Source organism: Oryctolagus cuniculus, chromosome 9, assembly GCF_051225735.1.
Source record: "Oryctolagus cuniculus isolate XC-2025 breed Fujian yellow rabbit chromosome 9, ASM5122573v1, whole genome shotgun sequence".
NCBI classification, from domain to species: Eukaryota; Metazoa; Chordata; class Mammalia; order Lagomorpha; family Leporidae; genus Oryctolagus; species Oryctolagus cuniculus.
In genome coordinates, this window is record NC_142875.1 from 103,522,358 (window position 1) to 104,675,790 (window position 1,153,433).

Sequence of the window (1,153,433 nt, forward strand, 5' to 3'; positions counted from 1 at the left end):
CGGGGGCTGCAGAGCCAGGGATGCTTCAGAGGCTGACTTAGGGAGGTGGGGTCGGCGAGCAAAGTGCCGGACGGAGGGAACTGTGTGTGCAGAGGCAGGAAACCCACTGCTGGCTGCTGACTGCTGGGGAAACCGCGCGTGGTGAGACGGGGAGAGGACCGGACGCAGAAGCAGAGCCTCCCCTGAGCTTCGTGCCACGGGCCGGCTGGGACCCCACAGTGTGGGAGGCTTGTGGGGATGGTGGGTAGAGCAACAGACAATGCCCCATGGTGCCTCTGTCCACAGGAGCCCGCTACTTGGGAGGACAGGTGTTAGGTCAAAAAGGGGCTTCATCTCTTTGGCTCCTGCCTCGTGGTGGGAAGAATTCAGCCAATATTTACTAGTAGAAAGTTCTCTTTAGGGTAATAATGAGTCATGAATGAGCTAACCTGCAGGGGGCTTGGTGCCTGCCCATTATGACAGTTATGCCGGGGCATCACACAGAAGCCAGGAGGTTCGTGGGCTGAGACCTTGGGATTAGTTAGGGTGCCGGCCCTGGCCTTTTGGTTTGCTCTGGACAGGTCCCCTCCTCTCCCTGGCCTCGCTCTCCTCACCTCTACATAAGCATTTGGGATGAGATGTGAAGAGTCCCCTCCGTCCTGACACGCTAGAGGGCCGAAGTGTGTGTTCCAGGAAAGGGAGACATGGAAACAAATATGGTTTGCTTTAGCTGGAAGAGGAAAATCTGGGTAAGCCCCTGAGTCAGAGATCACAGGGAGGCAGCCAGGCCTTCCAGGCTTTGTGGAGCTGGAGTGGAAAACTTCTCCACCACGCCCTAAGGTCGCCTGGTTTCTGGAAACTCCTCTCCCCCCCACCTCTGCTGGAGCCCGGGGTCCACATTGGCTCCTGTGCTCCCCCTGGTGGTAAGATTTGAACACACGGGAGCAGGGCACGTTCAGGATCAGCCACGCCCACTTCTCTGGCTCTGCTGGTACCCTCCCTCTGCCCTTAACTCCCAGGCCACCACACCAGTGGCCATGTTGTTCATCTCCTTCACTTCTAGAAGCTTCTCTGCTGCTCCTCTTGCTGGCCTCACATGCCACCTCCTCAGGAAGCTTCCTTTGAACGTGCCAGTGGTTTGCTCCACGTGGCCGTGGGTGACCGCCATCATCATCTCCCTGTGCGTACTCATGCTTGCGTTTGATTGATTTCTGAGTTCTCCGGAGCTCCCAGCCCCTGCTGTAACACTGGCGGAATTGCTCTGTGGGAGCAGGCTCCCACTCAGCACTCAGCCCACCTGTGCCTCCTACCATCTCCCCAGGATCCGCTCCCTCTGGGAACTCAAGTTGTGCTATCTGAGAACTTGCTGGGCGTTGCTGCTTGAATGGCCCCCAATACGCCCATGTCCCAGTCCCTGAAACCCGTGACGGGCTCGTCCCTTCACACCTCACATGGGATTCTGCAGGCGCAGTTAAGGAAAGGCTCTTAGGATCCTGGGATGGGGTCTCTCCCCGTGGGAGGAGGGTTCTTGAGAGGGGCAGCGGGGTCAGAGCCAGAGAGGGCGGTGTGATGACAGAAGCAGAGGTTGGAGTGATGCGTGGCCACGTGTGGAGGAAGACAGGCTGCAGAAGTGAAGCAAGCACAGCCCCGTGACTGACCCCTGGAACTGTAAAACAATAAACGTGTGTTATTTTAAGCCTCTAAGTTTGTGGTCATCTGTGACAGAAGCAATGGAAAATGAGTATAGTTATCTCTAAAAACACCAAGATCAGCATTCATAGAGTCTGAGGACTTCTCTCCTTTGCCCTCGTGGGTCAGCAGCAAAACCTCACCCCTCTCCCCAGGCTCTGTTTCTTCTTCCCCTAAGCTCACACCTGCCTCATTCCTGTTCCCTAGTAGCCGTCACATGGTTCCCGGGAGCTCCCATGGATGCTGTCCAATGATTTGCAATTGCTTCTAAATTTAATTGTTAAGTAGCCCATGCCGTACACAGTTGCAAAGTAAAGACAGAGAGGGAAATGGGAGCCTTGTGGACACCGGTCATCTGTAGAGGAGAGCCAGGGGTCACATCTGCCAGGTGCAACAAGTGGGCCTTTCTCGAATCCCGATCCAGGCAGACCAGCTCTCGAAACACAGCGTAGCAGGCAAGCAGAGAAATTTAAATGTGGACTAAGTGTTAAGCGACATTAAGGAAATAGTGTTCATTGCATTACATGCCTTGCAGTTGCTTTTTTGAGAAAAGCCCTGTGTCTTAGGGATCGATGCTGAAGCTTTTATGGGTAGACTACTATGAAGATAGGGACCTGCTTTAAGATGCTGAGTCCTTTTCTCCCAAAGTGGAGATAAATGAACCAGAACGCCAAGGACATTAGGATTCGTCTTACGATTCCTTCTACTTTCGTGTGTGACTACTTCCAAAAACTCCACGAAAACTCCAACCAACCTCGTTTTCTATCAATCTGCCTGTCCCCCAATGATCGATATTCACTTTCTAGAAAGATTTGGAATTTATTTTTTTTGAGAGGCAGGGAAAGAGACAGAAAGAGAGAACTTCCATTTACTGGTTCACTCCTTGGATGCCTGCCACACTGGGAACTCAACTTAGCTCTGCTGTGTGGGTGGCAGTGTTGCAGGAATTCTGTGGATGGGATCCAGGCTGGCCTCTGAGAATCAAAGGATAGTGAGAGCAGGGGCGGAGCTTCAGACGGTGGTGGGAGGGGCTGGGCTGGGGCTCAAAGGGGTTGGCCTGTACAGGCAGATGGGGCAGAAGTGCCCTGGTCTCCTGGGTGCACATTAACAGGAAGCTGGAATCAGGAGTGAAACTGAAGCCAGGTACTCTGATATGGGATGTGGATGTCTTAACTGCTGCGCCAAACATCTACTCCCAATATTAGTTTTTATATATCCTTCTCCTTTTTTTTATAAAGATTATTTGAGAGGCAGTTACAGTGAGAGGGAGCGACCCAGAGAGATATTTTCCATTGGTCGGTTCACCCCCCAAATGACTGCAACATCCAGGGCTGTGGCAGCCCGAAGCCAGGAGCCGGGAGCCTCATCTGGGTCTCCCACGTGGGTGCAGGGGCCCAAACACTTGGACCATCTTTTGATGCCTTCCCAGGTGCAGCAATAGGGAGTTAGTTCAGAAACACAAGAGATGACTCAATCGCAGGTGCTGCAATGTGAGATATGTGGATGACCTGCTGCACAAGGCCTCTCTCCCCATCTCAGACTGCTCTTTTGTTTGTTTTTCTAATTTATTTATTTGAAAGACAGAATTACAGACAGAGAGAGAGCGCGCATTCATCGATTCACTCCCCAAATGTTCAAAACAGCCAGGGATGGGCCAGGCTGAAACCAGGAGCCTGGAACTCTATCTGGGTCTCCCACATGGGTGCAGGGGCCCAAGCATTTTGGCCATCTTCTGTTGCTGTCCCAGGACATTAGCAGAGAGCTGGGTTGGAAGCAGAGCAGCTGGGACTCAAACTGGCCCTCGTATGGGATGCCAGCGCCTTAGGTGGCGACAGCCCACTGTGCCATATTGCTGGCCAGCATGTCAGATTTCTGATCACAGAAATGCAATACAATAAATGCATGTATTAAGTTTGTGGTAATTTGTTACAGCAACAATAGGAATCTACTGCATTGGAGCTGGGTGATTGTTCCGTATCAGTACAGACTGCCAAGGCAATAGGGGCGTGTGAGAATCCTGCATCAGCCACACCCCCCGGCTTTCTTCCCTGCTTCTTAGGGAGGTTTGGAGGCTGCCCCAGAGGGGCGGGACACGGAGCAGGCCCCGCCTTCATGGGTGGGCTTCTGCTTGGGGACTGCCTCCACCCCCCCCCACCCCCCCACCCCCGGCCTGGCTGCTGCGCCCAATACATTCCCTGCCCACCATGCAAACCTTGAAGATATTGCTGGGGCCCTGGCTGGGACATAGCTCCCACCTTCCCAGGGCCTTCACATGGTGCCTCTCTCCCCGTGAGCTTATTCAGATCTGCAAGTTGTCTTCCTGAATCCTGAGAGCTGTGACATTCACACACGCTCCATCCGTGTGATCTCCCCCGGCCACCCCTGGGCCTCCTGACCCTCCTGTTTCTGCCACCCCCTTCCCCACCTCCTGGACCTACCCAGACGCTCCCTGTAGCAGAGAGGAACTGCCCCAGAAAACCAGGCTGCCTGGGACAGGGAAGATGGTGGGGAGATGTCATTTGCACATTGGCAATTTGTGCTCACACATACACTCACGTGCACGCACACACATGTGAATCCCATGTCCTGGGGGAGGACAGCTTTCCACAGCATGGGCTGGCCGTGGTCATCAGCAGCTTTCTGAGGCTAACTGGTGAACCCAGAGATTATTGCACTTTTCCTCTTGATTTAAACTTACGGATGAACATGCAAACAAGGAACTCCTCTGGGGACAAGGATCTGAACCCAACCTTTGTGGGGAGCAACTGGGAGCAACTCGGACTAGACTAAGTTACTGGAATTAAGACTTATTCTATGCATCTGCTCTCCCACAATATGGCGCTGGGAGAGGAGGAAACAGCTTCTACACAGCTGCCTCCAGTTCAACCAATAAACAGCAGGACCTGCTCCTGATTGGAGGAGAGCAGCGTACTCGGCGTGTGGGTAGCAGAGTTGGGATTGGTGGAAGAGGACTATAAAGGAGGAGAGAGACAACATGCACCAGGAACATCTATCTGAAGGAACATCTGTGCAGCCCCTGAGAGCCGGCCGGCGGTGTGCCGCTCCCCCCCGGAAGTGGGGAAAGTGGCAGGGGGAACTGCCCTTCCATGGAGGTGGAAGGGTCGGTAGCCAACCCGGGAAGAACCAGCAGCAAACCCAGGGAGGGCCGAGCAGACAAAAGAACAGCGCAGGGTCCTGTGTCGTTCCTCCATGAAGAGGGGGAGCGACAACCTTGGTGCAGAAAGCCAGGTTTCTGTTACCATTGTTATTTTGAGAGACAGAGGGAAAAGAGTGCTCCCGACCACTGATTTACTCCCCAAATGCCTGCAACAGCCAAGGATGGACTGGGCCAAAGCTGGGAGCCAGGACTCAGTCCAGGTCTCCCACGTGGGTGCAGGGCCTCAGCTGCTTGAGCCATCACTGCTGCCTCCCAGAGTCTGCGATAGCAGGAAGCTGGAATCAGAAGTGGAGCTGGGACTTGAACTTGGGCACGCCAACAGGGGATACAGGTGTCCCAGCCAGCTTCTGCACCAAATGCCTACCCTTCATCCCTTTCCTTCCTTCCTTCCTTCCTTCCTTCCTTCCTTCCTTCCTTCCTTCCTTCCTTCCTTCCTTCCTTCCTTCCTTTCTTTCTTTCTTTCTTTCTTTCTTTCTTTCTTTCTTTCTTTCTTTCTTTCTTTCTTTCTTTTTTAAATCCAAACTGCTTAGGACCTGTAGCATCATTGCCTCCGCTAGGTAGTGGACCTGCCCTGCTCCCCTGGCCCCTTCCCAAACACAGTGGGGGCACTCTCTGCTTCCTCCTGTGGCCTGGACACTTGCTGGCCTGACCCCTCTCCTGTAGGATCCACATGGCCGGCTCTCTCCCTCCCTAGGCCTCTGCTCCAACGATCCATTCTCAGAGATGGCTTCCCCACCTAACACCCAATACCACAACCCAGCCTGCACCCATGCATTCCCGGTCCCCTATCCCTGCTTTGGCCCCCTCCATCACCCTCCTCACCACCAACGCAGCCTTGGCTGTCTCCTTCCACTTGAATGTAAGCTTCACCAGGGTCACCAGTGCCTGGAACCGGGCCTGTGCCACAGTGGATGTTCACTTACTTCTGACCCTTGAGTGAACAGTGAGTGCTCAGTGTGTGTGGATGACTGAGGGATTTGCAGCTGAGCTCCTGGGTCAGTGGGACAGCAGAGCCCACTCGGTGTCCTACTGGCCAGGCAGGGCACACTGGGGGCTCCAGGAAGAGCTGAGGGTGTGGGGAGTGGGTGAGGATCCCCAGGAGGCTGTCTGGACCTGGCCAGAGGTGAGGGGTCCCTGGGTCCTCTGCCAGCATTCCTGCCTTTCCCTTCCTGCACAGTGAGTCAGCCGGGCTGGGGGAAATACGCCAGGGAAGCGGCCCCTGCCAGGAGGCCAGGGGGGCGGTTAAGGGTCAACAAAACAAGAGCTTGCCCGGCCGCCCCCCCCTGGAACCCGGAGCCAGCGTGGGGAGTGGGACTCAGGCATGCCAGCGCGGGACAAAGGCTTCTTAACGGCTAGGCCAGATGTCGCCGCTGTTGATGGACGTGGGGATTCAGGAAATGCCCTCTGCAAGCCAAAGATCACCAGGCAAGAACCAGAAGCCAAGGGGGGTGTGAGTGTGTGGCAGCTCTGCCCCCAGCCCTCTGCGGGGACCCAGCCGGCCCGCACCTCGCACCTTGCACCTGGATCCTTACCACGTTGGCTCGGCTGTCAGTGCAGAAGGCCAGGGACCCCTGACACTCTGGAGCTCTCCACCTGTGTTTCCTTCACTCACTTGTGTGTTCATTTTTATTTCCGAGGTGGAGAGCCAGGCTGAGAGCACTCCCGTCTGCTGCTTTACTCCCCAAACGCCCACAGCACCTGGGGCTGGTGCCTGGAGACAGGAGCTCAATCCAGGTCTCCACGAGGGTGTTGGGTCAGGCTGACTTGGACTTGGGTCGGGAGAGGAAGATGTGGAGCTGATGTCAGGGCACACCTTCCTCTTCTCTCCACTCCTGTCTCGTTGTTCCTCTATAATGGGAGAGAAGAAAGGGGAACCAGAAGCCAAGAAACAAAAGCACTCTCTTCCTCTTTTGCTCACTGATTCAGGACGTCCTTAGGAGCAGACCATGTGGCTGACGCTGTGGTTAAGTCGAGCATGGAAGGATGGGTTATCCTGTCCTCCTGGAGCTCACAGCCTGGATGGGGACACACACAGGTAAATGCCCCAGGACGAGGCATGGCTGTTTGATGGGGCTCCACAGGCAGCTGTGGGAGCAGAGGACATAACTTGCCCATGGGGACCCATGAGGGCTGCCTGGTGGAGGTGCCATCGGAAAAGGCCTTGAAGGATGATGCGAGTTTCCCAGGTAAAGAAAGGAGAATGCCTGGGGGTGGGGATGAGGACAACACCATGTGAGCTCAGAGAATAAGGGCTGCAAGGTGGGCAGCTGCGAAAGGGTCATGGAGGTTGAGGGCCCCTGTGGCTTGAACCTGGGTGTGGTGGTGGTGGGGCGGCTGCTGAGATCCAGGGACATAGAGAGAGAGTGCAGCCGGCTAGGGAATGCCTGGTCTAGAAGACCCACCTCCCATATTGCAGCACCCGGGTTCCTACCTGTCTCAGGCTCCTGACTCCAGCTTCCTGTTAATGCAGACCCTGGGAGGCAGCAGTGATGGCTCAACCAGCTGAGTCCCTGCTGCCCACGCAGGAGACCTGGATTGAGTTCCTGGCTCCCGGCTTCACCCCAGCCCAGTCCTGGCTGTTTGGGGCACCAGGGAGTGGACCAGCAGATGGGAGCTTTGTCTCTTTGAAAAAAAGAAAACATGAAAATGAATTTCGAATTTTGGTTCTTAAGTGCACTTAGGATGATAGAATTATGGCGTATGTGCACACTGTCCCTGATTTGCAATGGTTTTACTTAAAAGTCATGACATTGGGGTGGTGAGAAAGCCACAGTATTCAGTGGAAATTGTACCTCAAATTTTTATTTTTAAAAAAAGATTTATTTATTTGAAAGGCAGAGTGACAGAGAGAGGGAAAGAAACAGGTAAGAGAGATCTTCTATCCATTGGTTCACTTTTCAAATGACTGCAACTGCTGGGGCTGGGCCAGGCTGAAGCCAGGAACCCAAAACTCCATCCGGACTCCCCTGTGGGTGGCAGAGACCCAAGTGTCAGGACCATTATCTGCTGCCTTACCAGCACATTAGCAGGGACCTGGGTTGGAAGCGGAGCAGCTGGGACTTGAACCGGCAGTCTGGTATTGAATGCTGGCATTGCAAGTGGCGGCTTAACCCACTGCACTACTACAGCACTGGTCTCTAGATTCAGACTTTTGGTGTTGTGGGGCTGGCCATGGGAGGTCTGACCTCTACCCTGGTGGGCAGTGACAGTGAGTGCGGCGCCCAGTGGCCCTGCCATCCTGTGTGTGTGTGGTGGGAGGGGACCAGCAGGTGGCCATGGGCTGTGTTGCTGAGCCACGTTTGGTGGGCGAAGCATGTTCAACACATTTTGGCATAGCATGTTTTTAGGTAACGATCAGGATGCGACTCCCCTGGAAGTGCAGAGCTCTGGTCCTCAGTTGCTTTACCCCCGACGGCCACACCAACGTCACCTTCAGTGATGCGATCACTGACAATAGCAGAAGCGTCCTCCATTTCTTTTGGTTCTTAGGACAGACCCTCCTTGGGATGTACTGTCAAATCTTCTTCTTTCCAACTTTTATTTAATAAATATAAATTTCCAAAGTACAGCTTTTGGATTATAGCGGCTTTTCCCTCCATAACTTCCCTCCCACCCGCAACCATCCCATCTCCCTCTCCCTCTCCCATTCTTTATCAAGATTCATTTTCAATTATCTTTATATACAGAAGGTCAACTTAGTATATGTACAGTCAAATCTTATGCTTTAAAAATCACTTGGATTAGTTCTCCATACGCTTAGGTTATAAGTTGGATGCTCAGTTAAGTTCACTTGTTTTATTTTATTTTCAATTTTTCAGTGCTTAAAAAATTTCTTTAAAGTTTATTTTCATCTACTTAAAAGGAAGAGTGGCAACATGAGAGAGAAGAGAGAGAGAGAGAGAGAGAGAAAGAGAGATCTCCCCTCCACTAGTTCACTGTCCTGGCTGTTCCCAACAGCCAGGGCTGGGCCAGGCTGAAGTCAGGAGCCTGGGATGCCATCGGATGGCCCCCAGGGGTGGCAGGAGAGCAAGCGCTAGAGCCACCTCTCGGCTGCATTTGCAGGAAACCGGGTTGGAAGCAGAGGTGCTGAGATTACTCTGATAAAGAATCCTGGTGTTCCAAACGGCAGCTTAACCCACTGTGTCACAACCCCCACCCCTCAATGTTTTATATTTTGATAAGACATTTATTGATTCCAAAGTCAAATCTATAAGACTAAAATATTATATCTATTTATTAATATATCAGCTTCTATCTCAGTCCCCTCTACCTTAGGTTCTCCATCTCCTCATACGTAACCATTAAACTTATATTATGATTTATTATTTGTCTTACTAACTACCAAAAATCTGTGTCGTGGTGTGGGTGTTGTGAAGTGGGTTAAGCTGCTTCTTGGGACCCCTGCACCCTGTATTGGAGCGCCTGGGATTGAGTTCTGCCTCTGCTTCTTCTTTTTTTTTAAAAAATATATTTATTTATTTGTTTGAAAGGCAGAGTTCCAGAGACAGAGACAGAGGAAAGAAAATAGAGCCACAGAGAGTCAAGACTCGAGGCACAGGCTGGGGCACCCCAGGCATCCCGGCCCCAGCGCCATGCTGAATCCAACCTGGACAGGATGCTGAAGTCTGGTCCAGGGCCTGCTTGGTCACCAACCTGCCGGGTGGCTGTGGGCAGATCCCTGCAGCCCTCTAGGCCCCAGGCCTCGGTTTCCCCATCATCTGCATAGGGTCTTCATCCTCACCCACGATCCTGTCTGTAGGTTCTGTAGCCAGCAACCGGAAGACTGCAAAGTGCTTCCATGGGTGCCTTCTGCAGTACCTGGCTGGACTCAGAGCCTCGAGGCTGCCCGTGGGTCCAGGTCGGGAGGCGCTGGGAAAAAAGCCTGCTTGGCACATCCGGGCCTGCCAGGAGCCTCCACTCACGTGGTTTACTCCGGTGCCGCCTTGCGGGAGACGTTGCAGGCAGAGGGAAGTGGAGTGCAAGGCCAGCCAGCGAAGGAGAGCCCGAGGCAGCGCTCACACCCACGCTGGTGCCTGCTGTCTGATTCAGGCAGGGAGTTGCCAGGGTCTTGTGGGCAGAGGGGTTTGGGCTGTGTCCCAGGGCTCCTACGGGGAGGCTGGAGGGGGCGCTGGAGGTCTGGGTTACTCAGCGCTTTATTAGGGGGTGGGGTGGTCCCGCCTTTCTGGTTTCAGCAGGACTGGGACCCTGAGTGGCTCTTCCGGTCATTGTGCTCCCCGGTGTGTCCCGGTCATGACTACAGAGACCAGGAAGCCTTTGTAGTGGTCACAGCAACACCGGTGCTTCCCGGCATTCCAAGGAGGCTCCCGAGTGTGGGCGCTTCCTCCTCCTCCTCCTGGTCTCCACCCTCCGTGCTGGGTGCCACCTTCATGGCATGATCATGGGGGCCTGGGAGGGCTGTGACCCCAGAACTGTCCCTGAGGAGAGCAGCCCTCCTTCCAGATGTCCCCTCTCTTGACCGCGCAGGTCCCATAAAGTATTTTCTAGCTTGGGAGCCACCCCAAGAGCTTCCCATACTCATTTTCCCAACAGTTCCAGGACAGCGATGGGCTTGTTATTCCCCCTCCTTGGTAATGTTTTTTTTTTTTGACAGGCAGAGTGGACAGTGAGAGAGAGAGACAGAGAGAAAGGTCTTCCTTTGCTGTTGGTTCACCCTCCAATGGCCACTGTAGCCGGCGCACTGGGCTGATCCAATGGCAGGAGCCAGGTACTTATCCTGGGCTCCCATGGGGTGCAGGGCCCAAGCACTTGGGCCATCCTCCACTGCACTCCCTGGCCACAGCAGAGAGCTGGCCTGGAAGAGGGGCAACTGGGACAGAATCTGGCGCCCCGACCGGGACTAGAACCTGGTGTGCCGGCGCCGCTAGGTGGAGGATTAGCCTAGTGAGCCGCGGCGCCGGCCTCTCCTTGGTAATGTAAAGGAGACCGAGCTGCTTGGAGGGGCCCAGGCCCTCACCCTGGGACACAGCTGCGCCAAGTGGCAGAGCAGGCCTCACACCTGATGGATCAGAGCCTGGAGTCCATGTTCCTAACCACTCTCCTGCACTCCCCTCTTAGGTGAGCCTGGTGTTTTGTGCTTTAGGGTAGGTAAGGAGGAAACAGCTTTTTCACTCAAGAGTTTCTTTCAGTTTCTTTAAAATAAGATTTATTTATTTGAAAAGGAGAGAGAGAATGAGATCTTCCATCCACTGGTTCACTCCCCAGATGGCCACAACAGCCAAGGCTGATCCAGGCTGAAGCCAGGAGCCTGGAGCTCCATCTGTGTCTCACATGTGGATGGCAGGGGCCTAGATACTGGGGTCCTCTTCTGCCACTTTCCAGGGGCATCAGCAGGGAGCTGAATTGAAGTGGAGCAGCCAGGACTCGAACCAGTGTTCATATGGGATGCCGGCCTTGCAGGTGGCAACTTACCTTGCAGTAGTACCACAATGCTGGCCCCTCATTCGATTTTTTTTAAAGTATTAACCTTTTTATTGCAGAACAATTAAACAAAAATATTTAAGAGGCCAGCACTACGGCATAGTAAAAGCTGCTGTCTGCAGTACCAGCATCCCATATGGGTGATGTTTGGCATCCCAGCTGCTCCTCCTCCAATCCAGCTCTGCTATGGCCTGGGAAAGCAGTAGAAGATGGCCCAAGTCCTTGGGCCCCTGCACCTGCGTGGGAGACCCAGAAGTAGTTCCTGGCTCCTGGCTTTGGATTGGCCCAGCTCTGGCTGTTGCAGCCATTTGGAGAGAGAACCAACGAATGGAAGACCTCTCTCTCTCTCTCTGCCTCTGCCTCTCTGTAACTCTGCCTTTCAAATAAATAAATAAATCTTTAAAAAAATTTAAACTTATTTAAGAGGAAGAGAGAGAGAAAGAAAGAAAGAGAGAGAGAGTTTCCATCTGCTGATTCACTCCCCAAATGCTGTCAATGGCCAGGACTGGGTGGGTCAGGCCAGAGCTGCGTGTCAGGAGCTCAATGCAGGTCTCCCATGTGGGTGACAGAAGCTCAACTCCTTGAGCCATCATCTGTGCCTCCCAGGGTCTGTGTTAGTAGGAAGCTGGACTCCAGAGCAGCCGTGAGTACTGGAATAGGGGATTCCGGCTTGGTAACTGCTAGGGCAGATGCCCACGCCTAGAGTAGCATTAGATGAGTAGAATTACAGTGCCGAGACAGTGCAGAGAATTCCTGGATACTTCACATCCAGCCTCCTGCTACTGACAACTCATATTAGAATGACACTTTTGTCACTACTAGTGAACCCGTGTGGATCTGTTATTACCAACAAAAGTCCTTCTTTCTTTCCTCCTTTTCATTCACCTAATATTTTTTTTTCTGCCCAGGACCTCATGCAGGTCTCTATTTGACATTTGTTCATCAGGTCTCCTTATGCTCCTCTTGGCTGCGATGATTTCCCAGACTTGACTTATTTTTTTATCCTAACAAATTTGAGGAGTCCTCGTTCAGAATTCTTTAGGGGACTGCGCTGTGGTGTAGCAGGTAAAGCTGCTGCCTGCAGTGCTGGCATCCCATATGAGTGCCGGTTCAAGTCCTGGCTGCTCCACTTCCAATCCAGCTCTCTGCCCAAGTCCTTGGGCCCCTGCACCCACTTGGGAGATCCAGAAGAAGCTCCTGGCTCCTTGCTTGGGATCAGCCCAGCCCCGGCCATTGCGGCCATCTGGGGAGTGAACCAGCAGATGGAAGACCTCTCTCTCCCTCTGCCTTTCAAATAAAATAAATAAACATTAAAAAAAAAAAAGAATTCTGTAGAGTGTCCTTTACATGGGACGTGTTTCACGTTTTCCTCGTGGTTGGACTGGAGTAACCTGTCTTCTGGGAAGCCCGGTTCCCATCCCCTGCAGAGGAGGGGACGTACCAGCAACAGCACCTGGCTGTTGATGCTGACCTTGATCACCCCGCTGGGGTCACGTTTGTTGGGTTTCTCGCCATGAAGCTGCTTTCCTCACTCGCTCTCCTTACTGTATTCAAGCATTTTCTGAGCATGAGAAAGAGGCTGGCAGCTCTCCTAGAAGCAGGGGGTGAGGAGGGGAGCAGGGCAGATATAGTGAAGGCAGGTGTCCTAGAACAGAAGAAGAGCTGGTGGCCTTTGAAGCCCTTGGTGCAAGAGGAGGGGGCAGGTCCTGGGTTCTGGCAAGAGCAGCCAGCTCGGCGGGGCTCAGTGGTGGGGAGCCAGGCCACAGCAGCTCCAGCTCTGAGGCCAGGTGTCACATCCAAGGACTTCACCCTCCAATCCAGCGACACTGACAGAGATGCAGACACGCTGGCCGACATCCCCGGACCCCTTTGCCAGTGGTTCAGAACAAATGAGCATATGTGATAAATCCTGGAGTTAGCACCGTTCGATTGCACTACACGCTGGGGTTAAAAGTGTTATTCTTGCACCATGAGTTCTGCAACCGTGCTTGGTTCTTCATTTTATAAAACATATGTCCTGGGAAGTGGCCCGGGCCCCTCCCTGTGGACTCTGTGGGACTCCGCCTCTCTCAAGCACTGGGAAGCTAGGAGCGAATCAGACAGTGGGGGCTGAGAGCACTTGGAAGCTGGGTCAGGGTCCAACCAGGTTCTGTGGCCAAGTCCCAGGCTGACACTTGTCTACCTGCTCCAGAGCTTGAACTAAACGTGCGTGAGCACTGCACAGTTGGCCCGAGGGGAGCAGCCCTGGCTGGGGCCAGGCTTTGGTCGTCACGTTGGAAGGAACCTGGGGAAATGAAGGGAAGCCTTCCGGTGTCGTCTGTGACTTCAGTGTCACTGTGCCCAACACACAGTTGGGGGGTGGGGGTGGGTCTGAATATGTGGCAGTCTAGGAGCTGCCTGCTGACATGAAAATACCCCCAGGCCATGAGAAAACTCCAGCTGTGTGTGACGAATATAGGCTAGGAGGCTGTCGGCCAGCTTCTGGAAGGAGCCCAAGACTGAAGCCTGCAGGGGGACCCCAACAGGGCAGTGGAGGGGAGGGCACCCCGCGACTCTGCGGAAAGTGTCCTGGTGACATCCTATTTACGGTGACCTCAGATGAGTCACCGCTTGTGATTCAGTCTTCCCACTGCCCTGTGACGTGGCGACATCAGTCAGTCAGGTCGGGACCCACTCCCACTGTGCTGTGGCCAGTCACGTGGCTGCCCCCAGGATGCGCAGGTGTGGCGTGGTTTATACCTGACTTCCTTCGTACCACCGCCCTGTTGTCATCTCCACCTTGCAGATGGAGACACTGAGCCTTGTGGGGCTTAAAGGACACCCAGTGTCCTGTCCTAGGGGTGAGGGGACGTGGGGCTGGTGTTCTGGCCACCACCCTGGCCCTTGCTTGGTGGCCCCAGGCTCCCACTGCCAGATCATCTGAGCTAGAGCTTGGCACTTTTTTTTTTTTTTTACAAAAGGTAAATATTTTAGGATTTAAGGGTCAGGTATGGTCTCCTTTCCTTCTTGGTTCCCTCCTTCTTTTTCTTCAGTCCATTAAAAAATAGGAAAGCCAGGGCAGGCATCTGGTGCAGTAGTTAAGACTGGGATGCCTGCATCTCACAGCACAGTGCCTGGGTTCTAGCTCCTCTCCTGACTCCAGCTTCCTGCTGCTGGCTCAAGTGATTGGGTCCCTGTCACCCGCCCTTGTGGGAGGCCCAGATGGAATTCCCCGCTCCTGGCTTTGATCTGGCCCAGCCCTGGCTATTGATGGCATTTAGGGAGTCAACCAGCAGATGGATGGGAGCTTTCTCTCTCTCTCTTTTAAAGATTTATTTATTTGAAAATTAGAGTTACACAGAGAAAAGGAGAGGCAGAGAAAGAGAGAGATAGATCTTCCATCTGCTGGTTCACTCCCTAGTTGGCTGCAATGGCCAGAGCTGTGCTGATCCAAAGCCAGGAGCCAGGAGCTTCTTCTGGGTCTCCCATGTGGGTGCAGGGGCCCAAGGACTTGGGCCATCTTCCACTGCTTTCCCAGGCCATAGCAGAGAGCTGGATAGGAAGTGGAGCATATGCCCATATGGGATGCCAGTATTGCAGGCAGCAGCTTTACCCACTACGCCACAGCATCGGCCCCTCTCCCTTTCTCTCTCTTTCTCCCACCCCCAGTTATCATCTCTCTGCCTCCCCCTGGCAAAAAAGAAAAAAAAAAACCTTGTACTTAAAAAACAACAAAAAAAATATGTCAAAACCAGTCTCTGTTAGTGAACTGCACATAAGCATGCTGCTGGCTGGGTGTGGCCTGCAGGCCATGGCTCACTGACCCCCAAGAACAGCTGAACAAACAAATGTGGTAGCTGAGGGATGGCCTACCATCTCAGATTCCAGGAGGGACTGATGCCCGCCCAGAGGGTCCAGGGTCTGCAGGGTGGCAGGGAGGCAGGGAGGCAGGGAGGCAGGGAGAGCTGTGTGGTCCAGGTGGAAACGTGGACACTGTGGCCTGGCTCAGTGCTGCTCCCTTGGGCAATCACGGTCCCTCATGTGGGCCCCTCTTTTCAGCAGCCTCCCCCAGCCAGGCCTGTCAGGGTCCCAGCCTCTGCACCCCTCACCGTCCTGGTCTCACTTCCCGTTCCCCTGGGCCTGCTGCTCTCAGTCGGGTGAGGCCTGGCAGACCCAGTAGAGCGCATGACTGGGCACATCAGCTCCCTGTGCCCAGCCCTTGGTCAGCGGCCTAGGTCATGGGCGTGGGGGGTGGGGGTGCGGAGGCGGATGCATGGGGTGAGAAGTCGGTGGGGGGAGGAATTCCAAGGTTGGGCAGGAAACTGGGCAACCTTGTTTGTTGTTCCTAAGGCGCCTCGGAGTTGAGGAGTTTTGGGAAAGGAAGCTCTGTGTAAATACCGGGGGTTCTGGTGTATGTGTGGGGGGAGGAGCCTGTCTGCTTGCACGTCACCTGCAGCCGGTGCCTGTGCACCTGTGGGGAGCTCTGCCTCCTTGGTAACGTAAAGAATAGTTCAGTTGGGCCGGCGCCGCGGCTCACTAGGCTAATCCTCCACCTTGCGGCGCCGGCACACCGGGTTCTAGTCCTGGTCAGGGCGCTGGATTCTGTCCCGGTTGCCCCTCTTCCAGGCCAGCTCTCTGCTGTGGCCAGGGAGTGCAGTGGAGGATGGCTCAAGTGCTTGGGCCCTGCACCCCATGGGAGACCAGGAGAAGCACCTGGCTCCTGCCATCGGATCAGCGCGGTGCACTGGCGGCAGCGCGCAGGCCGCGGCGGCCATTGGAGGGTGAACCAACAGCAAAGGAAGACCTTTCTCTCTGTCTCTCTCTCTCACTGTCCACTCTGCCTGTCAAAAAAAAAAAATTAAAATAAAAAAAAAAGAATAGTTCAGTTAAGACTGGGCGTTCGGCTCCGCTGTTCAGCTGCTGCCTGGTGGTGGTCTGGTTTGAGTTCTGTATCTGTTCCTGATGCCAGATTCCTGGGAGGCCATAGGTGATGGCTCCAGTAGATGTACTTCTGCCGCCCATGTGGGAGACCTCAGTTAAGTTCCTGGCATTGGCCTGGCTCAGTCCTAGCTGTTGTGGGCCCGTGGAGAGTGAACCAGCGGATGGGAGCTCTGTCTGACTGTCTGTACTTCTGTCTCTGCCTCACCCCCTGCCCGAAAGAAAAGTTAAACTTGGGCTAAACTTGGGTTTTAGTCTCAACACCACCCCTGACCAGCCACGTGGCACAAGCCCAGGTCTTTAACTCCTGGGACACCCACTGTCCTCATTTGTAAAGTGGACACAGCTGTGGCTATCGGAGGTTGTAAAGCGTAGAGAGTCGCATTTTTATCCAAAGCTTCCTACCGGCAGGCGCTGTTCCAAGGCCTTTCTGTATCCAGTCAATCCTGGTACTCATGGATTCTGTACTTGTAAATCCACTTACTTGATAAAACTGACTTGCAGCGCCAAGATCAATACTCCCAGGGCTTTCGCGGTCATTTGTGAACATGGGCGGAGCAGATAAAAACGTGAGTGGCAGGACGTGCACGTTCCCCACGGAGGCTGAGCTCTGGCTGCCGGTTCCAGCACACAGCAGGTAAACAGGTCTATTCGGTACCACACTGTTTACACTTCCATGCTTTCTGGTGGAGGTTTTAACCTCAAAAATGGCCCTCAGATGTGAGGAGGGGAGAGGGCTATTGGCCATGAGTGCAATGGTAACAAATTAACACCATGTGTTAAACAAGATGTCTTTCAAGAGAGCACCCATAAAGTCACGTGTTGGCTGATGTCCAAGCTGCCACCTGAGGCTCACAGGGACCCAACCTTGCATCGTCCCAGGAGGCTGGTGTGGTGTTGCTAATTCAGTGCTCGCAGGAACGCTACAGAACATAATCCCGGTGAAAAATGAGAACCGACGGGAGAACTCATCGTTACGGCAGCCGTGCTAGGCAGCTGCTCTGCTCTCAGATCCTCTGCCTTTTACTGGTGAAGGCTCTGAGGTGCAGAGGGGTTGCATTTTATTTTGAATTTTAGCTGGGGATAGAAGTTCCCAGAACAAACCTATTTCCCAGGATCTTTTGCAGCCTGGGTTGCCACATGGCCCAAATTCAGGCCAATGGCACACAAGTAGAAGTGGTGGGTGCACTGTCTGGGAACATTCCTAAGGAGCAGGGGACTCCCTCTCCCATCCCCCCATCCTCACAACCCCCTCCTCCCGCTCCCATCCCCCAGTCTCACAACCCTGTCCTCCTTCCTCTGCCTTCTGGCTGTCCAGGGTCCAGATGCACCACCTGGGAGTGCCAGAGGGAAATAGGTGGCACCGTGCATGGGCAGCCAGGACTATGGATGCACAGAAAACAAACCCTGTGTTCTGTCTCATGTGCCTTATGCTTCCTTGGGGACGCGTGTCAGTCTGCAGCCAACCATATAAAAGGTAACCGATAGTGAGCTAGATGTGGTCCGCTGCTTCTCCACCAGCTACTGATGCATTGCTTTTTAATTTTTTTTATCTTTACAAGATTAATTTTATTTATTTGAAAGAGTTACAGAGAGAGGTCGAGAGAGAGGGAGAGAGGTCTTCCATCTGCTGGTTCACTCCCCAGATGGCCGCAATGGCTGGAGCTGTGCCGATCCAAAGCCAGGAGCCAGGAGCTTCTTCCAGGTCTTCCACAGGAGCCCAAGGACTTGGGCCATCTTCTACTGCTTTCCCAGGTCATAGCAGAGAGCTGGATCAGAAGAGGAGCAGCTGGGACTAGAACCGGTGCCCATATGGGATGCCAGCACTGCAGGCCAGGGCTTTAACTTGCTGCGCCACAGCACCGGCCCATAATGCATTGCTTTTTTCCCAGAAGCTGCAGCTGGGGAGTGGGGAGGGGGAGGGATAAGGGAACCCTTGCTTTGGAAGGGCAGGGCAAAGTGGCAGACCTCTGTGGGTCAGTGCCAAGGACCGCAGAGGGAGGCAGGGCTTAAGTGTTCTTTCTTCTACCTGTCCACTCCCCTGACCTCTCTCTCTCTTGATCCTCTCCTGTCTCCCTGATCATAGACTGGGCCCAAAGCCCACTCTGTGTCCCTGGCAATCAGTGAGGAAGAACAAGAGCCAGTGCCAGCCTCCACGGTTTGCTACAGTTGAGACTCAGGCCGCCCTGGTCCCCAGCCTCAGAGCCATCCTCGACCCTTCTCTCTCTCTCATGTTCCAGAAAGAATTCATCAGGGGTAGAAGTTGGACCTAGCAGTTAAGACTCCCATACCCGCATTGGAGTAACAGGGTTTGATTCTTTAGTACTTTATTTTGAAAGATTATTTATTTGAGAGGCAGAGTTACAAATAGAGAGAGGGAGAGACAGAGAGAAAGATCTTCCATCTGCTGGTTCACTCCCCAAATGGTTGCAACAACTGGAGCTGGGCCAATCCTAAGCCAAGAACCAGGAGCTTTTCTGGCTCATGTTTGTGCAGGCGCCCAAGCACTTGGGCCACCTTCTACTGCTTTCCCTGGCCATAGCAGAGAGCTGGATCAGAAGTAGAACAGCCAGGACTGGCACCGGCTCCCATATGGGATGCCAGGGCCGCAAGCAGAAGCTTGACCTACTATTCTATAGCCCTGGCCCAGATTCTTGGCTTCAGTGCTTGGCTCCAGCTTCATGCTAATACAGACCCTGGGAGGCAGTGGTGGTGCTCGAGTAGCTGGATTCCCAGTACCCACGAGGGAGACCTGGAGTGAGTGCCTGGCTCCTGGGCATCTGGGGGAGTGAACCAATGGAGGAGAGGGTCTCTGTCTCAAATAAATGTTACAAAAATAATTGGTCAGCACATTTCATTGGCTCCATTTCAGCGTTTGACCAGAGTCCCCACGTACAGTCCTTTATCCTGGTCTATGCCACCATTGTTTCTTCCTTAAACTTTTGCCTTAGCCCCTGACTGCTCGCACTGGCCCACAGGCCCTGTGTGATGCCTTGATGCCTCTCCCTCCCCACTTATTGGCTTCTCTAGAGGGACCTTTGGTCTTCCCCCAGAGAGTTCCACAGCTTGTTGTCCCTAACAGGTATCTTATCAAGTCTCACCCAAGTCCTTGTTCATTGACTTTCTGCAGGCCAACCGTGAGCTCTTTGAGAAGGGCTGTGCGGCTGTCTTAGTCTCTGCCTATGACAATGGCACCGGGTGCACAGCAGGGCTCTGTGTCTGTGCGCAGAACAGTGAGTGGACGCGGAGGGCCGTGCTGGGACTGAGCACAGAGGCACAGCTGCCTCTGAGGCTCAGAAAGGGGAAGGCTGTGCCTGAGCCTGCAGGATGCAAGGGAGGGGCTGGCCTGGGTCTCTCACCTGGGCTGTGGGCTGACTCCAGTTTTGGTGACGAGGGAGCGGGCAGGTGGGAGCCGGAGGGGTGGACGGCTCAGTTCATCATGGGCATAGGCCCAGGGGGCTCCAAGGAGTAAGGTAGGGGTTCCAGACAGCCACAGGATCAGAGAGAAGGCTCTGGTGGCAGGGGAGAGGACGGCGGGGGTGGGCGTGGGTTCCAGCTCAGCCTCTTCTAGACTCCGGGGCTGCTGCAGCAGCCACGCCGGAGTCGGGCTGCGCCCCAGTCCACTTCCAGGTCGTGGCTGTTTGTTTACTCAGCCTGTGGTTGGGGCAGTCTTGGGCGTTTCTGAACTGAACTCCAGAGGAGTTAAATAAATACTGGCTGTGAGATCCGGGAACCATAGCTGTGCAGGAAACGCTGGGGTGGGAGGCAGGGAGGGGAGCAGCTCTGGCCCTCCCCGGGAGCGAACACCCATCTCTTCCCTTCACTCCCAGCTCAGGTGGGGAGGGAGGGGGCTACTCCCCAGCCCTCCACAAGAGTAACAGCAGAAGCGCTTATTGGTTCTTTGTAGCTCACTTAGTTACAAACCCTTGTGAGGCCACCAGTGAGCCGGGTCTCCAGGGCCTCTGAGCGAGGCAGACTTCGTGCCTGCTGTTCACAGCCTCCCTTCCTCTTCCCATCCTTCAAGACCCTGTCCTGGACCAGGCTGTGTGCCCAGGGGCAGTGGTGAGCTGGAAAGTGTTTTAACACATTTGGGGTTTGGGGTTGTGGGTTGTGGCGCAGCAGGTTAAGACACCGCCTGCAATGCTGGACTCCCATGTGAGCAATGGTTTGAGTCCCAGCGGCTCCATTTCCAGTCCTGTTCTCTGCTAGTGTGCCTGGAAAAGCAGAAGATGGCCCAAGTCCTTGGGGTCCTGCCTCTTACATGGGAGACCCTCATGGAGTTCCAGGATCGTGGCTTTGGCCTGGTCCAGTGCTAGCCATTGTGGCCACTAGGGGAGTGAGCCAGTGAATGGAAGATCTCTCTCTTTCTGTCTCTCCTTCTCCCTCTGTAACTCTGCCTATGAAACAAATAAATAAATCTTATTTTTTTAAAGCCTTGTTGACTGATGTCTGTGGTGTAAATACTCTCATCCCTGCAGATTTTGCATTACTGATGTGCTCTCACCAAATGCAAAATTTGCAAGCCCCTTATATGTCATTTCCAGCGTGTGGACCTGGTACTTTGTGTGTTTACCCTCAAGAATAGCAATGATGGGGCCAGCATTATGACATAGCAGGTAAGACCCCAGCCCGAGAAGCTGGCATCCCGTATAGGCACTGGTTCGAGATCCGGATGCTCCATTTTGGATCCAGCTCCCTGCTAATGTGTCTGGGAAAACAGTGGAGAATGACTCAAGTGTTTGGGCCCCTGCATGCATGTGGGAGACCTGGAAGAAGCTCATGGCTCCTGGATTTGGTCTGGCCCAGCTCCTCCACTTGGGGAGTGAACCAACAGATGGATGATCTCTCTCTCTCTCTCTCTCTCTCTCTGTGTGTCTTCTTTTCCCTCTGTAACTCTGACTTTCAAATAAATAAATAAATCTTTAAAAATGAGTATAGGTAATAATAAAATGTAAAAATAACTGGGATCTAGTGAGCTGTGAGTATTTATACCTGATTCAAATATGAGTATAGGGGCCTGCGCTGTGGCGTAGCAGGTAAAGCTGCCTCCTGCAGTGCCAGCATCCCATAAAGGTGCCAGTTCAAGTCCCAGTAGCTCCACTTCCAAACCAGCTCTCTGCTATGGCCTGGGAAAGCAGTAAGAAGATGGCCCAAGTCCTTGGGCCCCTGCACCCACATGGGAGACCTGGAAGAAGCTCCTGGCTTGGATCGGCACAGCTCTGGCCGTTGCGGCCAATAGGGGAGTGAACCAGCGGATTGGAAGACCTCTCTCTCTCTGCCTCTCCTTCTCACTCTGTGTAACTTTGACTTTCAAATAAATAAATCAATCTTTTTAAAAAATAATATGAGTATATACACTTCAGCAACAAGTGTCTGAACATACTTCCAAAAGCTCGTGGATTTGGAATTAAAAGATGTTTATTTTATTGCAAACGTTTTTGAAACCCATGCAGATAAGGGATCTTCGAACAGTTCATGGGGTTGTGTGTGTTTGGTATAATGGTCAAGATGCTGCTCAGGATGCCTGCATCCCAATGGGAGTGTCTGGGTTTGAGTCTTGGTCCCACTTCCAGTTCCAGCCTTCTGCTATTGTATACCCTGGGAGGCAGCAAATACCTGGGCTCTTGCTACCCAGGTTGGAGTTCCTGGCACCTGGCTTTGGCCTGACCTAGCTCTAGCTGTTGTGGGCATTTGTGGAGTGAACCAGCCAATGGAAAATCTCTATCTCTGCCTCTCTGTTCTTCAAATAAAAATGATCTTTGAACCTGCAGAAGTTCATGGAAAATGTGTGTTATTAAAAAAAAACTATTCATGGAGTTAAAATTTTTTTGCATCAAAATAAGCTTATCATTTAAAAATTTATTTATTTATTAGAGAGAGAGAGAGAATAGCTCCTGGCTGCCACTTCATTTTCCAAATGCCAACAATGGCTCGGATTGAGCAAGGGGCTGGGGGCTGAAACCTAGAGCCAGGAATGCAATCCGGGTGTCTCACACTGGTGACAGGAACCCAGTTACTTGAGCCATCACTGCTGGCTCCCAGGGTCTGCATTAGCAGACTGGCAGACGGCTGGGAGCACCTCCTCCAGGCACGCTGATGTGTGCAGACACCTCAAGCAACCCTTGACTGTGAGGTCAAACACTCGCTTCTAAACTTATGTTTTAATTCTATTTTTCATTGATTTAAAAAAAAAAAGATTTATTTATTTATTTGAAAGAGTTACAGAAAGAAAGAGGGAGAGATAGAGATCTTTCAACCATTGGTTCATTCCCCAAATGGCAGAAATGGCTAGGGCTGGGCCAGGCTGAAGCCAGGACCCAGGAGCCAGAAGCTTCTTCTGGGTCTCCCATGTTGGGGGCAGGGACCCAAGCACTTGGACCATCTTCCACTGCTTTGTCAGCACACAGGAGGGAGCTGGATCAGAAGTGGAGCAGTCAGGACTCGAATCGGTGCCCATATTAACCCACCAGGTCACAGCGCCGGCCACAGTGAACTTTTTGAAATAAACCTGCATTTAACAACAGACTCACAAAAACAAACAAACAAACAAAACCAGACTCACAAGCATCGCTGGAAAGGTAACAATCAGTTCTTGTAAGCCAGGGTGAGCTGGCTCCAGCACATCTCTTCCTGCCAGTGATTCAAAATGCAGACTCTTGGGGGACTGGCGTGTGGCGCAGCGGGTTAAACCATCACTTGCAATGCTGGCATCCTACATCGGAGTGCCAGTTCAAGTCCGAATCTAACTCCCTGCTAATATGCCTGGGAAAGCAGTGGACAATGGCCCAAGTTGCTTGCCAGGGACACCTGCCTGCTCAGACCTACAGAATCAGGATCTGAATTTTAACACGTTTAATGATGCCCACAAATCATCCGTATCCATCAGATATGTCAGAGTTCCAGAAACATGGCCATAGAGGTAACCCCTGTTTATGATTTTGCTCATATCTTTAGATTTTTAAAATAAATATCTTTTCCGCAGGACAGAAGTATGCTGCTGTTTTAGTTTTTAACAAAAATCTGGCTCTGTTATCTCCAGGAGCCCTGAACCCCAAGATGACAGTAGTTCTCCGTGGTTCCTGCTGCAGGCTGCAGGCTGACCTGGGAGGTGCTGGCTGGCCGCAGTTCTCTGTGCAGATGGGAATTTGGATGTGATCAGCACTGGGGTGCATTCCAGAGCAGGCTGCAGCCCAGTGCTCGCCTGGCTGGCTGCTGCGAGAGCTACACATCACTCCTCACATCTTCTCTCTAGGCTCCCAGCACAATGCCAGTTGGCCTGTGGCTGCTGAGAGGTGCTGGGCTGGCCGCTGCTTTGCTCCGCTTCCCAGGGGACAGGATGACCTTCCACCCTTTGGCCTGAGTCACTCTCACGTCTTGCTGGCCCGGGGTTACCAGTTGAAAATAGTAGCCCCAATCAAATTTGGCTGATTCAGGAATGAAGTCTGTTTCTGTAGCTAAGGACTTTCCTGTTCCTAACGCTGTGCTGTTTGAGGGACACTATAAAAAATTTTGTGTATGAGAGCCAGCATTGTGGCATAGCAAGTTAACCCGCTGCTTGTGGCAATGGCATTCCATATGTGTGCTGGTTCCAGTCCCGGCTGCTCCACTTCAATCCAGCTCCCTGCTAATGCACCTGAGAAAGCAGTGGAAGATGGCCAAGTGCCTGGGCCCCTGCACCTATATGAGAGACCTGGAAGAAGCTCCTGGCTCCTGCCTTTGGGCTGTCCCAGCCCTGGATGGTGCAGCCACTTGGGCAGTGAACCAGAAGATGGATGAGTTCTCTCTCTCTCTCCCTCTTTCTCTCTGTAAATCTGCCTTTTAAATAAACAAAATACATCTTTAAAAAATTTATGTATGAAATAATAAATGCAATAAATCTGCTAACCAAATGAACATCTGCGGACACACGACCCCATCATCAATGTGGCTCCATCTGCATCAGTGCCTCTTGCTGCTCCATATCCTGCCTCCCCCAAAGAGAGAGCCATTGTCCCGAATGCCATGTTTATTATTTCCTTGCTTCATCATTTTCTAGTCATCATAATGCTCTCTTCCCCCAAAGTCTGCTTTATATTATGTGAGTTCAGCTACCCCAGATTTACCTCAAACATTTACCTTCTACAACCTTGTGGTCTATCTCTCAGAAGCATCATGGAAGTATGTGGCACTCAGCTTCCAAGACAGTCCCCCAATGAGTCTTGTCTCCCCTCACTCACACCCTTGTGTAGCTGACCCTGAGATAACGGAATGTTGTGGAAATAACAGTTGGACTCCCAAGGTCAGAACATAAAGGACTTTGTGGGTTTTGTTTGATTCTCTCCCATCCAAGTACTAACCAGGCCCTAGCCTGCTCAGCTTCCACGGTCAGATGAGATCCGGCGTGTTCAGGGTGGTATGGCCATAGACTTGTTTGGCTCTCTCTTGGAGCACTTGCTCTGGGAGAAGCCAGCCACCAACCCATGAGGACACTCGAGAAGTCCGGGATAGAGGTCCATATGGCAAGGGACAGCGTCAGCTTACCAGCACTGTGGGCGAGCCATCTTGGAAGTGGAGCCCCCAGCTGCAGGCCAGCCTTCAACGACTGAAGGACCTTGAACTTGAACCATGGAGGGAAGCTACCCAAATGCAGAGGAATAGTTTTCGGCATCTACAAAGCAATACAGTGTCTCATTTTTCTTGAAACCCACAGCTCCCAAGAGAGCTGTATCTTATTTTCTCCTCTTTTGACAATGGAAAGGCTGCAAGGAACTGTTTCTGTCCTCACGGTAAGTGCAAGGAACAATGGCAGTGGGGTGAGATCCGTGGCTGGGTACACAGTGGGGCAGAGAAGAGACCAGTGGGTTGAGGAGACCCCCTACACCTATCCGGAGAGGAGCCCCTCATCCCCAGATGCTCACTCAATCATAGGAATGTGGCCCAAGGACGAAGCATGTGTCCTCTAAGTGAAGCCAGAAATCCACGTTTTTCATGGAAAGATCGCAAGGTTTTCACATTGGCTCAACAATAAGGAATAAGGAATAAGCACACATGCTATGCTCTGAAGAGGTGATTATGTTCTGAGGCCCCTGCTGTCCTGAGTGGGTTAATGCTCGTCCTGAGAGCGAGGCCTGGTTGTCCGGAGGGTGGGCCTGTTAGAACAGTGGGTCCAGGGGCAAGTGTTGGGGACGGCAGTTAAGACGCTGCTTGGGACATCCGCATCCCGTGTTGGAGGGCCTGGGTTTGAGTCCTGGCTCTGCTTCCAATGCCAAGTTCCTGCTAATGAGCACCCTGGGAGGCAACAGGTGATGGTTCAAATATTTGGGTCCCTGCCACCTGCAATGGGGACCTGGGTACAGTTCTGACCTCCTGGCTTTGGCCTGGCCTGGTTCTGGCTGTTGTGGGTCTTTGGGAGTGAAGATCTCTGTTTCTCTGTCTTTGTCCCTCTGAATTTTGAATCAATAAAAACATATAAATAAGTAACTACTCTTGTCTTCTGATGTGGGATGACACAGCACGCAGACCCTTGCCAGAGGCCGGCGTCTTGATATTGAACTTCCCGGCCTCCATGACCATGAGAAACAAGTTCCTTCTCTTTGTGCATTCCCCAGTCTCTAGTGTTCTGCTATGGCAACACCAAATGGACAAGGATAACCCACACATCTGACTGCTTTGGGGAAGACAGGGCCAGAGAAGTTTCGTCACTTTCTCAAGTCTGGGGAGGCAACAGGTGCAGGCTCTGACCTCCAGCACTGACTCTGAGGCTTCTATTTCTGAAATTCTGTGAGGAAACATGAGGGTACTTCTGGGACCAGTGTTGTGGCGAAGCCGATTGAGCTGCCACCTGCGATGCCAGTATCCCATGTGAGTGCTGGTTTGAGTCCTGGCTGCTCCACTTCTGATCCAGCTCCCTGCTAATGTGCCTGGGAAAGCAGTGGAAGATGGCCCAAGTGCTTGTTTGATTCATAATGCACCTTTTCCATGAATTTTTAAAGACCGGTCATGTTCACAGATTTCAGAATTCTTTGCACCAAAACAAACTTGCCTTTTAATTCCGTTTTCCCACTAATGTTTTAAAGTACGTTGACACAGCTGTTAATTCAAACTCAGGTGTGATTACACCTCACTGGCTCCCTGCAGAAAGGCAGGGTTTCAAACATCTGGAGCTTTCTTCTGTGAGCCTGGATTCCAGCCTTGGTCAACGACTTGACCGTGCCAGTTTGCTCAAGGCCTTCAGCCGAGGACACAGTTTTCCATGCAATTTATGGGAGGTAATTGAGTTTCACAGAGAAAGGCCAATCATTTAGGGTGACAGAGGATTTGTCATGGAAAACTTGGGGAAGAAGGAAGGCATAAGTGCTTCTTCCTATAGCTGGTAGCAAGGGAGGGCCCCTGGAGACAGATGGCAATCTTTCTGTTTCAGGAAGACACAAAGATAAGCGGAAGGTTCCCAGGGGCATTAATGCGTGGGTGAAGCCTGAAGCCGCCTATGAGGAAGTGGCCTGGCTCACAGAGGCATTTTCTGTCTCAGCGCAGATGCCTGGAGCTGTGCACCGACTGAATCAAAAGCAAGCGTTGGGGCTGGGGTCTGACCTGCCTCCCATTTAGGAGTGCCTGGATTCTCTTTCTGGCTCCAACTCCAGACTCCAGCTTCCTCCAACGCAGACCCTGGGAGGCGGCAGTGATGGCTCGAGTATCTGGGTCCCTGCCAGCCACTGGGAGACCTGGAAGGGGTTCCAGCTCCCCGCTTTGGCAACTCCGCCAACCACTGAGGATGTTTAAGGGTGGATCAGCTGATGGGCGCTTTCTCTCTCTCTTGCTTTGTCTGCCTCTCAGTTGATACAGAGGAAAAAAAATGGCAGAAATTTCTTGATCCTATCCGTATCATCCCAAAGACTTACCCCACCAATTAAGTCTGAGCTAAGAGGATCCCGGCCTGTGTTTCACGGAAAATCAAGAAGGGTTCAGAAATTCTGGGACCCTCCCGTTGTGTCAGCATGCCGATTGGTGCCTTCCTAAAGTCCCCTGCAGCGGTGAGACCGGATGTTCCACCCTGGGACTACTGAGCCTCAAGGAAGACTGAGCACGCCTGGCCGGGAGCGAGGCAGGGTGGAATGGGGCAAAGAGCACCGGGCCAGGGGTCTGAGCAGGGGCGTGCTCGCTCCCTGGCTGTGCGGCCTCCAGCGAGTCACTGTACTGAGCATTGCCTTCTTCTGGGAAATAGGAACAATCGGCCTACTCTCGCTAACTCACGGTGGTGGTATAAGCCGCCGATGAGGTCATGTCTGTGAGAGCGCCTTGAAACTTGAAAAGCACGCAGGAGGGATGGACACTTCACCCAGTGCCTTCCTTCCTCTCCAGCCCTACCGCCTGCCATGCTTCCCACGGTGTCTGTGTTTTCGAGCAGAGTGCCTTTAGTTTCCCCGGTAGGGGTTCCCGCCTGCCACTGGGCCTTCGCACATGCCATTCTGGTGGCCCGAAGGGCTCTCCCCAGGCTTTCCTTGGTTTTACTGTTACTCATTCCATAGAACTCAGTTCAGCTGCACCTCTTTACAGTGGTTTTCTCTGACCGCGAGCTGGCCTTCACTCCCAGCCTGTTTAGATGGGAATCCGCTATGACATGTGTGTTTCCACAGTACCACGCATCTCACCCTCATCACTATTCACGATTACAGTCTGTTTGCATTTATGTCTGCCCCGTCCACAGACTGCAAGCTCCCTGAAAGCAGAAGGCGTGCTCACCTCGGCGCCTCCAGATCCCAGGCCAGAGGCTAAATAATCATTAATGATTGCAGAGGAGGGCCAGGAACTGTGGCAGCAGGAATTCTGGATTTAGGTGCCTGGACTAGGATTCATAGAAAGGACTGAGGAAGCCTAGTAAGAAAAGTCTCTTCTCGGAATGAGCCCAGGGTTTGCACCTTTGCTTCCTCTCCCTCTAAGCCAGGCTGTGCCACCCTGTGTGATGTCATCATATATATATATATTGTGTCCGCCGAATTATAGCAACCACTTAGAAGGGAACTTCAAAACTTCATGGAAAAATAGAATTTAGATATGTTTATTTGGGGTCGGCGTTGTGGCATAGCACGTTAAACCGCTGTCTGTGACGCAGACATCCCATCTCAAAGTTCCAGTTTGGGTCCCCACTGTTGCACTTCTGATCCAGCTCCTTGCTGGGAAAGCCCAAGAGCTTGGGCCCCTGCCACCCATGAGGGAGACGTGGATGGGGTTCCTGGCTCTTGGCTTTGGGCTCATCAGCTCTGGATGTCATGGCCACTTGGGGAGTGAACCAGTGGATGCAAGATCTCTCTTAGGCCGGCGCCGTGGCTCAATAGGCTAATCCTCCACCTTGCGGCGCCGGCACACCGGGTTCTAGTCCCGGTCGGGGCACCGGATTCTGTCCCGGTTGCCCCTCTTCCAGGCCAGCTCTCTGCTATGGCCAGGGAGTGCAGTGGAGGATGGCCCAGGTGCTTGGGCCCTGCACCCCATGGGAGACCAGGAAAAGCACCTGGCTCCTGGCTCCTGCCATCGGATCAGCGCGGTGCGCCGGCTGCAGTGGCGGCCATTGGAGGGTGAACCAACGGCAAAGGAAGACCTTTCTCTCTCTGTCTCTCTCTCTCACTGTCCACTCTGCCTGTCAAAAAAAAAAAAAATCTCTCTCACTCTGTCACTGTACCTTTCTTTCATTTTTTTTAAAGATTTTATTTATTTATTTGAGAGGCAGAGAGAGAGAGAGAGGTCTTCCAACTGCTGATTTATTCTCCAAATGGCTGCAATGGCAGGAGCTGGGCCAGTTCAAAGCCAGGAGCCAGGTGCTTCTTCCTGGTCTTCCCATGCAGGTGCAGGGGCCCAAGGACTTGGGCCGTCTTCTACTGCTTTCCCAGGCCATAGCAGAGACCTGGATTGGAAGATGAGCAACTGGGACTTGAACTGGTGCCTGTATAGGATGCCAGCACAGCAGGCAAAGGTTTAGCCTACTATGCCACAGCACAGGCCCCCATCACTGTGCCTTTTAAATAAGTAAGTTAATAAAATAAAGTTTATTTTGGTGTAAAAACAAAGATTTTTCATAGCACACATTGTCCATGAAGTGTTGGTAGCCCCTAGATTGGCAGCAGGTGGGGTGCCTCTGTCCACCAGGAGGGGCCCCCAGCTCTGGCTGCTGACACTGGGGGAGTGCCTCCGGACAGGGGCCCAAATGCAGGCGTGGGTGCAGCTCTGTCTGGAACACAGCTCGGGAGACTTGAATTATTAATTAAACTTCTAGGAAGCCCAGCAGTTTTTTCAGGAACCTTTATCTAATGAAGGGAAAGCAAATTCCAAGCACCATTACCATCTTTTTTTCCTTTTGTTTTCCATTTGGAACAGATCGTGTTGATGTATAATGGTCGCAGGGAAAGCCGACAGCTCACAAAAGCTCAGTGCCCTGCGTGCTTTCGGACTCAACACCCCTCTGCTCGCCAGCACCAGGCTGAGAAGTGGTTCGGCCAGCACCCCCTGCCCTGCCCCGTGGGGAGCTCCAGTCCCGGATGCTGACCGTGCCCTTGGTTCTGCCAATTTGTGCGTCCCAGACAAATGCAAACAACGGCGAGCCCTTCCCTGTGTCTGGCTTCTTTGGCTCAATGCTGTTTGTGAGATTCGTCCGCATTGCTGTGTGGGGTTGTAACTCATTCCCACGGCTAGGTGATGATCTATTGTGTGAGCAGACAGTGTTCCCCCTTATCCCCGGGGGTTATGTTCTGAGAGCCCCTGCAGGTGCCTGAATGGTGGATAACTCCAAATTCTACATACACTGTTGTTTTTCCTGTACATACATAACACCTATGACAAACTTGAAGAAATTAACAGCAATGATGTGAGAAACCAGAGCACTTATAACAAGGTACTACAATGAAAGTTATTCAAACCCTACGAATTGGTTCTTTCTGGAATTTTCCACCTACTTTTTTTTTTTTTTTTTTTTTTTTGACAGGCAGAGTGGACAGTGAGAGAGAGACAGAGAGAAAAGTCTTCCTTTTGCTGTTGGTTCACCCTCCAATGGCCGCTGCGGCTGGTGCACTGCGGCCGGCACACCGCGCTGATCCGATGGCAGGAGCCAGGTGCTTCTCCTGGTCTCCCATGCGGGTGCAGGGCCCAAGGACTTGGGCCATCCTCCACTGCACTCCCGGGCCATAGCAGAGAGCTGGCCTGGAAGAGGGGCAACTGGTACAGAATCTGGCGCCCCAACCGGGACTAGAACCGGGTATGCCAGCGCTGCGGCTCAATAGGCTAATCCTCCACCTTGCAGCCTACTATTTTCAGATCGTGGTTTATCACAGGTCTCAGAACAAGGCCACAGGTTGGGGGTGGAGCGAGACTGTACCACAGTTGTTCATCCATTCTAATGCTGATGGCAGTATTTTCCAGGTCTTTCTTTTAGAAATGGAAGCACTGCTATGGCTTTGTTGTTGTTGTTGTTGTTTATCTTAAACATTAGGTATTTTAAAAGTTAATGTTGGGGCTGATGCTGTGGCATAGTAGGCTAAGCCTCCTCCTGAGGTGCCTTCATCCACATGGGCACCAGTTCTAGTCCCGGCTGCTCCTCTTCCAAACCAGCTCTCTGCCATGGCCTGGGAAAGCAGTAGAAGATGGCCCAAGTGCCTGAGTCCCTGCACCCGCATGGGAGATCCGGAGGAAGCTCCTAACTCCTGGCTTTGGATCGGCCATTTGGGGAGTGAACCAGCGGATGGAAGACCTCTCTCTCTCTCTAACTCTACCTCTCAAATAAATAAATAAAATCTTTAAAAAATGTTAATGTCACCTATTAAACTTTGCTCTTTTAGCATTTCTTTCTTTCTTTCTTTCTCTCTTTTTTTTTTTTTTTTTTTTGACAGGCAGAGTGGACAGTGAGAGAGAGAGAGACAGAGAGAAAGGTCTTCCTTTGTCGTTGGTTCACCCTCCAATGGCCGCCGCGGCCGGTGCGCTGAGCTGGCGCACCGCGCTGATCCAATGGCAGGAGCCAGGTACTTATCCTGGTCTCCCATGGGGTGCAGGGCCCAAGCACTTGGGCCATCCTCCACTGCCTTCCCGGGCCACAGCAGAGAGCTGGCCTGGAAGAGCAACCGGGACAGAATCTGGCGCCCCGACAGGGACTAGAACCTGGTGTACCGGCGCTGCAAGGTGGAGGATTAGCCTAGTGAGCCGCGGCACCGGCCTAGCATTTCTTAATTCATTGTTTTCCCTAGGGACACAGAATGGGCTTGGCTGCATGGGCCTGGCCTTCTCCCGTAGAATCCAGTCAGCCTCTCTGCTTCTCTCAGCTCCAAGTTTACCCTGCGTAGCTGGACTGTGGACACCTGTCTGTGTTCATGCTCCCCCACCACTTTCTAGATCAAGCAGTAAACATTTCAAAGACATTAAGTAATTAAGTACTACTAATAGTCTTTTTTGTGTGTGTGGGTTTTTTTTTTGGTGAAAAATATTGGAAAATGCAAAGAAACTCAAATAAGAAACTGACCGTCTTCTGCCATGTAGAGCTAACAGGGCGCACACGTTAGCATGGTTCTCCCTTGTGTTTGCTTCCCTATAATCTTCACGCAGCCAACACTGCAGTGTTTATGCACTGTCACATCTCCTGTATCCAAAGGATTTCCCTATGCCATTAAGGGCTGTTGTTCTTCCGTGTTTTCCACGGCTAAGGCTGCCTGATTGCCTATCCCAGAAGCTATTTCGCCGTCTCCGACAAGGGGACATTGAGAAGCCTGGAAACAATGTGCAGTGGCTATCTTGTGTGTAGATCTTGGTCTTCATTGTAAATCACTTCCTTAAGACAGATTCCCAGCAGAGGAATTCGCTGGGTCACGGGTGTGAGCGCCGTACAGGAGGCTGGCACACGAGCCCTTGCCAAGTTGCTTTATCGGAAGGTGCTGCTTTTGCCTTCCCTCCAGCTTACAGAGCTGAGATCCTAGAGAACACATTTTTTTTTTCACCCCTTTGCACCCTTTGCGTGTTGTTTAACACGCAGTGTCTTCGTATCGTCTGCTTTTGAAGTATTTTTAAATTTCTCTCACCCTTCATTTTTTTGGCCTGTGAATTATTTGTAAGTGTGCTTAAAAATTCCGAAAGGTATGGAGGCTTTTGCTATCTTCTAAATTGGCTCTTCAGTGTAATTGCATTGTGGTGACAGGGTATGAGGATACGCCGTCTTGTCTTTGAAACGTGTTGGGAATGATTTTCTGTTGAGAACCGCTTTTTCTACCCCCACGCAGCATAATTCCCTGGAGACTCACCCATGCTGTGTGGACCAAGTGTGTTCCTTTTTAATTGCTGAGTGGTATTTCAGGGTACAGCTGTATGTCAATTTGCCCACATATTCACCCGATGTCCCCTGCCCCTGGGGTGGGCGGACTGCTTCCAGTTTCTGGCTATTGCAAATCAGCTGTTGTGAACGGTCACATAGGGGATTTGGCGTGAGCCTCCTTCCGGTTCTCTGGGGTCAATGTTTGCCTAAGAGTGCAGTTATGGAGTTTCACAATTGTTTTTGAAGATTTCTGTCCTTACTGATTTTATCGGCTTACCCTACGGGTAATTAAGAAAGATATTTTTTTTACGCATTTTGAAGCCATTTTGTAAGATGAATGGGAAATTAGGTGTTGCATCTTTCTGTGTGTGATACTAGGACTCTGGAGTCTGGAACCCTCCTGAGCTAGTGGGAGCAGGCGCTCCCCAGACCGAATGGCTTGCGTCCTCTCTAACTCGGCGGAAGCACAGGCTGAGAAACCCTGATGCAAACATCCAACGTTAGAAATGCTTCAACATCTGCAGCTTCTCGAGTGCCAACAAGACACTTGACAAGTTTTGGGTACTGGATTTCTGCGTTAGGGACAACCGACAAGCCCAGTCTGAAAAACTCTGGAATGGAAAACACCTCTGGTCCCAAGCACTTCAGGAAGTCAGCCTGAAGTTGTGCTGTTCTGACACTGCCCTGTGGGGTCGGCCGTCACCACGAGCACGACTGGGATGGGAGGAAGTGAGCAAACTGCTTGTGACCAAGACGTCTGGGTCTCCAGGAGGGAGGAGGCGGAGGCGACAGCTTCCTCTCGGCTCAGTGGCCGGCTGCACGTGCTGGGAGCTGGCAGTGTGGCGTGAGAAATGCTGGTGTGTTTATTTATTTGTTTGTAGTGGATTGCCAGGGAAATTCTTTTCTCTGTGGAGTTTGCACCAGGGCAGATAAGCTGCCCTTCGAGGAATGCTTTCTTTCCTTGAGGCTTTTTAGTTACACCTTGGAGAATTTACTCTTCAGGTGGGCAAAGGTCAACTCAGCCACACCCCTGCCTCTGTTTGCCTCTCTTCCCTGTTTGCCTCATACCCTGGCCCCCAGGGACCCCTCTACCTTGAGCCTTGGAGCACCATCTTCTGAACACTTAGGGAACACAGCTGCAGGGGCCACCCTTCCCGAGAGCAGGGCTGTGTGCACCGGGCCCACCTGTGTATGAGTTGCCTGGCACCGCTGAAACAAGGTACCATCAACTTGTCAGTTTAAACAACACACAATCTCCAGGGTTGATGTCAGTGTGTCCACAGCGCTGAGTTCCGCCAGCAGGTTCCCTGCCTTTGGTAGGTTAGAGGCTGCCCGCAGTCCCCGGCCCTGGCCACATGTTGCTTGGCTCCGCTTTGTGGTTGCGCCTCCTCCCGACACTCTGATCCTCCCGCAGCCTTAGGATTGGGGGTCCCACCAGGATAATCTACGAGGGTCTTCCTGTTGCAATGCCTTCACCGTGGTCAAACCTGGGGAGTTCTCTGTGCTATGTAAGGGGACAGTCCCAGGTTTTGGTAGTAGAAGTGGACGTCTTGGGGCCAAGATTCCAGCTCCCATAATGCCCTGCTCTGGCTGTCTGCACCTGCTCTTGTTTCAAGCCCCAGGGCTTCCCTGGGCCCTCCTGGTGCGTCTTCAGGAACAGCCTATCAGCCGACTGCTCTCCCCTTCTGCACTGACCTTGGGGCCATCACAGCCACTGGTGTCTCACTCTGTGCCTACAGGATGAACTCTAACCCTTTAGCCAGCTGTCACCACCGCTCTTGTCCCACCCCATGGGGCTTCCTGCTTCAGTTATATTTAATTTGTGAGCCTGGAGCTTTCCTGCTTCTATGCCTTTACTGCCCTGCATTGCATCTGAAGTGTCTGTGTTCTCACCTGTCAGCATCCTCCCCAGGAAAGGGGCAGTAAAAATGGATAAACCATGACAATTTTTCCATTAAACCCCTTAAAATGTGAGTGGCGGCTGGGCTAGAAATTCCACACGGAAGGACTTCACACTGTGGCAGTAGTCTTGAGGACTGTGCATTTGCATAGCTTCAAAGATCGTTACTGTTGCACTGTTAATGATAAGAAATGGAAGCAATCTAAATAAACATCCAATAACGTGGAACTGGTTACGTAAATCGTGGAATAAGTGAACTACTATATAAGTGAACAGAAGTAACACAACACAAAAATACCAAGGAATTGAAAGATATTTATGATACAGTCCAAAGCAAAACAACAGATTACAGGACACTCTATATGGGAAGATTTTATTTTTAAATCATATTACATATTCTGGTTTCTCTTCAATCATATGAATCTTTTGCCTTTTAAAATTATATTACAGTATACACATACATTAAAAAGAGAACAGGAATGTGCTAAACTATTGATGGCAGTTGTTTGTGTAGTGGGATTAAGGGTGATTTTCATTTTCTTTCTTTTTTTTTCTTTATTTGACAGGTAGAGTTATAAACAGTGAGAGAGAGAGACAGAGAGAAAGGTCTTCCTTCCGTTGGTTCACTCCCCAAATGGCTGCTACAGCCGGTGCTGCGCAGATCCGAAGCCAGGAGCCAGGTGCTTCTTCCTGGTTTCCCATGCGGGAGGCGGGGGCCCAAGCACTTGGGCCATCCTCCACTGCCCTCCCAGGCCACAGCAGAGAGCTGGACTGGAAGAGGAGCAACTAGGACTAGAACCCGGTGCCCATATGGGATGCCAGCGCCACAGGCAGAGGATTAACCAAGTGAGCCATGGCGCCGGTCTCGATTTTCATTTTCTTATTTTTATTTGTCTTTGTGTGTGTGTGTGTGTGAGAAAGAGAGAGAGAGAGAGAGAGAGGGAGAGAGAGAGAGAGAGAGAGAAGCGCTCCCATCTGCTGGTTCACTCTCTAGTTGTCCCCAGTGGCTAGGGCTGACCCAGGCTGAAGTCGGAAGCTGGGAACTCAATCCAGGTCTCTCACGCGGTGGCAGAGAGCCAGTTACTTGAGCCGTCACCCGCTGCCCCCCGAGTGTGCATTAGCAGGAAGCTGGAGTCAGGAGCTGGCGCCAGGAATCAAATCCAGGCACACAGATGTGGGACATGGGATCTTACCTTTAGGCCACACGCCTGTCCTCATCCTTCAGAAGAAATGACGGTCACATGCTAATATTATAGGAGGCCACCCATTTGGTAGACCTGGATTGAGATCCCGGCTTCGGGCTTTGGCCCAGCCCGGCCCCCAAGACTGGGGGCATTTGAGGAATGACTCAGCAGATGGGAACTTTTTCTGTCTGTCTCTCAAATAAAATCAAACATAGATCAGATGCTCTCATGTAGCTTAGAACTGATGGCTCATGGCTCTGACTCTGATTTCAAATCACATAGTTTTATGCCTGAAAAACGATACAATTCCAGGGAAAACTGATGACCTCTATGGAAATATCCTCAGGAAAGGGCTCTGGATGATTTTCGTATTTACTAATTGGTCGATTGCATAATATAGACACTGCATGTTAAAATCCCTGGGCTTAAACTGTCATATGTCAAATTGGATGACTTGGCTTCTGACCTCAGTGGTACTTGTGACAGTGGCGTGTTTCCGGGCGTGACAAGTGGTGGAGGAGGTTGGAGGGCTGGTGACTCTGCATCCAGCATCCTGCACCTGCGGCCGTCTGAGCCGCTCACTGCCCCCGGTGCCGACTCCCTGCCACGGCCAGTTTTGGCTGCTCTCTCCTTGTCAGCTCAGGAGTCCCTGCGGGGCAGGATCCCAGCTGCATTGGTCTCCCTTTCCCCATATTCAGAGGCCTTAACCTTCCAGTCTACTGTGTTTTACTCTGATAAAATAAATCTGAGTGTCACTTAGAAGCAGACAAGGCTATGGGGCCGGCGCTGTGGTGCAGCAGGTAAAACCGCTGCCTGCAGTGCTGGCATCCCATAGAGGTGCTGGTTGGAGACCCTGCTGCTCCATTTCTGATCCAACTCCCTAGTAATGGCCTGGGAAAGCAGTGGAGGATGCCCCAAATCCTTGGACCCCTGTGCCTACATGGGAGACCCAGATGAAGCTCCTGGCTCCTGGTTTTGACCTAGCCCAGCCCTGGCCATTGTTGGCCATTTGGGGAATGAACCAGCAGATGGAAGATCTCTCTGCCTCTGTCTCTCCCTCTTGGTAATTCCGCCTTTAAATAAATAAATCTTAAAAACAAAACAAAACAAAACACCAGCCAGGGCTAGATCACAACAGTAAGGGTTGAGGAATGCAGGGTGGTCACAGCCCTGGCTGGTGTCCCAACAGGGTCATCCGTGACTGTGTCTGGGAAATTCTCCCTGACCACAGTGACGAGTGCTCTCTTTATCTCTGAGCTGGAGAGCAGTCAATAACTTCGTTGTGTGTTGAGCAACCCTTCCTCTGTAGTTTCAGCCCTGTTGCTGTAGCTACATTTTAATATTGCATACAGGGACCAGCATTGCGGTGCATTGGCAATGCTGGCATTGCCTATGAAAGCCGGTTTGGGTCTTGCCTGCTCCACTTCTGATCCAGCTCCCTGCTAATGCACCTAGGAAGGAAGTGGAAGATCGCTCAAGTGCTTGCTCCTGGCTCCTGGCCCAGCGCTGTCATGAACTAGCAGACTGAAGACCTTTCTCTTTTTCTTTCTGTCTTTCCCTCTCTCTGCTTCTCTTTCAAACAAATAAAATAATCCTAAAATTATATGCTGTATTAATCACCTCTATTGTTTTATTAGCAGAGTGTTCAAAAAGTATTTACAGGGGTGGGTGTTTGGCACAGCAGCTAAGCACCGCCTGGAACACCTACATCCTGTATTGAAGTGCCTGGTTTGAGTCCTGGTTCCTCTGCTTGTGATCCAGCTTCCTGCTAACAACACCCTGGGAGGCAGATGACGGCTCAAGCCCTTGGCTCTCCTGGCTTCAGCCTGGTCTAGCCCTGGCTGTCGCCAGCATTTGGGGAGTGAGCCAGCAGATGGAAGATCTCTCTCCGTCTCTCTGCCTTTCGAATAACATGAAAATAAATAAATAAAAATTACAAGTTTAAATAAAATTTATGGAGCACTTGTTTCATGTCATGCCAAGTGCTTGGGGAGACACAGGGTTGAGCAAGGCCTGGTCCTTGGTCCAAGAGAGCTCAGACTAGAGGTGAAAAGATGAGAACTTGGGGCCAGTGTTGTGGCGCAGCTGGTTAAGCTGCTGCCTGCAGCCCTAGCATTCTGTATCAGAGCAGCAGCTCCATTCCTGGCTGCTCCACCTCCCAGCCAGCTTCCTGCTGATGTGCCCGGAGGCAGTGGATGACGGTCTCAGTGCCTGGGCCCCTGCTACTCATGTTGGAGACTAGGATGGAGATCTGGGCCCCTGGCTTTGGCCTGGTACAATGCTGGCAGTTTTGGCCATGTGGGGAGGATCTCTTGCTCTCTGTCTCTCCCTTTCTCTCTGTCACTCTGCCTTTCAATTAATTAATTAATTAATTAATTTAAAAAAGGTGAGAGCTCCTCCAGAGACATCAGAGGTGGTTTGAAGGCAGGAAAAGAAGAAAAGGAGAAAAGGCTCACGGGAGTGCTTTATAGGTGCAGTGGACAAAGCGCAGGCACATGGAAGGGGTTTGGATACCGGGTGCGTTTTCATAGCAGTGTGATCCTATGCAAGGTGGATCCGAGCCTCCACAACCTCATCTCTAGAATGGGAGTAACACTGTGCAAAGTTCACGGAAAATAGGCATTGCGGAAAAGCTACGAATGTTTTCAAACCAAAATAAACCTATCTTCTAATTTCATTTTTCCACGTATTTTTTTTTTTAAGATTTTTTAAACTATTTATTTGAAAGGCAAAGTTACAGAGAGGCAGAGGCAGAGGTGGCGGGGGCAGGGGGAAGAGAGAGAGAGAGAGAGAGGAGAGAGAGAGAGAGAGAGAGAGAGAGAGAGAGAGAGAATGCCTGCATGACTGAGTGATCTCTCCTTATAAAGCCACCGCTATCCAATCACAGGGGCCCCACCCAGCAGTCTCACCCACTTCCATCACTTCCCAAGGCCCCACCGCAGACGCCCTAATAGGGTCTAGTCTCTACTCTCCAAGCACCACCAGTCCACCGCTTTGGGACTTAGGCATCTGCGTGTAAGTTGGGGAGGCAACTCCTACTCGTACTTTAGCACCCAGAAACGTGAGTGGGATTTTGCTTGGAAAAGGGGCCTTCGCAGATGTCATTAATGCCTTGAAGGTGAGATCGTCCCCGATGACGTAGATTCAAGCACTTGTGAAGGAGAAGGCAGGGATGGGAGTGAGGGAGCCACAAGCCAGGGGATTCCTACAACCAGCAGAAGTGGAAGAGGGAAAGAGGGGCTCCCTGAAAGCCTCTGAGGGTGCACGGCCCTGCTGGCCTTGGCGCACTTCTTCCCTTCAAAATCCTGAGAGAACCAGTCTGTGTGCAGGCATTCAGTTTGTGGCTGTCATGGTAGCCCCCAAGAAATGCATACAGGAGGATCCAGCAAAATGATTGCATATATTTCTAAATAATATAAATTATTTATTTTTTGAAAGGGGGAGAGAGAGTTTCTATCCACGGGTTTGCACCCCAAATGTCTGTAGAGGCTGGAGGTGGGCCAAGCCGAGAGCCAGGAACTCCATCCAGGTCTCCCATGTGAGTAGCAGGAACCCAATTACTTGAGCCGTCACCGCTGCCACCCAGGGCCAGCATTAACAGGAAGCTGGAGTCGGGAGCCGGAGCCAGGCTTCAAACCTAGGCACTTTGAAGAGCAGCACAGTTGTCTTAACTGCTGGCCAAATGTCTGGCCCAGATAATGTATATAAAGCCCCGGTATATTGCCTGGTGTGTGTCAGGTGATCAGCAAATGGCAAATCCTTTCTGCATGGGACAGGAATGTGCAAGAATGGACAGGGCGGGCCAAGTGGGGAGGAGAGGCGGGACGTTTCGGGTGGTGGAATCCATGTGTTGCTTCCAGGAGGAGCGTGGGGAGCGATGCTTGTGGGGCCCTGAGCAGACCTTCGGGGTGCAGTGGGGCTTGAGTGCAGGGCAGGCGTCCGGGAGGGAATCAGGTGTGAGTCCCGGGAGGTAGGGGCCCCTAGCCAGGGAGAGAGGCGGGATGCAGGGCTCCGGCCTTGTCTTGCTGCCTTCTTTGGCGGCTGCTCCCGCCTGGCCCCCTCCAGCTGGTGCTCAAGAAAGAGCTGAGCAGCGGCCTGGAGGTCGGAGGCGGTGAGGCCAGGTGCTGAGAGGGCCTGGGACTGGCTGGAGTGCTGGGTGTGGAGGAACCAGGCGGCCGTGCGGAGAAGGCAGTGCGCAGGGCGTGGCGAAGACTGAGGCTCTTGACCTTCTGCACTGAGCACCCTGGGAAGAACGCTGGGTTTAATTTGATGTAAAAAAAAAAAAAAAGTAAAGTGATTGACATATCTTGCAATTGTGCATTTGTGGACTAATAGGTTTGCAGATAAATGCTGGAAACGTTTGTAATATTTTTGTCAGGCTACCCATGAACTGGGCACCTCTGGGAGGAGAACTGAGGCTGGTAGGCTGACCAGTGCTCATTTTGTTACCTGAAGTTCTTTGGGGACTTAATCCTGATTTTTGTTTATCTGCTTATTTTTGCTCATGGTAGACTATTTTCTACAGTGCTTTAAAATTTGTGACTTTGGGGACGTCGTGATGGCACAGCAGGTTGAGCAGCGTCCTGTATCAGAGTCCCGGCTGCACTGCTTTTGATCTAGCTTCCTGCTAGTATGTCTGGGAAAGTAGAGGAAGACGGCCCAGTGCTTGGGCCCCTAACATCCGTGTGGGAGACTCGGATGGAGCTCCTGGCTTTTGGCTTTGGCCTGGCCCAGTCCTGGACACGGCAGCCATTTGGGGGATGAATCGAAGATGGAAGATCTCTCTCTCTCTCTCTCTTTCTCTCTCTCTCACTTCCTCCCTGTGTCACTCTATCTTTCAAATCAATAAGATAAATCTTTTTAAAAATTGCATTAAAATTTTGAATTCGTCCTCAGGGGAGCTTTACTTGTGAGTTCTTTTGTGAGCTAAGGGAAGGTGTATCCTTTTGGATAGCTTGGTGGTTGTTCCCACCAGGAATTCCAGGTACTGAGACTGACACCTATGTCAGTTTCCTAACTTGGGGGTTCCTGGTCCACCTAGGAGTGAAGATCTGCACCTCCCACTGTGGGGAGCAACTCGGACTAGACTAAGTTACTGGAATTAAGACTTATTCTATGCATCTGCTCTCCCACAATATGGCGCTGAAAGAGACCAAACAACTTCTACGCAGCTGCCTCTCGCCAACTTGATGATAAGCTGCAGGAGCTGATCCTGCTCCTGATTGGAGGAGAGCAGCATACTCGGCGTGTGGGTAGCAGAGTTGGGGTTGGTGGAAGAGGACTATAAAGGAGGAGAGAGACAACATGCACCAGGGAACATCTATCTGAAGGAACACCTGAGCAGCCCCCGAGAGAGCTGGCCGGCGGTGTGCCGCTCCTCCGCGGAAGTGGGGAAAGTGGCAGGGGGTACCGGCCCTCCACGGAGGTGGAAGGGTCGGCAGCCAACCCGGGAAGGACCAGCAGCAAACCCGGGAAGGGTTGAGCAGACAAAAGAACAGCGCAGGGTCCTGTGTCGTTCCTCCGCGAATGGGGGAGCGACATCCCACCTGTGTGAGTGCAGCCCGGAGCTACACAGTCGACACCAGAGCTTGAGCTTCCCATTCCTACACACACGGAGAGAGACTGCGGCCTCATAGTCTATGTTGTGCGTGGATTTTTTTCTCTTGGTCCGTATTTTGGAAGCTAGTTCCCCCTAAGGTTTCAGCTTTGTACAGGGACCCCAGTGTCAATTCCCCGTGTCCAGCCCTGGCCTGGAGGGGCCGCAGCCTGGCTGACCCTCCCGGGTCTGCACTGTCTATGCTCTCTTGGGTCCCTCTTCGTGTTGGCCCTTGAGGTGCTCCTCTCCCTCCAGCTTGGCTGTGCTTTTCAAGACCGTTTCTTACGTTTAACACAGCACCTCAAGCTGTCTTGTAATGGGAGGATTTTCAGGTCATCTGGTTAGCTGGACATGGAAAATCCAAGGTGCCTTTTCTACTATCCCATGCGTGTTCTGTCTTTTCTACCACTTCTTTCTTCTTCTTCTTCTTTTTTAAACATTTATTTATTTTACTTGAAAGTCAGAATTACACAGAGAGAGGAGATGCAGAAAGAGAGAGAGAGAGAGAGAGAGGTCTTCTATCTGATGGTTCACTCCCCAATTGGCTGCAACGGCCGGAGCTGCACCCATCCGAAGCCAGGAACCAGAAGCTTCCTCCGGATCTCCCATGCAGGTGCAGGGGCCCAAGGACTTTGGCCATTTTCCACTGCTTTCCCAGGCCATAGCAGAGAGCCGGACAGGAAGTGGAGCAGCCGGATCTCAAACTGGTGCCCATATGGGATGCCGGCGCTTCAGGCCAGGGCTTTAACCCACTGTGCCACAGCCCCGGCCCCTCTTCTTTCTTTCAAGATTTATTTATTTATTTGAAAGGCAGAGTAACAGAGAGAGGGAGAGAGAGAGAGAGAGAGAGAGAGAGAGAGAGAGAGAGAGATCTTCCATCTACTGGTTCACTGCTCAAATGGTGCACTGGTTGGGGCTGGGTCAGCTGAAGCTAGGAGCCTGGAACTCCACCTGCCACGTGGGTGGCAGGGCCCCAAGCCCTTGGGTCATGTTCTGCTGCCTTCCTAGGCATGTCAGCAGGGAGCTGGATTGGAAGAGGAGCAGCCAGGGCTGGGAGGCCAGCGTCCACTGCGCTACAGCACGGGCCCCTCTTCTATCATTTTTCTTCCTTGGGAATGTTTATCTTCCTTTCCTGGGGTGCTTAGGGGAATGGTGTGGGGGAGGGGAAGGTATGGGTTGGGGTCATATATTTCTCCAAGTCCTAAGGCAGGTGTACCGAGTGAGAAGCAGAGGTGGGCTTTCCCACCTGAATGTTTGGCCTGCCTATCTTACGCGGTGCCTGGAATCCCACTGTGACTTGGTCGTTTCCTCTCCCCTGCCCAGTGCTGACCCCTGCGCACTTTATCAGCTGTCTCTTTTAGCAGGAATTAGGTTGGCAGGTATGGAACTCAGGTTTTTGGGAATCGGAGGTTGGGAAGAAGAATTGGAATGTGTGTGTATGCATGTGTGATTAGGATTAGGAGAGGAATCAGGGCATCAGAAGGATGGGGCAGGAGCCGTTGTCAGGACAACTGGAATCAAACCCTCACCCCTCCTACCCCTCATTTATAGGGGCCTGGTCCTGTGAAGGGGACCTCCATCTTTAACCTGTCCACCGAACCCTGGCGGGGACACAGACAGCCTGCTGCCATCAGGGCCAGCCCTGGCTACGTCATCCCTCCGCCGACAGGAAGTGCTGTCCAACACGGCAGCCAGATTGGCTCAGGTCGAGGTGTTTTTCCAAACTTCCCTGGAATCCAGGCCTGGAGGCCAGATCCAGAAACTGTTGATCTGGCCTGGCTTTCTCCCAGCAGGGCTCCGCCTGTCCTGAGACAACCTGCATCCCTGCTCATCCCCTCCTGCAGAAGGGGCGGGGGGATGTGGGGGTCTGGGGAGAGCTAGCAAGCTCAGTAGGGGCAGCTTCCAGGAGGGCCCCCTCCAAGCTGTCCAAAGCCTTATCAGCTTGGCGCCTTTATACCATTTCCTGCCATTGTCTGCCTTTGTAATTAAGAGGAGGCCAATCCCGTGTTGGGGTAGCTCCCAACTGCCGGGTGGGGGAGGGGGCAGTAGGGGGACGTCACCACTGGGGCTTTATCTCCCCTGCAGTGGGGACTCGCCAGCCCCTGGGGCCACTTAGCAGAGAGAGCTGCGGCAGATCCACCCAGCTTCAGCCGGAGCTGGGAGCATGGCCTAGGGGTGGTGGCTGCAGAGTTTTCCAGGGGACCGTGGAGACACCTGCAGACCTGCTTTGCAGGAGAAGGTATGGTCTTTCAGGAGCGGAGCTGGCTCAGTGGCGGGAGGCAGATGCCTTCCTAACAGGACTGATTCCTACTGCTGTGATGCTGGCCTCCTGCTCTTGCCTCCGGGGGCCCTATGGCTGCTCCTCTTCTCGCGTGGGAGTGGATGGGATGGGCCCTCACTCCAGATTCTTGCTGAGAGCTGCCTCATGTACCTGTGTTGGGAGAGAATTAAGGTGGGGGGCCTGGCTCTGATACCAAGTCTTGGCCACGTCCAGTCTCCACGTGTCCCTTCTGCAGTTGCGTCTTTGTTTGGGTTTACCTCCCCGTTGGGTTGGATGGGCCACTAGGTGGGAAAATGGTCACCCGTCCTCTTCCTCCCCGTGGATCTCAGCTGACAGGTTCTACATGTGCCCTTTCCCAGAGGAGAGGGGCTGCAGCAGGGGCCTCAGAGCGACGCGAGGTGTCACTGTCAGCCAGGATCCACTGTCCCTCCCGGGGCTGCAAGGCTTCTGTCCATTTATCCAGGAGTGTCTCCTGGGTGCTGGGGATGAAGGTGAAGGTGAGCGCCACCTCCCGCTCTGGGGACGCTCCCGGTACAGGGCAGGTGGTGGACAAGCAAGCGGCCAAATCGGGGGCTCCTGAGCCTTCTCTAAGCCTGGGTGCCGTGGCAGCAAGAGAGGCGTAAGACAGGTCTCAGCCCCAGTTTGCAGCCAAGCACGGGAAGATTCAGTTGCATCCCAGCTCCCCGTGGCTGCAGGGGTGCAGGGAGGTGAGAGCGGCCAGCATGCTGGGGGGCGTTGATGAGGGAAGCAGAGCTGCCCTCCTCTGTGTTGGCCCTGGGCTGTCATCTGGGGAAGGTATTCCTGGGTCAGCTCAGCTCTTGGGCCTGGCACTGGGCAAGTTTGTGTGTGTGTGTGTGTGTGTGACTAGCAGTGTGCTCAAAGGAGAAATGGAGATCAGCTCAGTCTCTTCTGCTTTAAAGCCATGTGTTTTTCCCCACATCACACGTGGACGTAGCAGCCCAGCCAACCGGCTCATCCTTCTTGCTCCCTGCAGATGATCTGTATCAGACTCGCAAGACTCGCAAGGGTGCTGCTGGCCTGGGCCCTCACCTTGCCAGGTAGGTGCCACAGTGCTTCCACTCCTCACTCCCGCCCCAGGACCATTGGAGCAAGCCCCGTGTGTCCGGAGCTCACCTGAGGGCCCAGTCCTGGACCAGGCTCCTAGCAGGCCAGCAGCACTGGGCGCCCGCTATGAAGGCTCTGCTGGCCCTGACTGGTGTTCTCCCGCTAGGGGCAAGGGATGGGGAAGAAAGGACCCAAGACCTGGCCAGATGACTTGTTTAGAAGGGAGGTGGGGCTCGATCCATCCACCACGCGACCCCAGCCAGGGGTCCTTGTAACCCAATTCTATTCAGACGTATTCTACCTGGAGGCAGCGGCAGATTCCCAGACTGCTCCCCTGCTCCCCACTTGCAGGCCCCAGAGGGTTTTACCTGTGCTTCTGACTGACGGGCCATAAACCTGGGTGCCCCCACAGTCCTCCTGTTGGGCTCCAGTAATTTTCTTTTTTTAAGGTTTATTTATTTATTTGAAAGTCAGAGTTACACACAGAGAGAAGGAGAGGCAGAGAGAGAGAGAGAGAGAGAGCGAGAGAGGTCCTCCATCCACTTGTTCACTTCCCAATTGGCTGCAAAGGCCAGAGCTGTACCCATCGAAGCCAGGAGCCAGGAGCCTCTTCTGGGTCTCCCACCCAGGTAGAGGGTCCCAAACACTTGGGCCATCTTCCACTGCTTTCCCAGGCCACAGCAGAGAGCTGGATTGGAAGTGGAGTAGCCAGGACTCAAATCAGCACCTATATGGGATGCCAGCACTGCAGGTGGCGGCTTTACCCGCTATGCCACAGCGCCGGCCCCGCTGCAGTAATTTTATAGAATGACTCACAGGACACAAGCCAAGACATTTTCCAGTTTATTCTCAAGGATGTCAGGAAGGGGAGTGGAGCAGCCAGAGCCCCTCCAGGCACACAGCTTCCAGGAACCTCTCCCAGCCCTGTCCCTCTGGGGTTTTATGGCGCCTTCATCGCAGGCATGGGTGATGAATTCACTGGCCATTCATGATCAACTTTTTTTTTAAAGGGGTAGGGGGAGAGATCTTCCATCTGCTGCTTCACTCCCCAATTGCCTGTAACTGCCAGGGTTGGGCTAAGATGAAGCCAGAAGCCAGGAGCTTCCTCCAGGTCTCCCACGTGGGTACAGGGGTCCAAGGACTTGGGCCATCCTCCATTGCTTTCCCAGGCCATAGCAGAGAGCTGGGTCAGAAGAGGAGCAGCCGGGACTAGAACCGGCACCCATATGGGATGCTGGTGCTGCAGCTTCACCCACTGCACCACAGCGCTGGCCCCTCGGGATCCACTTAACCTTTTGCACCTTTCTTCTCCTGAAGAGCCCCTCTGCTCCTGCCTTGGTCTTTTCTGAGACTGGCCCCATCCTGAAGCTGCCAGTCATCAGTCAACTCACCAGCACACAAAAGACGCCATGGGGTGGGCATTTCGCCCTGGGCTTAGGCTGCAGGTTAGGATGGCTGCATTTCATCTCAGAGCATCTGAGTTCGATGCCTGGCTCCACCCCTGATGGCAGCTTCCTGCTAATAGACACCCCGGGAGGCAGCGGTGATGGCTCAAGTGTTTGGGTCCCTGTAGTCCATATGGGACCTGGATTGAGTTCCTGGCTCCTGGCCGGAGCTGGCTGCTGTGAGCATTTGGGGAGTGGTCTAGATGATGGGAGCTGTCTCACTTTGTCTGTCTGTCTGTCTGTCTGTCTCTGTTCTTCAAATAAACAAAAGTTCATGGGGAATGGAACTGAAAGATAAGTTTATATATATAAAAAGAGATACTATCACTCTGAAGAGTGCAAGGACTTTAGGAGTTCTGTGCCTTGAAGCAGAGGCCAAGAGAAAATGTGAATTCTGCACGACCACAGTCGTACCCTCTGCATCTCCCTCCGACAGTGGGGTCTGTGCTAGGAGGCCTGGAACACTTAGATTTCCACCTTCCAACACACACACACACACGCACACACACGCACGCACTCGGGAGGAGTTAATACTTCCTAGATTCTATGTCAGGCACACAGCCTGACCTGTATGAAATCTAATCTGCAAAGAGAAATATAGAGTACAGATAGTGTGTACAGGATGATCAAAAATTTGTAAAACATTTATAACTGTCAGCATGCTGTGAAATGGAATGGAAAGATAAACACTGAAGTGTTACCTCTTGCAATTGCTGAATGTTAGGTTATAGATGTTACAAATGTGCTTAATTATTTGTTTATTTGAAAGATGAGAGAAAGAGAGAGGGAGAAATCTTCCATCTTCACTTTCCAAATGCCTGCAGCGGCCAGCTCTAGGCCAGGCCAAAGCCGAGAGCCTAGCGCTCCTTCCGGGTCTCCCACGTGTGTGGCAGGGGACTCAGGTACTGGAACCACCACCCCTCCCAGGCACATTAGCAGGAAGTCAGAATCGGGAGCAGACCTGGGACCAGCGCTCCGATACTGGCGTCTTCACTGCTGCACCAAATGCCTGCTCCAGATTTTCAATTTTTTCTGTTTTTTTTTTTTAAAGATTTATTTATTTATTTGAGAGGTACAGTAAGAGAGAGAGAGAGTTATCGTCCATTTGCTGGTTCATTCCCCAAATAGCTGCAAAGGCCAGGGTTGGGCCAGGCCAAAGCCAGGGGCCAGGAGTTTCTTCTGGGTCTCATGTGGGCGCAGGCAGGGGCCCAAACATTTGGGCCATCCTCCGCTGCTTCCCCAGGCCATAAGCAGAGAGCTGGATCGGAAGTGGAGCCTCCAGGACTTAACCCGCACCCAAATGGGATGTCAGAACCACAGGCAGAGGCTTAGCCTACTATGCCACAGCATCAGCCCCACATTTTGTGTATTTTATGTATTCACCAAATTTTCTCTAATGAACATTAATATGTTTTAAATCAGTAAGTACAAAAGATACTTCAAAAAGCTCCTGGAGGGGCCGGCGCTGTGATGTAGCAGGTAAAGTCACCACCTGCAGTGCTGGCTTCCCATATGGGCGCCAGTTTGAGTCCTAGCTGCTCCACTTCCGATCCAGCTCTCTGCTATGGCCTGGGAAAACAGTAGAAGATGGCCCAAGTCCTTGGGTCCCTGCACCCATGTGGGAGACCTGGAAGAAGTTCCTTGCTCCCGGCTTTGGACAGAACCAGCTCTGGTCGTTGCGGCTATTTGGGGAGTGAAGCAGTGGGTAGAAGACCTCTCTCTCTGCCTCTGCCTCTCTGTAACTCTGCCTTTTAAATAAACAAATACATTTAAAGAAAAAAAGCTCATGGAAAAGTAGAACTAAAAGATAAACTTATTTTGGTGAAAAAAAAATTGAAACCATGCGTAAATAATGTCCATAGCACATATTTTCCCATGAACTTTTGGAAGACTTCTTATATGCGTGATTTTCAAGAATTTTTTGCACCGAAATAAACTTATCTTTTAAGTCCATTTTCCATGCACTTTTTGAAGCACCCTTATAAATGTTAAAACTGATAAATTTCTTGAGAAGCCTCCTCTGTCATTGCTGTGAGATCTGGTATTAGATCTACTGAAAGAAACAGCTTCAGTATCATTTGGGGGAAAAGACCTCCCCACAGCCCAATTTCTAGCAGATGCAACCTTGTTTCTATGAGGTCAGAGAGGTGGTGGCTGGTGGTTCTGCTCACCTAGTGGCCTCTCCCCGCAGGGACCCTCTGCACAGAGAGGACTGGGTACCAGCCGACGATGGCCCGATGCAGCTTCTTCGGACGTGACTTTGTCAACACTTTCGATGACAGCATGTATAGCTTTGCGGGAGACTGCAGCTACCTGCTGGCGGGGGACTGCCGGGAACGCTCCTTCTCCATCCTTGGTGAGTCCCGGGCACCGAAGGGGAGGAATTCAGCGCCGTGGTCCACTGGGGAGGGGGTCCCATTCTCACAGCACGGCCTGAGCTCGAAGCCCACGACTGAGAACACGGAGGGGCGTGGCCTACCCATGCCACGTGGCCCCTTGCCTTCTCACCGTGCTTCTCCATTGGTGGAATCCACTGCTCTGGGTGCGTGCATGCTCTGGGAATCGGAAGCATCGAGAAAAAGCGTGAACTAGAAGGTGCTTTGGAACATAGAAAGCTCCTTGCAACAGGGGGAAAAAAAAAAAAAACTCCGCCGTCTTCTCAGTGGTCTGCAGAATTCACACTATCTAGTTTACGTTGTGCACCTGCCGGCTTCCCGGAGAAGTACTGGTACCACCCCCGCACGTCCCTGCATGCCCACCACAGCTCTGCCGTGTAGCTGTAGTCACCCTTATTTTACAAACAAAGAACCAAGGCCTACAGAGGCTGCATCACGCTCCCAAGGCCCGGCAGATAACACGAGGAGAAGCTGGGTTTTCATCCTGGGCCTCTCAGATGGGACCACTTGGTTCCCATGAGAGAGGGCGTCTCCTGAGTCTGCAGAGGGGCAGCTGGCAGGTGTGGTGAGTGCCACACTCTCGGCATGACTCAGCAAGACTCAGCAGAGTGTGAGGAGTAAGGAAGGGGACGCGCCGAAACCTGGCAAAGGGCCCTTGGCCTGGGAGGTCCGATGACCATGCACAGACCCGTTTTGGTAAAGAACACTTGTCCACGACGTTTGTCTAAGGCGGTGTGGGGTGGGGAGGGGACTGACTCCAGTTTCAACAAAGGAAAGCGGGGATTTAGAGCAAAGGGCCAGGTGTGAGGGTGTCAGGGATGGAAATTTACTAAAAGGAAGCAGGGTAAGAGGAGCTTGGCTCAACCCAGCCGCTGGGATTCTTGCTGGAGGGGTCAGATGTGGAGGGCAGGGGCAGGGACAGGGGAATTGACAAGACGTCTGGGGTGCATGGGGGTTGCTAAGCTGCCTCAGTAGGGTTCTTGCTGAAACTGGACTAAGCAGGCTGGGTCCTTCCGGGCTTTTGGGGTTGCTCCTGAGTCAGCAAGGGTGAGGCAGCATTGTCTGTGTGCCCTGCCCCGGGCTAGGCTGTGTGGGAGCTCGGTGAGCTGACAGCAGCTGTGGCTGTGTGTGGGGAGCAACCAGGACTAGACTGAGTTACTGGAATTAAGACTTATTCTATGCATCTGCTCTCCCACAATATGGCGCTGGGAGAGGAGAAAACAGCTTCTACGCAGCTGCCTCCAGTTCAACCAATAAACTGTAGGACCTACTCCTGATTGGAGGAGAGCAGCGTACTCGGCGTGTGGGCAGCCGAGTTAGGATTGGCGGAGGAGGACTATAAAGGAGGAGAGAGACGGCATTCACCAGGAACCTCTAAGGGGAACACCTGTGCAGCCCCCGAGAGAGCCGGCCGGCGGAGTGCCGCTCCCCTGCGGAAGTGGGGAATGTGGCCAGGGGGAACTGCCCTTCCACGGAGGTGGAAGGGACAGTAGCCAACCCGGGAAGAACCAGCAGCAAACCCGGGGAGGGCCGAGCAGACAGAAGAACAACGCAGGGTCCTGTGTCGTTCCTCCACGAAGAGGGGGAGCGACAGCTGTGGGCGTCCCCTGCTCCTGAGCTGCTCCTCTTGGGCCATCCCTGCCTGCTCACGTCCTGGGAAACCTCTCTCACACACAGTGTGGCTTCAGTGGGCTGCCATTTTCCCCACGCCTCCAGGGCAAGGCTGCGTCTCTCTTGTTTCTTAATTCCTGGTGCAGAGCTCGCTGGGATCTTGGTTGGCACAGTGTAGGGTGGGGATCCAGGGGAAAGACGTTCTGCTGTAGTGATGCAGGTGCTTACTCCAGTGGGCAGTGTGTACCGAGGCTTCGTGCGTGGGTGGAGAAGGGGCGGGAGGGAGCTCTGAGCCCCAGGGGCAGCACGAGCCAGGGAGAGAGGCTGCAGGGAGCCTGTGCCCATTTCCTAAAGCCGATGGGAACATCGGTGTGGCAGGTGCGGAGGTGCCCCAGCTCCATGCACACCAGCACTGCCCGGAGAGCCGGTTAGAGGCCGACAGCTGGGCTCCAGCCCCGGCGTTCTGACTCAGATCTGCGACGGTGCCCAGAAGTTCCATCTCTATTGATTTCTCTTCAGCTGCTGCTGCTAGACTGGTGACCAAGCTTTGAGAACTCAGCATGGGGCTGGAGCGTACAGGGTACGAGGGTGAGGCAGCCGTGTCGGCACCTGGAGGCTAAGGGAGAGTGTGTCTCCATGCACCGGGCTGCAGGAGCTGGGGTGAGGTCCTGGGCAACAGGGAAGGATCAGGAGGGAACCAGTGCTTTGCCAAGATGGTCCTGAGAGGGGGAGAAGGGGAGGCAGGGGTGGCCTTGGCCACAGTGCGGGGGTAGGAGGTGAAAAGGGCCAGAGACATCCCTAGGGTATGGGATGTCAAGGAAGCTGCACTCAGTGCTGGACTGTGGGGGCCTCACCTTGCTACAGAGGCAGCGGCTGGGGAGAAAGGGCCCCTACCCCACTCCTGGGAAGCTGAAGGCTCAGAACCTCCAACTCGGGTGACTCTTATTATTTACTTAAAAGTAAACATAGTTGGACATATTTGTGGGGGAACAGTGTGATGATTCTATACATGTATATGATGAGTACTCATCAAATCAAATTATCTAACATTTCCATCTCATTAAGAGATTTTAAGAAATGCATGAGAGAGAGAGAGAGAGAGAGAGAGAGAGAGAAAGGGTGCCCATCTGCTGGGTTACTCCCAACCTGCTTACAACAGCGGGGACGGAACTAGGGCCAAGGCCAGGACCTAGGAACGCACGCCAGGTCTTCCACATGGAACCAGGCTATGCACAGGTCACACCCCCTCTAATGTCGATTGATTCTGTGTCTTCCAAAAAGCCTGCTGCTAACCTCAGAGGCAGTGTGTGGCTCCCTTTCCTGCTGTTTTTGGGGGTGGTGGGGTGTGGAGTGGGGGTTGCTGGGAGAAGAGGGATGACCAGGAGGCCATAGGTACAGGGTTGGGAGGGGAGCCTAGAACTTGGATCCTGTAGTTCCGGTCTACAAAGCAACCAGTTGCTTCTGGCCCATTGTTCTCCGAAAAAGACATCCTGTTTCCGCAATCCCCATTCCTCTCCAAGTGCCTGAGGATCGTGCTCACGTCCTGGGCAAAGTGTTTATGTCCGGCCACTAGGGCCCACCTGGTGCTGAGGGAGTCCCTTGTCTTGGTTCCTGCTCCTGGTCAGGCAGGCCCTAGGGTCAAGGCCAAGAGCAAGCATTTCACACAGGAGCAAGAGAGAAAGAGAGATGGAGAGAGAGAGAGAGTCATACATGAACAAGTCCCCTTGCCAGGCCGTGCCTTGGTATTGGTCTGCAGCTCTTCCCACCTTCTTAGCCACCCATAGACCCAATGAGGTTCAGTCCTCACTGAGGGCTTTTTGGTCTGTGGCTGCATGAGTGAGTGAGTGGGTGGGTGGGAGCTGGTTACCACGGCGTAAACCACCCCTCTGGTTGTGGGCACAGTGGGTTAGGAGACATGGGAATCACATACCAGAGCAGTTCAAGTCCTGGCTGCTGTACTTCTCATCCAGTTTCCTGCTAAGGAGTCTGGGAAAGCATCAGAAGATGGCCCAAGGGCTTGGGCCCCTGGAGACCCAGATGGAGTTCCTGGCTCCTGGTTTCAGTCTGGCCCAGTCCTGGCTGTTGCAGCCATTTAGGGAGTGAATCAATGGTTAGAAAATCAGTCTCTCTCTTTGTCTCCCCCACCCCCTCTGTTGCTTTGCCTTTCAAACAAACAAATCTTAAAAAGCAAGCAAGCCTGTAGGAGCTATAGATCCGGGGCTGCAGGGAGGTGGCAGTCCGTCCCCAGCTGTCCGGCTGCCCCTAAGGTGTTGCCTACCATTCTCTGGACACTGACTCCCTGATCTACTTGTTCTCAGCCACCCCTCTTGAATCTCATGAGACAGAGAACCTGCAAGAAGGGGAGGCCCCCAGGTTTGCCTTTCCCCTTTCCCAGATGGAGGCGCCTTTGGTTGAGTGACCCTGTAGTAGGGCCAGAGCTGTGCTGTCTACCTGTGAGACTGGCAGCACTGGCAGGGAGGACCATAGTGATGAGCCCACAGGTCCAGTGGTCATAAAGGGCATGGAGACCCAGGCTGTGGGCCCATCTGCATGCACCTGCTGCAGGCAGGGCCTCTGCTGCTCCCTCAGGTCTAAAGCCAGGGGTGTTGAAGGGATTGGGTTGCATTGCATGACCCACTCCACACTGGAGTGTGCTCAGCCCGAGAAGACACCAAAGAAAGGATTTGGTCTGGGGCTCATTGCCAAAGGCTTGCAGGGCTCCTGAGAGGCATTGAGAACTGGGGGTCACTGCCAGGCTATCCCATGTGTTTGTTTAGCATTTTATTAAGGAAAATTTCAAAGATATAGAAAAAGTAGAAAGACATGCCATTCATCTGCCCATCAGATTCTGCCACGGGTGTTTCCCGCTCTCAGCCAGCTCTCCAATTCTGTTTGCATTTCTTCAACTGCTTTCTTTGGGTCAGCTCCCCAGCAAACGAGGAGGCAATGGTGTCTGTGGATCGAAGCCCAGAACATCGGGGAGAATCTGTTGGTGTGAGCTGCTGCCAGGGCCTCCGAGAGAGCTGAGGGAGGGCAGGGCAGGAGGTCCGCAGGGGTCTGAGATGGAGCCCACACGGCCCCACCTCTGCTAGGAGAAGACAGAGTCCTCATTTCCAAGGTCAACCTTTCCGGCTGGGCCCCAGGGTGCCACAACCCCACACTGGACCTCTCAGCTTGCACAGCTGTCCTCCACCCCCCGTGTCCCATCCATCTCTAGGTCTCTAAGGCTGGAGACACTGCGCTGACCTCTGGCTCCTTCATCTCCTATGGCCAATCACTTACGCAGCATTTCTTGGCAAGTGGTAGTGGCTGCCTAAGCTTGGGCAGTGTCTGTTTTCTTTCTTTCATGCCCACTGCCATCACCCTTGTCTCTGGGCTCACTCCTCAACTGCACCATTATCAGAGACTGTATTTTTAAAAAAAACCATCTATTTTATTTTACTTCTTTGAGAGGCAGGGAGACAGAGAGGCTGATAGAGAGAGTGCTCCCCTCATCTGGTTCACTCCCAAATGTCTGCAATAGCTGGGGCTGGGCAGAGACTGAAGCTGGGACCCAGGAACGAAATCCAGGTCTCTTACATGGGTGGCAGGAATTCCATTTCTTGAGCTATCACTGCTCAATTACTTGAGAACCTCCCAGGATCTGCATTGGCAGGAAGCTAGAGCTGGCCATTGAACCCAGGTACTCTCCTATGGAACCCAGGCATCAGAAAGGCTAGGCCAAGTGCCCATTCCTTATCAGAGACCAGTTGATCATGTCTTGGGCCATTCAAACATCTCTAATGGCAATATAGATAGTTTCTTGGGGCCTTGGTAAGTTCTGATGTGTGAGGCCCTTTACCTAGGCTGTCTCTGAACTTCTCTCCAAGATTCAAATTTGGCAGACTGAGGTGGGATTTGGGAATCTCCATTTTCAACAAATAGCTGGGTGGAGGGTAGTCCTGACATAATATTTTAAGGGCCACCTTCTTGCTCCTTTACAATGCATTCCACTGCTGCCCGGTGCTTGTCTGATCATCATATCTGCATTATAAACTCCCAGACAGATGCAGGGGTCACTCTGTTATGTTCTTTTCTCTTGTAAAATATGAGAGCCCACTGATGGCTGTTGCATCCAGAAGGCACCCAAGAAGTAATTTTAGATGAATGGAAAGACAAGCAAGTAAGTTGACAGTTTTAGGGGAGATTTGTGTTACCGGTTTGTTGAGTCTTTGGGGGAATTCTCTGTTGATGTACGATTATAGAGATATGAGCAACAATACTTCCTTTTATATGATTTTGGGTTCTCATCACCACCACTGACTCTTCTCTGTTTCAGGGAACTTTCAAAATGGCAACAGAGTGAGCCTCTCTGTGTATCTCGGGGAATTTTTTGACATCCATTTGTTCGTCAATGGTACGGCCATGCAGGGGGCCCAAAGGTAAGTCAGACGTTTGGAAAGGACCCTGGGGGTCTCCTCACCTGCCTGCCTCATTTTTCAGCTGAAGAAACTGGGGACCAGAGAGAGGACATCAATGTGGCCAGAGGAAGTGAGGCGCAGGGCTGGCAGGGAGCAAGGTGTGCCCACTGCCGGGCTAGGTCCCCAGACACGTGGCGCCATAACACAGGGCTGGGGTCAGAGGGTGCGGAGGAAAAGCCCACTTCCCAGCTTATCCTCTGCCCTCCAGGGTCTCCATGCCCTATGCCTCCCAAGGGCTGTATCTGGAAACGGAGGCTGGGTACCACAAGCTGTCCAGCGAGGCCTACGGCTTTGTGGCCAGGATCGATGGCGGCGGCAGCTTTGAAGTCCTGCTGTCTCACAGACACTCCAACAGGACCTGCGGGCTGTGCGGCAACTTCAACATCTTTGCTGAAGATGACTTTAGGACCCAAGAGGGTGAGACTTTCTGGGAGACGGTTTCCCTGGAGTACACGTGGGCCATACGCTTCCTTGCTCACGTTCACCGAGTCCTCTGCTGGCATTCAAGCCTTGCCGTGACTTCGCTGCAGTTTCTGTGGCCAGCCTTTTCTCTCAGTGTTCCACCTTGACGCCTAGACTCCTGTCCAGCCAGACCTTGGAGCTCCTCAGCCCCGACTTTGTTCAACTTTGAATTTCCCCTAGCAACTTACACGGGGTGAGGGTTGGCAAGTGCTGCGTGGTCTGAGCAGAACTTCCTGCGCGTGGCACAGTGCAGGCTTTGGCTCTGGCAGGGAGCCACAGCAGGTGGTGGAGTGTGCACAGGAATGTCACACGGGAGCCGGGAGGCAGAGACACAGGTTCGGCTCCACTCAGGCTTTTATTTGTCTTTTTTTTCTTTTTTTTAAAGATTTATTTATTTGTTTGAAAGACAGAGTTAGAGAGGCAGAGGTAGAGGCAGAGAGAGGTCTTCTACTCACTGATTCACTTCCCACATGGCCACAATAGCTGGAACTGCACTGATCCGAAGCCAGGAGCTTCTTCCGGGTCTCCCATGCAGGTGCAGGGACCCAAGGACGTAGGCCATCTTCTACTGCTTTCCCAGTAGAAGCTGGATCGGAAGTGGAACAGCCAAAATGGGATGCCGGCACTGCAGGCGGTGGCTTTACCCGCTACGCCACAGTGCAGCCCCTCTTCTTTTTTTCAGCCTCCTGTGACCACTCTGCTTCCTAGGGCTCTATGTCCAGGCTTCCTGCACCCTGCCAGGCACGGCCTCTGCAGCGGCGTCCCTGCTGTCTATGGAAGAGCCGCCCACGCGGCTGTGTGACAGGCAGTGCTGTCCAAGCACCAGGTGCTCTTCAGTTTTGTCTGCTGAGCGCCAAGTGTCTGTGCAAGTTGATGCTTGCAGTAACCAGCGCGAATGTTGGTTAGGGAGCCTCCATCCCGTGGGAGAGCCCTGGGAGGGGCTCCCTGGGTCCCCATGATCAGTTAACAAGGGGTGCCCTCAGACTCTAGCCGATAACCATCTTCCCACCTGCTCAAGCCCTCGAAGCGTGGTTTCACAGAACTGCTCAACTGGGTCTGATCTAATGGTGAGGAAGCCTTTGCACACAAGCACCCCTCGAGCTCACAGTCTGGGGCCCTAACCAAAGCTGGCTGACTTTGTCTGTCCTAATGGACCTCTTAGGAGTGTTGTCCTCTCTGGGGTTCATGCTATTGTAGTTCACTGCCTGCAACAGTTGCTGACAGGTGCTGTAGCCTCTGTCTAGTTTTCTTGATTCATCAGCCCTGTCTTGGTAGGTGAGTACCCCGCCTTAATCACCCCCTCCCCCATTTTAGAAACTGACTCGGGAAAAGCCTGACCATTGAAGCCACCTGCAGTTTTGGATAGCTGTCCCTAAGTGTTTATGGCTTTAATCCAGTCTCTTTTCCCGTGGATATTTGGTTTAGATTCTGGGACCCAAGTGGAAGGGCAAAGTTCTAGTCCAAGGTAACAGTCACAACCTGTTATTTCAGTTGGCACCGTGGCCTTTCCTTCCTTGGTCACTTCCCCAGGCTGCTCTAAATTAGCCTGATGGAGCAACACCTGCCAAACACCCCACATTGGGGACCTAGCAATTGAAATCAAGTGCAGCTGCAGTAGCTGGCCTTGTGGCTTTCTGGTCTGTTCTTCACAGAAAACCCAGCCAGTGTAAAGGGTCAGTGTTTCACTCATGGCCTCAGGTTCCTGCCCTTGGTACAGAGTTTAAGACTGACTGTGTAATGGGAGTACTGCCTTTGCCAAATCAACTGAATGACAGATTAACTGGAAAATGTTATCATCGCAGTTCCTCCTAGCTCAAATAGTTCTGCTTTTCCCAAGCATGCAAAGCTCAATTGCATCTGCTGAACTGGGGGAGGAGAGGGCGGTTCTGTGGTGGCTAACAGTATTCTTTCAGAAGAAAAAAAGAAACCAAAGGAAACTGTTATCAGGCATGTCTGCCTGGAAAATGGTAGTGATTAGGATCTGATCTGGAGTTTTTGACTCTTTTTTTTTTTTTTTTGACAGGCAGAGTGGACAGTGAGAGAGAGAGAGAGACAGAGAGAAAGGTCTTCCTTAGCCGTTGGTTCACCCTCCAATGGCCGCCACGGCTGGCGTGCTGCGGCCAGCTGGCGTGCTGCGGCCGGCTGGCGTGCTGCGGCCGGCGCACCGCACTGATCTGATGGCAGGAGCCAGGTACTTCTCCTGGTCTCCCATAGGGTGCAGGGCCCAAGCACTTGGGCCATCCTCCACTGCACTCCCTGGTCACAGCAGAGAGCTGGCCTGGAAGAGGGGCAACCGGGAAAGAATCCGGCACCCCGACCAGGACTAGAACCCGGTGTGCCGGCGCCGCAAGGCGGAGGATTAGCCTAGTGAGCCGCGGCACCGGCCTGGCGTTTTCGACTCTTGTCAAAGCTCCCCATCTTCGTATTTGGTTGGCCTCTCCATCTAGCGTGTTGGTGGAATTCTTACTGTATTTTGTAACTTGAGTAGGGTTCTGTGCATTTAACTGCCTCCCTAGCTTTGTTCGTCCCTCGTGTTCTCACCATGGGGGTTTCGACAAAGCAGAGTGCAAATGTGCTGCTTAGTTTGCTTGTAGGTGAGGAGCTTGAAATAAACTCTATCGGTGCATCGGATGTGGGTCCTGATTTACCTACAGTGATGAAGCTGACGTTTGGTGCCTCCTCTTTATCATGTTTTCTCTTTCTCCTCCCCTTTCTCTTTTAAAGATTTATTTATTTATTTATTTATTTATTTGAAAGGCAGAGTTAGAGAGAGAGAGAGAGAGAGAGATCTTCCATCTGCTGGTTCACTCCCCAAATGGCCGCAACGGCTGGAGCTGGACTGATCCAAAGCCAGGAGCCAGGAGCCAGGAGCCAGGAGCCAGGTCTCCCACACAGGTGCAGGGGCCCAGACACTTGGGCCATCTTCTACTGCTTTCCCAGGCCATAGCAGAGAGCTGGATCAGAAGAGGAGCAGCTGGGACACAAAATGAACCGGTCCCCATATGGGAAGCCGGCACAGCAGGTGGCAGCCTTACCAGCTATGCCACAGCACTGGCACCATCTTTTCTCTTTGTAGCATGTGTGTTTAATGTCATTTAAAAGAAACAAAAGTTAAAAGGAAAAAAAGAACTACTTTCCCAGGGGCACACCCCTGGTGACCTAAGGATGTCCCACTAGGCCCCACCCCCTAAACCCTCTGGATTAAGTGTCCACCCTTTCCGTGCCATTAATTTAGGACTCTGGGGCTTAAAGTCCTGCAAAGGTTTGGGGGCTGAATCACATTCTGATGGAAGCAAGCGCTCTGTGAGGATTGCATTATCTGAAGTTTGTGGTTCTCTAACCCTGCTGACGCCTTCTGACGGTGGCTGGGTCCCCGTGCGTCCCTGTGCGTCCTCATTTTCCAAATGTGAGCTCATCCTCAGCCTGGGGCTGCTGAATCTTACCAGAAACACACACTGGAGTCTGCCGCCCACGGGAGGGTTTTCTCCTCCCCACAGCTTCTCGGGGGAGACTTTCCCTCCTCGCCTATTGGGGCGCAGGCCGAGCAGACCGGATGCCTTGGCTGCCTTGTTTCTTGGAGCGTGTCTCTTTCCTTGTCCACTTTCTCCCGGGAGGGTGTAGCTGTTCAAGCTCCCAGCTCTACAGTGGGGTCTCAGGTCCACCGCCCCACATTAGGAGCGCCCCAATGGCATCCTTCCACCCCGGAGGCCTTTGGTTGGCAACATGGCCACCCTCACTGGGTTACTCTAACAAAGCACCCTCAGCCTGGCCTCTCATCCTGTGTCTCGGAATTCCTTCTTTTTTTTTTTTTTTTTTGACAGGTAGAGTGGACAGTGAGAGAGAGAGAGAGACAGAGAGAAAGGTCTTCCTTTGCCGTTGGTTCACCCGCCAATGGCCGCCGCGGCTGGTGCGCTGCGGCCGGCGCACCGCGCTGATCTGATGGCAGGAGCCAGGTGCTTTTCCTGATCTCCCATGGGGTGCAGGGCCCAAGCCCTTGAGCCATCCTCCACTGCACTCCCTGGCCACAGCAGAGAGCTGGCCTGGAAGAGGGGCAACCGGGACAGAATCCGGCGCCCCGACCGGGACTAGAACCCAGTGTGCCGGCGCTGCAAGGTGGAGGATTAGCCTAGTGAGCCACGGCGCCGGCAGAATTCCTTCTTTTTTTGTGTGTGAGTTTGCCTATGGATTCAACAGGATCTTTGGTCTTTGTAGTAATTTGTAGATATTTGTTCCTTGTGGTCTCACAGCTTTCAGATTTCTCTAATGTATCCTAATAGTTAGAAGTAGAAGTGCCAGTCTGAAAACAATGCTCTTGCTTATTCCAGGTTTTAGCATTTAAAGGAATGAATGCGGGACCCATGCTGTTAAGGGAGCAGGAGGTCTCCGTGGACCAGAACTCGGGACTCTGGTGATATTTTGAAGTCACACTCAGAGAGGATCAGGGCTTTGGGTCTCCATGGTTGGATTAGACTCAACAGTATTTGTCCCCAAACAGTTAACTTTGCTTCCTGACTTCTGGGAATCTGCCCAGTTCAGCTCCAACTCTGGCTTTCAGAGCGTTGTCTCCATGCAAGAATACTGTAATTCCACCTCCAGGACGGACTCAGGCCTTGCTTCAGACTTAGCTCCTAAAGTTTCACTTCGCAGAGGGCTGGGGCTAAAACAGAAGGGGCTGACGGAAGTCACCGTCTAACTTCTCGTTCAGTGGGTGATGCGGTGAGCCTGGGTCCCACAGGTGACGGAAGGAGCTTTTCCACACGGAGCCTCTTCTGCAATATGGCTGGCTAGACAGGGTCCCAGCTGTGTGGTGTGGAGTGACCCAGCGCACAGAGAGCACCTGCCCCTCGCTGGCACACAGCAGACACCCCACAAGTTCAAGTCTCCTTCCTTCCGGCTTCTCCCACATGTTAGTTTCCTGTGGCTTCCAACAATGTACCACAAACCTGGTGGGGCTTGAAACAGCATAAATTGATTTTCTCATGGTTCTGGAGAGCAAATGTCGGAAATCAAGGTGTTGGCAGGGCTGTGGTCCTTCAGGAAGCTGGGGGGGTGGTGCGGAGGGGACAATTGCTTCCAGCTGCTGCAGGCTGTATTTTGAGATTTATGTATTTGAAAGGCAGAGTGACGGGGTGGAGGGAGGAGAGGGGAGGGGTCTTCATCTGCAGGTTTCCTCCCCAAAAGAAAGCAGTAGTCAGGGCTGCTTCAGGTGGAGCCAAGAGCCTGGTATGCATTCAGGTCTCCCGTGTAGGAGGCAGGCACCCAGGCACCTGGGCCATCATCTGCTGCCTTCCCAGGCACATTAAGAGGGAGCTGGATCTGGTGCTGTATTATGGGATGTCGGGGTCACAAGGGGCAGCTTAATCCACTGCACCACATTGCTGGCCCCGTGACTGCGTCATTTCCACCTCTGCCTTTGTCACCACACTGCTGCCTTCTCTGCACGTACCGTCTCTGGGCTCCTCCAACCTGTGCTTATCCTTCCAGGGAATCCAAGACAAGTCCCTCCTCAAGAACCTCAACTTAAGCAGGTTTTTTTTTTTCCATGTAAGATAATATTTACAGGGTGGGCCTTTGTTGAAGTGGTTAAGGCTTGGCTTGGGATGCCTTCATCCCATATTGGAGTGCCTGGGTTCAAATCCTAGCTCTGCAACTGATTCCACTTTCTTGCTAATTGCACCCTGGGAAGCAGCAGTCAATGATCCCTACCAACCATGTAGGAGACCTGGATGGAATTCAGCTTCAGGCTGGTCCAGTCCTGGCTGTTGTGGGCATTTGGGGAGTGAACGGAAGATATTTCTTTCTTTCTCTATCTCTCTATCTCCCTCTCTCCCTGTCTCTTTGGTTTTTATAAATTTTATATAAACATAAATAAACAAAAACTATTTTTACAGGTGGGTGTTCTGGTGCTGGTTAAGCTGCCACCTGTGGTAATGGTATCTCATTTTGAAGTGCTAGTTTGAGTCCCGGCTACTCCACTTCACATCCAGCTCCCTGCAAAGGAGCCTGGGAAAGCAGCTCAAGTGCTTGGGGCCCTGCCACCCACGTGGGAGACCTGGATGGAGTTCCAGGCTCTGGGCTTCATCCTGGACCATTCTCAGCTGTTGAGGTCATTTGGGGAGTGAATTGGCACATGGAAGATCCATCTCTCTCTCTCTCTCTGCAACTCTGCCATTCAAATAAATAAATCTTTAAAAAGCTGTTTTTAAAAAGATAACATTTACAAGTTACAAGGATTAGGAAATGAATATATCTGGTAACAGGCATTTTTTGTCTACCCATCAAACCCCAAATGCCAACTGACTAGACTTCTAAGCTCTCACTTTAATTTTTTTCCCCTGTGGATAGTTTATGGCCTATTCCCAAGTGTGATATTTGATCTTGAAACGTCCTTCATCTTTCCAGGTCTGTCTGGGCAAAGGAGCACTCGGCCCAACTCTACAGAGGTAGTGGTCCCACGCTACCTTTGTGATAAAGACACAGCAATGTCATCTGGCAATTACTTTGCACCAGACCATGAGGGCCCCTAGAGCTGAAACACAGATGTTGGGAGTCCCTGGAGGACGCAGGGGCTCTTCCTTGCGTGGCACACCCCTCCTTTCATCCTGCAGAAATGCTTTAAATGTCTGCAACCCACCAGATACAGATGCAGAGACGAGGGTTGCAGCCCCCGCATCCGTAATTCAGGTGCACACAGCTGAATTGGAGATATGCGCAAAGGATATCAGCTCCGTGGGAAATGAGAGTTTTGGTTGTGTGGGGTGCCCAGGGTGTGCAGGGGGCCCAGAGACGGGGCACACCCAAACAGGCTAGGGTGGGGCAGTCCAGAAAGTCTCCCTGGAAGAAATGGTTCTTAAGCTGCCTCTCAAACTTTAAGTGGGAATAGCTAAGGCAGTAAGGGAAAGTTCGGTACGGGGGGAGAAAGGCGTGGAAAGGCACAGGGACATATGTCACCTCTCTCTTTCATATCATCTCCTTCATTGCGCCCATCCGTCCATCTGTCCATCCATCCACCCGCCTGTCCATCCATCACTCACCCTGAGCCCTGCCCACTGTGGGTTGACGATGAGCACTGGAGTCTACTCACAGACCCAGTGCTTTCACCGAGAAGCCCTGGGGCGGGCAAAATTGAAGGAGCCTTTTCCTGACTTTTTGCTCCACAGGGACCTTGACCTCAGACCCCTACGACTTTGCCAACTCCTGGGCCCTGAGCAGTGGGGAACGGCGCTGCCCACGGGTGTCCCCTCCCAACGTCCCGTGCAACAGCTCTTCCGGGGAACTGCAGACGGTGAGTGGAGCCGGGCCAGGTGTGGGCAGTTGGTGTGGGGCCTGGGACTCAAGCCGTGGAAGGATTTGTCCCGTGCCCTGCGCCTTGGGGAGGAAGCACTCTGCCTCCGGGGTCCCCTGGTGGTTCTGCATGGGGTTCCTGCAGGTCCCTTTTCCTCCTGCGAACCAACTTCAGCTTGAGTGTGTCCGCTCTCGTTCTGTTCTGGGCCCGGAAGTCTAAAAGCAAGGCTGGGCCAATGGGTAGTGAGGGTCTCTCTCTCTCTCTCTGCCGGTGCTGCTGTAACAGCGTATGTGAGGATTTATGCAGAACAGAAGCATTTCTTACAGTTCTGGAGGCCAGGTGGGTGGGTAGGGGTCCAACATGGAGGCCCTGATTGGGCAGAAAAGAGCCTAGCGAGCCCACTTCAGCCTCCTCTCCAAGAGCACGAATTCCTTCCTGAGGGAGGAGCCCTCACAACGGAATGCCTTCCCAGCAGGCTCTTCCCCTCTGCCCCCCCCCCCCACACTTTAGGAAATTTATTTTCCTTTTGTTTGAAAGGCAGAGAGACAGAGAGAGGACTCACATCCAGTAGTTTGCTCCCCAAATGCCTGTTACACACAGGAACTCAATGTGAGTCTCCCATGTGGGCCGCAGGGAGCCAAGGGCTTGAGCCATCATCCTCACAAGCTGCACATTAGCAGGAAGCTGAATTGAAAGCAAGGGAGGGGCTGGCGCTGTGCATAGTGGTCTAAGCTTCTGCCTGCAGTGCCTGCATCCCATATGGGCGTCGGTTCGAGTCCCTCCCGGCTGCTCCTCTTCCGATCCAGCTCTCTGCTATGGCTTGGGAAAGCAGTGGAGGATGGCACAAGTTCTTGGGCCCCTGCACCCATGGGGGAAACCTGGAAGAAGCTCCAGGCTCCTGGCTTTGGATCGGCGGAGCTCCAGCAGCCATTTGGGGAGTGAACCAGCTGATGATGGAAGGCTTTTCTCTCTGTCTCTCCCTCTGTGATTCTGTCTCTCAAATAAAAAAATAAATAAAAAGATCTTAAAAAAAAAAAAAAAAGCAAGGGAGGAGAAGCTATGCCTTGTGTCTCCCAGCTCCTGGAGGCAGCCAGCACTCATGGTTCCCATCCCAGCCCCTGTGGGGTCATGGCCTCCTTGTCTCACATGTAGGTTGCTGCCTTGCTCTCTGATCCTGGCAAAGCTGGGGAGACCTCTTCCCCCCTTCCCACACGCCCTCTTACAGCTCTTTTCCCCCTTTGGGGTTGCCCTTCTTGGTGCCTGTCGCCAGGATCTCCCAGGTGGAGAGAAGGCTGGGTGGGGCAAGGGGTGGGCAGGACCCCGTTCTGCCTCCACATTTGCAAGTAAAGCTGGCCTTTGTGCCTCTGTGTGTGGGTGTTGGGAGTGATGCCACTGCAGATGGGGGAGGTCCTCGCTCCACGGATGAGTCAGGGCTGGGCTGACCTAGCTGAGGGAGGAGGGAGCAGCAAGGCACGTGGCCCCTACAAGACTGTGTTCCGACACTCAGCGTGGGGACCGAGGTTCCCTGGCATGGCGTTTGTGTAGGGGATGGCGACATGTGTTAGGTGTGGGGGGTTTCCTGGGGCGCTCTCAAGGGCAGCGTTTGTAGGGGAATGTTCTAGACATTGATTGGAGGAATTTCTATAGAATCCTGGAAACTGGGTCCACTTGCCTGCTGCCCAGGGAGCCCATTAGTGCCACTGGGTGGGGGAAGAAAGTAGTTTGTTAGCAAAGGGGTCGGGCCGCTATTGGTCAATCCCTGGACTCCTGGGTATTGGGTGAATTTCAGAAAGTGAAGTGGAGGTTGAGCAGTGTGCAATCAGTTCGTGTGTGGACTTTCTTTGAATGGTCAGTGAGAGGGCCAGCGTGGTTACTTTGAAATGGCAGGTCTATGGCTCTGTGGCTCTGTGGTAGACTGGGCACTACTCTGATCAGGTCTGTGAGTCTTGGCAAAGTTTTCAGAACAAACCTTGGCACTGAGATGCTAACTTTAGGGGCGACCTGAGTATGATTCAGGGGCTGGGCTCTGTGTCACTCCCTTCATTCACTAACTGACTCTTCACTGCCCTGGATGTCGGCTGAACCCCTGTGGGGTGAGGGAGGGAGCCCCGCTCCTGGGACGCGACTCCACCCTCGGCAGACATCCAAGTGGCTGGTGGATGAGTCCTTGGGCTCTGGATGCAAACCCTCGCTGCATTCTCTGCACAGTGGCTCTGCTCACTGGGCCCCCTCACTGCCCCCTGCACGAGGAGGGCGCCCCCTGCCTGTCCCCCAGATCACTGCTGCCACAGGCCTGGAGGGTTCACAGGAGCCCTCCCAGTCCTCAGTGAGGGACGCAACGCAGACTGGGAATCTGGAGGAAACCAAGCCACAGGAGGTTCAGGAGGTGCCAAAGCCACCGACTGGTGGGTTGCAGACCCGGGGTTCCCACCCTGCTGGATGCATGCCCGCCCTTTGCTGTTTTGGTTGCATTGCCTGTGGGCTACTCACATCCTTCTACTGGGAGCTCTTGTGCTTCTGTTCTGGAATGGGCTCCCTAAGATTCTTGGGTTCTTTTCAGTTCTAGAATGTACGTGTGCTTCTGTGGTTGGCCCAGCCACGCAGTATCTAACAGGTCTCAAGAAATATCTGACAGACAAGTTAGGCAGTCTTACCTATCTAGGGACTGTGATGACCTTGGCAATAATAGTCCAGACTCTCACTTGTGGAAACCTGATTTATCCACATTTGCACTTATAGAGGGAAACCAAGCTCCCTCGTATTCCACAAACAACACACACACACATGCACACACACACTCTCACACACACTCATATACACACTCTCACACACACTCATATACACACACATTCTCACACACTCACACACAGCCACACACTCACACATACTCTCACACTCACACTCACATGCACACAGTCATACTCACACACACAGTCACACATACTCTCACACTCACAGTCACACACACTCTCACACTCACACACTCACACACTCACAGTCACACTCTCACACTCACACATACTCACACACATGTACTCACACACAGTCACACACTCTCACACTCACACACTCACACACACTCATAGCATGAGAAAGCTTCATTATTAGCTAGTTATTCCTTCAGTAAGGCTTCTTCATTTTCATGGAACACTGTGACCTTCTGAACCAAGGAGTACAGCAGGCTCGGGAAAATATTCTGGGTTGATGCTAAATCCAGCTGCTGAAGTGGTAAACACAGATAACTTTCAGCTTATAAACAAGCGCATTCCCAGAGGCTTGTTTGGGGTGGGGTGGGGGTGTTTCCAGTGTTTCAGTGGGGCTGGTCCTCCAGCCTGCAAGGTCTGTACCACCTGGAAAGTGGCCCCGTGGTCACAATGCCAAGTCACACTGAGTTCTCCAGGCCTCAGGAAGGGCCTGCGTTGCGGTGCAGCGGTTTAAGCTACCGCTTGCAAGGCTGGCATCACCTGTTCAAATCCCCAGCTGCTTCGCTTCTGATCCAGCTCCCTGCTAACGGCCCAAGTCCCTGGGCCCCTGCCACCCATGTGGGAGACCCTGATGATGGAGCTCCTGCCTCCTGGCTTCAGCCTGGCCCAGCCCCTGCTGTTGCAGCCATTTGGGGAGTGAACCAGCCCATGGAAGGTCTTTCTCCTTCTCTACCTGTAGCGCTGCCTCTCAAATAAATAAAATAAATCTTAAAAAAAGAGAAGATGCTGTAGTGCAGAAGGGGACCATGTCCTCTCCCTTCCAGCACAAGTCTGAGGTGTCTGAAGCTGGCCTCTGATGCCCGTGCGTCTCCCTCACCCCCTTAATGTTGTGCCAAGGGTGTGGGTAACTCTGGCCAAGGCACAAGTCTCAGTTTCCATGTAAGTAAAGCAGGCCCAGGAATTGTACCTGCCAGGGCCATGGAGAGTATAAGAGAGAACTGAGGTATGAGGACACTCCAAAAAGTGTATGGAAAATGGAATTAAAAGATAAGTCTTTTCTGGTGCCTCAAAGTTTGGAATCCATGCGCAGTTGTTCATCTCATGCCTTTTCCATGAACTTTTTGAAGACCTCTTGTATGCATATGTGGATCTCAAAATTTTGGGCACCTAAATAATTATCCCCTAATTCCATTTTCCATAAACTTTTCAAAGTTCCCTGATTTGTATACTGTATATCCCCATGAAAAGTTTATGGAAAAGATGCCATGATGAAGGGCAGGCAAGGACACCTTGGGCTAAGGGAGGCAGACCAGAGGCTGGGTCCTGCCTTCACATTACAGGGTTTTGGTCTGAACCTCAGGCACTCTGATACAGGATGCGAGTATCCCCAGCGTCCTCTCAACCACTGCACCGAGTGCCTGCCCTTGGGAGCTTATTGCATTTTGCCAACCCGGGCCAGCATAGTCTAAGTGCTTGGCAAATGTTCTCCCGACCTCAGAGTACAAAACAGTCATCTTGCTTATCAGTAAGAAGTGGGAGGTGAAGACAGGATTCTCAAAAGGAGAACCTGACACTGCGGTGGGGTGGAGGAGGGAGACTGGGTGCTTTGTCTCCTGGAGACAAAGGGGAGGGAGGAGTCCCAGCCCGGCCTTGTCTGCCTCCTGGGGCACCTTTACCAGGCTCTGCTCTATGCTTGCTACTCGCTTTGTCTCCTGGGTGCACTACAGTCCTTACTAAGCAGTGTCCAGGGAGCAGCTGCAGCAATTGGGTCGTCCCAAGTTCTTAGAGCTGAGGCTGCAAACATACCCGATCTCCCAGAGCTCCCAGGTTGTTGATCTGAGAAGAGAAGCCTGCTTTGGCCTTAGCCAATCAGGTTACATTTACCTATGACTGGAGCTCCCTCATTGGCTGAGAAGCACAATGACTCATCTCCTGGGAGGTGATTAATGCTGTCTTTTGAATTGTTCACTGCCTGCTAGTCCCTGGGGCCCTGGGGTGCCGAAGAAGTCAGATCTGCTTACTGGGGTGACTTTTGCAAATGTTTGCCACTGCAGCTCCAGGGCCTTTTGCAGGGCCTGAGTGCTCTGTGGGGGAAGCTGCAGTGCCCTAAGAGCTTCCTTGATGGCAGCTAGACTGTATTCCCCCACTTCTCTGGCACTTTCTTTTTTTTCCCCCAAGGCAGACATAGTAGCAAGCAGTCAGCTCATCCTGGGAGCCAGGTCATATTACTTAGCGTCTAGGGGGTGAATGGTTCCTTGTTATGCCAACCCAACCCGATGATGCCTCTCTTCTGGGACCGATAATGGCTTGTTTGATTGCATGCAAATGTGCAGACTTTTCAGCTTTTCAAATTAAGGGTGGCACTGCTGGAGTCTTGGAGCCTTAAGTTATAAGTGTTCAAATAATTGATGCTAATGTGAAGGTAGCTCTACAACACAGTGCACTTTCTGGAATTATGTATGGGGAGTGTCAGCAGGGGCTGAATCTCTTCAAAGGATCTGGGCCTCATCTCCCAACCCTGTCTGCACAGGAAGCCAGGGGCTGCGGCTTGTCCATCTAGTTCTCTTGCTCCCCACCTGCTGGGGAAAGCGTCAGGTGACCAGTGTAGCTGCGCTGGGCATGGGCCTGGCTTCCGCCAGTTGCTGCAGCCAACCTCACCGCCCTGCCCTCAGATCCCCTCCCCTGGGATGCGAAGACTCTCTGCTGCTTCTGCTACCGCCCCAGGCCCCCAGAGTTCTCTCCATGCACATTCACGGAGCTGCTCCTCCAGACGACTTGTCTCGATTGATTGAGGAAATGAGGGCACCAGTTCAGCTGCCAGGGGAGAGTTATTTGCGAGCAGCCGGTGTCTGTAGCAGAGGAAAAATACCGTCACGAATCTGAAGGGTCAGGCTCCCACCGAACAGCAGAGCTGCTGGGATTCGTGGAGAGCTCCAGTTCCGCCCCCTGCCCTTCCCTGCCCTCAGGTCTCTACCCTGAGAGCTTATGCTGCCACTTTGGCTTTAAGGTCGAGTCCTTGGAATTTCATTCTGCCCCCGGGGCAAGCCACAGTCCTGTTCCTCGGTGTCCCTGGGCGCTGGGAGAAGCCAGGTGCTCTCCGTCTGGTTTCTCCAGCCCTGATGCAGGAGCTACCTTTCCCTTGTGCTCTCCTGGGTCATCTAACTGCCCCAACTTGCTGTTTTCCACAAGGGTCTGTATTAGGTGCTTACTAGGTGATCACGATCCTTGCTTTCTTTGGCTTGTCCTGTCTTCCCTTTTCCTTACCTCCCCCTCTGTCCTGAAGCAGTGCGCGCTGCCTGTCACCTGGACTTCTCCTGGCCCCCCAGAGATCACCTGCCTCACAGGAGCTCACATTTGTAACACTCATGTTGACTTTGAGTAACCATCATGTGTCTCTTCCGTGGCCCCAAGGGGCACATAAAAATACCCGTTGGTTGGTTCAGGGACAAAGCCTTTCACTCTTCATGTCCTCATTAACTGATGTTTATTTGGGAAGAATGTGCCCAGTTCTTTCTGCTGTTTCTTTGCAGAGGCCCCTGGCAGGAAGGGAGGGAGGGAGGCTCTGCGTGGTGGCCTGGGCTGAGGAGCTGAGCACACTAACTAGGAGGCTCGCTGTCCAGGTCCGCTCCCGGCATCCTGCTCCTCCTGCCTCTCTGGGTACTTTTGGCCTGAAATAGACTCTCTCTCTCTCTCTTTTTTTTTAAAGATTTATTTATTTATTTATTTGAAAAGCAGAGTTACAGAGAAACAGAGAGAGGTCTTCCATATGCTGGTTCACACAATGGCCAAAGCTCGGCTGATCCGAAGCCTGGAACCAGGAGCTTCTTCCGGGTCTCCCACACAGTTACAGGAGCCCAAGGACTCAGGCCATCTTCTACTGCTTTCCCAGGCCATAGCAGAGAATTGGACAGGAAGTGGAGCAGCCGGGTCTCGAACCGGCAACCATATGGGATGCTGGCACTGCAGGTGGTGGCTTTACTCGATAGACCACAGTGATCATTTTAAGTCTATCAAATACAGTGATGATAGATAGATCAACAGGAAAAAGAACATGTGAGTCTGATTTTGTGCTGAGGCAGGAGTGTGAGGGTCAAAGAGAAACACGGTGGTGGTCCTCTGATAGAGCTTAGCGGGATGTGGCCCGGTGCCTGCATTCAAGACCGGACTCTGCTGTCATTCTAGTTTCCTGCTAATGTGCACCCTGGGAGGCAGCAGGGGATGGCTCAAGTTAGAGATGCTCAAATAATTGATGTGCTTGGGTTCCCATCGCTCTCTGGGCAGACTTGGTTTGAGTTCTAGGTTCCTGGCTTCGGCAGGGCCCAGCCCTGGCTGTTGTAGGCATTTGGGAAGTGAGCCAGTGGATAGGAACTCTGTTCTCTCTCTCTCTCTCTCTCTCTCTCTCTCTCTCTCTCTCTCTCTGTGTGTCTCTCTTTTTAAAGATTTATTTTTACTTATTTATTTAAAAGAGTTACACAGAGATAGGAGAGGCGGAGAGAGAGAAAGAGAGGTCTCCCATCTGCTGGTTTACTCCCTAATTGGCTGTAACAGCTGGAGCTGTGCCAATCTGAAGCCAGGAGCCAGGAGCTTCTTCCTGGTGTTCCACATGGGTGCAGGGGCCCAAGGACTTGGGCCATCTTCCACTGCTTCCCCAGGCCATAGAGAGAGCTGGATGGGAAGTGGAGCAGCCAGAACTCATATGGGATGCCCATGTGGGATGCTGGCACCGTAGGCGGTGGCTTTACCTTCCTCTGTGTCTCTTAAATAATAATTTTAACAGAAGGAACAGGGTTTGGGCTTCTAGGGGGAAGTTAGGGTGGTGAGCAGGGACCATTGTGTGATGCAGATAAAGTCTCAGGTGGATTACCAGTGCTGAGCTCCGTCTGGGCCAGGTGTCAGCCACCGCCACCTCCCCACTTCTCCCCCAGTCTCTCCTTCCTGTGGAAAGCTCCTTCCCTGGCAAAAAGGGAGTGGGAGGGACTAGCAGACAGAAAACCTTTGTCTGCCTCTGCTGTTTACTTTGCTAATGTAGATCAACGTCAATTTCTTTTTACAAAAGGGCAGCTTCTCAGAGCCTTCCCTGTGTCTGCAGAGGTCTGCAGTCTCTGAGTTAGCCAACTCCAAATGCATCAGAGAAACGTGTTTGCGGTGGGCCAGAGGGGGCCTGAGTCTGGTGGTTTGCACCAGGCCATGCGTCTAGGGGCCTTGGCTGTGGCTGGAGCGATGCTGGAAAGGTGCCACAAAGATCAGGGGACCAGACACGGGAGGAACTGGACAGCCACGACAGAGAGCCACAAAACGTGGCTGTGGATCAGTAAACCACCCATTGCCAGCAGCCAGTGCCAGAGCAGCTCAGGGGTTGTTTCCCATCCCTGGAGCTTGGGCAGACTCCAAACTGGGAACCAGGAAAGGGTGCCCAGCCCTTGTCCTTGCAGCCTCCCAGGAGGCCAGAGCAGAGGGTGAGGAGGGACAGCCATGTCTCCTGGGACAAATCTGCCCCAACCGTCTCAGCGAGGAATGTCCATGTCGGCACAAATAGCCCATCGCGTGGAAGTCTCTCAGCCAGTTTCATGGGGTCCTTGTGAGTCAGAATCCTGGAATGTGGGTGGGAAACGCCACCATCCAGAAGTTATAAATAGAATGGGCCACCCTTCCCCACCCATCCCTGCAGGCTGACCAATGGGAAAGCAACTTGCTCGTGCAGGGGTAAATTCTTGAACCCACTACTCTGGGTGCGTTCTGGCTCCAGGCGCCTCCACTACTCCTCCAGGGGCAGTTGGCCGACACCCACCCCTGAGCTGGAAAGAGCCGGCCTGGGCTGAACAATCTTGCACTTTTGCGTTCCAGGCTCCTTCCTTTGTTCACTGCAGGAGTAAGGAATGCCCCCCCTCCCTTTTCCTTTGTCAGCTGTTTGGGAACAAACACAATCACTGGGCTTCAGCTCCCTCTCCTCCCCCTGCCTGCCCCGGGGGACTGGGGCTTGTTTTCTCTTCCCCTCCCTTGAACCCGGCCTCCTGTCTCCAGGGAAGAGGCCTGGTCTGCTCTAATGAACTGCAAATGTGATTAAGATGGGTACTGTCAGGCCTGCACACCCACCAGGCGGGCTGCAGTCAGGGATGGATGGATCTGGGCTGTTGGCCCCAGCCAGCTCATGGAGATGAAAGAAGACAGAAGTAGCTGATACGCAGTACTGGAGCCAGGGAGATGCTGGAAGTGTGCAAGTTAACTGACCCTCATTTTGTGTCCCTGCCAGAATGGTTTAGCAGAGAGCTGTGGGGAAGCCATGATTGACAGCAGACAAATGATACTAGTTATAAGAGCTTGATTGCCTTCCTAGTTTTTTTTTTTGGGGGGGGGGGAGGCGGCAATCTCATTTAATTGTATTTTACAGCAACTGGGTTAGCAGCAGGTGCAGTACAGTGGCTGTAGCTCGGGGTTTGGAGCAGGTGGCTGCTGTTACTAGCATGTGGTGGTTAGGAGTGGCCAGGATATCTAAGTGCTCAGTAGAGAAGTTTATTTCTCTCGCATTGAGAAGCTCAGTAGAGGATCCTGTGGTGTTGGATCTAGGTCCTTCTGCCTCGGTTCTCTGCCGAGTTCAGCATGGGGCTTCCATCCCATGGTCTGTGATGCCAGCACAGGACCAAGAACAGGGCAGCCTCCCCTTTGGGGACATTCTTGGCAGCCTCACAGGCCCTGCTGCTTATGTCCTATGGGACCGAGTCATCACAGGGCTACTCCTAGCTGCAAGGGAGTCTGTGAATGGGAATCTTTATGCCCCGTGGCTTCGTGTGCCAGTGAACAGTGGAAATCCAAGGTCCTAAGGAGAAGGAAGAATGGATAGCGGACAGCTCTCAGTCTCTGCTACCCAATCCCTGCTCTACAGGTGAGGAAAGGGAGGGGCGAGAGGCAGCGCCTCGTTCCTCAAGCCGCACACTCTGGGAGCTTTGGCCTTCTGACTGGCAGCCGAGCTGTGCCCCTTGTGCTGCGCTGTCTTCTGACCGGGTGTTGGGAGCGGGGCGGAACACCGGGTCACGTGTGGTGTGGTGGCAGGTGACTGGCTTGTGAAGGCGGCCAGGGCCACCCCTCACTAGTATGGCAGGTCTCAGGGACGCTTTACATTCTTAAAAGTGATTAAAGGCTCCAAAGAAACAGATGCTGTTTATGTGCGTTCTATGTCTCAGAACTTACTGCATTAGATTTTAAAACAGAGGCATTTAAAACCTATCTCTTAATCCAGTAAAAATAATAAACCCATTATGTTGAATGTAAAGAACATCTTTTTAAATAAAATAACTATGAATTTCAATCAAAAAACCCAGAAGGAAGGCATTGTGTCCCAGTTCTGTAAGTCTCCTGGCTGTCTGGCTTGAGAGAAGTGAGCGGGACGCGCCGAGCTGCCCTGCATTCAGCAGTGTGATGTTAGCCATCAGAAGCCTCGAGAATTCCACTGTATTCTGGGGAAAGAAGGCGGGGGTGGGGGTGGGGGCAAATAAAGACTATTATGAGGACAATCTCGACCTTCTGGACTTCGGAAAGGGTCCCGGGGTCCCCAGGGAACTGCTGGACCACCTTGTGAAAAACTTGCTATCCCTTTTGAATTTTTCTCTATTAAAAGGGCAGAGAGACAGAGAGCGAGCTCTCATCTGCTGGTTCCCTCCTCAAACTCCTGTGAAGGCTGGGCTGGGCCAGGAGCTGGGAACTCAGTCTGGGGCTCCTGTATGGGTCGCAGGAACCCCACTACTGCAGTCACCACCTGCTGCCTCCCCAGGCGCACTTCAGAAGCTAGAGATGGAGCAGAGGGGGGACATAGGCTCTCCGATATGGGATGCGGCTGTCGCCAGGGGCACCTTAACCGCTGTGGCAAATGCCTGCCTCCTGGACCACATTTTGAGAACTGCCGGCCCAGTGAACTCTTTATTCCCTCCATGCTTCAGTTTCCAAACTGGGAGAGGGGCTGTTGGTGGCTTTCCTCCGAGGAGGTTTGAGTTCTCAGGGGATGTCCTCTGGCCCATGAAGGGCCAGTCTGTGGCAGGGGTGCTGGGCTGGTGTTGGAAGAGGCCTAGGAGAGATGTCCACTGCAGAAGCGGTGAGACTCCATGGAGGAGTGGGTGGCCTCCTGTGAGTGGGCGGGCAGGGAAGAGCCAGATAGGCCTGGCCAGGTGCCCAACGTGTCTCTTGCTGGTCTGCCCACCCAGCCCACTGGTGACCGTGACCTCACCAGCCCCCATAGGAAAGGAGGGCACACAAGCCCTTCCTAAACCATGCGCAGCTTGGGATGTGAGCAAGGACCCGCTCAGCTAACATAGTGGAAGGAGCCGCGGTGAATGAGAGAGAGGCGCAGGCTCACCCGTTCCGTGTGGCTGTCATAGACCACCAGGCACTGGTGATGTCCAAAGACAGGAGGTTGATTGACAGGTGATTCTTGTTGCTGGCAAGGGCAACATGACCCCATGTCTGCATCACAGCATGGCACAGAGTCGTGGACCGGGCAGGTGTGCTAAGGTGACCGAGTGGAGAATCTAGGCATGCTTTTTTTTTAAAGATTTATTTTTATTTATTTGAAAGTCAGAGTTACACAGAGAGCGAAGGAGAGGCAGAGAGAGAGAGAGAGAGGTCTTCCATCCAATGGTTCACTTCCCAATTGGCTGCAACGGCCGGAGCTTCTTCTGGGTCTCCCACGTGGGTGCAGGGACCCAAGGACTTGGGCCATCTTCTGCTGCTTTCCCAGGCCACAGCAGAGAGCTGGATAGGAAGTGGAGAAGTTCTGGGGAAACCAGCCCCTACCCGAGGAAGAGAGAACTCATTTGTACAAAGAAAGCATAAGCCTCTCTTAAAGGCCCTACCCCTGTCATTACTGTGACACTGGGGAGTTTGGGTGGAGACAAACCTTGCTCTCCCCATAGCCGGTGACTCTGAGTCCTTCACCATGGCAGTAACTCTCAGAGGGGTTTTGGGGTCCGGGCACAAGGAGAAAATCCAAACTTACCGGGGGAGAGCTTGGTTAGGTTTGGAAAGTGACCGGGGCTGTCATTCCCTGTCTGCACAGCCACGCCTTTCCTGGGGCTGTGACGTCTCTGCGCATCCTCCTGCCTCAGTGACTTGTGTCACTGGCTTTTCCTGGTGGGTCCTCCCTCCTCCCCCACAGCCTCCCTCCTGTGTCGCATCCTGTGCAGGGCCTGGCTCAGACTCGGGCCTCCTTTTAGGAAGCCTTTCATGGTATGTTGGCTGCAGGCTGTCTCCAGCTGCGGTGCGGAAGTTACCCTACATTGGGACTAAGACTTCAGACCCTCGGATAAACATACCCCATGGAAACACCCGGCTCGGGGACACTGAGAGCCCCGTAAGCGATGGAGAGTGCTGTACCTTCCTCCTGGTGGTGGGTACTCCCGTTGGGTTTGATCCAGCACTTCCTGGCTGCCCGCTCTGCACACCCTGGGAGCACAGCTCCCATCTTTGAACAGCTTGCAAGGGAACGGAGCACAGTGTAGCCTGGAGAACTTCAGTACGAGAGTAGAGGCACACCCAGGGGGCTATGGGTGTTCCTGACCCAGCAGGAGCAGGGCAGCCAGGAAAGCCTTCCTGGAAAAGGTGGTTCCTGGACTGAGGTGTGGGGTGGGGCCACAGGCAAGGTCAAAGCTAGAAAGGTACAGGGCATGAGAAAAGGGGATATCCACTCCCCTCCCCCCACCAGCTTCTGTTTGCTCTCTGGTGTATTCCTTGGGCAGCAAATGAAAGGAAATGTGAAGGGAGCCATCAGCAATGTTCAAGCTGCAGAACGGGGAGGGATAGGATGGGGTCAGGTCAAGGCCTTGGCCTTGGTGCCTTCCCAATGGGCTAGAACTTTGCCTTTTACACCAGAGTGGGATGCAGTCAGATTCGCACCAGCGCACACACTGCTGGAGGACACGCAGCCTGTGCCTGCTGGGCGAAGGTGTCCTCCATGAATCACAGCACCAGACATTGACTCCATCTTGCACTTATTTCTGTGTCCTGCTTGTGAACCTGGCCTGGCCTGGCAGGGCTGCCCGTGGAGAGCCAGGAAGCCAGGAGCAGCACAGAGAGCCGTGGTGCAGCTGCAGGGTGGGGACAGATGTGGCTCCAGGGGCCGGGCAGACTCCCGGACGTCCTGCCAGCGCTCGGATTGTGGCTGCATGTGTTGACTGATGTCTAGTGAGGGCTGGCCAGAGAAAGGCTGGAGGACCTTTTGCTTCTGTGCAGAGAGAAACCATAGCCAGGTTTCAGTGTGGATGATGGAGGCCACAAGAATTGTCCTAAGAAGGGAGCGGCTGTTTCTGTAAAAATCCACTTCCCTGTCCTGCAGGAAACGCTGTTGTTGTCGTTGTTGTTAGGTTATAGTAGTTCTCCTCTCCTCTCCTCCTCCTCCTCCTCTACCTCCTCCACCTCCTCCACTTCCTCCTCTTCCTTCTTCTCCCCCTAGATTTATGTATTTATTTGAAATGCAGAGTGACTGAGAGAGAGAGAGAGAGAGAGAGAGATCTTCCATCTGCTGGTTCACTCTCCGAATGGTCCAAAGGGCTGGGGCTGGGCCAGGCCGGGGGCTGGAGCCTGGAGCCTGGAGCCTGGAGCCAGGAACTCCATCCGGGTCTCCCACATGGTAGCAGGAAGTCAGACGCTGGGGTCATCACCTGCTGATTCTCAGGTGTATTAGCAGGAGCTGGATCAGAGCAGAGTTGCCAGAACTCAAACAGGCAGACTGACCTGGGATGTGGGTGTTGCAAGCAGCAGCTTAATCCGCCTCAGGAACACTGTGCTACCTAGGGTGTCCGTCATTTAATCCTCCAGAGAGCTCCCTGGCAGTGTGCTGGAGTGCTGGGCCCATTTTCCCTGGCAGCTGGGAAAAGGCTGACTTGGGCCAGCTCAAGACAGCTATGCTGAGTGCTGCCTCCCTGGGGCTCTGGGAGTGAGGCTGCCCGGACTCCAGGGGCTTTTTTTTTCCTTGGCTGACATGTGTGCCCCACCCCATGGTCCCTACACCTGCACATATAGGTCCTGTGTGCAGAGAGGGCTCCATGCTATTGTCCTACAGCTTCCGTGACAGTGGCAGTCACTAGCAAAACATCAGGGTCAAGCAGCCTCTTGCAATACTAGAATCCCTTATGGATGCAGGTTCCATCCTAGTTGCTCCACTTCTTATCCAGCTCTCTGCTAATGCACCTGGGAAAGCAGTGGAGGATGGCTCGAGTGCTTGGGCCCCTGTACCCATGTGGGAGACCTGGATAGAGTTCCTGGCTCCTGGCTTTGATCTGGCCCAGACCAGCTGGTACAGTCATTTGGGGAGTGAACTCTAGTGGATGATAGATCTCTTTCCCATCCCACCCTATCACTTTAGCTTTCAAATAAAATAAATCTTTAAAAAAAAAGAGAGAGAGAGAGAGAGAAAAGATCTCCTCCCGGTCACTAGAAAGAAACCCAGTTTGTTCTGGAGGAGTGTGAACCTCCCACACAAGGGGCCACTCTGGTCTCCATGGAGCACCCTGGAGACCAGGGAAGTGATACTGTTGCCATGGCAACCATTCATCCCAGTACAGCTCTGAGCCAAGGAGATAGAGGTCAGGGATAAAAGTATCCTCTGGCCCACTGGGGACCCGTTCGCCATTCTGGAAGACCAGCCTGATAGCAGGAGGATGGTGGAAGGGACCTCTCTGGTGGCCAGGAGACAGAGGACAATGATGAGGATGCTGATACGGGGCCGCCATTTGTTAGAACAAACCTTTCACGTGCAGGATTCCGTCCAAGCCTCCCTCCAGGTCTACTAGATGGGGCCCATAGTTCTTGGTTTACAGAGGAGGAGGGGCTGAGGCACCAGTGCCAGCTCGCACAGGGCACAGGTGGAAGAGGCTGCATCGGACTCTGGGGCTGCAGAGGCCAGAATGAGGTCAGGGCAGGCCTGCTTCCCTGATGACCTCACCCAGGTCATTGTTTCCAGAAACACTCAGGGTGCCCCACGGGAGGTCACCTCTTGCGACTCAGCCCCTCTGCTGGAGGACACCCACCTCCAACAAGGTGACCCGATCTGCCTGAGTCCCCTCTTCCAGCCCGGGGCAGGGCTGGGGTGAGTTGAGCCACCCAGGGTGCAAGCCGATGGGAGGGAACTCACAGAGGTGGGGCCAGGGAGGGGCTGCTGCTGTCCCAAGTGGGCTCCCAAGACTGGCGGTTGCTGACGACCGCCCTCCCTCCGGGCGGCGAGTTTGCTTGCTGGCTGTGTTCCTGCTGTTCTGCAGCAGCCTGGGCTGGTGGTTACTGCTCTTCTAAGGTGCAGCAGGGACCAGTCACTCCCAGCTCTGTCTGGGCCACCTGGGACCTCCTGTCAGGGCACCCCAGGGTCTGCTGCGGTTCCGGTGCAGCCAGGACGCTCGGCTCTGCTCGCCTGCTTCTGATGCTGGACTCTCTGAGGGGCCGGTCACTGTGGGCACAGCCCGGCGTGGATGGTGTGTTGAGGATGGTGACCAAGGCTGGGCCAGCTTTCTCTTCCCCGGGCCCTCCGAGATGCCGTGAAAGAGGAGGCCCTGGCTCCTGACTCCATTACACAGGCCTGCCGTGGCAAACCTCTGTGCAGTTTGGGCAGATTGGATTTCCCTCGTCTTGGAACTGGTCTTTCTTTTTTGCTGTCTCCTCTATGGACACTGACTGCTCTCATTTACTCTCTCTCTCTTTTTAAGGATTTGTTTATTTATTTGAAAGTCAGAGTTACATCAAGAGAGGAGAGGTAGAGAGAGAGAGAGAGAGAGAGAAAGAGAGAGGTCTTCCATCTGATGGTTCACTCCCCAGTTGGCCACAATGACTGGAGCTGTGCCGATCTGAAGCCAGGACTTGGGCCATCTTCCACTGCTTTCCCAGGCTACAGCAGAGAGCTGGATCAGAAGTGGAGCAGCCAGGTCTCGAACCGGCGCCCATATGGGATGCTGGCATTAACACGCTGCATCACGGTGCCAGCCCCCCATTTACTCTTTAAGCTCAGCCCTTCCATTTAGAAACTCTTGAGTTTTCTTTCTTTTTTTCATTGAAAGCTAGGAGTCCTGTCACTGACCGCTGGCTTTCCAGTTGGAGAGCCTGTGCATGATGAAAGAAAGTATGCATGGGGGGTGGGTGTTTGCACCCCTTAAGTCACACATCCCATGACAGGTGCCTGGCTGAGTCCTGGCTGCTCGGCTTCCAGGCCAGCTTCCCGCTAATGCACACCCGGAAGGGGCAGCAGAAGATGGCCCAAGTATTTGGGTCCCTGCCACGCAGGTGGGAGGCTGTAATGGAGCTCCTGGCTTCTGGCTTTGGCCTGACCCAGCCCTGGCTGTTGTGGGCATGTAGAGAGTGAAGCAGCAGACGGAAGGTCTCACCTGCCTGCCTTTCTAATTAATTAGATATGAAAAAGAAATCACATGAGAAGGATATGAAGGGGATCACGTCTGTGGATCATACTATATTGTGAACTCTACGGCATTCTCGATTCCAAGCATGTTGTTCTGTGCATCACCAAGAAAGGAAGAGCTGCAAATCCAAGTACGACATCAGGGCAGGCATTTGGTGCAGCAGTTCAGACAGCACTTGGGATGCCGTGTCCCATCTCAGCGCCTGGGTTCCAGTCCCAGCACTGCTTCTAGTCCCTGCTTCCTGCTTGGAGGCAGCGAAGGGGTGGCCCAAGTACTTGGATCCCCACTACCCACGTGGGAGATCCAGATTGAATTCCTAGCTCTCGGGTTTGGCTTGGCCCAGCCCTGGCTATTGTGGGCATCTGAGGAGTGAACCAGTGGATGGAAGCTAGCTGTCTGTCTGCCTGTCAGCCTTTCAGATAAAAGAAATAAATAAAAATAAAAAGTATGATTGCCATTGTAAGATGCACCCCAACTTCAGAGATGTTAAACTGAAAAAAAAAATGCATTCGGAATCACTGAAGCTCAGGATGCTGGGATGTTTATGAGTAAAACACGTAGCAGTGTTTATAGTAAGGAATTCGCAAAGTTAATAAATGACAGTTCCAAACCTGCCTTGAATTACTTAGTTCTGCATATCAACAAAGGGATAAAACTCCAACACAGTCCTTGCCTGGTGTCTGGGACATTTCATGAGATCCTGGCGTGTTCCTGCTGACGTGAACTGGGCCTGTCTGGTTCCAGCCAGCACCCGGGGGACCTTTAGGAAAATGTGTCCCTGAGCCCTACCCCCACCCTGCTGACTTCAGATCTCAGGGGGTGAGGCCCAGGGATCTCCACTTTATTATGTCCCTTGCTCCACTCCTTCACTTACAGTGGAGAAGGTCAAGGTCAAGGAGGGGAAGTGGCCAGGTCAGTGCAAACAGCCACTGAACAGCATCACTGGGCCCCAGAGCCCCTGGGCCCAGTTCCAGGTTCACTGTTTTCTCTCTCTCCTCTTCCCTTTCATAGGACACTGCTGGCCACAAGCCTCTGCACTTCCAGGACTCCGTCTCGGATGTCACCTTAGCCTTGGTCTGCTCCACAGAGCCTGAGCCCCCATCTTTCCTTTCATTGAGACGGGGGTGAACACACCCTGATAAGCACTTCTTTGGTGCCAGGCATAGCTATGTCTCCTCCGTGCCACCCTCAGAGAGGCCAAAGAGCACGTGTGGCAGCAGCTAGGGCCACCCCATGTTTGCCTCTCTCCCTGCAGGCCCTGTGGGAGCAATGCCAGCTACTGAAGAGCACCTCCGTGTTCACCCGCTGCCACCCACTGGTGGATCCTGAGCCCTTCATGGCCCTGTGTGAGAGGACCTCGTGCACCTGCATCCAGGGGCCAGCGTGCGCGTGTCCTGCCCTCCTAGAGTACGCCCGCGCCTGTGCCCAGCAGGGCCTGGTGCTGTATGGATGGACTGACCACAGCACGTGCCGTGAGTCTGCCGCCTCTGCCCTGCCTAGGCCCTGGGCTGGGGGATGCTCTGGGGCTCTGTCATGATCATGTGTCTTTCCTGTACCACCATCAGCCAGTGCCTGCAAAGCTGTGTGTCCCTGGACCCATATCCTGAGTGACTCCCACCCTCTGCCACCGGGTTCTGTGGATGCTGCCCTGTAGAGGGAGTCCCCAAGGCTAGGTGTCCTGTCCCCCCCTCTGTCCCCAAACCACACCCCCCCCTCAGTATTCCATGACCCCTAGGAAATCCAGCCCCTGAGCTCCCCAGATAGTCTCTGCTGCTGGCCAAAGTCTCTGCAGCTCCTATCTCCAATTACGTGTTCCCCGTCTGCCTGTCTGAACTGAAGGGGGCCAGGGAGCTGGCCAAACCGACCTCATGGTGGTGCTCCAGAGACTGGAAGGCTTTCCTCCAAGTCCTTCCCCTGACTCAGTGCACCTCCCTCCTCCTCTGGGCACAGTGCCCGCCACTCCCTCCTCATCTCCTGATCTCATCAGGTCCTTAGTTGCTGTCACCACCTCTCAATCCCCTCGACAAAGTAGGGGCTCCTCTGGTTACCTCGAAAGAGCCTGCTGCCTCCCCAGACCATCTGCGGATCAAAAGCCGTGCTGATGGACAGCCACGCTGCAATGATTGCACAGATCCTGCCTGCTGATGGCGACAGCAAAGCTGGCCAAATATTTACAGTGCACACCTGCGTCTCCCTGTGTGGCAGACCAAGTCGTGGTGACAGTGTGTCCTCCGCTTTGCTGTGTGTTGGGGGAGGTGTGTGAAAAGGTGCCAGTGAACAGCTGGCATCTCCTCTGCTAGGTGGAGTTAGGCAGGTGCCTGATGTATTTGGGGCAGTGGTCTGGTGAGAGGCAGGCCTTGGCCGTGGGGGAGAGAACAGAGGGATGCTGGGGTGATAAAGCTCTGGAGGCAGCCCGCAGCTGGACATCAAGGGTTCTTCAAAAAGTCTGCAAAAACGGACTTAAGGCCAGTGCCGCGGCTCAATAGGCTAATCCTCCACCTCCGGCGCCAGTACACCGGGTTCTAGTCCCGGTCGGGGTGCCGGATTCTGTCCTGGTTGCTCCTCTTCCAGGCCAGCTCTCTGCTGTGGCCCAGGAGTGCAGTGGAGGGTGGCCCAAGTGCTTGGGCCCTGCACCTGCACGGGAGACCAGGAGAAGCACCTGGCTCCTGGCTTTGGATCAGCGCAGTGTGCCAGCCTCAACATGCCAGCCACGGCGGCCATTGGAGGGTGAACCAACAGCAAAAGGAAGACCTTTCTCTCTGTCTCTCTCTCTCTCTCACTGTCCACTCTGCCTGTCAAAAACAAAAACAAAAACAAAAACGGACTTAAAAGATGAATTTATTTTGCTGCAAGAGGTTTCACACTCCATGCATGGTTTTCCTAGTGTGCCTTTTCCACAAACTTTGTGAGGAGCCTTCTTATACGTTGATTTCAACATTGCTTTGACATCTGTATAAACTTATTTTTAATTCGACTTCAACTTTTCTAAGTCCCTCGTGCCTACAGAATGGGGTCACCCCACAGGCAGAGTGAGCATGAATGGAGTGTGCTGGGTGAGGCGCTCAGTTGGGGGCCCCAGGGGAGGGATGTGTGACGGAAGCCCTCGGGGAGACAGGTGGACCCTTGGGGTGGGGCTGGCCCCCCGGAGCCCTGAGGACAGAGGAAGCCCTGGGTCCCGGAGGGCTTGTGAGATGCTGCTTCGGTGGGTACTGCCTGGGAGACGCCTTTGATCTTGCCTTTCAGGCCCGGCCTGCCCCGCTGGCATGGAGTATAAGGAGTGTGTGTCCCCTTGCACCAGAACCTGCCAGAGCCTGCACATCGCGGAAGTGTGTCCTGAGCAATGCGTGGACGGCTGCAGCTGCCCTGGTGAGAAGCTTCCCACTGTGGTCACGAATCCGAGACCTTGCCAGCACCCTCGGCTTTGGGAAGCGAGATGAAGGTCGCTTGTGTTTGCCGAAATCAGAGGCCTTTTATTTAGTTTTATAGAGTCTTTGTACTGGGCGATCAGGATCGAGCTGGTCTTTATTGTTAATTTATGTTTTCCTGTTGCACTGTATTCACTGAGGCCCTTGGGTCTCGGGTCTAGGGAAACAGGTCCCCACAGTGACAGCGGAGGGAGCTCCCAGCCCGCTCTGGGCTGCTGTTTTGTGTTCTCAGCTGGGTGCTGGGGAACTGGTCTGGGTCCAGGGTCTTACAAATCCCAGTGTTTGCCATGGGAGCTGAGCTGAGAAGGTCTGGCCATCGGGAGTCCTTCTGAGCCGTGAACTCTGGTGGAAAACACCGTGTAATGATGGAGCGTGAGTCCTGTGTGTTTCGACTCCTGGCTCCTCCTACTGGAAGGCTTTGAACAAAACAGTTGACTCCATTTTTTGTCTGGAGATAGGCAGTAAATAATCTGCCCCACAACACTGCACATGTGGGCAAGATCAGTGTCGTCCATCAAGAAGATGTCATCCTGGAGAAGCCCCAAGCTCCCGCTGGCCCATGGGATTCTGTAGTTGTGAGACGAGTGATGATGATGACGATGCTGAAGTCTTTGCCCGGATGTCCTTGATTGCAGAGGGACAGCTTCTGGATGGTGACCGCTGCGTGGAGCGTGCCGAGTGCCCCTGTGTGCATTCTGGAGAACGATACCCTCCTGGTGCCTCCCTCTCTCGAGACTGCAACACCTGGTAATTGGGGCTGCACCATGTGGTCTGGGACAACTTCTCAGAGGTTTTTATTTATTTATTTATTTATTTGAAAGACAGAGTTACAGAGAGAGAGGGAGAGACAGAGACTGCCAACTGCTGGCTCACTCCCAAAATGGCCACAACAACTGGAGTTGGGCCAATCAGAAGCCAGGAGCCAGAAGCTTCTTCAGGGTCTCCCATGCGGGTGCAGGGGCCCAAGGATTTGGGTCATCTTCTACTGCTTTCCTAGGCTATAGCAGAGAGCTGGATCAGAAGTGGAGCAGCCAGGACTTGAACTGGCACCCCTATGGGATGCCTGCACTGCAGGCAGCAGCTTTACCCGCTACCCCACAGCGCCTGGCCCCTTATCAGTTTCACACCCAGGAAGCCATTTGTCCAGGAGAAGGGGTAGGGGGGAAGACTTGGGCCCCATTCCCTTGTAAGCTCCAGTCTGGGTGCAGGCCTGCCTGCTGCATGCACTAGCTTATTAGCTCTTACTACCTTGTCTGCCGCTACTCTGTCTCACGTCTGAACTTCTGTTCTCATGGGAAGACGAGAACCTCTTTTCCAGCCATCTCTACTAACAGACTGAGCCCCTGGCTTTGGCCTGGCCCAGCCCTGGCTGTTGTGGGCATTTGGGGAGTGAACCAGTAGATGGAAGACCTCTCTCCATCTATCTCCTCTGTCTCTTTACCTTTCAAATGAAAATTAAAAAACAACAACAACAACAACAACAAAGGTCCCTGTCTCCCTGAAGAGGGACTCTAACACAATCATCAAGTGGCTCTGTGGCTGGCACTCTCTCCCTCCTTGCGTCCTTTGCCTACGCACTGGTAGGAGGCAGCTGTACCCAGCAGACCCTGTGCAGCTCTGCCCTGCAGGGCTCCTGCACTCGGCTAGGCACAGCCTGGGCTCCTGGGTCTGTGTTGCTCAAGTCAGCCCCTTAAGCAGCTCCTCGGAATATCACCTTGAGCTAGCTTTGCCTGTCCCCTGCATACTGGGGACACTAACTCGGGGTTCCGTCTGCACGTCCCTCCCCTCTGTTCGTTCCCCTCGTGGCAGCCTGGCTCTCCCTGAGCCTTGCGGAGTGTGTGTGGGGGCTGCCCAGGAGCACGTAGCCGCTCTCTTGCTTTTCCCACCAGCCTCTGTGTGGCCGGAGGGATTTGACTTCTTGGGACCTGAGTAGATTTCCTGGGACATCAGTTACCTAGGTCATCTTGTTCTATTTTCTCTGTAAGGGTTTTGTCTCCTTGGCATTCCTTTGTGGCCAAAGCCCTTTACTCTCCTAAAGACTCCTCTGGCATCAGCTTCCAGATCCCTCCCTTGGGGGGATGGGGAGCTGTGAATCCATTACAATGGTGGTGAGCTCGAAGCCGTGCCTGGCCCCTGGCGTCGCACAACTCCCAGTGACCTGTGTCTCTTTCCCCAACAGCATCTGCCGCAACAGTCAGTGGGTCTGCAGCAACGAAGAATGCCCAGGTAGGGGACCGCGCGTGTATTCCCTCCCTTCTCTGCATGGACAGGCTGGTCCTCTGCACAGGTGGGATTCAGCCACCCGGCCCCGGCGCTGCTCTCAGATTCCAGCTATGCTAATCCATGCTTGGGCCAGAGGAGGGGAACCCTTGCAACAGCAGAAATGGATTGAGCACCAGGGCTAAAGTGGTGTTGTCTTCTCACTACCAGCGGGTGAGCTGGAGGACCTGTAGAGTCCTGACTGACTAATCACAGAACATGCGCACTCTTTTGGAAAATGAAGAGGAGATGGAGAGGCTGGAAGAGAGAGTTTTCACAGCATTTTCTGCAATGCTTGATATGAAGACCCAGGCCTAGCCCAAGAGCTAAGAGAACCAGGCCACAAAGTGAATCCTCCCACCCCCTAGTCCTGCCCTGGGAAATCTGTTTCAGAAAAATTGTTTTACAACCTCTGGCCATTGTGTGTGGCCCCAGCTGTATTCCACTTACTGCAAACGTAGCCTGTTCAGAGCGCCCTTCCGCCTTACTCCTCCAAGACCCCGGATCTGATCTTTCCATCTGGGGTTACTGGCATGACGTTGTCTACGTGCTGAGCACATTCCGTGGGTGACCTCATTACTAAACCCACGGAGCAGGTGCATTTGATTCTCATCTTTGAAAGAGGGAGAGACCCAGAGAGGCTGAATAATCGCCCAGAGCCACACAGCTGCTAAGAGGCAGAGCTGGCACTCACACCTCCACCCAGCCCTTGCTCTTCCTTGTCCTCGTTGGCCCATGCTACACTTTGGTGGGCTAGAAGTGGGCTGAGCTTGGGTCAAATGTGAGATCTGTGGATTAAAGGCATTAGGGCCACTTAGGGTCTTATTCAGAGCACTCTGGGAAAGTTCTGGAATGAAGAAAAAGCTGGGAAAGTTCTGGAATGTGGTGGCAAGTGGGTTCTAGGGCCAGGGTAGTTATTCTAGCACAGGGAAAGCCGAACAGCCAGGTGAGCTTTGAGTAATCCTTGGAAAAAGCAGGAAGGATCGAAGACTGCTCTTGAGAGTGGTGTCTGGGAGAGGGCATGTTGTGGCTGAGACTGCCATCTCCCACATCCAGGCCTGGGTTCAAGACCTGCCTTGGCTTCTGACCCCAGTTTCCTGCTAATGCAGACCCTGCAAGGCAGGCCATGGCTCAAGTAGCTGGGTCCATGCCACCCATGTGGGAGACCTGCATTCCTGGCTTTGCCCAGCTGCATTTGGGGAGTGAAACTGTGGACTACAATCTTTCTCTCTCTCTCTCTCTCTCTCTCTCTCTCTCTCTCTCTCTCTCTCTCCCCCTCTCAGATAAATAAATAACCATTTTAAAAGGGAAAGTGATATTGGTGCTCCATTTTAACATCATCACACTCATAAAAGACCTAAGGAGCCCTCTGAAACACATACGAAGTCAATCTGTGGAGAAACGTTCAGAATCTAAATAGCTGGCATTCAGTGTGTGAGGTCTGTGGGCACAGTGTATGGAACTCATCTGATTGTGCTTTTTCAACTGACTGCCAGATAAGGAAGTGTTAACAACCACTTCCTGAAGGGAGGGCCTTCTGTCCATTCATCCACACCCATCCATACACCTACCCATCCATCCATGCACCTACCCATCCATCCACTCATCCATCCATGCACCCACCTATCCTTCTATTCATCCACCTATCCGTCTTTCCGTGTTTTCACCCATCCATCCAACCACTCTTTGAACACTCATGGTGTACAGATGATGGATGCTTGGCCTGGGGAAGACAATACAATCCCTGGTCCTCAATTCAAAATCTAGGCAATAGCTTGCTGAGGATGCATGACATCCTCTTGATGCCTCGATGTGGCCTGCTGGGTGATTTGATATTTCACCAGCCAAGCCACTGAGGTCTTTCTTCACTCTCCAAGCCCCTGCTCTGATCCTCTTGAGTCCTGGAGCTTAGCTGGTCCTTGCCCACCAGTCTATCAGTGCTCCAGCACACAGTGCAGGCAGGTGATGCCTGCAGGTGCAGCTGCGGATGGGAAGAGGAGACCGAGGGAGGTACTGAGAGGGGCTATGCTTAGTTTTGCTATTGGAACATACTGGGACATGTTGGGGGCTCCTCTGCTTTTCTGTAGCCTCTGGAGTTGACATTGGGGAACTAGGACACTGATACCTGGAGTTTGGTTTCTGGAAAAAGATGAGAGTGTATTTGTTGCCTACTGCTATGCAATAAATTGTCCACAAATTTAGCAGCTTAAACACATTATCTCACAATTTCTATATATTGGGAACCTGCTGATGACTTAGCTGAATGCCTCTGGCCCGAGAACTGAACTGGAGTTGGAAGCAACAAGCATCTACTGACTGGGCTGTGGCCTTATCTGAAGGCTTGATGGGGATGAAAGGGATCACTTTCAGGTTCACCCATGTGCTGGTGGGCAGGTGACTTTGTCCATCTTACGCTGTTAGAACGGAACCCTGCAGTCTGGGTCATCTCTGTGAGCAGAGATTTCTTTGGCTCATGCACCTGGGAGGCTGGGACATCTAAGAACATGGTGCCAGCATCTGGCGAGGGCTCTTTCGCCGTGTCACCCCACGGTGGTGGAGGGGAGAGGTACAGGGGCCAAGCCCCATCTTGAGGTAACAAAGTCCCTCCTGCAGTAACAGAATTAGCCCATTCAAGAAGGCTGTGTTCTACTCACTCCTCTTCAGTTTCCACCCCTCGACTCGGTTGCACAGGGTTTTAAGCTTCATGCAGTGGGACCGCCCCAGGTTATGATAAGAAAGTGGTGTCACGAGAGTAAAACAGAGAGGCAGCCAAGACGGAAGCCTCGGGCTTTTTGAAACCTAACCCCCAAGGTGACGCCCCATCACTTCTGCCGAAACGTGGTCGCTCGGAACAAGGCAACGTGTGCAGTCCACGTGCGTGGGGAGGGGCGGTCACCCAAGGACATGAACGCAGGGGCTGGCCACCACTGGGGGCTGCCTTGGAGGCTCCCTGGGACAGAGAGGGTCGAGTAAGGGTGGCGGGTGAGAAGGTGCCCGGGCGAGCAGCAGGCTGGGCTGGGGAAAAGCAGGTGCGCCCTCTGACATGGCCCAGGCTTTCACCGCTCCCTGCACACTTGCTACTTACAGCAGCCTTGGGCAAACTGTGGTTTCCCAGAGCCTACAGACTTCCCTTTCTGTCACTCTGGGTTTCTCTTCCCTTCTTCTGCAAGAGGCATTGCCAGGGAAGCCTTGCAGGTTTCGTTCAGTTGCACTGAGTGTTTGGCCAGAAAGCTGGTAGAAGGAACTGTCCATAGGAGCAGTTCCTCCCAGGACTAACACTCTGGCTAGACAAACCGGCTCCCAGCGGAAGGGTGTGCAAGGTACCTTTCTAGAACTCAGTAGGGGCACACAGAGGGCTGGTCATGTGTGTCCAAAAGCCCACGTAAAGGTGGCCCGGTATGGGGCCAGGGGACACAGCAGCTGGGCTCACTCAGGCAGCCTGGCTAGGATTCTGGTTACCAGCAGGGTGACTGTTGGTCAGTTACTTAATGTCTCCCATCCTCAGTTTCTGCATCTCTAAAATGGGGATCCTCACCTTAGCTTCACCCCACAGCTGTTGTGAGGCAATGATGCCACACAGCTGCTATCATTTTCACAGGGCGTGGGAAGAGAGAAGGACTGGGACCCAGGCGCAGGCCCAGGGGAGACCAGCCTGGCCTTTGCAGGGGTGGTCCCTGCTGCCCCCATGGGGGAGCCGGATGGGGCTCCTGGCTCTCACCTTTGCTCTGGTTTAGCCCTGGCTGTTGTGGGCCTCTGGGGAGTGAACCAACAGAATGGAGCTTTCTGTCTCTCTCTTTTACTGTCTTCCCCCCTTGTCTCTCTGCCGTTCAAATAGATAAATACAAATTAAAAAATTTTTTGATTGATGGGGCTGGTGTTCTAGCACAGTGAGCTAAGCTGTAACCTGCAGGGCCGGCATCCCATATTGGAGTGTCAGTTTGAGTCCTGGCTGCTCCACTTCCAGTCCAGCCTCCTGCTAATGCTCCTGGGAAAGCAGCAGCAGATGGCCCAAGTGCTTGGGCCCCTGTGCCCACCTGAGAGACCTGGGTGGAGTTTCAGGCTCCTTGTTTTGGCCTGGCCCAGTCCCAGCTGGTGCAGCCATTTGAGGACTAAAACAGGGGATGGAAGATATCTCTCTCTCTCTGTAACTCTCTCCTTCAAATAAAGAAATAAACCTTAAAAAATAACAAAGCAAAACAAAACTGACCTTATCACATAGAACGCTCTCCACACTGATGGGTGTTTACTGGAAAAATTTTTTAAAGAATTTTTGATTGACATGCGAGTCCTGGGCAGGTTTGTGGGGTGCAGGGCAGCATGTCAACACAGGCACATGGCCTCAGTGGACCGGCTTTCACTTCCTGTGATTCTGCCTGCTTTCTTTCATTCTCCTGGAGTCTAGTGCCTGCGTCTGTCTGGGCCCACTGTGTGTCGGGAGTTCCCTTCTGCTGGCTGGCCCACTGCCTATGGTCATTGTCATGGCAGAGCACGGGGAGGCAAGGCTGTGCAGCGGCTGCTCCGCCGATGTCGCCTCCTGGGACCGCCTGCCCCCAGTAGGTCTCCCCTGCGTTCCTCTGGGCTTCCTGCACTTGCTGCTCCGTGCCTCCACTGTGCCAAGGAGATGAGCCAAATATAATACTGAGACGAGTGAGCCCCGAGACACGGGGGAGCAGTCAGTGGGGGCGAGAGCAGGAGATCAGAGAGGGGGATGAGCTGCTTTGCTGCTGAGTATTCGCACTTTGTCTCGCTGCCCCCTCTTGCCCAGGCATTGGTAAGGAGCACCCAAGTCCAGTTTCTTGCTCAGATAGGCGTGAGAAAACAGAGACGGGCGGGGGGGGGGGGGGGGAGAAGTCCCACCCGTTTGACTGCAATGGGGTCGGGACCTTTGACACAGTGACCGCAGTGGAACAATGGCGATTTCTGAAAAATAGTGGCTGAGAAGGACTGGGTGTGGAATTCCAGCATATGCGCGCCCCTGTCTGTGGCTCCTGCTCCAGGTTCTGTGAGTGAGTGCTGACAGCCGTCTGGGGCCTCTCTGCTTTCTCCCTCCTGGCCTGTTTCATCCCGCACAGGGTCAGCTGCCCTGGGTACCAGTGAGAGGGACCCTCACCCCACGCCCTGAGGCAGGACCATACCTGGCTGGAGGTGGCAGGTGGTGGGGGTGGGGGTGCTAGAGGCTCCTCCCCTGCAGACGGACAGCTGGAGTCTCCCTGTGGCCTTTGAGGCCCTGGAGATGGGCCCAGGACAGGGTGGCTGTCGGATCCTCTCAGGGGAACCGGGCTGGGAGGCTGGGGGTGGCCTGATGGGGCAGGGGCAGGCGGCAAAGGCGAGCACAGACACCAAAAGCGAGGCTGGGAAGGGACCCAGACCTCCATGCCCGCGTCCACTTGCTCACTGAGGGCACCGGAAGTTGGGGTGGCCCCAAGCTGGGGCTGCTGATAGACAGTCACGGGGGACGTGGGCAGAGGCTGCCCCTGCCTGGACCCCCTGCAGAACGTGTGGGGGCCTGAGAGAGGACGGAGTGGCGGGTGACTGGGGGTGCTTCCGGGGAGTCCTAAATCCCACCCACAAGTGCATCCGAGGTCAGCGCGGCAGTGACATCATGGAAAGATGGTCTCCTGCCCTGCTCTCCCCCTGACTGAGGTCTCAGCCTCAGGTCGCAGGAGGCCTCCTAGCTGCCCCTCAGCTGTGGGCCGGGATGCAGAGCCCCAAGACTGTCCAGCCTCCCCCCCACCTCTGGGCTGTCACTGTGCCCGCTGGTCCCTGGGGACCTCCTGGGGTGGGGAAGTGTCCCCAAGCCCCTCCATGAGCCAGTTCCTAGAAGTTTGCCAGGTTTGACAGCCTTGATTTGGGCTGGGCACTGCAGGCCCTCAGGGGAGAAGCCATGGCCGCTACGAGGACTGTAGGGCAGGAGTGGAGGCAGCAGGTGTCAGGAGCGGGAGCCCTGGGTGTGGCTTTGTCACCTTGCATAGCATCTGTAAAGAGAGGCGTTGCACTGAGTGACCCAGCTCCCACACCTTAGGGTGTCAGGGTCCCTGGCTTTCAGACTGGGGTGGGGGAAGAATGTTTTGGTTTTTGGGAGAGACTTGTGTGTGCCTCCCCAGGACACACCCCTCACCTCCTGCCCCCTGCCCCCTCCCTCTGTGTCCCTCCAGGGGAGTGTTTCGTCACGGGCCAATCCCACTTCAAGAGCTTCGACAACAGATACTTCACCTTCAGCGGGGTCTGCCAGTACCTGCTGGCCAGGGACTGCTGGGACGACTCCTTCTCCATCGTCATAGAGACGGTGCAGGTGAGTGGGCACAGGGCAACGGCCTTCTGCGCAGTCAGCCCCTCATCCTCTCAGACACCAGCCCAGCCCACCCCCGGGCCCCTGGCCCCAGATGGAGGAAGAAGGCCCCCGGCCTGTCCGCTCCTACTCAGGGCCACACCCAACAGCAGGTGCAGGCCAGTGCCCCCTGGGCTAAGCCTCTGCTGTCTGAGCCAGGGGTGGTGGGGGTGTGGGCTTGGAGGGCCCCCCTTCTCTGGGCTGAGAGGTTCCTTGATCCCTTTCTCTAGATAATGGAGTAAAGGTGGAGTGGGTGGAGTCACAGGACCCTTCCCCTCATGCTCTCTGGTTCAAGAAAATAAGCCAGAGGCTGAGGGCTCAGGGCCAGGCCTAGGTGGAGGGGAAGGGCGAGGGCTGGGCTTGGGGCCTTCTCCTTGCCCAACCCCAGGGAGCTCCACTCAGGCAGAACGTGTGCTGTGAGAACGCGGGCACCCAGTGTGGGAAGGCCAGGTTACGCGGTCTCCTGCCAGTGCTGGGCTGGCGGGGGGCAGAGCAAGGTCATACGGCTTCTCCCCTCCCTGGCAGTGCGCCGAGGACCCCAGTGCTGTCTGCACCCGCTCTGTCACCGCGCGCCTGCCGGGGCTGCCCAGCCGCCTCGTGAAGCTGAAACATGGAGGCAGCGTTGCCATGGATGGCCAGGACATCCAGGTCCCCTTCCTGCAAGGTGGGCCCCATCTCCCACCACCGCCAGCGGGCCCAGGGCTGCCATGCTGGCCCTGCAGTGCCACTGCTTCCTGGAGGAGGAGGCTTGCGCCAGGCCTGGGAGAGGGCCTAAGGGAGAACCAAGAGGATTTTCATGTGACGTGACGAGACTAGCAGGGCCTGCACAGGCTGCTTCTGCTATGGGGTGGGAAGAGAGCAGAGCTGCCCCTGAGAGCTCAGTGAGGCCGCTTGGGGCAGCCCAGGTGGCTCTCTGCACTGTGGAAACAGCTTACTGTCCAGCCTCTTCACTGGAGTTGCACGGTGCCTGTGCTAGCAAACCAGCCTTCCACAGATCAGCTCCCAGTCCCCAGCCTCCTTGTCCTGGTCTGTGCCACCTCTCTCTCAGCATCCTGTGCAGTGAGGAACTTGGGCTAAGGGGCTGCCAGTGTGGAATGCTGTGTGTGTGTGTTTGTGTGTGTGTGTCTCCCCATGACTGACAGCTCTTCCCAGGGCAGGGCGTGTGCTCCTCTGCCCCCTGCTGTCCCACTGCTGTCTCCAGTCTTGTCGCTCAGCCTGGAGGCTACCTAGCCAGGTCACGGTGTGCAGCCGTGAGGCCCAGGAAGGCAGCAGGAGCATTTGCCGCCCTCTTGTGGCAGACGGTGGAATGACCGTTACAGCGGGCAATTGGAGGTTGATTTCTGAGAGAACCTATTTGCGCTCGCTCACCCCATCACCCTTCCTCCTGGGACCCCCTTAAGCCTCAGGGACACCCCATGTGGTCCTAACCACTGCTTTCATTGCTGCAGCCCCCTCCCTCGCGGCACCCCTGCCTGCACCCTCCACGCTCAGCCCGTAACACTGGTTGCAGGTGACTTCCGGGTCGAGCACACGGTGATGGGCTCCGTGCGCCTCAGCTCTGGCGAGGACCTGCAGATGGAGTGGGACGGCCGCGGCAGGCTGCTGCTGAAGGTAGGGCCCCTCGCGCGCGTGAACCACTGCCCAGCCCTCACAAAGTGGCTCTAGTACTCGGGGCAGAATTCCCTTCTGCGCAGGCCCCCACCCCCGCAGCCATGAGAGAGCTCTGTTGTTGGCGAGAGGCCGGTGGGTGTTTGTGTTCTGGATGCCCTTTGCTGACCCCGAGGATTCTCATTTCAGGGACTCGGGGGGCTCCGGGGCCTGCAGACTATGGGGTAAGGGGGACTCTTGTGGGGCAGGGTAGGTGGCATGTTTGCCTTGCAGTCTTCCTGCTGGGACAAGGCTTGGTAGCAGGTGCACACAGTGGGTTGTAGAGGAAGAGCCAGATGGAAACTCACAGCCAAGAGCTGTGTCCTGCACCCCTGTCCCTTACTTGTGGACGGTCACACAGGCAGGACCTGCCACACTCCTCACCCAGGCACGGGGCCTCTGCATCTGTGGGCTGTGTCCCCTTGTCCTCTGTGGTCCTGGCGTCACTGAACAATGACCCGCACCTTGCACTGGGCCTCGAGCCACGTTGTTTCTGTTGACATGTCCCCGCGTGTGGCCAGTACAGACATTATCGCTGCCATTAAACTTATGTAGTTATTGATTCACATCTTGTGGGAGAGGCAGAGAGACAGAGAGAGATCGAGATCTTCCATCCACTGGTCCTCTCCCTTCTCCCCACCAAGTGCCTACAACAGTCAGGGGTGAGCCAGGAGGAAGCCAGGAGCCAGGGACTCAGTCCGGCTCTCTCACATGGGTGGCAGGGGCCAAGTACTTGAGCTGCCTTCCAGGGTGTGCATTCACAGGGGGCTGGGTCAGAAGCAGAGCCAGGATGACGTCCAGGCGCCACAATCTGGGACGTGGGTATCCTAGCAGCAGTTTAACTGCTGTACTACTGCCCAGCGCCCACGTGAGGTCGTGGCAGAGCCAGGACCACATCTCTGGCCAGAGTCTTTCCCACCAGCCCAGTGGTCTCACCTTTTGGTCTTAGGAGGTCGTTGCATCCTTAAAGACCCCTGAGGCCTCGAGACCCAGGAGGGTTGTATCTATGAATGTTTACCAGATCAGACATTCAATCAGACTTTAGAAATAGCAGGCCGGCGCGGCGGCTCACTAGGCTAATCCTCCGCCTTGCAGCGCCGGCACACCGGGTTCTAGTCCTGGTCGGGGTGCCGATTCTTTCCCAGATGCCCCTCTTCCAGGCCAGCTCTCTGCTGTGGCCCGGGAGTGCAGTGGAGGATGGCCCAAGTACTTGGGCCCTGCACCCCATGGGAGACCAGGATAAGTACCTGGCTCCTGGCTTCGGATCAGCGCGGTGCGCCAGCCACAGTGCGCCAGCCGCGGCAGCCATTGGAGGGTGAACCAACGGCAAAGGAAGACCTTTCTCTCTGTCTCTCACTGTCCACTCTGCCTGTCAAAAAAATAAAAATAAAAAAAAATAAAGCTATTTACTAACCTTTTTAAAAGTGACGTGATAAACACAGCACACATCAACCTAAACGCCACTTCTCTTTTTGGGAAAATAACTTAGTTTTCCAAAACAAGAATCAGTAGCGAGGAGAATGTCATTGTTGTGCATTTCTGAACACGTCTTTAATGGCCGGTGTGCTAGGAGGCAGCTGGATTCCCGCACGCACTTCTGCAGTCAGTCTTTTACTGTGTGATGTGCCACGTGGTCTCCGGAAACTTCCATCGAACGCTTGTAAGAGAGCAAGAAAGGGAAAGGTGACTTTGGCCTTGCAGACTTCTTGAAGGGGCTCCTGGCCCTTGTGAATGGCTGTCTGGGAGCATCCCTCCTGCATTCCTGCATCCTCGGGGGTCCTTGACGTCGCCCTGGGTGGGCACTGGGCACTCCTGATGATGACTGGTCTCTGCTGTTCTCCTGTGGTCATGGCTTCTCTCTTGTCTTAGATCCCCTGAGAGAGTTAGTTAGCAAACTAACTCCTTTGTTCTTTTATAAAAAAATAACCCTCCGGCCACAGACCCCAGAGCAGGCAGTTCTGTGAGCTCTCCGTGCGCTTCTGGGGCCAGAGCAGCCGGCCCGGGTCTCGGGGTGCCTGGGTTCCAGGAGGGGCCTGGGGCTCAGCTCTCCCCGTCTTCATCTCATCTTGGCTCCTGCACGGCGGCCAGCAGTTGCTCCCAGTGTTGGAGAGAGGGCGCCCTTGACCCACGTGCTGTCGCCTCCCCCCTCTCTCTGTCCCTTGTTCCTTGGCAGCCAGAATGGATGGAGGGCATCTTAGGAGAGGGCTCCGGTCAGTTTAGCAACAAGAAGAGGCCTTCTTTGGTCAGATGACCCATTGGGTTGTGTCACTGTCCTGTGGGTTTTGGTGCCCAGCCCTGGCCGCTGCTGCGTGAAGGAGCCAGCTGGAGCTGGTCAGCCGGGGTGGAGGAGCCCCCAGAGGAGGTGCTGCCCTTACCACCCGGGTGCGGCACAGCTGCTGTCCCCCGGGGCCGGTGGTGCAGGCAGCCGGTCCCCGGACGTGTGTGCTGCCTCCCTGCCTGGCACGGCCCCAGGCAGGGTGGTGTGGAAGAGACCCTGTGGCGGCCCTCTCCTGGTCAGGACTGTCCCCTGAAGAGGCTTGGTTCAGCAGCAAGTGTTTTCTCTAAGTGTCCTGAGCTTGGGCTCTGCAGGAGTCCACAGCCACAGCCTGGCGTCCCCGGACACTCCCGGTCTTTAACATTCATGGATTTGAGAGGGGGAGAGAGAGAGCCCCAGTATCTGTGCTGGGCTGGAGCTGGAGCCAGGAGCCAGGAGCCAGGAGCCAGGAACTCAACCCAGGTCTCCCCTGTGAGTGGCAGGAACCCAATTACTTGAGCCGTCACTGCTGCCGCCCAGGGTTTACATTAGCAGGAAGCTGGAGTTGGGAGCCAGAGTCGGGTATGGAACCCAGGCACTCTGATACGGGACATGGGTGTCTTAGTTACCAGGCCAAATACCTGCCCTATACTAATCCCGCCAAGCTGGCCTCCTAGACAAGCTACAGGACAACAGGCACAGTCTTTGAGAGTCGGGGGTGATGGTGCCAGCTGGCCTGGTGGGGTAAGCAAGGGGACTTTGGGGAGCATGAGGGCACCCCGTGCTGAGAGGCGAGGCAGGGCATGAGGCTCAGCACCCACTTCCTTGCTTCGCTCAGGCTGGCCTTGGCTGCTGGCGTTGCATTGCAGCCTGCGTCAGGAGGGCCTACGTAGTCCCAAAGCGATGCATTCATTTGTTGCACAGTTCATTCATTCAATAACGTGCTCATCGGGTTCCTCCTGGCCCTGCTGGGAGTGTCCCCCCAGCTGTCACAGGTTGAGGTCCTAACCTCCAAGGTGATGGGAGGAGTAGGAGGAGGGGGCATTTGGAAGCTGACTGGGTCCTTATAAAAGAGACCCCGGAGAGCCAGCCAGCCTCTTCCAACTGTGAGGACACAGGGGGACGGCACCAGGTGTGAGGAAGCGGGGCCCTCGGCACACACCGGGCTGGCCGAACCTTGAACTTGGACTTGGTGGATTCCAGAATCATAGACGTCAGTGCCAGCTGTCCGTCAGCTGCCCAGTCCCCAGGTTTTCATCAGAGCAGCCCTGGCAGACCAAAGCAGGCATCCCTGTAGCTACAGCGGGTACCGTGGTGAAACGAAACAGACGCCAACCCTGGCTTCATTCAGATTAAATTCTAATGCAGGGCGGCAGACGAGAAACAAGGAGCACACGTAAATCACATTATGCATCAGAGGCTGATAAATCCTGGGCAGACAAACAAAGCAGAGAGGAGGGCAGGAAGCAGCGGAGCGGGGATCTAAGCGTTGACCAGGCAGGTTGGGGAGGGACTTGGTGCCAAACGTGACGACATTTGATGTTTGCAAAGCAAACAGGGACGCACTGCTCTGTCTCCTTTCTTATTACCGACATTTACTTCGGTTCGCTTTATACGGTTCTGGAACCTTCTGCGGGATTGTTCCTTCTGCTTCTTGTTAAGTCAGAGCTGGGTGCTGGAAGGGACTCAGGGAGCCCTGGCCTAGCCCTTGCCGGCTATGAGGCACAGGGCGGCCACCTGGCCTCCTTAGTGACAGGGCTCTTGGGTCCCAGCCCAGTCTGGGTCCCCTCAGCAGGAGGTGGCAGACCCCCCCCAGCTGTCCCGGTGCAGGGGAGACGTTCCTGAACATGCCCTTGGGCTGTCAAGAGGACAGATGATGACCCAACCAATGCCCATGGTCTGGAGTTTGAGCCCTGGTGGTCCTGGGCAGGCTGCCCCGAGTCCTTGCGACCCCCCACTTCTGCCTGTGATGGCCGCTGCAGCCTCCTTTGCTTTGTCAGTGTTGCCCTGCAGTTGGGTGGAACACAGGAGGTGAGGGCAGTGCTGCCCCTGGCCATCAGCGTGCCCTCTGTGTGTGGCCCCTGCCACCCCTGCCACTGGTCCTTAGCAGGTGTTGTGCCCGCCTTTGATTCTAACGGGCGTCAGGGCCATGGGCTTAGCTGTTCTCCTCTGTCGCTGCAGTGCCCTGGGTGGTGCCAAAGCTCCCGAATCATCCCCGGTGACCTTGGGCAGGTCACCTTCCCTCTGGGCCTCCGTCACTCCATCTTTACTTTCAAGGACTTACTTTATTTATTTGAAAGGTAGAGTTACAGAGAGAGGGAGAGATCTTCCATCCACTGTTTCACTCCCCAGTGCAATGGTCACGGTTGATCCAGGCTGAAGCCTGGGTGCCAGGAGCTCCATTTGGGTCCCCCACGCGGGTGGCAGGGCCCCAAGGACTTGGGCCATCTGCTGCCTTCTCCAGGTGCCTTAGCAGGGAGTTGGATTAAGACTTGAACCCAGGACCTGTAAGGGAGGCCAGCTGGGTAGGCTGTGGCTTCCCCAGGCTGGGCTGTATCCCTTTCCTAAGCGAAACTAGAGCTTGCTGCTTTGGCCCGGCCTCTGCCCGCAGCTGTCCACAGTCTACGCCGGGAGGACATGTGGCCTGTGCGGGAATTTCAACGGGAACCGGGGCGACGACTTCCTGTCCCCCGCGGGGCTGGTGGAGGCCCTGGTCGAGGACTTCGGCAACGCCTGGAAGCTGCGTGGGGACTGCCCGGACCTGCGGCAGCCGCTCGGCGACCCCTGCAGCCTCAACCCGCGCCAGGGTACGTGAGCTGGGCAGGGAGTGAGCATGGCTCTGAGGCTGGCGTGCCCACCCCGGGCGGGCCCCGGGAGGATGCTACAGGGGGCTCCGCGTGCCAGGATCTGCCTCTGGGTCACGTCCTCCTGGAAGTCCCTCCGCGGGCCAGGTCCCCGGAACCTGGGTCCCACCGTGGTGCGCACCCCGGGTCCTAAGCACCGGGCGCCCGGGAACTGGGTCTGCCCGATATTCCACGGTGGCACCAGCGCCCTCTGTGGGTGTGTCCCAGGGATGCAGTTTTATTCCTATTTTAGCCTGGCCTAATCAGGAGCATGAATTCACCAGGAGCCCAGAGCCAGGAGTTTGCTTCTGCAGGGGGGAGCAGGGAGGCTGTCTGGGTGGCGCCTGTCACTGCCCCTGAGCCACTCTGTTCCATCCCGCGTGCCCTCCTCTCTCGCCCTCCCTCCCCCCGCAGCCAGGTTCGCGGAGGAGGCGTGTGCCCTCCTGACGTCCTCCAAGTTCGAGGCCTGCCACCGGGCCATCAGCCCGCTGCCCTTCCTGCAGAACTGTCGCTACGACGTGTGTTCCTGCCCCGACGGCCGGGAGTGCCTGTGCAGCGCCGTGGCCAGCTACGCCGCCGCCTGCGCTGGGAGAGGCGTGCACATCGCCTGGCGCGAGCCCAGCTTCTGCGGTGGGTCCTCTTAACACACCTGCTCTGCCGCCTTTCCTTCTGACACGGGCGGGGGGTGGGCCGTTTGTGGCAAGGTCAGTTCCTTCGCAGGCTCCGTTCCCATCCGCTTCGCTGCAGGGCGCGCAGGGGGGAGGCTAGCTCTCCCCTCGGAAGGGCTGGGTCCCTCTGACCTGTTCCTGGAGGGAGGCCGGGTTGCAGCCCTTACCTGGGGTCCTGGAATCCCCGAGTCTGTGCAAGCAGCGCTTGCTTGCAGCTGCTGCCACCTAGTGTTCGGTAGGTGCGTGGTCGGGCTGTGCCGGGATTGGGTACCAGTATCCCTCGTGGAGACTGATGAAGGCGGTGAAAAACACGGACAAATCCTTCGTTTAGAACTTCCAGCAAACTGGCAGTGGGTTTCCGGCCGGCGGTTCTAGCACCGACTCACGTTACCTGTCATTGAATAATGTTGTCTTTAGATTTGCACCCTGCACGTAGATGGATCCACTTAGGTGGATCTCCCTGCCACCAGAGCTGGCGTCGGCTGTCACACCTGGCTCCCTTGAGCGTCTAGATTGGCCTCTTCTGTTGCTGCTCTTGTTGTTCGGGGGACATTTGCTGAGTGACCAGTGTGGTCAGGCAACAGGATGATGTAGAATCCCAAGTGGGAACTGCCTCCCTATGAGGTGGTGCCCGCCACACTGAGTCAAAGCTTGATCACGTTTCAGGGCAGGGACAACTGGGGAAGGCTTCCTGGAAGAGGTGTACTTGACCTTGATTTCAGCAGAGAAGGGTTGTTTCTCAAGGTGGAAGAGAAGTGGTGAGGCAGGTATTCTGTAAGGATAAAGCACCGTGGACACTCCCATCTTTAAGGTGAAGTAGATGTTCGGACACCCACAGCAGGTGATCTTAATGGAAGTAGGAAAATCGGAGCTGTGAGAAACAGTGAGAGGAATTAACATTGTATATTTGTAGGGAAGTTTAGCTGTGGGGGCTTTCAAGGCGTCAGTATTTGGGGTCTGATGGGCCGTCTTGTCTGGAGTCCAGGAGTCAGAGAGAGGAGCAGCGACAGAAGTGAGGGCGGCAGGAGACAGGTGTGTGGATGCTACAGCTGTGCCCAGGCAGCCCCAGAGTCCCCAGCTGTCAGTCACAGGCTAGCGGCGCGGTGCGGCCAGGGCCTGGCGCTGTCCTGTGGCCTTGAGCCCTCCCTGAACCCCGCCCCTTCAGTCTGCTCCTGCCTGGCCTGGGGTTGGACTCTGGGGAGGTGGGAGGTGGGTGAGGAGCAGCGGGGTGCTGCTTGTGAAGAGATGTGCTTCCGAATCAGCCGGTGTTGGAGGTCTGTGTTGTCCATGTGTGTGAGGGCTGTCCGGGGCCAGCACGTGTTCCCCAAGGTGAAGGGCCTTCTGGAATGTTCCTGCCTCAGTGCTGAGAGAACTTCCCGCCTCCTCGGGGCTTCAGGGCGCGGCGGAAGTGCTTTCCCTGGGCCGTTCGAGGACAGGAGGGAGGGGCTGGTCTCCGTGGTCCATCAGCCTGGCCTCCTGGCTTCGGGTTGTTCCTCTGAGCCGGGCAGGGCGGAGCAGACTCCTGGATTCTCGCCTTTTCCTTTCTCTCTCAACTGAGGCAAGGGCAGGGGCGGCAGTGTCCCTGATGTGGAGCTCCCTTTCGCTCCCTGGGAAATGAACACAACTCCGTAAGCCACGGGGCCCATCCACGGGAAGTGGCCATGCCAGCTGGGCACACTTGTGGCCTAGGGCTCACCTGGCAGCCACTTTGTGGGAGGCTGTGAGGAGAGTCCGGAGAAGCACCTACACCATTAGTGAGTGATTTGGGAGGGGGAGAGACGGACCCTGTCTCCTGGGTCAGTCCCCAGATGCCTGCAACAGCTGGGGCTGGGCCAGGCTGATGCTGGGGCCTGGGACCTCGGACCTTGAGCTATTAAGGAGAGACTTGGGAAAAAAAAAAGGCTCCAAGCCAGGCGAGAGACCATCTGTGAGCTGAGAAATCAAGCTCTTAGCTTGCTCTGCCCTTCAGCGGATCTTCCATCCGTCCGCTGGTTCACCCCCAAAATGGCCGCAACAGCCAGGCTGGGCCAATCTGAAGCCAGGAGCCAGAAGCTTCTTGCAGGTCTCCCACATGAATGCAGGGATCCAAGCACTTGGGCCATCTTCTACTGCTTTCTCAGGTGCATTAGCAGGCAGCTGGATTGGAAATGGAGCTGCTGGGACAAGAACCAGTGCCCATAAGGGCTGCGGACGGCATTGAAGGCAGAGGCTTAACCCCTGCACCACAGCACCGACCCAGATCCATCTTTGTAGCCCTATACCCTCCCCACTTTGACTGTTCAGCCATGGCTGACCTCGCCACCGGAGAGCCCCGCCCTGCCCTGCGACCTCCAGCACCAGGTGCCCGGTGCCCAGTGGCATATAGTTCATAAGATGTAAAAAAATGCATATTACAAAAGACTATGAATGGTTTAAGTGTTTTTCTTTTGCCCCCAAATAAACTTGCATTTTCAATTCTGGTTTGCAGGACCTTTTCAAAGTACCCACGTGCATTTGTGTGCCTCACCCTATGTGTTTGTCCCTAGCAGGAAAGGGCAGCTGCACCCATACACATGTAATTGGGGGGGGGGGGTCACGGCTGCAAGGGGTGGAGCCGCAGTCCTTGTCGTCCAAGGTTGGCACTGAAGCCAGCATCTCCCGTCTCTTCCAGCGCTGAGCTGCCCACCGGGCCAGGTGTACCTGCAGTGCGGCACGCCCTGCAACCTGACCTGCCGCTCCCTCTCCTACCCGGATGAGGAGTGTGCTGAGGGCTGCCTTGAAGGCTGCTTCTGCCCCCCGGGGCTGTACCAGGACGAGAGAGGCCAGTGCGTGCCCAAGGCCCAGTGCCCCTGTTCCTACGATGGCGAGATCTTCCAGCCCCAAGATGTCTTCTCAGACCATCACACCATGTGGTAGGTGCGAGCTGCAGCGCCGAGGACCCCTGCACAGCTGGAAAGGAACGCTGTCACCCAGAGCTCCCATTTCCTGGATGGGGAAACTGAGGCGAGAGAAAGGCAGTGACTTGTCCGGAGTTGCACAGCAGGTCAGAAGCAGAGCGGGGCCTCCACGCAGGCCGTCTGACTTCCTCGCTGTGTAGGGAACCAGACTTCCAGGCTGGTGGTGAGAATTCTTGAGCTTTATTGACAGCTGTCAGGGGTTGGGCCCCATTTCCTTACTTTGGCCTCAGTTTGCCTGTTCTAGAACAGGAAATGGGTGATTCCCCTGTTCCTCCTCCAGGGTGGTTGGGCCGAAGCATTTGCTCCAGGAGACAACAGATTGCAGTGGCACTGCCAGGAGGGGGCGTCACTGTCCACGTCTGTTGTGTGTTGCTACAGCAACGTGCCCGCGCTGGGGGTGCTTTGTAAGGAAGAGAGGCTTGCTTTGGTCCAGAGTCCTGGAGACTGCAAAGTCCGGGATCAGGCAGGGGCCTCCTGCTCTGTGACGGCTCGGTGGATGGCGCCACGTGGGGGAGCGTGTGCGAGTGGTACACGTGGAAGAGGCCGGATGTGGGCGGCCTGGCTTTATCACAGCCTGCGCTCAGAGGAGCTAATCTGTGGGACTTGTTCCTTCTAAGTCTGGTGCCTGTGACCCAGCTGCCTCCCAGTATACCACTCTGAGCCAGGCTGAAGCTGGGAGCCAGGAGCCAGGTCTCCTGTGTGGGTGCAGGGGCCCATGCACTTGGGCCATCTTCTGCTGCTTTCCCAGGTGCATTAGCAGGGAGCTGGATCGGAAGTGGAGCAGCTGACACTCAGACAGGTGCTCCAATTTGGGATGCCAGCATTGTAATCAACAACTACCCCCTGCACCACAACACCGGCCCTAGAGTTTGGTCTTTATCCTATGGCCTACTGTTGAAAGATTTCAAGAGGGGTGGGACATAACCAGAATCAGGGTGTTCAAGGATACTTGGGCTACCGAGAGAGGCAAAAACAGGTGCAGGGGCATGGCTTAGGAGACTTCCTGTGCGGTCTAGGAAGGAGGGGATGGCGCCCCTCCTCTCTGCAGTGGTGACAGGGAAGTGGGTTTGAATCCCAGGGTCACACAGCAGGCAGCCTCCTAGGGCCCGGTGTGATGGGTCAGATATGGAGGATGAGGCAGAAGGCCGTGTCAGGGATAACCCCTGAACTTCTGGTGCTGACACTGGGTGGATGGCCGCTGGCTCCAGGCAGTGGCTTTTTGGTTTGGTGGTGGCATCTTGGGTTCAGTGCTGGCCTCACTGCCTTGGAGACACCCAGAGGAAGCTCGTGTGGAAGCATCTGGGCATATGGCTCTGGGTTCCAATGAAAGCTCCAAGCTGCCGGTGTGAGCTTGCAGTTGCGAAGCTGGGGGTGTGGGTGACAGCAACTCGTGAGAAGAAGAGGAAGCACGGGAGGACGCCCGGGGGCCACTGACCTTCAAGGTCAAGGCTGGAGCCAGGGGAGCTACAGCTGGGGCTGAGAAGAACAGCCAGGGGCGGGGTGGGGGGCAGCCAGGAGAGATTTTTCTCCCCCATTCTCTGGGTGAGTGGAGCAGTTAGGAGTGATGAGTCATGTGGAAGGGATCCGCTCAGAAAAGAACTGAAAACTATCCCTTGGGGTCTAGCGACATGGGGTCAGTGGTGAACTCCCCAAGCCGTGCTCGGGGAATTGTGGGACCAGGCGCCCATTGGAGGGCAGGAGTGAGTAGAGGTGCAGAGATGGAGACCATGAGTGGACATTCGTGTAGGACTGGGCCGTGACTGTGCTGCCCCCTCCCAATCCTCCCTGCAGCTACTGTGAGGACGGCTTCATGCACTGCACCTCAAGCGGAGCCCCGGGGAGCCTGCTGCCCGACACGGCCCTGCCTCACCGCAGTGAGTACTGCACGTCCTCCCCCGCCCCCGCTGGGCGCACCTGCTCTAGCTTGCACCTGCCTTGGCCCAGGGTCGCCATGATTTCCAGGTTTGTGGGAGTGACTTGGAGGCCCAGACATGTCTTTGCTGCTGTCAACCCACATAACTGAGGCAAGACGTGTTTTCCGGAAGGGGAGGGTCTGAGCTGCCTGTGGATGGGCTCTCGAGCCCCTATGCCGTACCTGGGCTGACCTCGGTTCCACCATGCAGGAGCTGTTGTCTTGATGACAGTGGCGGTCACACTCTTAGATGGCCCCTTGTTTCCTAGGTGGACAAGGCCATCTCCTTAGAACGCTCAGGTGCATTTGCAGGTGGGGGCTTGGGCCATTTGCTTTCAGTTGGAAGGTCCTCAGAGTGGCTGCACTGTTCAGGCTCAAGGCCACATTGGCTTCTGTGTAGTATGTCAGTGTGAAAGGAAACAGGCAGGGGACCCTGGAGGGTCAGGAAATGAAGTCAACCCTCCATGAGGACAGGGGCTGGCAGGGCTGGCATTGGAGCACAGACCTGTGGAAGCTCTGTGGTCGCCTGACTTTCCCTTGTTCCGTGAGTTGTGACTTTTTTTTTTAAAGATTTATTTATTTTATTTGAAAGTCAGAGATACACAGAGAGAGGAGAGGGATAGAGAGAGAGAAAGGTAGAGAGAGAGGTCTTCCATCTGATGGTTCTTTCCCCAATTGGCCGCAACAGCCGGAGCTGCGCTGATCCGATGCCAGGAGCCAGGAGCTTCCTCTGGGTCTCCCATATGGGTGCAGGGGCCCAAGCACTTGGCCCATCTTCTACTGCTTTCCCAGGCCACAGCAGAGAGCTGGATTGGAAGAGGAGCAGCCGGGACCAGAACCGGTGCCCATATGGGATGCCGGCACCTCAGGCCAGGGCGTTAACCTGCTGCGCCACAGGGCCGTCCCCAAGTTGTGACTTTTTAATGTGTGTTTCTGTCGGGTCTCACTAAGGCTCACTAAGGCTCCAGGTTGTGGAAAGCTCAGGTCTGGAAATCTCTGCAGTGCATTGGGATTCTTGTCTTGGCTCCTGCATGGTCAAGGGCATAAAAAACATGGGCCATTGGCTGCAGGCTGCGGGCGGGTGGGCCACCACCAGTGCAGGCCGAGGGTCGAAAGGTCAGGTGAGCACTTGGAGCTGCTGGCCCAGGGCTCAGGCCCCTACCCCCACTCTCCTGAAGTCAGGTGGCGTCTAGTCTGGGTTGTAGGGGGGAGAGTGCGAGCCATTTTGAGACCATGGATGGGGCTGAAGCTGAAGCCTTGCCCTCCGTCCCCAATCATCTCTCTTTCGTTTTTCCACCCTCAAGGCAAACGGAGCCTGTCCTGCCGGCCCCCCATGGTCAAGTTTGTGTGTCCCCCTGACAACCCGCGCGCCGAGGGCCTGGAGTGTGCCAAGACGTGCCAGAACTATGACTTGGAGTGCGTGAGCGCCGGCTGCGTCTCCGGCTGCCTCTGCCCCCCGGGCATGGTGAGCCACCTGAACACCTGCCCTGGCGCGCTCCTGTGGGCAGTGGGGGGGGGGGGTGAGGGGGCTCTGGAGCCAGAGAAGGGGAAGACACAGGAGCTGAACGAGGACGCCCGAGCCAGGGAAGGTGCTGGTTGATCCTGGTGGGACCTGGCAGAACATTAGAACCTAGCTCGCAGCGGGGCCGTGGGAAGCAAAGGACGTATTTCCAGAGAGTAGGCATTCCCACTAGGATGTTTCCAAGGGCTGTGTTTCACGGCAGGAAGCTAGAGGCACACACATGTGTCTGCATATGATTTGCATATATGCATATAACTTTCCCATTCGAGAGAAGACATGAACACATGCACCGTTCCACTAGCAAGTCAGGGGCCCAGCAGGTCCCTTTCCTGCCCCGAGCTGTGCTGTCCTGGTCTGTGAAGTGAGCCGCAAGGTCTTGGCCAGCTCGGATGGCGCCATGATTGTGGGCGGGCACCATGGTCCTGCCCTTCCCGGAGGCGGTGCCCGCGTGGTCCACGCTGGTTTGCAGCTAGACCCTGGGGGGTCTCTAAGGACATGGAGAGGGACAAGAATGAGCAAAGAGCAGGGAAACTCCTTCTCGCTCTTTTTAGCCTGATTTTGAGTGTCTTGGAGCTCTGGGGGCACAGGTCATTGCTCCTCCACAGATTTCAGAGAGAACTCCTCCCCCCCCATCAGAGAAGCCTCAGGCAGGACTGGGGACAGCTCTCTGGGCTGTACCAGCCTTGGGACTCTTAGAAATGAACTTGGCTGGTCACGAAGGGAACCATGCAGATGGTGTTAAATGGGAAGAGCCACAATAATTGCACTGGGCTCCCAAATCCCAGGCGGAGAAGGAGACCTCAAATACCGGATGGGGATGCACCGTGAGGCTTAGGGGAGGAGTCACGGCTTCTGCATTCCTAGGACCTAGAAGGGGGCAGAGACCGCACGGGCAGGAGCTGAGTGGCAGGGCTGGGCTTCGTGCCTCTGGAGCTCTGCGCTCTTGCACAATTGTTTGTGTGCATAGCTTGGCGCCTCCTCTGTGCACGGACGCACGATTCCCACTCTGCTAGTCTGCACTGGCTGCACTCGGCACCTCCTCTGTCCACAGACACGATTCCTGCTCTGCTATGGTGGCACTGGCTGCGGGCCGTGGGGCATGTCTCTGAAAGCGGCTATCAGACCCAGAGCAGTGTAGCCAGGGGTCTTTGGGTTTTGTAAATAGCAGAGCCTCTGCTGGATCAGCCCGGCTCCCTGTCTGTAGGAAACAGCCACAAAGCCCCCACCCCTATCCCCTGCCCTTTTAAAAAACTTCCGGTCTGTTGTGGACCAAAGCTTTTGTAAACACAGCAGAAAGGTATTGTCAGAAAGATGAAGCAAGAAGTAGTGACATGGAGTGGGAGCGTCCGGTTTTTATTCATGCAGTGCACACAGCATTCCTTTGTCACGTTGCCACAAGGGTTCTAGAAGCTTCCTCTCAGTATCTGTGTGCACAGTGTCACGGGCTGGCCCTGGCCGGGAACCACACCCTGGGCAGTGGTGTTCGTGGCTGAAGGTAGCCTTTCCAGCAGCACCTGTTTGAACATGCTGGGGGGTCGGGCAGGGGCTCGACTCCTGCCGATCTGTTCCAGGCTGGGGTTTTGGGTGCCCACAGGCCGTGGACTGGCCGCTCCTGCCCAGGAACAGGAGTGGGGGTTGCTCTGTGACATGGTCAGCCCCCTGATGAAAGGTCGGTGGGGAGGCCATGGGGAGGGCTCTGTGTGAGACTGCTGAGCCCGGATCCCGTCTCCTGACGTGTACTTAACACAGTGGAAAGGCACTTAAAGTCGTTGTATCTTGTTCTCTCACCTGCAAAGCTGGATTAGAAGGTTGCTGGGAATTGTTGAATTCTTTACTTAGGATAGAGTTGGTCTTCTGTGCATCAAGTTAGTAAAAAATGGGTCTTCATGGAGAATGGGACTGGGAATGGGAGAGGGAGGAGGAGGAGGGGTGGGAGGGCAGTTATGGTGGGAAGAATCACTATGTTCCTCAAGTTGTACTTATGAAATGCGTGAAGTTTGTATTTCTTAAATAAAAGGTTTCTTGGGGGGGGGAGGGTTGTTGGGAAGCTGGGAGGGGACAGAGGTGTACACATGGGAGGGGCTTAGTAAGGGTTCGCTTGATGGCCACTACTGGAATACAGGAAAGGTACTTCAGAACATTGGAAATCCATGTATAGCTTAGTCATAATACACATTTCCATGAGCTTTCTGAAGTCCTCTCATATGCATAGGTTTCAAATTTTTTTGCATTCAAACAAATATATTTATTTAAGCAAATTCATCATTTAGTTCTGTTTTCTATGACTTTTTATTTTTTAAAAGATGTTATTTACATATTTGAAAGGCAGAGTTGCAGAAAGAGAAGAGACAGAGAGATCTTCCATTGGCTGGTTAACTCCACAAGTGGCTGCAGAAGCTGGGACTGGGCCAGGCCAAATCCAGGATCCCAGAACTCCACCCAGGTTTCCCATGTGGGTGGTAAGGGACCCAAATCCTTGGGCCATCACTTCCTGCCTCCCAGGAGCATTAGCAGGGAGCCGGATTAGAAACTGGGACGGGAACTGTCACTCTGACAAGGGCCGTAGATGTCCCTAGCAGTGGCTCAACCTACTGTGCCACAACGTGCACCCCTCAGCCTATCTTATAATGCCATTGCCCACGCACTGTGAAATACCCTCCTCAGCTCCTGGAGGAAAGCCACAGGTCACGCGTGGGGAGATGCACAGGGAAGTAGCACACGCAGGGGTCACCTTGCAGACCTCGGGCCACTGCGTCCATCAGAGAAAACGCTGTGCTAGACCCCTGCCCCAGCCTTGCTCCGGCAGTTCAATAGTGTCTGAGCTGCGTTTAAGCCAGCCTATTACCTGGGCCCACCACTAGGTGGCAGGAAAGCACAGCGCATGGTCCTGCTCACCCGCCTCCAGTCTGAGCTGTACCTGATTAGAGGCGGCTGTGCTCTGCGCTGGGGCTAGAACCCCAGAAGACTGCTGTGAACACTCCTGTCATGTGGGACGAGGCTCAGGAAGGCAGGAACCAGAACCGGTTCAAGGAGGCAGAGTTGCAGCTGTAGCGCAGGGTGTGTGTGTCCCCTTGTCCCACATCAGTCTCCTTGCTTTCCCTCGGGGAGGCCCCCCCCCGCCCCGCCCCCGGCCGGTACTCCGGTCCTTGGGCACCTGGGGAAGGTGCAGCTCTGCTGTGTGCGGCCGCCCCGCCCTGTGAATCCTGGTGGTTACGTTTTCCAAGGTGGCAGCCAGCTCTGCGGCTGTCAGGAAGCCCTGTTGACAGTTAAGTGTTTGGCTCCCTGGTCCTCGGACATCCAGTCTCCTCACTGGCCCAAAAGGGAGGCCAAGAAGACTTCGCTCTCTGCCTTTTACCATGTAGAGCGTGGGCTCAGGGTCGCATCCAGAGTGGGCCTCATGCAAGAGCATTAAAGATCCCAGGAGAAGAAATTTCCAAAGTCCCAAGGAAGTCCTGTCTCAGAACTCCTTCCTCTACATCCCATAACTTGTCACCCGATCATAATAAAATACAATAAGCAGGACGGGCATTTGGCACAGCAGTCAAGATACTGCTCATGGTGCCTGCTCTCCATACCAGAGTCCTGGGTTCAAGTCCTGGCTCTGCTCCTGATTCCGGCTTCCTGCCAATGCAGACCATAGTAGGCAGCGGCAGCGGTGCTCCCTGTCACTCCTGTGGGAGACCCAGGTGGAGTTCCCAACTCCTGGCTTTGGGCTGGTCCAGCCCTGGCTGTTGTGGGCGTTTGGGGAGTGAGTAGCAGATGAGAACTCTCTGTGCCTGTCTGCCTGCCTTTTAAATAGATGAAATAAAGAAAATACAATAAGCCTACATTCATTTTGCTCAACATGTAAGAGCTTCATAAAAACCTTGCAAGCTCATTAAATCCTCCCATGCAAAGTCCCGTGCGGCCGGGCGTGAGTTGGCAGCCGCACCACTTCTGTCCCAGCAAGCGTGGAGTTGAAATGATCTGCGTTGGGCTGGAGGCGCTGGTGGGGCGGGAGGACCAGCATGGACAGAGGGGAGCGAGACGCGTTTTGGAGAATGGACTGGTGCGGTGTTCTCTCAGGGGGAATGGGGTCCTCCCCAAGGAGGGGCTCAGTGCTATCGTCACTTCCTAGTTTCTCCTGGAGCTGACCAAGACCTAGTGCCGTGTTCTCACTCAAGGTGTCACGGATTGTTGGACAGTGAGTGAGGGTTTCCGCCATGATTTCTTCTGAAGTGTTCAAAGGATGCAAATGCCCACAAGTGGGGCTGGGTCAGGCTGAGGCCAGAAGCCGGGAGCTTCATCCAGGTCTCCCACATGGGTGGCAGGGGCCCAGTACTTGGGCCATCACTTGCTGAATGCTACATATTAGCAAGGAGCTGGATTGGAAGCAGAGGTGGGGCTCCCCCCCAGGCACCCCAAGTGGCAGCTTCACCTGCTGAGCCAGTGCCTGGCACCGTCTTCCATGAGGTGTAAGTGACTTGCCACGAAATCCCGCCAGGGACCCCCGTCCTCCGCACCTACCCGTCTGACCCATGCTAAACCTCATCCTGTTCTCCCCTGGGTGGCACCTTTATCTCCGCGACCTTTTGTCTCCATGAGTTTCTTTCTTTTTTTTTTTTTTTTTTTTTTTTTTTTTTTGACAGGCAGAGTGGACAGTGAGAGAGACAGAGAGAAAGGTCTTCCTTTGCCGTTGGTTCACCCTCCAATGGCTGCCGCGGCTGGCGCGCTGCAGCAGGTGCACTGCGCTCATCCGAAGGCAGGAGCCAGGTGCTTCTCCTGGTCTCCCATCGGGTGCAGGGCCCAAGCACCTGGGCCATCCTCCACTGCACTCCCTGGCCACAGCAGAGAGCTGGCCTGGAAGAGGGGCAACCAGGACAGAATCTGGTGCCCCGACCGGGACTAGAACCCGGTGTGCTGGCATCGCAGGGCGGAGGATTAGCCTAGTGAGCTGCGGCGCCGGCTTCCACGAGGTTCTTTAACACTTCGGGATTCTCCAGGTGGTTCTGATAGGGCTGTTGTGGTCCGATTTTCCTTTCTGGGTCGGGATCCCCCACCCACCCCCACTGTGGCCTGGAACCCTTAAGGGGATTAGTCGCTTCCTTACTAGCTCTAGCTTGGGGACCTCAGCCCACGTCGCTGCTGCCTTCCTAGCGGTCTGCCAGGCGCTGTTTTCCATGGGCCTCTGACAGTCATCTCCTTGCCTCACCTCACTGGGGCAGAGAGGGCCCACGTTTGTCAGGAAGAGCACAGGAGAGGGAGGATGCTTGGCTGGGGTGGTGGCAGCGGCGTCCATGGCTGAGAGGGAATCTGAGGTTATGGCCCCTGGGGGCGGCCCGGGCTTTGGTGGACCCCCGCTTGGGAGAAGGCGGGATCCCTGGGCTGCACTGGACTTTCTGTCAGTGATTGAACATCCTGCAGAGGGCGGATGCCTCCTGCATGTGGACCAAGAGGCCTGGAAACCCTCGACCCAGCTGCCTGCCTGGAGGGGAGGGGCCGGCCCATGTCCCGCTGTGGAGAGGTGAGGGCAGCGGGGCTGTCTCCTGGGTCGGGGGGTAGGGGAGCTCAGGTAGTTTCCCTGCATCCAGGCTTTTGTGTGTATGAGTCGGCATCAGATAGCCTGCCTGTCCCACAGCCAGACTTTGTGATCTGGCCCCACTGCCAGTGGGGGCAGCATTGGCCAGCTTGGCAGGGGCCGGGCGTGCACCTGTCATTCTGACAGTGTCCACTAGGTGGCAACCTCAGACGGCAGTGAGAAGTAAGGAAGCTTGGTGTGTGTGTGTGTGTGTGTGTGTGTGTGTGTGTGTGTGTGAAAGAACCTGACTGTGGCAGGGCCTTGGTAGGAGGGGTGTTTTATAGCCCCTCTTTGTTCCTTTCTAGTTGCCGTCTCCCCTCCTGGCTGCCAAGCTCGTTGTCTTCCAAGAATGGTGGGCTCAGGAGGTCAGGGCTGCTCAGGCTGGTGGCCCCACCCAGTCCCCTTGCTGGGCAGTCTCTTCTGTCCATCAGCTGGGCTGTGAGGGGCTCGGGAGCACCTCCTGCTGTCAGGGAAACTGGTGTTAACACACATGTGTGCATATGTGCACACGCACAGTGAACACATGTATACAATACAGATTCATGTACAGACACACGTGGAGACATACAATGAACACACGTACACACATACACATAAGCTCACAGGCACACAGAGATGCACACACATCCACACACAAAGACACCCCACCCAAGGCACACAGAGATGCACACACATATGTGCACACCCACATACATGTACACACAAGCATATCCACATACAATTTTAGCCTTTGGACCTTGACGTGGAAGCCCCATGTCTAGCCCAGATGGCCCCTGTTCTGGGGTCTTGTTGGGTTCCAAGCCCTGGGGACTCAGGCTTGCCTGGAGTGGAGCAGATCACATGGGAGTCTCCTCCCGGCCTTCCCCATCCTCCTCACCCTCGCCCAGGTAATGCTGGAGCCAGGGTGCCACGGTCCCTTCACCTGGGGGTGACCTTGGCCTCTTGTAGACCGCCCAGGGCCTGGCCAGGTGACAGCAGGTGTCTGGGACTGCCTCCTGGTGTCGGGACAGAAGCAGCTCTACTGTCGGGGTCCTAGTGGGTTTGGCTCTTCCTGAACCTGCTGGGGACTGGGGCTCCCAGTGTTCCCCCTCTGCTCTGGCCTCAGCAGACCTGAGGAGTACACCAAGCTCACACGAGTAGCTCCCTGGGGGGCCGAGGGCAGGGAAGCAGAGCACACCCGGGAGAGGGTGTTGGGGAGGAGAGGGCAGCATGGCTTAAACCCCTGCTCCTGTGCAGGGGTTGGCTCTCACCTCCAGGGCACTCCACACCCATTTTATTAGATGCAGTGTCCCTTCTCTGTAATAAACAAACTGTATGCTCAGTGAAGAACATTTGGAATATTTTAAAAACCAAAAAAAAAAAAAATCCAGTGATAAAATCTCCCACTCACTCCCTTATCCCAGCCTCTCCTCTGAAAGCAACTTCTGTCTTTCCTTGGAGTGTGGTTATCTAGGTGCATGGTTGGGACCATGTACATGGATCCTTTTCCTCCCTGTTTTAAAGGTGACCAGCATAAGTCGTTCTCACATTCGAGTAGCTTGTTCTGATGGCTTCATAGGATTTCAGTGCCTGGGGATCCCTGCATGGGTTCAGTCATTTTCCTGTTGTGCAACACTTGATTGCTTCTGTTCTTTGGCCTTAAGGTATTTTTTTCATGACTCCCTGTCGGTAACTCTGTTTTCTTTGGGGACAGCTTTCACGTGCCGTGGCTGGGTCTACAGAAGTGTACATTTCAGGGGCTCCGGCCAGGGTTACCTCAGTGTCCACTGTCCCAGCAGGACACGAGACGGCACTGGGCAGCCCGTGTCTTCAGTTGATGGTAACCGCCTGTGTTTGCTGAGCCCCAGCCTGGGCCAGGGTTCCCGGGGCTATGCCTGGAGCTGTCCTGGCAGGCTCAAGCCCTCAATGACACTGCCCCAGAGGGCCTTAGGATCAGTCCCGTGGCCACTGAGGTGTCGGGCTTCTCTCCCCTTAGGTCCGGCATGAGAACAAGTGTGTGGCCCTGGAGAGATGTCCCTGCTTCCACCAGGGCAGAGAGTACGCCCCTGGAGAGACAGTGAAGATGGACTGCAACACATGGTGAGGCTTGGGGAGGCGCTTGGCTGGGGCTGTGCCCTGGGGCAGACCCCTGCGGCCCCGGCCCCTGCGTGGGCCTGGGTGCTCTCCTCCTTGTCTCAGAGCCTGTGTTTCTCCATCTGTGGGATGGGCAGGATCTCATCGCGCACCGACCCTCTCCCAGCCCTGCAGCACATAAAGGCCCCTGCCCAGTGCCAATCACTGCCCATGTGACCAGGCCGTCCAGGGTGTGGGGCCAGGAGGGGCCTCTGCTGGCCCTGGGGTGCCCTAAGCAGATGTGAGTGTGCACAGCAGCTGGCTCCTTCTCCTTTTTCGTTTTCTGTGCTGCGTATAACCCCGGGCCCTGCCCACTCACCCCACACAGCTTTACAAAGCGGCCACAGGGGCCGGCATTGTGGCATAGTGGGTGAAGCCACCACCTGTGATGGCAGCATCCCTTATGGGCGCTGGTTTGAGTCCTGGCTGCTCCACTTCTGATCCAACTCCCTGCTCATGCACCTGCGGAACCACCTTGAACAGCCCCTTCCCTCCTTTGCCTCAGTCTCCCCCATGAGCCAGGCAGTGACAAGTCTTCCCTCTCTCCTGCTGGGCCCTGTGTTGGGCTTCCAGGGGCTCCAGAGCCTCTGCTTCTTGAGGCTTCCTGGAGGTGGCCCTGGGAGTCCTCGAAGTTGCTTCACTGCCTCCTTGCTCCCCGGTATGCAAAGCAGTCCTCAGACCCCGGCGCCCACCCCATGGTCACCCCTGCCGTCTCTCTTCCTAGCGTCTGTCGGGACCGGAAGTGGAACTGCACAGCCCATGTGTGTGACGCCACGTGCTCCACCATTGGCATGGCTCACTACCTCACCTTTGACGGGCTCAAGTACTTGTTCCCTGGGGAGTGCCAGTACGTCCTTGCACAGGTGAGGCTGAGGGAGGGGCGGGGAGCTGCTGGCTGCAGTCTGGGGGGGGGCACGGTGGTGGGCTCTGCCGTCCTGTCTGCGGGAAGAACCCCGGCTCTGGGTTTTGCTGGACTGAGTTTCTGAGCTGCTGCACTGACGACACCCCCTGGGAAGGAAGCATCTGGAGAGGTGGGGGCTGTCTGTTTTCCTTCTGCTCGCCAGGGGCCTTGTGAGAGCTGCACAGAGCTGGCTCCTACGGCTGCTGCAGGTGCTGGGGGCGTGGCTACTGTCAGTCCAAGGTTGCACCGCGACGGACTTGGGAAACCGCACCTGTTCCTTTCGTAGACGTGACCTCCGTCAGGAGGCATGGTTTGGGGAGCGGGTCTGGGCTGGATTTCAGCCCCCACTGCCCTCCCTGCTGGCACCATGTGTAGTGACCAGTGTGCAGGGCCCTGGCCAGTGACCCTGGACAGTGTGTACTTGAAGGCATCCCTAGCCCAGAGCTCCTCCCGCATTCTCCACCATCTTCTCTGGGAGAAGCGGGTCACAGGAAGGTCACTCCGCCCAGGAATTCCCAGCTGGCGAGGGGGACATGGGCCCCTGCTCAGGTTCATGGATTCCTGCACATTTCTCTCACTGGTTGACATGAGTGTTTTCACCTGTATTACACAGGTGTGGGCTCAGGAGGAGGAGTGGGGGGGGGCTGGCATGGCCTGAAGGCAGGACCACAGACCCCTAGGTGCAGAGCATGGCAGGAGCAGGTGGGGCCAGCAGCAGCCCAGCTAGCCGGGGCCCCTCACCCAGCCTAGTCGGGCCAGATGCAGAGGCAGGGTGGTAGGGAAACCATGGGCCTGGGGTGTGGGCCCCTCCAAGGCTGTCCCCATGTTACATCTGGAAGCCTGGCCTTTGGCTGCCCGGCTGCCCCTCAGGCTCATGGCAGAGACAGGATGATGCCAGCTTCCCAGCTCAGCTCCCAGGCCAGCTTCAAACCCAAGTGTTGAGCACCAGCAAGGAGCTAAGTGTCCTGAGAAGCAGCAGGGAATGGCTCTTCCCCTGTCCAGGGGACTGGCCCTGCTGTCCCCTGCCATCCCCTGCTGTCCCCTCCACATGCTTTGTCCCACACCCCACCCCCCCCGCCCCAATGCCTTGCTTCTACCCTCTATTGGCAGGCGGTATCAGACTTACCTCTCCTTTGGAAAAACCTCAGCTGGTGGCAAGGACCAGTAGGGCACTTGTTCCCTCTTTTAACCTTCAAATCCTGTTAACTTAACACAAACCCACTTAACCTGGCAATCCCATTCAGCTGACTGATCTTCCTCTTAGAGAGTGGAAGACCGTGTTGGTGTGCATCCATGTGCGTGTGTATGGGTGTATGTGTACAAGTGGTCTCCAAACAGCTCATGGAAAACGTTATGAAAACATTATGCATGGATTCTAATTTTTTTGCACCAAAATAAGCATCTTATGCCATCTTCTCAAGAACTTTTGGAAGTACTCATGCATGTGTATATCTGTTATGTGTGGGCACATGCATGTGTATGTGTACACGCACATGTGTGTGCATACATGTGAGCATGGGAATGCATGTAGTGTATGCATGCGTGTATCTGTATGTGTGTATGTGCACGTGGATGCATACATGTACAGATGTGTGCACTCTGTGTGTGAATGCACAAATATGTGTATGTGTGTACATGTATTTTTCCCAAGAAACCTTTTATTTAAAATATACAAACTTCATGCATTTCATAAATACAGTTTTAGGAACGCGATGACTCTTCCCATCATACCCGCCCTCCTACCTACTCTCCCACCCTTCTTCCTCCTCCCTCTCCTATTTCCATTCTTATATTTTACTAAAATCTATCTTCAATTAACTTTACATGCAGAAGATTAACTCTATACTAAGTAAAGAGTTTAACAAATAGTATAAAAAATGTTCCTCAACAGTTTCTTGATTTCTCTTTTGATTGCTTCTACGACCCACTGTTCATCCAGGAGCATGTTGTTCGATCTCCATGTATTTGCATATGTTATAGCGATTCTTGAGTTGTTGATTTCCAATTTCATTCCACTGTGGTTAGAGAAGATGCATGGTATGATTTCGATTTTTAAAAACTTTCTGAGACTTGCTTTATGGTCTAGCCTGTGGTCTAGACCTAGAGAAAGTTCCATGCACTGGTGAGAAGAATATGTATTCTGCAACTGTAGGATGAAAAGTTCTGTAGATCTCTGTTAGGTCCATTTGGTCTATAGTATCAATTAACTGTTGTTTTCTTGCCGATTTTCTGTCTGGTTGCTTTGTCCATTGCTGAAAGCGGGGTACTGAAGTCCCCCATTACTACTACATGGGAGTCCATGTCTCCCTTTGGATCCATTGACATTTCTTTTAAATAGCCAGGTGCGCTTTAATTAGGTGTGTGTACATTTATAATAGTGACATCTTCCTGTTGAATTGATCCCTTAATCATTACGTAGTGCCCTTCTTTGTCTCTTTTAACAGCTTTTCTGTTAAAGTCTATTTTGTCTGATATTAGGATGGCTACATCAGCTCTTTTTTGTTTCTGTTAGCATGGAATATCTTTTTTCATCCTTTTACTTTTTTTTTTTTGTTTGACAGGCAGAGTGGACACAGAGAGAGAGAGACAGAGAGAAAGATCTTCCTTTTTGCCGTTGGTTCTCCCTCCAATGGCTGCCGCGGCCGGCACACCATGCTGATCCGAAGGCAGGAGCCAGGTGCTTCTTCTGGTCTCCCATGGGGTGCAGGGCCCAAGGACTTGGGCCATCCTCCACTGCACTCCTGGGCCATAGCAGAGAGCTGGCCTGGAAGAGGGGCAACGGGGACAGATTCTGGCGCCCCGACCAGGACTAGAACCCGGTGTGCCGGTGCCGCAAGGCGGAGGATTAACCTATTGAGCCATGGTGCCAGCTCATCCTTTTACTTTTAGTCTGTGTGTATCTTTGATGGTGAGATGTGTTTTTTGGAGGCAGCAAATAGATGGATTTATTTTTTAATACATTCTGCCAGTCTGTGTCTTTTAATTGGAGAGTTGAGGCCATTTACATTCAAGGTGGCTGTTGCTGAGTAAGGACTTGGCCTTGCCATTTTTTCCATAAATATTTCTATTATTTACCTTGGATTTCCTTCTTACTTTTACTGGAAAATTTTCTGCCTTCATCTTTCATAGTGATGACCATGTTTCTGTGTTTCTGTGTGTAGTACATCCTTGAGCATCTTTTGTAACACTGGATGAATGGTGACAAATTCTTTCAATTTCTGTTTGTTATGGAAGGTCCTTATTTCATCTTATTCATAAGTGAGAGCTTTGCAGGGTACAGTATTCTGGGTTGACAGTTTTTTCCTCTTGAGATTTGGAATATATCTCGCCATTCTCTCCTAGTCTATAGGGTTTCTGATGAGAAGTCAGCTGTGAGTCTAATTGGAGATCCTCTGAAAGTAATCTGGCATTACTCTTGAGCACATTTTAGAATCTTTATGTTTGACTGTGGAGGGTTTGATTACAATGTGTCGTGGTGAAGATCTTTTCTGGTCATGTCTATTAGGAGTTCTATGTGCTTCCTGTACTTGGATGTCCCTTTCTTTCTCTAAATTAGGGAAGTTTTCTGTAATTATTTCACTAAATGTCCTTCTAATAATTTTTCTCTTTCCACACCTTCAGGAACTCCTAAGACCCTCATGTTACATCGTTTGATGGTATCCCATAAATCTCCAACACTGTTTTATAGTTTTCTAATTTCTTCTTCTTCTTCTTTTTTTTTTTTTTGTCTGACTGTGAAATTTCCAGAGATTTGTCTTCTAACTCGGATATTCTTTATTCTGCCTCATTGAGTTTGTTGTTAAGGCTTTCCACTGCATTTTTATTTGATCTATTGAATTCTTCATTTCCAATATTTCATTTTGATTTCTCTTCAAAAATCTCGGTTTCATTGGAGAAATGTTCGTTCATGTCATGTATGGATTTCCTTAATTCATGGATTTGCTTCTGATTACTTCTAAGTAATCCTACGATCAATTCCCTTTCTGACATTTCTTCAGTCTCTCCATTTTCAATTCCAGCATTGAAGTGTTGCTGTGTTCCTATGGAGATGTCATGTTGTCTTCCTTATTCTTGTTTCTTGAATTGCTGTGATTATTTTTAGGCATTTGTGGGGATACTTTGTTTTTGTTTTTAAGCCCTGTGATGGTGTTTATCTTTTGACTGTGCCTCTGTGGATTAGTGGAGTGTCTGCTCTCTCAGTGAATATTCTGAGGTGTGTGCTGGGTGTGGACAGGCAGCTCCGTTCAGTGCTCCAGGGTGAGGGAAGTGTCCAAGATGACACCGACATTGGCTGTGATCTATCTCCTTTTTTTTTTTTAATATCAGAGGGGACATTTAGTGTGCTCTGTTAGCCTAGTCTCATGCTCACCTCCTCTCCTCCAAGGAGGCCAATGCCTGGGCGCTAGCCCTAGTGGGTACAATATTTGCACTGTGACAAGAACCATACAAAGGATCCGCGCAGTCCTCAGTGTGAGCATGGATTCTGCAGCACTGACCCTCACCAGGGAATCAAGGAGCCCGAGCATGTGGAGCCACCCATAGTGACTGCCCAAAGACCCAGGCAACCCTTCACCCTCACACGCAGCCACAGTGTTTTCACAGTCCCAGCACACTAGGCTCCCACAGTCAGGGCACCCAGACCCTGTCAATTCTCCCAGCCAGACTCGGGTGTCTCCTCTAGGCCTGTTGCTGGGCACACAGACATGGGCTGGTGCAGCTGTTAGTATGTCCAAGATGGCACCCTCTCCCTCTTGGCTAGTTTCAGGACGCAGGTGCAGAGTGGTCAGGGAGAGAGAAATGTGTGCCATTTTCCCTCTAGTTTGGCAGTTATTCTGTCCCCCACAGGGCTCCAAGCTGGACTTAGGCCAGGGTCTTCCCATAGCTTTAACGCCAGTGGCTTGGGCTGCTGCAGTCTGGTCTCACTTCACTCTCCAAGACCGGTGCTGAGGCTCTGGGCTGCTGGGGTCTTGAGTTGTGCACCTTCACTTCCTCCATGTAGGTCCGCAGTGTCCCTCTAATCTGCAGGGAGTTTCCTCTGCCGTTTTCTCCATAATTCTTACCTGAGATTGCACTCTGTCCATGTTTTTTTTTTAACTATCTTCCCCTAGATTAGAGCAGTGAGCTCCCTCCCTATCCCACCATCTTGGTCTACCCTTGATTAATTCTTCTGTATGTCCATGTATATGTATTGTGCATGCATGTGGGTGCATTAAATGTGTGTGTATATGTATCTGTTGTATGTGTATGTGCACAAATGTGCATGTAGCTACTGTATGTGCATGTGTATGTGTGTGCCTGTGTGTATATGTGCGTGTATCTGTTGTACGTGTGTGTATGTATCTATTATATGTGTGTGTGTGTCAGAGTGGTGATTTACTCAGCGTTACCCTTTAAGTGGCAGAACCAAGGTTCATGTCTCATTTCTCCAAGCTGAGTGTTTTCTCCTTCTCCATCACACCACAGGAGTAGCTACTACAGGGGAGGTATTTTTGTTTAATTTTTCATATCGTGGACCAATAAGAGGGCAGTGTTCCTTTATCCTTTATAAACAACTGGGCACAGTAGCCCAGGACCTGGGTTACAGTGCAGAGGGAACCAACCAGAATTTAGAGCCACCAGATGCCTTGTGGTCAAACTGTTCTAATTATCTGGGTGGTCCCACGAGCTAACGGGCTTTGGGCAGGAGGTTTTCTCTGATGTGCCTGTCAAAGCACAGCACCTGACGCTTCCCCTGCTTCTCCACCTTGTGCTCCTTACGACCCCCACTGACCACAGGCACCTGGTCCGTCTGTAGTGCTTGGGGAGGACACACCTGTCTAGGGAGCTCACCTGGGCACGTCTCTCCTCTTTGTCTCTTCTTTCTTTCTCTCCTCCTGCACCCGCAGACACAGACATGGTCACATCCTGTAATCCAAGGCTTCAGACTCCAATCTTCTGGCCCTGGGGGAGGAAGCAGGGATAATATTTCTCTCCTGGTACCCCTCTCTCCCTAGGATTACTGTGGCGGCAACACTGGCACCTTTCGGATCCTGGTGCGGAATGAGGGGTGTGGCTACCCCTCGGTGACGTGCAGGAAGCGGGTCACCATCCTGGTGGAAGGAGGGGAGATTGAGCTGTTTGACGGGGAGGTAAGTGCCAGCCTCGTCCCCTCCAGCCTCGCAGCCCCCTCCCCCCACTTGCTGAGAGCGTTTATGAAGTATGTGTTTTGCATGCATGTGAAAGGCATCATGTGCAGCCATTGTGGAGCGTGAGGCTGAGGCATAGCACTGGCCTTGACACAGTCTATGAGAAAAACAACTGGTAGACAAATATAGATAACACAGTTCTATTTTAGTCAAAGTGTAGATACTGAGCATGATGATGTCTGTGTAAGCACAGGACCCCTGCAGGTGACTGGAGCTTGGAGCTGGGAGGGCCATCCATTTTGCATACATTGTCCCCCCGTTACCAATGGTAAATCTGATCTAGGACCCCCAGTGTGTGCCTGGAACTGTGGATAATGCTGATTCTTGAATATTCTGTATTTTTTCTTATACATATCCATATATACCTAGAATAAAGTTTAGTTTATCAGTTATGCACAGTAAGAGATTAACACCCATAACTAATAAGAGGATAGAGCATTTGTAGTGATAAACTCTAATAAAAGTTATTTACACTTATCAATTGATCATTTCTGGAATTTTCCATCTAATATTTTCAGGCTGTGGTTGACCACAGGTAACTGAAACAGTAGGAAGCAAAGCCACGGATCAGGGCTGCTGGGAGGGGCTGCTCCTGTGCACGTGTGTGCATGGGTTTGAAAATTTTTTGCATTCAAATAAGCTTATCACTCAATTCCATTTTCCTGTGAGCTTTTTGGAGGGTCCTTACATATTATTTCCAAGTGACGGGGGAATTTTACTTGTATGCTTGTCAGTTCTTGTTAGATAAATACTTTTGAAGGAGCTCAAAGGAGAAGTAGACAAATCGGTCTCTGTGTACTGAGAGGGTAAGAAGTGGTTTTCAGAAGGGGACGCCAGCATCTCCTTGGCGAGTCCATTTAAAATGCCCATGCTGGGGCTCTGTGCTGAGAGGCTCACTTAGTGCCTGGGGAGGCCCTGCATTTAGAGGGACAGCTCTGGCCTGGGCGTTCAGCCCGATGGTAAGGTGCTTCTGTCCCACAGTGGAGTCCCCAGGCTCTATTCTTGGCTCTGGCTCCTGACTCCAGCTTCCTGCTCATGCAGACCCTGGGAGGCAACAGCTCCAGACCCTGCTCAAGAAGCTGTTGGCTTCCTGCTGCTGCTCATGTGGGAAACTCAGAGTGTGTCCCCAGGGGTGAGGGTGGATACTCACTAGCTGTTGAAGGTATTTGGGAACAAACCAGTGGATAGCATGTATTCTCTCTGTCTCAAATAAATAAATAAATTGTACAGTGGCAAGCCACTTGTAGGTCACAGTTTTGGTTCAGCCAGCCTGGCTACACATGGTGCTGGGGAGAGACGTCTGGGGGCACACCTGGTCTGGGATCGTCATGTTCTCAGCCTGCATTCCTGCCTTCTGGCAGCTGCCCACCGCTGGTGCAGGGGCTGGGAGGTGAATTCTTCACCACTAAGGCAGAACTCTGCTGAGCAAAGGCGCCCCTTGACTGGGGTCCGCAGCAGCCCCACTTCACAGGGCAGCTCTGTGTAGCCCAGGACGGTGGTGACGTTGAAGAGGAGGTAATCTGATGTGTGCGGATAAATTCCCGCATGTGACCAGCTCTGCCTGTGGTTATGTTACCCGGGCGAGGACCCCTGTGAAGGGGCGGCCGTTCTTAGCAGCAGCCTTGCTCTCCTGAATTAGGAAGTCAGCCAAGGGCACAGAAACAGGCTCTGAGGGTTCAGCACTTGATTTGGCCAAGTCCTGGGCTCAGGTCGCCCTTCCAGAAACTGCGATCTGTGTTGCTGCTGCTTTTTTTTTTTTTTTTTTTTGACAGGCAGAGTGGACAGTGAGAGAGAGAGAGAGAGACAGAGAGAAAGGTCTTCCTTTGCCATTGGTTCACCCTCCAATGGCCGCCGCGGCTGGCGCGCTGCAGCCGGCGCACTGCGCTGATCCGAAGGCAGGAGCCAGGTGCTTCTCCTGGCCATCCTCCACTGCACTCCCTGGCCACAGCAGAGAGCTGGCCTGGAAGAGGGGCAACTGGGACAGAATCCAGCGCCCTGACCGGGACTAGAACCCGGTGTGCTGGTGCCGCTAGGCAGAGGATTAGCCTGTTGAGCCGTGGCGCTGGCGCTGTGGCTTCTTGCTCCCAACCCCACTGTCTCGGTTCCCCTTCAGCTCTGACCACTGACGACAGCGACTCAGGAATGGGAGGTGGTGGGACGAGGATGGTGAGAGTGTAGAGGTCATTTCTATAAAGGTATAGGTTTCATTTTGAAAAAAAAAAAAAAAGCAATCATTTATCGTGTTTCTTAGAGAGAGAGAGAAAGCAGAGAGAGCTCCCTCCCATCCTCTGGTTCACTCCCTGAATGTCCATAATAGCTGGGGCCGGGCTGGGAGCTGGGATCCCAGGCCAGGTCTCCCGTGTGCGTGGCAGGGACCTCTCTGAACCATCACCGGCTGCCTCCTGATGTCTGCCCTGGTAGGAAGCTGGAATCTGGAGTGGAGCCGGCATTCCACCCCAGGTGCTCTGAAATGGGACGGGGGCTCCCTAACTGGCGTCTTCACACTGAGTCAAATGCCTGCCCCCAAGGGCTAGGTCTGTAAATCACCTGACCAAGGGATGTGTAAGATCATTGCCACATGAAACACCTCCCAAGGAGACTGCCGGACTTCATGGCCAAGGTCAAACTGCCACTTCCTGTGAGTTGGGGGCTGACCTGCTGGCTGGTTTTGTTTTCGATCTCATCCTTCTGACCTCACTGCCGTCTCTGTTGTCATCTCTGGGTCACGGGTGCTTGGCAAGGTAGGCGACGAGATGGATGCAGAAATGCCCAGGCTTGGTGCTGGCCCACAGGGCAAGCTCTCAGCGAGTGGGCAGGTGAGGTGTGCACCTGTACTGGTAGGCAGTGGGCACAGGTGGGCAGCTGTGTGGCAGAGGGAGGGTCTGGCTGCTCCCGCCTGCCCTCACCTTCCCTGTTCTCTCGCCTCCTCTGTTTCAGGTGAATGTGAAGAGGCCGCTGAAGGAGGACACGCACTTTGAGGTGGTGGAATCCGGCCGCTACGTGTTCCTGCTGCTGGGCGGAGCCCTGTCCGTAGTGTGGGACCGCCGCCTGGGCGTCTCCGTGGTCCTGAAGCAGACCTACCAGGTCAGCGGGCTGTCACTTGTCACTCCTCGGGCAGGCACCTCTTGGGTCGGGACCATCCTGTGCCCCGGCCTCCCTCCCCGCACAGGTGTGTCTGTGGACTCACAGAGGCAGGCTGCCCGCGGGAAGGGTTAGGGTCCCTTGGCAGGCCTTGCTGGGCGTGCCGTTTATGCCCACAAAGGGAGGGAGTTAGGTATGAGGCGATGTGCACTTCCCTTTAGGTTTTCTCCCTAAGGAGAGACCCTGCACGGTGTTCTCCTGACACTGCAGAGGATTCTGGGGGGTTGTCTTGCCCCTGAGCTGTACACTGGCATGATTTGAGAGCTGCTTGTTAACCTGCCTCTGAGAAATGTCACGATCTCGGGCCAGGGCCCAACAGTTTGCTGGGACTTTAACGATTTCTCTGGGTGGTGTGCACAAGACAAGTGGCTCTGTGGGCTATGGGGCTGATTCAGATTCCCAGGCGTTGCCCACGACGCCATCCATCTTCCATTGCTGCGTCACCCTCCCTTCTGTGGCAGGTGTTAACAGCTCAAGCATTCATTTATTCCACAAATACTGACTTCCGGGGATAGTTCCAGTGTGGTCCCAGGTGCTGAGGATACCACAGAGGAAGAATCAGACACCTGGTTCTATTTTTAACCCTTGCGTTCTGTGCTGCTGTAACAAATTACCTTGAAGTTAGCGGCTTCAAACCGTCACATACATTCCTCACTGATGGTTCTGCAGGTTAGACATCTAAAATCACCCGGCAGGGCTGCCTTCCTCCTGGGGACGCCGGGGGCAGATCTGTTCCTTGCCTTGTCCACTTCCTGGAGGCTGCCTGCTCTCCTTGGCTTGCGGCCTCACCGTCCCTTTCAAAGCCAGCAGTGTAGCATCTTTCCATCTATCCCGGCCTGTGTCTGTCTCATCACCTTTGCCACTCAGGCTTCTCCTGCCTGCTCATCAGACCCTGTGATTACATGGGGCCCGGCTGGTTATCCCAGGATCATCTCCCTACAGCTCGCAACCTTAACCCAGTCCCAGCGGCAAAGTCCCTGTGGCCATGGGTGTTTATCTGTTATCTGTCGCGGTAACAAAATACCGCGTGGCTGGGAACTTTATAAAGAAAAGAGGTTTTCCTAGCTGGCTGTGTCATGGTATGAGGGATAAACAGAAAGAGAAATGGCCGTGTGAAGACATGATCACATGGCCAGATGGCCAGACGGGAGGTCAAAGGCATTCAGGGGCCAGGCATGCCCTTTCCACAACAACCCCCTCTTGTGGGAAATCTGTGAGAGCTTCAAAGGGCAGCGCCCCAGTGACCTCATCACCTCCCACCTCTTAAAGGTTCCGCCACCTCTCAACGTTGCCACACCAGAATCACGCTTCTAGCACACAGAGCGTTGGGGGAGGAACTCAAACCATGGTTCTGGGGGTCAGGACACGGCTGCCTTTGAGGACACTGTCTGGCCTCCTGTAACCTTGGGGAAAATCATAGTCCGGTGGGGATGTGGTTTAAGATAGATTGATGTGATGAGACCTGTCTGAAGTGGTGACATCTGAGCAGAGTCCCCAGGGAAGGGAAGGAGTGAGCCCTGCAAGTAGCCAGGGAGAGATGGGCCAGCACACACAGAGGCCCTGATACGGCAGGTGTTCGGACAAGGAGGCCAGGATGGCTGCAGAGGTGGGATGGGGGTGAGTGGTAGTTCATGAGGGCAGGGAGCAGGCAGTGGCCACACCAGGGGAGCTATTAAATCCTGTAAAGATGCTTCATTTTTCTATCCAACTGTGAGAATATTCTTCTTAAATGTTTCTCTGTAATGTATACTCATTGCACCAAAGCCAATTTTTTCCCTGCTTATTGAAGCAAAATAGAATTCAGCATTTCTCTTTGTCCCAGGACAGGGCTCTAGGTATCCTGTAAAAACTGTAGCACCTTTTCTTTCCCAGGCCGAGCGCCTCCAGTTCTTCCCATCGTTTTTTACCTGGTGGCTTTCACTCATTTAGCCATCAGCACATTTAGCACCTGTTCCCTATGGAGTTGAATAAGGTCCAGCTTCCCCAGGGACATTTGTGAACAGTTCTGAGCAGCCTGCCCCGAACAGGTTGTAGTTCTCCAGGTAAGGGACTCTCCTGTCCACAGCCGTGGGGGACTGTAATGTCCCCTCCCTGGACCCCTGCACTCCCACTGATGGACAACTGAGCCAGCTCAGACCCTTGCTGGGGAGCTCATGGCTATCACACGGGCTTCCAAGGCCAAGGCTGCCCAGTTCCCATCTCTGTCCTTAGCCTCTCTTTGTTTCCTTGACTTTAAGATACCGTCATGGAGGAAACTGAGGACAAGGCCCTGGGGAGGGAAGCACCTGCCGCTCACCCTCGTCCTCCTCTGCCCTGCCTCCTTCTCCACCCCACTCCTCCTCCTGCTCCTAGGTCCACCCCACATCCTCTGCTGCGCGGATCCGCCTCCTTCCCCCGAAGTGGAGAGCGTGCCCCTGGGGTTGGCAGGGCTCACTCTCTCCCCTTGTGTGTCTCCAGGATCAAGTGTGTGGCCTGTGTGGGAATTTCGATGGCGTCCAGAACAATGACTTCACCAGCAGCAACCTCCAAGTGGAGGATGATCCCGTGGCCTTCGGGAACTCCTGGAAAGTGAACTCGCAGTGTGCGGACACCACAAAAGTACGTTGGGGGTCTCTGCGTGGTCAGAGACCTGGTCCTGGGAATGGCTCCCACCCGCAGCTTGCGGCGGCGGGCGCTGCAGGGGGTGGGCGGCCTGGGGGTGGGGGAGCCTCCCGAGTGCTTCGGGGTCGAGTTGCCCCAGCCCGACTGCCCGGCGGCTGCCCTATCTGTGTGCTCTTGCGCCGTTCCCCAGGTTCTGCTGGACTTGTCGCCTGTCACCTGCCGCGACAATGTCGTGAAGCAGACGCTGGTGGATTCCTCCTGCAGGATTCTTACTAGTCACATCTTCCACGACTGCAACAAGCTGGTGAGGGCCTGGAGGGCGGCGGGAGGCGGGATGGTGCTGAGGGCCGGCCCAGGGGCTCGGATGCGCCTGTGCGAGCAGAACGCTGACGTGGGCTTCCGCGGGGCAGCGCTGCCGTCCTTTCTAGGCTGCGGGGCCGGACACCAAGGGGAGGCCACAGCTCTGGGGAGAGCCCCGCCCGGCAAGGCGGTTCCCTTGTACACAGGAAGTGACTGCTGGCGGCATCCGCCCATGCTTCTCTTTCGGCCTCAATCTTCGGGTTTGCTCCCCTTTGCATTCTCCCTCTCCCCCACCAGAGCCAGGGCTTCCTTTGCCTGGTATTGCTCGAGTCTCCACACCTGAGAACCTTTCCCCACAACCCCTTTACTTTATTACTATTACTATTCTAAATTTAAAAAGATTTATTTGAAAGAGAGAGAGGGAGAGATATCTTACATCTGCTGGTTCACTCCCCACATAGCCAAAATGCACAGCGCTGGGCCAGGCCAAAGCCAGTAGCCTGGAACTCCATCCAGGTCTCCCACGTGGGTGGCAGGGACCCAAGTACTTGGGCCGTCTTCTGCTGCTTTCCCAGGTGCATCAGCAGGGAGCTGGATTGGAAATGAAGCAGCCGGGACTCAAACCAGTGCCCATATGAGATGACAGCATCGCAGGCTGTGGCTTTACCTGCTGCGCCACAGTGCCAGCCCCCTTTATCATTATCTGTTAAAGACTTATTGATTTGAAATGCAGAGCGATTTGTATATCACTGAAAGAGAGAGAGAGAGAGAGGGAGAGGGAGAGAGAGATATTGAGATTTCATCCACTGGTTGCAACAGCAGATCTGAGTTAGGCATTAAGCCAGGAGCATGGAACTCCATCTGAATCTCCCAAGTGGGTTACAGGGGTCCAAGTACTTGGGACGTCTTCTGCTGCTTCTGCAGGAGCATTAGTAGGGAGGTGGAATAGCTGGGATTCAAACTGACACTTCGATGTAGGATGCCAGCATTCCAAGTGTCAGCTTAACCCGTGCCATGACCCTCACCCCTTCTAAACCCCTTTAGTGTCCAGTTTTTTTTTTTTTAAGATTTATTTATTTATTTATTTGAAAGAGTTAGAGAGGCGGGGGGTGGGGGGTGGGGGGAGGGAGAGAGGTCTTCTACCTGCTGGTTCACTCCCCAAATGGCTGCAACAGCCAGAGCTGGGCCAATCTAAAGCCAGGAGCCAGGAGCAGGGGCCCAAGCATTTGTGCCATCTTCCACTGCTTCCCCAGGCCATGGCAGAGAGCTGGATCAGAGGTAGAACAGCCGGGACTAGAACCGGCACCCATATGAGATGCCAGGGCCGCAGGTGGCAGCTTCACCTGCTATGCCACGGTATAGCCCAGTTCTTGTTTCACAGAAACTCTTTCTTAATCTTAGTTCCAGGGACTCTGAGCCCTCATTTGAAGGCTCCATTTTGTGTCTTTATCTCAGACGAGAAGGAGGAATTCCCCATAGTTAAATGCAGTTCTCTGTCTTCTTCTGTATGCATGTGTGTGTCCCTGAGTGCATGGGTACGTGTGCCCGGGTATGTATATTACACACATGCGCACAGCTGTGTCCATGCACGTTGTGTGTGTGTGTTGGGGGGGCTGGTTAAACTCAGGCATCCAGTTTCTCTCTCCCTCCACCCAGTGGTTTTCAGTTCCTGGGGGCTTCAAAGGATACTGAGGTTTCTCGTATTTGCTGCAAACCACGGGCATCTGAGGTGGGAGAGTGAAGACAGGAGTCACGGACGGGAGTCAAGGCTCTCTTGGAAACGGCACCCACTGGCTGTGTCTGCATTCATTTCTATCACGATGACCCTGACTCGGGCCTGTGTGTCGCAGCTCGTTTCAGGGGCGGGAAGCGGGGGGATGTGGTTGGTGTGATGGAACAGGAATGGTGGGTGGGCTCCCCTGCCGTCTGTGTGGATTTGTTGTCCAGGGTGCTGCCCCGTAGCTCCTCAGCAGGCTCACTAGCTAGGTGGACGGATGGATAGAGGGCTCGTTCTTTTGAAAAATCCATTGGCATGTCATATTGTAAAGACCAGCAACACTGCCATCTTCAGTATTTCTTGCTGGAATTAGAAGCTAGGATTCTTGCCACCCAGTCCCTCTTAGGGGCCATTGGCTTACTTTCCTCCTTCCACCCAGGAGTCCCCTTATCCTCAACGTTCCCTCCAGAACGTTCTACCCAGACCCAGAGCTCTAGGCCCAGGCCACCCGAGGTTTCTTTTGCAGGTGGACCCTGAGCCGTACCTGGACGTCTGCATTTACGACACCTGCTCCTGTGAGTCTATTGGTGACTGTGTCTGCTTCTGTGACACCATTGCTGCCTACGCCCAGGTGTGTGCCCAGCACGGGAATGTGGTGAACTGGAGGACCGCCACGTTGTGCCGTGAGTCCTGACCCCTCTTGGCGACGGACATTCTCCCCTCCCTGCGTGCATCTGGAAGATTTGTGGGTTGCAGGAGGGCGCCTTTGTGGGGGAGACGAGAGAGCTCTAGTACGGGAATGGATGACCAAGGACCAAAGCAAGTTGACACACAGACTTGCATGGGGAGTTCACATGATAGGCAAGGAGGGATGTGGATTTGAGACTTCAGAGCAAGGAGACTTTTCTTCAGGAGAAATTCTGGAAAGGAGACGGAGACAGCATACGGATGAGGAAGAGGAGGTCAGTGTAGTAGACACTGTTTTGTTTTCCGGTTTGAGGGATCAACTCGTACGTATAGGTAGAATCTTCCTTCCTTGGGTATAAGCAACTTAATAGTTTTATTTGTTTCTCATTTTTAAAATGTTTATTTATTTATTTGAAAGGCAGAGTTAGAGAGACAGACAGAGAGGGAGAAAGAGAGAGAGATCTTCCACTGGTTCACTCCCCAAATGGCTATAATGGTGGGGGCTGGACCAGGTTGAAGCCAAGAGCCTGGAACTCCATCCTGGTCTACCACGTGTGTGGCAGCGGCCCAAGGACTTGGGCCATCTTCCAGTGCTTTCCCAGGCTCATTAGTAGGAGGTAGATTGGGAATGGAGCAGCTGTGATTTCAAACAGTGCCCATATGGGATGCTGGTGTTGCAGGCAGCAGCTTAACCTGCTGTGTCACAGGCTGGCCCTGTGCCTTAGTATTTTTATATAAAAAAGTGAATCAGAACCACTAAGTTCCTGCTTTAGATTTAAGTCTCTGATGTGAGTGACTCCTATGGCCCTTTATTCTCCACTCCCACCCTGCCCCCCATCACCACTGTGAGTCTCCCCAGGGACTCTCTGGCACCTTTGCTGTGGTCTCAGCTTCCCGGGTTGCACAGAACTGCCTGGTGCTGTCACTCATGGCCTTGTCTTCTGTCCACACAGCCCAGAGCTGCGAGGAGAGGAATGTCCGGGAGAGTGGGTATGAGTGCGAGTGGCGCTACAACAGCTGTGCACCTGCCTGCCCTGTCACGTGCCAGCACCCGGAGCCTCTGGCCTGTCCTGTGCAGTGTGTGGAGGGCTGCCATGCGTACTGCCCTCCAGGTGAGCGCTGTCCCTGGATGGGGCGGGCTGGGGGGATGGGCAGGTTGTTAGGAACTGTGCTTCCGGGTCCTTCTTCATCTCAGCTAACTCCCCACGGTGCTCTGGCCCCGGCCCTGCAGCCCTACAGCACGGTCTGTTTCCATGAGCCAGGCTGGCTGATTTCTGTCTAGCTAGCTCCCAGGAAACACTTCTTGCCTGTGTATGGCTTTATGATTGGGAGCAGAACTTTCCACAGTGATGGGAATGTTCTGTTGACTACAGTGGCAGCCAGCGTGTATCTGAGTGAATTTATGTATTGGATTTCACTTCATTTAAATTTAAGTATCACATTGGAGAGTGCAGCTCTGAGGTCAATGCATGCATTCTTCGGGAAATCGAGATTCTTAGAGAAACGGTTTTCCCTGGTCCCAAGGCTTGGGGGGAGGTGAGATGGGGTGAAGGAACCCCCTGTCACTTTCAGAGAGGTAAATCGAGGCACAGAGCGGGAAGGCTGCTCCCTGGGGGGTGGGCTGCCCACTGGACAGGCGGTGCCGTTCGGGACAGGTGAGCCCTGGGCTCCTGACGAGGGCTTTGTCGTGCAGGGAAGATCCTGGATGAACTGCTGCAGACCTGCATCGACCCCCAGGACTGCCCCGTGTGTGAGGTGGCTGGCCGGCGCCTGGCCTCGGGAAAGAAAGTCACCTTGAACCCTGGTGACCCTGCGCACTGCCAGACTTGGTAAAACAAGATCCTGGGGGGCTTGGAGTGATGAACCTTTTAAAAAATTGCGTATTCAGTTTTTATTCATTTTAAAGGCAGAGTGGGGGTAGGAGACGAGAGAGAGAGAGAGAGAGAGAGAGAGGGATTGGGAGACCTTCCAATCACTCGTTCTCTCTCCAGATGCCCACAGTAACCAGAGTTGAGCCAGGCTGAAGCTGGGAGCCTGGGACTCCATCTAGGTCTTTTATGTGGGTGGCAGGGGCCCAAGTACTTGAGCCACCACCTGCTGCCTCCCAGGGTCTTTGTTAGCAGGAAGCTGGAATCCCAAGCCAGAGGTGGAACTTGAACCCAGGCACTCCTCTCTAGGATCTGGGTGTCCCAAGTGGTGTCTTAGGCACTGTGTCAGTGCCTGCCCTTGGCATGGTAACTCTAATAGTGTTCTTTTAGGGCTGCCTGGAGACAGGTTTTGGGGAAAGCTTTCTAGTTATGTGATTTGAGAGGCTGGATTTATTTATTTTGTTTGTTAATGAAGTAATGAATGAGCTTAGTTCATTGTTTGATTTGTTTCTAGGGTTTGATTCTCTTTCTTTAAGACCTGTGTTCCCCAAACATATTTCTTAAGAGGTTGTTAAGAGAACTTTACCTTTCCTCACAAAAGGTGGGGTCCCTGGAAGTCAGCTATCTTTTTGTGGGGCTGGGGATTCAGGGAGGAAAGTGAGGTGGAGCCCTGACCCCTCCGTCTAGCGCAGGCATCTTGGTGGCCACAGTTGAGTCCAGCAGGCTTGGCTTTCACAGCGGGGAGGGAGGACACGCGTTGCTGTGCCCCTGGGCCCTCGCTGGAATTGCTTCTGGGAAGCCGGCCTGTGGGGAGGGGAGAGGAGGTCCTGAGAGTGAGCACCGAGCTTTGTGAAGTCCTGTGCACAAGTGGGGAACATTTATTACAACGTTGATCTATTCAACACCACTCCCTGACACCGATGAAGCCTTCTGGGAGCTTGAACTTGAGAACTGAACTTGGCTGGGGAGGGGGCTGTGGTCACAGCGGCCAGAGCCAGATCCTGCCGCCACCATCTGTACAAACAAGAGTGAACACTGCCCGGGGTGAGTTTCCTAGCAAACACAGGAAACTAGAAAGTATGTCACTCACGCACTGTTACCCAGGAATGGAAGCAATAAATCGTGTGGATCATGAGGAAGTTGGAATTAACTTCCCAGTACGACCCTGCCTGCCCACCCTCCCTATGCAGAAACAGAGACTGTGAGCAATGAGTGGTGGTGGGGGGAGGGGCTGTGAGGCTTCCAGAGCCCTTCCTACCTCCTCCTGCAGGCATGCCGGGAGGGGCAGCCATCAGGCCCTTGCTGAGCCCTTGAACAGGGCATGGGTAGTGGTTTCACAGCAGCTGGGATATCCCCCGGCCAGCCAGCCACAGAGGACAGCTCCCAGGGTTCAGGGCGTGGCTGCCTTCTCGGCATTACTGGGAGTGCTGAGGTCAAGTTGCCTTGGAGGCCAGGGCACCAACAGGAGAAGGCCCTGGTCTGTGTAGGTGTCCACCGTGTGGCGACTGGGTCTCAGCTACGGTCTGCCATTCCCTGCCAGGTCCCAGGACATTGGTGAAAAGCTGGAGTGACCCTAAGAGCCTGCACATTTTCCTGGTGCTGTGGGAATTTGCGTATGGGGCAGTGGCACTACTACAGGCTTAGGGCTGGTGAGGACCTGAGACACGATAGATGCTCACTGAGCTCCTGCGTCTGTCAGAGGAATGAATGCAGGAGCCGACGTCTTTTGCTCCATCAAACACCGTGGAGATCCTCGTCTGTTTCTCCCAAGGGCTTTGTTCTGCTAGAGAAAGCTGACATCTTTGAACCTTTATTCTTTCTGCAATGTTTCTGCTCCAGTTTTTCTTCTCTCTTTTTAGGGCCCAGCACATTCAACATCATTCAAACAAGCTTTAGTGTTTATCTTCAATAGAACACTTACAAGTCCTGGTCAGTGAGGCCGGCGCCGCGGCTCACTAGGCTAATCCTCCGCCTAGCGGCGCCGGCACACCGGGTTCTAGTCCCGGTCGGGGTGCCGGATTCTGTCCCGGTTGTCCCTCTTCCAGGCCAGCTCTCTGCTGTGGCCAGGGAGTGCAGTGGAGGATGGCCCAGGTGCTTGGGCCCTGCACCCCATGGGAGACCAGGAAAAGCACCTGGCTCCTGGCTCCTGCCATCGGATCAGCGCGGTGCGCCGGCCGCAGCGCGCTGGCTGCGGCGGCCATTGGAGGGTGAACCAACGGCAAAGGAAGACCTTTCTCTCTGTCTCTCTCTCTCACTGTCCACTCTGCCTGTCAAAAAAAAAAAAAAAAAAAAAAAAAAAACTTAAAAAAAACAAACAAAAAAAAAAACAAGTCCTGGTCAGTGACAACATTTTAGGACAGTGTTTGTCCTAGGAGGTACTTGTAAGGAGGTTTATATAATAATTATCTATTTGTGTTGCTAGAGACATAGGCCTAGGACAACACACCCTGAGATGGGCTAATGCCTTGGCTTCTGGACTCAAGGGAAGCCTGTGTGTGTGTGTGTGTGTGTGTGCACATGCATGTTTGTATACAAGTGTGTATGCTTGTGTGTGTATGGGCATGCGTGTGTGTGTGTTTGTGTGCTATTGTATGGACATGTGTGTGCATGTCTATGGACATGTGTGTGTTTATGTGTGTGTGTGTGTCTGTGTGTGAGACCACCTGGGAACAGATGTCATAAAATGACATCTTATTTGGGTGGGGCGTGTTTCACTGGAGTTCCAATTCAAGTGCACCAGGCAGGCAGTTCTATGGGAACAGGTGCAGAAGTCCCACCATGGAGGGCTGAGAAGTGCTCTTAGATTGTTCCAGAACCATTTTGCTTTCTTCCCTGCTCTGTTGCAGTCACTGTGAGGGGGTCAACCTCACCTGCAAAGCCTGCCAGGAACCGGGAGGCATGGTGGTACCCCCTACAGATGCCCCAGCCAGGCCCACCATCCCATATGTGGAGGACACCCCCGAGCCGCCCCTGCACGACTTCTACTGCAGCAAGCTGCTGGACCTCGTCTTCCTGCTGGACGGCTCGGCCCAGCTGTCGGAGGCGGAGTTCGGGGTGCTGAAGGCCTTTGTGGTGAGCGTGATGGAGCGGCTGCACATCTCGCAGAAGCGCATCCGCGTGGCCGTGGTGGAGTACCACGACGGCTCCCACTCCTACATCAGCCTCAAGGATCGCAAGCGGCCCTCCGAGCTGCGCCGCATCGCCAGCCAGGTGAAATATGCGGGCGGCCCGGTGGCCTCGACCAGCGAGGTCTTGAAGTACACGCTCTTCCATATCTTCAGCAATGTGGACCGGCCCGAAGCCTCCCGCATTGCCCTGCTCCTGTCTGCCAGCCAGGAGACCCCGCGCATGGTCCGCAACTTGGTCCGCTACGCCCAGGGCCTGAAGAAGGAGAAAGTCATTGTGATTCCAGTGGGCATCGGGCCACATGTCAGCCTCAGGCAGATCCACCTCATTGAGAAGCAGGCCCCCGAGAACAAGGCCTTCGTGCTGAGTGGTGTGGATGAGCTGGAGCAGCGGAGGGATGAGATTATCAACTACCTCTGCGACCTGGCCCCTGAGGCCCCTGTTCCTACTCAGCGCCCGCCCACAGCCCGTGTCACCGTGAGCCCAGGGCAGTTGGGGGTCTCGCCCCAGGGCCCCAAGCGGCGCTCCATGGTTCTGGATGTGGTGTTTGTCCTGGAAGGGTCAGACGAAGTCGGGGAGGCCAACTTCAACAAGAGCAAGGCGTTCGTGGAGGAGGTGATCCGGCGCATGGACGTGGGCCCCGGCAGCATCCACGTCACGGTGCTGCAGTACTCGTACGTGGTGACCGTGGAGTACACCTTCAGCGAGCCACAGTCCAAGGACGACATCCTGCGACACGTGCGAGAGATCCGCTACCAGGGTGGCAACAGGACCAACACGGGGCTGGCCCTGCAGTACCTCTCTGAGCACAGCTTCACCACCAGCCAGGGCGACCGGGAGCAGGCCCCGAACCTGGTCTACATGGTCACAGGAAATCCTGCCTCTGACGAGATCAAGCGACTGCCTGGCGACATCCAGCTGGTGCCCATTGGAGTGGGCCCCCATGCCGATGTGCAGGAGCTGGAGAGGATCGGCTGGCCCAACGCCCCCATCCTCATCCAGGACTTCGAGAAGCTCCCCCGAGAGGCTCCTGACCTGGTGCTGCAGAGGTGCTGCTCCGGAGCGGGGCTGCAGCTCCCCACCCTCTCCCCTGCCCCTGGTAGGCTGGTGCCCGTGTACGTGTGGGAGGGCTGAGGGGCCGTGGTGCTGTACGTGAGGCTGTGATACTGCTCTCGGGGCCTCCTCCCTGCTCCCTGTGCTCGGTCAAACCCGGGCCTCGAGGAGCTGGCTGATGCTTCCTCCGCTCCAGGCAGGGCAGGATCTTTCCTTATTTGTAAGTGTTTACTAACTCAAAGGGAATACAGCCTGCTGTCTACATATGAACAACAAGAAAATTTGACAATGCCAGTGCCAACACGTGGCCTCACCCCCACCCAGTTCCATTTTTTGCCTCGAAAGAAAGTAACCTTTGTGAAATCCGGTGATTATCATTTCTTTTGGAAGCTACTGGGTGGGTGAAATTTTTCTTTCTTGAATTTTGTCTATGTATTTATGTATTTTCATTTAATGAGAGGAGGGAGAGAGAGAGAGAGAGAAAGAAAAAGAAAGAAATATCTTCCATCATTGATTTCTCTGATTCACTCTCCAAACACCCGCAACAGTCAAGGCTGGACCAAGTTGAAGTCAGGAGCCTGGAACTCTATCTGGGTCTCCCATGCGGGTAGCAGGGCCCCAAGCATTTGGGCCACCTTCTTTCTTCTTCTTTTTTTAAGAATTATTTTAGGGGCTGACGTTGTAGTACAGCAGGTTAAAGCCCTAGCCTGAAGCTTGGGCATCCCATATGGGCTCTGGTTCTAGCCCTGGCTGCTCCTTTTCCAATCCAGCTCTCTGCTATGGCCTGGGAAAGCAGTAGAAGATGGCCCAAGTCCTTGGGCCTCTGCATCCACATGGGAGATCTGGAACAAGCTCTTGGCTCCTGGCTTCAGATCAGTACAGCTCCGGCCACTGCGGCCATCTGGGAAGTGAACCAGTAGATGGAAGATCTCTCTGTTTCTACCTCTCTCTGTAACGCTGTCTTTCAAATAAATACAAATAAAATAAACCTTTTAAAAAAGAATTATTTTATTTATTTGAAAGAGTTGCAGAGAGAAGTAGAGCCAGAGAGAGAGAGGTCTTCCATCTGATGGTTCACTCCCCAGATGGCTGCAACAGCCAGAGCTGGGGCCATCTGAAGCCAGGAGCCAGGAGTTTCTTCCTGGTCTCCCATGTGGGTGCAGGGCCCAAGCACTTGCTATAGCAGAGAGCTGAATTGAAAGTGGAGCAGCTGGGACTCGAAACAGCACACATTTGGGATGCTGGAGCTGCAGGCTGGGGCTTTAACCTGCTGTGCCACAGCGCCAGCCCCTTGGGCCACCTACTTCCTTCCCAGACACTAGCAGGGACCTGGATCGGTGGTAGGGATGGGGGTGTCATAAGCAGTGGCTTAATCTGCTGAGCCACCACATCAGCCCCTTTTGCCTTTTCAACCCCTTGCTGGCATTTAATCAATTTTTTTTAAAGATTTATTTATTTGAGAGGCAGAGTTACAGACAGAGAGGGAGAGACAGAGTGAAACGTCTTCCATCCTCTGGTTCACTCCCCAAATGGCCACAACAGCTGGAGCTAGGCCGATCCTAAGCCAGGAGCCAGGAGCTTCCTCTGGGTCTGCCACATGGGTGCAGGGGCCCAAGGACTTAGGCCATCTTCTTCTACTGCCTTCCTAGGCCATAGCAGAGAGCTGGATCGGAAGAGGAGCAGCCGGGACACGAACCGGTGCCCATATGGGATGCCAGCATGGCAGGTTGTGGCTTAGCCTACTATGCCACAGCGCAGGCCTGTGCCAGACACCCATCCCTGGATATCTGAGAGTACCCCGAAAAATTTCATAGAAAAAGGAGTTAGAGGAGAAGTTTGTTTTGACAAAAAATTAGGAAATCCATGCCTATGAGGGGTTCTTACAAAGTTCATAGGAAATGCATACTGTAGAAAAACTATGCCCAGATTTCAAGTTGTTTTGCATCAAAATAAACTTATCTTTTTTTAAAAACATGCACTTCTTTACACAGTTATTTATTTTGAAAGGCAAACACCCCCCAACACAGAAACACACACAAAGGGCCAGGTAGCCCTGGCAACAGCTGGGGCTGGGCCAGGCTGAAGCCAAGAACTGGGAACCCAACCTGGGTCTCCCACGTAGTTGGCAGGAATCCAAGTTCTTGAACCCTCACCACTGCCTCCCAGGGTGTGCAGCCGCAGGAAGCTGGAATTGAGGGTGGAACTGGGTTTTGAACCTAGGTACTTAGATGTGGGATGTGGGCATCCCAAGAAGTGGCTTAACCAGGCCAGAGCCTGTCCCCTACTTAGCTTTTAATTCCGTTGCCTGTCGCCTTTGTGGTGACACGAGCTGGGGGTGCGGGCAGCCTCTGCCTGGCAGCTGTGTGCTCACCGTCCCATGCCTCTTGCAGACTGCGGCCAGCCCCTGGATGTGGCCCTTCTGCTGGACGGCTCCTCCGGCTCGCCGGCTTCTTACTTTGATGAGATGAAGAGTTTTGCCAAGGCTTTCATCTCCAAGGCCAATCTGGGTGAGTGACAACCCAGAGGCAGCTCTAGAAGAAGTGGCTGTTTTGGGGTGCACATTGGATGCGACACGACATTCCCCTTTCCACTCCCTAGGGCCTCATCTCACTCAGGTGTCCGTGCTGCAGTACGGAAGCATCACCACCGTCGACGTGCCGTGGACCGCGGCCCAGGAGAAAGCCAACTTACTGAGCCTTGTGGACCCTATGCAGCGCGAGGGTGGCCCCAGCCAAATCGGTAATGTTGGTGCGGGGGTTGGGGGGGCTGGGGGCGGAGCCTGGTTCCTGTCCTAATGCTTGGCTTAACTGGCTGTCGCTTTGCTCGGTGGCTTTAGTTCCCTCTCCCTGGGGAGCAAGGAGCTGGGTGGTCTGCCAGGTCTCTTGTGTGTTCCTCTGGGCTTCAGGATTATTCAGCTTTAGAGGATGTGCCCTGAGACAGGATGCCCAGCTGGCTGCAGCCACGCCCTTGCTTGCGGTGGGTGCTGACGGGGTGTGGTCTTTTCTCCATCCTCAGGGGACGCGCTGGGCTTTGCGGTGCGGTACCTCACTTCGCAAGTGCACGGAGTGAGACCTGCAGCCTCCAAGGTGGTGGTCATCCTGGTCACCGATGTCTCCAAGGACTCAGTAGATGCAGCCGCCACCGCCGCCAGATCCAACCGTAAGTGGCCGGTGTCCAACCCCGAGATTCCTGCATGCCAGAAGGGAGGAGGTGCGGGGGTCCTGGTGAAGCAGGTGCAGGGCCCCCGTGTAGCTTGCTGTCCTGCCCCAGGAAGCTGTCCAGTCCCTGTGTTACTTAGAACCAGTCGTGAGTGTGTTCATTTTTCCCTCATCTGTGAGCTTTAGATGGCAGCCTTTGCATTTCTCCTTGCGCACCCCTGCACCTTTCCTTTTTAAAGTGTTGTCTTTGGTCTCTCACCAAAATGCCATGTCTGCAGCCAGACTGGTTAAAAAATTATTTATTTATTTGAAAGGGAGAGAGAGAGGGAGAGAGATGGAGGGAGAGACAGAGGGAATGGGAGAGGTAGAGGTGAAGGAGAGAGAGAGAGAGAGAATCTTTTACCTACTGGTTCATTCCCCAAATGGCCACAATAGCTGGGACAGGCAGAAGTCAGGAGCCTGTAACTCCCTCTGGATCTCCCACGTGGGTGGCAGGGATCCGTCTTCTGCTGCTTTCCCAGGGGCATTAGCAGGGAGCTGGATTGGAAGTGGAACAGGCAAGACTTGAACTGGCACTCATATGGGATGCGGGTGTCCCAGGCTGCACAACTAAATGACTTTCTCACTGGAACCCCAGCCTCCACCTGTCCTTTGCAGTTTGTCCTCAACACAGAAGCCGTGGTGGACCCTTTACAAATGGAGGGCTGCTTGTGTCACTGCTCTGTTGTCCTGGCTGGCTCTCTGCTCCCTTTCAAGAACATGTTAGGTCCTCCCAGAGACCCGGAAGCTGCTTGTGGTCCATGCCCCACACCTGTCTGTTGTCGGCCCTGCTGCAGCCTGGCTGGGCCTTGCAGCTCTGCTTCTGTCCCTCTGATTCCTTCTGCCTCCTTCCGGCCTCACCTCAGGTCCCTGCTCCAATGCCACCTCCAACCATCACAGTACATCAGAAAGTTTGTGCAAAATGGAGTGAAAAGATAAGTTTAGGGGCTGGCGGTGCAGCTGGTCAAGCTGCTGCTTGCGATGCTGGCATCCCATCTTGGAGCTCAAGTTTGAGTCCACGCTGCTCCCCTTCCAGTCTCACTTTCTGCTGGTGCACCTGGGAAGGCACTGGAAAATGGCTCAGGTGCTTGGGCCTCTGCCTCTCAAGTGGGAGACCAGGTTGGAGTTCTGGGCTCCTGGCTTCAGCCTGGACCAGCCCCAGACTTTGCAGCCATTTGGGGGAGTGAGCCAGCACATAGAAGATCTCTCTCTCTCTGTCTCTCTCCCTGTTATTATGCTTTTTAAATAAATACATAAATAAATAAAATCTTTTTTAAAAAGAGAAAAGATAAGTCTATTTCGGTGCAAAAACATTTTGAAATCCCCACAGTTTTTCCATAGTGCTAATTTTCCATGAACTTTTTGAAGATCCCTCATGTGCATTGATTTCAGGTTTTTGTTTTTTGTTTTTGCTGCAAAATAAAGTCATCTTTTCACAAACTTTCTGAAGGCCCTTGTGTATGAGGCAGTAGCCCCCATCCCTACTCTGGGTATTCTCATTCTCCTTAACTGATTTTGATTTTTTCCCCTGCCCTTGACACACCTTGGTCAATGGATTGGTTGATTGTGTGTTTAGTGTCTGTCTCTCCCCAGTGTTAAGCCCTGTGGGGCTGGAGCCAGAGACCGTGGTGGATTCTCATTGCTTACGGGAGCACCTGACACACAGTAGGGTCTCATGAGTGTTTGCTGACTGAATATTGTTCTCAGGGGGTCAGTGAGGGTGGCCAGGGTGGAGAACATGAGGGTCTACACAGATGCTGGATGCAGGGTTAGGCCGGTCCACTGTGAGCCCTCCTGACCCCAGGCCCTCTCTTGTTCCTTGCTAATACAGGAGTGGCAGTGTTCCCCATCGTGATCGGGGATCGGTATGACGAGGCCCAGCTGAGGACCTTGGCAGGCCCGGAGGGCAGCTCCAATGTGGTGAAGCTCCAGCGCATTGAAGATCTCCCCACCATGGTCACCCTGGGCAGTTCCTTCTTCCACAAACTTTGCTCTGGTGAGTCTGTAACAGCCCCACAGAACCCACATAAAGACAAAAATATCATACTAGAGACTGGAAAGGGCTCAGGCACAAGATTTGGCCTTGACCGAAGGTTATCAGACAGGTCGGGACCTTTACGTTTCTGCTCATAGAACTGCAACCCCCTGGGGGCCAGCAGGTGTTTCCCTGTGCGTGCCTTCCTTCCACTCCAGGTGCCCACCTGAGCTTTGGCAGGGAAACGGACTGATTTGTGCAGCGGGATCTTGCACAAAAGAACCAGAATCCATAAGATCATTCTTCTTCCCCAGAGCCCTGTGCTCTCAACATGGGTGGAAAGGGCTTGGGAAAGATGGAAACAGGCTCTAGTATCCAAGGACCCTGGTCTAAGTTGATGTTGGATAAGAAACTATTTTTAAAAACCAGTATTTTTTTGTGTGTGTCTGATGTCATATAGTTTCCTAATGTAACTCATTGTAAGTCAAAAGCCTACTGTTGAGTTCTTGTCCTCCCCTGCTAACTGGTAAGCTCTCTTGGAAGGAATTTCCAATAGCTCTCTCTCAAGTTTTCAGGGTCTTGTCCCATCTCCTGCACCCTGCTCAACTCTGGCATCCACACATGGAGGGGGTGATGACTGCGCGACTGTTGGATAGGCTTAGTGAGCTGTGATTACTGCCATATATGATCATGGTGGTTATCGTCATGTGCTAATAGCCACAGGTCATATGTTAGTGGAAACACAGGATGAGCCCTCTCTCAACCTCGTGTCCTCATGCCCCCACCATGAAACCTGCCAAGATGCTTTTCCAAGTTTGAGTTAACATCAAAGACAAGACCAGGTGGCCCAGCCTCTGCAAATGGCTTTCCATTTCTGGGTGAGAGGTGGAACTAAGGTCATATTTGTGTCTGTTTCAGTATTCCCTAGAGTTTGTGTGGATGAGGATGGGAATGAGAAGAGGGTAAGTTGGTTCCTTTCTGCTGACTTTGAAAGAAAGCTTGGAAATGCTTGTTTGGGGCCCTTGTTCCCACTAGTTCACGTTGCCTCCCCGGGTCTGAGTCCAGGTCTCTGGCTTGCCACTGTCCTGTTGTGGGGAGTGCACCTGTGCATACTGTGTGCTGTTTCCTGACTCAGGACCCCAGAGGTGGTCGGCTGCTGGGTGGATGGGCTCGGTGTTGGAGTGCCTCCTCCTAGTCTCTGCTCAAATCTGACGGTTTCTTCTGCAGCCCGGCGATGTGTGGACCTTGCCAGATCAGTGCCACACAGTGACTTGCCTGCCAGACGGCCAGACCTTGCTGAAGAGTCATCGGGTCAACTGTGACCGGGGCCCCAAGCCTTCGTGCCCCAACAGCCAGTTCCCTGTTCGGGTGGAGGAGACCTGTGGCTGCCGCTGGACTTGTCCCTGTAAGTCCTTTGCTCACCAGATTAGACAGTGTCATGAGGGCAGTGTGTTTAGCTTGGCTGTGCGGAGAGCAGAGCAGAAGCCACCAGCTCAGATGTGTCTGTTCATGGTGCTGCCTTCACCCATGTTCCCTCCCTCCCACATTCGCTAGTTGTGTTTTCGTCCAGTCTCGAGGACCGTTGCTTTTTTGCTCTGTTTCTGGAAGACCTCTCCCCAGATTATGCAAAGCTAGAGGGAAGAATTGATTTTCTGAGGTCAGTGTTCAACTTGGCAGTGCACACTTTGGAATCCTTGTACTTGGGGCATAGCAGTGGAAGCAGAGCAGTCAAACAGATAACCCAGAAAAACTCTAATCACACCTATGGTTGCATCGGTTGGGTGCACATCAACAGCACATCAACCTGGTGGCCTGCTTTAAGAGGAGGGCAAAGGCCGGCGCCGCGGCTCAATAGGCTAATCCTCTGCCTGCAGCGCCAGCACACCGGGTTCTAGTCCCAGTCGAGGCGCCGGATTCTGTCCTGGTTGCCCCTCTTCCAGGCCAGCTCTCTGCTGTGGCCCAGGAAGGCAGTGGAGGATGGCCCAAGTGCTTGGGCCCTGCATCTGCATTGGAGACCAGGAGAAGCACCTGGCTCCTGGCTTCGGATCAGCGCAGTGCGGCCATTGGAGGGTGAACCAACAGCAAAGGAAGACCTTTCTGTCTGTCTGTCTCTCTCTCTCTCACTGTCCACTCTGCCTGTCACAAAAAAAAAAAAAAAAAAAAAAAAAAGAGGAGGGCAGAGCCAGGTCTGTCTCATGCATTCCTTCTAGGGGCATGGGTTAATCCTCTGTCTCGTGTTTGGGAGAAGTGACCGTTTACGATGATCCTACACAGAAGTAGGATCACGATCATTGAATGGAACGGGCATAATTTCTGTCATCAATACTATTGCATAGCTCACTTTGTTTTTAGAACGTGTTTAGCAGGATAAGGTTCCCACCCCCACCTTAGATGGAGACTCTGTCTAACCTCATGATATTTTTTTTTTTTTATTCACCAAGAATTCCATGCTGCTTTAAGTCATAAAACCAAGTCTCCCTTGGTAATGAGATGCTCACTCTTGTGTTGTAATCACAACTTTGTACTTGACCAGCGTTGCAGCACCTCCCTAGCCCCAGTTTGGGCTGCCTGCCTCTGGGAAAGGGGGTGTGGGGAGCTTCTCTTCCAGCGTGGAGCATGGAGAGAAGAGAGGTGAATAAAGCTGACTTATTTTGCTCCAGAATAAACTTACCTTTTAACTTCATTTTCTGTGGACTGTTTGAAGTTCCCATGTGTAATCATAGTATAATGATCAGCATCTAATTCTGCCATTTATCCTACTAATATCCTATCCCTCGTGGTCTAAGATTCAATGCAGAATCCCACATTCTAGTTGGTTGTCATGTCTCCTTGATCCCCTTAATTCGGGAACAGATTTTGATTGTTGGGTCACATGATTGTTCCACTTTTTAATTTTTTGAGGACCCTCCTGACTGTTTTCCATAGTTCCTGCCCCATTTGACATCCCCTGCCCCTTAACAATGCACAGGGGTGCCAATGACACCTTCTCACTGACACATTGTGTAGTGTTTTGGTTGGTTGGTTTATGAGAATGGTCATCTCAACACGTGTGAGGTGACTTTCATTGTGGTCTTGATTTGCCTTTCCCTGGTCATCAGTGATGCTGGGTATTTGTCCATACACCTGCTGACTTTTCCTTTGGAGAAATGTTTCCTCAAGTCCTTTGACTGTTTTAAAATTGCTTTTTGATATTACTGAATTGAAAGAGTCCCATAGATAGTCTGGATATTAATCCCTTATAAATGTACGGTTTGAAAATATTTTCTCCCTTGCTGTAAGTTGTCTTTTCTTTCAGTTCATTATTTCCTTTGCAGCACAGAGCTTTATTGTTTAATGTAGTTTCATTTGTCTGTTTTGCTTTTGCTGCCCATGATTTTGGTGTCATATTCAAGAAATCATGGGTTGGTGTTGTGGCTTAGCAGGTAAAGCTGCTGCCTGCAATGCGGGCATCCCATATGGGTGCTGGTTTGTGTTCCATCTGCTCCACTTCCCATCCAGCTCCCTGCTAATGGTCTGGGAAAAGCAGCAGAAGATAGTCCAAGTACTTGGGCCCCTGCCACCCATGTAGGAGACTTGATTGAAGCTCCTGGCTCCTGGCTTTAGCCTTGCTCAGCCCTAGCCACTTCAGGAGTGAACCAGCTGATGGAAGATCTCTCTCCCCCTCTATGTAATTTTAACTTTGAAATAAATAAATAGATCTTTTAAAAAATCACCAAGACCAAGTTACAAAGTCCCCGTGCCCCCTTCGCGCTGTATGTCCCATCTCTTTTAGTAATTTCATGGTTTCAGATCTTATGTTTAAGTATTCAGTTCATTTTGGGTATGCTATAAGATGTGGGTCCAATTTTATTCTTTTTTATGTGGATAGGTAGTTGTGATTGTATAGAAGTACAACTGGTTTAGTACATTGATTTTGTATCCTACAACTTTGTTATTTTATTTATTAATTCTAGCAGTTTTTTTTTTTTGTGGACTCTGTAGGGTTTTCTATATATGAAATTATGTCATCTGTGAACAAAGATGTTTTGCTTCTTTTTTCCCCCTTTGATTGCCTTTTATTTCTTTGTGTACCCTAATTGCACTGGCTAGGACTTCCAGGACTGGGCTGAATAGGAATGGTGAGGGTGCGGGCATCCTGACCTTGCTCCTGGTTTTACTTAGAGGAAATTCTTCCAGTTTTTCACAATTGAGAACAAAGCCGTGGGCTTTTCATAAAAGGTCTTTATACACTGAGATGATTTCCTTCTATTCTTGGATTGGTGAATGTTTTAGTGATGAAATTCTGACAAATGCCCTTTCTGCATCTGCGGAGATGATCATGTGATTTTTCCTTTGTTATGCTGATAAGGAGTATCCCACGTTTAAAACAATTTATTTTTATTTATTTGAAGGGCAGAGCTACAGAGAAGAGAGAGGGAAAGAGAGAGAGAGAGCGCTTTCATCTGCTGGTTCCCTTCCCAAATCGCTGTAATTTGAGGCCAGGCCAAAGCCAGCAGCCTGGAGCCAAGAACTCCATCTGGGTCTCCCCCATAGGTGATAGGGACCCAGGCACATGGGCCATCTTCTGCTGGTTTCCCAGGCACATGAGCAGGGAGCTGGATTGGAAGTGGAGCAGCCAGGGCTTGAACCAGTGCCCATATGGGATGCCAGTGTCATAGACAGTAGCTTAACTCACTGTGCCACAATCTCAGCCCTCTTTTAACCATTATTTCATATTACTTTATCTTCTTTTTTGTGGTGTGTCACAGTGATTAATGTTCATATGTTGAACGTGTGGGCATGGCATATGAGCATTTAATTGTCCTGTTGAATTCATTTTTCTAGCATTCTGTTGAGGAGTTTTGCATTAATATTAATCAGGAGTGTAGGTTTATGGTTTCTTCTTTGGCAGTGTCTTTGGCTCGGGTATTAGGGTGAGTCTGACCCATGACATAGGTTTGGATGTGTTCCTCTTTCAACTTTTTGGAAGAGTTTGACAGTGATTGACATTAATTCTTCAGATGTTTAATAGAATTCTTCAGGGATGCTATCTGGGCCTTTGGGGAGGTTTTGATGAGTTATTTAATGTCCTTACTAGCTATAGATCTGTTCATATTTTCTGTGTATTCATTGTTTAGTCTTGAGGTGGCATGTTTCTAGGTATTTACTCCTTTCTTCAGGTTATCCAGTTCATCGTTGTGTGGTCATTCACGGTAGTGTCTTAGAATCCTTTTTATTTCTGTGAACCAGTTTTGACGTGTGTTCTTTCATTTCTGATTTTATTTGCTTTTTTCTTTTTTAGTCCTTCTAATAGTTTGTCGGTTTTGGTGATCTTCATTTATTTATTTATTTATTTATTTTTAAAAGATTTACTTACTTATTTGAAAGTCAGAGTTACACACAGAGAGAAGGAGAGGCAGAGAGAGAGAGAGAGATCTTCCATCTGCTGGTTCACTCCCCAAATGGCCACAATGCTGGAGCTGAGCTGATCTGAAGCCAGGGGGCCAGGAGCTTCTTCTGGGTCTGCTATGCAGGTGCAGGGGCCCAAGCACTTGGCCATCTTCCACTGCTTTCCCAGGCCATAGCAAAGAGCTGGATTGGAAGTGGAGCAGCCAGGACTTGAACCAGCACCCATATGGGATGGCAGCACTGCAGGCGGTGGCTTTACCCGCTATACCACAGCACCGGCCCCTGTTGATCTTTTTAAAAAAATAACTTGGTTTCACCATTTTTTTTTCTATTTTCTATTTTGTTTATGTCTCTTCAAATCTGTTATTTCCCTTCTCCTGCTATCTTTAGACTGAGTTGTTTTTTCTAGTTCCTTGAGGTACTAGGTGGTTAAATATCTTGCTTCTCTCTCTTTTTTTTAAAGATTTTATTTATTTATTTGACAGGCAAAGTTACAGACAGTGAGAGAGAGACAGAGAGAAAGGTCTTCCTTCCGTTGGTTCACTCCCCAAGTGGGCCGCAACGGCCGGAGCTGTGCCAATCCGAAGCCAGGAGCTAGCAGTTTCCTCCCAGTCTCCCATGTGGGTGCAGGGGCCCAAGGACTTGGGCCATCCTCCACTGCTTTCCCAGGCCACAGTGGGGAGCTGGACTGGAAGAGGGGCAGCCAGGACTGGTGCCCATTTGGGATGTTGGCATCACAGGCGGCATCTTTACCCAGTACATCACAATGCACCTGGTTTTGTTTTGTGGCGGATACTCTTTTTTAAAAAAAATTTTAAAAAGATTTTAAGCATTTTATTCATTGAGAGAAATGCACCGGAAACTGAGGGCTTTAATTAGGGGAGAAAGAAGTCTAGAAGCTAAGTTGGGTCCACAGCAGGCAGAGAGCAGGCCAGAAGCCACGTGGAACAAGCCTGCGGTCGGCAAAGCAGAGGCAGGGCGGAGGCCAAAAGGCTGAGCCAGAGGGCACAGGGTAACGAGGGGAAGGCTCACCATGTTCCAGGCCTTTTATTCACTTCCAAAGGGGCGTGGTTACGTAGACTGATTGGCAGGTAGATGTACAGGTGAGGTCAGGTAGGGATGTGAGGCACACAGGGGCTGTAGCGTGAAGGCATGGTCTTCCACCTCACAAATCTAATCAATTTGATCCTATCTGCCTGCCTGTACCATTTCCCCCTCAGAGACTCCAGACCTTGATCTTAAGGGATGCTGAAGGGTATACAATCATCTTATCTTCTGTAGCTGCTTCCTGCTTATCAGGGGTGTAGTGCAGGCCCTGCCTGGCCTGGGTGTGGGAGTCTCTGGTCTATCTCATTTAATAGATTTGCTTTATGAGCTGGAGGATTTTCAGTCCCCATCAATGGCTATGTGCTCTGTATGGTCAGTTATTCTTAGAAGTCACTGAGTCTGAAACATATAAATTTGTCAATCAGCATAAGCAAAACCTGAACAAGACCAGCCCCTTAAGTTGGAAAGAACATATCTCACTGTCTCCCAGAGAGCGGGTAGTGGTAGGCTACCCTTATGCAGATTATAAAAAACATTTAGCTTGAGCATGGAGAATTATAATAGAAGAACCCATTAGGAGTTTTATTGTCAATAATGGTTCCCAGAGAGAACCAAAAAGGCAGGTACAGCATGTCTGTCTTAGGGTGCAGCAGTCTTGATGTGACAAAAGCAAAAGCTTTAATTATCTTTTTGCTTTTGAAGAGGTACTTAAGTTTGGCGCACAGGAATAATCAGGCGTGTCTTTTGAGTTCACCTGTGAAGACTCAAGAGGTAGAAGTTTAACCCTAATTTTACTGATGTAGTCGTGCTCAGTAGCACCTGGGACGGTCTCGTCCATTTAAGCTGCCACTGATCTGAGGAGGACCTTTCTATGACTGGCTCGCTCAGGAATTCCTGATGTTGGAACTTCTGTTAAAGGCTCTTTAATCCTTTGGAACACCTTTTGTAGCTCTGTCCAGCGCAGTGTGTCTGTGTCAGGGCCTTTTAAAATTTCATACAAAAGCTTGGAATCCAAATCCTGGAATCCATATTCCATAGAATTCTGCCATTCCCAGCAATGTACTTATCTGCTTTTTAGTCTGTGGTGATCCTATAAATACTGTAGCTTCCTCTCTCTCGACTGAAAGAGCATGCTTTCCTGGGGTTAGACTATATCCCAGGTAATCTACCTCTTGTTTAGAAACCTGAGCTTTTTTTTGGAAACTCTGTAGAGGATACCTTTCTTTAAATCTTGCTAACTTTATCTACTTCTTTCAAAGTAATTGATATGCATAAGCTATTTTAAAAAGATTTATTTATTTACATATTTGAAAAGCAGAGTGGCAGAGAGGGAGGGAAGGAGGGAGGGAGGGAGGAAGAGAGAGGGAGAGAGGGAGAGAGGGAGAGAGGGAGAGAGGGAGAGAGGGAGAGAGAGGGAAAAAGGGAGAGAGAGGGAGAGAGAGGGGGAGAGAGGGGGAGAGAGAGAGAGAGAGAGAGAGAGATCTTATGTCTGTAGTTCTACTCCCCAAAAGGCCGCAAGAGCCAGTGCTGGGCCAGGCTGCAGCCAGGATCCAGGAACTCCATCCTGGTCTCTCACATGGGTGGCAGGAACCCAAGCACTTGGACCATATGGTGCTTTCTCAGGCCCATTAGCAGGAAGCTGGATCAGAAGCAGAGCAGCTGGGACTTGTACTGACACTCTGATATCGGATGCTGAGTTCACAAGCGGCAGCTTAACCCACAAAACCAGCCGAAACACCAGCCCCTGCACAAGCTCTCAATTTGTTCACTATGATTACTGTTCTTAATTCTCTACCTCATTGATTTCTGTTATCTGTATTATTTTATTTTTGATTCCTTGAATTGTCTTTTAGTTTACTATTTCTGTGCTTTTCTGTTTTGTTGAAACTGGGAATTTCATTCGTTTTCCTTCATGGACGTATTTAGTGCTATGAATTTCCCTCTCATCATTCTAAAGGCATCCTGATAAGCCTGATATGTAGCATTTTTATGATCCTTATTTTTTTTAGGAATGTTGTAAATGTCTGTATTACCCTTTTATTCCAAATTTATGTGATATATTTTTAAATTTCCAAGTTAAAGATCCTTTTTAAAAATTAAGGAAAAACTTCTAATTTTATTGCACTGTGGTCAGATTGTTGTTTGTAATAGCTGTGCTTTATGGAACTTAGTCTTATTTTCATAACTTTTTTTTTTAAAGATTTATTTATTTTAGTTGAAAGTCAGAGTTACACAGAGAGAGGAGAGGCAGAGAGAGAGAGAAAGAGAGAGAGAGAGAGAGAGAGGTCTTCCATCTGCTCGTTCACTCCCCAATTGGCCGCAATGGCCGAAGCTACGCTGATCCAAAGTGGGAAGCCAGGAGCTTCTTCCAGGTCTCCCACGTGGGTGCAGGGGCCCAAGGACCTGGGCCATCCTCCACTGCTTTCCCAGGCCACAGCAGAGAGCTGGATCGGAAGTGGAGCAGCTGGATCTTGAACTGGCTTATGGGTACCAAATTCTGTATGTTCTTGTGTATTTGAAACTTTTTTTTTTCTGTTGCTTTGTTGCTAGGGCATCTTGGCTGGACATAAAATTCCTTTTTTTAAAAAATATCTATTTTATTTAAAAGGCAGAGATAGACAAGAGAGCTCCCGTGCCCTGGTTCACTCCCCAAAGGCCTGCAAATGCTGGCAGAAGCTGGGAGCGGGGAATGGAATCCAGGTTTCCTGCGTGGGTGGCAGGGACCCAAATGTTTGAACCATCACCACTGCCTCCCAGGGTGTGCATTCGTAGGAAGCTGGGACTGGAATCCAGGCACCTGATATGCTATGCAGGCATATCACCACCATGCCAGACGCCTGCTCCTGGGGGGGAAGTTCTGGGTGGCAACCTTCTTTTACTGAGTTTCTGGGAAATGTGGCTCTGTTGTTTCATTGAGAATTCTGATACCGATCCAGTTCTCCCTAACCCCCCTCAGTTATTGGATCTTTTCTCCAGGAGGCCAGGGGAAGTTTTTCTTGATCTCTGAAGGCTAATGGTTATACTGTTGTGTGTCTGACTGTTGACAGTTCTGGGTGGATCTTTTCAGACACGTGGCACATGTTTTTAGTACATTGAGTTAGTTCTTTCATTTCCAGCATCTTTTCATGGGTTATAGTCTTTAAATGTTAGTTTGATTCTATTGTTTTGTTTCTCTTTCTCAAGGACTTTATTTGTTGTTGTTCCTGTTTTACATTTTTATTACTTTCTCTTTAACCCATTGAGTTCATTTTCATTTTCTTGGTTGTTTTGATTTTCTTCAATGCTGTTTATTAAGTTTTTATTTTGTTCTCTTGTGTCCCTTGGGTTCTTACAATTTAGGCTTCATTTCTAAGTTTTATTCTTTTTCATTCTTTTCCCCGCCTGAGTTCAATCAATTTTATTTTTATTTTTTCTGGTGTTGCCCAATTTTCTTAATTTTTGAAATTCTGGTTCAAGGTGGCTTTCATTTTTGCAAACATTTGAGTCTACTTAATTTAGTTTGAGAGTTGAATTAAGTTTTCTTCTGTGTCGTGGTAGTTATGTTTCATTTTCTGATTTTCAAAAGTAAATTCCATAGACTTGCTTAGTTTTTTTTTTTTTTTTTTTTTTTTTTTCCTGTTCATTTTGTGGCTCTGGGGTTCTGCAAGATTTCTGGTTTAATGATCCTCGCGTCTACCAATGCAGAAAAGTTGCCACTCTAGTAGCTTATGTGTATGTGTGTATGCCTGCATCTGCTCATCTTTTAGTTCTTTTTTTTCCTCCTGGGCCCTAAGTTTCCCCATTTGCATCTTTTTTATGTCACCACTAAATTGCCAAACACTCCCCATTCTTGAAGAGCCCTGCTCCTGAGGTGGTCACGTGGCGGTGTGTGTATCTGAAGCCTCTGCTGCACTCCGCTCCGTCGGGATTCTTGGGCGATATTTTGCACTCAGGATGGGCTGGGCTCTCCAGTGGTGGTGACAGCTCTCAAGACATTTCAGAACTTGTGGTTTGTGCTCTTCTTCTCTCTTCTTTACAGTTTGCCTTGGGCTGTGCTTGCTCTTGACAAAACCTAGTGGAACTTGCTGTGTTTTTCTCCTTTTTTTTTATTTGTGGTTATTTTAAACTTGGATATCCTCTGTTATAATCCCATTATGCAGAGGAGATGGGAGAGGATCAGAGAAGCAATTAATCCAGGGTCTCAGTGCAAGCCAGGGAGGCAGGGCAGAGTTCAGTGCTGTGTTCTGTGGCCCGAAAATGTCCTCATTCCACTGCCAAAGTGGGTCTCACGGTGGGCCTAGCCATTCTCAGAAACCTGCTCGATGTTTCTTTGTCTTATGCTTTATTGCGTTCTTATGCCGGTTGGCACTGACTTGACCGTCTCAACTGGACTGTGGGGGATCACTGGCTCTGTGGGTTCCAGCAGGCCACAGGCAGGTAGTCTTGCCATATGGAATTGACTGATGCTCAAAGGCATAGGGATTTGGGATGGAGGAACTTCTGGGGAGGCTGCTCAACTCTTGACTGGTGCTGCATCCAAACCCATCATTCGTCACTGGTGAACTGACCGGTGACACGTTCCCGGACAGGTGGCAGTGCCCCCAGCTGCTATAGGGACATCGTTGGGGCCTCACTGCTCCACTGGATCTGCCTTTCAGTTCTTTATTCACCGTGGCTGTGGTCCTGGTCTATCTGGAAAGCTTACCTCCAGCTTCCCCCTGGGTTCAAGTTTGCCTTTCAAATCATTTATGGCCATGGTGCCTTGCAGATGGAGATTTTTTACCAAATCCTCTTCCACAGAGGCAAAATGGCTAGTGTTCTCAAATGGTGCTTTAATAGGAACCTTGAGAATCCACTGATTATGTGAAGGAATGAGGGTCAAAGAAGGGAGCACAGAGACCCAAACATTTTCTTTGGCTCTGGCCTTGCTTCTCTGGTGTGATCTCTTACGGGATTAGGTCAGCAGGACCACTTGTAGCATTACTCACGCAGCAGCAGAGCCCACCGTGGATTGTTAGGTGAGTTTTCTCTGCAGTGAGCTCATAGCTTGCCTGGTGCCCTGTGATATCAACGAGTCCTGACGCCCCCGGGGGAACTGACTTTGTTTCCTGGGCCAAGGTGTCCCTGCAGAGTGGCTCATTCGCATTGCACATTTCCATCTTTTGGAAGTCTGATTCTGCAACTTGCCATGTGTTGATGTGATATTTGTCCTTCTAAACCCTCTCCAGGAAAATACTTAACAGCATGAGTGACATGCCCTGTTACATCTCAGTCCAAGCTTTCTGATGTGTGAAACAGCAGAACTTGAGCCACCTGACCTCAGAGGGCCAGATCAGGCCCATGTCTATCCATGTGTACTCTGGCCACACTTGCCTCTTGGAGGTAGCAAGTATGGGAGGTCAGTGGCTGTCCCACACGTCCTCTTCTCTTCCTGCCCAGGTATGTGCATGGGCAGCTCCACCCGTCACATCGTGACCTTCAGCGGGCAGAATTTCAAGCTGACCGGCAGCTGCTCCTACGTCCTGTTCCAAAACCAGGAACAGGACCTGGAGGTGATTCTCCGGAACGGTGCCTGCAGCCCTGGGATGACACAGACCTGCATGAAATCCATTGAGGTGAAGCACGGTGGCCTTGCGATCGAGCTCCACAGTGACATGGAGGTGAGCGGCGCGTCCCGTGGGCCCCGTGGCAGAGCAGTGACAGAGCTTCGGGAAGCCGTGCGGACCCGGTGCATAGGGCTGCTCAGCTGGTGCTCCTGGTGGGGACCAGCCTTCTGCGTGAGGAGCACAGCGCCACCTCCCGACGAGGGGCTTGTTGCCAGACCCTTTGTCTTGGCACAATTTCATGTTGTTCTGGGCGCGTATTGGAAGAGGAAATCAATTTTAGATAGCATTAAATTGTGAATTTAGTGCCAGTTTCTGGCGCTGGGAGAGAATTGGGATTGGCACAAAGACTGTTTACCCAGTAGGTGTTAACAGCCCAGTGCCCAAGGCCTGTGAGCTTTCCAGGGGGAAATATTTAGGGCCTACTGCAGGGCCTTGGAAGATATTTAAGGGCCTGAACCAAGTGTATGAATCCAAAATTTGAAAAGAAAACTGCAAAACCGATGTAAATAAATGTTCGATTAAATATTTACAAAAGGTTACATTATGCCAACTTCTTTACTTGTTCACTTGGAAATCATAAATATTTCATTGCATGAAAACAACTTGTCGGCTAGATTTTCTCACTTTGCAAGAGTTTCTGAACATGAACAATAATTGCTGAAAAATCATAGCTACTCATATATTAAATGAGTCACTCATAGCCAAAAAATGCAATATCGAAATGATAAATATAAACCCTTCCAAAATTTTTTGCAACAAAAAATGTATTCATCACCGGATGTGAGTGCATTTTAATATCTTTGATATGATGCGTGATGGGAATTCCAAAGGAAATGCTTCTAGGGGCACGCACCCAGGACACAGAGAAAAGACTTTGAGAGGTCCTATCAGATGCTCCTCGAGACAGGGGCCTGAGGAGCTGGAAGAAGGCCACTTTCCCAGCCTGTCTTGAAGGAATCAAGTGGACTCCAGGGCACCCCGGAACCCCTGGCTCCGGTTCTAACGCATGGTCATCTGAACGGTTTATAATGGTCTATGCTCCTTCCAAGCCTTTTCAAGCTCCTCTGTTTTATCAGAGCTGTTGACAAACGTCAGAGTTTGTGGCTACACCTGCAGTTGAGTGTGACAAATGTGCAGGAACTCTCAGGAACTTCAGGAAGAAGCTAGCCAGCGAGTGCAAGTGTTTGGCTTAGCGGTTAAATGCGCACGTTCCGCACTGGAGCATCTGGCTCCAATTGCTAGCACTGATCCTGACTTCAGCTTCTCACCAGCACAGACCCTGGGAGGCAGAGGTGATGGTTTAAGTAGTAGGGTCCCTGCCACCCACCTGGGAGACCTGGATTGAGTTCCAGCCCCTGGTTTTGGCCCCAGGCCAGTGTTGGCTGTTGTGGTCATTTGGGAAGTAAATCAGCAGATAGAAGCTCTTTCTCCCGGTATCCGTCTCCACTTACTAAACAACGACGATGCTGATCATGATGTTCGTAATAATAATTACCAAGGAAGCTAAGAATGAGGTTCTAGGATTCTTCGTTACCAAGACTGGTGGTCAGCTTTTTCTTCCTTGGGCAGGTGACGGTGAACGGAAGACTGGTCCCCATGCCGTATGTGCGGGAAAACGTGGAGGTCAGCGTCTACGGCACCATCATGCATGAAGTGAGATTCCCCCGTCTCGGCCACATCTTTGCATTCACTCCACAAAACAATGAGTTCCAGCTGCAGCTCAGCCCCAAGTCCTCTGCCTCGAAGACGTATGGTCTCTGCGGTACAGACATGCTCTTCCCCCAACTCACTTACACTTGCAAACTGTCCTCTCTTGGGGGTTTATACTTCTGGGTCCAGTGGCAAGGAGCCAATAGGGAGGTTCCGGCCCTCGTGGGGGTGGCAAGAGAATGACAGTCTCTAGCATCCGTGTGTTGGCTTCCGTGGCTGCTCACGTCGTCTTTCCTTGCTTTGCCAGGGATCTGTGATGAGAATGGGGCCAATGACTTCGTGCTGAGGGATGGCACAGCCACCAGGGACCTGCAGAGGCTTATCCAGGACTGGACTGTGCAGCAGCCAGGGCACACGTGCCAGCCCGTTCCTGAGGAGCAGTGTCCGGTCTCTGACAGCTCCCGCTGCCAGGTCCTCCTCTCGGCGCTGTTTGCTGAGTGCCACAAAGTCCTTGATCCGGCCACGTTCTACGCCATCTGCCAGCAGGACAGTTGCAACCGGGAGCGAGTGTGTGAGGTGATTGCCTCGTACGCCCACCTCTGTCGGACCAACGGGGTCTGTGTTGACTGGAGGACAGCTGACTTTTGCGGTGAGTCTCCGGAAGTGCCCCTCAGAACCCTGGAGCCCCACTGTGGGCGCCCCCAGCCTCTGCCGGCCTTAGATTCTTTACCTGCCAAAGTTCCTCTATTTCCTACTACCGAGGATTCTAGTTGGGATCAAATGAGATGGTAGATGCAGAATTTTTGGTGTAGAATTTCTATGTAAATTAAAGTGTAATTTTTTTTTCTGTTAGTTTTTCTGTAGTTCAGACAAATGTGATTGAATGTGGTAGACATGTACAGAAGTTAGCACAGTACGGTATAACCTGTCACATGGAATTTGGAATTCCATCCAGCTCTGGGAAAGATTCATAGAGTAGTTCATGGCAGACCAGGATTTTGAGGTGTGAGTGGAATTTTGCCATTTGGTTACCAAGAAGTGTATTTATTCATTCAAGAGGCATGCACACATGTGCACACACATACGCACATGCACACACACGCACACAGAGTCACTCACACATGCACACACAGTTTCCAACTGCTGGCTCACTCTCCAACGTGCTTGTAATGACTGGGGCAGGTTACAAGAGCAGGTCTTCCACATGGGTGGCTTGGACCCTGCTAGTTGAGCCATCCCTGCTGCCTCCCTGTGTGTTAGCAGGAGACATACAACTGAGAGTAGAAGCAGGACTTGAACGCAGACACTCTGATAGGGATGCAGGTGTCCAAAGCCAGGGTCTTAACCTCTGTACCAAACATGTGCTCCCTTAGGGAGCTTCTTATTCACAAATGCCCCAGGTTTGCTAGTGTATGTAGCTCCGTTCCCAGGTCAGCTTCCCTACTTGGAGTTGGCACTTACTTATCATTTAAAATGTAAGGGAGAGAGGAGGCCATTTAGCCTAGTGGTTAAGGCACCCATTAGGACATCCATGTCTCATATTGGAGTACCCAGAAATTGACTCCAGCTTCTTCCTAATACACACCCTGGGAGACAGTGGCACCTCTGTAGTTGGGAGACCTGGAGTGAGTCTCTAGGTTTGGCCCTGGCCCAGCCCTGGCCATTGCAGACATGTGAGCAATGAACCAGAAGATGGGAACTCTTGTCTGTCTCTCAAGTAAGTAAAAAAATAAAGGACATGTAGGGATGTGAAAATGAGTCAAATTTTGATCCTGCCTTTCCAAGGTGCTGGAGTGAAAAGAACCCCAAAGCCGAGCATCCTTGGTCACTAACTATAAGCCTTGACTCTTTCTTGTGGAAAATCATCAGCAGGTGCAGGCAGGCATCTCGCCTGGGGCTGGAGGATGGGGCAGCCTGGGCCTGGCTCAGCTATGCCCTTCTCTTGAATGGCTTGCTGCTCACTTGGTCTTTCTCCGTTTCCACATTTTAGAATAAGATTGGATTAGGTAGTCCCTAAATTCCTTTGAGCTCTGATTTTTCTGTTCTTTTCTTTTTTTAAGATTTTATTTATTTATTTATTTGAGAGGTAAAGTTACAGAGGGAGAAACGGAGAGAGGGGTCTTCTATCTGCTGGTTCATTCCCCAGATGGCTGCAACAGCTGGAGCTGCGCCAATCTGAAGCCAGGAGTCAGGAGCTTCTTCCGGGTCTCACATGAGTGCAGGGGGCCAAGGACTTGGGCTATTTTCTGCTGCTTTCCTAGGCCATAGCAGAGACCTAGATAGGAAGTGAAGCAGCTGGAACTAGAACTGTCGCCCATATGGGATTCCAGCACTGCAGGTGGACGCTTAACTCAGTATGCCACCGTACTGGCCCCAATTTAAATTTTTTTAAAAATTTATTTGAAAGGCAAAGTTACAGAGAGAGGAAGAGGAATATAGGAAGAGGAATATAGGAAGAGGAATATATATATATATATATATATATATATATATATAGAGAGAGAGAGAGAGAGAGAGAGAGAGAGAGAGACAGAGAGAGAGAGATATATATTAATCTGCTGGTTCACTCCCCAAATGACTGCAACTGCTACAGATGGGCCAGACTGAAGCCAGGAGCCTAGAACTCCATCTGGGTCTCCCATGTGTGTGGCAGGGTCCAAGCACTTAGGCCATGATCCGCTGCCTTCCCAGGAGTGTTGTCAGGGAGCTGCATTAGAAGCAAAGCAGCCGGGACTTGAACCAGTGCACGTATGGGATGCTGGAGCTGCAGGTAGTGACTAATCCCACTGTACCACAATGGCAACTCCTGGCTTTCTTCTTTTAAGAAAGATGTTTATTGGGGCCAGTGTAGTGCTCACTTGGTTCATCCTCCGCCTGTGGCACCGGCATCCCATATGGGCACCGGGTTCTAGTCCTGGTTGCTCCTCTTCTGGTCCAGCTCTCTGCTTCGTCCTGGGAAGGCAGTGGAGGATGTCCCAGGTGTTTGGGCCCCTGTACTTGCATGGGAGACAAGGAAGAGTCACCTGACTCCTGGCTTTGGATCGGCATAGCTCCGGCTGTAGCAGCCATGTGGGGGGTGAACCAACGGAGGGAAGACCTTTCTCTCTGTCTCTCTCTCTTACTGTCTAACTCTATCTGTCAAAAAAAAAAAAAAGTTATGAGTGCCTCTGAAAACTGGCCCACCGTGACCCATCTAAAATATTTAAAAAAATAAAAGAAGAAAGATGTTTATTTTCATATACTTGGAAGGTGGAGGGAGGGGAGAGAGAGAGAGAAATGCCTGTACTAGCCAGGGTTGTGCCAGGCCAGAGCCAGGAGCCTGGAACTGCATCTGGGTCTCCCAGAGAGAGGACAGGGGCCTAAGCACTTGATCTGTCATCCACTGCTTCCAAGGATGCATTGGCAGGAAAGTGAATGGGAAGCAGCATGGCTGGGACTTGGAGCAGCACTCCAGTGTGGGATGTGGCCCAGCCTAGCTCTGCGTCTCTGGATTGTGTGGATGATACAGTCTCCTCTCATTCTGCCTGCTGATCAAGGGGTGAATGTCAGCTTTTAAATTCCCGAGGCGCCTTCTCTGTTTACTAATTGCTTCATGGACCTTCTGGCTTTTCATTGCGCATGCAGAGAAAAGCCCTGGGTGCCCCAAATCCTTGGTGGTCTTCTCCCCGACCTGTCCTGGCACCATGAGGACAGGAGAGCCATGGGGCAGGCTCAGGACACAAGTGAGTGCCTCCTAGCTTCTCTCCCAGGGCAGCCCTGTGTAGTGTGGATTCCTTATTTCATCATCGGGGGATCTGAAAGCATCAGGCACACCCGTATTCATGAGAAGAGACTGCAGAACTTGCTAAGGATGCGTAGATTTCCATAATTCCTTGGGATTCGATTTGGAGAGGGAGGTGGCTCCAGCTGGTCTGGCCTGCAAGTTGGATTTTGCCTCTGTGTTCTGCCCTTACTTGGGTGTGGTCTTTTTCTCCATGGTTAAGGAGCTCGAGCTACCCCATGCACATTCCGCCATCCCCCGCTGCCGCAGGTCTGTGGGGTGACCCCGCGCCTGGAACCAGCAGCACTGTCCGTGCCTCCCGCGGGCTGGGGAGGGCCTTGTGGCATGACCGCATTCTCTGTCCGCAGCTATGTCCTGCCCAGGCTCGCTGGTGTACAAGCACTGTGAGCACGGCTGCCCCAGGCACTGTGATGGCAACGTGAGCTCCTGCGGGGAACACCCCGTGGAAGGCTGCTTCTGCCCCCCGCACCAGCTCGTGCTGGAAGGCACCTGCGTCCCGGAGGAGGCCTGCACTCAGTGCGTTGGGGAGGACGGAGTCCGGCACCAGGTAGGAGCCCTGCTCTCTCATCGCCATGGGGTCAGCAGGGAGACATGTTCACCAGTCGTAGACCCCCCGCGACCCTGGCAGCAGGGTCAACTCTTAAAGGGACCCTTTCAGAACAGGGAGTCAACAATGAGTGATGGCATTGGGTTCACACAGATCTCAGCTCAAACACTAGGTCTTTTTTTTTTCAAACAATTTATTTATTTATTTGAAAGTCAGAATTACAAAGAGAAGGAGAGGGAGAGAGAGGTCTTCCGTTTGCTGGTTCACTCCCCAAATGGTCACAACGGTTGCACTGAGCCAGACTGAAGCTGGCAGCCAGGAGCCAGAAAACCAGCTGGTTCTCCCTCATGGGTGCAGGGGCACAAGCACTTGGCCCATCTTCTGCTGCTTTCCCAGGCACATTAGCAGGGAGCTGGATGGGAAGTGGAGCAGCCAGGACATCCAAAGGGATGCTGGCGTTATAGGCGGCAGCTTTACCCACTACGCCACAGTACCAGCCCGTCTAGGTTTATCTTGCATTAGCTGTGGGATCAAGCACCAAAGTGTGGTCACACATTGTTGCTATTATTTTTGTTATTGTGCTCATGTGAGTAGAATGATATAGGAACAGAGGAGGGAAAGGGAGAAGAACGTGAATTTTATATGTTCAAGTCTTCCATGGATGAAGTATGGTGTGACCTTGACGGTGCTAAGCGCTAGGTGTGTGTTATGCTCCTCAAAGATGTATTTGGCAAGGTGTTAACAGCTAGTTGTGGTCGAGTGTGTTTAAAGAAAATTAGCCAAACGTAAGTAAACTGGTTTCTTTGTTGCAAGTGTCTTTAGGGTTTTAATGTTCTCATGTGCATTGCAAATATTTAAGAGGGTTTTTCTCCTTGAGCCTCTTTGACCATGGAGCTTGCATGTGTGCCCATGGAGTGCCTGTAACACCCTTTTGGAGTAGGATTCCATGGAATATACCAGGACATCCTACATCACTCATCAGCACTCACACAGTGCCTGCGGGGGAGCCAAGACCTCGCGAGCTGGTGACTTTGCTCGGGGACAGTTTGTGAGTGAAGGCATGGGAGTTGCACTCAGAATTTTAAAGTCTTCCTGACTCCAAAGATGGTGCTCTTTTCCACCCCACAAAATTACTCTTGATATATCTTTTAATTTTTTTTGTAGGGAGCTCATTTGCTTGGGAGTCATTGAGTTATAAAGTCCTTGCACTCTCATTTATTTATGAGAGAGAGAGAGAGCAGCTCGCATGTGCTAGTTCACTCCCTACATTTCAGCCACAGCCAGCAGCCAGGGTCTCTCGTGTGGATGGCAGGAACTCACTCACTGTTGCTGCCCATGGTGCATGTTAAGCTGGAATTGGGAGGTGAGATTCAGTTGCATGCACTCCAGTGTGGGATGTGGGTGTCCTAATCATATCTTAACCACTAGGCCAAACACCAGCCCTGCTGCCATCTTTTGGATATAGGAACAATTTTTTTTAAAGATTTATTTATTTATTTGAGAGGCAAAGTTAGACAGAGAGAGAGAAGGAGTGACACAGAGAGTGATCTTCCATCCGCTGGTTCACTCCCCAAATGGGCACAGTGACCAGGGCTAAGACAGATCAAAGCCAGGAGCCAGGAGCTTCCTCCAGGTCTCCCATGTGGGTGCAGGGGCTCAAGGGCTTGGGCCATCCTCTGCTGCTTTCCCAGGAGCACTAGCAGGGAGCTGGATTGGAAGTGGAGCAGCCAGGACTCAAACCGGTGCCCCTATGAAATGCCAGCACCGCACGCCATGGCTTTCACCCACTGAGCCATAGCGCCAGCCCCAAGAAGTCTTAAGATATGTTTAAAAAAATCAGCAGAAAATTAATTAACTGAAGACTTTGGAAAACTCACAGCCACTTTTGGTCATTTCAGAAAATACAGTTTCAATGTATGAAAAGAAATATCCAGCCATTTGTGTCTTCAGCTTTTACTTTTAAAACAGAGAAAGAATAAAAATCAAATGTGAGGAATATTTGCATTCACCGAATTTTTGAGCTGAAGTATAAAGCCTGGGAAACCTTTTTTTAGGGAACTAACCAGGGTGTAAATCTGCTGTTGTAACCTCAGAAGGGCAAAAATATTTACCAGTCTCCATAGCTTTGCTTGTTTTACCAAGTGTGTGCTAATGATGTGAGCTTGATGGCTGAGGCTGCTGCTGCTGTTGAGGCTGGAGGGGTGCGGGGCAGCTGGGCACTGCTTCAGCAGCAGGACTGCGTCCATCCCCCAAAGCCTGGGGCAGCCTCCTCCCCAGGCCTGGCTCCCTGCAGACATTGCATTTGCATCTCCCGTCCCATTCACTCCTGGTGCACCCTAGCTTGTGCACCTTCTCTGACTTTGGGCTCTGAAGACTCCTGTCTCCCCCCCCCCCCCCCCAATTCTCTGTAGGCCATTCTTTTGTCACCTTTATTTAGTCTTACACTTGTCCAGGTGGTAGTTAAGCCTGCTCCTTAGCACCTGGTGGCCCAGACAGGAGGGCCTGCGCCTGCCCTGGGCCTGTGCGGGCACGCCCTCTGCTGGCTGCTGGCTGCACAGCCTGGGCCAGCCTGCGGAGAGCCGGTGGGCCGCTCAGTCTGCACTTCCTCAGGGGCGTCCGCGGGGCAGGGTTGGGAGGGAGCTACTGGAAACGTGAACATCCCTGCAGAAGGAGGTTGAGCATCTGCTTGTGTCCTCTCTGGTGGCGCGCCCACTCTCAGGTGAGTTGAAAAGTTATGTATTCCTGAGTTGAAGCGTCAGCCATCCACATGCGAAAGATGAACAACTAAGGAAACCCAAGCATACAAAGTGGGAGCCTCTTCTTGCTCGCTCCTCTCCTGCACCATTCCACCCCTGCCCCCCCCCCCACCCCGCCCTGCCCTGGATCCTCCCAGCCAAGGGAAGCACCTGAGTGGCAGAGGCTGCAGCCTCTCTCCCGTCTCCTCTCCCAGCCCTTTCCTTCTCCATCCTGCTCACCCTGGTGCTGTCTGTTTAACACTCTTCTCTGGGCAGGCCTTCCGTCCCAGGGCTGCACCAGCTGCCTATGGAGTTCAGTAGCGACTCCTGATGGGGCGGCCTGCCTGCCTCGCCCCCATGCCAGGACACCCCCGCTCCACACTCACCACTCACATGGACATGACTTCCCCTGAGCCCCGGCTTGCTCAGTCCCCGCCCGGAATCCCTTCTGCTGTCCTCTCTGCCCAGGTCTCCTCGCTCGAAATGTCGCCTTTACCAGCCCCAGGCCCAGGGAGCTCTACTGCACACCTGGGGTTCTTTCATTTATTTTTTCATTAATGAGAGATTAATGAGAGAGAGAGAGAGAGAAAGAGAAATAGAGTTCCCATCTGCTAGTTCATGCCTCCAGCACCCCCAGTGACTGGGGCTGGACAAGGCCAAAGCTGAGAGCTGGGAACGCAGTCAAGTTTCCCAGGTGGGGGTGGTGAGCCATCACTGGCTGCCTCCCAGGATGCACATCAGAGGCAGCTGGAGTCAGGTGCCAGAGCTGGCAGTAGAACCCAGGCCCTCTGATATGGGATGTGTGCATCTCTACCACTAGGCCAAGCACCCACCTCTCCTTGTTCATTTTTAAAAATTATTTATTTATTTGAAAGGCAGAGTTTCAGAGAGGCAAAGAAAGAGAGAGAGAAAGAGAGAGTGTTTTTCCATCTGCTGGTTCACTCCCCAGATGGCCGCAATGGCTGGAGCTGAGACAATCTGAATCCAGGAGCCAGGAGCCTATTCCAGGTCTCCCATGCAGGTGCAGGGGCCCAAGGACTTGGGCCATCTTCTACTGCTTTCCCAGGCCATAGCAGAGAGCTGGATCAGAAGTGAGGCAGCCATGACTCGAACTGACACCCACATGGGATGCCAGCACCACATTGCCACAGTGCCGGCCCCCATTGTTCATTTTTGAAAGCAGTGCTATTGAGGTACACTTTATATACAATAAACAGCACACTATATAATGTGGTGAATTTTGACATGCATGTACACCTGTAAGTACATCATTGTAGTCAAATGACAAAAACGAATTCCCACCACCTCAAGTTTCCTTATGCTCCTTTTTAACAAGAAGTTCATGGGAAATGTGAATTATGAAAAAGATGCGTGGATTTCAAAACCTTTTTGCTCCAAAATACACTTAATCTTTTAATCCTGTTCTTCCATGAATTTTCAGAATTATGTTTTTACATTCCCTGCCCATGGACAAACACTGGTTTGCTTTCTGTCATTATAGATTCATTGCATTTAATGGAATTTCTTTTTCTTTTCAAGATTTATTTATTTACTTGAAAGTTAGAGCACCAGAAGGATAATGGGAGAGAAAGGGGGGGTCTTTCATATGTTCATTCTCCATATGGCCACAACATCCAGAGCTGAGCCAGGCCAAAGCAAGGAGCCAGGAGCTTCATCCGGGTGAGTGGCAGGGGCCCAAATATTTGGGCCATTTTCTGCTGCTTTCTCCAGACCAACTGCAAGGAGCTAGATCAGAAGTGGGGCAGCCAGGACATGAATTGGCTCCCATTTGGGATGCCAGCATCCCAGGCAGTGGCTTTAACCACTATGCCACAACACTGGCTCCTTCTGGAATTTTCCATAAATGGATTCATGCTGGCTTCCTTCCTTCGGTGTGAGACTGAGCCACGTTGTTGTGTGCTTTGAGAGTTTGTGCCGTTTTATTGCTCAGCAGTATTCCATTGTGTATATCTGTCTCTTCATCCCATGTAGCTTTCCAGGAATGAGCCCTGCTGGCTCATTGTGAGCGTCAGCTGTTCCAGGGTTGGGACTGTTTGGTCAGACATGCCCGTGGCAGGCACTGTGACGGCGGAGGAGAGGTTAAGCCCGAGATGCCTGGGGCCAGAGTGCTGGGTCCTAGTCCTGGGCATGCCACCTGGTCACTCACTCACCTTCTCTGTGCCTCAGTTTCATCATCTGCAAATAGGGATGATGATGGTGCCTGCTTGATATAGGGTAACCATAAGGGAGATAAAGTGCTAAATGAAATCCCCTAGAAAAATACCCGGTGGGGTCGGTGCCGTAGCACAGTAGGTTAATCCTCCACCTGCGGTGCCAGCATCTCATATGGGCGCCGGTTCTAGTCCCAGCTGCTCCTCTTCCAATCCAGCTCTCTGCTATGGCCTGGGAAAGCAGTAGAAGATGGTCCAAGTCCTTGGGCCCCTGTACCCATATGGTAGACCAGGAAGAAGCACCTGGCTCCTGGCTTCGGATCGGCACAGCTCCAACCGTTGTGGCCATTTGAGGAGTGAAGCAGTGGAAGGAAGACCTCTCTCTCTATCTCTCCCTTTCACTGTCTGTAACTCTATCTCTCAAATAAATAAATAAAATCTTTTTAAAAAATAAAAAAGAAAAAAAAAAGAAAAATACCCGGTAGTTCCACCAGGGAGGCAGCAGGCACTAGCACTTAAAAACAAGGCATCTTGCCTCTTTTCTTGCCCTGATGGTGAAGCCCGAGCAAGTACTTCATAGCTCCTCATTTAAAAGGTGGGGCTCATAAGAGGAATTGTCCTCACTGCTGGGCTGCGTGAGGATCACATGACGCCGAGCCCTGCGGGAGAAGCTGTGGAGACGTTAGGGGTTGGTATTGACCAAGCGAGAGGGGTCGGGGCCAGCCCAGCGGGCTTCACCTTGAAGGAGGGAGGGGCACTGGGGGAGGGTGTTTTTCTCGGAGCTCCCAGTCTTTCCATCTTCTCAGCTGGCCGTGGAAACAGCTCGAACAAGGAAGACCTCCCTAGGCTGGGAACCTCCTAGAGGCCTTTGAGCTACTGGCTAGGAGTGAGTTTATCCAGAGCCAGTGCGACTTGAATTTAAGTTTCAATGCAAGTTGATGGCCAAGTTTGGAGGGAGACCGAGTGCTTGGCCCTAGTCCCCATCGTGCGTACCAGGCCCTGAGCTAATTCCTGCCCCACTCCTGTGCACTAGGCTGCGTACCTGCAATTTACAGGAGGGGAAATTGAGGCACAGAGGAAGGCCATCATGGAGTTTGGGTGTTCCTTCTGTTGTTGGGCTGTGGGCTACTTGGAGAAAGTCTCTCTGTTCCCTGGATGGAGCCTCATCTGAGGAGCAGAGAGCTGTACTCAGGCCTCTGAAGTCGCTGCTGGCATCCACGACGGGAAGGCCCGGGGAGCTCTGCTGTCCTGTCCTCAGCTCTCACTGTCTCTTGGTCTTGTGTTGAGTCCAGAAGTAAACGGCCATGTTTCCCCCCAAGCCACAGTCCCACTTCCCCTTGGGCCTGGGAAATGGCCAGTGGGTGTCTCAACACTGGCGCCCACAGGTGGTTTCCTTGCTGCGCTTGCTTTGAGCGCCACTGTCAGAGAAGAGTGACGGGCAGGTTCTCGAGTTCCCAAAAGCTGTGGTTTGCCACCCTCCACCCAAGTTTACAGGCAGTGTGGCACAGGCCTCGCACAGGGCCTGGGGCTTCTCCAGCTCCTTCCCTCTTGGAAGCCTCCGTCCATCTGCCTTGGTTCCTCTGCACGGCTCTGGCAGCGGTAGTGGCTGGCACCCGGCTGAAGCTGACTCAGTGGTCGGGGGAACTGACTTCACCCTTGCTTTCCTTTCAGTTCCTGGAGACCTGGGTCCTAGACCGCCAGCCCTGCCAGATCTGCACGTGCCTCAGCGGGAGAAAGGTCAACTGCACGTCGCAGCCCTGCCCCACAGCCACAGGTGAGCTGAGCCGCCCTCCCTGGCGCCACCGCATCCCAAACTTCCTGCTGTGCACCTGCGGTTGGTGCAGCTGGCATTCCCCTCTTCCGTGCCTGGAGTGGATGCTCTCCGGGGGACGCTGTGCCCACCCTGGTCCTTGGGCTCTGAGTCTTCTGGAGGCTGAATTTGAGGGTGTTGCTGAGACGCCCCGGGGAGCCTCCCTGGGCCTGTGCTGGTTTCCCGTGAAGGAGAACACTGCGGGTCCTGCGTAGGCTGTGCAGCGATTTGCTTCCCCATGACGCTGTGGCCTTTCTCTCCTGCAGCTCCCACATGTGGCCCGTGTGAAGTGGCCCGGCTCCAGCAGAACGCACACCAGTGCTGTCCGGAGTACGCGTGTGGTACGTGGCCCATCCTGCCTCCTGCTCTCGGGTCCAAGTCCCAGCTGCAGGCAGACGATGTAGATTCTGACAGGTGGAGGTGTTGTCAGGCACAGGGTGGGCCAAAGGCGGGGGCAAGAGCTGGCTGAGTCTCTCCCTTCCCTGCCAAAAAAAAAGAATCACTTTTAGAAAATAGGATTTGCTTCTTGAAAATTTCTGCAGCGGAGTATCAGTGCAGTGTTTGAGGACATCAGTGAAAAGCAGGGTGATCGCTGGGGGCTGTGGAGAAGCTTCATGCCAGAGGGGCTCGTTTTGGTTTGCAGATTGATGCTGAGGATAAACGGATGTTGAGGAGAGTAGTGTAGAAGGCTGTGGTTTCAGGATCTCTCTGTCGGAGGTTTCAGGGTAGGCTTGCACACTGCACAGTGGACAGCGGGCCGAATGCGGGTCTGATGCAGCACCCACGAAGCTGATGGATGGTGGTTGCCGCGGCTGGAAGCTTCCCAGGCTGTCGTCCCTGTGCTGCTGCGTGTTTGCTGATCGTAGGGTGAAGACACAAAACACAGGCTCCGAAAATTTGCAGGGGTGCACGTCTTCAAGGGAAGGCACGTAGCTCAAGGAAGAGTCCAGGCATCTGCCAAAGGATGAACTCATCTGGGGAATGTGTTTATGCTGATGAAACTGGTCTGAAGTCCTATGAGGGCTGGGGGAGATCCGACTCGACAGCGGTTTTCAGTGGAGAGAACTGGGGGATCAATTTGTTGAAAGCCCTCTTTCTGTTGACATTATTCAACTCCTGCCAAGGCCTGGGCACCTGGCCTTCAGTCTTTCATGGACTTCTCAGATGAACCCTGAAAGCAGAGTTCCTACCCTAAACAGGAGGGAACTGAAGACTTGACTGGGCCCTGCACTTTCTAGCAGATGAAAATAATAATCAGTTCAAGCTTAGCATGTGGCTTGGGTCTGACTGTCGATCTACCGTCTGTCTATCTATGTATCATCTATCATTTTTCTATCTCTCTATCGTATATCATCATATCCATCATCTAATTCTGTCTCTATCATCCGTGTCCATCTCTATTAGTCTCTAATGCCTGTCTGTATCATCCCATCTCCATCTCTGTCATCTCTCTAGCATCACCCTCCACCTCAAACATCAGATGTCTGCATGACGAGGCACGTGGGTCCCACTCACAGGGGATAGGACGAGGCGCTTGCTGCCCTCTGCATGGATGTCTCTCCTCTGTGGCTTTCAGTGTGTGACCCTGTGAACTGCAACCTGCCTCCGGTGCCTCCCTGCCAAGATGGGCTGCAGCTGACACTGACTAATCCGGGCGAATGCAGACCCAATTTCACCTGTGGTAAGGCCTCTGTGGCTGGGGTCCCGGGAGGTAGTGCCACTCTCTTTTGGCCTGGGGACCTATTCCGAGAGACCATGTCATTTCCTGTCTTCTAGTTAGCTAAATCTGGGTAAGAGGTCTGTTTGGAAATGAGGGTTAAAGTCGCATCTGAAGTGAATCCTGTGAGAATCCCTGCAGCTGCTGGAGGCGTACCAGGTGTTGGCACAACTGCGGCATCTCCTTCTTGGGTTCTGTTAAGCAACGGTTGGGGCTGGCAGGAGAGGGCTCCGGATCTAGCCTTCATTTACTCCCAGTCTCTCACATACTGTCCTCCCCCGACGTTCCTTGGTTGTATCTTCATTATGGGATGATTCCCAGATCCACAGGCTTTTTTTTTTTTTCCTTCTGTAGGTTTATATAGTTAATTACAAAATATCATAATTTAAGCATAGCGTTGGACTAAGTGGAGACAGGGCAGGAAATGGAATTCTGTGCTCCGCCACTGAGCATGCCCACTTCGGGGCACGTGGAGCTCTTGTCCTGTGGATTTGGGATCTAACATAAGACTTCAAGGATGGGAGGAGAAGAGCTTGAACTTGGAGGACATTGGCAATAAGGCTGGGATTTGACATGTAGAAAATGACGCTGGGGATTTGACAGGATTGCTGGCAGTCATACATTCCACCTTGTTGGAAGGCCTAACACTGTAGAGGGTTGTTCAGGTTCAGAGGCGGGACTAAAGTCGCAAAAGTGCTGGTGTGTAAGCGTGCTAGGTGGCTCACGGGATGCCCAGGCCTCTGCAAGTCTGCATCTGACGGCTCTGTGAATCAAAGCGGGGTGGATCCCAGCCCTGCAGATGTACCTGGACGGGGGACACAGCAGAGACCAAGCTGCCTTCACTTCTCCTTCACCTTCCCGCTCCAATTTTTCTGCAAACTGCTTTTCAGTATGTCTGACTATGCCCTAGCCCTGAGCTGGGCTCGCATGGCATCTGGCTTAATAATCTGGGGCTACAGTTTCCTGGGGTCCTGTGTCAGAGCTGAAAGTATAGGGACCCTGGGCTCAGTGCAATGTTCACCTCCCTGTGCTGCCCCTTAGCCTGCAGGAAGGAGGAGTGTGCAAGGAAGGCCCCGCCCACCTGCCCCCCACACCGAGCGCCAACACTGCGCAAGACCCTGTGTTGTGATGAGTACGAGTGTGTTTGCAACTGCGCCAACTCCACGGTGAGCTGTCCGCTCGGGTACCTGGCCTCGACCACCACCAATGACTGTGGCTGCACCACGACCACCTGCCTCCCTGATAAGGTAGGGGCTGCTCAGCTCTGGCTGGGACGCTGGCCAAGCACTGCTGCTCATGGATGATCTGCGTCTACCCAGCCATCCCTTCCTGACCAAACTCAGTGCTGCAGGACTTGGTGGGTGGGCAGTCAGCGTCCCAGTTCAGCCTAACTGGACATGAAATGAACTCGGACTCAGTTATGGTACACCTACTGTGTTTTCAGCAAGGTGAGGTGCTGAGGTTACAAACACTATATAAGGCATGGTCCCTACCTTTCAAGAGCTTATTTTTAGGTAGACAAAGAAAATAATATGATTGAAAAGATTAGAGATCAGTCAATAGTTTACTCATTTGTTAATTGTCATCCATCCATCCATCCATCCATCCATCCAGTATTTACTGAGCAACCACTGTGTTACAACAGTACTGGTGCAGTGTTAGGTGCTGTGAGAGAAAAGTAAGTTTTAGCCCCTGCTTATGGTCTTGTTATTATATAGGACAATAGCCTATAAATGGAATACAGTAAAGTATCAACAAATGGTATAGCTACTAAATGCAAGTAGCTTCTTATAGGGGAGAGAGCCGCCACGATGACACCATCATGAAAGCTTTCATTGGTGGGAGTGGGGGTGGGAGTGGGAAGTAGGAAGCATGGGCCGGGGAGACGTGGACAAGCCGGAAGAGTGGCAGCAAGACCCCAGCGAGTGTGGTCACAGTTGCTGGAGTGGGGGTGAGGAGCTGTGGGCTCTGTTCCCTGGAGCCTCACAGGCTTGAAGGTCACTGCTTTGCCTGAATCACTCCTGCCCTCTGCTCCCCTCTGGGTGCTCTTGCTCTCCGAGGTTTCTAATCTCACAGCTGCCGGGGGACAGGGGCAAGTCTGGTGTCTCTGTTCACTCCTCCTCTTCCTGCTCTTCCCACCCTGCCCTTCTCTTCTCTTAATGCTTTGGATGTCTTTTTAATCTATCGCAACCTCACTTCCACTTTTTATGCCTTTGATTTGTGGGAGAAGCTGAATCATTTGTCCATTAGAATGTTTTACATTTTGAATTCGGTTGACAGCTTCCTAATGGCATTGCTTAATGTGTTCATCTGTTTCCTATAGTTCCAGTAAGCTAGAATTAGATCCAGGAGATTAATTACATTCACGTTCAGTTGTTTCGGGGAGGGAAGAAGACATGAGAAGTGATGCTGTGTGCTCTGTGAGGCATATGACATCCTGTTGTCCCACTTTTTAAAATTTATTTGCATTTTGTTTGGAAGCAAGAGAGAAAGAGAGAGAGAAAGAGAGAGAGAGAAACAGCAAGCTAGATCTTCCATCTGCTGGTTCCCTCCCCATGTGTCTGCAACAGCCAGGACTGGCCCAGGTCAAATCCAGGAGGCCAGAACTCAATCCAGGTCTCCTACATAGGTGGCAGGGACCCAAATACTCAAGCCATCCTCTGCTGCTCCCCAGAGTGCACATTAGCAGGAAGCTGGATCAGAAGTGGAGTAGTCAAAACTCAAACCCAGGCACTCCAGTTTGGGATTTGGGTATCCCACACTGCACCTGAAACACTGAGCCAAAAGCCCACCCCCAGTTGTCCCACTTTTAAGCATAGGACTAGTCACGAACTTTAGATGTTGTCAACCTATTTCTGCATTATACAGTTTATGGCATCAACATTGTAACTGACAATTAAATAAATTTTTATTTATTTATTTGAGAGGCAGAGAGCCAGATAAAGAGATGGTTTGCTTCCCAAATGCCCCAAACAGCGTGTGGCTGGGGCTGAAGCCAAGATCCAGGAACACAATGCCAGTCTCCCATGTGGTGTCAGGAGCCCGACTGTTTGAGACGTCACTGCTGCCTTCCAGGGACAGCCTGAGCAGGAAGCTGGGGTCAGAAGCTGGACTGGGCATAAAACATAGGGACTCCAGTGTGGAGCCCAGGTGTCTTCACTGCTTGGCCACTTACTCCTAACTAAGAGTTTGAGAATGTTCTGGTGTTGGGGCTGGTGCTGCAACACGGCGGGTTAAGCCACTTCTGCATCCCATTGGAGCGCCGGTTGGAGTCCTGTCTGTCTACTTCCAATCAAGCTGCCTGCTTATGTGTCTGGGAAAGCAATGGGAAATAGTCCAGATCCTTGGGTCCCTGAACCCACATGGGAGACCCGGATGGAATTCCTGGCTCCTGGCTTCAGCCTGGCCCAGCCCTGCCATTTTGGCCATTTGGGGAGTGAACTAGCAGGTGGAATATTCTCTGTCACTCTCTTTCTCTCTGTCTCTTTCTCCCTGCTTTTCCCCCTCTCTCTGTAAGTCTACCTTTCAAATAAATAAATTAATCTTAAACATTTTTCTCGTGTTTGTTGCCTCAGTTCAGTTTGTCATTGTTAGCTGAAGAATTGTTATTAGCTAGTCAATTATTAGCTGAAAAATTCTTCCACAAGAAAGAACTTTCCCTGAGTGCTTTTGGTTATTGTGAAATAGAATCACTTCAGGGAAAACAGGATAAATATTTGATATTTTTCTTGATCAATTTTCAGCATAATGGGTTGACGCCCTCTCAATGATCAAGGGCGACCAGAGTTGTTGTTTGTTGTATCATTATAAATAAATAGATGTGTTTGTATTTGATGTATTTTTGATGAATTATAATTAATTATGATTGATTAATAATAATGAACACTTAATAATACATAATTATTATTTTTAAGCTTCTTGAGTTGTCTTGTCTGGGTAGATGAGAGCCCTTCAAGGACTTGGGCTGCCTGGCAGGGCCTCTTGGGCTTTCCATGGTTTTCCAGCTTTGGAAACAAGGTGTGCCAGGCTTCTCCTGAGCGTTTCCTGCCCATGTTGGATCAGCCATTGCGCCAGTGTCTTGGCACCTTTCAGTGAAAATGGTCCTCAGACACCACGCTGTGGGCACCAGGGGTGTTGGCTGCTCCCGACTCGTCATTGCTTCTACATGATTTTGGTGAACAGGGCTTGGAAACATATTTTAAAAAGAGGATAAAAGCTCATTAGTTCATAGTAGTTTTTTTAAATTTTTTATTTTTTTAGATTTTATTTTATTTGGAAGGCAGAGTGACAGAGAGAGAGAGGGAGAGACAGAGAAAGAGATCTTGTGTCTGCTGGTTCACTCCCCAGATGGCCACAATAGCCCTGGCTAGGCCAGGTCGAAGCCAGGAGCAAGGAACACCTCTGTGGGACAACAGGATGTCATATGCCTCACAGAGCACACAGCATCACTTCTCATGTCTTCTTCCCTCCCCGAAACAACTGAACGTGAATGTAATTAATCTCCTGGATCTAATTCTAGCTTACTGGAACTATAGGAAACAGATGAACACATTAAGCAATGCCATTAGGAAGCTGTCAACCGAATTCAAAATGTAAAACATTCTAATGGACAAAAGGGGCCCAGAAACTTAGGTCATCTTCTGCTGTTTTCCCAGGCACCCTGGCTGGAAGCTGGATTGGAAACAGAGCAGCCGGGGCTCAAACCAACATTCTGATATGGGTGCTGGTGTTGTAGGAGGTGGTTTAACCTGCTGTGCCACAATCCCAGCCCACATAGTGATTTTCTGATTCAGATTTAAATTCTAGGGTTTTACTTAACTTTTTGACTTTCATGTTTGTATCATTCCTTTTCTTTTGAAAATTTTGGCTTCCTAATAGTAACTTAGTTACTTATTTGCTTCATCTTCCAATATACCTAAAGTACCTTCAAAAGTAACACTGTTAATATTACTGCTGATAATTTATGATTCTTGAAAGTGGTTTACGATTTCTTTGAAGTCCTTCTTCTTTTTTAAAAAAATATTTATTTATTTATTTGAAAGTCAGAGTTACAGAGAGGCAGAGGCAGAGAGAGAGAATGAGAGAGAGGTCTTCTATCTACTGGTTCACTCTACAAATGGCCACAATGGCTGGAGCTGCGCTGATCTAAAGCCAGGAACCAGGAGATTCTTCCAGGTCTGGATAGGAAGTGGAGCAGCCAGGACTTGAACTGGTGCCCATGTGGGATGCAGGCACTGCAGGTGGCAGCTTTACCCACTATGCCACAGCGCCGGCCTCTGAAATTCTTCTTAAAATATAACTCATGAGGGATAGATAGTTGAAACACTAATTGTTCAAGTCATTTGAAATAATTATTTTCCTTGTGTGATGGTGCTACTGACTTGATATCCACTTAATCAAATCTTTCAATTTGTTTTTCATTTTTAGAGTTTGTTTTCCAGTTCCTTTTGCTTTACTCTTTTATGATGTAAAACACTTAAATGATTTAAAAGACCAAATAGTAAAAGACATTTTCTCAGGATTCTTACTACTATCCCTGTTACTTTTTTTTTTTTAAGATATATTTATTTGAAAGGCAGAGTTACAGATGGGCTGGGGGGAGAGATATTTTCCATTTGCTGGTTCATTCTCCAAATGGCCACAAGGACTCAGCCTGGGCCAGGCTGAAACCAGGATCCTGGAGCTCCATCTTGGTCTCTGACATGGGTGCCAGGGGCCCTCTTCTGCTGCCTTCCCAGGTGCAATAGCAGGGGCCTGGATTGGAAGTGGAGCAGCCGGGACCTGAACCAGTGCTCACGTGGGATTCTGGTGTTGCAGGTGGCGGCTGAATCCTCTGTGGCCCAAAAGCAGCCCCTGTCCCTGTCACTGCTACTGTATTACTCCTTTCCCCTGTAATTTATGATTTGAAGGATTTTTTTTTGGTTTTGAAAGTATAATTAAATTTTACATATTTTAATTAACTAATTTGTATTTACTACTGAAAGGGTAGCATATTATTAATCCTGCTTGAAATTTTACTTTTTTATTTAACAAGATAGCAAGGAGATTATTTGCTGTCAGTGTATGCATCTACCTTCTTTGCTTTTTTTAAAGAGATTTGTTTATTTGAAAGACACAGTGACAGAGAGAGCGGGAAAGACAGAGAAAGAAAGATCTTCCCTCTGCTGGTTCTCTCCCCAAATGGCTACAACAGCCCAGGCTGGGTCAGGTCAAAGCCAGGAGCCCAGAACCCCGTCCTGGTCTCCAGTTTAAGGGAGCTGGACTGGAAGCAGAGCAACTGGAACTTGAACCTGTGCTCTGATATGGAATACTGGCATCATGGACAACCACTTCACCTGTTGTGCCCTAATGTTGGTCCCATGCCTTTTTCCTTCTCGCAGCTGCATGGCCCCCACTGCACAGGTGCAGGTGCCCTGGTGGGTGGACATTTGAGTTACATCAGTCTTTGGCTGTTACTGTTGTTGCAGTAACAACAACCGTTTGTGTTTTTGCCAGTGTGTCGTTGGGCTGGAGTCTTAGAAGGATGCCTTGGGGGCAGAGGGTGAACACACGTGTATGAGGGCACTTCACACAGTCCGCATAAAGATGGACTGATTTTGAAACCAAAACTGAAATCCATGCACTTTTTTCCCCCATAGTAACATTTTTGTGAACTATTTAAAGACTCTTTGGACTTTTACTAGCTATTGTTAAGTTCTTCTCTTAGGGGTGGTGATGTTTTCTAGAAGGCTTCTTAAGAGAAGAACAAGGGGTCTCCTTCCATAAGTATACAGAACTGGAAGATTAGGCAGATACCTGATCATTGCACCGCTATTGTGTGAGTGAGGGTGGACATGTTTTCTGTTAGCTTTGGAGGGCATTCTTGGGATAAACTTCAAAGCTGTCACTGAGTCCCTGGATCAAACAGCGTCCTTGGCACCTCATTCCTACAAATCATTGTCTGGGTATTGCATGTGGCATGTATCCCAGGCTTCACACATCCCGGTTCCAACCAATCTTGGTAACCTCATTCTTCACATTTCTCTCTATAGTCTATAGTTCTTCCAGACAAGATTCCCAATCTCTCAAACATATCCCATGCTCTGTGCCCTAGGATCTTTGCTTGTTGTGTTCCTTGCCATTTGTGGACCTCATGGGGCCAGACATTCCTAACCCCTGACCCAGTCTGCTCCTAAGGGGGCAGAGGACTAGAAGTGGATGGGGCCAAGTTCAAGGCCATGACTGGGTCTGAGGATTTGGGTACAACCTCTCAGTGACATAGGAAGGAGCCGAATGCAGATAAGGGAGTGATGAGACTGGTCTGAGGTAGCCAGTGTATTGTGTCTGAGCCTGTGGCCCACCACGGCTTGCAAAGGGTTGTCCCAGTATACCCTTCCCACAGCTGCTGAGCTGCCAAGGAAAGAGGATAAAACCTACTTCCTGTAGTTAGAGACCACCCTGGCCTGATTTGTGGCTACATTCTAGGCACTTGCAGCAGCTCCCACATAGCAGATGTTTACTAACCATGTGTTTAAATGAGCCGTGCGAGATGTCACTCACAGAAGCCTTGTGTCTACAGGTGTGTGTGCACCGAGGCACCATCTACCCCGTGGGCCAGTTCTGGGAGGAGGGCTGTGACATGTGTACCTGCACCGACATGGAGGATACGGTGATGGGCCTGCGTGTGGCCCAGTGCGCTCGGAAGCCCTGTGAAGACAGCTGTCAGACGGTGAGTGGGGTGCAGGGCCCGGGAATTCAGGAGTCTCCGGGAAGGAAGCAGGGGAGGGGATATCAGGAAGAGCCTCTAGTAGCCTCTGGTTCAAGGCCAGAAGGGAGAAGGAAAGGCGGGGTAGGGTTGGGCGAAAACAAAGAAGCACGAGAGGTTTGTTGCGTCACCATTCTGTGATTCAGTGCTTGGCTAATGGCCGTGTCTGTGGAAGCATCTTCAGTTCAGGGGATGGTAGAGTTGGGCTGAGCAGAGACATGGGGGAGAAATTACCTAGAAAAAGGGCTTGATGTTTTCCCTCTCTCTTCCACCTTCAGACATCACCCTAACCTTTCCTTTAGAAAGGACTTTGGTTCTTAGTTTTCTGGGATTGTCCTAATTTACTTCAGTAAATTACAGGTGGGCTCTGACCCCATCCGTCACCAGTGTTCCTGCTAGACTGGTGGCTGGTGATGCTCAGATCGCGTTTCTAACGCCAGCACATGATCAGCGTCCCCACAGCAGTGTATGGTGGCCTTCCCTTGAGGCTCCAGCAGGTCCTGGGGCATCCTTTTCTTGCACATTGATCAGACTGTAGGAAAAGGGAGGAAGAGTCTGCAAGGAGGATTGTCGGTGACATTCAGCCTATGGGTTCAGCTGTTACAATTCCTACATTATCATCAGAGATAACATCGTTAAGGAGAATCGCCAGGGCAGGCAGCTGCATCCCTCTCATGGTTGCTGTTGTAAGTGTTGGCAGCAGTGAGGATAAGGCCTTGGATGTTGTCTTGGAGCTGCGCAGTTTGTTGATGGAGAGAGGCCTGAGAGCGAATGCGGGAGTGAGAAAACCGTTCCGTGTGTCTGCTGTGCCACCTGCGTTGCTGGGGCTGCGGATGAGCGGAGCTGCTGGGTGCCTTTGGGGGAGGGTGATGCTGTGGCGTCAGGGTGTACCTTTGGGAACACGAGGATCTGGGAAGTCTGTGGTCTCCAACCTCCTCCCGGAAGCACTGGAAATACACTCATCAAACAGTGCTGTTGAGATCACATGTTAATAGAGCTGGCACTGGATAGCCATTTATTTTGTGTTTTTTTAGCAGGGAATTTTGATAGAAAAGCATAGAACCCACTCAAGCTGGCTAAAAGAAAAGAGGGGGTTGATGGAAAAGACATAGAGAAAGCTTCCAGAAATGAGGGGGCAGAATACGTGGGACCACAGGGATCATACCTTTTTCTGGTCTTGGTCTTAGCTTCTGTCTGTTCTTCCTCCCTGAAGAAGTTTTACCTTCTCACGGATTTCATTTGTGCATAGAGTCTGGCGTCCACCCCTCCATGGCTCTTCAGTCCCAAGATTCATCCCTGTCCAGTCCAACTCCCTCACTCTGTGTTTCATGGGTGAACGGCTGGGCTCAGCCTCTGTCCAGTCCCTGCTGTAGTCCAGTCGGGTGTTGGGGAGGGTGCAGCTCACATGCTGTGAACTTGGCTGCTAGAGGCAGTGGTGCTGGAGGAAGTCCCAGAAGGAGGTGGGCACGGGGCAGGGAATGAGTGGAAGTGGGAACCGTGTCTGCAGCTCCTGACCCCGGGTTGCTCCCGGGGACTGAGTGCCCTGCCTTGGAGGCTAATGTTTTCACCTTCTGGGGAGGAGGAGGACACTTCGAGATTTCAGGGTGAGAGGACGTGGGAGACTGGGCTTCGATCTTGCTGTGTGTTGGGTTGAGGTGGGAATTTCAGTAAATTACACGTGGTCTCAGACCCCATTCTTCAAGGTGGGTAGTATCAGCTCTGGTCTGACTTCAGCGACATTTAGGTTCACTTGCACAACTTTGCTGGTTGTCCAGGTCAAAGTATAGCGGTACTGCCATCACCCTGGACCCCTTTGGAATTTCCTTCACCACTGCCTCTAGACAGCCAGGTTCATACCACCCGAGCTGAGCCCATCAGCTCTCCGCTGGAGAAGTCAGCCCATGGAGACAAAGACTAAGTGTGCCAGACCGCACGGTGACACACTTTCCCCATCACCCCCCATAGTTCTCGATGCTTCATGTGAGAACATTGGGGCCAAGAAAGCAAGGGGCATTGCTGACTACCCTGAGAACTTTATAGGTGAGCCTGCACGCCTGTGGCCTTGCTTCTGTGTGGACAGCAAGAGGAACTCAAGCAGCTTTGTTGAACACTCTGTGGAGGTTTTTCTTGCAAGGGTTGTAATCACCTGACTGCTTACCCTTTGATTCTGGCCTCCAACTACATCATGGCGCTGGGAACTGTGGTCTGAAGGTAATCCACTGTGTGGTCACACACCACTCAACAATCCGGCTGTACCCTGAGGGAGGTGTCATTAGCTGAATCTGTTGTGCGGACATCAGAGTGCACTTAGGCATAGATGGGTCACTCCATGTGGCCCTTAGATGCAACTGAGATATATTCAACATGAGATATATGAGGCTGCTGGGGCAACCCAGCATACTATGTTAAACTACACACACACACACACACACACACACACATATTTATTTATTTATTTAAAGATTTATTTATTTATTTGAAACAGTTACAGAGAAGCAGAGGCAGAGAGAATGAGAGAAGTCTTCCACCGACTGGTTCACTCCCCAGATGGCCACAATGACTGGAACTGGGCTGATCCAAAGCCAGGAGCCAGGAGCTTCTTCCGAGTCTCCCATGCCGGTGCAGGGACCCAAGGACTTGGGCCATCTTTCTCTGCTTTCCCAGGCCATACCAGAGAGCTGGATGAGAAGTGGAGCAGATGGGACTCGAACCTGTGCCCATTTGGGATGCCGGTGCTGCAGGCAGTGGTTTTCCCCAGTAGCCACAGCGCCGGCCCCATTAAACTATGTTTTTACAAGTAGGAGCTCCCTCTAGTGATAAATGGTATAGCAAGTCTACAATCTAGCCACACAGTCATTTCTTATCATTACCAAGCGTTAAGTCCTGTGCACAGTTGTGTGTGTGTCCTGGCCTGCGGCTGGCAGCAGAGCAGGTTTGCTTACACCAGCATCTACAGAAGCGTGAGCAGTGTGTCATAGGACAGCACGACAGAGATGACATCAGTAGGCAGAAGGAAACTTTCGGCTCCATCCTGATGTCCTGGGACTTCCGCCATGGATGGCATCCGTCATTGGCAGAGCGGTTATGTGGCATGTGATCATTTTATTCATTCTCATGGGACTCCTTGGAAGGAAGAATGGGAGATGCTCTTCCCTCTTACCAGACAGGAACCAAAGGAACAGCACAAAGGGAATGACAGCAACAGCAGTGACACAGGGAAGGGGCTTGGCCACAGCCCACAGCTGATCTGGAGCTAGCAGGAACTGGAGCGTTCTGTGAGGAAAGGGCCCCTGGTGGCTCCAGTGTTGCAAGCACCTGTCTGGTCCAGGGAGGGAGGCGGTCTTAGTGTTTCTCTCAGGTTGCCTCTGCAGGGGACGAGGGACCAGAGCTCCATGTCTCCCACCTCTGTTTCACCTGTGACAATTCTGCCTAAAGGATTCTGTTGCTAAGTAAATTAGGAATGTATTTTTCAGTGGATGTCTACAGGTTGGGTGGATAGCATACCTGCTTAGTTCCATTCTTAATTTGGAAACCAATGCAAACAGGATGGAGTAAAGAGTATCAAGAAGGGTGTTTTAATGTGTATTTTAATATAATACATCAAAAAGCAATACAAGCTATAGAGTTTGGAGGAGTAAGGGAAAAGAAGGAAAGATGAGAATATGGGATGAACTCAGGTTGTTTGGCAAGAAAATAGGGTTGTTTAGGGCTGAGGAGGGGAATCTTAGAAATATGGTGGTAGAACAGCAAGTTGGTGGCATGGCTAGGGTGTCTGGACATGAGGACTTAGTGTGGTCTTAGGGTTCAGGTTATCTGGTCTGGGAGTCATTTGCGGTAGTCAGTGTGCTTGCCCAGGGTGAGATGCAACTGCAAACAAAGCATACCCCGGTCCAGATCACTCAGCATTCAGGGAGGCAGGCAGGGGTGGCACCGAATCTCTGCAGGTGTTAATTACCCTCCTTGGTTTCTTTCATGGCGCTTTGTACGTCCTGCCTCCTAGAGGAGGTGTGCAGACTGGGTCATCCTAATTTGTTGGCTCCTCCATAGGACCTTGTGTATCACAGAGGCACTGCAAATGACTGGAACTAGCACTGACTAGTGTGCAGTGCGCCCTGCTGTGATGCGGGTCGGGATGTCAGTAGGTCCCAAGGAGACTGTGTGAAGTTGAGCCAAGTCCCCAGAGGGGCCAGGCTCCCCCGGAGAGAGGCACAAACATTGTGTGTATCTTCTGATGTGGCCCTGCTGGTCGTGTGCTTGGGGAGTAGAACAGGCTTGGCATCCAACCTACCCTCAGCAGCCCCCATTTCTTCTCTCTTGAAGGCCCTAGCTCCAAGACGATGCATAGCTCCGGGAGTCCTGGGTCCTGGGACAACCATGTTGTCACCTTGCCTATTCTTTGTAGATGGTTTCTGATGTTTCAGAGGAGGATTGCAATTCAAGTGTCTAATGCTTTGTTCAAATTGAAGGACGTTCAAGAGGCGAGATGGACTGACAGACTCTCAGGCCAGGGTACTGGTCCTCCCTAGCAGGCTTTCTGGGAGAGGTTGGTCTCTGTTGCTCACTCATCTCGTTTTTCCTGTGTAAAGAATACTTTATCCCATAAACTACCAGGCAAATGTCAGGTAACCACCAGGAGAAGCTCAGCTCTGCATGTCGGCGAGAGGTACTGGGATCAGAGTACTCCTCCTGTGTGGGTAGTTAGCCCTGTTAGAGTAGAGACTGGATCCCAGGCAGCCTGGATGTCCTCCCCCAGGCAATGAGACCCCAGATTTGGCTGCAATAAAGGTCAGGTTCATTAGCTACGGCTAAGTGAATCTGGGCTGTCTTCAACACTCCTATGCACTGGATTGTAGCCTCACGGTGGAACTTTCCAGAGGCCAAGGTAGGTCTCTTAAGCTGGTGGAGGAGCACGCTCAGCGATTCAGTGGTGGACGTTTCCTGACCATACTGACCATGCTTGGCGTCATCCCGAGACTGGTTGACAGCAGGGGAGGACGCGTCCAGCAACAGTGTCCCTGCAGAGCCCCAGGGCTCAGCACTCGGGAGTGGCTGAGAATATCTGTGTCTTACAGGTCTGGCCGGCCCTTACTCTCTCTTCTTTGCATTTTTCCAGGGCTTCACCTATGTGCTCCACGAAGGAGAGTGCTGTGGCCGGTGCCTGCCATCTGCCTGTGAGGTGAAGGCCGGCTGGCGGCGGGGAGACTCGCCGTGGGGAGACTCCCTGTCTTCCTGGAAGAGCGTAGGTCGGGGCTGCAGGGAGGGTAGGAAGGAGGACGGTGACTGGCCAGCCTGGGGGTCCATTTTGCGGTCCAGTGTTGCCCTTATTTCACCTCATTCCTGCCCTATGCTTCCCCGACAGGGAGTTAAACCCAGCTTTCGGTGCTGTGTAGGCACTGGCTGGGATGACCTTGACCCTTAGGAAACAGCTAAGACTGTCCCCAGCTTCCCACTGTGTGGATTCTGAGAGGAGTCTGGTGCTTCCCTGGGAGCTGGAGCTCTGGATGTGTCGTGCTGCCTGCCCCCATCGCTCCATTCTTGTCCTCTCCTGCCCACCCCCAGCCCAGCCAGATTCCTTCTCCTACAGCAGAGCAGCTGAGTAGTCTCCACTCTGATGCTCAGGTGCCCGCTCTCGCTCTGGATACTGCTTTTTTTAGTTTGAAAGGTAGAGTTAAACAGAGAGAGAGAGCTATCTTCCATCCACTGGTTCACTCCCCAAATGGCTGCAATGGCTGGAGCTAGGCTGATCTGAAGCCAGCAGTCAGCAGCTTCTCCAGGTCTCCCTTGTGGGTGCAGAAGCCCAAGCACTTGGGCCATCTTCTGCTGCTTTCTCAGGTGCATTAGCAGGGAGCTGGATTGGAAGTGGAGCAGCGGGGACTCGAACTGGTGCCCATATGGGATGCTTGTGCTGCATCTGGCCGTGATTTTACCTGCTGTCTCACAGTGCTGGCCCCTGAATACTTCTTAAGTCATTTACTTAAACATGTCACGTTCCCTCCTTGGGAATTTTCATCCGAGTGCTAGGATACGAACAATTCCTTTCTTGTGATGGGAAGGGTGGGGTGGATAGTGCTGAGCCCTGGCAGCCTCGGGGGCAGGTGCTGGACGAATGTGAGGTGTCCGTGTGGACCTTCCCTCTGCCTCTTCCTAATAAGACCAAAGGCATTCTGCTGAGAGAGGAAGGCGATGGGGTAACGGTCCTGCCCTTGGACCCACCCTGTCTTCTCAAGCCCTTCTCCTCCTCAGTGACAACACAATGACTCAGTTTCTCTGGATGGGTTTCCATTCTCCTCTTGGAATCTGGATACCTGTGCATTTCCCTTCCTTGTGTCCCCCCTTCCCACTCTCTTAGTTTTCCTGATCCCCATCCCTCCTGGACCAGGGCAGGTTTTGTCCCTCCTTCCTGGAGCCGAGTCCGGCTCTCACGAGAACCTGCTGTGTCCCGGTGGAGGCTGAATGCTCATCTCTGGAGGGCTCAGTGTGTATGAAGCACCAGGCGACCTGAGCTTCTCTTTCTCTCTTACCTGCAAGACTTGGTGGCCCCAGTGGCTTTGTTGCTGGGAACATGCCGGGGACCCCCAGGCTGGGGAATGGGAAGGAATCTGCTGATGGATTCTGAGGGCAAGACTCAGCAGGTGGCCTACAGGGGGCTGATTTGGTCGTGGGGAGGCAGGTGTGGGTGGCAAGTGCCTGGCCTCTTCTGCCCCTCACCTGGAGTGAGAGGAAAGTGAGCAGGAGCTGAGCGAGTAGGGCAGGGTCCAGACGGCACTGGCTGCCCCTGTGTACACACCTGGTACACGTTTTCCAGGCCGAGACTCCTGGTGACTTTTCTTTGTAAAAAAATCAATTGCTCATTTATGTCAGAGAGAGAGTGAGTGAGAGAGAGAAAGAGTGAGAGAGAGAGAGAGAGAGAGACCAATCTTCTATCTGCTGGTTCACTTGTCAAATGCGTACAACATCTGGGGCCAGGCCAGACTTAAACTAGGAACTAAGAACCCCATGTGGGTCTCTCATGGGGGTGGCGGGAACCCATTACTTCAACCACCACCGCCGCCTCCCATGTCCACATCAGCAGGAAGGTTGCGTGGGAGGTGGATCAGGGACTAAAACCCAGGGGACACCGGCTTCCCAAGCAGCATCTTAGCCCTTGAACCAAGTGCTTGACTTCTCTGCTTCCCTGTGAGTTTTCTGAGCCCTTTCATGCCGGTTGCTCAGCCCCGGATGGCGCTGTAGGGGGCTGAGGGTAGTGTTCCCGGCCTCCCGCTACAGCCTCACCTCCCCATCCAGAGGGGAACTAGCACTGGCCTGGAAAATGGGCCGAGTGTCCTCTCTGCTGGTCCTCACTGCTGCTTCTCGGATTGAGTGCCCCGGGGGGGTCTGTGAGCTCAGCTCCAAGTCAAGGCTGAGTTGGCAGGGAGCAACCCCCGCTGCTTACTCAAGGGGCTGTGGAACAGGACTCGGAGCGAGGATCTTGGTCAGGGTGACTTTGACCCAGGCCTACTGTGTGGAGGTCCCTGGCATGAGCCCCATTCATTGCTCTGTGGCTCTGTGTGTGTGTGTGTGTGTGTGTGTGTGCTGGAGGGGGCGGGGCTTAGACATGAAACTGAGGCTTCCCTCAGGACCCAAACCAGCTTGTTGGGAGAACAACACACCACTGTTGGGACCTTGGGCCCCAGTCTGCCCAGGCTTCTTGGTCTGACACTGGCTCTCTGCAGGTTGGGTCTCGCTGGGCCTCCCCTGAAGACCCCTGCCTCATCAACGAGTGTGTCCGAGTGAAGGAGGAGGTATTCGTGCAACAGCAGAACGTCTCCTGCCCCCAGCTGAACATCCCCACTTGCCCCGTGGGCTTCCAGCTGAGCTGTAAGACAGCCGAGTGCTGTCCCAGCTGTCGCTGTGGTAAGGCATGGTGGCCACGCCCTGGGCTGCCCGGGGCCCGCCTTCAAACCTCTCTTTCCACTTCTGAGTTCTTTGGCCCTTCTTTTTAGCTATCCAGGGACACGGGCAGGATCAAAATCTTCCCATCTGTGCTGCATGCTTTTGAGAAAGCAAATGAGATGAGACAAAGAGGACTTTGCTGGAGGTCACCGCCAGCCTGGCCCTGGGCTCGGTGGCGGCTCTCACCAAGATCTCATCTCAGAAGACCCTGGAAGCGGCTGGTGTTCCCATTTGCTCACAAAATGCTAGGGAGTGGTGGAGCTGGGGTGCGACCCCAGGCCATGCTGCCTCTCCTGGGGTCGGGCCCTCCAACTGGCTTCCCCCAACTCTCCCAACAGACAGACAGATGGCCACCCCAAATCAGCTTTCTCTGCCACCCTCTCTCTTGGCACTGAAAGTTCCAGGAGTAGAATTTTTTTTAAAGATTGTATTTACTGGGGCGCCGGATTCTGTCCCGGTTGCCCCTCTTCCAGGACAGCTCTCTGCTGTGGCCAGGGAGTGCAGTGGAGGATGGCCCAAGTGCTTGGGCCCTGCACCCCATGGGAGACCAAGATAAGTACCTGGCTCCTGCCATCGGATCAGAGCGGTGCACCGGCCACAGCGCACCGGCCACAGCGGCCATTGGAGGGTGAACCAACGGCAAAGGAAGACATTTCTCTCTGTCTCTCTCTCTCACTGTCCACTCTGCCTGTAAAAAAAAAAAAAAAAAAAAAAAAAAGATTGTATTTATTTATTTGAGAGGCAGAGTTACGGAGAGTAAGGGAGAGACAGAGAGAAAAGTCTTTTGTCCACTGGTTCACTTCCCAGATGACTGCAACGGCCAGAGCTGGGCCTCTCCAAGGAGAGGAGACTGCAACGGCCAGAGCTGGGCCTCTCCAGAGGAGCCAGGAGCTTCCTCTGGGTCTCCCATGTAGTTGTGGGGCCCAAGCGCTTGGGCCATCCTCCACTGGTTTCCCAGGCTGCAAACAGAGAGCTGAATTGGAAGTGGAGCAGTTGGGGCACGAACCACGGCCCATATGGGATGCTGGCCCTGCAGCCAGAGGCTTAGCCTACTGCGCCACAGCACTGACTCTAGAATTTCATTCTTTTGTAAACCCAAATATCATTGCAGTCTTCCCTTCAATGTGACTCCATGTGAACAAGCGTTGACCCCTTGAGTGTGCTAGGCTGTTCTCTCCCCTAGGGCCGCGGGTGAGGGATTAGGCACCTTGCCCTTCCTTTTCTGGTCTGGGCCAGGGTAGCCCCTGTGGGTGAGCCTGGCAGTAGGACCCACACTGCCTTGGGATGGTGTGGGCAAGAAGGAGAACCAGAAGATCCGGGAGGGGTGCAGGGGAGGAGAAGGCCCTAAGGGGTGGCCCGAGTGCCAGGGTGTGTCCTGCACACTCACACCCTGCCCTTCTCTCCCCAGAGCCCGTGCAGGCCTGCGTGCTCAACGGCACCATCATCGAGGTGAGCTGCCGCCTCCCCCAGAGCAAGTGGCAGGGGCTGGAAAGGGGAGCTGTGGGAGGGGCGGGGCAGCTCTCTCATTCCGCAGTGAGAACTGTAGACCTGCACTCCCGGCCTCGCCCAGGGCTTCCCAGGCATCTCCCGCCAGGGCCGGGATCCATCGTTTCCCCCACCCCCTGGGGCCTGGGCCCTACCCCCCCCCCCCCAGCTCTGGCTGGGGGCATTTCCCCCATGTCCAGAGGAGCCCTCTGAAGGCACCGTGTCCATTTCACTGTGACCTCTCACCCTTGCAGATTCTGTACTTGGTGGGGAGGGCTGGGAGGGAGGGGGAATGATGGCTCTGGGAGCTGTGGGTGGGAGTTCAGGGAGCGCTTATGGGGGTGAGGTGAGGTGAGGTGGGGGGCTTCGGAGGCGGCCGGGTTGGGCTGACTCAGGTGGTTCTGATTCCAGCCCGGGAAGAGTGTGATGATTGATGTGTGCACCACCTGCCGCTGCACCGTGCAGCTGGGGCCTGTGAATGGGTTCAAGCTGGAGTGCAGGAAGACCACCTGTGAGGCCTGCCCCCTGGTAAGAGTCGGCGGGGACCACGCCAGGGGCTGCAGCCCTGGCAGTGCAGCCCTTGCAGTGGGACCCCACGGAGGTCCGTGTGTAGATCCTTCATCAAATTCTGATTATGGATAATAAAGAAAAGTGACCCAAGTAGCATCTGTCAGAAAGGAACCTGAAATGTAAAACATTTTCTTCCTGCATTTTGTATTGTTACTGTTATGTTTTTAATTTTAGAAGAGGAGAGAGAGTGAGCGAGCTCCTTTGCTGGTTCGTTCTCCAGCTGCCTGCCGTGGTTGGGAAAGGGCCGGGTCAAAGCCTGGGGAACCCAGTCCAGGCCTCCTTTGTGGTTGGCAGAGACTCAGCTACTTGGTCATCACCTGCTGCCTCCCAGAGCGTGTATTAGCAGGAAGCTGACGCTGGGAGTGGAGCTGAGACTCAAACCCAGTCCTCCGATGCACTCTGGGAGTCTTAGCTGATATCTTAGCCACTGGGCTGAATGCCTGCTCCCTGCATTTTTTCAAATTAACACAATATTTGTGGGGCTTCTGATAGTATAGTTATACTTTTATTACCTTTTTTAAAGATAATACTTTAAGAAATGTGATTACTATTGTTTGGAAACATTAAAAAATAGTCAGCAAATATTTATCAGCCACTGTGTACAAGGTTCTGCACGATCATCCTTTGAATGGATGTGCCTCAGTGTATATAACCAGGCTTTAATGACTGGACGCTTAGGTGGCTGAAAATGTTTCATCCCTTTCTTGCCAAGTTGCGACGACTGGGTTTGATCTGAATCCTATTTTAAAGTGGATTCTGAGTGGTGGCATAATCATTTCTAGTTTGGTAAATGGAAGCTGGCATTGCATAATTTAAAAATGTATTTATTTATTTAATATTTGAAAGACGGAAAGACAGAGATCTTTTATCTGCTAGTTCACTCCCCAAATGCCCACAACAGTCAGGGCTGGACCAGGCTAAGACCAGGAGCAAGACACTCCATCCGGGTCTCCCACATGGGTGCTAGGGAGCCAAGCACTTGAGCCATCACCACTGCCTCCCTGAGTACATGTTGGTAGGAAGCTGGAATCAGAAGCAGAGCCGGGCCTCAAAGCAGGCACTCTGATACGGGATGCAGACATCCCAAGAAGCGTTTTAACTCCTGAGCCACACACATGCCCCATTGAATTGAGCCCCTTGTAGGCAGGGCTGGAGACCTACCTTCCTTCCTTCCTTCCTTCCTTCCTTCCTTCCTTCCTTCCTTCCTTCCTTCCTTTCTTTTGACAGGCAGAGTGGACAGTGAGAGAGAGAGACAGAGAGAAAGGTCTTCCTTTGCCGTTGGTTCACCCTCCAATGGCCGCCACGGCTGGTGCACTGCGGCTGGTGCACCGCTCTGATCCGATGGCAGGAGCCAGGTACTTATCCTGGTCTCCCATGGGGTGCAGGGCCCAAGCACTTGGGCCATCCTCCACTGCACTCCCTGGCCACAGCAGAGAGCTGTCCTGGAAGAGGGGCAACCGGGACAGAATCCGGCGCCCCAACTGGGACTAGAACCCGGTGTGCCAGTGCCACAAGGCAGAGGATTAGCCTAGTGAGCCGCGGCGCCGGCCTGAGACCTTCCTTTCTTCATCAAACTCCTCTCTGTATTTGGGGCTCCTTCAATTTTAGAAAATGCATTGGTCAGATGAGTTTCTAGTGAGCCCAGTCTAAAGGAGAGATTCACTCACATGGCCTGGGTGTGAGCCGCTTCCTGCGCTTGCTGAGATGCCAGGCTGTGCTGCAGGAGAGGCCTGGGCAGAGGCGGAGTCCAAGTGGCCATTGGGTGCAGGGACATCTGGAAGGGGTGGGAGCTAGGGGGTCAGGCAAGTGCTTCCTGCCCTCTTGAGATCAAGGGACAATTGTCTACCTCAGTGTTCTCCATGGAACTTAGCACAGCATCATATTCAAAGTGGGGGCTTGATAGGGTGTGCGTGGAGTGGATGGGTTTTAGGAGACAGCTATTTCTGATGGAGTGATTCAGCGAGAACATTTCTGCTTTGGTTAGAAAGATGCTAATCACCTATATATATTTTTTTTTTTCTATTAAAAATTCCAGTTGATGTTTTGGATTTGGGACCCTGTGTGTGTGTGTGTGTGTGTGTAAAACAACTCCCTAGAATTTACCTGAGTCTTGATATTGAGTGAAATAATGCCATTCACAATGAGGTAGCATCCCCTCTACCCTGAATGGGACACACAGGAGGCCCACACCAACCCTGTCCCCAGGCAGAGGGCTGTGGCTTGCTTTCTCGGGGACCCACTAACTCCTGACAGCGCCCTCTGGTGTTCAGAATGCCACACAGTCCCTTCCTCCATCACTGGAGAAATGCCATCTATTTAAAACTCCATGGTGGCCGGCTCACTAGGCTAATCCTCCGCCTTGTGGCGCCGGCACACACCGGGTTCTAGTTCTGGTCGGGGCGCCGGATTCTGTCCCGGTTGCTCCTCTTCCAGGCCAACTCTCTGCTGTGGCCTGGGAGTGCAGTGGAGGATGGCCCAAGTGCTCAGGCCTTGCACCCCATGGGAGACCAGGATAAGTACCTGGCTCCTGCCTTCGGATCAGCGCGGTGCGCCGGCCGCAGCACGCCGGCTGCGGCGGCCATTGGAGGGTGAACCAATGGCAAAGGAAGACCTTTCTCTCTGTCTCTCTCACTGTCCACTCTGTCTGTCAAAAAAACCCAAAAAAACAAACAAACAAAAAAAACCAAAAAACCTCCATGGCTCCGCCTTTCCCGGTGATTTCCTGGTGCCTCCCACCTTTTCCCTCCTTACAGCACCTCCTATGCATCTTCAGGCTTTGCTGAAACCTGCCTCAGGCCACTCCATACTGTCTTAGTATCCTGCACTGGTCTTGGTCAGCTCCTCTGCCATGCGGGGGTGGGGTTGGGGGGAGCTGTGGTGTGTAGAGACCAGGGATGTCTGCTTGGACTGCCTCCGTCAGAGGACTGTGTTAGTATCTCCTGAGACCGGGGGGTGGGGGGCTCCATCACCTCCTACAGGGAGTGCAGAAGGTAATGGTGTTGATGAATGGAAAACAGGAGGCAGGGAGTCCCTGCCAAGGCACCCCGGGGAGGAGAGCCATGAGCTGACTTTGAGCAGTGGGTGGGGTGCGGAATAGAGGAGGGAAGAGTGGTGGTCCACTGTTAACCGGAAGCAAGAGCTAGGGAGGGAGAGGGGGCAGGGAGATAAGCCAGGAGGCCACAGCAGCAGAGGGGATGGATGCAAGGGGGCTGTGCAGGGGGAGGAAGCAGGGCTAATTGGCTGCTAATGAGGACTAATTGTCCTACCCAGTGAAGGCTGGCTGGCTGGGAATTGGGCTCAGCAGGAGGAAGAGAGGCTGCTCCTGAGAGGAGGAGGAGGTTTCCTGCCAGGATGGAGGGTTCTGCTGAGAGCCCAGGCAACACTAGCCCTGCCTGTGCACAGCGGCATATGGCGTGCACCTGCCATCGGCAGCCGCCGGAAGTCTAGCCGAGCTCGAACAAGTCCGTGGCTTGCACGCAGTGGCAGCAGCTGCCATCTGGCCAGCAGGGCAGGGCCTGTTTCCTTCCTGGTTTCTGCCCCCTCAGCCCCCACGTACCCCTTCCCTGTCCCGAGCCCCTGCCATACCCTGGCAACCGTTGCCTGTCCCTGTTCTCCACCTGCCTTTCCCTCTCCTTCCCGTTCATTCTTCCGCCATAACTTGACTTGCGTTCCTATTGTCAGCTGGCCTTTGCCCTCTGCCCCAGGGGGTGTCCACTTGGCCGTCATGGCTCCTCCCATCTTGGCCCTGCTCTCTGGCCTCCTTTGTAAAAATTTCACCCATTTCCTGCTCGTCATGTCCCTGGAAGTGAGCACATTTCCTTCTGGTACCACTAAAAAAATGCCCCAGTCCAAGCACCTGTGAAATCCAGCCTGACTTAGCCCCATTTGATTTCCTCCTTCTGATGTGAGTCCACTCAGAATCGCACCTTGTGGTCATTGCTCTTTCTTCCTCTCCCTTCACCGTGCTCACACACCTCCCAGGAGCTGTGCAGCTTCCAGCTCACTACTGAAACACTACTAAGTGGCTCCCAGACTGCAGCAGTGTCTTCCTCTTCCTGCCTGCCTTTTTCTCTTTCTGTTTCTTTCTGATTTATTATTTATTTGAAAGGCAGAGTTGCTGAGACAGGAGGCAAGACAGAGAGATCTCCCATTTCTTGATTTACTTCCCAAATGGCCACACAGCCAGGGTTGGTCCAGGCTGAAGCCAAGAGCTTCTTTCAGGTCTCCTACATTGGTGCAGGAGCCCAAGGACTTGGGCCATCCTCCACTGCTTTCCCAGGCCACAGCAGAGAGCTGGATCGGAAGTGGAGCAGCCAGGACTCGAACAGGTGCCCAGAGGGGATGCGGGCACCAGAGGCGGCGGCTTTACCTGCTACGCCACAGCACCAGCCCCTCCTACTTTTATTTTCAACCTATTTATGTACTTATTTTTTAAAGGTTTATTTATTTATTTGAAAGAGTTACAGAGAAGGAGAACGAGAGAGAGAGAGAGAGAGAGAGAGAGAGAGAGATCTTCCAACTGCTGGTTCACTTCCCAATGGCTGCAAAGGCTGGGTCTTGCATGTAGGTGCAGAGGTCAAGCACTTGGGGCCATCCTCTGCTGCTTTCCCAGGCCATTAACAGGGAGCTGGATCAGAGGTGGAGCAGCCAGGACCTGCATATGGGTTGCTGACACTACAGGCAGAGGCTTAACCTTCTACACCACAGCACTGGTCCCAACCTGTCTATTTAAATTTGAAAGCACAGCTCTGAAAAGGTTTTGACTTTTTAGCCAGTCTGATAAGCTTCATTTTTAGTTGCTCTTTTTTCCCATGTAAATTAAATGCAGTCATTGAGATGATTGTGTTTAAGATGTTCCATTTTGTTATTCTGTCTACTGTCTTCTTTGCTATTTGTTCCATCATTATTTTCTGTTGTCTTCTTTTGGTTCAGTTTAGAAAAAGATTTCCTTGTTTTTTTATTTGAAATAGTTACATAGACACACACATACACACACAGACACAGACACACACAGACACACACACACACAGATTCCTTTCATCCACTCATTTATTCCCCAAATGGCCACAACAGCTAGGGATGGGCTAGGCTGAAGACAGGAGCCCAGAGTTCCATTTGGATCTCCCACAGGGGTGGTAGGGTCCCAAGTACTTGGGCAATCTTCTGCCTACCCAGGTGCATTAGCAGGGGTGCTGGATCAGAAGTTTGGCAGCCTGGACTTGAACTTGTGCTTTGATAAGGGATGCTAGCCCCATAAGCAGCTACTTAACCTGCTGGGCCACAATGCTGGCTCTTCAATTTAGTTTTTGATTTTTAATATTCTATCTTTTCTATTGGTCTTCTTTTCTCCCTTCCTTCCTTCCTTCTTCCCTCCATCCCTTCCTTCCTTTCTTAAAGATTTATTTATTACTAGAAATGCAGAGTTACAGAGAGGAGAGACAGAGAGAGATCTTCTGTTTCCTGGTTGACTCCTCAAAGGGCCCACAACAGCCAGGGCTGGCCCAGGTCAATGTTGGGAGCCTGGAACTCCATCCTGGTCTGCCACAGGGGTGCAGGGGCCCAAGCATTTGGGCCATCTTTCACTGCTTTCCCGGGTGCATTAGCAGGGAGCTGGATCAGAAGTGGAGCAACCAGGACATAAACCAGTGCCCACATGGATGTTGGTGTCACAGGGAGAGGTTTTACCTGCTAAGCCACAATGCCTGCCCCTCTGTTGGCCTTTTCAGCTGTACTTCTTCCTCTTACTATTTTAGTGGTTACTCTAGAGGTTGCAATATGCATCCCTGGCTTTTCACAGTCTCCCTTGATTTAATGATAGACCACTGCATGTTTAATATGGTTTTTCTCCTATATTTTGTGCTACTGTTATCATAGAGTTTACTGTTATGTAAGAGATAACTTCCACATGGTACTGTTATTATTTTTCCTGTAAACAATCAGTTGCCTTTTACAGAACTTAAGAGAACTAAAATTATATTTTATATTTAGCTCCATATTTATAATTTCTTTCTGCATATCTGAATTTACATGTCATATCATTTCTCTTCAGCCTAAAGAAAATTTCCATTTAGCATTTTTTTTTTAGTGTGGGCCAAATGACAATACATTTCTCAGACTTCACTTATACGAAGTTGTCTTTGTTTTGCTTTTATTTACTGAATGTGGAATTCTAGGTTGACAGTTTTTGCAGTCATCCCTTTAAATATGTTGTGTGTTGCTGCTGGCTTGGGTGACTTCTGGTGCCAAGTCAGCTGCCATTGTTGTGACTGCTCTCCTGCGTGCGTTCCCTTCCCTCCTAGCGACTGCTCAGCTTTCCTTTATCTTTGGTTTTTAGAAGTTTGAGTGCATGTTCATGAATAGTTTTCTTTATGCATCTCCCACTTTGGATTCCTAGAAATTCCTGGGGCTCGGGGTTGACTTTTATTCAGTTCTTATATATCCCATTCTTTCCCTCCTGTCTTTCTGGAACTCTGATCACATGCATTGTAATCCTCTTGATTTTCTTCCAGTGGCCACTGGGCTCTGTTTATTTTTATTTTTTTTCCACTGTGTGCTTCAGTTTGGACAATTTCCATGGATCCCTCTTTTTTTTTTTTTTTTTTTTTTTTGACAGGCAGAGTGGACAATGAAAGAGAGACAGAGAAAAAGATCTTCCTTTTCCGTTGGTTCACCCCACAATGGCTGCTGCGGCCGATGCACCACGCTGATCTGAAGCCAGGAGCCAGGTGCTTCTCCTGGTCTCCCATGCGGGTGCAGGGCCCAAGGACTTGGGCCATCCTCCACTGCCTTCCTGAGCCACAGCAGAAAGCTGGCCTGGAAGAGGGGCAACTGGGACAGAATCTGGCGCCCCGACCGGGACTAGAACCCAGGGTGCTTGTGCCGCAGGGGGAGGATTAGCCTATTGAGCCACGGTGCTGGCCCCATGGATCCCTCTTAAAATTCACATGCTTTTCTTTTCTTGTGTCCTAACTGCAGTTAATCCAATCTAGTGCCTTTTTGATTTTAGGTATTGTGTCTTTTGATTTTAGGGTTTCCACTTGATTTTCTTCTTTCTTAAACTTGCCAGTTTGGTCCTGAACTTCTCATTCTCTTTTCTCATTATACCCATCATTTCCTCTAGACTCTTCAACATATTTATCATAGTTATTTTAAGGTTCCTGACTGCAAATTATAATATCTGGGTCATCTGTGTGCCTGTCTCTAGTGAATGATTTTTCTTTTGGTGGGGATCAAATTTTTCCATTTTTTTGCAAGATTTTTTTTTTCACTATGTAATAGACAATGGAGGAAGAACCAGAACTATACTAGAACCAGAACTTCATCCAAGGTTTTTAAGCAGGGCAGTGATGTGGCTAGATTTACATCCTAAGAAAGTCACTCTAGCAGGTGGATGATGGCCTATAGCAGGGCGGCAAGATTGGAGGAAGCATGGAGGAAGGAAGACAAGATAAGGCTATTAGTGGAGTCCAGTGGTGGGTGATGGTTGCTGAGAGCAGATGATGATAGAGGATCCACATGGCAAGCAGGGGATGAGTTTGAGATAGATTTGCTAAGATTTAGTGATGAGCAGGGGGATGAGAAAATGGGAGGAGTCAAAGATGATTCTAGATTTTCAACTTGAGTAACTGAGTGACGACACCATTTACCAAGAGAGGGAAGATTGGAGAAGGATATGATACTTGGGGGAAAACACAAATTTCATTTTAAATGGATGTCTTGAGATGACCAGACAAGTCATTTTAGGATAAATAATTGGAATACTAAGTCTATAGCTCAGGGGGAAGGGTCTAGGTTAATAGTTCTGGATGGTACAACTTGAGTGAGATGGTTATATACGAGGGAAGGAATGCCCTCTAGGGTATTGAGTACTGACAGAAGCTAGTTAGTTAGAGGTTGACTTTCTGAACTGTAGGTGAAATTGCTGGATAGGAGCGAGAGAGGCCAAGCGTATAGCCTATCCATGATTGGGGTGTTCTGAGGAGGGTAATTGTGCATATCTGCTTTCCTGGCTACAGGGTTACAAGGAAGAGAAGAACCAAGGCGAATGCTGTGGGAGATGTTTGCCTATGGGCTGCACCATTCAGCTTCGAGGAGGACAGATCATGACACTGAAGGTGGGAGCAACTGAACTCAGGAATTCCCTCACCACCTGGATTCCCGTTTTGGAATCTTTTTTTCATGAAAGAGGGATGAGTTTTGTTTCCACATTGACTTCTTTTTCCATGTCTTTCTGATTTTATAAAGAAAAGATAGATGATTAATAGAAGACATGAATTTTGTCTTTGATTTAGGTATTGTGCTGCTTTTCCTGACAAGAATATAGTGAGCGCATGGCCTCATGATTGGGGTTGGTTGACACTGAAGGGCAACTGGGGTAAAATAAAGTATGACCCGTGAAGGCCAGAGTTAGCTGGGGAGGCTGGGAGGCGGAGCCCTTGCTCACCTCAATTGCGTTCATAGTTTAGCTGCTTTACCCTTGTCATGCCTTGATCCTTTGGGCACTTACCTGATCCGAGGAATCTAAGGATTTTTTCCATTTATGTAACCTCATGTGTAGTTAATGTTATAAAACTGGGATTCCATTCTGTTTTCTGAGTGTGGGCTTTACCTACCTGACTTGGGCAAGTTCTATAGTTTCCAAACTGTTTCAGCAACTCCTAGGAGTTCGAGACCATGGTTTGGCACGGCTTTGCTACCCACACATGCCTCCTCTTTCCTTTCAGCGTGATGAGACACTGCAGGACGGCTGTGACAGTCACTTCTGCAAGGTCAATGAAAGAGGAGAGTACATCTGGGAGAAGAGGGTCACGGGCTGCCCACCCTTTGATGAGCACAAGTGTCTGGCGGAAGGAGTGAGTAGTCGTGGCTCAGTTGCTGCTTTTCTCTCGACTGTCTCAAACTTTGGCTTCAACTGAGTCTTTCTGAACAGCGTGCAGCTCAGCTCGGTCCTGATTTCCCAGTACCCAAGAATCAAGGGTATTGCAAAGTCAAAGTCTTTCCAGGGGACAGCGTTCTCTGCAGTAAAGCACGCTTAAAAAATGATCCGTCCCTTGAAGAAGGTTATATCTGTGGTTCTTGAATAGGAAAGGTGAGAGATCAAACTGACTTCCAGTCTCCCGGGGAATGGTGATTCTGATGACTCAGTAGGAAGAGAATTCAGATTAATCAAACTTGTTTGAGTCTGGTCAGGGAGGGTCGCCAACCTGCTCACATTTGTGATGGAAAGCACAGTTTGCATCTGGGGACTTAAGCTCAGGGTTGCGGATTCAGAGCTAGGAATTGGTTTGGAGTGAACTGAAAGAGGTCTACCATGTACTGTTCATGTGCCTAATCTGGAACTTTGCTGTTTTCTTAGGGGACAGTCAAGAAAATTCCAGGCACCTGCTGTGACACATGTGAGTACATCGCTAATAGCTTTTCCTTTGAAACCCACTCAACCAAACGCAGTGACTGATTTTTGGAGAAAGCTTTATTCCAGAAAGATATTTCTTGGTCACTCCCCAGTCATTCTGTCCAACCCTGCAGGGAACAGACTCCTCTCCCTGGCTGTCATTAGACTGCTCTTGCCCCAAGCCCCTTCCAGACACCGGTGAAGGAAGAGCTTCCTTCCTTTCCCCCGAAATGCTCACTGTCTCCAGCCTCTTAGGTGTGTTTCTCCTCGTCAAGTCTTTGGTCACTCGGTCTTGTCATCAGAGGGCATCTTCTGTCTCCACCCAGGCAGGGCTCTTTGGAGGTAGGCGCTCTTGATCCAGAGAAGATGCGTAGTACTCTTGTGTTCCCTCAGTGTGACACATGATCTCAGAGATTCTGGGGGGCCCTCAGCTGGCTCACGTAGCCCCTCGCGTGCTGTGGGAGCTGCAGAGAACAGAGTCCCCTGTCAAGGACTCCTAAGACTGGCCTGAGTCTGCGACCTCCCTTCCTTCCTTCTTGGCTTCTCTTGACCTAGCAGTTAAGTCATACTGAGTGTTTCTAATCCTGGCCACAGCTTTGGAGAAGGGGCTCGACGCATCTGTACACCAGTGGTCTTCCAACCCATTCTTGTGTTCATGGGCACAAGGAGATTTTAGAATCTTGATGCTATGAGATTTTTCTAAATATAGAATTACTTGCCTGAACTAGTAGTTTATTAGCCCAGTTTAGTTGTGTTTGGGTTCCTGACCCCATGCTTACTTTTGAAGAGGGAAGACATGAATACTTCCAGTGTTCAATCATTTGTTCTTTCCTTGATGGCTGATTCTGACAGCCTTTGTAGCCAAAGCACAGGCTGCAGAAATGCATTCTGAAAGCATTTCTTTCTGTAAGTCCCATCGGAGTGGTTTGAGAAAGGTAAGTCGGAAACCATCAGAGGAGAGGAATGATCTCCAGGTGCCCTGCACCTGGGATTCAGTTAAGACACTGTTATCCACCAGCAACAAGGGGCCACTGTCAGTCAGTGTGTTCAGAAGGCCTCAAGACCTCTCAAGAGAAAAACAAGCCAGACTCAGGGACTGAAATCCTCAGTGAAAGAAGAGAGCACATTGGCCTAAATATGTTTTCCTTATTCATTGTCTTAATGCAGTTGGCAGATGTTCCCTTTAAAATGAAATTATCTTGAAGTTAGGCTAATGTGGCATCCACATTGGCTTCGATTTGGAGCCGTCCATGAATGGGAGACTGGCAATGTTTGGGCAGTTGGCATTAAATCAGTTTTGGCATTAAATCAGTTTTTTTTTTTAAAGATTTATTTATTTGAAGTCAGAGTTAGAAAGAGAGAGAGAAAGAGGGAGAGGGAAGGAGTGATCTTTTATCTGCTGATTCACTTCCCTGCAACAGCCAGGGCTGAGCCAGGCTGAAGTCAGGAGCCAGCAGTTTCATCTGGGTCTCCCACATGGGTGGCTGGGAATCAAAGACTTGGGCCATCTTCCACTGCTTATCCCAGGCCATTAGTAGGGAGCTGGATCAGAAGTGGAGCAGCTGGGATATGAACCGGTGCCCATATCATATGCTGGGATCACAGGAGGTAGCTTTACCCACTGTACCATTACATTGACCCCCAACATTAAACCTGTTTTCTTTTTTTTTTTAAATCTGGGTGTATTTTTTTTAAGATTTATTTTTTATTTATTTGAAGGAGTTACAGAGAAAGGTAGAGACAGACAGAGAGAAAAAGGTCTTCCACCTGTTGGTTCACTCCCCAAATGGCTGCAATGGCTGGAGCTGAGCTGATCTAAAACCAGGAGCCAGGAGCTTCTTCCGGGTCTCCCATGTGGGTGCCAGGGCCCAAGTACTGGGGCCATCCTCTGCTGCTTTCCCAGGTACATCAGTAGGTAGCTGGATTGCAAGTGGAGCAACCGGTTCTCGAAAGGGCGCCCATATGGTATGCTGACACCACAGGCTGGGGCTTTAACCTGCTGCACCACAGTGCTGGCCCCATGCTTTAAATCTTAAAATTCTCAGTGGGCCAGTTCAGTTTCACATCTGAGTGCCTCTCACCCCTATATGTAAGGAAACCCACACCAGCAACCTGGAGAGACCACAAAGGGAGGACCCCCATAAGGCTCCTAGGGATTTTTCGGCCCCCACAGAGGCAGTGAGGGCCTCATGTGTGGCCAGGGCATCTAACTGTCCTGTTACTCAAGGGTAGGAATGGATAGATGTTAATTCTGTTTGTTGGCTTGCTGCAACCCTTCTTGTTTTTAGGGACTACAATTACATAAAAACAATGCACATTCATTTACATCAGCAAAGCACAGTGGGTCTAGGCTCCTTCTGCAATTAACATTGTACCATTAAATGAGTTAAGCCCAGCAATAACTACATAACTACATCTGAGTAGGAAGGGCCAAGATAAGTGACTACCCTCCCTGCCGCTGGCTCTGCTGACCTACTCACTGTGAGATGGGCCTGCTTCCTGCCCATTGAGGGGAGAGGTGCTGAAGAGCGCTCTGTAGGATCCCAGTCAGCCCCTGAGTTCTGCATCTCCCCTGTCCTGTAGGCGAGGAGCGTGACTGCAAGGACATCGTCGCCAGTCTGCAGTACATCAAAATGGGAGACTGTCAGTCCCGAGAGCAAGTGGACATTCATTACTGCCAGGTCAGTGTCTCTGACTTCAGTGAGGCCTGAGTGGGAAGGCCTGAGTCTCCTGGTTTGGACCCATCAGGGAGGAAAGGGGGAAAGGGACTGGGCGCATTTTAAAAGTCAGTGTTTCATTAAATGTGAACTTTTGACGCCAGAAGGAAAAAAACAACTACTAAGGAAAGACTCCACAAGCCCTTTAAGGAGAATGGAGTTATTTATAAAAGGTTTCCTGGAGATCCATCAAATGTGCGTGGACATTGCGGCCAGGGGGATCTGGGGGGATGCCACCACTGAGCAGGGCAAATGTCTGACACCCCTCCCCGCCGAGATCTACCTTTATAAGTTGCCTGGCTCTCCAGGGTGTCTCAGAGCAGGGCCAGGCCTGCCTTGCTTGGAGGGGTGGGCAAGGATATGGGCTGCACCAGCGCCCCTCCCACCCCCAGCTGCTCCAGCATGGCAGTCACCCACCTCTCTCTGTCCTCGCAGGGCAAGTGTGCCAGCAAAGCCGTGTACTCCATCGACACTGAGGAAGTGCAGGACCAGTGCTCCTGCTGCTCGCCGACGCGGACAGAGCCCATGCGGGTGCCCCTGTACTGCACCAATGGTTCCCTCGTGTACCACGAGGTCCTCAACGCCATGCAGTGCAGGTGCTCTCCCCGGAAGTGCAGCAAGTGAGGCCTGCTGCAGCTGCAGGGGATGCCTGCTGTCTCCCGCCTGTGCCCTACCAGCCGGAGCGTTGCTAACCTCAGCACATCCTGCTCTGGTGCCCTCCTGGGCCCTCAATAAAGGCCAAGCTCTTATCTTGCAAACAGCTGGTGATGCACTGTGTCTTGAGGCTCAGATGGCAGCTGGGTGGGGGGAGAAGGCACAGGCCCCAGCTGACATCACTGCGGCCCTAGGGTCTAAGGGAGGCACCACCAACTTCTGGGAATAAGTGGTATTTGGGCTCCATGGGGCTGAGAGGCCTAGCGTAGGGCCGGCCTCTTCAGATCTTTGGTGTAAAAGGCATCTGTTGGGTTCTCAACCCTCTGAATCACAGCAGAGGGGTGGGCCCTGGAGCCAGGTGCTGCCAGGGTAGGTACAGCTGTTGTCAGTGGCTGCCCTTGTGGATAAGGTATTTGACCAGGTGGGACAGAGTTCCTGTGTACCCTTAGTGGTGCCTGTTGGAGGGGCAGATGCGGAGGCACCTGGAAATGGGTGCAGGTGCAGGAGTGTAGACCCACCATCAGCCCAGCCTGGGCAGGGGGGTGGGCTCCAGACTCAGAGGCAGACCTGGGCTCCACACAAAGCCCCTGCTCTACTGTGTGGCCTCAAACAAGCCCCCGAGTGGTTCTCACTGGAAGCAGTGGGCGATGGATCTGGAAAAGATTTAGACCCCTCTGCAGATGATGGCAGCAGCTCAGAGAGCTCGACTGACTCCCAAGGCCCCACAGCTGCCCCGTGGCAGGGGCAGGTTCAGAACCCAGGGGCCGTGACACCTAGACAAGAACCCCTAGGTCACTCCGCCAGAGCCACACCCTTAGAGTCATGGGCATCAGTTAGCTGCTGCATTTCTCTGTCTCCACCACTGCTGGGACTGCCAGAGATCAAGCCCAAGAGAAGTGACAGTGTAGGGAAATGGCATGGGTGGGATTGAGTAGGTTGGGTGGAGTGTTGAGAGGGGTGGAAGGAAGGAAGCCCGGACAGACGCCTTATGTAACTGCTCAATAATTCACAGGTTGTCATCTCTCCATCCATCTCCCCACCCCCAACTTTGCATAGCCTCTAAGGTCTTTCTGTAGGAAACCAGATCCAGGGGTAGGGAATTAACTGTCACTCTCAGTGATCGCCTAACACTCTGCCTGGGGACAAGGCGTCATTGGAGGTGTCAGCCACAAAACTCAGCAGGGAGGGGACCGCGGCAGCCTCTAGTGTCAGTCTCTCAGCTGCCTGGCAGACCTCTCCTACTAATAGGACATTTTGCCATCATGGGAAAGATGGATCAGGAAAATGCGTATTTCCCTTCATTATAACATTAATTACAACATTGCAGTGGTAGGCAGTTGGGTAGGAAGGGTGTAGAGAGAGGACCTGGGGAGGTGTGTGTGTGAGAAGTGTCACAGCTGGCCTCCTCTATTTCATAGATGTTCTGGAGCCGGGGTCTCAGGACCCTGTGTGACGCCCATCTTCAGACCAGATGAGACAGAGTCCCCCAAAGCGGGTGTTTTAGGGAGCATCTCAGGGAGGGAGTGAACCGGAAAGAGAGGAGAAATGGAATGAATGAATGAGTAAAGGAGCAACGTTTGGGATTGAAGAGACATGGAGAATGGCTCCGGAAACGCACAGGGAGAGGGGCATCCTTATGGGGAGAGCTGTTAGCTTGGAGCAGGCTGGGATGCCTCTCGTCACGTGGCCCAGCGTCAGACACTGCATTCTCATCTGTAAAACAGGCACACTCAGGAGTCACTCAGCAGGTCATTGCTGAAGAGAACTACTGCATGGAAAGTGTGAGGAAGAGGAAGTCCTGGGTAGACACTGGAGTCGCCAGAAGGAAGTCCCAGGTTGGGACACTGTAATTTTTTGAAAAAAAAAAAAAAAAAAAAGATTTGTTTATTTTTAAAGTCAGAGCTACATGGGGCTGGAGGAGAGAAGAGAGAGGGAATGAGAGAGGTGACCACAGCAGCCAGCGCTGGGCCAGGCCAAAGTCAGGAGCCAGGAGCTTCTTCTGGGTCTCCCATGTGGGTGGCAGGGGCCCAGGTACTTGGATCATCATCCACTGCTTTCCCAGGCCATTAGCAGGGAAAGTGGAAGTGCAGCAGACGGGACATGAGCAGGTGCCCATATAGGATGCTGGCATCACAGGCAGCGGCTTTACCTGCTAGGCCACAGAGCTGGCCTCTCTACACTGTAATTCTTGATTTTCCTCCTGTTCTGCCCCTGACTCATCCTGTGTTGTGCACTTGCTTTATTGCCTTGGGGTCCTCATCTGAGATGGGGAGCAGTCCCCACTACCATTACCTTATCAGCACAGCAGAGAAAATTCTGCGGACTTAAAGGTCAGTGATCACAAATAGCACACTTGAACTTGATCCTCACATAGGACTTTTCCATCTTGCCTAGGTGGTATTAGTCAACTTGTTGGCCCTTTGGACATCTTCTCTCTCCTCCGTGGCTGGGGATCTAGACTGTTCCAGAGATGGCATGCTCTGCCCTCTGGGGACCACTCTCCTGGCACCCACCTTCCCAGTCACCCTTAGCCATCCTTAGCTCCTATAAACCTGCCTGCCGCCCCTCCCCCTGCCACTGGCAGCCCCTCTTCCCGTCCAGCTGGTGAGGGCAGGTTTGTGAGGGGGACCCAGTGTCCAGGGAATCCCCCTCCCCCACCCCGACGGCGGGGGCCGTGCCCTGGACGTGATGACCCCCTGGGACGGCGGGAAGGGGACTTGGCCGGCGGGATTGGAGACTAATCAGCCAGACGGTGCACGAGATAATCCGGCTGAGTTTTTCACACTGCAGCCCTGTTATGAGGCGCCTGCCCGGGTCGAGGTGAGCAGGAGGCAGTCGCCATCTCGCCCCCAGCTGCCCTCAGCCGAGCGTGCCCCTGACTAAACCCCGCCGCGGGGCCGCGCTGCTTCCTCCACGCCGGCCCCGCGCGCCGGTGCGCCCAGGGCGCAGCGGGAACAGCGGGGCGCGGGCCGGCGGCGCAGGGAGGCATGGGGGAGGAGGCGGCGGCGGCGGCGGCAGGCGAGGGGCGGGCACGTCCAGACGGAGCTGAGCCGCGATGGAATTAGCCCCGCGGCGGCATAAGCCTGTCCAGAAGCGCGCGCGGCCGCGGGGCGCTCGGCTTCCGCGTCCCGTGTGCTCGCCTCATGGCTACCTCCGGGCTGCGCGGTGAGTTTTCCCTACCCGCGGGCCTGGCCCTGGGCATCGGGCAACTTGCAGGCGGGAGGGGTAGAGGAGGCTGCCATCCTCACGCCTGTTCCGCGGGCTTGGTGACCCCCAGGGAAGCTGCGCCGGGTGCTGCCAGGAGCTGACCTCTTGCCCCCCCGGGGTAGGGAAGCTGTGAGACACTTCTGGGACGCTTATTTGGTCAAGGGGGCGGACGAGGGGCAGAGGACTGGTGCGGCGCCTTTTCGGTGATTGGTTCCCAGCTCTGGTCTTTGCTCTCTGTACCTCTCCTCTCAAGTCCTTGGGGTTTACAGCAGCTGAGGGTCAGTAAACAACCCCCTGGGTTCAATTCAGTGCCATTCTGCTGACCGCAGAGCCAATGGCCCTGGCATCCCTGGGGTGGCCTCACAGTTTCCGGAATTCTCTTCTGGTCTCTACCCAAATCCACCTTCAGGACGGGCTCTGATGCCGGGCATTCACACTGGATGCAGGCGTGCACGGGGGTGTTTCCTAGAAGAAAAGCAAACTGAGGTGGAGTTTGGGGAGGGGGTTGGTATTTTCCTACACCTCACAGAGTATATGGAGTGGACGTTTTGGGCGGAGTTGACCATGCCCCCTTGGAGTTTGTTAGGTGGCGTGTTTCTGGTAGTTCTTGAGAGAGAGGGACCACGAAGGGAGGTGCCGGCTCCTTGGTGTGGCCAAGGTGTCAGTTATGGTCCTTTGGTGAGCAGATGGCAACTCCCAGGGACCACGTGGCCCCTGGTCAGGCCGGGGGCAGTTGCTGTGTGCTCCTCCTCTTCATCCTCTTCCTGTGGGCAAGGCATGTGGGCCTCACTGAGGCTGGCCTGCCTTTCTGGAAGCCCACCCAGAGAAGCCTGTCCCTTCCCTGTGCCTGCTTTTCCTAGGGTCCATGGAGAAGAGGAATTTAACTGCTGGAGCTGGAGGTCTTGCCCCTAGGGCAAAATAGGAACAATCTGTGTTTGTGGTCAAGTGGTTAGGGAAGGCCTTTTTGGGGGAGAGGAATTGGAACAGAGATAGCATTAAAGGAAAGAAGCAACCATGAAGATATCTAGAGATTGATCTAGCAAAGAAGGTGCAGGTGGAGGTACTTGGGCTGGTCGAGGGAGAGTGAGGACTCCTAGCAGCCCCAGCTCACGCAGGAGCTGTTGCCCAGGCCGTGTGTTCTTCGTGTGCAAAGGGAGAGGGGAGATTGACACCAACAGTTCCGGCGTACCCCACACTGCTGGTTGCTTTGCGTCATAGCAAGTTTGGGAGTCGGCAGTAAGCACATTTCACAGGAGAGCAACCTGAGATGTGTGCCTGTCATCTTGTGCTAACCACGGAATAATCATCGAAGGACGACGCCAGAATTCTAACTCAGACCTCACCCTGGAGCTCACATTCACTCCACCAGTTCCCCCTGAAGTCCTCAGAAGAAGGAAGTGTCGCCGGCTGTACTTGAGGGTGGGGGGTGTAGGTGGAACGGGGGCCGTAAGGGAGAAGGTAATTTTGCAAAGCTGTGGGGTCAATGCGGTGGTCTCGTTCTAGGTAAGGCTGGGCCCTGACACTGAGGGTTGCACCCAGGAATCATCCTGGTCAGCTTATTTTTGGGGAATCAGGCCCAAGAAGGCTTGGGCACACATCATTCCATCAGAAAACCTGGACTAAGAATAGCTACTGTAATGGAGCAAAAGCTCTGATTCATGAGCTTCTCGACAGCCTGGTCAGAAGAGAAATAATAAGTTACATGGTTCTCATTATGTGATCAAAGCAGACTAGTTCATCCACATTAAACTTTAAGAATGTCTTGGTGATATTTATATAAGACTTCGCCCAACATAATGAGCTGCAATTTCACTATTAGGGATTTTTTTTAAAGAGTGTTATTTATCCATGGGCATTTTTATCATATTGTTTCTGATTGACCAAAAAAGATGTTTTCTGGTCCATTCAATCTCATTGCATTAAAAAGATGCTGCTTGCCAGCCATTAGATTCATATAGTCAATGAATGGGGTAAACCTCTAATTGGGAAAGTAGTGGCTTACGGCATAGAGAACCCAGTGGTTAATAGGCCATGTAGATCAGGGCTCTCAATTTCTTGTTCCTTTTCCACATAAGAAAGGGGTGTGTGACATTTCCATCAGGAACAGTTTTTACTCACGTTTCCAATGTCTTTCTTTTCCCTTCAGCCTAAAAAACTTTTTTATTTTTTGAAAAAGATTTATTTGAAAAACAGAATGACGAGGAGAGGCCCCCCCCCCCCCCCCAATATACTTTTCATCCTCTGGTTCTCCAAATGCCTGCACTAGTCAGGGCTGGGACAGGACAGAGCCAGAAGCCTGGAACTCCATCCACGTCCCCATGTGCGTGGTAAGGGCCCAGGCATTTGGGCCATCAGCTGCTGCTTCTCAGGCACATTAACAGGAAGTTGGCTTGGAAGTTGAGGAGCCGGGACTTGATTGCAGGCACCTGGATGTGGGATGCAGGTGGCCCAAGTAGAGGCCTGACTTGCTGTACCACAGCCCCACCCCTAATCTTTTAGTATTTCTTGAGGTGCAATTCTGCTGGTGACAAATTCTCTCACCCTGTGTTTTTATGAAAAATGTCTATTTCACCCTTGTTTTTTCATTGGATATAGAGTAAGGAGTTGACAGGTTGTTTTTCTTTTAGCACTGTAGGTGTCACTTTAATAATCTCTATTGTTTTGATGAGAAGCTATCCTCAGTTCATATTTTGATTTTATTCATTATTCATGCATAATCTTTTTGATCTAGTGACTTTCTTTTATTTTCATTTTTGGTTTTTAATACTTTGCTATTGAAATAGTATATCTAGTTGTGATTTTCTTTTCTTCTCTTTTTACTTGCATTTGCTAAACTTCTTGAATCTGGAAATTATGATTTTACCAAATTTTTGGGACTATTTCAGCCATTATTTCTCCCACTGTTTTCATTCTTTTATTTTAAAGAAAGCTTTTATTTAATGAATGCAGATTCCATAGGTACAGCTTTAGGATTTTGGTGGTTCTTCCCCCTCTACCTGCCCTCCCACCCCCACTCCTGTCCCACCTGCTACTCACTCTCCCATCCCATTCTTCATTTAGATTCATTTTTAGTTAACTCTATATACAGAAGACCAACTCTGTATTAAGTAAAATTTGCACAATTTGCCATTCTTATTTCATTGTCCTGGAATTCCAGTCACATTTACACATATGTCAGACTAAAATTGTCCCAGTAGTTCCTGATGCTTTGCTAACTATTCTGCACCTTCGGTCCTCTGTTCTCTAGAGTAGATACTTTCTATGGATCCATTTTTAACTTCACACTCTTTGAAAATCAATCACCTTTTTTCCATCTTCTGTTCTGCCAGTTCCTGGTAAGTACCAATCTACTCTCCATCTCTATGGATTGGTCTGTTCTGCCCATTTAACATATGTGACATTTTATGTCTAGACTCCTTGGGTTAGCATAATGCCTTGAAGATGGAGTCATATTGTAATGTGTTTCAGTCCTTCATTGATTGGAAATATGTATTTGTCCATTTATTATTTGATGAACATTTGGGCTTGCACTCTTGGCTACTAGGACTGATGCTGCTGCAGACTTGGAAGGACGCTTTGTGTGTACACATTTTTATTTCTTTTGACAATGTTCCAAGAAGAAGAATTGCCGGGTCATATAGCAACTCCATGTATAACTTTTGCAGGCTGTCGCACTATTTTTGAAAATAGTTATATCATTTTACATTCCCACCGGAAATTTATGAGGGTTCCGATTTCTCCACAAACTCACCAACACTTGTTATTACTCATCTCTTGGATCATAGCCATCTTCATGGGTGTGAAGTAGTGTGTTATTGTGGGTTTGCATGACCAAGGAGCAGGAGAAGCCTGTCATTGGAGAAGAAGGAAAAGCGACCATGCCTGGCAACCCTTGCTTGTGTTCTGGCTTCCTGGTTGTAGAAGCCATGTGCAAGGACTCTCCGCTTGCACAGCTGCAATTTGGTTCCCCAGCTTTGAAAACGGAGCTTTGATCACAATTCTGGTTTAAGAGTCACAGGGGATAGGAATGGCTTTTACATCATCCAAGTCAATTCAAATGCTAAATGTCACTAAATGCATTCAACCTGGGGCCAAGTCATTTGGTTCAGTATACAGAGGACCTGGAGGCACCAATGGGGAGGTGAGCATCTTTCTCTGTGCTGACAGCGAAGCTATAGCTATGTGACAATCCAGGAGGACCCCTAAGAGGCACCTACATCTGTTGTGCAAGGAGAGTTCACCATTCATTCATTCATCCAATCAATCAAAAATGTGCACTTACCTCATACCTTGCATTGTCCTGGGTGCTAAAATTTGAATATCTCAGAGCCTACTGGAAGACAATTGTGTAAGTCTTTGACTTTAATGCAGTATAATGAGTATGAATATGCCACGTGAAACATTACTTTTGATAGGCCCCTTTGACAGAGACTACCAGCTGTTTACTAAAATCCATGTTCTCCTCCTCTTCCTGACCACACAGCCAGATCGAATTTCCTGGCCTCTTCTGCATTCGTTATGGCCATGAGATTGAATGCTAGCCAGTGGAATGTGAGCAGAGTGATATGAGCTATTTCTGGGCCTGGCCCATAGCAATCATCCATGCCTGCTCCTCCATGCTCCTTTTCCCTTCCAGATAACCAAAATGGAAACTCTCAGGGTCACCTTGGAAATCACAGTTGAAGTTGGCAGAACCTCCATTACTCAGGGGTCCTGAAAAGTTATGTGCAAAGACACCCCCCCCCCCCGCCACCCAATTTCCTCACCCACTTAGGTCTATTGTGTACCAAGTACTTTGCTGTTATGTCTTAATCATTACTTATTTTTAGTCTATTTGTTGTATCATCTAGCTGAGCGTTACCCTAACTTATATATGTATCCGTCCCTAGCAAAGTCGGTCATAAGAAATGAACTCTGCTTCCCAGTGCAGTAACGAAGTCCGCTGAGATCCCATTCATGTTAAATGCCCATGCTTCATAGCCTTGCTCAGTGGCTCCTTCCCCAGCTTTCTCCCACCCTAACAGACTTAAAACCCCCCACCAATTTTTGCACCTCATATGGGGAGAGATGCACTTGTCGTTGACAGTTATGTAGCATGTGTTCAACAGACAGGGGGATGAAAAGGTGAGATGGTAAGAAGATGAGCACAGAGAGGTTTCTTGGCAAGATCCTCCCTTCTATGCTTTGTGGCTTAGAATTCTGGAGCTTTGATTATGTTATTTTCAAGCAGACATGGCATTTACAAAAAGATTTATTGATTTATTTGGAAGGCAGAGTTAGAGAGAGAGAGAGATTGATTTTCCATCTGGTGGTTCACTCCTCAAATGCCCACAACTGCTGGGGCTGGTCTAGGTTGAAGCCTGGAGCCTGCGATTGACCTGAGTCTCCTATGTGGAGGGCGGGAACCCATTTACTTGGTTCACCGCTGCTGCCTCTCATGCTGCCCATCAGAAGATGGCACTGGGAGAGCAGCCAGGACTTGAACCTGAGCATTGACGTGAGCTGTGGCATCCCGAGCAGCATCCTACCCACTGTGTCTAAGCCTGCCCTGAGGGTCACTTTCTTTTCCTTTTTTTGTTCAGAATTGAGACTTTATTGGTGTTGAGAATCAGTACACAGACATTTCAGTTTGTACGTAGTCCTTAACACACATACTGAAAATCTCAAAAGCCATGAATTGTCATTTTTTTTTTTTTTTAAAAAGTTATCCCAGTGACTTTCCACCTTCAAATTTGGAGGCAACTCTTCCTTAAGAGGCCATCAAGTGCCTGTATCTCAAAGGTTGCTGTTATATAAATCCCGCCCATTCACAATTTAATATCATAAACACGACATACTCAAATTTCCAGTCTTTTGCAGCACATTAACAAAAGCAGTAGGAAAACTGGACAACCACAGCCAAAGATGTTAGAGAGGGCACGTGGTTCTGACAGAGCGAGGAGTGGTTTTCTGTAGGAGACAGTTCTACTAAACAACATGGGAGAAGTAAGTGAAAACATACAAGACAGATTTATTTTTTTTCTTTTTTTAATTTGTATTTTATTTAATGAACATAAATTTCCAAAGTACAGCTTATGGATTACAATAGCCCCCCCCCCATAACTTCCCTCCCACCCACAACACTCCCCTCTCCCACTCCCTCTCCCCTTCCATTCACATCAAGATTAATTTTCAATTATCTTGATATACAGAAGATCAATTTAGCATATATTAAGTAAAGATTTCAACAGTTTGCACCCACACAGAAACACAAAGTGTAAAATACTATTTGAGTACTAGTTATAGCATTAATTAAACACCTAAGAGTAATTGTGTATTAATTACAGAGTTCAACCAATAGTTTTAAGTAGAACATAAAAAATACTAAAAGGGTAAAGTATTAAGTTCTTTTTTTTTTCTTTGTTTGTTTGTTATACAGTTTTTTTATTTAATAAATGTGAATTTACAAAGTGCAACTTTTGTATTGTTGTGGCTTCCACCCCCAACCTCCCTCCCTCCCGTGGCCCTCCCCTCTCCCACTCCCTCTCCCATCCTGCCCTTCATCGAGTTTCATTTTCAGTTACCTTCATATACTGAAGATCAACTTAGTATATACTAAGAAAGGATTTCAACAGGCTGCACTCACACAATCACACAAGGTATAGGGTATTGTTCGACTAGTAGTGTTGTTTTTAAGTTTCATAGTAGAACACCTTGAGGACAGAGATCCTACGTGGGGAGCATGTACCCAGTGACTCCCGTTGTTGATTTTACAATTGGCACTCTTATTTATGACGTCAGCAATCACCCGAGGCTCTTGCCATGAGCTGTCTAGGCTATGGAAGCCCCTTGAGTTCACCGACTCTGAACTTGTTTAGTCAAGGCCGTATCACAGTGGACCAAGACAGATTTAAATGCACAATTGAGATTCCAAATTGACACTTAGTGCACTTTTAATTAATACAAGAGTCTCCTATCATTTCTGGCCCTTGCTAATAACCTAAATCTGAAAGTATTTACTGACAAAATACCTTTTGATTAAAAATTTGACTGGCGAGAGCTTCTGCTTCCGTTAATGATGGAATAATTTGTACCGGGGTGGACATCTTGCCATGAATTATACAACAGGATAGAATACGAGTCAATCATTTCTAGACATTGAACAGCCATAAGCACGGGAGTGTAATCCTGAGAGAACAGAGCCTCACGGATTTAGTTCCATGAAGGCAGGTCACTTCCTGGGGGTCAGGGACCTGGGGTTCAGATAGAGGAAGGCGGTGACACCACACTGAAGAGGCACAAGGGAGCAGCCAAAGTGACGGGAAATTATGGGGCAGAGCACAGGAGAAGATGAATCTGTGCAAAAAGAGGATCCTGGTGGTCTCATTGGGAATCCTTCGTGAGTTCTTGGCTGAGAGTGAGACTTCCTGTTCAGAGGGTGACAGGTGGGAGGTTGCTACAACCCTGAGATCAGAGATGCTGGAGATCAAACAGTGCAGGGAGATGCATAAGGTCCCTGTCGGCCAGAGTGGGGAGACCTCGGGAATGCGCCCCCACGCTCCACGCTTGCAACTGAAAATCCAGGGCCCTCACCTTAAGAATAAGAAGCATGCACTAGAGAGAAAAGATCACTCTAGACGGTAGCTAAAAATGCCAGGCCCTAAAAAGATCATCAGGGAAGACAGAATTCAGAGGTGGAACCCTAGCAAATTACCCAGTCTTGAAAAATACCCCATGTTTTTCGTAAAATACATTAGCAAAACAAAACAAAGCCCAAATGAGCTCAAAGTGGACTACTTGCTAGACATCTAAAAAAATTTAACCCTATACATAGAAAAATAATGTTGTTTCATTCACCACGTGCAGAATAGCACAAAACTTACTAAACATGCACGAAATAGAAATAAGTGACCTATGGAAGCAGTCAGCAAAATGAAAAAGCAGGGGCTGGTGTTATGGCACAGCAGGTTAAGCTGTGGCTTGTGAGGTCAGCATTCCATGTGAGTGTCGGCTCAAGTCCTAGCTGCTCTGCATCCAATGCAACTCCCTGCTAATGTGCCTGGGAAAGCAGAGGAAAATGACCCAAGTGCTTGTGTCCCTCCGGCTCATGTGGGAGACTTGGGCCTGGCCAGGACCTGGTTATCGTGGCCGTTTGGGGAGTAAACCAGTGGATGGAAGATCTCTTTGTCTCTCCCTCCCCCTCTGTAACTGCCTTTAAATAAATAAATAAATCTTAAAAAATGAAAAAGCAGCTAATGGAGCAGGAGAAAATGTGAGTCATAATTCAGATAAAATGTTAATATTAAAAATATATAAGGACCTCACACAACTCATTAGCAAAAAACAAAACAAAACAAAACAACCTAATTAAAAATGAGCAAATGATATGAACAGAAATCTCTCCAAAGCAGATGTAAAAGTGGCCCCGGTAATTATGGATGTGTGAAAACGTGCTCAGCATCACTAACCATCATGAATCATCAGCAGCATGCAAATCAAAGTCAGAGTGAGATACGAGCTCACACCTGTTGGAGTGGTTACCATCCAGCTGAGTGTTGGGGAAGGCGTGGAGTAAAGGGGAGGCTTGCACACTGTTGTTGAGAATGTAGATTGGTGCAGCCATTGTGGACATTATGGAGGTTGTGAAAGGAATGAAAAATAGAACCACTACATGACTCAGCAGTTCTTCTGGGTATAGTCTCAAGGAAATGAAATCAGTATTTTCTAGATATCTGTACTCCCATGTTCAATGTGGCATTATTCACAATAGCTGAGATATGGAAATAAATTGTCTATTGGCAGATGAATGGATAAAGAAGTTGTGATATACAGAGGAATATCATTCAGCCTCAAAGAAGGAGATCTTGCCGTTTGCAACATCATGGATGAGCCTAGAGGACGTTATGCTAAGTGAATAAGCCAGAAACAGAAAGAAAAATACTTCCAGATCTCACTTACTTGTGAAATCTAGAAACATGGTAACAGAGACAAAAAAGGTGGTTACCAGGGGTGAGGGTGGCGTGGCCTGGGGAGACACAGATAAACTGGTAAAAAATGCAGATATCTGGGATGAGTATGTCCAGAAATCTAATGCTTGCTGTGGGGACCATAACATTTTATATAATATTATATTAATAATGTGTTCTATATTGGAAATTTGCTAACAGAGTAGTTTGGAGGGCCTTTTACTAAACAAAAAAAGGGAAGGGTAATTATATGAGATTATGGCTGTGTTAATTTATTTGACATAATAACCACTTCACTATGTCTAACAATACATCATTCTTATAAAGAATTATTTATTTATTTGAAAGAGTGACATAAAGAGAGAGGGGGAGACAGGGACACACGCACACACACACACACACACACATACAAACACAGATCTTCCATCTGAGTGTGCACTTTCTAAATGCCCACAAGGGCCAGAACTGGTCTAGGATGAAGTCAGGAGCCTGGAATTCCACGGAGGTCTCCTATGTAGGTGGCAGGTGGCAGGAGGACCTTGTAGTTGGGCCACCTTCTTTGTTTTCCCAGGTGCATTAGCATGGAGCTGGAAAGGAAGTGGAGTAGCTGGGAGTTGAACTAGCACTCAGATATGGGTTGCTGGTGTTGCAAATAGTGGGTTAACCTATGGTACCACATCACCGGTCTCCAAAATATCATGTTGTACACCTTAAAAATATACATTAGGAATAGGCAATAAAGGAAAAAACACCAGAATAAAATTGATCTTGAAATAGTTCAGATATTGGATTTAATAAAGACCTTAACACAGCTCACATAAATTTTCTAATCATTAAGAACATAAGAATTAATAAGAAACTTCAGAGAAATAGAAGCTACAAACATAAGTAAAAGCAAATGCAACTGAACTCACTCTTCCCAGTTTCAAAAATGTTACAAATCTGGCACAGTCCTGGCATAAAGACAGATAAATAGATCAATAAGTAGAATTGGGATTTCAGAAATAAATCAATGAATTTCAATAACATCCCAATAAATATGAAATGGTACTGGGACAACTGGATAGCTTCATGCACAAGAATGAAGTCAGACCCTGTCCTCACCCCATCTGTAATAACTAACTCAGGTTGAATCAGAGATGTAAATACAATAGCCAAAACTGTAGAACCTATAAGAGTAAATATTCATGATCTTGGCTTTAAATTTTTAAAAAAGATTTAGTTATTTTGAAAGGTAATATGATAGAGAGAGAGGGCGAGGTCGTCTGTCTGCTGATTTGCTCCCCAGATGACTGCAACAGCCTGGGCTGGAGGTGGAGCAGCCAGGATTTGAGCTGTTGCTCCCGTATGGGATGCTGGCTTCACAAGTGGCAGCTTAACACTCTGTGCCACACACTGACCTGATAATGATGTCTTAATATTGTGCCAAAACCACAAGCATCACCTCAGCCTGTCACTATAACGAAGTGCCACAACTGAGAACTTATAAAGAGAAAGTTATTTCCTATTGTTCTGCAGTCTGGGAAGTCAGGACCACTGTGCGAGTATTTTGTGTCTAGTGAGCGCTGCTCTGTGCTTCCCAGATAGTACCTTGTTGCTCTGTCCATACAAGGAGAGCCCAAAAGGAACTTATCAAGGACCTTTTTCTGAAAGGGATGTGAATTTAACCACGAGGGCAGTACCTGCTGGAGCCAATCACTTCTTAATATCTTTGCATTGGGGGTTAAGTTTCTTTTCTTTTCTTCTTTTTTTTTTTTTTGACAGGCAGAGTTAGACAGTGAGAGAGAGAGACAGAGAAATAGGTCTTCCTTCCGTTGGTTTACCCCCCAAAATGGCCACCACGGCCGGTGCGTTGCACCGATCCGAAGCCAGGAGCCAGGTGCTTCTCCTGGTCTCCCATGTGGGTGCAGGGCCCAAGCACTTGGGCCATCCTCCACTGCCCTCCCAGGCCACAACCGAGAGCTGGACTGGAAGAGGAGCAACTGGGGCAGGACCGGCGCCCCAACTGGGACTAGAACCCAGAGTACCTGCGCCATAGGCGGAGGATTAGCCTAGTGAGCCGCGGTGCTGGCGGGGGTTAAGTTTCAACATGAGTTTTGGAGGGGACTCAAGCACAAACTACAGCATAATCAAAGGAAAAAAAGCCAATTACATTGGACTTCATCAAAATAAAAATACTTCAAGAAAGTAAACAGACAAACCACAGAGTGGGAGAAGATATTTGTAAGTCATACATTGGAAAAGGGACTTTTATCCTGAATACATAAAGAACTCTTACATTTCAACAATAAAAAGACAGTAACCTAATTTTAAAATGAGAAAATGATCTGAATAGATCTCTGAATGGAGGATTATGGACAGCCAAGAAGCGCCTAGGACGACGTTCAGCGTCATGAGCCAAGAGCATCAGGTGCAAACCCGTGGAAACCAGGGCCCTGTCAGTTCTGGGCTAAATATTCATCCTCACTCTGCTAAGTGGTGCTTTATTTATGTACTCCCTGTTTGCCTTGTTTAAGTTTGGAGGGGGCTTCTGCTTCCTTTTCATATTTCAAGACTTTGTGACTAGAGCTGGGCTCACCGTTTGGATTTTGTTAGTGAGGCCAATGGTTTCAACCCTGATTACACAAGAGAATCATAGATCAAGTCCATGTCTCAGGACGTGGAACCCGGATCTGATGTTTCAGCCCTGTCAAGGGGAATGTCAGTGTGTGTCCATGGATGGAAACCTCCCTGCACACCCATTTGTTCTTTACCAGTGGCAGAATCCTGTTAAGTGTGGCTTCCCGGGGCAGCTCTGTCCCTCCATAGAATAGCTCTGTATGCTTCTTTATATGATTCCTCTTCTCCAGAATTCCTTCTCCTGTTTGAGTCCTTTAGTTATAACATCACGGATGCTCAGATGGGGACACCTTTTGGTTACAAGTCTGAGCGATCTGTATTGGGCCAGACCACCACAGCCTGGCAAGAAGTGGAATTCTGAGAAACTAAAAGCGATGTGTCTCACTTTTCCCCCTCATGAGTTATTCTGTGATTTCCAGTCTCCCTTAAAGTCTGACCCAGTAATTAGAGGAGTCTTTAGGGGTGCACCAGTGTGCTCATGAGCAATTCTCCCAGCCTCTACGTGATATTGTCATCTTGGTTGAGGTTTGCTGTTGGGCCTTTCTTTCCCCAAGCTGTGAGAAGGCACCTGCACTGCCCCCATGCTTAGAGTTGACACAGAGGTGAACAATAGCATAGCCAGGCCCTAGTCCTGGACTTGAGTAATGCATAATCTAACTAACTGAGCTTGCCGTCTGTATGACACCAATTCATTCATGTTGGTGGATGAAGCTATGACATAGAAAATTTTCTGAGCCATTTCCTACAGATTATATTTGGAATATTTAATTCATTATCCTTTGTATCTGTTGTAGCCTTCTACAATCCCCAGCATCTCACACAGATCCAAAGGCCTCAGTAGCCTGAGGGTGGCAGCGATGACTAGGAGAGCCATCTGTGGTGGGTGTTGTGGTGCAGTGGATTAAGCTGCCACTTGGGATGATTGCATCCCATACTGGAGTGCTGGTTTGTGTCCTGGCTCCTCCACTTCCAATCCAGATTCCTGCTAATGTGCCTGGGAGGCAGCAGGTGATGGCCCAAGTAGTTGAATTCCTGCCACACATATGGGAGACCCAGATGGAGTTCCTGGCTTCTGGCTTTGGCTTGGCCCAGCCTTAGCTGTTGCAGGCATTTGGGAGAATCAACCAGCAGATGGAAGATCTTGCTCTCTCTCCCTGTCTTTCTCTCTATTTCTCTCCCTCTGCCATTCAAATAAATAAGTAAAATAGAAAAAAAAGCAAAGCCATCTCAGACTTTAACTTCAGACCCAGTCCACTTGTGGCAAGAGAAGCCTGTTGCATGCCCTGTCTCATCTTTGGAGAGCTGTTTTGTGAGGGCACAGAAAGGACCCCGGTTTACAGTGCACACCTTTTTACTTGGCCTGCAAGGCCCTTAACAACCTTCCTTATCAACCTCCCCAGTATTGTCTCCTGTTAGTCACTCCTCTGTGTGTGTTATAAGCACACATGGGGGCAGCGCTGTGGTGTAGTGGGTAAAGCCAACACCCTGTAGTGCCAGCATCCCTTATGGGCACCAGTTTGAATCCCAGCTGCTCCACTTCCAATCCAGCTCTCTGCCATGGCCTGGGAAAGCAGTGGAAGATGGACCAAGTCCTTGGGCCCCTGCACCTGCATGGGAGACCCAGATGAAGCCTCTGGGCTTCTGATCAGTGCAATTCCAGCTGTTGTGGCTGTCTAGGGAATGAACCAGCAGATAGAGGACTTTCTCTCTCTCTCCCTCTCTCTCTCTGCCTCTGCTTCTCTGTAACTCTGCCTTTCAAATAAATAAATAAATAAATAAAACAAAAAAAGCGCGCGCACACACACACACACACTGCAGAGAAGTGAACTGCCAGTGTCTTCCAGGAGGTGACCTGCTTTTTCTCATCTTTGGTCTTTGGATTTATTCTCCTATTTACCTCTAAACATCTCTCCACAACTCTATCACCATCCCAGTTGCCACTCTGTTAACATTCAGGGTTCACAATTTGGAATGACACTAAAGAATTTTAAAAGGGGGAAACATGATTAAAATCATATAAGGAAGATCATCCTGGCTATAGTGAGGATAAATGGGAGTGTCAGGGAAAGGATGGATGGATGGATGGATGAGGATGATGGATGGATGGATGGATGGATGATGGATGGATGGATGAATGGATGATGGGTGGGTGGATGGATGGATGAATGGATGATGGATGGATGGATGGAGGGATGATGGATGGGTGGATGGATGGATGGAGGGATGATGGATGGGTGGATGGATGGATGATGGATGGATGGATGGATGAGGATGGTGGATGGATGAGGATGATGGATGGGTGGATGATGGATGGGTGGATGAATCCTTACGGCTTTGATGCTATAATTGACCTTCAAAAATTCATAAAACTTTTATTTCACTGGTCACACTGCTACTCCAAATCCTTCACTGTCTCAAGGCTTACAGACAACTTGGCATTCAAAGGCATCTGTCTGATTTTTTTATAATCCCTCCATCAGAAAAGAGCATTCCTCTAGCCAAATCTGCCCCTAAACTGGTACTCACTTTGTACCTTTGCTCACTCAGTTACTACTGCTAGCAATATTCCCTACACTTGGCAGGTGCCGCGGCTCACTAGGCTAATCCTCCACTGGTGCTGGTACTCTGGGTTCTAGTCCCAGTTGGGGCGCCGGTTCTGTCCAGATTGCTCCTCTTCCAGTCCAGCTCTCTGCTGTGGCCTGGGAGGGCAGTGGAGGATGGCCCAAGTGCTTGGGCCCTGCTCCCACATGGGAGACCAGGAGGAAGCACCTGGTTCCTGGCTTTGGATCGGTGCAGTGCGCTTGCCGTAGCAGCCATTTGGGGGGTGAACCAATGGAAGTAACGGGCACTGGTCCAAGCACTTTACTGCATCAACTCATGTAACCTTCATGACAAGGCTGTGAGGTCACCATTTTACTGATGAGAAAACTGAGGCATAGAGAAGTCCAATAAGTTGTCCAAGGTCACCAGCATCAGGGTCCACACCTTAAACCAGCAAGCTATACATCTAAGACAGCTTGGTGAGCTCGTCTCTGATTGGCCATTCTCAACTTCCCTCACCTCTCTAAAAAGGCTGCCAATACTCAGACCCAAAATTATAAAAGTCAACACCCAGGATAGAAAAGAACAGTCAGTCAATGTCAGGCAGTGCTTCACTCAATGATAAACTCTACCAGCTGGGACTTAGACAAGCTGCCCACATGAAAGCTACTCTTTGGCAGCCCTTTCTCTTCCATGGTTTGGGGGGTGACTGATGAGATTAAATGCCCCTCCTTGCACGTCATAAGAAAGGAGGAAGTCTACAACGTAATTGTTCAAAACTGTTTTGCTGTCAATTAAAACCTGTTTTGCGACCAGTTTGCTCTGTTTGTCTTTCACTGACATGAAATTTTGATGAAGCAATGGTGAGCAAAATGTAAGCCTTGCCCAGTGACTGCACACACACACACACACACACACACGCACATACCACATCTCTTTAATTAAGTTGACTGACTTCTCTCCTGGGTGTATTTGGTGGGTTCCCTCAATGTCTGTCATCTTCCTCCAGCACTCATAGACACATCCCACCTCTAAGCCACATCTTCTTCCTTCTGAAACCAACATTCATCATCTCTTTTGTGTTAGGAGAGGACGAGTGCACACAGGTAGATTGGGATCAGATCCCGAGAGGCCCTGTGGGCCACAATCGACAATTTGGTCTTTGTCCCACGAGGAGTGGAAAGCCACTGAATGGGAGTGACATTGTCAGCTTGTTTCACAACAGTAACGTGAGCTGCAGCGTGAGCAGAGCATGGGAACAAAGCAAGAGTCAAGGCAGGGAGGCCGGTTAGCACCTCTCTGGGTACCAGGGAAGGCTGCAGCTGTGGTTGTGTTACCATCAGGAGAGGGGTGTGTGTCTATCAGGAGAGAGAGCTGTCGCTGAGCCAAGGCTGTGAGATAAGGAGAGTTGAGCAGGCAGATTTGCGAGTGGTCCTTTTTGTGTGGATGGAGCTGGAGGCCAAGGAAGGGACTAGTCAGCAGGACTCAGGGGGCAGGGGTCAAAGGGCAGGGTAATCAGCAGGACCTTTATTATTTTTTAAAAGATTTATTTATTTATTTGAAAGTCAGAGTTATTCAGAGAGAGAAGGAAAGGAAGAAAGAGAGAGAAAGAGAGGTCGGTCTTCCATCCACTGGTTCATTCTCCAGATGGCCGCAATGGCCAGAATTGTGTCAATATGAAGTCAGGAGCCAGGAGCTTCCTCTGGGTCTCCCACGTGGGTGCAGGGGCCCAAGGACTTGGGCCATCTTCTACTGCTTTCACAGGCCATAGCAGAGAGCTGGATTGGAAGTGGAGCAGCTGGGACTTGAACCAGTGCCTATATGGGATGCTGGCCCTTCAGGCAGCGGCTTTACCTACTATGCCACAGCGCTGGCCCCCAGCAGGACCTTTAGATTCAAATTGCAGCCTGGATCCCCCAAATTTGGCTGAAGTCAAGTTCAGCATGGACGTTGATCCTAACTGAAGTGAAATCTGCCCATCTGAGAATATAGGTATTCCTTGAGTTATGATGGGGTTACCTCTCATGAAGTCACCCTAGGTTGAAAATATTGTAGGTTGGCCGGCACCACGGCTCACTAGGCTAATCCTCTGCCTTGCGGCGCCGGCATACCGGATTCTGTCCTGGTTGCACCTCTTCCAGGCCAGCTCTCTGCTGTGGCCCGGGAGTGCAGTGGAGGATGGCCCAGATCCTTGGGCCCTGCACCCCATGGGAGACCAGGAGAAGCACCTGGCTCCTGCCATCGGATCAGCGCGGTGCGCCGGCTGTAGTGCCCCGGCCGCGGCGGCCATTGGAGGGTGAACTAATGGCAAAAGGAAGACCTTTCTCTCTGTCTATCTCTCTCTCACTGTCCACTCTGCCTGTCAAAAAATAAAAAATAAAAATAATAAATAAAAAAAGAAAATATTGTAGGTCAAAAATGCATTTATGACCTCTCACATACCCAACATCCCTTGCCTACCTCACACGTGCCTAGAGCACTTACGTTGGCCCACATTTGGGCAGAATCATCAATGCAAAGCCTATCTTTACAAAGCATTTCATAGCTTATGCAATTGATTGAATTCTGTACTAAAGAAGAAAATGGAATGGTGGTATGATACACTTAGGCACCACTGGAAAGTCAAAAAAGTGTAAATCGTACTGTTGTGATTCATGGATGTTTGCACTTGAGTGGGGGCCCAGAGGGAGGCCCCTCCACTGGGAGGGCTCAGGTTTCTCTGAGGCTGCCCAGAGCGCCTGATGTCCACAGGACTGTCACTGCCTGGGCTCTTGCCTTCAGGCTCTGATCTTTTCTCTCAGAATCTCTGGTTCTGTTCCAGCTTCATGTGCCTTTGTAGAGTAACCCTACGAGGTGCAGCCCTACTAGATGCAACCTTACTAGCTGTAGCCCTACTGGCTGTAGCTCTACTAGCTGCTGGGTAGAGGTTGGTTCTAACTAGAAGTTAGCTAAGACTGGATCTAGAAGGATAACAAAGGTTTGATGGTCACAGGTGAGGAAGGACCTCACTTCTCTTGTGGTAAGGGTGGAAGAGACAGTCAGTGCTTGTCCAGTCTGGTCTGGTCAGAGGAAGTGGATGGAAGGAAGGCAGATGGATGGGAGAGGAAGGGGTTTCTGGAGACTTGGGGCAGAGCAGTTACATGAGGCAGGGAGTCATGGTGGGATGAAGTGGAGGAATGGGGCAGGCATGGAAGCCCTGAAGTGGGATTTGATAACTTCAGAGCTTGTATTTTCTGTAGCTCAAGGAATATTTTAGTCTTTTCTCTTACCATATTATTATACCCACCCAATGGGAAAAAAATTACAATGATCTCTCTCCCTCCAATCAAATTAAGTTCAGAGAAAATGTATTGTTTTTTCCAAAATTGTGCCATGTCATGGCTAGGAGCCAAGGGTCCTCCTGGGCTTGCCTGGGGCTCCAGGTACAGATGGCTAATTGCAGAAGAGCTGTGGGATGGGGAGAGCACAATGTGGTCCTGCTGACCCTGGTGCTGTTGCAGTGGCTGTAGCACCTGCCCCTGCAACACCCTGCCGCCCCACCAAGCAGTCCCAATCATGGCTGGAGATTCAGTGATATTTTATTCTTGTCCAGAGCCCATCAATTGTGGCCTTGGACCACTCTAGACAGGCTGCAGGTGTCTGCAAACAGCAGGCTAAGACCAGAACATCGCCCTCCTCCCCTTCATTTTCTTCCACTTTTGAAAAGTGCAGTTCTCTCCCCCACCTCTCAAGTGCCCCTGTGGCTTCACTGTACTTCAGGGTCTCCATAAATGCAGCCAATCAGAATATTCAGAGGGTGCCGGCTTTGTGAGGCTGCAATCTGTGATGCTGGTGTCCCATATGGCCACCGGTTCAAGTCCTGGTTGCTCCACTTCCCATCCAGCTCCCTGCTGATGCACCTGGGAGAGCAGCAGAGGATGACTCAGGTCCTTGGGCCCTTGTACCCACATAGGTGGCCTAGAAAAGGTTCCTGGCTGCTAGCTTCAGGTCAGCACAGCTCTGGCCATTGTGGCCATTTGGGGAGTGAATCTGTGAATGGAGGATCTCATTCTCTCTCTCTCTGTAACTCTGCCTTTCAAATAAATAATCTTTAAAAAATAAAGTAATTAATTAAATCTGGTATATTGCGCATTCAAAAAATTTACAGAGATATTCTAGTTTCAAAGAAATGGAAATGAGCATGGGTGGGAACAGGCTCAGAGAACATCATCCTCTCAGTAACTGTGGGGTATGGATATCAAAACCCACAGACGCACAAGTCCCTTTAACACAGTGGTGTGTGGTTTTATGTAACCCATACACATCCTCTTATATACTTTAAGTCACCTCTAGATTACATGTAACCCCTAATACAGCATAAACACTGCATACATTCTACATAAATAGTTCTTTGAAACTGTGTTGTTTAAGGAATGACAAGAAAAAAAAAAACACCTCTGTTCACTGCTAGTATAGCTGTAGTTTTTCCTCCAATATGTTTGTCTGCTATTGACAGAATCTGTGGTTGGAGAGGCTGTATGGAGAGCGGACTACCTGCGCCATCTTTTAGTTCCTGGAAATGGTGTTATCCTCTGGGAGGGGGGAGCTGTGTTGAGTGGGGGAGTGGATTACGTGATGTCTAATCGGAAGAGATCCCTGTGAAGGTGGAAGGGGATGTGGGGAGATGGGGCCACCAAGCTGGGGGGCCCCTTGTCCATGTTCAGTGGGAGGGCCTGCCCATTGCCTTGTCAGCCCCTGGCCAGCCTGTTCCCACACCCCCATGCCTCAGGAGGCTTATGAAGGCTGCAGAGAGCCTAAGTCGCATATGGGGGAGCAGGCAAAGGCTTGGGCTCAGAGGACTCCTCTGACAGGACAGCCGGTGAGTGGCTCATCTCTATTTGGTGCTCCCCCCCGCCTTCCTCTGACAACTTTTCAGGTGTCCCTATGGCCCTGTGTCTCCCCCTAACTCTGCACCACCCCAGCCTGGGGAATTTCATCCTGTCCAGTAAAATGCGGGAGTCACCAGCAGTAGACGATGATGATGGGACCCAGCTTTGCTAGTGGTTGCAGAGGATTCTTGTCTCACACCTTGAAACAATAGTGTGTTACTTCTGCTTTCGTAGGTCCCTAATGACCAAAATAACAGTAGCCCCAAACTAAGGGGAGGAGGCCATCAGGCTGCTTCTGGATTTGTGGTTTGTGGACTGAGTGTAGACTGGAGGATTCTTCTTCATTTTTAAAAGATTTATTTATTTACTTGAGAGACAGAATTACAAACAGAGAGAGGGAGAGATACTGGTTCACTCCCCAAATTACTGCAAGGCCAGAGCTAGGCTATTCCGAGTCCAGGAGCCAGGAGCCAGGAGCCAGGAGCTAGGAGCTTCTTCCAGGTCTCCCACATGGGTGCAGGGGCCCAAGCGCTTGTGCCATCTTCTACTGCTTTCCAAGGCCATCAGCAGGGAACTGGATTGGAAGTGGAGCCGCTGGGACACAAACTGGTGCCCATATAGGATGCTGGCATCGCAGGCAGAGGCTTAACCTACTATGCTACAGTGCCGGGCTGCCCTGAATGGAGGATTCTTAAAAGGAATCCTATTGTGGAGAAGATACTAAGTTTGATTTTGAGCATGTTGACTGGGAGGGGCTCTGAGCCATCCAAGTGTAGGTGCCAAGTGGGCAGGGCAAGGTGTGGGTCTGGTGCCTAGGGGAGAATAAGGGTTAAAGGTAAAATGCGGGAGTCACCAGCAGTAGATGATAATGACAGTCTTGGGGGCGAAGGAGAGTGGGGAATCAGAGAGTGGAGAAAGGCCCCAGATCCAAGCCTTGGGAAGACCCATGTAATTGGTCTAGAGGTGGTTAAGCCAGGCCCCCGCCCTCACAGCACCACGGCTATGGCCACCCCGCGGTCTGCAGTTCTGGCAGCCTCTGCCAAGAGCCAAGTGGACATTTGCAGGTGAGCAGCACGACCCACAGGCTGTGTATGATGGCCTTTGCTTCTCATTGACCTCGATTCACCTCCTCTAAGCTTCTTAGCGAGTTTTCTGGGAATGAGCTCACCCGCCCCACCCTTCCTGATGGCTAGGTTCATGTACACTCTCCCCCACCTTCATCTCACGTCTTAATCCGGCTCTCTTGTGTCTCTCTGCCTCCGTGTCCTTATGGTCTGCTATGTTTTCCTGTGGTTGGGGTGTCTGCCTGGTGTCCTGTGCCCTAATTAGCTCCGGGAGGGGGCGGGGTGACTTGAAAACAGAGCTCCCCAGCAGCCCTGATGCACCTGTCAGAGCGGGAGCAACAGTGACAACTAGGGTGGCTGGTGGGGGCCCTGGATGCTGGCCTCAAACCCCAGGTGGCACCTTGAGGGGCTGGTGACTCCTGGATAGCAGTTTGACCCATGCCCTGGGCTGCCCTTGACCCTGAGGTCTCCCGAGTCACTGTTGTGAATCTGAATACAGCTGCCAGAGAAGCGTGGTCCTTGCCCATCATGCTCACCTGCTCCAGTTCCCGACACAGGTGGTCGTGGGCTTTTCAGACACACATCCAGAGGCTGTGGGGCCCTTCTCTGGGGGCAGATTCCTGCTGTTGTAAGTGTTCTGGGCCAGCAAAGAGGCAGCCAGGCAGAAAGCACCAGGAAGAGGGATGAGGGCAGGTTGGACTGAGCAGGGGGCTACCCCATCACAGCTGCAGCCTGGGCAGTGCCTTCCCGACCTCCCTTGCCTTCCAGAAGCTGCCCACCCACCCTTCCAGACCCGGCTCTGGGCTTGGCTCCCCCTGCTTTGATTTCTTACCCTTTTCGGTCTTCCACAGTAGAGACGAGAGCCTGCATTAATAGTTCCGGAAGCGGCACCCTGCTAGGAAATTGTGTTTCTCGAGCGCAGGGTCCAAATGGTCTCGGTCCCCTGGACTTTTCAGCAGAGAGCTGAGCACAGAGGGGCTGCCCCCCAGCTTAGTAACTGACCTGAAACTCTGACTCAGGACGCCTGACGGCCCTTTGATTGCTTCACTCATTCACTCATTCCCTCAGCAGGTGCTTCTGGCTGAGCTGGATGCTTGGTGTCCTATTCCCGCTCGGAGCCTAATATTGAGAAAACATGAACGGTGATTAGCATCACCACCGTTTGCTGCACTGTTGTGTGTGCTTTGCAGGCATTCGTTGTTTGCATACTCCTCAAGTTTGTGGTCCTGCTCATCCAGGGGTCTGAGCCGGCAACTGGCAGAACTGCGTTTTCAGCCCAGAGGTTCTGGTTCTGTCGCTTTGTTGTAAAGCATTTCTCAGAGGAGGAAGTGGTGGAGTCTGGGCAGCTGTGAGACCTTGGCAAGTCATGGCCATGGCCTCCTCCATGCAATCTCTCTTCCATTGCCTACGAGGCTCCTTGCTCTCCAGGGAGCGACTCTGTCCCTGCCTCCAGGGGGCGATGCTGCCTGCTGGGGGCTGTAGAAAGGGATGCTCTGGGGAAGGCTGGGAAGGGGCTGCAGGTGCGCAAGGACCCCTCAAGCGCATTGGGTCAATGCCCTGTTCAGAGGATGCCCTGCTGTCAGTGAGCCCACTACTGCTCCCTGTTGCTCTTTGCTTTGGGGGTTGGGAGCTGGCCAGGGTGCTGGTTGCTCTTGGTGCCCCACAAGAGGCCCTGAAGCCTAAGCCTTTGGCATGAGTTCAAGTCTTTCCAGGTTGAGCTCCGCCCACCCTGGCTGGCCTGACACGGCCTGTCCTCTATCTGGGGATTGTGACGACTATGACAGCTCTGAAGCCTAAGAACTCCTGCAGGCGGCCTCCAGGCTGTGTGTGTGTGTGTGTGTGTGTGGGTGGGTGGGTCGGTCCCTCTTCCTTCTACATGCTCCCCTCCCTTCTGGCCAATAGGAACTTGTCTTACTAAGACTGAGGGCTGACCAGTGAGGTAGCGCCCTGGGGTATCTTCTTGGGGGTCCCTCCTCAGTGGTCCTGCATCTCAGCATTTTGTCTCCCTTCACAGACATTCCTCTGCTCCCTGGCTCCCCACGCCGGCTGAGCCCTCGGACAGTGGCCAGAGGGAGTCATGCACCGCAATACCTCAAGGTGCCAGGTGCCTGGGCCCCAGGCCCACAGGGCAGCTCCCGCCAAGGTCCTGGCCAGACCTTGGGTGCAGAGAGCTCCTGCGGCGGCTCTGTGAGTATGGGCTGCGGCCTGGGCTGGCCATGCTGGAGGGGGTGGGGGGATCAGGTGGGGGGTATGTGTGTGTCTGTGCCAGAAGTCTTGTGTTTTTTTTTTTTTTTTTTTTTTTTTTTTGTTGTTTGTTTGGTTTTTGTTGGGGCCTTTTCCCCTCACCAAGTCTGGCACAGTTTCCAGGGGACATGGCTTTTGTGGTCAGGAGGATCAGGAGAGGCTGGGTGTTCCCACCTGTTGGTCCCACTTGTGGCACTCCTAGGCCTGAGAAACCTGTCTCTGCTGTGGTGGCTGCGAGCCTCTCCCTTGTGCCTGATGCTTCACCTGGTTGCCCTGGTGACCTCTCAGGTGGCTGCAGCGGCAGCTGGGTACCAAACCAGTAATAAACAAGGAAACGCCCAGAGGGAGGGAGGCAGGTCCTTCCCCCAGCTCCGCCTTGCTCTCTCTCCTCTTCTTTCCACCTCCCCAGCCTGGAGTAGGAGAGAGCAAGAGTGGTTTCCTCCAGCTGCTGCCTTAGGCAGGCTCCTCGTCAGTGGCTGGAGAGGAGGAGGATGTGGGGGCTGTGAGGCGCACAGTGTTGAGTGAGTTCCTGTGGGTGGGAGGGCAGTGGATAGACCAGCAAACTAGGTATTGGCCTTTGTTCCAATGGATCCAGAGAACCTGCCGGTGAGTAGTCTCTGTGTGGAAATAAGTAGAGTGTTTACAGGCAGGTGTGTGTATCTGCAAGGTGGTGAGGAGGCGAGCTGTGTCCCAGTGCATGGGCAGGGTTGTGTGTGTTTATCAGCATGCACTTGGGTAGATGCATGTGTGCACGGGCACCTGCCTGTGTGTGCAGGAGCTGAGTGGATGTGTGTGTTTGCAGGTGCTTGTCTGTGTGCATGGACAGGAGGGGGGGTGTGGTTCTGTGTGTGGAGTCAGGTGGTGTGGATATGCAGGGCTTTGCTGTTGCCTGTGTGTTCTGTGCATGTGAATCTATGAGGTGCATGGATGCCAGGGCATGTGTACAGGAATGGGTGTCCAGACCTTAGGCAAGCGGGTGCAGGGCTGGGTGCTATAGATGAACTCAGGTCACTCTGTCCTTTCACTGGAGCAGTCAGGGCTTCTGGACTTACTTCCAGTCCATTGTGGGCCCAAAGCAGATCCACCTCTTCTGTCTCTTACCCTAAGCTCATGGGACCTCGTCACCCTTGTCTTCTTTTCTCTGGCCAGGTCATCAACAACTACCTGGATGCCAACGAGCCTGCGTCTTCGGAGGCCCGTCTGAGCCGCATGCACTTCCATGACAACCGGAGGAAGGTTGACTATGTGCTCGCCTACCACTACCGGAAACGCGGGGCGCACCCAGGCCAAGGGTCCCCTGGCCACTCGCTGGCCATCGTCTCCAATGGGGAGACAGGCAAGGAGCCCCATGCAGGGGGCCCCGGTGACATTGAGCTGGGGCCACTTGATGCCTTGGAGGAGGAGAGGAAGGAGCAGCGGGAGGAGTTTGAGCACAACCTCATGGAGGCTGGACTGGAGCTCGAGAAGGACTTGGAGGTGAGTTTGGGCAGGTGGCAAAGGTCTTGGGTTGTGATGAGCTCCTGGTGATGAGTGCCACTCTGCAGCAGCCTTAGCTTTATCCTGGCAGCTTCTGTTTTTTTTTTTTTTTTTTAATTCTACGGGAGGAACCAGATTCTCTTGCCCAAGGACTTGAGGAAGCGTCATTAGAAGTGTCAGTTCATCCATCTACCCATCCACCCCTCCACCCATCCATCCATCCACCCACCTATCCAACCATCCATCCATCCTCTTCCATTTCTCCATCACTGAATCCACCCACCCATCAATTCATGCATCCTTCATCCATTCGCCCACCCACTCACGTATCTGTTTATTCATAGTCTTACCCGTCTAGTTCTTCACACCACAGTGACCCTATAAAAATGGCCAACCCTATCATCCCCTGCAAACCCATATCCTGCCTCTTCTACCCTCCTGCACCCTACTGCAGGCCACCGGCCTTACCTAAGTGGTGGATTGGTCACTCTGAGTCTTTGAACTTTGAACTTATCGTCTCTGCTTTGGGTGCTCCTCCCAGACTGGTGCATTCTCACTCTCTCATGTCAGGTCTCTGTCAGACATCTTCCCTGATCATCCTATCCCTGTCTCTTTCTATCCCTTTACCCTGCTTTGCCTTCATTATGCTTAGCACAGCTACCTAAAGTAATGGGGTGGATTTGTTTCCTTTTTTTTTTTTTGCCAGACAGAGTTAGACAGTGAGAGAGAGACAGAGAGAGAGTTATAAACAGTGAGAGAGAGAGACAGAGAGAAAGGTCTTCCTTCCATTGGTTCACTCCCCAAATGGCTGCTATAGCTGGTGCTGTGCCGATCCGAAGCCAGGAGCTGGGTACTTCCTCCTGGTCTCCCATGTGGGTGCAGGGACCCAAGCACTTGGGCCATCCTCCTCTGCCCTCCTGGGCCACAGCAGAGAGCTGGACTGGAACAGGAGCAACTGGGACTAGTACCCGGCACCCCAACCGGGACTAGAACTGGGGGTGCTGGCGCCACAGGTAGAGGATTAGCCAAGTGAGCCATGGCGCCAGCTGGATTTGTTTTCTTATCTGTGTCTCTGCTGGCTTTGTGAAGCCAGAGATCTTGTTGGTTTTCTGTTCCATCTCCAGCACCTAGGACAGAGTCAGGCTCATAGTAGGCGTTTAATAAGTGTTAGTCAAGTAAATAAATGACTTCTCTGAGTCTTAGATCCCTCATCTGCAAAATAATAGATGACTTGCTGGATCAAAGTTTTGCATGCCCCACCATTAGCAACAGCAGTGAAAACATATAAGACAATATCTAGTCCCCAGTAGGTGCTCAATAAATGCTCCTTGTGATTACTTTAAAAGGCATCATACTGAGGGCTGGGGTGCCATTCTCAATAGAAGATTCAAGTTAATTCTATCCTCAACCTGGAAGGGACCCTCCAAGGTCACTCTTCTCTTCCTCTGTCCCCAGACAGGATGGCATGTGCCCTGGCTTCTGCCCTTGTGGTGCCTACCTGTATTGCTTTTCCAGAGCCTGGAGACAGAGTATGTCCTTCTCAGGTTAGACCTTCCTCCAGTGTAGGAAGGGTGTGCTGTGTTAGGGCTTCTTTGGGCTCTGAGTTGTGCTTTTCCTTTTTTGAAACCCCAGAGCTCACTTGGTACCTCCAAATGGGGTGTGGTGAGATCTCCCCAAGACAGTGGTATACGTTGAAACCATGCAGGGGGCTCACAGCCCGTGTCACTGTGGGAGCTGCAGCCACACACCTGTTGTTGGGTCTTAGGGAGAGGAGGTGAGGACTTTGCTCAGGGTCTCAGCTGGGATACAGGACAAGTCATGTTCAAGAGGCCAATTCCGTATGTTCAGTCTTGGCTTCCACGAAGCCTCGTGAATCTGGGAATGGTTAACTGATCCTTTGATCCTTTTTTTTTTTTTAATTTGAGAGGCAGAAATACCCCTCCCACATACGCTCTTTACACACACACGCACACACACGGACACACGCCAAGTACTCTCATCTGCTGATTCACTTCTCAAATGCTGACAACAGCTAGGAATGGGCCAGCCTGAAGCTGTGAGCCAGGAATTCCATCCAGGTCTCCCATGTGGGTGGCTGGGATCCAATCACTTGAGCCATCAGCATTGCCTCCCAGGGTCTGCATTAACAGGAAACTGGAATCAGAAGTCAGAGCTGGCTATCAAACTTAGGCACTCTGATCTGGAACTTGGATATCTTAACCAGTAGGCTAAACACTTGGTTCTGCCTGATTCCTCTTGAGTCAGTTTCCTTGTCTGTACAAAGAAAATAATCACACATTCTTCCCTGGGTTGTTACGAAGATGAAATGAGACAACTAAATAAGGTAGCTTGAACAGTGACAATGAGTAAGTGTTCCTGCTATCATCATTATTATTATTATTTAGAGTTGCTAGATTTAGATTAAAATTCAGGATGTTGATGTTCAGATCAGCAGTGAATAATCTTTGTAGGATAAATATGTCCCATGTGACACTGTGGAGCTGCATGTACACTAAAAGCTTGTTTGCTATGAATGTGAAATTCGAATATAACTGCCCTGGCACATTGACTGTAGCCTGGTCCCACTGCCCACCTTCCCGCCCTCCTGCACATTTCATCTTGGTGCCATTGGAGGCTCCCAGCTTTGGCTGGCAGTTGGGAAGGCAGGGGTAGCTCTTGGAACTGACCAGCTTTAGATGGGGATGTGGACCATGTCCTAGATGGTTGCCCCTGTCATATGGCCACAAAAAGCCACTTTCCCAGTCCCCACACCTGGCGTCAAGGCTCACTTTAGGGGCTGGCGCCGTGGTTCACTTGGTTGGTTCTAGTCCCGGTTGCCCCTCTTCCAGTCCAGCTCTCTGCTGTGGCCCGGGAAGGCAGTGGAGGATGGCCCAAGTGGTTGGGCCCTGCACCCGCATGGGGAGACCAGGAAGAAGCACCTGGCTCCTGGCTTTAGATCAGTGCAGTGCTGACCGTAGTGGCCATCTGGAGAGTGAACGAACAGAAAGAAGACCTTTCTTTGTCTCTCTCACTGTCTGTAACTCTGCCTGTCAAATAAACAAAAAAATTAATTAATAAAAAAAAGACTCACTTTATTTGCTCCCACCTTTCCAGGTTTCTTAGCCTCCCCAGGTCCTTGGGTCACCAGAACCCCCACTACTCACATAGCCAGCCTCGCCTGCTGCCTGGAAGCTTTCTCTTGCTTTTTTCTAGAATGTACTTATAAGTCTTATTTTTAAAAATTTATTTGTTGGAAAGATAGGGTGACATAGAGGGATGGAAAGACAGAGAGATCTTCCATCTACTGGTTCACTTCCCAAATGCTCACAGCAGCCAGGGTTGGGTCAGGATCAAAGCCAGAAGCCAGGAACTCCATTCTTGTCTCCCACATAGGTGGCAGGGGTTCAAGTACTTGGGCCATCATTCACTGCTGCCCAAGGTGCACTAACTGGGAGCTGGACTGGAAGCACAGAACAGCTGGGCCTTAACCTGCTGTGCCATACCACCAGTCCCTCCTATCCACCCCCGCCCCCAGCCCAAAATGTTATGCAAACAGTCTAGTTCATTGTACTTCTCAGTGCTGGCAGATCTTGACCCTTTTTAAAAATGTTTAGTTTGCATTGCTTTTTAAAAATTTTTAATAACTTTTTAAAAATTTTATTTTTTTAATTTGTTTTTTTAAGGAATACAAATTTCATAAGTACAACCTTAGGAATATAGTCATTCTTCCCACTATACCTGCTCTCCCATCCACACTCTCACCTCTCCTCCCTCTCCCCTTGCCAGTCCCATTCTCCATTAGGATTCATTTTCAATTAACTTTGTACACAGAAGACCAACTCTATAGTAAGTAAAGATTTCAACAGTTTGCACACACACACACACACACACACAAACTGTTTGAGAACTGGTTTTACAGTTAACTCTCATAATACAACTCATTGAGGACAGAGGTCCTACATGAGGAATTAGTGCACAGTGACTCCTGTTGTTAATTTAACAATTAATACTCTTATGTACAATGTCGGTGACCACCTAAAGCTCTTGATGTGAGCTGCCTAGGCTATGGAAACGTTTTGAGTCCACAATCTCTGTTAGTATTTAGACAAGGCCATAAGCAAAGTGGAAGTTCTCTCCTCCTTTCAGAGAAAAGTATATCCTTCTTTGAGGGCCACTTCTTTCTGCTGGGGTCTCACTCATGTAGAACATTTTTTGGCACAGTGTCTTGGCTTTCCATGCCTGAAATACTATCACGGGTTTTTCAGCCAGACCAGGAAGCCTTAAGGGCTGATTCTGAGTTCAGAGTGTTACTTAAAGCGATTGTCATTCTGAGTCTGCTGTGTAGACTGCTTCCTATGTTGGAACATTCTCTCCTTTTTAATTCTATCTATTATTATTACTGGACACTTGATTCTATTTATATGATCAGTTTAACACTTAATCCTATCTATATGTTCACTTTAACACTTAATATGATCACTTTAATAATTAAGAAGGCATTTTTACCACCAAACTAAATGAGATTTGGAGTCCCATTACAAGTTTTTAAACTGTACCCTTGGGTACAGGAATGTATGCAGAACTATACAGCTTTGGTTACAAACTTCTCCTCTCTCTTATTTCCACTTATTTTTTGCTGAGATTCATCCTCAATTGACTTTATACGCGTATTATTAACTCAATGTTAAGTAAAGAATTCAACAAATTGTATGAAGAAGAAAAAGAAAAAAACAAAACAAAAAGGCTGTTCCATGACAGTTGAGACAAGGGCTGTTCAAATCATTGCTTCTCAAAGTGTCAATTTCACGTCTACAGATTTCCTTTTAGGTGCTCTATTAGTTCTCACAGATCAGGGAGAACAGGTATTTGTCTCTTTGGGACTGGCTTATTTCACTAAGTATGATGTTTTCCTTATTCATCCATTTTGTTGCAAATGACCAGATTTCATTTCCTTTAATCACTGTGTAGGATTCCATAGTGTGGATATCCCATAATTTCTTTATCCACTCTTCAGTTGATGGGCATTTAGCTTGATTCCATGTCTTACCTCTTGTGACTTGAGCTGCAATAAACATGGAGGTGTAGATAACTCTTTTATTTACTGATTTCATTTCCCTTGGGTCAATTCCCAGGAGTGGGATGGCTGGGTCATATGGTAGGTCTATATTCAAATTTCTGAGGTATCTCCATACTGTCTCCCATAGTAACTTTACAAGTTTACATTCCAACCAACAGTGGATTAGGGTACCTTTTTCTCCACATCCTCGCCAGCATTTGTTGTTTGTTGATTTCTTTTTTTAAAAAAAAAGATTTATTTATTTATTTGATAGAGTTACACAGAGAAAGGAGAGGCAGAGAGAGAGAGAGAGAGAGAGAGAGAGAGAGATTTTCCATACAATGGTTCACTCCCCAGTTGGCCGCAATGGCTGGAGCTGCATTGATTTGAAGCCAGGAGCCAGGAGCTTCTTCAGGGTCTCCCATGTGGGTGCAGGGGCCCAGGGACCTGGGCCATCTTCTATTGCTTTCGAGGCCATAGCAGAGAGCTAGGTCGGAAGTGGAGCAGCTGGATCTCCAACCGTTACTCATATCAGATGCTGGTGCTTTAGTCCAGGGCATTAATCTGCCATGCTACAGTGCAGGCCCCTGTTTGTTGATTTCTGTGTGAGAGCCATTCTAACAGAGGTGAGGTGAAACTGCATTGTGATTTTGATTTGCATTTCCCTGACAGCTAGTGATCCTGAGCATTTTTTCATGTGTCTGTTGGCCATTTGAATTTCCTCTTTTGAAAAATGTCTGTTTAAGTCCTTTGTCCATCTCTTAATTTGGTTGTTTGTCTTGTTGTTGTGGAGTTTCTTGATCTCTTTATATATTCTGGTTATTAATCCTTTATCAGTTGCATACTTTGGAAATAATTTCTCCCATTCTGTCGGTTGCCTCTTCACTTTCCTGAGTGTTTCTTTTGCAGTACAGAAACTTCTCAATTTGATATAATCCCATTTGTTAATTTTGGCTTTGACAGCCTGTGTCTCTGGGGTCTTTTCCAAGAATTCTTTGCCTGTACCAATGTCGTGCAGGGTTTCCACAATGCTCTCTAATAATTTGATGGTGTCGGTTTGTAGATTTAGATCTTTAATCCATGGCGAGTGGATTTTTGTAGTGCATTACCCTGGACCTGTACAAAGACCCTCTTTTCATTTCTTTAAACATCTCCTGTCCTCTTCACTGCCTGCGCCCTCTACAGGCAATCACTCCAGTGCATCACAGTTCTGGGAAACGTGTAGTGATGTCTCTACTGTGTGTGTCTTATTTTTAACTTTAAAATAGGCTTTATTGTCTAGAATAGTTTTAGATTTACAGACATACAGCAAGATAGGACAAAGAGTTCCCATAAAACCTGTGTGCAGTTTTCCATATTATAAACATCTCATATAAATAGGGTACATTTGTTAGCAATTAACAAACCACTATGGATGTATCCTCATGCTGTTTATTTAAATTGCCTTCATTTTTACCTGTTCTTCTTTATCTACTCCAAGATCCCATTTGGTTGATCTGTCTCCTGTCTGCTTGGTAGTAACAGTTTCTCAAGACTGTGTGCATTTTTAATTCATAGAAAAGGCATTCTATTTATAGTCCAGTTTTTTTCCTTACTTTTTTCCTCCAAGCACTGTATTTTTCAGACCATTCACGCGCTGCACGTGCATCTCATCTGTTATTTCTAAGGGAGGAGCAGATTGCAGGTTGTAGCTTCTCTTCTGTCTTCCCAGATAATAATGGGCAATGAGGTTGTCACTGACTGTGTGCCACTCAACAAGGTTGAGGATGAGTTGTCCCCTCCCACGGTGGTGATGGCCACTGGCTGCAGATTTGTCATCTGGAACTGTGAGGTTCTAAACAACTCTTCTCCAGGTCAGTGTGCTCAGCCTTGGTCTTGAGCAGCAACCTGTAACAGGTGCCTCACAGGAAAGGGTACCTTGCTTGCCTGCACCCTGCACCTGGTTGCAATTTGAAGAGCAGGTACAGCAGCTGCACTGCTCAGTTGTACCCTCCCCCTTTCCTAGGCTGAGATGTCCTGTAGGCTCTGATTTCACTTAAAGACAAATGGAGGCCGGTGCCATGGCTCACTAGGCTAATCCTCTGCCTTACGGCGCTGGCACACCGGGTTCTAGTCCGGTCGGGGCGCCGAATTCTGTCCCGGTTGCCCCTCTTCCAGGCCAGCTCTCTGCTGTGGCCAGGGAGTGCAATGGAGGATGGCCCAAGTGCTTGGGCCCTGCACCCCATGGGAGACCAGGAGAAGCACCTGGCTCCTGCCATCAGGTCAGCACGGTGCACCGGCCACAGCGCGGTGGCCATTGAAGGGTGAACCAATGGCAAAGGAAGACCTTTCTCTCTGTCTCTGTCTCTCACTGTCCACTCTGCCTGTCCAAAAGAAAAAAAAAAAGACAAATGGAGAGGAAATTGGTTTCTACCAGAGACTCATTAAAAAAAATTCACTTAGCCTTATGGATCAAAAGAACTTGGTATCCACTAAAATCTACCTGATAGAATGTTCTAGAATTCATTCCCAACTCTAGTTGATCTTGGCGAATGCTTTTGGCAGGATGATGATGGGTGCAGATATTCTATTTGATGTTTCCCCTTTGTTGGGTGCATGTTGCCATAGGTTAACACTGTCTGTAGTGCTATTTTAGTGACAATTCAGGGGCAGGCATTTGGCCTAGTGGTTAAGATGTCTGCATCCCATGGTGGATTGCCTGGGCTCAATGCCTGGCTGTGCTTCCTGCTGGTGTAGACCCTAGCAGGCGAGAGTGATGGCTGAACTGACTGTGTTCCTGACATCCACATGAACAACCTGGATTGAGTTCCCTGCTCCTAGCTTATAGGATGGGCGTGCTCTCTCTCTCTCATTCTTTTTAAAAAAGATTTATTTATTTATTTGAAAGTCAGAGTTACAGAGAGAGTGAAGGAGAGAGAGAGAGAGAGAGAGAGAGAGAGAGAGAGATTGAGATTGATCTACCACCGCTGGTTCATTTCCCAGATGCTGCAGCATCCAGCACTGGGTGAGGCCAAAGCCTGAAACTAGGAGCTTCACCTGAGTCTCCCTCATGGGTGGCAGGAACCCATACACTTGGGCCATCTTCTGCTGCTTTCTCAGGCCATTAGTGTGGCATGGAGCTGGATCAGAAGTGGAGCAGCAGGGACACAAATCGGTGCTTATATGGGATGGCGTCATAGGCGGCCACTTTTTCTGCTATGTCACAATGCTGGCCCATCTCTCTGATTGTCAAATAAATAGTAATAATAAAAAAAAAATTTGGCAACTCCTTATTTTATGAAAGACTATACCATGGTTCACCTGTAAGGTTTTCTTATGTTTGGCCGTTTGATGAGAATTTCATTTGAAGACATCCCTGGGGATGTTTATGGGGCACAGAGATCCTGTGCTCTGGCTACCAATGCGTTTACATGAGGACCCCTGTTTGGAGATGGGAACCCTTCCAAGTGGGAGCCTGACTTCGCAGGTCAGAGGCTCGCCCGGTCTTGAGCTTCCAGAGTTCGTTTCCTGTAGTGCAAAGGGGCTGTGGAGCAGAAGAGCTGAATGAGATCTTCTGGGACAGCTCTGGGCCATCCACCCCGCGCACCTCCTCCCACTCTCCCCCAAATCTCCTGCCTTGAACCAGAGAACCAACAGGACGGCAGCAGAGGCTCAGACACCTGGGGTGTTTCCAGGAGCATCTGGGTGGCAGGGGGAGCCAGGTGCAGGGCAATGCATGGGCGACTAGGACAGCATATATGGGTAGGACCCTGAGGTTTAGACCTTCCCTCACCTTGTAGGCCCTGAAATTCCAGCAGGGCTGGCTCCCAAACATCACCTCTGTGGGCACTGAGATCTTTGAAACTGGGAATGGAGGAGAGGGCGTTGACAGAGGGGCCAGGTGCCCCCTTGCTTGAGGCCAGCTTTCCTGGGATCAGGGTGACAGAAGACCGAGAGCAGACACTGGCCCTTCCCGGCATGCTTTGGTATCTCTAGCAGTTCCACAGGCTGTTTTTTTTTTTTTTCCTTTTAAAGATTTATTTATTTATTTGAAAGGCAGTTACAGAGAGTGAGGGAGAGACACAGAGAGGGATCTTCCATCTGCTGGTTCACTCCCCAAATGGCCACAATGGCTAGGGCTGGGATGGCCAAAGCCTGGAGCCAGAAGCTTCCTCCAGGCTTCCCACTTGGGTTCAGGGGCCCAAGAACTTGAACAATCTTCCTCTGCTTTCCCATGCACATTAGTGGGAAGCGGAGCAGCTGGACCACACACTGGTGCCCATTTGAGATGCCAAGTGTTGCAGGTGGTGGCTTAACCTGCTATATCACAATTCCAGCCCCTCCATGGGCTGTTGTTTTAAAGATTCATTTTATTACTTGAAAAGCAGAGTGACAGAGAGACAGAGAGAGGAAGAGATCTTCCATTCCATCGTTCATTTCCAAGACAGCCACAATGGCTGACTGGGGTTGTTTGAGGCCGAATCCAGGAGCCTGGAACTCAAACCGAGTCTCCCACGTGAGTGGCAGAGGTCCACGTACGTAGGCCATCATCTGCTGCCTTCCGGGATGTGCATTAGCAGGGAGCTGGATTGTAAGTGAGCAGCTGGGACTGGAACTGGCACTCTGATATGGAATGCTGGCATTGCAGGTGGCATTTTAACCTGCTGTGCCACAATGCCACCTCCCATGGGCTGCTTTTGACAGAGCCAAGCATGGAACAGGTGCAGTAATCCAGCTGGGGTGCCCCAGAGTCCACAGTTTCATTCAAAGGCAGAGCCCTCCTCTTTGACTTGGTGTCAGTTGGCAATCTAGGAATGACCCAAATCCTCCTGCTACAGAGAGGAGCCCTTGCCCCCTGCCCCCTCCCACCCTTGCACAAGACATAGCACATCACTGACACCTGACACCTCACCCTACAGGCCTGGCAGAGCCTGGACACTGGCATCTCAACCTGAATTATTCCACTGAGTCCAAGGAATGGGTTAGGGGACGTCTTGGGTGTGTGGTATCATGGCCTCCTGCTAAGGCCCATTTAGGGGACAGGGTGGAAGGTCAGGAAAAAAAAACCAGAGGCCACTGTGTCTTAACCTCGTCACTATCCCTTTTTCCAGGAAGACTTTTTTTTTTTTTTAATCTGATTAAACAGCTGATAGGATCACCTGTCCTCTGGAGTCTTTGGAAGGATGTGGGGTGGACTTTGGGAAATTCCTTTGTCTTTAGAGTCTGATTGAATTGGTGATTATTTTTAGACATTTGGTTTAAAAAGATTACTTATGAGTGAAAAGATGAGAGAGATCACTCACTCCCATTTGCTGGTTCACTGCTAAATGCCTGCAACAACCAGGGCTAGGAGTGAGCTGGAACCAGGAGCTGGGAATTCACTGTGGGGTCTCCCACGTGGGTGGCAGGGATCCAAGCACTCAAAGCCATCATGTGCTGCCTCCGAGGGTCTGTACCAGCAGGAAGCTGGAATCAGGAGCCAGAGCTGGGACTTGACCCAGGCACTCTGAAATGGGACACAGCATCTTAACCAACATCTTAACTGACAGGCCAGTTGCCAGCCCCTGGATCTGTGGTTTGAAGGAAGCAGACTACTCTTACCGAGTAGTAGGGACAGTGACGGTGTGGGTGGTCTTGCTTTTACTGAGGCTCAGGGATCGAGTCTTCATGAGTACCTGCAAGTTGGGGGTCGTCCTGTCTTCCTAAGGAGATGAGGCTCAGGGAGGCTAAGTGACTTGACCATGGCCAATTGGTGCTGAGTGACTCAGTTGGGATTTGGACCCGCTCTGGGATTCAGATCTGCGGGGATCCTTGCCATCCCAGGGAGAACTGCCAAGCATTTATAGGCCTCTCCTTTCTCTCTTCCCCAGGATACCCAAGTTCTCTGTAGGGGCCAGGAGTTCGTTATCCCGAGGGGGACTGAGCTGGGAATTCTTTGTCCTCTCTTTGTGTGTTGTCTCGGCACAGGGAGTCCGTGGGCTCCAGGCTTTCGCTCTCCCTGGAGGCTGCTCTGGCCTCTTTGAAACCCCAGGCCAGCCCCGGTGACCATTCCTCTGTATGTGGTAGAATCTGCAGCCACGGGATGAAGCACTTGGCCTTGCCACTGTCTTCCCATGCAGGGCTCTTGTTGAGCCAGTTTCTCCCCTTAGAACTCAAATCATGCTTCGGGATTTGCTTTGCTGGGAAAACTGGGTCTTGTCATCATTAGGACAACCTGGCTGTTTGGTTTTCTAGGATGACAAGATCCGTGCAGTCTTCCTGTCCATTGCTCCTCCAGGCTGTTGGGTGCTGGAGTGAGAGGAGGCGTGTCTTTCTGCAGGGTAAGGGTCGCCAGACCCCTGTTGATGCCATTTGAAATTAGTCTATTTACTCCTCAGGAGTGGGACAGTGATCTTGCATCTCATGGCGAAAGCAGGGAAAATGCTTGTGTGGATTTTATTTATTTATTATATATTTATTTATTTATAAAGGTCTATTTATTTATTTGAAAGGCAAAGTTACAGAGAGATAGAGGGAGAGACAGAGAAAGAGAGAGATCTTCCATCTGCTGGTTCACTCCCTAAGTGGTAGCAATGGCTGGAGCTGCGCCGATCTGAAGCCAGGAGCCAGGAGCTTCTTCCAGGTTTCCAGGGACCCGAGAACTTGAGTCATTTTCCTCTGCTTTCCCAGGCCACAGCAGAGAGCTGGATGGGAAGTGGAGCAGTCAGGACTTGAATCAGCGCTCATATGAGATGCCGGCACTGCAGGCTGCAGCTTTACCTGCTATACCACAGTGCTGTCTGCTAGTGTGGATTTTAATGGTGCCCCAAGCCACCCCATCCCCTGGTGATGGCTACAGTGCTCCTGTGCTCTCAGGAGTGTGGCAGCAGTCATGCTGCTATTGACTTGTATGAAGGACCTGGGAAAAGGTGATGATTTGCCCTGGGGACTGATGGGTTCCTGTCCTACTTGTCCCACCCTGAAGCAGGAGGCTGGAGATGAAGGCTGCTCACCTGCCTCTCTTCTCTGCTCCGAGATTTCCAGGGGACACAGCAAAGACAAACCCGCAGCCTGGCCCCAGGGACTGCACAGCTGAGCGGAGTGGAGTGGAGCCACAGCAGGATTGGCTTGGATGGGGTCTCAGGGGGGGCAGTCTCCAGGAGTCCGGGGAGAGGTGGGGGAGGGAAAGCAAGGAGGGAAGAGGCAGGCCCTTATCCCAGGTAGATAATCTGTTTCCTTTTCAAAGATATCACAAAGAGCTAGCACCCAATATTCTTCTTCTTCTTTTTTAAAGATTTATTTATTTATTTGAAAGTTGGAGTTACACAGAGAGAGAGGGAGAGGGAGAGGGAGATGAGGGAGAGGGAGAGGGAGATGAGAGAGAGGGAGAGGGAGAGGGAGATGAGGGAGAGGGAGAGGGAGAGAGAGGGAGAGGAAGAGAAAGAGAGGGAGGGAGAGAAAGAGAAAGAGAGGGAGGGAGAGGAAGAGAAAGAGAGGGAGGGAGAGGGAGAGAGAGGAAGGGGGAGAGGGAGAGGAAGAGAAAGAGAGGGAGGGAGGGAGAGGGAGAGAGAGAGAGAGGGAGTGAGAGAGTTAGAGGAAGAGTTAGAGAGAGAGGGAGAGGGAGGAAGGGAGAGAGAGGTCTTCCATCCGCTGGTTCACTCCCCAACTTGCCGCAATGGTCGGAGCTACGCTGATGCAAATCCAGGAGCCAGGAGCTTCTTCTGGGTCTCCCACATGGGTTTAGGGGCCTAATGACTTGGGCCATCTTCTACTGCTTTCCCAGGCCATAACAGAGAGCTGGATCGGAAGTGGAGCAGATGGGACTCCAACTGGTGCCTATATGGGATGTCGGCATGGCAGGCAGTGGCTTTACCTGCTACGCCACAGTGCCGGCCCCTAAATTCAATCTTACATACATTTTGGTTAAACTTTTGGAAGCTGTTACTCCTTTTCTGCCAGTGTGTACTCATAGGGGCCAAAAAGAGTGTCTGAGACGTGAAAGAAAATTCATGAAAAGATGTGGACTTGGCCAATTATGCTTAGGTTTGGGACATCACATGGGCTGTCATTTTCTGTGCTGTATCCCAGGGTTCTCACACTAGGTTACTCCTGCTTTGGATGTTGGCATCAGTGTTTTAAGGGCCTTTGTAAAGGGTTGTGCAAATCACACCATCCCCATGGGTGTTCTCTCAGCTCCCACAGTCTCAAGGCCCCTTGCTGCTCTGCTACATGGTGACCTTACAGCACCCACGGTGCCTCCCACTCAGAAGGCTGAGTTTTGCTCTGGAGGTGAGCCTGTGTGCGGTGATGACTCGTCTCCCATGGAGATAAATGTTCCTGTTTGCATCCAGCCTCCAACAAAAGCGATGGCGTACCCCGTGTATTCCCAGCCTTCCCCACGCGGTGCACCGTGGTACCAGGGCAAACAACCTGGCAGTTACAGTGGAAATAAAAGAGGAACAGCTCGCAGGGTTGTTAGCTGTGCCACTGTCTACTGACCAGGACAGATGCACTGTGGAGGGCCCATCTTCCCTCACCCCTTTTAACTTGTCCAGGAGTACAGCTAAAGTCCCATTCGTGAGCAAGATCTGTGGGACTGCCACGTGTGGGCTGATGGCTCCTAGCAAACCCTGGGTCTATTCTGATGGATTCTAGAAGCTTCTACCCATCCTCTGAGTATTGCTGGTTTGGGAGATTCATCTGCATTGTGCCACTCCTCTCCCGTCATGGCCAGCACTGTGCACTCTGTCTAGGAGGCTGCAGGGGCCTGGACTTGCGACCACTGATGCTCTTATAGCTGCCTGGTTGGGTTTCTACTTAGGGATCAATTATTCTCAGGTGTTGAGGGCTGGGACACGTCAGCTGTGGATCTTCTGACCAGAGTCCTGTCTCTGCTTCTTCTCTGAGCTCCTCCAGCCCAGGGAACCTATACATAGCTCGTCCATAGCTATTTTTGCAGGCCACAGAGAGGGCTTTAGTATTTGGGTTAGTGCCTTTTCAGGAAGAGGAAGTCAAAGGTGTGGAACTGGAATGGTGTGCGGATCTGAAGTGTTTTCTCTTTGTCAGGTTCAGACACGGGAGCTCCCATCAGGGTTCAGAATGGAAACCCCAGGACCTGTACACTGTGTGTGGGTTTCCTCCTGGCTCCTGGCACATTATGCTGTCTGTGGTTGTGGTGTTGTGTGTGTTCCTGTGTGCTGTCCTCACACTGTGCTCTAATGGTTATGCTGTTGTGTGTGTTCCTGTGTGCTGTCCTCACACTGCCATCTAATGGTTGTGGTGTTGTGTGTGTGTTCCTGTGTGCTGTCCTCATACTGCTATCTAATGGTTGTGGTATTGTATATGTTCCTGTGTGCTGTCCTCACGCTGTCATCTGATGATTGTGGTGTTGTGTGTGTGTTCCTGTGTGCTGCCCTCACACTGCCATCTAATGGTTGTGGTGTTGTGTGTGTGTTCCTGTGTGCTGTCCTCACATTGCCATCTAATGATTGTGGTGTTGTGTGTGTGTTCCTGTGTGCTGTTCTCACGCTGTCATCTGATGATTGTGGTATTGTGTGTGTGTTCCTGTGTGCTGCCCTCACACTGCCATCTAATGGTTGTGCTGTTGTGTGTTCTTGTGTGCTGTCCTGTGTACTATGTAATTGGGAAGAATGGTTCAGACCAACCCAGGTCATGGCGTGTGAGCAGGATCTGGGAACCCTGACTGCTTGCTGAGCACTGAAGGTTGATGGTGTTTTGTGCCCCTCAGCACCTGTACTTACCCTGCAGCATTATGTGGAGGTAAGGACTTCTGAGTGCAAACAGCAGTAGCCGGGTTCACTGCGTATGTCTCAGTCGTGGTGAGTATTTTCTTATCTGAGATCTGGATCCAGTATCCTGCAGTCATGAACACTTCATGAATGGTGAAGTGTCCTGGGAGAGACTCTAGGAAACTCTCCCACCTGAATGCCTTTGTGTTTTCATTTTTCCTTTTCTTTTTATACTTGAAAGGCAAGGAGAGAGAGCGAGAGAGAGAGAGGAGGAAAAGAGAGAGAGAGTGTGCTCCCATCTGCTGGTTCACTCCCAGTTGCTTCCAATTGCTTTTGCCTGGGCTGAGGCTGGGAGTTAGGAACTGTGGATTGCAGAGACCCAGTCACTAAAGCCATAATCTGCTAACTCCTAGGGTCTATGCAGCTAGAAGTTGGCATTAGGAATGAGAATCAGGATTTGAATCTAGGCACTCTGATCTGGGACGTGGGCGTCTTACCTGGTGTCTTAACATGTAGACCAAACACCCTGTGAGCTGAATTTAATTTCTTCTTGTTTGATTATGAATGAAACTAATGTATGAATCAGACATCCTAAAGGAAGGAGGTACAGGGAGGGAGTTTACTGTCTAGGTGGGAAAAAAAGAGAAACACCCACAAGCAGGGAGTAAACACTTCAAGGCACATATGCTGATTTCTTCTGGGTTCCTGAGCAAAGGGTCTCATGAATTCGCAATTTGAATACAATGATTTTGACTTTGAATACCACTGCGAACTACTTTCACTATTTTAGGCCATTTAACCATCTATGCCGTTATTTGCTGAATGCTTGTGCTAAATTGGTTCAATGTTGAAACTTGAATTTATTTAAAAATTATATATTTGAGAGAGAGAGAGAGGAGAGAGAGACTGATGAACAAGAAGTCTTCCATCTGTGGGTTCACTTCCCGGGTGCCTGGACCAGGCCAAAGCTAGCAGCTGGGAACTCAGTCTGGGTCTCCTTCATGGCTGAAAGGGACTCACCAAGTTGAGCCATCACTTGCAGCCTCCCTGGTGCCCATTAGCAGGAAGCTGGAATCAGGAGCAGAGCCAGGACTTGAACCCAGGCACTGAGATATGGGATGCTGGCATCTTAAGCAGCGTTTGAATTGCTGTGCCAAATATATTTTAAGAGAAATGATTGTATCATTGTCAGAAAACAGAAAACCAGTATTGCTGGCCAAAAAAAAAAAAATAGATACTTGTAGAAATAAATGATGGAACTCAAAGGACCTCATTAATCTCTAGCTGAATACTGTGGGCTGTGGAAGATCTGAGGCTGTGGGTGGCTCATCTGTTATGAAGGAAGCTTAGGTGGTGTCAGAGAGGTGAAAGACATATTGGTATCAAAGTGAAACTTTCTTTTTTTTTTTATTTTTATTTTTTGACAGGCAGAGTGGACAGTGAGAGAGAGACAGAGAGAAAGGTCTTCCTTTGCCATTGGTTCACCCTCCAAATGCCGCGGTGGCCTGGAACCGTGGGGTGCAGGGCCCAAGGACTTGGGCCATCCTCCACTGCACTCCCGGGCCACAGCAGAGAGCTGGCCTGGAAGAGGGGCAACTGGGACAGAATCTGGCGCCCTGACCGGGACTAGAACCCAGTGTGCTGGCGCCGCAAGGTGGAGGATTAGCCTAGTGAGCTGCGGCGCCAGCCCAAAGTGAAACTTTCTTTTTGCAAGATAATTGAAAGGGCACTAACTTCCTTATGATTTACAGGATGTCATTGGGTGTTACCTTGTCCCTGTCCTTATCCTAATATTTGGACAACCTTACCCAAACACTCAGGACACCCTCTAGAATGACACTTGTCCCCTGAAGGTCTTGAGACAGGGATTGTCTCAGTCATTTTTGGGGAATGTCTGATACCTAACAGACACTCAACAATGTCTGTTGAATTGATTCCAAACCCAGCTCCTAGAAAGACAGCCCATTGCAGAGCTGTCAGGGAGGGAGCCATCCCCACGCATTGGTGCGGGCCGGGGAGGCTTTCCCAAAGGAGAGGGGTCTTCCAGTCTTCCCCGAGCCCTGGCCTCACTCCCAGCAGCCTGGCTCCTGCTTGGTGGCTCCTCCCCTTTTCTCTGCCTGAGCCCTCTCCCATTCCTGCTTCTCCTTCAGCAGCAGCTCTGCCTTTGGTTTTCCTGTCTCCTTCCTCAATCCGGGAATAAAATACCATAGCTATGTGCAGCCTCCTCAGAGCCACCCATCCTGGGGAGAGAGCTGAGGGGGGCAAAGCTAAGAGTAGGGCTGGGAGGAAAAAGGGAAGGTAGGAGGGAGGAGGTGAGAGTGGCCAGAGGTCATGTGGGGTGCAGTGTCCAGGCTGCCATGGACTGGCCATGCTGTGGTCCAGTGCTGGGGGATTTAGTGGCCTGCTGGGGACAAGGCTGAGCCCTGGGGATTGTTAGCAGGTGTTTTGTTTTCCATCTCCATCCTTCCTTCCTCTTTAGTTTTCTCCCATTCTTCCTTCTTTCCGTACCATTGGGCACATTCCATAGGCCATGATGCTGACTGTTGTCATGGTCTTGGTGACATCTGTGTTTGTGGCAGTTTAGTGACCATGGTGTAATTATCCAGTAATCCTGAAGAAGAACACAGACACCATTTCCTAGGCCTGTGTGTCAGGAACTGTCCACATGACCCGTGGTTTGTCCCAAAGGCCTCTCTGGCAGTGGGACCCTCCTTCTACCAGTCTTGGTGGGGATATGTCATCTCTCCCTCCTGACACTGGGGCCTGTTTACTGCATTTTTCCGCTGACCCTGTCTTCTCTCCTATCAGCCTAGATAGGTGGTCGTGGGTTGAGGAACAACTGGATCCCTATAGATACCGTTTAATTACCCCTGGGTTGTGTTTGTGGCAAGAATCAATCTGCACAGGACTCCCCCTGACTCCACCAGACAGTTGGGTGGATCTAGAGCCAGCAGGTAGGGCTGTGTTCCCTGGGCAGGGGAGGCTGGGGGGTGACACAGCAAGAACGGGAGAGAGCACTGGCTGCCATGGGGTGTTGGGGCTGGCTGGTGCCCGGAGCCACTGTGGGGCTCTGGCAGGGGAACGGAGGTCAGAGGAGCTGCTGTGGAGCAGGGCACAGCTCATGCCTGCCTGTAGGTGTCAGAAGACAGTGGCGCCAGGAAGCCTTTGAGCTGGGTTTGCTCAGCTTTTCTAAGACTCCCCTCCTGAGGAACTTTGTAACTATAAAGCTGTATAGTTCTGCTTATATTCCTATGGACTTACTTTTTTTTAAAGATTTATTTTGCTTGAAAGTCAGAGTTACATAGAGAGAGGAGAGGCAGGGAGAGAGAGAGAGGTAGGTCTTCCATCTGTTGGTTCATTCCCCAGATGGCCGCAATGGTCGGGGCTGTGCCAGTCTGAAGCCAGGAGCCAGGAACTTCTTCCAGGTCTCCCATGCGGGTGCAGGGGCCCAAGGACTTGGGGCCATCCTGTACTGCTTTCCCAGGTCATAGCAGAGAGCTGGATCAGAGTGGAATAGCTGGGTCCTGAACTGGTACCCATATGGGATGCTGGCACTGCAGGCGGAGGCTTTACCTGCTACACCACAGCACCAGCCCCCACGGACTTAATTCTAAGGGTACAGTTTAAAAACTTGTCATGGGACCCCAAATCCCATTAAGCTGGGTGGTAAAAATGCCATAGTAAGTGTTAAAGTGATCATATTAAGTGTTAAAGTGAACATGCAGATAGGATTGAGTGTTAAAGTGATCATATAAAAAGGATCAAGTGTCTGGTATTATTAATAATAGAATTAAAAAGGGGAGAATGTTCCAACATGGAAGCAGTCCACATAGCAAACTCATAGGATGACAATAGCTTTAAGTAACACTCTGACCTCAGAATCAGCTCTTAAGGCTTCCTGGTCTGGCTAAAAAGCCCATGAGAGTGTTTCAGGCATGGAAAGCAAAGACACTGTGGCAAAAATGTTCTACATGAAGGATCTCTGTGAGTGAGACCCCAGCTGAAAGAAGTGGCCATCAAAAAAGGATGTACTTTTCTCTGAAGGGAGGAGAGAACTTCCACTTTGCTTATGGAATTGTCTAAATACTAAAAGGCTTCCATAGCTTAGGCAGCTCATGTTAAGAGCCTCAGGTGGTCGCTGACATCGTACATAAGAGTGTTAATTATTAAATTGACAACAGGAGTCACTGTGCACTAATTCCCCATGCAGGACCTCTGTCCTCAATGAGTTGTGTTATGAGAGTTAACTATAAAACTAGTTCTCAAACAGTTTGTGTGTGTGTGTGTGTGTGCGCAAACTGTTGAAATCTTTACTTACTATACAGTTGGTCTTCTGTGTATAAAGCTAATTGAAAATGAATCCTAATCGAGAATGGGACTGGCACAGGGAGAGGGAGGAGGAGGAGGGCTGGGAGTATGTGTGGGAGGGTGGGTATGATGGGAAGAATAACTATATTCCTAAAGTTGTACTTATGAAATTAGTATTCCTTAAAAGTAAATAAATGAATAACAAAGGCTCCCTCCCTCGAGCCCACTCTTGGGTTCTCATTCAGACCCCTCAACATTGCCCTGCTTAGCTGCAGCTGCATTTTTCAAAGGGCTCAAAGCGTCAGGCTAATGGTGGTGGGCTGGGCCCCGCCAGGTGGAGCAGAGCTCTGGAAATCACACAGCTTTGGCTCTTTCGCTGTTCAAGGACTCTGTCCCCAGATGGGACTCCCCCTTCCTTTACCCCAGCTGTCATAAGCTGCACACACTGGAGCTTCCTGCTGTGTCAGCCAGGCTGCATGTAGGCTGGGGCTGCAGCCCTCACTGCAGGGGCCGACACTGACCTCTGAAGGAGGCGGATGACTGAATGATTGGCACATTCAGGGAGATCAGGTGGTTAACCAAGGCAAGAGAAGGCAGGAAATCGCCCAAGGTCATGCAAAGTGACCCCTGTAAAGAAGCATGTTTCCTTCATGGGGGGCTAATTATGGGGAGTGAGTGTTTGGCTTGCTCCCTGCTTCTTGCATTCTGGATCATTCCTTCTTGCCACCAGGATGCTCAGGAAATGGAAGCTAATTGAGTCGTTGATCTGAGCCCCAGTCAAGCTGACTCGCACAGACAGACCACTGGCCTTTGGTTGGCAGTTGGGGGCTCTTCCTCTCGCGGTTTGGGTCATTGCCAGTTGTTGGCACAGACCTTGCTGTGTCGGTGTGCATGTCCTCGCAGCCTCTCTTTGTTACTACAGTGGCTGGAACCTGAGTGGCAGGGCTGGGAAGGTTTTGTGCGGGGAGAGAGCTCTGGTGTCAAATCCAATGTGAATGCCAGATTGGATCTGAATCCCAGCTCAGCCGCGAGTGATGAGTCACCTGGAGCAAGTCATCGCTAGCTCCCAAGCTTCAGGTTTTGTATCTTTAGTCATCACCTGGCCACCAAGGTATTTTGAAGGAGATCTGCATGTATCAAGTGGGAATGTAATATTTGCCAAGGGGACAAATGATGAACCAAGGTGACATGGGTCCAAGTGCCCCATGCAATGGCTGGGGTATTTCAAGTGCTCACGCTGAGTTCTTCCAGTTCCCTCATCTCAGATCCAAGGATGCCTCAAACACTTTTGTCTTTTTCTGGCCTCTGTGTTGACCTCTCAGAGGTGATCTCCATCCTAATTCTTTCGCATTCCTCTCCTGGCCTGGCTTCATGGACCAGGGTGAGATCTGGCCAGATACCGTGGAGACAGCCCCGTCCAGAAAGACAGCTGCCTTTCCCCTTTCTTCTTCCTACACTGTCTGGGGGAGTGCAGCCAAGAGCTCCAAACCCACTTCAGACACCTCGCCAGGAGGCTGGAGGGTCCCCAGCAAGACTGACCGAGAGATCATTGCAGCCCTGGGCCCAGGAATAAGTCTTCCATCTTTGTGCTATGTTGGAGTTAAAAGTCTAACTCGCTACACGAAACACCTGGTTTTAAAATTCACCTTGAAATTTCAGTGTGTTAATATAGCTTGTTAGAGCGAGTCCGTTTTTTTTAAAGTGAATAATTAGCCATCTGCTTCTCAGAACCTAGACTCAAACCCGTCAGGTTTATTGGAAGGGTGTACACCTGTAACTTTCTCACCTTTCTCACTGCGCCTTAGTTGAAGGGGCTGCCTCTTCTCTAAACAGCCCCAGCACAAGCGAGCCCATAAACCTACTCTAGGAAGAGGGGAATATAAACTGCTGTCCATGCTTCCTCTCAAAACTCAGGGGGGAAGTTCTACTTACGGTCTAACCTGAATCCCTCCAGGGCAACCCCATGTTGGCAAAGGGGCAGGGCAGCTGGCATGCACTTGATTGGCCCCGCTGGGTGTAACGTACGTGGGGATTTGTCTTGGGAGCCTCATTTTCAGGCTCCCATGTCCTGGGCAGCAGAGCAATGAGAGGACTGGAAAATATCTTCCTTGTGGGCCTGAGGAAGAGGGCGTCTGGCCACGTGCAGCCTGGAGCTCTTTTCCCAGCTTTGTCTCTGACTCTAGGTCACATGACTTCTCAGCATTTGGATTTCAGTGTTTTCGGCTGGTTTGGGTTCCTCCATCTCCTGTCTCCTGAGCTCGCGTGCTCGGTACAATCATACGCTCCTCTGTGTCCGAGGTCTGAAGGTCAAGTCTTCCATGCCCCTGCCTCTGGAACAGGCTGCCCATGTCCCAGTCCTTCGGCTGCCTTTCCAGAGACTTCTCCTTCTCCTCGGACAGGATCTCCCACAGCTTTCCAGAGTCCGACCCACGCCTCTCCTGCTGCCATTCAGCCCCTTGGTCCACTTTGTCCCGGCCTCCCGGGAGGCAGGGAACAGCTGCTGGGCCCCGCCCCTGTTCTTCCCTGTCCTCGTTGGGGTATCACCTCCCGGCATCCAGCTTGTGAATCCCCCAGCAATTTCTTTGTCACTAGATCACATTGCAAGCTCCTGTCCAAATGCTGTCTGGCTGCTTCCTGTTCCAGGCATCTCCCTCCCACCTGAGTATTTGTGTTTCTGATTATTTATCCCCAGATGCAATGGCCACATTTTTCCAGGTTGAATCTGCTCATTGTTACTTCCTGCCTGGGTTTGCTAACATCTCCAGGTCCCTTTCGCAGCCACTGCTGCAGTCTTGCTTGGCTCGGAAACATGGATTTCCAGCCTTCCCAAGCAACCCATGTTGGGAATGGGATGGGGAGAGCCAGTTACCCTGCCGAGAGGGGCCCCACCCCACCTGAAGTCCAGGCCCTCCCCAGGAGAACGTCTGAATTGATGAACACAGAAAGCCATCAAAGAGCTGCCAGCGGGGGAATGACCTAGACTGAGACCTGTCCCAGCTGTTCGACTTTCTCTGAGTCTCTTGAGCCGAGAACAAGGAGACGCCTTCCTGCCCTCTTGGCCTTGGCTCTTTCCAAACAGCCATCCCCAGTTCTAATTAAATACTCAGCAGATGAAGTGACCAAGCGCCAGATGAGGGGGTTGGGGCTGTACCGTGTGCTTGGCCACTTCCTGTCCTGGCCCCATCCATTGGGAATGAGGCTGTGCTGAGAATGGCAGGGGCCACAAGTTCAATGCAGAGGTAGAGCAAATGCTCCTCCATGTTTTTTTTTTTTTAAAGGAGAATTTCTTTTCTTTTTTTTTTTTTCATTTTTTGAAAATTGTAAGCCCTTGATGACTCAGAAAGTTGGAGTTGGAAGGGGCCTTTGAGAGTCTTTAATCCACATCTTGTTTTACAGATGGAGGCCCGTGGAAGTTCACTAACTCCACTCAAGTTCCCAAGAGCAGTTTAATTTGTTCTCTGCCCCCTGGATGGGTGCTAAGATTAGGTATGGGAAGTTCAATCACTCTTGCCTAGCTGGGCTCAGAAATGGACGCCTGACCCAGACAATCCTGTCTTCAAGGGACAGGATGTGTCTCTTGACCTTGAACCAGAGCTCAGAGGCGAAGCTGGCACAGTGGTGCCTCTCCAGCTCCCCAGAGCCCTTGGCTCACCCTGATTAGATTGACATCTTAGGCTGTGACACAGGGTAGAGTTGGTTGTTGCTCCTGAGAGAAAGGGTGGCAGACTGGGGTGGCAGGAGGGCCTGTCTGAGAAACTAAACTCACGCATCCTGCCCCCTGCCTGAGTCTCTTCCTTCCTGCCCACCACAGCCTCTGAGTATGGAACGTGTTGCTAGTTAGGAGGGTTCTGCAGAAAATGCTGATGAATTTGGAGAGATTTTAAGATTCATCTGGGGAAACAAACAGCTGCAGCTTGAACCACAAACACACACACTTGTGCTGCTGTGTCCCTGCCTCCAACCCCCATCCCCACCTCCCCGATCTGGGACAAGTACACACCCAACCCAGGCAGACACACAGAAACCCATGCGAGTGAGCGGAACGACCGGTGTGCAAAGGGAAAGGGATTAGCTGTGCTGCAGACTGGCAAACTCCACGCCAAGAGACGGCATGGCTCAAAGAACACTCTGGAATCACAGGGGCCATGCATCTCTGGTTTGCAGAGCTCCTTGCAAAAACAGAGCTGCTTCTCGTCTGAGAACTTTCCACCTCCCCAGGGAAGGGAGAGGAGAAAGAGAACACACATTTTGTTGGCCACCCAAGGACATGCCAGACTTAAATTTTGTTCACTGTTGGGAAGTTGCAAACGTCGTTCAGTGATGATTTCCATTTTATAGAAATGGGGTGTGTTTTGGAGCTGTGCACTTTCGGTGACACGGCTGCCTTCTTCGGCCTCGCTGCTATAATCTTACCTGACTGAAGATCTCTGACCCGTGGTCTCTGAGGGGCCATGTGACTTTGGGGGGACAGCTGCTAAGCCAATAACTGTATCTGTTTCCTCTCTGAAGATGGAAATCGTGCAGTTTGCCTATTTGGCTGAGTTGTTGGAATTCTTAATAAGATGAAGTCTCTAGTCCTCTGAGGTGGGATTAGAAGTAACTATTAAAGAGATATTCGCCAGCCCTCCAGCCTGGAAGCATGGTCCGGAGGTGATCATTTTGATCAATGAGTTCACTGTGCTTTTAACTGTACGGTCATGGTGTTGGGCGGAGCTAGGAAGTCCCAGCTCAGGCAGGAAGCAGGGGGAGTCTCTTTCTTGGGCCACTGCTGGGTTTTTCTTACATGCTCAACTATCTTTCCAGTTTTGGAGACCCTCCCCTCTTTCAACCCCGCTACCCTTTCTCCTTCATAGCTGGGCTTTCAAAGAAACTGTTGAAGTATAACATACACTTCCATGTGCTCCCTAGTGTTGCTATGGCTACGAAAGGGGCACTCAGCATGAATGGTCCAGCTTGGTGAGTGATCACTAAGTGGACACACACGTCCCACTGCCCCCTAGATGAGAAAACAGAACATTTCCCACCTTGCGGAAATCCCCTCTGGGTGGGCCTCTTCCGGGTCATGACTTCCTACCCAAAGGTCACGACCATCCTGATGTCCTGTGTCCTAGGCAAGTTTTGCCTGTTTTGGAAGTGTATGTGCATGGCATTATACAAAATGTGCGTTATGTGTGGCTGTTCTTGGTCAGCAGTAAGTGTGCAACAATTCCCTATGTTATAGTGTATGATAGTGGCCTATTCATTACTAGATAGTATTTCAGAGTTGGCAGCACATCTACTGACTCTTCTATTGCTGATGGATGTTAACATTGTGGCCTGATTTAGGTTTTTCTGAATAGTGTTGCTTTGACTCTTGTTGTACCTGTCTTTTAATGAATGCACTTCTAAAGTCTACATGCCTAGGGATGGAATTTCTGAGTCATATGGTAAGTGTATGTTTAGCTCTATTTTATTAAAAGTAATTAATAAATCTTTAAGAGAGAATGAAAGAGAGACAGAGAGAGAGAGAGATTTTCCATCTGCTGGTTTATTCCCCAGATGCCCACAGCAGCCAGTGCTGGGCCAAACTGAAACTGGGAGTTAGGGACTCAATCTGGGACAGTGGCAGGGACCCAAGTGCTTGCATCATAGTCTGATGTCTCCCAGGCATATTAGCGGGAAGTTGGATTGGAAGTGGAGGCAGGAATTTATCCCAGGCACTCTGACAGGGCATGTAGGTGTGTCCCACACAGTGGCTTAACCCGCCTTGTCATTAACACCTGTCCCTGAGTCAGGTGTGTGACATGGGTGTGAGTCAAGGTTAAGTAGACACTCCTAAACCGTCTCCAATGTGTTTGTACCAATGTATATTTTCCATTAGTAGTGTATGAAAGTTGTAGTTTCCCCATGTCCCGCCAACACTTAGTATTGTCGGTCATCTTAGTTTTAACTGTTAAGATATGCATATAGTAGTATCTCAGTGTGGCTTTAATTTGCATTCTCTGATGATGAGTGACATGAAAGCTTTTCCTTGCTTCTTCAGCTACTTGGATATACTGTTTTGTGAAGTGCTTGTTTGACTTGTCTGCCTCTTTTTTTATTCCTATTGATTTGAAGGGGTTCTTCACATAATATGTTCTTGATATATCTTGCTAAGTGTAATGAAATTCTATATTCCTTGTAGTTTTTCCTTTCTCTGTAATGGTGGTGAACAGAATTTCTTAATGAGTCTGGTTCACTGATCTCTTTCTTTATGATGAATGCCTTTGTTCCTGTGGAAGGAGCTACCACCTATCCCTGGATATGTTCTCCAATGCTATCGTCCAGAACTTTTATTGGCTGGTCTTTCACATTTAGCTCCGTAATCCAAACAGAAGTGATTGCTGTGTGTGTGTGGCATGGGTGTGAGTCAAGATTGAGTCTTTTCCTATTTGGATATCCAGCTGACCAGCATCACTTACTTAAAGGATTCGTCTTCTGCAGAGTTACGTATGTTGTCTCAAGTGTCCATATGCTACTGTCTCAAAAAGTTCCTGGAAAATTCAATTATAAGTTGTCTATTTTGGTTTAAAAATTTTTGAAATAATACAGGTCATCTTCAAAAAGTCAATGGAAAATGCACATTTTGAAAAAGCTATACATGGGTTTAGATTTCTTTTTTTGCACCAAAATAAGCTTACTTTTACATTCCATTTCTCTATAAACTTTGAAATAGCCTTAAATGTGTGGGTTTTCTGGTCTCTATTTTATTCCGTGGATCTGTCTGATCATCCTTGTGCCAATTGTTTGTCATTTAAGTACTGCCTTTTACAATAGCTATTAATGTCTCATAGACTGCCCCCCAAATCACTTCTACTTGATTCTTCCATTTCTTTACCAATCTGCCTTTTCTTCTTCCCACTGGACTCCAAATGCTCTTGTGCCGATGCTTGGGGTCTTCAGTAGGTGCTAAGCTGAGCAGAGTTTCTTAGTTTTCAGCTTCCTTAACCTTCCAGCAGCATTCGGCACAGCTGACCACTCTGTCTGTTGGAAACCCTACTTTCTCTGATGCTTCACTTTCCCGATTTCTCTCCTCCTCCTCTGCTGTTGTTTCCAAGTCTTCTTGGCCCTGTTATTCTGCTCTGATTTTTACGTGTTGTGTTTCATCAAAGCTCTTTCCTAGCTCTCTTCCTTTCTCACTTTACAGTCACTGCAAGTGATTTATGTTATTTTCAATATTTCTGTTGCCATCTTGATGGTGGGAGGGCTCCAAAATGTATTTCCAGTTGAAAATTCCCTCAGAGCGCTCTCAACCGTAGGTTATCTTAATTAGATTTTTCTTCAGTGGATCTCTTCCTGATTATATTTATAAAATTATCTTTATATATGTACTATCTGTGTGTGTGTGTGTGTGTGTGTGTGTGTTTGCCTTTCCCAACTCTTCTTCATGTATCAAGATCACAAACAGTTGGGGCTTCTCACAAGGAACTTAATTTCTTTCATGGGGGTAATTATTTTTCTCCTTTACAAGGAAATTGCGAAGTTTACCTGAATTTCTCTAAGCTTTTTTCTGTCTTTAGAGAGAGGCACCATCCCTACAAAAGTGTTAGTTGCTCGTTTGGGCATCCAATAAGTGCCCATCATCTTTAGTGTTCCTGGGCTCCTCCTCATTCTGACCGTCTACACCAGCGGGGTTTAAAAGGAAGGAGAAGCAGAGGCATGGAAATACCATGTGAACTCACCCCACAATAAGTCGTCATCAGACCTAGATAATTTGCCTCTCATTTTCTCTCAAAAAGAACCTTGGTCCTCAGAAACCCAGAGGTGCAGGTGTCCCATTGCCAGAATTGATGACTTGTCCAGGAGAGGGAGCACGGTGCTCCTCACTCTTCTGTGGGAGCGAGGAGCAGGTCTACTTCCTTGCTTGTTGCTTAGGCCCTGTGATTCCCTTGGTCCTTCTCTTCTCTGTTCTTGGTGTTTTAAGTTTCCTTTTGGTACATTTTTTCTTCTCTCTGAAGAATTTTCCATAGTAATTCTTTTAGAGCAAGTCTGTTGGCAGTGAATTACCTTCGTTTTCCTCATCTGAGAAGTTTTCATTTTACCTTTATTCCTGAATGATATTCCCACAGGAAATAGATTTCTAGGTTGATGATTCTTTTGTTTTACATTTTCAAAACGTTGTCCCGTTTCTTGATAAGAAATCTGTAGCCCTTTCAAATCACAGTTTCCCTATAAGTAATGCATTATGTATTTCATATGACTTGCAGGAATTTTTTTTTTGTCTTTAGTTATCAATAGCTGTATTAGGATATATCTGTCTGGGTGTGGAATTCCTTGGGTTCATCCTGTTTGGAGTTTGCTGAATTTCTTGGATCTGTAGGTCCTTCACCAAATGTGAGAAGTTTTTAGTTTTTCTATTTTCAAATTTATATATTTTTTCATTCTTCTGTCCTTCTGGTGAGAGTAAGTTTAGAAGTTTGTGATATGGCTCTTAAAGGCCTCTGAGTTCTGTTCCTTGTTTTCAATATTTTTTCTTGGTTGTTCATATTGAATAATTTCTGTGATTTCTTTAAAACAGTGATTTTTTTTCTCTGTCACCTCCATTCTACTGTTGAGTCCATCCATAATATTTTTACTTCAGTTACTGTATTTTTCAAATCCAGAATTTCCATTTGGTTTGTTTTCATGTCTTCTAATTTTTTGCTTAAATTTTCTATTTATTTTGGGAGGTTTTATCTTTCCTTGAGTTATTTTTACAATAGTGACTTGAACGTATTTGCCAGAATATTCCAATATATTTGTTATCTTGGCATGGGCATCTGCTGACTGTCTTTTCCCATAAAGAGACTTTGCTGGTTCTTTATATATTTAGTAATTTTGAATTGTATCCAGGATATTTTTAATTTTTTTGTTATTGGGTTTTGGATCTTGTTTAAATCTTATCTATCTGTTAGCAGACAATTGATCTGGTTGAATTCAAGCTGCAAGCCTGAGTAAGATCCTATGAGTTGCACTTTCAATCTTTGATTTTCAAATCCTCGTACGATTTGGATTGTTCCTGAAGATGCTATGATAGAGTTAGTCTGGTACCTGGGCAGTGTGTATCACATAGTTTAGCCCTCAGAATACATAATATATAATATGCTGTTTAGGGACAGATCCATTCCTGTGCAGCTTAGGGGCAAGGCAAGGAATTCATGAATAGCTTACAAGGTCGCTTTGATCTCTTTTTGCTCCAAGATTTTCCCAGTCCATTGACGTTCCCTGGAACTCTCTGTTCATCCTGCAGCCAGAAGCCTGGAATCTGCTTCCTTTAGCCTGCCATGTTATTCCCACAACTGTACCTGTGGTGGGAAGGCACAGAGACAGAAAGAGCAGCAGTGCATAGAGGAATGTCCCCCACCCTCAGAACCTGTAGGTTATGGTGCAAAAGAACAGGGAAAAAAGAGAAAATGGGGCTTTCTTCTATTCTCACTTTGAAGAGAGGATCCTTTCTTGCTTCTCAAGCCAAAACTTCAGGCTTCTCCTTGGGCTTCTCTCTGTCCATGCTGCCGACTGCTTTGGGATTTTGAACTGCTTTGAGTAGGAGCTGGGGGATACCAGAGGAAAATAATACTGAAGGCATTGCTAGTTTGGTTAGTTTGAGTCCCATTCTTATTTCCCAATATACCCCCTATATTTGCTTTTCTGAATTCTGTTAGGTTCTTTATGGGGTTTGTAGCTACATTCAGATGCAAAGACGCCAGGGAGCCTGCTTAAACCATCTTACCTGGAACTAGAATTCCTTGGGGCTTCTGAAAACAGTGCTTTCTGGACTCTACCCTGAGAATTTCTGATTCAGTTGGTCTCAGGCTCTGCCTGAGAATTTGTGCCTCTAATAACTTTCCAGATAAAGCTGATGCTGCTTGTCCCAGAACCACATTTTGAGAACCACTGATCTACTCTGACTTTAGAGAGGGTAAAGCCCTTCCTCTAAGGTAGGCTATAAATCAAATCCCTTCATCTCAATAGCAGTAAGTGTCAGTCGTCTGTTACTTAAGAGGTGGAGGGAGAAAGGATAGCAGAAATTCTTGGGTTGAGTAGATGAGGTGATTAAGAGATTGAGATACTCTGGAGTGTGCTTTAGATTGCTTGGCCAGACAGGAACTATGGTTGATGATTTACTATTACAGAACTCAAAGCTGAAAGATATTGTTGTGATGAGGAATTTCCATTGTTAAGATACCTGCTTTAAGTATAACTTCTAAAAGCAGAACATCATGGAAAATCTAGTAACTTCTGGATTGTTTCATTTGCAGACATGAAGAGGAACTACATTTTATTTATTTAAACATTTATTTATTTATTTGAGAGAGAGAAAGAGAGAACTCTTACCTCCTGATTTGCTTCCCAAATGCCCCCAGTGACTCTCACTGGGGCCAGGCCCTCTGATGTGGGAAGCGAGTGTCTTAACCGCTAGACTAAATGTCCATCCCAAGAATACATTTTAATCTTAATGCTGAATAACGAGCAGAATCCTGTTGACAAGAGAGGAACCCCACATCATCCAGGCTAAAATGAAAGCACAGAACATGGAGCATGGTCAGATATTTGTACTAGATTTTTTTCTGTATAGATCGAAAAAAAGTTGAGGTGAGTATTATCTGACTGTGTATCACAGGAGTTGGAATTTGAGAAAAGAAGGAAAGAGTGGAATATGATGAGGTCTGAATGCAGATGAAAGGGCAAACAGGGCGATGTGAGTTTAGGATACCTAAGTGCTGTGTGAACTGTGGCTTGTGAAGCATGGGAAAGGAAAACCATGTTTTCTGTGTCTTTGCAGAGGCAAGGAGGCAGCAGGTGACCTCACCTGTGAAGGGGTAGCAGAGGTTCCACTGTGCTGGTGGGGAAGGGCCGTGGGCCCAGGTTTGTGTAGGAGGTCACATGGGGTGGTTACAGACGGTAACTGTGACCAGCTGTGGGACAGTGTCCCCCTGCTGCCTCCTCGGGGATGCTGCTGTCTCCTGCAGAGCCTTTATTATGGACCTTGCGCAACTGCACTGTAGTTACACTGCTGGAGAACGTGGATGGTGTCTTAAGTATTCCAAGTATATTTAATTTCATTTAATTTTAATTTTTTGAAGATTTATATATTTTCTTTTGAAAGTCAGAGTTGGGGGCCAGCGCTGCAGCTAACTAGGCTAATCCTCCACCTGCGGCGCTGGCACACCGGGTTCTAGTCCTGGTCAGGGTGCCAGATTCTGTCCTGGTTGCCCCTCTTCCAGGCCAGCTCTCTGCTGTGGCCCGGGAGTGCAGTGGAGGATGGCCCAGGTCCTTGGGCCCTGCACCCCATGGGAGACCAGGAGAAGCACCTGGCTCCTGGCTTCGGATCTGCCATGGCAGCCATTGGAGGGTGAACCAATGGCAAAAGGAAGACCTTTCTCTCTGTCTCTCTCTCTCACTGTCCACTCTGCCTGTCAAAAAAAAAAAAAAAAGAAAGAAAGTCAGAGTTGGGACTGGCGCTGTGGCGTAGTAGGCTAAGCCTCAGCCTGCGGTGCTGGCCTCCCATATCGGCACCGGTTTGTGCCCCAGCTGCTCCTCTTCTGATCCAGCTCTCTGCTTATGGCTTGGGAAACCAGTAGAAGACCCCTGCACCCTTGTGGTAGACCTGGAAGAAGCTCCTGACTCCTGGCCCAACTCTGGCTGTTATAGACATTTAGGGGGTGACCCAGCAGATGGAAAACCTTTCTATCTCTCTCTTTGTCTGTAACTCTACCTCTCAAATAAATAAATAAATCTTATAAAAAGAAGAAAGAGTTGCAGAGAGAGAGGGAGAGTCAGAGAGAGAGAGAGATAGATATCTTCTACCCACTGATTCATATCCCAGATGGCTGCTGTAGCTTCCTCTGGGTCTCCCATGTGGGTGCAGGGGCCCAAACACTTGGGCCATCTTCCACTGTTTTCCCAGGCCATTAGCAGAGAGTTGGATAGGAAGTGGAGCAGCTGGGAAATGAACATGCACCCATATAGGATGCCAGCATCCCAGGCATTGGCTTACCTGCTATGCCACAAGGCCAGCCCCCTAGTCTTTTTTTTTTTTTAAGTTTATTTTATTTATTTGACAGGAGAAGTGACAGAGAAAGAGGGAGAGAGGAAAGAGAGAGAGAGAGAGAGAGAGATAGATCAATCTTCCATTTGCTGGTTCATTCCCCCAATGGCTGCAAAGGCTGGGGCTGGGCCAGGCAGAAGCCAGGAGCCTGGAACTCCATCCCAGTTTCCTAAGTGGGTGACAGGGTTCCTTGCTACTTTCCCAGGCTCGTTAGTAAGGAGCTGGATCAGCCAAGAGGCTGTCAGAACTTGAACCAGTCCTCGGATGTGGGATGCAAGCAGTGCCTTAACCCTCTGTGCCCCAATGCCGGCCCCTGGGTTCCTAGTCTTTAACACAGGGTTTGGGTTGAATTCTTTCTCTGAATTAGGAGATTTATAAAGACAGAGCATTCTCTTGATCATTCTGACAGGTGTGCATGTACTCCGGCTGTGGGTGCCAGGTCGTCGTCTAATGGGTCTCCAAGGGCCTCTGAGAGGGTCTTGTTCCGTTCCGACACTGTTCCCATGTGGCATTTTGAAGGCACGCTCTGCTTTGGCTTGTGGATTGGCGCTGGGGCTCCCAGCATCTCAGAGTGGCTGCTAGAGTAGAGGAATGAGCTCTGGGGCCCCAGGGGGCCTTGCCACTTTCCCCAGACCCTTGGGAGAGATTTTCCACACTGCTGTGGACTCAATGCTTGTGGGAATGATCACTTCTGGGCAGAACTGTTTTTCCCAAGATGCAGATCTGGGCAGACAAGAAAAGAAGGCTGGAATTTTAAGTCCCAGGACTCACAACCTGCAGAGGACCCGATGAGTCCTATTTTCCATCTGTGTACCTGTGCTTGCTGTCCGTAGACACTGGGGCTCTCATGGTCTTTTCTTTTCTCAACCCTTAGCCCTGTAGCCTTGCCTTGTCTGTACGACTACCCTGAGTTCTCCAGGCCACCCAGAAGTAAAGAGCCTCCAATGGGAAATGATAAAGGCAGCACAAGGTTAATACCACCTTCAGAAAGGGTTTACTTATCAGTCAGGCACAGACCTTTACGATTTCGTTTTTCCTCTACCTGAGAACTCTGTTTTGTCGTCCAGCGGCCAGGCCATCACAGCTCTCAGTGGCAGAGGGGCCTGTGTAGAGAGGAGGAGGCCTGGCCCTTGCTCCCAGGGTCACAGTCTGGAGCTGGAGAGGACCCTTAGAGTGCATTCCCCTGGAGCTGTGTCGACCCCGCCCCCCCTGCCCCAGGCTTGAGGCACTCCTTGCACTGACCTGTGATTTAGTGAATGTCCTCTTGGGATGAGATTGCTTATTGATGCGACCCTTCCCCAGAGGCATGGAAGCTCTTTGAGGGCAGAGAGCAGGTGGAAATGATCTCTGAACCTTGGGTTCGAGTGGGTAAGCACTCGTGCTTTGTGGGCAGGCAGATCTGGATTCTAATTCCCATGTTACCATGGAAACATTTATCTCCCAGAGGATTTTGTGTTTCGTTAAAAAAACGATGTAAGAGGAAGCTTCCCAAAGTTCATGGAAAAATGGAATTAAAGGATGGGTTTAGGGGCGGGCGTTTGGCTCCGTGTTTGAGGCACTGTTAAGATGCCTGTGTGCCATAATCAGAGTACCTGGGTTCGATGCCCATCTCTTGCTCCTGACTCCCACCCACTGATGCACACCCCAGATGGCAGCTGCAGCTTCCTCCGGGTTTCCCATGTGGGTGCAGAGGCCCAAACATTTGGGCCATCTTCCACTGCTTTCCACTGTCTTCCCAGTGCAGACCCTGGGAGACAGAAGCGATGGCTCAAAGAATTGAGTTCCTGCCAGTCACGTGGGGATCTGGATTGACCTGGACTCCTGGTTTGACCCAGACCTGTCCCGGCTGATGTGGACACTTGGAGTGGATGGGTTTTCTCTGTCTCTCAAACAAGTAAAAATCAGAGATAATTTTATCTTGGTATAGACCATTTCAAAATCCATGCATAGTTTCTTGTGCAATACAAGATTTTTCCCATGAGCTTTCTGAAGACTTCTCCTATCCAGAGATTTCAAAACTTTTCTTTTTGCACCAAAACAAACTTCACTTTGAATTCCATTTTCTGTGAACTTTTTTGAAGCACCCACCCTACAGCTCGGATGTGAGTGTTGTGGAAGATAATACTTGTAAAAGGCCTGGGGCTGCACTTAGATTGCAGGAGCTCAAAACCCATCAGCTCCTCAGCTTCCGTCCTGGTCTCCATCCCTTTATCTCTCCCTCTCCTTCATGTCCAGAGCCTCACACACTACTCCTTTTTTTTTTTTTACATAAATGTATTGTTTTAATATTTTATGTCACATACATTCCCATTTCTTCATCAAAAACTTTTTTTTAACTTTTATTTAATGAATATAGATTTCCAAAGTACAGCTTATGGATTACATTGGCTTCCCCCCCCTCCAATGACTTCCCTCCCACCCGCAACCCTCCCCTTTCCTGCTCTCTCTCCCCTTCCATTCTTATCAAGATTCATTTTCAATTTTCTTTATATACAGAAGATCAGTTTAGTATACATTAAGTAAAGATTTCAACAGTTTGCACCCACATAGAAACACAAAGTGAAATATACTGTTTGAGTACTCGTTAAAGCATTAAATCACAATGTACAGCACATTAAGAACAGAGATCCTACATGAGGAGTAAGTGCACAGTGACTCCTGTTGTTGGCTTTACAAATTGACACTCCTGTTTATGGCATCAGTAATCTCCCTAGGCTCTTGTCATGAGTTTCCAAGGCTATGGAAGCCTTTTGAGTTCACCGACTCATCTTATTTAGACAAGGTCATAGTCAAAGTGGAAGTTCTCTCCTCCCTTCAGAGAAAGGTACCTGCTTCTTTGAAGACCTGTTCTTTCCACTGGGATCTCACTCACAGAGATCTTTCATTTAGGTTTGTGGTTGGTTGGTTGTTGTTGTGTGTGGTTTTTTTTTTTTTTTTTTTTTTTTTTTTGCCAGCATATCTTGGCTTTCCATGCCTGAAATACTCTCATGGGCTTTTCAGCCAGATCCGAATGCCTTTAGGGCTGATTCTGAGGCCAGAGTGCTGTTTAGGACATCCACCAGTCTATGAGTCTGCGTGTATCTCGCTTCCCATGTTGGATCGCTCTCCCCTTTTTTTATTCTATCGGTTAGTATTAGCAGGCACTAGACTTGTTTATGTGATCCCTTTGACTCTTAGTCATTTCATTATGATCAATTGTGAACAGAAATTGATCACTTGGACTAGTGAGATGGCATTGGTACATGCCACCTTGATGGGATTGAATTGGAATCCCCTGGTATGTTTCTAACTCTACCGTTTGGGGCAAGTCAGCTTGAGCATGTCCCAAATTGTACATCTCTTCCCTCTCTTATTCCCACTCTTATATTTAACAGGGATCACATTTCAGTTAAATTTCAACACTTAAGAATAACTGCTCACACACTACTCCTAAATGATAATGTCCCCTCCTCCCCAAATGATTAAGGAAACGATGGAAGAGAGAAAAAATATTATGACCCAATGACGCGGTGGGTCAAGCCTCTCAGGGGGAGTGGGTCCTCCTTCACTGGGACACTGTTGGCAGGGTCTGCTGGGGAGCAGGTGAGTGGGCAGCCCTGATTCTCAGGGTAGGTTTTGGGGCTCATTTGTGAGCGGCCTCTAATCATGCATTTTTCCTGAGGGTGCTACTGTGTCAGGTAGGGTTACTTACTTAAATAATTTAGTCCTGGAAGATTTCACATTCACTTCCACAGATTTCAATGAATCTCTCATTACATTTCATTGGCATTTGAGGTAGTGAGTGTAGCTCTTTCCATCTGTGGGTTTTATTAAGATCTCAGACCTCCCTGCTTTTTAGAAAAAGATACAAGACTAAGTTTTGATTCTTACAGTATAGTAAATGTCACATTTACTATAAACATTTCTCTTTTTTTGTGGTCAAATACACATAACATAAATTTATCACTTTAGCCATTTCAAAGTGGACAGCCCTGTGGAGTTACACATGTCCACACTCTTGTGCTGTTTATGCAGAAGGTTCCCCTGAACTATGCACCTGACACACACCAATTTCCACCCCCCATCCCCCCCAGGCCAGCCCTGGCCACCACCATGCTGCTTTCTGTCTCTGTGAATTAGACTGCTCTGGGATCCACAGAGAAGAACCACACACTACTTGTCCATTGTGTCCTTTGATTTCACTTTGGGTTTGTCTCTGCTGTCACAAATGGCAAGATCCCTTGTTTTGAGACTGGATAATACTTTGTTGTAGGTGTACACAGTTGGTTTATTCCTTTCTCCATCCATGGACACTGGCCTTGCTTCGTCCTTTTGGCTGTTGTGAGCATGGGAGTACAAATATCTGTTCATAGCTATACTTTCTCTCTCTCTCTCTCTCTCTCTCTCTCTCTCTCTCTAAATTATTGGGCAGGGAGAGAGAGAGAGAGAGAGAGAGAGAGAGAGAACACGAGTTCTCATCCAGTGTTTTACTCCCTGAACGCCAATAATGGCCTGTTAGGGAATAAGGAGCTGGGAGTCCAGCCCAGGTCTCCCACATGCCTAGCAGGGACCCACTTACCTGAATCGTTATCACTGCCAGGGCTGGGTCCTGCATCAGCAGGAAGCTGGAGTCAGGCACCGGAGCTGGGGATAACTGCTGATGTCTTAGCCCCTAGGCTAAATGCCCGCCCCTTTGTCTGCTTTTAAACTTCTGTGGGAGGTTAGGACAGCCTAGATTTGTAGGTTGGGAAGGGCCTGAGAGAGGTTTTCTGTCCAGGGCTTCTCCTCCTAGAAGCAGGTGCTGAGTTGCAGGTCAGGACCCTATTTGGAGTCCCCTTGGCCCACCCCAGACACGTCCTGGGCATCCATGGAAAGAGGACCTGCAGACAGTTCTCGTTCCAGCTGCTCACGGAGAGAAGAGTGGTGGAGAGTTCCAGAGGAACAGAGGAGGGAACGTTTGCTTTGGCTTTGGATGGAGTTAGCCCCGATGGACTGATATCCCATTTCTTATGTGCTGATTTGTGGCCAGAGTCTGAACCTAGGTGGAGGCGGGAATACAGAGTGGTTCCCCCTTTCTCACAATGAAAATGTTCCAAGGTCCCCAGTGGGCGGCTGAAACCACAGATAACACTGAACCCCATATAGCTGCAGTATTTTTTCCTGTACATAAATACCAGTGGTTAAGGGCTTAGACTATGGGTGTGGACTGCCTGGCTTCAAATAGCGGCTCTGTCACTTATTGATACTCTGAGGAATTCACCAGATCTTTCCTTGGTGCACTTTTTGTTTCAACCTACAAAGGAAAAAGAATAGTGTCTATTTGCTGAGTTCATTCAGAATTAAAAGTGATCATGCATTAAAGGCCCTTAGGATAGCACCCACCGAATAGCAAATTGCTAATTAAAGATCACTATTATCATCTGATTTTATTCTTCCAGTGGCTTCCCTTAATGCAGTGTTGGTCATGAATCAGTAAGCATGAGCTCAGACAGCCGGGGTTGTGTCTTTGCTACATTTTCCATTCAGTTCCCCTCTTCCTGCTAAACCTTGCGATCAGTTCTCCGACCCCCATAGCCTGGTGAAAACTCTGACACCTTGTAAAGCCTTACTCCTTCCTAATAACTTTCGCTATGAGTCAGGGGCCACCCTGAGTGTTTACACTTCCGGACCCCAGGGGTGGGGAAGGGCTGGTGGCTGCCAGGCAGCCAGGGCTAACCGGAGAGGTCAGTCCCACCAAAAGAAATCTCGTTCGGCTTCCACGGAATAGGAATATTAACCTGACACGGGGCCAGCACAGGCTGGACCAGAGGGAGATGAAACAGCGGGGCAAGAGTGCTGGGCTCGCTGGTAGTGTTAGGTGATGGGTGGCTGCTGAAAATCAGAACCAGGTTTTTGACCATGCTCTGATGGTGGTGGATGGGAAGGTGGTGTTTGCACCTCAGGGCTCCCTCTGCCCTGGGGGCTGTGTCTGCCCCTCCTCACCGTGACTGGGTCTGCTGACTTGTTGGCACTTTTGTTTGGTCCGTTTTTCTGTCCAGGTGGTCTAGAACAATCTGCAGGCCCACCTTGTTGTGCTGCATCATGGGTTGCCCCCTACATGGGCAGAGGTCTGCCCTTGATGTTCGCCTTGGCTCATACAGGAGGCTGGCCAGGTGGACAGGGTGCAGCCACCCTTGGGCCCCGAGCTCAGGCTGGTCATTTCATCCTCTTCTCTCATGAATTTTGCAAAGTCCTGTGGCCACAGCTAGAATCACTGTGCCCGTTGGCTGTTAGCACGAATTGCCTTGCGCCCCGACTGGTGAGAGGCCCAGATTTAAAAGGCCTTTCCCCTGGTTTGTGCTGTTGTCATTCAGTGCTCAGAGTTTGGAGGTAGATATCCTGGGCGTCCAGTCCAGTCTCCCTTGTTTACTGCCTGTGTGATCTTAAACTTTCTTCTTTAGCTGTAAAATGGAGACTTTGATATATACCTAACAGAACGGTGTTAGCGTTGAGTTAGATGATGCTTGAAAAGGGCTTGGAGAAGTACCTGCTGCACGGTGCTCAATCAACGGATATGAACTGTTCTAATGATCATAAATACACAGTGCTGTTGCAAGTGCATTAAATAGAACTAGAGAGTGTTAGAGCTAGAAACGCCCCATGAGGTCGGCCAGCTCATCTAAATTCCTCATTTCGTAGATAGACCGGGGCCCAGAAAGGCAATGTGTCTTGCCAAGCCCCAGTTCCAGGCAATGAAAGAGCAGGCACTTGGGGTTCCCAGACTAGGGCTCCACATGCTGCTTTGCCAGGGGCCCCACCCCTCCGAGCTTGGAGAGGGTTGCTCAGAACATTCCAAGGCCCAGGCAGCCGAACAGGCATCACACACACACGGGCACACATCCACTCACGTGTTTTTGCCCTTTTTTTTTTTTTTAAAGAGATTTATTTAATTTATTTGGAAAGCAGATGAACCAATGGAGAGAGAGAGAGAGAGAGAGAGAGAATCTTCCATTCAGTGGTTCACTTTCTAGGTGGCCACTACAGTCAGGTCTGAGCCTGTCCAAAGCCAGAACACATTCAGGTCTCCCACGTGGGTGGCAGAGGTCCAAGTACCTGGGCCATCCTCTGCTTGCTTTCCCAGGTACATCATCAGGGAACTGGAGCAGAAGTGGAGCAGCCGGGACTCAAACCGGCTCTTGGGTATGGGATGCCAGTGTTGCAGGTAGAGGCTTAATCTGCTGTGCCACAGTGTCGACCCCTAGACCCCTATTTGTGCTATTGCTAATTAACAGCATCCGTGACTGAGCAAGAGAAAACGGCTCAGGATGCCTATGAAACAGCCAAGTGACCTTTCTGTGAGTGCTCGCTCAGGGTGGTTGTGAATTTATGAGCAGGCTTTGGGGCAGGAGCCCTGTCTGTCTAGGCTCAGCAATGGGGTAGATGAACCTGCCTTCCGGGGGGCGTGTGTCTCCTACCCTGGATGAACCTCAGCTCTGCATTTAATTGACACCGGTTTTCAGGATCTTAGGTGGGGCCTGCAGAAAGCCAAGAGAGAAACAGTGGAGCACTAATGAGACTTGAGGATGACACAAGCAGTGTGTCCCTGTGGGCTTCCAACAAAGCATGTGGGGATGGTTAGCTGTCCCTGGGGGTGGGGTGCTCTCCTGGGACCCTAGCAGGAGAGTCACAGGGAGGCAGCTCTGTCCTCACAGCCACCTTCTTGGCTGTTCTGTGTCCCCATCCAGGTCTTAATGTCATCCTCTTCTTTAGAATTTCCCCTTTTGTCCTGCGTCTCTCCCCTGGGGAGCTCTGAAAACCATGGCGCAGTCTAGACAATGCCTCTGCCCTCAGTTTGATCAAGGTCTCTGCCTTTTCTCTTGAGGCCTTAGTCTGCTGCCGTGGACTTCAGGAAAACAAAGACCGCTCTGTTTGGGGATGTGGGCGACTCGGCTGTGTCCTTTTCTCCATTCCTTTGCCCCTCCTTAATTGCTCTCCCAGACCACCCAGCGAATGCCTCTCCCATCTTTGATGTTGGTTTCCTGCGAACCTTGGAAAAGAAGACCCATCACATGACTCTAGTCCTTTAGCCACTAGTCCCTCTGATGTCCGACCAAGTTGTGAATGTCCTCTGTCCAGCCAGCAGGCCAGGACCTGAAGCTGGCACTGTCCCTATTCCATGCCTGTGAGGGGACACGCAGAACCCAGCCTTTCTAGTTGAAGGTATCATTAAAGTCCTCACGTTCAAAATTTCCCTTCCCCAAGTAGTAGGGAAGACAGAGCAGAGTAGACTTCTAAGTTAAGACCAGTGAGATCTCATCCCAGGAAATCACTCCAAGCTGGAGTTTCCATCTGTAACATGGAGACTATAAGCTTAACGTTCAATATAACATCCTACTGGTGTACCTGGGGCCCTACGGGAGCCTGTGTAAAGGAGAGGCAGCATTTCTCAGATGAGAGAAGTAGTAGACTGCATTGGCTGATCTCAATGCAAGCCTGCAATCGTTTTGCTTGTTCCTTTCCTTTGCATCCTTCAAGATCCTTGAAGACTAAGACTCCATGTTTGTTTTCGGTGCCATTCAGCCTTGGCTTTTCTCTGTCAATAGTGATTAGATTCTTAATTCCATTTCTCTGACTTTCCTAGCCACTTACTCACCCTGCCCCTCACATTAAACCATAGCCCCAAAGAGTTAATTTGATTCTCTGGCACTAGCCAGGAATTTTCTGTTTGCCAATAAGGTCAGTCCAGGATGAGCATTATTGAAATTGCTAACTTATTTCTATAGCTTTAGTCTCCAGCCTGGAATGGGACAATAAGACCAAAAGTGTTCCAGACACATTGTTTGTTTAACAAAGGAACATTCTTCCAGCTGAACTGTATGGCTGTTGGATTTTCTGGTTTGATTGCTAACCCTCATAAGGGGTTTGGGTTTCTTCCGTTAGAGCTAGAGAGAGCAGGGGGCCTATGGGTCCATGAAGCCCTTAATTATTATATCATTACTTCCCTGCCCTTGATCTCTTCCCTAGTCAAGAAGTTTGCCTTCTGTAAACATTTTGCCTGCATCCAGAGAATTGGTTTAAGCTGTAAATCTCACAAAAATGAGTGTGCAGTGTAGCTCAGGGAGAAATGATCAGATTGCCCCTTCTGAATGTCAACCCCTTTGGCGTTGAGAGTGCTGTTGATTTTATTATTGATCATTGAATTTGATTTGATGCATTTTACAGAGACTTGGCCCTGAGGCTGTGTTGTTGGCTTCAGGGGCAGCAGCTATGCCGAGGACGAGTTTTTCCGTTCCCCACGCCAGACAGCAAGGAGCGGTAGGGTAAAGACTCACGTGCTCCTCCCTTCCTTCTGGAAAGTCTGATTTGGATGCATGCATATGGGGGCTTCTTTAGATTCAGTGGTGTGTGTTAAAAATTGTTTTTGAGATCCTGCCAGAGGCAGGGGGATAGATGGAATGACCTTTGGAAGATCCTTCCTGGTAGAACAGTTATAAAGCTTTTCTTGCTTTTCTGTGGACTGTGCATTTCTTTTTCCTATAGGTTGTGTAGAATACTACATAACTTGATCTGGAAGAGCTGCTTTGAGGTTTTCTTTGTCTCTCTGGCTCTGGATGTAGTCATCCCAAGTCCAAATCCTGATGCAGGAAGAGGGCTCCGCTGGGGACAGTCAATACCAAAGTCCATGTGTCCGTCCACCCATCCATCCTTTATCAAACACCTACTAAATTCTGAGAACTGTACTAATCTGCTCCCTATTACTTTCATTTCTTTTGATATTTCTATTCCTATTCTTTGGGAGTCCATTTCAGCCTTTGACTTACATGCGCTTTCCATGGCTTTGAAACAGCTGCCTACTTTCTGGCCGCACGTCCAGGATCTGTACGGAGATTGTTCCTTGGGTTTCTCCTGTTGCTATGGGCATCCTCCTTGCTTGCTTTCGTGTGTTCTTTCCCCTCATCTACCTTTGAAAATCAGTTCTCAGAGTTCCGTCTTCATCTTCGCCTTTCTTCTCTCCTTTGCACTCCTTACACACTCCTCCTGAGCAACTTCACCTGTGTCTTTTGTTCTCTCCCAATATTTGATGGTCCTCAAATGATCTTGTTTAACTGACGCTTATCCCAGGTTCTCCAGGCTCTCACATCTACCTCCTGAACATAAATGCCTGGATGTCTAGAAGCATCTTACACTCAGCGTGTTCATAAATGAACTCAGCATCTCCACTGTCAAACCTTCACCTGCTTTATTCCCTGTCTCGGTGGTTACCCTGCACTAGAATCTGGAAATCTTCTAGATTTCCCCCTCCTCTTGCCTGCATTTGGACACCAAGTCATACCAGTCTCATTTTTTCACGTCTGTTTTCACTTCACCTTCAAGCCATTTCACAGTCATCTTTTAAAATGCAAATCTTATTTAAAATCTTTGAATGACATGTAAGCCTCTAAGAGCAAGTCCAAGCTCTTCGAGCTTGTTGCACCGAGTTTTCACGATCAGTCTCTTGTTCCCGTCTTTGTGTTATGTGCAGATTCTCTCCACTCCGCCACATGGCTGCAGACACACACGCCCCAGGCTCCAGTCATCTCACCGCCCTTTTGCAGGCTGCTTCTTGCATCCAGGCCTTTGCCTATGCATTTTCTTCCATCTGCAATGCTCTTTCTTCTCCTACCGTGCCAGTCATGGCTCTACGTTATCTCCCTTTGTGCTGTCCCCCTGGCTGCTTAAGATTTCCTCCTCCCCCGTTGGAGTGCACCCTGCGGATGTTGTACTGCTTTGTTCTCACGTCTGTTTCCTTACTGGACAGTGCGCTCCTTGAGGGTGGGCATGGGCGCTTTGTCTCTAGGTGCCTTAGTGCTTCACACAGGTCTTGCCTAGAGAGAGCTCAGTATCTGTTTATGGCTATGCAACCCCCGACCCCCATCCCGCCAAGGCGATTTTCCCTCTTCTGTATCTGAGCTACAGTAACTTGTCCGTTTAGACTTTTTCTTCTATCTCATTATGTCAGAAAATGGGAGCAATCCCCAAGTTGGCTTTATTTCATATATTTGGGTTGAGTCAGCCAACTCTATTTACCTGCCCACAGTTGAAGAAAAAGTTATTAATGTGGCCTCCGCCTCCTGTGACTCCTGGGCCATGACCCTCTGTTTCTCTTCCTTCTGCTCCCATCTCTCTACCTGGGGAGCAGGAGACACAGACATTTTCAGGATCAAGCCAGGTCTCCAGAGCAGAGGGAAGGAGCAAGGACAGTGGGTTCTTGCAGAGCTGCCAGCATGGACGCACCAACTGTCCCATGCTCAGTGTTTCCAATGCGCAATTCCATTCTCCTTCTTTCCTGAGCAATCTGCTGAGGATAAAATTTTGGAAGGTATGCTTGGAAAACTGAACCCTCCGTGAAGCTACTGGACGGTGTGTTTCTTCACAGGGGTGCCAAATCTCGTGCTGGCGCCCTGGCTTCTCCAAGTAACAAAGCAATCTGCTTGTATGGCCTCATGGGATGCTTTGTAAATCCGGGTTGGAAAGTCATGTTCCTGGTCATCTGTTGCTTCCTTTAGGCGTTGATGGTATCTGGCTTTGTTGGTGCTGGGGATTGCTTTGTATGCTGCTTGGATATAGCTTAAGAGAAAGTTAATAATGCTGACACTGGGCACGTTCTTGTTATGCTTAGTAAGTCCCTGAGCTCCTCAAGTGTTTTTGGCCCAGTGGCTGTGATCCAGGCAGGTTACTAGTGCAGGTGATGGTGGGGAACAGAATTGGCTCTTGTCCAAGGGCACGGCGTGGTACTGTGGAAAGGCATGGAAGTCAGACAGATCTGAGTGCAAATCTGGTGCCATCACTGCTTACCCTGCGATCCTGACCAATCACTCAACCTCTCTGAGCTTCAGCTGTTTTCCTCCTTCCCTCCCTCCTTTCCTTCCTTCCTTCTCCAAGAATTATTTGTTTCAGCAGGGAAAATATTAGTGACATTTTTAGATTTTTCTTTTTACATTAGAACATAGAATATTTTAGTTAATTGAACTCTGTATGCCAGCATTATTAACTTACCACTCTTTTGAAACAAAAATCTTCATAGTGATTCTGACACCTAGCCAGGCAGGGTGTGGTTTAGGGACCAGTGACATCAGGGACACTGAGATACTTATTAGAACATGGAGCCTCAGACTTCACCCCAGACCGTTTGAGTGGGGACCTACATTTTAAAGCTATTTTTAAGATTATTTATTTATTTGAAAGTCAGAGTTACACAGAGAAAGGAGAGGCAGAGAGAGAGAGAGAGAGAGAGGTCTTCCATCCAGTGGTTCATTCCCCAATTGGCCGCAACAGTCAGAGCTGTGCCAACCTGAAGCCAGGAGCCAGGAGCTTCTTCTGGGTCTCCCATGTGGGTGTAGGGGCCCAAGGACTTGGGCCATCTTCTACTGCTTTTCCAGCCCATAGCAGAAAGCTGAATTGGAAGTGGAGCAGCTGGGTCTCGAACCGGCGCCCATATGGGATGCCTGCATTTCATTCAGGCCAGGGTGTTAACCTGCTGCGCCACAGTGCCGGCCCCATATTTTTAAGATTTTTAATGACACAAAATAGTTGTAGATACTTATGAAGTACAGTATCGTGTTTTGATACATATATACATTGTATAATGACCAAATTTGAATAAATGGAATCCTCATCACCTCATTTATTATTTGTAAATAGAACTTTCAAAATTCTCTCTTCTGGGTATTTTGAAATTTTCAGTATGTCATAGTTTACCTATGATCACTTTACTGTGCAATATAGCCTAGAACTTGGTGCCTGTGGCTATGTACCCCTGACCCAACTCCTCCCCCATCTCCCCTCTCCCTCCCTTTCCCAGATGAACAAATTAAGATTAAAAAAGTTGATCTTCATTTCTTCATCTACACAGTGAGGATCACTCTACTTTCCTTATAGTGTTACTGTAAGAACTAGAGAGAAAATTCATCAATCCAGTTGGTACCATGCCTTTCATCTAATCATAATGGCTGTCCCACTATTACAATAGTGATTGTAATAAAATACCAAACCCAAACTCTTTGGAATGCTTTAGCTTATAATGATAACTAAAATATCCAGGGTTCCATTTCTGGATACAGACACTTTTCACACAGCTTAATTTGTATTAACATTTTGAACAGTAATCTTCAAACGGTGACACTCTTATTATCTTGTAGGAAGGGAGACGGAGGCATATGAAAGTTGAACAACATGCCTAAGGTTTAATATTTCTAAGTTACTAAATGCACTAGTCTCTTTGGGGCTCCATTAAAAAGATACCTCACGTTTGTTGGCTTAGAACAACCGAAATGTTTGTTTTCTTACAGTTCGTGAGGCCAGAAGTCCAAAATCAAGGTGTTAGCAGGGCTGGTAGCTTCCAGAGGCTGAGGGACACTTTTTCCATGGCTCTCCCCTGGCTTCTGATGGTGGCTGGCAGTATGTGGTGGTCTTTGCCTTGGAGCTGCGACCCTCTCACCTCTGCCATTGTCTCATGTTCCCTTCTTTTCTGAATGTGTCTCTGCATGTCCTTTATTTATAGGGATGCCAGACCATGGGTTTAGGGCCCCTCTAATCCAGTATGACCTCATCTTAACTAACTACGTCTGTAATGAGTCTTCCATCTAAGGCCACATCCTGACACGCTGAGTGCCTGTGGATTTGGTGTGGGGGTGGACAGTATTCAGCCCACTACAGTAGCCACTCGCTTTTGAGTTTAAAATGGGAATTGATGAAGAAAGATTTGTCTTTTTGTCTTATCCCAAAAAGGCACATGAAATTAAAATTATCTTCTAGGGACCTAATTATATTTTAGAACATAATTCTGACTGGCATTTCAGACAGAAGAGGGGACTTGAGGGGACACTTCCTTCCACCTCGGCTGGCCCCGGGCCTGCTCCTTGGTGCCAGACAGCAGTCTGATCCCTGTTTGCAGAGCCTGTTTGACATCACCATTGTTCATGCACCTCCCTGCCTGGCCTCCTTTCTAACCAGACACCTCAAGTTCCTTCATTCATTTTTCATCACACGTGGCCTTGGGCTCTCTGACTGTCTGCTCTCTCTGCTTTGAATGGGCTCTGATTTGTCTTCCCTCTTGCAATGCACCAGGGGTCGTAAAGGAGGGTCTCTGTTGCCCTGTGGCGTTAGCTTTTTCTAGTGGCCACATTGTGTTGCCCACCGTGATGATGTGGAGCGAGAGTTTGCTGTTCTGTGGAGCAGCATGGGAATCACGCCAGAGCATGGGAAGAGTCAGGTGCCCATCGCGTGTGGATGTTCGGATGGTCTGTGTTACCTGCACAACATACTGGAAGTCTTAGTGGTGGTTCTCAGGCATCTGCTACAGGTTCAGATGAAAGGCACTGGACCCTCCCACAGATGTCTGCCTCCCAGGGCTCATCCCAGTCCCCTGAGGGCTATCAGTCGGGAATAGCTGGTGTGGGAGGGGAGGAAGGAATGGGTCCAGGAGGTGGAGTGTCTGGTCCAAACGTTTGATCAGGAGATGGGCCCTTTGATGTAGCAGACAGAGTTCCCTCCAAGTGCGGTGCTGAGGCCAGGACGTCCAGTTTGCCTGTCCCTGCATTCTCTGGCAGGTAGGGTCCAAACTGGCGTGGCTGGGTTTTAGTGCCGGGCCGCCCTTTTCTCGGGGCTGGGCTGCCTCTTGATACCTTATTGTTTGTCCTAGTGATGCTCTCCTTAAATAATGAGACGTGAAATATGTACTGTCAGATCAGAGCATTAATGAGGCAAGCAATTACTGGGTGCCTGTTATACGTAGGCACGGCACTGGGTCGGCAGGTTGTCTTCTTCAAGCCGCATCCAGCCTATCCCTTCTATTTTTGTCAATAAAATTGTTTGGAAATTCAGCTGCACTCAGTTACTTCTGCATTCTTCATGACTGTTTTTGTGATTCAATGCCAGGGTTGAGTACTATTAAAGAAACCCTGTGTTCTGCAAAGCTCAAGACATTTACAGAAAACGTTTGCTGACCCTGTCCCAGATAACGGCTCAGTGGGTGAGACTTCCAGATGAAAACTAGACATGGACTTTTTGGGTCTCTGCATGTGTGCTTAGCACACAGAATTCAAAGATGAAGCCAGAGCGGCTGGCTGGGGATGGAGATGTGTGTGTTTCTGGTTGGGAAGAAGATCAGAAAGCATGACAAGAGGGCGCGAGGCAGGAGGGACATGGAGGAAGCAGTGGTGCACTTTCACAGGTGCTCAGAAGAGGGAGAGAGAGCAGAGGCCCAAGGCCAAGGCTAAAGCAAACAGTAGTTGGCTGTGATAACAGAGGGTACTGGGTAAATTTGAGACCATGTTGTGGTGACAAAGATAATTCAATCTATAAAGCACCAAAGAATCACACAAATCTGGACTTGGAGAGGTCCTCAGAGATCAAGTCACTCCACCCGTTCACTGCCCAGGTGAAGAGGAGTGAAGGGAGTGCGGGACTTACCAGGTGCACCCCACTAGGCAACAAGCAGATATGCTGTAAGTCCCGTCCTGACCCGACCACAGGCTCTCTGCCCTTGGACACTGACCCTGTGACCTGGCTCCTGATGGGAAAGACCCAGGAAGCTAAAGACCCCCTTTCACATTTTCTGCTGCCTTCCCACTTCTAGACTTTTCTCCTAGCTTCTTGTATGGTTCACCAGTCTGTGAGCACCTTGAGGGTGGGGTCTGTGCCTGGGTCATCTCTGCGGGCTGCTGCTATTCCTACTGGAGACCCCCTGGTTGTGTGTCACATCAGTGAGCCTCAAGGTCTCTACTGCAACTTCCAAAGCCTGCAGGCGGGGGACGTGGACTCCTGTGGGTGGGCCTGTCTTGGTTGAGGTGGGGGTGTGGTGATGTCACTGCTCCATAGCTCCTCTAGCCCAAACTGTCACCAGTGTCGAGAGGCCCCTCTCGAGGGCTGTGAGACTGCCTCTGAGCCCAGGGCTGGCTTTGCAGCTCTCATGCACTTTGTCACATATGTAAGGGCCACCTGCAGAGCCTTTCCTCCAAAACGCCTCGCTGGCTCAGAACAAGGAGCAGCTCCAAGGGCTGACTGTCTCCTGGGCAGCCCCATTAGCTCGGGGAGGATTCAGTCGGGATGCCATGCATCTTCGGTGATGGACAGAAACACCTCGTTCATCCTGATGTGCTGACGGAAAGGCTAGAAGAGCAGCCAGGCAGGACTCTCTGGTCCAGCCCACACCTAGTTGCCAGGACACTCCTCCCAGCCTCCCTCAAGCTTTGAGAGGACGGCCCTTGGCTTCCCTTAGCTTTCAGGGTGGGCCACGGCCCAAACTCCTCCAGCGAGGCCACTGCAGTGGGTGTGGACGGATTGTGGAATGCAGGGGCAGCTGGGGCAAGGTGCGTTGGGCGGTATTTGCCCACAGAGCCCCAGATTCCTTTGACATCTGTCCAGCTGCTCCAAGTTGTCCTGAGTCAATGGCTTTGCCAACCTGGTGAGAGAGCCAGGGAATACTGTGAGGTCAAAGTTCAAGAGTCCAGAGACCTACAGAGAGAGAGAGAGAGAAAGCAGCCTGCCTTAGGCCCTTTCAGGCAAAAATGAGTCATTTCTGACCCTGGCAAAGTTGACAGACTCCTCAGTCCTCACTCCCTTTGTTTTACCTCCTTTGGTCTTTTTATTTATTTATTTATTTTTTGACAGAGTTAGAGAGAGAGAGAGAGAGAGAGGGAGAGGGAGAGGGAGAGAGAGAGAGAGAGAGAGAGAGAGAGAAACAGAGAGACAGAGAGAAAAGTTTTCCTTTTCCATTGGTTTACTCCCTAAATGGCCGCTATGGCCGGCTCGCTGTGCCAATCTGAAGCCAGGAGCCAGGTGCTTCTCCTGGTCTCCCATACAGGTGCAGGACTCACAAGGACTTGGGCCATCCTCCACTGCCTTCCCTGGCCACAGCAGAGAGCTGGACTGGAAGAGGAGCAACCGGGACAGAATCCGGCGCCCCGACCAGGACCAGAACCCGGGTGCCGGCGCCGCAGGTGAAGGATTAGCCAAGTGAGCCATGGCGCCGGCCACTCCTTTGGTCTTTTTAAAAAAGATTTATTTATTTATTTGAAAGTCAGAGTTACACAGAGAGAGAAGGAGAGGCAGAGAGAGAGAGAGAGAAAGAGAGAGGCCTTCCATCCTCTGGTTCACTCCCCAGTTGATTGCAACTGCCTGAGCTGTGCCGATCTGAAGCCAGGAGCCAGGAGCTTCTTTTGGGTCTCCCACACGGGTGCAGGGGCCCAAGCACTTGGGCCATCTTCTACTGCTTTCCCAGGTCATAGCAGAGAGCTGGGTTGGAAGTGGAGTAGCAGGGACTCGAACTGGTGCCCATTTGGGATGCTGGCACTGCAGGCGGCGGCTTTACTGGCTATGCCACAGTGCCGGCCTTCCTTTGGCCTTAATCAGTCTTTTACAGTAGCCTCACAGATAAGGATGGAGTGCTGGCCCACTGTGACTACCAAAAGTTGAAAAACACCTAAGACTCCTAATATGAACGTGCCCTATCACTGAAGTAAATCAACATGTATGAAGGGACTTCAAAAAGTTCATGGAACAATGAAAGTAAAATATAAGTTTATTTTGGTGCCAAAATTTTGAAATTCATGCATAACATTATAAAAATATTTTTATGTATTGATTTTCACTTTATTTGAAAAGCAGAGATAGAGACAGACAGAACGATATCCCATCCACTGGTTCACTCCCCAAAATCCTGTAACAGCAGGCCTGGGTCCAGCTGAAGCCAGGAATCTGGAACTCAGTCTGGGTCTCCCACGTGGGTGGCAGGGACCCAAGTGTCTGTGCCATCACCTGTTGTCTCCCAGGGTGTGCATTGGCAGGAAGCTGTATTAGAAGTGAATCAAAGCAGGTGCTCCTGTATGAGATGCAGGTATCCGGAGAAGCAGTTTAACTGCTGTGCCAGACACCTGCACCCACGCCTGGCTTCTTCATAAGGAGCATTGTCCAGGAACTTTTTGAATACCCCTAATATTTGCAGATACATTAAAAAGTTCATGGAAGATAGAGTTAAAAAGAGTTTATTTTGAAGCAAAAGTTTTGGAATGTGTGTGCACGAGGAGTCTCCAGAAAAGGCTGTGACTTTCCCCTGGTGCAGGCCAGGGCTCGGGGTGGTTCAGTAATTGCCAAGGCCACACAGATAGGAAACTGCAGGACTTTCAGGTCCCAGAGCCTGTTTCCGTTCACTGCACTGTGCCTCCTCTTGGCACTGTGAGTGCATCTCCATCCTGGGAAGCGGAATGCTCAGAAAGCTGTCCAAAGTCCTCTCGGAGCTGGAGTTCTTTGTCGGAAGAAATGGTGGTGTAGGGCGTGCGAGTTTTAAAATATTAAGATGTGACTCTTCATACTGGTAAATCCATCTTTCTGAAGCGGTTTTAGCATATTCACGAAGTGGAGAAATCATCATTTATAGGATATTATTTGAACCTCTTCAGAAAGGTGCCTGGACTTTATACAGTTCACCCAAGCCTCCTCATGGGTCCTGCTGTCTGCTACTGGCTACTGGTTTGGGAAAAAGCAGTAGAAGTTCCTGTCACAGTACAGTTGGGTGGGATGGAATTGTTATCTGACCCCAAAGCCTTAAGCAATTTTCTTCATCTTAAAAAAAAAAGCAGGCATTCAGTGGTTCCCAACTGAGTGAGTCTAGGTTAGGCTGTGAGCTCCTAGAAGCTGGCTCTGTGCCTTCCTTACCAGGAAAGAATGCGAGTTGAATGACAGGTGAGCCCGGAAGACAGAAGCCAGGACAGAGCCCTTCGGAGTGACACAAGAGGCAGGTGGGGACCCCCATGGAGCGCTCTGGGGAGCAGCTGGGCACCATGCGAGGGAGCAACAGGATCATTGGAACCATGCTCTCCTCTCCTCTCATTTATCTGCAGCTGGGAAAAGCTGGCTGGCATCTTGGGACTCATTTTTGGACCACTGCTGTGTTTCCATAGTTGCAAGGTGAATAACAAGAGTTTAGAGGGTTCCAGCTTGCTTCAGTCTCAGAAACGTTTGTGCCACTTTCTTGAGTGTGTGCAATGGGGCAGTCTGTGCGGGATTCTCTGCAGGGCAAGATGGACTTGCCGACTAGGGCCATGGTGGAGGTCCTCTGGGCCGGAGATCTGTGTTCTTCCAGCACCCACTGGTCAGGTTCTGAAGTCCAGTCCCTTCTTGGTTCCATTTGTTCCAGAGAACAATTCAGAGAGCTGACTCTATTGCAGGGCCTGTGCTAGGTGCCTAATTGCTTGGGATTTGATGATGAACAAGACAAGGACCCCATCTCCAAGAAGCCATTACTTGATTTGATCCTTTAAAAATATTGATATCCGTAGGAGAAGTTCCACTTCTGTGAATTGACATTTACAATCTACGTTGGTGATGTTTTCAGATTATATTCTTGGGTGTAGGTTTTGCGTTGGGGCAGCAGAAAGGATACACCATGCTCTTCTCATCTCTCTCTGGATGTTCTCCTGTGGGTCAGCATCCAGGGGAAAGGTTGGGGCCATGGCTGATCCTATGATGCCTTTGTGTCATGTAGAAAAAGGGTCTCCCCTCCTCAAGACACTTTTTGAAAAAGCATTCATTTTTGGGAAATTGTCTCCCTGTGCTGATTTTTTTTTTAATTTTTTGATAGGCAGAGTGGACAGTGAGAGAGAGAGACAGAGAGAAAGGTCTTCCTTTGCCGTTGGTTCACCCTCCAATGGCCGCCGCGGCCAGCACGCTGCGGCCGGCGCACCGCGCTGATCCGATGGCAGGAGCCAGGAGCCAGGTGCTTTTCCTGGTCTCCCATGGGGTGCAGGGCCCAAGCACCTGGGCCATCCTCCACTGCACTCCCTGGCCACAGCAGAGAGCTGGCCTGGAAGAGGGGCAACCGGGACAGAATCCGGCGCCCCGACCGGGACTAGAACCCGGTGTGCCGGCGCCGCTAGGCGGAGGATTAGTCTATTGAGCCACGGCGCCGGCACTGATTTTTTTTAGACCAGAGCATTGTGCTGTCATCAGGCAGTAAACTGTACTAGTACGTATGCTACTAGATGTCAGGCATCTTCTCTGTGGTCCGTGCCCCACTAATGCAGCTCCTTGTTTTGCATGTCCCGCACAGTTGTGTGTGGCTTCCGCAGTTAGAAACAAGCACCAGAGTTCAGCAAACACTGATATTTGGCAGCTGCCTTTCTCATTTGGCAGGAAGGTGCCTAACTTTGCATAGGATCTTTGATCTTTTCAAGTTTTAGAATATGAGACTAGAGAAAGGACCCTTGGGAGAAGAAGAAAGGAAGACAAACAGTTCTGTCTAGATTGGGATGATCCCTGGGACTCTGTGCCCTGGCTCAGCCCCGGGGAGCTCTGGCCATCAAACTCGGTTTGCCGTAGAGTGACTGGGAGGCATCTCTTCAGGCGGAGGTGTTGTCCTTCAGAAATCAGGGGTCTTCTTGGGAGGGGACATTCTGGGTCTGACCCTGTTGCCCTCCAGGCGAGCTGAAAGCAGAGCCCAGGGAGGTTCAGCTGTGCCCTTCCCAAGTCACCGCAGTGACAAGTGGCACAGCTGGCCCCCGGACCTTGTCTCTCTGGATCATCAGCACGACTCTTGTCTGGCTACTGCCCACTGCCCTGGGCGGAAGAGGCTGCAAGCACCGCTGGGAAAGTGTGGGTTTGGATGTGCAGGACAGACAGGGCTTGGTTTCTCCAGACACGGAAGCACATTGGAATCTCCCGCTGGCTGGGAGTAGAGTAACCCTGCGATGTGCAGAAGGCAGGCTGCAGACCCTTCATCCCCAGGCTTCTCCAAGGGAGGAGCGGCCAACCCAATTTGGCTTTTGCTTTCCCCTTCCCTGGTGCCAAAGGAGGCTAAACTTCAAAGCGAGCTTTTGCTCTTTGCTTTCTTCGTCTCTTAAAATGCACACGTTTCGTGAGAACCGTGGTGTTCCTGGATTTACGAGGGGACTCCCGTCTGTTCTTCATAGGCGCTTGACTTGACAATGGCCCAAGGCAGCAGTCAGGTTTCTCTCCAGGGCCAGTGAGCCTTATCCAAGCTCCATGCAAATGCGCTCTGTCTCGTTCTCCTGGTTATTTTTGACTATGATTGTTGAGTATGAAGCCTGTGCCTCAGGGAGAGTACTTGAGACTGGGAGCAGCCAGGTCTCCATCTTGGCTAAGTCAGCTGAGCCGTTGTCACGTGAGGGATGCAGCTGTGACATCTGCCTCGTGGTTTCTCTGACGTGTCACTTTTGTCACTTGTCCTCTTTTCTCCTGGACTCACGTCTGTTTTGCATTCTGATCTGAACAAGGGCTAAACAGACAATTTGTATCTTTAAAAAATATTTATTTTATTTATTTGAAAGAGTTATGGAGAGAGATGGAAAGAAGGAGGGAGAGAAAGAAGGAGAGAGGGAGAAAGAGAGAGGGAGGTAGAGAGGTGGAGAAAGATGAGAGGAAGAGAGGGAGAAAGGAGGGAGGGAGGGAGGGTGGGAGGGTGAGAGAGAGAGAGAGAGAGAGAGAGAGAGAGAGATTCCATTTGCAGGTTCATTCACCAAATGGCTGTTACAGCTGGGGCTGGGCCAGGCAGAAGCCAGGAGCCAGGACCTTCAGCCAGGTCTCTCATGTGGGTGTGGGGGCCCAAGCACTTGAGACATCTTCTGCTGCTTTCTCAAGTGCATTAGTGGGGAGTTGGACAGAGAGTGGAGCAGCTGGGACTCTAACCAGTGCCCATTTGGGATGCTGGTGTTGCAGGTGGTGGCTTTACCTGTTACACCACAACACCGGCCCCAACAGCTTGTATTTGATTCAGGGATATCACACACCAGGCATTGCAGTAGAATCAAAAGCCTGTGGATAATAACATGGAGGCACTGGGTATAATTTTAACTCATGAGGGGTTGGGGAGAGAAAGTCTTGTCTTTGTGTTATTTGTTATGGGCTCAACCCTCATTTGTATGGAAACTACCATGGATTTAGCTGTGTTGGACACGAGGAGGGACACAGTGAGCTGCTGTGTGGGGTCTTTGTCCTACTGGAGCTGAGGTTCGGTTGGAAATGAGACAGTTGCACATGGAAAGATGGTCAAACATTGAACTGAAAATCATAGACAAGTGACGAGTGAGGGAGCTGGTAGGACTTGCTGTAGGAGACCAGGAGGTGTGATTTGAACTAGAACTTGAACAGACTGAGCCCTGGACCCTGTCCATGACCTGCTGGAGGGGCCCTGGCATACAGCTGCACCATGGCTGGCACCTTCTCCACTTGCTCTCACCTCTAGGCATCTTGGCCCCTACCTTCGGCCCACCCCCTGCTCCCATTCTCCCATTTGACACCTGTCATCCATCCCACTCCCAGCCCTCATCTCCTGAGCCTTTTCCCAGCTTCTGCTTCCCCTCCAGTGTCCATGTTTCTGATTATTCCCTCCAGTTGGAGGAACTTGCATTCTTCTGCCTTGAATCTCATTTTGTTATTTCCTGTCCCATATTTTCCAAACTCCCCAGGTCCCTTCTCATTTATTTCCTCGTCCTCTCTGGTGCTGTTTGCAGCACCGCCCAGTTTGTTATCATCTGCAGATTTAATTAGCACAGTTGATGACCCTTTCTCTTCCAGACCGGAGGCTGCGGGGAGGGACGGCGGCTCTCAGGCAGGGCCAGCTCCTCAGCGGTGCGTGCGCAGGGTCACGGCTGCGGAAAAGCCTGTTTTTGGCTGTGTAGAGGGAACATGTTCCAAACCGGGCTCTTGCCTCATAGGGGTGGGGGTAGGGGAAATGCCCCAGGAGCGAGGCTTTTCTGGGAAAAAAGGGAGGATGCTGCAAACTGGATTGCACACAACCCCTCCATTCAAATGCCTCTGGCCAGAAATCTCCGTGTGCAAGTGCTAATTATTAGCACTGAGCACATGCCGCATGCCAGGCGTCGCGCTGTGATTATTGCCTTTTTGTGTTATTGTTGATCCTCAGAAGCACCCAGTGAGGTCGCTGTTCTTCTAGATCCTTGTTTGTCTCTCTTACCTGAAAGGAAACGGAGACCTGGAGAGCCTATCTTACCTATCTGTGGTCACACAGGCAGTAATGGGCAGAGCTGGGGATTTTCAACCAGTGTCTCGGAGCTCTTCCTCTAATGCACTCTGCTTCTTGGAGACCCCATGTGCTGTGTGCCCTGGCCTCCAAACCAGCATCGAGGTGAGGCAGTGTTGTGGTTTAGCTGGTAAAGCCGCCAGCATTTCATGCCAGAGCTGCTCTGTTCCTGATCCAGCTAATGTGCCTGGGAAAGCAGTGGATAATGGCCCAAGTACTTGGGCTCCTGCCATCCATATGGGATACCACAATGGAGTTCCTCACTCCTGGCTTAAGCCTGGCTCAGCCCCAGCTGTTGTGACCATGTGGGGAGTAAACCAGTAGATGGAAGATCTCTGTTTCTACCTCTCTGTTACTCTGTCTTTGAAATATTAAATAAATGTTTAAAAAGTCCATTCCAGGCTGATGAATTATTTTCACAGCACTCTTGGCAGATGGACTATTCTGAATATTTTTGGATGCACATAAAGTAATCAACTTCACAATTTTTTTTGCATCACAGTGATTTTTTTTTACCTGAGTGTCCCCAATCAGTTCATCAATATCAAATTCAAGATCTAGATTTTAGCTTATTCAGTAGCCTTTATTCATAAGACACTTTCCTTGGACTCTAACACAAGGCTGAGTCTGTGGGATGGGGAGCAGGGGACTGGTGCTGTGGTTGCTGACACCAGATTTAGGTCAAGTCTGATGGGTTTGCAGGGCAGCACTGTGACTCCCGGTACACTGAAGCATGTTTGGTGTCCTAGTTTGTGTTAGTGGGTCTCCCAGCTGCTCCGGCAGCATTCCTCCAAGGGGATGGTGCAACTGTTGGAGTTTTATACGGGTGCCATAAGAGGCTGAGCAGGGGAAGCCGTGGTCCTCTGGAGCACATCTAAGAAATATTTTATTTGGGAGAAGGGTGCTCTAGCTGAAGAAAGCATGTGTCCTGCTCTGCGGAAGGTCTTACAGCATGTGCAACAGGTGCATGTTCAATGTCCAGCCTTGTTCCCTGGGTGAGATCTTTGTCTTCAGAAATCTCCCTTGTCTGCCCAGGAGAAGGTCCCAGCCTGAGTCTGTAGGACAAGAGGAGGCTTGTCCTTGATTCTGCTTGACCACAGCCTAACCCAGCCCCTGAGCGGCTGGACAGTCACTGCCCATAAATTACATCTATTGCATTTGTTGGTCCCACTGGAGAATAGGAAGTTCCTAAAGTGAGATTCCTTGAGAAAGGAGGAAGAAAGTGCTACCACAAAGATTCCTTGACTGTGTGGACTCCCATGCTTTGTGCTGCTGAAGATATAATGAATCTGGGCAAAAGTGCAAGATCCCAGAAGATGCATCAAGCTCATTATTATGAGGTTCACGGTCAACATCAATGTAGCGGGCAGTACAGCTACACTGGATATGGCTGTATCTCAGTCCTCTGGCTCCCCAGGTCCCACTCAGCTGCAGGCAGGCTGGTCTCCACCGGCTGCACCCATTCCCCATCTCTTCTTTAAAGGTTTATTTATTTGAAAAGCAGAGTTACAGACAGGCAGAGAGAGAGATAGAGAGAGAGAGTCAGTCTTCCATCCACTGGTTCACTCCCCAAATGGCTGCAATGGCTGGAGCTGGGCTGATGGGAAGCTGAGAGCCAGGAGCCAGGATTTTATTCTGGGTCTCACATGCAGGTGTAGAGGCCCAAGGACCTGGGCCATCTTCCACTGCTTTCCCAGGCCATAGCAGAGAGCTGAATCAGAAGTGGAGCAGCCAAGACTTGAACCGTGCCCATATGGGATGCTGGCACCACAGGTGGTGGCTTTACCCACTAAGCCACAGCGTCGGCCCCTATGTTCCTTCTCTTCTAGACTGCCCACAGCCCCTTTTGCATATGCTAATCATAAACAGCTCAAGTTCCCTCTCCTCTATAACTTCTTTGTCTCCTCTAGCTCACGGTCAGCTCTTTTAATAGTTTCTTACATCAGTGAGAACTCTTGGTTGCATTGATAGAAAACTCAACTCAAACAAGGTTCAACAACAAAGGGAATTTGTAAGCTCATGGAAGCAGAAAGCCCGTAAGCAGTTCTGGTGAGGCTTGACCCAGCAGCTCAAGTTGTGCCCCCAAGGACCCCCTGTGTCTCCATGTGTCTGCTCAACCTTCTGCAGGGTCCATTTTATCCTGTATTTGCTCTCCAACCCCTTGGCTCACCTAGGCCTTCCCATTATGCAATGAATTGATTGCCACTGTTCTTCCCTGAGTCTGACAAGGAGAATGCGCATTTCCCCGGAAACCCTGGCCAACACTTCCTCACGTCTCATTGGTCTTGATTGCGTTACAAGCATGTTCCGGAGCCAATGGCTGTGACCTGGGAGATGGATATGCTGATGTTTCAAGCTCGCGGGGCCTGGCCTTGGAATTGGTGCTGGGCTCATTTCTACTAAAAGCACAAAGCTAAGATTCAGCAGAGGTGTTTGTCTTGAAGCAAACCCCGGCAGCTGTTGTTGAGTGAAAGGGGAGACCACAAGGAAATGACCGCTCACTAGTAGCCTTGATCCTGCGGACATTAATCATTCCGAGTCGTGATGTTCTTCATCTTGTGCGTTGATACCGTTTCTCTGATTTCACAGAGACTGAAATCCATGAGGCAGCCTGAAGGCTGACATTTCTTTTGTGTGCTCTTCACTCCTAGCACATTGCTAAGCACGTAGCTGTTGCCCAGTGCATACTTGCTGAATTGAAATATGTTGGGACGATTGAATCACGGGAGATGTTCCCAGTCATAGTGGAGATATTCCTTAGGGGAGAGGTGAGTCACTGTTGGGAGAAGTCAGGGGCACTCCTGAGTGGGGAGGTAATGACTGACAGCATGAAGGGTTTCTGGAAGGGTCTTGAGGAGGGAAAAATAAAAATAGCAACATCAAAGAATCACGCTGGGTTTTGAGTTGGGAAGGGCATTGAACATAGAGGTTCTTTTACAGGTAATATAATGGGCTTATAAAGGCCTGGCCATGCCTCTCTTGGAGTGGGATGTCTTTCATGTGGGCCAAAGAAATGGATGTCAGGAAGGAGTCCAGGGTGTTCCTGACAGAAGGTTTGGCGGCTGTTGACCTTAGTTGTGTTCAGCGCTGAGTCACAGGATGGCCCTGGGATTTATCGTCCCATCTGGGGCATTTTCAGGAGAATGCTAAACTAGACGGGGTGATGAGACAAGAGAAATGAACTTGGAGTATGCTGGGTCACTCAGAACCTGTCGATCATCTGTGGTCTGAGTGTGTGTTGGCGCCAGCGAGGGGACCTGCTTTCTCTGCTCCCCATTGGCCTTCCATTGTGGGGGCCGTGAAATAGAGGCAGTTAGCTCGCTGGGGGAGGGGGGGCGGGTGTGGGAAGCACCATGGTGTTGAGCGTGAGGATTCTGCAGCATCTGGTTCCCTTGCCAGTGGCCCACCGTCCCAAAGCATTTTCCTGTGATGAACAGGGGAAGGCAGCGTTTTCCTCTGGCCTTTCCCCCAGTTCACCTCTGACCTCTTGTCCTCCTCTCCTTTTGAGGCCCATCCTGTGTGCCTGAAGCCCAGGGAGCAGCCCTCTGGCCTTGAGTTCTAGGAGAGGCCCTGCACTTCTGCCAGCAGCCTTAGGGCCTAGGGATTTGCATTCTGCTTTGTGGTGGAAATTGTATCTCTGGCTACTGGCTTCTGTTCAGCCTGTTGCTTTTGGTGTAACAAACTCCCCAGTGAAGCAGCTCTCTTTCTTTCATCAGCACCAAGAGAGGTGTTGCCCGGTTACCTGGAAGGGGCTTTTGCTTGGTGGACACAGTGATGCTCTTCCAAGAAGGAGGGTGGGATTCCCATAGAGGCCAAGGACTGTGGCCCAGGGCACTTCTAGTACCAGGGCAGAGCGTTGGCAACAGCTGCCCCAAGTTTGATCTTCAAAGTCCTTTTATATATACTGTATAGTTTACAAAATCCTTTCATGTATATAACATCATTTGATTCTGAGATACCATGGAATCTTTATTCACTTTAGCATGTTTGTTAATGAAAACCAATAATACATAGCATATTGCTAGGTAAACATTTATTTAACACAAATATACATTTTAATAATGACATCTTTGAAGATAGAAGTTGTGGGACATGTGGTATTGTTTGACATTTTTGCATATCTTTCCCTTTGTCTTTTATTGAAGTATAATTGGTATATAATAAATTGCCCATATTTAAAGTAACCTGTTGAGTATTTTAGAAAATGTTTATTTATTTTATTTGAAAGGCAGAGTTATGGGGCCATCACTGTGGCACAGTGGGTTAAAGCCCCAGCCTTCAGGGCCAGTCCCATATGTGCACCGGTTCGAGCCCTGGCTGCTTCACTTCTGATCCAGCTCCTTGCTAATGTGCCTGGGAAAGCAGTGGAGGACAGCCCTTGTTCTTGGATCCCTGCCCCCACATGGGAGACTTGAAAGAAGCTCCTGGCTCCCGGCTTTGGATTGGCTCAGCTCTGGCCATTGTGGCCATCTGGGCAGTGAACCAGTGGATAGAAGACCTCTCTCTCTGTCTCTACCTTTCTCTGTCACTCTGTCATTCAAATAAATAAATAAATCTTGAAAACAAAAGAAAGGCAGGGTGACTGAGAGAGAGAGAGAGAGAGGTGTTCCACTTGCTGGTTCACTCCCCAGATGGCCTCAACATCTGAGTCTGGGCCAGGCTGAAGCCAGGAGCCAGGAGCCAGGAACTCCATCTGGGTCTCCGTGGGAGGGCAAGGGCGCAAGGGCTTGGGCCATCTTCTGCTACCTTGCCAGGTACATTAGCAGGGAGTTGAAGTGCAGCAGTTAGGACCGGAACTAGCATCCGATATGGGATGTGAAAGCAGCAGCTTAACCTGCAGCAGCACAACATGGCTGTATCTGTTGAGTTCTGACATACGTAAACACTTATAAAATCATCCCGGTAGTCAGGACAGTGAATGTACCTACCACTTTGAAATGTTTCCATTTGTCCTTTTACACAGTCTGTCCTTCTCTCTTCCAAGCAGTATTATTGTTAATCATTATAACTATTTTAACATTTCCTCTTAGTCTTAGAGAACTTTGGTGACTTGTCAAAAATGTTGCATCCGGTGAGTGACAGAGCTGGGGCATCAGACCAGGCACACAGGCCCTAGTACCCATTGACCAGGTGGCACCAGGATGCTGAATGTTATTCCCCATTTCTACTGGGCTTGCTACTTCTGAAGCAGAATGAAGCCCAGAGAACACTTTGTTGCACCCGATTTTTGACTGCCTAGATGGTGGTCCCTGCAGGCAGTGAGCGTGCTGCCCTTGGTGGGTCTCTGTAGCTCAGGCGTTAGGGAGGGAGTAGCCTCTTTCTGCCTTTGGTGGAGGGTCTGAGTCCTCCGTTTTCCCAAGTCTTCCCTCACTACCATCTTCACTGGGGTTTTGAGCAGTGGTTCCTGCCTGGGGTACAGTGACAGTGCCTCAAGAGCGGAGAGTGTGGTGATGGGTCCAGAAGTCATCTTTTCTGGGTCCCGTCACACAAATGACAAAGGTGACTGAGTTTTCATTTCCAGGGGACCCTGGCTGGGTCATCCCCTGTGTTTGGTTGGGAAGTAGGAGCAGGGGACCCTGGCTGGGTCATCCCCTGTGTTTGGCTGGGAAGTAGGAGCAGCCTTTGTCACAAGACGTGCCGTGCTGCTGGTCTTTGTGGGTCTCTGGCGTGGGGCTCTGTAGGAACCTGGCTCTGCCCTTCGCCTCTGCTGATCATTGGCCCCTGTCACCTTGGCCTGCAGAGGACAGGATTGGAGAGGAGATTCCCTTGCTCTCTGATTCCTGGAGAGCAAGTTTCCACCTTTCCTCCCCTAGTCAGCAAGTTCTTCCCTGTGCTTATCTCCAAGCCACGTGTCTCTGGCAGACCCAGGCAGAGTCTGCTCCCCGATGGGATGGAGGAGTCTGAGAACTGAGGGATGGGAAGGCTTAACGTGACACAGGTAGACTACGGGTCTCTTCCACGAGAGCAGTGGTGAGGCCTCCCTCAGATGAATCCCTGCTCTCTTTCCAAAAGGCCTTGGTCCCAAGGCCACCCTTCTGGGATCTGTAATGGTGGCTGCTCTGGCCCCAATGTTGGCACCGCCCAACAGAGCTCCTTCAGACATGTGGGCACCAACGGCGATGATCGGAGGGCAGGAGGCTCCTTGGGAGTTCTGTCACCCTCTCGGTGGGACCACTTGCCTTTGGTCCTTGCTGATCGCACATGAGCTTGGTGAGGTCTTTGAGGATTCTGAGGCAATGTGGCTCCCCTCCGCCTCCCTTCATCGCCTACGCGCTCATCCCCCGCCCTTCCTCTGGCAGCCCTGTCCCCGGGCCACGATGTGCTGCAGCTGATGTTCTCAGCTCACAGCAGGGCCCCGGACCAGAGTACAGGCAGGCCTCTGGGGTCAGCACTGAGGTGGCTTGGCAGGACTGTGGGGAAGGAGGCTGTGGAGTATCAGTTTCCAGTGTTTGGCTGGGGCTGCCTCCTATTCACTCTCAGCTCTCTAGAGAGAGGACGTGGTCTTGTGAAGCCACATGCAGCCTTTGGATAACAACAAGAAGACATAAACAATCAGGATCATCTCACCAGGAGTCTGGAGCCGAGGCTGGAGTGCTGGAAGGTGGTGGCTGGAGGCGCAAGTCCCCTGCCCTGCTCCCCGGCCCCATTCCTCCACCTCCATCTGTGAATCTCTTGTGAGAGGAGGGGCTGCAGGACCATCTGTGGATGCATTGGGAGCCCTCCAGGCTGTGTGGAAGGACACTGGTGCCAGGAGACTTGGGTTCCATTCCTGACTGTGCTACTTGTTAACTGTAGGTCTTTGCCCAGGCAGTTTAGCCTCCTGGGTGCCAGTTTTCTTTGATTCCTGGAAAGATCCATTAGGTGTCCTGGGATGAGTTTTGGGCCAAATAAATCCACTCTTCTAAAATTTCTGTGTGCCCATAAGCTGGTTCTGTCTTGAGCTGTCAGCAAGGGGATATTGGATGGCACCATGGCAGTCCTATGCTGGGCAAATAAAGATTGCAGAGATTTCTACATTTGAGGTTTCTTTTATTTTTTCAGAGTATCCCTGGTTCTTTTCCTTAGTGGTACCCTACTTCTATAAGCCTAGAAGGCAGAGCAGTTCCAGATGTATAGAATTACAGTTTGGTTCAGGTAGTTTCAGGAGCACCAGAATGAACTTGAACCAATGTGTTAGACCTCTAGGAAAGGTAGCAGTGATCTGCAAATGCAAGAAGGGCCTGGGCTCCCAACAGGAATGGAGAAACCCAGGTGGAGACTTGAATACCTTTAGTTGTAGGCATGAGAGAAAGCACTTATGGGTCATTAAATTATCCTCTCAAAACTGAATTAGATTTAAATTCTGTTGGTCAAAGATCATCAATTACTTTCTGGGCCACGAGAGCCTTTTTTTTTTTTTTTGTGACAGGCAGAGTGGACAGTGAGAGAGATAGAGACAGAGAGAAAGGTCTTCCTTTTTTTTCCGTTGGTTCACCCCCCAGTGGGCGCTGCGGCCGGCACACTGCGCTGATCCGAAGCCAGGAGCCAGGTGCTTCTCCTGATCTCCCATGTAGGTGCAGGCCCCCAGAACCTGGGCCATCCTCCACTGCACTCCCGGGCCACAGCAGAGAGCTGGCCTGGAAGAGGGGCAACCGGGACAGAACCCAGTGCCCTGACCGGGACTAGAACCCGGTGTGCCAGTGCCGCAGGCAGAGGATTAGCCTATTGAGCCGCAGCACCGGCCATGAAAGCCAATTTTTAGAGATTGGTTGTAGGAACCAAACAGAGCCAAGTAAGAATACAGTGAAGTTGTAGTAACTGTGCACTGGGCATTTAGCCTATGCTAGCACTGTGGTGGTGGTCAAAGAGCAGTTGACAAGACAGATGTGTGTTAGTCTTCATGCGACTGCAGGTGTAGCCTGGAAGACAGACAAGCCTTCAACACCTCATGACACAATGATTGCTGTGGGTCAGTGCTTTGAAGAAGAAGGCAAGGAGCCATGCAGGCAAAAGCAGGGGACCAAGCGTAATCCAGGATCTAGGGAAGCTCTCCCCATCGAGCTAATGCCTAGCCTGAGATCCAAATAGGAGTTGGCTGGGACTGAGAGGGTAGAGTACATTACAACAGAGGAGACAGAGGGCGAGGAGGCTCCCAGGAGAGAAGCTGGCTGGAACATTTGACAACTATGAGAAGGGCTGAGTGGGTGGAGCCTGAGGAGGAGGGGGTGGTCTGTCAGGTGCCACTGACAGGGCACAGGTTCTCAGACTTCCTGCTGAGTCAGCTTTAAGGAGGAAGGGATGGAGGCAGAGAGCGAGACCCTGGCTGATGGGGCAGGACACAGGTTCAAGTTGGGGGACCTGACTTGGCCTCTTCTGAATTTAGTTCTCCATTGGGAAACCAGCAGGCAGCACAAGTTGAGAGGCTGGTGAACCTGGAAGTCAGGTTATGATTGAGAAGCATGCATTGCCTTTGACCTGAGTACTTGCACCCTCTTCTTGGGCATCACTCCCCGATACCCAGACTGGAGAAGTAAAATCTGTGGGGCTTTATGAGATGGAGTCACAGTGAAAGGAGTTGCATAACGTTGTGGGACATTGCAGTGGAGCCAGAGAGATTTCCTGCTCTGCTGTATGCTTCTTGCCCCTGGGATAGTTGCGTTCCCCAGATGGGAGATTTGGGCTTTCCTACAGAAATACAGCACCAAATTATATATTATGGGTCATTTTACACAAATTTTAGTTTCCTGATGAGATTTGGGAGCACCTCTTGTCACACCGATTACTGATTTCTAAAATCTCTTTTAGGAGTGGGTTATATTCTCTGATGGCTAATCTCTCACACTGTGCGTTCAATTCTGTGTCAACTTCAGAAAGCACTGTTTCTGACCTTGTCCTCAAATTCTAGAGATACATTATATTTTGAACCCATGAATTCCTTTGGGGTACATGAGACTTTTTTGAAAATCCTTAAGCTAATTTTAGAAGTGCTGGGCAGAATGGGGCCGGCACTGTGGCATAGTAGGCTAAGCTTCTGCCTGTGTTGCCAGCAGCCCATGCAGGTGCTGGTTTGAGTCCCGGCTGCTCCTCTTCCAATACAGTTCTCTGCTATGGCCTGGGAAAGCAGCAGAAGATGGCCCAAGTGCTTGGGCTCCTGCACCCATGTGGGAGATCCAGAAAAAGCTCCTGGCTCCTGGCTTTAGATAGGCACAGCTCTGGCTATTGTGGCCATCTGGGGAGTGAACCAGTGGATGGAAGACCTCTCTCTCTGTCTCTCCTTCTCTCTCGCTGTAACTCTGCCTCTTAAAAAAAAGTGCAAGGCAATAAACAAACAAGGACTAGGTATTCTGACAGGAGCTTGTGTCCCCCAGTGCGGGGCTATGGTGTGTACAGCCCTGTGCTAGGTGCTTGCACGTCAGAGACTGTCCCTGCAGTCAGGAAGTGGTCATTTTAGCTGGGTGGAGCCAATCATCTTAGTCAAGGTGGACGTTTACCATCCCTTCACCTTCTAGGCACGTGGCAAGGACTTCACCTATTTTTCTGGTAGGCCTGCAATGCGTCTCGTTTGTCTTACTCAGGTAAAGAAACCAAAGCTCATTTGTTTAGGTGACTTGCCCAAAATCTCAGAGCTGCAAGATCGGGATTCAGATCTTAATCTGATTTGGAGCCCCAAGCTCATTCTTTCCTCTCTCCCTTTCTTCCTTCCTTTGTCTCTCTTCCTTCCTTTCTTCCTTCTTTCTTTTCTCTCAGAGGCAGAGAGAGAGAGAGAGAGAGAGTGAGCAAGCGCACACGAGTGTGAGAAAGTTCCTATGTGCTGACTCACTCTGGAGGTGCAACAATAACCAGCACTGGGCTGGGGCCAGAACCAAAAGCTGGGAACACAATCAAGTTTCCCATGTGTGTGGCAGGAGCCCAATGACTTGAGCTACCACTACTGCCTCCTAGGGTCTGCATTGGCAGGAACCTGGGGGCAGGAGCTGGAGCCAGGAATGAAACTCAGGCACTGCAGTGAGGGTCATGGGAGTCTTAACCACCAGGCTAAACATCTGCTCTCCAAGTTCTTTCTAAATTCTCTCCTATGCCTGAAAGAATTCAAATCCCAAAACAGGGCAGAAGGGACTTTGGTTGGACCTAGAGGAAAGCTTTTTTTTTTTCTTAGCTCAGTACAAAAGGTCTTCAAAAGGCTCATGGAAAATGTGTTTTATGAAAAAAAAAAAAACTATCTGTTGGGGCTGGCACTGTGGTGTAGTGGGCTAAACCTCTGCCTGCAGTGCCAGCATCCCATATGGGCTCTGGTTCTAGTCCTGGCTGCTCCTCTTCCGATCCAGCTCTCTGCTGTGGCCTGGGAAAGCAGTAGAAGATGACCCAAATCCTTGGGCCCCTGCACTCATATGGGAGACCAGGAAGAAGCTCCTGGCTTCTGGTTTCAGATAGGTCCAGCTCTGGCCATTGTGGCCATTTGAGGAGAGAACCAACTGATGGAAAACCTTTTCGTCTGTCTCTCCATCTCTCTCTCTGTAACTCTACCTCTCAAGTAAATAAATAATCTTAAAAAAAGAAAAAAACTATACATGGATTTCATTTTTTGTACTAAAATAAGCTTCTCTTTTAATTTTATTTTCCATGAACACTTTGAAGTACCCCCATACATATGAGCCTCCAAGTTCAGATTCCCGGGTTAGTGAAGAGAGAGTCTGCATTTGGTGATGGTTCTGCTCAGGGGTTTCCAAGCCATTGTTTTTCCCTTGGGAGGCATAGCCAGTCACACCAGCTAATATTTCACATCAGCTCGCGTGCTCTCCTTTTTATGAGAAGGTAACAATATTGCCCAGCATGGAAGGAACATGATGACGAGTTGTTAGCACCACAAATCTGCATTCCAGCTTTTATTGCCCCTTAAAACAAGCTCCATTTGAGAAGAATGGAGAACTATTCTTTGCTGGCAAAAATTAATGTCTCCACATTGGGAAACAATTTTGCATTAGTAGTATATGGTTAACTGCAATTGATAGAACCTCTAAAATCATAACAGCTAAACAAGGCAGAATTTTATCTTCCACGTAAAATTCCAGGAGGGGACCCAGGCCTCCATGGCGCTCATGGAGGCAGACCCAGCTTCTCTCTTGGCACTTTTCTCTTCCTAGCCTGAGCTTTGACCTCAAGATCTGTGATGCCTGCTTGTTCTAAGCAACCGAGTAGGGGGAGGGAAGGTGATGAAGGGGGAAAAGGCACCTGCTTGCTCTCTTTCATCCCCCTGGGGTCAAAACACTTTATTTATTGAGAGGTTTGGGAGTGGGGAGGCTTGAAGATGCGCAGACTGACAGTGAAATCCAGAGTCCTCAGCCAGGATCTTTAGATGCCACAGTCCCCAAAGCACTGGCTCTTTGATGAAATTTACCTTGTGCAGCATTGGCCAGAACTGACTGTTTCAGTTCTGCAAGGAAGGTGTGTCTTTTTTTTTTTTTTACAGGCAGAGTGGACAGTGAGAGAGAGGTAGAAAGAGAGAAAGGTCTTTCTTTGCTGTTGGTGCACCCTCCAATGGCCGCCGCGGCCAGCGCGCTGTGGCCGGCGCACCGCGCTGATCCGAAGGCAGGAGCCAGGTGCTTCTCCTGGTCTCCCATGGGGTGCAGGGCCCAAGCACTTGGGCCATCCTCCACTGTACTCCCTGGCCACAGCAGAGAGCTGGCCTGGAAGAGGGGCAACCGGGACAGAATCCGGCGCCCCGACCGGGACTAGAACCCGGGTGTGCCGGCGCCGCAAGGTGGAGGATTAGCCTATTGAGCCGCGGCGCCGGCAGGAAGGTGTGTCTTGTATCTTACAAGTGGAGAGAATGAGGAGCAGGTGTTTCATTGCGCAGGTGACATGCTCATGTCCCAGGCTGAAGTTCCTGGGTTTGAGTCGCAGCTCTGGCTCATCACTCCATCTTCCCACTGAGGCAAACCCTGGGAGGGAGCTGGTGATGGCCTGAGTCCTGGGTCCCTGCCACCCACATGGGAGACCCAGGTTGAGTTGCCTTGGCCCTGTCCCAGTCATTGCAGGCACTTGGGGAATGAGTCAGATGGGAGCTCTCTGAGTTTCTCTGTCTGTCTCTCAGATAAAATAAGTAAGTCAATAAATAAATAAAAAGTTTTTAAAAGATGGAAGCAAATGAGACTGGCTGTCAGGGGACAGCTAGAAGTCTGCCACCAGGGCTGTGGAATCTGACCCTTGCCCTCCTCGCCGTCCCTCCAACTTTGAACATCTGCACCCGCTTAGTGGACATTTGGTACACACCTGGTTCTAGACAAAGTTAAAAAGGCTTCCTCGTCATTCAAAAATAAAGACAAAGCACATTAGAACGAGTGTAGTCATGATTTCACTGTAGGGAGAGGGATGGTACTATTTGTCACCCTTCACCAAAAACACCGTTTCTGGGCTGTGCCCGAGGACTGGAGATGCAGGTCAGTGTCACAGGTGGTTTCTTTCCTACCCCTCATTTGCACTAAATTGGAAAATCCTAACCTGCAGTGAAAAGTAGCAGTAAGTGATTGATGACTCTGTTCAGTCGTCCTGGGTATCCCAGCCAACGGTGGGCAAGGAAACTGGGGAGATATCTCGCTGGAGGCCACTTTCCAGATCTTGTCGGAACTGAGTCGTGCTTGCACACTGGAAGGTTGAGTGTTTGCTTTTAGAACAGCCATGTGGATCCATCATTTACTCTCTGATCTGGGTTTGGTCTAAAAACATGTCCTTGTGTTCCATGACAGCCCTTGGATGTGGTTTTCACTCTGCCCAGTGACCTGTCCTGTTTGTCCCCAGTGAGAGGACAAAATCATCAAGTAGAACAAAGTCTGCCTAGATTTAAAAAGTATTTTTTATGGACTATCCATGTGACTTTGAGAAAATCATTTAAATTGGTACTGCCCTGGATCTCTTAATTATAAAATAGAAATAATGATGGTACCCCCCTGGCCCACTTACAGCAGGGTCGTGGATACTGTATGAGCTAAGGTAGCTATATGATGCTGTATGAGCTAGGAAAGGTGACCACGTCCCTCAGCAGTGGCACATCACACACACAGTAAATATACCTCGTGGTGGTGGTGGTTGTTCTCAGGTGCTCGCAACTCCAGGCTGTGCAAGCCTTTTCATGTCACAATTTAACCTTCTTCTGGGACTTTGGGTTCATTTTCGTTCTTCTACGTTATAAATCATGAGCTTGCATCCACTAAGTAGGGTTAGGGTCTGGATATCTGAATTAGGGAATGTATTGTAGAGCCACCATTTAAAAAGTCATAGAAACAGTCTTCCCCGGCAACGTGGGCACCGTAAAATATCTTGATCATCATTTCCGAAACCCACGTGAGCACGTCGGTCCCTGCCCTTCTGTGGAAGAAGTCGTCTTCTACCTGTGAGCTGCTTCTTTGTCTGGCATTGTGCAATGGCAGACAGCGGTTGTGGGATGACCGTGTTCAGGATTCTCCTCAACACTGAACTAAGGCCACAGGGCACATTGTTCAACATCAGTGTGTCGTTGCCAATGAATCAGCGGGGGACAGATTTTCAAAGGGGAGAACTGCTTTTACGTGGACAGCAACACCATTACTGTGCAAGGAGCTGACAGCTTCTCAGTACCGACCCCCACGCATCCTGCTCCTCAAAACACACATCAAATCCATAAGTACCTCCTCGCTCCTGTAGCCTGAGTGCCCGGGGCTGTGACAGTGGGGTGGGCGGAGGCGGAAGAGCACTTCTGCCTGCACAGTCCCCTTGCTGGTGGGGCCTGACTCCCACTCCACCCTCAGTGGCTTTATCCTGGTATCAGTGTCACGGTGGCCAGCTCAGCAGTGTCTTCCCCCTTGGGCTGTGGATTCTTTATGACTTCTAACCATCATTTGAAGAAGGATTTTGCTATCAGCTTCTTCCACTTTATCTCCAAAAACAATATTTTGCGTTGAATTTTGCAAGTACTGTTAGACTCTTCTCACCAGTATTGGGACTTTTGCCATTTTTCTGCTTGATTTTGGTTTTCTTTCTTTAGTGACGAAATTAATTAAATTCATATCAGAGAGGTTTTTTTTTTTTTTTTCTGTGTGAGCTTATTCTGAAAATCATTTAAGATTTTCTGGGCAGATGAGGATGGCTCCCTGTCATAATGTGACAGATACTTGTAACAAATATGACAAGGGCCACATGGGTTATGGAATCATTAACATCATCTAATTTTCTTTCTTTTTTTTTTTTATCTTTTATTTAATGAATATAAATTTCCAAAGTACAACTCATGGGTTACAATGGCTTCCCCCCCCATACCGTCCCTCCCACCCACAACCCTCCCCTTTCCCACTCCCTCTCCCCTTCCATTCACATCAAGATTCATTTTCGATTATCTTAATATACAGAAGATCAGCTTAGTGTACCTTAAGTAAGGATTTCAACAGTTTGCTCCCACACAGAAACATAAAGTGAAAAATAATAGATGATTTTTGTTAAATGATGATGAAATCAGATCAGACCTATTGTCATGTTTAATCCCAGTGAGAGTCAAGTTGGGAATTGATAATTTCTTTCTTTCTTTTTTTTTTTTTTTTTTTTTTACAGAAGATCAGTTTAGTGTACATTAAGTAAAGATTTCAATCGTTTGCACCCCCATAGAAGCACAAAGTGAAATATACTGTTTGAGTACTCATTATAGCATTAAGCCTCAGTGTACAGCACATTAAGGACAGAGATCCTACATGAGGAGTAAGTGCACAGTGACTCCTGTTGTTGACTTTACAAATTGACACTCCTGTCTATGGCATCAGTAATCTCGCTATGCACCAGTCATGAGTTTCCAAGGCTATGGAAGCCCCTTGAGTTCTCCGACTCTTATCTTGTTTAGACACGGTCATAGTCAAAGTGGAGGTTCTCTCCTCCCTTCAGAGAAAGGCACCTCCCTCTTTGAAGACCTGTTCTTTCCACTGGGATCTCACTCACAGAGATCTTTTTGCCAGAGTGTCTTGGCTTTCCATGCCTGAAATACTCTCATGGGCTTTTCAGCCAGATCCGAGTGCCTTTAGGGCTGATTCTGAGGCCAGAGTGCTATTTAGGACATCCGCCATTCTATGAGTCTGCTGAGTATCTCACTTCCCATGTTGGATCACTCTCCCCTTTATTTATTCTATCGGTTAGTGTTAGCAGATACTAGACTTGTTTATGTGCTCCCTTTGACTCTTAGTCCTTTCATTATGATCAATTGTGAACTGAAATTGATCACTTGGAATAGTGAGATGGCATTGGCACATGCCACCTTGATGGGATTGAATTGGAATCCCCTGGTATGTTTCCAACTCTACCAATTGGGGCAAGTCAGCCCGAGCATGTCCCAAATTATACATCTCTTCCCTCTCTTATTCCCACTCTTATATTTAACAGGGATCACATTTCAGTTAATTTTCAAAACCGACAGAATGGGAAAAAATATTTGCAAACTATGCAACAGATAAAGGGTTAATAACCAGAATCTACAAAGAGATCAAGAAACTCCACAAAAACAAAACCAACAACCCACTTAAGAGATGGGCCAAGGACTTCAATAGACATTTTTCAAAAGAGGAAATCCAAATGGCCAACAGGCACATGAAAAAATGTTCAAGGTCACTAGCAATCAGGGAAATGCAAATCAAAAGCACAATGAGGTTTCACCTCACCCCGGTTAGAATGGCTCACATACAGAAATCTACCAACAACAGATGCTGGCGAGGATGTGGGGAAAAAGGGACACTAACCCACTGTTGGTGGGAATGCAAACTGGTCAAGCCACTATGGAAATCAGTCTGGAGATTCCTCAGAAACCTGAATATAACCCTACCGTTCGACCCAGCCATCCCACTCCTTGGAATTTACCCAAAGGAATTTAAATTGATAAACAAAAAAGCGGTCTGCACCCTAATGTTTATTGCAGCACAATTCACAATAGCCAAGACCTGGAACCAACCTAAATGCCCATCAATGGTAGACTGGATAAAGAAATTATGGGATATGTACTCTTTAGAATACTATACCGCAGTAAGAAACAACGAAATCCAGTCATTTGCAACAAAATGGAGGAATCTGGAACACATCATGCTGAGTGAAGTAAGCCAGTCCCAAAGGGACAAATACCATATGTTCTCCCTGATCGGTGACAACTGACTGAACACCAAAAAGGAAACCTCCTGAAGTGAAATGGACACTATGAGAAATGGTGACTTGATCAGCATAGCCCTGACTGCTAATGGACAACTTAATACATTATCCCTCATAGTATTTTTTTTTTGTCTGTTCTACTTAATATGACTGGTTTAATTCTGTAATTATCACACAGTTATTCTTAAGTGTTGAAAATCATCTAATTTTCAAACGTACACTACTGCCTTTCATTTTCTCCCTGTTCATTTTTGGGTGAAATCAGCACACAACCCAATCACTTGTCTTGAGACATAGCCCTGTGTTCTGTATTCACACTGGAGCCCTGTGCGCGATTTATGTTCATGGCATTACTTTGAGTTGCACTATGTTAATTATCTACATCACTATGTTTAAACTCAAATGTATTTGGGACTATAGTACAGCATAACAAAAGGACAAAAATGTAAAACTGAGCAATAAACAGTGAAAATATGTGAAGGGAAACCAACTGCAATCTGCTCACCGACCACCAGCAGTGGTAAATTGACCAATGGTTGTCAAAAGTGTAATGGGGCCGGCGCCAGGGCTCACTAGGCTAATCCTCCGCCTGCGGCGCCGGCACCCCGAGTTCTAGTCCCAGCTGGGGCGCTGAATTCTGTCCCGGTTGCTCCTCTTCCAGTCCAGCTCTCTGCTGTGGCCTGGGAGGGCATTGGAGGATGGCCCAAGTCCTTTGGCCCTGCACTCGCATGGGAGACCAGGAGGAAGCACCTGGCTCCTGGCTTCGGATTGGTGCAGCGCACCAACTGTAGCGGCCATTTGGGGGGTGAAACAACAGAAGGAAGACCTTTCTCTCTCTCTCTCTCTCTCTCTCTCTCTCTCTCACTGACTGACTCTGCCTGTAAAAAAAAAAAAAACCCAAAAAAAACAGTGTAATGGGGGTTGGGCATTTGGTGCAGTGGTTGGCACACTCCTTGGGACACCTGCATCCCATATCACACTGCTTGGGTCCCAGCTCTGCCTCTGATTCCAGCAGACTATGGGAGGCCGTGGATGATGATCCAAATACTTGGGACCCTGCCAGTAACATGGGCGATGCAGATGCATTTCCAGGCTTCTGGCTTCAGCCTGGTCCAGCTCCGGTTGTTGCAGGCATTTGGGGAGTGAATCAATGGATGAAGATAGTCTATTTCTGTTTCTCTCTCTCTCTCTCTCTCTCACTCTCGCTCTAGCTCAAGCTCTAGCTCTGTCTCTATCTTTATTTCTGTCTCTGTCATCTCTATCTCCTTGCCTTTCAAGTAAAATGAAAATAAATACATAAAAGTTGAAAACAATGTAATGGAGTTTCTGTGAACATCACAATTACTCACATTTCAGATCTGTGAACAAAATTGTTTGAACTCTTCTTTCCCTCTGAAGCCACTGTACTTCTGGCCACTACTCTATGTTTTTTGATGAGAACATTTCTGGAATACAAGCCAAGCAAAGAATTGGATATGGGTGGGAGGGAACTTGGTCCCTGGTGAAATTTGAAGAGAATAAAGTAGAAATGGAGGGAGCAATGGTGCAGTTGGGAGAGCTGGGGAACCAAGAATGTAAGCCATGTCCTTACGAGTGTTTCCATTTCTTCTTTGTACCTTGCAGAGTAAAAGCCAGGGATCTGTCTTTGTCCGGATACACGCCCCGTGGCAGGTGCTGGCCAGAGAGGCAGAATTCTTGAAGATCAAAGTTCCCACCAAAAAAGTATGCATACATTTCTCCTGGGGTCTGGGCCTCTGGACGGGCGAATGTTGCGAATAGTTTGGGAATAAGATTAGGCGGGAGGTGGGTTTTGTCGATTGCAATCATATTTGCCTCCCCAGGGATACTTAGTATGTGGCCATGATGTGGGCGGGGCAAGGAGGAGATTTGGGGAATGGGGAGCGGCATCTTTCTCTCTCAGAATAGCACCCCAGTTGTGCTCAAGGGGAAGCCAGACCTTGCCCTGGTCCAGGTTTTTCATCTCTCTGTTACATCCTATTTCTCCTGCTTCTTGGGGACTGTAACACTGCCCGACAGAAGGTAGATAGCAATGAGAGCAGACAGCAGACAGGCCCCACTGATGGCTCCACATCGTGCCGAGAAAATAGCACCAAACTTGCCATGGAGATACCCAATCTGCTCGTGATTCTGCCCCTGAAGATTGAGTGGTGGCAGGTTCTACCCATCTGTTCTGTAAGATGGATGGTTCTCATTCAGCTGAAGAATCTGGGCAGTGTTTGTGACATGTTCAAGCTATGTTCAGGCCCATGTCTGGGCTTCTGATTCAATTGGTTGGTGCGGGGTTAGGCTCTGGCTTTGGTTTTGTGAGAAACCATAAATTCCAGGAGGTTATGATGCACACTGGGAGTGATAGCCACACAGCTGGGGATGTTGGAGACAGTTTTCAGTTAAATACTCCCTCTAGAGTTTATTTTATTAAAAAAAGGTCTTATTTATTTTTCATTTTATTTTAAAGGCAGAAAGATGGGGAAGGTAGGCAGGGAGGGAAAGGAAGAGAGAGAGAGACAGAGAGAGAGAGAGAGATCTTCCATCCACTGGAGACAGAGAGAGAGAGAGAGAGAGAGAGAGAGATAGATAGATCTTCCATCCACTGGTTTACTCCCCAAATGGCTACAGTGGCCGCAGCTGGGCCAGGCCAAAGCCAGGAGGCAAGAACTTCCTCCAGGTCTCCCATATGGGTGCAGGGGCCCAAGCACTGGACTGTCCTCTGCTGCTTTCCTAGACCATAGCAGGGGGCTGGGTTAGAAATGGAGCAGCCAGGGCTTGGACAAGTGCCCATATGAGATGCCAGCACTGCAGGTGGTGGCTTAACTGGCTGTGTCACAACGCTGGCCCCATGGTTCACTTTTCAAATGCTTGCAACAGCCAGGACAAAGCTAGGAGCCTGGAACTCCATTTGAGTTTCCCATGCGGGTGGCAGGAATCCAGTGATTTAATTCTTCATCTACTGCCTCCCGGGGTGTTTGTTAACAGGAAGTTGGATCAAAAGTGGGGGATTCAGGGGCCTGCGCCTGCAGTGCCGGCATCCCATATGGGTGCCGGTTCTAGTCCCAGCTGCTCCGCTTCTGATCCAGCTCTGTGCTATGACCTGGGAAAACAGTAGAAGATGGGTCCCTGCACTCACGTGGGAAACCTGGAAGAAACTCCTGGCTCCTGGGTTTGGATTGGCTCAGCTCTGGCCGTTGGGGCCATTTGGGGAGTGAACCAGTGGATGAAAAACCTCGCTCTCTCTTTGCCTCTGTCTCTCTGTAACTCTGCCTTTCAAATAATAAATAAATAAATCTTAAAAAAAGAAGAGGTCAAGGATTCAGTTCTCAAACCCAGGCGCTCCAGTTATATGATGCAAGCATCCCAAGTGGTAGTTTAACTGCACTCCAAATTCCTGCTCCATATACAATTAGAAAATATCAGGGCTGGCGCTGTGGTGCAGCGGGTTAATGCCCTGGCCTGAAGCGCCAGCATCCCACATGGGCGCCAGTTCGAGTCCTGGCCGCTCCACTTTTGACCCAGCTCTCTGCTGTGGTCTGGGAAAGCAGTAGGAGATGACCCAAGTCCTTGGACCCCTGTACCCTCATGGAAGAACCAGAAGAAGCTCCTGGCTCCTGGCTTCGGATCGGCACAGCTCCAGCCGTTGCGGCTAAATAGGGAGTGAACCAGCGGATGGATGGAAGACCTCTCTCTCTCTCTCTCTCTCTCTCTGCCTCTCCTCTCTCTGTGTAACTCTGATTTTCACATAAATAAATATATCTTTAAAAAACAATCAGAAAATATCCCCAGGTAATTTCTAAGGGCTGTATCTCCTTGTGTAAGAAAATCCAACAAATAGCTCCAAAGAGAGAGGAAATGTGTGTTCACAGATTCACAGATTCTTTTTTTTTTTTTTTTTAACATTTCAGGGGAAAGGAGTCGGCTATTGATTTCGATCCTCTGAAATGTCTGCTAGGGAGGTTATGGGGCAGATGATACTGTCGTTTAGCCATGGGTCATTGTGGGCGTGTTCTCTCCCTCTCGCTCTCTCCCTCTTTCTCTCTCATACACACACAAACATACACACACACTCCTAGTGTTGTTCCACAACTGGGACCTAGCTTTTCAGGGGTCATCTTCATCATTCTAACCATCGTCACCATAATTCCCACCATCCTCACCATTAATGGAATCTCTTCTGCTGCCTACATGGCCACTATTTCACCCGCCTTCTACTCGCCATCCCTGCTGTAGTCAGCAGCTCCATCTGGACCTGCATCACTGGCTGTGCTACTTCCATCTTCACGACCCACAGATCTACTGTCTGCATCAGTCATCGCTCCTCACACAGCAGCCTGTGACTGCTGCCATTGCGGAATCCCCGACTCAGACCAATACACTCCAGGTTCTGTTCCTGTAGATTTGTCATGGTGGGCAACACCTCCAAGGCAGTTGGACAAACACATGTGAAACAATGAGCAACGCAGACATGAATGTTAGGTGTAGATATTTGCCATTAAAAGGTGCATGTTTGTGAGTCACCTGCCAGCAATGTGCTGGTTTCCCAAGCACCAGCCTGTGAGGGTTCCCCTCAATTGCACTGCTGTGTGTTTTGTGTCCTCTTAGTCCTGAGACCACCATCCTCAAATACAGGTGCCATATTGTTCTGGACCCCGGCTCCTGCTTGACTGACGCTGTTCCAGTTTCCTGGTGACTCAACCAGGTCTCAGCCTTCGAGGGAGGCTTCCACTTCCTTCTGGCAGGTGCTAACTTGGCCGACCCTTTCATGATTCTGCTGCCTTCCTTATATCCCTGATGTATGCTTCTCCTTTCACTTTGGACTCTCTGAATCACTCATGTTCTCCTAACCTTGTTCTATCTGTGTCTTCTTCCTTATGTTCTAATCTCTGCTGGCTGATCCTTGGAGAGAAGAGGAGCGAAAGCCCACACAGTTTGTTCTCCAGGGTGATCCGTAGCATCAAACCCAGAAGCAGGCGTGTCTGTGCCCTTCTGCCCCGGCCATGCAGGCCTGTTCTGCCTGTCCGCTCCCCTTTCCTCCTGCTTTCACGCTCATGCTGCCCTTTCCCTTTGTTCTCTCCCATCCGCCCTCCTCTCCTGCTGCCTCCTCTGCCTCCCTGTGTCCTTTGCACACCCAGCGGCCTCCTCACGCCTCTCGTTTCTCTAATCCCTGCTTCTCCCTGTTCCCAGACTCAGCCCTCTGAGTAGTGCCTGCCTCTGATTCCTCTTGTCTCTGCATTGTCCTTTCTCAGGCTTCGAGGGCATTCTTCTACCTTGATGCTATTTCTGCCCTCTGAGTTTCAGTGGCTTATGTGTTAGCCGTGTAGCACTCACCATCTGTAGGTTAGGCAGAGCTGCCCTGGAATGTCTAGATCTGATCATGGTGGAGACACATACAAAGTGGCCATCTCTGGGTTTCCCTCCCACCTTTTCATTCTGATGGCGAAGGTAAATGCTTGGAATAGATTTCTAGCCTTTATTCTGTACTTATTATCGTGTGATGCGGGAGTGTCATCTCATCTTGGCAGAGTCTCCGCTTCTTCTTCTAGCAGATGGGCAATAATAATACATGCACTTTTTCTTAGAAAATGATTATGGGCTGGCGCCGTGGCTCAATAGGCTAATCCTCTGCTTGTGGCACCGGCACCCCAGGTTCTAGTCCCTGTTGGGGCGCTGGATTCTGTCCTGGTTGCTCCTCTTCCAGTCCGGCTCTCTACTGTAGCCCGGGAGTGCGGTGGAGTATGGCCCAGGTTCTGGGGCCCTGAACCTGCATGGGAGACCAGGAGAAGCACCTGGCTCCTGGCTTCGGATCAGCACGGTGCCTCTGCGGCCATTGGGGGGTGAACCAATGGAAAAAGGAAGACCTTTCTCTCTGTCTGTCTCTCTCTCTCACTGTCTAACTCTGCCTGTCAAAAAAAAATGATTATGAGCATCTTTTGTTAAAAATATTTATTTATTTATTTGGAAGAGTTGGAGAGAAAGACCCCCCCCATACACACACACACACACACACACACACACACACACAGAGAGAGAGAGATATCTTCCATCTGCTAGTTTGCTCCCCAAATGGCCACAACAGTTAGTGGTGGGCCAGGCTGAAGCCAGGAGCCAGGAGCCAGGAGCTTCTTCTGGGTCTCTCAAGTGGGTACAGGGGCCCAGGCACTTGGGCCATCCTCTGCTGTCTTCCCAGGCACACCAGCAGAGAGCTGGATCAGAATTGGAGCAGCTGGGACTTGAACCAGCACCCATATGGGATGCTGGCATTGTAGGCAGTGGCTTAACCCGCTGTGCCGCAGTGCCACAGTGCTGGCCCCAGCATACAGTTTGTCTAGCGTGCTGTGGAGTTGCAGGAGTCAGTTCCTGGGCCCGTTTTCTCAGATGCTTTAAAGTGCGTTCTCAATTCCCAGTCCCTCAGCTAACTTCCTTCCGGACTCCACAGGCAGCCAGCGCTGACAGACCTCCCAAGCTCAGAAAGCCTTATTGAGGGCCCTGGCCTGCAGAAGCCAGCCCGGCCCTCAGGGGGCTGATAGTCCAAGGGTGCGGCAGGAAGAGCACCAGGTCCTGACATCAAAGTAGTGGTTCAGCCCTGTGTCAAAAAACTGTGAGCGCAGCAGACTCTGCACATCACTGTGGTGCGCTGGGGACCCTGGGGAGAGGCAAAGCCATGTGGTCGCTGCAGTCTTAACAGCAGAACTTGTCCCAGGTCTGGATCTCGGACTGGACACAGGTGGACTCTTCTGGCATCTTTCTGCAGGTCCAGCCACATGGCCCTGGACTGTCTTTGTATTTGTCGGATGCAGTGGCTTATATTTGACCTCATAGGAGTAGTATAAGCAGGCGAGGGGCTATAACTCTGTATGCTGGGTCAGGTGCATGTGTTTGTAAAAATTAATCTGAGACTCTGATCCCAGGGTGGGGAGGGGGGGAGGTTCGTGGAGCCCCCGAGATAAGAGAGGAGCATGGTGGGAACACCAAGGCAGGCCAGTCTAGGGAGACTAGTGTTGGCCCCAGGGCCACTTCTCGCCTTTACTCGTGGGTCTGGGTGGTGGCTAAGGTGAGACTAAGCCATGTTGCGGATAACAGCATCCTGGCGGGGGGGAACGTGGTGGGGGGGGAGGAGGCATGGTGGGGGTCAGTTATACATCCTCCAGGCCGCTGGAGGCTTGGATCATAACCCAGCAGGGTCCAGAGAGACCGGGAATATGGGGAGGAAATCACGAAGTTGAGATCTCAAACCCGGACAAATCTGTCGTAATGCGTCTGGGGACTCGGAGTCCTGAGCACAGATATTAACTGGGAGGGGGGCTCTTAGAAGCAAGCATTTGTTTTCCAAAAACAACAACAGAAGAGCCAGTGCTTCGTGAGTGACACTCCACATCCATGCACAGGAGGGTTGGGTCGGCCTGGCCCTTGGCCCCGAGCAGCAGGGGAAGGTTTGAGATGGGCGTGGACCGGGGGCAGGTGCTTTCTCGCCCCTGCTCATTGCTGAGGCGGCCCTTCTAGATGGCGGTCGGTGTTTAAGCTTATTTTCTCATGCACTTTGTGTTGTTTAGGAAGGAGCAGCCCCTTTCTGACTCCTGACTTTCCCGTTCCTCCAGCCTCTTGCAGAGCCCAGGCTGGGGTGGCTTAGGGGGTTGGGATCAGTGCTTCTTTAAGCAAGACCTCCTTGTTGGTGAGCTAATGCTTATCCAACCTGTGTCCACTAAATGTGGACAAAGTGACAGGCCTGGCCTGGATGGATGCAAAGTGCTTTTTGTCCAGGCTGTTAGAGCTGTGGTAGCTCTTGTTAATACAGTGGACTGTTACTGCAGGAGTCTCAATTACTGTCCCTAGGAGCCTGAAAGGACCCCAGCTTATGAGTCCTTTGTATGCAAGGAGATGCCATTAACTTCCAGTAAGTCATAGCTGTTTAGGAAAGCAGGCTCCCAGCCCCATGTAGCGGCCCCCTTCCCAGGAGTACTAAATGCTGTTGTAAGGAGTGGTGCTGATGTGTGTGGGGTGCCTGGTGTGGAGGCACCCACGACACACAGCTGCTGTTGCTGCTGTTGTTTGGTGCTGTTCTTGTTCACGGTGATGTGTGGAGGGCAGCACACTTGCCGCCAGCTTGGGGCTGTTCCTTTCTCCTCTCCCCCTTTCTCTGGCTTCACAGCCAGCATCTGCAGCCTTGGGGGAGACAGGCCCAGTTCCTAACTCTGCTGAGGCAGCCAGAAGCCCAGACGTGGAATCTGTGGAGAGGCAGGAGCAGATGGCCTTCAGACTGTGGGCTGGGAGATGTCTGTTTCCTAGAGCGTGAGTCCTTGGGGCCTCTGTAAGCATGACGGCTGCATGTGCGAGGTCTGTGGTGCAGCCCCTGGGAAGCCAGGCCCGGCCGTGGGAGGGCGAGCGTGAAGGCACTCACGTCAAGGGGCAGACAGCAGGTGCGACAGGTGGTGGCCTCGAGTTTTACTCTTGGCTCTGCCCTCGTGGGCTGTTTCATTCACATCTCTCTCTGTGTTCTGGAATGGGCCTTGGGATGGATTGCTACCACAAGAGGAATTCAAAGGGATCAATTTCAAACCGGACAAATAAAAAGGAATCCTGTAATGGGGGGGGGGGGGGAGAGGAAATTTAGGGGAAATCAGGATAGTAGAAATTGGAAATAAAAGTGATTGAGGTTGAGACAAAATTTCATTCTGAGTTTCCTAGCCAAGGGAGAAAGGATTATGGCTCCCATCATCTGTATAAATAACTATTTTGTCGAACGACACAAACTTCTGTTTCCAAATTTTTCCTGTTGCTAAAGGATTTGAACAATATTAGAAGGGACTGTGTCTTTAGTAATGAGTTCATAGAGTGTTGGAATGTTCTCTGTATGGCCATTTCTTTCAAAAAGTATTGAATTAATTAATTTTAAAGACAGAGTGACAGAGAGAAAGAAAGAGAGATTTTCCATCTGCTGGTTCATTCCTCGAATGGCCACAAGGACACCAGGAACCTGTAACTCCATCCTGGTCCCCACGTGGGTGACAGGGAACCAAGCACTTGGGCCATCTTCCTCTGCTATCCCAGGCACATTAGCAGCAGCTAGACTAGAAGTGGAGCACACAGGACTGAAACTGGCACTCGGTATAGGATGGCAGTCTTGCAAGAGGTGGCGTAACCCACTGTAGCACAACACCGGCCCCCTTATGTCCAGTTCTTCAGCTGATTCCGGATAAAAACTGAGGCTGTAATGTTAAACTTTAATTCAGAGAGAGTTGTATTACAAGTGATGCATGCAAATTTCTGCCGAGCTAACTTGATTCAAAGATAAAAGAGCAAAAATGCCATTGATACTTAAAATCTCTCCCATGGAACCCATGTTTGGAAATATTTGTCCTTATTATATTGCATCTATTAAAGAATGACTCACCACCTTTTCGTTAATGGAAAAAAACCCCTGCCATTATGGATTTTCTGATCAGTGTGAGAAAATCTGTTTCCACAGTGAGCTGGTGTAATTCTAGTTGGAAAGCGCGTTTTGGTCAGCTTGAGCGGCTCCTGAGCTGGAAAATGTTAATTTTATTAAGCTTTGGAAATTATTGGACACTGTCCCTCTAGAGATTTTTTTTTTATGTAAAGGTTTACTTATTTTATTTGAAAGTAAGAATTACAGAGAGAGAGAGAGAGAGAGAGAGAGAGAGAGAGAGAGATAGCAAGTTTCAATCTGCTGGTTCACACCCCAGATGGCTACAGTGGCCAAGGCAGGGCCAGACTGAAGCCAAGAGCCAGGAACTCGATCCGAGTGTCCCATGTGGGTGGCAGGGGCTCAAGTCCTTGGGACATTTTCTGTTGCTTTCCCAGGCACATTAGCAGCGAGATGAATCGGAAGTGGAGCAGTTGGGACACGAACAAGCGTCTGTATAGGATGCTGGCTTTGCAGGCTGTGGCTTAACTGACTGTACCACAATGTGGGGCCCAATACATTTTTTTAAAAAAGATTTATTTATTTATTTGAAAGAGAGAGAGAGAGAGGGGTCTTCCATCCACTGGTTCACTCCCCAATTGGCTGCAGTGGTCGGAACTGCGCCGATCTGAAGTCAGGAGCCAGGAGCTTCTTCTGGGTCTCCCACGGGGTGCAGGGGCCCAAGGACTCGGACTATCTTCTACTGCTTTCCCAGGCCATAGCAGAGCGCTGGATTGGAAGTGGAGCATCCGGGACTCGAACCGGCGTCCATTGGGGATGCTGGCACTGCAGGTGGTGGCTTTACCTGCTAAGCCATAGTGCCAGACCCCAGTCAATTTTTTTTAAAGATGTGCTTGAGTCTTTACCTGGGAGCCTGTGAATGTGACTTCTTTTTAGAAGATTTTTATTTATTTATTTTTCGCTTTATTTCATAGACATGACACACACACACACACACACACACACACACACCAGAGAGAGAGAGAGAGAGAGAGAGAGAGAGAGAGAGAGAGAGATCTTCCATCCACTAGCTCACTCCCCAAATGCCCATGACAGCTGTGGTGACACCACCCTGAAGCCAGGAGCCAGGAACACAATGTGACAATCTGAATCTCCCATGTGAGTGACAGAGACCTAAGCACTGAAATCCTCACCTGCTGCCTCCCAGGGTGTGGTTAGCAGGAAGCTGACCTGGAAGCAGAAGAGCCCAGACTTGAACCAGGTGCTCTGATACAGGATGTGTGCATCGCAAGTGATGTGGACCCTGTGCCAAACTCCTGCCCAGCTGGACTTGATCTTGTTGGAAAACAGCTATAATTCAGTGAAGCTCTTGAGGTGATGTCATGGTGTAGCTGGGATGGGCTCTAAATCCGATGACAGCTATTCTTACAGAGAAGAGACAGAAAGAGATTGGAGACACGGGACCCACAGGCAAAGGCTCGGTGAGGAAGGGCTGGGGCCTGGAGTGAAGTCCCAGGCTGAGGGTTGGTTGGGGCTGCCAGAAGCTGTTAGAGCCCTCGGAGGGGGTGCAGGCCCACTGATACCTCAATTTCAGACTGGCGGCCTTGGCAGCTGTGAGAGAAAAAATGGCTGTTCCAGGCCAGCCAGTTTGTGGGAACTTGTCCTGGCAACCCTACAGCAGACAAATTCAAGACCTGAGTCTCTGGTGGGCTTGTTGGCTTGTTTTGCTTCCCAACGATCTGCTTTGTATCTTCTAAAAAGGCATGGAGCAAATAAATAATTAATAGATTTTAAATATAATTAATGCAGGGCTTAGCAGATAAGGCCACTGCTTTCGATGCCGGCATCCCATATGGGTGCCGGTTCAGGTCCCGGCTGCTCCACTTCCGATCCAGCTCTCTGCTATGGCCTGGGAAAACAGTAGAAGGTGGCCCAAGTCCTTGGGCCCCTGCACCTTGTGGGAGACCCAGAAGAAGCTCCTGGCTCCCAGCTTTGGCCTGGCCCAGCACTGGCTGTTGCAGCCATTGGGGGAGTGAACCAGCTGATGGAAGATCTTTCTCTCTGTTTCTCCCTCTCACTATCTGTAACTCTACCTCTCAAATAAATAATAAATAAAATCTTAAAAAAAAGAAATTGAGACTTGGAGAGGCTAACATGTTGATCAAGGTCACTAGAAGGTCATTTGAAGGGACTAGATCCATGGACTCAGAACCACCTCTAACTTCAAGGCCATGTTCCTACTCGCTTACTTTACTGAAAAAATCTCTGAGTTGGTTTGAGGCAGTGGGTAGCATGGTCTGGAATGGTGTATCACAAACTGTATTCTACAGAATGATAATCTTTGGTTTTACTGAAGATAAGTTTTTATGGATTAAAAAATTCAATAGTAATTACTACCATTGACTTGACCTGTTAAAAATTCTGAGAAAATTGTTCCGCTTTGTTTAATTCTTTTCCTGCTGCGCACCTATTACTATTTCAGGGAGATAATATTCTGGGGGAATTCTGGGGAATTCCACCCTAGACTCAGTAACTAGAGACTGGGAGAGACAACCCGTTTATATTTCCCAACAATGTGATTATCATTTTTATTTATTTGAAAGGTAGACAGAGAGAGACAAACAGAGATCTTCCACCTTTTGGTACACTCCTCAAATGTCTGCAGCTGTCAGGAGCTGGGCTAGGTCAAAGCCACAGAGCCCAGAGCTCAGCGTGGTTTCCTGTGTGGGGACCTTGAGCCACCACCTGCTGCTTCCCAGTGTGGGGAGCAACCCGGACTGGACTGAGTTACTGGAATTAAGACTTATTCTATGCATCTGCTCTCCCACAATATGGCACTGGGAGAGGAGAAAACAGCTTCTACGCAGCTGCCTCTTGCCAACTTGAGTGCTGACCTCCAGGAGCTGATCCTGCTCCTGATTGGAGGAGAGCAGCATACTCGGCGTGTGGGTAGCAGAGTTGGGATTGGTGGAAGAGGACTATAAAGGAGGAGAGAGACAACATGCACCAGGAACATCTAGGGGGAACATCTGAGGGAACACCTGAGCAGCCCCCGAGAGAGCCGGCCGGCGGTGTGCCGCTCCCCCGCAGAAGTGGGGAATGTGGCAGGGGGAACCGCCCTTCCACGGAGGTGGAAGGGACGGTAGCCCACCCGGGAAGAACCAGCAGCAAACCCGGGGAGGGCCGAGCAGACAAAAGAACAGCGCAGGGTCCTGTGTCGTTCCTCCACGAAGACGGGGAGCGACATAATGGTGCCGTGACTCGGATAGGAAACTTAAGAGGGAAGAAACAGGAAGAAGTGGGAAAATATCAGAGAGAGAGACTAGCAAACAGCCTAGGGAAAAGCCGGACGAAAAAGGTGCCGGAAGAAGCTATTGAAAGCCTAGGCATAGACTCAGATACGGACTACGGGGGGAAGCTGGGAGAAATCTCTAAGGTCGAAAGCGAAAGTGAAAGCTAGAACAGACTCGGATACGGACTGTGGGGAGAGGCCAGGAGAAATGAGGGAGGAATATTGTTGGAAGAAAACTTAGGGAAATATACTGGGTAGAGAAAAATGTTAGGGAAATTGAAGCCGCGGGGGGCAGGCCGAGGTGGAGACGTAAGCCAGTTTGGAATTCTTTAAGTCAGCCCGGGGGGCAAAAGGCGAAAATCTGGAACCAGAGGCAGAGACGTGGGCCGCCAGGTTGGAATCCGTCAGATTAGCCCGGGGAGCAAAGGACGGGAAGCCAGACCGAAAGGCGCAGACGCGTGAGCTAGGTTGAATTTGCCAGGTTAGCCCGGGGAACTTAGATTGAATACTAGTGGCGGAAACGTGAGCTGGGGCTGTGTGACTCGCGGAAGCCGCCGTGTGCAGAGAGAGCACGGGGCATGAATAGATAGGGAACGCGGGGCTGGCGCGAGGCCGTGGTGCGGACGCGAAGGGCGTGGAGACCGCGGAGCGCGCGAAGCCAAGCCGCGCAAAGCCGGGAAGCCGCGCAGATGGGAGAAGTGCGGGCTGAGGCGGCTCAGAGCCGGGAAGCCGCCGAGAAGCAGCCTCGGGGCGGGCGCTGGGAAGCTGCAGGGATAAGAGAAACAGAAGTTTAGAAGTAAAATGAAATAGGAATGCTGGCAGATGGAAGTAAAATAGGAGAAATAGGAATGCCCGGAGATAGAGAAATAGAGAAAGGCCTCCCCACAACACAGCAATGAGAGAGCTTGGATTCGGTCTGCCTGATTAGGACGATAAGCACCTGCGGGCGGCTAGCAGCTTATGCGCCGCAGGTCACCGAAGACAGGCACGAATTAACACCAATAAGTCTCCCCACAATACGGGAATGAGAAGGCTTGGGTTCGGTTTGCCTGATAGGACTTGTAAGTACCTGCAGGCAGTTCTAGCAGAGTAGAGCATGCGCTGCAGGGCACCGAACACAGGCACGCATCAGCGCCCAAAAACCTCCTCACAACATGGCGAAGAGAGGACCCGGATTCGGTTTGCCTGATTGATAGGACTTGTAAGCACCTGTGGGCAACTCTAGCAAGCAGAGCAGAGTGTGTGCCGCGGGACACCGAAGACAGGCGCGTATCAACGCCAAAAAATAAAAAGAAAGGGGGATCTGTGGGGAGCAACCCGGACTGGACTGAGTTACTGGAATTAAGACTTATTCTATGCATCTGCTCTCCCACAATATGGCGCTGGGAGAGGAGAAAACAGCTTCTACGCAGCTGCCTCTTGCCAACTTGAGTGCTGACCTCCAGGAGCTGATCCTGCTCCTGATTGGAGGAGAGCAGCATACTCGGCGTGTGGGTAGCAGAGTTGGGATTGGTGGAAGAGGACTATAAAGGAGGAGAGAGACAACATGCACGAGGAACATCTATCTGAAGGAACACCTGTGCAGCCCCCGAGAGAGCCGGCCGGCGGTGTGCCGCTCCCCCGCAGAAGTGGGGAATGTGGCAGGGGGAACCGCCCTTCCACGGAGGTGGAAGGGACGGAGGTGGAAGGGACGGGAAGAACCAGCAGCAAACCCGGGGAGGGCCGAGCAGACAAAAGAACAGCGCAGGGTCCTGTGTCGTTCCTCCACGAAGACGGGGAGTGACACCCAGGATGCGCATTAGCAGGAAGTTGGAATTGAACCAAAAGCAGAGCTTGGATTTGAACCCAGGCACTACAATTTGGAATGTGGGTTTCCAAAGTAGTGTGTGAACCACTGCCCCAAATACCTGCCCCTAAATTTTCTTTTTTTAAATTGTTGTGGGCTAGCTTAGTGAGCTACTTGACATTCCCTGGATTGCAGCTTCTTACCTACAAAGTAAGGAGGATGGACTCTAAATTCTCCCCGTGTAAACCAAGTGACAACTTGTAAATTTGTTTTTCTTCCTTCTCCTTCCTTGAGTTGTTGGTGTTAGCAGAGGGTTCTGGGGACAGATACCCTTTGAGATCATTCATGCTTTGATGGTATACAGATATCTCTGAGCAAAAATGTTATACATCGGCCACCTCTTGGAACTGTGCTTTTAGTGAGATGGTACACCTCGCCCATGGCTGCCTACCTGTATCTGGGTTTGCCTGCATCCCCAAGCCTCCTAACCATCACTGGCTGACCTCTCAGCTCTGCTACCTCCACTGGACCATTCTCCTCTAAACCATGCCTCTCTTGGAGCCTACCTTGAACGCCCCAATTTATTTATTCATCTATTTAAAAATCTATTTATTTATTTGAAAAGCAGAGTGATGGGGGTGCAGGGGAGATTCATCTTGCATCTGCTATTCACTCCCTAAATGGCTGCAATATCAGGGCTGGCTGAAGCCAGGAGCCAGGAACTCCATCCTGATCTCCCATGTGAGTGGCAGGGTCCTGAGTACTTGGGCTATCTTCTGCTGCCTTCCCAGGTACATCAGCAGGTAGCTGGATTGGAAGTGGGGGATGAGGGACTCAAACTGCTCCTATATGGGATGAGAGTGTTGCAGGCAGCAGCTTAGCTCATTGTGCCACAATGCTGGCCCCAAGCTCCGTAATTTAAACTCTCCTGATTTAGACTGTTGTGAAAAGAATACATTTCACTCTGTCTTCCATAGGCTAGAATTTTTCCAAGAGCTTTCAATATTTGTCTCTGATATTCCAATGATGTTCTCATTCCCTGAATAAATATGAAGGTACTTCCAAAAGCTCATGGAAAATGGAATTAAAAGTTTATTTTGGTACAGAAAACACTTTAAACTCTATATGTACATGAGGCCTTCATGGAAAAAGCCAATTGTGAAAAATTATGTGTAGATTCCAATTGTTTTTGCACCAAAATAAACATATCTCTTAATTCCATTTTCCCATGAGCTTTTAGAGTACCCTTGTACTACTCCTCCTTTGCACCCCAACCTAAATCTCACTTCTCCCATAGTCCCTCCCTGATTCCCTCGGCCTGGACTGACCTCACCCTTTTTGGATTTCTAGTCAACCCACAGCCAAACTTTATCTAGCCCATCAATTTTTCTTCAACTACTTTGGGTGCCTTTAGTTTTGTGACTCCAAATATACCACAAGACCTCCTGGGAGCAGGAACTACATTTTATATTTCTTCTGTATTCCTGGAAAACTCTAATATGGTGTTCCATAAATAACAGTTGCTCAGTAAGTACTATATTTATTGGCCTATTGATGCCAAATAATCCTCGCCTCTTCAGCTCCAGGATCCCTTTTTGGGTCATGGTTCTCAGCAGAGCTTCCCCAGCACGATAGGTATTTTGGTTCACGTTTGTACAGGGTCACTTCAAAAAGTTCGTAAGACAAATTGAACTGAAAAAACAGACTTACTTTGGCACAGAACTTGTGGAATCCATGCATGGTGTTTTCATCATACACTTTTTTCATGAACTTTTTGAAGACTCTTACGCATAGGCCATATAACACTCAGAAGCAGGACTCAGCCCCTGCTCCCGCCTCACCCCGGGGCCACCTGCTTCCTCCTAAACCATTTCACTAGTTTAGCAAATCTATGAGCTTTATTGAAGATGGAGAACTCGGAGATGCGTGGTCATGGGGAGAGGAGTCACTGCCCACTCCAGTCTTCAGGATGTCTTCCTGCTCAGATGCTTTTTATTCCTGTTGTCAATTACTTTTAAATGAATGAGAGCTGTAGTTGTTTACATAGAGTTGGCTGGCTGGAGGTGGGGCCTTCCTCTTGTTGTCTCTGTCTGTTCTCAAACATTTGTTTTTAATAGAGGTGAGCTGAGAGGGTGGTGTTTGTATTTCGTATCTTTATGGGCTTTTGGGTGCATGCTCTTTGGTTGCTATTTAAATAGGCTGGAAAGAGTGCAGGATGCCTTGACTTTTTCTTTTTGTTTTCTGAAATGCTTCTCATCTTCACACATCAGAAAAAAAAATCAGGAGCACCCAAGTGCTGTGGGAGGGACTTGAGCTGATCCTGGGCCACATTCTAAGTATACACATGGGCCTGGTAAGACTGGACCTGGCCCAGCATTCAGGAACAGTGAAGGTAAAATACGAATATCTTATACAAAATGAATCTAAACTTTGTAGTGGTGTTGTCTTTAGACTAAACAGTGAAAAAAAGTCAAATGGAAGGGGTGTTTCTCTTTTTCTTTCTTTCTTTCTTTTTTTTTTTTTTTTTGAAGGCTTCAAGTCAGGTCCATCTGAATTGGGGCAGCACCTGCCAATGGGAGCTGGCAGGGACTCAGATGTTAGACTCTGTGCTTGTGGGGTGGAAAGAGGAAGGTGGTGGATAGGGTGACCCCCAGGTTTATCATCTAAACTGGGGCGGTTTTGAGAATGAAAGAGATGTTAATAATAATTATGCCAGGACAACAGTAATAGCCAGGACTGTCCAGAGTAAATGGGACTTGTGTCCCTCCCCCAGTAGGAGATGTGAGTGCATGGGGCTCAGCATGGCTGCGGCTGCCCCTGTGATGTGTGGGAAGGGGCTAGCAGAGGGGGTGAGGTAGAGAAGCAGGCAGAGGCAGTCAGCTGCTGGCACTTGGTGATGTGCTGATTCAGCGGCTGAGACCTGACTATGATATTTTCAGGAATTTGGAGGACACAATTTTGGAGAACACAATAGGTTGGCACACTATTGGTTGATTGGAGTTGGCTATGATGAGAGTACTTGTACCATGGTAATTGGCCAACACTGCAAACTAACCTCCTCTGTCTCGACCTGCACCCCACTTCCAGTTGATGAACATTTACAATCGCTCCACTGATAAGAGCCCTGAGAATGGGAACTGAGTGTGCTGGCAGTGTGGGGACCTCCATCTGTCCCATGGCTGGGACCAGGTTGAGCCTGAGATTGTTGTGTGGTTCCTGCCCTGGGCACAAAAGGCTACTGATCAGGGAAGGGCCAACAACAACAGCGTCTATGTCAGGGACCCTGCAAGGATTCTGTATCTGGCACCTCCAAGGCAGACATTAATTTCCTGCCATTCCTTTGCTTGCTTGCTCTGCTCTGGCCACACTGACTGTCTTGCTTTTCCTCCAGATGCCAAGCCTGTCTCCCTGGCAGGGCCTTTTTGCTGTCCCCTATGCTTCCAGTTACTCTCACTACAGTAGAGTCTCTTTTCAATGTCCCCTCTTCACACAGGCCTCTTGTGACCACCCTGTGTGTTAAGTATTTCTCCCAGCCAACCTGCACTTTATCCCCTTATCTTGGCTTTTCTTTCCAACACTTAGTGCTATCTGATGCTGAGTCATTCTTTGCTGTCTGCATCCCCACTGCTTGGGAAGCTGCATGAGGACTGGGGTTTTTCTGTGCTGTGTCAGCAGCACTCAGGAAGTGCCTGGGGTCGAGTAGGCATCACGTGCATGTTGGTAGTGAATGAAAGAACAAGATGCACACACCAGACCTCATCCCTTGGTGGTGACTTGCTGGAGAGTGATGCTGAAGTGGTTCTGGGGCTCCATCCAAGGGCAACAGGAAGTAATGCTGGGATCACTCAGGGATGTCTGCAAAGATAGGGCATGGTTCAGCACGGTAGTGCATGCACCATTTGCAGCCATCCCTAATCTAGGTCCCCTACTTAGTTATCAAAAAAAAAAAAAAAACATTTAGGAAGAGTCTAGATATACCTGGAATGAGGCTGTATGTGTACAAGAAGTCCTAGCCCTTGGGAAGATTACATTTTCCACCCACCTCTCCACCCATTCTTCCATTAATCATCCATTTATCCAACATCCATTCATTGTCCATCCATTCATCCAACATCCATCATCCATCATCAAATATCCATCTATCCATCCAACATCCATCCACCCAAAATCTATCCGTCATCCATCCATCCATCCAACATCCATCCATCCAACATCCATCCATTCATCCAACATCCATCCATCCATCCATCCATCCAACATCTATCCATCCATCCATCCAGCATCCATCCATCTAACATCTATCTGTCATCCATCATCCAACATCCATCCATCCACCCATCCATCCATCCACCCATCCATTCATCCATCCATCCATCCCACATCTATCCATTCATTGTCCATCCATCCATCCATCATCCATCCACACACACCCATCCAGTCATTGAAGATTTGTTAAGTACCACTACACACCAGACACTCTGATGTCCTGTGATTTAGTGGTGACTACAGTTGTTCCTTGGTTTCATGTGGCTGTGGTGTGGTGAGGATTCAGACAATAATAAGGCTAGTTATGACATGAATTTGGAGGCACACATGGAAGAAAAAATGTGGAGTTCATTGAGAAAGCCAACAAGAGGAACCCCATGTAGGTAGGGGGGCTGGGTGAAGAAAGGCATGTTTGGGCTGAGACCTGGGAGCCAGGTAAGAGTTTTCCAAGTGGAAAGGGAAGGTAGAACCTTCCTAGAAGATGGAAGAACATGTATCAGGCCCCAAGTTAGCTCTGGTTTGTGAAGAACCGTGGTGGCACTGCACAGAGACTCCGGTGGCTCTGGGTGCTGAGGAAGGCAGGAGGTGTGGCTCCTAAGGGGCCTTTTCAGCCATGTGATTTTAAAAGTTTGGATTTTACTCCAAGTTATAAAACATTTATTCATGTTTTGTGGATATGCTGACAATAGAATTGAAAACCACAAAGGAAGACAGAATTGGACAATAGAGAGTGTGCATTTTATAAATATGTCACTGTCCCCATTCAGCACTGGGCTGACTGCAAGCTTGCTGGGAGGCAGAGGTAGTGATGAGAGGCTGGGTAGTGCTTTTCTTGGTGTGCACACGGAGCATCTCCCCTTGGGCCCTCAGTTGCAGGTGATCTCAGCAACTCCTGGTGTGGTTTCTAGAATGCGGGGTGAGCAGCTCCACACCCGCCTGCTTGTGTACATGTGCTTATGGGTGATGAGCAGGGAGAGATGTTGGTGGAGTGGAACTCAGGCACGTGTGCCCCTTGCAGGCACCTGCTGAGGATGAGGGCGGTGAACATGCTAGGCTGTTTCTCATCCTCCTCGCACCCTTAGCTCCAGCGCCTTCCACCCTCGTCCAGCTGGGCCTTGTGATATTTAGTTTCTGCATGTGCTTCAGCCTTTTGGAATTAAAGGTGAGTGATAAGTGGGATGGTTGAGCCTTGCCTCCTAAGATGAGTGAGATGAAGTGAGTGAGTAATGGTGATTGAATCTCAATGATCCAGTGCCTGGAGGAGGAGAAACAAATAAAGCACAAATCTACGAAAGCACAAGATAATTAGAATTAATTTCTACTGACACATGTGCTCCCCTCTGGGACACACTTCCCGTCTTTATGCCATTCTGGAATTTTCCTGGCTGACCCTTGTGGCCAGTTGTGAGAAGAGGTCCTCTTAGACCACTACAGATGAAATAGTAAGATAATATTGTTCATATCTTATATTGCTCACCTCCTCAGGATCTTCATTGGATTTCCTAACATGTGTGTCAAACTTCCTATGCCTCGGTTTCTTCATCTGTGAGATGGGGAGATTGGCTTGTGTGCTCTCCAAGGTAGACACTAATACTGCCTTGGTTTCCTGTGTCCCAGGAAAGCACAGGATTTAATGCAGAAAGGAAACACATCAGTCCGCAGACCACACTGCTGTGCCCCACTGGAGGGGAGAGGCTGAAGGAGACAAGGAGGAAAAAAGAAGGAAGACAAAAAGGAATCTCAGTAAACCCTTTAGACTGTGACAGTGAGGCCAAAGTAAGGTTTTATGAGAACCACATTGGAGCCCAGGGATGAAAAATAAAAGCAACATACTTTAAAAATTATTTATGATTTTAAGCGCATGAGAGGCGTATCGTGTACCCAGGGAGTGCATAATGGGGAGCAGCTGGTGCACATGTGTCTCGCTGTTTCTGAAGATGTTCATCGTTCTCTGATGGCCAAGAATAACAGCAGTGACGGTGCCACTGCTGGTTGTGTTAATACCAATAGAGCCGGTTGAGTGCCTCCCTTGGATTGCGCTGAACACGAGAAGACAGTATAGATTGCTGGGTTGTTGGGAGCTGGAAGGGATGCTGCAGTCTACTTCCTTCTCTGTGCTGACCATCGAGCCCCGCCAGGGGTCAAAGGAGGTTAGATGCAGGGGAGTCCTCAGCTCTGGTTTCCAGGTCTAACCCTAACCACGGATTCTGTCATTCCTTGCTCCCCTGAGTCTCAGTCTTCCCATCTTTAAGAAAGAGACGTTGGTGCAGTACCTGGCAGGCGTACCTTGCAGCATGTTTGTGGACTCCCAGTGAAATGATGCCTGTGGGAGTTCCGCATACACTGCAAGGCATTCTGTGCATGCAGCGTACTTAGACCCCTCCAGTACTTGGCACAGCCAACCAGCAAGCTCAGAACTTGACCTCCAGGAGGTGCCTAGAAATGCCTGTGCCGGGAATGAATGCTGCTTTTTCATTGAACGTGTGAAGCCGTGCAGTGTTGGACTTGGGCAGCCCTTTAAAAGCCATTTAGTTCTGTTACCTCTTTTATGCTTTGTTAAGGGGGCCTGGAGCAGCGCTCGGTCTAAGCTTAATCATCTGCTGTGGCTCCGCCAGCCTGAGTACTCTACCCAGTGCCCCATGAATTGTGGGGTTTTCCCGTCTGGCTGGTGGGACTAGATGCCATTGCCCATTCTTTCCAGGACGGGGTAGTTTCCTCACACCCGTGCTGCTGCCTCTGCAGCCCTCTGCAGTTCTCTGCGCCTGTCTGTCCCGGAGGGGCACTCTCCTATGAGCTCTAGATTCCCCAGCCTCCTTAACCTTATTGTTCCATCTTCTCAACTCAGGAGTGTGCTGGGCTCCCCCTGTTTTCCTTTCTTCTCTCAAGGCAGAGAGCTCACCTTGTGTCTTTTTCATATCTGGGGGATCACTGCCCTTTGTTGCCTGGTGTCCAGTATCTTGAAAAGCATTATCTCCCACATCTAGGCTGGGTGTTCTGGTTGCTTCAGGGTGGAGGGTAAATATGGTCGCTGTTTACTCCATCATGATAGGAAGAGACAGTTTCCTGGTTCTTTCTTCATGTGGGGAGAGTGATTAGCCACACAACTGGTTAATGTCCGTGAGGACTAGAACCCAGGACGCTGACTGTAAGCATTCTTGTTCTCTTACTGCAAGCCAGGCACACAGGGTAAGCTCCCTGCTTTCCAGAAGTCCACAGTGTATTGGGGGATAGACAAGAGACTCAAGAATTAGAGGTGGGTAAGTAAACCATGATACATTGTATGCTGCAGGTATTCATTCACAGCATATGGGGGAAGCAGGCCAGGAAGTGAGTGGGTGAGGGAGGTTTCCAAGGACAGTGATAGCTGAGCCTCTTGGAGAAAGAGAGAGAGAGTTCTGCAGGTGGAAAGGAGGGGGCACATTGCAGGGACAGGTACAACCCAAACAGAGGCACAGAGAAAGGAAGCAGGTCCTTTGCCCTCCAAGCCTCATGTCCATGGTATTGTACCACGGGGACCTACATGTGTTTTGCCATGAATGTGTGTCTGGCTCCATCTCCTACAGAGTGTCTGAAGTCCAGGAAATCTCCCAACCCTTGGCTCCTGCACTGTTTTGGCCTGCAGGTCTTTGTGTGGGTCTTCGTCGGGGCTGTGGATTAGATGCTACCAAATTTCTGGAGGGACTGTGGCCTTTCATACCCTTGACTTTTTTCCTGAAGGTGACAGTGACATTGCTTTCAGTACCTGGAGCTTCCACTGTCAAAAAACAGTGAAAATTTATCCCGAGTGCTTTCCCGGTCCCACTGAAGTCATAGGCTAGGGGCCCACTCCTTCAGCTCATTTCTCTGAGTGAGTCCTGCCACATCCATTGCCAAGATGAGGCTTGGGAACTGCTTGGAGGCCCTCAGGTAGCCTTCCACCAATGTAAGGTCCAGAGACGATTGTTGGGTTGTAAATCGGCACCAAGTGCCAGCGTCCCTCACCCCTGCTGGGCCTGGGCCCTGGAGGGAGAAGGGCAGGGAAGACTTTCAGCCAGCCAGAGGCTTTACAATGTGACACATCCTTCCCCAGGCTGGTTTACTTCCACCAAGCCCAGTTATTGTATAGCTGTTGGGCTCCCAGCCTGGGCTCCTCCAACATGGAGGCTGCGGTGGCCAGTGCTGTCTCTCCAGAGGTCATTCCTTTATTCAAAGATGGGGACCATTTGGAACAGTATTCCTTCCTTGTGGAGGCTGTGGTTTCATGGAGGCAGGAGGACACGCATCCAATAGAAGTAAAATCACCACTGTGATAAGTGCTATGAAAGAGAGGCATTTGGGGCTGTGAAAAGCTGTGAAGCTGAGACTTGACCTTGTCTGGAAGCCAGGAAAGGCTTTCCCCAGAAGTTATGATTGAGTGAGACCTTACGTGTGAACAGACCTGGTGAAGGGAGGGAGGTGACGAGCATGGAGGGCTCAGCATGCTGGGGGAGCTGAAAAGACGGCCAGCGGCACGAGACTGTGGGGCAAGGTGAAGTGGAGACTTCTGCAGGGCCCCATGGGCTGTGCTGAAAATGTTGGTCTTCATTTTAGGATTCGTGGCACCTGTCGAAGGCTTAAAAATCTTTTTAAATATTTATTTTCATTTTATTTGAAAGGCAGAGAGATAATCAGAGAGACAGGCTTCTATCCACTGGTCCACCCCTGCAAACTCTTGCAGCATTCAGAGCTGGGCCAGGCCAAAGTCAGGAACCAGAAACTCCAAGTGGGTCTCTCTCATGGGTGGAAGGGTACCGAGTACTTAAACCACCATCTGCTGCCTCCCAGGGTGCACATCGGTAGGAAGCTGGATTGGAAGTGGAGTAGCCTGGAATTGAGCCAGGGACTCGGTTAGAAAATGGGTATCCCAAGCAACAGTTAAGCCACTGTGCCGAACAGCCACCCCACCATTGAAAGGCAGCAAGATCAGAGTTTTTTTTTTGACTGCAGAAACATTCCTTTGACTCCAATGTGGAGGTGGACAGGGGTATTGGGTGCTCAATTAAATTTAAATTACAGATAGTGATTTTCTTTTTTAGTATAAGCGCCATCCCTAATACTGCATGGAATTATTCTTTTAAAAATGTTTTATGAGTATAACTTTAATTTAGTCTAAGTGTCTGAAAAATATTACATAGAACACTCAAACTAAAATAATATTCTAGTTTATTTAAAATTCAGCTTTAATTGCACATCCCAAATTTCTTAAAAAAAATTTTTATTTATTTGAAAGGTAAAGTTAGATAAAGAGAGAGAGAGAGAGAGGGAGAGAGAAAGAGAGAGAGAGAGGGAGGTCTTCCATCTGCTGGTGCACTCCCCAGATGACTGCAATGGTTGGAGCTGAGCCCATCTGAAGCCAGGAGTTAGGAGTCTCCTCCAGGTCTCCCTCTTGGGTGCAGGGGCCCAGGCACTTGGGCCATCCTCCATTGCTTCCCATCCCACAGCAGAGAGCTGGATTGGAAGAGGAGCAGCTGGGACCTGAACCGGCACCCATGTGGGGTTCCCACCCTTCACTCACTTGCCATTGCTTCGTACAGCAGGGCCACCACATGCTGGTCGCAGTTTGTCCTTCTGTCACCACTGTCACTATTCAAATTCCAGTGGGACCCAGTGCTCCAAAGAAACCAGCCCATTTCGCAGTTTGTCCTTCTGTCACCACTGTCACTATTCAAATTCCAGTGGGACCCAGTGCTCCAAAGAAACCAGCCCATTTAATTTTCCTTAAACTCAGCTGGAAATTTTTTTAAAAAGATTTTACTTACTTATTTGAAAAGCAGAGTTACAGAGAGGTAGAGGGAGAGACAGAGAGAAATTTCTTCCATCCGCTGGTTCACTCCCCAAATGGCTGCAATGGTTGGAGCTGGGCTGATCCAAAGCCGGGAGCCAGGAGCTTCTTCCAGGTCTCCCACATGTGTGCAGGGACCCAAGGACTTGGGCCATCTTCTACTGCTTTCCCAAGCCACTCAGCTTGAACTCTTCTACTTGAAATATCTTTGCCTCTATCTGTTTGAGCTTTTATCATTAAACGCATTTATAAGGTAATGTTCTCTCCACTATGATCAAAATGCAGAAAAACATTCATGGAAAGTAAAGTGAGTGAAGTGAATTCCCACCACTTGGGAAATGGCTAAATAAAGTGGGGTTCACATCTACTGGGTAGCACCAGCCACTGAGGTGGCTCCACGGGAACTGACCTGGAAAGTACCTGTTCTGTGTTGCTAAATGAAAATGATCAAATGCAGAACATATGGTTTTGATGTGTTGGCTGAAAGTGTGTTGATTTCATTATTGATATTAAATAAAATGTATAGAAAATGCTGAGAAGAAATGAGCTGTGGTTATGTTTTAGTTGTTGGATTGGAGAGTTCTTTCTTTTCTCCTTCTACTTTTCATTATTTTATTAAAAAGCAAAATGATGACAAAAAAGAATTACCCTTCTGCGAAATCTCACTCAAAGGCATGTCCCTCTATGAAACCTTTGGCTGATTCCTCCACGGGATGTACTTTCCCCTTTCTTTGAAACTTCAAAGCGCTTCGTGTATTTTTGGTGGCATTTATCTCTGTCTGTCTTGCTAAGTATTTCATCCACATCTTTCTGCCCCTCTTCTGTAATGTGAGGCTATCATGATGGAGAAGAAAACAGGCTTCCAAGTTGGAATATCCCTATGATGGCTTGTGTTACGATGATCTATTACAGCATGACAAATTAGCCCAAACTTAGAATCTAACACCATAGTCATTTTTTCTTCTGTCTCATGACTTTTTGGTTAGGAACTTGTGCAGAACTGAAGTATGACACCATGTGGTGTCGGCTGGGGTCACTTGGTGGTATTGAGCTTGGAGTTGGACAGGAGGGTACAAGAGGGCTTCACCCACAGGCCTGCCACTTGGCAGGGAGCTAGGAGGCTGGGCTTAGTTAAGTACTTTTCCTTCTCTGAGTACTCTTGGGACTTTTTGCAACACTGCTAGGAGTCCAAGGGATTAAGACAAGATAAGACATCTTTTTAAAGGATGGAATTGATATGGGGTCCCTTTTGTTGTAGGGTACCTACTGGTCAGGTGGCCACAGAATCCACCCAGGTTCAAGGGGGATTGGAACAGAGATACTACCTTTAGAAAGGAGAATTTGTACAAAAGTTATGGCCATCACCCTGTTTTCACGGTTTTGCTGTGAGAATTACAACTTCTGGGTGTCAATTATTATATTTAAATTAGAAAGACCAAAAGCTATATGGCATGCAAAAGAGTGTTATGTATTATACAAGATTGTGTGTGCTAAAAATATTAGTGATGATTTTGGTGCAATAGCTCTGCCTCACTGAATAATACTTTAAAAGCAAACTCACTTAAACACAGATATGTCCTAAGAAAACAGCCAAACAAGTGATGCTGGATGATTATGTAGGTGTCATTACAGAGCACAGCCATTGGATTAGGTTGAAGTGAGTTCAAGCCAAGCTGTGTGGCCTTGGATGACCCACTCTTCCCTATGAAGCCTTATTACCTCATCATACTATGGGAATAAGATTACCTGCTTAGCTGTGTTGCTGTGAGCATTGGAGCTAATTTGAGTGGAGCACCCAGCATGGTGGATTATAACAGTAGATTTTGCAGTTTCTCTTATAACAATAAAACCATGTCATGGAGAAAGTATGGACTCCACACCTGTTGCTCTGTGCTGCTCACCTCTGTTAACACAAATGATTCAGAGAGGTTCCTTTGGAAGGCAATGAAGCAATGGGGGACATGGAAGGATCCTCCTTCTTGTTCCTCCCAGTCTCCAGCTCTCTAAGCGTGTTCCTCTTCCAGGAAGCTGTGCCCCATGCCCCTTTGGTCGTGAAGTCATTCTCCTCAGACCTGTGGCTTTGCTTTTCATAGATGTATGAGATCAAGGCAGGAGGCAGCATTGCAAAGACCTTCAACGCGATTCTGCAGAAGCTGAGTTCACCCCTGCAGCCCAGAGTTCCAGAGCACAGCAACAATCGGATGAAAAACCTCTCCTACCCATTCTCCAGGGAGAAAATGTACCTGTGAGTATGCAAGCTGCTGGGCAAGGCACGTGAGAAGAAATGGGAAAGAAAAACCGAACACCACTGCACGCCTCAGTTCTGGGGCTCGCAAAACAGGTGCCTGATGTGTAGGAGAGGGGAGAGGAAGCAGGCTCTGGTGGTGAAATAGCCACTGTGCTTGGGAATCCTCTTCTGCACATGAGAAGGGACAAAGAGCCGCCCTGGGTGTGTGTCCAGTGGAGACCCTGCCAGGTGCCATCTTGCAAGCTGGACGGAGAACTAGGGAGCAGCTCTTACACTTGAACTCTGTGTCAAAGCAGTCAGATGCCTGTAGGGAAACTGTCCTATCCAGTTCTTAATGTCACAGGGTTTCAACACAGTGTGAGCAGCCATAGAGAAGGTAGGTGAAGCTTCTGCGTGTCCATACCCCCAGCTGCCTACTCACGCACTCAATGACTCTGAGAAGAGCCTCTTCCCCACACCCAACCTGGGGAGAGTGAAGAAAAGCTGCTCACGGGGATAGGAGGGAGCCATGGCTGGGAAGTGGGAATTGCTGCAGCAATTCTGAGAAAATGAGTAACTGTCCAGCGTGCTAATAGAGTCGGGTGCGAGAGGGTGAGGAAGGGGCGCGGGAGGCAGAGGAGACAGAAGGGTCCTTCCTCTTGAGGAGGTGGCAGTCACAGAGCATTGTTCTTGCTGCCATGTGAGGGGATAATTCTACACACCTGTGCGTGTGTTCCTTTTGCGTGCACTCACTCACTGAACCCTCACACTTGCCCTGTGGTGTGGCCGGCCGGATGGGACCACCCTTCCATGATGGAGAGGAGACTGAGCTCCGGGCTCTGGCCAAGGGCACACCGCAGCGAATGGCTGAGATGGGACTGGCATGGGGACCCCTTGTGCTGCTGCACTTTTGGCAGACCGGCCTCTTCTGAGCCTCCCCGTCCGTGGGCCTTCCTTCATGCTGGTGCTGGCCTTGAATGGCTACCTCCACACATCCCCATTCCTTTCATTAGCCCTGTCCTTTAAGTCCAGCTGAAAACATCTGGTTTCTGAAGAATGGTGTGTTCTTCCCAACAAGCTGCACCCCATGAGCTGTCCTTGAAGCTGTCTCTGTTGTCATGCTCTGCTCTGCATCTGTTACTTGGAGACACTCCGCACCCAGGGACTGATGGCTCCTGGGGAGTTGGGAGAGGGCTTCATTCATCCCTTGGCCTCTAGCACAGGGCACTAAGCGCAAGAACCACTCCACAGCAGCTTTTCTCTGAGTGCAAGTTCAATATTTGCAGCTCACGCCACACTCAGATCTAACTGATGAGATGATGATGACAACCTAAAATGAAATTTTAGAAAACAAAAGGAATTATAATTCCAACGTGCTAAAACTAGAGTCACTAAAAAAGCTTTGTCAATGTCTTTGGCCAAGTATATATGTATTTTCCATACTATATACTTTGAGTTTGCAAAATTAGCATCATATAATATTTCTTTATCATGGTACAATCCTTTTTTTATTTACAAAGTTTTCATCATTCCCCCCCCCCCTTTTTTTTTGGACAGGCAGAATTAGACAGTGAGAGAGAGAGACAGAGACAGAGAGAAAGGTCTTCCTTCCATTGTTTCACCCCTAAAATGGCTGCTACGGCCTGCGCGCTGCGCCGATCCCAAGCCAGGAGCCAGGTGCTTCCTCCTGGTTTCCCATGTGCGTGCAGGGCCCAAGCACTTGGGCCATCCTCCACTGCCTTCCCGGGCCACAGCAGAGAGCTGGACTGGAAGAGGAGCAACCGGGACAGATTCTGGCACCCCGACCGGGACTAGAACCCGGGGTGCCAGCGCCACAGGCGGAGGATTAGCCTAGTGAGCTGTGGCGCCGGCCCATCATTACCCCTTTCAATGACTGAATGATATTCTGCCATATCAGTTTTGGAGTTGTTTCTTATCTCCATAATCTCTATTGTAGATAACTTTTCAATGAACATTCCTCTATGGAATTCCCTTCTCTTGACTATATTCCCTGTGATAAATTCTATGATGAATTTTCAGAATTGCTGGATTGGAAGGTATGAATACTGCAGGTGTGTGTGAGTGGCTGTACCTCACACAGCTTGCCATGCGCCTCTCCCCAGCTTTGCCCTGCACCCGGGGGGTGGGGTTGGAGCATGCAGTTGTCTCAGGGCAAGGGTGATAGAATGAGTTTACCGTGTGCTCTCTTGCTGTCTCCAGGTACAACATCCAGGAAAAGGACACATTCTTTGATAACGCCACCCGCAGCCGCATTGTAAGTATATGGGTTTGCTGGGTTAGGACAAGGCTGGGGCAAAGCTGGGCACTCAGCTGGCAGGGCATCCTCTTATTCTCCCTGATACCTCTCATCATTATTTGTTTGGTGTTGCCTAGAAACCAAGAGAGTATCCAGGAGCTTCCCCCTCCCAGCAGCAGAAGAAACAGCAAAGATCTGGCTTCACTCATGGTTTGAGAGGATCATCTTCTCTTTCTGGGTTCTCCACCAAAGCCGTCCTTGGAATCACAAAACAGGAAATGTCAGGGCCAGTGGGCACTTTCAACCTGTGCTTTTGCAGTTGATGAAACTGGGGCTCTGAGCAGCAGTGCACTGAAAAAAGGCTTCATGGAAATTGGTAGTGTTAGAGGAGGCATACAGCCCTGCTTCTGATTGCTGGGCCACTGTGTTTCTTTATATATTTTCCTTTCTTTCAACCCTTGTGCCATCTGGTTGTGTGGATTTATAGCCCAGGAAATGCTGAAGTTAGCTTTTTGTCCAAGAGTAAAGCTACCTGCCCATTCAATAGAAAACCAGCAGTCATGACTGCAGTCTTATTTTCTTGCCTTTCACATCAAGTTTCTGCATTTTGTGGCATGATTGGTTTTAATAGAAACCTGCCAATGGCGTGTGTCCCTGTGGGCCTGGCCTGACCTGTAGGGCATCTGCACTCCCCAGTCAGGCCATTTTCCAACTTTCTAGATGAATGACCTGGAGGTCATTCAGCCCACATGCCGAGTGGAGGAAGATGACCCCAAGGAATGCCTTTCCTCATGCCCCCGTGTGGAACATGGAAAGAACTTAAGTTCACGCAGGAGAAGGAGTAAGGGTTCCTTGCCCAGAAGGACCTCCCAACTAACAGGGTGATGAGAAAGGGGAGAAATCTAAGAAGGGGCCGGAGACTAGAGGAAGTTACAGGACATTGCGGTCACATTGAACACTTGCTCGTAACTCTTGCTTGCAGGACAAGCGAGAAAATCTCACATGCCCCTTAGCTTAGTGTTGTAGAAAAGCTTAAAACAGGCGTCTGCTTTTCTTTTTCTTTCCGTGGAAAAAGGCATAAATTTGCCATTTTCTTGGTCGATGCTATTACAAGCCAATTAAGTCTCCCCGTGGCTTGAGTTCCATGACTGTGGGGGAGTTATGGGGTGTTGTGGAGATTACCCGATAATTGCAAAGTGCCTGTTAAATAATACAACGCCGTGGACATGCTGTTCCTGATTATTATTGCCGTTGAATTACAGCACTATATTATACGCGGAATTAAACACGCTTGGGCCTTCTGCTGCTGGAAGCTATTTATTTCCCACCCGCTCGGGGTCTGTGACTGGAATATGGGATGTGCATGATGATGGAGTAACACGTCTGCTTGCCTTCATCTCCCCTTCTGGAAGTCTCTTGCATCCCTTCCTGCCTGTCCCTCAATTCAGGCCACACTATGAGAAGGGGGAGCAGGAGCCTCGAGCTTTGTCCTGAGCTCTGCTCTGCGCTGGGCTTTTGTTCGAGGGCCTTGCCCACCTACATCTGTGTCCGCATCTGAGCAGCCCACCTGTGGGTCCCATGGTTGCCTTCTCCTTTATGGCCTGGCCCGGGCTTGGGCCTCGTTAGGCAGTTGCTGCCTGGCCAGGTTTACACTGACCCACCTGTGTCCCTGAATCTTCTGCAGGGAGCACCACTTGCTCCCCCATGGGAAAGTGGGGTCCCTCCCACAAGCCCCATAGGCTTGGGTTGCTGTAGAATGCGCTTGTCCATTGGGCATGGATCCTAGCTCCGGCCCAGAACTGCTCTCTCACCTGGAGTTGCAGAGGAAGCACAGGACATACTCTGGTTAGGGAGCGAGATGGGGACATGGGAGAAAAAGCCCATCAGAGAAATAACAACACCCATAGGAGACAGAGAGCTGTCGCCAGCTCCCCCAGCACCTGCAGGTGCTCTGTCCTGCTGGTTCCCATGCTAAGGGCCTGGCTCTCACCTGTGCTTGCTCAGTGGCCAACCAGCAGTCCTGTCCCCATGTGCTCACGGCTGGTGGAGGCCAGGGGGTGGGCAGCATCCTCAGCACCTCGCAGGGAGAACCCTGCCTTCCCTGGGGCCACCAGACAAGCCGTTCCCTTCTGAGACTCAGGAGCTTTCTCCCCAGCACTCCAGGGGGCTCTGCCATCTGGACTTGCCTCTGTTTTCCTTACCTCCTACACCTGTCAGTTCAGTGTGTGTGTGTGCGTGTGCACATGTGTGCGTGTGTGTTGGCGCCCGTGTGTGTAGTTTGAGTGGGTTTGGCTCATGGTGCCTGAGCTCAGGCATGCTGCGCCTCCCCTTCCCTGCGTGTGGGTGTCCAGGCCCCTGGGTGGTGACACATGCAGCCCAGGCACTCACAGCTCTGCTGTCGTCTCCTCTTAGGTGCATGAGATTCTGAAGCGCACAGCCTGTTCTCGAGCCAACAACACCATGGGTAAGGCCCCCTCCTGACTCCTGGGCTGAGTGCTGATGGGGCCCCAGGGGGCTGGAGCTGCCTTTTCAACAGCTCCATTGGTGGGCAGCAGAGAACACAACAGACAACTCCTGCGCCGCGGGGCAGTGCTGTGGTTTGGGCCTCCAGGAGCAGGGGTTCCCGGCTTCTTGGTGGGGCTGGGGTTCCTCCCAGCTGCTGGAGCCTCTGTGCCAGGCCCCTGCTGTCCTCTGCTCCCTGTGCCACCTGCACCTTTCACTGTGCCTTGATTACTCCACTGGCCCCCTCTTTTCAGTTTCCAGTACTTTTGAATGTTAAGATGAAAAGCATCTTGGAGGTCCTTTTCTCACTTTTTTTAAAACTTATTTAGTAAATTTAAATTTCCGAAGTACAGTTTATGGATTACAGTGGCTTCCCCCCCCCCCGCCATAACTTCCTTCCCACTCACACCCCTCCCATCTCCCGCTCCCTCTCCCATTCCATTCACATCAAGATTCATTTTCAATTATCTTCATATACAGAAGATCGATTTAGTATATATTAAGTAAAGATTTCATCAGTTTGCACCCACACAGAACATAAAGTGTAAAATACTATTTCAGTATTAGTTATAGCATTAATTCACATTGGACAACACATTAAGGACAGAGATCCCACATGAGGAGTAAGTACACAGTGACTCCTGTTGTTAACCTAAGAATTTGACATTCTTGTTTATTTTGTTCATTTATTCTCATTTTACTTGAAAGAGAGACAGAGAGAGATGGGGGTGGGGTGCGGAGAGGTTTCTTCCATTTGCTGGTTCATTCCCCAAATGACTTCAACACTCAGGGCTGGGTCAGGCTGAAGCCCCGAGACTGGGACTCGATCCAGATCTCTCATGTGGGTGGCAGGAACCCGAATACTTGGGCCTTTCCCCACTGTCTTCCAGGATGTGCATGAGCAGGAAGCTGTATTGGAAGCAGAGTAGCCAATATTCAACAGGCAATCTGATGTGGGACATGGGCATCCCATCAGCGACTTAACTGCTATAGCAAACACCCAAACCCAGTCTTCTCACTGTGTGTACGAAGGAACTCAGCCCCCAGAGAGAGTGAATGACTTGTCTAAGGCAGCACAACAAGCGATGACAGAGACTGACTGTGCCTCTTCTCAGTCCCACGTTCTTGTCCCCATATCTGCTGGATCTGTTTGCCTTGTGGTTTGTATCTAAAGTGTATTGGAAGAAATATCTTTGAAGCAGGAATCTCGGCATTTGGGAGCTTGTCTAGATCCTGAAGGATTGTGTAGAAGACTTATAAGAGTACTTCAGAAAGTTAGTACAAAAGTGGAATTAAGAGATAAGTGTATGTTGGTACAAAAAAAATCTTGAAATCCCTGCATAGCTTTTTCATAACACATATTTTCATGAGCATTTCAAAGATCCCTCATATGAATGGATTTCCAAAAATATTTTTATACCAAAATAAACTTCATTACACTTTCCATGAACTTTTTGAAGTGTCCTTGTATATGATGGCAATGGTAAAAATGTGAGCTTTGAGCATAACCCCATGAATCTGCTCTTTGGGGAAGCATATCAGAACTCACACACACATACACACATACACACTCACATAGGCACTCACTCTCATACACACTCATAGACACACACTCACATATTCTCACACTCATACACACACGTACTCTTACATACTCAGATACTTATTATTTTTTAAAGATTTGCTTATTTATTTGAAAGTCAGAGTTACACAGAGAGAAGAGAGGCAGAAAGAGAGAGAGAGAGAGAGAGAGAGAGAGAGAGAATCTTCCATCCGATGGTTCACTCGCCAGTTGGCTGCAACAGCCGGAGCTGCGCCGATCTGAAGCCAGGAGCTTCTTCTGGGTCTTTGGGCATCTTCTACTGCTTTCCTGGGCCACAGCAGGGAGCTGGATTGGAAGTGGAGCAGCAGGGACTCGAACCGGCGCCTATATGGGATGCTGGCGCTACAGGCCAGGGCGTTAACCTGCTGCACCACAGTGCTGGCCCTTACACTTACTCTTTCACACACATATTCACACACCCACACACAGTCACACACATACTCACATACTCATTCACAGTACACCCCCACACTCTCATACTCACACACACCCACACTCATCTTCACACACTCACGTGCACACTCATACACTCACTGACACACACTGTCACACACACTCACTCACACTCACATGCCTCCTCGCCACGAGGGCGTCATTCCCCAGGCACTGCCCTCACAACAGTGTTTGAACCCTCTAGAACAGCTGCCTTCAGAGCACCCTCTGCGGGGGCAGATCTTTGGCTTTGGGGGCAACTGTGAGATGAAAAGAGCCAGTGTCCTCTGAGTGCAGTCTGCTGGGCAGTTGAGCTGAGGAATAGTAGCAGGGACGGAAGCGATTGTCGAGAATGTCTGTGGGGCTCCATTGCTGCTTTAGAACCAGGAGAGCAGTGCTGAAGAAGGAGCAAGAACAGGTTTTTGCATGGTGTTCAGAGTTTTAGAAAAATGCTTAATTTCTCAAGGGAGCAATTATGTATACTTTTGCTTTGATGTATGCATCTTGCTACACAATTCCAAATGACACTCCAATTAAAACAGAAAGGAAGCTTCCGTGTGCTGCCGTTCGTCTGGAACACAGTGGTGCTGAGGCAAGGGTGGGTGAGTGAGGAAGTTAGCACAGCTCAAGTCCACGCAGCAGACCGGGGTCCTCACGCTGAGCACTCATTTTGTCCCCAGGACAAGCAGATGAGTTATGAGGTCTTAGCGTGTACTTTGTGTTTTCTCAGAATTTCTCTCAAATTTCTTTGTTTTTCTTTTTTTATTTGACAGGTAGAGTCAGAGACAGTGAGAGAGAGAGAGACAGAGAGAAAGATCTCCCTTCCGTTGGTTCAACCCCCAAATGGCTGCTATGGCCGGCGTGCTGCACCGATCCGAAGCCAGGAGCCAGGTGCTTCCTCCTGGTCTCCCATGGGGTGCAGGGCCCAAGCACTTGGGCCATCCTCCACTGCCCTCCAGGGCCACAGCAGAGAGCTGGACTGGAAGAGCAACCGGAACTAGAACCCAGCGCCCAAATGGGATGCCAGCGCCACAGGCGGAGGATTAACCAAGTGAGCCACGGCTCCAGCCCCTCTCTCAAATTTCTTAAATTTATCCTTGCTTCTTGATTGTCCCATTTTTCTGTTCCATCAATCTGACTTTTAATCTCTCACAGTCTCTCCAGTTGGCTTAAATTGGTGCCTCGGATATTACTGGTGACTTTCTCCCCCCCTATATTTCATGGTCTTTATGTAATGTGGGGGATATTAATATGTCATCTTGGAAGTTTTTGTAAACTAGAGTCCTTAAAAGAAAATGAGAGGGCTGGCGCCGCAGCTCACTAGGCTAATCCTCCTCCTTGCGGTGCCAGCACACCGGGTTCTAGTCCCGGTTGGGGCGCCGGATTCTGTCCTGGTTGCCCCTCTTCCAGGCCAGCTCTCTGCTGTGGCCAGGGAGTGCAGTGGAGGATGGCCCAAGTGCTTGGGCCCTGCACCCCATGGGAGACCAGGATAAGTACCTGGCTCCTGCCTTTGGATCAGCACGGTGCGCCGGCCGCAGCGCGCCGGCCGCGGCGGCCATTGGAGGGTGAACCAACAGCAAAGGAAGACCTTTCTCTTTGTCTCTTTCTCTCACTGTCCACTCTGCCTGTCAAAAAAAAAAAAAAGTGAGAGACCATTGGGAGGACATTCTACAGATTGTTGGAAGGTCACTAGAAGTCCTCTGTTGTAACAATGAAAGTTTTGTGACATTTTTCCTTTGCAGAAAATGTGTGTGTGTGTATGTGTGTGTGTGAGAGAGAGAGAGAGACAGAGAGACAGAGAGACAGAGAGAGAGAGAGAGAAGAGATATCTCAAAGTCAAACATCATTAACATTTTGTCATTCTTGTTCAATAGTGTTAAAAAATTTGTCTGTTCTTCTTGGCATTCAAAAAACACTTACCACACACCTGCTATGTATCAAATGATATTATAGAAACTGAAAGATGCCAGGATGAATTTGAGCCAACTTCCACTCTCAGGGTACTCTTAGTTAGTAGCCGTGCAGACCAACGTGTAAACAGGTAATTATGAGATAATGTGGCAGGTGCTGTAAGGGAGACACACATGGTGTGCAACAGGAGCATGGTGGGAGGAGCAGTGAGCTTCCATGGACACACCTAATATTAGTTTCATAGCTCCCAGAAGAATAGAGATCATCACCTCCAATTGCAAAATGGGCACAAAGAGGACAGGGAGTTGTGTCTAGAGTTTGGATACCTTTGCTTCGGTTCCATTTCCACTATTTGGGAGATGCTGTGAGCTAAGAATGATGCTAGATGAGGAGCCTCCAGGTCTGTTAATTTCACAGCAGTGGCTGATGACCCACGTTCTGTAATAAGCAACCCATGACCTAATCGCTCTGCATGTCAGCAAAGATGCAACCCAAGGCTAGTTTTCCAGGGGTTTGACTGCCGTCTGTGAAAATCACAGCTCTTTGGCTAAATTCAGCTCTTTGGCTAACTTACAAATCTTACTTAGAAAATCAGAAGGAGTGGGGAATGTGGTAATACCACGTGGTCTCAAGGTAATCTGGGCCTTTGAGCCATGGGGTGAATTTAGATTTTATTGCTCTTCTTCCTGGTTTTATAAGTGGAGGAGAGAAGTGCAAATGGCTACGCTTGGCTTTGATTCCTTCAGGGAATTTTTGCCTCATAAAACAAAGAGAACCAGGGAGAGCAGGCTTGTATTTGGAATTGTAAGATTTTCAATTGATCCCTCACTCTCCAAGTTACCTTTTCTATGGTCATTACTTCTGTGGCCAAATTACAAAGCTTTATTCGTTTCTCCCTTGTACCCAATTAAGAAATTAGAACATAGAAAATATAACAAAGATAATAATAATTCATACATAATATGGGTTGGTTGGTGTTATCACTTTTTTCTTTGTAGACAATACTTCTTTTTTTAAAGATTTACTTATTTATTTGAAAGATGGTGAGAGAAAGAGACAGAGAGAGGGAGAGAGAGACTGTCTTCCATCTACTGATGCACTAGTTCACTCCCCAAATGTCCACAATAGCTGGGGTTGAGGTTAGGCTAAAGCCAGGGGTCAGGAACTCCATTTGGGTCTCCCAGGTGGATGGCAAGGACCCCAAGCACTTGAACCATCTTCTGCTGCCTTCCCATGTGCATCAATAGGGAGCTGGGTCTGAAGTGGAGAATTTGGGACTTGAACCCGTACTTTGATATGAGATGCTGGCATTCCAGTTGTGGCTTACCAGTTGCACCACAGTGCTGGCCCCAGACAATACATTTTTATTAAAAGCCCATTTTTGCGAAGCACTAACCTCCACACAAGTTGTAAGTGGTATACATTTGTGTTCCTGCCTTATTCCATGTAAAGTGGCTTACAAGAAAAGCAGTAAAAACATAATATGCTAGTAAATTAAAAATAAGAACCGGTAAAGACACAAATTAACATAGAATGCCAAAATTAGGCAGGAAAGAAGTAGAGGACAAATACTAAAACTGTGGGTTCCTCTGGTTTCCACAGCTGGGTGGGAAGGGGCACGTGATCAGTCATGTAGTTCTCACCAGCTGCAGGCACATCTTTTTGTATAGAAAGCTTCCCAAAGCCTATCATGCAAGTTCTTCCTTTTAGGATTTATTTGGTTACTTGAGTGGTAGAGTTACAGACAGAGAGAGGAAGAAACGGAGAGAGAGAGAAAGGTCTTCCATCCACTGGTTCACTCCCCAAATGGCTGCAATGGCTGGAGCTGAGCCAATCTGGAGGTTTCCCACATGGGTGCAGGGGCCCAAGCACTTGGACCATCCTCCACTGTTTCCCAGGCCATCAGTAGGAAGCTGGATCGGAAGAGGAGCAGCTGGGACTTGAACCGGTGCCCATATAGGAAGCTGAAGCCACAGGTGGATGGCCAACACACTATGCCATGGGGCTGGCTCAATCTCTTGTTTTCTTATGTAGACTACATCTACATATATTCTCTGTATAAATGCATATGTAAATTTTCTAGTTGATTCCTAATCATCACTAAGAATATAAGGCTTTAAAAATGTCTAATTTTATTTATTTGAGAGGTGGAGAGACAGAGAGTTCCCATCTGCTGATTGACTTCCTGAAATACCTGCAGTGGCTGTGAACTGGGAACTTAATCCAGGTCTCCCACGTGGGTAGCAGCAACTTGAGCCATCGCCTCTGCCATCAGGGTCTGTGTTAGCAGGGAGCTGGAGTCAGGAGATTAAAGGCATGCGCTCTGAAAGCGGGCACGGATGTCTTAATTAGCATCTTGAGCAGTAGGCCAGATGCTGCACTGCTCTGATTTCTTGACTCTGCTAACCTTCCTCCCTGAATTCTGCTATTTTAGTTTTGTTTTGCAATTTGGGAGACAGAAAAATGATCTCATTGGAATTTTAGGTAAAGTGAGAGCAAAGGAGACTCTGGGGCTTCTAGCGTGAATCAGTTACCTAACATTCGGGAATGGGGGCCGTGAGATCTACAATTGCTGTGTGTAGACACATTTTCTTCCTTCTGAGAACTGAGATGACCAGATAAGAGATCTCGCTAGAAATATCAATGTAACAACACATCAAGGACTTGCGCATGTATAGTTGTGTGCTTTTCAAAGCCCTTTCATGCTCATGATCTCGTCCGATCCTTTAAAGTACCAAGCAAAGAAGCTTCACAGATGTGAACTAATTTCACAGCACACAGAGAGAAACTGGCATGCTGCAGGGACTGAGAGCCAGCCCTGGAACCCCAACGTCTTGATCTGTCTTCAGTGCTCTTGAAGTCAATCAATGAATAAAATGGCTGATGTCATTGGGAAAGGTTTCCCAGAGAAGGTGGAAGCTGAAGTCTTCCCAAGGTAACATCCACTTGTTCATTCAGCAAATGTTTATCGAGCACCTATTATGTGTCATTCATAGCCCAGATTTGGGAAATAGACTAGTGAATCAAATAGCCAGAGATCACTTCTTTTATAGGACAGTATAGTGATGGGAGACATAAAAATGAGCCAGTGAATGTGTAAACTGGGTAGCATGTCACATAGGGGTAAGTGTCAGAGTGGAAGAACAGAGCAAGGGCAGGTGGCAGAGGTGAAGTGGGAGTGCGGGTGGTGTAGGTGCGGATAATCTTCCTGAGGAGGTGACGCCCTAGGAGAAGAGGGGGCAGCCGCGTGGCTGTCTGGGAAGAGAGATCCAGGCAAGGAGAGCCAATAATACAGGAGACGAAAGGGTGGCATTCCCAGACAACCAGGCAGGGTTCCAACAGGAACAAATGGCACACTCAAATTAGGATATTCCAGGAGGCAGAAAGAGAACGACCATTTACAAGGGGGTAGATGGGGAGTTGGGAGTGCCAGGGATGGTAGAGTAACACGGAGTAGGCAGTTACAGTGCTCTTACCATCCCCAGACCCACAAGGACAGACTGGGCAGAGCAGGGGTGCTGAGCTGGTGACTGTTCAGGCAGAAGGTCGGATCTAAATCTCTCCTTCTGCCTCTGACTTGCAGAACGAAGTAGGAAGCCAGCAACAGAGAGGGCTGGGTGCAGAGTGTATCTAGAAGGAGAAAATGGAAGCTGGGCACATGCCTGGCAAGGCTAGAGAAGTAGGGACCCCGGCCAGCTCTGGGACGAATAAGCTGTGCTGTTCTAGCTCTGGGCATGCTCTCCATACTCCCACCCATCAAACAGGTGGGTACCTCTAGACTCTGTGATTCAGAGGAGCCACATGGTCTTTTTTATAAAAAAAAAAATCTAAAAAAATTTGTTTGAAAGAGTTTATGGAGAGAGAAAGGGAGACAGAGAGATCTTCCATCCACTGGTTCATTCCCCAAATGGCCGCAACGACAGGGCCAGACTGAAGCCAGGGGCCAGGCAGAAGCCAGGAGCCAGGAACCAGAGGCTTTGTCTGGGTGTCCCATGTGGGTTCAGGAGCCCAAGGATTTGGGTCATCTTCTGCTGCTTTCCCAGGCATATTAACAAGGAGCTGGATCAGAAGTGGAACAAGGCCGGCGCCGTGGCTCAATAGGCTAATTCTCTGCTTTGTGGCGCCGGCACACACCAGGTTCTAGTCCCGGTCAGGGCTCCGGATTCTGTCCCGGTTGCCCCTCTTCCAGGCCAGCTCTCTGCTGTGGCCCGGGAGTGCAGTGGAGGATGGCCCAAGTGCTTGGGCCCTGCCAGGATAAGCACCTGGCTCCTGGCTCCTGGCTTCGGATCAGCGTGGTGCGCTGGCCGCGGTGGCCATTGGAGGGTGAACCAATGGCAAAAGGAAGACCATTCTCTCTGTCTCGCTCACTGTCCACTCTGCCTGTCAAAAAAAAAAAAAAAAAAAAAAGAAGTGGAGCAGCCAGGACGTGCACGAACCAGCGTCCATATGGGATGCCAGCACTGCCGGCCATGGCTTTAACCGGCTATGGCACAGCACCAGTCCTGACCTGGTCTTTATGTAGGAGCTCTTGTTCCCCAAGAGAAGTCTCACTTTCCTGTGAGTTTCCAGAGATCAGGTTCTGGAGCTCTGGCCAGGACTTGAGGTTGCAGGATGGCTGTGAACTCCAGAGAGGATGGGAGTAGACAGTCACAGAGAAAGGGAAAAAGAGAGGACTCAGAGCAGCGGGTGGGGATGGTTGGAAGAAAAGTCTGTATTCCTGTATCCTTTGTAGCACGACCACGGCGATGCTGCGCAGGTGTGGCTGAACACAGGTGACATCAGAATCCCCTGGTGCACTTGTCACACCCTGGCTGCACAGAGCCCATTCTGACCCATGTGCTGAGTCAGAAAACACAGGGACTGTATCCCAAGACCTGTTCTTAGAGTGATTTACTTATTTATTTTTAAATGTGTTTGGAAAGGATTGTGTGTGTGTGTGAGAGAGAGAGCGAGCGAGCGAGCACCAACTACTTGGGCCATCACCTGCCACTTCCCTGGGTGCTCAGTGAGCCAAGACTAGAATACAGCACATCATGTTCCAGGAGGTGTCTTAACTGCTGTGCCAAATGTCCACCCCCAGGGTCTGCGCTTTTACAACTTGCCTAGGTTCTTAGGAACCCTGAAATCAGCTAAACAGAGAGGTAAGGTAGAGATAGGGTGGGCTGTTAAAGGCTTCTTGACGTACTCATATTTGGCAACGTGAAGAATATTGCAAAGTGCTTTGCCTCCTGGGGGTTTGACTATTGATTTTCCTCAGTACCCAAAGGTAACCAAATCTATGAGGGAAGGGCCGAACTTTTTTTTGTTATTTTTCTAATTTGTTATTAGGGATACTCAGCATTCAGAGCCTTATGACCCAGCCAGCAGCAGCTGGGTCCCTTGTCCTCCCTCCTTGTCTTCCTCCCCTCCCCTCCCCTCCCCTCCCCTCCCCTCCTCTCCTCTCCTGTTTTGGCAGGGGTTAGAATTACTATCTAAATACAAAGCAAAGAGAGTTGGCCTGGAAAATGTCCAGGTGTACTGGCATTGGGTGATGCTCTCACTTCTGACTCTGTAGGTCTCCATGACCTCCAGGAGGGACCACTCAACCGCTCCCTTGTATTTGCCCCTGGAAGTGAAGGGCTCTGCACTGGGGCGCACATAATGTTCAGAGCCTAAAACTGCCTGTGAGTTTGGCTTCTGCACGAAGATAGAGGCGTGTGAGTGATCACAATCGTGGTCCAGCCCTGTGCTGCCTCCTTAATCAATGTCACGTTGCCTGAGGTCAGGTTGCCTGAGGTCAGGCTGGGACTTTGCTCCATCATGAAACGGCTGTCAAGTGCACGTCACATGCAAGGAACTTCAGCCCCCTTGACCATGGCAGAGGGGGACACACACCTTTCTTGCCCCTTCATCTGGAAGGTATTATTGCATTTCCATGGACAGAAAATTACAGATTAATGGAGCTGCCTTTTCATGGACATTTTCGTGTCAGGGTATTTGCATTGGGCATGGCCCCTCCCACGCCAGAGACGATGTCTTAATTATATTGACCGAAGCCAGGCCATGTTGTATGTTGTAAACATCTGGTTTATCATTCATCCAGCTGAGCTGGTTTATATTTTGTTAGAAGAAAAGCCTTGGGATTAAAGGCATTTAAGTAATTAAGCACACGTCAAGACAATTTGGTGATGGGTAAATATAGTCTCTCTTAAACGCACCGTCTGGGGGCTCTGGTTTAGATTTGAGTCCGGCTGGAGCGCAGGGATGAAAGCGGAACGCCAAGCACGCTGGGCCCTGTTCTTCGGGGGAATCAAAACCAAATGGGAGCCCGGGACTCCGGCACCATTGCTCCAAGTGCCCGTCCCAGTGGACGGAGATTGCCTTTGGGTCTGGCCTGGAGGGCGTGGAGCTGTCATCCCTGTCACCCAGCAGCCCTTGCAGAGGAAGGAGACCGGGAGGCAGGCCGTAAACTCCTAGGCTTTGCTTGTTCCGTTGTGTCCAGGAAACGGGAGAGGTCTCTGAAACGAAATGCCAGGCCTCGGGTTTTGTGAGGCGAGTGCATATTTTCAGGTATCATTGCCTCAGACCGAGCCTGCCCTGGTCCTGCTTCTTGGCTGTGAACTCTCTCTGGGTGTTGCTGGGCTCAGGCTGCACCAGCTGTGTCCGGGCTGGGCAAGCAGGAGGCACAGCCCTTCCTTTGGGACTTGGGGGCTAAGCAACAGGTCTGAATTACTTGGGCAGGGGCAGCAGGGATGCACATGGAAATTTGGGGGATGCTGAAAGGCCTCGGGGGGCTGTGCTGTGTTTGAACCGCGTCCCAGCTTCTCTCTGGGGAGACGGGAGGGAAAATGTTCTCAGCACCTTCTCCTCCTTGGGCCCCATCCTGGGAGGCCAGGGACAAAAGGTTGGGTATCCCACTTTCTCCCCAGGTCTAGAGCAGAGAGGAGAGAATATGTATGTGATCCTGAAGAAGAAAGCGTTCCCATTATGGCCAGATGGATGGCACACGATGGAACCAATTAGCCCATTTTTGCTGAAAAGAAAGGAAAAAAAATCAGAATTTCAATTTTCAAAGCAGAGACTCTTTTTTTTTAAAAAAAAAAACCACGTTTGATTATTTTCTTTTCCTTTCAAACTGATTTCCATGCTTGTTTGGGGGTAGGATCTTGGTTTCTGAACTCTGTGGGTGAAGCTCCAGGCCAAGGCGATGCCTGTTCTTGGGTGAGGTTGTGATGAGCTGTCCCTTTGCAGTTCCCCTCCCCCTTCCCCTTGCCAGCCCTCAGGAACTCTGCTTGCTCTTCCCCCAGCAGCCACTGAGTGGGACTGCTCACATGATACCTTCCAGGGACCAGGTAGGAGGTACACAGCCACGGGTGACAGAGAAACATTCCATTGCATCACTCACGGGCTCTGGTTTCCTGTCAGGACAACTCAGGTTTCCAACCTGAATCTTTGCTCCAAGGCAAGGGACCATTTTGCGGGGCTTCCTGCCTTAGGCAGCAGAGTAATCAGCCAGAGTTTCAAGTTTCTTCACCAGCAGAAGATGCCAGACAAAGGAGGGAGGAACTCTGTGGGTGCCCCTGCTACACAGGGAGAGGTGCTGAGTTAACTGTGCTCACAGCGCTGGGCACTCCTTCCTGTGTGCCCACCCGGGGAACCGAGCGTCCTGAGAGACTCGGGCCAGAGCGGGGAGTCCTCCGACCCAGGAGCCTGGAAGACCTTTGGGAGATGCCAAACAATGTCTTAGAAGTGAAGTGAGCACCGTGGCGGGCTGGGCTGTGCGATGCACAGAGAAAGCTCTATTTGAGGTAGGGATAGGAGCAGAGCATTGGAAGCCCTGGGGTTTGAGGTCTCTGGAAGAATCTGGCAGCCGGACCCAGGAGTTCAGGTCGTCAGTCTACTGCTTCCAGATGCTTGGCTACTGTGCTGAGCAAAGCTGAGAATGAGCAGGAGAGCTAAGTAGGTGGAACACCTGTTTAACTTTCTCCACACCGTCCTGGGACCGTCTTGGGGCTACGCAGCTGCTGCGGTAGTCGTGGGGTGTGAGTGATTCCTGGGGTGCTATCTAGCTGGGGTCCCACCTGCCTGGGATGCTTCACCCTCTATCCATGTTGACAGCACTTTCTGTAGCTTTGAACTGCCCCCGCCCAGCCCAGCCCCCTCCTGACTTGAGACCCCTCCCTTTGATTCTTGGAGGGTGGCTTCATGTTGCTGTGGATGTGGCTCTTGAACTGATTAATGGTGCTCAGAGTGAAATTGTAGTCTTGTGAGTAAAACAAATCTGCAGCCCGCCAAGCCTCTCCAGGGCCCCTCCCCCTTCCGCACTCCCTTTCCTCGCCTTCCAATCCTCTCACCCCCCACCCCCCCAAAGCCACTTCTCATGTTTTATGTTCATGCCAAGGAGGGAACTTAAAGTTGGCAAAGGCCGCTGGCTCTTGGGTGATGCAGCCGCACCAAAGCCGTCAGCATTCAGCTCACTGGAAGGGTGACCACGTCTACCGGTCCACCGAGTGGCCCCTGCAGCCTGCTCCCACGTGGGGTCCAGGGTGTGGTCTCTGTGGAGCATCCTGTATCCTGCCACAGTCGCCAATCAGGACTGTAGCTATGGCCAATCAGGACAAGGTTTGAAGAAGAGGAGGCTGATAGGGGCATCTTCCAGAACCCCTGAGCACTTGGGAGGGAACGGTGTGTGTGTGTGTGTGTGTGTGTGTGTGTGTGTGGAAAGCCACGGATTTTAATGAGTAAAAGTTGTCTAGATTTGTCACCCAATCTTGTTGTTTACCCAGAGCTGCACAATGCATTTGGACGTCATATGTCTTCCCCTCTGAAATCCAGTGATCTCCTCATCGCACTGCTGTCTCTAGCTTTTCTGGAAAGAATGGTTCAGGGCGGAATGTGTGTGTGGGACAAGGGAAATCACTGTGTACCAGAAACTTCCCTGTCCCCCACCTTCTCGCTGATCACCTGTGTGTCCGGGTGGAGCAAGGTGTTTGGTTCCCTGAGTTGGTGAGGTAACATGCCTGTCATCTGGACGGCATGGACCTGGGCCAGACAGTCCCTCCTCGGACAGAACGCAGAGGCCGCTGCGTAGTCTCTGAATCAAACCAAGGCTGAAACAGGCACATCCAGTAGCTTTGTGCTGAGCAGGAGGTTCTGTGTTGTGAGTTCACTGGAGCCAGAGGCACAGGGCCTTTTGTGCATTTCACACTCATTTAGGAGGATGTGCTGTGTGCGAGGGGTGTCAGGTGCTGTTGGGACTACAACCTCAACCCCTTGTTTTACAGTTTTCACACTTGTTGGTCTCAGGGCACCTTCACACTTTTATCAGGAGCTCCCAAAGACCTTTTGTGTCAGTGGGTTTCCTCCGTCAGTATTTATTGTGTTCTAGGTTAAAACGGAGTGTTTAAAGCACAAGAATGCATAGACACACACTCCACGAGCCGTCGGGGCATGATGTCATCACAATGGTACAAAACCCCACTGTCCACTTATGAGAGAATAAGGGCAGGAGAGCAAGTCATGTCTTGCTTCTCATATAAAAACAGTTTGGACCTCAAGGAACCCACAGAGAGGGTCGTGGGGACTCCCAGGGCTCTGCAGGCCACAGTTTGAGAACTCAGGTCCTGCTGAGCCTACTACCCGGGGCAGGTTACAGACAGGAAGTCATACCACCTGGTGTAGGAATAGGGAGTGTGAGAAAGGGGATCCCACCAAGTGTGCTGGGATATTGTGGTCACCATTAGAGTTACCCACACACCCCCTCCTGAGCCGTCCCTGAACACAGAGACTCTCAAATGCTGACTATGCTCGTGGTGATGGCCTGGGCGTGCTTGAGGCTTGATGGGCAGTGGTGGGCTGACTTTTTGGGGACAGGAGGAATATGACGTTTGAGAGAGCATATTTGATATTAAAACATACTTTTGCATGGAAAAGTACTATTCTTAGACTAAGAATTAAAACTTAAAGATTTCTAGACTGGGAAGGACATAAGAGTAAATGAGAGTGGAGTGATTCTCGGCTGGGAGGTAGGTGAAGATTTAATATTTATCAAAAAAAGAAGGGTGAGGAGGGAGTAGGGTGCCGCTGTTAAGCTGTAGCTGGGTTACCCATGTCCCATGTCACAGTGCCTAGGCTGGGATGCCAGCTCTGCTCCCAGAGTCCAGCTTCCTGCTAATGTGCACCTGGGAGGCAGGTGATAGCTCAAGAACTTGGGCCACTGCCAGCTGTGTGGGAGACCAGGCTGGAGTTCCTGGGCCCTGGTTGCAGCCTGGCCCAGCTCTGGTTGTTGCAGACATTTGGGGAGAGAACCAGCAGATGGTAGATCTCTTGTTTCTCCGTCTCTCTGCCTTTCAAATAGAATGAAGAATCTTAAACAACAGCAACAAAACTCCACAGGAGGGCTGAGAAACCCTTGCTCTCTGGTTACTTTTTCCATCTTCCTTTCTTCCTGTAGGTATTAACTCTCTGATCGCGAACAATATCTATGAGGCTGCCTACCCTCTTCATGACGTAAGTATCATCTCTTAGCACAGTGTTTGTAGTCTTCAAGAAGTTGAAAGCTCCAGGCAATACAGTGAGTGAAGACACCCAAGACAAGGCAGGGTGATGCTGGCACTGCTGGGTGACCCTAGTGATCCTGGCACTGCAACGTCTTGGCTGCTTCTGCCCTGCTCATCGCTGACAATGATTTCCAGTTTGCTCTTCGCCGATCACCTCAGACTGTCTCTCCAATGAGTTTCCCAGATGGCGAAAATGATCTGTTTATTTTTTTTTTATTTCAATGCTACCCACACACCCTGCCTTTGGTTTTGCTGCAAGTGTGAAAATTTGGCTATGGCATATAGTAGATTAAAGGGAGTAGATGCTGGGGAAGGTGTGGATGGTGGTGGAAGGAAACCCAAAGGCCAGGGTAATACCTAGCCTGGGCTCTGGCAGAAAATAATGCCTTACATGTGAGAGATCTGTGCAGGTGTGACATTCTTCATCTTTAATATGAGGGTATATATGAAGGGGGGCTCTTGAAAAATGTCATGGAAAATGCGTATTATGCAAAAAGGCAGGGATTTCAACATTATGTTTTGCAAAAAAGAAATTTACCTTTTAATTTCATTTTCCATGAAATTTTGGAAATGCCCTTATATTAATGTAAGGTTTTTTTTTTTTTAAATTTTAACTTTTGAAGCAACTATCTCAAAATTCCATATGTAGTTGTTTGGGTAAACAAAGAAAAAAATAACCACCATGAGAGCTTTTCCTGGCCAAGAGTAGTGCTGTGAGCATCCAATGGAGAATGCAGTGATGTTTTTCTAGAAAATTCTGTCCCTTGAACTAAATGATGCCCTGGCCTCACCATTGCTCTTATGGGTCACATATTTAGCTTCTGTCATGCAGTGGTGCCCCATGAGGCCAGCTGCCCCACCAAGATGTCTCAGATGGCAATCCTCCCCTTCCTGGCATCTATGCGAGTGGTGTCTGGGTTCTGCTGGTTTTGGACAAGGGTGCGTGTGTCTCGTGTCATAGGTGATAGTCATGTGACGTGCTGACCCATTCACTGGCTCAGGCTCTGCAATTGCACTACCTCCCCCCCAAGAAGCCTTTTATTTAATGAGTACAAATTTCACAAGTACAACTTTAGGAATACAGTGATTCTTCCCCCCATACTCGCCCTCCCACCCACACTCCCACCACTCTTCCTGTTCCCTCTCCCCTTGCCAATCCCATTCTCCATTAAGATTCATTTTCAATTAATTTTGTACACAGAAGAACAACTCTATACTAAATAAAGATTTCAACAATTTACACACACACACACACACACACAGAGTTTGAGAACTAGTTTTACAATTAACTCTCACAATTCATTGAGGACAGAGGTCCTGCATGGGGAGTTAGTGCACAGTGATGACTGTTGTTAATTTAACAATTAACACTCTTGGCTGGCGCTGCAGCTCAATAGGCTAATCCTCCGCCTGCGGTGCTGGCACACCGGATTCTAGTCCCAGTTGGGGCGCCGGATTCTGTCCCGGTTGCCCCTCTTCCAGTTCAGCTCTCTGCTATGGCCCAGGAGTGCAGTGGAGGATGGCCCAAGTGCTTGGGCCCTGCACCGGCATGGGAGACCAGGAGAAGCACCTGGCTTCTGACTTTGGATCAGTGCGATGTGCCGGCTGCAGCAGCCATTGGAGGGGGAACCAACAGCAAAGGAAGACCTTTCTCTCTGTCTCTCTCTCTCTCTCACTGTCCACTCTGCCTGTCAAAAAAAAAATAATAAAAAATAAAAAAATAAAAAAGAGAAAAAACAATTAACACTCTTATGTATGATGTCAGTGATCACCCAAGGCTCTTGACATGAGCTGCAAAGGCTATTGGAAGCCTTTTGAATCCACATTCTCTGTCAGTATTTAGACAAGGTGATAAGCAAAGTGGAAGTTCTCTCCATTCAGAGAAAAGTACATCCTTCTTTGATGGCCACTTCTTTCCACTGGGGTCTCTCTCACAGAGATCTTTTATGTAGGACATTTTTTGCCACAGTATCTTGCCTTTCCATGCTTGAAGTGCTCTCATGGGCTTTTTAGCCAGACCAGATGCCTTAAGGGCTGATTCCAAGGTCAGAGTGCTGTTTAGAGCTATTGTCATTCTGTAAGTCTGCTGTGTGGACTGCTTCCCATGTTGGAACATTCTCTCCTTTTTAATTCTATCTATTATTATTACCAGACACTTGATATTATTTATATGATCCCTTTAACACTTAATCCTATCTATATGATCACTTTAACACTTATTATAGTCACTTTAACACTTAATATGCCATTTTTACCACCCAGCCTAATGTGATTTGGGGTCCCCTCGCAAGTTTTAGAACTGTACCCTTAGAAGTAGGTCCATAGGAGTGTATGAAGAACTATACAGTTTCACAGTTACAAACTTCTGCCTCCCTCTCTTATTCCCACTCTTATTTTTTACTGAGATCTGTTTTCATTTGACTTTATACACATATGATTAACTCTATGTTATGTAAAGAGTTCAACAAATAGTATGAAGAAGAGACAAAAAAACTGTTCCATGATAGTCAAGACAAGGGCTGTTCAAATCATTGCTTCTCAAAGTGTCAATTTCACTTCTACAGATTTTCTTTTAGGTACTCTATTAGTTCTCATAGATTAGGGAGAACATATGGCATTTGTCCCTTCGGGACAAATACTTATTTCATACATACTTATTTCATAAGTATGTATGTATTTCATAAGTATGTATTTCATAAGTATGTATGAATGTATAAGTATGTATGTATAAGTCATAAGACAAATACTTATTTCATACATACTTATTTCACTAAGTATGATGTTTTCCAGGTTCATCCATTTTGTTGCAAATGATGGGATTTCATTTTTTTCTTTTACCTCTGTATAGTATTTCATAGAGTACATATCCCATGATTTATTTTTTTAAAAGATTTATTTATTTATTTGAAAGCCAGAGTTAAAGAGAGGCAGAGGCAAAGAGAGAGAGAGAGAGAGAGAGAGAGAGAGAGAGAGAGGTCCTCTATCTGCTGGTTCACTCCCCAGATGGCTGCAATGGCTGAAGCTGTGCCTACCCAAAGCCAGGAGCCAAGAGCTTCTTCCTGGTCTCCAATGTGGGTGCAAGGGACCAAGGAGTTGGGCCATCTTCCACTGCTTTCTCAGGCCATAGCAGAGAGCTGGATCAGAAGTTAAACATCCAGGACTCAAACCGGTGTCCATATGGGATGCTGGAACTGCAGGTGGTGGCTTTACCACTGTGCCACAGTGCCAGCCCCCCCCCCCCCCGTAATTTCTTATCCAGTCTTCAGTTGATGGGCATTTATGTTGATTCCATGTCTTAGCTATTGTAAACTGAGCTGCAATAAATATGGGGATGCAGAGAACTCTTTTATTTACTGATTTCTTTTCCCTTGGGTAAATTCCCAGGAGTGGAATGGCTGGGTCGTATGGTAGGTCTATATTCAAATTTCTGAGGTCTTTCCAAACTGCCTTCCATAGTGGTTTTACCAGTTTACATTTCCACCAACAGTGGATTAGGGTACCTTTTCCCCTATATCCTCAACAGCATTTGTTGTTTGTTGATCTGTGTATGAAAGCCGTTCTAACTGGGGTGAGGTGAAACCTCATTGTGGTTTTGATTTGCATTTTCCCTGATGGCTAGTGATCCTGAGCATTTTTTCATATGTCTGTTGGCCATTTGGATTTCCTCTTTTGAAAAATGTCTGTTTAAATCCTTTGCCCATTTCTTAACTGGGTTGTTTGTTTTGTTGTTGTGGAGTTTCTTGATCTCTTTATATATTCTGGTTATTAATCCTTTATCAGTTGCATAGTTTGCAAAAAATTTCTCCTATTCTGTTGGTTGCCTCTTCACTTTCCTGAGTGTTTCTTTTGCAGTACAGAAGCTTCTTAATTTGATGTAATTTCATTTGTTAATTTGGGCTTCAATTGCCTGTGCCTCTGGGGTCTTTTCCAAGAACTCTTTGCTTGTGCCAATATCTTGCAGGGTTTCCCCAATGTTCTCTAATAATTTGATGGCATCCGGTTCTAGATTTAGGTCTTTAATCCATTTTAATGGATTTTTGTGTAAGGTGTAAGGTCGGGGTCCTGCTTCATACTTCTGCATGTGGAAATCCAGTTTTCCCTGCACCATTTGTTGAAGAGACTGTCCATGCTCCAGGGATTGGTTTTAGCTCCTTGGTCAAATTAAGTTGGTTGTAGGTGCATGGATTGATTTCTGGCATTTCTATTGTGTTCTATTGGTCTATCCATCTGTTTTTGTACCAACTAGGCTGTTTTGATCTGGCATTGTGATGCCTCCCCTTTGTTTTTGTTGTATAAAATTGCTTTAGTTATTCGAGGTCTCTTGTGTTTCTATATGAATTTCAGCATCATTTTTTCTAGATCTGAGAAGAATGTCTTTGATATTTTTATATCTGAGAAGAATGTCTTTAGTATTTTGGCATCACATTGAATCTGTAAATTGCTTTTAGAATAATGGACATTTTGATGATATTGATTCTTTTAATCCATGAACATGGAAGATTTTTCCATTTTTTTGGTATCTTCTATTTCTTCCTTTAATGTTTTGTAATTCTCATAGTAGAGATATTTGATATCCTTGATTAATTTTATTCCAAGGTATTTGATTTTTTTTGTAGCTATTGTGAATTGGATTGATCTTAGAAGTTCTTTCTCAGCCGTGGCATTGTCAGTGTATTCAAAGGTTGTTGAGGGCTGGTGCTGTGGTGCAGCAGGTTATTTCCCTGGCCTGAAGCACTGGCATCCCATATGCACGCCAGTTTTAGTCCTGCTGCTCTTCTTCCAACCCAGCTCTCTGCTGTGGCTTGGGAAAGCAGTGAAGGATGGTCCAGGTCCTTGGGCCCCTGCATCCATGTGGGAGACCTGGAGGTAGCCTCTGGTTCCTGGTTTTGGATCAGCATCGCTCCGGCCGTTGCGGCCATCTGGGGAGTGAACCAGCGGATGGAAGACCTCTCTCTGTCTCTACCTCTCTCTGTAACTCTTTCAAATAAATAAAATAAATCTTTAAAAAAATAAAAGCTGTTTATTTTTGTGGATTGATTTTATATCCTGCTACTTTACCATACTCTTCTATGAGTCCCAATAGTCTCTTGGTGGGGTCTTTTGGATCCCCTATATAGAATCATGTCATCTGCAAATAGGGAGAGTTTGACTTCTTCTTTCCCAATTTGTATCCCTTTGATTACTTTTTCTGCCTAATGGCTCTGGCTAAATTTTAGCAACAGTGAGAGTGGGCATCCTTGTCTGGTTCTGGATCTCAGTGGAATGCTACCAAACTTTTCCCCATTCAATAGGATGCTGGCCATGGGTTTGTCATAAATTGCCTTGATTGTGTTGAGGAATGTTCATTCTATACCCAGTTGCTTAGAGTTTCCATCATGAAAGGGAGTTGTATTTTATCAAATGTTTTCTCTGCATCTATTGAGATAATTGTATGGTTTTTTTTTGTTCTTTCTTTCTTTTTTTTTTTTTTTGACAGGCTGAGTGGACAGTGAGAGAGAGAGACAGAGAGAAAGTCTTCCTTTTTCCATTGGTTCACTCCCCAATGGCCGCTACAGCCGGCGCGCTGCGGCTGGCACACCGTGCTGATCCGAAGCCAGGAGCCAGGTGCTTCCTCCTGGTCTCCCATGCAGGTGCAGGGGCCAAGCATTTGGGCCATCCTCCACTGCACTCCTGGGCCATAGCAGAGAGCTGAACTGGAAGAGGGGCAACCGGGACAGAATCCAGTGCCCCAACTGGGACTAGAACCCAGGGTGCCGGCACGGCAGGTGGAGGATTAGCCTAGTGAGCTGCAGCGCCGGCCTCTTTAGTTTGTTAATGTGATGTATCACACTGATTGATTTGTGAATGTTGAACCATCCCTGCATACCAGGGATAAATCCCACTTGGTCTTGGTGAATGATCTTTCTGATGTGTTTTAGGATTTGATTGGCTAGAATTTTGTTGAGGAGTTTTGCGTCTATGTTCACCAGGGAAATTAGTCTGTAGTTCTTTTTCTCTGTTGCATCTTTTCTGGGTTTAGGAATTAAGGTGATGCTGGATTCATAGAAAGAATTTGGGAGCATTCTCTCCCTTTCAATTATTTTGAATGACTTGAGAAGAATTGGAGTTAGTTCTTCTTTAAATGTCTGGTAGAATTCAGCAGTGAAGCCATCCGGTCCCGGGCTTTACTTTGTTGGGAGCTGCAATTGCATTTGCAGGCATGCAAGGGGGAGTCTCTTCATGTGAGGCATTGTCCCAGTGAGCATCATAAGTGTGGATGAGTAAGAAATGGAACATTGGCCCCTTACCATGCCATGCCTTTGACTTTCCTTAAATGGAAATGAAAAAGAGATGACACTAGAAAATAAAAAAGAGAATCTGTTCTCTCTTGATGTCTGGTTTTGATCATCCCGTTGACTTAATCCAGTGTCCCTTTTTTTTCCCTCCAGGGTGAATATGATAGTCCGGGGGATGACATGAATGACAGAAAGGTAAGCCTGCCTTGTGGTGCAATGAGTGCTTTGCACACACAAAGCCATTGATGGGTGCAGTACTGGACAGAAATGCCCTGGATGTTTTTATTTATCTACTGATCTATTTTTTAGAGCAATTTTCCTATAGCCACCCGCAGTGGTGGTGTTTGGAAATGGGAAGACCATGTCTGGTCATCCCAATGACTGTATGCATATTTATATGGACCCTTCTGTGGTTTAGTTCCTGGGGACCAGAGATGTTGACCATCCTAAAACATATCAAGGTCCCACCCAAACCCCCTGTCTCATCTTCTGATGGAAAGAGAGCAACCATTGAGCATCACAGCTAGTCCAACTTCCGTAATTATGGCTGCAAAAACTGAGACCAGAGAAGTTGAGCACTCTGCCCAAGATCCCACTACCACAGTGAGGAGATGGGGCTTGGAACACCTCTGACTCGCGGATCTGGAGTCTGTGCTAAAACCGTCTATCTGACCATCCGTATCTCATGGGTTTTTCCCTGGTCGTCTTTAAGCTATTCTGCTTAGCCTCCAGGTAGATAAGTAGAGTTTTGCCACTCCCAAATTAGAGATGAGAAATTTGAGGGAAAAGGTGGCATTTGCTCTGAGAAACTGGGGAATCTGAGGTTACAGTTAGGGGAGGGCCAAGCATCACACTGGCAACAGGATCCCTCTGCTGCCCGTCACAGCTCCTGACAGCACAGCACTGTCCCCGTCCCTCACCCAGAGCTTCTCATTGTCTAGTGATATAGTCCACCATCCTGCAGGTGTCCCTCTCCTGGCCACTAGTGGGGACACATGCCATCCTCCCGCTCAGGGTCTCCCAGCCTGCAGCACCTCTCGTGAGCAGAGGAGGGTGGGAGAGGGTGGGAGGGACGAGGAGCTGAAGCTCAAGACGTCTCCCTGCCCCCAACTCTGTTGTCTGGAAAATCATTCATCCCCAAGTTGCCTTTTGAGCAGCCTTCTTTTTATCCTGCCTGTTAGTCCCTGTTATGAAGTGTTAAGTATTAAAAACATAAAAGGTCTTTTCCAGAAATACTGCTGTGATTGCTTACACATGTCCTCTCTCTGCCTGCCCAGGGAATCTGCTGTAGTATTTCGATGTCTTAACCTCATCTGTTTTCTATCTGATGCTAATAGTCTCGGTGTTTAATTTCCTGAAAAGTCCTGATCAGATTTAAAGGAAAAGGAGGAAGCACTTCTCCCCACATCTCACCTCTCTCACCCAACCATTTTCTGTCCTCCCACTTTCTAATTTCATGTTCCTCCCCTTTAAATGGAGATCACTGCCTGCCGTCTGCCTAAGAAACCTCCTGCTGGGTGGTGGTGACCCTAGACAGAGACCAGGAACGCACAGTAACTCATGGGACCTTGTCAATGAGCCCCCTGTTCCGGCAATGATGGAGAGAAGTCAACTGTAGACTACTCCACATATCCATGCATTTGCCTTTGGAAGGATATTCTGTGGTTATTTTCCTTCCATAAAGTGTTTTGCTTCTGTTGATATAATGACGTAGGGAGGGGTGGAAGCTGGGAGGCCGGGAGCAACCTGCCTGATGGAGTGGCCTCCTTGGTGGGTAATTCCCAAAGCCAATGGCCTGGATGTGCCATGAAGTGCAAAAAGTGTGGTTGAAAGACAAGAGGTCCCATTCTTGCAGCCATTGCATGGGTTTGCTGGCCAGTCCTGGGGGCCTCACTGCCCTGTGCCCGGGTCACGGTTAGGAAAGTGATTGCAACTGGGAAGCTGACACCCAGTGGGGAGGGCAGGCTGGTCCCAGTGTCTGTGAACGATCATGAAGTCAGGCCCGGGGCCGTGGTGTCCACATCCCAGCCGGTGCTCTCCAGCCGTGCAGACACAGCATCTTCTGTATGGCAGGGGGGTCCTCAGTCACGTGTGGGTGGTGCTTAGGCTGCCTTCTAGAGGGGAAAGTGCAAAACGCCTCCGAGTCCGTGCAGCCTATCTGTGTTGATTACGCAGTAGGAGTCAGGTGGGTGGGGAGAGTCACGTGCTCTTTCCAGATGCTGTGGGACGGATTCTGATTGCAGAATCAGAGGGGGACCCTTTAGGGCTGGTTTGCGATGAAGTCTCAAGTGGCCTACCCTCCAGTACTGGGGTGGTCTCCCTCAATCTTCTTGCAATTTGGCGCTGTTCCTGTGATCTCCAAGGTGTAAGCTCATCTCAGGCAGACGCCAGGCAAGCCCAGAGGCCCTGGAGAATAGCAGTCTCTGTGCCCACCGGCTTGCTTCCTGCCTCGCCAGGTCTTGATGACCCAGGCTGGGGGAGGAGCTACCAGTGTCTCCCTCTCCCCTATCCCGTGAGGTCATTAAGAAGCGGCTTCCTCCTGCAGGGGAGCAGAGCTTTCCTACCTCCCTTGGAGCCAGGGCAGCAGGAGGAGGGAGCAGGATTTTCCCTGGCTTCTAGCAGCTGCCCTGGCTGTCTTGTTTCTGGGCAAATCTGAGCAAAGATACTGTTGCTGTCTTCTAGGGGCCGCTGGGACCCTGTGGCTCCCCTACCTACTTGCAGGGGAGAGCCCAAGGCACTGGAATGGGATTTTCTTTAGCATTTTCGAAGCCCTCGGTCCAGCCTCCAATGGGTGGGAAGAGTTCTTCATGCATTTTGAAAGCTTGCCTTTCTGACAACAGAGGGGGCTTCTCTTGGTCTCACTTGAGGGTTAATTTGGTGATGTGGCACCTCTTTCCCACTACCATAGGAAGGAGTTGGAGTTCCTTGTTGAATGTTCCAGCAGGTCTCTGGATCTGGGCATAGAATCCAAGCCTCTTCCCCCAGGAGTGCCTCTGAAGTGGCTTCAGCTGGCATCTGTGTGCCTCCCCAGGTCTTGCTGCTTCCAGGGGGAGCTTGTGGCCTCAGGCCCACAGTCCCCAACACCTTGCTGTTTTCTGGTGATGCAGAGGGTCATGACGAGGTTGTTCTTTTTTTAAAAAAAATATTTATTTACTTATTTGAAAGGCAGAGCTACAGAGAGGCAGAGGCAGAGAGCGAGAGAGCGAGAGGAAGGGAAAAAGAAAGATCTTCCATTCTCTGGTTCACTCCCCAGATGGCGGCAATGGCCGGAGCTGTGCCAATCCGAAGCCAGGAGCCAGGAGCTTCTTCCGGGTCTCCCACGTGGGTGCAGGGGCCCAAGGACTTGGGCCATCTTCTACTGCTTTCCCAGGCCATAGCAGAGAGCTGGTTGGGAAGTGGAGCAGCTGGGATTCAAACTGGTGCACATATGGGATGCGGGCGCTGCAGGCAGCGTCTTTACCTGCTACACCACTGCACCGACCCTGGCAAGGAGTTTTAGCACCTGAATTCCTTTGTGGTTTCATGAAATGTTTAAATTGATGCCCTGCTACCGGATATGATTCCCAGGGAGCAGCACCTGCTGCCTGTATGTTCTGATCCATCAGGAGGGGTGGCCCTGTGGGATGTCAGCTGCCCTGAAGGCTTGGGGTCAGTCATGCCTGAAATCACGCTGAGGGCCTCTGCAGTAGGGCACTGTGCACTAAGGAGAAGCTTCGGCCTCTGGTTTATTTGTAGCCTTGGCCAACTGGTGAAGAGAGGACGTGGTGTAACTCTAGGGGAGAAAATGGATTTGCTAAGAGCTGCATCAGAAAGTTCTAGACTCTGCAAGTTGAAAGGGACTGTCACATGTTACTGTTTGGTCTAGTCCTCCTGGGGCAGAGACTCCCAGGCATGCCTCCCTTCACCCTGACTGCCAGTCTGTCCTGGGGCCCTGGAGCCTGGAGCTGAACATTTTCCACCTGTTTTTTATTTTTTTTATTTGACAGGTAGAGTTATATAGACAGTGAGAGAGAGACAGAGAGAAAGATCTTCCTTCCGTTGGTTCACTCCCCAAATGGCCACTATGGCTGGCGCTGCGCTGATCCAAAGCCAGGAGCCAGGTGTTTCCTCCTGGTCTCCCATGTGGGTGCAGGTGCCCAAACACTTGGACCATCCTCCACTGCCTTCTTGGGCCACAGCAGAGAGCTGGCCTGGAAGAGGAACAACCGGGACTAGAACCCGGCGCCCATATAGGATGCCAGCACCGCAGGCATTTGGAGATTAACCAAAGTGAGCCATGGCGCTGGCCCCGATCCACCTGTTTTTAACAATGTGTGATCGAGCATCCATGGAGATCAGGAAGTCTGTGGAGCTCCTTGGGTCTCTGCTACCCCTGCACGTGACGGAAGGGCAGGTGAGCTGGCCTGGGCAGATCCCTGTGGGTGTGCAGGCATGGTTGCTGCATCACCTTGCAGATTTGGTTCTCTTAGCTCCAGTTCTGTTTTCGGGGTTCCCTCCTTTGTATCCATCTAGCCCTTCTGTATCAAATGGATTTTTTTAAACAACAAAAACTCTTTTTGGTTATTTTTGAGAAAGAGAGAGAGAAAGAGAAAGAGAGAGAGAGAGACCCCATCTACTTGTTCACTTTCCAAATGCTCACAATAGCCCCTATCTAAGGACAAAGCCAGCAGCCAGGAACTCAATCCAGGTCTCCCATGTGGGTTGAATGAACTCTTCTGTCACTGCTGCCTCTCAGTGAGCACATTAGCAGGAAGCTGGAGTCCGCAGTAGGATCTGAGTATTGGACCCAGGTACTCTGATGTGGGAGATGAGCTTCTTCATTGCTAGACTAAAAGCTTGCTCCTCAAATAGCTTTCGTGGCTTATTTCTCATCTACATTTACAAGCTGTGGATGCAGCTCTGTGCTGGGAAGATGCCACCCTGAGACAAGGACTTTCTGGAAGGTTCTGGGATCCAGCAAGGAGTAAGGCTTCGAGGCTGGCCCTCAGTTTGGACTGGAGTTGACTGTGCTAGGCTGGCTTCCTGGAGCATTTTTAGTTTTCCCACTCAGTGGCCAACAGATGCTCTGAGATTCAAGTTCTAGTAGGACACAGGACTCGGGCAGGAATTTGCTCTAGAGGTCAGAGCCTATGAGGCAGGCGGTGACGTCCCACAGCCCTCAAGGGGGTCCCTGCCTGTATCTCCTGACGCAGGCTGGCCTCCCTTTGGGCCACACATGGTGTCACTATGACAATGAGGTGCTGCTAGAGCCCACAGTTTGCACTTGGGAGAGGGACTCAAAACCCAGAGCAGCAGAAGCATTGCAGATGAGGGGAGGAGGAGATGTGCTAATAGTGAGAAGATCAAGTTAGAAGCCACCACCCTGGAATGAGCGGCACTGATGCTCGTGAATTCAGATCTTCCTCTGCCCATTCTGCACCTGTCTTGGTTTCCTCCTTGGCAAATAGCAATGGCAGGGACAGTCTGTGCCATCAGGGTGTGTGGCGTTTCTGGGTCTGGTTTGCTGGGAGATATCATGGCAATAAAAGTCTGCTGCCACTAAGTAGGAATGCTAGGTATCATTTCATTTTTTATATCATGTCTTTAAATAGTCTTAGGTGCAGGTGTAGGGTTGATGTTCAGCGCAGTAGCTCAGATACCGAACTGCAGTAAGTTGGCCTTGAATGATTTCCTTGTGAATCCTGTGTCATGTGCAAGGAGCATAATATTCCCAGTCTGTCCAGTCCAGATGTATAATTGGATTAAGTGCTGTTATCTATTCAGCATGGCTTTCTAGGTGAGATCTGGTGATGGACTGGTACTGCATCGCTCTATTTGCTGGTGGCTGCTAGGTGAAACCTGCTGGCCATGCGTTGGAAGTCAGAGTACCGGGTGCCATGGTTTTCCTCTGGCGTTGTGCCTGTGCTGGTTTTGCCACAGTTGCCGCGAGCTCTCACTGCCTGATGTACTCGGTGCGCGGTTTCCTCCCTTGTCCTCTTGTGTGGGTTCCACCCCTGGAACCCCTCTTGTCAGTGTCGCTGGTGACCTTCAAGTCACTTCCCCATTCTCTTCTGACCTCATGACACTGGTGATGACCTTTGCCATTTCTTCCTTTAGAGCTCCCTCCTCGCTTGGCTTCTGGGACATCCGGTACTTCTGACTCTCCTTCTCTGCACCACTGTTTGCTCCTCCCATCTCCTTGCTGGTCCCTTATCCTCCCTGTTACTCCTAAATGATGCAGTGCCTGGGGCCCAGGCCTTAGGCCTCTTCTCCGCCTGGTCTCTCTTCCTTGGAAGTCCCATCCTTCGTGTACTGACAACTCCCAGATTTCGATCTCCAGGCTGGACTCTCCTCTGAACTTCAGATTTGTTTGTCCAACTGCTTGCTGCACATCCCTGTGTGATGTCTCAAGGGCATTGCACATTAATGCATCCCGAGGTGAACTCTTGGCTCTGCCCTTCCTAAGTTGTTGTTCTCACAGTCTTCTCCAGTTTAGGCAATGGCATCAGCATTCACCAAGTTACTCTGTTGCTAGGGCTGCATTGCCATTTTCTCTCACCCCACATCAAATCCACAAGTGAGTCTTGCTGGCGCTACCTCTAATATATAATCAGAGTCAACTGCTTCTTACCTCATCTCTCCCTACCCCCATGGCTGAAGCCAGCATCTCTCACTTGGACCATTATAGTCACCTCCTTACCCTGTCCTCCACAATCTCACACTGTCACTGTTGACCTCCTAGTGGCTCCCAAGACTTTAGCACAGCCTACAAACCCCTGACTGATCGGGCCATGCTGGTACTTCCTGGAGTTATCCCCCATTGCTGGTACTTCCTGGTGTTATCCCCATTATTCTCTGCAAGCTCCTTCTGCCCCAGCCCTGCTGTGGCCCTTGTACCTTGTAGGACACACCATACGCAGCTGCCTCACAGCCTTTGCACAGACACAGGGTTCTTCTGCCTGGGATGTCCCCCATTTCCTTGAGGTCTCAACTCAAGTGTCACCTCCTCAGAGACGCCTTCCCTGGCTTTCCCACCCACAGCAGTTCTACCCCTCTCCTTATTTTTCTTCATGGCATTTATTAATTCTCTGTCTCTGGGCTTATACTTGTATTCCCACAGCAGGTGTAAGCTCTAGTATAACAGCGGTGACTTTGTTGGTTAACTGTCATATCCAAGGTCTGGACAGTGCCTGGTGTATAAATGTTCAATCAATGCTTGGTAAGTGAGTGGCCAGTGGATGACAGGGCTCATTTTTGGGACTGGACAAGACAAAAGAATAAAGAGGGAGGAGTTAGGCTTACTAGGTGGAGGACTGCCCCAGAGTATGATAAAGGTCACCTCTGTAATTCGGGGAAGGAAAGGCCAGTTTCTTTAGTCTCCTGACCTTGGATGTGTCCTTTGGGATATCACATGAGAATTTTCTGGGCTTTGGAGATAAGATTTTAACTTGCCAGGATGCACAAGAGAAAAGAGGAATGTTTGCTCACCTCCACTGCTAATCTGGTTCCTCCTTCTCTTGCTTAGCTGCTGTACCAGGAATGGGCACGCTATGGAGTGTTTTATAAGTTTCAACCCATTGACCTCATCAGGTAAGTTGCGGGGGTGGATTGTGTAGTGGGGACGCCTTTGATGCAAGTCATCAATGATTCAGTCTTCTTGGCCCCTGTAGTTGCTTGTCCAAGTACAGAGACCTGCTTTTCTAGTGTGTCTTATGGTCGCCTGCTCTGTGTGTGATGGGCGGGGAAGCTGCGGAGGGGTAGGACAGGAACTGGGGCTGTGAGGGGCAGAAGAGAACACAGACGTAGACTGCCAGGCCCCCAGCACTGGGGTCTCTCCTTCCCTGCCTGCCCTTTGAGGCGGGTGGAGACCACCTCTCAGATTCTTCTCCTCAAACTTGTCCTAGGGAAGCACTTAGAGGAAGCAGATTCTTGAGTGATATCCAGGTGGCCATGGTAGTTTTTAAAAATGTTTATTTATTTGAGAGAAAGAGAGAGAACTCCCTTATTTGCTAATTCACTCTCCAAATGCCTGCGGTGGCCCTGAGCCGGGAGCCCAAAGCTGGGAGCCTGGGAACAGAGCCAAGGTCTCCCATGTGGGTGGCATGGATCCAACCTGAGCCATCACCTGTTGCCTCCTGGTGTGCGCACAGGAGGAGCACAGCTAAGATCTGAAGATAGGCATGTCAACATGGACACAGGTGTCCCAAGCAGTGGCCCAACCATTAGGCCAAGCCCCTGTCCTGGACACAGTGTTGGTCAAGGGGAAGGGGAGGAGGAGGAGGCAGGCTGTCCTGAATGGCCTGACAGGGAACCCAGGCCCTTAATGACCTTTCCAAATAAAAGGGGAGGAGAGCCTGGGTCCTGGAATCCCTCCCCTCACTGCTGCCTAGCACCAAAAGTTGTCTGAAAGAGCTTGCCAGAATGCAGGAGGCCTGCCTCGCCTAAAATGGGCAGAGGGCTCTAGAAGCCCAGTTTGCTCTCAGAGCCCAATCTCTGTCCTGGGTGGAGGGATGGATGGCACACCAGGCCATGAGAAGTCTGAGCCCGGGTTCCCATCTGGGCGCGGCCACCGTGTGCTCCTCTTTCTTTGCATGAGTCAGTTCCTTCTTTGGTCTTCAGGGCCCTGGTTGTCCTCAGTTGGGAGGCTGAACTGAGGTGTGTGAGGCATCTGTGAGCCAGTTCGGCAGAGCATCCTCAGGTGGAAAAGGCAAGGGCTCTGGAGTGTGCAAAGGAGGCCCTGGGGCTGCCTCCGTGGCCTCCCTGCCACTCAGTCCCCTGTGGCTCTTTTCCTGAGCTCCTCAGTCACCCTGCAAATGTCCAGAGCCTTCCTGGCTGATTGCCCTGGGCTCAGGCTATGCGAGGGGCAGCAGCCAGAAGCATTGTGTCCAGAGGGAGGATTCTAGCTTCTTCTTGGGAAAAAGAGAACAGCATGGGGGCCAGCATTTGGGCAGGTTCCCTTCCCACCTGGAGAGGCAGTGGCCCTCCCTGGGAACTGGGACAAGCAGGTGTTTGGTCCAGCTGAAGGCCATTAACAGAAGTGCTTGGGTTGGGAGCTGTAATGGGCAAGTGTGACCAAGGCCCCCCTCCAGTGACTCCCATTCCTTGGCTGGCTTTGGTGCATGGCTCAACCTGGGCAGCCTGGGGCACGTCAGGGTGGCTCCCTCTGTTCTTGGTGGACTCTGATTGCTTTCTCAGGATCACATATGGCCACCCACTCTGTCGCTTGTGTTCTCCAACTACCAACTTCGTTTATTAAAGAAGTAGGATGGAAAAATAAAACTTCTCCCTACCTGAGAGCCCCGACTTCTCCCTGCAGACCTCAGGTGACTCGCTGCCAGCTAAGTGGGGAACGGCAGCAACCCAAGCAGCCCCACCTTCAGGGGCCTCCGGGGCTGGGAGAGCTGGAGTCTGTGTTGACGTGGCACCTGGTGCAGGAGGCTGGCTGTGGCTCCTCGCAGAGCAAGGACAGGGGCGTGGCTGGAGGGAGGGGCAGGCTGAGCTCCAGACGCTGGCGGGAGGGGAAAGGCAGTAGTGTGGGTGGTATGTGTGTGTGTGTGTGTGTGTGTGTGTGTGTAGGGAGTAGGGTCTGCCCAGTGGCATCAGAGCTTTCGGACCTCAAGGGAGTGCTGGGAAGAGAAGTGAAGGCAGCGGGGGAGGGGCGGGAGAGGGAGCAGGAGTGGGGGCATAGGGATAAAGGTGGGCAAGCAGGACTGAAAAACCGCAGAGGAAGGAGCCTGGAGAGTGGGGCGCGGCTTCTTGCCCTCAGCAAGCTGCACCCTAAACCCATCATCGCCCACCGCTTCACCGCCATCTTGCCTCCTGTGATGCGGTCCAAGCCGTCTCCTTCCTCCACACCGTCCTCATGCAGCCTGGGAGTCCGGCGACCCCTGGCTGCCCCCTCCCTCCCTTCCCACTCCCTCCTCTGACTGCAAGTCGTGTGGGTGCTTCAGCTGCTTCCTCTCCACCTTTCTTGCCTCCACCTGTCTGGTCCCCTGGGCCCTGCAGCACAATAGCTTTGCTCCGTGACTACTTACTAGCGTGCACGGCACCCTCCTGTGCTTCGGCCAGAAGCTGTGCTCTCGTGATCTGTGTTGAAGGACATGGAAGAAGGCGGCGCTGTCTTCCACAAGTCAGCTCCAGTTACTCGTGGAAAGGCCTGCCTAGTTCCTTGGGCATTCAGCACCTCATTGTTATTTTACTTTCTTTATTTATGGACTTGAGAGGCAGGGGTTGGGGGAGAGAGAACGAGAGTGAGCGAGCACTCCTGTCTGGTGGGTATTTCCCAAATGCCTGTAATAGCCAGGGCTGGGCTGGGCCAAAGCCAGGAGCTGGGGGCTCCAGGTTTCGCACGTGTACGATAGGAACCCAGGCGCTGCTGCCTGCCGGGGTCTGCAGTGCAGGAAGCTGGAGTTAGGAGCAGAGTCAGAACGTGAACCCAGGCAGCTCAGATGTGGGATGCCTGTATATTATGCACCAAGTCGCCTGCCCCCTCAGCTCCTCCTTTTCAGCACTGAGCGTCCGTCCCTCCTCTGGAGCCCCAGGGTCTCTCCTCTATATTGATCCATTGGAAAATTCTAAAACACTTGTGTGAACATTGAGAGCTCTGGGGCCTGGACGATCAGTTTCAAGTTCAAAGCCCCTTAAAGCCTAATCTGGGTCTGCGGGGTTTGAGACTCCCAGATGTTGACAATGGGCAGAGGGGAGGTAAGGTGCCCTTCCCTGCGCCCCTTGCCCCTCAGCCCTGGCCTCCACCAGGTGCACCAATGTCCGTGCCCAGCAGGTTGCACTGTGGGACTGTTGATGGGCCTCTCCACCTTGGAGCCTACCTTAGTTCTGGGAACACTGGGGCCTGCGGGCCTGAGCTGACTCTCTCTCTCTCTTTCTCTCATTGTGTGTGTGTGTGTGTGTGTGTGTGTGAGAGAGAGAGAGAGAGAGAGAGAGGGAGAGAGAGAGAGAGAGTTGAAAAGCTCCCCAGGGAAGCATCCAGCAGGAGCCCAGGAGAACAGGTGCAACCTGGCCCAGAAGATTCATCTGGGAACTTGCAGCCAGTGGCACTGTGCCCTGGCAGAAGCCAGGTTTGTGGTGAAGAGTGTGGGGAAACGATGCCTGAGCTGGACCCGGATGACTCTTTCTTTCTTCTGATTCCATAGGGAGACATGGGAGGGTCCTCATGGCCAGAGGAGGGGATTCAGCCGAACCGGCCTGGTTCAATGCCTGACGGACCCCAGAAAGAAGCAATTTTTATTTTCTGGGTGTAACCTGAGGAGCTGAGGCCTTTACAATTTGTAGAGATCCAATCCAATACCAGTTAGAGTCTTGTTAGCCCCTGTTTGTTCACTGATATTCCCATCTGCCCAAGGCTGATTTCCTTAGCTTGGAGCTTTTGATACAGATGAAACAAATAGGCTTTAAACATCTGAGTTTGACTTAGTGCCACACTAGTTTGCTGAAACTCATGGACACATTTTTACTTACTTTTTTTTAAAGATTTATTTATTTGTTTGAAAGTCGGAGTTACAGAGAGAGAGAAGGAGAGGCAGAGGCAGAGAGAGAGAGGTCTTCCATCCGCTGGTTCACTCCCCAGATGGCCACAATGGCCGGAGCTGTACCAATCTGAAGCCAGGAGCCAGGAACTTCTTCTGGGTCTCCCACATGGGTGCAGGGGCCAAAGGACTTAGGCCATCTTCTACCTCTTTTCCAGGCCACAGCAGAGAGCTGGATGGGAAATGGAGCAGCTTGGACTCAGACCGGCGCCCATGTGGGATGCTGGCACTGCAGGTGGTGGCTTTACCTGCTACGCCACAGCGCTGGCCCCTACTTATTTATTTTTAAGCATCTGCCACTGCTTGCCCATGACAGGATGAGAGGTTCTAGAAGTCTGTAGGCTCAGGGGCATCCTAACCTGTTCACGCTGCAGCATTCATCCAGGGTGTCAAGCAAGGCGTACCTTCACCAGCCCCAGCCCAGAGTGCGGTTCAGAGAGGTCAGAGAATCAGCCCTAAGGCAGGAAGCCTGGCCGTGTGGCAGGTGACACTGTGAGATGTGGGACAGCGGGGGGCACTTCCTGCAGGTGGTACCTGCCACCCTCTTGCTGTCCATCTCCGGGCTTTCTCCAGCACCACCCATGGAGAGCCTGCCAGAGCCCTGGCACCTCCAGAGCTGGCTCTCCCACCTCCTCCAGCAAGGCAGGCGGTGCGATTTCATCCACTTCTCCTGGTCTGCAGCCCCACGGGATCCCTCTCATCTGAATCCCTCCGGAGGGCAACAGAGGAGGCCATGTCCTTTCTCAGTGGGCTTCTCAGCAGGCCGGGTTCGGGCAGACCTGGCCGCAGCTGGTGTCGGGGAGGGGATGGAGAGAGAAAAAAATGTTGATCAAGCCATGATTAATTATTTCCTGAGCCCTGCTGCCTTCCCTCTAGATCCTTCCCTGGGATTCCGAAAGGCGATACTGCTCAGTGTGATAAACATATAGTGATGCTTACAATGAGCAAGGCTCTTTGCTTGGCCACATGGAGAGGCGCACCAATGATTAAGGAGGAGCTGATGCCCGTTAGGACATAGCAGTTCTGCAGGAGGACAGATGTATGCCAGGCAGGATGATGTGGGGGCTGTAAGGACAATACTAGCATGCAAACATAGCCTGAGACACAAGTGAAGTCATTGTTACTAGAGAATAAAGGAAGACTTCCTGGAAGAGGTGGCGCTTGGATGAGGATTGTTGGTTTCTTGGAGACCGGAGGTTGAAGAATGTGTCCCCATTGTCAGCCTGGACCACCCTATTTATGGGTTTGTTATTTAGTCAGATACTGATGATCAAGCCAGAAATTACACTGACCCAAAGCCAGATCTTGCATTGCTATTGAGTGGGAGTGGTCAGCCCAGAACTTGACTTGCAGACCTCATTTGTGTGTGTGTGTGTGTGTGTTTGACAGGCAGAGTGGACAGTGAGAGAGAGAGACAGAGAGAGAGAGAGAGAAAGGTCTTCCTTTTGCCATTGATTCACCCTCCAATGGCTGCCACGGCCGGCACACTGCACTGATCCGATGGCAGGAGCCAGGTACTTCTCCTGGTCTCCCATGGGGTGCAGGGCCCAAGGACTTGGGCCATACTCCACTGCACTCCCTGGCCACAGCAGAGAACTGGCCTGGAAGAGGGGCAACCGGGACAGAATCTGGTGCCCCGACCGGGACTAGAACCCGGTGTGGCGGTGCTGCAAGGCGGAGTAAGATTAGCCTAGTGAGCCATGACGCCGGCCGCAGATCTCATTTGTAGGGGTTCTGTGCCAGCCTGGCCCGTGTCCCTGGTTTTGTTCTGAGAGCTAGCCTGGGATCCAGGGTTAGAAGGAGGCGAGGCTGTATCCACTAGGGGAGGCGAAAGAGGGACAATACGTGTGGTGGCATCCAGCTGGGGATATTGTTCATCCTGGAAAGAAGGAATATCTCGTGGCCCTGAGGATGTTTCTGCCACTTCTGAGGGTGTGAGAGCAGAGCAGACGGAGGAAGGCAGGCAGCACTGGGTCAAGGCAAGGCTGCAGCAAAGATGCTGGTGTTCTGTGTTATGGTGTGCTGTCTTACAAGTCAGGCTTCTAGTTAAATCCCCGTGTGAAGGCTCTGTCCTTCCCTTTCTCTCACATCTTCCAGCGCCGCTCTCCTCCAGTTTGTACCTTTCCAGACGAGAGGCAATGGCTCTTGTGCTTGACCAGTGGGAGTGGAAGCTGGAGTGGGTGACGCTGTCAGTTCTTCTTCAAGGCTAAGGCCAAAGACCCTGTGCACTCTCTGTGGGTGTTCTCCCAGCCCCACAACAGCCTTCCATAGAAGGTGGCTCCTGTTTCAGATCAATTCAATATTCTGAAAAGAAACAACACGTGTGAAGGATAGAGACAGAGACAGACAGACAGACACACATAAACTCACACACACACACACACACACACACACACACACACAGCTCCCATCTTTTGGTTCACTCCTCAGATGTCTGCAATGACTGCAGCTGGGCCAGGACCTGAGCTAGGAGCCAGGAACGCAATCCAGGTCTCCCACATAGGTGGCAGGAACCTAATTATTTGAGCCATCACCACTACCTTCCAGGGTCTACACTAGCAGGAAAGTGGAGTCAGGAGCCAGAGCTGGGTATTGAACTCAGGCACCATACTGTGAGACAAAGGTATCTCAATCACTAGACTAAATGCTTTCTCCTAGAGTGATTTTTGTCTCACTTCCAGTAGTGTCAGCCACATGGGACAGATGGTGATGATGTGGATAGTTGGGGAAGAAGGAGCTGTCTCTCTTATGTCATGTCCTGTTTCCTAAAGAGAAGAAGCTGATATGGTCTGGACAGATGTGACAAGCTATCTATTTTTGTGCTGTCTTGGTCCTTGGTGTGCAGTAAACCTTCAGTTACCCAGAACCTTTGGGAACAAACTGTGGCATCCCAGAGGTGGAGAAGCTTAGGGGTGAGAAGGTTCCATGCCTGGCCCTGGAGTGAATACATGGGGAATTCTTCTTGCACCATATCCATCTAGCAGATGCCAGCCTGGGCTTGCTTTTTCCTGCAGCAGGCACTGCCTCACCTCAGGGGCTACTCTCTGCTACTCGTGGAGCCAGAATGAGAGTTCTGGCTGCAGTTCTGCTTTCTGGAACTGTGTAGGTCAGTGTCTCAAACATTTAAAATTAGCTGTTGTGTCCATAATGGTTCGACGATGCCTAAGCCTTTTTTCCTGTACCCAGAGCACCCGTGGGGCGTCTAGCCTGTCCTTATGTGATATGGGCTGTTCAAACAGCCTCACCCTTGTGACTCCTCCTTGGGACTTGTTGGCTTGGGAAGCCCCATGCAGGAGCCTTGTTTGTGCTGCACCTGGTGTGGTGAAGCCAGCGTGGATTTTACTCCATCAGACACTGTGCTGGGGAAGGGTTTCAGCATGGCCTACTCAAGGAGCTCAAGATCAAAGCACAATCTCCAAGCTTGTAGATGACTCTTGGGCTTTTCTGGAATATGAGGGGACCAACTAATGGATGAATTCACAAGTAAGTGTGTGGCTATAGGAAAGCAGCATAGGGAGAGAACTGACCCTCGCCTCCCCCAAACTACCTTGTACACTGATGGGTACAGAGGTATCAGTCATACCTAAGGCATCAATCACTGGGAGTGACTGCAACTCCTTCTAGAATCATCCATGTGATATGTTGCTATAGACCCTTGAAATTGTTGGAAAGCATTTTAGAAACCAAACTAGGATTCTGTGACTCAATGACTTACTAAGACTTGGCAAAGCCTCACAAGTGTCCAAATTAGGGCATCGTACCTAACGAACACTCAAGAGATATTTTGTGAAAGGAAAAATCATGTGATAAAAGATTTGGAGAGGCTCCACCTGGAAAGAGATTACACAAGTCAGGCTCCCTGCATTAGGGAGAAAAGGGAGAAGAAGCTAGGGCAACACTTGTTACACTGAGACATGAGCAGAGTGACCTGCTGTGTAGTCCTGAAACCCTGCAGCTTCTGCGAGGGGCACTTCCTGGAGTCCAGGAGCAGTGGGTTCCAAATGAAAAGGACTCCGTTTGAGCTCCAGTCTTGTTTCCAGGGGACGTGGTATTTGATAAGCCTTTCTGTTTCAAGCTTCAGTTTCCTTGGCTATAAATAGGAACCACTGCACCTGTCCTACCTGCCCACAGTATTACTGTGAGGATTAAGATGAAGTGTTGTTCAAACATCCTGAGGATGGCTATGGGTCTGGTTCAATAAAAGTATTATTATTATTTTTTTTTTGACAGGCAGAGTGGACAGTGAGAGAGAGACAGAGAGAAAGGTCTTCTTTTGCCATTGGTTCACCCTCCAATGGCCGCCACGGCTGGCGCACTGCGGCCGGTGCACCGCGCCTATCTGAAGGCAGGAGCCAGGTACTTATCCTGGTCTCCCATGGGGTGCAGGGCCCAAACACTTGGGCCATCCTCCACTGCACTCCCTGGCCACAGCAGAGAGCTGGCCTGGAAGAGGGGCAACCGGGACAGAATCCGGTGCCCCGACAGGGACTAGAACCTGGTGTACCGGCGCTGCAAGGCGGAGGATTAGCCTACTGAGCTGCGGCGCCGGCCCAATAAAAGTATTATTTATCTGCTCTCTAGGGGGGAATTACAATATTCACCAAAGCAGCAGAATTTTCTGTTGTTTTAAATACACTTTATATGTGTGACCTCTGCCTCTCAAAAGCCCTGTACAGTGGGTATTATTATTTTTAGATTTTATTTGTTTATTTAATTGGAGAGAAAAAGAATAAAGAGGGGGCTCCAATCCACTAGTTTACTCCCCAAATGCCCACAACCTCCAGGGCTGGGCCAAGCTGAAGCCAGGAACCAGAAACTCAACCCAGGTGTCCCACAGGGGTGGCAAAGACCCAAGCACTTGAGCCATCACCTGCTGCCTCCCAGAATGCACGTTGGCAGAAAGCTGGCGTCAGGAGGAGAGCTGGGACTTGAACCCAGGTACTCTGCTGTGAGCTGCAGGTGTCCCCTTTTAACCATTAGAACACACACTCTCCCAGCAAAGTGTGGATTATTCCTGCATTTTACAGATGAGGACATTGAGCTCATGGAGGTAAAGGCTTCGCAGGGCCCCAGTGAGCTCACCTGGGATTCAGCCTCAGGAGACTGTCTTTTCCATTGCATCTGTGGCTGACGGTCTTAGAGCTCTTTGCGGCTGATGTCAGGCAGCGCTAACCCCCTCAATGACCCATCTCCCAGAGAAAATTGTGGGGCAGTTTGCTGAGAAGCTTGGCACACACACCATGGGCAAACCTGTGCTTTAGGCTGTGGTCATCTTTATGGCCATCCCTCTTTGCACACAGCGGGGCTAATGGGTCACTCTCCAAGCCTCTGTTAAGTGACCCTAGAAGGCCATGCTTTTGATTTCTCATTTCCAGCTCCTTCCACATTGCCAGGTTGTCAGCTGTCACTTCTCACTATTGCCAGCTGAGCGGTGTCTCTTCCTGCCTCTGATTTGCTGCTTTGTGTCAGAGGCGGCTTCAGCTGCCAGTCAGCACCATGCACTGCACAAGATGCTTCTGTCCCTCCTGGAGGCTGGCTCCTGGTGGGCGTGGGCATTTGGGATGGGTCTGAATGATGGCTTTTGTGTCCCAGTGAGAATGAAACGATGCTTCTGCAGCTCCCGGGGCCTCAGGGGTGGGACCAGAGTGCTTGGGACCCTATAGGGTGCCTTGGCTGTGAAGAGTGGGGTTGGCTCTCCTTGCTTGTTTTTTTTTTTTTTTTTTGGACAGGCCGAGTGGACAGTGAGAGAGAGAGAGAAAGAAAGGTCTTCCTTTGCTGTTGGTTCACCCTCCAATGGCCGCTGCGGCCGGCGTGCTGCGGCCGGCGCACCGCGCTGATCCGATGGCAGGAGCCAGATACTTATCCTGGTCTCCCATGGGGTGCAGGGCCCAAGCACTTGGGCCATCCTCCACTGTACTCCCTGGCCACAGCAGAGAGCTGGCCTGGAAGAGGGGCAACTGGGACAGAATCCGGCGCCCCAACTGGGACTAGAACCCGGTGTGCCGGCGCCATAAGGTGGAGGATTAGCCTAGTGAGCCATGGCGTCGGCCTCTCCTTGCTTGTTTTAGGAGGTCCTAAGAAACCCAGCTGGTCTGAGACATTTCTTAAAATCAATCCCAATCTCTTTTTTTTTTTAATTTAATGAATGCATTTTTACATAGATACAACTTTAGGAATACAGTGGTTCTTTCCCTCATGCCCCCCACCCCGCTTCCTTCCCACCTCCCATTCCCTCTCCCATCTCCTTCTTCATTATGGATCATTTTTAGTGTGGCTTTATATATAGAGGACCATCTCTATGCTAATCATACCCAATCTCTACATAATGTTAGAGCTAGCCCCTGCATCGGGGTCTCCTGGATGCAGGACTCTCTCCTGGGTATGGAGCCAGCGCTTCAAAAAAGATGGAAAATGGGGAGCTTGAAATGTAGTACTGGGACACATGATACTTACAGAAGGCAACTTCCAATGTAGGCCACGGAACTCTCAAGGGAAAACCAACAGACGGCTAATGTACAGAACGCTGCACAGCAAGGTGGGACGAGGTGGTGAAGGGTTTGGAAGGGCTTAGGCATTTGGTGTAGTTGGTTAGGGAAAAGCAAGACAGGACAGATGAGTTGTAAGGAGGAAGCAGAGAGTGGAAGGAGGGAGGGAATGGGGCTTGGAGACCTACAAGGGACCACGGAAGCTTTCCTGTGCAGGAGATGCCAAGAGGCTCAGGCGTGGGCTGAGCTGGAAGAGGGGCTGTGCAGGAAGCACTGGGACTGAGACAAGTGGTTGCCATGTTGGAGACAGTATAGGGGGAAGGTAGGGGTTAGACAAAGGGGTCCTGACTGGCAACAACAGGGATGCTCACAGGTGATCCCTGGGATACAGGGAGGTGGCAAAGACAGAGGGTTCAGGAAGGGTTTGGGGACTCATTGTGCTTTTGGCCATATAGGTGAGAGCAGGGAGGCCATGGAAGACCAGATCTTCCTTCACTCTTTCTCTTGGAGAAACCTTGGGTAAGTCACTCAGCTGCAGGGGACCCACGAAGTTCACCTTGCTTAAGAGTTGCATCTCCTCCATCAAACCTGTAGACTGTACGAAGGCAGGTGCAATTCCTTGGTGGGAGCCCAGGGCCTCAGTGGATCCCAGGGACCGATCGTGCCCTCGAAGGAGTGAGGGGACTGGCACTGGGATGAGTTCCCATGGACACGGCCCAACTGTTTGATCCCGTGAGCCACTGTTTCACCACATGTCCCTGGAACCCCTGCACTCCCACTTCTGCTAATGATATTCCCCGGAGTGGTGTTCTCCACCCACACCACATGGGTTTGTAACCAACATAAACAGAAAACGTCTTAACACATTAAATAGCATCGGTGGAACACACGTTACAACAGCCACCACAAGATAGCTCAATTTAATTAGCTCGGCACGCCCAGGCTTTCTGCACAGGCACATGCCTCTGTTTTAGAATCGGAAAACCACAGCATTTTGTGGGTCTGGAAGTCACAGACATACGAATGAAAAAACAATTAACAAAACTTCAAGATCCCTGCCTGGGAGACTGCTGTTTCTGGAACCTTCTTGGGATTATGTCAAGGTATCCAAGGATGTTGACAGTTGGGTCACTGCCAGGGTCGTTTGTCTGCCCCTGGCAAATTGGTTGGCTCAGACATGAAGAGGCAGGGGACGCGAGAAACCTTCTTTGAAGGCTCAATCCTCAGAGTCTTGGCTCCACCTTAGGGGTCTCTCCTGGAATCCATATTCAACTGAATACAGATATGGAGATGGGGGTTGGAGAATTGGGATTTTTTAAAAAACAGAGTGACAGAGAGCAGGAGAGAAAGAGATCTTCCATCCTTTGGTTCACTCCCCAGATGACCGCAGTGGCTGGGGCTGGGAGGCTGAAGCGAGGATCCAGGAGCTCCATCTGGGTCTCCTACGTGGGTGGCAGGGGGCCATGCACGTGATCCATCCTCTGCTGCCGTCCCAGGCACATTAGCAGGAAGCCGGTGCTCCGATGTGGGATGCCAGTGTGGCAGGGGGTGGCTCAGCTGGCCGCAGCACAGTGCCGGCCCCAGAAGTGGATTTTGAATTTTCCATTTGAGCATGTTGGTTTGGAGCAGGGTAAGGGCCTCACTTTCAGCTGCTATCAATTCTACAAAATGACAGCAATTCCTCCAGTTGGTTTTCTGGCCAATCCTCAACCCTGGGCCAAGAGGTCAAGCTGCTCTGCAGAGACACAAGTCCACCTCAGACAGAGGGTGTCTCTGTGCTCTGCTCAGGGCCATGGGTCTCTGGAGAGCCCCTCCTGATGCACAGGGTAGAAGTTCCTTGCTGTGGTTTGCACATTCATCAGTGAGATGTTCTGCTTTCTAAGCTCTGTTTCCTCCTTGTGTCCAGTCCTGTGTGTCTCCCACTGGGATACACCTGCTCCTCTCTGCGGGTTTGACTTCCACGGAGGAAGGAGGTTCAGCCTCTGATGGTGTAGCAGGCCGCCTGCTGCGTCAGGAACATCTCTCTGGGGACCGTGTGAGAGAAACAGAAGCTGGAGCCTCCAGACTCCTACCTCTCACTGCTCAGCTAAGGGAGAGACTCACTGGGGAAAGAGATCCAGGAGAACATACAGTTCAGCTCAATTTCATTCAGATATTCATCGGGCACCATTTGCATGTCAGGTACTGTTTTAGGTGCTGGAGATAAAGTAGTGACCTTGGGTGATTCGGTACTTGATCATCTGACCTGGGACACTGGCAGGTGACAGTCAGTTACTGTCAAATTCATGTTGCATAACAAACCATCCCAAATCAGCAGCCTACAGCAGCAGCCATTTGTTGTTGTTGTTCATGCTGAGTGGGGAAGCCCTGCTCAGGCTGAGAGCTGGTTGGGTTTGGCCCCAGGCTTCAGATTGAGTTTTCAGAATGAGGGTTTGGCCTAGTGGTTAATAGGAGGCTTGGGACACCTGCATCCCATATCAAAGTGTCTGGGTTTGAGTCCCAGTTCCAGTTCAAGCCCCTGATTCTGTTTCCTGCTCATGTGCACCCTGGGAGCCTGCAGGTGATGGCACAACCGATTGGGTCCCTGCCACTCACGGGGGAGATCTGGATTGAATTCCTGGCTCCTGGCTTTGGCCTGGCCCAGTTCTGGCTGTCATGGACATTTGGGGAGTGAATCAGTGGATGGGAGATCTCTATCTCTTTTTCTCTCAAATAAAGTTTTGTTTTTAACAAAGGAAACACAGTAAACATGAGAACCAGTGGATATTAGAGAGAGAGAGAGAGAGAGAGAGAGAGAGAACCATGATTAGTCCTCCACAGATAGCTTAGGTCAGGAGCAAGCTGGGCATGGTCCCATCATGGACATCACAAGAGTACACAGAGAGGGATGGAGCTGTGAGATGCCTCTTAGAGCACTTGCTGCCATCATATCACAAGTGTGCCATTGGCCAAAGCGAGTCTTGTGGCCAAGCACAGATTCCTGGAGCTGGGAAGTCTGTTTATGAAGCAGAGTGCAGTTAATGTTTGCTGAACCCCAATCCCACCTCTCACACGGAGACAACAGGTACAAACCAGCACTGTCCCCAAGGCAGCTGAGAACAGTGCCCATCCTGGTCTGAACTCACAGAGCTTGTGATCTAGCAGGGAACATAGCAAATACACACATAGAAGTGTGTGTGACACAGGTCATTGTAGGGGAGGCCCGGGGTCCACAGGAACCCACACACAGGGCCGTCCCATCTGACTAGAGAAGGCCTCCCCGAGAGGAGACATTGAAACTAAGATTCAGTAGAGGCATCAAAGCACAGATGAGCCAAACTCCTGATAGTAGCTAGCGCTTACAGGACGCTTCCTGGGCCACAGGCATTGTTCTAAGCCCAGGACATCTGCTAGCCCACAAAAGCCCTTCAAAGAGGAAATCAGAGAACAGAGAGGTTATTAGGTGTCCCGAGGCTTTTAAGGAGCAGAGGTAGGGTTTGAACTCCTAAGTCTGGCTTCACTGCTTTGTGTCCTGCCCCACTGGTAGAGGGAGCCTGAGTGCTGGAGCGTTCGCCATGCAGGGGGGACAGTAGGGACAGCCAGGCTGGGGAAGGAAGCAGGGGCCAGGGCACAGAGGACCTTGTGGGTTGGTTAAAGTTTTGGGGCTCTACACCTTGGAGAGAGTATGGTCTGAATGGGTTTAGTTTGTGGGGGTTTTCTTGTGTGTGTGATGTTGATGTGATGAGACTGGCTTTTATGGGATCTGGGGTTTTTCTCTTTGGGGCACTGGAGAGGAACTGGGATTGTGCTTTTTGTGGTAACAGGATGGGGAGGCGAGGAGGCAGGGCTGGGGAGAGGAATGGCTTCTCCTGCTGGATGTGTTCTGCCCTTCCAAGACCACTCAAGGGCAGCCTGGGCTCTTGAGTCCAGGGCCTCCTTTCTCTTCCTGGCCTCACCCTTCCACATCCCAGCTGGCCCACAGCCTTATGAAGTTGTGATTCAGTGGGCGTGAACCATCTCTCTCTCTCTCTCTCTCTCTCTCTCTCTCTCTCTCTCTGTTACTGGGACTGTTAATAACCAGTGCTGCCATACCAGTTAGCCTGCTCTCATTCAAGTCGGCTTCAACAAACCCTTGGTGTGCCTGACATACCTGAAAGATCATGGGAACCCTAGGAACTTGGCATGATCTTTGTGCCCATTTTCAAGATGAGGACAAGTTGTGCAGAGACAAGTCACCAGCCCCAGCCTCAGGTAGTGTGACCCCAGAGCCCATGATCCTACCTGCTTTACTGCGCATTTGGGGAGGAAGATGGTGCTGGTGAGACGTGGACAGCTCCCTGAAAGAGCCCCTCAGGCAGCTGGTGCAGGGTCATGGAGATGTGGTCAGAGATTCGGAGAGGAGGGAAGGGGGCTCCAGGAGCTTCTAGAACAAACAGACCTGGTTCCTTAGGATCTGTTGCCATTGACCATGGGTGCTAAGGCAATTCATATCTGGGAGCCATCAAATTCATCCTCACTGTGGAAGAGGGGAATGAGATCCTCCAACAGTACTAAGGAGGCAAAGGGGATGGAATTAATGTGTCAGAGGCCACTGTCGAATGAGCAATCTTTCATCTGTGCTGCTATCACTGGCTGCAGTTTAACCCAGATAGCTGGAGTTTGGGGAGTAGATGAGGTTGCAGGCAAGTTGATTGACATATACCTTCCTCACCTGTAAAACACGGGTAGATGGGGGATCAACTCGGAGAACATCCCTGCAAGGCTGGCTCTCTGTGGTTCTGCAGAATCTTAGTCCTGAAACCAGTCTGGGGGCAAGGCCAAAGTCTTGAAGGCAGGCCAATTTGGAATGCGGATTGGAACCCAGGAGTCTGGGCCCCCGTTCTAGACTTTGTGCACTCACTCCTGCCCAGGGGCACCTCTCATCACCATGTCCCTGGATTTCTTGCTTCTCCCAGAGCCTCTCCAGCTTCTTGAACACTTCATCTCTGTTTTCTTTTGCCTGTCTGGCTTTGATCACATCTGGAGCATTTCATAGAGCTGATGAGTGTGTGTTTTCCTGTTGGGACACATGGTGTATATCAGAGGCACTTAAGAAGCTCTGGACGGGTGGAAAAGTCTGCCTGGCATCTCAGGGGGCTGCTGGCCTGAAGGGTGGCCGGCAGCTGTATGGCACAGGGCCCACTGACTCCCCAGGGAGGCCCACAGGCCCCACTTGGGGACTGATGCTCCCAATGGCTTTGGGTCGTCCAGATGGCTGGTAGTGCACAGGACTGTGTGTGTGTGTGTGTGTGTGTGTGTGTCTAAGAGGACCAGGAGGGTCTGGTTGCTATGAGATGCTGCCTTTTGGCATTTGCTCATCCTGGGAACTGGGGCTCTCATTTGCCTATCAATGACACAAACCAATATCATATCCCCTATTGGTGGAGGACCTGTGATGAATGTGTCATTGATGCTCTGTGAAAGGTGACAGTCTCCAGTGTTGGCCAGTGGAACCAGAGAGCAGTAGGATGGATGAGTTGCAGAGTGGGCTTCCTGTAGGGAATGGGCTGGTGACATGCCCAACCCTCTGTCCCTGGGTCCCTCGTTCTCCACCTCCCTACCCTGGCATTGGCTGTTCATCCTCCCTTGGGATGGGCAGGATGGAGTCTGGGAGATTCGGTGTAGATACAGATACCATTGGCAGGAAGAATGGGAGTGAGAGAAGCAGACAGACGCAGAGTGACTCTGCAGGCCGCACTTGCCCTAGTGGTTCTTTTAGTGCCCTGTCTTGTGGGTGGGAAGGTGGTGGAGGTGGAGCCAGATTCCTGTTTCAGAGCTCCTCAGGCTCTCCCCGCCCCACCCCTGGTGGTCTCTTCAGCTCTTCTCACACCCACAGGCCCTGAAGTATTTATCCTTAGGCTTTAAGAGCTGAGTGTGTGTCTTTCTAAGCCTCTCCCTGGTCCCACCGAACTTTCTCTTCCTCTTTCCTCCAGTAACAGCCTTTATCCCCTTTCCTTCCATCCTGTATCCTCACCAATCCCTCTCAGCCACACTGTTGTCCTCCATTCTGAGTGGGGTCTTCCAGCCTTGGGGGTGAGTTAGCCCTGTCTATGCCTACAGGGGGTGATCTTGGAAAGTGGTAGGAGATATTTATAGGACCAGGGTAGGCATCAGGCTGGGGAATGCCATGCAGAGTTCAGCCTGGAGAGCTGTTTATGTTCTTGAAACTCCGACAGAGAACAGCCCTGTCTATCCATGGCTCAAATTAAATTGCAGATGCCCCTGAACTTGGGGTTAGGAATATAAACAACTGGTGAGTTGTAGACTTCAAGCGATGAGCAAACTCAGCAGGGGAGAGGCCTGGTGAAGGGCTGGCTGGCCATAGATTTTTCCAATTGATGTTTTTCCAGGAAGCCTCCCTGACTTCTTGGATTCCAAGGATGGGAACGCCTCAGTTGGGCAGCACGTCTAGGAGGGTGGCTCCTCCTTGTTCGTGAGGTGTGAGAGGAGACAGTGGGCAAGATTTCCCAGTCCTTCTTCCATTTTATTTATTCTGCTTTGGGAGAGGATTTAGAAAGAAGATGAGAGGTGCGTGAATGGCCCAGGCAGTCCCTTCAGGGAAGTCTCTGACATTTAGACTCCTGCTTTGAGGTGGAGTCCAAGAGGTTGAGTGTGAGCTTGGGATGCTGTGACCAGGGCTTAAGCTTGCCTGGCCTGGCCCCCTAATAGGGTAAGTAGGTGGTCGCCCATGTGGTGTGACTCACTAATTCCCCTGTCCTTCACTCATGACTCAACAAGCACCTATACTGTGGCAGGAATCATTTCAGAGAGTGCTAATGAAAGACCCTAGCCCTAAAAGAGCTTACAGTCAGGTTGGAGAAAGAGATAAGCCAACCAGCAGCCCCAGGTGCATGATGAGTGCTGGGACAGGGTGTGCACAGCAGGCTTAGTGGCTTCTGGAAGACAATGGCTGAGCTGAGTTTTGAGTAATGAATTAAGTTGGGTGTAGAATAGGGGTTGGGTATTTCAGGCACGAAGAATGGTGAGAATTAAGGCCTGGATGGGTGGAAAAGCAACACCAGACAAGGATTGCCAGGGGCTGAGTGTGGCAGGAGTGAAGAGTGTGGGTGAGTGTCGAGTGGGATGTGAGGTGGGAAAGGTTAGCAGGAGTCAGACCATGAAGCCGGCTCAAGTGCTGTGGAAGGGTTATAAATAGGAAACTGGTATCTGAGGGATAGGAAAAGTTCTCCCTTACCACATTTCTATAATGGGTGTCACAGCCAGTACAAAGCAAGGCTTTGTGGAAGAGGGATGAAGGCCAGGCTTCTGTGAGGGAGAAGGAGTCCAGGTGGGAGAAGAATGATGGTTTCTTGAGAGGGGAAACCTCAGATGAGAAACCTGAGGTGCAGGGAAGAAAACTCGATAGCCCAAGGTCATGCTGCTAACTGGTGTCAGAGCTGAGTCTCCTGCATGGAAGCCAAACAAGAACAATGACCCCCTAGCATTGCTGGAACATTACCTGTTACCTATGTAAATGAGCAGCAGGTGTATTCATGAGAATGTTTACACAAAATCCACACGCAGGCTACAAATTCACCACCACTCTGGCATTTTGCCCTGATCCTTTCTAAGAGCTTGGTTTGCTTGTTTGACTTGCATCCCCTTCCGCTCCCTGTTTCCCCTGGGGTAGCCATGGTGAGGAACAAGGGCAGGGCTGACTGGCAGTATCAGTTGGGGGCAGGGGGCAGTGGACTATGTCACCGGATCTGGTCTCAAGCTCTGGCATACTTACCAGATTTTCAATGGAGACACATCTGGGTAAAGCAGTTAGTTTGAAAGATAACAGAACCAAGATTCAAAATGTTCTTGACAACACCAAACCCTGAGCCAAAATCAACAAGGTGAAATTTAGTAGTAGCAAATGTGAAGTCAGTTCATGCTGTGCAGGTCAGGGAGAGCTGCTTGGCAGGCATTTGTGTGAGCTGTTGGAGTGGGGCTGATGAGTTGAGCACAGCTAAACGTGAGCTCTCAGTTGGTTGCCAAAACATGCACTTGCCTTGGACTGAAGTCAGGAACTCCTGGGATGCAGATTGTAGGTAACGATGGTGCCACCATCTTTGAGCTGCTGTCTGCCATGCAAGATGGTGCTCGCTTCTGGTGGTTGATTGACATAACAGGAGATTACACAGGTGTTGCAAGTTGGTGAACACAGGGAAGATTTCAGCCAGTAGACATTTTTTAAAAAAAAGTTAGTGGTGCACATTTTCAGGTGGAGCCCAGGCTCTCCAGTTCCCTGCAGCTCTCACACTCCCTCTTGTGTTATATCAAATCCTGCCACTCACAGTCCCATGATTCCCTTTCAACTTGTGACTCTTGGGTTAAAGCAATGATTCTGTAGTCTGGCAGAGTACCGTAATTGCCTGGGTAACCTTTGAAATACAGATTCCCTACTTCTGTGGCTATGATGGAGTACCTGGTCATAGCTAGCTTTTTCTGTCACAAGCACCTAGAAAGTTGGTTAAAAGATATAGAATGGGTCTTTTCAGATATTAGGCAACAGGTAAGCAATACCTGAAAGAACAAGATGGACCATTCTACGGTAGCTCTGAACAAGTACAAAACAGAATAGCAAAATGGTAGATTTGCACCCAGCCATATTTCATTGACTATAAATGGCCTAATTATCAAGACTAAGAAGTAGAAATTGTCAGGTGTAATAATAATATAATAGCCAATTATATACTGCCTACTAGAAACATACCTCAAAGATTTATTTATTTGAAAGTCAGAGTTATTTGAAAGTCAGAGAGAAGGAGGGAGAGAGAGAGATGGAGAGAGAGAGAGAGAGAGAGAGATATCTTATCTTCCATCTATTGGTTCACTTCCCAGATGGCCACAATAGCTAGGGCTGGGCCAGGCTGAAGCCAGGAGCCAGGAGCTTCATCTGGGTCTCCCACACTGGTAGTAGGGGCCCAAACACTTGAACCATCTTCTGCCGCTTTTCCTAAGCCATTAGTATGGAGCTGGATAGAAGTGGAACAGCTGAGACACAAACTGGTGCCCATATGGGATTCTGGCAACACAGGTGGCAGCTTTACCAGCAACACCACAATGTCGGCCCCAGAAACTTACTTTAAATAAAAAGGCACAGACACAGTAAGAGAGAAATGATGAAAAAAAGATGTACCATGTAGGCATTAATTAAAAAGAAATGGAAGTGACTACATTAATAGCAGATGAAGTTGGCTTTGGGACAAGAATGTTATTAGAGATATGGATAACATTTATATTGATGAAAGGATCAATTTGTTAGAAGACAGCAATCCTAAATGTGTGTACCTAGTAACAGAATTTCAAGACAGATGGAACAAAACTTGTCATAACAGAAAGGAGAAATAAACAAATTTTATTTGGTGAGTTCAACTGTCTCCATAATTTATAGAACAAGTAGATGATCAGTAAAGATATGGTAAACTTGAAGTATGAATGAATTATTCTAATTGATATTTACAGAAAATTCCATGCAAACTGCAGCAAATATGTTATTTTCATGTGCACATTGGCCATTTACTAATATAGATTCTTTCCTAGTCCATGAAACAAGTTCCAAAGAATTGAGTTCCACTTGTACCACAGTGGAATTAATTTAGAGAGTACTAACTTGCACTCACATCATCTTATATGATGCAGCTACATTAATGCAGGATCACACTTCATTCATCTGTGGAAGACTGAACTAAATCAATTCAGCCATGCACTATTCTTTTTTTGACAATGGTGGCCCCTGAAGAATTTGTAAAAGAAGTACATTTATTAACTAAACACTTATTAGCAAATATGAATATAGTCACACATCACTTAATGATGGGGATATGAGAAATGTGCTGTTAGGTGATTCATCCTTGAGTGATCATCATAGAGTTTATAGTTGTTACACAGTTTAGAAGGCTGCAGTGTTGCTCTGTGATATCATTTTTTTTTTTTGGACAGGCAGAGTGGACAGTGAGAGAGAAAGAGAGACAGAGAGAAAGGTCTTCCTTTTACTGTTGGTTCACCCTCCAATGGCCGCTGTGGCCAGCACGCTGTGGCCAGCACACTGCACTGATCCAAAGCCAGGAGCCAGGTGCTTCTCCTGGTCTCCCATGCGGGTGCAGGGCCCAAGCGCTTGGGCCATCCTCCACTGCACACCCGGGCCACAGCAGAGAGCTGGATTGGAAGAGGGGCAACTGGGACAGAATCCGGTGTCCTGACCAGGACTAGAACCTGGGGTGCCGGCACCGCAGGCGGAGGATTAGCCTATTGAGCAATGTTGCTGGCCATGATATCATCTTACAGAGGTAACATGCAGTCTGGAGACTGAACTGCGGCATGGAGCACCACTCTAGTTCATACAACATGTTCAAGGTGTTCTACTGTTCTATATTCTCTGACCATCTCCTTGCCTGAAATATTTACTCCAGACAAACACCTCAATTCTAGAGACAGAGCCATGTCACTCTTTTTTTTTTTTTTAAGATTTATTTATTTATTTGGAAGGCAGAGTTACAGAGAGGCAGAGGCAGAGACACGGAGAGAAAGAGAGGTCTTCCTGTTTGCTGGTTCACTCCCCAAATGGTCTCAGTGGCCGGAGCTGGGCTGATCCGAAGCCAGGAGCCAGGAGCTTCTTCTGAGTCTCCCACGTGGGTGCAGGGGCCCAGGGACTTGGGACATCTTCTACTGCTTTCCCAGGCCATAGCAGAGAGCTGGATTGGAAGTGGAGCAGCCGGGACTCGAACTGGCACCCATAGGGATGCCAGTGCTTCAGACCAGGGCGTTAACCCTCTGCGCCACAGCACTGCACCTCCCACCCCCATGTCATTCTTATAACCAGTGTCAGGGGAAGAAAATCCAGAGACTCATTAGATGCAGGATCAGTTAGGAATGTAGCCTAAGGCAGACTCCCTAAGAGTAAAAGAAGGATGTAGGTCTGTATAGATATTTATATGTGTTGGTAGGAAGCATGTTGGAAATACATCTAGCCAATGTGTGTGATTTGAATATCTCTAATATGACCAAATGAAGACCCCTTTCTAACATTCATTATGCTTGTCAACAGGCCATTATTTTTACTAATGGAAATCAATTTGTGATGCCCTGCATGTTAGTTAGGCACGTTTTGGTTATTGATAATGGTAAGATATGTGTGTAGCAGCCACCTCCTGGCTTTCTGGTTCAACAGCCAGCTGAACACCTGGCCCTAGGCCTTCTTAACTGCCACCTGAGACGTAGATTCAGTCAAATAGAACAGTATTCTCACACTTGATGTGATGAGGCGTTTGCCAGAACATTCAACACATCGTAACATTTTCCTAGATGGTCTTCCCTTCTTTTAAAGATGGCCAGGGAAGGTTGCCCATTGGCCTCCCTCTGCAGCCTGTTTCATATCTCACAGAGTCATCAAGATTTCCTTTACTTGTCTTCCAAAACTGTTTCCAGGAACATAGTGATTCTTGTTTTCAGAGCCTCCATCAAAGTGCTCTACTGCCTGCCCTTTCTTGGCACTTTGATTTAAGACCTACAGTTCCTGAGGGCAGAGAGTGGGTTTGGCCAAGTTTCACAGTTGGTGTGTTTACAAGCAAAGCATCATTCTGTAGACACGTACACAGCTAGAAACTTTCTTTCTGTGGTTATTGCACTAATTGTTTTATGTCCAGATAATTATTTCCAACTATCATTTTGTTCACTTGCAGTTTCCACTGAAACCGAAGGGAGAACTGAACATGTTAAGGGCTAGGATGTGCTCATGAAAGTGTCTCCACTCTCCTCTGTGAAGGTGCTGGAGCCCAAGAGATCAGACAGTCCTGCTTAGGGCTGGGGCAAGGACTTCCTGCCTCCTGTGAAAGGAGGAGAGATGGCTTTTATTTTTTACTTTTGGTTTTGAAGCAATTTCAGTCTTAGAGAAATATTTTAAAATCATGCAAAGAAGTCCATGTTGTAAGCACTCAGATTCATTAATTGTTTATATTTACCACATTTGTACTTCTAGATACATTTGAATAGGCATGAATATTATATATCTAGATCAATAGGAACATATGCATAGATGTATTTAAATCCTCATGAGATGGACCTATTATTATTGAAACATTTAAGAATACATGGGGGCCAGCACTGTGGTGTAGTGGGTAAAGCCGCTGCCTGCAGTGCTGGCATCCCAAATGGGTGCTGGCTTGAGATCAGGCTGCTCTTCTGATCCAGCTCTCTGCTGTGGCCTGGGAAAGTAGTGGAAGATGGCCCAGGTCCTTGTGCCCCTACACCCCTTGGGAAGACCTGGAGGTAGCTCCTGGCTCCTGGCTTCAGATTGGTGTAGCTCTGGCTATTGTAGCTAACTGGGGAGTGAACCATCTGATGGAAGAACTCTCTCTCCTCTCTCTCTCTCTCTCTCTGCCTCTCCTTCTTTCTCCGTGTAATTCTGACTTCCAAATAAATAAATAATTTTTTTAAAAAAGAATATATGGCAGATTTCATGTTGCTTTACTTTTAAATACTTCTATGTAAATTTTCTAAAAACAAAGTGGTTTGTTTTTTTTTTTTTTTTTTTTTTTTTTACTTTTAGTGTGATTTTCAAGCTCAGGAACTTTAATATAATGTCATTGTTTATTCCACTACATATATTGAAATTCCAATGGCTCCAATAATATTCTGTATTACAATTTAGTGGACCCAAGGTCCCAGTGTCGGATCACGTGTTCTATTTGGTTAGTGCATCTCTGTAGTCTCCTTTCTTCCAGGACCCTTTCTTTGTCTTGAATGAGGTTGACACTTCTGAAGATGAGAAGATGGCCTTAGAGGAGGTCTCTTGGATTTGTCTGTTGTCTCCACAGGACTGGATTCAGATGATGTGTTTTTAGCAGGAGACCCACTCTAAGGTTGTGTTCTTTCTGATGTGTCGCAGCAGGAGGCCAGGTTGTGGATGGGTCCCTTTTTGGTGAGGTTGGTACTGATCACTGATTAGTTGATGTTGTCCAGGTTTCTCCACCATGAGCTTTCTGGTTTTATTAAGTAATTCAGGAGAAGAGTGAGCCTATGTGAATGAGTATCCTGTTCCTTATCAGACTTTCACCCACTACTGTTAGCCTGCAACAATAGTTTTCAAGTTACTGTGTCTGCTGGGTTAGCATTTTGAAGAAAGGGATAGGTGGAATTCCTCACTACAGGCCTTATTAAAGGCTCTTTGTCATTGTTCCTCACATCCTGAAGAAAGTAGGCTTTTGGGATTATTTACATTGAAAATAGAGAGGAAATGGGGCTGGTGTTGTGGGCACGGCTGGTTAAGCTGCTGCCTGCGATGCCAGCATCCCATATGGTTTCTGTGCTGGATGGTGTAAATAAATAAATAAGTCTTTAAAAAATGAAAATGGGAGAGATGAACTTATCTTTAAATGTCAATGTTTGTGTGTGTTGGGGAGGGGCAGAGGTAATAAAAAATGTGGAAATAGGAAAAAGAAGCTTGACTAGAGAGAAGGGAATTAGCAAAATGCCCTTACTGAGTGAGCTCTTGATTTGATAGTGCACAGGGAGTTTCCTTCGTTAACCAGGTTATCAACCCATGAGGCTTCCCATTTTAGATAGAGTCCATGATCTAGAAGACCTCTCCAGAGGTCATCTCCTTTACCCTCTGCCTCTGGGCAGGAACCACCAGAAATGTCAGATGGGTTGAGTTTCCTTCTGCTTTTCAAATACTTTCTGAGGAGAGGCAGCACCACCATTCTTTTTCAGATAATGCAGAACTGGGAACTGAGGGACCAAAAACAGACACATAAGGTCTCTGCCCTTCAGAAATTTATACTCTTCTGAGAGAGAGAGAGAGTGCCTCAAATGGCCAATCTCCATCTCCATCAACATTCTCTCAGTCTTTAAATCTAAACGGCCTCCCAGGGGTTTTGAACTGCTCTGGGCTCTGAATGTTTGCCCTCGCACTTGACCCATCTTATCTGGCCCTTAACATTCAGCGCTCTAAAGCGTATTGTTCATTACACTTTCACGTAGAACTGGGCAGTCCTGTGAGTCTGCCAGTGGTCAGGTACACATTTATGTGTAGCATACTAAAAAATAAAAGGTTGCCACTCCCGTTCTGCCATGTCATCCTTATAATCCCATCCTGATTTCAGAAATGCAACTACAGAAAGTCAGAAAAGGTGCACAGTTAAGTGGATGTAATATGGCTTGAGCCTATCAGTGGCCAAGCCTACCATTTGTGCTTGCTCATTTCTTCCGCAGTAGTTAAATGTAAAATGATGTGCCAGTTTCTGTGGAGAGGCACAGAGACTACTCCTTATGACTTCACTGAAATTAAATAGAATAAAGAAGACCGTTGCCCAACTGGAGGCCCTTGAGTGTGAATGTCATCCCCACTATTTCTCAGCTCCATGAAACCATTTAGCTTTCTGTTTCTTAGTTCTCATCTATAAAATGGGATTAATATACCCATCTGTGGTGCTGTTGTAAACACTGGAAATCATCTTTGAAAACAACCTAACTTTGTGACTGACACATAATCCTATTCTTACTAGAGTGGCCACTCCATAAACATTCATAAGTAGCTGGGGATATAGGTGCACAATTGATGTGTTTTGTTGTAAGAGTGCATTATAACTGGGCATTCCTTTTGATGCCTAAATCGCATTCGCTCCAGTCTAATGGAAAGTGTTTTGTTCCATTTCCAATGGAGATGAGGAACAGCTGGACACCATTCCTTTGATAAAGTCTCAGGACAGAGGTGGAGTCACCCTTACACAAGTCTTGAAACAGGGGAACGATGAGTCACTTCAGCCATCTGAGTGCTTGACATTTGGGGACCATTTCTTTCTCTCCCCCTCTAGCAGACCAAATGTCTGCTCTCACCTAATTGCTGTCTCACTGTCCTGGCTGTGAACCTTAATGACAGAGCTGGGTGCCACTGCCTTTTGGATATGTTGACCAGTGACAGTTGCTTTCCCACTATGTTCCAGACATACTTAAAACCGTAGTACACATTTTGGTCTCTAGTAGTTTTTTTTTTTTTTTCCTTTTCGTTTTGAAATCCGTATGTGTTTTTTTTTTTTTTTCAGCATAAGGAGAAGACGGGGGTGGGGAGATAGAATCAAATCCATATGTTAGCAATGCATTTGCACTGAAATAATAAGAATGCGTTGTTGGGGAAGAACCTTTGGCCGTCTAAGGAGCCACTTTTATCATCCCCACGTTGGCCTCTGCACGTCCTCAAACCCGTTTGTGGCTCTCTGGACTTTGAGAGGAGCCAGTTCACATGGGGACACTGCCGTCTTCTCTGTTTCTTGCTGCCTTTGTCCACAAAGGCCTTGTCTCATTTTCTGTATCCTGGACATGAAATGAAAGACAAATGGTTGGATCTTCACTTCTCTTCAGAGTGTCAGTGAGGACACAGCCAATAGTCGCCACCCTGTGACCTTACCACCTGATCTAAAGACCTTCCTTTTTAACATCTGCATTGTTAAGGAATGTTGTTTAATGCCAGTGCCTCAAGCCACAACTAATAGGCTCCATGAACTCCTTAAGTTTAAAAAACTGACTTTTTACCTCTTGATTGTCAGTTTCCACATTTGATTATTTTTAAGTTGAGTTTCTTTTGCCTCAATTCTTTTAAAAATATTTTAAAATAAATATCTACTCTTGCTGCATTTGCACATAAGCTGGCATGTGTTCTGGGTTCTGAAAGAACATTGGAAGGTTTCAGTAAAGAGTTCTTGGCCGTTCTCTATGATCTGGAAGCTGAGTTCCTTGGAGAAGGCCAAATTCAGGAACTCTTCTACCACTTGGGAGTGGACTCCAGATCATGGCATTGTTCTTCCCTTCAATAGCTTTGCGAGGTCCTGAAAATACATAGCTTTTGGGGCTGGTACTGTGGCATAGCGGATAACGGTGCTGCCTGTGGTGCCAGCATCCCATATGGGTACCGGTTCTAGTCCCAGCTGCTCCACTTCTGATCCAGCTCTCTGCTATGGCCTGGGAAAGCAGCAGAAGATGGCCCAAGTCCTTGGGCCCCTACACCTATGTGGGAGACCCAGAATAAGCTCCTGGCTCCTGGCTTTGGATCAGCCCAGTTCCAGCCATTGTGGCCATTTGGGGAGTGAACCAGTGGATGGAAGACCTCTCTCTCTTGCTCTGCCTCTCTGTAAATCTGCCTTTCAAATGAATAAATAAATCTTAAAACAAAAAATACATAGCTATTCATTAATAAATTACAGAGGCAGAGAGATAGAAAGAGAGCTCACATCCTCTGGTTCACTTCTCAAATTCCTGCAAAGGCCCCCAACTGGGGCTGAAGCTGGAAGCCAGAAACTCAACCCAAGCTTCCCACTCCTAAAGAAGAGATTTATGATGCTCATGATAATACATCTTAATATTTGGAAAAACAATTTGGAAGTGCTTAATCTTTATTTTTTTCCGTGATTTTTAACATGACTCATGGACATATTTGACCTTCTGAGTTGAGATGAGACAATGGAGATGGTTCTGGTTTTGTTGGATTACTCTTTTAGTGTGCGTGCACACACAGTTATTCCTATTCCTTTATCCGTTAGTGATATTCTAGTGGTAGAGAAGGGAGGCGAAATTAGCAGTGGAAAGTAAAAAACCCTGGAATTGGGGAAACAGTAGGGCAGTAGAAGAGAACAGGAGCTCTCGAAATTGAGACTTGAGTTGGAAATCCACATAAGTAGCTGGATGTGTGACCTTGGACATGGGACTTAGCTTCTTTGAAAATTGTTTTCTTAATCTGTGAATTGCAGGTGTAACTCCTAACTCACAGGTGGGATTAGTCTCTCTGCATATGTGAAAAGCTGTATAGGTGCTCAGTCATCTTTCCTCACTTGCTTGTTGGAGGGGAGTGGAGCAGGTTCCAGAAAAGGAGGTCGTCAGGAAGAGGGGCAATGTCTAGGTACAAAACCAACAGGGTTATTTTTAAGATGAAAAATGCACCTTGAATTTGGAAGAAAACCAGCCAGGGCTCAGTTGAAACTTCATGTGGATGAGCTTGGGGCAGGGGGAGTGGACCCACAGTGGGACCTGGGCTGTAGAAGCGAAGGACAGGCACAGTCTCTGTCTTGGTGAAGAGCAACCCTGACCCTTGTGAGGCCTGGGTCCACCCTCAGATATCTTAGCTATGACAGGGGTCAGGTGTTTTCTGAAAACATCAGTGGCATCATTGCTCACAAGTGTTCAGTAAAAGCCGTGCTTTGTTCCAATGCATTTCTTCATTGACTTTTCCTTGTCAAATATAACTCTTGGCTCGGTGAGATTGCTGCACATCCTAGTGCAGATCTCTCTCTTCCCCTTGAGAACAAGGAGTTTTTGGTCATAAAGGGGAAATGTTTATTTTTTCCTGCCATGCTCACATCTTATAAAACAGTGAAGTCAAAACAGTTCTTCAACTTCTTCCCATTCTACTGCATCTCTAGTCTTTTCTTTTTGAAAGTGCGTGGAGTTAAGGAGGCCACATTCATTCATGTTGGAATCCTATGCTTTACAATTTCTAAAGTACTTTTCATAGGTGGTCTCAGCGGATATTTGCAACGATTCGGTGAAATAAGGTCGTTTTCACTTCCTGGTGACACCAGCTTTCTGGAAGACCTGAACAGTTGTGCAGGTTGTTCATTGAACAAGGAGCCTGGCCAAGGGGGTCCGTGAGGTCTGGAATGCACCCTGTGCTCACTGACCCAATTGTGGGTCTTGGTGCTTCTTTCTCATTCACGCTCCAGGGAGTCGTGTCCCTGCCTGGGACACAATCATTCTGGGCTTTGGTTTCTCCATTTACTGAATAGGATTAATTTTTGAATCCTTAGGCTAGCAAGTTGGTGAATTTTTAAGTTTTTCTTCAACCGGACCAGGAATTAGCACTGATGGTGATGATGACGATGATGCTGGCTGTCTTTTCTGAGTGTTTGCTCTGTGCCAAGTACTGTGTTAAGCACTTAGTGTATGTTAAGTCACATGAATCTTCTAACAGCCTAAGATCTGCTTTCTAAATGTGGGTTTGCCTGATTCTTGGCAGTGATTTGGGACAAGTCTTGTAACTTGGCCCTAGTTCCCTACTTTGCAAAATGAGAGAACCAGTAACTTCTGACATCCCTCAGCCTCTTTGTACCCTTTCTGACTTTTGAACTCTTTGCTATTTAGGGCCCTAGCAGGAAAGATGTGACAAGAATGAACGGGTAGTTGAGGACCACAGGAATTTAACAATGGTTTGGGAAGCACCCCAGAGATGAGCAAAGGCAGCATTGATTTGTTAGCATCTCTAGGGCCAAAGGGACGAGAGGCTGGAGTGACTGCAGAACCACAGAGCTGTGGCTGAAGTGCCGGGTAGGAGAAGGCAGCTGGCAGGAGCTGTGGCATCACTGCCAGCCTAAGGCTTTGCCACCTAGGGAGCTGGGGGGACTCAGTGCCCCAATGTTCTTGTTCTCCACTCTGATGCTGCTCACGCGTCCAGAGGGCTGGGGGCCTAGTAGATGGATGCAGTCACCACCTCATGGGGCCCAGGGCAGGTGGTACGGGTTAAAGGAGGACTGCAGCAGCGCATGAGCCGCCTTCCCCACAACACATGCATATACCCTGAACTTCCTTTGGCACTGTTTGTACGTGGTACATGATGAAGAAGTGATTTCAGGTGAAAATGTTTTATACACAGGAAAGTACTTCCAAAAGTTTGCAGAAACATGGAATTAAAAGATAAATTTATTTTTGTGCAAAAAAGTTTTGAAATCATGCATAGCTTTTTCGTTACGTGTATGCTCCATGAACTTTTTGAAGACCCTCATTTGCATGGCTTTCCAACATCTTTGTACCATAATAAACCTATCTTTGATTCCATTTTTCCCACAAACTTTTGAAGTACTCTCGTGGATATTATTGGCTACTGTGCTATAAAATTCACTTCCATCCTAGCTTTGATAGTATTCACTACACAGAAAGACAAGTTTCTTCTTTTCCTTTTTAACAAGGGTGGCACATGCTGTTTGTGCTATCACATTCAATTATGTAAGAAAAAAACAAGATGTTCCAACAAATGAATTTTTAAATAGCAGAGTAGATCATCTTTGGTTTGAGTAATGATGTATATAAAAAGTTAGGTTAAAATTTATTGTCATAGTACAGCCTCAAAATAGACAAGTTGCCTTTTTTTTTTTTTTTACATCCTGACGTTCAGTGTCTTTGCCCTTTGAGTTAAACTTGTAACTGGCTTATTATTAATATTTAGCTTCCATTCCAAGATGATGAGCTAAGAGGAAGATTTAGGTTACAACTGCAAAGACTTCTCTATGGATTATACTTGGTAGGTAGAGGCACTCTTTAACCCCTAAGTAATGGAAAGCCACCAGCATGTAATTGATGTAATAGTTCCCCTCTCTTGTAACATTGCTTTTGGTAATAGGAATATCTTTATAATCATATCATAGTTTTGATTGGTTATATACAATTTAGGGATTTGCATGAAAATCATAAGTCAGGGTTATTGGTTTCTTTCTTTCTATTTCATTTTTTGTATGTTTTGAAAAATGTATTCAACAGGAAGAAAGAGAGAGAGCAAGAGTGAGCAAGCTCCATCTACTGGTTCACTCTCGACATGCCTGCAGGGGCTTAGAACCTGAATGGGCCAAAGCCAGGGCCTAGGAATTCAATCCAGGTCTCCCATGTGAGTGGCAGGAACTCAGTTACATGGGTCATCACTGTTGCTCCCAGGGACTGTATTTGCAGGAAGCTGGGATCAGGAGTTGAAGCTGGGAACTGAATCCAGGGACATGGGCACCTCAATCTCTTGGCCAAAGATCTGCTCCTTTCTGACCATTTGTTTATTTTAAAATATTTATTTATTGAAAAACAGAGTTATGTGTGCATGCACACATGCACACACACACACACACACAGGGAGAGAGAGAGAGATCTTCTGTCTACTGGTTCACTCTGCAAATGGCTGCAACAGCCAGACCATGCCAGGCTGAAGTCAAGAACCAGGAATTCCATCTGGGGTCTCCCGTGGGGGTGGAAGGGGTCCAGGCATTTGGATCATCTTCCGCAGCTTTTCCAGGCACATTAGCAGGGAGGTGGATGGAAGTGGAACAGCCGGGATCCATCTGGGGCTTATATGGGATGCTGGTGCAGTAGGTAGAGGCTTAATCCATTGTGCCACAACGCTGGCCTCTCTCTCTCTGACTATTTTTATGCTGAGTATTAACATTGTGTATTTCCCTTATGGTGCCATCTTGATTTAAAGATCTGTTTTGAGTAAAATAATAAACAATATTTGAGAATGAGAATGAAATTGATGTGAAATGACCAAAGTGTCGGATGATGAATGACTGCGGGACCAGGCATGACATATGTGTCTAATCACCATGTGACGTGTGCTTGGAAGCTCTCACGCTGTTCATTAACACAGAGAAATGTTGAACCAGTCATTGTGTTTATTGCCTTTTCACAAGTAGGAACTGGAACAGATACTTTCCGTCACCACCTCTTCTGATGGAAATTCTCTTCTGGAGCTCCCAGTTTTATAAATGATTGAATGGCGAATTCCATTTGAGGCCATCCTTTAGGGTTCCTTACAGTTTTGTAAAACAGAAAATAAATAATACTCTGTGAGCTGGGAGGCTCAGGTCTACATTTTCATCCCCAGAGGTACCTGCAGGAGACTTGTTGTGGGTCAAGTACACGTTGAAATTAGGCAGCCTTGACTTGGAATTTGGGAGCTTCCTTTGTGAGCCGTGCAGCCTTTCACATACTGAATTTCTCCAAGCTATACCCACTTCACGCACAAAACAGAGATGGGTCAGGTGACCATCTTCTGAGGTTTTTGTGAGGATTTAGTTGCCCCTTAAGATTAAACCCCTGTTTCTTAAGCCATTGCTACGTGCCAGGCACATATTGGGCACTAAATGTACAACAGTGACCAGCACACAAAACAGCTCTGCTCTTGTAGGAATTACACTATGGCAGAGGAAATGGGCAGGACATAAAGCAATCTACAGAAGACGGTGTTAAGTAATGACAGGCATCTTGAGGAAAAGTGAAGCAGGCTGAGAGGTGATTGCCCGCATGGTGGGGGAATCACAGAGGGCTTTTCTGAGGAGGCGATGTTGGGGCTGACAGAGGAAGCGAGGGAGTGAGCATGAGCTCTGTGGAAGGGATCTTGGTCAGGAAGAGGGAGCCACACCATAGGAGCGGCATGGAGAGTGTCACAGACTTAGGGTTCTCTGATTCCATGTGGAATTGCCCTCTCTCTGGGACTTCTGAGCAGGTCCTATTCCATGTTCCCGTGTCTGTGTTGTCTCCTGCAGCCAGAGCTTAAGCTGAGAGTCTGATGGTCCCGGTCTGCCGTCCTGAGCCTTTTCTTTACCCTACTCTCTGAACTGGCCCCTTATTAGCAAAAGGTTCTACGTTCTTTTGAGGAGGTTTTCTCTTGGCCACCCTGGGAGAACCAAGAACTCAGAGCCACTCTTCTCCTGGAACATTGTTGATGTGATGAGCCAGCTATTGGCTCTGCTGGCTCTTGGCCAGCAGGGAAGGAGGCAGCTTGGTTCCTACTGGGGGGTTTGGCAGAAGGGTGATAATCCAACTACTGTTTTTGGGAGAGCCACCCACAACTCAGGAATGGGTTCAGGCCCTTGATTGCCCTGTTGATGGTTAGAAGACAAGAGCCAGGAGTAGGGATAAAGGAACGGGAAAGAAAGGGAAGGACGAAAAACCCTTGAACTCCAGAGGCTGTGGCTGTGAGCCCCTTTGCTCTCATGCATACTGTGTTCACGGGACAGAAAGCCCAGGTGCTCCCCACCCTGGGGTTGTGGACCTTGAGGGAAGAGACTGATCAGCGCCATTGTTTAACGGATATAAAATACCTCTGTACTCAGATGTTTGAATCCTTCTTGATATAGACTCGCCTCTTGGGTTTCTCTTGCTCCAACCCCTTCTGCATCCCCTTACCCAGAAACCCTCAAGGAAAGAGAAGGAAGGCAACATAGTCCCTAGGGGTGGGGTGGGAGGAGTAAGACCTGGGGGAGCTCTGGTTTCCCATTAGCTAGGAAGGGAGAATGGGATTTCCAGTAAAGGAAGGGGAGGGTGGGAGCTGATGCTTGTCCTGGCCCCGGAGGTCACAGGAGAAGGAGGAGGCAGTGCCCTCAGCCCTTGAGTTGCAGAGCCAGGCACAGGCTCCAAACTCTGCACACTGACATTCCCAGGTCACAGCCTGAGAGTCTGAGGCTCCCCCACAAGGATGAAATTTCCGTCTCTCCGGCACCCAGATATTACCTACTAAAGTCTCCTTGAGCTGAAGGAGCTCATGTGAACTTGGAATAGACTATTTATCCCAGAGATGGCTTCTAAAAACCTGAAAGGACTTAAACTGTTTTGCACAGCTAAATGCACCTCAGTCCTCACTCTAACCTTTAACCTGCTTTGGAAGGCTTGGAAAGCATCAAAGGAGATACAAGTGCTGTGTATAAAGCCTCTACTCTCAGGGCTTGGCACATGGTACAGGCTGGATATGTGTTATATTTTCTCTCAATGGGACTTTTTCCAATGAGACTCTTTATCAACCAAGTCCACTTATTTTGGGGGTACTTTAAAAAGTTTATGGGCAGTGGAGTTAAAAGATAAGCTTAGTTTGGAGCCAAAAAAATGAAATCCAGTCACAAAAGGGATCTTCAAAAGTTCATGGGACATACGTAGATAGAAAAAATATGCATGGATTTCAAAGTGTTTCTTGCACCCAAAATAAACCAACATTCAATTCCATTTTCTACAGACTTTTGAAGGAAAGTCATTATCTTGAAGAGTTGAGGGTAGAAGAAAAGGACATTTGTGGTTTTGAATTCAAAACTCTCGTTGGCTTCCCCAAGGAGAGATTTTTGCTGGCCTGCCTGGCTTCCACTGCTGCGCCTCTCAGGCTGTCTTCCAGAGAACCTTTGATTGTGCACTTTAGTTAAATGCTCAGAACTTTCTGGTATCCCTGCACCTGCCCACAGTACTGCTACAGGCAATCCAATCTGTTTGCCTTTGATCCTTCTCCAAGGGACTGGGGAAGCCTCACAGCTTTTCGTGAGTCCAGGAAGGAAGATACTGCCCCTCCCATCCTGTCAGGTTGATGTGGGCTTGGCAGGACTGGAGAGCAGGAAGTGCCCCCTCTGGCTGTCGGGCACTATGCCCTGTTGGCATTTCCTTGATGATTAAGGAAGCTGAGCCCTTTTTATATGTATTGGTCACTTGGATATCCTCTGTGAAAGAAGATTTCAAGCACTTTGCCCATTTTCCCAGTAGGTTGTCTATTTCTTTTTGATAGGTCAACTACTTTATATGTTCTGGATTCAAATCCTTTGTTGAACATAGGTATGATATTTTTTTCTTGTTATGTGGTTTGTTTATTCACTCACAGTGGTGATGGTAATGGATTGGGTATAATGTCATCAACATCAGTTGACATTCATTGCTTGTTTACTGTGCCCTTATCTGATTTGCTTGATTAGTTTTTCACAAGAATATGGTTTGAAATGGGAAAAATGAATTGCATAGAAATTAAGACTTACCAGGTGTTACTGAACACATCTACCTAAATAAAATTAGGATTAAACTTCTACCTCTTAAGTCTTCACAGGTGAACTCAAAAGACACACCTGACTGTTCCTATAAGCCAGAGACCTTAAGTATCTTTTCAAAGCAAAAAGGATAAGTAAAGATTTTGCATTCCTCACATCAAGACTGCTGCACCTTAAGACAGACATGCTGTACCTGCCTTTCCTCTTGACTCTCTCTGGGAACTGTTATTGATAATAAAACTCCTAATGGGTTCTTATATTACAGTTCTCTATGCTCAAGCTAAATGAGCTTATAATCTACATAAGGGTAGCCAATCACCACCCACTATCTGGGAGTCTGTAAGATATGGGCTTTTCATCTTAAGGGGCAAACCACTTGCCACTGGTTTTATTCCAGTTTTGCTCATGTTGATTGACAAACTTATATGTTTCAGAACTCAACTGGGAATAACTGACCATGCAGGGGACACAGACATTGGCAGTGACTGAGACTGCTCCAGCTCACAAAACAAATTCATTAGATGAGGTAGACTGAGTCTTCCAGACCCAGGCAGGCAGGCCTGCACTACGCCCCTCGTAAGCAGGAAGCAGCTACAGAAGATATGAGGATTCTCTGCCCTTCAACATCCCTTCTTAAGAGAATGAAGTCTCTGAGGGGGGAATGTTGTAGGCAGGCATATAGTCTAAAATTGATTAGGTTTGTGAGCTGGAAGGCCACGCCTTCACCACCCCCTCTGTGTGGCCTCATGCCCCTACTTGGCCACACCTGTGTGCACACCTGCCAATCAGGCTAATTAACCACTGCTCTTTGGAAGTGGATTAAAGGCCTGGGACATGGTGGGCTCAGCCTTTTTTTTTTTTTTTTTTTTTTTGCTCTTTTCCCTCTGCACTGGACCTGCTTGCAGCCCCCCTGCCTTCGGGGCACGTGGCCTTCAGGCCGTCCACTCCGTTCTTCCTGGCCTGTATGTTCCTCCATGTGGCTGGCTCCTGGTGCTCAGGATGAATCCAGATTTCTCTCTCTTCCTTAGATAGGGCCCTCACTCTCCTATGCATTTCTCTCACTGAATAAAGAGCTTAAAAACTTAAAAAAAAAAAAGAAATTAAGAGACTTTCCCAAGGTAGGAAGCAGCACAGGCAAGATCAAGAATCACACCCAGCTTGCCAGAGGAGAGCCAGTGTTCTGCTATTCCACCAAAAGTGCTGGCTGGGATCTCACAGACAAGCTCTAGTTCTATTCTTTTTTTGCTCAATTTATTTTCAATTTAATTTGTTGCCAACATTTAAAAAATTTGGAGAAATATAAATTTCTGCATTTTCTTGGGAAATTGTAGAATCTGGTGATACTGCTCTGTTTCCCCACTTGCTGCCTTGGGCTGTAGGAGCTGGCAAGTTGCTCCCTCGAGGTACCTGGGCTCTTGCTTCCCACTAGAGATGCTGTGCCTGGCCTGCCTCAGTCATTTGGCTTCTTGCCTGGCTCCTGTAGGCACCTGTGTTTTCAACCCCACTGTACTGTCTCTTAAGCAGGATAATTGCATCTTTTCCTCTTTGCTTCCTCTGCAATGCATTCTGACCTCTCTGCCTCCCTTTGGCGGATATCTAGGCTCTGTGTTTTGGATTCTGGTCCACTTCCCTGACCAACAGCTTTATGATGGGTAGACATAAAATTTAGTTGCTATGTTGGTAGTTATGAGAACCTCGCACAATACCCTACCTCTTCCTTTAAGAGGTAAAGGCGTCATATCTTGGTAAAGCTCCTGCTGGATTGCAAAGTGATTTCCTGGAAGAAAGGACCAGGCTCTCCAGCAAGGCTTCGTTCAGCAGATAGGCTTCTTCAGGAGCCTAGGACACAATGTGAGAAAAGATTTGTGATTTCTGTGTACAGACAGTGTGGTTGCAGACACCTTTATTTCTGAGTGACCGTCTCGGGTGGCGTGTGTTGAGATGAGAGACTGGGTACAGCTTCAGAGCTGGAAGAAAACAGAACAGGGTAGGGTGGGGCTGGTGTTGGTGACAGGATGGGTTCTTATGTGTGGTCCTTCTGCAAATTAGCAAATTTGCCATGGGCATGTCCTTTGCCCAACCATTTCTTTTCCTTTTCTAAGCCCTCCTAGAAGTTTGGGTATTGTGTTTACAAGCTGGAATCTCATTATACTTACTGGATTTTGAATCTATTTTTTGCTTTTGTTTTTTTTTAAAAGATCTAGAAAATTTATTTGAAAGGCAGAGAGAGAGAGAGAGAGAGAGAGATCTTCTGTCTGCTATTCACTCACCAAATGGTCACAACAGGTAGGACTGGGCCAGGATGAAGCCAAGCCTAGAACTCCATCCAGGTGTCTGGTATGGGTGGCAGGGGCCCAAGTATTTGGGTCATCATCTTCTACTTTCCCAGGTATGTTAGCAGGGAGCTTGATTGAAAGTGGAGCAGCTGGGACTGGAACCAGCACTCTGAGATGTCAGTTGCTTAATCTGCTACGGCACAATGCTGGTCCCTGGATTTGAGTCTTAACCTCTGCTCCTGCTAGCTGTGCAGCCTCGGGTTCATTCACCTTGTGTACATCAACGTCCTCATCTACAATATGATGATACTGATGTTCTACCTCATGGAAGTTTGAAGGCAGAGAAACTAAATCATATTTGTAATCCTCTTAGAGCAGAGCTTGGCAGTTAGACCTCAACAAGTATCAAGTATTCCTGGTGCTGTTATATTGACAAGAGTGCTAGACCTGAAAGTTTAGGATGAAAAGAGATTAAAATCTGCGCTCTGTTAGGTAGTAGCCTTGTGGCTTTACCAGGGAGCTTCAGGTTTCGCCCCTGGGAAACATACTGTGAGAATTACAAGTGAGGTTAAGCAGGACAACCAAGATGAAAATGTGAGGGCTGTGTGTTTCTTACACCTCCCTCCCTCCCTCCCTCCCCTTCTTTCCTCCCTCCCTCCCTCCCTCCCTCCCTCCCTCCCTTCCCTTCTTTCCTTCCTCCCTCCCTCCCTCCCTCCCTTCCTTCCTTCCTTCTTCCCTCCCTTTTTCCCTCCCTCACTCCCTTCTTTCCTTCCTCCCTTCCTTCCTCCCTCCCTCCCTTCCTCCCTCTCTCTCCCCCTTCCTCCTCCCTCCCCCCGACCCCGTCTGCTTCTAGATATGGGTAATGCAAAGCAGTGAAGGAGGTAAGGTGAGCACCCAAGGAAAGATGTTAAGAATTAATGAATAAACTAGGACTGTCAGACTGTTCTTCCTTTCATTTCCAATATTGGGAATCTGTGTCTTTTTTGTTTTCCTGATCAGTTTTATCAATTTTTTCAAACAAACGACTTTTAGTGTGGCTGATTTTCTCTATTGCTTTTCTACTTTCAATAGAAAATGAAAATGATCAAATGAAATTTGATCTACTCTTTATTATTTCCTTCCTTCTGCTTGCTTTATGTTAAATTTGCTCTTCTTTTTCTAGTTAAAGTACAAGCTTGGATTACTAATTCAAAACGTTTGGGGTTTTTTAGCTACAAGTATTCAATGCTATATATATGTTTCCCTGTAAGCATTGCTTTAATGGCATCCCACAAATTTTGATAGGCTGTGTTTATATTGTCACTCAGTTGACAGTATTTTTGCAGTTTCCTTTGTGATTTTTTTTCTTTGACCCATGGATTGTTTTGAAAGTACTATTTAATTTCCAAATATCTGGGGAATTTTCCCAGATATCTTTCTGCTGTTTATTTCTATTTCAATTTAGTTGTGGTCAGGGAAAAATATTTATTATTTCAATTGTTTCAAATTTGTGAAATGACTCAGGCTACAGTCTTGTGATTAAAAATTTTTTTCTTCCATTATTTGGGGGAATATTCTATAAATGTCAGTTAAAGTGAGTTAGTTTGTAGTGTTTTTGATATCTTTACTGTTTTTATGTCTATTCCTTCAGTTACTGAAAAAGGTATACAGATAGCCCCTGACTTAGAATGGTTCAACTTAAGATTTCTCACCTATATGGTGTGAACGTGATACACATGCAATACAAAATGTACTTTGAATTTTGAGTTTTGACGTCTTCTCTGACTAGAGATAGCTAGCACTGTACTCTTTCATGGTGCTGGACAGTGAGGTGAACCACAGCTCTAATCAGCTATGCAGGGTGAACTACTGATACTCCACACTGTCTTGTGATGTTTGGTAGATAAGGGGTGTCAAATGCGCTTTTATCTTACAATGTTTTCAACCTATGATGAGTTTAGTCGGCTGTAACCTTGTTATGAGTTGAGGAGCATCTATAATTTGTACTTGAGAATTTGCCTGTTTGTCCTTTCAGCTCTGTTTCTGCTGTGTGCATTTGATGATGCACATGCACCTTTAGGATGATTAGGTCTTCTTGATGAATTGACCACTTTAATTTTGTAAAATGTTCCCATTTATCACCAGTAGTGCTCTTTTTAATTTTAAAAAAAGATTGATTTATTTATTGAAAGGTAGAGTTAGAGAGAGAGAGAGAGAGAGTGAGAGAGAGTAAGAGAGAGAGAGAGAGGGAAATCTTCCATCTACTGGTTCAGTCCCCAAATGGCCACAATAGCCAGAGCTGGGCCAGGATAAAGCCTGGAGCCTGGAACTCCAGTCAGGTCTCCCATTTGGGTGGCAGAGGCCCAAGCACTTGGGCCATCTTCTGCTGACTTCACAGGTGCATTAGTAAGGAGCTGGATTGGAAGTGGAGCAACCAGGAGTCAAACTGGCGAAATATGGGATGCCAGTGTTGCAGGTAGTGGCTTAGCCCATTGTTATTTTCTCTGAAGTGCTTTTTGTCACAGCATACTTTTCATTAGTATTTCCATGTCATATCTTTTTTAACCCTTTACTTATTTTTTAATATGTTGTTATATTTATAGTGAGAGTCTTGTAAAAGCATATGGTAGGATTTCACTTTGACAATCTGCTTTTAAATGGGGCATTTATATCATTTACATTTAATATAACCAGTAATGTATTTGTTTTTTTAAACTTTTATTTAATAAATATAAATTTCCAAGGTACAGCTTTTGGATTACAGTGGCTTCCCCCCACCCCATAACTTCTCTCCCACCCGCAACCCTCCCATCTCCCACTTCCTCTCCCATCCCATTCACATCAAGATTCATTTTCAATCATCTTTACATACAGAAGTTTAATTTAGTATATATTAAGTAAAGATTTCAACAGTTTGCACCTGCACAGACACGCAAAGTGTAAAGTACTGTTTGAGTACTAGTAATAGCATTAATTCATATTGTACAACACATTAAGGACAGAGATTCTACATGGGGAGTAAGTGCACAGTGACTCCTATTGTTGACTTAACAATTGACACTCTTGTCTATAGTATCAATAATCACCCTAGGCTCCTGTCATGAGTTGCCAAGGCTATGGAAGCCTTTTGAGTTCGCCAATTTCGATCTTATTTAGACAAGGTGATAGTCAAAGTGGAAGTTCTCTCCCTTCAGAGAAAGGTACCTCCCTCTTTGATGGCCCGTTCTTTCCACTGGGCTCTTACTCATGGAGATCTTTCATTTAGGTTTTGTTTTTTTTTTTTTTTTTTTTTTTTTTTTTTTTTTTTTTTTTTTTTGCCAGAGTGTCTTGGCCTTCCATGCCTAAAATACTCTCATGGGCTCTTCAGCCAGATCTGAATGCCTTAAAGGCTGATTCTGAGGCCAGAGTGCTGTTTAGGACATCTGCCATTCTATGAGTCTGCTATGTATCCTGCTTCCCATGTTAGATCGTTCTCTCCTTTTTAATGCTATCAGTTAGTATTAGCAGACAGTAGTCTTGTTTATGTGATCCCTTTGACTCTTAATCCTATCATTATGATCAATTATGAACTGAAAATGATCACTTTGACTAGTGAGATGGCATTGGTACATGCCACCTTGATAGGATTGAATTGGAATCCCTTATGTTTCTAACTCTATCATTTGTGACAAGTATGATTGAGCATGTTGCAAACTGTACATCTAAAAAAGAAGAGAAAAGACCAAAATCAAAATCAAAGATGAAAAAGGGAATGTAACAACAGACACCACAAAAATAAAAAGAATCATCAGAAACTACTGCAACGAGTTGTATGCCAGCAAACAGAGAAATCTATCAGAAATGGATGGATTCCTGGACACATGCAACCTACCGAAATTGAACCATGAAGACATGGAAAACCTAAACAAACCCATAACTGAGACAGAAATTGAATCAGTAGTAAAGTCTCTCCCAACAAAGAAAAGCCCAGGACTGGATGGATTCACTGCTGAATTCTACCAGACATTTAAAGAAGAACCAATTCCATTTCTTCTCAAACTATTCAGAACAATCGAAAAAGAGGGAATCCTCCCAAATTCTTTCTATGAAGCCAGCATTACCTTAATCCCTAAGCTGGAGAAAGATGCAACATCGAAAGAAAATTACAGGCCGGCGCCATGGCTCACTAGGCTAATCCTCTGCCTTGTGGCGCCAGCACACTGGGTTCTAGTCCCGATCGGGGCGCCAGATTCTGTCCTGGTTGCCCCTCTTCCAGGCCAGCTCTCTGCTGTGGCCAGGGAGTGCAGTGGAGGATGGCCCAAGTGCTTGGGCCCTGCACCCCATGGGAGACCAGGAGAAGCACCTGGCTCCTGCCATCGGATCAGCGCGGTGCACCAGCCACAGCGTGCCGGCCGCGGCGGCCATTGGAGGGTGAACCAACGGCAAAAGGGAGACCTTTATCTCTGTCTCTCTCTCTCACTGTCCACTCTGCCTGTCAAAAAATGAAAAAAAAAAAGAAAGAAAATTACAGACCAATATCCCTGATGAACAAAGATGCAAAAATCCTGAATAAAATCCTGGCTACTAGAATACAACAACACATCAGAAAGATCATCCACCCAGACCAAGTGGATTTATCCCTGATATGCAGGGATGGTTCAGTGTTAGCAAATCAATCAGTGTGATACACCACATTAACAAACTGAGGAAGAAAAACCAAATGATTATCTCAATAGATGCAGAGAAAGCATTTGATAAAATACAACATCCTTTCCTGATGAAAACTCTAAGCAAATTGGGTATGGAAGGAACATTCCTCAATACAATCAAAACAATTTATGAAAAACCCACGGCCAGCATCCTATTGAATGGGGAAAAGTTGGAAGCATTTCCACTGAGATCTGGTACCAGACAGGGATGCCCACTCTTACCACTGCTGTTCAATATAGTTCTGGAAGTTTCAGCCAGAGCCATTAGGCAAGAAAAAGAAATTCAAGGGATACAAATTAGGAAGGAAGAAGTTAAACTATCCCTCTCTGCAGATGATATGATTCTCTATTTAGGGGATCCAAAGAACTCTACAAAGAGACTATTGGAACTCATAGAAGAGTTTGGCAAAGTAGGAGGCTATAAAATCAATGCACAAAAATCAACAACCTTTGTATATACAGGCAATGCCATGGCTGAGAAAGAACTGCTAAGATCAATCCCATTCACAATAGACACAAAAACAATCAAATACCTTGGAATAAACTTAAGGATGTTAAAGATCTCTAGGATGAGAATTACAAAATCTTAAAGAAAGAAATATAAGAGGATACCAAAAAATGGAAAAATCTTCCATGCTCATGGATTGGAAGAATCAATATCAAAATGTCCATTCTCCCAAAAGCAATTTATAGATTCAATGCGATATCAATCAAAATACCAAAGACATGCTTCTCAGATCTGGAAAAAATGATGCTGAAATTCATATGGAGGCACAGGAGACCTCGAATAGCTAAAGCAATCTTGTACTACAAAAACAAATAAGAGGCATCACAATACCAGATTTCAGACATACTACAGGGCAGTTGTAATCAAAACAGCATTGTACTGGCACAGAAACAGATGGATAGACCAATGGAACAAAATAGAAACACCAGAAATCAATGCAAACATCTATAGCCAAGATGATCAAGGATCTAAAACCAATTCCTGGAGCAAGGACAGTCTCTTCAACAAATGGTGCTGCGAAAACTGGATTTCCACGTACAGAAGCATGAAGCAAAACCCCTACCTTACACCTTACACAAAAATCCATTCAACATGGATTAAAGATCTAAATCTATGACCTGACACCGTGAAATTATTAGAGAACATTGGAGAAACCCTGCAAGCTATAGGCACAGGCAAAGACTTCTTGGGAAAGACCCTGGAGGCACAGGCAGTCAAAGTCAAAATCAACTATTGGGATTGCATCAAATTGAGAAGTTTCTGTACTGCAAAAGAAACAGTCAGGAAAGTGAAGAGGCAACCGACAGAATGGGAAAAATATTTGCAAACTATGCAACAGATAAAGGATTAATAACCAGAATCTACAAAGAGATCAAGAAACTCCACAACAACAAAACAAATAACCCACTTAAGAGATGGGCCAAGGACCTCAATAGACATTTTTCAAAAGAGGAAATCCAAATGGCCAACAGACACATGAAAAAATGTTCAGAATCACTAGCAATCAGGGAAATGCAAATCAAAATCACAATGCAGCTTCACCTCACCGCAGTTAGAATGGCTCACATAGAGAAATCTACCAACGACAGATGCTTGCGAGGATGTGGGGTAAAAGGGACACCAATCCTCTGTTGGTGGGAATGCAAACTGGTAAAGCCACTATGGAAGTCAGTCTGGAGATTCCTCAGAAACCATACAACCCAGCCATCCCACTCCTTGGAATTTACCCAAAGGAAATTTAATTGGCAAATAAAAAAGCTGTCTACACCTTAATGTTTTTGCAACTCAATTAAAAATAGCTAAGACTTGGAATCAACCTAAATGCCCATGAACAGAAGACTGGATAAAGAAATTATGGGATATGTACTCTATAGAATACTATACAGCAGTAAAAAAAAAAAAATGAAATCTGGTCATTTGCAACAAAATGGAGGGATCTGAAAAACATCATGCTGAGTGAAATAAACAGGTCCCAAAGAGACAAATATCATATGTTTTCCCTGATCGGTGACAACTAACTGAGCACCAAAAAGGAAACCTATTGAAGTGAAATGGACACTATGAGAAACAGTGATTTGATCAGCCCTTGTCCTGTCGATGAACAACTTAATATTTTATCCCTTTTAGTATTTTTTTGTTCTACTTACAACTATTGGTTGAACTCTTTAACGCACAATTATTCTTAGATGTTTAAATTTAACTGAAAAGGAGATGTACAGTAATGTATTTGTACTTTAAATTCACCATAGGTTTTTTTGCATCTGTTTTTGTTCCTGTTTTCTTCTTTTCCTATATTCTTTTGAATTGAATATATTTTGCAATCCCATTGTATGATAAAATTAAATTAGTGATTGCTCTAAAGTTTAAAAAATATGTTTCTTGTATCATATTTATGATAAAATAATATCACTTTACAAATAGGTTGAGAACCATACAACAGTGTATTTTAGCTTCCTCTCATCTAGTGTTGTTGTATATTTTACTGCATATGTGTTATAAATCCTACAGCATATTGCTATTATAACAGCTTTAAAGCAATGTTTCTCAACATTTTTTTCATTATTGCTTCCTTCAGGTACCATTTTTAGACTCCCCACCCCATCCCTGCTGCCCCACCAATTGTCCCTTTTTCCCCATGAAATTTTAATACCATAATATGTGACACACACACAAACACACACATACACACACAGACACACACACACAGATACTGGCCCTTTGTAGTCAAAAAATTCATGGTAGTAATTTTTTTTCTTTCACCTTCAAAGAACCAATTTCAATCTCCTTGGAGAAAGTATTTCCCTACTGGGAAAGCATGTTTTAGGTAGTGAATTATATAAGGTTGAAAATAAGAAAAAGGTCTTTATAGTTTTTCATCCTTTTGACCATTTCTGGCATTCTCTGTGTCTAGTATAGATTCGTATTTCTACTGTGACCACACATCTTTTGCCCAAAGAACTTTAACATTCCTATAGTACAGATTTACTGGAAATAAATTTTCTTAGCTTCTGCTTGCTGAAATAGTCTTTTTTGCATTTATGTTTCTTTATTTTAGATAAATAACTATCTGAGAGATGGAGAAGCAGATAGAGAACTGCCATTCGCTGGTTCGTTTTCCAAAAGCCCACAGTGCTGGGACTAGGCCAGTGCCAGACCCAGGAGCTCAGTCTCAATTCAGTGTCCTGTGGGGATGGCAGGGACCCTACTACTTGAGCCATCACCTCATCTCCTTCCCCTCAGGTCTGTGTTAGCAGGAAACTGGACTCAGGATCCAGAGCTGGAATTCAACTCAAACACGCTGATGTGGCATGTGGGGGTCTTAACTGGCATCTTTACCACTAGGCCAAATGTCTACTGCCTGCCTCCATTTATTTTTTTAATTTAAGGTACACAAGTTCATGAATTTCATATATACAAATCTAGGAACTAAGTGATGCTTCCCACTCCACCCTCCTTCCTGCTCATGTTCTAACCCTTCTTCTTCCTCCCTCTCCTATTCCCATTCTTAATTTTTGCAAAGATTATTTTTGGTTTACTTTATTTTTTTATTTATTTATTTTTTTTTTTGGACAGGCAGAGTGGACAGTGAGAGAGAGAGACAGAGAGAGAAAGGTCTTCCTTTGCCGCTGGTTCACCCTCCAATGGCCGCCGCTGCAGCCGGCGCACCGCGCTGATCCTGGCAGGAGCCAGGAGCCAGGTGCTTTTCCTGGTCTCCCATGGGGTGCAGGGCCCAAGCACCTGGGCCATCCTCCACTGCACTCCCTGGCCATAGCAGAGAGCTGGCCTGGAAGAGGGGCAACCGGGACAGAATCCGGCGCCCCAACCGGGACTAGAACCCGGTGTGCCGGCGCCGCAAGGTGGAGGATTAGCCTATTGAGCCACGGCGCCGGCTTATTTTTGGTTTACTTTATACTCATAAGGTTAACCCTACACTAAGCAAACAGCTCAACAAATAGTATGAAGAAAAATGCACTGTTCCTCAACAGTCAAGACAAAGGCTGTAAACAATCATGGAATCACAAAATGTCCATTTCACTCCAATAGATTACATTGTAAGTACTCAATTAGTTACCCTACATTAGGGAAAACATTCAGTATCTGTCTTCTTGAGACTTATTTCACTATGTGTAACAATTCCCAGTTACATTAATTTTATTGCCAAAGACAGGATTTCTTTTTTTTTAATAGATGAGAAGTGTTCCATAGTGTATATATAACATAATTTATTTATTCAGTCAACAGTTGATGGACTTCTGGGTTGATTCCATATCTTAGCTATTGTGAATTGAGTTGCTATAAACATGGAGGTATAGATAACTCTTTCATATGCTGGTTTCTTTTTGAAAAACATTTTACGTATAGTATTTGGAGCTGACACACGTTTCTTTCTGCATTTTATCTTTGTCACTTTATTCCCTTCTGACTTACTTAATTTCTGCCAAGAAATTGGTTATAACTTCTCTATAACCCTTTGTTCCTGTGCATCTAATCTCTCCTCTCACCCAGTTTAAAGATTTTTCTCTATTGTTGGTTTATAGAAATTTGATTATGATATGTTTAGGTATGCAGGTCTTTAATTTTTGTTTTTGTAACTATTCTGCTTGGGGTTCTCCAAACTCTTTTGATCTGTATCTTGTTGTTCTCCGAGATTTTTGGAAATTCTTGGCCATAATACATTCAAATATTTCTTTGCTCTTTCTCTTATCCTTTGGGGACTCCAATTATATGATTACTTGTGTGATAGACCTGTTGATATTGCCTTATAGCTCTTGATTGCTAGGTGTTTTCTTCACTATATATATATATATATATTTTTTTTTTGACAGGCAGAATTAGACAGTGTGAGAGAGAGAAAGAGAGAAAGGTCTTCCTTCCGTTGATTCACCCCCCAAACGGCCTCCATGGCCGGTGCACTGCGCCAATCCAAAGCCAGGAGCCAGGAACCCCCCTCCCCGGTCTCCCATGTGGGTGCAGGGCCCAAGGACCTGGGCCATCCTCTACTGCCCTCTCAGGGCACAGCAGAGAGCTGGACTGGAAGAGGAGCAACCGGGACAGAATCCGGCGCCCCAACTGGGACTAGAACCCGGGGTACTGGTGGCAGAGGTGGAGGATTAGCCCAGCAAGCCATGGCGCTGGCCTCTTCACTATATTTTTGGCTTTGGTCTTTAACGTATTAATCATAGTTATTTGAAAATCCTTATCTGGTCATTCTGATATTCAAATCCACTTTTTTTTTTTCTTTACAGTCCTATTCCTTGACAGTATGATTTAATTTTGATGTATCCCATGATTTTTTGAATGCTAGTCATTGTTCTGAAAGGACAGTGGGAAGTGTGTTAGACAATCTTTACATCTGGAAATAGGTATACTTCTTCTGCTGGGCCATCAGTGAAGGGAGTTGAGTCAGTCTAGTTAGAGGTTTAGCTGGTTGTGTGTTTTTTGCTAGTCATCTTTAGTATCCCACACACTTAGTCTTTCAGGGCTGGGCTGCTGTTACTTTACATGTTAGTGGGCCCTTACACTCTGAAAATTTGTCCTCATTGTATCTTTGCCACTCTCAGCTGTTAGCAGTCTTTTCAAGCCTGTGCCACTGATGGGCTTCTTCCCACACCTCCACTCCTTCTCCGGTAGCAGACTGTTGATTCTCGTTCCCCAGTGCTGTTATCAAGATGGGGGTCGTGGGGGTGCTAGTTCTCTGATCTTTGCTTGGTCTTAGGCAGGTTCTGTGCACCTGAGCCTCAGGCATGAGGTTTTCTTGGCATTCATGTCCTCTTTCTATCCTGCAGTCAAGCTATGCTTTGTATTTGTGGGGGGATTTTGGATAGGAGAGAGCTTCCTGCACTTTGTCTGTGATAGATTTATGATTTTGCAGGTTTCTGACTCCTCCACCAAAGACCACTGGCCCTATGTGCAGAATCTTCTGGCTTCAGAAGCCGGATTTTTGCGTAGGTCCTAGAGTCAGGTTCCTTCCTTCCATTGTTTAAAGCTTAGACTTTTTTTTTTTTTTTTTTTTGACAGGCAGAGTGGACAGTGAGAGGGAGAGAGACAGAAAGGTCTTTCTTTTGCCGTTGGTTCACCCTCCAATGGCTGCCGCGGCCAGTGCGCTGTGGCCGGCGCACCGTGCTGATCCAAAGGCAGGAGCCAGGTGCTTCTCCTGGTCTCCCATGGGGTGCAGGGCCCAAGCACTTGGGCCATCCTCCACTGCACTCCTGGGCCACAGCAGAGAGCTAGCTTGGAAGCAGGGCAACTGGGACAGAATCTGGCGCCCCAACTGGGACTAGAACCCGGTGTGCTGGTGCCGCTAGGTGGAGGATTAGCCTATTGAGCTGCGGCGCCGGCCTAAGGCTTCGACTTAAGTGAGAAATGATCCTGGGGAGGTGGAGGGTTTCCATGCCCATGTGACTCTTTCTGTCTCCTACTTCGCCTGTTGTCTTTGTTAGGAGTACCAGGTGGTGTCTGTGAGAAAGATCTTGTGCATGTGTGGAAACTGCTCAAGTGTCTGTAGCTCCCAATTATTCTACTGTCATGCCAGCTTATAGTCAGTAATTCAGGAATTTAATAATTCTAGCTATTTCTTCTTTTATGGCGACTTCCTCTTCTTTCCATTCTCTGTCAAATGTAAAGCAGTTCACATGTCCCACCATTCCTTACATGAATTGTAATTTTTTTAAAGATTTATTTATTTGACTGGCAGAGTTATGGAGAGAGAAGTCTTCCATCTGCTGGTTCACTCCCCAGTTGCTCACAACGGCCAGAGCTGGGCTGATCTGAAGCCAGGAGCCTCTTCTGGGTCTCCCAGATGGGTGCAGGGGCCCAAGGAATTGGGCCGTCTTCTAATTGGTTTCCCAGGCCATAGCAGAGAGCTAAATGGAGCAGCTGGGACTCAAACAGATTGCTCATGTGGGATGTTGGCACTGCAGGCAGTGGCTTTGCCCACTATGCCACGGCACCAGCCAGTTGTCATTTAAAAAAAAAAAAACTGAACTCACCTAGTTATCTTGCAACTTAAGCTCCAGATTTGTCTTGTTATTAGCCTGGAGCCTACATTCTCTTGCAGTTGTCTATATTTTAAGGAGAAGCAGAACTTCTGGTAGTGAGCGAATAAATTCTGTTCAGTGTTCTACTTGCTCATCAGTCTTTCCATCAGAGTGTGGGCAGAGCTCCCTTTTCCATTCTGTATTTTATATTACAGGCTCTTGAGAAAATGAAGTATATTACTTCTCTGTGGGTTGTGGTTTTCTCATCAGGGAGCCATAAATCAATATTTATCTAAAGGAAAATTGCATTTTAGAGGCTTACCATGATAATTTACTAACTTCATAAACTGGGAATAAAAAGATATGGGTTGGCAAATTTTGTTTTTAAAAGAAATTTCTTTGTATTATAAAAGTAATTCATTAACAAAATGCAAAAAAGATGGAAATAAAGGAAAATTAATCTTGGCAAGAGGGCAGAATGAAAGGTCCCCGGATCTTTTCGTCCCATAGAAACACTGATTTTTTTTTTTTAACCATCTACAGACAAAATCTGCTTTAATGATAGATCAGCCCAGATCTGGATCAGCCCAGAATTCAGAAAGGCTGCACTGAGAAGGTAGGATTAGGTCATCCTCTAGTGGACCCTCCTTACTGAGCCTCTGTTAGAAGACTTATCATCCACCTATGGACCCAGTGCCAACTCTTCCTGTTTCCCACAGATCTGGAAGTAGCTTTGCTCGTGTGCCTACCCTTTAGGAGCCCTGATTGCCCAGCCCTTGCTGGGCATTTCCATTGCCACAGACCCTAGGATCTGGTCACAAATCCACCCACACTCCCCCAGACCTAGAAGCAGCACTTCTTGCCCATGGAAACTAAAGGCAATCTCACTCGCACATGAACCCAACAACAACCCCACCCATTTTAGGGCTAGCAGCTCAGCCCACTCATGGATGCTGGCAGCAGGCCCACCTGTCTGTGGACTCTTGCAGTAGGCCTGCCTGTGGACTGTGGTGGCATAATAGGTCTGCCCACAGACATACCGGCTGGCTCACCTGAAGACTTAGGAAGGTGACCTACCCATGTATTATGATGAGTGAGACAGATGAAAATTTTTACCAGATGAAACTGGTCAGTAAGAACTGGAATGCAACTAGTCAGTAGGAACTGGAATAGGTGGTTGGTTCTCAAATGTAGACATCAGCTTGAGGCTACAGAGATCACAAAGAATCAGGCAGACGTGTCTCCATCCACAGAACCTAATAGTCTTCCAATAACTGACCCTTCATAAATTGAGATCTATAATCTGTTTGACATATAATTAAAAGTAATCTTATTAAAGAACTCAATTAGCTGCAAAAGAACACAGATTGACAACTAAAAACCCAAATAAAAATTAGGAACATAATATATGAACAAAATGAGACATTCAATAATAAAATAGAAACCATAGAAAAGAACCAAACTGAAATTCTAGAACTGAAGACTACAATGATGTAACTGAAAAATTCAGTAGAAAGTTTAAGTAGCAGACCCAATCCAGGAGAAAAATCAATTAACTTCAAGACAAGTCTTTTGAAATTATATACTTGGAAGGACAAGCAAAACACAGTGAGAGAAAGAAGAGGGAAAAGAGTGAAAAAAATCTGAGGGACTGTGGGACATCATCAAATGAACTAAAATATGCATTACAAAATTTCTAGGAGGACAGAGGGAGAGTGAGCCAGAGAGATAGGAAGAGGAAGAAAGGTTATTTAAAGAAATTTAAAATAAATTTAAGTTGCAGGGTAAAAACCAACATACAAAAATCAGTTGCATTTCTGTGTATTAATAATCACTTATATGAAAAGAAAGTTAAGAAAGTATTATCATTATTAATGTCAAAAAGAATAAAATACTTACAAATAAACTTAATCAATAAGGTGAAAGACACACTAAAAGCAGTGAAACATTGATGAAGGAAATTAAAGAAGACACAAATAAATAGAAGAACATTTTGTGTTCATGGATCAGAGGAATTATTGTTAAAATGTACATATCCCTTAATAACTGTTGTAAGAAAAACTGGATATCCACGTGTGAAATGATACTGGATTCTTATCTTACACTTTACAAAAGATGAAGTCAAAATGGATAAAGACTTAAATAAAGCTGAAACAGCAGAACTCTTAGAAGAAAATGTAGGAAAAGGCTTGTATACATTGGTCTGGGCATTGATTTCGTGGATGACATCTAAAGTGCAGGCATCAAAAGACAAAATGGACAGTTATGTCAAACTCTAAAAGTTTTTTAAAGCAAAGGAAACAGACTGAAGAGGTAATTTAAAGAATGGAAGAAAATATCTTTCAGACCTTATAACTGGTAAGAAGTTCCTGCAACTCCATACCAAAAATTAACAGCAGCAAAACCCACAAAAAACAACCTGCTGAAAAAATGGGGGAAAAAAGACCTGGTTAGATATTTTACCAAAGAAGACATACAAGTGGCCAACATAGATGAAACGTTGTTTAATACTGATAAATATCAGAGAAATACAAGCCAAAACCACCGTAGCAATTCACACTTGTTAGGATGCCTAGTATCAAAAACACAAGATAACAAGTCTTGGTGAAGGTGTGAAGGAAAAGGAACTCACTGTTGGTGAGATTCTGTATTGGTGCAGAAGACTGTATGAGGCTCTTCAACAATTAAGAAGTAGAACCATAATTTGATCCAGCAATTTCATTTCAGTATATATGAATATATATGCATATGTGTGTATACACAGACACACACACACATATACACACACAAAGCGATTGAACTCAGGATCCTAAAGAGATATTTCATTTTTTAAAAAAGATTTTATTTATTTATTTGAAGGGTAGAGTTACAGACAGTGAGAAGGAGAAACAGAGGGAAAGGTCTTCCGTCTGTTGGTTCACTCCCCAATGGCCGTAACGGTCGGAGCTGTGCCAATCTGAAGCCAGGAGCCAGGTACCTCTTCCCGATCTCCCATGTGGGTGCAGGGGCCATCTTCTACTGCTTCCCCAAGCCATAGCAGAGAGCTGGATGGGAAGAGGAGCAGCCGGAACTAGAACTGGCGCCCATATGGGATGCTGGCTCTGCAGGCGGAGAATTAACCTACTGCGCCACAGCGCTGGCCCTGAGATATTTCATTTCTATACTCAGAGCAGCATTATTCACAATTCCAAAAAGTGGAGACAACTCAAGCATCCATTAACAGATGCATGAATGAACACAATATAGTATATATATTCAATAGGATGTTATTAAGTATTTAAAGAGGAAGGAAACATTGTCATTTGTGACAGCAAGGTGGGCCTCCAGGGCACTATGCTAAGGAAAACAAGCCAGAGGTGGAGAAATGGGGCAGGAATCTCACCTCTGTGCAATGCTTAAAGTTGTCAAATTCATAGAAAGAGAGACTATGATGGTGGTAACCAGGGCTGCAGGGAGAGGGAAGTGGAGGAATGTTAGTCAAAGGGTGCAAAGTTTCAGCTATGCACAATGAATAAACCCTGGGGATCTGTTGCACAAAATACAGCCTGTAGATTCTTATAGTTTTATTAAGAGGATAGATCTTCTTTAAGCATTATGACCACAAAAAAGAAAAATAAGGGAGTAGGGGCATAAGGAAACTGGGAAGTGACAGATAAGCATATGTCCTGCTTGTGGTGATGGACTCACAGGTGTATGATTATCTCCGAACTCATCAAGTGTGTATGTTAAATATTTAGAACTTTTTGTATATCAATCATGTCTCAATAAAGTGGTCTAATAATTGCAAAATCAAAAATAACCCATAAGCTCATCATTTGAGTAAACCGTTTTGTTGAATTGCTTCTAGCCAGTTTTCTTTTTTATGTTATTTATTTATTTTTCATCATCTTGGAAAGCAGAGTAACAGGGGAGGGGAGAGAAGGAAAGGGAAAGAAGGAGAGGGAGAGGAAGAAGGCAATTCCATTCACTGCTTTACTCCCCAAATGCCAGCAACAGTTGGGGCTGGTCCAGGCCAAAGCCAGGAGTCTGGAACTCCATCTGGGTCTCCCACATGGTTGGCAGGGGACCAAGCAAGTGGGCTGTCATCCATTGCCTACCAGAATGAATTAGCAGGAAGCTGGATTGGAAGTGGAATAGCCAGCAGTTGAACCAGCACTCTGATACGGGATACAGGCATCCTTAGCAGCAGCCTAATCGACTGTGCCACTCCTTTTAGCCATTTTTTCGAAGACTGTATATCTGTGTGCAAAAGTATACATGCCCTGAAATAGAATTTGTGTGTTTTTATCAAAGTATTTTTGGAAAGGTGTTTTTTTTTTTTTTCTGTGGGTTGATGACTGTGGCACCCATGAAATGATGTGTGTTATTCTTATTTGGTAATGATGTCAAAATACATGGCTTAGTTTCAGTTTGCTGTTAGGGTGGGATTCCTTTTCGTGGCTGTGTATTTTGTATGAACAACCAAGACAGGTGTGGATATGTGAGTCCAGTGGAATGCACTTCATTTCAGAAAAGACCAATGCTGATTCCTTCTGCTGAAATTCCTCCTTCCCCATGTAACCTGCATGCTTTTGTGTCCATCCCAGGAAGGAGTGAGTGCTCAGCTGTCTCAAGGCACAGGACAAACAGAAATAAGGAAGGCATATGAAGCTGTTAATATGTGCTTCATTTTGGTTTCTTTCTTTCTTTTTTTTCTTCCAGAAAATATTTTGGAGAAAAAATTGGACTGTATTTTGCCTGGCTGGGATTATATACATCATTCCTCATCCCATCTTCCGTAATTGGGGTGATTGTGTTTCTTTATGGATGTGCAACAATCGAAGAAGATATTCCCAGGTAAGTTAATGGTAAAGAAAAACGCTCAGTTCCCATATGTTTGGAGTTTCATCCCAGTTGTGAGTACATTTCCCACGCCTCCTTCCAAAGTTTTCTCTTCCTCTATCTTTCTTCCTCCCTCACCACAAATGTAACTTCCCTTCAGGGATGAATCTGGGAGCTCTTGGTTCTGGGAATGACTTCAGAGCCTGCTGGGTGCGGTCCACTTCCTTCCCTAGACAAGCTCTTCCCTAGGGCCAGAGCTGATGTCAGCAGGTGAATAATAACGGATTAGACAAAGAATCGGCCATCCCTCAGCTTCATTTTCCACGAACTTTAAAAAGTACTCTTGTACAATAAAAGATAATGTAAAACATGCAAAGTCGTAGCACTTCAGAATTAACCTCTCTTAAATTTGTACTGTATGATCCTTCAAAATATTTTCTTTGCACATATAAAAGCAGGCACATTTTGTTTTTGCCAAATAAATCGTCCATTCTTTAGACTATTTTGTCATCTACCCTCAAAGAATAACAATAGATTATAATCTTCTCATGTCAATAGGAATATTTCTGCACCATGATGATTTGTAGCTGTATAAAATTTACTTTGTGGATATACATAAGTGACTTTAAAAAAATACCATAATGTTGGACATTTAAGATTTTCTTTGATTTTTAAAATAAGCAGTACTTCAGTGAACACCACATAGTTTAATTTTCAAACATTTCCTTATTTCTTTAGGACAAATTCCCAGATATAGCTATTGATGCCAAAGTTATGCATATTTTTGTATCTTCGGATAAAAATTTGCACTCCAGGGTATTGTACCAATTTGATATTACAAATAGAACACAAGCGTACATTTTTCTAAAAGCTAAATATTGTTTTGTAAAATGAGATTTGAAAAAACATAGATGAATTCTTTTGATATATACCATCGTAAAATATTGTCATGTGAAGGACAAGTTTATTTTGGTGCAAAGGCATTGTGAAATCCACATGTGATTTTTTTTTATGGTGTACATTTTCTGTGAACTTTCTGAATGCCCTTCATATTTCCTCTTTTTTGTGATGAGCTTTTTTTCTCTTGTAATTAAATCTTCATTTTTAAGAAAACAACTATGCATTGCATTAGTAAATGCTAATATTGTTAAAAAAAGGAATACTGGAGAAATACCTTTTTTTCTCAATATCTTGACTTTTGTTCCTCTGGTTTCCCATAAGACTTAAGGCAGGGAGTATATGGTGGCAGTGAGTGGATGTCACCTGTCTAATGGTCAAGCACTGCTGGAATAAAATGCTGTAAGGAGGCAGGCAACTGTAAAATTGGGAATAAGAACCTTTGGGAAGCCCCAGGCTCCATGGTGGGGCTCTTAGAGAGAAAAGAGATAGAACAATAGTTCCCTTGTGTGGGAAGATCGAGCCTACAAAAAATAAACACTACAATAGCAGCCTTTAGGGCTGATGGTATTCCACGTTAGCCGTGTGATTGGACAGTTCACTAACTCAGCCTTGGTTGCCTCATCTGTGAAATGGTGACAGCAACCCCCACTTCATGATGTGTGAGTATTAAAGGCAAACACGTAGGAGATGATCAGTAGTTAATCAAAATATCTGGAAATAGAGTACAAGGGCCAATAAGATGCTTTGTTAATACTTAGAATTTCAAGCTCTTGCTGTCATTAGGACTGCCCTTGAAAATGAAAGCATCATTAGCATATTTTCTAATAAATCTTTTTTAAAATATGTATTCATCTTAATTTTCAATTGAGAGACAGAGATGAAGAGAGAGATGCCCAAATGCGCACATGCTCGCAACAGCTGGGATATGGCCAGGGGTCAGCCTGAAGCCAGGAGCTGGAACTCAATCTGGGCCTCCCACCTGAGTGGCAGGGACCCAAGTACTTGAGTCATCATTTGCTGCCACTCTGTGTACCTTAGCAGAAAGCTGGAGTTGAAAGTGGAGCTGAGCCTTGAACCCAAGCACTTCATTATGGGATGTGAACATCCCAGGAGACCTCTTTACTGCTTTTCCAAATTCCTGCCTCCATTAGCATATTGTAATACTCCATTGGTTGCAAGTGATAGAAATGCAACTTGACCTGGATTAAGCACAAAGAGAAATGTATTTTAAGGATTCTGGAGTGATTCACATTACCCAATGGCAGGTGGATGGGTCTAAGGAATACTGGACTAGGGACTCTTGTTTGGGATTTATGTGTTTCACGATAGATTTTTCTCCACTTCTAAGTAAACATTGCCACTGGAAGGTCAGGATTGTTACTTCTTAGAGCGATATGCTAAATTAATTTTAGGTGAAAAGGTTGTGTTGGTTCTGTTTGATTTGGGTCGGTTCCCTGGACTGTTCCATCATGGCTGTGGGGCAGGATCCCTCTGTACCAAAGTGAATTTCTCTCAGTAGCCAGGTGGATGAGGACACTGGGCTGACTTTGGCATCCACTGTTGCTGGAGGTGGCAATGGGAGATGCATAAAGAGCCACATGCTGTGCTTTTGAGGAAAGTGTGTCCAACCAGTGGGCAGAAGCCAGGTAGTCCTTGCCACTGTGGGTCTATGGAAATGGTTTTATAAATCAAATAAACTAGAAATAGCATTGTTAATATTTAGAATAAAGCTAAAAACATTGTGTAAGTGCCAAGGGTTTTAGATATTCTTGTGTGAGAAACTCCGTAGTTATCTGTCCGGTGCTCTTGATTGGAAGTTTTGGGGTCTTTGTCACAGGAGAGTGGTCATTAGGGTCCTTTCTTCTCTAGCCCATCTGTTATGAAGGAAGAACTAATATTTATCATATTTATCTTGTAGCTCCCTTGTGCCAGGAGTGGTACTATGTGGCTTTTATGTATTCGTTACTTTGATACTGTAAGAGGGCACTATTATAAACTCTCTAAGATAGCTATAATTATTTACATGAGATGGAGAAACTGTTGCTAAGTCGGGTCGCTCCAGTTGTCCAAGTTCAACAGCTACTAACTGTCAAGGCTGGGAGTTGAGCTCTGCTGCCTCCTGTTCAGAAGGCCTTGCTTTTTTCCAGTAAGCAGTGAAGTCTTTCAGAAAATGCAAATCCTCCTTGACAGCTCTTTCAGAAAACACAGCACTATGTTTTCCTTGCCCAGTGTGATCACAAAAGATCTCAGGTTGATCAAAGCTAGAAACCCCAGTGGTATGCATAGGGAACCAGAGCCAGTTCCCTGTGTGGGGCACCAGTGTGTGGATTTCCATCAGGACTCAGAGCTTGTGCCCTGGGTCCCCACGGGGGAATACATGTGGCAGCAGCCGCTGCAGCTGGGAATGACCATGGTCTGCACATGTGGCGGTTACATGTCTACACACAAGCATGCACTCCACACGTTCATATTCACGCATGTGCAAGACTGAAACATAAAACGTGGCAGTCATGTGTGATACTGCTCGCCAGTGGGCACAGCGTCTAAGGTTAATGGCTCATTGTTGGGTTGTGGAATAAATTTGATGGTTATTTTTAAATGAACTAGAATAAGCTACGATAGCCTAGAATGAAATAAAATCTGAGTATTCATTACAAGAAGGAAGGATAAATGTTTCATGTGATTTATTTCAGTTCTAAGAGGGGGTTTCAAAAGTTTGTGAAAAAAATAGAATTAAAACATAAGTTTATTTGGTGCAAAAAAAAATGGAATCCACATAAAGTTCTTTCATACTGTACCATTTTTCCGTGAGCTTTTTGAAGATTCTGTGTGAGTGTTATTGTGGAAGGGAGGGTGTGTGTGTATTTGCATGTTGGGATCTGATGCAAAATAAAGAAGAATTAAATATAGGTTGTAGTTAAAAAAGTTTGAAATTGACTTTTATAAAGTTAAAATGTTGACCATTAGCTTTTTAGACTCATGATAGGCTGTGACAAGTCAGGAAGATGTAAATGGAAAAGAATTAAACGCTTCATGTAGTTTTATTTTTTAAAGCTGCTTTCTAAACCCAATTGCATATCCATCACAAGTTCAAGTTTTATGGGCCTGATGGAAACTCACAAAATACCATGCCTTGTCAACAAAGGAATAGTCTCTGAAACCCAATGTTGAATCTAAACAAGTTCTTGTTCTTTAAGGGTCTATGTCTACCAGTGCATCCTGGGATTATAGTAGAGGTTGCTAATTGTGGCATCAAGCCTGGGAGTTACTATGTATCACTTTTTTTTTTTTTTTTTTTTTTGACAGGCAGAGTGGATAGTGAGAGAGAGAGACAGAGAGAAAGGTCTTCCTTTGCCGTTGGTTCACCCTCCAGTGGCCGCCGCGGCCGGCGCACCGCGCTGATTCAATGGCAGGAGCCAGGAGCCAGGTGCTTTTCCTGGTCTCCCATGGGGTGCAGGGCCCAAGCACTTGGGCCATCCTCCACTGCACTCCCTGGCCACAGCAGAGAGCTGGCTGGAAGAGGGGCAACCGGGACAGAATCCAGCGCCCCAACCGGGACTAGAACCCGGTGTGCCGGCGCCGCTAGGCGGAGGATTAGCCTAGTGAGCCGCGGCGCCGGCCACTATGTATCACTTTTAAAAAGCACTTTATTTTGAAAAAAAAAATCATAAACTCACAGGAAGTTGGAAAGATTGTACAGTTGGGTCCAGTGTGCCCTTTACCCAGTTTCCCCAGTTGTTTTGCCTTCTGTAGTAACTGTAGTACAGCATCAAAATCAGAAAATGGACATGAATTATATGAAACTTTAAGTGGTGTATTTTATCCCCAGCAATGTTGGTATGTGAAGTGTATGGCAGCCTAAGTAATAGCCCCATGCATACATATTGCATAGATAGAACTTTCCTCTACTTACCAATTGATTGGCTTTAACCTGTTAAGTACTTGCAGGGGTAGGAAAGACCAGGGTGTTTTTTAAATAGCTGATTCATTTAGAATATATTGGAAAATGGTTGGCTTTCCAGCTGAGACCTTAACAGCAGATGTTTTATGTGCATTTCCTGAGTGTCGCTTCTTCGTACCCTCCTGTGTTCTAGCGCAGCCCTGCCCCACTGCACTCGCTTTAGGTTCAGCTCATTGTCAGCCCATGTGTCAGCCTTCTGATGCTTTCCAGAGAGAATGATAGGTGGGAGACATACAGCAACGACTGGAAACCACAGTTACTTCTCACTAGAAGTCTGTGATAATGCAGCAAGCGAGTGGCCTACACACAGTTTCACGATGGACTCCACTCCTCTTTCAGCTCTTCTCCCGGCAGCCTCGCTTAGGGAATACAGAGTCATTTTAATGTCATTCAGAGGCAGGGTTTCTCTAGAATTCTGTTAAAATTGTTTGCATTAAAAAAAAAAATCTACCCCTCCCCACACATCTAAAGCATTCTGGCTTCCAGTGCACGTGACTCGGGGAAAATCCGTGCTACCCTGGCTGCTATTTGGTACAAAGGATTGGTAGGTGCCTGCACTCTAATTTAAAAATCAATAATCTGCATGGGCTTATGTTCCAACTCTGCTTTGTACCAAGTTGTGTGCTAGGACTGCTTTCGTTTGAAAGAAGTTGACTAGATTTCAGTCGGATGAAGTGGACTGGAATTACCTCTCTCAAGGGGACTGCAATTATCTCTCTCCCCTGTCTGTGCTTAAAACAAAAACAAAAACCCCAAAAACTCTGAACAAAGTGAAGTCCTTAACATACACCTGGTCCTGGGTCACATCACAGTGTTTCCATTGGTGACTGATCATATATACAAGAGTGGTCCCCTCGCGTTGTAATGGGGCTGGACAGTTCCTGTCATCCAGTGACCCCACATTGCTCCTCTGTGTGTGGTGATGCTGGTGTCAGCAAACCTGCTTCGCTGCTGGTTGTATGAACGTGTAGCAGGTGCAGTAAGTTCAGTACATAATACTCAATGATGGTAGTCAACGATTACGTGGCGGGTTTGTGATTGTAGACATTTTATTGAGCGTGTACGCCTTTTATGTACATACAGAGTAGCTTGGAATAGCACTCTATGCTGTGTTACACGTGCAGCAGCCTCGTGCTTCTTGTGTTTTCCTGAGGGGCCGCATGGAGCGGCCGCCTTCCCCCGGGGAGGTGTGTGGAACGGCGCTCATGTTTGTAAGATGCAGGTCCTCAGAGGTGGCCCTGCCGCTCAGCCAAGTGGGACTGACTAGATAGGCAGCCCTGCGGAGCTCTGATGTTCTCCATCCAAGCCCAATAGCAATGCTCTTTAGCAGAGTTTATGCAGTCCATCTCTCTGTGTAAGTCTGCTTTCTAAGAGTGGACTCTCTTCTCTGGAAATGGCAATGCCTTCTAAACTTGTCCAAGCCAGAACACTTCAAATAAACCCTGCTCTCTGGTTGCCAATCAGACCAGGCACAGGTGCAAAACCAGCACAGCTGAACTCATTATTAGGCTCTCACTGTGTACTATTCTTGATGTGAATGAGTCATCTTGATTGACACTTGCCAATGGAGAGCTGGGATTTATGCTCCTGGACCTAGAGTTTCCATTCCCTCACACAGAAGGACTTTCCCTGCAGTGGACTTAATGGCTCATTAAAAACAGAAGCCTAGAAGCTGCGCCTCTACGGAAAGTGACAGCGCTCCGTAAATCACCCACCCTTTAACTTCTTAATGAAGGGGGAAATCGCCCGGGGCTTTCCGATGACTTTCGGGGTTTCCTCGAAGCCCTGGCATCAGCACAAGGGGCACGCGGGCTCCCTCGCCCCTGGCGGGGGCCTCCCACTTGTCAGCCAGGCGCTGTGGCACCCTCTGCTGCCCTGCTCTGTAGCTAACAGCTGTGGCTTTCAGCACAGGAACCCCTGCCTGCCAGGACTGCGCTCCAGCTGCTCTGTGCCATCAGCCAATGTCTCCCTCCATGAAATCCTGACTCCTGCACCCTTTCCCCTTACCTTCCACCCGCCCCGCCATTTCCCTGTGGGGACATTGTGCACCAGAATAATGTATTCACTATTTTCCCTACCAGTATACGGTGTGGAGGGATAATGGGAAAGCTCTGGCTGTTCATTGGTTCTCATTTGCAAGTGTACAACGTGGGTCCGAAGTTACTGGAAGCAGCTAGGCACAGAATGAGTGAAGGGAATTTCATATATAGTTGTCAGTCTATTACACGGAAATAGAGGGGACAAAGTAGGCTATTGGGTTATTTGGCTGATTTTCTCTCTCCAAGTGGCAGGGAATCTAGACTTTGGAAGAATTTGCATTGCTCTTTTGTTCCCCCAACCCCCTTTCATGGCCTTGATAATTCTTAGTATCTTGAGTTAGTTACCCTCATCCCACAGAGTCAGACGGCTATTCCTATGCCAAAGGGGCAACCTGTTCCTTTTGTCCTCACATGGCTTGGTGTTGGTCCAGCCACATGTTTGTGTGTGTTTCTGCTTCTGGCTGGTGTGAAATGTTTGGGAGATGACCAGCAGGGGTTGAGAATGCAGCTTGTACTTGAAGAACAGGGCAAAGTCAAACTTTTAGGCTTGCGATTTATTCACAGTCGTTGAGCACTGAGACTACCAACCTCATAGGACTTAACACATCTTGAAGGGATGTTAAGAGGCATCATTCAATGCATTGATCATCAACTTTCTGGGACATTTCTAATGAAAGGGAGTTCCAAATTTAGGGAGGTGGCTCATCCATTTGGGTGGTGGTGGTGGGCTAAATATAAGAGTTACATTCTCAAGGTGAAGAATCCTATCCCAACTTCTCTGACCCAGAGTTGATAAAGTTCACCGTGATTTGGAGATAGGAGATGTTTGGGGGTGATTTACCTGAATTGGGCCCTGGTTGAGCTCCCATTGACCTAGCAGCCTCTGTCTACCGCAGCAAAGAGATGTGCGACCAGCAGAATGCCTTCACCATGTGTCCCCTGTGTGACAAGTCCTGTGACTACTGGAACCTCAGCTCAGCCTGTGGGACTGCACGGGCCAGCCACCTGTTTGACAACCCTGCCACTGTCTTCTTCTCCATCTTCATGGCCCTGTGGGGTAAGTGATCATCGTGATGCTTGCTTTTATGGCGGTCCCTTTACCTTCACGTGGGTTCAGTGACCAGGCTCATATCCTTAGTCTACTCACTTTAGAATTTTGTCTTCATATCCTAGGAGGTATTTTAAGGACAGTACCTTTCTAGTTACTGGTTTGTATGAAATAGAAATATTAATATCTTTCCTGGACTTACCTGCTTTCTCTTAGGTACAGCAGTGTTGCCTACATACTAGTCTAATGCATGCTTTATTCAGCATTTGAACAGTGCATGCTTTGAAAGCACCTAGTACATCCACAAGGCACCTGCAGGCACATTTGCTTAATCATGGAAAACTGCAGGTACTGTGCAGTGTGATACTCAGAGTGGTGGAGTGACTGCTGGGATCACACAATTAGTGAGGATATAGATGTGCTGAAATCTGGTCTCGTTACTCAAGGCTCATTGTCATTTTCAGGATGCTGTGAATATAGGATAATAGAGGTTTTATTCCATGCCAGAGTGGGGTTTTCCATATTCCCACCAAAGAGATTTGTGAAGGAAATAACAAGTAGTTCCTTTATTTTACTCCTCCTCTCTTGCCTCCGGAGTGTCAGGGCAATGGACTTGCTCTGAGCCATGGCTCTCTGACCACACACACACACACACACACACACACTGTTCTCACAAAAGAACAACCTAGAACAGCGACCCCATAGTAAATGAACATTTCTGAAAAGATACACCCATGTATATTAACAAAGAGGGCAAGTCAACATTTTTCAGCCCATTTGAGTGGCCACCTGCTTTTTACTGGCCACTGGAGGTGGACCATGCAGCAAGTGAGTTACCTTGGCATGATTAGCTTTCCCATCGGATAACTGACAAGCAGGACCACAATACTGCTGCAGAACCTGTGCTATTTGTCACTGCCATGGGGCCTGGAGGATGCACCAGGATGGGGCATGAGTCACACACCCCTGAGGCTGTGAGGAAGGAGAGGAGAGGGAATATTCTCAGTAGTCGTGGGACACAGCCTTCCCCCTTTCCACGTGAGGACCTTTATTTGGGTGACAGAGAACTTGACTGCAAGATTCTCGTACTGCCAGGGCACCAAGGACAGTTTCTGTTGGCTGCTCTACTCTCTCTTCCCAGGAGTACATGGGCAGGGATCAGCTGGTCTAAAGTTGGATTGGGAAGTAGGAGAAAATGGAACTTGCGAGCATACAGCCTAGGAACTTGTGAAAGGAGCAGTAGAAGACTCTGACGTTGGAGCTTGCTGCCTGGGAAGTCATGGGCACCTTTGTGTCTCCTCCTCAAACAGGGTCATCTCGCAATGACCCCAGGATTGCCTTGAGCTGATTTGGAAGCCATAACATGTGTTACAAAGAACTTAATTCCGATGCATTTCACTTGTAGATATTGCTACCATTGAGGGACTGAAGCTTAGGTACTGTAGATCTATGAACCCTCAAGAACTTTCCCAGGACAAAATCTCATTCTAGGGAAACTTGCACTTCACTTACACTTTCTGGTTTCAAGTCCTAACAACTGCCTCTTGTCTTTCCTCAATAACTGTAAAGAGCAGATGCTCTCCACCCCTTGAGAGATCCTCCATAATTTACTACCCCTGGCCCCGGAAAAGCACAAAGGGGTAGGATTGTGTCAGACCTTCCTGAGAGAGGGCAGGGCTGGTTTTGTTTTTTTTTTAACAGCCTCGCTGTGTTTTTATGTCATTGTGTATTTGGTTACAGCAGCCCAGAGCCCCTAGGCATGACTGCCTACAAATTACAATTAAAAATAATAGTAATGCTTCTCATTACTCTGATTATTGTGATTAGTGGTGCTGTGCTGGGCCTGCCAAGAACAGGCTGGGAAGAAGTTTGTGTAGAGAGAGACTCCGGCTCTTGGTGGCAGTAGACACGAAGGTCATGGACGACCTGAGTCTGTTGGGGTCTTCTGGATCCCCTCACATTGAGACCCTGATAGAAAAGGAAATAAAGACATAGAGTTTCTGAACTCTTTACCGAGGAGGGACTAGGGACAGCAGCTCAGTCTCTTATGCTCCCTGTCTGCTGCACATGCCACAGGAGGTGGATGGGAGCCTAGCTCTGTGTCGCCAAAGTCAGTGCTCTTGACCAACAGGTTATGTCACCTTGAGGACATTGCTTAATCTCTGGGCATCGTTGTCCTCCTCTGTACACTGGGTAAAATAGAACCCACCCTGGAGTGTTCTTGTAACGGACGAATGAAGTGTGCACACCCTGTGTAGTGTCTGGTGGTGTAGTGTAGGCACCAGGACCTGTGACCTGCTCTGATGCGTGTTGTCTGTGATGTCCGCTCTGACTCTCAGGACTCCTCGACTGTCACTCCTTTGCTCCCCACTTCGGTTCCCACCATCTGACTTCCTTACTTCACGGAGATCCTGATTGGTCAGTGCTCTGAGCCCTCTGATGCATACCTCCCTTCTCAGACACAGTGAAGAGCAATAGGAAGAAGAGGGACTTCCCCTATTCTCAGAGCATCCTCAGACCAGTGCTAGTGTCAGGAGGTCAGGATGCACTGAATTTTAAAAAGCCTCAAATTCATGGGCCAAAGCCATCCATTCGGCGCAAGCACTTGCAAGTAAAGCCAACGTACCTGTGACTGCATATCGTCTCAGTGTGTGATGCTTGTTATGCTCTGTTCTGTGCTGTGCCCAAGGTAAGCATAGGCAGCTGAGAGCTCAGGAACCCTCTGCGGTTCTGTTATTATCACAGAGACCTGACATGGTAGTCAGCAGCCAAGCGTGGCACGCAGTGAAGCACGCCTGGCCCTCTGCAAGGGTGGTGTAGAGTTGCAGGGGTGACCTCTGGGAGTGTCCCTTCCTTTCCCTTTCCAGGGCACCGTGTTTATAAGGGCAGCAGCAGTGTGGAGGAGGAGGAGAGGACAACATGAGACCTGACCTCATGGAAGATGAGGACTGATCTGGTCAGGATATGATGTGGGAGGAAATGGGGGTAGGGTAGGAAATGGGAGCAGTTTGCTCCATTGTGGATGGAGAGGACAGTGAGGAGACAGCCTCAACAGCAATGCAGGTGCCATGTGCACTGACAATCGGTGGAAATGGTATTGATGGCTGGATTGGACCAGGCATCCACAAAATCCCAGTGTCCAGAGATAGGAACTTGGACCACAGGGATCTAGTGAAATTGTAGGTAGGGGAGTGGTAGCATCATTACTCTGCCTACCTCTGCTTCAATGCCTCAATCCTTTTGTTCTTCAACAGTCAGCCCAGATGCCTCTTCTGGAAGTGAGCTCTCCTGTTCTGCATCCTCCCATTATCTGTTCATTCTTAAATTGCTTTATGCTTTGCATTGTAGTTATTTACACTCTTTCCTTGTAGACCGTAGACAACTTGAGAGCAACATCCACATCATATTCACAGAATCCTCCCTACAATATCTAGCACAGTGTTTTGTATATTGCCAAGTAGCTAGCATTTTTTCAGGATTAGAAATTTGCCCTAGGGGCAGCAGATTAGATGCCACTTGGGATGCCCACATCCCATAACAGAGTGCTCAGGTTTGCATTCTGGCTCTGCTTCCAGCCAATGCATGCCTGGGAGGTAGCAGGTGGTGGCTCAAGCTCGGGCACTGGGTTCTCGCCACCCACATGGAAGACTTGGATTGAGTTCTGAGCTCCTGGCTTCAGCCTGGTGCAGTCTCACCTCTTGTAGGCATTTGGAGAATGATGGAAATTTCTCTTTCTCTGTTTCTCTACCTTTCAAATAAATAAAAAACTGAAAAAGAAATTCACTTGAGCTTGTTCAAAGAACAAGAGATTTATTATAAGAAAGCAAGAGGCAAGCTCATGGGTGTAGGAGATGAAATAAAGTCAGGCCCCTAGGACACTGGAGCTGGAGAAGCTCCCAGAAACCACAGCCTTCCCTGCTGTTTCCAGTGTGGCGTGGATCCTCCCATTGCTCCTTCTCTTTTGTTCCTTCGTTCTGATTTTTCAAGAGAGAGAATATGATTGGTCTGTGAGCAGACCCTGGATGAGGTGTTCAACAAGTCTTGGCTATAGGATGCTGATGTAAGGGGTGCCAGGTTCTTCCTAGAACACACTGGGCTTTTCCTTCAAGGAGCTGTGGGTGGAGCAGACATACTCATAAGTAGGTATGGTAGGCATTGTACAAATACTTGCTAAATACATGGGAGAATGAATGGATGCTGTTTATAGAAATTACTCTCTCAGCTGCATGCAGGATGGGTTGAAAGGCTTAGTCTAGAGTCAGGTAGATCTGTAAGAGCTGTTAGGTAATCTCTAAATGAGCTGATTAGGGCCTAGAAAATGTGGTGTGCTGGGGACAGAAAGAGAGATATGGGAGACAGAAGATTGCTAATGAAGGTGCAAGAGGAAGGAATGTGTGCATAGGCAAGAGAAAGCTAATCAAAAATGTCAACAGGGTGGGTATTGTGGTGCAGAGGGTAAGCTGCGGCTTACAACACCCATATCCTATATTGGAGTGCGGTTTGAGCACTGCCTACTCTGTTTTGATCCAGCTTCTGGCTAATGCATCCTGGGAGGCAACAGATGATGGTTCAAGGACTTGGGCCTCTGATAACTACATGGCAGGCCTGGGTGGAGTTTTAGGTTCCTGGCTTTGATCTTGCCCAGCTCTGGCTGTTTCAGGCATTTAGGGGATTGAACTAGCAGATGTAAATTCATTCATTCATTCTCTCTCTCTCTCTCTCTCTCTCTCTCTTTCTCTCCCTCTCCCTTTCAAATAGAAGAAAATTAATTAAATTTTTTAATCCTTATTTTATTTATTTGAAAAGCAGAGGTACAGAGGGAGAGAGACACAGCCAGAGAGAGTCTTTCATCCACTTGTTCACTCCCCAAACCACCACAATAGCTGGGGCTTGGGATGGGCCATGCCGAAGCCAGGAGCCAGAAGTTTCCTCCAGGTCTCCATGTGCCGTTTCCTCCAGGTCTCTATGTGGGTGCAGGGGCTCAAGCACTTGGCCCATCCTCCACTGCTTTCCCAGGCTATAGCAGAGCTGGATTGGAAGTGTGGAGCAACTGGGACTGGAACCAGTACCCATATGGATGCTGGCACCATAGGGAGTGCTTTACCCACTATGCCACAGCACCAGACCCAGAATTTTAATTTTCTTCATCTATTTCTTTCATCTTTCAAGATCAGTGTTCACCTTCTTCTCATTACCTAGAAGTGGGGAAAGGTTGTGTGTGTGTGTGTGTGTGTTTGTGTGTGTGTGTGTTCCCCTTTAGCGTATCTACTGGCTCTTAAGGATGTGGGGTATTTTGAGCAATTCCAGGTAGGGGTGGTAAGAAGGGGCTAAATGTTTTAATGAGAACTCCTAAATTTGAAATCTATAAAGTATCCCCCATCTCTAATAGTGAACCCAAATGGTATCCAGACCTACTCTTCAAAAGTCGTTGAATTTGTGTTCTTTCTTTTTAAGCTACCATGTTTCTGGAAAACTGGAAGAGACTCCAGATGCGACTGGGCTACTTCTGGGACCTGACTGGAATAGAAGAGGAAGAAGTGAGTTCCTTGACGCACTTTTCTGGGACCTTGTTTGCTGGGACACTTAGACTGTCTTGAGTGAGCCAGCGATGCTTCCCATCATGTCAGGCTGGGGCTCCCACTGTCTGCTTTTGTAGACAGGGTCCATGGACTCATCCATGGTTGGTATACAGTGTGGCCAGGAGTTCAAATGTCTCCTCTTCCCTTGAGCAGAAAGACACTGTGTTGGGTATCCAGATGTCCTAGTGTCCTACTCTGGGGAAAAGATGGCAGGAGCAAGGTGTAGGTAACCTTGAGAGCAAGAAGGTGTATAATAGGAATCACTCTCATGTGGCCTGGGGTAGGTCAGAATGCTTCTGTGAGTCTGCCAAGGGGCAAGAGAGCAGGTATGAATGTCAGAGACACTGGTTTCTTTTGATGCCCATGAAAGGCAAAAGAACCACTAAATCACATACCAGCACCCTGTGTGTGAAACTGGAGGACAAGTCAAGGGCAAAAAGTAGGTTCTTCCGGGTCTAGTTTGCTGAGCAAATGATACTTAAATGATGTGAACAAATCACTCTTCCCTCAAGACTTGTTTGAAAGCCGGCAGCCCCATCCTGCTGCTGGTGAGTGGATGATGGGCACTGTGTCTGTCACGGTTGCTCATGGTTGCCTAGTCACTGCAACTCGGCCTTCTCCAGACAGTCTGCCCTAGATCCCCTCTCTTCCATTTCCAAGTTCAACTGGCCCCCTCCATACCAACCATTACAACTTTCAAGGGCTGCTGATATCACACGCTACCATGGACTCAATCAACAACCATATGAATGTTGGATAGGAACTGCCAGTATTGTAGATATTATGAATGAGGTGCTGGGGTTGTGTCCATAAAGACCAAGAAGCACTTTCAGTTGCTTGAGTACTCGCCTGCATACTGGCCACAGGGTCGGGCTGGCTGCATGCAGAGCGGGCCTTCTCCTGTAGCTGAATGAGCTTTGCCTTGGACTTGGGACCTCAGGCTTTGTGATCTTGATATTGCAGAAGCAATCAAGTGAAATTCCCAACTGAGTCTTGCTCTCCAGCCTGTGTGTCTCCGTGACTGTGGTGTGTCGTCATCTCTTCCTTAATGCTCTCATTAGCCAACTTGTCTTTGAGGAGAAGAGCTGAGAAGTGGCAGGAGCCACAGAGCAGCTGCATGGAATGGAACGTACCAATCCAAGTTGTTCTGCCTACATGTGCTAGAGGGAGAGGTATAATAATGTGGCTTCCCGCTGCTATCATGGGTTTTCACTCCATTGCAACCATTGCATTACCATGTACTGCGTAATGTATCCACTCTCCTCCAATCCTTTGTGTTACCCATATCCCTTGAGACTAAAACCACCATGGATTCTGTGGCAAATGAGAGAACATTACATGAATTCTGCTGTCAAGCAGGATTCAAATTAGTTAGGAAGATAAGCATTGGAGAATAACTGAGCAGTTGCATTTCTTGGAGGAAAATACCTCAACTGGTGTAGAAAGGGCAGTAAAAGTTTGATTGTGAGTGAGTTAGGTGGGGCATCTTTTTACTGTTGGACCCATCTGATCCTGCAAAGAATATGTTGATGTATGAGTGTACTTCAAAAAGTTCATGTAAATTGAATTAAAGGAAAAGTTTATTTTGGTCTCCCAATTTTGGAAATCCATTCATACAAGGGATCTTCAAAAAGTTCATGAAAAATGCATGGATTTCCAATTTGTTTTGTCCCCAAATAAACTTATCTTTTGATTTTTTTCTATGAGCTGTGTGTGTGTGTGTGTGTGTGTGTGTTATGAGAGAGAGAGAGAGAGAGAGAGAGAAATTGCGAGCTGTGATAGAAGGCTGTAATTGAGCATGGGGAGTAGTCAGGAAGCAGTTTCTATTCTCCTAATGCCAAGGCTAGGGCTAGGGTATCTCTAAAGAAGAGAAGAAATGTCCTGGCACCCAAGCCTGCATGAGACAAGCTCAGTGAGTCTGCTAGGAAGAGTTGCGGAAGCCAGCACATCTCTCTGTCAGAGGACTTGTAAACACAGCGCCACACAGAAAAGCATCAGGCATGACTCAGTGCCCTGGAGATCTCTGCAAGGAATGGGATTATAATCCATTTTTCCTTTCTGTAGCCTGATTTCCTGTTTTTCTGTTTAACCCATTGAGCCATGGTAACTTCGTGGGAGGTACATGCTTGGCGGAACTCACGTGCAGGCTGAGAGGGGCCTGGCCAAGTTTCAGTTTATCCACGGATAAGGAGTTGTTCCTGATGGAATCTCTGTGTGAAGCTCCGGCAAGGCTGGTTGGCGCCATAGCACGGTTGGTACACCCCACAGGTGTGCAGCCCGGGGCCAGGTATAGGTGAGAGGAAGAGAGGCCAGCCTTGTCTTTTCCTTTAATGTATTTCCATTCTGAACTAGGATATTAAGCACCTTAAAAAATTCTGTTCAATTTTGAGCACAAGCATTAAGCACCTACTGTGCACCAAAATTTGATATGGAATATAGAACTACCTCTATATTCTCTGATCTCCACAGCTAATACATTCAGCAGGGTACTGTCTGGTCTATAAATATTTAACATAGAATCAAGGGGACATGCGAGGATTCTTTCTCACTAATGTAGGAAGAAGGAGTGCTTTTACTAAACCAAGACTGAAGATTGGCTGAATTTTATTTTTTTAAAGATTTATTTTATTTATTTGAAAGACAGAGTTGCAGAGAGGTAGAGACAGAGAGAGATGTCTTCCATCTGTTGGTTCACTCCCCAGTTGGCTGCAATGGCTGGAGCTGCGCTGATCTGAAGCCAGGAGCCAGGAGCTTCTCTGGGTCTCCCATGAAGGTGCAGGGGCCCAAGCACTTGGGCCATCTTCTGCTGCTTTCCCAGGTCATAGCAGAGAGCTGGTTGGGAAGAAGAGCAGCCAAGACTAGAACCAGTGTCCATATGGAATGCTGGCGCTTCAGGCCAGGGCTTTAACCCGCTGCACTACAACGCCGTCCCCTGTTTGGCTGAATTTTAATGGTCAGCAAGAGGAAGAAGGGATACCCACAAGGAGTGTGGTGAGCAGGAGTCTGTGTGGGCAAGTGTAGAACAGAACCAACAGGATGCCTCTGAGCATGTGGTTGGCTTCAGGAAACAGGGCTAGGGGTGCAGCTGGGGACAAGGGAACAAAGACCAGTGGCCAGGTCAGGGAGGACACTTACTGCTTGTCTGAGTTTCCTGTGGTTCATGGGAAGGAAGGCATAGAGGGCAAGAGAGGCCAGGCATGTGTGCCATGGACAAGAGCCCTAGGACTTATAGGAAGTCCTGTAGGCTGGAGCAAGTTTATGTTACACTCACATGAGGCACAAAAGGGAGGGAGATATTATTCAGGCATCATGGAGAGAGGTGCTGGGGTCTTAGAAGGCCTTGGTTAAAGGTGTTTTCCATTTTAACCAGATATCCCTCAGAATCAGGGCTGTAGGGTACCCCCAAGAGGTTTGTGGAAAAATGGAATTAAAGGGTAAGTTTATTTTGGTGCCAACAAAGTTGAAACCGTGTATACATGGGGTCTCTAAAGAGTTATTGGAAAACGTGTATTTTGAAAAAACTATGCGAGGATTTCAAGAAGTTTTGCACAAACTTCTTGCAGTCCCCTTGTACTCCCAGGGCTGGTCGAATTCAGCCTCAAGCCCTCATTCTTCTCTGGAGTGTTCACTAGGAAACCGCTTCTCGGAGGAAGGAGGGTGCTCACTCACACATAGACCACAGTTCCTTCCTGTACTATTCCTCCCATGCATACACCGTTCTCACCTGGAGGGGCCGCAACATGAGGACCACCCTGGGAGGGGTTGGGCAAGCGGAATGGCTCAAATGCAGCTCACAATCCAAAGAGAAGCGAGGGTTGAGGGGAAACCCAGCTGGCAACTGCTTTCTGACGAGGGCAGGGAAGGAAGAGAGCAAGCAAATGCCAGAGCCAACCCACTGGGCCAGTGCAGCCCTGACCCATGGGGTGTCCCTGTGGATAGCACCAAGGGTCTTGTTGTGGGGCACCTTTGGTTACGGTGTGCCCTTGTTGCAAGTGGGCTTCCCAGGTCCCTGGGTCTTTGGCTGTAAAGTGGTGCCACCTTCCGCTCAGCCGACCTCCCCTGCCAGACTCCCTTCTCTCCCTCTGCTGAGGCATTCCTGGAGTTCTGGGCACAGAGCGTCTGCTCATCCATCTTTCCACCAACACCTGTCACAGCAAGCTTCAGATATCCTCAACAACTTCCCATCACCGAGGAAGCAAGATCCCCTGCTTGCCTTTCTGACCTTGACTCATGCCATTCTCCTTCCTTGCTCAGCCTTTCTAACCACATCACCCTTCATTCTGTTCCAAGTCACGCCACTCTGCTTCGGCCAGTCCCACTGGGTAGACTGCTTTTGTCCCCCACGCCACCCTGTCCCGTCTCCACAATGGTCTGAACAGTCTTTTCTTGTCTTGGTGAAAAGGTTACTGCCTTCTGTGTTTCTTATCTTCATCTGCTAGTTTCTTATTTGTGTGTTAGTGTACTTCCTTTTACCTTCCTGCACTGGAAGGTAAGCTCTCTGAGAAGAGGGATCTTGGCCACAGTGCCAACACCAGAGCCCCTGTGCCTACAAAAGGTCCCAGGGCATAGTAGGTGTTTGATGACTCTTTGTTGAATGTACATCTGGATCCCACCTTTGGATCACCCAAGGATGGTCCTGCATTTGTCCTGGACGCTTCCTCTAGGCCTGCTCCTGGGGAGACCGACCCATAGAAATAGTTCCTAGAGTCTTGGTGGGAGGTGTTATGTATTTAAGATGATCTGGCCTCAGATCATTCAATCAGGGAGATTGGGTCTGGGGAATCAACCTGCCCTTGTCAAAGCCCTCTCTAGGTCCAGATTTTGCTGTGACCAGGATCTCAGTTGTCCGGCTGTTGAAGGAATCTATAACCTCATCCAATCTGCACATAGGAAGAGCTTTGTCCGACCTGCCTCTGCCAGAATGCAGGGCAACCTGACTGCTTTGAGTCCCAGACTCCTGAGTCCTGATGCCAGACTCGGTCAAAACGTATGAGACGTGTCTGAACTGGGACCCAGGGTGGGTGAGATGGGACACAGCCACAGCTGGAGCGACATGAGGAAGCCCTCTGTGTGACACCACGGCTCGCCTTGGGAAGCCCAAGATGAGTAGGAAACACCCTGTCGATCAGCCAGGAGAGTCTTTCTCAGCCCCTCTGCAGGGTATGCAGCCGCGGTGGCTCATCAAGTTCTAGAACCCATATTGTGGTATTCACCAAAGGACACCGCTTTGGTTTTTAGCTGAAATCTTCCATTGGAATGTCATAGAAGAAAAGCAACCAGATTCACGTGCTCTGGAGGAAAGCTTCAAGACTCTATTTCTCAAAGTATTCCTGCAGGATGTGGATTCTAGCAGGCAAAAACTGTCCTGTGGGAAAGGGAGGACTTTAGAAAATGAAGCAGGTGTCTTCACAGTAGTACTTTTCAGATTTTTTTAAAATTCTCCTTGTGACTCTCACAACAAAGGCGACACATTTTGTGCTATTTTCCCGTCTTTTAGACCTTGGAGTCCTTTTGTAGCTCCAACTTTCTTGGCATACACCCTGGGAAATGTACACTTCTCTATGCTGGAGAATAGATCAAAGGAAGAGAAGCAATCAAGTAACTTCACAAGCATTTAGAGGTGTCTGTGTATTCTGCATGGTGGCAGTTACTGCGAGGAACATGAAATAATATAGAGCAGGTAGCCAATCCTCATGTGAGGACAAGAAGACTCTCACGTGCAAAGAAATAATAAAAGCTAGGAAATGATGAAAGAAATATATGTAATCAAGACTTAGAATGTTGGTATAAGCCATAAAAGTCTAGAAATTCAGAGAGGGAGGAGATCCTGCCCGGTAGCTATGTTGCAACTGTCAGAGGAGGCCTCCTGGAAGGGGCGGGGCTGACATAGCCTCAGAGATTGGGTGATGAGGACAGGACTTGACACTTCAATGGCATCACCTGCGGCTTTATTGGGTCTGCTTGTGAGTCGCCTACATGGTCTCTCCTCTCTGGCATGTCTTGTGAAAACCAGATACAGGGCAGAAACTAAGCCTGTTGGCTTCTGGAATCTCTGACATGAGGGCAGTGGTAAGGACAGGTGTGTTCTCCGAGCAATGGAGCTCACTTGAAGCCAGTGGCGCCTGAACCCCTGCCTAGGCGTTGTGGATAAACAATGCAGGAACACCAAGTCCTCGCACCTGTAGGTATTTGTCTGGGAGCTGGAAGCTGCAGGGAAGACCTGCCAATGAGCCAGGTGTACACTGTTAAATTCCCTTTGAAGTGAGTCATGCATCCTCCTGCCCCAGCATCTGCGTTAATTTGATTTGACCATGGTCCTCTTGATGAGTTAGGTGCTCGTTCCCATGCCTGGTGACTCACAATTCAGGTTTGTACGGCTGAATGGCCCAGGGAGGTCTCTTGAGCATCAGTGTACTTGCCAATGAGTTACTCACCTAGGCCATACAGGAAACAGGTCTGAGCAAGTGAGTTTTAAGATTCCCCATGGCCACCTTCGACTTTGATGTTTATTGGTCGCCATTGTAACTTACAGAATAATGGAGCAAGGAAGCAGTTTTGCTGTTGCCCTCACTCCCAGCTGGGGGACACATCTGTTTTTCCAGCTGGGATTTGGCTGATTATAAGCTAAAGTGTGAGGTAGAAGGCTAGGTGGGGGGTTGACCAGATGTCTCCTTCTGCCTTTGGTCAAACTGCTCTGCAAAGCACATGACTTCTTCCTATCAGCTGCCTTGTTAACTTTTCCTCTCTCCTTTCTCAACACCGGTGCCACCCCCAGGAACGTGCTCAGGTTTGGTTTCTGTGTCGTCACAAGTGTTGTGCGTTCCCTTTCTTCTCCCTCACATTGCGTTCTTGGTCTAGACTCCCCGTAACTGTGAGTGGTGTGGCAGTTCCTGTCTGATGGCGTCCAGTCCTAAACCCCCGCCTCTCATGTACTTGTGGTGTCTGGTCAGAACCCACAGGCCAAGGGCACGCTTCTTCCTCTCCACTAACTGCTCTCTGGCTCTTTGGTTTAGGAACATTCCCGGCCGGAGTATGAGAGCAAAGTTCGAGAGAAAATGCTGAAGGAGAGTGACAAGTCGGTGGTCCAGAAATTAGATGCAAATACCGCTGGGAGTGAAGATGAGGTAAGACTCGGCACCTGTTGCACATGGTCCACTTTATTTATTGTTAAGACATGTGGTCCTTGTATTTGGAATGCCTTCGTGAAAGGAAACCGGGCTGTTGAGGAGGGGTAGTGTGGGATAGGATGAGGTGAGAGCCTGACACCGCTCATTGTCTGGAAGTCGGAGCTCACAGGTCACAGTCTCACTCGTCTGGGTGAAAAGGATTTTCAGGCCTGGTTCCTCTGGTGGCCACCACTTCGATTGGGAATAATGGAAAGAACCATCACTGGATCAGTTACCACCACAGCAGCTAACCCTGAATCCATGAGGTCGGTCCTATTTGTCAATGAAAACTCATGAAAAAAAAGTCACGTCTACAGATGAAGGCATTTGCCAGGGGTCTTACAGCAGTAAATGGGGGGTGGATCTGGGCTTCCAACCCAGGTCTGTCTATTACGGAGTCTCGCACCTGACCACTATACCATCCTGCCTTCCAAATGCACTGGCAAAATCAAATGGAAGACATGGCTTACAGGGCCAGCAGAGGCAAACTCATGCCTGTATTTGCTTGACTTGTTCACACGGTAGTCCTTACATTTCATCTTATCTGAGCGGGCCTCCGAAGGCGGCACTGTGGTGCTGAACCTGTCCTTTGAGTCAAATTTTTAGAGTTTTAAGGTGGAATTCACTCATTAAACAGCTTCAGAATCTGTGCTGTGATATGTAAATATTCATAGTGCTTGTGTGTGTGTGTATGTGTGTGTGTGTATGTACGCAGAGGGGCTGGAGTGGGGGATCCTCTTGGCAGTACCTGTCTCTGAGTGCCTGAGTGCCATCCTTTGAAATCAGAAGATGTGTGTGTGTGTGTGTGTGTGTGTGTGTTTATATCTTTCCAAATCTGATACTTGAAAAAATTCAACAAGATTGAAAATCTGTTGTTTTTACATGTGTCTTTTCTCCATCTTGGACTTGAATTCAACTTTCATTTCATTTTATGTTCTTTAAGTTGGAACCATTCACGTTAACATGCAAATGTATGCAAGCACCAAAACAGAAGAATCCGATGATTTGGAGCCCGGAATACTGGCATTTAAAAAAATATGAGACTTAAACAGAAGACAGAGAGAAGTCCTCTGAGTTGTTATTTTTTTTTTTTCCTAGATGAATAACAAGTTCAAGACTACCAGCTATTTAGGGAAATAATGAATTTGTTCTTAGGAAAGAAGAGCTATTGCTGACCCCTCATTGGAGAGCAAACATTCTGTGTTCTGTCAGCTTCAGCAACTCCGTGTTTCTTTCTCCACCCCCTGCCCCGAGCAATATACAGTGGATAATTTTATGAAAATCACATGTAACTTTTATTGACCACTGACTCATCTAATTTTAATCCCGTAGACGGGAATGCCAAGGAGCTGGAGTTGTGTACACTGAGGCTGTGGTTCTAATATAAACATTGCTGGGATATGTATGCAGGATAGGTCCAATAACTTTCAGGAACCATGAATAATTAAGAAACATCTGAATGCATTATGAATGATACATATGTTTATGGTTTAGCATTCAACCTCTATTTTCATTACTCTGTGGAGAATGCAAAGCTCAAAGCATCTAATGCCTTCGGGCACTGGGGGGGAAATGACCTTCCCAGATGAGTAGTGGAAAGTAAAATGGCCTAGAATTGGATCGTCAGGATCCCTCTCAGGGTCCCTGTGTTCCATTAATACTGGAAATGCTCCTGTTCTTGCTACAGATCTGGCCATAGGTGGGAAGGAAGCATGAGCACATGTTGCTGTCTGATGGGAGGGATGCTGCTGTTGGCAGCAGGGAGGGTTGTGGTTAATGCCCACACCCTGCTCTGGCTCTGGGGGCACCTCTGTGTGTGGGATAGCTAGGAAGGGCACCTTTTCCTGGGGGATGGACAGGGACTAAGAATCAAGTGTAGCAGTGGCCCTTCCTGGGCTCCTGTCACCCAGAGGATCCCTTGGTTCTGCCTTCCCTGTAGCCCTGAGGCTGCGTGTCACCTCCTCCCCTGCTTTCCTTCCTGTTGCAAGATAAAGTGCTCAGGAGCTTGCCTAAACCACATAGCTAGTTAGGCAGCTGGTACGCAAACAAAGTTGTACCTTAATACACAAGGCTCATTGCTTTTTGCACTTTAAGGCTATCAGGTACATTCATTTTTTTTAAAACATTTTCATTGAGATTTCTTTCTCATACCTTAAAAGTCACCCACTTAAAGTATACAATTCAGTGTGGTTTAGTGTATTCACACATCTGTGCAATTGTGCCCACCATGTACGTTTAAAACATGTTTTAGGGTTTATTTTAAAACATTTTTATCACTCCAAAAAGGAAATCCTATACCCATCAGTTGCCAAGCTCTGTGCAACAATTGATCCAATTTCCATCTCTACAGATTTTCCTATTCTGGATTTTCATGTGCATAGAATTGTGTACCATGCATACTTGAACTTCTTGCTTAGCAAAAAATTTTCAAGCTCACCCATGTTGTAGCATGTCTCAAAACTTAATTTTTTCTTGTTGCCAAATAATATTTAAGTTCTAGATTTGCCTCAAGATTTAGCCATTTATTAGTTGGTGGACATTGGGGTGGTCTATTGACTATTATGCATAAGGCTATGATGAACATTTTTGTGGAAGTTTTTGTTCGCATTTTTTCATTTCTTTGGGGTATATATCTTGGAGGAGAATTGCTGGATCCTGTGGAAACTTTATGTTCAACATTTTGAAGAACTGTAGCACTATTTTCCAAAGTGATGCATTGTTTTACACCCCAACCAACAAGATATGAGGGTTCCAGTAGCTCCCTACCCTTGCCAACCCTTAAAATTTGTGTCTTTAATTTTACACATTCTAGTGGTGTGAAGCAGTATTTTATGATGTGTTTAATTTGCATTTCTTGCTGAGTGTCATTTCATGTGCTCATTGGCCATTTGTGTCATCTTTAGGAAAATGTCTGTTTTGGCTGGCACTGCAGCTCACTAGGCTAATCCTCCACCTGTGGTGCTGGCACCCCGAGTTCTAGTCCCGGTTGGGGCTCCAGATTCTGTCCCGGTTGCTCCTCTTCCAGTCCAGCTCTCTGCTTTGTGGCCCAGGAAGGCAGTGGAGGATGGCTCAAGTGCTTGGGCTCTGCACCCGCATGGGAGACCAGGAGGAAGCACCTGGCTCCTGGCTTCAGATCCGCGCAGCGCGCTGGCCGTAGCAGCCATTTGGGGGGTGAACCATCAGAAGGAAGACTTTTCTCTCTGTCTCTCTTTCTCTCTCTCACTGTCTAACTCTGCCTGTCAAAAAAAATGTCTGTTTAAATCCTTAACCCTTTAAAATTATGTTAGTTAGCTTTTTATTTTCATATTGTAGGATCTTATTTATTTTTATTTATTTATATTCATTTATTTGAAAGGTAAAGAGACAGAGACAGACAGATCTTCCATCTGCTGCTTCACCCCCGCCCCCAAAATGCCTGCAACACTGGGCTAGCCTGAAACCAGAACTCATTCTGGGTCTCCCATGTGGTCAGGGATCAAGTACTGGAGCTAACACCTGCTGCCTGCTGGCATTAGCAGGAAGATGGAATTGGACCCAGGACTCACAAGTGGGTACTCTGATGTGTCAAGCAGTATCCTACCTGCTGTGGCAAATGCCTGCACCTGTATGACTTTTTAAATATATTCTGGGGGCTGGTGCTGTGGTGCAGTGGGTTAAAGCCCTGGCCTGCAGCACCGCATATGTGCACCAGTTCAAGTCCTAGCTGCTCCACTTCCAATCCAGCTCCCTGCTAATGCACCTGAGAAAGCAGCAGAAAATAGCCCAAGTCCTTGGGCCCCTGGACTCATGTGGGAGACCTGGAAGAAGCTGCTGGCTCCTGGCTTTGGATCAATCCAGCCACGACTGTTGTGGGCATTTGGGGAGTGAAACAGCGGGTAGAAGACCTTTCTCTCTCTGTCTCTGCTTCTCTCTGTAACTCTGTCAAATAAATAAAAATAAATCTTTAAAATAAATATATTCTGGCACCAGTTCCTTATCAGGTAATATAATCCATAGATATTTTCTCTAGTTCTGCAAGCTGTCTCTTCACTGTGTTGAAAGGTGAAAGCACTAAAGTGTTCCGTTTTGAAGTAGTTTAATTGGGTTGTTTTTCCTGTTGTCACTTGTGCTTTAGGATCACATCTAAGAAATTATTGCTGATAGACTCCTAGTTTTAGTTCCTACAGTTATGTTTTATGATCCATTTCAGTGAGGTTCTGTGCATGATGTAAGGAAGGAGCTCAAGTTCAGCACCATTTGTTGAAAAGACTATTTTTCTTCATTGAATAATCTTGACATCCTCATCAAAAATAAACCGACCACAAATGTCAGAGTTTATTTTGGGACACTCAGTTCTAGTCCATTGATCCATATATCTTTCCTTTTGCCAATACCACATTCTCTCAATTATTGTGCTTCTGTGGTAAGTTTTGAGATTGGGAAGTGTGAGTTCTATGAATTTATACTTTTTTTTCCAAAACTGTTAACAATTCTGGATGCCTTGTAATTTCCACTTGGATTTCATCACTAGCTTGTCAATTTCTGCAAAACAAAACAACAAAAAAGCAAGCCAAAGTTCTTATAAGGGTTGATTTGAGTCTGTAGATTAATTTTGGAAGTAGCCCTGGCTTAATGATAGCATGGCACAGTTGGTTCTTTGTATCCATGGATTCCACATACATGGATTCAACCAGCCATGGATTGAGAACATTCAGGAAAAAAACAAATTGCATCTGTCACGAACAAGTATGGACTTTTTTCCTTGTAATTATTTGTAAGCAGCACAGTATAACAACTATGTAGAATTTGCATTTTATTTAAGTAATCGAAAGATGATTTAAGTATAAGGGCATATACATAGGTTATATGCAAATATTAGTCCATTTTACATATAGGACTTGAACATCCAGAGATTCTGTTATCTGTGGAGGTCTTGGAACCAAGGCCCTGTGGAGAAAAGACACAGTTGTATATATTTCCAGTTCCTTAAATTTGTTTTTCCAGTAATGTTTTCCAGTTTTCAGTGCATAAGTCTTGCACATCTTTTCTAAATTTATCGGATTATTTTATTATTTTTATGCTGTTGCCAATGTAGTTTTCTTGGTCTTATTTTTGGATTGTTCAGTTGCTGGTATATAGACATGCAATTGACTTTTGTATACTGATCTTGTATCCCACCACTTTTCTGAATTTATTTATTCTAATAGCTTTTAAAGGATTTTAGGCATTATCTGCTTATAAGGTCATATCATTTGTCTATAAACAAATTTTTACTGCTTCCTTTTGAATCTGGATGTATATCCCCCCCCACCCTTTCTCTCTCTCTCTCTGACTGGAATCTCCTGTACAATGTTGAATAAAAACAGTGAGGATGGACATCCTTGTTTTGTTTTTGATCTTAGGAAAATATTTTTAATCTTTTACTATTACGCATGATGTTACCTGTGGCCTGTTGCTGTTTTTTTTTTTTTTTAATCTCTCTGTAAGGTTTCCCTAAGAACAATTCACATCTTATTCATATGATGCAGATCTGAAATGAGGTGGTGACTACGTAATCACAATAACTGGCAAGGTGGTGAGTCCCGAAGGTGGGCAGACAGGGGCGGAGCCTCACCCATGGGGTCGGGGTCGTTGGCGCTTTCTCCAGGTGGCTGAGCCCGTTCCGGGTCCCTTCTGCCTCAGCTCTCACAAGGGATGCTTGTATTGTATGACTTCTGTAATTTGAGTTGGTGACTTTGTTCATTGATGTGCAGAGATGATATTGGTCATCAACCTGTCACTTTGGAAATTGGACTATCCCTTACTTTTCTTATATGGTGATATTCTGAAACTTTTTGTATAAGCTTTTATTGATTTTTGAGGGTGGGGGGCATAGGGAGAACATTCATAATGATAAAAGTAACATTTATAGTGTTCAATATGTACAGTATTATTTCACTGAAGTCGTAACAGCTGTTATGATCTCCCAACTCACTGATCATAGAGAGACCTTAATGCTGTATGGAGCTGAACTGGAGTAAGCGCCAGGCAGTTTGCCCCCAGAGCTGTGCTGTTAACCTCTAGATTCTGTATCTCCCGAGTATTTTCTTTCCATGGATCTTCCCCAGTCGAAAGGCAGGACGGACTGTGGTATTTGTTGGAAATATGGGTACGAGACAAACTTGCTACCCTGCTCTGGTGGTTTTCTGCAAATGCTGGTGGGGTGATGCCTGTTGCTCCAGTTCCACTGAGGGCGCCAGCGGGGAGAATTAGCTCAGTTTACATCCAGAAGTTCAGTAGTCAGTAGGGAGAACGCAGGAACATAAACACTGATATATGCTGTGTTCCAAGGAACTTTTAATGAAAGAATAGGCTGTTTCTTTTTGTTTTTCCTGGATCAATTTGAGTCTTTTCTGGAATCGTCAATCCTGGAAAGATTCAGAGGTTTATCACATTCCCTTCCAGGGCTGGGTTTTTTCTCTGCTCATGTGACAGCAGAGCTGTATGTGGAATGCAGATGGAAAGGTGCGGGGAATGAGACTGAGGGGTAGTGCTTTTTTTTAAGATTGTATTTTAATTATTTGAAAGACAGAGTTACAGAAAGAAGTAGAGACAGAGAGAGAGGTCTTCCCTCCACTGGTTCACTCCCCAGATGGCTGCAATGGCCAGAACTGTGCCGATCCAAAAGCAGGAACCAGGAGCTTCTTCTGGGTCTCCCTTGTGGGTGCAGGGGCCCAAGGACTTGGGCCATCTTCTACTGCTTTCCCAGGCAATAGCAGAGAGCTGGATCGGAAGAGGAGCAGTTGGGTCTTGTGAACCAGCACCCATATGGGATGCCAGCACTTCAGGCCAGGGGTTTATCCTGCTGTGCCACAGTGCCAGCCCCCTGGTTTTTGCCTCTCATTCCTCTGACCTCTTCACGCAACCCTTTCTAATTCTAGCCCATGCCTCCATTTCTTTCAGTAAATGTTGCATTTATTAGAGAAAGCAGAGCGACATAGTTCATTAGAGGGAAAATAACATGAAGAACCAGTTATTAATGCAGAAGAAGGGACGGCAAAGCCAAGTGGCGATACTGAGGCAAGTGAGAGGTTAGCCGCAGCAGGAGTGGCTGCCCCTCTTGGGCCTGGTAGGACAGGGATATTTCCAGAGCTAGGGGCCAGGACTACCCAAAGGCAGCTGGAGCTGTTGGAGGAGGTGTGGCCACTTCTGGTGATGCCAAGGGAAGCTGCTGGGGAGCTGGGGGAGGAATACCCTAAAGTTTTCCCTCCTAATGTCAAGGCTTCCATCAGTACCTCCCACTGGCCGACTCTAACTGAAAGTCAGCTTATTAGTTATCCTAGGAGGTAATTTTCAGGGGTTGATACAAGAAGTGGAAGCAAAGAAGGCAGCCAGTCCATCAGAGAGTAACTGGCAGAGGACTGGCCCAAGAGTCCTGTCATTAAGTCAGTTTAATCACAGTAGAACCTACAGGCTGTGGGCGATTCGCCACTGAGCCCTTGCTTTGGAGAGTTGAGAGGCTGTGGCTGCATGAGCAATCAGGTGTCCAGACCGTTCCTGAGCTGTGGGCAAGTGTTTGGGTGAGTGAGGGTATGTGAGGGAGTGTGGGAATGGTGTTCGCAGGTATGAGAGTGTGACAGATCCTGGGAGTGACACAGGTGGGCTCAGATCAAGGAGGAGGGAACCATATCTTTGTGCTGAGCTGCAAGGAGCATGAAGCAAACTGAGAGGAACAGCCCAGGTGGGGCTTCCAAGAGCCTTCTCCAATGATACAGAGCGCTGAGAGGGCTGGAAAGCCAAATCCCTTGCAGCTCTCCCCAGTAGTGACCTTGTGGAGCTTGTCACCCAAATATTGACCCAGTGTGGATGCCGGCACCGGCCTTTCCCTCTGCCTGATGCTGCCTGCAGTCTCCATTTAGTGACTGTTTTATGGGCACACTGAGGCTGGAAGGGGACCTGTGCCAAGAGGCGGCTGTGGATAGTTGGGTGTTAATTTACTGTTCAGTGCATCACCCTAGGGAGAAAATTTCAAAAGCAAACTCATCTGACGTTAAGGCATTGAAACATTTACGACAGACGCCTCTGGCAGGCACGACAAACAAACACGTGGGATAAATTATGCAGGAGTGCACAGCCTTTGGCAGGGCCGGGACAGGAGCGGTAGGCAGCTGGGAGGCTGTCAGGGTGTGCGGGGGAGAGGGGAGGCCTAGGAGCAGGACAGGACGTCCTGTGCGAGGCTGTCACCCAGGGCCAAGGAGCGTGCATCCAGGGTTTCCACGCAGGCCCTTTCCACGTTCATGAGAAACGCTCTATGGAGCAGATTCAGGTCCCCCACCCCCTGTGCCGCATCCTCTTTGGAAGCCACTAAGTGACTTAACCATTGGAGGATCAAGCAGGTGAAGAATCTGAGGGATTCAGCAGGTTTCTCACTGGCAAACGGAAAACAGTGGGAAACCCAAAAGGATTTGACCGGGCTGTTGCATGGCAAGTGGAGGCAGGGTGGGGCCCGGTTCCACTTCTGAAATCTTCGTGTCGGCCCCAGGTGCCTGGGGTCTCTCATCGTGCTAATCACGAGCATTCGTGGCTGAGGGCGGTGAAGCTCGGGCTTGCTGGGGACAATTCTGGGCTTTTGCTGTCTCCCACACTCCTGCCTTGAGTGAGGGATGCTGGTGGGAAGAGGCCCGAGCCTGTGTGATAAAGAGGGGCAGGTGGAGGGTGGCTTGGAGGTCCCGTGGGCCATGGTGCTGATTCCCGCTCCCCTTGAGAGTGTCCCTGTGTCCGGTGTGGCAGCAAGGACACGAATCAGGCCTCGTTGTACACTGCGGCATCCTGGCAGAACAAGTGTCTTGTGAAGCTGGACTGATGCTGAAGGCTGACAGTTTTATATACTATTATTTTAAAATTTATTTTACTTTTTATTTTGTTGTTTCTGGCTCTGTCTCCTCTCTCTCTCTCTCTCTCTCTCTCTCTCTCTCTCTCTCTCTCTCTCTCGCTATCTCTGTGTCCCTCAAGGAGTGACCTGCATCTCTCACATGTGGTTCCATTCCCCTGGGTCACTTCAATCAAGGGGAGTGGGTGGGCAGAGGAGCAGAGAAACGGGTGTAGCAAGGGAATAGGGGGAGAATGGGGGTGCTCAGTCCTGGTTGAATACAGGATGTCTTAGCAGGAGCAAAGCATTTGAGTGTAGACTTGGATTCTGCACCCTGTTCCCTCATTGGTGGCATCCAACCCCATGGCTCCCCTTGGAACCCCCTACAAAAACAGTCCTTGGCTCCTGGGCTCTGAGCAACAACTCCAAGCACCCAAGAGACTTCACTACAACGCCCCATCCTGATGTGAGCAGCTGGACCTGGGGAAGGTGGAGGGAGAGTTTAGTGATGGGGGGGGGGCTCCGGGTGATTCTGACTGACTGCCCTCTGCTGAGCGTTGCTGTTGTGGGACAGGAGAGAGGGAGGAAGGGTCCGAGCTTAGCCCGTGCATACCCACCGTGCCCTGGCCGGCAGCATCCGCCAATAGCTCCTTCAGCAGAGTATGGGGCTGACTCTCTGAACAGCTGTATCACTATCTCACGTGGCAATCTGGGTGAAGTTTTTAGGTTTATAATTGCATTAAGATTGGCTTTGTTTGTGTATAATTACATAAATGATGCATGAAGATGTTCTTGAGAAAATTCTGGCAGCAGACATAAAGGAAACTCTAGACCTCACGGCCCCGTGCTGTCTCCCTAGAAGTCATCAATTCCCAGTTTGGTTTAGATCCTTGCAGACTCCTCTTACACAGTTTTACTCATGTGTGAATTTGTATGTGCTTTGGTTCTTTATACATACATCTGCACACATACATATGATAAAATTATGGCCAATGGTTTCATCAGACCGTAGTTCCCAAACTAGGTCCCGAGACACCCTGGGGTGTCACGGTGAGTTCACGGAAGCAATGTGGAACTAAGGAAGCCCAATGATTCTTGGCATGTCCAACACCACATGAGCCAACCTTAGCAGGGTCAATGTTAAATCGCCCTGTAGGTCTTTCAATGTCATTATGTCTTAGGAAGCAGAGTTTTCTGTAGTTTTAGTGCAGGAACGGCATAAAATCACTGTGGAGCAGGAGCACAAGTGGCAACTGATTCTGAGGCTGGAGAACTTGGACAGTGTGCAACAGGTGCACACATCCTATTAATAAGTAATTGGGCTTAAGAATGTCATAAACTATCATTTATTTAAATGTGTGCTCATTTTATGCTAGGACATAAATATTTAAATTATTTGGACTTAGCTCCTAAAAAACTTGAATTGTTAAGTATTTTTCTTTAGCCTGGGGTATTGCATAAAAATTAAGGTTACCATGAACAGAGAAAGTTTGGGAACGGCTACTTAGAGAATTTCCTGAATTCTGCAAAGATTTAAGAGCAAGTCATAGAGCCTAGTGCAGAAAAGCTTAACAAGATAAATAGGGAGTTTAAAAGTGGCAAACTGCGGGCTGGGAAAGTGCTGGCTGCCTCTGCACTTGCTCTCTGGGTCTCTCTCTCTCATTGCCGTCTCTCCACTTATGTGCATATACATGTATGTGTGTGTGTTTGTGGCACTGCAGGATTCTCATCAAGGATATAGCTTGTGATCTTCTGTATATTAAGATAATCGAAAATGAATCTTGATGTGAATGGAAGGGGAGAGGGAGTGGGAAAGGGGAGGGTTGTGGGTGGGAGGGACGGTATGGGGGGGAAGCCATTGTAACACATGAGTCGTACTTTGGAAATTTATATTCATTAAATAAAAGATAAAAAAAAAAAAGGAAGTAAACAAAAAAAAAAAAAAAAAAGGATATAGCTTGACTTCTAATCTCTAAGGTGGCTCCGGCTTTGTGGAGAATGAGGCCAGAGAGGCGTAGAATATGTCCATAAACATCTCCACACTCAGAGCCTATGAATTATGCGTCCTAAGTGGAACTCCTCGGGTGGCCCATACCATCACATGGGGGGCTCTGGCCCTCTTCAACTGACAGCCCCTTCTCAGCATCAGGAGTCCTGGCTAAAATAAGACCTCTGCCTCTGCTCACTGTATACATTTCTCCCAGCCTGTGTCTAAATTAAGAAGCTACAAATAAGGAGAGCTCTCAGGCCTGAGTTATGGAGGAGAAGTGAGAGAGAGAGACAGGGCAGCTCCTGAAATGAGAATGCGGAGTGGGCGGGGAGGCAGCCACTCTGGCCTCGGAGCCCCTTCTGAGGTGGTATTTCAGCCCGGACCCTCGTGGCTCCTCAGAAAACACGAGGCCCAAATATGTTCAGTGATTGGGAATGCTGGAACAGGCCAGCAGCTGATAGAGGCCAGCGCATACCACTGGGATGTGTGATGTTAGCCACTATTGACTTGCAGTGTGGACTTTTCTTTTTTCAGTTTAAATGATTTTTCCATATACGGCCTGAAGCATGTAAATTAAATTTGTCTTTTGCTGTCTGGGCCAAGATCATTATTTCACTTCCCTAGAATTCACTGGAAACACACACGAACCCTTCAGGTTCCTCTGCTCTCCCTCTCTTAATGTGCCAGAAACTCAAAAAGTGCTGGTTTTAAACATTCCTCTAGAGTAACAAAAGGTGTGTTGGCTCCCTCGGATGCTTTTGAGGCAGTGATCAAAAGGAGTTTTCAAAGAGAACGCATGGGATCTCTCTTTGGTTGGTGGGAAGCAGAGGGCTTGAGACAGCATCCATCTGACAACCATTGCAACCACAGCAGGAACCTCCTAACCTCCTACCACCAAGGCCTGTTCAGCCACGCCCCAGCTGGTGAGAAAGAGGGCACTGCCCGAGCACCTGCAGCCTGTCCCCACGTGGACTCTGTGTTCCTGCTGTCTTAATTTAACTTTCATGACGAATAAAAAGCAAGGAAGAAAAGACAAAAGGAGCCTTACTTTCGTTTCCATTCCCCTAGATGCAGACTCTGAGGCAATGCTTCAAGTGCAGTTTACTTGGGAGGTAGAAACCCCAGTGGTGGAAAGGAAGGAGAGACAGAAAGGCATTGCTGTGGTCACCTGGAACTTAGCTTCATCAGGAACTCCTGAGAGCTGACATAGAGCATGCACTTCAGATTTTTACTGACTCAGAGTTGGGGTGAGATCTTAGTCTGCTTCTGCTGTGAGGACAGAATACCTTAAATCGGGCAGTTCATGGACAATGGACACGTATTTCTCACACTTCTGGAGGCTGGAAGCCCAAGACCAGGGCATTGGCAGATTCAGTGTCTATGAGGGCCGGCTGTCTGCTTCCAAGATTCTGCCTGGTTGCTGTGCCTTCAACATGCTGCATGGCAGAAGGGCACAAGGCTCCTGGAGCCCTCCCTTCACCCTCTTGTAAGTTCAAGTTCCCATGTGCATTTTGGTGGGACACATGCACAAGATGGCAGTGAGGAGACTGGTGGGAGTATCACAGCTTCACAGCTCCCATCGGTCCCTATAGGAGTGGTTTTCAGTGTGCGTGTGTGGCTGTATATGTTAATTCTCTTGTGATTCTCATCTGCTTTCAACATGCACATGGGCAGGGGAGGCTTAGGCCACCAAAAAGATTCTTTGGGCAAAGTGCAAAGGTTGGCATTTTGAAGTTGGACTCCAATTATAATGGCAAGGCTTGAGAGGATTTGGAGGCAGGCACCAAGAGTATCAAGGTCTCCTAAGCCCTAAAGTGCATGAATCAAGATCTGGTCAGAAAATCAGAAAGCTGGGAGCTCTGTGGAGAGCGTTGGATGCAGGGAATCAAGTAGGAATGTGCCAGCGGAGCTGTTGATCTAAATAACTGTGAAGCAACCCAGAGCCAAGCAGCGGCCAGAAGCTGGGAAACCAGGGCAGGCATTGATGTTGCAGAGCCCGTGGCCATAGTGGGGCCTGGAGCTATGAGGATGTAGGCCCATCGGCCCAAGGACAGTTCAACAGGTAGTGGAGGTACGGGCAGTTGAGTCTGCACAAAACAAATAGGACAGAAACACCTACATTCTGTCCATCCACCTGCCAACCTTGTCCTGTATCTCCCATTGGCTGAATCTAGCTAGAAGACAGTTGACAATAGCCAGAACTGGCCTAGGCCGATGTCAGGAGCTGGGAAAGCAATCTAGGTCTTCCTCATGGGCAACAGGGATGCAACTTCTTGAGCCATCATTGCTGCCTCCCAGAGTGTGCATTAACAGGAAGTTGGAGTCAGCAGCCAGGCTCAGAAATCCAACCCAGGCATTCCAATGTGGAACACCTTAAATGGAATCTTAACTTGCTAAGTGCAGCACCAGCCCCTAGTTGTAATTCTTAAAATATTTTTAAAAATAATGTTTATTGATTTTCATCTACTTGAAAATCAGAATGATGGGAAGAATGGTGGGAAGTGATATTTTCCATCTGCTGATTCATTCTCCAAATGGCCTCAATAGTCAGGTCTGGGCCAGCCAGGAACCAAGAACTCCATTTGAGTCTCCCTTGGAGGTGGCAGGGCCCAAACATTTGAGCTATCATCTGTTGCCTCCTGGGATGCATTAGCAGGAGTCTGGATGGGAAATGGAGCAGCCAGGACTGGAGCTGGCACTCTGATTTGGGATGTGGGCATTGCAAGGGGTGGTTTACCTTGCTGCACCACAACACCCATCTCTCTAGCTGTGTTTATTTGCCTTACATGAACATGTGCCTTCACCTCTAATTCCTTTACCCCCTCTTCATCCCTGCCTCCTTCCCTCCCTCACGTCTTGTCTTTTTTTTTATATTCATTTATCTGAAAGGCAGAATTACAGAGAAGGGAGAGAGGAGAGAGAAAGAGAGAGAGGGTGAGAGGGAAGGAGGGAGAGAGAGAGAGAGAGAAGAAGGAGGAGGAAGAGGAGGAGGAGGAGGGAGAGGGAGAGAGGGAGAGAGGGAGAGAGAATATCTTCCTTCTGCTGGTTTACTCCCCAAATGACCATAATGGCCAGGGCGGGCCAGGCTAAAACCAGAAGCTGGAACACCTTCCAGGTCTCCCATGTGCAGGGGCCTAAGCTTTTGGATCATCACCCACTGCTTTCCCAGGAGCATTAGCAGGGAGCCAGATTGGAAGCAGAGCAGCCAGGACTCAAACGAGTACTCTGGTATGGGATGCTGGCATTGCAGGCGGCAGATTAACCTGCTGCACCACAGCCCCAGCCCCTCCTTTGCTCTTTCTACTGCTTGGTTAAGTTGAGTTAGTCATCTCCAAAGCAGCCTCTGGTATTTCTATGGAATTTGATGGAATACGTTTTGGGAAGGCATAGATGATAGAACGGGAACATATTCCACACCCTTGTTTACCCTTATTCTGCTGTTTCCCAGGGGCTGTTCCTGGGCTCATGTCCTGTTCAGCAGCAGCAGGGCCTCATATTCCTTGTCTGGGTTATGTGACGTCATTGAGGAAGCACATTTGAAATGTGCCCTTTGGCTGTTTCCTCCTTGCTCTAAATTGCCAAGACTAGTGTTCTGCTCTATTTCAGGGAGGTAGGTTCCCTTACATTTTGAAGAATAAGTTTCAAGACTTGGAACACACTTAGTTCTTTCTCCGTTTCAAGTTATTGCCATGTAGACCTGTTGATTTTATTTCTTCTATAAACCTGGAGGCCAAGGTTACTGAAAGTAGATGTCTGAGTTCCTGCTGACTTTGAGCTGTCCTCCCACACCTCTGGATGGCCCTTGTATTCAGTGGCTTCCTCAGAGGCGTGTGAGGCTCCCTGTTGGTTCAGAGGGAACAACCCAGGTGACACTGTTGTGACTGCTTGTCACTTGTCAAAAAACACAGAGAGAAACTGGGTCGGTCTCTAGTTCTTGAGGTTACCTCTTTAGAGTAGACTTCACCTAGTACTTGACTTAATCCACAGTATGACCAAGAACATATGACCTGTGTTTCCATTTTTTTTAAATACCTAGAGTTAGAGCAATAGTGTAGTTCATTTTAAATTAACACACAATTTTTCTTAGGTGTTTAAATTTAACTGAAAAGTGATCCCTGTTAAATATAAGAGCGGGAATAAGAGAGGGAGGAGAAGTACAGTTTGGCACATGCTCAATTGGACTTGCCCCAAACGGTAGAGTTAGAAACGTGCCTGATGATTTCAATTCAATCCCATCAAGGTGGAATGTACCAATGCCATCTCGCTAGTCAAAGTGATCATTTTCAGTTCATAATTGATCATAATGATAGGATTAAGAGTCAAAGGGATCACATAAACAAGACTACTGTATGTTAATACTAACTGATAGAATTAAAAAGGAGAGAACGATCTAACATGGGAAGCAGGATACACAGCAGACTCATAGAATGGCAGATGTCCTAAATAGCACTCTGGCCTCAGAATCAGCCTTTAAGGCATTCAGATCTGGCTGAAGAGCCCATGAGAGTATTTTAGGCATGGAAAGCAAAGACACTGTGGTAAAAAAAAAAAATCTAAATGAAAGGTCTCCGTGAGTGAGATCCCAGCGGAAAGAATGGGCAAAGAGGGAGGTACCTTTCTCTGAAGGGAGGAGAGAACTTCCACTTTGACTATGACCTTGTCTAAATAAGATCAGAGTTGGTGAACTCAAAAGGCTTCCATAGCCTTGGGGCAACTCATTACAAGAGCCTAGGGTGATTACTGACACCATAAACAAGAGTGTCAGTTGTTAAATCAACAGCGGGAGTCACTGTGCACCTACTCCCCATGTAGGATCTCTGTCCTTAATGTGTTGTACTATGTGAATTAATGCTATAACTAGTACTCAAACAGCACTTTACACTTTGTGTTTCTGTGTGGGGTGCGAACTGTTTAAATCTTTACTTACTATATATTAAATTGATCTTCTGTATATAAAGATAATTGAAAATGAATCGATGTGAATGGAATGGGAGAGGGAGCGGGAGATGGGAGGGTTGTGGATGGGAAGGAAGTTATGAGGGGGAAAAAGCCACTGTAATGCAAAAGCTGTACTCTGGAAATTTGTATTTATTAAATAAAAGTTTAAAAAAATAGTGTAGTTCACATTCCTGGGCTACTACCTGCCATGGGGCACTGTTATTCCAAGCAGGCCAGATCTCAATAGAACTCAGGGTAAAATGTATCCTGAAAAGAGGGTAAGTGGAAATGCTGACTCCAGATATAAGAAGGAATAAGTCCCTTCATGGGCATGGTAGGCAGAGGACACTAAGTTGCTTACATGTCTTATTCAGTCTCCGAGTTTCAGGATGATGGAGTGAGGGAGGCAACCTGTGACTTAACTAAGCTTCTGCACTCGCAAATCTCTGTGAAGGAAGGTGTCCAGGACCACGTCCCCTTGGAGCCTTCCCTCTTTCTGATAGCTTGGCTTTCAGCTGAAATCCCTGGGGTATGATTAGAAGAGGACAACTGAGATGCAAGTGTGTAACTGCCACATGAACTTGGGCATTCCATTTTCCCTGAAAAATGAGCACTGGCTTATCTTCCAACAAGTAGGAAACAGGGGAAGGAAAAGCAGTATCGCAGGCCTTGAGCCGTGCCTGAGGTCTCTGCACAGTTCCCACATATTCCGCACGCCTGTCATTTTCCACCGTCAGGAGCTGGCTGCATCGCAGCTTGAAGTAAGTGCTAGCCTTTCAAAGGGGCAGTTTACTCCATGAGTCATTTCTTTATCCACAGATTGTCCAAAGCCAATTCCTCATCTGGGGAGCTGATGCTGTTGCTTTGCTTAAAAACTGCTTTCCATGCTTTCCCGGCACTCTGATACCACATCCATGGTTTTCTGCATGATTTTATTTCTGCTTGGTCTGGGGCCCATGCCTGTATTGATTTCCATGGCACCTTTGAACCATTTATGGGACTGTCGTGGGAGGTATACACAACCTTGGAAGGGTCAGTACCCACCCACAGCCAAGCAGTCCTGCTCATCAGTGGCCTGGATTTTGTCCACCACTGAGCCTGTTGGACCCAGCTTTGTGATTCCCCAGGAAGGCCAGACGTTGTGGTGTTAAGCTGGCTGGAGACATTTGACATCCAATTCATTTTTATTGTAGTGATGCTCAGTCTACCAGCCAACTGACATAAATTTTACCCAGAATTTGGGCATCTGCATTGAGTTTAGAGAATTTGTGGCAGGAAGTTTGCCCTGGAAATGTACTCAGCTGAATACTTGCACTGCTTAGCACGGAGCAGCTCCCTTCCGAGAGCTACGGTGAGCTTGTCTCCAAACATGAATGAATGAATCCTCCCAGCGCCACTGTGTGCTCTTTGCCAGATGGATTATTTTAAGGGAAGTGACCAGCCCAGGGACCTTGAGTGAGTCATAAAAGAGTGTGCTCATAGCCAGAGACCGGACAGCAGGAAGAATGGAGCCAGAGGTTGCTTTGGACTATTCCACCTCTAGTGCTTTGATATCCAGGGTGGCAGGGTCAGTGGTTAGCGCTGCAACTCTAGGCATCTGGTCACCTTCTGGTTTTCAACACATCTTCTTTCAATGCATTAATTGCTGGCTCCTTAAAACCATGGTTTAATCAAATTAAGTAACTTGTTTTAGGGGCATATAAAAGTAATGTGCAAATTGTAGACAATTTGAAAAGAGAAAGAAAGCATGGAGAAGGAAAGCAAATTGTGTATTATTTCATCTCCCACAAAAACATTATGAGTCCTTTTTTAATGTGCATTATCACATTTTAAGAATAATACTACATTCTTGGTTTTGCATTTACTTGGCCTTAGAACATAGGAAGTTCCTGGTCTTGTTAAATTGTGCTCATGAGTTTGATTTTCACAGTTGAATAATATTTCATCATATGGATTCATTATAGGCATTATAGTTTTCTTAGCACTTACCCTATGGTTGAACATGTGATGGGCACACTTAGGCTCTTCAGTTTTCCTGGATTTGGGGGCTATTTCAGGAGGGTTATGTCAGTAGGACAGATTACTTGAGTCCCGAGGTCTTTATTCAGCTACTAGGTTCCTCACTGCACATGCTTTTGTGTTTGGTGCAGTCATTGGTTTGTGGAGGCAGTTGTATTTAATGGCTTCTTTGTTGCTGGTCTGTCATCTACTCTGAGTGAGGGTGATTCATGTCCTCAAACTCTCCAACTGATTCTAGTGCCCCTCCTAGCACTCAGGAGGCCTTAGCTGTTCTTGCAAGTGTGATGGGCTAAGCAGATGTTCTGGGCACAGTGGATCATTATCTTAGGTGCTGGGTTCCAGTTTTGGCCAAAGGCCCATTTATCTTAACCTTGGGGAAGGGTAGGTCACTTGTACCAGATCCTGGAACTGTCCACATCTCCCGAGCCCATCACTAATGTGCAAAAATGATTCTGAGGCAATGGATGGGTCATGCGTGCTTCTCCAATGAAGATATTTCATCAGTTGGACTAAGGCCAGGTTTTGGCAGGGAGATCAGTGGGACAAATCATGAGCTGTGGTTTTAGCTCCAAGAGGAAATGTATCCTGGTTGGTAAATGATCAACCCCAAAAGCATGAACGCCCTTCAAACACTTTAACTTCTGGAAACAATTTAGAGGACTAGAGGGTCATTCTGACTTCTGAGAACAGGACCACTGTCCTTGTTGTGTTGCTGATGTGTTTTTTTTTTCCCCCAGATTCATAACATGTATACCCAAATGACACTGATATAGGGGAAGTATTATTAGTCCATAGAGGAGTCCTTAATAAAGGCTTTAATATTATGTTCTTTATTTTGGTACTGTTTTTCATTTGATAGTGAATTTTCCAGTGATGGATACTTTATCTCCCCATAGTGCCGAGGGTGTGCCTTTAAACCCTTTTGATGAGTCATAAAAGTGTAAGATTCACCCCAAATCTGATCTAATAGTTCTCTTTGAATTTGGAACGCAGTTATGTTTTCCTCCATCTTTGCTTTTCCAGTAATAAATGAGTATAGTTTAGGATGGCGGCTTTTAATGATTTCATGCTGGAATTCTAAACTGGGAACCCTGGAAATTCTGAAAATGTAAATTCTTAATCAGAGCTAAAATAAGAGACTTCATTAAAAAGGAAGCAGCAGCAGAAGGAGGAGAAGAATAAAGAGAAAGAAGAGTAGGAGGAAGAGGAGCAGAAGGAATGACAGTTACTACTGCTACCCATGGATAACAGTGAGCATCATCTTAAAATGCAACTCTCTGTGTTTTTTAGTTCTTATCCCACAAATGGAGCCTTCCAGGCTATATTGAGCTCTCTGGAGACCCAGGCAGGAAACAAAGCTGGCAGTAGCACCACGCCTGTCAGACCTGGTGCTTGGCTGACATTTCTTGGGCTTGGTGTGTAATCTGCTATGGCTTTTAACTCCAGTTGGAGACCCTGGAGCCAGCCTCTCTGCCTTCTCCATCCTTGTTGCATTCAAGTTGGGAGGACAGGCAGGAGAGTGAATCTTTGAGGTTCCTTTTTGACCTCCTGTTAAACTCAGAGACATAGACAGATATGCAGAGATTGGGGCCAGTGTGAATTTGGCTAAAATGATTGTGTGTCCTTAGATACTTTGCCTATGCTACTCTGGAGCAGTCTGGTAGAGTGGCGGGTAATCTGCTTGTGGGAAAGTGAAAAGAATGGACCAGAACTTTGACCAATTGGCAGAATTAAAAGCATATAGGCAGGCAGAGGAGAAGTAGGGTGGTTACTCAGCGCCACAGGCCCTGGGCCAGATCCTGATGTTGGATCTTGTTTCTTCCAGTGTTAATATCTCCCGTTCTGTCTCCTTATCTGGCAGAACTGGAGAGCTGGCAGATAAAAGTAGGGTCTGAGGTGGTCCCTAGGAAAATGAAATGTGTGTCTCTGGGCCAGGGGGGTCCTGAGGGAGGGGTGGGGATGGGAATGCCTCTTAGCCCTTGCTCTGTTATCTTGGATGGTGGATGGTGGAAGAAAGAATCAAGAGTCGGCCTGAGAGTTCCTTACTTTGGCTCCAGCAGAGGAGCTGGGGGATTTGAAATCTGGAAGGTGATTGGGCTGCCAGTCTGAGTCACACTGCTGAGGACGTGGAAGCAACAGTTCCCCAAATGAGTCTAGAGCTAGAGTTCCACAGTTCTACCGCACGCCATCTGCTGGTTTTCTTCCCATCTGTAAATTTTCCTCCTTGTGCCATTTGCTTCAGTGTTGTCACATGCTGATGACAGTGTTGGTACGTAGGGGAGAGGGCACTTAGCTGCCTTCCAGAGGCTCTCTGCAGAGGAATCAGGTCTTCACTGTCTGCTTTCTGGAAGGAAATGTTTAAAGTACATGGACCCAGAGGGACCTTAAAACATGGACGTTAATCTCACATCTATACCGCTGGGTTCAAACACCTGGGAAAAAGACTGAAATCAGAAGAAATGCATGTGCTTCCCTCTTGATAAGTGAAACTACTTTGTGTCGGGGCGTGCTGCGTTGTCCCTGCCTCATACCCTCCACACTTTGCAAGTCTCACGTGTCTCAGGGCCCAGCTGTCTAACACCTCTCGTGTTCGCCCCTGCTTTTCCACCTCCGAGCTCAGGCCTTCATCTCCCCTTTGCGCGGCTGTCCTGGTCCCTCTTTTATTGGTCTCTGCCCTCTTACAAGCCCCCTTCCGGCCCATTCTCCACGGGGTGTCAGAGAGTCTCATCCAGAACGCAAATCTGATTAGGACGCTCCCTCGCTTAAAATCCACTAATACTTTCCAGAGTTTGGGGGATTATTTTCAAATTTCTTGGCTTTCCCCACAAGGCCCTGCATGACCCACATCTCCAGCTTCGCCCCCCACTCTCCCACGTGAACCCTTCCCACCAAACATTTCCAAACCGCTGGCAGCGCTCTGGGTGTTTGCTGCTGTGTCAGGCCTTGGTGGCTTTGTTCATGCGAGGGTTTTTGTTGGAATACACTTCTCCCCTCCCTGTCCAGCCTACTCCTTGAAGCTCTAGAGAACTGAGGGCCAGTGGCCTCTCTTCTGTGTGGCATCTCTCAGCCTGTGGGCTGACCTAGCCATTGGCTTTTGTATTCATTTTCCAGGGCTGCTGCCACAAAGTACCACCAATCTGGTGGCTTCAAGCAACAGAAAGAGATTTTCCCATGGTTCCCGAGGACAGTGGCCCTGAATACAGGTGTCAGCAGGACCGCACTCCCTCAGAAGGCTTTCCCCGGCCTCCTCTGGGTCTAGCTCTTCTCCCCGGGGTCTCTTACGGGGACACTGGTCCTTGGTCCAGGGTCCACTTTAAACCTGTGATGATCTCACCTTGAGAGCCTCACCGTGGATCCATCTGTAAAGATTCTTTTTGCTGATTACGGACACATTCCTAGGCTCTGGAGGTTGGGACTCAGGCACATCATTTTGGGGACCATGATTCTATCTACAGCAGCCCTTTATAATTTGTTTATACCTTTTAGTAGGATATTTTTCACATTTAAAAAAAAGATTTATTTATTTATTTGAAAGGCAGATTGAAGAGAAGGAAAAAGAGAAAGATCAATTTTCTATCTGCTGGTTCACTCTGCAAATGGCCACAACAGCTGAGGCTGGGCCAAGCTGAAACCAGGAGCCAGGAACTCCATCTGGGTCTCCCACCTGGATGGCAAGGGCCCAAGCACTCGGGACATCTTCCATTGCTTTCCCAGGCATGTTAGCAGGGAGCTGGATCAGAAGCAGAGTAGTTAGGATATGAATCAGTGCTTAGTAGTATGCTGGCGACATAGGCAGAGACTTAACCTGTTGTGCCACAATGCTGGCCCCTCCACAGACATTTTTAAGTATGAATTTATATTCCTGTCTCTCCTTCAAAATGAACCTTTGAAAAGCTGGTCCTCTGTTTTACCCTGTATCCGTGGCTCTGGCACAGACCCTAACCACATCTCAGCAGAAGGTGTTCATTAAGTGTAAGAAATAACTGGGGCTGACAGTGGGTCCATAGTCCTAGCTCAGTATGCTTGGAGCAGGATTGGGACAGTGTGACCTTTGGAAAGCTTACTCAGTCAAGGAACCTGCTTCTGCAGCTTTGTTTGGTTCAGAAATAGCTGTTTGTAGGTTGATTTCAAGGAATATTCAAAGGAAGACCTTGGAATACTACAAATCACATGAAAGAGCCCAAACTAGTTCGTCTACATTCCAGTGCACATTATTGAATGGACAGTGATTACGTGTGCATTTCTGAAAAATTACTAAATGGCTGAAAGGGAGAGTTTGACATTTTTGAGCATGTGCGGGCATAGCCTAGATTCCCCATATTTTAAACTACAGCGTGGCTTTTGAAGGGGAATTGGTCAGTATATGAAAGGACCTTACATTTGGGAGACCTGCAACTTTGATTCTCTGGGCCACAGTTGGTTTTTCTTCTTCTTTTTTCTTTTAAACAGAACTGATAAGAACCTGACTCCTGACTTTCTGATTTTCTCTATCTGCGTGTGGTTAGCATTTCCTTAGGAGTCAGAACTCCCATCTACCAGTCAGTCTACAGATGATTAATGTGGCCTTACTATTTGCCTTATACTTGGTCGTTCTACTTGGCCTGGATCTCGTTTGGAGAACTCCTAGTATGTTGGAGGATGAAGCTTACATTGTTCAGAGGGTTTTCATCTTTGGTTACAAAAGGCACATGTGAAAAGAATTTGGCAAGAGACTTCTGCTCCTGTTTAACTGCTGCTCTTTGAGGCCTTCCCATCCCAACACACATTAACAAGCTTGTTTATATGAGACAACCTATAAAATCAAACTGTTCATTCGCAAAAGGGAGGATGCAAACCAATTCTTAATGCTGGGTAAACTATTTACAAAAGACTTAAGTGTTCTTGGTCATCTCTGCCCTGTGTCACTGCCAGCGAGGAGACCCAGTGCCTCTTTCTGTCTGGAGAGCTGACTGCACCATGAGTGTTTCTGGAGAGCTCCTACAAGAGCCAGGGCCTGTGTGCTTCCCCACAGCAATCACCCATTGCCACTTGGCATGCCCTACTGGAAGCAGCATCTCTACACCCCTAGGCTTTTGTGGAGGTCTCCCCACCCTCCCAGACAATGCATAATCATGCTAATCTCATGCTCAACTTCTTGTCCCTTCTTAACACCTTTCCTAACGTACCAGCCTCCTGGCCATTATTTCTCCCCTCCTATGGAATATTAATCCCAATTTCCCAATTTAGCTGCCTCAACACAAAGGGCAACTCAAGGCCCTGCAGACTAACTCTGTTCTTGCTGTTTATTTTGTAACTTTCCAGTTCTGGCTGCTGTCCCCGACTCCCAAATCTTCCCTTCCCTGTTCATGTTCTTCTGCAGTTTCTTCCCTGTCCCCATGACCTTCTGGCCAAGATGCTTCCTGTTCTTGGAACAGAACAGTGGGCCTGGGCATGTGTTCTGCCCACCAGCCAGAGACACTGGAGCTGCATTCATTCTCCTTTACTCCACTGAACTATGGGTATCTTCAAAGGGAACACTCTAGAGGAGAGTTAAGGAAGGAGGGACATGATGATGCTAATAAACTCAATCTCCCTAAAAGTGTTGCTTGAAGAAAATAGAAATAGATTCTCAAAGGGACTGTCCAAATTATGAATGAGTACAGGCTATGAATGTGAATTAAAAAGTTGGGGCAAGCCTACTGGATGAGGATGTTGGGGGGCAGCATCCCATCCCATCAGGGCAGACCTGGAAGGCCTCTGGTTGGTGGCCAGACCCTGGACAGAATGGAACCTCAGCTGGTTCGGTACTTGATTCCTTTCTGATGGTAGCAAGGATGGTAGCAACTTAAGAAAGAGTTGAGGGCTGGCGCTGCGGCTCACTTGGCTAATCCTCCACCTGTGGTGCCGGCACCCCAGGTTCTAGTCCTGGTTGGGGCGCTGGATTCTGTCCCGGTTGCTCCTCTTCCAGTCCAGCTCTCTGCTGTGGCCCCGGAAGGCAGTGGAGGATGGCCCAAGTGCTTGGGCCCTGCACCCCATGGGAGACCAGGAGGAAGCACCTGGCTCCTGGCTTTGGATCAGTGCAGCACGCCGGCTGTAGCACACCAGCCGTAGCGGCCATTTGAGGCATGAACCAACAGAAAAGGAAGACCTTTCTCTCTCTGTGTGTGTCTAACTCTGCCTATCAAAAAAAAAAAAGAATTGAAATGAAAATACTTTGGGAAAGAATAAACTGAGGAGAAGGAGGAAAGTTGAAGGGGGTGGGGCACTCTGCTTACCCTTGAAGGCATGATCTGGAATTTTAACCTCAGTGCATATCTCATGAACCAAAACTTAGGCAATGGCCATTCCTAACAGAAAAAGAAGCTGAAGAGTATAGTTTTTATTGTGGACAGCATGGACCCAACTAAAATCCAAAGCTCTAACACCAGGAGAGAGGAAAATGGGTTTTGGGAAACAATTAGCAACATTTTGGGTAGCTGGCTGTACGTTTAGTTGATTTAATTGATTGTGTACTAAGTGTAGTGCTTAAGTGGAGGTTTTTGGAAAAGCAAAACTGGAATTTGCAAGTAATCCCAAGTGATATTTACTTTTTGAGCACCTGTTGCATTAGGGGTCGTGGACGCAAAAGAGAGTAAGACAGATTTGTTCTCTGCCTTCACGAAGCTTACAGTTAATGGGGAAGACACATGTTATACAGTAAATAATTTTTATGTAGTTTTATTCAATGACATAAATAATGTCATGGGAGAAACTAGTGTAGTCTGCCATGTTGAGGAAGGCTTTACTGGTGAGTTGACATTGAACTAAGAAGTGAAGACTGAGTAGAGGTTAGAGAGGCAGAGATGAGAGGAGCCGAGACTCCTAAGTGTATTGTGTGTGTTATCAAATGCGGGGCCCTGTTTCCAGCACTTTTATTCATTACATCACAGAACTTATAAGGTATGCCTCTCTATTATCCCTACCTTACATCTAACAGAATTGAATGTGTAATATATCTAGGTCAAACGATGCTAGCTGGGCTTGACGCTCAGGCAGTCTGGCTCTGGGGCACATTCCATGAATCACCGTTCTGTGTCCCTATGACCAGAGAGTCATTTTGCAGGTCATGGAGGTGAAAAATGTCTTCATGGTAAACTCTGGAGTTGGAAGAGTGACTTCAGATGAGACTGAAGGAGTTTTAAATTCAGGATCTTTCATTTTAAAGTGCTCAGTGGAGAGTGTTGGAGACTAACATAATACCACGTTCAGAAACACCATGAGGCCGTCCATCAGTAGATGATTAACAGCGTCCTATAGAACAAGCATGTAGCAGTAGAATTACCAAGATCCTTAGGGGGTAGACTTCACTGGGTTTGATTGGGGAGAGAGCCATGTGTAGATGTTTATATGAACAGATAGAAACAGATGACAATTTCATTTGCTAAATTGGGAAGATTAGAAAAGCAGCTTGTGGGAAAGATTATAAGTTCAACGTTGGGTGTGTCCAGTTGAAGTGTTTATAAAATACCTACCTGGAGATGTCCTCCAGGCACCGGGTCTAGAAGTAAGAAGTCTGGGCTAGGGCTAGAGATTTTGCATTAGATAGAATTAGGAAAAATTAGGTGGACAAACTTGAGATGTTTCATCTGTCAACAACTATCTTACTTTGGAATGTGTAATTTAGACTAATATGAGCACTAGAGAGTTTACCAGAATCAAATAGAGTAGTGCAAATGCCATATATGGCGTCTGTTCAGAGTAAGGGAGACCAGTGGGAAGGCTGAAAGTGTTGGAAACGTTTCAAAGATAAGCCCTCAAGATATGTGGAATTTGAATAATCAGATTGATGCTCAAGAAAGTTGGCTGAGGAAGTGAGCATTCAACCTAATGGTTATGACACTTGCTTCCCACCTTGGACTGCATGGGTTTGAGTCCTGGCTCTGGATCTTGACTTCACTGTCTCATCAGTGCACACCCTGGGAGGCAGTAGTGATGGCGTAAGTAATTGGGATCCTACCACCCATATGGGAGACCTGGATTGGGTTCCTGGCTCTTGGCTCTGGCTCTGGTCTATCCATGGCCTTTGCAGGCATTTAGTGAACTAGTAGGTATGAGCCCCCCACTCTGTGTGTGTGTGTGTGTGTGTGTGTGTGTCTTTCCATTTTTCTGTCTCTCAAAATTTTTGAAAAACGTGATTTTTTTTTTGTGGACAAATTGTGGGGCAAATAAAGAAGGTAGGAACAAATTAGATATTAGATATGCAAAGGGCTTGAGAATCAGGTGAGAAGACTTGCTTCTGATACTCCTATGTAGGTCACCTTGACTTCTCTGAACTTACCTGTATATGAGAAACCATTGATAGGATCCTGTCTAACTCACAGAGTGGTGGTGACTGTAAAAAAATACAAGCAAAAACAAACAAGATAGAAACCTAATGAATGATGCAAATTTTGAAGCTATGTAAATTTGAAAAGTTGTATTGTTTGATACAGTTCAAGATCCAGAGTGGGTATATCATATTCCCTAAGGTCACCTGGCTGGTAAGTGCAGAAGTCACAGTAGAATCCTGGTCTCCCTATCTTCAGTGAGAAGCAGCATCCCTGTGGGTTGCCAGCTCCATGTTCCTGGGGAAGTTGTTTAACCTCTTTGACTCTCAATTTCCTTCCATACCGCTTAAATCATACCATTAATTCCAGTATCCAAGATTTTGTTTGGAATAGCAAATCTTTGATGATTGGAAACAAAGCAGCATGTAATGTGCCAGGCACTGTTCTAGACCCTGGCATGAAATGAGCAGGGCAAAGTGCATATTCTCATGGAGCTTCTGTCTTTGTGGTTGGAGGACAAATGGTGACAGAGGCAAACAAATAACTATGTTATCTATCAGAGGGCTTTCTATGCTATGAAGATGGATGAAGCAGGATAGGGGAACAGAGAAACATGGAGGGAAGGATACTCACTTCTTAGAGAGTGAACAGATCTGATGGATAAGGTCATCTTTGAGCAGACACCATGAGGAAGTAAGGAAATAGTGAGGCCATGTAGGGCAAGAGCACGCAGGCTGAGAAAACAGTCAATGAAGATGTCTGGGAGCAGGTATTTCCTTGATGTGTTTGAGGCCAGTGTGATGGGGACAGAAAAGCCAAGGGAGAGGGCATGGGAGTAAGGCTGGAGTGGTGGCTGGACATAGGATCATAGAGGTCCTCACCAGCCTCTGTCAGACCTCAGGATTTTATTCTGGGGGCAAGCGTTAGGGCCCAGTGGCTCAAGCCACCGCCTGCCATGCCAGCATCTCATATGGGTGCTGGTTTGAGTCCTGGCTGCTCCACTTCCATCTATCTGTCTGCTAATGTGCTTGGGAAAGCAGTGGAAGATGGCCCAACTGTTTAGACCCCTGCCCCCATGTGCAAGACCTGGATGGAGCTCTGGGCTCCTGGCTTCAGCGTGGCCCAGCCTGGCCTGGACTTAGTCATTGTGGCCATTTGGGGAGTGAACAAGCAAATGGAAGATCTCTCTCTCTCTCTCTCTGTCTCTCCTTTTCTCTCTGTAACTCTGCATCCAAATAACTAAGTAAATCTTAAATTTTTTTTTTAAATTCTGAGTGAGATAGGCAGCAATTTCATGGTAAACAGGACTTAAGTGAGTATGTCTGTCCAATGCATGGGTTTCTTGTGAGGACCAAATGAGATAATGTGTATGAAATTATTTTACGAACCAGGAAGTTCAGAGTCGGAATGGAATTCACTGTCCTGAGCTCCAGTCCACGTAACTTTCCAAGGCATCCTGGGAGAAAGCAGTGTCAGTCTAAGAACTGGTTGAACCCTTAAGTAAGGTCAAAGACAATCCCCCTTCCCATCCAAGTGCTTTGTGACCCTCAACCACCTGGCACATTTGGCCTTTGGAAGGAGTTACAGGAACTTGTGATCCTAAATGGGTAGAATGAAGCAAGCTGGAACGTCTGAGCCTGGGCAGTAAAGATTATTATAAATTCAACACAGACATTCTCTGCTCAAAGCTGGACTTAGAGAAGCCAAAACATTAGGCATTATGGGGAAAAACCAACAGTGAAGGTAAGCTTGGTAGATCTCCATCAGTATCTGGGTTGGGAGACCTAGAGTGGCCACGAACAATAGAGTCAGAGTTATAGGAACTCACTGTTGTTTATCCAGCATTACACATGAATTAAGGAGATGGAACAGTGAGGGTGGGACTCTCAGAAGTAGCCTTATAATGCATACCCCTCTGGAGTTCCAGTCCCAAAGTAGATCCGGCTAAGGCTTGCCTGGTCCTCCCTGTGTGTGTAGACTCATGTGATTCCAGGGGCTGGAGCAGGGAAGCCAAACTGGTACTTGTTGGGAAGCCCAGGGCAGGAGGTCTGGCACCCTGTGTCTTTGCTGTGTGTTTAAGATGGGCTGTGGTCATTCTCTTCCTCCCTTTGCTCTCTGCTCTCTTGTTTCTCTTTCCACTTTTCCCCTCCCCATTCTCCCCTCTTGCTATGAGTAGAAGATATTAACTAATGTTTCATTTGGTTTCTATTAAATTTCCTTCTTTGATTAAAAGTTTTTATTTATGTATTTTATTTGAGGAGAGAGAGAGAGAAAGAGGGAGAGAAAGAGAAGTTTTGACTTCTGGTTCATTCTCCAAATGCTGGCAACAGCCAGAGCTAAGCCAGGGTAAATCCAGGAGCCTTAATTCATCTTAGGTCTCCCACATGGGTGGTAGGTGACCAAGCACTTGAGCCATCATCCTCTGCCTCCCAGGATGCACATCAACAGGAACCTAGAACAAAAGTGGGAGAACCAAGACTCCAATCAGGGCACTCCAATATGGAGTATGCGCATTCCAAACAGTGTCTTAACTGCTGTGGCAAACGTACACCTCTCTATTAAATTTATAATTGTGCATAAGATAACTACCCACATATTACACACCCAGAGGGCCCTCTCCACAGAAAAACATATCAGGAACTTTCTGTTCCCAGTGAAATATATCCTGTGTGACTGCTGAGTGATCTTCATAAATTGCTGGCTCTTAAGAAAATAAAGTCTCATTTTTGTTTCCCAATAAAACATTGGATTTCAACTGCAGAAAAACCATAATGATCATAATGACATACAATCTGTTAGTGAAATTATGTTTCTTATTTAAGGTATGCTTTTTCCAGAAGTAACAGACAATTGATATTCCAATTTTAATTACTCTAAGTAGATAAGTTCTAAAAAATAGCCACTTTTATTGTCTATGTATTTTTCAAGTCATTCGTGTTATAGTCTAAAGGTATTTTTTTGTTGTTGTTGTTGTTGTTTGTTTTTGTTTTGTTTGGCCTGTGGTTCCTTCTTGCTGAACCTTGGCAGACTCAGGAATGAGAAGATTTTCTCTAAAAGGACCTAAAATGTGGGACACAATTGGAAGTGTGCATAGGATAATCATGCTGTGTCCCTATATATCTACAAACACACACACACACGTGCACACACACACACGCACATACACACACTCACTCATACACAACCCATGAACTTTTGCTAGGCATGCTCATGTTGGGAGTTTTCAAGTACAGAATCAGATCCAAGTGGTGGAAATTTCAGGAAAGACAGATTCCTTGGAAAGAACTTTTAAACTGTCAGCTCTTCCTACCACCAGAATTGGCTATGTCACAAAGTTTAGTAAATGCTGTTTTTTTTTTTTTTGTCTTTCAAGACTTTGTAAATACCAAAAGCTTCCAATAACAGGATTGTTATAAAAAAAGCCTTCTTTTATGCCCTCCCATTTTTGAAAACCATACTTTTATAAAAAGTGAAGAACCAGTTGCTCTTTGGGCACATGGTGAAGGTGTGACCTGCTGAGCTGTGAATGACTGTTAATGCTGTTGAAAAGCCACATGGCCGTGGGCAGACACAGAGTGTAATAGATGATTATGGCAATCTTGACAGTGCAGGAGCACTGAGGGTCTGAGGCAGTTACAGAATTCAGCAGGAAGCTAATACTTTCAAATAGTTACTGGAATTTTGTTAAGTGTATTCTGTGCTGGAGAGTCTTTCTTCTCCACCCTCTCGTCCAATCTTTTTGCTCTTTTGATCAAAGACTGAAAAATTCCAAAAACAGCACTCACTCTTTTCAGGTCAGATCCTGGGCTTTCTGAACAAATCATTTTCTATTATCGTGAGCTGCCTCTTTGGGAGATAATCGTACAGGGTCAGTCGATATTGCCAGAAACATTAACGGAGGAATTTTTGTGTTGGATGGGTAGAGGAAATGTTATGTACTTTAAAGTTGTGAAATATTTTGTGCACACAGAAAAGCCTTAGGAGTAAGCTAATGAATATCCATGTAACCATGACACAGCTTGACTATAAAGAACATTTTGTTGTAATTGCATCAGATCGTGTTTTTCAAATGTCACTTATAAATATAATTGAAGCATATGTGTAACCTTTACTTTCTCACCCCGATCCTTCCCTTCCTAAAGGTTACCTCTATTTTGAACCTTGTGTTTGCCATTTCTATGGTATTTTTGCATTTTACTACTCTACATGCACATAAATTCTATATTACATTTTTGTGTGTTTGTAAACATCACCTAAATGGTATCATACTGTACATATTATTTTGTAGCATGTTTTTTTTTTCACTCAGCATTGCTTTCTAATTATATCTATTTTGATATATGTAACTCTACTGCATTCATTTCAACTGGAATACCATATTGTGTAGATCAGTGTATACCATCTATGTGTTTCTCTACCTGTCATCTGTCTACCTGCTCTATCCATTTTCCTGTTTTAAGGGTATTGAGGGTGAGTCCTTGCTTTGTACTATTAGAAATGCAGCTATATGTCCTCTGACACATATGTTTGGGAGTACTTACCTGAGAATTTCTCTGGGAATGGAATGTAACTCGTAGAGTATTCTCAGCTTTACAGAATATAATCAAGTTGTTGGCTAAAACGATTGTCCAGATTTGTGCTCCCACCAGCACTGTATGGAAATTCCAAATAGTCTACCTCTCTACCACCTCTTTCTGATAGCAGACTTTAATTTTTAACTCTGCCTTTCAAATAAATAAATAAATGTTTTTAAAAATAAAACAAAATAAAGGGCTGTTTGTGACTCATGGAACTTGGAACTACCTGGAATTTATTTTAGGTATAGAGGTTGTAGGAGTAAATATATCAGTTTTCTATACAGTAGTTTCATTTTGCATTTTCTGGGTTACTAGTAAAAATGAACATCTTTTCTATGTTTGTTGGGCATGCAACATTTTGTTTTTCTAATTCACTCATTTTTCTGTTGGGCTGTTTGTCTATTTATTCATAAGAATTCTTTATGTATTATGGATGCTATCCATTGTTAGTATTTTAGAATGTTAATTAATTTTCATTTTATTTGAAAAACAGAGAAAGAGAGAAAGGGAGAGAAGGAGAGAGAGAAGGAGAGGGAGAGGGAGAGGAAGGGAGGGAGAGAGAGAGAGAGAGAGATAAAAAGAGAGAGAGAGAGAGTAAAGTGGAGATAAGGATGGAATCAGAAACAGAGATGTCTCTGTCCATCTATTGGTATCCCCGAATACTCTCAATAGCCAGGAATGGGCCAAAGCCAGGAGACCAGAATTCAGTCCACCCAGGTCTTCCACGTGGGTGGCAGGGATCCAGGTAATTAAGCCATCACCTGCTGCCTCCTAGTGTGCACATTAGCAGGAAGCTGGAATTAGAATCACATCTGGGCCTCGAGCCCAGACACTCTGACATAGGATGTCATGTCCTAAGAGGCTGCTTAAGGGCTACGCTGGACATTCCCCTGCCATTTTGATTCTTCATGCTTTGCAAATGTTCTCTCCCAGTCTGTGGCTTGTTTTAACTGTGCTATCTATGACAAGCATTAGTATTGTTTTTATTTTTTTATGGAAATTACTTGCACAATTGGGCTTGATACATATTCTGCAGCAACTGTGGTAGTGTTTATTGGTTTGTTAGATTGTTTGCTAATTGTAGTTTTCAAACCTTTCTGTGTACCTGCTGAAGTTTTGCATGATCAATGTGCTGAAATCTCCCCTGTAAAAAAACACTCATGAAAACTGATCATACTCCAAGTTAGAGAGCAGGTAGGAATAAGTCCCACAGAGTTTGCATTATAAAAGTCACATTGTCTAACCACAATGCAATTTAAATATATTTAGAAATATTCTTAAAGGTTGCCAGAGTTACCTCTATATGTTTAAAGTTGACAATATTTTGTGGCAGGCATTGGGAACAGGAGTTAGGGTGCTGCCTGGAACCCCTGTATCCTATATTGCAGTGCCTGGTTTGAGTCCTGGCTGTGCTTCCAATCCAGCTCCCTGCTAACATACAAAGATGACGGCTTAAGTACTTGGGTCCTGCCACCCCTGTGGGAGATTTGGAATGAGTTCTTGGCTGCTGGGTGCAGCCTGGCCCTGCCCTGGCTGTTCTGGGTATTTGAGGTGTGACCAGCCAATATCAATTCTCTACCTCTCTCTGTTTTTGATATAAAATTAACATACATACATACATACATAATTTAAAGGAAAAAGAAAGTATTTCTTCTAAAAAAACTTACAGGTCAGAAAAGAAATGGTAAAATAACTGGAACTTAATGATGGCTGTCAAATACTGAATTTGACAACGTCTCTTAAAGTTTTGATAATTTTTGATTGCTGTTAATTTTGCATTCATTGAACTGGGGGGTTGGCACTTTCATGTAGAATTGGTTCTTTCCTAATTATACCATCAATTCAGATGGCTTAAAGAAAATAGTGTTTGGCCGGCGCCGTGGCTCACTAGGCTAATCCTCCGCCTGCAGCGCCGGCACCCTGGGTTCTAGTCCAGTTGCTCCTCTTCCAGTCCAGCTCTCTGTTGTGGCCTGGGAAAGCAGTGGAGGATGGCCCAAGTGCTTGGGCCCTGCACCCTCATGGGAGACCAGGAGGAAGCACCTGACTCCTGGCTTTGGATTGGTGCAGTGCACTGGCTATAGTGGCCATTTGGGGGGTGAACCAATGGAAGGAAGACCTTTCTCTCTCTCTCTCACTGTCTAACTCTGCCTGTCAAAAAAAAAAAAAATAGTGTTAATATGTTTTAACATGCATTAGTAGGTTTTCTGTATTTGGATGACATCTTCATATCTACTGTGCCATAAATACCCAAAATGGAAGTACCTCTTACCTTTTCCGTGTCGATGAGCATGGTTTTTTGTAAATAATGAAATTTCATTTTTTTCCTTTCCAGTGCTTACATTTTCTTTCTTTCCCTTGTCCTATGGTGTGGTCTGTGACTTTAGTGCTGTGCTGAATAGAACTTTAGAAGGTAGAGAAACTTGCTTCACTCCTGATTTTGAATGGGATGCTTTTAATATTTTACTGATACACAGGATATTTGCTATGGATTTTTGTGGCTATCATTAATCAGATTAGAGAAAGTTCTCATCTGTGCTTATTTTATTAAAGCAAGTTAAATGATCAAATGCTATGTCTGCATCAGTTCATATCATCACACAGGTTTTCTCATTTGACCTGTGAATGCATTAAGCTTCATTCATAAATCTTTTAAACTGGACTGTACATGTATTCCAGGAAAAAAATCAACTTGGGTGTTTTTAGGCTGTAGGATTTTTAGCATCCGAAGAAGGCGAGCAGGCAGCTAAGTAGAAAAGAGTATTTTAGGAGGGGCAGTATTGAGAGGGAGTAATGAGAATGGGGTTCAGCCTGCCCAGACAGAGGCGAGGGGGTTTGAAGCCAGGCTTCATTCTGTTGGAGCAGCAGGCAGTCTCTTAGGCTGCTTGTTGAGGGCAGTGCAGAGTGCCACATGGACCCTGATGAGGAGGGCGGGAGGCATGCAGAAAGGTTCCTTGGTGAGGTTTACAATGTGTTGTCTTAGCAGTTTGGAGTATTCCAGGTGAGGGGCTCTTCCAAATAATAAGCATTATTAGATCTAGCCTTTAGATTATCTATTTGTACCCTTTCATGGGCCTGGGGGGTTCAAGCCCCTGAGGCCCAACAGATTACAGCAGTCATAATATACTAATTTTATTATGTTGCTCTATTTGCTTCACTTGTATTTTATGTAGGATTTTTGCATCCATGTTTATTACTGATAGAGATCTAAAGTCTTCTATGTTTGGACTGTGTGCCTGGTTTCATGCCAAGGTTGTGCCAGCTGCATGGTATCCGTGTGGAAAGTATCTTCTTTTTCTGTTTTCTGGAATTGCTTTATGGAAGGACAGGATTATGTGTTTCTTGAGAGGCTGATAAATGTCTGAGCCAACTGTTGGAGTTTGTGGTTAGATTTTTAATCTCAGAATTTTCAAGCCTGGCTTTGTACTGTTCAGGTTTCATTTTCATCTTGATTCCATATTTTTAACTTGTATTTTCCTAGGAAGTTGTCCATTGTGTGTGTATTTTCAATTTATTGGTATGAAATTCTTCATAGAATTCTCTTTTGAAGTGAATAATCTTTGCTGCATCTGTAATTATATTGCCTTCACGATTCCAAATACTGTTTACATTATTTTCCTTTTGAAAAATCTGATCAGTATGTCAGATACTCATTTTATTGGTCTTTTCAAAATGCCAGATTTTGGTTTTATTTATATTTTCTATTGTTTTGTCTTCTATTTTGTCCAATCTGATTTTTTTGTTTATAACTAACTTCCTTCCTCCTTTCTTGGGGCTTACTTTTTTTGGAGGGGAGGGGATTGGATAATTAACTCATTAGTTTCCAGCTCTATTTCTTTTCTAATAAAAATGTGAAAACGTCTTATCATTTACTTTGTCCACTTACTCATTGTTTTCGTTAATTTGACAAGCATTTATATGCAGGCACAGGTTCTATGGGCTCATCAGTGAGAAAAACCATCAAAAGCCCTTCCCTCTTGTTCAAAAATTTTTATTATGAATTTTTTATTCCATGAGCTGGAGTTAAGAAGCACGTTTTACATTTTCACTGAGACGGGAGTGGGGAGGTTTGTTTTATGGCTATTTTTAATTTACCTAGTGTTTTGTTTAGAGAATGTGGCATGTATGATAGTGATTTTGGGGGGAGTACTTTTGAAATTTGCGTTGTGAGCTGAGATGTGGGTACATTTTTATAAAATTTCCACGTGTCCTTGAGAGAATGCTGACCCATGATCTGAAGAGTCTTTTCAACTCTGCAAACCCCTGTTTCTGTGTAAAAATCAAATAACCCTGCCTGATCTGGCATGTTGTTCAAAGTCGCAGTTGGAAGTCTAATTCGTGTTGAGACTGATTCCATAGTGAGTCAGAGGTGGTGTGTGAAGCGCCCTGTCCTCTAACACGAGACCTTAAATGAGGACCCTGCCCTTTTCCCTGTTAGGAACAGCAGCACAGAGAATCACAGGAGATCACAAGTTCCCTAGTTGGGGACTGTGCCAGTGGCCACCCCACTGCCTGGGCAGCTCCTCACCACACACATACAGAGCACTGACGTTTGTCCCAGGCAGCGTTCTGAGAGTTTTACAAACGCCAGCTCACTTACTCTTCATTCTGGGCTTTGGCGTGGTTAATGGGAACAGCACCCAGAGAGATTCGGTATTTGGAAAACAATCAGCAGTGCAGTCAAGATGGAATTCAAGCCATCTCCGACCCCAGGGACATGCTCTCAACTGCCCTGCGAGGTGCAGCCCCCGTGAGCCCCTTCCTCTGCATGCCCTCACTCCACGAGTTGAATCCAAATCTCCCCAGGGCCAAGTTCTGGTATCTGCATTCTTCACACAGTTCCAAGTCTATTCTGACATAAATTTGTGCACTTCAAAAACTTAGTGGGGGCTGGCGCCGCGGCTCACTAGGCTAAACCTCGGCCTTGAGGCGCCGGCACACCGGGTTCTAGTCCCAGTTGGGGCACCGGGTTCTAGACCGGGTTGGGGCGCCGGATTCTGTCCTGGTTGCCCCTCTTCCAGGCCAGCTCTCTGCTGTGGCCCGGGAGTGCAGTGGAGGATGGCCCAAGTGCTTGGGCCCTGCACCCCATGGGAGACCAGGATAAGTATCTGGCTCCTGCCATCAGATCAGCGCAATACACTGGCCACGGCGGCCATTGGCGGGTGAACTAATGGCAAAAGGAAGACCTTTCTCTCTGTCTCTCTCTCACACTGTCCACTCTGCCTGTCAAAAAAAAAAAAAAAAAAAAAAAAAAAAAAAAAAAAACTTAGTGGGATGTGGAATGGAAAGATAAATTTATTTTGGTGCAAAAGAAGAAATCATTAAATCCAACAGTTTTTCTTAATCTGTATATCCATGAACCTTTAAATTTTTTATTTGAGAGGAAGAGAGGCAAGAGGCAGACAGAGAGTGAGCTGCCATCTGCTGGTTCATTCCCCCAGTTCTTACAACAGCTGGGGTACTTCAAAAGTTGATGGAAAAAATGGAATTAAAAGGTAAGTTTTAGGGGCTGGTGCTGTGGCATAGCAGGTTTAGTTGTTGCCTGCAATTCTGGCATCCCATATGGGTGCCAGTTTGAGCCCTGACTGCTCCACTTCCAATCCAGCTCCCTGCTAATGTGCCTGGGAAAGCAGTGGAGGATGCCTAAGTGCCTGGGCCCCCACCACTCACATGGGAACCAGATGGACTTCCTGGCTCCCAGTTTTGGCCTGGCTCAACCCAAGTTACGATCATTTGAGAAGTGAATCAGCAGTTGGAAGATATCTCTCTCTCTCTCTCTCTCTCTCTCTCTCTCTCTCTCCCTTTTCTCTGTAACTCTGACTTTCAAATAAAATAAATAAACCTTTTTTAAAAGGATGCTTTATTTTGATGCAAAAGCATTTTTAAATCTACGCATAGTTTTTTCATAATATACATTTTCCTAGCTTTTTGAATACCCCTCCTAAGCATGGATTTCAAAATATTTTTACAGCAAAATAAGCTTTAAAAATTCCATTTACATGGGCATTTTAAAGAACTTTTGGTGGAATGTGTTCACTAATAATACATAGTATGAAGCAAAGCAAAGCAGAGGAAGAGAGAAGATGAAGGGGCAGGAAGGATGGTCAGGAATGGTCTCTCTGCTACAATGGCAGGTGCACAGGAACTGGATGCAAGTCAAGCAGTGGAGGAAAAGGATTTCAGAGGGAGGAAGCAGTCAGTGCAAAGGCCCTGAGGAAGAGCAAACCTATGTAAGGAATAGCAGGGAGGCCAGTGTGGCTGGGCTGCAGTTAAGAGAGGGAGTGGCTGGAGAAGCCGGCAGGAAGGGAGTGTGGGGCTAGGCTGTGGGGGTTTGGACTGCTGAGGACCGTGAAGGGCTTCAGGAGCCCCTGCAGGCTCCGCACAGAGGTGACATGACGAACGTGTTTGAATGTGCCCCCTCTTCATGGGGGCAAGGGCAGAGCAGAAGCCAGTAGGAGGTTATTGCAGCCGGCCAAGGGGAGATAACAGTGGTCACACAGATGGTGAGAAATGTTCAAATTTTGGCTCCATTTCACGGACAAATCCCCTCTTATGTGTTGGTGGAGTCAGTGTGAAGTATGAAAGAGAAAAATTGAAGGTGGCTTCAAGGTTTGGTTCTGAAGCACTGAAGAATGTTGATAGGGAGTGAGGAAATCAAGTGATGAGTGTGAACAAGTTACATCTGTGACACCTGTCACAGATCTATTTATAGAGAGATAAGGAGACGGGTATTCAGGGGAGTGTCCCAGCAAGGGAGCCAGGGCCACTTGCAAGATTTTTGCCAAATGGGTCCATGTGGACGGAGAAGAGAGATGGCCTGAAACAAAGCCTGAGTCTGTCTGAAGTCTGGAGACTGAGAGACAAAGATGTTGCAATGTGATTGGTGCTGAGGAATGCCAGTTTTCCATCTCCCGCCTTCTCAGCCTCTTTTCCTTTGCCTGGATGAGTAATCCTCCCAATGTGGTCTGCCTCACAACCTTCTGGTTTGGGAATGGGGCCCAGGACACAACCTCTTGCCATCACCCTGAGACCACGAAGGCTGTTGACATCTTGTTGTAAAGGCAGAGTAGTTCTTGATGTGAGGCTGCCCAGTAAAACTGCATGACAGGAACACAGCACTCCACACTTAGGCTCTGTGGAATGCTTCCAGGTCTTGAACTTAACCTCTAGAAATATCTTTAAAAAAAGAGATTTATTTATTTATTTAAATGTCAGAGTTACACAGAGAGAGAAGAGGCAGAGAGACAGAGAGAGTGCAACGGCCAGAGCTGTGCCAATCCAAAGCCAGGAGCCAGGAGCCTCTTCCGGGTCTCCAACGTGGGTGCAGGGGCCCAAGGACTTGGGCCATCTTCTACTGCTATTCCAGGCCATAGCAGAAAGCTGGATCGGAAGTGGAGCCGCCAGGACTAGAACCAGCGCCTATATTGGATGCCGGCACTTCAGGCCAGGGTGTTAACCCGCTGCGTCATAGCACCAGCCCCTAGAAATATCTTAACCTGAATTTGACCTAAGTTCAGGCCAGGACATGGGATTTTTGAGTTCATGGAGGAAGGGCTTAATGTAAGAATCTGTGGCAACACAAGTCAGGAGGAGTATATGTAGATTCTTTAATTCAACATTCATGACCAACCTGACATCAAACAACTCACAAGCCAATGGCTTACAGACTTACGTGTTTTACCTTGTATTACAGATTTCCAGTTAAAACATATATTTTCTATGAATATCTTATAGAAAGAAAATAAGAAGGATGAAAACCTGGGAGACCTTCTTGATTCTTTGTGTTCTCTCATGCCCCATAGTCAATCCACCATTAAGTACCTCTAGCTCTACTGTCAAAATATATCCCTAACCTAAATACTTTGTGCTTTGTCTGCTAATGAAAACCTAGTTGAAGCCCTTGTTACTTCTCTCTTTCAAAAAAATATTCAAGAGAGAATGCAAGAGAGAGAGTACTCCTATTGCTAATTTACTCCCCAAGTCCCCACTTTGACCAGAGCTGGGCCAGGCCAGATTCAGGAGTGGGGAACTCAGTTCAGGTCTCCCACATGGGTCAACTTATTTAATTCATCATTGCTGCGTCTCGGGTTCTGCATTACCTGGCAGCTAGAGTCAGGAACCAGAGCTGACGCTGGACCCAGGTTCTCTGAGATGGGACAGGTATTTTAACCAATGTCTTGGCTGCTAGACCAAATGCTCACTCCCTGTCCTGCCCATCACTTCTTGCCTGGGTTATTTCAAGAACCATGTGCCTGCAGACACATTCTCTTACAGTCTAGTCTCTCCATATTAGCCAGGGTGAGCTTTCTGGCCAGTCACATCATGTCACTTACTCACATAAATACCACCAGAGACTTGCCCTGTAATATCATATATGGCCCCACACTTAGCTGGAAGATGCTTCCGCACACTCTATCCCTATGCACACTCTCTCCTCCTACACACTCTCTCCCTCTGCACACTCTCTCCTCTGCACTCTCTCTCCCCTGCACACTCCCTCTGCACACTCTCTCCCCTGCACACTCCCTCTGCACACTCTCTCCCTCTGCACTCTCTCCCCCTGCACTCTCTCTCCCCATCACTCTCTCTCCCCTGCACACTCTCTCCTCTGCACTCTCTCTCCCCTGCACACTCCCTCTGCACACTCTCTCCCCTGCACACTCCCTCTGCACACTCTCTCCCTCTGCACTCTCTCCCCCTGCACTCTCTCTCCCCATCACTCTCTCTCCCCTGCACACTCTCTCCCCTGCACACTCTCTACCCTGCACACTCCCTCTGCACACTCTCTCCCTCTGCACTCTCTCCCCCTGCACTCTCTCTCCCCTGCACACTCTCTCCCCTGTACCCTCTCTCCCTCTGCACTCTCTCTCCCCTGCACTCTCTCTCCCCATCACTCTCTCTCCCCTGCACTCTCTCTCCCCTGCACTCTCTCTCCCTCTGCACTCTCTCTCCCCTGCACTCTCTCTCCCCATCACTCTCTCTCCCCTGCACTCTCTCTCCCCTGCACTCTCTCTCCCCTGCACTCTCTCCCCCTTCACAGTCTCTCCCTCTGTACTCTCTCTCCTCTGCACACTCTCCCCCTTCACAGTCTCTCCCTCTGTACTCTCTCTCCCCTGCACTCTCTCCCCCTTCACAGTCTCTCCCTCTGCACTCTCTCTCCCCTGCAAACTCTTTCTCTGCACACTCTCTCCCCGTACCCTCTCTCCCTCTGCACTCTCTCTTCCCTGCACACTCTCTCCCTCCACATTCTCCCACCCTCCACTCTTCACCTTATTCACCCCTCTACAGCAACATTCACTCTTTTTTCCATCCCTCAGATAACCAGTTCAAACCCATCCTAGGAGCTTTGACTTGCAGTCCTTCTAGAAGGTTCTTTCTCTGTGTTCCTTTTGGCTTACTGCTTCTTCTTTTGTTATCAGCTCATTGCACCCTCAAAAATTCTTTCCCAACCCTTGCTTTAAGAATTCTCCTGCCTCAGACCTCAAATGGTCTGATTTGCCTTTTCTTTGACAACTGTCTGTCCCCTCTAGCATGCAACCTTCCATTAGAGGAAGGCTCTGTCTGACTTGGCCATTGTCAAATGCTCCCTTTCTGGTGGAGCACTTGGTGTTCAGTCAATGCCTGCTGACTGACAATCTGAGCTTAAAAAGGATTTGAGGTCTACTTTCTGACTGTCATTAAGTTTGTTTCTTTGCAGAAGATGGGGACATTTGTTCTAACTGTAGAAAAGGAAGCGGTCCTCCTGTTCTCACCAGTTGGTCAAGACCTAGAGTGAGGGACTCTTCTTTCCACGATTCTGGGGAGCACCTGCCTCAGCTCCCAGCCCGTGTGTTCTCCTCAGCCAATGCTCAGGGGCAGGTGATACCTGGGATGCTGGAGGTCTTCCAGGGATATGGGAAACCTTTGGCCACCACTCTTTGTAACTCTCACCCCAGGAGACTTGGCCAATGCCTCCACTTGTGCTAAAAGGATCCAGGCACAGAGAAGATGAGAATCCCATGCTTCTGGGGGATGCAGACTCTCAGTGATCCACAGAGGAGGCCAGCAGCATTGGCCACCTAGTGTTCCTCCTGGAGATCCAAAGGCAATAGCACCTGTGGATTCCCTAATTTCAGAGCCCTCCGTCATGTTTGGCTGTGCTTCATTAAGATCATGTTGCTTCAGGGAAATTCTGAGCAAGAAGGTTTTGTGGCAACTCCAAAGCCATGGGTTTTGATGCTGACCTTGGACCTAGATTCAGAGTATTCTCTGAGAGCCCTGTGTGCCCCTCAGTGTGTCAGTGTCTCCATTAATTCCGTAAGTTCTATTGAGAATGCCTGCATAAAGGAAAGACTTAATCAAGTCTGTCCAGTCCATTGATTCTCAGAGCAAAAGGGTCCATTTTGAGTAGCTATAGAATTGACTTTGCCCCACTCTATCTCGCTTTGTGTGGTTTACAGAGAGCTAGATTTGGAAAGTGGCCTGAGATTAACCCGCATCACAGCTAAATTCATGTTGGGACAGGCACTATAGGAGTTTATCTTATGTCAACACTTTGCCCAAGAAGTATCTTAACTGCCTTGCTTTGGAAAAAAGTAATTTCCCATTAGAAGACTCACATGAGTAAAGAAGAATACACACTAGTCTTAAGTTCAACAATTCTGTGTCAGCTGCTTGTATGTGCTAACAGAGAGCTGGGGATTCAACAAGGTCACAACCTGAGCTGGGCCACAAGGAAAACACAAGACCATGGCAGGGTGGGAATCACTCCTTAAACCGGCCCACTCTTGGAGGTACCCCTGCAGGGGTCAAAATTCACCTGCTCCGGTACTAACTGAACTCTAAGAGGAGCGGACCCTAGACTTAAGAGCCTACTTCCATGACAGCTGTTACCTTTCTTTAGGTGAGAGTCCATTCCCATGACTGGCTCTTACCTTTCCTTCCAGACTCACATAGGAGTTGTGAGATTGGCTGCCCTCATTTTTGGGACCTGTTCCTCCTTATCCTCTGTTCTGTTCTCTCCATGTTATGGTTTGGATATCAGTCTGAATGTTGAATGTCCCCTAAGGGTGCATGTGTTATAGTCTGGTACTCCACAAGTCTTGTGTTAATAACACTAAGAAGGTGGGAAGTGGTTGACATAGACTGGGTCATGAGAGTGGAGCCAGCACAGTTGATTCCTTGGTGGCCTTATGAGACCACAGAGACCCGGAGAAATGTGTGCTCCCTGGTGACATGTGACGCTCTGTGCCACCTCGAGACTCTGCCAGCAGGAACACCGTCACCAGATGCCCAGCCAGTGGGTCCCCCCAATGTTGGACTGTGAACCTCCAGAACCGCGAGCTAAAATAAACCTTTGCTCTTTATACGATTCGCTTGTCTCAGACGCGTAAGTGCGGTAAGGAACATCGCTGATACGCCCTCCCGCATCAGGTAAACGATTCTGCTATCTTAATGAAGCCCTGTCTCAGATGTGTACCACCTCAGGTTCCCCTTGCCTCCAACATCTCCCTCTTTCTCAAGACCATTGTGCTTGAAATCCCAACCTGGGTTTTTTCACAACCCATTGCCCTGTTGGTGATCTTGCAACTTGTTTTCCACTTGAGATCTTCTGGAACTGGCCTTTCTGGGGGTCATCAGTCACCCTCCTCATCAATACACCCATGGCATCCGTCTTCTCTTTCTTCATCTCCATTTCACACCTGGGAAGATCAGGTCAGCTGTTTGAGGCCTTGGCCGGGGAAGAACTTCCACTTGCTCTATACAGAACAGAAAAGGGGCCCAGGAGACTGGTGTGTAGATCTTCCTGGAATGTGCTGGGTGGGAGACACAGAGAATTCTGTGAAAACAGAGGGCCAAGGCACAAAGTGGAGGGACAGGCACACCAGGCTTGATGAAGTGGCTGCCATGGAGGCCCTAGTACACTTTGAACGATAGGGGAATCTGGACGGGACTTGACATTGTCCCTTAGGTTTGGACAAAGCAGTATACCTCATTGAGATTTTCACCTTTTGTGTCTCAGTCCCTTATATTCAGGTTCCCAGGATTTGAGTTGAAACAGATAGTGGTCACTCAGTAGTTTAAGCCTCCATCAAAAGTATGGGAGTCAAGTCTCTCTTTAGAGACAGCTGGGACTTTAAGGATTCAATGAAAGAAAATCCTTTGTGATGGATATGGCCATGAATTTGGATTACTTAAGAGGGTCCTCTGATAACAGGAAGGGTGTGGGGGGGTCCTCCTGGTGGGGGTCCATCCTCACCTCAGGCTTTCAGCTGGTCTTTGCCTCTTGGACTCTCCTTTGGGCCGGCTTCCTTCCTTTACTGACTTCCCAAAGCGTTGCATGTTCCAAAGCCATCTCCACTCCCCAGCCCCACTGCTCAGGCCCCAGTTCGAGGTAGAGTTTTGGCACCTTCCCCACCACAGTTATTGCTCCTGGATTTCATTTTATTCTTCATTTCTGTTCCCCCACAGGGTCTTAATCATTGGAGTAAGGACCTGGGAGAGGAAGAGAGCTGGGAGTGATGATAAAAACTATTTCTTAGTGGTTTTGTTGGATTTTATCAGACATTCTTAATGATACTACAACAGTTCTTGTAATACATGCCTTCCTTTAATGCTTCTAGCTGTCAACACAATGGCAAGGCAAAGGCAGGAGAGGGAACCAGCTTAAGGCACTGAGCCAGAGCTCCTCTCTTCCTTTTCAGCAGTCCTATGTTTGCTGTGTCGCCTTGGGAAAGTTTCTCTGCATCTCTGTGCCTCGTTCCCCCACATGTTCATCAGAGGTAATCATGTTGGTCCCCTCCCTGCCTCAGAGGGAATGAGAGGATGGATGAGATCATGTCTGTAAGAGTGCTGAATTCCTTGGAGGAAGGTACTGTGGAAATTCACAGATGTTGGGTATTTGTGCAGCACTCCAAGTTCTTGGAAAACAGGGCCTCGTGCAAAGGACACCTAGCCTGCTGCTAGCATCTGGTGCAAAGCCACAGCATCCATAATGTGCAAGAGGGACTGGGAGTCTCCAAGCTTCCATGCAGGTCCCCACCTGCCCATCCCAGACTGATGGATGCCAACTCGAGCCATAGTTTCCCAAGCAAGGAAATTGCACATGCCTCATTGGAAGTATATCCCAGGCTTCAAAACTCCTCCCTTTAGGGATGTTTTCCCAGTGTGGGACTGTATGAACACTCACTTCCTTTCGTTCTATATTCAATGGGGTGAAAGAAGCGAAGGTCACGCATTTATGTTTATTTAGCCAGTATTCATAGTCAGCCTCAGGATGAGGTGGTGAGTAGGGTAGATCTTTACACAGCTGAAGGCCTAGTGGAAAAGGTGAATAATTAAAGGATGCATAACAGGAAATGTACATAATTTTAATAGGTAGAGACCATACCTTGTCCAATCATTTGGTAGTTTAGCTTAATGCAGTTGGTTTAAACACTGTTTCTCAACTATTCCTGGTCTAAGCTGTGCCACATGTTTGACTCAGTTAAAATGCCTTCTAGAATTTTCTGGGTGGCCTCCCTCTTCACTTTCTCTTTCACACAATGGGGTGTGCATCACTGTTTCCCTCCATCTAGGCTGGGGTGCATGCACTCACACCCGTTGGTTCCCCAAACCTTCTCTGCTAGGCTTTGGATCCCATTTGGTGGGTACAAAGAAGGCTGAGGTAGGAAAGTGGGCTCATGTCATTTCCGCTGTCTGCACAAGGAGGGAGTTAAAGGATGCTTGTGGGATTGGGATTATAAACCCTGAAGAAAACAGTGTTGTCACCACTGATGGCTGCCCCACCTGTTGAAAGTTGAGCAGCTGGAGAGCACCCTTGAGAGGGCTGCTTGCTGCCAAGCTTTGAGCCCACGTGTGAACTTCCAGAATGGCCCAAGGAAGAGTTGGGTGCCCCTCATAGGAAGGTACCCAGTGTTCCCTTAGATACCCTTTGGGTGGCCCTCGTGGGAAGGTACCCAGTGTTCCCTTAGATGCCCTTTGGCCTTCGGTGGGGTTCACTGCTCCTCCTTAGTTCTTCTGTGTCACCTAAGTGTACTCCTGCTTTATTACTGCTAATAAACGGCTGGTCTTCGTGGCACTGTTTAATGATATGAGTCTACTTCCCATCCTTCAAGGAGCAGCCCTGTCTAATTCGTCTTTGGGTCTATTAATCGAATGCAGCATACGTGCTTAATAAATTCTTGAGAAAAGAAGAATATAGGGATTTTATATGCTGATGTCTGCATAAGGGGAGCATTGGGAATTCCTGCACTTGTTAGCATCAGAAGGAGAGAAAGGTCTCACAGAGATGTTCCTTATGCAGATTGTATGGGTATGGTCTTATAGGGATCGATCGATTTTGATGGCCTGTGAAAGCAGTGTGATTTTCATTTCTTCAGCTTGGTGGAGAAGGTGCAAGGGTAGGGGGCTCTGCCACTCTGGAGAGACCCTGCTCCTGTGGGAGTTCACCTGTCTGCTTGCTAATGAGAGGTTGCCCCAGCTTGTCTGGAGGGCCGGCCTGTGTCTGCTGCCAGGTTGTCCCTTTTTAGAGAGGAGGAAGGCAGTCTCAGTAGAATTAGCTCTTCCACCACTTGAGGGGAGAGTTGCTCCTGCCAAAGGATCAGGGACAAGGCCAACTCCTCCATGAACAGAGAACTGCTTCCAAAAGTCAGCCAGGAAGAGAAGGTTGCCACTGCCACACTACCTTCTTGTTACTCATTGATTTCTCCTGTTGCTATCATCCACTCAGTACTGGAGACCGTCTCTGGTTCATTGTCGGATTGCCTGTGTCTAGCCCACCATGGAAACTCAATGAATACTTGCTGAGTTGCTGTTCCATTCCTTCCAAGGAACCAGCGGTCTTGCTGTTGGCAGCAGTCCAGGCTGCTGAGTGAGGGCAGAGCAGCTGCCAGACCTTGGTGCCACATTGTGAACTGAGGAGCCCCAAGGCCTGGAGAGAGCGGCTCCTGGCATGGAGGGCCCTGGGGCAAGTGCTGGTCCTGCCTGGACTTTGAATGTGACCAGCGTGGTTGGGGGAGGAGGTTGTTTGCACTCTGCCCTCTGCACTCCCTCCTGTCCCCGCACTCATCTGCCATGGTGCATTACAGATCTTGGGACATGGCCACGTGTAGGCAGAGGGAGGATCCAGGTGGAGCAGGCTCAGAAGGGATGAACGGAAAAGAGGAGGCAAGACAGCTGGGAGGCCAAGCCCTGGAAAGGCTAGACTAGCTGGGTAGGCTGATGTGCTCTCTGCCCCTACCTGCCCAGCCTTGTCATGGCCTTCTCTGTGACATTCTCTCTGACCACCCTGAGCCCCCTATCCTCCCTCCTCTCAAGTTCTCTATCTGTATCGTCTGTTCAGCTCCTTGGTGTACAACTGCAGTGACTGTTTTCTGACCTGGAAATTAGGACATGGGATCCAACAATGAGACTGAATGTTCCAACTCAGATTGTCCAGAAAATGCCAGTGTATGTGGCCAGGACAGAGAGATGACTCCACGGCCTCCCTCTAAGGTCTTATTTGCATAATTAAATCTGTTGTGATTGGATTGTTTTTAACGTCTTACTTGTCTAAGCCTTGTCTCAACTGGATTGAAGCTCCCTGAGGGAAGAGGGTATACATGCATTTCCTTATTGTTTGGATTCTCTGTGCCACTTCATCCATACATTTGATGAGGGGTTGGGAGGGCTTATGACTCTTTCCTGTGTTACTTGATTTTCTTCCAAATAATTTCATTCAGGATTTTCTTAAGCTCTGTTTTTCATCTTCAACTATGGGATTGAGTAGAGAGAAGAGCAGGTGTTGGGGATCGGGCCTACAGCTCAGGATGGGATGTCTCTCAACCCAGAACTACACGGGGATGGAGACTGGGCTCAAGGGCCTAACAGAGACGAGACGGCCCTCGGGGTGATTGGTGACATCATCGTAACCCCCAGTGCCTACAGGAGCCTGGTGGTACCCATTCCTCTGTGTTTTCTCTCAATTGTGGGAAACAATAACTCAAGGTCTTGTTACTTCTTCATCTGCTTCCATGGAAGACCAGACTTCAGCATTTCATTCTAATGAGTAACTTTCTTGGGTGCTAAAGTTGCTGCCAACGGCACAGTTAGTTCCTTGACAGTGGGGAGCTCTAGTGTATCCTTTTTATTTTATTTTAATTTAATTTAATTTAATTTTATTTTTTTGGACAGGCAGAGTGGACAGTGAGAGAGAGAGACAGAGAGAAAGGTCTTCCTTTGCCATTGGTTCACCACGCTGATCCAAAGCCAGGAGCCAGGTGCTTCTCTTGGTCTCCCATGCGGGTGCAGGGCCCAAGCACTCGGGCCATCCTCCACTGCACTCCAGGTCACAGCAGAGAGCTGGCCCCTGGAAGAGGGGCAACCGGGACAGAATCCGGCGCCCCTACCGGGACTAGAACCCGGTGTGCCAGCGCCGCAGGCGGAGGATTAGGCTATTGAGGCGCGGCGCCGGCCTAGTGTATCATTTCATATCCCACTTTAGTTGGCATAGAAGTCAACATATAGTGGGGCTGGTACTGTAGTACAGCAGGTTAAAGCCTTAGCCTGAAGTGCCAGCATCCCATATGGGCACCAGTTCTAGTCCCGGCTGCTCCACTTCCGATCCAGCTCTCTGCTGTGGCCTGGGAAAACAGTAGAAGATGGCCCAAGTCCTTGGGCCTCTGTACCCATGTGGGAGACCTGGAAGAAGCTCCAGGCTCCTGGCTTTGGATCGGCAAGGTCTGGCCATTGTGGCCATCTGGGGAGTGAACCAACGGAAGGAAGACCTTTCTCTCCTCTTGCTGTCTCTACCTCTCTCTGTAACTCTTTCGAATAAATAAAATAAATCTTAAAAAAAAAAAGAAGTCAACATATAGCATCAGCTCCGGAAACCCTTAATGCGAAGGGAAAGAGATGTCAGAATCTTCTCTGTCACCTGCATCTAAGTGTGCTACAAGCCCAGGGCTCTTACAGTGCTGGATGAATGTGGTGTTTGCTGGCATGCAGGATACTCGACATGGAGACAGAAAGTCTCCAGTATGTTGGAACTGAATCGCATGAACTGTGGGAACATCAAGTGTGGGCCCATGGCTTCATTCCAGACCCACCAGTAACCAAGCCTTCAGCTCCCATTGTCATCACTGACCTATCCCATCCCCCCACCACGTGTGTGTGGGGGGCGGGGGAGAAACAGAGAGACGTTAGAGAATACAGCCCATAACTAATTGAGAACCCATGATTTAATCTAGTAGAAACACTCATTTTTCTCTTAAAAATCTCAAAATGCCAGAATTCTCAGCTCACTTTTTGTTTTTGATAACATAGAGGTTAAGAAAATTGAAGAATCCAAACTTTTAGGATATATAAAATCTAGTATGAGAGGCAGAGGTCTTAAGAGAAAGAATTCTAGGGGCCAGCGCTGAGACATAGTGGGTAAAGCCACCGCCTGCAGTACTGGCATCCCAAAAGGGTGCCGGTTCCAGTCCTGGCTGCTCCACTTCTGATCCAGCTCTCTGCTATGGCCTGGGAAAGCAGTAGAAGATGGCCCAAGTCCCTGGGCCCCTGAACCTGTGTGGGAGTCATAGAGGAAGTTTCTGGCTCCTGGCTTCAGATCCGCCCAGCTCCAGCCATTGCAGCCATTTGGTGAGTGAAGAAGCAGATGGAAGACCTCTCTCTGTCTCTCTGTCTCTCTGTCTCTCTGTAACTCTGTCTTCCAAACAGATAAATAAATCTTCTAAAAATTTTTAAAAAGAGAAAGAAGTCTAGATCCATCAGTCTGAATACTTCTCTATGCATCTTTCCCTTCCATCTTCTTTGGCTAAAAAGAAACTTGATTAAAGAAAAGTAATTGGTACATTTTTTAAAAAGCAAGCAACAAGGAAAGAAACAGATCTCCTTTTCTTTTCTCTGTTTCTGTCTCTGCTTCCAGCCCAGTCCATTCCTTCCCCCAGATCCATGAAGGAATCTCCCACGACTGACTTTCCTGCTTTCTTGAGGCTTAGTAGCATGGAAAGTATCGGATTGTGGCTCAAACAGGGAAATGAAAGAAAGGTCGACCATAAGAAAGAGATGGAAGAGCTTAATAAACAGCCTGTTGACACAAAAAATAGCCACAGAGGCCTGTAAGTAGCAGTGGGCTCTAGGGAGTAGAGGAGGAGGATTCGAATCTGAAAAAGGAAGGAAAAGGTTACAAGTAGAGAATCAGTTTCTTCCAGGGTGGAAATGACCTAGAGAGCACAGGGCAGTCATTCATGGATTTTTTAATGGGATTTTCACTTTTAGCATTATTCCCAGGAATGTGGCTGGGAAAACAGAGTGAAGACATCTTAGTCAGAGTCTCCTGTGTCTGGCCCTAATTCCCAGCACTGTCCTGATGGAGATTTTTCTCCAGGGATACCTGCCTTTGCCACATCTTGTGGGAAACCAACCTCACCTTGGGCACTGAGCCTCACTCAGATGCTTCTGTCCAGTGGCCTCGATGTCACTAAAACGAAAGTTGTGAAATCCGTACTTTCACAGTGAAGGTGAGAGACGAAAGGGCCCAACCTTGCATCTCACCAGTGCCCCCTCTCTCAGCAGAAGAGAAAACTGTGGCCAGCAGGAAGTGATCCCCTGCAGCTGGATGACAATCTGATTCTGTCCCAGGTCTTTTGACTGAGGTGCTGCCTGTTGTTCTGCTGTATCAGAACCCTCCTTCCTGCTTAGCAACTACCTGTCCATCTGGAGCACAGGTAGTGCCCTGTGCAAAGCCCTTGGCTGGGAGCATCGGCAGGGAAGAGAGAGGATACAGCTTTCACTAGGGCCTGGGCGGGTAACTCACTTCCCCTCCACTCTGGCCTTGTCTCTCCTTGGTCCTGCGGTAGAAGCTTTTCTGCTGTTCCCTGTAGAGCTCATCTGTCATTAAGAGGCTGGTATAAACCTTCAACCTTGTCTCCTCCCCTTACCCTAAGACTGCCTGGGAGTCACTTACCATTAATCCACCCATGAGTGGAACTCCAACAGGTAGTTGTGACCAAGTGTGCCCAGCTGGTTCTTACTGTTCCCTGGGGCCCTTTTCCTTCATCGTCAGATGGCCACACGTTTACGGAGTCCCAGAGTTGGAAGGGACAACATCAAGGGTTCTGGTAATCTGTTTGCTGTTCAGGGACTGATGCCCTTTGAGCCTCTGCTGGGATGCTTCTAGGGATGGTGAACTCACTGCTTTATAATGCAGCTTGTTCACCCCTTGGGTCGGCAATCCCATGATTTCCACCAACAGGTCCGAATGGTGTTCTCCGAGCCCAGACCGAGGAGGGAGAGCTGTCTTCAAAGGCAGTTCACGTATTTGAAGGCAGCTGTTCTGCCTCACTTGAGTGCTTTGAGTTCCTGCCAAAGCATTGCCATGTGTTGTAGCCATTCCTTGACGATGTTCGCAGGGCCTTTCCTATTCTGGTTACCCTCTCCTGGTTGTCAGTATCCCTCTTAACAAGAGTCCCAGATTAAAACCCCCCAAGTGAGTGCAGGTGGTCTCTTGATTTGCTCTAAGGATTGGACATCTGTCAAAATGATCTAAGTGTGAGAGGCCTTGTTACACTCTGGCTTATGCTGAGCTCAGAGTCAGCGGAGTCTGTGAGTCTTGTCCATTGAGCTGTTGTTGGCATGGGCTGGACTCACCCGCATGCTTTCCTGAGCCCAAGTGCCGGTCATCACAGCTGTCCACATCAAACCCACTTGGTTAATTTCAGCCGATCTTGATAGGCAAATGACATCTTCATGGATGTGCCTAGGGCCAACCTGTATTTTGTCTTCTTTCGATGTACTGAAATCTTCAAATTTTAAGTGTGCTTTCTCTGTATTTGCATGGTTGATAAAAATAAAATACAGGCAGGCAAAGGCAGAGAAGAGGGGCCACTCTCAAGGATATCCCCTTGTAATTTCACTGATGGAGGCTCCCGAGGTGCATTTGCTCAGACATTTGTAAGTCCACTTATTTCTGCACAGCACAAAGGATCCCCACATGCAAGATGATGTTCATCGCGTTGTAAGCAGTGTAAATCCCTTGTAAGGTTTAAGCTTCAGTCCCCAATGTTTGCCTTTATATCTCTTTTTTACACAGAAACTGTGATCCCAGATCTGTCAGTCTTTCCTTTGGCATAGGCAGGACAGAGATAGCCCCACCACCCAGTCGGTGCCCTGAGGATTTCGGCTCAGGCATGGACAGGCTTGGAGCCAGCTTCCAGGCACCCGTCCAGAGCTCTGGTTGGACAGCCTTTCAGAATTCCTAACATAAGTGGTCCTGTCACATCTGGTGAAGGGTGGGGATCCAGCGATCCAGCCATGCGGCCAGTGTTCCAGACTGAGTCTTTCTAAATTAGCATCAGGACATCTTCAAGGCCACCCCAGGAAACTACATGTCAAAACCTGCCAGCTTCAATTATCCAAGAGCCACTACCTCTGAATCAGGACTGACAAGTAGAGCTCCTCAGAAAGGATCCTGGCCTCCATCAGAGATCCAGGGGTTTGATGGCTTAAAGAAGGGAAGTAGTGGGTTCATACTTTCACTCTCTCTGGGGTAGGCTTTCTCCCCTACCTCTCTGATCTTCCCTCCTGCTTATCTTGTCCCAACACTGCAGACTGAGTTTTAGAGCCTTGCATTCATTGTGAAGTGACACTCCACTTTTTTTTAAAGATTATTACTTTATTTGAGAGACAGAGTTACAGAGAGAGGAAGAGACAGAGAGAGGTCTTCCATCCACTAATTCACTCCCCAAATGGCAGCAATGGCTTGAGCTGGACTGACTCGAAACCAGGAGCCAGGAGCTTCTTCTAGGTCTCTCACATAGGTGCTGGGGCCCAAGCACGTGGGTTATCCTCCACTGCTTTCCCAGGTGCATTAGCAGTGAGCTGGTGCCCATATGGGATGCCAGAACTCCACTTTCTTTTTTTAAATTTTTATTTATTTATTTTTTTGACAGGCAGAGTGGACAGTGAGAGAGAGAGACAGAAAGGTCTTCCTTTTGCCGTTGGTTCACCCTCCAATGGCTGCTGCGGCCGGCGTGCTATGGCCAGCGCATCGTGCTGATCCGAAGGCAGGAGCCAGGTGCTTCTCCTGGTCTTCCATGGGGTGCAGGGCCCAAGCACTTGGGCCATCCTCCACTGCACTCCCGGGCCACAGCAGAGAGCTGGCCTGGAAGAGGGGCAACCGGGACAGAATCCGGCGCCCCGACTGGGACTAGAACCCAGTGTGCTGGCACCGCAGAAGGAAGATTAGCCTAGTGAGCCGCGGCACCAGCCAGAACTCCGCTTTCTATACCACTCATCCCTCCACAAATTGCCAAGAGGGTAAGACTATGGCAGAGGTGGGAATGGTGTCAGGAGATGGCTGCCATGCAAGGAAGAAGACCCCACTTTCTATTGAAGAAGAGCTGGGAAAAGACCTTTTCTTTCCCAGGGAGAAGCAACATTTGAGGCACAGCTCCTCACTGGATGTGGGCTGGTAGCTGAGCTTTCCTGTGTACCCAGTGCAGGAGCAAGACCTCCAGCAGGATCCCGTGGCTGGCACGTTGGTATGTGGGGGATGAATGTGGCGAGGACTCGCATGGACTCTGCTCTTCAGAGGGAGGCGCAGCGTGGAGCACACCCCTAGCTCACTCAGGGGCTCTGGCCAAAGTGAAACTTCGATGGCTCGCCTTTCTGCAGGCACCTTTTGCAGGAGAGGAAGAGAAGCAATGGGTGCTGTGAACTTTTCTCCTTCCCTAGAGGACGTGAGCTCCCCATGGACCGTCACATCGCTTTACCATCTTGAGTCTGCGGTCTTTAGGGCTAGAACTTAGGAGCTTGACCCTGGTGCCCTCCAGGACACACTGGTTGGCATTCTGCATTTGTCTCCTGTAGGTCTGGCCTCCTTCTCCTTTGCAGTGGGTGCCCAGGAACTCCCCAGCACCGTCCTGCTGGTCCCCAACATTCTCACGGAGCCTCTGCCTTTTTCTGCTTCACCCCCCGTCCCCAACCCTAAGGGCTCCATCTCTTCTTTTGTGCCTGTAGCTCCTATGCCGCTGCCTTTTCCATTTGATATCATCTTTGTGGTATGTTTTTAAAGGGACAAACCTTTTATTTTTAGAATTTCTATTTTCAAAATCTTAGGACGAGGGGCATTTAAAAATAACATGCCGTATATTTTTCCTTGGGTAAAACACCCCTTGTTCACTGCAGAAATAATTGAAACCCACAGATAAGCTTTTCAGAAAAAAAAAATAGCAGAGAACAATCATTGCTAGCTTGATCACTTTGCATATTGGTATAGTTCCTTCTAATCTTTGTGTGCATTTGTGTGTGGGTGGGTATACATAAAATGGGATGTACGGTACATTTTGTGACCTGAGTTTTTCATTCAGTAATTACTGTGAGCAGTGAGCCATGCTTAGCTTTGCTTTTTGGCATGATGCTTCTAAAACTAGAGTGGTATCCTCGTGTGTTTATCCCTTGTCAGTGTAATGTGATTGCCCAGCATGTTTGCTTGTTAGTTAAGCCATGGCTGAATGTTCTTTTCATTTCTGCCTGTAGGTCCATATGAGTGCTTCTTTCCATAGCTTAATGTGTGTTTCTTATTGTGGCATCCAGATGCTCCGAGAATCTCTTCCCCTTCTTGCTAACAATCCTGCTTCTCTCTTGTCCCCTGTTGGTCCTGTGATGGGGAACAGAAGCATGTCTCCTCCCGGGTGCAGAGCAGAAACCCAGATGAGGAAGGGAAACAGGAGGATGCTCAGAGCTATGTCCTTCCTGGAAGGTGTGACATGGCTGCTGGTGCAGGAGCCTTCTGTCTGGGAGAAGCCTGGAGAACAATGAGTCTGATAACTGAAGGAGAAGAGGACTAGGGTAGCCTATAGACAGACCTCCCAACCTCGGAAGCGTCTCGTGGTCAGTGGAGGTGTCCTTCCCTCCACAGCCCTGAGACTGTGGCAAGCACATGAGTTTCTCTGACAGTCAAGGCAGATGAGAATGCAGAGGGCATCAAGGTCTCTGTCTTACAGATGGGAAGACTGAGCCCCAGAATGGGGAAGTTCTGTGTTTTTTTTTTCTTTCTAATTTATTTAGTTGAAAGGGGGGGTGGAGAGAATATTGCATCATCTACTGGTTTACTCTCCGAATGGCCACAATGGCTGGGACTGACCCATGCTGAAGCCAGAAGCCTGGGGCTTCCTCTGGGTCTTCCACATGGGTGGCAGGGACCCAGGTACTTGGGCCATTTCTGCTGCTTTCCCAGGCTCATTAGCAGGGTGCTGGATCAGAAGTGGAACAGTTGACTCAAACCGGCACTCTGATATGGGGTGCCAGCATTGCATGCAGCAGCTTAAGCAGAAAGTCGTAAGAGCCAGAAGTTCTGTTCTTATCCTAAGTAATGGAAGAGCCAGGCCCTGGGACCACAGCTGACTCTCAGGACAGAGGAGTCACCACAGCCCAGCTTTAGAGCAGATCTAAGAACTGGTGTCAGGAAGGTAAAGCACTGGGTAAGGAGGCCAGCAAATGTGGCTCCTCCTTGAACAACATGAAGACTGAAGTTCAAAACACAACCTCTTCCCCATCTGAAAGCCTAGGAATTTGCAATACAGGAGCCTGGAGGAGGTGGCCGGTGTCTCTTCCCCAAAAGAAACCAGTCAACCAAAAAGTGATCCTCAATTTCCTGAATTAATCTGAGATTGAGATGAGGGAGTCCAGTGAAAAATCAATAGTCTCTGCCTTCAGAGAGTTGAAGACCTAATAAACAGCTGCATTGTGTGATTGCAGCTTTGCATGTTTTGGGAGTGCAATGGAAAAGATGGATATGGTGAGCTGTGGCTGGCAGAAAATCTTTGGAAGAAATGGGTTTTATAAGGATAGATAGAGGCCCTTGTATCTAAGAAGAATTCATAAATGCATGCCTATGAGGGAGTATTCAATATTTTCATAGAAATGTATGTTATGAAAAAACTATACATACATTCCAAATTGTTTACACCACAATAAGCTTATCTTTTAATTCCATTTTCCATAAATGTTTGGAAGTACTCTTGTATGTATCTATATATAGCTACTGGCAGACAGATATATTTATCTGTACATTTAGATATAGGTAGAAAAGCAGTAGGAAGAATGTAGTATCTGAGCATGGAGTTGCACTGACCGAGACTCCAATTCCAGCTCCTTAATTACTTCCATCCATTCATCTAATGTTTACTGAGGGCTGGGAACTGTTCTCGGCTTGGGGCACACACTAGACCCAACGTGAAACCCCTGCCCTCTGAAGCTTGCTTTCTGGTCAGTCTGCGAGTGACTGGGCAGCTCAAGCTTCTGTCTCTTAGCTCTCGGCTGGAGTCCTGTCTGCTGCCTTCCGAATGGTCTCCTAAGATACAGCAGTAGTGATGAACCGAGTCATATTTACCTAGCACTAACCATCTCCCATCTGCTAAGCATTTTGCAAGGGTGCTTTCGTTTGTTCTTCATGATTTTCCTTGGAGGTGGGTGTTTACCGAGGAGGACACTGGGGCTTAGAGAATTGAAATGATGACTCAGTCAGGTGATGGAGCCAGAACCCAAACGTTGGACTCAAGGTGGCTGCTGTGGTTTGAGTGGGATTTGGCTCCTGTACTAATGCAGATGTTTAAGTCCCAAAGTTTTATGTTAATGCTCAATGGACTAGCGTTAGTGATTGAGGGACTAGGGTGGGGGCTTAATCCAATTATGGTGTCTGTAGATGGGGCCTTTGGGAAGGGATTGCATTGGATTGGGTTTCTAAGGTGGAACCCGATGATGGAGTTGCGATGGCTTTTTATAAGGAGAGACCACCTAGAGTAGATGAAGAGCACTCCCCGTGTCTCTGTTTCCTGGCTGTGGTCCTCTGCCATCCCCCAGCCTCACCAAATGCCTGCACCAGTGGGGCCGCCCAGTCTTGGACTGTGTACCTCCAAACTGTAAGTGAAAGTGAATGTCCTTCCTAAGTATCATCTCTCAGTATTGTAGTTAAAGGAAAGGACTGCTGACTAACACAGCGCCCTACCTGGAGTCTGATGGGCGAAGCTGGGAGCAGGCAGCTGGGGAGGCCTCACATCTCAGCAGAGCTCTGCACATTGAGCAGGAGGGCCTCGTCTGGGAAGACGTGTCCACCACCGAGAAGCAGAAGGCTGTGACCCGGGAGGGGGCCTTGGGCCAGCCCCTCTTGGTATTTGAGACAGCATTGCTTGCCAGGAGTTGTTAAGTGCCGTCAATTCCTGGTGGCTGGGCAATTTCCCAGGGTTCTATGTGGGGAGGGTTGACATGTGTATGTTGTGGCAGTGACTGTGTTGGCTCCCTAAGGAAAGATTAGGGTGAGAGCCCAGTTAGCTGTTTGGGGACTCAAACTGAGACACCCAGCCCCTTGCAGTTTAATTTGGAAAGTTACCATCCCACAACAAGTCTGCCTGGCTCTTCATTCCTTTGCCCATTCACTTCTGCAAAACCACAAAGGATCCGCAGCAGTGAGTGGACCGTGATGAGAAGATACGTCTGAAACAACACATGGCTTGAGAAGTTCTCCCTCCCTTTTGCCTTAAATATTTCTCCCTCTGTGGGATCACCTGCTTTTGCCTGTGACTGAGGCAGGCCTGAAAGAAATCAGCGTGATGCTCCCAGACTGGGGGAAGCTCTGGTCGCTAAGAACATCTTAGAGGTGCCAAGGGGGAGGATAGGGTCCCCGGAGAACCAGAAGAGGGCCAGGCAAGGCAGCTGTGGGAGAGGAGTTCTCATTCCTTCCCCAAACCTTGCTCCCTTGCTTGACTCCATGTGAATCCTGCTCTTCCAGCTCAGTTATATCAATGGGCCAGCCTGAACATCACCAGCAGGCAACCATTAGCACCCATGCGATCCTCAAAATGAATCCTGAATACAAAGAAGACTATTATTCCTGCCTGGCAGGAGAGTAGGAAGTGACCACTGGCTTCGGCAAAGTCTGTGCGCTACCAAAGCAAACCATGGCCGGGCTGCCTCTGAATTGGACCAGTCGCGGTCTCTTCAATCCAGGTGCATTAAATTGGAACTTAGTGATGATTCATATTCAGCTGGTGTTTATTTTATGAAGTGGCCTCTATGAGCCAAGCGCTGGGCAAAGGCTTATGTTATTTAGTCGTGTACAGAGCAGTCATTTAAAGGCTTCAAGTTTACCTTTTTGCATGATCCCTGAGGAAGCGGTTTACTGAGCAAATCAATAGTGTGTGGGGGATTCCTGGGGTGGGGGGCAGAAATTTTAAACCACTTAAGAATAGAAAATGGTGCCCTGAAGCCTGCCAGGATTTCATCAGTTTCCTCTAACAGAGCAGACAGTGAATGGAGGGAGTGAGGCCAGGCAGTGGGAAGAACTCAGGACAAAAAGTCTATTTCTCGACTGAATGAGCCATGGCCCCATTGCGCAGGGCATCCCAGGTACCCTTTATCTTCCTGTTTGCGTGAATCTGGAACACCATCCAGGTCTCTCACATGGGTGCAGGAGCGCAAGTACTTGGCCGTCTTCCACTGCTTTCCCAGGCGCATTTGCAGGGAGCTAGCTGGATTGGAAGACTAACAGCTGGGACTTGAACTGGTGCTCTGATCGAGGATGCTAGCATCGCAAGCAGCAGCTTAACCTGCTGCACTACAACACCTGTCTCTATTTCTCTTTAGAGGTGCTCCCAAACTATCTTTAAATTGTTTGTTTCTAGACTCTGTTCCTGAAATGAATGAAGTTCCCCAGTGCCAGGTCACTAGGTGAGATTCTCCATGTATTGGCTCCCTTCTGCTTTCTCCTTTATCTCTGAAAACATGTGTGAGCACACACACACACACACACACACGCGCCTACATGAGCTTACTCCCTTAAACCAGGGGCTGACCATCAGGAATCTTCCTCACAAGGCCAGACTTAACCAGAAAGGAGAAAAACCTGAGGAGGCATTGAGGAACTCAGTTCTTCAGCTTTCAAGGACTGTGCTTTTTGACTGGAGTGTGCAGTAGGAGCACAGACTGCAAAGTTCAAGGCCATTGTTATCTTGGTCACAGTCCACATCCATGCGAGGCACCCAGGCTGACAGTGCACTATTACAAAGCTTAGGTTTGACTTTTTTTTTTCTAGTGCCTTAATGTTGATACATTTATACAGGTCCTTGGATTGGAGGGTAGAGGGCATGGTTTTGGGTATGGCCTTTGCTTGGTTAATGTCTCTCTTTTTTTTTTTTTTTTGAGATTTAAAAGTATTTATTAGAATCAAGGACCTCCAGCCAGAGGGGCTTACAAGAGAGGGAAACCCGAGGGGACTGGTGGCAGTTGGCTTTTTTTTTTTTTTGCATCTTTTTTTTTTAACTTTTATTTAATGAATATAAATTTCCAAAATACGGCTTATGGATTACAATGGCTTCCCCCCCATAACGTCCCTCCCACCCGCAACCCTCCTCTTTCCCATTCCCTCTCCCCTTCCATTCACATGAGGATTCATTTTCGATTCTCTTCATATACAGAAGATCAATTTAGCATACATTAAGTAAAGATTTCAACAGTTTGCTCCCACACAGGAACATAAAGTGAAAAATAATAGATGATTTTTTAAATGATGATGAAATCAGATCAGACCTATAGTACAATCTCAAAGGAAGGAAAACTTGACAATTAGATTGGCATTCAGTTACCAGGCAAGGACAAAAACCATCAAAAGACCTCATTTACAATTCTCCATCCTCTCTGGCCTGCTAAGGGTGGGATAGGTAACTTGTTTTCTTTCTTTCTTTCTTTCTTTTTTTTTTTTTGACAGGCAGAGTGGACAGTGAGAGAGAGAGACAGAGAAAGGTCTTCCTTTGCCGTTGGTTCACTCTCCAATGGCCGCCGTGGCTGGCGCGCTGTGGCCGGCGCACTGCGCTGATCCGAAGGCAGGAGCCAGGTACTTATCCTGGTCTCCCATGGGGTGCAGGGCCCAAGCACTTGGGCCATCCTCCACTGCACTCCCTGGCCACAGCAGAGAGCTGGCCTGGAAGAGGGGCAACTGGGACAGAATGCGGCGCCCCGACCGGGACTAGAACCCGGTGTACCGGCGCTGCTAGGCAGAGGATTAGCCTATTGAGCCGCGGCGCCAGCCAGTAACTTGTTTTCACAATAAGCTGTGAGCTCAGGAAGCTTGCTATTCTCCTGGTAAATTCTCCTGGTAAATTGTTATTCTCCTGGTAAATTTTGAGATTCTGAAGGAAGGAGGGTGCCTTGTTTATTCTTGCTAAAGATAACATTTTGGGGAAAGAAGCAAATATTTTATACCCCAAATTCCATTTGTATCCCCTGACTATCTATTAACCCATCTAACTCCTCACATTCCCTCTTCCCAAAAATGGAAACCCCAACATCTGTTAGGGGGAACTGAGCAATGATCGCTCTGGCTGCTTCAAGTAGCAGGAGGTGGCCTCTCCAGGGGGATGCACTGCCAGCTTGTAGAAACTGCTTCCATCAGAGGTTTCATGTGCATGACCACCTAGAATTTTACTTTTTTAAGTCTGGAGAAATCTAACAAGCAGTTTAAACTCACAGGATCTAAAACAGAGCATAGAGTCATCAAAAGAGGCACTAAGAAAAGTGTCTAAACCATGAACACTTTTTTTTTCATGGAGAGGCAAATACAAACTGACAGAAAGGGCTTGAAAATAATCAGGTGGGCTTAAGGCCTTGTCAGTTATGAGGCTCAGACCTCTCTTTCTCTTTACATGTGGTACATGATAAGGGAGGCACCTTGTTGACTTCTATTACCTAGCTGGCCTGGGAGGAGAGCTGGCTTGAGGAGAAGGTAGGTGGCGTTTCTAAAAGGAAAACATGTGTTAGTTAATATACAGTTCTGCCTGCAATGTTGCTGACCCTACTTGGCCATCCCCTTGACGGCAGTGGTTACTTTGGAAGCTGGGCTGAGTGAAGGGCTTCTCAGCTCAGAGCGAACAAGGCCTGTGGCTCTGACCTTCAACTCCAGGGCAAGGTCTGTTTCCAGTGACCCAACTCTTGGCTGGCAGAGCTGCCAGGGCTCTTCATAAGCTGACTTCTGTGAACGCCCTATAAATGCAGTGGGGAATCTGGCCCAGTGGAGACTGCAGAGATCACTTGAAGAGTTAATTGACTTAGAGACCAAGATAGAACTGAAGGTGGAAATTTGGATGGAATGTTTCAGGGCTGCCCCTTCCAGCCCGCAGCCAGGCTGAGACAGTTGGGGTGTGCCATGCTCAGTGATGTGTGTGGATGTGGCATGTCCCACAGGCACCAGTGGGAGTTTCTGAGGTTGTGGAGGTGTCTGGGCGATGTGTTCCGAGCTCCCTGGTGTGTTCTGGTTTGGCCAAGCGATGCATGGCTGCAAGAGCTCAAGAGAAAGTGAACATGTGGGATGAAAAAGAGCAATCCCTTTCTCACTGGGTGGGGAGAGGTTTCCAGGGCACGGGCTTGGTAAAATATGGTCACAATAAAGAAAATGGTTGCCTATCTCTCCAGGCTTTGAAGTATTGTTGGTGTCACTTGGTCTGTTATTTTTCCTTTCAGAGGGTTATTTTGGGAAAGCTGCACATATCCCAGGGTTGAGCTTACGAACAAATGCAAGCTATAACCAACCTCGGGGCTACAGATGGGCACACCCTTATGGTGGCCTCAGGGAGGTGTGGCTGTCTCTTGCTCATTCCACCTGCGCCCTCTGTATACACACACACACACACACACACACATATACACACGCACACTTCCTCTGCAGAAGAGGGGGGCAAACTCTCCCCCCTTCTCTCTCTCTCTCTCTCTCTCTCTCTCATAGGGCAGTTCATTCTGAGGACAACACTGTTCGGATGATCTTTTTGTCTTTGGAGAGTTTTGCTAACAAATATAAAAATTCTTATTGTGCCCTGGCTGGAGGAAGTTGCTGAGGGGCAGCACTAGGTTGGAGATGGTTTTGCCACCCCAGCAATGCCTGTCCACGCCCTTGGGGACTCAGCAGGTGCTCGCAGATGAAGCCAATGACCTTGCGGAGCCCCACAGTCCTTGAATTTGTGGAAGGGTGTGTAGAACAGGATCCCTGCACAAGAAAGAAAGGCAAAAGGCTATTTTCTCTTGCTGCTTTGCTTTCCTTGCAATGTTCCACTTCCTGAGAACACAAACCTAGAGCCTCAGAAGAGCCCCTTTCTGAGGACAAGTGTGGTTCTGAATGTGACAGTCATCTCCCCAGGGCTGGAGCACTAGGGACTGAGGGAAATGGCATGGGGCGAGCAACCGAGTCCTGGCCGTGACTCTACCCTAACATCCTGTGCAACCAGCATGTTTCCATAGCTCTGAGCCTCAGTTTCCCAGTGGTCAAGTGTGACTGAAGACCCACCCCACACAGCTGCTAAGAGAATTCTTTTAGATAATGCATTTGATTACAGGACATTTCAAGCATGCCCCAAAACAGGGAAAAGAGTAGGGTGAACCTTCATGTTCCCTGAGTCAGCTTCAGTCATTAGCAAATCATGGCCACTCTTGTGTCATCTATACTGTGACACATGACCCCCTCCTCACCGAGGGCCCAGAATATGGAAGGTGCTTAGGAAGTTTCGATGGGTTCTGAGCTTATCATAGCACAAGTTTTGTAATCAGGACCTCCTGCTGCCTGTGTGTGGGGTGGCAGAGCACCCAGCATTACTGGGTCTTATGGATGAAAAGGCCAATCTCAGGTCAACTGCTTTGTCTGAAGTTAGGCAGCCACCATGCTCCAGGAGGCTATGGCTAGCACCACGTCTCTCAATTCCCATTTGTATGCTCTTGGCGCTCACCTCTGTGTTGGTTTTTCCTTTTGGATATCTCCTTAAAGAGGAGTAGGAGACGTGTAAAATTTTATGTGGACTCAGAGTTTAAAGAGAACCTGTTTATGGGGCTATAATAATCATGTAGTCATGGATACAATGGCTTATGTCTGTGAAGGATCAGCATCTCCAGTTCAATCCATCAATACGTAGTGCGTCCCTTTATGCCCCGATCGCCAGACAGATGAATCAGACACTATGGCTGCCCTCAGGGAGCTCACGGTCTCCCAGGCAGTGCGAGAGGTTGGCAGCCATATGCAGGGAAAGTGACAAGTGCGTGGTGATGGAATCAATCGAGGCAGATTGTTTAATTCCTAGCAGCCGCACCCACTAAAGATGATGAATTTATCAACATTTCCAAAAACTGCCACCTTGGCACTTGGCGATTTGTGGTTGCATTTACAGCAATTCCAAGCCCTGACTACTAGGTTTCAGGATACCTGTGTCATCTATTCATGAACTAAGAGTCTTCATTGAAGCAGTTCAACAGGTGATTAGATGAAGGATGGTCTCACCTGGTGGAGGAGGTACCCTCTGCGAATCCCTGTTAACCACTGTGAAGAGCCAGCCGATGGTGGAGTCAGAGGGCCTGGCGTGCACAAGACACCAGTGGCAAGTTTGGGAGTGCTGGTGATTCTCTGGATGGATTCCTAGAACTCATGACAGCTGCTGGACTCATGGCTGTGATTTATTACAGGGAAGGGCCATGGGTTGAAATCCATAAAGCACAGCAGGCATGTAGGATGCGGATCCAGAGGGTGCCAACCCCGGAACTTGCAGGTGGCCGTGCCTCATGGGGCCGGGGCATTGCTGTGTTCTCAGTGTCCGAGGGCGACGTGTGCTCAGAGCAGGAACCTCACCGGAGTCTTCTGTGTGCAGAGTGTCTTCTGGGCTCTGATCACATACCACTCGAATGGTTGGTCTTTAGTCTCATCCCTCCTGGGGATAGAAAGGCTACAGCCTGTCTCAAAGCTCCCGTGGGAAGTCACGTGAGAAGACTGTATGGTAGCCACAGTTGCCGGGTGGAGAAAGACACTCCCACTGTGCTTGACAGTCTGGGCCTGCAGCTCACTTCCCAATAGCTGAGGAAAAGGCCAGGCCTCTTTGTGATTACGGTTAATTCTTTGCTCCACCACCAAAGAGTCTTTATTGGATGTCTTGCCGGTTTTTGGAGATCATAGGGGAAGAAAGCCAGTAAGTACAGAGATGAGCATAGCTCTGAAAACCATTTTGCTTTTTGTGGAGTAAGATTTGATAATGAGGAGTTTAAAATATGTTTTTCCCTTCTGCGTCATGAAAGTTACACAGCCAGTTTGTTGCACAACTGGGATTGGAACTTGGTTTCCAGAGAGTTTTCTCAACACAGACCAGGGGAAGGGGAGCCCTGACTCAGGCAACCCTGGGTACCTGTTGCAGGGTTGGGCCCTCTGGAGACAGCAGAATTTGAGGCTTTCTTTCCTCTCCTGACTTCTCTGTTTCCCTTCCATGGGTATTGGTTGAATGCATGGTGACTAGAAATGGAGGGAGAGAAAGGAGTTGCCTTGTTTCTGTTTTTTCAAAACTGTCTATTTATTTATATGAAATGCAGGGGGGGGGGAGAGAGAGAGAGATTATGAGAGAGCTTCCATCTATTGGTTCACATCCCACATATTCGTAATAGGCAGGGCTGGCCCAAACCGAAGCCAGGAGCCTGGAACTCCATCTGGGTCTCCCAGACTCAAGTCCGTAAGCCCTCACTTGCAGCCTCCCAGGTAGGGCATGAGCAGGAAGCTGGAGTCAGAGTGAAGCCAGGATTTGAAACTAGGCATTCTGAATAGGATGCATGTGTTCCAAGTGGCCTCTTAACCACTGTGCCTCATGGCTGACTCCTCATTTCTATTAGGTTCGTGCTGTGCTGGGAGTTTTCTTTCAGACTCCTACTCTCTCCAGTGAAGTGAACTTCCCTTCTCCTCTCCAGCCTCAATCTTCGCTCTTCTGTTTCTGTATCAGAAGACAATCAGATTGTAACTCATCATTCATAAATTCTGGCCTGGCTTATGTGGGATTCCAGAGGGCCCTGGCTCCCCTTCCCCAGGAACCTAGTGATGAATGCATGGTGATGAGACCACGGAGTGGGCAAGCTCAAATGCACATGATCTGCACATGTTCATTAAGGAAAGTGATGCCCTGTGCATGCCCTGGGGACCAACCCCAAATGTTAATCATTTGTGCTAATTTGAGCTCATTGGAACAAACCCTTCAGCCTCCTGTGACACAGGAAGATGGCCCTGTATGTACTCCGCGGTGCACAGCAGCAGGCTTGGTTGGAGCAGCTGAGCCTGCAGATTCCCTGAGTGTCACTCCCCAGCAATGCAGTGAGTCAGGGCTGGAGTGCGTGGAGATGATGTATGTCGAATCTCTGAGTGGCAGGAGGAGGGTGTGGGTCAGGCTGCAAAGCGGAGGGGCTTCCCCCAGGCAAACACACAACTTTGGTTTCTGGCTCCAGATGGTGAGTGGCAAGGTCCAGTTTCCCTTTCTTGGCACTTATCTCTGGGTTAGTTCTCCCAGCCTATCTCTTTTCTTAGGAAGAGAACTGTGAGAGGGAGGGAGAGAGAAACTAGGGAAAGAAGTTCAGAGGGATGTTGACCCTGATGCACATGCTGGGGTTTGAGAGGTGGAATCTGGAAACCGAGGCAGTCAACCTGACAGCCCAGTAACAGAGTAGCAGGTAGATGGCTTGAAACCAGAATAACCATTGAGATGCGTCCTTGACCTGGGCCAATTACAATTGAAAACTCAGAGCCAGGAGACAGAATGAGAAAGTCCCAGTATATGGGCCAGTGGAGGGCAGTAACCATCTCTCAAGGTTTAACTTGCAGAAATCCATCATTTCTTAGAGGTATTCCAAATCCTGAAGGAAGTAACCAAGACCCTTTCCTGAGGGATGAAAGTGCTGGGTTCTGGCCCTGGGTCAGGTGAGGGAGCAAAGCAAATTTTCTGAAACTATCATGGAATGGGATTATTTCCTACCAAAGAAATTTTATGATCAAATACGTTTGTAAATGCTAGACCAAACTGAGAATGCTACAGAACTTCTCAGAACCTTTTAAAGTTTTATTAATTTCAGAGTTGGGGGAGGGGAGAGAGAGGGAAAGAGAGAGAGAGGTCTTTCATTTGCTGGTTCAGTCCCCAAATAGCCACAAGTGATTGGGGTTGGTCCCAACCAAAGCCCGGAGCCAAGAACTCCATCCAGGTCTCTCACATGGGTGGCAGAACCCAAGTACTTGGGCCATCTGCAGTTGCCTCCCCAAGGTGCATTAGCGGGGAGCTGGATCAGAGGAGCAACACTGGGACTGGAAGTGGTACTCCACTCTGGGATACTCACTATGCCACAATGCTGGCCACTTCTCAGAGCCTTTGATGTGAATTTATGCAGTACTTTTCCTAAAGGAGAGAGATTATGTGTATGGAAAATCTCTTAGTGCCTGAAAAACCCAGTTTTCTGCAGAAAACAGTGTGGGGAATGCAGAAGAGATGGAAAGAACACAGGGTTGCAATTCTTTGCATCTGGATTAAAATCCCACTCGGCTACTAGAGCATGAGTGTGACCCTGGTCAGATCATGAAACTTCTTGGGTCTTAATCTCTTGTGTATAAAGTGTAGCTAATAATTCCCATCCAAAGGGAGCACATAAACAAGTCTACTACCTGCTAATACTAACCGATAGAATAAATAAAGGGGATAGTGATCCAACATGGGAAGCGAGATACTCAGCAGACTCATATAATGGTGGATGTCCTAAACAGCACTCTGGCCTCAGAATCAGCCCTAAAGGCATTCCGATCTGGCTGGAAAGCCCATGAGGGTATTTCAGGCATGGAAAGCCAAGACACTCTGGCAAAAAAAAAAAAAAAACAAAAAAAAAAAACAAAAAAAAAACCAACCTAAATGAAAGATCTCTGTGAGTGAGATCCCAGTGGAAAGAACAGGTCTTCAAAGAGGGAGGTACCTTTCCCTGAAGGGAGGAGAGAACCTCCACTTTGACTATGACCTTGTCTAAACAAGATAAGAGTTGGAGAACTCAAGGGGCTTCCATAGCCTTGGAAACTCATGACTGGTGCATAGGGAGATTACTGATGCCATAAACAGGAGTGTCAATTTGTAAAGTCAACAACAGGAGTCACTGTACACTTACTCCTCATGTAGGATCTCTGTCCTTAATGTGCTGTACATTGAGACTTAATGCTATAACGAGTACTCAAACAGTATATTTCACTTTGTGTTTCTATGGGGGTGCAAACTGTTGAAAGCTTTACATAATGTATACTAAACTGATCTTCTGTAAAAAAAAAAAAAAAAAGAAATTATCAATTCCCAACTTGACTCTCACTGGGATTAAACATGACAATAGGTCTGATCTGATTTCATCATCATTTAAAAAATCATCTATTATTTTTCACTTTATGTTTCTGTGTGGGAGCAAACTGTTGAAATGTTTACTTAATGTATGCTAAACTGATCTTCTGTATATAAAGAGCATCGAAAATGAATCCTCATGTGAATGGAAGGGGAGAGGGAATGGGAAAGAGGAGGGTTGCGGGTGGGAGGGACGTTATGGGGGGGAAGCCATTGTAATCCATAAGCCGTATTTTGGAAATTTATATTCATTAAATAAAAGTTAAAAAAAAAACCTTTAATGGAAAAAAAAATTCCCATCTCATGAAGTTGCTGTGAGGAATAAATTACATCAGGTCTGTAAAGAATCCTGAAAAGTACCTGTAATCTAGAAAGTACAAGATAAATGATGATGAGCAGGTAGATGGTTGGAACAACCAACCTTGGACCAATGTCTTAGCTAGGCAAGGTCATTGTTCTAGGGCCACACCTAGACCTCCAGGCATGAGCTTGTGTGTGTTTGCACACATGCATGTGTACACATGCATACAGGCACATGCAAACACACATGCATGAATGTTCCTGAGTCTTTCCCAATGGCACAAACATCAGGAGTTCTTCCATCATGTACCCATCATATCCTGCCCATGGCTATACCACAACAACTACTCCTTTGCACTGTGACTGTTTAATAACTCATGACACTGAGAGTCCTGAAACACGGCTGATGCATTATCAAATCATTGTCAAAACTACTCCTCAGTTCCTCTTCTCAGTTGCCTGGGCCAGCAGGGCTACTGCACTAGTGGTATCTGAGAGGCCTGACCTAGCCAATCTATTAATGGATCTTAACCTCTCTTGGAGGTCAGAACTATCTCCTCTGAACTCAGCAGTAACTAGAGAGCTGGAGGGGCTGATGTGTCAAGGCTGGTGTATGGAGTGGTATTGCAGGACAGGGCTTTGGACTCCGGGGCTTGGGCTACAGGCCCTTCCCTTCCTCATCCCACAGGATGTGTGCTTGCACTTGTGTGTGCTCAGCTGGTGCACTGCAGGAGAGCAGGGCGGGGGCAGGGGTGGGAGCCAGTTGATGAGCTGGGCCAGCAAGGCCACTGACATGATGGATTCTGTGTTGACCCTCTGTGCGTGAGGGGCTTGCCTCCCTGGTCCTTTCTACTCTGGGAGAGCCTCTTGGAGAATCTGTCCCCAGAGGGAAAAGCTACAGGAATAGGAGCAAAACCAGCAGGGCAAGGGTGAGCCTGAAAGAACGGAACTCCCCAAAGTGGGCTGAACCTCAGTATTGCCTGGGGAGCATTTTCAAATAGATGCTTTCACCCCCAAGGTTCCATGGTAGTGGGTCTGGGGAAGGGACAGGAGTTTTTAAAAGCCTCCTAAGTGATTCCAATGGTCAGCGAATGTGGGATCCAGTGGCACTGCCTCAAGTGTTGTGTTCCAACCTTAGCCTCCCACTGTGGCAGCCTCACTTCTTTGTGGCTGAAGTCTCCTCTGGATGCTGAGGCCCCAGAGCCATTCCTTTCATTTTCTCTGGCTCAAGACCTGATATCAGGGCTCCCAGTCAGCCTCCATAAGGTATGGGCATCCTATAGAATGTCTCTGTAGTACAGAGCGGTAAGGACAGGAACACATCGCCATTGATTTCCTGACATATTTACCTGCCAGCAAAACGAATTATGGGCACCAGGAAGACTGAGCTTGAAGCAAATAGAATAATGGGGTCTGGCATTGTGTTGTGGCAGGTTAAGCCAATGCCTGCAATGCCAGCATCCCATATCTGAATTCTGGTTTGAGTTCCAGTTGCTCCATTTTCAATCCAGCTCCCTGCTAATGTGCCTGGGAGAGCAGTGGAGAATGGCTGAAGTAGTTGGGCCCCTGCCACCCATGTAGAGACCTGGATGGAGTTTCAGGATCCTGGCTTTGGCCTGGCACAGCTGGGGTCATGGTGGCCATTTAGTGAGTGAACCAATGGATGGATGAGATCACTCTCTTTCTTTCTCTCTCTCTCTTTTGCTGCCCCCCCCATTTCTCTGCCTTTCAAATAAATAAATGAATCTCTAAAGGAGAATGGAAAACAGAATGAGGGGAGATTTCATGAAAAACTTCCAAGTCTGTAAACAAATGAACTACAGATGACTTTATTTTTGTATGACTAGAATAAGGAAAGGGACCCATGTCAAACTGGAGGCTTGCAGGTTTAAATAAGAAAGATTGTAGGACCTAAAGGAGTAAGAAACACTAGGAGGAAGAGCTGCAAGTGGCTGCAGGGCCCTTGTGGTCCAGGCCTTCATCATGAGTACAGGGTGGCTTATAGCCCACTCTCCTCCAGGCACTAGGGTAGCTCAGGTCCAGGCAGGTGTCACTCACAGACAAAAACTCTTCATCGCACAGCATGCGAGAAAAGCTATCTGTATCCACACACACCTGTGGAACCACAGCTGACTATTTCTCTTAACGTGTTGGAAGGATCTGGTGAATCTTTGCATTCTGCCCTTTGTGAGAGATTGACACTGGCATGTAGCGCAACGTAGAAGCACAACATCGCTTTGCGGCCTCTTCCCACATGGAACTGGATTTGACTCATCCAGGGACCAAAGACTCAATCCCATCCCTTACGAGCCCTGAGCACTGCTGAAATGGATGGGTGAGGTGACTGTTTCCAAACTGCTATGCACCAAGTCTTGCATGCAAATGAATCTCCCGGGCCAGGATGATCTAAATCCCCCGGCTTCCACTCAACAAGAGCCAGGACTCCCTGCCTTCATGGAGCTTGAGTTTCCTAAAGGAGACAGATAGGAAACAAATCATTGAACAGGCAAATCATTGAGCAAAATGGCTCAATCTTTATGGAAAGCAGTGTGGTGATTCCTCAGAAAACCAAGCATAGATCTACCATATGAGCCAGCTATCCCACTCTTGGTAATACAGACTAAGGAAATGATGGCAGCAGCTGAGAGAGCTACCTGCACTCCCATGTTTATAGCAGCTGAGTTCACAAAAGCAAAGATATGGCTGTCAACCCAGATGTCCACCAACTGATGATTGGGTAAAGAAAGTATGGTGTATACACATGATGGAATACTACTCAGCTGTAAAAAGAATGAAATCCTGACATTTGCAACAAAATGGACGGAACTGGAGGTCATTATGCTAAGTGAAATAAGCCAGACCCAGAGAGACAGGCGTCACATTTTTTTATTTGTGGAGGTTAATGTATGGAATATAAAAGTTGTGTGGGTGTCATGTCATTGGGCATTTAGTTATAAAGTGATGATACACTCTTTGTTCCCTACTTTATGATCATTGTCATGAATCCCTCACTCCATGAAATTAATACCTCTGTTTTCAAGAAAAATAGTAAACATATGTATGTATATAATATCTACATTTGAAGTGAATGTGGCAAAATGTCAAAAAGTTGTAAAACAGTGATAATTTGAAAAAGAGTGATGAGTGTTGCGATAGAAAATAGCAAGGCCACGGAATGGACTAGGGGACTGATGAAGCCCTCCTGGGAGGGGCATGCTGGGACTGAGAAGACTGGGGTGAGAGGCGGGCCCAGCAGGGTAGCGAGGCAGGAGAGGGGACATACCCAGGTCTCTCAGTGGGGAAACTTGTAAGTCTGAAGAGCAGAAGGAGGCCAGTGTGGCAGAAACGCAGAGAGCAAAGGAGTGCGTGGAAGGAGATGAAGTCCGAGAGGAGCCAGAGCCCAGATCTTGTTAAACCTTGCAGTCCACATTGCTGAGTTTAGATTCCAAGTTCACGGTCATTTGGCTTATGATGTTTGTGTGATGTTCTAGATAAGGATTAAGGGTTCATACTTATGGTGCTAGTGGGGAGTGCCAATGGCTTCAGCCCAGCCATCTCCTTTTACAGGCAGGGAGACCTGGAAGGGATAAGGCCTTGCCTGCTGCAGACTCCCACACTAGCAGCAGCCCACCCAAGACTCATTTTACCACCAGCACAACAGTGAGGCATTTCCCTCTAAGAGATTGCATGGAGAAGGGCCATCTCCAACTGGCATCCAGGCAAGGCACACGATGGAATAGCTGGGACGGGGGGAGTGGAGGAGGAGGAGCCATGCCCAGCACTGGAGCCCAGAGAGGACAAGCCAGCCAGCTGAGAAACCACGAGGGTGAACAGCAAGCTCCCTGGGGAACCAGAGGGAGCAGAGTAAGTGGGCTGGGCCTCAGAGGAGAGAGGGAGCTGGAGTGTTTCTCTGAGTCTGCTGGGAAAACCAGGCAGTGGGAGGAATAATGTTTTCCGTTTTAGCCACAAATTACACTGGGCTGTGGGCATGCCTGTGGACGTCGGTGCCATGCCACGTGACTGCTCCAGGCCCCTTGGCCAAGTTTTCCTCCTAAACTGAAGCCCTGTCCCTGAAACGTTCCCTGCCTCTCGAAGGCCCTGGGAGTCAGTCAGAGGTGAGGCCACCAGCTGAGGGGAAAGACCTGGCAGCACAGCCCCAGAGTGGTCGCGTGTGCTTGGGTGGAGCGAGCCCCAACCTGGGCTGATGCTGTGGGCAGCTCACACTCAGCATAGAGAGTGCAGCGCTGGCCTCACTCTCCTGTCAGGCTCTGAAGGCTCTCTGGACAAGGAGGTATTTTAGGAAAGAGAGGTGGTTGTGGGGGGGGGATCCCTGATGCTAGAATAGGTTTTGTTTGTGGGGGCTCTGGCCAAGGGGAGAGTGGGACCAGCTGGTGGACAAGGTCACGCAGGACAGTTGTATGGCTTTGGAGAAAGAAGAGCAGCCCCTGGGTCTGTGCTGTAGAAACACTGGACTTGGGCTTCCTTGTAACTTTGACAAAGTAACTACATTAATGTGTCCCAGGTCTCCCATATGGATGGCAGGGACCCAAGGACTTGAGCCATCTGCTGCCTTCCAAGGTGTACATGAGCATGGACTGAGAAGTGGAGCTGGGATTTGAACCCAGGATGCATATGTCCCAAGCAGCATGGTAACCATTGCACCAAACACCTGTCCTAGGCACTTTTGTTCCTGGGAGGACACTGGAGCCAACTACTGCCATTTGACCCCCTTTGCAGACACAGTTGAACCTGGGACAAGCCTTCCACCTGATGCCCCCTTTATGTCAGTCTCCCAGACCTACCCTCTCTGGGGCCTCTTGTCCTGCACAGCTCTCATCTGTCATGCAATTTAACCAGTCTGGTTTACCCAAGTCATTGTGGGAAGCAGGTCATTCCCTGAGGTCATTTCCTTCAGAAACCATATCCAGACACTGCCCACCCTTCTCATACCCCTGTTCCTCCTGGAATTGTCTCTGACTAGAAGGTTCTGGCTTCAGTCAACTCCACGTCAGCAGAGGAACCCCCACCTGCTGCTGGTTGAATCCTCTGTCCCAGAAAATCAAGATAGACAAATGAAGAGCAGCTGTCCATCGGATTCCCACTTAGCATTGGCAACCATGAATTCTGATAGTGTCTATGGCGTGCTCTGCCTCTTACAGAAAGCGGGACCTAGGTGAGGCTAGTTAAACATCCCCAAGATTCTTTTCAAAGTGGAGACCCATTAACCTGCTGTGGCAACATTAATTGAGAAAATATTCATCGATCCTACCTGACCCTATACTTAGATACCAGAAATATGGAGATGAATAAAACATGGCCTCTGCTCTCCCCGGATGCAGTCCATGCAGGGGAAAGACTAAAACGTCAGTGGCCTCAGTGGAAGGGAATGAGCCTAGCGATGCATGAACTAAGGCATCAGGAAAAGCCATGGAGGTGCAGGCAGGGCGGGAGAATGTTGAAGGTGGCGGCTCCCCAGGACGTGGGGTTGATTGAAGCTGGGCCGAGGGAGGAAGTAGCTCAGGTTGATGTCTCTGTTTCAGGCTTTGCCTGCTCAAAGGGTCGTGGTTCAGTTCACTGAGTTAGGATATACAAAGGAGGTTTAAGGGAGAAGCTCATTCATTATTCTGGATGTGTGGGCCTAGAACATTCCCCTGCAGATGAACGAATGAGTTTGGAGCACAGAAGAGAGGTCTGGGCTGGTGACATGAATTGGAGAGCCCTTGACAGGTGCGTAGTCCATAGAGCTGTGATTTTAGCAGGGGGGTGCCAGTACTAAACTCGGCTACAACCCTGCGTTCCTGCTAGCTTGCTAGGAAAGCAAATCACAGCGGCTCTCTCCCCTTCCCCCCCCCCCCATCATCTTCCTCATCGTCTACAGTCCTGGGTTTGATCTCATCATTCCTCAGAGACTTCTTCATACAGATCACGCATTACCTTAATGGTAAATTCTTGGGGTTTTATTTTATTTTTATTGGTATATAATTGTTATGCATGTTAAGGGTACAATATGATATTTTGAAACACATATACATAGTGTAATGATCAAATCAGAGTAATAAGCATATCTGTAACCTTATACATTTATCGGTTTTTGTGGTGCAGACATTCAAAATCTTCTTTTCCAGGTTTTGTGAAATACACACTACATTGTTGTCAGCTGCAGTCAGCCTATTGTGTAATAGAGCACCGGGATTCATTCCTCCTCTCTAACTGTAACTGTGCCTGTTTAGCAACCCCTTCCCACCCCTTCTTCCTCCACCCTCCCACCCCCAGCCTTTGGTAACCACAATTTTACTCTCAATTTCTATGAGATCAGCTTTTTTAGATTCCACATATGAGGGGAATCATGTGGTGGTTGGCTTTCTGTGCCTGCTTTATTTCACTTAACCTAATGTCCGCCTAATATCCATGGTGGTGCAAATGACAGGATTCTATCCTTTTTAGTGGCTGAATAATATTCCCTTGTGTGTATACACATTTTCTTTATGCATTCACCCGTTGGTGGACGCTTACTGGCAAACTAATGGGTGTTTGCTGCTCTGAACTGACTTGATCTCTCTGCAAAGAAGCCCTGTGCCACCTCCTTGGAGCTTCTCTCCTGGACTTTGGTAGCGCTCCTCTCTCCTGGTTTCCCTGGTCCGTGCAGTTTTTAGATGCAGAGCTCTGCAGAGTAGCCTCACCTGGGAGGCTGTGGAGTTCAGGGCACCAGACTCAGACACTTACGATTCCAGAATTGCAGCTTCTTAACTTGTGAGCAAGTTCCTCAACTTCCTGGACCCTCCAGTTCCCCCAGCTGTAGCACGGGGACCATAGCTGCCACTTGAAGGGCGTGCGGCAAGCATTAAATAGGATACTCCAAGGCACTTAGCTGGTTGTCAGGTACTTCATGAGCAACTCAACAGTGGTAGTTCTCACTGCTTGGTGTGTCCTTACTCTGAATGACAATACCCAGCCAAAAGCATGACCCAGACGACACGTGAGGGATCTGGCCTGAACAGAACAGGGAAACAAACAGAAAGGAGCTAATTGTTGGGAAAAAACAAGGAGTGATTAAGCAAGTGGAAGTAAGCGTGTAGGAGTGGTATAGCAATAGGAAGTGAGGAGTTCTTGGTATCAGTGTTACTTGGATTCCCACCCCAAAACAACCACACATACCTTATCTTTAGGCTGTATTCCCCCATGAACCTTTTTGAGTACCCTACCATGTGTTATCTCAACACTTTTGCATGTGGCTATTTCTCTGGAATACCCTCTCTCTTGTCATCCTGGAAAATTCTTACCATTCCCTAATCAGAAACAAACATCTCCCCATCTTTGAAGTCTCCCCTTTTCCCATTGGCCAGTAGTCACTCCCTCCTCAGTGTGACCCTGCCCCTTGCATGTGTCAGAGTGAATTACAATGTTTCTTCATCCTCTGCTTCTTCTACTACTGGTGCTGTTCCATCAGGGCAAAGAGTGTGAGCTCTTCTGTTTAATGCTTGGCACCTGTTTGATGCTCAGTGAATGCTGTCTCTAGGGGAACACAGAACTTGTCATGTTCCAAGGATGGTCCCATATGGGCCTCACACATTCAGTGATCAGCAGGGAGTGCTTACCAGTTGTCACGTTAGAGAAGAAGCTATGGGGCCACAGGTAAATCAAATAATGTGCCCCAGGTTGCTCAGCTAAGGAAGAGGCGGAAGCAGGGATTGAAGTCCAGGTCTTGTGTTGACAAATCCCTGGGGTTTTGCCCTGTCTTTCACACTACCCCGGAAGGTCTTTGAGAACGAGGCTTACTGTTTGAAAATTCTAACGGGAAGCTGTCTGGCCCTGTTCTTGACCCTCTTATTTTGACTGACTGTGCTGAGACAGGTGGTGAAGATGAACCCACCAGTGGCAATGACGGCACTTGGCTTCCTGCCCTTCCTAGGTTTCCTCGGACAAAAGGGCCACAGCCTGCTTCCTTTGAAGCCCCAACCCAGTCCCAGACCAGACGTGATGTTTGCTGATGGCTTGGCATGGAGCATCATCCTGTCTTTCTGTTTTTGTTTTCTGAAGGTTTGGTGTAAGCTGTGCTGGCCTATCATGGGTGTGATCGGGTTTCTCTTCTCTGAAGTCCTCCCTTATGTAGATTAAAAATATAAAAATTCCAGGGCCAGCGATGTGGTTCAGTGGGTTAAGCAACCCCTTGCAACACTGGCATCCCATATCAGGGCACTGGTTCAAGTTCCAGCTACTCCTCTTCAATCCAGCTCCCTGCTAATGTGCCTGAGAAAGCAGCAGAAAATGGCCCTCAGTACTTGGGTCTCTGCTACCCAGCTGGGAGACCAGGATGGAACTCCTGCCTCTTGGTTTTGATCTGCCCAAACCCTGGCTGTTGGAGACATCTAGGAAGTGAACCAGCAGGTGGATGACCTCTTTCTATCTCTTGTCACTCTGTCTTTCAAATAAATAAACAAATAGTAGGAAAAAAAATCCATATTCAAACTTAGGAATTTGGATAATAGGTACCAGGACAGAGATAGAGTGAGGGAATAAGTCCCTAGTGTTACACAGCATAGTTGGGTAACTATAGTTCACAATGACCAAGTATGTATTTTAGCAGCAATTAGAAGGAGTTCCTGGTCTCCAGTCATGAAGCAATGTCATAGAAGGGGAATTGTTGATTACTCTTATTTGATCAGTACACACGGTATACATGTATTGCAGTGCTGTAAAAAAAAACATAAATATGTACAATTAGGTTAATTAAAAAAATTCAAAGCAGGAAAAAAAAAACCCTTGGGAGAATCAGTAGATACTGCCTCCTCTACAGTTGGAGTATGACTGTACTCTCCTCCCCCGAATGTGAGAACTCAGTGACTTTCTCTTAAATAGTGATGGCTAGAAAGGAGCAAAGGATACCTTACAACAGAGAAGTCTGACCAACAAACCCTACCTTCACCTGGAGACCAAGGCTAAGTTGTTTTTCTTTTTTCCTATTTAATTCTGTCCACTATATTTTTTTCATTTTCATTAATGTAAAGAGAACAGATTTCATAGGTACAGTTCTGAGAAAATAACCACACTTCCCTCCCTCTCCACTCCCGTCCCCATCTCCCTCCTTCCCCACTTCTTTTCTTTTCATTAATGTTTGCAAAGAGATCATTTTAATCCATTCTATAATCACAGGCTTAACTTATCACCAATCATAATATTCAACAAGTTAAAAGTAAGAAGACCACAGTTCCACAGAGGTATAAACAATGGCTAAAAACAATAATATCACAAGATGCCCATTTCATTTCTATACTTTTTTAATATTCTCTATTAACTGCCACATATGAGAGAAAACATATGATATTTGTGCTTTTCAGACTGGCTTATTTCACTAAGCATAGTGATTTTCAGTTGCATCCATTTTGTTGCAAATGACAAGATTCCATTCTTGCTTATGGCTGAGTAGTACGCCATAGTATATATTTACCATGTTTTCTTTATTCAGTCATCAGCTGATGGGCATCTGGATTGATTCCAAATCTTAGCTATTGTGAATTGAGGTGCAATAAACATGGGGATACAGATAACCCTTTCATATGTTGATTTCATTTCTTTTGGGTAAATTCCCAGCAGTGTGATGGCTTTATACCCACTGCGCCACAACACCAGCCTCCACATTCTAATATTGAAGTGTTGTGTTCCTTTTAGGGAGTCATGCTGTCTTCCTTGTTCATGTTTCTTATATTTCTGCATTCATTTTTAGGCATTTGTAGAAACACTTGCTGGTTTTCTCCTCTGATGGCTTTTGTCTTTGAGATATGCTTCTGTGGCTTAGTGGAGTGCCTGCTGCTTCAGTGGCTATCCAGAGCTGTGTGCTGGGTGGGGCTAGGCTCTGGTCTGTGCTTGAGGCTGGGGCAGGAGTCCAGGGTGACACCCACATTGGGCATGGTAGACCTCTATTGTCAGCAGGGGGTAGGGTCTGATCATGTCTGCTGCATGACCACAGCCTCACCTCCTTTCTGCCAAGGTGTCCCATACCCAGGGTTATCCCACAGTGGCTACAGAGCCCATGCACACTGGCTCATGAACCACAGAAAGGATCTGTGTGGTCTTCAGGGTGAGCGTGAAACCCTCCCTCCACAGTGATACACCCCAGGCGCTCGGGGAACTCTGAGCTCCTGAAACCAGACAGAGTGGTTGCCCAGAGGCCCAGCTACACCCCAAACCTTATCACACAGTCACAGAATTCCCACAGTCATAGTGCACAAGGCTGCCACAGTCATAGGGAGCAGGGGATCCACTCTTAGCCCCATTCATGGAGAGCACTGGGGTGCTCCCAGAGCCAGCTGCCTGTGGGTGCTCCATCTTGGCAGTTAGAGTTTGGGTGCCTGTGATAGAGTGTGGGGAGGGGAGTGACTCACAATCCTAAGTGGACACCCCAGCTCCTGTGAACCCTCCCAGGGAAGACTCCAAAGTCAGTGGGGACCCCAGCTGTGTCCCCACTTGCTGCTGTGTGTTTGTACGGTCCACTCCGCTCCATGGCCTCTCTCCTTCTGTAGAATTTCCACTGCAAACTTCTCTTCAGTTCTCCCCTGGGAATGCAGTTACTCTGCTTTTCTTCTGTTAATCTTCCTGTGAGCGAACTCCACACGTCATTTCCCTATTAGGCTGTCCTGGATTCTTCTGCAGAATACTCTTTTTCAGTAACGTGGCTTCCATCCCACAAACTCTGACTTGCTCCCTCAGCAAGTTCACACCTGCATTTGCCCAAGTGAAATGAAACCCATGTTTACCCCAAAGCCAGGGCACACATACAATGGCTTTGTTCATAATCGCCAAAACTGGAAATAATCTCCAAACCTTGAACCAGTGGGGAGATAAATGAACTGTGGTATAGCAATAAAATGGAGTACTGCTTTGCAATAAAAAGGAACAAACTGCTGAGATACATAGCAGTGTAGATGAATTTCATGCCCTTTACTAAGTCAAAAAATTCCCATTCACTCTGTGAATCCATGTATGTAACATTTTGGAAAAGGCACAACTAGAGGGACAGAAAAAGAGATCTTGCAGCTTTCTGGGGATTGAGAGGGAAGACAGATCACTGAAGGGGAATGACAGGTTGTTGGGAAGTGACCCCATTGTTCTGTATCTTGATAGTCATTGTGGCTACCTGACTCTGTATGTTTATTAAAGCTCACAGGGCTGCCCACTCATGAAGGTGAATTTTACCATACATAAATTATACCTTAATTAAAAAATTAAAATCTGGAGGGATGATCACCATTTTTCAGAATGATTCCCTAAGGGATTTGTTTTATTTGCAACTATTGTCTTTCCCATGATTTCCTTAGCCTAAGGGCTGTTGTATGGATTCCATGTGAATGTCATCGTGCTATCTGTTGTTTGAAGATTCGGAAGTGGGAACCAAAGGCCAGGGACATAGACACAGAGGGCAGACAGAGAAGCAAGCACAGGCGACAGGTAGGCTCCTTCTCAACAATGGTGACATTAGCTAAGTGCATCATAATCGCCTGAGTTGATCAGCGTGTAATTTTTATGACAGCTTAGAATTTACAATGCTCTCTCAGGTGCATTCACTCAGGGGATCCACACAGCACCTCTCTGCTACTTCAGAGCCACTAGTGTTGTCATCTCCATTTTAAAAGGAGAAAGATGTGCTAGTAGTTCTTACCTCCTCTGTGTGTCTGCACTTCCTTGGCCCTCTCCAGAGGTTGGCTGATTTAAATAGCATGGTCATGTGGTGTGATAGCTATAATAATTATGGATTTTACAGATATGCAATACAATTTTCTAATAGATAAGGAAACTGAGGTTCTGGGGATTTTCCACGCTCACTTCCCTAATGAGTATTAGAGCCAAGAGTTCAGAACTCACATGTTCTGGTTTCCAACCCACTTCTCCCTCTACAATCTTGTAATTGGTTCTGTGACTTTTATGCAGAGTGTATTGCAGTTAATGGGATTTTGCCATGAATCTCCACATATTTAATGTATTAGTGTATAAAGAGCTTTAACTGGGCTTCTATTATGACAGCCAGATTATTATAAATAAAGACTGCATTACTCACCGTCATCTTTCCTGGTAACTCCAGGGAAGTTGGAAGATAGTGTATAAATTTTGTGTTTCTTTTGGCTTCTTGTGTTTGCATAGTATCTGAACGTCTGAGAACTGTGTGTGTTGTTGGAAGCTATGACTTCCAGAGCAGAGAGCTCATCAACATAAACATGAGAAGGAGTGAGTTTTCAACAAACATGAAAATGTCTACATCAAAAGGAGTATGTTTCTTTAAGCTAGTTTCTTTGCAGGAACATCCAATTCAGTCGCTTTTTAGTTATGACTCATTTGTATGCAGATAGTAATGCCAGCTTCCTGATTGGTTTTAGCTCCAAAATCCGTTTCCGTGTTTCCTTGGTGGTCTCTGAGCAGGGCTGAGCCTTCTCCTTCACCGTCCTGAGTGTCTGCCACGGAGCTTGTCTATTCTAAGTGCTCAGGCAATGTTTGTAGAGTGGACCTGAACCAGCACTCAGGGATCAAAACCTTAACCAGGGTTAAGGAGTCTGCAGGAACAGACCTGCCATGCACCCTGGTAGTGTTTTCAGAATCCCTGTAGAGAGCTGTGACCCTCTGACTCAAATTTAGTTGTCCTTAACAACATCTTAAAGGGAATAAAAGATGGCTTTTATAAATAGTAGTGGGTGAATGAAACAAAGAATTAATACCAATGAAGAATGAATGGAATTCTATTCTATTTTATTTATTTATTTATTTATTTATTTATTTATTTATTTTAAGGGCAGAGTTACAGAGAGGCAGAGGGAGGTAGGGAGGGAGGGAGAGAGGGAGAGAGGGGGAGAAGGAGGGAGAGAGAGAAGGAGAGAGAGAGAGAAGAGAGAAATAGATATCTTTCATCCAATGGTTCACTTTCCAAATGACTACAACAGTCAGGCCGAAGCCAAGAGCCAGGAGATTCTTCCTGGTCTCCCATGTGGGTGCAGGGGTCCAAGCACTTGGGTCATCCTCTCCTGCTTTCCCAGGAACATTAGCAGGGAGCTGGATTGGAAGTGGACCAGCCGGGACTAGAACCGGTGGCCATATGGGCTGCAGGCAGTGGTTTTACCCACTATGCCATAGCATGAGCCCCTCTATTTCCTCTTGATATATGACCTAATTTAGAAGAATATGAATGAATCTTGTTACAATCTCATTATAAATAGACTGAGGGCCAGGAATTCAGTGTAGTTGTTAAGATATTCCATATTGGAGTGCCTGGGTTCAACTCTTGGCTCTGTTCCTGATTCCAGCTTTGTGCTTAATGCACACCTTGGCATGTATCAGGTGATGGCTCAAGTAGTCTGGTCCCTGCTACCCACGTTGGAGTCCTTGATTGAATTCCTGGCCTTTGACTTTGGCCTGGCCCAGCCCTGGCTGTTGCAGACATTATGAGCTGGTGGATTGGATATCTCTCTGCATTTCTTTTTTTGTTTGTTTTTAAGATTGATTTATTTATTTGAAAGTCAGAGTTACACAGAGAGAGAAGGAGAGGCAGAGACAGAGAGAGAGGTTTTCCATCTGTTGGTTCACGCTCCAAATAGCTGCAATGGCCGGAGCTGTGCCCATCCAAAGCCAGGAGCCAGGAGCTGCTTCTAAATCTCCCACACAGGTGCAGGGGCCCAAGGACTTGGGCCATTTTCTACTGCTATCCCAGGCCATAGCAGAGAGCTGGATCGGAAGTGGAGCAGCTGGGTCTCGAACTGCACCCATATGGGATGCCGGCACTGCAGGTGGCAGCTTTACCGGCCTCTCCGCATTTCAAATAAATAAATAAGCATTTAGAAATAAATTTCTACGCTCCCATCTACTCAGGAAGGTCACCACCTGTGGGTCCCTTGTTGTCATTGTGAGATGGAAAGTCTGATGGATAGGAGTGTAGAGGCAAGATTCTCTCACTGGATTATGAAAACCTGAACACACTTGGGTTGCTTGTTTCATCGCCTATAAACCAAAGTGCTGATTACTGACCGGTTCCAGCCTCTGCACTCAGCGCCACCACTTACGAAGCAGCTCAGCCTCATGCTCAGATCCAGCATGCATGAAAATTGCTCTTTCTTCAGGTCTCCATAGGCTCTCTCCGGAGACGACCCTCACTTCCACACTGAAGCGTGATCCTTAACCCTTTTGGTGTGGGGGTGGCATCTCAGTTTCATAAGCCTGTGAGCCCCCTGAGGATGGTGATCAGACCGACTTTTGTCTCCTGTGTGTGCCTGGCACCAAGATGTACACATAATGGACACACAAAGGGCTACTAAAAAAGTCTTTCAGGCCAAGAAAGTCCTTAGCTTACAGTACAAGCTTTCAAAGGCTAGATGGCACTGTTGCTAGAGCCAAATCAGGTGTTCTCTGAAATATCTGAGAAGGGAAGAGGAAGCAGAGCAGGGGGCCCCACAGCATTCCCGAGCTCGGTTTGATTCAGACACATTGCAGAAACGCGAGTGGGCTCACACCTGACCGGCACAGGGTACTTTGCCATGTTCTTGGCCCCTTAGCACACTTGGCTTCACAACGACCTCGGGTAGTGGGCAGGAGAGCTGTATCAATCCTGGTTTTTCAGATTGTGCTCAGAAAAACCCAAGTGTCTGAACTAAAATTACACGGTAGTCCATCAGCTGTGCTTTTGACTGTGCACACCTTTTGGCATCGCCTTACCTACCCAATGAGGGGCCTTAGAGTGTGCTGAAGGGGGGCTGTGGATAGTGGTGTGGCTGTCCCAGGAGTGTGGCCTGGGTGGACTGGGCCCAGGGTGAGAGGAGAAAGGTAGGATTCTCAGCCAAACTGATTGAGTGGGTCAGTTTGACCTGTGCCTTGAGTTGTCTGGATTTTTGGCAAAGGGGACCACCACCATTTTGGAAGAAACAAATGCTACCACATTCAGGCTCTTTGAAGCACCAAAGTTGTGGTTAATTTGTACAGTTCTTAGGATCCAAGGTGAGAAGTTGCTGTTTCTTTAAAGGATGATGTATTTATAGAATGCTGCCCTGCTTTGGGTGGTGTCTGTCATTTCTCCATTGCTTTGCCGTGTTCACATGTTTTTCCTTAAAACAGAACAAGAAAATAAAAACAGAACAAAACAAAACTGTCCTGTGTAGGAGGCAGGGCATGTGCCACTATTGTACCCATTTTACAGATGAGAAAATAGAGTGCCAGAAATGTTAAGAGATATGTCTAAGTGTACATAGCTGATAGTGACCGAACTAAAACTTCAGCCTACTGTCAGGCTGGAGTCAAATCTTGTCCTCTTTTCCTTGTAGTTTTTCCCAAGTTACATCAGCCTATCTAAAAATTAAAAAATTTCAGAGCTGTTGTTGATATGGAGGGAAGGCTTCAGTGATTCTACAAAGCAACAAATGATTAATGATATGTAAATTTATGCAAAATTGAGAACACATTAATGTCTGCTCTTTAGGTTTTCTGATCGTCTCTACTCTTGTTTCTCCCCAGGATGATGAAGATAAACTGACCTGGAAAGATCGTTTCCCAGGTTACTTGATGAACTTTGCTTCCATCTTGTTCATGGTAATTGACCTGCAGGATCCTGATTGTGACTGTGTGTGCACCTGCTATGTGAGTGCTATGGGAATAAGGAGGGACCAGGAAAGGTGCAGCCGCAGCCCTGCAGGGAGGAGCAGGTCATCTCTGAGAGTGAGGCGTTGATCACACGTGTTTCACATTGGAACCTCTAGGGAGTGGCTTGAACACTGGGGCCTGGGGATATTCATCCATGGAGGATGGTAGCAGCATTGTGACGGCCTGTTTGGGCTGTGGGGTGGCTGTCTCTGGTGGCTTGTGGAGTAGAACAGCATCCTGAAGCCATGGGAGACAGGTGGTAGGGGCTCTGAAAGTCTGATTCTCCAGCTCCTCAATGGTCCTGTGTGTATTTCCTTGTGTTCTACCCAGGAGTTTGGTAGAGGTTTTTTGCAAGAGTCGGAATTTTCAGCTGTGTCAGGGAAAGCTGAGCGAGGAGTCTGCGATTCGTATTTGAGCCAGATTGATGAAATAGGAGCAGGTCATCCTTGGGAGCCAGGATGAGCAACTCAACAATGACTGAAGCTAGAAGCCCCCTGGTAATGTTAACAGAAAATCAGAAGACTGGGTTAGGCTCACTAACACATCCATAGCTCTTTATATGGAGAGATTCCTTGTGGTATTTAGTATTCAAGGCTGGGGGTTCTGTTTCACAAAAGTTAATGTGGATTTAAGAGCTGAGAGCATTTCTTTCTTAAACATTTAAAAACTTATTTTCATTATATTTAAAAGGCAGAGAGACAGAGAAAGACAGATAGACAGGAGATTCTTACATTCGCTGGTTCATTCCCCAAATGCCCACAACAGCCAGAGTTGGACCAGGCCAAAGCCAGGAGCAAGGAACTCAGTTCACATCTCCCATATGAATGGCAGGGACCCAAGCACTTGAGACATCACCTGCTGCTACCCAAGGTGCACATTAAAAGGAAGAGCCATTGGCAGTGGAGTAGCTGGAACTCAAACCAGACACTTGGATATGGGATGCAGGCATCCCAGGTGATGACTTAACTGCTCAGTGTATTTCTAAGCAGGACTGTATACTACTTGTAGGGTGGAAGAGGAATTCCTTGTCCTGAGAATTGGGCCTATTACCCAGAAGAACCTCTGCCCCTACTGTAGGATACAGCTGCCCTTGTTTTCCATCATGACCTTGGAGGACAGCAGTCATGTTCTCTGCTGAAAGACTTAGCATGGAAAGACGTGAAGACAACCATCTACGTCAGCTCCTCACATTGCACCTGAAATACAGAGTTAGTGAGTGCCTCCCCAAAAGCTTAGCAGTCTCAATTTGTTTTCTTCTGGTTGCTCCACGAGCACAAAGCACGTCGAACTTTTTCGAGAAGATGGTGGGCTGCCATGTGTGAGGCTGGAATGATGTGAAGTTTAATTTAGCACTTCAAAGCCTCCCACAGGGTGCATATTGTTGTCCAGGAGCTTATTCATTCATTCAGGAAATATTTAATGAGTGCAGCTATGTGCTTGACACTATTCTTAGGCACTGGGGTTACAGCAGAAAGCAAAACAAAATAATCCCTCCCTTACCAAGTCTGTCTTTTATATCCAGAAGCGGTGAGTTTTAGAATATTTGTAATGTTTAATTTTGCTGAAATGAACCCAAAAATCAGATAAATATATTTTTCAGTCTTCTTAAAGCCTTTGAAGGGCTGTTGGGACAGTCAGTGACATTCTGCTAAAATCCAAAGGAAAATAGGAAACAAGTGGTTGGGCACAAATACTGCTTTTACCCAGAGGGTATCTTCCCATCTAGGCAAACTTGAGCTTTGGTTTGGGATTTTATGGGAACAAGAAGGACAGTAATCAGGGATAATGGCTGGCTCCAAGTGGGGACTCTAACCAGAAGTCAGAACTCCAAAGTGCTACACTGTCAGACCAGATGGAATGGAGCTAACCCCCTCCACCCACCCACCGGCTTCCCACTTAGGGCACTGCAGACAAAACCGTATGTTTCCAAATAGAAGAAAGGAAAACAGACATAGAATCCTGTCCCTGAGAAGTGGCCGTGGGCAGCCGCCACTGTGGGTTTCCAGCCCGGATCATCTCATGAGAGAGGACCCGGGGAATTCAGGCTATGAACTTGGCCCAGGGCCAGTGGTGTTGCCAGGTGCCTGGCAGAGCAGGTATGCTTACAAGTCAGATCATGTGCTGTGGCTGTGGGATCGATAATTAGATCAGCGGAACAAGACAGAAAACGAAGGATCTCTTGCACGCACGAGGCCCTGAGGATAGGTAGGGAGAACGAAGTTCTTAATAAATGCTGATGGCCTGTTGGATGTCCTCATGGAAGGAAATAAAACTAGCTCTTTACACCATTCAAGAACACTGATTCTAGCTGTTTTTGAAATATGAGAAGTGAAGCAATAAAGTTTTTAAATATATAGGAAAAAATGTTTCCGTGACCTTGGGGGAGAGAATTTCTTTCAACTCAAGATTCCATCAGTGCCAAGAGAGAAGAATTTCTTAAACAAGATACAACAAGCATAAGTATAATAAAACATTAAGAAATTTGAGGCCAGCGTTTGGCACAGAGGGTTAAGCTGCTGCTTGCAATACCTGCATACCACATTGAGTGCTGGTTCAAGGCCCGGCTATTCCACTTCTGGTCCAGCTCCCTGCTAACGTGCCTGGGAAAGTAGTGGAGGATGGTTCAAGTGCTTGAGTCCCTGCATCCACCTGGGAGACTGAGAAAGATCTCCTGGCTTCTGGCCTTGGCCTCGCCTGTCCCCAGCCTTTGCGGCTATTTGGGGAGTGAAGCAACGGAGGGATCTCTTAACCCCCCACCCCCCGTCACTCTGCCATTCAAATAAATATCTAAAATCTTTAAAAAATAAGGCATTGAGAAGTTTAAGGTTTTTTTTTATTTATTTGACAGATAGAGTTAGACAGTGAGAGATAGAGACAGAGAGAAAGGTCTTCCTTCCATTGGTTCACTCCCCAAATGGCTGCTATGGCCGGTGCTACACTGATCTGAAGCCAGGAACCAGGTGCTTCCTCCCGATCTCCCATGCAGGTGCAGGAACCCAAACACTTGGGCCACCCTCCACTGCCTTCCCGGGCCACAGCAGAGAGCTGGACTGGAAGATGAGCAACCGGGACTAGAACCCCACATGGGATGCCAGCGCTGCAGGCGGAGGATTAACCAAGTGAGCCACGGCGCCGGCCCCAGAAGTTTCAGTATATTAAAGTGAATAATTTAAGATCATAAAAAGACTGTGAGAAGGCATCGTCAGAGTGGGAGACTGTTTATAACAAATTTAACTCATAAAGAACTAGTCTCAAAATACATAAAGAATTATAAACCAATGGAAAAGGACAACAATTCAGTAAAAACTAAAAAATAAAAAGACAGGAACAGGTATTTCACAAAAGAGGAACTCCAAATGCCCAACCAAACCACGAAAGTAATCACATTAGTAATCATGGACATTCTAATTTAAACTACACTGAAATACCATCCAGACCCAACACATAGCCTTTTATTTAAACACTGGCAGTACAAAGTGTAAGAAAAGGTGCAGCACACTGGCTGGTGGTGGTGTAAACTGGGAAGAAAGCAACAACTTTGCAGGCAGTTGGGTGTTATCTAGTCAAACTGAACATTCAACTGGAGGCCCAGAACCACCACTCCTGGGTATATTGGAAGTGGAGCTGCCGGGACTTGAACCAGCACCCATATGGTATGCCAGTGTTGCAGGCGGCAGCTTTCCCTGCTAAGCCACAGCACCACCCCTCGCCCCTACTTTATTTTTCAAATGAAGGAACAATACTGGCATGATGGGTATATACCCATCACTCCTGAGTATATGCCCCAGGAAAGTGATGTGTAGCAATGCAGGTCTAGGAATGTTTTAGGAGGTGGACATTGGGCATGGCGGCTAAGGTGATTCCTGAGAGACCCACATCGCCTATCGGAGTGCCTGGGTTTGGTCCTAGTTCCTTCGTTTTCCATCCAGTTTCCTACTAATGTGCGCTGGGAGGCATCGGATGATGAATCAAGTACTTGGGTCCCTGTTCTCCACATGGGAGACTTGGACTGAGTTCCCAGCTCCTAGCTTCAACCTGGCCCAGCCCAGTTCTTGCAGGAATTTGGGGAGTGAACTGATGAAGGATGGGCGGTCTCTCTCCCTCTCCCTCTCCCTCTCCCTCTCCCTCTCCCTCTCCCTCTCCCTCTCCCTCTCCCTCTCCCTCTCCCTCTCCCTCTCTCTCTCCCTCTCTCTCTCCCTCTCTCTCTGTCTCCCTCCCTCTCTCCTTCTTTATATATCTACCTTTCAAGTTAAGTAACAAATTTATTTTTAGAAGAATGTCTATAGAAATGCTGTTTATAAAAACCCCAACCTGGAAGCATTCCAAATGCCTTTCTGTGCCAGAATTGATTGAGCTATGCTCCATGGTCATGAAAATGAGTAAGTAGCTGTAAATATTAGCAACTTGGTGAAAAAAGTCAAAAGCATATGTAGCTTGATTCTCTTCATACACAGTTCAGAAAGAGACATATTAAACGGTATATATTTTATTTATTTTTGAATAATATTTATTTTTGAATAGTATTTATTTTTGAATAATTTATTTATTTTTGAACAGAAAGACAGGAAAGAGAGAGGGAGTGGGGAACACACTCCCATCTCTGATTCACCTTCCCAAATGGCCATGGCTCTCCTGGAGCCAAACCTGGAAGCTGAGAACCCTATCCAGGTCTCCTACATGGGTAGAAGGCACTCACCCACTTGGGCCATCACTCTGCCTCCCAGGGTACTCCTTAGCAGGAAGCTGGGGTGAGGAGCTGGAGTCAAAAAACCCAGGCAGTCTGTCCGAAGTGGAACATGGGCATTGTAATCGGAGTCTTAACTGTCCCTAAACTATATTGTTTAAGGATGCATACTACATGCTTACTACTATAAAGATAAGCTAGGAAATGATTGCACATGAGCAGAGTGGTTGGATCAAAGAGGTGGGAGACTGTGTACATGGTGGGGAGGGGGACAATCAGAGGAGCGGCCATGTTGGTCTGGGTTATGCCAGTGTTTGCTTTATTGATTAAATTGTGTGTGCATGTGTGTGCATAAAATAAATTTTTCTGTGTGTTTGCAAATAAAATTAAAAGTACACAAAATATATACATTAAATAGGTTGTTCTTGGAAGTCCTCATTAAGATGATATTTTCTTTTAAATTTGTCTTCTTTATTTGAGAAGCAGAGAGAAACACACACACACACACACACACACACACAGAGAGAGAGAGAGAGAGAGAGAGAGAGAGAAGGAACTCCCATTTGCTGGTTCACTCTCAAAATGCCTGCAGTGGCTGGGATTAGGTTGGTTAAAGCCTGGACTCAGGAACTCAATCCAGGCCTCCCACGTAAGTGGCAGGAACATAAAAAGGTGAGTCCCAGGGCCTGCCTTGGCAGGAAGCCCGCTGAAATCATGAGTGGAGTTGGGACTCAAACCCGGGCACTCTGACATGGATGCAGGCATCTTCACAGCTATGTCAGTTGCCTGCCCCTGTGAAGTTGGCATTTTTCCAAGGATCTAGAGGAGGTAAAGGGATGTGGATATTCTGGGGGCCATCTGCTGGTGGGGGAAGCAGGTGGGGGCAGGTCCTGCGGTGGGTGGTGTCTGGTGAGTAGAGGGGCAGCAAGCAGCAGCCTCACCTGGCCGGGGCTGAGATCCTGGGGTGAGGGAAGATGGAACACATGGTGGTCAGAGGTCATGGAAGCCTATAAAACAGAGAGAAGTCAAAAATGATCCCCCACCCCCAAAGGCTGGATTAGCCCTTGCTGGGATACTGAGGGGATCTGGAGCAGCCCTTGAAGTGGATGCAAATCTGGAGTTGAGCAGAGAGATCTGAACTGGAGACCTGGCAGCTGAGGACGGTGTTTGAAGGCCTGGGATTGCCTGGGGTGGGGGGTGGAGGGGGCTCCGAATCCCAGGATGCTGCAGTGTTACTGTCGGGACACGAGGAGCAGGAGCCAGAGATGATTGAAAGGGAGTGGCCAGGGGAGGCCTGGGAGTCCCAGAAGGCCCAGAAGTATGTGCAGGGGGAGCCCGTCAGTGGTGTCAGATGCTGCTAGATGTCAGGGAAGAGGGCTGAAAGTGGAAGTGGCCCCCTGTGTGAGAGAAGACGTCGTGTCGTTGTCATCATCAACAAGAGCCCACAGATCACTGGGTCTCCACTGCAGACGTGTGGGAAGCGGCGTCAGAGACCTCCTAATCCAGACTTGAGTGCAGGAATTTTTCGTATTCAGATATGATATATAGGGGCTGGCATTGTGATGCATTGGGTTAAGCCTGCATCCCATGTTAGAATGCCAGTTCAAGTCCCTGGCTGCTCCACTTCCAATCCAGCTCCCTGCTGATGCGCCTGGGAATGCAGCAGAAGATGGCCCAAGTGCTTGGGTCCCTGCCACCATGAGGAAGACCAGGTTGGGGTTCTTGGCTTCTGGATTTGGCCTGGCCCAGCCCTGGCTGCTGTGGCCATTTGGGGAATGAACCAGAAGAATGAAAGATTGATCTCTTTCTCTCTCTTATCCTCCCTCCCACTTCTGCCTTCCAAATAAATAAATTAATAAATAAATACTGTTTTAAAAAAGAGATAATGTGTAGGGGTGCATGCTTAGCCTAGTGGTTAAGATGCCTGCATCCCACATGGGAGAACCTGGGTTCAACCCCTGACCCCAGCTCTGACTCTTGCTAATGTAGACTCTGGAAGGCAGCAGTGATTGATCTCCATGTGGGAGACCTGGGTTGAGTTCCCAGATTTGCCCAAGCCCAGCCTTGCCCTTGGCTATTATTCTCTCTCCCTCTCCCCCCACCCCCCTCATCTTCCTTCCTCCCTTACTTTCTCTCAAATAGATACAAATTTAAAAGAAATAATGTATGATTTTCCCTCTTTTTCTTAATCTCCCCTTTGCAAACTCTATCCAACTCTAAATCTTGATTAAAAAAAAAAAGCAAGATTCTATATCAGATGATCTTTCTTTGTCTGGGCTCCCCAGATGCAACCAGTAGGTGCTGAGATCTGGGCTGTGGGTAGAGTGGTGTGCGTGGGCTGAGCTCCTTTCTAGCCAGGTGTCCCAGGCTGGTCCTTGGTTAACCTCATTGGCCTGGGGTAATGATCAAGAGCATTTTTTAACCCTCAGAAGCATTCTAGACAGCAGAACAAGCCACCTGGTCTCCTTCCTCTTAGATTTTTATGATTTCTTATTTGACACTATCTTTTTGTCTTTTTTTTAAAAAACTGTTTTTTACAAAGCCCAGTCTTCTACAGAAAAAGGTTTTGGTGTCACCCTAGACTCACGGGGCTGGGAAACCTGTCTTCTGCCCAGGCCCATTTGGATATTTAAAAAAAATTTTTTTTTAATATTTTAAAAAGTGTAATGAGAAATCCTAGTTTTTCATATTAACTTTACTATTCAAACAACAGAAGGTTAAATGGGAACTTGGGGAGGCCGGCGGCATGGCTCACTAGGCTAATCCTCTGCCTGCAGCGCTGGCACCCCGGGTTCTAGTCCCTGTTGGGGCACCGGATTCTGTCCCTGTTGTTCCTCTTCCAGTCAGCTCTCTGCTGTGGCCCGGGAGTGCAGTGGAGGATGGCCCAGGTCCTTGGGCCCTGCACCTGCATCGGAGACCAGGAGGAGACACCTGGCTCCTGGCTTCGGATCAGCACAGCGCACTGGCCGCAACGCGCTGGCCATAGTGGCCACTTTGGGGGTGAACCAACGGATAAAGGAAGACCTTTCTCTCTGTCTCTCTCTCTCACTGTCTAACTCTGCCTGTCAACAAAAATGGCAACTTAGGGGAGCAGAAATAGATAAAACCAAAGCCTCTTCTGCCACATATATTTTTCTACTCTTTGTGTAGCTGTGCTCACAGACAGCTTCTCTGACTTTTCCTCTGTGCATAATTCAGTTGTATATAAAACCAAACCGGCTCAACAGCTGAGGGAGACTAGAACTGACGGGTCCATGTCCTGGACATTGCTACAGTGATTCAGCACCAGCCTGTGAGTCTAAGGGCCTGCAAACAAGGCTTCCAGAAACAGCTTCTTATGTTCCTTAGGCTTTGCAATGTGTGCAAGAGTACACAGATACTGAGGAGGTTCCAACTTCGGTCTCCACCTGGTACCAATGTCATCATCCATGACCCAGTCTTCCAGGACTCCATCTTGATGCCCTAGTAGCTCTGTCATTAAGTGTTGGGGTCTTTCAACTTAATTTTCTCCTGGGTTAAGTTCACCACCGGGTAATCTGGCGAAAGTCGTTCCCGGTTGTAGCAGAGACCCACAGGGTAGCCGGTGCCCTGTGCACTGCCTTCTCCAGTGTTCCTCATCCCACTTGCATCAGATTCTTCCCTTGTGTGCGCTGAGCTCTGGCTGCAACGTAGAGAGGTTCCTTTGTACCAAGAGTCTAACTGGTAAGAGAATAAAGCCTGATGCTGCACTCCAGGATGAGCGGCTTGGTCTGCTGCACGTACTTGCTGTGGAACTGGTTGACCCCTTGAGGCCAGCCAGTCTGCAAGCCACTGGGCAGTGCCACAGACATGCTGGCGAGCTCTGGTACTGGTGGTAAGCAAAAACGAGCAAGGGCAGATTTGTGACTCACTCAGTAGCCACCGCACGCCATTATTGTTTGGACATTTGTGACATCATTCATGGGCCATACAACATTATCAGCTTAAATTAGCTTGCTAGACATTTATTGAATTTCTAGTCCTGCCTGCAGATGCCTTGGCAGGAACAGAACAAATGATTTCATGGCCTTAATCAATCTGCGGGCTGGACATTCCCTACCCATGCTGTTGCAAAGGGAGGAGCCTGAGAGAAAGAGTTCTGGGTGATTAGGAAAGAATAATTTTTGTCATGAAATTAGGGTGGGCCCAAGCCCCCTTTGTTATAAAACCTGGTATTGCTCCTCTCATTCCCTCCTCTACCTGCTGTGGCTAAGCCTGGGCAGAAGATGCCAGGCCTCAGAGAGTAGAAGGGTTTGGGGGATGCCAGTCTGCCAGAGCAGGTAAGGATGCTTTTCATGGGTAATGAGAGCAAAGAAATACCCCAGAGCTAGTTCACCTTCACCATCATGTTGGAAGCTGGCATGGGATAATGGGTTTTCTCTTTCTTACCCAAGTACATGTGTTGAGCTGAAGTTTCTTTCCTTTATGATTTTTTAAAATTTATTTACTTGCTTATTTTGGGGGGGGGGAGAAAGAGAGAGAGAGAGAGAGAGAGAGAGAGAGAGAGAGAGAGAGAGAACTCTTACCAGCTGATTCACTCCCTGAATGCCCATCATAGAAGCCAAAACAGGGAGCCAGGAACTCGACCCAGCTTTCCCAGGTGAGTGGCAGGGACCCAGTTATTTGAGCCACCACCTGCTGCCTCCCAGGGTGTGCATTAGCAGGAAGCTGGAGTGAAGAGTGGAACCAGGACTTGAGCCCAGGCACTCCAATATGGGATGCAGGCATCCCAAACTGTCTAAATGGTTGTGCCCAATGCCCAATGCCCATGCCTGATTTCTTTCCTTTTTGAATTGACCCCTCCCCTTTATTTATTTATTTTTTATAAAGGAGGAGATGTTCAGAGACAATGTCCTTCCTCTAACATTAGGGAGCTGAGCTTCCATCCCACACCCAACACCACCACTTACCTAGACTTGTGGATGGGGAAGCCACTGTCAGAAGCCCTCCTGGTTGCTTGGACATGCAGCAACCTCTTCACTGATCCCCCTGCCTTCCCACTGCCCCATTCAGACCATAAGGACACTTTTTTTTTTTTTTCAAAGAAACCTAAGTCAACTCTTGTCATTCCTCTGCTCAGAACTTTCTCATGGCTTCCATATGAGAAGCCAACATCACTACATGGCTGACTCTTCCCTGTCACCACCCACCCTCCTCCCTCCATGCCCTTGTTTTACCTTATTCGGCTCTGCAGTGTTTTTTTTCATGCCACAGGTTCTGTATCTAGTGTTTTTCCTATTTGCTGGTTTATTGTCTATCTTTCCCCACTGGGAGACCGACACCACAAGGGCAGTGATTTCTGTTTCTTTCACTGTTGCCTCCTTGCTGCCTCTAATTGTGACTAGCACATGAAGGGTGTTTAACATATGATTTATGAATGAATGATTTAAGGGATGAATGGGCCCATTAATTGAATAGGTGCAGAAGCAGCTTATTAAGTCAAGATGAAGTTGGTAGTGTGTACTTTTTTAGTTGAGCTACTACTGTTGTGTGCTGTGCCCTGGACTGGATACTGTCTCCCTGGACACCTCACCCAATGTTGCTTCTGCTTTGTGCATTTCTACTTGCACCTCCTCCCTTTTCTGAAACATTCCTCCTTCTCCTTCTTCTTTCTTCCAAGCTTTTCCCATAGGAATGGACACAAGCTTTCTCCTTGGAGTTTTCTCTGGTGATCCCCCTGCTGTTTGCTCAGAGCATATGGAAGCTCATGAACAGAGCCCTGTGTCTCTGTCCAGCTGGGACTTGTGTGTGTGTGTGTGCGTGCACACACACAAGGGGTTTCTCAACTTCGCTTCAGAATTCAGATCTGGGAGGATGGGGAACAGGCCAGCATGCCTTCCTGTTTCTCGGTGTCAAATAGAACTCCTTGTGGCCCGGCTTCCATTGCAAATTGTTTGTCTCAGAAGTAAAGTTACAGGATTAAAATACCAAAAGCCACTGGGACCATGATAAAGTAATCCCGTGTAGGGCAGCCGTGTCCTCCAGAGCCAAGGATCAGCAGCCCTTCATTACACCGGCTGTACCCATGAGGCACCACCACTAAATGGCATAAGCCATCAAATATGGCTCAAGGCCCAGTCTCCTTTTGGCCTCATCTCCTTGTGGGAGATGGATCACAAACATGGAGTAACCCAGTGCAGAAAGTGGTCAGAAAATATTTGTTCAGTTAATAAACAAAACCACTAATGAGGCCTCAAGTGTTGGAAATAGCCCTGGGTTTAGTGCTAGCAGGCCTGAGTTGTACTCCCAGGATGGGGCTGTAGATTTTAGAATCGTAAAGCAGTGTTTGAATTCAGGATTGTCATTAATTCCCATGTACAAAAGGCATATCTTGCATGATTGCCAGAATGATTACTGCTAGGGCAGATACACACTGAATAACACAAAGCCCGTTTTATAACATAACATTGATTATATTGTGGAATGTATTGAAAACTTGTATCCAAAAAACACAACACAACACAGTGCACAGCCGAACACCAGGTGTCTCCCTTTGTGAGCTCAAAATTCAAAGTACGGTGTCTACTGATTGCACACTGTTTTTGTAATGTCGTAAAGTGGAAAATCCCGAAGTCAAATCACTGGAATATAAGGATCTGTATATAAGGTCCAAGGCTGTATGTGGATGACCCCTAACGCCTAAGGTTCTTTAATTGCTCCCAGGATTCAGGAGACCTGGGTGGTAGTACATGGCTGTGGCCTTGAGCAACCGACTTCGCTTTTCCACACTTGTTTCACCACCTTCAAGATGGTCATGGGGCTGGGAATGCTCTTGAGCCTCTGTAGCTTGAAAACTGTGAGTGGTGAGGTGGGGTGGGCACCACAGGGGGACAGGTTCAGAACCTGAGCTGTGCACGGGGATAGAAAGTCAAGGCCAGAGAAGGTAAGATGGCCATGAGCCATCAGAGGACTGGGGAGGGTTGTGTTGGAGGGATGAAGGTGGGGCCAGGAGGGAGGGAGGGAGGGAGGGAGGGAGTCTGCTCTGAGTGACTGGAGCAGTGCTCTGACCCTGCGGGAGGAATCTGGTTAAAATGCACACTCCAAGTCTGGAGCTGTGATTGAGATTTTTGCCTTTGAATCGTGCTCCCCATGGGTGCGGTGCGTCCAGGGAGCACACTTTGAGTAGCAAGGAAGGGTGTTCTTTTACAGGGTAGCAGCCCAGAGCCTCCTACGGCACCATGGAGCACATCTCCTCCCCAGTCTTTCCTCCACGCCCCTCACCCAAGATCCTAAAGCAGAGGATGTTTTTAATCATTGTTTTCTTCTCAACCCCAGGCCAAACACACACTCTCTCTCACCCTCCCTCCCCCGGTCTCTCTCTCTCCTCCTCCATGCCCCATCACTAGTCCTTACTGCAAAAGTGATTCTGGGGAGAAAGACTCTCACAGCGTGTTTTCCAGGCCCCTACTATCTGGTGGTGACAATCCCAGGGGAGTGGAAAGTGACAAAGTCTCCGTTGTTGCAGAGGGGTGATGTCACATCCAGGTTTTCCCACTTCTATGGGAGTCATCCCTGCTTAGTCCAGGAGGCTGATGGTTTAGCTACACCGGCCTCAGCAGAGGGGCCTCCCGCCATGTGTGTTTTTCCCATCTAATCTCTCCTGCACACACATACACACACACACACACACACACACCCTGCACCCCAGGACCCCCCTGCCTTCCTAACCCAGGGCTGCTTTTTCACACTGCGGCTCCCAGGGCAAATGCGAACATTTATAAAGCATGCTGTGGGAAGCAGCTGAGTCTGCCCCAGCAGTCCAGCACCCTGCAGTGGTCCAAGGACATCCACATCTTGACCCACCTGTGACCCATTCTCAGCCTGCTAGCCTGTCACTCACACAGCCAGAGCCCTGTTCTCTCCCCAACTCCTGTCCTGCCCTCCTCTCCTCTCTGGAATGTGTGGTCCAGCCCAGGGGCGACACCCACCTGTCCTTTCCTCTCCCCAAGTTTTTCCACTTAGCCTTTCATGGCTATCACCTCTGTCCCTTGTCCCTTCTGCCCTGGAGGAAACGTGGCCTATGGAAAGCTTTAAGAAAGAGCTCCCTGGACTGAAGCAAAGTAGAATTTTCTCTGGGCAGGGCAATCCTATGTAGCAGGTCTCTTCCCTCTGTCCGCTCTGAGAGGACCCCTTGGGGCACTTGCTGCATAAGGAAACCTTGTGCTTCCTGGAGATGGTCCTTCCTTGATTGCTAGAGGGAACACAGTAGGTGTAGGCAAAGGGCAGGGCTGTTGGCTCCATCTAGGTCTAGGAGACCCCTGGTTATCCCCAGATTCCAGCAAGAAGAAATGGGAGACCCTTAAAGACAAGGAAAACAGCATCAAGAGCTGTCTGAGCAAAGGAAAAGTCTGAGTCCTTTATTTCAAGTTGCCTGGGAGCGAAGTCTCAGGGTGGTAACTGGTTAACCCTGAGAGTCTGAAAAAGATCGCTCCTCATTTACCTCTCCTGCTTCTCCTTTGAACAGCCTTACCTTCCCCACCCATCAGGCCGAAACTCATGCTTTCTCAGCTCACATACCTGCAGTGGCTCCCTGCTTCCTCTCATGGGTGGAGGGACCAGTTTCAAACCCAAACTCTCCCCTGAGCAGCCAGATCAGCTTGCTCCCCTTGCTTGGAGGCCCCTTCAGCAACTACATTTTTTTTTGACAGGCAGAGTTAGACAGAGAGAGAGACAGACAGACAGACAGAAAGGTCTTCCTCCTGTTGGTTCACCCCCCAAATGGCCACTACGGGTTGCGTCGATCCGAAGCCAGGAGCCAGGTGCTTCCTCCTGGTCTCCCATGTGGGCGCAGGGCCCAAGGAGCTGGGCCATCCTCCACTGCCTTCCCAGGCCACAGCAGAGAGCTGGACTGGAAGAGGAGCAACTGGGACAGAATCCGGTGCCTGGGGACTGGGACTAGAACCCAGGGTGCCAGTGCCGTAGGCAGAGGATTAGCCTAGTGAGCCATGGCTCTGGCCTAGCACCTGCACTCTTCACTTGGCCCTTCAGACACCATTAGTATTATTCGGTGTGGTGTTATTCAGAAATAAGGAGTTCATCTTACTTCCCTGCAAAGCTTCCTAATGAAAGAAATCACATCCCGTAAGATGTGTATTCATGAGAGTCTGGTATTTTCACCCTTATTTGTGAATATGTTGGAAACCTTTGGAAATCTGATGAAGACACCAGCTCCTGGAACATATTCCTGCACTAGGAATTCTGCGTCAGAGTTTGGAGGGTTTGCACTTCCCTTGGTGTGCACTAAAGGATTCCAGATTATATCTACTAGCAGCAGGAGCAAACAGTACTGTTGTTGAACAAAGTGCTCAATAATTGTGTGCCGACGTATGCCTCTCCTTGTTTTCCCTGAACAGATCGCCCTGACATTCTCCATTGTTTTTGGGGTGATTGTGTATCGGATCACAACCGCAGCTGCCCTGTCTCTCAACAAGGCCACCCGCTCCAACGTGCGAGTGACGGTGACGGCGACAGCGGTCATCATCAACCTCGTGGTCATCCTCATCCTTGACGAGATCTACGGCGCCGTGGCCAAGTGGCTCACCAAAATCGGTACAGCGTCCCCATAGCTTGTGTTTGTCTGGGCCTCTTCAAACATAGTCAGTTCAGCATGTGCAAGGTATTTGGTGGCAGTGACTCAAAATCTAAGTGACTGGGTCAGCATTCTGGGTAGCATGCGGTGGAAGAATGAGGAGGTATGTTTGTGTGCTTGTGTGTCCTGCCCAAAGGATTTCTCTTCCTGTACAGTCCTTGACCAATCAATCGTCCTTTGGTCCCGGTTGATCGCCTCACATGACTGGAAATTCACTATCCCCTAAGATCAATTCACGGAACCTATTCTTTGTAGCCTAACCGAGAAGCAAAGCACATTCGGCTCTTCCTGTGAAAACATGGAGAGCTTTAGCTCTCCCCATTTTCCCAGCAGCATGTACAAAGTCAACAAAAGCCCTTGATACTTATCTATCCCAGAAAATCCACACATTCGCCAGGACTGAGCAGACCTCAAAGAGGCATATCAGACTTCCCAAGCTTCAAGCCAGTGAGAAAAATGCAGTGGCCGCCACATGCAGCCGTGTCATTCGAGCCACTGCCTGCTGTTGCCTGAGCTGCACTTGGTGGGGTCTGTGCCTATCCGATGGGGGCGGGGTGAGAGTGAGCCCTGTCCTCACTGCATTTATTCTGGGTGGCTGGGCCGCACCCTTTCCCCATTTGAATTTGGGGGAATTTCCTTCTTGGACTCTGGGGACCCGGAATCCCAGCCTTGTCCTGACCTTGTAGGGAAGTTGACTTATTGAGACATTGTCTTTCATTCACTGACTAGATAGGAGACAGACACTCGAGAAGATAGCTGCCTGATTAAGAGACTGCCCATGAGGAGCGGAGAATTCCAGACAGTTTCTTTGTTGGCTCCTTTCCCCAGGTTGGCATTCCTCTTACATCACATAGGCTGTGCCTATTTGGCTTCTGGCAAAAGTTTCCTCTGTAGGGGGGCTGTTCTGCTTTCTTCAGGTGTGGCTGCACTTGCACTATCTGTGTTCTGAGTTTTTGGAGAAAAAGAAGAGAGATTTTCAGTTCAATGTGCTTAGAGATGCACTGCACAGGATCCTATGGTACACTTAGGAGGTGCGTCCAAGTCTCCTGCAGGCTCAGGGGAGGCTCAGAGGCCAAGGCCAAGGCTGGAAGAGCTCAGAAACAAGTGGTGGTGACCCAGACAGGTGGGCAGGGAGGAGGGGGATGGGCAGAAGGAGAAGAAGATTACTGGCAGACTGATCAAAAGGAGAAATATGGCCTGGAAGGGACAGACCAGATCTCTTGGGGGTCAGGAAAGGCACACAGAGAAGTGAGCTACTTGGGTCAAAGGAGAGAGTTTTGGTAGATCCAAATGCCAAAGGGGAACTCAGCATATGAGAGAAAGAAAAAAATGATTCTTGTCCAGGAGACAGGGGAGCCCAGAGCAGTGGCTTCTCTAGGATCCATGGCATGGCCAAGGCACAGTGGGATTGGGGGCTGGGCCCAGGGAGTTGACTGACACCTGTTTTTTGTTTGTTTTTGGTGGAAGAGCTTGAATGCCAGGCTGGGAACTCTGTGCTTATTCTCAGAGACAATAAGAAAAATTTGTGTCTCCTTCTAGATGGAAAAAAAAAAAAAAGACACGCTACTCTCCCTTCTGTCATTGAAGGGCAGAAATGAGACAGGGGAGACAAACCAGAGCATTGCAACCTATCATATGCATGTGGAGAAACTGTGGGGTGGAAAGAGATGTCTTATCTCCTCACCTCCATCCTGGCCCTACCCCACTGAGGATTATTTGAGGAATATGACATGGCTTGGAGCTATGTGCTTGCAGTTACTCAGACAGGGGTGCAGGTGCAGGGGACTAGGGAGAGGGAGGAAGATCTAATATAAAGGAGGTGTGGACAGGAAGTGGGGAAGAAAGGAACAGGAAGTTGATGAGGAAGTAGCAGTTCCTTCCTGCTGTCCATTTGTGTGTCACTCACAGTTCCAGGGAGCGGTCATGATGAAAGAGAGAGTGATCAATAATCGAGAACTCATTAATAAGTCGTCAGCAAGCATTTCTTGTGGGCAAGGCTGGGCATGTGATCAACAGCAGTGATCAGAAACCAATCTCTACCTTGTGAAGCTACTCTAACAGCACACTCCCTCATATAGAAAGTTCAAGCTCTTCTGGCTAGTTAAACAAATTCCCAGTACTCCTCAAGAAAGTTTGTGCACCAGAAGAGGGGTGAAATTCTAATAAGTGCATGTTGTTCTTTGTGGTGGCAGTCATTCATAAAGTATTTACATAAAAATATGCTGTTAGCCCATTTCATGTTCATAGAAAATCTCTGTGGCCAGCCGGGATGTATTATGGCCTCATTTTACTGAGGCATGCCAATACCCTTGTACTGTTTTGATGTGTCTTGCAGCTTCTATTGGAGTGGTGTGTTGGGTCTCTGCACTCAGGAATCCAGGCAGGCATCTCCCTGGGCTCCTGCTCTTATCTGTCTCAGACTGTATATTTCCAGAGAGCTCAAAGAGACGCTGTTGTATAGTGGGAGAACCATTGCACTGGAGAGTCAAATGGAACAAACCTTCAGGTTCTAGACCTGGCTCCTCCTCCCTCCCACCCACCCCCAACTGTGTGGTGCTGGGCAGCAGAGAGCTTTTCTGGACCAGGTGATGATTGATCCTTTCTTCATCATTTTCCTCCTACCATCCAGTGATCCTCACACTGCTTCAGAGACGGGTGACTAAGCCTCTGTCTTCAGCCTCTCTCCATGACCCTGTCTCTTGGAAAGCCTAACCTGACCAGCCTTTCCCAGGCAGTGGGTTTGAGGGTATCACCCCCAGGCAGCTGCCTCGGGAAGCTTCCCCTTGCTTTTAGGTCAGATGCAGACTAGCAGTTGAGGCTCTCAGTCACCTTCTTCCTACTGGTCTCCTCCACTCCAGCTGACCCACTTAGCTAATGGTCACCCCTGGCCACCCTGTGGGTTCTCATGCTGCTGGAGCTGCGATAGCAACCCTCAGTGATCCTCCTACTCACCCCTGACTCTCTCTCTCTCTCTCTCTCTCTCTCTCTCTCTCTCTCTCTCACACACACACACACACACACACACACTTTGCTCCCCTTGCACAGATCCTACAGATCCTTCATTATGTGCTCACCATCATCTGTTTGCTGAGTTCTGCTTTATGCCAGGCACAATGCTGAGAGCCCAGCAGTCAGTAAAAGACAAGGTCCCCGCTCTTACTGTCCCTACCTTGCAGTAAGAGGAAGATGGTAAACAGGAACTCTTGGTGGAGTGTAAGAAAGATGTGATACAGAGAGGGGTTTGGAGCCAGGCACATTGGATCAGGTGCTTGGGAAAGACTTACTGAGGTGGTCACATTCTAGCTGAGTCCTGAATGACTGGAAGGCGCCAACCGAAAAAGCAAAGGCTACCAGGTGAAAATGAACTTGGCGTTATGAACTTGGAGCATATCAGCTCCACTGCTCATTGGATGTTGATCATATACTGTGTTATCTTCTTGCTTGTCTTTGTCTATGTGTTCCCAGGGTTGGCATAGTCTCAACTCTGCTAGGGCAATAAGTTCATCTTCACATTCATCTGCTAGAGTAATAAATCCATGTCACGGCTGCATGACATCAAACTGCTTCATGTTCTTGATCACACTACACGCTCAGGGGAACCAGGTAGGGTCTGGACAGCACACAGGTGTTCAGGAACCAGGCTGAAGAAGACCACTATGGACTCCATGTGAGAGAACCAGACCTTGCAGGTAGATGGAAGCTATCGAATCCTTCAGCCTGTGTCATCCATTCCTTCTGTCCACAGCTCACTGCTTAGAGCCAGCCTAAAGACAAAGAGGCTGGAACGTGCATGGGAATGTGCAAAATTCCATGAGCAGAGAAGGTCTGGGCCGCTTGCTCCAACCATGCTGCAAGATCCTGGAGAGTGGTGACTGTCCTTCATTTCATTTAATTCACTAATTTATATTGGAGGGGAAGAGAGACATTTAGTCAGAAAAATCTCCCATCCACTGGTTGACTCCCCAAATGCCTGCAATGACTGGAACTGGCCCAGGGCCAAATACAGAGCTGGAACTTGGTCCAGGCTTCCCATGTGGGTTGCAGGAACCCAATGACTTGAGCCATCACTGCTGCTTCTCAAAGTCTGCATTAGCAGGAAGCTGGAGTTGGGAACTAGAGCTGGGCATTGAACCAGGCACTCTGGGGGATGTAGGCTTCCTAACTGGAGTTATAACCACATTCCTGTTTCATTGTTTTTAGCACCTACACAGTGCCTGGCTCATGATAGATCTTAGCATATATTTGTTGGTGCCATTATTGGTGATATGCATCTCTCTCTTCATTGATGCATTCAATAATATATTTTCCCAAGGAATTCCCATGGGCAAGGAAGGCATCCTATAAGCCACAGTAGAGACTATAGTGAGCATTTGTGTATTTATTATTTCAACTGTGCCAGCCTCCAAAAGGATTCAAGGAAATCCCGAGATCATTGGAGCAAAGGTAAAGGGGCTACACCAAGGACATCAGAGGACACGAAGCTTCCTTAATGACACATGGTACCAGAGGTGATCCCACAAAGCAGGAGGTGGCGACATTATCATAAGTACACGGTCCCCCAGGCCTCCACGGGGACATGAATTGTGGCTGGTGCCACCTTATGGAATGTGAAGTCTGCCAGGCTTGGGGGCTTCCTTTGTCCTTCTCGCACGGGGTTTAATACCCATCTGGCCTCCTGCCTCACATCTCCTGAGAGCTGAGGAGGCTGTGGCTATGTGCTCTGCATGCCAGGTGCACACAGCTGGTATAAACAACCCCTGCAAGATCTCCCAGTGCTTCCTGCAAGGCTGGGTGGTGCAAGAGCAGTTTCCTCAGAGCCTCCTCCAGTAGGTCTCCTCATTAGGCCTATGGAGCTCCGTTTGTGTCCAAAATATTTATGACAAATGACACAATTTGTTAAATGCCTTGAGAGTGATCAACTTGGCAGTGGTGAAAAATAAACAGTCATTGTCTCCTTGGCTGCATAATAATGCGATGGCTCTGGTGCAAGGCACGCTATCACGTGGCGGGACTGTGCCGAGGCCCAGAATGGCGGGAGGGGGGTTTCTAGGGAAACAGAAGAAGCTTTGGCGCCTTGTCTGAGAGGGAGCCTGGCCAGCCAAGTCACAGGAGACACAGCGTGCAGCTGGGTTCAGTAAGCATCGCTCATTGGGGCTTTGGCGCATGGAAGGTGAAGCTCCCAGTGACTGGAGGACGAGGTGTGCCTTAGGCCCAAGGATCTGTTCAGCCCTGGAGGAGTTACCAGCAATGGTCATGGAGAATGCATTTGGGTCCTCGAGAGCAAGCACAGCAGAGCCCCAGACACACGGGCAAACAGACAGGGCTCAGACAGGGTGAGAGCCTAGGGCTCGAGGCAGGGGAACAGGGGAAACCAAGATGAGCAGCTTGTTGCCTGCTGCTCTCTGGGCTGGGACCCAGGAGTACACTGGGCCACTGAGGGGCTTCTGAGCCCCTGAAGACCATAGGTTCTTGATTGCAGCTGACACGGGTGTGAGTCAGGCATGGCTGGGAAGCGGGCCCTGTCCCTTTGGTAGGTTTGGGAAATTCTTGTAGTTTTGGAAGAGGCAGGGCTGGCAGCAGGCTACAGCGTTCAACAATTACAGTGCCATCAGTTCACCTCTCTAGACATCTTCCCCAGCTCCTCCTCTTCCCCTTCCTGTCAACCGTCTGTGCCAGGTGCTGGGTGTTAGGTGGAGCTGCACGATTCATCCCTCCCTCTCCAGCCGCAGGGCTGGGCTTAGTGCAGCAGCTTGTTGAGCCAGATCGCAGTCTCTCCTGTGCGTGTAAGTGGTTCAGTCACTACTGATGGGAGGGTCAACTGAGCGTCCACTCCTGTGTGTCAGCCGCACCAGATGCTCCTATCGTGGGAGCAGGGGCACGGGCAGAAGGAGGGCTGGGGGAAAGGACCTGAGTTTTATTGAGTGCCTACCTCGGCCCAGGCTCTAGTAGACATTATACACACTTTGGCCCACATCGTGTCCCCAGGAAGGTTAGGAATGGGTGCTTTCTTTGATTTTACTTATAAGAAGGCCATAGAGGTTTAGAAACTTGACCAAGGCAAGTAGTTAATAGCATTGTGCATGTATCCATACACACACACACACACACACACACACATGCATACACGCAGCCTACTCTGTACCAAACACTGTTCCAGTATAAGATAGTGTATTAAATCCTCAAACCAGCCTCAGTGGAGTAGGTAACCTTAAGATTCCCATTTCATAGATGGGAAGACAGAGGCATAGAGAGGTTAAGCATCAGGCCCAAGGGAATAGAGCTGGTAAGTGGTGAGCCTGGCCTCAGCGTCTTGCTAAGATTGTTCTGCTCTCCTGCCTTGTCACGCATCGCTGTGCTCCTGCCTCAAGAAATTTCAGATCTGTTGGGAAGGCAACAGGAACCACAGCAGTGTCTCCAGAAGACATAAAATGCAGGGATCCCCACCAGGGAGTGACGGGGTCGGGGGCATCTCTGGGGTCAGGGACAGCCAAGTGGATCCGATGCTCCCTGCAGAGCAGGCAGTGTCTGAGTCCAGTCACCTGTCTCAGATCTGCATGGGTGATCAGAGGCTCACAGACTTGAGGGCCTTGCATGCTTTACTGAGTTTATTTCAGATAAAGCTTATTTGCATTTTTCAATGAAAAATTATTTTAGAGGGAGAGAGGAGAGAGAGACAGAGATTACATCAGCTGTTTCACTCCCTAAATGCCCACTGCGGTAATGTCACGTGGGTGACATGGATCCGACTACTTGGGCCATCACTGCTGTCTCCCAGGGTCTGTGTTAGCAGGAAGCTGGGGCCAGATCCACACTCAGACCCTCTAATGTACGACACAGGCTTCCTAAGCAGTGTCTTAGCTGCTAAGCCAAAATGCCTGCCCAAGAAGGAAACTTCAAAAACATGGGAATGCCATCAGGAAGTCTTATATCTAAAATGTTCCTCCTCTTCTCAGCAAAGGAGATGAAGGCAAGGAAGAAGGAAGAAAGGTAGAGGGGAGGGCTCATCTGTGCCAAAGCCACGCATGGCTGCCTGGGTGACAACAGTTCTGTGAAAGGAGTTTTGGGTACACATGGATGGATCTCATTTCCCATCAGCTGTGGACAATGTGTGTTTTTAGGGTGTGGGGTGAAAGTGTGGACTTTATTGGACTCATTGCCCTGGCCCAGGGAGTGAGCTGGCTACAGTGGGATTTGCTCAGGGCCAGACTCAGGAGCAAGGGCTCACGTGGGCCCAGGTGCAGGCCACAGAGGGGCCGTACGCCTTCCTGTGGGGAGCACTTAGTGCTGGGGATTTGAAACCCAGCTGGAGCCTTAGGTCTGTGGGGTGCACGCCCTTTTTGCTTTGCCACCAGCTCCTGGCTCGCTGGGTGGCCCTGGGCAACTGGGAGGAAGATCCTCCGGCTGCCCCATCTGTGCAGGCCGTGGAAGACGTGGGTAGAGCAGAGTTCCCGTTGTCTGAGGCCCCCGCAGAGATGCTGGGGTAATTGATTGTCCATGTTGTCTGGGAAGGAGAGGGGGATGCCGGGAGGCAGTTACTATTAATGAAAAGGGCATGGTCGTGGTTACAGCAGCTCCAAGTGTGTGGGGCAGTTCACCCCAGTGACAGGAGACTGTTGGAAGTCACACCGATCCGTACGATGGTTTCACTGGGGACAGTTCCTCCCCAAGCCTGAACTTTCGCCATGCACCCATCGCTTCCATTTCCTACTGAGTCCCGGAGACCATCCTCTCTGGATAGAAGAAATCCCATAAAAGTCCTCTCCCTCTCTGACTTTCCTTTGAACCCAGACACTTAGATTCTGCAGAAGAGAAGAGAAAGGGCTACTGGTGGTCATTTCCTGTTTGCCGCCTCTTCTTCCCAGATCCCTTCTCCACCTGGCTTGGGCACTGGGGCCATTTCTCCGCTGCTTCTCCCTGCAGCAGGCACAGCTCACACACCATCAGTCCTCCTGCTCGGTCCTTGGGCCCCAGGCACACTGTTTCCACTCCTTGTCCCGGTGCTTGTCTAAGTAGTGCTCTCATTAGGGTCCCTTCTGTGGCCCAGCTGAGTGAATTGTGCTTCCTGTTGGGATCCTGCAAGGTGGCGGGGTCAGGCTGGCACCTGTACTTCAACAGGGAGACACCCGGGGTGTGAGCAGCCCTTCGCTCCCTCTGGGCTCACTACTGCCAGCGCTGCCCTTGCACACTGAGGCATCCCATCTGGCAGACGAGGCTGGACCACTGCTGAGATAGCCCCTCTGTACTGCAGGTCCTGGCAAGGGAGAGTCTTTCCTTCGGGGAGGGCTCCGCTCAGGGCTGCTGCTGTCAGCACCCATGCATCCCTCCACTCAAATCTCCAGGTCACCAATCAATATGGAAAAATAGAACCCAGAGCTCTCTTTGCTCCCGAGATACCCATGCTCAGAACATTCAGCTTGTTTATAAAGTTTCAAAACACAGCGTGGGGCCAGCGTTTGGCCTGGTGATTAAGGCATCACATCCCACAGGAGATCTGAGAAGCCCTGCTCTGGCTCCTGACTCCACCTTCATGCTAACGCAGGCCCTGGGAGGCAGCAGTGACAGCTCAAACAATTGGGTCCCTGACATCCACATAGGAGATGGAGATTGTGTTCTAAGCTTCTGGTTTTGGGGTCCTGGCCCAGTTCTGGCCATTCCAGGCATTTGGGGAGTAAACCAGTGAATGGCAGCTCTCTGTTTCTGCCTGTCTATTTCTGTCTCTGCCTCTCAGATTAATAAACATTTTAAAATCCCCACAACACAGATCATGATGTGTTCAGAAATGAAGTGGTCTTCCTTGTCCCCAGTGGATATCACCACCCCAAGTGACGCCAAAGGGCACACCCCAAACCTCCTAAGAGGGTGTGTTGGGTGTTGGGGATTTTACTGTAACTATGAGACTTTTCCATTGAATCTCAAGTTGGAAGTCTTCCTACAAAACAAATGTTTGAGCCCTTATGCTCCCCAGGTGCTTTCTTAGCTTTATGGCTTTTGATCTTTACAACAAATGTTTCAACAAGGTTCTATTTTAGTAAGTAGGATGGGGAGGCTTGGAGAGATAAATTCCCATATCTGGAGATTCTTGGACTGAAAGGTCTTCTGACTCCCACCCCTGGGTCCCCCTCTGCTTTTCCATAGTGTTGCAGAACATGGAAGACCAGAAATTGGTCTCAGGAAAATCACCCAGCTCAACCTTGACATTGAGGCCTTGACTTCCCTTTGGGTTGCCTTCCCCCGGGATGGCCTGAGGATGGACTGGGGATGGAGTGACTCCATTTCTGCCTACTGTAGCCTGATTTCCACAACAGTGTGTGCGTCTGTGAGATGGCTCACGGGTGTGTTACCAACAGAGCACTCACCTGCAGTCTCCTGGCCTTACCTTTGCCATGGGGAGAAACTCGTCATGGGGAATCCATGACATGTGTCTGTGCCGCACGGGCGCACAGTGGGTGCTGAATTCGGGACACGTATCCATGATCGGTCCATGAGAGGACCCTCTCTCCCAGGCTCACTCCAGTTCTCACTCCTGCTCTCCCTGTCTTTCTCCATCCCCCTCCTTTTAAGGTCCTTTTTTTCCCCTTAAAATGAGATGCACCTGGGGTATTTTCACCTTGGAGCCAGCACTGTGGATCTCATGCCCCTTTGGGTGCAAGAGTTATCTTCCTGACTCCAAGGGAGAGGTCCCTGCACTCAGAAGCTCTCTGGGACGCTAAGGCCGGCCAGGAACCCCATCTGGAATCCCTGGGTCAGGTGCTCTCAGCTCCCCTAGGCGATGCCTGGCTGCCAGGTTATGCAACTGACTGGCTGCTCCCCGGGGGGGATTCCCCCTCCCCTCCTTCATGGCACAGACAAGGCGGAGCTTCCCACTGGAGGCTCACATAGTCCCCACACCCACACCCCCACGCCCCCGCATGCATGGAAGACCAGATGGTTGGGCCATCAGAAAACACTGTGTTTGGAAGAGCTCAGCGTGCCCTGGGGTGCAGGCAGGGAGAGGAACAGGCGCTTTGCTCTGGGACTGAATGCCCAGAGGTACAGAGGGCCAGGCCTTTTGTGCTCCCGCCCAGGGCAGCACCAGGGCCAGCAGCCCTTGCAAGGTACATTTGGGCATTGTCTTGTAGCCCTTGCTACACATCCACCGGCTGGGCTGCAGGGGCCGCTGCTGGTGGGGTGGGGTGGGGAGCTGCTTTTCCAGGATTCAGACTGCAGCTGGCATCCCCCAGCAGGCCGTGCTGTTCCCATGTGACAGGGACAGAGCTCTGGGGACTCCGAGTCCTATGCTGGCCCCCCTGGGACTAACTTGGGCTTTCGTCCTAATTATTTTCTAAGACAGTTTGCAATGGAGTCATTTGCACTGGAATTTTTTCATGACACAATGCAACAGAGGTTCCACATTCAAAAGAAAGGCAGGGAGAGGTAGGAAATGGAATGCGGTCTGGTGCCCTCTGCTCCCGTGGCTTGAAAGCAGGAGAAACCTCGGGTGGCCTCCAGTCAGCCTGGGGATGTTCTCTGGGGCCAGGGGGCTGGCATTCCAGGGGCACGTGAATGATGGCGCTGCCCTGCCTGCCTGCCTTCCTACTCACACTTTCTCCATTGGACTTTCCTTTCTCCTTCATGTCCTCATGGTCACGGGACTTGAAAAGCATTTATGGGACAGACATTAAGCAGTAAAGAAACCTCTTGGGACTTCTGTCTCCCACGACAGAGTGCCTGGGCTTGAGCCCCAGCTCAGCTCCCAGTTCTAGCTGTCTGGAGGGGACAGGTGGTGGCTCCAGTACTTGGGTCCCTACCATCCATGTGGTACAACTCGATTGAGTTCTGGTCTCCTGGCTTTGGCCTGGCGTGGTCCTGGCTGTTGTAGGTATTTGGGGGAGTGAATCAGAGAATGGGACATCTCTGTCTTTCTGCCTCCATCTCTCTTTCAAATAAAGAGAAATACATACATACATAAATATGTCCTTGGAGTTGTGTGAAGTGCAGGGCTGGACATGAGGCGCAGGCTATGAGCACTCTGCCAAGTGGCCTGAAGTGCAGGTGCCCCTTCCTAAGCTGTAGACGTCATCCCACCCCAGGTGCCCCTTCCTAAGCTGTAGACGTCATCCCACCCATCGTGGGCCCTGGAGATACCTGCTCTGCCAGGTGTTGCCTGTTGCAAGGGCTCCAACATTCAGCCCAGGGCCCAGGCTTTGGTGGTGTTCCCCTCCCCTGCTCCCATTCTTTCTTGCTTCCGTTTCTTTCCTGTCCCTGGAGGCCCCCTTCTGTGGAAGCCTCAGCAGTCACACACCAGGGCCACAAAACATCTCCGAGGTGGGGGCCCCCGGCTGATTTAGTGGCCCATCAAGTGGATTTGGATTGTTTATTGGAAGTGTCCATTATTTATGGTGGCTCGTGGCCCTAAAAGCCCAGGCACAGGCTGCCTTTCGAAATAAAACTAATAAATAATAGCCCACTCATGATTTATTTACAGTAAGGAGGAAGGGAGCCACTCACTTCCAGTTGGAGCAAGCCGCTCTGGAAGGTCCAGATCCTCTTTGTGTAGAACTTGGAGGAAATTCTTTCCAGGCCTGGGAGGTCTGAGGACAAACAGATCCAAGGGGAATAGAAGAGGAGATCAAGGACCCGGCTGCCCCCTGCCTTGTCCTAATCCCGCCCTGCTCCTTCCTGGGGTGGGTTTTCCACATTTCACACTCTCACCCTTGCCTTCTAATTTTTTAGGTGACATTGGTTTTAATTGTTTAAGCTCCAACATATTTAATAGAGAAAGACTCAGTACATGATTATTGAATTGGACACCTGCAGCATAGTGGGCAGAGGTTCAAATTCCTATTTAAAAAAAAAACAGATAAAAGAAAAAAAAAGAGATTTCCCTTTCTCATTTCCCCTCCCTGCTTTCCTCCTCTCCCTTCCCCTACTCCCTCCCTCTCCTTTGAAGCCTCTTCTTCCCCTACTCCTCCTTCTCCTCCCTCTGTGTATCCCTCTTTCTCCACAGTCAGTCTCATGGCTAACCCAGATACGACAGAGCCATCTGGGCAGTTTCTGCTCAGGCCCCTGTGCCCATCTTGACATGGCACTTGGGCCTTCAACACATGCCCTAGGAGCCAAACCAGGCGACTTTCAAGCAATCTTTTCTGAGGATCTGCAGAGAGGCAAATGAGCAGGCCCCCGTGACAACCCAGCAGGAGTGTCTGCCTCACCTCCTACATTTCTTCTGCCTCCTCCCCCTCTCCGCTCTACCCCACCCATCACAGTTTCAGGATCCTGCATCTAACCCCTCCACCCCTGCCTGACACAGGAGTGTCTCCTTGGCTGTGCTGCTCTCGGATCTCGGCACCTGCTGTCCTGCTCAGCACAGAGCTCCCCCTCTTTGTAAGGTGCCTGGGGACTTCACATTTTCACTCTTCCAGGTAGTTATTTTCCTGCCACTCCCTCATTCATCCGCTCCTTCATTTGTCAATGTGAGACATGTGCATAGCAGCGTATATCCGGCTGCAGCTGTGTCGGCCCAGATGTGTCTCTCTCGTGGACTTTGCTCACTGTATGTGGCGGGGATGGGGTGCAAGTGGGTGGGGGCGTGGTAGGGCAAAGAGGCACATGAGGAGTCAATCATGAGATCTTGAACCTGAAAATGACCTTAGAAATCAATGATAGACCTTTTCCACCTTTCAGAATTGTTTCCTTTTGCTAGGGGAGTAAGAGCCAGGCTAAAGATAGGCAGGTGGATCTTCAGCTGGGTGAGGCCCTGACCTGCATTAGTCAATTCGACAGGCAGGCACTGGCTTCTTGATCATAGCAGGATCTGTAGCAGGAAGGGGAAAGGCTTTCCAAGGGAGGGGAATGTTCAGCTTGTGCGAACATTCTCATAGGAGACCCACAAAATGATCTAGTCTGGCCTTGCAGAGCCAATCACAGGGAGGACTTGAAATTCAGTCAATCTGCAGCAGGCTAATTTGTAAGTAGAAATTCTGTATGGCCTGTGAATATTATAAATATCCAAATGGCCCTTGGCAGAATTAAGACTCCTTATCCCTGCAGGAGGTTAAGGATCTAGCTGGTGTTTGCTAACATTTATGAGCTAGAGAAGAAATAACTGGCACACACAGTATTAATGGAAGTGATGAGGCCCCATCATGATCATCTGACAAAGCCAGGTGCAGTTACCCAGGTCTGGCAGCTCTTGGGCTGGCTCCATTCAGGCTCCTTAGGAAGGAGAAAACCCCAAGTCGTCTACTGACCAAGGGCTAGTACCTTAGACTTCCCCAGCTGCACCTCATATCAAATTAAAATGCTGTCTCCACCTGCCCTAGTAGGCAATGCTATTGCTGTAGTAGTGCCTTAGGGTTTGCTTTTTATTTATTTATTTTTATTAAAGATTGTATTTTTATTCAACAGGCAGAGTTACAGACAGAGAGAGGGAGAGACAGACAGAAAGATCTTCCATCTGCTAGATTCACTCCCCAAAGGGCTACAACAGTTGGAGCTGGGTCAATCCAAAGCCAAGATCCCCCGTCTTCCCATGCAGGTGCAGGGGCCCAAGGACTTGGGACATCTTCCACTGTTTTCCCAGGCCATAGCAGAGAGCTGGATCAGAAGAGGAGTAGCCAGGACTAGAATCGGCGCCCATATGGGATGCCAGCGCCATAGGCAGAGGCTTAACCTACTGTGCCTTGATGTCAGCCCCAACCATAGGGTTTCTAAGCTTTTCCAGACATCCCCTCCCAGGACTGTAGATCCCAGAGAACTCACCTCTGCCTCTGCAGGAGCCTGGATCTGAGTTCTGGCGCCAGCTTCCTGCTAATGCAGACCATGGGAGGTAGCAGTGATGGCTCAAATGATGGGGTCTCTGATACCCACATAGGAAACCTGGGTTGCATTCCTCACTCCTGGCTTTGGCTCTAGCCCGTCTGGGGCCATTGTGGGCATTTAGGGAAGGAAGCAGCTGATGGGATCTCTGTCTCTGTTTTTTTCTGCCTCTCGAATAAATATTTTAGAAGTTTGAATATACCTACATGCATATCTATCAGATCTATTTTTAAATAGTTAATGGGAGTGAGTGTGCAGCACAGCAATTGAGACATCCTAGGATCTCTTGCTTCCCATAACAGAGTGCCTGGGTTCGAGACCCACCTATGCCACTTTTTATCCAGAGCCCTGCTAATTCCCCCCCTGGGACTTAGCAGATGGTGGCTCAAGTACTTCAGTCCCTACCACCTGTGTGGGAGACCTGGGCTTGTGTTCCTAGCTCTCAGCTTCAGCCTGGACCAGCCCTGGCTGTTGCAGGTATTTGGGTAATGAACCAGTGGATGGAAGATGTCTCTCTTGATCATGTTCTCTCTTTCAAGTAAAATGGAAAGAATATTTTAAAAAAGTTTTAATTGAACAAATACAACCCTTCTAAACAATGCCTTATTCAGTTTAGTATGTTCAACAAAGTGGCACTACACACCGTGCCGCACAGTAGTTCACGGTACTCAGTCCCATTGTTTTCTCTGGCAGCTGAATCTCCACACTGTATTTTGGTGATCTTCAAGTTGTATCTCCAGATGCCAAGGGCATAGCAGAGGCTCCCCAAGGCTCAGAGGAGGCCTAGAGGCTTCATTCTTCTCCCAAAGGAGGTTCTTTACACATGCAATTGTGCTGTACAGTGAAGGTGGCTGGGGGCATGCCAGGAAGAGCAGCCATCACTGCCCATGGCTCAAGCTGGGTCCTAGCACTGACAGTCCGATAAGGGCTTGGTGCTCTCCTAGTAACCATTCAACCAAGAGAGGGAGGATGAGAGCCTGCAGATCCCAGTTAAATATGAGAGACTTGACAGTGTGCAGAAGGCTTTCCAGGGAGACCTTACTCAATGACACTCCCTGCAGGAAGGCTGGAGTCCCATCCGTGTTGGTGTGGTGACTGGCACACAAACAGTGCTCAGTGAACGTAACTGAATGAGATGCACTTTCCTCGTGTGCATTGTGTTAGATGGGGGCAGAAGTTGCAGAGGGGTAACAGAGAATGTGGGGTGCAGTCTTTAAAGGGTCTGCCAAAGCCAGGAGTGAGGAACACGATCCAGGTTTCTTATGTGGGTATCAGGGACTGCATTTCTGCATTAGCAGGAAGCTGGCATTTGGAGCTGGAGCCAGAACTCGAATCTAGGTTCCTGCAGAGGCGGAGGTGAGTTCTCTGGGACCTACAGTCATAGAGAGTTTAAATCAGCTGTCACTGGCTGTGGGACTTTTGAGCAAGACCCCAACCCCTCTGGGCCTCAGTTCTTCATCTGTGAAAGTGAAATGTAGTGCCTACATCATGTAGGTAGGTGAGGAGTAAGTGAGGTGACCAGTGCAAAAGTCCACGTACAGCGCCATCTGCAGAGCAGCTGTAACGGACACTCCGAGGCAGCACCCACGTCCCCTGGCCACCCTCCAGGTCATGTTCAGATGATTCCCGTTCCCCAAGTGGTTTCCTGTAGCTCTGTGTCTGCAGGCATTGTCTGGCTGCGGAAAACGTTCATTCTGTGTGTGGGACAGGTGGGAAGTGCCTGGAGGTTGACCCTGACAGTAGCTTTGCACCAGTGAAGGGTTCCTGCTCGCTCAGTCCCTTCCTGTGGTGGTGCTGAGTGTGCCTCATGTCCCACCCCCTCACCTAGCCTCAGACTACTTACTTACTGTTCCTTGGGTTGGGGAGTGTCCAAATAAGTGGGCCTAGGTCATCAGTGATAGCTATTATCTATTGTTTATTTTCAAAGGGCATGCATGTAGGTAATTAATACAGAAAGATAGAAAGTATACCTACATGCATATGAGAGAGAAAGGTTGCTACCAGCCGGAGGCACCTGGGAAAGCTTCAGGAAGGAGCACGTATGTTGGCTCTGGGTGTTAGAGGAAGCAATGGATTAAACATGGGGGGATGGGTGAGAGAAGATCACTCCAGGGGAGAGAACAGGGTTTTGTGTCTGTTTCTTCAATCAGGTGGGCAGGCAAATCAAGTGGAACTGGACACAGAATTCCCTGCTGGTGCGGCCCTGGCCCTGTGCTGTGTGCCAGGCCACAGGGCTTTCCCTCTGATGCCGCAGAGTGTGGCCCCATGCTGTGACCCGAATGTTTGCGTTCCCTCCAAAATCTATATGTTGAAATCCTAACCCCCAAGGTGATGGCACCTTTGAGAGGTGGTTAGGTTGTAAAGGCAGAGCCCTTGTAAATGGGATGAGAGAGAGATGTCACACCCCATCTGCCATGTGTACCCTCCATGAACCAGAAAGCTGGCCTTTGCCAGACACCAAGTCTACCTTCACCTTGGATTTCTCAGCTCCACCATTGAGAGAAATAACTTTCCCTTTGTCAGCTGCCTACTTTATGATTCTTTGCTACGGCCATGCAAGCAGGCTAAGAATACCCCTGTAGCCTCTTATCTTTGCCAAGCCATTTGCCCTGGTCTGTGGAGTCCACGTAAGGGTCCTGCCTGGTTGTCCACTGGACTTGCGCTGGTGGCTGGAGTCTCTGTGAACACCCGGGAGGTTTTCTGCTCAGTGTTTTTTCCAGGGGTGTCGGCTGACTCCTTAATTAGGTTACAGTGCAGTGACACTATGACTTGGGCGTTTCAGACGGTCGGCTTAGGCTTTGTTTCACTTACCTTATCTGATGAACCTCCATCATCCCAGTGAGCAAACTTGAGGTGTCTCTGCCTATGCAGAGGTTGGAGTGTGTGTGTGTGTGTGTGTGTGTGTGTGAATGTTTTCCTGCTCCAAACGGAGGAGGAGGGCAAGAGGAGCAATGTCACAGCAGCTTCTCAACTCTAGTGGTTAATGAGCCTTGTAAATCAGGAACCTTATGGAAGTGGAAGTTACTCAGGGGAAAGTTGAACTCCTCTTGACAAAGCAAGGGTGATGGTAGGAAGCTCTGTGTGCCCAGGCCCCTCTTTGAAGAGTATAGGTGGTGGGGGTGGACAGTGCTGTGGTGTAGTGGGTAAAATTGCCACCTCCAATGCCGGCTTCCCATATGGGTGTTAGTTTGAGACTTGGCTGCTCCACTTCCTATCCAGCTACCTGCTAATACTCCTTGGAGAGCAATGGAGGATGGCCCAAGTGCTTGGGCCTCTGCATCCATGTGGGAGACCTGGAAAAAGCTCCTGGCTCTTGGTTTCGGCCTGGCCCAGCGCTGGTTGTTGTGGCTATTTAGGGAGTAAACCAGTGGATGGAAGACCTCTCTCTCTCTCTCTCTGTGTGTGTGTGTGTGTATGTATGTATGTAACACAGACTTTCCCATAAATAAATAAGTCTTAAAAAAGAAAAAGGAAGAGTGCAGGGGCTAAGAGGAAGGAGATGGGAGGAGGAGATGATCCTGTGGATCTTTTGCCTTCTGTGGCCTCTTGCCACCTGGAACACCATGGCCTCCCAGATGAACCCCACTTCTGGTGTGCCAGAGAGATGGCGCCCTTGGTTTCTGCTCTGAAGGCTTGTGTCAAGGTCAAAAGCCTGGAGAGGTGGGGAATCTCCCCTCAGTCCCATCAGCACCACTCTTGTCTTGCAGAGGTTCCAAAAACAGAACAGACGTTCGAAGAGCGCTTGATCCTCAAGGCTTTCCTGCTGAAGTTTGTTAACGCCTACTCCCCCATCTTCTACGTGGCCTTTTTCAAGGGGAGGTGAGTAAATGGTGTCATGGGTGGAAAGATGGTTTTGCCACTCAGGCTGGGTCTCACACTGTCAGGACAAGAAGGCTCAGCTGTCTCTAGCAACTCACATCCTCAGCCCTGATCTCCCCCTGCACATCCACCCATCTTCAGCCTGATCTCCCCCTGCACATCCACCCATCCTCAGCCCTGACCTCCCCTGCATGTCCACCCATCCTCACCCTGACCTCCCCTGCATGTCCACCCATCCTCAGCCCTGATCTCCCCCTGCATGTCCACACATCCTCACCCTGACCTCCCCTGCATGTCCACCCATCCTCAGCCCTGACCTCCCCTGCACATCCACCCATCCTCAGCCCTGATCTCCCCCTGCACATCCACCCGTCCTCACCCTGACCTCCCCTGCATGTCCACCCATCCACAGCCCTGACTGCCCCCTGCACATCTACCTCGCTGCTCTAGAAGCAGCAGTGAGTTAGCAGCTTCAGACTCTGATAACCGAGGTAACGCTGCAGGGATGTCTTTGCTCCTGGGCCCTGAAGGGAGTGTCTTGGAAGAATTTGTGTTTCCTGGGCTTGAGGATGTAGCAGTGGGGAATCTCCCACCTTAGCCAGTGGCTCTTAGGTCCTTCACTGCTGACACCAGCCACAAGCTCTGGGGTTCCCAGGAAACTCACAATTCTGATCTACTGGCTATAAATTCCAGGGTTCCTGCCATTCCTTCAGGCTCAGTCATTCACTAAGAAGGTTCAGGAATGTGCTATACTTAGTGTGTGTGTGTGTGTGTGTGGTTTTTTCTTTTTTTAATAGAAAAAAGAAACAAATCCAGATCAGTCAGTGGGAGGCACACACTGGGTGAGGTCTGCAATGGCTTAATCATGAAGCATGCGTGCCCTCAGGATTTGTCACCTTCCTGGAACATCAACATTCATTACCAGGCACCTGAGCCTCCGTGTCCAGCTTTTACTGGGATGCCTTTACTAAGGCATAGCTGATGGCATCGTGTGCCCTATGATTGAACTGAGCTCTCATCCCCTTGCTCTCCTCTGAGGTCAAATGTGGCTCAAAGCCCTAACCAAAGTGGTTGGTCTTTCTGGCATGGCCTGCCCCCCATATCAGCAATCTCATTAGCATAATCCTAGGTTGAATCCCAGGGCCCATCACAAATAACACAGACACACTCACCACTCCGGGAACATCAAGGAGTTAGAGGCTGCTCCTGGGAACCAGGGACCAGGACCAGTAAAATTCCTTGTTATATTATCTGTCTGGATGTAAAACCACTTCTGATAAATATTTTTTTGTGGTCAGGCCAGTTGGCTGCCTGGGAGGAGATTTCCCCGAAGAAATCAGCCAATTGCATCAGGAAGCTTCCCTAGAAATACAAGCAAGCACCAGTGGCAGGAACTGTCATTACCCACAGTATATGATTTCTGTAGATATGTTTCAGAGCCAGGAAACCATGGCCTTCTCAGAGCCTCTGCCCCTGGAGCTAGCAGAGAGAATGCCCACATTAAGGGGTATATACTTCAATGGTGTTTTCCATGTAAATTTCAAATATATATAAAATTGCACACTTGGGATGTCTCAGGCTAAAAGGGGTCTTGGCTCCTAGATAAGTTTGTGGTGCATTGGAATAGATGGTCTTGGTAGCAGTAGATGCAGTAAGTGCTGAAATAAGAGGAGTTGGGGGAACAGCTGTGTACAGAAACAAGAAGATGTCATAGGAGAGATTCCAGCCCGTCCTTAAACGGACGAGTAGGCTTTCAACATGTAGGCAAGGCAAATGGCATTTCAAGTCACGAGGACTCTTGATGGCCTGCCAGGCTCTGTGAGGGGCTTGTACTTTTCTGCTTCCCCCACCTGCGTCTTCTGATCCTCCAATAAAATGGAAGAGGAATGATGAAGGCTCCATGCATCCCTGTGGTTATTTTCAGGGAGCGGTCAAGAGATTTTCTTCTCTGATCCCAGGAAGCTTTGCTTGCACATTTGGTCAGTCTCCCTCTTCATTCCCAGAAATATGAAGCCCTCATTAAAAAGTTGCAATCAGAACTCAATTCTTGGCTGTAGGCAAAGGAAGAAGGTGCACAGATTATAGCCTTAGATCTAATGAAACTTCATTGTGTTAGGTTCAGAAGTAATCACAACGCACACACACATATACACACATGCACACACACATGCATGCACACGCACACCGCTTCCCAACAACACCCTGCCTCAGCCCCTGCCCTGCTCAGCCGTGTCTCCTGGAATTTAGCCTAATTAAGAGGAGAAGTCAAGTATTAGTGGTGATTGCTCACCGATCACAAGGTAGGAACTTCTGTCCCTGAGTCACTTAGCACCTCCCTGGCCAGTGCTTCCAAGAGGACGTTGAGCAGAGACTGTTCCACCCAGCAGCCCTGCCCCACTCTATCTTTCCCTAATCCCACCCCCACTTTTTGATTTCAGGTTTGTGGGCAGGCCTGGGAGCTACGTCTATGTGTTTGATGGCTACCGTATGGAAGAGGCAAGTATAGTCGATGGTGCGTCATGCCTGGCTTGTGGCTTGTAGGTGCATCCTCACCCCCACCCTGCCCCATCCTTACCCCCATTACAGCTTGGCGTGCCCCACACCCTTGCTTCTCTGAGTCCTACTGCCCTGACCTCTCTCCGTCTCCCCCTTGCTGCAGTGTGCTCCGGGAGGCTGCCTCATGGAACTGTGCATCCAGCTCAGCATCATCATGTTGGGGAAGCAGCTGATCCAGAACAACATCTTTGAGATTGGAGTCCCGTATGTAAAGCCCTCTTGTCACTGCTCTCCTTGCTGCCTGGGCCTCGTCCACAAGTGCCAGACCTCACTGAGATAGCCACAGCTTCTCCCCGTCTCCTAGCCCTTGGGTGTTCACTCCTGTGTGCAGTTTCCAATAACTTTCCCCAAGGGATAAGAATTCTCCCAAGGCCTTGTTTGCCAGTCTGGTTTACTGTTGGTTGACTACACATAGCTAGGACATAGCAGAGATCTCATGCCCAGAAACCTTAGACCCCAAAGAGCATCATATTTTTAATGCAATTTGTCCCCCCCAGTGAGTAAGTGCGAGATTTCCGGTATGGTGGGTAGATGAATACGAAAGTTAGAAACATAGTGGAATCTGTTAGGAAAATCTCTGAGCAGAAAGTGTGGAATGCAGGGTCTCAGGGAGGGAAGAGGGAAGAAGACTCTTTTTAGGAGGTTTTGCATTGAGATAATCATGAAAAAAAACAGGGGGCCGGCGCTGTTGTGCAGCGGGGTAACGCCCTGGCCTGAAGCGCTGGCATCCCATATGGGCACTGGTTCTAGTCCCGGCTGCTCCTCTTCCCATCCAGCTCTCGGCTATGGCCTGGGAAAGCAGTGGAAGATGGCCCAAGTCCTTGGGCCCCCACATAGGAGACCGGGAAGAAGCTCCTGGCTCCTGGCTTCGGATCCGCATAGCTCCAGCCATTGCGGCCTTCTGGGGAGTGAACCAATGGATGGAAGACCTCTCTCTGTCTCTATCTCTCTTTGTAACTCTGTCTTTCAAATAAATAAAATCAATCTTTTAAAAAAAGAAAATAAACACAGAACCGCAGGTGCTGGAGCTAAAAGAGAAGATGGGATAAGTCCAAATCTATAAGTTCAAATCTGCCTATGTCAGAGAAATTGTAACCCCCTGCCTTCCCTCTATGTTGCCTGTTTTATAAAAAAAAGATTTTATATCTTTATTTGAAAGGCAGAGCAGCAGAGAGAGAGAGAGAGGGAGAGATCTTCCACCGGCTGACTCACTCCCTAGTGGCTGTAACAGTCAAGGCAGGCCAACCTGAAGCCCGGAACTACATCCAGGTCTCCCACGTGGGTGGCAGGGGCCCAAGCACTTGGACCAGCCTCTGCTTGCTTTCCCAGGGGCATTAGCAGAGAGCTGGATCAGAAGCATACTTGAACCAGCTCTCCAACATGGGATGCTGGTGTCGCAGGCTGCGGCTTAACCTGCCGCACCACAGCCGGTGCCTGACTTGTGATTTTAAACAGGAATGTGTTTCAAAGAGGTTTTCGGCCAGCCAAGTACCAGAGAACGAGGAAACCCCAGAAATGGTGAGGGATACCTCTCGCAGGTGAGGCCAGTTCTCTTTAGGAGGACAGCTTGATAACTTTCCCCAGGCCTGTGGCTCTGCAAACTACGTCCAAGATGGAGCATTGTGGGGTACCGCATCAGACGGTCCCCAGAGGCTGAGTCAGAGGGTCTGGCACACTCTGCCCCCTCCCTGTAGACATGGTTGCACACATTATATTAATGGTTCTGAGAAGTCCTCTGACATACACTCATCTAATCCTGCTCTCTCCACCTGCACTTGTTCACGTTATTGCCCAGAATTCTTAATGCAGCCGTTGCAATTCACTCTGGCTAGTTCAGACAGCAGAGGAATTTGTTTAAGAATGAAGTGGCTCCAGCAATATACTTTAAAGGTCAGAGAATCAGGCCCTGAGCTATGTGACCAGGAACGACCCTGTCTACACTGCAGGAGCCATGTGACTAGGAATAGCACTGTCCACACTGCAGGAGCCATGTGACCAGGAATGACACTGTCTATACCACAGGAGCCATGTAACCATGAATGACACTGTCCACACTGCAGGAGCCATGTGACTAGGAATAGCACTGTCCACACTGTAGAAGCCATGTGACCAAGAATGATGCTGTCGACAGTGTAGGAGCCATGGGGCTAGGAATGACGCTGTCCACACTATAGGAGCCGGGTGACCAGGAATAGCACTGTCCACACTGCAGGAGCCATGTGACCAGGAATGACCCTGTCTACACTGCAGGAGCCATGTGACCAGGAACAGCACTGTCTACACCGCAGGAGGGCTGTCTGGGAATGCTGCCTCCTCCACTTCATGCCTCGCCTGGCTTGGCTATGAAATGACAAATGTCTATGAGATATCCCTTGTTTTTCCAGAGCTTAGGATTTTAGTTTGGGAAACAAAATAGACTTCATGAACAGGATGCTTGTTGATGGTGCAAACCCCATCAGAATTGAGAGTGAGTAAAGGCGGGGAGTTTCCCAGCGGCCCAAGAAGGAGGCCGCGGCAGAGAGGCTTCTCCAGCATGTGTCCAGGTCTGGAAGGCAGGCTGCCATGCCTGCCCGGCGCTCTCACCGGAGCCCTGCTAGGCTCCTCTCCTGTGGATGTGGGTATCTTTTCTGAGTGGAGGACAGGTCGCCTCTGTTCTTATCAGCCTGGGGGGCACGGATGGAGGAGGTGGAGCTGAGAGAGACAGCTGTTCTCTGACCAAGGTCTTGGGGCACAGCAGGGGCCTGGAAAAGGCAAGAGCCAGGATCTTTTTAAATCTGCTTAAGGCTTGGCAAGTCCTGGATGGAGTCCCTAGAAGATCTTGAGGCACTTCGAGAAGTTTGTGGGAAATGGAAATAGCAAATATATTTATTTTGGTGCAAGGAATATTTTTAATTCAGGCATGATTTTTTCATAATGCACACTTTTAAGCATATAAATATTTGGGAATCTTTTCTTTTCTAGCCTATATAAATTCATGATTAATTCCTTTTAATTCTATCTTCAAAATATCTCCAAATCCATGAACTTCATCTCCACTGCTACACTCTGAACCACTGTCAGTATTTCTTTTTTTTAAGATTTATTTATTTGAAAAGCAGAGTTACAGAGAGGCAGAAGCAGAGAGAGAGAGAGAGAGAAAGAGAGAGAGAAAGAGAGATGTCTTCCGTCCACTGGTTCACTCCCCAGATGGCTGCAACAGCCAGAGCTGGGCCGATCCAAAGCCAGGAGCCAGTAGCTTCTTCCAGATCTCCCACGTGGGTACAGGGGCCCAAGCACTTGGGCCGTCTTCCACTGCCTTTCCAGGCCAGAGCAGAGAGCTGGATCGGAAGTGGAACAGCCAGGACTTGAACCAGTGCTCACATGGGATGCCAGCACTGCAGGCAATGGTTTTACCCAATAAGCCACAGCAGCGGCCCCCACTATCAGTATTTCTTGGTTTCTCCTCTTCTTATGCTGCAATTTCTTTTTCACACATTAGCGAAAGTGACTTTCCTAACAGAATTTATATATTATTTAATTTCTCTATTTTTAAAAATTATTTATTCGAAAAGCAAAGAAAGGGAGAAAGAGAGAACGAGAAAGCAAGCTCATCTGCTGATTGACTCTCCGAATGCCTGCATTGCATGACTGTGGCTGGGAGCCAGGAGCTCCAATCAGGTCTCTCACTCCGGTGGCAGGGACTCAGCTACTTGAACCACCAGCTACTGTTCCCAGGGTGTGCATTAGCAGGTTGCTGGAATCAGAAGGAGAGCCAGGGCTCAAACTCAGGCATTTTGTTATGGGATGCAGGTGTCCCAAACGGCATGTCGACTACTACACCAAATACTAATACATTCTTTATTAGCTTTTTAAATGTCACTTGTATGGTCCCACCCCTTTTTATGTGAAATTATACACAGCCACCTGCTCCCGTGGGGGCTGCCACTATTAGAAAGGCCCCAGAGAAATCGACCTTTTGGTCTTCCCCAGAAACACATTTGTGGAGCTAAAATTAGAATGGAGACATTCTACGGAGACATATTAGTGGAAGGAAAACCCTTTTCCAGTGAGCGCCCTACTTGCAGGGATGAGAATTCTCAACCTTGGCCTCATAGCTCAGTGTCATCCTGGTCCTCGGAATGGGTACCCCTGTCACACGCTGACATGGAACACTCAGGATTTTCTGCCCATGGGCTGGAGAAACCTCAGGTGACTGCAGATATGTGCTTTTCTTAGAGGAGGGTTGGTGGAGACACAGGTGTCTGGGGGCCTCCCAGCATAAAGCAGCCTGCAGTCGTAAGTGAAATGACCCTCAGCCTCCAGGAACTCAACCTTCTAACACATTGCCCTACTCTCTGCTTTCTGAGAGTCGCTCAGTGTGCATCGACCAAGGCTGGTGAGGCAGGTGCTGCTTGTACCCAGGGACTTTCAGAGTGACATTGGTTCTGCACAGACATCCAGAGAGCATGTGGATGTTCCCAGCATCCCATCTGGCTGCTTCAAAGCTGTGAGACCAACCCCTTCATGTCTGCTACAGAGGAAAGTCTTCATTCCCCTGCACACATCTGGGGAAGACATCTGAAATTCCATGCAGCTTGTGGGTGAGAGATGCCCATTCGTGAAAACCTCTGGACTTCTGCTCCACCATTTAGCCCATTGTCTTCAGGCAGCAAGAACCCAAGGCCTATGTTTGTTCATTCTGTTGGCATGTCCTCCACCCATCAACCCCATCAGCTCCAGGGCAGACGAAAGTAACACATGGCTGCTTTCCTTGGAAGTTCGGTTGTCTTGCTTGGGTTTGATGTGTGCTTAAGACCTGCGTGTTTGAAAATGTGCCACACTTGAATCCATGGCAATTGCATGGCAACTCACAAAGCTGTGGGCAAGCCGGTTCTGTCGGCCTCACTGTCATCTCCTGAAGGCGGGCATTTTCTCACCCCCAAGGTGCCTTTCAGATCAAGCCCCAGAAAACTCTGCTCCGGAGAATGAAGCTGGCCTCTGCTGATTGCAAAGATGAGTCACGTCGGCCTCAGAGATGCTTCCTCCCTCCTGTCCGTTCCTGGCCTGAAGATGGGTGCATGCAACATCCCTATGAAGTTCAATTCAGGGATGGAGAGCAAGCAGCCTCCCACATCCTGAGGTCGTCCATCTCTGCAGTTCTTCCCATTTCTACAGGCTATGTTTTGAAATCACTTTATGATTACTGGATCTGTCTCTTTGGAACCCTCTGTCAAGAAATTAGACCCTTGCATGCCAGAGTTCAAGCATTGAGCAATATACTTCTACAGGAGACAATTGAGAAACATGGAACAAGCAAGGAAAAAAGAGGAAAATTTTTGGAGTCAAAAGAGAAATCAAAGTTGGTTCTGACAGTGACGAGGGAGTCATGTAAATGATAAAAATTAGATCTGTGATCTGTAACATATCTCAGTAGGGGAGAGATTTGGTTGGGCAAAGGCTTAGTGGCCCTGCAGATTGAGGTTTAAACTTTAAAAATATTTCCCTCCAAAGTGGTTAAGTGGGAAAAAAAATCTTGGATAAATGCCCAGCTTTCTAGAAAATAGAAAATATGGACATCTGAGAAAGGAAGAATTATTCTTGGGGTTCCAGGCTACTGTGTGACATGAACTTTGAAGTGCATAGGTGTTGTTTCCTAAGGGTTTTAAATCCAGAGAGTGAGAACAAAGACATCAGTTCATGGCTTTTGGCTTGCCATATGGCTATAATGTAATTCTATAGCCTATATCAAATATTTTGCCAAAAGAAAGACATATTTATCCTAGAGGCAAGAACTGGTTATATATACATATGTGTGTGTGTGCGTATACATATATATATTTCTTCTAAACCAGCACACTTTTACTATGTACTTATTTGAGAGTCATGGAGACACAGAGATAGAGAAAGACAGATAAACAGAGAGACCTCCCATCCACTGGTTCATTCTCCAAATACCTGCAGGGGCCAGGACTGGGCTGAGCCAAAACCGGGATCCAGCAACTCAATCCAGGTCTCCCACATCAGTGGTAGGAACCCAATTACTTGAGCAGTCACTGCTGCCTCCCAGGGTGTGCATTAGTAGGGATCCACATTCAGAAACCAGAATTCCAGGCTTTGAAGTCAAGCACTCTGATGTGGGTTGCAGGTGTCCCAGTTAGCATCTACATCTCTGGACCAAAAGCTTTCCCCTAAACATATATTTTACTTAAATCCCTGACTTTTCTGATGATGGATGCTAACCCTCTTAGTTACCAGGAATAACAAATAACAGTGAAAAGAAACACAAGACCCATAACAGTCCATGATCTTATTTCCAACCCAAGGCTCGTGGCCGAAGACCTGCATTCTCTTTGTTAACAAGATGATGTGCAAGCACTGGGATGCTATTAAATGCATACCAATAGCAGACTGGCATTTTTCTTCTGCACTGTAATTAGAGGAACCAAGTAAGAGTGGAGATTGAAATATTTCTTTCCCCCAGTGCTCTCATGTGATGTAAGGTCAAGTGTAGAGAAACTTTTTGATGGTATCTTGTAAATTCCTCTTCTACACCTGACAGGTGCCCAGGCAGGGCCAGTATGGAAGACCTACTCTGTCCAGGCAAATTCCTCCAAGGAGCAGTAGCCCCCCTACTCTCTGCTAGGCCTACTGCAGAAAAATGAAATAACTTCAAAGGCAGGCAGTAAAGCATTAGGCACTTTAAAGTCAGCTCTGTGACTAATGCTACCTTAATGGATACAACTTGGTTGCGTGATCCGGCCTGGACTGTCCCCAGTCACGCAACCCAGGCTCCTGGGGTCCCACACCGTTCTGCCAGCTGCTTTCCCAGAGGAACCACATGGTTTTAAACATGACATGCCCCAGAATAATGCTCATAGGCAGCTCTCGGAATTGATTTCCTACCCAGCAGGCAGAATGGCAGAATCAGATTTTGTATTCTTCATCCTCGGAGTCCGTGGATGGCTATTTCCACTCTTCTCTCCCTCCCTGAAACCCTCTTTTCCCATCTTTGTGCAAAGTAGATTTTTTTGCATCCAAACTGCATAGTGTCCCTAAAACATGCTGCACCATGTCCCAACTCCTCGCTAAAATTAGACCTCAGATTTAGCTCCAATATATGTTGAAGCAAACTTTGAAACGGGCCTTAACATTCAGAGTGATGGATTGTGTGTGCGTGCGTGCGTGCGTGCGTGTGTGTGTGTGTGAAATGGTAAAAACCGGCTTCTTTCCTGGGCATACTTTGAGATGGACAGAGCAGACAGAAATCAGTTCTTCCCTTGGCAAAATGACTCTTCATCCTTCCTTTTACTAAATGTACCAGATCCCATCCCAAAATAGCTGTGATACACCCCGGGGTACAGCCAGTAAGATGTCATAAACTTTCTGCTTTCTTTTTGTGAATGTGATAAATATTAAATTTCAAGACATAAAACAGTCTCTCTGTAGAGCCGTCACAGGCGGTCTGTGCTCTCCTCAAATACAGTGGAATCTGGCCATGAATCAGAAGTTTAAGGAACAAATTTGAACCTTGTCAGGTGTCAGGAAAAAGGAATAAATTGCTTAGAGGTTGACGTGTTGTTCGTCTTTGGCTCATGTAGATCTGGGGCCTGCTTTATTTAGGGAAGCTCAAGACCCATGGAGCCGAGTGGGTTGGGAACTGCCAGGGGCCAGGTTCCCCTGAAGGGATGACCAAGGTGTGACGGACAATCACCACAGTTTTGATGTGAGCCCAACGGTCACAAGCAGAGGAGAAGCTCAGAACCTTCCAGAGAGAATTGCTGAGATGCATCATTAAAAAGGGACAAAAAATGAGCAGATGAAAAAGACAAGAGAGTAACATCAAAGGAGTTATTTTAACAAGCAAGTGCATCATGTGGTCAGAATCATAATGCGAAGTTTTCCAAGCCGCCCATCTGTATGTTATACAGCCTGCAGGATGCCTGCTAAATCCTGCTCTGGAGGGACTTCCTTTATTAATTTTTTTAATGGTCACTGAGATATCCAGGATGGAAACTTCTGGAATGATGAGCTCATAAGAACTCTTTGTGGATGTTCTTTTCTTCTCATCTCTTTGGACCTACCCACACTGCTGACTGCAAAGTCCTTCCTTGCGTGTACTTTGAAGGCTCCTCCTGCTACTCCTTTCCCAACCCTCAACTGCTGATATTACTCAGGGATTGTTCTTTCTCTCTCTCTTTTTAAGAGTATTTATTTATTGATTTGAAAAGCAGAGTGACAGAGAGGGAGAGACAGAGAGACAGAAGGGAGAGAGCTTCCATCTGATGGTTCGCTCCCAATATGGCCACAATGGCTGGGGTTGGTCCAGAGCTAAGCCAGGAGCCCTGGGCTCCATCTGGATCTTCTGCTGCTTTCCTAGGCATATTAGCAGGGAACTGAATTGGAAGCAGAGCAGCCAGGATTCAACTTGTCACTCCGATATAGGATGTCAGCATTGCAAGTGGGGGTTTAACCCACAGTACCAGCCACCCTCAGGGCTCCTCTCTCTTGGCCCTTTGCTTTATCCATAGCCAACATCTATTGCCAGGGCTTCAGCTCCTGTCTCCATAATGACGCTTGAGTCTCTGTGTATCTTCAGCTCTAGGCACATACTTACAATTGCCTCCTTTGTTGTCTCATTGTATTTCTCCACCTCAAAACTTGTCCTCTTCTCTGCCCCATCAAAACTGCCTCCTTGGTAGTGTTCTATACCTTAGCAAACTGCACCATGACCTGGGAACAACCTTGATTCCTTTTTTCTCCTTCCTCTTGCATGTGTAACCCACTACCATCCTCTTAATTCTGCCTCCTAAGCATGCCTTAACTCTGTCTTCTCCTCAGGTCTAGTGCATCATCCTAGACCGTGTCACCTGCTTCTCTGCATGATGTAGGCTGTATTATGCCATGAGCTACCTTTTGAGTCTTACCCTTCAGTATTTTATTTCTTGTCCTCCACGATCTGCACAGTTTGGCACCCTTCAGTCCTTCCTACAACCCCTTCTCACGCTCTCCTTTGGCTGTTGTAGACATAATTTCCTCTGTTAGATTAACACCTTCCCCGTCACACTACTCTCCACCTTTCGCACTCTTCTACCATCTTTCATTATTTAGTCTTGGTTTACATGTTTTCCTTAAGGAGAGCTCCCCTACAGTCACATTGGAGGTTAGAGCTTCAAGGTAGGAATTTGAGGGGGAGGGGCACACTCAAGTCCATAGTAATGAAAGACAATGTGTATCTTGGTTTTAATGATGTTGTTGTCATTGAGAACCAAACAATGTTTTGGGGGAGAGCATCTTCCTGCTATTTTCTGGACACTTCTCTCTTCCCCATGAAGCAGATGGATAGAATAAATGTTCAGTGAAGGACTGGCTACATCTCAACATTAGGCAAGATGAGCCAACTCTCTTCTTGCTTATCAAACAGCAGGAAACAGAAGAAATTTCGTTGGGTTTGAAGAAAGCTTTCCATTGCTGCGGGAAGTCTTCCATTATGTTGATAAAGGATTTCTTTAGATTGTCTTTTGGAGAAAGTGGTCTTTTACAAGTGTCTATCTGTCCTTGGATCGAAGATGGCCTCAGTGTCAAAACGTAATTATTTATGCCATTTTGTCTGCAGAACTAATTCAGTTTTCCAGAAGCTTTTGATAACTGGTCTTTTTCTTGTCCAGGAAACTAAAGAAACTATTTCGGAAACTGAAAGATGAGACAGAACCTGGAGAAACAGACTCTGCCCATTCAAAACATCCCGAGCAGTGGGACCTGGACTACAGTCTGGAGCCATACACTGGACTGACTCCAGAATACATGGAAATGAGTAAGAGATTCTGACCCTGCCTTCCACTTGGGGCAGGTTCAGACAAGGCGTCTGTGGGCCTGGGGTGGGAGCTGGAGAAAATGACTGGGGCAGTGTCTGCTCCATCCTGAGCTTCATGGCTGCTCAGTATCCCCATCAGTGCCACATGGAGGTTGAAATGTGTGTGGCATCAAGTGCCATGGAAAGAGAACCAGCAGCTGCTTGATGGTGGTGTAGCGATGCTCTCTTTTCCTTGGGCCACTCATTCTCATCTGTGAAATAAGAGCTTTTGTCCCTCATATTGCTTCCCATGGCTTCTATCACCAATAAAGCCAAAAGAGGGATAGCAGAATCTGAAATTTAAGAGTACAATTTCCCTGAAAGAAGAGTAAACCAGTCTTACAACACTTGGGTCCAGGATACCAACAACTTTGACAAGGGAAACATAGCAAAGTATCCTATGGTCAGGGCTGGGTAAGATGCCCATTCATCGAAAATGGTGAAGATATTTTGTGTGAGATGTGCGAAGTAGATTCCTAGTTGCAAGGCTCTGCTTGTTCTGGATAAAAGTGGAAGGCAGGAGTGCATGTCAGTAAAAACTGAGAACATACTCATTTCAGATGTGGCTTAGAAGTCAGGAGTTCTCCATTAGGAAAAGTGTTCTGGCTTAGGCCAGCTGCCTGCAAACTCTTGGACTACTGGAGAATAATCCTGACCTTCTGTTGGTATGGATGTTGAAGAAAACCCTTTCCAAGACTTGGAATGAATGAATTGAAAGCATAAGATACCAAAGATCAAGAGCTCAGCTAAGGCATCTAAGCATTTGCTCAATCTATAGTTTTTGCAGAAACATCAATCAGATCCAACAACAGAATCACTCAATATTTAATTCAGTTCTTAATATGAATGTATTTAAATAATGGCTTCTGTCCCCTTTGGTTAATAACTTTTATTAGGGGGCCACCAATGCCTCTCTGTGTATCAGAGACTTCACTCATTATTTCTAATGTTTATTTGTCTTATTCTGTTATAAGAATGTGTGTATGTATTGTAGGAGTGGAGTCTTGGTGACCATGAACAGTGTGTTCTTGCCGTGGGGTATCTAAATTCTAGGCAAAGCCTGAGCCTTATAATCCAAGTCAGTTCATCAGAGAAGAAACAATCACCATGTCTGCCTCGGGAAAAATGGGCAAAGAAAATATCAAGATCCCTTATGCCTTTTGCATTTAGCTAAGTGCTACCTCTAATCCCTCTCCAATGCTGAACTGGTTACTTACGCAATGATGATTGCCCATATTTCAGACACCATTCTGTATCTGTCATCCTGTCACTCAGAAAGGAAGAACGTGCTGCCAGACGTTGAGGTTCCTTTGGGAGAGGGACTTCCAGAAGGCATCTTTGAGCTCTGTCTCTATCTTCATCATTTTCCAACTCATACTGACTATCTGTGTGGGGTTTCAGGCCTGTCTGTGTGTCCAGCTAGCTGACTATTTCACAGCTTCTTTACTGAGTGGTTAAGAGCAAGGGTCCCTGAGCAATACTCCCTGGTTCAAGTCTGAGCTCTGTGACTGACTAGCTAACCTTGGGTAAATGGCTAACTTCTATTTATCTCGATTTGATTTTTTTATTGTATAGAATGATAATACCTGCTATAATTGCTGTGTTTCATGGATTAATATCTGTAGAGGTGCTTGGAAGAACATCCAGCACATACAAAAACTGTTAAGGGTCAAGTGTTGTTGCTTTTAGTGGCTTTGAGGTCCTAGGAAGAGGGAGAGTAGGGAAATGTCCTCTACTGGTCAGCTGCTGTGACATTTAATATGCATCCACCATGTGTTCAGATGTGGATATTTATGAAGAAATAAGAGAGAAAAATATTAATATTATTTATGACTGGAAGTCTCAGTAACTTCCAGAAGAAATTCATGTCATGATTATAAAGAGTGAAATGCACACCTTTGATGTGGGTGCCGTGTCTTAGACCCTTTTTGTTATATATGTGATTCTAAAAATAAGCTTATGATCATGCTTACACATTTGTTTCCTTTTTCACTTAGCATTATCTGAATAAATATTTTCAATCCATGACATAATATCCAAAATGAACAGCTGCACAATAACCCCTATAATGAATGTGCCTTAACGTATTTACCTAACTTCCAATGAAAAGCACAGGGCATATTTTGTAATTCTCCCCCTATTTCAATGCTCCAGTTCATAGGCACTGTCTTTGTATAGAATCTTTCCCGTGTCTCTTATGGTTTCATCAAGGTAGAGTCTCTCAGGTGCAGTTTAGTTGGCCTAAGATATGATCATTGTATAATCTTTGATGTTATTTTACCAAATTGGTTCTTGAAAAGATTAAGCCAATTTGTCTAGTCACAGGCCATGTATGAAAATGCCCTTCCCGTGAATGCAAATTATTCAGTATCCTCAAGTCCTGTGATGTGAAGGGATCATCAGTGAATAGCAAGCCCCCTAAGCACACCCATTCCTTCTTGACCTGCCAATTCCAGATTCATTCCTAGCTTACACAGTGCTTCCTCTGTGGGATCTTCCCAGGCCAAGTCCTCCTTGCTTCTTAGAGGAATCACTGTTTGCTTTTCTGTCCTGACACTGGGTTTGGTGCATGTGTTGATGCCATCTAGCTGAGTTATGATTGTATTGCTCACCTATCTGTTCTTCAGCAGGTGGAGTCTGTTAGAGTCTAAAGAACAGTGAGGGGGGCCCATGGCTAATTCATCTCCATATCCTTGAGGGTCCAGCACATTGCAGAGCACATAACCAGCATGCAGTGTTCTGAATGGGTGAATGAGCCTGCTTGCTAATAAATGAGGGAAGGTTTCTTAACAGAAGTGAGTTTATGATCCCAACAAAGCTGGGCATGGTTGATGGTGAACCAAGGATACTTGAAGAGGTTTTCAGCTCCCGTAGGTAGGAGGTTGACAGAGCGATTTCCAAGGTTGTCGCTACCCCTCTTCGTGGAGGAGCAACACAGGACCCTGCGCTGTTCTTTCGTCTGCTCGGCCCTCCCCGGGTTTGCTGCTGGTTCTTCCCGGGTTGGCTACTATCCCTTCCACCTCCGTGGAAGGGCAGTTCCCCCTGGCCGCATTCCCCACTTCCGCAGGGGAGCGGCACACCGCCGGCCGGCTCTCTGGGGGGCTGCACGGGTTCCCTTAGATGTTCCCCATAGATGTTCCTGGTGCATGCCGTCTCTCTCCTCCTTTATAGTCCTTCTCCGCCAATCCCAACTCGGCTGCCCACACGCCGAGTACGCTGCTCTCCTCCAATCAGGAGCAAGTCCTACAGTCTATCAGTTGAACTGGAGGCAGCTGTGCGGAAGCTGTTTACTTCTCTCCCAACGCCACATTGTGGGAGAGCAGATGCATAGAATAAGTCTTAATTCGAGTAACTTAGTCTAGTCCGGATTGCTCCCCACAGATCCCCCTTTCTTTTTATTTTTTGGCGTTGATACGCGCCTGTCTTCGGTGTCCCACGGCACACACTCTGCTCTACTTGCTAGCGTTGCCACAGGCTCTTACAAGTCCTATCAATCAGGAAAACCGAATCCGGGTCCTCTCTTCGCCATTGTGAGGAGGTTTTTAGGCGCTGATGCGTGCCTGTGTTCGGTGCCCTGCAGCGCATGCTCTACTCTGCTAGAACTGCCTGCAGGTGTTTACAAAACCTATCAGGCAAACCGAATCCAAGCCTTCTCATTGCCGTATTGTGGGGGAGACTTATTAGTGTTGGTTTGTGCCTATCTTCGGTGACCTGCAGCTCATACTCTGGTCGAGCTTTGCTGGCGCTTACCGCCTTAAATCAGGCAGACCGAATCCAAGCCTTCTCATTGGCATGTTGAGGGGAGGCCTTATTTTTCTCTATTTCTCTATCTCCGGGCATTTCTATTTCTCCCATTTTACTTCTGTCTGCCAACATTCCTATTTCTCTTTTACTTCTAAACTTCTGTTTCTCTTATCCCCGCAGCTTTCCGGCACCCCGCCCCGCCGGCAGGTTCCCGGCTCTGCGCCGCTTCAGCCCGCGCGCCTCTCTCATCTGCGCAGCTTCCCGGCTTTGCGTGGCTCGGCTTTGCGCGCTCCGCGGTCTCCACGCTTAACCCTTTCGCGTCTGAACCACGGCCTACGCCAGCGTTCCCTATCTATTCACGCCCCGTGCTCTCTCTGCACGCGGCGGCTTCCGCGAGTAACACAGCGTAGCTTGCGTCTCCGCCACTAGGATTCAATCTAAGTTCCCCGGGCTAGCCTGGCGAATTCAACCCAGCGTACGTCTCCGCCCCACGATTTGGCTTCCCGTCCTTTGCTCCCCGGGCTAATCAGACGGATCCCAATCTGGCTTACGTCTCAGCTTCTGGTTTCAACTTTTCGCCCCCTATTCCCGGGCTAACTTGAGAACCCCAAAGTGGCTTTCGTCTCCGCCTTGGCCTGCCCCCCGCGGCTTCAATTTCCCTAACATTTTTCTCTACCCGGTATGTTTCCCCAAGCTTTCCTCCAACGATATTCCTCCCTCATTTCTCCTGGCCTCTCCCCACAGTCCGCGTCCGAGTCTGTTTGTTCTAGCTTTCACTTTCGCTTTCGACCTTAGAGATTTCTCCCAGCTTCCCCCCGTAGTCCGTATCCGAGTCTATGCCTAGGCTTTCAATAGCTTCTTCCGGCTCCTTTTTCGTCCGGTTTTTCCCTAGGCTGTTTCGAGTCTATGCCTAGGCTTTCAATAGCTTCTTCCGGCTCCTTTTTCGTCCGGCTTTTCCCTAGGCTGTTTGCTAGTTTCTCTCTCCGGTATTTTCCCATTTCTTCCCGTTTCTTCCCTCCTAAGTTTGCTATCCGTCCTAGGTTTCCTAATCCGAGCTAGGTTTCCTATCCGAGTCAGGTTTCCTATCCGAGCTAGGTTTCCTATCCGAGTCACGGCACCATTATGTCGCTCCCCCTCTTCGTGGAGGAGCAACACAGGACCCTGCGCTGTTCTTTCGTCTGCTCGGCCCTCCCCGGGTTTGCTGCTGGTTCTTCCCGGGTTGGCTACTATCCCTTCCACCTCCGTGGAAGGGCAGTTCCCCCTGGCCGCATTCCCCACTTCCGCAGGGGAGCGGCACACCGCCGGCCGGCTCTCTGGGGGGCTGCACGGGTTCCCTTAGATGTTCCCCATAGATGTTCCTGGTGCATGCCGTCTCTCTCCTCCTTTATAGTCCTTCTCCGCCAATCCCAACTCGGCTGCCCACACGCCGAGTACGCTGCTCTCCTCCAATCAGGAGCAAGTCCTACAGTCTATCAGTTGAACTGGAGGCAGCTGTGCGGAAGCTGTTTACTTCTCTCCCAACGCCACATTGTGGGAGAGCAGATGCATAGAATAAGTCTTAATTCGAGTAACTTAGTCTAGTCCGGATTGCTCCCCACACAAGGTCCCTTCTGGTTCTGAGGATCTAAATATCAATGAGAGCGAGCCGGCGCTGTGGCTCAATAGGCTAATCCTCCACCTTGCGGCGCCGGCACACCGGGTTCTAGTCCCGGTTGGGGCGCCGGATTCTGTCCCGGTTGCCCCTCTTCCAGGCCAGCTCTCTGCTATGGCCAGGGAGTGCAGTGGAGGATGGCCCAGGTGCTTGGGCCCTGCACCCCATGGGAGACCAGGAAAAGCACCTGGCTCCTGGCTCCTGCCACGATCAGCGCGGTGCGCCGGCTGCAGCGGCGGCCATTGGAGGGTGAACCAACGGCAAAGGAAGACCTTTCTCTCTGTCTCTCTCTCTCACTGTCCACTCTGCCTGTCAAAAAAAAAAAAAAAAAATATCAATGAGAGCAAGGAAGAGCATTTCGAGGAAAAGGACTAGCAAGTCTCAGCCCGGAGGAACTGTTGATAGAGAAAAGCAAATAGTAGTTTTGGGTAGGGAGGGTTTGGATACACACCTGGGAACAGGAAGATTCTGAAGACCCGACAAATTTGCATTTCACATCAGGTCGTTGGGAGCACTTACCAAATGTTGGTCAATCTGGTGATGATGCACTCATTGCTTCTCTCGGGAAAATGGGCATTGAGGGCAGGAGGAGGATATGGAGGCTAAGGAAGGAATGAGGGACACAGGAGAGGCCATCAGTTATTCCTTCCTTCATTCAGCACACGTTTATTCAGCCTCTAGAGGGAGGAATAAGTTTGGAGACCAGAATTCCATGCAACGATTCAGGTTGATAGTGGTAAGGATTCTGTCACCACTTCAATTGTTGTGAATGCAGTCTTGTCTGGAAGGGTGCTGGGGTCGCACATGCGTTTCCCCGACTGGAAAACTCACTTACAGAATTCATTAGGAGGATGGCCCAAGTCCTTGGGCCCTGCACCCGCATGGGAGACCAGGAAGAAGCACCTGGCTCCTGGCTTTGGATCGGCGCAGCGCGCCGGCTGTAGTGGCCATTTGGGGGGTGAACCAACGAAAGGAAGACCTTTCTCTCTGTCTCTCTCTCTTTCACTGTCTAACTCTGCCTGTCAAATAAATAAAAAATAAATAAAAAAAAAGAATGGCCCAGCTGAGGGAAATGCACAGGGCAGGTGCACCTCAGAGGCCAGAGCATCAGTGCCCTTGCAGAGGCATCCAAGTTGCTCATGAAGCTGCAAGCTTGAACTTCTCCGGGTTCAGGAAGAATATGTGTGAGTTGTAATAGGTAGGCCCTGTCTTTTTTTATTCAAAAATGATTTATTTATTTATTTGAAGGCAGAGTTACAGAGAAAGGGAGAGACAGATCTGTTCACTCCTCAAATGGTTGCCATGGCTGAAGCTGGGCCAGACAGAAGACAGGAGCCCAGAAATCCATCTTCTCTCACATGGGTGGCAGGGCTTCCGAATGCACATTAGCAGGGAGCTGGGTCCGAAGTAGAGCAGCCAGGACTGGAAACCGGCGTTCACATGGGATGGTAGCATTGCAGGTGGCAGCGTAACCCTCTGTACCACAATGCCGGCTCCTGGATCCTGTCTTCCCCCGCATGACTTTTTCCCAACTTTGCATCAAGTGTGGCTGGGGAGAGCCTCCTCAGTACGATCTTGAGATTTTAGCTCCACGGATCCTTGCTTCACCGACTTTGCCTCTACTAAGAGCCTTGACCTCCTGTTTCAATCCGCGCCATTTCTCCTTCAATTACTGCAAATGTGTCCTTACTTGTCTCCCAGCTTCCTTGTTCACGTCTGCTTTTCCCTTGGCTTTTTAGCATGCCTTTTCTGGAATGCAAACCAGAGCATATTCCTTTTGCTGTGTAAAACCCTTTAATGCTACTGACTTTTACGATAAAGTTCACATCCCTTAGTGCAGCACACAAGGGCACCCACAAGCTGGCTCCGGTTCTGCTGCCCATTCAAAGGTCCATATATGCCCTAGGGTATTTCAAACAGCCCATAGTAAAGGAGATTAAAAGACAAGTGTGTTTGGTGCGAAACCCTTTTAAAATCTGTGCATAACTTTGTCATAAAATGCATTTCCTAGGGACTTAATGGAGATCCCATATATGCATGGATTTTAGCATTTTTTTGCACCAAGATACGTTTATCTTTTGATGTCATTTTCCATGAACATTTTGAAGTACGCTGGTGTGTCTGGCTATCTCCTGTGCCATGATGAAGTTGACAGGAGCTGTCTTGTCTGCCTGCTGAGCTGTTCAGACTCTTGGAGGTGTTGTATGCTTCCCCATTCTCAATTCCTCTCCTCTTCTCTTCTCTACCTGTATCCCCTCTGAAAACTGAGGGCTTCGGGAGCAGGGACTGCGTCTTATTCTTCTTTACTCACAGCACTCGGCAGAGCTCCTGGAACATAATAAGCGCTCAATAAAGTATCTCTTGAATGAGTAGCTCTTTAGCTTCCCCTCCTTAGTGGCAGAGAAATAATGGCTTCATTTCTTTCTATCCCATGCTACTTGGACCTCCCTCTTCACCGTGGACATATTTATCTATTTCTTTATAGGCAGCAATTTTCATCTCGCCATCCCCAAATGAAGCATGTTTACTCCCAGGATTTCTCTCCAAGAGAAGCCGCCGCTGGTTTTAATTTACTCCTTCCCTTCAGGGATCAAATAATCAGTGGAAGTGGACATGGTGGAATGTTCTCTCCCAGCCTTGCCTTTAACCTCAATTCCAGTTGCACACCCTTGCCTGGCTGTGCCCCATCCCAGCCATCCCAATGGTGGTGCCAGGCCCTGGAGACACAGAGAAAACAGAGGCTGCCCATGCCTTGTGGGGTTTCAGGGCCTGGTGGTAGGGAGGACTAGGCAAATTGTTACACGAAGGGACTGTGCTTGCCACAGGAAAGTCCAACTCATCGCACTTTTTTCCATGAGATTAGGACTTTGCCGCTCCCATCTGATGAAGCGGAGATATGTTGGAGATAACTGCCCTTCTCCTCTTCCTCTTGGCCTGTCATTGCCTGCTCATAAAACCTATGGGGGCGTTCAGAAACCACCCATGGGGATGGAGCCAACTGTGGACTGGACATGGAGGCTCATCTCCCAGTTACCAGCTCAGACCTGTTTCAGCTTCAGACAAGGCAGGGAAGGGCCCGGAAGAGATGCCATCTATTCAGGGGAAGCGTTTCCAAGTTGATCTGCTTGGAGATGTAGTTGCTTTGGCTGTTTTCTGAATTCTGTAGCGCATGAGTGGCCTTGCCCTCTTGCAGGCCCTGCATTGCTCGTTTGCTCTTCTCTCCCGTGCACTTCCCACCCCATGCACTTGCAGCCTCCACCGTCTTTTGGCTCCATCTGTTCGTCTTCTCAGCCTCCTGTGCCTGGTGCTTTTTTCACTACGTCCTCAACACGGCTCCTCGCAACCATCCCCGTCTCTCTTTGCCCTGTGTATTCCCTCATCCCATTGTTCAGAAGCATCCCCATTCTCCTTACTGAGGGCCTCAAAGGACATATTTTCAATGTATTCGACCCTACATCCTTTGACACACTCTGTGGTCCAGCCAGCAGGGACCTGTTTCCCGCCCACACTGCGTCTCTCGCGTGGTTCGTGCCTGACCTTGTCTGTTCCTCTTGCTTTGGAATTCTCTCTGCCTTCCCATCCACATTTCCAAGCAGCTCTGTGTCAGCTGCTTCAGAACGTATTCCTTCCCCACCACTGCCCCAATGCCTTCCTCCATTCTAAACACAGGCTAAAGCCGTGTGCCCTGCAGCCTATTAGGCAGCCAGCCTCTAAACAGGAGGTGCTTGCTGAAAGTTAATTTCCCCACGTTAGGTTCCTCAAATGGCAGCACCCAGCCCCTCCCTCCCCTCAAGGGTGAACCCCCAAAACGTATTGGGTAAACTGGTAAAGGATGATTGAATACATAAAGTTCTTAGTTTATCTGTCTTTAGCTTTCTCTTATCTAGGCTGAAAGAATTTCACTTTCTTGTTAGGCTGTGGCCACTTCTCACTCACTCATAGCTGATAATTCAGGGAGTGGATTATCAGGAGTGGTGCTTGTCCCCCTCTTTGTTCTCTGCCTCTCCTTCTCCTGCTCCTCCTTCCAGGTCCCCTGGTCTTAGTCCTTATTCCCCTCCTCCCTCCAGACCAGCCGTGCGCTCCCTTCCAGGGAGTGAGCCAGGGAAATAGGAGAAGGCGTAACGTGAGCCCTTCCATGCTGCTTGGAGATGGCAGCCCAGGGAAGCAGCCTGGTGCGAGAGAAGACGAAGTCCACAGCACATGTCAGAACCTGGCTGGAGGCGGGCGTTAAGATGCTCTCTTTCCACCTAGGAGTATTTTGATTTCATATCTGCTGCCATCTCCTGACGCCAGCTTCCTGCTAATGCAGACCCCGGGAGACAGCGCTGATGGCTTGAGTCCTTGCTACCCCTCCATGGAAGGCCTGGATTAAGTTCCTGGCCCTTGGCTTCAGCATATCCCACTTCCAGTTGTAGTGGGCATTTGGGGAGTGAAGCAGCAGGATGAGATCTCTATCTATTTTCTCTCTTTCTATTGCAAATAAATGACCAAAGAAAATTAAACAAAAACCAAACCTCAGTGGTAGAGATAGTTTCTGACACCCCCATGAATAACAGACCTGTGAGGATCTGAGTTCTGAGTTCTGTGCACCCTCCTTTTTTACTTAAAACCCCCTCTACACCCACAGCCTCTTTTATCTTTAGGTGATACCTACAGGACAGAATGAGGGAAATCTCCTCGCCATGTTCTGGGGAGTCAGGTGGGATGTGACAGGAAGTCCAGTTCTGCCTTTCTCTAGCAGTGGGGCTGTGGGCACATCGTACCATCTCCTAGAGCCTCAGTTTCTCCCTTGACATCATTGGGAATCTCCCCACACGATGAGAATTCCCCTGCCATGATGTAACCCACGCTCTGGGGCGAGAGCCAGCTGTGCAGCGTGTCAGGGTGATGCCTGTTCCTGCTTTGGCAATGCAGGGTAGAACAGAGTCCCTGTCATCCTCACTTTGTCGGATTCTGGATGCAAGAGTGAGGGAGTTTGAGCCTGCACAGACAGCAGGGCTTGGGGCACACACTCATTTCTCCTTGAGGGTCTGAACAGGAACAGAGTTTCAGACCTCTGCACTGGGTGTGCCCAGGGTGCCTTGCAGAGCCAGCTTCTAGATCCTACACACCAGCTGCACAGTGTTCCTCGAAGCCCAGAGACTCAGTGGCTGACCTGTGCCACTGAAGATCACTCCAGTGACTCACTAGTGGACGCAGGCTGGAGTCCCTTTCTAGACCGTTCCATGAGAGAATTTCCTTAGACCCTCTAGGAACTTGGGCTTCCACAGAGGGGTGGAGTGGCATGAGGTTTCCTCCTGCCTCCCCGACTGGCCAGACCTCTCCAGTTCCAGAAGGGCCCTTGTCTTAGCCTTTGCACAAAAAGGAGAGCAGTGAAACCAAAGCTGCCCGCCCCCTCTGGGGTGCCTGCTGTGGTAATCCCGGGCCCTGCTCTCAGCTGTCAGCCTCCTTCCTGAGGTACCCTGGACCACCCATGCAGGCAGGAAGCACACCGAGCCCCCTCGGAGCCCGTTCCTGGTAATGGAAGCGCAGGTCCTCCGTCGGAGAGATGTATGATATTTACCTTGTTCTAAATTAACCTGGAACCAGGGCCCGGCGGGCCTGCGGGAGGGGCTGTGAGGGAGGAGGGAGGCTGGAAGTCAGTCAGTCGGGGGCGGGGTGCTGGGCAGAGGCAGCCACCTCTGGGCAGGAGTGGTGGTGGGGACGGGTTGGCCCCAGACAAAGGGAAACCTGAGAGTGAGGGATTAGGCGGAGGAACCTACGCGCAGGGAGCAGGGAGCTTTCGAGGGAATCTCCAATATCAAACCCTTTTCCTGAAGAGCTTACTGAGGAGGGCTTCGGGGTAGTCTCCCCACCCCCATCTCTTAGGGGCAGAAGGAATGTGGGCCCAGGGGCAGGCCACGGCATTAATCATCACTGCCCCTGACCCCAAAACGGGGCTTCAGAGCCCCGTTGTGGGGTTTTCCTCCGGGGCCTAAGGAGAGGAAATTCTTCAGTTGCTTTAAGAGCTGCAAGCTAAGTTTATAGTACTTTGACTTTTCCTACAGAGTAGAATTTGCAGCAAAGTGTAGACCCGCAGTGAATCCTATAAGAGAGATTTTTGGGGCATGTGTCCCAAAGACTCTCTTGGCAAAGCTGTATTGCCATTTACCCTGATACATAAATGATGCAACTGGCAGCTTTTCTGTACCTAAAAATTCCCTGGCCTGGTTGCGCAACATGCAGTCAGTTGTGCTGGAAACCTCTTGAGGACCAGACTCACTCAGCACAGAACCATGAGGGCTGACATAAGCAGGCACTCAATGCTTGCTGGGGAACAAAGAGTGAGAGAGATGACCCCACAGTGAGAAACCTGGAGGCACAGTGCCTCTTAGGCTATGCAGACACCACTGTTGGCCAACGTTGTCCAGGTGCTGGTGCCATATTGATTTAGTGGGAACTGACTCTCCTCTCCCCCCAGGTGGGAAGAGCCCTGCTTGTAGGTACTAAACACTGTCCTAAGAGTAGGCTTCCCAGAGCAACATTTGTGGATGAACTTGTAAAGTTGTTCAGGCCAGCTACCCCATGTGTCAGTCAGCTACTGCCATGACCCTGCTTTGTAACAAATATCCCCCAATGTCTCCGTGACTCAAACTGAGACACAGAATAAAGAAAATGGAAAGGGCTGGCTTCGGATATTGTTGAAGATCATACCCTGGAAATGATTTTTCTTTCTGTCTCTCTCTTTCTCTCTCTCACTGTCTATATCTCTACCTGTCAAATAAATGAAAAATAAATTTAAAAAAATAGAAAAGAAGGACTAGAAAGGACTAAAGCTTCAGATGGAGGGGTGGCACGGCTACACCCAAGATTCCTTGCAACTCTGATATTCCTTGGCCATGGACGGTAGGGATGACACTACCTCACTTCCAAATTTCTGACAGAGGCTGGCTGTGGTTATGAGATGTCTGCAAGACCATCAGCCCTGAACTCTGCTGTGCAGAACTCCTAGTGCCTGTGTCAAACGCCAGTGGCTTAAAGAACCAGGAAATCCCTTTTCCTGAACCACCTTGTTTATAGGAACTGAATCATCCCACTGGATCATCAGGCACCTGCTGTTGTCTCCACAAGGCACAGACACACAGTGCAGGCAGCACCCAGGGTCTTGCTCCAGTGTTCCTGGGGACAGTGAATCCCAGGTAATTCCTTTCCCTTTGTTTCTGAGGCATGCATTGCTTGGAATTACCTGGATGAGAGCACTGCAAACAGTTTGTGGAAAAGTAAAAGATAATTTAGGGGCAGATGATTGGTGCAGCAGTCAAGATGCCTGTTGTAGGGGCTGGTGCTGTGGCGTAGCTGGTAAAGCCACTGCCTGCAACACTGATGTTCTTTATGGATACCGGTTTGAGTCTCAGCTGCTCCACTTCCATTCCAGCTCCCTGCGAATGCTCCTGGGAAAGAATCAAAAGATGACCCAATTGCTTGGGCCCCTGTACCCACCTGGGAGATAGGAAGAAGCTCCTGGCTTCTAACCAGCCCTAATGGCCATTGTGCCATTAGGGGAATGAACCAGTGGGTTCATTCATTCTCTCTCTCTCTCTCTCTCTCTCTTTAACTCTGCCTTTCAAATAAATAAATCTTAAAAAATATGACGCCAGTTGGGACAACCACAACCCATATCAGAATACCTAGATTCAAGTTGCAGGTTTTGCTTCCGATTCCACTTCCTTCTAATGAGTGCATGGAGAGGCAACAAGTGATGGCTTTGCACTTGGTCCCTGCCATCCATGTGAGAAGCCCAGATGGGGTTCTGGGCTTCTAGCTTTGACCTGGACCAATCCCAGCTCTTTTTCTTAAATCATAAATTTCCACTTTATTTTTCCAGAGGGTAATTTTTCTTCAGTCCTTAAAGACTTTGCTCCATATTTGGGCTTTGGTGAACGCCGTGGGGCAGCACCAGCAGATTTAAATCAGGGTGGTGGTGTCTAGTACTTGTGGACCTCACAAGGTTGATTTCTGACCGCTTGGCTATGAATGGTGCCACTCACACAATAACGCAGCTTTGCATACAGCTTGGGAAGCACTTGGGCATCAAAAGCACTTGCTTTGGATATTCCTGATGGCTGTGGCCTCCACTATGTTTTGAATGACAAACTTTTTTTTATTTGAAAGAGAGAGACAAACAGATCTTTTATCTGCTGGTTCAGTCCCCAAATGACCACAACAGCCTGGGCTGGGCCAGTCCAAAGCAAGAAACCAGGAGCTTCATCCTGGTCTCCCATGTGAGTGCAGGGGCCCAAGCATTTGGGTCGTCTTCTGCTGCTTTCCCAGGCCATAGCAGAGAGCTGGATTGGAACTGGAATGGATGGGAATTGAACCAGCGCCCATAAGGGATGCCGTTGTTGCAGACAGTGGCTTAACCCACTACGCCACAGCACCAGCCCTTCAAATGATGAACTTATCAATGGCCTTGTCCTTGGGAATGCATTGAGTGCAGCTAGTGTGATGAGCTGCAAGTGGCCGCCACCCTTTTTAGCGTGGCTGTTGTTATTTTCTTTGCCCTTTTGGAACAGAGGACCCAAAAGAGCAATCCTAGCTCTTCAGAGCATTTGAGAAGTGAACCAGTAGGCAGAAGATCTGTCTATCTGCTGGTCTCTCTTTCTCTCCTCTCTGCCTTTCAAATTAATAAAAATGAACATATAAGGGATATGTTTATTTTATTGCAAAATAATCAAAATCCACACATAGTTTATTTTCATAATATGAGTTTTACATTCGTTTTCAGAAGTACCCTTGTGTGGGGAGCAACTGGGAGCAACTCGGACTAGACTAAGTTACTGGAATTAAGACTTATTCTATGCATCTGCTCTCCCACAATATGGCACTGGGAGAGGAGGAAACAGCTTCTACACAGCTGCCTCCAGTTCAACCAATAAACTGTAGGACCTGCTCCTGATTGGAGGAGAGCAGCGTACTCGGCGTGTGGGTAGCAGAGTTGGGATTGGTGGAAGAGGACTATAAAGGAGGAGAGAGACAACATGCACGAGGAACATCTAAGAGGAACATCTACCTGAAGGAACACCTGTGCAGCCCCCAAGAGAGCCGGCCGGCGGTGTGCCGCTCCCCCGCAGAAGTGGGGAATGTGGCAGGGGGAACCGCCCTTCCACGGAGGTGGAAGGGTCGGTAGCCAACCCGGGAAGAACCAGCAGCAAACCCGGGAAGGGCCGAGCAGACAAAAGAACAGCACAGGGTCCTGTGTCGTTCCTCCACGAAGAGGGGGAGCAACACCCTTGTACTTGGGGGATCCCTCCCATGCATAGTTAAGTGAAAAGTCAAGATGCATAGTTAAGTGAAATGTCTGGATACTGCAGCTCTCAGAGTACAACAGATGTCTCCTGATAGACAAAAGAAGCCTAGTGCTTGAGAAAGAAGTCATGAATGCATGGGTGGAAGGCAGTCTTTTCTTTTAAAACCTACAGAGAACCACACTACTTTTCCATTTCTCTTCTTGCTCTACCAGCTAGGAAGAACAGCTTGGGTTGGACTTTGTTGTTCAATCACAGCTACATATATATCCCCAGAGTTTATAGATTTATGTTTTTTGCTTGTAAGTTTGTACTCTTTCTATGTGTTTCTTTTTTTATACAATTCCATAAACTTAATCGTCCTATCATTTTTTTTTTTTGTCTTTTTCACAACCATTTGGGAAGGGGTAGTGGGAAAGGCATAAAGCAAACAGAAGTCCTTAGTGATGACGTGTTGCTTGGGAATGTCTTTCCCGTCCTGGCTAGTTTATTCTGCCTCACGCACTGCTTTAGCACAGCCCCAGTGGGTTCATGGGAGGAAGAATGGCCAACTGGCCTTCTCAATCCCACCTTGCAGGTGGGTAAAGTGAACAAGAGTGAGGAAGGCCATCCCCTTGTTCATGCAATGGACAACCACTAGAAATTCACCATGCTGTTCTTAAGACAGAAGGCCATAGATTTCACCAACTCCAGTCTTGCAAGTTTTGATGTGAGACTGGGAAACGAGTGGAGACTAAGTTTCCTTTAGGCAGCACAAAAATGAAGAAGAATCAGAGACAAATGTGCCTTTCTCGTCTGTCCCAGTGTTGCACTGGTTTACATGCAGTAAACTCTCACTTCTTAAGCTGTTACCTCAGGCCTAGTCTTTCCTGTTATGACTTCTGGGGATTTCTGAATCCTGCCCGAACCATTGTCTAAGCCCCAGGTGACTCTATGCAGCCAGAGAGGGAATTCCACGTATTGTCTTCACTTCCTAAGTAGTTTATGAATTTGGACCAGTGGATTCTCAGGAAAGATCTTAATTACCAGCCGTTTAACAAAGCTTGTCCTTACTCGTCAAGCCCAAGACTTCTGAATTCTGTAAAGCCTGCAGGGCTCTGCTGGTGAGAGTGAGTTACTCCTGCCTCAGGCTCTGCAGCGTTCTGTTAATGCTACCGTCAAGGCTTGTTTACACGTCTATCTTCCGCACTGCACACTCAGAGCCCTGGGAAGGATGACACAGCCCACTACTTGTCTAAGTCTGTTGCTATAGCGGAATACCTGGGACTGGGTCATTTATAAACAGCAGGGGTTTAGTTGGCTCACAGTTGTGGGGACTGGGTGGTTCAAGAGCATGGCGCCAGCTTCCGCTGAGGGTCTTCACGTTGCACATGCCACGGTGGAAGGACAGGAGGGTGCGAGAGCAAGATGGTAACCATGATAACAAGCCCGCTCTTGTGATAATTAAGCCAGGGCTATAAAAGCCACATTAGTCTATTAGATCTCATAGGTGCTTTGGGGATTAAGTTTCCAAAACTGCATTTAAACTGCAGTCCAACTCTTCTTTGTTTCTAGTCCTGAGCATGGGTCCAGGATACAGAATGTAGCCAATGAGTACTTGTTGTATGAATGAGTATCCAGTGAATGATGCACTTGGAGAACTCCCACATTTCTTTCATGCCTTCTGCTCTTTCCCCAAGCAACAGGGACCCATGCTGGGGAGCCACCTAGATCCCTTTCATTCTCATTGTCTCTTCTATTTGCATGGCCAACCAACACCTGCAGTTCTTTTCCACATCAGACACTCTCAGCCCAGAGCACAGTTGGTTTCCCTGGCCCTTAGGAGAAAGGGATCAGTGGGCACCGCCTTGAAATATTAGCTGCTGAAATAAACAGTGATGACCTTCCCCTGCTGTGCTCTTACACGGGTGTTTATATTAACGGGCTGTTTCTAGCTGAGTCTTTTTAGTAACCACCTCCGGAAAAGATAGACTCACACCAACGTGTCTCTCAGCTATTGCCTTGCAATTACTCACTGGGGGCTCAAAAGGGGATGGGGGTGGGGTGGGGTGAGGATTCTTCAGCTCTCAGTTTTCAATCCCTTTAAGCAGACTGTGTTGCTTATATTAAATTATAGAAAGTTAGATTAAGAAAAAAAAATAAAAGCTGGCTGGGCACTGTGGCACAGCCTACTAAGTCACCCGGCTTGGGATGCCCACATCTGAGATCAGAGCACCAGTTTGATTTCTGGCTACTCTGCTTCTGATCCAGCTCCCTGCTAATGTACCTGGGAAGCAGCAGATGATGGCTCACGTACTTAGGTTCCTGCCACGCATGTGGGAGACAGAGTTCCTGGCCCCTGGCTTCAGCCTGATCCAGTTCTGGATGTGGTGGCCATTTGGGGAGTAAACCGGTTGATGGAAAATCTCTCTCACTCTCTTTCTTTCAAATAAGGAAATACTAAATAAAGTTTGGATCATTTTCATTAAAATTGGACTCTTCTCACCATTTTTGTTTCAACCTTCTTCAAAGGATTTTGTGCAAATTCTGGCAATGAGAATTGCAGTGTGGAGGTACTCACTTGATTTCTCCAAATCTTCTTACCATCATTAAGCAGAATGCTTTCAGTTCACACACTTCCTCTTTTTCACAGCTGCTGAAAATAAGTTCATATTTATGAAACGAACAACCTTTGAACATCTGCTATGTAGTAGGCATCACAAACTATGGTGAAGACCTAAAAGAGGATCAGTTATGGGTCCTGGTGTCAGGAGGCTTATAATCCAGGTAGCAAGTCAAATAAATAGGGTGACAAGCATGAGGCATTATGGGACTGAGGTGGAGAGATGCTCATGACACCCAGTTCAGCCTGTGTGAGCTGATGGGGAACTAGGGTGGAGGATAATCTTCACAGAGCAGGTAAAGTTTGAGTTGAACCTGAAAGGTGAGTGGTAGAAAACATGGTAAGTTTAGGGAAGTACAGCTGGTTTTGGAATAGTTGGGAAGCAGGCAGAGTTGATCTCCAGCATACAAATGAAAACATCAGACATGAGCACACAACTTGGGCAGGGAGGAAGAGCCTGGAAAAATAAGCCAGGTCAAGAGCTGGGGCTGTGTGTGTGCACAATGGAAGGGTAGACTTTTTCACTGAAAAATTTAAATAAATGAGTGTGAAATCAGAGTTGCATTCCATCAAGATATCTTTCCATCAGTCGTGGCCTTTTCAGTCTGTTCTACCTACTGGGCTGTTTCTCATTTTTAAGCACATTGTCTTGGAATGTCCTTGCTGGATGCCATCTTGTTTAGTTTAACCTCCTCCTCCTTGTTATTTTAACCTAAGCCCAGGTAATCACTGTGATTTTAATTGTCTCCAGCCATCAGGCAGCAAAGGGCTGGTGGGTATTTTGGAAGATTCCCAGCCGCTGGAGTGGGGGAAGGGAAAACCAGTGGAGAGTGGTACCTACGAGTGTTTCCAGTCTTTGTGCTTCCAAATCAGCATTTCTGGTTGGAGCCCTTCAGAGTGGGCTTTGTAAAAATTTAGTCGAAAATCAACTTATGGATTCCTCCCTAATTGGTTTGCCAAGTTTAATGTGTTACTGGTCAAGGCAAGCTGGCTTCTATTATGCACTACAGTGAGCATTTCCAGTGCTGCTCTGATCCCAATGGGGGCTTGCTGTTTTTAGAAATAAATCTTGGTTTCGGTGAAGGTTGGAATTATTGTGTCCTCTGAAATGACCCCAGAAGTCCCTCCCCACCCCACCCCAACAGATTCAGCATTTTTGATCTTTGACTGCAAAGAGCAAGTCTTAGATTGGGCAAATGCATGCTGGAGGAATACGGTTTTATGTTCTCTCTCTCTCTCTCTCTCTGTCTCTTCCTGAAACAAAACCAAACTTACCATTTGTCACTGCCTCTTTGGATTGAGTCTTGGAAGGGTTCAGGGTGTGCAGTCTGAGCAGACAACACCTGCCCTGGCATATCCACACAGGGAGGCTTTTCTGGACTCACATCAGAGGATGGGTCAGGAGGATCCAGTTACTCCAGGCCCAGTGTCATCAGGGTTGAAAGAACCCACTCTCTTGAGGTTGTCCAATGCTGATCATACAGACTTAAATGGCAAGGCGAAGGAGACAAGATGTTTTGTTATGGGATCAACGTTATTAGGGGGAACTGTTAGCATCAAACCAGTACTGGGAGATGTGTTGGCAGAAAGGCTACCACAGAGAACTTGTCTCTGGAGAACTTGTGAAAGTGAAAAAGCAAGCCTTTAGGGCAACCCTAGAAGAGAGAATTCCTGTCTACCTCAAGAGTTCATATGAAAGAGAAAAGAGCAAATGGAAAATTCCATTTTTCTTGTAATCCTGGAAGGACATTGGGTTCCAAGTGCCACTTACATGAATGAGACAAGGGCATGCTGTATACATTTGCAATCACTCAGAAATAAACCACCCTTTTCCTCCCCATCAGTCCTCTTGCCAAACCCTTGCAGAAGTTTTGGAACGTTTACATGGTTCTGGGGGAAGTCATTTGGGATAAGAACATTTGTCCTGTGAAACTAAGTTTATCAGAATAAAGAAGGCCCAACTTCAAATTCCATAAGTAAAGATACATCCAGATATATATATGCAGACATGCATTTTACAGGTTTGAGAACATTAGAGTAGCATCTGTTTTGCTTTCCTTGCTCATTCCACTCCCCTGCATCCCCTATGCCCTTAATCTCTACCCTGACTCCAAAGTGCATTTCTCAGCAAAGCTTCATTTCAAAGATGCCGGAGACTCTGCATGGTGAACTGGCTCTCAGGGCTTCTTTTGGAAGATTTCTCCATGTCTCCTTACCAGTCCACTTTGGCCAGCCCTCTAGCCAAGCCGACGTCCCAAAGGCCTATGTCTTGTGGCACAAGTATCCTCCACTGATTGGTACCTCCCAAGGCTGACAAGTGCCCATTGTGCATCATGGACAATGGTGGTGGGCAGGGCTGTGTTAGCAAGAACTGTGACCCACGGCTGTGTATGGAACAGACTGCCAAAGGAAGTATTCTCTTTCTTGAGACTGATTTCTATCACCTTAGGATTATCCTCTGTAAAATACCTTTTTTAATTTTCAATTTGGGTTCTTTTTTTTATTCTAGAATTCTAGAATCTTGAAGCTTGTTTGAGAGAATGAGTATCACAGCATCACAGCCAATCGAATGTGGCAGAAATGTAAATCAGCCCCTTCAATTTCTCAATGTGGATGCTAATGTCCATTGATATGGAAGGGCTTGGACCACGGAAAACACTCAGCTATGGAAGTGGGGTCCCCTGATACTCAGCACTTACACCTTCTATGTGTGTCTGTTTAGCCTGTCAGTGTACATTGCAGTCATCTGTATGTGTCAATAGCTATTTCAATGAGAATAAAATTACACATGAGTAACACTGAATAATTATCAAGTATTAGATGATGCTCAAAGCATATTTTTCTAAAGTTTGATTCACTTAATTGGACAGCGAGAGAGAGAGAGAGAGAGAGAGAGAGAGAGAGAGAATGAATCTTCCATTCATTGGTTCACTTCTCAAATGCCTGCAACAGCCAGAGATGGGCCAGGCTGAAGCCAGGAGCCAGGAACTCAATCTGGGTCTCCCACATGGGTAAGTTTCCCACTTAATCCAGGTCTCCCATGTGGGTGACAAGAACCCAGTTACTTGAGCTGTAATGACTGCTGCCTCCCAGGATCCACTTCAGGAGGAAGCTGGAGTCAGGAGGTGGAGCTGGGCATCAAACCCAGGCACTTCAACATGGGATGTGTGTGTGTCTCAACTGCTAGGCTAACACACCCCAGCCTTCTCAACTGTTCACTCTCCTGAGACACCCCCTGCTGCCTCCTGGAGGTAACCTTATCAGGAAGCTGAATCAGAAGCAGAGCGGGAACTTGAACCCAAGCTCTCTGGTATGGGATGCAGGTGTCCCACGTGGTAGATCACTGCATGATGATGTCCAATCTCTCAGCGTGTTTGCGTATGTAACGTCATTTACCCTTATGAAAGCCCTGTTCAGTGGGTATCAGTATTATCCTCAGTTCACATCTGAAGTGTATGAGGCACAGATAAGTTTAAGAACTGGACTTAGCCTGTAGGGAAGTCTTATTGGTCATATTTTTGTTGGGACTCGGGACTGTATATCCAGCTGCAAATATGTACTGAACTCTAGAGTGGGCAGGGCCCTTGGCTTTCTGGTGGGAAGAAAGATTAGGTGAGTGGAGCAATGGCAGCAGCACACGGGTGGTGGGGTTCAGAGGAAGGACTTTGTGGAGGTGGCATTTGAGTGGTCTTGGGAATGCACAGACATTTGCCAACTGGAGAACAGATGTTTTTGCACAAATGAATGGAAGTGCCTGTGGCAGGGAAAAATCAGGAGAGTGAGAAGTTGGGAGGGCTGGGGTGTGTTAGCCTAGCTGTAGGGACACATGCATCCCATGTTGGAGTGCCTGGGTTTGACGCCCAGCTCTTGCTGCTCAGGGAGATGCTAGGAGGCAGCAGTGAGGGCTCATGTAATAGGGTTCCTGCCAATTATGGGAGACCCGGATTAAGTTGCTGGCTCCCAATATCAGCCGCCTGGCTGTTGCAGGTGTTTGGCAAATTAATCAGTGAATGGGAGCTCTCCCTATTTCTCTGCCTCTGAAATTAATTAATTAATATTAAAAAAAGAAATTCAGAGTCCTAGAAGGCAGAGATGGGAGCCAAAGAGCTAGGCTGGGAACAAGGTGCACAGTGCCTGAATAAGGAATGTAGATTATCCTCAGTGCCTAGGAGCATTTGTGGGTAGGTAGGTGACAGAATCAGGTTTCAAGGAGTGTGTGCTGCGTGGGCAATCAAAGCTAGGTGAGACAGGTGGCAAGGAAACCTGTGAGGGGGTTGTGTGGTGGCTGGGGAAGCGCCCCCCTCCAGTCATCCGGGCAGCACAGGCTGCCTGCATGCCCTTGCTCTCTGTGTTCATGGCTCGAGCTGCTTGCTCCCTTCAGTGTCTTCTGGCAGCTGTGGGCTGTTTTTCCAGGACTGTGCTCAGGTGCCCCTTAGTCCCCACCCCAAGCAGGCATGAGCTCTCTGCTCTGTCCTGGGTGCGTTCTGCCTTCTCTTTTGCACACATACAGCCTTGCTGCAAACTTTGTGTACACTTCTCCAAACCCAGCTCCTTGAAGGCAGGACCAGACCTCTGCCTCCTTAAATTCTTGGCACAGTGCCTGGCAGTTAGTGAGCTCTCCTTAAGTGTGTGATGAAGGCATATGCTTTCTAAACAAAGAAAATGCCTATACATATAGGAAGAAGAGTCCACATTTGGGAGGTGGTTTTCTAAAGTTATGTCAGGGGTTGGCCAACGATGGCCCAGGGGCCAAATCCAGCCCTCTTTATTTACTGCTTTTGTAAATAAAGTTTTATTGGGATGCAGCCAAGCCCGTGTGTTTATGTGTTGTCTACAGCTGCTTTCACTCTACAATGGCAGAGGTGAGTTGTTGTGACAAGACCATATGGCCTGAAAATCCAAAAACATTTACTGTTTGGCCATTTCCGACAAAAGTTTGCCAACCTCTGAGTTAGATGAATAGGGTTAATGCCTAGAGGTAAATGTTAATGGAGAGGAAAGAGGGAAGATGTTTCTTCATTTTTCCTTACCGTGACTAAATTCTGCCTGTACCTGGTAGGCCTGCCGGTACCAGGGAAGAAATACCCACATACGTGTGTGTGTGTGTGTGTGGTGCCAAAGGGAGACTAAGGGACCTGGGAAAGAAAGGACTCGGGGCTGGAGCTGCAAAGCCGACGTTACCTGGCTCCTGCTTCTCCCCACTGCAACCGCTCTTGCTGTGTTCTCTCCTAGTCATCCAGTTTGGTTTTGTCACCCTTTTTGTGGCCTCCTTTCCTCTGGCACCTGTGTTTGCCCTTCTCAACAATGTCATCGAAGTGCGGCTTGATGCTAAGAAGTTTGTGACGGAGCTGAGACGGCCAGATGCTGTGAGAACCAAAGATATCGGTATGTGCCCCACCAGCATGCTGTGGAAAGCCTACATCTCCCCAGCCCTCCCTCCCTCCTGCACTCTGCCTCCTCCCACCACCCTCACAGATGTCGGGCATCCAGAGGGCTGGGGCGAGTCCATGCCTCTTTGCCCCTTTGAGCTGCTCATCTTTATATCCTTGGGTACAGGGATGCCACATTACCTATCCCTACTTGTCCCTTGAGCTTCCACATGGTGGGGAATACCTGTGCCCATTCTTGGGGGTCTGGCAAACTCCCCCTGGTAACTTGCCTGCAGAATATCACCCCAAGCTGCAGTGTTGTCACCACTGGGCCAAGAGTGGGGGCAAGTCAGACGTCCTCCTTTCTGTCTTACAGGAATTTGGTTTGACATTCTTTCTGGAATCGGCAAGTTCTCGGTTATCATCAATGTAAGTGCTTATGTTCGTGACACCCTAGCTCTGCAGGGAGGGCTTCCCGAGGGGCTGAGGTCTTCGAAGCAGAAAACCTGCTTTTGTTCTCTCCCACTCTTTTCCATTCAGAACTTTGCTCAACACAGTCCTCTGGTTAGTGGCACCCACATGCATTGTAACCGATCAGATTGTCACGAGAACTGTGCAATTTTATTTTTAATTTCACCAAGAGAAAGAGAGATAATTACCCATTGGATTGCATACTTTGGCCTTAAGAAAATCAGATCTGCCCTTAGAGCCAAGAATAATGAGGAAAGAATTCTACATATCTATCCATCTCTTTCCTTTGTGTTTCTACTCCCGACTTAAACAATACCTGGAACATTGCCAGGCTGTGATTCCTAATTATGGTTCCTCAGAGTTGTCAATGCAAAGTCTTAATTATCCCCATGGACTTGGGCACTGTGCAGGTTAAGATAGGACATGGAAGCAGAGGGGTCCCACCTGTTGCAACCTCCTTAACTGCCTTGCCAGACATGTCCACGTTGCAGAGGAAATCCTGTTGGGCCCCAGACAACAGCACTCTTTCTTTTGCATTCTGGGTGGATGGCAGCCAGGCAGACCCTCCTGTTCCACCTCCCAAGAAATTATCAGTCAGCTCCGTGCACACCAAGAAAGCTGTGGTCCAGCTTCCCTGGGGAGAGAGACATGGATTCTGGCCCTGGCTGTAATTCCCTACTAAGAGCACCTAGTGACTGAGAGGTGTGAGGAGAGGCAGAGAATCCCAGCCTGCTCTGGGATTTTGAACATTTGATGCAGAAAGTGCTGATCTTGACCCCTAGGCATAGGGTGCAATTTGGGAAGCAGATCTGTGGTTGTGTCTGCTAGAAAAGAGGCCCTGGGGATGAATTGCTCCCCTCCAAAGAACAGGATGACGCAAAGTTTTACTTGCCCAGCTGCTCCTAGATATGTTTACTTATCTGTAAAATTGGAGGTAATCATAGTACTCACCAGTTTTATTCTGGAAATAAAATGGGCTGACGAACAGAAAATAAGTGCTCAGCAAGTTGTAGCTATGATTATTCCAAGGGTGTTTTTCATTCTCAGATATGGCTAAGGCCATCCACACTCACATATACATTTAGAAAACAATATCTAAACTGCATTTTTTAAAGGGCTTTAATTGTTGGTGCAGAATACAGTGTAAACACCTGCCAACAAGATTTAAGATTTTCCTCGCAGAAAGTACCTCCATGTTGGAACATGTGATCATTCATTTGCTGTCTGGTTTGCTCCGTAGACATTTATAGAGCACTTAGACACACCAGATGCTGTGCTGGGCATGTGTGGCTTCATCTAGCAGGGCCCTCACTTTTCCCAAGTAGAATGGCTGAAAAAAACAACTTCAATTACACAGAATACTAAAAAGTGTTGCGAGAGAATGGTCAAATTGAGGTTACTGTGGAATCACATTTTTTGGTCTTCCCTGGCTTTCTTTCATCACTCAAGGGCAGACGCTCAATGTCTTTGCCCATGGCTCTCATCACTAGAGGTGATTTGCTCAGAAAAATCTAACACTGTGTTTGGCGTGGCCAACATCAATGCCAATTCTAATGTCTTGGAGGTGGCTTAATTTGCCAGCACCGAATGATCCCAACGGGCTTAGCATCCTTGGCTGCTGTGGGCATAATCCACTCTCCTGACAGCCACTCTCTGGTGGATTTACTTCTCTATAGCAAAGACAGAAAAGCCAGGTGAGCTAGTCACATGAGGTCAGGGACAGGTCCCTGTGCATGCTGCGTGTACTTCTGTGTGAGTCAGAGTACCAGCTCTTGATGGACAGCCCAAGAGTGGACAGTCCCTCAGTCAGATAGTGCCATCTGGACAGCACCCTCCTGACTGCTTCTCTGTGTTTGTGGTTCCATCCCGCAGGCTTTTGTCATTGCTGTCACATCCGACTTTATCCCCCGCCTGGTGTACCAGTACTCTTATAGTCACAATGGGACTCTGCATGGCTTTGTCAACCACACCCTCTCCTTCTTCAATGTCAGCCAGCTGAAGGAAGGGACACAACCGGAAAACTCACAGTTTGACCAGGAAGTGCAGTTCTGCAGGTAAAGTGGCCTTTGGGAAGGGGGTAACAGAGGCTGAGAAGCCCTGGATGTCAAGAGTTTTCAGGATAGCTTCGGATGATGTCATTCTCCTTGCCCTCTGTTTCCTGCTCCGCTCCCACCAATCAATCAATTTCAATAAATCAACAAAAATGTATTGGATGCCTTTTGCTAGATACTACAGTGGAGGAGACAAATAACTGTATAGCACAATCCTCTCCATCAAATAGTCTGGGACGTGGTTGGGAAGAAAAGAAGCTGACCGATGGGACAAAGCAGGTCAGGGAGCATGGAGATGTTGAAGATGTCCAAGGAGATGACTGGGGACTATAATGGAAAGGGTAGGCTTCCTGGAGGGGCTGCTAGGTGTTGTGTCACATTCTAGATGGGGAGTCAACATGGAGTACAGATGAATTGGGGAATTTAGATAAATACTTAGGGGCTATGTAATGTGGTTATCAAGGAAAATGGTTGGGAGATGGTAATGAGGAATAATGTAAGAAATACAATTGACTCTTAGACCTATCAGTGTGATCAATTGTGAACTGAAATTGATCACTTGGACTAGTGAGATGGCATTCGTACATGCCACCTTGATGGGATTGTATTGGAATCCCCTGGCACGTTTCTAAAGCCACCATTTGGGGCAAGTCTGATTGAGCATGTCCCAAATTCTACATCTCTTCCCTCTCTTATTCCCACTCTTATATTTAACAGGGATCACTAGAGATCACACAAACAAGACTAGTGTCTGCTAATACTAACTGATAGAATCAAAAAGGGAGAGAACGATCCAACGTGGGAAGCGGGATATACAGCAGACTCATAGAATGGCAGATGTCCTAAATAGCACTCTGGCCTCAGAATCAGCCCTTAAGGCATTCGGATATGGCTGAAGAGCCCATTAGAGGATTTTAGGCATGGAAAGCCAAGACACTCTGGCAAAAAACAAAAAAACAAAAAACAAAAAACAAAAAAAAAACAAAAAAAAAACAAAAACAAACCCTAAATGAAAGATCTCTGCGAGTGAGATCCCAGTGGAAAGAATGGGGCCATCAAAGAAGGAGGTACCTTTCTCTGAAGGGAGGAGAGAACTTCCACTTTGACTATGACCCTGTCGGAATAAGATCAAAGTCAGAGAACTCAAAAGGCTTCGGTAGCCTTGGCAACTCATGACTAGAGCCTAGGGAGATTACTGACGCCATAAACAAGAGTGTCAAATTGTTAAGTCAACAACAGGAGTCACTGTGTACTTACTTCTCATGTGGAATCTGTCCTTAATGTGTTGTCCAGTGTAAAGTAATGCTATAACTAGTACTGAAACAGTATTTTACACTTTGTGTTTCTGTGTGGGTGCAAACTGATGAAATCTTTACTTAATATATACTGAATCGATCTTCTGTATATAAAGATAATTGAAAATGAATCTTGATGTGAATGGAATGGGAGAGGGAGCAGGAGATGGGAGGGGTGCGAGTGGGAGGGAAATTATGTGGGGGAAGCCATTGTAATCCATAAACTGTACTTTGGAAATTTATATTTACTAAATAAAAAAAATAATAAAAACAAGAAATACAATTGAGGGGATCTCAAGTAGTTCATGGAAAGTGGAATTAAATTTTTATTTTGGTGCAAAAATTTGACATCCATGCATAGAGAGTTCTTCAAAAAGTTCGTAGAGAATGTGTGTTGTAAAAAAAAGTCTATGTGTGGGGTGGGCATTGTGGTGCAGCAGGTGAAGCCACCAGTTGGATGCCCACCTGCTCATACTGGGCTGCTGGTTTGAGTCCCAGATATTCTACTTACAATCCAGCTCTCTTCTAAGGCTTCAGGGAAGGCAGCAAGTGATAGCCCAAGTACTTAGATCCCTGCTACCCATGCTGGAGATGTGGATGGAATTCTGGCTTCAGCCTGGCCCCACCTTGGCTATAGCAGCCACTTTGAAAGTGAACCAATGGAAGGAAGACCCTTCTCTCCCTCTCTCTCTGTCATTTTATCTTTTGAATATAAATAAGTAAGTAAATATTAGAAAAATCTGTATGTGGACTTCAAAAATTTATTTTGTACCAAAATAAATTTATCCTTTAATTCCATTTTCTACAAAATTTTTGAAGCACCCTTGTATATTTACAAACTCCTAGGAGAGTATAAGGCAAAACATTGTTGAATGTAGATAGAATGAAGTACATAATGGGAAATTCTGAAATCTTATGGGAATTCTTTTTAAAAATTTATTTTTATTGATTTGATAGGCAGGTGGGTAGGGGGAGACAGAAAGAGGTCTTCCATCTGCTGGTTCACTTCCCGGATGGCCACAATGGCTGGGTCTGGGCCAGGCCGAAGCAAGGAGCCAGAAACTTCATATGGGTCTCCCACATAGGTGGCAGGGGCCCAAGTAGTTAACCATCTCTGCTGCTTTCTCAGGTGTATTATCAGGGCACTAGATCAGAAGCAGAGCAGCTGGGACTCGGACTGGCACTCTGATATGGGATGCCAGCGATGCAGGTGGTGGCTTAATCTGCTGTTCCCCAGTGATAGGAATTTTAATGTCATCCAGTAGGAAGATATGGGCCTTCTTAGTATCAGGAAATGAGAGGATAAAGGGCAGGTCTAGGAAAATTGACCTGATGTCAGAGAGGAAGACGGCTCGAACTGGGAGAACTCAGGATGGTTGCAAGCATTACTCATACACAGACCATATTAAGCACAGATCATGTGGCAGAAGAAATCAGGAGAAAGGGAAAAGATGGACTATAGCATGTAATATGTTGCAAGGCTGGTGACAGCAGACATAGGAGAGAGGCTGAGTTTAGGATTGCTCCAAAATTTGGGCATATGTCAGAGGGCTAGGAAATTGTGCTCCCAATGAGAGTGACAGGAAAGATCTAAGAGAATCTAACTCTGTGGTGCACATCATAAATTTTATTTCAGTCTTGTTGCATTTGAAATGATGGTAGAAAACCCAAGGGGGGCAATTTTAACCTAACTCTTACACACACTGAGCTAGAATTTCAGACGGGTGATCGAAAGCCATCCCCACAGGGATCGCTGAAGCCAAGAAACACAACACTCGTTCCTATTTGTCCAGGAAGGACAAATAGAGAGAAGTGGAGCAGATGGGAAATCGCACATTTTAACCCTTTTGTATCCTGGTTAAATGCTTGTCCCTGCAAAGAAATTGACCAGAGATTTCCTCTCATATATATATATTTTAAAGATTTATTTATTTATTTATTTGAAAGGCAGAGTTACAGAGAGGCGTTGGGGGTAAGGTCTTCCATCCACTGGCTCACTCCCCAAATGGCTGCAACAGCCAGAGCTGGGCCAATCTGAAGCTAGGAGCCAGGAGCTTCCTCCAGGTCCCCTTTGCAGGTTCAGGGGCCCAAGCCCTTGGGCCATCTTCTACTGCTTTCCCAGGCCATAGCAGAGAGCTGGATCAGAAGTGGAGCAGCTGGGACTAGAACCAGCACCCATATGGGAAGCAAACACCACAGGCGGCAGTTTTACCCGTTATGCTGTAGTGCTGGCCCCTCCTCTCATAATATTTCAAATAATTACAGCAGTAACAAAAACCTAGGAAAAGATGTAGGGTAAACATAAATATTTTCAGACCATCCTCCATAGTGTCTGGTGTCAGAACTGTCAGTGCCTCCATTGAAGAAGCTGTGTCTTCAGTTGTGTTTGCAGCCTGCTGACCCTGGGCACATCTACCATGGTACCTGGTCAGTTCCCAAGGTCGCCATCTAAGGTGACTGCTGAAGTTCAGATTCAGAGTCTGAGTGCATGAATGGGTTGGTCTGCCCCATCCAGATGGCTGAGTGTAACAACCAGAGTAATTTATGGTTTCAATAACAGTAAAAAGAATCTTTTGGACCCAGGAGCAATTACTTGAGGGTTCAACTCCAGCCAATCAAGAAGAGAAGAAAAACCAGTGTCCAGACCTCAGAATGGATGAATGCATTTACTCATATCAGTCTTGATTTGGGTTTTCTTCAGCTCTGGGGCTAAGACGCTGACCTGTGGACTGAAGTTGCACTGCCGTCAGACTTGCTACTAGACTGTGCACTGCCCAAGGCCACTCCTCTATCTGGCTGGTGTGCTGGACTGTCTGTCCTTGGTGCTGGATTTTGGCCTGCAGATCCAAACATACAGTCTCACAGAACAGAGGGTCTGCACCAGCTCCAGGTCTTTTCCTGTATCATCTAGGTCTGCTAGATTCAGTCAACATATTTGCATTACACAAATAGGCATCAAAAAGTGAGAAGTAGAAAATGTATTGCTATAACTTAAAAGGGAACAGAGAACCCTTTTTGCAACTCCTCATTCCACATAGAAGGAAACTAAGGCTTCGAAAGCTGAGGAGCTCTCTAGCATGGCAGAGATTTTCAGAGACATATCTTGAACAAAAACTCACATCTACCCAAGGGCCTCCAAGTGCAGTGGGCGCAACACTAGAGTGACTGGTGAGGCCAACACTGTTCCCTTAGCGATCTGGAAGCACATGTCTGTCATAGACACAGAGGGGTCGCTAATCTCATTCCTGACTGTAAGATCTCCCAGTAACCCCTGTGTATATACTTTTCAGATATTTTGAGGGCTACCTGGCTTAAACAAAAAGGGACTTTTTTTATTTGATAGGTAGAGTTATTGACAGTGAGAGAGAGACAGAGATAAAGGTCTTCCTTCCATTGGTTCACTCCCCAAATGGCTGCCACGGCCGGCGCTACAGCGATCCGAAGCCAGGAGCCAGGCACTTCCTCCTGGTCTCCCATGCAGGTGCAGGAGCCCAAGCACTTGGGCCATCCCCCACTGCCCTCCTGGGTCACAGCAGAGAGCTGGACTGGAAGAGGAACAACTGGGACTAGAACCCGGTGCTCATATTGGATGCCAGTGCCGCAGGCGGAGGATTAACCAAGTGAGCCACAGTGCCGGCCCAAAAAGGGACTTTAATGCCCTCTGCCCCATTGAAAGTTGCAGGTGGGGTTAATCACATTTTAGGCAAGACTTCCTCCAATCAACTCTGCCCAAATCTTTCTCCTTCTTCCAACTGTACTTCAGTCAATGTTGGCTGCATTTCCAGGCTGCATATGACTTCCAGCAACTCTAGGGAGAAATGAAGGTGAACAAGCACTACTCAGCCAAAACAGCAAGTGCCCAAGATACCAGGGATCCGTAGAGTCTGTGGGTCAGATTGGGCTTTCTTGTATTTGCCTCCAGAGTCGCTAGAGTTTGCAGCAAGCTGGAACACTCTGGTAGTCCTCTTTCCATTGTTTCCATGCAAGATGGGATCATGGTGTTTCTGTGGCCCATTTCAAAAACTATTCTGCCCACTGAGTGACAGAATTATCCATGGGTATAGGAAGTGTCCTTGAATTTTATGATTCTGCCAAGAGAATTATGTGCAGAAAATAAGTGACACCAAGGTCAAACCAAAGTGACTTGTGAAGCATCCATCGTGTTTCCTTCCTCTCCACACCAGTGAGGATTACAGGTTCATTATGCAAATATTTTTGAGACCTTACTCTAGTTTGGCATTGGTTATGGAATAGAGAATGAGACACAGTGCCTCCCTGAAGATGTGCAGATGAGTAGGTAAGCAAGGAATTAAAATACAGCTTTTATAATTTGTAGTAAGTAATTTCAGGAAGCTATGAGAACACTGAGGAGGGAGAGCACTGCCTAACCTGAGCTAAGTATTCAGGTGGAAATTTCAAGGGAGATGACACCTAAAGAATGAAGAGTACAGGCCAGCGCTGTGGTGTCGCCTGTACAACAGCTTCCTGTGATGCTGGCATCCTATATGGGTGCTGATTCCATTCCCAGCTGCTCCACTTCCTATCCAGCTCCCTGCTAATGGCCTGGGAAAAGCAGCAGAAGATGGTCCAAGTGCTTGGGCACCTGCCACCTATATGGGAGACCTGGAAGAAGCTCCTGGCTCCTGGCTTCAACCTGGCCCCAGAGCTGGGTGTTGTGACCAACTGGGGAGTAACAGCTGATGGAAGATTCTCTCTCTCTCTCTCTCTCTCTCTCTCTCTCTCCCCTCTCCCCTCTCCCCTCTCCCCTCTCCCCTCTCCCCTCTCCCTCTTTCTCCATAACTCTCCTTTCAAATAAACAAATATCTTTTAAAAAGTGAAGGGTGCAAGAATGAAGCTAGAGATCCTCTTGTTGAAAGCTCTCATGCATATAACCAAACAGCCTGGCTTGGGGACAAGGTAGGGCAGTGTGGTGGTGGCCAGTGGAGCAGGAAAGGGCTGGCAGGTGGTGAGAGGGTCCCAGGGAGGACCCTGCAATGCAGGGAGCAGGGCTAGATTGAGATGGTGAGTTGCACAAGGGAAGACGCGAGGGAAAAAGGTCAGCTGCGTCAAGGAGTGCAAGTTGGTCAGATTGAGGCATGTGGGGTCTCCGTTAGGTCAGGGGGTCCCATCAAGGGCTTTAGGAGAACGATGATCAGATCACACTTGTCATGGTGTCATCTCTCGGACTCCACAGCACGAAGACTGGGGAGTTACACCCGGGGCTACATTAACGAGGAGGCGATGCCCTGCTCTCGAGCACTGGTGTCTAAAGAGTGAGGTCAGCAAAGGGTCCAGAAAAATGTGTTTCATGGGTTGCCTTTTCTAGATGGATAAGAGTTATTGATGGAAGTCTCTGGCTTAGGTGGGTCCTCCCCACTGTGTGCTGGGGAACTTGTCCAGGTCACCCAAGTCTCTGAGATTTAGGACTTAGGGGGCATGCGTGTGTGTGTGTGTGTGTGTGTGTGAGTGAGAAAGAGAGAGAGAGAGAGAGAGAGAGAGAGAGAGAGAGAGAGAGAGAGAGAGAAGGGACTGTGCTGGAGCAGCACTGTGAGAAACGGCAGCTCTACACACAGTCCCCAAGCCAGTGTTTGTCACCGCTTCCATGGTGGGAAATGCAGTTTCCCCTGATTTTCTGGCAAATACTGTTGGGAACTCGATGACCCTTCTTATTCTTAGCTTTCAGTGACCTCTGGAGATAAATGTGGTCAAATAAAATTGAGGCCTCGGGCTCTGACCCAGCCTTGCCTGGGATAGAGGTATCTTAAAAATAGCAGTGGAAGTTAGGACAAGTCTCTGCTGCCCAATTGAGATTTTGAGACGCGTTCCCAGCATTTTTGCAGTGATGCTGGCCTCGGCCTCGTACTGCCTCGGCAGGGCTGCTGCGCACTTGGCCCTGTGACATCGGCCTGCTGGCAAGGTTAGTGACCATTGGATAGGGTCAAGGGGCCACCGTGTCCTGGAGGGTGGATGGTGGCTTTACTCTTGGCTCTGCAGGAAGGGAGCAGAAAGGTCAGCAGGCAGGGCCTGGCTGGGGGTCAAGGTCAAGCTAGTGGGTCTGTTGGGAGGTGTTGAGCGCCCGGGAACAGCATCCTTAGATGGCTCTGGCCAGGTTTTTATGCAGGGCCTAATTGCTTCCATGGTCTGTGGCCCCCTGACAAGTTTGCAAAGAGGTGAGTCCCCTTTCTGCCCACGGTCCCCTCGCATCTGCTCCAGCTGAAACCAGAGGTAGAGTCAACTTTTCCGGGTGTTGCCTTTCCTGATCTTTATCAACTGCTGGATCGACATGGTTCTCATTAGCTTCTAATTGCCTGCACGGTTTCCTTTTGTTAAAGGGCACTCTCAGGGGGCAGTCTTGAGTAGCTCAGATGGTATACAAATATTGTGTATAATTGTGTTCGGCATTAATATGACATTCGTTTCCTCTGGGGCTGTTTAAGAATGTTTACATGCCACTGTTTGGGATTGAGAAAGGCATTTACTGATGAATTTTGTATAACTAAAACCTCATTAAGACATAAGAAAGCCGTGTCTGGCAGTGGGTGACCAGCACACGCAGTGATTTTGTGCTGTGATGAAGTGTGGCCGATGTCCCTTGCTGGCCACCATGCAGGTGGGAATGGAGTGGGCAAGGGAGGCACCTGAACCCAGAGCCTCTCTTCCATCTCTGCCTCTTGGGTTTTGCATCTGGAAAAATGGGGGTTTTGGAATAAAGAATGTCCAAAGGTTCTTTCATTTTTTTAAGTTGGTATTTAATGACACGTGTAATATATTGATCTGCTAAACCTTATGGGTCACCACATTCTAGTGCTGCCCTGCCTCTGCCCTACCCCTTGTCCAGTCCTAAGCTGCAGTGAACAGGGCAGTGCCAATGTGACTCCTTCCCAGAGACTTTCTCTGCATTGACATCACATGAATGTGTGGAAATTCACATTATTGCTTCATGGCTTTGTTGTATAATAGTTCAAGTAAATGGAACCTTAATTTTAGGTAACACACACATTTAATTCAATCACCTTTGATATTTCATGAAATTAGAAGCATCTAAATAAATACTCATAATTTTAAAGCTAGCAAAAAATGTTAATATTGGTACCAGTTTCACTTATCATGAAAATCTGTCCCTTTTATCACTTTAACTGCCCCTCCCCCACACCAAAGCTTAGTATAAAAATGTGTTGGGGTCCATTGGATATTATCGTTAATTGCATTCTTCTTTTAAAATTATGAAAGCAATTCTGTAGGCATACGTGTAGCTAAGAAGAGAAGAAAATGTTTCCTTCTCAGTGCCCACTTACTTTCTCCTGGAGAAATGACTGTGGCTGTTTTCTGTGGAAGCTTCCGGAAGTCACATCCACATGTATTGTCTTACTTAATTCACATTGTGTCTTCCTTTGACATTGAGTGCACACAGCATGCACCGTGCATGTCTTCTTGGGAGAGACAGCCCAAGCACGGACCTTCTGTGCACTCAGCCCTGTGGCACGCACTCTGCCAGGTCCACTGGGAGGATTGGGAGGCTTAGGTTCAGGGATGTGAGCAATTTAGAGTCTTTGCTGGTAAGTGATGTCACCACTCCACATGCAGACTTGCTTTATACATAGCCTGGCTGTCTCACTACTGAAAGTCTGGCTTTATTAGAAGCCTCACAGGAGACTCTGCAGTAAAACAGGGAGGACTGGAAGGGTGGGAAGGTAGGGTCTACCCGCAAGATTAAACCCTTGCTTCCCCTTGGGCATCACGGCCAGCAGCTGCAGGAAGATGACCGGATGTTGGGGTTCACCCAGCAATGTCACTTTAAAAGACCAAAGCTCCCCAACCCAGGGGAATAGGTGTGGTGTTGGAGGTCATTTGAGTTGACAGGAATGGACCGGCAGTTCTACTTCCCCATTGGCAGGGCCTCCTCCTCCTCCTCCTAGCCTGAGGATTACCTGTTTCATGCCACTGACCTGGTCACCCGAGAGAAGCCCCCTTGTAGTCTGAGTGGCCGACTCCTTTGAATCCGCCTCAGCATTGTGGGAAACTCAGAGCATTTGGTGCTGGCGTGCACAGAAATCCTCTAGAAAGCCCGGAGAAAGGGAGCGATCGCCTACGTGCTGTGTCCTCTTCTAAGAGGTCAGGGTATTGCATTGTCTGCCCGCAGTAGCAAGAGAAAGAACTGCTTCTATTTGCTGAGTTCTGGTGGGCCGGGAAGCATGCTGAGCTGCTCACAGGGACGCTTCGTCTTCGGAACAGCTCCGCGAGTTGCAGCGTTGTTTTGCAGAAGAGCACACAGGACGTGAGGCCAGCGGATCCCTTGCAAGTGTACAGAGCGCGAAGGCAGGCGGTGGCGTTCAGGCTGGGCCGACTCCAGGATGCAAACTTGTGTGGCTCCGAGACAAAACAAACAACGCAGACCATTTATCACAGTGGCGGAAGCAATTAAGTCCATTAGCCACTCTGGTGAACATTTCCCTTCTGCAAGTTAATTATCTCTTTGTTTAATTAGTGCCTTCTGGTTGGTTAGTGAAAACATTTGATAAGCCTGACTCAGGGAGACTTTTTTTTCCCAAAAATTATGAAATCTGAATTTAGACTGGGATGTAAACAACCAGTCATTTACCTGTGGCAGAGTTTTCCTGGAATCAGCATTTGGCAAACTCTGAATCACGCTTCATTAGTGGATCATGAAGTCACTTCAGTGGGTTGTGATCAGCATTCTAAAGGCTAGGATGGGAGAGGAAAAAGAGAATAGAATGGAATGGAAAAATGTCAGTGCATGACACACAGCTGGGCTAAGTACATTGGGTGTGATTTTCATCTATGGGACATACGCTTGTGTGTCTGTGTGCACCAATGTGAAATGCAGAGAGTCCTCAGACAGCGTTATCTTTCGTTTCCATTTTCCTACTGACTTGCTGAAGTACCTTCCTCTGTTTCTGTCTGTATACAGGCCACAGTTTTTATAAAGTTAGCTTTGGAAAGAGAAATGTGAACAGATGCATAATTCATTAAACTGCTCGTTGTTCCCGGCCATGGCACGGCTTGCCTCCTAGCTCCCGACACATCTGCCTGGAGGTATTTGCAAGGAGACCTCTCTGGACAGATCTTCATGTTCATCTTTCGCCAGATACTCGATTAGATGGATGCGCCTGTTGGAGTCAAAACATGTTCCGGACACTCGGGGAGAGCAGAGTGACATTTCCAAAAGCTGTGGGTGTTAGGAGCAGAGGTGGAACCACAATTAGATTATTTATGGATTCTTTTCAGACTGGAAACAAGAAGGGCGAGCAATGGCTGTCATACCAAGGTCAGCAAGCAGCTGTTCCCTTATAGATGGAGCTCAAAAACAAGAGAAATGGACTGTCCTGGCAGCAGGAGGGACTGGGCTGATCCTAGGGAAGCATTTCCCCATGGCCAGGAGTGTGTGTGTGTGTGTGTGTGTGTGTAGCACCCCTTCTCTGGTGGTCTCGAGAGGAATAGGCTAATTTCTTCTTGCCATGGGGTCCCTTCCAGGGGCAGCAGGAGGGTAGGTGGGCTTGTCTTTCCCCACCCCCACACGGTCATTATATATTTGGCCACATTCTTCCCTTCTCCCATTAGCTGGGATTGTCTGGAGCCAGCCGAGTTTCTGTCGTCAGCCATGGATGGAGATGACGAATCCCGTGGTGTTCTGTTGGGTTGCAGTCAGCTTTGCTTCTCATCCAGCGTTGACCCCAGCTTGCGACAGCTGTGATCAGCTGTTGGAGGAGGGGTTGGGGGTGGGGGGATCCGGGTGGGAAGGGGCAGCTCCTGGCCTCTTGCCAAACCCTAGTTGAAAGCCCAGCGTGCACCTCTCAGTGCATCTCTCTCTCTCTGGCTCTGTCTTTTTCCATCTTTGTGCGTTCCCTTTTCCTCTCGTTCTTTGTGTTTTCCTGCTTCTCTCATGGCTTCTTGGATCTGTGATTTTACGCAGATCTTTGAAAGCAGCTGGTTCCCTCGGGGCAGAGGACGGGACCAAAGGGCTTCTGTTTATGAATCCCTCATCCCAATCGCAGCTGTTGGTGAGGTGCTCTGTGGCCACCGAGAGAAGTGTGAATCCAGTCGGACTTGCGTTCTTACCTTGATGCCAACATTTGCTGGCCGAGTACTTGAACTTCTGTGAACTTCAGGTTCCTCCTGCACTGTGTCAGGGTCACAACACCTGCCTAGGGGTGTTGCGAAGGGTGAAAGAGAAAGCATTCATGAAAGCCCTGGGCTCAGGGATTAGCACACACCCTGAACGTTCATTGTGTGATCATTGCTTGTCCTGGTCCTCTCTGGACAGAGTGAGCACCCAGCTGCACACTCACTGGTTGGTGGCCCTGACAGCTCTTCCTCCAGCCCTGGGCTTGTTTTGATATTACTGAGCCTTGAAGTTCTGCTGCAGTCCATGGAGAAAACAGTTCCACGAAGGGTTATCATTCTAGAACCAGCCCCTTGTCATTTTTCCAGACTCAGAAAAATGTGAGTCGGTGACAACGAGCCAGTGTCAGCATGAAACATGCCAGGAAGGGGCTGAAAAGGGGTGAGGGAAAACCTCAGGTCTCTTGCTTTGTCTGAGACAGAGGCGTGAGCTTAGGTTGAGCACTAACCTTTTGTTTGTTAAGCCACATGTGCAGGCCGTGAAGGTGGTTGGTCAATCAGAATCCCAACCAACTGGGACTCTTGTTGACCCTCCCACTTCATGTCTGAGCGGCCTTTGGCATGATCTGACTCCGTGTTCCTTTTGGTTCAAGATGGCGGCTGTAGTCAAGAACCAAGGCCATTCCTTCTGGCAGTCATGGCCTTAAAGCAGCTGACCGTAGAGAAGCCTGGGCTTGCCTGCTGGCGCCTGCATCTTCAGTGAACTCACAGGCGGCAGAGCCCACATCAGGCCTCTCCAGGTCTCCCTGCCACCTCCAGCACCCACAGGCTTGTGGAGAGCCCAGATGGACCCATAGGCCTGGGTTATTCTCATGATCCTTGACCTCACTGGGGAGCTGAATCCTGAAACCAGGGACAGCTGTTGGGGATGTCAGAGGAAGAGCAGGAAAAAGACACATGTAGGCTGGCACTGGCTTTTTTGGACTTGAGTCCTTTTATTCCATGGGCATTTTTTGGTTGGGCTGTGGATTTCCTCCTTCTGTCCCCTATTTCTCATGTCTGAGGCCAAGGGTGTGGCTGCTGCTCCAAGCCTTGAGGTTTCACACAGAGCAGCACCAGCTTTTCCCGTGTCTCCTCCCCATCTTAACGCTGCGTTTCTCTTGGGACAGGTTTAAGGATTACCGAGAGCCGCCGTGGGCCCCGAACCCATATGAGTTTTCCAAACAGTACTGGTCTGTTCTGTCTGCCCGTCTGGCTTTTGTCATCATCTTCCAGGTGAGTTCACTTAGGATTAGCTGATTAGAATTCAGTCCAGGGCCGGCCCTGCAGCTCAACTAGGCTAATCCTCTGCCTGCGGCGCCAGCACCCCAGGTTCTAGTCCCGGTTGGGGTGCCGGAGTCTGTCCCGGTTGCTCCTCTTCCAGTCCAGCTCTCTGCTGTGACCCAGGAAGGCAGTGGAGGATGGCCCAAGGGCTTGGGCCCTGCACCCGCATGGGAGACCAGGAGGAAGCACCTGGCTCCTAGCTTTGGATCGGCGCAGCATGCCAGCTGCAACACACCAGCCATAGCGGCCACTTGGGGGTGAACCAACAGATAAAGGAAGACCTTTTTCTCTGTCTCTCTCTCCCTTTCACTGTCTAACTCTGCCTGTCAAAAAAATAAAAATAAAAAAATAAAAAATAAAAGAATTCGATCCAGGTTCCAAGACCTCCCTCAGATGCCAAGATCTGTGAGCCCCCTAAGTCTCCTATATAAAATGCTATAGACTTTGCATATAACCTACGCAGCCCTCCATCATACTTTAATCTCTGGATGACTTCATAATACTTAGTACAATGTAAATGTCGTGTAATTGGTTTTTCTACTGTATTGATTGTAGAATAATGACCAGAATAGAAAAGTCTGTACATGTTCAGTACAGTGACTTTTCAAATGTTTTCCATGCAAGGTTGGTGGAATCCATGGATAAGGAGAGCCGATTCTCCCCTGTGACACAGGAGCCTTTGCATGTAGCAGGCAGGGGTACCCCCGAGGGGGCTTCTTTTCAAGGGGGGACTTTACAGAAGGAGAATGAACGCCACAGCGTAAGATTACAAGACAGATGTGGAGTGAGTTGCAGGGTGGGGATAGAATCCCCCCTTTAAGCCCAAGACAAAGAAAGGGAAGTGGGGAGAGCAAGTGAAACCGGAGTCGCAGGCCTCATTCGCACAAACAGCCCATCTCATCTCGGAAGCCCTAGAAAGGGCTCAAGTTCTGAGCCTTTCTTCTCGCCCCCGGCTCCCTCCTTTGTTAGTGTTGTTTTAGCCCTTGAGACATCTGGTGGGAAGGGCCCAGAGCCACCTCGGCATCCCTGGGTGAATAGCAAACTCGAGCCTGGCGATTCCTATCTCAGACAATCCCCACAGCTCCAGTTGCATCGCTGAGATTCTCAGAGCTCCAGGGCCCCCAGTTCCCACTTGGGGTCCTGCCGGTCTTCAAGCAGGGTCTGTGTACAAGGCCGGATCCTTTTCTCTTGGTCTCCCTCCAGCTTTTGTATTCTCTACTAGCAGATCTCTGGAGGCCTCTAAAGTATCCGCTCCCTGGGACCTCAGCCCAGGAAGTGGAGAAGCCCTCCGGCTAGTCTTTCACCCAGAGACAGCCATTCTTCCCCTGTGGAGATGGGCCGATAGGTTTGAAAAATCACTTAGCTGTCCCCTGGCTGCCCTACCTGCAGGAGCCATGTCCCATGTCCCGTGTCACCTGCACTGTGGGAGCTGCCTGAGAGGAAGAGGGTTAAGGTCTAATGAAGCAACTCACAGGCACCCAAGTCTCCCGGGAGCCTCTGGAAGAAGCAGTTGAGTTCTCAAAGTCTTCCCCGATCCTTGGGAGCATCTGGGACCTAGGGGCCCAGTCACTACCCTCAGGATCTCAGCGGGAAGAGGACAGATTGGCAGCCAGGGAATATCACCTTTGGGTAAAGGAAGCCTGGTGAAAGGGATGAGAGTCAGACTCTAAAGATTGCTGGCATTTATGGGGCCATGCCAGGTACTGAGAACATGCTCCCAGGAGAAGGAAGCTGTAGCCCATCTGTGTTGTGTACAAGAGAAGAGACAAGACTGAGGAGCCAGGAGAAGGAAGCCCATTAGCTGTGTGCACGAGAGTTTGGGACCGACGAGGGAGAGTGCTCCCAAGCTTTTGCAGAGTGGCCATGAGGTCAAAGAGAGCCCAGCAAGGGGAATGGGAGTGGTGGGTGGGGTTGACAGAGACCAGAAGTCAGTATAATGACCACAGGTGACCAAAAGGGAAGAGAGGAGCCCCTGGCATTGCAAGAGCCACAGGGAGGCCACTGGGCCTCATGGCTACTTCCTGGGAGGCTGTGGTGCAGTCCCTGCCTGGAGGCTTCAGTGTCAAGAAGCAAGAGTGAGACCTGTGAGGACATCCCGAGGACGGAGTTGGGAAGGGGCGCTCCAAGTCCCACGGAAGGGTGGAAGCACAACCTTGCAGTGCCAGGTGCTGGCTTAGGTGTTCCATGCGTGTTAACTCTTTTACTCCCTACGACAGCCCCAGGGGAAGTTCCTGCTACTACTCTACTTTACAAACCACAGTGCTGAGGCTCAAGGGCGCACATTGGTTGAGTTCCCCTGGCTGGCACATGGCAGAACCAGAACTAGCATGGAGGTATCCTGCCCCAAGACACCACGCCATGGTGTGCAGTGGAGATGGTCACTGTGACCGGGCAAGGGTAGACAATAGCATGCCCCTGTCCGCCTGAGCCTCTGAGCACCGTACCACATGCTCTGCCTCCCTGCTCACCTCCACCCTCCCTTGCATTTTGGCAGAACCTTGTGATGTTCCTGAGTGTCCTTGTGGACTGGATGATCCCAGACATCCCCACGGACATCAGTGACCAGATCAAGAAGGAGAAGAGCTTGCTGGTGGACTTCTTCCTGAAAGAGGAGCACGGGAAGCTCAAGGTCACTGATGAACCAGCCCAGCGGAGCCCAGGTGGCAGGGACCGCAGCAGGGGGAGCCGTGCAGCCAGCTCCGCACCCTCGGGCCGAAGCCAGCTGAGCAGCAGAGCCTCATCTGGTTCTCAGCACACCAACGTGTGAGCAGGCCGGCCCTTGCACAGGAGGGCACCACAGTGGCGAGAGGCATGAGTGTGCCGCATCTTTGCACACCCGTGCAGATGTGCTGTCTGTCTGCCTGGATATGACTGGAGGGCATCTTGGAAATGGAGTGAATGTGAAAGAGGGAGGGAGAGAAATGGGGCGAGAGCGCAAGAAGGAGGAGAATGGATGCCGCTTCTCAGAAATTTCAAGCTTCTGTTTCTTGTAGGGCATCTTTGGAGCCGTGTCCTTTTTGGGGTTGGCACCACTGGAGCCTCTCCACCCAGGAGTTTCCAGGCGCTAGGAACATTCTGATGTTCCCTGGGTGGCCTCTCCTGTTTCACCATCATTGCAGACTGCTAGGGAGGTGCAGTCAGGGCCCCCTCCTACTCCCCATCGTAAGTGATGACCCCCTTGCCCATTGCCACCTGAGAAAATCTGATTTGCTGGCATTTGGGGCCATCAGAGCCTCAGTGGACACAAATCAAGTGACAGGGATGACTGCTGCAGCCCCTGGACCCAATAGTGAGGAGTAAAGTTGCATCTTGGGCTTGTCCCTGGTTCATGTCCCAAGGACGCTTGGAGCTAAATGTGATTAACCATCATCTTATGCAGGTCAGATTTAAATAATAAAACGAATGGAACATTGTTTATAAAAATGCATCTCGTGTCTTTGTGGACTTGTCGCTTTCTCCCCCATTTCCTCCTTCCTGCCTTCTTTCCCTTTCTTTCCTTCTTCTTCCCCCTTCCTCTTGCCTTCCTTTCCTCCGATGAATCTTTATTGAGCCCCTAAAATGTGCCAGGGATTGTTCTTAGGCTAGAGATATCATCGAGGGAAAAAATACACAATTCCTGTCTTACGGAACTTACACTGTTGGGGAGAGACAGCTGAGAGGCCAACATGTGTAGAATATTTGGACAGTGATATGCACTGAGCAGAAATATAAGGTGGCCCAAAGTCCAAACCCAGTGTGAGGCTACAGGCTGTGCAGGGTTGACCCTTTTCCTCCCAAGTGAATGACAGGACCAGGCTGGGGAAAAGTTACATCTTGCAAGGCTTCCCAGAGCTCTATGGTAAGGAGATTTTCATGCATAGTTGGGAGCAAGCGTCAAACACCATCCGTCACTCCCGTTCACACACTCAGCCCCATTTGCTGCCTAGGAAGGAGCTCTGCTCCAGTTCCTTGCAGGTCAGTCTGATTGGAGTCCAGCTTACTTCCTGAATGGGAGCTATGAGGAGGGACATAATTCCAGCTGGCTTGTCATCTGTGACAGCCCCAGCAGCAAGAGGGGCTTAGACTAAGGAAGAAGAACTTCCCAAAGAGCATGTTAAGTGAAGATCTGGTGGGTGCAGTCTTAATTTAAAAACAAAACAAACAAGAGAGGGTGTTTGGCACAGCAGTTAAGACACTGCGTGGGCACCCACATCTGTGTTTGAATGTCTGGGTTTAGTCCTCGCTCCACTTCCAATTCCAGATTCCTGCTGTCGCACACTCTGGGAGGCAGCAGGTAATGGCTCGAGTTTTTGGATCCCTGCCATCCACATAGGAGACCTGGATTGAATGCTGTTGCGGGAATCTGGGGGAATGAACCAGCTGATAGGCAATCTCGGTTTGTCTGTCTCTCCCTCATAAATAAAATTTAAAAAGTGAAATCAATGAGTTCCTTAAGGAAATATAAAATGTTTTATTCCTTTGTAACATGCAAAAAAATATTGTGAAAAAAAAATCCAAAACATTGACAAAAGAAAGAAACCACTTATTATCCTATTCCTCCTCTCCAGAATGATAGCAGTTAATATTTGGATTTATTTTAAGTTTGTATTCCTATGGTAGATGTGTAGTCACATTGATTTGAAATACAGTTCTGTTCATTGCAGGACACTTAGAAAATACGAAACAGTAAAATGTAAATTAAGAAGTTTAAATCGCCCAAATGTTTACCTCCAAGAGATAATTTGGGATCAGCCTTATTTCCATGTTTAGTTGCAGTCACTCCGCACGCACTAACTCTGAGATTTGAACAACCAAAGTGCAGGGCAGAGGTCATTATGAAGAAGGGCTCCGTCAGCTACTGTATCTGCCGCTAAGTGACTCGTTGATCGCTTGTTAGGAGGAATTAAAGTTACAGGAATCAGCCTAACGTCTGATTTAAATGAATAACCTTGATGAGGGTTTTCTTTATGTGCTTTTTGTAAAAGAGAAGAGTATGGAATGAAAGGTGAGACTTTCCCTTCAATCCCCTCCCCTCAGAGTCTCTGCTCTGTCACAGCCCTTCCAGGTCAGCAGTGTAGAATCTCACTTGTGAAAACTGAATTATACTGACTCTCAGGGTGCATGGCAGCAGGAGACTGGACTCAAACCCACACGCCTGGATACGGAATCCAAGCATCACAAGCAGTGTCCTTACCACCACGTTACACGCCGGCCCCACGAGACACGAAAAGATGCCCCCCAAATTCCTTGTGATCGTTCCATGTCTAATTTTGCTTTCCTGTAGAAGAAATTGAAGTCTTTTTGTTCATCTTCCCAGCACAGTATGCTAAACTTCTTTGGAGAAATAGAAAGGAAAGATACCACTTGTTCTTCTGAGTGGGCTAAATGGTAGCGGAAAAGTCCACTTCGCTGTGGAAAGCACTTCTAAGAGCAATGAAAAGGCTGAAATGGGAAAACCAATGCACCCATCTTTGCCCCTTTGGCTCCTGTGAAACATATGAAAGGTACCTCAAGAAGATTGTGGAGATAAAAGGGAATATTATGAAAAATATACTTTGTTGCAAAAAATGTTCCAGATCCATGCATAGCTTTTATAATATGCATTTCCACAAACTCCTTAAAGACCCCCTTATATGCATGGATTTCAAAATGTTTGCATCAAAATAAGCTTTTTTTTAATTCCATTTTTCCATGGACATTATCAAGTACTCATATAACCAAGCCAAGCTTGGAGTTAAAAATGGATTAGTGGGGCCAGCGTTGTGGCATAGAAAGTTAAGCCTCTGCTTGTGATGCCAACAGCCCATAGGAGGTTTGGTTCAAGTCTCGGCTGTTCCACTTCCCATCCAGCTTCCTCTAATGTGCCTGGGAAAGCAGCAGCAGATGACTCAAGCCCCTGGGCCCCTGCTACCCACATGAGAGACCTGGATGGAGACCTGACTCCTGGTTTCAGACTGACTGGTATCACCATTTGGAGAGTGAACCAGAGGATGGACGATTCTCTCTCTCTCTCTCTCTCTCTCTCTCTCTCTCCCTCCCTCTCCCTCTCCCTCTCCCTCTCCCTCTCCCTCTCCCTCTCCCTCTCCCTCTCTCTCTCCCTCTCCCCCTCTCTCTCCCTCTCCCCACCTTCCCTCCCTTCCCTTTCTCTGTAACTCTGCCTTTCAAGTAAATGAGTGAATCTTTCAAAGAATGTACTAAGGAACCTCTTCAGTCTCTTTAGACTATCATACTTATCCCTTTCCTGGCCACAGAATGCCTTTGGATTTACAAAAAGCAATGAAGAAGAATCAGGTGGAACTAAAGAGGCCACCAAAGTCCCTTCAGGATATAGGCACACATTTTCCCACCTGCTGGTGGTCGCAGTTGAGTCCCTGTGTGAATTGCCTTCAGTGGAAGATGGCTGCCTGGACCAAGGCCACTCATCCGCCCTAGAGCAGCCACACTGGGGGACACATCACTGCAGGAATATAAGGCCCACCTCCAGAGTTCCCCAGTGGGATAGGCCATGAGCTCCACTGTAATCTATTACAGCTCACTTCTCCCCTGCATGTTTCTCTCTGCCCCTAAGTGTTGGGTTGGAGCAAACCTCCCAGTGAACCTATAGGCAAGGTATGCAGGTCTTTGTCCCATTGCCTGATGTCTACAGAAATGACCTAAGACACCACAGGGTATTCGAGGAGTATATTCTCTGAGCACAAGCATTCCTGACACTGCTTTTATGTTGGAATGAAGACTTGGCTGGATCTACCATTCTCAGGTCGTCATCCTTCTTTACCAAACACTGTGGCTATGGCGATTAATCCATGCTCTTCCAGGGTTTCAGAAGAAAAGCCTCTGGAATCAGCTTGATTGATATTCCTTTGTGTGTGTGTGTGTTTTTTTTTTCCTCCTGATTTGGTGCTGGTAGGATTTGAACATTTATTCTTGTAATTCAGAAACTACACTGAGATTTATCTCCATGTGAGTTGTGGTTATTTAATGGGCCTGAAATGTGAAGATCACATTCAGCCCACGTATTTATGTCTTTTTCATCTCTGAGCGTGTTCTTGCAGTACAGGAAGGGGCTCCAGCCCAGGCATTCCAGCTGCTGCGGTGACTTCAGGAAAGCACTGAAGGCCTTGCTCGCCTCTCCACCTTTTAATCTTCATGACCGCCAGTTTTTTCCCTGCATTGCATGTCCTTGTCCCATTCCGCTGAGCTCCAGGAGCCTGCTCTTCCCATGTGCTCTTTTCTTGCACCCCAGCATCTCCAGTGCATTATTGAAGACTCATTTAAGGCCTTATCCAAAACTCTTATGGACAGCCTGGAAGAGAGGGAGGGACTTCCAGCCACCCATGTCCCTGTTGTCCTGTGCGCCCTGTGCCACTATCACCCCTTCCTTTCCCTGCAATATGTATTTTCCAAGACATCTCCCTTGGCCACCAAGTCATGGTTGGGTTGGGTAAGCTCTAACGTCTGTCCCTGTTCTGACTCAAGCAATTCTAGCTTCCCAAAGCATGGCAGAAGTGAAGGCTGTGGACCACTGCCGGTGGCTCGTTCCTATCTTCCCCGTTACCATGATATTCATCTTGTTCAAGCCAGGCCCTGGGCATCTGTGTTTCAGATAGCGCCACCCAAATTAACTGCTGTTAAGTGTTGAGGGTGATTTCTACTCTCGCCCCCATCCATGGTAGTATCCAATCTGCCCAGCTACAGCAGGGGGCGCCAGAGAGCAAAACCATGCCCCACCCCCACCCCCATCTCCCAACAAACCCCCAACATCCTTCTTGAGTTTCAGCCATGCGTTCTGGAAAACACAGCAGCCCTCTCCTCCGAAGGCAGCCTGCTTGCCCATCTGGCTGGCTTCCCGTCCCCTTCCTCTTGTCCCCTTCTCCTGCATGCACAGCGGTGGATGACTTACCTGCTGCATTTCCAGGCGAGCAGACATGGTGGAGCCCACGCGTTCCTCTGAACGCCCCAGCTTCATCTCCGGAAAGAAGGAAGGGCAAGGCAAAAGCCAGAAGGAAATTCAGAGACGGGAAACTCCTTGCTTCATCACACCACTTTCACTTCTTGTTGGCCTAGCAGAGAGAGACACTGGAGACGAGGCGTCCAGGCTAGGATGTCTTCCCCAGTTAGGGCAGTGAGAGCAGTGAAGCCGCAGGCCCTCCAGGAGAGAGGCGTTCCTTTGACACGGATCCCACATCCTAGCCTGCTCCTCACTTCCTCCCAGCATGTCGGACTACAGTTAGCCTGTATTGCACTCTGCAGAGAATAGGCGTCAACTTCCATCAAGAACCGCATCAGCTTGACCTGAGCCAGGTTGCTGGTAGAGAAACACACGAGGCCCCTGCACTTAGGAATTTCCCCATTGCTGCTCTCTCAGCTTCAGACTTGGTGTCTTCACTGAAGCTCCAGACTTCACTGTGCCCACCTGCCTCTTGTGGTTCTTGTCTCCTCGTCTCAATTTACTGCCCCTTTTTCTTTCATGAAGGCAATGGAATTCTCTCTCTTCTCAGAGGCCCCACTCTCCCTCCACAAACCCCTTTGGTGTGCCCCTGCACATGCATGGGTAGCACCTTCCCATTCACAGGACGTCAAAAGTAGGGAATGTTGTTTACTTATTTATTTATTTACTTTGGAGGTGAGAGAGAGGAAGAAAGATGTCATCTACCGGTTCAATTCCTAAATGTCTGAAACCATGGCTGCACTGGGGCTGGGAACTGACTTCCAGTCTCCCACGTGAGTGGCAAGAATCCAATTACTTGAGCCATCATTGCTGCCTCCCAGGGTGTGCATTAGCAGGAAGCTGTAGTCAGGAACCAGAGTGGGTATCAAGCCCAGTTATTCTAAAACAGGACATGGGTGTCTTAACTCTCACACCCACACTCACACAATTTATTATTTTTTAAGATTACACGTGTGTAGTGGGATTTCAATTTTTCCTCTTTTTTCTTTTTAAATTTTTTATTCATTTATTTATTCAAAAGGCAGAGTTACAGAGAGAGAGAGAGAGATCTTCCATCCACTTGGTCACTCCACATACAGCCATTAACAGCCAGGACTGGGCAGGACTAAAACCAGAGGCCAGGAACTTCTTTCAGGTCTCTCACATGTGTGGCAGGGACCTAAGCACTTGGGCCACCTTCAGCTGCTTTCCCAGACACACTAGCAGGGAGCTGGATGGGAAGTGGAGCAGCCAGGACACAAACCTGCTAAGCTCAACACCGGTCCCATCCACACAATTTTTCATAAAGCTAGATCAGAAAGTCGTCCATATGTCCCTCTTGTGGCCTCCTGCCTTACATTCTTCATCCTTACTCCAGCCAGAGGGGAGGCTTTAGGAGATCCCCTGAAGAGACACAGGGGGAGTACTTGGTCCTGCTTGGTGAACACCCTCTGGGGTGCTATTTGAGACATTTGTGCCTTTTCTGAACAGGTTTCTGTTCACAGCTCACACTTGGGCTCCAAGGTCATCACCCCCTTGTGCCAGGAAAGGCTGGATCTTGGAGGACTCTTGGTTTCCCACATGCTGGACCGAATCCAGCCTGTTCCTGGGAACTCCCAGTTTTGTATTAAACCAAGCTGGACTCTTGTTTCCATGCTGGGTCATCCCCTTTGCAGTGGATTCACTTTGATACTGACTGATTTCAGAATTGGAATTGGGGCTCAGGGTGTTGACGAGGCTCAATCTACTTCCCTCCCAGCAAATGATCCCCAGACAGAGATAAATTGAAGGTGTGTGTCACGGGAGTGGGGGGATGGGCTGCTCTCTGCCACCACTCAGGGCCAGTATTACCCCAATTTCCAGAAAAGGAAAACTCTGAGTCCAGTTCTACCAAGAACTTGCAGCCTTTGGGGACAGGGAATCCAAACAGTCGAACTGAAGTTCAGAGGGGCTCTGCTCAGGGACTCAGAGCGAGTAGGTGGCAGAAGGAGACATCAGACTGCAGGTGGTCTCAGCACAGCATCAGTGCTCTGAAAGGTGCACTACTTGGGGAAGAGGGAGGTGCCTATCTCTGCCCGGGGAAGGCCCTTGTGAGAACAATCTCTCATACTTTGAAGAAGCCTGCTTCCATGGAAGACACACTCAAGTTTAGGGCCAGAATTAGATTCTGTCTCTGAGCTGCTTTCCCCGTATGCATGATGGAAATATCTTCCCTGAATATATCTGGGTTGTCCTCGGTAAGCCATAAAGCCTTACTTCCATAGCAAGGGGTGGTATTTTAATTAATAGACATATATCTAAGAAGATGAACATTATCATCCATGAATAAAGGAAGTGTATATGTAGCATAAGATCCTTTGGGAGAGGCTCCTGTGGTCAACAGTAAACCATTAGGAGAAGTCAATTCCACAGGGTGGTGGATATGCCAGGAAATGGAGAGTTTGCGTGCTGGGATCATCTCTGCAGAGGGCAGGGCGCTGCCTGGTTAGTATCCTTGACATCACTATGTTTGCCAACCTGGAGTTCGAGACTGGATTCCGGATGAGTAAACTATTGAGGAAGAACTCAGATGCTATGTCAATCTCCCCAGGATTCACCAAATCGTTATTATCCCTCCCCCCACTTTGGCTACTATGGCTTGGCCTTGAAAACAAATGTCTTGCTTTGACATTGAATAAGTATATAGTGGTTTTTTGAAAAACATTGCACTGATTCCATTTAAAACATATCAAGTGATGCCCAAGAATAAGTTTCAGTTGCTAGACTATGGTTTTCAGAAAGTGCACTAATCTAAACTAATTTTTCATGGTTTTTGTGGTTTCCTTGAGAGGCTCTTTACAAATATCAACCAGAGAAAAGAGAGATTATTGTGGGAGAGGATAGACTTCTGGACTTCAATCCTTCATCATCAACACTGAAATCCCCTTGGAAGAAAACTGGCTCATTGACTGATCTTTGGATGATTTCTTTATAGCCTCATGACCGTGGAGAACCCAACAAGGAGACTCTAGATGTAGGACAGCTTGCTAGGGAAGCCACATGGATGTCATTATATTCCAGGATCACTTAGTTGGAAAATGACAAAGGACCTTTAGAGAGTTGGCAACGGAGACCTGTCTTGGCTTTCTCACAGCATCTCCCGTCTATCAGTGAGAGCCGGCAGTCTCAGATCTATTCCCAGTGAGGAAGAGACAAAGAATCTGATGCACATTGAAATACACCGTCTTAGATGAGGATTTTCTCTGCCTCTTACCGGGGCGGGGAGTTGGAAATGAGGAGGGTAGGATGGGATGTGGCTTTGAAAACAAGGGGTCAGGTAAAAGAATATCTTACTGGTAAACAGATTTCTAGAAAGAGAATATATAGTTTATATCTAACCCACTTTCAAAAGAGATTTGAAGCTGCTATTACAATAAACAAGACAGCTAGACCATGGAGAGAGAGAGAGAGAAGGAGGGAGAGAGGTATCAGCCTATGTGCTCCTTGTGGCAGGGACTTGACAGCAGGTTTACCAATTTATTGAATTCACTAAAACCGCAGAGGCTGCCTTACTTTTCTGAATATCTGAGGACTATGCATGCAATCGCGGTGGTCTGAGCAGGAGATGTGTCGGATGCTTGCTGTGGCTCTCTGTGGCTGAACCTGCCACTCTGCCCGTGCTTCCGTGTGACGCCCAGCCGTGCTTGATCTCCCTCCTCACCTGCACCGTCCCCACTTGGCTGGTGTCCTTCCCTCAACCTCATTCCTAGGGCGCCCTCAGCAAGCTCACGTCAGCTCTAGCCCTTGACCCTGAGTATGCCCTTCCCTAGCACTCTGTAGACCCTGGGAGGAGACTCCTGACCCACTGCAGTGATGCCCATTTAGCTCAGTCTTAGAATTCCACCAGCTCCATCTGTCAACCCCTTCTCGCTCAGCTCCTTCATCTCAAGAGGGGAACCACAGTTATGTGCCATGTAGGGCATTTTGGTCAATGACACACCCCATATACAACTGGGATCCCATAACCCCTGCCAGCCAGTATGTTTGCTATCCCTTCCCTCTCTTTAGGTGCACACACTCTTACTCTAGTGCTATAGTGGCTCATGATATTTGGGATTGTAAGTTGCTAAAAGCATTCGTAGCTTAGGAGCAATAGGTTATACCGTATAGCCTAGGTATGTTGTAGGCTAGACCATTAGGTTTGTGTAAGTACATTCTGTGGCATTTGCACAATGTGTAAATCAGCTACTGCTGCCTTTCTCAGGACTGCTTCCCATTGTTAAGTGGTTCATGCTTGTACATATGTAAAAACTGTGTGTGCATGTGTGTGTGTGGCAGGGTGGGGTGGGGGTTGAAAGGGGCATGGAGAGAGACAGGGAGATGGATATGTACGTTTGTAATAACCATTCACTGAGACCTGTTCAGTACCAGGCAGATCACATTCATTATTTCCAATCCTGAGTTAAACTCGTGAGTTAAATACTAACCCCATGTTGTGGGTGCGGGAAGCCATCTCTAACCAACCCAAGGACAGGTAGCTAACATGTTCAAGAGGCAGAAGGGAGATCTCAATCTGTCTCGAAGGTATAGCATCCCCTCAATGCCAGCCTGCCCTGAGCGTTCTTTCTGCTCTATTGTCCATTGTTGAATGATACAAACCCTCTACTGCCGCCACACATGTGCAGATATATAACTCTGCCTCTGCAGCTCACTGTGCTCCTGCCTGGTTTGCTGCTGGGTTCTAGCTCATAGCTTCACATTGACTCTGGGTCCCCACCAACGGCTTCTCACTTCTTGACTGCTTCAAGCCGAATGTCACAGAATCAGTCCCAGCCCTGCCTCCCATCCCCAGTCTTCACCCTCCTCTCACTATCCTGTGCTTGGGTGCTGCAGGCTTCAGGCAGAGCACTCACCTGGGGAGATGGCAGCCGCAGGTCACTCATCGCATGCTATCATTAAGGAGTGCGGACATCCACTCACTGTCCTTAGGAGCCAAGGCCAGGTACAGTGCATAGAACACAGTCACACAGTAGGTAAGGGCTCGAAATTGCTGTAAGGATGATGGGCAGGGATGGGGGGAGGGAGGTCAGAAAAACGTGGGGCTGGGGTATTTGGGAGGTGGGTTTGTCATGAAGTTTTCATTAGAAAGCAACAGTGACTGGCCCCAGCCCTCCTCTTACTGTGTCTCAATTCCCCGATCCTCAATGGTACATCATAGAGAATCAGCTGCATTTCACAGACACACCATACCAGGGACTGAAATATTGAAATAATTGTGTACTAGATTGTAATTGGCATTACTCCCCAAGGTCCCCAAATGTACCTGTCCATGCCAGTTCCTCCTCTGAGGTCCTGTGGTCCTCTCTTGACCCTGGAAGTGAATAAAGGAGGCTTGCTTATTTTGCTGGAGACCTCAGGGCCTTGTAATTGGCAGGTGTCCAGGCTGCACCAAGTGCAAATACTAAAATATCCCTACACACAATGTTATTGACTCCTGGATGCCTAATCCTGGAAGCTCCATCAATTCCCACTTGCCCTCCACCACACCGTCCCCACTCCACCCCGAAAATCACCTTCGGTAGCCTAGATTCACTGCAGAGTGCCTCCTCCCCCTTGCCTCCAGGCTCCAAAGTAGGCAGCCAACACAAACAAATTCATGAAGAGTTTGCCTGAGTCCTTTCCAAAGGAAACAAGCAGGGTATCTGCACACCTTCACCTTGCTTCCAGAACGTGAGAGCCAAGAGGGGGAAACCTTGGGCATCGGTCAAGTTGGCTGCTTTGTGGGAAGCTTATCAAAAAATTCCTGGGCCTTCCAGATTTCCTGACAAGACTGCAGCAAAGACAAAGGTTTGTGTGTGTCTCCAGTCCCTCATGTCCCCCTCACCACCCCCCCTAGTCCCCAAATCCTAGTCTGTTCCGAAAGGAAGAGGTAATTATCATTTCTGATACGGCCCGTGGAAATGTATTAATCACAGCTGACTCTTTGTCACACCCTCAAAACCCCAGGGGTCCTCTGGCTTTTATTACGTTCTAGTGAATTCACTCTGAGCCAATTGGGATCTTTTCCAAGGGTGACAAAGTGGCTCAGATGCGTCCGCACTCAAGGCGACTCGTGTTTTCTCCATACCACGTAACGGATTTAAATAGAAGCCCACTTGAATGAACACCTGCCATCCTCTCCCTGCAATCCATCTTCTGCAGAAGCAGGAGGACGGAGCTTACAGTATTTCCCCAGCCTGCACTTAATGCATTTCCATCCCCCTTCTCCCTCCTGCCAAGAAAGGATCCCAAGATGCTAACATGTGCCAAACTCAGGCCTGGTTGGTGGATACATGACTCAGAGCCACGCTGATAATTCCAGGGGCTTGTGGAGTCCTCTGGATACCTTATCATTCCCCTGCCTCCAGGCCAGCAGCTGTATCCAGCTCATCCAACATTAGTATCTCAGACACTAATGAGAAAATGATTACAGGGCTCCTGATAGATTAGTCTGAGATGAAGGGAAACCATGCTGTGGGTAAGAGAGAATAGCAAGGGGCAGGTGTTTAGCCTGGTAGTGAAGACACTGGTGTCCCTTTTTGGAGTCCCTGGGTTCAATCCCAGGATCTGGCCCCTGACTAACTTCCCATTCATGCAGACCTTGGGAGGCAGTGGTAATGGCTCAAGTAGTTGGTTTCATGACACCCAGGTAGGAGAACTGGATTGTGTTCCTGGCTCCTGACTTCAGCCTGGCCTGGTCTAGACTACTGCAGATATTTGGGGAGTAAACCAGCCCATGGACGCTCTTCCTCCTCTCTTTATATATATGTCTCTCAAATAATTTTTTTTTGACAGGCAGAGTGGACAGTGAGAGAGAGAGACAGAGAGAAAGGTCTTCCTTTGCCGTTGGTTCACCCTCCAATGGCCGCCGCGGCCAGCGCGCTGCGGCCGGCGCACCGCGCTGATCCGATGGCAGGAGCCAGGAGCCAGGTGCTTCTCCTGGTCTCCCATGGGGTGCAGGGCCCAAGCACTTGGGCCATCCTCCACTGCACTCCTTGGCCACAGCAGAGGGCTGGCCTGGAAGAGGGGCAACCGGGACAGAATCCGGCGCTCCGACCGGGACTAGAACCCGGTGTGCCGGCGCCGCTAGGCGGAGGATGAGCCTAGTGAGCCGCGGCGCCGGCCTCAAATAATTTTTTAAGTAATTAATTAGAATGATACCTGTAGCTAGAAAGATAACACAGACTGGTCTTCCAAGGCCATCTTGCCCAGGCCAGAAATGTCCAGCCTTGAGGTCAAGATCGTTATGACCTTGGAATAACATTGAGGATATTTGAGAAGAGGTAAACAACTAGTTGTTTAAAACTTTATGGACGGCGCTGTGGCGCAGTGGGTTAATGCCCTGGCCTGAGGCGCCAGCATTCCATATGGGCACCGGTTAGAGATCCGGCTGCTCCACTTCCGATCCAGCTCTCTGCTATAGCCTGGGAGGGCAGTAGAAGATGGCCCAAGTCCTTGGGCCCCTGCACCTGCACGGGAGACCTGGAGGAAGCTCCTGGCTCCTGGCTCCTGACTTCGGATTGGCACAGCTCTGGCTGTTGTGGCCAATTGGGGAGTGAACCATCGGATGGAAGACCTCTCTCCCTCTCTCTCTTTCTCTATCTCTCTCTCTCTGCCTCTCCTATCTCTCTGTGTAACTCTGACTTTCAAATACATAAATAAATCATAAAAAAGAAAACCTTTAACTGAGAGCTTCTCCAGTGCAGAATTATTTTTAGGAAATGTACTTCTGTGGTCACTATGAGATATGCCTGGTGGGGCAGGATAGCTTGGGCAGCAGTCAGGAAGTTGGGTCACACGGGGTCAACATCACACCTTGAATACACCAGTCTTCCTCGCCAAAGCCTCTGTGCTTGAGGACGTTGTGCCTGAGCTTCTCACATCACACTTATCCTGGTTTCCAGGTCTCTGTTCAAATATCACCTTCTCAGTGAGACCTTCCCTGGGCACTTTCCATGGGCATACCTTGGGACTTGGAGGCCCTCAAACTGGCCATGTGGCCTGTCCCTGGGTCTCTCTGAAAGTCACACCCCTGGAGTTGGTCCTGGGGCATATAAGCAGAACAGGCAGAACATTCTGTAGCTCTGAATATGTGCAAGCTGGTCAGGAATGGGATACTTCTCGCTGTGTGGGGAAGGGTAAGATGGGAAAACAGCTGCAACAAACTTGAGTTTCCTTTTTAAGGACCAAGAGGAGAACTAGCTACTTATGATGGAAGGCTTATTTGGGCTCAACATTTTGGGGGGTTCACAGGCCAAGACCAGGGAGCCCCATTGGCTCAGTCAACTGGTGCAGTTGAAGGAAAGCAATGATGGAGCTCGCGCAGGGCAAGCAGCACCAGTCAGCTGGGCAGCAGAGGGAGGGGCTCAGTTCACCTTGACCTTGGTAACCAACTCTCTCACGAGAACAACCTTCACAGGGCATGCCCCCGTGCCCTGAGGACCTCCCACTTGGCCCACCCTCTAAACACCAAAATCGAGTTACGTTTTCACCTTCTTAGCACCACTAGCTTAGGACTTTGGGGGTTAAACACCTACAAGGGTTCAGGAGCTGTATCCTATCCAAAGCCCAACAGCCTTTAAATAAGTGGGGAAGAGTTTGGACTTGAGCTGTAAGGTGAGAAGAAGCTCTGATGGTAGTTGAAGCTGCTAACCTGGGAAGGAGTCACATCACACCAGGCCTTGAGTGCCACACTAAGGGTAACAGATTCGATCCAGGCTTGGCCCAGGGAGCCTCAGGCTGCCGATAGCTCCCTGTGCATGAGCTCACTGTGTGAAAGTCTTTTATCTGTGCATGGATGATTTAGCTGAATCCTGGTAGCAATGCCATGAGGTATGTTTTATAGGTTGTAGTTTACAAATGAGCACTGGAGGCTGTGTAGGGTCAAGCGTGTATTTTTTAAAAAATATTTATTCATTCATTTATTTAAAAGGCAGAGTTACAGAGAGGCAGAGAGAGAGAGAGAGAGAGAGAGAGAGAGAAAGAGAGAGAGAGGTCTTTTATCCACTGGTTCACTCTCCAGATGGCTGCAATGGCTGGAGCTGGGCCAGGAACCAAGAGCTTCTTCCGGGTCTCCCATGTGGCTGTAGAGGCCCAAAGACTTGGGCCATCTTCTACTGCTTTCCCAGGCCATAGCAGAGAGCTGGATCAGAAGTGGAGCAGCCGGGACTGGAATTGGCACCCATATGGGATGCCAGCACTGCAGACGGCAGCTTTACCCGCTTCACCACGGTGCCGGCCCTTGAAGCCTGTATTTCTTCTATCTGCATCAGCTTCCAAAGCTCCTGCCATCATGTATCATGCAGCTGCCTCTGTTCACCTGTGCCATGGAAGGGCCCCACAGCCCCACTCCCTAGATCCATCAGTCCTCTCCCCACCTCTCTCCTTTCCCACCAGACCCCATTCTTTTCCTCAAAAGCCTCTTTCCTTTCCCACGTTCCTTACAACGGTCCTTCCATCAGCAGCCCGAGGCCTGGAGCCTAGAAGCCAGGGTTAGAAATTTTCTCTCTCAGGGCTGGTGTTGTGGCATAGTCGGTAAGACCAATGCCTGTGACATTGGCATCCCATATGGATACCAGTTCATGTCCGGGCTGCTCCACTCTCAATCCAGCTTCTTGCCAGCAGTCTGGGAAAACAGCAGATGTGGCTCCAGTGCTTGGGCCTCTGCTACTCGCTAGGGAAAGCTGAATGAGGGAAACCTGTTGTGGCCACCTGGGAAGTGAACCAGTGGATAGAAGTTCTCTCTCTCTCTTTCTCTCCCTCTCTCTGTAACTTTTTCAAAATAACTAAATAATTTTATTTTTAAAAAGTTCTCTTTTGCTCCTAGTCTAGCCATATCCCATTGACTCTCAGGAAGGGTCTTGGGGCTCCAGGGATCCATGAGAAGGAGAGATGGGAAGGCCCAACTCTCTGCACTAAGTCCAGGGTGACTGGGGATGTGGGCTCTTCTGCATCAACACTGGTTCCCCAAGGAAACAGAACCACTAGGATGTGTTAGCTCCACATGAAGAGCTTGGTTATGAGGGACAGGCTCCCACGATTGTGGAGGCTGGGAAGTGAAGCCGTCCGACTGCACACCAGGGATTCTGCTTCCAAAACTGAAGTCCTGGTAAGAGCCTTGGTGGGAGTTCCAGGCCAGGCTCAAAATCCCAAGACCCAGGAGCACTGAGGCCCAAGGGCTGGAGCAGCTGGGTGTCGCAGCTCAGGCAGTGCGTGTTCGGGAGCTTTAGACTCCACGGGGAGCTTGCTGCCCTCCCTTCTTTCTGCCTGAGAACAGACTGGCCTCTCCAGCAGGAGGGAACTAGAACTGCCGCCCTCCCAGGGCTGTGGAAGGCGCTCTTGGCTCCGTGTACTGCCTGCTCTGTTCCCCTAGGCCAGCGTCTCCCTTCTCCTACAACCCCCCAGTGCCTCCTCTCATCCCCACTCTCTCTCAGCTGAGCATGTAGGCGCCATCTCGTTTCCATGTCCTCAGCCTCTCTGCTCTGAGCTTGCGCAGTCTGCCTTCCTGTGCTCTTCGGGGCCCTATCTGGGCTACTACCCCCACCCCCAGCCAGATCTGTGTCCCCCACTTTGCACCCCTCTTCTCCTCCATCACCAGTTTCCCCTCTCTTGGATCATATTTGTAAGCATACAAACAAGCAGTAGTATCTCCCATATTAAAGTTAAACTTGAAAAAAAAATCCTCTTCCTCCAGTTATTACCCCATTCAACTGCTCCCCGTCAAAACAAAACCACCTAAAGAGTTTTAAATCTTATTGTCTACACTGAGAATCCTCTGCTTTCCCTTGAGCCCTAAGTGCTTCTCCTAAACAGCTCTTGTCCAGGTCACCACATGGCTGTGTGTGTGTGGCTCCGATCTGGTGGGCGCCTCTCAGGCGTGATGACCTGCAGTGCTTGGGCCAATGGCTGCTCTCTCCACTTTCTCATACACTGTCTTCATCTGCATGCCAGGCATCCTGCTTCTTTTTGCATTTTTTAGATGTAATCTCTATCTGTTTCATTTATTTTCTTCCTTTGAAAGGAAGAGAAAAAGAGGGGAGGGGGGTCTCCGATCTGCTGATTCACTTCCCAAGTGTCCACAACAGCTGGGGTTAGGACAGGCTGAAGCCAGGGGTCAAGAACTCAATTCAGTTATCCCACGTGGGTGTCGGGGCCCAAGCTCTTGGGCTGTTACCTGCTGTCTCCCAGGATGTGCATTAGCAGGGAGCTGCAATCAGGAGCCGTCAGGATTCAATTTGGACATCCCACGCGGTATCTTAACTCTAGGCCAAATGCCCAGCAACCGTCTTTGAGTCTTCTCCTTCTTCGCTGATGGCTTCATCTCTTTTGCTAGTTTTTCCTGCGTCAGCCTCAAGGCTTCTTCTTTGGATCATTTCTCTCCCTACTTTCACTCCATTATTTCTCATTCAGTCTCAGGGGTTTAAACACAAACTTCAGACTTGTGTATCCAGCTACCTATTGGACAGTCTATGAACACCTAATTATATCTCAGATTTAGTAGGTCCCAATCCAAATTCCTCTCGTGACACTTAATAGCAACTCAGCTTTCCAATTGCTTAGGTCAAACCCTTTAATTGTCTCAATCTTCTAGTGCCTCACTCAGTCCAAAGGGGCCAGTCTTTCATCCACATGCCAGCGAGACAGAGATGGAAAGGCCACCCACACTTTCTCCTGTGTCTGGTGATGGAAATACCAGTTCTCCAGCTGCTCAGATCAAAAACGCTGGCATCGTCCTCACCTCCTCTCTTTCTTTCATGTCCCATACATATTTGCACCATCAGTAAATACTGCAAAAAAAAAAAACCCAGAATCTGAGCACAGCTCCTTTATTGCTCAGCCACCACCTCCCCTGCACGATGCTGCCTTTTGGTCTGCCCACTCTGGTCCTGGCTTCTTGCATTCCATTCTCAGCACCCCCCTCCTCCCAAACACAGTGACCATTTGAACACAGAAGCCACCCGGGCTGCTCCTCTACTGAGGGGCTTCCCTGCTGGGTCAAAGTAAGGAGCAGCATCCTTCCCACTCCGTCTGGATGCCAGCACCCTCTCCGACTGCACCTGCTATGTGGGGTAGTAGTCAGAATGTTAAGCAGCACAAGATGGCATGGCACCCCAGTGACCAATGTGAAACCCGAGCCAATTCGAGGGCTGGGGCAGGGTCCGGGAGGTGGCCAGCTCTGCCTGCTGTTCCTTCCGTAGCTGCTGGGTGTGAGCAGTCATGAGTTGGGGGAAGGGCTGGTGTGGCTGGGGTGTGGTAGCTTGGCCCTAACAGCTCTTATGGAAGTTTTCTAATAGTTTAATGAACACTGCACTGGATAAGCACACGGTGGCTGTAAATCAGCCTGGCTCCTACCATTTTCCTCCTTTTTCCTCTGTTCCTGCCCCGCTGGCCTCATATTGTCACATGCCGAGGGTCTCTGCCTTTGCTCTGGTTTTTCTCTGAGTGGAGGGCTCTTCTCCCTCTCACACCTTCCTGAGAGATGCCCATCATGGCCACCAGAGAATCCCCAACACTTGTGTCTCCCTGATCAGAATTGTCCTCCAGCATCCTATAAAACAAACTGACATAACATGTATTACTTGCTTATTTTTAAGCGTTCATTTTTTGTTTTGAAAGATAGAGCTAAGAAAGAGAGGAGAGAGATCTTCGATCCTGTGGTTCACTCCCTAAATGGCTGCAACAACCAGGTTCGGGCTAACAGGAAGCCAAGAGCTAGGAATCTCTCACATGGGTGGCTGGGGCCCAAGCACTTGGGTCATCTCATGCTATCTTCCCAGGCGCATTAACAGGAAGCTAGATAGGAAGTAGAGTAGCCACTGGCACTCCAATATGGGTTGCCGGGATTGCAAGTGGCGGCTTACCCTACTGTACCACAACACCAGTGCCCACTCGTTTTTGTTCCCTGTGTTCCTCTAAATGTGCATTTCAAGAGGCCAGGGTCTTTTTGTTTCTACCTTTTGCATCTCTGGCACCTGCAGTTGTTATGTGCTCAGTCACATTGAAGGAATAAAGAGATGAGTGTTCTGTCATTACAATAAAGTGAATAATTAGTACCAATCACCTCTCTTCCACCTGAGATCTCAGAATGAAGAAATTTTGGAAGATCAGAGCTACCCCAAGGTGGAATGCACTGTTTAAGAGAGATGTGCTCTTGGGGCTGGCGCTGTGGCATAGTGGGTAAAGCTGCCGCCTGCAGTCCCAGTATCCCAGAAGGGAACTGGTTCAAGTCCCTGCTGCTCCTCTTCTGATCCAGCTCTCTGCTATGGCCTGGGAAAGCAGTAGAAGATGGCCCAAGTGCTTGGGCTCCTGCACCCACATGGGAGACCCAGAAGAAGCTCCTGGCTTTGGATTGACTCAGCCAATTGAGGCCATCTGGGGAGTGAACCAGCAGATGGAAGACCTCTCTCTCTCTCTCTCTCTCTCTCTCTTTCTCTCTTTAACTTTGCCTCTCAAATAAATAAATACTAATAAAAAATTAAAAAAAAGAGAGAGAGATGCTCTCAATTTGGAGAATTTTGTGCCTTGTGGCAGGAAACCTGGGCTCTACCATCCCAGGATTCACCTTATACAGCTACTTAGTCTCCCATGGCCTGCGTGTCCCCATCTGCAAGGCTGGATGGTGTCACACATCACAAAGTAGTGGTGACAGCATATGCAAAGTGTTTGTCAATGCTCAGCCCCTATCAGGGGTGTGGTAAATATCGGTTTCCTCCCCCAACACCTTCTCTCATCTCTGTAGGGGTGTGGTGCTCTTCAGATCGACGTATGACTTCAAGGACTCAAGAGTAGGTGGGCTACATAGATTCAGGCTGAGTGTGGCAATGGAGGTGGGGGCAGGGATTGGCGCCATTGCTCCTGCTGGATGGCTCCCAGGCCTGCTGAGTTGGAGGGCACAGAGCAGGCCCCATCTGTGCCACCAAGCCTTCTGTGATGCTCTGGGAGAAGTGACAAGTGTTAACCCAGATCATGCATATTCAGAGCCCGGTCTGGTTCCCTGGCACAGGGTCCAGAGCGACAAAGCAGGTAACAGCGTTGCCTCCTTGAGTCAAGCTCGAAGTAGCTGGGTCTTTTAGGTCTGAGCTCATAGGGCGGGAACCCCAAGAAGATGCTACCTCTCTTTCCTTGAATTCTTGTGGATCCTCGTAAGCCCACAGCTCATATCCAAAAGCGCCTTGGGTTAGAATTCAGGGGGCCCAAGAACTTGGAGGGAGAACAATACATTTGTATATTCACTCCTCTCTAACTGACATGTAGCATGTCCTTATCCAGGCAACAAATCACATTATGATCAGTGGCACTTGTTACCAACAGAACTCAGGGAGAGTTTCTTATCACATTCTGCTGGTTGTAGAGCCCTCAAAATATCACTCATGCCCATCATGATGGTAGTTTTCAGAATGCCTGTAATATTTTGTTGAATGCATTACTCAAGAAATGTACATCAGCATCTCTTGTCATATTTTGATCACCGCGTCTCAATGTCATTCGTTTCGCTGTTCCTCTTCTGTGTGTGATTATAGTCTGTGTGTTTTGGTAACACCCCGAGAAGGGTTTCTCTGGGTTTCAGCAGACTGCCAGAGTGATCCACGGCTCAAAACCTCCCTCAAAGAGACAGCTGCACTGTGCCACGCGAGTGCGTGCTGCACACACACCTACATGTGTTTGAGCTCCAGACCCAGAGACAAGTTACCCATCTAATTTCAGGAACGCTCTCTTCCAAAACAACTTGAATCCTTGCTGCTGGCCACAAAACCAGGTGGCCTGTGAGGACAGCTCTGCTACCTGTTAGCCACGGGGTGCCCAAGCCTCCTGAGCTGTGTCCTCTTGTGTGTGACAACACACAACGGGCTCCCTCCCAGCCCTGTCATCATCCATCCAGCAGGACCCCACTGGCACTGGTTGTCTCCCTGAGTTTTGTCATCTTGCCCCATCTGTTATTCACAGAAGGGTTGGGCTTCTTTTTAGCTCCCAAAACTTTACTCTACTTAGAAAAATAAAATCCAGCATCTGCAGCTGAAAGTGAGTGAATTGTCAGGTCCCTGGATAGAGAGACAAGTGCTTCAGCAGATCCCAGGGCACTTCGCTGATTGGTGTCTGTGTGGCGGTGACTGTCTTCACCCTCTCTTTTTTTTCTAGCTGTATTGGAAGGACTTGTCCCACCGGGTCTTCATTTCAATCAGATAGGCAGGGTCAGTGGATGTAAGAGATGAAGATGGCAGAGCAAAATGTTCAGGATTGACCAAGAGTATCTTGAACTTGGAACTGCTTAAGGTCCCGTATCTCCCTTCCCTGCTTCCATGTGAATGGCTTGGCCATGGAGGCAGAGGCAGACTGGGCAAAAGGAATATAGGTGGGGGAAGAGGCCACCAGGCATGGCCTGGGGTGCAGTGATGACTGAGGTGGAGAACCACATGGGAGAGCGCACTGGTGACAAAACCTTCAGCAGCAAATGAGAGAAGGCCAATGCAAGCTAGCTCAAGGAAAAATGATTGTTTTACTAAGGATTTTACTTCAGTCATAAGCACCTGCCTCCCAAATCTCCAGGTCTTGCATGTTCCAAGGTTGACTTCTCCATGTTACGTGGCCTTCCCAGGACAATGAGGCTGCAGCTCTGCTCTCACTCAGTCTCCATTTCTAGCCAGGCTGAGGGAAGAGCTCTTCTTGTGAGAGAGTGAAAAAGTGCTTGTGATACCGTGCATCAGTTCTTCACGCTTTGCTCAGTGGCGCCACCTATCGTTCAGCTTACATTGGTCAGATTCTCATAATGGCTTCCGTGATCCCAGTGGAACCATGGCCAAGTATAGTAAAGTGGTTGTGACAGGAATTAGCCAGCAGGCCAGATGGAGTGTCTTTATATGAAAAGTCTGGCGAGCCCAGGATAGGCATTCTCTTAGCACTCTCCCATCCTATGACTCTCCAATTTTTCTTTAACAAATTGTCAACTTATTTGAGAGAGAGAAGAAGAGAGAGAGAGAGAGAAAGGGGGAGAGGGAGAAAGAGAGGGAGAGGGAGAGGGAGAGGGAGAGGGAGGGGGAGAGGGAAGGGGAGGGGGAGGGGAAGAGGGAGAGAGAAAGAGAGTTAGAGACAGAGAGAGAGAGAATCTCCCATGTGCTGGTTTTTCCCTAAATGCTCACAGTTGCTGGGGTTGTGTTGGCTCAGGCCGAAGCTGGAAACTCAATCCAGGTTCCCCACACGGGTGTAGGACCCCCATTAACTGAAATGTCACTGCTGATCCCCAGGGTCTGCCTTAACAGAAAGCTGTGGTCAGAAGCCAGAGCCAGGAATTGAACCTAGGGACTGTGACACGAGAGGGAGTCATCTTAACTGGTGTCTCTGATTTCCAAGTATTCTTTCCCATCTTTGACTCAGCTGGACAGCTTTGGCTGCCAGTTAAAGAAAGTCCTGATTCAAGAGTCCTAAACAATAAGGGCTTTCATCTTCTGCCATGAGAAGTCCCGGGCGGAGTCAGCTCCAAGTGTCAGGACTCCGCCTCCTAGGCGCTCCTTTCCTCTTCAGGCTGATTGGCTGCAGGGAGTCATCCGGGCATCTCGAGGGACCCCAGGGCACCCTGTAGAAGAGGGCAAGCTCTTTCTTGCATCTATTGTTAAAAATAAGAAGCCACGGTGCTCTCCCGGAAGGCTGATAGCTAACAATGGCAGGGTTCTTTGATGAAGGGCAAGGGAGAAATGGCCCTGGAGAGGTAATAAGCAACCCAGGCTCCCAATTTCTGCTTAGAAACGGCTGTCCCTAAAACAGCCTCCTCTCCTCCCTGCCCTGACTCCTGCTGCTGGTAGCAGAGTTGGAAGGGGTCAGTTTCTCTCTCTCTGTCTCTCTCTCTCTCTCTCTTTAAAGATTTATTTATTTATTTAAAAATTAGAGTTACATAGAGAAAGAGAGGCAGAGAGAGAGAGAGAGGGAGAGAGAGGTCTTCCATCTGCTGAGTCACTTCCCAATTGGCCGCAATGGCTGGAGCTGCACTGATCCAAAGCAAGGAACCAGGAGCTTCTTCTGGGTCTCCCACGTGGGTGCAGGGGCCCAAGGACTTGGGCCATCCTCCACTGCTTTCCCAGGCTATAGCAGAGAGCTGGATCACAAGTGGAGCAGCTGGGACTTGAACCGACACCCATATAGGATGCCAGCACTGCAGGTGGTGGCTTTACTGGCTACGCCACAGCGCCGGCCCCAAGGGAGGTCATTTCTCTATCACAACTCTAATGCTACTGGCAATCTCTCTCCAGCAAGGAAATGGAAAACTTTCCTGCAAATGACTGCACATAGAAAATGAGACTAATCCAAGGTAGTGCAAATCCCATCCCTTTCTGGGTTATTCTGTAAAGAGGGCAAATCAGAGAATATTTTCAGGCTCACGCTAAGGGTGAAAGCACCATAGCTCAGTGGTCTGAGAGACAAAGGACCTGCCCATTGAGCTTTTCAGTGTAGCTGTCAAAGAGCAAAAGGACTGAACATTCTGAATCTATCCCTGGAACTTCTTCATAAACTTGGTTCATGAGATTAGCTTGGCAGCTGCACACCCGGAAACCTATCCTAGAAATAGGCTCATTTATTTGATGTAATCTCAAACAGCCACCTGCTGAGTCTGCCTTTATTAATCTTCAGCCTTGGAAAAAAGTACATTGAAGTTGTTACCAGAGAATGGCAGGGTTCTTGTCTTCGCGCAAGAAACAATTCAGGTGTGAAACAGAGTAGTGGAAAGTAAAAAGTAGCAAAGTTTATTAGGGAAGGGACATCCGTAAGAACAGATGGGCACCTCTCCAGACAGGACCTGAGAGAGAGTGCGCAGTCGCTTGTGATGGGGGGGGGAGAGCGAGGTTACATGGTTGAGTGGTGAGATTACACCTGGGCAGGCCAGGCAGGCGGCTCAGCAGAGAGGCAGAGGGCTGAGCGCAGAGTCTGGTTGAGGCCAGGGGTTTTTAAGGAGATGGGTCTTGCTTCCCCACCTCTGCTCCTCTTGGAACAAAGGGCTTTTTGGATGTAAATAGAAAAATTTCTATCTGAGTTTCCTCCTGAAGTTATCAGACAGGAGGAGAGTTAGCTGTCTCAATCCTGGGTTTAGAGGAAGGGTGAGCAGGACCCCCTAGAGAATCAGGATCCAGAGCAGGGTGTTTGAAATGCAGATACTGGGCTGCAACTGGGAGATTGTGGAAGATTTGTCAGGCAGAAAGGGCGGGGACCTCCACCTGGCAGGTTATCAGGTAGGAGGGGGCAGGGCAGGATGCAGATACTGGGCTGCCCCTGAAACATTATCGGGATGACTTTGAGATGCAGATGCATATGCTGGACATAGACGCCTTCTCTTTAGGCCTGTCACACACACATAAGCTCATATCTGACTTCCTTCCTAACAAAGTCACACCGGGGGCCAGTGTTGTGGCACAGTAGGTTAAGCCACCATTTGTGTCACCAGCATCCCATATTGGAGTACCTGCTTGAGTTCTGGCTGTTCCACTTCTGGTCCAGCTCCCTGCTAATGCACCTGGGAAAGCAGTGGAAGATGGTCTAAGTGCTTGGGCCCCTGCACCCATGTCCATGTGGGAGACCCAGATGAAGTTCAAGGATCCTGACTTCAACCTGGTCCAACCTCAGCTATTGCAGCCATTTAGGGAGTGAACCAGTGTGGGGAGCAACTTGGACTAAGCTAAGTTACTGGAATTAAGACTTATTCTATGCATCTGCTCTCCCACAATATGGCGCTGGGAGAGGAGTAAAAACAGCTTCTACACAGGTGCCTCCGGTTCAACCAATAAACTGTAGGACCTGCTCCTGATTGGAGGAGAGCAGCGTACTCGGCGTGTGGGTAGCAGAGTTGGGATTGGTGGAAGAGGACTATAAAGGAGGAGAGAGACAACATGCACCAGGAACATCTATCTGAAGGAACACCTGTGCAGCCCCCGAGAGAGCCGGCTGGCGGTGTGCCGCTCCCCCGAGGAAGTGGGGAAAGTGGCAGGGGGAACCACCCCTCCACGGAGGTGGAAGGGACGGTAGCCAACCCGGGAAGAACCAGCAGCAAACCCGGGGAGGGCCGAGCAGACAAAAGAACAGCGCAGGGTCCTGTGTCGTTCCTCCACGAAGACGGGGAGCGACATAATGGTGCTGTGACTCGGATAAGAAACCTAGGCAGGGTTTAGTGTCATTCCCCCAAGAAGAGGGGGAGCGACAAACCAGCAGAAGTATGATCTCTGTCTCTCTCTCTTGCTCTCGCTCTCCATCTATCCCCTCCCTGTCAGTCTGCCTTTCAAATATATAAAATAAATATATTTTTAAAGTCACACCTAAAAATGTTTTAGATATTAGAATCATCATGCATAAGATATTAGAAAGTGTTTGCTATGCTTAAAGAAATAAAAATGAGTCTTGAAAAGAATATCAAGACCGAGATTACAGATTTTAAAAATTCATCAAATAGAGCTTCTGGAAACTGAAAAACATGCAATTAAAATTATAACTCAGTAGATGGGTTAAATAGCAAGCTAGACAGCTGAAGAGAGAACTAGTGACTCCAAAGACAGATTTGAAGCAATTTTCCAAATTGAAGCACAGAGAGACAAAGTTCTTTAGATAATACAGTTCAAACACACGGGATGAGACTTTTTTTTTTTTTTTTTTTTTTTTGGACAGGCAGAGTTAGACAGTGAGAGAGAGAGAGACAAAGGTCTTCCTTCCATTGGTTTACTCCCCAAATGGCTGCTACGGTCGGTGCGCTGCGCCGATCCAAAGCCAGGAGCCAGGTGCTTCCTCCTGGTCTCCCATGAGGGTGCAGGGCCCAAGCACTTGGGCCATCCTCCACTGCACTCCCGGGCCACAGCAGAGAGCTAGACTGGAAAAGGAGCAACCAGGACAGAACCGGCGCCCCAACTGGGACTAGAACCTGGAATGCCGGCGCTGCAGGCAGAAGATTAGCCTAATCAGCCACGGCACCCCAGGATGAGACGTTTTAATGTTTGTGTTATTTCAAAAATGTGAATATCTTTGAGAAACTGCATACCCAATACTTCCAGCCCAACCCTTACTCAGTCAAAACATTTCCAGTCAATGAAGAACTCTTGCTCATCTGTATTATAAGAGAGACAGATACAAATATTCATAGCAGCAAGGTTTGAAACAGCCAAAGAAAAACAAAAACTAGACAGCAATAGTAAGATACATACATTGTGACACATATTTTATATGTATATGTTATATGTAAATCATATTGTGATAGTGAAATTCTATCCAGAAATGAAACATAATGAACTTGGGGCCGGCGCTGTGGCATAGTGGGTAAAGCCACAGTCTGCAGTGCCAGCATCCCATATGAGCAATGGTTCAAATCCCGGCTGCTCCACTTGTGATCCAGCTCTCTGCTATGGCCTGGGAAAGCAGCAGAAGATGGCCCAAGTCCTTGGGCCCCTGCACCCACTTGGGAAACCCAGAAGAAGCTCCTGGCTCCTGGTTTTGGATCAGCACAGCTCCGGCTGTTGCGGGCAATTGGGGAGTGACTCAGCAGATGGAAGACCTCTCTCTCTCTCTCACTCTGCCTGTCCTTCTCTCTGTGTAACTCCGACTTTCAAATAAATAAATAAATAGAAACATAATGAACTACTATATTACTATATGCACAAACATCGATGAGTCATTAGAATAATGTTACACACACAAAAAATCACAGTAAGATACATACAACATTTTTTCATTTGTACAAAACCGAGAAACATGAAAACTTGGATGATCTATTGTTTAGGGATACACAAATAAGTGAAAACATAAAGAAGAGTGACTAAATGATGGAGGAAAAGTTCAGGCGGCCTTTGGGGTTGGAAGGAGCGTGATGGGATACGGAAGAAGCACACGGAGTCTAATGTTCTGGTGACTGAGCTGAGTAGTAGCTGCATGAGTGTATTTTACTGATTTTTACGTCCTTTTCACACTGTTAGAAACATCCTTGTAGATGCCCAACACAAATGAAAGTATAAAAAATACAAGCAAATGTGTACCTAAAACATAGCACAGTTCTCAATTTTATCAAATAGATTTTTTTAAAAAGTATGTATGTATGTATTTAAAATGCAGAATGACAGAGAGGGGGAAAGAGAGGAGGGGAAGAGAGAGAGAGAGAGAGAGAGAGAGAGAGAGAGAATCCATTTGCTGGTTCACTGCACGAATAGCCACCAACCACCACGTCTGGGTCTGGATCAGACTGGCAGGTCCCAGGACTGGAACCGTCTTCTTCTGCCTTCCCAGCAGAAGCTTAATTGGAAGCAGAGTCCCTGGGACTTGAACCAGTAACTCTGATATAGGATGCTGGCATTGAAAACAGGTGGCTTAACCTGTTGCTCCACCACACCAGCACTCAGTCACACAAGATAGATTTTAAGGTAAATGTTATCAAAGGGAACAAAGAGAGATATTATTTATTAACAAAATGAACAATAGACAGCCATAATACAGTGGTCACTAACATATACGTACCTAATAATAAAGGCTTGAAATATATAAATTTAAAAAACCTAGACATAACTATTGAAATATGTAGAGAAACTATTTATTGGTGATTTTAACATATTCCTCTATGAAACTAATCCATTAAACCAACAAAAAAAGAAAGGAAAGATACGGAAGATTTGAATTACGCAGCTGGTAAGCCTGAACTAATACACATATATTTCGTACCTAATAAATACAGAATACATATTCTTTAAAGAACAAATGGAACATTCACAAAAGTCAACATTGAACTTGGGTGACAAAGGAAGCCTCAATAAATTCCAAAGATCCTGCATCACCACACGTAATACGCTCTTTGACCACAATGCCATAAAATTAGGAGTTGATAACAAAAGGATAGATTTTAAAAATCCCACATGCCTGGAAAGTAGAAAGCATACTAATGAATAATCCCTTCGTTAAGGAAATCACTGGGAAAAGTATGACATACTTGGAATTGAACAAAACAAAAGCACCATATGTCAAAATTTGTAAGACATAACTAAATCACTTCTTGAGAGAATTTTATAGCTTTAAGCACATTTATCATAATGTGAGAAAGAACAAAAACAAATGAGCTAAGCTTCCAACTTGAGAGGTTAGAAAAAGAGCAGTTGTGTAAACTCAAAGAAAAGAAAAAAGAAACGAGAATAAAAATGAGAGGAAATTAACAAAATAAGGAACCAAAAAAGTAGAAAAACTAACTAAATTGAAAGTTGGTTTTATCAAAAGGTTTGATAAAAATAAGTTTGATAAAAGATAAGTCTCTGGCAAAACATTCAAATTTCAAGAAGTGGAGAGAAGATACTAATTTTAAATACACAAACTGAATGAAAAAATAACAAAAAAAGACTATAGGTTATTTTTTAAAAAAGATTATTTATTTGAGAGGTAGAGTTCAGAGAGAGGGAGAGTGGAGGCAGAGGTCTTCAATTCATTGGTTCATTCCCCAAATGGCTGCAACAGCTGGTGCTGGGTCAATCCAAAACCAGGAACCAGGAGCTTCTTCCAGGTCTGCCATGTGGGTACAGGGGCCCAAGGACTTGGCCATCTCCCACTGCTTTTCCAGGCCACAAGCAGAGAACTGGATCTGAAGAGGAGCAGCTTGGACACGAACCGGTGTTCGTAAGGGATGCTGGTTCCACAGATCGGTGCTTAGCCAACTACTCCACAACACTGGCCTCTATAACTTATCATTAAAAACTTAGATATGATTAATAAAATTCTGATAAAGCTGGTACAAGAGAAACTGAATTACTCGATTGTTATTCTTTTTTTTTTTTTTTTTTTTGACAGGCAGAGTGGACAGTGAGAGAGAGAGACAGGGAGAAAGGTCTTCCTTTGCCGTTGGTTCATCCTCCAATGGCCGCCGCAGCCAGCATGCTGCGGCCGGCACACTGCGCTGATCTGATGGCAGGAGCCAGGAACCAGGTGCTTTTCCTGGTGTCCCACGGGGTGCAGGGCCCAAGGACTTGGGCCATCCTCCACTGCACTCCCGGGCCACAGCAGAGAGCTGGCCTGGAAGAGGGGCAACCGGGACAGAATCTGGTGCCCCGACCGGGACTAGAACCCGGTGTGCCGGCGCCGCTAGGTGGAGGATTAGCCTAGTGAGCCGTGGCGCCGGCCTAGTCAATTATTATTCTTAGAGGCTGAAATATTAAAGGCATCCCTAAATTCACACATCTTCCAACAAAGTCCAAAACTCAACAAGTTTTATAGGAGAACACTATGAAATTTCAAAAAAATATATAAGTAATCTATCTTATGTAACTTATTCCAGGAGAGAGAGAGAAAGAGAGAGAGAGAGATGTGCAGCTTTTCAGGGGCTACTTAATCTTGATTCCAAAGTCAGCAAACAATAATTCAAACAATAATGTATATGACTATCAAAAGTATTTGTTAGGCCGGCGCCATGGCTCACTAGGCTAATCTTCCGCCTTGCAGTGCTGGCATACCGGGTTCTAGTCCTGGTCGGGGCGTTGGATTCTGTCCCAGTTGCCCCTCTTCCAGGCCAGCTCTCTGCTATGGCCCGGGAGTGCAGTGGAGGATGGCCCAAGTCCTTGGGCCCTGCACCCCATGGGAGACCAGGAGGAAGCACCTGGCTCCTGCCATCGGATCAGCGCTGTGCGCTGGCCACAGCGCGCCGGCCGTGGCGGCCATTGGAGGGTGAACCAATGGCAAAGGAAGACCTTTCTCTCTGTCTCTCTCTCTCACTGTCCACTCTGCCTGTCAAAAAATAATAATAAAAAAAGTATTTGTTAGTGGAAACTGCTTTTAAAAAATACAGTGTGATGAAAGTAAACAGTTCCAGGAAAGAGTAAGCATACAAACTTTTTTTCAAAGTAATCCATTAAAATAATGGACCAAAAGAGAGAGCAAAAATACTATTTTCTTGATATATGCAGAAAACACATGTTGATATATGCAGAAAATCTGCACATCTTTTTATAATATTAGTAAGAACAGTAATAATTCTTTTTTTTATTTTTTTGACAGGCAGAGTGGACAGTGAGAGAGAGAGACAGAGAGAAAGGTCTTCCTTTGCCGTTGGTTCACCATCCAATGGCCGCCGCGGCCGGCACGCTGCGGCCGGCGCTGATCTGATGGCAGGAGCCAGGAGCCAGGTGCTTTTCCTGGACTCCCATGGGGTGCAGGGCCCAAGCACCTGGGCCATCCTCCACTGCACTCCCTGGCCACAGTAGAGAGCTGGCCTGGAAGAGGGGCAACCGGGACAGAAAACTGGCAATAGGAATCTCCTAACACGATTAAGGATAGATGCCCAAATCCCATGACAAATACTTGTATTTATTCTCAAGAAAGAAACTTTAGTAACTTGTGTTTAAACTGAAGCCCAGTACAAGGAGCTGTCACCATCACCACTTCTGTGTAACATAGTCGAGGTTGAGTATTTCTTAGCAAAAATTCTTGGGAACCAAATTGTTTAGAACTTTGGCTTTTGGAATATTTTCACGTGCAGAATGACACATTGTGAGGCTAGGCCACAAGTCAAGGCACAAAATTCATTTTTGTTCCAATATGCACCATAGCCACACAGCCTGGAGGAAAGTTTATACAATATTTTTAGTAACTGAGTGTGTGAAACAAGGTTTCTGTGCATTGCATCATCAGACTTGTGACATCACGTTGGTACTCAGAAAGTTCTGGAATTTAGATTTTAAAATTTCAGATTAGGGCTACTCAGCTGTACTGGGATTGGTGGCCGATGCAGTAACACACACACACACACACACACAAAAGGTATGAGAATTAATGATAGAAGGAAAAGAGACAAAAACTGTGTTGTTAGAAAATGGTAGAATCCTCCACATGCAGGAACCAATATAATGATCAACCAAACTACTGGAAGTGACAGAAGAGCTCTCTAACACAGATGTAAGCTCCATCTATAATAATCAGATCATTACAAACATTTCTGGAAAATTCCAATTAGAAATATACAAAAATCAATGCGACATGGTTGAAACAGCAATAGAAATTAGATGTGTAAGATCTGCATGCAGCTATGATTAAAAGTTAAAGTAAGGGGCTGACGCTGTGGTGCAGCAGGTTAATGCCCTGGCCTGAAGTGCTGGCATTCCATATGACCGCCGGTTCCAGTTGCAGTTGCTCTACTTTCGATCTAGCTCTCTGCTGTGGCCTAGGAAAGCAGTAGAAGATGGCCTAGGTCCTTGGGCCCCTGCACCCACGTGAGAGACCTGGAAGAAGCTCCTGGCTCTGGGCTTCAGATCAGTACAGCTCCAGCCATTGCGGTCAATTGGGGAGTGAACCAGCGGATGGAAGACCTCTCTCTCTCTCTCTCTGCCTCTGCTTCTCTGTAATTCTGCCTTTCAAATAAATAAAAAAAAATAATAAAATAAAATAAAAATAATAATAAAAATAAAATAAAAATAATAATAATAAAATAATAATAAATAAAAAAAATCCTAAAGTAAATAAGAAGTAAAACAAATGAATAAAAGCATCATTAAGATGTCAGTTCTTCCCTAAGCAGTCTATAAACTCACTGCAATTCCAGTTTGAATCTCATAAGGACATTTTGAAGAGCAGAATGAATGTATTCAAAATGTGCATCAGAGAATTTAGATCTGCAAATAGCTAATTTAATTTTGTAAAAAAAAAATTAGGACAGATTACCTTACTTAAAAAGATCATTAAGTAAGTAAATGCTACAAGCCTGTGTAGTATAACATGAGCAATATGGCAAATGAAGAGCCCAATGCAATAGGATTGTGTTAAAGAACCAGTTACAGTCATAGTATGCATTTCCTTCCTAAATATTTATGCGTAAATTACAACAAAATCATGAGGAAAATAATTAAACTAGAAAAATAAAACTGTATACCTATCTTACAAAAATAAATATTAACTTCTGATAATGATAAATACATGAAAAGTAAAATCATAATACTAATAACAGAAATAGATAACATATTTATGACTTTGGGATGAAAAAAGCATTTATTAAATAACAGTCCAAAAATAAAAACTTTAAAGAAATTTAAAAAGATGAATTTGACTTTTTCAGAATTTTTGTTAAACAAAACCACACTGCAGAGTTAAAGCACAGGGGCCAGGGTCATGGCGCAGTGAGCTAAGCTGCTGCCTGTGATGCTGTGTTGGAGCTCCAGCTCAATCCCAGTTGCTCTGCTTCCAATCTAGCTCCCTGCTGATGGGCTGGGAAGGCGACAGAATATGGCCCAAGTACTTGGGCCCTGCCACCCACGTGGGAGCCTGGGAGCTCCAACTGTTGTGGCCATTTGGGGAGTGAACCAGGGGATGAAAGATTCTCTCTCGGGCCCGGCGCCGTGGCTCTCTTGGTTAATCCTCTGCCTGTGGCGCTGGCATCCATATGGGTGCCAGGTTCTAGTCCCAGTTGGTCCTCTTCCAGTCCAGCTCTCTGCTGCGGCCCGGGAAGGCAGTGGAGGATGGCCCAAGTGTTTGGGCCCTGCAGCCGTGTCAGAGACCAGAAAGAAGCACCTGGCTCCTGGCTTTGGATCAGCTCAACGCTGGTCATAGCAGCCATTTGGGGAGTGAACCAATGGAAGACCTTTGTCTCTGTCTCTCTCTCTCACTGTCTATATCTCTACCTGTCAAATAAAAAAAAAAAGAAACATTCTCTCTCTCTCTCCCCCTCCTCTTTCTCTCTCTCTCTGCCTTTCAAATAAACAAATCTTTAAACTTAAGTCACAAGTAATTGACAGATGATATTAACAACAAAAATTAACAAGTGATTAGTATCTAGAATGTTCAACAAACACTTACCATTCAGCAACAAAACATGAGACCCCAGTTGAATAATGAGACATAGATATGACTAAGCCATCCACAATAGGAAGAATCCAAATGGCTAAATGTATGAAGAGATGATAAACTTTACTAAAAGTGCTAGTACCAGTAGAAATAGCAGCAAGTACTGCTGCTACAAGTAGCAATTACTGAACACTAAACTAGACACCACATTTCGGGTTCATTCATTTAATGTTTACAACTATAATATCCCCATTAAATAGATGAAAAGACTTAGGTGTGCAAATAGGGTTTATCTAATTCTAGTTTATGTGGTCAGGTAGTTGGTAAGTGATGGAATGAAGCTTTGAAACCACACTAATTAATGACCACAGAAGGCAATATTTTCCATCTCAGATAGATTGTCACAGATACTGCCAAGGATGAGGGCAATAGAAACCTTTACGTTCTGCTGTAGATGTTCTGGAGTAGAACTTCTGACTCCTGTCCTGGTCACTGGGGATGAGTGAGAAGTTGGATGCAGATTAGGTGCCTGTCCCCAGGGCATGGTCAGTAAGAAGGGGCCGAGTGGCCCATGGACCACCAGGCGGTGATGGTCAAAACAAGACTTAGAGAGACACATGACATTATGCACAAGTGTTAAAAGCATGACACTAAGTCAGAAGTAAAAAAGGAGAGGAAGAAATAGCAAGTGCATAGCAAGGTGTCATTTAAGTCGATTAAAGACACATAGATGCGCAGGCACACACACACACACACACACACACTTTCCACAGATACACACACACTCCCAACTTATTCAGCATGTATTTGAGAAAGTACATTCCCATTGAGAAATTCGTACCAAACACACTAGGGTTTGTTGACAGGACTGCAGTATCATGGATAAAGAATAAAAAGATTAATGAAATCAGACCACTCAGAGCTTTCACCTGGGCACCACTGACCACGATCCAAGGGGTATGATTTAGCTGTAACTTCTAACCTGGCCATTCCACTCCTCTGCCACCTCCCACCCGAGCAGCAGCCCTGGTCTCCAGATACTGCCTGTTGGTGAGGGCCAGTCCTTGGTAGGGGTGGGGTGGGGTGGTGGTGGTGGTTCTCCTGGCTTCTCCTACGGCCATGGCTTCCTCTGCTATACAACTCCTAGAGCCTTAGTCATGGCCCAGGCCTCATTCACTGACTCCACACACCATGGCTGGTGCTGATGCAAACCTGTGTCCCTCCAGGGGACCTTGGTTCCTCTTGGCAAGGCCCTACTCTATCGTGTCCCTCCCACATGGAATAAGTCTGGCTGGGGCTTCCCGCTAGTGTGACTGTCCCTATTTCTGCTGTTGTGGTCCCAAGCTCAGAGGACCACAGTGTCGGGACTGAAGACCCCCCTCTCCCTCTGCCACCCAGCGACCCTGAGGCACCCGCCCTTCCTGTTCCTTGCCCTGGGAAGGATGATGACACTTTTCTGTCACCACACACTGCTCCTGTGCCTGGCTTAGACCTGCTTATGGGGCCAGACTCCAGGAGTGTCAAGTGCATGTGACTTGGGCTTGGCCTGCCCCTGTGCGCTGGCTGTGTGGGCTCTGAGCATGTCCATGTTGGGTCTGGGCTATGTCACTTGACGCTTTCAAATGTGCTGCTTTCTAATAAGGTCATTTCTTGAGTATGCGTTCAGTGTCCCCTACTAGACTGACAGCTCTCAAGGGACAAGACTGTCCTAATGCCAATTCCTTGGAAAAGGGTGTGTGTGTGTGTGTGTGTGTGTGTGTGATCCTTGAGTCATGTTTGTCCTGCTGTTTTTCAGGTGTGAGATGGATGGGTCCTGAGCCAGGTGCATCTTGTTGTCACAGCCTGACACTCTCCCTCCTGCCAGACTTGACCAGACTGTCCCAGGAACTGAGCAGGAAAGCTGTCGAAGTTTGGATTTGAGTCTGGATGCGGGCAGCTTACAGAAGCCCTTTGCTTTCAATGCACTGTTGCCTTGAACTTGCAAGTCTAGGAGTCCAAGTGCCTTACAAAGCCACACAGCCCAGTAGGTGGCTGGGGCAGGATTTGTTCCTCAGACACAGTGAGGCTGAATGCTAGGCCTTCGTCTTGGAAGGGGACAGTATACTGCCTGTCCCCTGGCCCCTGCCTCTAACCTGTCCAGCTCAGCCTAAGCAAGACTTCCTCCAGGGCCAGCCTGAACAATTCTTTCCCCAAAACATCTTTTCACCTAAAGGGTCCCAGGAGCTGCCCCGCCTACCCTGGCCCCTCTGGGGCCACAGGAAGATGGCCAGTGAGATGCTACAAATGCTCTGTGCCACACAGTAGCAATGTCAAGTGTGAACTCCCCAAGCTGTGTTTAGACAGCATTAAAGGCCAGGTTCACAGCAGGAAGTGGGGGTTAGAGCCCTGCTTGCATCCTGGTCTTGCCATCTCTCGTGCTGCACACATGGCCCGGAATGAACACAGGTTTCCCAGTGGCTTCTCCTGCACCAGTGTGGCCCACTTCCTCCAAATTGCACGACTCCGGTGTCATCCCTCCACAGGGCTGCTAGGGAGAGCTGCAGTGAGACCCGGGACCCTCCTTCTAAACAGACCAGCGGGGAACCACAGGAAAAACACAGCTCCAGGGCCCTGTCCAGACCTTGTGGGCCACAGTATGACCACGTCATGGCTGCTCTAACAAATGCCTGCCTCCTTGCTGGCTGAAAATCACAGACCTTGCTTCCCCTGCAGTAGTAGAGGCTGGAAGTCTGAATCCGTTTCATGGGGTTCAGATCTCACTGCCTCCCTCTTGCAGGAATGGGCTGGCTGCATTAGCGTTTTCCGGGATGTTCCAGGACAATCGCCCCATCTCCAGACCCTTCATTTGTTCACAGCTGCCAAGACGTGCCCCTCACTCACCTATAAAGTGACCCTGGGCAGACGCCAGGTGGCAGGGTGTGGGTGTCTTTTGAAATGGGCTGTTTTCAACCTTCTACAAGCGCCGGCTCCCCAGGTTGGTGGGGGAGTTTATTTGCTATCTATGGGCCTCAGTTTCCCCATGTGTGCAGTGCGAGGGTGGGCTGGATTGCATGACCTTTGAACCTGTCCAGTGCCATCACTTTTATTTACTTCCCCTCGTGACCCAATCAATTGCTGTGGCCTTGCTCTGGTCCTGCCTCTCCTCTTTTTTTTTTTTTTTTTTTTTTTTTTTTTTTTTTTTTTTTTTGACAGGCGGAGTGGACAGAGAGAGACAGAGAGAAAGGTCTTCCTTTTTCCGTTGGTTCAACCCCCACATTGGTTGGACACCTTTCCGTTGGTTCACCGGCACAATGCACTGTTCCGAAGCCAGGAGCCAGGTGCTTCTCCTGGTCTCCCATGCAGGTGCAGGGCCCAAGGATTTGGGCCATCCTCCACTGCCCTCCCGGGCCATAGCAGAGAGCTGGACTGGAAGAGGAGCAACTGGGACTAGAACCCGGGGTACCAGCGCCACAGGCGGAGGTTAGCCTACTGAGCCGCGGCGCCGGCCTCCGCCTCTCCTCACACCTGGAGGTGGTGCCCTGGGGTGATGGTGTGGGGCACAACCTCCTCCCCATCCCAGGCCATTTCCTGGGTGTGCCAGTGGTCTGAGATGTTGAGGCTGGCCGTCAGAAGGTGGGCTGAGCATGCCAGCCAGCGTTCTCACATGGTGCCCACCCGACCTTCCAGCTGGGTGGGCCCCAGCATCTGCCCCAGACTCAGGAGCTTCTTTGAGGAGGGGCCACCTGGCCCTGGTCAGGGACGGGTAATAAGGGTAGGGGCTGGGGAGGGCAAGGCCCTCTTCTCTGAGCCCTGCCCCTGGCACAAGTTCTGTTTGATGTCCTCCAACCAGGGCCCTGGGGCGCTCTTCAGAGAGGACTGAGCCCCTGTGCTGTGGCCCCTCCCCCACCCCAGCTGCAGGGCTCCCTGTAGTAAACACATGAGCTCATGTCTGGCTGTCCCGCATCCTGGACACTGTCCAAGGAGCCTAGGAAGGTGGGTGCCCCAGGCCTGCAGGCAGTGCTGTCAGCCTTGTGTCGTCTTGGGTTGCAACACCCACTTCTGTACTGGCCTGCAACCTGTGCTCTGCGCCCCTTGTGCTCAGTGGGGGGCAGCCCCCAGGCACCTCCATTGCAGGTGCTGTTTGTGGTTCCCTGTGCCTTTTCTCCCCTGTCACCTTGGCTACCAGGAATCCCAGCACCATACATTGATCCAATTACAGCTGTTTCTGGAGTCCTTGTTCCTCAGCACAGCAACCCCCAGGGGTTGCTATCATCCCGTCCATTTGTTAGGTAAAGAGATAGGGACTCAGAGATCACAGATCAGCCCCTGGTCACTCAGCTCACCGGTGGCAGCCTGGGATTTGAACCTCAATGGGACTGCAGCACAGACCTCTCACTCACCTGCACCCCTGAGCCATCCCATGCATCATTGTTGCCCCAACCCGAAACGCCTCCCCTCTGCCTCTCTCCCAGGCATGTCCTTCCTCACCTTTGCAACTCGGATCAGCTCTCAGCAGCCTCATTAGCCCAGCACAGTGACCACACTCTTCCAGCAGGCTGCTTCTCCCTCAGTTCACACCAGACAGCTCTGGTCCCTACTGTGAAACTCCCCTGCGGACACTGGGTTAACACTGCCTGGTGTTGAGCGGAGCCTTGGACAGACCTTGAGTCTTGGTTTCCTCCTCTTTAAAATGGTGAGGCTGGACACATCTGGTGTCCTGCTCGCCCGATAACTGCCCAGCCCCCTGGGGGCTCTCCCAGGTCCACCTTCCACTCCTGGGGATGGTGAGTGCATCCCCCTGTAGAGAGAACAGATTGCCTCCGAGCCCAAACCCCAGTTTTCTGCAGAAGCGGCACCGCCGGAGGTCTGGAAGGCTGGGGAGAACCATGCGCCCCTGTGTAGTCCTCACCTCCCATCACCAACTCCAGCCTTGGAGGCACAGACTCTGGACTGGTTTCCTGCCCAGCCTCGTTCCCCAGGCTTTTCCTAGCAAAGAGCATAGCCTTGGGGTTAAGCGCCGACTCTGCCTCGCTAGCCGGTGTGTCAGCCTGAGTATCTGCCCCCACACGATGGAACCATGTGGCTGCAGAGTGGTGGTGTGAAGAGCACAGCCCAGGGGTTGGCACAAGGTAGGACTGGTTAAGGGGAGCTGCTCTTGCCAGCCCACCCCCATCTTCCTGCTCCAGAGACTGGGAGCAGCCCAGGAGGGCTTGATCTCACTGTGCAATCTCTGCCTGGGACAATGGCCCTGAGCACTGCCCACTTCCTAGAAGTCCTGTCCCCAACCCTGTCTCCAGTGTGGAGCTCAACTCCTGATGGCTCTGTAGGGCCAGCATCCATAGCCTTGGTCCCTTCCTGACTTGCCCAGTGGAGCCAGGCTCCCAACACCCAGATCCACCCCTTGGGCTTCTGCGTCCCTCTGCTAGGCTGTGACTTGGTCCCATCTTCTCTTTGTCACCCTGTACCCCCTAACTCTTTCAGTCCCATCTTGGCCAATGGGCCACTATTCACGTGGCGCCCCAGCTCATGGGAGCCTTGCTTGCCTATGGAACAGCCACTTTAAAGAGGAGCTGAGAGCCCCAAGCAGGCACCATTCAAATTGTTTTAAGTGGGATTCTTAGAAGATCAACAAGCTGCACCCAGTATTCTCATTGTTGATTTCTTTACGATGTATTTAGACTAATTAAAGTTGGATTTTCCTGGGTGTACCTGCAGCATGACAAGAGTCAAAGCCATGTAATAATCTCACATGGAGTTAGCAATAAAAACCAGTCAGAGAAAGGGCTAACAAAATAAAATGCTTTAAAGTCCATTCTGTGGCCAGCGCTGTGGTGCAGTGGGTTAAAGCCCCAGCCTGCAGTGCTGGCATCCACTATGGGAGCCGGTTCAAATCCCAGCTGCCCCTCTTCCAATCCAGCTCCTGCTATGGTCTGGGAAAGCAGTATAAGATGACCCAAGTCCTTGGTCCCACACACCCACGTGGGAGACCCAGAGGAAGCTTCTGGTTCCTGGCTTTGGATCAGCTCAGCTCTGGCTGTTGTGACCATATGGGTGAAGAACTCCCTCCCTCTCTCTCTCTCTCTCTCTCTCTGGCTCTACCTTTCTCTGTAACTCTGTCTTTCAAATAAATAAAAAATAATTAAAAATAATTAATTAAAAAAATCCATTCTTGGAGTGGTCATATTGCAGGGTGGTGAAGACACCCCCATCCCATAGGAGCGCCTGGGCTTCACTCCTGGCTCCAGCTCCTGATTTCAGCTTCCTGCCAATGCAGACCCTGGAAAGCAGTGGTAGTGGCTCAGCTACTTGGATCCTCGCCACCCATGTGGGAGAGCTGGATGGAGTTCCTGGCTCCCAGCTTCAGCCCAGCCCAGCCCTAGCCACGGCAGGCACTTAGGGAGTGAACCCACTGTGGGGGCACTCTCTCTCCCTCTCCTTAATTAATTATAACAATAATAATAAAGGTCCAGTCTTTGCACCCACCACAGCTGTGCTATTCCTGTGCCAGAGAAACCTTGTCTCCCTCCCCATCCATCTATCAAACTCTGTCCAAGCTCCTGCTTCTGGACTCTACCCACAGAGTGAGAAAGTGGAGTGCTGGGGCTGTAGGACCCAAGAGACTATCGCGACTGAGCTTCCTAAGCATGACAGTGCCTCAGAACCACACAGGTGCTTCGCAAGCAAACACATTCCTGAGTTACGCTCCAAGCCCACTGATCCCACATCCCCAGCATCTAAGCTTAGGAAACTGAATTTTTAAAAAAGATTTATTTATTTACTTGAGAGGCAGAGTCACAGAGAGAGAGAGGGAGAGATGACCAAGAGAGAGGTCTTTCATCCATGGTTCACTCCCCAAATGGCCACAACAGGCAGAGCTGTGCTGATCCAAAGCCAGGAGCCAGGAGCCTACTCTGGGTCTCTCACGTGGGGCCCAAACACCTGGGCTATCCTCCACTGCCATCTCAGGCCACAAACAGAGAGCTGGATGGGAACAGGAGTGGCCGGGACAGGAATCAGAGCCCAGATTTTTCTTATTCAAAGTTTTATTTACTCATTTACTTGAAAGGTCGGGAGCCCGGGAGAGTCAGGGCTGCGCTAGGCTGAAATCAGGAGCCAAGAGTTCCACTGGGATCTCCCACATGGGTGGCAGAGTCCCAGGTACTTGGGCCATTATCTGCTACCTCACAGGCACATTAGCAGGAAACTGGATTGGAAGCGGATGTAGGACTCTATCTCAGGCATTCCAATATGGGAGGCAGATATTCTAAGAGTCAGCTGTTCCCTCTTCCCCACAATGCCTGCCCTAGGAAACGGAGTTTTAAATAGTTTTGGGTCATTCTCCTGAACACCTCGACTATGGACCCCTCCCTTCACCCAAGCCCTTCATTGTTCAGAAGAGCAACGGAAATCAAGGGGTGAGGTGGACACCCTCTCCACTTGCTGCTGCCCTGGTCCCGCACAGTTGCCCACAGAGGGTCTGCCTTCCACTCTCCAGATTATGACTGGGCACAGGTGTGCCCATGGTCACCAGCACTGGGGCTCTGTGGACCCATTGCAGCCTGGGTCCCATCTGTCATCTGTTTACTGTGGGTGGCCATGCGGTTCCCTCCTTCCTCTGATTCTGCCCAGGGGGCCTGGTGCTAGGCTCTGCCAATGGACCCCCACTACGGGTGGGATCTTGCCAACTGATTTTGCCTCCCAGAGAACAGGCCCTGGAAAATAATTCCATGTGCTTTCCAGTTTTTAAAACCATCTAGTTGTGTCTGAGTCATTCTGAATTCCTGAAATCTGCCATGGAGCCCATGGTTCCTCTTGGGACAGGTCACTCGGGCTGGAAAAAAAAAATCTGGGATTGTTGAGATGTGATGCCTCTGCATTTTCTCCAAGGCAGGAAGCCCTGGACAGTAAATCAAAGTGTGTGTTTTGAATCTGGAGAAGCTGAGAGACAAAGGAAGACACGGACGTAAAGTATCTCAGCGAAGCAGGGACAGAGTTGGGATTAGGCTCTGCACGGTTAATATTCTAGTAAACGGGGACAACCCACATGGTTTTCTACAGTGCAGAAATCTTTTCTGCATCTGAGTCCATAGTAAAGAAGACAATATGTTCCCGTGGCTTTTATGTGGTTTTCTGTTTGGAGGATGAAAGGAGCATCAGCCCTCCCACCCCAAGTACAAAATTAACACGGCTCAGAGTTTACAAAATACTTTCACATGCATTATCGCTCTTAGCTCTCAGAAGCCTGCAAGATCGGCACCCACCTACCACCTTCAGACTCTTCCTGCCGACAAGTAAACTGAGGCTGGCCAGCTCGGGGTCCTTCCACCCCAGCACGGCCTCTCTGAAGGCGGAGAACCCTTCTGGGCTCAGTCCTGCTCAGGTGGGCCCATGGAGCCTCAGGGCCCTGTCCTGCTCAAGTCCCTCTTCTCCCTCTGCTACCCACAGTGGTCATTTCCTTCAGTTTCAGCTATCGCCTGGGCTGTAGTTTTGGAGATGCCCAGATATCTCGGGCACTGTACGTGGACTGACCTGTTTCTCCACACGACAACCTCCCATGGTTGCTGTCCTCCACTTCTGAGTGAACACATTCATTCTGAGAGCGTCCTGGAGAGCTTCTCTTTGCTCCTCCTGATCTCCACTGGTCTCTGACTGCTCAGTGTTGTGGGGTTGACCCCTGCCAATGGGCTCCCTCGCCCACTGACACCAGTTGCATCCAGCCCACACAGGAGAGATGAGGGAGTTCAGGATGCTCCTCCCCGCCTAGCTCACAGCTCCTGCCAGTCAGCTCCCTCCCCACTCTCCTCTCTGTCTGCAAGCTCCTGTAAGCACCGCCTCCATTTCCTGTCCAAGTGAGGTGAGGGCAGCATTGTCCGCACCACCCTGCAGCCAGAGGTGACAAGAAAGTGAGGACCCCTGCACACACCACCTTTGCAATGCTTATTGTTTCTCCCCAGTACTTGAGTGGAAAAAATATTGACAACATTATTTCATAATTTTAATTGTAAATATTTTATTTTATTCCAAATTGGAGGTAGTGTATTTTTTCCTTAATGGAAACAAATTCATCAACTATACTTTGAAAATGTACTTGTTTGTCTAACTCCTTTCAAATGAGAGTTATGAGTTACAGAAAATGAAAAGAAATAACTTTAGAAATACATTTGATGAAGGGCTGGCTCTGTGGCATAGTGGGTAAGGCTGCTGCCTGGAGTGCCGGCATCCCTTATGGGCACCAGTTCAAGTCCTGGCTGCTCCTCTTCCTATCCAGCTCTCTGCTATGGCCTGGGAAAGCAGTAGAACATGGTCCAACTAACTTCGGCCCCTACACTTTCGTGGGGGAGTCCCGGAAGAGTCTCTTGGCTCTAGGCTGTGGCACAGTTTTGGCTGTTGCAGCCAATTGCGGAGTGAACCAGTAGATGGAAAAGCTCTCTCTCTCTCTCTCTGTGCCTCTCCTCTCTCTGTATAACTCTGACTTTCATATAAATAAATAAATCTAAAAAAAAAAAGAAATATATTTGATGAATGAAAAACTTCAGGAAGAGTCAAATATACTTCCTTAATTTGGGAATAAGCAAAAGAAAAAGTAAGGAAATTGGAATATATCAATTATGGCTAACATTATCTATTATGAAACTGATACATATCCACTAGAAATTAAGATTTGTAGGGGCCGATGCTGTGGCGTAGTGGGCTAAACCTCCGCTTTCGATACTGGCATCCCATATAGGCACCAGTTCGTGTCCCAGCTGCACCTCTTCCAATGCAGCTCTCTGCTATGGCCTGGGAATGCAGTGGAAGATGGCCCAAGTCTTTGGGCCCTGCATCCTTGTGGGAGACCTGGAAGAAGCTCTTGGCTCCTGGCTTCGGATCGGCCCAGTTCCAGCTGCTGCAGTCATTTGGGGAGTGAACCAGCGGATAGAAAACTTTTCTTTCTGTCTCTCCCTCTTTCTGTGTGTAACTCTGCCTCTCAAATAAAAATAAAACAAAATAAATTTATAAATGTTTTAACTTCACATTTAAGGCCGGCACCGTGGCTCACTAGGTTAATCTTCCACCTTGTGGCGCTGGCACACCAGGTTCTAGTCCCGGTCGGGGTGCCGGATTCTGTCCCGGTTGCCCCTCTTCCAGGCCAGCTTTCTGCTATGGCCCGCGAGTGCAGTGGAGGATGGCCCGAGTACTTGGGCCCTGCACCCCATGGGAGACCAGGAGAAGTACCTGGCTCCTGGCTTCGGATCAGCTCGATGCGCCGGCCATGGCGTGCCGGCCGCAGCGGCCATTGGAGGGTGAACCAACGGCAAAAAGGAAGACCTTTCTCTCTGTCTCTCTCTCTCACTGTCCACTCTGCCTGTCAAAAAAAAAAAAAAAAAAAAAAAAAAAAAAAAAAAAAAAAAACAACCACAAAACTTCACATTTAAAATAGAGTTATGAGAATCTTCAGATTTTGAAGGTTTAACTATAGGAAAATTAGAAAGTATAAAATGTTTCCTCTAATTTACAAAAAGGCACTCGCTGATTTAGCTACTAAATATTTCAACAATTTAAATCCTATTGAGATTTCATTTGAAATACTTCTAATAAAGTGCAATGTTAAAATTTGTAATAGTAAATCAGCCCTGGGTTTGGGTCTTCTGAAACAGATTGATGAATTTCGCTGAGTGCAATCTTCTTCAGATTTGGAAGTGGCCTTAAAAATTTTTTTTTTGACAGTCAGAGTGGACAGTGAGAGAGAGACAGAGAGAAAGGTCTTCCTTTGCCATTGGTTCACCCTCCAATGGCCGCTGTGGCCGGCGCACCGCGCTGATCTGAAGCCAGGAGCCAGGTGCTTCTCCTGGTCTCCCATGCGGGTGCAGTGCCATCCTCCACTGCACTTCCGGCCACAGCAGAGAGCTGGACTGGAAGAGGAGCAACCGAGACAGAACCGGCGCCCCGACCGGGACTAGAACCCGGTGTACCGGGTGCCGCAGGCGGAGGATTAGCCTATTGAGCTGCGGCGCCGGCCAAGAATTCTTTTTTCAACAATACCAGTTTTAGTGATGCCCCATGAAAGAAGTTTTGGTGAGCTGAATTTAACAAACAATTATTCAAGATAGTCATCTGTCAACAGAAATTGTCAAAATTACAATTCTTCCAACTGAAAATGACTTACACAAATAAGTAGATTCTAAAAATGGTATTGATGAGTTTGCTTCGGTTTTAAGCCAGGAAAGGAAAAAATTATATTACATTGCAGCTTGGTATAAATAAAACATATAAATTTAAAATAATGCTATGAATTACTTTTCAATGTTTTTTTTTAAATCTCCTTTCACATTTTTGGTGAAAAAGTAAGAATTAAATATTTACCAGCAGGGGTAGGCATTTAGCTGAGTGTTTAGGGTGCCCATGTCCCTCACTGGAGTAGCTGGGTTCAATTCCTGACCCTAACTCCTGACTCCAGGTTCCTGCTAATGCAGACCCTGGGAGGTGTCAGTGATGGCTCAGGTGTCTGGGTTCCTTCCATCCACACAGTGGATAAAGATTGAGTTCCTGGATTCTGGCTTCAACTTTGGCTCAGCCCAGGTTATTACAAACATCTGGAGAATGAACTAGGTGTGACTGGGGCGGGGGGGGGGGAGTGGGGGGAGGAATAAGAGATGGCCTATCAACTGGTCTACTCACCAGAGGCCTATAAAACCTGGGGCTGGCCCAGGCCAAAGACAGGAGCTGGGAACTCAATCCAGGTCTTTCATGTGGGTGGCAGGGACCTAGGTACTCAGGCCATCACCTGCTGCCTCCCTGAGTGCACGCTGGCAGGAAGCTGGAATCCCAATGGGAGCTGAGGCTAGAAGAACCCAGACTCTCACATGTGAGATGCAGGCATTCCAAGTGGCAGCTTCATCGTTGTGTCAAGTGACCACCCAAAATACTTAGCCTTTAATTTAAAATTTTCATGAACTTTTTTCACATATACGCTTGTGTATATAGGGAAGCACCGTTTTTTCCCTTTGGCTTCAGGCTCCACTATGGTTGGCATGGCACTGCTGGATCCTGACTTTATTTCAGATTTTGGTATAATGTGCATCACAGATTTTTATATAAATTTCAACTTGGAAAAATATGGTCTTAAAGCATGATTAATTTGATTGCTGAGTTTTTTTGGTATTCCCTTGAATTTGCACCCAAGGCAGTGCCTCATTTTCCCATCCTATTCCAGGTCCTGGATAATGGTCCCCTGCTGTTCCAAGTGCCCAGGTTTTGCACTGTCCGTGTGCCCACACCTTGGTCAATAGTTCTCCCTTATCTGGAGGTTTCTTTTTCATGGTTTCAGTTACCTGTGGTCAACTATGGTTGGACAACATTAAATGGGAAATTTCAGAAGTACATAATTCATAAGCTTTAAATAACTTTGGTTGTGGCGTATTGGCATTTATTTTCTATTTTGCTATTAGTTATTGTTAATCTCTTACTGTGACTAATTTATGAATTAAACTTTATCATGGGTGTATAGATATAGAAAAAAACCCTAGTGTACTCATACAAGAGGTCTTAAAAATACATGGAAAATGCATATTATGATAAAACTATGCATGAACTTATTTTTTTACAGTTTTTTTAAAACAACCTTCAGTTTTAAATTAAATTTTAAAAACTATTTATTTCAATAAAAGATGGAAAGACAGAGGAAGGAAGAAAGAGAGAGAGATCTCTCATTGGCTGGTTCACTCCCCTAATGGCTGCAACATTCAGGATCAAGCCAGGAGCTGGGAACTGATTCTAGAGCTCCCATTTGGGTGGCAGGGACCCAAGTAACTGAGCCATCTCCTGCTGCCTCCCAGGGTGTGCACTAGCAGGAAGCTGGTTCTAACACAGAGCCGGGACTCAAATCCAGGAGCTTGTGCATAGGACATGAGCATTTTGAGCAGCATCTTAACTGCCACACCACATGCCTTCCCTAAACTTGTGTCTTAATCCACGTATCCATGAACTACCTGTGGTTTCAGGCATCCCTGTGGGCTTGGACTGGCTCCCTCATGGATTAGTGGGGAACACTTGTCAAATTATCTAATTTACCTGCTTCTCTGCTACTTGCTGGAGTCCCGACTATTACTTGTCCGGGGTTGGACGGCCCCTGCGGAGCTCGGCCAGGGTTTACATGCAATTCGGTCTGACTCCAGGGGTGCTTATCTGCTCCGCTGTGCTGGGGGACCCTCCTGTGACAACCAGGAATGCAAGAAACGAGACCCTCTGGGAAGCAGCCTGGCTTTGCAGGTACCTGTGTGTCTTCCTCTCCGGAAGAGGAGGCTGGGGATGGGGCAGGATTCTATAAGCTGCCCCCTGGCTGGGCACGCTGTGGCTGCTTCCTTTGCAAGCTGAAGGGTGACAGGGCCCTGGCTCTACCTGGGAGTCCCCAGATCTCGGGAGGAAGGCTTCTGAATAGGCTTTGATGCTGGGTGGCTCCCCACCCCTTTTCCAAGTCATCCTCTAATTGAAAATGATTCCATGCTGCTGTCGGCCTGGAGGCCTTGGGTGTCTGCACCCTGGTGGGTACCAAGTGCAAAAATTCTGTTCTGATGACCTCAAGCCCATAAGCCCAGGAAGACATTGGCAACTGTGTACTTGTGCCTGACAAGTAGGTGCTGGGGCCTGCAGGCCTCGGGGCTCCCCGCAGACGGAAGTGTCAAGGGCCCCATGCACACAGCCTGTTCTCAGACTGCAGCGCGCCCCACACTGCCTCATGGGGACTGGCAGGCCAAGCAGAGGAGGGGCCCGCAGTGGAGGGGGCTTCCCTCCCAGGTTATGGGAGTTGAGAACATCAAATGCAGGGACTGGGCTTTGGAAATGACACCCAGAGGGGCTGTCTCTGTGGCAGTTCCCAGGTGGAATTTACCTCCTGGAGACCCCACTTCTCTGGACCTCCTAGGGTGGGTGGGGAGAAGAGAGGGTTTTACTCACTTTAAAGATGCAAAAACAAGCATTCTGAGAAGATAAATGACTTATCCGAAGTCCAACCATTTTCTATTGATTAGAGAAGCGAGGGATTTTAATTTACACTTTTAGAATTCTGAGAGCAATGGTGTATGAGTGATGCTACAGATTTTCCCATTCACTTAATGGTTATTTTGCAAAATAAGATATTTGCAGATATTAAGAGAATGAGTGTGGGCCGGCGCCACGGTTCACTAGGCTAATCCTCCGCCTTGCGGTGCCGGCACACCGGGTTCTAGTCCCGGTCGGGGTGCCGGATTCTGTCCCGGTTGCCCCTCTTCCAGGCCAGCTCTCTGCTGTGGCCAGGGAGTGCAGTGGAGGATGGCCCAGGTCCTTGGGCCCTGCACCCCATGGGAGACCAGGAGAAGCACCTGGCTCCTGCCATCAGATCAGCGTTGTGCGCCGGCCGCAATGCGCCAGCCGCGGCGGCCATTGGAGGGTGAACCAATGGCAAAGGAAGATTTTTCTCTCTGTCTCTCTCTCTCACTGTCCATTCTGCCTGTCAAAAAAAAAAAAAAAAAAAAGAGAGAGAGAGAATGAATGTGGACACCTGTGCACTCGCTTCATAAGTGTTTATGACGCAGGTGGTCAGAGCAAGGGTTGGTTCTAAGCAGGTGGTGCCTGGTAGCACAGGAGGCTTCTTGTACCCAGGCAGTTCATGCCAGAAACAAATAAGTAAACAAATACACGGTATAACATAAAGTAGTGGTGAAGGCTGTGAAGAAAAGAAAATGATCCATGTAAAGGGACTGAGAGTGAAAAGCAGTGTGGAAGGAGCAGGGGCAGTGGTGATGGAGGCTATTGCATCTTTGGTGGTCAGGAGGAAGCTCTCTCTCAAGAGGTGGAATGTGAGCAGAGCTTGGAAAAGGACCCCTAAGAAGATCTGAGCTGAGAGGGTCCCAGGCAGAGGGAATCCCATGTGCAAAGGGCCTGAGGTAGGAAAGTCTGGTGAATTTTACAGAAAAACAACACTGCTGGTGTGACCAGAGCAGGGTTGGGCAGGTCATTTAAAGGCTGGTGGGCCCCACTGAGAAGCCTGGATTTCAGGTTAAGTGCGTTGGGAAGCCCTCGGGACACTTTTGAGTTGAGGATGAACATGGTCTGACTTGTGTCTGGATGGGATCTCTGCCTGCTGGTTGAAACAGCACATGCAGGGGAGAAAGATGGAAGTGGGAGGCCAGTGTTGAGATTTTTGTACAAGAGCAGGTGAGAGGTGCTCACGGCTGACCCCAGGAAGGTGACAGTGTGTTGAGGTGGGGACAGTTGTTCTGATGCTGTAGGTGTTGTGAGGGAAAGTTATGGGGTTTAAAATGGAGGAGATCACGGGATAACACTAGCAAGTGAAAGTATTATTTTTAGAGATGGGTAAAATTGTGGAAGGTGGAGTTGGGGACAGGGCTGGAAATCAGAAGTTTGGCACTGAATATTTGTAGGACAAGTGTACTTCAAACAGTTGGAGGAAAATAAATTTTTTGAAAAGACTTATTTATTTTACTTGAAAGTCAGAGTTACACAGAGAGAAGGAGAGGCAGAGAGAGAGAGAAAGAGAGAGAGATTTGATGGTTCATTCTCCAATTGGCTGCAATGGCTGGAGCTGCGCCGATCTGAAGCCAGGAGCCAGGAGCTTCATCCTGGTCTCCCACATGGGTTACAGGGGCCCAGACACTTGGATCATCTTCTGCTGCTTTTCCTGAGATATTAACAGGGAGCTGGACCAGAAGCAGAGAAGCCAGGACGTGAATTGGCACCCACTATGCCACAATGCCTACCCTGAGGATTTTGTATTTTTAAGAAATACGTTAGACAATATAGAGGCATAGAGGACAGCCTATGTGTAAAGATGCTCAAGAGAACAAAATAGAGGAGGGCTAGGATGACATGGGGTGGATTTGAGGCACTTCATCAATGAATTCCTGCTGCTTCATAACAAACCACCCTAAAACAACAGTTTATTGCAACGCACAAGTTTATGGGTAGCTGCTCCATTCTGCTAGCCTGAGCCAGACTTCTTTGATCTTGGCTGGGTTCAGCTGAGCGGCTCTTCTGGTCTTCTGGTCTCCAGGGCAGGGGAGGGGCTCACTCAGATTACTGTCGACTAACACAGAATGCCCTTGGCTGGGCTGGCTGGCGCTGCTCCACCTGGGCTATGGCACTCACAGTGCTCCACTCAGAAGCCAGGGATTGCAAAAAGCCTCTTGAAACCTGGGCTCCACAGTTACACATGGATAACTGTGTATTTTGTCATAGCCAAAGCAACCCCAAAGCCAGTCCAAACTTAAGGAGCGGGTGAGTGAGCGCCGCCTCTTGATGGGAAAAGCATGAACTCCCAAGGGAAAGGACTTGGATACAGGGTGAGGTGGAGAACTGGGGCCAGTTTTGCAGTGAATTGACTCTGGAGAACCACACAAGCCTTGCAGTGGTATATTCCAAGGCAGCAAGCAGGCAGGGAGAGGCCTGAGCACCAGAGGGAGCCCCCCTGCTTCCTGGAGGTCTCAGGTATGGTTGGCCACAAAGCTTCCCTTTGGAGGAAATCCTCCTATTGTGGGCGTCACAGGCTTCTTTTTTTTTAAGATTTTATTTATTTATTAGAGAAGTAGAGTTACAGACAATGAGAGAGAGACACAGAGAGAGAGAGGTCTTCTTCTTTCTGCTGGTTCACTCCCCAGTTGGCCACAAGAGCCGAAGCTGCGCTGAATCGAAGTCAGGAGCCGGGAGCTTCTTCCTGGTCTCCCATGTGGGTGCAGGGGCCCAAGCACTTGAACCATCATCTACTGCTTTCCCAGGCCATCAGCAGGGACCTGGATTGGAAGAGGAGCAGCCAGGACCTGAACTGGTGCCTAAATGGGGTGCAGGCGCCACAGGCGGAGGATTAACCTACTGCACCACAGTGCCAGCCCCAATCACAGGCTTCTTAGAGCTGGCATGGACCTAGACCTCTGCCAGAACCATCTTCCCCCTTTCCAAAAAACTGAAGCCCAGAGAAGGGAGGTGGCTCACCCAAGGTCGCAGGCTGCTTTTGGCTCCAGGAGAGACTCCGGAGATGTTTCCAGGAAAAGGAAGTATTTCCTTTTCTGACTTTGAAAATGTCAAATGACAGCACTTTCCAAAGTGAGAGGGCAAGTCAAACCCATTGGGTTGTAGGGAAACATTTCAGAAATGAGAAGGGGATTTGCGGGGTGGATAGGGTAGGGATGTGATTTATCAAGAAAATGAGAGCTGAAGTCAGCGTCTCCACACGGCCGGCAGCAGCTGCCGTGAGACCTGGCTAAGAGCAGCTTACGTTGAAGTCGAACACGGGGACATCGTGTTTTCCGTGTTGACTTAGCTCCCTCCCCTCGACCCCTGGTCTGTTACACCATGCTCCATTCACTCTACCTCTCCATTCAGGAAAATGCACAAGCCAGGTCATTACGACCGTTTATTCATTCAACTTAAGAAAGCACCCGCTGAATGCCCACTATGTGCTGGGGGCCCATGGAGGCGCAGCAGGAAGAATGCACAGACTCTGCTCTTGAAGCATTTGCAGAGGTTATCAATCAAGGGCACTGAAACACCAGGCAGAGAGAGCGGGTGGGAGAGCGCAAGAACAGGACTTGGGACAGAGTGCTGGCAGGGGCTGGAGGAGATGGGGGCTCGGCTACTGGGTGGTCAGGAAGGCTTCCTAGGAGAGGTGGCCTCCCAAGGTGCTATTTGAAGGACAGGAAGGAGGCGGCCACGTGGACACCCAGGAAAGAGCACTCCAGGCCCATGGAGCACCTAATACCGGGGCCTCACTAGCAAACCCAGGGAGGGAAGGAGCTGCCTGCAGCCCAGCCTAACCTGTCACCTCTAACACACAGCAGGTTTTGCTCTCACACAAAGAGTTTTTTTAAAAAACACTTTTTTCCCCCTATTGGAAAACAGACTGTGTCAGAATTGGCTCAGAAACCATTTGCTCTGCTGACAGGGGAATAGAAACACAGGCCCTTGTGTCTCGATCGCCTGTCGTGGAGCCAGCGCCCTGGTGTGTGGGGCAAGAAAGACTTGAACCCTGGAACCGCATCCAATTTCCACCCAACCCCAGTAACAAGATCTCATCTACTTGACAAGCGGGCCGTCTCCCCACTTCCCTCCGGCTTCCCCTCGCCCCCCGCCCGCCCCGTCCCTGCCCCCTGGAATTCACGGGCACAACAGCTGCACCGAGAGCTCAGTTTTCAATGAAACAATAAAATACTCCTGCGTGTCCCTACGAGGATGGCATTTATGACCCGGGTGGGCCGGCTTCCTCGCTCAGACGCCCCCTCCCCGATTCCCAGGCTCACCAGCCCAGACGCCCACATGCCCCTGAGCCTGTCCTTAAGCCTCTGGGAACCGCAGCATGGGTGCCTCTGAAGGTCCTTGGACACCACACAGTCTTGGAGAAAAGAGGCACGCACATCCATGCCCACCAGGAGGGTGCGGTGCCCATTTGCCCTGTGCACCAGCCATCCATCCAGGCACTCTCTCTGGCACCTCCCCCTCCCCAGGACCCTCAGCTCCTCCCCTGTGTGCACAGCTGCCTCAGGTGAGCTGTCTGCTCTCCTGACCAAGGACAGGAGAGCCCTTGACTGTCTCAGCGAGGAGAGCGAGCGCGTGTGCCCCAGATTCCCAGGAGCCCTGCACCCCACCCCTACCCTGCCTCTGTGCCCAGCCCCTCCCAGAATGAGTACACGATGCCCTTGGCTCCACAAATTTCCCTTTAGCACCGCAGGCAACTCTTGGACAGCGAGCACAGGTAGCCCTGGGCTCCCTTCAGGGCCACATTGGACTGTCTCTGCCTCGTGGGGGCGCGGAGGAGGAGCGTAGGTTGCAAGTTTCCACGGCGCCGTGGACCAGCTGACACTTCCACCTCAGCCTCCAGGAAACGTATGTGGCGAATCCGCACGTGTTATCTAATTTTTGGTCAAATTGCTTTATAAGAACAAGGGGAACGCTCATCCACATGATATAAATGGAACCAAGATAGGAAGCCTTAGGCACACCCAAGGAAGTCCAGAGAAATCCCAAGCAGCTGCTCGCCAGAGTGAGCTGACTGATGGTGCTCAAATGTAGTAAGCCCAGGGCCATCCTTCCAGAAGGTTCTTTCCCTGGATTCCCATGTGGCTCCAGTCTCGGCCAACCAGTGAAGCTTCCTCTGGCCCTCCTGCTGCAGTCTTGTGCCCCTGCCCTCCCCCATTGCTCTATCTCCATCCATCCATCAGACCTGTGCTTTTATTCTGGGAACTTCTCACTGGCCCTCGCTTTCCATTGTATGTTCCGTGAAAGAGGGACCCCAAATCCTCGGAACTGTGCTGCACGGGATGTGCTCAGTAAGTATCTCTTAAGTGATTATTGAGTCGTAGCAGAAATAATGTGCAAACAGGGTCAAATTGGTCAAATTAAGGGCTCTAGATTGCAAACCTTGTAGAGGAATGGTGGGCAAGATCCTGACGCTCTGCAAACCTGTGACTATGCTTTTGAACGTTTGATTCTGGAGCACTGTACATGGTGGTAGGGGGCAGCTTCTGACAGGCTGAGCCCAGAGTTAGAGGAGATTACAGAGACTGGGCAGGGTTCAAGGCAGCAGAGTGAAATCTGCAAGCCTTCTTGTTAGCACTGGCATACCGTGGGCCAGGTTTTGCCTCGGGGATGGCTTGGGAACTGACGCCAGGGCCCATCTGGAATAAATACTCGGTGTTTTGAGATGGGTAGGGGTGTTTTGAGATGGGTAGGGGTGCGGCCTTGTGCTCTTGCAGACAGGAAGCAGCTGGAGCATGGGTCTCCCTGGTAGGAGTGCCTCTGAGATGGGATACAGGAAACAGGATGCGTGGCTGTTCTCCTGCCCAGAGGAGCAGAGATCAGATCCCAGTGAGGCCTTGTGGGAAGAGAACGGGAGGAGCTCCCGTAACAAAGACAGCCTTTCCCCCATTTCCCATGAGTCTCCAGACCAAGCCCTTGGTCAACACGCTGACCACCCTGTACTGAGCACTTAGGAAGTGCTGGGCTGTGTGCTAAGTGCCTCATCTGCAACAGCTCAGTTCCCCAGCTACCCTGTGTTGTTGGTGTTGTCAGGCCCCTTTCCTGCGTTTTAAAGATGACAAGAGGAACAGAATCGAAGGGCTACTTTGCCCCAGGTTGCACGGCCAATGTAGGATGGAGTTAGTGTTGGAGCGCCACTGTGGCTGCCGGGTTCAAACTCAGCCACTGGACCATCTTGTCCGTGAGAGCCATGCTGGGGGACACAAGAGACCCCCCTCCCCCCATCTCTAAACAACACTCTCACCCCAAGAGAATGCAGAGGCTCTGTGTGGCAGGCATGGATCCCAAAAACCCAACCCTTTAAAAGGAAACTGCTGAAAAAGCAAAAAAAAAAAAAAAAAAAACAAAAACAAAAAAACAAAAACCCTTACATGCCAAATAAGAGAAGATCTGTATTTGGTAGATCAGGGGAGGACAGTACCTCGTGCCTCCAGAGCCAACTTCCTTTGGGCTTCAGGAAATTGTTTATCTAGACACAGACAGGAAATATGCATAATTTCAAACTATCCCCGCACACAACTATGGCTGGGACGAGTGGGCATGGCTGGGGGGCAGCAGAGCACGCAGCTGGGAGTATCTCTTGGCTCATTGTTTGCAGGCCAAGCTTGCAACCCTGGCCAGAGCTGCTGTACTTCAAGGTTAGGGAAGCTTCAACCACAGCCTCTAAACCTCCCAAGGGGTAGGAGGTGCCCTAGCAATGTTTCTACATGGTTAAGTGCTTTCCAACCTCTTTTGAAATAATATTAACATTATTCTGAAGTCTTGGGGGCTGGCGTTGTAGTGGTTAAACCACTGCCTGCATCACTGGCGCCGAGCACCGGTTCAAGTCCCAGCAGCTCTGCTTCTGATGCAGCTCCCTGCTCTTGTGCCAGCGAAGGCAGCAGACGATGGCCTGGCTGCTTGGGCCCCTGCCACCCGTGTGGGAGATCCAGATGGAGTTTCAGTTTCCTGCCTTCAGCCTGGCCCAGGCCTGGCCATTGAGGCCATCTGGGGAGTGAGAGAGCTCATTCTCTCCCTGCCTCTCCCTCTCTCACTCTGTAACTCTGCCTTTCAAAAATTACAGAAATAAATATTTTAAAAACATATTTTGAAATCTAAAGAAATTGTAACCAAAAAAGTATTAATTTATTAAGAGGAAGAAATACATGTCCAGGAATAATGATACATTTCCAATGGAAGTAATGAATAAGCCCTCAGGTTATTACATAATCCAATTAAAGGGAAGGAAGAATTATACCTATGTTCACATTGGAAAAAAGATTTTCTTTCTTTCGCTGACTCAACATAAAACCCCACATTGACAAAGATATTGCGGCAGTGGGAACATGGTTGTCAGATTGGTTAATGAGTGTTGGCAATTCAAAGAGCATTTCAGATTAACACCACGTTCAAAGAAAAATGGAAATGTTCTGACATCTTTCAGCTGATATATGAAAGACTCTTGAAAGAAGTTTACATAAATTTGTAGCAATTCTGAAAATGTATATGATATTACCCTTGTTAAGATGTGACCTTCAAAACATTTCAATATTGGAAAAGCAAAATTTGATCAATTATGTTACAAGAGAAGATACATTATCTATTCTCTGCATAGAAAATAATATTATAAAACTCTTGTCAAATATGAAGGATATGCAATCAAAAATATGGGGGCTGGCATTGTGGTGCAGTGGATTAAGCTGTCATCTGTGAAGCCAGCATCCTATATCAGAGCAGAAGTTTGGGTCCTGGCTGCTCTACTTCCAACACAGCTCCCTGCTAATGGTCTGTGAAGGTAGCAGCAGATGGCCCAGGTGCTTATGCACCTGCACCTGTGTGGGAGACCCAGATGGAGTTCCAGGCTCCTGGCTTCAGCCTGGTTCAGGCCCAACCTTTGCATGTGAACCAACAGATACAAGATCTCTCTCTCTCTCTCTCCCTGCTTTTCAAATAAATAAATCACTTAAAAAATGAAAAGACATGAGAAACAAAGTTTGAGGATATTTCAAAAAGCTGATGGAAAATGAAATTAAAAATAAGTTTATTTCATCCAAAAATATTTGAAATTGATGTGATTTTTTTCCATAATGTGCATTTTCCGTGAACTTTTTGGAAATCCTTCCTATTACAAGAGGTATGCTAGGTGGTAAATGAAACTAAAAATATTATGTTATTTCTCTATATTTTCTGATTTTTGGGTATGGTATCTGTTAGCTTTTAATAACAATAATTTATTATAATTTATTGTTCTCCTGTATTTGTATGGGCTAGTTACAGATTGGGTGGTTTCACAGATATTGCATGTCTCACTCTTCTGAAGTCTAGAAGTCTGAAATCAAGGGGTTGGCAGGGCTGGTTTCTTGCAAGGATGGTGAAAGAAAGATCTGTTGGAGGCTGCGCCCTCTGCTCGTCCCTGGCCATCTTCTCCCTGCATCTTCACTTCATCTGCCCTCTCTCCTAATCCCTTTCTTGAAAGGACACAAACGGGGGCTGGTGCTGTGGTGTAGCAGGCAAAGCCACCGTCTGCAGTGCCGGCATCCCATATGGGCACCTGTTCAAGTCCTGGCTGCTCCACTTCCGATCCAGCTCTATGCTATGGCCTGGGAAAGCAGTAGAAGATGGCCCAAGTCCTTGGGACAGTGCGCCCGTGTGGGAGATCTGGACAAAGCTCCTGGCTCCTGGCTTCGGATTGGCACAACTCCAGCTGTTGCAGCCAATTGGGGAGTGAATGGATGGAAGACCTCTCTCTCTCTTACTGTCCTTCTCTCCCTATTTAACCCTGACTTTTAAATAAATAAATAAAATCTTAAAAAATGGGGGGGGGGGCACAGACCACACTGGATTAGGGCTGGCTGTAATGACCACATTGGGACTTAACAATATCTTTCCAGGCCCCGCCTCCAAATACAGGCACACTCTGAGGGTTTAGGGACTCAGCATATGAATGTGGGGAGGGGATGCAATTCAGCCCACAAGAGAACCCAATCTTGTAGCTTTTTTAAAAAGAGAAACCCACATATTTTAAGTGTTAAGCACCAGAAAATCTTCTTTTTAAAAGGTTTATTTATTTGAAAGGCAGAGTTATATAGAGAGAGGGAGAAACAGAGGGAGAGTCAGAGAGTTCCATCCCTGGATCACTCTCCAAATGGCTACAATGACCAGGGCTCGGTCAGGTCAAAGTCAGAAGTCAGAAACTCCATCCAGATCTTCACGCGCGTGGCAGGAGCCCAAGAACTCAGCTTGGGTGTGAGAACTCAGGAGACAACCAGGGGTGCCCGGCTCAGTGTTAGTAAGAGGAAGGAGACGGTGAAGGAGAGGGAGGGTGAGAGGGAGAGAGAGAACCAGAAGAGAGGCTGGGGCTACTCTGTCAATGGCCCCAAAATTCCAGCCTTGGACCTTGGATGGCAGGCAGGATGGTGTGGAGCCTGCCGAAAGTGGCATTTGATGAACAATTCCTGTCTGGGAACATTCTCCACTCCCTTAGAAGACCAAGTCAGGGGGCCAGCACTGGGCGCAGTGGTTAAGATGCTGCTTGGGACTCCTGCATCCCAAACTGGAGGGCCTGGGTTCAAGTCATGACTCCACTCCCAGCTGCAGCTGCCCACAGATGTGCACCCTGGGAGGCAGCAGGAGATGGTGCAAGAAGTTGGTCCCTGCCACTCACGTGGGAGACCCAGAATGAGTTCTTGCCTCCTGGCTTCAGCCTGGCCCAGGCCTGGTGGTTGTAGGTATTTGGGAGAGTGAACCAGAGGATGGGAGATGTCTGTCTGTCCCTTTCTTCCTCTGTGTCTCTCTGCCTTTCAAACAAAACAAGTCAGAAGAGAAGAGAGCCTGCTAAAATGTGGACCTCCTGCAGGACAGGATGAGCCCGTCTCGTCTCATTGGTCAGCAGCATTGGCAATGCAATGCAATGCAATGCAATGCAATGCAAGGGAATGCAAAGTGCCATGAGACCTGTGACTTCCTGTATTCCTTGCAGCCTTGCTGCGCTGCCTGTGGAGTGAGGATGGAACAGGCCAGTGGCCTGGACCTGGGCCTGGAATCCAAGACTCACTCTGAGGATGCTGACTTCACTGCAGCTGACAGCCAGGCCGACATGAAGCAGGGTCAGGTCTGAAGTTCAAGGTAAAACTTGGGAGGAAGTGACATGGACAGGTCTATCATCCTGGAACTGGGACCCGGCAGACAGGGCAGGCACCGGGGCTGGTCCTCCCATCAAGGCAAGGGGACTGGTGAATAGTAAGGGTGCTGTTGAGTGATGGGCGATGAGCCATGAAATGGCCCCACCACTTTCTGAGTCTTGCACCCCGTGTCTCCTAACCTGGCTTTCAACCAGCCAGGATGCCTGTTCCCTCCAAAGGAATTTTTTTTAAGATTTATTTATTTTACTTGAAAGTCACAGTTATTCTGAGAGAGGAGAGGCAGAGAGAGAGAGAAAGAGAGAGAAGTCTTCCATTGACTGGTTCACTCCCCAATTGACTGCAACGGCCAAAGCTGTGCCGATCCGAAGCCAGGAGCCAGGAGCCTCCTCCGGGTCTCCCACATGGGTGCAGGGGCCCAAGGACTTGGGCCATCTTTTACTGCTTTCCCAGGCCATAGCAGAGAGCTGGATTGGAAGTGGAGCAGCCGGGTCTTGAACCGGCGCCCATATGGGATGCCGGCACTGCAGGCGGCAGATTTACCCACCACGCCACAGTGCCTGCCTCCCTCCAAAGGATTTTAAGCCTGTTATTCTCCAGTGGTGAAGACATGGAGAATCCTGGATCATCCCTGGAGCTGCCACACCTGCTCATCTCTTTCCAGGCACACCTGGATCTGCACGGCCACAACCAAGAGGAGGGTACAGAACACCAGCGTGGGAAGAGGCAGCCAGAACCCTGCTTGACAGACAGGACCCTTGGGTCCCATAGTGCTCCGTCTCCTGCTCACTGCATGGCGCAGGCACCCTTTTCTGCGGGATTAGCGCAAGCTCTCTAGCATGGAACGATGATGGCACAGTGAGCCTTGTGTACTGGTCCAGGCCACCCTCGCTCTGTAAGTTCCAACAACACAAATGCACACGTCAGCTCCCTCATGCACCTTGCAGTATCTGGCGTATCCTCCCTTGCCTCCCTGCAAACATCCTCTCCTCCAGGAAGCCTTCCCATGCCCCACTTAGGTGCCCTAAGAGCAAGCTGTCATGGTAGCTGTTGAGACATTTGTCACATTGCGTCACAGCTCTTTGTGCCTCTCTCCAGGAGATTGTTGTAATCTCCTTCTTGGGGAGGGATGGGAGGAGGGAAGGCGGCTCCACCACAGAGCCAGTGCTGAGGGGACATTTGATTTGTCTGAGGTCCTGCAGTAGGACCATTGTTCTGGGATCTATATGATGAGCACACCGGGCTCTGCTTGTGGGTTCTGTGTCTCTCCTGGCTCTGGCTCTTCTATGTTGGCTGCTGGCGTCTGTGGGCATCAAGCCATTGCCAAGGATCCAGTCACAAGGAAGGGCTGGCACTAGTGGGTTTTTGGTGACTCTTGCACCATAAAAATGAACTACAAGGACAAAGCCAGGGACAGCCTGGGTCTTGCTATGGCCACGATGGCTGGAGCATGAGGTGGACACAGGCAGATGTTGTCCTCTGCCTGCTCATCTGCTTCCCACCCAGTTGGCTGTGCTTTAGGGGCAGAGAGGACATTTGTGAGGGTTAAGAAAGCTTTCAGGTTGGGGCCGGCGCCGTGGTACACTAGGTTAATCCTCTGACTGTGGCGCTGGCATCCCATATGGGCGCAGAATCTAGTCCCGCAGCTCCTCTTCCAGTCTAGCTCTCTGCTGTGGCCTGGGCTAGCAGTGGAGGATGGCCCAAGTACTTGGATCCCTGCACCCGCATGGCAAACCAGAAAGAAGCACCTGGCTCCTAGCTTCGGATTAGCGCAGCACTGGCCGTAGCGGCCATTTGGGGAGTGAACCAATGGAAGGAAGACCTTTCTGTCGCTGTCTCTCTCTCTCTCTCTCTCTCACTGTCTGTAACTCTACATGTCAAATAAATAAAAAAAAAAATCTTAAAAAAACAACAACCAGAAAGCTTTCAGGTTTAGTTCTGCACTTAAAGATCAAGTGCACCAGAAGATCTGACTTGGGGCAAGGAAAAGGACAGGGCCCTGAACTTGAAGGTGGTGACAAACAGCAAGATCACAGGTGTGTGTCTGTTCTGTGGGGTCTGCAGGCCCTGGCTCTCCTCTTCTGGGCACCTGGAGACACAGATCCTGTCCCTCAGGGGAGACAGCCAATGTTACTGAGAACTTCCTCAATGCCTCATGTTGTGCCAAGTGCTTTACATGTTTGTCGTCCAGCTTAATAACATCCCTGTGGGGGAGCCAAGTTGCCTGAACATTAGACTGGATGGTGTTGGGCCAGTTGGGCCAGTTGTTACAATCCTGAATGACCGCCGTACCAGGTAATTGCTGTCCCCAGCCCAGCCCAATAGTGATCTCCCTCTAGCTTAGGTGCCCTGGCTCCTTCCCTTGGGATCCTTAGGAATTCCCTACTGGCTATTGCTTGAAGAAGAGACCAGAGGAGGTGCCCAGACTTTGCAGCTGTCTACCCGCGTCCATGCCACTCTTGTGGTTATATTGTCATCACCACCTGGAGGTGGGGGCTGTCACCATCCTCATTTGATTGGAACTTGAAGCTAAAGGAGATCAGGGAACTGGCCCTAGAATGCATGACTGAGTGGTGAAATGAGGGCTCCAGCTTAAGTTTGCTTGGATTCGGTCACTGCACCACCGTGCAAACCAGAGAGGCAACCTCTGAAGGGTCTGATCGTTACGGATTAGAGATTCCATCTGCAGAACTCCCGGTCTCTGAGAAGTGTTGGGCACACAGAGGAGCTTGTTGGCCGAGTAGAAGGGGGGTGAGGGCCACTCGGCCCTCTCAGATGCTCTTCTGCTGGCCCACTGGAGGAGTCTGAAGCCCCCGTGCTCTCACTCCTGTAGACTGCCCCTTACGGCAGTGTGCAGTGATGGAGGCTGTTGTGGCCTGGATGACAGGAGACCAGGTTCTCGTCTCAGCCCTGTGTAACCATGGCTGGGCTGCCTAACCTCTCTGAAGTCTCGCTTAGTAGGCTGAGATTGGAGGTAATTCTAACAGCCTTTCTGGAACTTCTCAGAACTCACCTGGATCAACTCCCTCCTTTCCAAACTCAAGGCCTCCTCCCTACACTTACTCAGAAGATAGCCTGTGCCAGCTCTTAGGACAACTTGTGATTGAATTAAAAATACTGTGATACCCTATTTTCAGGGCAAACTGAGGATGTTGGAGTAGAAATAACTCAATCACACTCTCCGGAGTAGTTTTCTTGTGCGTGCCTTGCATGAAAAGAAAGCTAGCCCTGGGTTGGACCGCACCTACCCTGGCTGGGGAGCTACCCAAAGGACCCAGGGGCACAGGAATTCAGAGGGAGTGGCCCTGTCCACCTCCTGGCCTCCTTGCAGCTTCAGGGGGAGAGCCCAGGGCCTGCCCTGGCAGCAGGAGAGGGAGTGAGTCTTGCTTTTCTGGAATGGAACAGGTTTGACAGGGTAAAAAGCCCCTGCAGGGAACAGAAGCACCACTATGTATAACGCACACCTCTGTTATGGGGAGCACAGGTACATGGTCTCTGGTAAGAAGCTCCCCATAGCTGACTAAGGCAGAAGTTCGGGCGCTTGGGCACTGTGTCCTGTTTGCACTTCTCTGGCCAAAGTGTAGCTTTTGACTTTTGGTTAAAGAGCCTGTGCTTTATTTAGGGCCGTGAGCTGCTGAGCGTGTATACCAATGTGTTTGATTCCCTTAGGCATACTGACATTTCGTGACTCGAATTTCACAGTGGCAAGCATTTCAACCACAAAAATATACAAGGTTATTCTGAAAAGTTCATGGAAAATGGAATTAAAAAGATACGTTTAATTACGGCTAAAAGTTCTTGACATGTATGCCTTTTTCCCCCATGATACATATTTCCATGAACTTTTTGAATTTCCCCTCATTCAGTATATGTGATACTATCATCACCCTACTAACTCTGTGTCTTTTTGTTGTTAATCTTTCTTACTTATTCACTGAAAGACAGACACCAACCCTTCCCCCCTGCCACACACACACAGACACAGAGACAGAGATGTTCCCTCCACTGTTTTGCGCCCCAAATGCCTACAACATCTGGAACGGGGCCAGGCCAAAGTCAGGAGCATGGGATTCAATCTTGGTCTCTCACATGGGGGCAGGGATCCGAGGATAAGGTCGGCTCCTGCTGCCCGCCAGGGTGCACCTTAGCAGGCAGCTGGAAATGGGACTACGCCTGGGACTCAAACCCAGGCACTTGGATGGGAATGTGGGTGTCTCCAGGGGCATCAGAACCTTTGTGCCAAATTCCCACCGGTATTGCACCTCTCCTTGAACAACCAGAAAGTACTCTCTAACACATTTGCATGTATCTTTCATTTTCTTGTCATACCCTCTAGACAGTAGGCTCCGTGAAGGCATCAGCCTCATCCTCTCCTGTGAGCTCTACTCACCAACACCTGGAAAAGAGCTGGTGCATGGGCGGTCTCCATACCAATTTGTTGAATGGGTGCATGGCTGCGTGTTGAATGAGTGCTAAATCAAAACATGATGTTTCTGGCTAAGAATTATGTTCAGAGCCCTGGTTCATGACTTTGCATTTTCTTCCTTTAACCTTACCTAAAAATTTTCTTACCATTCCAGTCCACTTCCCAGCACTTTGCCAATGGAACAATGGAGTCCTATGTGTCTGGACTGTGAAGGACATTCTGATCCTGTACTGTTGAACCTCTTGTCTTCTCTAACACATTGGATATTCTAAAGAACTGAAGAGCAACACAACCCTTCTCACTGATGCATTCTCCCGGGGTCTGACCCAAATCCTTACTCCTGTTGAAATTCCAGTTTATGAAGGACATTCATTCACCTGCTCACACAACAAATGTTGACAGAGTGCCTACTCATGGCCTCACACTTGCCTCAGCCTTTGGGATAAAGTTCTTATTGAAACCAGCATAACTTGATGACTCATAGGGATTATAACTTAACGAGGCAACGGAGTAAACAAGTAATTACACAAAAAGCCATGCAACCATAATTCCAGCTGTGCCACGTGATGTGAAATGAAACGTTAGGTCCTATGAAAATACACAATGTCGGGGAAGGGTTGACCCTCAGTGACTCGGAAGGAGGAGTTGGGAATGGTCCTGCAAAGGAAGAGAATTTATAAACTGAGGCTTGTAGGATGCACACGTGTGAATTGGATGAGAAGAGCCCAGGACAGAGGAAGGAAATTCAAGGTAGAGGGAACTAGGCCTGAAAGCTCTGCAGCACATATGTGTTTGCTCGCTTCCAGGATTTCCCCAAGACTGAGGAGGCCTTTATGCTCTTAGTTGACCAAGAGGCTTTCAAGGCAACTCCAAGCCTAGAAAACAGAACCACAATAATTCCAGTAATTCTTTCTCCTTGATAATCTCTCAGCTTTTATGTCCATGGCACATAACCCTCCTGAACCCTATAGAGAGTCGAGATTCTCACACCCTGGTTTGTTGATGAGCATCAGACTCTGGTTTCTACTGTCCTGGACAGGAACCAACTGTAGATGGCGAGGCCCGTCTATGCTGGATAACCTCTATAACTAAGAGCTCTTCTTGCACACCGTCACACATAATTCTCTCTTGTTAATCCATTATTGTCTATCGGATAGCCTTACCTTATCATGGGCACCGTTATCCAGGTTCCTGCCTTCAAATCCACTCATCCCTCTGTCTTCTTGAATTGGGTTTAGGATCATTAGCTTTGAGAAATGGTGTGATCATCTTCCTAATATCTTCCTCTCTCACCCCCCACATCCAATTTGTTACCAAATCATGTTGATTGCATCGCAGAATTACTTCTGTGATCCAACGGACTTCCTACTCCCCTGCCTTGTCTCGGTCTATGCCTTCGCTGTTATTTACTGCTGACTTCCCAGCTATAACTCCATCAGTCTGTCTGCAGCCCATTCGTCAATTATATTGCCACCAAAATTATCTTGTTAAAAAATGCTGAAAAATCCATGTAGACTCCTATTCCCTAGTGGAGCAGTGATTCTCAGGGTGAGCAGCAGCGTGCAACACCACCTGGGAATTTGCTAGAAATGTAAATTTTCCTGCTCCACCCCAGGCCTAATGAATTCTGATTCACTCAGGTGACCCAGCCCAGAAATCAGTTGTAACAAGTCCTCCAGGTGATGTTGATGCAAGCTCAAGCTAAGAGCGCCGAAACAAGCAATCCCAAACTGTGCAGACCATTCCAAGCTGGCCTTGACTTTGCTGGTCCTGACGTCTCTCTCCAGCTTCCTACAGTCCTAAAATTCTCATTGCCCCAACTCGTCTACTTTTCTCTGCATATTAGTTGCTCCCCATTCTGCACATGCACAGGCTGTTTCCGTCTGGAATAGCCTCGCCCTCTATCTCCTCCCATCAAGGTTCTACTCATGCTTTAGGAGACAGCTCAGAAGTCACCACCTCAATGAAGACCTTTCCCGACAGTCCCCAGGCAGCACTTCGGTGTCTGCTTTCTGGGATCCTGAGCCCTTTTGTTGACAAGCTGGTTATGGTTCCAGTTGCAGATTTGGCCGTAACATGGGGAAGGCTTGCTTTTAGACCATTGCAGCTGTTTTCACAGCAAGCAAGCTACTTGGCTAGGAGGTGCCCACAAAGAGACTGCAGGAATTGTCAAGCTGCTAACCCTTAGGGTCCCACCCTTTCCACTCGTTGCTCTTCCAGGAGAGATGCACCTCTTGGGCTGAGTGCATAGACTTGGCAGAGGGCCTAGCACCTAGTATGCATTTGGCAAAGATTTTTAAGTATTGAATGCCTTTATAAGGAAGGATGGATTATTGGATCTCAAAGATCTTGATTCAATCTGAAATTCCTGTCTTCTATCTTTTTTTTAAGTGGATATTACTGAAGGGCTGATCTTCTTTCCCCAGGTGGAAGTGACAACCAGGGATGAGTTCAGGAGTGAGGTCTGTGTGGTCAGTTTTATGGCTGCCTGGAGATTCGTCTGGCTTTACCAAGACTCATCCCCAAGGCTTCAAACTCAGGTGCAAAACTGATGATGTCAGGTCCCCCGTTGGGCATGACTCTGCCTCACTGAACTCTGGCACAGCTCACATGATGGGAACAGCCTCAAACTGCCCTAGCCATGAAGCTGTTGGGTGGGAGATGTCGTGTTTGGAGTGGAGAGCCCACTCCTCTACCCCAGTCTATAGACAACTGCTACTGCAGCGAGACACTGTTCCTACTGTCTATTACTTCCCTCCCGTCCAGCGATTGTTGGAATCCCTGCCGTATGAAGCGTATAATCTGTTTGTGCCAAGTGCACACTAGCCTCCCCACTCTCCTTACTCCCTCGAAATTCAGCAATCCGGGCCCCTGAAATACTGAGCAGGCTCTTCACCACTGTCTTACTCACATGGTCAAGGGCAAGCACTTCCAAGCCTACATGCGTAGACCTCTTGGGCTCCTGTCTTGCACTTCTCCTTACTAGCTGAAGTTATTTCTTTCAGTCTCTGTCCTCAAAAGGGTTAAAATGACGAGGGTGGTTATGAGAGTCCACCTGAGACATGTATGCAGAGCCTAACGTGGAAGAAGCAGCCAGTAAAACACAACAATCATTGTTATTTGTTCCTTGGTCCAAGCTTAACTTCCACCCCCAACCCCCTGCATCAGCTTCTACTTATTTCCCACCAAATCAGAAGGCCCAGAACTCCTTCTGTTTTGGCTGGTGCAGTCAGCCTGATGCGGTTTCTGTCTGTAAATCCTACACCACGGACAGCCTGTTTTCTGGCTTCAAGAATGTTCATTTTCCATATGCTCCCCAGCTGGCTACCAGTTCAGTCTCCTAAAGGTTAAACTTGTGTTCAGGAGCATTCTTTTTCAATCATTACCTTTTCTTACAAAAATGCAATCCATCAATGGTTAGGATATCAAAGCAGCTACAAACGCACACACACACGCACACACACACATCCATGTATGCACACCCAGCCATTCACACATCCCCTAGCTCCTCAGGCTATGTTTTACAATTGCCCAATAGCCTTTTATGTTTTGTGTGATGGAGACATCTGTGGTTGCCCTGGCAATGTCATTATTGAATTCTACAATTCAATACAACCAAACTCATCAGTGGTAGCCACTTCCTCTAAGTAAAGGCTTTGAGTCTTTGGACCATCCCCTTTCTTGACCTCCTTGCTTGTCCCATCCCTGGGACCCATAACAGGGATATTTCTATGTGTCTTGTTGGCCTTCCTTCTGCTCACAGTGATTCAACGCAGGCTGAGCCCTGCAGAAGAGTGCTTCCAACCTGCTCTGTGCTCCTGCTCTTCTTAGCTGGGCCAACCTCCATCTAGAACCAAAGGCCCAGGGTCAACATTGAGGCCTTTGCACTTCACCTTGTGACATCTGCGTGCTTTATGAGAATCCCACTGGCAACTGTAACTTGAGAAGGGGATTTGTAAGGAATGTGGGTCTCCTTGGGTTTGGGAGGTGGAGACTTTGAGGCAGACTAGGCTGGAGGAAGTTCCAGATGAATTGGTCCTCATTGACTGGGTTTGTGGAAGGGAACACCTGCAGGGCCCTTAGGCCAGGGGCCTTGGGAGGATGGGATGGGTGTTGTGGAGTTTGAGAGCACCTTGCTGAAGCAGAGCCCACCATGTGGGCAGGGCTGGCGCTCTCTGAGGCAAAGCCAGGCCTAACTGAGGACCTAACATTGGCTTTGCAGATTCAGGGCCACCCGAGCTTGCAGCCTGGGGGATGTGTCTTCCTGGTGAAGCCAGACGAATCTCCAGGTAGCCATAAACTGACTACATGGATCTCATTCCTAAACACATGTTCAAAGGTGATAAAATAAATGCAGATGGCTTCTCTGAGCCCTCAGTGGAGGGCTTTTACATTGACTAAGTGAACTATTAAGCACACATAGACACACATGCACTCACACCCATGGGAGAGCAAGCAGAAGTAGAAAAATTCTCAAAAATGCCAAATTCTGCAATATCAACACTAGCCTGCAGATAGCATTGTTGAATGAAAGAGATAGGGAGATGGAGAAGGAGAGAGAGAGAGAGAGAGAGAGAGAGAGAGAGAGAGAGAGAAAGGGAGAGGGAGGGAGGGAGAAAATTGTCCCATAAATCTGCAACAAAGAAAGAAAATATACAACACACTTCAGAAAAGCACACAGACAGAACTACTAGCAAAATACTAAGTTTTTTTGTAGAGAATGGTTAGCAATGCATTCCTTGATGTGCTGAGAAGGATTAAAGACCTGCCAGTCAGATGGGGCCAATGGTTTGGTTAGAGACCTACAGAATGGAAAGGGGAAAATGCTACCCTAAGGTCCGCCTCTCCTGGGGTAGGTGGTGGATACACTTTAATTAGGATTAATCACTAGAGTGCTGGGAGACTCCCACCACAATTTCAGAATGTGGGTTTCTGTAAAGCCCTTAAAAGCTAGTTGTCATCATCATCATCATCATCATCATCCTCATGAATGCTTTGAAATGCTTCCGGAAATGGATGGTTTCATTACACTGCCAAACAACTTTATGACATACACACTATCCCCTTTTACAGGCGAGTGGACAAAGGTTCAGAGAGACTAAGCCACTTGCTCAAGTTCACCTCCCTATGTGGGGGAAACTTAAGACTCATGAGGGAGTAGAAAGAGGCTCCTGCCCAGGGCCAGCAGAACTTGACATTGCAGCACTTCCTAAGCACTGAGGCCCATGCCGTCTGCACACTGCCCCTCTGGGCTACAGAATCTCCTGATGGCCATGCTAGGACAGGGGAGCTCTCTGAGGTCACACAGCTGTTGGTAACAAAGCTGGCCCATGATGCCTTTTCTCCTGTCCTGCTGAGTTCTTCACCCTGCAGCACACCTCCCCATTTACCGAAGCCCCCAGAAGAAACCAGGCACTAAGATAAAGGGGGACGGAGGAGTGTGTGGAGTTGTCCAGGAGCCAGACACTAGCCCTGCAGGGCCCTCCTATCTCAGAGATGGTTTTAATTTTCAATCTATCAACACCACAAGTGTGTAAATTGGATGGAAACAGGCCTCCTGTCAACCATGATGAAGGCTCTGCCCTGGGTCCAGAGGCTTCACATGTTGACTTTGGCAGCAGCCGAATGCCCTCTATGCCAAGACAGTTAGGGAGAGGAAGCTGGATAATGCCTCATTGCCCTGCCACCCAGTGTGGAGGAGGCTGAGTCACTATGCAGTCTGCAGCTCAGATTCTGCTCTCCAGAGTATTCATCTCATCCCAGGCCACTTTCTCCTTGGAGCTGCATGCGCCCCAGGATGCAGCCCCAGACTTGCTCTTGATGTGTGGGCAAATTCCTTGTGTTCTAGGTAGGGTCCAAGACTCAGCCCTGCTAGCTAGGACCTGTGCCTTCCACTGCTGGTCTGTATCACCCAGGTCCTTCTCCCAGATCAGCCAGACCTTCTACTGATTCACAATAGAAGTTCCAGAAGGAGCTCTTAAGAACTCCTCCACAAAGGTCCTGAGGAGGGAAGAAAGACCCCGTGATGGACAGGTTAGGTAACTTTTGTTAAATTCTTAAATATATTGTCTCCAATTTCCCAGAATCCCCTGTTTAACTAGGGCTACAGTATTTCTTTGTTAGGCTCCTGTACCCAGAATTGACTTGTCTTGTTCCTGCAATGCTGGTTCAACAGTCTGGACCTGAACCCTACAGGTGCTTCCTGGTTGCAGTGTCCTTTAGTTGGCTGCTTGGGGGAGGCCTACACTCTTGCTGGAAGCCCAGGAAAAGGTTCAGCTGTCACCTTCCAATGATGAGCTCTTGAGAACTGGATTTGGGTCAACCCCAAGACCACCATTGTCCTATCAACTTGTTCTTGAGGGGTAAGCTCAGTAAAATGAGAGCCACAAAAGATCCATGTGTAGAACTGTGGTTCCATTTCTCTAGCACTGTAACATTTACTCTGAAATGCAATGCTGCTATTTAGAAGGGAGAGGGAAGAGAGACAGGTGATGAAGGATGGAGACTGCTGTATCATCATTCCAACATGGACTTCAACCTGATTCTATGACTAATCTGCTAAATGACCTCAGGTGAGTTACACCTCCTGTTTCTTCATCTATAACCTTGGAGACAATGGCTCGCTCCAAAGATTTGTGACAATGAGTTGTCACCATGTTTGCACGTGCATGGCCCATAGCAAAGCACATCATCAATTCCTCATCCTTGCTCTTCTATTTTGGGTTCCAGAATCAAGTGTAGTACAATGCCACTGCGTCTGCAGAGGCTGTTCCAAAGGTTCACGTCATACTCTTCGTGGGCACATGTTAGAGAGCTCAGACCACGTGTCGCTCAGGGTAGGAATAGCAGACATGAGCCTTCATTACAGGCAGGGCAGTGCAGGCCTGGTGCTGGACGGGGGTCAGGGCAGAAACGAGTGACTTCTGAATTAGATTGGTGGGCACTTTTCACCTCCAGCAAGATGGGAGTGAGAACGCTTATGCTCCAGCCCCTCAAGAGGACAAACTGCTTCCCATCTGGAAAAAGACATCAGCAAACTCCCTGGGGGATGCTGATAAAGCCCTCTTCTGTTGTGCCTGGACAAGACAAGTGAAGCCATCACCACAGCCACCCTTGGGCTGTCACGGATCCCCAGTGGGACTCAGTGGGCACCAAGACAGTCCCTTCCATTTGGGATTTTTACATCGCAAGTTGATGAACTAACTCACAACGACACAGAGGAACACGAACACGGAAGAGAGAAGTGAAGGGGTGAGGAAGGCTCATTTGCCAATGGCCACCCGACACCAGGAAGTTACCAATCGTTACTCAACTGACTCCTTGGGACTGCTGGAATGGAGGCGGGACTCCCCATCTGCCTCTGTCCCTGTCAAGTACAGGCTGGAGAGCCTTCAAGGCCACAGGGGAGGAGCTGGAACATGAGCCCTGATCTGACCCAAAGGCCAGGCACGCTCCAACTCTGCATGAGTCTCTGGGAGAGACCACCAGATGAGCGAGTGAGGTCACGGGCCAAGAGGGTCTGTTCCGAGTCAAGTTATCTTCTGTGTATAGATTATTCATGAGCCAGAAGCAAACAGAAGCAAACAGTTACGAACAGCTTAAAAAATTTTCCTATGTGCCTTAAAGGATGAAAAGCACTTACAGAAAGCAAAACAAATACCAGAGCCAAAAAAAAAAAAAAAAAAAAAAATCCAACCCTTACACAACCCCAGGCACCCAAACAACAAATGTATTGAAAAGCAACTTCCAATTCTAAAATTCCCAGGTTCATTCGTACTGCTCCTGGACCCTAACACTGGAGCAAACCACAATCCTAACTGGCAAAGTGAACAGTGGAGAGAGGCAAGTGAGTACCTGGTAGTCCATCCTGCTGGGCAGAATCCAATATTAAGCTCCAGGCTACAGGGGTCTGATTTCCAATGAAGGCCATAACAGTCCTTTTAATTCATCAATCAACCATGAAATGTACCGGAAGGAGGCTATCCCTGTGTTGATACACAACTCTGACATCATCTGATTTTAACAAGTTTACTAAGACGACAGTCATGGCCTTGACAATGGTGAATGCGTACACAGTTTTACAGAGCAGCTCTCGAGAGCTGGATCACAAAACAAGGTTTAACAGATGGGAGAGGCCTGAAGGAAGGCAAGCACACGGATTTTATTGAGAAAAAAGCTTATATACTGTAGGGTTGCCGAAGTTTAATAAATAAAGGTCAACTTATAATATATAAAAACAATATAAACATTTATATGCTACATGCATATCATATAATTTAAAGTAATAATTTATATATGGGGAGAGAGGCCAATTCACGTTCTTCCGATTTTTCTCGACAAGGCACACACACAGGAGGTGTCTATCCGTATCCACCGCCAGCCCACCAGTTTGTTGTTTTCCGAAGTCAGTGCCCGCACGTAGGTTTGGGACGTTTTGCACTGGGAATTCCAGTGTTTGTCATCGATGCCCCTGCAACCGTTTTTGACTGGCCTGGCCTCTTTGCATCTCGTTTCATAAAAATATTGTTTGACGGGAGAGTTACCGGTTTTGATCTCCCCCAGCACCGTGACCTGGTGTCCCCGGATGTCGATGGCCGACGACTTGTCGGTCACCCACAGGCTCTCACTGTCACACACCGAGTACTCCCCACGGTGGCTCTTGTGCTCTGCATACCGCTTCCTCCGGGAGCTTCTGTTGGCCACCACGGGGTTGCCCACATAATCCTCCATGAGATACAAGGGAGGGGGCTCCAAGGGGGTGCTGTCACTCAGCAGGACGCGGGGCGAGCTGTAGCGTCTCTGTTGTCGCAGCAACTCCGTGTCCATTGGGATCATGGGCTGGAATTCTGACCTGGCGGGCTCTCCCTGCTCCGGCTCCCGGGGGGCCTCTGCTTTGGGCAGGGTGTTCTGGTAGCCCTCCTTAACGTCCACCACCTGCTTGGACAGCTTGTTTTTCAAAATGTCTGCCTGGATCAGCTTAATAATCAGGGAATTGAGCGAGTCTTCCGGCAAACTCCTTTGATCCATGTTGTTTCCTTGGATGCCACGGAGATAAGCGAGAAATATCACATAAAACAAGATGGACATCACCTTGTTCACCTGTAAGATCTGAAAAGGAAACACAGGTGTTAATCACAGGTCGAGGCAGCCGACCAATGCCATCCTGGCAACAGCCGCTTGATGCTGCGTGTCCCCAGGAGGGCAGGAGAGAGATGGCACCACCAGCGCTCCTCTGCAGATGTTCTGAGGATCCTGCGTCTTCCCTCCACCCTTGGGAGAGGCCAGGGAACGCACTCTGGGTCCTCTCACTCTGGGTCCTCTCACTCTGCTGTCCTTTGCATGGTATTGGCATTCAAGGTCCTCTTTATACCGTGAGGGCACGAAGCAACGCCACTTCCTAAAACACCCTCTGAGCCCAGAAAGACACGCATGGTCCACTCTACCTTGGCCAACTACGAAAACATTGAAATCACCTTCTTTGATCGGCACCAGTGACCTTGGAATTGTCCTGGGAAGCACAGTTCTAATGCTCCCCAGCTAGGGCCCCTGGGGTCTTTCAATGAAGCACACTGAGGCTGGGGATGTGGTCAGACGCCCCTCAGCAAAGGATCATCAAAAAGCTCATGGTAGGCTGGCGCCGCGGCTCACTAGGCTAATCCTCCGCCTGCGGCGCCAGCACACGGGGTTCTAGTCCTGGTCAGGGCGCCGGATTCTGTCCCGGTTGCCCCTCTTCCAGCCAGCTCTCTGCTGTGGCCCGGGAGTGCAGTGGAGGATGGCCCAAGTGCTTGGGCCCTGCACCCGCATGGGAGACCAGGAGAAGCACCTGGCTCCTGGCTTCGGATCAGCGCGATGCGCCGGTCGCAGCGCGCCGGTCGCAGCACGCCGGCCGCAGTGGCCATTGGAGGGTGAACCAACGGTAAAGGAAAACATTTCTCTCTCTCTCTCTCACTGTCCACTCTGCCTGTCAAAACAAAACAAAACAAAAAACAAAAAAACTCATGGTAAACACATTTCATATACAAACTACACATGGATTTCAAGAGTCTGTTTTGGGGTACCACAATAAAATGATGTTTTAATTCTACTTTCCCACAAGTTTTAGGAAGTACCCACATATTATGGTAACAGAGATGGGCTCACGCCTGGCTGGGCCACACCTGGTATGACCTTTGTCAATGAACAGGTGGGACCCCAGACACAGGGTGAGAAAGCACTGAGCCTCAGAGTGCCCTGCAAGCTCTCAGATGGCCACTCATTACCAGGACGCCCAAGGGGATCTGACCGAGGCCTGCAACCTGCAGAAGCACTACCTGCAGAAGACGGAGGTCCTGCAGAAACCCACTCTACTGAACCGGTGGACGTGGCTTGGATACCGAGAGGCACCGTAGATTTGTTTCTCCTGCTCCGGACTTCCTGTTTCCATTACAACCTGTTACCTTCCCAGGGATATTTCTAGCTCTGCTGCTCCTGGCTGGAGTGGCACTCCTCTCCCGCCGTCGCCATGGTAGAATGGCAACACAGGGCGCCTGCGAGTCCTGGTGGAATTGCTGTGCGGATCGTGAGATGCTCTCACTGTTCGTCTCCCCCTCAGTGGGGCAGAGCCAGGCTTTCCTGGGGGCTTGGCCCTGGAGGGAGACTCTCCAGGAGGAGCTGGGATCCTAACCTGCACCCCGATGCCCAGTCCCACCCTTGGGAGGCTTTCCTTCTTTAATTACCATCGCTACCACCTCATTGGCCTCCGGGGACACATCATTTCCTCTTTAAAGACTAAATGTGGAAGATACAATCCCTTCCCTTGGTTCACCTTTGGTACTTTCAGAATTTACCAAATCCAGGGGCAAAATGGGGAGGAAATAAACCAAGGTGACTTAAGAAATACAGGAGCAGACCTGCTTACCAACACCCATGTCTGAGCCTGCTAACGCCAGCCTGCAGACACAGCCTCTCCCCATTTGGGCTGAAGAGCTGCTTGCTCGCTTGTCCCCAAGGCTGACAGCATTGCAGGCGCTTTGGTCCAACTTCCTCTTCCTGGCTCCTGGCCTGCCTCTGTGATAAGGAGACCATCTCCCTTCCATGGGAACTACTTTTCTGGACAACCGACTTCTTCAAGGTCAAAGTTAAGAGAAGCCAGGATTCTAGCATGACTGCCCACCCCTAGAGATTGCTCTACGAATTGTAGCATCCTAGGGAAATGGTCTCCGCTGAATTACTCAATTCCTCAATGTCTGTGTGTAAGTGACAATTATTGCAGTCTTGCAGGCCCAGCAAAATGAAAGTACAACACACATGCAACCAGAATTACCCCACACCTGCCCTCTTCCCCACCCCAAAATACAACTACAATAAAATCATTTGGGATTGAAGTTTGTCCAAAATCTCCCCAAAGGCCAGCCACTGTCAGCGCAGGGTACCCTGGGTTTCTGTTCATAGGCGAACCAATCAAGCATGGCTGGAGAAGGAGGTACCAGGCAGAGTGGGAGTTGATACACAGGCTATTAGGAGGGGATTACATGGGTGAGCTGGAAGGGAGAACGCAGAGTGGCACCCATAGACTGGTGATGAAAGAGGAAGAGTTTTGAATGGCAGTGGCCTAAATATGAATCCCAAGGCTATTAGATGTAGAAAAACCATAAAAAGAGAGCATCAGCCCCAACTCCTTCATTTTACATACGAGGAAAACCCAAACTCCAGTCCAAAGAGGAGGAGAGGCACATGAGGGGAGGGAAAATGTTCTTTGCACCCTGGCCCTGACCTCTCTCTTTTGTTGAATTATGGTTGGGCTCCAACCCCAGCCACTCCGCTGCCCCTTGCATGTGCTTTATGACCCGTGTGCACCTGCTCACCCCTGCACCTTGCCTATCTCTGTTGCTCCTGTTGGGATTTCAGCTCTTCGTCAGTGCCTGGGTCACACGCTGACTTTTCTATGAAGCTTCCCAAGATCTTAGCAGCAGCACCCAATACCTCCTCTGTGTTCCCTCAGCCCAGTCTCCACATGGCTACGATAACAGGTATCACATCCCCTGTGGAATGATACGGTTTGCATAAGTCTTCCTCATTCCTGTGTCTGTACCCTTTTTTACCATCAGTCCAAAAACTTGTAATGACAGTGCTATGGTTTGAACGTGACGGGGCTCATACAGACATCTAAACCCTAAGGTCATAAACTGATGATACTGAGAAGGAGAAAAGATAAGGCAGTTACGGTGTGTAGCATTCATAGGGGCTGCGCCCTTGGAAGGCCTGCGTCTGGGCCCACCCTCTCTCCCTGCTTCCTGGATAATGATTTGCTCCTTCATCAGGGCCATCTGCTGCCCTCATCAGTGACCAAACCATGGGGTCTGTCCCACCTTGGACTTGAATCTCCAAAACTGTGAGCTAAATGAACCTTTTCACTTTATGATGGTAGGCAGCTCTGGTATTGGTTACAGCAATGAAACGCTGACTAATAGGTACTTTGGAATAAGCACTGGGAGTACATCATCTGCTGCAGGCTGGTGCTTCTAAACTACACAAGGCTGCATTAAAACCCAACAGGCTGGGACCTGCATCATGGCATAGCAGGGGAAGCCACCATGCGTAATGCCAGCATCCCATGTGGGCAGTGGTTCGAGTCTCGGCTGCTCCACTTCCAAACCAGATCTCTGCTTGTGGCCTGGGGGAGCAGTAGAGGATGGCACAAGTCCTTGGGCCCCTGTACCCACATGGGAGATCCGGAAGAAGCTCCTGGCTCCTGGCGTCAGATAAGCCCAACTCCGGCCATTGCGGCCATTCGGAGAGTGAACCTGTGGAAGGAAGACCTCTCTCTCTCTCTCTCTCTCTCTCTCTCTCTCTCTCTTTCGCTCTCGCTCTCTCTCTCTCTCTCTCTCTCTCTCAGCCTCTGCCTCTCTGTAACTCTGTCTTTCAAATAAATAAATAAATTTCAAAAAAGAAAATAAAAAAAAACAAGAAAGCAGTGTGAGCTTAACCCAGGCGAGACAGGTCAGTGCATTTCTCTGTTGAGGACGTCTATGTCTCCCTTCTAGTGGTCAGCGCCACGTGCACAGGCCCCCACGGAGCAGCTGTCACATAGTGCTTTTATCATCCCTGTGCCTCCCGTCTGATGACAGGGACCACACCGCCTCTCCACCTCCACCCCCCATGTCGGCGCCTTGCATGAGGCTGAACATCCCGCAGAGTTTCCGTGTCTGCTTCTCGCCCAAGCATCTCCTAGGATGGCCACCTTCCCCAGGCCCCGCTTAGTGGCCTGAGATCCTGCATGGGCTTGTGCCAAGCCTGGTTTTGGGAGCCAATTAACTCTGCCTTCTTTTCCCAAAGAAAACACAGGCCCTTGGCTCTGAAGCAGGCCTGGTCCCCTAGGCTTTTCTTGGTTATAATTAGAAAAAGACCTGTTAAAGACCTCAGTAAAACCCCCTTCCTAGGCTCTCCCCAGTGCCCACTTCCCTTGCACAGTTTTCCAAGATCCTGACCAACGTGAATATGCTATTTTCCTCACTTGGAAATGCTTTTCCTGCAGATGGTGTTTTCTCAGTCCCTGGAGCAACATTCCTACAAGGTTTCACCATTCCTCAAAATACTCAAAAGAGAGCAATTTCTGATTCCTCCTTTTTGGCTCTGTTTGCAGCGTGCGCATGCACACACACACACACACACACACACACACAGAGGGTTTTTGGGTATTCAAGCAGCAGCTGCCATGGGACAGGAAGTGAGAGTGGAGTGTGGTGGAGGAGCTGCACCCACAGTTACCTGCGTTGGTCCTGCCACACCCCAAGGGCTGCGGTTGCATCTTCAGGACTCCAGCCTCACTAGGCAAGAGTGGCTTCTCCTGACCACACACCTAAAGACTCCATCACTTATTGCACGCGTATGGAATAGATTTGTAGCCTGGCCACAGTGAGGTCATCAAGAATAAAAATACTATGTGAGGTGCTGTGGCGTAGTGGGTTAAACCTCCGACTGCGGTGCCGGCATTCCATATGGGCGCTGGTTCATGTTCCTGTACGGGCGCCGGTTTGTGTCCCAGCTGCTCCTCTTACAATCCAGCTCTCTGCTATGGTCTGAGAAAGCAGCAGAAGATGGCCCAAGTCCTTGGGCCCCTGCACCCACATGGGAGACCCGGAATAAGCTTCTGGCTTCAAATTGGTCCAGCTCCAGATGTTGCGGCCATCTGGGGAGTGAACCAGCAGATGGAGGACCTTTCCCTCTGTCTCTCCCTCTCTGTCTGTAACTCTGTCTCTCAAACAAATAAATAAATAACTACATGAGGATGGGCACTCGGCCAAAAGGTTAAAACACTGGTTAGGACACTTGCATCCTGTATTGGCGTGCCTGGGTTCAATTCTCAGCTCCCCTCCTGATCAGTGTCTTGCTAATGTAGACTCTGGGAAGCAGGAGTGATGGCTCAGGTAGTTGGATTCCTGCCACCCATGTGAGAGACCTAGATTGAGTTCTGGCTCCTGGGCTTTGGCCCTAGCCAAGAACCACTGCAAACCTTTGGGGAATAAGTGAGCAGATGGGAGCTCTTTGTCTCGCTCTGTCTCTCTGTCCATCTGCCTTTTTTTTTTTTAAGATATATTTATTTATTTGAAAGGCAGAGAGAACAGACAGACAGACACACACACACACAGAGGAAGAGAGAGAAAGAGAGAGAGAGATCTTCCGTCTGCTGCTTCACTCCCCAATTGGCTGCAATGGCCGGAGCTGGGCCAATCTGAAGCCAGGAGCCAGGAGCTTCTTCTGGGTCTCCCACATGGGCGCAGGGGCTCAAGTACTCAGGCCATCCTCTGCTGCTTTCCGAAGCAGGGAGCTGGATTGGAAGTAGAGCAGCCAGTACATTTGGGATGCTGGCATCACAGGCGGTAGCTTTATCTGCTATGCCACCATGCTGGCCCTGCCCCTCTGCCTTTCAAATAAATACATTAAAAAAGAAAAATAAATGAAAACAGTGTTTTAAAGAAACATGTAATATGCTGAGTATTGACATCCATTCAATTTTTCAAAAGGAATTATTTTATTTGAAAAGCAGAATGATAAAGAGGTGGGGGGACAAAGAAAGAAAGAGATCTTCCTTGCAATGGTTTGTGCCCCAAATGGCCACAATGACCGAGGCTGGTCTTGGCTGAAGCCAGGAGCTCAGAACGCCATCTGGGTCTCCCATATGGGTGGCAGGGGACCACGTACTTGGGCCATCACCCACTACTGTCCCAGGTGTTAGTAGGGAACTAGACTGGGAGTGGAGCAGCTGGGACTCAAACTGGCGCTCCAGTGCAGGATTCCGGTATCACGAGCTTAACCTGCTGGGACACAACGCTGGCCCACACATCCACTATTTAATTCTGGAAACCCCACTGAAGTGGGTCCTATCACTCTTGCTGCTGCTGCTGGAGAAACTGAGGCATAAGGAAGTTAAAGACCTGGCTAACAAGTAGCAGAGCAAGGATCTGAGCAGAGCCTGGCTCTAGAGCGCGTGAGCTTAACGACTGCACTATGCTGCCTCTCTGTCTGCCGCTGCTCCCAAACTTTCAACAGGCTGATTTCCAGAGGCAGCTCAGGTTCCAAGCCTTGAGCCAGGACAGCTGCCATCCAGCAGGATGAGGGCCTCCACTCCAGGCCGGGTCCCAGGAACTCCCCGCCACTGTTCCTGTTTCCTTCTCCCCACATGCCTGATAAAACATTTCTCAGAAAAGTCAATAGAATTCAGTTGTCTCCAGCCCCTCCTGGGCCTGGGGCTCTATACCCTCTCTGGGTAACCTGTCCCAGCACAGCAGAGACCAGAGTGCTGGGCATGCTACCCCACGCCTTGGGGTTGGGACCAGCCCTCAATTCCTAGGGGAACTTATAAAGAAGGGAGAAAGGTCTTGTTCTAGCTCTGCTCAGTGGGGAGTCACAAAATCAAAAGTGAACACAGTTCTACACTTGCCAACTTTTAACTATGCAAATTCAAGGGATCTCATTCTCTCTCCTGCAGCCACACCCTCTGAAGGCAAACCCGCTGGCTGGCTGGGGGTAAAGAGGACACTGTCCAGCTGTTGCCAGAAGGGCCTAATTCTTCAGAGAATTTCTACAGCGATGTCATGGTCCCTCTGACTAATCCTAGGTTCTCAGAAGCCTGCATCCTGCCAGATAACCCTAATATCTTGTTCGGGGAGTGGAAAGCAAGAGAGAGGTGGCAGAATGACCAAAAGAAAAGGAATGTGGTGGAAATATTAAACGAAACTATAAAAGACTGGCTCAGCCTGCTCCCCGGATCTTAATTGCAAAATTAATTCAAATTGGCTTTGTCCTGATCTCAGGCCCCGAGGCCTCCAAGTCAAGTCAATGGGGTCCATGTGAAGATGTTCTGACCCTTGACAAAGCTGGCAGCTCAGCGGAGCCTTCGCTGGGGATTGGTCTGGTTTGGGTTAATCTCTTTATTAATGAACCCGAAGCCGGAGGGAGGAAAAAGCAGCAGATTAATTAAAATGCACACATGATGCTCCAAGGGATGGCGCAGCAAGCGCCTGTGAGGACGAACCAAGCTGGCTGCAGCACCCCGGGCCACTGGCAACCTGGAAATAGCACGATTAGCCCCCAACTGGAAACCCGTAGGTGAAGTTACTAGGGGCAAGAGGAATCCGAAACCAACAGGAGAGGGCTGCGGGGCTAGAGGGAGGGAGCCTCTTGGAACATTGACAAGGAGCAGAAACGAACTCACCAGAGGAAGGCTCCGCAGGTTTGCACAGCGCCTCCTCCAGGGAGCTCTCTGCATTCCACCTCCTATTCACTCATTCACTCTCGGCACAGTGCTGCAGTGGGGGCAACTAGGACACTCCCTGTCCCAGGAGGCACAAAAAAGACCCAAGTTGAGCTTTTGAGAGGACAAAGAGCAGAGCTAGGGGGGAGGGGAGCAGAACAGCAACTGTCATTGCAAGACACTGTGGAGCGCACGGTGAATTCACAGACAACCTGGAGTGGTCGTCCACCCTGACAAAGATGAATTCCCAGGCTGCGGTGAGTGAGCCGCCGTGAGAGCGGGCAGGTGCACCTCTAACAGGCGGGAGCAGAGGCGGGGAGCTGAGCTCCTATCTTCGTTAAAAACCTCAAATTCTCTAGTGGCTCCTTTTGTAAAAAGGTAATACTTTAAACTCATGGTTCTGAAAAGGACTGAGCGTCAACTGGCGGCTCAAGATGTGAAATAGGACAAGATACTCAATTCTCAGGGCCAGCTGGTCTCCCTGTGGAAACACAACCCACAGTCAACAGAGAAGGCACAGAGGCAGATGCAATCGAGAACCCTGCAAAGGTCACGCTCCTGTCTCACCCCGGCGAGTCCTGAACTTGGTCCCTCCTGGAGCCAGAACATGAGGAATGGGGGATCTCTGGATACATACGGGCCCTTGGTCCCGAAAGAAAGCCAAGTGCGTGGTGATGGAGGTGGGAAGCTGTGAGCTGGCTTTGCACAGCTGTGGGGAGAGGGATTTCACATGGTTCAAATTCAAAGCCTACCCTCCTCCTCTGGCCCCCAGGCAGTGAAAGATAGAAGGTAGAGCCCATGTCAAAACAATGTGCACCAGCAGCTCCAAGGAGGAAGGCAGCACAGCTCCTCCCCAGCCCCGTGAACCCGCTGGCTTTGCCTCATGTTGGCACAGAGATCTGGAAGGAGCTTGGGATGCCGACATAAGCCCCAGGAAACCAGATTTACTTGATCCTATGCATGCCACAGACTTCTACTTTATGGTCAGAGGGTTGGCTGGGGAAGATCTGCAGAGAAAATCTGACTCACTCCCGCTACTGGCCAGAATGGCATGCCTAGTAAATTTAGTTTTATTTGTTTGGGGGCATTCACATTCACCAGGAACTGTGCATACAGGTATGCGTGCATTGGTACGAGCATGGGTGTGTACACACACACACACACACACTGTAGCCTCTGAGACAAGGGTGGGTTATTGTCGGGCTGTTTTCAACGTTTTGCATTGTTTCATGTTCAGAGACACCCTGAGTGTGAGGTTGCTACAGTTACACACCCAGTGGAGCAGGGAGCCAGCATCAGAGAACAACTGGAGCTTCAGAATCCTTGCCCCAAGGCAACCTTTTTGTTTCAAGTGCACGCCTCACGGTTGGGTTGGGTTTTCGTGTCAGGCTTACACGTCAGTTGTAAAATGCTCTCCAATGATCGGTGACACCCTTACAGGGTAAGTGGTGCTGAGTGGTTGATTTTTAATTACTATCATAAATAACTATGAGGATGAGGATGATGATAAAGTGTCTATCTTGTTCCCCCAGCCACAGCTACATCTCAGAAGCGACAGCATAAAGAAATGGGCTGTGTCTGCAGAGTGGAAGCTGAGGGAGACCCGAAAGCATAGCTTTCATGCCATTCACACTCCACCCGCCTCTTCCAAACCCACACCACAGCTGGCTTGGCAAGGCCCAAGTCTTTTCCTGTCCATCAACCACAGCAGCAGCACCAAGGCCGGGATCAACCCTAACCATACTGGTTTGGCCCCAAGAGGACTTGGCTGCCGAAAGAGTAGTCAGGCGGCGGGTTCCCTCCTCTGGGTGTGGCGATCCGGCGCCTGGCCCCTGCGCCTCCCCTCCGCCACCCAGCCCACCTCCTCTCTTGAGGATGAGGCTTCGGCAGATGCTCCACAACACGCCCTCTCCAGGACATCACCCTGCCTGGAGACCCCGAGCGCTACACCTGCCCCCTACCAGGGCTGCTCCCGCCTTTGGCTGCCACAGCCACGGCCATACACTTGAACCCGCGCACAGGCTGGGATCTGGGGTCTCAGCCACTCACAGAGCAACCCTGGGAAGTGCAGCAGGCAGGAAGAAAACCAGTCTCCCATCAAAACCAGAGTGGGCAGTGGGCACTCAGTAAACATTAGGACTCCAGTCCCAGACTGTCTGGGGAGTCTTTCAGGGCAGCTGGGCCAGGCTACAAGACCAACCCATAGCCTGTCCTCTGAAAGTAATTTTGGCACAAACACTCTGAACCCAAAGCTGTCTCTAATCACAGACGCAAGTCATAATAATCGCTCGTAATAGCAGCAAACATCTTCCTGAGCCCCACCAGATGCCAGACTTTTCCGAACACTCCACATGGATTATCTCAATTAATCCTCACTGATACGACTATTATCCCCACTTTGCAGCTGAGGAAACTGAGGCTCAGCGGGATTAAGTCATTTTGCCCAAGATCACACATCCATCGAGAGGCACAGCCAAGATTTAAACCCCTGCCTGGGCACTGGTACACTTCTAGCCAATGTTGCATCACGCCTCCCAGTTCATTCCGGAGCCCCCGGCACCTGCCGCCGGCTTGCGGTGAATTAGGCAGTGAGCACCATGCTGGCTTTCATGCTTCTTGCCTTTCTAGAGAAACGATTCTCGGGACAGGCCCTCTGAAACGTGTGGAGGGCATCTTGCAGGCGTGGGCTTGGCATTGCCATTCAGAGCGGCCACAGCCTTACCCGTCCAGCACGGAGCCAGGGGCTCACTCATTCACGCTTCAGCTTCTCAAAACACAAACCTTTCCTGGCCTCGTTCCTCCCCCACCTTGTGGAAAAGACGGAGGACCCAGGAATTCTTCTCAAAATTGGATTTCTGAAGGTGAGACGGATTTCTGACTCTGGTTTCCATTGAGCACACAGTATTTGTGTGTGATGAAGATAAACAAAATAATGTAGACTCTTGACACATTTCCTGTTTTGATTTGTTAATAAAAACCAACTCTGCCACTAACTAGCTTTGCGGCTTCCCCCGGGGTCTCAGTTCCCGGCAGTATTTATCGCACAGGGTGCTCTGTGGACGAGAGGCAGAACAGTCCTGCCTTCAGTTGTGTGTGTCGCCCACACCTGCAGCTCCCATCCACCAGCTGGGTTGACCTTGTCACCCCTGGGTAAGAATCGCATAACTCAGTGCTGCTGGTGGGCAGAGTGTCTGCTTTTCGTTTTTGGATCATTGGCCCTTTTAAAAATATGATCAAAGCTGAAAAACCTTTAAACACACATACACACACACAAATGTACTCAGGTGCATACATAAGCACACACATACAAAGTATAGACAAACACACATATACACACATGCACACATACATACATGCACATACATACATGTGCACACACATGCACAGACACAGATACGCACAGAAAGGAAAATTCTGCCAACAGTTTAAGGTGAGTCACAGACTTGCTAAGGTCTGACCCGGGGGCCACAGATCCTGCCCTGAGGATCCTTGGGCTACAAGTTCCTTTTCGGTTGGAACGCTTGGTGCTTCTATTACCCCACGGCAATCCCGAGTCATTTCTTTATCAGCCTCATTTTCTGGTGTGCCCTGTCTCTCTGTGTCCCTGGGAAGCTGGTGCTAAGAACTGGTGCTCCAAACGGCTGGGATTCTCGTGTCGTGAGAAGGCAATGGGAAATGTGACTTGCCCAAAATGAAGCATGAAATTAACAGAAGAGCCAGGATGAGAACACACATCTCCAAAGGACCAGCCCTAAGCTGTAGACACAGGACACACGGAAGGACACCTGCTCGCACCTGCCAGCATGCTTAGGGGACCCTGGCCACAGGGCAGGTTTCATACTCTATTGTGAGAGGGTGGGGTGGGCACCCAAGTCACCTGACCCAGCCAGGGAAGGAGTCCATGGAGGCAGAAAGTGTCCCTTCTCTCTTTCACAAGTGTTTGTGTGGCATCGGCTACTGACACCGACATTCACCCAAGGCATCGGCCACCGTGCGTCTCCCTACCCTCTCTTTGCTGCCACCACTCTGCATAACTTGCCTCCCCCCGCCGATGGTCTCCCTGTCCCCCAGCCTCCTTGAGACCTGGATTCTTTGCCCTGTTTGGGAACATCACTTGTTTCTGTGGGGCTGCTGCCCATGCCAGCCAACTGCCACTACCAAGCAGGGGCACCACATGCTGAGGCCGGCCGCTGCCTCTCAACACCCATGGTAGACAGGGAAGGGCGGCATACAGCCACAGAGCAGGGCTTCGGGAGGTGCCCCTGCAGGCTTGAGATTAGAGGTCTGGGCATAAGCAGAGGCTCCTGGATGCAGCAGACAGCAAGGTGGGCAAAATACACTGGGGCCTGATCTTGGGCAGAGCACGGCTGCCGATGGTTGGGCATCCTCCCACAGAGAGGTGGTGTCTGTGTCCCCTTGCTGTATACATAGCTGCCTGGGCTTGTGGCTGTTCCAACTGTTATGCAAGGGTGGAAACAATGCCACTGCTCTCAATGACCAGTCTGAAAAGGCCATGCCCTTTGGCCTTGCTCTTGGAGCCCCAAGCTACCGTGTGAGTCATCCAAGGGTCCAGAGGCCACCAGGCTCCCCAGGAAAGAGCCCACAGGTCCAGCCTTCCAGCCATTGGTGCCGAGACACTCATCCAGCAAATGGAAGTGACATGGAGGGTGCAGAGCCAGTGACGCCTGTTGAAGCCACCTGGCCCAGGGATGTCACCCAGCCCCATCCTCCCGAAACTCCTGACCCACAAGAATCAAGTTACAATAACATGGCAGTTGCTTTAAGCAACTAGACTTCAGGGTGTCTGTCACTGGCAGTAGAACAGCAATACCCACAGCTGCCGACCCTAAAGGGATTTGGAGGGGCCACCTTTAGTGTCCACAGAGACACTGCCTGCAATTTAACCAGCAGGGGCTGAGCACGTTTCCGCAGGTTGGATACGAACAGGTCTCTGGGAGCAGTGCTGGGGTGCTTCTGACTCTAGAGGCTGACTTCCGTCCCTTGGCACAGTCGGTCACCTGCAGGTGTGGCCTAGCTGAGGGTCGGCGAAACCCAGTGGCTGAATGCAAAATGGAAAAGCAGAGGTGTGGAGCCATATGCTTCTCACAGAGACTTCAGGATGAGTGTGTGTGTGTGTGTGTGTGTGTGTGTGTGAGAGAGAGAGAGAGAGAGAGAGAGAGAGAGAGAGAGACTCTCACCCACACACAGTCAGTGAGAGAAGAGAGACGCAAGGAGAGGGAAGGGGGCTTTCGTGAACAGGGGGCTTCAGTGGAGTGAAAAGGCCCCGGACAGGTGACTTTCTACCTGGCTGGGGAGAGGCAGGAAGGGTTGGGGAGTGTGCCCTCTGCAGAGCCTCCGCAACTGTAGCCCCAGAGGGTGTTTGCATTCAGATGCATGTTCAGAACTGCTCCACCCTGCCACCATGCCCCAGAACTAGGCAAATCCCTGCACTAAATCACACTTAATTCCTCCTGCCAGGGAAATGAGTGAGCTGGTGCCCGACCCGGCAGGTAGCCTCAGGCCAGGTGCAGTGGGAAAGCACGAAACGGGAGCACCCACTTGCAAACAGGGATTCCTGGCAGCATGCGGAGGCCCAGGAAATGGGCTGCAGTGGCGCAGGCCATCTGCACCTGTCCCAGGAGGGGCTGGGACGATGCCCAGAGGCACTGTCCTCAGAGCTAGAAGACTCTAGAACACACACTGCTGCAACACGGGTCAGGGGAGTGTGTGTGTGTGTGTGTGTGTGTGTGTGTGAATGTGTGGCATGCATGTCTGCGTGTGGCGTGCACATCCTATATGGTTTAGATAATCACTCGGGTGTCCCCCCAAGGTCTGTGTGTTAAGGGTTTGATCCCCAGAGTCTTGTGTTAATGGATTAAGGATGGAGCTTAATCCAATTATGGTGTCTGAGGTGGGGCCTGGGGAACTGATTACATTGGATTAGGCTGTTAGGGTGGAGTCCCCAAGCAAATGATGACTGCTTTCGAAGAAGGGTGGACAGCTACCTGGTCCCTGCCTCTGGCTGGCCAAGGGCTCCTTTGTTCACACACCCACCCACCCTTGTCAGACACCGTCCTGTTGAGTCCACCTGATCTTGGACTGCGATCCTCCAAAAGCGTGAGTGAAAGTCAGCATATTTTTTTTAAGTGGCGTCCCTCAGGTACTTGTTACAGTGATAAAAGCTGACTAGTCCAGTGTGTCCTCTGTATGTGTGTGTGTGCGCACACGTGTGTCTCTGCATCTGTGTGGTGTGCATGTCTCTGTGTATGGTGTGTGTGTGGTGTGTGTTGGGGGGGTTGGGAGTGGGTACTGAGAAGGGGGGAAAATCCAAGGGCTGAGGCCTCCTCCTCCACCCAACCCCCTTGCCTTGGAGCCATTGTGAGTCTTAGGGTGAGTGTTTGGTCCACCTCCCAGGGTGGCATCAGTTGGTTCTTCTGTACAGGGAGGGCCTCCAAGTGGATCACCCCAAGGTCACTGCAGCTGCACAGCCTGTCCTCTGGGGTCCCAGGCTCAGGCACTGTGGGAGAGCCTCAGGGCACCTGTGCTTTCCTAGGTTCCCAGATCTGGAAACATGTGAAGACAGGCAGGGTGAAGCTGGCAGGACAGAAAGAGGGACTCTGGGTCAAGTTTGCATTTCTCATGGTTTCTCCAAGCCTTCTCCAATTCCTTTTGTTTAGAAACCTCCTTGAATTTCCGAAGGCGTTCCCCTCCCCCACCCCTCCCCTGAAAACCCTAGGAGCTCCTCCAGCCTGTAACCCTTCCGGATAACACGTTCCATATGTCGGTCACTCTTGGCATGAAGCGTTTGCACTCACTTTTCGGGTCACCTCCTGCACGGGCTCCTCTTGTGCCTCTCCCCAGAACAGCCTCCCCACCCCTTCGGGTCCCCATTGGGCCCTCTGTGCAAACAGCAGGCCTGGGAGGAGACTGGAGGGTGCTTCTCCCTCCCTCCCAGGCCAGCTCCCACCCGGAGTTCCTGCAGGGTGCCACACAGCGGGCCGCCTTAGCTCCTGCCCACCCCCCGCCGACAGCTGCAGGGAGACCCTGCAGTAAGCACTGGGGCTAATTGAGCAGTGCTCTCACTGAGCTCCACCTTACTTGCTGAGAGCAGCTTGTACAGCAAGGCAACACAGCCTTCTATTGTCCTCCCTTCCCACCCCAGCGCCCCCGCCCCCCAGGGCTACCCATTGTACTAAATAAAAGCCGAAAACACGTTTCCAACAGAAGTTCCAGCGCTCCCTGTGTGCACACAGACAAATACTGCAGCCCTGCTTGCTTGACCCTCGGCTGGGGCTTACCACCCTCAGCAGCCCCTCCTTGCTTTCTGATGCACCTTTAGAAATGATTTACTTATTTTTATTTATGTGAAAGGCAGAGTGACCGAAACAGACAGAAAAAGATCTCCCATGTGCTGGTTCACTTCTGCGAATGCCTGCAACAGCTGGAGCTGGGCCAGGCTGCAGCCAGGAACCAGAAACTCAGTCTGGGTCTCCCACACGGGTGGCAGGGACTCAACTACTTGAGCATCACCGCTGCCTCTGAGAGTGCACATAAGCAGGCGGCCAGAAGGGAGAGAGGAGCTGGGATTGCACCAGACACTCCGATACGGGTGTCCAAGCAGCATCCTAATCACTGCACCAGACACCTGCCCTCCTCTGCTGGTTTCTGTGTTTGACAATTGAAAGCCATGCAGAGCAAGCCTTGCACTAGTTGTTGTGGGGTTTCCATCAGGCAGCAGAAGGTGGGCTTCAACAGCTGCAGACGGGTTGAGCTGCACGGGCAGAAGGTTGATTTGAATTGATCACGGGTGCCTGAGACTTGCATGTGATTCCTCTTCCTTGAAATCAGAACTGTATTTAAAGGTTTCAGACTCCCAGCAATGCTTCAGGATCAAGCAGAATCCACCTTGAAATAAACAACAAGGCAGCCCCTCAATCTAACAAATGGAGGCAGGACTGGGTGGGGCAATGGGCAGCCCCTGATGGAGGCCACCAATGGTTTCCCCAAAGATCTACAGGTCTTGGTCAAAGACAAAGGTCTGGGTCACTTATGGCAGAGCCATCGTGGCTCCTGAAAGTAGGGAAGGATGACAGATGAGCTCCCGCCAACCACTGTGCCTTACATGTACACATCACTGTCTCTGGTTTGGGGCCAGGGGAGGTGGAGTCAGGAAGCCATAAAGAGGACATGGCTAAGGTGACACAGAGGAACCCAGGGCAGAGAGGAGGTGAGTGACGCACTGAGAGTTGTTGCAGCCGGAGGCAAAGCTGTAAGCAGAGCCTCTGCTACCCAGGTCCTGGTCCTGTATTCTTCCCAAAAGACAGCCCTCTCTGTGATCAAATCCTGCGGTGGCCAGCACAGAAGCAGAGAGCTCCATCCTTCATCCCACCGGGACACACTGGCAAGTCCCTTTGTCCACAAGATGCAGACTGTCTGTGATGCACTCAGCACGAAGTGTGGCAGTTCTAAAACAGGGCAACCTCTGGCCATGGGAATGTCCTCCTGTCCAGGGAGGTGGACGGGTCCTGTCATTGCCTCCTTTCTGCACCCATGTCCATTTGATTCTACCCAAAGAAAACCTCTTCCACTTCTCCTACTGTCCTCCCTCCCAGCCCCCAACCTTGGCACAAGGCATTCTGCAGATTTATTGCATTCTAGAGATCAAGCAACAAGTTAAGCAAAAGTGTGTGTTAAAAGCAATCCTTTTCAACAATGCTGCCATTAAGAAAATAGCAACAGTCATAAAAAAAAAAAAAAAACAATGTTTGATGAGGGGTTTGGATGATGCCTGGCAGCTAATGAGACAACTGGATGAGCATAATTGGGGAATCTGACTACAGGAGCTCCAATTTTGCTGCTGGGCTTGGCAAGGAACCCATTGGTTTCTGTAATGTGGTGCTAATGAGCGGATTAACATGGAGGTTAAGATGGAACTCAGAATGTGCAGGCATGTGCCCTGACGCTGTAGTAGGTACTCACAGGAGCGGGCCAACAAGGACTTGGTGAATCAAAGTGGGAAAAGGCCAGGGCCTTCCTAATGGGCAGTCATTGCTGGCCGAAGACTGGTTCTTCCACTACCGGACCAGGGCATAAAATGCCAGCACCAAGTACTTCAGGGAGGTTATTCTGGTTTACTATGAAGAATGTTGTAGTGAGTTTTTGGGCATGGTGTCTAAATGGCCACATTAACTAAAGTTTTCAAAAGACTTTATTTATTTGAAGGGGACAGAGAAATAGAGAGGTAGAGGTAGATAGAAATATACAGAGAGAGTCTTTTATCCCCTGGTTCACTTCCCAAATGGCTGCAATGGCTGGGGCTGAGCCAAGCTGAAGCCAGGAGCCAGAAACTCCATCCAGGTCTCCCATGTGGGTGGCTGAGGCCCAGACACTTGAACCATCCTCTGATGCTTTCCTGGGCACATCAGCAGGAAGCTGGATCAGAAGCAGAGAAGCCTGGACTTGAACCAGTGCCCAAATGGGAGGCCCAATAGTGATAACTGCAAAAGAAAAAAGAAAAATGCTCCATCTCTGGGATGGAGTGGGCACCAACGCCACAGGCCTGTGAGAGCAGCTGGTGCCCTCCAACCCCACGTGCAGTGGGTCATGAGGCTGGTGCGGAGGGGATCTCTGCGAACTGCAGTCACAGAACGGGCTCTGGAAATTCTCTTTATGTTGGCGTTGATTCAGAATGGGAAATCTGGAACCTGCAAAATGACACACTTTAATTCTCCTTGGTGATGTTAATAATGTAATGGACTAGTGCCACACTAAGAATTTATGAAGCAGGGGCTAATCCAAGGGAAAGAAGGAATAATTGTAGCCATGCAAGCAGAAGGCAGTGCATACCCTACTTGTGCTTCTGAAAAATTTGAATGCAACTAACTTTTTTTGAGAATTGAATTCCAGTTTAAAAATATGAAGAGAGCGGCCGGCACTGTGGTATAGCAGGTAAAGCCGCTGCTTCCAGTACCAGCATCCCATATGGGCCCCAGTTCGAGTCCCGGCTGCTCCACTTCCCATCCAGCACTCTGTTATGGCCTGAAAAAGCAGTACAATATGGCCCAAGTCCTTGGGCTCCTGCACCCACATGGGCGACCCAGAGGAAGCTCCTGGCTCCTGGCTTCGGATTGGCACAGCTCTGGCTGTTGCAGCCAATTGGGGAGTGAACCAGCGGATGGAAGACCTCTCTCTTTCTCTCTCTGTGTAACTCTGACTTTCAAATAAATAAATAAATAAAATCTTAAAAAAAAACGAGGAGGTATTGCAATTAAAAAAATCTTATTGTATAATTCCTATGGAAAGCAGTAAACAAACATTCATCTGTGTGACTCTATGATCTGTCTATAAATCTATCATCCTATCTATCTAGCATAACTATGAATCTATAATAGCTATCATCTATTTTGCTTTAAGCTAAAACAAGGACTAGCTTCAAGCAAAGTGTCCTTGAAATGTAAAGCAATTGTGCTGTAAGTCCACTGCAATTCCATAATGAACACACGGGCTTCGAGGTTCACTCGCCACTGATGGCGTAAGACTTACTCTTGGACTGGCCCCTCCACTGTCTGCGTGCCCTGTTAACGAGCGTTATTCCCTGTGGCTCAGCCTCAGTGGGCTGGAAACCAGGAAGAAGAAGAGAGGCAGGAGGACCTCCGTGCTGGAAGCACCTGTTGTTTCTGTCCTGAGTCCTAATCACGCCGCCCTAAATCCCTGCAGCGTCCCCTTACTCTGAACTTTGTTTTCCCTCGAAGCAAGCTCGTTCCTTAATTCCATTCTCCACAAACATTTTGAAGCACCTGTGTGTGACGCCTCCACTTTATCAACATCCCAATAAGGAAAGGAACTGGGAAAGCCAGCAGAAGTTGTGCACTCTGCTCCTGGTGACAGCTCAAGGGCAGTCCCAAGATCAACCATGACAATAGCTATGGTCACCAAGGACTCACTGATGGCCAGGAAACTGCTAAGCATTCTGCAATCATGGTCTCCTTTAACTCTACAGTAACCCTAGAAGGGAGAGCCCATGGTCCAGCCCTTTTACGTGACACCTGTTTGCTCCCTACCACCCTCAGTGAGGTCTGGGGCAGCATCCCATGGCTAACCACGTTAACATGTCTGCTGTGAAATCATAAACAGTCACCGAAATGAAACAAAGGTTGTGTCAACTCAGGTCAGATTTTGCAGCCAAAAGGACTCTGAGTTTCTGTGTTTGGGGATTATAAATCAAAGCTTGGGGCTGCGTGTTATTCTATTCATAAATAAGAAAGCCAAGCCCAAGAGGAAAAGGCTGCTTGAGATCTGCCCGTGGCCATGTGGTAGCTATGATTCTAACAGAGCTGGGACTGAATCCCAGGCATGTCTGACACCAGCACTGTGCTCTCAAATGCCAGACCACTCCGTGAAGGTCCCCATCTTGGAGATTAAGAGAGCGAGGACTCTCCAAAGATGGTTTTCTGAGGAGGCCAGACCACAGGGCGACTGCACACATCCTTTTCTAAGTCCTCTTTCATTATCAAACATCAATGTAAGTGCATTTAAGAAACACTTTTAACATGAAAATATATTAAAAAATCTATTGACATCCACAAGTATCACCATGGAATATTTGGGTCCAGGCTGTTTTAAGCATATGCAAAGTTTTCCTATGAATTACATAGTTGAGATATCATTCAACATATGTTCTTCTGTAACTTTCTTATCTCTTATCTCTGTAACTTTCTTGTAACTTAACATTATAATCTAGGCAGTCTCCCATCATATTAAAATTCTACATATACGTAGTTTTGATGGCTACATAGTATTCCATCAGGTCAAGGTGCCACAACTTTCTGGATGACACCATCTTCTTGGACATTGATTACTTCCAGACTCCACTCTTCTTCCTACCTACCAGAGTTATTCTCACAACCCCTTTCACTCCAGTGGCTTCAGGGAAAGAGAGAGAGAGAGAGAGAGAGAGAGAGAGAGAGAGAGAGAGACAGCTCCCAAGCACTGTTTGGTTCACTCCCCAAATGCCCACAACGGCCAGGGCTAAGCCTGGCTGAAGCTGTGGGCCAGGAACTGAACCCACATCTCCAATGTGGGTGGCAGAGCCCTCTGGAGTCCTCACCAGTGCCTCCTAGGGTGTGCCCTGGCAGGAAACAAGCCAGGAGCTGGAGCCTGGAAATGAACCCAGGTGATCCATGGGGATACACAGGCAGCTTAATGGTTAGGCCAAACTCCTGCGGCTCCATGAAGTTCTTGAGGCACCCTCATATGTATTGCTTATGCCAAGCTAATTTATAATTTACGTCTTCAGGGTCAGCTCAGTCTCCTCTGTAGATCCACAATTTGTCGTTACGTCTTGGGTTCCTCACGGGAGCTCCCTCTACTAAAGCCTCTTAAAACAGAATCCAGAAAGTCTCACCTCCTGTTACCCAGAACACAAGAGTCTCTTAGCAGGAACTCCCTCACCTTTCTAACCTCTATGTCTACTCAAATGTGTGCAATTATGGTGACCAGATACGAGGTTCTCCAAGTCAGTGCTGCTTTCCACAGTGAAAGGGGGAGCTAAGAATAATATAAGGGGCAGCAGCACACAGGAGCCCTGGGGCCAACCAGAGTGTGTGGTTGCCCTGGGTAGAACCTTAACTTCCTCTGAGTGGCAGTCATCCTGTCACCCCATCTCCAACAGAGGCTGGGCCCCACGCACTCCCATTTCCTCAGAAGCTTCCTCCTCTTCTTCAGGGTCTCCAGCCCTGCTGTGTCTCCCCCCTGCTCCTCTGCAGGAATATCACATGCCAGTGCCATCAGTCTGCCGACAACCGTCTGATCCCAGCCACAGCTGTGAGAAGGGCATCGCGTTTTCCACCTGCACTGGCAAACACCGTCAACACCACCAGCACCAGGTCCTTAAGGACACAGCTGGAAAGAACACTGCTGGGCTCCTCATTTCCAAATCAGCTGCAGCCCTTGTCCGCCCCTGGACTTTTGGGCAGGCCAGTCTCCCTCCCCAAGCTGTAGGACAGCTCCCCTGCTCTGGTTTTCCGACCACCTCTGAGACTCACCTGTCTACTCTCTCTATGCTGCTACCCAATACTCTACCTTGCCTTCTCTTCTGTGGTTGTGACTACACTGTCTCATCCCTTTTGGGTGAGTAACGTCCACTCCCAAATCGTTGGCACAAACCTGAATCCTAAACACCACGCCGTAAGTCCATTGGGATATTTGATAGGCATCTCAAGGGCAAGGATTCATGGGAAAAAATGAAATTCAAAGATAAATTTGTGGGGCAGGTTTGGGACATGTCTTTTTTTTTGGACAGGCAGAGTGGACAGTGAGAGAGAGACAGAGAGAAAAGTCTTCCTTTTGCCGTTGGTTCACCCTCCAATGGCCACTGCGGCAGGCGCGCTGTAGCCGGCGCACCGCGCTGATCCGAGGCCAGGAGCCAGGTGCCTCTCCTGGTCTCCCATGGGGTGCAGGGCCCAAGCACTTGGGCCATCCTCCACTGCACTCCTGGGCCACAGCAGAGAGCTGGACAGGAAGAGGAGCGACCGGGACAGAATCCGGCGCCCCGACTGGGACTAGAACGCGGTGTGCTGGCGCCACAGGCAGAGGATTAGCCTATTGAGGTGTGGTGCCGGCCGGGGCATGTCTGTTAAGACACCACGTGGGACACCAGCATTCCATATCAAAGTACCCATGGTTCTAGTCCCAGCTCCATTTCAGATTCCAGCTTTCTGCTAATGCAGCCCCTGGGAGGCAGCAGGTGACGACTCAAATAGACGGGTTCCTGTCACCTGTGTGGGAGACCTGGATTGAATTCCTGGCCCCAGGCTCCAGCCTGGCCCAGCCTTGGGCATTTGGAGAGTGAACCAGCAGATGGGTGATCTCTGACCCTTTCTTCTTTCTCTGCCTTTTAAATAGAAAATAATAAACATTTAAAAGTAAGTTTACTTAGGTGCAAAGAGTTTTGAAATCCACAGCTAGAATTTTTAATAATATGATTTTCCATGAACTTTCTGAAGGCCCCTTGTGTGTCCAAAGCTGGACTCTTCATCTTCGCCCACATCCTGCTTCCTCTCTGGTCACCTGTCTTTTCTCTTTCCTAGGAAAGGATGGCACCAGAGCTCATGCCTCCATCTTTATTTTTATTTATTTGAAAGGGAGAGTGACAGAGAGATAGGAAGAGATACACACAGGGAGAGAAAGCTCTTCTATCCATTACTCTCCAGATGGCCTCAATAGCTGGGGTTAGGCCAGGCCAAAGCCAGGAGCCTGGAACTCCATCTGGGTCTCCCACGTGGGTGGCAGAGACCCAAGCACTCAGATCGTCTTCTACTCCCTTCCCACGTGCATTAGCAGGCAGCTGGACTGGAAGTGGAGCAGCTGGGACTTGATACGGGATGCTGGTGTTGCAGGTGATGGCTGAACCCACGGAATCACAATGTCAGCCCCACATTTCAGTATTCTCTTTCCTGTCACCCGTGTCAAACTGATCTTCAAATCCAGCCAGCCCTGCCTACTCCTAGTTTCAAGCCCACGGCACTCTGTCCAGAGCCCTTGCCAAGATTGCTCCATTGCTGCTGAGACCCAGCTGCACCCTCTCCCAGGCTCCCCATCGTGGCTTCCTCTCCGAGAAGAAGCTGAGCTGGTTCACCCCCCAGCTGGAGAAGCTTCCATTCTGAATCACCTTAGAGATGAAGCTAAAACTCTTCAGCCGGGTCCCTCCTTTGATGCCTGGTTCCTGGTGCCCCATCTCCCCTCTTTCTCGGTCCCCTCTGCACCATGCACACCAGCCACAGCAAGAGACTTCAACCCTCCGGACGCACACTGGGTGCCCTCACCCCAGCAGAAATTTCCCTGACTAGCCCCTGGGCCAAGAATCCTCCTCCTGGCCTCCTCCCCTGGCTGACTTCTCTTTGGCTGTCTGACCCCACGCATCCGTCAACTCCCTGGCAAAGCCTTCTCCCTGGCACTCACCAGGCACGATTACAACCGTCCTTTCCCATGTTGCTTTTCTCCACCTCTCTGCACGCATCTGGATGTTCTTAGAACCTACAAGAGGGCTCGGTACATAACAGTAGTCAGGGAGAGAGTCCCAGAGACAGAGCGACTGCGTCAATGGCACAAAGATCTTAAGAGGCGTGGCCACGTATAGCTACGTCTTGGGCTGGTTACTGTGGGTGCTCCTCCTCCTCTCAATAGGATCTCACTCTGGCTCAGAAATCCCACGCTGTTTCTGCTCCCTAGGACTTTTTTTTTTTTTTTTTGACAGGCAGAGTGGACAGTGAGAGAGAAAGAGACAGAGAGGAAGGTCTTCCTTTGCCGTTGGTTCACCCTCCAATGGCCACCACGGCCGGTGCACCTTGCTGACCTGATGGCAGGAGCCAGGTACTTTTCCTGGTCTCCCAAGGGGTGCAGGGCCCAAGCACTTGGGCCATCCTCCACTGTACTCCCTGGCCACAGCAGAGAGCTGGCCTGGAAGAGGGGCAACCGGGACAGAATGCGGCGCCCCGACCGGGATTAGAACCTGGTGTGCTGGCGCCGCTAGGTGGAGGATTAGCCCGTTGAGCCGCGGTGCCAGCCAGCTTCCTAGGACTTTGCTATGGGCTGCCTACACCCTTGAAAGATATTTATTCAGGGGTGGGCACTTGGCCAGCAATCAAGACAGCTGGGATGCCCACATACCATAACAGAGGGCCTGGGTTCAAGTTCTGGGGCCACTCCCGATTCCGGTTTCCTGCTAATGCGCACCCTGGGAGGCAGCAGATGATGGTTTAAGTAGCTACTGTTACTGCCACCCCCATGAGAAATGTGGACTGAGTGGCTCCTGGCTTCAGCCTGGTCCAGTCCCAGTTGCAAGGGAATCAGCTGATGGGAGATCTCCATCTCTCTGCCTTTCAAATCAATAAATACTTTTTAAAAGAGCAATACTTCTTCAGAGTGAGTCAGGAGTAATAAAGGCGATAGGGGCCAGCGCTGTGGCTCAGTAGGCTAATCTTCCGCCTTGCGGCGCCGGCACACCGGGTTCTAGTCCCGGTCGGGGTGCCGGATTCTGTCCCGGTTGCCCCTCTTCCAGGCCAGCTCTCTGCTGTGGCCAGGGAGTGCAGTGGAGGATAGCCCAAGTGCTTGGGCCCTGCACCCCATGGGAGACCAGGAGAAGCACCTGGCTCCTGCCTTCCTGCCTGCGGATCAGCGTGGTGCGCCGGCCGCAGCGCACCAGCCGCAGCGGCCATTGGAGGGTGAACCAACGGCAAAGGAAGACCTTTCTCTCTGTCTCTCTCACTGTCCACTCTACCTGTCAAAAAAAAAAAAAAAAAGGCGATAGGACGAATCAGAAAGGGACTGAGTTGAGGGTAGGAGGTGGGAGGGGGGATCCTGGATGGCCTGGGAGATGATGGGTGCTGTGAGAAATCTCACCCAGAACTGCATGTCAGATGCTGTAAAGCAAGGGTCCAGAGGTCAAAGACAAACATAAGAATCTCAACTCCAGCAGCCCCAGTCCAGTAGCCTTTCTCTGAAGAGGAGGGGGCAACTCGGTCATGCAGGGAGAAAGATGCCTGCATGGAGACGGGCATAGCAGGCAGAAGCCCCTCTTCATCCAGGGCTCCTCCCTCAACTGCACCTGCTGGCCCCCGCCCCTCCAGCAAGGCTTCTGGCCCTCCGGCTCTTGAACAGGATCAGGAGTAGATTGGAAGCCCTCAGGGATCACAGAGAATGCACAAGCCTAGAGAAGCTGCAAACAACACAGGTGGGAGCCAATATCTAAGGGAATGTGCCTAGATCAAGGCTGGATCAAAAGGCCCCTTAGCCATGGCTGGGCCCATTTCTCATCCAGCTCTGCAGGCCAGAGCTTCACGTAAGGTCTGGCGTGATGTAATTACTTGGGGTTGAGGAGTGCTCACCAGTAGGTACACAAGGATCTGTGAATAGCAGAAATCAAGGAGAAAGAGCCTGTCCACCCTTCCAGAGGCAACAAAGAGAAGACAGCCGAACCTCAGGCTCAGGCTCACGCCCAGGTTCATGCCCAGGCTCATGCCCAGGCTCATGCCCAGGCTGAGTAGGGGAAGTAGGGGAGTAGGGGAAACTGTTTTCAGCAAGACCACGTTGACAGGGAGAGGAGCTGTGTTGGGATCAAAGAATACACAAAGGGGACTCTGCTGCTGTACACAGAGTATACACAGCTTGCGAGTAAGACTCAGAGGGGCCATGCTCCCCCAAAAAAGCAGAATGCGGGAAGTTTTTTGTTGTTGTTGTTGTGTTTTTTTTTTTTTTTCCTTTAAGAAGTTCACTGAGTAACAGCTCAGGGGACGAAAAACTCGGGCGTGGGCAGAACAACCTGCAGTCTCTGGAGGCAAAGGCTTGCTCTGGGACTGACTCCATGGCCTCCCAGTGCCATGGCCTTCTCCCCTCGCATCATGATCCTGGAGCGCTGAGCCTGGCGATGAAGGAGGGCAAGATGGGTGCAAAGGAGAGAGAGACCAGCAGTGGGGATCAAGCCAGCCCTGAAGACTCTCCTGAGCCCCCAGCATCAGGGAGGCCGGTGCTCCCCCCTGCCCTCCCTCCCACTACCCCACAAGCAGGTCCACATTAGAGCAACCCAAACACTGATCCAAAGAGAGGGGCAGAGTTTGTAAGCACTGGACGGTGGGGGGGGGGGCACGGAGGTGGTGGCCGTGTTCCCCAGGGTCACATGACGAGCTGCAGAGCCACGTGCTGCTCTGTATGTTGTCCAGTTGATCCTTAGAGTGGCCAAACCAAGAGGACAGATACTTTCCTTGTTTGAAACTTAAGAAGGCGGAGTTTCTTAAGCTTGAATGAGACTGTCCAGTGACCAGCAGGCAGCAAGCGGCAGTGCTAAGACTAGCCCTGCTCCCTCGCTGACTCCTGTTCTTGTCCCTAAACTTTCACACTCACAGAAATGTCAAAGTATTCCTCCTAATAAATAGAAAGAAAGAAAAAGCCAAAGGTTTCCTGGAGCCTGATTTCGTCTAGAGGGAAACCTTACTGCCAAGCACATGCATCTCCTGCCTTTCTCCACCAAGCATCTCAGGCATCTCATTTATCAAAAGAAACCAGGCGAAAGTTCTCAGTAAGGAGACAAAGGTTCTGGGCCCCTGGGCCACATCAGGTGTACAGGGACTATGCCATGTGCTGGCACCGCACTCTCTGTCTCTCCTGGACCTTCTGCCACTGACCAGGACAGAAAATCTCCCCTAGACAGTGGAGACTTCCCCACCAGGCCATCTGTCCCTGGATTCTAGGGATACCGAAATCTATGCCTAGGAACAGAACCAAACCTGTGTCCAGAAGTTCCCCCTCTATCCAAACATCTTCAAGAGAAGGTGTCTCCACTCCTCCACGTCGCCCTCCAAGATCCCCTTCCTTTTCTCCAAAACACTGCCTCGGGGTGTGGACATGCTACTGACGCACCTAGTAAGCAGCCAAGACAGAAGCTGACCTTCCTATCTCCCTGTCACTCTCCCTTTCAAATAAAGAAAAAGATAAATGACACCTGAGGCATACACTACTTAAGATGTTTGTTGAAAGATCTGCTAACAGGAGAGGAGAGAGGATGTCAGTAATGTAGGAATGGGAATTGAAACCTGCATGGCCAACGGGAAGGCTGGGGAGAGAAGAAGCTCAAAGCCGGGGTTGATGGCACGCCCAGACTCTGCAGATCCGTGGCTGAGAGTTGCACATTTTGTATTTCAAAATAAGGGACTTCAGCAGAAATCAACTGGGCTACAGACTCAGCTGATGATCAAGGTTTCATTATAGAGAAAGCTCAGGTCCGATGCTGCGCAGGTACTTAGGCTTCCCAGGCCGGGGAATCGCTCTGTCTGCTGGTCTTGCAGCCTTGAGCCCAGCACAAGGATCCTGGATCACAGCCTGATCCAGGGACAGGAAAGAGGAGGAGGGAGTGACCCTGCGCGCGCACACGTGTGGTGGAGAGGAAGAGGCAGTGGAAGTGCAGCCAATGGCTCGCCCACGTTGCAGCCGGGACTCCAAGAGCGGAGCCCCAGGACCACGGATGTCCTCGCTGCAGCCTGGGCATCCAGACCCTGACGCAGGATTCAGGAGGTCAACTTCCGGGTGAGGGGAGTTTCCTGCGACAGAATTTGAAGGTACTCAGCTCTCCTCTCTGGAACCTGTGGCAGTTGATTGAGGCTTCTGGCTTTCAGTGGAGATGAGCTGGAACTTGCGACCTCATGCCAGAGAGGAGGGAGAAGCCCGATGGCACGGTCCTTCCCATGAAAACATGGCCACCTGAAGTTCCTGAAAGCAAGTTTGTGAACGCGTTGACAGTGCCAAAGGGAAGCGAGGGCAAATAAGTAGATGCCCGCGAGCAAGCGCGGACTCACTAAATAAAGCATCTCTGACCCCGTCCAGGGCTCTGCCTCCACCACGGTCCCTCTCTCCACTGGCCTCCCTCCAGAGAGCATGGCCAAGCTCTGCTCCCATCTCCTCCATTCCTCCCCTTCTGCCTGCTGTTTGGGATAACGGCTCTCACATCATTAAGCATCAAATAAGTACACCGAACTTTCTGGAATAAACACACAAAAAATGCTTCTCTCTTAGGTGCCCAGCTCTGGCCATGGAAAGCCATGACTTGCCAGAGATCTGTGACAGGTGCACGAAATGGACTCAGCAGCTGGCCTGCCTTCCTGGTTCTGGGGGTGGCCACTGTGGCCGCAGAGGTTATGAGTGTTTCTGACCGAGCTGGGTGGAGGGACCATGTCTGTCGCTCAGAACCGTATCCTGCAGGCACCGCGGCTCAATAGGCTAATCCTCCGCCTTGCGCCGCCTGCATACCGGGTTCTAGTCCCAGTCGGGGTGCCAGATTCTGTCCCGGTTGCTCCTCTTCCAGGCCAGCTCTCTGCTGTGGCCAGGGAGTATAGTGGAGGATGGCCCAAGTCCTTGGGCCCTACACCCCATGGGAGACCAGGAGAAGCACCTGGCTCCTGCCTTCGGATCAGCGTGGTGTGCCGGCCGCGGCGGCCATTGGAGGGTGAACCAATGGCAAAAGGAAGACCTTTCTCTCTGTCTCTCTCTTTCACTGTCCACTCTGCCTGTCAAAAAAGAAAAAAAAAATAACCGTATCCTGTGGTGTCCCTCATCTGTGTCCTGGTGTCACCAGGGCAGCAGAGTGGTCAGACTCCAGGGACTCACTGTGGGGTAAGTATTCTGACAGTCTGCCACCAAGTTATTTCTGAGTTCATATCCATTTTGCTCTGTCATCTCCACATATCAGACCCTTCCATGGGCTGGCTCAACTCCTCTCTTCCGAATGAAAAGGCACACCTTACAATAGGACAGGAATCGAGACTGTGGTGTCCGCAGGGAGCATCCTGTGGAGCAGGAACCCATTCCTTGGATGAGATTTGGGATGGGGGACCAAAAAAAAAAAAAAAAAAAAAGTCTGCCCACTTCTGACTAGTGTTTGACCCAGAATTAGATAGCTGTTGTTAAGAAAGTAGAAAGAGCCCTTGGGGAGGTCTCAAAATGAATCCAGGTTAGGTGGCACACATTAAGATCCTGATTTGGAGAAAGATAAGAGGTAGTTATAGGCATGATGGAAAATGTATCTCTCTCTCACTGTCTAACATGCATACATTTTATGTAAGATATACACACATCTATAGACATGTAAGAGTATGTATATGTAATCCAGCCTGAGAGGTAGGAGACGCAGAGTGAGTTACACAACCAAATCAAGGCAGAGTTGGTATCACTGAACACACTGTGATTATGCTGATTGGAACCAGATTTGAAGGACCAGGGGCGTTTGTCAGACCCAGATCATTCTTCAGAGAGAGGAAATGTCATCAGAGGGAAAGCATGGTGGGTAGGAGGGTTGGGGGTGGGGCTGGAGCAGCAAGATGGGCTCGTGACAGTTGAGGAAAGTGATTCTCTGCCCGTGTTCATGAGTGTCCGAGGGATATAGTGTGACAAGTGCAATGGAGACTGTGATGTGCCAAAGAAATGCCTAGGGAGGGAGGGAGGAGGCGGACAGGAGAGGTCACGAAGGACTGGTCTATGTGTCTCTATGCTGCATGCTATGAAATAAATTCTCTGCGACTTGGTGACTGAGCGGTGAATCATGGCTCATCTCTCCCTGTCAGAATCCAAGGATGGATGTTCATCCCATGTAGGTTTGAAAGGAGCAAGATTAATGGGCAGGGCTAGCGGGGTGCATCGGAAGAATCTCCTTAAACACAACCCCTTGAGGAAGGGTGAGAGGAAGGAGCTGCACGACCGTGGCGTTGGGCCAGTCCTCGGGGAAGAAGACGGCTGATTCTGAATCCCCCACCTCCAAGCCTGCCAGGCCACTTGCAGCTGTAGGCAGCTGCAGCCTGGCCACGGGACAAGGTTTCTTACGCACAGCGCAGGGGTATGCTCACCTAGCAGCTCTCCCTAAACATGAGGGGACTTCAGAAAGCTGGTGGAAGTGGAGTTAGCAGATAAGTTTATTTTGGTGCAGAAATTTTAAGATCCATGCAAATGAGTTTTCACAAAGTTCTTGGAGACACGTATCATGAGAAAACTTCACGTGGATTTCAGTATGTTTGACATCAAAATAAATGTATCTTTTCATGTCATGTCTCCATGACCTTGTTTTTAGTTTGAAAGAGGGACAGACAGAAAATACTCCCCAAAGTGGCTGTAACAGCTAGGGCTGGGCCAGGCAGAATCCAGGAGCCCGGCTCATAATGCGGGTCTCTCATGTGGGTAGCAGGGACCCAAGGACTTGGGCCATCTTCCACTGCTTTCCCAGGCCATAGCAGAGAGCTGGACCAGAAGTGTAGCAGCCGGGACTTGAACTTGCACTCCCATATGGGACGCTGATGTCCTATGCAGGAGCTTACCCTGCTGCACCACAATGCCTGCCCCTCCATGGACTTTTTGAAATGCCCTTTTATATGCTTTGAAATGATGGTGGCATTTAAAAAAAAAACAGTCATCACAGTGGCATAGGGGTTTAGCACTTGGAGGAAATATGAAGATTATTTAACTTCAGTCTCCATCTCGTACTTGAGAGAACCGAGGCCCCGTGAGCCAAGGTGAGTTGCCCGGCGGATGTGGACACGAAGCAGCCCAGGGAAAGGGGCGACGCACAGAGGCCACAGAAAAAGTGCGGATGAGGAGAACTTGGCGGAGGAATCGCAGGATAGTGGGTGCACGCTAAATTCTACTAACCCAATACTATGCTGCCTGGCTGTGTCGGGGAGACAGGGAAACAGGATACACTGCAAGTTAATAACAGAACTAGAGCGGGGTTTAGTGCCCTCAGGAAAATAAGTCTGTTTTTTTTTTTTTTTCCAAATACGGTGCTGCAATTATGACGGCAACTTTGCCACCTGCTCTAACCAGGGAGTAGGTCCTGTAACCAGGAGGGCCAGGCATGGCACAGGTGCACACAACACACCTACAACCTTTTCCTCCCAGGCACTAAGACATCTAAGCCGGGAGTCGGGGCTTTCTTCTCTTTTAATGCATTGCTGTCATTTCCATGCTGGGTGGTGGCAAGGAGAGATGACAAGGGCTGACAAAGGTGGCAGACACTGGGGATGGAGTTGTAGCACAGCCAGTTAAGCTGCCGCACATCAGAGTGCCAGTTTGAGTACCTTCTGCTCTGCTTCTGATCTGCCTCTCTGCCAATGTGCCTGAGAAAGCAGTGGAAGGTGGCCCTTGGGCCTCTGCCACCCAGGTGGGAGACACAGATGGAGTTCCAGACCCCTGGCCTTGGCCTGGCTCAGCCCCAGGTGTTGTGTCCCTTTGGGGAGTGAAACAGTGAATGGACGACCTCTCTGTGTCTCCCTCTCTCTCTGTAACTCTGCCTTTCTAACAAGTAAAATATATATATTTTCTGAGATGGTAGAAACCACATCCTCAGACCACCTCTTATTTCCTTTGCAGTGCTTCAAATAGGAGCGTGGCTGCGGGACCTGGGGAAGAAGTTCTGGGGATGGCGGATCCTCTCACTCCTCCCCCAGTTCCTTCTCTAACAAAACTCAAAAAACCACAGAGCATTCAGGTGACACCGGCAGTCCCAGGGCAGACAGCTGCCAGTCCTACTGGGAAATCCCAACCTGCAGCATTTCTTGCCTGTTCATTTTGAAGTGGAGGAATTCTCCTTTTCGTGTTTGGACAGGAAACTCTACCCAAGAACGAAGAAGAAACAAAAGCAAATAGTCTTTCGGTGAGTAGGCAGTGCTTTCTGGATCTCTTTCTTTGCCACATCTGAGCAGATTCAGAATTCCCGGGTCGCCTCTCCTTCCCTTCACCTGTCTCCCCTACCTCTGCCCCCAGCACACACATGTGCACACACACACACACCACCTCTGGAATGAATGGATGCCTGAGAAATTCTGGATCAATAGAATTCGTAGGAAGAATTATGAGAGAACAGAACTAGTTGTCAAAGATGCCCCTGGGGCCAGCAAGATTACCTTTGCTGGCTGCTTTTAGAACTCAACTGAATGAAACAGAGCAGGCCCAGGTCCCGTGTACAGCCCAGAACAGCACAGTATCCCTACATGCTGCAACATAGGTCAGCCCACCATGGCTCCAGCAGAACACACCTGAGCCAGCCGTTCAGGAAAAACATGTGACACAAGACTGATGGAGCTCACCGCCAAAGGATTCGATTGAATGCTCTGGTGCCCAGCTGCACTCGATCCAGGATAGGCACAGCTCAGACTCGAGACTGCAGCCCGGGGCCCTGTGACACCCACAGGTCCCTTCCAGGTCCCCTGGGACCAGACATTCTTCAGATGGTCTCCAGCAACTCCCTTCAGCTCATTGAGCCTTAACAGGGGGTTGAAAAGAGAGGGTTCTGGTTGAGATGTCTCTTGAGTAGACAAGGGGTGAAAGTGTGTGGCTGCCACCAGCTCAGCAGGGGTGAGGGTGTGAGTAGGGTGCGAGCCACCGCTGGGGCTGCAGCTGCCGGGCATCCCTCAGTGGAGTGGCTTGGGAGGGTTGCTTCTCTCAGGCTCTGGAGATCCCGCTGCATCGGGTGAAGGGAGCAGCAGGTGCAGGGGTCAGGTGGGGGTCAGAGAGCACTGGGCAGTCAGACAGGTTCAAAGGTTTGCTCTGATGTGGGCTGGCAGTTTGACCATGAGTCAATCACTTAATTTCTATAAGCCTTAGCTTTTCCAGCCATAAAAGTCAGACCAGAGTGATGGGACATAAATGAAGGATTTGGGGGTAGATGCTCAGTGTTTGCCCACTCCCTGGCACCGACTCGGGGGCCAGCGAATAGCAGTCCGGCCCTCTACCCCACTTCCCAACTCTGGTCAATTTCTGGGGGAAGAAGCTCTGGATTCCCTCCACCACAGGTCAACGCAGTGTGGATGAAATGACCCAGACACACACCGTTATGGTGTCGCTGCCTTAGCTGCAGACATCAAACCCCGCCCTCCTCGGCAGCAGAACCCAGTCCGTATCACAGATGTGGCAGCTGTTCCCAGCAACAGAGCTGTAGCCAGAGTCCTCCGCCACCTTGGCTTTGGCTGTCTGGGATGCTGTCCCCAAGGACCCCATCCTACAGTGGCATCTCCCAGCTCTGGAGTCTGTCTGGTATGCTTGGGGATGGAAGGGGACAGTTTTACTGCACGGGACATAGGGAGTGGCCCTGAACTGAAGGCTCAGGTTGGGAGCTTAGACACAATGGATTTATCTCTCTGAGCCTCAGTCTCCTTGTATGGAAAACTCAGAGCTAACATCTGCCTTGTCTACCCCAGAGGGTTCTTCTCAGTCACAGATGATAAAGGACGAGGGGCCGGCGCTGTGGCATAGTGGGTAAAGCCGCCGCCTGCAGTCCTGCATCCCATATGGGTGACAGTTCAAGTCCCGGCGGTTCCACTTCCGATCCAGCTCTCTGCTATGGCCTGGGAAAGCAGTGGAAGATGGCCCAAGCCCTTGGGTCCCTGGACCTGTGTGAGAGACCTGGAAGAAGCTCCTGTCTCCTGGTTTTGGATGGGCATGGCTCTGGCCATTGCAGCTATCTGGGGCGTGAACCAACAGATGGAAAACTTCTCTCTCTCTGTCTCTGCCTCTGCCCCTCTGTGACTCTGCCTTCCAAATAAATAAATAAATCTTTAAAAAATAAAATAAAAAATAAGATAAAGAATGATCCTATGGGGCCGGCGCCATGGCGCAATAGGTTAATCCTCCACCTGCGTCGCCAACATCCCATATGGGCGCCAGTTCTAGTCCCAGCTGCTCCTCTTCCAATCCAGCTCTCTGCTGTGGCCTGGGAGAGCAGTAGAAGATGGCCCAAGTCCTTGGGCCCCTGCACCCACATGGGAGACCAGGAAGAAGCACCTGGCTTCTGGCTTCGGATCAGCGCAGTTCCAGCCGTTGTGGCCACCTAGGGAGTGAACCAACGGATGGAAGACCTTTCTCTCTGTCTCTCCCTCTCACTGTCTGTAACTCTATCTCTCAAATAAATAAAGAAAATCTTTATAAAAAAAAAACCAATGAGCCTTAAGCAAGTGCTAAAGGGAATGGTGAAGATGATAATGGTGACAACATTTCACATGTGAGTGGCTGGTCTTCCCCTTGATGGTATGAGAGGGTTAGGTGCTCAGAAGGGAAGACCAGCTTCGGGTCCAGCCTAGGGTCCCCATCTGTACCCTCTTTGGACAGAGATACCTCGTTCAAGTACATAGAGAACTCACTGCATTCACTTGAGAGTTTATTCATGTCATGTGCTCATAAATCCATGTAAATGCAAGTATGCTGAGTGGTGATGACAGGGTCACTTCTTTAGGTCAGAGCTTCCCACACGTGGCGCTGCATGACCTGCAGCAGTAAATACTATGGCTTCTCAGGCTACACCCACAGCCACTGGCTCACCAGGATCAAGCAATATCTTTATGCTAAAACAAATCTCCCACGGTGACCCTATTACACCTGTCTGCCTGGGGACGGGCGGAGACATCTACCCCAGGCAATCCTAGAACAAAGCATCAGAACTGGCCCAGAAGTCTGTGTTTGCCCAGCTGAGTTGGTGGCCTTGTAACCCAGAATCCATCGGGGCCTCCCAGGTGTGGAGGAACAGCTGTGCTTGTCTACCACTGTTCCTTTCCAAGGAGTTACTCCAAGATAAAGCATACTGGGTACACACACACACACACACCAAAGGCACACACCAAACAGGAAAAGCACAGGTCAGGTCAAGTCCAGAACTGGCGCCCTGACTTCCACTTTGATGTGGAAATGGACACCACTGTTTTTCTATCCATATTTCTAAGAGGCACAGTAAACAAACGTGAATAATACACAGTGCTCCTATCACCTTGTCATTATCATCACAAAATCATGCACCTGGAAAGGGCTAATGCAACCTCCTGATTTTACAGATATGGAAGCAGGGGTTCAGAGAGGGCACCCAGCAAGTTGGTGTCCCAGTAGTGTGGGATAACAGAAAGAAGAACCATCTTTGCCTTTATCCAAGCAAGTATTGTACAGAGCTGCCATGATGCCACAGTGGACGGCCTTTGGATCCTGCAAGGGCCAGAATTCTGCCTCTCCAATCCAACCTCAATCTAAGGAAGAACCTTTCTCTTAACCCTTGCCCCTTACACAAATTGATCCCCCTAACTAGATGCACCCCTCAGAGCCATTTATGTCCATGCCTGGGGTCCCTTCTGCTGTGACTTACTGCCCACCCCCCACCGTTTCTGCCTATCCATCTACAGCCCTGCTGCAAGAGTGCTCTCCAGGGTTACAGAGGGTACCCCGTCCTCCAACTATTTCTCCAACTGCCAGAGCATTTTGATGATCTGTTTGGTGAAATATCTACTTTTCCATGTGTTTTGTGTAGTCCTTTATCTCTTATGAGAGTTTCCATGCTGTGTCGCAGCACAGTCCATGGTTACACACGTGTATCAGGATGCCCACTTTGTCTAGCACACACTTAAGTGGTCAAAATGTATTTGTTTAAAAGGAACCTTGATCTGATGCCATGGTCTGGGTAGGTGCTGCCTCTTTTATCCCAGAAGAAAGGAGATACCCCTGGGTAATCTTTTGCATAAAGTGTTTGTATTTGGGCAAAAGCATAAACAAGACAAAACTCAGAATTTGAGACCATATAGAAGAGATCTATTCAGCTTGCCCCTTTTAGGGAAGACCAATAGGCCCAAGAGAAAACAATTGACTCAAGTGGCACAATGCACTTTTATACAATGTGGGAAAGGCATTTGGAAGTCACTTGTATCTTAGTGTGTGTGAATTTATGATTGTAAGGGTTTGATTTGGTCAAAGAACTTCGGGGTTGCTGCTCTGTGCGTGATCCCGTCCCAGCCTGGAGGCAGAGCCCAGTGCCTGCCTGATAGTATCCTGGGGAAGGCATCCCTGGGGGTGCTCTAGGATCAAACTCTGCTCTTCTGAACTTGGAACGAGTGAACTGTAGTACAACCTTACCAGAAGCAGCCTGTCCTGCCACCACTACACTACCCATTCTCTGTTGTCTCCAGTGCTGAGAAACACAAAATGGGCTGCACAAAGATCTCCACCGAGAGCCCTTGCCTGGCTCCCCTCTGGCACAGCACAGATGCTCTGAAGAGTCAGAGGGCTGCAGCACGCCTAGTGTTGACACGTGGCTACACACACCGTGCTCATTGGAAGAACAATGATCACATCGCAATATGTGGGTGTGAACTCTGCTCTCCCAGGGTACCAAGGGAGCTTTATATTAGCTCAGCAAAGAGAGATTTAATGAGAGTCTCCGGAATGTGAAGTTGAAGTAAGGGAGAGTTGGAGGGCACAGCTGTTCTCCATCTGCCTTCACTGAAGACGTGGAAAGAGGCAAAGAGAAAAAGCAGAGCTATCTACTGTTCTACCGGCAGTGGGGAAGGCGTGGGCAGGATGTGTCTGTGTTTGGCCATCACTGGCTGAGTGCCTACAGTGTGCCAGGCCCTGTTCTAGGAACCACCACATAGGTTATCTTAGCTGTTATACATTACCTTACTTTGAGCTCTAGGGTCAATATTACTGTCTTATTCTAGAGGATGCAACTGAGGTTAGAGAGTCATTATTAAATAAATTTGACTCTAAATCTAATGTTCTTTCCATTAAAATGGAGGTTGCAAATGGGTTTCAATCCAAGTCCCAAATCTAATGATTGCTAAATGGCTACCTGGAGACCTGCGTTGAGGATTAAAAGATCCTTTGAAGCTCAACTGCAAAGAATATAGTGATTGATTAGTAATGTCTGTTATGGGCAAAAGTGTGACACTGAGGATGTGGGGAAAAAGGTACCCTAATCCACTGTTGGTGGGAATGTAAACAGAAATCTGAATACAGACCTACCATATGAGCCAGCCATCCTGGGATTTTGCCCAAGGGAAATGAAATCAGCATATGAAAGATTTATCTACACCCCCATGTTTATTGCAGCTTAATTCACAATAGGTAAGCTATGGAATCAACTCAAATTTCCAACAACTGAAAACTGGATAAAGAAATCATGGGATATGTACACCAGGGAACACTACAAAGTGGTAAAAAAAAAAGTGAAATTTTGTCATTTGTAACAAAATGGATGCAACTGGAAAATATTATACTTAGTGAAATAATCCAGTCCCAAAAGGACAAATACCATATGTTCTCCCTGATCTGTGGTAACTAATAGAGCACCTAAAAGGTTATCTATAGAAGTAAAATTGACACCTGAGAGGCATTGACTTTGAACAGCCCTTGTCTCGACTATAGAAGACTTTTTCTTGTACAGTTTGTTGAACCCTTTACTTAATATAGTTACTCTTATGTCTATAAAGTTAATTTAAAATAGATCTTAAAAAATAAGAATGCGAATAGGAGAGGAAGGAGGAAGAAGAGTGGGAGTGCAGCTTTGTTCCTAAAGTTGTATTTATGAAATGCATGAAGTTTGTATACCTTAAATAAAAGGTTTCTTTGGAAAAAGGGAATATAGTGTGCCTCAAATAAGCAATAATAATAAATAAACAAATTAAGTAAATAAATTCATAAGTTAAAAAGCAAAAAAGAGCACCATGATTGAATAGTGATGTCTACTCAGGGCAAGGAATGCAGCGTGGCGGCGTATGGGCTGCATTTGCTTGTCAACCCTGCACTAAGGAGCAAGGTATCCAGCTACAGAGATTCATCACAAATCCAATTTTCCACTATATCCTTCTGAAATGGCCCCACACATGTACCCTTCAAATATGTTCAGCATTCTCTTGATTTTTCATTTCTCAAGTCTTCCAAGTTCTTCACATTGCTCTTTAAATAGCTATCCCAGAAAATGAGCCTGGCTCAGCAAGGAGATGGCCACAGTTTTCCCTTCTAAGGGCTTCTTCCTCGAGGCCGCCCCTCGCTGAGCTTGCCCGTCACCGAGAAAGGCCCTTTGAGAGTGGAAGAAATTCTCAAAATACAGGGGGACACAGGGGTCTTCTATGGCCCCTGACGTCTGTTCTCTGGAACGAGCATTACTGATGGGGCGTGGAGAATGGCGTTCAGGAGGGCTGGGTACGTGAGGGCATGGAAGGAGGGAGACAAGGAGACAGAGGAGCAAGAGGCACAACAGAGGCAGTGGAGAAGCTGCTTTCAACGTTTACACAAAATGGTGCTGCCTGTTCTGAGCAGGGAGTTAAAGGGAGCAAAGACCGAGTTTAATGACCAATAGCTCCTTCAGCTTAAGAGTGATTTACTGCCTGGTGCAGCCAACCATTAAAAAATAATTAAAAGAGGAAAAGACAGGGGGAAATGTCTCTTCTTCACTGCAGCTCCATCGTGTTAATCATCACGGTCACTTGGATGACATGCTGCATTTCAGGACTGGCCGCAGCTGAGGACCTCGAGAAACCAGATCCCAGCATGGGCCCCCTTGAAAGCGATTAAAGTCCTATCAGAGCAGGCTGGACCCCCTGAGAGCAAAGACGTCATGTTTGGAGCAACAACCCAGGGAAATGCTCATTGGGCAAATCAAGACCTTAAAAAATAATTACAGTTCACACATCCTGAAGCAATAATGGCTTCAAAACTCCCTTCACATGTGATTTATACATAAGCACATTTCCCCCTTGAACTTTCTCCCCTGTTCCCATTCTGCTCACTCCACCCAAATCCTAGTGGTTAGGAAGTCAGTATTCCTAGGACCTGCTAAAAATCCAGATGGAAAAACCCCAGTCTGCATCAGCAGGAAAAGAACGGCTAGCACCACCTGCCATTAAAATTCTCATACACGCAATTGCGCACAAATGTGAGGATGTGTGTGTATTCCAAGAGGTTCAAAGGAGAAGGGAGAAAAATTAATTAAGCCTACAGCTCTCTGCCAAGGAATCAAATGCTCTCTGGGGCCTGGTATTGAGGCAAAGAAATGCACTCCTACAGAGTTGCTGGTTCTGATCCAGTGCATCGTGGAAAGAAGGGAAAATAAGGTTAGGTCTGGGACATATGTGTGTTGAGGGTGGGAGTGGGCTGCTACTGACCTGGCCTGGGACGGTGTCCAGGGTCATAAAGGAAGTGGTCATTACATGTGCATCTATTATATGCTAAGCAATGGCATAGAGAGAGCGAGAAAGGAACATATAGAGTTGGGGAAATTCCTTGGCTGTTAGGCCCTGTGAGTATAGAAGAATGAAACAGAGACAAGTGCTCTCTCGATGAGGTTCCAATGCTGGGAGGTGGGATCAGGAAAAGGCAAGAAGATAAGCTGGCCCTGTAGGACAAGTTACAAGTCAGAATGCACATCTGGAATGACTAAGCAGTATCTTTTCAACCTCAAATGTAAATTCAGGAACCAAGTGCACAGACCACCCATGCCTGCGGAGAGGCCCAAGATCCACCCACAAAGGGCACGGAAGAGATTCAGCCCCTCAGAGTCCCTGCTGATGAAATATGCACAAGGACCTCCACGCCCCCTGGGAAACAACAGCCAAGGCGCCTCCTGGGACAGCCCCTGAGCTCTGGTCTTTTCTCTCTCTTATTACAACTGCAGGTGTAAAGAAATGGAAATGAAAGTTCACTGCCAGGCAAGGATCCAACTCTGTAATTGAAACACAAAAAGCCCCAAAGAGGATGCAATTGCTTATTATAAGACCTCCAGGAAGCAGCCTCTTGCTGAGGGATGGAGGGAGAGAGGCAGTGCAATGTGTTGTCCTGGCAGGGCAGGAGCAGCGAGATCGCTGAGAGTGACGGACAGGTGTGCCCCCAGCTCAGGGCTTGAGGGCAGGCACTGAGCCTTGAGCCTCCAAGGCTTCTTCTCAGATGCCCCTCCAGCAGTAAGAGTTGACTGCCTCTGGGTGCAGTGGCTCCCGAGACACCTGACTGGGGTCAAGGAGGTAGGGTGTGGTCAGCCTGTATCCTCTCACTCCATCCCATTTGAGAATCCACAAGAGGAGGAGCTTGAAGGACTGAAGGAAGCACCTTGAGGTGCCAAAGCAGGTGCGAGCTTTGGGAGGAAGAAGAGCGCCAATGAGAAACAGGGACACAGAGGAAACTCAACCAGCAAAGACTGAGCCGCCAACTCCGTTCTGAGAGTCAAACCTGCCTCCCAACAGCTACAGCGAATGGGATTTTTCATGGCACTCCAAGGCCCCCAGCTGAAGACTGATTTATCCTCTTTGAAAATACAGGAAGGGTTTGGGCACGTCCATGTGTGTGAGCCTGGTGTCTGGTGTGTGTATGTGTGTGTGCATGGGTGGGTGTGTGCTCTGTTTTTCTACACTGCTGGTCACAGAGAAACAAGGACTAGTTTGTCTACCTGCCAGAATCATTTCAGAGCTTGCTTCAAAGGACTTTCAAAGCAAAAATAAGCTCCTTGTGGGAAGGGATTAGTTCTCATTCAACTGTTTGCCTGGCTGTGCGTATGGAAGGAATGCCTGCCAACGTGAATGAGGGCTGGTCACCTGTGCTGGGAATTCACAACGTTACCCCGAGGACATTTTGTACTTAATCCTGGCCTTGCTCTTTGATCTTATGCCAGGTTACTGCAAGAGAAACACCTTTCATTCACCTACCTGTTCATTCACCAACTACTTATTGACTGTGTGTCCTAAGCCAGGCACTGGCTTGGGTATGGTATGGAAGGCTACTAGGGACAATCATGACTTGTTCCTGCCATCCAGAGCCTTGTTAGAAAGACAGTAAGAAATGCTGGGTGCCTTGGAAATTGCAGCTGGCCTTGGGGCAAAGCAGGGTGCCCTAGCCTACGACCAGGCATTAGGGACCACTTCCCAAAAGAAGTGATACTCAGGCTCAGAGGGGAAAGGTGAATGTTCCAGGAAGTGGAAACAAATACCTAGTGCTGAGGCTTGGAGGCCAGAAGAAAGCATCTGAGACTGCACTGTGCATTGTGCCTGCACCAGATCCCACTGTGGCAGAGGCACCGCGTAGGAGAGAGAGGGAGGAAGGTGGGGGAGAGAAGTTAGGGGCGAGATGGCGAATACGCTTGAAACTCATGTCAAGCACCCAGAGGTAACTGAAGAGGCCATGCACAACCTCAAGTGGGAAAATGACCCTATTAGCTTTGCCAAGGGGGAAGAATGGCGGGAGATAAGGGTGGTTCTGCTGACAGCAAAGGGTGGCAATGAGATGGGGACAGATTCAAGAGGATGGCTTAGAGGGGAGGATGATGAGGATGTGCAGGCTGCCTGGTGATGGGGAGTAGCATTCGCAGCTGAGTCCCCCTGTGAAGAGAGGAGACAACGGGGGGCGAGGCATGGGGCTGGAAAGGCTTCAGACATTGGCCGGCGCCGTGGCTCACTAGGCTAATCCTCTGCCTTGCAGTGCCGGCACACCGGGTTCTAGTCCCGGTCGGGGCGCCAGATTCTGTCCCGGTTGCCCCTCTTCCAGGCCAGCTCTCTGCTGTGGCCTGGGAGTGCAGTGGAGGATGGCCCAAGTGCTTGGGCCCTGCACCCCATGGGAGACCAGGATAAGTACCTGGCTCCTGCCATCGGATCAGCGTGGTGCACCGGCCGCAGTGCGCTGGCCGTGGCGGCCATTGGAGGGTGAACCAATGGCAAAGGAAGACTTTTCTCTCTGTCTCTCTCTCTCACTGTCTACTCTGCCTGTGGGGGAAAAAAAAGGAAAAAAAAAAGAAAGGCTTCAGACATGAAGGCAGCCCCTGCTGGACCTGGGGGCAATGAGTCTTAGGGACCTACAGGACACGTGGGGCGACCATCTGCCGGGAAGCGGGAGGCACAGAAAGCATTGCTACACTGGGGAGTCAGCCTGCTACACACAGAAGGGCCCCATGGGGGCGTTTAAAACTGGCTGTGGAGAGAGGGGAGCCCAGGTCCGGTAAAGGACAAAAGTGGGAAGTGAAAGCTGCAAAGTTCGGACAGATCCCAGGCTGGAGTGGATTACTGCACGGACAGGGAGTATTTCAAGAAAGAGGACATAATGGGAGGGCCGAGCTGAGAGGCCAAGCAAGCTGAAGCCAGAGGTGGTGGCTGTGCAGCTCATCGAGGGTGCAGGCCTGGCTGCAATGGCTTCAAGCATGGAACAGGAAATGGGGCCACAGGGTCTCCAGGAGAGAAGTTTGGCTGTGGAGAGGAGGAGGGCCACTGTAGGAGCAGGGCCGGAGAAAGCACAGGACAGCGAGATGGACAGAGGACACCCGTGACCCCTAGTACCCAGACCCCAGGAACTTCCTGCCAAGGACAGGGTGAAGTTATTTGTAACTTCTTGCCATGCACACCTCAAATCCTAACATGTCATGAATGACACAGCAGCTGTTCTTTCTGGAATCCAAACAATGCATGTATGCTATGGTTTGGGGAAGGCTTGCGTGGGTCCCCTGTGGGTGCGTGTGTTGGAAATTTGGTCAGCAGGGTGGTGATGTGAGAGGTGGCGGGCCCTTTAAGAGGTGGCATCTGGCTGGTGGTGGCAGCCTGAGACTGCCCCATCTCCATCCTCTGCCCTCCTGTCTTGTTATGTGATCTCTGTCAGCACATGTTCTTGCCATTGCGAATGTCAGCCTGCACGAGGTCTTTCACCAAGCTGAGCTGATGCTGGCCCTGGATCCTGGGTCCTCCATGACAAGTGAAATCAGGCAAGCTGTCTTCTGGGAGTAGGTGTTTAGCCCCTTGACTAAGACACCAATATTTCACCCCCGAGTGCCTGGGTTTGATTCCCAGCTCTGGCTCCTGACTTCAGCTTCCTCTCAGTGCACACTCTTGGAGGCTCAAGCATCTGGGTCCTTGCCACCCGCCTGGAAGTCATTCCCAGCTCCTTGACAAACTCCAACCATTGCTGGCATTTAGAGGAGTGAACCAGTGGATGGAGGCTCTGTTTGTCTGTCTCTATACTTCATAGAAAATAAACAAAAAGAGTTATTTTCTTTGTTAAGCACCCAGCCTCTGGTATATCATCGTAGCAACAGAAAACTGGCCATTTTTCTGTACCTGTTTGCAGAAGCACGATGATAATTTTGTTCCTGTTGCCGGAGAGCAAACCCAAGCCCAGCCTGCTTGGCCCTGCAGCTCTGCGGCCTCTCAGCCTGCCCCATCCCAGCCGTGCCTCCAGCACCAGCAGTGTGGACTGCAGGCACATCAGGGCTGTGAACAGAGCAGTCCCTGTGGGGAGACTTGGATCAACCTGGATCCAAATCACTTGACCCAAGGGAGCTTGCTCGGCTTCCCTGTCTGTCCCAGGAAGCTTGGTGAATGTCAGCGCTCAGACACGGAGTCTGTTCCTCGTCATCTGGTGTGTGTGGAGCTGCCGGGGGGGAAAATGACACAAACCTCTCCTCCGACAGCCAGACCCTGGGCAGACTCTCCCCAGAACTCCAGCCCTGGGTGACCGCTCCAGCAGGGAGCTGTAGCGGTGGAGGTGGGCTCCCAGAGCCCACAGCCAGGGATGCAAACAGAGTGGGCACCGCCTCTCCCTCCACTTGCCCGGAGAACCTTCTACGGAGCCAGCCTCAGCCCTGCCACATGGTTGGGTGCAGTAGACCCCAGAGGCAGGGAAGGAGTCAATAAAGTTGGCAAGGTCACACCTGGGACAGAAGAGCCCTCAGTTCCTGGTGCTCAGTGTGTTTTCAGGGTGAGAAAAGGAAGCTGAAGAAAGCTGTAAAAATCACACAGGTGGGCCATCGTTTGCTTGTTTCTCCTCATTAACCCATAATGACTTATGTGATTCTCCAAGGACTGGTACCACCACCCTGCTAAAGAACCTTTGGGAAAATGTGGAGGGGTTTCTGGTTGTCATGGTGACCAGGAGGTGGCCGATGCTACTGTATTTAAAGCCTGCAGTGCATCATGCCCCACTAAGAACTGGCCCATTCCAAGAGACTAGTGTGCTCACTAAGGAGAACTCAGTTCCAACTGGCAACCAATAGAGCACCAGTGACTGTGGCGTTCCCAGGACAGCTAAGGGAGGAAGTGACGGGTAAGCAGAGTGTCCCTCCCTCAGTGGGGCCACTGGCCTGCTCTCTGCAGTGGCCTCACAGCCGGGCTGGGGCAGGCGAGCACCACCCTCAGCTGGCTAGAGTCAGTGTGGCTTCCCCAGCCTTTGTCCCTCTCCCTGTTCCTCCTTCTCCAGCCTTGTCAATCAAGGAAGAGGCTTCCAGGGATGGACAGGGATGGCATCTAGCAAGTCAGCATCCTTCACCAGTACCCTGTTCCCTGGGTGACACTGCTGGATGCCCTGAGCAAACACTGCCTTCTCTGGGCCACACCTGCCCTCCCTTTCCTCGCCATCCACACAAACAGTGAATAAGCCTCATTCCCACCACTCAGAGTGGTGGTGGGCTAACCTAGACAGCATGAACAGGGCTTGGCCGGGGGTGGGGTGGGGTGGATGGGTTGCGTGTCCTTTGAGAATGGAGCGGTGTGCATGCAATGGACAGAGAGCAAGCTCTTTGCACCTCTGTGCATGAGGGGGCACCATAATGTTCATAGGAAAAAATAGAACTAAAAAGATAAGTTTATTTGGGTGCAAAAACATTTTGAAATCCATTTGTACATTTTTTTCACAGTATGCATTTTTCAAGAACTTTTACGTGCATGGATTTCAATTTTTTTCTGCAGCAAAATAAACTTACCTTTTAATTCCGTTTTTCATAAACATTTGGAGATACCATCTTAGGGGATGGCAGATACCAAGGCAGTGTAGACAGGTGACTGCAGTCCAAGGACTCGTCTCCTTGTTGGATCTGCACTTTTGGAGGCCAGCAGAGGCCAGGCTCAGGCTTTTCTGCTCCCAGGTGTCTGCCTCTCACCTGGTCGGCCCCCAGCCTTTAACCCAGACAGCCTCAGGCTGTGTTCAAGCAGCCTGGCATCGCCTCCCAGGGCTGACAGCGATGGAAGACAGATGTGTGCAAAGAACAACGGGAATCATGAAAAGGAGTCGCTCCCATGTGGAGGGAGGCAGGAGCTGGGAGAGGAGTGGGGGGGGGGGTGCGGCTTAAGCAGTGCACGCAGGCGCCAGATGCGTGCTGCCTGAGCCCATGGGCAGGGCAGCCGCGCCCCGCTGGAAGATGTTTCCACAGGAAGAGGGGCTGTGCTCACTGCAGGGGGCTGGGGCCGGGACTCCCATTTGCTCCACACATTAGTCTCCAGCTGAGAATTTTGTTCTGGCTGGGACAGGGCTCCAGAGAGCCCCCATCCACCTCCTGAGCTCTCCCATGAGTGAGCCGAGGTCTACAGAAGGAAAGTGCCTAGGTCAAAGGCACACAGCCCGCGGCAGAGCCGGGCTGAGAACTCACACCTGCCCAGCAGCGTTCCAACCAGCTGCTCCTCTCTCTGCATCTCCGCCACCCACCCCACTTACCTCCACCTCTGCTTTCTAAGACTCTCTATTACCTCCCTCTGTGGCCTGCCACCAGGCCTCCTTGCTTGTCTTACACAGCTCTGAGAAACCCTCAGACTGCCCACAGAGAAAGCAGGAGGTGTGAGTGGCATGGGCACGTTGAAAAGCAAGGCTGGACTCTTTCCTCCCTGGCCATTGCTATTGCTGGGATGGACGGAGACCGTGCACAGGGCTCCTGCCCCTCTTCACCTGCCAGTCTGTACATAGCATGCCCTCTACTTGGTAGGCGTGTGGAGGAGTTATACATCCCCAATGTCTTTCCTTCTTGAGTTAAGTTTTATCTCCTTTGCCCCAGAAATTAGGTAGAAGTCCTAACCGCTCCCTAGCATCTCAGAATAGAAAATAAGTTTATTACAGAGGTAACCATGTTAAGATGAAGTCATTGGAGTGGACCCTAATCCAAAATGACTGGGGTCCCTACAGCAAGGGGACATTTGGACACAGGAACTCACAGGCATCAAAGGGAGTGGTGCAAAGACACAGGGAGAAGGCCATGGGAGGAGGGAGCAGTTGAATGATGGAGTGATGGATTTACAAGCCTGGATGGCCCGAGGATTCCAGAGGCCAAGGAGGGGCGGGGGGACAGTGGCTTCCCTAGCACTGTTGGATGGAGCATGGCTCTGCCCACCTTGACTGTGGACTTCTGGCCTCTAGATGACACAGTCCTGATGTCCATGGCCACCCGATCTGTGGTCCTTTGCCGGAGCAGCCCCAGGAAACACATCCATCTCTCAACTCTCAGTGGTGTTCGTAGGCTGCCTACTGTCACCCAGGGCTTTGCTGCACTGTCTACAACAGACAATGCCAAGTGCAGCTTTGGTTAACACACCACAGAATGCAAGCTCAATCATGTCGATCTTGGCTCAAAAGAGCTCGGGGAATGTCTTTAGGAGGCTCAGTTAGGAGGCCCTGACAGTTCCCACGTGCCCCCAAGGCAGCTCTCAGAAGGTCTGGTTGCGGCTTCTGGGGAGACCCTCATGACAGATGGCCCTAGTCTGTGGTCAGCTGCGGAGATTTCAACCAAGTGGACAGCTTGAAGGGGCATGAGGCTACGCAAACGGGAGAAGAAAATCCTGCAACTACCCCTAACATCTGCTGGGAGCACAAATAGAGCTGAACGCGGATCAAAGAGATTTCTAAGGAACCGAGCGAACAGTTTTACAACGCAGCCCTCAGATAAAGGCAACTGGAAAAGCTGCCGGCTCCAGTCCGTCCAGAGGGAACAAATAAACTGGGGAGCGGAGGGCCCAGGAAGGGTGGCAGAGATGTGTGCACGTGCGGGCAGACTTGGAAGGCAGGGGAAGCCCATGCTCTATGGAACAGTGAGTTTCTTGGGGAAGGCAGAGGGAAGGATGGGAAAGCACGAGAGGGAAGAAAGATCCAGTATCAGGAACCGGGGGAAAGCAAGTCTTGTCGGGAAGTCACACACACACCATATGCTTGCCACAGACTCTGGAGGTCAGGACGATATGACTATATGCATTAATACTGCTCGTCATCTGTAATTGATTTACTCTTTGAAAAACATCTTTTAATAAAGTCTTCATTAAGTGTGAGCATGGTTCTAACTATTCTGCATGTACTCAGTCATTTAACACACAATCCTATAAGGTACTTATATTTTTTAAAGATTTGTTTATTTATTTGAAAGAGTCACAGAAGAGAAGAAGACAGAGGCAGAGAGACACAGAGACAGAGACAGAGAGAGAGAGAGGTCTTCTATCTACTGGTTCACTCCCCTGATGGCTGCAATAGCCAGGGCTGGGCCATGCTGAAAGCTAGGAGCCAGGAGCTTCATCCAGGTGTCTCACATGGGTGCTTTTCCCAGGCCATTAATAGGGAACTGGATTGGAAGTGAAGCAGCCAAGACTCGAACCGGCACCCATATGGGATGCCGGTGTTGCAGGCAGTGGTTTAACCCCCCTATGCCACAGCACCAGCCCCAAGGCATTTATATTATTATTGCGCTTCACAGATAAGGAAGTGGAGGATGATAGATATGTCAAGGATCCCAGTGATGGAGCTGGGATTTGGAGCCAAGTCAGCCTGACTCCTGTCCTCAAATCCTTTTCTACTACTCTACATAAGATGTACACAAAGCTTAAAGCTTGGGGGTGGAGAAGGGGGGAGGAGAAGACAAAAGCAGAATAATCCAAAAGTTTGACCAAGGAAGCACCTGGGCCCAGAAGATCACACTGGTGGAGGGAAGGGGAGGTGAAAATCTTCTTTGCAGGATCCAATGTTTCTTACTGGGGCTGCCGCAGGCGGGGGAGGGGCACACTGGAGCCAGCCAATGAGCCTTCCTGCTCTCCCCACCCCAGAGCTGTCAAAGCTTGCAAACATCACCACTTCTCTTTAAAATGTTGACATCCCTAAGCCCACAAAGGTAACTTCTAAAAGTTGCATCTTGGAGAATAACATGTTCATACAAATTTGTGTAAAACGAGGGTAATTTCAGTATGAAAACTATGACCGACATGAAAGCTTGCCTCAGTAACGCCGTGGGTAAGCTTGGCACATGATGGAACACCGTGCAGTGAGCGTCAACTGACACAAGCGAACCTACAGATACAGGGAAACACACATAAAGGAACGGCAGATTTTTATGTAGGATGTACCCCTACAAGAAAGGGGGGAGAGTGGGCATTTGGCCTAGTGAGTAAGGCGCTGGGGAAGACACTGTGTCCTGCATCAGAGTACCTGGGCATGGTTCCCAGCGCTGGCTCCTCTCTCCAGCTTCCTGCTACTGCACACCCTGGGAGGCAGTGATGATGGCTGAAGATATTGGGTTCCTGCCACCCATGTAGAAGACCTGGACTGAATTACTGGTCCCAGATTTGTTGCAGACATTTGAGGAATGAATCAGCAGATGGGAGCGCTCTCTCTTTCTCTCTCTCTATCTCTCAAATAAATAAAAATTAAAGTAAAAAGTTTCAGATAAATACAAAAAAGAAAAAAAGCAGAGATACAGACAAAGAGACATACATAGACACACAGAAGCAAACACACTAACACACAATTATACACAGACACACAAACATGTAGACACAGACACACAAGCGTACATTCAGCGACCCACAGAGACAGAAACACACACAGCCACAGAAACACACATGCAGAGACACACACAGACACACACGCAAACACAAAAACACACCGAGTAAGAACTGGAGGATGTGAGCTACCCTGCCGGTGGGATTTCTAGCCATTGCTCTGCCCTTCCACTCCTTCTGACATCTTCCCAATCGTCTATATTGATCGCATATTTGAACGGCCATATATTTCAGAATCAGAAAACACGCTGGGTTTTAGAACTACCTCTGGATGAACCCCTGAAGCCTCAGCTGTTCTCCACAACTTCCCTCTGAGCACCAGAAAGAAGGGGATTCTAGCATCCCACCCAGCTCTGCGCTGCCTCTCTGGCCTTGATTTCAAGCTAGGGAAAGCCGAAACTTTTTGCATGAAGGGGACAGATGTATTGTGTTATCTGATTAGATAAAGGAACCAAATGTGTTTAGTCTGCTGATCTAAGCAGCATGTGAAGGAGACAGAGTAGGACAAGACTGGCGTGCAAGGGGTGCTGTAGCCTACTGTACAGCACCCGGGAATTGATGGCAGCAAGGCGCTACAGAGAGGGCTGGAAGAGGAGATGGGAAACACTGGGTAAGGCTGCTTGGGCTCCAGAGTCGGATGAGAGCGATCCCAGCCTCGGTGCTGCCACTCCCTAGCCAGTCCTCCCTGGGGGAGCGGTTCCACTGTTCAACAGCTACCTATTGACCAACCACCACATGACTGTACCCCAGGTGCCGCAGGCAGCAAGGAAGCAGGAGCTGAAGCCAGCGTTGCCCTCATGGGATGCACACCATAGTAAGGAGCCCAACACAGGCGTTAGAACACCAGTGTCATTTCTAATCAAGAGGCTCTTAGAGAAACCTAAGAAAAAAGGGATGGGTAATGAAGCAGCTACTTCAGCCAGGCCTGATGAGAATTCAGGAGAGTAGGAGCACCAAGTGTGGTTCCCAGCTGCATAATAATTAACCTTGATCATTGTTTTGAGACTGAAAGAGCCACATCTATTTTTACTGCAGCGAAGACTGAGCAAATGACAGTGGCTAGCACAATGATTGAGTCTTCACTCTGAGGTTGCTCCACCTCCACAAGAACAGGAATCACTGCTCACTCCCGTGATTTAATCTACCTCTGCACACTCTGGCCCTCTAAGATGGGGTTTAACCACAGGTATGAGATGCAGGTGTCACCTGAAGGGGACCCGCTGTGATTCCCTCTGCCGTGTCTCTAAGGAGAGCTTGAATCCAAACGGTACTGTTGCAAAGGTGCAGAGGAAAGGCGACCTACTGCTCCTCTGAGCCCACACACTTCTGGGGCTGCGTGAGAGCCCTACCATTGGCTAAGGTTCTGCCAAAGCCCAGTGGAGTCAAGCTCCAAAGCAGATTTCCCACCCAGGTTTTAGGGATAACCCCCAGAATGCACTGGTGTCTCTGATCCTCACCCATCACTGGGCCAGTGGCCAATGAATCTCCAGGGGAAGAAGGAAAGAAATGACACCCCTGGCTAGGCAGGAGGAAAGGCTTTCTAGAAGTCACGTTTTCTAAGCCATGGATTCCAGCCTCCCAGAGGGGAAGAACTCATCAGAGGCTAGGAAAGGGCACAGAGAGATATGTGTGTGTTTGGAGGTGCGCACACCAGCAAATGTATGTGCTAAGATGTTTAAGGAATTAAACTCTGAGCTTAAATCAGGTGGATTACTCCGGGGTTCCGTAAACCAGTAGCTTATTGTCAGCAGACCTCAGAGGGACTAAATGTGTTTGCACTTGACACCAAAGCGGATAGCGTGTTGGCGCCTTTCCCTTTCTCTATATTCAAGGCCAAGTCTGGAAGATCTGTGGAAGGTGGGGAGTCAGAGATGTTAGGGCTTTCTCTGTAGCCCTTGCCCTTCTATGCTCCAGGGGAGCTCTTTGTTTCCTGGAGCCAGACAGCAAAGACACACACAGAAAGCACTTCAGGAAGGCTGACTCTTCATCTAGAAAGTAGGACCCCACCAGACTCCTAGTTTAACACTAGGAACAAATGAGACGGCCTCAAGGAGTTCCCTAAATGATCAGTGAACATTCTTATGGGGGAAAGAATGCAAACCAAACACAGAAAAGGGGGAGGAGAGACACGTGGTGTTTACAGGTCCTGTCTCCCCAGACCAGATTCCCTGGGAGGGGAGCGGGAGCTGCCCGGTGACTCCACTCCCAGTGATGCTCCACACAAACTGTGTCCCCTCCTGGTACACCGTGCAAGCCCCAGCACCCAGGTTTCCCACCTTTGAGCCTGGCTGTGCTCCCCTTCTCCCTAAAGCTCTCTCCCCAGATCTAGGGGTCTCCATTGTCATCCATCAGAAGCCTTGGGAACCCTGACTGTCCTCCTTGTGATACAGTCCCATGGCCCTGCTCACTTCTTTCTTGAGTGTCATTTAGGTGAGGATGTCTTTTTTTTTTTTTTTTTTTTTTGACAGGCAGAGTGGACAGTGAGAGAGACAGAAAGGTCTTCCTTTGCCAGTGGTTCACCCTCCAATGGCCGCCGCGGCTGGCGCATTGCAGCCGGCGCACCACGCTAATCCGATAGCAGGAGCCAAGTACTTCTCCTGGTCTCCCATGGGGTGCAGGGCCCAAGAACTTGGGCCATCCTCCACTGGACTCCCTGGCCACAGCAGAGAGCTGGCCTGGAAGAGGGGCAACCAGGACAGAATCCGGCACCCTGACCAGGACTAGAACCCGGTGTGCCGGCGCCGCAGGTGGAGGGTTAGCCTAGTGAGCTGCGGTGCTGGCCGGAAAGGATGTCTTAACCAGCCCTCCATGCAACATCAGGTCCTGGCGGTGAGGAACTATGCACAGAAAACAATGGTTACCGTATCAGGCACATGGTAGCCATCGTTGAAAGGACTTTTTCAGACCCAGAGTGTGTGCCCAGAGTTGGTTTTTCAGATTAGATAAATGAAGCTCACCGAACATTCTGTTCATCTTCATCTTGTGTATGCAAAGGAAGCTCCTCCTGGTGGCCCGAGGAGCCCAACAGGAACAGTGGTGTCAGTTGTGCCCTCCCCCATCCCATTTTTCTCCCTAACACACTCCACCACTCACCCATCAGCAAACGCTTCCAGTCCTACTTCCAAAACAGACCCCAAGTCTTTGGGCTTCTTAACATCTCCCTCGTGACCACCACTCTCTTGCCACCTTGTTTGTCTCACTGATTTGTTTTCACAGTCTGTCTCCAGCAAAGCAGGCATGGTGACCTTTCAAAAATGTTAATCAGATGACATTTTCCCCTGCCCTAACTGCTCCAATGACATCTTGTGACTGTTGAGAGAAGGATAAAAACTCTGGCATCCCAACCTGTTGGGACAGACAGATGGGGTGGGTGGGGAGGAGTCCTGGCTAAGTTCATCATTTAGCTCAATTCATCCCACAAGCACTCCACATGGTCTGCAAAGTCCTACGCAATCAGGTTGACTTCTCACTCTTTCCTAGCCTCACAAGACTTCTTGCTGAGCCTTGAGCACTCCCATCTCAAATTGCCTCTCCAATCATCCAGCACACCCCTTTGTTTTATCTTCCTCAGAGGGAAGTTTGCTTATCTCTCTATGCATATGCCTGTTTGCTTGTGTTTATGGATGAGCTCCATGGGAATGCAAGTTCCATGAGGGCAAAGGGTGAACCTTCTTACTTGATGCTCTGTCTCCTGCACAAAAAAAAAAAAAAAAAAAAAAAAAATGCCTAGCACGCAGCAGGAGCTCACTAAACACTTCTGGATTCAAGAAACTTTCTGGATACTGAAGGAAGAATCATGTGCCAATGGAGCTCTTGCCAAGGTCAATTGTAATGCCAAAAGAAATTCCTAGAGATCAGAAACTGAAAGCCAAGACTTGATAGCCCTGGCCAGGAGTCAATCCACCCATCTTTAAAATTACCTGGCTGAAATGTCCCACAGAAAACAAAAAAACTCTAAAAGGCAACCACAAACTGGATAACCTCAGCAGATAGGTTCCTCAGTGCTGAAGAGGGTCCTGCCAAATTCTGGGACCCTTTGCGCTGTTGGACGTTTGCCTGGTATTCGGTGCAGTGCAACCGGCACTTCTTGAGGACCGTAGTAGGTCCTGGTGGGTACACAGATGGCTAGGATAGGGCCTTATGGGCAAAGAATGTACAGACGCACAGGACAGCCAGATTCATGAGCACACATAATGTAGCAAATGATGAAGCAGAGATGTGAGCTGGGCTTCAAGGAACACTTCCTGCATGAGTGATGGCACCTGGGACAGTAAGTTGGGCAACAACACTGGGAGAGGCTCCCAAAGCACCAGCATGACCAGAACAAAAGCAAGACTTTGAGAAGCCTTGGGAGGAGGGAAATGAGCATAAAACATGTGCCATGGAGGGACAGGCAGGTCCGGACAGAGGCGCTTAGACTGCACTCTGCAGGTGATGGAGAGAATCCCCTGCTGCATCTTATTCCCGACAATGGACAAGTGATTTGTTTCATTAGTAACAAAGTCCTTCAACAAACATCCCAGCTAACACAGGACACAGAGCAGAGGTCTCAAAGGCAAGAAAATAGCTCCAAACCTTTTGAAATAACCAAAAAATTAATCTAACAACCAGATAAAAGGCTACCATAAGAAAAATTTCACTAGTCAAACTCTATTTCTTGCAGAAAGGCATGAAATGTAAAGGGTGAATGGAAGTGGGGCAGACACCAGACTGGCTCCTGGCTGGATGCAGGAGGGTGCAAGGGCAGGGCATGAGGCAGGCGAGCAGAGCTCTCGCCTCTGGTCAAGCTGCTTCGTTTCTCTGAGTCTTAGCTTCCTCATCTATAAGATGGGGGGTGGGGAGAATGATGTCTGTCTTGTAAAGTTGCTATGGTGATTGAAACTATACCTAAAGGCCCCAGCACAGTGCAATATCTGGGCTCATGAACCTACATGCAAATAAAGGAGCCAATGAATCATGAAGAAAGTTTTTAAGCTTCCACATTAAAAACCCTAGAAAGTGGTTGTCTAATTGCCTAGGATTTCAAGGTCTGAAGCTTGACAACTTGGGATATCCCTAAGGCTTTCATTGCTCCCTCCAGCCTGGAAATGACTGGCAACTGCGTTCATACAGTGAGGCTCTGCATGTTTTGAATGAAGAGGCAGAGCCCAGGTGAGACTCTGAGAGAAGAGCAGCAGATCCACATGTGGGAAAGGTGACCGAGAGGAATGCCAGGCTTCCACCCGGAAGGTATATTCCAGGTCCAAGCCCTCCCACTCTGAGTGTGCAGGAGCTGAGAGGACCCGCCCCGCCAAACTTCACGGGCTGCCATGCCTTCCTACACCACAGTGCAGCATTCATTTCAGGCCTGTATACTCTGCTAAAGATGCTGATGGAATTGCTACCCAAAGATAAGACCACGGATGGTCCCAGCCATGCCTGAAGGCTCAGCAAGAATTAGAGTCTTGGGGGCCGGTGCCATGGCTCACTTGGTTAATCCTCCGCCTGCAGTGCCAGCATCCCATATGGGTGCCGGGTTCTAGTCCTGGTTGCTCCTCTTCTAGTACAGCTCTCTGCTGTGGCCCCAGGAAGGCAGTGGAGGATGGCCCAAGTGCTTGGACCCCTGCACCCGCATGGGGAGACCAGGAAGAAGCACCTGGCTCCTGGCTTCGGATTGGTGCAGCGCTGTCTGTAGCAGCCATTTGGGCAGTGAACCAACGGAAGGAAGACCTTTCTCTCTGTCTCTCTCTCTCACTGTCTATAACTCTACCTGTCAAATAAATTAAAAAAAAAAAAAAAGAATTAGAGTCTTGCAGAACAGGAAGCCTTCCCTTTTGCTGACTGGCATCTCTGTGTGGCCTGCTTATTTGTCACCCACATTAGTCTGTTCCTTGTTGACTGCTTCTCCCCTCTCTGGAGCAGAAGCCTGCCCTACAATTCAGCATGAGGATCATGTGTTTCTCAGACCGGCCCCACCCACGCTCACCTGAGAATCCTCCCGTGCTCCATAGCTGTTTCCAGTTTTGATCTTGTTTACTGATTGCTTTAATTACTTGGTGGTATCTGCTCAGTCCATAGGCCTGAACACCAAGGACAACTACACCTTTGATGAATGGATGTTCAAATGTGTGGGAGGATGTGCTCCAGAGGATGAGCCATCACCCATCCCAGGAAACCAACACCCTGGGAAGAAACAGCAAACTCTACTCCCAGAGAAACCAAGACCTCAGGAAACCGTGCAAAGAGTCATGAAGGAGCAGGTGTTCAGCCCAGCACTGAAGATACGCAGGCGTGGTACCACAGTGCCTCGGTTCGATTTCCAGCTCTGGCTCCAAAGATTTCAGCTTCCTGCTAATGCAGACCCTGGGGAGCAGCAGATGACAGCTCAAGTACTTGGGACCCTGCCAGCCCTGGGGCACACATGGATTGCCTTGACATCAGCCCTAGCCCAGCCCCGGATGCTGCAGGCACCTCGGGGGTAGCCAGCAGAAGGGAGTTTTCTCTCTCCACCTCTCTGCCTCTCAAGTAAATAAAAATAATTATTTTTTTAAAAATTACAAAAGAGTAACAAAGGACTTTGTGTGGTTAATAATCTCAACTATATGAAGAGCCTTCCAAAAGTTAGTAAAAAAATACCCATTATCAAGAACTATGCATGAATTTCAAAAATTCTTTGCACCAAGTAAACTTGTCCTTTAATTCCATTTTCATATTTTGCAGTATGCTCATAGGAGGCACTGCATCCACAAAATGAGAATGCATGTGCTTCAAGGGGGTTTTTCTAGAAGCACAAAAAAGGCAGGAGCCACTGTAGCAGGGGGGATTGTCTTTGGGATTTTGCACCATGGGACTGGAAGGGGCTTTCTTGGACACACACGTGACTGTGTGCATGGGGCTGTGCCAAGCTGCTGGAGACAGCGTAGGGGACAAGGCTGGCAGGCCTGGCAGATGACCCATCCTGAAGCAAGCTCAGATTTCCTGGACAATGCGTTTACTTCCCAGCACACACCCGCTCTTAACCTCCTGGCCCATGGGCAGCCCCTCTCCCTGAATCTCCTATCTCTGATAACATCATCAGAAACAGGTAGAGGAACACACTGCTATTTTTCAAGCTGCAGCTACAGCATTTCTTCCTATTTCTTATGGTGCCATCTGAAGGTCCTTGGGAATTTTCACTGTTTTCAGGAGTACCTACGCCCAGCGGTGTCTTATCAGGGAACATCTTCCCAGCCACCTGCCAAGCACAGGTATCAGTGTGAGAGTACATCAGCTTAAACCCTAACACAGATTTGTAAGTTACAGCTGGCAAAGCACTCACCCATTCATCATCTTCTTTGACATCCCACATTAACTGTATTAAGGACGTCCTTGCACAAGAGGAAATTAAGGCTCCAAGAAGTTGTGACTGTTAGTGATCCAGAGTGCAAACAGCACCTGCTTACAAATTATTTCTCTCAAAAGTTGACTTCAAGGATGTGTAGATTCTTTGGTCAATATCTCTGAGGCAGAAAGAGTCTAAAGAACATTTTCCCCTTCAATTCTCTTGCGTAATCCTATAGGGGGATCCCTGGAGGATCACTCTTAACACCTCTTACAGAGACTGTGTCAAATACTCCTCAAGACCATGGTCAACTTCCCGACACTCTTTCAAGCCACAGTGCATGAGCCTTTCTGAGTGTGTTCTGCATTAGACTTTGGAAAGCAAAGTAATAGCCCAGAGTTCCCCAATGACTGCTTCTGCTCATCCATCTTTCCCCTCCTGGAGACAGGGCTCTAGGAAGCCTCTGCTGCAGGTGCGGGCTGTGTGTGGAATGCGAGAGGGGGACAGGTGCACAGCCAAGGCAAGAACGACCTGAAGTCCACCCACATGATGCACACGGAGAGGCAGCCCTGTGCTCTTCTGCTTCTGCCGGTTTTGCAAGGTTTGTCTGTGTCGTGCAGTGCACCTGCAGTCCCTTCGGCAGTATGAGGCTGTCCCCACCACTGCGGGTCATGGCTTAGCCACCACCTGCTGCTCTCCTAGATCATCCCCCCCTCCTATCTGGTCTGCATGTCTCGTTCTGCTGGATCATGGTTCCTAAACTCCACTTAGACTGCTTAGTGGTTCAGAGAATTCCAGGTCCAAAAGTTACATACTTAGTTTTGGGTGCTAGACATCTAGCTCTGGCATGGCTGGAGGCATCCACCATGACATCTTTTGCAAGAATTCTAAATGAGAAACCCACACACTGCAATGATTCATAGAGTCTGCCTGACGATTTGGTAGTATATGGTTGGAAACATAACTTTTCCCCAGGTTTGTTTTGTCGCCTGCTTCACTGAACTCCACTCCCTGCTCTCCTGCAAGCCCTAGGGACAAGGCAAGGAAGAGGACAACTGTTTTCTCAGCCTGCGCCTCTTGGAAGCAGCAGCCCAAGACTTGCTCTTGGCGCTGGATCCCACAGAGCAGAGGGAGCAGATAGGTGCTTTCTTTTCCACTGAACCAAGGCTAAGCCTAGAAAGGACACCTCACTGGTATGTAAATTCCCAGGGTGTGCCACTGTAGGAAAGCTGATCATTCAGCAGTCACAAACATTTTCATTGAATTCACTTTGCAAACCGTGCACTCCAACCTGACTCAGTCTGTGACTCCAAGGGCAACTGGGTTTCTGTGCCCTAGTAAGAGGACACATATAAAAATACCTGCACATCATTAATGCCCCATCAATGCTAGTCTTTCCCCTTTCTTTTCCCTATAGCCCACATTCACCCACAAAACCCCCTCCTGTAGCTGAGGTTGAAGGACACTTCAGAGAGGTGTTGAAACCCTGTCTTCCAGTGTCCAGGTTCTGAGGTAAACGCTGGATAGGTAGGAAGTAGGGTCAACCCAAATTAGCTGAGCAACCTTAACCTCCACTTACGAGGAGTTCTCAGAAGTGCACACCCAGGGCAAGAATGCAACAGGTGCATGACAAAGCTGCTGAGAGGCACAGTTGGTTAATACTGTGAGCTAATGGTTCTCCATGTTGGCTGTGCATTGCACCCTCCTGATTGGCTCCAAGAAGTATAGATGCCTGTGTCCCAGCAATAGGCCAAGGTCAGCCAGAGTTTACAGATCTCATAGTGCAAGGTGAATCGGGAGCAGTCAGAGCATGGGAGAGTCTTCGTGCAGCAGAGGTAGGTCTTTGCCACGCTGGAGGTCCTTGTTACTCCCTAGCTGTTGCCCCTCCCCACTCCAACACCTCCCAAGGTGCAGGACTGCATTCTGCATACCTGGGTCACCTCCTTACATGCTACGCAATGTTACTTTGTAAGAATTCTATGTGTAGATCCACTACTGGGCAAGGACGTGTTGTGCAATTTGGTCATTTGCAGGAGAGTCTGAAACTTTAAATAGCCAAACACACACACACACACACACACACACACACACACACACAAGTCCATAGAAATCATCTATGAGTGAGGCCGGTGTCAGGAAAGCGGGACCCCCTCCAGAAACCCCAGCTACATCAGTGCATGTCCATATCTCACTGGTTGCTAATGGAAAGCTCAGGAATACAAACAGACTCTCCGGAGTAAGCCACTGACATATTTCAGATGTCCTGGGGGTGACCCCAAAGCCATCTCCCTTTTAGCTCCTCGATAAAATCCAATTAGGATAGAAAACCTGTAGAGGAAGGAAAAAGGTTGGCAGACTCCCTCCATGGCTAACCACCCTACACTCTCAGTACTAAGTGGAATTAGTTAATCCTCTGTGAAACACAGAGCCACGCTACTCAGTGTCTGAGATCCCGTGAGGGTCCCCAGAAGCAGCGCTGATCAGAGCAGCCAGGGATCAGGGCAGGCCTGTTGCTCCCCCTCTGCATTCATTCATTCATTCATTCATTTTTCTTTTTCTTTTTTTTTTATTTGACAGGTAGAGTTATAGACAGTGAGAGAGAGAGAGAGAGAGAGAGAGAGAGAGAGAGAAAGGTCTTCCTTCTGTTGGTTCACTCCCCAAACGGCTGCTACGGCCGGTGCTGCGCTGATCCGAAGCCAGGAGCCAGGCGCTTCCTCCTGGTCTCCCATGTGGGTGCAGGGGCCCAAGCACTTGGGCCATCCTCCACTGCCCTCCTGGGCCACAGCAGAGAGCTGGACTGGAAGAGGAGCAACCAGGACTAGAACCCGGTGCTCATATGGGATGCCAGGGCCGCAGGCGGAGGATTAATCAAGTGAGCCACAGCGCCGGCCACCGTTCATTCATTTTTCATTCATTCCCTCTTCCATGCCTCTGGCCGTCTGCGATTCTGTCGCTGAGCAACTCTTTCCTAAGAGCCATTTCCAGGTGGCAGTCAGAGCCCTGTTTTCAAAAACAAAGGACGGCCAGCCTTCAACCTGGGCTGACTCCCAGTCTCCCGTGGCCCCCCACTGCCCTCCCTGTCACTCCCGCCTGCTCCTCCACACCGCACACAGCATCTCAGGCTGCTTTCCACGGGGAACTTGACTCTCCATTTCCTCCTGCTTTCACCAGTCATTACCAACCACATCGCAAGCCAGCCAGACACTTCCCAGGCATTTCCTGAGGTTCTTTGGTTCTATGCACATTGCTGGGAGCTGACTCCCTCCCTCCACGTAGGTTGGTCCTGGAGAAATTTCCCTTGCATTTCTTCCCCAGGGCTGCTGGCTGTCTCTCTCTCTCTCTCTCTCTCTCTCTCAACAATAGTCCCAGACATCAGCACGACACAGGAAAACATACGATAAACAAGGCAACTCCTCTCCAATCTCCTTCTCTTGCTTTTCCTCCAGCCTTGGCTGTGCTTCTGTTGAGGGGTCCCCCAAAGAACTCAGGAGACTTTCGGCAGACAGACTGTAACCTGATCCAGCAGCCCTGGAGGAGCCCTGGGCACTGAAGGGGGTGGGAAGATGCGCTTGGGGTCTGTGCTAGAGCTGACAATCAAAGGAAACCGCCAGAGGATTACAGTGAAGAAGTCTCCCCACCAGCAACCCAACCCAAATGCAACTTGATTTCCTAGACTTACTAATAGACCACAATACACGATACACAATATCTTCCTCTCTTTCTCTCTCGCTCGCTTGCTCTCTCTCTCACACAAACACACTAAAAGACAAGAACATGAAATAAATAGCACGTTTCCTTTGTGGTAATTCAAATGCCAAGGAAAAGCAAGAGAGTGAGCTATGAAAAGCAATCTTTTCTACATTTTAATCCACAGTCATCAAAAAGTCTCAGGTACTGGGGTCAGCGTTGTGGCGGCGTAGTGGGTAAAGTCACCACCTGCAATGCCGGCATCCCATATGGGTGCCGATTTGTGTCCTGGCTGCTCCACTTCTTATCCAGCTCCCTGCTAGTGGCCCAGGAAAGCAGCAGAGGATGGTCCAAGTGTTTGGGACCCACCCTGCCACCCAGGTGGGAGACCCAGATGAAGCTCCTGGCTCCTGGCTTTAGCCTGTCCCTGCCTGAACCTGGGGAGTGAACCAACGGATAGAAGATCTCTCTCTCTCTCTCTCTCTCTCTCTCTGTCTCTCCCTGTCTTTGTGTAACTCTGACCTTTAAGTAATTAACCAAACCTTTAAAAAAATAAAAACCTCCAAGGTGAGCATTTGGCTAGGATAACAGTTAACACACACACACACACACACACACACACACCGTCCCCGCTCTGGCTCCTGACTCCAGCTTCCTGCTAATGTAGACTCTGGGAAGCAGCATGGATGGCTCAAGTAGTAGGGTCCCTGCCATCCACATGGGAGATCAAAATTGAGTTCCCAGTCCCTGGCATTTGAGGAGTGAAACAGAAGATGGGGGCTCTCTTTTTACTTCTCTGCCTCTCAAATAAATCAAATAAGTGGGCAGAAAACCTCCACAAAAGCAATGGCAGAGTGAATTCTAATGTGAAGGACTCTTGCAGTGGAGCTATGACTACTACTAGGATACTGAGGCAGCAGCTTGGGGGGGGGGGCGGGCTGTGTGACTCGGCATGTGGAGATGAAGCAGCACACAGGTGCTGTTTGGAGAGCCTTGCCCCCTCTGATGTGCACAGCTCCCTGAATGGCCCCTGGGGAGACTGTCCCTTTCCTGCAGGGTTCTCATCTCAAGGACTCACAGGCAGAGACCCTCCCTGCAGGGAAGCAAGTGACGTTATCAATCCCCAACACACTGGAAACCAGGATTCCACCTCCTACTGCACACACAGTGGTGTGTGCTGCACAGCAAGGGATGGGAAGGTTCTTAGACAGCAAGAGCTTTGGGAATAAGGAGCCCTCAGCTTCCAGATCGGCTCTGAGCCTGACCCACGATGTCATGCAGCTCCCTCGGGAGCCTTTTCTGGAACCCTGGTGTTGCTAAATGCAGGCCCAGTCAACTTGCCCATCATCGTCTTGCCCAAGTCATCCCAGCCTCCAGCACTCCTCTGTTCTTCAGCTCCACATGTCCCTGTGGTCCCTGCTGGTCATTGCTGGTGGCCAGACACACACCCCCACCTCCTCCTGTCCATCTCTGCAAGTCTGGCCAATCAGACTGCCTGACCATGGGAGCTAGGGCTGTGCCCTTCACGGCCTGGTATTCCACGTGGCATGGAGAACAGGGATCAGGAAGGCTCAGCAGGGGCAGGGCAGTCCCCTTAAAGTAACATTTTGTTAAGCAGATAAAATCATCTCACTAATTTGTTATTTATTTACTTATTACTTAGATGAGAATGTTCCTATCCGGCTGGTTCACTTCCCAAATGCCCTTGACAGCCTGGTCTGAGTCAGGCTGAAGCTGGGAGCTGGGAATGCAATCTTGAGTCTCACATGGGTGGCAGGAGCACAATTATTTGAGCCATCACCACTGCCTCCAAGCGTGTGCATTAACAGGAGCAGGGTAGCTGGGCACTGGACCCAGGTACTACACTACGAGGTGTCTTAAGTGGCGTCTCAACTGTGGGCCAAACATCCGCTCCTGTGTTATGCCTTTTTTTTTCAATAGTCTCCCTTCCAAACTCTAAAGAAAACACTAAATAAGGATACAGTGTCTATTTCTCCTGGTGTCTGAACTCATTAAGAACAGGATGTGGAAAAGAAAAAGAAAAAGCCAAGAAGTTCCCTGAGCGAGAGGGACTCAGAGGACAGGAGTGGACAGTAGATGGCAGTCTGTCCCTGTGTCGGAAGTGGTCACGGAGGCAGTGCACGCTGGCGGGAGAAGCAGAGCCCAAATGCCTCCGATGGACTAACCTCCACTGCCTGTGCCCGCTACAGTTGGAGCAGAGATCTTTCTGAAAAGTGCACCTGTCAGCAAGCATGCCTACTGTCCCCCAAGCCCCAGCCCCTGTGCGACACGCATCTTGCCGCGAAGGAACAAGGGTTCACATCCCAGTGGGTCACGAGCATCTATCGCCCTAGCCGTGGTCTGGCACTGGGACTTCAGGTTCCCACACAGTGACTGTAACCTGTTTGTTTCCTAGAACAGCTTATAGATGCTGAGGCCAGGACCACTGCGTCCATCTCTGCATCTTCTCCAATGCCAAGTGCAAGGCCACCAGCAGGATGCTCACTGCACGGTCGTTACAAGTGTTCTGAGCTGCTTTCCAGGTGTCGGAAGAGTCATGCACAATGACGTCCACTTCCCCGTGAACAAGAGCCCACTTTTGCAGAAGAACTAGGGAGGCGAAGACACGGTGGGAATGGGCCCTTGGAGAGAACAAGAACGGCCCTCCCTGGTGGGAAGGGAGGGAGCACTCAGACCTTGGGGCAAAACAAACAGGAGACCTAGACAAGGTGCACCACCCGCCTGAGCCTGGCTCCTGGTGCTGTCCTATTACTGCTGCACTATCCGAACTCGCCAGCCAGCCACTCACTCCTTCACCCAGCACACTTCCGATTTCCAAGGCAGGCACTATTCAAGGAGCTGGAGGCACATAAAGGAAGAAAAGAACAGTTCCCATTCCTCTACATAGCTCACATTCTAGCGAGGAAATAGGAAAGCAAATAAAACACAGGGAGGTTGGGAAGGGAGCTCCAGGCAGTCTGGGAGAAAGGCAAGGAGCCCCCTTAGAGGAGGCAGTCATGATTAGAAGACAGCTGGAGGATGATGGGAGTATCTCTGGGGTCAGCCTGGTGGTGCGGCCCAGTGAGTTCAGCCCTGGCTTGTGAGGCCTGCATCCCGTGTTAGAGTGCTGCTATGCTTCTGGCCCTGCTCGCTGCTGATGTGCCTAGGGAGGCAGGGGAAGATGGCCTGAGTACTTGGATCCCGGCCGCCCTTGTGGGACACCAGGATGGAGCTCCTGGCTTCTCGCTCTGTGTGGGCCAGTCCTAGCTATGGCAGCCACTTGGAAAGTGAACCAGTGGATGGAAGATTTCTCTGTGTGTGCGTGTGTGTCTCTCTCTAGCTCTTTCAAATCAATCATTCAATCTTTAAAAATCATATTATTGGTGAAATGGAGGATTGAACACCGGAAACAAAATATTCATGCAGAAGGCACCCCTAAGGCCGTCTCAACTGCCTGAACAGATGCATATTCCTGTCACTGCTGTCATTTTGCTACCCAGACATCTCCCTCTACATTTAAGCCATTTGGGGATATCCCTTCCCGATCCGTCCATCTAGATTCTCCTATGAGGCCCCAATTCCTGAAATTGAATGAAAGGGCAGGAAAAACTTTAGAGAGCATCTAAGCCAGGAGCCTTTAACTCTCGTTTAACTCACAAGGCAAGTGAGACCTGACATAGTTCAGGACCTCCCCCAAATTGCTGTTAGCGACTGGGAGAGCAGGCAGTGGAGTCTGGTCCTCCCCCCGGCTCGTGGTTTTTGGATCTTTCTGATTTAGCGTGCTGAACTCGGCTACCCGCAAACAATTTTATTCCACAGAAACCTCTCCCGATGCTCCCAGCTTCCAACCCTGGATCTGCCACAAGTCTGGCAAGTTTGCTTCTTCAGCACTTTATAAACACACCCTCACCCCTAGGGTCAATAACTTATCTGGCATCGCGTAACTTAATTTCCTCCTCCAAGCTCTCCGCCATGTCGGACAGAAGTCCTCAACACCAGCAGGGATATCTGGCCATTCCAGGCCCAGGCCACAGGGAGGCCGGGGAAGCCAGCGACTCCAGCCCCGTCCTTTCTCAGAAGGGAAAATGGAAGCCTGACGAGGGAAAGCGCTCGGCTCCAAGTCCCACTGCTAGCCCGAGTCCTTTGCAGGGCGGAATGTGGCCGGCTGGGCGTCAGGAGGGCTCCTTGGCAATCATGGCACACCCCTGTGGAGAAATCTCCATGTGAACCTGGTAGAAGTACCTTGTGAACCATCACGAGCAGGTCTGCCAGCCCCAGGATGGAAGCGATCCCAGACTGCGAACTTGAAACACAGTCCCTAAGGGATAACTTGGAGCCAGAGGGGGAAGATATTTTTAAACACTGGGGACTTAGACCTAGAGACGGAGGGAGGGGTAGCATATTGCAAAATCCTGGCTATCATTAAATAGAAGGGGAAAAGCAGTGCCCTACACGCGAAAGGCTTCTTTTAAATGGTGCTTCTGAGCACCAACCATCTAATAGGCATTGGGTTAGTGCTTGCTGTTAACTTGCTCAATTTAAAGCCTTCCCTGGACAGAGCAAAGTCATTTCCCATTAACTGCCTTGAAGATGCAGATGAGACGGGGTGGGGAAACGGGTGAGGTGAGAAAGAAGAACAAGAGCCTTCAGTCACACCCTTCCAAGAAGGCAATGCCATCCTAGGCACTCCTTGGATCTCCCTACTTCTGGCACTGCCCAGACACTGGCCCGCAGAGGTGGTTGCTGGGGCTGGAGCATTCTACAGCCATGCTGCTCTGCATCCAACACAGCACGGAGCGCACCAGTCCTCATAGTAACCCCTGTCCCCAAACTCCCTGCAAGAAATCGACTTTAACGTTGGCCCCGGTTCAAACAGCATGAGCTCCGCAGCCTACCAAGGAGAGCCACTTTCCAAATTCTGAAGCAACACCAGGCTTGCCACTCATTTCCGCTGTTTGCTTCCATTCTGTGCACTCCCCATCCCAGGATTCAAGAACACTGGGACCTACCACCTCCTGTGGGTGTGTGGATCAAAACCAGATGTCCGGCTCCAATCTTGCAGAGTTTACAAGGAGGCAATTGTGGCTTAAATCAATACCCACATTCTGGAAGGGCAGATTCCCTTGTCAACAGAACGGGAGGTAAAAGGGGGAGAACTCACGGAAGCCAAGACAGATGTGGCACATGCTTGCCAGCAGGTGGCTAGAAAGCCCAAACATTTGTCTTGCACATGAAAAGGAAGCTTCAGGTGGAACAGGTTACCCTGTGGGGTGACAAGCTTTGCAGAAGCCAACTGAACCAGCTCCCAGCTGGATGACACAGACTCGGACTGGCAGGTGAAAGACTTGGGATGGCCATACGCTCTGGGCTGTAAAGGCAGCGTTATCAGCATCCAGTTGTGTGAACATGAGCATATCCCTTAACCTCACATAACCTCAGTATCCCCACCTATGAGAGGGAATATTCTGGGCCCTGAGGCGAATGCCATGCAGTGCTTTTAGTAATGCTTGGCACCCAGCAAGGGCTGGACTATTAACTATCATCATCAGTAATTTTACAGGTAGGTGATCATCTTAGAAACACAGACATGGAAAGATACTCCAGTGCAAGCTTCATCATAAGCACCAGATCTACCAGAAGGCCAAACCCAACCCCTTTTTTGGCTCTACATACATGGCCCAGAGGCACAGGCTAAGCCAAGGTCTCAAGCATTCTTGGCCAAAATGCAACACTCTGGCAAATTCTTTGCATGCCTTTCTGCCTTCAACTCAGTCACTCTCTGAAGATAAAAACAGGAGTTCAGGAAGGATTTGTCGGGGTGCACTTCACAGGAAGCATGGCAGCCCAGGTTCAATAAGAAGCCAGAGCTATGGTAGAATCCTAGGATGGTGGAGCTAAAACAGGACTTAAAGATCTTATAACTCAAGCACTTCAGTTATAGATGCATAATCACAGACCAGACAGGCTGCCCAGAGCTAATTAGTGACAGAGCTCAGCCTTTAGCCCCCACTAGCAAGCAGGAAGGCCACCTTCTGCTTCATGCTGCTCACGTCCGCCTGGGCCTGGGGTCCTCTGAGATTAGTATGTCTTCATTCACCCCGGGAGCTCCAGCCTTGAATGTTTGAGAACCTTAACCCTTCCCAAAGATCTCTGATGGGACAAATCCACAAACGACATGGAGATCTCTGGAGATGCTGCTGAACGCTGAGCAGTCACAGCCACACCACATTCCATTTCACCGTCTGATTTCCAAATGAATTGCAGCCCTGGCAGAGGTCTGTCCTTTGAGCATGCCCAGAGCCCCACAAGGCCCTCCCTGGTTCCCTGCTTAACACTGATTGAGGAAGACCATGGCAGAGATGGAGATGTGGATGACAAACGCATTCAGATCATGTGTGTGTATGGGGGGTGCCATCTCTACCCCCTTAATATTTTTGGGCAAGATGAAAGGCTGAGTGAAGAAAACTGTTCACAACAATGAGAACACCTTAAATTTCTTAGGCCATCTGTTGTGCTCCCACAGCTTCTGAAGTGAGTCCTTTGAAAGGCTAGTTTTGTCTGGCCTTGACCTCAACAGAAACTGTCCTCGGAAGAATGAAATAGAGTCTGCACCAGCTTCATACTTACAAGCACACATATCTCTGTGTACAATGGTCTGAAGGAAGTTGCCCTCCATTTGTTTCCATAAGCTAACCCACCCGTAAGGTACAATATGACGACAATGTGTCTGTACACCTGCAACCTCTACCATAAATTCTACAAATGCATCCTGTGGCCATGTGTGCCCCAGCACACGCATGCTCATGTGCACACACACACACACACGTACACCATGCTCACCTCTCTTCAAATGGCAGTCCTTGCACAAAGTCCATCTACAGACCTTAATCAGTCTTGTCTTTGAAAAGGGTTTGGTCTTCTCCAGCAAACTCAATTGTAAATAAAACCAAACCTAAAATCCTAGCCATGGCCATTAGTCCTGCAGTCCCAATGCCAGAAACTGCAGCCTCATGACAAAGTAAAACAGCAGCTGGTGAGGGCCTGAAGCAGGCTCGAGGTGTTTAAAGATCTGAGTTGGGCCACCATCCCTACTGTCTTCAGCCAACACATGGGTTTGCATTCTCTCCAGTGGAGGCCTGGAGAAAGCAGAACAGAAGCTGCCTGCTCAATGAGGCATCCTGAACGGTGCGGGAGAGGAGGCTCCTGGACATGGGATACCTCTGAGAGAGCAAGTGCAGAGATGGGAAACGTTAGGTAATTAAACTCTGCTGGCCTGTCCCGCCTGGGGAACGTGAGACCCATCAGCAATAACTTCTTCCAATCAATTTAATTGGCCCAATCTCGCCAAGAAAAGCAACAGAATTGGTTTAGTGCCTCATGGAAATAGCTTGGCTCCTGACTATTTATGGCCACTGAACTCTAGGATGGGGGCCTGATGCTGAGCCAGGAGTTGACAGCGTGTGCTAACTTCTGGAAAGACTCCGAGGTTTCAGCAGCCTCTCGGTGCCTCCATTCTTGCCTCTGGGAAAGTGGCTGTGTCCAGCTTGCTGCATGGGCTCACAACATTTCCCAAACCCAAAACCCAGGCCCTCCTCCTCCCAGGTGGACTCTTGCCTGCCTGGCCATCACAGACCAGAAGCAAACAGACCTTGCAGTAACTCAGGATGGCTGGATTTTGCTCCTCTGGTATTCAAATGGTGGCTATGTCCAGGACAACTACTCTGTTCTCTGTCCTCAAACTCACATTTGCTTGGGCATTGTAGTCTGCATAGCTGATGTTTAAAATTAGGAAAATGCCTGTCCCTGATCATTAATAAAACAGATTCTTGAGCTATCTTTCTTCTGCATAGATCAAAGACCTTTCAGCTTTCCAGCAACTAGAATCTAGGTCTGGCTGCCTCCAGGTTAGGGCTGAGTAAACCCAGGCAGCCATGCAAAAGTCTTGTTTACATAGTGGATGGCAGTAGGGCTGGGATGAGCATGAAAGATGTGTATTAATTAGCTCACAGTGTAGAGGGGAAGCGGTAGCGGCTTCATCTTCATGACTTACGTGCCTACTGGCACCTGTGTTCAGATAGTTCAATTCGTTTTGTACAACTAAACACACCCAGTTTTGACGAGGGAAAAAAACCCTGAAATTTCATCTTCATTGAGTCATTATAGATGTTGCTGTTTTTTACAAAGAGGGAGAGAGAGAAAAAGAGAGAGAGGGAGAGAGAGAGAGAGAGAGAGAGCGCAATTAGAAAACTTTTCCAAAGTCACACTGTTCCAGTGTGGCAGGATTTTACAGAATCAAGGCTCTTCCAAGGGCAGTCTCCCGCCATCGCGTCTTCTGACCTACACCAACCCCCTCTCAAGGAGAGGAATTTCCCATCAAAACAACATAGAACCTCAAAACACAGCAGCTATGAAGCTGTGTTTAAAACTGTCCTGACCAAATGCCTTCTTGGGATCAGAACCTAATCAGAGGGAGCTCCTTATCACCTGGCCCAAGCAGGCAGCTCCATGCACATCACAAACACTCACCCTGCTCGGGTGTGAACCCAGCCAGTGTCACCCTCCCTCATCCCTAAGCCTACAGCCCTTTGTATACACATCAGAGCATCCAAGACACTTCTCACAATGCACCCTCTCACCAGCGCCAGAACCAGTCCCTCCTGCACTCCTGGTTCATTTCTTGCCAGTTGCTTTTCCTGCAGCTCTCCAGCACCTGCATACACAGGTTAGTTCCACAGAGTCCAGGAAACATCAAAGAACAAACTCTCTCAGCCCGCATCTTTCCGGATCACTTCTGCCCCCTTCTCTGGCTCCACAAAGGAACTCTCATTCCTGCTAGGAAGGGGCCCTGGGCACTGTCACCATGGCCAGCCTCCAGCACGGGAGGGGAACCTGCGTTCAGATCTACCTTGCAACACCCTCCCACTCCCAGCCCACACGCCCTACAAGCAGCAGTCACACTCCCAGCTCTGGGACCCAGTGCACAAAAGTATCCACCACCCCCTGTCTTTATGACTGCTTTTGTCAAAACCACAGATACAACTCGAGTCAGCGTCGCTTTGTCCCCTAAGATCCACAAACATCCCTAGAAACTGAATTATAGACCTTGACGAAACCTCAAGCAGCAGTATAACAGCAGCAGTCAGCTGAGCTCCAGAAGGAATTTTTTCCAGGGCACCGTGCCATGCCTCAGTACCCAGCAGTAGGCTGAGCATTTAGTAGACTTTCATTCATTTTAATTGATGAAAAACATTAATTAATAATAGTGGATTCTGCTACTCAATATGAAAGCCACTTTACAACATATCACACACATCCCTGTCCCTGAGCAGACAATAACTTCATCCACACACTCTCATCTGATGCACACACCTCTTATCCCCCACCCAGTGCCAATACAGAAGGACCTTTCCCCTTAAGCCTAAGCCTTCTTCCACTCCCTTCTCTGGGAAGGCTGGGAGAGAAGAAAAGCAAATAGCAACCCAGCATCCCCACCGCCCTGGGCCTCTCTAGCACAGGTGTCTGATTCTCTGTCTCCCATGTGCCCCAGTGTCACCCCAGCCAAATTTCCCAGCATGAAGTTCACATTCTGATCCCCCCAGCTAATCTTTCCCCACCCCCTACGCACCTCTTCGTTAATAATCCTCAGGCACCCAAGCTCCCACAGCGACCCCCCCCCCGCACCGCACCCACTCCACGTGTCTGTGCAGGCGTGCACCCGCCATCTGTCTGCCACACACTGCACCCCTCCTGCTCTGACTCCCTTCCCAGGTACCGATGCCTCATTAACTACACCTATATTCCCACCAGCTCTCATCTCCTGCAGCGCACACAGATGCCCATCTGACAGACTCCCTAGAAGCCCACGGCTCCCAGGCAGCGCCACCCCCCCCCCCCCGACCCCACACACACACTGGCACCACACAGGCTGACTTTGGGGAAAACCTCCCCGACCACCCAAGGCTCTCAGTCTCCCGCAGGAAGGCAGACCCCATTCACACAGAGCCAGCTCCCACACAGTCCTCCTGTGCTCAGAATCTCCCACCAGCTTCCACCATCACACACCTGCAGACTCTGCCTTCCTTCAAGCTGTTTACAGGAGCTTGCCTGCCTCTCTCTCTCTCTTGCTCTCTCGCTCTCTTGCTCTCTCTCTCTCTCTCTCTCTCTCTCTCCCTGGGCTCACCCACGTCTGTGTGTTGCAGCCCCAGGAGCAGGCGGTTGGAGTTTATCTCCTCCTTCTACCTCTCAACTTTCTTTGTGCGACATGTCAGGCAGGCATGGGGCAGGAGGCGCGCAGGCTGAGTGTGCAGGCCAGTTTGAGTGTTATGACAACAGCACCAATAGGACATCGCCCTCCATATTCCCACCGTCTGCGACCTGGCGCGCAGGGCAGAGCGCTTCGGTGTTTCCCTGTTCCCCGTTTTTTTGCACCTCTTTATTAAAAAAGCGGCGTCCCTAGCATTCTGTACGCGCTGTTACAAACATCAGCCTCTGGCAGTGACATCCACCCCTGCTACACTTCCCTCTCCCCTGCACCCCGTGCTCCACCCTAGCCCCCACCACCAACACAAATAAACAAGTCCTCGGGCGCAAGGTCTCCGAGCTTCCCAGCTCAGGCGCTCGGACTGCGTCCTAGGAGCAGAACGTTGGCGCGGCCTCTGAACCTGTCTCCCGCCGCCAGAGTCTCCGCCAGGCGCTCAGTTCGGCATTCTCCACCAGCCTGGAATCCCACCCGAGTCAGGGTTTCAAGGAAAAGGGTGGTTTCTAGTCCACAGCCCCACACCATTCCGTGCAGGGGTCTCGGAACCGTGCCTGTGAAGCGCAGATGAGAAGCGCAGCAACCAGACTCCTGCGAAGAAGCAGCGCCTCCTGGACACGCACCCACTGGCGCCCGGGAAGGACCCTAAGAAGCCCCCTCCCCTAGTCCCAGCCCCTCGGGCCCCCTGCCCTTCCTTCCTGCCCCCTCGACTTCCAAGAGTCCCCAGTTTCCCTGGCGGCATCCACCCCTGGCTAGAAGTCTGGGGACACGGGGCCAGTTGGGTGGTTAGCAGGTCCTTTTAACTCCGACTTAGCTCCGCAGATCCCCGGTCTCTCAGCCCCCCTGCACCACTGCTCAGGTTCCTAGAACCCTCTCGGAGAAACCGCAAGGAAAGTCCCAGGATGGCCCAGCCTCGGGGCCCACCGCTCCCAGGCGGGGTCCCAGATGTGAGGGCCTCGCGCGGAGCTCCGTTTGCGCAAAGGCCCGGGATCCGGTCGCCTCCGGGTAGGCGCGGGCGAGCCTCCAGCGCAGCCTGACTCCAGAGCAGGTAGGCGGCGGCGGGGCCAGGAATCCCATCTGCCCCAAGTGGGAAGCGCCCACCGTCCCGGTACGGAGCTGCTTGTCCCCTCCCCCAGCACACAGAGCGGCAGCGGTGGCGGTGGGGCGTGCGGAGAACCGCGCGCGGTGGCCGGCGGAGTGCCGGGCGCGTGCCAGGAGACTGCGGCGGCACCTTCGCCTCCTCCCCGCCCAGGGTCTGTCTGCCACCCCCTTTTGTTACAGGGTGCACAGTACGCCTTCTCGGAGGAGCAGATGCAGCTGGAGGGCCGGCGTGGTGGCTCTGCGAAATCTCCTGCTCTTCCGTAGTCCCCATTTCGCCTTGCCTCCGCCCCCCACTCCCTTTCTAATCCAGGTCCCTTAAACCTGATCACTTTCCCAGATTGAGGGCGGTTTCTTGGGCAGCCAGGGGACGAGAGGGAGGCGGAGGTGGGGAGGGGTGTCCGTGTGTGTGTGTGTGTGTGTGTGGTGCCTGAGTGAGGGGTGGGAGAGGATGGTTGCGCCTCGGCCTGGGCAGATCCCAGCACAAACTTTGGGGAAGGCGCAAGCCCGGGAAAGTGAATGCGTGCGGCGCGATGGGGGTGGGGCGCACTGCGGGGCTGTCCCCCTCCCCACCCCCACCTCCGCCCCGCGCAGGTCCACGGGGAAAATCCCGCCGCACGTGCGCCCCCCGGACCTGCCCACCCAAATTGCTCGCCGCCTCCCCTTACCGTGGCAGAAGTAACCATGGCATCCGTGTGACTGATTCCAGGGACGTCGACATGAAGAGAAAGGTGGACGCGAGCTGGGTCATCCAAAGTCTTCCCCGACCCCGCCCCAGCCACCACCCAGCAGGAGGAAAAGGAGAAGAAAGAAGAGGGAAGAAAGTTGCGCCGGGCTCTGTCGCGGGGCGGTGCGCGGAGCTGGTCGGTAGGGAGAGGAGCCTTCAACTCTGAGTCCCGTGAACATAATCTGCGCGGTTATAAGCAGCCAACCCGGCCAGATGGCTCCGCGCTCAGCGCCTTAACCCCTTGCGCGCCGCGCCTCCCGCCCCCGCACCCGGTCCGCTGCACACCCAGCGTGCCCGCGCCCGGGCGCCCTCGGACTTGGCTCTGGGGGCCATTAAGGGAGAAGGGGTCCTGTCGCTTAGCTTCTCTTAAAAAATAAAGAAGAAAAACCCCTAGAACTTCCAAATTAAAAGTACTCTTCAGTGCTCCACCCCCACCACCGCCCCCTTAGAGATCCTGGAAAAAACGAAACGTTTCGTTTATCACTACATTTTCCGCGTCAGTGTCTTCTGCCTTATTTGTCCTTTTTCTGGAAAATGTTCCTTTTAATCTTCTTAGTTTTTCCTTTTAATTATAAAAAGGCCTTCCCTGCCCCCGTCCCCAGGGGGACTGGGGCTGCAGCACCCACTCCTCCACCAAGCCCCGGCTCTCGACAACTCCAGATCATTCCCCACCTTCTCCTCCCCGCACCCCGCAGCGCGCACACGCCCAAGGGCCACCGTCCCCCGTGCGAAAGCGCAGCTGCAGGGGACCGGCACCCAAGGCGCGGTGCGTGCGGCCCAGCGAGGTCAAGCCAGTGAGGCGGGGGTCCGGTGGGCAAGGGAAGCGAGGGAGGGGCGGCTGCGCGTGTGTGTGCGCGCGGGAGCGTGGAAGGGCAAGGGGGCTGGCTCGGAGCCTCCCACCTCACCCAAGCCCCTGGCTTCCCAGCTCGGCTGGGCCCTGCAGTGAGCACGCGCCCCACACCCACCCGTCTGCTGTGCCGGGCGCAGGCGAGGCAGCAAGCAACAGACTTCTCCGTGGCGCCCCCGGAGCCGCGACGCTCACCTCCTCACCCCAGCTTCACTCGAGGAAAGGATGAGGTGGGGGTGGGGGGAGACTCTCCACTGGGAGATAAATTTAGCCGCCCGTTGGACCCCGGTCACGCCGAGTTCGCTCCCTCTAAATTTACCGAGTTAAGTCATCTTCTTTCGCCCATTTGCCGTCGAGAGGAGTGGGGAGGAAGACCCATTATTAGGGATCCACGGGGAGTGGAGCTTTACACCCTCCCCCCTGTCCTTTACCCTCCCAGAGTCGAGGCGAGGCGGACCCGGGCCCCGGCCTCGGCCGAGCGCCCTGCGGCGGTTTCCAGCCGGGACCTCTGGACTCCCGCGCCCCGGGGTGGGGGTGGGGGAAGGGGAGCGAGCGAGCAAGGATCCCGTCACCTCCCCACCCTGCCGGTGGAGACGTCGAGTAAGCAACCGCTCCGTGGTGCAGCCCGGAGTCTGGTTTTGAAAACTCCCCTTTCCTTGGAATTGTTTGTGAATTTGGCCGCACACTGAGAAACACCGTAGCCGGACGCAGAAAAGGAGTCGCGCTGGGCCCGGGAGGGGAGACAGGGAAGGTTGCGGGTCTGGGGGCTGCCTACAGGATAGGTTGTACCTGCCTCATCATTATCCCGGCCGATGGAGGTTGCCACATGGAAAAGGGCCAGCAGCGCCCGCGGAGGCCCAGGGGCGTCACGTCGCGCCGCCCCACGGGAGGGCAGGGTCCCCCTTGACTCTGTTCCCTTGGTGCCAAAATATCGCCGTCTTCCTGCGGGCCCTCCGCCCCGCCGCGCGGCACCATGAAGGTTTGCGTGGGGCGTCTCGGCTGGGTCTGGGTTTTCTCCTTCTCCTCTGGCCCGCCTCCCCGCCCTCCCCCACTTCCCGCACTTGCCCCCTCCCGCCCCCCGCCGCCGGGGTCAAAGGAGGAATTCAGGCCCCAGTTGGGGCTCCTCTGGCCGAGTTCTGGGGCTCTTATTTCTCTCTCTCTCTCTCTGTCTCTCTCTCAAGCCTCAGGTCCTCCGGGAACCTGAAGGTGGCAGGGCAAGAAGTGCTGGGCTCCGCTGCAGCGAGGAACGGGTTAAATGCATGTGCGGGCTGATCCGCCTGCAGCTCCTCGGTCACTGGCAGTCTGGAGGGAGGAGGGGAAGAGGGGCAAGCTTAAATTCGAAAACTCAAAAGAAAAGACGCAGAGGAAGAAAAGGCAGCCCGGTTGAAGTCTCGGATTTGTTCTGCAGATGCCGTGCACTGGCCGGCCGCCTCCCTCTGCCGGGAGGTGGATCGCAGAAGACTCTGTATTGTTTCCCAGCTCTGGGGAGCCGGTGGGTCTGCCTCTGCGTGCAGTCAACAGGCCTTGTAATATGAGAGGTGACACCTTAATCTTGCCAAATATGTGCGATGTCTTTGGGGGAGGGAGGGAGACCCGGACTGAAGGCTGGAGTGCAGGATGTGCAAGGACTGGTTTCCCACGTGGAGCCCACAGGCCCGTGTCTTTGTGCTAGACCTGCCCCACGCGATGTCCCGTGAGCAGGCAATCTGCACTTTGCTGCCCTTCTTTCTACCTCCTCTCCTCTCCCCTCTAAGGAAGCTGGAGGATGGGTTGCACCCCCATCCCCCACCCCAGCCCTTCCTCTGGGATCCTAAGACCCTGGCAGAAACATCAGCAGAGGGGTTTCATTTTGAAAGACAGCATAGACGATGATGGGCTGTAATGCAGAGTCGGTGTGGAGCTGCAGAACGTGCTGACTTTGAAGCCAATCTGTGTTTCTAAATAGAGGTTTTTCTTTTTGATGGACCGGCTGTAGCGGTATAGATAGAAAGCAAAGGGCAGAACTGGGAGATAAACTGCTGAGTTCATGCCTGGGAGCCTGTGCTGGGGACAGAAGCCCCTTGCTAGGTCTGTTTTGATCGGCTAGGTAATTGCCTCTCCAAGCTGGCTCTGTGGTCAAGGCTTTGGCCCTCTATCTGTTGACTGCATTTTTAGGTCGCTTGCTCCCTGCTGCATCCAAGGGTACGGCCTCGATTCCTGAAAGTTGTCGGGAGAACAGGACCCACATCTAGCTTTTGAAAGCCCTCTTTCAAACTCTTTCCCACAGCAACTTTCTGGAGCTTGCTGGCCACTCACCCTTAGCTTTTGTAATAGCACCACTCTGTGGTTGAAACGCTGAACAGAAACAAAATGAAAATGCTGGCCGAGTTGTGCCTTCACCTTGGAAGGGGAACATTTCTCACAGGTTTCTTCCAGTGTATCGTGTGTGTGTGTGTGTGTGTGTATGTGTGTGTGGAGGGGGTGGGGCCCAGCATGTGGCCCTGGAGGGGGCTGCAGGCAGTAGCAGCAGCATGTGCTTAATTCATTGCTACATGTTGACCCAGGAAATGAGAACTGGACCGAATGGCCTCCCAGGACACTTTCCTCTACCACCACACGTGGCGAGGGCAAGCTGGGTTATTCTCCCCACCACCACCCCGCCCGGGACCCTGTAACTACCCTTGCGTGTGTGCCGCCTTCCACTGCTGTGGCTTTGGCTCTCCTTGGCGATGACGGAAACACACCCCGCACCTTAGCTCAAGACCCAATGTCTGTTCTGTTGCTGGAGGGTACAAGGAGAGGTTCGGCAGAAGGACTGCGGTTCCCTTCTCCCCACCCCACTGGCTCAGGCAGCTGCTGTAGCTGCTGGGGCCCAGAAGTCTGTCTGGTAAACAATTAAAGGGAATGCAAAAGGTGTTTGCACTCAGACTGCAACCCTCAGGGTCCACAAAGCCTGCTTCATGCTACCTGGGCTCTGGCTGCTCACCCATTACTGCACTCATAGTGACTACAGCACCATTAACGGAGAGATGCACAGTCTTTTGGGCCCACGAGCCCCTCCCTGAAGGCCCCAGAGCCCAGTGATGCTTTTTCCCCCAAAGAAGGTGTGGTCATCCACAGAAACCAGGTGACTTGTCCATGTTTGTTATAGCAAGCCCAGGGTTTTCCCCCAAATCTGTGTCCTAGGCACCAGTCTTGGTCTCTTAAACAGAGGTGACATTCTATGAGCCCCTGTGTCCCCACCCTGTGCCCCAGCCTTTGGATCACCTCCTCCAGGGCACCAGAAACAAACAAACAAAATAACCTAGTGACAAATCATCGGGGACTGGAATTCACCAGAAATGTGGATTTTTGGAATCAGACAAATTTGAGTTCATGCTGGTTCCTCCCTCCAGGGGCTCTGTGGCTTTGGACAGGTTCCTTAACTTCTCAGAACTGATTTGGAATTGGACAGAACAATGCCAGTCTCATAGGAGCACCCAAAGACCGAATGAGCTACTCTGAAACACCGTGCACAGGGCCTGGCCTGGGGTGAGCACTACCCCACACCGTTGGAGGCCCTAACCCTGCCATGCTCCTGCCTGGGAATCTTCTTCAGCAAGATGCTTGCCTCTGGAGTGGCCCAGGGTATAATTTGTTCTGCAAGGATATACATTTCCCCTTTGCACAAAGACAGCGGGAAATTAGAATGAAATGGTAGACATGTTTAGAATTTGTATGGCTTCCCAACGTGCACCTCAGAGAGGATGAAAGTCCTAGTGGAAGGATTTCGAAATCTCATCTTATTTATTCTCTGCCTTTCAAGCAGAGCCACCTCATCATTTACAAAGGGAATTCCATCACATCCTGCAACTCCTAACAGATTGCCTGGTCTATTATTGGTCTGTTGTTATTGCTAATTATGTTCTAGGGCTTACCTTGAACAATATAATGAATTACACTGAACAACAATGAATCAACTCATCTGGTGAAATAGTGTCTATATTCATAATTACGTTTCAAGAAATGACTCGTAATGATAGAGAGAAGGTATGTATTCCTACCACACAGGTGGATGTAGAAATCGTAATAAAGTCTCCTGTTCCACCAGTCATGACATCAATTCCTAACCACCCTATAAATTAACTTTATGCTGCACCAAACTCCACTCGTAAAAAAAATGACATTAAGGTTTCCTAGGTAACTAATGCATTTCCAGAGGGACTAGACCTCAGGAGACAAAAAGAGAAGAGTGGGGGAAGGGAAGTACAGAAAAAGAAAAAACTCTATAGGATTAGGCCTGTGTGACATAAACAAAATATTTCATGGGGAGGAACCCATAAAGTTTTATTGCCTGGGTTTGACATGGATATGGCATTGCCATTAATTCCTTCTTTGGGTCATAAACTACTCTGTGGGCTGTCCCTTCCATCTCAATGGCAGCACTTCCTAGTCCAGGTTCGCTTTCACAAAGATTGAGGAGGAGGCGCACCTGCTGATCTGCGCCCACTCAGCAGCCAGCTGACCCTTGAGCCTGTCACAGGTGTGAAGCCGATGGAAGGACAGAGCCAGGTTGATGTGGAAGTTTCAAAACGTGTGTGCTGAGGACTCTGAGAACTGTGGAGCAGGCCTGTCAGTTGAATAGAAGGCTGGGCCCGAGGGTGGTGTTGATGAAGTCAAGGGCCTGTGTCCGAACTCCCAACCCAGGGGCTTCTCCTGGCTGCCTTCATCAGGGGGCAAGGCCTCCATGGTGAAGAACAATCTGAAAGTTTAGGGAAATGGAAGGTCGCAGGTGGGGTGTAAAGCTTACATTTTTGCTGATCCCAAAAGGCAATGCGATCTGCAGAATTATTGCTAGGCTACGGATGGGATATGGGATGTGGAGAGTGAGGCTTGCCACTGCCTTGTGACCTGGGGAGGCAGCTGAACTCTTCAATTCCTTGGGTTTCCCATGTATAGAAGGGATTTAATCTCATTTTCTCTTATAACAATGAGTATGAATACAGCAAGCACACCGTTCAGTTGGGGTCCTGCTGGAGGAAGATCCCAAGAAACAAGTTCATGGGTAGAAAGTCAACAGCAATGCCAGCACTGTTTATCACACAATTCTTTCCATTGGTGTTTTTTTCTTTTTTAAGATTTATTTATTTACTTGAAAGGCAAAGTTATGGAGAGGCAGAGAGAGAGAGAGAGAGAGAGAGAGAGAGAGAGAGAGAGGTGTTCCATCTGCTGGTTCACTCCCCAGATGGCCACAATGGCCGGAGTTGCATCCATCCAAAGCAGGAGCCAGGTCTCCCACGTGGGTGCAGGGGCCCAAGGACTTGGGCCTTCTTCCACTGCTTTCCCAGGCCACAGCAGAGAGCTGGATTGGAAGTGGAGCAGCCAGGACTCGAACTGGTGCCCATATGGGATGCTAGCACTGCAGGCTGTGGCTTTACCTGCTACACCACAGTGCTGGCCCGTCATTGGTCTTTTTTTTTTTTTAAGATTTATTTGAAAGATAGAGTTACTGAGAGAGGTAGAGAGCAAGAGAGAGGTCTTCCATCCGCTGGTTCTCTCTCCAGATGGCTGCAACAGCTGGAGCTGCTCCGATTTGAAGCCAGGAGCCAGGAGCTTCTTCTGGTCTCCCATGCGATGCAGGGGCCCAAGGACTTGAGCCATCCTCTACTGCATTCCTAGGCCACAGCAGAGATCTGGATCAGAAGACGAACAGCTCGGACTGGAACCGGTGCCCATGTGGGGTGCAGGCGCCACAGGCGGAGACTTAACCTACTGCGCCACAGTGCCGGCCCCTGTCCATTGGGTTTTGAATTCAATTTCGGATTTGCCTTTGCGGGGACTTGGAGGGGTGAGAAGGCTTAGGAAAGCCTTAGGGCCACATCACACCCTCCCTTTGCAATGCTGCACTTCCTGGCAGGAAGGGATGGAGGAGGCTTGGGAAGTAAATGTGTACAGATCCAAAGGTGCAGTCCTGGCAAGGATTTAACACAAAGGAGGACAGGAACCCTGGTCTCTTCAATGCTAAGTTAGAGCCTGTCCCTCGGGCCCGTGTTGTGGCCTACTGGGTAAAGCCACTCGCAAACTGGCGCCCATATGGGTTTGCGAGCTGATTTCACCACTTCCAATCCAACTCCCTGCTAGTGGCCTGGGATAAGCATAGGAAGATGGCCCAAGTGCTTGGACCCACCCACCCCTGCCACTCATGTGGGAGACCCAGATGAAGCTCTTGGCTCCTGGCTTTGGCCTGGCCCAGCACAGGCTGCCGCAGACATCTGGGGAGTGAACCAGCAGATGAAGAGCTCTCTCTCTTTCTCTGCCTCTCCCCCTCTCTCTGTATCTCTGACTTTCAAATAAATAAATAAGTCTTTAAAAAATTTTAAAAAGAGTCTATCCAGTGGAGTCTTACGTTATGAGAGCAACATATGACACGTGTGTCCACCTCCCACCCCTCTGCCCAGCATCCTAGGCTCCTGGGGCCCTGCAGAGGTCACCTCATCTCTCCCCCAAGATCAGCCCTCCCTTTCCACTGTCCGTTTGGGTGCAAAGTGTGTGGACTGGGGTGGGAGGTGAGGGAGGTGCAACCTGTTCTCCACGTCTCCTGGAGAGTGCCTGCTCTCCAGTGATCTGGGAAAGCTGTAGAAAGGGACTCCATCCAGCGTTTTCACAAAACACTGAAAAGAGGTGTCAGTTCCTGGGAGTGAAGCAAGCTGAGTTCGAGTAAAAATAAGGTTCGATACTGCTGCTGCTATCCCACCACACGCATATCAGACAGACGCACGCCGTGCACACATCGGGTGCTTTGCTATATTTACCAGCCAATTCACTCACAGCTTTGCCCCTGTCCCCACCCAGAGCAGGCTGTCCTCAGGCCCCAATCCAGAATGCAAATAATTCTCAGGGGACAAAGGGTGCCCCTGCTGTCTCAGCTCTGCCAGCTCATACACTCCTAGGGCAGGAAGGAATGCTGGCAGGTGGAGAGTTTCTTTACAGATGATGACATGACAATAACAGGGGATGTTTCTTGGGTACTGATGGAGTGTCAGAAACTTAAGAATCTTGGCATTCTATGTCACTCACTCTTTTAAGCACTGTGCGTATTTATAAATATATGAGGGTACTTCAAGGAGTTGGTGGAAAAATAGGGCTAAAAGAGATGTTTGTTTTGGTGCCAAAATTTTTGAAACTCATGCATGCATTTTTCATAATATGAATTTTTTAATATCTTCCTGTACATGGATTTTACACCATGTACTCTTTTACACCAAACTTGATGTATCTTCAAACATTTGTATTTATTTATTTCCCCATTTATTTGTTTGAGGGGCAGAGACAGTGAGACAGACAGACATACACACACACAAATACACACAAACATACACACACACAGAGCAAGCTCCTATCTGCTGATTCATACCCCAAATACCCACATTTGTAGGGCATGTCCAGGACCCAAACCAGGAGTTGGGATATCAATCCATTTCTCCTGCACGGCCTAATTACTTCAGCCATCACCACTGCCTCCAAGGTTTGCATTGAGCTGGAATTAGGAGTCAAAACTGGGGTTTGAGCCCAGGTCCTCTGATCTGGGATACAGGTGTCTCAATCACTATTAAGGGCTCATTCCCTAGGCTTAACTGCTAATTCTATTTTTTATGAGCTTTTTGGAAAACCAACATGCACACACACACACACATTTGTTTTAACACCAGGCTAAGGAGATGGAAAACTTGATTCGTGTCTCAGCTCCATTGTATAATCTTAGACAAGCTTCTTGTCCCCTCTGCCCCCTACCCAAGACTCAAATTTTAAATCTATAAAGTGGAGATAATATTATGAATATAATAATAAAATTGAGCTTTTTAGAGGCTCAGTGCTCACTCAGAAATTATAGAATGCTGCGTTAGGACATTATGGGCAATCACTGATGTTTCGCTCCTTGCGTTTGATTTGCATCCTGTCCAGTCACAAATGTCCACTCATACAAATGTCCCTCCTTCCAGTCTGGACACACGTTTAAATTTCATTTTGGCCCCAGGCAGATCTCTTCATATAAATGTTGCTTCTGAATGAGCTTTAAAGCCTGGAGCCTCTGCCAAGATAGGAACCCTGAAGTTTCAGATTTGCATGTCACTGCCTCACCCTATCCACCTCTCCAAACAAGGCTGAGAGAATCCCCTGGGATCTTCTCTCTTGACTTAAAAGGTTTTCAACGCTGAGCCCAAAAGTTAGAATTGGCTCCTTTGGAGTGACTAGAAAGAAGTTTGCAAATAAATGATGGTGATTATCTTTCCACCTGTATCCATCTCCTGCCACGGACTGTATGGACATCTCAAAGATCAAGCAAATAAAAGACATGCAAGAACGTCAGAGACAGCCTTGCAGATATAGACACTGAAGCTAATAAAGCAAATCAATATATTTTGCCCCCGGGCTAGCAGGGAGTGTGCGGTAACAAGGACAGTGGAACCCCAACTGGCCAAGGATTTGCAGTATGGAACACTGATCCACACCCCATATGTCAAATGGAAAACAGAGACGGGCTGCCACCGAGAACCAATGAATGAACGCCTTGCATTCTTTTGGAGTTGGCTCTCCCTAAACAAGTCCCGCATATTACAGAAGATGTAAATGGAGGGGCTGCCAGAGACTGAAGGACTCATCAGTGAGAGGATGTGGTCACGCCCTCTGCTTCCCTAGAGGACGCTCTTCCTGGTCTCCCAGGAAGGGAATGCATCCCTGCTTTCCTACTGGAAATGGGAGAGAGAGAGAGAGAGAGAGAGAGAGAGAGAGAGAGATCCCCAAATGGCCACAACAGCCAGGGTTGGGCCAGGCTGAAGCCAGGAGCCTGGAACCCCATTCGGGTCTCCCTCATTGGCGGCAGGGACCAAAGCACTTGGGCCGTCCTCTGTTGCTTTCCCAGACACAGGGAGCTGGCTTAGAGGAGGAGCAGCCAGGACTTGAAGCGGTGCTCTGACATGGGGTGCCGGTGTCAAAGGCAGTAGCTTAGCCTGCTGTGACATCTCAGTCCCTGTTTCAAATTATTTCAATATTTCCTTTCCTATATTTTGTTCCCGTTATGAACAATCATGCCCAAGTGCTTGGGGCCCTGTACCCATGTAGGAGACCCAGAAGAAACTCCTGGTTCCTGGCTTCGAATTGGCACAGCTCCGGCCATTGCAGCCATTTAGGAAGTGAACCAGAGGATGGAAGACCTCTCTCTCTTTCTCTCTCTCTCTCTCTGCCTCTGTCTCTGCCTCTCTGTAATTCTGCCTTTCAAATAAACAAATAAATCTTTTTTTTTTAATTTAGGCACAATAAGAAATGAACAACAGGGGAGCACTGCGGCACAGTGGGTTAAGCCGCTACTTGGGATACCCATATCCCATGTTGGCACACCAGTTGGAGTCTCAGCTATTCAGCTTCAATCCAGTTCTCGGCTAATGTGCCTGGGAAGCTGTGAATGATGGCTCAAGTACTTGAGTTCCTGCCACCTATGTAGAAGATCTGGATGCAGTTCCTGGATCCCGGCTTCCTCTTGGCCCAGCCCAAGCTCTTGTAGCCATTTTGGAGAATGGGCCAACAGATGGAAGATCTCTTTCTCTCTTTTCTCTCTCTCTCTCTCCCTCTTTCTGTCATTGTGGCTTTCAAATAAATAAATCCTAAAGAATGAAACTTAAAATAAGCCCCAATGAATATGAAGAATGAAATCACTGAACTCCAGATATGGAAACCCCAAAGTCATTGGAAATTAAACAACACATTTTTAGGTATTTCATGGGTCAAAAAAGGAATAACATGGGAGATTAAACAATATTTTGACCTTTAGGATGATGAAAATACAATGTGTCAAAATCTGTGAGATGCAGCTAAAACAATGCTGAGAAAGAACATTTTTATTTTTAAAAAGAGAGATCTAAAAATTAGTGACTTAAGGTTCCACCTTAAAAATCTAGAAAGAGTAGAACAAAGTAAACCAGAAAAGTAGAAAGGAGGAAATAATAAAGATAACAGAAGAAACTGATGAAATAGAAAATAGAAGGGTCAAAGTGTGTGTGTGTGTGTGTGTGTGTGTATGTTTAAAGACCAAAATTGGTAGCCTTGTAGCTAGACTGGTCTAAAAAAATGATAGAGAAAATATTAGCTGCATCAGGAATGAAAGAGAGATTATCACTGAAGTCTACCAGCTGTTACAAAGTCAGGCAGAGGATTCTCATGAACAGCGTCAAGGCATCCACCTGACAGCTCAGATGAAATGGATATGCTACTTGAAGAATACAACTTGCCAAAGCTAGCACGTGATCCAGTAGAAAATCCGAGTATCTTTTATCTATTAGAAAAATGGGATTTGTTATCAAAGTCCTCGCCATCAATGTAACCATAGAAAAGATGGTTCCACTAATGACTTCTATCAAAGACTCAAGGAAGAAATACCATCAATGCCAAAACTGGTTTCATACTGTTATATATGTGCAATCCTAATGCCCAGATCTAACAAAGATATCAAACCCTGCCACTGCAAATGAGTGAAAGAGAAGAAAATGGCACAGCATTATATCCTATAAATATAGATGCAAAAATTAACAAAATATTAAATAAAACTCAGAAATATATAAAAAATAATATATGTTATGAATAAGCAAGGTTTGTCTCCACAATGCTAGGATAGTTAACATTTGAAAACCAATCAATGTAATTTATTCTATTCATGGAATAAAGAAGTTAAGTCATAAGTTTGTTTTCCATGAAGTCAGGAAAATTGTTCGATATTGTTCAATATCTATTTGTGATAACAGCCCACAAGTACACAAGCAAACTAGAAACCAAAAGGAACTTCTGCCATGTGATAAAGGAAATAAAACTGATGGAATTTTTAGTGGTGAGAAGTTGGATGGTTCTGCCTGAGATCAGGAGCAAGGCAAAAAGTAAGGAATTTCTCAGGCATCACTGCAACGAAGAACGAGCAAACCCACTATTTACAATCACGTGATGGGACACTCCTCAGCAATGAATAGGGACAAACTGAATGAACACAACAAGGGGAATTTCAAAAATATCATGTTGAGTTAGGGCAGCCTTAGACAAAATCATCTATTTTATGTGATTTCACTCTTAGGAAGTTTTACAAAGGCAAAACTAGTGAATTGTGCAAAAAATGAGAGAAGCCGTTCTCTCTGTGGTGGGGTGAGTGAGGAATGCCTGGGAAGAGGCACTGGGGACTTCCTATAGAGACACAGGTGTTTATACATTTGTCAAAACAACCCAGGTTCTGCTAAGATGTGTGCAATTCGTTTTCTGTCAGTGTGTCCAATGAGCAATCTCTTTAAGACAATGTCTAGTTAATGAAACACATACACCAGTATTTAAAGGAAAGTCTCCTCTAATGTATTTGTAAATGCATCAAAAATGAGAAGAAATGATTGAGGGACAGAGGAATAGCTAGATGGAAAGACATCACAAGTCAATCACGACAAAATTTAAATCGTAGAATCTGGTCTGTGGGCATATGGTTGCTCACTGTAACATACTTTAACCTTTTCCTTATGTCTGAAAATTCCTATAATAAAATGTTAAGTTAAGAGAAAAAAGTATTATTGGAGAGCTCCCAAGGCAGCATGAATATGAGGGAACAAGATCTAGAGAAAGGGAAAGTACCGGGCGGGGGTGGGGGTGGCTGGGGGGAGCGAGACTGATCTGCAGCAACACGTTCCTCTAGGGAAAGGCGCTGGTTTGTAAGTGGTAGCTGGGGCACCAACACCGTGGTGGACTCTCAGTGATCTCTGTAGACATCAGAGACACCAACTGGCACTTAAGATCCCCCCCCCCCACCCCAGCAACAAAAGCTTTCAGTTTTGATTGTTGTGAGCCTGCTTTTCCGAAGGAAGCAGGACCCAAGTACAGTATCATTTTTGAAATAAAAGAAATCAATCAGCTGTGTCCCAAATAGGATTCAGGTGATCTTTCCTTGGCAAAATTGTATGACACGAAGCAAGAGAAAATCTTACTGGAAGAAGTGAACACCCTGCTTCAAATTATGCAACACTCCAGGCACAGCCCCCCGTAGTCAGTGATAAAGGACCAGGAAATGTGTCCAAGTGATTGAGAATGAAGGGGAGAAACCAGACAATAGATAGAAGTTATTAGATACAGACATTAAAATAACTGATTGGAAAGAGCACAATTTGGATCAAGAGAGATCTTGATATCTTGGCCGGCGCTGCAGCTCACTAGGCTAATCCTCCACCTGCGGCACCGGCACACCAGGTTCTAGTCCCGGTCAGGGTGCCGGATTCTGTCCTGGTTGCTCCTCTTCCAGGCCAGATCTCTGCTGTGGCCCGGGAGTGCAGTGCAGGATGGCCCAGGTGCTTGGGCCCTACACCCGCATGGGAGACCAGGAGAGGCACCTGGCTCTTGGCTTCAGATCAGCACAGTGTGCCGGCCGCAGCGGCCATTGGGGGGTGAACCAAAGGAAAAGGAAGACCTTTCTCTCTGTCTCTCTCTCACTGTCTACTCTGCCTGTAAAAAAAAAAAAGAGAGAGAGAGAGATCTCTTTCCTAAGATACTGGCTTCTTGAAATAAACCCTTTTCTCTTACCAAAGAAATAAAATAAAATAAAATAAGATGAATAGAATAGAATAGAATAAAATAACTGTGACTGCTATGCCACCAATCATTTATCTATTATCTATCTATCCATATCTATGTATCTATCTACCTATCTATAAAACAAAATGAAGAATCTGGAATTCTTAACAGAATAGGAATATACTTAAAATAATCCAATGTAATACTAGGACTGAAAAATTGCAACAAAAATGAAGAATTCAGGTTAAATGTTGCTGAAGAGAGGACTTGTAGACCATCATACAGGTCAGTAGAAAATTTCCAGGCAGAAGTCCAGAGGGAAGAAAGAATTCGAGAGGTGATATACAAAGAGAACACCAAATGTTCTTGCAGTTAGTGTTCTAGAAGGACAGGGAATAGAGAATGATGCTCTACCAGAATCTGAAGAGACTGTGTCAAGAATTTTTGAAAGCTGATGACAGACAGCAGTTGCAAGGGTTTGGTTTGGACATTGTCTGAACTGTCCCCCCAAAAAGTTCTTCTGTTGGATGCTTGGTCCTCGGTGTTGGTCCTTTCAGAGTAGGGGCCTGATGGGAAGCCATCAGTGCCAACACTCTCAGAAGGGGTTCAGGGAGTTCTCACGGGGCCCTGGTTAATTCTCAGGGAAAGGCTGTGACAAAGGAGCAAGGGTGGCTTCTCCATAGAGTATCTCTGGCTTCCTGTCTCACTACAGAAGCTCTCTCTCTAGCACATCACCCCTCCTTGATGCCATCACTGTGACAATGAGGCAGCCGGGGTCCTCACAACACCAGCGCCAGTGCCATGCTATTTGGGTTTTCAGCCTTCGGAATCATGAGCTAAATAAACCAATTTCTCTGCAAATTCCTCAGCTTCAGGTATTTTGCTATGGCAGTGGAAAATGTGCTCATACATCAGGTGGTTCATCACACCTGGAACTGGATAAATAGAAAGAAAAGCACATACCATCTGATAAATACAAGAAACCTGAAGATGAAGAAAAAAGAAGTACCAGATGGAAAGAGACACATTATTTTCTTTTTTAAAACAGAATTTTTTATTTCAAAGGCAGAGTGACAACAAAGAGGTAGAGACAGAGAGAGAAAGAGAGAATCTTTTCTCCACTTGCTCATTCCCCAAATGGCCAGTTCTGGGCCAAGCTGAAGTCAAGAGCCAGGAGCTCCATCTTGGTCTCCTACAGGGGTAGCGCGGATCCGTGTACTTGGGCCATTACTCACTGCTTTCCTTGCTGTATCAGCAAGGAGCTGGATCTGAAGCAGAGCAGCCAGGACTCAAGCTGGCAATGGTACGGGTGCTGGAGTCACAAACAGCAGCTCGACCCACTGCACCACAACACCAGCCCCAGGAGACACATTACTCTCGGTTGCAGAAAGACTGATGAATAACTTTTTAATAGAAACTACAGAAGTTGGAAGAGGATATCAGGGTACAGAAAAAAGTAGTTACTATACATCTTGAACTCTTTATGCAATAAGTTAGCCTTCAAAAATATCTGAAATAAAGTCATTTTCAGATCGTCAAAATTTGAGATAACTCATATTGGAAGATGGGAACTAAAGGAAACATTCTGGAGAGTTATTTCTGTGTAAGGAAAATGATTTTACATAAAAGAATAGAAATGGGAAAGAAAATAATGGAAAAAGGCTGGCAGCACAGATGGATTAGGCTGCTGCTCATGATACCAGCATCCATATCTGAGTGCTGGTTTGACTGGCTGCTCTGCTATTAATCCAGCTTTTTGCTAATGCACCTAGAAAGGTAGCACACACACATACACCCATGCACCCCCCACATACACACGTACAATAACAAGAATGAAAATGGGGAATCAAAGATTCTAAAGAGTTTGAATGAAGTTATTTCAAAAGACATGGTGAACAATATTTTATCAACACATTTAAAAATTTCTATGAAGTATACAAATTCCTAGAAAAAGCTCTAGTTTTCCAAAATGATACACAAAAAAACTAGAAAATCTGAAATTCTTACATAATTTAACTAATTTGAGTCTGTAATTAGAACCTTGAGAGGAATGCCCTGAATGGTGTGGCTTCCCCAGTGAGTTCTTGTAGATACTTGATGAAGAAACAACATGCACTTTGCACAGAAGGTATCAGGGGGTAGAATGAGGGAAGGTGTTCCAAACTGCTTTACGAGACTAAAAAGCTGAAAAAAGATACTAAAAGAATAAAAAGACGTAGGTCAACCTCTCTTATTAATACAGATGCCAACATCTTAAAATATTAACCAAACCAAAATGCAAATAATGTTTTTCTAGAAATGAGAATTCGGCTTAACAGAAAAAAATGAATCAGTGCAATTCAGCACCTGAAGCAAGCTGAAGAATATCTCATGACCATAGTACTAGATGCAGAGATTATTTGATAAAATTCCACTCCTGTTTATGAGAAAACTAGCAAACTTAGCAAAGTAGGAACAGAAGGCAATTTCTTGAGTCGGATAAGGACATCGATACATTCACACTTACAAACCTAGAGCAGACATCAGGTTTAATGATGAAATATCAAAAGCTTTTGCTTTGAAAATAGTAACAAGACAAGAATATCTGCCAGCAAAGAGGTTCTAGTCAGGGTGAAAAGGCTAAATAAATAAATAAGTGAAATGAAATAAGAAAAACAAATAGGTTGAAAAAGAAAAAATGAACTTGCTATTATTAATGGACAGCATTATTGTTTAAGTCTAACTTTCAAAAGAATCTCCTGATAGTCTATTTAATTTAGAGATGAGTTTAGTGATATCACTAGAACCCGGAGTGCCGGCGCTGCAGGCGGAGGATTAGTCTATTGAGCTGTGGCGCCGGCCAGTATTTGTTCTAATTGAACATATACTTTTCTGTGACCCTGCAATTCTACTTAAAATATATATTCATTAGAAACACAATACAATTTTGCATCAAGAAATATTTGCAAAACATGTTTGCCGTAGTAACATTTTAGAAACAATCTAAATGCTCCTTAGCTGTGGAATTAGTAAATTGTAGTATATTCATACAATGCAATATTCTACAGCAAGTGAAAATGAATGAAACTGCTGCATGCAACAAACATAAATTTGATTACAATATGTTAAATCAAATAAATCAGACATAAAAGATTACATAATGTCAATCTCATTTTTAGCACATTTCTAAAACATTTAAAATGTTTATGTTTTATGTTTAAACATTTCAGCTTCCTTACTTATAGAGCCCTTGAGTAAAATTATTTAAAGTTTTCCTATTATTTAGTCAAATCAGTTGTACCATTGTGAAGCATTTCCTCTGATATGCCACTCAGCATTTAGAAAAATACTGGAGCCTAATAGAGCTCTGGCATAGAAATCAGAGGGCATGGGCAGAGGCATCAATCTTGCTTCTGTCATGGGGAGCTATTCCATGGAACACTCATCAAACCACTCTCCCTCTGTGAGATTCACTTTCTTATTTGCAAGAGCAGGAGCTGCCCTCGATAATCTTTCAGTTCCCTCCTGGTTGTGAAGCTTCACACTTTTTCAGTTTGCTGATTGGTGCCAGATCCTGAGAATGATGAGTGTGGCGGGGATGTGCTGTGATTAGATGGCTTCTTCCCTCTGACTTCACGGGGCACCTTTCCCTTTCCTCACGGTGTGGTCTTGGGTGGACAACTAGAGCTATGGGGGCTCCTTGATAAACACAAAATGTGTGTGTTCCTTGGTACAGTAAATACATTACCAATTTGTCTATTTGCAGCCTCCAAGGAAGCGTGGGTGAAGAGATAAGAGAACATCCAGTCACTTTTTTTTTTTTTGACAGGCAGAGTGGACAGTGAGAGAGAGAGACAGAGAGAAAGGTCTTCCTTTGCTGTTGGTTCACCCTCCAATGGCTGCCATGGCTGGTGCACTGTGGCCGGTACATCCCGCTGATCTGAAGCCAGGAGCCAGGTGCTTCTCCTGGTCTCCCATGCAGGTGCAGGGCCCAAGGACTTGGGCCATCCTCCACTGCATTCCCGGGCCATAGCAGAGAGCTGACCTGGAAGAGGGGCAACCGGGACAGAATCCGGCGCCCCGACCAGGACTAGAACCCGGGGTGCTGGCGCCGCAAGGCGGAGGATTAGCCTATTGAGCCATGGCGCCGGCCACCCAGTCACTTTTTAAATTCAGATTTTCCGGCTCCACCAAAGTGCATGACAGTGTATTAAGTGAATTGGTCTTTAGGGTCTTAGATAGTTGTTTATAATATTTTAAACATTATGAAAAATGGGTTTGATACTGGAAATAGGCAAATGTTTTTATCTTCAAAATAGTAACGACTCAGGGAGATTATAGATTAAACTAAATATTCCGGAATATTTAGTATTATATATTAAGTATTAAGCTCTGGGGTCCCACAGCTCAGGGGACACCACACAGAGGCACGATGGGATTTGTTTTGTGTTTGTTCAGAAGCAAATGCACCGTAGGCTGCACTGGAAGAGTTTTAGATCTTATTGAGAGGGAGCTAAGCCCATGGAACTGTGAACTGGTCAGTCTTGTTGGAGGTGGCGGGAGATGGAGTTGGAAGAGGTCCTCAGGACCTGAGGTCCATCTTGTCCAAGTAGTGAGAGCAGGACGCTGTGAGTCTTAGTGCACTGTTCCATCTTGTTTCCCTTCTTCTCCACTGAGTAGCTGTACGTGATTGTGACCACAGCCCCTGCCCATCAGAGTGGCAAATAAACTCCACCAAAATTTGCTAATTTATTAAATAGTTTTATACATAGATTAGATTCAATAATAATTAAATTATTAAATGTAAATATATTTAATACTATATTTATTAAATTATTAAATGCATGCATGTTTAATAATTACTTATTTATAGAGAAATTTATTTGAAAGGCAGAGAGACATGTAGAAAGGAAAACACAGAGAGAGATATCTTTGATCTGTTGGTTCACTATCCAAATGTATGTAAAACCAAGGCTGGGGTAGGCTGAATCCAGGAGCTTGGAATTTAATCCTGGTGTCCAATGTGGGTGGGGTTTGACGTACCTGAGCTGTCATCTGCTGGCTCCTAGAAAAAAAAAAAAAGCTGGAATCAGGAGCCAGCGTTCAAACTCAGGCACTCTGATACGGGATGCAGGCATCCCAAGTGGTGTTTTCACCACTGCGCCAAGTGCCTTGACTAATTCCTTTTGAAAGCATTTTAGCAGCAGCTCCAAAGAGTTTCTAGAACCAAGGTGCTCCATGGCTCAGAGGCACTGCTGGTGAGTTCTTGATGTGTGGACTGGCATCTGAGGAAGCATGGAGGAGGAAGAATCGTGGCTTCTCGCCTTGGTGAGAGAGGCTAATAGTTAAGGTTAGTGTCTGTCTGCAGGTCAAATCCAGCCACAGACTCAAATACCAGCCCAAGATCTTGCCAGCCCTGTGCCACAGGCAAGTCAGAGAGCTCATTCATGCTTCTGTCCATACAGTGGGGTGGATGATAACAGTCACATAACCCCCCCCCCCCCATAGCTCACGTCCACACTGTGTGAGTTGGAGCTGATCATCCGACTTTTCCAAGCTTCATGTTTCTCGTCTGTCAAATCTGAATGCTAATATTCCCCACTTATAGAGTTTCTGTGATGCTAACTAAAACAAGACAGTGTATAAAGTTCTTACCATAGTGTCCTTCAATTATGATGTTTACACAAGGGAACCATACCTGTACCATTTCTCAGTTTTTTGACAACTAACCCACTCCAAAATGAGGATCCTGGTTTGATGTCACAAAACAAAAATGTCTTCACACTTTACATGGAGTAGTGATCAACTTTCTTTTATTCATTAACCAAGATACTCATGATGATAAAAACATACAAATTCACAATTCTTTTAAATTAGTACTAACTTTGATATTTCTAGCATCCGTCTAAAACGTGTGAGTCTAGAGAGTGAGCAGTTAGGATGCCCAAGTCCCATATCAGAGTACCAGGTATCCTACCAAGCTCTGGCTCCTGACTCCAGCTTCCTGCTCATATCCCAGAAGGCAATGGTGATGGCTCAAGTTACTGGGTTTGTGCCACCCATGTGGAAAACCTGGATTGCATTTCTAGCTTCTGGCTTTAGTCCTAACTAGGCTGTGGCAAGCATCTGGGCACTGAATCAATAGATGGGAGCTCTCTGTCTATCTCTATCTGTTTGTCTCTCTGCCTCTCAAATAAACAACATTTTGAACAAAAAAAACCCTGTGTGTCTATAGCTTCCCTTAATGCTGCCCCAGTATGGGTACAAATGCCGCAGTCTGTGGGCATATTTTTGTGTGCTTAAATGTGGGCAGGGTGTGCTCCACCCTGGACCTCTGGGAAATCAGGACACGGGGGGCTATTTGGGGGGGTCTCCTCTCACGTGGCTCTCCAGGCTGTTGATCCACAGCAGGGCAGAGTTTTTCCATCTCTTCTTCCTTCCCTTACAAAATGCACCCTCAGCACTTTTTTGGAGGCCAGTGGACTGATGAGTTGGACATGGCTTTGGAGTTGTGTAGACCTCTCCTGTCGGTGTGAACTTGAGCAACTCCTGTCATCTCGATTTCTTGGCCCACACAATGGAGATAAGAACACTTTCTTTTCGGAGTTGAATAATACACGTCAAACACCCAGCATAATGTCTGGTAGGGAACAGATGCCAATTCCTTTACCCTTTCCTCTCTCTCTTCTTGTGCCCCTCTCTATGTCCTCTGTCTTCTACAAATCCGGTACATTTTACATCACTAAGTAGTGAATATATTTGAGTGATGAATGGCTTGCCTATATGTTCTGCCTTTTCATGCATTTTGGGTGAGTGGTTTTTTTTTCATTTTCAATTATCTTTATATACAGAAGATCAATTTAGTATATGTTAAGTAAAGCTTTCAACAGTTTGCACCCACAAAGAAACACAAAGTGTAAAATACTGTTTGAATACTAGATATAGCCTTAATTCACATTGTACAACACATTAAGGACAGAGATCCTACATGAGGAATAAGTGCGCAGTGACTCCTGTTGTTGACTTAACAAATCAACACTCTTGTTTATGGCATCAGTAATCACCCTAGGCTCTTGTCATGAGTCGCCAAGGATATGGAAGCCTTTTGAGTTCTCTGACTTTGATCTTATTCTGACAGGGTCATAGTCAAAGTGAAAGTGGAAATTCTCTCCTCCCTTCAGAGAAAGGTACCTCCTTCTTTGATGGCCCATTCTTTCCACTGGGCTCTGCATTTAGTTTTTTTTTTTTTTTTTTTAAGAATGTCCTGGCTTTCCATGCCTAAAATACTCTCATGGGCTCTTCAGCCAGATCTGAATGCCGTAAGGGCTGATTCTGAGGCCAGAGTGCTGTTGAGGACATCTGCCATTCTATGAGTCTGCTGTGTATTCCACTTCCCATGTTGGATCGTTCTCTCCTTTTTAATTCTATCAGTTAGTATTAGCAGACACTAGTCTTGTTTATGTGATCCCTTTGACTCTTAGACCTATCAGTATGATCAATTGTGAACTGAAATTGATCACTTGGACTACTGAGATGGCATTGGTACATGCCACCACCTGGTATTTTTAAATGATGGAACTGAAGTTCCAGGTATGCACATGGGTCAATCAGCCATATATTTGGCTCGAGAATCTTGGAAGATGCTCCTCTCATGCACAGAGCGGTATCCTTAGTGTACAATGATGAGCCCTCACGCGGGGCTCTTTCTGTAGGTCTCCTGGTTCACAATCCCCAGGAGATACTTATTATGCGGTATTTTCACTCATCCACTTTAATCTGCATGATTTCCACAAAACAGCCCCAGACTTCTAAGGGCGGCATCCTATTCATCTTTGTTCCCCAGTGTCAACACGTTTAATGTGCCTGACAGATGCTGACTGAAGGAATGAGAAGCTATAAAAGAAAAAGTCAAATCCTATGGCCCTCTTGAAGCAGGAAAAATCTCTGCTCTGGCATCTGCTGGGGACAGGTTTTTGCTCCCCGCGGTGGAGAAACCTCTTCTGATTCAGGGGGTAAGAACCGCCTCGATGCACCCCTCAGGCAAATGGTCCCCAGCGCCTATTTTCAGGACTTGGCCTTGAAATTTAGAATTGGATCCACCAGAGAGCTAGCAGAAGGCATACGCTTGTCTTCCAAGAACACTATAATGGGAAAGAGGAACTATATCTCACTTTTCTAAAAAGTAATTTAATTATCCAACAGCTAACGTGACGACAGAGATTCCCCACACAACTCCTGAGGGCCTCTGATCTCATTCCTCTCTTCCCTAGGTCTGACTTTAGTTCAAGTACAAGGGAAGCTCATGACATTGTCGCTGTAGTGCTTTATAAATATGATGTTTATCTCCCTTAGCTATAGCCTTCCCTCAAGTCTTACCTAGCTGGAATTTGTCTATTGCTGTTTTAAGTTCAAGTTCATGAGAATTTACCCCCCAGTTGGACAATGTTGAGTGGTGATTAGGTCTTGAGGGTTCTGCGCTCTTGAATGGATTAGCATCATCATGGTGGAGTAAATTTTCTTGTCACGGGTTTGGGTTTGTTAGAAAAGCACATTCGGCGTGCAGCTCCCTCTCGCTCTCCTTTGTGAGATCTCTTGTCCTTCTGCCTCCCAGCGGAGATGATGCCCCAGCTGTGGCTTCTCAGGGAGGTCCTCGCCTCCACAGCCATAAGAACTGAATCCTTGGGGGGAGGATTTGGCCCAGCGGTTAAGATGCCTGCATTCAGTATCAAAGTGCCTGAGTCTCAGCTCAGTTCTGGATTCCAGCTTCCTGCTAATGTATACCTTGGGAGGCAGAGGTGATGGCTTAAGTAACTGGGCCCCTGCTACTCCCATGGGAGGCCTCGGTTCAGTTCCCAGCTTCCAGCATTCAGACCTTGGGGGAGTGAGCTGGCAGGTGGGAGTGCTCTCTCACTATTGATCTCTGTTGCTCTCTCTCTCTCTCTCTCTCTGATCACAAATACATACATAAATAAAAATAGATAAGTCTCTGTTCTTTATCAACTATCTAGTACTTGGCATTCCATTACAGCAGCATAAATGGACTAAGACATCAGGTCTGAGAGATCAAAAGAGCAAGCCAAGGGGAGAGGCCTAGAAGAAGCCAGAGCTGTGACTCCTGAATCTTGGACTTCCATCTTCCAGAGCTGTAAGAACTAAATTCCTGTTGCCTAAATCACTTGGTGTATGATATTTTGTTATGGCTGTCCTAGCAAACTAATACATGTGCAAGAGGCAAAATCTTCTTATTCATCCTTGGATTCTTTAAATTCTTAGCATTTGGAGCGTCTTGGAATCTAGATGATAATCAATACACTTGTATCAAATAACTCAGAGAATCTGAGATTGGTATCACCCAAGTGGAGTGGACAGATGTGGATCCTAGTCTGGGAAAAGGAGGCATCCAGCCACAGAGTCCGTTTGGGGAAATCCCAGGTCCCAGGGTGTTAATGAAATGCTGGAGGACTCCAGGTTCTGCTGTCCACTCCCACCAGCCAGGTGCAGGCTTGGCTGGCCTTTGAAGACCGCTTTCCCCCAAAGGCCTTCATATCACTTTGCAATGATCATGAGTTTCAAGGTTCTGGGCTTGATTTTCCTTGATCTTAAGGATATAGAGAAGTTCTCTTTTATTCTCTGTCAAAATTTATTAGCGTAACCTCCACCCCCCTTATTGCCTTCCACCCCTTAAAAACAGGACATTCCTCTGTAGTGAAATAACATGCCAGCGACAAAGACAAATGGACAGCAGTGAGAGAAAGAAGGGGAGGCTGAATTATTTTCTTTCTTTCCCATATAAATATAGCAAGAGAATGTCCGAAGGCATAATAGAGCTTTGGGGAAAGAGCCCAGTCCATTTACAGGGGAGGAGCTAGGACTCTGCTTTTTGCTTCCAACTTTTATTAGAGGGAAAATTGGAGTCAAATTATGCCCAGAGTGACCTTTTCCCTTTCTTCCTCCTCAAACGACAACATTTCCAGACTGTCTGCTGGGACTAGCTTTCCCATTGCACCTACTTACTGTAACGTCCTCTTACCTAGATTCTTATGCCATATTCACGTTCACAGTCCTGGTGCTCTTCCAATGTACACTTGTTAATGTTTTATTTGCCAGTTTTTAGTGAGTTATTTATTTATTTGAAAGGTGGAGTGACAGAGAAAGAAGGAGAGAAGAGAGAGAGAGAGAGAGATCTTCCATTTGTTGGTTTACTCCTCAAATGCCTGCAAGAGCTGGGGCTCAGCCAGCTTGATGACTGGAGCCCAGAATCAGTCCAGGTCTTCCAGGTGGGTGGCAGGAGTCCAAGTGCTTGGAATCTCATCTGCTGTCTCCTAGGCTCGTTAGCAGGAAGCTGGACTGGAAGTGGCGCGTAGCCAGGATTCAAGCTGGCACTCTAAGATGGGCTCTGGACATTGCAAGGAGCTGTTTGACTGTGTCCTAATGCCTGCCCATTTTAACATGTTTCTAACAAAGTGTAGAACTTTTATTTTAAGGAACAACTGTCTAGCTTAGTGTCTGGGGCCCAGTAGGTGCTTTGCAAATGTTTGTTTACTGTGAATGGGTGGACGAGTGAAAGAGTGAGCTTAAGTTTGTGCTCCTTATCCCCACTTTATGTGTAAACACACACACACAGACACACACTCAGATTAACTGGCTCTCTGTCCATGTGCGTGATTGCTTGTGACAACAGAGCATGCTGACTTGGCTCAGTGTGCAACTCCAGACACAGAAAGCAGCAGTCAATTATGGGAATCCACAGAATCAAGCACCGAATGATCAGAATGCATGGTCAGAATGGGAACAAATTCTTGACTTGACCAATTCCAATTCCGTCCTGGGTTCTGGCTGCCCTAATGCTGTTTGTGGTCCCTTGTCATTGGAGGCAGATCTGCTGGCTTGCCCAGTGGTTCAGAGACTGATCTTATACGCTTTCTTTGTACAGTCGGGGAAGACAAAATATCAGGTGGAGCAGACCAGAGGAAAGACATCAAAAACAACTGGTCCCAGGGCAGGTACTTGGGCTAATTGTTAAGACTTCAGTAAAGATGCCTGTGTCTGGGGCTGGCATTGTGACTTAGCAGGTAAAGCTGCTGTCTGCAATGCCAGCATCCCATATGGATGCCAGTTTGTGTCCTGGCTGCTCCACTTGGGATCCAGTTCCCTGTTAACAGCCTGGGAAAAACAACAAGATTGCCCAAGTGTTTGGGCCATTACCACCCACATGGGACACTCAAATAAATTCCTGGGCACCTGGTTTTCCAGCCTGGGACATTGCAGCCATCTGGGGAGTGAACCAGTGGATAGATGATCTCTCTCTCTCTCTCTCTCTCTCTCTCTAACTCTGAATTTCAAATAAAAAAATCATTAAAAAATGATGCGTGTGTCCCATTTCAGAGGTCCTGGCTTCTATACCTGGCTCTGGCTCCTGATTCCATCTTCCTGCTAATGTGTACCCTGGAGGGCAGTGGTCATGGCGTAAGCAATTAGTTTCCTGCTATCCACCTGGGAGAACTAGATTGAGATCTTCTCTCCCAGTTTTGGCCTTGACCCAGCCCTAGCTATGGTGGGAATTTGGGAAGTGAACCAGGGACTGGAATCTCTCTCTCTTTCTTTTTTTTTATTTTTTATTTTATTTTTTTTAATTTTATTTTTGACAGGCAGAATGGACAGTGAGAGAGAGAGACAGAGAGAAAGGTCTTCCTTTGCCGTTGGTTCACCCTCCAATGGCCGACACAGCCGGCGCATCGCGCTGATCTGAAGCCAGGAGCCAGGTGCTTCTCCTGGTCTCCCATGGGGTGCAGGGCCCAAGTACTTGGGCCATCCTCCACAGCACTCCCTGGCCACAGCAGAGAGCTGGCCTGGAAGAGGGGCAACCGGGACAGAACCCGGCACCCCGACCAGGACTAGAACCCGGTGTGCCAGCACTGCAAGGCGGAGGATTAGCCTAGTGAGCCACGACGTCGGCTCTCTCTCTTTCTCTCTGGCTTAATACTACTGAGGCCAATGAGGAAGAGATTGTTTCAAGGGGAAAGGGCTTCCTTGCACTGTATCACAGTTGTTGTTTGTATTTTAAGCTCGTCCTGCTTAATACATTGGGACTGTGGAAAACGTGCTGCAGAATTCCACTTCAAAAAGAATATGGAGATGTCCCAGGCTGTATGCAATGTTCCAGGCTGGAAAACCAGGTGCCCAGGAATTTATTTGAGTGTCCCATGTGGGTGGTAATGGCCCAAACACTTGGGCAATCTTATTGTTTTTCCGAGGCTGCTTAGACTTTCATCTTCAACACAGTAAATGAAACACTCCATCTACTTTGGAAAACATATTCTTTTCTAGATCTATGTTGCTTCAACTTTAGACGTGGATCAATCTGATCATTTCATATTCCATCAGTGACTCATTTCAATCCTGGCTCCCCAGTTCCTAGTGTGCAATTCTTCAGGGGAGCAGGACTGGTGTCTACACTTCTCCTTCAGGGCGTGGAGACTAATTATCTGAGGTCCACATAAGCGGATGACAGCTGGACCTCTAAAGGAAATTGGACCACGCGGCTGATGAATGAAGTAGCATTAATTAATGAAGCTGGAATGAATGGCTTATGGTAATTCATTCATTCAGTGTGTCTTACTCACAAAGCACCTTTGTTGGGATTTTCTCAAGGACACACTGACATTTCCTTTGAAATGCAAAAGTCAACAACCGTTAATTTCCAGGAATAAAGGCCTGAAAAAACAAGACCAAGAACAGGGCTCTGGGGTGAGGCGCCCAGGTAGAACGTGCTGTAGATGAAAAGGACAGATCCTATGCTGTCTTTATTTCTTCCATTGGCCTAGGAAGCGCTGTTATCCTTTGCTTGGCTGATACAGTGATTCCCGGGGGTTCTCCAGATTCATATGTGTCTTAATTGTAGAATGAATTACTTGTGAGCCATTGATTATAGAATCACTAAGACCTGAGTATCAATTTTGTAGCCTGGGCAAATTAGCACATATCCCTAAGCCGTGTTTTCCTCACCTGTGAATTGGGGATAATTTCATACATCTCAAAGACCTGTGATGAGGGAAGGTGCATGCATGAAGGTTTTGGGGGTAGTGAGGGAAAATACCTACGAAGTATGTATAATACCTACAAAGAATGTATCAGAGTTTGTGGGACGTGGTAGGTTTCCAGGAACTTTTCACTGCTATGCCATCCTAGTGTTAACCCTGAGACTTTGCATAACCCACATTCTCCTCTCTTTTGCATCATGCTCACTGCTTCGGCTCTGAAGTTTATTCTTCCCTGTACGCGTTCATGCAGGACAGTTAAGGTAGATGATAGGAGTCCCCAGGACTGATCTTGTGGCCTCCTTGGCAGGTTTGTCACCTCAGAGGACTTCAGAGAAAGAGCTTCCTATCCCAATCCCCTCTTTCTACACTAGGCATGAGCACACCTGCATGTGCTTAGGCATGCACACACACACATGCACACACACACATGCACACACACGCACGCACACACACGGGCACTCTGGAATGGATTCTCAGAGGGCATCAGCAAAGGCTCCTAGGCAGTCTTTAGAACATTGTGAATAAACAATAAACATCAACTGAATCTCAAGCTGCTTTTCAGATTTGCTTCTATAGCCTTAAATCAATACAAAAAAATGGCTGTGGAGATTGGACAAATGAGTCAAAGAATGAATACACCTCCCTTGCATCAGATGATGGAAAGGATGCTCCACTGATATTTCACCCTTAATTGACGATTAACATTTTCTCTTAAGGACAGCTTTAGTTCTGTTCTCTATGTAGCTGAACTTCTCTGCTTAATGCTTAATCACAGTTCAAAGAAAACTCTGGAGGGCTGCATATCCTAGCCAAGTGCAACTGTGCAGTAACCTCAGAAATCTGTCCAAAAGATCCAGATCCAGCAGTTTCCCAGACTGTCCAGTGAGGCCTGCTTGGTTTTCACTAATTTAATCAGCCATGCAGAGGAAACCAAGGTGTTGCCTTTGGCTTTGGGGAATTTCCCTCTTGCTAACTGGCTAGAAGGGAACACTGCCTTGTGGGATGATATTAGGGACAGACTCATGCAATTTCAGATCAAGAAGAGTCCTTGGAGACAATTCAGTTCAACCCCATACTTTAGGAAACAGGAAACTAAGTCTTAGAGGTGGAATGTGCCTTGGTCAGAGCAACACAGATAATGCAGTTGGTGACAGATCACGGGCAGTCACCCAGATTTCTAGTTCAAGCTCCAGTCTGTGTCTGTATTGTTACCTTATCTTTGTAGTTCTGGCATGGAAATTCTGTGGTCTTTGGAATTCAACAAGCTGATATTTGTATTCATTGTTTTATTTTTAAACATTGGTGGGTTTCCTTACTACTGTTATTCCAGTTATCATTGCTTCAAGGCTACAATGAAAAATAGGAATGAGTGAATGGAGGCAATGAAACCAGCCCTGAGCCCACAGTCTGGCCAAGAGCACTGGCCCAAGTTCGGCACTCAGTGGAAATCTGTTGGTTTCACTGGGAGCCAGGTGGAGAGGGACCCTCGTTCTTTGTCCTCCAGGAGAGCAGGCAGTCCCTTCCGGCTCATCCTTACCAGGTTTCCCATTCAGCAGGGATTCAGTGTTTGATGAAAGAAAGAGCAATGGATGACCAAGTGAATGAACAGATGCACACCTGTTGGAATTCCATTCAGCTGGCTTTTCTCTTACTCTCTGGTGTCACTTTTTCCGTGGTGCCCCCGTCAGAGAATTGTAGAGCTGGAAAGGGGAATTTTGGTTGCCAGACTCAACAGTCAGTTTCCAGAACAAGGTTTGGAGACCCAGTGTCTGGTGGGCAGTGTCAGGGCTGGGATGGCATTCCAGGTTTTATGATTCCTGGTCCAAGGGCTACATTTTTTTCTCATCTTCTTCTTCCTTCTTGTCTGATGTCTTCTCCAGGGTACATCTGCAACCTTGATTTCCAACCTGGAAAATGTGTTCTAGGTGGCACTCCCACCAGGAAGATGGGATGCTAGAGTACTGGCAGGTGTGCAAAGCACAGACAATCCCCTGTACTGAAAACAAACATCTGCTCTTCCTTATAACCAGAATGGCGGCTCCAGATCAACTGGGGGCAGTTTTGTGAGTCTAAACGTCGTTCATATTCCTCAGCGTGTGGCAATTCCAATTGACGTCTCTCATGTGATGCTCCTGAATCTCTGAGGTTGGCAGGAGTGAGGGAAACCCATCTTTAAAGACGTGGAAATGAGGCCCAGAAATTAGGACGACTTAGCCAAAGTCTGGCACTTACTCTGATAGTGTGAACACTGGTGCCTATGGGTTGATGGATTCCAAAGGAAGTGGATGGACAGCTGTAGTTGCCAAGGGTGACACCAGAGAGAGCAAACGCTACGCTCCAGATCACATTCCTTGGCCTCACAGATGGAGAGAAAGGTTAAATGCAGAGAGAAGGGAGGGATAGCACATGTCTTTGACCAAGTGATGTGGAAATTGCACGTGTCACTCTTTCTTATTTTCCACCTGCAGGAGCTAAAGTCATAGGCTACTTCTATCCACAAAAGCAAACTGAGCTTGGCACACAGAGCCAGTAAGTGATGGAAGCAAGACAGGTGCTCATTCTAGCTGACTTCAAAACCCATGACCTTATTTTTTGGGCTGTATTTATTTATTCCTCAAAGTCTGAATTTAAAATTGGCAACTCATGTTTGATAAGATGGCTTAGGGAACCTTGAAAACTCAGTCAGACAAGGAAAACATTCATTTATTGTCATCCTCCAACTGTAAATTATACAAACTGTAAGAGAAGATGGGGTTGGTGTTGAGGCACCATGGGTTAAGCCACTGCTTAACAGCATTCCATATGGGCACTCGTTCTAGTCCTGGCTGCTCCACTTATGATTCAGCTCCCTGCTAATGCATCTGGGAAAGCAGAGGAGGATGGCCCAAGTGCTTGGGACCCTGCACTTGCATGAGAGACCAGGAAGAAGCTCTTGGCCCCTGGCTTCAGATGGACTCAGCTCTGGCCGTTGTGACCATTTGGGGAGTGAACCAGCAAATGGAATACCTCTCTCTCTCTCTGTCCCTCCCTCTCTATCTGTAATTCTACCTCTCAAATAAACAAAATCTAAAAAAAGTGAGAGATATCAGAAACATTATTTCACTGACCATACCCACACAATCACAGATGACATTCATACACAGTCCACTAATTAATTAATTAATTAATTCATAAAGCAAAAAAGAAAAAAGAAGTATTGAGCACCTTCTAGGAGGCAGGTCCTAGGCTAATCATTTCTTGTTCAATGCTCAGCAAAATAGACCTGGCTTCTCTCCTCAGGGAGCTCATAAGCTTGAGGAGAAGAAGGGCATGAACTATGAGACAAACACCAGCTATCACTATTACTACCGATACTAATTCTGCAACTACAGATTTGGTAAGTACTATAAGGAAAATGCTGTCAGGAAAACACAGTTGGGAGCGGCATTTATTTTATATTGAGTGACCTGAGAATGCTCATCAGTAGAAATATCATGTCTGCTGTGCTAAGAGCCACAAATTGGAGAAATGACTAGACCAGGGGAGGTGTCTTCAAACAGAGAGAAGAGCCCGTGCAAGGGCCTTGAGGCCCCAGCTGGAGACCTGGCCAATGGGAACCCAGAGGACTCCAACGTGGTCTGGAAGCACAGTTCAGGGTGTGTTGGGCCTTGGAGTCTGCGTGAAGATGTTTGGATTTTTATCTCATCCCAGTGGGTCATTCTCAGGAGTCGAATCACCAATTTAAGATTCTTCTTGTTGATATATGGAAAATGAGGATGAGGAGAAGCAAGAATAAAATGGAATAAAAGTTAATTGTATTAGTTCAGGTGAGAAACGGTGGTGGTTTGGACTAGAGAGGAGCTAGTTAAAGGTGATAAATCAAGGTAAGAAGAAAGGCAGGCTTTAGTGCACATATTGAAACAGCATAGTGGTGAAGAGACAACACGAGGGCCGGTGCCGTGGCTCAATAGGCTAATCCTCCACCTGCAGAGCTGGCACACCGGGTTCTAGTCCTGGTCGGGGCACCGGATTCTGTCCCTGTTGCCCCTCTTCCAGTCCAGCTCTCTGCTGTGACCTGGGAGTGCAGTGGAGGATGGCCCAAGTACTTCGGTCCTGCACCCCATGGGAGACCAGGAAAAGCACCTGGCTCCTGGCTTCAGATCAGCACGATGTGCTGGCCGCAGCGGCCATTGGAGGGTGAACCAATGGCAAAAGGAAGACCTTTCTCTCTGTCTCTCTCTCTCACTGTCCACTCTGCCTGTCAAAATAAATAAATAAAAAAAAGAGACAATACGATTCAGCTAGGCCTGCTCTGGATGAACATTTATTCTACATGTGTGTTACACATGGACATTGATAATTCCTAAATGAGGGGACTTTGCCAGGGCCGGGGAGTTAGAGGCAGTTTATCAGATCAACCCAGAGATGCTATAGGCAGAGTGCTTAAAATTTTACCTGTCCAGGGCCATCCCTAAATCAGGGGGGACTGATAGTGGCCACCTAGGGAGCTAGTGCCATTGAGAAAACAAACTAGAAATTGCTTTGATGTCTTCTGTTTTATCATAAAAGCTAATATGAATATTTTCCTATTCAAAAATATATAGGTATGTACATGTATACTCATGTATATCACATAATATATATGAATAATGTAATAATATTCCAAGTGTTAATATTAAGCTGTGTCAAGTTACTTATAATCAAATAAAAGTGACCTTCCAGGTGACTTCGTGTAGCATCTGGCACAAAGCCAGGCATTTTTTGTCCCCTTCTCTGAAAAATCCCTGTGTTGTCAATAAATGAAAATGAGAGTAAGATCGAACAGATCTGGCTCCACCATCCTCACCAGGCTCAGGCAAGGCGGTTTCCCCATCCCTGGCATGGTGATAACTCTGTCCTATCCCCCGCGTGTGCAACTTCATAGAGCCATGTCAACATGGCACATCATCTTGCTTATCATCTGCGTGAGCCCCGGGAGCTGCTGTGCCTTCCTGTTCCTCTGCCGTCATGTGTGAAGATCAAGTTAACTAAGGAGCCAACGGCAAGGCTCTGATAATATGCTGTGTTCCTGGAACGAACCCAGAGCGTGCACACACACAGAAACAGATGCATACAGGATCTGTGTCTGAGGAGGAAGCCACCTCCCCAGTCCTGAGCTCCATTTCATAGAAGTGGGAGTGGGAGGCCTGGCTGGGAGATGACCTTCATTAGCTCGGAACCACCACTTCCTCCTCTTTCTTTTCCCCCTTAGAGATTTATTTATTCATTTGCCTTGGCGAAGTTAATGGGGACTTGAGTTGGGAATGGCGGGTGGCCAGCAGGCTGCTGTGGGTGGAGGGTGTTATATATTGCTTCCTGAAGGGTGACATCTGGGGAGGGAGGGTGAAGGGGAGAAGATGGACTGCTGAGGTCTGCTCTAATTGAATACCTAGTGAGCAAGATGGATGACCCCCCCCCCCACTCCCTCCAGCCTACCAGGGAGCAATTAGAACTTGAAGTAGCAGGAAGAAAGAGGAGGAGGAAGGCTGGGTGGGGTGAGAGCAAGCAAGTCAGGGAGACAGGATCCAATGCAGTGCGAATCTCAGACTAAGGCAGCGAAACCAGGCAGGGCTGGTGAGGATAGGGTGGGAGGGTGAGAGGAGCCACTGCCTCTCGCTTCTAACAGCAGGCACATCCGGAAGGCGGGGCTGGTTGGGTGTGATTGGCAAAGGCCTTCCTGTCTCCTCATTGCACCTTGCGTCTCCATGTTTGATGATGCATGAAATGCATTAGTTTGGATTAGGATTTTGAGTCCCCTGTGGGAGGCAATATTTTAAGCTGTTGTCATTCTTGTACACAGCAGTGTGAGGCAGCTGCAGGAGCAGGGGGAGAGGTTGTAGGAGCAAACTCATTTCATAAGGAGAGAGCAAGTCCGAGCACATGAAGGGGAGAGATAAGGAGGGAGTGAATGGGGATACTAGAAACAGGTCATTTTTGTCTCCCACATTGTGCTAAACCAACTGCTCCAGGGTTGAGGTGGAAAGGCTTGGTACATGATGCAGAAACAGTGAGGAAGTGTACTCTATAGTATGGGAGGCCATACCCAGGGCCTTAGCCATCTGCCTCCCGGGACAGCCTGGAAAGGGACACCCTGCTCTCCAGTTCTTCAGATGGGAACTGTGATCTGAGAGGCTACACAGCTAACCCAAGAACATTCAGTTGAAAAGCAGTGCTCAGAAATTCAAATACGGGTCTCTCTCCAAAATCTGTGCCAGCATATAGGGATCTTTTAGTAATACTGAAATCCTCCATTATTATTTCATGCTTTCTCTTTTCTCATATTTGGGTGCAGAGAGGTAAAGAGAGAAAAAGAGAGGAAGAGAGAGACAGGGTGCGCAGGAGAGATAGATAGGTAGGTAGGTAGGTAGATAGATAGATAGATAGATAGATAATAGATAGAGACAGAGACAGAGACAGGGAGAATTCCTACCCCATATTTTCGTTCACTCCCCAAATGCCCACAAGAGGTGGAGCTGGCTCAGGACTGAAGCTGGGAAATAGGAACGTGATCCACGTGGATGGCAGGGACCCAACTACTTAAGCCATCTCCTTCTGCCTCCCAGGGTATGTCCTAGCAGGAAGTCAGAATCAGGAGTGGAGCCAGGACTCGCACCTAGGTACTCCGGTGGGACAAGTGCACACCCCAAGTGCTATGCTTCCTTAATGAGTATGTGACTCCCTGGTGCTGCCATTGTGAATGAACACAGGCTCAGAGGCTTGAAACAACAGAAATGTACTCTATAGTTTGGGAGGCCAGAAACCTGAAAATAAGCTCTCCTCTAGTGGGTCTAGGCGAAAATCTTTCCTTGCCTGTTCCAGCCTCTGGTTGATCCAGAGCCCCTTGACTTGTGTGGTGTCACTCCAGTACCTACTGCCATCTTTGTGTGACCTATCTGTTTCTCTGCCCCTTCTCCACTCTTACAAAGATACCTGTCATTGGAAATAGGACTCTTCCTAATCCAGATTGATCTCATGCTCAGATCCTCCACCTTACTGTGTCTGTAAAAATCCTTATTCTCAATAAGGTCACATTCCCAGGTACTGAGAATACAGTTCATTTGGGGAGCTATCGTTCATCCACTGAGAACTTGGCGAATGGAGTGTGGAAGCTGGATGCTCTGAGACTCACTCCGTCCCCTTCTGCACCTGGAGTTCACACGCTAAGTAGCTGTGGCTTCTGCTTGAGCCTTACCAACCATGGTCTTGCTTTCAAGGAAGACAGGAGACAAGGATAGTGCTTGTCAGCTGTAATGGGGACATGCGACTCCGAAATCTGAAACACTACACTTTAGGCCCACAATCAGATTGGAACTAGTTTTCCAGTTGGTGGTGGGGTGATTGGAGGGGGCTATTTTTTGTTAACATCAGTAACAGCTCCTAGTTCTAGACCACCTGTAAGACCAATGGCATTTCTTCACTGGACCATGAAGACCTGTATCTTGTCACCAGAATAGGACCCTGTGTCCAGTGCTAAGGTGCCATCAGCTACAAAGATCCTTAGCAGATGGCCGCAGTCCCATGTCTGAAAGTGAAGATAAAATCTGAATAACCTCTGCCAGCAAGAAGGCATTGGTGATTAGCTTTTGGAGAGCAAAGGGGGTGCCTCTCTCCCACCCCGGGCGTTCCTGGCTGGCTGGGGAGAGCCGTGGAGGCTGAGCTGTTGAAGCTGCATTCTCCTCCTTGCTGGCCACTCAGAAGACGCACCAGCTCTCCCTGAAGGTGGCTGGTGGCTTGCAAATGTGGGTGACGCATGCAGGCCCTGACACCCATAGGGCGGGAGGCGTCCTTAGAGTCTAGAGCCACCATCATTGAGTGGCTGGGGGAGTGGACACGTTGACACACTTTAGCGTGGATGTGTTTTTTTTCTTCAAATGTCAGGAGAAGGATTTGGGGGCTTATTTCAGAATCCAAGGGAGGTATTGGGCCTGCCTTTCCTGACATAATTTTTTTAAGATTTATTTTATTTATTTGAAAGACAGAGTTACAGAGAGAGGTAGAGACAGAGATAAAGGTCTTCCATCTGCTAGTTCACTCCCCAGGTGGCCGCAATGGCTGGAGCTGTGTCAGTCTGAAACCAGGAGCCAGGAGCTTCTTCTGGATGTCCCATGCAGGTGCAGGGGCCCGAGGACTTGGGCCATCTTCCACTGCTATCCCAGGCCATAGCAAAGAGCTGGATTGGAAGAGGAGCAGCTGGGACTAGAACCGGCGCCCATATGGGATGCTGGTGCTTCAGGCCATAGCGTTAACCCACTGCACCACAGCACCAGCCCCTCATGCCATAATTTTGAGGAGCTTCTTCTCTTTTCTGTGCTGGCCCCAGATACTTGACATGTGTTTGTTGGGAAGAGGAAGTTGAGGAGGAAGAGGGGAATTGGAGCACAAAAGAGAAAGAGCAAGAAAAAGCAGTGGAGGGAGGAGGAGGGGGGAAGATGAAAGCGAAATTCATAGGAGAATAAGGATTGGAGAAAGAATGAGAAAGACGAAAGGAAGGCAAAGAAGAATGTACGAGAGAGAAAAGTTACTGCTTCCTGTATCACGGGAGCTGAGGTGACTCTTTTTTTAAAAAAAATTTATTTATTTTTATTAATTTTAGAGAGAGAAAGAGGCAGCTACCTGCTGGTCCTCAAATGTCCTCAGTATCCAGGTCTGAGTCAGGCCACAGCATGGAGCCTGGAAGTCCCACATGGTCGCAGAACTCAAATACGTGAGCCATCATCTGCTGCTTCCCAGGCATATTAGCAGGATGCTGGTAGGAAGCAGAGCTGGGCTCCAGCCCAGGGACTCCAGCATGTGATGTGAGCATTCCAAGTGGCAGCTACACCTGCTGTGCTGCAACGCCAGCCTCCCCCGGGGACTCTTTCCCCACGTGTTCAGAAGAGCAGCCCGCCTCTGACGGCCACATCCCAGTGATGAGGGAGGCTCTTTGTGGCCCTGAGCACTGAAACAGATGTGGTGCTTTCTGTCATTCATTCTGGGGAGGAGGAGGAGTGGGAGAAGAAGAAAATTCACCAAGGTTCTGAGTTTTTGTGATGACTTTTTAAAAATAGCAAATGTCATTGAATGATTTTTTAAAAATAGCAAATATTACCTTTCTCCAAAAACCACATTTATTTGTGAGAATCTGCCTTTCCCAATGCTCCAAGCATAGACTTAAAAGTAAGCTTTTCAGGTGATACACACCAAACTAACAAGCCTCTGTAAAAAGAAGATGAAGCCACCAGCCAAAATCCCCATACTTGTTTGGTAGTTCAAAACTTAGAAATATGTTTCACATAGACTATGTGACTTGACTCTGTGAGTAAAGATGAAGTGGGTTCTTATTTGCAATTGGGAAAATGTATAGCTTAAGAAAGACAAATTTTTCAGTCTCACTGCCCAACTACTCAAAAGACTTAAATTACAATAATTATGCATATGGAGAGATGTTTATGCAACATGAAGCTGAACATTCTGCTTCAAAGCCATCCAAGAATGGAAGACCCGGCCTTAGGGAGTGAGTTGATTATCAATAGCAGATGATATGGATCAAAGTGGGTGTCCCTCAGCCGGAAGACATTTCCATGTCCTAAACCCTGTGAATATATCTCTATCAGAAGTAGGGTCTTTCCATCCACTGATTCACCCCCCAAATGTCCACAAAATCAGGGCTGGACTTAGCGGAAGTCAGGAGATAGGAACACAATTCAGGTGTCCCATGTGGCTGGCAGAAACTCGATTACTTGAGCCATCCCCATTGCCTCCCAGCTGCATTAGAAGGAAGCCAAAGCAGGGACCCAAACATTGTAATGTGAGATTTTGTAGGTGTCCCAGTCTGTGTTTAACTGCTGGTCTTGGGCCTGCTCCCAACTGTCTTTATTTTGACGAGTGACTCTCAGCTGGAGGCTACATTGTCCATCAGGGGATAATTGGCAGTGTCTGGGAACTGTGATCATCAGAAGTTGGGGTGGGTACTACTGGTATCTAGTAGGTAGAGGCCAAGAATGCTGCTACTATGCAGAAAAACTCTATCCACAACTTTTCAGTCCTAAAGTGCTGAGGTTGAGAATATGCACCTTAGGATAAAATCTTGGGAGTGGAATCAGCAGGTCTTTGGTTTTGACTGTTATATGATTGTAAACACTGTGGCTACAGCAGAGTTAGAGAGGTAAAAACAAAACAAAACAAAACTTGGCCCAAGAGTTACAGGAGTGGCAAAGTCGGGGCCACAACTTTGGTGCAGACTTACTATCCAGTTCTCTCATTAACACAGCCTGGCTGCCTCTTCTTTGTAGTCTATAGAGAACAAAGATCTAACAGGGCATCTCAGGACCATGACTGATGGAACATGGACATGTTTTTTCCCCCCAGATACTTTTTATTTAAAGTATACAAACTTCAGGCATTCCATGACCATACTGATTAAAGTGCCTTTGTAGTAAGAGTATCTTGATAAAATAGCACATTGCTGATCAGTGAGTGCCCAAGAATCCTTACACCAAGCACTGCGCTCTTCTAAAATATCTGCCTGCTTTGTTGTGGCCATCTGAGGTTGGTTGGGACCCACCTGTATGGTCTTTGGGCACTGGACGTGTCAGGCAGGGAATGTGGCCGTCCATCCACACAGCCAAGAGGGAAGGATGTGATGTCCCACTCTGGGCAACACGAAGTGTTCATGAATCGTGGCGCGTGATTCAGATAACTTCTCCCACTGATGTTGCAGTGAAACTGAGAGGGGCTTTGCTCTAAAAAAACACCAAATCTCAGGAGAGTCTTCAAAGGCATTGATCATCTGAACAGGGCACATTGCTTCGCTGAAGGGCAGTAGGGCTGCAGCGCAGCAAATACAAAGTGTGCTGCAAATAGAAAGTCCCTATTGTCTGACACATAGCAGAACAAAGTGCGCTTGACCCCTTTAAAAGAGATTCCCAATATTTTTAAAGAATCAAAAATATCTTTCCCCAAGAAAAAAATGTTCAAAATCCCCTTCTTTTTATCCAGCAATGCTCCATTTAAACTTAACCTCTCCTTCTGTTTTAATGGTTTTCAAGAAGGGAACATGTTGACATAGACCTTAGTTTCCTTGCCTTCTTCTTTGCCCATTTTGTCCAGAGTGGTTGAAGACTGGATGGTGGATGCAGAGGGAGTGGTCACCATGATGACTGGAGTATAGACTACTGGTAATATTCAAGCATTTAACATATCCACCTTTATTCATGTACTCAACAACTAAAGATTGGCTATGTAGTTAACATGCATTAACGGCCACTCTACAGGACACACAAGATGAGTAAGGTAAGTCCAGTTTACAAGATAAAGTTTCCATCCTGATGGCTTCAATGTGAAAAGGAAAGTTGGTGTCCTCAGATATACATACACAAAGGCATATAGTATTTGAAAAGATAGAAAGAAGCCTTTTAGTTCAAGAGCCCATGGAAGGCTTTCAGGGGTCTTGAAATGATACTCTTGTTGAACTTAAAGGGTACATGGGATTCGGGGAGGACGGAGTATGGGCAACTGGCCCTACATGAACAACATACATGGAATTACAGAAGGTCAGGTTAATTACTGATGGTGGTAATCATATAGGGTAGATGAAGTTTAGATGAAGCATACATGGGAAGCAGTGGAAATTAAGTTTGAAAAGATATGTTGGTATCAGATAGTGGACTATATATATTTGGTGGACTACTATGCTTCCTAGGGGTAGAATAGATTCCAAGGGATACTTCCCCGACACACAGACATACACAAATGAGGACCTGATGCCAAAGGAACAACTCACGAGGGAGTCTCTTGCAGTGGCCCAGAGAAAAATGATTTTGGTTGAGCGATCAGTTACAAATATTAATTTGGTGTGATGTATAAACGAAGGAAAGCAGAAAGTGAAGTTCAAGATTACTTGAAGGTTTCCACCATGAGAAGTAGAAGATGAGCTGTTAAGAGAAATGAGAAACTAACTAACAGTTGATTTTGGAGGGAAGATCAGAGATTCACTTTGAAAACCTTGCATGTCCCCCACATTGGGAAATCGACGTGGAGATGCAACAGCGTCTTCTAGAAATGTGACATGGCAGGTTCAAACCGGAAGTCCTCAGATTCAAGGTTTTGATTTGAGCCATGAAGCTGGCTGACTTCGTCAAGAACAAATTTAGCAAAGAGGGAAAAGAACGGTGGAGAAGAGAGAACAACCACCTCCAGAATGCAGCTGATGAGGCGAAGCTGCAGAGGGGGCAGTGTGACCTCACTGGGGAGCACTCCCACTTGGTGGTGGCACAGACCTGGCCCCTCCCATGTGCTGGGAAGCAAGAGAAACTTGGATGAAATGGCACATGGTGGTTAGGCGGGGAGTAAACACCAATGGCTGTGGCGTTCAGGAGGTCTCAGGTGCTGGCGTGGCACAGGGGAACCAGCCACTTCCTTCCCTGTGTCCTGCAGTCAGGACTACTCAGCTCACTGCAGCCAAGACTCCCTGGTGCTACAACCCTCCCCCTTATTCTTGCATATCCCCAACATGAGTCCAACACAAGTGAGACTACTCCTTCATCACATGTGATCCAAAGGGGAAGAAAATTCAGGAAAATGGGATGCTCTAACATTTCCTGTCTTCAGGGCTCCAAATGACTGGATCCGTGCTACATGTGTGTAAGATACACACACATCCTTTCTCTCTCTCTCTCCCTCTCTCTCTCTCTCTCTATATATATATATATATACACATATAGGAATATATAATAATATATAAATAAAAGAATGAATATATATATATACACATATATATTCTTTTCTCCTATTGTCAAACAATTGGCCTGTAACCCTGGAATGATAAAAATTTTGCTGCCGCTCAGCCAATGAACCAGACAACCACGTCTGGAATATTCAGAAGCTCCTGTTGCTACGCGATTACATGGGTTTGCAGGCCCACCTTGGTATTCAAGGATGCATCTTGAACGTAACTGCTGCTTTGGTTAGTTAAGTGTATGTGTGTTAATCCTAAGCCACAGAGTCAAACCTAAACCGTAACTATTGCTTTGGATAGTTCTCTCTCTCTCCCCCCCACCCTTTCTCTCTGACATCTGGAGAATATTAAGAAAGTAAAACACTCAACTCCTCATGTTGAAATATACCATTGTTATTAAACCTGGATATACTCATAAAATTTTGTCTTTCACTCAGAAAGGAAATATTTGCTCCTACACCTGTTGTTGTCTGTTACCAAGTGATTTTCTATAGTCTTTGGTCAGCTACAGTCCCCCCCCCCTTTTTTTAACATTTTCCTCCTTAAGATCATCCAAAATTCCTCCCAGACACTGTTCATCCATAAAACACGTTGAGAAATTCCCATGACTCCAAATGGCTGGACTGACCACTTCGAGGGGTGGCAACTGTTAATACTTTTGTTCCCATTGTAAAACTACTCAGGGAGCTGTACCTTAACTCAAATCAGCGACTCAGTGCCCTAAAAAGGGATGAAAACAGAAGAACTACAAGATGGCTATGTTGGGTTGTACATGAGGAGAAAGAGCATTGCCTGGCTGCAATAGAGTTTAAGTCAGATAGACGGGGCCAGCACCATGGCGCAGTAGGTTAATCTTCTGCCTGCAGTGCCAGTAATTCATATGGAAGCTGTTCAAGTTCCAGCTGCCCCACTTGCCATCCAGCTCTCTGCTATGCACTGGGAAAGCAGTAGATGGCCCAAGTCCTTGGGCCCCTGCACCCGTGTGGGAGATCTGGAAGAAGCTCCTGGCTCCTGGCTTTGGATCAGTTCAGCTCCGGCCATTGCCGCCATTCCAGCACTGCAGGCAGAAGCTTAGCGCCTCACACCACAGTGCTGGGCCCTGAGTAACTAGCTTTCACACTGGAATTCCACCTGTCTTCTGGCTCCAAGTCCATTGACTGATTCTGGTAAATGGTTTTACAAGAACTCAGAGGTCACCCGACCCTGGAGTAACCCAGGTATTGGGGAGGGAGTACACCAGGGGAGGGAATACTCTTAATAACATTCTCAAGGGTTGCTCAGCCCAAACCCAATAGAAAGAAGGGGGCAAGAAAGTCTTGGCAAGGCGAGGGCCGAGAAGTGCAGGCAGTGGATCTGGTGGGGAAAGCAAGGTCTGGCCATAAACCTGACGTCTCAGGCTTGCTCCATCATTGCACTTATAGTGGCTCCCACTGGATAAATGGCACCTTTGTCTGATTTGTACTGCTTTAGCAGAACACCGGAGGCTGTATCATTTATCAAGAACAGAGACTTATTTCTTACAGTGTTAGAAGTTGGGCAGTTCCAATCCAGAGGCCAGCATGTGCAGCCTTCATGCTGCACCATCCCATGGAGGAAGGCAGAAAGGCAAGAGAGTGCAAGTGAACAAATGGGGACTGAACTTGCATTTGTGATAAACCCACTCTGGAGATAACATACATTTATGCAGGCAGACCACTCATGGCTAATTGCCTCTGAATGATCCTGCCTCTCACCACTGTTGCATTGAGGATTGAGTTCCCAACACATGAGCTTTGGGTGACACATTCAAGCCACAGCAAATGGCATCCCCAGAGCTCTCAATATTTAGTACCTGCTGTTCCAGAGTAGAATTTTGTGACATTTTCTGAAATAATCCAGAAAGGAGATCAGTGAATTTGGGTTTGCAAAAATGGCATCTCTTTTTACTAAGCTTGATGAAATTGAGTATTTTCTCCAATTATGAAATAGGCAGAAATCCAAGGTATAAGTAGCAGTAATTGTGACACTTATTAGAAAGATATTTCTATGCTCAGATAGTTCAATGAGATACTTGCATGAACCAAACTTTTCAGAAAGAAATATGCTTCATACTTGTTACTACTTCAAAATAATGCAATATTCCACCTGCCTGTGGACTGTATTATTTAATGTGCTATAAAAAACTAAATCTATTATAGAATCACCAACTTGTTTTTTAGTATTTTGACAACTATATCTCAATAAAGCTAGTGTACTTTTTAATCCCATGTATTTTATTTTATCCACTTAACCAAAAGATTTTGTGAGGCTGCAGACTTCACTAGAGTGAGCAAAGGGTCCCAGGCACAAATAAATTTTAATAATTCCTATTCATAAAAAAAGAATGCCTACTCTTGGGACTAAGACAAGAACCCTACAGCAGGGGTCTGGGGGAGCCCTGGGAAGACTGGATCTGTTGACATAAAATCTTTAACACATCTTTGGTTATGTAAAGATAAGCAGAGGTCATAGTTGTCCAAGGGCTAGAAGCTGTGACTTTGTCAATCATTTTTGTGGCCATTGGCAATGGAAGAGGGGATTTGGGGCCAGGGTGCAGGAACTGACAATAGAAGGTGCTCTGTCTGTGGGGTCAGCAGCCTGTTGCGGGGGCTCCCTGAAAGGAGAGTGGCTGGTGTGCTTAAGCAGCTGTGGCTGTTGACACCAAGGTCAGATTTTCCTTTCTTGTACAGTAGTCTTATGCTCTCCCCAACCCTGAAGACAGATGTATCAACACTCCAGCCAGATGTGACTTGGGGAACACAGGGCAAAGCAGTGCGTGGGAAGAGTAGCAGATTGGAGAAGTGAGATGGAGCTGCCAGTGGATGGCCGGAGAGCTGCCTATTTGTGTTTCCCCAGCATCCAGCACCTCTTTCTAATAATAAAGGCTCTAAAAGCGGCTGTTGCATTAATAACCAACTGGGTGAGCATCCTAATGGAAGAATGCATTCACAGAAAGAGTGGCTCACAGGCACATCCAGGTGCCTATCAAGGCGGGGCAGTCATCCACTCCAGAGAAGAGCATCATTTTATCATCAGCACTTCTACAATGCTTAACTCATAGTGCTAATCAAAAGCACACAAACTTTTCATGTTTTATTGTTATTTATACATTCCTTGCTGCTGACGCAGCCCCTGTGTTTGTTGATAACATCCAGGGCAGACCTCTCCTTCCGCTCTTCTCGGGGCTCATGCAAATGCGTGAAGTGCTGAAGCTCCAGCTCACTCGTCAGTGAATCGACGCGGAATCAATGCGCCAGGGCACCTACAGACATCATCATCTCTCTGTAGTGGAGGCATCGCTCTGATATCCTGGGGATGTTGGGGAGCACAGAGAAGATGTGCAGAATGCAGGTCAGAAACCCCGAAGGAGTGAATGGGCGGTGCTCAGTGAGCATTTATCCCACTCCAGACACTGTCCCCTGCCCTCCTCTCTCTATGACTGAATCAGCAAAGCCATTCCTGTAAGGCGCAATGCCCCACAAGCACATACTTCACTGAGCACTTACCACTGAGCACTTACTCACTGTTTTTAGGTGAGAACCTCTGCTTCGGGTACTATGAATTGGGAAAGGAGCATGTCCACAGCAGGCTGCTACCCCTGCCAGCTCTGTCTTCCAGCCCTGCACCCTAGGGATGGATGGGCCCAACGGCCAGCTTGCTGAAGGCTGAGCAGGCCACATTTCCCCAGGGCTGATGGGATGGGGAGGGAGGCAGGCATTGACTGCAGCCAGGTGGCTTGTTAGGATGACTTGTGGGGCCTGGGGCTGCCCTGTGTCCGTGAGTCACCACCGCTAAGTTTAGTGCTGGCTTCAGGCACACAACAGATGGGCAGTCAGAGTGAAGACATTCTGCTGGACTCTAGCCCAGCGTGGCTCTGTCCGATTGGTGACTTGGGGCTGACTCAGAGAAGCCAGGTCTGAGCTGTCACAGACACGGTGCAGGGCGCCTGGCCTTCATTCCTTCTCCACTCATTCATTTTCCTTGAGCACCAATTGTACAAAAATGAATACAAGTTCCTCCCTCAAAACGCTTGCAATCTACATGGAAGTCAGATTACAGCTACAGTGTTACAGCAACAGGATGCAAAGTCAATGGGTACCGGAGAGGAAAAAAGAATGAATAAAATCTGGGCAGTACTTTGTGATTAACAAAGTATTCTCTCAAATCTATCATATTGTTTGTTTCAAATAGTAATCTCAAGAAGTTGTGTTAATATCCTTGGGATCAACAAGGTGAGCAATAGGGTGTCCAGTATCTCAGGGGAGATAAGACCATTGTGGGGCTGGAGATGTGTCTACCTCCCTCAATTCCCAAGTCACTTGGGTATATTTTCAGCTTCTGGTTCATGCAGGCTCTGATGCCCACTTGCCTGGCTGGGAGAGTCTGTAGCATAAAGGTCTTGGTCCTGAACAGTAATTGCAGTTGAATGATCTTGGTGTCTCCTGACTTCATCTCTCTCAGCCTCTGTGGCTCACTTCACTTCCTTTGTCTCCCTTAAGATTCTGTTGCTTTTTTCAATCCTTCCTAGGCATGGATTAACTTTACTCTCTTTATACCTTATTCCTGCTGCTTCTGAAGCCACATTTTGGTCTATCCAGTAGCAGTGGCATGGAGGTAAAATACAAGGGCTTATGTCTCGGATGAGGGAATGAGGCAGTCAGGGGGAAGAGTGCCATGTGATTCTCGTGGAGTTGGTAGGATAGTGCTGTGGTCATTCCCCGAAGCCTGCACTTGACCCTTCACTTCCTGTACAAAATCTCTCCAAGGCTATGGTTAGAATTCAGCATAATAGCATCCCTCTCACCTTACATCCTACAAACTCAGGCTCCCAAGTCATTTGTTTGAGAAAAGCCCACTCACGGGGCTGAGAAGGTTAAGCCGCTACGTGTGATACCTGCATCCTATATGAGCACCAGCTGGAGTCCCAGCTGCTCTTCTCTTGATCCACTTCCTTGCTCATGTGCCTGGGGAGGCATCAGAAGATGCTCCTAAGTGCTTGGGGCCCTGCCACCAATGTGGGAGACCCAGATGGAGTAGGCTCCTGGCTTCAGCCTGGCCCAGTTCTAGCCATTGCTTTCTGTCTGTCTGTCTCTCTTTCGCTCCACCTTCAAATAATAAATAATTTTTTTAAAAAATGAACTTCACTATTTCCCTAGGTAGGGAAAGCCTAGAATAAGTCACCTGTGATGAGAACCGGAGGGCAGGTCTCCCCCGAGTCTGTTTGATGCGTTTGCAGGCTAGAACTCAGGTTCTGCTGATCCAGAGTCTGTTGTGAACCTCTGATGGCCACTTAGCAGGTTTCCCAGCCTGAACTCAAGCCTTCTCTCTGGCTTCCTATTAGACTGACTCTTGCTCCTTTCCAAACTCAAGCTCTTAACACAACACAGAGAAATGTGTGCAAGCCACAGACAAGCTCTGGTTACTCTTCTGATCCGGAGCAATGAATCCTGTTGGATGTCACATCCTAAATGAAATGCTTGGGAGCTCCCTGGGATGTGGGGAGGGAGTGGGCAAGAGGGGAGGGAAGTTGTGTGGCCAGGGGGTGCTGGCGTGGGAGTGGGAGTGCCAGTGTGGTTTATCACTAGTCGGCAGATGACATTCTTGTTTCATCACATGATGAGTGTTTTCACGGCACTGAACCAAGGCCAGTCAGAGACCTGTCACAAGGAACATCTCCATGAAATACCCGTGAATTCACAAAACAGATGTTGGCCAGGCAACATCACTCACCTGGTTGACTCCTTGGAGGTGACCACAAAGCATGTGGTCCAGAGAGGGTGGATGTGGGTGGGCATCTTGAAGCCAGTTGGTGACAGGGCCAGATCTGGAACTCAGTGCTGACACATAACATGAGGTTCTTTCCACAACGCCAGGGTAAGAGACTCTCAGATGGCAGTCCTTTGGGTCTAGCTCTGCACTAATTGGCTTCCTGATCTTGACCACGTTACTAATTCTTTCTTAGCTTCTGTCTCTTTTTCTATAAGGCACAGTTTTGGAAGCACTGCCTGTACCTCAGCAGATGCGGCATGACTGCCTGTGTGGACGGGTCAATGTGCCACGATTTGGAGTGACCGTTCCCACATCAGTTCCGTTACCAGACTATTTGCCCTCCTTTTGCTTATACGTGATCTTCCATGTTCTGCCTGTTTTATAGGGTGAGCCTTTCAAATGAACAAACTGTCTCTCATTCATTCTATTAGTCCATTGTAACACACCTGGGGTGAAAGAGATTTGTTTTAAGAGTGTTAATGGCAGTGGTGGCATAAGGAAAGCAGGTGTTATGATCTTTCCACTTGAATGACAGTTTTTTAACCCTTTTTCTTAAGCTTGATCATTGATTTGTGTCATATTATCAGGCACTTCCTTGTATGTTGTTTTTTGAAGTGTGTGTAACCATGAGTGTGTGCTTGTGTATGTGTTTATGTTGTAGTCTTTAATGGGGTAGACCTGTATTATTTTGTTTTCCCAACATCCTTTTCCCCTTCTTTGGGTACCTCAGTATTCTTTAGTAATTTATCCTCTCTCTCACACACACACACACACACACACAGTGAGTACAACTTACTCCACCTGCTTCATGACTGTGATTTATCTCTGGATAATTTGAGCCTTCAAATGTCCCAGCCCCTGGGCTTTGTTAATAGAATCCAACTCAATCTAAAGAGACTCCAGAAACAATCCAACCCTATCTAAAAAGACTCGACTCCAGAACTCTTGATAGAACTACTGGGGATACTCTAATGCTCTGTTTTTCTACTGGCCTTGGATTGAGAAGATGTGCACCTGTCTGTCCAGCAGGCAACCCTCCTTATCTGCATCATGAGGGAAGCTTGCCTGAGAATGGAGCTTAGCCAGAGCAACGCAGAGTTCAGGGACAGAGAAATACACTTGAGCACCTGGAGCCAACTGGGCCTGAGCCAAACCTTTCTTTGAGCCAGTAAATTCATACTTTTACTTAAGCCAGTTTGGGATGGGTTTACTGTGACTTGCAATGAAAAAGTGATAAAATTACATTAAATTACAAAGGTCTTGGAAATCAGAGCTGGTGTTTTCCCTCTTTTGCTCCCCTGCTCATTGCCAAGTCTAAAGTCTGTTCTGCTTCTGTCTCTGATCTGGATGTTCAAGTGCAGCCCTGCATGAAGATGGCTTATGAAGCCTGGAGATGCTGGGGTGGGACTGGGCTGCACCCAGTCTTGTCCATTGTGTTCGACGCTCCAGATTCCTGCCAGGTTCCATGGAGGTCTCAGCTCCATCAGACCCTTGGTTCTTTCCTTTCAGGGAAAATTGCCCCTATTACATACGCAAACTTTTTCCTTGTTGAAGGTCCTTCTTTAGGAAAATCGATTACATAAATTAGTCATATGTTAAATTGTCTTTCTTTTTTCTTCTGCCTTCACTGGATTGTCTTGAGCCTTTTCTCTGTGTTAGTACTGTGATTTTCAGCTAAGCCTTCTCTTGCCCTCGTTGTCTCTTACAGTCTTGCCTTTTGTTCTGCGGTAGCATTGTTCCTCCCTCAACATTTTCCCTTGGATAAGCAAACATCTCATTTCATTGCTGTATCTTCTGGCTTTCGGGCTGTTTTGAAAGTTTTGATCGTGCTTGTATTGAAGGTTGCACGGTGTGAAGCACATGGACTGGGATTCTGTCCTGAGATTTTGCCTCTTCCACACTGCCACACCCAAAAGTGCTTACTTCTTTTTTTTTAATTATTGTAAATTTTTGCTGAACCTTAATGTGTTTTCTCAATTCTCCATGATGTCAGTGAGGGTGCATGTTGTCGTCAAAACAACAGAGACTCTATGACCTGTTGGATCCACCATGGGATCCTGGGTGTCCCTGAAAGTCAGTTCACTCTCTGGCCATGAGCATGGTCACTCTTTCTTTACAGAGTTGTATTGTGAATTAGGGAGGCTGTATATGGACATGATACATGTCCAAAATGATGACTGCTTTTGGGTAAAATAGATGCCAGCAATGCCAGATGAGCAATACTTTCAGCAGTCGTGTGGAAGGCAAGCAGAGATCATTTCAGGTTCCCATGGGATACCATGTATGCTCTACTATGCTGGCTACACAGCTCTTCGCTAAAATGTGGAGCTGGTAACTGCTGAGGGTCAGGGTGCCATCTTCATCAGCCTAACTCTGTGATCTGGCGGATCTCTGTACAGATCTGTCTTGGGACAAAGTGGCTTTATTGGGAATTCTCCCAGCCTATCACACTTCCTTTAAGTGTCTCCTGCAAATCTTGGGAAGGTCCCATGTGGCCCTAGACAGAACTGTGATATAAGGCAAAGGGTGGGTATTTTGCCAATCTTTGTATAGTCAAGACGATACTTCCTGGAGGTAAGAAACCCACTTACTTTTCTATCCACATTTATCTCCATCACATTTGGTGGTAGAAAGTAAGAATTTTCCAAGCACTACACTCTCCCCTCGGCCTGGATCTGTCCTGGCCAGCAGTTTAGTTGTTCTGACTCATCTTGCAGGCGCTCCCTGGTTTCTCCTCCCAACAAGTGGCAGGTGTAAGGGAGCCCCTCTGGCACAGTCCATGGCTTCTATGTGATGTGACATCATTAGATATGAAAAGCTAAGTCTTTGAAAACCCCAAGATGTCTATTGTATTTGAGCTGCCACAGTAACCACAGGAAAGTACTGGATAAAGACACGAAGTCTACAGAACAGAAGGCAAGATCAAGGTGCCACCCAACGGACACACATGTGCATTGATTTCTCCATGTGCAAAATGGGAATAATAATAACACCTACCTCATGGTTCTGTTGTTGGATTAAATGTTTGTTGAGTGCTGAGTGTATTGCCTGGCAAAAAGTAGGGACTTTGTAATGGAATCTGTTAGAGTTATTTTCTCATAGTTGTGTCCATCACTCTGTCAGAAGGCAGAGCTCCTGTGTTGCACACATACAAACCTACACTCACACAACTCAGGACTGTATTCCTCCATGATCACAACTTGAAGGAGGGGAACACACAGCACCTGCTTGGGGGAAGTGATGAGCTGTTACCTCCTCTTTATTTTCTCTCCAGCACCTGGGCTCTGCAGAGGACTTGATGGATCTTGTTGGAGTCCACACAGTGTATGATAGGATAGAAATGTCCAGAGGTCCTGGCACAGAGCTGGCATTCAGTATCTGCTGCATGGCTGTGAATGAATGAACAGGTCTCCTTTCACAAATATCTTCAAAGAAAAACAGCTTGATTTATAGGAAGTAGGATCTAGGAGATCTACGTGGGATGACCTCTAGCACAGAGCAAAGGCAAAGCATGAAAGATAACTGACAGGCAGTGTAAACTCTTCACTTTTAAAAGAAAAATTCAGATTGAGGCATTTCAGGTTCCAAATATGAAGGAGAATATGCAGTATTTGTCTTTCTGTGCCTGGCTTATTTCACGTCATGAAGTATCTTTCAACTGTATGCATTTTGCTGCAAATGACAGAAGTTTATCCCTTTTAATGACTGAATAATATTCCATATGTGTATATACAACAGTTTCTTTATATATTCCTCTGATGGTAGACTCCCTGGTCGAGTTTACATCTTGGTTATTGTGAAAAATGCTGCAATAATCATGGTGGAGTAGGTTTCTCTTTGATACAATGTGCTCATGTCTTTGGAATATACATCCAGGAGTGAGATCGCCAGATCATCTTACAGCTCTATTTCTAGTTTTTATTTTTTTTTATTTTTTAACTTTTATTTAATGAATATAAATTTCCAAAGTACAGAATATTGATTACAATGGCTTTCCCCCCCATAACGTCCCTCCAACCCACAACCCTCCCCTTATCCACTCCCTCTCCCCTTCCATTCATATCAAGATTCATTTTCGATTCTCTTTATATACAAAAGATCAGTTCCATAGCCTTGGCAGCTCATGACAAGAGCCTAGGGTGATTACTGATGCCATAAACAAGAGTGTCAATTTGTTAAGTCAACAACAGGAGTCACTGTGCACTTACTCCTCATGTAGGATCTTTGTCCTTAGTGTGCTGTACATTGAGATTTAATGCTATAACTAGTACTAAAACAGTATTTTTCACTTTATGTTTCTGTGTGGGAGCAAACTGTTGAAATCTTTACTTAATGTATGCTAAACTGATCTTCTATTTCTAGTTTTTAAAGTCATATTCATACGGTTTTCCATAGTGACTTAATTTACATCACCACAAACAGTGAAGTAGCGTTCCCCTTTCTCTACATCATTAGAAAGATTTGTTACTTCCTGTCTTTTTGATGATGGCCTGCCTATTTAACCTTTTAAAAAGGTATGTTTATTTAAGATGCAGAGTTACAGAGACAGAGGAAGAGATCTTCTATCTGCTAGTTCTCTCCCCAAATGGCTGAAACAGTCAGCACTGGACCAGGTCAAAGCTGGGAGCCTGGAATTCCATCAGGGTCTCCCACTGAGTGTCAGGGGCCCAAAATATTTGGGCCATCTCCCTTTGCTTTCTCAGGTGCTTCAGCAGGGAGCTGGATCAGAAGTGGAGCATCTGGGACATAAATAGGCACTCATATGGGATGCTCATGTCTCTGGAGGCAGCTTAACCCACCACAGGCCAGCAATGAAAATGGGGTAAAGTGATATCCCCCTGCGGTTTTCATTTGCATTTCTTTAATGGCTAAAAATATTGAGCATTTTTCCATGATCTATTGGCCATTTGTATTTTTAAAAGATTTATTTATTTATTTATTCAAAAGTCAGAGTTATAGAGAGAGAGAGGGAGAGAGAGAGAAATCTCCCATCTGATGGTTTACTCCCCAAATGGCTGCAATGGCTAGAGCTGGGCCTGTCTGAAGCCAGGAGCCAGAAGCTTCCTCTGTATCTCCTTCATGGGTGCAGGGGCCCAAGGACCTAGACCAGACTCCACTGCTTTCCCAGGAGCATTAGCAGGCAGCCAGGTCTTGAACGGGTGCCTGCATGGGATGCTGGTACTGCAGGCAGTGGCTTTTCCTGCTACGCCAGTGCACTGGCTGTATTTCTTCTTTTGAAAAATGTCTATTTAGACCCTTTGTCCATTTCTTTTAAAATTTTTTATTAAAATTATTTATTTATTATTTAATAAATAATAATTAAAGTAACAAATATTTAATAAATATTAAATTATTATTTATTATTCAGACCCTGTGTCCATTTCTTTAAAAATTTTTTATTAACATCAAGAGAACAGATTTAATGTATGTCATAGGTATAATTTCACATTTCCATCCCTCCTTTTCTCCCTCCTGCAATCCCCTTCCTGTCTTCCCTTTTTTCTTTAATGTTGAAAAAAAAAGATTTATTTGATTTATTTGAAAGGCAGAGTTACAGAGATAGAGAGAGAGAGATCTTCCATCTGCTGGTTCACTCCCCCAAATGGCTACAATGGACAGGGCTGGGTCAGGCTGAAGCAAAGAGCCAGGAACTTCTTCCAGTTCTCCCATCTGGGTGCAGAGACCCAAGGGCTTTGACCATTTTGCTGATTTCCCAGGTGCATTAGCAGGGAGCTGGATTGGAAGTGGAGCAGCCAGGACCGAGCTGGCACTCATATGGAATGCTGGTGTCACAGGCAGTTGCTTTATCCACTAAGCCACAACACCAGTCCCATTTTCTTTAATTTTTGCACAAACATTTCAGTCCACTCTATAATCACAGGCATAATGCACCACTAACCATAATATTCAGCAAGTGAAAAGTAGGAAGACCACAGTTCCACAGGAGAATAAACAAGGGCTAAAAACAATAATCAAATCACAAGATGTCCATTTCAATCCTTACAATTTTTTTGTATTCTGTATTCACTACTACATTTAAGAGAAAACATATGATATTTGTCTTTTGGGGACTGGTTTATTTCACTCAGCATAATGGTTTCCAGTTGCATCTATTTTGTTCCTAGACAGCTGGACAATTTGGTTTTTTGTTGTTGAGCTTTTTGAGAATAGTAATGGCTGGATGCTGGAAGACATGATGAATAGAGAAAGGCTAGCTGATGAAAACCAAATTAGACAGGAGGAAAAGTTTCCAGGGTGACACAGCACAGTGTGGGTGACAGTAGTTCACAAGGACCTATTACGTTTTCTGAGCAAATAAAAGAGAGGCACTCCAAGGCTCCAAGTACAAAGTAATGGCAAAGAGGGGAGAGAAGTTAATTATTTGGATTTGATCTGTACACCTCTTACACGCATATTGAAATGTCACTTGATACCCTATAAATATGGCAAATATTAACACATTTTTAAATGTTTAAAAATTAAATATTATTAACATACTTTTAAATGGTTAAAACACAGAGAAATGAAACAAAAAATTTAAAAATAAAGCAAATACTCCCTAAAAAAAGAAAAAAATGGAATAACTGGAATGGTCCTGAGGCAGGGGAAAGAAATTGATTAGCTTTCTATTTCCATGTAGTCCTGGGACTCTAAAAATTTATTGCCGGGCATCTTTGATACTAAAGAACCATGGAGATGGCTTTTGCAAAAGTTCTCTTGTTTTACAAATCACAAGAGGCAAAGACTTTTTTTTTTTTTCACAGGCAGAGTGGACAGTGAGAGAGAGAGACAGAGAGAAAGGTCTTCCTTTGCCGTTGGTTCACCCTCCAATGGCCGCCGCGGCCGGCACACTGCACTAATCTGAAGCTAGGAGCCAGGTGCTTCTCCTGGTCTCCCATGCAAGTGCAGGGCCCAAAGACTTGGGCCATCCTCCACTGCACTCCCGGGCCACAGCAGAGAGCTGGCCTGGAAGAGGGGCAACCGGGACAGAATCCGGCACCCTGACCAGGACTAGAACCCGGTGTGCCAGCGCCTCAGGCAGAGGATTAGCCTATTGAGTTGCAGCGCCAGCCAAAGACTTTTTAAAAAAGATTTCTATTTATTTATTTGAGAGGTAGAGTTACAGATAGAGGGAGAGACAGAGAGAACAGTCTTCCATCTGCTGGTTCACTCTCCAGATGGTTGCAATGGCCAGAGCTGGGCCGATCCGAAGCCAGGAGCCAGGAATTTCTTTGAGGTCTCCCACACATGTGCAGGGGCCCAAGCACTTGGGCTGTCTTCTTCTGCTTTCCCAGCCCATAAACAGAGAGCTGAGTCTGAAGAGGAGCAGCCTGGACATAAACTGGCACCCATATTGGATGCCTGCGCCATAGGTAGAGGCTTAGTCTACTATGCCACAGCACCAGCCCCAAGGCAAAGACTTTGAGAGTTGATTAAAACAAACCACCAGCTCACCCCCAAAATATGGCAATCCAATCAAAACCCCGATGCTTCCGCAGTAGGTTTCTACTGGAGGTCAGCGTCCTGTTGCTTAGCCTGTTCCTGTCCAACACAGTGAAGTGACAAGCCTGAGAGAGCTGCGACTATGAGGACCCAGGAGAGCATGCATTCTCTTGCTTAGGAGGTAAGAGACATACTCCTGTAGGTCCATCATCACATTAGTGCTAAACCTTAGCTTCTACCCAGTTGTGGAAATCCTAGTAGGACCCCAGAATGAACGGAACCAGACATTAAATCATGAGTATTATGAAGACAGAGTACCATCTGTGTGCTGGGGGAGACGAGGTACAGCGTAGAAAAACCCCCAATTTCTGATCATGAATCCAGTACTTTCTGACAACCCTATACTATCTCCTGTAGTCATTGATGCCACCAACATAGCACTGAATTATTCTCAAATAAGCACAAATTGCATTATTTCTCTGTAACACAGAAATAACACACCCTAGGGGTCCCTCAAATACCTGCTCAATGCAGAAAAGCAGGGCTTACAGATTGCCGTTGATTGACAGTACCACTGACCACGTGTGGTGACCGACATGCCAAGACCTACCAGTGACTGAGATGTCTGATGAGCATAAGCAAAGGAGCTGACTTTGCCCTTACAAGCTCCTGGCTTGTATGACCTTTTCTTTTTGACATTGATAGGGAGAGAAATTAGGAAACCAAGCCCATGTGGCTGTCAACAGGGAACTATGAGAGCAGCAGTTAGAAGTGTATCTGAGCTGGCATTGTCGTATAGCAGGTAAGACTGTTGCCTGTAGCACCTGTATCCCGTGTGGGCACTGGTTTGAGTTCCATCTGCTCCACTTCGAATCCAGCTCTCTGATATGGCCTGGGAAAGTAGTAGAGGATGGCCCAAGTCCTTGGGCCCCTGCACCCATGTGGGAGACCCAGAAGAAGCTCCTGGCTCCTGGCTTTGGATTGGTGCAGCTCCAGCCTTTGTGGCCAATTGGGGAGTGAACCAGTGGATGGAAGAAAGACCTATCTCTCTCTCTCTCTCTCTCTCTCTCTCTCTCTCTCTGCCTCTCCTTCTCTCTCTGTATAACTCTTCTTTTCAAATAAATAAATAAATCTTTTTTTTAAAAAAAAGAAGTGTGTGAGGGGTTTAGGCAGATGCATTTGTAGGGTTGGCATTTTGAAGACAGGATAGAAATACTGGGAAGAGTGTTTGTGTGTGTGTGTGTGTGTGTGTGTGTATTTTCAAGGGCCCAGGGAGGTATCTTTGAGAAAGTTGAGACAATGTGGGAAGAAGAAAAAAAACTGGGTATGCATTTTTTTTTTGGTAATGGACTATATTTTTGGAGGGAAATGCACTAAGGAATGACACACTTTGGAGAGTTCCCTCCTCTTCAGCGGTTAGAACACCTTTTCTGTACCTGCCCAGCATTGCCCCTGGGCAAACAGGGGTAGGCCAACATTGAGAGAGGTGACACTCTAGCCAAAGGAGTCGTGAATGCCTCACCATGGCCCATCCCACCCACTAAATCAATATGTGCCCAAAACGGTACCGGCTGGGGTCCTGGAATTATTAGCTTCACATGACGCAGTGGGTGGAACTGAACCTTTCAGAAACGCAAAGGTACATATCCCTGGGGAAGACCAAGACCTGGACATCACACCATGGCCCACAAAGAAGCCAGAATCCTGGAAGAGAGTACTAATTGGATTTTGTTGTTGTTTTATCACTCTTTTTAAAAATATTTATTTGAAAAGCAGAGTGACAGGGGGAGAGAGAGAGAGAGAAGAGATCTTCCATCCACTTGTTTACTCTCCAAATGCAACAGCCAGGGCTGGGCCAGGCCAAAGCCAAGAGCCCAAAACTTCTTCTTTATCTTTCATATGGGTGGCAGGGGTGCAAGAACCACCACTACCGCCCCCAGGCTCATGAGCAGGCAGCTGGGTTAGAAGCAGAGCAGCTAGAACTCAGACAGGCGCTCCAATGTGAGAAGTAGGAGTCAATAGTGGCGTTTATCCCACTGTGCCACAGCACCAGACTCTGGTGACAATTTTGAAGCATTCTTCCATCTCTTTCTCCCTGGTTAATAGGAACTGCAATGCTGCAGGAGGCAATTGACATATTGCTGAATACTGGGAGCCTGTGTGTGTGCGTGTGTGTGTGTGAGGGCTGAGAATGAAGATAGAAGAAATTTATGCAATGAGTTTTTTTTTTTTTGACAGGCAGAGTGGATAGTGAGAGAGAGAGAGACAGAGAGAAAGGTCTTCCTTTTGCCGTTGGTTCACCCTCCAATGGCCGCCACAGCTGGCACGCTGCGGCCAGCGCACCACGCTGATCCGAAGGCAGGAGCCAGGTGCTTCTCCTAGTCTCCCATGAGGTGCAGGGCCCAAGCACTTGGGCCATCCTCCACTGCACTCCAGGGCCACAGCAGAGAGCTGGCCTGGAAGAGGGGCAACCGGGACAGAATCTGGCGCCCAGACTGGGACTAGAACCCGGTGTGCCGGCGCCACAAGGCAGAGGATTAGCCTAGTGAGCCGCGGTGCCGGGCAATGAGTTTTTAAGAGTACCCCATGACGCTGATTTAGCTGCTTCCATTTTGGGTTCCTGTATCTACAGACTCAAATCCCCTTCTTAGATTTTTCTGATCATTGCTGAATTTCAGAGAAAGGAGAGGTCCAGGCTTGGGTTCAGGTCAGATTTTATTCTTTCATAATTGATCTAGACAAAAGGGAAGTTTTTAAACTGGCTGCACATAATGAGGTAGAATTTATGAAATGCCCCTTGGATCTGTCACCAGATACTTTTAGGAGAGGATTAATCATAGACCCCAGGAAAAGGGCTGCTTGCGGGGAAGGCCATGGGAGGGGTGTGTGCTGGGTTAGGTGCAGAGAAAGGCAGAGGGAAAGTAGCAGGAAGGAAGAAATGAGGGCTGTGTGAGCTCATGCCTCTGTTCTGGTTAGCTTTGCAATCTCCTTTCCAGGGGACAGAGCTGGGCGCTCCCTCTTCGGATGTATCCTGAGGCCCATGGCTCTGTGCATCCTCCTAAACCACTGGCCCCCTATTGCCTGCTAAATCGAATTCAAACCTCCCTGCCTCACTAGCTTTGGTTTCCGGAACTCAGCACCCTCCCAGCCAGTCCAGCTTGGTCTCTTGCTGTTCCCAATGGCCACCTCTGAGCCAGCAGCCCCGACACCTCACTATTTCCTACACAGATTGAGCCATTCCTGTGTCCGTGCCTTGGCTCAGCCTGCTGTGTCTGATGGGAATGGCATGCTGCTTCCTCCACCAAGTCTCCTTCTGTGGCCATTAAGACCCTGGCAAGTCTCACCTCCTCTACTGATGGAGCCCTGTCTTCGTCTGTCTCACGCTGCTGCAGCAGAATGCATGGTCTCGTGTAATTTGGAAGGAACAGCAATTGATTTCTTACAGTTCTTGAGGTTGGAAAGTCCAAAGTCAAGGGGCTCCCTTCTCATGGTTCTTGTTGACTCATCCCATGGTGGAAGGTGGAAGGGCCAAGGAGCCAAGTGTGCACAAGACTGAAAGGCGCTGAACTTACCCTTTTATCAGGAAGCCACTCACTAGCTTTCCCACTCTCAAGATCAGAGCATTAACCCAGTCACGAAGGCAGAGTCCTTGTGTCACCATCACTCTGCAGGTTCTACCGGCCAACACTGCTGCCATGGGAATGGTTTCCAGTGCATGAACTCTAGATGATGCATTCAAACCATGGCCAGTCCTCTTTCACCATCATAACCCCCTTTCTATTTTAAAATCCCACTGATTTATGTAAAGAGCTTCCATCCATTAGCTTACTGAACAAATTCCTACGTGAAGACTGAAGTTAGGAACTCAATCCAGGTCTCCTACATGAGGGGCAGGGACCCAAGTACATGAACCATTAGCACTGTCTCCCAGGATCTGGGTTAACAGGAAGCTGGACTCAGGAGTCAGAGCTGGGAACCGGACCCCAGTACTTTGTGTGGCATGCAGATGTCTCAGCTGCTAACCCCATGCCCACTCCTCTGGTCCTCTTTATTGTCTCTCCTCTGAATCCAGTGATGTGCTGGTAGATGTTTAGCAATGGGATTTCTAGGATGGAAAATATATGCATTTGGAGCTGGCACTGTAGTGTGGTGGGTAAAGCTGCCACCTGCAGTGCCGGAATTTCATGTGGGTGCCGGATCAAGTCCAGGCTGCTCCACTTCTGATTCAGTTCTCTGCTATGGCCTGAGAAAACAGTAGAAGATGGCTCAAGTCCTTGGGCCCCTGCACCTATGTGGGAGACTGGGAAAAAGCTCCTGGCTCCTTGTTTAGGATCGGTGAGCTCTAGCCCTTGTGGCCATTCAGGGAGTGAACCAGCAGATGAAAGACCTCTCTCTCTCTCTCTCTCTCTCTCTGCTGTTCAAATAAAATAAATAAATCTTTAAGCAAACAAACAAAAAAGAAAATATACACATTCAGATATTTGCATAAATATATTACAAACATTACTGATACAAAGTATGTATAGCACACGGTTTACAGATAATAATAAAATATACAGCGTTCTTCACTGTAAGTTCCATGCACTCAATGGATTTTCACAGAAAGCTTTCACTGATGGCCTGACTCTTGTATCTGTAGCCAAGCTATGGCAGCAATTGACAAACAAGTATTGTCCTGACCTGGATGTTGGCTGATATTTTAATGAATAAAAGGACAATAAAATGACAAAGTGCGGGTTGCGATTGCACTTGTTTATCAGTGATATGAGCGCCGTCTTTGCTCGGCTCATCAATAGTTTCCAAATGCTCAGGGTTGTATTTGTGCTGATGTGTGTTATTCAAACTGTAATGATTACAGACACTCTGCATTTAGCTTACATTGACACTTTCTTTGAAACTTTAAGTCTAGACAATCGATGAAACAATAAATTAAGTCCTTATTTGTAATGTTTGCCAATTTCTTGGGTATAAATAGCCCCACCTTGGTCCATTTCAGGCTGTCAATGTGATGTCAGTTGCCACAAATCAGTAGAAAGTGCCAGTACAGGGGTGCGAAGGTAATGCTGCCATGCCACTCTGCCTGGCTCTCGTATTTAGCAAACTGTTAAGTGCCAGGCATCATGTGATGCCTTGGAGGCAAACTGATGAAAACCTTATCCATGTTCTCAAGGGTCTCACAGCTCAGTGAGGATGACAAATGTGCTAGCAGGTACTGAAGGCAGAGTTATGCTATAGTGTAGGTGTGAAGACAGCAGTCAAGACTCTAGGAGCTTGGGAAACAAAGGCCACTCATTCACAATGGTCATCAGAAAGGCTGCACAAGGAGAGGGTTTTCTATTAAATCCAGAAAGATGAGGAGCGATGTGTGAGGTGTAGTGAGTGGAGATGGGCATGTCACCCAGGTGGGAGCCCATGCTCTTGGAACATGAGGTGCTGTGGGGTGGTTGGAGACGGGGGTGTTGGGGTGAGAACATTTGGAAAGGATGGCGGAAGATGGCAAAGCAGTCACGATCAGCACCACACACTGCAGTGGGAAGTGGCTCCCTAGCTTTTCCTGGATGTGTGTTCTTTTTGTTGTTGTTGTTGTTGTTTTATGTATTTGACAGATAGAGTTAGACAGTGAGAGAGAGAGAGACGGAGAGAAAGGTCTTCCTTCTGCTGGTTCACTCCCCAAATTGTCGCTACGGCCAGTGCTGCACCAATTTGAAGCCAGGAGCCAGCCACTTCCCCCTGGTCTCCCATGCAAGGGCAGGGACCTAAGTACTGGGGCCATCCTCCACTGCCTTTCCGGACCACAGCAGTGAGCTGTACTGGAAGAGGAGCAGCTGGGACTAGAACCTGGCGCCCATATGGGATGCCGGCGCCACAGGTGGAGGATTAACCAAGTGAGCCACAGTGCCGGCCCTGGATATTTGTTTTTAAAATATTTGCTTCTTGTGAGAAATCTTTTTAAAAATGTTTGAATGTATTTATTTGAAAGACAGAGTTAGAGCGAGAGAGAAAAAGAGAAGGAATCCTACACAGTGGTTCACTTGTTAAGTGCCTGCAATGGCTGTAAAGTGGAGGCTGAGTCTGGGAACCAGAAAGTCAGTCTGGGTCTCCCATGAGGATGGCAGGGACCAAGCTACCTGAGCCAGCACCTGCTGCCTCCCAGGGTCTCTATGGCTAAGGAGCTGGAGTCGGTCGCCTGAGAGACTGAATCAAACGCAGGTACTTGGATATAGGATGCACGTCTCTTAGCCGTTAGACCAAATGCCTGGCCCAGGAGGAGAAATCTTCGCTTTAATCCTGGTAACACTGACTCGTTTCTCTCCAGAAACGCTGTAACCATGGGCATCCTCACCTCCTAGAGCTTCTTGGGTTATTGGCATTGGGTTAGTATCTAAGCAAGCATGTGGGATGGTGAAACTTTTTTTGTCTCAAATACTTCAACTGCTTCCATCTCTTTCATTCCAGACTATGCGACACAAGGCCATTGCTCCCCCTTATTCAGGCTTTTCAACAGAGAAGTCCCAGAGAAGACGTAGGAAGATCTTGAATATCAGATCTTTCTTTCAGAATCCCAGGACTGAGCGGAAGTGGAGGTCAGGTGGAAGAGCCGGTTGTTTCTGCTTTCTGTCCAGGTATCTGCCCTGTAGGTGTGTGACTGCACCTCGATCTCTCAGTTCCAGCCGCACACCGCACACTCTCCTGGACAGTCTGCCCTTCTCTGCGGCACAGTCAGGAGGAAGACATATGAAATACCAAAGGCCATTGCGTGACTTGCAGAATTGGGTTGCCCAACCTAAAACGCTGAGGCAGCTTGAGCTGGGAGCATAGAAACAATCAAGGTCTCGTCAGAAACATCTTGGAATCCAAAACATTTGAACCCAGGACAGTAAAAGGAAGCTCTTAAGACATGGCTTCACCAGCCGGCGCCGCGGCTCACTAGCCTAATCCTCCGCCTTGCGGCGCCGGCACACAGGGTTCTAGTCCTGGTCGGGGCGCCGGATTCTGTCCCGGTTGCCCCTCTTCCAGGCCAGCTCTCTGCTGTGGCCAAGGAGTGCAGTGGAGGATGGCCCAAGTCCTTGGGCCCTGCACCCCATGGGAGACCAGGAGAAGCACCTGGCTCCTGCCATCGGATCAACGCAGTGCGCCGGCCACAACGCGCCAGCTGTGGCGGCCATTGGAGGGTGAACCAACGGCAAAGGAAGACCTTTCTCTCTGTCTCTCTCTCTCACTGTCCACTCTGCCTGTCAAAAAATAAATAAATAAATATAAAGACATGGCTTCGCCTTGTGTGTGCTTCAGTATGTTCAATTAATATGGGAACTGCTTGGTTTCCAAACATACGGAAGGGATTTTTCATCAAAAGAAGAAGTCTGGACTGAGTTTCAAATTTCTGGTTGTTGCTTGTCACTCGATATAAGATATCTCATTTCCAAGATTCTTCAATGCCAAGTAGAAAAGTAGATAAAATTGCTTTCTTTTTCAACATGAGATGGAAGTGTGTTTGCGGGAGCTTGGGGAGGATACTGTGCCAAGTCCACGAGGCCGGAGGAGACGAGGCAGGATCACGGCAGGTGAGTGCTTTGGCTTCTCAATGCTGAGCCCCAGGGCACAGGGCAGAGGAGTCCTGTCTTCACGGTGAACTATGGAGGGAATTCAGAAAGAAGAAAGCTATGGGAAACGCTTGAGAAAAACCACCCGAGGCTCTGGTTACGTGTGGCAGGAATGCCTGTGGTGAACAAGTGCTAGGAAATGCTTTGATTTGCTGCCCGGGAATCGTGCCTGAGTATCTGGTTAACAAGTACAAACCCCACCTCGGGTCCTACTCCCTATTTACTTCAGAATGTTCTGGGGAAAGTTAAAACAGAAGCTGATTTGGGGACAAAGTTTTTTTTTTTGAAATGATATCTATGAGGGTTCCTCATAAAGTTCACAGAAAATGAGTGTTATGAAAAAATCCACTCATGAATTGCAAAATTTCTTGAATTTTTTCCCCCGTATGTTCAGGACTCTTAAAGGACCCAGTTTGGTTTCCCCACAATCCTCCTTCGCTCTTGACAATCTCTTCCTGCTAAAAAGGCAGAAAGGTAAAAGGGGAAGGAAACAATCCAGACCTATCCTAGAAGGAGCATTTCGTGACCTTACAAACCCAGACATTAACTTTGCCACGAGAGCACTGCTAGTGACCATAATATTCTTGTGAATATAAGCATCATACTCATGATTCTGATATGGTCAATTCATACACTTAGCTGAAGAAACTGAGAGAAGTTGTTGCAGAATCCATTTGTAGTCTGGACCATGATAATGGACACCAGCCCTACCCTTGAATTTGCTCTCCTCTGAGTGCCAGTGCCGTCCCACGACAGCAACTATTACATAGCTTTGGAGCTTTCCAATTCTCAAGACTTTGCTCCACTGGACTACAAGTGCCTTGACTTAAGCCATTGCTTCTTAGTCATTCATTTCCAGCTCCAAACACAGTAACTATTAGGTGAGTGCATTTAAAAAATTAGTTACGTGACACTAGGTAAATCACTTTTCTCTATGGGACTCCATTTGTCTATTTTTAAGATGGGGTGGTTGGTTTGAAGTCCCTCCCAGCTGTCGTGTTCTGTGACTGCCTGTGGGACTCTTCCCTCTTGCACTGTGATGTAACTTCATGGGCTCAGAAACCATGTGTTAATCTCATGAAGAGCCTCTACTTTCAGACAGCTGGTTAGAAGACTAGCTGTTGGCCATCTACACTCTCTGCCTCCATTTATTCAAAGGACCCCCCCCAAAAACGCAAAGCCAGCCAGAAGTCCAAAAGCCTTTATATAATAAAATTATTCATGAAATTTATGATTTGAGAAGTGTATATAGGTTTATAGAAAAATGGAGCAGAAAGTATGGTCTTCTCAATGCTACTTGCATGGTTCCAGTTTTCTCTATCAGCATATTGTATTAATGCTGCAAATTTCTTACAACCGAAAAGGTAATAGTATTATTAACACAAACCTTTATGTTAGTATTCACTCTTTGTGTTGTATAACCTGAAGGTTTTATTAAAAATGATTTATTTTATTTATTTGAAAGGCAGGTTGACAGAGAGAAGCAGAGACAGAGAGAAAGAGATCTTCCAACTGCTGGTTCACTCTCCAAGTGGCCACAATAGTTAGGACTAAGCTAGGCCAAAGCTAGGAACCTGGAATTCCATCCGGATCTCCCACATAGATGGCAGGGGTCCAAGTCCTAGGGCCACAGTCTGCTGCTTTCCCAGGCACATTAGCAGGAAGCTGAATCGGTAGAGCGGCTGAGTCGAACTGGTGCTCTGATATGAATTGTTGGCATTGCAAGCGTCAGCTCGACCTTCTGCACAACGCAGGCTGCAATGTGTAGGTTTTGAGAAATGCATCTTGATGTTTTCCCATCACAATCTCGTACAGAAGAATCTCACTGCCTAGACAAATCCCCCATTCTCTGCCCATTCATTCCTCTTTCTCTAGTCCTGGGTCCATGGAAATCACTGATACTCTTACCCCCTCCGCAGTTTCGCCTCTTGCATAATGTCTTATCACTGAAATACGTCACTTCTCAGGATGCTTTCTTTTACTCTGCACCATGCATTGAAACATTGTTCCATGTCTTGCCAGGGGTGGGCAGCTCATCTATTTTTATTGTTGTGCAACTTTCCATTGTCTGCTGGTACATGGTTCACTTATTCATTCACTTGCTAAAGGGTATCTTGAGTGCTTCTGAATTTTGTCACTGCAGACACTCACATGAGGACTCCGATGTGGACTTCAGCTCTTAATGACAAGAAGTGTGGTTGCTGGGTCACGTAGAAAGGATACTACTGTGCTTACTCTTGGAAGAAATGGACAGACACTGCTCCACAGCGTTGCTACCATTTTAGCATCCCACCAGTGAAGAGTGAGTTTCTGTTACTCTAGGTCCTTGCAAACGCTTGGCGTCATCAGGGAAACAAGTGCTCATCAAGACCTGCGACTTCGGGAGTGGACAACTGTGCTTGGTGTGCTCCCTCCGCACCCACTGTGTCCTGTCTGGATGAAGAGTCCCACCAGCCAGCAGGGCCCTTAATCCCAGTGGACTTCGTGTCCCCTCTTCTCTACTGCCTGAATGAGTCACTAAAATGTTTCTCCCCGTTCTCTCTTTTGAGGTCTGTTCCTCCTCTCTATACTTTTCGTCTCTATTCATGAAATAGCCTCCCCCTGGCAGCCATGGGTCTCCCTCCTGGTGGTTTGTCCCTGCCGCACGCCACAGGCAGTAGCTTCCAAAATTCCATGTGGTCGCATCATTTAGAAAATCCTTTGAAGAACTCCCATTGCCTGCGGGGTAGAAGCCCTCACTCCCTTGCATGGCCTACGAGGTCTTTAGGAACGTGGCTCGGCTAACCACCCTTGAATCATCAGCTATTACCCTTTTGCCACCCCAGCCTTCTGCACGCCAGCCCCAGTGTGGGTAATATTTGCAGGTCCCCAAACATGCAAAGCTGTTGTAAACTTTTGCACATGTTATTTCAGTTCCCAGAACTCTCCCTTGGGAAATTCCTGCTCAAGTTTTAAACTTGAACTCAAGCACCACCTTGCCTGACCACTTCCTTTTTTTTTTTTTTTTTTTGTATTTATTTATTTGACAGGTAGAGTTATAGACAGTGAGAGAGAGAGACAGAGAAAAAGGTCTTCCTTCCGTTGGTTCACTCCCCAACTGGCCACCACTGCCGGCGCTGTGCTGATCCAAAGCCAGGAACCAGGTGCTTCCTCCTGGTCTCCCATGCGGGTGCAGGGGCCCAAGCATCCTCCACTGCCCTCCCAGACCACAGCAGAGAGCTGGACTGGAAGAGGAGCAACTGGAACTAGAACCCAGCTCCCATATGGGATGCCGGTGCCACAGGTGGAGGATTAACCAAGTGAGCCATGGTGCCGGCCCCTGACCACTTCCTTCTTTGCCTGCTCATGGAGCCCCAAGGTCTACCTGAGCTATGGCTTCATCTCACTGCTGGGCATTTATTTACTTATTTGTCTAATTCTCCTCTGACTGTCGTATCTGTGGGCTTCTATATCTTCCAGCCTAGCCCATACTGCAATGCAGGGCCTCGGTTCTGTACCAAGCTCTGGCTCCCAATTATTTCTGATAATATGGAGCCTGGGAGGCAGTAATGATGTCTCAAGTGATTGGTTCCTTGCTACCCACTTAGGAGACCTGGCCTGTGTTCCTGGTGCAGCCCCCATGGTTGTGGGCATTTGGAGAGTGAACCAGAGGATTGAAGCTTACTTTCCCTCTCTTATCTGTTTTGCTCTTTATGTTTCTTAAATAAAGACAAAATTAAAAAGGACAAGTTGGGGTGATGGGCAGAGGAATAACTGTGTCTCCCAGAGGACCCAACTGCTTCAGAGCACACAGACTCTCTGCCACTGCTAGCTAAGTCTATTCTGCAGCCTGGAAACCAACAAGAGAAAGAGGTAAGAGAGTCTTTGACTGTGGAGACACCAGACGTATGTTTTCTCCTTCTAATGATTTTGAATAGATTCTGAGGCCAAGGTCATTGCTAACTATGACTCTTGCACTGATGGGAGGGAAAATTGTAAAAGGAGAGATGTGCAATTAATTAGATGGCTGCAGAAAGACCATAAAAATCGCTCATTGTCACAGGAATGGTTTATTCTGGCTCATGAGAATGATCCTGCTTTAGAGAACAGGTTTGCAAGGAATCTCCATGGGCCTAAGCCTGGCCCTCTTGATAATCTCTTGCAGGTGCCTGACTGTAGGGATGGGCGGGGAAGGGGAGGAACAAGAAGGAGCTCTTAGCTGGGAGTAGCTGTTCATGTTCTGGGTCTCTGCTTTTGTTACTCATTTGGACAATGAGTCTGGGAAGTTATTCTTTCATTTTATTGAAAAAACTTTAAGTAATCATGGGAAATGTGTTGATCCTTCTTCTGGGGTTTCCTGGGAAGAAAGCTCAAAATGTGGCAGCCACTTGGCTGTGGTCACTCAGCCTTCTGACTGATGCCTCAAATTCTCAGGTCCCAGATTAAGGACCACTAGAATCCTGCTTTTCGGAGATACTACACTTCTCTCGTCTTCTAGTGCCTTCTGAAAATGCTAGGTGTGCTGAGAAATGCTGCCCCATTGGGGATGCATGGTGTGGTTGAATACTCTGGAGAGAAAGGGGTAGTGGAGGTGGTCAGGCTAAGAAGCTGAGATAGAAGTCTCTGGGTTCTTTCCTCTGCTCTGATGCAAACTTTCTGGATTTTATAGGGTAAGTCCTTATAGCCATCATATATGGGGTTAAAATATACATATGCGTGTGTGTGCGTGTGTGTATAAAATGGAGAGAAGGATGTTGACAATGAGTTTTCTCCAGGAGTCTGTTGTGGGAGCTGGCATTGTGGCACAGTGGGTAAAGCCATTTCCTGTGATGATAGCATCACTCATGAGCACCAGTTCAAGTCCCAGCTGCTCCACTTATGATCCAGCTCCCTGTTAATGTCTGGGAAAGCAGCAGAACATGGCGCAAGTGCTTGGGTTCTGCCACTTATGTGGGAGACCTGGATGGAGTTCCAGGATCCTGGCTTTGATCTGGTCCAACCCTTGCAGTTACATCTATTTGGGGAGTGAATAAGCAAATGGAAGATTTCTCTCTCTCTTTCTCTCTCTCTCTCCTTCTCTGTGTCACTCTGCCTTCAGATAAATAAATAATTTTTTTTAAAAGTTTGGGGTTGAAAACACAAAAACTCATGAGTTTAAATCATGCATTAAATTTGCCTCAGAAGATACAGAGCCAACCACTCCAATTAATTTTTTACAAAAATTTAAGATTCTTTTTTATGAAATGTTATGTGCTGTCTTCAGGCATTACAAATATTAACTCAGCTTGTCCCTGAAACAACTATATGAGGTTGCTGCTATTTTCTAGGCATTTGATGCCAGAGGAATAAGAAGTAAAGATCTTAGGACCCAGAATCACACAGCCGCTAAGTGATAGAGCTATCTAATGTTTGAACCCTGTAATCTGGATTTGAGTTTGTGACCTTAAATCTGTACTATGGACAACCAAAAGAAGCAATAATCCATTATGCTACTACCAGTCTTAAAAATTCCTGTCCTCTTAAGTTTTCCAATGTTAATCTCCAATCCATTTCAACCTTGCTTATCTCAGGCCATTTCCTGAGTCTTGTCATCTCTTAGAACTATTCTAGCTTGTATTTTTTAAATAGAGAGTTATTTTTAGAGAAAGTATTTTGTTTTGAAGCCTTAACGTATTAGGGTTTTTCCAACTCTAAAATTGCGTATTTTTTTTTTGAACTATGATATACAGATTTAAGGTTGTCAGGAAAGAAAATTAGCCAAGAGGAACTTAATCTAATATAGCTACTCTATTTTAAGAAAAAAACTTAATATAAAAGTTCATAATATTATTCGCTTCAGTTTAGTTTAATATTTTAAATTTTATTTATTTGAAACATAGATAGACAGAGGGAGGGGGAAAGGGAAGAGGAGGAAGGAGGAGGTTGGGTAGGGAAGGAAAGGGAAGAGAGAAATCTTCCAATTCGCTGGTTCACTTCCCAAATGCCCATGACAGCCAATAGTGGCCCAAGCTAAGGCTGGGAGCAGAAATTCAACCCAGGTCTCTCATGTAGATGACAGAGACCCAACCAGTTGCACCATTACCTGCTGCCTCCTCTAGTCTGCACTAGCAGGAAGCTGAAATTGAAAGTAGAGCTGGGAATTGAATCCAGGCATTCCAATATGGGATGCGAGTGTTTCAAATAGCATCTTAACCCCTACACAATGCCCACTTTGATTTTCTTAAACCCTAAAATATTTAAGTAAAAATGCAATACAAAAGAGTGCAAACACCAGAGTCTGCTCCTTGGGCTGTAGATGCCCTGGAGATTCAGAAATCAATCTGTTGTTTTAGTTTGTGGTTGTGGTCAGTAATTAATCATGCTTTGTATATTTTTTGAGCTTAATGGAATTTCATATCATTCAAGTACATAGATAATTCCCTATTCCTATTATGGAAAAATACCAGGAAAAATAGCTCTGTTCTGTGCCAGATGGTGGGAGCCCAGAAATGAGACACTGAAGCTGGAAAGGACACATTAGGTCAGTTAGATCACCATTCAGTGTGGTGTCACCGGCTGGTATGCTCCCACTGGCTCCTGCCCACCCCAGATTCAGTAAGCATGGTTACCCATGCTTCTGAGGTTTTTAACTGTCTATTTTGGAATGAGTTTAGACTTGCAATAGTGTTGCAAAAGCAACCCAGAGTTCTCACATATTCTTTACCCAACTTCTTCTACTGCTTACATTAGAAATAACCACCCATGATATATTTATCAAAACTATTCTTAGGAAAATACTATTAACTAAAGACTTGATTCAGATTTCCCCAGTTGCAGCAGAGATTTTGATTCTGTCTCTCACATTCAGCTAGGTCTTTCTGCGTTGAGCCCTCCCTCGTTGCACCTGTAATCGCACGGGGATCTCAGTACTTCAGCTCCCTTTCTGTCTTGACTGGCCCCAACAGCAGCAATGGATGTGGGAACTGTCTTTTTCTCACCACTGCAAGATCTTGAAGTGACCCCTTTTGATGCTTTAGAATGTTCCTCTGATTTATTCCACCCTCCTGGAGCAATCTCAATGAGAAAATGGATACCGCCAATTAGTCAGGACCTCTTGGCTCAGCTCACCTCTCAGGCTGATGTGTTCAGAGCCTTTTCCTAGATGGATTCTCTCTGCCATTACCATTGAAAGTGTCATCATCTCCGCTAAGTATCGTACTCACATATCTCTCCTGAGTCTTGGCAGATGGATTACTTTTCACTCTGTAGAGAAAAACCTAAGAGATCACATTAGATGTGTGGTCTCCATCCTGTTAAACTTTATCTAAAATCTCTCAATATTTACCGTCATCTTGATCACTTCGTCTCTAGCATTGAAGGACTAGGGCTCCATCTTCTCACTCAAAATGCATGGGCTGATGTTTGGCATAGTGGTGACCATGCTGTTTGGGACACCCGCATTCCATTTCGAGTTCCACCTTCCTGCTGATGCGAAAACCCTGAGAGACTGGAGGTGACGGCCCAAGCACTTGGATCCCAGCCACCCATGTGGAAGACCTGGATTGAGTTCATAGCTCCTGGTTTGGGTCTATTTTATTTTACTTTTTGACAGGCAGAGTGGACAGTGAGAGAGAGAGAGAGACAGAGAGAAAGGTCCTCCCTTACTGTTGGCCAGGAGCCAGGTGCTTCTCCTGGTCTCCCATGCGGATGCAGGGTCCAAAAGCACTTGGGCCATCCTCCAATGCACTCCCAGGCCATAGCAGAGAGCTGGCCTGGAAGAGGGGCAACCGGGACAGAATCCGGTGCCCCGACCAGGACTAGAACCCGGTGTGCCGGCACCGCAGGAGGAGGATTAGCCTATTGAGGCGCGGTGCTGGCCTGGTTTGGGTCTAGCTTAGCCCTGGCTGTGCAAGAATTTGGGTATTGAACCAATTTGGGAAGATCTCCCTCTGTCTGTATGTTTGTTTCTATCTGCGTGTCACTCATTCTGTCTCTCTGCCTTGCAAGTAAATAAAACAAACACAAATTTTAAAATTCAAACAAGCAGCTCAGTGCATGTGGCTCTTGCACGCCTCCTTACAAAATAGTCTACATCATCCCTCACTGTTTTGTAAGTTCAACCCTTTTCCCATAATTCATTCTTTTTAGTCAAGTCTGAAACCTGCTGAATTCTTTTTCCTTCTAAAGACAAATAAAACTTCACTTTGACCATTAGTACCCCTGTATCTACATATCTCTCTCCTTCTCATAAACTTCTCAAAAGATTAGGGCATATTTTCCTCTTCTCTTTTAGATTTATTTATTTATTTGAAAGGCAGAGACACAGCGGTGCTTAGCCAAGCTGATTGTTTCAGGGAAGGATATACCAAGCAATCACAATGAACGAGATTTTTTTCTTAGGATTTCTGAAAGAGACAGGGAAACAGTCCCTCTCGATTTAAACCTTAGATTATCTGAGTCCAAAGTCAGCACAATGGGGGTGGGCTGGTGTGCAGAAGACGGTATCCCCATGTCATCTGAGCCTGTGGGACAAGTCACTTCTGAAGCACTTCTCCTTTGTTATAAGAACCCGTAATTCTCTGTTATTGATTAAGCAAATTGATATCAGAGTTTCTGTTGCTTGCAACCAGGAGTCCTAATTGATGTACCATTCTTTCAAAATAGAATGAAATTGCTCTAAAAGCGTCCGATATTTTTAGAGTAAATTTGCGCAATTAAGTGAATTTTCTAGCATGTTCCCTGAGCCGTGCAAGAATCACTATTGTTTCATTCCAATGCATTTTCATCATCCACAAAGCACTATACTCTATAACGGTCAGTTCCTATTCCACTCTCCCACCAAATTTTGGTGACCAACAATACACTTTCTGTTTCCATGGATTTTCTTATGTTAATTGCCTCTTATAAATAGAATCATACAAGATGTAGCTTTTTGTGTCTGGCTTCATTCACTTGGTATAATGACTTCAAATTTTCTCTTTGTACATTGCATTGTGTATTAGTACTTCATACCTATTTATTGCTAAAAAATATTCCATTGTGTGGATATTCTGTTTCATTTATTCATTCCTAACTTGATGGACTTTGAAGTTTCTACTTTTTGGTTATTGTTGAGTAATCATGACAAACATTCATGTACAAGTTCTTGCAAGAAATAAGTTTTCATTTCTCCTGAGTACATATTTGGGAGTGGAACTTTTGGGCCATATAATAACTCTATGTTTAATCTTTTCAGGAACTGTCAAAACTTTTTTATAATAACTACCTCATTTTACAATCCTCCTAGAAATGTATGAGAGTTCTAGTTTCTCTGGAAACTAGAACACTTGTCATTGCGTATATTTTTATTGTAGTCATCCTAGAGTATATCTGTGGTATCTCACTTTGTGATTTGCATTTCTGCAGTGGCTAGAGATGTTGACAATTTTTGCATATTTATTTTGGCTATTTGTATATCTTCTTTTGAGAAATGTCTACCTAATTAACATTAAATTAAAAAATGGAGCTGGGACTTGATACTAGGTACTCTGTTCTGGGGTACAGGAGTCCCAAGAAATGTCTTATTTCCTCTGCCAAACACCAATCCTCAGATCTTTTTTAAAATATACAATTTTTCCAGCGTCTTGCTTTTGATGGGTGTATTTAATCCACTGACATTCAATTAATACTCTTAATCCTGTGAGATTTATAGCTGTCATTTTGCTGTTTATATTCTCTGAGTTTTGTGTCAGTCTGTGTCTCTATTCCTCCATTACCGCATGCTTTTGTGTTAAATAGGCATTTCCTAATATACCATTTCAATTCCCTTATTCTTTCTTTTATAGTATATTTCTGAGTTATATTCTTTGTGGTTTCTCTGGAGATTATAATTAAGATTCAAGTTTGGGGCCAGCGTTGTGGCATAGGGGTAAAGCTGCCACCCGCAGTGCTGGCATCCCATATGGGTGCCGATTTGAGTCCAGGTTGTTCCTCTTCCAATCCAGCTCTCTGCTGTGGCCTGGGAAAGTAGTAGAAGATGGCCCAGGTCTGTGGGCCCCCGCACCTGCGTGGGAGACCTGGAAGAAGCTCCTGGATCCTGGCTTTGGATTGGTGCAGCTCCAGCTGTTGCGACCAGTTGGGGAGTGCACCAGTGGATGGAAGACCTCTCTCTGTGTCTGCCTCTCCTTCTCTCCCTGTGTAACTCTGACTTTCAAATAAAATAATAAATCTAAAAAAAAGATTTAAGTTTATAAAAGTTTAGAACATATGAGTACTAATGTGAACTTTATTTTAATGGCACACAAAACTATTCTCTTGTGTAACTACATTTTCTCTTGTGCTGCAATTGTCAAATCAGCACCTTTCTGTATTGTGTGTCTATCAACACAGACCTGTAAGTGTTGGCTGATGTAGTTGTTTTTTTTATTTTTTTATTTTTTATTTTTCTGACGGGCAGAGTAGACAGTGAGAGAGAGAGACAGATAAAAAGGTCTTCCTTTTTCCATTGGTTCACCCCCCAATGGCCGCTGTGGCCAGCGTGCACCGCACCGATCCGAAGCCAGGAGCCAGGTGCTTCTCCTGGTCTCCCATGCGGGTGCAGGGCCCAAGCACTTGGGCCATCTTCACTGCACTCCCGGGCCACAGCAGAGAGCTGGACTGGAAGAGGAGCAACCGGGACAGAATCAGGTGCCCCGACCGGGACTAGAACCTGGTGTGCTGGCGCTGCAGGTGGAGGATTAGCCTAGTGAGCCGCGGTGCCAGGCAATGTAGTTTTTTTTTTTTTTTTTATCAGGAGGAAAAAACAAGATACAAACAAAAATACTGCCTTGACCAGTGTTCATTTCTTTACTTGGATTTCAGTGGATGGCTAAGGTCCTTTCATTTCAATCTAATGGACTCCTGCAGCAGTTTTTGCAGGACACATGTGTTAGCAATGGACTTGCTGTTTTTGTGTATCTGGGATGCTCTCAATTACTCCCCCACTTTTGAAGGGTTGTTTTGCTGTGTAGGGAAGTTTTAGTTGACAGCAATTTTCTCTCAACATTTTGAAAGCATCTTCTCATTACCTCCTGGCCCCCATGGCTTCTGAAGAGAAGTCAGCTGTTAACTTTATTGAGGATCCCTTGTGCATGATTAGTCACTTTTCTCTTGCTTCTTTCAGGATTTTTTGACTTTATTTTTCAATAGTTTGCTATTATAGGTCTAAATAGGCATCTCTTTGGATTTCTCTAACTGAACTTGTTGAGATTCTTAGGTAGGTAGACTAATTGTTTTTGTTAAGTTAGAATTTTTTGGTCACTATTTCTGTAAATCTTGTCACTGTTTCTCTTGTTTATCTCCTTCTAGTACGCCAATTATGTGTATTTGATGGTGTCCTTTGAGTTTCTGAGACTCAACTTTTCTTTATTCTTTTTTTATTTCTGTACATTAAACTGTGTAATTTCAATTGCCTTACATTCAAGTTCATTGACTTGTTTTATTCTTCTAACTCAAATTTTCTGTTTAGCTTGTTTAATAATTTTTTTTTCTTTTCATTCATTCATTTTACTTTCTGATTCCAGAATCTCTATTTAGTTGTTAGTATAAATGTTTAAACTATTTTCTATCTCTTTATTCCATCTCTGTATTCTCTATTTGCTAACACACTGTTGTCATACTTTCCTTTAGTTTTTCACACATGATTTCCCTTTGTTCTTTGAACATACTTATAGTAGCTGAGTTGAAATTTTTGTCTAGTTCTTCAAATGGGAATTTCTGTGAGACAGTTTCTATTGGTTGCTTTTTCCCCTGTATATGGGCCAGACTTTTCCATTTCTTTGTATGCATCACAATTTTTGTTGAAAGACAGACATTTTAAGTAACAGAACATGTTAACATCAGAAATCAAATTCCTGGGGCTGGCATTGTGGTGTAGTATGTGAGGCAGTGACCTGCAGTGCTGGCATTCCATATGGGCACCAGTTCATCTTGGCTGTTCCACTTCCAATCCAGTTCCCTGCTAATGGCCTGGGGAAGCAGAAGAATATGGCTCAAGAGCTTGGGTCTCTGCACCCACTTGGGAGACATAGAAGAAGTTTCCATCTCCTGGCTTCAGACTAGCCCAGCCCCGGCTATTGTGGCCATTTGAGGAGTGAGCCAGTGGATGGAAGACCTCCCCCCACCCCTGTAACTCTGCCTTTCAAATAAATAAAATAAATATTTTTTAAAGAAATCAGATTCCTTTCTTGTTCAAAGTATGTTGCTCTTTCCACATGTTTTTATTTTAATTGTTTGATGAGTGTCTCTCTTGGTCTCCTCCTATAAAGTCTGTATCTTTGTTTTGTGTGGGTCCTGAAATCTCTTATGGTTAGCTTAGCTGTAAACTAGTAAATAAATAGAGAGCTTCTAAAATTCTTTTTGTAGTAAGTCTTCCAGCTTTTGGTGTGTGTGTGTTTATGTGTGTGTGTGTGGGGGGGATGGATTCTGGGCTCTGGTAGGTCTCTACTATGCCTTAGACTCCACACCTGGTTGGTACAGTGTTTCAGTGTCAGCCAGAGTTGAGAAATTTGGGCCTCCTCAGGTCTTTCCTGGGCAATGTCTACCCCGCACTGACTCTATGAAATCTCTAGGATTGTATCAGCACTTTTCAATGCCTCTTATGGAAATCTCATTTCCCAGACTTTGCTCTGAAATTTCTTGGTAAATTTTTGTTTGCCACACATCATATTGCCAACTTAAGCAGCTGCAAGGTTAAACAATTGCCAATGAATTTTTTCAACAAACACTCTGGGGATAAGGTTATTAGCTCTGAGTCAGGTAATATGAAGACAAATCCTATAAATGGGACTTTTCTAGAAATCTGCCAGATGACCAAATAGTGACAATTATTTGGGAATGGGGTTTTTGGAGGCAGCTCCATATCCCCTCTGTTTTCATGTCAATGACTGCTGACTGTCTCAACTGCCAAGATTGGGAGGCTTTAGATTTTCAAGGCTATTATGAGTCTGGGGGGAGGGGATAAAAATAGGACCAATTTAAACACAATAAATCTTGCTGTTCTTACTTAGATTTGGTCATTTTTCTTAAATAAACACTCATCAGGTTACTGCAAGTTTTTGGTTAATTTCCAGAGTTCTAAAAATTTTATTTTCTCAAATTGGGAGTGTTCTCATTACTTTTATGAAGAAAGATTTTTGGAGGTTCTTATTCCACCATGCCAGAACTTAGCTCTTATTCCACTACTCCTAAACTTATCTTCCCCCAATTGCAGAGGATCATGGGAAATCTTGCTATTTTCCAATTTACACATCTACTGATCATTCCAGTTGCCTTTCACATTACATGTAATTCTTTTCAAACTGGTTCCTGTCACTTTCCCATATGGCTCAGATATACTTACAAACCATCTTCTTTGTTTTCCTTTCCTATGTTGGGGGCCTGTTCTTTTCTACTTAAATGTTCCAGAAAGTTGAAGGTCCATTTTTGACTTAACTGCCACATGCCTTCTTTAAACCCATAGTCTATGGGATGGAGATATGCAACTGCTGGTTAGCATTCTGCACAGTCATTTTCAAAGACCCAGATGATAAGACAAGTATGTTGCCTCCATTTTAAAACTTGGTACACAAACATGAATAACAAGAATAAAAGCTAAAATTAAATTTCTTATATCAGCTTAATTCTAGGTAGTAGCATCTTGTTGCTTTTTAGCCTCTAGCCTCTTAATCAAGTTAGAACCCTAGCTTTAGATTCTTTATAGTATACTATAACAATAAACCACAAAAGTGTAAAGGAAGAGCAAATGACAAGGGATATGAGAAAGAGGTTTATAACTAAGTGCTTCAAAATGTTTTCTAATTCCACATCAGTCTGATTAGCAACTTGGTCTTTTGTGCTTGGAAGCATTAGAACTCAGGGGTATTCACTGATTTGTTCATATTTTAGTAGCCATGAGTGACAGATCTGGAATCCCAGAAGGCTACTCATGTATTCTACAAAGAGAGTGCATCCTTAAATTTTACTCCCAACTTACCCAACATGCCTCACCCTGCTGCTCGTTTCATTCTCCCCTTCTCCTTCCCCAAAGGTTGACTTTGTTTTTTTTTTTAAAGATTTTATTTATTTATTTATTTGAGAAATAGAGTTACAGATGTGAGAGGGAGAGACAGAGAGAAAGGTCTTCCTTCTGTTGGTTCACTCCTGATGGCCACAACAGCCAGAGCTGGGCCAGAGCCAGAAGATGTTTCCAGGTCTTCCACATGGGTGCAGGGGCTCAAGGATTTGGGCCATCTTCTACTGCTTTCCCAGGCCAGAGCAGAGAGCTGGATCAGAAGTAGAGCAGCTGGGACTAGAACTGGCGTCCATATGGTATGCCAGTGCCACAGGAAGAGGATTAACCTAGTGCACCACAGCTCTGGACTATACATGGTTCTGAGACATTATTGCTGCTATTGTTATTGTGAGAGAAACTAACAGCAACACCCATAAATGAGACTCCACTGGGTTGACAATGAGGGAGTAGAAGGTGGCATCTTAATGTCCGCCCAAGATGAACCTCTAAATATAGAACCTAGAATTGCCCCAGGCCCAGTGGAATCACCTAAACTTCTTCATTTGGAATTCTGGGACCATTTCTACCTGCCCAGTGCACTCATTCTCTGAGACTCCAGTCCCTTGGGCTTGCCCTGGGCTTTCTCATTTGTGCGTGTTACGTTCGGCCTTTCATCATCTTGATTCCATTTGGCAAAATCCTGTCCACATTTTCTAATTATTTTTCTAATTCCCTCAGAACACAGTGATTCCATTACCCTCAATTCCTTCAGCATGTTCTTACAGCCCATTTGGCCTTTGTTATATTCCGATTTTTCTGAGGGTACACTGTGGGTGCCTTATCTTTTTTTTAAGATTTATTTATTTATTTAAAGGCAGAGTTACAGAGAGGCAGAGGCAAGAGAGAGAGAGAGAGAGAGAGAGAGAGAGAGAGAGAGGTCTTCCATCTGCTGGTTCACTCCCCAATTGGCCGCAACAGCCAGAGATTCTTCCAGGTCTCCCATGCAGGTACAGGGGCCCAGGGACTTGGGCCACCTTCTGCTGCTTTCCCAAGCCATAGCAGAGAGCTGGATCAGAAGTGGAGCAGCTGACTTGAACTGGTGCCCATATGGGATGCTGACACTGCAGGCAGCAGCTTTACCTGATACACCACAGTGCCAGCCCTGTGCCTCATCTTCTTACCTGGGTAAAGGGCCTTATTGTACTTTTCTGTAGCTCAGGGCCTAGTAGTAACCATGCACTGATTAATTTATCATTGGTTGAGACTTTGCCCTGCCTTGCCACCCTCAGCCTTAAACTCTGCCTTATGTAAGTAAATGTGGCATTTTATAAAATGGAAACCAAAATTTCTCTGTGGTGAAACCAGAGGTGGAGACTGGGACAGCATCTCATCCCAAAATGCTCTCCACATCGGTCGTTGAGAACAAGTGACGAATGGGCTTCCCAGGCTGTGTACAATGGGCCTCACTCCACTCTGCTTGGAGTTGCATTTTTCTAGCACACCCTCCATACTCTAACATTACGAGAGGGATGGAAGTGGTATTTAACCCTAGGAGAGGATGACATTAGGAGAGAAAGCTCCATATTGCTTGGCACTATCATCCGTGCTTGCTGAATATTTGCTTAATGAATGAACACATGAATGATGGGAGGTGAGAGCTAGGTGGCCATGTGGGAGGACAACCAAAGGAAGTGGCAGAGGTGAATGACCCAAACCATTCACCCCTGATGCCACAAGGTCTAATACATTTTTTTCTAACTGACTCGTCATGTCATTGCTGTCTAGGAGATAGTTGTACAAGTATAATATCTTGAAGGTCTTCCTCAAATGGGTCAAAGCCACTCTAACCTCAGGACCTTAGCTCTTTCTCCAGAATGCACGCATGCTTTGCTCTCCTATCTCACTGAAGACTCTATTTACGTAACACCTCAGCAGAGAGTGCTTTTCTCAAGAGCTTGTCTTAAATACCGCCTCCCTGCACTCTCTAGCTCCCTCCCAAGCTGCCTGCTTTCCTCTGTAGCAATCATCACCACCCAGGGTTCTCGCAGTCCATGTGAAGGCCCTACCTGGAGGGGATGCAGAGCACAGCCCATGTCTATAAGACAGTCATGTGCGGTGGCTGATTTGTTCATCATCTCTCACTAGCAGACTCTAAGCACTGCTATAAAAACCCTTTTGTTGTCATTATCGTTGCTTTTCACTGTATCTCTGGTGCTTCAAACAGAACTCAGTGCACAGTAGGGATTCAAACAATATTTATGGTCAGGTAGAGGGATGGATGGGTGGACAGGACCTGAGACTAACTTCCTCATCCTTTCAGCATGATTGCGCATTCTCCCTCACATCTTCTGGCAAAGGATGAGGAGAGGGTGCTAACAACTTCTCTCATGGATCCATATCATGTTGGAGCTTACAAGATGTCAGTGACCTTCTCATGCAAATTTATTATTTACATATGCAGAAGCCAAAGCTCTGAGAAGTGTTGAGAGTTTTTCCAGGCAGCCTAACAAGTTCGTGAACTAGTCGCCAAGGAGCTACCCAGAATCCCAACCCTCTCTCAGCCCAGTACTCTTCCATTCCATGTTGTTGACGCTGCTCACATAAGTGATGGATGCTTTAATACCTCTAAAGTAAAAAGTAGATCTGCACTTTGGATCAGAGCTTTCTTTTTCAACCAGGCAGCTGTAATAAACTTTTATGACTCGGAATGGCCCTTCATCCACTGTGACCATTGAATTCAAGCCATACTTACGTTGCTTTCCTAACATAGGCATACTTGTAAGAAACATCGACTTATATACTAGAAATCTCCATTGTGCCAAGACCCTTTTATCAAGTAATCAGGAGCATGGTAAACGATCCTTTCTTGTAGTCAGGCAAAACAAAATAATCACCAACAACTCAAGCATTATCTAGGCAGGTGAATGCCATCAGGCAGGCAACTACTCTGACCACAAATCTCATGCTTACGGCCCGCGCTGCGGCTAAATAGGCTAATTTTCCACCTGTGGCGCCAGCACACGGGGTTCTAGTCCTGGTCGGGGCACCAGATTCTGTCCCAGTTGCTCCTCTTCCAGTCCAGCTCTCTGCTGTGGCCCGGGAGTGCAGTGGAGGATGGCCCAAGTCCTTGGGCCCTGCACCCGCATGGGAGACCAGGAGAAGCACCTGGCTCCTGGCTTCGGACTGGCGCAGCGCCGGCCATAGCGGCCACTTGTGGGGTGAACCAATGGCAAAGGAAGACCTTTCTCTCTGTCTCTCTCTCTCACTGTCTAACTCTGCCTGTCAAATAAAAAAAAAGAAAGAAAGAAATTAGACTATGGAGCCGGCACTGTGGCATAGCAGGTAAAGCTGCTGCCTGCAGTGCTGGCATCCCATATTACGGGTGGTTCGAGTCCCAGCTTCTCCACTTCCAATCCAGCTCTCTGCTATGGCCTGGGAAAGCAGTAGAAGATGGCCCAAGTCCTTGGGCCTCTGCATCCATGTGGGAGACCAGGAAGAAGCTCCTGGCTCCTGGATTCGGATTGGCGCAGCTCCGGCCCTTGCTGCCAATTGGGGAGTGAACCAGTAGATGGAAGACTTTCTCTCTCTCTCTCTCTCTCTCTCTCTGCCTCTCCTTCTCTCTCTGTGTAACTCTGCCTTTCAAATAAATAAATAAATAAACATTAAAAAAAGAAATTAGACTAAAAGCTGTATCAATGCACAAACACTTAAGGCTCAGCTGTCACATCTTTCTATCTGAGAAAGAAGGTCGGAGATTTCAGAGAGCACTGAACGGATCAGAGCTTTCAGGGAGGAGGCTGTAGCTTCACTGAGACTTGATGGGTACCCAGGAGCCATGGAGAGGAAGTGCATTCAGAACGCATGCAAAGACAACCAAAGTCGAGACACAAGAAATCACGTAGGACTTAGATTCCATGTGTACAAGAATACTTCAAAAAGTTTGTGAAAAATTGGAATTCAGATAAATTTGCTTTGCTGCAAAAGATTTTTTTAAATTCATACATAGTTCTTTTCATATTATAAATTTCCACAAACTCTTTGAACACCTTTCACTATGCATGAATTTCGACTTTTTTTTTTTTGCACAAAAAGTAAACATTGTTGTATGGACTTTTTGAACTACTCTTGTGTGAACTGCATGGGCTAGGTTTAGTGACAAATGTTTACAGGTATAGATTTACATAAGCAGCACAAACACATTTTGGGGATTTAGAAGTGAGAAAGGAATTTAAACCTGATGTTGTAAGGGACAAGTCATGGTGGAAAGATAGTCAAAAAGTAAGCTAGTGAAATGATGAAATGAAGGTGTTAAGAAGTCGATGTGGGCTGGTTTAAGGGGGAGTGAAGAAATCAAGAAAAGCCATGTAGATGACTGACTTAGGGAAGAAAGAATTTTTACTAAAGATGAAAACAATATCTCTGTACCCAGGACTCTCGGCTTCCAGCCTTCTCAAATATATTCCACCTTGGGTAAATAGACCTTATTCTTTAAAATTTCAGGTGAATGGGTTCTATAGCTTTCTTCAGAGCCCTGCCCTTGTCATTCATGATCCCTACTGCTGCAAAATTTTTCCTTTGATTTAACTTGATCCTTCCCATGTCCACTTATATTATCTTTGTGTCTAGCAGTGAGGGGAAAGGAATTAATCCTGTGGAGCAGATTTCATAGAACGGCCTCCTCAGAAGGGTTGTTTGGAAACCATTAAGTTCCATGTGCTTCTTTTAAAGATCAGGAATCAAGGAGGGAAAAGTGAAACAGCTGGTCTGGGATAGCTACCTTCTACCACCACCTACTCTGTCATTCCGATTCCCTGGTCATTAAAACCTGCACTCAATCTTTGGCTTTCCCTCCTCCCATAGTCTTTAAGGATAGCCTTACCAGTGCTCTCTGGAAGAAGCCCAACTGCAACCTTCTCTGAATGGCTCATTTTTGAATCAAGGAATCTTTATCATTGAAAAGAGGTAGCAGGGTGAGCACTGAGCCTTGTGGTTAAGAATTCAGATGGGACACCCACATCCCATTTGGGAGTGTCTCAATTCAATATCTACCTCCTGCTTCTAATCCCAGCATCCTGCTAATGCCAACTCTGGGAAGCAGTGGTAATGACTCAGGTGGGTGGATTCTTATCACCCATGTGCAAGAACTGGATTGAGTTCCCAGCTGCTGGCTTTGGCCTTAGTCAAACCTCAGCCATCGTGGGCATTTGGAGAGTGAGCCAGTGGGTGGTAGCTCTGTCTGTATATCTATCTATCTTTTTTTTTGTCTTTTGGCTTCTCAAATCAACACATTTAAAAAAAGAGCTCAGTTTAAAGTAAATAAATTGGGGCTGGTTTTGTGGCCTAATGGGTTGGGCCACTTCCTGCAGTGCTGGCATTCCATATGGGTGATGGTTTGAGTCCTGGCTGCTCCACTTCCTACCCAGCTCCCTGCTTGGTGCACCTGGGAAAACAGCAGAGGATAACCCAAGTGTTTGGGCCCCTGCACCCATGTGAGAGACCTGGATGAAGCTTCTGGCTCTGGCTTCGACCTGGCCCTGCCCTGGCCATTGTGGTCATTTTGGAAGTGAACCAGCCTATGGAAGACCTCTCTCTCTGTCTTTCTTTCCCCACCTTTGTAACTCTGACTTTAAAACAAATAAATAAATCTTTAAACAATAATAAATTAATAAGTGGAGGTGATGATTTGACTGACCATCATCGATACACTGTTGAGGATTTACAAGCTTCTGCGTTTGTTTCCGAAACTATTTTTGTCGTGCACAAGTGCACACAGGCACGGGGATCTGACCTCCTCCTTCCTTTGGCCTTTGACATCATCCAGGATATGAGGAGATGTGTTCTCAATTCCATGCCTGAGCAGCTGCTGACAAAGCCCCTTATGACCTGAATGGACATCTTGACTCATGGCTACAGGAAATCTCTCTTCCTCCTTTCCAGCTTCAAGGCTGTCCTCCTTCAGCCTGGCTGCCCAGAGTTCACATGCCTGAGCCTTGCCTTCTATCCCTTTCTCTAAGACTTTAATTACATGCAAAACCATAGGAAAGATTTCCTACAGGAAGCCCACTTCAAACACACGTGGTCAGCCAATATCCCTCTGGGGAGGGATTGAGCCTGCAGGTCCATACAGACCCAATCAGAACCCATTTTCAAGTCATGGAGTTGTTTGTCCACTCATTCCTAGGATGCTGGCTGGACACAAGACTGCTTTTATCTCAGGACAGTCTTACTGCTGTCAAGCTATGGTTTTTTGTTTTGTTTTGTTGTTTTTTTGTGTGTGTGTGTGTGTGTTCTCTCAACTTTTCCAATCTGGCATCCATTGCTCTATGTTGGTCAGTATATAATGGGAAGCAGAATGCGCTTGCATGTTGGAAACTTTAAAATATGCAACCCATTTAGTATGGAAACTTGCCTGGGGACAGAGAGTCGGCTTTCCGAGCGACCTGGTGCGGGACATGCATATTAGAATTATCCCGGGGCAAGAACTTGACCTGCAGGTCCATATTCTGGCTTAGCCAAGGATTAATTATGCCAGGAAGACAGATTCTCTGGCTTTCTTCAGAAGTTCTAGTTCAGGCTGTTCTGCTGTCCTGCTTGGAGCTTGGAGACATAAAGTGCTCTTGCCCCTGCTCAGAAAACCCTGGCACTGGCAGAGCTCTCCTGAAAAAGAGCAAGTGCGGGCCGTGGCTCACTTGACCAGGTGTGCAGAAGTGGACCCAGAATGGAGAGCTGACTTCTTGCATCTACAACTTCAGGTGGGAATTTAGAACAAGAAGAAATAGCCTAAAACACTAAGTCCATGTTGGCGGTCCTGGTAGGATGCTGAGCTACATTGCTCAAGAGCACACTGTTCTTGGTCTTCCTCTTTGCTTGGACTTACTCTGCCCTCCACCCCCTCCCCCTACTCCCACCCCATGAAGGCCTATTTGACTCTTAAGGCAAACCAGTCTCATCTCTTGGCCTCCTTGGGCTGAAATGTCACTTGAAAAGTCACCTATTGTCCATTGTCCCATTCCCAGAGAAGGCCACAGTTTACCCAGTGAGCATCTTACTAACAACCCAGACATGTTTGGACCTAAGACTAGTGTTGTCACAGGATACTCATTCCTGAAAAGACTCGTGCCACTTGAGATTGATTTCAAAACGACAGAGAAAATAAATAGACGAGTTACTCAATTGAAAAATTGGCAGAGATGGGTAGTTGGTCTAGCAATTAAGATGCCAGTTAAGATACTCATGTCCCAGATCAGAGTATTTGGTTTCAATACCCAGCTACAGCTCCTAATTCTGGTTTCCTGGCAATGCAAACCCTGAGAGGTAGCAGGGATGGTCCAAGTCATTGGATTCCTACCTCCCGCATGAAGGACATGGTTTATATTACCTGCTCCCTGCTTCAGCCTGGTCCAGTCCCAGCTGTTGCAGGCATCTGAGAATGAACTGGCAGATGGGAGTTTTTGTCTCTCTCTCCTCCATGTTTCTCTGCCTCTCAAATAAACAAATGAATCAATAATTGTTAAAAATTGGTCCAAGATTATATCAAGCATTTAGCCAAGGAAGATATACAAATGGTCAATAGCACATGAAAATATGTTCAACATCATTAGGCATTAAGGAAATACAAATCAAAAGCAAAAAAGAGATACCACTTCATACCCACTAGGATGACTATAATAAAAAAGAAGAAAATAACAAATGCTGGTGAGAATGTGGACAAATTGGAAGCCCCATACCTTGTTAGAAATATTTTAAGATGGTATAGCCAGTTATGAAAACATATATTAGATTTACCATGTAGTTTGACAATCCACCCTGGTTACATACAGAGAAAAAACTGTATGTCCTTACGAAACTTGGTATAAAAATATGAAATAGCAGTATTATTTATAGTAACCAAAACAAAAACAACTTAAATGGCTGACATTTTGGCATAGCAGATTAAGTCTTGGCTTGTCATACCAGCATCTCATATTGGAGCAGTGGTTTAAATCCCGACTTCTCTACTTCCAATCCAGCTCCCTGCTAATGCACTTGGGAAAGCAACAGAAGATGGCCCAAGAACTTGGGCCCCTGCACCCATTTGAGAAATGCAGATGGAGTTCTTTGCTTCTGGCTTCAGCTCCAGCTAATGTAGCCATTACAGGAGTGAACTTGCAGATGGAAGATTTCTTTTTCTCTCTGCCACTCTGCCTTTCAGAATAAACAAATAAATCTTTAAACAAGTCCATCAATTGATGAACAAATAAACAAAATATAGTGCATCTATATAATGGAATATTGTTTGGTCATACAAAGAAATGAAATACTGACACTTACTACTAATATGGTATAACTAGTCAGTAAGGTAAAGTTTAGGTTGATATGGAATTCTTGTACTCCTACAAAGTAATGTTTCTCTCTTACCTGTTGGTTTAATATACCCACTTTCCCAGGAGATACCTGTCTCATTCAGGACCAGGGTCCATGGCAAGACCCCACCCAGTTTGCATATATTATCAATGTACCAACCACCAGCTCATAAAAAGAGGCATGGACCACAGTTAGAGGGACCACTATTATATTCTCTCTTTGCTGGGCAGCCTGTGGCCCACTTGTGGTGGGTATTTATCCACGTGAGGCAGCGGCCCACACTCTCATGTGAATGTATGTTTATTCCCTCACTGTTAAATAAATACTGTCCCTATTTGTACATGTTAATAGTCTCTGCTTAGAACTAGTATCTCTGTGTGAGACAAGAACCTAGACTGGAAGTGAATATGCTCATGCCTACATCACCACAACTTAGAGGAATCTTAAAAACAATGTTCTAGATGAAAGATGCCTATCACAAAAGACCACATATTGTTTCATGCCATCTGTATGGAGTGTCCCAAACAGGCAGCTCTATCAAGACAGAAAGCAGATCACTGGTCTCTCTGGCCCGGGTAGAATGAGGAAAAAGGAGCAGTAACCTCCATGGAGCTCAAGACTCCCTTCTGAGGTGATGAAAATCCTCCAAAATCAGACGCTTATGATGGCCATGTGACTGCAAGTATACCAAAAGCCAGTGAATTTTATACTTTATGAAGGTGAATTTCATGGTATATAAATGTGCCTTAATGAGGTTATTATTTTTAAATAGCTATCACAGGCAAACATACAACAAGATAAAGTAGAAAAGCCAGAGGTTGACAGCAGGCAATTTAAAGGAAATAGACAACAAATTCATAAACTGAATACCTTTTTTTAAAAGTGTGACTGGAAATCCTTCTAGCCAAATTTGTGTGTTCTGTGGTTCTGAGTGCTCTAGCTTGAATAGGATACGGCTCCTTTTCACGCAGACATTCGAGCCCCAAGGTGATAAGTTGATGGCACTAAGAGGGTGGAAACTTAATCTAATTATGGTGTTCAGGAAGCCAAAATCTGTCTGTAGTCCCCAAGAGCAAGGAGGTACTGAGGCCTCCACCTAGATTTCAAAGGATATTTTCAACAACCTGAGGGTCCAGACAGAGCCACTGTCCAGACAGAGCGCCCACCACAGCAATGGCAGTGGGGTGTAGAATTAGAGCTGCAAGAGATCCCCAGCAGGGCAGTACCAAGAGTAACTGTAGGTGAGACACCAGCCCGTGACAGCTGAAGCGGGACTGCAACCAGTCAAGCTATAGGGTTAGGGTTGTCCAGGATCCTGTGAGATCCAGGCCAGACCCTGCCACAGTGTGCCTGCATGCCAGAGATGGAGCTTTCGGTTTTAATGTCTGCCCTGCTGGGTTTCAACTGTGCTTTTGCCTGGTTAATTAACCCTTTCTACTTGCCTTATATCCCTTTTTTTTAGAATGGAAATGTATACCCTTTGCCTGTCCCACCATTGTATCTCGGAAATAAATAACTTGTTTTTGATTGTACAGCTGGGGGAGTTTGCCTTGAGTCTTGGATGAGGCTTTGGACTTTTGAATTAATGCTGGATGAAGAACAGACTCTGGAACTGCTGGGGATGGGATGATTGTCTAGTAAATGTGAGAAGGACATGTGTGTGGGGAAGTGAGGTGTGGAATACTGTAGTTTGAATAGGATATGACTCCTGAAAACATACAGCTGTTTAATCCCTAAGGTCTGAGAGGTGATGGTGCTGAGAGGGCAGAAATATAATCTAATTATGGTATTCAGGAGGTTGACCTAGTGGAAGGGCCTTAGGTCATGGAGGCGTGGCCTTGGAAGGTGTTCTCAGGGAAAGGTAGTAAAAGCCCAAGAGTGAGGCTGAGCTGCACTCTGCTTCCCGGCTCACCAGGTGACCCTTCCTCCACTACTGCCATCCGCATGTTTCAATTTATAGGTGAAGATGCCTCACTGCATGACTGAACCAATAGGGCCTGCTGAATCTTGGACTGTGACCCTCCGAAATCATGTTCTGAAAAACCCTTTTCTCTTTATAAAGTTAGCCCCTTCCAAGTATTTTGGTGTACTGACAATAAGCTAACAGATACACTATGTTTTAGAAATATGTGGTTTTCTGAAACTGAGGTCACCCCACGAGCCATTGCTGATATGAGCTCCTCTAGGTTCTTCTCATGGAAACCTCTTTGTCAACCCCAGTGTAAGGCATTGTTAAGGTTTTTCTCTTTTCATTCCCACCTGTCTGCAAAGGACTTGGGAAGTTTATGCTGAATTCCTCTCGCACAGCATAGCAAGGTGTCATGAGTATTTCAATACTCAGTGTCATGAGTATTTGTTGGACACTCTTCCCACTTCCGGGAGAGGGTTTTCTTTGATTGTGTCCTCCAGAGATGGGAGGTGCTGGGGAGAGGGCAGATCTGGGTCTCAGATGCCCCAGTGGCAATCACATGGATTTTATGCCAGTGAATGTTCTAGGGATTGGGAGACTATTCTAGAATCCAGTGGGAAGCATTTGCCACAGGGAAGGTTCACAATAGTCACAAGGAGGAGTAGACTATGCAGCACTCCCTTTGACACCAAGACTCAACTCTTCTGGTCAGCACTTGACCATTGGTGTGTCCTGCTCCAGCCACTTCTATTCTCTGGGCCTTGGTGTCTGTCTTCATCTATAAATTGAAACAATGATTCCTTTCCTACCTGAATCTCATAATCACAAGAGTTGTTAGAAATCTTCTAGCACAGCCTATTTCAAATTTTGTCCTTTCCTCTTGAATTCTACTCCGGCTCCTGACTCCAGCTTCTTGCTAATGTGCACCTTGAGAGGCAACCATGATGGTTCAAGTAACTGGGTCCCTGCCACCCATGTAGGAGACCTAGATTGTGTTCCTGGCTCCCAACCTCTGCCCTGGCCTAGTGAACAATAGATATGAGCTCTCTCTCATCTGTCTCTTATTCTCATAAGTCAATACAATAAAAAAAATTAAAGACAGTCATAAGTGAGCCAATGACCCTAACAAATGTAGAAACTGAGACCAGGACATATTTGATCAATTGCTTAAAACTATGCAACAGTCAGTAAAACACACCATGGAGCTCCATGGGTATAGGAATCCAAAGATGTTGAGTAGAACAATGAGAGGGCTAGTAGTATCTCCAAGGAGAGGAGGAATTTTATGAAAAGTAGACTATAGCAGGAGGGATTTTGGAAGGGCACAGAAGCCACTCTGCAATTTATGCAATATCTGACTATTTTATGAGCATCTATGCAGTTTCTGCCCCCGAAGAACTTCAGAGACTAGACAGCCAATGACCCTGGATGGTGAGACTTCGGACTGGCATTCTCTGAGCATCTGAGACAAGTTTCACAATGTGCTGGATATGGGAGACATGTCACACACAACCCTGCCCATAAGAAGCTTGAAGTATCACTGGAGATACAGAGCAAAATCATTGGTAACAATATAAGGCAGCACACAATTAATTTTTCATAGGTGTGGCACACATCTGCCTGTTGTAAGAAAGCAGTGAGTAGAAAACACAGCATCGCCTGGAATTGTTGGGAAAGGCTGTAGGAACAAGTTTAGACTTGAACTGGGGTATGGAAATGATATTTCAATACTGCAGGTGATAGGAAGATAGGAAGAGAAAGAGGAAGAAACAGCAGAAGGAAGGAAGGAGACAGGAGGGTATATTAGGAGAAGCTGAAGTGTGAGCCGAAAGACAAGGAATTAACCTGAGGAAATGAGCTTGAATGAAGATGGCTTCTGCCTAGTACCTCCTCTTTGTCCCTCTCCTCTCCCTGCAGGAACCACCCTTATTTTGGTCCTGTTTTCCCATGAGATTCCTCCTAACACTAGCCCTCTCTGAAATCCTAATGCACTTTCTTCACCCTACAGGTGTCCTGCTATGATTTGAGTTACTTGGCATGAACATTGCTTACCTCACTCTATTTACAAATTCTGCCCTTCCAACAGGATGGTCAGCTCTTGAGGATAACAGTATTTTATATGCTTTAGCCTTCACCCAGAGCCCCGTGCATGCAATATGTAGAATTTCAAGTTCTTGGCAAGCATGTATTATGATGACTTTGTGGAATTCGCATACCATATCTGACTGGAGACTTGGGCAGGGTAAGGGGCGGGGGCTACTGCCTCTTTAATTCTTAGTGCTTCACCCAAAGGCTGTGCTGAATGTTGAGGCCCAATGATGAGCACATCATAGAGGAGATGGGGACCAGGCACAGTCCCCTCTGCCCACTGCATCCCTTGTTATGGTTGTCCCAACCATCTCGTCTCTACTCCTACTAGATAATTATGCTCTGTCCGAAGCACCCAACTCATGAGTAGAAATTCGGTGCCATTAACAAGAAGTCAGAAAACAAGTATAGATCTACTTAGAGAAGGATGAGAAGGATGAGAGTCCTATTTCTCCTGCAGTCTGCCCAAGGGCCTTCATGAAGATGCCAAGTGTGTGACGTCAGGAGCAGCTGGTGTCAACTAGTTGCACCCAAAAGGACTTCAGAGACTTTCAGACCCCTGCAGGCAGGATTTAGATTCCTCTATCACATCTATGTTGATATTCTTCTCACAGCCTTTGCGAATCAAAGTTTTAGATGAAAAAGGAACCAGGGGTTTCAAATGCACTTGCCTCCAGATATGAAAGCCTCTGGAGTATTTTGGGAACATCAATTGAAATTATCTTCTGGGCTTCATTCCTTTTTGTATTGGGGACCTATTTGGTTCTCCTACACATCTGGGTATGGATCACTATGGTCATGCTTCTTGGAGCAATGGTATTGGCCCAGCTCAGCTGGGATGGAGAAGTGGAACTAGTTCTCAGGGTGTGGAGGTTGGAAGAAAATCAGGTTTTTTTGGATTCATATTATACTAGATTCTACCCTCATGACCCCACTTATTAGCTTTGTGCCCTTGTTTAGCCTGAATTTGTAAAATGAAAATACTAATGTTGTGAAATTGAATGGGTGGTTTCAGGGATTAACTGAGAACACACACACATACACACACTCACACACACACACCCTTGTGCATTGCCATGGGCAGAATAAGCACGTGATAAATGACAGCTATTATGATGACTACCACTTACTGCATGCTGAAGCATCATTTTCCGTTCAGTCCTATCCAAGCGGTTCTGTCTAGAACAGGGTTTGAGCAAAGAAGAAGGGAGGTACTAGGTCCAAGTGTGTGGCTGGTTGTGTGTGTTGCTTAAGAGGGTAAATACTTCCTGAGAAAATTGCAGCATCATGGATGTGTCCCTGTCCAGGTTGACTAGGACAAGTCATGGACTTGAATCACATGTGTTGCTTATAGTCTGGGCTAATCCTGCTTTCCATCCTTCCTTCTTTCCACTGGGCATTTGTTACAGGCAATGATTTACCAGTCACACACTTAAATTCCCCCCCTCCCCCCAGCCTCTTCTTGGGCTTTGGACTCAATGGAAGAGCTGGGGCCAATTTAAGGGTCTTACTTCATCTCCACTACAGGAACCAAACACTGACTAAGCTATGTACACCTATTTGGAACCTATTTGGAATGGCTCAAAGCCATTCCATATCAGTGGGTATCCAGGCATGTCGGGCCAGATTGATATGGGCAGATTGCATGCTTACTCACAGGATATGGTTTGGAGGGCACCCAAATCTTGCCCAGACCATCTTGTTATTTATCTGTTAGGAAGCACCACCCTTGACTCCCCTCTTAATGTGATTATTTTCTAACACTACACCTTGCTCTAGCAGTGAGAGACTCTCCAAGTCAAAATCACTGACTGATCCTTTACAGTGAGGTAGCTCTCGGAATTTCACGCATCAGAGCGGTAAGGAAAGAATTACAGGGCCACTTGGAACAAAATGAAGCCCTGAGTGAGAGAGCAAAAGGGCCTGCGATGCAGCCCAGAACCTGGGCCTGGGCTGGTGAGTTCTGAGCAAGTCAGCAACAGGAGGGCACTGGCTTCAGGTGGCCTGGAAAAAAAAATCTATGGAAAATGAGAGGCACTAGAGAGACAAAACTTTTACCCACTTGACAATTGTGCCCTGAGCCTGGGACTCATTCTTTTGGTCCTGTTTGGAACTGAAAAGTCAAACTCGGAGACAGGAGGCAGGGCCTTATCAAAGAAAGCACACATGGAGCAGGATTAGGGCCCCATGGACATGAATAACTCAACCAGGCCGGCACTACCGTCTTCCCAATCTGCTCTGAAGGGAGTGATCCCACGGGCTGAGACATAACCTCAGCGCCAAAGCCAAAGTATGTCATGGAGCTTTTAATAACCCTGCCTGTCCCTGCCTCCCCCACAGAGGGGAACAGCTGGCCTCGCCCTCCCTTCTTCTCATTGTCACTTTTCCCTCTGTGATTCCAGGACATTGTCTTCAAATGGGTTGCTCTAAGACGCATGCTTTTGTGGATGGGAACAGTAATCATTTTATAATTACCTGCATGCCTTTCTGGGTGATGTTTACAAAAGGCAGATGGGAGATTCTGCCTAATTAGGGGCCCACCACACTGTAGTTTCAGTCCCACCCTTGTTTACCTGGGCCACCCAGGTCCCTCCCAGTGGAAGACTCTCAGCTCAGTCTGTGAGAACCTCAGACCAGTACTGGGACACATGTGTACAATTGAGTACCTTCTACCTCTCTGTTCAGACCTCAGCAGCAAGCGTGGGGCAATTGTGAATTTCCAGGAATTATAAGAACCAGTTGATAGCAGCAGCAGCTTGAAGTTGCCATGGTAGGAGTATTGATATCATGGAAATCAGCCAGGGCTTTAACAGCCTGCCACTCCAGGCTCCTGTCTCTCCTTCTCTCTCCCATGTGACATTCCTCGGGGCTGTGACCCATCCCTTTTGCCCCCTTCTAGCTCTGATGGGAAAAGATCTTTGTGAAGTGCTTCTTACTGTTGGATTCTAGACAGTAATGACCACTACCCCTCTGGTGACACTTGCACTTTAACCTGAGAAAAAACCCAAACCCAAGGGGATCAACCTATGGTTCTATCCATGGAATTCTGTGTAGCTAATTTGGGATCGAACACTGTTCCTGTCAAGTCCTCCCAGTGTGTTGAGTAGCAGAGTGGTCATCTCCCCAACAGGAATGATGTCAGTCAGCAAGATAAGCCCCCCCAGGGCCCTTGTCACCTAAGAACTCAAGTTTACATCATGTTTTCAAATAGGTATGGTTCCCTCCATACTCAAAGCACAAGGAATCTTAAGACAGCATTTCCTTCCCAGTGAATTAAGGTACCCCGAAGCTTAATTCACCTTAGAAGTGTGCTGTTCTCACTGCTGGTACTCCCTTCATCCCTGAAATCCTCTGTCATCACAGACCAGGACTCCCAGACATCTCATAGTTGCATTTGCAGCTGCAGAGACGACAACACCATGCTCTAAGAGGAGACATGTGTTTTGAAAGAGCAGTCGGTGAACTTGCATTCCAGAGCAGTCTTTGGTTTCTTTATGCTTTTCCCAAGTCTTTCAAGCTTTCCAAAGTCCTTCATGACCTCCCTCAACTTCTCCTTGAATGGTCATGCAACCTACGCTTTGGCAAAGATCTGTTTGGGGTAGAAGGTAAATTAATCACAATAAAATTTTCCCATGCCATTTAAACAGTATTCATCCATTCATTCATTTGATGGACAGAGGAAGAGAGAGAGAGAGAGAGCTCTTATTCACTGATTTACTCCTTAAACAGCCTCAACAGCCAGGGCTAGACCAGGCTGAAGCTAGGAGGTGGTAACTCAATCCAAGTCACCATATAGGTGGAAGGGACCTAATTATCTGAGCTGTCACCAACTGCCTCCCAGGGAAGCTCGAGCCAGAAGCAGAGCTAGGACTTGAACCCAAGCACTTCAATATAGGATGTCAGCATCCCTACCAGTGTCTTAACAGCCAAGTCAAAGGTACATCCTGTCTCATGGCATTTTTTAAAAGGAACATGAGTCTTTACCACACAGCTTCACACTGTGCTGCTCCTCACATAGAATTCTGCACCTGGGCAAGACCTCATGTGATATTCAGTGGAAGACAGAAGTTAAAGCTCCATACCCTAGAAGTAGACTGCCTTGATAACTACAGTATTGTGTCCTTTGCTGTTGATTCCTTGTTCGATACTGTGACAATGATCACAGCTGTAATTAATGCCCTGTGGGCTGTTTAACGATATATCTTTCCCTGAACTGTAACCGTCAGCAGGGCAGTGATCCTGCCATCTTATTTATCAATGTACCAGTGTCTGGCACATACCAATTGCTTGATAGATACTTGTCATATGACATTAAGAACTTAGTCAATGTTCTTAATCAAAATTTACTCTTCTCAGGCGGGCACTGCAGCTCACTTGGCTAATCCTTCTCCTGCGGCGCCAGCACACTGGGTTCTAGTCCTGGTTGGGGCGCCAGATTCTGTTCCGGTTGCTCGTCTTGCACTCCAGCTCTCTGCTGTGGCCCAGGAAGGCAGTGGAGGATGGCCCAAGTGCTTGGGCCCTGTACCCGCAAGGGAGATCTGGAGGAGGCACCTGGCTCCTGGCTTCGGATCGGCGCAGCATGCCGGCCGTGGCGGCCATTTGCGGGGGTGAACCAGTGTAAGGAAGACCTTTCTCTCTGTCTCTGTCTCTCTTACTGTCTAACTCTGCCTGTCAAAAAAAATTTACTCTTCTTCCCATATTTAGAGCTTGAACTTACTTTTCTTCCTGGTAACTTGAACTTAATGTTGTTAAAATGGGGGCTGGCATTGTGGTATAGTGTGTAAAGCTCCCACTAGAGATACCAGCATCCCATATGGGTGCTGATTTGAGTCCCTGCTGCTCTACTTCTGATCCAACATCCTGCCATTGTGCCGGGAAAGCAGTGAAAGAGGACTAAATCCTTGGGCCCCTGCCATGCAAGTAGAAGACCAGGAAGAAGCTCCTGGTCTTCAGACTGGCCCAGCTTTGGCCATGCATCTATTTGGGGATTGAATGAGCACATGGAAGATCTCTCTCTACCCCCTCCCCCGTTCTTTCTCTCTCTGTAAATTCTGCCTTTCAAATAAATAAATTGCCCTTAAAATCACATTTTTTAAAAAATCCCAAGAGTCAGAGTGTTCTGAAAGTATAACTTTCTAAAGGTTTGTGCTTCCTGACTGTGTAGTAACTCTTTGGGGGAATTTGGTTGCTAATGCCAACTCAAGGGTGTAAGAGCCATATGATTCTTGCCAACTTGCTGCCACGTTTTGTAACTAAGTTGGCTCAATATCTTAAACTATGATAGAAATGAGACATGGTCAAAATGGAGCTGACATGAGGAATAGACTATCTTGATATCTTGAATCGCATCCATTTACTGGTTATTCAAGGCCCCCGAGAAGAGAGCTTATGTGGCTCCACCTATGCTCATCTGCTTTGCAAGCAAAATAGCTCCTAGGTTGTGCCTTTGCTGGGTAAACAAAGGCAAGTGATTCCCCACCCAACTCCCAAGCAGGGTCATTGTGCAGGTACTCTGTGTTGCAGGCCTGTTTTCAGGAACTGAGCTCATGGCTTCAGAAGTCCTTTAACAAGAAAGGGCACAATGCAGAGAGGCCGCCATGCTGACCTGCTCTCAGCAGGGAATGTGCTGGGATTTGCTCAGCAGCTCGCTCAACGTTTATTGGCTCCTGGTCACTCTGCAAGATTTTCCTAGGAATAAAGGATCCACAAGGCCAGGTTCCAGTTATAGACAATACCCACTGCTTCAAGCATCTGCAGGATCTTCTTGGATTCCAGTGATATCTTTCAAGGCACAGATTGTGGTCCCAGAGTGCTCCTCTTCCCAATTCCGCTACTCATATATGATTGAGAGCATTTGAGTGCAGGTTCATTGTCTGAAATCACGTTTTGCTGAATGGGTCCTTCCTTCAGCTCTGTAGATAACTACTTCCCAAGTATGGCCATTACCTTGCGAGGAGTTCAACTGAGTGTCTCGTGGCCTCAACCAGAGGTGCTCAAAGTGAGCTTCCTGAACCAACAGCACGGATATCACTCAGAACTCATGTGAAATGCACGTTCTCAGGCCCTGCCCCAAACCAATGAATCAGAGACTCTGGTAGTGGTGCCCAAAGCCTGTGTTTTAACAACCTCTCCAGACGTTTGAGAACCACTGGCCAAGACTACATTTTAGTCTCAGAATTCCTTAGATTAGAACTTGGAATGGAATTGTACAACAGAAAGTCTTTTTAAAGGATAGTGTTGTCACCCTCCTCATTGTTAAAGTAAATACAGAGGCTGGAACAATTTGCCCCGTGAATGACACAATCTTAGCACAGCCCAGGCCCCATGGACGCCCATTCAGAGCTCTTGAGTATGGACCACAGTGTCCCCATGAACTGTGGCCTTGGAAATGTGTTCATGCACTGTGGCAGGGGCTTTGGCCCTTCTCAGCTGAGGTACAACACCCTCCCTCCCCACCTTCTAGTCTTGCTTTCTAATCTCTAGACACACCCCAAAGCAGGACTGTCTTGGGGCAAAAGGACCCTCTAAAGGGCTTGTTAGAGAAGCGTGGCCTCTCTTCCGGAGCTCCAACAGGTGATTCCCAAATGTAATTGTTACCCAGATTCCCAGCATGCCAGAGAACAGATGGGCAGTCTGTAGAGGACTCCCTCCTGGAATTTTGGGAAAACCTATTCACAGAGGTGGGGGAGGGGCTGCAAAATGTCTCTGAACAGGTCAGCTGCAAATGCACAAGAGCTGGCAACCTTTGCTGCCCTTATAAAGGAGAGAACGTGCTGTGTTTAGGGACAGTCCATTATCACTTGGGGGAAAAAAAAACACAAAGCAAAACCTTAAACCTCCTTGCAGCCTCCGTTGCCTCCGTCCTTCCAACTCAGGACAATTGCCAGCTTTAAATTTCATCTATCATTTGAGACCATATGTGGAAATTCTGATCACTGACATTTTTATTTTTATCTCTCAGACTGAAAAGGCTTGTCTCCCTTCCAAACTGTCTTATTAAAAAGGCTAGAGTTGACTCCAAGTGCTTCAGGCAGAATGGTGACAAGTGAGAGGGAGGGAGAGCCCAGAGCCTGAGCAAGGACAGAGCTGGTGCTAGTCCCAGCCTGTCTCAGGCCCTTTAGGAGGGCGCCTGCATCATTCACAAAGACTCCACCAACTTTCTCCTCCCAAGACTTTCAAAAGCCTTGACTTACACCATCTGCCCATCCTCTCTCCCCTAAACACAGTTCTGTGCATCACCCTCTATCACCAGAGATTTAAACAGCAAGTTGCTGGAAGAACATTAGTTCCTTCTGCTTCCAAATTTTTTTTTTCTGTCTCTGGCATTATATTTTTGGCATTGGATGCCCTAGCTATTTTCCTTCTGGAGATTTGTAAGTTAATATTTATAGAGAGATGATCACTAAAAGTTGGTTTCAGTTCACTGAGAAATGGTCATGTGGAACTAATCCTATTTCCCCTTTTTATAAAAAATATTTATTTGAAAGGCAGAGAGAGAGAGAGAGAGAGAGAGAGAGATGTCTCCCTCTGGCTGGCTAACTCCTCAAATGCTTTCAATGCCGAGGGCTGTATCTGGACCAAAGGTGGGAGCCAGAATCTCAATTCAGGTGTCCCACATGGTTGGCAAGTACACAATGACTTGAGCCATCACCATTGCCTCCCAGGGTGCACATGAGAAGGAAGCTGGAATCAGGAGTGGAGCTGAGACTCATGTACCCTGCTTTGGGGTGTGAGTATCCCAAGCATTGTCTCAATAGCTCCACCAAATGCTTGCCCCTTATTTCTCATTTTTGTAATGGTTACCACTCAGTAATTGGAAGACTATCATGGCTATATAGAGCATGTTCAGTTCAGAAAGGAATTTCTTAATCTTTGATGATAGCTAGATTTAAACAAACAACAAATGCAGAGAAATAAGGTTGGGGTTGAGTACCGCACATGGATTACAGTTAGAATCAACACAAAACAGTGATCATTTGTTGCCTCCCTGATAACTGCTTCGCTTGTCTCCTCTCCAATGACTGCTACAAAGTATATAAGGCTAATTTATCAAATTTGTGTGTGGTATATTGGGGAAAAACAATAAAATGAAGATTCAAATATGCCCAAAAGTCAGGAATATTTACCAAAAAAATTAAGGGGAGAATTTTTAACACATACATTCTTGCAATCAATTACACAGACAGAAGACAAATGTGATCTGGCCTAATAGTTGTCAATTTTTAAAAAACGACCTAGTGTCCCAGGAATTCAGTTGCTAAGAAAGTCTAGCACGTTGGGGCTCTATTAATAGAAGTATGAAGATCAGATCAAAGGCGTCAATGGCCCCCTGCACTCTGCACGGGTTAGACCACAGCTGGACTACTGCCTTGCCCTCCTCTGCAAGCAAGTTCTAAGAGAGGCGTTGAAAACCAGGAGAGCATCTAGAGGGCAAGAGCTGGAATAGTGAGAAGCTGGAATCTCATTCATTTATGTCCCCAAATCGTGGGAGCTGAAGGCAGATTGTAACACGATAAAAGGGAGATTTTTCTAGTACTCAAAGATGCCCGGCAATGGTGTGTATATCTCACCAATTAATGAACTGGATTTAAAGCTATCAAAGAAAATGCCGAAACTGAAACAGTGCAAAGTATCAGATGTACTATTGAATCACACAGAATATCAGCTATCTTACTGATATCAATAGAATAGATAATCCACTGAATTCTAGTGAATATTGTTATGATGCTGGGCCTGAAATCCCAGGCTGATGAAACTGGGTGCGGATAGTTAAATCTAAAGGCTGGTGGAATGTTTAGTGCTCAAAAAAGCTCACATCTGGGCACATTCCAAACTGCTATAACCATGCACTGTTAAGAGATTTTCTGCATGGCCCACCACCACCTTATCAGGGTCCATGTGGCGCTCTGCACCTCCCCCCAAAAGCAGCTTAAGAAGGGACTCTGACTGCTGCTCCTACAGAGGGAAGCCTTGTTTCAAACCCCCTGCGCTGTGTCCTGGCAGGCTCAACCCCACTTTCTCTTTACCCCCTCCCCCTTCTGTCTTCCCTAAAATAAAATCTTCTCTACTTTAACCAGCCACCTGCTCTCCTTCTTTGATCCCTAAAATCCAAAAACCTAACAAACGTAGTACAACACTTTTGAACATAGTAGGTGGCAATCTTTAAAATGTTCATGGAAATGAGTATCATGGAAAAACTATGCTTGGATTTCATTTTTTTTTTTGCACTAAAATAACCTTGAAGTAATTTGTCACCATGGGATCTAGTTTCAGCTTGAAAACAGCCCTGATGATGGCAACATGAATTCTGTGAAAATCAAAGCAAGGACATCAGATTTGTGGTGAAGCTTGGGTGGAAAATGGTGGTGTCACTGATACTTTACAAAATATGAATGGGGACAGTAATCCAAGAAAATCAGCAGTTTACAATGACTAACTCCTTTTATGAAGGGAGGAAATGATGTTGAAAATGAAATCCCCAGCAGCAGACCAACCACAGCAATTTGCAAGGGAACAATTTTGTTCATGTCCCACTGAAGAGAACTGATGATTGGTGGCAGAAACAGTAGCCAACACCACAGGCATCTCGACAGTTTCACTTGCCCAATTCTGAATGAAAGATTAAAGTGGAGGAAACTTTCTACTCAGTGGGTGCCAAACCAGTGGCACACAAATCAGCTGCAGGCATGAATAGAGCTTTCAATGGAAAAATGCAACTAGTGGAATTAAGATCCTGAGGCATTTCTTGGAAGAACTGTAACTGAAAATGAAGCTCAGCTTTAACACTGTAATCCTGAAGATAAAGCACAATCAAAGCAGTGGCTACCAAGAGCGAGAAGTGAGCTGGTCAAAGCAGAAAGGTTTTGGAGCTAAAACTCATGGCAATGGTTTCTGGGAGTGCTGGAGGCATTTTGCTTGCTGACTTTCTGGAGGGCCAAAGAACAACATCTTATTACGAGAGTGTTCTCAAACAGTAGGCAAAACTTTAGCAGAAAAACACCTGGGGAAGTTTCACCAGGGAGTCCTTCTCCAGCCAGACAATATTCCTGCTTATTCTTCTCATCTAACAAAGGCAATTTTGTAGGAGTTTTTGATTTTATTTTTAATTTTATTTTTTAGGGAGAGGAAGATTTCAGTCCAGGTGGCAGGAACATAATTATCTGAGCCATCGCCACTGCCTCCCAGGGTCTGCATCAGGAGGAGGTTGGAGTCAGGGGGCAAAGCCAGGAGTCAGGCCTTTGCACTCCCATGTGGGATGTGCACATCTCAACCTTGAGGCCAAAAGCCTACTCCTCATGAGAGTTTCAGTGGGAAACCATCAGGCATCCAACTCCTAGTCTAATTTGACTCCTTTTGATTTCTTTTTATTTCCTAATCCTGAAAAAGTCTTGAGAGGGCACACATTTATCTTCTGTTCATAATGCAGAAAAGACTGTGTCCATGTGGTTTAATGCCCAGAGTTCCCAGTTCTTTGAGAAGGCACTAAATTCGTGCTGTCATCATTTACAAAAGTATCTTCAACTTGATGCAGATCATGTGGAAAACCAACGTTTCCATCTTTTATTTTTATCTTTTGGTTCCATTTTTTAATGAGCTGTTTGAAGTCCCCTTGTATGAGAGCCCAAATTAAGATGGACCTGGTCTCCAGGTCCTTGCTAAGACTACTTCCAACTCAAAGGTGCTACACAGGAGATAGTTTCCCCTCCAGCTCAAAATCTTGATTGGGAATCTGGAGACCTGGATTTCAAGTATAGTTCCATAAGAATTAACTGGGCAAGTCATTTCTCTCTGGGTTTAGTATTTTTCACTTCGAAGCTAAGAGGGATGAATTACCTATTATCTAAGGTCCTTTCTATAAAGAATATCTTGTTTGCTATATTTTTGAAATTATAAAATAACTATATCAGAAAAATTATCACTCACTAGGTGAAACTAGGCTCTTTGGTGTCTTTTCTCCTTGCAAATAATAATTCCAAGACCTGTTTGAGAAAATATTTTTTAAAAATATTTATTTTATTTATTTGAAAGGTAGAGTGATAGAGAGAGGAGGAGACAGGGGGGGAGAGAGAGAGAGAGAGAGAGAGAGAGGTCTTCTATCCACTGGTTCACTCCCCAAATGGCCACAACAGTTATGTCTCTGCTGGGCTGAAGTTAGGAGCCAGGAATTCCATCCAGGCCCTCCACATGGGTGTTAGGTGCCCAAGCACTTGGGCCAACTTCCACTGCTTTCTGAGGCTCACTAGCTGGGAGTTGGATCAGAAGTAGAGCAGCCAGGACTTGAACCTGCACTCAGATATGGGATGCCGGAGTCACAGGTGGTGGCTTAACCCACTGCACCAGGACACTGGTAAAATCTTTTTGTTCATCCCTACATCTAGGTCTCTGAGAGAGGCTAGCTAAGAAGGGAACCCACAAATATTTTCTACAAATGGGCATTTCAAAAATCAGAGGTGGTTATGGGTTATTTTTAAAAACTGAAATCCTTTGGTGTCTATATAAAATAGTCAATGCTGTGTACATTGTCACAATATGACTTTAGGTAAAAAATCTGTGAATTCCTCCTTGAAAAGCCAAGAGACATTCTTAGTCCTAGCTGATGGAGAGGGAACTGCATAGATCCACGTTGAAGCATTATTTTGCTGTGTCTGTTAACATTTAAGTGGTCTTGCCCTCTGACCAGCTGTTCCATTACTCAGGGACTACCTTGCAGAAGTACGTATGCACTAGAAAGGCATAAATAAACCCTGCCATTGCGTCTTTGCTTGTAACAGCAGAATCCTGGAAACACCTACTTGATTATCAGTGTAGGATGAGGGCTCTTCACAAAGTTCACATAACATGAGTTATGAAAAGGCAATACAAGGATTTACATTTTTGGCTTTGAAATAAACTCATTTTAAAATGCCATTTTCTTCAAACTTCTTGAAGCTCCCTTGTGTGTCTATCCAAGGAACATTCTACAGTGGCTACTGAGAGGGCATTGATGTGTAAAAATTTACACTTCATACAAATGAACAAAGCAAACACATGGCAAAATCATATATTCAACAAAACATCCCTAACCACAAATGTTTGTAATTTGACCTGCACAGAATGAGCCTTCTGTTTTGCTTTTAGTGTTTCTGAATTGGTGACTAACATCTTAAATGGAGAACTTTTACAATAAATATAAATTCATTCTTTAAAAGGAAATTGGTTTTTAAATCCAAACTGATCACTTATGGTGTGCATAACACATTCAGAAATAAAATGCAACACAATGCTACCACAAATGGATGGGAGGCAGAGAATGGAAATGCGTGGTCAGAGGGTCCTGGACTACACATTTGATGCTGTGTTGTCTGAAGGCGGGCTTTAGCAATTTAAAGACAGTCACTGTGACGCTAGAGCAGTCCTGACAAATAAAACAGTGGCTGGCATTGTGACGCAACAGGTGATGCCACTGCCGGCAATGCCGGCATCCCGTAGCAGAGTGCCTGGTTTTGAGCCCCACGTGTTCTGCTTCCAACCCAGCTTCCTGCTAATGTGCCCGTGATGGATGTGGAAGGTGGCCCAAGTGCTTGGACTCCTGCGATCCATGTGTGAGATGGCTGGAGTTCCTAGTTCCTGGCTTCAGCCTGACCCAGCCTTGGTTGTCAAAATCGTTTTGAGATTGAACCAATGGATGGAAAATCTCTCTCTCTGTCTCTCTCTCTTTCTCTGTTGCTCTGTATTTCAAGTAAATAAGTAAGTAAAATTATCTCAAAAAGTTAAAGAATTATAACTGAAAAGCCAACATTACAAATGAAATAAAAGTCTTCAATTAATCAAAAAAAAAAAAAAACAGAAAGAGTGGAAAGAAATAATAATTTAAGAAAACAGATGGAATAAATAGAAAAGAAATAAAGATAATTAACTTAAATTCTGACATCAAATACATTAGATAAAATGGATGTAAACATTCCAATTAGAAAGGCACTGGGGAGGGCGTTTGGTGTGGAGAGGAAACTGCTGCCTGGGACAACCACAGCCCGTGTTCGAGTGCCTGGATTCGCGTCTCAGCGCCTCTCCCAATTCCAGCTTTCTGCTAGTGGATACACTGGGAAGAAGCACTTGGATAACAGCTTAAGTAATTGGATCCTGGTCTCTTACATTGAAGACCTGGGCTTAGTTCTCAGTTCCTGACTTCAGTCTGGCTCAGCCCCGGCTGTTGTGGCCATTTGGGGAGTGAACCAGATGATGAAAGATTCTCTCTCTCCCTCTCTCTCTCCTTTTCAAATGAATAAACAAAATTTTTAAAAACATAGCAGACATTTTCATATTGGAAAAGTAAACACGACTCAGCTAAAGCTGCTTTAGATGAAATCATTTGAATTATAAAGGCACAGACAAGCTGAACTAAATGCATGGGAAATATTGCCATGCAACCACCAACCATGAGAAATTAGAGTAGCTGTATTAATATAAGAAAGCAGCCTTCAGTAAGAGACACAGTCGCGGAGAGAGAAGGACGTTGAATAACGACAAGTGAGTCAACTCCCAATACATCATTACAGTCCTCAATGTCTGTATGCCTAATGACAGCATTTCAAAAACAAAGCAAAAACTGATAGGACTTCAAGGAGAGAGAGAAACCTGAGCAATTATCACTAGATATTTGGACACTCTTATCTCAGTAACTGACAGAGCAAGTAGTCAGAAAGAAAGTCTATTGAAGATTTAAGCACCATTGTTGGCTGGGATCATGGCGCAGCAGGTTAAACTGATGCTTGCGGTGCCAGCATCCCATATGAGCTCCAGTTCAAGTCCTGGCTACTCCACTTCAGATCCAGCTCCCTGCTAATGTCCCTGGAAAAGCAGCAGAAGGTAGCCCAAGTACATGGGAGACCCAGACAGAGTTTCAGGCTCCTGGCTTTGGCCTGGTTCAGTCCCGGCTGTTGAACCACTTGGGGGAGTGAACCAGACAATGGAAGATCTCTCTCTCTGTCTCTTTATCTCTCTCTTACTCATTCTCTCTCTCTCTCTCTCTAGCTCTGCCTTTCAAGTAAATAAACAAAGCTATCAACCAACTTGACATAATTAACATTTATGGGATAATCTTTCCTGTAGCACTAAAATATACACCCAGGGCACACTGAACATTCATCAGAATAAATCTTATTCTGGGGTATAAAACAACTCTTCTTTCAATGGAATTAAATGTTAAAGTAGCTTTTAAGAATCTTCAAAGCGTTGATTGTAGACATATTGTGTGTGTGTGTTTGTGTGTGTGTATATAAGAGGCATATGGGATAAATTTTCTTGAACTCATCAAAAGTGTGGAACTTGGAAAATCCCCTTGACTTTTTAGGTGACACAGATTATGGGTGGTTGCATCACTCCTTCCTACTGTGTCAGAGCCATGGACACTTTCAAGACTGTCAAGTCAGCACACCAGTGTCCAGAGGCCCCCTGTCATAGAAATGAAGTAGGCAGCTGCTTGTGTGTTGTGTTCTTAAGTGCCTGGTGCAAAGCCCCTGACCCAATTATCTCCACCATTGCTTGTCATGGTTACTGGCATTGAGTTGTGGACATTTTGTTGAAGATTGTATTCTAGAGTTACTTGAACTCCGAAAGAGATGTGAACATCAGTTGAGTCAGGCTCAGCCATTTCATCAGAGGTAAACGAGTCAGACGATTAGTGGCCCAATGCGTTTGTACTGAGGTCACACAAAAGCAATGGAAGCTTTGTGAGGAAATCCTTTCTAAGTAGCACGGATGGGAGGCTTTTGCACACACCCTGCAGAAGCTGTGGTGGTGCACACCACCAGGAGAAAAGAAAGAGGGAGAGGCCAGAAACCAGGAAACAGTCCCAGAAGAAGTGCTTCTTAGAACCACCTGTTTAAAGAAAGAGCAAGGCCACTAGTAGCAGAAAACCGGTTCCTGCCTCCACGTTGGTCGTCATCACAGATCTGATCAGAGTGAAGATTGACTCCCTCACTGGTCTCTGCCTCCCCCGGGGGAATACGAATGACCAGGACATATCCTGGCAGGCACCCCATGGGAGACAAGGCCTTTACCATGGAATGTTCCATGACGTAGGCCCAATGGCTCCAGAGGGAATATTTTCCTAAGGGGTATTGGCTAGAAGATGCATTTTGTTGGATGACATTCCTTTGTTTCCCAGGGTCTGACTGCATGTCCTTGCTCCACCCCCACCCATATGCCCACAAGATTGTCTTGAGTTTGTTCAGCAATGTGAGCCTCCCACTTTTGGCCTCAAGGGAAATCCAGTGATAAGTTGATAGATAAGCTACTGTTCACGTTTCAGTGTGATTCCAGGAGCCCTTCCTTCAAAGCCATCCCCCTGCCCCAGATTTCCCTTCTTATAGTTACAGCCTCAATTGTTTGCTTCTTCAGGGCAAGAACTGAGCCTGACTCCTCTGTGAGCCCCTTTAACAAAAAGGCTGGGGCCATTCTGCCTTCAGGGCCTCCCCCATGCAGATGGGCTCCATCGGGATTCACTGGATCACATCACGTTATGTTCTGTTAAAAAGCAAACATCTCTTGGATCAGTGCAACATTAAGCTTATCAGTCTGAAGTGCATGGGGCACTAAGTGTAGAGAATTCTCTTCCAAAAGATGTGAGTGTGTGTTGGGGGATGGGAGGTGAGGGTTTGAGGAGAGCACACATGGAAGAAATGGAAAGGTGATTTGTTAGGGCTGCAAAAGGAAGTCCAGCTGCCTCTCAGTGTGACCAGCCCTGGTCATGGACAGCTCCAAGGACACCCACTCTGCCCACTGCAGTGACCCAGCAGCAGCTATGGGCCTACCGTCTGATCCTCACCCCACGGACACAACAGGTTGAACCGGTGCTGAGCATCCATTGAAGCTGAGTCAGAGCTGTTGTCTATTTCAAGAGCGCCCTGAGAGCTGAGGGCTGGTGAGTGGGGTGAGTCAGCCTCATCTGGAGTCCATCCTGGGCTGGGGAGAGGGGTTCCACTCACTCTAGCTGGCCCCTGCCCTCCCACAGCCGATGGCTCAACTTCTTAGATGCCACGAGTCCCATTATCTTTCCCAAAGCGCTCCTTGTTGCTTAAGCATGCTTGAATTGGGGCCAGCACTGAGTTCATTTGGGGAGTGAACCAACAGATGGAAGATCTCTCTCTCTCTCTCTCTCTCTCTCTCTCTCTCTCTGTCACTCTGCCTTTAGGTAAACAAAACAAACAAACAAATCTAAAGCGACCATACTTGGATTAATTTGTTATTTTTTTAAAAGATGTATTTATTTATTTTAAAGTCGGAGTTACACAGAGAGAAGGAGACGCAGAGAGAGAGAGAGAGCGAGGTCTTCTATCCACTGGTGGCCATCCCCAGATGACCACAACGGCCAGAGCCGCACAGGTCCGAAGCCAGGAGCCAGGAGCCAGGAGCTTCTTCCGGGTCTCCCATGTGGGTGCAGGGGCCCAGGGGCTTGGGCCATCTTCTACTGCTTTTCCAGGCCATAGCAGAGAGCTGGATCGGAAGTGGAGCAGCCAGGTCTTGAACCAGCGCCCATATGGGATGCCAGTGCCGCAGGCAGCGTTAATCCACTGCACCACAGCGTCGGCCCCTGTTATTTTTAATAATAGAAATTTCATGAATAGTCAGTCACATTTTGTTGAAAAAAAATCATTTTTTCCTTCTCTATGTGCTTCCCATTTTGGAGAGTGAGAGCCCAGGATAGTGATTGCTGGTCAGCACAACCCAAAGGAAAGCTCTCCAGATGAGAAAGTCAGACGGAAACCACTTCCCCTGTCGTCTATGAGCTGCGACTTTGTGAATCTTATCAAAGTTTGCTGGGCCTCCATTTCTTCATCTGCAAAATGGAGCCAATGATTTTTGTCTTTGGATTGCTAACGTAACATAAAAGAACCAGTAGGTGCAATGGGCCTGCCACACGGTAGTTACTCAAGAAGAGCTACTTCTGCTTTTAAACTCCAGTGGGGCTTCATTTGTTGTTGTTTAGAAGTCAGTGTTTCCCTAAACACTCAGGTCCTGCAGGGGTGGGGAGCCTTTTTCCTACCAAAGGCCACTTGGATGTGTATAGCATGATGCATGGGCCATACAATGTTATCAAATTAAAAACCGGCCTGCTATGGATGTATTGAACTTCACGTCTTTCTTGTGGTGGCCTTGGCAGGGCCAGACCAGACGATTTCCAGGGCCTCATACAGTTCACAGCAGGATGTTCTCTACCCTGCTAGAGGCTCTAAGGATCATTCTTGTTAATGCTCTTGAACAACTTGGCCCCTATTTTTTTTTAAATATCTGCTAGAGTAAGCATCATAGAGACAGTGTGCTATACAATGATGAGCACACAGTGGGAACCATGACCCCTATCTGAGCCTGCTTCTCCATCTCTACAATGAAAAAGTTGGCATAGATGAGAATTCTTTTTTTTTTTTTTTTATTGACAGGCAGAGTGGACAGTGAGAGAGAGAGAAACAGAGAGAAAGGTCTTCCTTTGCCGTTGGTTCACCCTCCAATGGCCGCCGCGGCCAGCACGCTGCGGCCGGCACATTGCGCCAATCTGATGGCAGGAGCCAGGTGCTTATCCTGGTCTCCCATGGGGTGCAGGGCCCAAGCACTTGGGCCATCCTCCACTGCACTCCCTGGCCACAGCAGAGAGCTGGCCTGGAAGAGGGGCAACCGGGACAGAATCCAGCGCCCTGACTGGGACTAGAACCTGGTGTGCCGGCGCCGCTAGGTGGAGGATTAGCCTAGTGAGCCACGGTGCCGGCCTAGATGAGAATTCTTAAAATGCAACTAAATGTACACCCAACAGGGACTCTGCTGCCATCGTGGGTGGGATAATGTTTTATGTTGTTTGATGATGGTTAGCAGCTCTGCTCCCACCTTCCAAATGCTATAGAACCTCCAGATATTGGGAGTCAAAAGCCCACATGGATCTTCAGACTCAATCAGGCAGGCAGTACTTACTGTCCACCGTATCACTGTATCACTCTTTTAGGCAAAATAAAACAATTCCAGAGATCCCAAATTAAGCAATGTTGAATAGATTCATTACAGTCGACTTTTCCAAGACCTTTACCACATGCACGTCACAATGAATTGATCCATTTCTCTCTTAATCCAGCTCTCACTTGGACTGGAGCTTGGGTGCACCAATGCAGAGCAGGAAAATTGAATGTTGTATACTTAGTACGAACCACAAGCTTAGGCCCTCCATGTCAGCACAACTTCACACCAATGCAGAATAGCCTATTGTCTAAAAGAGTGCAACACTCAATTATTTGTGGTCAGTAGAGAGCCCAGGAGAAGAAAGCATTAGCTGTTCTACACTTTTTCATTCTGTCTACACGTGATTTCCCTGCAGGTCAGCAGTGTGAGAGTAAGACAGTGCAGGTGGGAAAGTCAAATGGAATGCTACAGCTTGAGAAAAGCAAGAATGGGATACAAGCAATGGAGTGTGCCCAGTCTTCACACCTCATTTAGATTTCACAGGCCTGGCTCGCCGAGGCAGCCACAGCAGAAGAGAGAAAGTCCCTCCACTGTGTCCACACTAATTTAATACTCCCTTCCCTGTGAAGATGGGCTCTTACGTTTGCACATCTCACCCTTCCATCCAAACACAAGCCCTGGTCCAAAGACACACAGCTCAGTTAGAGCTCTCAGCTTTATTTACAAAGACTGTCTCAAAGGTCTAGAATAGATTCTCTTGGGTGACTCCATTTTCAGTAAAATTCCACTATCCAACATGGTCCTATCACAGTTCCCAACTTTTCCTGTTGACTGTGATTTGATTAACAAAGGTAAATAGAGTTGGGGTCCATAAGGAAGATGTTCTCAGCAAGACGTTGGAGGACTCCGAGGAAACCTCAGGGAGTGCCAGGTGAGACCGACCGGATAGCTCCAGGAACAGTCAGACCCGTGACCTCCGAAAGATCCAGGTTAAAACTGGGGTCACAGGTCTTTCATTTGTTTCCTTGATGCTAGCGATATTTTCTGGTTTGCTATTTGGCATACTTTTACTTCTTAACAAATTGATTCACTCATTTATTGTGTGCCAGGCAGTTTTCTTTATTTTTAATTTGAATCTTACTTATTTTCATTTTCTTGAGAGAGAGATGAGAAAAAGAGAAAGATCTTCCATCTGCTGGTTCACTCCCCAGACAAGCCAGGTGGACGCCAGGAACCCAGAGCTCAATCAGAGCTTCCCTGGTGAGTGACAGGTACTCAAGCACTTAGGTCAACACCTGCTGTTCCCAGGGGGTGCATTGGTAGGAAGCTCGAATTGGAAGCTGTGATGAGGCTTGAATCCAGTCACTCTGATATGGAGAGAAGCAGCCCAAACAGTGTCTCCACACAGCACTGAACATCCAGCCCTGGTCACTGCTATTGGTGCTGGGAAAACGAAGTCCCTGCCCTTGTTGATCTCTAATTCAAATGCAGGAGACAGAAAATATACAACAAAGCTGGACACACACAGGCATGCACACACACACACACACGTGCAACCATGCATGCAGACACACATTGGTGCACATGCGCATGCACACACACACATGCACACACACAAACCAAAATCTCAGAAAGGAACAAGTGCTATGAAAGAAAATGCAGAGTAAAAAGTCAGAGGGTTGTCCTAGTCTGTTTTGTGTGGCTGTAACATAATAATACACACTGGGTAACTTGAAAAGAAATCTAAGTTATTTTTTATGGCTCTGAAGACTTGGAAGTCCATAGCTGAGGAGCCATAGCTGGTGAGGGCCTTCTTGCTGTGTCACAACAGGGCAGAGAGTATCACATGAGAGACAGAGAGAGGGGACCAGCTCAGGACTCACTTCCTTTTTAAATAAAGCCATTAATTCCATCAGCGGGGTACACCCTCCTGTCCTCATCCAACACTAATTACCTCCCAAAGAACCCACCTCCAAATATCACCAACATGTGAATTTGAGTATTAAGTTTCCAACACATGAATCTGAGGAGTGTACATTAGCATGGGTGATAGCATGGTGTCAACTTCCAGTCCACTATTACACACAAGGTTGTCAAAGACAGCCTCCTCAAGGGGACAGTGCTGTGCAGAGACATAAACAGAAGTGAGGCATGTGAAAATTCAAGGAAAGAACATTCTAGATTGAGGGAATCATGATTTTGTAGTTGTGAAGGCCACAAGTAGGACTGAAACTCACTCAAGAAGAACAGGAAGCCCAATGTGGCTGGGCAGGGCCTGGATTGCCTGGAGTTCTGGAGGCCTTGGTAAGGAGTTTGAGCTTTGAGAGTTTGGAGCAAAGTGGTGACATTAGCTATTTTCCATTGAATAAAACTGATTAGTTGTTAGTTGCAGGATTGCCAGTAGGGGGTGGCAAATGGAGGAAGGGATCAATCATAGTGGGATGTGCTTGAGAGCAGGAAGAGTAGTTGGGAAACAGTTGCTGCATTTCAGGTAAAGATGGCGGCATGGACTAGGGCAATGGCAGAGGAAGTGGTAAGAATGGATGGGATTGTGAGAATGTTTCAAATGTTTCACTTACTCCTCCACATTTTCCAACCTTTTGCAGTTACATTAGGGCCAGGTGATGATTCTGGCCATGATTAGAATTGCTGAGTGTCATGTCCAGACTACATCAATCACAGCAGGCTTGGACATCACATGTACCAAAGGATGGCCATAATGAAAAACTCTCCTTATGCTACACTCTGAGATTTAAAGTGTTTGCCTTGCCATCCAACAAGATGGAAAACTGGATTTTTACTCTGGAAAAGATAGCATGGGTTATAAAGGTAAATCTAACAGGACAAGAGAAGAGTATGAAAGAATGAGAAAACACCAAGATGACTTCATATTTTTTGTGTGCCAGAATACAGAGGGAATTTTTTTTTGCCACTGTGCACTAAGGAGGGGCATCCGATTTGACAGTAAAACCCAAGTGTTTGAGGTTCAAGATGTTAAATATTCATTACTTATTGAACATCCAAGAGAACCTATTAGGCATACGATTCATAGATAGTTTGGAGGTCAGGAGAGGGTCATGGCCAGTGATACAGACTTGGTACTCAGCATCCTTCAGATTAGGATTCAAGACCCTGCGACTAGACCAAGTCATCCAGGGAATTAATGCAGAGAAATGTCTTATTGAATACAGTGAAGGGATAGTACTCAACTCAAAGTAGTCTCCTTTTTATTGGAAGGGCAAAAGAGAAACAAAGCAAATCAAATAAATTGTGATTACCCCCAGTTCGTTGATCCGTGTCCCATACCCAGTCTAATTCTGACCTGGCTCCTGTAGGATAGTGCATGGCAGTGGTGGTGGCATTCAATCAAGAAGGTGGAGACAAAGGGTAACAGGAGGATAGGGGGTTCTGTGCAGGGCCAGCCAACGCTCACCCTAACCTAAATAATCTCAGCTTGTGTTCTTCAAACCCTATAACCTCTTTATAGAAACCACTCCTATCCCCAGAGGGGGCCTCCACTATCCCCATGGTATCAGAGGTTGATTTAAATGGAGATGAGAAGATCTTCAAAACTGAAGATGACTCCAGGTTTTCTGCCTTGGGTAATTACTACCTGCTCTTCATTTGCTTTATTTTTAAAAAGGGAAGGGGAGATGATACTATCAAAAATAGTGGAATAAGAACTTCCAAACATCTACTACTTCAACAGATCAGTCAAAAATAAGTAAAAATCATCAGAACAAACTTTTTCAGAACTCTGGAAATTAATTGTTTATAGTCTCTACTGTTGTATGAGTGAATATCTGGCAGTGGGAGAGTGAAGAGATACTGAGATCTTCATCATAGGCATAGAGCAAAGACAAACTTTATGCATTGGAAATGCAAGTGGGTACAGTGTCAATGATGTTCCAGAACGAAGAATGAGCACAAGTCCTACATTAAAAATAAAACCCTATGCTCGCATTCTATCCTTTTATACAGTCAGCATGATTTTGAGTAAAGGAGCTAGTATATTCAGCAAAATGCTGTTAATTGGATGACCTCTGCAGTCCTGCAAAGTTCAACAGCCCACTGAGTGTGGACACAGCACTCCCCAGGCCAGGCTGTTGTGGAGACATCCAAATGATGCTGCAGACCACGCGTGTGCTTTCACTGAGTCTCCTTTTTGCTCCTTTGATAGAGCAATTCCAACTATTTATCCTGGAATAGAAGGCTAAAGAGTGGATGATGGTAGAGCATATTAAGTTCAAAACAGTAATTTTGATGGTTTCAAACAAGTGGAATACACTATTGAGATATTTCATGCTAGTAGCAGATGAAGTCAGATATAAAAGGAAAATGCTGTTTTTACCTCCAAAAAGATAAGAGTACTCTATAAAGAAACATTTCTCTATAGTTCACAGAACACTGTTTTACATGACACAAAAAGAATTCAGAGGCCAAACAAAACAGAAAATTTAGTATAGTTTTCTCTTGGAGATTGAAAATGCCCATAATATGCAAGGCTTGGAGCTGTCCTGTAGTAAGGAAATTCTACTTTTTAAAGCAAATGCTTATAATTATTTCATCAAAACTTTTTTTAGCATGTCATGACATGCTGCTTTCATTAAAACATAGTAGGAAAACAGTACTCCGGAAGAGTAGTTATTTATCTGTGGTAAAAGGGAGCCTTTTTATTTTTAAAATTTTTTTGCAAGCCAAACTGTATCCTGCTTTATTAACAATTCTTTTCACGAACAATCACAGTATTTCAGGCAGGACGTGGGCAGACAATCGTGAACAGCATACAACTTTCAACTCCCTTCTTCAGGGGACTATGCAAATCAGAAAGTCACTGTACAACCCAGTGAAGTCTTCATCTGGTGCTCTGAAAACGGGATGTTGAGAGTGAGGGTTGACATTTCACATTTAGCCTGTTGTTCAACAGCTTCTCACAAGCCGACGCCGACATTCAGGAAATCAAATGAAAATGGCAGAATGATCAACCTGAAGGCGCACAGTCTAGCAAAGGAGGTTTGGAGGGACCCCGCCTCAGGGGGTCGCTGTGAAGTCCAGATGGCCTGTTATGCTGGTGACAAATTCTGAGGGTCAGATGCCAGCAGGGCTCTGGGTTTAGGGAAGTTATGTGGATGCTGAAGGCAGACAGACAGGAGGACGAGGACATCAAGCCAAGTTTGGTTTTTCCACGCCACATGGTTTTGTGCCCTCGTGGTTGTGTGTCCAAGGCAGGGAATCCCTCCTGGGAGCAGAGGAGAAGTCTCTCCAAACAAGGGGGAGGTGTTGGCCCCACATCTATCCAGCTCCAGAGACCTGCTGCTAGTGACCTTTGCCCCTTCGCCCAAAATAACAATGAAGTGTTCCATGTGCTATCAGCATAACTTTAAAAAAGAGTAAAACAAAATTGTGCAATTTATAAAACTTGGCAACTCATGACAAGAGCCTAGGGTGATTACTGATGCCATAAACAAGAGTGTCGCTTTGTTAAGTCAACAACAGGAGTTACTGTGCACTTACTCCTCATGTAGGATCTCTGTCCTTAGTGTGCTGTACATTGAGATTTAATGCTATAACTAGTACTCAAACAGTATTGTTCACTTTGTGTTTCTATGTGGGTACAAACTGTTGAAATCTTTACTTAATATATGCTAAACTGATCTTCTGTATATAAAGAGAATTGAAAATGAATCTTGATGTGAATGGAAGGGGAGAGGGAGCAGGAAAGAGGAGGGTTGCGGGTGGGAGGGAAGTTATGGGGGGGGAGCCATTGTAATCCATAAGCTGTACTTTGGAAATTTATATTCATTAAATAAAAGTTAAAAAAAAAAAACTTGGTAAACAAATACTGCTTCAAACCGCGCAGTCACCCGAAGTACCCAGTTACCAGGAGCGCACATGCCTCACTCGGCACCTCCTGTGCCTGCAGCTGCCTGTGCCTGGTCTGTTTTGGCATCACCATGTTCTGCAAGGTTATTACCATTGTTGCCAGCATCAACTTTTCCCTTTTTCCCTTCAGATACCTTCTTTGCCTCCCTTTTCTGCAGGGGCCTTTATAGGCTTGGGTTCTGGCTTTGGAGGAGCCGGTTTACCAGGCAATCTTGAGGATCTTATCTGTGGTTCATCCTTCACCTTGGCTTTATCTCCCTTTGAATCCCTTCAGCCTCTCTCTTGGGCATGGCGGTGGCAGTACTGGCAGGACGTAGGTGTGGGGCGTGGCGGGTATAGTCACAGCGTGGGCTCTGGTTGGTCCAGGGTTTGTTTTCACCTCTCCTTCACAGTGCTCCAGGGACCCTTTTCCAAACATTTCATGTCCTGATACATTTATTTAGAAATACAATAAAAGTCAGTTGACAAAAACCAAGTCATAAAATAGAAGTCAAACAGTTTAATATTGGAGGCAACAGTTTAAAAATTACTCTATCAAAATGCTAAAAAAAAAACCCACAAACTTTCTCCCCGTTTATTCTTGGAAGGTTTCTAACTATTCAGCATAGAAATATGTATTATTGTTTCACTGCAGGAAACAACTGGAGGACTAGCACCTGCCCGTGGACCACGGTGTGACTACCACAAAGCAGTGCCTCTATCCCCATGCCTCTTTGGTAGACAATCTCATTCCTTACTGTACTTGTCCTGTAATGCATGTTTTGTTGTTTCTCATGCCCCAAGGACCAACATTTGTATCAGAATATGTTGTATAGGCTTAGGCTTAACTCAAATATGAAAAACGAGAGAAATCCAAGCTTGGTTTTCAAAATTTAGAATTGTTTCTGCCTGGGAACTGGTTCCAGCTGCCCCCACTGGCCTTCTAGTATCCCCTTTGATTGATGATCCATCTAGAGGTATGTGAGATCTTAAAGAAAGAGCAAACTGCACAGCTTCTTCCAGAAAGCAGAGACTGTCTTGATCTCCCAGCACGTTAGTCCAGCCTCCTCATTGGCCCAAGCATCAGCTCTACCTTTCTGACATCTTGCCAGTTGGGTTAGATGTCCCCTGGTCCCTCTAGCCCATTTAAACCTCTACCTTTGGCGCGCTGCTGATTTGACTTAGAATACCTACTGTGGTGGATGCCTAGATTTCCAGGGTACCCAGATTCCCAATGACCCTTAATATTTAGAGTATAAAAGTGCTGCCTCTGTAATCCTAGGGAAATGGAATGTGACTGGTTGATCCTCAGAAGATGAAGGATGAAGATTAAGACATAAATTTCAAGATTGAGAAAGACACAAAGAACACTTGTCATCAGAGGAGTTGTTCAAAGGTGGGGTTCCTCCAGGTACCAGGGAGGGTGAACTGGAGGGATAGAGACCCTCTCCCCCTACACACAAATGGCTTTTATCTTTGGTACTGTGAATGACTGACTTAGATGGAGAACTGCTCAATGATAGGGCAAAGCAATGTTTTGAGATCTAACTAGATATCTCTAGAAACATGGCACAGTAAGAAGTTAATACGTAGAGATGGAGGAGGTTATGTTTCATGAGAGAGATTCCAGGAAAGCTTTCTGAACCTCCCTGGATTGGCAGGGTCTCATGCTATGGTCTCTGCTGAGCAGGGCTGACCAACTGTCTCCCACTAGCAAGCAAAACAGTCAATATAACACAGAGGTTAATGATAATAGCACTCTTTAAGCCTCATTCCAAAACAAAGTGGTATAAAATTCAGATGGAGGGAGTTTGTTTGGAAGGAACAAGTGTTTGCCGCTCTCTCCCCCCTGGAGTTTCTTTCCTTATGGAGAGACGTCCATTAGCAGAACACACCTAGCCTCCCATCCAGCCCTCTCATTCCTTCCTGGGACAAGAGAAGTGACTTCTGTAGCTGGTGAGTTTGGGATGAGGAATTGAACCACATATCCGTGTGATGCATCTCTTCCTTCTTTGGGGTATGCTTGCAGAGAGTTTGCGCAGTTCTGAAGAGAGTTTGAGCTATTCTGAAGCATGCAATAAAGTCCCTACCCTTGGTGGATGGACTGTGATTGCCAGTGCTTGGGTTTAGGAGTGGGTGATTGTTTTATGGGACATTCACTGTTAGAGAGCAAACTCTTGCCATGCATGTAAGCCATAGTCCTTGTCAATGTTAATAATAATGAAATATCTTGTCCCATGAATATATAATTTCAGTTCGCTTAGAATCTGGAGAGGGATAAGTTGCCACCCAACCTTCTCAAGCCCCCAGAAGAGTCACTGCTATTGCTATTGCCTCTCAGGGAGTCAGGGTCTCTGTTAATGTCACAAAATCTACCTTCTAGAATTCTTATGGAATTTAATCAATGTTTATGGAGGTGCTTCTGAATTATGATGTCATATAGTAAAATAAGCATTAAGGGAGATGATGAGGGGCTGGTGCTATGGTGTAGTGGGTAAAGCTGCAGCCTGCAGTGCTGGCATCCCATATAGGCTCCAGTTCGAGTCCTGGCTGCTCCACTTCCGATCCAGCTCTCTGCTATGGCCTGGGAAAGCAGTGGAGGATGGCCCAAGTCCTTGGGCCTCTGTACCCATGTGGGAGACCCGGAAGAAGCTCCTGGCTCCTGGCTTCGGATTGGTGTAGCTCCTGCCATTGCAGGCATCTGGGGAATCAACCAGCAGATAGAAGACTTTCTCTCTCTCTCTCTCTCTCTCTCTCTCTGCCTCTCCTTCTCTCTCTGCTTCTCCTTCTCTCTGTGTGTAACTCTGACTTTCAAGTAAATAAATAAATAAATCATTTTTTTAAAGTGATGATGATGCAAATCAAAACCACAATGAGGTTTCACCTCACCCCGGTTAGAATGGCTCACATGCAGAAATCTACCAACAACAGATGCTGGCGAGGATGTGGGGAAAAAGGGACACTAACCCACTGTTGGTGGGAATGCAAACTGGTCAAGCCACTATGGAAGTCAGTCTGGAGATTCCTCAGAAACCTGAAGATAACCCTAACGTTCGACCCAGCCATCCCACTCCTTGGAATTTACCCAAAGGAATTTAAATTGGCAAACAAAAAAGAGGTCTGCACCCTAATGTTTATTGCAGCTCAATTCACAATAGCTAAGACCTGGAACCAACCTAAATGCCCATCAACGATAGACTGGATAAAGAAATTATGGGATATGTACTCTTTAGAATACTATACCGCAGTAAGAAACAACGAAATCCAGTCATTTGCAACAAAATGGAGGAATCTGGAACACATCATGCTGAGTGAAATAAGCCAGTCCCAAAGGGACAAATACCATATGTTTCCCTGATCGGTGACGACTGACTGAACACCAAGAGGGAAACCTGTTGGAGTGAGGTGGACACTATGGGAAACGGTGGCTTGATCAGCATAGCCCTGACTGTTAATGAACAACTTAATACATTATCCCTCTTAGTAGTTTTTTTTATCTGTTCTACTTAATATGACTGGTTTAGTTCTGTAATTGATGCACAGTTATTCTTAAGTGTTGAAAATTAACTGAAATGTGATCCCTGTTGAACATGGGAGTGGGAATGGGAGAGGGAAGAGATGTATAATTTGGGACATGCTCAGGCTGACTTGCCCCAAGTGGTGGAGTTGGAAGCATACCAGGGGATTCCAATTCAATCCCATCGAGGTGGCATGTACCAATGCCATCTCACTGTTCCAGGTGATCAGTTTCAGTTCACAGTTGGTCATGGTGGAGGGACTGGGAGTCAAAGGGAGCACATAGACAAGTCTAGTACCTGCTAACGCTAACCAATGGAGTAAATAAAGGGGAGAGTGATCCAACATGGGAAGTGAGATACTCAGCAGACTCATAGAATGGCAGATGTCCTAAATAGCACTCTGGCCTCAGAATCAGCCCTAAAGGCATTCGGAGCTGGCTGAAAAGCTCATGAAAGTATTTCAGGCATGGAAAGCCAAGACACTCTGGCAAAAGATCTCTGCGAGTGAGATCCCAGTGGAAAGAACAGGTCATCAAAGAAGGAGGTACCTTTCTCTGAAGGGAGGAGAGAACCTCCACTTTGACTATGACCTTGTCTAAACAAGATAAGAGTCGGAGAACTCAGAGGGCTTCCATAGCCTTGGAAACTCATGACTGGAGCATAGGGAGATTACTGATGCCATAGACAGGAGTGTCAATTGGTAAAGTCAACAACAGGAGTCACTGTGCACTTACTCCTCGTGTAGGATCTCTATCCTTAATGTGCTGTACATTGAGATTTAATGCTATAACGAGTACTCAAAAAATATATTTCACTTTGTGTTTCTATGGGGGTGCAAACTGTTGAAATCCTTACTTAATGCATACTAAACTGATCCTCTGTAAAAAAAAAAAAAAAAAGAAATTATCAATTCCCAACTTGACTCTCACTGGGATTAAACATGACAATAGGTCTGCTCTGATTTCATCATCATTTAAAAAAAATTATCTATTATTTTTCACTTTATGTTTCTGTGTGGGAGCAAACTGTTGAAATCCATACTTGATGTATACTAAGCTGATCTTCTGTATATTAAGATAATCGAAAATGAATCTTGATGTGAATGGAAGGGGAGAGGGAGTGGGAAAGGGGAGGGTTGTGGGTGGGAAGGACGGTATGGGGGGGAAGCCATTGTAATCCATAAGTCGTACTTTGGAAATTTATATTCATTAAATAAAAGTTTAAAAATAAATAAATAAAAAATAAAATAAAAAAAAATAAAGTGATGATGATGATGATAATGGAAACAATGACAATTGTTAGCTGTGAATTTCTGTTCCTGGTCCTTGTCACTAATTCCTTACTCTTGATCTCTTCCATACCTCTTCATCAGCCAACATGATGTCAGGAAGGCAGTGAATGCCCTTTTAAGAAGGCATTTAAAACTTGAGTATCTCTATTGAGCTCAAATCTCTTCTGATTATGGTTTTTCATTTTATTTGAAAGGTGGAGAGAGAGACAGAAACAGAGACAGAGAAAGCTTTTTCACCCACTGGCTTACTCCCCAAATAACTACAACAGCTGGGGCTGGGCCAGGTTAAAGTTGGGAGCCTGGAAATCAATGTGGGTCAACCAGAGGGATGGCAGGAACTCAAGCACTTATATTTCACCTGCTGTCTCCCAGGTATGCTTTAGTAGGACGCTGGAGTGAGGTACAGAGCCGGGACTTCAACCCAAGCTCTGTGATATAGGCTGTGGGCATCCCAAGCAATGTGCTAAATGCTGTACCAACAACCCAACCCCCAAACACTCTTCAATGTTCAATTCTAGGAAATACAGAAGGCAGGCTCTGAGAAAACATTTTGGAAACATTTACAAACAACATTTGGAGCTGTGAATATGGTCAAATTATTTCTAACAAATTGAATTTTTAAGGGAATAATAAATGGGAAGTTACTGGAATATTTATTTTATTTATTTGAGTTCCCAAGAGTCCCCAGTCTTTCTCTAATGGTCAGAATGGAAACAAATGCTTCTGTATCTTAAACATGTCAAGACATGATGAACATTTCTCTTTATTTAGAAGAAGAAATAGTTTAAATTGTAAAATTGAGCTTAAATTAAGTAGAGCTTGAACAGACATTTTATTTAGGGCTGTGTTTTAAAAGCAATAGGATAAACTTTTAGTGCCTAAGTTTTCCAACTTTTAAAATCATGGGGAGAGAATGGTAGAAATAATCCCTTCCTTATAAGTTTTTTTTTTAAATTGATGAATTCGTGCTTATGTCATGCTTGACTGAAAGATGATGTGAAAAATATCAACATCACCTCTGTTACTCTATTCCAAATGTTCATCTGCTGCTAATAAAAGCCTGAGCCCCAGGCACAGTCTTTTGTTCTCTTGTCTTTGGAGAGAATCATCTACAAATTTCCTTTGTCCTGGTGGCAAATCATAATTAATAATTCATCCACTATACTACCACAGACATAAGGCCAAGGATGCACTGCCCTGAGCCTTGGCAGCCTCAGCCTTAGCACTGCTCTGTCTTGCTTCACTGCTTTTTATTTGTTTGCAGTGCAGAGATGGGTCCATGGCAAAGGCCCATGAGGCCTGAACAAGAAAGGCATCGTCTAGGTTGATTCAGGGCAGTGGCTTTGGGATACCCATCAGCACCTTGTGTGTTGATGCCCACCACTAGTGAAATTCAAAGATTCAAGAGGGCAACGAGGAGTCAAGTGGTCAGGGGATGGATCAGGCCTGAGCCTGGCCTGCTAACCAAGGGAGCACATTTTCCAACTCACCCTCTCCAGCTGATGGTGGACTTATTTGATGCACCTAGGGTGTGTGTGACTACCTGTTAGGCCCTGCCCATTACAAGGGTCCCTCTCAGTGGAAACTCACTTAACAGCAGGTGGAATAACAATACAGGTGGAATTCCAGGGAATCGTGTCAATCTGTTGCCACCATGGTCCTATATCTGCTCTGCCCTGTCTTTACTTTGGCCATAAGTTAATATTTACTCTTAGGTCAGGATTAACTATTGACTGTGCTATGACAACCTGAAAAGGGAACCAGTCATTAGCTGGAGAAACCATCCCTTAATCCAAGAACTAAACAGGCAACACAGGAACAATGTATTTAATCTGCCTTCTGAGGGCTGTCAGACTTTTGTGGCTGTTCAAACCTCTCCAGGGAGACACCTGGCAAGCTTCCATGTTGATGTACCCTCTTTTTGTGGTCCGTGTTGTGAACTAGTAACCACTATGAAGTGTTTCTTGAAGACACGTTTATCTGGTTAAATTTGTTTTTGTTCTATTTATTCAAGAAACAGAGAGATAGACAGAGATCCTTCAGTTACCATTCCACTTCCCAATTGCCCACAAGAACCAGGGCTGGGGCAGGCCAAAAACAGGAGCCAGCAACCCAATCTGGGTCTTTCACATGGGTGCAAGAGACCCAAATACTTGAGCCGTCACTTGCTGCCTCCAAGGGTGTGTGTTAACAGAAATCTGGAATCAGAAGTGGAGCCAGGAATCAAACCAGGAACCTTTTATGGGGTGTGGGTATCGTAGGCAGTTTTTTAACTGCTAGACCAAACATCCGTCCTATGTGGCACATTTTGAAGGAGGATAATGAAGAGTACAAGAAGGCATTTCTGATCACAATCAGAGGAATTTAAATTGTACGAGACCTGGGAGGTCATTCAGTGTAACCTCGTTGCTTCATGGATGAGAAAGCAAAGGCTCAGAGAATAGCTTATCCAGAATTCTGTTTGTTGGTGCTTGAGCCAAGGTTCTCAGTGTGACAGTTTGTCTACTACCCTAGGTTGTATCTCTTAATTATGCCCTTCTATCATGCAACAAACTAATTTTTCTATCCCTAGGGGTAACTCCCTCTCCCATCCAAAGAACAAATCAATTGTCATCTGATGGATTTTCCCACAAACTCTATCCTAGCCCCTCTTTCATAAACATTTCTCTTTGCATGCAAGTCAATGATGAGTCTGCTTCCCTTTGCTAGGCTTTGAGCAAGCCCAGACCTCTATACACAATATGCACTTAATCAAATGCTATTTAGTTGAATGACATTGGTCTTTGATATACAGAAAGAAGTCAGAAAATTAAAATTTAAGGGGTGAGACGTGTGTACAGTATGAAAGATTTGCCTTAAATGGAAAATCAGAAAAGTCAAGAAAAATTTGATTAAACCACTAAATCTCAACAGACAGATGTAAGAAGAAAAATTTGGTAGCTATAATACAATTAACTCATCACACCAGAGTTTATGTTGTTGCATTGTATTTCCACTTTCAGTAATTGTATGTGTGGTTTGATTTGAGCTCAAAGTACTTTTATTGTATCATGATCAATTTGGGAAAAAATCCCCCAGATTAAGATCAACTATCTTTGTAATATGCTGTGAAGTCATCCTATTTCTTACCGACTATTCCACAAGTGTTAAAACAGTATACAGAACTCAGAACAGTCAGCAGTGAGGAATGTGGCTGAGGGCTGAGAGTATGCCAATGCCCCTCAACAGTGGGGGCAGAGGTTTGTGGATAGCAGATGCCATAAAGCATGGTGGGGACCACCCAGGCCTGGGACAAGACCAGAGTCTGAATCTCACTTCTTCCAGGACTAGACTCACGACCTTGGAAAAGGTATTGAACAATTTGAAAGTCCAATTTCACCTATCATGGGCTTATTCTGAAAATAAAATCCACTCCACATAAGCCATATTGTGCACAGGTAATGAAAGGGTGCTATGCTGATGGTATTTACATTTAATTACAGATGAACGATCAAGTTTTGTATTGTTTCTCCTTGCTTTACCTATATCCTGTTCCAATGTATTCTTGTCCTGCTACCCACCCTAACCAAGCAAAGACTGTGCTTCGAATCAGCGCTGGTGAAGTGTAGTGGTAGAAAGTTCCAGATCTAAGGCAAACTATCGGAGCCTAAGTCTTAGTTCTACCTCCTTTGAGCTGTGAGAATTCAGATACTTTGTTTAACTCCTCACTTTCCCTATCTAAAAATGGAGGCAATGGTAAAATCTATTTTAAAGGCAGGCATTTTTTCACTGTGGTTGAAACACTTCTTGGGACACCCGAATCCCATATCAGCATGCCTTGGTGGAATCCTGGCTCCACTTCTGATCTAGCTTCCTGCTAATGCTGACTATGGGAGGCAGCAGATAATGACTCAAGTTCTTGGGTCTCTGCTACCCATGTGAGAGACTTTGTTTGAGTTCTTGGTTCCTGGACTTATCTTGACTCATTCCTGGCTGTTGTGGACCCTTGAGGGGTGAACCAGCAAACTGAAAATCTCTCTCCTCTATTCTCTCTCCTTTTCAAATGATTAATTAACTAAAAAACAAGCAAAACCTACTTAAGATTATTTCGTGAGAATCAGATTAATCAGCACCCATAAAATTTTGGAACATACTTGACACAGGGTAGACTCCCCAGTAAATGTTAGCTCATTCATATTTCCTAAGATGCCAGAGAATTTTCCTCCAGTTTGTGCTTCTCTCCCTCTTAGTCCCTGCTGTCGATTGCTGTGTACTGAGTAGACCTATCCATGAGCCATGGCAAAGGTCAAGAAATAAGGGAAAGACCAGGGAGGGTACAGTCCTTGACCAATATAGAACATAAAAGCCAGAAGTCAAGGCCAGGTACAAAGTCAAATCGGGATGCAGGATCAGGCAACGTCCTGAAGTCAAGAGAGGTATCAGGTAAGCACTCAAGGACAGAGAAGCAGACACAACGAGCAGAACATTTGAAAGCCTTGAAACTGAGAAAATGCTATCCAAGGAAGAAAGCCATTTCAGACGAGCTCTATTTTTAGAGATTTTCCAGGGTAAGGTCCAACACAGCAGCTAAACAACCATGCATAAGAGATGGGATGTATTCATTCTTTGTGGTTTTTGTTTTTTCAATAAGTATGTGCTGAGTGCTTGCTATGTCCCAGGTGCTGTTCTAGATATCAGAGATTTGGCAGTGAGTCAGACCTTGAAGTTTATATTCTGGTCCCTTTCTTTACAAGATACATCTGGATATGAGCTACATTCCCAAAGGGTAGACCCCAGTGAGGGGTTAATGACAGAGAAGAAAGGCAGTGAGTGGTGTGTAACTTAGCTCTGGGCACCTCTACTGCAGTCAATGTATTCTGCCCCATACAAGACTAAATACCAGAAGGGACATTATGGTTGAGGTCTTCTTGTATCCTCTCCAATTTATATCTAAATTAAGCCGCATTAGCCATGAATTTTTATCTTGATCTAGTTATGCCTGATCACCAGTCTTTTCTCATCAGCATCGAGTCTGGACAGGAACTGCTCATTGATCATTCACCATCATTTAAAACCTGGGCAGGAGAAACCAGGTGGATGAGACAGCGTGCTTAGCTTTGGAGTTGGTTGGGGATCCTGTGGAGTCCCGGAGGCTTGAAGGATCTCTTCTCCCAAACCCAGTCAGGAAGCACAGACTCACCCATTCCCAGGCAGCTTTTCCCGATGGTTGGAGCCGGAGCTGAGCGGCCCGAGGCTTGCACGTCTGCCCACGTGCTGACCAAGCGCTTTTCCGCCCGAGGTTGGGCTTGCCTTCTCAGCGTGCTGACGTCACTGCCGTCCCAGTCTGACCGCTGGCTCCCCAGAAGCTCAAAATGATAGTGTGAAGCTGTTCTGATCTTTTGTGGAGCTGGTGGGAATTTCAGTTGTTTCCCAGTTACTATGGAAACCTCTTCCACAAATAAATATTTAGATAAGGATGAGGGACAAAGCCCCTTAAAGATTGGGTATATTTTATTTAATGCTGAAAGTATTTAGTTATAGTGTGCAGTTCAACTTAACTGGTAACAGTAGGCCCCTTTCAGGGAAATGTGCCTCCTCTGTGTGTGTGTGTTTCTTTACCATTCACTCTCCATTGCCAAGCTCACCGCTCCCTCCCCTCTCTTTCCCACCTGTTCTCTTTTCTTTCTTTGTTCTTTTTCTCTCTCCTGTCTGACTTCTTCATATCCTTTCTTTTCTTTTTCAATGGTCATTAATTTACTTTTGTATTTGAAAAAGCAGCATGACAGTGAGAGAGAGAGTGAGAGTGAGTGAGAGAGAGAGAGAGAGATTGTCCATTTGCTGGCTTGCTCCCCAAATGCCCACAGAAGTCAGGACTGGTCTACACTGAAGCCAGGAGACCAGAACTCCTTCCAGGTCTCCCACGTGGGTGGCAGGGGCCCAAGCACTTGAGCCTTCATCTTCTGCTTCTCAAAATGCATGAGCAGGAATGCTGGATCTGAAGTGGAGTGGCCAGGACTCAAAGTGGCATTGTGATGCGGGATGTGAGCATCCCAAGCTGAAACGTACCCCATGGTGCGATGATGCCTGCCTTTCTGTGCAGCTCTTCAACACCTGTTCATCTTCCTCCTCTTCTTCCCCTTTCTCCTATCTTGTAATTTTTTCCAATTTTTATTTGTTTGAAAGACACACACACACACACACACAGAGAGAGAGAGGGAGAGAGAGAGAGGGAGAGATCTCATCACTGGTTCACTCTCCAAGACCAAGGGTCTGCGACCATGGAGGCTGGGTTGGACCAAAGCCAGGAGCCCTATCTGGGACTCCCACATAGATGGCAAGGACCCAAGTACTTGAGTCATCATCTGCTGCCTCCCAGGATGCACATTAGCAGGAAGATGGAAGTGGAAGTGGAAGTGGAAGTGGAGCCAGGACTGGAATCCAGACACTCTATGGGATACAGGCATCCCAAGCTGTGTCTTAACTACTGTGCCAAATCCCTGCCCCTACTTTGTCTTCTCTTTCATGGTAAAACAGGGTATTCTGACAACTAAATTTGTATCTGGCTTTGATCTGCTCTGGTCTTCAAGATCATGAATGACAGAAGATTCTGTTCGCTGGCTGCTTGTCACAAAGTAGGCCTGGAGCCAAGACCCACTTCCGGTGTTCACTGAAGAGATGCTGAGATGTCCTCCTGGCAAGGACACAGATGGTGGGTGATGGAGTTCGGATGCAGAGGCTCAGAGCGGGTCAAAACAATGATCGCTCAAGTGTGAACTGTGCTAATTGCTGGGGACAAAGGAAGAGCACATCCCCAGTGCGTCCATGGTAGGGTTGAGTGCCATAAACAAGCAAAGGGTGGCTTTTATAGCTTGCAGATTGCTATCAAGGGTCCTGGCTTAAGCAGTCTGCTTTGGTTTTAATTTTCATGTTATTTATTTGTCATTCTACTATAGCATGTGAAGATTTATTTGGATTATGTATAACCCCTATTCCAGTGGTAGAGATATTTTTCTTGGAAGACATCTCATTTAAAGCAATATGGGCTGACAGATGATAGGTATATAATACATACTGATTCATGCACATATATAAACACAAAAATATGTGCATACTGTATACACATACACACACCTACATATATATATACATTTTATTGTAAAATATAACAATGAAACAGTAGGCATTGCTGAACAAACGTAGATTATTAAAGGGAAAGCACCCTTCATGTTGATCACTTCATCCTGGTCACTGCATCATTGCTTCCTCTCAAAATAACCATTACTTTATATTTTTGTAGAAATTGTGTCCTTGCATTTACTTAAGGCTTTATTACTCAAGTACACATCCTTATATGTTGTAATTAATTTTACTCATTGAAAAAAACTTGATTGATCTTTTAAACCCATTGATCTAGCTTCTTGCTCCCCTCCCCCTCTTCGTCTAACAGCTTTACCTGTTCATGGCCTTGGATTTGACCTGCAGTTTTGCTGGCTGTCTGATTGCCGTGTCCAGCATGTCCCACTGTCTTCTGCATCCCCTGTGAAATGGCAGCCTGAATCTGAGTTTGACCAGACTTGGTGATGTGATCCCTATGGGCATGGTGTTCTTTCTTCCAAGCGTGATATCTGGTTATCACTCCTTTTTGGTGTTCACAGTCATTGGTGCCCAATATCTGGATTCATTAATTCTTTGGAAGTTGGTGGCATCCTAACCTGTTACCTCATTTTTTTTCATCTAATACTGAACTACTTGCATAAGGAAACACTTTTCCTTTTCTGATGTTTTATTACTTAGTGGTTCAGTTCATACAGCAAAGGGAGGATAAATGCTCTAATCTTACCTTTTATTCACCCAGCTTTCAAAAGAATGAATTAATCCCCAGTCACTTCTGAAAGTGAGCAATTGCAAATATCACTGCATACCTGTGGATTTAAAAATAGTTGATGGGTTTCAATTCATTGAAACTCATTGAATCTCACTGAAATTGTCCCCTCTTTGGCACCTGTGAGCTTTTTCAGATTGGCGCTAGGTTCTTTTAACATGCCTGGAGTAGATTTATCATGGCTTTTATGCTATTTGGCAACATGTTTCAGGCTTTTCGTACAAGTTTTCTCTGAGAAGCTCTGGTTTGGTTTCCTTGTTTTCATTTTAAAATGGGAAATAATATTTCCAGACCACATTGTGGCCACTGAGATACTGATTGCTACTGGGTTATGTATCCGCACATACATATGTGTTACAGACAGCATCTCCGCTACACACATACGCATATATGCACACATACACTGATTTTTTTATATTCACGCTTATATTTTCTGTTCAAGTCCAAAACAACAAGGCGTTTAGTCAACTTCTAAATTATGCATGAATCTCCTGCCATTCATACTGGTCATCCTGACTCTCAAGGACTCCAGAAATGATAGAACTAGAATATTCCATAATCATTTTCTTCATCCTGCATTTATTCCATCCTAGAATAATATTAATACTACCTCCACCAATTGTAATTATTCAAAGGAGTTAAAATACTTTTGTATGTGTTATTTTTCATTCTCCTTATTTCTTTATGGCTACATTGTGTCTTCATCGTTAGAGTATATATCAGTTCCATGCTAGACTCTCCTGCTTAACCCTTACTTAATCTCAATTCCATGAATAATATTCATTAAAATTTTTTAAAGTTTATTTGAGAGACAGAGAGTCAAATAGATCCACTGGTTCACCCTCTAAATGCCTACAACAGCTAGGGCTGGGCCTAAGTTGAAGCAGGGAACTCAGTCCAGGTCCCCGATGCAGGTAGCAGGAACCTAGAGACTTCAGCCATCACCACTGCCTCCTAGGATCTGCACTGGTGGAAAGTTGGAGTTGGGAATGGAACCAGGTGTAGAGCTGACGTACTCCTATGTGGTACATGGGGTGTGTTAATCTCATCTTAACCACTAGGCCAAACTCCTGCCTCACATGTACGTTTAATGATCACTGCCAGTCCTCCTATCTCTATCTTTCTAGTCTTCTTGGTTGTCCAAAGGTCATTCTATAGCAATTCCTTAGGAAGGGCTCATGAGAACAAAATCTTCCAATCCTTGATGTTGACGATAGTGTACATGCAACATTTATATGTGAAAGTTAGCTAAGTCAGATAGGAAAGAGTTGTCTTTTTCTTTCGTTGAGCATTTAAAATAAGTGACTCTGTTTTCTGCTGGCCCATAAGTCTAATATAAAAGTCTTGTGATAAAAATATTTTTATTGGGGCTGACTTTGTGCCACAGTGGCTTAAGTTCCCACCTGCAACACTAGGATTCCGTATGAGCACTTGTTCCAGTCCTAGCTACTCCATTTCCTATCTAGCTCCTTGCTAATGCGCTTGGAAAAGCAGCGGAAGATGGCCCAAGTACTTGGAGCTCTGAATCCAAGTGGGAGACCTGGATAGAGTTCCTGGCTTCTGGTTGTGGACTGGCCCTCCCCTGGCTATTGCAGCATCTTAGGGAGTGAACCGGCAGACGGAAGATCTCTCTCTCTCTCTTTCTCTGTCTCTCCATTCTCTCTCTCTGTAACTCTGCCTTACAAATAAATATATAGATCTTAAATTTTTTTCTTTAAATAAAGAACATGTTTTGCTTAGGTGTTCTCATCTATATACTTAAATTTTAAGCAAACTTTTAATAATTTGGTGATATTAGAACACATCTTTTGTGATCATTGTTCTGTATACTCAGGGAATTGTGTAACTTTTCTTCTTTTTTGTCACTATTGGCATTATTTTTTTTCCAAAGAAATCCTTTACTTAAGGAATACAAATTTGATAAGTACAACTTTAGGAATATAATGACTCTTCGCACCATATCCACCCTCTCACCCACACTCCCACCCCGCCTCCTCCTCCCTCTCCCATTCCCAGTCCCATTTACAATTAACTTTATATAGAGAATGAATGTCTATATAAATATATGCCTATATTTATATGTCTACATATATATGTCTATATATATATAGAATAGGATGTCTATAGTAAGTAAAGATTTCAACAATTTGTACACACACACACACACACACACACACAAGCTGTTTGAGAACAAGTTTTACAGTGAACTCTCATAATACAACTTCTTGAGGACAGAGGTCCTGCATGGGTCCACAGTGACTTATTGTTGTTAATTTAACAATTAACACTCTTCTGTATGATGTCAGTGACCACCCGAGGCTCTTGACATGAGCTGCCAAGGCTATGGAAGCCTTTTGAATCCACAGACTCCATCAATGTTTAGATAAGACCATAAGCAAAGTGGAAGTTCTCCCCTCCCTTCAGAGAAAAGTGTGACCTTAAATGCCTTTTTATTTTAGGAATTTTTCTTGATTTTAATACTAGTTCTTTTCCTTTGCTTTGGTTTTCTTCTTCAGAAACAAGAATCATTAGTGTGTTGGATCTTCTTTGCCTACTTTTTAGATTTCACCAATACTTCTAATCTTTTCATTTTCTTTGACTTATCTTTTTTTCCTCCTTTTAACTTTATATTTCTTAAAGTGTTATCTGTAGTGTTTATTCACCCTTGTGTTCCTTACAGTTTATTCTTAATTTCTTTTTTGTTATTCATTTGAGAGAGTTACAGACAGAGGGGGAGAAGAGAGGTCTTCCATTCGCTGGTTCACTTCCCAGATGACCGCCAATGACCAGAGCTGGGCTGGATTGAAGCCAGGAGCCATGAGCTTCCTCTGGATCTCCCACACAGGTGCAGGGCCCAAGCACTTGGGCCATTCTCCACTGCTTTCCCAGGCCGCAAGCAGAGACCTGGATCAGATCAGCAGCAGTCCGGACTCCAAGCAGTGCCCGTATGGTATGCTGGTGCTGCAGGCAGAGGCTTAACCTACCATGCCATAGCACTGACCCCTTATTCTTCATTTCTAAACTGATTTTTTTGCTCATTGCTAATTTTTTCAATCACCTTGTTTCTGGCTTCTTCAGATTCTGATTGATGCAGTCCTATCATATCTTATATTGCATTAATTCCTTTTAGTACATTTTGAAATTTCTCACAGTTTTGCCTTAAGAAAAACAACTATGGTAGGCTTCCACTGTCTGTTTTTCAGTTCCTTATTCTCCCTGTTCTCATAACACCTGCAAATGGCAACTGATGATAATGTGTACATGTTGAGATTTCCTTAGGACCCTGCATTCCTCTCTTCTGCTTTGGTTTGCACCTTATCTTTCCTTTCTCTTTTCCGTATTCCACTTATTTCATATTTTACCCCCAGGAGTTCATCCTCAGTATAGAGTTCCATCCTGGAAGGAAGCCCTGAGGTCAGACTTCCACAGGCCCCATTCCACTGCTTGCACTCAGCTCTGTCAGAGTGGGTGGAAATGCGTCTAGGGTCAGCTGCTCTTCTCGGGCTTGTCCACTGCTTTCCCACGTGACTGCAAGTTGGCTATTTGGCAGTCTCGTAGTGTTAGGTCAGCAGGGGCTTCTGCTTTTCCCTCTGCTTTCTCCAACACAGATGCTGGCAACAGCAAATCTCATAGCTGTTGGTGGTTTGCCCCCACTCTCTTGTATTTCATTAATTTGTTGTAAATTTGTCCATGGAGTTCTGGCTTCACTTCTTAGTTCCTTCTGCTCATTTTAATGTGTGGATTTGGGAGGATCCAAAAATTATGTTCTCACTGCACTTCCATTTTCCTGTTTCAATAACTCATTTCTTGTTGCAAGCATAGTGTGTGTCTGTGTTTTTCTGTGCTTGTGATCTATGTGGGTTGAATAACATACTTAGGCCTTAAATGTTTGGTTCTATGAATTTTGACAATCGTATACATTCCTATGAACAACCACCCAGGGTTCCATCTCTGCACTAAATTCCTTCACAGCTCTGCTTAGCCTCTTAATACAGCAGAGGCAATCACTTTCTGATTTTTTACAACCATGGTATTTTTTTTTACCTGTTCTCAGACCTCACAAAATAAGTCCATAATTCTTTCATTCCTAGATTTTCACTAGCTTTCTTCTTAAAGAGGAATCAGCATTTAGTTTTACCAGATGTGTTGCCTATGTATATGAGAAGGTTGTTTTCTATTCTGCTAATGCACTGGATTTCACTGCATATTTAAATGTTAAGCCAATGTACATTCCTGGATAAACTCCATTTGGTCACAATATATAATCATTTTTCTGTTTTGCTGACTTGATCTACTAATTTTTTGTTTTTTATTTTTTTCTGTTTTTATTTTAAAACTTTAACAACATATAAAAATTGTACCTATATATTGGGTACTATATGGTGTTCTGATTAATGCATACATTGCATAATATTTAATTGGGGTAAATACATCTAGGTCCTTAAGTATTGTGTTAAGAATTTTGCATATGTTTGTGAGGTACAGTGGTTAGCATGACTGCTACTAAAATGTATTTGCCAGTTTTTGGTTTCAGGGGAATTCTGGTCTCATAGAAATATTTTGGAGGGAATATTATCTTGTCTTTTTTTCCGTAGGTTGTGTAAAACTGATATTACATATTCTGTAAATATTCCAGTAAGTTCACCATCAGGCGATGGTATGGAGTGCATTTTGTTGAAAGATGTTGGATTATGGATTCATTTTTTTTTAAAGATATAGGAATATTCAGAGTTGTAAATTTCCTTTCAAGTTTTGGTAACTGGTGCTTTAAGAAGAGGTTTTCCCAATTCATTTTTTGTCAAATTTATTGACTTAAAATTGTTTGTAAATGTTATTTTTTCCTTAAATGTGTGTAGAATACTAAATGTTAATTATATTCCTTTCACAACATCAGTAACTTGGTATTATTTTCTCTTTAAATATTTGATATAGGTTGGTGATAAAGATATTGATTGCTAAATCTCTTGTGGGAAATTTTAACTGCAAGTTGAACTTCTTTACTAGATATAAAGTTATATTGTTTATGCATTTTTCTTTAATAGGCTAGGGTGGCTTTCATCTTTCAAGAATGTGTTCAATTAATCCAAACTGCTAAATCTATCAGCATAATGTTTTTCACAATATTCTCTCATCCTTTTTATGTATTTAAGATCTGTTTTGATTTTCCTATTTAAGGTCTGAAACTGGTGATTTATATCTTCTCTTTTATGTTTCCTGACCTGTGTGTATTAGAGCTTTATCCATTTTATTGGTGGTTATGAATAATGAAGTCTGGTTTAATCCCTTTCATCTTTTTTTCTATTTTGATGACAGAAGTTGAACAATGTAACATGACAAGATAACGAAAATCAAGAGAAAAGGTGAAAGAATTATATGATTGCAACTTTCTCCCATTGATTGTACAGTAGTATATTTATTGAAGAGTAATAAGTCAATAATATGTACTATAATGTCTGAAATAAAATGTCAATATTCATAAACATTGAAAATAAAAAAACTCACACAAAAGAAGTCAGGAGAACAGGGAAAGCAAGTCAATACACATGGGGGGTATATAAAACAGTTACCAAATTGGTATCCTTCTACTCATACAAATTGATATAAATAGACTAAATGCTTGAATTAGAATGCAGAGATTGTTAGATGGATGAAAGATAATTTATAACCATACACTGTCTATCAGAAATGTACATTAAAATCATCTTTTTTCATTTGGCAGGTAGAGTTACAGAAAGAGGAGGAGAGAGAGAGAGATTTTTCCATCCACTGCTACATTCCCCAAATGGTTGGAAGGGCTGGGACTAGGCCAGGCCAAAGCCAGAAGCCTGGAACTCCATCTGAGTCTCCCATGTCCGAGGCAGAAGCACAGCATTGGAGCCATCTTCTGCTACTTTCTCAGGCACATTAGCAAGGAGCTGGAGTGAAAGTGGAGCAGCTGAACTCAAACTGAGGCTCATATGGGTTAGCCGGCGTTGCAGGTGGTGGCTTCACTGGCTGCACCACAACACTGGCTCCCCAGAAAGGTGCTTTAAATATAAAAACAGAAATAAATCAGAAGGGGAAGATGAAAAAGATGGATCCTATAAAGGAGAGCTGAAGTGAAGTAGAATCCAGACAGAGGGTATCATTAGAAATGAAGGCGGATCTTCTGTCGTGATAAAGGCGAGTGCAAGACAATGTAGGAAAACCAAATCTGTGCATACCTAATAACAAGACCTCCAAAATATGCATGCACAAAGTAAAAAGCGGTGAAACTGAAGGGAAATACAGGCAGCAAATAATTTGTAATTATAGTCAGAGACGTCAGCACTCCTCCAGAATTACTGGTAGAATAGACAGAAGATCAGCAAGCACATGTAAGACTTGAATGACGCTGTCAATCAACTGGACCCAGATGGCATGGATGGGGAACACCACCCAACAACTGCAGACTACCTACACTCAGAAAGAACATCCTCCAAGATAGATTACTAAGTTTACAGAAAGAAAATGGCAGAACAAATTCATATCAATTTATTTTAAATATTGCAAAGTATATTTTTGACCATAATAAAACTAAACCAGAAATAAATAAGAGTACAAAAATTTGAAGAGCCTCTGAATATTTCTAACTTAAACACACTTAAAATAGCCCATAAGGAGGAGGCATTTAAGTATTGGTTAAGATGCCCATGTCAGGCCGGCGCCGCGGCTCACTAGGCTAATCCTCCGCCTAGCGGCGCCGGCACACCAGGTTCTAGTCCCGGTCGGGGCGCCGCATTCTGTCCCGGTTGCCCCTCTTCCAGGCCAGCCCTCTGCTGTGGCCAGGGAGTGCAGTGGAGGATGGCCCAGGTGCTTGGGCTCTGCATCCGCATGGGAGACCAGGAAAAAGCACCTGGCTCCTGGCTCCTGCCATCGGATCAGCGCGGTGCGCCGGCCGCAGCGCGCCTGCCGCGGCGGCCATTGGAGGGTGAACCAACGGCAAAAGGAAGACCTTTCTCTCTGTCTCTCTCTCTCACTGTCCACTCTGCCTGTCAAAAAAAAAAAAAAAAAAGATGCCCATGTCTTGTATCAGAGTACTTGAAGATGAATCTTGGTGCCAGATCCTGACTCCAGTTTCTTGCCAATGTAGACCATAAGGGGCAGCAATCATGGCTCAAGTAATTGGATCCTAGTCACCCACACGGGAGACCTTGATTAGCTCCTGACTCCAGGCTTGTGCTCATCCAACCTCTCCTATTACAGATATTTGGGGGTGAATCAGTGGCTAGAGGCTCTTTCTCTTTGTCTCTCTCTGTGTCCTTCAAATAATTTGTAAAACTTTTAAAGATCTTTAAATCAATGATTTATGTGTTCATGTACAGCTCTGCACACATGTTTTAAATAACTATTTTTATTATTCTCTTTGGTTCTCCTTGGTATTTCTACACATCACATCATTTGTGCATAGTAAGGCTTTTATTATAGGAAAAATAAAATACAAATTCACTTTATTCAGTCTCTTGGTGAACAGACCATCCAGTGTTACAGCTTTAAATGACATTTATATGCTGATGTACCTACCAGTTCCGACAGCTGACATCAGTCTTCCTTATAATATTACCAAGAACAGATTTGGGTCATTATTTCAGATTAAACAGCTATTGAAGACCAAGTTACCGGTAGATTGAATCCAAAGTCTCAATAGTACAGTAACAAGCTTGCATTCAACAAATCCTAAGATGCAGTAGTCCATATCCCCACAGTGGAGTGAACTACAGCAGAGACTCAGGGGGTGATAGGCAGGTGTCCATTCAACCAGCTGCTGGTAGTTGCTATTTGAGTGAGACTGACAATAGCCAAGTAAAATCACAGACCCTAATCAGGAACTCATAAAGGGTTCTGCTTCTTGGAAAGGAAATGTCAAATGCAAGATATGACTCCAATCTCTAAGACAGGTAAAGTGCAAAGTAGACAAACAGAACAGTAACTTGCGCACAGGAAAGAAGACCTGATGGTGATGGCTGTCCTTTAATTCCCTACAAGTGGTGATATCTTTCTCATTTCAAATTATTCAGCTGTTAAAAGGGGAATAACGGTAGCTGCCACCCCACACTTTGGGAATATTCATACAAATAATGGATGTGCCAGTTCCTGGTTCACAACAGACTCCTACAATGTTTTCTTCCTTTCAGAATTAAGTGTTTGACTATGGTCAGCCAAAGCTGACTGTAGGTTTCTGCAGTTGACATTACTGTCATACACCATCATCATCATTGTCATTGTTACTACAGAATTTGTAACACTTGAATGGAGAAGGCAATTAATAGACCAATACAGACTCTCTAGTGTCGTTGACAAACTGCTTTCCCAATCGCTTAATTTGTGGGACTTGGGAAACAATGTCAGATCAAAGAAGTGGCTCCAGGATGATTTACACTTATAACCAATTAAGCTGACGGTGTGGGCATGCGGTTTAGAAGCCAGCCTCTCAGTGCACATGCGTGCTTAAAATGCACCGTGGTCTTCCAATCTCCCTAAGAGTATTGATGGTGGACGGGGTGGGGCGGGGGGGTCTGTTCCTGAGGAGGTAGCAGTTCAGGTACCTTTCTCTCAGGGCCACTCGAGGTTCAGTGGGAAGCCTCATGACATGCTTGCATGATGGCAAACAAGTGAGTTTTCACATCAGCCTGCATTTGCATAGCTTGTTACAGTTGATGAATTAGATGAAAACATGAAAGGAGAACAAAGCGAAATCATTTGGCATAAAGGCCATTCTTCAAGCTCGCTTGTTTGCCAGACACTAGTTTTACAGGTTACGGCAGAGGCCTTTTGAAACACATGCTACCAACTACATCTGTATACTGAACGAGGCTGACAAGCTGACTAGCTCATCACTAATTTTAAGTTAATCGTTGAGTTTCTTCTCGGTTCTCCTCTGGGTTTTCACCTCATAGGAGTTTTCTACTGCCTTTAAAAATTTCAATTCCAAGGAGGAGCCAGAACTAAGGCAGAAATACTCCTCTAATTTTGATTTTGACTCTGTGTCTGTCTTTATGCAAGCTACTTTTCAAAGGGGGTAGGGGCATGTCCTTATATGTTGTATCGTGCTGCTTGAAATATAACAAGCTCACAGAACTACATAGTAAACTTTTCCATTTGGTGTGCCTAAGGCAATTGTTGACATTTTGGCTGTAGTATTGACTTCTTCTTTGAGTAATTGTTCTGTGCTGTTTTAATCTATCTTGGCATCTCATAATAGCCCATATTGGGGTTGGTCTTTGTGGATGTTTCTTTGTATAAAGCTACTTTCCTAAATGGAAGGAGCTCTTAGTGCTTCTATCATTCTATATATATTAGTGTTAGATTTTTGGAGAATATGATTCTGTAGTCTATATAGTCTATAGTCTTAGCTCTTTTTGTTCTAAATACTAACACACAAATCCATGCAAAATCTAGAGAATCTACTCCACTAGAAAAGCATTTCAGCTGTTGCCACCTAAGTCAAGAAATGTATAATTTGTGCTATGAGTGGTTGATTGTTAGAATGTATTGTTAATTGGCCGGTGCCGCGGCTCACTAGGCTAATCCTCCGCCTATCGGCGCCGGCACACCAGGTTCTAGTCCCGGTCGGGGCGCCGCATTCTGTCCCGGTTGCCCCTCTTCCAGGCCAGCTCTCTGCTGTGGCCAGGGAGTGCAGTGGAGGATGGCCCAGGTGCTTGGGCCCTGCACCCCATGGGAGACCAGGAAAAGCACCTGGCTCCTGGCTCCTGCCATCGGATCAGCGCGGTGTGCCGGCCGCAGCACACCGGCCGCGGCGGCCATTGGAGGGTGAACCAACGGCAAAGGAAGACCTTTCTCTCTGTCTCTCTCTCTCACTGTCCACTCTGCCTGTCAAAAAAAAAAAAAAAAAGAATGTATTGTTAATTTTGCTGAAATAAAGATGATAGAGCTGGATATTCGGCACAGGGGTAAAAAAACCCCTTGGAATATCTGCATCCCACATCGGACTACCTGGGTTTGGCGCCTGGCTTCAGCTCCTGAATTCAACTTCCTAAGCTTGTTTACCCTGGGAAGTGGTAGGTGATGGCTCAAGTAGCTGGATCCCTGACACCCATATATGAGAGGTCTGGATTGAGTCCTGGGCTCCTGGCTTCAACCTGGCTCATCATGGCTGTTGCAGGTATTTGAAGACTGAATTGGAGGGTGAAGATCTGTCTGTGTCTCTGTTTCTTTGTCCTCCAAATAAATAGGTAATTTTAAAAAATAAATGCAATAAATTTTAAAATAAATGAGACAAAACACAGTTGTTTTTTAATCATGCATGTTTGCTAACATGCATGTTTGCGTATTAGTTTGTGTTTCCCCCAACATGCATGTTCTGTAAAACTCAACCTTCAGTCATATTCTTAATAAAAATTCCCTTGGCAACAGCTTTATACTTGCCTTTGGCTTTAATGCTCATGTTTGTGAAATGGCTTCTAGATTTTTGTCACCGAAGGACCTAGAAAAACAACAAGCCAAACCCAAATTTAGTAGGAGGAAGTAAATAGTTTAAATTAGAGAAGAAATAAAATTGAAGCAAACAAACAAACAAAAAAAACACACAAAAGATCAGTGAAGTGAGGAGGTGGTTTTTTTTTTTTTTTTGGAAATATAAACAAAACTGATAGATCATTGGACCAATTGTCCACCCCCCAAAAGAGAGAAGACCCAAATCAATAAAATCAGAGATGAAAAAGGAAACGTAACAACAGATAACACAGATAAAGAAAGAATCATCAGGAATTACTACAAAAAGCTATATGCCAACAAATTGGAAAATCTAGAAGAAATGAAGAAATGGATAGGTTTCTGGACACATAAAATCTACCAAAATTGAGTCATGAAGACACAGAAAACCTAAATGGGCCAATAATCAAGACAGAAGTTGAATCAGTAATAAAGATCCTCCCAACAAAGAAAAGCTCAAGACTGGATGGCCTCACTGCTGAATTTTAACAAACATTTGGACAACTAATTCCAATTCTTCTAAAGCTACTTAAAACAATTGAAAAGAGAAGGAGGGGATGATCTGTGGCGCAGTAGGTTAATCTTCCGCCTGCACAGCCAACATCCCATATGGGTGCCAATTCTAGTCCCTACTGCTCTTCTTCCAATTCAGCTCTCTGCTGTGGCATGGAAAAATAGTGGAAAATGTCCCAAGTGCTTGGGCTCCTGCACACATGTGGGAGACCCAGAAGAAGCTCCTGGCTCCTGGCTTCAGATTATCTCAGCTCTGCCCATTGTAGCCATTTGGGGAGTGAACTCTCACTATCTAACTCTACCTCTCAAATAAATAAACAAAATATTTTAAGAAAGAGAGAGGGAGAAGCATTCCACACTCCTTCTACAAGGCCCACATCAACCTTAATTCCAAAACCAGAAAAAGATACAGCAAAGAAAAAGAACTATAGACCAACATCTCTGATGAACATAGATGCAAAAATCTTTAATAAAATACTAGCTATGGGGCCGGTGTAGTGGCATAGTGGGTAAAGCCACCACCTGCAGTGCCAACATCCCATATGGGCACTGGTTCGAGTCCCAGTTGCTCCACTTCTGATCCAGCTCTCTGCTATGGCCTGGGAAAACAATAGAAGATAGCCCAAGTCTTTGGGCCCTTGCACACATGTGGGAGACCCTGAAGAAGTTCCTGGCTACTGGCTTCTGATCGGTGCAGCTCTGACCATTGCAGCCATCTGGGAAGTAAACCAGCGAATGGAAGAATCTCGCTTTGCCTCTGCCTCTCTATAAGTCTGACTTTCAAATAAGTAAATAAATTTTTAAAAAAGGAAAATACTAGCTAATCAAACCTAAAAACACATCAGAAAGATAATTTACCTAGATTAAGTGGGATTTATCCTTATTTATCCATATGCAGATATGGTTCCAACATATGCAAATCAATAAATGTGACATATTACATTAACAAATTGAAGAATAAAAACCATATTATTGTCTCAATAGATGCAGAGAAAGCATTTGCTAAAATAAAACATCCTTTCATGATAAAAATCTTAAACAAATTGGGTATAGAATCAACATTCCTCAACATGTTCAAGGCAATATATGACAAACCCACAGTCAGCATCATATTGAATGTGGAAAGGTTGGAGACATACCCACTAAGATCTAGAACCAAACAAGGATGCCTACTTTTAACTTGTTATTCAATATAGTTTTGGAAGTTTTAGCCAGAGCCATTAGGCAAGAAAAGTAAATCAAAGGAATAGAAATTGGAAAAGAGGAAATTAAGTTTCATTGTATGCAGATGACAGGATTCTATAATAAGGAAACCAAAAGACTCCACCAAGAGACTATTGGAACTCATAAAAGAGTTTAGTAATTTGCAGGATATAAAATCAACATACAAAAATCAGCAGCCTTTGTATACACAGACAATGCCATGGCTGGGAAAGAACTTGTAAGATCAGTCCCATTCACAATAGCTACAAAAAATGAAATAGCTTGGAATAAGTTTAACCAAAGGTATGAAAGATCTCTAGAATGACAATTAGAAAACATTAAAGAAAGAAACAGAAGAAAACACAAAAACATGGAAAAATCTTCCATGTTTGTGCCTGAAAGGATTAATATCATAAAAATGTTCATACTACTGAAAGCAATTTACAGATTCAATGCAATCCCAATCAAAATACCAATGTCATTCTTCTCAGATGTAGAAAAAAATGATGCTAAAATTCATATGGAAGCACAAAAGATCCCAAATAGCTAAAATAATCTTACCCAGCAAAAACAAAGCCAGAGGCATCAAAATACCAGACTTCAAGGCACACTACAGGGCAGTCATAATCAAAACAGCCTGGTACCGGCACAAAAATAGGCATGAAGACCAATGGAACAGAATAGAAAACCCAGAATATAACCCACACATTCACAATCAATTGATCTTTGACAAACAAGCTGAAATTGATTCCTGGAGAAATGGTTCTGGGGAAATTGGACCTATCTGTGCCAAAGTATGAAACAAGACACCTACCTTACATTTTATACAAAAATTAATTCAAAATGGATCAAAGATCTATATCTATGACCTAAGATCATCAAATTACTAGAGGAAAACATTGCAGAAAGTCTGTAAGACATTGGCATAGGCAATGACTTCTTGGAAAAAAACCCAGAAGCACAAGCAATTAAACAACAGCAAAAAAATGAGATTACATTAAGCCAACAAGCTTCTGCACCATGAAGGAAACATTCAATGAAGTGAAGAGGCAGCTAATAGAAAGGGAGAAAATATTTGCAAACCATGCAACTAATAAAGGATTAACATCCAGGAACTCTGAAGAGCTCAAGAAACTCAACAACAAACAACCCAGTTAAGAAATAGCCAAAGGACATAAAAAGGCAATTTTCAAAGAATGAAATACAAATGGCCAATAAACATATGAAAAAATGGTCAAAATCATTAGCCATCAAGGAAATGAAAATAAGAACAATGAGGTTTCACATAACCCTAGTTAGAATGACTCTCATTCCAAAATGAAAAAGCAATAAATTCTGGTGAGGATATGGGGAAAAGGTACACTAATCCACTGTTGATTGGAATGTAAACTAGTACAACTATTATGGAAGACAGTGTATCAATTTCTAGAGATCTGAAAATAGATACACCCTATAATCCAGCCATCCCATTCATTGGTAAAATTGTCATATGAAATAGTTATCTGTACTGCCATGTTTATTGAAGCTCAATTCACAACTGCTAAGATATAGAATCAATCCAGATCTCCATCAACTGATGACTGGATAAAGACAACGTGGTAAATATATGCCATGGAGTACTACTCAGCTATAAAAAAAAAAGAATGAAATCCTATCTTTTTTTTTTTTGACAGGCAGAGTTAGACAGTGAGAGAGAAAGACAGAGAGAAAGGTCTTCCTTCCATTGGTTTACCCCCCAAATAGCCGCCACAGCTGGCTGTGCCGATCCAAAGCCAGGAACCAGGTGCTTCCTCTTGGTCTCCCATGAGGGTGCAGGGCCCAAGCAGTTGGGCCATCCTCCACTGCCTTCCTGGGCCACAGCAGTGAGCTGGACTAGAAGAGGAGCAACTGGGATAGAACTGGTGCCCCAACTGGGACTAGAACCCAGAGTACCGGCACAGCAGGCAGAGGATTAGCCTAGTGAGCCATGGCGCCAGCTGAAATCCTATCTTTTGCAATAAAATGGATGCTACTGGAAACCATCATGCTTAGTAAATTAAACCAGTCTGTAAAAGACAAATATCATTTCCTCTGATATATGGTAGTTAATATAGAATACAAAAAAGTATAGGAATGAAATGATCACTTTAGGATATGATTTTGGTCTTTAGCCCTTGTTTATACTCCTGTGGAACTGTGGTCTTCCTACCCTTTACTTGCTGAATATTATGATTATTAGTGAATTAAGACAGTACATATAGAGTGGATTAAAATTGTGTCTGTGCAAAAACTGCTGAAGACAGTGGAGGGAGGGAGGGAGACTGTGGGAGGAACAGGGGTGTGAAAGAAGTGTGATTGTCTTCTTGGAACTTTGCCTATGGAATGCATAAAATCTGTTCTCTTTATATTAATAAAAATTTTTAAAAAGATTTAGATTGTGAAAGCACAGAGAAAATAGTAGAAAGATGATTGTAGCTGCCGATGAATATCCTACAGCCATCAGAATCATGGGGCCTCAGAACTGGAGGGGCCGTTGAACATCATCTAGTCCTGCTTTTCCATTACATATGAGAACATGATATCCCAGGGAGAGGAAGTGACTTCTACAAGGTCACGTTGCTACTAAGTGGCCGTTCTGGGACTTCAACTCTCATCTCCTGAAGCCCTGGTGTCCCCTTCAGGACTGAACACTCATTATTCCTCCATTGGAGAGTTGATTGCTGTGGTTCACAGCTGAATACTTCACTGGGTGTTGCTCTCAGCCAAAGAGAACAGCTTCTGGAACTGCCTGACACCGGTTCCCCAAGGGCAGTCTACATGCAATGATTGCTTGATGTAAGGGTACAAAGCCCTGCCCATTGTCTCCATCAGCACATTCTCCAGCGGTTCATCCCAACTGTAGAGCACCCAACAGAGTTGGCTGGCACCTTTACAGGTACTACTTTACAGTTCAGCTTCACTCTATGCCTAATCCACCTGCCCATGTGGCCCATTTAAGCCTCTGCAAACAAGATCTCAAGAAGCTGCTTTATGGAGAACTTGGCCAGAGAGATAATCTAAGCAGGTACACTTTTGGAAAAAGAGATTGACAAACACATAGAGTTTCTGATCCATGAGTACTTTTGTTCTCATTAAAGAAATAAAAGAGATCCTATCCCTTCTCCCGTTGACTTCCTCCTCTCCTCCAGTGCTGTCCCAGCCCATTGTAGGAGTCACCTACACATCCTAACCTTTGGTGGAGACTTTCTGATCCCAGACAACCAAGTCATACTTCTCCATCTCCTACTGGTGCCTTCCTGAGAAAGTGTTTTCGATTTGTATTACTTGAAATTCCTCTTGGCAGAGGTGGGTCAGAGCTAGTTTACACAGCACAGTTTACTGCAGTGCATGCTGCCTTCCAGGCCGACCTGCTTTCCTTGGCTGGGCTGTCTCCATCTAGTTGTTTTCCACACTTCATAAATATAGCTAAACCTAGGGAGCTTGAAAGCAGGATGGGAGGAAGAGTGTACTGTTCTCCCCTTAACATGGGTTGCTGCTGCCAAACCTTTCATGGCAGGCTGCTCTCCAGGCACCTGGAGCACAGCTCTCTCCAGGGTAGGGGAAAATACAGAAGCATATCTGATGGCTGGGCCGGATTCCTGGAAGCAACAATATCAAAGGCGGACTCTTCAGGAAATGCCAACGGAACGGCTTCATGTCTCCTCTGGGGATTATGGAAAGTGGCCAGCCTTCTCCAGGGAGCCTTCCTGCATCTACTCTACCTGTTGTGAAAACCACTGACACGATTTCTGACTCAGTACCTCTCCTGTCCTCTGTCCTCGTCTCTCCATAAACCCATCTCTCCACTGGGGCAGTCAGTATAATAACTGGTTGTGGGCCATCAGTCATTAACAGCTTTCCTGGATGAGATCTTAGAGGACTCTGAACTAGTGGCTTGTGTTTTCAAAAGCTTACCATCCAGGGTGGGTGGCCTAGCATTTAAGACATTGGTTAGAATACCCGTGTCCCTCATTGGAGTACCTAGCTTCAGTCCCCAGCTCTGGCTCCTAACTCCAGCTTCCTGCTAACGCAGACATGGGCAGCAGTGATTGCTCAAGTGACTGGGTTCCTGACACCTAGGTAGGAGACTTGGATTGAGTTCTCAGCTCCTGGGTCCCAACTTTGGCCCTATGGGCTATTGTGAACATTTGAGGAGTGAACTAGTGGATAGGAGCTCAGCCTCTCTCTCTCTCTCTCTCTCTCTCTCTCTCTCTCTCTGTGTGTGTGTGTGTGTGTCTCTCTCTCCCTCCCTCCTTCCCTCCCTCCTTCCCTCCCTCCCTCTTTGTTTTTCTCTGGCTCTGCCTCTACAAAAATTAAACACATCACAAAGCCACTCATCCACACCATCACCTTCATGTCAACGTAATGCTTTCACCCTGGCTACTACATTTACCCTGAAGCCCTTCTCAGGACTTACCCCAGTTCCTCCTTCCATCTGCTCTCTTATGCCATCTGCGATGCTGTTGGTTTTCCCAATGGGTCTGTGTGCCCCTTGGAGGACCGGGATCATGTCATTTATCTTCACGTCCAATCTCTACTCCTCGACACCCTGCTCTCTCTAATTTGCACACATTCAGTGCTCATTAAACACATGTTAAGTAAAACAATGTTGTGAACTATAAAGGGGCAAGAATTAGAGTTTCAAATTCTCCTGTCAATATACCAGGTCCCATATTTCTTCCTTTGACACCTGATGATCCTCTACCTTCTCAGATGAATTAATTCAACTCACTGGCACCCACCCTGCCCAGATTAAAGTGGTCACCTACGTCTTTTGCCTGAGCATCAAACCAGATGTGAAGTAATCTCTCAGGCAAGAGCAACTTGGCCTTAGTGCAGAATGCTAATCCTTTCAGAGGGTGGAGAAAAATGTGCTGTTCATATTAGTAGATGAGCTTTGACGGCAGCCTTCTGCCCAAGCTCTCTGCGTGGATATTAGCATATCCAAGCCAGCCTTCATCTTGCTTGGGTTTTATTCAGAGGTGAGAGGGAGGTGAGGAGGGGGTAAATCTGCACAAATCCATAAATGTCTTTGTCAGGATTCTATTTGCACAGGTGTCTGCTACTTTCTGCCATTCTGGCTAATTTATGAAGTTCTCATGCAAATTGGATATTGTCTATTACTTTGCAATCCCACCATGAGCCTTGTCCCCAAATCAGGGTTATTGTTTTAGCAAAACCCATTAAGTTGGAAGATACAAAGTGTCTTAGCTGAGACCACCTGAAGAGAGAGAATACAGGAGCAAAATTATAAATTAACAGGGGTGCACCTGAAAAACAGAGATTCATTCAATTCTGGTTTTTATAGGACATAGAGGGAGTGCAACGAGGCATAGGTCTGACAGATCAGAATTCTGATTCGCGGGCCAATGTGGTGTAGTTGGTGAAGAGGCCACCTGTGACTCTGGCATCTACTTCTGCTCCAGCTCTCTGCTAACGGTCTGCGGAAAGAAGATGGCTCAAGTGCTTGGGCCCCTGCCATGGGTGGGAGAGGCAGGTGAAGCTTCCAGCTGCAGACTTTGGCCTGGCCCAGCCCTGGATGTTGTGGTCACTTGGGAAGTGAAACAGAGGGTAGAAAATCTCTCTTTTTCTGTCTCTCTTTCTGTCTTTCTTTTTTTATTTATTTTTATTTTTTGATAGGCAGAGTGGACAGTGAGAGAGAAAGACAGAGAGAAAGGTCTTCCTTTACCATTGGTTCACCCTCCAATGGCCACTGAGGCCGGCGCACTCTGAAGCCAGGAGCCAGGTTCTTCCTCCTGATCTCCCATGTGGGTGCAGGGCCCAAGGACTTAGGCCATCCTCCACTGCACTCCCGGGCCACAGTAGAAAGCTGACCTGGAAAAGGGGCAACCGGGACAGAATCCGGCGCCCCAACCGGGACTAGCACCCGGTGTGCCGGCGCCGCAAGGAGGAGGATTAGCCTATTGAGCCACAGCGCCGGCCTCCTTCTGTCTTTCTGTAACTCTTTCAAGCAACCAAATAAACCTTTTTTTTTTTGTTAACAATTCTTATTTGTATTGGCCCTGCATACTTTTGATAGATACTGTGGTCTTTAATAACATAAATTGAAAATGAAAGAATTGGCTGGGTCTGGTGCTGTGGAGTAGCAGGTAAATCTGCCACTTGCAGTGCCAGCATCCCATATATGAGTGCTGGTTTAGTCTCAGCTACTCCACTTCTGATCCAGCTCTCTGCTATAGCCTGGGAAAGCAGTAGAATATGGCCCAAGTGCTTGGACCCCTGCACCCATGTGGGAGACCTGGAAGAAGCTCCTGGCTCCTGATTTCAGATCGGCCCAGCTCCGGCAGTTGCAGCCATTTGAGGAGTGAGCCTGTGGCTAGAAAATCTCTGTCTTTGCCTCTCTGTAACTCTGCCTTTCAAACAGACAAGTAAATCTTAAAAAGGGGGAAAGAAATGAAAGAATTGGAAACCTCCTAGGTCATTTTCTATTAATTGCAGATATTCTTTGTATTACTTTGTTTGGGTTGCCTTAACAAAATATTGTAGATTAGGGGGTATAAGCAGCATACATGTATTTTCTTACAATTCTGAAGGTTTGGAGCCCAAGATTAAGTACTGTTTTTTGGAGGCTCCCTTGGCTTAGAGAAGCCCACCTTGCCCTTGTGTTCTCACAGCCTCTTTTCCGTGTAGGAACACCCCAGTGCTTAATCTCCATGTGTGCACAGCCCTGTTGTCTGTTCTTCTTATTATAGTGGCACAGTCCTGTTGCATTTGGCCCCTACTTTCTGACCTCATTTAACCTTAGTTACCTCCTTAAGGCTCTATCTCCAAATTCACTCACATTGTGGGGTAGGGCTTCAACTTACAAACTTGGGAGGACACAACTTACTACATAATGCTCTTAAAACCCTGCTTTTGGAGTGAAAAACCTGGATTAATTCACCATGACACATACTACAAGCAGAAAGTTGAAAGGATTCAACTTAGCTCTCCAGGAAACCACTTGTGTTCAGCCTTAGAAAGTATTTTTGTATTTCAAGCATTTTACATCCTTGAATTTTCAGATTCACTCTCTGGTCTAACTGCCAAATCCACTTCAACTTTCCTTCTTACCCAGTCTTCCGCCACACTATCCCAATTGTCTGCTGTGTTTTAACCTGGCTGACTGATGCTCTGACCTGCTATCCAAACCATGTGTGATCATAAAACATAGCACATTGTTCTCATCTCGATTGAAAGAGAGTCCATACCAAAGCAGCATTCCTCATTTCAAATAAACAAATTAAACCCTTTGGAGTGGACATTTAGACGAGTGGTTAGGACACTCATGTCCCACGCCAGCTCCAGCTCCTGACCCCAGCTTCCTAACATTTCAGACCTTGGGAGGCAGTAGTGTTAGCTCAAGGAATTGGGCTTCTTCCTCCCACATGGGAGAGACCTGGATCATATGCCAGGCTCCTGGCTTCCATTGTGATCTGGGCCTTGCTGTTATGGGCACTTGGAGAGTGAAACAACCAATGGAAGCGCGCGCTCTCTCTCTCTCTCACACACACACACATACACATACTTTCTCATAAATAAGCAGAACAAAAACTATTTAGCAAATAAAACATTTATTGCAAGGTATATTACATCTTTAATAATTCTTCCTCAAATATTGAAAGTAGAATCTTATCATTGTACAAACCAAATATTTTAAAAAGCATTTTTCACATCAACTCTTTCATAATGCTTTATGGCTGCACTGAAAGACTTTGGGAGTCTATTTCCAACTTCCTGAAAACTCTCTCATCTAATCAACCTATCTCAGGTCTTTCCAATCCCTGCCCTTCTTCTCTTTCTTCAGCATCTCATTCTTTCTTCTCTGGTTTAAGCAGGTCCTTGTCTTTCTATGTTCTACACTCTTTCCACATTACCACTCCCTCCAAATTCCCAGTCCGGGTGTACATAAGCCCCAACAGCACTCAAAGAGGATGGATGTTTCCTAGAGGAGAAAAGGGAGGAAGGGCAGGCACGGGGGGTGGGGGGCACAGGCCTGTAATTGGGAGTGAGCATCACGTGTTTGTACATTTTGCAGACTCTCCTTTCCCCGGGTCATTGGCCACGTTTCCAATCAATGCAACCACCAATCTTAAAGAAGATTTCTAGGCTGTTTCAAGCACCCTTCTCTGTCCTCTTCTTATTAAAATCGTTTATTGTTTATTTATTTGAGAGGTAGAGAGACAGGCAGAGAAAGAGAGTGGGAGCTTTCATCTGCTGATCCCCTCAGCTTGCAGCTGGGTCAGGCCCAAGCCAGGGGCTGGTAAATCAGTCCAGGTCTTCCAGGCAGATATCAGGGCCTAAGCTGCTTGAACCACTGCCTGCTGCATCCTGGGGTGCACATCAGTAGGAAGCTGGGATTGGAAGTAGGGCTGGCACCCAAAACTGTCAATGTCACAATGAGCATTTTATAAAAAGATTTATTTATTTTCAGAGAGAGAAAGAGAGAGAGAGAGAGAGAGAGAGAGAGAGAGAGATCCTCTATCCATTGGTTCACTCCCCAAATGGCCACAACAGCTGGGGCTGAGTCAAGTAAAAACCAGGATCCAGGAACTCCAGCCTGGTCTCCCCCATGGTTGGTAGAAGACCAGTAAATTTTGGATCAGCTGCTGCCTTCTCAGGTGCATAAGCAGAAAGCTGAGTAGGAATCAGAATAGCCCAGACTGAAACCAGCACCACAAAGTGGTAGCTTAACCTGCTCCACTACAACACCTGTCCCCAGTCAGTGTCTTAAAGTGCCAAATGCCCACTCCCCTGTGCTCTTCTTCAATCAAGTTATTGCTCAGTTGCTTGCTCTCATATTGTTTGTTGCTGCTTTGTGTTAGAGATCACCCATGCTCCACAGCAAGTCTCAGCATTTGGTATGGTCTCTGTGATCAGTTCTGATCCTAGTGTGTAATTCCATAAAACCTTGTTGACTAATTACAGCTTGCCAAGCCCCTGTGGTTTCATTTAAAAAAAAAACTTTTTTTAGAAAGACATATTTATTTGAAAAGCAGAGCCACAGAGAGGCAGAGGCAGAGAGAGAAGTCTTCCATCCACTGGTTCACCTCTCAAATGGCTACAATGGCTGGAGCTCAGCTGATCTGAAGCCCAGAGCTTTTTCCGGGTCTCCCACGTGAGTGGGGCCCAAGGCCTTGCACCATCTTCCACTGCTTTCCCAGGCCAGAAGCAGAGAGCTGGATCAGAAGTGAAGCAGCTGGGACTCGAACCAGTACCCATATGGGAAGCTGGCACTGCAGGCAGCAGCATTACCCTCTACGCCACAGCACCGGCCCCTGGTTCCATTTCTAAGGCATAGACAACCTTATGAAGGAGGGCAGCTGACAGAGAAGCATTTGCAGGAGCAGAAGGAGGCCCATCTGGCATGCCCGTTTTCCATGACGAACACTCACAATGATGGTTAAGAGTACCTGTAACTGGGTCTCTCTGACAGCACAGCAGCAGTCTGGTCTTCCTTGCCTCTCTGTCCCTAGCTGATTTTACTGTACATACAATTAGGAAAAAAAAAGTTCAGAAAAGGTGAGATTGGAAAACTATATAGAAATTCAATAGGCGGAGAGGAGGAAACCCTGAGACATAGGAAAGCAAGCAACATTGGGGGTGGGAAGGCAGGGTCAGGAGGACCAGCGCCTGAATTTCCCCTGCTTGATGCCTGGGAGGAGCCACGAATGGGGCCATTACAGAGAGATTTGTGCTTGCTTGACAGTAGGTGGGTGCCAGTCCTGTTGCTGGGTCAAGTTCTTGCCATACAGAAAGAGGTTAAAAGATATTGTTGGTGGAATGTTCCCCAAAGAAGCCATAGTTCAGGCCAGTTGGCTTAATGGACTCTTTCTGGAGAAACTCTAAAAAGGGGCCTTTAAAATTCCACATCGGCAGCAGGCTAGGGGAATTTTATGGCCCAGTAACTTGATATTTCATTGCTTTCCCGGCGGCATTTGCAGCTGATCCAACTGCGCCCCTTCAAGAAATGTTACCTTGGCGTGGAGGACAATCTGGAAGGGCTAGCGTTCAAATGGAGGTCAAATATAACTTCTCAGAAGCTTAGCAAGATCCCACAGCCTTTCCCCAAGGGCTCTCTGCAGGCAGAAGAGGAGTGTCTACAGGATGCTCCTGAGAGAGGCTCCAGGTGCGGTAACCTCCAGAGAGGAGGCTAGACACCTACTGTGGACCCCGGGAATACAGTGTGAGGAAGACTTAAAAGCCTTGCCTTCATGAGGATATGAATCTAATGGGAGAGAAACAGATACTAGACAAAACACATAAATAAAATACCATATATATTGATTCAGGTAATAAAAGGTGCTGTGGAGAAAACCAGCAAGGATGGGAGATTACGAGTGTGGGGAGAGCTGCAACTGTAATTACGGTAACCAGGTAGGGATCATTGAGAAAGGCATTTCAGTAGACTTTATGTTTCCTTTTTTTTTACTAAAATTTTGTGTACTCGTCTTTGTATGTCTGTTGGCAAGTTTCTCTGGGAATTATCCCTGGGCAATGAGTACACACACATTTTGTATGAAAATAGCTTGAATGGCTTACACCTCTTGCAAAGTGTAAGAGTTTCCATCTTCCCAGTACTTGATAGCATCACAGTACTTGATTGGTTCTATTTTTGACTCTTCTATAGGTGTAAAGTGGTGAGTTAAATTATTATTTGGTTTCACATTTTCCTGATTAGTAATAAAGCTGTGTGCCCATTCATGTTTGTATTGTCAGCTTTAATCTCTCCATAAATTGTGCATATGTTTCCTTCACCCATCTTTCATTTGAGTTTCCTGGTTGTTTCTTGCAGAGTTGCATAAATCTCTCACATTTTGCAATGTATTTTCTCTGTTTGGCATTTGTCAAGTTTGTGTACAGTGTTCGCCTCAAAACAGAGTATTTTGTTTTTGTGCTGTCAGACCTATCCATTTTTCCCTTATGTACTTCGGCATCTTCCTTAACAAGGATTTCTTCAATATCGAATACAGAGATAGTCTCCAATTTTTCTTCTAATAGTTTTTAGCTTTGCTTTTCACTCTTATTAGACCTTTAATCAATTTGTTATATATTTTTGCAAGGAGTGCAAATGTGGGTTCTAATTTTAGCGTTCTCTGTGCTTTTCAATTTCTCTATCACAAACCACAAAATAGTCCTTTGTTCTGTTTAACTTGGGTGTCTTTCTGTTCTTGCATTAGCATCATGCTGCGTTTGGTAACATGTTTAATATCTGGTTGCTAAAAAGAGGCGCATCTTTTGTTTTTCTCCTTCAAAAAACTGCAAGAATTTAATAGATCTTTATTATTTCATATCAAGTTTGTTGTTACTTTATCAAATCTAGGTAGGATTTACATTGAAAATATCTAAACATTATATATTATTTGGGGGGAAAAATTAGAATTATTATGTGTTTTCTCATTCATTAACATGATATAGCTGTCTAGTTGGATTTCTTTTATCTACTTATTTACTTGAAAGGTGGAGGGGGTTGGGACAGAGGGCAAAAGAGAGAGAACTCCCATTTGCAGCCAGAGTTAGGCCAGGCTGAAGCCAGGAGCTGGGGACTCAATCCAGATCTCCCATATGGGTAGCAAGAACTTGGGCCACCACTTGCTGCCTCCAAGGGTTCCCACTACAGGAAACTAGAATTGGGAGCAGAAGTAGAATGTGAATGTAGGCCATCAGAGAGTGGATATGGCATTCCAAGTGGTATCCCAGCTGCTGCACCAAATGCCCACCCCAGTTTTCCTCCTTTTTTTTAATGTCTCATTCGTTATTTCTTTCCCTGTATAGGTCTTCTGTATTTTTGTTAATTTCTAGTTACTTTAGAGTTTTGAATTCCTATTTGAAAGGACACTTCCAATTTTGGAACCTTTGCAAGTTTATTTTCTCATACATGCTACTTACTATCAAAGACATTTTCTGGTTGACTTCACTGTTGTTGTTTGTTGGTTTTCTTGAGCTGGGTAAATGATCACTTTATTATGACTTCTATCTGTTTCATCTTTATGCTTTTTATTTCCTTTGCCTGTTACTTTTCCATTGACCAGGACTGCTACTACTCTGCTGAGTGACAAGTTTCAGTAGAGAAAGTGGCTTTATCACCTGCATGACTTTGAAGGGAATGCATCTAAGACTTCTCAAGTAAAAAGAGCACATCCAAAACACTAAAAAATTTTAGAAATTTGATAGAAGAAAGGTTGCATTATAAACAATGAGTTTAAATTATGGGTAGTTGCAGTTTCTGGTGGAAAGCTATGAACCTGTTCTGCTGTTGTTGGACAAGGATGTTGATGAGGGTTCACGGTGCTGCCCACATATGAGAATCCAACAGTCTTTTCCCCTTGATCTTTTCAGAAGGATCAAAAGAGAACTGAATCAATCACATCTTTGTGAAAATTAATGTTAATCTACTGCTTTATCTGTATACTATGTGCAATCTGTGCCCTCCATTTGGGGAAAATTTTTTTTTATTTGACAGGTAGAGTTATAGATAGTGAGGGAGAGACAGAGAGAAAGGTCTTCCTTCCGTTGGTTCAAACCCCCCCCCCCAAATGGTTGCCACGGCTGGCGCGTTGCACTGATCCGAAGCCAGGAGCCAGGTGCTTCCTCCTGGTCTCCCATGTGGGTGCGGGGCCCAAGCACTTGGGCCATCCTCCACTGCCTTCCTGGGCCACAGCAGAGAGCTGGATTGGAAGAGGGGCAACCGGGACTAGTACCCGGCACCCCAACCGGGACTAGAACCTGGGGTGCCGGCACCACAGGCGAATGATTAGCCAAGTGAGCCATGGTGCCGGCCAGGGGGAAATTTCTAGAACACAGGTATCTATCTTTAAGAATGTCTTGGGCAAATAAGTGTCATAATCAACGTGATAAAGGTTGACTTGGATCCTTCCTCTCTTTGACCCCAAATGCCGGAGATCACCCAGGTTTGTGGATTTGTGAAAACTGTTCATCTCTGTCCTGTCATCTCTACCCGCGTGTCCCCAACTGGGACTGTTGGGCAAGACTCTTGACTTCCCTGCCTTCAGCATCTTCCCCTCCAGTACCAGGGCAATGGGCTTTAGAGCAATCAGCTGCACCCCGGCACACCCTGTAAAGCACCCCTTATACATCATGTGGGGAGACTACAGGCAGCCAGGCCATCAAAACGGCATTTGTTGGAGTTAAATTAGCCCCTAGCCCTGATGTTGCATCAACATCTCCTTGTCTCCCTAGTCAATCTGACTGTCTGGGGCTTCTGATTTCATCCCTTCTCCTGGGATCCACCTCAGAAATCTGCTGAGAGGTCCCTGTCATCTTGCAGTGGGACCTGTTCTTCAGTTTGACTTTGACCCTTTTGCCACATAACTCTGTTGAAGGATTTGGGGTTCACCTTCATCTGCATCATTTGAGACCCCACCACTCACATTTCACTTCTAGCCCTCTTTTTACCCACAGCTAAACTACCGTTGCTGAGAGCCCTCTTGGCTCCACACTGCCTGTAAGGGACAGCCTGCACTCCTTAATGTCACTGTCAAGTCCCTAGGCTTGCCTCTCTTCAGGCACAAGTGGAGTCCTACCAACACCCGGTCAGCTACTCTCCCTCTTGTAAGTCACATGCTCCCGTGTCTCTTTGTCTTTGGAGTTGCTTTTCCTTTTCTGTTCGATGCAGTCTTCTTCCTGCTTCTTCATTTTTTAAGCCCTTATTTATCCTTAAAGCACTCACTTATATGTCAGCTCTCTGACACACTCCCCACTTTCCCTGGTTAGTCAGCAAACCTTTCATTTAGGCTCTAACAGCAGGGCGGTCACACTTGCATTATGTTTATACATTACTTTTTGGCTGTTACTCATTGTTAAGTCTGTCCAACTACTACACGTGTGCCTTTATTTTGCTTTTTCTGGAAGTCAGTTTCATGACAGCGACTTAATGTGCTGGAAAGAGTTGGTATCCTGTGAACAATATTTAGGAAGATTGATTTTGTGGTTGCATGTAGGACGGTTCATGATGAAAGGCTGGACAGGGAGTACCCAGGGGCAATGACTATGGCCAGGTCATAATTTAGGCAAGGCTGGCACTAGAGTGAGGACAGAAACCATGGACATGGGAGCCCAGGGAAGCATGACTGAGGATGAGTGTGGAGAGCAGCAGTGAGAGAAGAGAACCATTTAAAATGACTTTGGAAATTTGAGCGTAGGAGCCTACGAACATGATGTTCTATCAGTGTAAATAGAAAAGTAAGGAGGGGTGGCCTAGAAAAAAGCCCTGAGCTTGAAGTCCTCTGGACACACATTTGAAATCTCCGATAGACCTTGAGAAATGAGGATGCAGCTAGGACCATGCATTTAATGCAAGCTCGAGAGATGTGGTTGTTGAAGTAAAAACAAGAGACAGGGAACATTACTGTAGGACAGGGTACAGAGACAGGAGAAAACAGATTCCCTGGAAACTTACTCTGCTCAGTGAGCCAAAGAAAGAAAACAAGGACACAAAAGATGAGGAGGAGAAAGGGCCAGAAAGTAGGCGTGCACCAGGACAGTGTCTTGCTATAGAAGCCAAGAGGGATGAATTCCACAGAGTGAAAGGTCAACAATATCAAATTCTGTGTAGAAAATATGACTGAATAAGAGGCCACTGGATTTGGCCATGGGAGGGCCTTGGTGACCTTCAACAGGGCAATTTCTGAGCAGAGGAGGGGCTGGGGATGCTGCCGGATGTGAAAGAGAAGGTGGGCGGGGAGGAAGTGGAGGTGGCAGGTGCTGCCCACCCTCCAGGGAATTTGGCAAAGTGAGGAGGGAGGGGGCAGGCAGAGCTTCGTGGCCTGGAATGGGCTACGCTGTCCTGTGCTGTGTGCTTACCAGGGGAGGCTGTCCTCCCCCCCACCTCTACACCCAACCCACTTCCAAGCAGGTGGAGTCTAGCTCCAAACTCTGTCCCATTGTCCCCTTTTGTCCGGTTTGCACAGCAACCCACAGGCTTTTCTCTTCTATTTCTCCTCATTCCATTGTTTCCTCTGTGCTGGGAGGAAAAGTCTTTTTCATAGCACTTTTCTGCTCCTACCCCTCCCATGGTCAAAGTCAAAATGGAGCCCCAGTGACTTGCCCAACCGTACAGAATTTTCCATGAATGAGCCTCAACCTTTCTTCAGGTTCTCTCCACAGCTCCCATCAGCCCCTGTCCTACGCTTCAATTCCACTGCTACCACTGCCTGGATATGGCCTTTGACTTCCCATCCCTGCCTTTCCTACCTGCATTCTGCTCCTTGCCTCCACTGAAAGCCAAGGATCCTGCAGAGCCATCTTCCTCTCATGCCATTTTTTCTCTTCTTGTGCAAGAGACTGATCTTCCAGAACTGGTTCGCCTCACAAGACATGCTTGTTTACTTCTTCTTCTGAAAAGGCATTTTGTGTGTGCATGGATGGTATAGGAAAGGTTAAGAGGCTCACATCTTGGTCACCGACGTCAAAAACAAGAGTGTCAATTGTTAAATCAACAACAGGAGTCACTCTGCACTTGCTCCCCATGGAGGACCTCTGTCCTTAATGTGTTGTACTATGAGAATTAACGGTAAAACTTGACTTCAAACAGTACTTTATACTTTGTGTTTCTGTGTGGGTACAAACTGTTGAAATCTTTACTTAGTATAGAGTTGGTCTTCTGCATAAAAAGTCAATTAAAAACAAAACTTAATGAAGAATGGGATGGGAGAGGGAGTAGGAGATGGGATGGGAGTGGGGGCAGGAGGGTGGGAATGGGGGGAAGAACTGCTATGTTCCTAAAAGCTGTACATATGAAATTTGTATTCATTAAATAAAAGCCTTGTAAAAAAGAGGCTCACATCTTTTAGCCAGAGAAAAAGCTCATATTTATCCTAGGTGCATGCCAGAGATATACCAAGGTCATGTGTAAATGCCCTCTCCACCACACAGAACTCCTGATTTCCCAACTGTCATATTACTTTAAAACACATTGACATCTTGTTTATAATGAGAAAACAGGATTTCCCTTATTTTCTCTCCCTCTCTGCCACTGTCTGCGTCTCTAGCTATCTCCTCTATCTTTCCAAAGATTTGTCAAAAGGTTTATGGATAATGGATATAATCTATGCAAAAAAATAAATTCCAAAAATTCTTTGCACCAAAATAAACATCGTTTAGTGCCACTTTTCCATGAACTTCTTGAAGTACCCTCCCACGTGCGCGCGCGCACACACACACACACACACACATAGAACCCTCTTATTGTTATGTGGTCTCTTTAGGGACAGCCTGCTTTATCTATTTGTATCATTATTAACTCATTATAGGCCTCCGTCCTAAGAACTTAGAAAAAGTTGAGTTGAATTTCAAATACTCCTTCAACCCCTAAACTACCCACGTGAGTGTGGACATGGGTGGGTCCTCAGAAAGTTGGGGGTTTCCATCACACAGACAGAATGGCTCCGCAGTGGGAGGGGCTCCCTCCTCCTCCAGCGTCAGACAGACATCCTATTGTCAGCACCCTCCCGCACGGCCAGGGGCTGAGGGCAGCTGTCAGTGCCACACAGGTTGGCACCTGGTGATATTTAATTCAGCGCCTTATCATTGTCTGCTTTGTATTGTTCCTTAATTGTTTCATGTGTGGCTGTCTCTTCACTGCAATGAGACTTGACAACAAACAAAGACTGTGCACCTGCTTACCGTGGGCCAGGTGCTTTCACATAGTGATCGTGTTTGAGACCCACACAAGCCTTGTGTAGAATGTTCTGCTATCATCATTACAGTTTTTCCAATGCGAAGATGAGTTTCAGAGACTGGCTGAAGTTCATGGGGAAAGCCAGCATTTGTTCTAGGAAAGACCTAGGCTCCCTCCCTCTCATCCAGGTGCTATCTTATAGGGCCCGGTACTGTGGTCAGCCCCAGTGTACTACACACCCTTTGCATTTGCTGAAGAGAATGTACCTTCCTTCTGCTGTGTGCAGAGGGTGGAAAACACCACGCTCTCATTTATGCCCATGCCCCGTGCCAAGCTAACTCTCAATAGTCCAAACAAACAGTGCCTGCAGGTGCAAGGGCAGAGCTATAAATATTTGCTGCATTGTTCCCCTTGTCGGTGCCAAACAACATCAGCTCTCCTTCCCTAGGGAAGTTGATAAATAAATGAGAGACGCCATCTAAACAAAGCCAAGCCCTGCTCAGGGCTATGCCTGCGTAATAGCAGCTCTATTGTTCCGGGGGCTGAGCCTTTTTGTGGCCACTATGATAGAAGAAAGTGGCAAACACGATCAACCCCCACTGTCCTCAGCAATGCCAGGAGCCCTGGACACCACTATTGTCGAGTGGTTCCCAGTGGCAGGTGACTGCTGCTCCCTTCTTCCCGCCCCTCTGAAACTCCCCTGGCTTTCTCCCAGCAACCTATAGTGAAGCAGGACCTATTTTTTATCAGAAGCCTAAGAACCCCTACTGTTTGAACAGCAGCTTGCAGTCTACAGAGAATATATCAGCAATCTATGAAGCAGCCAAGGCTAGTGCAAGCACTGAGCATTCCTTTGTAGAACAGAGGTCCAGGACTCAGACAAGAGAGGTGACTTGCCCAAGTCCACACAGCAAGCGAGAGGCTGGACGCAGACACAGGTACAGGAACCCTGGCTCCAGGGCCAGAGTTTTTGCTGCTCTTACACCACTGTCTCTCTTGGCAGGAGTTTCAGAACGTATCAGTAAGATATGCTTTTCTTACTACCGCCCGATGTTTGGTAATAATGGTCTCCTGTCGTCTCAGGTGAGCAGTGGCTGAAACTGGATAGTCCCCAGGAGAAACAAGCATCTTAACGTCAACTCACAAACTGTGTGGAAGTGATTATGGAAAGGAGTTCTTGGCAGGGATTCCAGAGACTCCAGCAAAATTGCCAAGGGTCTTAGTCATGTCTGCATAGCTTGGAGCAAAGCAAAGCTACCGCCCAAGCCATACGCTGCGTATCTGGAGCCACTTAGAAAGGAGCAGTGGCCACAGATTCACAGCAAACTGTGTCATAGGACTGAACTCAGAACCCACTTCAAATGTTTGGTAGAAGATAAATACACCTGTTTCACTTACGTCAATGAAAGCAGTGAACTCAGTATTCAAATGCTCTTCAACATTATTTTTTGGGAGTCTGGTTTGCAGTTGGGCAGTGCCTAGCGCTCGCGGCTCCTTCCCTCTGGGGGATTCCAACGAAAGAATCATAGGAAAGACCTGGTCCTCTGGAAAGGATTCTTTCTGTAGAATGAATTCCACGCTGGCATTCTCTTTAGTCCCTGCGAATATGGCAATGGGAGGGCTTTGGGATCCACAGCAGGGCAGGACTCAGCCTCAATTGGCGCCTGTGGGCTTCTCACGAGTTGGGATCCCTGTCCCGCCCCCAACCTCTGGCCCTGTCTCGGGTCTCAGGTCTCTCAGACCTGGAGGCTGGTTGAGAAAGCAGAGGGGTGTCTGCACATTGACAGAGCAGGCCCTGGGAACTCAGTGTGGGTGAAAGACTGTCTCCAGACAGCTCCCGCACCTGAGCACTGCTTCTCCTTCAGGCAGAAAAGGGGCCTTCCTTATTCACTCACCCATTGCTTCTACTCATGTTTTGAGGGTCTGTCACGTTCTAGAAACTGCTGTAGATGTTGGGACTGCGACAATGAAGCTAACACACAAAAGTCCCTCTGCCATTTTCGGAGGGACTCTTATGAGCGGATGGACTTTGTAGGTGTCAGGTTTAAGAGCATTGTGCCCTTTTTCCTTTTCTCTGCTGTCATGGTGAGTTCACCTGATTTCTTCACCATGTCTGCTTACAAGACCTTCAGAATCAAGAGATTCCTGGCTGAAAAGGCAAAAACAAAATCCCCCCATTTCCCACTGGGTTTGGATGAACATCAGTAATAAAAGCAAGTGTAAGTCCCAGAGGAGACTTTGGAGAAAAACCAATGTGTCTGTCAGGATTTGCACTTGATATGGATGGCACACGTACTTACATTATATTGAAGTCAGTATCTTTTTTTTTTTTTTTGACAGGCAGAGTGGACAGTGAGAGAGAGAGACAGAGAGAAAGGTCTTCCTTTGCCGTTGGTTCACCCTCCAATGGCCGCCGTGGCTGACGCGCTGCAGCTGGTGCATCGCACTGATCCAAAGCCAGGAGCCAGGTGCTTCTCCTGGTCTCCCATGCAGGTGCAGGGCCCAAGCACTTGGGCCATCCTCCACTGCACTCCTGGGCCATAGCAGAGAGCTGGCCTGGAAGAGGGGCAACCAGGACAGAATCCGGCACCCTGACTGGGACTAGAACCCGGTGTACTGGCGCTGCAGGCGAAGGATTAGCCTATTGAGCCGTGGCGCCGGCCGAAGTCAGTATCTTCTTAACCACATCAAACTGAAGATGTCCCCATCCTCTGGAGAGCTGGAAGTGTTTGACTGGGGCTGTGACCAGTGCATTGTTTCAGTAATAAACACGGGACGGGGGCTTTTGAAAAAAATAAAGAGCATTACATAAAGGCTAATGGGACAGTTGGTGCCAAGTGCTTGAGATGGGTGCATCCTGGTGGGTTTGAGTGACAGCATGGAGGTGGGTGTGGCGAAGCAAAGTGGACAGGAGGAAGAGGATGAGGACAGGAGGAAGGGAGCATGGAGAAGTCAGAGCTCTTGGAGGAGGCAGACTCCCCTGGGCCAGGTGAACCGTTGTCAACATTTCGGCTTTCCCTCCAGGAAAGGGAGGTTGGAGATTCATTCCAGGTGCTCTCCTGGTCTGACTTCTGTTTGTTTGTTTGTTTGACAGGCAGAGTGGACAGTGAGAGAGAAAGAGAGAGACAGAGAGAGAGAGAGGTCTTCCTTTGCCGTTGGTTCACCCTCCAATGGCCGCTGCGGCCAGCACACTGCACTGATCTGAAACCAGGAGCCAGGTGCCTCCTCCTGCTTCAGGCACATGACTGGCCTCCGTTAAACAGTGGTTATGGCTAGTATTCAGAGCAGGATGGGCCGAGCCGAAGAGCAGCCACCAACATTTTCCAGTCTCCAAAGGCAGAGCCTATGTGTGAAGGGCAGATGCTTGCTTTGAAGTCCTAAAGGTCAGCGCTCTGCCAGCTGCCTGCTGGAGACAAAAGGCGATGTGCTTTTCCCCATTGTTGCTTTCTGTTTCTTACTCATCCGCCTCCACCACACGGTCTGCCGTCTGCTCCCCAGCACAACCAGGACAATCCCACTGGAGCCTTCCCCCCAACCGACCCACTGTGGGGAGGGAGCCCTTCTCCCCACCGCCCATGGTCTCTCCTTCGAGATCCACCTCGGGGCCTTGCAGACCAAGACGTGGGTTCTAGTCCTGCCACCAGATAGCAAAGTTATCAGTGTTTCTTGAGAATCATAAAACACATTTTCCTGGACCACCACAGATATGAGCGATGCCCTAGGTCCAGCCCTGGGTTTTGAGTTCTGACTTTCCACTTTCCTTCGCTGTGTGATCTTGAACAGGCAACTTAAAACAGCTTTGCCTCAGTTTTCACATTTCACCATGGAGATTATAATAACGTATGCTGCACAGGGTGGTTGTCAAAGTCAAGTAAAGGGAATAAAAGTGTTTAAAACAGAATGACACCTGGTTGGCTCGCAAACATGTTAGCTCTTCTATTTGCATAAGACATACAGGAAAGTGCTTCTAAATGTCAAAGCATTTTAAATATAGGATACAATTTTACTGTTTCCCTGGACTATTTTAAAGCTATTTATTTTAATTTATTTGAAAGGAGAAGAGAGAGAGAGAGAGAGAGAGAGAGAGAGAGAGAGAGAGAGAGATCTTCCATCCATTGGTTCACTCCCCAAATGGCCACAACAGCTGGGGCTGAGTCAAGTCAAAACCAGGAGCCAGAAACTCCAACCTGGTCTCCCATGTGGGTGGCAGGGACCCACATACTTGGGCCATCTTCTGCTGCCTCCTGGGGTGCACATTAGCAGAGAACTTGAATGGGAAGTGGAGACTGGACTCAATTCCAGGCACTTTGATATAGATGTGAGTATCCCAAGCACCTTTGCACCACCACATGGGCCCATGTTTTCTGGGAGTCAATGAAGCTCCCAAGCCTCTCTCCCGATTCCCACGCTTTTCTAGTGTTTTCTTTGTTAGAGTACAGGAACATCTATGACACCTTCCCCCCAAACATTAAGCACTGTATGGTAACTTGCTTGACATATATTGATCTCGGGAAAAATTTGCCATTAATTCTTCAACAGAGTGAAAAACCACCTCCAATTATGATTTTTGCACCCTGAATTATTGATGTTTTCTTTATGCTGAGCCCCCAACCCCTGCCCATCACCACTGTCTGTGCTTGCTATGGAGTGAGAAACTGCATCTCCCAGCAAGTTGGGAATCTGTGCAAGTGGACAGCTTACCAACAGCATTCATTCAGATTAAGCATAGCAAACTGTGTGCACTGGGGCCACTGTCATGGTGCTGCAGGCTAAGATGCTGCTTGCAACCCAGCATCCCACAACACCCAGCCAGTTCAAGTCACGGCTGCTTTGGTTCTAATGCAGCTCCCTGACAACGCTCCTGGGAAGGCAGCGGATCATGGCCTAAGTGCTTGGACCCTGCCACACACATGGGAGACCCAGACGGAGTTCCAGGCTCCTGGCTTCAGCCCTGCTGTTGTTGTCACCATATGGAGAGTAAACCAATGGAGGGAAGATCTCTTTCTTTCTCTGTCTCTCCCTCTTTCTGTAACTCTGCCATTCAAGTAAATATAAACAAATCTTATTTTAAAAAATTGAAAGAAAACAAGCAGACATGTGTCAAAGTGGATTTTTAAAAAGACAAAAAGAAATATCTGAAAGATGGACATGCACAGTAGCAAGAACGCCTTAAAGCAACAGCTGTCGAAATGCATGGAGAAACAGTTCCCATTGGTGGCCAGACCTGTGTCCAAAGGCTGGATTCAGACCTGCTCCAGCCAGATGTGCACATCATGCCCCACAGTGGAGGCCACTGAACACAGCTGCCTCTGCAGAGCCAATTTGTCCCTCAGCCACTGAGCTCCGAGTTTATACCAGGTCCTGTATTGACTATTTGTGAGCTCACTTTAAATGTGTTTGTCCCTGCGATATGTTCCTTTTCATTCATTTAGACCAGGGCTGCTCTTCCATTTCTGCTCTAAGCTGTAAGAGATGGAACCGATTATCCCCAATGCCTAAAACCCCTGGACTTCATTTTCCCCACATGAGGGTTCTCGTTCTCTCTCTCTCTCTCCCTCCCTCCCTCTCTCTCTCAGATTTATTTATTTATTTGAAAGTTAGAGTTACAGAAAGAGAGGGAGGGGCTGGCACTGTAGTACAGCGGGTTAACGGCCTGGCCTGAAGTGCTGGCATGCCATATGGGCACTGGTTCGAGACCCGGCTGCTCTACTTCCCATCCAGCTCTCTGCTGTGGCCTGGGAAAGCAGTGGAGGATGACCCAAGGACTTGGGCCTCTGCACCCACGTGGGAGACCCAGAGGAAACTCCTGGATCCTGGCTTCAGATTGGCGCAGAAATGACCATTGTGGCCAATTGGGGAGTGAACCATAGGATGGAAGACCTCTCTCTCTCTCTCTCTGCCTCTCTTCTCTCTGTGTAACTCTTTCAAGTAAAAAAGAAAGAGAGAGAGAGGGAAAGACAGACAGACAGATGAAGAGAACTTCCGTCTACTGATTCACAACACTTAGGCCTAGGCCAGGCTGAAGCCAGGAGCAGAAGCTTCTAACTGGGTCTCCCATATGAGTGGCAGGGACCCAAACACATGGGCCATCTTCTGCTGCTTTATCCCAGGTCATCAGCAAGGAGCTGGATTGGAAGTGGACTTGAACTAGCACCCATATGGGATGCTGGCGTCACAGGCAGCTACTTTACCTGCTATGTCGCAATGCCAGCCCCCATATGCAGATTCTGAGTTGTACTGCTGATTCCTCAAGCTGGTTAGCAGGATTATGGGTGAGTTTCGTAACTAGTCAGATAAAAATCACAGGAAGGTGTTGCTGCCCTGACCTTGGATAGACCCTTTCTTTGTGCATTGAGGCTCTGGCCTGTGACAGAAGAGTCAATAGCTTTCTGTTATCTAGAGCATAAACAAGATTGATGAGCGCCAAGAGGCCCAGGCTAGGATTTGGTCCTTTTAGCAACCTCCCTCCTTGGCTCTGCGGCAGTTTGTGTGACATGGGCCACCAGGGACGCTGAGAAAGGAGAGAAAACACTTACCCGCCATTCACCTTCTTAGTCACATGTAAAGGTTCCTACTGTGATTTATCAGATATGGCACTGGACACTGTGTCCTCATTCAGTCCATGCCCCTTATTCATGCAGCCTGGGGCAACTCACTCCTCTTTATTTGAGCTGAAGTTTTCTCCTCTGTAAAGCAAGCGGTTGCATTAAGAAACCTCTAGGGTCCCTGCCAGCTAAAATATCCCACTGTTGAACTGTATGTTTCTATGTTGGATTGGAAAACACATACTGTTTAGTTAATTTACTGAAAGGAATCAGATGAATTAGTTTTTCATTAACATAATAGGGATGGGAATTTAGTAAAGTGGTTCAAATGTCACTTGGGATGCCTGCGTCCTCTATCAGAGTGCCTGGGTTCAAGTTTGGCTTTGCCCCCTATTCCAGCTTCCTGCTGGTACACACCAGGGACAGAGCAGGTCATGGCGCAAGTACTTGGGTTCTTGCCACACACATGGGAGAGGAAGGTGAAGTTCCAGGCTCGTGGCTTTGGCCTGGCCCAGCCCAAGCTGTGGAGAATGAATGAGCCAGCAGATGGAAGACCTCCACTTGTCTGTCTGTCTCTTTTTCTGTCCTTCTGCCTTTCAAATAACTAAAATAAAATTTGTAAACATTAAAAGTTAATAAAGGCCAGCGCCGAAGCTCACTAGGCTAATCCTCTGCCTGCAGCGCTGGCACACCGGTTCTAGTCCCGGTCGGGGCGCCGGATTCTGTCCCGGTTGCCCCTATTCCAGGCCAGCTCTCTGCTGTGGCCCAGGAGTGCAGTGGAGGATGGCCCAAGTGCTTGGGCCCTGCACCCCATGGGAGACCAGGAGAAGCACCTGGCTCCTGCCTTCGGATCAGCGCGGTGCGCCAGCTGCAGCGTGCTGGCCGCGGCAGCCATTGGAGGGTGAACCAACGGCAAAGGAAGACCTTTCTCTCTGTCTCTCTCTCTCACTGTCCACTCTGCCTGTCAAAAAAAAAAAAAAAAAAGTTAATAAAAATCCATTGATATTCCTGGATCTCCCAGATCTAAACACTTTAAGCATTTCCTTTTAAAATAGAAGCAACCTGAATGTAGATTCTTCCCTGGCCACAGGAAAATTCCCAATGGCCTTGTTCACCTCCACACCTCATGGATCATCACCACCTTCCTTGAAGAAACAAGAACCAAGAAGAATTTGACTTCATAACGACAGAGCGGGAAAGCTGAGGGAGTTAGAAAATCCAAGAACTGACCACTTGAAGGAGGAGCTATGGCAAACTGCCCATTCTATCTGGGAGAGCTCTCCAAGAAGTTCTGTGTTCTGCAGGGAAGTGAAGGAGACCCACAGAGTGGATGATAGAAAGCAAGAGGTGAGGAAGAATTTGCTTTCACGCATTTCTATGTCTTTGTTTTACTGAAGCCCAGAAATTGGAAATAACTTGAAGAAGCTAAGCTGGCGATCGAGTGTATCCCCTGGAATTCATTCCTGCCTATTCTCTGCACTCTCCCTTCTCAAAGGAGGAGCAGAGACTGCAGAAGCATTCAGTGCACTGTCATTAGCAAATCCATGTCGCTGGTTGGCTTCTTTCTAGCACGGAATAGGGGGCCCATCAGCTCATGTTTGCGCTTATTTCATTCGGAAAGCCTTGCCAGGGTCATTGTAATATTTTGGTTCAGTTCTCTGATTAGATTACCTCCAAATGTGGACTCTGTTTATATCTGTTGGGAAAGCTGCAACACACATTTGCTTATGTGCCTTTGTGCGTGCACACACACATTTGTTCATTCATGATGCATGAGTATGCATATGGTGCTTCTGGAAGACAATATACATTTGTGGATTTCATGACATGGCAATGACCATGGGAGCTGATCATCTCCCCAAAGGCGGGCTCTAGACTTGATGATCGTTTGGTTGGAGGAACTTTCCAGTTCTGAGAGCTATAGTTCGTGATTGTGATTTGATTAAGGAATGATTGAACTACTCCATTTTTCTAAAAGTACAGAAAGAATAGAGGACAGATCCAAATTGTGTTCATCTTGTTGACTATCCTATGGTTGGAAATGAGATTATCTGTGTGGCTCCATTAGCATGGGGGTTGGGGAGGGAGAGCAGTTTTGAGTTCGGGATGCTCCAGACCTGTCTCTGTGCAGGTAACACGGCTTCGTTTCCTGTGATTGTTGCCTGGATCACAACCACAACCTCATTGTACCTTTACTCCTCATTAACTGTGTGGTAGGATCTGGGACACCAATATGCGTAAGGTCTGGCTTACACCTTTACATAGACCATATGTAACAAGGATGGCAAACACACTTTTAACAAAGTGCAATTTAGTGTCATCAGCGTCTTACTGGAATACAGCTATACAATACAGCTACTGTGGGAAAGCAGGAGGGAGAAAATAATTCTTCCCTGAAGGAATTTTTCTCCAATACTGGCATTGCATGGCCTCCATTGAGGTGATGCTTTTTGATTGCTGTTTCTGAGTTCACCACCGTGTTAAGAGTTGGGAAGAAATAGCAGGGAAAACCCATTTTTGAGGAAAAAGGAGAGCCAAAGAGTCCAAGTGTCCTGATTTCGGTCTTCATTCAATTATCACTGAATACAAACACCATATCCAGCCATGGCTGGACTCGGAGGTTAGGTGGAGAAGTGAGAGAGACCCCTGCCCCATTCTGCTCAGAGCACCCACCTCTCAGTTCTGCTGCATTGCAGGGGGCCAGGCCTTGGCCAGCACCTGCAATAGTGTTCAGGGAACCCATGCAAACAAAGCTGAACCTCATTGTGATGGCTCCCTTTCTCATTCTCTGGTGCCCTTTCATGACAGATCTGTCCACAGGTCAGCCTTTTGCCTTGTATCTCAGACTTTATGAGTCCTGCAATAACTTCCAATTTCTGAGCTCGTTCAGTTCTCGTTCTGCCTTTACCTCATGTGCTAAGCTTAGGAATCCTTTACCAACCGCATTTCAGATCTCAAGCTGACTGTAGGTAAGGACTCGGTGCGATGTGCAATTGATTCTGTGTTAGATTCAGGAGAAACTGCAGTAATAGATCCACATACGGCTGGAAGTGACAAAGCACTTCTCTTCCTTGTCATCTCCAGTCCATAGGTGTGGCTTCCAAGGGCATTGTGTTGTGAAACTGGCTGAGGGGGAGGGGTGTATGGGAAGGCCTGCTACCCTCTACTGGTGGTTTCATGGCACATAAGTTGTTCCTAGAACCACCAGTCGACTGTGAATCATAAACACCCAAACTGTAAGTTGGATGGGCTGCTAAGACATGTAATATCATATTGGAAACTTTGATCTAAAAAATAATTCTTTAGGGGCCGGCACTGTGGCGCAGTAGGTTAATCCTCTGCCTGTGGTGCCAGCATCCCCTATGGGCACCGGTTCTAGTCCCAGCTGCCCCTCTTCCAATTCAGCTCTCTGCTATGGCCTGGAAAAGCAGTAGAAGATGGCCCAAGTGCTTGGGCCCCTGCACCCACGTGGGAGACTGGAAAGAAGCACCTGGCTCCTGGCTTCGCTTAGGTGCAGCTCCAGCTGTTGCGGTTATCTGAGGAGTGAACCAACAGATGGAGGACCTTTCTCTCTTTCTCCCTTTCACTGTCTGTGACTCTATTTCTCAAAAAAATAAATAAAATCTTTTACACACACACACACACACACACACACACTTTAGCACTATGGGACTCCAGAGGGCTAAGATTGGGTCTCTGTCAACTTTGAACACAAAACAAAGTGATCTCTCAGTTCCAAAGGAGAAAACAGTGGGGCTTTGATCACTCACCTTACCATTTATCTCCGGGAAATCTTACTTCCCAGGATGAGTTTGGGGAGAGGTGGTGGTTTACTCTTTCACTCTTTATCCAAGCTGTAGCTTGTCCCCCAAGACAGCAGCAAGGGAAGACTCCAGCCCTCTTGTTTCCAGCAGAATACTTAACTAGAGAAGCTCCTCTAAGATGTGACTTTCAGGTATGAATTCCGCAATGGGGAGTTGGTAACTGGGTGGGAAATCTCTGTGCTTCCAATGGGATTGGTCCCAAAACACATTAGTGGAGTATGGTTAAAGAAGTCAGTGACTTTCCAGAGCTCCATGGGACAAGTGTTCCCAGTGCAAAAACTCAAAGCAAATTCTTCCCCATGCCAGATGGTCCAGTGCTCCAGTATGATCTTAACAAGACTAAAATAGCCCCAAATATTTCAATAGTGTTTTATAGTTTATAAAGAACTTTCATGTATTATCTCATTTGAACCATGAAAAACCCAGACATAAAACATTATTATTCTCATTTCATAGAAGAAACTAAGTCCAGAAAAGTTTAAATGATTTTCCAGTGGTTATATACTCACGCAGTGACTAACCATGACTGAGCCTTAAGTCATCTGGCTCAAAACAGCCCTTTCACCCTCCATCAGATGCATTCCTAAGCTGAACAGAAGTAATTTCTGGCTTGTTAACTCTTTGGAGTGATTTGTACCAGTCCTGCTCTTCAGTAGCACAGAGGAACGGGAACTGACAGGAATGCCTGCTTGTCACTTGGAAAGAGATGAGAGGGGAAGCCGTGGGACAGTTGTCAAGGACCATTGTGTGTCCTGCTTTGGAAAGTGAGCGTAGTGTCAGCAGGGAGGTTTGTTGGATGGCCATGTGAGGGGCTTGCTGCATAGAAGGGGAGGAAGAAGACGGGGCTCGGGTTCTTGTCTAACCCAGAGACCAATGCTCCTTCCCTGAGCATTTTCATAGCACTATTTCTCAACCACACTCAGGCATCATGATGACCTTTCTCACCATGGAGCCTGGCTGCCAGTCATTATCACCTAGTTCAATCTATGCTAAGATCTCAAGGAGACTAAATTTTAACCTACAAAATTTACCATACTCAATCCATTCTGTGAATCCTCTTAGAAGTCAGTCCATCCTCTTTTTTCTGGTTATATTTTGCTATTCCTCTCCAACACTTAGCAGTTTAAGTGTGAAAGTATTTCATGGCTCACAATTCTCTAGATAATAAGTTCTGACGGGGCCAGTGCTGTGGCGCAGTGGGTTAAAGTTCCAGCCTGCAGCGCTGGCATCCCATATGGGTGCCAGTTCTAGTCCCGGCTGTTCCACTTCCAATCCAGCTCTCTGCTGTGGCCTGGGAAAACAGTGGAAGATGGCCCAAGTCCTTGGGCCCCTGAACCCACATGGGAGACCCAGAGGAAGCTCCTGGCTCCTGGGTTCGGATCAGCTCAGCTCTGGCCGTTGCGGCCATCTAGGGAGTGAGCCAGTGGATGGAAGACCTCTCTCTCTGGCTCTACTTCTCTCTGTAACTCTGTCTTTCAAATGAATAATTCTTAAAAAAAATATAAGTTCTGGCAAGGATCAATGGGAACATGTGTTGTCACTGGGATCACTCAGTGACCATGTTGCTGTCAGGAAGCTGAAGGGAGGTGTCTCATTGCTCCCCAGTTAGTCTCTTTCTCCAGCAGAATGGTCTGGAGCAGGCTCTAAGTAGAAATGGAAGCTGTCATGTCTCTTAAGGTCTTGGCCTGGGAGTGGTGCAGTGTCACTTCCGTTGTATGGTTTTAGACAAAACAAATCACAACCCCACCTTGGATTCAGCAAACATGAAATACACCACAACCTTGATGGAAAGAGTGCCAAAGCCACATTTTAAAATCAAGTGTGGTGTTAGAGGGATTGTTATTGATATCAGAAACAATGCACCATAGTGACACAGAATAAACTCCAACAAGACTCATGGAAACCTGTAAAGCCTGTAGGAGAAGTGTATTGAAGGCCAGCTTGCATTTTAGGACAGAAACCATCAAAAACAAAGATGCCTCTGCATTCCTAACTTCCGTTGGCAGAAACAGGCAGAGAATGTTGATCATTATGCCCTTTGTGGATTCAAAAGCTTCCACAGCCTAGGCAGCTCCTGTCAAGAGCCTCGAGTGGTCACTGACACCATATGTAATAGTGTTAACTGTTACATTAACAACAGGAGTCACCGTGCACTAACTCCCCATGTAGGACCTCTGTCCTTAATGAGTTGTATCGTGAGAGTTAACTGTAAAACTTGTTCTCTCAAACAGTTTGAGTGTGTGTGTGCAAATTGTTGAACTCTTTACTTAGTATAGAGTTGGCCTTCTGTGTATAAAGTTAATTGAAAATCAATCTTAATGGAGAATGGGAATGGGAGAGAGAGGAGGAGGAGGGATGGGAGTGTGGGTGGGAGGGCGGGTATGGTGGGAATAATCAATATATTCCTAAAGTTAAACTTATGAAATTTGTATTCATTAAATAAAAAATTTCTTTGGAAAATAAAATAAACAAACAAAAAACATATATATGAAATACATGAAATGTGTTCCCTTTGTATGAATAAAAATGTATAAAAAAGAATAAATTAAAAAACAAAGATCAAAAAGAAAGTTGATCTGTTGAAAACACAATTCATTTCTTATAGAAGATGAAAGATGGTTCAAAAACCAAAGCCCAGAAAGCAAAGTGAAGAGCTGAGGAAAAACAATAGATTGAGGACGGGCCGGCACTGCAGCGCAGTGGGTTAAAGCCATGGCCTGAAGCATCGGCATCCAATGTGGGTACTGGTTCGAGTCCTGGCTGCTCCTCTTCTGATCCAGCTCTCTGCTATGGTCTGGGATAGCAGTAGAAGACGGCCCAAGTCCTTGGCCCTTGCACCCACATGGGAGATCTGGAAGAAGCTCCTGGCTCCTGGCTTTGGATCAGCCCAGCTCTGGCCGTTACAGCCATCTGGGAAGTGAACCAGCAGGTGGAAGACCTCTCTCTCTGTCTCTACCTCTCTGTAACTCTTTCTTTCAAATAAATAAAATAAATCATAAAAAAACACAATAGATTGAGGAACCATTTCCAGGAAGCAGAAATAGACTCCGATCAAGGAATGTTCCCTACCCCAGGAGTCAAGGGGACTGATGACAAATGCGTTGGTGTCAGTGTTGTCTTGGATCTGCGATTGCTTGGGCTTTCCTACTTTCCACCTTTTGAAAAGTGTGTGCCTATCCTATCCTTGGATATGTGTTTGGTAGGCAGATAATTTATTTAAAAGTTAGTTCAAAATTATGAACTACAGAAGTCTCATCCACATTTGGACCTGAAAGAAAACACAAGATACTCTATTTGAAAACCCTTAAGTATGCGTAGGACTCCCATCAGCAGGTAACGTCTATTGCTCCTTTCCCTCAATCTAGGCTGCCCTTGGTGTTGCTTTGACGAGTAAATATGGTGCAAGTTACATGTGTGACTCCTAGACCTAGGGCGTATATGAGTCTAACTTTTTATGCTTTTGGTGTCCTGAACTGCCATGTGAGAAAAGCCTAGCTTAATTTACTGGAAAACGAAATGAAGTAAAAGAGCATTGAGGTATTCCTGTAGGCTACCAGCATCAAGTGCCCATACAAGTATGTGGTTAAGGTCCTATTGGATCTCTAATTCTGGTTATATCTACTGGGCTGAGCTTCAACCCAATGGCAGATCCACCATGTCATGAACAAATTAAATAATTGTTGCTTTAAACCACTGTGTTTTGAGACAGATGGTAACATTAAAAATAAAATAAGGCAAAACAAACAAACAAAAAAAAAAAAACAAGAAAAAACCACTGAAACACACCCCATCCTCACACTATGCCTTTTCCTAAGTCTATATCTTCCCCATTTCTCCCAGAATGTTTTTAAAAACACTTTAATTTGACACATCAAAGCAAGGACCAGCCAATTTTATTACTTAATGACACCAAATGGCACCCATGATTTCTCTGATACCATAAAGAAAGCCGAGCACACAGAAAACAAAGACCTACAGCTATTGGTAGACTCAGACAGGCAAGGAAGTTAACCAGGAAGGATCTCCCGGGTTTAGAACCCGAGTCTGCTCTCCATCAAGAACGAGTCAAATCACAGTGCTTCTGGGGAGATTCATCCTTATTGTCTGCCACCATCTACCTCCTCCCCAGGAAACACTCTCTAATTTCACCTATCTGTCATCTGTGCCCTGTCTGTTACTGCTGGAAGTGTGCCATGAAGAGTATCAGAATCTCCAGGATTTCAGCATTCAAGGAAGAAAGACCACAGCTGTTTCTTTGGTTTCAGAACGGTGACCAATGTGATTCCCTATTTCTAGGTGAAGTTTGAGTTACCCTTACCCTCTGTGATAGATACTTTAAAAAAAATCACCTGTAGGGCATTGGTCACTGAGGTACACAGTTCTTCAGATCCCTGAGAAATAAATCAGGCCCTGATTATTGTGGTAATATGTCCATTCAATAGCAAGAGAGGCAAGACAAGGGTGAAGATGGTTGAACTTGCTATAGGTTTGACAGCAGCAGATACAATGCATGGCTGCTTCTGCAGTCTTGAAACACAGAAGCATTGGAGAGCTCCTATCTCCCAGACTGAATGTCTATATTGTAACCTGGGTTGAAAATACACTTCCTTGTCATAGACCAAAGCTCAAAGACACAAGTAGCAACGATCTGGAAATTTCCCTTAATCTGTGCTAATTCAGGATGACTTGTTTTGGAATCTGATGAGAAGTTAAGAAAAGAGGACCCAATGAAAATTTTACCTAGCAGAGCTCTAGTCCTCTGAGGATCTGGAGACCTGGGGTTAAGTCTCGGCTAGCACTAGCCTCAGCTGGACTCTGCTTTTCTCGATGATCCTTTTATACCAAGGGACTTCTCCACTCAAGTCCATCACTGGGCCCATCCCACTCTTGTAGCACCACAGACTTGATCTGCATTCTTAAGAAATCAGACTACTAGGGCCGGCACTGTGGCTCAATAGGCTAATCCTCCACCTGTGGCGCCAGCACACCGGGTTCTAGTCCCGGTCAGGGCACCGGATTCTGTCCCGGTTGCTCCTCTTCCAGTCCAGCTCTCTGCTGTGGCCCGGGAGTGCAGTGGAGGATGGTCCAAGTGCTTGGGCCCTGCATCCGCATGGGAGACCAGGAGAAGCACCTGGCTCCTGGCTTCAGATCAGTGCGGTGTGCCAGCTGCAGTGCCGGCTGCAGTGGCTATTAGGGGTGAACCAACAGAAAAGGAAGACCTTTCTCTCTGTCTCTTTCTCACTGTCCACTCTGCCTGTCAAAGAAAAAATTAAAAAAAAAAAAAAGAAATCAGACTACTGGGGCCGGCACTGTGGTGCAGTAGGTTAAAGCCCTGGCCTGAAGCATCAGCATCCCATATGGGTGCCTGTTCTGGTCCTGGTTGCTCCACTTCTGATCCAGCTCTCTGCTGTGGCCTGGGAAAGCAGTACAAGATGGCCCAAGTCCTTGGGCCCCTGCACCCATGTGGGAGACCCAGAAGAAGCTCCTGGCTCCTGGCTCCTGGCTCCTGGCTTCAGATCAGCGCAGCTCCGGCTGTTGTGGCCAATTGGGGAGTGAAGACTTCTCTGGATGAAAGACTTCTCTGTCTCTACCTCTCACTGTAACTCTGTCTTTCAAATAAATCGAAAGAAAGAAAGAAAGAAAGAAAGAAAGAAAGAAAGAAAGAAAGAAAGAAAGAAAGAAAGAAAGAAAGAAAATAAGACTATTAAGAACAAAGAACTTCAACTCCTTGTCTCCTCAACCATCGTCTTCCTTCAAGATTATCAGCTGTTTCCCACAATCAGCTCCTAACTTTTGGGGTCCGAGGACAAGGAGCCCGCAGTGACCTAATCCTTGTCATTCTTGATGTCTCCCCTCTGCTTCCCTAGGACTTCAGCAACTGTCCTTCCTTGCCATGGTCTTCAACCTCTCTTTCTCTCCTGGCTCTTTGTCCTTTGTCAATAAGCATGCCTAGGTCCCTCCCCTCCTAGCTAGCTTCTCCCCCAACCCAATTCAGGCTGGTCTCCATCACTGGTCCAAGTAGATTGCCTCAGCCAAGGTCACAATGTGGCCGGGCCTTTTCTGACACACTCACTGAATGAATGTTGAGCCTTGTCATCGGGCATCTCTTCGACACTGGAATTTGTGATTATGGCCTCCCTACTCTCTTGGTATCTTAGGACCTCACCTTTTCAGTTTGGCTTATATCTCTCCATTGGTCTTTCATTGACATCCCCCAGTCTCCTTCTTAAATCTGTTGTCTTCAGGAATACAGCCTGATCTACTGTTATTCTTCCTTTAAATGCTTTCTGCATGGTTCTGGTAGCTCATTATTCTAAGTATTCTATGAATGGTGAGGACCCCCCTATCCTTACCCCCAGCCTTAATCTCCTCCATGGCAGCACGCTTGCCTCCAACTTCCCCCTTGTCTTAGTCAATCATCAGTTCTCATCCTGCTTCTCTTTATTCCATAGTCTTACTCTCTCTCTCTCTCTCTCTCTCTCTAAAGATTTATTTATTTACTTGAAAGAGTAACACAAAGAGAGAAGGAGAGGCAGAGAGAGAGAGAGGTAGAGACAGAGAGAGAGAGGTCTTCCATCTGCTGGTTCACTCCCCAATTGGCCCAATGGCCGGAGCTGCGCTGATCCAAAGCCAGGAGCCAGGAGCCTCTTCCTCGTCTCCCACGTGAGTGCAGGGGCCAAGGATGTGAGCCATCTTGTACTGCTTTCCCAGGCAGCTGGGATTGGAAGTAGAGCAGCTGGGACTCAAACCAATGCCTGTATGGGATGCTGGCACTAAAGGCGGTGGCTTTACCTGCTATGCCACACTGCTGGCCCCATAGTCTTACTCTCTCAACCCATGATGCTATTATCCATTTTATCACCTATGTGAGAAAACTGAAAACATCCTATACTTCTTTTTTAATCTATTTCCAGCATCAACTCATGAAGTCCAACTGACATTGCCTCTTAAATGCTCTTCCAATCTGTCCCCTCTTCTCTCTATTTCTACTCCAGATAAGATTCTCGTGAGCTCTTACTAACCTCAGTGAAGGCAGTGCCCCTTTGAAATCCCTCCTCCTGTATTAGTTCTTTAAAATACATTTTCTAAACAAAACAGAGTGTTCCAGCTACATGCAAATGTGGCACTCCCCTGTTCAACCCACCAGTGGCTCTCTATTATCTAGAGAAATGACTCCAGTCTCTTTGCCAAGGCATGAACCACCCATCTACTCTTGTCCCCTGACACTCCATATACTGGTGCTATATGTTTCCGTATTGACAGAATGTGAATGATTCCCGCATAGACACCTTGTTCCTGAATAGGATGCTCTTCCTCCCTTTCACTGCCTGGCCAGCTCAGTCTTCTTTTTTTTTTTTTTTTATTAGACAGGCAGAGTTAGACAGTGAGAGAGAGAGATAGAGAGAAAGATCTTCCTCCCGCTGGTTCACTCCCCAAATGGCCGCAATGGCCCGAGCTGTGCCAATTCGAAGTCAGGAGCTAGGTGCTTCCTCCTGGTCTCCCATGCAGGTGCAGGGGCCAGAGCACTTGGGCCATCCTTAACTGCTTTCTCGGGCCACAGCAGAGAGCTGGACTGGAAGAGGAGCAACCGGGACTAGAACCCAGAACCCATAAGGGATGCTGGCGCTGCAGGCAGAGGATTAGCCAAGTGAGCCATGGCACTGGCCCCCTCAGTCTTCTTTTGTACCAAGATCAAGCTTCAGCTCCATTAAGAGACCTCCTTCAGATCCTCAGTTTGGACTCAGTGTCTGCCTCTGTTCCCATATTTGCATTCTCTCTCTCTCTCTCTCTCTCTCTCTCTCTCTCCCCCTCCTCCCTCCCTCTCCTTTGTCCAGTCTTATCCATGTGTTTTGTGGTGTTTTGTGGATGTATTTGTCTCCCTCCCAATACATACTAAGTTTCTTAAGAACAGGGCTAGTTCATCAGTGTAGCCTAGTAACTAGCACACAGTCTCAGCATAGCAAGCACTTAAAACTGTTTAAATGGAGCAAAGTCTAACGGGACCTTAGAGAATCACTTCCCCCTACCTGGGCCTCATATTCTTCACCCGTAAATAAGTGATTTTGAACACATAGTCTATCTTTAAGGGTCTCTTCCCTTCATAATATCTCTTGCTTTCGTGTGCTTTTGAACAGAGTTACATAGGCAGGGCAGAGTTATCCAAATACCTTCTTGTTCACCCTACTACATCTTGAATAGATTTTTTTTAAAAATTGGGGTAGGTATTGTGGCACAGCATGTAAACAATGACTTGCAACAATCTCATCCCATATTAGAGTGCTGGTTCAAGTCCCAGCTCCTCTGATTCCAATCCAGCTTCCTGCTAATGCATCCTGAGAGGTTGCAGATCCTGGCTCAAGTGCTTGGGCTCCTGTTACCCATGTGGAAGAGGAAGGAGTTCCTGGCTCCTAGGTTCAGCCTGGCCTGGTCTAGCCTTGGTAATTACAGACAGTTGGGGGGTGAGCCAGTGAGCCAGTGGGTAGAAGATCTATCTATCTATATCGTCTCTCTCTCTCTCTCTCCCTCTCCCTCTCCCTCTCTACCTCTGTCTCTGGTTCTCTATCTCTCTTTACCTCTCTCTCTTTACAAATAGATAAAAATGAATTTAAAAATAAACATTTTTTAAATAGAGGGAAAAAAAACCAGCTCACACTCGCTGCACTCCCCTTGGTGTGGGCTCTATTGGAGGACCTTTCAATGTGATAACTTATTTTATATTCATACTTACTTCATGAATGGGTATCATTATTCTGCCACATTTTCCATGTGGGGAAACTGAGGTACGAGATAACCTTCCCTGAGTCACATGGATAGAAACAGGCAGAGACAGGGTGGACCTGGAAACTCTGGCATGAGCTACACTCAGAACCCTTATTCTAAGATGCATTGACAAATAGATGCAGAGATAGACAGATTGAGATTTAACTGAGAGAGCAGGCAAAAGACACACTGTGCTGAGTAATGAGGAGGAAGAGTGTTTGGAACTCATTCTATGAAGCCAGCAAGGAGCCTGACTTCAGCTTAGCACATAGACAAGCAGTCACACTGGTAAAGCTCCTCATAGTCTAGGCACTGTGTTGGTAAAAAAGGGAGTTTGTAAAATCGGGCTGTATGAATCGTCTTTCAGCATAATGACTTCTTTCTGCATTTGTCATCATGGTGCTTAATTAGGCTACATTTTGTGGGCTTTAAAGTGGCTCTGGCTGGAATTTCCTAGATGTTTTATTGTAATTTAGCATTAGTCAGGCTTAAGTTAATGGACACAGGCAGCTTTATTCACCATGGGTTGGGCCCTACCATTGCTATTATATCTTTTGATATTCATTCTCATGACACTAATCAGTGAGTATTGATTTAGACATTGTACATTTCCATAGGAATTCCATTTTAATTCAACATTAGAGTTCCATTAAAATGTAAAGGAAAGGGCATGCAAAAGTCGTCTTAAACATTACCGTCTTAGGAAAATCTGCTTGTTTTAGTCATTCTGCCAGCTCCAATTGGAGTAGAACAAAGATCCAGACATCGTTGGCAGGGCCCTCCCTTTCTGATTTATACTGACATCTGGAAGCAGCTTTGTGACATGGCCCACTGGTCAGGGTTCGAAGAGTGGGGATGGAGGGGGAGGACGATGGCTAGGGTGAAGGGTACCCTCGTGTCTCTGCCAACTGAGAAATTTGCTGAGGCTTGCATCAACTTGCAGGGTACTCAACTAGAAGTGGAATTGGGAAGAATGTGACATGGGAACAGAGGTCCAGCCTGATGGTAAAGGCAGAAGAAAGAGCAATAAATTCAGGCTTCAAGTACTCTCACACAGAAAATGCCCTGAATCCTCCTCCTTCACAAAGTAAGGAAGCTCCAGGTGATACATGGGTGGAATTGAGCCTTGGGAAGTCCTGTGTCCTATTTCTATCTTTGTTCCGTCAGAGCAGTAGACAGTCTTCTCTTGCTTTGTTCAACCCTTATATCATCTCTATCTTTGACTTGCCTAGATTCTATTATCAAGACACTTCCCTTTGCAGTATCTATTCCTTGCTGTTGAGTCCATATCCTCTCATGGTATCCATATACTGTAACCATTTATAAACTGTCAAGGCCAAAGTCCACAGAGCTAGCCCCATCTCCTTCTCAAGGCTACTTTCTACCTGGAGGTCTCATGGGCATTTTAAACTCAAAATGTACAAAATGTATCTCATTCTCTTCCTCCCAATCTGCCCCTCCACCAATAAGTTCTAGTCATCACCACATCCATCCATTTATTGCCTGGGCTGGAACCTTGGTAGCTACTAGATGCCTCCCCTTCTTCATCCCTCATAACCTGATCACTCTCTATGTCATTGACCTTACCTTCCAGATACATCTCAGATCTGTTCTTTACATCTTTAACTCTGTCTCAGCCATCCTGAGTTATAGTTTCTTGCCTCAATTGTCTTCCCTACTGGTAACCTGGTTCTTACATTGTTAGGAGTTGACTTTTCTTCCCCTGAAAGACACCAAAGTGTTAATCCCCAGTACTTATTAATGTGAGCTTACTTGGAAATTGAATCTTTGTAGATGTAATCAAGTTAAGATGGTGACATGCTCATTTAGAGTGCCTCTTAATCCAATGTTTCTGATGGCCTTATAAGAAGGTGAAAGGAGACAAAAACACGGAAGGAGAATGCCACGTGATGTCAGAGGAAGACATTAGAGTGAAGTGTCTACAGGTCTTAAGTAGTCCTGTGTTATTTTTTACTCTTATTCAAGGTTCTCCAGAGAAACAAACCCAGCAGGTTGTATATGTGTGTGATTTTCAAAGAATTCATGGAAAATGTGTATTATGACAACCTTATGCATGGATTTCAATTTTTTGCACCAAAATAAATTCATCTTTTAGTTCCACTTACCATGAATTTTTGAAGTATCTTCATGCATACAGAATGAGATTTATTACAAGGGATTAGCTTATGCAATTTTGAAGGTTGAGAAGTCCCCAGATCTGAGGTTGGCAAGTTGGAGAGCCACGGATGCTAATAGAGTAAGTTCTAGTACAAAAGTCAGCAGGCTCGAAACTCAGGAAAAGCCAGTGGCTCAATTTGAGTCAAAGATAGGGAAAGGCCACTCAGCTCCTGCAGCCAGGAAGGAAGTGTTCCTCTGCCTGGAACAGGGGCATTAGCCTTTTGGTTCTATTCATACCATCAATTCGTTAGATGAGACCCACTCACATGAGGAAGAACCATTTGCTTTACTCAATCTGCCAATTCAAACGTTAACCTCTTCCAAAAAATACCTCATAGAAACCCAGAATAATCTTTGGCCAAACATATGGGCACCCTGTGGCCCAGTTAAGTAGACACAAAAAAAAAAATCAACCAACTGTAGATACCAGCAGACAGACAAAAATCAACCACTGTAGAGACCAGCAGACAGACTTCTCTGATGTTGTTTGCCCCTTATCTATCCTAAGATCTTAGGCTTGCCCAGATTTCATTGTAAGCTCACTTCCTTTGCCACTAACTATTCTCCTGGGCTAAGGAATAACAATGATTTCTATCAAGAACAAGATGCTGGTAGAAAGGCAAGGACCATATTTTTCCATGCAGCCACCAACAAGGCATCAACCTTATACACATGCTGATTTCAGACTTCCAGCTTCCAGATCTGTGAGAGATTAAACTTCTATAGTTATAAGCCACTTAGTTTCTGGTACTTTCTCTAGGTAAACTGGGAAAATGGTTCACACTGATGCAAGGCAGATCTCACCTGATTACTCACTACTGCCTATAGGCTCAAGACCAAAGTTCCTGCCACTCCCATCAGGCATCTTCAGGGGCTGTGGCTTGTACACTCCATTGGTCCAATCCCATGCACCAACCCCTTCACAGTCTTTCTCACCCCCACCCCCACCCCCACACACAGAGAACAGTGTATCATTTTTCTGGAAGTGTCAGACCATTTCATACCCTTTCACATGCTCTAACCAAAATCCCCCTCCTTCCTCATCACTCTGGGAAATCAATCTTTCCTTTGAAGTCTTCCTCAATCTACCCAGAGCAGAAGTTATTCTTCTCCCTAGGGCTAGCTCTTTACCTTTCAAAAATATTTTTAAAGAAGACTATTTATGTATACGAAAGGTAGTTACAGAGAGAGAAGGAAGACAGAGAGGGAGATCTTCCATTAGCTGGTTCACTTTCCAAATGGCCACAACACCTGAGGCTGGACCAGGCTAAAGCCAGGAGTCTAGAACTCCACTTGGGTCTTCCACATGGGTGGCAGGGGCCCAAACACTTGGGCCACCTTCCACTGCTTTCCCAGGTGCATTAGCTGGGATCTGGATTGAAGTGGAGCAGCCAGGACTCAAACTAGTGCCCATGTTGGATGCCAGTATTGCAGTAAGTGGCTCAACCCACTGTGCCATAATGCCAGCCCCCTCCTGAAAACTTCTATGCTATCCTTCTGTTACAATCCCTACTTCATTATAAGAATGGTGACATGTCTATCTGATGAATTGTCTGACTTCTGCATAGGCACACAACAAACACTTTTTTTTTTTTTTGACAGGCAGAGTTAAGACAGTGAGAGAGAGAAAGAGACAGAAAGAAAGGTCTTCCTTCCATTGGTTCACCCCCCAAATGGTCACTATGGCTGGCGCGCTGCGCCAATACGAAGCCAGGAGCCAGGTGCTTCCTCCTTGTCTCACATGTGGGTGCAGGGCCCAAGGACTTGGGCCATCCTCCACTGCCTTCCCGGGCCACAACAGAGAGCTGGACTGGAAGAGGAGTAACCAGGACAGAATCCGGTGCCCCACCCGGGACTAGAACCTGGGGTACCAGCACCGCAGGCAGATGATTAGCCTAGTGAGCCACAGCACTGGCTAAACACTTCTTTACAGTAGGCTGATTGATTGGGAAGATGAAGGTAGGATGTTGTTCATCTCTGAGACCTCTGTGCCCAGCGTAAGACCCAGCATTTACAACATGCTCCATGAATGTTTGTGCAGCAGCTCTTCGAGAGGTACCTGTATTTAGGAAGCAAGGAATAATATCAGAGCAGAGGGAGATGGCTCTTTCCTTCACTTACTTCCTCTTCTATGGTCCAGACCCCTTCATTTGTTGCTCATTGGTTCCCGTGTGTCTGGCACGTGATAAGCGCTCAACAATTTGTGGAGCAAAGAAAGAAACAGAGAAGATGCTGTCATTGTCCATGGATGCCAAGGAAGAGGAGGACACAGAGTCACTCATAGCTCCATTCTCTGTCCCTTCCAGGTGCCTGACACAGCTCTGATGGGCAGCAGATGAGCTGAGCATTCAGTCTGCTCCTCAGAAGTACACAAGTCCCCAGGGCAGTCATCTCTCCAGACCTGTAGACTTGTTCCCAAGTCTTCTAGCAAAGAGTAATCATAGAATTACAGAATTTGGTGTTAAGAGGTTTGTTAGAAAGCATTTAGAAAGCATTTAGGTTCAACACTTTCAAGAATTATAAAGAATCTTAGAGGTCATTTTGTTTCTGCAGGATCCACGTCTGTGGAAGGTGCTGAGGCCCTAGGAGGAAGGTGGCTACCCAAAGCCACACAGCTGATCATCTGTGACCCCTTTTTCCTGTGAGACTTTGATGTCTGCGAAGCATAGGATTTTTTTCTTCAACAGCTGAGTAAACCACTTCCAAGAAGAGTAAGAATTGCAAACAGATGGCACCATGGCCTTTTCCACCCCTCAGGCATGCCCTTCCACAAACTTTAATCCTTTTTCTGATCATGGAAGAAGCTCAGGAAGCACTGGGAGTAGGCAGAGTCCCACAGCCTGGCAGAGGGGTGGCAGCACCCTGCTGAATCCACCCTATCCCCCAACGCCCACTATCCACTCATTTTCCCTTTGCCTAAGCATTGCACATGTTCATAGACACGTCTTCCTGCAGAAACCATTGCCTCGTTTAACTACTGTGGAAGCCTCAGGCCAAGCAAGAGAGGAGAAGATGGTTCCCTGAAGGTACTGGGTTCACAGTGCAGACACAAGAGCCATCATAGGCCTCCAACCACGAAATCCCAGTTGCCTTTCTGGGGGCCGGCATCTCATATGGGCTCTGGTTCATTTCCTGGCTGCTGCTCTTCCGGTCTGTTGTGGCCTGGGAAAGCAGCAGAATTTGGCTCAAGTGCTTGGGCCCCTGCACCCACATTTTAGACCAGAAAGAAGTACTTGGCTCCTTGCTTCAGATCGGCACACCTCCGGCATTGCAGCCATTGGGGAGTGAACCAGCGGAAGGAAGACCTTTCTTTATGTCTCTCCCTCTCACTGTGTGTAACTCTACCTCTCAAATAAATAAATAAAATCTTAAAAAAAAGAATGCCCTTCTGGAGTGGGTGTTCATTCTTGCAGTTAAGACAATCATTGGAACACCTGTATCCCATGTCAGAGTGCCTGGATTTGAACTCTGGTCTGCTCCAGATTCCAGCTGCTTCCTAACGTGAGCCCTAGGGGGCAGTGGAGATGACTCAAATAACTGGGTTCTTGCCAGCAATGTAGGATATCTGGATTGAGTTCATGGCTCTGTTTCATTTTTGCCCCTCTTGGGCCATTGTGGGCATTTGGAGAGTGGACTAGATAGGAGGGTCCTCTCTCTCTCTCTCTCTCTCTCTCTCTCTCTCTTTCTCTCTCTCTCTTTCTCTGTCTCTCTCTCTCTCTCTCCCCCTATCTTTCAAATTTTAAAAAAATGAGTCCCTTCTGAAAATAGTAAAATGGCACAAGATCGTTCCTGGATTCATCAAAGGTTAGTCTCCCCAAGTGGCAGGTTGAGAGTGGAATTTGAAGCCATATGAGCATTTGGGTTGCCATTTAGAGGTGCTCATTTTATTTATCACAACATCACCTCACAGGAGTTTTTTTATAGAAAAAGTAAATAAGGGCATGAGGAAGAATTTCAGAGAGAATATGAGCATTGTAAAAGCCTAAAGGACAGAGAGGCAAGGGATAGCTTCTCTCTTGGGTTTACGGGAATAATGTCTGTAGAGCACTTTCTAGCACTGATAGGGAGGAATTGAGGTCTTGGGCTGTCAACAGGAGACGTTAGGGATAGTACCTGAGAGTGAAGAAAAAGTGAGTTCCCCTCTGGGCTGGGGAGCTCCTTCTTGGGTTCAGTAAGAAGGACCAACAGGTCCATAGAAAGATGCTTGACATCACTACTCATCATGGGAATGCAATTTAGAAACCACACTGGGGGCTGATGTCATGGCTTAGTGGGTAATGCTGCTGCTTGTGATGCTGGCATTCCATACAGGTGCCAGTTTGAATCCCAGCTTCTCTACTTCCAATCCACCTCAACGCTAATGGCCTGGCAAAAGCAGTGTAAGATGCCCTACGTGTTTGAGCCCCTGCCACCTACATGGGAGACCCAGACATGGATAAAGCTTCTGGCTCCTGGCTTCGGCCTTGCCCAGCCCTGGCAGTTGTGTCCATTTGGGGAGTGAACCAGCAGATGGAAGATCTATCTGTGTGTGTGTGTGTGCGTGTGTGTGTGTGTAACTCTGACTTTCAAAATCAATATCTTTTAAAAAAGAAAACCATAGGAGACGTTGCCTCACACCTGTCAGAATGGCTACTATCAAAAAGATGACAGAGCTACTTCCTAGTTGGGTTCAGGAGCTGTGTGACATATCTGGTCATGGAAAAGGTGGGAAGGACCTTAGCAAGGGAGGCACCAGGCACCACCACAAGGTCCTGTGTGACAGCATCCAGGACGTCACCAAGCCAGCCATCCACCACCTGGCTTCAAGCGCATCTCAGACCTCATCTACAAGGAGACCCATGGCGTGCCAGGATGCCATCGCCTACACAGAGCATGATCAGCACAATACAGTCACAGCCATGGACATGGTCTACGTGCTCAAGCGCCGGGGCTGCACCCTCTATGGCTTCTGTGGCTGAGTTTCTCCGCACAGCCTGAAACTTAGCAACCAAAGGCCCTTTTCATGGCCGTATAAAAAAAATAAAGGTGACAGGGGCCCACACAGTTGTGCAGTAGGTTAACGCCCTGGTCTGCAATGCCACCATCCCCTATGGACACAGGTTCAAGACCTGGCTGCTCCACTTCTGATCCAACTCGCTGCTATGGCAGTAGAAGAAAAAAAAAGCAGTAGAAGATGGCCCAAGTCCTTGGGCCCCTGCACCCAGGTAGGAGACCTGGAAGAAGCTCCTGGCTCCTGGCTTCGGATCTGCACAGCTCTGGCTGTTGTGACCAATTGGGGAGTAAATCATCGGATAGAAGACCTCTCTCTCTCTCTCTCTCTCTCTCTCTCTCTGCCTCTCCTTTCTCTGTGTAACTCTGACTTTCAAATAAATAAATAAATCTTTTAAAAAAAGATGACAGACATGTTGGAAAAGATGTGGAGAAAGAGAATACTTGTACATGGTTGGAGTATATTAGCCATAAAGGAAATAGTTGGTATGGATGGAGTTTCCTCAAAAAATTAAAACCTTCACAAGGTCCATGGAAGATATAAAGTATGAAAAACTATGCATGGATTTCAAAAATGTTTTGCACCAAAATAAACTCATACAAATTTGTAATAACATGACTGAACACAATATAGTTTGAGACACTAAGACATAAGTTTGAAAACAGCCCCTGTCCCAGCCACATGAATTCTTCTAAAATTGAAGCAAGAAGAGACAACTCATTTAGGGTAAAGATGGGGTAGAGGAGTGGTAAAGTCATTAATGCTTTAGATAAAGTTTTTTGGGACAACACCACAAGAATCAGTAGCTTACAAATGGATAACTGATTCTGAGAATGGAGCAGATGCTGTTTAAGATAACGCCCACATCAGCAGACCATCCACAAATAATTTGAGAAGAAAAGTTAATTCTTGTGTCCAAATTGAAGAGAATCAAAGCAGAAACAATAACCAACACCACCGACATCTCAACTTGTTCGGCTTACACTGTTCCAAATGGACAACTAAAGGGGAACAAACTTCCTGCTCAATGAATGCCAACACTGTTGCATCTGAATCCGCTGCAGATGAGAGCAGAGTTTTCAGGGGAAATTTTTAACAAGTACGTTAAAAATCCTGAGACTTGTAACAGGTAATGATACATGGCTTTACCAACACAGTCCTGAAGACAAAGCACAATCAAAATAATGGCTACTAAGAGGCGGAAGAGGTCCAGTCAGAGCGAAAGCAATCAGAAGCAAATGTTATGGCTACAGCTTTTTGGGAGACTCAAGGCATTTTGTTTTCTGGAAATCCAAAGAATGCTAACATCTGAATATTATGAGCAAGTTTTGAGAAAGTTTTCCAAAGTTTTAGCAGAAGGACACCCAAGAAAGCTTCCAAGAGAGTCCTTCTCCACCATGACAATATGCATGCTCAATTCTCTCATTAAACAAGGGCAATTTTATGAGAGTTTCAGTAGTAAGTAATTAAGTACTTACTTTAAAGACCTGATTGGGCTCCTATGACTTCTTGTTTCCTAATATTAAAAAAAAAATCTTGAGGCTGGTGTTGTGGCACAGCAAATTAAGCCTTGGCTTTTTGACACTGGCATTGCTTATTGGTGTGCTGGTCAAAATCACTCTGCCCCTTTCTTTGAAAAAAGATTTATTTATATATTTATTTATTTGAAAGGCAGAGTTATGGAGAGAGGGAGACAGAAAGAGAGAAAGAAAGAGAGAGAGAGACATCTTCCATCCACTGCTTCACTTCCCCAAATGGCCACTTCCCCAGCCTGACTGGGCCAGGCTGAATCCAGGAGCCAGGAGCGCCATCTGGTTCTCCCACTTGGGTGGCGGGAGCCCATGTATTTGGGGCCCTTTCTTGAGAGGGCATCCATTTGGGATGTAGGTATCACAGGCAGCGGCTTTCCCCACTATGCCACAATGCCAACCTCAACTATTTCTCTGCTTCTGATCCAGCTCCCCACTAATGCACTTGGGAGAACATTGGGAGATGAACCAAATACTTGGTTCCCTGCCACCCACTTTGGAGACCCAGATGGAGTTCCTGGCCCCTAGCTTCTGCCCGGATCAGCCCTGGGTGTTGCAAGCATTTGGTGGAGTGAATCAGCAAGAGGAAGATCTCTCTGTCTGTCTGTCTGTGTGTGCGTGCGTGTGTGTATGTCTTTCTCTCTCAGTCTTTCTGCCTTTCAAATAAATAACAAATAAATCTTTTGAAAATTCTTAAAGGACATCCATTTTTCCTCAGCTAACAATGTCAAGAGGATTGCATCAACACAGTTATATTCCCAGGGCCCTTAGTTCTTTGGAATGAACTAAATCACTGGTTTCATTGCTTACAGAAGTGCATTGAACTCTATGGAGCATATGTTGGGAAATAAAGTTTATGGTTTTTATTTTTTAACTTGTAATTCCATTTTTCTTTGAACTTTTTGAAATCCCCTAATAGAACTACCATATGACCAAGTAATCCTACTTCTGGGCATATATCCAAAGGAAATTCAATCAGTGTCTCAGAGAGATACTTGTACCCCATAGACATTGCAATGCTATTCACAATAGCCAAGATGGGGAAACGACGTATTAACGGATGAATGAATAAAGAAGACATCACACACATACAGAGGTATCCTTTAAAATGGACATCTTGCCATTTATGACGACTTGAATGAAACTGGAGGATGACACACAAGTAAAATATGTGAGATGCAAAACAACAAAGAGCACAATCTCATTGGTGTGTGGCTTCTAAAAGTCAGATTTACAGAAGTGGAGAGTAGAAGAGCAGTTATGGGGGCTGGAGAGAGGGGCAGTGGGGAGACGACGGGCATGCGCACAAGCTTGCAGGGTAAGATTGACAGGTTCTGGAGTTCTAAAGGAAGGCATGGTAACTATAGCTAATTATATTGCATGGCGTATTTGAAATTCATTAACAGAGCACGGCGTGGGTGTTGTCATCATAGAAAGAAAGAAAGAAAAGGAAATAGTTGCTAGGTGAGGTGATGGAAATGTTCACTAGATTGATTATAACGAGCATTTCACAATCATATCTATATCACAACCCTCAGGAGTGGGCGTTTAGCCTGGTGTTTAAGTCAATCACATGGCAATTGGCGTTTCTGACTTCCAGGTCTGGCTCCGCTCCTGACTCCAGCTTCCTGCTGATGCAGACCCTGGGAGGTAGCAGCGAGGGCTCAAGTAGTTGGCTTCCTGCCTGCCAAGAAGGAGACCAGATTGAGTCCTCAGTTCCTGGCCTGGGCCCTGGCCAAGCCCTGGCTGCTGCAGGTATGTGGGGAGTGAGTCACTAGATAGGAGATGCCTCTCTCTGTCTTTTAAATAAAATGAACCTGTAATTCTGCACTGTAAAAGTGTACAGTTTTTATTTGTCAAGTATGGTTCAATAAAGCTAGAAACACACACACAAAAAATCAGCAGTCTAGGGATCTGAAGAGCCTGGATGCAGGGCAGGGGTGTGGCACCAGCCTCCTCTGCCTGCCCCTGGTGCCTGGGAATAGAGCTGGTCCTCCGTGATACTGCCCGAGAATTTTTCCAGGCCATTGGCAGCATCATTGTTCTCCCTTCGGATTTTGTCTCCTGGTCTTTGGCACTTCTGGCTATGAAACCAATGAGAGCTATAGGCCTGTGGGGTTCCAACACCAGGGCCAGGACTGTAGTGCAACATTTAAGGAGGTGCTGACTCTCAGGACCAATGCTGCACTAATGTGACCAAGAGAACCACCTTAAATTTTGTTTCCCAGCTAGTGCAGGCTCTGCCCATAAAGTCTCTGGGAGCAGTCTCCCAGTGCCTTAGCCCCTGGGTCAGTACAGGGAAGCATTCCTGCGTGCAGATGTAAATTCTCTAGCACCAGCTGTATCACAAGCATAGAGATGCTGTTAGCCTCTTGTCTGCATTGGAGAAAGGTCTTTGAGCCATGGCACTGGATAGTGCAGGCACTCTGGGGCCAGATCACTTAGGCCTGTGTCCAGCCAGAGGTCTGGAGCCACTGACTAAATATCTTAGGGCCTCAGTTTTCTTGTTGGTGAAATGGAAACAATCACTCCTTCCTAGGGTTGCTTTCAGGATTAAGTGAACTAATACGCTTAAAGTACTCAGAAGATTGCTTGACACATAGTAGTCAATACATGCTAATAAGGGGCAATATTAATAGAGAATGTTAAGTGGAGAAAAATATAACTTGCACCTTGATGTTTACATTTATTTAAATATTGTTGGGTAGTTTGGTCTTTTTTAAAAAAATTGTTTCATTGGGGAGTTCTTCATTCGGGTTGTTATTTTATTTAAAGAATTATTTATTTCAAAGTGTGATAGGGGCTGACGCTGTGGCTCACTTGGTTAATCCTCTGCCCGTGGGCGCCAGGTTCTCGTCCTGGTTGCTCCTCTTCCAGTCCAGCTCTCTGCTGTGGCCTGGGAAGGCCAGGATGGCCCAGGTGCTTGGGCCCCTGCACCCATGTGGGAGACCAGGAGGAAGCACCTGGCTCTAGGCTTCAGATTGGTGCAGCACCTGCTGTAGGGGCCATTTGGGGAGTGAACCAACGGAAGGAAGATCTTTCTCTTTGTCTCTCTCTCTCTCACTGTTTATAACTCTACCTGTCAAATAAAAAGAATTTTAAAAAAAGAGAAAGTGTGATAGAGAGGGGGAGAGAGAGAGAGAGATCTTCCATCAACTGATTCATTCCCAAAACAGCCACAATGCCCAGGGCTAGACCAAGCTGAACCCAGGAGCTGGGGACTCCATCTCAGTCTCCTATGTGGGAGCAGGGACCCAAGCACTTCAGCCATCCTTTGCTGCTTCCCAGGCTCATTAGCAGGTAGCTGGATGGGAAGCAGAAGCCCAGAGCTTGAACAGGTGCTCCAGTATGTAACACTGGCATTGCAACAAGTGGCTTAACTAACTGCACCACAATGCAGGCCACAGCTTTGCCCTTCTTTCAAATCAGTTTGAACGCTTAGTGATCAGTGATTATTGAACATGTTTACTCTTAAGTCCAGTTTTATTTTGAAAGGCATTGCCAGATTGGGCCATCAGGTGTTTGTTTACCATTAGCCTTAAGAGGTAAGCTCTGCAGCGCCCTCCCCAGGTAGCATAGTGGCAGGCAGCCAAGTGCGTGCACCTGACAAAGGGCTTCCCTGTATGGCACAATAGAAAGGCAATCATCACAGCCTTGTCTGTTAATGAGAGTGCCAGACTCCAGGCAAATGAGCCCCAACTCCTTTGGGCCTGGTCTAATGAGCACATTAAAATGAGGTCTTTAGAACTTCTTAACAAACCTGTATTTCACAAATATGTCACACTAGACATAAATCAGTTTGGAAGCACCAGGAAAAACTCCAGTTCCTCATTACCGTGTACTAACTGTGTGTGCCAGGGCTGTGCTGACACACGCTTAAAAATTGACTCAGGGTGGGGGGCTCAGATTGGTAGCACTTACCAATGGAGTGGCAGAAAGGCACCTTCAATGGCCCATCTGAAGGCAGAGTGTAGGGATCTGAGCACAGTGGTTCTCACAGACTGGGATAAGCTGCTTCCAGTCAGTCATTGCCCCTCAAGGAGCTCCTACCTATCATGGAAATTCAGATCGGGAGGTGGTTTGACAATAGAGAAATTCACTCACTGGGTTCCTGCATATAGACCTGATTCTGGGCCAGGCACTATACGCTAAGCTCATCATACATACTAACTCATTCATCTTGCAGAGCAACTATCATTTCTAGTTTTTGCAGTGACTGGGCACAGAGATGCTAGGTCATTTGTACAAGGTCAAATTGGAATTCAATCCTGGGGAGTCTGACTCTAGAAGAGGGATTTTTATTGCATGCTTTACTCATCTCTCTTCTCCTCCCCCTACCCGCCCCACCATCACACCACTCTATTTTCTTTTCATACTACATTCAGTTGAGGCTGTAATTATTGCATGTCTTGTGTTGTGTGTATCATACACCTCTTCACAAGTCTTTACAGGACTACAAACTGCCTGAGCAGAGACCGAAAAAGACTCTTGATAAATAGGAACTGGGTGTATGAAAGGAACTCTCCCTATCCTACATGCTCTGTCTCCTCTGCAGAAAGGTTACCTAAGTGAGAGCAAGAACAGAGACATTCTTTGTTGCAGTACCAGTAACCAGCACAGGCTTGGACATAGCTGGCACTTGTAAGTATCTGTGGCATGAATGTTACCCTGGTGACAGAAGCTCCTCTTCAGGCACATGCATGCGTATTGCTCTTGGCTTTGTTCCCTCCTGTGGTCTTGCTTTGGTCTCATTCTTGGCTTTCTAACATGAGAAGAGACCACATATTATTAATTCCATAGCCCCAGGACCCAGCATAACAATGCCTCTTGCTTCATCATCATGCCAAGTGTGTTTCAGACTGAAGCAAACAGTGGTATTCAATAAGTGCAAAGTAATGGGTGAGTTAGTCAGGAAGGATTTGCTCCTCAAGCGGTATGTCTAGTAGGAATAGTCCTTGGGTTGCTAACACATGTGAAATTTGTCTTCTGTCGCACCATCCAGATGTTGGTGGCAGGACAGGCTGAAGGATTGTGCTGATGTGCTGGGGATGACTTTGAACATTATTTTGTAAAAAGTAGTTAAGTGTTCCAGAAAGAGCAGTGGCCCAGATGCCAGAGTTAGGGATTTGAGGTGTGATTTATCACATACATGTCATATGGCCCAGGTGAGGTCCACTTTTCCTTTCTGGGCTAAGTGACCTGTAGGTCTTTTTTTGTTTGTTCGTTTTAAAGATTTGTATTACTTGTTTGACCAGCAGTTTAAGAGAGAGAGAGAGAAGTCTCAATCCACTGGTTCCCAGGGGCCCAAGTACTTGACCCATCACATGCTGCCTCGTAGGCCCATTAACAGGAAGATGGATCAGAAGTACAGCAGGTGGGATTGGAATTGGCCCTGATAGGAAATGCTGGCATCATTGGCGGCAGCCAAACCAATTGCAGCACAACACCGGCCCCTCTGTAAGTCTTTTTAGCTCTTGGTTCCTAGAGAAATGTCCACTGTGTTCCTAGAAGGAAGAATTTAACATCCAAGAGTTGCCCTGGAACCTTAGGAGTTAAACATACGACTGCTACTGAATAGCAGTGACACTAAAGAGAGCACACGTGACTGCATACGGGAGCAGTTCATTTCATAAAACTCAATGAAACAGATTGACCTGATGAATATCAATCATCTTCTCTCCCCTTACCAGGCATATGGGGTTAGGGTAGAGGAAAAAAGGCAAGGAGGAGGAGAGCAGAAGGGACTGAATTCTTGAGCATGTGATCCAATTACCTCCAAGAGCTCTCCAAAGATGAGCAAGCAGTTACTACTAATTGCAGATCGTACTACTGATAATGATAACAATCCATCACCTGGCTTGGCCCTGTTCTAAACAAAACTGTGGGTGTCACTGTAGATTAATCACATCCCCGGCTACTTGGAGGCAGGGGCACTAAGGTTCAGATGATTCTGTATTCTCAATGTTGGAGCAACCCAATCCAGGGATTGCTGGAGGTTGCAGAATGTCACCCTCATCTACACAGCACCTGGGGCTCTACCTCACGCAGCCTTGACATAGGAGCATCCCCGTTTCTGATCACCATATTTGTAAGAGCAACACCAACCACCACCTTACTGTAACCAGAATCCCCAAGTGAGCCTGTTTGCAAACTGCTACTTGGTGAGGACCAAGCTACTTCTCTCTTGTTGCAATTTGTCCTGTTCTCCAGTTTTGATCTGGAGATATGGAAGCCTGACCTTAAGATGCACCAACAGAGCCGTTCTCCAAGGCTGCCTTGGTGAGCGTCCCAGAGCTTCAGAACTGCAGATCTTGGAGAGGCAGGGGAACTGGTCTTGGCCCTGTTGGGTCATCCTCATCACTCAAGTTAACTGACGTGAACATTTGAGTATAAATATCTTTATCCGTTACAGAATAATGAATTTGGATTGGTTCTTTAGATGCAATGAATCATTTTTATGTCCATGTTCGGGTGCTAATACAAGTACAAAGGGTAATTTTCAGAGTAAACACCTAGTATTGGAACAATAGTTCTGTATGCCATACCCCAGTGGCCCTACAGCCTGCCTTGAGTTCTCGGTGTTCACCCAGAAGCTGTGACTAAGAGTGTTCATGCACAGTAGCTCTGGTATTAAAACCTCCTTGCTCTTTCAACCTCAGTTCAAGTCTGGGGTCACAGTCACTATACATAGTTGTCATTCCTAAGCCACCAGGAAAATGTGGCAGTGGAAAATACTCAGGGCTTTGCTATAGGCCTGCACTCGGCTTTTCATGCGACCAGATGCTGGACTCCATCAGGCAGCCCCAGGAGCCACGGCTGCCTCTCACCTTTCTGAGTCTACTCCGATTCCAAGGCTGTGCCAGAGTAGGTCTTGGTCCACTATCTACAACACACTTTGGGAGAAGTATCAGACTTCAGCGAGCAGGAAGTTACTTGGTGAGCCTGCTCAATACTTGTGAACTGGTAGAATCCTCCCTGCTCACAAGGGTTGTTCATGCCCAAAGGATGGTCAAGGGAACAGCATGATTGTTATGGGCTAGGTTGTGTCCCTCGCTCTAGGGTCTTGGAATGTGGGATTATGTGCAGAGTCCTCAATCAAGTTCAAGGGAGCTCTCAGGTGGGTCTTAATCCAATAGGCATGATGTCCTTAGAAAAAGAGGACAATTGTGGGCCACAGAGCCCTGAGGTAATGCACATGGAGATTGGAGGTCTAGGAACAAAGGCCAAGAAGCTCTCAGGAGCTGTGGGAGAGGCCTGGAAAGGCCACTTCCCCGGCCCCTTCCCAGGGAGCACCTTAGTCTCAGAGTGTCGGCCCCCAGAGCAGGAAGTCTCTGTTGTCTAAGCCTCCTGATTCATGGCACTATAGCAAGGCAGACCTGAAGAGCTCATGCAAGGCCTAAAGGCCCTGCACCCAAGGAGTTTTCCTCACTGTGATGCCAAATGGTGCTGCAAGCTTCAACCCTGGAATCCAATGTCAATCGGCTGTCACCAGGGGAAGAGCCCCCAGCAATGTATCGCTGCTGCTTGCTGCTTCATGCTGTTTCTTTCTTATTTCTTTTGGCTGCTCTGAGTGAAGTTGACAGGGGCTCTGTGGGTTATTCTGAGCTCCTCCACTGCAAAAAGCAACAATCCTTCTCTCCAAAGGCAAGGGGAATATATTAAATCAGGCCAGGGCGAGAGCTGGGTTCCACTAGCTCCTATCTAAGGCCAGGTCCCCTTCTCACATGACCATCTGGCAATTTCACAGACGTGGAAACTGAGGTACAGAGAAATCACATCCCTCACACTTGGTCGCACACCCAGAAAGTGGGACAACCATCAGGCTGGCCCAGGAGGCCAGAGAGGAACATGCCCTGGAGCACCGAGTGATCCACTGAATCAAAGTGCTTGCCAAAACCGTTCTTCTGGGGAAAAGAAGAAACTTACTGATCCAGAAAGGTGTGTGTTGGGGTGAAAGGCTTTCTAGAGAAGGCAAAACCTCTAAGTGGGGCTCGGTTCTACGGCTGAGCACACAGACCCAACTGCTATTCCTGTTCCTGACTCATTGCCAGAGACGGTCACCATGGCGATGCTCCGCTGTTTTATCTGGGGTGTCCTCTCCCCACAAGCTATTATCTTATCGTCATCACTGCCATCATCATCGTCAGCATTGTCATTGCAGTCATCACCACCGCATCGTCATCCTTGCCACTGCTACCATCATCATCATGACGAATACAATCTTGCTCTTACCTTGATGCACTATTTTGTATTTAACAAGTACCTTTGCTCATCAAGACATGCTTTGAAATAAACACAACTTTAATCTGGGTGGAGAAGAAATTGGACCTCAAAAAACTCCTATGATGGGTTTGAAGCCCTCGGTGGGTTTCTTCCGGAGCCAGGACTGGACTCCAGCAGTGTTCACCTTTTCCATTCTCCCAGGATCCCTCCACATTGGACCCCAGCCGACACCTTACCCTGAACCCTGGGCTGCCATGAGCTGCTGGGGCTGGGGTCCAGAGCCTCATTCACCCTGGCCTTGTTAATTATCCCCAGGGCTCCCTGTCCAGAGGAATTCAGAACACGCAGGGGTTATTTGTGGAGCACTTTGTCGTGGGGAGCTGGGGGCTTACACCGCTTGGAAAAAGCAGCATTTGCCTACACAGACGACACTGCCCAGGGCTATCAATAGCCACGCATAATAGCTTGATGATGCCGGTGGAGTGTGTGGCTTACCCCGGCCTTGGCCACAGGGGGCTTGTCAGCCCTGCAGCGTGGATTGACAGCAGACTGCTAATACCCCAGCAGTAAGCCTCTTGCCACATGCTCTGACCCAGGCAGCATACCTGGTAGGGGAAAAGAGGGCCTTCCAGGGAACTGCAGTGGCCTGCCCTCACTGTGTTTACTGGGAGTTGAAAAATAATAGAGGGTTGGAGTCTCAAAATATTTGATTAGTGCTCCCCTCATTTTTTTTCCCTAAAGCATCCCAGGCATTCTGCATTTGTTGTCTTTCTCAGTCTTCTAGTTATCTTTGTGCATAGGGGAAGGGTAAACATTTTCAATGCATTTATTCACTCACAACACTTGCACTGAGTCTTTATTATGTGCCTAAGGCATTCGGAGCCCTGATGACACCAGGGTGAGGATGAGAGAGAGTTCATTCCCTCGAGGTCATAGCTTGGTGGAGAGAGATGGTTAATGCATCCTTATGTCACAGTTGATTACTGCTGTCACTGCTACAAGGCTAAGCCTGAGGGGGCTGTGACAATACAGAGGAAGGACTGAACAAGTCAGTCTTGAAGACACAAAGTCAAGGGGACTTCCAAGAGGAGAAATGATTGCCCTGGGTCTTGGAGAAGAACTGAAGCTGAGCAAGAGAAGGTGGGAAGGACATTGTACCAACGGGAGGGGAATAGCAAAAGCAGAGAAGTGAGGAGCAGCCTGGAGGCTGAGACAGAGGCTCGAAGGAGCACCAGGGAGGGAGGGGACAGTAAGAGGACGGGGAGATTGACGAGAAAGAGCAGGCGTGCACATCACTCCGTTTTGAGGCCTCTGTTTCCAAGGTGGGATTCTCATTAGCCCCTCCAGGGTTTCACATGTGTGTTTGGTTTTTGCTAGGTGTGATAGCCACACACTTGCAAAGGTCTGGGAGAGCCCTCTGGCTCTGCTGTCCAACATTTTTTAAGAGCAATGGCTGTATCTCAAGGCAGACATGACTTTGCTTCAAGGTACGTGAGTGCCAGAATGATGGCCAAGACAGAAGTGATAGAATGAAGAGGAGGAATCTTTCCTTGCCAGTTGTGAGCAGTGGCTCCAAAGCCATGCTCATCTGTTTGAGGAGCCAGCAGGCTGCCAAGGGCCCTCAGTTATCCCAGCAGTCCTGGGGGCTCACTTACTCATTTGCAGAATTTAAGGACCCCTGGCAGAGCCACATGGTTTTAGAACAGATGACCCTGGTCCATCTGCAACCCCAGACCTTGGCTCCCATGAAGATGAAAAGACCCGAGGGACCCATGATTGAGCCATGAAATGTCATTAGCTAAACCTCAGTCCCCACAGCTCCCAGAACTAATTATAGAGCAAGGAGTGGCTGGGGCCACAACCCTCTGATATAAAAAGATTTTATGGAAGACAAAGGGGGGAGGCAACAATCATTCTCACCCTATTATATTCCTGCCAATTATTTACAGCAATAGACACTGATGGTGAACAAATATAGGGACTGGAATCCAGTGAGGTCACACAGGCCCTCTGGAAGCCAATGATGTAGCGCTGGCATCTGGGAGCAGAGTGAGGCAAGGTCTCAGCTGCCCCTGCATTCCTCACCTCCCATTGTCTTCTCTCTCCAGGCGCCCCCTCCCCCACTGCCAAAATCAGGAGCTGAGAAGTCAAAGCTTCATCTCAGGACCAGCAAGTGTCTCTAACCAGTAACGGTGGGAGCGGGACCCTCACATTCATTCTTGTAACTGAGCACAATGAGACATGTACGATGGAGACCCAAAGGCAGCTTCGGGCTGATGCTGTGAGTGTGACACAGGGGTCACCTAAGTGTCGCCCGCCTGCCAGGAAGCCATTGAGCAAAAGCTCTATACCCCCAGGGTCCATGTGCCCCTGTATTTCCCAGCCTCCTTTGCACTGTGTTGTAGTATCATCTTAGGGCTTCTGACTAATGAAGTGTGGGTAGTGACAGAGCCTCCTAACGTCTGCAAAGAGGCTGGTGCTGTGGCACAGCATCCTGGGACACGGGCATCCCATATTGGAGCATTGGTTTGAGTCCCAGATTCCCTACTTCTTCTTATTTATTTTTTTGACAGGCAGATTGGACAGTGAGAGAGAGAGACAGAAAGGTCTTCCTTTGCCGTTGGTTCACCCTCCAATGGCTGGCGCACTGTGGCCAGCGCACCACGCTGATCCAAAGCCAGGAGCCAGGTGCTTATCCTGGTCTCCCATGGGGTGCAGGGCCCAAGGACTTGGGCCATCCTCCACTGCACTCCCTGGCCACAGCAGAGAGCTGGCCTGGAAGAGGGGCAACCACGACAGAATCCGGCGCCCTGACCAGGACTAGAACCCGGTGTGCTGGTGCCACAAGGTGGAGGATTAGCCTAGTGAGCCTCGGCACTGTCCTAACTTCCCCACTTCTGATCTAGCTTCCTACTGATGTACCGGGGAGGCAGCCCAAGATGGGCCAAGTACTAAAGCCCCTGACACCCACATGGAAGACCCAGATGGAGTTCCTGGTTCTGGCCTTGGCCTGGCCCAGCCCTGGCTATTGCAGCTATTTGAGGAGTAAACCAGCAAATGGAATATTTCCTCTCTGTCTCTCTTTCTCTCTCTGTCCCTCTACATTTCAAATAAAATAAACCTTTCAAAAATATACAAAATCCTCCAGCACTTTCTCAGTCATGGTGGCCCCAGAGGCCACTTGTAATAGATGGTACAGCTACAGTAGGGGTAGAAACGTCCCTGGAACCACCAGTGACCATTGACAGACCACAGTTTGACTAGCAATGAGCAATGTTTTCTATATAATGTCAAGTTTTTTATAGCACAGGCAGCAAGCAGAGATGTTCATTCAGCACAAAGAAATCACTACATTAAGTAAATCACACTCTTTGTTCTTCTTGAGCTAACTACACATATATCAAAACAAACTTTCCTGTGGTGCCGACACCCTGGGTTCTAGTACCAGTTGGGACGCTGGATTCTGTCCTGGTTGCTCCTCTTCCAGTCCAGCTCTCTACTGTGGCCCAGGAAGGCAGTGGAGGATGGCCCAGGTCCTTGGGCCCTGCACCTGTATGGGAGACCAGGAGGAAGCACCTGGCTCCTGGCTTTGGATCGGCACAGTGCGCCGGCTGCAATGCGCCAGCCATAGCGGCCACTTGGGGAGTGAACCAATGGAAAAAGGAAAACCTTTCTCTCTGTCTCTCTCTCATTCATTGTCTAACTCTGCCTGTCAAAAAAAAACTTTCACCTGTGAAAAGGATACAGGAAATAAGTGCCTAGAGATAGATGGCCAGGTGGCTATGTCACCGTCTGGGGATTGGGACTATTTAATCTTCCCAGGAGTAGTGAGGAAAGAGACCCCGGCAGGTTCCCTGTAGCACTGTGTAATCGGAAACAATGAATGAAGTAGCAATAAACTTTGGGAATAATTTACAGTGTGTACACATGGGGAATCATCATACTACAAGTGTCCATCCTGGGAAATCCCTAGCAGAGGGAATCAATGGCTTACTCATTTGTCTTGACTGTTAATGGGTGCTAGGTTGTATCCACCTCCCTGTCTAGGATCCAGTGTTGAAAGGCCTCATGATCTTTTTTAATCAATGAAAAACTTTCTTCCAGAAATCCTTCTCTGTTTTCCTACGCATTCCTCCCTTCTGTCTCCACTGCGAGCTTTTATCTATTAACTTGATCTCCGACTTCTTTCCTGTTGTCTAGTTTTCTGATCTTTCAGAAAAAGGGCACATTAAATATTTTTGAAACCAGGTCTCTTATGATTGCAGATTGGCAAGATACCCAGCACATACAACCAGATGAGATGGATTTGAGAGGATCCCTGCTCTTGGGGCTTTCCTCAAGTCAAGCATATGATGGCTTTTATCAACTCAGTCATTGAGGTAGAAAATTAGAAACAGAAGACAATCCCAGAGTCCATTCTATTTGGGTCTTCAAAGCATTGCATTGGGATCATTAAACCTAGTGGTTGCATCTGAGATGATACGTGGAGCAGGTTTTCTGCCAATGCCATCACCAGAATGTACCCTTCCTCCTTATATGGCCACCTCACCAATGCAGACAGTCATACCTTCTCTCTCCAGAGTCTTGAGATAGGCTTCTTCCTCAATTTTCCTCCAGTGTGTCCTATTCTTGGCTGCTGGAATATGCTACCAAGACCCAGCACTAACTCTCCCTCTGCTCAGAAGCCTGTGGCAGAATCTGAGCATCTGAAGCCACTAAAACCTGTAGCTGCCCTACCGGTCCTACTTGGTACCTCTCTTTTCCTGTTCTCATACTTTCAGTCCAATCTCACAGCAGCTCTATCCTAGGCCTTCTCACCATGTCCTGAAAGACCACTCTGCCCATCTGTGCCTTCTGAGACTTATGTCAGCAGTCACTCCTGCCTCATAGCTCCCCAGCTCAACCCAATATCATGCGTACATGGCCTCTCCAGTTTATGGTATAGCACCCTGAACACATCCTGCCCTGTATTACAGTTATTGCAGAGCCGTCCGTTTTATCTCTGTAATTAGAGAATCGTATCTCTGATGTAGCATTCTGCATTATTCATAGTTACCTCTTTCATGGTGCTTGCCTGTCCCTTTGCAAGTTAGTTGACCAATAAATATATGGACCATTGAATTGAATAAAGGTCAGTCTAACATTAAAATTTAAACAGCCTGTTATCCAAAGTGGGGATCAAGAGTCGACCGGACTTTCTTGAAACTTGATCAGGTAAATCATTAAACAGTTGCCTCTCTTGGAAAAACAAAGGGGATGAAAGAGGGATTCAAGTCATCAGAGAAATAGGCAGCAGCTACCATATTTCAGAGCTTAGCCAAAAAGACACTATCATGTCTGGAAAGACAAACTGAAGGTGCATGGGTGAGCAGGTTGCACAAGAAGAGATGGTCCCTTCCACTTGCCAACTGTTTTCCGTCTCCTTCCGCCAATTAGGACTCCCCATTAGAAAATGACACCAGCGGTGTGTCACCAAGGTTCACCTGCTCTCAGGCCTGTTGGTGCCTCCCAGGTCCTTTGATCCTCTCCTTCCATTGTCTCCTGAAATCAATCCTTTCCATTCTGCATTTTTTCTCCTAGATCACCTGATACCTCCAAGCTACCAGGTGTTCCTTTCAGAAGCCAGAAGCTGATAACCTTGGCTTTCTGATCTAAGCCCCGGTCCATGCCCAGGATCTTCACAGGGGAAGACTCAGGGAGCAGCTCCCTCCCAGTGAGAGGTGGGTGCCAAGTTTCCTGTTCAAACCTGTTCATCAGCAAACCACAGAGAATGCCAGAAATGTTGGGAGAAGTGGAAGCATCACTGGGATAAGTAAAGAACTTCACAAGACAATTATCTGAAGATGATACCTCATTTGAATATACACGATTTTGATTAAAAAGCTAAATGAAATACAATTACTCCTATTACGTTGTAGACCTCTCTTGAGTCATTGCTTTCACAGCTTGATTATAAATTCCTTGGGACAAAAACTGTGTCTTATATATCTTTTGTGCCTGGCATGATGACTAGCCCCAAATTGAAAACATTATAAGCACATATGCCTTCTTGATTTGTTGTTTCTTTCATTGTTGATGGATGAGACATTTCCTTGGATTATACACCTCACTGATCTCTTCCACTAATTAAAACAGCCAATTCAAAACAGTTGCTCAATATTTCATTAGTCCCCATAGAAAGCTCGATGGCGGTGCAGGCATACTTCTCATTCTCTAGATGTTTGGGGACCAAAAGAGTTTGGGATTAAGATCAGAGTATTTGAGTGGTTTTTTCGCTATCATCCAATAAACCAAGGATAGAAACCCCTTCGTTAGGGAAGAAAACTTCTCAAGAGCAGATAGTGATTGGCCTCATAGTAGATAAATCCACTAAGCTGAACACAATAATCCAACAGATATGGCTGGGGTCCTCATCTGGGCTCCCTACATCTGAAGAGGTATAAGAGACTATTACAGCACTGGAATATCTTAGGCTGTTTCTCTTGCTCAAAGAGACAAACCACAAGACTTCTTCACAGAGTTAATCTGCAAGAGTGTGTGCTGAGAACACAGGAGAAGGGAGGTTGAGCTTGTCTTCACTGTCACCTGCTTCTGATGTTAAACTGAGCACCAATGTATTCCCCTGTATGTTTCCTGAAATACAGAAGGCATTCCCGTGGCGTGGAAAATTCCCATCTCCCAACCAACCTGAGGTGGAGAGACGTTACCAGAAGACACTGTCCCATTTAGACACCTTCAACAATGAATGAGTGACTGTTCTCCATCTACATCCATACCTGGGGACAAATAGTACATTTACACATAGACATCAACATTCCTCAAGATCCAAGTCAAAATGGGTATATATCCCTTGTATGGCTGGACCCACACAAACCTAGGGCCAAAGGCAGCAGTGCAACTATGACTTTAAATTAATGGATAAATTGTAGACATCTTTCCAACCTGCTGCCACCTATGTGGATGATGAACATAATAATTTCAGGCAAGGACAGCAACCTGTAGAGCAATAGGAAGACCAAACTGTATCTTAGCCAATAAACTAAGCTGGCTTGACATTTTTTCCCTACCTGGTAAATACAGTGAGTTACAGAACAAAAATTCTCCTCAAACCTGGAAGAAGTAAAGGATGCAGGACCAGAACCCCGAGTTTGATTGCAGTTGCTTATTAGCTGCATGATTTTGAGCAAGTTACTCTCCTCCAGGAGCCCATTCTTCATTTGAAAAATAAGAACCTAATCCCTATTTCACATGGGTGTAAGGGTTAAAAGGGATCACGTATGTCTGAGTGCTTTGAAAATGGTAAAGAATGTTACAAATGTGCCTTCCTATTGTTTGATTCGCAGGGCTCTTGCCTGACTGCATCTACTTAACCCGCTCTCCAAGAGCGAGAATCAGATTTCAACCGTATGGAATTATCTAGGAGGCAGCAGATGGGTTTACAAGACTCTTGGTCGCTTCATGTCTTTAACAGCCAAGAAGACTAAAGCTTGCATTGTTTACATGGAAAATGTTTCTTTCTCTTCTCTTGCCCGTTCCCACGTCATACCATCTGAAATCACTGCCTTTTTTTATCTGTTCAGCGCAGTTCTTTAACTTTGTGGGATTCTCTGAATTATAACCTCATCAGACTATTTTGCTTTAGTGTGGATGGCTACTTCCCTCTAAGTTCGGTGCTATGATTTACAAGAAATTTTTTTTCATGTTTACTGTCTTGATTGTGCTTCCCAACAACCCTTGAAGAAGGAAGGCACGTGTCACCAGTCGCTCCTATAAGTAAAGAAACTGAGGGATGGAGAGTCTCACTAGACACTGCAAGAATTCAGTTGGCTCACCTGTCTCCAAGTCTAATGCTCTTTTTCTTTTGATGTCTTTTAAATGTATATATATGTGTGTGTGTGTGTGTGTGTGTGTGTGTGTACTTTCATGGCAGAAAGACAGATAGACCTCTCATCTACTGGCTCACTCCCTAAATATCTGGAGTATAATAACTCAGGTGTCCCTTTTGGGTAGAAGGGACACATTTATTTGAGCCATCACCAAGTGCCTCTCAGGGTGTGCATTAACCAGAAGCTGGAATCGGAAGCAGAGCTAGGAGTTGAGCCCAGGCACTTCAATATGGGTTGTGGGCATCCCAAATGGCCTCTTAACATGGGCACTAAATACTTGCTCCCAGTGCTCTTTCCCTGGCGCACTGGGTCTTTCCTCCAGAGAAGCCAACTGCCTAATGCCAGAGAGGTCCCCACCTAAGAGTGAGATAACAATGACGCAGAGGATGGAGACACATAACGGACTTCCCCTAGGCCAATAGCATCATTGCCTTTATTCCATCTCACTCAGAGTTCTCCATGGAGCTGCGTGTATGCAGGGGTAGGGTCTGCACTGTGCTGGTGAGGTGGGAGACACAAAAGAAATTTGAGCAATTATCACTAATCGAAGGAACATGGCAAGCATTCAGGGAGACTAGGCTAACATAAAACAGAGAAGCATGAAAGGGGACCTCCAGGGAGGAGGGCACTCTCTCCAAGACTGAAACGTCTTAACCTTGAGTTGAAGCTTTGCTCTCCTAGCTTGAGGTCCAGAAGTATAATCCCCAGGTGGACTTGGGTTCAAGCCTTCCCTGACTGGCCGTGTCCTCAGTGACTGCCGGTGTCACTTCAGCTCAGTGAACATGACTTTCTTCTTCCTTCACCAGTGGGGGCAGGAAGGGTAGCACCAGGAAGAGCGCAGGAAAGCATTGTCCTTAGTAGCAGTTTCCACGAACTCTGCAGACTTCTCCATAGAAAGTCACTTCTTAAATTAACTTCTGTTCTTTTTTTTTTTATTTTTTGACAGGCAGAGTGGACAGTGAGAGAAAGAGACAAAGGTCTTCCTTTACTGTTAGTTCACCCTCCAATGGCCGCTGCAGCTGGCGTGCTGCGGCCAGCGCACCACGCTGATCTGAAGCCGGGAGCCAGGTGTTTCTCCTGGTCTCCCATGGGATGCAGGGCCCAAGCACTTGGGCCATCCTCCACGGCACTCCTGGGTCATAGCAGAGAGCTGGACTGGAAGAGGGGCAACCGGGACAGAATCCAGCGCCCCAACCAAGACTAGAACCTGGAGTGCCAGTGCCACAAGGTGGAAGATTAGCCTATTGAGCTGCGGTGCCGGCCGCTGTTCTTTTCTTAATCAGGTAGATCTACCTCTTAACTTTGTAGGACATTTATTTTATCTTTTAAGATTTATTTTACTTGGAAAAGAGAGTGACGTATAGAGAGGGAGTGATAGAGAGAAAAAGATCATTCATGCACTGGTTCATTCTCCCAAACAGCTGCGACAGCCAGGCCTGGGCCAAGCTGAAGCCAGGAGCCTGGAACGTGGGTGGCAAGGACCCAAGTACTAGACTCATCTTCTGCTGCTTTCCCAGGCACATCAGCAGGGAGCTGGATTGAAAGCGGAGCAGCTGGGACTTGAACCAGAGTGCCACAGCGCCAGCCCCAACAGAATATTTCTGAAGGAGAATTGGGTGTTTTACGTAATGTCTGCTCAACAAACCTGTCCCTTCTCCCCTCACTTCCTTTGGGAAGGAGGAGCACCAATCCTGTCCCAAATCCTTTGAGACTTCACTGGCTTTTCTGGAGTCTCTGTGCCCTTGTAGGGATGCCCTTTCCCCAGCATGTCATGAAGGATTCCCCTGCCAATCACAAGCAAGAGCAGCCCTCTGGTCTCCTGGGCTGAGGGGGTGGGGGGGTGTTGGGGAGCCAGTGCATCAGCTCTCACAAAGCCTGTGTCTGGACATTCTGGCCTGTGGCTTTGGCCTCACTTCATCTGGGCCAGTGTGATCTCTGCCAGTGACTCTCCAAAGACACTGAGCTTCCCTGGACTGAACTCTAGGAGTGTTCTTCCAGTTACCCAGGGAGTTGGGCTGTAACTGGTGCTGGGTTTCTCAATCCAGCCCACCATGCACTAGGAGAATGCCAGGCTTGTCTAGGCAAGCTGAGGGGGCACCCAGAGGTCATTCAGCCATCTCTCTGCTGCGGTACTCAGAGACAGGCACCTGCCATCAAAGGGAATTCCTTTCCCGCACTCAGCTCTGACCGTCGTCCTGTCCAGGGCCATGCTGCGGTCTCTGCTGTTTGCTCAGTCTCCATGCTAGAGATGTCCATGAGGGCAGAGCGTGAAGGGCAGAGGTGAGTGGAAAGGAGAAACAGCACGGTCCTTCCCCACCTCACCCCCAGCGCCTTAGCCTCATCTGACTGTCGAGCCATCTATGGACTAGCATTCTAAGCATCCGGACCACTGGGAGCACTGAACCGTGACTTGTGCATACCTCATTATCTCAAGCTTGCTCCACTGCTTCTCTGTAATCTGATGAACACTAACTCACTCTTATTGAACAGCTACTCCACACTGGGCTGCAAGGCGGGAATCACTACCATTTGCAAGCTTCAGACTGAGGGACTCTCTTTCCACACGCATTTCTCCAGCACCTGCTTGATGTTGGGAAGGTAAAGACGCCTGGACTGTTAAGGCCAACCCTGTATTTCTCAGGGGAGGTGAAGGAGGCTTCGAGCCAACGTCATCTCCCCAATTATGAGGATGCTGCTCTGTGGGAGTGCACTGTCCCCAGGGCACACGGTACAGTTCTCAGCCATCCTAGGTGGGGACGCCCTGTCCATTCACCAGGAGATGGGGGTCAGGTCGTTGCTCTTTGGGTCACCCAAGGAAAATTCCAGAAGCAAACACCATGTCCCTAATGGCCCTGTACCCCCACCTTCCTGGGGCCATCTGAATCTGCAGTGGCCCGAGGACAAGCAGGAATGCCCGGCAGGTGAACTCAAAAGGTGGGTGCAGTTGGAGAAGGGGGTGGGGGTGGGGAGAGATGGGGCCAGCATGAGGGAGAAGGCAAAGAGACATTCGTGGTGGGATCCTCACACCACCCAAAGCTGGCTTCTGACCAGAAGACTGAGAAACACAAGCACTTGGGGAAGCTGCTAACAGTTGCGGTTGCACGTGTGCGGATGCTGGGTGTGGGAGAGGAGTGAACCGGACACTCAGCTTCCAGAAGGAGCCTGAGCACACGTCCCCGAACTTCCCCAGGTGAGACTCCCTTCTCTGCGAGTATCCCTTCCTGAAGGCTGTGAGTTCCTTGCCCCCAGACAGAGAGGAAATGGCGTGGTGTGTGGAGTCCGCAGCCTCCCAGGGCCAGGGTGGGGGTGAGGGAAAGTGCAGCTCTGTGAACATGGCCCGGCTCCAGCTCCCTCCGCCTGGCGCTCTGCCTGCCAATTACCGCATCCGTCCCTCCCCACAGGTGGGCAGGTGGCCCACGACTGCTGTCTGGCTGCCTGTGGCCAGCACGGCCTGACCCTGCCGCCCCCATCCTGGGGTCTGCTGTGGGGATGGGGACTTCACAGGGGAAAAAAAAGACTTCCTTGTCCTCTTCCTTCTCGTCCTCCCCCTCGCAGGAGGGAAGAGGGGAAGACCAGGCTGGGGATGGCAGAGAAACTCGGGGGCTGGTTTAGGGAAACAGCCTGAGCTGCTTACAGCCTGCCGAGGCTGCCAGCAGCCCCAGATGGCTCGGGAGCTGCTGCTCGCGCTGAAAATTGATTTTGGAGGTGGCGGTGAGGGAAGGAGGAGGGTAGGCTGGGGAAGGGGCTGCAGGGCAGGGGGCGGGGGTGGGAACAGTCGCCAAATGGAAGGTGGCGTGCGTGAGTCTTGATGAAGACCGTCCGAACACTGGAAGGGCTGGAGAGAAAGCCCTCGGCAGAGGGTCAGGGGTCCTGTGTCAGGATTGCTGCCTCCAGCTCCACCTTGCTCCTTTGTCCCATTCCTCCTCTCCAATGACACCTTGGGATGCTCCCTCTGCATTGCAAGGGTGCAGTAGGAAGGCCTAGACTAGAAAGGCACCCTCAGCATGTAACCTCCTAAACCCTCACTCAGAGGAAAAGCAAGCCTGGAGCTGTTGACACGCAAGGCTCCTCACTGCATAGCCCCTCGATTCACAGCCCCTCACAGGGCTCTCCACCCAACTACGCATGCATCATTTCCCGTTCTGCTCCTTGAAGAGGGCACTAACATGAATGTATGTTTCAGAGCCCCCAGCACCTGCATCTGCTCTTGCACCGAATAGGCACTAATTGTACACTAACTGGGCACTGCCGTGGGCTGGGTGCTGCAGCAAGCACTGTGAACAATGCCCACTGCAGGCCACGGTCCTTGCCAAGTTCACAAAACGGTGGAAAGAAAAGAGCAGTCGTTCGAGCGAAGGCTGGCATTCTAGTGCCCAAGGGGAGTAGGAGTAGGGTGAGGTCGTGTCCTGTTGGAATCTTATAAGGAAAAGTCCAGGATGCAGATTGAATCAGAGACGGAACTCGGGGAGGTTGGCAAGATGGGGGAGGGGGGTGGGAAGCTGTGGATCTGCAGGGCTAGTGGGGGCAGACAGAGGAGCCGGGAGAGGCTAGAGTGGAGTGGAAGGGAAGAGGTGGTGCTCCTGGCTTGTGTGGGGACCCTGGAGGCTGTGGGTGGCAGGCGGTGGCCCCATGTGTGGCCCTCCTGGCCCATTGCCCTTACTGACAATGAGGCTTCATTGAAGGGCCTGGTCAGTGCCACCATGAGTGGATTGCAGCCTGGCTTGATAGGAGAGGAAGCTTGAAGACAAGAGTGGAATCACAGAATGACCCAGGTGAGCTGTACGTGAGGAATTACACCATAGCCTTGGCCTTGGAAAGAGGAGCACTTCGATTGCCCTAAGAGACTTGAAGCGTTAAGATGTGTGTCGTTCCATAAGGGCAGGAGGCACAGGGCTCAAGTGAAGGCAGATGCGCGCAGGAGAGGGCTTAGTGTGAAGGGTCAGCCAGTGGTGCCCCAGTAGCCAGGCAGTAGCCAGCCAGGTCTTCAACTTCACCCTCTGGATGTGTCTCAGCTCCCAGTAGCTCCTGCAAACAGTCTCCGAGAGGGCTGAGCCTAGTGCCCTGCTTCTTTGTTACACAGGAGGAAACTGAGGCTCAGAGAAAGGACCCAGGACCACGCAGGCCACTCAAGGCAGAATCAGAAAGAGAAGGTAGGTTCTAGTACATGGCTCTCCCCATTCCTGATGCCAGAGGAGTCACAGCACAGCCTGGGCAGCCCTGGCTGCCGTGCTCGGGAGGTGGTGCCTGCATTTTCCAAAGCTCTGTTCAGTCAGGAGCTCCATGGCTGAGGAACTCCTCCCTCTCTGTGTCTGTTCTTCCCCAACACTGGGGACTGGAGACCCTTCCTCCCCACAGGGATTCTCCCCTCCCCTCACTCGCTTCTTGCCTGGACAGGAGCCTGAACAGTTGCAAAGCGATAATCACCAGTGCTCGCCAACTCAGAGCAAAGGAACGCGACCCTCTCCTGGATAGAAAGTTTGTTTTGTTTGTTGTTCTTATTTTCAAAGAAACGATTAAGAGCTGTGACAAAGCATCTGCCCAGCCTGGGAAGGGCCACTGTCCCCGGAGGCACGCCACTGCCTGTCCCTAATTCCTGGGTGCAGACAAGCAAATTCTCCATCTGCTCCAGGGTGTCGGCATCGACCCTAAGCAATTCTGGCCTCAGCTGCATGGGGGCCGGTGGGGAGAGCACCCTGTGCACCAGTCTTTCTGGGTGGTCCAGTAAACTCTGTTCCTCATGGGGGTGGGGCTGTGAAAAGATCTTAGATCCAGGGCCATTAAATGAGTTACTCACAGCCACTGAGAAGTCCCCCAGGTGCCGAGGGTAGAAGCAGCTCTGTCCCCAGCCTAGTTTATCCCTGAAAGGGCCTTGGGGCCACCATGAGGACCCAGCATAGGGGAGAGCGTGGGCCACTGATCTGGGAAGTGTGTCAGCATACTGCCCTGCCTTTAAGATTTGTCCGACCCCTGGAAATGCTGCCCTATAGCAGCCCCCTAGAACTTGGGGGGAACGGGCCAAATTGTAGCACAGGCCTGGGATGAAGCAGAGACCCACTCTCAGCCCTCCCAGGAGAGAGAGCACACATGCCGTGGACTGGAGGTCACCAAAGTTGGCCCTTGGTCTCCTCAATAGTCCTCAAGGTGCCTCACACCCTTGGTCCAAAAACAAACGAAACAAAACCTTGTCCACTCACCCCCAAAAGGTTCCATGTTGTCTCCCTGCTTCTAGCAACAAGACCCACGGGAGGACTTTTCCCAGGGGTTGGAGACTAAAAAGGAAGACTCTGCCCAGCCCTTTTGCAGTTGGATCTTGTCTCTGGGCAGCTGAGGGGTTGTTTCTCACTTCTTCCACATAAGCCTCCTGATAAATGTTCCCTGGAGTCTGACATTGGCTTCATTCACCAGGCAGCCTTGGGAGGGACAGAGCCCCAGGCAGGGCTGGGCAGCTGGCATCCCAGTGCCCTCCTAAGGTTGTAGCAGAAAGGGCCAGGGCAAAAGGGTAGGAAAAGACAGGAGAATGAACTGAGTCTGCCTTGAACTTCAGCTGAGAAGATTGATGATCTCCGGGTGATCTTGGGAAAACTTCCTGAATTATTTTTATTTTCTTATTTTAGAATAGCAACAGTAGGGGCAGGAGTTCAGCAGTAAAGACCCCTGCATCCCAAATCAGTGAAGCTGACGTAGGTGCCTGTTCCTGCTTCCTGGTAACGTAGACCCTGAGAGGCCGCAGGTGCTGAGGGGCCAAGTAGTCGGGTTCCTGTCACTCACATGTTAGACCTGATGGAGCTCCCAGTTCCAACCTTCAGACGAGGCCAGGTCCTATTGTTATGGGCATTTGGGGAGTGAACCAGTGGATGGGAGCACACACACACTCTCTCTCTCCGTCCTCCTCTTTCTCTATGGTTCCCTCTCTCAAATAAATCAATAAAAATGTGAAAAGCATTTATTTATTTATTTTTATTTCATTAAAAGGCAGAGAGACAAAAACAGACAGACAGACACAGAAGGATCTTCTTCCATCTACTGGTTCACTCTCCAAATTCCTAGCATTGCCAGGGTTAGGCTAAGCTAAAGCCAGGAGGCAAGAGTGCAATTCAAGTCTCCCATGTGGGTGGGAGGGCTCCAATTCCTTGGGCCATCACTTACTGCCACCAAGGGTGTCATTGTAGAACTGAGACTGGAACCCAGGGAGGTTGAAATGGGATAAAGGAATCCCAAGAAGCATTTTCACTGCTGTACCGAACCCCCAGCCATAAATGAATTGAAATTATAAAATATCAAAGGTAGCATGTCTAATGTGCCCAATATGTTTTACCATTGGGCTTATTGTCATTCTCTTTAGAAGTTTCCAGAAATTCCATGGGCCTGGTCAGAAGTTTGCACAGAAGAGTTGGAGGTTGCCTACAAGGTTTTCTCAGGAGAGGTAACAGGTATCAGTATCTCTTTGCTATTTTCTTTATCAAGGAGCTAGAATTTCTCTTTCAGGATCAACTTCCAAATTCAGATTTGGGCCTCCCTGGGTGGGAGCACGACCCTCTTGCCAGGTGAATCTGAAAGCCAAAGCCTGAGGAAGAACCTTGGGTGGGCAGAGAGATTCAGAAAAAGAAGGCAAAAAATAGTCAAGGCCATATTTCTCCAATGTCTTAGTTTTGCTTTGGCCTTTGAGGGTCTCCAAATGATTGTTTCCCCGCAAAGCTGAAATCACCCCAAGGGTTTACTCCTCTTCCCAGGCATCCATTTCTTTAAAAGCAAACCAAGAGGCACTAAGGAGGGAAGCCAGGCAAATTTCCTTTGCCATCTCATCCATCCCCAGTTGTCCCACTGGGTCTCAAGTTGATTTCATTACGGTGAGCAGCAGGTGGAGGTGTGCAAAGTACTTCTCCTGCATTCCCTATTACAGAGCTCTGAGATTCTCAACACTCATTCTTGTCTTCTCATCTGATTGCAATTCCAGGTCTCCCTAGATCATAACGTGGAAGAACAGGGAGTGACTTTTTCTCTGGACACCACGTTTTGTAGCAATGTTCTGGGTTAGGTGAACAGTTCTGGGTCATTTCCTCTCCCGTGTTGCACAAGCCAGTGGCCACTGGGGGTGGCTTCATTGTGGCCTGCACTGCTCTTCCTGGGTGAAATTAGCATGCAGCCGGCGTTCCCTAAGACGCACAGTCTGTCTGTGGGTGATCTATGATGTGTCACTGGTGCTATTAACAGGCGTTTTCCATTTTGGCAGCCTCAGCACATTTAGTTCCTCTTCCACGTGAACACTGCTCTGCCCTCCATTAATAACCACTTTGAAACCCTTCCAGTACCACCTGGGCAGTCCCTTCTCACACTGTCCTTGCAGGGCCGGGGCTGGAGGCCGGCGCCGTGGGTGATGGCAGGAGCATTCTCTGTCCTGTGGAGTGAGATGCTGCTACGGAAGAGCTGCAGGACAAGGGGAAACTTCCCCACCCATGGCGGCCCTCCAAGAAATCCCGATCAATAAGTGAATTATTACAGAGAGACACAAACAAATGCCTTCTGTGTGGTGGAGTCGGTCTGCTGCTGAGAACGGTGGGGTCAGCTCTGCACCAGGCTGAGGGAGGAGAACAGGATGGAGATGGAGCAAACTTGGCCTTGTCGGGGCTTAGACTTAGCGAGCCTGGGATGATCCGCCTAACAATGCGTAGAGAACAGGGTCCCAAAGGGGCTGCCTCTGCTACCCACGGAGGATTCCGGGCATGACAGAGCCTGTTGGGATGTTTCAGGATGTGAGCCAGTACTCCCGACATCATCTCCCCTCTGCAAGCTCTTGTCAGTTTAAGCACTGTTCTTACCTGGTTCTTCCCTGCTCAAGAATTCCTCCTCGTTCTGGAGGGAAGCCCTGGGTTTCCCTCCATGTGAATATCGGATCTCACGATCGGAGTTCCATCAGCTTTTCCATGCCACTGGTGGTAGGGTATGGAAATCTGGGAAAAGGGAGGCTGTAAACAAAGCTACTCCTGATTCATAAAATCCTGGGTTTCTCTGCAGATGGACATCCAAACTAACCAGACCTCACCTTAGCATTCAACGCCCTCTGTGATCCGAGTCTATTGGAACAGACCAGCCTGAACTTGCACATTCCCTGTGGGAAGGTGACAGGGAGAGGATGTTTCCTGGCCTTCTCTGAGGCTACTGCCCACCCTGGACACAGCTTCCTTTCCTCTCACTTCTCTCAAGGCCAACCAGAAGCCAAGCTGTGGGCCCTGCAGAGCCTTCCCCCACTAGCCCAGCTCAGATTCCTCCTTTCAAAATGCTGGTGTGATGCGACTTTGCCGTGCTGAGACCTGACACAAAGGAAGAACCAAATAACCTCCCACATTCTCCACGGCTGCCTAGGAAAGAGGAATACAAAGCACAGAACAGAACAAAAGGGACAGGGGCTGGTGCTGTGGAGCAGTGGGTTACCGCCCTGGCCTGAAGCGTTGGTTTGAGACCCAGCTGCTCCTCCTCCCATCCAGCTCTCAGCTATGGCCTGGGAAAGCAGTATAAGATGGCCCAAGTTCTTGGGCCCTTGCACCAGTGTGGGAGACCTGGAGGAGGCTCCTGGCTCCTGGCTTCTGATCAGCGCAGCTCCGGCCGTTGCGACCATTTGGGGAGTGAACCATCGGATGGAAGACCTCTCTCTCTCTCTCTCTCTCTCTCTCTCTCTGCCTCTCCTCTCTCTGTGTAACTCTGACTGTCAAATAAATAAATAAATCTTAAAAAAAAAAAAAAGAACAAAAGGGACAAAGCAGAAACGAAACCCTCAGACACTCACCCAGATATTTCTTGTACCTTCGGTTGAGAGGCAGTGGCTGAGACCAACTCGGATGCTTGCAGAAGCCCCACTGGCGCAGGGAACAGAATGTCCCCTCAACAGGGATCAGCGGGTGAGCACTCAGCCACTCAGCGCTCCTCACAGAGGCGTCAGTGCCACCCTGTGGCACTCCATTCACTCTTCCTTTGGAATTGCCAGATATTCTCTACGCAAACAACCACCAAAAAAATAAAGGGATGTCTCCGCAGACCTGGAGTGAAAGAGAAAAGCCACCCTGGAAACAACTTTGGCCAAGGAAATGGTGCAATCTAGCTGTGACACAATGAAGTCAAAATTACTTCTAAGAAGAGCTATAGTGATGACAGGGACGTCTCTGGGGGCAGGGTGGGATTTATGCCCCTTTGGAGAGCCAAGGTTGGAGTTAGCTCTTTGTGAGTCTGGGGCAGCGAAGATACAGGGTGTGGGGAGCAACTCGGACTATACTGTTACTGGAATTAAGACTTATTCTATGCATCTGCTCTCCCACAATGTGGCGCTGGGAGAGGAGCGTACAGCTTCTACCCAGCTGCCTCTTACCAACTTGATAAGGTGCAAGAGCCGCTCCTGATTGGAGGAGAGCGGCGCGCTCGGCGTGTGGGTAGCAGAGCACGGATTGGTGGAGAGGACTATATAGGAGGAGAGAGACGGCATGGTGGTGTGGGTTGGTTGGAGAGTGCGTTGGAGAGTTCGCGGGGAAGTTCGTTACTTCGTTCTTTCTCACTTCTCTCTACTCATTCTTGCTTTGGGAGTTTGCTGTTTACTTATTCTTACTTTACTATAGAAAGGACTTGTAAAAAAAAGGGAACAACAAGCGTCCGGTCCGGTGCGGCTCCTCCGGGTGCGGAGGAGCAGCACAGGGCAGCTCAGGATGGTTTTCTTTCACAGAGACAAATTTCAAGCAAAGGAGAAAACTCAGGGTTGGCAATTCAAAGTGCAATGTTTCCAGGGTTAGCCTGAAGAAAACCTGGTGTGGATTCCAATACTTTGGAAGCAAGGACTAAGCAGAAGGGGAAGAAGTTGTCTCTCTTTCCTGTGGTCAGCCCTGGGGATTTCCTGATAGATGACATCATCCATGCAGCTTGTATGTGAAGGGCAGGTGCGAACGCAGCAGTGACCCACACTGACAACATAGTGACAGCCATGTCACAGTGCAGACAGACAGCACCCAAAGACAAGAGTCTCCATTAATGGGCACTCACAGTGAGCTTGGTACTAGGCCAAAAACTGTACCTTTATTATCCCCTAAACAAGATCATCCTCAGAACCATTCTGCGAGCTGGGTATTCACCCAGTTTACAGATGAAGAGACAGAGGATCAGAAAAGCCCAGCTTGCCCAAGAGCGCCCCGTTTGTAAGAGGCAAAGCCAGATGCAAACAAAGGCCCTTCTGCCCCCAAGGCTGGCTCTCCTGCCTCCTGATCCAGTAGCAGGGCCAGGCAGAGAGAGGCTCAGGGTTCTGGCTCCTCTTTCACTCTGTGTGCACCTCCTTCCCGGCATGCATCCACTCCTTCCACTGTCATATATTCGTTTGTCTCTCTTCCCTGCCAGGCAATGAGCATTCGAAAGTTACTGTGTCCAGAGCATTTGAGAGGCACTCAGCCAGTGATCGTTCTCTGAGGTCTGGTTCTGCAGAAGCAGGAATCAAGAGGAGGGTCTGTGTGCTGGAGACTCAAGGAAGTGCTCCAAAGAGATTCTGGGAGGGCAGGAGGGGAAGCAGGAAGGACAGGGAGTAAAAGGCCAAGGCAGGTGCTCAGGGGAAGCCGCAACTCCAGTCTGATCCTGCAGAAAGTCAGGTGTGTAAAGCACCGTTCAGAATCTGTGCCCCTTGGAGACAAGTGAGCTGCAAACCCTCTCAGGGGTAGGGTCTAGGAAGGGGTTGTAAGTGTGTAGGTCTTCCCAGCTCTTGCCAAACCAGCAGCTCCAGTAGCCAAAGGACGGTTCTCTAAAGAAGTCCTCTGAATGGTGCCAGCCCTTCGAAGCAAAGTGCTCAGAAGCAAGAAGTATCTGCTCCCAGCGTGGTCAGAGAAGCCTGAATGTGGATTGAAAGCCTCACACTGAGCAGTGCCAAGTCTGTCTACATAAAGCCAGCCATGGCTCTTGCTTTCTGCAACTGCCCCTCTAGCCATGGTAGCATTTCTCAATTCCTTGTGTTTGCCTGATCTCATTCATTCATGCACCTCTAGATGTTCCACAAGTCTGAAATTTACATCCAAGTTGCAGGAGCAGGCATTTAGCCTAATGCTTAAGACACCCGTGTTTGACACTGGAGCGCCTTGAGTGGACTCCCAGCTCTGGCTCCTCAGTGACTCCAGCTTTCCGCTGATACAGACAATGGGAGGCAGCAGGTGATGATGCTGAGTTCCTGCTGCTCACATGGGCGACCTTGGGTGAGCTCCCAGCTCCTGGTTCTGGCCCAGAAATGGCCCTGCAGGGCTGGAATGAGCATGCGAGGACTGAACCAGCAGATGGAATAGCTCTCTCTCAAACACATTTTTAAAAAATTTAAAAATTATATCCCACTTGTAGCACATTGGAATATGTAGTCAAGGTGCCAAGGAACCTGGAGCACTCAAATGGTGGCCCAGGCAGGGGCATTCTTCCTGCTCCTGTGGAGGCCAGCACAGAAGACAAACATGCTTTTGTGAAGGCTCAAGTTCAAAGTCCAGCTCTACCTGCCCCTCCTTACAATGAGAATCATGGGGCTGGTGTTTTGGCATAGCTGGGAAGTCTCTGCCTGGGATGCCGGCATCCTGTGTGGTCACCAGTTCATGTCCCAGCTGCTCCACTTCCTATCCAGCTCCTTGAGAAAAGCAGTAGAAGATGGCCCAAGTGTTAGTGCCCCTGCTACCCACATGGGAGACCCGGATGAAGCTCCTATCTCCCAGCTTCAGGCTGGCCCAGCGCTGGCCTTCGAGGCCATTTGGAGAGTGAACCAATGGAGGAAGATGTCTCTCTAACCCTGAACTTCAAATAAATAAATAAACAAACAAACCTTTTTCTTAAAAAATGAGTCATAATAATGAGTCCCAGAGGCAATGGTTTGTGTGCAGGTTGTTTATGTGGGGAGTAATTTTGCGTCACAGGCATGGCTATTTGGAGACAGAGAAATGGGGAAGGGGAGAGAAAGCAAGTACCAGGCTGTGGTATGGAGCTGGTGGGTTGGCTGTGGGTAATCAGGCTCCATCTGGCTTGGACTTTCTGCGGAGCTGCAAGCATCCCCATTAGAGTTGCCCTCCTGGGGGACAGAAGAGGGAATCATTTAGGAAGAATCTTCAAAAAGTTTATGGACAATGCGTAATATGAAAAACCTATACATGACTTTCCAAAAAAAAATGTTTTCACCCCAAAATACTTCTGTAACCCACCAGCTTTTTGAAATCCCCTCCCCTTGGGGCTCCCTCCTGGAAGATGCCCACACAGTGGAGTCAGTGTGCTCCTGGGGCAGGAAGTCTCGCGACAGTCCTGCTAATGAACCATGCTCAGTTTCCACCTGCAGGAAGCCGGCTGCCACAGCAGCGGCTGGAAAGGAATGCGGGTCTAGGGACATCATAACAGGATGCAGGGACACCTAAGACAACAGGCTGTGGTGTCTTCGTGCATGTGGGTGTGGTCAAAGCCTCCACACTGGCGTCCAAAGTTCACTCTCCATCGGAACGAAGAGGAGGAAGAGGCTGGCATTGGGATATTCCATCAGGGATGCCCAGCTGAGGAAGGAGCCAGGTCTTTGGATTGTGGCTCTTGTGACTCAACAGCTCAGCCACTAGATGACTACTCGGAGGCCCACGGGCCCTTGGGGGACACGTTCTAACTGAATCCCAGCCCGGGAAACAAGCCCATTCCTCACCCTAGGGACCGGGTCCCTCTTTCGTCTATGGATCCCATTGTTCCAACAGCGATTAGGAGAGGCCAAGAGTGGCAGCCTGTGGAGGAGAGGTTTATTGTCTTTTGCAGGCGAGCTCACTGAGACTGGCTCAGCCACCCAAGATACCAGAAGCTGGGAAGGAGGGCAGGGAGGGGGCTCTGGTGAGCAGGGAGTGGACAGAGGTTAGAGAGATGAGAACAAAGGAGAGGAGAGGGGGCCTCCTTGGCTGGGAGAGGGGTGGACGCTGAAGCCAGGTCTCCCGGGGTGGCCGGTGGGGGGATTACAACCCCTCTGAAAGGGAGCCAGTCTGCCCCTTTGCCTGGCAGCTTTACCTCTCAGCAGGGGCCTGGCAGCCTGACAGCAACTCTACTCTCTTTTTCCTGGCATCATCAGGCTGCATCCATTCACTTCTGCCTCTAGGGTGAAACCAGGAAACTCCACAAAGACACTTGTCCAGTCTCAGCTTCTGCCAGGGCCACTGTTGGCCCACCTGGTGCTTTCGCCTCCCCCACCCCACCTCCTGCCCCAAGCACGTCAACCCTGAGGTTCAGCACGGACACTTCCCTCCTCTTGGCTCCCCAGCTAGTCCCGAGCTCTGTTCCCTCCTTCCTCCCAGGACATCCTGTGTTTTATCCTCCTTCTCAGCCCATGTGGTCAAGGAGGAAGAGCATCGTGTGCGAGGCCCAGGATCCCTGCTCAAATACCTGCTGGTCGTGTCAAATGGAGCACTTCCTGCCTCCCCGTCCGCTGCCCCACCTTCTTCCCCTCCCCTTGTCCTGCCTTCGCCACCACCGGGACTGCACGACCGCACAATCAGCATCAGCCAGCCAGAAGGAGCTGTGTGCATGCTTCCTGCCCCCTCCCACACTCTTCCCCCACTGTCGGATGCTCTTTGTCACCTACGACAGCCAACCTAGGGCTGGCTTCTGCCCCAGCAGGATCCATCAGAAGGGCTGGTCCTGAGCCAAAATCTGACCAACAATGAAGCTATTTTTCCCTTGAAGTTCTGGGCTCAGACCCTGACTTGATGAGTGAGGTCCAGGGAGACACGGTGCGCGTTGTAGTACAACCAAATACAGTCTTCCTCCGTGTCCTCGGGTCTGTGTGCATGGAGTCAACCAACTGTGGGTCAAACCTATGTTTAAAGTGTTACATCTGTGCTGAGCATGTACAGACTTTCATTGCCTGAACCACACAGCATCAGAAGTCTCCACCAGGCACTTACACTGTATTCGGTATTATAAGTAATCTAGAGACAAATGGAAGTATAGGTGCCTGGGTTATATGCAAACATTACACCATTTAATGTAAGGGGCCCAAGTATCTGTGGATTTTGGTATCCCTGGGGGATCCTGGAACCCATCCATCAGACATACCAAGGACAATGGACTTACTTGTGGATGAATCAGAGCTGCTTGCACCATGAGAGGGATGGAGAGCCAAGAGAAGAGAATTACAGCCACAGGCATGTGTAATAAAGTGTATTAATAGAAAATGTGTGATATGGCAAGGGCAGCAGGTCAGAAGGCAGCAGATCACATGATCAGTGATCATGTGTTATTTACAGCCCTCAAGAGGAGGGGACACTCTGCCACGAGGGGCCATGTGGGAAGCACTAGGGTCAGTCCAGAGGTAGAGGGAGAGCCGGAAGCAAACTGTAGGCAAGAGTCTCCTTTGATTGCAGCTTCTGCTGAAAGGAGCCAGTGGGGCGCAGTAAGCAGGTGTGGAATTCGTTTGTTTCAGTAATTCCAGCAGGCTCCATGGCATAGGGGCGGGCTCTGGGCCTGGGAGGAGCAGAGCAGGTGGGTAGTGGCGGGAGTGTAAAAGATCAGTGAAAGAGAGAGGTGGCTGAAGGGTGGGCTCCAGATTGGCAGTTTTGGATTTGAAAATTGGACTCCTAGGCCAGGTTTTAGGATTGCTACGGATTGTTTAGCCCTGAGCAGGGAGGCTGCTCCCTGTGAGCTTCAGGAAGGCCCCAGGTGTCGATGCATCAGAATACAGTCAATAAGAGACATGGCTAAGGGAGTAAGTAAGAAATGATGCCACTGCCAAGGAAGCAAGTGCCACAAGCCCATTTGGCCCTCGTGCAGCTCTGTCACAGGGAGGCTTGCATCGGCTAATTCATCTCCTTGATCCCGGGATAGGTCCAGTAAACGCCTTTGCAACTCACACAAACGTGGGAAATTAAAGTATCCTGTCTCTTACGAACACTTAGGCCTAATCAACCCCTTGAGCCAAACAAAGACATTCCAGTTGTCAGAGAAATTCTAACCTGCCCCCTGAATAACACATAAATGAGTAATTGTTGTTAGCCTAAATTGGCTAGCAAATATAATTTGGAGAAATCCTGGGGGTGAGTATTAGTGCCCACAGCACGATAGGAATAATTCCGTTTTCAAAATAACAAGTGTGTGTCACCAACGGATCCCCCTCCCAACTGACAAGTGAGCTGCCCGCTGATAAGCACTGAACACGTGCCAGGTGACTTCCCGTGAGCCTGGTCCCCTGCTGTGCCCCGCACACAGCAGTCACAGGAAAGAAGCAAGGCAAGGCAGGGCATCCCATGGAGCCGCATAACAAGTGTGGTTTAAACACACAGAGCTCTGCATGTGCTTCCTATTTAAACACTACGTGGAAATCAGAAGGTAAGAAACCCTACCGGACCATCTTGCTCACATGTTCATGTTAATCCACACAATTCATGCACCAGCTTGTTGTCTGAACACACAGAGATCAGAGAAAGACTAGCTTTGGGTTAAGTTCTACCTCTGTGACGTTCATGCATACCCACCTCCTGGTGGGAGTAGAACTTTGTTATTTCTGCTCCATGAGCAGGTATTTATTTGGTCAGAAAATTGGAAATGCTTGGTTCAAGTGTGGGGATCAGCAGATAAAGAGTAGACAAAGGATAAATTTTCTATTTTACTTCAAAACACGAATGTATGCTTACTGCAAAATTTTATATGTAAGGCTAAGGACACACACTTAACAATATGGTTCTAAAGATGAGATTTCCAAAGACTTTTTTTCATACAAACTGTGATTTTTATGCATCCTTGGCAGTTTCCACCTTCAATTTATTTTTAAAATTTAGTTATTTTTATTTATCTGAGAGAGAGAGATAGGGAGACAAAAAGATAGACAAATAGACACAGAGAGAAAGCACTCCCACCTGCTGGTCGATTCCCTCAGAAGCCCACAAAAACCAGGGCTGGTCCAGGCTGTAGACAGGAGGCAGGAACTCAATCTGGGTCTCTCAAGTGGATGGCAGGGACCCAAGCACTTGAGCCATCACCTAGTGTCTCCCTGGTGCATATTAGCAGGAAACTGGAGTCGGAAACAGAGATGGGATTCAAACCCATGCACTCTGATGTGATGTGGGTGTCCCAAGCAAAGTCTTAATCAGGAAGTCAGATGCCGACCCCTACAGTTTCTTCAGAGTCCTATAAGAGCTTATGTGTGTGTAGAATCTACCTCCAGAAACCTAGGTTTTCATCACTTTTGTTTCGATCGTCTATATTTGTCTCACCCACCTCTAGCTGACAATTCTTTGAATTAATCCACCTTTCTGGAGACATTCCAGAGTGTTCAACTCAGTTTTCACATAAACGTTGATTCTTTCCAGACATGCGTTTGGTTTAAGTAGTATTAAATCAACTAATCACAGAATCCAGGATAACTCCATCAGCCGGTGTGATGGAGCACACCGTGGACTGCTGGTGGACACACTGCCAGGCTGGAGGCGACGGATGTGTTTCTGAGTGAGCAGCCCAGTTCCCTGGTTGGAGCCCCCAGCACACACAGCAGCAGTCCCCAAGCGTTCGGAGAGAACTGTAAGCAAGGGTTAGCCAGTGACTCCCATACATGGAGACTGGCGAGGAGACTTGATTGTATGCCCTGATTCCATCCTGGTTTGTTTTGTAAATTTGACTGTTAGCAATAATTCACACAGGTATCATTGACATAATATTAAAATGCATGACGCTTAAGTATATGTACATCTGAAGGCCCTCATGTAACTATCACCCAGACGGAAAACACAAAACATTTCCAGAAAATTCCCTCCCGCCTCCTTCCAGACAGTCCCCACCCCGCAAAGGCAACTGCTGCTCTGATCTCTGTCACCATGGATTAGTTCTGTCTGCCCTTGAGCTTCATATAAAAGAAATCATATCATCTGCACTTTTGGTGTCTGGCTCCTTTCCCTTCACACAGTGTCTCTGTGATTAATCCATGTTGTTACAAACATTAGCCATTCAGTCCTCTTTTCCTTTTTTAAAAATTACTATTGCTGGCAGGTATTTGATTCACATCCTCTCAGCTCAGGCTACTGATGATCGCTGAACTTGAAGAGGAGGAGAGAGAAACCCTTCTTCCTTCCCCTTCTTTCTAGCCATTATTCAAACTCTGCAGCCTCACCAGTGACGTTCAGTGGGGATGAGATCCTCCCATAAACTACCTCCTTCAACAACGAGTGAGCTAGTAGATCAAAATCTAAGAGAATTCTCAAACCGATTTAGTTCCTCTTCCCTTCCCTCCCCCACCCCACCCCTGCACACAGGGGATACCATCAGCTTGGGGAAACTGTGTTCCCTCTGGCTGTCACAAGACTGGTCATTCATTTCCTCGGTCTGACTCCAAGGCCATTAGCCCATCTCCAACCCCTGCCCATGAGATCACCGATGGGGCCTACTCAAAAATATCTACAAATGATATAACAGAGGAACCCTCAACTGGGTTGGGTTTGCCTGTATTGCCAGGGGTGGACTAGCTGGCACTATTTGCAGACAGACTGCTTTGCAAACACCTAGAGAGGTTAGAATCTGGTGCACCCACTCTGGGAGCAGACAGGCTATGCTGAAACTCCGAAAGTGGCCTGATCAGCCTTCCTCCTCACCGGAGACTCTTAGCTCATCTGCATTGGGAGGCACTGGTGGCCCGGAGCCAAGTCCATTTGGCAGCCCTCAGATTCCGCTCAGCAGGCCTGACAGCGCCAGTGGTTGTGGAGAGGTGCAAGGAGCAAAGAGAGGGTGGAGCTCAGATTGTTCCTGCTGGGAGGTTGGCACAGATGCTCCCAAGGCTGGGACAATGCTCCTTAATCAACGGGGACAGTGAGCAAGAGAGGGGCTAAGCTGCCGCTGCCTGGTCTGGTCCATCCCCTCACTATTGGGGCCGGTTGTGAGATTTCAATGACACGGCTGGCTTGGCTTCCTGTTGATGGAGTTAAGGAGAAAGAGCAGGAAAGGCTGAGACAGGGTAAACTACGCATTGAAAAATCAGCTCTCTGCCTCTCCTGTTTGGCTGTGTGGATTCCTGGCTCTGACTTTCATAAAGGAATGAAGCATTTCCCTTCTCTGATACAGATGAGAAAACTGGACTTTGTATCTTTGAACCGAGGTCAGCCACTGAGCTATTAATCTCTCCATGTCACCAGGAGCGTGAAATCATTCTCAGCTTGCCTTGCTTCTTTGCGGAGAGCTGAATTCCAGTAGATGGAGGCCAGGACAGAGAGCTGGGACTCCCATGTCTGGGTCACTGATGACATGTGTTGTGGCATCAAGAAGGTTGTTAATGTTCTCAAACACCAGTTCTGACTTCTGGCCAGAAGAAACTGCCTGCCCCAACCAAAGAGGTGCACTGTCCAAGTCATGTTGGAAAAGTGCTTAGACATCTGGGTAAGATGGCCGAATATGGGGCTGGCGCTGTGATGCCAGCATCCCATATGGGTGCTGGTTCAAGTCCCGGCTGCTCCACTTGCTATACAGCTCCCTGCCAATGGCCTGGGAAAAGCAGCAGAAGAGGATGCAGCAGATGAAAGATCTCTCTTTCCTCTCTCTGTCTTGATCTTTCCCTCTCTCTAACTCTGACTTTATAAATACATTTTAAAAATATTTTTTAAAAAGAATGGCTGAATATAAAGGAAGTGTCCCTCCAATAGCCAAACTTACAGTAGATTCTTGAGTGTATAATCCAAGGTGAAAGCCCAATGCCCTACCAAAGTCTGAGACTCCCCAGGGGTACTGTGAGCAGGCTGGGGGACCAGGACAGCAAGATTGGGTCTCCCCAGGAGGCCATGTCGGGGAGGAGGGCCTGCCTGTAGCTCCCAGCTCTGCCCAGCTGTCAGGTGTGGGGGCAGCCAGCAGGAGCCCCCCACCCGCCCTCAGCCATCAGCATTCACTGCTTACACAAAGCCAGCTGGCCAACCCCATCCATGTGTGAATGATCTGAGGGCAGTGGTAAGGGCTAGAGGAACCTGATTTGGGATAAAGGTGCATTTAGATTTCCATTTATATTCAATTGAAGAGGGTGGACCTGGGTTGAGTTCAAAGCGACCTTAAAATCTAGCACCAGTCTTGAAAGAAGAAACATCCTCTTCACTCCAATGAGGTAAGAGCAAAAGGGAGCCAATGGATCTTTCCAAGAAAGACCACGGGACTGGTCTGGACTGGAGTTATGGGCACTGCGGCTGGTATGATGATCCCACCTTCTACTCAGCGGTGCAGAGCCAAAGCCTCATCCATTCTCTCAAGGGCCCCACTTCCAAACAGAGGCTCTGGGATATACCCTCTCCTTTTATTAGAACATAGCTTCAAGAGTTTTGCGCCCAGGACATATACCAGACCAGCAGCCCTGAGAGTACAGCCTTTGCCCCACAGAGTCCTCGGCCTTACCCACCCCTATCTCCTCTGTCGCCCCAGCCCTGAGCTTCTCCGGCATGTCCCCAGTCCTGTGTACCCTCCAGGCCCTATCCAGACACTGTACTGCTCATGGCAGGAATGGAGGCCCAGCCTCCAAAGAGGCCTTCCTGGGTTTAATGGCACCCTAGAAAGGTGTGTAATATGGGTACGCCTCACCTTTGTTCCAAGACCCTGGCTTTGATATTTCTCCCATGCTGAACACCTGCCTTATATTTTGGCCCCTGGTTTGACAGGTTTATCTGTCACACACACACAGCACTCCTAGGTGTGTGGCTTCAGTAACAGGCAGGGGGTCACTATCCTGGACCCTAGGCCATTTGACATCATCACACCTCCTGTCTGGGAAGCACCTGAAGACGAGGGAACTGTATGGGACTTCAGCTGAGACATAACAGTTCTGTGTGGGGCTCCAGATCTGGCCTAGCACCAGTGACTTAAAAGCTTTTTTCGCGCTGTGGCTTCGGTGGGATTTCTAAGGAGCCAGGCAATCTATGTCTTTCATACTCTGTGCTTGTCCCCCACTCCATCAAGGCCACCTGGAGACGACAGACCATGTCCCCAGGGTGGCGTCCTCACGCTGCTTCCCTTCCTTTGTCCTATCACCACTGTAACAAGTAACCTTGTGCTGTGAGGTGCACAGCAGAGGAAAAAGGTCCTCTACATCAGGCTGTCCCTGCTCCAGTGTCCAAAGCTACCCTGTCCCAGCCCCAAATATGATGTAGGCAGGGTGGCAGGTGGCACTAGCAGGGACGAGCTGAGGTTTACTAGCCCTTCCCGGCCCACACGCTTTTCAAACTGCCCCTTCCTTCTCTCTGTGCCACTCAAAACTACCCCCTTCTATGCAACATCCAAACCCCTTTTCCCTGCACTGCTCAAACCCCACCCAGAAAACCGCAGCTTCCAAGATTTTACAACTTAGAACTGGAGCCAGTTAGAAATATCCAATGTGGCTGTAGGCTGCTTCTTCACAATGACTTTTTTTTAAAGATTTATTTATTTTACTTGAAAGTCAGAGTTACACAGAGAGAGGAGAGGCGGAGAGAGAGAGAGAGAGAGAGAGAGAGAGAGAGAGAGAGAGTTCGTCCATCTAATGGTTCACTCCTCAATTGGCCGCAACGGCCGGAGCTGCGCTGATCTGAAGCCAGGAGCCAGGAGCTTCTTCCAGGTCTCCCATGCAGGTGCAGGGAGGGGCCCAAGGACTTGGGCTGTCTTCTACTGCTTTCCCATAGCAGAGAGCTGGACAGGAAGTGGAGCAGTTGGGTCTCAAACTGGTGCCCATATGGGATGCTGGCGCTTCAGGCCAGGGCATTAACCTGCTGTGCCACAGTGCTGGCCCCCACAATAAAATTGCCAAGGTTGACACTCTCACTCCCAAGATGCACCGGACACTATGGAACTCCCAAGATTTCCAAAAAGAGAGCAAGGAAATGGGCACTACTGAAGCCTGGCCCTAAACTCCACCCCTTTTGAATATTCAATTAAGCCCCACCCCAGACACCCCCTGCATGCCTCCAGACCATACACAGGAGCAGCGCTGAACCTCGTGGAGGGCAGAGCTCTCTCTCCTGAGTTTTCTCACACTCTTTCTGATGTATTTCACTTTGGTTCTGAAGAAATCATGCTTCTCTGCTCAGCTTTATCTACTTCTCCTTGAATTCCTTCTTGTAACAGAAAAGAACCCAGGGCCACCCCCACCACAAACTTGCTATCCAGGCAGCAAAACCCGAGCCTCACAAGAGAGTGGACAGAGTCGGAAGCCGGCCTGGGCCATCCCTGCCTGCTTGGGGTGATTGATATTCACTCCTCCAGATTCGTTAGGCTGGTGTTTGGGAGGAGACCCTGGGCGAGCTGCCCCTGGGATCCGGGCTGTGCATCTTGGCCTCCGGATAGAGCTCTAGGGAAGATCAACCAGGAAGCTGAGAAATGGCAGAATAAACACTGGGAACCAAATGAGCCCTTCTTAGAAAGTGATTGTTGCCTCACAGCACCTCCTTGGGGTCCTCATCCTCACCCCAAGCACTTTGGGAGCTGCCGCTGTGGTGTAGTGGATAAAGCCACCACCTGCAATGTCAGCACCCCATGGGGGCACTGGTTCGTCTCCCAGCTGCTCCACTTCCAATCCAGCTCCCTGCTAATGTACCTGGGAAAACAGCAGAAGGTGGCTTGAGTATTTGGGCCCAGCACCCCTATGGGAGACCCAGAAGAATCTCCTGGCTTTGGCCTGGCCCAGCCCTGCCCTTTGCAAGCCATCTGGGGAGTGAACCAGCAGATGAAAGATTTCTCTGTCTCTCTCCCTCACTCTCTCTATAACTGTGCCTTTCAAATAAATAAAATAAATCTTATTTAAAAAAAAAAAAAACTTCTATTTGAAGCACACAGTCATGTTGCTGAAACGGGTTGTGGCATCATTATCTTCACCCGGCTGTGCTTCCAGGATGTGTGTCTCAGCTCTTGCCTGTTGAACTCTGGGGAGCTGCCAAGCCCCCACCCCTACCCCCCCCTTACCTGGGCTTTTCTGTCCCTCGTCTGCCAACAGAGGGATGGCAAAGCCATATTCAGCATATCCCCTACTGCCCAGAGCCAGGCAAGCTTGCCCATCTCTCCTTGCAACTGTCACCAAGCCTTCAGGCATCTCTGCTATTCTCTCAACCAGGATGTGGGAGAGCAAGGGAAATACTAGTTCAAGTGCTCACATAGCTCCCCCAAGGTGAGTTCAGGAGGAGTAAGCATGAGGTCTCTCTTGGCACCATCTCTGTCTGTGTGTGTGTGTACACAGGGGTGCAGGTGTGGCAGGAAGAGAGGATGTGCACCCTGGCCGGGCAGTAGGTCACAACCCTCCCATCCCCCTCCTGGCCTGGCTGTGACACTTTCCTGCTATCACTTCACAGCAAGTCACCAGCCTCCTGCTGTCCAGGGATGGAGATGTGAAGATCAAAGGAGAGACAGAGGACAAATGTAAGAGATGTCCTCCCGGTGGGGTGGTGGTCGACACAGGGCCTTTCCCAGCCTCAGCCCAGGGGGCCCTCATCCTGCCAGCAGGGCCTGAGTCTGCACCTCCCACGCCCTCTCGATTTAGAGATCCTGCGGAGGAGTCCCCGCTGATCCTTCGAGACCCACGGGGCTATTTACGGGTCTCCGGTTGTCCCCTCCCAGCCCAGCACGGCCGCATCAAAGCAACCAGTGAGCCCGGTGGCTGCTGGGCTCTGTCCCCTTTGGAGGGCATGAGCCAGTGCCTGCTCCCCAAGCCTCCTCCCTCCAGCAGGAGCTCTGGGATCCACAGACTGTGAGAGGGCCGCAGGTCATTTCTGACCCTGCAACCCGCCCCCCCCAGCCAGATCACGTGGACCTCTCCGTGACTTAGCCAAGGTCACACAGCAGACTGATGACAGAGCCCACAGCTGAACCCAAGCTTCCTGAGGTGAGACCTTGGGCTCTTTAATCTCCACCATGAGTGTTATTTTTATCCACCAACAAACAAAAAAGAGCTCCCAGATCCACTCCCTGCACTAATGTCACAGGGCCTACACTGGTCCCAGGGAGAGGCACCCAGCTACAGCTATGTCCCAGATCCCCGCCTCTCACCCAGCCTCCTGCCTTCCATGCTGCTCTGGGGACCCTCACCTGGGAGCCCTCCACCTCTCTCAGGTTGATTGTCTCCTTTCCTATTAATGCCCTAGATCCTAACCCAAGTCGATCCCTGCCTTGGCCCTGCGACATGTTGGGAGGAGACTTGAGGCTGAGGCCCTGGGAGAGAATGGATTGTGTGATGCGGCCTCAGGGCACTGAGGCTGGGCTCCTACAGGCTGCAGTGCGTGATTAAGGACATTTTCCTTAGGCTCTCTGAGTCTCGGTCTCCTTATCCGTACACTGAAATACCGATCATAGTAATAAACCTCCTGACTACAGCTCTAAGCAAAATGTGCAACAGGGCTTTGTTGATTGCATGGGGTTCCGACTTATAAGTTCCATTTGTCTTCAGCCTTGGCCCAAATGGTGCCATTTCATACATGTCCCTGGAAAGGCTGTCATGAGGATATCTAAGCCAGGACACCACCATTCGGCTACAGACACTGTTCGGGCTACATACACCGTGCGGTAACGGACGGAGAGAAGCCTGTTGTTTTCAGACTGGTTAGCAAGTGTCACCTTTTGCAAGGTGGCGCATCTAAGGGCGCACAGAGTGTGAAGCCAAGCCAGGTAAAGGTTTGAGAAGAATAAAAGCTGGAGAGTTGGAATGGCCCCAGATGACACTTCCGTATTGGTCCCAAGCCCTCTGCTGGCGGCCCATCAAGTTCTTGTTTACTACAGTCCTGGCTTCAGTTCTAGGTGCCTGGATCAAGCCCACTGGGTTATTTTGGAGCAGGAAGTTACTGACCCACAACACAAGTCCAGGATAAATATCCTCATGTCATAAAATGCAGCCCTCAGCAGCAGCCCTGCATTGGGAATACACGAGAGCCTTTGCAAGGTGCTGCCCGGAATCCTTTCGGTGTCTTGCTGCTCTCTACCCTCCTCCTGCAGAATAAGGCACAGTCTGGGCCCAACAACCCACCAGGCTGCCACGAACCCAGGTCAGCCCGCCATCCACAGGCTGTGCACTGAGGCCTGTCGGTGTTGTTTCTTCCATTTCACATTCAAGACCTTTGTATATCTTAAAAAATGTGGCATACGGAGAGACAGCTGTCCCCAGAGCAGGTCACAGGTTTGTTCTAAGGAACCAAGCTCTGCTAGATCTGTTACCATCATCATCACCCAGGGTAGGGAAGTGCCCCCCCACACACACACACCGGCAAAGCCAGCATGCCCCCAGGAATTCCACTGGCTCGGCTTCCCCAGTCTCTGAGGCTGGACAGCCATGGGCAGTGGCTGAGGGCCAGGGTGGAGCAATGGATGCCTGAGCTGCAGAAGGTGTTTGCTACGTGGGGAGCTGAACTCAGCAGCTCCAGCTGTGAGCCACTCCGGCCAGCCCAAGGGATCTGGGGGAAGCTCTCGCTGAAGCCTGTCTGTGGGGGCAAGAGGAGGGGCAGAGAGCCGAGTGGAGCCTGGTGTGCTCTGGGTTCCAACAGGTCCCCGAGGGAAGCTTCCAGAACTGTTAGAGAGGGATCTACAGTCTCTCCGAGGATCTTGGTAAGCTTGCTGCTGCAGCCATGAGACTTCTCTGTCCAAGCTGGCTTTCTTTTTAAAGATTTATTCTTATTTATTTGAAAGGCAAAATGACAGAGAGAAAGGGGAAGACACGTAGAGGGAGATCTTCCATCTGCTGATTCACTTCTCAAATGACTTCAGCGGCCAGGGCAGGGCCAGGGCAGGGCCAGGCCAATGTGAGGAGCCTGGAACTCCATCTGGGTCTCCCATGGTGGTGTACTCAGGCCATTTCCTGCTGCTTTCCCGGGCACATTAGCAGGGAGCTGCATTGGAAGTGGAGTAGCCTCGACTAAAGCCAGCACTCATATGAGATGCCCACTGTGGCACATTGCCGGCTGGCCCCTGTCCAGACTTTTTGTCTTTCCCCATTGTTCGATATCTGATGAGGAGGGAGAGGAACTGCTCCACATAGTCCTTGTGGTCAGTTTCTGGATCAACTTTGGGCCTGACGGAGAAACAGTTAACTTGGGCATGGTCTGGGGGAAGTAGGCAGTCCCATCTCTTAGAACTGCACTTTCTAAGGCTTGATGTTCTCGCATTAGTCTGCCATTCTTTTCCACCAAAGGCTGCCTCTCTGCTAATTCCAATGCAGATCCTCTGAGCTGGAAGCACTGTTAAACCAGGCACATCGTAGTAGGAATGAGTTTCAGATGTTAGAAGGGGAGAGCCCCCAGGTCCTCTTAACTCAGTGCAGTGTGAATTTCAAGGAAGAAGGAGACTGCCCGGGGACAGAATAGGGAGACGGGTAGAAGCTGAGCATCAGCGGATCGCTGTTCAGTGGTGCCTGGCTCTGTCTCTTGTTTAGTTGGGATTTCTTTTGAGCGTCAATTTCATCATCTGCAAAGTGAGCTGAAGTGTGCCTGCCTTTGCTGCCTGCCTGCCACGGTTGTTATGGGGACATGATTGGATGGCAAATGTGCAAGAGCATCGCAGAGGGTTAAAAGCTCGCCTGTATCCATGGCTGTCATTTGCAAGCTGGCCCCTCCATCCTTAACAACCCACCCTCCGCCTTTCAGCTGGTTCTTTCCATGCTGACTGCTGCAGACTGGGTCAGTGGTAAAGATGGCAAAGCATGCTCACCTCCTCCATCTCTCCTGTTTCCAGTGTGGCATCCCCTCGGATGTGACCTGCTGCCAGTCTCAACCCCCAACATGGACACCAGTGTGTGGAGACCCAATGTCAAATTAAGGAGGCCATGCCCAGGGCCAGCAGGTGCTGAGCGATGTTGTTGCTGTGCAGAACAGGAGGGATGACAGAAGGGAGCCCTGGGGGGCGTAAATGCCTTGGCCCGGAGTCCTGCCTCTCCAAAAGGCCTGATCCATGTCTCTCCATGGCAATGGCGGGAGGAAAGAGCCAGGCTGCCAGGACACGATGCTGGGAAGCGGAGACTTTGCCAAACTGAACTCTGGAATCAGTCGCACTTGCTGTCTTTGGGAAAGAAGGAGAAATGGAGAGTTCCAGGCCCAACCCCAGCTCAGTCCCAGTGCTGATCAGAGAAACTGGGGAACAGGGTCTCTCCCCCGGGGTTTCCCTTCTAGAGGCAAATCTGTGATGAAGGCTAAACCAGCCTTGCATGGGCACATGTGTGCTCAGATCCAGAGAGAGGTCTGGTTTGTTTTCGATCACCGCTAATGTTTGCTACCCTTGAAATACCTACTGAGCTCTGCACAAGTCCAGGGCATTGCCCCATATCCCTGGCACCCCTTTCAACACTCCAGGTTCCCCTCACCCCAAAATGTATTGGCTCCATTTGCAAATCCTCTGGTTGTCTCCTGACTGTATCTGGGCATGTAGTATGTCAAAAGAAAAATTCAGTCCAATGGGCTTATCTGAGGAATGCAATGATTTAAATATTTAATCCTTCTGGAATTTATTTTTGTATTCACTATGCATTAAAAATAAGGAAAAGTTAGTAGGCCACCCAATTTGTCATAGGAAGTCACTTTTATCGTGATATAAAATGAATGTGACAATACGACATAAACATATGTAGTGCCAGATCCCCTACAGATGTGTAACCTTTGTAAAATGCTGACCAAAAATCTTCGAGTCCATCAGAGATGCAGGTTTTCTGCCCACTATGATGGTTGTGTGTTTTGTCTGGAGCATAAGAGAGAAAAGCAAGGAAGGAAGACAGAGTTTGGGAAACAGGAGAATGTACAGTTTCTTCCAACTCCCCGTGTGAAGCAGCAGCCGAGTGGATCTGGGCCCTGTCACCTCAGCTGGCCTCCTATAGAAGTGCCGAGAGGCACCGCCGAGCGGGAGACTCGGGGAGCCAGCAGCAGGTGTGGCGCTGAGGCTGGTCAGGCCGACTCAGTGTGGCCAGCAGCGGCAGAAAACTCTGGGAAGACAGCATTGGGAGCAGCAGCTGGGCCGGAGGGCCCTCACTCCTCGCCTGGCCCGCAGGACGGGGCTGCTGCTTGGAAGCTGCCTCCCCCGCCCCCAGCAGTCTCCCCTGCACAGCGCTGTCACCGTGGCATGAGGATCCTATGGCACTGCTCCCCTGATTCATCCCCTGCACACAGAGGCCAGGAGGTTGTTCAGCACGGGTCTCCGAGACCTCCACACACACAGCACAACACTACCTGTCAAGGGCAAGTCAAACCCCTTAATGGAACACAGTAGGTCTTCATGTTCTGGCCTCTGACCACTGTTCCAGAATTGTCTCTTACTACCCTTCTTCTGTACTCTGATCTTGAATTGCAGTTGATAAACCTTTATCAGTTTTCTACATATGTCGCATTCTCTCTTATCTCTTTGCCTTGTCATATATTATTCCCTTGGCCTGGAGTCCCTACCCTGAAGCGGCTCTTCCTTCTCTCGGCTTTCTGGTCTTGATAGCTATCACATGTCTTTTTTTAAGATTTATTTTTGAGGCTGGCATTGTGATGTAGCAGGCAAAGCTGCCACTTGCAATGCTGGCATTCCATGTGAGCACCAGCTCAAGGCCTGGCTGTTCCACTTAGATCCAGCTCTCTGCTGGTGTGTCTGGGAAGGCAGTGGAGGATAGCCTGAGTGCTTGGGTCCCTGCACTCATGAGGGAGACCCAGAAGAAGCCGCTGACTCCTGGTTTCTGTCTGGCCCAGCCCTTACTGTTGCAGCCATTTGGGGAGTGAACTCTTGGACAGAAGATTTCTCTCTCTCTCTCTCTCGCTCTGCCTTTCAAATAAAATAAAAATGTTTTAAAGATTTATTTTTATTTATTTTAAAGGCAAAGCAACAGAGACAGAATGAGAAGAGATCCTTTCCTGCCCTGCAGTTCATTAGTTCACCCACTAGTTCACTTCCCAGATGGCTGGAACAGGCAATTCTGGGTCATGCAGAAGCCAGGATCCTAGAACAACAACATCCAGGTCTTCTTCTGCTTCCTTCCCAGGCACATAGCAGGGAACTGTGTAGGTAGCAGAGCATCTGGGACTTGAACTGGTGCTTTGACATGGGATGCCAACCTTGCCAGTGGTGGCTTAACCCCCTGCACTATAATGTTTATTGTAATGCAGTTGTCTATGGGTCCACTTCTCTGACACAAATCCTCCTCCAGCAGCAGCTTGTCTTATCCATTCTTATACTCTCAGCTCTTGCTCTGTGTCAGAAACCTGGCTGATGCTACTGCTTCCATGTAACTTAATGAGTCCAGCATCTAGTGCCTTCCTCCCAAACCTCATCGGCTAGTTAGGGAAGTCAGAGAAGGGTTCATTGCTGATAGGCACAGACTCAAAGAACTGAGAACTTGACAGGAAAAAAAAATTTTTTAAAGTTGTGGAAAGTAATAAAGTTCATCTAAATGGGAATTCCACAGTAGCTCTGCTATTATCATTCAGCTTAGCCAGCTCATTCCTTCATTTTCTTTTATAAGATTTATTTATTTATTGGAAAGGCAGAGCTACAGAGAGGCAGAGGCAGAGAGAAAGATCTTCCATCCCCCGGTTCACTCCCCAAATGGCTGCAGTGGCTGGAGCTGAGCCCATCTGAAGCCAGGAGCCAGGAGCCTCCCCTAGGTCTCCCATGAGGGTGCAGGGGCCCAAGGACTGGGCCATCCTCCACTGCTTTCCCAGCCACAGCAGAGAGCTGGACCGGAAGTGGAGCAGCTGGGACTCTAACAGGCGCCTCTATGGAATTCCGGCACTGCAGGCAGCAGCTTCCCCTGCTACATCACAGCGCTGGCCCCTCATTCCTTAATTTTTAAACCAATTGCATCAGGTACTCTAGGATTAGGTGGATCATGATGCCATAACAAACAGATCCAGAACTCCAATAGTTCAAAATGACAAAGGCTTACCTGTCACCTGGGCTATGTCTCCAGCTTGGGTTAGGTGGGCGACATTCCACATGGTCTACACCAGCAAACAGCTTCACCATGCAGACATGTGGCTGTCTGGGTTGCAAGAGGAGTTAGCTGCAGAGGCTCCTACCTGTCCTGCTAGGCTTCAGTCTGCAAGTGGCATCACTTCTGCTCCCCGACTGGCTGATGCGACAGCACCATCTAATGAGGAGGACACTGGGAAACATGGGGAGCTAAGAGCAGATGTTTGTTAAATTGTACTCACACTGGCCGGCGCCGCAGCTCACTAGGCTAATCCTCTGCCTGCAGCACCAGCACACCGGGTTCTAGTCCTGGTTGGGGCACTGGATTCTGTCCCGGTTGCTCCTCTTTCAGTCCAGCTCTCTGCTGTGGCCAGGGAGTGCAGTGGAGGATGGCCCAAGTGCTTGGGCCCTGCACCCACATGGGAGACCAGGAGAAGCACCTGGCTCCTGGCTTTGGATCAGCGCAGTGCACTGGTCGCAGAGCGCCAGCCGCGGCGGCCATTGCGGGGTGAACCAACGGAAAAAAGGAAGACCTTTCTTTCTGTCTCTCTCTCTCTCTCTCACTGTCCACTCTTCCTATCAAAAAAAAATGTACTCACACTTTTATAACCACCAACGATGTTCAAGATCCGAAGCTAAGCACAGAGGCCGGAAGAAATGAATATGCCCCACCTCTTTTCCATAGTAAACTGATTTTTAAGATGTCTAAACACATACACAAAAATAATAAGGCGGGGGCCAGCTTTGTGATGCAATGGGTTAAACTGTTGCTTGTGATGTCATCATCACAAAACAGCACTGTTTCGAGTCCCAGCTGCTCTGCTTCTGGTCCCTATAATGAGCCCACCTCAGTGAGCCAAGTCCCAGATCCAAGCTGGTGAGAATCTTATGCATTCAGTTCAACCCCCTCGAAACAGCACCCTATTCTGTGCAATGACTGTAAGGTGCATAATCTCTCTTGTGTTTTCCAGGATCCTACAAGTCCTTGGTCTCTTTTTTCTTTTGCTTCAGGGTTCTGTTCTGATTCCTCAGACCCTGTATCCTTGTTTTCTTCCTGAGGCCAGTGATAGTCCCTTTTCTCGGGAATGGATTTCTTGACTGTTTCTCTGATCAATGCAGCTAGCAGCCTAATAGGAAAATTTAGTTTCCCAACAACTTGGGAGGGCAAGAAGGAAAACAAAATTCCCCTGTAGTCTCAAAGAACCTTGGGCTATGTAGACACTGAAAAACCATTAACCAAAAGTTATACACAGCCTACAAATGTATAAATGAACTAAGCTTGAATCCTACTGTCTGTGTCAAGGCACACGGCAGGATCACCAAGAACAATGGATACGCACTGTCTTTCCCTCTGTTGTTCTCTCTACAGCCTCCCACCACCACCCTCTGCCAACTGTCTGCTGGTCTTCTGTGACTGCAAGTTATCCAGGGCCTCTGCCAAAGCTTGGCCATCCTCCTCTTGTTTCACGCCCAATCCAACCTCCCAGTAAGGCTGCTGCTCTCCCCTTCCTCCCAGTAACAACTACGTGCCCTAAGTCCCCTTTCTCCTCAGATGACCTGTGCACAAAAGGAACGCACAGACATGGCCTGGCCAACTGGTCAAACACCAAGTGGTAAAAGATTATTTGTAGGGTTCCAGGGCCCAGAGCTGCTCTGGGTGAGGAGAGAGATCTGGCCAAGCAACGCAGCCAGCTGGCTCTCTTGCCTGTGCATTGCCACCAGCTCTCCATCATGTGTTGGTGTGGAATATGAATGAGCTTAGAAGGCATGGGGTGAGGAGAGTAGAGACCACCAAGGGGCCACCTTGGTTTCTATCATGCATTAGCAGACATAGCAAGGACTGTGTGATTGACAGCCACTGATGAAGATCCTCCCCCACCCCATCAATTTCTTCTTTTAACATTTCCCTTCCCCATACACATCTTTAATATGTGACTTGTCAATAGACACGTCTTCAGAAAGAGCCATCACATTACAAAGGCATGAACACTAGTGAGTGAATCTCAGGCATCTGTGATTATGTCAATGAGAACATATTTTCATGAATGGGGACCTCCCAGCAAGTCTGAAAGCACACTGCATAGGCAAAGCAGCTAGCCATAACCTGCTAAGTGGCATACCTGAGCTTTCCACAGAATACAAAGCCAGGGCACGTACAAAAGGAACAGTTCCTGGTGAGCTTACGTTTGCCTTGGGAAGAAAGTCGAAGCCAGCTATGGGGTATTTTCAAAGAGCTGGTATAAAAGTGAGTATTTAAAGTCCACTACTCAAAAAGTAGTCAGGGAAAAGGACAAAATTCACACAGCAGTCATGATGCTTCTTAAAACTTCTCTGGAGCATACGAGAGTTGGATGAGACCTTAGAAATTCTGTAAGTGTGACGGCCATCCACGCAAGGAATCAAAACATGAATCCATTTTCTAGTGTCTATGGAAAGTGGTCATTTACTGTTTTCACTGAGCTCAGAAATGGGCATTCATTGTTTTGTGAGCCACTTATTTCCTTGGATGGCAATTGAAATAAATCAAACTCTTACTTGTACCAGTTCCTATGACTCTAATTTTGAGATACTCACGCAAACATCAAAGACCTCAAAGCCATTTTGCTTAGAAGCATTGTAGGCGATGGCCTGGTTGTCAGGCGAGGCCTGGGGGAAGTCTGTAGACGGATCACACTTTCCTCAATGTCCTCCTAGCAGCTGACCCCTCCCGTCAATCATTTCTCTGGGTGACCAACTCACTTTCTCTACTCTCTTGCTGTATTTTAGTGTCATCTGCTGATACCGAGCTATGAGTCACTAGACTAAAGTTTACATAAGTGCTTGGTTCTTCCCCTTACTCTCCCTTCTTTACAGATCATAGTTCTAAGTCTTAGGAGGGAGAGAATAAAACACAATGCACTTGAATGTGATGGTTTCTTTCTGTCTTAGGTAGCGCTCCAGCTCCAGCCTTGGCCAGCAAAGCAGCTTTCTGACCTCACAGGATGCCTCAGGGATTCAGGTTCCTCTTCATTGCCCAAAGTGTAGTTGGCTCTTTATAAGCATCCCGAAGTGCAGGGGAGGACCGGAGAGATTCCAAGGGGAGCAGTTTAGATTTAAGCAGGTGAAACAGAAACCACACACATCAGTTCAGTTAACCTTCCACCACCAACAAGAGTCACAAGGCCCTGCCAGGGATGCTGGGATCAGCGGGACAGACACAAACCTGGGAAGAAAGAATGACGAAACTTTGGAGCATTGGAGGACGCTTACCACTCATCCGTGCCAAACATCCTTTGTCTTTCCTTTCCAACCTTTCTGTTTATTCCTCATATCAGTTTCTCTGTTCTTTCTGAGCTAGCCATTATACAGAAAGTGTGTGTTGGGGCTGGTGCTGTGGTACAGTAGGCTAAGCTTCTGCCTGTAGCACCAGCATCCCATATAGGCACCTGCTTGTGTCCCAGTTGCTCCTCTTCCAATCCAGCTCTCTGCTTATGGCCTGGGAAAGCAGTAAGATGGCCCAAGTGCTTGAGGCCCTGCACCTGTGTGGGAGACCCAGAAGTTCCTGGCTCCTGGCTTCAGATTCGCCCAACTCCAGCCATTGTAGCCATTTAGGGAGTGAACCAGTGAATGGAAGAACTTTCATTCTGTATCTCCCTCTCCCTGTCTGTAATTCTACCTCTCAAATAAATGAAATCTTAGGAAGAAAGACTGTGTGTGTGTGTGTGTGCGCGCTGGGGGAGAGAGTAGACATAGACACAGATACAAAGTCAAGTGCCTCCTAATGATGTTTCAGTCAATGATCACATTTATGAGAGTGGGATCAGATTATGTCACTTAGTGATATCATAGTCATCTTGTCTGTGTTAAGTTCCTTCTGTGATGTGCACACATTGACTACATTGTGAAGCAATGCATGTTTTTTACATGTATGTATACAAACATTTGTATCTATATATTGTATATATAAAGAAAGAGCATATGCAATGATAGAATATCATATATATCATATACAACTATGCTTAAAAATGCTCATGGGAAAATGGGATTAAAAATAAGTTTATTTTGGTGCAAAATTTTCTGAAATCAATGAACACGAGGCGTCTTCAAAAATTTCCTGGAAAGTATATATTATGAAAAAAAAAAAAAACTATGCACGGATTTCAATTGTTTTTTGCACCAGGATAAACTTATCTTTTAATTCCATTTTCCCATAAGTGTTGGGAAGTATCCTTGTATCAGTTGTTTTTATTTGGTTGTTGGCTATATAGCTGTTGTTTCCATACATGCACGTGCACACGCAGACACACACACACACGTGGAGGTTGGGCTGAATTTTAGAGGTACCTGTGGCCCTGCCTAGAGAGAATACCACCCACGGCGCTTCTCTCTGGGGTCATCCTTTTTCTGCTTCTTGGCCTTCGGTTTTGTCTTTCAGGCAGGCCTCCCTTCCCCACTGAGCCCAGGTGCAAAGGAGGTGGGGCTACTGTCAGCCCTAAGCCCAGTTTGTGAGTGAACAGGCTAAGACTCTGCGGCTGGGGAAGAAGAGAAGGCAAAAGGAACAGCCCGTCCCCTCTGCGCTCACTCTCCCCTTTGTCATTGCTCAATCAGTCCTCCTGCTATTCATCCCTGGGCTCAGTCCTCTGACAGGATCTGCCTGTGCTCCTATAAGCCTATTCCCTCAGGTCAGACAAGCAGTTCCTACTACTGAAATATCAGAAAAGAAATAGACAATGGATTGCCAAAGAGAGGGATGATGGACTCCAACTTGGAAATACAGGCGGTAGGAAGTAAGTTCGTCTTGTTCCAGCAATTATGCATGCAACAAATGTCTGAAATACTTTAAAAAATTGTTTTGGAGGGTGGTAGGGAACGGAGTACAAAGATGACTTCTTTTTAAATTCTCCAAAATGTTACCTGCATAAAGAATGAACAAATGTCAGGGACAGGCACGTCTTGGACTGAACTTCAAGTGAACTGATGGCAGGCCTTACCGTTCTGAAAATATAAAAATTGAAAGCTGCCAGGGCTCAGAGCAGACCATGCATTTGCATCCTATTTAAATAATGTGCAAGAATCTTTGGTTGAATGAGGAGTTTTTAGCCTTGTCAGAGAACTTTGGAAGTACTTAGACTGGAACTGCCAAAGATGCCCTGGGCCATGCCACCCAATAGCTTGCAACCGGCCCCAATGCCCTCAGAGAGACGTCCCCCCATCCTGCTGGGGGAGAGCCTTCAATAGCCCCATGGCAAATCAGGTATGGCTGTGGAAACTCTCCAGACGCATCTGGTGTTGAGAGCGGTGCTTTGCGGTGTTTGAATCAGGAGACTGAGTCTCTTCTTGCCATCTGCCCAGAGTAGTTCATCTGCTGAGAAACACATTTTTACCAGCAAGTTTCTGAAGTCTAGGGCCTGCCGCTCTGCCTCAGCACCGTCCCCACCTGCGTCCCGTGCCCACCTGCATTCAACCCAGAGGCTGAAGCCTTGGGGGAGGTGAGGAGAAGTTTCTGCAAGGAAAACCACACAACATTACAGCCATGAAAGGACAGACAGAGAAGCCGCTCTTTGAAAAAAAGAAAGTCCTTACAAATCACTGGCCAGGCTTTGGGGAACTCTCCAAAGTATGATTCTGCAGATGGGATACACAGAACAAATTCCTCCAAACCTAATCTGTGACTTGGGGGGAACGCTGAGATAAAGCTGCTGGACAGTCCAGGTAGGAGAAGAGGCAGAAGCAGTCTCTTGTGCTCGTGTGTTCTAAAGGCAGTGTGGCTTTCTTTTCTCTACGTTCTGGTCATATAGCATGTACATGTAACACGACTTCCTCAAATGGCTCACATGTGTTTCCTGATCTATTAGCTCTAACACATCAGGACTGGAGTAAGGCGATTTCTATTCAGAGTGCGCCTGGAGCAAGACAAACACCCTTCTTCCCCAGAGAGATTCATTTCCATCAATAAATTGACCCTAGTGGCAGATTAAAGGGGGCTACAAATTATGCGACATTCCCTCTCTTGAGTGATAGCGTCTGTTTCCCCATCCTGAGTCTGGAGAGCTTGTGGCTCCTTTGGCCGGAGGGATAGGGTGGAACTGATGCTGTACCACTTTAAGGGCTGGCAGCTTCTGCCTTCCTCTGCAGGACCTGAGCTACAGTATGTGTGGAAGATCCAACCAGAGAGACCGCATGGAGACAGCCTGACACTCTCGGAGGAGAAGGGCAGGGCTACCGCATCCTGCCAGTCATCCCACCAGGGCTCCAGGTGTGGAAGTGAAGTCATCAGGTGTTCCAGGCCAATGCTGCTGCCAGCTGAGTGCCACTGAGTGACCACAGCCAATGCCACACAACACGGAGTAATCAATTGCTCAGCTAAACCCTGCTCAAACTCTTGGTCCACAAAATACTGGTGAAGACGGGCTATTGCTTAGAATATGTTACTCTTGCGAGTACCTTTTTACACAGCAGCAGATAACCTGAGAACCCATACTATGATGATAACATTGGCCAAAATTGACAATGTGGGGGCCGGTGCTGTGGGGTAGCAGGTAAAGCAGCCACTGTACATATATTTTCTTTTTTCAGAAGGGGGGGGAATCTTGTTAATTTAAGAGAGGCGGAGAAAGCTGCCCCAAAAAATCAGAGATATTGGACCACCAAAGCTAAAAGAAACACAGGAAATATAGGAGTCCCCTATAGGATGACAGATCCATGAGCAGTGTAGGTCTCGCCCTGTCCTTGGGTGACTTGCAGCCCTCCCACTGGGAGTCCCTGCACCTTCAAATCCAGCATGTTGGGAGCGCCTCCTTGGCTTCTGGGGGGAGAAGGGCTTTCCAAGGGACACAGCCTGCAGCCACTTTAGAATGACAGGGCTGGGGGCGGGGGGTGCTGGCGGCTGCTGGGGCAGAGTGGAATTATAGCAGCTCATTTTCTAAAGTGCCAGGAGACCTGGGGATGAACCTGCGGGTAGAAGGGAAAACCGCAAGAGCAGTCCGCTCCTCGAGACGCCATTCATCACGGGCACGCCGGTGGGGCTGTCAGCACGCAGGGTGCTGTCTCCTGCTGATACAAAAGCAATCTCATCGCCTCCTTGGTGGCGCAGCACAGCCAGATGGCCCCTGAGCTCTCTCGGACCGTGCGGCTGTGTGCAGGGAGCTCCAGGCAAGGTGGGCACGGGCATAATCAGAGGGCACACAGCAGAGGCCCATGGGGGATTCTAGCCCAACCCCTGCTCTGTACTTTATCTCATTCAACGTGGTAGTGATTCGTGGTGAGCACAGTTTGCCGTGGGGATGAGACCTAGTTATTTTGTTTCTTGTTATTTCCTGATTGAGGCATAACTTAGAAGTAGACTCAGGAATCAGAGGAATAATTTTGCTTCCTGTTGAGCTGGAGGCCAGCAGGCTGCTTATTGCTTACATAAGAAACCAAGCAAGGGAATGGTCACCATCACAAACATTACAGCAGCTCAGCCCCCTCCTGCCCAGACTGGACAGTGACCTGGGGATCCCACAGAGTCCACAATCCCCTCCCACAGAGCCTGGGGTGCCACCTAGCCTCCACCCTTGCCCTCCTGTCTCCCCCTAGCAGTCTGCCCCCCACCCCACATCTCCCAGCTTCTCAGACTCAGCTGGGCAGCGGCAGGTGTGGTGTGACTTTCAGGCCCCTCTGCTCAGCTCCTGGATTGCAACTCAATGGGAAAAGGTAACCAGATTCCCCTGCTGGGACCAAGGAGGCCTGCAGCAGACCTGATCTGATTCCCACTTGTTCTAGAAGGCTCCATTAGCAGAACTGTAGGTCTTCCTTCGGGGTTCCTTGTCTAAAATATACTCTAGGAGTGCCGGGGAATTTTTGTCAACCACACTGCCTCTACCTGCAAGTTTTCCAGAGGTCTATAGATTGCAGGTTGTCTTTCCCACCTGCCCTTGCCACCCTTGGTCATAAGCACACTGCGTGAGGTTTGTGATGCCTTGTGTTCAGAAAGCCATTGAGCAACCACGTCAGTGCTACCTTGCATTTCACCTGTGGTCATCCCCTCTGCCCCTGCAGCACACACACAAGTTCTTTGGGGTGGAGACAGAGCCCCCTCTTGTGGTCAGGGCCTTCTGCCTCCCAACTCTTGCTACACAAGGCTGCTGGGGAGGAGACAAATTGTTGGGTCCTTTAACTGACCCCAGAATCTAAAGAAGCAGCAGCATTTCTCTTGGGATTTTTGAATACAAATCTTTTTCTAGCCAATGCACAATTCCCTGGGGTTACTCCAGTGAATGTACTCCCATCTCCCTTCCTCCTTCCGCAGTAATGTTGGGTCAATGACGGCCTGGTTCTACCCTGTGGCTTCCCCAACTCTTCCCAAACCCTCTCCTGCTTCTCCCTGCGCAGTCCCACAAAGTCACCCGCCTGCCCCCCTCTTCCATGCACCCACAGGCTGCCAGGGGCCTTTCCCATGCACATAACACCATTGCACTCACCTAACTGTCTGACTGTCCATGGAGGCACATGAGAAAAACATCTCAGATTCACAGATCTCATAGGAGCCCCACCAACCCCCTTTCTACAAGTTGGTCATTTGCAAAGAAAGATTTATTATTGACCTTCTTTAAAGAACTTACGGAGAAATCAAATCTGTAACTTCCCACCATACCACACTGTTAGGCCCAAGCCTTCCTACCCATAAAACTCTTTAGTGTTCAGCCTTGAGTCATAGTGTTGCAAAGGAAGACCATTATTTGAGAACAAAGATATTTTGTAATCTTGAAAATTTTCATTTAGTTCTAGTTTTTGTGTACCCAGACCTCCTATTATTCAAGAAAATATTATCTTAATTCCTTCAAATTCTCTTTTTGTTTAAAAAAATAGAGGCATCTTCATAAATTTCTTTAAAAATTTGAATTCACTTGTTTAAGAGACAGAGGGAGAAAGAGAGAGAGAAAAGAGAATGAGAGAGAGAGACTCCTTCTGTTGGTTCACTCTTCAAACGCCTGTGACAGGCAGGGCTGCACTGGGTCAGAGACAGGCCTAACCCATGCCTCCTATGTGGGTGGCAGGGACCCAACCCCTTGAGCCATCACTTGCTGCCTCCCAGGGTCTGCATTAGAAGGAAGCTGAAGTCAGGAGCCAGAACCTGGAATCACCAAGTCACTCCCATGTGAGACACAAGAGTGTCCCAAGTGACATCTTAACCGCTGCACTTGGATTTCTTTTTAAATGGAGATTTTAACCTAAGAATATTCTGTCCCCTCCTCCTATTTCTTTTCTCGTGGCATTTTCCCACAAGAATCATCTAGACGATATGATTGTTTAATAAATGTGAGTAATGGGGATATTCTTCAGACCATAGTCTCATGTGGACAGAGGAGTGGGGGGAGAAAGCAACATCCTTATTCTCGATGAAAATAGAGAAGAAACTTCTGGGAGATAAAGCAGTGCATTTGACACATTTCTGGGGACAAGCTACCTCTGTGCTCACTTCCTGCCCCCTCCCCCCGGCTCCAGCCTCAGTTGTTGAAGCATGAGAGGATCTTTGCAGTAGATTGTGACAACCTGCCAGAATGGAGCTCCACTCTGGGACCTTTATCACTAGCCCAAAAAAAATTAATAATAACAAAACACACCCAAACATACAACAACAAGCAAACACAAACCTCCTGTGCTTTCCGAGTCCAGGTTTCTTTGAATTAACAAGACCTCAACCCAGCTCGCAGAACCTGCACGGAAAAGCCCAAGCTGTCCTCTTTACAAAGCCTTGCTGGCCAAGCCAGGGCTACTAATGGACGCGGTCATGGTCAGTTATTCCCTGGATTCATCAAATGGCTGCTTCATGATGGAAAAAGCCACACACCTGAGCTGTGGCTCTGGGCTTGGATGGGCCCCTCCCACAGCAGGTGCTCTAGGAGAGGGTTTGAATAGGGATCTCATGATAGGACCATCTTCCAAAGCGGCAGGATTCTATAAGGAGAGGCTGGATGCTGATGGAAATAACTTGGTCTCCATCCCTGGAATAAACCTCTTTGGATGCTTCTCACAGTCTGAGTAATACTTTCAGGGATTGTGGCTGAGAAAGTCAAGAAGCCTGTTCTGGCCCATTGAAGAACAAATAATGTATAAAATAGATGGGCGGCCATCTCAAACGCACTTTCAAAAACAGACTTGGGAGTTGAAAACTGGAGACAGTAGGGCTTGCTGACAACATCATCAAAGCTACTCACAGAAATAGGTCTGCTCAGTTCATCCGTGCATGTGTGCATGCACACACACACACACACACACACATGCACACGCACTCACACATAGGGCTGGAATGAGTCAAAGGCTTTGTTGTCCAAATCAGGGGAGTGTGTGGTGTTCAGTGAAGCAAAGCCAATCCAAATTAGACGTGCTGCCGTAGTGATGGAAACACTGGAGCCAAGGGTGAGAGGGGAGGGTGTGGGGAAGAGCAGACGATGAGCTCTGGGGCCCGCAGTTTGAGGTTGACCACGCTGTTTTCCTGGAGGAAGACGCACATTCTTGCCGCATGTGCTCTATCTGTCGCATCTCTCCTCACTCAAGCTGCCTCCCAGGCCCAGTGGGTGGCGACTGACAGTTTGAGAGGGTCCCCTGAGCAGTTCCCTTCCATGGGCTGTAAATGCAGAGCACTGAAGGGAGTTAGACTCTCCCAGCTAAAGGTGGTACTTCTGGCTGACCCCCTGTCTTCACGCAGACAGTTGTTTAAACCAGTCATTACAGATGGCAAATATTGATCTAGACTTTTCTTTCTTGATATGAAGATTTAGTCTTCTTTGTCATTCTAAGATTTTAGAGTGTTTTCTTCACTGACGAAAAGGCAATGCCACATATGCAAATGAAAACCTCACATTGTCTCTCTTTCTTTTTCACACACACACACACACACCAGAGTCATACTCACAGTAGCCCTGGGGTGTGGGTTCATTTTGGACAAGCAAAGAAACTACAGTATGATTTCTTCCCTGGACATTCCAAATGAGCTGCAATGGAGTGCATTGCCTCTTGGACAATATTTCACTCAGGTTCATCTTGCCATGAATTGCTCTGTGGTTTCTGGTTAATTCATTTAGTTCATTCATTTCTTCTCTTTGGTGCAATCTATCCTATCAAGGAAAGAAAGGTGTGAAGCTTAGTTGGCATCTTTATAACTTTCATTTGCTTAACATTGTGGCCATATCACCTAGATTTGAAGAGAAAGTGAGTGAGTGAGAGAGAGAGAGAGAGAGAGAGAGAGAGATTATAAATTCTGTTGTTCCAGAAAGTGCAGTCATCCAAGCCCACACATTGCATCCAAGAACGCCCCTGGCTGAGCCAATACTCCAAGTCAAATACATGAAGAAAACCTCCCATTTGGGCAGCCAGATGCTTGATTTAAAGGACTCATGAAAGAATATATCTGAGTGGAACAAAGGAAGCCTACAGAAATGATGAAAAATGAGCATCTAAAACTAAATTTTCCTTATAAATTTGTTGGCGTTCCTTAAAGAAGTATAGATTCTGAGCAATTTCTGACCCAAACCAAAGGTAAATGCTAAGCTGTGGTTGATGACAGTCATCTTTGACAGGTTATTTCCATCCTGGGATAAGATGATTGCATCTGTATTTGGTTGGTTAATATCAACATTAGCTGCTAATACCAATGATATTTGACTCTATAGATTTATAAATCATATCAGTCATTTGTATTAACATGAAAATTGGTTGACAACTAATAATAGTATTCACTGAGTATATGTAGCCCTATAAGGCTACATATTTTTCTGGCTCACAATATTGCTATGAGATAGGCACTAATGTTATTGGTTTCTTAACTGAGGCTTTAAGACGTTAAGTGAATTGCCAACACACAGTTGATTTCAGAGCCAAGTAATCTTACTCGAGAACAGAGCCAGACTCCTAAACTTTAAGCTATTTTGACGTTTGTCAATTAGAAACAACAGCACTAATTCTTAAAGTAACTCTGTCCGCATCCTCTGGGCCTCTCACTAGGCTATTCGTTTTCCAAAGAGTAGAAGTCAGCTTGTCATTTTCTTTGATTTCTCTCAAATTCCTCAACACAGAACTGCACAGAATGAGCTAAATAATGTTGACTCGTTCATTCAATTGGGGAATTTGGCCAACAGTTAACTCCTATCTCCTGCCATCTTGCTAGTTGTTGGCACTTTTGCTTCACCATCAATTGCAATGTATGTCTGCTAAAATGCTTTAAAAAGGTTTGGAAGCAAGATTATGTGTTGATAATTATTTTTCCCAGATTGATGATAATATTGAAGGGGAAGGAGCTAGAAGTGAGTTGCTAAGTGAGAGAAAAAAACAAGTGGGAGTTTCTTAGAAGGAGGAAAAGTGAAAGTGGAAAGTGAGAAGGTAGGAGGGGGCAGCCAGCCATTGAAAGAGAGGAAGGTTCAGGGAAAACAAACCATCAAATGTCTATAGTAATGACACCTTAACATTTGATATGCAACCTTGTGACATTTTATTTAGGTAGCTTGAGCTTACAGAAACAGGGTTGTGAAGCTAGGAAAAGGACTAAAAACTGAGCAAACAAATTCCACATTAAGAAATCTGAGGAAAGAAAGAACTGTGGAGTCAGTGAGGGGTTCACATTTGCATCAAACAGAAATGAGTGAAATGAATTTAACATCCAGCTTCTTTCCTCTCTCATATAAGAGATCCTTTTCTCTATGGGGACAGAAGAGTTTGGCCAAGCACTTGGCTGTCTCTCTGCTGGGACATACTCTCTTGAAGACATTAAAATGATAGTGCTCATCAGTATAACAATGTCAACAGTCAATAAATAGTTATCAAATACCTGCTTGTGCTTAGCCCGGTAAGATGCCAAAGATTTGTGTTATGATGCCTTCCTTATAACTTAGCTGGAAAGATCACAAAACAAAGATGGCATATTTGTGGTACACACACTGCCTTCTTTCCTGCTAGCCCTTCTAGCTGATAAGATTTATTTCTTCCTTCTTTTCCTTTTTCTTTTCTTCCTTCCTCCCTTTCTTTCTTTCTTTCTTTCTTTCTCTATTATTTATTTCTCTTCTTTCTTTCTCTTGAAGTGTAAAGAAACAGAGAAGGAGCTGTTTCACTCCTGAAATGCCTTCAATGACCAAGACCATGTTGGTGCTGGAGCCAGGAGCTAGGGGGCACAAACAAGATCACCAAGATCTCCCACACGGGTGTCAGAGACCCAATAGTTTGAGCCATCATCTGAAACCTCCTAGGGTGTGCATAAGCAAGAGACTGGAATGTGAAACAGAGTTAGCACTTAAACCCAGGCACTCTGCTATAGGATGTGGATGTCCCAAGTGGTGTCCTACCTATTAGGCCCAATGTCGTCATGCACATCCTCACTTTATTACAGTACTGCCTTAGAATCCTTATCACCACAGTGTCCAATGCCACCTCTACCAACCATTCTTGGGAATTATCCCAAGAAAGAATGCAATGTCCTTTCCCTGCCCTCTTTCTGATCTGCAGTAGGTAGAATAACAATGCACCTTAGTGACTGAGAATATATCTGAGTGGAACAAAGGAAGCCTACAGAAATGATGAAAAATGAGCATCTAAACCTAAATTTTCCTTATAAATGTGTTGGCGTTCCTTAAAGAAGGAATGGCATAGTATATGGACTTGAGATACATGGTAGAAGGGGAGGCATAGTATATGGACTTGAGATACATGGTAGTGGATGGATGTGATTGAAATTGGCCCAAGCAAAGGAGGGTCTACCCAGTAGCAAGAACACAGACACAGGTACAGTAGTGACAGAGCAGGCCCAACATCTACAAGAGATATCTAAATCTGAAGGAAAAACCAATTGATTCATAACTATCTGAGCAGGGACTAAGAGGTCCAGCCCTGGTGCATGCTAAAGGGAAGTTGGTTTTCTGCCTAGCAACCATTGCTAAGCACTGAGAATTCGCAAGGGACAGGAGGAAAGACTAGGAGCCAGGAAACATGCTCAGTTATCAAAGCAGAGCTTGGGGCAACCAGCCTAGAGGATGGCTAGCAGTGCCAGATAGAACTGTGAGCTCCCAAAGCAAGAGTATATGGGGAACTTCCTCATGGTGCTGAATCTCCAGGAGGATACATGCCATGCAGAGAAGTGTGAGGAATGACAGGAAAATTCGAATGATTGTGGCTTTCCATCATAGAGAAGATAAGGCGGCCATGGGTAGGGTGAAAGGTGCTTGCAAGTGCCTTCAGCAGGTGGCCTGCAATCAGCTTTTTTCACTTCCCTGAGGGCAGAATAGAAAGAGTTGTCTTGTAGCAAGAGACACTGAGGCAAGACAGCAAAGCACTTGGTAATTGAGCTATTGGGATCTGACTTGGGTCATCAAGACTCATGGGGCAGCCGGCGCCACGGCTCAATAGGCTAATGCTCCACCTGCGGCGCCAGCACACGGGGTTCTAGTCCTGGTCAGGGCACCGGATTCTGTCCCGATTGCCCCTCTTCCAGGCCAGCTCTCTGCTATGACCCAGGAGTGCAGTGGAGGATGGCCCAAGTGCTTGGGCCCTGCACCTGCATGGGAGACCAGGAGAAGCACCTGGCTCTTGGCTTCAGATCAGTGCGATGCGCCAGCCACAGCACGCCAGCTGTGATGGCCATTGGAGGGTGAACCAACAGCAAAAGGAAGACCTTTCTCTCTGTCTCTCTCTCTCTCACTGTCCACTCTGCCTGTCCAAAAAAAAAAAAAAAAAAAAAGACTCATGTGGCATCTTCTTTGCTGGATGTCTTAAAAAAAGAAGTACCCACAAATTTGGGATATATTAATGTAGTTCTGCAGAGATTCAGTTTAATAGCCCCTTGACATCCCTTACAGGCAGGATGCTGTGGTTGCAAACAGCAGGCAATCCTGGGCTAGCTAAGTGAGGTGTATCTAGGGAAGTTCCTGCTATACAGTATCTGACTCTTGCACCCTATCCCTACTTCCTCCCTCACCCACAGCTAGAGTCACCCCACTGCTCATGTAACTCACAAGAACAGAATGGAGTCATTTCACTGACATTGGGCATCTCCCAAAGTGTTCTTCCTGGACTTACCCTGCTAACAACTTCTGATTATGAAACATTGATATTCCTTAGTGTGAGTTGAGTTCTTTGGCTGGAAGGGAAACTAGCTCAGTGGAGATGGAACCAACGAGTCCCATCTAGAGACAGAAGTCACTGTGGAACCCATTGGAGAAACAGTTTAGGGGTGAGGTTGAGGAGTCTGCCATAGGGTTGCTAATACTATGTAATCTAAATGTTTTAGGCAGAATTAGAATTCACTAAGACTTTGAAACGCTGGTGTCCCTAGCAGAAGATACCAAAGAGGAATATTAGCACCCAGAATTCAAATTCTTGGAATTATATACTTGCTTTCTACTGAAAGGTCTTAAACAAAGCATGTTAACTCCCTTGGGCCTTTATTCCCATTACTAAAATGAGGTGAAGGCTAAGTATCTACTGAATCACCCAAACAGAATATTTTGAGAAGACACAGTGGCCTTCATGATTTAAGAACCAATAAGAGATATTTCCTGTTGACCTGGTATTAGGCACAAGATTTTATTATAAGGCAAAAACCACATAAAGAATATTTGTGGTTGAGCCACTAGGGGACTGAATGCCTTGTCAAAGCAAGGAAGACGTGGAAACCCAACAAATTTAAGACAGATATAGGAATCTGAAGCCTCAGGAAAGCCACTGATTAGTCAGCTGCTCATCATAATAATAAGAAACACGACAGAAGCTACTTATGAAGGGAGTTTGTTTTGGCTCACAGAAGTTCACAACCCAAGATCAGGCAGCCTCGTTGGTTCAGAGGTCAGAGGATGGTAATGGTGCAGTGAGTCAGGAAGAAGAGAGAGTGGCTGGGCCTGACTCAGGCTTTTATAACAGACTTTCTCGTGCGAGCTGCTGTCCGTGGCATGCCCTCTATGACCTGAGGCCCTCCTCTTAGGCCCACCTCCTAGACATCATAATTAGATTAAGTCTCCACTCTCTTAATACCATCAATTTAATTTATGAATTTGTAATTTAGCTTACTGCATGAGTTCAGAAGCCTTATCTGCTCAAACCACAACATTGTAGCACAACTCCCTGAAACTAACATCCTTCCCACATATAACTTACATGCATTCCATTCCCATTTGTTCCACAGACTTAACTCAGTCCAACATTAATGCAAAAGCCCAGTTTTATCAGAGAATCTTAAGGCAAACTCCCTTAACTTTGAACCTCTCTAAAATTAAAAACAAGTTACATTCTTCCAAGATACAGTTGTGGGACAGGCACAACATATACATTTCCATTCCAGAAGGATTAACAGACAGGTAGAGAGGATTAATTGGACGGAAGCAAGAATGAAAGTCATCAAGACAGCATGAAGTTCTCAAGCTCCACATCCAGCACACAGGAAACACTGTGCTGGAAAAGCCCCCAAGACCATGGGCAACTCCACACCTATAGTTTTACTTTATTTTAAACATTTTTTTTACTTGAAAGGAAGAATTGCAGGGAGACACACACACACAGAGAGAGAGAGAGAGAGAGAGGGAGGGAGAGAGAGAGAGAGATTTTCCATCTATTGGTTCACTACCCAGATGGCTACAATGGGCAAGGGCTGGGCTAGACCAAAACCAGGAGCCAAAAGATTCGTCTGGATACCCCATGTAGGTATTAGGGACCCAAACATTTGGGCCATCTTTTGCTGCTTTTCCCAACCATTAGCAGGGAGATGGATTGGAAGTAGAGCAGCCAGGACATGAACTAGTACTCCTATGGGGTGCCATTAATAGAACACCCGAAGACTAAGAGTGTTTAAATATAAGATGGTGCAATCAGGCTGAGTTACAAATCCTTGGATACTTCTTGAGAAAAGATAAAGGAAAGTTTTTTTTTGTTTTTTTTTTTTGTTTGTTTTTTTTTTTTTTAATTTTTGACAGGCAGAGTGGACAGTGAGAGAGAGAGAGACAGAGAGAGAAAGGTCTTCCTTTGCCGTTGGTTCACCCTCCAATGGCCGCCGCTGCAGCCGGCGCACCGCGCTGATCGATGGCAGGAGCCAGGATCCAGGTGCTTTTTCCTGGTCTCCCATGGGGTGCAGGGCCCAAGCACCTGGGCCATCCTCCACTGCACTCCCTGGCCATAGCAGAGAGCTGGCCTGGAAGAGGGGCAACCGGGACAGAATCCGGCGCCCCAACCAGGACTAGAACCCGGTGTGCTGGCGCCGCAAGGTGGAGGATTAACCTATTGAGCCACGGCGCCGGCTTGATAAAGGAAAGTTTTAAAATTCACCAAGAAATACTTTCTGTCTTTGGGCTTTTATAAAGGAAATGTTTTCAAAAGCAACATGATGCACAAGAGTATAGAAGAAACAATAAAAGAGTTAACATGTTGACTTTGAAGACTCAAGAAATGCATAGACAGACATCCACTGTATTGTGTTTAGTACTCTTCAAATAAATTGAATGTGCAAATGTGTCAGTCACTAAAATGTACTTAATATCTTCCACCTTGGGTTGGGAATTAGCTCGGCATGCTGCACATCTCTAGTCTTACTTCCCTAGAGCTGGGAAGCAGGGTTCCTTCTCCATTGCCTACCATCCCTTCCACCCTACTCTCTACCCACTCTCCTGTTACAGGAACAGTTAAATAGTGTCATCTGTGATTCCAGCTTTGATCCATTCGTGTTGGACTTCAAGCCATGGATTCCAGCCATTCTTCTGAGAGCTATTCAAAATTTATGGTGAGTGGGTGTTTCTCTCAACTTCTTCCTCCCTGGAGGGACTGGGTATATCCAACTAACCCTATTTGTCCTGTCCCTAGTGTTTGGTTCTGGGAGCATATTCTCTAGGCTAGGTAGGAGTATGCATGGCATTTGGTGCACATTCTTCATGCTGACTTGCTGTCTGAAAAGGCAAGAAGAACTTTGCTGAACATTGGCTGCAAGTCATTGTGTTTGGAAGCTAACCTCTGACTCTATGACAGCCCTTCCCCTAAAGAGATAGAAGATGGAGCTCAAAGACAGCACTGGAGATCAGAAAATTTCAAAACCACTTTCCTGTTTCTGGGGACTTTTACTTTTGCTCTAGTTTTATTAGGTGCGTTAGTTTCATGAGTCTGATAAACCAAGTTGCCACAAATTTAGAGCTTAAAATGATAAAATAAATGAAAAACACCTAATTATTTCATACTTCCAGAAGTTAGAGGTCCAAAATCTGGCAGGGCCATGCCCCCTCAGTGCTGTGGAGATCAATCCTTCCTTGCCTCTTCCAGCTTTGTTGTCTGCCTGGACCTTCCGAGGCTTCTGATTGCACCATGTACTCTTCTGGATCTTCATCTCGCTGTCTCCTCTGTGTGTCTGTCTTCTCTGTGTCTATCCTATGTGTGACATGTGATATTATTTAGAGCTACCTGAATCACCCAAGATAGACTTCTTTTTCCAAGATCCTTGACTTCAGGAGTGGGTTTTGTGGTACAGTGAGTTGAACTGCCACTTGGGACACCTGCTTCCAGTATCAGAGTGCTGGTTTGAGTTTTGGCTGCTCAACTTCCAATTTGGCTACCTGCTAATACATCCCGGGAGGCACCAGGTGATGCTGCAAATACTTGGGTCCATGCCACCCATGTGCAAGATCTGGATGGAGTTCCTGGCCCCTGGTTTTGATGTGGCACAACTCTGGCTATTATAGCCATAGCCATTTGGGTAGTAAGCGAGCAAATGGAAGATCTATCTATCTATCTATCTACCTACCTACCTGCTTACCTATCGTCTTTCTCTATCACTATTGCTGTCATTCACTCACTCAATAAAAAATACAAAGTTGTCTTCTTCCCCTGCCCTTGGCTCTCAGAGAGACAAGTCCCTGGGCTACTGCCCTTCCAGCCACATGATTTGGAGTGGTTGTGCCAGTTCTAGAAATTCTCTTCATCCATGAGGCTAAAGCATGCAGGTAAGAAAATTAGGCATCATATCTAAACTATTATGTATCACTTATTTCTTTTTCTAATCTTTGTGTGATTTCCAAGGGTGTTGATGACCCAAGAAGTTGAATTTCCTATGCAGAATATAAATTAGGAAATGTCTACCTTCCTAGACATCTTTTAGCCCCATTATCCACGTGCCTAGAGGCCTGGGTGGCTATGGACTGAATGGATGTGTCTCCTTGAATTCCCTTTGCTGGTGCCCCAACCCCTAATGTGGCTGTTTGGAAATGAGACCTCTATAGAGGGGCGGGGGTGTTGATCCTATAGGATTCATGTTTTATAAGAGACAGAGAGTTCTCTGTCTCTGTCTCTCACCTCATATGATGCACACATGGAAGAAAGGACAGGGGAAGGCACAGGGAGGAAGTAGCCATCTGCATGGAGGACAACTCTTACCAGGAGACTGTGTTGGGCCCCTGACCTTGGACTTCAGCCTTTATTCCAGACTCATCTGACTTGGGTCATCAGTCCCAATCACACCGATGCAATAATCAGGAATACATTTTGGACCCTTTAATTCCCAAGAATCTGGTGGTAAGCACAAATATATATTGAAATATATATATATGAGAAAGTAAGAGAATGCTCACACTCCCCAAATACCATCAGTGACTGGGCCTGGTTTGGGCTGAAGCCAGGAACTGAGAGCTTAATGCAGGTTTCCTATGTGGGTGGCAGGAACTCAGTTACTTGAACCATCACCACTTCCTTCCACACTCTGCTTTAATAGAAAGCTGGGATACTGAGCCCAGATTCTCCAACAGGGACTCGGGTGTCCCAACAAACAGCTTAATGGCTAAAACTTTTGAAACCCGTCAACTTGATGGCCCTTAATCATCCCTCATTTCTGTTACTTGGTCAGTCCTGGGGCTGGCTTCGATTGTCACTAAAGAAAAAGAGCTGAAGAGGAAACAATGGGAAATCAGTGGACAAATTTAGGGGCAGTGGACAAATTTAGGAGAAATAAGCACTTATTTGTGGTGCACATGTTATGAACCAGTACTTTGTTAGGTGCCAGGAAAACATAAAAAGTGATATTCTGTCTTCACTTTTGAGGCCAACATTGACAAAGATCATGTTTAGTGAAAAGTGATAGTTTCAATTTTTCTAGCATCTGTGAAACTTGACTTAAAATATTCCTGATTTTATAGCTTTACCTCTCAAAATTTCATTACTTCTCAATTTTTAGAAGTGTTAATGGGACAAAAAGTGGATTTCTTCAAGAAATATCAAGAAGCTGGAATTAGCTAATGAGAAGTCTTCAGAATTCTGAATGGTGTAGAATGTACAAAGTGACTTCAAAAAGTTCATTAAAAATAGGATTAAAAGGTAAATTTATTTTGGTAAAAGACATTTTGAAATCCATGCAAAGTGTTTTCATGATACAGATGTCCGTGAACTTTTTGAAAACTCCCTCATGTACAGGGAGTTAAAAAAATTTTGCACCACAATAGACATCTTCTAATTCCAGTTTCCATGAATTTTTTTTTTTTTTTTTTTGACAGGCAGAGTGGACAGTGAGAGAGAGAGACAGAGAGAAAGGTCTTCCTTTGCCGTTGGTTCACCCTCCAATGGCTGCCGCGGCCAGCGCGCTGCGACCGGCGCACCGCGCTGATCCGATGGCAGGAGCCAGGAGCCAGGTGCTTTTCCTGGTCTCCCATGGGGTGCAGGGCCCAAGCACCTGGGCCATCCTCCACTGCACTCCCTGGCCACAGCAGAGGGCTGGCCTGGAAGAGGGGCAACCGGGACAGAATCCGGCTCCCCGACCGGGACTAGAACCCGGTGTGCCGGCGCCGCTAGGCGGAGGATTAGCCTAGTGAGCCGCGGCGCCGGCCTCCATGAATTTTTTGAAGTTACCATAAATACTACAGAATAGGCTGAGCAAGCCATTCAAGAACTTGATCCCCAGGGACATGAATTTCTGATTGAAATGGCGTCAACCTAGAGCTTGGGCATTAGGAGTCAACCTATCATAGAGCGATCTTCCTTGCTTTCTTTCTCTTTCTTCTTCTCTTCGTTCCTCCCCCTCTCTTGTCTCCTCCTTTTTCCCATCCCCCTTCTCCTTTCCCTCCTCCTCTTCTTCCAGAAATCCAGAATGAGGTTTGCAAAGGAGATTAAACACTTTCTGAAAGAGAGGGTCAGGCATGCCTGCTTCTTGAAGCCAGCCAGGGAAACATGATCGTGTGGCACTGACTCGTGTACCCTGGGTAAGGCTACGTGAACTTGAAGGAGAGAGAAGACAGACGCGCAGTCCTCTCCTTACACTTGCACTCCAAGCACCCTTGAGAACAGGCAGGGGGCTAGGGCTGCCCCACAGTGGCAGGGCCGCTCATCCCTGACCCTGGCTGGCTCAGGGTTGCCTGAAGCTTGCTTGCTTTGTTTCTGACACTGGTTAGGAAGCCACTCTGTTCAGTCAGAAAGATCCTTGACTGTGACCAGAGTTGGTATTTCCTTACCTACCACAATTGACTGAAAGTCGGCATCAACATTTGTTAGTAACTACAGAAGATTTGCTCCTTATGCTTTATGGTGACAAAACAAAAACAAAACAAAACAAAACAAAACAACTTAAGGTTTGTTGGAGAAGCATAGGGAGCTAGACCATGTGCAGAATCAGAACATCTGGTCACGTCCCCAGTCATCACCTCAGAAGTGAGACTGAGCTTGTAGGAAATACAAAGGCCAAAAAAGGAAGCAAGGGAGGCGTGACACAGCGCCTCAAGGCCTGAAACAGTGGACTGTTTGCCCAAACGTCTCTCCCTTCCCCCGGCACAGGGATCTCTGACAGGATGGGGCCTGACTTCTCAGCAGAGCCACGACTTGCAGTTCTGCCAGGAACTCAGACACGCACACTGCTGGGGGCGGGGCGGGGGGCCGGACAGGTGCAGGAGGGGAAAACCCAGGAATTCTGTAAAGGAGGAAAGGACAAGACAAAAAAAAACAGGGCTCCTAGCTGCTCATTAGATATCAACACACAGATGTGTGTGGAGAATCTGGGAAAGGCAGAAACAGGATGAGAATACACATTTTCACGTGCCACACACATTTCTGTCATGCTGGAAGAGGGGAAAGTCTGAGGCCGGGGAGGGTGGCTGGACGAGGCTCTCTGAGCATGCTCCATCAGCAGCTTCAAGGAGCTCCGTGTCCGGAGTGGTACTTCCTCTGGGGCCCTAAGAGAAAACTCCTCCTGGGTGTTTTCTCAAAAGCTGGGGAACAACCACAGAGCGGGGACGGGGAGGAAGGAAGGCCAGGAGGTGGTGGAACAGGATAGACTTTGTGTTCAAAAGTGGGTGGCACTGTCGGGGGCACGTGGGACTAGCAGGTGCACATGGATCTGGTGTTGCCTCCTGGACCCACAACATGGCGCTTCTCCAGCCTGGATGACCTCGGGGCCTGTGAAGGGTTGGACACTCAGTGGGCATTCACTGCTTCGTGATTCAGTCCCTATGAGCTAGCTCCATGCCTGTGATGCTTGCTCCACCGTGCCTGCAGACATCCCCTGCGGGATTAAGAATTTCAAGACAGCAGCTGCAGAGTGTTAAATCCTTCTGAGCCCCACACGGGTGCCCTGCAATTTGCCTTCGTAAACATTTTATACTGTTTAAGTAAACTTTGCTGGGTTCTGGTATTTGTAACCAAAATTCATCAATAATACAGAAATTATTTCCAGTGAGCACTATTTAGGAATCTGGTGTAGACTGGAGAATTCTGCTCAGGTGAAACAGCAGGCAATGGAAATCCATTACATATTAGGTAAGGATGACTATCCAATTCACAACTTGCACCCCCGCACAGGTAAGCTTTTACTGGCAGTGGACATGGAATCTAGAATGTTCTGGGGGATTGGGAGGTCACTGCTTCAGAGAAGCACAGGCGATCTGAGCAAAGCAAAGTCCACCCAGCCAAGCGGCTGCTGCTAGCCAGAGTGGAGAAAGGGAGCTCTCTGTTCAAAGGATGTGAAAGCATGGAACGCCCAGGACGTTCCATGACCCTGTGAAGAGTCTCATGCCCTGCGGGCACGGAGGGCAGATAGGAACCGATGTCACAGCTGGATCCCGCGGACTGCCAACTGGACCGCGGTGCTGTGTGTGAGCATCAGGACACAGGTTTGCAATGACCAGGAAGCTAGGAATTGGAATGGGCACATATGGAAGCATCTGGAGCCATTCTTATTGCTGTCAGCAGAAGACACCTCTTCCACTGCTGGATAGGTCTTTTTTAACTATGTCTGAGGGGCCAGTGCCATGGAGTAGTCGGGTAACCCTCCACCCATATGGCGCCTCCCATATGGGCGCCAGTTTGAGTCCCAGCTGCTCCACTTCGGATCTAGCTCTCTACTATGGCCTGAGAAGGCAGTAGAAGATGGCTCAAGTCCTTGGGCCCCTGTACCTGCATGGGAGACCTGGAAGAACCTCCTGTCTCCTGGCTTCAGATCGGCATAGCTCAGGCTGTTGTGGCCAATTGGGGAGTGAACCAGCAGATGGAAGACCTCTCTCTTTGCCTCTGCCTCTCTGTAACTCTGCTTTTCAAGCAAATAAATAAATCTTTAAAAAGAAAAGAAAAGAAAATGTTGAATAGATTTACAGTGTGTGCTCATCTATGAATATCTTAACTCTGTAATCTAAAAGTGTGCTATTCATGAGATATGAAATCGTGTATTAGTGGGGGGAAAACTCAGCATCTTTAATGAGAACTTTATAGGCTGTCCTCATTATGCTGGCATCTGAGGAGACACATTGTGCGTGACGAGAGCTTCTTAATTTCAACAGATTTGGGAAGATTCTAGTGTGGCAAAGGCCAAACAGTAATTTGTAATCACCACAGTTAAGGGAGACGTGGTTATCATAAAAGACAGCATGATCTGCTTTGTTATTGAGATGATCTCCACTTCTAGGGATTTTAGGTGGTGGTGGTGAACTCGCTATGAGGTCACTAGTACCAAAAGAAATAGGTGGTTGATGTTGTAACCTACAAACTCCGGCACTGATGGTGGAGGCTGGGCTTAAACCTCACCGTAAAGTCCAGACTCTCTTAACCTCGTCCCAGATGTGAAACTGCCAATACAGAGCCTCCTAAATGAAGGTAGTTTGTGCTTATAGAAGGACCCTGAAATAATGCAGTAAATCCTACAAGTCTTCTTCCAAACCTTTGCCAAACAAGATTGCAGCCATTAGGCAGAGTGAAAGTATCTTGGAGAAAAGCAAACACACAGATGTGTGCATGATCTGTCTCTGTGCCTAAACTAAATTATTTCCTATGAGCCTAGAATATTGCTGTGAGCAAAAAAGTCCGAATAAGTGCCCAAGAGGATCAAGATTCACTTCACACCAGTTGGATGGCTGCTTTACATATACACAACAGCCAGGAAGTAGCAAGCGTGGACAAGGCTATGGAGAAATTGGAAGCCCTGTGCATTGCTGGGTTGACATAAAAAATGGTGCAGCCACTGTAACAAGTAGTATGATGGTTCCTGAAAAAGTTAAAAACAGAATTACCATTCGCCCCAACAATTCTACTTCTGAGTATATACCCCAAATAATTGAACACAGACTCTTTGTGGGATATTTATGAATCCAAATGGATAGCAGCATTGTTCACAGTATCCAAAAGGCAAAAGTGACCCAAGTGCTCATCCAAAGATGAGTAGATAAGCAAGATGCAGCATACACATACAAGGGAATACCATAATTCCATGTTGAGAAGGAAGGAAATTCTGGCACGTGCTACAGTATAGATGAGCACTGGGACAAATGGGATAAGCCAGTCACAGAAAGGGTGAACACTATAGGATTCCACATTGATGAGGTGTCTAGACTAAGCTAATTCAAAGAGGCAGAAAGTAGAATGAGGGTTGCCAGGGCTTAGGGTGATGGGGAATGAAGATTTATTGTTTAATGGACAAGGAGTTTCAACTTGGCAAGATGAAAGCCAACCATTGGAGAAGGAGGGTTGATGATGGTGGCACAGTGGTGCAAATGTGCTTAGAGGCACTAAACCACACACTGGAAATGACTGAGACAGCCGATTTTCTATTATGTTTATTTTACTGTAATAAAAGAAATATTTTTAAATGAAGGTTGTATTTAAACTTGTCTCATTATCGTCTAAATGGGACCCCAAAACTATACAATATAGTCATGCTTTATACAAATTGAGATGGCTAAGACATTACTAGGCAAAATAGTCTTTTGGAATAACACTGTGTATGTGATCTGTTGTTAAATAAACATCATTATGTGGCAAATACCTCAGTTTCTGAGACGACAGTTGGAGTCTCTTCTAGATTGAACCATGGAGTAAGACACGTTATTGTAGGAAACACTAAGTGGTGGTAAAGCCCGAGTGGGAGCTCCTGGAACTCTCTTTCCTTTCCAAGATACTGGTTCATAGGTAATATAACAAGCCAGCATGAATTTTAGAAATGAGAGCCAGGCCAACGCTGTGGCTCAATAGGCTAATCCTCCACCTTGCGGCGCCAGCACACCGGGTTCTAGTCCCGGTCGGGACGCCGGATTCTGTCCCGGTTGCCCCTCTTCCAGGCCAGCTCTCTGCTATGTCCCGGGAGTGCAGTGGAGGTGGCCCAAGTGCTTGGGCCCTGCACCTGCCTGGGAGACCAGGAAAAGCACCTGGCTCCTGGCTTCGGATCAGCGCATTGCACCGGCCACAACGCGCCGGCCGCGGCGGCCATTGTGGGGTGAACCAACGGCAAAAGGAAGACCTTTCTCTCTGTCTCTCTCTCTCTCACTGTCCACTCTGCCTGTCAAAAAATAAAAAAATATAAAGAAATGAGAGCCACTATCAGTCTTAAATAAAGCCGAGATGGCCCATTCAGTCACATTCTTATACCTGGCCCTATTCGTTTCATCCATTTAAAGGTGTCCTGTTTGCTGGAGAAAATCATTTCCGTTCCCAGGAGCCAGAATGCAGCATTCTCTACTTTGATAAAAAGAAAACAATAAAAGCAATACCCCTTCACCTTGGTGGAACAGCAGGACATTTACGCTGCCTGACCCGTGCTGCATCAACTCAGCCATCTCACAGCTGCACAAGATGTCATGCTGGGCCACTACATTGGTGACATCATGATGGAGAAGGCTATCCCGAGCTATAGCATTGACAGTCATCCTAGATGGTCAGTAAATTATATGAGTACCAGATTGTGGGAAATAAACCCCATGCAAATACACAACTTGTCATGTCACAGACCTCTCTAGCATAAGAGTTGCAGGAGTCTGGGCCATGTCAGAATATCCCATCTAAATGAAGAAGCTGAAACTCCTATTGTCTACTATTAGGGGATCTGATTATTTTGTTTTGATTTTGCAAGCCAATCACATGTGTTGTTTCAATCTACTTTGCAACTGATCTGAAGAGATGCCGGATTTTAGTGGGACCTCAAACTAGAAAAGTGTCTTTCTTTTTTTAAAGATTTATTTACTTATTTGATAGACAGAGTTATAGGGAGAGGAGACACAGAGAGAGACAGAGAGAGAGAGAAAGAGAGAGAGAGAGGTCTTCCATCCGCTGGTTCACTCCAAAATGGCCACAGTGGCCGGAGCTGGGCCAGGCCAAAGTCAGGAGCAAAGAGCTTCACCAGGGTCTCCCATGTGGGTGCAGAGGCCCAAGCATTTGGGCCATCTTCAGCTGCTTTCCCAGGCACATTAGCAAGGAGCTGGATTGGAAGTGGAGCAGCCGGGACTTGAACTGGCTCACATATGGGTTGCTTGCATTGCAGGCAGCAACTACACTACAATATGCATTACAATACCGGTCCCTAGAAAAGTTTCTTTAGGTGATCCATGCTGTGGTACAAGCACCTCTGTCCTGTGTCCCAAAGTTGCTCAGAACGTCTATGGTAAGTAGGCATGCTCCTAGTGCCTGTGGCAAGCCCCAGAGTGGGAATTACAGAGGAGAGCCCTAAGGGCTTTGAGAAACGTAAATAATCGTTAGCTTGACACTGGACCTTAGCAGAGACAGGACAGACAATACGCCGGCACACTCAGGAGACTCCACCATTAAGTGAACCTTGCATCTGTAGAACTGGGCTCTGGGCAAATACAAATTCTCCTGTCAATTTCACAGCCAAGTAATTAATGTTCCCGAGCATTGCCCTTGTCTCCCGGACATCCATCCCTCCATGACCTTCTCTTTGGTCACTCGGCAAAGGATGGACAAAGGAAAATTGAGCCTGGTTTGGGTATTACTCTGCAGAATTGTTGATTCATGCCAGAAGGCAGGTAACTAGTGTTATCAAGGATGACCCAAATCAACGGAAAAAGAAACATCTCCCAGAAGGCAAACATCACATCTTATCTCTTTAAAGCAGGAAATACAAAGAGATGAAATCCCTAGTGTCTACTGCTGGAGCTGCTTAGGCCTTAGGAATAGACCATGGAATTCCATCACACCCTCTTTCCATGACAAATCATGGCTTTAACAGACCCCTGCAAGTTTACCTTGATGTCCTTAACTAATGGCTCTCTCTCTCTTTATCACTCTCTTCCTCCCTTCCTCTCTTCTCTCTCCTTACTTTAAAGGAGTAGTAACATTTACTCTTTTTATGGCCAAATCAGATCTCAGAGCATTCTGCCACAAGAGCTGTGGATCCCACGATCCTTGGCAAATCAGACCATTCTATGAGGATCAGGTAAGCTCATCACTGATATTCTCAGGGCAAGTCCCCCGTCAGTAGAAAGGACAGCCAACAGTGAATCCATTGATTGGACCCAGCTTGTAGTTCTGAAATAAAAGACGACTGAAGATTAAAGCAACTATTTAAGGGAAACATCCCCTATATTAAAATACAGAGGCCCACGGGGGCCTGCTGGAATATACCGGCTCGCCTATGAATTCCTCATTCATAACTGTACAACTCCAGGCAAGCAATAATGATCATAATAAATGAAGGAGACCTTGGGTTAAACAAATCATTACAGTTGACAATGGAGGTGTAAACATGACCCTAATTAATGAATCTATAATCCCTCTTCCAACTTTCTGGCCATTAGCCATGCTTCTAATTAAACCAAGTGGAAGCAGAGTTTCATTTCCCGAGGGGGCGGGGCAGCGGCTCTCTGCATTCCTCAGCTCACTGACTGTATAACCCCCCCAATTCCCATCCCCACTCCCACCCCCTCACCCGCCACCCCCCCCCCCGCCTACAGTCTTGACTTTTCAGCCTTTGCTTCTTTACCTGTTACAACGCAAATAAGATTTCACTTGCTAATGAAATTCTACCCCAATATGTCTTTGGTCTTTGCTCAGTCATTTGCCTTTATTCAGCAGTCATTCTGAGAAGCCAAGACGGAATGTGAGTGAATATTGCAGTGTATTTATCAGATGGCCCAGCCATGGGCCACAGAGACCAGGAAAAGGAGTGGATCCTTATTATTAAAGAGCTTACAAGTGAATGTTCTTAAGAAGAGAGGAGGTAGGCATTTGGCCTAGCAGTTAACATGCCAGTTGAGCTGTCTGCACCCTTGGGGCCAGCACCATAGTGTAGTAGGCTAAGCCTAAGCCTCCACTTGCGGTGTTGGCGTCCCATAATGGGCACTGACTTGTGTCTTGGCTGCTCCTCTTCTGATCTAGCTCTCTGCTTATGGTCTGGGAAAGCAGTAGAAGATGGCCCAACTGTTTGGGCTCCTGCATCCGCATGGGAGACCTGGAAGAAGCTCCTGGCTCCTGGCTTTGGATCTCCTTAGCTCCGGCCATTGTGGCCATTTGGGAAGTGAGCCAGTGGTAGGAAAATCTTCCTCTCTGCCTCTGCCTCTTCCTCTCTCTGTCTGTAACTCTGCCTCTCAGATAAATATATAAATCTTAAAGAAAAAAAAAAGATCTTCATCCTATATTGGAGTACCTGGGTTCAATACTTGACTCCAGCTTCCTGCTAATGTAGACCCTGTGAGGCAGTGGTGATGACTCAAGTAACTAGGTTGCTGTCCCCATGTGGGAGGTCTGGATTGAGTTCCCAGATCTTGGCTTCCACCCTGGCCTGCCCCCAGATGTTGAGAGCTTTCAGGGACTGAACAAGCCAAGGTGAGCTCTCACGGTCACTCTTGTCTGCTTTTCCCTGTCTGTCTCTTTATATCTTCTCTCTCTCTACCTCCCCAAATAAAGTAAATAGCAATGAAACAGTTACCATGTGCTCCTCTAACAAGAGAAAGGAGACTCATCGGCAGGTGTAGAAATCCTTCCGTGTGAGAGCATGGTTCTCCACTCACAGGACGCCAGCGGGCATCCTTGGCTTGAGGGCCATCTTTGGATGCTCACTCTCCATTTTCATGTACTGTTTCAGAATCCATGAGCTATTCCTGATCAAAACAGTCTGAGGAATCAGTGGTTTTCTCACATACGCTCCTTGACATCTGTTCTTTAGCCTGCCAGCCATATTTGACGCTGAAGGAGAAAGAGAGAGCTGTCTCCAAACAGACTCTTCTGCCACGCGACGATGGCGTGGTGTTGACAGTCCTTCAGGCAGCACGGTGCGGGGGCAATGACGTCTCAGCAAAAATTCTCACCAGGATCCAGCGATTTATTTAGCTAACAGCTTAGTTAATTATGTCAGTTTGACAATTTCAAGAGGGAAGGAAAAACACACATGGGCTGGATGAGAAGATCGTCTCAGTAATATTTTATACTGAGGCATAGTTAGCAAACCCAACAATTTCTTGAGAAAAACTCTAAGCTATCAAGCATCTCCTTATAATCAAGACCACCACTAAATTTTGAAAGAAATGTATTTTCCCCACACACCTGAACAAGGTGTATTAAGGCAAAACACCCAGGAAAAAGAAGTTAATATTTATTTTTCAAATAACTGAATATCTCCTCTGGAAGGGGCAGCAGATTTTCACTAGGAATCTAAAGCCTGGATTTCAGTGTCTGCTTTGCTTCCGAGTGACTGTCTCTGGAGCTTTGCTTTCTCATCTCTGTAAGTGAAAGTTTGGCCAAATCAGAAGTGAGAACCCTGGCTGTGCCAGGGTACTACAAGATCACGGGCGTTCCATTTGCATGAAAGTTTTGGGATGGGAAGTGGAATGCTAGGACATCGGAACTAGGCAGGCGTCAGATGTTCTCTGCCTAAGACCCAAAGCACATTACCCGCCCGGCTGGAAATGGCCTTCCATGTTTCTCAAAGCATTGGTTTCAACACCTCTACCCCATTCAAAGACTCAACTGCCGCAATTTCATTTCACAAGATACATGAAAAAATGCTCAGGATCACTAGCCATCAGGAAAATGAAAATAAAAAGCCACAGTGAGGTTTCATCTCACCCCAGTTAGAATGGCTATCATCTAAAGATTAAAAAAAATTTAAAAAAAAAAAAACAGAGGAAAAGGTACCTTAATACACTGTTGATGGGAATGTAAACTGGTTTGAACATTGTGCAAGACAGAACAGAGATTCTTCAGAAAACTAAATATAGACCTCCCATACGACCCAGCTATCCCACTCCTGAGAATTTACCCAAAGGACATGAAGTCAGCAGATGAAAGAGTTACCTGTACTCCTGCATGGATAGCAGCTCAACTTACAACAGCTTATCAACCCAGATGTCCATCAGCTGATGACTGGATAAAGAAAATGTGGTACATATACACTCTGGAATATTACTCAGCCATAAAAAAAGAAATCCTGAAATTTGCAACAAAATGGATTCAACTGGAGATTATGCTAAGTGAAATAATCCAAACCCCAAAAGAAAAATATCATATATATGTATAAATCTATTTAGATTTACCTGTCTAAATACCATATATGTGAATATATGGTAGACAGGTAGATCTAGATAGATAGATAGAGAGAGGATTTTGAAAATCAAGGAAGGGGGAGGGAGGAAGGCAAGGAGGAAGGAAGAGAGGGAGAAAGGGAAGAATCATTATATTTTTCAGATTGTATCTATGAACTACATTGAACCTGTTCTTACATTGCTATCACATTAGCATGAGAATTGATGAGAACTGTGTTGTAGTAATTATCATGCATTTGCTGTGACCTTGAGAACTTCATGTATTAATAAATTTCTTTTTGAAAAATCTTGCTGTTATCTTTGTCCTTAAAAGCTAGTTACGATTTGTTCATCCTCTTCACAGAGTACCTGTTATAGGGGAACCACTGTTCCAGAACCAGGGGCACAAGACAAGCACAACAATCTCTTGAGACACCTGCTAAAGCTTTAATATGAGGGTGCTACAAAAGTTCATTCAAAAGTTTATGGAGTTAAAATGCACTTTAAGACACTCAGTCAACATGAGAGTACTTGGGTTTGATACACTGCTCCAGCTCCTGACTCGAGCACTCTGCTAATGTGCACCTTGGGAGGCCATAGTCATGGTTCAACTAACTGAGTCCCTGCCACCCATGTGGAAGACTTGGATTGCATTCCTGGCTCCCAGCTTTGGGGGCTATTGTGGGTATTTGGGAATTGAATCAATACATGGGAGCTCTGGTTCCATCTCTCTATCACTCTGCCTCTCACATAAGTAAAACATGTGTTTTTTTTTTAAAGATTTATTTATTTATTTGAAAGTTGGAGTTACACAGAGAGAGGAAAGGCAGAGAGAAAGAGAGGTCTTTCATCTGCTGGTTCACTTCCCAATTAGCCACAACAGCCGGAGCTGCGCCGATCCGGAGCCAGGAACTTTCTCCTAGTCTTCCCACACCAGTACAGGGGCCCAAGGACTTGGGCCCTCTTCTACTGCTTTCCCAGGCCATAGCAGAGAGCTGGATTGGAAGTGGACTAGAACTGGCACCTATATGGGATGTGGCACTGCAGGGGGCAGCTTTACCTGCTATGCCACAGCGCAACCCTGCAAAAGATGTTTAAACACATATTTATTTCAGTACAAGAGTATTTTGAAATCCATGCATGGTTTTTTCATAATCCATATTTGTTATTAACTTGTTGAAGATTCTTGAATGCACATACATTTTGAAAATGAAATTTAATTGAGAATAAACTCCTTTTAATTCCATTTCCTATGACCTTTTCAAAGTACCCTCATAACTTCTTGCATGAGAAATGGTCCAGGTGTCATTCTCACATTAAGGATAGGAAAAGAAGGGACCACTGGCAAATGATGTCAGCATTCTGGAGGAGAAAGACAAAAAGCAAGCAACTAGAGCAGAGCAGTCTAGGACAGGACACTGTAGCAGACACTTGCTGCCTTGCACAGCTAACAGCGGTCATATTGAAGCCATAACTAACGTTTACATGGTGCACTGCAGGGTTGAGAGATCTGTTTTACAAATAGTCTATCACTTTCTCTAACAAAAACCTTTCAAAGTATTAGTATTGCCTTTAATAAATGAAGTTGATGAATGTTCAAAGGGTTTTAAACAAGAAGCCCCAGATAACTATTAAACAGAGGAGCTGAGTCTGACTCCAGTGTTTACTTCGAACCTCACCTCTTTTCCATTATGATAAAGCGACTCTGCACATTCCTTCTTCCATTTCCTTTTCTGAAAGACATTTTAGTGAACTGAAGCTTGCCAACACCTCATTCTGACTACAACTCATGGAGCCTCCCACGGGAACCTGCCAACTGCTCCCAGAGTTACTTCTTAAATCTTGTTTTAGCCATTAAGTGTTGGTCAGATAAGTTATGCAGTCATTTTATCTCTGCAAGAGGAGCCGAAATAGGGAAAATGACTAACCCCTTGCTACATTTAATTCCTTGTCAACTGGGATGAAACAATTCAGGACTGAGTTAGGAAGCATGTCTACAGTTCTAAGGATGAGCTTTGGAAATTTCTTTCCGGTCCATACAAGGTGCCTGGGGAGCTGCTCCTTGATGTAGCATCACATTCCACCCCAGAGCTCCTGGGTTAGGGTTCTGGCTCCAGTTAACACAGGTTTCAGCTTTCAGCTAACATAGACCCTGGCAGGTATTGGTGATAGCTCAAGAGGTTGGGTCACTGCCACTCACATGGAAGACCTGGACTGAGTTCTCAGCTCCTGACTTCAGGCTGGCCCACTCCTGGTTGTTGCAGGCATCTAAGGGAGTGAACCAGCAGATGGGAACACTGTCTGTCAAATAAATTTATATATATATATATATATATATATATACACACACACACATATGCCTCATTTCACTTCTGTTGAGTATGGAAGAGGGTAGAAGTGTCAAGTCTGTAGCATAAGGGATTTCAATTACACACACAGCAGAGCTTCAAGAAGGTAAGAGTCATGATTTGCTGGGGGCATGCATAATCTTCTCTTGTGCAGCTCTCCTGAGAGGCTTCAGTGAAAGAAACGGAATGGGGTAATGAACGAAATCACGAACTTCACTGTGGGCAGAATGGTGCAGTAGAAAGAGCAATAGATAAAGAGTTAGGTGACATGGGCTCTCCAGGACTGTGCCACTATGTAGCTGGTATACTCAAGCAGGACCCGTAGCTTCTCTGAGGCTTTGTCTGGTCTTCAGTCCTTTATTTATCTTAATTGTAAAAGGAGAGTAAAGGGTCTTGGTCAGACTTCCCAAGCATATTATATATATTTATAGTTTCTACTATATAAAAGTTCCTGAGGCCAACCTTCTGTTTGGTTTATCACTTCAATATCGCAAGAGTGAGCCTTGGGATATATACTGGATGTGGTACATAGTAAGCACTCAGTAAGTGTTTGGTGGTTATATGTATAAATAGCATATAAAATACTTTGAGGGACAGGTGTTTGACAGAGCAGGTAAGATTCTGGTTGGGATGCCCACATCCCGTATTGGAGTGCCTGGATTGGACTCTGGCTCTGCCCTTGATTCCAACTTCTTGCTAATGCACACCTTGGAGGCATCAGATAATGGCTAACAAGCTCACATTCCTGTCACAGACGTGGGAGACTTGGATTGAGTTCCAGGATAGTGGCTTCAGCTTTGGCTCAGCCTTGACCATTGTGGGCATTTGGGGAGTGAACTCATGGATAGGCTCTCTTACGCACGCTTCCTCTCTCTCTCTCTTCCTCCATCAAATAAATTAATAAAATATTTTAAATCTTTGAAATGTAGAAAAATGGAAAAAGGAAGTATTACAGCTATTTCAATTATCTGTGGCTACTATCCCAGGGTTTGGCTTATCAATTACTTCTTCCAACTCTACACTATCCCATGTTCACTTGTCATGCTGAATTCAGAAGAAAGAAACCAGTAACATGGATCTTTATACAGTAAAATCAAGCCAGTGGCTATGGAGGCCCAACATAACAGATCAATGGCAAGACATGATGTGAGAGGTGCTCCCATTGATTTGCCTTTCCTTTGACGGGAATATGAAGGAACTTACATTTCAGAACTCAACAGGGACATGGACATCGAAAGCAGGAAGGAAATGCTCCAAGTCCATCCCCTTTGAAGAAAGCATTATGTTGGATCATCTTCTAATTCCTAAAAAGCACAGCTAGCTTCCATCCCAATTGACTGCAGATTGTGGTGATCAGAAAATCAAACAGGCACACACCTGGTAACCAAAAGAAGCTGAGACCCATCTCTCACTTCGATAGTAAGTTAGAATTTTCCAGACAACCTCCCTGCCCCATTGCAGAGTTGCCTTTCAAACATAAATGTCAAGTGAGGCAGCAGAAATTAATTTAATATGCTTTATAGGCACTGGATAATACCCCGAAGGCTAACAATGGCAGAACAGAATTATAAAAGAATCGGGAATGAGAATGCTTTATAGACGCTGGCTCTCTGCCCAGGGCAGTAGAGTAAGTGGGAGAAGGAAACACTGGTAATTGGGGTCAGTGGTCAGCTTTCTTTTCAGCATGAGTGGTTTCTCAAGCCTCCAGAACCCTTTCTTCTCAAAGAAAGCACACGGACATCATATTCCAAGACTCCCTAGACACCAGAATCCACAAGTTTTCTAATCTGTAGGTACCAAGTTACTGGTGGTGACAGTAGATTCTGTTCCAGCAATCATGGAATTCTTTGTACGAGGAATGAGGCAGGAGTACCTAACTGGTATTCTGTTGTTATGGAAACACTTTGGCACAGAGGCTGGCTCTGAAATTAATCACCTGGACTTGAACTCCACATTTGCCATTCACTGGCTGTGCAACCTTGGGCAGCTTCCTTAACCTCCATGTGTTCATATTTATTTACCTCTTTAGCTTTCATATTTATAAACTGGTACCTGTTTCATAGGGGTGTTGAGAGGATTTAATCAGTTGATATACTTAAACCACAAGCAACAGTTTCTGGCACACAGTGTGTGCTCTGCTGACATTGGTTATAGTGATTATACTGTCAGGAAAAAGCATGTAATTTGAACGTTCCAATTTTTTTGTCTTCTTTTTTATTTGAAAGGAATTGAGACAGCAAGATAAATACAGACAAAAGGCAAGTCAAACATACAGAGTTCCTATATGCTGGTCCACTTCTCAAATGTCCACAATGGCTGGAGATGAGCTAGAGCCAAAGTTGGGAGCTGGGAGTACAATTAAGGTCTCCCACGTGGATGGCAGGAACCAGTCATTTAACTCATCACTCTGTCACCCATGATCTGCATTGGCAGGAAGCTGGAGTCAAGAGTCGGAGCCAGGAACCAAGCCCAGGCACTCCCGTGTAGGATGCAGTTATCCTGACTGCTATGTTAAATGCTTATTCCTGAATTTTTCCACTTTAGATTCAGGGTGACTATCTTTTCCACCTTTTCCCCTTCCCCACTGATGACTAGAGATTATAATACTCTTGTGATTCTATGAGCCTGCTCCTTCTTTTTTATCTCAACCTCCATCATTAGGAGTAGAGTTGGCAGAGTGCCTCTGGGAGCCAAAGCACTGAGTTTGAATGCCAGCTCACCTACTAACCAGCTGAGTAACTCTAGGGTAAAGTTACTTTCCCAATTGGGTATCAATTCTCTCGTTTCTATCTTTTTAAAGATTTATTTATTTAGGCCAGCACCGTGGCTCAATAGGCTAATCCTCCACCTGCAGCGCCGGCACACCGGGTTCTAGTCCCAGTCGGGGCGCTGGATTCTGTCCCAGTTGCCCCTCTTCCAGGGCAGCCCTCTGCTATGGCCCGGGAGTGCAGTGGAGGATGGCCCAGGTCCTTGGGCCCTGCACCCGCATGGGAGACCAGGAGAAACACCTGGCTCCTGGCTTTGGATCAGCAGTGCGCCGGCCACGGCAGCCATTGGAGGGTGAACCAACAGCAAAAGGAAGACCTTTCTCTCTGTCTCTCTCTCTCACTGTCCACTCTGCCTGTCAAAAAAAGAGATATTTATTTATTTATTTAAAAGTCAGAGTTACTGAGAGAGAGAGAGAGAGAAACAGACAAAGAGATCTTCCATCTGCTGGTTCACTTCACAGATGACCGCAACAGCCAGGGCTGAGCCAGGCCAAATCCAGGAGCCAAGAGATTTATTCAGGTCTTCCATATCGGTAGCTGAGATTTGAACCATCTTCTGTTGCTCTTTCCAGGCCATTAGCAGGGAGCTAGATCAGAAATGGAACATCCAGGACATGAACTGACACCCATACAGGATGAGGGTGTTGCAAGTGGCAGCTTTACCTACTATGCCACAACGCCAGACTCCAATTTCCTCATTTTCAAATGAAGAGGTTTGACTTGTTCATTTTTAGAGATGCATCTCGTTCCAACATTCATGAAAACCACTACCCCTGTGCATGCATTTGGTACCAGTTAAGCCACCAGTTGGGTTGCTTCAGTCCTACATTGGAGTGTGTGGATTAGAACCCTGATTCTGGCTCCTGATTCCAACATCCTGATAATGTGCACCCTAGGAGGCAGTAGATGATGGCTTAAGTACTTGGGTCCCTGCCACCCATAAGGAACAACTGAACTGAGCTCTTTGCTCCCAGCTTTGGTCTGTCCAAACCCCAGCTTTTGAAGGTAGTTCAGGAGTGAATCAACAAATGGGAGCTATCTAGCTAGCTAGCTAGCTAGCCATCCATCCATCCATCCATCCATCCAATACAGATATAGATAAAGATGTAGCCCTTTCTCTATTTCTATCTGTCTCTCTGATCTCAAATAAATAAGTAAATAATAATTTTTTAAAAATCATGTTACCCCTAAAGAAGTTTAGAGACTCACATACCTAAATCCTTAGGTAACTTAAGTTTGGTTCCTACTTTGTGTCACATGCCAGAGATGCATCACCAATTCTCCTTTCCCAAGTTATATTTTCACCATATTTTCTGCCTCCCACGCTTCCTCCTCCTCCTCCATCACTTGGCAACTTGGGGTCCCAGTGTGAGCAAGTGGGAGGAATTGGAATTTCCAGAGTCAACCAGCCTGTTTGTCCCCCTCCTCCTCTCCAGGCCACCCTTGCATTTCTTGCAGTTTCTCAAGATACCTGAAGATGCCCCACAGGGTGAGAGGCAGCATATGAACAGAGTGGTCTTGGCTAGCCATGGAGCTGTCATCCATCCCTCAGTTTTTCATCAAGTCAGACAAAAGTTGAGATCCTAGTATCACATTCAGTCAGCTTGTGCAAAAGTCCCACCCTGTACATGGTCTTAAAAGTTAGGGTTTATATGAAATTATAATACAACATGATTCTTAACTTAGAACCCCCCAATAGACAGAAATGATTCATGAGCATAAAATGACCCACTTAACTCTCTTCTATTAGTATTTGTGTGTTGATTTGATTAATGTTTGGCTCCCTCACCAAACTGTAATTTCCATGAAGATGAGGACTATATTTCCATTCACCATCTTATCCACAGCATTGACCAGAAAGCCTGATACACAATGGATTGTCCATAAATATTTGTTGAATGGATGATTGAATGCGTATAGATTAATCCATTAGTCATTTGGAACTTAAAAATCATGCAGAGCCCCTTACTTGGGAATGAGATAGGGAGAGGAATTTCCACCAGGAATGTGTAGAAACAGTATGGAGTTAAGATCTTCTGGTCTCTCAAATAGAAGATTGTCATTTCACTACAGGAGCTCCCTGATTTGCCCAGGTGCACATCACACTGTTTCTGGCCTCTTCAAAGAGACCTTGGGAAGCTCTCTGTCATCTCAGGAACCGATGCCCAGGATGGCTGGCAGCACACTTAAGAGTTCCCCTTTGGGTAGGTCATTGAGAGTGTGACAGTCAAACTTAGGTTTAAAAAGAACACAGGCCTAAGAAGAACAACTCAGTATGATGGAAGGGTGCTTCTCCCTGGAATTCAATATTCAAAACCAATCGGCATAATCCACCCTAAGAAAATCTAAAGATAGGGTCCACAGATGCAGAAAAATCATTTGACAACATTCAACAACCATGCATACTATGAATTCTCAGCAAGTTAGGAATGGAGGGAAACTTCCTCAGCTGATAAAAAGCATTGACTAAAAGCTACAATTGACATTCTATTTAATGGTGGAAGACGCAATGCTTCTCTTCCGAGACCAGGAGAGTGGAGAGGATGCACAGTCTTTTTATTCCTTTTCAGCAGTGCACAGGATCCTTTGGTCAGGACAGGGCTGTGAGAAAGAGAAATAAAAGACATCCAGACTAGCATGAAACAAGTGATCCCCATTTGCAGATGAAGTGATTGTCTCTTGAAAATTCTAAGTAATCTGCAAAAAATCTAGAGCTAATAAATAAATTTAGCACGGTCACAGGATACAAGATCAAAACACAGAAATCAATCATATTTCTTGGTATAAGCAATGAACAATTTAAAGCTGAAAATCTGAAGACGTAATATTATGTATAACAGCTCTAAAAATGAAATATTTAAGCATAAATCTAAGAACGTGAATCAGACCTACATACTTCAAAATGCCAATGGAAGAAATCACATAGGACTTCAATAAATAGAAAGACATATGAGGGTACCTCAAAAAGTTCAGAGAAAAATGGAATTAAGATACATTTATTTCAGTGCAAAAAAATTGTGAAATCCATGCACTTAAGAGGTCACCAAAAAGTTCATATTATAAAAAGACTGCACAAGGATTGCAAAACTGTTTGCACCAAAACAAACTCATTCCATTTCCCATGAACCCTTTAAAGCTCCTAGGTAGTTGTGTATGCAGATGGTAATTCCAACTAAAATCTCAAATGACTTTTTTTTTGTAAAAGTAGACAAACCAATTCTACAATTCACATGGCAAGGTAAAGGAATAGCAGCCAAGGAGAAATAAAAACTTAGAATGGCACCAAAATCTGCACATGAATGTTTAGATCAGCTCCATTCAAGATCACCAAAAACTGGAAAGAACCTCGAAGCCCTTTGTTATGGGTAAATCAGCTATGGTCAATACATACAATGAAATGCTACTTGGCAATAATAAGAATCTACTGATGTACACAATGATTTGAATAACAAAAGCATCATGAAGAGTGAAAGAATTGAGCTTCAGAAGGTTACTTAAGGAAGAATTTCATCCTTACCATGTTCTCAAAAAGATAAAACTACAGTGACAGAGAAAAGAGCAGTAATTGCCCAGGGTTAGGAATATGAAGAGTGTGGCTTCAAAGCGAGAGCTTTTTGACTGGGAGAGCTTTTTGGGATTATGGACCTGGGTTGTGTTTTGATTATAATGGTGGTTTCATGTCCCTATACATATGTTAAACTCTGTCCCTATGCATATGTTAAACTCTAAGAGCTCTATACCTTCCAAAAGTCAATGTTGTTCTTTTTTAAATGAACACAGAACTATTTTAAGAGAAATAGAGACATAAAATGATAGCCTAGGAGTGTTTAATGGAAGATCAGAGGTAGAATTTTCCTTGGCTCCTGGGTTTATGGGCTGTCCGTTGAATGATTCCTGGAAGTTTTTCAGCATCAACAGGCAGAAGTTATGTCCCTCCCCTGCGTTGGGTTATCTGTTTGGATCTGTGTCTCCCTCCACGCCTGGGGAGCAGACACTCTATAATGGGTCAGAGGATCTCCAAAAGCTGTCTAAGCATGGGGTTTTCCAAAGTGACTGAGCTCTCACTGTCACCCTCGACATCAACCAGCAGCAGTAAGGTCCCTCTTGTCCAAGCCCCACCTCTCCCCTGCACTCTGGATGCCCTCTCATTGGCACCTGCCCAAACCAAGGACAGTCGCTTGTCCGCTCACTTCCCAAATATTTACAGAGTTCCTACCAAGTACCAGGCTCTGCCAGGGACCTGTTGCCAGGCTGAGGCCCACGGCATATTCTGGAGAGCACGGCTGTGAGAGCAGCTGTCCTCTTGGGGCCAGCAGTGGTATGTCCTGTCCCAAAGGTCCTAGGCTGTTATCTCATCTCCCATATTTACAGATTTGTAAATGCTTTCCAGCATTTCTCTCCTTTCTCTGATTTAAACACAATAGGCAGATGCATATCCAACAAGGCACTATTTTTCTGATTTTTTTCTGCAAATTCACTAACTTCAATAACACTTAATTCTTGGACTCTCTGGTCCTATTCAGTTTGTACCTTTACAGTAAAAACCTTTCTCAGCTTACTGGTAGAAAAAAGACCTTTCTCTCTTGGTTTCCAGAGACACAATAGGAGGTTGGTGAGATTAGGTCTTAAAAGAATAGCAATGAAGCTTCTGCAAAGTGACACAGCAGGTTGAAAGTAGAACTGGGACTGGACCTCATGCCACGAGAGATCTGAGCTGGTTTCCGTCATCAGGCTGGGGAGCTGAAGAGCATCCATACCAAGAAATTGCTAAAATCCCCCCTCCACAAACCGGACAGAAACGAGAGAAGCTCTCTCCCAAATATCTGTGTGGAAAGGCTTTCAAAACACAGCCATGTCCTGGGGGCACGAGATGTTTTTTGATATAAGTTGCGATGACAGCAGTTCACAACAGCCCCACATTCAGGGAACTGTTCCAGCATGCCAGAGGTTTGGAGGCTTTTAGCTCTCGTAATTCATCCTCACACAAGCCAGCTAAGCTAAAGCAACGTCAGGGAGCTGACAAACCACAAAGACCAGGAAATGGGAGTGGATGCTGATCGGAAGAGCAATAGAAGGTAAATGCAGATCGAGAGGCAGTCTGGCGGCACAGGCCAGCCCAAGGAGGCTCGGAAGTGACTCTGATGATTTCCCAGCACACACAGAGGCCCCAGCCTGAAGGCGCCTAGAGAGGGAAGGGAAGCAAATGGACATCCTCACCCGCCCGCCGGGCGCACCTTGCAAATGCGCCAGGCTACGCAGGTGTAGCCTAAAGGGAGGCTGGCCTGATGCTAAACGTAGGACATGCAAGTGCCATTTCCAACACTCAGGGTCCTGCTCCCTTAGCTCAGTCTCCATGGCCCTGAGGGAAGGGGCAGAGTTGGAAAAATCTCAAGACCATTGGGGAGGTATCATCAATTGGCACAATTTAGTTACACGGGAAAATCCCCACCCCCAGGCCCTGCTGGAACATCTCCATCCAGTCTCATCCAGCAAACTGTCCTTATCCTCCTCTCTTCCCTCTTCCTGAGGTCTCTTCTAAGCACTTTAGGTTTGTCTAATAAGAGCAACCAAGGCTCACCTTGAGAGCTACCGCCATCCTCCTGTTCTCGGGTGCCCACTAATAGCTAAGCAAATCTGCTTCCCTACAGACAAAAGACATTCAGCACTGGGTAGGAACAGAGAAAGAAAGGGGTGTGTCTGCCTCTTGCTCATTTGCCACCTGACCCAAAGCACCAGTTTCCACTCCCCTGTTTGCCCTCCCGTCTGCGTAACTGAATGAAAACAAGTTGTGGACTGAGATGCCCCAAAATGCTTAGCTGGTGAGAACTGGCACCAGCTGTGAGAAGAAATGTTCATGGGAATAGAATTCTGGTGCTGCTTCTGAACTTGGCAGTCCTGAGTCCGGGGAGGGAGAGCATTTGACACAGACACCAGTAGGCAGTCCTCAGGGCTGACCCTGGAGGGCAGCAGAGGGGGTGACTCTGCAAGCCGCAACTCCCTCAGGTTCTGCCCCTGCCCCGGGGCGGGGGTCTGTGCTCTCAGGGAGCCTCTGCTCAGGAAAGCCCTGCAAGGTCCCCAAACACCAAAGGCAGAGCCTTCTGCTGCCTTCTGATGGGACCAGCTCTCGGGACACTCAGGGTAAAGACATTCTAAGACTTCTGCCATGCCCCCTTCCCCGAGGAATCCCGACCGTTGGGAAGAACTGGAATCTAACCTCCTTTGGAAGATTGCTAGAAAGGGTTTTAGTGGCGGAGAGGAGAAAGCTCAGGGAGATGCTGCCCCCTTCTGGGAAACAAGCAAAAGAAAGACCCCGAAGGGCGGGAATCCCCTCTGTGGTCTGTAATCATTGTTGTGGAGGAATGGCACGGCTTTAATTGCCGAAGAAAGATACCCTGGACAGAATCGCTCAGGAGCAGAGGAAATACAGACAAATTCAAACTCTAATCATCATCAAGCCCTTTCCTGAAAGGCCACAGCCTGAGAGTGTGGGACAGGATTTAAGAGATAACGTTATTGGCCCGGTACCTCTGAGCAAAAGCTGGGCACGGCTCAGCCTCCTGGCACCCTTACCATGAAGAAGAAAATTTGCCTGTGTTTACAAACCCCTTCCTGGCGGCAGTTCAACTCCACCCTTCGGGTCAGTGATTGATTGCGGGCACGGAATCACCACCGTGGGTACTTAAAAGAGCTCGGAACGTGAGCTACAGCCTCTCCCTCTCCTGGAACAGTCACGGGGCAGCAAAGCAGCCAGAGAAAGCGATGCAAGGTGTGTGGATACGGTCTGTGTGGGGGACGCAGGCTGGATGCTAAAGAGGCTGAACTCAAGCCAGAGCCCTCACGGAGCCTTGGAGAGAACATGGGAGTCGGGAGATGATAGTCAAGCCAGAATGTGACACACACGCAGGCGGGGACGGGGAGGGACTCCACACGTCCTTTCTTTCTCCCTGGTCATCTTCGCTTCGAGCTGAGAAGGCAGCAGGTTGCTGTGGTGTGAGTCGCCGGACTGTCAGAGTTTACTACACACAACCTTCTGGCTATAAATAGCACCCGCATGCACTCACACACACCCCCTCTGGAAATAGCTCTGCCTGCTCTCACAGCGCCTTTGAACTGAGAGTGTATATTTAGCTTACTCTCTCCCATCTATTTATATCCCCTTTGTTTACATAAATATCCCCTCCCTTTATTGTTGTCCTGTCTGGGCACCTGATGTCATTAGAACACAGCAACCTCATGCCTTCTGCACCAGGCAGCAAATCCACTTCTCCCTTATCCCCCTGCTCTGTTCTCGAATGTGCTGCTCCGAATTCCACAGTCCCAGGCCTGAAAGGGGACTTGAGAAGTCTCTGTCTTTCCCTCCGCCTCTTTCTAGCCCCCAGCTAAATTCCCTGGAACTGGACTACGTTTCTCAGGCCTCCCAGGAAGGGAGCTGCTCCCCACCCACTCTGTCCTAACTTGGCTTTTGCAGCTCACGCCTGGCTTCCCCTGGGGCCGTGGTGAACGGCGGCCCACTCTATGCCAACGTGGTGGACTCTGTACCTGCAGCCCATCTGCAGCCGGCATCCCCACCCTTTTTTCCTTTGACTCCCATCTCTTGTTTGTACCACACTTGTCCCTGTGTTCTTGAATTCTCCTTAGAGCCTCCCCTTTGGGTCCTGTGCTTTCCTCCAAGTTGGAAGGCAGTGTCTCTGCGATGGTGCCCTGGCCCGGTGTTGTGTGCCCTGGCCCGGTGATGTGTGCCCTGGCCCGGTGACACATGCCCAGGGCCGGCCTCAGGGTGTCATGGACAGCACAGCAAAGACTACAAATCCTGGGTCTTTTTTCCACCCTTCTCTCAGCAAAGCAGGAAGATCACAGGGTTTGGAGCCCAGAGTCTTAGCTGCTCGCTCTGCTGCCCACACCTGTGGAGTCTTGGACAAGTCCACAAACCTCCCTGCATCTCGGTGTTCTCATCTGTGAAGTGGAGATACTGACAGTTGCTTTTTAAATGGCCAGAAAATAGAGTTAGCAGAGCGGGTGACCAAATGTCTAACATTCCTCTCCCGTCTCTTCCTTCCAGAAGCCCACGTGTTCCTCTCGGGTCGTTTGCTGCAATCAAGGCTGCCTAGGGCTTGTTCAGAGTCCACAGGGGTCTGCACCTGCTGTCTGAGGTGACAGTCGGGGCTTGTGGGCGAAGTCAGCCATTCTCAATACAGAGCACAGACTTCGGGTCATTTTTCCTGCACAGACTGAGTGGCTCTCCAGCCTTGGTGCCTTTGACAGACAGCTTGGGAGCAGCAGTCACAGGCATCTGGCTCTGCGCGGCACAGCATCCCAGGGAAGTGCATTTAGCATGAGGACAGGAGAGCAGAAGATGGGGGAAGGAAGATGGAGGTGGAGGCTCCTGCCGGGAGAAGAGCAGCGGGGGCAGGGGACAGCCTGTGGAGGAAAGGCCGGACCAGAGCACTCCTCATTCTCACACACACACGCTCCCTCTCTCATTCTTGTCGGGATTCCCGCTCTCTTCTGGTCCTACCTGAGAATGCAGCCAGCTGGCGTGTATTCCAAGTGATGCTCCCTTTTCTTGCAATCCCAACCCAAAGGAGGAAAGAAGAGAATCAAAAACTCAGAGAAAAATAAGATGTCGAGTTGCATCCAAAGGCAAAGCTCTTCTTCCATATGCAAGCTGGATCACAAGGACCCCCTGATCACATGAGGCCTCTGTGAGAGCCCTCCCCACCATCACAGTCAGGACTCTGGCTCCCGGGAGATTTAAACCCAGGGTCTCCTAGAGAGGCAGTGGCTGAGTCAAGCAGTCACCAAGCTTGGACTGAAAATCCCGGCTTCATCTCCCCTCTCTCAGCCAGGTGGGATCTCTCTGCTTTAGTCCCTAGGTGGCCACCAGCTCCTCTTCCAGGACACCGGCAGGAGATGTCTCGGGGAGGAGAGGATACCTCTCATACTCTCATACCCCTGTTTCCCTTCTGATGAATCTCATGCCATGCTTTCTTTCATTTCTTCCTGCCACCCCTCTTACCTCATTCAGTCTCCAGGGGGCAGTGGCTGCCCCACCTGCTCCTGTGCCCCAGTCTTGCCCAGATCTGGAGGTTGTCAAGTCACTTCTTCCTCTTTCAATAGATATTTACGAAGTCCCCACCATGAGCCCAGCACAATTTGAAGCACCAAAAAGAATGAACCAAATGGGGGATCACGGAGCTTGGACCCTTGGACCATGAAACTTGCTTTAGATTTCCCAAGACATGACCGGGGACAACCCTGTGTGTTAAGGTGGGGCTTCATTCTTGAGCATCATGGCAGCCCCAAGCATAGCCCAGCAGGTCCTCCAGGCACCACTGGTTCCAAGAGGAGAGACGCACAGTGAGCAGACCCTGGACTGGAATTGGAGCCCCAGGGTTCCAAATTCTCTACATGGAGCTCCATCCTTGATTTTCAAGTCTGCCATTTCTGAGTTGAGGCCATTCCTCTGGGAAGCCCGCTCAGCCCCTGCTCCATGTGGATCTGCCCCATCATTTCATTCCCAGCCCCTTTGCCCGAGGACCCCAGTCAGTGCTACACTGCACACTCCTAGATGGTGGAGACAGCCAGAGCTCCCTGGGTCCTCCTGAGCAGTGCACACAGCTGTTTGTAAGATGTCTCAAGATCCTGATGCCCTCGGCTCTTTGGGCCACCGAGTAGGGTGCTGACCTCTGGTTAAGGTGGCCTCATTTATGTATCCTGGGGAACAGCACATGTCACTTTGTAGGGGTCCCATTCCATGAAAAACACAGGGAAGTCCTGCTGAGGTCTCCTCACCACACACTGAACAAACACATGGTTAGTGGTTAATAGATATCTGGAAGGTGATTTTTTTTAGACTTAGCTATTTATTTAATTTTAAAAGAAGAGCAACTGAGAGAGGAAGAGACAGAGAGAGGGAGAGAGAGAGAATCTTCCATCCACTGGTTTACTCCCAAATGGGCTCAATAGCCAGAGCCAGGTCAGGCAGAAGCCAGGAGCCATGAATTGCACCCAGGTCTCCCATATGGGTGGCAGGGGCCCAAGAACTTGGGTATTCACCCACTGCTTTCTCACGTGCATTAGCAGAGAATCGGATCGGAAGTAGAGTTGCCGGGACTTGAACCAGTGCTCCAATATGGGATGTTGGCATTGCAAGCAGCACTTTATTCTGCAGTAGTGCAGTGCCATCCCCTGCTAAGCAAGGTGTTGAATGCTAAGAAGACAAACTAGAGAGCTGAATGCTTGGTTGAGGGTCACCCACATGAGAAGTGTCAGAGCTGTGCTAGCTCCTAGGCTTCTCAACCCACACCCATGCCACAAAACTCCCTTTACTGAGTAAGGACTTGGGCTCCAAGAACGTGTGTGCCTACGGTTCAAGCAGGGCTAATGATGAAGAGAGAGGCCTTTCCATAGGACTGCTCAGCTCCTGGGAATGTTGTGAGGATTGCAGAATTGGGAAAGGCGACAACCTTGACTTACCTCCAGGGAAAATGGCTTCAGGTTTGCCTGGAAGTCAAGAGAGGTCAGATACCAGGCCTTTGTCATTAGTCCCAGATGACTTCATCTCAGACGACAGCCAGGGTTGCTTAACAGAGCTCTCCATTCGCATGACAGATAATGAATCTGAGTGGACAGGGAGCACCTGCCAGTGGATGTGGTGGTTGGAAGTCAGGTTTTTTAGTAAAACCTCCATGACCGCACCCCCGGTCAATATGATAAGTGAGCAAAATTTTGTAAGAAGGGACCAGGAGAGAAGTGGAGTAGAAACATTTCCCATGCAGCGTATCCAGCACATGACCTGTCAGTGACTCCCTCTGTCTAGGCATTGGGTCAGGAGCGTGTATTGAAAGAGGCACCAAGACACGCAGAAGCCACGGGCTTGGGTCTGGGCTCCCTGTAGAAGAGACTGCGCAACACGGCGGAGGCATTGTTTTCAGGGCGAAGTTTCCTCATCTGTGCAGATGCGAGAGGCTTACACCTGCTGCTCCCTACACTTCTTCTGCCTCTGCCGTCCTAGTTAGAGCCTCTCTCTTGATGTTTTCAGAATTAGCCAAAGAGCTGCTAATGGTTTATACAGGTACGCTAACCTGCCGGCCTGCAGCAGGGAAGAGTAGCTAGCCAAGGATTCAAGAATAATAAAATCCAAGCACGTATTGCAATGTGTGCCATGTAGTAGACATTCAATAAATGTTTATTGAGGGGAAAAAGGAAGGGAGGGAGAGATGGAGGAAGGGCGGAAGGAAGGGAGGAAGGAAGGAAGGAAGGAAAGGAGGGAGGTAGGGAGGGAGGGGGAAAGTGGGAGGGATAATGGCTTGTGGCATACTGTTTTCCATATACACAAGTTTTTATTTCCACTTAAATAATAAAAGTAACATTACTTTGGAGTGTATTATTTCAAGTATTATTCCAAACACTTAAACCTAATTTTTAAAAAGATTTATTTGAAAGGCAGAATGATGGAGAGACACAGAGAGAGCAGTTTTCCATTGAATGATTCAGTTCCCCAATACCTGCAACAGCCAGGGATAGGGCAAGTCAAATCCAGGAACCAGGAGCTCCACCGGTGTCTCCCACATGAGTGGCAGGAACCCAGGTACTTCCTCCCAGGTGCATTAGCAGAGAGAGGAGTCAGAAGCAGAGAAGCCAAGACTCAATGCCAGGTGCTCCAATATGGAGTGTGTCCTGCAGTTTACCCCACTGCATCAGAGTGCCTGCCCCCAAATCTGTTGTTCAATCCTCACAGCCAGGCTGTGAGAAAGATGCCATGTTTCTCCTTATTTTAAAGAGTAACAAAAAAAAAGCACAAAGAAATCTACCAATCTGGCCACCGTCCCCCAGCCAGTAATTGGTACAGTCAGGATTTGACTTTCCATCTTTTATCCTTTGTATTTTATGTGTGTCTTTAGCCCCCATGCCATTCCCACCACCATACTAAATTAAGACAATGTGGATAGAGGATGGTTAGGGATGAAAGACCAAAAGACAAGGAGACTGGAGAGAAACCCAGCCTCAGGAAACCCATGCGAACTTGCAGCAACTGGGTCAGGAAACTGGACTTAGACTCCAGGAAGACTTAGGCGATCAAGGCAATTTTCTGGTCACTGTCCAGTGCAGTAGTTACATGCAGGAAATGACCTCCCTGCTCATCTGGACCAGGGAAGAGGGACACTGGGGACAGAACACAGCTGGCTGTGGGCACCACTCTGCTGTTTCACGTGTGACTTTGAACCTGCCGTACCTCGCTGTGCCTGTGCTTCCTCACCTGCTGTCATGAAGATCTTTTATAGATTTATTTTGTGAAATTGAAAGGCAGAGTGACAGAGAGAGAGGGAGAGACAGAAAGATAAAGAATTCATTCCCCAAATGGTCCCTATGGCTGGTGCTAGGTCAAACCAGAGCCAGGAGCCAAAAACTCCATCCCAGTCTTCCACATGGGTGGCAGGCACCCAGGTATTTGGGTCATCTTGCACTGCCCTCCCTGGTTTACTAGCAGGGAGCTGGATCAGAAATGGAACAGCTGGGACTCGAACTGGCACTCAGATATGGGACCCTGGGGTCATAAGTAGCAGCTCAGCCGTGCCTCCACACCAGCCCCTGTCACCTAGATTTTAGGTGATCTTCAGGACACGGAGCTCAGAACCTCACAGTCAGTCAGCATTTCCTTCTCTTCATTTCTCCTTTGCTGCTTCGATCCTAGAACCCAAACCTCAGATGGGGTGGAGGGGCACACAGGGTGCTGTATCCACAAGGTCATAGTCCCAAGAAAGATCTTCAACCTGTCAGGAGGCAGCAGGCATGCAGGAAGCCAGGGTGCTCATCAGCAAGGCTGGAGCTTATCACCTTGGACCTCGGGCAAGGCTCCTCCCGAGGGCAGGGATCCAACTAAACCCCAGCGGCTCAGCCTCATCAAAGATTTCCTCGGGTGCAGCGCTGTGCAAGCTTCCTTGGCAATAAGTTCCTTCTTTTGTCTAACTGGCATCTCTTCGGTTATAATTTGATCTCACTTCCTTTGCTGTGACCCGAAGGGGAAAGAAGAACAGCTGGTCATCACCACCCACGCACTGGCCCTTCCGATAACGGCGCCGGTGCCAAAACTGGGAGCTCCAAAAGCCCGCACTTTCATCCTGTCGTAAAACTCGATCCAGCCGAGCTGGGAGCTCTGTGGTGTGGATGTCAGCGGAGTCGCCCTCCAGGGGTAGCAGGCAGTCTGTGGGCAGCGGGAGATATTTCCTATGCCATGGGAGTGGGCCTCCCGGTCTTACTGGGGCAGCAGGTGCAGCAGGGGCCACTTGTCATTCTTGGCGCCATCTGCCCCAGGTGTGAGTGATGGAGAGGGTTTGGATGGTCTGCTGGGTGGGCAGCAGGCAGGGGACGATGGGAAGGGAGATCTTCAATGCTTCCCTAGAACAATGTGTGGACCAAACCAGGAGATTTGAACAGTCCATAAACCTATGAAAAGCCAACAGGGGCACCAGGCATCAGACAATAGGGAGTAATGCCACACATGTCACTTTCTGCCTATTGGTGCATTGTGTGTATGTGTGTGTGTGTGTGTCTGACTTTTATGATGAGATCTAGCCCTTTGGAAAATATAGAGATTAACTGCTGTCGAACATAAGTGATGAAGTGTAACTGGATTCAGTTTTCTGGAGAGCCGTTATATCAGCCAAGGTCCTCAAAACACTCTGTGAAAGATCATTAGCCACGAAAATGTTGAGTAATATGTTTACAATTAGTTAAGCTGCACCACCTGCAGTGTTTTTGAATAGCTGTAAAGATAATCACAGCAAATTACATGTCCAAGGGTAAGGATTTAGTGAGATACATGAAAGATCATCGTGAGTGAGGAGATGTGTACCACCATTAAATAAAGAAGATAAAGACAGAAAAACGGTCAGACTATAGTAAGAGAGGAATGGGAGCTGGAGGGGCTGGCACTGTGGTGCCGTGGGTTAAGCTGCTCTCTGCATACTGGCATCCCATATGGGCGCTGGTTCAAGTCCTGGCTGCTGAATTTTTTTTTTTGAAAAGTAGAGTTACAGAGAGAGAGAGAGAGTGAGAGAGGTCTTCCCTCCATTAGTTCACTCCTAAGACGGCCACAATCGCCGGAGCTGAGCCGAACTGACAACCAGAACCCAGGAGCTTCCTCCAGGTCTCCCACATAGGTGCAAGGGGCCCAAGGACTTGGGTCATCTTCCACTGCTTTCCAGGCCATAGCAGAGAACTGGATGAGAAGTGGAGCAGCCAGGACTCGAATTGGAGCCCATATGGGGTACCAGCACTGCAGGCAGTGGATTTTACCTGCTGCACCACAGCACCGGCCCCTTTGCATTTTCAGTCCAGCTCCCTGCTAATGCACCTGGGAAAGCAGCAGAAGACGGCCAAGTACATGGGCCCCTGCCACCCTCATGGGAGCTCCAAATGGAGTTCCAGGTTCCTGGCTTTGTTCTGGCCCGGCTCCAGCCATTATGGCCATTTGGGGAGTGAACCAGAGATGGAAGATCTCTGTCTCCTTTCCTCTCTGCCTCCCTCCCTCCTCCATCTATCTCTCTTTCTGTCACTCTGCCTCTCAAGTAAATAAAAATCAATCTTCATGGTTGGCAGAAAGTGGCCGGTGGTGATGTGCGTGGCAACCCCCTGAAGATCTGCTTGCTGTCTGTAGGGGCTGCAGCACAGAGTCTAGAAACTCATGAGGTCTGAACTCCAGGCCTCATGCTGTCATCCCAGATCATTCTTTCTAGAGGGATTTATTGGACACCTCTGTCATGCTTCTTCCCTCCTTCCGTCTTCTCAGTGAGCTGAAGGTCCCTGCCTGGCACAGGCCACCTGGTAGGAAGTGGTTGGCAACATCAGAGTCTCTCCACTCTGCCTTCTTCTGGGAGTGTTCCAGGGCCATCTTTTTTGTACTGCTTTTCCACTCGCAGGGGGCCTCTTGGAACTGTGCAATGTGTGTGCAAAGCTGCAAAGTAGCTTATTCCCTCCAGCCCAGGAATAGACATTCACCACAATGATCTGTTTCTGACATTGCTTGCTGTGATGGTAATATTGCAACTAATATCGGTAATATTACAATATTGAAAACTCCTGACTTGAACAACACTGGGGCAATGGTTAATTCACCTACTCTAGACTCATGTGAGGACATATGATATGGCCATAACATTTCTGTCACAAATTTATCTTATTATAAAGGCAGGCATTTGACCTTGGTATAGTATCAAGCAATATGTGAAGGCTACAGTACATACATACATATAGTGTCCTCTCAACTGTAGGTTCTGTTCATGCTAATTATGTGGAGGGAGGACAGCAGCAAGAGATTTTAAGACAGTAAAGAAATTGGGGGATGGGCAGTGAGATGTTTAGGCAGCTGGTGAATTCCTGCATATACCTGGGCTTAGAGGTGGGAGACATACAGATGCAAAGCCCAACAATCTGTCTCAGGTTATTGGTCCTGTGGCACATGCTTTCACATATTCATGTTTTGTGGGATTCTCCAAATTTTTCACAGTGAATGAAAGGAGGTTATTTTTAATTGAAAAGATAAAACAGGGGCCTATTTATTAGCACCAAGAAGAACAGCAATTTCTAAAACACATACCTTCAGCTGTTAAGTATACAGGGACTGATGTTGCGACACAGTGGGTTGCAATACCAGCATCCATTTTGGAGCTCTGGTTCTAGTCCCGGCTGCTCCACTTCTAATCCAGCTGCCTGCTAATGCACCAGGGAAGACATTGGTTGTGGCCCAGCTGCTTGGACCCCTGCTACCCATGTGGAAAACCAGGACAGAGTTCCTGGCTCCTGATTTCAACCTGGCCCAGCCTTAGCCAAGGCAGGCATTTAGGAAGTGAACCAGAGGATGGAAAGTCTCTCTCTCTCTCAAATAATTAGTAAAATATTTAAAACAAAAAGAAACAAAATTGTTCTACAAATTACCCTGATAGATTGTCCCAAATCTGACTGGAACCAAGTGACCCTCAACCTCCAGTGGGGACAGTCCCGAGAGAGAGAAAGAGAGAGAGAGAGAGAGAGAGAGAGAGAGAGAGAGAACTTCTGAGATCTCTCTCTCACTTCTGAGACCCCAGCTCGGTCTGCAGAGGCTCAAGAGGGAGAGCTGAGAAGGTGATTTCAGTCCTAGAGGTCTTCTCAGAGGAGGAATTTTAGAAATGAATAGAAAGATAATAAAGCAGGGATGAAATGATCTAGATAAAGAGAGTAAGAAAACCATCACTAGAAGGAATAAGACCAGTTTCCCCTTAAAACCTCAGTATTTAAGATGCCACTTGGGAAACCTGCATCCAATAGCAGAGTGGTGGGTGCAAGGCAAGTCCCAGCTCCACTTATAATCCCACTCCCGGCTAATGCACCCTGGGAGGCAGCAAATACCAGGAGACCTGGATGGAGCTCTGGGCTCCTGGCTTTGGCCTAACCAAGGCTGGGTCTCATCTTCAGCCCAAGAACTTTTTTTGAAAGATCCATGTACAGCAGTCCCCAAGAAATGGATACGGTAAGCCTACTGTGTGTAACTGTTGGTAGATGGGATGTAGGGAAGGGGATCTTCACTGAATGTCCGGGGGTCTTCACACCCTACTTAGGGCAGTAAAGGGGAAAGTGAGGCACATGAAGGAGATGGAAAAGGGTCCCTCACCCCCTGCCATGGCATCACCCCTGGCCAGAGAGGTGGTGACTGGGAGACCCTGGAGACCTTGTGTTAACAGGGAGCTTGGGGAGCAAAAGCTTCATGAGTGTACCCTGCAACCCACAGAGAGCAGACCCAGGGTCGTTGGGATGGAAGAGAGGGTCTTTACTATGTGGTTGTCTGCTGTTTCTACAGAACCAAGCACAGAACCTGGCATGGAACAGATGCTCAGTAACCCCTGTGAATTCATGTAGACATGTAGGTGGGCTGAAGGAGGCAGGAGATCCTGCTCCATCTGGTTGGGGGAGCATTGATTTGAAGGCTCCTCTGAGATCTGACTTGACGAAGAAAGAGCCTGAGCACAGTGCACCAGCCTGGGGCTGCCCTGTGGACTCTGCCCTCGGACCATTGCCACCATCACAGCCAACAGCACATTCCAAGGCAAGAAAAGCCCAGGACTCTCATGGAGGTGAGGATGTCCCTGTCAGTACATCAAGCACAGCCCACATCAAGGTGTGCATCTAGGGAAAGCACACACACACATGTACTCAGTTGGCAGCCTGTTTGGTGATTCTTTTTAGCCATGGTTTCTTAGCCTTCAATTCCCAGGGTTCTTTTTTCACCCTGCAACTGGCTGAGTGGCAGAGGCGAGAAACAAGTTGAGCTTTTGAAACACTACATGCTTTAAAAATTCTATATTTTATTGCTATAATACAAAAGTAGCATGATAATCATAGAAAAAGCAAATAATGCATAAGAAAAAGTGTCTTACTGCTTTTCCAGAACGTTTACCATTGTTCAGAGCAGTGGATGGGATCTCTCTCTCTCTCTCTCCCTCTCTCTCTCTCCCTATCTCTCAAATAAGCCAACAAGTAAAAAACAAAACAAACAAATAAATGCAACTGCTGTCTTCACATTTTTAAGCCACTTCCTTAAAAAATGAGATTATGGGGGACAGCGCTGTGGCATAGCGGGTAAAGCCGCTGCCTGCAGTGCCAGGTCGAGTCCCAGCTGCTCCACTTCTGATCCAGTTTGCTGCTACGGCCTGGGATAGCAGTAGAAGATGGCCCAAGTCCTTGGGTCCATGCACCCATGTGGGAGACCCAGAAGAAGCTCCTGACCACACCCTCACACCACGCCCCCGTGTGATGTCATGCTCCTACCTGACCCCACCTGTATGCTCACCTGCCAATCAGACTATGTAACCACTCCCCTTTGGGAGTGAATAAAAGGCCTAGAGCACCCCCCCACCCCACCCCACCCCCCGTTGCCTAGTGCCTTCAGGGCAGGAGGTCTTATGGCCTCTGCCCTGCCTCTGCTTTCCTGCCAGCAGGCTTGCTCCACATAGCTCCTGGCCTGCTCTCTGCCTGCTATGGACCCCACTTAGTTTCGAGAATTCTTTCTCCCCTAATTAAAGCCCTCACTTTCCTGTGCATGTCTCTCACTGAATAAAACACTTAAAAACTTACCACATTGTCTGGTCTATTTGAGCCAGAATTCAGAATTCTTTGAATAGATGGCAAAAACCACTAAGATTATTAATAATAAAAATTTTAATAAGCTGAATGATCTCAAAACCCTTATCTCCCATATTAATGCAAAGAAAATAGGTCTTGGAGTGACAGGCCTCAATAGACAGTGCTATGCAGACAATATCCATTTAAACAAGTTTTCCATTAGCTACACTTGCCTTTTGGTCTCCAATGTCTAAGGCAAGCCATGCTGTTTTTCCATTGGCAGTAGTGGCATAGTTTCCTTTAAAAAAAAATGACTACATTAAAGTTCAAGAAAGGGTCTGGCTAAAGAAAAAGTTTTAAGTCACAGCACAGGTGTTTGTAGATATGCCAAAAATATTGAGATTTGTGTGCTCCCACACCCTTCTACTATGGCCTGTCAAAGGTTGGGAGCCCCTGGGATTGTGAGCAGAATTGTTAGAAGGGCTCTCTTCCTACCCTGGTGCAAGCCCTCTCCAGGGTATGGGTGGGGGCAACCCCTTTCCCTCCCCCATGTGTGTGTAGGTAGACTAAAGTTGAGAGAGAGAGAGAGAAATAGATCTTTCATCTTCTGATTCACTCCCCCAAATGGCCACAACTGGTGTGGGCCAGGCCAAAGCCAGGAGCCAAGAACTACATCTGGTCTCCCAGGTGGATGGCAGGAGCCCAAGCACTTGGGCTAGCTTCTGCTACCCTCACAGGTGCATTAGCAGGGAGCTGAGTTAGAAGTGGAGCAGCTGGGACTTGAACCAGCACTCAGACATGACAATGTCACAAGTGGTAGCTCAACCCGCTGCATTACAATGCCAGCTCCTGGAATATAGGTTTTTAAAGTCTATCCCAGTTTTGAAATTCTAAGATGCTTGCTTGCTTGCTTGCTTTGTCTTGTTGTCTTGTGGGAAGAAGAAGAAAGCTGGGAAAAAATACAGAGCAGTTAAAAGAGGTGGAATTGTTCTGCTCGTCACTTTGAAGGGAGCAAAGCGGAGCTTCCTCTTGGATTTCACCATGGCTGAGAGCTAAACACGAAGCTGATCTGTTAGCAACTCCATCTGCAGTCCTCTCTTGCCCAGCCCTGGCCCTCGGGGACAGAGTGAGCAGCAGCTACTTAGTTCTGCAGAGATGCAGTCGGCAAAGGGCTGCACCGGGTCTGAGTGTCCCTCGCTAATCTCCCATCCTGAAACCTGAAGCCCTGGGAATGGCCTGTGTGTGAATGGCTTGAGCCAGGCCTGATAGCAGGGGAGCTCCTTGGGGGATCCCTATCAGCCACTGCCTGTCTCCCCATTGTTACAGATGAGACTGGGGGCTTGGGCAGGGGGCAGTCCCCTTTCCAGAGGCCCCCATGGAGCAAGGAGTGGGTCAGGGAGGCAGGGGCCAGCCCCCATTCCAGACCCAGGGAAAGGAGATGCGTGCCTTTGTTCCCCTCAAAGCCCCTAGAGGCTGCTGTCAAAAGGGACAGAAGAGATTTGATCTTGGATGAATTTTCTTATAGCCCATGAAACGGATTCTGCAAAACGGCTGAATCTGAGCAGCTCAGAGGCAGGGAAGGCGCTCATCTGGCTCCAGGCAAGTCAGGGAAGTGGAGAGGAGGCAGGTGCTTTCAAAGGAACAAAGAGCAGGCGCCAGAGAGGAGGCCAGGCAGCACACTCCACCTGCACAATCCCAATGCTGTGGCTCAGCACCTGGACACAACCAATCCCGTGGGTCTGTGTATGACGCATTCTGGAGACGGCAGTGCTGAAATAAAGAAGCCGAATGTCTTAGCTCAAAAGGACTCTCCTAGCACAACTCCGCCAAGGGGACTCTGGCCAGTGCTCTTCTCTGCCTCCCGTCCACGATGCCCGTTCATGACACAGGTGCAGCTGCAGACTCTAAATTCAACTTTGTAATCGTTTCTACCCACCCTACGTGGCCCAGGTAGCAAACGGAAATGTTCGCAGAAGACCAAGATGGCAGCCAACCCAGGCAGGGAGACAAGCTCAGAGGCCCCCATCCCTCGGGCAAGTTCGTGGGGTCCAGGAATTCCAGACTTTGATATGAAAATTCCTGAATTAAAATTATGTAGGAGGATATTTCCATAAGTTCATGGAAAAATTGAATGAAAAGATGCATTTTTTCTAGTGTAAGAAATGTTGAAATCCATACATAGACTTTTTTCATAATATGTTTTCCATGAGCTTTTTGACAATCCCATGCATGTGTGTGTGTGTGTGTTGTGCCATTCTCTGAATCCCTCCCATCACCCCAAACTTTACCCCAAAACTTGGTACCTGCTTAAGCTGAAGAGAAAAGCAAGCCATAGAAGGGTGTCTAGCATTCTCAGAGCAAAATCCTATTGCTTTCTGCACATCTTAAGAGCTCAATTAGTGTGTTCAGTGAACAATCTTGCAAAGAATGCTCCTTGAGACCCTAAAGTCATGAGTAGGGCCATCAGGTATATCAAGTGTGTGCTCATAACAGAAAGAAAAATGGATCTGGGATTGGGTCAGGCAAAGAGAGGGGAATTCAAAGCCATTCAGGTTATAAGAAACAAATGTCTGGGCTGTGACTGTGCTGGAGAATGATGAATGGCCCCATTTATCTAGAGAGCAAAGTGCCTGCGTGTGGGGGAGTCGTCGATGATAGAGTGGACAGGGGCTGGGGCTGGGGAGTGATGAGCCTCAACAACCAACTCTAGACCTGCGCGAACTTTCACCCCCCACACAGCAAAGCTGAAGGCCGTGTTTGCATCATTCTTGGGCGCCAAGGCATTCAATTTCACTGGAGCTTCCTATTTGATCCTTAGAACATATGATAATCTTGTATGCAAATCCATATATTTGTAGGTCTTTTTTAATCTCTATAAAGGGAATAAATTTCAGATACATAGTTTTAAGAACATAATGATACATCCCACCCTATCCTCCCTCCCTTGTTCCCACCTTCCTTCCACTTTCCTTTCTTATTTTTATCTTAATTTTTGCAAAGACATATCTTCAATTTACTTTATAGTCATTAAGTTTAACTCTCCACCAAGTAAAGAATTCAGTAAGAAATCTATTGTTATTCAGAAATATATACAAGGGCTATAAACAATGATCAAATGGCCGGTGCTGCGGCTCAATAGGCTAATCCTCCTCTGCTTGCGGCGCCGGCACACCGGGTTCTAGTCCCGGTTGGGGCACCGGATTCTGTCCCGGTTGCCCCTCTTCCAGGCCAGCTCTCTGCTGTGGCCAGGGAGTGCAGTGGAGGATGGCCCAGGTCTTTGGGCCCTGCACCCGCATGGGAGACCAGGAGGAAGCACCTGGCTCCTGGCTTTGGATCAGCGTAGCGCGCCGGCCGCAAAGCGGCAGCCGTAGTGGCCACTTTGCAGGGAGAACCAACGGAAAAAGGAAGACCTTTCTCTCTGTCTCTCTCTCTCTCTCTCTCACTGTCTAACTCTGCCTGTCAAAAAATAAAAAATAAAATAAATTAAAAAATTAAAAAATAAAAAAACAATGATCAAATCTCAAAATGTCAAGGGGCTGGAATTGTAGTGCAAAGGGTTAATTTGCTGCTTGTGACCCCAGCATCCCATATCCAAGCACAGGTTCCAGTCTCAGCTGCTCCACTCAGCATCCAGCTCCCTGCTAATGCACCTAGGAAAGCAGGGGAAGGTGGCCCAAGTACTTTGGCCCCTGTCACCCACCTGAGAGACTTTGGTGAAATTCTTGGCTTTTGGTTTCTGGCTAGCCCAGCCTTGGCCATAGTGGCCATTTGGGGCATGAACCAGTAGATGGAAGATCTCTTTCTCTCTCTGACTCTCCTTTTCTCTCAGTCCCTTTGCCTTTCAAACAAATAAAATTTAAATCTTTTTTAAAAATAGCATTTTCCTTTTTTTTTAAGATGTATTTATTTATTTGAAAGTCAGAGATATACAGAGAAAGAGAGGCAGAGAGAGAGATCTTCCATCCCCTGGTTCATTCCCCAGTCGGCCACAACGGTGGAGCTGCACCGATCTGAAGCCAGGAGACAGGAGCTTCTTCCAGGTTTCCTACACAGATGCAGGGGCCCAAGGACCTGGGCCATCTTCTACGGCTTTCCCAGACCATAGAAGAGAGCTGGATTGGAAGAGAAGCAGCTGGGACTAGAACCGGTGCCCATATGGGACGCCGGTACTGCAGGTGGTGGCTTTACCTGCTATGCCACAGCATCGGCCCCTTGATTTTTGAGTAGTCTTGATGCTTTTGATTTTCTTGTGACTTTGCTAATTCCTGGAATTCCACCACACACCTCTCAAGCCTGCATGCAGCCATGTTGGAGAAGCACACCCAGGCTGTGGGTGGGAGAGTGAGGTGGTCACAGCAAACATGTAGGGAGCTCGCTAAACCACATGAAAATTTGCACTCCTGTATTTCAGGCAGCCACTGAATGAGACAGCTGAGAAATGACACTCTTTGGGGCTAGGGTAGAAGCAGCCAAGACAAAGAACCAACTCTAGGCCTGCGCCGGTTCTAGTCCCAACTGCTCCTCTTCCCATCCAGCTCTCTGCTATGGCCTGGGATAGCAGTAGAGGATGGCCCAATTCCTTGGGCCTCTGAACACACGTGGGATAATTGGAAGAAGCTCCTGGATCCTGGCTTCGGAATGATGCAGCTCCAGCCATTGAGGCCATCTGGGGAGTGAATCAGCGGATGGAAGATCTCTCTCTGTCTCTACCTCTCTTTGTAACTCTGTCTTCCAAATAAATAAAATAAATCTTAAAAAAAGAGAAAGAACCAACTCTAGGTGATATTGCCAGGTAGAACTTACAGATTCACCAACCAGCCTAGCAGACTAGACCAGCACCATGGCCTTGACAATAACCTGGAGATTACTTTTCACCAACTAGGAACGTGCACGAGTCGACTGGACTCCGGAGTGAAGCCATCCAACAAACAAATGACAAATGCAGCTTCTTGAGCCTGCTTTGGCTTAGGGATGACTCGGGACTTGCAAGCTCTCAGTTCAACCAAGAGGGAAGAAACTGCACAGTTACGACAGAAGGCTTCAGCCAGGCTTATGCTATCAGCTCATAAAAGACTCCCTGGACCACGAGTGACTTTGACTAAACAATCGCTTGGTGAGTTAAATGCAAATGAATCAGAACCATGTGCAACTCGACTCTGCATGTGGAGCATGCCAGGGGCAGGGTAGGGAGATGGGGTTGTGGGGGGATGGAGAAGTTGCTCTGCAGAGGCTTTGAGAACATGATTAAAAGCCGAGTTGTGGGAAAAAGCAGAGGTGACTGCTCCAAGCCTGCTTTCTCCAGTCTTGAAAATGTCCTAGAATTTCCTTGGGCCTAACTGGATGGATGTAGCAGAGAGAGACGATCCAGGTGCTCTGTTGGGCAGCTCTGAAGTCAATGCAAGCCAGGATGATCAACACTTAACCAAATCTAACTTGTTGCCCCTCTGTATCTGTTTCTTTGGGGACACAGAACAAGGTTTTGGGGACTCTGGGTGAACCGAGGCAAAGAGGCACTTTAATTGTGTAGCCCAGGGGATCCATACTTGGGAAAAACAAGGAAAAATGATTCCAAAAAAAGATGCCCTCCCCAAAGATGAGACCCTGTGTACTCACAGGAATGGGTTTGCAATCTGGATGTTTCTGGGCCTGGGTGAGTGGTGTGGAGGGGTGTGTTTGGAGAGTGGAGAAGGAGGCAGGGAAGAATTTGCCCTGTAGGTGCTGGCATTTAGCACAGAAGGTTAAGCCACTGCTTGCAATGTGGCAATCCCATTCGGGGGCACTGGCTCAAGTTCAGCTCCTCTGCTTCTGCAGCTCCCTGCTACTGCATGTGGGATGGCAACGGATGACGGCCCAAGTGCTTGGGCCCCTCTTGATCATGTGGGAGACTACTGATGAAGTGCTTGGCTTCTGACTTTGGCCTGGGCCAGCCCTGGCTGTTTTGGCCATTTGGAGAATGAACCAGCAGATGGACGATCGCTTACTCTCTGTCACTCTGCCTTTCAAAAAAGAATTTACAGTGTCACTTGTCCTTTTGAATTTCAAGAGGAGGAGGAGAAGCTGAAGAATTGAATAGAAATGTGGGAAGAGGCCTGGACAGGCCACTCCTTAAGAAGAAGGATTGCACGTTAATAATTAAAGGATCCACTTGAAAATGGCATCTGAGCAATTCCAGAGCCTCCTTTTGTTGGAAAGTGCCTTCTGGGTCTCTTGTGTCACAGCCTACAATCATCTCAGCTTTTCAGCAAAGCGCTTAGAAGAGAGCCCAGATAGAGTAAGTGCTGCATCCATGTTTGCTATCATTATTAGTGGCCTATTGTTTAGACTCTCCACATGCCTGTATTAGGAACCTGCTTTGTGCCACCCATTAGGAAAGACGCAGAGCTGCAGAGAGAATTGCTGTAGTCTGGGTGCTGAAGGAGTTGACTTTTCTAGGCCTCGATGGTTTACCTTCCTCTCTATGAGTTGTGGTTCTGCTGTCTCTGTTCCAGCCCTCGTCCCAGATGTCCTCACCTGCACATGTAAAGGCTCAGGAAATCTCCAAGGTAAACATGTGCAAGTGGATGGAGTCAAGTGGGGAAACGAGACAGAATTCCCCATGGCCGGGCTTGTCAGATAAAATCCAGCTCAGCCTGCTAACTCAGAATTTCAGATGCATCTAACCGAGCATCCTCCTGTGCTTGTACCTGTTTGTGTTATCAGTTCTGGTGGGCTATCACACCAGGGCAGCCATCTGTCTGCCAGCCCCATCTCCTTTTGCTGTGAGCTTTCTCCATCCATCAGGCTCTCACTGCTGTTGCTGTACCCCGACACTAGGCTTTAGAAAACATCTAGAGCTTACCCTTAAGGTAAACTTAACTCTCCCAGAGATACTTTCATTACAAGCCTCAGTTTCAATTATGGAGTAAAGCCCAGGTCCCACTTTAAAGGAATGTTAGGTTCTAGTTGGGGGGAGGGGGTGGGCTGGGAGGTAAGATTTCTTCCTCACACCCTTGACATCACACCACTTGGCTACAGACGGCAGAGTGCACAGGGAAGGCCAGTCTGTTCACACCTGCTCCAGCCTCCCTTGTGGCCTCCCAGAAGCACTTGCTTCCCTTCTGAATCTGGGAATTCCCGCACCAGGGCACTTAGCTGCCACACCCTCCATGCCCCATGCTTTGGCTACCTCTCCCAGGTTTCATCGAAATTTCCAGGTGGTCATATTCGCAGAAGTGCAGTGCCATCTCCTAACTCCTTGGCACCCCCACCCAAAGTCTGATCTGGAGGCGTTTCTGCTGGTCTGGAGAAGCGCCCACACAGCCTTCCCCTCTCCACAGCTCAGGATCAGAGAGAGGCTGCCTTCTTTGCTCTCTCATCTCCCTCTTGCGATGCCTGTCGGCTGGGCGATCACGTTTCAAGAGCTGCCCCATTGGCAGACACCTTGTCTCTCTGCCTGTGTGGAGTTCTTCTTAATGGTGTGCGCAGAGCCTCCATTCATCAGGGGAGACAGAACACCTCTCCTCGTTCACCTCCCACCTCTGGGACGTGTCTGCACTCCGCCCGCCTCTGTGACCCCTCACAGGAGGAAAAGTAAAACCAACTGAACTTTTGGTTGGCCCCTTTTATCCTTGAGGGTCAAATTCACTTCTACTCGCTGCCTCCTGCACAGACACCTTCCCAGTCTAAAGGTAAGACAATTCTTCATCCATTTACTCCCCTTTCTGTCTCTGTTCTTTTCTTCTAAATGTTCACTGACCCGGGGTGACCCTTCGAGGGCTTGGCCTCTGCTTTCCGGCATCTGGTCCTGTCTGGATGCTTTATCCCTTCTCAGGGCTTGTCTTTGTTAACCAAACCCTGATATTTTTTAATTGTGCCTGATTTGACTCAGAACGTGCCTGATTTAATTCAAAAATTGTCTCCAGTTCATTTCAAGTGATGACAATGGTCTTATCTCAGGGAAATAGCAGCCCTGGGATCTGAAACCTAGATGATATAGATCTTTAGATAGAATCTTTAAGTAATTTCAGGTTTTGAAAGTGCAGAATTTATTGCATGCGTAGCCCCTTGATAATAGAGACGGTGTCTTATCCACGTCTTGGTCCCCATAGCTAAGTTCATGGTAGCCAGGAGGTGCTCCAAAGTGATTGATGAATGAATGAGTGATGCTCCAACACTAGGCTCTGTGCTCCGAACTGAGGCTATGAGACATTAATGTGGTCTCCAGGAATCAACAGCACAAAGGGCTACCGAAGTCTTAGAACTTTGTGGAATATCTAAAATAGACATTACTAAGAGCTGGTTAGATATCCTAGCATAAGGTTGTATCCTGATTATGAGTCTTATGTTGGCATTACTGGAGCTTTAAGAATGAAATTAAGGTTATCAAAAACAATGTCAATTATTAGTAAGCCATAGAAACCCAAGGATAATCCAGAAACCTATAGAATAGATATGTGGGGACACTCAAGCCTTTCAGAATGATTTAGGTCAATCACAGGAAGGCAGCCTGGAAGGTCATTGCAGCTAGAAATATGGCATGAGGCTGGCGCCATGGCTCAATAGGCTAATCCTCCACCTGTGGTGCTGGCACACAAGGTTCTAGTCCCGGTCGGGGCACCGGATTCTGTCCCGGTTGCCCCTCTTCCAGGCCAGCTCTCTGCTGTGGCCCGGGAGTGCAGTGGAGGATGGCCCAAGTGGTTGGGTCCTGCACCCACATGGGAAACCAGGAGAGGCACCTGGCTCCTGGCTTCAGATCAGCGTGGTGCGCCGGCTGCAGCAGCCCCTGGGGGATGAACCAATGGAAAAGGAAGAGCTTTCTCTTTGCCTCTCTCTCTCACTGTCCACTCCACTCTGTCCAAAAAATAAAAAAAATAAATATGGCATGAGCCTGAGAAGACAGTGCAGACGGAAGGTGGCATTCAGGTGTTCAGAGAGAAGAAAATTTTAAAACTGGTTATTCAGTGCTAACCAAGAGAAAGACTGGTGAGAAAAGATTCCAGAGTGTTCCCATGCCTGGTGAATATTCCCTCTGTTACATCAGTCGGCTGTGTTGCCTGCTTATGCATCTACAGGGAATTTCATATTCATACTATGCGGAGAACCCAATCTATGTGAAGTCATGGGGAGGGTTTTTCTTACACTACCTGATTTCAGTCTTTTTATAAGGTTGCAATACCGAAAAGTCTGCAGCAATGGTGTAAAAATAAGCAACGAATAAACAAGTCCAGGTGGGTATTTGGCCTAGCAATGGAGCCACCTGTGTTCCACACTGCAGTACCTGGGTTTGAGTCCCGGCTCCAGATCCTGACTCTAGCTGCCTGACAAGGCAGACCCTTGGAGGGAGCAGGGGTGGCTCAAGTAATTGGGCTCCTGCCACCCATGTGGGAGATCTGGATTGGATTTCAGGCTCCTGGCTTCTGCTCAGCAAGGGTCATCATAGGCCTTTTTGGGAGTGGGGAGCAGTGAGTGAGAGATCTCTGTGTCACCTTACCTCCCAAATAAACTAAGCAAACCAACCAGTGGAATAGAACACAGGTCTAGAAAAAGACCCACACATATGCAGAAAATTTATTTTTAGCAAAAGTGCAAATACATTTATGTGGAGAAAGGAGAGTCTCTTCAACAAATGACTCGACAACAACTGAGTATCCACAGCAACAATAAATAAATAAATAAATAAATTCAATCCATACCATATCCGATAAACAAGATCAACTCAAACAGTATCAGAAACCTAAGTATAAAACTTAGAACTGTACAAATTCTAAAAGAAAACACAGAAGACAATATTAGTGGTCTTGAAATAGACAAAGATTTCTTAGATTTGAACTCAATGGTGTGATTCAAAAAATAACAAATTGATGAATTAGACTTCTTTGAATGTTTAGAAAATGAAAAGACAGAGGGTGGGCATTGTGGCACAGCAAGTTCAGCTACCTCTTGGGACACTCGCTTCCCACATCAGAGTGCCTGGGTTGAGTCCTGGCTGCTCTGCTTCCAATCTGGTTTCTTGCTAATGTACACTGTGGGAGGCAGTTGATGATGGTTCAAGGATTTGGTTCCCTGCCATCCATGTGGGAAACCTAGATGGAGTTCCTGGCTTCTACCTGGCCCAGCTCTGGCTGTCGTGGGCATTTGAGGAGGGAACCCGAGAATGGAAGATCTTTCCCTCTCTCACTCCTTCTCTCCCTCCACCCCACTAGGTAGGTAGGTAGGTATGTAGGTAGATAGATAGATAAATAATTTAAAGAAGAAAATGAAAAGACAGCTACTGATTGAAAGAAAACAATTGTCAAACATACATCCTATAAAAGTCTTGAATTTGGAATATTATAGGACACTCTCAAAACCCAATAAAAACATTAATAAGGCAGACAAAAAGCTTTGAACTTCTCGTTCTCTGAAGAAGATATATGGACAGACTCTAAACACATGAAATATTCTCAAGACTGTTGTTTATCAGCTGTATGCCAATCAAACTAAAACTGTAGCAATATTCCTATACACACCGCCAAGAATGGCAAAATTGAAAAATACTGACCACACCAAATGCTGATGGGAAGGTATGATGGTGTAACCACTTTGGAGACCCATTCACCAGTTGAACACACACTGTCACCTGATCCAGTACAGAGGAATGAGTGTGCATATGTGGGCAATAATATGAAGATTTGTGCTAGTGACTTTATTTTTAACAGTCCCAATCTGTAACAGCAGAAGTGCCTAAAAATAGATGAATGGATAAATTGTGATATACCCGTACAAGGGAGCGCTGTTCCGTAATAAGGTACATTTAACAACATGGATGAATCTCCAAATAGTTTTGCAGTCACAGGAGCAAAACAAAAAATAAAAAAACTGCATCCTATGTGATTTTGCATTCAATGAAACACAAACTAATCTCCAGCAGCAGAAAGTAGATCACTGTTGCCTGGATTTGGGGCTGAGAGGGCTTTTCAGCAGGCCTGAGCAAGCCTTTCTGGCGGCAGAAGTCTCCTTGTCTTGTTAGTGACAACAATGTCGTAGGTGTACACGTGTATGCCCAAAACTACCCAACTGCTCTGTTTTAATATGAAATTTACTGGATGCCGATTGTGTCTCCACAAAACTCAAGACAATGTGTGTGTTCAGGTTCCAGCAATTATCCTCCTGGTTGTCGCTATAGAAATCAGAGAAAGAGTGGAACTTGGAGGGATGCAGGTTGTTTAGGGCCTGCTGGGAGATTTCTTTCCTCCGTCTTGCCAACAGGGGGAGGAATAGAGGAGCAGGTTGGGTGACAGACACTTTGGAGAAAGTAAACCACTTTGGGAGCCTAACAGAATGTGTGTAAGTGTTCCCACAATTGTAAAGAGTTTCTCTAAGTCGTACACACACACACACACACACACATTCATTCACACACACTCACACTTTCTCACCAAAGACAATCCAATAGAAAAAACTATGAGTGAGACCTGAACAAGCAACACCTTGCATGTCTGCTAATAACAGGAAGTAGAAATTACAAAAACATCACTTAAAACCACTTCACACCCATCAAATGGATGCAAAGTTTAAATAGGACGCCACCAAGTGTTCGTCAAAATGAGGAAACAATTTGAAATCAGATTCTCCCCTGGGTGCACATTGGGACAAGGAATGTAGGGGGCAGTTTGGCAAAGCTGAAGACCCTGTGTCCTCCACACAGAAAGTCTACTTCATGGTGTGTGCTCCAGAGAAACAGCGGCACGTATGCAGAGAAATCATGTACAGCGTCATCACAGCCAGACACAGAGCAGTCTGATTGCCCCTTCTCGGAGGGAATGCAGCCACAAATCATGGTATATTCACACAATAGAATTCTACACACAGCAAAAGTGGGTGAATGAGATCTATATATCTGTAGAATAATTCACACAGCAGATCGTAATGTAATGCCTGTTCCATGTGCCTTATAGGCACACACACAGTACAAATGGAATGGCATGCATAAGAAATTTAAATCCCAAATTCAAGATAAGGGTATCATGTTTCATTTCCCAATTTCAACTGTGGATTCAAGTACTAATCTTTCTACCTCTTGTACATCTAAAATGTTTATAGAGAGTGGGCATTTAACTTAGAGCTTAAGACACCTAGTCCTATACCTGAGTGCCTGGATTGGATTCCCAGCTCTGGCTTCTGACTCCAGATGCATGCCAGTGCAGACCCTGGGTGATGGTAACAATAGCTCAAGTAATTGGGGTCTTATCACTCATGTGGGAAACCTACACTGAGCTCCTTGCTCCCTGCTCTGATCGCAGCCAAACTCCAGTCATTGCAGATATTTAGGTAGTGAACTACTGGGTAGCAGCTTTCTGTGTCTGTCTGTCTATCTATTCCTGGCTGTCTCTCTCTGAGTCTTCACTTCCCCAAAAGCTAATAAAATCTAAAAAGTAAGTGATTCAACACATTTTCAAAATAATTACTCTAAACTGCTCATTCTTCATAGCATTCCTTGTTCTGTAAATGAGTCTACGTCCACCTTTCCAAATCCAGAGGAAGGTGGGTTTGTTTCATTATTCATCATGCGCACGAATATATCCATGAGATTTCCATGCGCTTCCAACCCCACCCTCACTCAGCCCGGTCTCACAGCTGAGTGCACAAGCTGGGGAGTTGTGCCTTCCCTCTTGACACGCAGTTATTCATCCCATCAGTTCTTCACGACCTCTCGTCTTCCGTTACCGATCCTCAGTGCTCTCTCCTGTAAAGGTGGCTACGTGCTGGTTACTGCCTGCCTTCAGGGTGTCTTGCTGTAGGTTGAAGAAGTGCAAGTAGAATGACTCTAAGTGCACTGAATACATTCGGGGGGGGGGGGGGTAAGCTTCGTCCTTGTGTTTGTTGATGCATTGGTACTGCTCTTCCGGTCTCCATCTTGCTTTCATTTGGAAAATTGTGTTTGAAAACTCAAGTCCCTGTGTGAGAAAGTCTCCACATAACTGCAATTGGAAGACATTCTAGTAACATCGGGCAGCCCCACCTATTGGCAAACAGTGGGGGTTTATGTATTCCATAAGCCTTTTTGGGCATATAAATTGTTACAACGCTTTCAGAGGCTAATTTATTGAGCTCTGTTAAACGTAAAAAGCACATACCTTCAACTCCAGAAATCCTCTTTGGGGAAGATTCTGCCAAATGTATAGAATAAAACATATAAGAGTTATAAGCTTATGGCATTATTGCTAGAAAAAGGGACAGATTAAGAACAGCCCAGATATCAGCTCACAGTTGAGTGAACGAAAAAGTTGCAAAGTATTCTTAAAATGGAAAAATAATAAAGGAGTAAAAATAAATGGATTGATACATTTCTATCAGAGTGAACAAATCTCAAAAATGTAATGTTCAAAAATAAGTGATGTAATGATAGATGTTATAGCATACCATTTGTAGAAGGTTTAAAGAAATGAAAATTAATATTGCATATCACTTATGGATACATACACTTAATGGAACAAATATGGTTAAGATACAAATTTGGTTAAGAAAGTGAGAAAAGGAAATCAAGGAAGAGCTTATTTGTTATTTTTATAATTTTAGAACAAGTGCATCAACTCAGTAGTCATTTCTAAAAACTGACATATTTTTATATAACCACAATGTAATTCTCAAACATAACTGAATTATCAATATTACGTAGAGATAATATATTGTTTATTTTTCTTTTTTGCAAAAGCCAGAAGAAAGGATTTTGAATGTCTTTATCATAAAAACAGAACAAATACTTGAGGAGATTGATATGTTTTCTGTGACTTTAACCAAATGCAATGTATACATGGATTGAAGCAAGTACCCTACAAGTAAGTGCATTTTTTATGATTCAGTTAAAAATAAAATAAAAGGTTCAGGAGACAAAAATATGCAGTTCATATTAAATTTCCACAATTGTCTCAAAATGTCTTTTTACACTAGGCTTATATAAATCAGGATCCAAACAAATGCCACACGTTGGGCTTGGTTTTAAATATCTCTTACATTGCTTTCTGTGGGAGCAGGGCCCCTTTCCCCTCCTCCACCCTGATACCAACTCGGCCACACAAGCTGTTTTATATTTCCCTGCAAAGGCTGGATCAATCAATGGTCCTCTCGATGTCTCCCACCCTGTCTTTTTCCATCTGGTGTCATCCAACTCATTTTTGTCTCCTTTATATTCCTCATGCCAGGAGGTATATGAGATGTGGTTAAGTTCAGATTCAATTGTTTTGGTGAGAAAATGTCTTAGGTGATGCTGATAATCTTTCCTATCGGGAGACACACTACGTTTTGGTGATGGCAAATCTGATGACAATAGACACAGCTGGCATTGAGCCTTGAGTCTGGGACTGTGCAATTACCCAGCAATCTTTCCTTCATTTTCATTTTTTCCTACAATGAAAATGCTTGCCTCTATGTTAATTTTATAGTTCCCAAATCACTACAATAGAGCTTTAAAAATGTTTTATTAACATAAGGAGAACAGCTTTCATGTATTTCATAGGTACAGGTCTAAGATGATAAGAATACTTCCCTCCCTCCTCCTCTCCCTCCCTCAATCCTCCTCCTTCCTTCCTTTTTTTTTCTTTAATTTTTTTGCAGACATAATTTAAATCTCATCTATAATCAATCTTAATTCACCACTAACCATAATATTCAACAAGTAAAGATGGAGAGACAGAAAGAAAGAGAAAGACAGAAGTAATCTATCTGCGAGTTAACACCCAAAGGCTTCTGATAGCCAGGGCTAGGCCAGGCAGAATCCAGGAACACAGAACTCAGTGTGGACTCCCACAGATGGAAGGGGCTCAAGTACTTGTGCCATCATCTGCTGCCTTCCAGGGTGGGAATCAGCAGGAAGCAGCCAGGCCCCAGCCCAAGCACTCTGATGTAGAATAAAGGCATCCCAGTGGTGACTTAACCATTGCTTCAAATGAAAAATTTTAATTATTGATTATCACTGCCTCGTTCAATAATTTCATTAGAGGCTATTTTCTCTAATTTCTCATCATTTCTTCTATTTTATTAAGTTGAATTCTTCTATTTAAAAAAAATCTTTTCCTCTACAGGGACTGTTTTGTTTTCCTGAAATATAGCTTACACAAAGAAGACAGGAATCACACTTTCTTACTTTTTTTTTTTTTTTGACAGGCAGAGTGGACAGTGAGAGAGAGAGAGAGACAGAGAGAAAGGTCTTCCCTTACCGTTGGTTCACCCCTCAATGGCCACTGCAGTTGCGCGCTGCGGCCGGCGCACTGCGCTGATCCGAAGGCAGGAGCCAGGTGCTTCTCCTGGTCTCCCATGGGGTGCAGGGCCCAAGCACTTGGGCCATCCTCCACTGCACTCCCAGGCCACAGCAGAGAGCTGGCCTGGAAGAGGGGCAACCGGGACAGAATCCGGCGCCCCAACCAGGACTAGAACCCCGGGGTGCCGGTGCTGGCAGGCGGAGGATTAGCCTAGTGACCCGTGGCGCCGGCCCTTACGTTGTTTTAACTACCAATTCTCGGATTTAGGAGTTGGTGCCCTAATGCTTGCCTTCTTTAAAACAACTCCGATAAACAAATGGATAAATGTTAAGATTTTATAAATCTAGGTGGTAAACATCCAACTGTTTGTACAATTCTCTAAATCATTCTACACTTTGAAATAAATGTTTAATTGAACAGAAAAATAGCCCCTCATTTACTAAAGTTTGATATATACTTTGTGTGTACATAGGACATTAAGAAAGGAATGACCTAAGTTTTTGAGAATAGAAATTACATAAAAGTTTTAGGAAGTCCAAGTGAATGCTTTTTTTAAAAGTGGAAAGAAAAGCAGAATGAAATAATTCAAAAATGTAAGCCAGGGGTAGGCATTTGGCCTAGTGGCTAAGTGCCAGCTGGGACACTTCAGGGTACCTGGGTTCAATGTGGGCTCAACTCCTGATTCCACTCCTGCTAACGCACACGCTGGAAGGCAGCACATGAGAGCTCAAATATTTGGATCCCTGCCAGCGCCACGGCTCACTAGGCTAATCCTCCACCTGCAGCGCCAGCACCCCGGGTTCCACTCCCCGTTGGGGCGCCAGATTTTGTCCCGGTTGCTCCTCTTCCAGTCCAGCTCTCTGCTGTGGCCCGGGAAGGCAGTGGAGGATGGCCCAGGTCCTTGGGCCCTGGACCCGCATGGGAGACCAGGAGGAAGCACCTGGCTCCTGGCTTTGGATTGGCGCAGCGTGCCGGCCATGGAGGCCATTTTGGGGGGGGGGGTGAACCAACGGAAGGAAGACCTTTCTCTCTGTCTCTCTCTCTCACTGTCTCTCTCTCACTAACTCTGCCTGTCAAAAAAAAAAAATTTGGATCCCTTCCACATATGGGGCAGAGCCAGACTGAGTATCTGGTTTCTGGTTTCAGCTTGGTCCAGACCCAGCTGTTGTGGGCATTTAGGGAATGAACCAGCAGATGGGAGTGCTCTCTCTCTCTTTCTCTCTCTCTGTCCTTTCTTGCCTTTCTACCTTCTGCCGTGGGATGATGTATCAAGAAAGCCTACATCAGATGGAGCTTCCATGAGCTCAGAGTTCCCAGCCTCCAAATCTGTAAGAAATAAATTAGTTGTCTTTATAAATTTGTCAGTCTGTCGTGTTCTGTTATAGCAATGGACAACAGATAGAACAGACTAAGACAGCGTGCAGATCTCAATCTATATCAGTGGATACAAATGCCATTCTACCCCATGAAAACAACGCAGGTGGGATGGGCCAGTGATTAAGTTTTAAGCAGGTTATGTTCTAATGCAAATTCACTGCCAATGTATTTGTAAGAACAGGAAGGGACAGCCCAGGTGTCCATGCATCTGTCCAAGCACACACCCTGAGCCCTCTGATTGTCTCAAAGGCTTTCTTTGGGAAAGAGGGCGGGGTGTGGGGAGTAGTCAGGATGCTGCCCCCCTCTTTGGGCTGTGGTTTTCTCAAGTGTGGACATCTGCAGACATGGGGTCCATGCTAAGCACATGCCATATCTATAGCAATTTCCTCTTTGTGCTTTCACGGCAGAATAACAATCCCCAGGACATGTCACACTGCACTACACTGCCCCAAGAGCACTCCACACTCCACAAGCCAACACTCAGGGAATCGGGGCAGTGACTGTGTGTGTGCTCCTGACATCAAAGGGCATCCCAGTGTAGAGCACAAGGAGGGCGAGATTTCAAAGCGACCAGGAACAATTTGAACGCTCAGAGAGTGTGAACCAGGCACCCTTACAATGGGCTGGCTCTCCACCCCCGGAGGCCTCCCAAGGAAGGTGCAGGCAGCGGCGAGTTCTGCTCACTCCCTTGCTGCTCTCCATGCCTCCGCTCAGGTCTCGGCCCCTTGGCCTCTCTTCTCCTACTGCCTCTGAATTCTCTGCTATCCATCTCTCCCAGATTTCCGAAATCCACAACTATGAAACAGCAACCAGAAGTTTCCATGTTCCATTGGTGGACTTGCTGCTACTGAGACCAGAGTTCACCATTTGTGAGAGCATTTTTTTAAGATTTTATTAATTTATTTGACAGGTAGAGTTACAGACAGTGAGAGAGAGACAGAGAGAAAGGTCTTCCTTCCGTTGGTTCACTCCCCAAATGGCTGCAACAGCCGGAGCTGCGCCAGGTGCTTCTTCCTGGTCTCCCATGAAGGAGCAGGGGCCCAAGGACTTGGGCCATCTTCTACTGCTATCCCAGGCCGCAACAGAGAGCTAGACAGGAAGAGGAGCAACTGGGACTAGAACTGGAGCCCATATGGGATGCCGGCGCTGCAGGCTGAGGATTAGCCTAGTGCGCCATGGCGCCAGCCCTTGTGAGGGCATTTGTAAGAGCAGCCTTTCTGCTTCTCTCCTCCTCTTGGTTTTGCCCAGTGACAAGATTCCGGTCAAAGAATGCTAGAAACGTCCATCCCCACCAGGGAAGACTTCTTTCGCTCTGCTGGCCTGAGCAAGTGAGAGAAGGGGTCTGGCACTCCACCCAGGGGGCACTGGTCCCAAAATAGGACTACCTCCCCTTCTCAAATGAAGAATGTCAGAGAAATGGCAAATAGCCATGCCTTTGAGCTATTAAGCAAATTCTAAACTCAGAGAGTTGAATGCACAAGAACATATCAGGTCCTCCCTGGCCTTCGCGTGAACGAGAGGGCCGTGAACCTGTGAATCTTGTCTGGCAGGACAGGACACAGCACCATCGGCACTGCCCCAGGAGTATTCACCCAAGCATGAAATTCAGAGCAGATCCCTCTGGTACAGACCAGATATGGAAATGGTGTGAGAATGCAGGTCTTTTATGTCTGGAAATAAACCCCAACACTTTAGACACAAAAGTTTTACAAAAATTCCTAAAGACTTGACTCGTTGATGAATCAGATCTCTGTCGATTTGGTCCGCATTCAGCCTTTGAGTGGCACATGTGCCTCGACAGAATCAGCCCATAAAAGGAAAAGTTAACACAAAGTGGTTGAATCAAATTGATTTAAGCACAGGCAAGAGCCTTGCTTCTGAATAAAGAATCAGGAAAAAAAGCTTCTGAAGAGGTTTTCTTACAATTCTGGCTGAGACAAGAGTGTAGGATAAATGTTTCTACTCTTTAAGGAACACCCTGAAATACCTGTTGGAGCCCTCTGGCCCTTGTGGCAATATTTTAGGCATGAAGTGGTCGTGATGGGAAAATAAGACATAGTTATAAATTACTAGCATTGCAGTAGACTGTAGATCATGGTCAAAGAACAGATTGGTGTCTACAGAAGTCTTCCGAGGGAATTCATTTAATCAACGCACTTTAAGGGCCTCTCTCTGGCAACTCTGGCATTACAAGGCCAGAAGTTCTGCTCTCAGGAACTGCAAGCTCAATTGGCCAGCACTGTAAACAAACAAGTTCAATGGAAGTTCCTGGGAAGGATTTGGTTTTATGAGGAGGAGCTGGGGAAACAAAAATTGACATTGTGATAACTCAGCTGATAATGAGAGATCTGTGTGGGAAAATGACTTGGAACCCACAGGAGTAAACACAACTTTGCAAATGTGATTGGTCCTTCCCTTCTAAATGCTTTAGACTAGGGTAACCTATAAAGCTTGGGCTTTGTCAGTTCCTTTGCTTGATGTTTCCATGTCTAAAAAGCACAGAGGACATAACCATTCACACTTACAGAAGTAACTCAAATTCTGACAGCAGTGTGCAAAAGGTCAAAGATGAAATTTTCAACATTGGTATGTAGAAAAAAGAGTTTAAGAAATACCTAAAGTCACATATCCAGAGGCGAGCATCTGGTACAGTGATTAAGACACGGATTAAGATGCCCATATCCCGTATCAGAGGGCCCGAGTTCAATTCTCACCTCTGGCTCTTGACTCCAGCTTCCTGCTAAGGTACACCCTGAGAAGCAGTGGTGATGGTCAAAGTAATTGGATTACTGCCACCCACAAGAGAAACTCACACTGAGTTCCTGGATGGCAGGTCTTTGGGTACTGGATCAGCCAAGCAAAGTTCTCCATGCGAGTGTGAGTGTGTGAGTGTGAGTGCATGTGTATGTGTGTGGTCTGCCAGTCTGTCTGTCCCTGTCTCTCAAATAAATAATTTAAAAATTTGAGTTAGAAGTAGAATCTGAGATAATTTACATCACAAGATCTAAACCCTTTGAGCAATTTTTTTTAGGTTTAGAGAGAGGGACTTTACCATGTTCCAATTGCAAAGCCACATAGGCACATATACATGCATGTGCACACACACACACACACACACCTAAAGCATTTTAAAATGAGGTAGGCTTCAACCATAGTACCAGGAAATAAGCATGGACATTCGAGCCAGATAGATATGAATTCCAAACTGGCCCCACCGCCCTATAATTGTGTATCTTGGGCCAACTATTTAATGTCTCTGCATTTCGTATCTATTTATCCATCTATCCAAATACACACGCACACATACAGAATAGTAACCCAGTTCTATTATAAGCACTCTATTATGTTAGTCCTCTAGTGAATTGGAGACAGGCAGTGAGCAAAACACCTGATCCACATTATCTCATTTAATTCTTTTTAAAGATTTATTTATTTGAAAGGCAGAGTGATACAGAGAGAGGGAGAGGCAGAGATAGAGAAAGAGAGAGAAAGATCTTTCACCCACTGGTTGACTCCCCAGATGGCAGCAATGGCTGGGGCTGGGCCAGGCCAAAGCCAGGAGACTGGAACTCCATCCTGGTCTCCCACATGGTTGGGCAGGGCCAAGTACTTGGACCATCTTCTGCTGCTTTCCCAAGCGCATTAGCAAGAAGCTGGAAGCAGAGCAGCCAGAATTCAGACTGGCACTCTGATATAGGACGCCAGCAGCACAGGCGGTGGCTTAACCCATTGTGTCAACAATGCCAGCCCCAAATCTTATTTAATCCTTACAATGACCCTGTAATGTAGTTATTACCCTCCTTTTAGAGACTGGGAAACTGGACCCCAGAGAAGCCAAGTAGGGCTGGGCCATAGCAACACAATTAGAAAACACTGGAAGCAAGATCCAAAGGCTATGTTTTCAAAATGTACTATGATCCCCTGCAGGGAGCCCAAGGCAAGCTGTGAACAGCAGAAGGAAGTCCTCACATAGGGCTTTCCACTCACCACTTCCCCTTGCTGTCCTTAACCCCAAATTCTCTCCATCTCTCTGTGTGTGTGAGTCTCTAACATCTGAGAGTTCAACTTGATCTCTCTTTGTAAGCCTCATGCACCTGTTTAGCTCCTTGGAAGGGGTATGTTCCTACGTGAAAGCTCTCTGTCTTTGTCTGTCTCTGACCATATCTGTATCTGCTTCTCCACATCCTGTCTGGAAGTGGATCAGAGGCACACTTTGTGTCTTTTTACTTTCCTTCACTCACTTTTTCTGCTTTCTTTCCTAGTTTTGTCTCTACAGTCTGCTTTCTGCATCAGGGAGTTTCATATCTCTGATTCAGCTAACCATGAATGTGTATATCTTTTTTTTTTTTTGTCTTGACAGGCAGAGTTAGTGAGAGAGAGAGACAGAGACATAGAGAAAGGTCTTCCTTTCCGTAGGTTCACGCCCCAAGTGGCCGCTACGACCAGCGTGCTGCGGTAGGCGTGCTGCGCCAGGAGCCAGGAGCCAGGTGCTTCCTCCTGGTTTCCCATGGGGTGCAGGGCCCAAGGACCTGGGCCATCCTCCACTGCACTCCCGGGCCACAGCAGAGAGCTGGCCTGGAAGAGGAGCAACCAGGACAGAATCCGGTGCCCCGACCAGGACTAGAACCCGGAGTGCCGGCTCCACAGGCAGAGAATTAGCCACGTGAGCCGTGGTGCTGGCTAATGTGTATATCTTAAAATGAAAGTATATCTGTACTGAATATGTACAGACTACTTCTTGTCACTATTGCCTAAACAATATGATATACAAACTATCTGCATAGCATTTTATTGTACTAGGTATTATGATAATCTAAAGATTATTTAAAGTATCTGGGAGATGTGCCTAGGGTATGGACAAACACTCTGCCATCTACATGAGAGACTAGAGCATCCTGAATATGAGGCTCTGTGAGAGTTTCTGGAACCCATCCCCCAGGGACACCAGGGACCACTGTATTTCTCTCCTAAGTGAACGCAGCATAGATTGTCACAATTCATATTTCGCTTGATAATAGAAACGTGTATCGTAAAAAGGCTATGTAAGCAGCATGTGATTTTGCTTTGTTTTGTTACTGTCTATGTGCCCTTCAATATTCCCCTGTCTCTTGGGAATGTTAGCTACAGTGTTTAAAAAATGGAAAGCTCTCCTCTCTGTGGTGATGTGCCAATAAAATACTCAGTAACTGAGCTATTGTTCCTGGTTTCAAAACAAATGACCCAGAGAGCCGCTGTTCCAGGTCACAGTCATATGCTCCAGGGGGAGACAATTTATTTGAAATTTCTTTTTCTTTTTTAAATTTTTTCAAAAGGCAGAGAGACAGTCAAAGAGCAAGAGATCCTCCATTTGCCAGTTTACTTCTCCAATGCCCACAACAGCTGGTGCTGTACCAAGCTGAAGCCGGGAATGAGAACTCTTTCCAGGTCGCCTGCGTGGGTGGCAGCAACGCAAGCACTTGAGCCGTTACCTGCTCCATCTCGAGGTTTGCATTGGAAGGAAGGTAAAGAGGGGGAGTCAGGACTCGACTGCAGGTGTATGGGGTATGGGCATCCCAAAGGGCATCTGAGCTGCTGCATCAAACATCCACCCCCATCTGAGATTTCTCATTAAAACGTGTGAGTACGTGTGCCCATTCTTGGAGGAAGAGAAGGATGCTTCGTTTTCCTTTTCTTGTTGTTGTGCTGTTTTCAGTCTGCTTTGCCAGTAAATTTATCTGTTTCTCTCATTGATCAGTTGCACCTACTCTCCTAGAACCATGACTGTAGCCCGGAGAATGAGTGTTCTGAACGCCCTCCAATGCCAGCTGCTTATGTAACTCTTACAAAGGGAGGTGGGTACATGCTGGGTTCCACAGAACAGCAAAAATGGAAAGTGATTTCTGCTGTAAAACTTCAAAACACATGTTTATAAACAAAAGAAATCTAATGTAGTCAGCAATTGTCAGCCTGCACTAGAACACATCGTGAGTGGTTAGTGACGGAATCTGGACAACAGAAAATATCCCGTCGCCAGAAGAGGACCAAATGTCAAATGGACAAAAGTCATTCGTATCCCAAGCTGCCCCCACCCCAGCCTTTCTGGGAAGAAAAGCTTGGTGAACATGAGAAAGGAATACTTTTCATCCTGCCTTCACAATTTGGAAGCCCATGGCCAAAGAAATCTCCTAGTTTGGCACAGAAAAGGCAGTGTGAGGGGAGGAATGAAAGGACGTACGAATTTGATTCCTGTTAAGGAAAAAGTTACAACTGGTGGACAGAAGATGGTCAATGCCCAAGATATATGAGAAATATTTAGTTGATTGTTCTTGGATTTTTTTTTGACAGGCAGAGTTAGACAGTGAGAGAGACAGAGAGAAAGGTCTTCCTTTTTCCGTTGGTTCACCCTCCAAGTGGCCACTATGGCCGGCACGTTGCAGCCAGCGTGCCGTGCCGATCCGAAGCCAGGAGCCAGGTGCTTCCTCCTGGTCTCCCATGGGGTACAGGGCCCAAGCACTTGGGCCATCCTCCACTGCACTCCCTGGCCACAGCAGAGAGCTGGCCTGGAAGAAGAGCAACCGGGACAGAATCTGGTGCCCCAACCGGGACTAGAACCACGGGGTGTCGGCGCCGCAGGTGGAGGATTAGCCTAGTGAGCTGCAGCGCCAGCTGTGCTTGGAATTTAATACATTGGCATGGCCTAAAGGAATAAAAGCATCTATACTAATCATTTTGGTTTCCTAGTGTTTTCTAGACATACACCCATCTAGGAATTGCTATCTAGTGTAGAAGCAGAGAGCAGTAGACATCCAGACCTCCTTATACAGCAAACCTTGAGTCTTCTGTACAAAATTCCAATGTCTTCTGTACCAGCTGAGCCACTTGGAGTTCTAACTTGGGTAGATGAGTTCCTGAAATGTGAACTCTCCATGTGTGCTGCACCTGCCTGACTTCCCAGCAAGAACCACCTCTCCTGGGCGTTTGTCTTCAGTGCCCTGCAGGTGGCTCCTAGTGGTCAGGCCGTTCCCTTCCCCAAATCCACACCCCCTCTTCCCACTCACACTTTCTAGAACTGGGCCCTGGGTTCCAGGCCTTCACACTGCTCCACTTTTGACTGTCTGCTCTGTGTTGACTTGACGGTAGAGCTCCAGCACCTCACTCAGTCTGTCCATTTCTTCACAATTTACCAAAAGGCATGTCTGTAAGTTTGAACAGGTTCTTGGGGTTGCCATCTCTTTACACCAGAAAACTGATCTGGATGTCAAGTAACTAGGGGTTCTTGAACATCACTCACACCCTTTTGCCCTATCCATATTAATAAGAAGGTCATTTGAGCCAGCAGATAAAACACTGTCAAGAGTGGGAGGATGTGGAGGCCTAAAAGCCAAGGCATGATTCTGTAAGGGCTGGATGAGGAAGAAAATATGTAGATTTTGGAAAATGATTGACATGATCTCGCACTGGAGTACCTGGATTCAAGTCCCAGCCCCAGCACCCAACTCCAGCTTCCTGTTAATGCACACCCCAGGAGGCAGTAGTGATGGCTCAATTGGTTGGGTTCCTGCCACTAATGTGGGAGACCTGGATTGAGTTCCTTGATCCAAGCTTCAGCCTGGCCCTGCCCCAGCCATTGTGGACATATGGGAACTCTCTCTCTTTATCTGTTTCTCTGCCTCTAAAAATAAAAATAAAAATAAAAAATAATTAAGAAGCAGTAGAACTGGAGAGAAGCAGAGGCACAAAGGTCTCACGTTCTTTCTTTTGCCTGTTGACACCAACAGCAGCTTGAACACAGAGCCTTGTACATGACCTGGCAGCAAATGTAAACTTGAAAGCACTTTGGGTCATTCTTCATTTGTCATGCTCCTTAACCTCCCCATGTTTGATAAGACTTGGCGTAACCGCAAAGCTCACCTTGATGACTCTAATGTCCTGGGTCTGAATTTCTGGAAAATAAGTTCATTTTGTCATCTCCGAACATTGTCACATTCTCCTGGTCCCTCTTATCCAAAATCTCATCTGTCCTCTTGACTCAATGTACTGTTATACTTTGAGAAACCCAGATCAGAGACCCCCGTTTATTCTTCACAGTCCTGAGTACAAAGCCTCATGCAGAATGGATGACCAACCAACTACTGGTCTTGGCTACTATGGGCTACAGAGAAATTGTCATGAACAGGCATTTTAGACCAAAGTTCAAACCTGAACTATAGGACCTTGGGAAAGTTTCTCAATGATTTTAGGATTTAGATTTCACTTATGCGACCAACCTGATAAGATTGTTGGGAGAATGACAACATTAGATAATGTTCAAGTAGCCAATAAATAGATGTGCATGATTGTCATTGTCAGCAGCACAATGAGGACATGGGAATTACTTCACAAGGTTATTTTGAAAATTAAATGAAAAACATAGGCAAAATGATCTGCCATATCACAAGCATTTAATAAGTGTTAGTGCACTTCTTTTCCTCCTTCATAAAATGGGTACTATTAACAAATTACCCTGGCAATAGTTTTATACATCAATTCAGTAATGTGATTAAAAAGAGAGTTAACCTACAAACCACAATGGAATATCAGTTTGCAAAATATTGGCATATTCCAATAAAGTCTCCTTAACTGACTCAGACTTAATTGAATTAACTTTGATTTTTTGAGAGACATTCTGAAGTATGGGCCAGGGGTACTGTCTGTGTGGTGTGGGGCTGTGGCGGGATGATAGGAAGAGCAAGGCATTTTCCTCAAAAGACTTGAGTTTTTCAATTCATGTGATTTTAAGCAGGACACATGATCTAAGTTTCTCTTCTGCAGACTGGGAGTTCTTGCTCAACAAAAAGCTAAAAGATATGTTGAAAACTGTACAGCATTATTTAGAAGATAGCTACTTTTAGGGTACAGAGACTATAAATGCAATTTAAATTTACACATAAAGGTTTGGGAAATAAGAATAGAGCTCCAGCCAGCGCCGCGGCTCACTAGGCTAATCCTCCGCCTTGCGGCGCCGGCACACTGGGTTTTAGTCCCAGTCGGGTCGCCGGATTCTGTCCCGGTTGCCCCTCTTCCAGGCCAGCTCTCTGCTGTGGCCAGGGAGTACAGTGGAGGATGGCCCAAGTGCTTGGGCCCTGCACCCCATGGGAGACCAGGAAAAGCACCTGGCTCCTGGCTCCTGGCATCGGATCAGCGCGGTGCGCCGGCCGCAGCGCACCGGCTGCGGCGGCCATTGGAGGGTGAACCAACGGCAAAGGAAGACCTTTCTCTCTGTCTCTCTCTCTCACTGTCCACTCTGCCTGTCAAAAAAAAAAAAAGAAAAAGAAAAAAAAGAATAGAGCTCCACATAGATCTCTCACATTATTTTGTTGATTCCAGAGATTTCACCTGGCCCTTCCTGGTGGAAAGAAGCTGTTTCAAGGAATGAACCAGCTGTGGTAGAAACCCAAAACCTGAGTCCACTGGCCTGGCAGGCAGCTAGCCAATCACTGACACGCGTGGCAGAAGGCAGCAGGGGCCTGTTGCAAAGTGCAGAGCAAGGCATTGCAGGAAGGCTGTCCCTGGATTCCAGACTCCACCAGGGCTTGAGAGCACAGATGTTACTTATTGAAGCTAGGGATGAGAGATGTGTGTGTTCAGCTCATGTGCAGATCTCTGCTTGATCTAGCAGTGTTCCTGCATCTCCTCTGTGGGGCCAGTGATAGGCCAGTGTTTTTTTTGTTTTGTTTTGTTTTGTTTTGTTTTTGACAGGCAGAGTGGACAGTGAGAGAGAGAGACAGAGAGAAAGGTCTTCCTTTGCTGTTGGTTCACCCTCCAATGGCCGCCACGGCCGGCGTGCTGCAGGCGGTGCACCACGCTGATCCGATGGCAGGAGCCAAGTACTTATCCTGGTCTCCCATGGGGTGCAGGGCGCAAGCACTTGGGCCATCCTCCACTGCACTCCCTGGCCATAGCAGACAGCTGGCCTGGAAGGGGGCAACTGGGACAGAATCCGGCGCCCCGACCAGGACTAGAACCCGGTGTGCCGGCGCCGCAAGGCGGAGGATTAGCCTAGTGAGCCGTGGCGCCAGCCAGCCAGTGTGTTCTCTTGAAAAGTCTGTTGATGGCAAAGGCACTCCGGTCAGTCTGGGGACTAAGCACAGGTAGCATTTAGTTTTGCTCAGAGCCTGAGTTTCCTGAAAAATCTCAAGATAAGGACCTAACATCAAGATGTTAGCTGTAGACGAGATAAATGATCCCATGAGCCTTGGGACCTGGGACCCTATGAGGCCAGCAGGACCTAATGCACCATTCCCAAGTTAGTGAGTTAATTTTCCTAAGAGATTGATTTGCAACCATAGAAGCAGGGCAAAGAAACTGTCAGCTAACAAGGGAGACTAAGATGATGTGGGAGTCCAGGTCCTGATAGCATTTACTATCTACATCAAAGGCACCACATAATGCTAAGTTGTTAAAGAACAATTTTAAAATTAGAGTTTGAATGCTTCTTGGCCTTTTGGCCAAAATCAAGTGTAAAATAGAATAAAATGAAATATCATTAAATGTTTATATTCAACTCATTAATTAATGATGAAAGTGGCAAAATGTCCCAACTGGTCAAAGGAGAATGTAGAGAAATGTGTGTTTATATGTGGAAGGAGAGGCTGAAATGAGTTTACAGATAGATGCAAAAAGCCATCTGTTCACAGGGAAACAATTGATTGACACAACAGATTTGTAGTGTGGCAAAAATCATTTGCAATACTATAAGCCTGCAGACACACAAACGCACACACACACATATATGCACAGCAGTGTATGGAATTCTCAAATGGCCCCATGAGAATGAAAAGACAACCTGTGTGGAAGAGCAAGTCAGGATGTCCACAAGCCCATCTACCCATGTGTTTGTCCATCAACTATCTATCCAGATGTCTATCTAAACGAATTTCACAGCTTTTCCTGGAGGAGATGAGCAGTAGGTTGAGCCAGTCCCAATGCTATAGGCACAGCACACCAGCCACTTCGGCAATTCAAGGGCAATTGTCTTGAATGCCTAATGCAGGTAAGAAAGAGTGACAGAGAGCACTGATTAGCCCTTAGTTTTGAAAGCTATTTTCAGTAACAACAATAAAATGTATTCTCATCATCACCGGCATTGCTATCATCATCAGGATTATTATCACCAGGAGGACGAATAGCAGCAAATTCGTACAACGAAAAGCTGTCAGGAAGCTTGAATCAGCTGTGAAATCAATGGGAAAGCTCTCGGCCGGCGCTGCGGCTCAATAGGCTAATCCTCCACCTAGCGGCGCCAGCACACCGGGTTCTAGTCCCAGTCGGGGCGCCGGATTCTGTCCCGGTTGCCCCTCTTCCAGGCCAGCTCTCTGCTGTGGCCAGGGAGTGCAGTGGAGGATGGCCCAAGTCCTTGGGCCCTGCACCTGCATGGGAGACCAGGAGAAGCACCTGGCTCCTGCCATCAGATCAGTGTGGTGCACCGGCTGCAGCGCGCCAGCCGTGGCGGCCATTGGAAGGTGAACCAACGGCAAAAGGAAGACCTTTCTCTCTGTCTCTCTCTCTCTCACTATCCACTCTGCTTGTCAAAAAAAAAAAAGAAAGAAAAAAAGAAATCAATGGGAAAGCTCTGAACATGTCTGCTTATTTCAAACAAAAATACGTGGGGAGAAAAAAAGCAACAGAAAAAAACTTTTAAAGGCTGAACCATTTCCAATCATCTCCAAACAAGTTTTCTATGTTCTGAAAAAGTAAATAAAATGTCTATAAACGTTATAAAAATGAGAATCTATGTAGCATATTTTAAATCTATTTAATAAGATTGAAAACATACCTTTACTGTTTCCAATGAGCATATTTATTTATGCTATGGTAGGATGTCTTATGGGACATGTGGTCAATCATTAGCTCTTATCTAAAGCTCAACATTTGGTCAGGAATGTAATCTAAATTATAGCATTGCTCAAAAAGGGAATACATGGATGTGCTTTCCATTAGTCCATTTTATTACCAAATTTCCCATAATGCCGTATGTGAAGCATGGAGCATATATACACCAAGAGATCACATGTGAGTTGCAAAGTGACTTTTTTGAGATTATGTCGCTCCCCCTCTTCGTGGAGGAACGACACAGGACCCTGCGCTGTTCTTTCTGTCTGCTCGGCCCTCCCCGGGTTTGCTGCTGGTTCTTCCCGGGTTGGCTACTATCCCTTCCACCTCCGTGGAAGGGCAGTTCCCCCTGGCCACATTCCCCACTTCCGCAGGGGAGCGGCACACCGCAGGCCGGCTTTCTTGGGGGCTGCACAGGTGTTCCCTCAGATGTTCCCCTTAGATGTTCCTGGTGCATGCCGTCTCTCTCCTCCTTTATAGTCCTCCTCTGCCAATCCCAACTCGGCTGCCCACACGCCGAGTACGCTGCTCTCCTCCAATCAGTAGCAAGTCCTACAGTTTATTGGTTGAACTGGAGGCAGCTGTGTAGAAGCTGTTTACTTCTCTCCCAGCGCCATATTGTGGGAGAGCAGATGCATAGAATAAGTCTTAATTCCAGTAACAGTCCAGTCCGGGCTGCTCCCCACAGATTATATAACAGGAAGAAGGTTATTCTTCCAAAACTGTATCTTACACAGGTTGTTTACTGATCAACTCATTGATACACATTCATTCACTCAAGACAAGTGTTGTTTTGGGGTGCATGTATGTGTGTGTGTGTGGTATGTTCCAGACACCATCATAGGAGTTGGGGATTTATACATGAATGGCAGTCAACTGTTTAAAAAAAATAAAATCTCTCCAGAGAGAACAACAGACCACAGTACAAGCAAAGGGAATCTACATGGACTTGAGCTAGAAAAAAATGATATCTAAGACATAGACTTAGAAGAAATAGGGACACAGGCCAGAGAAATACACATGATCATATAGACTGTGGCCAGAACTTCATGGAGAAATTTCAAGCATTTGATATCATTAACACAGCAGCATTTGGACATAGTTTGCAAAGTCACATTGAGCAATTCAAACTCAGAAGTTACGAGTAACAGAACTTCGTTTGAGGTCTTGGGAACTGCAGTTTAGATGACACAGGTTCAAAAAACTCAGAATTAGTGTTCCAAGGAAGGCAGGAAGGTGGACGCTTATAGGTGAAAGCAGTGTTGATTTATTACAAAGTGGCAAAAATGCCCTGGTAGTATCTTTGAGAAAATCAGAAGATAAAGAAAATAATAAATATACTCAGTAAAAGTGTGCATAAAACAACAGTTCAATAGGTCTTGCTATGCATCTTGAGTCTCTGGGCACAGTATGAACCCTGCAGTCAAAGGGTGAAGATAAGCAACGTTCCCAGTCCCCGCTAGGAGCCTGAGACCTGCATGAGTCTCACTTCCTCAAGGACATCCCAATCCATTTGTTTTGTAAGACACAAGACTTGCTGTAAATGCATTTTTTAGATGTGATTAATATTTATAATCCACTGACTTTAAGAGATTACCCCAGTTGATGTGAATGGGGCTCATCCGATCAGTTGAAAGATTTAAGTACAAAAAGAGAAGAAATTGTGCCTCAAGACTGTGACATAGAGATCCTGAGTTTCAAGGATGCTGATATGCCCTATAAATTTCAGATTCAAGACTTAACCATCAACTCTTCCTTGAGGTTTTAGTCTGAAGTCTCCTCTATAGATATCAGACCTGTCAATCACATGAGCCATTTTCTTTGAAAATCTCTCTCTCTCTCTCTCTCTCTCTCTCTCTCTCTCTCTGCTTCTTTCTCATGTTGTTTTGGTTCTGGATCTCTTAGGAAACTTGCTTATACATATCTTGCTACTGATAGTGATTTTTAGGGAGACAAAATATTATAGAGTTTTCTGAATTGGTTCTTGGGGTCTCTGGAATTGGTTCTCTAATCTGATTAGATTTTGAGGACACTGGTGGCTTTTCAGTAGTAAAGAGGACACTCATAGACCGTGTCATGATATATATAAAAAAAAACTATATGAAAAACGTCATCATTGGATACTCCTAGCCAAATGCTTAGAAGAAGCAAGATTCTGGGTAGTCATGTATTGGGCAATTTAGAAAATTTTTGCCAGCCTAGTAAGAATTATCACAGGATATCTAATTCTTTTTTTGACAGGCAGAGTGGACAGTGAGAGAGAGAGAGAGAGGGAGAAAGGTCTTCCTTTTGCTGTTGGTTCACCCTCCAATGGCTGCCACAGCCGGCGCGCTGCAGCTGGCACACCACGCTGATCCGACGGCAGGAGCCAGGTGCTTCTCCTGGTCTCCCATGGGGTGCAGGGCCCAAGCACTTGGGCCATCCTCCACTGCACTCCCTGGCCACAGAAGAGAGCTGGCCTGGAAGAGGGGCAACTGGGACAGAATCCGGCGCCCTGACCAGGACTAGAACCCGGTGTGCCGGCGCCGCAGGAGGAGGATTAACCTATTGAGCCTCGGCGCCGGCCAGGATATCTGATCTTAAAGTGAGGGCAGTGGCTGGAGAAAAATAGAAATTTGAAAATTGGACATATGGGAAGATCGTGATGAAGCTGAGGTTGGTGAGCACCTAACTTCAGCTGTGTCTTCTTGCTGGCAGAAGCAACAAGCATCTGAGAAAACCAAGCCTGTCCCGTTTGATGAAAAGATAATGGGCTGTCCTGAAGTAACTGTCTTGCAAGACATAACTGATTCTCCTCAAGACCCAACTCCACCAACACACTTGCTTCTAGACCAACAATTAGAGTTCACTCCCTACAGGCCCCAAATGATGAAATATGAGGTGTGGTCCATGAGGAGGTGCTCCACACCCTTTCCAACTTAAAAAGACAGAAACCTAAGGAATAAGTGTAGGAATGGATGCTAAGGGTGTGAGATAAGGGTCAATCAAGCAGAATGCATGGATGTGGGCCCATTAAGCCAAGAATCTGAGTTCAACACAGCTCAAGGGGTCACAAAGGCTTCAGTCTGGTTGCTGTGATAGTTAATGTCGGGTCTCACATTTCTTAGACAGAGCTGCCTAGAGAACTGGTTGAGTGTTACTTCTGGGTGCGTCTGCGAGAGTGTTTCCAGAGAAGCCCTGCGTTTTCATCAACAAGCTGAGTGAGGAAGCCCCACCCTCCATGTGGGAGAGTGCCATCCTGTCTGCCAGGGGCCAGGATAACAGGAAAGCAGAGAAAGGAGGAAACTTGCTCTCTGGCACCTCCTTCTGGGGCAGAGGGTATTTCTCCTGCTGCCCTTAACCAGGGGACTTACATCAGCAGCCTCTGGGTGCTTCATTGTCTGCCTCCTGGTGCTGAGGCTCCCAGCTTCTAAGATTAAGCCAAATGACATCTTTTTTTGGCTCTCCAGGTTGCACATGGCCCATCTGCTAGTAGATCCTTGTGTGTGTGTGTGTGTGTGTGTGAGAGAGAGAGAGAGAGAGAGAGAGAGAGAGAGAGAGATTCTATTGATTCTGCTCTGATGGAGAAACTTGACCAACATAGTTGGTTAACAGAAACATGTACAAAAGATGGGCTGCTTTAAGTGAAGTTGAAACACTGGAACAGCCTTGGCATACTAAAGAAGAAGTTATCAAAAGGTTAAGGGAGATTGAAGTGTTAAATGGATTTATAATATAAGGCCTGTTCACCAACTCCAGGAAGCCCCAGGACACTCCTTTGACCACAACTGTGAAGAATGCCTTTGGGAGGGGAGCCCTAGCATCCTTGGAGAGTGTTAGGTTGCTCTTCTTTCCTGGTCAGAAATTACAGTGGGAGCTGCTGTCATTGACCTGAGATCCTGCAACGGGGATAATTGGATTCTGGGGTGGCAGGGACCAAGGGGGAAACATTTAATTGCCAAGGAAAATGTGGACAAGGTTACTTTTGATGGACAACAGAGTCAAGGCAGAGATCAGAAGAGTCTGACCACCACAGACTTTGCTGGTTGTTCATGGTGTCTCTAGAAGCAGAATAGATGGGCTGTCTACGAAATCCTTACTTGATTTGTACAAACAGGTAAGTTTTCCATGAAATGAATGAAAGATAACTTGGATCACCAAAATGGACAGTCACAGCCTCTCAGTTAATTCCCAGACTTGGGTCAGTTTACAAACCCAGAAACCATTGAATGAAAGAGAGGCCAGGTCCGTTTGAGGAAGGACTCAGCTACTATGCCAAAGTATATATTGTTTCTCTTCCTCCCCCTCTTTCCCTAAAAGGAATCTACAGCTATTTACAAGGGTACCTGTGCTTCAGGGAAAAGGGAATAATCAGACTTCTTTAGGAATCACTGTCTCTGAATTAATACCAATTCTAGGAGATCCAAAAATCTCTGTATTGCACCAGTCAGAGTTGGGATAACAGAAGTCACATGCTCAATGGATGTTTTAGCTCATTTCCATTTTGAAGTAGGTCCAACCCATGCCATGGCTATCCTCCTAGTTTTTAACATAGTGAGAAGATATATCTAACAACTAGCAGAATCTCTACAGCAAAGTTCTGATCTGCAGAATGAAGTGAATTGTGTTGCAGGACACCAAGTGGAAATAAGCAGAACAGCCTCTCCCCGGGAAGACAGTGACTCAAAAGCGACCCCACATTCCCACAGGAAATGAAGTGATAAGAGCCTGCAAGATACAGGGATACTGAGTCCCGCTAGATCATGGTTCAAGTCTTCCATTTGGCCTGTGCAGAAAGCAGATGGATCTTGGAGGATGACAATGGACTGTCATAAACTTAGCCATGCGGTAACTCCAATTGCAGCTGTTGGTCAGAATACCCATGCCTCAGTATCTGGTGTGCAGCTAAGGATATGGCAAATACTTTTTTTTCTCAATATCACTAATAAAGACAAGCAGAGGCAATTTTCTCTTAGCCTGAAAGGTCAATGCAAAACTTCCACTTTCTTTCTACAAGGTAAATCAGCTAACTGTCCAATGCTAAGTTGTCATTTAGTTGCAAGGGTCTTGATGGCCTTCCCCTCCCACAAGACATAGCACTGGCCATTACACTGATTATATTAAGCTGATTGGACCTAGTAAGCAAGAATGAAGGGCTGCTCCAGGCTTATCAGTAGTATCTTTCCATGTAGAGGCTGTGGAATAAAGTTGATAAAATTTCAAGGGTCTTCCATTTGAATGAACTTTTTCAGGGGTCCACTGCATTGAAATTTAACCCCTGCATGGACATGGCAACTTGTAGCATCTGGCTCTTTCTCAGCCAAGAAAGAGACACAATTCCTAGTGTTCCTCTCTGGATGTTGGAGACAACACATTTCTCATTTGGGTGTGCTAAATCTGCTCAGTTAGGTCATATGATCCAGAGTCTGTCAAGGTGCTCGAAGTAGCAGTGGCAAATAGAAAAGATGTTTGGAACTTTCGACAAGCTCCTATAGGTGCACCATAGTGTAGACTCTTAGAATTTTGCCACAGGCCTTTCCGCTCTGCACAGAGAACTACTTTGCTTTTGTTAAACAGCATTTGCTTGCTACTGGGCCTTAGCAGAGACTGAATGCTTAAGCATGGGCCAGTAACCAGCCATGCAATCTGAGCTTCCCATCACGATCTGTGTGTTATCTGACCCAACAAGCTATAAAAATTGGCATGCATGCAGAACTTCATCATCAATAGGAAGTGGTATGATACACATAGGTTCTGTGTTAATGAAGAAATTGTCCAGTGCTCCACTGCCTTCTCGTGCCCAGCACAGTGGCTCACTGGGAGTTCTCTACAATCAACTGACTGAAGAGGAGAAAACTTGAGCCTTGTGTATAGAAGCTTCCATATGCTATGCTGGCACTACTTGAAAGTGCTCAAGTGACTAGTCTACTCCCTTCCTGGGATTTCTGAAGGAGAGTGGTGAAAAAGAATATGGGACGCAACTTCAAGAAATGCCCTTGGTCATTGATTTTTCTTGGAAGGAGAAGTGGCCAGAGGTGTGAATATTTATGATTTCCTGGGCTGTGACCAAGTTGACTGTATTATCAGAGACTTGGAAGGAACATGATCAGAAAATTAGTGACTTGGACATCTGGGGAAGTGAAATGTGAATAGACCTCTCCGAATTATCCAAAAAGATGAAGATATTTGTGTACTATGCTCACCAGCAAATGGTGAATATTTCCCCAGGGGTGACATCATCAGGAATGATTTGCATAACCAGATGAATAATATGCCTTGTTCTATGGATACCAGAGAGCTTCTTTTCCCAGTCACTCCTGTCATTACTTAATGGGCTCATGAACAAAATAGCGGCAGGGGTGGAGGTTACACATGGGCTCAGCAACATGTACTTCTGCCCCACAAAGCCAACCTGGCTACAGCCACTGCTGAGTGCCCCATCTGCCAACAGCAGAGATCAACACTGAGTTCCTAGTATGGAACCATTCCCAGGAGTCATAAGCCAGCTCTCTGGTGTCCAGTTGGCTACATTGGATCTTTTCCATGTTGGCAGGGCCAGTGTTTTGTTCCTACTGGAACAGTTACTCTTAATACAGAATTGCCTTCATGCTATGCTTCTGCCAAAACTACCATCTGTGGACTCACAAAATGCCTAACCTATCATCATGGTATTCCATCCAGCACTGCTTCTTCTTGTTTTTTAAAGGTTTATTCATTTACTTGAAAGGCAGTTATAGAGAGACACACAGGGTGAGGTCTTCCATCCACTGGTTCACTCCCTAAATGGCCACAATGTCTGGAGCTGGGCTGATCAGAAGCCAGAAGCTTCTTCCAGGTCTCCAATGTTGGTGCCCAAGAACTGGGAACATCCTGTGCTGCTTTCCCAGGCACATTAGCAGGAACTGGATTGGAGGAGGAGCAGCCAGGACTTGAACAGGTGCCCATATGGGATGCTGGCATCACATGCAGCGGCTGTACCAGCTATGCCACAGTTCCGGCCCCCCAGCTCTGCTTCTGATCAAGGAATTCACTTCACAGCAAAAGGAAGGTGGCAGTGAGCCCAGGCCTGTGTAATTCTCTGGTCTTACCATGTTACCCAACACGCTGAAGCAGAAGGCTTGATGGGATGGTAGAATTGTTGGAAGACGCAGTCACAGCACCAGCTAGGGAGCTGAGGCAATGTTCTCCAAGGGGCTATATTGGGCCCTGAAGCAACACCCAACCCCTAGTGCTGTTTCTCCCATTGACAAATTCATGGGTACAGGAATCTAGGCATAATAAATAAAAGTGGCACCTCTCACTGTTACTGCCAGTGATTCACCAGCAAAATGCTTTCCTGCAATAAGCTTTGCTGGATGCGAAGTCTTGGTGTCAGAGGGAGGAATGCCGTCACCAGGAGGCACATGATGATTTCGTTGAACTGCAAGTTATGACTGCTACTTGTTCACTCTGGGCTTCTCAACCTTGGAATTGACAGTCAAGTTACAGCTGTGTTTGAATTACTGATCCTGATCAGACTACGAGTACACAGTGGAGGTAAGAAGAGAGTATCTGGATAGAGGAGATCCCTATGGAATCTGCCGTGCCCTGTGACTATAGTCAATGGAAAACCCAGCAATCCATCCAGGTGTGGCTGCTAATGGTCCAGACCCTTCAGAAGCAAGGCTGGCACAAACATTTGGCCTGGCAGTTAAGTCACCGGTGGGACGCTAGCAACTCAGATCAGAGTACCTAGGGTCGAGTCTTGGCTTCACGCCCAACTCCAGCTTTCTGCTACTGTATACCCTAAGAGACAGCAGGTGATGACTCAGGTAAGTGTGTCCTCACCACCCATGTGAGAGACATGGATTGAATTTCAGGATCCCAGCGTTGGCCCGATCCAACCTCAGCTAATGCAGGCATTTGGGGAGTGATCAAGTAGAAGTGAGTCCTCTCTCTCTGTCTGTGTATGTCTACCTTTCCGTGTGTTTTTTCTCCTCTTCGTGTGTCTTTTCGCTCCATCCCTTTGTATTTCAAATAAGGATTTTTTTATTTTTATTTTTTTTGTGGCAGAACTGATGCTGCCATGCCAGAACAGGAGTTTGGGTCCACTTCCCCCACTCTTTGATCCCCTAAGATGTCAGCTTCAGTCCCTCAAGGCTATCTTCAGCCCAGCAGGTAAAAAAGGAGGAGGAGGAAGAGTTACCCCTAAACCAGCTGATCTCCTGCCCTGGCTGTGCTGCCTCCCACTTGGCAATGCAAGCGTGTAGAACCCAGTCCCAGGATGGGCAGCACTGCCAGTCACAGGTGCAGGCCTCCCAAGATTCCGTGAGTGAACAACAGGCAAGACAGTGGGAAGAGCTATGGAGGAGTCAAGAACAAGCCAGCGCCCAGCACTGAGACCCCAAACCACCTGTCCCCAGGGGTGGCCTGGCGGACAGCAGCTCCCTGAGAGCGTGAGAGGAAGAAATCCTGAGTGGTGTGGAAGTTGGGGATAGTCTGCGGAACTGGGGCTGAGAGCCAGACAGCCTGGATTTCGACACGACTGTCACAAAAGCGGTCATGTTAATGGTTAATGGTCAGCTCTTACCTGTCTTTGACCTTCTTGTTCCACCAGCATTTGATTTGTAACACGAGAGAGTGGGATAAGGTATACGCCCCCACCCCACGTCTTGGATCAGTGTGTCAAGTACCAGCTAATATGATTACAAATTCCTTTTAATTTTAAAAGTAAGTACACAATCTAAGGGTAAATTGGTTTCTTTTTTTTTAAAGATTTTATTTATTTGTTTATTTGAGAGGCAGAGTGACAGAGAGAGGGAGAGACAGAGAGAAAGGTCTTCCATCCGCTGGTTCACTCCCTAAATGGCCACAACGGCCAAAGCTGTGCCAATCCGAAGCCAGAAGCCTCTTCCTGGTCTCCCATGCAGGTGCAAGGCCCCAACCACTTGGGCCATCCTCCACTCCTTTCCCAGACCACAGCAGAGAGCTGGATTGGAAGAGGAACAGCCAGGACTAGAACTGGCGTCCACATGGGATGCCGACGCTGCAGAAGGAGGATTAACCTAGTGCACCAAGGCTCCGGGCCCTAAATTGTTTTTTTAATCAAGTCTTCCTTAGGCAGTTATGGGTTCTGCAGGTGCCAATATTTCTGAGGCATTGTGTTGGAAACCAAGGAGATAAAGTGACCTCTGCCTTCACGTAGCTTACAGTCTAGTCTGAGAGATGGAAACAGAACAGCACTGGGCCAACTTAAATAATTCTTTTTTGTGCTTCAGATTTTTACTTATTTTCAGGTCTGAGATGATTGTCACCTCAGTAAATAGTAATCTGATTCCTATGGACCCAAATTATCCCAAAGGAAAACTGGGGGGGGGGGGGTATCGGTGTTGTCCAAACATAAACAACGAATTAATATGGGTTTCACTCTTTTCTCATCACTGTGTATGCTTTTGGGTTTTTTTTTTTCCAAAGATTTGTTTATTTGAGAGGTACAGTTACAGACAGAGGGAGGGAGAGGCAGAGAGAAAGGTCTTCCATCCTCTGGTTCATTCCCTAAATGGCTGCAACAGCTAGAGCTGGGCCAATGTGAAGCCAGAAGCCAGGAGCTTATTCCAGGTCTCCCACGTGAGTGCAGGGGCCCAAGCACTTGGGCCATCCTCTGCTGCTTTCCCAGGCCATAGCAGAGAACTGGATCATAAGAGGAACAGCTGGGACACGAACCAGCGCCCACATGGGATGCCAGCACTGCAGGCAGAGGCTTAATCTACGATGCCACCTCCTATGCTTTTGTTTGGATCCAGGAATGTGTACTCACGCCCAGGGGTTGTGGTCTGTGGCCTGTGAATGAGCTCTTTCTTGGGTTAGATGAAGCCTCCTGGCATTTTCTAGTTTTTTTTTTTTTTTTTTCTGTAGTCCCCTTGGAAACAGAAGTGTGCGTGTATGTGAACACACACACACACACACACACACATCCCTTGTATCTTAGATTTCTCTTTCATCCGTATGATCTTCTGTGACTTGGACAACAGACATCCTCCAGACACCCATTCCCAGCCTGCACACTTCTCCTGGAACACCCCGAGTCAACTGTAGAAAGAGCAATATCGGTCAGGACAGTGGCGCAGCTGGGGGTGCTCACCCTGCTCCTGGCAGGGCCGGGGAGTGGCCGGCCCACAAGGCCAGAGGAATCATTGACCCAGTCCTGCCAAGACGACTACAGGCCGGACTCAAGATCCCATAAATATCAAGCAGGCTAATCTTTAAGGTGATCATTTGACACGGCCTTCAGACGATGTTAGAAATACCCAAGAGGCCCCAGGGAGAAAAAGGCTTCTCCACTTCTGCAAGGCCTTGGTGTTCCCCAGGGCCAGGAAGAAGAGGAGCAGGAGGAGGGGAGAGCTGAGCGTGACCCAGGAGGACGAGCTGGCCCGGGGAACATCAAAGAGAGAAAGAAAGCAGGAGAAGCGGGGGAAAGTGATCCCTGGATTCTTGGCTCACGTTGACAGTCTTTTACATTCTTCTTAAAGAATAAAAGAAAAATGAGAAGTACTTTTATTGGACAGAAGCTACTGCTTTCCATTCTCCCATGGCGAGAGACACAAAAGCAAGAAATTCGCTGCTGGGTTTTGCCAAATCACAGAAAAGCGCTTGAGAGGGCCAGCCTAATTCCCAAGCCACATTAGAGAATGCAGCAGAATGAATGAAATTTAAGCCTGGACGCAAACATCTGTGGAATTTTGACTTCAGGAGGAAAGAAAAGGAAAGCGAGATTAAGACCTACAGCAGCTGAAAGGGCAGGTTCATAAAAATAATCGGTGTTTAGCCCAGTTTTGTAACTCAGCTGGCACTCCCACATGTCACAGATATTCTGAGAAACACAGCGTTGACTCTGGGTGTAGCCTGCACACGACACACCCACACGGGCTGTCTTTGCCCAACACCTCCTTCTTGTCTTTGAGAATCCACCCCATGGCGGCCCTGTCCCCAACCTGCCCTTCCTGATGCCTTATCAAAGGGGTGCATTTATGACCAAGCCAAGATTATTTTTTTTAGTTTTATTTTATCTGAAAAGCAGAAAGACTGAGCAAGTGGAGGGGAAAAACAGAGAGAAAAAGAGATCTTCCATCTGCTGGTTTACTCCCCCCAGTGGCTGCAATGGCCGAGGCTGGGCCAGGCTGAAGCCAAGTGCCTGAAGCTCCATCTGGGTCTCCCACATGGGTGGCAATACGCACAAGGACTTGGACCAGTTTGGATGGGAAACAGAGCAACCAGGACTTGAAGTGGTGCTCAGATGGGATGCCAGTGTCACAAGTGGCAGCTTAACCTGATGTGCTGTAATGCCCATCATAACCCTGGCTTATTGTGGCATCAGCCCTCAAGCCAGAGTAGGAATAGACAGATTATCCAGGTAGGGTCTACCAGAGCCTCCCCAGCCATGTCATAGATGCCAGGAAGGGCCAGGGAGCTTCCTTCTTCTCTGGTATCTGGGCACCAGAAACTGTGGGGAAGATTGGACACGTCTGTGCTTCTCCACGGTGGGCAGCTGATGAGAACATAGACTTCTAACTGGAAGAAAGACTGAAGAGATACAAAGAGGCCCTGATCTGATGACAGCTTACCCCACAAGGGGCTGCGATTTCTCAGTGTCTAAGGAAACCCCCAAGTGACTGCACCAACAAGAAAGGGACTGCTGTGTGGGACAGCCCCAGAAGGAATGCCTTCCCCCACTCACCTCCTAAGATGCATACTGAACAATCAAGGGAAACAGAGCCCCCGACCCCCAAGAGTCGAACCCAGTGCCAGCGGGCCTCACCCAAGAACTCACTGCTCTGTTAACCGTGGGTCCCTCTGCCTATGGAGGATTGGGGAGTGTCTGCACCATAGGCTGGGTCTCCTTTTCCCCTCCTCCAACTGGGAGGCCACGCAGAAAGTTTCCAAGTTCTCTCAGCACCTTCTAAGTCTCTCAGTCATGAATATTAGCACGATGTCTGGAAAAGCTGCTATTGGTATAGTTACAAGTATTGGACGAACCGAGAAGTGCACACTTAACCTGGAAAACTAAGGCCTTCGTATAAGGAGCCAGCAATTACGGCATGTGTTTGTGTGTAGAAAGGAAAGAGAGGGAGAGAGAGGTGGGAGGAGAGAGAGAGGTGGGCATTTGACGCAGCAGATAAGATGCCTGTTGAGGTGCTGGGCCCCACATTGGAGTACCTGAGTCCAGGTCTAACTCCAGCTTCCTGCTAATGTCAATCCTGAGAGGCAAAGGTGATGGACTGCTCAAGTATATGAGGTCTTGTCATCCACGCAGGGACTTGGATTGAGTTCCTGGCTCAAGGCGTTGGCCATTGTAGGCATGTGGAGAACGGACCAGTGGATGGAAGCTCTATCTGTGTTTCTCTGTCTCTCTGCTACTCAAGGGCGTGTGCGGATGCACACACACACACACACATGACATATTGTTTTGTTTTGCAAGAGAGAGACAGAGGCAGAGAGGGAGAGTGTGAAGCAATCAGCCAGATTTGGCTTTTGACACAGGCTTATGAATATCTTAATCTGTGACTCTTGAGGCCAGAAAATAAAGATACAGGAAGCCCAGGTGGGCAGATCAGAGTGCTCAAGTGACAATTGTTCATCTCAAAAGTCAGGCATAAATGGAGCAGCTAACACCCTTGTACTCAGGCTCCAAGTAACAATTCATCCCAGTCCAATGTAGGAGCAGAAAACGGAAAAAAAAAAAAAATGAATGACTGAGGCAAAAGGCAAAGGTAAGGAGGCATTCACGCAAATCTCTGCAATGTAAAGAAAGCAAACAGAGCAAGTGGGGCTGCGAGTAGAAGAGTGGTACTTTGGGGCCGGTGCTGTGGCGCAGCAGGTTAGCGCCCTGGCCTGAAGAGCCATCATCCCATATGGGCACTGGTTTGAGTCCTAGCTGTTCCACTTCCAATCCAGCTCTCTGCTATGGCCTGGGAAAGCAGTAGAAGATGGCCCGAGCCCTTGGGCCCCTGCACCCACATGGGAGACCTGGAGGAAGCTCCTGGCTCCTGGCTTCGGATCAGTATGGCTCTGGCCATTGCAACCAATTGGGGAGTGAACCAGCGGATGGAAGAGCTCTCTCTCTCTCTCTCTCTCTCTCTCTGCTTCTCCTTCTCTTTCTGTGTAACTCTTTCAAGTAAAATAAATAAATCTTAAAAAAAAAAGAGTGTTACTTGAATGTTCAGGAAACTCTGAAACTAATGATTGAATTGTCGTTTGTGGCTTTCATTGAACACATGGATCATTCTCATAAAGGAAAACAAAGGATGAAAGAAGAGTCAGACGACAGACCGCAGCTACACTTTAACACTACCTGGTGCTGACCCTAACAAGTTATTTGAGCCTCTAGACTTCACTCTCTTCATCTGAAAAATGAGGATAATCACTACAGCCACTTGGGGCCATCGGAGGAGCAAAGCACAGAAGTGCCCAGCGCGGTGCCTGGGAGGCAGCAGGTCGGGGACTAGGAGCTCAAATCCCTCCCCCTTCATCACGCTCCTGTTGGATTCCCACGGTGCCCAGGCCAGGGCTGCTAAGTATCAGCGCCAGATGAGTTTCTCCCCTTTCTCTGAAACAAGACCTTGATACCAGTGGACACTTGTCACCCGCTTTAGCATGTGCATTTCAAATCATAGCCAGAGGACAGGAAGACTACCAACTCCTCCTGGGAAAGAGAAGGGTGGGGAGATGGGAGGCGGGGGGCTGGGGCCAGCCCAAGCAGACATGCACCCGCCACGCTGGCATCACCTTTTCCTAAAGGTCCCAGTTGTTCCATATCCCCCGCTTTCAGGCTCACGTCAAGCAAGGCAGGGGCTTAAGTGGAATCGCAGAGTGAGACCAAGCCATGGCAAATACCTCTTCTCGAAACCACACGCTGGGCCCCGGGCCAAGCAGCAGGACTTGTGCGTGTCTGCGATTTCCAAGAATCAGCTGCCAGTGGCTTTGCAGCTCTGCTCCCTAGGTTTGTGGTAAAGTAACTTGAGTCTTCCAATAAGCTGTGACTGCATAGATGCAAGGCAAGAGCAGGTTTGTACAGGGATCTGGGTCTTGGAACACGGCGTGAGAGGGGTAGAACCCTTAGGGTGCAGGTGTGTGACAAAGCACATCTCCCAGAATGCCTTAAAGTAGTGGGTGCCCTGCAGAAAAAGATGGAGGGGCAGTTTATCTTCTTAAATAATTTGCTTTTCTAATTTCCCTTGTACTGTACATTCACTGTAGAAAACGTGCCGACCATGCATTATGCTAATGAACACTGACTCCCGGGACACATGCCTTATTTCTCACTCACACAAGGCTGAAGGCAGATTAGTCTAAGCAGAGGGTTCTCTTTGGTGACTCCCCCCAGGCAGTGACTTCAAGATTCAGGGTCAGCCCATTTTGACTGGTCAACAGCAGAGGGAGAGAAGAGAGAGAAAGAAGGATTTGTCAGGATTTTTTAAAGCTAGGCCCATAAACCCTTCACTCTTTTTACATTCCATTTTGCAGAACTGGTCTTATGGCAATGCATGTCCAAGGAAGCTGGGAAATACCATTTCCTGGACACAAGGAGGGAGATGGCATGATGTGGCTGACACACAGCCCTGCCTGCACCTCCACCACGTTAAAGCACACAGAACACAAGAAATACAAGCCAATACTCCAAGAAAGCTCACTGTTTCTTTTTCTTTTTTTTTAAAGATTTTTTTTTTTTACAGACAGAGTGGACAATGAGAGAGAGAAATAGAGAGAAAGGTCTTCCTTTTTTTTTTGCTGTTGGTTCACCCTCCAATGGCCGCCGCGGCCGGCACGCTGCGGCCAGCGCACCACGCTGATCCAAAGCCAGGAGCCAGGTACTTATCCTGGTCTCCCATGGGGTGCAGGGCCCAAGCACTTGGGCCATCCTCCACTGCACTCCCTGGCCACAGCAGAGAGCTGGACTGGAAGAGGGGCAACCGGGGCAGAATCCGGCGCCCCAGCTGGGACTAGAACCCAGTGTGCCGGCGCCGCAAGGCGGAGGATTAGCCTCGTGAGCCATGGCGCTGGCCTTAAGATTTATTTATTTATTTATTTGAAAGTAGAGTTACACAGAGAGAGGAGAGACAGAGAAAGAGGTCTTCTGTCCGATGGTTCACTCCCCAGATGGCCGCAATGGCTGGAGCTGCACCCATCCGAAACCAGGAGCCAGGAGCTTCCTCTGGGCCTCGCACGCAGGTGCAGAAGCCCAAGGACTTGGGCCATCCTCCAGTGCTTTCCCAGGCCATAGCAGAGAGCTGGACTGGAAGAGGAGCATCCGGGACTAGAACAGGCATCCATATGGGATGCCGGCGCTTCAGGCCAGGGCGTTAACCTGCTGTGCCACAGCGCCAGCCCCCACTGTTTTTTTTTTTTTTTTCAACTTATCTATGTATTTATTTAGTGTAGGCACTTAATTAAAATTTTAAAAATGCAAATGACACATATATAAATATTATTTAAACATAGACAAAGGGGACTCCAAAAGGTTGGTAGAAAATAGGATGAAAAGATGTTTATTTTGGCACAAAAATTTTTTGAAATCCATGCATAGTGTGTCCATAGTATGCGATTTCATGAATATTTTGAAGACCCTCTGTATAATATATATTATTTATTTATAATTATGAAAAAATAATCTATTTATACATCTACATATACACATATACAATTAATTTATTATTTTGATGATACACTTAAAAGCAACAGCAGTAACATATCACGTGGTAACTACTCCAGGGGGCAGAATGGGAGCTGCCTCTTCCAGGTGCTGGCAAAATGCAGGACACTGCTTGTAGAAAGTTTCAACAGTGATAAAACTACCCAAGAGTCAGCCTATATTTTCTTGTCACCATATCCTGACAATTCTGAACACCGACAGTGACAAAATACTTCTCTTCACTCTAGCAGATCCCTTCCACTGTCCCATCGTCTCTCCTGGACTCCCCATACTGCTCCTTCTTAGGAAATTCTTCAAGTGTACAGGGGTTTTTAAAAAGGTCATGGGAAATGTGTATTACAAAAAAAAAACTGCATAGATTTCAAAAAAATTTTTACCAAAATATATTTATGAAATCTAGTGAGCTGTTAATAGCGTGGCTTGAATCCTTTGTGACTTTGTTCTTTGCATATATGCACACAAGGACACTTCAGCAAGTTCATGGAGAAAGGAATCTTATGAGAGATTAATTTATTTCGGTGCAAAAAAATTGTGAAATCCATGCACATTTTTTTCATAATATGCACTTTTCATGAACCTTTGGAAGGGATGAATGGATATAAATATGAGAGTATTTCAAAAAGTTTGAGGGCAGTATATATTGTGAAAATCTCTTATGTACTCACAAGATAGTATCATACAATTCATGCTGTTTTATGGCTTACATTTTGGTAAACTTTGCAACTCAACTATAAATGTTATTCTATAACTCAGCCTTAAGATGTTGAATAGCATAACCATATATGGATTACCATAATTAATTTTAAAAATCTGTTGTGAGATTGTTTCCCACCCAGTTGCTAGATAGTTTTATTTTTCTTTCATAAACAGCAATGTCATATAAACATGCATAGCGTTTCTTATTATTTACTTAGGATAAACTCATAGAACTGGAAAGTCAAAGGAAAGAATGTTTTCATTTTTGTTTTTAGAGTTGAAGAAGTCATTTCAAAATACTTCTTTTCCTAAGGTCTTATTCTAGGAAGTTTAACCACCACGGGCATGTCTTGCAGACATTCACTGAATTCTTGACAGGCAATTGGAGTTTTCTAGAAGAGTCCCTATGAAAGCAGACTCCCCAGCTTCAACTTTCTGAGGAAATGGACAATCCTTTGGTAAGTGAAAAAGGTAAAAGAATATGCAAAGTCCAGGGGAACTGACTGACTGAGCCTGTGGGATGCACCAGGCAAAATGCAAATGTTTGACGAAGAATTAGATTTAGACTTATTCCAAGATGGCAGAATAGTGACAGGGTCTACTGCTCTAAGCTAGAGGAAAATAGTAACAACAACAACAAAAAGACTGCATGTGTTCTCGGGCAGATTGGAGAGAAAACTTCAGTGGAGACTGTGCAGAAGGAGGAGGGATACCCTGGATCTGTGTGGAAGGTGCAGAGGTGCAGCACACCACCCCAGCCACCGAGAGCCAGGGAAAGTGCCAGCTCTCGAGAGCAAGGGGAGATCAGGCTGCAGAGGCCTGTGCCACTAGTGACAGAGCTGGAGAGAGAGCCTAGCAGGCTGCACTGTCTTGGAGTCTGGGCTGGAGCCCTGAGTGGGACAGGAAGTCCACTGACACAGACAGAAAAAGGGGACACATTTCTCTCTCCCCATCCACCATAACAGCAGCACCAGGCAACTGGCTGAGAGAGGCGAGAGAGGGAAGGCTCCATTTTGGACTCAAATTACAGCAGCAGTACCCCTTGTGTGCACCCAGACTCTGGAGGGGACAAGACGCCATCTTGACAGCAGCTGCAGCAGCTCAGGAACACGCTCCCAGCAACGGGCAGGCAATGAGCGGGGAGAAGGAGCCATTCCAACATCAATACCAACTGCAGAGGCTCTTTTTTTTTAAAGATTTATTTATTTATTTATTTGAAAGGCAGAGTTACAGAGGCAGAGAGAGAGAAGGAGAGAGAGAGAGAGAGAAAGAGAGAGGTCTTCCATCCATTGGTTCACTCCCCAGATGGCTGCAATGGCTGGAGCTATGCCAAGCCTGCACTTGTGTGAGAGACCCAGAAGAGGCTCTTGGCTTTGGACTGGCACAGTTCTGGCTGTTGCGGCCAATTGAAGAGTGAACCAGTGAATGGAAGACCTCTCTCTTTCTCTCTCTCTCTCTCTCATTCTCCCTCTCTTTGCCTCTCCTTCTGTGTAACTCTGACTTTCAAAAAATAAAAAATAAGTCTTTTAAAAAAATACAGTGGAAAGCTTTAACAGACTTGGTGGGGCAGGAGAAAGAATATCCAAGCTAGAAGACAAATCTTTGAAAAATTTTCAGTCAAACAAGAAAAATTGGAAAACAGTGTTGCAGACATATAGGATGATATCAAATGACCCAACGTATGGGTCTTAGAAGTTTCTGAAGGTATGGAAAGAGAGAACGGATTAGTAGGTGTATTCAGTGAAATAATTACAGAAAGCTTCCCTGATTTGAAGAAAGAAGGAGATGTCCAAGTAAACGAGGCACATAGAACTCCTAATAAACATTACCATAAAAGATCTTCACCATGACACATTGTAGTCAACCATTCAACAGTAAAACATAAAGAAAAAATTATAAAATGTGCACAACAGAAATGCTAGATCACTTTCAGAGTATCACCAATTAGACACACAGCTGACTTTTCATTAGATACTACACTTGATCTTAGCCAAAACTCTACAGTCTAAGAGAGAATGGAGAGACATAATACGGCCTTAAGAGAAAAAACAGCCAAACAAGAATACCATACCCAGCAAAGTCTCATTTATGAATGAAGGTGAAGTAAAGGTCTTCCATAACAAACAAAAATGGAAAGAATTTGTCTTCACTCACACAGCCTTACAAAAGCTGCTTAAGGATGTGCTACACACAGAAACAGATACTCATCATCATGAAAGAACATAAAGGCAGAAGGCCCCTAGTAAAAGGACAAAAGAAATCCAAAGCAAACAATAGGAATATTTACAGAAAAATGTCAGAGCCAAGTTATTATTTATCAATAGTAAACTTGAATTTAAATGGCATAAATTATCCAATTAAAAGATATAGGTTGACTGAATGGATTAAAAAACAAGACACATCTATTTGCTGCCTACTAGAAACACACCTCATGAACAAAGATACATGCAAACTGAAAGTGAAAGGATGGAAAAAGATATCCCATGCTAATGGAAAGCAAAAAAAGAACAGGTATAACCATCCTAATATCAGATCAAAAAGACTTTAACACAAAAACTGTTAAAAGATACAAAGAAGGGCTCTATGTAGTGATTAAGGTATCAATTCAACAAAAAGATGTGTCTATAGTAAAGTTTATACACCCAGTGCCAGGGTACCTGCTATTTAAAAGAAATGTTAATGGATCTAAAGGGAGACATAGAATACAATAGTAATGGGGATTTCAACACCACACTTTAATCAATGGACAGAATAACTAAAATCAACAAGTAAACAACAGAACTAATCGACACTATGGACTAAATGAACGAAACTGATATCTACAGAACATTTCATCCCACAGTTGCAGGATATGCATTCTTTTCATCAGTGCATGGAACGTTCTCTAGGATAGACCATAGGCCATAAAGCAAATAGCAGCAAATCCAAAAAAAATCAAATTAATACCATGCATCTTTTCTGACTATAATGGAATGAAGCTAGAAATTAACAACTCAAAACTCTCTAGAACATACACAAACACACAGAGACTGAACAACATGCTCCTGAATGAACAGTGGGTCATAAAAGAAATCAAAAGGGAAACACAAGATTTCTGGAAATGAATGAAGACAATACAACATTACAAAACTTACAGGATACAGCAAAAGCAGTGTTAAGAGGGAAGTCTATAGCAATTGGTACCTACATCAGGAAATTGGAAGGGACCAAATGAATGAGCTTTCAATGCAACTCAAAGACCTAGAAAAACAAAAGCAAATAAAATATAAAATTAGTAAGAAAGTGCAATTGGAAATCATTATACTTAGTGAAACAAGCCAGTCCCAAATAGACAAATACCATGTGTTTTCTCTGATTTATGGTAACTAATAGAGTACTTAAAAGGTAATATATAGAAGAGAAATTAACATTTTGAGATTCGATGGCTATTTACAGCCCTTGTCTCAACTGTTGAGGAACAGTGCTTTTTTTTTTTTTTTTTTGTACTACATGTCGAACTCTTAGTGTGGAATTAATATTATGAGTATAAAATAAGCTGAAAATAGATCTTTGTAAAAATTAAGAGTGGGTATAGAAGAGGGTAGAGGAATAAGTGTGGGAACATATGTGGGAGGGAGGGTAGGGTGAGAAGTATCACTATGTTCCTGAATCTGTATATATCAAATACACGAAATTTGTGAGGCTTAAATAAGATTTTTTTTAAAAATTAAAAAAGAATTATATGTGATATCTATGACAAGCTTCAGAGGTAAGGAAATATTTTCATAGTATATTGTGAAGAATAGTCAGATTCAGGGACAATCAGGCATTCTTTTAAGACTTAATGTTTGAACCAGGAATCAAATAGGCCCTACCTTGGGCAAGCTTGTGAAACTAAGGAAGGGAACAGGTTGACTTCCATTCCTTTGACTTCCTTGTCTTTGGCTGCCACAATGCACCTATCTTTACCCTGTTACACAACCAAAGCAGGAAAAGATCCCATGAGGATAGAACAAACATCAGAGAATGAGAAAAACTCATCTGGGATCTTATGTTGGTTGTTTTAACCAATATGCTATATAGTCACCTTGGTAAATAAAACTTGTTATCTGAAGGAAGAGAGAATTGGACAAGATAACCTCTAAGTCCCTTTAATGTCCTAAATTAATAGGCAAAGACCCAGACTTGAGGCTCAATACTGTCACTTACATGTTGAGTAAGTGACCTGGCATTTCACTACATATTTGAGGCTCTGTCTTCTTATCTATAAATTAGGAATTCAGTCCAGATGTCATCTTAGATCCAACTTAACCTTTAATTGCACTGAATATGTTTATTTCTTAATTGCCTTGATTTTGCCTGTCCTTATGTCACTCAATAACAGAGATAGGCTTTGGACGCAAAACATCAATTATTCTACCATGTCATGTCCATTTCCCATTCATCCAGACACACAATGTTGTGAATAGATGTATGGTAGGAAAATTTTACACTTGATCTTAGCCAAAAAGCTGAGAAGTGATTCCTAGGAAAATTTTATCAAGTGTTTATTAATATTCTGGAACTCCTTATATTGCCCCATCAGTCCCAGTGGGAGAAGATCATAAGAACAGTGACTTGCATTAACAAACATTTTGGTTTGCCCAACCCATGCTGAAAATTTTGACAAGGTACTCTACATGCAAATCCAGATAACTTAGGCCACTACAAGGCATGGGGATTAGGGTCAAATGTCTTAGGGAAATTATAGCCCTGGCCTGGCACCTTGGTTCTTAATCTTTTTTGGGGGTTCAAAGACCCTTGGACAACTTATTGAAAGTCTGTACACAGCCTCTTTGCACATACACATACATGCAAGTGTGAGTTTCCAAAATATTAAAAGTCTAGAATGGACCTGGCACTGCTGCAGTTGTAGGGCATTGGGAGGATTTGAAACAGAGCCTATTTATTAATCAGCATGGGGGACATTTGAATATTTTAACACTCAGTACAGATGTAAATTATTTAATAGACTTTCAGATACACACAAAAGTTCATACACATAACAATTCAGGAAATTCAGGAATCTCTTGGGAATTTAGAGATACCAAAGAATCTCCATGTTACTGGTCTTTCTTCTGGAAAAAAAAAAACCACTTGGCTAGGTGATTTAGGAATAGTCACTTTAGTTCTTAAATCATCAGTTTGTATATTTTATACATATAATGAATGAATAGACATATCTGCTATTGTCAAATCCATGGTCAACGATTTGGTGGAGGATCCACCGCTTAATGCTGCTTAGAGATTCAAATGCTGCTTCCTCAAACCCTTTTATGGAGCTAAGTGAATAATAAGTAAGTGGGCATGAAGTCAATCATGCAGAAGAGCCTTCTAAAATGAGTCATGAATTTCCATGAATCATAGGCATGGCTGTTGGGGGACAGCTGGTCACCCCAGTCTGTAAAGGGGCCTTTCCTGGGATCGAAGGCTTTGCTGAGTCACCCTTTGGCCTCCCTTACTCAAGAAAAAAAAATTCTAGTTGTTTTCATTTGGCCTCTTCGGCTCTATTTTCAGGCTGCAGTAGATCAGCACAGACCAAAACCTGGTGCTCTGTTAGGCTTCTGACCAACATGAGCTGAGAGAGAGTATTTGTTTTTCCGATAGATGATGTTCCCACACTCACTCACAAGCGACCTCCATAGCAAATCACACATAAGCTTTCTCTCTCTCTCTCTCTCTCTCTCTCTCTCTGTCCTTCATCTCTTTTCCATCATTCAAGTTGCTTTGGAAATCCCACATCCTTTCTGAAGCCAAGGCCACCATGGCTTTGTTAATTCTATGTGCATGGAGGATCTAGGTTTGTACAAGGAGGTGGTATCTCACCAAATTTCTTCACAAACTCAAAAAACTCATAAGGTTTTTGTGTGTCTACCCAACCTGGAAGTGTCTGAAGTTCTCATCCCCTCCAGGGACCATCAAGTACACTTCTCTGCTTCCACATTCCCCAGTGGCAGCTACTTAGAGCCTGACTCATCTCCAGGCACTTCTGTCTCCGTGAGTATCATCAACCATCACTCACAGGCCTTCTACAGGCATAGCTCATTTAGGGGCAGTGACGAAACAAATCTAGCAAAAGTAAAGTGGGTAGAAGCTGGGTAAAAGAGGAAGAAAGACTGGATAGGCAGAGGAGGCGACAGTCTGGAGCACTAGGAAATCCAGATCATTGCACTCTCTCATGGTGGCAAGCATGAAGCCACTGAAGGTTGGCTGGGGTGGGTGGATTACGACATGCCTGCGTGACACCACCTGCGCCAGCACGGAGATTTCCACACAGTGCTTTACCTCTGGCCATCCTGGCACCAATTCCTCACCTGTTCTCTTATAAGTTCATCACTGATTTCTCCAATGACTTGGGAATGGTCTGAGTGAAGAGGAGACATACGTGGGCAAGGCTGTGGACTCCTAGGTGCTCTTTCTGCTGATAAATTCAGACAGTTCTGTGTGCTCTGCTTTTGTTTGCAGTGAAAAGTTAAAGCTGGGCCAGCGCCGTGGCTCACTAGGCTAATCCTCTGCCTTGCAGCGCCGGCACACCGGGTTCTAGTCCCGGTCAGAGCACCGGATTCTGTCCCAGTTGCCCCTCTTCCACGCCAGCTCTCTGCTATGGTCCAGGAGTGCAGTGGAGGATGGCCCAAGTCCTTGGGCCCTGCACCCCATGGGAGACCAGGAGAAGCACCTGCCTCCTGCCTTCGGATCAGCGCAGCGCGCAGGCCGCGGCAGCCATTGGAGGGTGAACCAATGGCAAAAGGAAGACCTTTCTCTCTGTCTCTCTCTCTCATTGTCCACTCTGCCTGTCAAAAAAAAAAAAAAAGTTAAAGCTGAATGCTATTACCATTATTTTTCTTAGAATCTTAGGGCAAAAGCTGAATGATTGGAGTCAGAGGACAAAGGATCCTACCCCAGGAATTGGCTTCCAGTCATCAGCTCTTCCCTTCATGCCCAGCGGGAAAAGCAAAACCTGAACAAACACAGTGGCAGGGGAGAAAGCCTTGCTACCAGGAGAAAAGCTGATGTAGACGAGATCAGCAGCCACCTCCCCAAGGCCTGGAAAGAAGCCATCTTGGGAGGGGGGGCGGTTTCCAGAGTGACGTTGGAGCTGGAAAGGGGTGGATGGCCATTGGGAGCACGAGTGAAATTCCTCCCCTCCCCAGGGTTCGATTAGTGCCTCCCACCAGGTGAAGGGCAAGTTCAGAACGGGCAGGCTGCTGGCACTTCTGCACCTGGGGATTATTCCTGGACATGTGACAAAGGACAAAGAGGCCTCCAGTAAACAGCAGGGTTCACAGAAAAAAGAACAAAGGAGCCTGGCTTGTCTCATTGATGTGTTTAACTGAAATTCCAGAAAGCAAATAATTGAAAGGAGCCAGAGAGCAGACTATGAAGGCAGGTTCAGACTAAAGGCAGCCTGAGAGTCTCCTACACGCTCGGCGCTGCTCCTGCTCTTCCATGTGTCATCTCACTACATGGCAGCAGATCTGCGCCATCGGCATCCTCCTGCTTAGTTCAAGAGACGCCCAAGGAAACTCACGTACAACTCACAAACAATAGATGCATCTATACTAGCAACTACAGTAAAATGACTAAGTTCAGACTATTATGCATGCAAATAACTACCCACCTAACCAAGATGCAGAATGTTTTCACCACCCCAGAAAGTTTCCTGATGTGTCCTTTAAATCAAACACCTTCCCCCACCCCAGGAAATCACCCTTCAATTTTCTGTTGTCATTTATCAGTTTTGCCCTCTGTGTTAACATATGAGGCTGCCCTAACAAAATGCCGCAGAATGCATAACATAAAAATGTGTGTGCTCACAGCTCTGGAGGCCACAAGTCCAGGGTCAAAGCATTCTCAGGGATGATTTCTTGTGAGGACAATCTCTCTCCTTGACTTGTAGGCAGCCATCTACTCCCTATGCCCTACCCCCCATATGTCTACCTCCTAACCTCGACTTCTCTCAATGACATCAGCTGTATTGGTTTAAGACCCACTCCAATGGCCTCATTTTAACTGAGTCTTTTCCTTAGAGGCCCTACCTCCAAGTATACTCACTGGGTAATTACAGGATTCAGACACCAATATAGGAATTTTTGGAGGGGGTGGAGGACACAATTTGACCTCTAACACCTATTCGTGAACTTCAGATAAAAGTAATCATACAGATTACACCCTTTGCCTCTGGATTCTTTCCCTGACCACATCTTCCAGATTCATTCATTTGGCTGTGTGCATCGGAAGTTGGTTCCTTTCTTCCACTGCATTATGCCTCCTCGTTTGTGTGTCTGTTCTTGCTGATGGGTATCCAGATCACTTCCAGTCTGGAACTACTCTTGTTCAGTCTACAACAGACATGCAAGGTGTTTTGTACTTAGATGTTCATTTCTCTTGGGTGAATACCAAGCACTTGAACTTACAGGGCTGTGGGGAAGACACAGGGTTCATTTCAGAAGTGTCTACCAAGCAGTTTCAAAGAGTCCGTTTTCCAAGCCTACAGTTATCTCCACTTGCCAACACTTGGTATTGCCAGTCTTCAATGTAAGCATTCCAGTGTGTGTGAAATGGGAACTCACTGCGGGTTTACTTGAATCTTCCTGAATACTTTGGATGTCGGTCGAGCACCCTTTTAGGTGCTTACTGGTTTTTTATATATATATATTTTTTTGACAGGCAGAGTGGACAGTGAGAGAGAGAGACAGAGAGAAAGGTCTTCCTTTACTGTTGGTTCACCCTCCAATGGCCACTGCAGCTGGCGCGCTGTGGCCAGCACACCACACTGATCTGAAGCCAGGAGCCAGGTACTTATCCTGGTCTCCCATGGGGTGCAGGGCCCAAGGACTTGGGCCATCCTCCACTGCACTCCCGGGCCACAGCAGAGAGCTGGCCTGGAAGAGGGGCAACCGGGACAGAATCCAACGCCCCAACAGGGACTAGAACCCGTGTGCTGGTGCCGCAGGCGGAGGATTAGCCTAGTGAGCCGTGGCGCCGGCCTTTCATATACTTTTGTAAGTAGATTGTCAATGTATTTCAAAAGAATTCAAGTTGTCTGACTTTCTTATTGATTTGTAGGACTTCCAATGGCTTCTGTATGAAAATTATTTGTCATATTTGGTGTTGTGGCACAGCGGATTAAGCCGTGGCATGTGATGCTGGCATCCCACATCCAAGTGCCAGTTGGAGTCCCAACTGCTTCACTTCCAATCCAGCTCCCTGTTAATGTACCTGGGAAAGCAGCAGAAGATGGCCCACGTACTTGGGCTTCTGCCAATCCATGTGGGAGATGGGATGGAGTTCCTGGTTCCCGGCTTCAGCCTGGCCCAGTCTCAGCCTTACAGCCATTTTGGGGGTGGACAAGCAAATGGAAGAACTCTCTCTCTCGTTCTTTCTCTCCCCCTTTCTGTCATTCTGCCTTTTAAATAAATAAGCAAATCTTTTTTAAAAAGTTATTTTCCGTATAAATGTTTTGAAGATATTTTTTCCAAGTCTGTAACTTGCTCTCCAACTTCTTTTATGCTATTTTCTGACGAGAAGAAATGTTGAATTCTAAGAAGTTCAATTAATCAATTTTTTCTTTTTTAAAAATGTATTTACTTATTTGTTCATTCATTCATTTATTTGAAAGGCAATGCAGGGGTGGGCACTGTGGCATAGTGGGTAAAGCCGCTGCCTGCAGTGTTGGCATCCCATATGGGCGCCAGTTTGAGTCCCGGCTGCTCCACTTCTGATCCAGCTCTCTACTGTGGCTGGGAAAGCAGTGGAAGATGGCCCAAGTCCTTGGGCCCCTCCACCCACATGGGAGACTTGGGAGAAGCTCCTGACTCCTGGCTTCAGATCAGTGCAGCTGTGGCCATTACGGCTATTTGGGGAGTGATCCAACGGATGGAAGACCTCTCTCTCTCTCTCTCTCTGTCTCTCTGCCTCTGTAAATCTGCCTTTCAAATAAATAAATAAATCTTTAAAAAAGAAGAAGAAGAAAGGTAAAGCAACAGAAAGACAGCATGGGGTAGGGGGTATGGGGAGAGAGATTTTTTTCATCTGTTGAGTCAATTCCTAAATGGCTTTAACAGCCAGGGAGTGAAGCTCCAGGGCTGAAGCTGGAGCCAGGAACTCCATTCAGGTCTCCCAGATGGGTGCAGGGGCTCAAACACTTGACCCATCTTCTGCTGCCTTCCCACAGGCATTAGCAGGAAGCTGGATTGGAAGCAGAGCAGCCAGGACTCACAACTGCACTCTGATGTGAAAAACTGACCCCCTCTTTTGCCTTTATAGTTAGCATTTTTGGTGTCCTAGCTGAGAAACTTTGGCCTACATATAGTCATAAATGTATTTCCCTATGTTCTAGAATCCCAAGTTTATACTTTACATTTTGTTCTATGATCTATGTCAAATAAATTCCTATGCCTGGTGTGAAGTGATGTTTGCAGTTCATTTTTCCCCACACGGAGCTAGTTATTTCAGCACAATTTGTTTAAAAACTTTCTACCACTCACTGAATTACCTCAGTAACTTTGTCAAAAACCTTCTCAACCATATGCAAGGGTACTTCAAAGAGGCCATGGGAAATGAAATGAAAAGAGAAGTTGTCTGATGCAAACAGTTCTGAAATTCACACACAACTTTTTCACAGCATGTGTTTTGTATGAACCTTTTCATAGTGTAAGCTCATACTCTGTATGAGCTCCGTTAACCTATTTGTCAGTTCTTGTGTCAGTATGACACTACCTTGATTACCATAGCTTTGTAATGAACCTTGAAACCAAGCAGGATATTTCCTTCAACTTCAATCTTTTTAGAGATTGCATTGGAAAATTTAGTTTCCCTGCATTTCCAAAAATATTTTAGAATATGTTTGTCAATTACTACGAAGCACCATTTCTGGAAGATTTTTACTAAGAATACTGGGTTCTTTTAAGCAAAATATGAAGACTTGTCATCTTAATAATATTGAATAAACATGCATACCTCTCTATTTTTAAAGATATTCTTTACTTACTTTCAGCAATGTTTCCTAGTGTTCAGGGCAGAGATTCTGCACTTCTCATTAAATTTAATCCTAAGTTTTTTTTTATCTTTTTGATTGCTTTGTAGGCCATATTTTGATTTTTCTTGGATTTTTGATAATGTATAGAAATAAAATTGTTTCTTATATTGACCTTGTTTCTTGCATCTTTACTAAAGTTATTTATTATTTCTAAACTTTTTTGTTCATGCCTTAAAATCATCTAAATACACTCATATAATTATGTCTCATGTAATTATGAGAGTTTGATATCTTTCCTTCCCAATTTTTATGCCTTTTTTTTTCATTGTCTTGGCTTGTCACACAGGTTAGGGCTTTTAGTACAATGTTGAAATGCAGTGGTAAAAGCAAGCATCCTTCATCTTTGAGGGAAAGCACTGTGCAGTTTGCAGCGAGAGGTTTTTCATAGATACTGTTTATCAGAGTGCAGAAATTTCCATCTATCCCTATATTGCTGGAATGTGTGTTTATATTTTATTTTTAGGAATGGATATTAATTTTCTGAATGCTTTCTCTACATCCAGAGTGTAAGGAAGAAGTTTCAGTAGAGTGGACTGACAATAGATAAAACAGGAGACAAGATACCCACATTTCTTATTTTTTCTAATATTTATTTATTTATTTGAAAGTCAGAGTTCCACAGAGAAAGAAGAAAAGACAGAGAGAGAGAGATAGTGAGAGAGAGAGACAGAGAGAGGTCTTTCATCTGCTGGTTCACTCCACAAATGGCCACAACGGCCAGAGCTGCGCCGAGCCAAAGCCAGGAGCCAGGAGATTCTTGCAGGTCTCCCACATGGGTGCCCAAGGACTTGGGCCATCTTCTACTGCTTTCCCAGGCCATAGCAGAGAGCTGGATTGGAAATGGAGCAGCCAGGACTCAAACTGGCGCCCATGCGGAATGCCAGCACCACAGGCGGCAGCTTTACCTGCTACGCCACAGCGCCGGCCCCACCCACATTTATTAATGGGAATGAGGATCATCACAGGAGTGTGACAGCCCAGATAACCCAGGGAGGTCCAGATACTTAAGTCCCCTTCCTCATAGGCGATGGTAGAAGGGGAGAGTGACAGTTTGAGGGGTGCTGATTTTAGGTGAGTGAATGAGCCCAGTGTTCAGACAGTAGTTGACATGATTCTCTTTGGGAATTGAATAGGCCTAGAAGATGGACAATCTATAGTAATAAACTCTGTACAAATGTTATAGCTTTTAATCTTCCTTCCTGCAGGTATGGGCTTAGTTAATGAAAACTTGGAGAGAGAACCAGTCATAGTTTTCTTCTTTGGCATAAATTGACCTGGAGCAGGTGGAGGAACATCAGAGGAACGCCTTTTCCACACCTGCTGCTCACCAAGATCTTTCATTCAAAATCATAATGTCACCAGGGGGCCATATTTTGGGATGAAATTTCTTGGACTCTTTCAATGAAGATAAGCAAAGGCTAATATAACATTATATTAATTGAATTTTCATGTTAAGCAAACTGTGCTTTCACGAATAAGTTCTACTTGGTCATAAGTAGTATATATATCATATACATCTGGGTAAAATTGCTAATGTTTTAGTAAGAATTTTTATGGATGAGTGGTCATTTGGCCTAGAGGTTAAGATGCCCCCATCCCAAATTGAAGAGCATAGGTTTGAGTCCCAGTTCTGCTCCTTATTCTAACTTCCTGCTAAGGTCTAAGGTGCACCCTTAGCAGCATATGATGGATCAAGTAGTTGGGTCCCTGCCACCCACATGGGAGAGCTGGACTGAGTTCCTCTCATTTTGTTTTGGCCTGGCCCAGCCTTGGCCATGGCAGGCATTTGGGGGATGAGTCAACAGATAGGAGTGTGTGTGTTCTCTCTCTTCCCTTCCCATCTCTCTCATGCACATAAATAGATAGATAAATAAAGAAATGTTTAAAAATAATTTTGGTGGAGAGATATATTCATTCATAGTCACAGAGTTAATAAATGGGGGACCCAAATTTTATTTTGCAGCCAGCCATTTTTCTAATATAACATCTAATATAACTTTAAAAAAAACACCTAGGGAGACCTTAGAAAATCTACCTGGTACCTGAAGTCATTGAGATGCTCTTGTCCACTCTGCGATGTGAGCTACTTGGGGCTGGAAAGGCGAGCTAAAGGGATGGCATTCAAAGAAGGTGTCCAGTATGTGTATCTGGAAGGCTGCCTATCTTTGGGAGAGGTATGGAGAGAAATTAGAATCTTGCTTATCTACCAAAAGTTACTTGAATCCCTAGGGAAAATGGTTTTATTTTAACTAAGTGTGTTGTGAGGATAATGAAATTTGAGCAGAGATATTCAGGTTCTGCTACAAATTAGATGTACTTCTGTAGAACATTTTAATATCTCCATGTTAGCAAACACTTATTTCAGAATACATAAAAGTGCTGGACAAGTGCAATCAATTAACAAGTGAAATCCAAAACAGATCTTAACATTGAATTCTTAGTATTAATTTCCACCTTCACCTTTGTGGATGTTGGTGATAATCCTTCTAGAAAGTCTAGATAATTACACTTATAGGAAACAGTGGTAACTTACACTAAAACATCATCTTGGCCAACACCTTTAGAGAATGCGATAAGTCCATGTTCCCCTGACTCTGGGTAAACTCACGCAGCTTCTGAATGGAGAAGGAGTGCACATGTGCCTCCTTCCTCCAAGACTTGGGCTCCTCACCCTGCAGTCAGATGTCTGCCTAACAACCTACACTCTCCTCCCTCACTCTAATTTAAGACCTTGTCAAACCTCAAGACGGTTTGCCCGGGTTGCCAAGGTTCAGGGATCTGTGGCCTAGGTGGGGAAGGTTCTCACATGCAGTGAGGAGTGCTGGCTTCTCCTCTTCAGCAGGATCTGGGTCACCCACACTTCTGCCTAAGAGGCCATCCCGGCCGACACCGCAGCTCAATAGGCTAATCCTCTGCCTTGTGGCGCCGGCACACCGGGTTCTAGTCCTGGTTGGGGGCCGGATTCTGTCCTGGTTGTCCCTCATCCAGGCCAGCTCTCTGCTGTGGCCAGGGAGTGCAGTGGAGGATGGCCCAAGTGCTTGGGCCCTGCACCTCATGGGAGACCAGAAGCACCTGCCTCCTGCCATCAGATCAGCGCGGTGCGCTGGCCGCAGCACGCCAGCCGCGGCGGCCATTGGAGGGTGAACCAACGGCAAAGGAAGACCTTTCTCTCTGTCTCTCTCTCTCACTGTCCACTCTGCCTGTCAAAAAAAAAAAAAAAAAAGAGGCCATCCCGTTCTCCCTCCCTCTCTCCCTTCCATCTTCCTTCTTTCTTTCCTCTCTCTTTCTTTTTTAAATATTTATTTATTTGAAAGAGTTAGAGAGAGAGAGAGAGAATCTTCTATCTGCTGATTTATTCTTCAAATGCCTGCACAGGCCAGGGCTGGGTCAGACTGAAGCCAGGAGACTGGAATTCCATCCAGATCTCCCATGTGGGTGGCAGGGGCCCAAGCTCGAGGACCATCTTCTACTGCTTTCCAAGCACATTAGCAGGGAGCTGGATCATAAGTGGAGCAGCCGGGATCCAAGCTGACACCCATATGGGATGCTGGCATCACAGTTGGTGGCTTAATCCACTATGCCACAATGCTGTCCCCTCTATTTCTTTCTTTCTCTCTCTTTCTACCTTCCTTTTGCCCGTCCTTCCTTCCTTCCTTCCTTCCTTCCTTCCTTCCTTCCTTCCTTCCTTCCTTCCTTCCTTCCTTCCTTTTTTCTTTCTTTCTTTCTTTCTTTCTTTCTTTCTTTCTTTCTTTCTTTCTTTCTTTCTTTCTTTCTTTCTTTCTTCTCTCTCTCTCTTCCCCCACCCCTTCTTTCTTTTTCTTTCTCTGGATCTTTATTGTTTTTTTTTCTTCCCTCTACTCAACAGCTGGGGATGGTTCCATGAAACCCTGTCTTTGTTCCTCCTGGAAATGATGATAAATTCATAGATTTCCCTAAGAACAATAAACTCAAGGCTTCAGGCTGCTAAATGCTGTACTTTTCTCCCCAGATTAGATGAAAGGCTTATCCCTCTTTCAAACCGACCAAGTTATCCCCACATCAAAGTGAAAGCCCTTGAAACAAATGATAGATGAATAAGACCCCACTGGCCCTCAGCTCTTCCTAAAAGGCCCTCTGTGGTCACAAAGCAAATCTGGTTCCAATCGCAGTAGCACCAGTTAAGTACTTCCTAATCCTGTTATAATGGGGAAAGGATCAGACCACAACACTGGAGCAGGACTTTGCTCCCCTGGTCATTATGCTTGGGGGCCGTGGCTGGTCAGATTTAAGCATGCATTCAGTAAATGCAGTGCTAGGGTTCATTTTTTAGCTTTATTGTAAATATCTATGACAAAAAATGTTAAAACTGCATCATTTTTAATAACCCAAATAATTCAGTGAAGGGGACATTCCTTCTAGATCAGGTTGAAATGTTGTCCACTATTCTGAGCTGATGTCACTGTGCTTTCAACTCAGACTCAGAAGTGGATCCTGGGCCGGCGCCGTGGCTCAATAGGCTAATCCTCCACCTTGCGGCGCCGGCACACCAGGTTCTAGTCCCGGTCAGGGCGCCGGATTCTGTCCCGGTTGCCCCTCTTCCAGGCCAGCTCTCTGCTATGGCCAGGGAGTGCAGTGGAGGATGGTCCAGGTGCTTGGGCCCTGCACCCCATGGGAGACCAGGGAAAGCACCTGGATCCTGGCTCCTGCCATCGGATCAGCGCGGTGCGCCGGCTGCAGCGGCGGCCATTGGAGGGTGAACCAACGGCAAAGGAAGACCTTTCTCTCTGTCTCTCTCTCTCACTGTCCACTCTGCCTGTCAAAAATAAAAAATAAAAAAAAAAAAAAAGAAGTGGATCCTGACCTTGACTCTTCCCTCTAGCAGCGGGACCCGAGCTGATTCCTCTTCCCTCTTACAGTCTCAGTTTTCAAATCTGCTGGACCACGTAACCCCTAATGTTCCTCGCAGAACTACTGTTCCCTTGTCTTGCTTTAAGGGCAAGTGGTTCCCACGTAATCTTTCTCTGACTCTGAAAAATCTTGATGGAAGTTCAACGTGTTGGAGAAGAAGGAGGAACAGGAAGTAGGGTCGGGTGTGCCCTTCCCATGGGAGACACAGTCAGTTCTGGGGATCCACAGGTTCTGCGTCTACAGAGTCAACCCAAAAAAATCCAGAAGAGAGTCGCATCTGTACTGAACACATACAGGCTGTTCTCCTTCCCACGATCCCCTAAGCAACAAGGTATGACACCTATCTATGAAATGCTTCACTGTATTAGGTCTAGAGAGAGGATGCAAAGCACAGGGTGTATGCTACCACTGTGCCATTCTGTACAAGGGAGCAACGAGGAGGCTGATGGCCTTGGGACCCCATACGCAGCCCCATGGCTCACGACTGCAGGTGTTAGCAACCCGTCTGAAAGTCAGGACTCTTGTCTGCACCAGAAGTCCCCCACTCAGCAAGGACATCCAGGTGAACTCCAGGTCCTCAGGGTATGGAGAGGGAAGTGAAGCGGGTAAGTTGGTAGACTTTATTGATGATTTGTCATGTGTGCTGGTAGCATCACGTTGGTGGAGATCAGAGTGCAAACACTAGAAAAATCATAAGGATTTTTAATTCTGCTGCTCTTCTTTTTTCAGCTGTTTTGAATGTCTTTAACTAGAGGTGTTGGGACATGGAGCTCTGCATGTGGATGGTGGTAGGCGGTTTGCACCACCCCTGGGGGACACCTCCCCCTCTCCTCTATGAGACCAGCCTTAGGGCCAGGAGTCTGGACTCTCACAGCTTTGTAGGTAGCACAAGTTGTCCCCTGGTCTTAATGGGGAAGTGTCTTGCTCCCCTGATCAACACGGAGGTAGCAACTCCTTTGGAACTCTCTAGTGATGTATCTTTTGAAGAGCTGATTTCCAAGCTAATGGAGGCAGACCAACTGGAGAATTTCCCCAGCCCAGAGGGCAAATGTCATTCTCCCTGCTTCACGTGATCATGTTGAGATACCTACTGCGGAAAGCACCCAGCCTGTGTTTCCAACTTTCAGCAGGCCCTTCTGAGGGCCTTCCCTGGGTGGAATTAGTGCGCTAACAACTAAGCAACCTCTTCTTTCCTCTTCCTTTGGCACCAATCTCCTGGCAGTGATCTCGAACCTGTTTATTCTGTAGATTATAATTCCCCCAAGATACTTGGAATGAGCAGGGGCCATGGGAGGCCCAGTGGAGGCTCTGTATCTCAGTGCTTATTTGGATTAGGTTCATCTGTAATAAAACGGCATTTTAATGTTCCTCTGGTTTTTTTTTTTTTTTTTTTTTTTTTTTTTTTTTTTTTGACAGGCAGAGTGGACAGTGAGAGAGAGAGACAGAGAGAAAGGTCTTCCTTTTGCTGTTGGTTCACCCTCCAATGGCTGCCGCAGCTGGCGTGCTGCAGCCAGCGCACCGCGCTGATCCAATGGCAGGAGCCAGGTGCTTCTCCTGGTCTCCCATGGGGTGCAGGGCCCAAGGACTTGGGCCATCCTCCACTGCAATCCCTGGCCACAGCAGAGAGCTGGCCTGGAAAAGGGGCAACCGGGACAGAATCCGGCGCCCCGACCGGGACTAGAACCCGGTGTGCCGGTGCCGCAAGGCGGAGGATTAGCCTAGTGAGCCGCAGCGCCGGCCTGTTCCTCTGTTTCATTCTTGTGTATTCAATGTTGATTCCCAAGACAAATCCTTAAAGGGTGAGATTGGTCATCACCTACAAAGTCTCATTAGATTCTTTAAGCACAGCTGATCACTGGGTGGCTTGCAAAATCCACAATAATTCCTCCTTGTCTGTATAAGACCCCATCCTTCTGTGGGGAGAGAAAAGAATCAGACTGGGTAAACCTGAAAACAGGAACCTGCCTTTGGAATTCTTCATTTATTTGCCCCTCGGGGCAAAGTCCAGTCCTGGACAGCTCAGAAGGCTCCAGCGTGGCCTAATTCCTGGCTGCAACTGAGGGGGCTGCTGTTGGGACCTCGATTCTGTCTAGGTGGAGCTAATGCCCAGCAGGGTCTGGAATTACCCGGTTCTTCCCGCGCGCTTCTCCACTCTGGCAGGACTTAGTCCCTGACAAAGTTCCTGTGCTAAGAGAACGCTGTTGGGAGTGCCAACGTCAGAGACCAGGGCGGGAGGAACCTCTTCCCTGGGGAGGGAAGCCCCTAGAATAGAGTCCCAGAGCTCCCTTGTCTCCTCAGCCTTCTCCAATTAAGAAGATAAAGCAGGGGCCGGTGCTATGGCGAACTAGTTTAATCCTCCGCCTGCAGCACTGGCATCCCATATAGATGCTGGTTCTAGTCCTGGCTGCTCCTTTTCCAGTCCAGCTCTCTGCTATGGCCTGGGAAAGCAGTATAAGACAGTCCAAGTGCTTGGGCCCTGCACCTGCATGGGAGACCAGGAAGAATCACCTGGCTCCTGGCTTCGGATCAGCGCAGCTCCAGCCAACGCGGCCATTTGGGGAGTGAACCAACAGAAGGAAGACCTTTCTCTTGGTCTCTCTCTCTCTTTCACTGTCTGTAACTCTACCTGTCAAATAAATAAACAAAATAAAATAAAAAGAAGATAAAGCAGAAAGTAAGGAAGCTGAAAAGGGGGTGCACACATGCTAGTAGGAGGTGCCTGATGCACCGCTCATTTCCCACCTGAAACTGGAGATTCTGACTGAGGACTCTGCCCCAGGTGTGGCTGCTGAAGGAAACCCCCAGTGGTTCATACACAAATTCCACCTCCTACAGGTGATCCGGGAGGAGTCACGGGGCTGCCCTCATCTAGCACCCTCCCCCAGCTGACAGACAAGGCTGCCTAGCAATGGTGGCCTCACACAGGGAACTCTGGGCTCTGATCTTGACATTTACTCACTGTGAGAGTTTGGGAAAGTATTTGGCTTCTCTGATCATTTATTTTCTAATCTACAAGTGAAGATTAAAAGTGACCGTCTTGAAGTGGGCATTACCCTATCGTTAAGACGCCAGCAACAGAGTGCCTGAGTGTGATTCTTGGTTCCAGCTCCCAATCCAGCCTCCTATTCATGCAGACTCCAGGAGGCAGAGGCTCTCATTGAGTCTCTTTCAACCACGTGGGAGATCTGGATTGAACTCCCAGCTCCATGCTTCAGCCTATCCCAGCCTTAGCTGTTGCAGACACTGGGGCTGGGGACTGGGGAGGGGAACCGCTAGATGGGAGTTCTCTGTTTCTCTGTGTGTCTCTCTCATTGTCTCTTTTTCTCTTTACATCTCTGCCCCTCAAAAGCAAATTTTTAAAATAATAACAGCGTTCATTTTGTGCATTCTATAAAATTAATGATATGAATTTACAAAAAGTACCTGCAATACTTGCTGATATATAGTTAAGTGCTAATTACATGATATCCAGGGTTAGACAGCCTTTTAGGTAAACTGATAAATCCAAGGACCAGTTCCAAGTGGCTTTGGCATCCAGGCATTTACAAGACATCTAGACTTATAATGATCTAGAGTTTCAGTGAGTAAGAGATGCTAGTGGTTCGTAATCACATTTTAGGGCTGTTTGCAAGTGATGCCTGAGAGGGGAAGATGACAGAAGAGCAATGTTAACAAAGACAACCATTGGAAGGCTTGCAGGCACTGCAGTAAAACAGGATGGACACAGCTGAACCACCAGGGTGGGGAAAGGCAGGTGACCAGGAGAATTAAGAAAAAAAAATTCCCTGAACATCTTAAAAAAAGGAAAAACAAAATTATTTCAATTCAATCAATTAGAGAGTGAAACTCTTAACTAGAAGGAAGTGAAGCTGAAAGTGAAGGCAAAAGGAGAGGAAGCAATGCACAGGAAGATCTGCACTGGTCAACTCCACAGAGGACTGAATAGGGGAGCCAACAACACTTTATTTTTGCAGGCAGGAAGCTAATGAGGTCAAAGAGACCCAAGAAGTTATGAGAAAATAAGTTTAAGGAGCAAAACCCCAAACATTCCCAGTCTATATTGTTCCATTGGATTAAGGACCTAAAACAGAATTAGAATCAGAAGGTAAGGAACGTGGAGGTGTCCTAGTCCATTAACGCAACTTCACAGTTCAAGGAAGCCGCAGCAGAGCTCCTGCACAGGAAAATGTGCACACAGAAAGGTGTTGTGGAGTTTTTAAAAATAAGTGCAGCTGGGGCCGGTGCTGTGGCGCAGCGGGTTAACGCCCTGGCCTGAAGCGCCAGCATCCCATATGGGCGCCAGTTCTAGTCCCGGCTGTTCCTCTTCCAATCCAGCTCTCTGCTATGGCCTGGGATAGCAATAGAAGATGGCCTAAGTGCTTGGGCCCCTGCACCTGCATGGGAGACCCAGAAGAATCTCCTGGCTCCTGGCTTCGGATCGGCTCAGCTCCGGCCGTCGCGGTCATCTGGGGAGTGAACCAGCGGATGGAAGACCTCTCTCTCTGCCTCTACCTCTCTCTGTAACTCTTTCTCTCAAAAAAATAAATAAATAAATCTTTAAAAGAAATAGGTGCAGCTGAATTGTAAAATGCAATTCGTGTATTGTGATGTGATAAAATCAAATACATTTACCTTTAAGAATCAAGGTTCAAAACTTTCACATCTCCATGCCCTAACTGTCTGGGTCGTCTTCTCCTCCGGCAAATCTGATCATCACCACCCAGCTTGGAGCTGTCTGGTGGCACAGCAGAGTAAAGGTCAAAACCTCCTCTCTCACTTCACCGCTGAGGAATAGGCAGGTGAGAGGGGCAGGGGTTGCTCTCAGACCATCAGCAGGTGAATGGGAGGGGTGGGAAGGGAGCCCAGCGCTCTGTTCTTAGTCCTGAGCGTCTCCTGATGTGCCCCGCTACTCCACAGCCATGTCTGCAGTTCCTGTTCCAGCAAACGTGGGTGAAAATGACCACAGGCCACTCATTTCTGGAGTGATCTCAATGCCATCTTCCCTAAAGGCAGACAAGCTTCAGGCTGAGCAGTCGATGTGACTGGTCCAGACTCCAAGGGAAGAGATGAGGGTGGACACAACCCAACATCATGGATGTCACACCAGTCCCAAACATAAAAATCAGTCCCGCAAAGCTGTGGGCCAGGAATGCCTACCCAGAGCTAACAAATTAACTGATACCCCTCCTGCTTTAATTCAGAGGTATTTGAGCAATGCAGGGCAGTGAATTTTCCACGTTGAAGTCCAATATCATAAGGCATTTCAATTCTCCAAATCCCTTCTCTCTTTTCAGCCAGCTGTCTCTTTTCTTCATCGTGTGCTTTGTCTGGAAGCCTCTCCGGACCAGTCGGCTCCTATCATGGAAGTAATTCTGTTTCCCACTAGAAGGGAGAAGTAAATATCACCATTGAACCACAACAAATTGCAGTGACAGTGTGGAGACCCCAAAGAGGTGCCACATTGATTAAAATGTTCAAGATAGCAAGGGAGGAAGAAAGAGGGGGAGGAGGAGTGAAAAAAAGAGGAGGGGGAGGGCATTCTGTCCCCATGGAGAGCTTCCAAAGTGACTTGGTGGGCACAGCACCAGAAAAATCACTTAGGGTGAGAGGAGTCTGGGGGGAAACCTTGCCCTTCTCTCCGTTGGCTGATGGCGTGCTGCACTATCGCCCCCTTGTGGGGATCAGGGCTAGCAGGTGCAGCCAGCAATTTGCAGAACAGACCCTAACAGTGGAGTGGACTATGGGCAGTTTGACACCATCTGGGCATACAGGTGCAGCCACAGCTCAAAGGGTATCTGCGGGAAGTGTCAGCTCCTCTGGGACAACCCTGGAAGAGTCATCACACGTGCTAAGAGTCCTCTCTGCATTAGCAACAAAGGCCCCTATTCTCCCTGAACTTGGCAGACTGCGTCGTCTCACGTCATCCTCCCAATAAGGGATGGATGATTGTCACTGGTTTACACATGAAGAAACCAAGGCTCATGAGGTTATGCCATTTGTCCAGGACATGGGAAGCCACACTGCCTCCCCTAGCAGGAGGGCACAGGCTTCAGCTTTGCAAAAAGACCCCATCCCTTCTGCCACTCTCCGTCTGGCAATAGCAATGGCATTGATTCTTCTGCCCTTGGCATCTGCCCCCCACAGGCCAACCTCGGGAGTCACAGAATTGGCTTGAATGTAAGAGTCCATGTGCTTCTGCAGGGGCATTCAGAATAGTCTCAAGCAGTCAGTAGTCAATCAATAAACATTTCTTTAGTTCCAATTAGAAATTTAGAGATTCTGTTTTAAAAGGATAGACCCACCAAACAGAAAAAAAAAACCTCTCAGAATGAGCCAGCTGCCTCAGTCACAGCACAAGTCGGTCTGTTCAAATCTGACACTCTTTGCATTCCACATGTCCCCTGCCATCAGGGACCAATCACTCTTAACAGAGAGGCAGGAGACTGGACACCATGCCTGTGGGCGCTCCCCTCGACCTGGGGTCTCTCCTACAGCCCCATAGTGAGCTTGCAGTGCGTGACAGCTTTTCTTCCAGACTTCATCCCATCCACGAGGGTGAGACTCCGCGGGAGACCCCCTCTTAGGCGTGGGAGCTGCCGCACTCTGCACATGCGTCTCCAGGCAAGCCACTGCTCCTCTCTGGCTTTGGTCTTTCCCCAGGGAGAGACAGGAGGGGGCGGGGGCAGGGAGCTGGCTCCTTCCTGCAGCCTCCTGTGCTGGCCCCAGAGCTTGGCGGCCTCCCGGGGCCGCTCCTCTTCTGTGCCATGGCCTGCTGAGGGTGTGGACTGAGTTCATCTGTTTACCAAGACAGATGCAGCTGTCCTCCACCCCTCCGATGACTTCATCACAGGCGTTGACAGAGCCTCTCGGGCAGGGCTCTTGGCACTGCCCTGCCAGGGAGCATCTCCAGTCGTGGCTGTCCTTATCAAATGCAGATTTATGGAGTGTGAGGCCCAGGAAGGCCCAGCAAGGTCACGGAACACATGGTCCCTAGGCCCCTCAGTGTTTTGACTCGAGAGCCATTTCCCAAGACACCCTGCCAAGCAGGCTGGGGTCACCATTCTCAGCCCCCATGGAGTGGGGGTGGTGGGGTGCACATGGAGCCCTATCTCAAGCTCATGTAATACTTCCATTTTATATTATTTTTATTTTGATCCACCCATCATGCCATGGGTGTGATGAGGGCCAATAGATGGGAGAATGTTGAATCGAAGCAAATGGCCTCATCTTTATCCTCAAATAACAATAACACCAATAGATGACAGTGTTTTCCAACTGTTCAGACATGGCTGCCTTTATTCCAAGTCCTTTATATACATTTGCCCTTTTACTCTTTCCAATAATTCCATGGCGGGGGAGATGAAATGCATCGTACTGACAAGAGAGCTGTGTGCTGCAGGACGTAAGCTGTGTTTGCCTGGGATTTGGACTGGGAAGGTCTGATGGCTCACTCTTGCCCAAGTTGCTCATTCTAGCTAGGATAACATGGTACTTCCCGTGCAAAACAATGGCAACTAGCACACCAATGCATTCAAAAGTGCTAGAATCCAGAGATGGTACAGGGTGGGGCATTTGGGGAGGGCTTCCCTGAGGAGGTGGCTTGGAGCTGGGGTTGGTCTTTCTAACATGGGTAGGGTTTTTCCAGAAGTGGGGATGAGGGGGGTTGGTTGGGGCAGGGGTGAGCTTGAGGGTGAGGTGGGGTTGAGAGGCTTGGGAAAGAAAGCAGGAGTGTGTCTCATTCTCACCCTTCCTGTTCACTGCCCTCCTATCTCAATTGGCAGGGACTGCTTTGTTTATTATTTATTACATGTTTATTTGAGAGGCACAGAGAAACAGAGGAGCAGGCAGAGTTCCCATCCACTGGCTTATATTTTGAATGCCCACAATGGCCAGGGCTGGTGGCCCGGGCCAACGCCTGGACCTGGGAATGCAATCCAGGTCTCCCCCATGGGTGGCAGGAACCCAACCACTTGAGTCATCACCTGCTTCCTTCCAGGGCCTGCAGTAACAGAAGGCAGGACCCAGGAGTCAGAGCCGGGAATCAAACCCAGTACCGTGACGCAGCACCCACGCACCCTGACAGGCATCTTGATGGACGCCTTAACCATCAGAGGCTCTATGGTTGAGCCCATGGTGGGGGTGCCAGACAAGTGCTTCCCTACCCCTGGAGCAGTGGAAGACGAAGATGGTATAGACGATGTGACACCAAGGATTTTCTCAGCCTAACTGCAAAGTTGTTTGGTCCTAGTCTCAACCAGTTTTGGACTTGGGGGTAGAATTCCATAGATCTGGGAGCAGACGAGAAGGGATCACACTAACCCGCCAGTACTGCACTAACTGCAGGATGACATGTCAGCCTGGCTTAGTCTGTAACACACTCCAAGCAGAAAATGCATCCCTTGCATGTTTGGCTGATTTGTCCTCGTGCAATGCCTGCCACCCTGATCTATACCGCCTCTCAGCTCAGGTCAGCTCAGCATCACCAGGACAGACCATGTCCTCAGGGAACCCAATGTCAGGCTTCGACATCGGTCACAAGTCGGCAGCACACCTGGGAAGCAGATGGGCTATGCTTGTACGTGGTGGCTAAGGCGTGAGCGTCCCAGCCTCCAGGGCTGAGCAACTAGAACCTGGCCCATGAGCACCAAGACAGACGGCCAAGAAGCCCTGTGCAGCGAGGTTGCTGGGTCTTTAACCTGACCCTGCCGGCTGAGCAATTCTGCCTTCAGGTTCCAGGCATCACCAACTGACCTCTGCTGCCACCAAGTGCGCCTTGCTTGGGACCGGCGTCGCACACGCCTCTGCCTTGCACTCACTCCGCCGCACACACAGAAATAGACAAGACCAGGCGCAAACGCTGCCGGGACTACGCTGCCCCCACGGCTTTATTTTTAGGATTGAATAGACTCTGTCTTCCCCTGACCCACAGTCCCGTGGATGAATACGCCCTGGGCAGAACCGGCTAAATGAGAGTCACTCGTCGCAATCAAAGAGGCCCTTGTGACTTGACCCTGTTTTGTCGCTTTGCCCCCTTCCCTTCCCAATGTCCATTCTCGGTGGCACTGCGGCAGACCAGGACTCTGCGCCCCAATTGCCCCCTCCCTTACGCTCCCATGACACGCCCCCTTCCCCACCTCCCACACACGTGTCAGTCTCAGGACAAGGCATGTGACTTATTGAACATTGTTGCTGGGCGCTTTGTGCAGGAATTCCCCCTTGGATATGAGTACTGTCCTATCCAAGGGGACAGGGGATATTGAAGGACCCGAGGAGGCCGAGATCAACTCTCGGACCCATTCCCCGGTACTCAAGACTGCCTTGGCCTGGAAAAAAACACAGAGTGCATTACGACCCAAGAGTGCATGTCCCTGAGAGCCAAAGGGGACCTGGGCTAAGCTGTGACTTGGGCTAGTGCTGGTCCCTCCAAAATGTGAACCTTCCCAGTGCCACAAGTGGAAAAGTCCACCACTGACTTCAGACTTCACATGATGAGTGGCAGTGGATACCAATAGTATAGAAAATAAACTTTGGGCTGTGTGTATACAAGGTATATGAAACATAAGTGGGGGGCCAGCGCCGTGGCTCACTTGGTTAATCCTCCACCTGCAGCACCGGCATCCCATATGGGCGCAGGGTTCTAGTCCCGGTTGCTCCTTTTCCAGTCCAGCTCTCTGCTGTGGCCTGGGAGTGCAGTGGAGGATGGCCCAAGTGCTTGGGCCCCTGCCCCCGCATGGGAGACCAGCAGGAAGCACCTGGCTCCTGGCTTCGGATCGGCATAGTTCCGGCCGCGGAGGCCATTTGGGGAGTGAACCAATTTGGGGAGTGAACCAACGGAAAGACCTCTCTCTCTCTCTCTAACTCTATCTGTAAAAAAGAATGAAAGAAAGAAAGGAAGAAAGAAAGAAAGAAAGAAAGAAAGGAAGGAAGAAAGAAAAAGTGAACTCTGTGTCTTATCTCCAAGATATCTCATTATGCATATGCAAATATTTCAAAAATCTGAAAGCATCCAAAAGAGGAATGATCTCTTGTCCCAAGCATTTTGGTCAAGGGATGCTCCACCTGGATATTCTGTTTATGAAAAAAAAAAAAAAAGGAGCGAAGTCATTTTTAAAAGGTAAAGAGCAGAGGCGGAGGCAGAGACAGCAGCATGGTCTCCAGTCTTCTGTTACCGTGGAGGACAGACCCTGTGGCAGGCATCACAAGCTGCCTTTCACAGCATCTCACCTGCCACCAAGATGCCCCACGTTTTTCTCAAACTTCTTCCTATCCATAGTTTTATATAATGTTCATAACAGTCCCGAGACAGAAACTACCAACTTCATCTTACAGGTGAGACAATTGAGTTTCAGGATAGACTGTTCCTCGAGACCACTGAGCACTTGTATGACACAGAAGAGCCTCAATTCCAAGCCTTCGGAGTCCTCCACCCAGTCACTGTAAAGCAAGTCTCCGTCACACCATGGCCTGGGAACCCTCAGGATGAAGAAGTTTCTGGAAGTTACAGTCCCCAGATACAAAGGTGCGAACATTCCACACTTTTCCAGGGAAGGAGGTTGTGCCCAGTTGTCATAGGAACCCAGACTTGCAGTCAGGAAAAGCCAGGCACACAGCTGGCTCACCTGCCCCTCTCCCTTCCCCGCTCCCAGGGAAAAGAAACCCAATCTGCCCAGCCCAGTGTTTGGGTTCCTGGGAGCCTCAGCCTGGTGGTAGCTGCCCGGATTATCTTTATTGGCCTTGCTGCCATTACTAAACCTCTGGGGAAGTGAACCAGATGTCCCCATTTGACCAGCCATGCAGTTGTGTCCAGCAATGTCCAGCTGTTTCGGGCTCCATTCGCAGAGCATCTCATTTATCTTGGATGTCTTAGTGCCATAGCCAAGCTGCCAGAGGAGAGGAGGATGCTCCATTCCTGACATCAGGGGGAAAGTATGAATGAGGAATCCAGGAAATACCACTGAGCATCGTTTGCCCAGCAGGCACCGCCCCCACCCCCACCCCGCTCTCCCCACCGAACAAGGCGGCATGCTCTGCTTTCCTTCCTTGAAGAATCTGACCCAGGCAGCTCTCCTTTCAGAAAAGATTTTCCAATTGTTTCTGAAAAATCTGATGCGTTTTAGGGTCAATCCCATTAAGGGATTAGCTTTTGGGTGTTAGTTCCGTGTCTTTGGGAAATTAAGCAAACGCAGCTGGATGGATAACTCAGCTCCGCAGATCACCCCAGAGAACTTTAAGTCCAGGGAACTATTCGTGACCTTCGGTCCCTCCCCTCTCGCCCTAACACAAGTGTAATTCCATATTTAGTTCTAGGAGCTGGGATCATTAGCTACTTTAGTTTGAGTGGTGAGCAAGACAGAGGAGTTAAGTTGTCACAGACTCAGATTTGGAATGTGCGCCAAAGGTGTAGAAGAGGAACTCACATCCCCTGCGAGGTCTGGTCACCCGTCTTCTCTTTCTGTCTGTGCCCCAGACTTGCGGTGGGGGTTGTATAGTCACTGGGGAGGAGGGGCTGATTCTCCAACAAAGATTGCAAGGAATCATCTCCACCTCCTCCAATATGGAGGTGGGTCCCTAGGACACTTAGGTGAGCATCCCTGGGGCCGAGTTTGTGCATCAAGGGTTGGTTATAAATCCAGAATGGAACAATCTGAATTAGGAGAGTTCACCCCTTAGGGTTGTCTCTTAAGCTAATGATGGCAGCCACACTCTGTATCATATGGAACTGGAGAGCAGAGACAACCACACAGAGGGAGAGAATGAGGAGGATGTAGAGAAAAAATAGACCACAGACATGAGCTAGAAAGAAAGACAGATACTGTAGAAAGCTAGGGAGTCAGCTCCCTGCTCTCCAGGCATTTTAAATGAGGAATTCCTTTGACACAGCTTAAAAAAGGTGAGAGTGGAGGCAGCTAAGACTAGCGGGCAAAATTTTGAGAAAAAAGTTATTTGCATGAACTCAAGGTACAACGAATTCATTACAAAGGGGAAACAGTCATTGTACCATGAGAAAACCTGGCCAACGCCACCTTAAGGAAGTGACGAGGAGGACATCACAGTAATATGACGTATTGACCTCAGGCCCCGCCCGATTCGCAGCGCTGAGAAAGGCAGGGGAGCACTTTTCATTGTGATTCTCTCAGTAGCCTGTAACCCAGATTCAGTCAGGAGGAGGCATCCAGGGAACCTAAATAGAAGGACATTCTACAAAATACCACCAGTATGCGCCAAATGCGTCAAGATCTGAAAGACGAGAAAAGAAACTCCCCCTGAATGGAGGAGATGTGGCAACACAGGGACACGCACAATACGGATTTACAGCCGTGCACAGAAAAAGGACATGAATGGGAGAAACAGTGGAATCAGAATGCAATCGGAAGATCGGCTGCTGATACTGCTCCCATGCTCATTCTTAGTTTTGTTCATTTTGCTGATTATGTCAGATGCAAATACCCGTGACAACTGAGTTAAGGATATGGAAATTTTCTTTATTATGTTTGGAGCTCTTCTCAACATATGAAGTTTTTACAAAGGGTGACCCATTATCAAAATAGAGGCATGTAGCCTCAGGATCATGCTTGCTCCAGCAACTTTTGTTTCTCATGACCAAAAGCAGTCTGCCTGGGGCACCCAGAGAAAGTCGCGCAAATTCATAGCACCACAAATGGGATCTGCCCTGAACCACAGAACTTTGGTTAAGTGCCCAGTGTCTTACAAGCTCCATAGCCTTCCCATCTTAGCCTTGCAAAAGCCAAGGTAGAACACTCAGCGTGAGATCTTCTCTCTCAGGATACCACACTATATTAACTCTAGGCAGTCAGACTTCAAGAAGGCTGTTAACTTGTGGGGTTTCGTGGGACGTGTGATTCCACAAAGACTGAGATGGGGAAAAAATGGAAATTTCACTTATTCATCTCGGAAATACAGTCGATCATTTTCTAAGGTTGATTATGGACTTGTAGACCTCACATGTCACCCAGTGGCCAGCCAGCATCTCGGACATTGTCCAGTATACCTTCTCAACCAGTGAAAGAGGTCTGTGTACAACCCTGCCCGCCTTCCACCACCTCGCGCAGGTCTCTGTTTAATAAAACAAGTGATGCTCAGCACCCCAATTTGCCTGGGGGCAGTCCCAGTTCAGGCCAGGTGTGCTTACTCTGAGTGCCCCTTTTGCTCTCAGAAGCGTCCTGGCTTACACGGTTGGTCGCCTTCTTTAAACCAGAGTTAAAACAAAATGGAACACTGCCATCTCTTAGTTACCAATGAGTGCATAACTTCATAACCTAGAATAAGTAAATCTCTTTTGCAAGTCGTATTTCAAATATTTGAAGACAGCTGTCTTGTTCACCCCACGCCAAACAGGAGCAGCTCCCCTATCTGAGCTTCAGAGACCACCTTCCAGAATTCCATAAGCCTCCTGGGGAGGGGCTCTGAGGACCAAGGGCCAGCGTGGAATGCAGAACTCTAAGTGACTGGACTAAATTGGGGACCTTAGAATTTCTTAAGATTGATTTATTTATTTGCAAGGCAGAGCTACAGGTGGGGACTGGGGGAGGAGGATGCAGAGAAAGAGAGAAAAAAAGATCTTTCCAAATGGCCACAACGGCCAGGGCTGGCTGGGCTGGGCCAGGAGTCTGAAGTCTAGCTGGGTCTCCCACTCAGGTAGCAGGGGCCCAAGTACACTCCCACATGGGTGGCAGGGAGTTGGATCAGATGCAGAGCAGCCAGGACCTGAACTGGTGCTCTGAAGGGGTTGCCGGCATTGCTGGCAGCGGCCTAACCTGTGGATGCCAGTCTCAGGAGGGTCACTCTAAAGCCTGAATCGGGTCCAGTGGCTCACTCTGCTGCCTGGCTCACCCTGGCTTCCTCTGCATGCAGGCTGCCACTGCCATCAGAGGTCTTATCTGTCTGGTCTTGAACTTGAACCTCCAAAACTGCGAGCTAAATAAACCTTTTCTCTTTAGAAACTTAGCTTCTCTCAGGTATTTTGCTGTGGGCCTGGGCAGCTAACAGTTAAGGCAGAACTTGTGGAAATGAATGAGCCCCAAGGATCTGCAATGGGGATGAATCTTAGAAGCACCATCTATGTGAACGATGCAGGCACGATCCTGGGTGCTTCGTGTCTTTGAAACCCAAAGCAGCTAAAGCTCACCGATTGTGTTAGAAGTTAAACCTGCACCTTCCTTTGTGGAGCTGAGTGATGGGCAAGGGGCTCAGGGCTTCTGGAATTTGGGTGGTGTTTTGCTTCTTGATCTTGGTGCAAGTTAACAGAATGTACTCACATTATGGAAATGCAAGCCTTATATCTTCAACTGGAGCATGTTTGCATATGCATTCGGTACTCCCAGGAAGTTTATATTTAAAATAGACAAACATCAACACTCAGTTTTCCAGAGCTACAGGTTAGCCATTCTGAAACCACTTTACAGATACAAGTGTACTGCCGCTGAATGAGCGAGTCAGTAAGTTGTAGAAAATGAAATCCAAGTTTCTCGCTGTGGGGAGAAGAAATTGCAGATAAGCCAAGGAGAAAGGCTGAAATGAGCTCCACAACAGGGGGTTAGAGATGAAGGGAATGACAAGAACTCTCATTTATTGTAGGAACTCAAAGGCCTACTTATGCAGAGAAGCAGGTAGAGAGGCAGCTACAGCTGTGCACTCAGGAGCCCACACTCGGCTGTGCGCCCTCATCTGTCTGCTCAGAAGGCCTGCGGGCAGTGACACCCCGGTCGCAATGAGCAACCCCAATGCCCGGATCTTAGCTTTTACACACCATCCTCCAGTACAAGAAACCAGGGCTGCTGGGAGAAACGGCCCATGGCAGGAGAAACACAGGATGGAGCTGGCGCATCTCCTAAGGCCAGAAAGCAAGGAAAAGGAGGGAAAAAGAATAGGTGGTGTAAGGGCTCACCAAAAGGACCAGGAAGCCAATGTGAAAGGGATCCCAGTGGCTGAAACCAGGACAATGTGAGTGACAACACACATAATTACACTAGTGAATCACAACCGCACAAAACAAAATACATACCTGGGACTCCTCAATGTTAAGAAAAAACAATAAATGAGGAAGAACAAACTCAAGGGATCCACCTCGGGATCTGCTTCCCAAGTGTGACTCACGCCCAAAGGCGAGCTCGGAGAAAGGCGAGCGGAGCAGTGTACAGCCGCGACACCAGCAGGCTGTGACAACCAAGCCGCCCTGCTGCCACGCAGCCCCCGGAGGATGCTGTGAGAAGGGCACAGCCCCTGGGGCTTGCCCCCATTGCCCCACAAGCTTGGTCTTCTGAGAAAACACCCCACAGACCAGACCGAGGGATCCTCTGCAATGCCCTTGGCCAGGACTCTTTGAAATTGCCCAGGTCAAGGCCAACAAGGAAAGGCTACCAGGGAACTGAGGAAGGCATGATGCCTGAAGGCACCGATGTGTCCTGTGTTGCACCTGGAGAGAGGACATTTGTGGAAAACTTGGGAATCTGAAAACAGTCTGTGATGAGGTTGACAGATGCACTACAGCTGGGCTGGCCTTGCGGCACAGCAGGTCAAGCTGCCGCCTGCAACACCAGCAACTGGAAGCACCAGTTCCAGTCCTGGCTACTCCTGCTAATGCGCCCGGGGAAGCAGCGGAAGACGGCCCAAGCGCTTTGACCCCTGAACCCACATGGAGAGCCAGATGGAGTTCTCGGGTCCTGGCTTTAGCCTGGCTCAACTCTGGCTGTTGCTGCCATTTGGAGTGTGAACCAATGTATAGAAGATCTCTCTCTCTCTCACCCGTCACTCTCTCTCCCCCGTCACTCCACCTTTCAAATAAATAAATCTTTTTTTAAAAGTACCATACCTGTCTCAGTTTGTTAACATCAGAAGATGCTGAATAAAAGGTATTCGGGAACTCAGCACTGCTCTGGAAATTTGTCTATGAATTAGCTACAATGATGCACAAATATGATACCAATTAATAAAATTAACAGTCTCTGTGGGTAATGTGATGCCAGTTCTGTTGAAACATACCCACAGCACATGCACACGCATTTGTACACGTACACACGGGAGACAAAAGACCGGAAGAAAACACAGCTATGCCTTCAGCTCGGTGCGTGTGCTCGCAGCCTACACCTGCCGGAGCAGCATTCCCTGGGGAAACCAACAGAAACAGCAGGGGCCCGGAGCAGAGCCCCCGAGACAGTGGCAAGGACCTGGAAGGCTGGCTGCCAGGGACCTCAGCCTTTGGGAGACAGGGTGTTGAGTTATCTGATTAGGAAAGCCTGGGGTGATCAGAGCCAGGATACAAAAGCAGTCAACAGAGCAGGACACTGGCCCCCTCCTCCCCTGCCCACTCCATGTCGGTAGCTGTGCAGAGCAGCCAGCCCACCCTTTCTAAGCAGGGAGCCAGCTCCAAGCTTGGACATTGCAATTGCACAGTGACACCCACACAAGTGTTGAGATTTGCCACATCAGTGTTCGTGGTTGGGGGCATTCCTACCAGGACAGATGTCCCAGGTCCTGGCTAACCCACAATCAACTGCCACCTGCTTTGCCAGGAGGCCAGTCTGCAAGGGATCCTCTGGGACAAGTCCACTCTTCCTCCTGTTCACTCTCCCAAACAGGTCACACTGACCCTGGCAAGGGGCCGTGGGGCAGGCACAGATGCCACTGGCCAGGGTACTGTCCCGAGTCACATCATGCAGGCAGACAAGGCAGAGCTGCACCTACGTCGTTTGCCGACCCTGAGAGTGAGTTTGGAGAGTGCAGCAAAGGCCAGCTCGGGGAACACAGCAGGGAAGGCCAGGAATTGCTGCTCGCCCCTGCCAGGGGAGAGACCTGCATGACTCGGGAGGGAGGAAGGCAGCCCAGGAGAAGGAGCCTCCAGCTGCACAGCAGGAGTGGGCGGAGCCCCAGGAGCAGCCAGCAGCTCTCTCCCTGCCACAGCAGGCGCCAGGTGGCAGACTGGGCTGCAGGTGTACGGATGAGGCCTCAGCTGAACCCTGGAGGTGTCCTGTGTGAGCTTCTCCTGGAAGAGAGCCAGTGCCTCCCTCTCGCCCTCACCGCTTTCCTCCTCACCAGGTAAGGGCACCCCCGCCATTGCTGGGAGTCTCCTTGTGTCCTCTAAACCACCGTCCCCAGGGCCTCTGGTGGCTGTGGAGCACTCAGGTGCCAGCCCAGTGCCCTCCCCAAAGGCCTTGGGACCCATGAGCCGCACTGCAAGGGCGAGGTGGCAGATGGGTCACCCGCAGACCTCCGAGCTGACACCAGCCCTTGGTGCGGGGGCTGCCCAGACATCCCGGCCACCAGAGCGTAAGAGAACATGCACAGCCTAGCGTACCCTGACACCCTGGCCCTCCCAGCCCCTGGCTCTCTGATGGCCTCCAAGAGCAGAAGGGAGCTGAGCAGCCCCAGCCAGTCCCCTGGAGCAGAGCTGTGGCTGATGCTGCTTGCCGCTAACCCAGTGGCGCCAGGATCCGAAGCTCCCCGTGCTCCCTCCCTGCAGCTCATGGTGCGTCTTCACAGAGATGGCCAGCAGGAACCGATGCTTCCTGCATGTATCCCAGGGCACATGGAAGGGAACAGTGGTGCCCAAAGCCATTGAACTGTCCCTTCCAAGGCCATCCCCGTGTACAAGGTCACAGCATACGAACACGCACAAGTCTGTGGCCTTTTCAATTCTCCTTTCGGCCACGGTCAATGACCTCCGGGGAACTAAAAATAGGGTCAGTGAAAAAGGAACCTCTTTTCAGAATAAGGACAGGAAGCCAAATGCCAGTTTATTCGCAGAACGGGCTTGGAATTCCCAATATAGCGACATGGAGATACCAACTCCCCACCCCCACACGCAATGGGGGCCAAGAAACAAGGATGAGAGGGGGAAAAACAAGAGGTCAGTGCAGGTGTCCAATGGTTGAAAGAGAAGCGGTACAAAGATCAAGGTGCACTAGGACAGAATCCGAAGGTATTTTCTAGGGGTACTGTGGTGGGCGAGGGGTTCACACAGCCATCCCTAACTGCTGTGACTATGACTGTGGCTCAAGCACAATTGACAAAGAAGAGTTGTATATGCTCAAGGTGTGTGCCACCATCATCTGCATGCATATACTCTGTGCAGTGGTTTCACAATCAGACGGAGGAACACAGCCATCACCACACAGTTATCCTTTAGTGTGTGTGGTGAGGATGGTGGAGGTTACTCTCCCAGCAAGTCTCAAGTTCACATGTAGTAGACATGTAGTAGACACACAGTACACATGTACTATACATGTAACACATATGTAGCATGCATGTAGTATTATAAACCACAGTGGCCTCACTGTACAATGCATTCCCAGAATGCACTTATCTTGTAATTCGAAGTCTGTAGCCTCTAGCTGATGTTTGTCCATGGACTCCATGTCCCAACCCTGGGCACTGACTGTTCTACTGTCTGCTTCTAAAAATTTGACATTTTTAGTTCCACATGTAAGTGAGTTCATGCAATATTTGCCTTTCTGCATCTGATTATTTCACTCAGCAAAAATGTCCTCCTGGTCCATCCATGTTGTTGTAAATGGCAGGATTCCCTTCTTTTGTATAGCTAAGTAGCAGTTCACTGTCTATTTACCCCCTTGTGTCACGCTTCCAGCACCCATTCATCGATGCTGGACACTTAGTTTGGGTGCAAATCTTGAATAATGCTACAATGAACACAGAAGTGTAGATATCTCTTTGATATACTCATTTCATTTCCTTTGAATATTTACCAAAAAATGGCATTGCTGGGTTTGTTTTGAGATGCCCCACACTATTTTCCAGAACAAGTACACCAACATGGCTTCCTCTTTTAACTGACTTACTAAATTTTAAATAAATGCACTCTAGATTCATAGAGCTTTGCAGCTGTAGGTTAACCATCACATGTTGAATCCTAGGTAAACTTTCCAGACACCCCTGAAAACTCTCATCCTTTATATGCCCAGAATCACTTCAATGGCAAATAAGTCAAATCCGTAGGCCACCTGCCTGTACTGTTCCTGCCACCAGCCCAGACCATCTGAGAAAGCCAGAGCCTTTGAATGACAAATTGCTTCATCACCTGTCTGCGCACATCAGAATCCCGAATGCTGTCCAGGGGGCAGAGCAGCACAAGACACACAGTGCCTCCAGGCCTCGCCCCTTTCCCTGTGAAAGCAAAGGGTCACGCCCCTCCTCCAACCCCAATAATGCATCTCAGTGGCTACCGCTGGGTTTTTCCTTCTTAGAAATCTGCAGGAAGTCTTTGCACCTTAGCACAGTGTAAGGTAAAAGCGGCCAGTACAGCTGGGGGTGGCAGAAGCACAATAGACCCATGCTGTGCCCTCTCCGTCCCCCCCCAGCCCAGCCCCCCCGCCGCTATTCCTTATCTCCCCGACCAGAAGCCCAGGGCAGTCCTTGGTTCCAGCAGGTGGGAAAGGAGGCGGAGCCGGGTGGATGACGCCAACCCCCTGTGGACCCTCTTGGCCCTGGTCCAGCAATACCTCTTCCTACCGCCAGAGGTCTCTCTCCTCAGGGCGCCGTGGGTCCTCGAGGACTTGCAGGGAATTCTTATCTGTCATGGGGCTTTCCGTCTACAGCTGTACCCCTAATAGCCTGAGCAGGGCACGCTCCGATGTATTGGATCCACCCATCCTCCAAAGGAAATCATTTGAATGACTGATCAGATGAGGGTCGCGTCTACAATAGGAACACTTAAACTGGTCCCCATAAAGGACAAACCCCAAACCTTAATATCCTGAGACCAGAGTCTCGCTGGGAAAAACACACCCTGCGGGAGTGGACTGATTGATGCGTCAAGTTTCTTGACTCCATCTGCATGCCAGACCTTGTACTCGGGACCATGGACATGAAAGTGGCTAAAAAAGGCACCACCATAGGATTGCTAATGGTGCAAGCAGCAAATCCCAGGAGTGAGAAATGCATGCATGTGCAGGACTCTAGGTGGGAATGAACACTGTTATAGAAGAAAGGAGGAGGCAGGAACGGCCTCGTGGAAGAGGGTGTATCAGTCGGGGTCTCACTGGCAGAACACAGGAAAGGGTTAACGAAAGAGCCTGAAGAGGGCAGGGAGGACCAGGGTGTGGGACTGTGGGGCACACCAAGAGAGCCACGCAGGAACCCAGAACCACAAAACCACACAACCTCTAAACCTGCAGAGGCAGCCGCGGGTGGAGGAGACCATGGTGGAGGGACTGCTCTCAGGACTGGGGGTGAGGACGAGCACCTTGACCTCACCCTTCCAGTTGAAGTCAACCGAAACCCAGCAGAAATGAGCACAAGTCTCCCAGGCACGAGTCACAGCAGAGATGGGAGGAGTCTGGTTCTAGAGAGGACCCAGCATTACCCACGTGTGGCAGCCGTCAGAGGCTCAGGCAGAGGGGAAGCAGCACCTGCTGCTAAGTCGGGGAGGGGTGGAGCAAGGGAGGATGGAGAATGAGAGCCGAGGCACGCTCTGCCTGGTGTGTGGATCGAGCCTCTGTGGAGGGTGTGGGGAGTGGGGGAAAGGAGGCTGGCAGTGGCAGTGGCAGGGGTCAAGGACATTGTGCAAGAGGCTAAGACAGCCAAACTTTATCCTGGTTGCTTTGCAAACTGTGAGAATTTTGTTATTGTTATTTTAATGTATTCATTTTTATTTATTTGAAAGGCAAAGCAACAGAGAGATAGAGACAACAACACACAGAGGGAGATCTTCCATCTGCCTGTTCACTCCCGAAATGGCCACAACAGTCACGGATGGGTCAAGCCAAAGCCAGAAACCTGGAACATCATCCAGGTTTCCCACAAGGGTAGCAGAAACCCAAGTACTTGAGCTGAGGCACAAGCCCAGGCACTGTGATATGGGCTGCAGGAGTTTCAAGTGGTGTCTTCGCTGCTGAGCCAAACACCTCCACCAAACATTGTTCTTGTTTTAAATCTGGGCAGTGGTGTGATCGGATCTTTGTCTTAAACACATCGCTGACCGCACAGTGGAAGGGGAATTAGAGGGGAAGATGGTGGAGGGACGGATAGCAATGACAGTGACATTATAGTCACTGCAGCAGGAGAAGGAAGACCTGAGTCGTGGAAGGGATGGGAGGAATGGATGTGTGGACAGGAGCAGCTGTAGCGTGAAAACCGTACAACCAGGACCCCAGAAGGGAAGTGGCTGCCCTCTGGACCTCACAGCAGCACTAGACGGCTCTCTGGATTTGGACAAGTCATTGCGATTTCCCTACCGAACAGCTGGGAGAGTGGAGTAAACCAATCAAAAAGGTCTGCGTGGGAGAGTAACTTTTTTTCTGCTTGATTGAAGACTGTTAACCAAGGTGGGGAAGAATGGCTGCAATATGACATCTGCCCAGCAGGTGGCACCCAAGGCACGTGTGTGGCAGTTCTGCCCGCCAAACTGACGGGCACTTCTCTAATTCTGGGGAACCAGAGAAGATCTCGCAGTTTTTTTAACTAATTTTCCGTGGGGCGCAAGCATGCGGTGATGGAACATGGGCAGCAGCCCTTGACTACATCCCCTGTGACTGCTGGAAGTGAAGCGGGAAGCCGTCATTCCAGTGTCGCTGCGCCTGTCTGCACAGCGGGACCTCAATCTTCCCCGCACCTCCATGGCAGGCACCAGCCACCTGCAGACAGGAGGAGGAAAAGCCAAGCCCTGCGTGTGCTTCCCACCCTGAGCACAAACTGCTGAGCACACCAAGTTTTGCTTCTTCCTGTGATTTCAGGGCTGCGTCTTCAAACTCTGGAAGGGAGCGTCATTCATGCTAACTAGGGGTTTTTACAAAACATAGAAAACACAGGCAGGAAACAAAAAATCCGAAATGGCACGCTACGTTCCTTTCATCGTATCATTATGGTTGAATCTGACTGAGTGCTTAGTGTGTGCAACGCGTTCTATAGGAACGCACCTCAACCAGCCTTGCAGCACAGAGGGGGAAGCTGATGCTCAGAGCAGTCAGGTGCCCCAGTTGCAAGGCAAGAAAGTGGCAGCGCTGGGACCGCCACTCACTTAGATTCTGAAGTTCAGCTTCACTCTGCTGGGCAGCGGAGGCTCCAGCTTGTGTGCTGTGTGTGGGCTCATGCCGTGGACCGGGCATAGAGAGGCTGATGCGATACAGTCCCCAGCCTCAAGGACCCTAGAAGAGGGCAGACATACATGGATTCCAATGTGCCAAAGTCCCAACCAGGAGGTTGGCCAGTGAACAGCCCATGTGGTCATCAAGGAAGACTTTGAAAACTTAAGAAGCAAATAAAGGTATTCTGGATACAGACAAGGGACAGAAACATAAAGTTGTACAGCATCCAAAAAACACGGGCTGTACAAGACAGACAAGGAGGAGGCAAAATTGAAACCACTGGGCTGGGCTGCCATTGAGAAGGCACACGCAGCACATGGCTGGTAAACACCTGGGCACAAGGAGGCAGCTTGGACCTGAGTGTTCTAGGGGGTTGGGAAGGCGGCAGTGCTATGCAAAAAGGACAGTGGTGCCTGTCCCCATTGGCTGCACAGTCTGGAGTGCCGTTCCACCCTCGCATGATGGATTTGAGGAAATCCTTGGTCCCCTAGGGGGAAGAGAGATGTTGACAAGAGTTGAGAAGAAGGCAGAAACCTGACGAGCACCCCCAAAAGCCCGCTTGGTTTACCTGGTGAGATTCCTGGAGGACCAAGGGCTTAGAGGCAAAACCTGGTGAGGGCAAGAACATGATTGGGTAGATACTCGACAGGAGCTGGCAGGAAATGCAGGGGCAGGGGCTGCCTGCACGGAGAGGTTTTGGGACACTGCATAAGCCTCTTTCCTTAGGTTTCCCATGGAGCCAGTCACCCCATCGTCAGGCCTGGGACCTGGAGCTCTCGGCAACTGCTTGCCAACGTGGGAGCCACCTTCACAGCAGACGCATCTGGGCTCGCACATCTAATGTCTTTGATTTTCTCTGGACTCTTCCTTAACTTCAAGAAATCAAGGGCCCCAGAAGGGAGCCCTGGAATAGGTAGAAAGGCCGATTGTGGAAAGCGAGAAGCACACTCGGTAACAACATTCCTTCTGGTCTCCGATCACCTTTCCCGTTCTCCAGGTGGGGGGTCCTTACTCCCCCCAGAGTCTTCCTGGGTGCAGGATTAGCGACCCTTGGATGAACAATTTGTCCCAACAGCCTGGCCCTTTAATAGGCACTCAGCTCCCATCTTTCACTCCCACGCTCCATCCATCAGCACATGGGGAGTCAACTGTGGGCCTGACCCCACCAGGCTGTCACACCACCGTGAACTTAACCTTCATGGCCCCCATGCATTATCTTGCTTAACAAAATAGAGTTGGCAGTGCTGGAAATCAAAACATTTCTCTGTCCAGATCTTGCTGACCTGGACACAATTATCTCTGACCCAACAGACATATTAAATGGTTTCTGTTGTTGTAGAAATTCTTGCATGCTTATGACCTTCAAAAATAGTTACAGAGAGGCAAGAAATGAGGACATCCGACACCCCCAGGACAGCCATGGTCATTTGTTTCTGCTTTCTGTTCATCTCAAGGCTACCATCACTGATTAAAATAAAATGTTTATCTTTCTGTTATTAACTTATCACATTTTAACCAAAAATGCTGTGTACTTAGTGTCACGGAGGAGGAATTGATTGAATTCTACAATGCCATTTGCCCCTTTTCCCATCCATTCTTAATTTTTTATCAGTTATACTATTTTTATGTATCCCTATTGTTATCTGTGTGATATTGAATAACATTTAAAATTATTTTAAACTTAAAATATACTTTAATACACACTGGGAATTTTAATGTTAGCACAAGGGCTATTCAGAAGATTCAAGGAGGGGCTGGTGTTGTGGCGTGGTGGGTAAAGCTGCCAGTTGCAGCCTCGGCATCCCATATGGGCGCCAGTTCCTGCCCTGGCCACTCCACTTCCGATCCAGCTCCCTGCTCCTGCATTTGGGAAAGTAGCAGAAGATGGCCCAAGTCCCGGGGTCCCTGCCACCCATGGGAGAGACCTGAATGAAGCAATGCGGCCCAGTGCTGGCTGTTGCAGCCATGGGGGGAGTGAATCAGCAGATGGAAGATGTGTGTGTGTGATCCTCTCTCTAACTCTGACTTTCAAATTAAAGAAAGAAATAAATCCTTAAGAAAGTTTCATGGGAAATGCATATTATAAAAAAAATCTGCACAGATTTCAAAAAAAAATTGACATCAAAAAATCTTACCTTAAGCTTTTCAATGCCCTTTTGTATTTTCTCTTAAGTTTGAACAGTAACTGTTAACCACTCTTAGGAGAAAGGAGATATGTGGACCCTTCCTTTCCCCTTTCCCACGTCCACGAAATTCCAAGTTATTGCATTATTTTTCAATGTCAAATAACAGTAACCCTATTTCATGTCAAAGTGTACCTTCTATTTGAAAGCTTAACAATAACAAGACTCTTGGTTTTTGTTTGTTTGTTTGTTTGTTTTAGAGAGAGAACTTTCGGGTTCTCTTTTTTGGAATATTAAAAATCAGTTAGCCAAGAGAAGTTCTTCCAAACAAACGGATCCCTCCCCTTCTTGTCTCCTGGGCCTCCACCTCCGTTAACTATGAGTCTGCATCGGCAGCTGAAGGTGGGAAAAGCAGCTTCCGCAGCTGAGGAAGGGAGAAGATGCTTCCAGCGCCTTCATCCTGCTCCGGAGCCCAGTGCTCAACAGCTCCCCTCTGCCCCATTAGCATCCGCAGCGTCACGAAAGCCCAGTGGAAGATCGAATGTGGCCTCAAATGAGTTCCCAGCCAGGGGAGGAGGAGCGATGAGGTGAGGCTTCAATGCCAACACCTGATGATGGAGCATCTTAGAAAAAAGCTCCCAGTGCCAGGATTGCCTGTGATGCCAGCATCCTGCAAAGGAGCACTGGTTCAAGTCCTAGCTGTTCTGCTTCCAATCTGGCTCCCTGCTAATGCTCCTACAAAAGCAGTGGAAAATGGCCCAAATGCACCCATATTGGAGACCCAGATGAGGATCCAAGCTCCTGGCTTCCACCTAGTCCAGCTCTGCTGTTACAACCATTTGCAGAGGGAACAAGTAGACAGAAGATTTTTCTCTCTCTCTGTCACTTTGCCTTTCAAATAAAGAAAATAAATTTACTAAGGAAAAGAACAAAAGAGAAGCGCCTGGGTGATCAGAGGCAGGTACATGGATGAAACAGGTGCCTTGGGTCTGGTTCTTGGACCAGCATCAGTAGAAACTTGATGAGAAAGTCTGGAATGATGGAAGACTCTTTCTGCTAATCCAATAAATGGGCTCCTTGTCTAGAAAGAAATTGTGAGATATCGGGGTTTATACTATTGTTATGGGGGCATGGTGGCCTAAGTTAATGCAAGCTTCCACTTTAACATGTAAAAAGTGCTCAGTAAAAATAAGTTAAACATGTAAGTATGTCAGTGGCCCACAAAGCATGATAGAAAAAGCCATAGATGTCTGCAGTAATGATGGCCTAAGAAGCCAGCATAGTGACATTCTCTCACTGCACCAGCCCTGCTGAAGAGCGCTGTGAGCACTGGCCCCAGGGCGGCGAAACACTGGAGACACAGAACAGGAGGTGAGGCCGTAGGAGCTGGCTTGAGAACCCCATGAAGCTCTCAGCATCGAGGAAGCAGCAGCTGCAAAATCCCTACCTCAGTCACAATGACCTCATAAAACGTGACTATCAAATCCCTAACGCCCAGCCGGTGGAGCTGGCCATGAAGTTGGTCTCTACTTGGAGTTCTGGAAGGCAAAGGCACCCAGGAGAAAACACCAAACCTCAAGGCTGTGCTGGACAAGCGTTGGGGTCAAAAATACACCATGCATAGGATGAAAGGAGACAGCAAGGAAGAAATGGATCCAGGACGCAATCCTCACTCTGAGAGCTATGCTGATCAGCAGGTGCACCCCAGCCAAGCAGCCGGGGACTCCCACTGAGAGTCCCAGTGAAGATGAGCTTATGATAAAACTGTATGAATGAGACCAGCAAACACCTGCTTGGACAGATGAGGGCAGTGACTCCTAGGGAGGACTCACAGCTGGGCTAAGGTAGCCACGGAACCTGAGGAGAGATTGGCTTCCCAACGCCACAGGCTGGCTCCTGAGTTGCAAAATCGGAGGTGAATGGTGGCGAGGGCAGTCGTGCAGCGGTTCTAAGACCCAGGAATTACAGCAACCTTTTCCTTAGCCGCAGACTCACTGCCGGGAGAGGGTCCCGATGGGGTGGCCAGGGCCCTCTATGAAAGTGGGCAGAGGCCGTGGTCCGCTGAGTCCGTACTGATCTGCCTGACCCTCCCCGCTCATCCTCTCAGCTCCCGGGCTGCACGTGGGTCAGCCACATTATGAATTCTGATTCTCTGCTAAAACAAGGGGGGAGAGCACCAAGGCGCCTGCATTTACTGCTCCCCAAAGAGGAGCACTTGGTATCGCTGTGCTTCCCTCGCTTTGCTTTGACCCATTGGCCTGGCTCTGCAAAGTGGAAGCTTCCCGGATCTGTGTTTCTCATCCCTTAGAATGCCTTCCCTTCATCCACGGCGCTGCAGGGCTGGGGTGGAACTGGCGCGTGCGCTGTTACCAGGTTCCCGGGTGACGTCACTGCTGCCAGTCCCGACTGTGAAACTCACTGGATAAAGTCGTGCTCCTCAAACTCTGCAGAACAGAAACACTGCCTGCGGGTCTTGACACAGTGCAGATTCTGACTCGGGTGACCAGAGGGTCTCCATTTCCAACCAAGGCGTTTCTAGCACCAGCACTGTGGCGCTCTGAGCTGAGTTGCCACCTGTGATTCCGGCATCCCCAGGCAGAGCACTGGTTCAAATCCCAGCTGCTTTGCTTTTGTCTGCTGGTTCACTCCCTAAGTGGCAGCAACGGTCAGGGCCAGGCCAGGCAGAAGCCAGAAGTCGGGAGCTTCATCCAGGTCTCCCACGTGGGTGCAGGGGCCTAAGCGCTTGGGCCCTCTTCCACTGTTCTCCCAGGCACATTAGCAGGCAGCTGGATCATAAGTGGAGAAGCCAGGGCTCAAACTGGGGCTCAAATGGGATGTTGGTGTCACAGGCAGAGAGGCTTTGCTCGCTACACCTGTGTGCTTCTATCCAGCTCTCTGCTAATGCACCCGGGAAAGCAGTGCAGGATAACCCAAGTGCTTGAGTCCCTGCCACCTACATAGGACACCTGGATGAAGCTCCTGACTCAGGCTTCAGCCTGCACCAAACCTGGCTTTGTGGCTATTTGGGGAGTGAACCAGTAGGTGAAAGATTTATCTATCTATCTTCCTCTCTCTATCTCTCTCTCCCCTTCTTTCTCTCCCCCACCTTTCAAATAATGATGAAAGCTAGTTTATTTTTTATTTTAAAGGTACTGAGATGGAGAGCAAAACAAACAGGAGCTCCCATCTACTAGCTCACTCCCCAAATGCCTACAATGTCCCTGTCTGGGGATGCCAAAGCCAGGATGCAGGACTAAATCCAAATTTCTCACATTGGTGGCAGGAATTCAAGCCCTGGGTCATCACCACTGCCTCCCAGCATCTGAGTTAGCACAAGACTGGAATCTGGAACTGGAGCCAGCTAGCAAAGCAAGGATTCTGATAAGAGGTTGCAGGCACCTTAACTAGTAGGCCAACTGTTTGCCTCCTACAGTTTTCAATAAGGTCCCAGGTAATACTAGAGTTTCTGGCCCAGGGACCGCATTTTGAATAGTGAGGCTCAAAAAGCCATTTTCCTATTCATGTATGTCTTGTTGGATGTAGGTTATACCTGTGGAAGAGAGGAAAGAGCAACCATGATGATTCTTAAGAGCTCCTAAGGGCTGTTCTTTCAAGAAGCTCTCTACACTCTCCTGCCAGGGAGCAACCTAATTAGCATTATTGCCCTCCAGGTTGGACAATACAAGGAGAAAGCATAGGTTGTGAGCTGGAGCAGAGAAGTGGAGTCAGAGAAGGCTCCAGAATACGTTAGCATGAGACTGGTGCAAAATGTCCCATACTGGCACCAGCTTGCTTAGAAAAGAAAGAAAGAAACCCGTTCTAAAATTGGCCTTTCTCCTCCTGGGAAAGTCAGATTCTTTCCCAACGGCCAGGAGTCCGAGGAAGATTGGGTGTGGGGGAGGGGAGAGAATGCCACCTTCTATGATGGACGGCTTTTCCCCTGGGCCTGCACTCAGAGCCAGCCTTCCAAGTCCTGGCTGAGGCCCAGGCTGTCTGCGAGCCCGCACAGCCCTGCTGCCTGCGAGGGCACCGGGAACCGGCCCCTCTGCTGGGTTCCCAGAGCCGGGGCTGCTTTTCTAATTATAACAGTCTCTTGCTCTCAGGTTGGACACAGCTTTCTCAAAACCCTGCGTGTGTTCACTCATTCTTCTCATCAGTGAGTGTTATTGAATACACACAATGTGCATAGCCTTGCATGATGCCCCAGATGAAGGAGTGAAGACCCTAACAGCTGTCTTGACAGTTCCATTCAAAAAAGATGCAAACAGCCGTCCCAGTGGTCGCAATTGGTATTTCTTCAGAAGCTCTTTCTATCTAGGAAGCTTTGGGAAGTGCCTTTTCCCGGCTCACAACAGGGTATCCAAGGTCACAGGACACAGTGAGCCCTGGAGTCAGACTCCTCCCACCCAGGCCCCAGCATGGATCGTGACCTCAGGACAGCACACAGGTTCAGAAGAGGAATTTAAAAGTCTTCAATGAAACAAAACAAGAGCCCTGCCACTGAAGCCTGGGGGGCACCAATAGATCCCCAGGGACTCCCTCCAGGACTGCTGAATGCAAGGTGGCTCTCATGCACCCCAGCCTGGCAGAGAACTAGCATGATGGTTTTGGGTTCATATCCAGCCCTGTGATCTCCAGTGTCCCGACCGCCTGTGGCCAGAGCACAGCTCCCTGGGGTGGAGTGGGGGCAGAAGAAGTAGTAGGAACCACGTTCTGGAAAAGATCTAACCTTGAAGTGCAGCTTCTGAAATAAGAGCCGAGGTCCCCTTGGACAAGAGGTTGACATTGGAGTTTGCTGATAGATGATGTGGCATAGACTCTGATTGTGCAGACCACAGCCATTGTTCTTACAACATCTGAGCAGACACCAAGGACCTAGAGGGGCGATGGACTTGCGATCTAGGTTTCATCTTCTGAGATTCTAATGTAAGTTGGGGCCCAGGCCTCACAGAGGGCTCTGAAATGCAGTCAGAGCAGAGAACCTCAGAGTAGGGGAGTGGGGCAGGTGTTGCCCTGCACTGCAAGGCTTCCTCTTCCTTCACTTACCCTGCCTTCAGCACCCATGACTTCTTAAAGTTTGGGTCTATTGAGGAATTGTTCAGACGTTCAGGAAATAATCCACAGTCCTGCTGCCCAGATGTAACAGATGGTTTGGACTTGGACAATTTTTTCTGTGTCCTTTCACCCGGACATAAAAGTTGCAGACAGCAAAATTTCCATGTGGAAGCCCTGTCTCACTCTTTACCTTACCTCCAAAGAGGAAGTCACTCTCCTAAAGTCAGTGCTCATTCTTCTCATGCACAGTTTTATTTTCCTACACATGCATAGCTTGCACGGATTATATCACAGTGCACATTTACTCTTCACTCAACATTGTGTCTCCAAGGTGTCATATTGATGAATAGTGATCTACTTTGCTTGCCCTAACTGCTTTTGAGACATTGCCATAGACTTTGAGTGATGGCTGAGGTCTGGGTTAAGGAATTGCCCCCTCCCCACCCCCGATTACCTTGGAATCTTTTTGTAGGGCTTGGATTAGGCCTTTCCAGTCATTTTTGGACTCCCAGGTTCCTGGGAGCCAGTGGAGTTGGTCCACACTCAGGGTTGCTTCTGCCCCAGGAATGCACACAGAGAGCCCCATGGTGCCCTCAGGAGAGCAGCTCCCCCTGCAGACAGCTTCAGAGTGTGGATCCTCTCACACACTTGGAAGATCTTGGGCACGACCTGGAATGACCACCTAGACCACCAAGAGCCAGGGACTGCCAGGAAATGCCCTTGTTTCCCATTGCTGTGGACTTTTCACTCTACATTCTACATCTCATTCTTTTCATTTTTTCATGAGTAAAGATCAACACGCCGAGCTCCCTGTTCACTCTCACTTTCCTGCAGGATGGACGAAGATGGATGGAAGTAGAGCTGGGAGTTTGGAACCTACCCACAGACCACAGCATCTTTGGGTGGGAAGACCCCTCATGCTTCCATTATACCTGATGCAACATTTGGGCTTCACCTGTGTGGACCCCTCTCCCCTTGGAAAGCCACGAATGCTGCAGCTTGAACCTCACTCCTTCATTGTCATACCTCAGCTCTTACACATCAGATGCTTGCTCTCTGCAAAGCACATAGCTTGACATCTCTCTGGGGTGGAGTTGGCGGCATCTGTCACAGGGTACAGATTCTAATGTGTAATGGGAGAGCCATATAGGGCCAGCAATGAGTACCCAAAAATTCCAGGGAGATGGGAGATGGGGGATCCAGAAAGCTCCTTGGAGACAGAGAGCTGAACCTGGGCCTGCCCAGTTGCTAGAGTTCAAACCCATCCGGTTATTGGAGTGACTCACCCATCCCTACCTCCACCAAAATGGCCCTTAGGATTGACAGAGGGCCCACAGTGGGAAGCCTACCCTTTAGAACACAAATGAAATTATGTGGTCATCATGAGAGCTTTCTGGGAAGCCATCTTGGCTGCTCTCATAGGCAGGTCGAAATGGAAGCGAAAAGGCAATAAATACATGGAGAGGGGAAAGACCCCATACATAAGGTCCCTCCACTCACTGGTTCTAATAAGGCTGGGGTGGGGAGGGGATCTGCTCCCCTGGGGAAGGCTGCAGTGACAGCAGCACAGAGAGGCAGGCCCAGCCTGAGCCTCAACCCTCCCATGCTATAGGCAACAGCACAGCCCAGACCACACCACTGCCGGCCTGTGTGCAGGATGAGGAGGCGAGGGAGTCATATGACGTAGAAGATGCCCAAATGCCCCTGAGTCCAGTGTGTGGCAAGTTCAAGGGCAAAACTTATTCCAGGGCCCTGGGGGAAGTGTCTTCTGCTTTTCCCAGGGAGAAACCAATAGAATTGGAGGGAAATCTGGGTGATGCTTGAAATCTTAGAAATGGTAGTTTTCTGAAGACTTAATTTTTATTTATTCATTTGAAAGCCGAGTTACAGAGAGTAAAGGAGATCTTCCATCTGCTGGTGCTCGTTCACTCCCCAAATGGTCTCAATGGCTGGGGTTGGTCCAGGCCAAAGCCAGGAGCCTAGAACTCTATCCAGATCTCCCATGTGGGTGGGAGAAGCCCTAATAGTTGGGCTCTTTTGCTGCTTGTCCAGGTGCATTAGCTGGGAGAAAACAGGATGTTAACAGGTGCTCACGTGGGAAGCCAGCATCTCAGGTGGGAGCTTAACCTGCTGCGTCACAACACTGGTCCATGACAGTATTTTATAGAGCATCTTGTGCTTTCCCAATGCAAATGCATTAGATTTACAAAACCCTTGGGGATTTCAGCTACACAGTTGCTACTCCCATTTTATAAGGACTTCAGTCAGCTCCTCCAATGGGCTAGAGCCCCAATCCCCATCTTCTGATGGCAAATGCAGCTGGCTCCCCTCCATGCCTGCACTGCTCTCACATACACTGTGTCATATACGAGCACCGACAGCAGTGACGTCAGAAGGAATGGGTTCTGATACACATCTCATTTTAGCTTGTAAAACAGACTTTGCAGTGACCGCACAGGGGGGTGAGGAAGAGGGCACATTTGAGAGGGAATGCCTCCAAGCTTCAAGAAACAATACCGCATTTAGCTGCATTTTCCCAAATAGCATAACAGAGCTCTAAAGGAAAAATGTGACAAAGAACAATCCAAGTGTGCTGGGAGACAGAGCTGGGCCTGGGAGCATTAGGAGCAAAAGAAACCCTCAATTGTCTCCTTGTTTGAAATGCCCTGGGCTACCCTAGCATTAGAGGTTGACCTGAATCTAAACCAAGTCTCAGCCTTCCTTCCCCATCTTTAGATTTCATTGCCTGCCATGTACTCGGATGGTCCTTTGTCCCAGCTATTGATGTTGGCCAAAGTCCTCGCTAGCCTTATGGCCCTCAGTGAAGAATGTACTTTCTGAAGGACGTGTGTTTTTGGCACTTGTGACTAAATTAAGCCTTTTGTTTGGATGTGGCTGTTGCTGTCTTGAAATCTTTCTCCAAATAGGAAAATAACTTCATTTGTAATCATAAGATCGTCCCCTTCTGGACTTGAGGGAATGGTAGAAGGGAGAGTGTGTGCCTTTGGACTGCTTTGAAGTTGTGAAACTGGTCCCAGGGCCCTCAAACGCTTGACAGATGGTGGAATTAAAGCACAAAGGGAACCCCAGGCTGCCCTGTCTGTCTTCTGCTTTTCACATCTTCTCCTGTTCCTTGCTCTAGTTTGTTGCACAGTAAGCAGCTAAGAAAGCTCCTTGTCCTTGGTTCCTCTGTGGCTCCACCTGTCATGCTCCCACCCCACCCCTACCACCAGCCATTCCATCTTCAAGGAACCCAAGGCAAGAGCCACAGCTCCCAGGAAGGCAGCTCTCAAGAGGAGAGCTGAAAGGGTAGGTCCCAGGTGGTCGCTCGCTGAAGAATCGCAGTGGGTCAAGGCAAAGCCAGACTCAGTCCAAAGATGGGGTCCAGAGGCTCTGCTCCCCAGGTGGCTGTGGCTTGTAAGCAAGGTGGCATCGTTCAGGTTTGACACGGGGAGATGGAGGGAGAGGAAAGGAAGAAGGCGTGCCTGGACAAGCCTCTGACAGCTTCACACCTGCCATTCCCAGACTGAGGTCCTTGGAAGTATATTTAAGGGAGAGGGGAGTGTGGAATGAACCAGAAACCTGAGCTCTGGCTACAAGCCCGCCATCCTGGGACTCTGCTCCCTGTCCTCTCCCCCACAATTCCCCTCCAGGGCCTCCCACTGAGCCAGCACTAGGAAATGCTGCCACCTGGTGGAAATGTTGTGACTACCCCCTTTCCCCTGGCAAGGATTACAAGGAGTCCTTAAATGGCTGAAGGACTCCAAGGCCTCCAAGTCCCAATGTCTTTCCAGACTACCAAGGCTTGCTGTCATCTTTAGGCTATTGTGTCAGGTTCTGTGACTTGAGTTCAGGGCATTCATGTCCTTGACTGTCTTTTGCCAGCCTTGGCCTTGGGCCATAACATATGCCACATCAACTCCATATCCAAGGCTGTGCCCTTGGCCTCGGACACTCTCTGTTCCTTTGTACACCTAACGAGGTACTGCCTACCCACCCTTAGTCACCTAGGAGGTCCCAGAGAAATCAATATTTCTTGAAAGGAAAACAAAAATCTACCTTAGTGTTGCTATGGAGAAATGAAGACAACAACAGGAAAACAGGGTGTAGATTGTCAAATGCCACGTGGATTCTAGTTGTCAGGATTGGTAGTAGAGGTTGTAGTGGATTTGGGGGTGGGGGTGAGTTGCTGTCAGCATCCACTCTAACTCCTCCTCGTCCTCTGTAACAAGAGTCCAGCTTTGTCTCTTTCCCTGTCTCTCTCTCTTCCCCATTTGGATAATTGCCCGTGCTAGGCATAGGTGCCTCTGACAGCAGAACCCAAAATTATCAGCCTCTATAACAATAAAATACAGAGTGGCAGCTCTGTGTTTGCTCCTTTTGTAAGTAGGTCGCTGCTGCCGGAACCTCTCAAGACCTGCGTCTGATGCCCCCTCGGGCCAGCCCCAGCCTAGCCCTCTCCAGCCCGGTCTCCCTCTGCTCCAGTGAGCAGCCCAGGGCCACTCAGTGCAGGCTGGCTGGAAATGCTAAAGCCAGCGGAGGAGCAGGCAGAGGTGATGATGACCCTGGGCACTGGGTGCACAGGGAAGAGGTGGGGGCCCCGTTCTGTCCCCAGAACTAACCTCTCCCACATCTACTACTGAAACCCTATCTTTCTGGTCTTCAGCTTCCTCGTCTATAAGTGAGAGGCTTGGGTTGCCAGATTGCTAAGCCCTTGTCTAGATCTCTAAGACTAGAAAAGACCCAGCAAACACACCCAGGCAGGCTGGTGTGCTGTCCCACGATGATCTTCACTCTCGGATAGGTGGGCATCCCTGCAGCCTGTGCCCCTCGCCTGTGATGTGTCAGACATGGAAACGACCATTGCGCTTACTTTTTAAAAATTTATATATCATTTATTTACTTGAGAGGCAGGAAGAAAGACAGGCAGAGACAGCCTGATCTGCCATGTGCTGGTTCACTCCCCAGAATGTCCCCAACCACTGAGCCTGGGCCAGGTCAAAGCCAGGAGCTAGGAACCCTACCTGGGTCTCCTCGAGTCACCGTCGGCTGCCTCCCAGAGTGCACATTTGTAGGAAGCTAGAATTAGGGGTAGAGCCGGGACTGGAACCCAGTCAGTCCCATCTGGGACACAGGATTCCCAACAGTCATTGCAACAGCTGTACCAAACTCTCACCCCCATACTTTGAATTACACCTCGCTCACATGTATCTAAGCCAGTACTATGGTGCGTACTTTACAACTAATGGACAGAAACTCTGCAAGCTCAGGAGCTTAGCCTCTTGGCAAAGAGGGAAGCCCATGCTGATCCCAGGCTGTCAGGACCCTGGGGAGTGCCCTGCAGACATGGTGACCTCCACCCATGGATGCATCCTGACGCAGCTCAGGCTTATCTCCCAGCCCTGGGCCCCAGGCATCGAATCACTCAGGCATTGCCTCATTGGGAGCTCACAAGCACCCTGTGGGGAACCCAAGTGTCCACTTAGGGACAGTCACTTAGGTGCTAAGGGAGAAGGGAGGAATTAGAACCCTCAACCCCTGACTGTTACTGGGGTTTTGGCCACAGATGGAAAAGAACACCTTTGTCCTCTCTCTCTCTCCAGCTTCCCAGGGCATGGCCAGAGGCACAGTCTATATGTTGACTGTTCCAGAATAAAGATGGCCAGCCAGCACCAAGGGCTGAACTCCCCCCACCTCTGACCCATAGTTTTTCCAACCTCCTCCTCCTTAAACTCCTCCCCATGGCTCATGTGGCCCTGCCCAAGTCACCCCAGCTCCTATCTCCAGCTTCATCCTGGGACTCAGTATCCGAGAGGCTGTTTCTGCTAAGGGGCAGGGAGTCCCTGGGATGGGCCAGGGCCCTTAGGAGCGCAGCTCCAACAACCTATGGGTGGGGGTCCTTGGGGTAACTCAGAGCACTCTCCAGATGCCAGGAACCCAATCTGAGTGCATGTGAGTTGCTGACCTCTGTGATCTGAACTCCCAGCAAATCCCTGAGCTCTCGGTCCCCCTCCTGATGTAAGATGTGGAGGGGCCAAGGGAATTCATCCTGTGGGGACATTCTGAGGATTAAATGCATTAAGTAAGTTTATTGTTCGTTTTACCCTTGGTGATGGGGGTTGTTTGTATATTTAAACAAAATAAACCTATGTGGACGTGGAGATCATAGTGTTGGGTTAACAGGGAAGATTCAACAAACACGCCTTTCTTTCTTGCCCATCCACCCCTTTGTTTGCTCTGAGATGGCAGAGGTGATGCTCTGTATTTCCAGCACCACTACAGTCTAGGGTAGAAACCAAAGCTCCAAAAATACTTGATGGAAAGGAAAAGAAAGAAAAGGAAAGGAAAGAGGAAAAAGGAAAGACGTACAGCTTTAAAATGTGTTTATCTGCCCAACAGATTAAAGGGAATGACTTGTCAATTAATAACATTAGCATTATGAAATGAATATGCATTTTATAATTGCACAATGGAAATACAAATTCTCTGTCCCCTGCCACGCTGAGCTCCAGATTAGGAGAATGAGATCTCTTGTCCCACTGGCTGTATTACCCAGGCTTTAATTCAGCCGTTGGCCTCCTGCCATAAATGCTTCTATGCTCTGTAGGAAGGAGGGGGCTGCCTCTCCAGGAGCTCCCTCTGCACTGCCGCATTCCCTGTGCTCCCAGAAGGCACTAGAGATGGGGAAAGGGTGGGCAGAAACGGGGCGCTGCCATTTCTCCTTACACCTGCCACTCAGCGGCAGGTGCCCCAGGACCAGTCACAAGCACCTCTGGGAACTGCCGTTCACACCTTCCTGTCACCACCCAGGGCTTTCTTCTTCCCGGAGACACACGTAGAGTCCGAGTTGGGGCGATAATAACAGAAGCAGACCTGAGAGTGACAGCTTCTGAAGCTCCTCGTGTGGTCTCTGAGGGCAGAGAACTCCCCGTGTCCCCCACCTCATCTCCCTCAGCGGGGCACAGCCGATGGGAAGGCTCCTTTGAACCAAGCAAACCGAAACGTGGGGAGGCAAACACTGCTCAAGGAAGGGACGGAGGCAGGCCCTCTGCCCAGACGTTTCCTATAAATGTAAAGTCACAAGACATTCACGATAGTCACAATGACACTGAATCTGTGCAGTTCATCTCTGCGGGAGGACCCCAGAGCCTTTTCCTCTTCTATGTTTATCCTCACACTGTTTCTGATGATCGGGGGAAGCCATAGCTCACATTTTATGGACTCAGAAAATGAAGGCAAGACATGGGATCTGACTACTGCACACACACGATCAGCACAAGAGGTCTCGTTGGTATTTGCTTTGTCTACCTCCCCACCATCAAGGTGTCTCTCCTGGGGACTTACGACGAGGCGGAATTTAGTGCAGTGTACACAGTTTTCATTTTCTCATTTGCATCCTTTGGGTTCTGAGCGCCTCGATGCCGCTTCACTGGGTAATTTGTGACCTCCAGCGAAATTAATCAAGAACTGCACATTTGAAAGACTCGGTCCTCTGTGGCACTACTGAAAACAGGAGCTCATCAAACTGCAAGCAGATACCTATGGAATGACTCGAAGAACAACTGCAAGGATGAGCTTTCTATAAATTGCCAGCAATTTTCTCTCCTGTTAAAAATATCTATCAAGTGTCTCAATTATTATCTCTCCAACTACAGCTCTCCACTACAGAAGAGCAGGAACTTTACTAAGCTTTTTGCTTATGTTATCTCATTATGTTATCTCACAACGGCCTTAGCAGATAGGGATTTTGTGATCGCCATTGTACAGATCAGAAACCAGAAGCTTATCGAGGTTAAGTAGCCTGCCCAGGCTCACTGGGCTCATAAACGACAGAGCCGGGGCTCAAAGTGGCCACGTGAGTCCAGCGGTTGAACTCCCAGCTGCTCCCCCGGGACTATCTCCTGGGGCTATTACATCAATTTGATTATGCCCAAATTTAATAAGTTTTCAGCAATGATTTATAGCCCCCTTATAAGGTGAAAGCCACTCTTTGTGTAGATATTATAAAGCAAAGATGCTCAAGGTGCAAAATCGAGGCCAAGATTCCCATGGATGCGTAGAAGACATGGGATAGACACAGGTAAGTCCGTAAGAGAGATTCGTAGTCAAAGTACCATGAGAGGTCAGGTGCAGGTGATATCCCTCCCAGCTGGGGCAACTGAGCTGAGTCCACATAAGTGCAGGAGAGCATCGTTGGAAAGAGCCCCCTCGACTGAGAAAGATTAATTTCACAGCAATAAATAAACGCCACAGAATGCAGCTCACCACGACAGTGTCTCATTGCAATTAGTCTTCTGCTTGATGGGTGCAGACGATGCTAATGATTCCATCTCATGTAGGGCATGCCCTTTGACCTGTTCCCCCAGTAGAGGTGGCAGAGAAGCACTGATTCATCCCCAGTGGTGCGTGTGGTCCCTCCATAATGAGCAGTGTATGTTCCGAGGTCTAACAAGGTGTGTCTTTGTCAGCAACTCATGTTGTTGAAAACCACCTGTTCCAGGAGGGACACTTGCAGGGGGATACTCACTTCTCCCAAGGAGTTCACAGCTCACCTGAAAAACTCACAGGTAAATCAATTCCATCACAAATAAGTGCTACCTGCTTATTGCCTGACAGCTTGATATGATTTTTTTAAGAGGCAGTAAGAAATACACACACACACACACACAGAGAAATATATAGGTGGAAACAGAGAGAGTGTGTTAGATACAGAGTAAGAGAGAGAGCTCCCAGCAGCTGGGTCACTCCCCAAATGCCCACAATGGCCAGAGCTGAGTAGGGCCAAAGCTGGGAGCCGAGTACTCCATCCAGGTCTCCCACATGGGTGGAAGAAACCCAGCTACTTGGGACATCAGCACTGCCCCATTACCGGGAACTGGAGTCAAGAGCCATGGAGGTCCTAACGGGCTTCTCCACTGCTAGGCCAAATGCCCAACCCCTAAACATTAAAATTTAAGTCCATTTCCCAAATATACAAACCGGTGGGAAGATCCTTCTTCGTATAAAATGGAATATCAGAGGAAGCTGTGGGGAAGAAACTCTTTCACACAAGAAAATGACTCAACACCCACAACAGAAAAATGCAATATAAGCACAACTTACAAATATGACTTCAGCCAGCAGAAGGGTATATATGGTCCTAGAGTCTATATAGAGTTTGTAACCAGAAACGTATTTTCACGGTATGCTATTCTAAATTGATTTTAAGATAATGATATTTAAGTAACCCATTAAATAATAAGTATTATTGAAAGAAAATTAAGCATGAATGGGTCCTAGAGGCAAATGGAAAGGAAGGAAAAGAATTACCATGGTCATGGGAAACGTAGAGATTAGCCAACAGTGATGGAAAATACGGGTATGATGGGAGAATGAGTGGGAGGCACTTCGGCCTAGGTCAAGTCTGGCCCATCAGTTATTAACTATGTGGACTCTACCAGTTGGTTCATCTGTAAAATGGGACTAACAGTATCACATGACAAAAATTTTCGTGAGGAAAGCTGCCTTGGTTATGAAGCACTTGGCATAATGTGTGGCCCAGAGTAAGCAACCATTCATGTCACAAAGTTCACTGAGCACCCAGGGGCCAGAAATACAGGGACGGGCAGAACAGACATTATCCCTGCTCTCACGGAGCTTGCAGTCTAGCAAAAGATAAATGCCTATTCTCATCCTAGTAGCTAACCAAGTAATGACACACGGCCGACAACAATGCATAATTAGAGAATAAAGGATGGGTCTTATCAGTGACCTAATAGCTGCAACTAACAGCTTTCTCACGTAAACTCGTCAGCCAGAGTCCTAGAAGATGAATTGGGGGATATTTCAGAAACCAGCCACTGCAAGGAGTCAGACGGGAAGCCTGGGTATGTTGACATTCCATCATTTGATAAAAGGAATAATGCGGATGAACGCTGTTACATGAGCCAGCTGTGTCAGTAAAAATAGCATCAGAGCTGGTAATGCAAACTGGAAACATCTGGCCCTGGAGAAAGAGCTAAAGGAAATGTGGTGTGGAGTCCAGTGGACTAGCCCAGTGAGAGAGTCGGATTCGGGTCCTGGGCCAGCCCCTGAATGGTTCTGCAACTCGGAAAAGACCGTTAGCCGGCCCCATGTGGGACCCTCTCCATGAAGCTGGTTGAGCTCTGAAGTCTGGTTCACCTCCACCTTCCTAGGATGCAATCAGTACAGAAATCACGAAGTAGTAAAAAATAATTTGTTTTCATAGCAAAAAGATTAGCGTCAATAAACAATTTGTGCATTTAATAACATGGAGGACTAGATCATGCCTTGGCATTGTTTCAGAAAGTGGAATCTCTCGGCACCAGCCACCATCAGGGGATTTTTGCCTTAACGATCTCTGACTTGATTTCTGTTGATTTTCAGTGAGTGAGTGGAGCAGTGATTTAGCGCTTCCAAGTATTTCTGGGCAGAATTGTTCTTTCTGGGGCCAGCAATGTGGTACAGCTCTCTGCTAGCGCACCTGGGGAGGCAGCAGAGGATGCCCCAATTGCTTGGGCTCCTGCACCCCAAGTGGGAGACTAGGATGGAGTTCCTGGCTCCTGGCTCTGGCCTGGTCCAGACCGACTATTGCAGCCACTTGAAGAATGAACCAGTAAGTGAAAGATATCAGTTTCTCTCTGCACCCCTCCACCCCTGCCAAATCCCTCTCCCCTCTCTCCTTCACACTGCTTTTGTAAATACAGAAATTTTAAAAGAATTTCTAGGGGTCAGCACTATGGCATAGCAGTGCCAGCAGCCCAAATGGGTGCCGGTTCAAGTCCCACTTGTTCTACTTCCACTTCTGATCCAGCTTCCTACTAATGGCCTGGGAAAGCAGTGGAAGATGGCCCAAGTCCTTGAGCCCCTGCACCTACATAAGAGACCCAGAGAAATCTCCTGGCTCCTGGCTTCAGACAGGCCCAGCTCTGGCTATTGCAGCCAGTTGGGGAGTGAACCGGTGGATGAAAGATCTTTCTGAGTCTCTTCCCCTCTCTCTCTGCCTGTAACTTTGCCTTTCAACTAAATCAAGAAATATTAAAAGGAAGGAAGGAAGGGAGGGAGGGAGGGAGAAAAAACCTCTGGCTTATCTGTGCGTTGGTGAAGTCATGTGACTAGTTCTGGTCAGTGAGTTGAGTACTGACACACACTCTTCAAAGTCCTCTTTACTTGAAGCCCATCGACTCCTGTTCTTCCATGAAGGCAGCCATTTGGTCACCATTGATCCCTAAGCAACCAGACTGAGCAAAGCCCCCTGCTGTCCCATGATGGACATAATAAGGTGAGTAAGAAATACACCACTGGGCTTTAAGCCCTTGGAATTGGGGGGTTATGTTGTTACTGCAGGATAATCCAGCCCACCCCTACTGATGCATTGCTTCCTACCAATGCCTCCCTGATTCAGCAGCTTCCTGGGTTATAGATGTGAATTGGGCACTAAATTATTCTTCATCCTGTTACATACAACTTCCTCCCACCTGATTTGACCATTGCATTGCCGGTACTCACATTATGCTTCTGTCAGTACAGTCGTATGCTGCGCTCTGTGCCTGGCAACACAGCAGCTCTGGATTTGTGGCAAAATGGGGAAAACAGACACATTTCACTTACTGTTCTTCCTTCCTTGATTTGTTAAGAGAAATAATCTTTTTTTATTTGCAAAGTAGTTTTCAGTCTTAAAAAGCTCTTGCACCCAAAAGATGTTACATCATTGATGAAATATTGACAACCCTGTAAAGCAGATAGTACGAGGTCCCTTATATGACCAAGAGCTATGAGAGCCAAAAGGCTTAAGGAACTGGATAAAGACATCTGTTAGGATATGAACGACCTGGGACTCTCTCCTGACTTCAGGTTTAGGACTAATTCAACAGCATCACGTTTCCTTCACCATCTTCACTGTGAATGGAAGTTGCTTCTCATTTCTGTCTATTCTAATCGTGTTTCTCTAAAGGAGGAGAACTCTGTACCAGCCCAAGCCTCCTCATGACCTCATCATTAGCTTTTTGTTGTTTTTGCAACCTTGTTGTTCAAAAGACAGTACTTTCCACCGTGGCCTCCAGGTCAGTAGAGTCACTCTGGCCAGTGGGAATAGACAAATATGCTATCCCCAGGTCATGATAAGCCAGAGGCCGGCAGTCGGCTCAGCCCGCCCACCTGACATCCTGCCTCCGTCATCAGTCTGGGTCCTAGTGTTGGAGAGGCTGAGAGCCGTGTGCTCAGTGTAATCTCATGGTCCGAGCTTTGCAAAGTAGCTCAGCTCTGAGCTGTAGGGATGACAGCAAGCACCCTTAGGATGATGACCCCACAATTGGCTCCCCAGCTCCTCCTCCCTAGAGCTCACAATCTGTCCCTCTCCTCTTGCAGTCTCTCCTCTTTCATGTCCTTTCTTTTTCTCCTTTTGCCTCTTGGGATAAATATTTGATTAGGTCATCAACCTCCCTTCCTTAGTTCCCTCAAAATGAAGGAAGTCTTCATTTCCTAGGTCATTGACACCTGAGATCCCATCTGGGCTGAGCAAAAGGACTTGAAGACCTTGGCAGAAAATCCTCACCTGAGGACAGATGTTTAGCCTAGTGGTTAAGATACCTATGTCCAATATCAGAGTGCCTGGGTTTTTGTGTCCCAGCTCCAAAGCCTGACTCTAGTTTCCTGCTTATGTAGACTCTGGGAGGCAGAAGGTGATGAGTCAAGTGATTGGATTCCTGCCATCCATGTGGGAGACCTGGATTGAGTTCCATGCTCCCAGCTTCAGACTAGTCCAGCCCTAGCTGTTGCTGATATTTGAGGAGTGAACTAGTGGATGGGATCTCTCTCTCTCACTCTCTTTCTCTCTCTCTCCCCTGCTCTCCACCCCCCCAATTAAAACACACACACACACACACACACACGTAGATGATCAAACCATTCAGGGGCAAGCACTGTGCTACAACAGGTTAAGCCCACTGCTTGGATGCCTGTATCCCATGTGCCACCTCTGCTTCTAACCTAGTTTCCTGCTAACGCACACCCTGGGAAAGCAGCAGATGATGGCTCAAGTACTTGGGCCTCTGCCACCCATGGGGGAGGCCTGGATGGAGTTCCTGGCTCCTGGCTTTGGTGTATCCCAGCCCCAGCTGTTGTAGAAAATTGACCTATGTATATCTGTAAATCTGCATTTATAGCTATATCTGTATCATTTCTATCTCTATCTCCGTCACTCTGCCTTTCAAATAAACAATAAACAAGTCAAATAAGCAAAAACACCTGAGGAATTTCCTGAGCAGCTGCCGAGTTCCCAGTGCTCGCCCGTGAACCTGTGGGGTGACGTCCACAGCAATCTCTGAGGTGACAGGACGTCAGGGATCCCCAGGCTGGTCCCCACTTCACACAGAAGGCACTCCCAGCACACCTAGAGAAAAAGGGCCTAGTCCAGGCTGTGGGGGCTGCCACTGGGACCCAGCTCCATGGAGCCTCCATCCTCCTCTCCCCAGCACCCCAGCTTGGCACCCAGCAGACCTGACCTACCTGATTCTCTTCAAGTTTCTTCCAGTTTCTCCTGCTGGGAGAGGGGACGAGTTCAGGGTGGTCTCTGGGAATCCACTCAGGGCTGGATAAAGGAGCAGCTAAGTGAAGGGAGACAAAAAACTTCCTGGAAGGCGGCAGAACTAATCTTCCTGCTTTGTCCCTTTTCCTTCCACCAGAGGCTCCCAAAGCCAGGCTAAGGTCACAGGGCCTCTCGCAGTATTGCCCACACCCAGGCTCCCAGGTTTTTATCTCAAGGGGTCTTTGTCATTTCAGGCCTCCATCTCCAATCTATGTGAGCAGCCCTAGTATACCCTTTCGTAGCACTACAGCCTCTTCTTCAGTCATTCCTCACACATGCAATTTCACATATAGTTGTAGGATTATCGGATCCCCTATTAGGCGAAGCTACATACAGTCAGCGGCCATACCGCTGCTCCTCACCTGGCAAAGAGCAGGACTCCATAAATATTTGCTGAATGGATGAGTTACTCTTCACTGCTGACTTAGCGAGAGAGAATGAGCTTAAGCCATGGCAGACAGGATTAGCTCAGCATGAGTGTGTGAGCTGGCCTACTCGGTATTAAATCCTGCCTCTGTCATTTACTTCCTATGAGATCTTGGGCAAATATCTCTTTACTGCCTCTTTTCATAGTTCTAAGTGGCAATGATAATTTCCATTCCACATGGTTGTTTTTCTGGGGCAAGGGAGATAACACATGTAGCATGCTGAAAACTGTCTCTGACAAGTATAAATACTCAATGAACACTAGCTCACTACAGTCTGATTGCAGACAATGGGTGAATAAGGGAGAAGTTTTGATATTGTTCTTTGCAAGAAAGAGGAGGAAAGATCCTATGCCTCACACTCATCCACGGGAGTAGTTTTGAGAGTTAAGGCAGAAAAGATTTTTCTGGCTATAATTGTCAAACAGAGTTATTGGCTGTATCTAGAGATAGTGAACTGAAAACCCTAGACAAAGGGCACATGGGACCATAACAGACAACGAAATTAGCCGGCGCCGTGGCTCAATAGGCTAATCCTCCACCTTGCGGCGCCGGCACACCGGGTTCTAGTCCCGGTTGGGGCGCCGGATTCTGTCCCGGTTGCCCCTCTTCCAGGCCAGCTCTCTGCTATGGCCAGGGAGTGCAGTGGAGGATGGCCCAGGTGCTTGGGCCCTGCACCCCATGGGAGACCAGGAAAAGCACCTGGCTCCTGGCTCCTGCCAGGATCAGCGCGGTGCGCCGGCTGCAGCGGCGGCCATTGGAGGGTGAACCAGCGGCAAAGGAAGACCTTTCTCTCTCTGTCTCTCTCTCACTGTCCACTCTGCCTGTCAAAAAAAAAAAAAAAAAAAAAAAAAAAAAAAAAAAAGAAATTGTGGAAGGAACCCCGATGGAGGCCTTTGGTAGGAGAAAATTGTACACAACTGAGTCCATGGAAATTAAGTGGCATCCCACTGACAGCCTGTCTCAATCAGGGAAGAATCCTCCTGATGTGAGGCACAGAAGACTAATAAAGTCATGTTCAATCAGTTCAGACTACATGTCCTCCCAAAGAAAGAGAATCCAGGTGAAGTGCAGTGGCTGTAGAACATAAACTTTGGAGCCAGGATGCCCAAGTTTGGGCCCCAAAGAAATTAGCACTTTCTGTGTGGCTTGGGAAAGTTTCAACCTCTCCAATTGTTTTTAGACAATGGGAATAAAATAGGACCCGAACTTTCCAGAGTTGTTGCAAAAGATTGAATGTGTGCGCATTAATACTGCTTAAGTGTTCTATCCAATTAAAATCATCAAAAGACACAAGAATGTAATACAAAACATACCTCAAACCAGTGGACCAACAGTGGTGTGTTTGGGAAGAAGATATAAACTGAAAAAGGGTCAATCAATATAAAGCTGTGGGGAGTGACCGCTGGTTTGGATTCCTAGGTAAGGACCTAGAACAGCCCAAATCAGAAGGCTGGTGGCAAGAAGCTTAGGGAAGAAGTTCAGGAGCTGTGTGAATGCCCCCACAAGGCCTCCATATGGAGCTGATGCTTAGCAATGGAGTTGACCAGATGACCCTACTTGTGCTGCTATTCTACCTGCTTCTTTGCTTTGCTGGTGTGTATAGTCCCAGAGTCATTGCCAGCTTAATCTTGGAGCTTCCATAAAAGAGTTCCAATAATACGGACTCATTTAGAATCTCAGGGTGAGGGGTACCCAGTAACCTGGATTTTGGAAGCACTCTTTGTGGTTCTTATTCACAGCACAATTTGAGAGCACTGCTGTTGTTGGATGCTGAGACTTCTAGCTCTGACAGTCTCTGATTCTACAGGCATGTGATTGAACCCACCCTCGCTGTCAGATCTGCTCGGCAGGGTTTCCAGAGGGTGGAGGCATCTCCCTGATGTGGCAAGAACAGCAGGGTGGATTCCCCAGAGCAGTGCCCAATTCCTGGCCCCCACCTCCTGCCCGTGCCCACACACCACACTCACGGACGTTATAAATGTGTCACTTGGGCCTCTAGTGCTCTAGCAATTCCAAACCAAGGGACAGGCTCCCTCTCTCCTGCAGGAAGCAACCCTGTCTTTCTAGGACTCCTGAGTACCTTCCGTAGGAAAAGTAACCGTAACATCCAGCATGCAATCCGTGAGTAAGCAGCTGTCCAGCAAAGACAAACAGGCTGCCATGGAATACGTGGTTTTGATCTCCTATTTAACCAAAGAGATATCATCTTCCCCTCCTTCCCAGAATGGGTCCAGAGAAGTAAATTCTGCTATAAAACATCTGTCTTGCTTCTATAATGACCAGGAGCAATTTTAATAAGAGAGCAAAAAATTCACACCCCTGTGTGATGACAGCACCTTGGGAGGCTTCCCGCAGGCTAAGGAAAATGAGCTCCTTTGGGTCTTCGAGAGCCCGCATGGTCTGACTACCTTGGACCCTAGTGGGGGTCAAGCCACAGCTCTAGTGCGATCCAGATGGAGCACTCAGCAAGGCCTGGGTTTGGGGAGCATTGGTGGCTGTGCAGCAGTGCAAGTGAGCAGAGAGAAGAGGAGCCTGTAGAGCAAGGCATGGGGAATGGGAGCCCCCGCACTCCTCTGCCGTCTCAACCCCTCACATTGGCTCCCCTGCCTTGATTCTCATGCGCCATTCTCGCCAGTCTCCAGAAAACACACTGTCCTGAGGTTCATTCTCCTCTTGCAAACCTCTACGGCTGCCTGCCCCTAAAGCAGAGCATCAGATCTAAATCCCTCAGTCTGAAGTTGGAAGCCCCCCATAGCCCTGCCTCAACGAGCCTGCCCGAGTACCACTCCCATCATCCCACCAGCCCTCATAGCTGCCCACCACCTTCCACCCCGGCAGGATCAGCCCTCACTCTCCTCTCAGGGTGTCTCCTGCTAACCCACCCCCAGATTTTTGGCTGCTGAGATTTCTTCTTCTTGCTAATGAGTTCTACCTCCCCTGACTTGGCCCCTCCTCTCCGCCTACACCAAACCCAGGTTTGCCTCAAGGTGCATCATCATTGCTGTGACCTGACCCTCCTCCAACCTCCAACATGGATCTCCACTCCTGCAGGTTCGGCTTTTATCAGAGACACCAAGTCTGGAGACAGAGAGTTCGAGTCCAGCTCTGCCAATCACGAGCTGTGTGGTTTGAGGAACTTCCTCATCCTGGCTCTACAACGTGGCAATGCTATTCCAGTGGTGGGGAACAATGTGTGCAAAATGTCCATCACAGAGCGTGGCACACAGTAGGTACTCAGGAAGTGTAGCTGACAGTAGCGTTAGCACCTACTACGTTGAATTCTTCAATCATTATCTGTGTAGGGGCTAACACCCCAATTGGATTCCTGGTGTCTCTATTGTCCCCTTCCTGTGCTTTGCTTATCTTGGGGTTCTTACAAGGGGCTCAGGAGATGTGTCCTGTGCTCTGTGGGTGTTTGTGCTACAAGTTCACAGGCCTTTTCTTAGGGACAAAGGATGACGAGGCCTGAGACCTGCTTCACACTCTACAGACAAGCAAGTCTCGCAGAGCCCGGAGACGAATCCAAGTGCCAGTCTTTGGACGAAGTCAACATGTGCCTCTACCCGGGGAGGCCCTGAGAATTTCAGCCTTGATCTGAAAGCTGAAGCTTTCTCTGTTGAGCTGCCTGGGAACGCTGGCAGCTTGCCAAGGAAACCACGTGGTTGTCAAAACACATCCCAGCTTCTCTTGTCAAGGGGGGCCAGCCGCCAGCTTGGAGAAAGGCAGAGCAAGCTCTTGGGAGCTCAGTGTAGATAACTGATTTGTAAATGTCACGTAGGCCCAGGGGCTGGATGGCAGTACAGACGCAAGGGCCCCTATTTCAAAGCAATGGAAAATTGGGAACCTCCAGCTTTCTCAGATAAGCTCTTATACCACATTTTGAAACTTATAAACAGTAAAAATGCTTATCAACCTGCTTGACCATGATAATAACCCCTGCACCTCCACCAAACACACACACACACACCAAAAACCTTTTTCTGTGTTTTCCTTTTGCTGCTGTTCTTAAAAGCCTTTCTCCCCTCACTCCAGACACATGCACCTCCTGTGTGCTCCATTCACTCAACCAAACAACTCACAAGCATCAGGCTGGCTGCACTGCTTCCCCAGAACGCCAGATGTGGCCAAGAAAGAGAATCATGGCCTCTGTCCTGCAGGGACAACTGAAGGGCTAGTGGATTTTTCACATCTGTGCCCTCTGAGCCCAGTTCATGCCAGCCCACAGCACTGATGGAACACTTCTGTGTGCCAGGGATACAGAGAGGGAGCACGTCAGACACCTTCTCGATTCTTACGGAGTTTAGATTCTAGTAGGAAAAAAGAGACAGTAAGCAAGTGAAAATATAAATTCAGGGTGGGGGCACTGTGGCACAGCCTGGGATGACTGCATCCCTTGTTGGAGTGCCTGGGATACGGTCTCTCCTCAGCTTCAGAACCAGCCTCCTGCTAATGCACACCTCGGGAGGCAGCAAATGATGGCTCAACTACAAGGATCCCTGCTGTTGCAGGCGTCTGGGGAGTAAACAGCAGATGGCTTCTCTCTCTCTGTCTCTTTCTGTCTCTCTCTGTCTCCTTGTTTCTCTCTGTCTCTCTCTCTGTCTCTCTCTCTCTCTGTTGCTCTGTTCTTCATATAGACTTTTAAAAAATTAGTTCAGAAAATGGTAAGTGCTATGAAGGAAATGATGCAATAAGAGGGTGACCAGGAAGAGGGACTTTGTAAAGAGGTGGCCTGAATTGCTAGCCCAAATGCTAAGGTACCAAGAGTCTTCAAAACATGCACAGAAAATGCATATTAGGAAAAATTTTCATGGACTTAAGTGGTTGCATCAAAATAAGCTTGTCTTTTAAGCCCATTCTTCATGAACTTTTTGAAGGACCCTCAATATAAAAGAGACTCTTACAAGTCCCATTAAGTAGAGGGCCTGCCTGTAACCCAGGGGAACAACAAATGACATGCAAATGAACTAGGGCAGCTGCCCCGGTGCCAGGGTCGTTTTCTATGCCTCTTCATGAAGGGCCGTTCTTTATACATGGAGCTAAGCACAGAGTCGGTGCTCAGTAGATGCTGAATACATGGGTGACAGTGACGAGTAGCACTGATTACCATCTACTAGGTGAATAGGCAACATACAAAGTAATTGCTGTACACTGTTTTGTTTGATTCTCAAGATTGCCATATGAGGAAGAGGGAGTTATCCCTGTAGGACAGAAAAAAGTAGGATTGGGCAGAAAATAAACAGTAGAGCCAGGATTCAGACCTGGGTGCTCTATTTCTGGACCCCCTGGTCTCAACTTCTACACTGTGACAAATGCATGCAAGGATGGTTCTCCCACCTGATGGGAGGACTGGCTGGTTTCTGGGAATGATGTAGAGGCAAAGGCTGTCCACACATTTCAGGCTGGGGCCTGTCAGCATCCATACACTAAATTGCATCTGGTGCATTGCTACACCTAAACATTCCTCTTTCTTTCTTTTAAAAAAGATTCATTTCTTTATTTACAGAAAGAAAGAGGGAGAGACAGAGAACTTCCATTCACTGGTTCACTCCCCAGATGGCCACAGTGACTAGAACTGGGCTGAAGCCAGGAGCCAGGAGCTTCTTCCGGGTCTCCCACGTGGATGCAGAGGCCCAAGTGCTTGGACCATCTTCTGCTGCTTTCCCAGGTGCATTATCAGGGAGCTGGATTGGAAGTGGGGCAGTCAGGACTCAAACCCTGCACCCATATGGAATGCTGGCATTGCAGGCAGCGGCTCAACCTGCTATACCACAGCACTGGCCCCTTCTTGTCTCTTCCAATACCCAACCAAATAGCTACTTGTCACAGTCAAGAAGCAGCCTGAGAGTGATTCTGTAGCTGGACAAATCAAACAGTAAAAGAAAAGCATCCCCCCCCCACCCCGGTGTAGCTCATGTGGAGAAGAGATACTGTGAACTGCTAGATTATTATAGCTGTTTCATAATGACAATAATCTAAGTATAACATCAACAAATCCTGCACACTGTCCACTTCCCCGACCCATGCAGGAGACAGAGTTCAAGCTGGATGTGATGAGAAGCCAGCGTCATGTTCAGGGCTTCACTCATGCCGTGAAGCGACAGCTCTGCTCCTGCCATGTCACACTCACTGGTCCCCTCCCAGGCGCAGATGTCCCCTGTGCCTTTGCTCAGACTGACCCTTCTCTTGGATCACACAACAATGTCCCCCCAGCCGCGTCAGTCTCCTCCAGCCTTTTTCAGCCACCTAATCACAGTCCTGCTCCAGATACATGCATTGATTGTATCTGTTAGGCAGAGAGAGAGAGAGCGGTCAGATTTCATTCTCATGCTCTCTTCCATGCAGTCCAAGGGTCTCACGGATGACCGTTTCTCCTGTGACCACATCACACTCCCCCGGCATCTCTCTGGTCTCGTCCATCTCTGAAATACAACACTCTCCTTTGCTGCCACACACACGAGGGTGGCCCAGGCTGAGCACCGGATCCCAGCCATCTCTAGCTCACAGACAGCCTTAATCACTGGCTTTGCCCTCTTAGCATTTTCCCAGAAAAGATCCAGTGAACCAGACCCCACTGGGGCGCCACCAGAGCAGCCCCATTCAAGGCTGCGGAACAAAGAAAGAGTTCTGGCTGGCTCCGGAACTTTCAAGCCCCCTCAGACTCAGGTCTTCCCTGGTGGCCGCCCGCTGGCAACATCTGGAACCCATTCCCGCCCTGAAAAGCCACCCAGACAGAACTGGCTTAGCCATGGCTGGGCCCCAGGATGTGGTCACAGGCACTCAGTAAAGGACCCCCTGGGGATCGCAGGGAGGCGGGGGAGATTGGGTGAGGTCTGGACTATCCAATGAGAATAAACCCGAGCTGAGGGCACCAGCCAAACAGGAGGCTTCAGTAAAGCTTTGAAATCACTTGGATTGTGTATTTTGACATCAAGTACCAAGGAAAATATTAGAACTTTGGGGAGCTTTTCTTCAGTCTGTGCTTTGCTTGGTATTTGTTTTGTTTGGAGTTACTTATAGGAACGCCTCATACACTGTGCTGTACTTAGGACTCTGAAGGTTTTATCGAGTCTCACATAGAAGACTTGAGAAGTGAGTTTGATTGAGTCTGAGGTCATGGATTGCAGGCTACACAGGGATCCCACGGACCAGGCACAGTGGATGATGTGTGAGAACTTAAAAGATGTGCAGTGGCCTGGTTGACTTCAGCCCTGCAGGTACCACTTGCTGCTGGTATTATTGACAGCTAACCTGGTGGCACCCTGGAAACAAGAGCAGAGGGTAAAAGAAAGGGAGACCATCAGCACCCCCATTACCTCCTCCCTCCTCTTGGGATGACCATTTAATTCATCTTACAAACTAGGACATTTGGGGAGAGAAAGGCATGGAGTGTTCAAATAATTAACAAGATTTCATTGATCAACAACAGGTGTACCTGGGTTGCTTTTGGCAAGCCAGACTTATGGTCACTATTCTTCACCAGCCTTTTCTGAGCCAGAGTGACAATTTTCCAGAGTTCCACCTCTATTCCCGAGCCCATCTTCCCTGTCATCCCCACCCCTATAGCTCCTCCCTGGTCCCTGAAACATACCCCTGGAAAGAGTGTCCCTTGCTTTCCCATTCTAGAAGCCCCCACTCCCATCAAATGGCATCACCCCCATGAATGCACACACAGAAAGTTCAGGCAGAGCAAAGGGGACTGTCAGACAAAGACCCTTCTCCCACACTTGTCAAGGAGCATCTGCCTGAGCTGTTCCAGTGTGAAAGCTTTGGAAGTGCCCCATGTTTAAATCAGAAGAGGAGTCAGTTCACTCCAGGCGCCTTACTGAGCACCTGCTATCGCCACAGCCCCATCCTAGGCACTGAGGTGAATAGAAATGGCATGAGCTGTTTTTGCTCTCAGGAAGGGAGGGAAGACGGTGAACACTAACCACAGCAGGGGCCAGAGGTGTTTGTGACAGAAGCATCACAGAAGGAGAAATGGCTTTGGCCTGGAGGGACTGAAATGGACTTCTCTGAGAAGATATATCTGACATCATGTCATGGATGTATTCACAAGTCAGGCTGAAGAGACTGAAATTATTCTGTTTAGGACCCCTGGGATGACATGGTGATGGGGTTGTCCTTTGGAGAGATGAATTTGGAAGTCAGGTGTCCAGTAGACTGGAAGCAGAGACCCAAAAGAAAGCAAGAAAATCATGATGTGGTTACTATGGTTGCACCAGATTGCAATTCAAAACTGATGTCCACAACCTGTGGCATTTATAGATGACTTCAGTATAGACAAACCATCAATAGTGATAAAATAATAGAAATGCACACTGCAGAGAGGGTACAATAGAGGGACAGATGTACAAGCAACTGGCAGTTGTCCAAGGTGAATGTTCTTTGAGAAATACTTCACGGTATCCAGATGCTTTGGTCTCCTGGGCACATTTGGGACCACCTGCCTCAATGTTCCAGGTGATGTCCATTTAAGAACTGCAAGTGACTTCAGTATTGGGGGAGAAGGCAGACAAACACACACCGGTGTCCTAGGTACATTTCCAGTAACTGGCATGAATTACTGAGCAGGACCCACTCAGGTTGTCATCATCTCGTTGTTTATAGAAACATGCCAAAGGACAGATGTTTGGGCTCCTTGCAGCAAAGCTGCTGCATAAATCTCCAGTTTTATAATCACTATAATTGTGGAAATTTATAACAACTGTTGCATTTCAATCATGTCACATTACAGCACTCAGAAGTTCCTAAACTGTAGGTCTTGTGTTGGGGCACAATTTATAGGATTACCAAACAACGAAGCTAGCTTGGTTTGGGAGCCAATTCCTGTAAAACTAAAGGTTTACGGGGAAAAGGAGGAATAACAGGTAGGTCTCCAGGGCTTCCTGCTCCCCTTGCACTCCTCCTCTTACGCTGGGCCCACCCCAGCATGTAACCCTGAGGTTGCTCCTTCCTGCTGCTTGGCACACACTCAGAGTCTGCTGGGGTCTCCTGTTTGGCTGAACAATTCAGGAGAATCTGGGGGTCTTTGCCTGACCCCACCTCCCAAATTAAGAAGACAAATCAGATTGCAATCGATCACTTTCCTTCCAGGAGGTACTCACCCTTTCCTGGGCAAGGTGGTCCAGCTGCCTCTCTCTGGGTGTGCTGCCTGCAGTGGCAGGACCCCACCCAACGTGTCGCTCAGGGGTGAGCAGCTAGGAGCAATGCTGGAATTGAAAATCCTGCCTGGAGCTCCCAGTGGCTTTTGGCTTTCTCTGTCCAAGCTCTGTCCGAGGTCTCCACCCTCTGCTCCTGGAAGGGCCACGGGCTCCCTCCTAGTGTCTCCACAGCCTCAGCATCTCCAGCCCCACTCTACTCTTTGCCCCAACCCAGGCTTTCCTTTGCATCACCCAAGCGTCACTTCTCCAACATGCATTTCCCTAAGTAGCAGGCGTCTTCCCCAATTACAACACTGTCCTTCCCCTTCATGGACCTTACACCAACTTGAAAATTATCTCTTGGGGCTGGCACTGTAGCACAGCGAGTTAAAATCCCCAGCCTGCAGTGCCGGCATCCCATATGGGCTCCGGTCCTGCTTTAACAGGGGTGTGGCCCGGGTTGAGTCACCTTTTCTCTCCTGTCCTGTTTGCCCATCTTTTAAAACGAATTGGTCACATCAGGCTATTTCCAAGATTATTTTCAGATGAAACATCCCATGGGGCCATGTTTGATGTTAGAAAAAACATGCTGGGACCAGCGTCCTGGGGCAGCAGGTTAAACTGCCACTTGCGACGCCAGCACCCCATATGACGGGGCCAGTTTGAGTCTCAACTGCTCTGCTTCTGATCCAGCTCCCTGGTAATGCACTTGGGAAGGCAGCAGGAGGATGACCCAGATGTTTGGGCCCCAGCTACCCATGTAGGAGTTTCTGGATCCTGGCTTCAGCCTAGCCCAGACCCCAGCTGTTGTGGCCATTTGGAGAGTGAACCAACAGTTAAAAAATCTCTGTGTTTCTCCCTGTTACTCTGCCTTTAAGTAAATGAAGATTTTGGAAAGGGGAGGGGAGGGGAGGGGAGGGGAGGGGAAGGTAACAAGAGTCTTGCTCCTCGGGAAGCCTGCAGTCCTGACTGGGCCATGCCTCCCTCTGCCCACGCACACCACCCTAGGTGAGCACACCAGGTGCACACAGAGGCTGCACCAGCCCAGGGCCTTGCTCAGCAGCCAGAGGAGAACTAGGTGAAGTGCATGCTCCAGGCTACCCACTCAGGGTCACATGCAGGAAAAGACTCTGGACCAGAAGGAGAAGGAAGCCCACCCTTCAGGGCAGTCGGAGCCCATTCCCACCAACAGCTCAGGGGAAACCCACTGCCCAGAGTCCCAGTCAGAATTTCTAGAATCTCTTGTTCTGCCTCCCTGGAAACAGGGCATCCTGTCCAACAGCCACAGTGGAAATCTGATTTTCCTGGGAGGTAGAATTATGCTAAGCCTTCCTGATCGGGCCTTCTCTGGGCTAAGAAATGCCAGCATGGGATCCCCTCCCCAAGCCAGGGGCTGGCATCTGCAATCAACACCAGTGGAGTGGAGTGAATTCAAATGTGGGGAGACAGCTCAGGGCTTCGCATGCATGCTGGGTCCCCAGGAGGCAGCCCTCGGGGTGATGGCTGAGCGAATGTGACAGGGTTGTGCAGCTCTGGCCTGAGGCCAGTTGTTACATTTCCAGCAGATTGCATTTTAAAGGGTTACATACCTACTGAAATAACAGCCTCAGTGCTGGCTCTTAACCTGCCTTTTTTTACTATTGTGCCTTTTTCAGGAATTTGCACACTCCCTGCCTTAAAAAACTGCTGAGCACCGACCCTCTCCCCCAAGCCTTGCTAAATTGGAGCTCCCACTGTTAGCTTTAGGCTGGGCTCCAGTTGGAGTGACAGCGTCTGGGACCACCTGGGGTCCTGCTCCAGCCCACTGCTCTCATCTGCCTTATCTGGAATGCCCCCTCTCTCTAGCCTCTCTGCAAGGTCCCCCAAAGCTATTCTGTTCTCCCCAAGTCCCGGCCAACACCAGGTATGCTACACTTGGTTTTGCAGCCATATACAGGGTCCTTGAGCACATCCACACGTAGCTTTCTCATAATACTCATTTCCCATGAGTTTTTTGAGACACATCTCATGGTGCATGGATTTCAAAACTTTTTTTCACGAAAATAAATGTATTGCTTTTTAAAATTTGAGTGAAAAATAAAAAAAGTCCATGCTTTGGTTCATTCCTCAAAGGCCCAGAGTGCCCAGGGCGATGCCCAGCTGAAGCTGGGAACCTGTCACTCAATCCAGGTCTCCCACCTGGGTGGCAGGAGCCCAGTTTCTTGAGCCACCACCATTGCCTCCCGGGATCTGCATTAGCAGGAAGCTGGACTCAGGAGCCAGAGCTGGGGCTTGAACCTAGGTACTCTGATGCAGAATGGGAGCATCTTTTTTTTTTTTTTCAATTACCATCTTAACTGCTAGGCTAAACACACACCCCTAAGTTCATTTTTTATCCCACTTTCTACAAATTATCAGGTTATCTGGTGTGGCTTGCCTGTTGCACCCTGACTGATTCCCCAGTGCGACTGCAGCTCTGTGAAGGCAAGTGTTTTTCCACTGTCCTTCATCACACAGAGGAGAGTGCTAGGGGGCCAGCAGACAGGTGCCCTTGGCCATCAACCAGAGCCGAACTCCATCGGCCACAAGTCTGTCCTTGCTGGAGGGGCCTCGGACCAAGCGTCCCCGCACCCAAAGGAACTGCTGGCTCCATCTGCCCCGAGCCTGGGAGTGCCTCTATCAATCTCGCTAGAATGATGCAAACCCCAACTGTCTGGAAAAATTCCTCAAGAGCCAGCACTGTGTTTTGCTCTCCCCTCTGGGGAGAGTTCCCAGCACTGGGGCTTTTAAAGTTAGTGAACTGATTTTGTTTTCCTGAAACTGTAATTGCTTAGGGTTCAGCAAGCATACCAGCAGGAAAAGAAAAAAAAAATAAGCAGTGAAAAGGGGGGGGTGCTTTGTTGTCCTCACACGAGGACAGGACATCCAGGAGCAACCTTGCCTTCTGCGACTTCTTTCCCAAAGCAGGTAGATTACAAACCCAGAAGTGGTTTCCTGCCGGGAGCCAGGGAGCAACATCTGGAGAAAGAGCTTGGCAGAGGTCACTTGATTTTATCTGTGTGCAGGAAGGCAAAGGCTGTGTAAAACCAATGACAGCCGAGCAGAGAGGGCGGAGGAGGAGGGGGCTCCTTACCTCAGGTACCCCGGGAAGAGCCTTGACATTCAGATCCCTTTCCTGTTGCTCCTGCAGAAAGCCTGTGCCTGGCGCCTGGAGAGAAACACTGGACTCTTTTTCTAGAAGTATAGCAACAGGTGCACCACAAGTCCAGCTGGCCAGTGGGTGTCCCTCCCCGTGCCCCAGGGTAAATATGAGATCAGTGACTTCCAGGATGAGAGCCGCAGCAGGGCACCTGACTCCAGGATTCCCTGTGGCACCACCATGACCCTTTTGTAAACTGCTCTTCAGTATCCTCTCCGCATGCAAAACAGGGAGCCTCACCATCTCATTTGCTTCTCTCTCTCCCTGAGGATTTGCCTAAGATGGCACCCATGTCCTGCACATTTTAATCATGCACTCCATTTTAATCTGGCCAGCAACACCCTGTTTGGCACCTAGAGATGTCTGAAATCTGGGGGTTGCTCTGTCTTTATTGCTTAAGTCCAAAGGAATGGGGCCTTCAGGCCAAAGGTGGTGACATTGCTTTGGGTTTGCAGGGGTTGATACCCAGTCCCAAACCCCTAGCTGTGTGCTAAGCTACAAAAACCAGCTTTGCAGGCATAGAGGGCTCGGGAGTGAGAGCGGGCGCAGTTGAGCTTTGGCACGATGCCCTGCTTTTAGGCAGACTGCAAATTATAAATAAGCAGAGCCTCTCTGTTTTGCCTTTGCCTTAGCATGTAATGAAAAACAATGGCCCTACTGCACGATCTGCTTCCCCCTCAGATGTGCTGCTAACAGATCCTGGCTGCATTCACAGACACCGTCTTGTAGTATTGGCGTCCATGCCTCGATGGAATCCACAGTTCAGGGATGCCTTTTCACTAGCTCCTCCCTACTCATAGGGAGACCTGCACTCCCCACTTGGAATGAGCCAGTGAGCTCACTGTCATTCCAAGGGAAGGTGTGAGTAGAGACCGCCAGCCTGCTCTGGTGAACATGGGAAAACAACCAGTCTTTGGATTGTTCATTGCAAAAAGCAACAGCAGGAATGTGGAGCCCCAAGGCTGATTCGTTAATCCCCATCCGGAGAGAAATCTGAGCCAGTGTTGTACCTACACACAGTGATGCTGTGCCTCAACCATCCAGGGCAAAGGAAAGCAAAAGGATTCTTCCTAGGGGTAGGGATGAGTCGGGGCAAGGACGCACAGAATAGGAGCCAAACTTGAATGTGAAAAAGCAAACCTTTCCATTGCACTTCTCAGGGCTGCTGTCCACCCTGCAGACCCTGCCCAGACCAAGAACCCTTTTCTCTGACTTTTCACACCGAGGAGGGAATCTAGTGAATAGGTTTCATGTGTGAGAATCAGGACTGTCGCTCAGAGCTGCAGAGCAGTACCAAGCACAGCTTGAAATCTGCAGACTTCGGAAACCCAGCACAGCAGATCACAGTGGGACTGTGGGGCTCCAAGCACCCTTCGCACTCCACACTGAGCATGGGTCTACTGCCACCTCTTCAGACCACATGCTGCAGGGGTGTCCCTGTGACAAGCAGCCCGAGACAAGCAGACTGTACCCATCATCGCCTGGGAGACAGAGACGAGGCCCATCACAACATGTCACTAAGCAAAGCACAGGTTTCAAGGCTTCATTTGCTGACACTCCAACACCACACACAGCAAGGGACAGACTACTTTGCAAAATTTCCAAAACTGCTTCGGCTGTAGGAAAACTAACACTTGCCCCAACCAAGCAACATTTTATTTCCTGGGATAAAAATAAAGAGAGTGAAGGATCAGAAGTCTTCCTCCAACATCCGTGATATGCTTTTTGAAAAAGTTACGAGAACTGTTTAAGGCGCATAAAAATGTCAGACTTGCCTTTCTTCCAGAATGTTCCCTGTCTTAGACACAAAGCACCGAAAACACATCTGAGAATAGAGCAGCCTGAAAAACCCAAAAAAAACAAAGAACAGAGGTACTGGACTCTGGCTCTGACATGAATTCACAGAAAACATCACCGTAACGCTCTCTCTCTCCCCTACAAATACAATGTGTATCTTGGAAATAGAATCAAAATATCCCCATCTGAACCGCAGTACAAAAATCCACTCACTGGCCACAAAAATAATGTTTCCCCCTATACACAAATATAATCGTATATAAAGCAAACTTGAACCCATGGGTAGGGAGGGTTACAAAATCTCTTGGGATCTGGGCTATTTAAAGTCATTTCTGTTTGGGTTATCCCTCTGCTGGGTATAGGAAAGTGGCTACAAATACATCCATCTGACAGCATTCACCATTTCAGCAGCTCCTGCGTCATGGAATGTGGTACTTTTTAAAAATAGGTGACCCTTGGTGTCATGGAAAGAAGAGGAAAAATGGGGGAACTGAGTGGGGGAGGAAAGGAGGGGAAGGAGTGACAGAAGAGGGACAGGCACCGGTGACAGGGTGGACTTGCAATACTCTGTGGTAGGAAGTGGATGCCCAAGTTCAGGGACTATGCTGACCCCACCACCACCACCACCACCACCACCACCAGTCTCCCTTCACAAGTCGGTTTCCCGGCTGGTGTCCAGGCAGAGGGCATACAGGGACCTCCGCAGATCCACATTGCTCTTGGCCTTGAGGTTGTATTTCTCTAGGAGGCAGCTGCCCCTGCGGACACTGTCTGCAGTCTCCAGGGACCCCCCAGCTTTGCAGAGGGAAGCCTTGCTCCAGCTGGCCTTGCGCTGGCCTCCTGCATCCAGGGAGGTGCCCCGGCTCTGGCTGCCTGGCTCTTCCTTCAGGGCTGCCTGCTCCTCGTGGTCCGTCTCCCGGTGGTAGAAGTAGTTGAAGTTGGAGACGATGACGGGCACGGGCAGGGCGATGGTGAGGACCCCGGCGATGGCGCACAGGGAGCCCACGATCTTGCCCCCCACTGTGATGGGCCTCATGTCCCCGTAGCCCACCGTGGTCATGGTGACCACCGCCCACCAGAAGGCATCGGGGATGCTGGAGAAGTGGGTCCCCTGGTTGTCAGCCTCTGCGAAGTAGACGGCGCTGGAGAAGAGGATGACTCCGATGAAGAGGAAGAAGATGAGCAGCCCCAGCTCCCTCATGGAGGCCTGCAGGGTCTTGCCCAGGATCTGCAGCCCCTTGGAGTGGCGGGAGAGCTTGAAGATGCGGAACACACGCACCAGGCGGATCACTCTGAGGATGGCCAGCGACATGGCCTGCTGGCCGTTCTGCCCGCCTCCTCCGCCCCCGGGCTGCTGCTCTGCCAGCTCGGTGCCCAGGGTGATGAAGTAGGGGAAGATGGCCACGATGTCGATGATGTTCATGATGTTGCGAGAGAACTCGGCCTTGCTGGGGCAGGCAAAGAAACGCACAAGCAGCTCGAATGTGAACCAGATCACGCACGTGGTCTCCACGATGAAGAAGGGGTCGGCCAGGGTCCTGGGCAGGAGCGGAGCCACCGTGGAGCCAGAGGCAGGTGCCACGGCCCCGCTGCCATTAGCTCCCAGGGCAGGAGCCGCCGGAGGCTGGTGGGGCACCGGGGGGTGGCGGAGCAGCTCGCGTTCGTCCTTGAACTCGGGCAGGGTCTCCAAGCAGAAGGTGATGATGGAGATGAGGATGACCAACACCGAGACGATGGCGATGGCGCGCGCTGACCCGGAGCTCTCCGGGTACTCGAAGATGAGCCACACCTGGCGCTGGAACTCGTTGCGGGGCAAGGGCTTCTCCTCATCTTTGATGAAGCCCTCGTCCTCCCGGAAGCGCTCCATGGCCTCGTCCCCTAGCTGGTAGAAGCGGATCTCGTCCGCAAACACGTCCAAGGAGACGTTGACCGGCCGGCGCAGGCGGCCCCCGGACTGGTAGTAGTACAGGATGCCGTCGAAGCTTGGCCGGTTGCGGTCGAAGAAGTACTCGTTCCTCAGCGGGTCGAAGTAGCGCAGGCGCTTGGCGGGGTCCCCCAGAAGCGTGTTGGGAAACTGCGCCAGGGTGCCCAGCTGCGTCTCAAAGCGCAGCCCGGAGATGTTGATGAGGACGCGCTGGTGGTGAAGGGCCCCCGCGCCCAGCGTCTGCTCCTCCGCCACGCTCAGGCCGGGGTCGCCTTCTCCCTCCTCTTCCTCCAGCGGCGACCGTCTAGACTGTGGCAGCTCCGGGGGCTGCGGCGGCAGAGGCCGCTCCCCCGGCTCTGCGCCCCGCCGCGCGCTGCAGCCGCGCCCTCTCGGCGCCGGTTCTTGGGAGCCATCGCCGAGCCCAGCCGTCGGCGCTGCTTGGCTGCATCCTGCCGTTTCCTCACCTCCTCCTCGGATGGTCATGGCACCGCCGTTCTCCAGGGGCCCCAGGGCGATCTCCATAGCCCGAGGGCACGGGGCATGCTGCGCCCCAGCCGACCGGCTCCCGCGCCCCCAGCGCCAGCTCCGCCGGCGCCTCGCGTCCGGCCCCTATCCCGCGGTCGGCCGGCGGGGCTCCGGGGGGCACTAGGGTTGCTGGCGCGGTCCCCTTGCTGGATCCTGACGTCAGGGAGACGCTGTCCTGCTCCCTGCCGATCTCGCTGTCTGGGTAACCAAGCAGCTGAGAAGCCTCCTCCTGCAGATGCAACCTCCAGTCGCCCCTCTCTGGCTGCGCGGCGCTCGGCCTCCGCCCTCTGCGCCTGGCCACCCCTCCTGCGCCCGCCGGCTCCTCCCGCTTCCCTCCCACCCGCGGGTACCGTGGCAGCGGGTTTCTCCCCGGAGGGCGCAGCTGGGCCCCAGGCGAGGGAAGGGAAGGGAGGGGGGCCAGGAGGGCGCAGCCCAGTGGAGGGAGAGGCGGGGGGAGGAACAGGTTGTACCGAGAGAGCTAGGAGTCTCCCAGGGCAACCAGATGGGGACAACTCAGGATTTCAGGTCACCCGGGAACCGGTTGAAAGCCAAGTGGACCCCAGGGAAAGGAACTGCCTTTGGGTGAAAGGCGGGACAACAAAACCTTTCCACGGCTTTCCTTTGACAGACACCCAATAGCTTCTCTTTGGGAGGAATTACAGACAAGAGATAAAGAACCACATCGCTCCTCAGCTTCCTACAAACCCATGAAAAGGTACAGGGCTGCAACCCTGCGATGCCCCCTGCCCTCGCCTGGGAGAAACCCTGGCCCCAGTCCTGGCAGCCGCGGTCAGCCACAGCAGCCGCATCCCCAGTTGGGCATCCACAGGTGGGCATCCCCAGCTGGGCAGCAGCCCAGGAGATAAGCTTCCTGGTCTCCTAATCCTGTGGATGCGCAGCCGCTGGGCTCTCTCCACCAAATCCCTTTTGCCAAAACCACAATGGGGAAGAGGAAAGAAGGGTTTTTAAAATCCCAGGGCAGGCTGATGCTGCCTGCTGAATCTGGGAGCCAGCAAGTGTGTGGAAGCTGGGACTGGGGTCTGCAAAGGCACGAGTGCTTTAGGAGTGGGAGCCAGGAGAGGCTGTGGAATCCCTGGGGCTGGAGAATTCCCAAGAGGAGAATCCTAACAACACATCCTGACTGCTCTCCGTATAGTGCTGGCTCATTCCCAGTGCTAGCTACTGACGCCCGTGTTCCTATGGCAACCTAGTAGGTGAGGAATGTTATTGGCCCCCTTTGTAAATGAGCAAGCTCCCTACTGGCCACTGCTCCATAGAATTGCTAACCACCTTTGCAGACACAAGTGTTCCCTAGCTGTACTCCCAGAGCAGCAGGGTGGCTGAGATGGCTACCCTAGAAGTCACTCTCCGTGAGGGGACCAGGCTATCTCCTGCCTCTGCAGGGTTTGGGTGGCATGGATAGCCAAAGGAAATGTTTTTCAAAGCATGTCTGGAAATTCCAGACACAGCCTCCAGATGTTTCTTGGTTTTTCAATTACGCCAAAGCCCCTGTGTTTCTGAATGTCTGATTGCATTGTCTGCTTTTGTTCCCATAGATTATGTGGGGTTTATTTATGTGCATTGCTTGTCTGTGAATTAAATCGGCACCCAAAGGGTGATTTGGGAGTTTGCTGGGATGGCAGAAGTAGAGGAGGGGGGTTGGCCGTACAAGTTGGTGTGAAGGTTGGAGAAGGATCTGTGCACTTGGCTTTTTTGGGGTGTGTATCTGAGGGTGGAGGTGAATTTGTCACATGTACGTGTTCTCATGCACATGTTTTGTGCGTGGGCTCGGCTGTCTTTGCAAATGTGCATGGACTTAGAAGGGGCATGAAGGTGAAAGCCGGTAGGTGCAGGCATCCCTGGGTCACAGGGTGCATACCCTCATCTCCCCGTCCTCTGTCATCCCTGCTTCCTCTCCACTGGCCCCTGTTCTCTGGCCCAACAGGATTGGGCCTGGAGCTACTGAGCTTGTGGAGGGTGGGGTCAGAGACCTGCGACCACTGCATCTTGTTGACTGACTCCTGTGAGCACAGGGGCTCTCCTTGGTCTCCTTAGGAGAAGGAACTCTCTGGAGCTTGTCTCCCAGGGACCCTCAGGGGGATTGCTCCCTGGAGAACAAGAATACAACACAGCAGTCCTAGCAAAGCACGAAAGTCAGGCCTCCTTTAATGTGGCATTTTGTTAAATGTGCTTTCCATGCATTCGCCAACCCACATAGGTATCTTGCAAAATTGGCTGCATATGTCACATGTGGTAGCCACAGAAACAGACTGCTGAGAGCGCCCTTGTTTCCTAGCTGCAAGAGTGGTTGTTTTTTTTTTTTTTTTTTTTTTTTTGACAGGCAGAGTGGACAGTGAGAGAGAGAGACAGAGAGAAAGAGAGAGAAAGGTCTTCCTTCGCCGTTGGTTCACCCTCCAATGGCCGCCGCGGCTGGCGCACCGCGCTGATCCAATGGCAGGAGCCAGGTGCTTCTCCTGGTCTCCCATGGGGTGCAGGGCCCAAGCACTTGGGCCATCCTCCACTGCACTCCTGGGCCACAGCAGAGGGCTGGCCTGGAAGAGGGGCAACCGGGACAGAATCCGGCGCCCCGACCGGGACTAGAACCCGGTGTGCTGGCGCTGCAAGGCGGAGGATTAGCCTAGTGAGCCACGGCGCCGGCAAGAGTATTGTTAACCGAGAGTCTCTGCAGTTGATGACTTGTGACCCTGCCTCAGCTTTTGTGCAGGGGCCACCCTCCTCCCAGGCAGGCTTTTGCCCATGACTGAATGCAGCTGAGCTACAAGACCTGGCCATTTGCTGTCCACCATGGAGCTCTGCTAATGAACGCTCCTGGCTCTGGCTTGGGTTGGCCAAAACTTGGTGAGATCTGCCTTGTAGCCTGGGGAGCTCCCTGTCCAGCCTTCATTCCTCCCTCTTCCTTTCCATGAGTGCCACACCAGCATCCCGGTCTGAATGCTTCCTCTATTGAATTCTGCTTCTCACCCCTTTTCTCTCTCTGTGTTTCTTGCATATGAACTTCCTGCCTCTGACCTCCTCCTCTGTGCCTTCTCAGAGGACACGCCACATACCTGAAACCTGCCTTGCTGTCTACCCATCTAGTCCTAGCAGTGCTTAAACAGCAGCAAGACCTGAGGACCTAAAAGACAGACTCTGAGCTGGCTGAGGTTTAGTCGCATTTCAAATAAGTTCGCAGGTACTGCTGATGCCCCTGTCTACAGATCACACTGTGAGTAGCAACTTCAACTCAGACAAACCCCAAACGACATCTTCTAAAGAATGGTTCGGGGGCGGCGCTGTGGCACAGTGGGTAAAGCCACCGCCTTCAGTGCTGGCATCCCATATGGGTGCTGGTTTGAGTCCCGGCTGCTCCACTTCTGATCTAGCTCTCTGCTATGGTCTGGGAAAGCAGTAGAAGATGGCCCAAGTGCTTGGACCCTGCACCCGTGTGGGAAACCTGGAAGAAGCTCCTGGCTCATGGCTTTGGATTGGACATTGTGGCCATCTGGGGAGTGAACCAGTAGATGGAAGATCTCTCTCTCTCTCTGCCTCTGCCTCTCTATAAATCTGTCTTTCAAATAAATAAATAAACCTTTAAAAAAAAGAGAATGGTTTGTAGCCCCTGAACCTGTCCCGCAGAATGAGACACATGCAGCAGAACATGTGGGAGGACTTCTCTCAACTTGCAGGACTGCTCCTGGGCAGATCCCAGGGGAACCCGTCAAGTGTGCAGAACCCGAGGGAAAAGAAAGTGCTAAGGAGTTGCTGGAAGTCAGTCATTATAAGGAAGGAGGAGAAGGTGAAGGGAGACAAGCAGGAGGAAGAGAAACAATCCTAAATACTAATTTTATTAATCCATGTCAAAAATACTTATTGTGGGCCGGCGCCGCGGCTCACTAGGCTAATCCTCCGCCTTGCGGCGCCGGCACACCGGGTTCTAGTCCCGGTCGGGGCGCCGGATTCTGTCCCGGTTGCCCCTCTTCCAGGCCAGCTCTCTGCTGTGGCCCAGGAGTGCAGTGGAGGATGGCCCAGGTGCTTGGGTCCTGCACCCCATGGGAGACCAGGAAAAGCACTTGGCTCCTGGCTCCTGCCATCGGATCAGCGCGGTGCGCCGGCCGCAGCGCGCCGGCCGCGGCGGCCATTGGAGGGTGAACCAACGGCAAAAGGAAGACCTTTCTCTCTGTCTCTCTCTCTCTCACTGTCCACTCTGCCTGTCAAAAAATAAAAAAAATAAAAAAAAAAAAATTAAAAAAAAAAAAATACTTATTGTGTATGTACTCTGCATGACACTGCCCCAGGTGCTGGGAACATATTGATGATCAAGACAAACTTACGGGGCGGGCACCATGGCTCACTTGGTTAATCCTCCACCTGCAGCACCAGCATCCCATATGGGCACCGGGTTCTAGTTCCGGTTGCTCCTCTTCCAATTCAGCTCTCTTCTGTGGCCAGGGAAGGCAGTGGAAGATGGTCCAAGTGCTTGGGCCCCTGCACTCACATGGGAGACCAGAAGGAAGCACCTGGCTCCTGGCTTCGGATTGGCACAGCTCCGGCGGTGGCGACCATTTTGGGGGTGAACCAATGGAAGGACGATCTCTCTCTCTCTCTCTCTCACTAACTCTGTCAAAGAAAAAAAAAAAGACAAACTTATTTCTTAACCTCTTGGAGGTCCAAGATTAGGTCAATAACTTCATAGAAAATGGAATTAATAACTTAGTTTATGGGGCCGGCGCTATGGCCCAACTGGTTAAGCTACTGTCTGCACCGCCAGCGTCCCATATGGGCTCCGGTTTGAGTCCTAGCTGTTCCACCTCCAATCCAACTCCCTGCTAATGTGTCTGAGAAAGCAGTGGGTGGAAGATGGCCCACGAGCTTGGGCCCCTACCATCAACATGGGATACTGGGTAGAAGCTCCTGGATCCTGGCTTCCAATTGTCCCAGCTCCAACCGTTGTGGCCATTTGTGGAGTGAACCAGAGGATGGAGGACCTTTCTCTCTCCTCTCTGTCTCTCTCTGTCTCTCCCTCTCTATATATGTGTGTGTGTGTGTGTGTGTGTGTGTGTGTGTCTGTCTTCTGCCTGCCCTCTCTCTAACTCTGACTTTCAAAGAAACAAATATATCTTTAAAAAATTTAGTTTATGTTGGTGCAAAATATACTGAAATACATGCATATAAGGGCATGTTAAAAAGTTCATGAAAAATGCATATTGTGAAAAACTATGCATGGATTTTTTTTTTTTGTAACAGAGCATCCAGTACTGGAACCTTGCATTCAGATATGGGGTGCTGGAATCACACACTGTGTCTCAACAGCAGTCCCATTGGGCCTCATCTTTCTAAGCAAACATGGCAGTGTCAGGAGTGGAAAGAGGAGTCCTCAACTTCTTTGGTCAAAATCAGCCAAAACTTCTTTGGCTTAAAAAAAAAGGGAAAGAGACAGAGACAGTAAGAGAGAGGGAGAACTTGATTAGTATAGGTTCCTTACCATCTGGGGCTTATTGCTGATTAGCCCAAAGTTACAGTTCTATTACAAAAGACTCATGGAAAATGCATATACTGAAAACACTATGTGTGGTTTTCAAATTTTTGCTCCCAAATAAATATCTTTTAACTGCATTTTCCCACAAACTTTTTGACATACTCTCTTAGTAAGCAGTAGGAGTACGCTGCCCAGCGATTGGTGGCAGCGTGTTGCTCAGCGGAAGGCGAGGAGCTGTCACCTAGCCCCTCTCCCAGATGTCTTCACCTCCTAGATCTGCCCTGGGAGCCCTTTAATGAGAGGAGCAGGTGTTCTCCTTGCCCTTCCCCCTCTCACTGCCCAGCCATCCAACACTCTGGGAAGGAAACCCTGGAAATGATTTTCCTTTCTTGTTTGATGGAAGCTGCAAAGGTAAAGCAAAGCAAATGCGCACAACATGTGTGTGTGAGTGCATGTATGAGTGTGTATATGAACATGTACGTGTGTGTGTATGAATGAGCGAGTGTGTACATGAGTGAATGAGTGCGTGTGTGTGTGTGAGGGCTGAGGGGATGATTGACTGTGTGCAAGGAGGAAGAGCAGCGAGAAGGTTGAAGGCTGCAGGAGAGGGAGAGGACGCTTAAATTGACCCAGATCCTGAGAGAGTGCTCAGGCCTGCTGCCAGGATTTCCTGTTTTAGAAGGATTAATTTGCGGGGCCATTCACAAATCAAGGCTCACATCTGGAGCTTGGCCTTTTCTCTCCCCTGTTCCATCTCCCCCTGCCTAGATATAATCCTGGAATAAATTCATTAATGGGCTCAGTGCATTTTAGAGGCTATAGAGAATGAAGTGACCTAAATATACAGGGACCAGCAAGTTTGGGATGGCTCATGGGGAAAATAATGGTTTCCCCTTCCCTCCTCTCCCCTCCTCCCCTCTCCCCTTCTCTCTTCCCCTTCCCTCCCTTCCGTTCCCTTCCCTCCCCTTCCCTTCCCTTCCCTCTGCCAACAAACAGGTGGGCTGTGGCTGTATCATCATGATTTAGCCCAGTCTATCTTTTATTTTTATTTAAAAATGTTTTTATTGATGGACTGATTTGAAAGTCAGAGTGATGGAGAGAGAGGGGAAGACTGAGACAGAGAGAAAGAAATCTGCCATCCTCTGGTTCACTCCCCAAACAGCCACAAACACTGGGGCTCGTCTAAGTGGAAGCTGGGATCCTGGAACTCCATCCAGATCTCCCATATGGGTGGCAAGGACCTACGTACTTGGGTCATCCTCCACTGTCACCCCAGGGAGCTGGACTGGAAGTAGAGCAACTGGAACCTGAATGGATGCTCTGATATGGTATGCTAGTGTTACGAGTGGTGACTTCACCCACTACTCCATGCCAGCCCCATCTTTTGTTTTCTAAAATAATTATTTAATTACTTGAAAGGCAGTGAGAAAGAGAGAGAGAGAAATTCCACCACCTGGTTCACTCCCTGAATGGTTGTAACAGCTGGGCTGGGCCAGGCTGAAGCCAGGGGCCAGGAATTCTGTCTCCCAAATGGGTGACAGGCTCTTAAGTACTTGAGCCTCCATTTACTGCCTCCCAGGTGCATTAGCAGGAATCTGGATGACAAGCAGAACCGCTGGGACTGACGTGGGGTGAAGCATCCCAGGGGGCTACTGAGCTTCCTGCACCCCAACATGCACCCCCTCAGTCTGTCTTTTCCTCTTGTCCAATTTTTTCCTCCCATAGGCATTTTACAGGGGCAGGTATTGGAGCACAGTGGGTTGATCTGCTTGGGATGTCACATCCCATATGCAATTGCCATTTTGAGTCCCCCTGCTCCGTTTCTGATCCAGCTTCTGGCTAATGTGCCTGGGAGGTAGCAGGTGATGGCTGAAGCACTTGAGTCCCTGCCAGCCATGTGGAAGACCCACTCCCTGGCTTTGGACCGGGGAATGAAGCAGTAGATGGAAGATGTCTTTATCTCTATCTCTTTCTCTCTCGCTCACTGTACATTTCAAGTGGTTAAAAATAAAATAAATTATTAAAAATAATAAAAGATAGGACCACCACCGCGGCTCACTTGGTTAATCCTCCGCCTGTGGCGCCGGCATCCCATATGGGTACCGGGTTCTAGTCCCGGTTTCTCCTCTTCCAGTCCAGCTCTCTGCTGTGGGCTGGGAAGGCAGTGGAGGATGGCCCAAGTGGTTGGGCCCTGCACCTGCATGGGAGACCAGGAGAAGCACCTGGCTCCTGGTTTCAGATTGGTGCAGCGCCAGCCATAGCGGCCATTTGGGGAGTGAACCAACAGAAGGAAGACCTTTCTCTCTGTCTCTCTCTCTCACTAACTCTACCTGTCAAATAATAATAATAATAATAATAATAATAATAATAAAAGATATATTACTGTGCTATTCTTGTATAACACGAAGACTTATGCTAGGAAGTTATAACCCAACAATCTCACTGGTTATAGAAAATTAGAGATTATTTTTTATTTTCTCAGTGACAACCACAACTATCATTTTTTCCCTCTTAGCTGCGCAGACCAAGGAAGATATTTATTGGTTGAGTATTTTATAGTCAATGGCTTTTCTAGTCAGATTATTGCCCATGTTACATAAACTAATTTTATGAACTTGGACTATGAATCAACATATACGAAAAATGTATTTTATTTTAAAAGTTCTCAACACATGTAGAAGAGTTTTATTATTATATAAGCAGCATCTCTTCTAGGTCTGGAAAAAAAACAAGAGGCCACTATACAACTCATGCAGCCCAGCCAAGGTGGGAGATAATAATAACCTCTGCCTCCATTTTTCTCAATGTCCACATCAAAATAAATCCTCTTTATTCTGACTTTTGCAAAAAGTTGGTTAGATGGCAAAACAAGGTTAAGCTTGGCCTGGTTTCAGCCGAGTACCTCCAGGTATCTAGACCTGGAGGCAGGGACTAGTAGGGTAGCTTCTAGAGCTTTGCTACTCAAAGTGTGGTCCATGGACCAGCAGTGTCAAGATCACCTGGAAGCATACTAGGAAGACAATTTCCCACTCCACTTTCCAAGCCTGCTGGGTTGGGACATCTGGAGTTGTGGTCTAGGAGTCCAAGTTTGAGAACCCTGTCCCAAAGGGACTGTCCCTCTTGGGGGGCTCTGGTCCTTTGACTGGATGTCATGGTGCATAAGGAATTCTGGGACTAAAAAATAAATTCACTGAATGGGAGCTTGGAGTCTTGATTGAGGTAGGCCTAGGTAGAATGCCAGCATTCCCTCTGTTCCTTGTGAGACTCTCTTCCTTCATAAAACAAAGACACCGATAGTACCTACTTCTTGTAGTTGCTCTAGCATTCAATATCTGACAAATAAGGAGCGCTCAATGAATGTCAGTTGATTGGTTTATCCTAGTTAGTCTATGTCATTTCACATGCCCAGGTGCTAAATTATCCACCCTGGCTGTCTGTAGTGACCCGTGGGGATGACGAGTGGCCACTTTGTTGACCTAATGATGTAGCCAGGATCTTCCAGCTTAGTGCACAGTGAAGCAGTCTGGCTCCCTGGCATTAGGGTGTTCACCTCAGCATTGTGGATGCTCTGTTGGTGGGCAGCAGGTCAGGGACCCTCATCATCTGGCATGGGCCTTCTTGGCAGTATGATTCTTATTCCCACGGCAGCAAGTTACCAGACAGACAACACAAGCATGGTGCTTTACCATTCTGGAATCCAAAGTCCCAGATGGTTCTCTCTGGACTAAGGTCAATATGTTGGCAAGACTGGTTCCTTCAGGAGGCTTTAGGGGGAAAGTTTGTTTCACTGCCTCCTCCAGACTGTGGAAGCACCTGTTCTCCTTGACTCACAGCCCCTTCCTCCAGCATCAAAGCCAAGATCAGGCCACCCGCTGCTTGCTGGGTCCCCTCTCTTTCTCTGACTTTTCTGCCTCCCTCCTCTATCTTCTAAGGATCCTTCTGATTATATCAGCTGCACCCAAATAATCCAGGATAATCTTCCCATTTTAAGATCCTGGAAATTGAATCAGGTCTGCCAAGTCTGCTCTGTAAGGTAAGTTGTTCATGGTTTCCAGGGATTAAGACGTGGACATCTTGGGACATAATGATTTTTGCCTCTCAGCCTATTCTCCTTTCAAAATGCAAGAGTGAGACTTGGAGTGCTGCAAGGGACCTACAAGGTTAACCAGGCAAATCCCCTCGTTTTTATAGGTGGGCACACACCCGGAGGTTGGTTCCAGAGAAAGAGCAGAGGCTGAGCTCCATTAGATCCTGGTTGCAAATGCACATCTATGGAGTGCAGCTCAGTGTTCTCACCAGAGATGATCTCTAGGAAAAGTCAGCAAGTAGGAAGTCGTCCTAAGTCAGAGGCTGACTTTCTGCAAATGAAAGGTGACACTAGAGATCGAGTCATCCCAGGAGCTACCTGGGTCTCCCTGGCTCTGAGGAATGAGTCTATCCCGTTCCTTCTTCCCTAGAACTGTCTGTTTCTGCGTGCATGGATGGCAGATTTGCAGACCGCCGAATGGAAAGCCTGCTCTCTCATTAATCAGTGCTGCGTCTCCTGAGCAGGAAGCAGCATGACTTCTCTCACACAGCCATCATTTCTTCCTCGGGTAAACACTGTGATCTGCAGAAGGGCGATTGCCTCTGCAGAGTTAGCAAGCCTGCAGCGTGACATTATCGACTGCTGGAAATTACACAGTATTCATTTGCTGCTATTTTCATGTCTGTCGCTTCTCTCTCCCCCCTTCCACAGCCCGCTGCTGAAACCCCTACCTTCCCACCCTCTCTCTTTCTTTCTATTTATCTCAGGGAAGCAGCATCCTTATTTTTAGTGGGCTGAGGCTGCTGGCGGGAATATGATGTGCAAGATCATAATAACGACTTGCACACTTTCTGCTGCAGCTCAGCCATCACCCATTGGATTTTTCAACTGAGCTCCAGGGCTTTTGTCTCTGCCAACAAAGAAGTGGCTGCCAACGCCCCCGTGAATGACTGTGGGGACTGCCTGGTTACTCTCAGCTCCTTCCTATTACTCTCCTAGACCGGGGGATATTGAAAACCAGGTAACGAGTTGGGGTGGAGTGCTATCCTACAGCTCAAGAACAAGGCAAAGTGGCCATGCAAGAGAGAGGGGGGTGTGTCTGGCGAGGCAGCTGCTAACACTTCTGTCTAAACAATGTAATCAGCATGACATTGGAAGGCATAAAAACCACGGCTTGAGTTTTGTTCTCTACTTCTATTACTGCCTTCCTTCAGAGTATAATGAGGCTCCTGTGAAACAGCAAACTGCACTCCCACTGAGGTCTCTCGTGAAATCACAGTCAGTGTTATACGCCCGACCTTGAACTCTGTCTCTTACAGACACAATGATGTTCTTCTTTTACAAAGATTTTATTTATTTATTTGAGAGGTAGAGTCACAGACAGTGAGAGGAAGAGACAGAGAGGAAGGTCTTCCTTCCACTGGTTCATTCCCCAGATGGCTGCGATGGCTGCAAAGGCCGAAGCTGAGCTGATCTGAAGCCAGGAGCCAGGAGCTTCTTCCGGATTTCCCACACGGGTGCAGGGACCCAAGCACTTGGGCCATCTTCTACTGCTTTCCCAGGCCATAGCAGAGAGCTGGATCAGAAGAGGAGCAGCCGGGACTTGAACCGGCACCCGTATGGGATGCCAGCACCACAGGTGAAGGATTAACCTACTTGGTCATAGCACCTGCCCCATACACAATAACATTTAATTCTCAAAAGCAGCCCTAAGGGGTAGGTGCCATTATTAGTGCAAGTTTATAAATGTGGAAACTGGTTAGTGAGATTAAGCAAATCGCTGAAGACTGTGGCGCTGTGGAGGATACAGCAACAGCGGGAGACTCTCACTGTGATTAGGACATCTGTCTGAAGGACTAGGGAGCAGGGGAAGTGTTTCACTACGTTTATCTTTCTAGCTTTCTATACGCTTCCCCCTCCTGCCCTTGGTTGCTCCATGTCCCAGTCAAGCCAGGTGGAGGAAAGTCCGTGACAACGTATAAAGGATGGACAGCCCTTAGGAGTTCCGGGTCATTGCTTGTTAGCTTGAAACATGGGATGTCGAAACCAAGGGGCTCCAAGAGGCCAGGATTTTTAGACCTGCTGATCTGCGACTTGCAGCACTGGGGACAGCCTGATTGCTGACTCCACCAGCCCAGCTCTCCCTGCAGGTTCCTCTTGCCTGCAGCTGTCTGATCTGGGCGGCCTGGCTGAGGTCAGAGGGAGTGAGGGTAAGAAGGCGGCAGTTGCCAGTAAAGGCCGTTGCAAGTGGAGCTTCGGAGATCTGGTCTGCAATTCCCAAAGAAGGTAGCTTTATGGAGCCGTTAGCTCTTGGCCAACACAGGAAATAAAAAAGGGCCTGTTTTTGAGACAGGACTGATAGTTGCCAGGAGCTACAGCTGGGCCATGCCAGCTTTCACCTCATGACGGGTATTTTTAAACACTAAGGCTTACTCAGGACCGTCCTTTAGGGTTCTCTGAGACCTTGACCCCATCATTCTCTCAGTACTTAAAGGAAATACACAGGGGAGACAGGCCAGGCTGAGAGTTCAAAATCTCTGAAGAAAGGGGCACCAGCCTGTGTAGCCGTGGACGTACAGCCCGATTTTGCAGAACTTACTGACTGTGTGAACGTGGGCAAGTCTCTTAACTCCTCTGTAAAATGGGAGTTGCACTGCTGGTGCTTAGCCTCATGGGGCTGTCAGGAATTTTAGGGCAGCGTTTCACACACAGAAGGCACTCTGCAGTGTTTAGCAAGGCACTACATCCTAAGGTGGAGGTACAGTCCTTGCAAGGAAGAAGGCCCAGTGCGTTCCCTCTAGAAAAGCTCCAGTTAGAGGCAGGTGTTTAGCTCTGCGGTTGAGATGCCTGGGTCCTGCAGCAGAGTACCTGGATTCAGTCCCCAGCTCCAGCTCCTGACTCGAGTTTCCTGCGAACACAGACCCTGGGAGGCAGCAGGTGACGGCTCAAGGAGCTGGGTTCCTGCCACCCTTGTAGCAGCCAACCTGGGTTGAGTTCTACCTCTAGGTTTTGGTCATAGCTCCGGTTTGCAGTGGGCATTTAGAGATTAAACCAGCAAGATAGAAGCCCTTTCTCTTCCTCTTTGCCTCTCAAATTAAAAAAAAAAAAAACCTGTAATTAAAGCTAATCAGACATAGGAATTTCCTATGAATTAGGAAACTCTGGTGGCCAAACCGTAAGGCAGGGTGGAAAGAGCACAGGCTCTGGACTAAGAACCCTTGGTTTAAATCTACTCCACCACCTACTCTGTGTTATCTTGAACAACCCACAGGGGACACCTGGACTGTGCTACTTGCTCTAGCCTGGAACAGCTCTGGCCAATGCGGGCGTTTGCAGAGTGAACCAACCAATAGGAGCTCTGTGTCTGTCTCTGTCTGCCTTTCTTTCTCTCAAAAAAAAAAAAAAAAAACTACCAAAGTCTGTATAGTGGGTATGAATTTTTGAAAGCTTCTCAGACAAAAAACTCATTTGTGCAAACGTGTTAATTGCTGGTCATTGGATTAACTGTTTAATAAGAGGATTCCATGTACTGATGGAGAAAATTAATCTAGTCATTTGCATATAAACCACTCACCGTAAGTCATCTTAACTCAGTACCCTGGAAGTCCTAAACTGTCACTTTATGCTGGCAACTTGGTCACAGGGGGGAAACTTCTTCCATTCACTTTCCTTCTTCCTGGGGTTAATGTTACGCTCGGAGGGAGGCAGGGGGAGAAGCAGTGCTTCCTCAGGGACAGCTGCAGCAATGGCGAGAAGTAGGCATCCACTTCTAGACTTAGAGGTGTCTTGGCCTGAGACTCTCTCTCAGAATCTCAGAACAATCTTGTCTCTTGGCTCTTGGGCACACCTTCCCTATGGTGGAAATCCATCGAGAATCAGATGCACCGTCATCCAGTCCTTGGGGGGGTGGTCCCTGTCACCTCTGCTGAGGCTTCCCCTTCCAGCCCTGACTCTCCCTGCACTTCCCTCAGTGCTGTCGCCCCGGGGGCGGGGGGGCATGAGAACGGTAGTTATTGTGCTCCTTGTGGGATTACCAGATTTAGCAAATAAAAATACAGGAAGTCCGGTTATATGCGAATTGCAGGTAAATAATGAATATTTTTAGCCTAAGTATGTTCCAAATAAGGCATGGGACATATTCATACTAAAAATATTTATTAATGTGAAATTCAGAGGTAATGGATGGCCTGCCTTTTATCTGGCAACACTACCTCCTGGGCTACTATACACCCTGGGAAACCCAGGAAGCTGTCTCTAACCCGTCCCTGGCTCAGACAGGCCACCCACCAGCTGAGCTTAGGACTGCTGCAATGTGCTAACACAAGAAACTTCTCCACGTGGAATTAAGTTAAACGAAGACCAACCAAATGGGGGCCAGCAAAAGCCATGAATTCAGAGCTTGCTACAGCAAGTGAGTCAATGTTGCTTGCCAAATAACAGAGACTCAAGGACAGGCAGAGGATGGGAAATCTTTATAGTGGCGACAGGGGCAGTCTTCAGATATACCCTGATTGGAAGCCCTTGGCAAGAGGAAGCTGCTGGCAGGCCCATAGAAGCATGAAGTCCTACTCACAGGTTAGGGCTGCACATTTGGCTTTCTCTTGTTAGGCCTAACGTGTACGCAGGGACAAAAGTTAAGGAAGCTGCCAGTTATTAATCAAGCCCTGGTCACTTGGGGTCAGTTGTTATAGGGGCTATTGTTTCTCTTCCTGGGCCAGTTGATAGAAATAGTGGCTTGACTTCCTACAAGTCTGTCTGATGCATTCGAAGCCAGCTGACGTCCTGGCCCGGTGACTGGAGGTGATGGGTTTGTTTCCCGGACTGGCTGCTGCAGAGTGTGGCCCGAGTTCTATTTTTATGCTCAACTTGGCTGTTGTCCATTTCACTCAGGCTCTCATTTGCAAGACTTGTCATGTCTCTGAACTTCACCAAGGTCTCTCCACTCTCGTCTGGGGCGTGGCATAGGATCGCCACACTCATATTTGAGGCAGGTACACAATCTCCCACCTCTCCGTTCCTCTTTTCCTTCTTTATTTTTCTTTTTAATTTTTTTGTGGGGGAGTAGGGTAAGGAAGGAAGAGGGAGGAATAGTGAGAAAAATCCTAGCCTTACTGCATCCACATTCCAATCTTTCCTTGCATGTGAATTGTGATGTCTCAATTTACAAACCAAGAAAATTTCACAGGTCTGGTCTTAGATTTCTCTGCTGATCAAAAAGCAGCCTGCACCCTCTTGTCCAGCTGCCCTGAAGGATCTGGGTCTTCAGAATGACCTCCAAGGATGTCCCAGTGCTGTACAGGAAACGGGGGCACTGGTTCACACCTCCTTCCCCTGAGGGTAGCTCTTTGTGCACCCAGGAGACTCTCACCCCGCCCACAGTCTCTCTGTACCCCGCTTCTCATTTTGGTCCAAATACTGCTCAAGATCACTTGTCTCACTTTTAAGCCCTGAGTTTTCAGTGAGTTTGTGAAGCTGGTGTACATTGCATGGCCATTATATCAGCCAGCATTCAGAGAAGTGGATCCTTGACCAAGTGTGTGTAATAAGGTGTTAGTGACAGAGTGTAACCTTGTGTGGCTGTAAGAGCTGCTTAAATCATCGCCATGAGGCTGTCGTCTTCTTGTCTAATGCTAGAGCATGAAGTGCCTAGGGAAAGCCGCTGCAAAGGGCAGATGGAGGTAAAGTAGGCGGGAGCACAGGTGGGCTGAGACCCACAGAAAGAGTACAGCCCGCAGCAGTCCTCACTGCCTCCCCCCAAGATGACATGCTTGTCCCCCGGGAAGAGCCGGAATCCTCTGTCCCTGATCCAAACATATACCTGTTCCAGGAATCAGAAGCCAAAGAAGGATTCACGGGGAGTGGACACCTGCAGGTGCACCTGCTGCCTGCACCCAGAGCGGGAGTCAGCAGAGCAGTGACAGTGTGTGCGAGCCACAGGGGCACCTGCCCACCCTTCTGAGAGGAGACCGTGATAGGGCAGGGGCCTCACTTCTGTCCTTCAAGTCTGGAGCCAAGACATCTGTTGATTCCCACTCTCCCTGCAAACACAGAGAAGGGAATTCTGGGAAATGTGTGGCAGCCTTGGCAACTACCAAGCCATTGGAGCAATTGCTGAATACCCTAGACCGGCCCATTCAAGTAGGTTCACATTTTCACAAGTATACACTGAATTATAAAAAGCATAATTTTTTTATTTTTTTTTATTTTTTTGATAGGCAGGAGTGGACAGTGAGAGAGAGAGACAGAGAGAAAGGTCTTTCTTTGCCGTTGGTTCACCCTCCAATGGCCACCGAGGCCGGCGCGCTGCAACCAGCGCACCGCGCTGATCCGAAGGCAGGAGCCAGGTACTTATCCTGGTCTCCCATGGGGTGCAGGGCCCAAGGACTTGGGCCATCCTCCACTGCACTCCCTGGCCACAGCAGAGAGCTGGCCTGGAAGAAGGGAAACCGGGACAGAATCCGGCGCCCCGACCAGGACTAGAACCCGGTGTGCCGGCACTGCAAGGCGGAGGATTAGCCTAGTGAGCCGCGGCGCTGGCCAAAAAGCATAATTTTTATGACTTCTTCTATATTATTCTATTGTATGCTTCTTCTGTATTATTCCACATCTGTTCCTGCAAAGGCTGCTGGAAGACAGTAGCTGGATTGTGTGTACAGAGCTACTCCTCATACACATCCAGTGTTTAATTAAAGTCCAACAGGGATTGTATTTTTAAAGGAACTTGTATGAAATTAGTTTCTCCACTAGGCCATGAAGCTTTGCTGGGGCAGACTAAGAGACATAAAAATGGAGAAGCGGAGGGAGCCATGCAGGCCGTCTGTGTCTTTGTAGCCGGTTGCAGGCAGTGGCCGCAGAAGTGCTAAGAGGTGCATGTGATAAGGACTTAGCTGCAAAACCTTGAATTGGGCACAGTTGCAGGGCTGGTATTACAGTCTCCATGAGGCTGCTGTCTTCTGACCTGAGGCTGGAGCTCAGAAAGACACACCTGGGGCCCCAGCTTGCCTCCTTGGGCACCGGAGCACTGATAGATACAGCTTTTAACCTCTTCCTTTTTGCTTTTTTTCTTTATTTGTATTCATTTTAAAGCAGGAGAGACATCAACAGAGAGACAAACAGATAGAGGTCTCTCATCCATTGGATCACTCCCCAGATGCCTGCAATAGATGGGCTGGGCCAGGCACAAATCAAGAGCCAGAAATTCAATCTGGTTCTCCCACATGGGTGGCAGGAACTCAGCCACTTAAGCCATCACCTGCTGCCTCCCAGGGTGTCCATTAGCAGGAAGCTGGAACTGGGAGCAGACCTGCTGTTTGAACCCAGACACTCCAATATGGGACACAGGTATCCCAAATAGTGCCTTAACCTCTACCATCAATGTACAGCCTCCCCTTCCTTTTAAAATGTAAAAGAAGGAGCCAGAGAGGTGGCATAGTTGGCTAAGCCTATGCCTGTCACACCGGCATCCCATACAGGTGCCAGTTCATGGCCCAGCTGCTCCTCCTCTGATCCAGCTCTCTGCTAATGGCCTGGGAAAGCAGCAGAAGATGGACCAACTGCTTGGGTCCCTGCACCCAGGTGGGAGACCTGGAAGAAACTCCTGGCTCTGGGCTTTGGATTGGTCCATCTCCAGCAGTTGTAGTCATTTGAGGAGTGAACCAGCAGATGGAAGATTTTCTCCCTCTCTCTCTCTCTCTCTCTCTCTAACTCTGCCTGTGAAAGAAAGAAAGAAAGAAAGAAAGAAAGAAAGAAAGAAAGAAAGAAAGAAAGAAAGAAAGAAAGAAAGAAAGAAATCTTTAAAAATGTAAAAGAATACGCAGTAGATGGCTGGAGATGGTGGAATATGTAAGTGTAATGTCAATTGTTTTCCAGAATGATGGGCTACATTACAAATTAAAAGTCAGATCTGGGGCCTAGAAACAGCCCCGTGAGAATGAATTCCTTCATACTGCCCAAATCCTCAAGAACACAGTGCCCCAGATAGGCTGGCAAGAAGCCCAAGTCCTCACAGCACAGCTCTGCCACGAGGCTACTTCTGGGGGAGTCGCTCCTCATCCGTGGGGAGCACCTCTTCCTTTCTCAGACAAACTCCGGAGACCAGAGCCTGGCAGGGCTGTAGTCAGAAGGTCGTCACCACGCCTCGCTCTCCTCCCACTCTCCTTGTAGAGGTGAAGCCTCTGGTCAAAACTCACCCTCGGGTTCTGATGCCAAGAAACCCCTACCTGTAAACCCCAAACGAGCCCATGGTCCATGCAAAAGTCAGTCCGCAAAAGTGAGCAGTTTTTACAGTGTGTAAAGTCTCATTGGTTTCAAAGAAGGAGTTTTAGTTTCACTGTCGGATGCGACGCTGGAGTTTTGATCCCGAGAGACCTCTCACTTCAACAGCAAGGACTGGTGCCGGCGTCGCGGCTCACTAGGCTAATCCTCCGCCTTGCGGCGCCGGCACACCGGGTTCTAGTCCTGGTCGGGGCGCCGGATTCTGTCCCGGTTGCCCCTCTTCCAGGCCAGCTCTCTGCTGTGGCCAGGGAGTGCAGTGGAGGATGGCCCAAGTCCTTGGGCCCTGCACCCCATGGGAGACCAGGAAAAGCACCTGGCTCCTGGCTTCGGATCAGCGTGATGCGCCGGCCACAGCGCGCCGGCCACGGTGGCCATTGGAGGGTGAAACAACGGCAAAAAGAAGACCTTTCTCTCTGTCTCTCTCTCTCACTGCCCACTCTGCCTGTCAAAAAAATAAATAAATAAATAAATAAAATTTAAAAAAAAAAGAGCAAGGACTGGTGTCACTGTGGGAAGCTTGGAATCAGGTCGTCATGGTGGCCAGCACCATTTTCACTTTTTGACCCTGAGTTTCCATCTTTGTTCAAAATCCTCTTCTGCGCCCACACTGGGCCAACACTGGCTTTCTTTTAACTTTTCCCTGAAGCCATGGCTGGGTCTCAAGGTGTGACTTCTCACATGCTTGTTTAAGTCTTCACATGGTCCTTATAATGAAAATCAAGGCTGGTCTGCGCCCAGCTCTCTAACAGCAGCTCAGTGCCTCGGAGACAGCAAGGCCTCAGTAACTGTGTTATCAACAGTAGGACCAACTGCATCATCCACACCACTGATAAAGACAAGATGAGCAGATCAAGTCAATAGCTCAATAATTCTCAGAAACATAGCATGCCCCAGACCTCTTGAATTCATCATGCTGTAGTTTTATTATTAAAAAAAGAATAAGCATTGTAGTAAACAGGAAAAACACAAAAAATATAAAAATAGTCACAATTTCATCATCTGGAGACAGTCACTGTTAACATTTTTGTGTTGACATTTTATACATAGTTCTCCTCAAAACAGATTTTCCTACATTCTTATTTAACATTGCTTCGCTAAATTAGTAGGTATTTTTGAAAGAAGGGTTTCTAGTGACCATATGTTATTATTCCAGCTTCATGAATGTGTACGAAGGGGCTTCCAAAAATTCATAGACCATTCATATTATCTTTTAATTCCATTTTTCCGTGAGATCTTTGAGAGGCCCTCACGTTTCTAGAGCCGAAAGAGCCTTGTGTGTTGAGTTCTGTCTGTGAAAAGGCAGTGATCAAAGATGGGCAGTGTCCCCGTCCCAGCCAGGGGGAGGGCAGGGGCAGGGCCTGGGCTCTCCAATGCTGAGAATCCAGGGCTGCCTCTCCCCACTCAGGGGGTCTCCACCGTTAGCATGCTTCCAGGTGGCATTGCAAAGATAGATTTATTTGTATTTTGCTTGAAAGGCAGAGACACAGACAGCGATCTCCCACCTGCAGGTTCACTCCCCCGAATGCCCACACAGCCAGCCAAAGCCAGGGGCCTGGAACGCAGCGCAGGTCTCTCATGTGGGTGGCAGGGACCCCCTGTGCCTGAGTCATCACCTGCTCCTTCCCAGGGTGTGCAGTAGCAGACAGCTGGGATTGGGAGCGAAGCCGGGACTCGAACCAAGCATTCCAAAATGGAATGTGGACGTCCTGCACAGAAAGTGAAATGCCCCCCGACCCCGTGCACCAGGTGCCCACCGAGCCCTGATCTTTTCAGAACAACTCTTCTCTTCATTCTTTCCTTCCCACCCTCACTAAAATCCTGGGTCCTCAATGTCAAGGTCTTGTGTCTCCGTGGCCTCTTTCCCCTCCTCCTCCCCCGACACGGCCCTGCAAGCAGCACCTTGCTGACTCCCTGAAACTCTCACACACAGATCTTAAACCCTGACCACTGCGAGGGCTTGAATCTTCAAAACCGCTAACTAGCTGGGAGACGCTTGTGGGACACAGTGAGAGAGGGGGCTGCCTCCTCCCTTCTGCCAATGGCAGCTTCCCTTGGCTGCCCTCCCTGTCGTGAGAAACGGGCACTGTCTAGACCAGGGCTTGGCCTCGCTGTGCTATATGGTCAGCCCTCCTTTCCAGGATCTTCAACAGTTCATCCGGGTGAACTGTGACAGCACTAGTGAGGAGTTTGGCCATGTTATGATTTTTCACTCTGCACTGAGAAGCAACATTTACAAAGAGCCTTTGACTCAGAAGTCGTGGCAATGTGGAACTTCCCCAAAGCACCTCGCTGACAAGCCGCACAGCAGGCTGTCCCCAGCCCAAGTCCCAGCTCATTCAGATGTGTCTCGAGGTTTACCCCTTCCCCTACGCTGCTCAGCCAAGCAGAGGAAGCCACGTGGAACCAGGCCGATATTACCTCTGAACTCTAGAATGACTAAGTTTTCCCCTGTCCCGGCTGCTACACTGCAGAACAGACCATACTCCTTTGTGTTTAAAATAAAATTGTCTTAAAATAGGTGCCCCCCCCCGCCCCCGTCCTCATAAGGTGCCCAACCTGTGCTTGGAAAGTGTGTGGAATGTGCTCACATCCTGTACAACTGACAAGAACTTTTCTCTGAGGTTCTGTCTGCAGGATGCAGTCGTGCCTGGACTTGAGTCGATTATCCAGAGTGCCCAGTGGGTAGATACTCCCCAAAATGCACGGACAGCCCTCCACAGTGCCTTCACCTTCCTGACTGCCGAGCATCGCAAAACAAGAAATCACCTAGGGCTTTAAAAGAGCTAAGGGCAGAAACTATGAAAAAGAAGCACAATGAGAGAGAGAGAAAGAGAGAGAAAGAGAGAGAGAGATCGCCCAGGCAAGCTGTTCAGAAACCCACCCAGTTCTAGGGAAAAAACAGCTCAGCAGGTGCTTGTTTTGCTGGACTGCAAGCTCTCAGCCACATAGTCTCCTTTGCTGTGCTTCAGGGTCCATGAGGAGATTGGCCACACCCATCTTACCCCATCTTCCCTCCTTTCCTATCCCTCTTTGGGGGCTCCAAGCAGAATTCAGGAATTTTTCAGTGATTCTGTGTCTTCTGTTAGGATCAGCAAATCATTGAGCTCAGTAGCTTTTATTTTCCAGAGATATACAGAAGAGACAAGCAAACACCACAGA

The 1,153,433-nt window shown here is 48.4% G+C and overlaps 5 protein-coding genes, 1 long non-coding RNA gene and 4 pseudogenes across 12 annotated transcripts in view; 5 read left to right on the top strand and 5 right to left on the bottom strand.

Moving 5' to 3' along the window:
- Window positions 1-43,150: 43,150 nt before the first annotated feature.
- Window positions 43,151-195,687, top strand: VWF (von Willebrand factor). Its single transcript, NM_001329088.1, is given in 52 exon segments — window positions 43,151-43,375; window positions 44,412-44,475; window positions 48,119-48,283; window positions 54,253-54,355; window positions 54,603-54,811; window positions 62,017-62,141; window positions 79,703-79,919; window positions 81,691-81,813; window positions 82,508-82,619; window positions 84,052-84,098; window positions 90,287-90,423; window positions 90,985-91,123; window positions 91,970-92,070; window positions 96,972-97,167; window positions 97,618-97,833; window positions 100,522-100,762; window positions 102,599-102,681; window positions 104,024-104,184; window positions 111,774-111,877; window positions 112,635-112,773; window positions 118,805-118,939; window positions 121,934-122,080; window positions 124,595-124,735; window positions 124,929-125,042; window positions 127,282-127,438; window positions 128,396-128,554; window positions 129,136-129,271; window positions 132,157-133,535; window positions 135,880-135,996; window positions 136,088-136,228; window positions 136,505-136,648; window positions 138,518-138,682; window positions 139,580-139,623; window positions 139,889-140,066; window positions 150,515-150,735; window positions 152,251-152,443; window positions 152,639-152,980; window positions 156,460-156,659; window positions 163,237-163,339; window positions 163,642-163,716; window positions 164,952-165,056; window positions 166,134-166,339; window positions 172,651-172,800; window positions 177,950-178,075; window positions 180,549-180,729; window positions 182,177-182,217; window positions 182,665-182,781; window positions 190,839-190,937; window positions 191,547-191,675; window positions 192,179-192,218; window positions 194,798-194,895; window positions 195,367-195,687. Coding segments are annotated over 51 exon segments (8,454 nt in total). The 5' UTR covers window positions 43,151-43,375; the 3' UTR covers window positions 195,556-195,687.
- A 2,670-nt stretch (window positions 195,688-198,357) lies between these two features.
- On the top strand, window positions 198,358-593,323 carry ANO2 (anoctamin 2). Of its 6 annotated transcripts, none has more exons than XR_016213488.1 (25): window positions 198,358-198,750; window positions 220,844-221,016; window positions 222,223-222,549; window positions 294,408-294,506; window positions 319,416-319,567; window positions 321,770-321,824; window positions 324,219-324,270; window positions 338,687-338,742; window positions 345,221-345,262; window positions 352,572-352,636; window positions 405,240-405,374; window positions 413,156-413,316; window positions 418,762-418,844; window positions 425,900-426,010; window positions 507,613-507,687; window positions 521,794-521,989; window positions 539,534-539,645; window positions 542,084-542,157; window positions 542,305-542,405; window positions 551,846-551,991; window positions 574,544-574,696; window positions 575,057-575,109; window positions 577,024-577,205; window positions 589,747-589,852; window positions 592,395-593,323. XR_016213488.1 is itself a non-coding variant. In XM_070049347.2 (25 exons), exons 1-25 carry the CDS (start codon window positions 198,729-198,731, stop codon window positions 592,665-592,667), a joined length of 2,988 nt encoding a protein of 995 aa, XP_069905448.2. In that variant the 5' UTR covers window positions 198,358-198,728; the 3' UTR covers window positions 592,668-593,323. The 6 variants fall into 6 exon arrangements, 5 of the variants coding, with proteins under 5 accessions (XP_069905448.2, XP_089160698.1, XP_089160699.1 ...); XM_070049347.2 differs by having other exon boundaries at window positions 542,084-542,141; XM_089304572.1 differs by lacking the exon at window positions 507,613-507,687 and having other exon boundaries at window positions 542,084-542,141.
- Window positions 515,617-516,252, bottom strand: LOC108177039 (cleavage and polyadenylation specificity factor subunit 5 pseudogene; annotated as a pseudogene).
- A 67,790-nt stretch (window positions 593,324-661,113) lies between the features above and the next one.
- Window positions 661,114-734,545, bottom strand: NTF3 (neurotrophin 3). 2 transcript variants are annotated; one of them, XM_089303749.1, is made up of 2 exons: window positions 734,353-734,545; window positions 661,114-662,207 (listed from the first exon to the last, which is right to left on the bottom strand). In XM_089303749.1, the coding sequence occupies exons 1-2, from the start codon at window positions 734,536-734,538 to the stop codon at window positions 661,413-661,415; spliced, it is 981 nt and encodes a 326-aa protein (XP_089159875.1). In that variant the 5' UTR covers window positions 734,539-734,545; the 3' UTR covers window positions 661,114-661,412. The 2 variants fall into 2 exon arrangements, with proteins under 2 accessions (XP_089159875.1, XP_008257935.1); XM_008259713.5 differs by lacking the exon at window positions 734,353-734,545 and adding an exon at window positions 732,658-732,789.
- Window positions 731,238-733,120, top strand: LOC138843709 (uncharacterized). The gene is made up of 2 exons (XR_011378671.1): window positions 731,238-731,939; window positions 732,699-733,120. It is a non-coding gene; the product is annotated as an uncharacterized LOC138843709 (long non-coding RNA).
- Window positions 734,546-842,811: 108,266 nt separating the features above from the next.
- Window positions 842,812-843,087, bottom strand: LOC108177062 (non-histone chromosomal protein HMG-17 pseudogene; annotated as a pseudogene).
- A 67,134-nt stretch (window positions 843,088-910,221) lies between these two features.
- LOC100344566 (uncharacterized) lies at window positions 910,222-910,554 on the top strand (annotated as a pseudogene).
- Window positions 910,555-1,048,479: 137,925 nt separating this feature from the next.
- On the top strand, window positions 1,048,480-1,048,742 carry LOC108177046 (cytochrome c oxidase assembly factor 4 homolog, mitochondrial-like; annotated as a pseudogene).
- An 81,902-nt stretch (window positions 1,048,743-1,130,644) lies between these two features.
- KCNA5 (potassium voltage-gated channel subfamily A member 5) lies at window positions 1,130,645-1,132,512 on the bottom strand. Its single transcript, NM_001082036.1, is given in 1 exon segment — window positions 1,130,645-1,132,512. A coding segment is annotated over 1 exon segment (1,797 nt). The 5' UTR covers window positions 1,132,495-1,132,512; the 3' UTR covers window positions 1,130,645-1,130,697.
- An 18,681-nt stretch (window positions 1,132,513-1,151,193) lies between these two features.
- The window catches only part of LOC127491973 (uncharacterized), a 12,883-nt gene continuing 10,643 nt past the window's right edge, over window positions 1,151,194-1,153,433 (bottom strand). Inside the window, exon 4 of the mRNA XM_089303750.1 lies at window positions 1,151,194-1,153,433. This exon is cut by the window's right edge and continues 1,626 nt beyond it. The gene's annotated coding sequence lies outside the window, so the exon portion shown is untranslated.

Bases quoted from the DNA above. Each gene is read 5' to 3' on its own strand.
- ANO2 (XM_070049347.2), top strand. From the start codon at position 198,729: ATGGCTACCTCCGGGCTGCGCG. The intron at 319,568-321,769 runs GTGAGTATGCAA...TGCTGTCTCCAG, and splicing joins TCCAGGGAGAAAATGTACCT to GTACAACATCCAGGAAAAGG. The intron at 324,271-338,686 runs GTAAGGCCCCCT...TTCTTCCTGTAG, and splicing joins TCGAGCCAACAACACCATGG to GTATTAACTCTCTGATCGCG.
- NTF3 (XM_089303749.1), bottom strand. From the start codon at position 734,538: ATGGTGCCGCGCGGCGGGGCGGAGGGCCCGCAGGAAGACGGCGATATT. The intron at 662,208-734,352 runs GTACAACCTATC...TTTCCTTTTCAG, and splicing joins CCGGGATAATGATGAGGCAG to ATCTTACAGGTGAACAAGGT.